General features: G+C 37.9%; 1 protein-coding gene and 2 pseudogenes across 1 annotated transcript; 2 read left to right on the forward strand and 1 right to left on the reverse strand.

The window, feature by feature from the left end:
- The first annotated feature begins 55417 nt into the window (after positions 1–55417).
- On the forward strand, positions 55418–842478 carry THSD7B (thrombospondin type 1 domain containing 7B). The gene is made up of 27 exons (XM_061199619.1): positions 55418–55556; positions 245953–246763; positions 275643–275891; positions 288271–288440; positions 341591–341746; positions 356140–356337; positions 424795–424986; positions 426605–426839; positions 436878–436993; positions 464977–465106; positions 469439–469542; positions 572113–572307; positions 585280–585543; positions 625593–625768; positions 729735–729868; positions 736747–736897; positions 799619–799760; positions 801160–801275; positions 803402–803519; positions 818302–818447; positions 823635–823794; positions 824904–825077; positions 825178–825273; positions 827556–827638; positions 830194–830386; positions 833687–833774; positions 842397–842478. The coding sequence occupies exons 1-27, from the start codon at positions 55418–55420 to the stop codon at positions 842476–842478; spliced, it is 4818 nt and encodes a 1605-aa protein (XP_061055602.1).
- LOC133103046 (ferritin light chain-like) lies at positions 100402–135317 on the reverse strand (annotated as a pseudogene).
- A 32773-nt stretch (positions 842479–875251) lies between the features above and the next one.
- On the forward strand, positions 875252–876235 carry LOC133091441 (large ribosomal subunit protein uL4-like; annotated as a pseudogene).
- Positions 876236–1153433: the final 277198 nt, after the last annotated feature.

Below are 1153433 nucleotides of genomic sequence, written 5' to 3' on the forward strand. Positions count from 1 at the left end.
CTGCCCCTGACCACTTCTATTTTTCAAACCCCCATATCCACTTCATCAGCAAATTTGGTTGTCTTTATCTCTTCCATTCCCACGGCCACCAAGCTGGTCCAAAGTGTTATTATCATTTCTCATCTGTTCTGTTGAAGTTGTCTCTTAAACACCTCCCCATATCTACTCTTGTCTTGTTCCATTCCTTTCCCCACACAGCAGCAGCCAGACATGTCCATCTGAAGATGTTCTCATCTCAAAGTGAAACTGCTAACCTGGCCTACAGGACCCAACATGCCTGGTCTTGACTTCCTCTCGAACATCATTTGTGTTCCATGCTCTCTGTACGCTAGCTCCATGGCCTTTCAGGTCCTCAGATGTGTCAAGCACCTACTTACCACAGGGCCTTTGCACATGCTGTATCCTCAGTCTGAAATATCCTTGCCTCTCTGCTTCACCTGGTTAATGCCATTTTGTCCTTAGATTTTAACATTAGTGTCACTTCTGGGAAGTGACCTCTGAGTTTCCTTACTAGATTCCTTCCCTCTTTTATCTCACATTGCAGCATGGGCCTTTCTATTGATGACTGTTTCCTACTAGATTATAAGCTCCATGAGAGTAGAAACTATGCCTGTTTTTGCACCTGACACAGAGTGTGCACTCAGTAAATATTTGTTAAATGAGCAAAATCTTATTTCACATAGACCTCTATGAAGTCTTTGTTAGCTATTCATACCATGAAGTTCTCCCTTAAGTATTCATCACTTAAGTGTGAGTCTTCCATTGTTCTCTTTTTAAAATGTATGTTACAGTTTTCTTCTAACTAGATAGCAATTTCTAAAGGACAAATTGTCTCTGAGGACAAGGAACATATCTTATGCTTTAAAAAAGGTCCTCCAGAGTGCCCCTAATGATTCTGAGCACAAAGCAGGCTTTGAGCCAAGACTTGGGGATTGGTTTACCTTTGTTTCATGTACGTGGAAGTTCAACCATAATCTTTTGCACATGGAACCTCTTTTCTTGGCTTTCTCCTCCAGCCACCCTCAGACATGCAGCTTGTGGGGACAGATAAGGGGTGGAAGTAGGGTAACTGATTTGCACCCCCTTATCTGTGGGAGCTTTATGGAACCTGAGAGAGGGCAGGCTTCCACTCTTCACCTTTCAGATCAGGAGACTGAGACTGGAGAGGAGCCACTCTCGCTTTACCGGAGGCAGGTGTGCAGTAAATTGGACCAGCTTGCATAACTAATTAGAGGAAAAGCTGTGGCCATAACTTGGGTCCTGTGACTCCAGGCCAATTGTTCTTTGCTGGGTTGCATCATTTAAATTTCGAGAAGAAAGATTAAGCCCTTATTAATAGGATGAGACACACATGCTGGGAATCTAAATTAATCAGGACCGGGAAAGCCAGGAAGATCCTGGGGGAAAATATTGGTGTGTGGGTGAAGCCAGGTGAAAGAGGGATGGATTACATATTAGGTGAAAACTTTGTCTAGAATTTATTTTTGTTGGAAGCATATACGTTATATCTGTTTTCCTTATGCTTTGCCACTTTTTATTTATAGAATAATTATACATTAAAACATTCCTTTAAAAAGTCCTCTTCTCTCTTGCCTCCTTTTATCTTTTTAAAATATATTTATCATACAAGCTTTAAGTTGTGACCCCTCAGGGTGTCATTGTCGGTGACTGTGAGTGTTTGTGTGTGTGGCTTAGTTTATGTTTATGTTCACACACAAATCTCGTTGCTTTTCCTACCAGGCCTTCTGCTTCTTTTCTTTTTCTAGGTACCAGATGCCTTTTTCTTTCTTGTGCACTCATGTGTGAGCACACACACACACACAACACACACACACACACACACACACACACACACCCTCCCTTTCCATGTGCGTAAACAAAGATTGAGCTGAAGTGAAATACTGTGACATATGGTACCTGAAAAACCAGAGTCTCAATAGCAGGGCTGTAATCAAGGGTGCAGATGTTTGGCGTTTGACAAATGAAATGTTTTGTGTAAAACTGTTTTAGTATATTAAGTTAAAAGATGGAAAATTAGCTGCATACTGTAATGAACTTTTTTTTTTCCATTGTAAATGAATAAAATGGGGAACTTAACCAAACAAATAAGTTCGGCCCTCAGTTATCTTCTGAATATGTTTTTTCAAGTATTCAGATTTCATTTTTACTTCCTCTTGAGGGTACTTTGTGTCTGCCTTTATTATTCAGTTTACATAGACAGTGCATTAAGGTGTTTTGAGTTTCGCTAACCTTAAAGTATTTGGAAATAGAATTCCAGTAAGATACTGCAATGTTTTCTTTCTCCACTGTCAAACTTCACTGTGAGTGCAAATTTTTTTCTTCTCTTTACCCTTTCAGACTTTTCAGTTACTCATTTTCTTCCAGATTCTAAAACCTCTTTCCCTTCTACATAGTTCACTTAGATTATTCAAATGGACAGTGGCTTATTTTTTCCAAATGTATTTCATTGGTTGTATTATTGTTATTGCATTTAGTGCGATATGTGATTTCTTCCTTACTTACACCCTGTCCAGAATTGCTCTGAGTTTAATGCTTGATAATTTTTTACTCTATCTTGATTGTACATCTCTTGAAATTAGCAGTTAGATCTTGTGGCATATGATACATAAATACCCATTGATTCATTTTTAGATTGTTTTTAGAAAAGGAAGGAGTCGCATTACTTAACAGAAGGTGACATATGTGGATCAATTATAAATACACGAAACAATCATCAGCTGGTAATTGCCATCAATAAAACTATTTGGCTTTTCTTCTCACAATCTTTTGGAACTGTGCCCCCTATTTCCTAGTTTGCCATATTTGGATGGTGCTCTAGGACTGCAGAATAATCCTTTTCAGCTGTGTTCACTTTGCCAATGGATTTTTTTTCTGATCCTCTTTTCATCAGAGGCAACTCAAAATGATATTTCCTAATAGTATCTTTACATTAAGAAGAAATAAGGATCTTAACTAAAGATTAAAAATAATATATGTACATATTTAGTAACTAATATTTTTATAATATTTTTGATGTACAATATTATGTAAGTTTCAGGTGTACAACATAGTGATTTACAATTTTTAAAGGTTATACTCCACTTATGGTTATAAAATATTTGCTATATTCCCTGTGCTGTACAATATATCCTTGTAGCTTATTTATTTTATTACATAGTAGTTTATGTCTCTTAATCTCCTACCCCTATCTTGCCCTTCCCCCCTTAACTTTCCCAACTGGTAACCAATAGTTTGTTCTCTGTATCTGTGAGTCTGTTTCTTTTTTGTTATATTCACTAGTTTGTTTTATTTTTTATATTCAACATATAAGTGATATCATGTAGTATTTGTCTTTCTCTGTCTGACTTATTTCACTAAGCATAATACCCTACAAGTCCATCCATGTTGTTTCAAATAGGAAATTCCATTCTTTTTTATGGCTGAGTAGTATTCCATTGTGTATATATACTGCATCTTCTTTATCCATTCATCTGTTGATGGATACTTAGGTTGCTTACATATCTTGGCAATTTAAAATAATGCTGCTGTGAACATTGGGGTGCATGTATCTTTTTGAATTAGTGGGGCTTTTTGGATATATACCCAGGAGTGGAATTACTGGGTCCTATGGTAGCTCTATTTTTTGCTCTTTGAGAAACCTCCATACTGTTTTCCACAGTGGTTGTCCCAGTTTATATTCCTATGAACAGTGTACAAGGGTTCCCTTTTCTCCACATCCTTGCCAACATTTGTTGTTTGTGTTCTTTTTGCTGATAGCCATTCTGACAGGTGTGAAGTGATAGCTCTTGTGGTTTTAATTTGCATTTCTCTGATGATTAACGATGTTGAGCATTTTTTCATGTACCTCTTGGCCATCTTCTTGGAAAAGTGTATATTCAGGTTTTCTGTCCATTTTTTGATTGATTTTTTTTGATGTTGAATTGTGTGAGCTGTTTGTATATTTTGGATATTAATCCCTTGTCAGTTGCATCCTTAGCAAATATTTTCTCCCATTTGGTATGTTGTCTTTTTGCTTTGTTGGTGGATTCCTTTGCTGTGCAAAGCTTTTAAATTTAATTAGATCCCATTTGTTTATTTTTGCTTTTATTTTTATTTTTTGCCTTAGAAGACAGATCCAAAAAAAAATACTGCTATGAGTTATGTCAGAGAGTGTTCTGCCTATATTTTCTTCTAAGAATTTTATTGTTTGCTGTCTTACATTTAGGTCATTAATCCATTTTGAGTTTATTTTTGTATACGACGTTAGAGAATATTCTAATTTCCTTCTTTTACATGTAGCTGTCCAGTTTTCCCAGCACCACTTATTGAAGATACTGTCCTTTCTCCAATGTATATTCTTGCCTTCTTTGTCATAGATTAATTTACCATAAGTGTGTGGGTTGACTTAAGGGCTCTCAATTCTGTTCCATTGATCTATGTGTCTGTTGCTGTGCCAGTACCATACTGTTTTGATGACTGTGTCTTTGTAGTATAGTCTGAAGTCAGGGAGTGTGATGCCTCCAGCTCTGTTCTGTTTCTCAAGATTGTTTTGGCTATTCAGGGTCTTTTGTATTTCCTTACAAATTTTAAAATTATTTCTTCTAGTTCTGTGAAAAATGCCCTTGGTAATTTGAAAGGGATTGCATTGAATCTGTAGATTGCCTTGGGTAGTATGGTCACTTTAACATTATTAATCCTTCTACTCTGTGAACAAGGTATATCTTTTCATCTGTTTGTGTCATCTTCAATTTCTTTCATCAGTATCTTATAGTTTTCCTAGTACAGGTCTTTTACCTCCTTAGGTAGGTTTATTCCTAGATATTTTATTCTTTTTGATGTGATTGTAAATGGGACTGTTTTATTAATTTCTCTTTCTGATAGTTTGTTGTTAGTGTATAGAAATGCAACAGATTTCTGTATATTACTTTTGTATCCTGCAACTTTTCTGAATTCATTGATGAGCACTAGCAGTTTTTTGATGGTGGCTTTAGGATTTTCTATGTATAGTATCATGTCATCTGCAAACAGTGACAGTTTTACTTCTTCCTTCCCAAGTTTTCCTTTTATTTCTTTTTCTTGTGTAATTGCTATATCTAGGACTTCTGATACTATGTTGAACAAAAGTGTAAGAGTAAACATCCTTGTCTTGTTCCTGATCTTAGAGGAAATACTTTCAGCTTTTCACCATTGAGTATGGTGCAGGCTGGTCATATATGGCCTTTATTACGTTGAGGTATGTTCCCTCTATACCCACTTTCTGGAGTTCTTTTTTTTTTTTTTATCATAAACGGATGTTGAATTTTGTCAAGAGCTTTTTCTGCATCTATTAAGACAATCGTATGATTTTTATTCTTCAATTTGGTAATGTGATATATCACATTGATTGATTTGTGGATATTGAAAAAATCCATACATCCCTGGGATAAATCCCAATTCATCACAGTGTATGATCTTTTTAATGTTTTGTTGAATTTGGTTTGGTAATATTTTGTTGAGGATCTATGTTCATCATTGATATTGGCCTGTAATTTTCATTTTTTCTTATATCTTTGTCTGATTTTGGTATCATGGTGATGCTGGCCTCATAGAATGAGTTAGGAAGCATTCCTTCCTCTGCAAATTTTGGAATAGTTTGAGAAGGATAAATGTTAACTCTTCTCTAAATGTTTGGTAGAATTCACCTGAGATGTTATCTGTTTCTGGACTTCGGTTTTTTGGGAGTTTATTTTATTACTGATTCAGTTTCAGTACTGGTAGTTTATCTGTTCATATTTTCTGTTTCTTCCTGGTTCAGTCTTGGAAGATTGTACATTTCTAGGAATTTGTCCATTTCTTCTAGGTTTTCATTCATCTTTTTATTTCACCCTTACAACGAACTAACCTTATAGATAGGCAGATATTTATACTCTGTTTATTAATGAGGAAACCGAAGTATTAAATCAACAAGCAAAGGCCTTATAGCTCTTAGATAGCCAAGTTTGAGCTCCAACCCAAAGGCTTCAGAGCCTTTGGGCTTTTCCCTACACATTTCCACCATGCCTTTGGTATAACAGTTAGCCCATAAGTGGATACTGATGTGCTTTGAAGTTCCTTATAAAGAGGTGTCCCCCAAAGTAGATGATAAAGGTATTTCTCTGTGGTAAAGATATAATCTATTACAATATTTTGCGTAGTAGTAAAGATTTGATCAGTAATCCATGGACATCAGTTCTTGGTGGACTTGCCAAAAGTCAATGTACCTAGGAGAAAGGTTCAGTAGTTAGAGGCAAATGGTTTTGGAGGCTTTAGGAGAATTTGAGGCTTTATCAGATATCACCACTTGGGAGTATGCTTCTTTGTCTTGGCAGATGACCGGTATACCGTCTCCCTCTTCTGCCCTAATCCATTTAAGGAAAGGTTTATTCTTCTTCAAAGTCCAACACAGCCCTTCTTTGTGGGCCTTCTCCCATGTTGCCCAGAACACTGAGTTCTCTTCTTTTTGGGAGACTCCTACAATAACTGTCTGCTCTGCTCATTTACCACTTAACAAATATTTTGTCTTAATTTTCTTGTAAATGCTCTGCTTTCTCAAAGGGATTTAAGGTGTTTCGAGGATGGAACCATGCTTAAACTTCTTTGTATTACCAGTTTGACCAAAGTGGATGGATATTGTCCCCGATGGCCCAACCAGTGTGTCACTGGTCATCACAGTCTCCAACCATTCATATAATCTTTTGCAAAGACAGCTATCATTTGTCTTGCATCTAACATGTAGCAGGCAGTATGCTAGATCCTTATAGTATTGGTCTCTTCAATTTATAATTGAGATACTGCAACTCAGGAATTTAAATAACTTGCCCATTAAGTAGAAGACTTGGGATGTACTCTTTCTTCCACCACTGTCTTTTGGGGCCCGCCCAGTGTCCTCTAAATATAACTTGAATCTTGCTTTCGTCTTTGCCGTCTGTTGAGAATATTGGTAGCTAGGTAAGAATTTGTGGATTTTCCAGATAAAATCATCACTCTTTGAATAATCTGTTAATGGACTCTGTGATGGATGATTATCATACAGGTAGAAATTAAGCCTCCAAGTTTAAAAGTAAAGGGCAATTAGGTGCATAGATCTTGATTATTTTCTATAGACTTCTCTCTTTTTTTTTAAAGCAGTTAGCTGTTTGGTACTTTAATGACCCATCTTTTTCCTTTTTAGATTTAAGACAATAATTAGAGCTAATCTTGGCTGGATAACTATGAAGGGTCAAGTGTGGGTCTCATAATTTAAAGGACTCTGTAAAGAATATTGTTAGAAATATCCTACTTTACGATTTTACGTTTACGTATTCAAAGCCACGTTTCTAAAAAGTGCTGATTTAGAACCGGGTTCATAGAAGGGAGTGTTTTTCACTCAGGCAAAGTGCAAAAGGCCAGTGGAATAATTTAGACTATCATTAAACATCCTTTTTTTTTTTCCCTCATGTGTCCACTCACTCAGCCAGCCTTTGATAAGGACAAGGGAATGAAAGGGGCTTGGGCTCAGGTGGGAGAAAAGTTTGTTGAGACACGGATAATCACTTGAATTCATAAAAATTATCAAATTCACTAGAATTAAAATACTAAAAATATTCACTGTAATTTTCAGTGCTTGTCCAAAATGTATGGCATAGCCTCCAAATTCTCCCAAAATATTTTTGAGATTTATTACTGGAATTTCAGAGTTCAATAATGTAACCAGAACTGATATCAGAACTTTTTCCTGCTGAGCAGTTGTTCTCATGACTAACATGTAGCTAGTGCACAGCCCTATGACCATGCTGGTTATCAAAATATTGAAATATTTCCCTAGGGTTGGTAAAAGTCACTGCCCCTGCCTGCTGAAGTTTCTCATAATCCAAGAGCTAAAGGATTACTATCTAGTACCATAGAGGCCACCAAGGACCCTGCTCCTTGCCAGCTCCTCTTGGTGGCTCTTTTGACTGTCACCCTGGGTTGTTCTTGCTCAGTCTCTCTGCCATGGAACAGGCACAGATGTGTAGCTCAGTGGTTATGGCTTTTTCCTCTTCCTTGCCAAGCTGAGAGCTGGCTTTTGAATGTTGTTTCACAGACATTGTTCCAGTTTAAAATTAGTAGTAGAGTCTTCCAAGTGGTAGACATCACGCCTTTAAAAAGCCCCATATATCTAGGCAAGAGTGAGTGCAGTTATGCTTGTTTTTGCTTTCTTGTTTTGTCATTAGCATTATTTCCCAAAGGAATGCATGTAGATTGACACTGTGAAGTATTAGTGGAATTCTCAGAATTTTGTGCTGGAGGTGTTTAGGATTGGGGATTGTAGGTTTGATATCTGTGAGTGTAGATGCAAATGCATTCTATTTGAATTGCTTTGACTCCAAGATTTGCTTTGATTCCAAGATTAAGAGAAGAGGACCTTTGTGGCTTCTGACAAATTTGTTACCTTCTGTATTTTGTGCTGCAATAAAATGTTTTAAATCATTAATGCAACAAGGTTGGATATAAATAGGGAAGAAATTAAACTAATCTCATCAAAGTCATTTAGGAAGTTCCTGACTATACTCTTTAATCTTTGTTTCAGAAAACAGCAGACTGTATTATTAAAAAGGAGCTCATTGCATGTGGGAAGAGCATTCAGCGGGTGTCTGTTTTCAAGTATGAAAATAAAGAATTTGAAGTTAATTTCAGAGCTGAAGAAATTGCTAGTCAAAACAGTGTAGGCCATTTTGGAAATGTTATTACCTTATTTAAAACATATTTATTCAAAAAATGTGTATGTGTGCTGCTATACAAACATTCCATGGGTGTAATCACAAATGAGAATTTCACTGATGCTGAGCTACAGCTACAAATTGGACAAAGATATTAACTTGGTCTCCTTTTTTGAGTTGGTACATACTCAACTTTTGCCAGAGTTGAGAAGAGAGAATTGAGAAACCCTTTTCCATCTTCACTGTCAGGAGGTGTGTGTGTGTGTGTGTGTGTGTGTGTGTGTATGGTTAGCAGGGTTGAGATTCATTAGTTTATGTACATTAAAATTTTATATGCATTATGACAATCAGTAAAACCACCTCGCAGCCTAATATCCTCCAAGGGAGTTCAGCACTTTGCTGGCTGTTCTTTCCCCATCACTTTTCCTCGATGCCCCTCTGCAACTTCATCCTTTGTTGGCCTCAAAGTGTTGAAGTGCTCCAGGATTCAGCTCTTGGACCACTCCTTTTATGTAACTACTCCTATTCCTTAGGTGGTTTCATCCAATCCTATAGCTTTAAATGCCATCTATATACTAAAGATGTCCATATTTTTATTTCTAGCCCCAGTAGCTTGTGAGTTTCAGACTTTTGTGTCCATTATCTGCTGCACATCTCCCCTTGGATGTCTAAAATCATCTCAAGTCTAGTGTGTCTGAAATAATAACTATTGATTCCTGCCCATCTTGCTTCTCTTCTGTCTTCCCCATCTCAGTGAATGGCATTACCATTTACCCAGTTCCTCAGGCCAGAAAACATAGGGATTAGTTTTGAACTTTCTCTTTCTCATTGTTCATTTCACGTTCAATCTGTTAGCAAGTCCTGTCACCACTATACTTTCAAGGTATATCCCACATGTATCGTATAATAAATCATAGCATTTCAACTGATATTTTCCTAGATTGGATTGACTTCATCTTCTCAAAAGATTTGTGTCCACTCTTACAGAGGGTGGTGGCCACCCTCTATATTCACAAGTCTCAAAAGATTTGTGTCCACTCTTATAGAGGGTGGTGGCCACCCTCTATATTCACAGGGAACCATTGAAAATATAAAATGAATCTGCCACCCCCTGTCTTCCAAAGGCTTCCTGTCCTACTGAGAATGAAATCTTAAGTCCTTATCCTGGCCTGCAAGGTCGGCCATGGTCTGGCCATTGCCTCTGGCTCTTTACTCATTTTCTCCCGCTTCTCTTCTGCCCCACCTCATTCACTCTTCTTTAGCTTTACTGGTCTCCCTTCTGGCCACCAGCTTTCTATCTCAGGGCCTCATTTCTGTCTGCCTGCAACCTGCTTCTCCCAGTTATAGGCATGGCTTACTCCCTGCCCTCATTCAGCCCTCCTTTCTCTTCCCCCAGATGCCTGCAGGGCTTCCTTCCTCATCTCATTCAGAACTCCGTTCTCGACTACTTTAGTTAAAATAGTGATCCTGTTACTCTTTATCATTGCTAAATATTTTATAGCACTTCTCATTGAAGTCACGTTGCCTGTTTCACTTGTTTGCTCATTGTCTGTCTCCTCGGAAAGTATGGATACTCCCTTTGGACATGGCACAGTGTGTCTCTGTCACTGTGTCTCCAGCATGTGATGAATGAATGAATAAATGATATAATTATGTTAATCTTTCTTCCTTGATATCCTTACCCATTCTCTAATTTTCATCTTGTGATGATTTAAACTGTCTCTTTATATCCCAGCCTGTGTTGCTATGAATACTCAACAATGTTCTGGTCCCTTTAGAACAGAGGAGCATCTGATTTAAGAGGCAGTAAAAAAAAGCATAATGGGTCCAGGCACAGGACTTGGAAAGAAACAGACCTGAGTTTAATGCTGGCTGTCTAATTACTGACTTTGCGGGTTTTAGACAATTTAATTCACTTCCCCTGATCTCATTCCTTATTTTAAACTGGGGGTAATGACACCACACTCATTTGTTTGTGGTAAAGAATAAATAAAATCATGTATGTAGAGCTCCTAGTTTATAGTTAATGCTCAGATAGGGTACTTGCTGTTACTGTTAGTTTTGGTATGAAAGAATTGTGTAAACAAATTTTTTGGTGATCAAATCATTGCTCATCAAGTAATCACATTTGTCAGTCTTTTTTTGTTTGGTGATCTGGTTGTGATTCTGGGTTTTTTTTTTTTAAAAAAAAGATCCGCTTTCTTGGGTTGTGATTTGGATGTAGAGGGAAGGAGGGGGGCCAGTTTGCTTGATCATTCCTAATTAAGAAGGGTGGTATTTGGGGCTCAGATAGAGGCACAGTGGCCTTTTATCATTTACATATATAGTAGAGTCAGTATTTAAACTAATACAAGTGAAGCTGTGTAATAAATGTAGTTTTTGTATTTTCTATAATTGATCTCATCTTGCTTGTCAGCTTCCCTCCACCAGGTACTAGAATTTGGGGAAACAGAAACTTGTTAATTAAGGGCATACCAGTCTCTTTTCATTAAAAAAAGGTGGAGGGGGGTGCCCTATTTTGGTCATTTAATTTTTTGCAGGTAAAAATTTTTTTCCTGAGTTTCTCTGCTCTCCTCGTCCTCCTTCCCAGGATCGGGTCCACGTGGCAAGAGAGGCTTGTGAGACTGGCACACTGGTTTCTGGGCCTTTGTTGGAGTCTGATGGGCTGTGGCTATTTGGCCCTGGCCCTGGCCATCTGGCATTGTGCCTTCAGGGGTGTGACAGGCCTGCCCTACATTTGGGGGGTGGGGCACTGCTGCTGAAGTCTGTTGTTTTTTTTCTTTGGTTAAAAAATCTCCATTTCCTGCCTGAGGTCTCCACCAGCCTTGTCTATACATAAAGGTCTCTTCAGGTTCCTTTATTGTCTCAGCTCCTGGAGAGCCCTGAGCGGCAGGGAGGAGGCCAGGACCTCTCCGCTGCTTAGCCTCACCAGGCTGAACGTCCAGAGTCAGCTAGAGAACGCGCTGACCCACTTCCAAGCCTTTGTCATCCATTTCTAAATCACCTTTGAGACACTACTGTGTTTCCCCCATGCCATATTGGACAAAGGAGCTGGCAGATTTTCCTAGACTCTGCTCTGAGGAGCAAAGATCAGGCGGCCCTTACAGTGGAGTTTCCTTCTCAACTTGAGGATTTCTACCCCCTCCCCACTGCCTGAGGGTCACTCCTGGCTGGGAGGATGCTCCTTTCATCTGTTGCTTCTCCCTCTCTTTCCATAGTTGCTCCTAAGGAGAACCAGGGGAAGAATTATTCCTTCTGCTTTTGGTCAGGTGCAAGCTTCCCTGGGATCTCATCCTCCATCCGCAGAACTCTATGGCTTATTGTAAAACTCTGTGATCTGAATTCAACAGGTTTACTTTTCTTATATAAATGGGGAGTTACTAATTGTAATAGAGAAAACCTAGGATTTTTAGTTTTGCTAGAAAACCTTGACCATGTAATTATTGTCTCATTATGGACTCATTAACTTAAGCAGGAGACTCCGCATCCAGCATTGACCTTCTTCCTCCAGGCAGAACCCTCCCTCCTCTTCTCAGGAGACACTTGACCTTAAAAGTGAGAGGTGCAAAGGGAAAAGATTTTCAAAGAAATGATCAAAGCCTCTCTTTAATGTATTGATGATATCACTGCATTAAAATGTTTTGTAATCCCCTTTTCCTCCAGGTTCTGTGGCACCTGATGAGCATGTAGATCTCACCTATTTATGTTGTTTTTTGCTAATTTCATGGTAAGCAGTAAAGAAATCAAACGGATCTGGAAAGATGCATATACCTGAGTAGAGTCAGTGGGCTTTAAAATGACATCTTTTACATATATGTCTTATGTACATGTCTTATTTCAAGGACGTGTGTTCAATAACCGTTTTTTAAAAGATCACAGTAACATCTTTTAATCTAGAATTTTGAACATTTTTCATTTATCAAGGATTAGTTACAAAGTATTTAAAAGATATTCAATATTCTGCTTAAATTGAAGCAGCTAAATCTTCAGTAGCTAGTATAGGTTAAACCTTTATTCAGTAAGCATTTATTGAGTGCTATATGTGTGATATTGTATTATGATTCTGGGGATATTAAATTGAAATGACATGGATTTTAGCTTTAAGGAGAATGCAGTTTAGTAAAGAAAACAGGCAGATAAAAGAATAAGTACAAGCCAGATTGATAGCACAGCTATAAGAAGACATACAGAGTACAGAAAGGGGAAAGGCCACTTCTGTTGGGTAGTTGCAGGGCAGGGCAGGGCAGGGTAGGCTCTCTGGGGAGTTTACCACTGAGTTGGAGGTTGAAGAAAATCTTGGCAGACAGGCAGAAGAGGAACTGTGTAAGCAGAGGCAATGAGGCAAACATGGTCAGTTTCAGGGACTCTAAATAGAGTTATATGTTTGGGGCATAGGAATTTTGAGAAACTGGCAAGAAATGAGGTGTCAAAGTCAGTAGGGTCAGATCACCAATGGCCTCGGATGTCTTGCAAAGGAGTTTGAACTTTATCCTAAAAATGGGGGCCACTGGAGAATTTTAAACATAGGAAGGGTATGGTCTGACTGAGTTCCAGAGAATTTGCTCTGGGTATTGCCTGGAGAATTTCCTCTTGGGGAGTGAGCCTGCTGGGAATCCAGGTAGCAAGTGGCAAAAGACTACAGGGGAAAAGGGAAAAAGATAGAGACAAGAGGCATGCAGTATGTAAAGTGACAGGACAGGAGGTTAGGACAGGCTGTGGAAAATGAGAGGGAAAATATGGAATGACTCCAGAGTTTTTGGTGTGTATGATTAGACAGTTGGTGGTGTTACCAAAGAACAGGGAAAACAGAAAGAAGAGCTTTCTAAACTATCATCCATGCAGCTGGCATTTATTAAGCACATGCTGTGTGCCATGCCCTTGGTGTTCCTTACTCTTAGTTAAGTCTTCTAATAGCCCTGTGAGATAAGAACCATCACCATCCCCCATTTTACATACCAGGAACCAGAGCTCCAAAGTGTTCGATGCCTTGGCCAAAGTCACAAACTACAAGTGTCAGAGCCAAGATTTGAACCCAGTCTTACTGACTTCATAATCTGCTTAAAAATATTATGAATTTGTATATTAATAAATATTATAAGTTTGTAAGTTTATTATCTATTTTAAAGGAAATGAGCATTCATTATATAAATGAGAAAATATCTAAAAACAGGAACAGGAAAAATGGTCGTTCAGGGTCTTGCTACACAAAAAGCCAAGTCTTGGCTTTATTGTTCTTGGTGAACTTTCAATTGGGGTGAGGGGGAATTTGAGCTGGGGATATCTTCTAGGTGCTTGAATACATGAGTCTAGGTCTCAGACTAGTAATCAGAGCCAGAGAAACATATTTGAAAATCATCAGTAGATATTGATAGGTTTGGAAACCTGTCAATAAAATAAAAAATGGAGAAAATAAATTTTAAAAAAGCACAATGAAATCTTTCTTAACTCTTGCAACTGTATGGACCCTAACCCTCTGCGAAGAGAATAAAGATTTTTAGATTTTGCCTGAAGAAATGACAGGATCAGTTTGTATAAGCACATTTATCTGGAATCTCATGAGACAGTTTTTCTCAGTGGTTCTGGAGATTTCTAGTGTTTTCCCATGTTAGTCTATTGCTAATTTGTCAGTGTCTCCTGCTTCACCAATAATGGAACCTAAGTCCTCCTAGCAGGCTAATTGAATTATAAAAATGACACTCTGAGGCAGGGTAGTCTGTGGAAGCATGCATTTGTCAAATAAAAGGATTTAAAGACAATTGCTTTTACAGAATAGCTTGCACTCTTGCGCCTTTTTCATCCAGATGATTTCTGTGTTTTTGGGAAAGTATCAGTGTCCATCATTGTTAAGTTGGGGGGAAAAAAAGCTGCACAGGGTTATTTTATGGGTGTCAAAAGCTACACAGGAAGTAAAGAATACCATGAGGTACTGTCAGTGTGAAACAGTTTGTATTCCTTGTACCTTGTCCAAAAATAATTGACTCATTAATCTCAACTATATTAATCTGGCCCCATTATGAGGGTCAAAGATAGGTTAATTCTAATAAGTGGATGAATACCAGTTCATAAATAGGCATGCATTTAACAGATATTATCTTAGCAAGAAAGCAATAATTAGAACAATTATTTAGTGAGGTGATTTCAGGGAAAAAAATGCCATAAATGCAACCCCCAGTTTCTGCCTCTGGATTATCAGGAGAATAAAAGGTGAGCTATGTTCCTAAAATTGACATTTGAAAGTGGAGTGCAGAGTAAATTTCTCTTCTCTTTGGGAAAACATTTCTGAGAATAATAAACAAAATGTTTTCACTAAGGGAGCAATAATTTCACCCAAATCCCAGTACAGTGGGGATGGAGAAATATGGGGATTTGACATCAGATCGCTTTGGCTTTGATCCCATCACTTCACTACTTGACTTTGGCCAAGTAATTTAATCTTTACAGGTCTCTGTTTCTTTCTCCATGAAGTGGGGTGATATTTCACAGGCTTATTTTAGGGATTGTACAAGAAAATATATGTGAGAGCATCAAACACAATCCTTCATGTACTATAATTGTTCAGTAAGTGTTCTTTTTTCCCCCTGAATAATGAACTCTAATGAGGTACTTGTTGGCATGGTCTCCCTTTCCAAAAAAATGTTATTGTAATTTTGAATTTGAGCAAAGTAACTGTTCACTCATACCAGTGGTTTCTTTCTTTTTGCTTTTTCCTTTGGTTCCTACTAAGACATTGCTTTCTTTGCTTTCATATATCTGAACAGAGTTAAAGCACTGTTTATACCTCTACTGTCAAGGGTAGTCATTCATTTGAAGTCAGACAATGTCCCATTGTTGTAGTTACTGGTACCTGTTGGGGGAAAGTTAGAATTTTATCAAGTCTGCTTAAATATTACGTTTCTTACATACATTTCCCAAGAGGAATCCTAGATTCGTCTAAAGTTATCTCTGATGATACTTATGTTAATATGCTTATTCGTCATAATGGAATCATATTCATGAATGTCCCATTGTCCTTTTCTCTTGCATCATAACCATCCCACTGCATAGGTAAACCATAAAAATGGAAAAAAATTAAATAAAAAATTTTAACACTCAAGGGAAAATTAAGGAGAATTGACAATATGCCATGTGCTTCCTTATGGGTGACTTTTGATAGATAAGACAGAATTATTGCCGTACTCCAGTAGAAGAGACAGATATATGAAGAACCAATGGCAAACACAGTGCTATAATGGAGTCATGTACTGTTATATCATGTACTGATATCTGTTATTTTTGATATCTAAAGATGATCCATGTGCAGTAACTTATCCCCTGGTTTGTAGATAAAAGGCACATGTGTTAGTAAGCCTGTTTTTCTGTACTGGGCAGGTGAGGAGGTATACAAAATAGGGCACCCCGACAGTTTTGAGGTGGCTGCTTATCTGCTGTATTGTCATGTAGTTGGGTGGTTCTGGGATACTCCTTGTTCTCCGAGGAGCACAGGGGTCCCTTTTGAGCTCTAGTTTACTCCACTTGCATGATGGCAATGTGTAAAGTAGTAATTGAGGATCATCTATCGTGGATTGCAGACTGTACTCTGAGAGGCCCAAGGGCTCTCTGGGACAGAGAGCACAGTGCACCCCACACCCTTTGGCCAGAGGTCCATGACTTTTATCTTTTTTTTAGATGTAGGGCTTCTGTATATGGTTTTGTTTCTGAGAAAGTTGTATTAGGGTCCAGTCAGGCAGACAAAAACCATTCTTGATATTTCCAACAGAGAGAATTTAACATAGGGGTTTGGTAACATAGGTGATGGAAGAGCCAAAGAAGCCAAACAGTGGACAATGTGGCAACTAGGAAGTGACTGCCATTCCTGAGTCTGGAGAAACAAGGGGAGGGAGAGGTGTTGCTGAAGCCCAGGAGCTGGGGCCACTTGGTAGAGGCTGGGATTGTGGTTGGCCCGCCTATTGGATGCTGGATCTCCAGAGGGTGGGATTTTTCAGCAGGAGCTGGAACCAGGGAGGAGAGGCCAAACAGAGAGACAGGGCAAGAAATACCCTGGCTTCTCCTTTCCTCCTGCTCTCTAATCGCCTCCTGTTGGAACCTAGTAAGGGGGTTGGAAACTTGTGAAAGGTAGTTTGTCAGAGAAGGGTGAAGATTGAATCTGAGTGCAAACAGGTGATGAGCGCTGAGACCAGTGTGAAGGTGGGCCCTTCTTTAGGCAACAACTAGCTGCAGGAAAGGTGGTCAGTAGACAGCTTTAAACTGTCAGCTCTTTCAGTTTGTCTCAGGTACAGAGAGCCAGCTGGCCTGCGGTTACAACCAACTTGGGCAGCCCACATCTGCTGCCTGAGTTAGAAAACGTGTAAGGGCCCAGTAATCTGAGTTGGAGGTGGCACAACCCTAAGAGCAATATTCTCTCCACAACTCCAACATGGGTTGGAGACTTTGTCAAGTCTGAAGTGCAATTTGACTTCTCCCTGGTCCCAATTCTGCTTCCTCCTTCTTCCTTTCACAGATGTTGACACCTCATAATTGTCTTGTACCCCAAACTCCATTTCAGCATCTGCTTCTAGATAACTTGAACTTGGACACAGACATAGTTAGCAATTCAAACCTCAGACAAGATCCAGGACAGAGGGAGAAAAGAACAGGTTTTAGATCTGGGAGGGGAAACCAGATCGTAATTCTCTTTACAAATTAGAGAAGTACCAGAAAAGGGCAAGTCCTCTGAGCTTTGCGACCTTGGGCCCATCATCATGGAAGAGGAGAAAGGAGTGTGTGGTTGGATAGGTGGGTGGCTGTGAAGGGGGGATTCTGGAAGACATGAAGAGCTCAGTCAAAGGTGTAATAGTGGGAGTTCTCATGCTTAGTGCAAGAGGTAGTGCAAGAATTTAGGACCTGTCCTGGGTCCTAAATTCTGCTCCAGGGGAGGACTAGGAGCCACGATAAGAGAAAGAGTTTTTTCTTTTACACTTTGCAGCATCTGGGGAAACATATTTCACAGTATGGCAGAAAGAGGCATGCAGATTTTAAATAAGCTTTCTTACAAGATTTTGTATACTGACTCATTTTTTTTCTTGCCCCATAAAAACCTTTAATCACAAAAGCATAATTGAGCCAGGTAGAAAAAGTCATTGTTTAACTACAAATTCTTTTTATTTTCTGGGATTTCATATTAGAAAGAAAGAAAATCAGAAAGGCACGATGGTAAGATATTACGTAATGGAATTATTATGAACTTTAGTATAGGAAAGGAATTGTGTGGTAGTACACAGAGGCAAGGTGTGCTTTTTCTGTTTCTTCCAGAGTAGATTTAGGTGGTCTGTGAGCATGAATTTATCATGCTAAAGAAGATAACTATGCTAAAAATGCAAGTAATATTTTATAGCTATGTTGAGGAAGAGAGGTATCATCAAAAGTTATTCCTGAACATTTGGGAGCTTAAATGGAAAGTTCCTACTGATTTCTTGGGATATTATAAAACTCTAGGATATGTTGTGTACACAGAAGGCGTGTTTGGACCATTGCCATTACTGGTCACGGTGGGTGGCCTGAGGAGGGCACTCTGGTGAGCGCAGGAGGTGGTCAGATGTCTTCCTGTCACTGACCCTCATCTTGGCCCTGAGAACACTTGTTAGATTCCTGAGATCAACTAGAGATTTTCTGTTTTTATTCATGATGGATGCTTACCACCAGGGGTCACATCGAGAGTGGAAAGCCTTCCTGATAAAATGAGACCCGTGTTGCCATGGCTAGCCACATCCATAGCAATCTGGGCTTGGAGAAGTGGCCTTACCAAGGCATTGCCTCTTCTGATAGGCATCTAAATATGGTGACCAAGGAGACACCAGGTAGTGAGACAAATGTCTGAAAGCCACTCATAGGATTCTCTTTTATGCTTAGTGTTGTGTGGGAAAGGAACCATAACTAGGGAAGGCAATCATTTTGTTCATTACAGAAATGAAAACACTTTCTGCTACGGTGATTTGATAATAAAATTTATGTAATGCAAGAAGCAGGAGCAACACCCCAGTACCTGCCTGATTTTCTTTAGTTATGAAGCTGAGGCTAAATAATCAACGTGAGAATTGTTTATAGATGCCCTTGTTTTATTAAAAAGCACTTGGTGATTCCACTTTAACCTTATGTGGTAATTCATCCAGAGTTCAAGCAACAAAGACATCATTATAATTATACATTAAAAATTGCCCTAGTAGGATATAACTTTTTTACTGCTATGATGTAGAATTCAGGGAGAATATGACCTGAGCTTGGTATTCGGAAAAGAAAATCACGTGTTGAAGCACTGTATGGGTTTTATATACACAAATTTCCACATTAACTTTAGCACAGCATTAGAATTTACTAGCAACTCTCTTTCCTAGGACTCTATTGATGTGCAGTAAATATCAGTAATAAAAATAATGGCAAAAAGTTGAGATTTCAATTTTGATAGATCCTATTGGATCCATATTTAAGCACATGGGTTATTTAGAGTTTATGTGAAGCTTAGTTCTGCCCCCAGGAGACACATTGGAAAAGTTTTCATCTGACACAGTTTCCCTCTGTGCTCCACACTCCCCAACATCCCAGCCATGGAAGACTTTTATTGCTGAATTTAAGGTGGGAATGAAGATGTATCATGAACATGTTAGTGTGGATAAATGAAATCATTTTGATTTGGAATAAACCTTTTGGCAAGGAAGCCTGCTACCCTATTTAAAAGACACTCTGGGGCTAGCTAAGCTGCCAGTATGCTAATAAACTCATGGAGAAACTCATGGAGAACCAAGAATAAGCCCAGAATAAGAAAGTCAAATTTGGCCAGTAGAATCTGAGTGGATCTTCCATGATGGAAATGAATATATATTGAGGATTGTTTGAGTTTAGTTCCATTTAGAACTCTCTGCAAGGCAGTCTTAGAGTCAAGAAGCCTCTTTATGTTGAGTGAGACTATAGGCTGAGAGGGGAAAGAATATTTTGGGCCATCTGGGATGTTTGTTTCCTAGGCAAAGGGTATGGGTATTCCTGGGAGGGGCACCATGCCTTTCAGAGAAAGTCTTTAGTGGCCGGTTTGGAAAAAGGTAAATTTATATCTGGATTTATTGTTAACTTTGAAATGGTAAACTGTGTGTTTTTCATATACAGCGTATTAATGTTCCTTTAAGAGATTTCTCCATAGTAAGCCTGAGTAAGAGATGTATGTATGTGATTGTCTGCTGATTCTCAAGAGGGGCTCAGAATCCTTGAACTTGATAGGGTCTCTGTCAGTGCCCACATACAGCTCTACCTAAGTTCCACCCTTCAAAACCATGTCCAAGGGCATGCCAGCAGATCTTTGGCTTTTGAGATTCTTGTCTACGGCTTTGATTTTTACTTCAGATACTGGCAGGTTCTTTCTCCACTTCACGCTTTTATTTAGTTTGAGTGACTACATTAGAAGCAAAATGTGTGGAAGCCTAAAACCACAGAGCCCATTTCCACCTGATTCATCTCTTCTTACAGTAAGACATTTGCTAAGATTGCAGTGTGTGTTCGAAAGTTCTTCCCATGCCATCCTGGGTTGTCTATCATGGAATTTTGGGGTGGAAGGGACCTAAAAGTTCATCATGTGGACTGTCCTCCTCTATGCTTTGAAGAACTTTCTGCAAGTACAGAGACCATTATTTAAAGCACAAGGATGTAAGGGATCTCAGAGGTCTTCTAATTCAGGCTGCAGGCCAATGTATGAATTCCTTGCATAGCATGCCTCTGGTGGGTGTGGTCAGGGCACTGCAGCTAACACTGGGCTATTCTCGAGATCTGGAAACTGGGATCCCCTATGATGTAACCCAGGGCTTCTCAGCTGGAGCCTGTATCCCCATCACCTGCAGGGCTTGTGAAACACAGATTGCTGGACCTACCTCTGTGGTTTTTGATTCAGTAGGCCTGGGATGAGGCCCTAGAATTAGCATTTCTAACAAGTGTCCTGGTACTCCTAGTGCAGAGACCATACTTTGAGAACCAAGATATATAACCTACAGTTTTGGATGGTTCCTGAGACTTGAAAATGAACAAAAGAACATGTGATAAGAAGACAGATGCTAAATTAGGTGTACAATATAAATTCTAATAACTTTTTCAAGTATGCTTCTCATTTGAAAAATCTTAATTTTAGATTTTATTATGCTCCTCTGAATGTATTTGTTGAGAGCAATGAAGACTTAAGACCTAAGCATTTATTAGATCTTTTTTATTCATTTTTGCCAAGGAGTAAGTCTGCCAATCATTTGGAGAAAGCTGTAGGGGTTTTAGTTATGCAAAGTTTTTTTGAGGATGAAATGTCCTTATTCTCTTGAAAGTTTGTTCAGAGGTACATTAGATTGAACAGGATTTTTAGTGGTTTCAAAATTCATAATTAAATTCTTACTCTGTGATCACAAATCCCAATTTCTTCTCCTCTTCTCTTTCCCTCTCTCCTCTGGTTTTAGAGAATGATAACATTGACAACAACAGCAAAATTTTTCATATTTGCTTCAGAAATTTTTCTAATAAACAGCAACTACTGTTTATTGTGTGACTGAGTGCCTTTTTATGCCTAGCACTTTAATGTACGGGGTCTCTGAGTCTCCCAATACTTTTGTAAGTTTAATTTTTTTATTTCTATTTCCCAGGTGAGGAGATTGATACTAAGAAATGTCACATGACTTTATTCAAAGACATGTAGTTTGGTATCTTAGGATGTAAAGGCTTGCATGTTCTTCATTACAAAACACATGTTTTCCGCAAATGATACCTCTGGTTTCTGAAGCATTTTGTCTTTGTTAAAATCAGAATTGCTTGAATGAAGCTTAAGATTCTCACATGTTGAGTACCTACTGGATGCTGTATACTGTATGTATGTGAGTTCATTTATTTCTCACTATACCCTGTAAATGAAGTAATGTTAACTTCATTTTGAGAATGAGAATTCTGAAGCCTCAAGAAAGAGTAAGGGACCTGCCTAAATATTTGGGGAACAGTATTTGAACCCAAGTCTTTCTGGATCCTAAATCCACAGTGTTTCCCCGAGCCTTGAAACGGTCTTCCCTTAAATGTTTATTCAAGTTGATGACAGTTGTGCTTAGTTCACCTAACTATGGTCAGACCTACCCCTGGGCAGAACAGGAAATCTTCTTGCTGGAGAGATTTGTGGAGGGTAGGGAAGCCCTGTCCCCACCCTGCCTCCCTAGTAAACCATGCTGGGGCTGGAGAGCCTGCTATTTTTCCATTAGTGTTTCATAAGTATAAATGCAGCCTTGTTCTCCAGTCGTCTTTTGCAGATGCGTCCTCCCTTGGGAGGGCTAATACACTAAAACACCCTCCCAGATTGCATTTCATTCTCTACTGAAATAAGCTGAATGGTCTTTAGAAAAAAAAAGTTCAGATATTTTTTGTTACAGAATATTAGAGAAATACAAAGGTAAAGCAAATAATATAACATTTGTGTATATACCACCCAACTTTATCAAATCTTAGTAATTTTCTGTATTTGTGTCAGAAGTTTTTCTAATACTCTTTTTTTTTTTTTAATTTTTTTTATACACTGGAAGCCTCTTATGTTGTTTCAAACCCATTCTTCTTCACCCCTCTTTTGAGTTAAGCACTAGCCTTTATTTGGTGTTTATGATTCCAATAGGTATTTTGGTACTATTGCTGCGTATATATGCATTTATAGAAATATATTGTACTGTTTGATGTTTTTAAACTTTACATGAATGGTTTCATGCTTTATATATCATTCAGCAACTTGCTTTTTCACTCAACCTTACATATTTGGAGATTTATCTATGTTGATAAATGTAATTTTCGTTCATCGATTTTCACAACTGTTTAATGCTGTATTGTATGAGTACACTAAAGATCATTTATCCATTCTCCTCTGACTGGCCATTTAGGTTGTTTCCATATTTTGCTATTAAAAACAATGATACAGTGAGGATTGTTGTATATTTTTCTCCTTGAGTACCTTTGAAAGATTTCTCTAATATGCTAAAGAAAGGTAAGGCAAATAATATAAGACAACTAGAGGTGGAATTGCAGGGATAAAGGGATGATGAATCTTTGAATTTCCTGGATAATGCTAGTTTTCCAAAAACATTGTACCAGTGGACACTATCACTAGCAGTATGTGAGTTCTTTATTATAAGACTATAATATCAGATACAATTTCTTTTCAGTCTGGGAAATATAAAATATGTTAATGTGGTTTTAATTTTCGTTTTCCTAATTAGTGATGTTGAACATTTCTTTCATATGTTTGGCAATGGGTAAAGGATGGTTTTAACGATTTTGAAGCATAAAAAAGAATTATGTTATAGCTAATGTTTAATTATATTTTAAATTTACTAATGCACTCTCATCAATATTTTGTGTTCATTATTATTTATATCCTACATATCCTCTTTATTTTCACTTTTTTTTCCTTCTGAAGTGTATTCTTTAATAGTTTAAATTTTTTTTCTAGTATTTGTCTAAAACTATATTGACTCAGGAGTGATTATTTGTCTGCTTATAAAGTTAGAGATTTAAATTGATTTTTCCTCAACCATTTAAAGATATTGTTCCATTTTTAAAAATTGCTGATGAGAACTCTGCTGTTCAGAATAATTGTTCCATTATAGATCATCTTTCTTTTCATTCTGAAAATTTATAGTCTTTTAAAATTTGTTATGTTCTGTTGTTTTTCTATGATATATCCAGATATAAATTTATCTTTAATTTTCTTGCTTGGACTAAACATATTCTTTTGATCTGAAGATTCATATCTTTCCTAAATTATGTAAAATTCTCATTTGTTATGCCTGTAAGTATTCTTGTCCATTATGCCTTTTATTCTTTTTTCTGCAGATATCAGTTGCATGTTAGGTAGGCCTTCATTTTACCCTCCATGTCTCTTAGCTGCCTTGTTGTTGCTATTTTCTTCTTTGTCTTTGTATGGATTCTGGGTGAATTCTTATAATACTTTCAGATTATTATTTTTCTTTGACTCTGTGTAGGCTAGCATTTATAGCATCATATTGTTAGCTATTGTTCCTTCAAATCATCTTCCAATTCAGTGGCTTGAAAGAACGATCTCGTATACTGCTTACACATCTGTGGATCAGTTGGAAATCAGCTCATCTTGGCTGGGCTCAGCTGGGTTGGCTGTTTTGCATGTGTCTGTCATCTTCCTTGAACCAGGGGTCCAGAGAGGGGTGCTCTTTTCATGATGATTGTAGAGGTACAAGAGGGCAAATGAAAACACTCAAAATTTCTTAAGACTCAGTCTTGCATCATTTCTGCCTCTTTGTAAATGGACAAAGTAATCTTTGTTGCCTGGGCCAAAGTCAAAGGAGGTGGAGATGTATTCTGCTTTTATGGGAGTAATTCCAAAGTCAATGACAAAAGGTATAACCACACGGAAAGATGAAGAATTGAGGCCAATAACTGCAATCACTATATTTTTAAATTTCCATCATAGTAGAATAATAGCTTCCAAAAGTTGCTCACACTGTAATCCCTGTGGATATGTTATGTGGAACTTTGTAGATTTAATTAATATTACGGTCCTTAAAATAGGAAGATGATCCTGAATTATTCAAGAGGTTCAATCTAATCTCTTGAACCCTTAAAAGCAGAGAACTTTCTGTGGCTTAAAACAGAGTGCTGTGACAGAAGAGGAAGGCTGAAGAGATGTAACAGAAGGGGTCAGAGAGAGTCCAGGACTGAGAATGGTTCTGCGGTGTAGGGGGACATAGACACAGAAGAGAGAGAAGCCTATAGGAGCTAAGGGTGGACCTGAGCTGCCAGATGACAAGGAAACAGGGACCTACAGTCTTACTGCAAAGAACTAACTTCTGTCAACAACCTGAATGAGTTTAAGGTGGATCCTTCCCTGGAGCCTCCAGAAAGGAACTCAGCCGCTGACACCTTGCTTTTGGTCCTGTGAGACCTGGAACCAAGGAACCAGTTGAGCCACACTGTGCCCAGATTTCTGACCCAAAGAAACTGTGAGATGATAACAGTTGTTGTTTTTAAGCTGCTAAAGGTGTGGTCATTTATTATATCAGCCGTATAAAATGAATCCAGTCTCCATGGTTTCAATTGTATTCTTTCTTATTTGGTATCTTTTAATGTAATTTATGCTTGTCTTTGATGATTTATTTCCTCTTTTTACTAAAAGTTGTTTTTATTTTATAAATAAAAGAGCATCCAGGATAACTTTATTTTTATAGTTCTACACAAAATTAATTTTATCTAGAGTTAATTCATGTTCTGTTTGTTGAGATACTGGCTTGTCTTCTTACCATTAAATTTCTTCATGTTTTTTGGCATTTTGGTTAGAAAATTTTATAGATAATTAAAAAATTTTGGAAATTGTTTCAAATCAACAGAACAGTTAAAAGAACAGTAGAGGAACCCTTGTATCCCCTTAACTCAGTTTCCCTAATTGTTAACATTTTGCTGTATTTCTCCCATCCCCCCACCATCTCTGTGTGTGTGTGTGTGTGTGTGTGTGTGTGTGTGTATGGTCTTTTTTCTGACATAATGCCCATCATCCCTAAATAGCCTGTGTATGCCTCCCAGAAATGAAGTCATAATCTTATGTGACCACTGTATACCCCTCCTAATCAGGAAATACACACTGATGTAAATAACACTATTATCCAGCCTCCAGACCTCGCTCAAATTTCACCATCTGTTCCATGAATGTCTCTCTTTTCTGTGTGGTCCAGATGCAATCCAGGATCGTGTATTGCATTTGGTTGTCAGATTTCAATAGGCTCCTTCCATCTAGCACACTTCCTCCATCTTTTCCCATCTTGTATGTCCTCGAGAGTCTTAAAAAGTACATGCCTCAGTTCTGGAGGATGATCCTTAACAGTGTTTTCCCATGATGACACTGAGGCTATGCATTCTTGGCAGGGTACTGTAGAAATGATTCTATGTTCTTCTCAGTGCATAAGATTAGGAGACGCACAATGTAAACCCACCAAATCACTGTTGATGCTAATTTGATTGCAGGGTCAAGATGGTGTCTGTCATGTTTATTACTTCTGTAACCACAATTTCCCCTTTTTGTCTGATTAGGGGAGATACTGCTATATTATGCCAGACCTCCACTGATCAGGCTTGACATTCACTGATACTCCTGCTTGAGCTACTACTGTCATGATTGCCAAATGCTGATTATCGAGTTCTCTCATTCTTTTTACATTTGCAGATTAGCATTTTTGCTGTGAGAAAAGAATTGTTCCTTTTCTGCCATTTATCTATTTATTCATTTATTTTAATTATATGAGCAAGGATGGGTTCTTATTTTATTCAACAGGGTATAATCCTGTTCTCTCATTAACTTTTTTTCTTTTTCTTTTTTGCTCAAATTGTCCCAGGTTGTCCTATGATAGCTCTTCAAGCTGGTTTATATCCTTTGGACATATCACCCTCATTTTTTCAGTACGTCCTTACTTTCTGGCATAACAGAATGTTCTAAGCTCATCTTGTTATTTTGTACTTTTCCTGACCCAGCCTGGAATCAGCTATTTTTTCTGGAGGGTGGTATTTCAAGACGAGATTGGGAAGCTCTGTATACTCACTGTTACTGGAATGTCATTGCCCTTAGGAGGACTGGGTGTCATTTGCTCTTAAGAAGAGTGTCATTTCCTCTTAGGAAACAGAGCTAGGAAAAATGGACATAATAAATATATATGTATGTATACATACAATCAAACATATACCTATGTCTATAATTATATAGAGAGAGTTATACATACACACACTTTATTTATTTATTATAAATTCTGAGTTCATACTAATATTCCCAATTCTTTTTCTTCTCACTTTTTTAAATTGAAGTATAATTGATTTACAATGTTGTACCAATCTCTGCTGTACAGCAAAGTGACTCAGTTACACACATATGTACATTCTTTTTTAATATTCTTTTCCATTATGGTTTATCCCAGGAGATTGGATATAGTTCCCTGTGCTATACAGTAAGACCTTGTTGTTTATCCATTCTAAATGTAGCAGTTTGTATCCACCAACCACACATGTTCAGTCCATCCCTCTCCCTCCCCCACCCCTGCCAACCACAAGTCTGTTCTCTATGTCTGTGAGTCTGTTTCTGTTTCGTAGATAGGTTCATTTGTGTCATATTTTAGATTCCACATATAAGTGATAGCATATGGTATTTGTCTTTCTCTTTCTGACTTACTTCACTTAGTATGATAATCTCTAGTTGCATCCATGTTGCTGTAAATGGCATTATTTCGTTCTTTTTTATGGCTGAGTAGTATTCCATTGTATATATGTGTATGTATATATATATATATATATATATATATATATATATATATATATATATATATATATACATACACCGCATCTTTTAATACTCCCAATTCTAATCAAAGACCTCAGGGTTGTTTTTAGTCTTCCCTCTTTCTGTATTTGTAAGTCCTCAGACAGTGAGAAATGGCTCCCATTATCTTTGATATATTTCCTTCTTTGCTCGGTGAACATATTTGCTCAGTTAACCCACTTCCCAACCACCCCACCTGGCTCTGTTGATGCACCTTCTCTGCTTTATCCTGCTTTCTCCATGCACCTCACTATGGGCTCAGCACAGCACTCACCTTCCCTCATTGCCCTGCTTCCACCAAAGCTCTGTTCCTCAAGACTGGAAGGGAAAAAGGAAGGAAAGATGAGAGGGGAACTTGGGAAGTGAAGGAAGTGAAAGGAGAGGCAGCTAGAGAGAAGTAGTTCTATAGTTTTTCCTTTCTTTACTTACCCCTCTCTGCCCAGGGTTTTAAGGTGACATTTTGTGCTCGTGACTCCTGGTGACATTGGGGATGTGGGAGACCCAACCATGGTGGGTGTGTTGGTTCAGTTCCTGGTTGCTAGAATCTCTAATGATGGTCAGCAAGGATTTTTATTCTTTTAATCTCTTTTCCAAATATGAGAACCCCCTTCCAAGGCACTGGCTTCAAGTAATTAGCTTCACCTCTGTCTCCTTTATTATATAAAGCATTTTTAGTTTCCTTTCTGTATCAGAAGATGAGTTTTTGTCTATTTCTGTGACTACCAGACGTGGAACGCAGTACACTTACGGTTTTAGTTTACTCACTGCTTGTCTATAGAGATATATCTCTTTGACTTTCTGTATGTTTATGTATGTAATTTTTTTCTTATTTGGATGTTATTTCTATGTATAGAGTGAAGAGTGAGTACATCTTGACTAAAATTTGAGCATCTTATTTTCCAATAAATTTTTCCATCAGATCATATCACCCCACATCCCCACTGCTTAAAATCTTAAAAAGCTCCCTATTATCTTAGAAAAAAAATCCAAACTGTTTACTAGGACTTAAAAAGCCCTAGGTGACCTGGCATCTGCCTATTTCCCCTACTTCCTTTCTTATCACTCTTTCCCTCATTCATTATAATCCAGCCTCTTTCCCCTCAAATACTCCAGGCTCACTCCCTTTGTGTGGCCTTGTAATAACTCTTCCCTTCGCCTGCATTAACTCCTGCCCCTTCCCAAGATCTTCACATGGCTGATTCCTTCTTACTGTTAAGTCTCAGCTCAAACAGCACCTTCTCAAGGAAGCTTTTCCTATATACCACCCAGGTCCATACTCCCGCTTTTTTTTTTTTTTATTAAGATGGTAAATTTATGTTATGTGTATTTTAGCACAATTAAAATAAAAAAGAAACAGAGAAACTAATAAAAGAGATTATTAATGTTCCCACCACTGAATATGAACAGATACATATGTTTTGTCATATATCTTTCAGATTTCTCTCTTTTAAAAGCGATAAAACATTGAAATACACTTAAAGTGTCCCTTCTCTTTGCCTCAGATCTTCCTCATTTTCTCCCTCTTTATTTTTTTTCTTTAAAAAAATTTTAATTTTATATTGGAGTGTAGTGGATTAACAATGTTGTGTTAGTTTCAGGTGTATAGCAAAGGGAGTCAGTTATACATATACATGTATCTATTCTTTTTCAAATTCTTTTCCCATTTAGGTTATTGCAAAATACTGAGCAGAGTTCCCTGTGCTATACAGTAGGTCCTTGTTGGTTATCTACTTTTAATATAGTAGTGTGTATATGTCAATCCCAAACTCCCAATTTATCTCTCCCCCCCACCTTTCTCCTTTGGTCACCGTAAGTTTGTTTTCTAAGTCTGTGAGTCTGTTTCTGTTTTGTAAATAAGTTCATATGTATCAATTTTTTTTAGATTCTGCATATAAGCAATATCATATGATTTTTGTTTTTCTCTGTCTGACTTACTTCACTTAGTTTGATAATCTCCAGTTTCATCCACATTGCTGCAAATGGCATTATTTCATTCTTTTTAATGGCTGAGTAATATTCCATTGTATATATGTACCACATCTTCTTTATCCATTTATCTGTCAATGGACATTTAGGTTGCTTCCATGTCTTGGCTATTGTAAACAACACTGCAATGAACATTGGGGTGCATGTATCTTTTCGAACCATGGTTTACTCCAGATATCTGCCCCAGAGTGGGATTGCTGGATCATATAGTAGCTCTATTTTTAGTTTTTCAAAGAACCTCCATACTGTTCTCCATAGTGGCCATACCAATTTACATTCCCACTAACAGTGTAGGAGGGTTCCCTTTTCTCCACACCCTCTCCAGCATGTATTGTTTGTAGAATTTTTGATGATGGCCATTCTGAGTGGCATGAGGTGATATCTTTTTGTAGTTTTGATTTGCATTTCTCTAATAATTAGTGATGTTGAGCATCTTTTCATGTGCCTCTTGGCCATCTGTATGTTTTCTTTGGAGAAATGTCTATTTAGATCTTCTGACCATTTTTGGATTGGGTTGCATACTCCTGCTTTGTATTATACCGCCCTGTTTTATTTCCTTCATAGCATGCATCACTCTCAGAAAGATGTTTGTGTAAGTATTGATTTACTTCTTAATTTCCTCCATGTCACTGGAGGGCAGGCACTCATGGTCTTAGGACAGTCACTGGCGTGTTGTAGACTTGTAATAAATACCTGTTGAATGAAAGAATGAATTGTTCCCACATTACTAAGATGGAATGAGACACATCTGGACATTTAGGGAGTTGGGAGGGTTTAAATATAAGGGGAGGTTAAGGGATCTTTCAAAGCCCACCCCAATTACCTTTTTTATAGGCTGAGGCCAGCTCTTGCTTGTTACATTTCACCTAAAGGCTCTTATTATTGCATGCTGTGTCATGGTTCTTTTCAAATTTTCTGTAAAATGACTTTTAATGTCAGTGCTAAATCCTCTCTTGAACTTAGGTCAATTTACTTATCTCTTGAAGAGATAGATCACTCAATTATTATGAGCTTCAGATTTGAGTAGTGTTCAGAATTCCTGTGAATTGTTTTCCTTAAATCTTCATTTTAATACTTCCTTTCAGCAAGAGAGAGAGAGAGAGAGAGCCCAAGATTTCAGAAACTACATTTTTCACGTGCTTAATTTTCATTTTTTTAGAATAGAGACCAAGATTGGTTTCTTGATGTGATATTACTCTATTTTGAGTGGATTCATTTCATCCATCACCAGAAATGTGGCTCATCCTCTATGAAAAATCATTTGATGTATAAGCATTAAATTAAAATTTAAACTGGCTATATTGATTTTAAATTGCCACCACTTTGGAGATATGAGTTCACACAATTATGTGACCAAGTTTAAATGTTTAACAACAAACAAAACAACAAGTTCTTGAATTGTCAGAGTCGGGCTCTCTGTGAGACCTTTGGCATGTCCTCCCTGGGCTCAGGCTGCGGGGTGGAAGTGCTCTGATCCCACGGGGTTCACGTGCCCACGGCGAGTCCGTGCTTTCATTTCCACTAGATGCAGCAGTACGTGCCTGAAAGTGGCAGCCACTTGTGCTTCTCTTTCCCTAACCCTGAAAGTGTTAAAGCAGATGTCCCTTTTTCAAGTTCTTCTAGGCATCCTGTGTGTGTTTCTTCCCTGGGGTTAATTTTACACTTGGATCTCTCCTAGTCAATGTCTGTGAAATGTTCCTACAGCTATGTGAAATTTGTTAGCATAATTATCAGGTGGAGGCAGAATCATATATCTGGAGGAGTGATTTGCAGTCCACCAGATATGGTTGCTAAATTCATATGACTCTGACAAAACCTCACACAATAATCAAACAGTTTTACAATCATTTGAGGGAAAAAAATGGAGTTTTATCTTTCATAATAATCGTTCTCCATTGTTGAACATAATGTATCATCTTTCCTCTGTCTAAGCTAAATCCTGTCTCCTGCACCTGCAGTTTAAGCCCATTTCTTGCTGTTCTAGCATCTGTAGAGAATACTGGTTTGCCTCCCTTGTCTATTACCCATTGTATTGCTTGAAGGCGATTATATTTATTCACTGACTGTCGTCTTTTTTTATTCAGAAATACATGTAGTTTCTGTAACCTTTTTTCCTAAGCCTGGTATCACAGCTTTTTATTCTGGATGGGAGTAGCATTACAAACAGATGTCTTAAAAACATAACTGAGCACAGCATTTGAGGAAAATAATTAACAATTTAAGTGAACAGAGATTTGTTATTTAGATATGCTAATTAAAAACAATTTAAAAGTGATGATTATTAAATAAATAGCTCTTTAGGCTTGGGCAGCACATTTTAACTATGTTTTTGGAATACTTTCTTTGGGGCATTGAAAATATCTAGTTTGAAGAAATTAACAAATAATGAACATTAGAAAAAGAATCTATAGGTCTGTCCAATGATAACTAGGTTTAATTGGGGAATTTCAGACGCGCAGACGTGTGTTGCATTCCAGGCTTATCTTAAATTGCTATTGTCATTGTCTATTTATTCCACACAACATAAGGCTAATGGTACTTCGGTTTTTTGTCCATTTCCAGATCATCCTTGGGCATCCCATGAAATGCTTAGGTAATATGTCAAAAATGTGTTCTTTTATACAGTACACACTATTTAGATAGTGATACTTTGTTTGACAGCAGCTTCTGCTAACACTATATTTTATTTATATGATCTAAAACAGTGATGCCATTGTGATCATGTAGCTTCATGAGTCCAATCCATTTGTGTTATTATTTTTATGTTCCTTTTCAATATGTGTTGGAATGCTACACTGGGATATTAACCTAATATTTCCAGGTGATGGAATATCCTTTCCCCTTCCATTATCTGAATTACTCTTGCCACCCAGTGTGAAAATGGAAAAAAAAAACTTAGGGTGTCCCATAGTGAGCTCTTATTGAATTATTTCCAGGTGGATGTGACAGATGTTCATCAAGTCGCTCCCGGCTTCCGCTGTTAATTGAACCGTAATGGGAGTGACAGCAGGGAAGGACAAATTACGGGAGCAGAGATACAATTTGAAGTCTGCATTCTTATGACCTCCCTGGAAACTTGGGTTGGGCTGACAATTCCAGTTTCTTTCGCATGCATGGGAAGAAATGTGAGATAGTTTCAGCTACATATATCAACAAACTAATGTCCTCTGAAATTAGTAGTGTCTTACTGTTGACACCTGTTATTAATCAACTTGTTATTTCTTTAACCGTGATGTGTTAACAGGTTACTAAACTAGGAGCCATCAGTCCTAACTATGAAGCACAGCTTTAGACAAGTCACTTCATCTTGATGAACTATGATTTCATCATTTTCAAAAGGAGAAAACATGACCTATTTTAAAGTGTCTGAAAGGAGGCTGTCACATGCTTGTGAATAATTTTTGTCAGGAGATAAGGATTATGCATGGGCCTATTTTAAAAGCCATTTTAACTAAAATTAAAAATTCTCCATTCACTTAATTGGATTTGGTGCAGAAGATGGACTAAAGTCAGCGAAGTTTAACAAACACTGTATAGATATGCTAATAGACGGCCACTACAGGAACCAACAGAGGAGGGTGCGACCACATCCATGGAGAAAAGAATTTGCGAAGTTCCTAGAGGTGAGCTTGCAGGAAGGGTGAGTGGCAGTCACCAAGTAAAATGAGAAAGAAAGGGACTGATTGGAAGGTTGGTATGGTTGTGAATGCAAACCTGCCTATGGGTGGCATCTGAGAGAGAAGACTGAGTGATCAAGTAAGTATATGCAACCACAGGAGGTTTTTAATGTTCCTTGGAAACAGCTTTCTTACAAACTGTTTGGTATTTTTCTTAAGAGGAGTGGTATGGCCCCAAAAGAGAAGCCCAGAACTAAAAGTGTCAGGAAAGAAGGGAAGGGAGAATTCCAGCACATTAGTTGAACCGTGGTGGGAATGACGGCAGGGATTGACCATCAGTTCTCCCATTGTTGATCAGTGGATGAAGAGATAAGCGAGAGAAACCAAATCATGCTGGAAACTGGAACTGGAAGAGTTCAGTGTGGAGCCCAGTTTAATATTGGAGTGGATTGGAGAAGATGCATCATGCTTTATTTGAGGAGTGGAGGGCAGAACCTTGGGAGGCCAGGGAAGTAGGATGAGAGAGAACATAGAAGAGTTGGAGATGTGAGTGGAGGGAGTACATTATTGTTGATGGTGGACCTGGTGCCATCCCTGTTCTCCTCTCCGCACTCCTGTTACCTTGGTGACGTCATCCAACCTCACACTTTTTGTAACGCCTTCCAAATATCACTAGCTCAGGGCTCTCCCCTGAACCATAGATTCATGGATATGATTTCCTAATTGTCATTTCTATAATAAGCATTTCAATCTTAACATCTGAAGCTGAACTCCAACATCACTCCTACCTCACATCTGCTCCTCTCCCCTCCCAGCCTTCCATCTCTGTTAGTCACAAGTCATTCTTTCAGTTGCTCATGTCCAAAATCTTGGAGTCATCCTTGATTCTTCTCCATTACTCACATCTAATCCACCAGCAAATCTCGTTGGTACTGCCTTCAGAATATTTCTAGAACTTGGCTAATTCTTACCACCTTTGCTCATAACTGCCTCATATCCAGTTCCCCTGTTTCTCTATTTTCCCCTCCTGCAGTCTATTCCCAGCACAACCACTAGAGAGATCCTGCTAAAATGTAAGTCACATTGTGACATTCTTCTGTTCAAAACACTCCAGTGGCTTCCCACTCCACTCATAGTAAAAGCCACATTGATTATAGTATTCTGTTGAGGTCCTGTACTCACTCTGTTGTTTTTCTAGCATCATTTCCTCTATTTCTTCTCTTTCTTACTTCATTCCAACTTCACTGGCTTCCATGCCTCAGGAGTTTGGCACTTACTGTTCCTTTTGCCTAGAACACTGTTTTCCAGATATCCCCATAACTCACCTTATCTGCTTTAAGTTTATTTTGTTTACTGCTGTATCCCTAGCACCAAGAACAATACTTGTATACAGTGGACACTCACTAAATATGTTTTGAGAGAATGAAATTATTTTGAATTAGGAGATGTGCCCAAAGGTTAGTGATTTGGGTAGCATGGGAGGGATTTATTAGAGAAGTGAGATGGACCTGTTCTGACACATGTAGGAGGCAAGACTTGGCATAGAAATGTTTTGTGGGAGACAGAAGTCTAATTTTAGAACCTCATTATTTTGTGGTTCATCTCCTATAATGGTTTTTTCCACTTTTCTCTCAGCCTGTTAATCTGGTTTCTCTTTGAATTGTCTTTAGATTTTTATTCAACTCATTTATTGAGCATCTGTTTTGTGTTAGATCTTATGATGACAGGTGCTCAAGGAATTTTATCTCATTGAAGACAACCCCACAATAAACCTGTTCGTTAGGTTTTATTATTCTCATTTTGCAGGACAGGTGGAAAGAGAGGTTCAGAAAGATGAAGGGACTTGACCAGAGTCACAGAGTAAGCCAGTGACAGAATGAGGACTTCTAGTTTTGAGTCAGGTTCACTCTACTTTGCAGTCTTTGGTCCATCAGCAGAATAATAAAGTGTCTCTTCTATAAAAGTCATTGCCGTTGACTTTCCCTTTTCTTCTTTCTTTTGGGGAAGAGATCTAGAAAAATAGAACCTAAATGTATTAATCATTTATTGCTGTGTAACAAATTTCTCCAAAATTTAGTAAGTTTAAAACAACTATTAATATTTGTTCCAAAATTTAATAAGTTTAAAACAACTATTAATATTTGTCATCTCACACAGTCTCTGTAAGTCAGGAATCTGGCCCAGGGTCTTTCATGAGGTTGCAGTCAGGACATCAGCTGGGGCTTTAGGCATCTGAAAGCTTGAGGGGGGCTGGATGATCTGCTTCCAAGGGGACTTACACACACGCCTGGTACAGTAAGTTCCCTACATATGAACCTTCAAGTTGCGAACTATCAATGATGCGAACGTGCCCTTGTATGCCAGCTGCTGTACTGTACTATTGTACTGTAAGATTAAAAATGTTTTCTTTATTTTTTGTGCTTTCTTATGTATTATTTGTGTGAAAAGTGTTATAAACCTATCACAGTACAGTACTATATAACTGATTGTGTTAGTTGGGTACCTAGGCTAACTTTGTTGGACTTACAAACAAATTGGACTTATGTATGTGCTCTCAGAATGGAACTCATTTGTATGTAGGGGAATTACTGTACATTGGTGCTGATTGTTGGCAGAAGGACTCAGATCCTTGCCACCTGGACTCTCAGTAGGGTTTCTGGAATGTCCTCATGACATGGCACTTGGTGTTCCCCAGATGAATGATCAAGAGAGCGTAAGACAAAAGCTGCAATCTCTTTTATGACCTAGCCTAGGAGGTTGCCCTCCTTCACGTTCACAATTTCCTATTTAGTGTGGGAGGGGGACTATTCAAGGTGTGAATACCAGGAGGTGAGAATTGTAGGAGACCATTTTGGAGGCTGGCTTCCATAGTCTTCCCTATGTCCCCACATGCAGAATGCATTCCCCCCTATCTTGGTCCCCCAAAGTCTCATCTTGCAGAATCAGCTCAATGTCCAAAATCCCATCATCTAAATTAGGTCCAGGTATTATTACTATTATTCCACAAAACTTTGCTGCTTCAGGTCTCCTCCTACCTGTCAGGTCATTTTTTCTCAACTTTGCTAGACAGTGAACATTTACTAAGCATTGATTAATTGTCTCTCTTGCTAGGCACTGTGCTAGGAATATAAAACATGATAAGGCAGAATATCATGGTGGAGTTCACAGTCTAATGGATGAAAGAGATGTATAAAGGATTATTGTACAACATATTTTGGGATCATAAATTAGGGAGTGAGTGATTCTGCCCAGATGTGCTGGAGAAGATCCCAGAGATGAGGTGCCATTTGTTCTAGCCCTTTGTGCTGCAGAAAAGTTCATAAAGCCGTCAAGTAGAAAAGAGAATTTTACCCAGAAGAGACAACATGAGTAAAAACTGCTTCTTCCTCCCGAGTATGAGCAGACTACGAGGCTTAGCCCTTAGCTTCCTGCTTTTTCTGTACTGCATTCTCTCACTTAGAGAGCTGGCCTGATTTTCTATTTTCATGGACTTAACTATCAACTTTAATGGGCCTGATTTTCTAACTCATCTCTCTAACTTTGACCCCTCTCAATTCCATTTCTCCAGCTCTCCAATAGATACTGTTACTTGAATGTTACTTCATTATGTTAAATGTGTGACAAAGCAAAGCTTGTCATCACTTTCCTTAACCAACTTCTCCTTCCAACTGTGTTTCTCATCTTGAGACCTCATTGTTATCTTTGACTATTTCTTTTTCTCTTCTAGTTTGCACTTTCTTTGTCTCGTCTCTTGCTGCCTTTCCATTTTTCTATTTCCACAGTGGTCACTCTATATCTCCAGCAGGTCTTCACATGTAAGTTACTGCCCTAGTCTTCTACTTGAGTCTGTCTTCTTTAATCTGCCCTATATGTTGCTGTCAGTTATATCCTAAAGTACAGTTTTAAATTGTCTTCTGTTGGAGAAACACTTGATTGCTTCACCATTTCCTATTGAGTAAAATCAGAAGCTTTCACATTTCAGACCATTTACCTTGCGGTCAGTCTTCTAAAGCTTTATCCCCAATACCAGTACTTGACTTCATGCCATTCCCTTGCTTGAAATTCCATGTATTGTCACATGTTTCAACCTTGTTTAATATCTACCTATCTGTCAAATTCTCCTCCTTGAAGTCATTCTAGGAACACTTAGAATGCTCAGGGTCTGTAATAGGAAATTGCTACTTCCGTAAGCTACTTTGTTTAGTTAAATTTTTAGTTATTATATGTCCAGTAATTGCAATTCCTTGGTGAACATCCTAGAAGGAGGGGCCATATACACCCCTTCTTGGTTTCACCTGAGCCCAGCACTCTCCTTTATCTCTGCATTCTGGTATTTATTAAATATTTTATGATGGCAATATTTGCCATGAAATATCATGTTAAAGTAGGAGCAGAATCATGGGATTCTGTTCACTGTGTTGCTGAGACATAACATCACAGAGTTACGTGTGTGTCAGACTTTAACAGTGTTCAAGGGACCCAGATGCTTTTGTGCTAGAATTCATATAATATTAAATGAAGTCAGCTGGTAGCTGGCTGGGGGAAGTGACTAACACTGGTAGAATTTGGCCTCAGTTCTCTGAATGGCCAGCCAACTGGAGCAGAGAATGTTGGGAGAAGAGGATATTACAATGGATTTGGGTTGGCTTAGGGGACTAGGAAGGGGGTCCCATGGCCGGCTGCAACTATGAAGAATGGGAAAGGAAAGCAGAAGAGGTAGACATTTTGATCTCTGTTTGATTTTAAGCTTTCATTATCGAGCCCGGGATCAACTTCGACACAAATAAATCAAACTGAGATTACCTTCATGAAAGAGGCAAATTGTTTACATTTATTTTAATTTTCATGATAAAAGGTATAAAAGTTATCCTGCAACAAGCCTTGATTATTTTCGTGGGACCATAAAACCCAAGGGTCTGCTTCCTGTCTTGCTCCAGGCATTTCCATTAAAAAGCTGATGGTAACTCTGTGTTTAGATGTTCTTTGTGGAGCACAGAGGAGGGGAGAAGCTCACCCACTCTTTGCTACTTGGAGAAGAATGGCTACGCCGGGAGACAACACTGTTTTAAAAATAGTCATTAACGTTTCTTTTGCAGCAGATTATTTTTCTTCCTGGGAAAAACATAGTTTCGCTGACAAATTGCCAAAATCCACACAGTGCAGTAAAATGGCCTGACTGACTTGGCTTCTTCCAGCAGGCACCAGATGCTTATTAAGCACTCAATATACGCTCCAAGTTGTGCCGCATTTGGTGTTGGGTACGCACAGAGTATTCTCCAGGTTTTCTTTCAAAAACCTGTAAAATGAAGGTAGTCTGAATTGCATATCCTAATTAAATTTTTTTTCAGCTTGAGTAAGGAGACAAAGAAGAATAAAATCTTTCCTATTTCTGCCACTTAAATACAACTAACATTCTTCGTATACTTCTTTTTCCAGAAAAAAATGTCATGCATAAATTTTTCCCTCATCATTTTAGTCAAATATAATAAATACTGAAGTTTAAAAAAACTTAACAATGCACATTTTCCATATTTTTGTACTCTTTGTAACGGCGTGATATGGCTACACAGTACTCCTTTGAGTAGATATAGCAAAGTTAATCATTTCTTTAGAGTAGACATTTAGGTTACTGTCTTTCTAATTAACATTAACCATGTTTCTAATTAATGTTAATAATAATCCCTGATATGCATACTTCTGTGCACAAGTTTTTTTTTTTTTTTTTCCCTCCCTGTACTTAGGATTATTTCTGGGCCAGTTGTTGCCCCATCCAAATCCCCTTTACCTGGCCAGCTACTGTGATTCTGAGCACTGATGACTCACAGCCCTGTCCTTCTCCAGAGAACTGACCTTCACCTTTTGGAGGAGTGTCTGGAGAAAGGGGTCATATAGGTGAAGGATGTGGAAACCAAGAATAATGGGGAATAGTTGAAAGAGCTGGACATATTTAGCCTAGAAAAGAGGAAAACTGAAGTTTTGTCTTGTGGAAGACAGAGGAGATATCCTTTAGCTATAACTGCAAAGGGAAGAGTTAAGATCAAAAACTTTAGATAAAGAAAGGAGAACAACTATTCTGGGTTGAGACACATGTCCTAGTAATTGGCGCTATCCCAAAATGGAATGGGTTGCTTTGTAGAGCATTGAATTAATTCCCTGTCACCGAAAATATCGAATTACTGCTAAGAATATTTGAGAAACTTTGAGTTATAGAAATCTCGTCTAGCATCCTTTTAATTCGCTGACCCTTTAATTGTTTGTGTCAGTGCTATCAATAGTCTTTTACATGTTTCAGCATTGACTCCAACATCCATTTCCTCTTGTGTTTGTGAGCTAGAATATGCAAGAAAAGTTTCTCTAGAGGAAGAGGAAGAGCAGGTGTATAGAAAACCAATGGCATGTATTGGAAATTGTCAAGGGACTATGACATCATCAGTTAAGAATTGATATCATCACTGGAAGCTGACATCAGCAGTTTGCAGCAGTGTTCTTCTCGTAAGACTATCGATCCTCTGTAAATATCAGTCTACTTTTTTAAAACAATGGCAAAGATTTGTTGGAGTGAATCATCTCCCCTTGTCTAGGCTTAGTCAGCACCCACACCCTGTGACAGTGGGAAGTTCTAAAGCAGGTGGTGGATTAAAGTACACCTGTGGCCACAGAACAAAGTGATACAAATGACCCACAGGTGACATGTTACTTCTTGTCTCATTAATATACAATTCTACCTGAGTATGATTTGATCAGCTTGGATGATGAACTTTACCTCTGCTTCCCCCAAAATATTATAAATACCTGTGGAGTGTGTGTGATTGTCACTTTTCCAGTGATGTAGCCAACAGGGCAGAATGAGATTTCTTTTTTAGACATTTGTGAGAATGCCTGTTTTAGTTTCATTCTTGTCATTTACCTAGTTTTTCATAAGCTCACCTTGTGTTTGAATTAATGCATTTAGATTGTATCATTTTCGTTTGAATGATTTTAAGAGGTTTCTCTCTCTCAGACTGTAGCTTTTGTTCCCACAGACATCTCTTCCTGACCTTCAGATTTCTAAGCAGTATTCCTCCTCCCCTAACTGACAAGAGGTCATGTCTGTGTTGCTGTTAATATCCGATGCTCTGATATAGAAAATATAGCAGAAGTGTCGGAAGTTATATTTTGAATTTTAATAAAAAATACTGTGCTAAAACATATTATATTAAAGATCCAGGTCCTTTGAAGGCTTCCTGAAATTCATTCTTAACTCTGGAAAAGTGAGTCATTATTTCTAGAAATTATAAGGCATCTGACAGTTGAACAAGACTGCTAGTCCAAGAGATATGAATCATTTTATTTTAAGAACTTTACCTATTCTTTAATTAATGTTTACTTGTTTTATTAAAATATGTACTTGGCATTTCATTTTCCATGTACTATTACACTCAGAAAAGTTTCCCTCCTTGGGGCCATAGAGATCCTCCACCATTGTACCTCATTCCAACTGTGGAATTGGCAGCAGTCTGGAAAGTGTGTGTTAGAAAAGGTGTAATGTTGATAGGGTGAAGAGTAAACATTAGTTATCTAAGAAAATCTGGAAGAATAGAATTTTGCAATGGTTGGGGGGAAGCATAATTAGAATAATTTTTTTGTCTGTGTTTGAGGTTACTGGCTTTCTGAGCCCAGTTTTTTTTGTTCATTATAATTTTATTAGAGTAGAATGCATCCTGTTGTACTTATTCACTTCATTCATCCCTTCATTTATTCAACATTTGCTATATACCTACTGGGTCTAGGTATTGGGCTACAAGGTAGGAATACAAAATGAAGAAAATATGACCCCTGACCTCGAAGAAAAAACTTTTGGTTGGACACTGCAGAAGCCACAGGAATATTGTTGAGGCTTTCGAAAATGCATGTCTTTAACAACCTAGTACCCCAAGTAAATACTTGAATTCATGCCAAAAATAAAAGTGTGGACAAGTGATGTTATTAACACTGATCTCAACCATCCTCTTGGTTGTCCCTATTGAACCACTGATAACATTCACTGGATGCTTTGGTGGTCACTGCTGGCTCATTTGCCTTCTCTTGAAGCCCATGGGTCCCCATGCAGTGTGGAACCACTTCAGGCTCAATTGACCAAGGACAACATGCAAAGAGACGGTTTTTCATTCTGACATTTTACCAATGGATCTTTTTGCTTCTCCATACCCACAGTTTTCTGCCCTCATAACTGAGAGTGAATGGTTTAAACATACCTTCTAGAGTTGGTTTCAAAAAATATATTATATAGTAGATAGTTTTAATGAACTGCGGGTAACAGAAATATCATTTCACAGAAGAGATCCATCCTATTGCTGTTTAATTAAAGTCTTTCTGCTGATGGAAAGTTCTCTCTCTGGTGTTTTCTTTAATGCATTCATGATGCTTCTGTCTGGGCTCCCTTACTAGAGATATCTTTCATTATACTCCACTTATCTAAGTTTGTAATTAAATTCCTAAATGTAAAATTTCCAGTGGCAAATTGCCAGGTTATCCAGTGAACTTTTCTTTTTTCTCTGAGAGAAATCACTCTTTGAAAATTTTGGTTTTGCGTTTTGATCATTTTACTATTATAAAATTACGTGTGTGTGCGTGTGTGTGTGTGTGTGTATGTGTACGTACACACACATTAATAGTGTAATATAGTTCTTGAAGTACTTTTTACTTAGTATCATCAATTTCTGCCTGTTTCTGTGAAATTGGGGGTAGATAATATTGATTAAATGTATGTACTGCATTTTTTTAAGGTATGATAGTGGTAAATGAAATATATTTCAAAACAAGTGCCTTCAGGCTTTGTTGATCTGTTTGAAATGTCTAGAAACAATAGAAAACCTTTGGAGATGCTGGTAGAAAGAATATAGTCTGTTTTCCATTGGTCAAGCATGTTCTTGCAACTTTCCTTTTAGTTTATGCAGTAAACGAAGAATCTGAAAACACCATTTGCTTTTCAACTTCGTTTGGAATGTTCTCCTTCAGATATCACTCCATTCTTTTGAGAAGAATGAGATGAGACAGGATGAAAAATAAATTCTGTCAAATCTCCTGAATGTGATGAGCAACTTGTTAATGGTCAGTGCCCAACCATAATAAATGAACGCTTGTAAAAGATAATAGAAGAAACTGCTGGAAAATTTTATAGGCTTATAAACATGTTATTATTTTTATGTCAACTGTGGATACATATTTCAGAAAGTTCCTTTGCAACAGTAGATGCATAATTAATCAAGAGAACACAAAGCTATATTTATAGTTTAACTGGATAACTCTCCTGACATTAAATATTTAGGATCTTATACTGCAGAAAATATTAATGAGTAATTAAGTATTTTTTTAATTTCAAAGGTCAATAGCATTTGAAAAGAGAATTTTATCTTGTTCACACATTCAAATTCTCCTGAATTCTTATAAAACTCTTTAGAGTAACTGTTAAATATAAGCCCACATAAAATTACTCTCTGTCTGCACTCATACATATAAAACATACACACACACACACACACACACACACACACACACACACACACACTTGTTTATCTGCTTGTAAAATGTGGTAAAAAGAGGTTATCAAATTCTTCCCTGCATCTTCAAGAAGGCCGGACTACTATAGGCTAATACCGTTAGATGCCTGTTTTATTTCCTAAACTATCTACAGAAGTGATTGTACTAGTTTTATTACTCTTGTAGAATGTAATGCTTTCAAGTTGAATGCATTTTCTTTTTATTAACCTAAGCTTCTCCAAACAGGAGATGTCATAGATTTTATTTTTTCTTTAGTGACTCCCTTATGATTTTTTTTCATATTATTTCTATCAATCTATTTAACTTTTATTTTTTCCTACTCTGTAAAAAAAAAAAAAAAAAAAAAAAAGCCCTTCACGAGAATTTTAAAAGTTTAGACAGTATAGAACTTTTTCTATTCTTGATAACTTTTGGGGGTGGTACAGTGGGATGTCTGTAATTTATTTGTAAAGTGGAAAGAATTTTTCAGCTATTTACCATTGCCCACATGATTTTTAGGGTTTCACAAGTTACCTAAATTAACTTTACTGAGCACAGAGAAGATAATTCAGAAATTCAAACTAATGTGGAAACATGGGCTTTTCTATCCATCTGTCTCTCATTGCATGGAAAAGCCTCTTCATCTGGATTGTGGTCCGAGATCAAGAAAATTTAACTAGGAAAAAATTTACACGTGTAGACTCCATAATCCATTCACTTGTTTAGCAAATATTTATTGAACATTTACTGTTTTCCAGGCAGTATACTAGGTGCTGGGTGTATAACAGTGAACAGGATAAACTATTTACATGATACTAGAGGAGAGGAAAGTAAACAAATAAACCGACATACACTAGATTGTCAAGTTTTGATCTTTTCTAAGTGTTACAAAGAAACAAACAACAAACAAACCTCAAGGGGATAGAGTGATTGCAACTGTGCTGAACAGATTGGTTTGGGAAGGCCTTTGAGTTTAATGAACTGAGAAAGCAAGTTGTATGGTGGATACCTAATGAACAATAGCACAAGGGCCTTGAGAAGGTATATCCTTGAGGAACGAGAAAGGGACCAGTGTGTCTGGGTTATGGGCTACAGGAATGAATGGAGAATGGTCAGAAGGAGAGGAAGCAAAAGTCCAACCAGCAGAATCTTTAAATTTTATGCTATGATGGAAACCATGAGAGCATTTTAAGGAGGGAAGTATATTTTTCTTTCCTAAAGATTATCCTGGATTTTCTTTGGAGCATGCATAGAAGCAACCAAGAGTGAAGACAGGAAAACCAGGTAGGAGACAGGTACAGTAGCTCAGGTGAGAAATGATGGCAGCTTGGCACTAAGGAAGAGGATGGGAAGTGGCTTGATGCTGGATAGATTAGGAAGGTGTTGCCACCTAGTTTGGCTGATGGATTGGTTTTCAGATGTGAGAAAAAGAAAGGATTTTAGGAGGACTCCTGGACTTCTGGTCTAGGGCAGTGTGATGCCTTAATGGAGATGGGGACACCGAGGGGAGAATGGGCTGTGGACGACATAGGAGAATCATGAGCTACGTTATGTGTGTTCTGTGTGAGTTGCTCTCAGACATCCAAGTGGGGATATTCAGTGGTAAGTTGAGTGTGTAAGTTCAGGAAAGAAGTCAGGACTGGAGGTATGGGGTGGATATGGAGAAACAAGAATCATTAAGCACAGTATTTAAAGCTGGGGGGAATAAATAAGATCCCTTGAGGAATGATCAAAGTTAGAGAAGAAAAGGAGTTTGAGGACAAAGTTAGAGATATATCCATTTAGAGGTCAAAATGAGAGGAAATACTAGAAAAGGAGGCTGAGAAGAAGGGGCCAGTGGGAAGTAAAAAAATGAGATTCGGTTTGCTCTGTCCCAAGTGAAAAAAGTCATTAAGGAGGGAGTCGTGGAAGATTTGAGCAACAACCAGGGATTCAATCATGAGGACATGTTTCCATGAGCTATCAAGTTGCTTTTCCATCAGGTGATGATGAGTTGGTTCTAAAATTACAAGAACGTGTCCTAATACCCTCTGAACCAGGGAGGGCTTGGCAACTGCATAGAAGGTAGCGCCAGAAATATGTTCTTATTTTAGACTATGTCTCTATGGGTGGATTTGTTCTTATTGGAGAATCTGAGGCAGCTTGCCACAGTAATCATTATCTTTCTCTCTTACATGTAGTTCATCATAGATGAAGTGCCCCTTTCTTCACTGTGATGACACTTATGAAACATGACAATAGATGTGGCTGCTTTTCTTTGAATAATGCACGTATTACCTAAAGAAGCCAACTTGGGGAATAAACCAACCTCACCTGCTTAGAAACAGGGCCATCTTCGTTCAGGTTTCCAGAGAGGTTCATTGTGTTGCTTGAACCATGTGAGAAGTTGTGTTTCAGTCTGTAGAAGTCATAGAGGCAGGCACACTCACACAAATAGGTATATCTGTAAATAGACACTCTGCATCCAGGGACGTGGATACCATAGGCGTTGGAGTTGCTTTCAGCTCGTGTAACAGAAAACACACAAAAAAGTGCCTTAAAACAAAAGAGTTTATTTTTCTCACACGTCAGAAAGTCCAGAAGTTGACAATCTAGGACAGTTGCTGTAGCTCCATGATGGCGTCTGAGTCTCAGACTTCATCTGCCTCCCGCTCCGTCATTCTTAGTGGGTGGCATTCATCCCATGGCCTTCAGATGGCTCTGACACCTCCAGGCATTAATATCTGTGTTCCAGGCAGGGATCATGGGAAAAGGGGCCAATGGCAAAGAACCATACTTTCATACTTTTGGGGGGTTTTATATGTTTATTGGAGAAAAATCCCATCCTCTTCTTGACACTTGTATCTGCAAATCATTGGCCAGAACTGTGTCATGTGGCCACTGTGCTACAAGGAAATTTGCAAATATGATTTCTTTTTCTTAAAATAGCCAGTGGACATTCTTAAAAAACTGTAGTTCTAGGTCCACGTGCAAACACTGCAGCAAAAGGTCCCAGGTTCCAGGTCCCAGCCTGTCTGACCAAGACTGAGTATCTTGAAGGAATCTTCACACGGTGGTGCCATTACCGAGATGAACCTTCGCAGGAAACATGAATGCTGACAGTGTGATGCACCACAAGTTACTGCACTCTGTGAGAGCCCAGTTTGTTTGCTTTGTGCCCCTGGAGTGGAATCCAAGTGGAAAGATCAGCATGAGGGTTGAGGTCTATGGATGCTCCTATACTGTGTGGCTGACAGGGTCTGGGTGCTCCAGCTGGGTGTCAGGCCTGAGCCTCTGAGGTGGGAGAGCCAAGTTCAGGACACTGGACCACCAGAGACCTCACAGCCCCAGGAAATATCAATCGGCAAGAGCTCTCCCAGAGATCTCCGTCTCAACGCTAAGACCCAGCTCCACTCAATGACCAGCAAGCTACAGTGCTGGACACCCCATGCCAAACAACTAGCAAGACAGGAATACAACCCCACCCATTCGCAGAGAGGCTGCCTAAGATCATAATAAGTTCACAGACACCCCAAAACACAACTGGACACGGTCCTGCCCACCAGAAAGACAAGATCCAGCCTCATCCACCAGAACACAGGCACCAGTCCCCTCCACCAGGAAGCCTACACAAGCCACTGAACCAACCTTACTCACTGGGGGCAGACACCAAAAACAATGGGAACTACGAACCTGCAGCCTGTGAAAAGGAGACCCCCAAACACAATAAGTGAAGCAAAATGAGAAGGCAGAGAAATACGCAGCAGATGAAGGAGCAAGGTAAAAACCCACAGACCAAACAAATGAGGAGGAAATAAGCAGTCTACCTGAAAAAGAATTCAGAGTAATGATAGTAAACGTGATCCAAAATCTTGGAAATAGAATGGAGAAAATACAAGAAACATTTAACAAGGACCTAGAAGAACTAAAGAGCAAACAAACAATGATGAACAACACAAAAAATGAAATTAAAAATTCTCTAGAAGGAATCAATAGCAGAATAACTGAGGCAGAAGAACAGATAAGTGACCTGGAAGATAAAAGAGTGGAAATAACTACCACAGAGCAGAATAAAGCAAAAAGAATGAAAAGAATTGAGGACAGTCTCAGAGACCTCTGGGATAATATTAAACGCACCAACATTTGAATTATAGGAGTCCCGAAGAAGAAGAGAAAAAGAAAGGGTCTGAGAAAATATTTGAAGACATTATAGTTTAAAACTTCCCTAACATGGGAAAGGAAATAGTCAATCAAGTCCAGGAAGCACAGAGGGTCCCATACAGGATAAATCCAAGGAGAAACACGCCAAAACACATATTAATCAAACTATCAAAAATTAAATACAAAGAAAAAATATTAAAAGCAGCAAGGGAAAAACAAGAAATAACATACAAGGGAATCCCCATAAGGTTAACAGCTGATCTTTCAGCAGAAACTCTGCAAGCCAGAAGGGAGTGGCAGGACATATTTAAAGTGATGAAAGGGAAAAACCTACAACCAAGATTCCTCTACCCAGCAAGGATCTCATTCAGATTTGATGGAGAAATTAAAACCTTTACAGACAAGCAAAAGTTGAGAGAATTCAGCACCACCAAACCAGCTTTACAACAAATGCTAAAGGAACTTCTCTAGGCAGGAAACACAAGACAAGGAAAAGGCCTACAAAAACAAACCCAAAACAATTAAGAAAATGGTAATAGGAACATACATATCGATAATTACCTTAAATGTAAATGGATTAAATGCTCCAACCAAAAGACATAGACTGGCTGAATGGATACATAAACAAGACCTGTATATATGCTGTCTACAAGAGATCCACTTCAGACCTAGGGACACATACAGACTGAAAGTGAGAGGATGGAAAAAGATATTCCATGCAAATGGAAATCAAAAGAAAGCTGGAGGGGCTTCCCTGGTGGTACGGTGTTTGGGAATCTGCCTGCCAATGCAGGGGACATGGGTTTGAGCCCTGGTCTGGGAAGATCCCACATGCCACGGAGCAACTAAGCCTGTGCGCCACAACTACTGAGCTTGCGCTCTAGAGCCCGCGAGCCACAACTGCTGAGCCCTCATGCCACAACTACTGAAGCTGGCGCGCCTAGAGCCTGTGCTCCGCAACAAGAGAAGCCACCTCAATGAGAAGCTCACGCACTGCAATGAAGAGTAGCCCCCGCTTGCTGCAACTAGAGAAAACCTGCGCACAGCAAGAAAGACTCAACGCAGCCAAAAATAAATGAAAATTTTAAAAAATGAATCTATTAAAAAAAAAAAGCTGGAGCAGCAATTCTCATATCAGACAAAATAGACTTTAAAATAAAGACTTTTACAAGAGACAAAGAAGGATACCACACAATGATCAAGGGAAGTTTTAGCCACAGCAATCAGAGAAGAAAAGAAATAAAAGGAATCCAAATCGGAAAAGAAGAAGTAAAACTGTCACTGTTTGCAGATGACATGATACTCTACATAGAGAATCCTAAAGACTCTACCAGGAAGAGCTAAGAGCTCTACTCTACTAGAACTAATCAATGAATTTGGTAAAGTAGCAGGATACAAAATTAATGCACAGAAATCTCTTGCATTCCTATGCATTAATGATGAAAAATCTGAAAGAGAAATTAAGGAACCAGTCCCATTTACCACTGCAACAAAAAGAATAAAATACCCAGGAATAAACCTACCTAAGGAGACAAAAGACCTGTATGCAGAAAACTATAAGACACTGATGAAAGAAATTAAAGGTGATACAAACAGATGGAGAGATACCATGTTCTTGGATTGGAAGAATCAGCATTGTGAAAATGACTACACTACCCAAAGCAATCTACAGATTCAATGCAATCCCTATCAAACTACCAATGGCATTTTTCACAGAACTAGAACAAAAAATTTCACAATTTGTATGGAAACACAAAAGACCCCGAGTAGCCAAAGCAATCTTAAGAAAGAGAAACGGAGCTGGAGGAATCAGGCTCCCTGACCTCAGACTATACTACCAAGCTAGAGTAATCCAGACAGTATAGTACTGGTACAAAAACAGAAATATAGATCAATGGAACAGGATAGAAAGCCCAGAGATAAACCCACACACATATGGTCACCTTATCTTTAATAAAGGACGCAAGAATATATAATGGAAAAAAGACAGCCTCTTCAATAAGTGGTGCTGGGAAAAATGGACAGCTGCATGTAAAAGAATGAAATTAGAACACTCCCTAACACCATACACAAAAATAAACTCAAAATGGATTAAAGAACTAAATGTAAGGCCAGACACTATAAAAGTCTTAGAGGAAAACATAGGCAGAACACTCTATGACATAAATCACAGCAAGATCCTTTTTGACCCAGCTCCTAGAGAACTGGAAATAAAAACACAAATAAACAAATGGGACCTAATGAAACTTAAAAGCTTTTGCACAGCAAAGGAAACCATAAACAAGATGAAAAGACAACCCTCAGAATGGGAGAAAATATTTACAGATGAAGCAACTGACAAAGGATTAATCTCCAAAATATACAAGCAGCCCATGCAGCTCAATATCAAAAAAACAACCCAATCAAAAAATGGGCAGAAGACCTAAATAGACATTTCTCCAAAGAAGATATACAGATTGCCAACAAACACATGAAAGGATGCTCAACATCACTAATCATTAGAGAAATGCAAATCAAAACTACAATGAGGTGTCACCTCACACTGGTCAGAATGACCATCATCAAAAAATCTACGAACAGTAAATGCTGGAGAGGGTGTGGAGAAAAGGAAACCCTCTTGCACTGTTGGTGGGAATGTAAATTGATACAGCCACTATGGAGAACATAGTATGGAGGTTACTTAAAAAACTAAAAATAGAACTACCATACGACCCAGCAATCCCACTACTGGGCATATACCCTGAGAAAACCATAATTCAAAAAGAGTCATGTACCACAATGTTCATTGCAGCTCTGTTTACAATAGCCAGGACATGGAAGCAACCTAGGTGTCCATCATCGGATGAATGGATAAAGAAGATGTGGCACATATATACAATGGAATATTACTCAGCCATAAAAAGAAATGAAATTGAGTTATTTGTAGTGAGGTGGATGGACCTAGAGTCTGTCATACAGAGTGAAGTAAGTCAGAAAGAGGAAAACAAATACCGTATGCTAACACATATATATGGAATCTAAAAAAAAAAAAAAAAAAGATGAACCTAGGGGCAGGACAGGAATAGAGACACAGACCTAGAGAATGGACTTGAGGACATGGGAGGGGGAAGGGTAAGCTGGGATGAAGTGAGAGAGTGGCATGGACATATATACACTACCAAATGTAAAATAGGTAGCTAGTGGGAAGCAGCTGCATAGCACAGGGAGATCAGCTCGGTGCTTTGTGACCACCTAGAGGGGTGGGATAGGGAGGGGGGTAGGGAGACGCAAGAGGGAGGGGATATGGGGATATATGTATGCATATAGCTGATTCACTTTGTTATACAGCAGAAACTAACACAGCATTGTAAAGCAATTATACTCCAGTGAAGATGTTTAAAAAAAAAATTGTAGTTCTAGAAGACAGAATATAGTGATGTCTGCCACAGCTACCAAGTTGGTTTAGAAGGTTTGGCAGACTGGTTTCAAGCCCTCTTTCTATCAGTATGTCCTGTGGCAAAAGTTTGTTCAGAGATAGGTAAAATATTTGTGTGGACTTCTTGCACAATTTTCTGTGGCTTTGTCATGTGATACAAATCTATGGCAATTACTAATACCGTAAACCCAAACTCATTGTATATTTTATGGTATGCTTGCAGGCCTCCCATGCTTGTATTTGATGTAGTTTAGGATTCCGCAGTGAGGTACATTGAAGAAGAGGCTGGTGGTTAAAAGGTTTGAGGAAGTTACTAAACATCTTGTCATTGCAAGGCCAGAGGGTACCCTCTCATAACATAGAGATGATAATACCTGCTTTCTCCTTCACAGGGTCAGTGTGAATCCTTAATGGGGTTCTTGCTACAGAGTGCTTTTAGCTCTTCAAAAATATGGCACGAAGTCACAAGATTGGGAGGTTGAAAAAAATCATCCCTCAGTCCTTTGGCGCAGGGTAGGATAACATTCAAACCTTCCCTGAAATATTGCTAGAGTCAGGTTTTTTCTGAATTTTGAGAGAATCCTGACAATAGGAACAGTAAAACTTCAGTGAGTGCTCTCTCTCTCTCTGGCAGGCACTCACCTCAGAACTTTCCCTCCATTATTTGATTGCATCCATACCCCCTAAGGGCTATGGGATGATGGCCCTCCTCATTTTGTAGGTGGGACCCTGAGGCTCCCAACCTGGGGGACCAGCCAGGGTCACCACGTGTGATGCTCTAAGCAGATCAGGGCTGTGGGCTCAGGCCATTTTTAATCCAGCTTTGATGTTTTCTAGGTGACCTTGGGATAATTATTTAACATCCTCAATGACCAGTTTCTTCTACATCTGAAAAATAAGAATAATTGCTCATAGTATTATGTGAGGATTAAGTGAAATGAGATGTAAATTGCCTTGCACAAGCTGCTGAGAGACCCTACACAGGGTTAGAAAGGATCTACATTTTCAGGGCTATGCAAAATTACTTGTGTTGATATTGGGTCACATTATAAGTCTCTCTCCTTTCAGAGGAGGGTCACTGAGATCGATTGCGAACAACTTACTACCTCTGTGACCTTGGGCTTGTCACTTACCTCTCCATGCCTCAGTTTCCTCATCTCTAAAGTAGGGGATAATGTGAATAACTAATTCATAAGGCTGTGGTGAGAGTTCAGTGAAGTGCTCAGGTCAGTATTTTGTATATTGACAGATTATGAGGGATGGAATGCAGTGCACCATATTGCCATCAGAAATTAGGCAAATGGCTGAGAAAAAGCAAATGCTTCTGTGATTTCTCCAGCAGTGTTAGTTAACTTGCATTAGGCAACTGGTTGGAGTCTCCGTCCTGGTCAGTTGAGTCGGTCCTGACAGTGGGCATCCTCCCCTCCAGCCCCTGTTACTCGGCCATCTTTATTGAGCCATTGTCTCTGCACAGTTGCCATGAGAAGGCGCTATCGGGATATGCACGTTCAATCAAGTTTGCTTTTCTCCTCCTCATTGCTGTTCCTTCAGGCTGCAAGCAAATTGGAACAGTTTTTATTTTATTTTTAAGTTTTGTACCTTTTTAGATATTCAAGGACTTCAGCAATAAGATTACATTTAAGGGAAAATGAAATGCATATGAAGTGTAAGGCACATTTTTCATAGTTTGAATGGCCTTTAAATGATTAGAAAACTGAGGCTAAAAGGAGAAACTGGGTTTTTTTATTTCTCTTAGTATTCATCAGTTTAGAGCTAACCTTGCAAATACATTTTGGATGCTAAGATATAGAGTAAATAAGTTGATTTGGACACTCAACGATCTTCCTGAGATAAATTATTCATGCCATCGTGGGTAGCACATGCTTCCTGCATAACATATTTTTTCATCATAGTCACAGCATTTTTCCATTTGTGTTTTACTAACAGAGGAGTGGCAGCTCTAATTGTTTCTTGTTTCCTCTTATTTTGTTTATCGTGAACTCTTGTGTGGCTTATTCAAGTAATAGATACAAGAATGACGCCCGGTGTCTTCCAAGGAATAATTTAGTGAGTTTCAGGTCTTTAGAGGGAAGCGAGGCAGCATAGTTTAGTGCAGTAAGACATACCTGTGTTCAAATTCCATCCTGCACGTTCCATCAACTCAACAGAGATTCTCCATTTACTAGTGGATGTAAAGCTTGCAGCATGGCGAATGGTGGAAGCTTCATCAAATCTAGTTTCCCATCTTCTGTCCTCACGCTTCTTGGGAAAAGAGAGGTAACGAGGTATAGGATTATAGGTAATACAGATACTAAAAATGTGTGGGTGTTTTTAGGAATAAGATTGCTGCGGCATCTTGAACTGAGATGTTTTGGTACATTCTCTAAGAGCTCTATTTCAGATTTTTTTTTTTTTTGGTCAAGATTAGTCTTAGGTTTCTACTGTCACTATCCTTGTTTTTTTAAAAAATTTTATTGCCATATAATTGATTTATAATGTGTTAATTTCTGCTGTACAGCAAAGTGAGTCAGTTATACATATATATATTATTTTTCATATTCTTTTCCATTATGGTTTATCACAGGATGTTGAGTAGAGTTCCCTGTGCTATACAGTAGGACCTTGTTGTTTATCCATTCTATATATAATAGTTTGCATCTGCTAATCCCAAACTCACAATCCTTCCCTCCCCAACCCTTCTCCGCCTTGGCAACCAGAAGTCTGTTCTCTGTGTCTGTACTGTCCCTATCCTTGTTAATTAGTGATAGCCAGGAGATAATGGTGACCACAGGTGTCCAGTAGGCACCCGAAGCCACTCTGCTCAGGGATCTTCCACTGGCTTTGGTGAACACGAAAGGACCCTTCAAGCCAGTGGGTCCTTTTGCAGAGTCAGTACAGGGCTCTGTACCAGGGAGGGAGCCTAAAAGAAGACCAGGGCTCACAGCAACCTGTGTTCAGGTCTTGCAATTAAAACCCAAAATTGATGCAAAATTCAAAATATTTATATACAAATTATTGGCTAATCAATCCAGCTCACATACAGTCTCACTGGAACTCCTTTTAAATCTCTTTTTGGGTTCCCACCTGTGGCCATTTAGAGTCTAACAAACATGCTTCTGGTCCTCCATATCTTTGGCTTACATTGTAATGACACGGATATGCTTTTAGATATGCTGAAACCATGTCTCCCACTCATGAGAATGAACAGAGCCATCTTCCATACCCTGGTCGTTTCCCATCACAGAAGAAGTGGCCTCAGTAGACAGCTGGTCCTGCTGGTTACCGAATTTATTAATAGTAATAATAATAGCTTAAGGTAAACTACCCTATAACGCAAATCATCGTTTTTATCAAACGTTCTCTAACATTACAATGACTTAATCCATCATTATACAGAAGGCCATTTCACTTGCTTTCCCAGGGGTATATTTTTCAACTAACTTGACTTGTAGGATTCACTAGGAAGTTATCTTGTTTTATGGGGGCAGTATTTTGATGTTTTTCAGGTGCCTTAATGGAATTCATGGCAATGGTGCCTTCTAAAAAATGTCCATACTAAAGTTTTGTAGCAAATTACTTCTATACTATTACTTCTATACTTCTATACTATGAAGAATTAATCACCTATTCACGTGTGTGTGTGTGTAGACTTTAAAATATCATGATACAGTTCCCAAACCATTCATTGTTGTGTTGCTTGTTAAGCATGTGGATTTGTCATTAACAAAGTGAAATACCCGTCGTCTAGGGTGTGTGTTTGTGTGTGTGTGTGTATACACAAAGATGTCTCATGTAAGGGAGTACAGTTTGCATCTAGTCCAGAGGTTTATGAATCGGGTCCAGTAGTGCCCCAAAGGTTCCATGGAATAGTCTAACAGGCCACTCATAGGGACAAACAGTCAAACAAGGGAGCTCTGTTTGATTTCAGCTGGAGCATTCCACTCTTTTCGATATTGGCATGCAATGCAGAAATTTGAAGAAAAGCATTCGGTTGCTTAGCCAAATATTATCTTCATCCCTGGACCAAGGCAGGACATCAGAGAGCTGTGTACTTGAACTCTATTGGTTGATTCCTGGTAGAATCATTTTCACTGATTTGTACTTTGCCACTGTACCCTTGGAGTGTTCTAGAAGAGCCCAAGACCCCACTGACCACACATTGCTGTTGTCTGTTTTATAGATGAAGTGATGTGTTGAGTGCATTGCTCAGCACAGCATCTGTGTTGATGAGACCTCTTGGGGTAAAATTCCACCAGTGCTTGGAAGCAGGGGAATGGCTTCTCCTAAAACAATAAAAAAAAAGAATATATACTTTACTCCTACGTATATGAGGGCTATAGTAGCCACTTTTTTTTTTTTTTTTTGGTCACTAGGAAGTTCACAGTCAGACTTACTACCCACTTTTAGCAATTCTTTGGTAAATATTTAGGGGGAAAAGCTTCTACCCTTGACATCCTTTCTTACTGTTCCATCCTTTTATTGCCCTACACTTATCTGTCTTAATGTGTTTTTCTAATACATGTATTGTGGCAGGTTACCCCAGATCTCTTTAATTCCACGTAGAATTTTCTTATTATCTTTTGGGCAACTACCTGGATGTCCTGTAGGCACATCAAACTTAATATTCTATAAAGAAAATTCTCTTTATCTTCCTTTTTAAACCTTCCCCTCTTCCCATTTCTCATTTTTGGTAGAGGGGTCCCATTGGTCCGGAATCTGTCTTTTCTATTCTCTCTCTCTCATACATCTCACCCAGTTGTTAACCAAATCCTTTAAACCCAGCCTCTGCACTACCTTTCAGACTTCTCCTGATTCTCTCATTCATCAGTACTTGCGTGGACTATTTCTCTAGTTTCATAACTGGCCTCAATTTCTCTGTAATCATGTTATGAACATTATGTTCACTGATGTCAGTTATTTAAAAGTCATTTTCTCTCCTGTGATTCTTATTGTTATTATTTACAGAATGAAGCCCAAATCTCTCACATGACATTCAAGGCTTTTTATAATTTGCTTCCCAACCTACGTTCTAAATCTCATCTCTGTCCATTTCTCCCTCCCGCATGTGTCCTTCACTGTAGCCACTTGCCCGCTCCCCGGTCCCCAAACACAAAATGCATTTCAGCACCTAGTTCTCTTGGCCTGAAATGCCCTTCCTGGTACCTTCAAGCCCTTTTCCCCTGGCTCCTCTCAAATATTACCTTGTGGAGATTTCCCTCTGTTTTTTTTTCTCACCACAGAAGAACTGATTGCCTTTTCCTCATTCTTTCTCTGTCACTTTCTTAATACCATTGTTAGAATGTTCATTGCCCTATTTGGACTTTGCTGTATGTACAGATCTTTCTCCAAAAATCGTGGGCTCCTCAAGGAGTTTGGCTGAGTAGAAGGAGGGAATGTACCAGGTATCTGCCAACCCTGCTCTTAAAAGCAAAAGTAAACTGATTGGGGGACTGTAGAATCCCTAGAATTGATAACACCTTTCATGGGTAAGGATTGAAAGCATGGGCTAATTCACATCTGACCTTAAAATGTTAATATTTTGTAAACTTTCTTTATGGTCATGGTACATTTGTAATGTCATTATGCTAAAGGTTCTAGCAGTCCAAGTGAGTTTTTGTAATTTCTTTACAGAAGAAACTTATGCGATGTTCTTTTTTCTTTTAGGAATAGGCAAGTCAAGAGGCTGAAAATCTGAAGAATGTTTCCAAAGGGTAATCTGGCTGTCACTTGCTGGGTATGGAGGAGAATGAGGAAGCTATTTCTATTACTTTCTTTCTTGCTGTCCCATGCAGCTCATTTGGAAGGCAAAAAGGATAACCAGTTCATCTGGAAACCAGGTAGGGATGTCCTGGCTCTTCCTTTGTCCCATTTTCATTAATGAGAAGACTCTTCTTTCCATCCTTGTACTTCTTATTTGTGGAGTACTGGGAAATCTCCAGAGAGGGAAAAAATAGATTCTTCTTCTTTATAATACATTTGATTCTTATTCCTGCATAATTGTCACCTCCATCCATGATGCTTGTTATCCTTCTGAATTTTCATGTTGTTGTCAATTAAAGTTATGATTTCCACAGTTACATCTGCTTCTCCTTTGTCAAATATATCACCGCTGTGCAGCACGTTTGTAGCGAAAATGGCATCTGAATTTAGCTGATATCCTCAGCTAAAAATGCTTTGGACTAGTAATATATGTCTCTTTCTTTCAGGGTACAAACTAGTTAGCTATTTATTATTGAATGTTTTCTAGCATAGATTCTGTATATCTAAGTTTTGGGGCATGAAATATTATCCTAACAACTTTGCCCATTAGTTATAATTTTACAGTTGCCTTAATGTGTTCTGAGGTCCTAAGCTACCTCGTACATAAGTATATGAATAAGTTGAGTTGAGGTTTGGAGACTTGCATATAACTTATGTTCTTTTCTAGATATTTCCTTAATGTGGCTTTGGAAAAGATCTGTTTAATTTTAAAGGCTAATACTTTATCAGCTTAAATTATGAACTCCAAATATATTGGCTGTTTGTATCACTGATGTTTTTCTTTGCCCTAGATTTTAATTTTCTTAAAGTTTCACAATCAGATCATTTGAAATATGTATTACTGTTTCAAGAGTCCATTCTTGCAAATAGAGATAACTTATACACCTGATATCTTAGAACTGGAAAATGTGATGTTGTAGAAGATCTATGGTCCTCAGAGAGTTTTCACTTTAGTCTCATCATCCGTAAATTAAATAGACTGCAAACATATTATGTCACCATGGAAATATGTATAATAGTGATATTTGCAATATTTAAAAGGTTTTGCAAAAACGAAAGTGAATTAGGCTGTAAAGTGTATTAAGTAAAACCCCAGCACCATTAGAGATACAGTCTGGAGGAAATTTAATTGCATTAAAGCCCCTATAAATTAACTTAATTGTGGGCTCTAATACTACATTAGTGATTTTCATTTTTTACCTCACTGTAGTTTTAGGAAGTTTGGAAATAGTTCTAAAAGTCAAGATTGCATTTATGTGAATGGGGCTATTTTATTTCAATCAGAAAAGAGTAAACATTTTATCAGATCTAAATAAGCACATTTATATGACTGTACTTCTGTCTAAAGTTCTCAAAAAAGTGCAGTTAAGATGGAAAGTAGCAAATCTGAAACGTGAATGGGATGCATTAAGAAAATGGGCTTCCGCAATGAAGAGTAGCCCCCGCTTGCTGCAACTAGAGAAAACCCGCGTGCAGCAACAAAGACCCAACGCGGCCAAAAATAAATAAATTTAAAAAGTAAATAAATTTAAAAGAAAATGGGCTTATTTTGAAGGAAATTTTAGAAATAGGCCTGCTTTTCTAAAAGTAGGTCAATGGAACAAGCTGGTACAGACCCACTCTACAGTGGATGGACACTTTGATAGCTGTCACACTTAAGTTTCAGAAGTGAGGATGCTTCCCATCAGATGTTTTGCACTGTTCAAAATGAATATCCATGTCATCACTCTCATTTTCTTTGGTATTTATTCTTTCCCTCATTAGTGTGCCATCAAAAAGGTAATAACATATTTTTTCCCATATGGTTTCATTTCTCAATTACAAATTTATTACTTGTATGTGATCAGACATTTTAAAAGTTGAAAAAATTTCAGAGATATAGAATTAAAAGCCAAAGTCTAGGCCATGTGTTCCACTCTCCCTTTTCTTATATATCCTTCAGAAACATTCCTTGCACATGTAAGTACATCTCTATGCATAGTTGTGTATATAAATCACACAAAATGCACACACATAAGTTTTACTATAATTATTAGTTAGGGTTCTGCCAAAAAAAGAAATGGTGCATGCGAAGTAGTTCATTGAGAAGAGTTTAATAAAAGAACTATTTACAGAAGTAGGAAAGTATGAGCAAGGTTTAAGATCAGCTACAAGGAATTGTGGAGTGCCCCTGAGCAGGTATCAATCTTTATAACACTGGGTCTGCAGGGGCAAAGGAAGGAAGTAGTTTCTGGAATCTGGAGAGAAAACTTTTTTATGGAGAGGGTGCTTGAGAGATGCTGTGGCCTTTAGAGGGATATAAACAAAGTGCAGAGAAAAGTTGGGAAGAGGCTCAAGGTGATGAATGGTCTTTGTCCTCACATCTCCTGCCAGGGATCTCATTGGCTGAATCCAACCAGAAGCCACAAGGCAAGGGAAGGGAACCCATCGATGCCTCCATACAGACCTGCCTCCTGGGCAGGAAGCCAAGTGTGGAATGGTGGCGAATGTGGATCTGAAAATATCTAATTTTTACATACCTGTTTGTACATTCACACAAACACTGTTTCAAACAATCAGAATCATACTTGGCAGAATCATATTCTCCAGGTTGCTTTTATCATATAATGATGTCTTGATGAATATTACACATTAGTGCACATGGGTCAGTTTCATCTTCTAATGGTTGCATAGTTTTCTTTTGTACTTTTGTTTAATAATTTATTTAAACAGTGCCCTATTGGTTTATCTTTTCTTTCCCTATTGCCTGGCATTTCAGTGGCTTTTAGTTTTTTGCTATTATAAATTAAATAGTACTGACATGAATGCAACATTATTTTAAAGGCAGTAAATCAATTTGAGGAGTCATATGCCCTAGAGCATTCTGGGTCATCACCTTCAAAGACAACCTCAACATCTTAGAATCTGTACCTACTTATGCATGATTTATTATTTCTCATTTGGATTTTAAAAAAAGCTCGATTGCAGTTGAAATTAACTGCATTTTTTTGTAGTATATTATCAAATCCAACAACTCAGGTCCAGTGTAATCTGGAATTTGAACAGATTTCCCTGGAGACCCAGATAAATATACCTTATTTTAGAAACCTGGAAACCATTCTCTGGATTTAGATTGTGGCACCAATCACTTAAGCTCTTTGCTGGTATCTATTGTTTTTCCCCTGAGCCTATAGGTTAGATGTTAGTCAACCTCATCCAAATTAGAAGCATTTCTAAGTGAGTCCTGGCTTTGGAAAAGCAATGGATTGATGAATAATAAGTGAGTGATATGTTATGTTGCTAAAGATTTCTCTACTGCATGAGAGTCTGATGAGATGTAGGCTGTGGGGTCATTGATCTGGCAAGGCTGTTGAATGCCTGTCATCATTGTGATGAGATCTGTTGATCTATATTTAGTGTTGGGCAATTTGACATCCATGCCAAGAAAGAAGGATCATGTCAACAAGAGTATCAGATAAGGAGTGATGCTGCTTGTTGTTTTAAGTAAACACATAGCTATTCATGTCTGCATGCTTTGTAGAGATGAACAGATCATGGCCTCTGAAGCCACAATAACTAGTGGTCTCTTAAAAAATTTCTCCATATTGGTCCTAAGAGGTTCATTCATTCCTCTGATCCTTGTTGAGACCTTATTGTGTGCGAGGCACTATTACAAATACATGAGATAAGTTGCGAATAAAACTGACAAATCCTTGATCCTCATGAACAGGGTAATAAACACGATCAAGAAGTTAAATAGAGAGTGTGTTGGATGGTGATGAGTGCTTAGGAGGAAAGATAAGGCAAGGAGGAAGGATATGCAGTGATAGGTGAGAGACTAAGAGTTTTTTTCTCATTGTAGTTTTTTAATTTTTTTTTTATTGACGTATAGTTGATCTATAATGTATTAATTTCACTGTACAGCAGACTGATTCAGTTATATATATATTCTTTTTCAGATTCGTTTCCCATATAGGTTATTACAAAATATTGAGTATAGTTCCCTGTGCTATACAGTAGGGCCTTGTTTATCTATTTTATATATAGTAGTGTGTGTATATTACTCCCAAATTCTTAATTTATCCCCCCGCCCACCTTTCCCCTTTGGTAACCATAAGTTTGTTTTCTATCTCGGTAGGTCTGTTTCTGTTTCGTAAATAAGTTCATTTGTATCATTTTTTAAGATTCCGCACGTAAGTGATATCTGAGAGACTGACATTTGCAGTGGGTGGGCTATGGGCTGCCTCACTGAGGAAGGGAATTTGAGTAAAGACCTGAAGGAAGTGAGGGAGCCAGCCATGGGCATATCAGGGAATATCCCAGATGGGGGGAACCACAAGAGCAAAAGGCCCTGAAGCAGGCGTGGTTGTGGCATGTTTGAGGACCAGAGAAGAGGCCACCGTGCTGGAGCAGAGTGAACATGGGGGGCAGTGATAGGAGGTCAGGTCAGAGGGGTAATCAGGCCCAAATCAGGTATGTCTTCATAGGTTGGAATACAATTTTGGCTTTTACTCTTGGGCGACATAGAAAGACATGGGGGAGTTTTTAGAGAGTGGTGACATGATCTTTTTTTAAAAAATAATATTTTAATAGGATTATCTTGGGTGGTCAGTTGAGCAAGTGGTCACAAGGAAACCAGCTGGGAGGCTACTATAGAAATAAGGACGAGTGATAATAATAGCTTGAATGAAGGTCATGGCAGAGAAGGTGGTGAGAAGGGGTTGGAGGTCGGATATATTTAAGGCCATGGTTTTCTACCAGGGAAGATTGTGCCCAGCAGGGGACATTTGGGAATGTCACAACTGGTTGTCACAACTGGGTTGTGCTAGCTACATCTGTGAGTAGAAGCCAGGGATGCTGCTAAACGCTCTAAAATGTAGAGGACAGCCAGCATAATAAAGAATTATCCTGCCCAAAATGTCAGTACTGCCCAGATTGAGAGACATTGTTTTAAGGTAAAACCATTATGATTTACTGGTGTGGGGAGAGGGAGGGAGAGAGATACAAGGGTGATACTGAGGATTTGCCCTGAGCAACCAGGAGGGTGGAGTTGCCATCATTTAACCTGGGCTACTGGGAAGGAGCTGGCGTGGAGGGAATATGAGTAACTTGGTATTGGACATGTTCAATTTTTAAGTCTTTTAGAAATTCACATGGAGATGTTGACCAGGAAGTTGGGTCTGAATTCAGGAGTCAGGTCTCTGCTACAGATATAAGTTTGGAAGTCCCTAGCAGTGAGGTAGAATTTAAATGTATAGCCTTAGAAATGAAGAGGCGACCTTGAAATGTGTGATCCTGTGTATATAAAGGACAAGTTTCTAATTTACTTCCTTTGGGCCAAATGACATTAAAAAAAATTATGGTGGTAAAATACACATAACATAAACTTTACCATTTTAACCATTTTAAAGTATACAATTCAGTGACATTTAGTATATGCACAGTGTGTTGGAAACATTACCACTGTCTAGTTCCATAACATTTTCACCATTCCAAATTACATTTTACAAGTATTTATAAAAAGACTGGAAAACAATTTGCTATGAATAATGAGGTCTGAAAGAAAAAAAATCCATATTTGTCTTTTTGTGAGAGGTTCTTTTAATAGCCTTAAGTCATCCTCAGAGGTCACTCCAGTATACTAGAAAAAGTATACTTTGTATACTTTGTACACAGGCCGACTCACATTCAAGTCCTAAGCATCTAGAAAGGAGAAAGTTATTTAACCTCTCTGAGCCCTATTTATCTATTGGAAATGAGGGCAGTAAATAACTTAAGAGGACTGTTTTGAAAATCAAAGTAAAACAAATATATTGAAAAACTTAGTGTATTGTAGCTACTCATAAATGTTAGCTATTATTTTTATCATTATTATATAATTATTTGATGTTTGAAATATTCTTGCTTTTATGTTATGCAGTTTTTGCATACTTTTTTCCTTTAGACTCACAAAACAGGTGAGATCAATTTGACAGCTGTATATACTTTATTAGTGAATGGTCATAGGTAATTTCGCTGACTTTTTAGCTCTAAAACTTTCTATATGACAGACTCTTGGAAAGTTTTAATTTCAGTAGATCCTTCCCGGTGAATAAAAAGGGTGAGAATAATGACCTATGTTCTAAGAACTAAGTAGGTAAGTTAAAATTAATCTTTTTGGAAGAAAAAAATGAGACTATGAAAATGATGTTGGGTAAGAAAAAAGGATCTTAGGTTAATATTTAATTATAGCTTAAATAATAACGTTTTCAGAGTTGAAAGGACTTTAAGGAAAAATGATATTTTATATATATATTTATATGTATATTTAAGTTTAGGAATCTTAGAGACAATACAGTGTTCTTAGGATAAAGCTAATTTTTTGAATATGTGCTAGAAGTTAGTGAAATATTTCTTCTGAGAATTTTATTAAATTGGAATCATTTAAATTACATCTATGGCTATTAATTTACCTTAGAGCTATGTGTATAATAAATTCTCAATGGTGTTATTTCTGTGATATCAAAAAGCATAGAAATATATGTCATGGGATTCACTGCTAAAACTTCTAATCATTTTTCCTTGGAGGCCACAAGTACTAATTTGGTAATGTTCCCAATAAGCCAGAAAAAGTCTATATTACCTAAATAATTTGAAATAAAGTACTCTGAATTTTTTCTAAATATTACTATAATGGAGGCTCCCTGAGGAGCGAGATGTTGTTGATTTTATTCACTGATATATTCCCAGTACCCAGAACATAAATAAATGTTGCATAAAATATCCCTAGCACGTTAAGTACTTGTAGAATGAGGGGCACTGTCTTGTGTGTGTGTGTGTATTTAGGGGAGTTGAGAAGTGAAGAGTTGAAGAAATAGAACATATGATACATGTTATTCTAGAACTTGAAATATTGGGTTGGCCAAAAAGTTCGTTCGGATTTGCCCATTAGACGGTATGGAAAAATCCGAATGAACTTTTTGGCCAGCCCAATATAAATTGAAGAGAGGATATGAAATGATGAAAACCAAAGTCAGCCTTATAAATCAGTAAATATGAAAATTAATGATCTGTATTTTCTTGTTCCTTGGTTCCAGTACCATTTCTGATCATCCCTGGAAAAGATGTTGAACACAATTTGTATGAAAAGAAATAGGTACACATAGTAAGAAATTTAACTATTACTGCAATTCTCATGATGAGATATTACAGTTGCATGTTGTCTTCCACTTAATTTCCTCAGAGGCAGCCAGTTTCAGCTCTTTTTACTGTTTATCCTGATGTTTACCTCCATATTTCTAAGTAATATACTCATTATTGATGTTTCTTGATTTGTGTTGAATATTTCCTATTGATTTTCTCCTATGTCAGCTGAAGATTTATCTCTCATCTACCTACCCCTTTCCCTCCTTATTGCCTCCCTTGAAAGTAGTTATATCAAAATACTTAGATCAATGAACAGTGATTGTATTATTATTTCTACATAGATTCTGTTCTCTGCTGAGTCAAGCAGTGTACCATACTTCCGCCTCCTTTTTTTTCAGCTTTTTTTGTTTTATACAGAAATTAAAAATTGCCTCATCTTTTCTTTTGCTTTGCCTTCTTCGAGTCTACTGCTGCTTTCCCCCTGATGCTCCAGCTGACATACCCATATTAATTTTTTTTTTTTTTTAGCGATGTGGAGCATCTTTTTTTTTTTTTTTTTTACTATTTATTTATTTTATTTTATTTTCGGCTGCATTGGGTCTTAGTTGCAGCACATGGGACCTTCGCTGTGGCATGTGGGATATTTCGATGCAGGGTGCCGGCTCTTTGTTGTGGTGCATGGACTTCTCTCTAGTTGTGGCGGCATGGGCTCCAGAGCACGTGGGGTCTGTAGTTGCAGCTCACATGCTTAGTTGCCCTGCGGCATGTGGGATCTTTGTTCCCCGACCAGGGATTGAACTCGTGTCCCCTGCATTGGAAGGCGGATTCTAAACCAATGGACCACCAGGGAAGTCCCCCATATTAATTGTTTGAAACATTTAAGCACTGTTCAAAACGCTCTATTATGTTTTTTGGGGGGAGATCTTTCCACAGCCCTCTGCCCTCCTGATTCAGTGTGGACTGCTGCACAGTTTCTCATCTTGAACCCCTTGTTCCCAGTTTTATGTTTCTCTTCCTTGCCTTTGTTGCTTTATTTTCTAGAACTGCTAAAATAGGGTACATTGGAAGTCATTTTTCATGTCTGAAAGGGTCTCTGCTTGTCATATACTTGACTGATAGCTTGGGTGTGGAGTTCAAGGTTAAAAAGCACTTTTCCCTCAGAATTTTGAAGGCTCTGCTCTACGTATTCCAGCCTCCAGTATTGTTGCTAAGACGTTTTTGTCATTCTGATCTCATCTCTGTATGTTACCTGTTTGTTTCTTTTCCTCTTTCTGAATCTTCCTTTTATCCACGAAGTTCTGAAATTTCATAATTATGTACTTTGGGGTGAGTCCTTTCTCCTTTATTTTACTGGCCATTAGGAGAATACTTTACCAATATGCTCATGCTCTGCAGTTCTGAGATTTATTTTTTATATGATTTTCTACCTCTGTTGTCTCTCTTCCTTCTGAAACTCCTTAGACAGATGTTTTACTTCTCTAATTGATCTTCAAATTTTAGATATTTCCACTGTTTTTTCTTCTGTTTGCATTTTTATTCTAATTTCTAAAATATTTATTATATTTCATCTTTCAACCCTTTCATTGAATATTTTTTTTATTTCAGCCAGCACATTTTAAATTTCTAAGATATCTTATTCTATAATTTTTAATTTTTTTAATTTTTAATTTTTTTCACATCTTTATTGGAGTATAAATGCTTTACAATGTTGTGTTAGTTTCTGCTGTACAACAAAGTGAATCAGCTATATGTATACATATATCCCCGTATCCCCTCCCTCTTGGGCCTCCCTCCCACCCTCCCTATCCCATTCATCTAGGTTGTCACAAAGCATCGAGTTGATCTCCTTGTGCTATGCAGCAGTTTCCCACTACCCATCCATTTTACATTTGGTGGTGTATATATGTCAATGCTACTCTCTCACTTCATCCCAGCTTTCCCTTTCCCCCTATGCCCTCAAGTCCGTTCTCTACGTCTGCATCTTTATTCCTGCCCTGCCACTAGGTTCATCAGTACCGCTTTTTTACATTCCATATATATGCATTAGAAACGGTATTTGTTTTTCTCTTTCTGACTTACTTCACTCTGTATGGCACATTCTCGGTCCATCCACCTCACTACAAATAACTCAGTTTCATCCCTTTTTATGGCTGAGTAATATTCCATTGTATATATGTGCCACATCTTCTTTATCCATTCATCTGTCGATGGACACTTACGTTGCTTCCATGTCCTGGCTATTGTAAATAGAGCTGCAGTGAACATTGTGGTACCTGAATCTTTTTGAATTATGGTTTTCTCAGGGTATATGCCCAGTAGTGGGATTGCTGGGTCGTATGGTAGTTCTATTTTTAGTTTTTTAAGGAAGCTCCATACTGTTCTCCATAGTAGCTGTATCAATTTACATTCCCACCAACAATGGAGGAGGGTTCCCTTTTCTCCACACCCTCTCCAGCATTTATTGTTTGTAGATTTTTTGATGATGGCCATTCTGACCGGTGTGAGGTGATACCTCATTGTGGTTTTGATTTGCAATTCTCTAATGTTTAGTGATGTTGAGCATCTTTTCAAGTATTCGTTGGCCATCTGTATGCCTGCTTTGGAGAAATGTCTGTTTAGGTCTTCTGCCCATTTTTGTTTGTTTTTGTGATATTGAGCTGCATGATCTGCTTGTATATTTTGGAGATTAATCCTTTGTCAGTTGCTTCATTTGCAAATATTTTCTCCCATTCTGAGGGTTGTCTTTTGGTCTTGTTTATGGTTTCCTTTGCTGTGCAAAGGCTTTGAAGTTTCATTAGGTCCCATTTGTTTATTTTTGTTTTTATTTCCCTTACTCTAGGAGGTGGGTCAAAAAGGATCTTGCTGTGATTTATGTCATAGAGTGGTCTGCCTATGTTTTCCTCTAAGACTTTTATAGTGTCTGGCCTTACATTTAGTTCTTTAATCCATTTTGAGTTTATTGTTGTGTATGGTGTTAGGGAGTGTTCTAATTTCATTCTTTTACATGTATCTATCCATTTTTCCCAGCACCACTTACTGAAGAGGCTGTCTTTTCTCCATTGTATATTCTTGCCTCCTTTGTCAAAGATAAGGTGACCATATGTGTGTGGGTTTATCTCTGGGTTTTCTATTCTGTTCCATTGATCTATATTTCTGTTTTTCTGCCAGTACCATATTGTTTTGATTACTGTAGCTTTGTAATATAGTCTGAGGTCAGGGAGCCTGATTCCTCCAGCTCCGTTTTTCTTTCTTAAGATTGCTTTGGCTATTCGGGGTCTTTTGTGTTTCCATACAAATTGTAAAATTTCTTGTTCTAGTTCTATGAAAAATGCCATTGGTAATTTGATAGGGATTGCACTGAACCTGTATATTGCTTTGGGTAGTATAGTCATTTTCACAATATTGATTCTTCCAATCCAGGAGCATGGTATATCTCTCTGTTTATGTTATTTTTGATTTCTTTCATCAGTGTTTTATAGTTTTCCGAGTACAGATCTTTTGCTTCCTTAGGTAGGTTTATTCCTAGGTATTTTATTCTTTTTGTTGCGATGCTAAATGGGATTGTTTCCTTAATTTCTCTTTTTAATCTTTCGTTGTTAGTGTATTGGAATGTAAGAGATTTCTGTGCATTAATTTTGTATCCTGCAACCTTACCAAATTCATTGATTAGTTCTAGTAGTTTTCTGGTGGCATCTTTAGGATTCTCTATGTATAGTATCATGTCATCAGCAAACAGTGACAGTTTTACTTCTTTTCCAATTTGGATTCCTTTTATTTCTTTTTCTTCTCTGATTGCTGTGGCTAGGACTTCCAATACTATGCTGAATAATAGTGGCAAGAGTGGACATCCTTGTCTTATTCCTGATCTTAGAGGAAATGCTTTCAGTTTTTCACCATTGAGAATGAGGTTTGCCTTGGGTTTGTCGTATATGGCTTTTATTATGTTGAGGTAGGTTTCCTCTGTGCCCACTTTCTGGAGAGTTTTTATCATAAACTGATGTTGAATTTTGTCAAAAGCTTTTTCTGCATCTATTGAGATGATCATGTTGTTTTTATTCTTCAATTTGTTAATATGGTGTATCACATTGATTGATTTGCATATATTGAAGAATCCTTGCATCCCCGGGATAAATCCCACTTGATCATGGTGTATGATCCGTTCAATGTGTTGTTGGATTCTGTTTGCTAGTAGTGTGTTGGGTATTTTTCCATCTATGTTCATCAGTGATATTGGTCTGTAATTTTCTTTTTTTGTGATATCTTTGTCTGGTTTCGGTATCAGGGTGACAGTGGCCTCATAGAATGAGTTTGGGAGTGTTCCTCCCTCTGCAGTTTTTTGGAAGAGTTTGAGAAGGATAGGTGTTAACTCTTCCCTAAATGTTGGATAGAATTTGCCTGTGAAGCCATCTGGTCCTGGACTTTTGTTTGTTGGAAGATTTTTAATTACAGTTTCAATTTTATTACCTGTGATTCGTCTGTTTATGTTTTCTAAATCTTCCTGGTTTGATCTTGGAAGGTTGTACTTTCCCAAGAATTTGTCCATTTCTTCCAGATTGTCCATTTTATTGGTATAGAGTTGCTTGTAGTAGTCTCTTATGATCTTTTGTATTTCTGCAGTGTCAGTTGTAATCTCTCCTTTTTCACTTCTAATTTTGTTGATTTGAGTCCTCTCCCTTTTTTCTTGATGAATCTGGCTAAAGGTTTATCAATTTTGTTTATCTTTTCAAAGAACCAACTTTTACTTTTATTGATCTTTGCTCTTGTTTTCTTCATTTCTATTTCATTTATCTCTGCTCTGATCTTTATGATTTCTTTTCTTCTACTAACTTCGGGTTTTCTTTGTTCTTCTTTTTCTAGTTGCTTTAGGTGTAAGGTTAGATTGTTTATTTGAAATTTTTCTTGTTTCTTGAGGTGAGCTTGAATTGCTATGAACTTCCCTCTTAGAAGTGCTTTTGCTGTGTCCCATAGGTTTTGGATCGTCGTGTTTTCATTGTCATTTGTTTCTAGGTATTTTTTTATTTTTTTGATTTCTTCAGTGATCTGTTGGTTGTTTAGCAGCACACTGTTTAGCCTCCATCTATTTGTGTTGTTTACTGTTTTTTTTCCTGTAATTGTTATCTAATCTCATAGCATTGTGGTTGGAAAAGATACTTGATAAGAATTCCGTTTTCTTAAACTTTCCAAGGCTTGATTTGTGACCCAAAATGTGATCTATTCTGGAGGACGTTCCATGCGCACTTGAGGAAAAGGTGTATTCTTCCGCTTTCAGGTGGAATGTCCTAAAAATATCAATTAAGCCTTTCTGGTCTATTGTGTCATTTAAAGCTTGTGTTGCCTTATTTATTTTCTGTCTGGGTGATCTGTCTATTGGTGTAAATGGGGTGTTAAAGTCCCCTAGTGTTATTGTGTTACTGTCGATTTCCCCTTTTATGGCTGTTAGCATTTGCCTTATGTATTGAGGTGCTCCTATGTTGGGTGCATAGATGTTTATAATTGTTATGTTTTCTTCTTGGATTGATCCCTTGATCATTATGTAATGTCCTTCTTTATCTTTTGTAACATTCTTTATTTTAAAGTCTATTTTAAATGATATGAGTGTTGCTACTCCAGCTTTCTTGTGATTTCCATTTGCATGGAGTATCTTTTTCCATCCCCCTCACTTTCAGTCTATGTGTGTCCCTAAATCTGAAGTAGGTTTCTTGTAGACAGCATATATAAGGGTCTTGTGTTTGTATCCATTCAGCCAGTCTGTGTCTTTTGGTTGGTGCATTTAATCCATTTACATTCAAGGTGATTATCGATATGTATGTTCCTATTACCATTTTCTTAATTGATTTGGGTTTGTTTTTGTGGGTCTTTTTCATCTCTTGTGTTTCCCGCTTAGAGAAGTTCCTTTAGCATATGTTGTAAAGCTGGTTGTGTGCTGCTGAATTCTCATAGCTTTTGCTTGTCTGTAAAGCTTTTGATTTCTCCATTGAATCTGAATGAAATCCTTGCTGGGTAGAATAATCTTGCTTGTAGGTTTTCCCTTTCAGCACTTTAAATATGTCCTGCCACTTCCTTCTGGCTTACAGAGTTTCTGCTGAAAGATCAGCTGTTAACCTTATGGGGATTCCCTTGTATGTTATTTGTTGCTTTCCCCTTGCTGCTTTTAATACTTTTTCTTTGTATTTAGTTTTTTGATAGTTTGATTAATATGTGTCTCAGCATGTTTCTCTTTGGGTTTATCCTATATGGGACTCTCCGCGCCTCCTGGACTTGATTGACTATTTCCTTTCCCATGTTAGGGAAGTTTTCAACTATAATGTCTTCAAATATTTTCTCAGACCCTTTCTTTTTCTCTTCTTCTTCTGGGACCCCTGTAATTCTAATGTTGGTGCATTTAATGTTGTCCCAGAGGTCTCTGACTCTGTCCTCAATTCTTTTCTTTCTTTTTTCTTTTTTCTGCTCCCTGGCAGTTATTTCCACTATTTTATCTTCCAGCTCACTTATCCATGTTTCTGCCTCAATTATTCTGCTATTGATTCCTTCTAGAGTGTTTTTAATTTCAGTTCTTGTGTTGTTCATCACTGTGTGTTTGCTCTTTGGTTCTTCACGATCAGTGTTAAATTTTTCTTGTATTTTCTCCATTCTGTTTCAGAGATTTTGGATTATCTTTACTATCATTACTCTGAATTCTTTTTCAGGTAGGTTGCCTATTTCATCTTCATTTATTTGGTCTTGTAGGTTTTTACCTTGCTCCTTTTTTGGTAACATATTTTTTTGTCATTTCATTTTTTTTTTTCTTCTTGAAGTGGGGGTGCTGTATTCCTGTCTTACTGGTTGTTTGGCCTGAGGCGTCCAGCACTGGAGTTTGCAGGCAGTTGGTTATAGCTGGGTCTTGGTGCCGAGATGAGCACCTCTGGGATGCCTCACTCTGATTAATATTCCCTGGGGTCTGAGGTTCTCTCTTAGTCCAGCGGTTTGGACTCAGTGCTCCCACCACTGGAGCTTGGGCTCAACCTCCAGCTGGGAACCGAGATCCTGCAAGCTGCGTGGCATGGCAGAAAAAAAAAAGGAGCAGTACAATTACAAAGAATAAAAAATAAAATAAAATTAGAAAGATAAAAAATATATTAGGAAAAATAAAAATGTAATTGAAAAAACTGCAACAATGTAAAACAAAACCACAACTGAAAAAAGAAAAAAAAAGGGAAGGGGGAACAAGCCAAAAAGAGCAGAACAATAACAAAGTAGAAAGAAGAAAATAAAATTAGAAAAATAAAAGATTTATTAGAAAAAATAAAAATATAAATGAATCAACAACAACAAGGTAAGACAGAACCCCATCCTAAAAGAAGAAAAAAGAAAAAAACAAGAAAGCCTTAGCTATGGGGTGTGGAGTTTGGGTGGGGGTGGAACTTAGGCAGGGGCGAGCTTTAGGGTGGGGTGGTGCCTAGGCTTGGGGTGGTGACATTTGAGCATGGGGGGGTGCCTAGGCACAGCCAGAAAAGACCTTGAGGGTGGGGCCAAGGTGGGGCGACGTTCAAGCATGGGGCAGGGCCTCTGCTTAGGACCTGCGCAGAAGGGGAAAAGCATCATGTCCAAAGAGGAGCCTCTGGAGTGTGGAGTTTGGGAGTTTGGTGGTAAGGCCCTGCGTAAGGGTGTGTGGGTGGGGTTTAGGCCCAGCGCAGTTGGAGGGGGTCTCAGAGGGGGTCTCCGAGTGTAGAGGTGGGGCCCTGGGTGGGGTTGTAGGGGTGGGGCTTGGGCTCTGCATGGCAGGAGGGAGGCTCTGAGGGCAGAGGATTAGGCCCAGGAACCCAACAGCCTCCCCAGTGCCTAAGTGGACAGGGAAAGCACTGGCTGCGTTCCCTTCTGTTCCTCCACTCCCACCCAACCCCTGTCTCCCCCAGGGTCACCCCCATTGCCGCTGGACCCCTAACAGTGGGTGGGTCCCACTGGATGTAGGAACTCCTCCCCTCCTCCAGCTGCCCCTCAGGCTTGCCAGTCCTGTAGGTCTGGCCTTTACTTTGGCTCCCCCTTCCCCCCCCCTTCCATTCCCTCAGGAGCCGAATGGCTGGAGTGGGCCTCAGTGGGCAGAGGATCAGGCCTGGGATCTCAGCAGGCTCCCAGGAGCCCAAGTGGGCAGGGGAAACCTGGCCACGCTCACTTTTGATCTTCTGCCCTCCCAATGGCCCCCCAATTTCCCCCTTTGGGAGTAGTATCCCTTCCCCTCCCCCAGCCACCCCTCAGGGGCTGGTCCCATTCTGCCTCCACTTCTCCTCCCCCCTCACTCCCCCCCACACCCCATGTCCTACCCGGTCACTGGGGGGTTCCTTCTGTCCCCTTAGGTGGATGTGGTCCCCCACCGGTGCCTGGTAGGTGCCCTAGTTGTGCAGAGACGCGAATTCCATGTCCTCCTAGTCTGCCATCTTAACTCCACCCTATAATTTTTAAAATTGCATCTTGTTTTACAGATGCAGTGTGTTTTCATTGAGAGGATGTTAATAATAATTTAACCTTTTCCTTTTCATTCTCTGTACCATTTATGTTTCCTCTAAATCTGTTACTCTTTTATTCATTTATTTGTTTGATCATGGCCTGTGATATGGGGAGTTTTCTTCTAATGTCTGTTGATCATCGACTATTTCTTTAGTGTTTCCGATTATTGAGGGTGAGACCTTAAAAGCTGATTGACATTCTATGTACATGACTCAGCTGTTCGGGCTTCTCTTTCAGGCTCTACTGAGTGGTGAACTGGCTTTTTTTATTGGAGGATGGGTTTCTGAAAAAATCTATATCCATCAGTACCTGAAGGTCTTTCATCCAGGGCTTATTATGGATATTATTTAAGGTGAAGGCTAAGCTGCTATAAAAAAGATGTACCCAAGTACATGGTTTAAAAATAATAGCAGCTCCTATCTCACTCATGAGAAGGTCTCATGGTGGTCCAGATTGTCCAGTGGTTCTGCTCCATGTGGTCATTCAGCCACAAAGTTTTCTTCCTTCTTATGGAAGGACATTATCCTTCTTTGCCCACCCAAGCTGGATCACGGGCATTTCCGTATTGTAGTGATGAAAAGAGCACAGAGCTAAAATCTAAAAAAAGATATTTCAACAAGTGACATAGAAGTTCCATATATGTTCCAATTCTCTGCAGCTGTGTAACAGCCCACTCCAAAAGTGGCTTCAAGCAATAACAGTCTTCATTTTGGCTCTCACATCTGGGAGTGGGTGGGCCCAGCTGGGTGTTCTTCCTTGGGGTCTCTTATACCATGGTGTTCAGATGGGGGCAGAGGCTGGCTCATCTGGAAGGCTTCTTCATCCACATATCTGGTACCTGAACTGGGAAGAGTCGAACAGCTGAGGTTGGAATGACTGGGACTCTTGAGGTATCTCTTTCTCTCTCTGTGTGTGGTTGTGTCCACATGCTTTCTCTATATGGAGACCTCAGCATGGTGGGAATTCTTACGTGATATCTGAACACTCTCAGAACAAGCTTCCAAAGAGAAACAGGAAGGAGTTGCATGGCTTTTTCTAACGTAGCCTAGGAGCCATGCATGGTCACTTCTGCTGCATTCTGTTGGTTGCAAGGGTGCCTCTAAGGAGGGGGCCTAGATTTCATCTTTTGATTGGAGGAGTGGCAGAGAATTTGCAGATATATGTTTTAAATTTGCCATGACACATCATTTCTGGTCACATTCCATTGGTGAGAATGTAGTCACATGGTCACTGCTAGCCACAAGGGATGATGGGAAATGTAGTTTGTAGTTGGACAGCCATGTAAGAAGGGAAGATAGGTTCAGTCATGATTAGCAGTCTTCATAACCGGGACTATTCAGTGTTTGGATTAGTCAGGAATTGAGAGAGAGAGAGAGAGAGAGAGAGAGAGATTTATTATAAGGAATTGGCTCATGCGATTATGGAGGCTGAGAAGTCTAGAGTCCCAGGAAAGCCACTGGTGTAGTTCCAGTCTAAGCCCGAAGGCCTGAGAACCAGAGAAACTGATAATGTAAGTCCTAGTCCAAGTGCAGGAGAGGAGCAATGTTTCAGTTCAAACAGTCAGGCAGATAGTGAGTTCTTTCTTCCTCTGTCTTTTTATCCTATTGAGACCTCAAACAGATTGGATGATCCCCATCCACACTGGGGAGGGCCATCTGCTTTACTCGGTCTACTGATTGAAATGCTAATCTCATCTGGAAGGACCCTCACAGATACACCCATAATAATGTTTAGCCAAACATCCAGGCACTCTGCAGTCCAGTCAAATTGACACATGAAATTTACTATCATAGTGTGTCCTGAAATGAACCCTGCCTACACTGGGTTACTGATAAAAGAATAAAGGCAGAATCTTAGCAGAAGTGGCTTAACATTTAGTCCTCAGCATTTCACTTAATTCCTCTCTTTTGAATATGATACCTCATCACTGTCTTTCACTTTGGGTGCTCTCCTCAAAAATATCTTCCTGAGGAGTTGAATTTTGTTACCTGTTTTCCTGCAAATATTGAAGAAGGGACAGAGGAAGGGATCTGAGGGGCTAATTAATTCCATTTATAGGCTTTTAATTATCCCCCATTTCAAGCCATAAGCCTTATTACTTTTATCTAGGGCCTTTAGGACACAAACTTTCTCAGAGTTCTGCAAGTATAAATTAGTTTTTTCTGTTGTTGTTACCATATTCTTCTGTAGGCAGAATCTTCAGCTTCTTTTACACTTTCAAGTTGCTTACTGCTCCTCTATCTGTTCCCCATGTTCCAAAATTCATTGCTGTCTATTCTCCACCTTTAGTTCTATATTTTTGGCCCTTACTGACTTCTATCTTTTAATACCTTTACTGTCATTTCAAGGAAGTATTAGCAAGGAGTGAAAATACATACAAGTGTCATGTCCCCCAAGTTAATGGGAAGTCTTCTAACCTTTCTGTCATTTCTGTTTTAGGCTATTTATTCTGGAATAGAAAGGATGTTGAATGTTAATTTTTTTTTTTTTTTAAACATCTTTATTGAAGTATAATTGCTTTACAATGGTGTGTTAGCTTCTGCTTTATAACAAAGTGAATCAGTTATACATATACATATGTTCCCATATCTCTTCCTTCTTGCATCTCCCTCCCTCCCACCCTCCCTATCCCACCCCTCTAGGTGGTCACAAAGCACCGAGCTGATCTCCCTGTGCTATGCGGCTGCTTCCCACTAGCTATCTATTTTACATTTGGTAGTGTATATATGTCCATGACACTCTCTCACCCTGTCACATCTCACCCCTCCCCCTCCCCATATCCTCAAGTCCATTCTCTAGTAGGTCTGTGTCTTTATTCCCATCTTGCCACTAGGTTCTTCATGACCTTTTTTTTTTTTCCTTAGATTCCATATATATGTGTTAGCATACTGTATTTCTTTTTCTCTTTCTGACTTACTTCACTCTGTATGACAGACTCTAACTCCATCCACTTCATTACAAACACCTCCATTTCATTTCTTTTTATGGCTGAGTAATATTCCATTGTATATATGTGCCACATCTTCTTTATCCATTCATCCGATGATGGACACCTAGGTTGCTTCCATGTCCTGGCTATCGTAAACAGAGCTGCAATGAATATTTTGGTACATGACTCTTTTTGAATTATGGTTTTCTCAGGGTATATGCCCAGTAGTGGGATTGCTGGGTCATATGGTAGTTCTATTTTTAGTTTTTTAAGGAACCTCCATACTGTTCTTCATAGTGGCTGTATCAATTTACATTCCCACCAACAGTGCAAGAGGGTTCCCTTTTCTCCACACCCTCTCCAGCATTTATTGTTTCTAGATTTTTTGATGATGGCCATTCTGACCGGTGTGAGATGATGCCTCATTGTAGTTTTGATTTGCATTTCTCTAATGATTAATGATGTTGAGCATTCTTTCATGTGTCTATTGGCAATCTGTATATCTTCTTTGGAGAAATGTCTATTTAGGTCTTCTGCCCATTTTTGGATTGGGTTTTTTGTTTTTTTGTTATTGAGCTGCATGAGCTGCTTGTAAATCTTGGAGATTAATCCTTTGTCAGTTGCTTCATTTGCAAATATTTTCTCCCATTCTGAGGGTTGTCTTTTGGTCTTGTTTATGGTTTCCTTTGCTGTGCAAAAGCTTTTAAGTTTCATTAGGTCCCATTTGTTTATTTGTGTTTTTATTTCCGTTTCTCTAGGAGCTGGGTCAAAAAGGATCTTGCTGTGATTTATGTCATAGAGTGTTCTGCCTATGTTTTCCTCTAAGACTTTTATAGTGTCTGGCCTTACATTTAGTTCTTTAATCCATTTTGAGTTTATTTTTGTGTATGGTGTTAGGGAGTGTTCTAAGTTCATTCTTTTACATGCAGCTGTCCATTTTTCCCAGCACCACTTATTGAAGAGGCTGTCTTTTCTCCACTGTATATGCTTGCCTCCTTTATCAAAGATAAGGTGACCATATGTGCGTGGGCTTATCTCTGGGCTTTCTATCCTGTTCCATTGATCTATATTTCTGTTTTGGTGCCAGTACCAAACTGTCTTGATTACTGTAGCTTTGTAATATAGTCTGAAGTCAGGGAGCCTGATTCCTCCAGCTCCATTTTTCGTTCTCAAGATTGCTTTGGCTATTCGGGGTCTTTTGTGTTTCCATACAAATTGTGAAATTTTTTGTTCTAGTTCTGTGAAAAATGCCAGTGGTAGTTTGATAGGGATTGCATTGAATCTGTAGATTGCTTTGGGTAGCAGAGTCATTTTCACAATGTTGATTCTTCCTATCCAAGAACATGGTATATCTCTCCATCTATTTGTATCATCTTTAATTTCTTTCATCAGTGTCGTATAATTTTCTGCATACAGGTCTTTTGTCTCCTTAGGTAGGTTTATTCCTAGATATTTTATTCTTTTTGTTGCAATGGTAAACGGGAGTGTTTTCTTAATTTCACTTTCAGATTTTTCATCATTAGTATATAGGAATGCAAGAGATTTCTGTGCATTAATTTTGTATCCTGCTACTTTACCAAATTCATTGATTAGCTCCAGTAGTTTTCTGGTAGCATCTTTTGGATTCTCTATGTATAGTATCATGTCATCTGCAAACAGTGACAGCTTTACTTCTTCTTTTCCAATTTGGATTCCTTTTATTTCTTTTTCTTCTCTGATTGCTGTGGCTAACACTTCCAAAACTATGTTGAATAATAGTGGTGAGAGTGGGCAACCTTGTCTTGTTCCTGATCTTAGTGGAAATGGTTTCAGTTTTTCACCATTGAGGACAATGTTGGCTGTGGGTTTGTCATATACGGCCTTTATTATGTTGAGGAAAGTTCCCTCTATGCCTACTTTCTGCAGGACTTTTATCATAAATGGGTGTTGAATTTTGTCGAAAGCTTTCTCTGCATCTATTGAGATGATCATATGGTTTTTCTCCTTCAATTTGTTAATATGATGTATCACGTTGATTGATTTGCGTATATTGAAGAATCCTTGCATTCCTGGAATAAACCCCACTTGATCATGGTGTATAATCCTTTTAATGTGCTGTTGGATTCTGTTTGCTAGTATTTTGTTGAGGATTTTTGCATCTATGTTCATCAGTGATATTGGCCTGTAGTTTTCTTTCTTTGTGACATCTTTGTCTGGTTCTGGTATCAGGGTGATGGTGGCCTCGTAGAATGAGTTGGGGAGTGTTCCTCCCTCTGCAATATTTTGGAAGAGTTTGAGAAGGATAGGTGTTAGCTCTTCTCTAAATGTTTGATAGAATTCGCCTGTGAAGCCATCCGGTCCTGGGCTTTTGTGTGTTGGAAGATTTTTAATCACAGTTTCAATTTCAGTGCTTGTGATTGGTCTGTTCATATTTTCTATTTCTTCCTGGTTCAGTCTTGGCAGGTTGTGCATTTCTAAGAATCTGTCCATTTCTTCCAGGTTGTCCATTTTATTGGCATAGAGTTGCTTGTAGTAATCTCTCATGATCGTTTGTATCTCTGCAGTGTCAGTGGTTACTTCTCCTCTTTCATTTCTAATTCTATTAATTTGAGTCTTCTCCCTTTTTCTCTTGATGAGTTTGGCTAATGGTTTATCAATTTTGTTTATCTTCTCAAAGAACCAGCTTTTAGTTTCATTGATTTTTGCTATTGTTTCCTTCATTTCTTTTTCATTTATTTCTGATCTGATCTTTATGATTTCTTTCCTTCTGCTAGCTTTGGGGGTTTTTTGTTCTTCTTTCTCTAATTGCTTAAGGTGCAAGGTTTGCTTGTTTATTCGAGATGTTTCCTGTTTCTTGATGTAGGCTTGTATTGCTATAAACTTCCCTATTAGAACTGCTTTTGCTGCATCCCATAGGTTTTGGATCGTCGTGTCTCCATTGTCATTTGTTTCTAGGTATTTTTTGATTTCCCCTTTGATTTCTTCAGTGATCACTTCATTATTAAGTAGTGTATTGTGTAGCCTCCATGTGTTTGTATTTTTTACAGATCTTTTCCTGTAATTGCTATCTAGTCTCATAACGTTGTGGTCGGAAAAGATACTTGATACGATTTCAATTTTTTAAAATTTACCAAGGCTTGATTTGTGACCCAAGATATGATCTATCCTGGAGAATGTTCCATGAGCACTTGAGAAAAATGTGTATTCTGTTGTTTTTGGGTGGAATGTCCTATAAATATCAATTAAGTCCATCTTGTTTAATGTATCATTTAAAGCTTGTGTTTCCTTATTTATTTTCATTTTGGATGATCTGTCCATTGGTGAAAGTGGGGTGTTAAAGTCCCCTACTATGATTGTGTTACTGTCGATTTCCCCTTTTATGGCTGTTAGTATTTGCCTTATGTATTGAGGTGCTCCTATGTTGGGTGCATAAATATTTACAATTGTTATACCTTCCTCTTGGATCGATCCCTTGATCATTATATAGTGTCTTTCTTTGTCTCTTGTAATAGTCTTTATTTTAAAGTCTATTTTGTCTGATATGAGCATTGCTACTCCAGCTTTCTTTTGATTTCCATTTGCATGGAATATCTTTTTCCATCCCCTCACTTTCAGTCTGTATGTGTCTCTAGGTCTGAAGTGGGTCTCTTGTAGACAGCATATATATGGGTCTTGTTTTTGTATCCATTCAGCCAGTCTGTGTCTTTTGGTGGGAGCATTTAATCCATTTACATTTAAGGTAATTATTGATATGTATGTTCCTATTCCCATTTTCTTAAATGTTTTGGGTTTGTTATTGTAGGTGTTTTCCTTCTCTTGTGTTTCTTGCCTAGAGAAGTTCCTTTAGCATTTGTTGTAAAGCTGGTTTGGTGGTGCTGAACTCTCTCAGCTTTTGCTTGTCTGTAAAGGTTTTAATTTCTCCATCAAATCTGAGTGAGATCCTTGCTGGGTAGAGTAATCTTGGTTGTAGGTTTTTCTCCTTCATCACTTTAAGTATATCCTGCCACTCCCTTCTGGCTTGCAGAGTTTCTGCTGAAAGATCAGCTGTTAACCTTATGGGGATTCCCTTGTGTGTTATTTGTTGTTTTTCCCTTGCTGCTTTTAATATGTTTTCTTTATATTTAATTTTTGATAGTTTGATTAATATGTATCTTGGTATGTTTCTCCTTGGATTTATCCTGTATGGGACTCTCTGTGCTTCCAGGACTTGATTAACTATTTCCTTTCCCATATTAGGGAAGTTTTCAACTATAATCTCTTCAAATATTTTCTCAGTCCCTTTCTTTTTCTCTTCTTCTTCTGGGACCCCTATAATTCGAATGTTGGTGCGTTTAATGTTGTCCCAGAGGTCTCTGAGACTGTCCTCAGTTCTTTTCATTCTTTTTTCTTTATTCTGCTCTGCAGTAGTTATTTCCACCATTTTATCTTCCAGGTCACTTATCCGTTCTTCTGCCTCAGTTATTCTGCTATTGATCCCATCTAGAGTATTTTTAATTTCATTTATTGTGCTTTTCATCGTTGCTTGGTTCCTCTTTAGTTCTTCTACGTCCTTGTTAAATGTTTCTTGCATTTTGTCTATTCTATTTCCAAGATTTTGGATCATCCTTACTATCATTATTCTGAATTCTTTTTCAGGTAGACTACCTATTTCCTCTTCATTTGTTAGGTCTGGTGTGTTTTGACCCTGCTCCTTCGTCTGCTGTGTGTTTTTCTGTCTTCTAATTTTGCTTATCTTACTGTGTTTGGGGTCTCCTTTTCACAGGCTACAGGTTCGTAGTTCCCGTTGTTTTTGGTATCTGTCCCCAGTGGCTAAGGTTGGTTCAGTGGGTTGTGTAGGTTTCCTGGTGGAGGGAACTAGTGCCTGTGTTCTGGTGGATGAGGCTGGATCTTGTCTTTATGGTGGGCTCGTCCACGTCTGGTGGTGTGTTTTGGGGTGTCTGTGGCCTTATTATGATTTTAGGCAGCCTCTCTGTTAATGGATGGGGCTGTGTTCCTGTCTTGCTAGTTGTTTGGCATAGGGTGTCCAGCACTGTAGCTTGCTGGTCGTTGAGTGAAGCTGGGTCTTGATGTTGAGATGGAGATCTGTGAGAGATTTTCGCCGTTTGGTATTACGTGGAGCTGGGAGGTCTCTTGTGGACCAGTGTCCTGAAGTTGGCTCTCCCACCTCAGAGGCACAGCCCTGATGCCTGGCTGGAGCACCAAGAGCCTTTCATCCACACGGCTCAGAATAAAAGGGAGAAAAAAATGGAAAAAAAGAAAGAAAGAGGATAAAATAAAATAAAATAAAGCAATTATAATAAAAAATAAGAAAAAAAATTATTAAGAATAAATTTATTAAGAAAAAATTTTTTTTTAATTTTTTAAAAATAGATTTATTAATTTTTTATACTAAAAATAAGAAAAAAATTATTAAGAAAAAATTTATTAAGAAAAAAAAATTTTTTTAATAAAAAATATGAAAAAACTTATTAAAAATTTTTTTTTTAATTTTTTAAAAATAGAAAATAAGGAAAAAATTATTAAGAAAACATTTATTAGGGAAAAAAAATTTTTTTAAGCAAAAAAAAAAAAAAAAAACGGACGGACCTAACCCTAGGACTAACGGTGAGAGCAAAGCTATACAGACAACCTCTCACCCAGAAGCATACACATATACACTCGCAAAAAAAGGAAAAGGGGAAAAGTTAATATATCCTGCTCCCAAAGTCCACCTCCTAAATTTGGGATGATTCGTTGTCTATTCAGGTATTCAACAGTTGCAGGCACATCAAGTTGTTTGTGGAGCTTTAATCCGCTGCTTCTGAGGCTGCTGGGAGAGATTTCCCTTTCTCTTCTTTGTTCGTACAGCTCCCGGGGTTCAGCTTTGGATTTGGACCCGCCTCTGCATGTAGGTCGCCTGAGGGCGTCTGTTCCCCGCCCAGACAGAACGGGGTTAAAGGAGCAGCTGATTCGGGGGCTCTGGCTCAGTCAGGCCGGAGGGAGGGAGCGGTACGGAGGAGGAGGCGGGGCAAGCCTGCGGCGGCAGAAGCTGGCATGACGTTGCAGCAGCCTGAGGCACGCCGTGCGCTCTCCCGGGGAAGTTGTCCCCAGATTACGGGAGCCTGGCTGTGGCGGGCTGCACAGGCTCCCGGGAGGGGCGGTGTGGAGAATGACCTGTGCTCGCCCACAGGCTTTTTGGTGGTGGCAGCAGCAGACTTAGCGTCTCATGCCCGTCTCTGGGGTCCGCGCTGATAGCCGCGGCTCGCGCCCGTCTCTGGAGTTCGTTTAAGTGGCGCTCTGAATCCCCTCTCCTTGCGCGCTGCGAAACAAAGAGGCAAGAAAAAGTCTCTTGCCTCTTCGGCAGCTGCAGACTTTTTCTCGGGCACCCTCCCGGCTAGTTGTGGTGCGCTAGCCCCTTCAGGCTGTGTTCACGCAGCCAACCCCAGTCCTCTCCCTGGGATCCGACCGAAGCCGGCGCCTCAGCTCCCAGCCCCCGCCCGCCCCGGCGGGTGAGCAGACAAGCCTCTCGGGCTGCTGAGTGCTGCTCGGCGCCGAGCCTCTGTGCGGGAATCTCTCCGTTTTTCCCTCTGCGTCCCTGTTGCTGTGGGATCCGCGCTGATAGCCGCGGCTCGCGCCCGTCTCTGGAGCTTGTTTAGGCGGCGCTCTGAATCCCCTCTCCTTGCGCGCCGCGAAACAAAGAGGCAAGAAAAAGTCTCTTGCCTCTTCGGCAGCTGCAGTCTTTTTCCCGGACTCCCTCCTGGCTATCACCGAAGCCCGAGCCCCAGCTCCCAGGCCCCGCCCGCCCCGGCGGCTGAGCAGACAAGCCTCTCGGGCTGGTGAGTGCTGGTCGGCACCGCTCCTCTGTGCGGGAATCTCTCCGCTTTGCCCTCCGCACCACTGTGGCTGCGCTCTCCTCCGTGGCTCCGAAGCCTCCCCCCTCTGCTACCCGCAGTCTCTGCCCACGAAGGGGCTTCCTAGTGTGTGGAAACCTTTCCTCCTTCACAGCTCCCTCCCACTGGTGCAGGTCCCGTCCCTATTCTTTTGTCTCTGTTATTTCTTTTTTCTTTTGCCCTACCCAAGTACGTGGGGATTTTCTTGCCTTTTGGGAGGTCTGACGTCTTCTGCCAGCGTTCAGTGGGTGTTCTGTAGGAGCAGTTCCACGTGTAGATGTATTTCTCATGTATCTGTGGGGAGGAAGGTGATCTCCGCGTCTTACTCTTCCGCCATCTTGCCCCTCCCTGAATGTTAATTTTTGTGGTGATTGACTCAGTTATTCTCTTTGAGCATGTACTACAAAATCTGTTTTATAATAAAATTCACTGGCCAACCAAACTTTTCCCAGGTTAAAAATTTGTTTTAATATAATATAAATGTTCATTGGCTCTGTATGATTGGTGTCAGACTGAGCTGTTGGATTGGGGATTTATAGGGAGATTTCTCCTTGGAGGTCAGATTATCAATGGAACAATTCCTTTATGGCCACCTGGAAATTATCTTTTCAACTTTTTCATGGTGAAATCTTGATATTTAAGATAAGTTTCATTTTTTCTTAACTAAGAAAACAGAGGATTCTATGCAGAGAAGTATGAAAGTCAAAGATGAAAACAAGTCAGACCTATCAAAGTGGGATTGAATTATGAATTAAAGACCAAAAGACAGTATTACAAATTCATAAAGCAACCTTAAAAACTTATTTTATGAACATCTTCATGGCCATCATCTCATTACCATGAATCACAGGCAGTGTTGATTGGAACTAAAAAAGGAGAAAAAGCCTACCTTCTTGTGGGTTGGTTATGGATCTACTCAATTCATGCAGTTATTTTGATATATCAACAAAGTTCCCCCAACTTCACAGCCACAAGTGACATCTGTGCTACAGATATTAGTGCCACAAGTAATATCTGAGACTTACTCAGAGAAATAATTTCAAAAGTGTATGTTTAACACCATTCATATTTACTACTCTCTTTAATGCTATGTACTGTTAAAGCTTATTTTCATAGCAAATGTATGAATATGAATTAACCATCTCATCCTTTTGTTTCTTCTATTCTTTGGATTTACTATGGTAGCCAAACTGTGGTTCCTGTAGGCAATCTGTGATATTACTACCCTCTTACCTTGATCATTTTTACCCCAAACGAGGAAAATAATAAGCTACTGTGGAAAGAAGTAGTTTTATCACCCAACGGTGAATTTCATTCATGTATGCACTTCATGAATGAAACTGGTAAGAATAACATGGATATTTTTGTGTGTGTGGATTTTTCCTCAGGGTTAATAATTTTTTTTAATTGAATGCAGCTGCTCAAAGATTTTTGTTGCTAAGTATACTCACTATGTTGAAAAGGAATGGCTTCCTTTTAAATCTTTTTAGACTACCGTTTTGAGGCTTAATTACTTAGCTGTATTTGTAGAGAACCTGTAAACAATAGAGATGCTGACAGCACACATTAGGTAGGGTGCTGGCGTGGTTCAGATCACAGATACCAAAGTCAGACTGTCTGGGTGCTAAGCCAAGGTGTGTGACCTCAACATTATGCCTTTGCTTTCTCATCACTAAAATGGGAATAAATGAGGAAGTCTATGTAAAGCATAGTTCATATTCTGTATTACATACTCAAAGTACATTTTCTATACTCAAAGTATTATATGATCAAAGTCATATTAAGTACCCAATTAATGCTACCTTTTTATTGCTATTTAATGGATGCTACTGTAAGAGATTATTTCCTGTCCCTCCCACCGCTTGACATGTAGAACACAATTTAGTTTAGATATATAGACATGCAAGTGTAAGGAATATTGTTTCTCTCAAGAGGTCATTTGATATTCTTTTACTTCACTTTAAAGTTTATCTTCTAAAATAAGTGTTTTAAAAATTTCCATTTTATCGCTTATTTCTATTGGCCTTCCTCATGCACCGTAGCTGGTTCAAATATTGGATCTCCAATAATATTGTCCCCTGACATTTCCATTTATAGAATGCTTTTATTGTTTTCAAAGCAAGAGCTGGGGATTCTATCCAATACAATTACCAAGCAGAATGCAGTCTCAAAGCTTACTTAAGAGCCAAGAATGTGTAGCCCGTTTGACCAAACCTGTGATTGAACTTAGATGGGTCCATATGATTGACTTCCTCCATCTTCAAATTTGGAATGAGAAAAATCAAGGATGTGAGCAACACCTTTATATTTGATGATAAGGTCAAAAATTATTATATTATAATACCTTCTCTTTTATTTATCTTACCTGGTCCTGACAATAGCCTGAGATGTTGTGGGAAGATTAGGGAAGAAACCAAGTTTGAATAGCATAGATATTAAGTGATGGAACCAACACTAGCCCAGTGCCCTTTCAAATTTTAGTGAAATTTTCATTATGCAAAGGTCTTTGGTTTTCCTTGTTTGAAACTTTGAAATTAGAACTGCTAATGGTGTTGCCATTCTCAACAGAGGGGCTTGTGAGCCAAAAAAAATACCACTTTTTATGTTTCCTTAGATTTCATGTTAATTGGTTATCATTTTGGTGGTTGGTGATCCAGATAACAAGTGTTTTATGCCAAGTGGAGGCTTCTCTCTACAGCATTCTGTGCTGTTATAATACAGTAATTATTACCATGAAAGAATGATTCTTTTTAACAACTTTATTGAAGTATAATTTATATACCCAGATTTACCCATTTAAAGTGTATATTTTAATTATTTTTACTACATTTACCAAGTTATACAACCATCACGACCACCTATTTACAGTTAATCCCCATTCCCACCCCCAGCCCTAGGCAACCACTGATCTAATTTCTGTCTCTATGAATTTGCCTTTTCTGGATATTGCATATAAATGGAATCATACAGGAAGTTGTCTTTTGTGACTGGCTTCTTTCACTTAGGATAATGTTTTTGAACTTCATTGATATATGCTGTATTATAGCATATATCGATATTTCATTCCTTTATATTGCTGAATAGTATCATATTCTATCGTATTGATATAACATTTTTTTAATCCATTCACAAGTTGATGGACATTTGGCTTGTTTCCATTTTTTTGGCTACGATGGATAATGCTGCTGTGAATATATGTGTGCAAGTCTTGGTGTGGACATTTTCATTTTTCTTGGGAGTGGAATTGCTGGGTTATATAGCAAATAGATGCTTAATTTTTAAAGAAATTGCAAACTGCTTTCCAAAGTGGCCATAGCTTTTATATTCCCACCAGCAATATAAGAGGGTTCCTGTTTTGCCATATTTCTTGCTAACATGTGTTTTGTCTGTGTTTTTGATTAAATTTGTTTTAGTGAGTATGAAATAGTATCTTATTGTAGTTTTGATTGGCATTTCATTAATGACTAATTATGGTGTCTTTTCATGTATTTATTAGCTATTTGTATATTTTCTTCGGTGAAATGTCTACTCCAATCCTTCTTGCATTTTTAAATTGCATTGGTTATCTTCTTGTTATTGAGTTTCAAGAGTTCTTTTTATGTTCTAGATACAAGCCCTTTATTGGATATGGGGTTTGCAAATATTTTCTTCCAGTCTGTGGCTTGCCTTTTCAGTTTTTAGTGGTGTCTTTGAAGTGCAGACGTTTTGAATTTAAAGTCCAATTTAGCAATATTTTTTTCATTTATGGATTGGACTTTTGGTCTCATAGCTAAGAAATCTTTGCCTTATTCAGGTTGTCAAAGAATCTTCTCCTCTGTCTTCTAAAATTTTTATAGTTTTAACTGTTACATTTAGGTCTGTGATACGTTTTGAAATTCTTTTTTGTATGGTGTGGGTAAGGGTTTAAGTTCATTTTTTTGTTTTGGATATGGATATCCAATTGTATCAGCATTGTTTATTGAGAAGACTATACTTTCCTCATTGAATTGCCTTGGCATCTTTGTGAAAATCAATTGACCATAAATATAAGGGTTTATTTCTGGACTTTGAGCTCTGTTACATTGATCTAAATATCTATCTTCATGCCATTAGTACACTGTCTTGCTAACTGTAGCTTATCTTGATAACTTTATAATACATTTTGTAACTGGGAAGTTCTCCAACTTTGTTTCATTTAAAAATTCCTTTTGCTATTCTGAGTCTTTTGCATTTCCGTTTCCATTTTAGGATCAGTTTGTCAACTTCTGCATAAAAGCAGAAGTTGATGGACTTTTGATAGGGATTATGCCAAATCTATAGTTCAGTTTAGAAAGAATTGCTATCTTAGCAATATTGTGTCTTCGGTTTATGAACATGGAATGTCTCTCCATTTCTTTTATTTCCCCTAGTAATATTTTGTAATTTTTAGTTCTATTCTAAATTCTTCTTCTATTCTTCTATTGCTAAATTTATTCTTAAGCATTTTATTCATCGTGAATGAAGTTCTTTTAATTTCATTTTAAGATTATTCACTGGTAGTACAAAGAAATACAATTTATTTATTTATTTATTTATTTAATATTTATTTATTTATTTATTTATTTATGGCTGTGTTGGGCCTTCGTTTCTGTGCGAGGGCTTTCTCTAGTTGCGGCAAGCGGGGGCCACTCTTCATCGCGGTGTGTGGGCCTCTCTTGTTGCGGAGCATAGGCTCCAGACGCGCAGGCTCAGTAGTTGTGGCTCACGGGCCCAGTTGCTCCGTGGCATGTGGGATCTTCCCAGACCAGGGCTCAAACCTGTGTCCCCTGCATTGGCAGGCAGATTCTCTACCACTGCACCACCAGGGAAGCCCTATTTATTTTTTTAAAGAATTTTATTTTATATTGGAGCATAGTTGATTAACAATGTTGTGTTAGTTTCAGGTGTATAGCTAAGTGATTCAGTTGTGCATATACATGTATCTATTCTTTCTCAAATTCTTTTCCCATTTAGGTTATTACAGAATATTGAGCAGAGTTCCCTGTGCTATACAGTATTTTTAATACAGATCTTGTATGTGCCATGATTGGTTGTTAAGCTTATTATTTGATGATTAAGCTACTCCCTGATTTAAAGTTGATGATACTAGAGAGCTATGTAGAATTTTCTGGACTTCCTGGATATTAAATGTAGGAGTAAAATTTATTTGCAGTACTTCCTGCCTAACAGAAGCTTGTAGTGTTAGGGTATAATAGGGGGGAACTGAGCCTTTTAATGTTCTCTGCTACCTCTCTTGTCCAGAAGGCCTCTCCTAGCACCTTATCATGGCAAGAGTCTTTTTTCCTGCAAACAAATGAATAGAGAAAACATCCTTTAAAGTACCAATGGACCATATTACAAAAAATACCCTTAGTTAAATGAAGAGACTATTAAGACATAGGAGAACTTGGCCAGTATCTTTTAGCTTATATTTTTGAGAGTACTTGGTTTGAATGGAAAAGATGTATTGTTTTTCTGTTTCCTAAAACTCTGTTTAAAGATCAGTCCTGCAGTCTATGCCTGGTACTCTATAATTCTAGCCTCTTGAGAGTTAAGTGTCTTGTTTTTGTTTTAATATTTATCTCCATTGTGTATTATTATATGCTTCAAGTAACTACTATTTATCATTTCAACTATATGGTGCAAAGATGTTTATTGCCTTCTTAAATGTGATTTTAAAACTGTATTCTGACACTGTAACTTTTCTTCTGGGAACACATGTCCAGTTTTATAAGGTAAATCAGTTGGACAGTGTATTTCAGTTAACATAAACTGGTTTTGTTCAGAACACACCTATAATTTCCAGTGAATCACCGCTATATTTAGTATCCTGAAATAGTGGGAGGTTTTAAAGAGTTCAAAAAGTAGCAAGTAGGTGAGAATCTTGTTTGTTGCATTTCATTGGGTTTATGTTAAAGTTGTAGGTGGGGTTCCTAAAATTGCTGGTGGGGAAATTTGAGGATTACAAATAACTAGATATTCATGTGTTTGATGCTTACCAGCATTTATGTTAAGTTCAGAGAATCAGAAGGTTTCTCATGTTCCTACCCAGAATAGTACATGTGAAGTGCTGTAAGATATTTAAGATTCAGTTGTGGAATACTTTCAACAAAGTATAAGTTCTATAATTGTTAACATGTCGATAGCATGCTTGTGGATACTTAGCTGGCTGCTTTGGTGGTGCAGTCTCCTGCACATAGCATGTCTGCTATGGCTGGTCATGAAAAATTACTTTTTGAATTAGAACTTAATAAAAACTTTCCCGGTCTGAACACTAAGCTCTACTCCCTGTGCAATTAGTTGTTTCATTTCTTTCTCAGCAGTTGGGTAATGATTATGGCTCCAGATGCAGTGAGAGTGATAAAGAGATTGATTAATTTCACTTGAAAGGGCATATGTTCAAAGAGAATCCAATCGGAAGGCCATGAATGAAGATCTGACATCTCTGCAGTGGAGAGTTGAACCCTTACATGGTGTCCCATCAGTGCTGAGAATAGGATCTCTAAACCAATGATACTTATCCACTTGGTCTCTAAAATATTGAGTCTTGCTCATAACCTAGTGCACACCTATGTGAGTGTATCTGTTCTTGCTACCATTCTCTGTCTTTGTAACAAGCTATTTGTGACAGTTGGAAAGGTTCCTTTGGCTCCTTTACCCTGGGGATGCCTTTGAGTTGCATGTTGTTATCGATCAGTAGCATTAAGGTTGCTTCAGAACCATGGCTTAATTTAGAACACACACAGGCACACACACACCACTGCACAACAGAACCTTTCTATATTTTAGTGTGGAAGACATCTTCAGTGTGACCACCGAGAAAAACCTTTTATCACATTTTATAAAAAACAAACAAAAAAAGGGTCTATTTATCTAATACTTTATCAGTTTACATCTATTTGATACTTCATATTTTTAAGGAACACTTTTCATCTTAAATATATCTTTTACATACCACTCCCTTTCATTTTCATGCATTCTGTAATTTTTAAAATAAATATTTTATGACAATTTAGCAGTGACTGAAAACTTAATTTTTAAGAGAAAAATAAAACATCCATCAAAACTGGTGGGTTAAAATTTTGATGAAATAAAGATAAGGATTCACAGCTGTGATTTTAGCATGGAGCTTAAACTTAATGAGTTTTGTTTCTGAGTCTGTAAATGAGTGGGTGTGCATCCCTGAATAAATAAAATACATGCATACTTCTTTTGGAAAATGTCTCTTATATACAAGTCTCTCTCATAAGGCATGAAGTTGAGAGGGCTGTATAAATACGTGACACTTTGAAGACCATCATAAGAACTTTTACCCAGTGCTTCTGTAAATCAGCAAAGTGTTCTCATTCCTTGGATTTGCTGATTGTTTTAATAAAGAAGTTTTTATCTGAAATGTCTTAGGTTCTTTTTCCTGCCTTTATGCTTGAATGCTAAGGTTTTATTCATGCAGCAGATAGTTCTTGAGCGTTACTCTATGCCAAGTGCTTGGCTATGAAAGTTAAAGAGTGGAGCAGGACAAGCTCCTGTTTTTAGTAGGAGGGCTGCCATTGACTGATTGCAACATGGAGCGAATAGATAGACCATGGCCCTCGAAGACCCATCCTGAAAGAACACCAAGAATTTCCTTCTAAGTTATATTGATGCAAAACTTTGGATGTTTTAAGAATATATCCCTAACTCGGTGCTTCTCACGTTTTTTTTTAAAGCTCTAGGATGTTTTTTCTGAGAATACACAAGTGCTTCCTAATGACTGCATTCTAAAACAGACAATGAGGTCAGTAAAGGATGGTAACAAGATGACTGGAAAGGGGATGTTTGAGAAGAATTTCACAGATATTTAAACACTCCTCAGCACTTAGGTTAAATTTTTAAAATTTATTGAGGAAGTCGCTTTAGCTCTTTAAGTCCTTTTGATATTTTGAAGACATTTCCATTAGGGTGAACTTTGACAAGGAGAGATTCTCCCCAGGGAGTTTCATTTGTAATACTCAGGAAAAATGTACATCCTTAACAGGAGTTTCACAAATCAAGGATACTTTTTAAAAAGTTTTTTTTGAAAATCATTTTGTATTCAATATTAAAGCCACGGATGCATTCAAAGGTAGGCTTTGCCATCTCTTATTCCATCTTTGTTGGACTCTCTGATTTGTCCTTGATTGATTTTGAAATAAATGAGCCAGCTTTTAGAGCAGGAGAATCGTTTAATTATTACAGAACCCAAGAACCAAAATCAGATTTGACGGTATGTTGAAACAGTGTTCAGGATGAATTAGTGAACAGATGTGGAGTATATGTCATTGATATCTGATACCCCCATGTTGACCTAAAAGTGGTGCCTCTTCCTTTAGGTCTTCAACTCTAAATATCAAAGAGTTGAATTTATTGGTGCCTCTTAACCTGGGATAAGTTCACTTGTCTCATAATGGAAATTGCGGCACCGATAAAGAATCTAGAGCTTAAAAAATGGAGGAAAGGACAAATGCAGGATATACTTAATTTATTCGATGGTTAGGGACCACATTGTAGGATGATTAAATTAGCAACCTGAACACCGATATCAGTACTGACACCAGAGGTCAGCTGATGTACAATTTATTTTTTAGTAGTTTCAAAGGTTACTGTGATTATTTGGATCATTATGAAACATATATTTAAGCAAATACTTTCATAGAATTTTAGAGCTGGAAGGGACCTTGAGATCATCAGACCTGGCCTTCTCAATAACAAGTGAGCAAGCTGAGGGCCAGGAAGACAGCTTGGAGCAACAGGGACAGAATGGGACATGGGACCTCTCAGTCCATCCTCCGCACCCCATTTCAGGTACAGTTCACTTCCCTCTTCCACATGAGCCAATGATGGAAGGACCAGAGCCTGCCTATAAGGGGGCAGATGGTGGACTTTAGTGGTACCCATGCCACATTCTATAGTCTAAATAATAGGAGGTCATTAAAAGTGGAAGCTAAAAATCAATGAATTCAGCTGGGAGTTCTCAGGAGAAAAGACAGATGAAAAAATATAGCAGAGATGTTCAGAATGGCTTGTCAGAAGGTCAGGATTCCTCTCCCATCATTAGACAAAGGAGGAGCACCTGAGAATCTGGACCAGAGTTGGCAGCTCTGGAACTGGATGAAGAGAGCAGCTACTTCACAATATTTATGTGGGAGAAACTTCATTTTATTTTTTTGGTTTCTTTTTTTAAAATTGAAGCATAGTTCATTTATAGGGGCTTTGCTGTACACCTGAAACTAACACAACATTGTAAATCAACTATATTCCAATAAAAATTAAAAGAAAAAAGGAGAAAAAGTTTACAATGTTGTGTTAGTTTCAAGTATACAGCAAAGTGATTCAGTTATATCTGTATCTATCTATCTATCTATATATATATATATGTTCTTTTTCAGATTCTTTTCCATTATAGGTTATTACAAGATATTGAGTATAGCTCCCTGTGCTATACATTAGGTCCTTGTTTTTTTTTTTTTTTTTTTTTAATATTCTGGATACAAGTCTTTTATTACATACTGAATTGTGAATACTTTCTTCCACTTTATGGGTTGTCTTTTCACTTTCTTGTTTTTTTTTTTTTTCACACACACACACTGTATTTTATTTTTACAAGAGATAAATAGACTGACACCAAGCATTGTACATGGATGACCACAACAAAAGCAACAATGATTGCAATTACCAAACATGAAACACACTCATACTATGTCATAATATTGACATTCAGTCCAGTAATCCTCCACTGTAACAGCTCCTTTACTTTGCAGTGAAAATTGATTTGTATATTCTTTGCTTCTGAGTCCTTGTGGGATATTTTTTTTTTAATTCAAACAGAAAGTCACAAAAATTATACTCATCCTCATCAGTTCACTCAGTCCCATGTAATTAATTTTTTTTTTAATCTTGATCTTTTGTTAGCACTTTTATGAGTTCATCAGTTTTTCATTAGAGTTCTGAAAATGCTTATTCATTCAGTTCAGCAGTACAGTCAGTTACCAGAAACCTGTACTTGTCAGAGTCTTTTCCATGAATTTCTTGAAGATGAAACCCTTTTATAGGAACATCTTTGCAAAAGCATCAGAGTACACCCAGAACTGTCTGTAAATGACAAAAGACTTAAAAATGACCACGGTTAAAGACTTGATGAAAGTTCACAATAATGCAGTTGACAAGAAAATTAGTCACTTCTGAGATATACATTTTAAAGGAACAACCAGGACCATGACCTACAACATTATACCAGAACACACAAGACCCCTAGAAACTTCATGCAATGTCCGAAACATCTATACCAACATATTTCCATACAAATAACCCAATGAAAGCCCAGCATTAGCTGTTCTGTCTGTTTGTTCTTTTATACTGCAGGTTCCCACCAGTCATCAACTTTACACACATCAGTGTATACACGTCAATCCCAATCACCCAATTCAGCATACCACCATCCCCACCCCACCTCAGTTTTCCCCCCTTGGTGTCCATATGTCCATTCTCTACATCTGTGTCTCAACTTCTGCCCTGCAAACCGGCTCATCTGTACCATTTTTCTAGGTTCCACATACATGCATTAATATACGATATTTGTTTTTCTCTTTCTGACTTACTTCACTCTGTATGACAGTCTCTAGATCCCTCCACATCTCAACAAATGACTCAGTTTCGTTCCTTTTTATGGCTGAGTAATATTCCATTGTATATATGTACCACATCTTCTTTATCCATTCGTCTGTTGATGGGCATTTAGGTTGCTTCCATGACCTGGCTATTGTAAATAGTGCTGCAATGAACATTCAGGTGCATGTGTCTTTTTGAATTACGGTTTTCTCTGGGTATATGCCCAGTAGTGGGATTGCTGGGTCATATGGTAATTCTGTTTTTAGTTTTTTAAGGAACCTCCATATTGTTCTCCATAGTGGCTGTATCAATTTACATTCCCACCAACAGTGCAAGAGGGTTCCCTTTTCTCCACACCCTCTCCAGCATTTGTTGTTTGTAGATTTTCTGATGATGCCCATTCTAACTGGTGTGAGGTGATACCTCATTGTAGTTTTGATTTGCATTTCTCTAATAATTAGTGATGTTGAGCATCTTTTCATGTGCTTCGTGGCCGTCTGTATGTCTTCTTTGGAGAAATGTCTATTTAGGTCTTCTGCCCATTTTTGGATTGGGGTGTTTGTTTCTTTAATATTGAGCTGAATGAGTTGTTTATATATTTTGGAGATTAATCCTTTGTCCGTTGATTCGTTTGCAAATATTTTCTCCCATTCTGAGAGTTGTCTTTTCGTCTTGTTTATGGTTTCCTTTGTTGTGCAAAAGCTTATAAGTTTCATTAGGTCCCATTTGTTTATTTTTGTTTTTATTTCCATTTCTCTAGGAGGTGGATCAAAAAAGATCTTGCTGTGATTTATGTCAAAGAGTGTTCTTCCTATGTTTTCCTCTAAGGGTTTTATAGTGTCCGGTCTTACATTTAGCCCTCTAATCCATTTTGAGTTTATTTTTGTGTATGGTGTTACAGAGTGTTCTACTTTCATTCTTTTACATGTAGCTGTCCAGTTTTCCCAGCACCAATTATTGAAGAGACTGTCTTATCTCCATTGTATATCCTTGCCTCCTCTGTCATAGATTAGTTGACCATAGGTGCTTGGGTTTATCTCTGGGCTTTCTATCCTGTTCCATTGATCTATATTTCTGTTTTTGTGCCAGTACCATACTGGCTTGATTACTGTAGCTTTGTAGTATAGTCTGAAGTGAGGGAGTCTGATTCTTCCAGCTCCGTTTTATTCTCTCAAGACTGCTTTGGATATTGGAGGTCTTTAGTGTCTCTATACAAATTTTAAGATTTTTTTTTTCTGGTTCTGTAAAAAATGCCATTGCTAATTTGATAGGGATTGCATTGAACCTCTAGATTTCTTTGGGTAGTATAGTCATTTTCACAATGTTGATTCTTCCAATCCAAGAACATGGTATATCTCTCCATCTGTTGGTATCATTTTTAATTTCTTTCATCAGTGTCTTATAGTTTTCTGCATACAGGTCTTTTGTCTCCCTAGGTAGGTTTATTCCTAGGTATTTTATTCTTTTTGTTGCAATGGTAAATGGGGGTGTTTCCATAATTTCTCTTTCAGAGTTTTCATCATTAATGTATAGGAATGCAAGAGATTTCTGTGCATTAATTTTGTATCCTGCAACTTTACCATATTCATTAATTAGCTCTAGCAGTTTTCTGGTGGCAGTTTTAGGATTCTCTATGTATAGTATCATGTCATCTGCAAACAGTGACAGTTTTACTTCTTTTTTTCCAATTTGTATTCATTTTATTTCTTTTTCTTCTCTGATTGCCATGGCTAGGACTTCCAGAACTATGTTGAATAATAGTGGTGAGAGTGGACATCCTTGTCTCGTTCCTGATCTTAGAGGAAATGCTTTCAGTTTTTCACCGTTGAGAATGATGTTTGCTGTGGGTTTGTCATATATAGCCTTTATTATGTTGAGATAGGTTCCCTCTATGCCCACTTTCTGGAGAGTTTTTATCATAAATGGGTGTTGAATTTTGTCAAAAGCTTTTTCTGCATCTATTGAGATGATCATATGGTTTTTATTCTTCAATTTGTTAATATGGTGTATCACATTGATTGATTTGCGTATATTGAAGAATCCTTGCACCCCTGGGATAAATCCCACTTGATCGTGGTGTATGATCCTTTTAATGTGTTGTTGGATTCTGTTTGCTAGTATTTTGTTGAGGATTTTTGCATCTATATTCATCAGTGATATTGGTCTGTAATTTTCTTTTTTTGTAGTGTCTTTGTCTGGTTTTGGTATCAGGGTGATGGTGGCCTCATAGAATGAGTTTGGGAGTGTTCCTTCCTCTGCAATTTTTTGGAAGAGTTTGAGAAGGATAGGTGTTAGCTCTTCTCTAAATGTTTGATAGAATTCACCTGTGAAGCCATCTGGTCCTGGACTTTTGTTTGTTGGAAGATTTTTAATCACAGTTTCAATTTCATTACTTGTGATTGGTCTGTTCATATTTTCTATTTCTTCCTGGTTCAGTCTTGGAAGGTTATACCTTTCTAAGAATTTGTCCATTTCTTCCAGGTTGTCCATTTTATTGGCATAAAGTTGCTTGTAGTAGTCTCTTAGGATGCTTTGTATTTCTGCGGTGTCTGTTGTAACTTCTCCTTTTTCATTTCTGATTTTATTGATTTGAGTCCTCTCCCTCTTTTTCTTGATGAGTCTGGCTAATGGCTTATCAATTTTGTTTATCTTCTCAAAGAACCAGCTTTTAGTTTTATTGATCTTTGCTATTGTTTTCTTTGTTTCTATTTCATTTATTTCTGCTCTGATCTTTATGATTTCTTTCCTTCTGCTAACTTTGGGTTTCATTTGTTCTTCTTTCTCTAGTTTCTTTAGGTGTAATGTTAGATTGTTTACTTGAGATTTTTCTTGTTTCTTTAGGTAGGCTTGTATAGCTATAAACTTCCCTCTTAGAACTGCTTTTGCTGCATCCCATAGGTTTTGGGTCGTCGTGTTTTCATTGTCATTTGTCTCTAGGTATTTTTTGATTTCCTCTTTGATTTCTTCAGTGATCTCTTGGTTATTTAGTAACGTATTGTTTAGCTTCCATGTGTTTGTGTTTTTTAAGTTTTTTCCCTGTAATTCATTTCTAATCTCATAGCATTGTGGTCAGAAAAGATGCTTGATATGATTTCAATTTTCTTAAATTTACTGAGGCTTGATTTGTGACCCAAGATGTGATCTATCCTGGAGAATGTTCCGTGCACACTTGAGAAGAACGTGTAATCTGGTGTTTTTGGATGGAATGTCCTATAAATATCAATTAAATCTATCTGGTCTATTGTGTCATTTAAAGCTTCTGTTTCCTCATTTATTTTCATTTTGGATGATCTGTCCATTGGTGTAAGTGAGGTGTTAAAGTCCCCCACTATTATTGTGTTACTGTCAATTTCCTCTTTTATAGCTGTTAGCAGTTGCCTTGTGTATTGAGGTGCTCCTATGTTGGGTGCATATATATTTATAATTGTTATGTCTTCTTCTTGGATTGATCCCTTGATCATTATGTAGTGTCCTTCCTTGTCTCTTGTAACATTCTTTATTTTAAAGTCTATTTTATCTGATATGAGTATAGCTACTCCAGCTTTCTTTTGATTTCCATTTGCATGGAATATCTTTTTCCATCCCCTCACTTTCAGTCTGTATGTGTCCCTAGGTCTAAAGTGGGTCTCTTGTAGACAGCATATATATGGGTCTTGTTTTTGTATCCATTCAGCAAGCCTGTGTCTTTTGGTTGGAGCATTTAATCCATTCACGTTTAAGGTAATTATTGATATGTATATTCCTATGACCATTTTCTTAATTGTTTTGGGTTTGTTTTTGTAGGTCCTTTTCTTCTCTTGTGTTTCCCACTTAGAGAAGTTCCTTTAGCATTTGTTGTAGAGCTGGTTTGGTGGTGCTGAATTCTCTTAGCTTTTGCTTGTCTGTAAAGCTTTTGATTTCTCCAGCAAATCTAAATGAGATCCTTGCTGGGTAGAGTAATCTTGGTTGTAGGTTCTTCCCTTTCATCACTTGAAGTATATCATGCCACTCCCTTCTGGCTTGTAGAGTTTCTGCTGAGAAATCAGCTGTTAACCTTATGGGAGTTCCCTTGTATGTTATTTGTCGTTTTTCCCTTGCTGCTTTCAATAATTTTTCTTTGTCTTTAATTTTTGCCACTTTGATTACTATGTGTCTCGGCATGTTTCTCTTTGGGTTTATCCTGTGTGGGACTCTCTGCGCTTCCTGGACTTGGGTGGCTATTTCCTTTCCCATGTTAGGGAAGTTTTCGACTATAATCTCTTCAAATATTTTCTCTGGTCCTTTCTCTCTCTCTTCTCCTTCTGGGACCCCTATAATGTGAATGTTGTTGCATTTAATGTTGTCCCAGAGGTCTCTTAGGCTGTCTTCATTTCTTTTCATTCTTTTTTCTTTAGTCTGTTCCGCAGCAGTGAACTCCACCATTCTGTCTTCCAGGTCACTTATCCGTTCTTCTGCCTCAGTTACTCTGCTATTGATTCCTTCTAGTATACTTTTCATTTCAGTTATTGTATTAGTCATCTCTGTTTGTTTGTTCTTTAATTCTTCTAGGTCTTTGTTAATCATTTCTTGCATCTTCTCAATCTTTGCCTCCATTCTTATTCCGAGGTCCTGGATCATCTTCACTATCATTATTCTGAATTCTTTTTCTGGAAGGTTGCCTATCTCCACTTCATTTAGTTGTTTTTCTGGGTTTTTTTCTTGTTCTTTCATCTGGTATATAGCCTTCTGCCTTTTCATCTTGTCTATCTTTCTGTAAATGTGGTTTTTGTTCCACAGGCTGCAGGATAGTAGTTTTTCTTGCTTCTGCTGTCTGTCCTCTGGTGGTTGAGGCTATCTGAGAGGCTTGATGGGACGCTCTGGTGGTGGGTAGAGCTGACTGTTGCTGTGGTGGTCCGAGCTCCATAAAACTTTAATCCACTTGACTGTTGATGGGTGAGGCTGGGTTCCCTCCCTGTTGGTTGTCTTGCCTGAGGCAACCCAACACTGGAGCCTACGTGGGCTCTTTGGTGGGGCTAATGGCAGACTCTGGGAGGGCTCATGCCAAGGAGTACTTCCCAGAACCTCCGCTGCCAGTGTCCTTGTCCCCACGATGAAACAGAGCCACCCCCTGCCTCTGCAGGAGACCCTCCAACACTAGCAGGTAGGTCTGGTTCAGTCTCCCCCAGGGTCACTGCTCCTTCCCCTGGGTCCCGATGCGCACACTACTTTGTGTGTGCCCTCCAAGAGTGGGGTCTCTGTTTCCCCCAGTCCTGTTGAAGTCCTGCAATCAATTCCCACTAGACTTCAAAGTCTGATTCTCTATGACTTCCTCCTCCCGTTGCCGGACCCCCACGTTGGGAAGCCTGACGTGGGGCTCAGAACCTTCACTCCAGTGGGTGGACTTCTGTGGTATAAGTGTTCACCAGTCTGTGAGTCACCCACCCAGCAGTAATGGGATTTGATTTTACTCTGATTGCGCCCCTCCTACCGTCTCACTGTGGCTTCTCCTCTGTCCTTGGACGTGCGGTATCCTCCTTGGTGAAGTCCAGTGTCTTCCTGTCGATGATTGTCCAGCAGCCAGTTGTGATTCTGGTGCTCTCGCAAGAGGGAGTGAGAGCACGTCCTTCTACTCCGCCATCTTGGTTAATCCCCCCTAGGTCCTTGTTGTTTATTTTATTTATAGTAGTATGTTTCTGTTAATCCCAGACTCTAATTTATCTCCCCACCTCTACGCCCCACCACCTCCACCGCTGTCCCCTTTGGTAACCATAAGTTTATTTTCTGCCTGTGAGTCTATTTCTGTTTTATAAATAAATGGGAACTTCATCTTAAAATCAATGCCAAGAATGGCTGACATTACAGTTTAAGCCAGCGCAAAGGCATTTGGAGGTTGGATGAAACTGGTTTGTGTCAGAGCTTTGTTCTTACTAGTGTGTGAGCTTAGCCTACTTGAGCATCCTCCCCCCCGGCCTCAGTCTTCTACTTAGCACTGTATTCCTTCCCTCATTCACTTGATAAACACTTACGTAGCATTTATTATGGCCTCTACCGTATTCTATCAAATTGGGTTATTCATATGTACCCCAGAAAGCTGTTTTAAAATATGAAATTGGATAATGTACTAAAACATTTAGCACAAATTAGGAGGTAAAATTGAGCTAGAGTTGAACTGTTGGCATGGGAAGACCATGGCGGCACCTGGCTGAAGCTTCCTGCTCTGTGGCCGGGGCCATCTCTGGCCTCCCAAGGGTGGGACAGCTGGTGCTGAGGCAATGATGGTGCATCCCAGTTGGGAAGAAGCAATGAGGGGTCTGGAGACCTCTAGGAACCTTCAGTGATTGGCCCTTGGATCTCACTGAGAGGTATTTTTGGAACAAATGAAATAATTTGGACAAAGGAATTAGCACAAGCTGAGAGAAAAGAAAAAAATTCTTGCTTCCAGCAAATGTGTGTTTCATTTGATTTAATTTTTTTGTTTTCATTCATCTGAGAACTTCTTTAGTGTAGCTGGTCGAGGGATTCCTGAGACTCACACAATGCTGGAGCTGGTACCGCCTTCTATTTTTTTCAACTAAGAAAACTGAATCTGTGGGAGAGGAGGTGACTCTGTGATGGACTCCTTGGCCTTCCTCTTCGTATTTATCTAATGTGATCCTCATAGCAACCCTAGGGAATGTGTAGGTAAGTCTTTGTCTCCAATTCCATGTGGATTGCTTAGGACATTGCAGGAAGTCATTGGTAGAGATGGAATCAAAATCCAGCTTTTCAGATAAGTGGTTGGGTGCTCTTATTATCATCCTACGTAATTGGTAGTGAACTTTGCAGAACTCTACCTTCATTCCTTCAGTTGGCTGTCAGATATTTATGAGGCAATTGCCATGGTACTTACCATATTCTAGGCCCTGAGGATACAATGATGATTTCCTTTTCTTCACTCTCAGGGAGTTTACCATCTAGTTGGTGACGTAGCACATAAGCAGACAATTGCAGAAAGAAAGGCCAACAGAGATATGTCAAAAGCATTATGAGAATACAAAGATTGTATGAAAAATATTTCTTTGAACAGTAGAAAAGAGCTGTCATCATCTGTATACTAGGCAGTATGCTAAGTGCTTTGCACAAATTATTTTATGTATTAGAAAGACCATTTCATTGGCCCTAAATTAATATCTAGGTTTATAGTCATCCTTCCTAATCCTGATAGTACCTATTCTCTTCCCCAAGCTTCCATAGAATGTTCTGGTATGTAATGAAAAAACGTATGTCAGGAATAACATCACTTTTTGTTGTAGGTAGATATACCAATGATAACCAATTTGAGACAAATTCCTCATTATACATTGAGACAGATTATTATTATGGATTATCTAAAATTGAGGGAGCATGTAGTCTCTTGCAAAGACAGAAAAACAGTGAGAGTCTGATAGAAGAGGACATTTGGGGCTAGCGTGAAAAACCTCTTTACATCAGGGAGGGTAGGGAGGCATGCAGGCGGCTCTGAATGTTGCATACCAGTGGGAGACACTCCCAGCCACCAGCAGAGTCAAGCTGTGGCGTTTTCCTGCAAGTATAAACTGAGGTTCTCAGTCGCTGGTGGGAGAACCCAGTCTCAGCATTCTAGCCCATTTAACCTGGTCTCCCCCACTTCCTCTGCTCTGCTTTTTGTGATCCCTTTTCTCATTTCCTCTCCACTTCTTAATGGAGGTCTTTAAAATACTCTTTATTCCCTTGCTTATCCTATTTCCCTTGTTTGGGATGAATTTTCAGGGGAATCTGAGGTTAGGGATGAACTCTTTGTGTTCAGCTGCAGGCAGATACCCTATGAAAGCCTCCTAACTTAAAAATTTCTACCCTATGAGAGCCTCCTAACTTAAAAATTTCTAGTCTTCCAAAGTGTGTTCTGAATATTGGGTAGAAAGAAAAAGAATGTGTATATGTATTTATATATATTGTATATATATACTTATACATGTATATATGTGTGTGTATAGAGAGAGAGAGAAAGAGAGAGGGGGAGAGGGAAGGGGAGGGAGGGAAAGGGTTGAGGAAGGTGTGTGGGTGGGGAAAGTGCACACCTTGAGTTTCTTGTACTTGCAGGGTGTTTCCTACTAGAAAAGGAGGCGGGGGTGAAGTCACATAAAATAAACCTGAAATTTTAGGAGTCATCATACAGCCGTTATGGAAAACAGCATGGAGGTTTCACAAAAAATTAAAAATAGAACTACCATATGATCCAGCTATCCTACTTCTGGGTATATATCCAAAGGAAATGAAACCACTGTCCTGAGAGATATCTGAGCGCCCTTGTTCACTGCAGTATTATACAGTATTATTTACAATAGCCAAGACATAGAAACAGCCTAAGTTTCTATTGACAGCTGAATGAATAAGGGAAATGTGTTTTACACACACATGTACACACACACACAGGAATACTACTCAGCCATAAAAAAGGAAATCCTGCCATTTGAGACAAAATGGATGGACGTTGAATTATGCCAAGTGAAATAAGTCAGACAAAGACAAATACTGTGATGATTTCACTTATATGCAGAATTAAACACGTGAGGAAATTTTATAGATAAGAAATGTGAAAAAGGTTTCATTATATCTTTGATTAAAAATGGACAAAAATGGAAGCATTGATGAAGAATTAAGTAGTCTTCAGATTTTATTCACTGAATCAGTTACAAAGATAGGAAATATTGTTTTTAAAATTTTAAATAAAAATTTAAATTTTTTATTTTCAAATCTGTACAAGTTGGTACATTTCAATCCACTTGTTCACCTACATTGTATCAAAGAAATTTTTTTTTTTTTTTTTTTTTTGCTGCAAAAAGCTTTATTGTTTCCATTTGGTCCAAGGCTTGGGAGAGGGCTCCAGGGTGGTTAAAAAGCTGCCTAGTGGCTGCATAGAGGGGCTTCAGGCAGAAGCCCTGACACCAGAGGGGCTCCTCAAAGGCCACTGGGCTCCGAAAGTTCCTAGTCATACTTGAGGGTGAGTCTTTCAAAGAGACACTCGCCCAGGCCAGCCTGGGGACCAACCATCCTGCAGAGGTTGGTCAGGTGGTCACCCATCTTCTTGACGAGTTTCCCCTGCTCGTCCAGGAAGTGGCTCTCCAGGAAGTCGCAGAGGCAGGGGTCTGCGCGGGCAGAACCCAGGGCATGCAGATCCAAAAGGGCCTGGTTCAGGTTCTTCTCCGTGTTAATGGTGGCTTCCACAGCATCCTGGGTTTTACCCCACTCATCCTGAGATGGCTTCTGCACGTTCTGGAAGAGGGCGCGGCCGCTGCCCTGGGTTTGCATTTTCAAGAGACGCTCGGCGCCCTCGTGCTTCTCTTCGGTCCATTTGCAGAAAAAGTGGCCCACGCCCTCCAGAGCCACATCTTCGCGGTCTAAATAGAAGCCCAGAGAGAGGGAGGTGTAGGAGGCCCACAGATGTATGTTGACCAGAGGGTTGACGGTGGCCTCCACCTCGGTGGAATAATTTTGACGAATCTGGGAGCTCATGGTTGATAAGGAGTTAAGCTCAAAAAATGGTGTTGCCTGGCCCTGGTGACCGAGGATAGCTGAGGGTCTGACTCCGAAGGTTGCAACTGGAAGAAAGGTTGGAGGGTGGTCAGAGGCTGGAGCAAAGGGCGTCCCTGGGTCTGTTCCGTGCAAACACTGTTGAAGCAAGAGACAGATCCGGGGGACTGCCATGTGCACTGCCTCAAAGAAATATCTGATAACCAAGAGAGAAAATACAAAACAAAACAAGAAAATGATAAAATGAAAATATGATAAACAAGGACCATGGGATAATTTTAATTTTTAATGTTTAAGTAATAAAAGCTGTTATTATCTTAATAATTTGTACACCTAGAAGTAATTGACAATTTACTTTCATGAACTGTTCTGTCAATTTGCTATAGTAGTGAAAATCCACTCCTTAAAATCTGAGAACTTTTGTTTAAGAGAAGCTGAAGTGATAATTATGGTCTCAAATAATGAAACATTGTCTTTTTTCTCCTTTTGAAAAGACAACTGCTGTATTTCACTGGCCTACAGATATTTCAGTTTGGAGGTTTTTGTTTTGCCTTCTCAAGCTGAAGAATAAATGCCACCAACATTAAGCAGTGGGACTTCTCCTTTGGTGCAGTATTTTAGGTGATAGGTGTGACACTAATAGTAGAGGAAATTTGACATAGGCAGCTATATCTGATGAAAAAACATTTTTCTGAAGTTTTTATATTTGCCTGAAAATTTTGTATCTTAAAGTTCTCAAAAATTGAGTGATTCAGTTTTCATTTAATCTTTTCAGAGAATTTATAAGACAGCTTTGACTTAAAACACTTCATGTTTTTTAATAGTTTTAATTTTTTTTTCGCAGAGAAATGTTGAGTAGAGCTGCCAAAATTTGCTTCCTAGGCTCATTAAAAAATCTCTAGAGCTACCTAAGATACTGTGTCATGCACAAAATTAATCACATACAAGAAAAATCTTATAAAAATTCCCACAAAATGTGCTAGAAGTAATAGCAGTGATACTATTTATATTGATTGACCAGTTATTACATCCCTGGTTGCTTTTACATGTTTTATCTCATTGAATCCTCACAAATATCCTATGAGATTATTATCTCCGTATGACATCTGAGGAAACAGATGAGTATCAGAGTTGGAATTTGAACTAGTATATTCTTTTTTTTTTTTTTTTTAATTTGTATTGGAGTATAGTTGATTTACAATGTGTTAGTTTCAGGTATACAGGAAAGTGAATCAGTTATACATGTACATATATCCACTCTTTTTTAGATTCTTTTCCTATATAGGTCATTACAGAGTATTGGGTAGAGTTCCCTGTGCCATACAGTAGGTCCTTACTAGTTATCTATTTTATATATAGTAGTGTGAATATGTCAATCCCAATCTCCCAATTTATCCCTCCCCTGCTCCTTTCCCCCTTGGTAACCATAATTTTTTTTCTACTTCTGTGACTCTATTTCTGTTTTGTAAATAAGTTCATTTGCACCAAAAATCTACAAACAATAAATGCTAGAGAGGGTGTGGAGAGAAGGGAACGCTCCTACACTGTTGGTCGGAATGTAAATTGATACAGCCACTGCGGAGAACAGTATGGAGGTTCCTTATAAAACTAAAAATAGAGCTGCTACATGATCCTGCAACCCCACTCCTGGGCATATATCCGGAGAAAACCATAATTCGAAAAGATACATGCACCCCAGTGTTCTTGTTCAGTTTTGAGCTTAATGAATGTGTAGTGAATAGAAGAATGAATGCATGACAAAATACATACGTGACTTTGGAAAATCCAGTTTGAGCTTCTATTGATCTATGAAACCCTGAATACTAGTCAGGTTGTGTCTAACATATAGTCAAAAACCATATAGGAAATAAAGGGGAAAGGTGGATGGCATTGTTAATGGAGGTTTCGTGAACATGCTCCATCAACGTTCAAAATGAATAAATCTGAATGTATTGTATGTGATACTTTAGTATTTGTAATATGGCAAACAACTTAAGTCCTTTTCTGTTGTTACTGATTGTTTTGTTTTGGTCTTGGCTATTGTCACTGTTCATTTTCCTGCATGATTTCCTTGGGGGAGAACACAAATCACTGGCATAATGGAATGACTTGCTGTGAACCTTGAGAGTAGAATGGCATAGGAAGGAGTTGTTGGCAGGCAGAGAAGACAGTCATGTTCTCAGATTTATATTGATTGCTAGGGCCCCTCTGGGGTCTGTGGGGAGGTATCTTCCTTGGTTTGAGCTCCTTTCAAGATCAGGGCTGGTTTGGGGACTCCTGGAACAGTTTCCCAGGGAAAGAGAACTCAAATAGTATGTCATCTGTCTCGGGAGAAATTATGCCAGGAGGGAGAAAACAACTTGACCTATAAACATTTAGAACTGAGTATAGTTTAGAAAGAGGTGCGGGGCAGGAGAGGAAGCAGGAGAGAATGAGGAGAGAGTTCAGAGAGGAGGGGTGGAGAAAAGTCACCATGCAGGTGGTCCTGCAACTAGTCCTTTCTGTGGTGGGGTCATTCTAGAAGGTGGCACACTTTTAGGGATAAGGGGCAGTGTGCTGAGAGGGACTTAGTCATCTCCGTGTGGGATTTGATGGTTCCAGCATATGTTTGAGAATCTAAAGTAGGTTGAACCCCAAGAGCATTTTCTAACATTGCACATGGGTTTTGTGGTTGGTCACATTGTGCAAATATAGCTTCATTAAGTCTAAAAAAAATTCATGGTCCTGAAGCATTGATGAATGTTATGAAAATATTTATTTATTCAGAGGTTTTTTGGTACATGGTAGAGAATCAAAGTACTTTGTGTATACGAACTGTTCCTGGAGTTATGAATGTGGGTTCGGGAAACACACAAACATGAGGTTGAATGCTGGCTCTGCCATTTGGTAATTATATAATTTGGGGCAAATTTCTTAAATTCTCTGTGCCTTACTTTCTTTGTGTATAATATTGTAGTTTATGGTACCTGAATTATAAGATCAAAGGAGATAATACATAGATCATGCTTTGTTCAGTAACAGGTACATAATAAGGGATGATGCTAAAAGAACGTGGGGAGATATTAATTTTGGTCAGCAAAGTCAATTTGAAGCCCAGCTGTTGGTGAACGAATATATTTGCCCTTTCCTCTAACAGTATCAAATATATGTTTTGTGCATGGAAATTTTTAATGTTTATACCCACTGAGAACATTCAGAGTGATGACTATGTTGATATGACCCAGATTCACATTGAAATTGCTCTTTAAATGCCATTCATTAGTAATTCTTTGATCATCTTTGTGTTTAACAAAATTGATAGAATTGCTTTCACTGTTTCTTCCTAATACAAACCTTTTGGCATTCCTCTGGAGCTTTTATTGATAAACTCTCCCTTAAGCATACATCCAAATTAAATGTGAGAACATGCAGGTAAAATAAATTGCTTCAAGGCAGTGATTCAGTAGGATGAAAAATCAATAACAGTTTCATTAAGGAAGGAAAGATAGTTTAGACATACTCCTACCTAGCTTTTTTCTTACTGAAAGAAAATAATAATTGTTGATTATGTCTTTCCTTTCAGATATAATGTCCATAGCTTAGTAACGTGGCCACTGTATAGTTATATTGTATGCATCCCTTCAAGTCTTCTGGGTTTCTTGAATAGAGCCAGTCTTTACGTTTTGAAAAATTGACACTCATTTAAAGCAGTTTCTTTAATAATGCATGCCATGCTGAGCCTACTGCAAGTGAGCGCTTTACAACCACCAAATCCTACTGATATATTTGAATTAGTTAAATTCCAAATTCCTTTCTAAGCAAATGCTTTAATTCCTTCTTTCCCCTCTACTCATTGGTTGATAGCTGGATGAGGAGATGGGCAGATAGACAAAAGGGCGGATGGATGGTGCAAGGCAGAAAGGAAGGGAGGAATTCAAGTTTAGTATAGTGGTATGTGTGCTTCTGGCTCTCTGCTTTCTGGCTCTATGATCCTGAGCCACTTACATTCTCTCTGTCTGAGTTTTATCACCTTTGAAAAGGTCATAATAATAGTTATATGATATTATACAATATATAATATCATACAACTATAATACAATATATTATATTATAGTTAACATTATATAACTATTATTATGACCTTATGACACTATTATTATGCAGATGAAAATGAGTTATGTGAATTGTTGTGATCACTGTCTATCCAATGACAGGTACCTTATAGTTATATAATTTGAGCTATATTATTAGTAACATTATTGAAAAAAGATAAAGAGGTAGATAAGGTAAATGCAATGAAATTTTTAAGATGCCATTTTGTGCTAGAACAATTCAGGATAAAAATAATTGCATTTTAGCTAGAAGGAACACAAATATGGCTTCCGGGTTATCTTAGATGGGAGTTGGACTGCTTGTACAATAAAATGCCCCCAACAGAAGAGGGTTTTATCTGTAGGGTGGGATCTCAGAGAGGTGTAGGGAAACCACATCCATGCAATAGGGTGAGGTACCAGTCTTTTTCAAGACATTTCAGTATTGAGGAAACATTCACATGGGGGTCAAACTGTGCTCCGAACTGAGTTACGAGACTTAAAGAAATCTTTAGTTTTGCACAGTGTAGAAATAATCAGGGCACTCAGTCCAGAGCCAGAGAGACAGCTTTCTCATAAATTGCTGCATGTCCTGTATCAGGTGTAAACGTGGTGATAGGATGTTGTCTCTCCTGTGGTAGCAGCAGGCAACATGAGTATGGGAGAGTTTTTCATTGACTTTATTATAAAATGCTATTTCAGACTCTCAAGAGTTTAACCAGCCCAACCAGTCTTTATTTGTCACATTTCTCTCGAGGCCTATGAGGTTCACTCAGTAATAACTAAGCATAATTGCTAACATTTACTACTTTTTCTTAACAGTCAGGCACTCTTCCAATTGCTTTGCATGGATTTTTATATTCTTTTGCCTCATGCAGGTTGTGGTTGATGTAGTAGTATTTTGATTTTGTTGAGCTGGAGACCAAAGTACAGAGAGGTTAACTACTCAGCCCAAGGTCACACAGCAAGTCAGTGGTGGAGCCAGGTTTCAAACCCACTTCGATTCCAGAGCCTGAGTCCTAAACTAATGCCTTATATAATAAGTGCTTAATATTTGTGAATGGTTATAATAATAGCTACAGTTAAATATAGCAAAAAAAAAAAAAAGAAATCTCTGCTCAACATGACCCTTCATTTCCAGGTTTGTGTCAAGTGTGTGTACTTGAAGCACATTTTATAATGACTGCAGAAATAACCAACCATCTCTTTCCCTTCTGGTATAAAAAGAGATAAAGAGCCACTCCTACTTTGCCTAATAATTGTTAAATTGCTTTCTTTTTGGTCTAATCTTTGCTAAAGGGAAGAAGGAGACCAGACACGGCAGACTTTTTATTTTATTTTTTTAAAATCTACTAGCTGCCAAAAGAAAAGTGCTGGAGAGCAGATTTCAGTGTGCTTGTTAGATGTAGGGTTGTTTTGATTGTCTGCGGCCTGTAGGGAATTGGATGGGAAGAGCATGTACTAGCCTCTACTCATGATGGGCAAGGAGAATATCAGGTCTGTTGCTTCAAACTGAACTTCATGATCTTGAAAGGACTTAGTGGCTGCAAGCAGCAGGCGTGGTAAGAAAGGTGCTATTTATGGAAGACCTACCATGCCAGGTAGACTAGTTAACATGCATTTCCTCTTTTCCTTACAACAATGCCAAGAAGACATGGTTATCCTGTATTATAGGTGAGAAGAGCCAGGCATCAAGAAGTTCAGAAATTTGCTCCAAGTCACACAGCTTGTGAGCAACAGAACTCAGCTTTGAACTTGGATCTCTGCAACTCCTGCCTACTTCCCACCATCCCATAGTGCCTCTTATAGTAGTCCAAGCGTGTGATCTAGAAAATGCTTGGTCCCCATTGCTTCTCACTGGGCCTGAAGTGCAGCTTCCAGCAGATGTGGTTTTTCTGGAGTCTCTCACCTCCCCTTGCCTCCTTTTTGATCCAGAGAGTTCGTCTATGTGGAGGCGGCATCTGGCCACAGCATCTGGCCACGCTGCACACTCATTGGTAGGGATGCAGAAGGCAGATAGCACTTAGCACTTTACAATGGAAAAGGACTTGAATCCTGATGCTGCTGGTCACGAATCAATGGTCTCATTCTCCAGTCACGGCATTGCACTTCTTGGAATTAAACCTCAGGGCTCCTAATGATCAAATGGATAATTAGAGTTATCCAGCCTATGTTACAGTCAGCATTACTATGAGGCTCTAAAAAGAAAATTTGTAGAAATACCTAGAAAAATAGCACTCAAATTAACACTGGGAGCAGTCTCATACAGGAGGCAATTTGGATAAACCATCAAATTACTTTCATGAGGAACATTTTCAACCGTGCTTTGGTTTTTTCCAAATAATGAAAGTACCCATTCTCAAACTTTGGAGCACAACTTTTGAGTTTATATGAACTCTTCAGTTTGGAATGGTAGTATTACCATTCCCCACTTTATTCCTATTCTCCTAGTTCCCCATAGTAAATGGAAGTAGATTCACATTGCCACGGTGTCTACAGATATTACTTAGCTTATTGAAATAGCATACCTTATTGGGTTCTTTCATGGGGGAGTATCAGCTGCTGATGTCTGCCGGGTTTTATCTATGGCCTCCCAAAGCCAGCTCTTGTTTAATTGAGTCAGCCAGTCAGCTTTACTGAGCTCTCAGCTGGGAGTGGGGTGGAACTAGGCATTTTAACCAGAATTGATCATCTGCTCAGTACTTAAGTAGCATGAGCCTCCAGACTCTGGCTAGCCTAATGGACTTTCCACTGTGTCTCTGCTATTGAGCAGTGATTACTATACAGATTGAGGCATATTTGGTTTCAGTTCAGTCTGTTCCCACAGATGAGGCCCAAGTATGATCACATCGTATAAATTATTTAAGGTGCAGCGTCTGTGTAACCTGAGCCATAAGTAAAAGTTGGCCCACCGTCTGTTCTGTCACCTGAGGACTCTCTATTTTCCGAGGGAAACAGTCCGTCTTGTGAACTGACATTAGAGTCATAAAAATTCAAATGTGCCTTGAGCGATTACTTTGGCATAAAGACTCAAGTACAATATCCAAAAGCTTAGCATCCTTTCACTGAAATACAATGGTTTAGGCTTGGATGGAAGAAATTTCTGGAACACTAATTGCAGTTCCAAAACAGTATTACTAGTTGTAGTCTGAAGAAACTTGAATCTGTAAACTCCATTCATTTTCATAGACTCTGAAAAGTTCTTTTTTTTTTTTTTTTCACTTGTAAACTTAGTTTGATTATAAATGTATTTAATCACAGATTGTTTGGAAAATGAAACAGAGCACAGAGGTTATTCTTCTATAATTTCTTTAATTTGTAGGTGAAGAACTCTGGGTCTAGAAACAAAATCCACTTGTTGAAGGTCACACCACAACCAAAGTCATCTGATTTCTGGAGTAACCTTTCTGGTACCTCATCTTTGTTACTCACATAATCCTACTTTAGCAAAGAATCAAAGCCCAGGTCTCTCTCATGTTCATTTCCCCACTCTGGTTTCAGCAAGTTGGAAATAGAAAAGTAAAAGGGAACTAAATCCATCTCCCCTTTCCTCTTGTTGAGTTACTTGCTAAATATAGTTGCTACCTTCTATCTATTCTTATCCTTGTCTGCATAAGACCTGTTCCTTGAGCCTGTCCTTATTTTTTCCTGACCGCGTATAATGAAGACATTGGGGTAGACTGTGGCATGTGACAGCATCCCTGAAGTTACACGTCTCATAGTTGTAGACCCACCGCTAAAGGGTTTATAACTCACACTCCTTGCAGTGAAGGATAACAGCAGAGCTTTGTTGCTCTCCTCTGTGATGGATTCTGAATTCGAGCGGCTGGGACCAGATGGGGAACCTGGCTTCTTTAGTGAATTTCCAGAAGTGCAGTGTTCAATTGGCTGCCCCATTTAAGAAAATTATCTAGACTCAGCCAACGGAGTTTAAAGGGATGTTAGTTTCTTCAAATTGATCTCTTCCCTTTCTTAGTACATGTACCGTACTGGTCTTCTGGCCTGGGCGAATAAAGTACACAGCTCCTTTTAACACCTGGAGGCCTGGGGAATGAGTACCGTGAGTGTAGTGCTGGCAGGACTTCACATTCTCCTCACTGAGGCTTTTCTACCTTGGGTCTTCCTCGTTAAGCACTCAATTTAGAACTCCTTTAAAAAGTAGCTTTAGTTCTAGTCCTTCAAAGTAGTGCTTCCTAAGACCCAAAGCAAAACAATTTCCCAAATGATGAATTCCTTAAAAATGCATGCGGTTTAGGACAGCAGTAGTAAATAATTGGCAATTCGATAGCTTTAGTCCTTCTTACTCTCTTGAAACCCTTGACTAAAGACGGCAGTCACATAAAACCACCACAAAAGGAATAGTTGCTTAAAATAGTAATACCATGGTGTATCTTGTTCCTTCTGCCAAAATGGATTCTTGGTTATTTCCAGATAATTAGGACTAGCCTCCTGAGGACCAAAGGAGGCAATTTCCCTTGCATGGTTCCCCCTCCCTTTCTTGTCTACACTTCTTTTAACCTTCAGCAGTGTGCTTTTTTTAGGAGCCTGGCTTGCTTCATTCTGATGACCCAGATCAAATTATGTTAATGATTGTTTATCATATCATTTCTTTCTCATAAGAATGCTTCCCTCCCAAGAGGTTTATTCTAAATGTGCATCTTAACTCAGAGGACTCCATCTACACCTGTGGCCGGCAGGCTTGTCCACATTGAAGTTCAGGGAACATTTCATTCTGGAGACCCACAAAGAACACCATATCAGCTGGCATCTTACTCTACTTATGTGCAAGGCTACTTTTATATATAGCATAAACTGGATTTTATTTCTCTTGTAAGGTCAGACAATATGCCAGGTAAGAGTACTAAGCTAAGGAAGGTGGAAAGCACAGTTTGATAACGAAGGTAAATTGCTTGGAATTTGTTCCAGATGTTACTAACTATTGGCAGTACTGTCTTAAGGACTGGATGGCAGTTTCACTTCAGTTCAGCATTTCCTTGATTTTTCTAGGCTTTTAAGGTTCTTCGTGTTTTCTTAATTATAGTATTAATTAGCATGTTAATGGAAAATCATTAGATAATGGAATTCATAAAGCTTCTGTTTTTGCAAACCATTATTTACAAAACAGAGCACTGTGGTTTTAGTCAATAGAGCCTTTGGGCCAAATTGCACCCTGTCCCTACACTGGGAGAACTCAGATGTCCCTTATCTTTCTGACTGGCTATCACTTTGCAGGGAAATGGCTACTTTACTTAGAAGCTTCTCAAGCTGTAAACATAGGTTGGAGAAATTGGAGCCTGGGTTTGCTTTTGTGCTTTTTAGAATTCGTTTCTTTTTAGTTTTTATTACCTAATCTCAGGTATGCTTTCATACACCTTAGCAAAAGAATAAAAGTCCCCAGTGTTCTCTGCAATATTCTTTTTTTTTTTAATTGATGTATAGTTGATTTACAATGTTGTGTTAATTTCTGCTGTACAGCAAAGTGATTCAGTTATACATATATACACATTCTTTTTTTTATATTCTTTTCCATTTTGGTTTATCATAGGATTTTTTAAAAATAAATTTATTTATTTTATTTTATTTTTGGCTGCGTTGGGTCTTCGTTGCTGCGCGTGGGCTTTCTTTACATGCAGCGAGCCGGGGCTACTCTTTGTTGCGGTGCGCGGGCTTCTCATTGCAGTGGCTTCTCTTGTTGTGGAGCATGGGCTCTAGGCACACGGGCTCAGTAGTTGTGGCTCGAAGGCTCAGTAGTTGTGGCTCGTGGGCTCTAGAGAGCAGGCTCAGCACACGGGCTTAGTTGCTCTGCAGTGTGTGGGATCTTCCCGGACCAGGGCTCGAACCCGTGTCCCCTGCACTAGCAGGCGGATTCTCAACCACTGCGCCACCAGGGAATCCCATCATAGGGTACTGAATGTAGTTCTCTGTGCTATACAGTAGGACCTGGTTGTTTTCTGCAATATTCTTTAATTTCTCCTTCACTGCCTGTCCTCTTGGTTCTCAGGTACCTGCCCCCTGCCTCTGATGGACCTGAGCAGCCAAGTCCAAGGTGACTGTGTCTAGCATCAACTTTTCCTTAATTCCCACTTGGCTGCCTGGTCCACTGTGTGAACTCAGAGTGGATGGCTACTGCAACAATTCGCAGACCAGACGGGATAGATGGCATACAGTATTATAATATGTTATATAATTATATATCGTAAGTTCAGCCCTTCTTTCCCCACCAGATTCTATGGGGACCATGCCCTTCCTACTCTCTCCTCCCCTTAATCAATTTCTCTAGGCTAAGAATCTTGCCAATTCCAGCTCTCTGAAGGTAGTAGAAAGGAGAAGGGAGGTGTATCTAACAAGCTACATTATTTTGGAGGCGAATATCCACTTATTTGGCCATGATGTAATTTCCAGTTGATAATCTTTTCAGCCTATCAACCAGAAATTATACCTAAAAAATGTAATAAGCTTCCTTATCTCTATGTTTCCATTTTCAGTTTCTCCAGTGAGCTGGAAATATAGAGATGAGATATACATTCTGTTTGCTGTACTTGATTGATGAACTGTTGTTTGCTATATTTAACTTTTAAAGTAGATAATCTTGACAGAATTATATATTTTTCTAAAATAAAACCGTGTACTACCCTATTTTCCATGACTAGTTTCTATTTTTATCAAGCTAGCCATAGCCCACCTTTCCAGTAGAACACCAAAGCCAAACTTTTAACCCCCTTATTTGCACATCAGAGAACGTTGATGCCCTATAACCCTTCTTTCACCCTAATTGCCATTCCTCTATATGTTCACATGGACCCATGGTTGTTTTGTTTTCTAATTTTTTTTATTGGGGTAAAAAAACACATACTATAATATTTACCATCTTAACCAGTTTTAAGTGTACAGTTGAGTGGAGTTGAGTATATTCACGTTGTTGTACAACAGATCTCCAGAGCTTTTTCATTTGCAACACTGAAACTCTATACCCAATAAACAGTAATTCCCCAATCTCTTCCCTTCAGCCCCTGGCAACCTGCCACCTTTCTGTTGTCTGTTTCTATGGTTTTCACTACTTTAGTTATTTTGTATGAGTGGAATCATACAGTATTTATCTTTTGTGACTGGTTTATTTTGCTTAGTAAAATGTCTGTGAAGTTTATCCATGTTGTAGCATATGACAAGGTTTCCTTCTTATATAAGGCTGCATACTATTCCATTGTGTGTATATAGCACATGTTCTTTATCTGTTCATCTGATGATGGACATTTGGGTTGCTTCCTACTCTTGGCTATTGTGAATAATTCTGTGATAAACACAAATATGCAGATATCTCTTCAAGTTCCTGCTTTGAATTCCTTTGGATATATATCAAGGAGTGGGATTGCTGGATCATATGGTAATTCTATTTTTAATTTTTTGAGGAACCCCCATACTCTTTTCCATGATGGCTGCTCCATTTTACATTCCCACCAACAGTGCACAAGGGTTCCAATTTCTCCACATCCTAGCCAGCACTTGCTATTTTTTGTTCTTCCAATAGTAGCCATACTGATGGATGTGAGCTGATATCTCATTGTAATTTTGATTTGCATTTCTCTTATGATTAGTGTGATGTTGAGCATTTTTTCATATGTTTGTTGGCCATTCATACATTTTTTCTAGAATTATCTATTCAAGTCCTTTGCCCATTTTTAAATCAAATCAAATCAAATTTTTTTGTTGTTGAGTTGTAGAAGTTCCTTATATATTCTGGATATTAACCTTTTATCATATATATAATTTGTAAATATTTTTGCTATTCTATAGGTTGGTTGCCTTTTCACTCTATTGTTTCCTTTGATGCACAGAAGTTTTTCAGTTTGACATAGTCCCATTTGTCTATTTTTGCTTTTGTTGCCTGTGCTTTTGATGTAATGTCCAAGAAATCATTGTCAAATCTAATGTCCTGAGGCTTTCCTCCTATGTTTTCTTCTAGGAGTTTTACAGTTTCAGTGCTTGCATTTAGGTCTTCGATCCATTTTGAGTTAAGTTTTGTATATGGTTATAAGGTAAGGGTCCAACTTCATTTTTTGCATGTGGATATCCAGTTTTCCCAGCACCATTTTTTGAACAGACTCTCCTTTCCCCATTGTGTAGTCTTGGCTTGTGGAAAGTCATCTGGACATATATGCAGGAGTTTATTTCTAGGCTCTCTATTCTGTTCCATTTGTCCAAATATCTGTCTTTATGGCAGTCTCATACTGTCTTAATTACTTGATGCTTTGTGTGCTATGTTTTGAAATCAGGAAGTGTGGGGCCTCCAACTTTGTTGCTTTTTTTAATATTGTTTTGTCTATTTTGGGTCCCTTGAGATTCCATATGGATTTTAGGTTGTTTTTTATATTTCTATAAAATAAGTCATTAGGATTTTCATAAGGATTGCATTGAATCTATAGATTGCTTTGGGTAGTATGGACATTTTAACAATATTAAGTCTTCCAATCCATGGGCATGGGATATCTTTCCATTAATTTGTACCACCCCTGAGTTCTTTGAACAATGTTTTGTAGTTTTCAGTGTACACATCTTTCACCTCCTTGTTTAGGGGTATTCCTAAGTATTTTATCCTTTATGATGTCCTATAGCAAATAGGATTGTTTTCTTAATTTCCTTTTCAGATTGGTCATTGTTGGCGTATAGAAACACAACTGAATTTTGTGTGTTGATTTGTATCCTATAACTTTGCTGAAATTGTTTATTAGTTGTAACAGCTTTATTTTTCTGGTGGAATCTTTTGAGTTTTCTACATATGGATCATATTGTCTGTGAACAGAGATAATCTCACTGCTTTCTCACTTTGGATGCCTTTTATTTATTTTTTCTTATCTAATTGCTCTGGCTAGAACTGCTAGTATTATGTTGAATAATAGTGGTGACAGTGAGCATCCTTGCCTTGTTCCTGATTTAAGAAGAAAAGTTTTCAGTCTTTCACCATCAAGTATGATGTTAGTTGTGGGCTTTTTATATATGGGCTTTTATATATGGGCTTTTTTAGTTGTGGGCTTTTTATATTTATTATGTTGAAATAGTTTCCTTCTATTCCTAGTTTGTTGAGTGTTTTTATAATAAATGGATGTTGAATTTTATCAAATGCTTTTTCCACATCATTTGAGATAATCATGTGGTTTTTGTGCCTCATTTTGCCAAATGATGTATTTTACTGATTGATTTTTGTATGTTGAACTCTCCTTGTATTCCATGTGTAAATCCCACTTGATCATGGTGTTTAGTCCTTTAATTGCTGTTGAGTTAGGTTTGCTAGTATTTTATTGAGGACTTTTGCATTAATATTCATCAAGGATATTGATCTGTTGTTTTCTTTTCCTATTGTGTCTTTGGCTAGTGTTGATATCAGAGTAACTGGCCTCATAGAATGAGTTTGGAAATGTTCTCTCTTCTTCAATTATTTGGAAGAATTTGAGGAGGATTGGTGTTAATTCTTCTTTAAAATGTTTAGTTGAATTTTCTAGGGAAGCCATCTTATCCTGGGATTTTTCTTTATTGGGAGTTTTTGATTACTATTTCAATCTCTTTACTATTTACACATTTTTTAAAAATATGATGACACAATTTTCTTGATTTCTCCTCCCTCCAAAATACACAACACATGTATATGTTGCCATTATTAGAGAAGGAAAGGAATATGACATTACTCCTTTAAAAGTGTAAAATAATTTAGGAATGGTAGACAGAATGTTGTTTCTTTTAATAGTCTCAGTCACCTTCCCCTCTGCAAATAGCTTCTTGATCAACTTCACTAAGAAAACAAACAAACAATAAGAAAAAAGTTTAGGCCAAGTATCTGTCCACTTTTACAGTCTTCTTGCCACTGCATTTGCTTATGTGTATGTTATTCCCTCCTTTCTCCCACATCTGAGGCAAGTAGATCCCTCTACTACTTTGGTTTCATCCCTTCCCCTGGATTCTTTATCCTGATAATCTCTTTCCATTAACTTGCACCAGTAAGTAGTCCTACTCTATGTCAGCTCTGTCTCTCTGTCTGGCTTTCTCTTCATCTCTTAAAAATTGCTCCTCTTAATCTATCTTAATTTATCTCTATTTACTCCTGGAATCCTGGAATTTCTACAGTCAAATTGTGAAAGGCTGTGAAAGGTTGTGAGCTTGGATACAACAAGGACAGTGTGGATTCAAAATTCTCTAGCAGTCACTTGTTTTGTGATATTGGACAAGTTACATAAACCTTTAGGGCCTTTATTTTCTTCATTTAAAGGAAGGATACCAACAATAATGATAATACCTCCCTTATAAAGTTGGGATTATAAAGATCATCAAACAGACATGCTGGTCAACCTTCCTTGACATCTCTTAATGCATTTGACACTGTTGGAGTATCTTCTTCCTGGAAATTGTTTCCTCTGTTGAAAACATTTTACTTGCTTTCTTCCTACATCCCTAACCCTTCCTTTTTTCTTCTTGATAGGCTCATTTCCTTTACTTGCCCTTTAGTGTCTTTGTTCCTCAGGGATTTGCCTTCACCTCTCTTCTATCTGTGCTCACTCTACTTGAGCTCTTGCACTCAAAAGCACATCTACATTTTTAATACTCATTTGGGATACAGAGTATATACATGGGAGATACATACACACACTTCCAAATTTCTTCTGAAATCCAGACATGTTTGTGGCCTGCAGATCTCCCTGGATGCTGCAGTCATCTCATACTCAGCTGGTCCAAACTGTTGTTCATCAGCACCTGTTCTCAGCAGCTCTGAGGACCTCTTCTGTCCATTCCACTTGCCATTTCTATGAATTTCTGTGAGATCTTCTCAGTCATGCTGGCTATATTAATAGACAATTACTCATCTCAGCCCACCACTCACTAAGTCCCTTCCCCTTGTCTGTGCCTTAAATATTCCCATTATTTCTCCTTGTTTCTCAAATGCATTGCTATCCTATTGTTCTTAACTGGCCTCCTTGTCTCTAACTTTTGAATTGGTTCAAGGTTATCTTCATAAAATGCAAACCTGTTTCTAACACTTCCCTGTTTAAAATCTTTTAGTAATTCTCTACCAGTTTTAGGATAAAACCTGAATTCTTTTGTACAACAATATGTACAATATTATACTCCTTATCATGTGTCTTCTGCCTCAGTTTTATATTCTGTCTTTCATCACGTACGATTTTGAGCAGTATGGAACTTCTTGTCCTTCCAGGAAAATACAGTTCTCTTCTTTGTTGTTTTTTTTTTTTTTGACCCTCCCTCTCGCCCTCTCTTTCTTTTCTCTTCCACCTCCTATCCCCTCCCACCCTTCTCCTTCATTCCAATTTCTGACTTCTGTTTTGACTTCATTTTCTGATTGTCTTATCACTACATAATTAACTTGTTTTAATCTTTAAGACCAGCCAAAACATTACCTGCTGTGTGAGCTCCATCCTGATCACCCACCTCACACACATTCACACTTGGTGAGAATAGGCCTACCATAGTTGGGCACCCAGGTATGCTGACTTCCAGGGGAGTTGTCTTTTCATTGTTATGTTGCCTAAGATGGTTTGAGTTTCAAGCAAATTGACTTCTGGAATACTAACAAGCAGATTTTCTTCTACTGTCACTGTACTAGAACATACATATTTTGACGTTTAGATAATGTTATGGGATCCCTATTAAATAACTGGCTTCAGGGATGGAGCCCTTGTTCAAACTGCAGAACAGATAAAGACACCTTTATCTGTGTAAGTCTCAGAGGGCTTAAGTTTGTCAAACTGCAGGGCATTTCATTAGCATTTCTGAGGAGTGGGTGTTTCCTTCTGAGAAAGGTTGACTGAATCAAGTAAATTTTGCCTCCAGGGAATGAAATCCACCTTGGTCCAAACAAAGAGACTGTAGGTATTCAAGACTGACTGATGGCAGACATTGATAGGGAACAACCAATGCCTAGGAATGCAAGAATGTTGACAGGAGTGGAGATTTTCCAGATCAGTTTTTGACACCAGTTATTTCAAAACAATTGTTTCTTAATGGGTGGTCACCAAGTTAAAGCCCTTTTGACTGTCTGTCAAGACACATTGGATTATATCCATTCTTATCATGTGCATCCTCTCCAGGTCTGGAGATCAGGCGGAAGGGAGGTGGGAGAGGCATTTTTTATATATGCTTTTTCTTCTGAAAGTCAGCCTCAATCTGATTTATTATAACTTTGCATATAGTTGTATAGTTTTTAATATTTTGAAAGCATTTGTATAGCACTTTTTTTTTCAGTATAACCCACTGCATCCTATGTTTGGCATTATCTTAAACCAATTTCCAATCATCTATAAACAAGAGTATATGATTATATCTCTGGTATGACTCAAAGAATATATATTTAATGGTCTAGGTTTGAAGAGGCATTCTTGATATGAAAAGGTAATCATTTGTTTATATTAATGATTTAAACAGAAAATAACTATATTTTACATATGAATTTACATCCCCAGAATTAATAATTGAATGGTATGCTTCTTATTTCAATTTCAGTAAGTCTAATATTAAAAGATTCATTCATGGAAAACCCCAAATGTTTTTAAAAAGAAAGTCATAAAACAAGTTTATTACAGATTTCGAGGCATCCAACTCAAATAAATCTACAGAGTGGGTTGATAGAAGAGTGAGAAAATGTAATGCATACCAAAAGAAAAAAGCTGTGGAAAAAAATCACGCATCTCTTTTTTTCCCTTTATTTTAATCATAAAAAATAATGGAAATTGTTCTATAAACATGAGTGAGCTAAAAAATATTACCAGAGTATTAGTTACTAGAAAAACAGAAATGAAATTTGGAGATGAGATTTATCATCTTCTCACTTTAATTTGTACTCCTGCTGCACTGTAAATGTAATAACCATCAACATGAAAAATGTAACAGATTGGTAATACCATTGAGTTTTAATTAAACCGCTGAAATGAAGAAGACCCAGATGGATAACTGGGAAATGTAGTTATCCTTTATGAAATGTGCTGGATTGCCTGTTGTTCTGTTTCTTATAAATTAATGCTCTGCCAAAAATAGTGCCCCATCAGAAGATTTACTAAAAATTAATAATTTCAGTTTTTAAAACAGATGGTTGCTTTAGTTTATTCAATTTAGGTTTGAAATACTTATCACTGTAAATCTGCAGTTGCTCACTTTCCTGATCCCTTCCCGATTTGACTCCCCATTAATGTGGCTTTCTACTTAAATAAATCAGTACATACATCTTGTTTTTCTACAAGGTCGTTGGTCTGATCTCTTTGCTTCAGAATGTCAGGTGTTTGCATCTAATTTCTAGTAAATTTTATGTTCTGTGAATTCATAAGTTTAAAAAAGACAGAAATGGCAGCATAAGAAGCAACTCGGAAAGTTTTCATCACTCCTTCAGAAAATAGCAACCACTGACATCAGTTCAGTGAAGACATGAAGAACTGGTGTTTTTCTTATCAGCTTGATGCAAGGATGAATTGGCTACTTAAGATTCAGGAGATAAACTTTTCAGGTGTATTTATGAGATGGTTGCTGATATCCACTTGGCAGACTGCTGACCTATTTGTGTACCAGAGTACTGGGTCTCCCCTGTGGGAGAGTTGCATGCGATGAAACAGTTGTAAACATGTGCAAATTTCCAGTTTCTGACTCCCCCGATATCATATGACCTATCTGAAGATGACCTTTATGTAGCAGCAGAATTGGACTTAAATGTTGAATTAGAAACATAGCATTTTCATGACAGCTACAGAGAAATGAGACAGATGTGTTTAATCACAGGGCAATTCTGTTTGTTTTTATCCTAGGGTTAACTATTTAGGGTATTGAAGTTCTCTTGTTTGCAAAAGGCATGAAAATCAAGTATTTGTTGGTGGTGCCCATTATGCCTGGCACTGTGAGGACAATGTCTCTAAGGAAGATATCTTAGAGGAAGGTAACTCTGAGATATGTCTGTCCTCTCTCAGCACCTATAACCTAAACGGAGAGATGGCAAAACAAATAGGAAGTAATAAATTGTTATATAATTGAATCCATTTGGATGCTGTAAGAATTCAGGGGCAGGCAGGATCAGTATGAGTTGCATATAAAAACAGGACAAAATTGGAACATTTGTTTGTAATGGATGAGTGGGATTTGGAAATGCAAGAGTTTAGCTAATGAGATTAGCATAATCACAGGCCTGGGGGAGAATGATTGTGACATGACAGGGAATATAAAGTATTTGAGAAGAACAGTTCCTCTTAATGAATAAGGATGGCAGATAAGGATGGCTGGATAAGGGACAGCCAGACATTGAAGGGGCTTTAAGGCTATATGGCAGAGGTTTGATCTTTTATGACAGGCCACACAAAACCATTGTTGGTTCTTGAACTTGAAAGTTGTCTGAAAGGACAGTGGCGGGAAGATGAATCTAGAAGTGGTACCCAGCTAGAAAACCACTGCAGTCATTCAGGCGGATAGAATTATTTAAGGAGTGAATAGTGAGTAATTAGTTTAAAAATGAAAGAGTATATTAATACTAGAAAATGAGGAATCCAAGATGCCAACATGGTCTCCGTATAGACCAGCATCTATGTCTGCTCAGGAGGCCCACCCAGCCTCTGTTGGCTGAGACCTCGTGCCCTTTAAGTCCTGCTCAAGCTGGTTCAATATATTAGTGCATTCCCTGGGGTAGGGTAATTTGTCTAGCCATGAATATTTAACCCATTGTGGGCCAATAAGAGTGCTTTCCCAGATTTTTTTCAGGTTATTCTAGTTAGGAAAAGTCCTATTTCTCTCTGGCCATGAAACCATAAAGATATAAGACCAGATCTGTCTGCCAGTATTGTTACAGCTTCATGGGAGAGCAAATCTGAGAAAGTGAAGCCAATGCAGAAAGATGTAGTGAGAAGATCAATAATTAAGGGGTTGGAGGGAAATACGTGTGTGTGTGTGTGTGTTTGCGTGTATGCATGTGTATAAGTATGTGTGCACATGTACATGCAAACATTAGTACAGCCCTAGGAATATAAGCCTTACAAGCCACATTTTTAAAAAAGTTGTAGTTGATTTACAATGTTGTATTAGTTTCAGGTGCTTATAGCCACATTTTGCAGATGAGGAAATCATTGTTCAGAAAACCTAGCCGTTTGGTCAAGGTTAAATAGCTACTTACATGATAGATTTAGAATTGAAGCCTAAGTTTAGTTCCAAACCATCGCACCTTTTTCTTTATGAGACTGCCTGTCGTCATGGTGGTGGAGAGTCTGTTCGAACTAAATACTAATTAATTGCACTTTCCTGGTCTTTCTTTTATGCTTCTAGGGTGTATTCACAGCAAACACGGTCAGTGTAGTTCTGCTCTGTGCTGTAGGAAGGTGGTATTTTCTTCTCCACATCCACATGACTCTCGGTGGTATGAAACATGGAAAGCTTTTCTGTCTAGAAAAAGTATCACAAAGAGTGTTGAGTCAAACACTAGCCAATAAAAATCTATATTATTCATATCATAGTCTATAAAATATTCCATGTTAATAATAAAAAAAGCAGAGTGTGTTGTTGCCCAAAACAAAAAGCAGCAAAATTAAACTAAGGCTAGCTTTTAATGTATAACACTTATAGTATATAGGTATTTTTAGTTAAAAGGTTTTACTAGGTGCGGGAAACAGTAGTGGAGTTTTCAAATGACATTTTAGACACTTTTCAAATTATTTAATGACAGTAATAATTCTGATTTTTTTTCAATTACACTTAATGTAGATTTACTGGTTCTAAGATGTTTAAAGATTACATTTGATGTGGAGAGTACTAATTCTGATGTTTATTTCAGTTACATTTGTAACTTTTTTCTTGATATAGTTATATCCCATTTATGTCTCTTTGGTATAATTTTCTAAAGTACTACCACCAGAAGTAATACACTTATTAGTGATGATTTACCTGAACCCTAAACTCATTAATCCATTTTTAGCTCATTATGGAGATCAAAGAGTGAGATAGATAGAAGGGTAAGGAGAAAGGTAGAAAGTTATTTTCCTAAAGAATTTACTAAAAGTTGGAAGAGATATAGAAGTTGAAGAAATGGATACTTGGATATGTGAATGAATCTGAACATTGATTCCTTGAGGTGGAATTTCTTGGAAGATATAGAAACAGTGAAGGTACAATGTGAATACTTAGAGTTGGGGGAGAAACAAGGTGGTAAGTGAGCAAGAGGGGTCAGTAGTTCCCCTTTCTGGCCACCAGGGGGTGGTAATGTCCCAGAGAAGCTTGGAGGACACCACAGGCAGTAGGGCTGACTGGGGTGTAGATAAAGCATTGGTGGCACTGCGAATGATTAAAAGGGAAAAGTAATATTTGTGAATCTGGTTTCTGTCACTCAGGGAGTATCTTAATAGCAGATTTTATTCAGGGGGTAATTACTTCATTTATAGCTAGCCTATTTTCTTTATTTCTATTTAGCACTCAACTACTTCATTGTTTCTTTAATACATTTTTTTTTTTGACAAAGATAGACTTTATTTTTTTTCCCATGCCTTGTTTTTTTTAATTGAAGTATAGTTGACATACAATGTTATGTTAGCACAGTGATTCATATATATATATATATATATATATATATATATATATATGTATATATATATTCTTTTTCAGATTTTTTTCCGTTATAGATTACTACAAAATATTGAGTATAGTTCCCTGTGCTATATGGTAGGTCCTTGTTGGTTATCTATTTTATATATAGTACTGTGTATATGTTAATCCCAAACTCCTAATTTATCCCTCCCCCAGTTTTATACATTCTTAAATAGGTTAGACTCAGAAAACAAAAAAGCTAAATTCAGATCTATTGTGACTGCTACTTAGTAGTTGTCGTAAAAAAATTCTTAATTTGTGAAGAGACTCCTGGATTTTTTATTATTGATAGGTGTTAATTACATGAGTCTCATTTCTATAATCAATATCTTTCTCTCTGTCTCTCCCCTTTTTTCTCTGCTTCCCGTACCCATCCCCACCCCCAGTCATTTAGCATTATTATAGAAATGGAGTGTCTACCCTTCTTTCATATTCTAATGCTGAATTGTATTAACCCAGTTGGTAGTGGACCTAACTGATCAAATTTTAAACCAATTCCTAATCTTTTCTACTGACCTCAAGTGGCAAGTAAATAAGAAACAGGTATAAAACTACATGGATCTTCCAAATCCGTAGCTATTTAGGTTATGCTGTTAACTGAGGTTCCCAAACTAGAGGTGTATTAATTTTCCCCTCTTTGGAGGTACATCAGTTCACAAATTCAGACAGTTTGTCAGGTAGCCTTTCTCTACAAGCCAGTCCATGCAAAAGGCATTAGTCTACTTAAATTAGGGGCTATTAAATCCACAAATTTGCATACAAAGTTAGAAAAATCAATATCTTATTAGTTTCAAAACCTTTTATCTAGCTCCTTTGAATTTTTTTTTAGTAACTTTTTGTAGTAAAAATTTCGATTTAAAGCTTTCCAAAAATTGGTGATCAATAATTGTTTTCTAGTCACTGAGAAATTCATTAACCTCTATACTTACTGCATTGCCACATATCTGTATTGAACTCTCTTCTGATCACCACATTATTCTTGGCTGAAAACACATTAGCTATAAAATCATAAAATGAGAAACATAACATTTATAAAGACTTTGTTTAGGTATAGTAGTTAATGGATTGTGCAGAACTCTGGAACGCTCTCTCATTTCCAGTAAAAATAAATTTATATCTTTCATTGTTTTACACTTAAACATGGATAACTTCACTGCTTTATCTTCGCATAAACAAATTATTGCCAAATGAATTTGTTCACCCACAGAATTTTTATTCGTCTGGCAAGATGCAGGAATCTTAGCATATTCTGTAGATGAAGATAGACAACAGTTATATATGTACTGGGGAAAATTCATTTTTAATAAAAAGAGATTATTGGTCAGCATTAACTTTAGAAAATAAATGTAGTGTAGCAAAAAGAAATTAGGCATACCTAAGCCATTTTAGTATTTTAACATGTAATTTCCCTTTTTTTTTCCTGGGTGCATGTTAAATTATAATCATTTTAGCCTAGCTCAAAATTTCTACCAGTCCATTCTATAAAAACGCTAAATCATATGTATTTTGATTTTTATTCTTAAAGCACATGATAATTTTAGCTAGTGAATAGACAGGCTAATACTTACAATTCATTATTTCTAGAACTTTCAAGAAACTTAAAATTAAGATGAATGTAAAAGATGTTTATATTCTTTCAAGATAAAATTGCAGTATTTATGCAGACTATGAGAATAGGCTCATATGTCAAGACAATTAGGGGTTCATTTTCAGACTTATATCATCCAAAGATTTTTGAGAAGTGATTCAGATGTAAAACTACCTTCTTGTCTATGTTCTAACTTCAGCTAATGTTTGTACTTATGCACAATTTTACTCTTTCTCCCTTTGGAACTTTTCTTCATAGGCTTTGTGTCAGATGGGCCTTCTTGAACTGCCTCCTAGTGGTTGGGAAAATTATCATAATTTTCTGAGCCTCAACTTTTTCATCTACATGAAGGGGGTCCTTAAACCTGTATCATGGCATCGTGGTGAGGATCTGATGAGGAGAATCTATAGAAAGTGTTTAGCACATACTAATAACGATGTAGTTAAGGTATTTTTATTGTGTCACTTTTGTTCTTTTTAATGTAGGGGATAGAGCTAGATGGAATATATTGAATATATCCTAGGATCCACCGATCCCTAGCCACTTTAAGCTATTTGTATAGCAAAAGAATGAATGAATTTTGGGACACATGTTTGTGACTTGATGGAAAAATCCCATGGGCTAAAAGCAAACTATTGAGATACACTGTGAACTCAGTGTCATTTCTCCAATATGAGAAAATCAGATGTAACTAATATAATTTGCTCTTCCCAAAGCTGTGATGAATGCTAGCCAAGTCCATACTTTGGAATAAATAAGAACATGGGGAAGAGAAGGAAGGTTATACTCTGTGAAGATTGCCAGGGAGTAGAGTTAAGGAACACTGATGGTCACACATTTTTTGGTATATGCAGAGATATTTGTTAGATTTTGGAATAATTATATAAGAGATAACTTTGAAGATGCTTTAATGACAGTGATTGTCAAGACCATCTTCCCTCCCCTTTTTAAAAACAGCTTTATTGAGATAGCATTCTTGTACCATAATACTTGACCATTTATAATATTTGTTATACAATTGTATTCTAGTTTTAAAGTTTTTGCCACTCCCCAAAAGAAGCTCCATATCTATTAGCAGCCATTCCCTATACTACCCAGCCTGTTATAGGCAACCATTAATCTATTTCCTTTCTTTCCTCAGTTTTGAGCCTTTCTCTTGCATTTCCTCTGATTAGAATTTCTACTCCAGCCCCTCTGGTTTACTCCAGTTCGCCAGTAAATGGTTTTTGCTTTGCCATTTCTGTCTTTTTGTCCCATCATCTTGTTCCCCCACCTTGCTAAACCCTGTCCCTCTCTTTTCTACCTGTGGAGACCCAATTAATCCTAGTTCACATCTCATCTCCTCTGTAAAACCTTTGCTGACATCTCAGGGTGAATTGAATTATGTCTTCTCTGAGCTTGGATTGCTCCAGTTGGCAGGCATATTTTATACAGTTTTGTGCCAAACCTTCTGCAGTTTTAAACTGAAATCTTATTTAGTCGTTTGTATATTGGCATTGTTTTCCCAAATTAATTACTGGATGCTTGATCTATAAGTATCCTACAGAGTATTTAATGGTTCCTTGTATGGAGTTGATATTCAATAAATGTTTGTTGATTTTTATCTCAAAGCACAAATTAATGTTAACTATCATCTCTATTCATTCATCTGCTTGGCAGTTGCCCAAATTAGTCTTTGAGTCATCTACATTTTGTTATGACGAAAGAGATCTGCTTCTTGGACCCATGGTGGATACTTCTTGTCTGGAAAAAGCTATGACCTCACTAGCAATTGAAGAGATCTTGAGTTTAGCTATTAAAGAAATAGTTGAGTCGGGTACTCGCTTGATTTTGTGATTGAGTAAATAAAATACTTGCCATAGTTAAGAGATGGCCTTAGGTAGGTGCATCCCATATGAGTAGAGTTTGTATCAAGACATTCTCCACTCCTATCCAACTTGATGCAGTTTGAGTTGGAGTAAAGGAAAAATACAAGGGTATTTCTAGAGGTGAAAGAAGTTCACCCAAAAGTATGAGGTACAGGAAGGGGTGAGACGTCCAACTCCATTAGACTTGAGCTGTGCTTTGGAATCTGCATTTTGCCTACACTGAAGGGATGCTGATAAGGATGGATGGTCTCGGGATAACCGAAGAGACAGTGCTAGGAGAGAATGAAGCACCCATCATTTCTAAACAGCTGCATGTGGGATTTTAAGAGGAGCCGGTCTTGAAAAGAAGGAAAATAAGCCTGAGTCACTGAATAACCAAGAATGCTAAGGTAGGATTGGAGAAGGAAGGGAAATATGCTGAACCCAGAACTGAGGAGCTGAAGGAAGATAAAGGCATAGTTCAGTTCAAGTTTATGCTTCAGTGGCGAAAGGCAGTCAGAAATGTCTTCTTTTCATCCATTTAAAACACTTACCTAAATGGGAAGGAAATCCAAAAAAGAGGGGATATGTGTATACATTCACTTACCTTTGCTGTACAGTAGAAACTAACACAACATTGTAAAGCAACTATACTCCAATAAAAATTAATTAAAAAGAAAACAATACCTTTTCTTTCTGTTCAACTTGAAACAAACCAAAGAAAAACCCCACTTAAACCTTAATATTTGTACTAGCTTTACCCCATTTCCCCTCACATACAATATTTTAATTTATTCCATATGTATATTATACCCACATGTATACATATTTTTCATGTGTTTGGCTTTTATTCAAGCACTTGTAGTGTGTAGGATCTGAAATAGATGTTCTTTTCCTTTAGTTTGGAGTCACAGATAATGTTCTCTGCTTTTGTTACAGCAGGGATTAGACTGTATTGAAACACATTTTCCCTTTCTGTTCCACGGCGCATCACTGGGAGGGTTGTTATTTGATGCTGCAATGAGTGGACAGAGCTTTTGAAAAGAAAAAATGAAAGGAAGTCCCAAACTGATGAAGCCCTCATTGTGTCCGTGTCTGTAATAGAGTAATTTGATGAATAGACCAATCTGACTTTGTGTGGCACAACAGAGGTGGTTGCCAAAATAGAATTTTTGTTCTCACGCAGACTCTAATCACTAGAGAATTAATGGGAGGAAAAGGAAACTAATACAACCCCCAGTGCTATAGAAATCAAGATACATTTATGTGCCTTGACCATAGCAATGAAAAGGATCTTACATAACTTCTTAGCTATTCCTTGATTCACTACCGGCCACTCGTCCACCTGGCCTTGCAAAACTAGATTCCCTGGCATCTTTCCTGAGTTGCTTCCTTTCAGCAGGTTCCAATAAAAATGAATTTCTTATCCCTTTCATTGGCTTCATAATTTGTCTGGTTATCTGAGCTTGCATTCCTATAGCTGCAAGTTGCCTTGACTCAGTTCCCTCGTTTGTCTCCCAAGTCCAATTCATTTCCATGTTAGTTTAAAAATTTCTTCAGATTACCTTTGCATTCCTATTGCTGCCACCCTAGCAGCAGCCTCCAGATTTTTCTCCATTGTGTGTATATGTTCTTTTTCAGTCAGTTCTAGCATGGAAAATATTTGATTCATCTTCCCCAGACAGTTACTCATATGTTATCATGCTACTGGGATTTTTAACTATTCCCCCCCCACCCCCATTACCTATAGTTAAGCATCCCCTTCGCTTTCACCTGGCATGCTGGCCTTTATGACTTTATTACCTTTTGCCCTGTGATTTTCTAATACCATTCTTGCCAAGTTGGATCTTTCCTATTACCATGAATGTGGTGTACACTTTCCTTATCACCAGCTATTTCTTGAGCCTTAGCTCATCTCTATCTCTTCCATGAAGCCTTCCTTTCTCTCTGACCAACAGCAATGATCTTTTTTCTTTACGGAACCATCAGAGCATATTATCTCTCTATTATAACATTAATATAATGTAGATGCCTCTCACCATCTCACATCTGGACCATTTGTTCCCCTTCATTTTGTTTCACAGACACAAATTATACCCCTAACTCTGTTCAGCCCTCTTGTGAAGGGGCAGCATTTATTAAAGGGATCTCCAGACAAGAGAATTTAAATTATATAGTACTCCCTCCCCACTACCCCCACTGACTGCCACTGCCATCTCATCCCAGAGTACTCAATGGTGACCCAGAGCTTTTGTTTTTGTGCAAAAAGGGATTGCATATAGTAATGTGTATAGCTACTATCCTAGCCAGGAAATCCTTCCTTGTGTATAATAAATGGGGTCTGAAAAACTAACCCTCAAATAGATCTTTTTTATATGATCTTAATATCTGTGATCGTATACAGCTGAGAGAAAGTCTTTCTTCAACCAGGGAAAATATTGGAAGCTTTTTTGTTTTCTATTTATTGTTGTGTTTTCAGCTATTACCACATTGAAAGGCAAAATTGGAGAGGTGAGAAATGGCATAGATGTGATGGGTAGTTAGAAATATTTGGTTAACTGAGATTGTTGAAGAATTATTGAGATTATTTTTCTTCTCATGATATGTAGTCTCTGATATATTAAATAATTCTTTCACCTTTAAAAAAATTCCTTCAGCACACGGGTAAGAGAATCATATTTCAAATGATTTTTCAAATTTGTTGGGATGCCTTCATAAACAATGCTACCTTTTATAACAAAGAAAAATACATCAAATGCCCGTCAGGGGTTGTTTCCATTTAAGTTACTCTGTTATAGGTATGACTTCCTGGAGGAGAGACAGGTTAAATCTAAGGATTTATGATAACAGCCCACCCTGATCAGAGATTATCCAATTTGCAGATTATTTTGGTTTTTCTCTTTCTCTTCTGTTTGTCTTGTCCCTGGTCATCTCCCATTAGATGAAGGAACAAAAGAAGGGAAATCCTACTTTCATCATTGATTCTAAGATGCATATACATATGTATCAGACTGAACTATCAGACTGAACTTCTGTAATCTGTTAATTTGCATAAATCATGAAGGATTTCTATAGATCACTTTTTATATGATTGTGGCTTTGCATGTAATAATTGATGCATTTTTCTCTGTCATTTTTTCTGTCTTGGAAACTTGGCACCCCAATTTAGACCATTCACAAATGTGTCTCTCCCTGCCATGTTCCAACTTGCATGGGGATGTCCTGCAGGCACGTCACACTGATGTATCCCAAATGGGCTCTTGTCACCTCTGCCCCACACCTGAGAGTCCTGCCTTTGTGAGTGATGACACCATCAGCTCTCTGTTGATATGAACATCTTCCTCTTCCTTGTAAACTAAGTCTTATCAGCATTGTAGTAAAATCTAAGAAAGCACAGGTAGTAACTTCCAGAGCTACATAATAGTGTTTTACTAGAGAGGATGGTTTGATAGTGTTGGTGGGTTTTTGAATTCAAATATTTTAGATAGGGTAGTTGCCAGTATTATCATTGTTCCTTGATGGTCAGAAAAAAGAACTATCACAATTTCAACCTAAATCATAAATCAGCTTCTCTCTGCCATTGCAATGCAGGTAACTTATCATCAAGATTTAAAAATATATATATCTAATACGTTTTAAATAAAGGGGCCAGGAAAAAAATAGCACTTATAATGAACTCATTTAAATCCCATTAACTAAATATATTTCAGTGGATCATGATATGGAAATAATTTTGGGATTTAAATTGTTTTTCTTCAGATTAATTGTTTTAATGAGGTTTTCCTGCACTTGAATATGAGTAATGTACTGTAGCTTCCATTTCTCAGTTTCCATAAAAAAACATAAATGCACTGAGAGACATAGTCCAGGCAGAAGACTTTCTTATTTGAGAGTATTGTTTCCTTGTTAGTTATTGACTCTCCTTTCCTAGAAATCTCTGAGATGATTTAAGTGCAGGCTTGTTCAGTGGCAAAGGATTAATCTTTGGAGGGTTTTGTATCTGAGTAAGACAGTAAATCATCTAAAAGACTCAAATCCGTTTTAATATTTTTCCTCTTTGTGAATTACCATGTCAAATGCATGATTTACTGGCACCTCTAAAGAGGTTCTCAAAGAATCTAAAATTCTTCATGAATTTTATGTTGAATATAAATAACAAAAAGGTGTTATTCTTTTGTTGTCTTCATCATGTTCTCTCGAATCAAATACTATGAAGACTTTGAGCCCATTTCACCTTTGACCTTGGACATCCTATGAAGTTTGACTCTCTAGAGATACCCATGTAGGACATTAAGATAGTGCGTTACCTTCTCCCTTGTGTATATCTGAAATTTGCTATTAGTGGGAATAAAAAATTCATAAACCACTTAGAATTACAGTTTCATATGGATTCTTCCAAAGCAAATGTTTATGGTAATTTATAACTTTAACCAAACCACATTAGATAAATCATGTCATTTGGCTAAAGGTATACAATCCTTAGGAAAAAAATAAAGACCAAGGTAAATAAATTAATATGTGATATTGTGTTGGTAACATGGCAAGAGACTTTATTTATTACTGATCCAATAAGAAGTGGCAGAACATTACAAAAATAAAGGAGAAGTATATAGAGAAAAAACAGTAATATAAACATGGTTAAAATCTTTCACTTACAGTTTTTAACTTGTACTTTGAGAAAAAAGGAATGGATAGTCTAAGGACATTTGTAAGGATGAAAATTCGCTCTTAGATTAATTTTGTAGGAAAGACAAACTTCTTTATTAGACTTAAAGGGTAAATAACTCTTTTAAAACCCTGCTGCTTAATCCGATTACTGGTTTCAAAGAACACATTAAGCTATTTTAAAGAACAACTATTTTCAGTTTTGGCAAATTCTCTCTATATTAGGTTACGGTATTTACTACCCAAGTAATAAGGGACTCAAGCAGAGAAGCAGTAAGAAAGAATTGTATATCCTTATACTTAAGCTTTTCTGGTACATGTAGAGATTATTTCTAGAGTTATTTTGTTATTATGCCACTTATGCACAAATGTATGCAATTCATTAGTGAGGGATCACATGGGTCAGGTTTAAATGGAGCATCATAGCGGAAGAGAAATGACCCCCAGAGCAACTCCACCATTTTCATGCATCAGCCAAACATCACTTTCCTCATAAATTAATCTCCTCAATCCTAAAACACAAATAAGCATCTATTCTGAAAGCATCAATAATTCCTACTCCTTAAATAGCTTTTTTATTCTCCTCTGAGAATTTCATGGACGTTACCTTGTTTACTATGCTCACTCTTTTCTAAGGGACTGAGAGTTGTCAAAATTGTCCACGTTGCCAGAGCTGGAATGGAAGAGATGTAAGATATTTGCTTAGTGACAAATGTGTCAGAAATACAGCCTCACCCAGTCGTCTAAATAGTGATACATTTCAGGATTTTATTCTAGAAGCGTATTCTAGGGAATGAGAGAGTTAGATGGTTCATTCAGTTATTCACTCAAAAATTGCTTAGTGGATTATTTATTGACACAGCCAAGTAAGTGCTGGGAAAATAAGCATGATCCCTGCAGTCACTGAGTTTGCAATAGAGTAATCAGATATTTTTAAGAAATCATTACACCATTCATTATGAAGTCTTGATTGTGAAATGTGCTCCAAAAGAGAAAAATGGGCTACTGAAGGAGTTTAATGGGTGTGGGAGACGAATCTGCCCTGGGAGTCAGGAAAGTTCCCTGAACAGGTCATATTTCAACTGAGATTTAAAGAAATCCATCAAAAGGTAACCAGGTGAAAAAAGGTAAAGTGTTTTGCAAATCCTCCTTGGTCTTCTCATCTCGTAGTGATTTTCCTCTTCAGTTGAACTATTGACCAGTTAGTGTCTCTGCCTTGTTTTTAAGACATCACATAAAAGCTTTCCTATTCTTTGTCTTATATTTTTTTCTCTTGCCTCTTCTACTAGACTGTAAAGGAATGCATTTCTGGGTTCTCAGCCTTTAGCCACAGTATCCAGATTTTTTGTTTTTCATTGAGCATTTGCATATGGTTGTCTGTAGTAATTTCTTTTTGTGTTTGAATAGGCTCTAGAGTTAAACCATTTTGTTTTTTATCAATAGATTGTAATCTTGCTTTCTTAGTTGTTATTATCCTTCAAGTCCACATATTCGTATTGATTTTTATCAGAGGGACCCTGGAAGACTATTTTGGAGAGTGAAGGGAGGACCAGTCACCCTAATGGTGTGGAAATGAGGACAGCCCACTGGTGAACCTGCGTCCCAAATTGGGTAACTCTGACCTTTTTTGTAACCGAAGACTTAGTGATAGAATTGTGTGCAATTTAAGGTGAATTTCAAATAGCTAGAATAAATTGGGTCACCTTGATAGAGCTGATGTATAAAAGGAAATTTCGAGAACTATTGTTTGCTCTGATCTTTAACTGAGTAAGTTTTAGCCTATAACAGCCAACTGTAACTTAATTTAGAAAATCACCTAGCTAAATTAGCCTCACTCCAGAAGGGAATTGGATTTGATATGACTAACATAATCTACTCTGTATAGATTCTTCCTATGTGTTAATAATAGCTTCCCATGCTCCTTAAAAAGGAAGCTCTCAGAGAAACAGATATGCCACCTCCGGAAATCCACTCACAGAATCAGTCTTCAGAGTTCCTATAAAGCTGTAGTTGCCTGACATTTTATTTTTTTTTTTGGTATCAATTAGTTTTAGGATGTGAGTTTTTTTTTTTAATCAAATTTTTTTAGATTTTAAATTCTACAGAAATTTCTTAGAGTGTTGTATATGAAGGATGTGAATATAAAAGAAGGACAAAAGTGAGGGCATTTCATCTGTAGAAAAGAAGAATATAAAAACTACATGTTTTCTTGCACATAAAAAAGTTAAGGTTCTTACTCTCAGGCAGTAGAAATTTAATAAAAAAAAATCAGGCATGGAGTAAGATTAAATTCACCCTAAATTTTTTAAACACATAAGGGGGCCAGCCGCATGAATTCTGAGCTAAACCTTTGATCTCAAAGGTACTTTGCAAAGCAGATATGACTGGTTTTTAACTGCATGTCAGCAAAATCAATCCTTTGGCATCATACACTGCCAGTTTGGCCCTGAGTGAGAATGGAACTTATGCTGGCTAAAATGGAAAATGTGGTTATATGGTTTGCAAATCTGAAAGAGATCTCTCGGCTCATTGCGCCTGGAAACATTGCAAGTTTGCCTATTGGTCTCACTGATAGCAGTCTACCTCTGTGTTTTATCTGGCAAAGTGTTCTCCTGTGGTGAGTGTACTGTAAGATTTTAATTAGACTTAACGTAGTAGCCATTTGAGGTTTAGGCCCATCCAACATCCATTGCCCCTTCCTCTGGTTACAGTAGCTCAAATTCCCACTGCCTCCCTCAGGTTGTATTCAGGAAGGGCTTCCCTCCTGAATCCAGAGGGGAGCATGTGAGTTGGTCTGGCCAATCAGTGTCATTTAGTTCCTATGTTGATTCATTTAGTTATTCCCAGACCTTGGGCTGGTGTTGCCACAAAGAGACATGCTTTTTCAACCAGGAATTGATTCCGAGAGGTCTTGTGACGCCAGCATGGAGGAGAGCAGAGCTGAGAGACGGAGAGGAACTAGGTCCTTATGGTACCCTATGAACCCAGAATCCTGCTGTGGCTATTGTAGACTTTTCAGTTACATGAGCCAATACAATCTATTTTACCTTGACTGGCTCAGTTATCATTATTATTAATATTTTCTTCCAGAAACTTTAGCAGAGTCCTGATAAATAGTTTCATGGGTCTGACTAAAGCATTTCATTTTCTTTATTGTTATATTGCAAAGAGCCTCCTGAGTTTTGTGTTTTGTATTTGGATTAAAGCACTCTACATCTGAGTTAATGTGGTCCTGTACATTTCAGTATTTCACATGATGCCATAGCTCATCACCTATGGGTAAAGTGTGAAAAACTTAAGTCCAAAGCTAGAGGGACTCTTGACAAATTGAAAGGCTGTACTCAAATTGTGAGAATTAAAGCTGCCATATTAACCAATACTAGTTGCTAACAGTGTGCCTTAGGACTGTTAATAGTTTAAATCTGGTCAGTATTTTTCTCAGCATCTTGAAATTAGCCATTAATGGAGATATTTATGAGTTGGACACAAAGCTGAAAGTCATGATTAATATTTTGCATACCTAAATCAGGATATGCAAAGGTCTCCAATAAGTAGAATAATTATTTTACGTAACAAGGTGAAATTTAACAGAGTTCTAATTTTTTACAATGGTACACAGTGGTAAGATTTGTCACGCTTGTTTTTCTTATTAATTACAGCATTTTTAATGCATTTACCAAAACAAATTAATATTTCTTTCCATCTGAATTAATTTACTTTGTGGAACCAAGTTCAAATGCAGAAGTAATGAACGAGGAGATGGAAGAAAGATATTTTCGAGTTTATCAAAATGCAAATACTGGAAGCTCCATTTTTAAAAACTAAAAGCAAAAGTAGCTCTAAGAATTTATTTAGGTAAAGATCTAGAGTTATGTCCTTCAAATAAGCTGCAGACTGCATGAGCACAGGATAAAGATGTTTGGTTTATCAGCAGCATTATGAAAATAATTCAGTGGTTTTAGTTGATTGCAAGAACAATATGATTTAACAGTTTGGTGTAGTGGCCGAAATAGTTAATTTGGACACCTTGATTCAGATATATATATTGGTTTCACTCAGTAGGGAGGTAATGGTCACCTTTCATTCTGGGATTGTTATCACACATCTGAGGAATCAGGTAGTTGTTTTTGGCTTTGTGCTTGACGGAGATTGACGAAAGTGTAGGGCTCAGAGGAAAGGGAGAACAAAGGAAAGAGGATCTGTCAGTATTCTGAGGAAATTGGAGATGTTTGCCTTAGAGGAATGAAGACTCAGGTGACATAATTGTCATTAAATATTCTAATGGCATTTATGTGGGAGAGTGAGTCAGTATATTCTGGGCAAGCATTGGAGAGCAAAGTTGGGCCTAATATCTTAGAGGTAGGTTTCTTAGCAGTCTCCTAGTCAGAACTGCCCCAAAGTGGGCTGAATTTCCTCCAGAGTGGTTTTCAGACAAACAAGCCTCAAGGTGGTGAGGAGGTGGTGGGGAGGGACAGTGCAGCTGACTTTTAGGATTCCCTCCATCCTGGGATTCTGGTACATTCTGTCAGAAGTGGAATTGGTTTCAAGTGGTATCAGGGGCAGAGGTGCAAGGAAACCTAAGAGAGTAGACACTATCTCGGCATCCTTAGCACATCTGAGACTCAGGAGCTACTTTGATACAAGACAGTTTCAACTCATTTGCTTCAGTCATGATGACGTCATCATTTCCCGCTGCTTTGTCTGATGGTCCAGCTTTCTTCCCAGACTAATAGTTGAGGTTGCTCAGGAAAGCAGAAATTGAGACAGGTAAGCTCCTACTCTCTCCTTGGAACAGCAGCTCAGCACTTTTCAGTCCAATTCACAGCATTTGTCGAAGTGAATTACTGAACTGCATTGTCATGTCCTATCTCTTCTTGTCATGGAACTTCTCATTCTCTGGATTTACTGCATCACTTTGCCCCTAAACACAGGTTTTGGAGAAACCCACTACTTCCCGCATTCTCTTGAAATTCCCTGGTTGTCAGAACACTCATTTCATGCACTTTTTCGAATAACGCCTTTTATCTGATCAGAGGAATCATCTTGAGTTTCCTTGTTGGTGTTTCAGCAGGGTGGGCTGAACTTCAAGTCACTTAAAGCCATTACTGCTCCTCGGCCAAAGGTTTTTCGACCTGAAATCTGGGTGACCAGAAATAGAACACACATATAAAAAGAGAGAGGCACTCCTGCTTCTATCAACCCTCTCATATATATATAGTGCAGAGATAGTCAGGGATGCTTCTGTGCTTGAAATAATTCTGACGTTTATCTCCAACTGGAGTTGAGGACTGACAAGAAAAAGAAACTCTGGAGGGAGACTTCAGAGACAGGAATCAGATATTAAGTTTCTGGAAAGAACTAGGACACCGGACTGGAGTAAACATTACCTGATTCAGAATTTAAATCGCCCAGATTTAGAACTCAGAGCTGAAATGCTCACCATTCCGAGCTAGTGAGTTCTAGGTGGTGTTTGCGGTGATACTGCAGCAGATGGATGACCCATGTCTCAGAGGCTCGGAGGAGGGAGTTCAGGGGATTGGGACCCAGACTGGAATGGTCTCTAAGGTCTCTTTCAAATGTAAGTTTCCATGGATTGTCCATCCTTGCTGGTAACGAAAGGAAGGCTTTGGGATGGGAATGCCTTTAGTCTTTCCATGAGCTTCTTCAGCTTCTCTCCATTCTTAGAAATGGATATTTCACTGTCCTTTCTGATAAGCGCCTTCAAAGAGCAGCTTTAGTGCACAGCCCCTAACGCCAGGGCTTCCCTAGCCAACACATCTCCTATCTTGTTTGTATGGAGAAGTTTTGGATCTGCCACTGTTACTTACAGCCCAACAAACAAAAGAATGGAGGGTGAAACATGGGCTTCCTGGGCAGTGGGGGGCAATGACTTGCTTGAAAATATGAGCCCAATAGTTCTGGAAAGTTCCCAGGTACAAATTAAGATTTCTGCTTCTGATGGAAAGCTGTCATATTGACTTATAGGTGTTATTGGTATTTAGTCATATATTTTTCAATGTTAAGTTAAACTAAGAGGGAATGCCCAGAATGGATCATTCCTGGCAGGACTTGTACCGTTTACTATGGAGGCCTTCCAGCATATGTATGTCCAACTGAAACCAGGAGGCATTTATTACTGTGGATTTATTGATTCTTTGGCTTTATATTTAAGGAAGACAAATGATCAAAGAGGAGGGATGTCCACATGGGCTATTCATGAACAGGGCATTGTGGTAAGCTCCATTTTCTGTAATAATGGAAGAGCATAGAAGCCTTAGATGACTTCCAGTTACTTACTATGTCAGCAAGGGAATTGAGAACTAAAGGAAATGAATTTGAGAACTTAAAAAGATTTCTTAGATTTTGTAATCTTTGTATCTGTGGTAGGCAGAATAATGGCCTCTTGGCCCACCTAGAACCTGGCACATGTTATGTTACGTAGCAAATGGAATTAAAGTTGTAGATGGTACTAAGTTCCTAATCAGTTGAACTTGAGATGGAGAGATTATCCTGGATTTTCTGGATGGGCCTGATGTAATCACCAGGGTCTTTATGTGTGAAAGAGAAGCAGAAGAGTGAGTATCAGAGTGATGCCCCATGAGAAGGGCTAGACTGGCCATTGCTGGCTTTGAAGATGGAAGGAGGCTGTGACCAAAGAACACAGGCAGCCTCTAGAAGTTGCAAAAGGCAAGGACATGGATTCTTCTCTAGAGCCTCCAGAAGGAGCATCGCCCTGAGGACACCTTGATTGTTAGCCCAGTGAGACCCATTTTAGACTTCTGGCCTCCAGAATTGTAAGATAATAAATTTGCGTTATCTTAAGCCACCAAGTTGTGATAATTTGTTACAGCAGCAATAGGAAACAAATACACCATCTATATTGTTAAAACCTATTGTGTGTTTCTTCACAGTAGATGGCAATCAAAATCCTAAAAGTTGAATAAGCCCTTGCCTTTAGAAGCAGCAGATTTGTGGAGAGTTGGGATGGCTCTACCCTACTCCACAGTGAGTCTTGAATGAAAAGGACAAGGGCAGCACCTCTAAAGTAGTGCCCGTCATGTCAGCCACTGAAGACACAGCAAAGAGGGTCTCTGGGGATGGTTGAATAGAAGAAAGGGAGGAGATAGGGGTTGCTCTGGGCTAGAGAAACTTCCCTAAGACTTCACTATAGAAATACTCACAAGACATTTGAGGAAAAATTCTCAGTAAAATGATGTTACGGGACTGTATATTTTTGCTGAGAAATTTAATAAAGATAAGTGGTCTATTACTTTTCTTATGGAAATAAGTTTGTGGGGTATTTTTTGCCATTTGTGAAACATACATACATGAGAAAGAATATAGAGAGAGAACTGAATCACTTTACTGTACAGCAGAAATTAACAAAACATTGTAAATCACCTATACTTCAATCAGACTAAAAAACATACATACAGTTGGAACAAAGGAACTTAAAAACTAATACTTCAATTTTGACCATAAAATGTTTATTTTGAAGCCCAGTTTTTTGTTGTTGTTGTGTTTATTTGTTGTTTGTTTCAACAACGGATCAAAGTAGAAGTTCTGATGGAATGGCAAACAGAGATTATGTTACTGCTTTTGAATATTATATTCCAGAAATGGAGACAAGAGTTCAAAACAATGCTCTTTGGCACAAGAATTACATAATTAAAGCTATGTAACAGGGATGAATGTATGAATTTTTACCATTGCTTTCCTGTCCCTACGCTTCATGGAAAAGTTTGGATTGGTCTATATGGCCTGCATGCTCTCTTACATCTTTCCCACCCCACCCCTCCATTTATTTTGTCTATCACAATAATTAGTAGGGAAGAATAAGAGAAGGAAAGGTAGACAATTTGTTGGAAAGGCTCAGGATTTGCTCAAGAGAAGTAGAAAGGAACGAAGACAACAGAAAAGGGAAATTAAGATGAAAGAGCAGAGCTGGTGCCAACCGAGTGTCACAGGAGTTTTGGTTGGGAGACTTGTGAATAAATTGTGGTGGAAAGTTTCAAGGGTATCCCTGGGTGAGACAGTTAGTGAACAGAATTAGGACATGGTGTTTGTATGTTATGAATTGGATCTTCTCAAGTGTTCTTTGAGAGGTCTGAATAAATAATTCCTTTTGATTACTAGACTTATGTATGTGTGGGTTAATGTACTAAAATGGTGAGACTAGGCCACAGGGAGCTTTGCTCTTTATTTAGGTTACAACTGTATGCATCACTATGTTATCACTTGGTAGAAAACATTGCTAGTCATGGTGGTTAAACCCAACCCTTCATCCACTCTACAGTTATACCTGTGCAACTGAACATAGCTGGGAAAGAATCCACAATTTTGTTGCTCAGTGTTCTCACTTAAAATTCCATACCCCGAAATTCCCATTGGCATTCAATAATGCCTAAGAATTCTGTACATCTCCTTAGTAGATTCACTTTCTCACGCTCAAGACAACTGTTTCATATCTTCTTCTTTTTTTTCATATCTCCTTAAATCTTCAGCAGACTCAATTCTCCTTTTACTAAGAAAGGAATCAGAAGAGAATTGCCTCCTCTTTGGTCAACTTGCATCCAGGCTAGACCTCGCTGCCTTTCCCAATGGGGTAATTGTTTCTCCTTCTGGGTAGGGTGCCGTTCCCAACTGTGTGCACCAGAATCTGCCCTCTCTTGACTTTGCAAGGGTATCACTTTATTAACTATCTCTCTTCTTTTACATTATTAAACTTTTTCTTCTTTACTTGAACATTCTCATCCTTATACAAATATTCTATAACATCTCCCATCTCCAAACAAAACAAAAACAAAAACATCTCTCTAGCTATCATCTCCTTTCTCTTCTCTATATAGCAGACCTCCTTAAGAGGGTTGTTTATACTTCCTGTGTTTACCTTCTCCCTATCCATTAATACTTTTACCCATTCCAGCCTGGTATTTTTTTACACTGCTCATTTGAAATTGCCCTTGTTTAGGTCATCTTCCAAAATCCTAGTGTCCATTCTCTGTCCTCGTGTTACCTGGCCTTTCATGTAACACAGTTACTACACCTTTGTCTTGATACACTTTCTCAAATTAGTTTTCAGGACATCCTCTGTACAGGCACTGTTCTAGGCCTGGGAGTGATAAACACTAGACATGAATCCCTGCTCTCATGGAGTTGATATCAGATGAGATGGAAATAAATATAAGTAAGTAACATGCATGGTGATAAGTGCTGTGATGAAAACAGAGCATGGGGATGGAAAAGGAGTGCTGAAGGGATACAGTTTCAAATAGGAGGATTAGGGAAGGTCTCACTCAGAAGATGGCATTTGGGCAAAGATCTGAGGGAGATGAAGGAGCAGCCAGGAGGGAAGTGCTCTGGGTAGCGGGGACCAGTGCAGAACTCTCCCCTCTCAGTATGGCTTCTATCCACTTCACGTCAATGGAACTGCTTTCCTGAAGTTCACCAATGACTTTCTGATTGTCAGTGGCATTTTAAAGGTCCCTTCTCTGTCCATTTCTCCTTGACATCTCTGTTGTATTTGGCTGTATTAGTCTTCCTTCAATCACTTATTTTCCTGTCCAGTTGAGATAAGCTGTTCTTGGTTTTTTGTTTTTTTGCTTGTGACTTTTTTATTTTCTTGGAACATATCTTAAAAAATTTTTTATTGTGATAAGAACACTTAACATGAAATCTACTCCCTTAATGGTTTGGTTTTTTTTTTCAAGATTTATTTATTATTTATTTTATTTATTTTTGGCTGCGTCAGGTCTTAGTTGTGGCACGTGGGATCTTCACTGAGGCATGTGGGATCATTCGTTTTGGTGCACGGGCTTCTCTCTAGTTGTGGCGTGCGGGTTTTCTCTTCTCTAGCTGTGGCGCACAGGCTCCAGGGCACGTAGGCTCTGTAGTTTGCAGCACATGGGCTCTGCTTGAGACGCACGAGCTCAGTAGTTGTGGAGCGCGGGCTTAGCTGCCCCGTGGCATGTGAGATCTTAATTCCCCGACCAGTGATCGATCCCACATCCCCTGCATTGTAAGGTGGTTTCTTTACCACTGGACCACCAGGGAAGTCCCCCTTAATGGGTTTTTAAGTGTAAATATAGTACTGTTAACTATAGGCACAGTGCTGTACAGCAGATCTCTAGAAACTGTTTAGCTTGCATAATTAAAACTTTATACCTGTGGTTGCTGGGAGGTAGGACTGGGGGGAGTGGGGAGTTGCTAATCATGGTAATTTTTAAATGTTTTTTTCTTCTCACTTGTTAAATTTGTGAATTTCATTTACTTTCTTCCTATAATGCTTTTTCTGCCTTCTTAACTCAAAGTTCCTTTTATGATATACTACATGTGGTTGGTACTTAATACCTGATTTTTCAATAAGTTCATTAGAGATCTTTTTTACTTCTCTAGATTCAGCTTTCACTTTTCTGTGCATACATCTTGATTCTTCTGCTGAGCTAGCTTTTTTTCCTGAGTAGATGCTTTAATTTTCCAAGACCGTATTGGGCTCTTTTTGCTTGATTAATCAGCTTCTGTCTCATTATCTTTCCAGTGCTTAAAATTGAGCTCTTGTCCCTCTCCAGAATCTCCCCATCCTGCCTACCTTCTTTTTCACAGTGGTCTCAAGGATCTTGCTGTCTAGACTTCAAACCTCAGAGGTGGCTTTAGCTTTTGTCTCCCCCGCCCCCATCAATTGTATATTAATTCTTCCTAAACAACATTTCTTGAGACAGTTTCTTCACTTTCATTTTTAGCTCCAGTCTTTATATCTTTTTGTCTTGACTACTGCAGTACCATGATCTCTGACCTGTGTTCTTTATCTTCTGTTTGTTTTCTTATCTCCTCTTCAGCTAATGAAAAAAATCTGGCTCCATTCTACCATTCTCATGTTGTCTTTGCCATTCCTCTAATTCTTCCCAGACTGGTCTGTTTAGTGTCCTCTGAATATATTATTTAGTGCCGTCTCTGTCTAGAAAGACTTTTTTCTTCTTTCTAAGCTCTATTCATCTTCCAAGACACAGATCAAAAAAAGACTAGTTGTAAATGATTTCCTTTCTCTCTCCTATGTATGTATGTATGTATGTATGTATGTATGTATCTATCTATCTATCTATCTATCCAAACATCCATACTTCCTCCTCCACTACTAAAGTCTCTATCACTCATCATCTCTGTAACTCATTTATCCTTGCCTTTTATTTAGGTGCCATTCCCATTATACATGTCCCATGTCCTTGGCTAACGTATAAGCTTCCTGGGGAAGAAAATGATGCTTATGTTTTATTTGTCCTTTACAGTTCTCAGCATGGTACCTTGTAAGTGGGAGTTACTCAAAAAAACATTTCTTGGCTGGCTTGAAAGAAATGATTGCAATAGAATTATATTCTAAATGAGTATTTCAAGTGTATTGGGTATCTCTACAGTGTCACAGAGAGGGGGCTAAACTCAAAATGTCTAAGCAGGGACTTCCCTCGTGACACAGTGGTTAAGAATCCACCTGCCAGTGCAGGGGACACGGGTTCAAGCCCTGGTCTGGGAGGATCCCACATGCCGCGGAGCAGCTAAGCCCGTGTGCCACAACTGCTGAGCCTGCACTCCAGAGCCCGTGAGCCACAACTATTGAGCCCACGTGCCACAACTACTGAAGCCCGCATGCCTAGAGCCCATGCTCCCCCAACAAGAGAAACCACCACAATGAGAAACCCACGTACCACGAATAAGAGTAGCCTCTGCTTACCACAACTAGAGAAAGCCCGCGCACAGCAACGAAGACCCAGTGCAGCCAAAAATAAATAAATAAATGAATGAATGAATGAATGAATGAATTTAAAAAACAAAACTGCCCAAGCAGTTCCTGTCATCTTCACCACCTTTCTCCTGTTGAATGTACTTTCTCACCTTACTTTATTGCCTTTCTGTACTAAATGGTGTATTTATCCTATTAGTCACCTGAATAACATCTTGAAGATATCTTCATTTCTTCTATTTCTCCTTGTTATTGTGTCTAATCATTCACCAAATCCTATTACTTCTATCTCTATTGTGATAACTCTCAGACCCATTCCTTCCCCCTCTTCTGTCATTGTTCAAGACCTCAGGTCTTCTCCTGAGTTGTTACAATAACCCATCTCTCTACTTTTGATTTTTTCTTTCTCCCAGTCTTTTGCCTTATTCATGTATTCAGAATCTTTATGTATTTATTTTATTTTTTGTTGGTTGATATTCTTAGAGAAAATACATGTAAATGTAAGTTCATAGAATAATTGTGAAATGAGCCATGATACAGCAACCCAGGCCAAGAAGTAGTGTATTTCCTGTACCCCCATGTGCTCATCCTCATCCTCATCCTCATCAGCCAGAGGGAAGCATTTTCCCTGATGTTTGTAATAATATGTCCATTTCTTGTCTTTAGAGTTACCACTGATGGATGGATGCTTCCCTAAAGAAAATAACTCAGTTTTAAACTTTATGTAAATTAGATTACATTGTATGTGGATCTTCTGTGATTTGCTTCTTTCATTCCTCTCTGAGATTCATCCACATAGTGCCATATCGCTGCATGTTTTTATTGCTGTATCATTCTATTGAATGAATATTCTACAATTTGTTTTTACATTCTATTATTAATGAGCATTTGGGTTGTTTCCATTTTTTACCATTGCAAATAGTGCTGCTCAGAACATTTTATAAACATATCATAATACGGATGTGCATGAGTTTCTGTGGAATTTGCATTTGGGGTGGATTTGCTGGGCATGTATATCTTTTTTTGTTTTTCTTTTCCATTATGGCTTATTACAAGATATTGAATATAGTTCCCAGTGTTATATAGTAGGATCTTGTTGTTTATCGATTTTATACATAGTAGTTTGCATCTGCTAATCCCAAACTCCTAATACATCCCCCACCCCCTTTCCCCTCTGGTCACCATAAGTTTGTTTTTCATATCTGTGAGTCTGTTTCTGTTTTTTAAATAAGTTCATTTGTATCCTCTTTTAGATTCCACATATAAGTGATATCATATGATATTTGTCTTTCTCTGACTTACTTTACTTAGTATGATAATCTCTGTGTCCATCCATGTTGCTGCAAATGACATTATTTCATTCTTTTTTATAGCAGAGGAATATTCCATTGTGTGTGTGTGTGTGTGTGTGTGTGTGTATACTTCTTCTTTTTCCATTCATCTGACAATGAACATTTAGGTTGCTTCTATGTGTTGGCTATTGTAAATAGTGCTGCTCTGAACATTGGGCTGTATGTATCTTTTTGAATTAGAGTTTTCCTTGGATATATAGGCATGTATATCTTTAATCTACTATTAATGACAAGCTTTTTTACAAAGTAAGGAAACCAGTTTACATTTGTTTTAGCATCACATAGGTATCTGTATTATTCCATACCCTAATGATATGTGGTATAATCAGGCTTTAAAAATTTTTTATTTTTATTTGTGTGTATGTATGTGTGTGAATGTATATGTGTTTAAAGTCTTCTCTTTGTAGTTTTAATTTACATTTTTGTGATTACTGGTAAAGTTGAGGATCTTTTCATGTTTATTGTCCATTTAGATTTTCTTTTTGTTAAATACCTATTCAAGTCTTTTTGCCCACTTATCTATTTTGTTTTCTGTTGATTTCTTACTGATTTGTAAGGGACTCCTTATATGTCCCCGGGTTAAGCCCTCTGTTGGCTATAGATAATGCAAATGTATTTTCCTGCTATACATTTTAATTTTTCTGTGTTGTCTTTTACAAACAGAAGTTCTTAAATTTAATGTAGACAAAGTTATCAGTCATTTATAGTTAGCACATTTAGAATCTTGTTTAAGAAATCCTTTCATATGTTGAGCTTATACAGATATTTCCCATATTATTTTCTGGAAACTTTTAATATTCAGTTCTTTATTCCATCTTTGGTTCGTGTTTAAGCTGTTAAGTTGAAGGAAATAACCTTTTAACTCTTTTTGGTTTGCCCTCTAGTTTCTTTCTCCTGTCATCTATCTCACATTTTGTAACCAGACTTATGGTTTCTAAAACAATAGCTTGTATGGTTTAAATATGAAAAGTACATGACATGTTACTCTACACACATGAGAATTAACTTCAAAAGTCTAGCTCATTCTCAAAACCTTTCCAGGTCCTTTGAGTGAGATATGTCTGCTCTACTCTTCCACTGCTTCATTTTGTCTCTCAGCACTGGTTAGGGAACACCTCTATTGCCGGATTTACCTCTCTGGAATACCACAAAACAGATCTTGTTTTAAAGTTAGTTATACTTCTCAAAGTCTTCCAAAATATAACAGAGGGAGGAACACTCTCAAATTCATTCTATGAGGCCACCATCACCCTAATACCAAAAGCAGACAAAGATGTCACAAACAAAGAAAACTACAGGCCAGTATCACTGATGAACATAGATGCAAAATCCTCAACAAAATACTAGCAAACAAAATACTAGCAAACAAAATACAACAGCACATTAAAAGGATCATACACCATCATCAAGTGGGGTTTATCCCAGGAATGCAAGGATTCTTCAATATATGCAAATCAATCAATGTGATTCACCATATTAACAAGTTGAAGGAGAAAAACTGTATGATCATCTCAATAGATGAAGAAAAAGCTTTTGAAAAAAGTCAACACCCATTTATGATAAAAACCCTCCAGAAAGTAGGCATAGAGGGAAGTTATCTCAACATAATAAAGGCCATATATGACAAACCCACAGCCAACATCATTCTCAATGGTGAAAAACTGAAACCATTTCCTCTAAGATCAGGAACAAGACAAGGTTGTCCACTATCACCACTATTATTCAACATAGTTTTGGAAGTTTTAGCCACAGCAATCAGAGAAGAAAAAGAAATAAAAGGAATACAAATTGAAAAAGAAGTAAAGCTGTCACTGTTTGCAGATGACATGATACTATACATAGAAAATCCTAAAGACTATACCAGAAAACTACTAGAGCTAATCAATGAATTTGGTTAAGTAGCAGGATACAAAATTAATGCACAGAAATCTCTGGCATTCCTATACACTAATGATGAAAAATCTGAAAGAGAAATTAAGGAAACACTCCCAATTACCATTGCAACAAAAAGAATAAAATACCTAGGAACAAACCTGCCGAAGGAGACAAAAGACCTGTATGCAGAAAACTATAAGACACTGATGAAAGAAATTAAAAGTGATACAAACAGATGGAGAGATATACCATGTTCTTGGACTGGAAAAATCATCATTGTGAAAATGACTACACTACCCAAAGCAATCTACAGATTCAGTGCAATCCCTATCAAACTACCAATGGCATTTTTCACTGAACTAGAACAAAAAATTTCACAATCTGTATGGAAACACAAAAGACCCCGAATAGCCAAAGCAATCTTGAGAACGAAAAATGGAGCTGGAGGAATCAGGCTCCCTGACTTTAGACTATACTACCAAGCTACAGTAATCAAGACAGTATAGTACTGGCACAAAAACAGACATATAGATCAATGGAACAGGATAGAAAGCCCAGAGATAAACCCGTGCACATATGGTCACCTTATCTTTGATAAAGGAGGCAAGAATATACAATGGAGAAAAGACAACCTCTTCAATAAGTGGTGTTGGGATAACTGGACAGCTACATGTAAAAGAATGAAATTAGAACTCCCTAACACCATACACAAAAATAAACTCAAAATGGATTAAAGACCTAAATGTAAGGCCAGACACTTTAGTTTCCTCTAAAACTCTTAGAGGAAAACATAGGCAGAACACTCTATGACATAAATCACAGCAAGATCCTTTTTGACTCACCTCCTAGAGAAACGGAAATAAAAACAAAACTAAACAAATGGGACCTAATGAAACTTAAAAGCTTTTGCACAGCAAAGGAAACCATAAACAAGACCAAAAGACAACCCTCAGCATGGGAGAAAATATTTGCAAATGAAGCAGCTGACCAAGGTTTAATCTCCAAAATTTACAAGCAGCTCATGCAGCTCAATAACAAAAAAACAAACAACCCAATCCAAAAATGGGCAGAAGACCTAAATAGACATTTCTCCAAAGAAGATATACAGATTGCCACCAAACACATGAAAGGATGCTCAACATCACTAATCATTAGAGAAGCGCAAATCAAAAATCCAATGAGGTATCACCTCACACCAGTCAGAATGGCCATCATCAAAAAATCTACAAACAATAAATGCTGGAGAGGGTGTGGAGAAAAGGGAAACCTCTCGCACTGTTGGTGGGAATGTAAATTGATATAGCCACTATGGAGGACAGTATGGAGGTTCCTTAAAAAACTAAAAATAGAACTACCATACGACCCAGCAATCCCACTACTGGGCATATACCCTGAGAAAACCATAATTCAAAAAGAGTCATGTACCACAATGTTCATTGCAGCTCTATTTACAATAGCCAGGACATAGAAGCAACCTAAGTGTCCATCGACAGATGAATGGATAAAGATGATGTGGCACATATATACAATGGAATATTACTCAGCCATAAAAAGAAATGAAATTGAGATATTTATAGTGAGGTGGATGGACCTAGAGTCTGTCATACAGAGTGATGTAAGTCAGAAAGAGAAAAACAAATACCATATGCTAACATATATGTATGGAATCTAAAAAAAAAAAAAAATATTGGTCATGAAGAAACTAGGGGAAGGACTGGAATAAAGATGCAAACCTACTAGAGAATGGACTTGAGGACATAGGGAGGGGGAAGGGTAAGCTGAGACAAATTGAGACAGTGGCATGGACATATATACACTACCAAATGTAAAATAGATAGCTAGTGGGACGCAGCTGTATAGCACAGGGCGATCAGCTCGGTGCTTTGTGACCACCTAGAGGGGTGGGATAGGGAGGGTGGGAGGGAGGGAGATGCAAGAGGGAAGAGATATGGGGATATATGTATATGTATAGCTGATGCAGTTATACTCCAATAAAGATGTTAAAATAAATTAATTAATTAATTAATTAATTAGTTAAGTTAGTTAGTTAGTTATGCTAGTGTCTCCCTCCAGTAGATTGCAAACTGTTTTGGAGCAAATGTTTAAATCTTAATAATTTTTTAATTTTAGAGCACATCAAACATTATGCTTTACATATTGTAGAATCTCAAAAATATTTTTTTGAATTTCTTTCATCATCAATTCATCCTGTTTCTTTTTCTTTCTTAACATGAGTTTATAAAAATTATATAGTTATAAGAGTAATTTTTTGCAAAAATAGTTTGTGAAAATAGTGAAAGTATAAAGGAAGGAATAAACGGAGACTTCCAAATGACTTCCTCATTTGCTGTGCTGTTGTTCCCAGAACACATCAGGCAGGACATAAAGGATTTTTCTTTATAAAAAACTGGATAAACTTATGGGAAAGTCCTAGAAATACCAATATTTGGGGAACCAAGTCCCCCCTAACAAAAAGCTACGACCTAATCTCCTTAAATGAAGCCCACTGGTTGACAAGCTTCCAATCAGCTTTTCAGTATTTCGTGTGCAATATTATTGAATATCCAAGGATCACCATACATGTGAGGGAAACCTGCAATGTGAAAGTCATAAACTAGAACAAGAAGACAATCACACATCCACAATAGGAACTGGAAGGAAGTAGAGGCAATGCAGGACACAAAATATTTTTTAAAATTAATAACTTGAGAGAAATAGGAGAACATATTGAATTCATGACACAAGATCAGGACACTTTAAAAAAAAAACTCAAAATATCAGTTTGCTTTAGGAAATTAAAAAGAAAATACAGTAAAGAAAAAAAAATCAGATAGTGATGTCACCAACATGGCGTTCCTGACTTTGTTCCCCTCATAAGTACAACTAACAGCTATTGAAGAAGAAGATCCCACTGGGAGAATCGTAGTATACGGAGGTAGCATATTCTAGGTGCAACTGTACCACAGGGACCAAGAGAGGCTGCATTAGAAGAGTAAGGGAAGCAGCTACACGTTGACCCATTGCCCCTCCCCCAGGCCATCACAGCACTACCTGGAGAGGTCTCCCCTGAGTTTCTGGTTCCTCCAGTGGGAAAGGAGAACCCAAAAAGGACAACCAGAGACTCCCAGCATTGTAGGTTGCTTTGTGGGAGCCCCTACTCTGATCTCGCCCCTCAGGGAAATTTGAGGAAGTGAACTACTGAGAATCTGATGATGATGGAGAAGGAAGGAAGGGCTTGCAATAGTCAGCACATGGATCTTGGCAAATGAGTTTATCCCTGCAGTACCCAAGTAGTCATCCCAACCAGTGGTTTGCTCATCTGCAGAACCAAGTGGGTGGTGCACTCTGACCAGGGATCTTGATGGGGTGCAGATTTGCCTTACTTGGATCCTCAAATGAATTATTTTGGTGGCCCTAGGCCTGGTTTGTCCATGCCCAGGCAAGGAGCAAGGAGCAAGGAGCTGAGTCACAGCCCCATCTGCTGTGGGGAATGTCTCCTGACCCCATCTAACCAGAGGGCCTGGTGGAAACACCTGAAAGCTGTGTAGCCCACTAATCATTGAGCCGAGAAGTGAGTGGGTGGAGCTGATTGCCCCCAGAGCAAAGGCAGTGCTGGGCAGAGAGTTCCCCTGCTATGCATAAGCAGGGATTGATCCATAGCCACGGCTGAGGGTAGCTCCTGGCCCCTTCCAACAGCAGAACCTGTTGGGAAATTGAGAGTTACCTGGAGTGGCTCATCCCCTTCCCACCCAGGCAGGGGAGCTGAGATATAGCCCCATTCAGTGTGGCTCTTGCTCCCCCGCCATGTGACCAGAAGGGCTGGCAAGAATATCTGGAATCTCTGTAGTCAGTGGTGCTTGAGCTGAGAGAAGGGCAGGCAGAACTGATAGTTTGCAGAGCAAAGCCAATGGTCTTGTTCAGCCAGGGAACTGGAGGTGCAGGTTGGCTTGATTTAAGGCACAAGCAAAGGGCTTTACCAGCTTTGGTGCCGTTTCTCTCACTGTGCCCAGACAAGAAAACTAATCCATAGCTCTGCTCATTGCTGAATACAGTCTCCAGTCTGCCTGACCATGGGACCTAATCAGAGCACATGGGAAGCTATGTAGCCCATCTAACAGCCCTGCTTGCAGTGACACTTGAACAGAAAGCACAGCTTGTGACTTTGTGTGTCTGGAGAGGAAAACTGATGGCCTCACCTGACCAGGGAATTCAGTGCACACTTTTGCGTGAATAAGGTCTCCAAACAATGAACCATGTAGGACCTACGTCCTATCCTGTTGCCCTGACAGGGAGGGAAGCTAATTCATAGCCCCATCACTGCTGAATATAGTACCCAGTCCTGACCATCTAGTAAGTTTGACCAGAGAATTCTGGCAACTGTGGAGCCCATCCTCACTTTGATAGGGAACCAGGCCAGCAGTCCTATCCAACTATTCTTAACCAGTGGCACACCCCCCATCCCTGACCACAGAGCTTGAACAGTTGCCTCACCCCAAAATAGATCACAGTAGTAGGCCCCATCTGCCCATGGACATTACCAGTAGACACACCCAGAAACCCAACTGAGCTAACTGGTGAAGATCTGTTTTTGCCAAAACAGACCTGCAAAGATTGGAAGAGGAACCTAATTATACAAATGCACAGATACAAATGTAAGGAATAAAGGAACACAAAAAAACAGGTTAATATGATACCACCAAAGGAAACTAATAAAGCCCTAATAACTGTTCTTAAATAAAAAGCAATCTACCAACATTCATACAAGGGGTTCAGAATAATTCTCTTGAAGTTTAGTGAACTACAAGAACACTCAGACAGACAACTAAACAAAATTAGGAAAGTAATGCATGAACAAACAAGTTCAACAAAGCAATAGAAACCATAAAAAAAGAATGCAGAAGTCCTAGAGTTGAAAATAATGGAACTGAATAATGCAATAAGAGTTTCAAAAGAAGACCTCACCATGCAGTAGAAGGAATCAGTGACCCAGAGGATAGGATATGAGAAATTTTCCAGTAAAAGAGCAAAAAGAAAAACAGAATGAGAAAGTGAAGAAATCTTATGACACCTGTGGGACGCAGTGAAAAGAAATAATATTCACATTTTTGGAATTCCAGAAAGAGAAGAGAAAGTGATAGATAGTATATTTAAAGCAATAATGGCTGAGAACGTCCTGAACCTGGGGAGAGAAGTGAACATACAGATCCGTGAGGCCTCAAAGACCTCAAACAGATTGAAGTTGAATAGAGCTCCACTGAGAAATATAAAATTAAATTGTCAAAAGTCAAGGACAAAGAAAGAATTTTAAAAGCAGAAAGAGAAAAGGGAGAAGTTGCATACAAAGGAACCCCCATGAGACTGTCAGTGAATTTCTCAACAGAAACATTTCAGTCTAGGAGAGAACGGGATGACATACTCAAGATATTGAAAGACAACTACTGTCAACCAAAAATACTATACCTGACAAAGCTGTCCTTCAGAAATAGGAGGAATAAAGACTCGCAAACAAATAAAAGCTGAGGGAGCTCATTACCACTAGCTTTACAAGAAATGCTAAAGGGGGTTATTTGAATGGAAGTAAATGGATACTAATTAACATCATAAAAACATAAAAAGCCTAAAACTCACTGTTAATGGTAAATACATAGTCAAAATTAGATTCTGTAATTTGATAATTGTGGTGCATAATTCACTTATAACTCTAGTTTAAAAGGTAAAAAAATATTTACAAATAATATGACCAATAAGGGATTAATATCCAACATATATAAATATCTCATATGGCTCAACATCAAAAAAACAAACAACCTGATTAAAAAATGGGCAGGAGAACTGAAGAGACATTTTTCCAAAGAGGAAATGTAGATGGCCAACAGGCAGGTGAAATAACATTCAACATCACTGATCATCAGGGAAATGCAAATCAAAACCACAATGAGATATCACCTCATGACTGTCAGAATGACTATTATCAAAAAGTCTACCAATAACAAATGTCGGCAGGATGTGAAGAAAAGGGAACCCTCCTACCCTATTGGTGGGAACGTAAATTGGTACAGCCACTGTGAAAAACAGAATAGATGTTTCTCAAAAAACTAAAAATAGAACTACCATGTGACCAAGCAATTCTATTCCTGGGTATATATTTAAAAAAAAAAAGAAAACCAAAACACTAATTTGAAAAGATACACATACTTCAGTGTTTGTAACAGCATTATTTACAATTGCCAAGATATGGAAGCAACCAATTTACAATTGCCAAGATATGTTCATCAACAGTTGAATGGATAAAGAAGATGTGGCATATATATATATATATATACACACACACACACACACACACACACACACAAAATGGAATACTACTCAGCCATAAAAAAGAATAAAATTTTACCATTTGCAGCAACATGAATGGACTTGGAGGGCATTATGCTAAGTGAAATAAGTCAGAGAAAGAAAAATGCTGTATGATACCGCTTATAGGTGGAATCTAAACAAAAATACAACAAACTAGTGAATATAACAAAAAAGCAGATTCAGAGATATAGAGAATGAACTAGTGGTTACCAGTTGGGGGGGAAGGGCAATATAGGGGTTGGAGAGTGGGAGGCACAAACCATTGGGTATAAGATAGGCTATAAGGATGTATTGTAAAACAAGAGCAATGTAGCAAATATTTTGTAATAACTCTAAATGGAGTGTAACCTTTAAAAGTTGTATTTAAAAAGTTAAAAAAAGGAACCATAGCCACAATAATCTGTTATTAGTTACACAATGTCAAAATATGTAAATTATAATGGCAGTAACCTAAATTGTGACGGGGTGGAGAAGTAAAAGTGTGAAGTTTAGGAATTATGTTGAAATTAAGCTGTTACCAGCTTAAAATAGGGTGTTATAATTTTAACATATTTTATCTAAGCTTGATGGTAACCACAAGGGAAAAACCTGTAGCAGTTACACAAAAGAAAATTATAAAGAAGTCAAAGCATGCTGATACCAAAACATACAAAAAAGAGAGCAGGATAAGAAACAGGGAACAATAGATCTACCAAACAACCAGAAAACAATTAACAAAAGGGCAAGAGTAAGTCTTTACCTATCAATAATTATCAATAGTTTAATTGTAAATGGATTAAATTATCTAATCAAAAGACATAGAATGGCTGAATGGATTATAAAAACTAATATCAAATGGTATGCTGCCTACAAGAGACTCATTTCAGCCTTAAAGACACACATAGACTTAGATTGAAGGGATGGAGAAAGTTATTTCAAGTAAATGGTAACCCCAAATAAGCAGGGGTAGCTATATTTATATCAGAGAAAATAGATTTTAAACTAAAAATGGTATAAAAGAGAGAATGAAGGTCATTACATAATGACAAATCTATCAAGGAGATAAAACAGTTTTACATTTTTATGTGCCCAGCATTGGAGTACCTAAATATATAAAGCAAATACCAAGAGATAAAAAGAGAAATAAACAGTAGCACAATAACACTTGAGGACTTTGATACCCCACTCTCAACAATGGATAGATTATCCAGACTGAGAATTAATAAGGAAACAGCATATTTGAACAATAATATAAACAGAATGGACCTAACTAACATGTGCAGAACATTCTATTTAATAATAGGGGAATACACACTCTTCTCTAAGTGATCTATCTTAGAAGTGATCTTCTAAGATAGATCATATGTTAGGCCACAAAACAAGTCTTAGCAAATTCAAGAAGACTGAAATCATTCCAAGTATCTTCTCTGACCACAGTGATTTAAAACTAGAGATCAATAACAGGAGGAAAACTGGAAAACTTCACAAATACATGGAAATTAAACAACACTCTCCTCAACAATGAATGGATCAAAGAAGAAATTAAATGGAAAATTAACAAGTTTCTTGAGACAAATGAAAATGGAAGCCCAAAGAGAACAGAAAAACAAAAGATTAATGAAACTAAGAGTTGGTTCTTTGATAAGATAAACAAAATTGAAAGCACCCTAGCTAGACTAACTAAGACAAAAAGGAGAGTAACCCAATTAACAAAATTATAAACAAAAAAGGAGACATTAGAGGCTGGTTGGCAAGATGGCGGAAGAGTAAGACACGGAGATCACCTTCCTTCCCACAGATACGGTAGAAATACATCTACACGTGGAACTGCTCCTACAGAACACCCACTGAACGCTGGCAGAAGACGTCAGACCTCCCAAAAGATGCCCTCAGGCGACCTACACGCAGAGGCGGGTCCAAATCCAAAGCTGAACCCTGGGAGCTGTGCGAACAAAGAAGAGAAAGGGAAATCTCTCCCAGCAGCCTCAGAAGCAGCAGATTAAAGCTCCACAAACAACTTGATGTGCCTGCATCTGTTGAATACCTGAATAGAAAACGAATCATCCCAAATTCAGGAGGTGGACTTTGGGAGCAGGATATATTAATTTTTCCCCTTTTCCTTTTTTTGTGAGTGTATATGTATATGCTTCTGGGTGAGATTTTTTCTGTATAGCTTTGCTTTCACCATTAGTCCTAGAGTTAGGTCCGTCCGTTTTTTTATTTTTTCTTTTTTCTTTTTTTTTTTACTTAAAAAAATTTTTTTTCCTAATAAATGTTTTCTTAATAATTTTTTCCTTATTTTCTATTTTCAGAAATTAAAAAAAATTTTTAATAAGTTTTTTCATATTTTTTATTTTAAAAAATTAAAATTTTTTTCTTAATAAATTTTTTCTTAATAATTTTTTCTTATTTTTATTATAAAAAATTAAAAAATCTATTTTTTTAATTAAAAAAATTTTTTTTCTTAATAAATTTATTCTTAATAATTTTTTTCTTATTTTTTATTATAATAGCTTTATTTTATTTTATTTTATCCTCTTTCTTTCTTTCTATTTTTTTCTCCCTTTTATTCTGAGCTGTGTGGATGAAAAGGCTCTTGGTGCTCCAGCCAGGCATCAGGGCTGTGCCTCTGAGGTGGGAGAGCCAACTTCAGGACACTGGTCCACAAGAGACCTCCCAGCTCCACGTAATACCAAACGGCGAAAATCTCTCCGAGATCTCCATCTCAACATCAAGACCCAGCTTCACTCAACGACCAGCAAGCTACAGTGCTGGACACCCTATGCCAAACAACTAGCAAGACAGGAACACAGCCCCATCCATTAGCAGAGAGGCTGCCTAAAATCATAATAAGGCCACAGACACCCCAAAACACACCACCAGACGTGGACGTGCCCACCAGAAAGACAAGATCCAATCTCATCCACCAGAACACAGGCACTAGTCCCCTCCGCCAGGAAGCCTACACAACCCACTGAACGAACCTTAGCCACTGGGGACAGATAACAAAAACAACGGTAACTATGAACCTGCAGCCTGTGAAAAGGAGACCCTAAACACAGTAAGTTAAGCAAAATGAGAAGACAAAAAAACACACAGCAGGTGAAGGAGCAGGGTCAAAACACACCAGACCTAACAAATGAAGAGGAAATAGGCAGTCTACCTGAAAAAGAATTCAGAATAATGATAGTAAAGATGATCCAAAATCTTGGAAATAGAATAGACAAAATGCAAGAAACATTTAACAAGGACCTAGAAGAACTAAAGAGGAACCAAGCAACGATGAAAAGCACAATAAATGAAATTAAAAATACTCTAGACGGGATCAATAGCAGAATAACTGAGGCAGAAGAATGGATAAGTGACCTGGAAGATAAAATAGTGGAAATAACTACTGCAGAGAAGAATAAAGAAAAAAGAATGAAAAGAACTGAGGACAGTCTCAGAGACCTCTGGGACAACATTAAACGCACCAACATTCGAATTATAGGGGTCCCAGAAGAAGAAGAGAAAAAGAAAGGGACTGAGAAAATATTTGAAGAGATTATAGTTGAAAACTTCCCTAATATGGGAAAGGAAATAGTTAATCAAGTCCTGGAAGCACAGAGAGTCCCATACAGGATAAATCCAAGGAGAAACACACCAAGACACATATTAATCAAACTATCAAAAATTAAATATAAAGAAAACATATTAAAAGCAGCAAGGGAAAAACAACAAATAACACACAAGGGAATCCCCATAAGGTTAACAGCTGATCTTTCAGCAGAAACTCTGCAAACCAGAAGGGAGTGGCAGTATATACTTAAAGTGATGAAGGAGAAAAACCTACAACCAAGGTTACTCTACCCAGCAAGGATCTCATTCAGATTTGATGGAGAAATTAAAACCTTTACAGACAAGCAAAAGCTGAGAGAGTTCAGCACCACCAAACCAGCTTTACAACAAATGCTAAAGAAACTTCTCTAGGTAGGAAACACAAGAGAAGGAAAACACCTACAATAACAAACCCAAAATATTTAAGAAAATGGGAATAGGAACATACATATCGATAATTACCTTAAATGTAAATGGATTAAATGCTCCCACCAAAAGACACAGACTGGCTGAATGGATACAAAAACAAGACCCATATATATGCTGTCTACAAGAGACCCACTTCAGACCGAGAGACACATACAGACTGAAAGTGAGGGGATGGAAAAAGATATTCCATGCAAATGGAAATCAAAAGAAAGCTGGAGTAGCAATTCTCATATCAGACAAAATAGACTTTAAAATAAAGACTATTACAAGAGACAAAGAAGGACACTATATAATGATCAAGGGATCGATCCAAGAGGAAGGTATAACAATTGTAAACATTTATGCACCCAACATAGGAGCACCTCAATACACAAGGCAAATACTAACAGCCATAAAAGGGGAAATCGACAGTAACACAATCATAGTAGGGGACTTTAACACCCCACTTTCACCAATGGACAGATCATCCAAAATGAAAATAAGGAAACACAAGCTTTAAATGATACATTAAAAAAGATGGACTTAATTGATACTTATAGGACATTCCACCCAAAAACAACAGAATACACATTTTTCTCAAGTGCTCATGGAACATTCTCTAGGATAGATCATTTCTTGGGTCACAAATCAAGCCTTGGTAAATTTAAAAAAATTGAAATCGTATCAAGTATCTTTTCCGACCACAACGCTATGAGACTAGATATCAATTACAGGAAAAGATCTGTAAAAAATACAAACACATGGAGGCTACACAATACACTACTTAATAACGAAGTGATCACTGAAGAAATCAAAGGGGAAATCAAAAAATACCTAGAAACAAATGACAATGGAGACACGACGATCCAAAACCTATGGGATGCAGCAAAAGCAGTTCTAAGAGGGAAGTGTATAGCAATACAAGCCTACATCAAGAAACAGGAAACATCTCGAATAAACAACCTAACCTTGCACCTAAAGCAATTAGAGAAAGAAGAGCAAAAAAACCCCAAAGCTAGCAGAAGGAAAGAAATCATAAAGATCAGATCAGAAATAAATGAAAAAGAAATGGAGGAAACAATAGCAAAAATCAATGAAACTAAAAGCTGGTTCTTCGAGAAGATAAACAAAATTGATAAACCATTAGCCAGACTCATCAAGAGAAAAAGGGAGAAGACTCAAATTAATAGAATTAGAAATGAAAGAGGAGAAGTAACCACTGACACTGCAGAAATACAAACGATCATGAGAGATTACTACAAGCAACTCTATGCCAATAAAATGGACAACCTGGAAGAAATGGACAGATTCTTAGAAATGCACAACCTGCCAAGACTGAACCAGGAAGAAATAGAAAATATGAACAGACCAATCACAAGCACTGAAATTGAAACTGTGATTAAAAATCTTCCAACACACAAAAGCCCAGGACCAGATGGCTTCACAGGCGAATTCTATCAAACATTTAGAGAAGAGCTAACACCTATCCTTCTCAAACTCTTCCAAAATATTGCAGAGGGAGGAACACTCCCCAACTCATTCTACGAGGCCACCATCACCCTGATACCAAAACCAGACAAAGATGTCACAAAGAAAGAAAACTACAGGCCAATATCACTGATGAACATAGATGCAAAAATCCTCAACAAAATACTAGCAAACAGAATCCAACAGCACATTAAAAGGATTATACACCATGATCAAGTGGTGTTTATTCCAGGAATGCAAGGATTCTTCAATGTACACAAATTAATCAACGTGATACATCATATTAACAAACTGAAGGAGAAAAACCATATGATCATCTCAATAGATGCAGAGAAAGCTTTTGACAAAATTCAACACCCACTTATGATAAAAGCCCTGCAGAAAGTAGGCATAGAGGGAACTTTCCTCAACATAATAAAGGCCATATATGACAAACCCACAGCCAACATTGTCCTCAATGGTGAAAAACTGAAACCATTTCCACTAAGATCAGGAACAAGACAAGGTTGCCCACTCTCACCACTATTATTCAACATAGTTTTGGAAGTGTTAGCCACAGCAATCAGAGAAGAAAAAGAAATAAAAGGAATCCAAATCGGAAAAGAAGAAGTAAAGCTGTCACTGTTTGCAGATGACATGATACTATACATAGGGAATCCTAAAGATGCTACCAGAAAACTACTAGAGCTAATCAATGAATTTGGTAAAGTAGCAGGATACAAAATTAATGCACAGAAATCTCTTGCATTCCTATATACTAACGATGAAAAATCTGAAAGTGAAATTAAGAAAACACTCCCGTTTACCATTGCAACAAAAAGAATAAAATATCTAGGAATAAACCTACCTAAGGAGACACAAGACCTGTATGCAGAAAATTATAGGACACTGATGAAAGAAATTAAAGATGATACAAATAGATGGAGAGATATACCATGTTCTTGGATTGGAAGAATCAACATTGTGAAAATGACTCTGCTACCCAAAGCAATCTACAGATTCAATGCAATCCCTATCAAACTACCACTGGCATTTTTCACAGAACTAGAACAAAAAATTTCACAATTTGTATGGAGACACAAAAGACCCCGAACAGCCAAAGCAATCTTGAGAATGAAAAATGGAGCTGGAGGAATCAGGCTCCCTGACTTCAGACTATATTACAAAGCTACAGTAATCAAGACAGTTTGGTACTGGCACCAAAACAGAAATATAGATCAATGGAACAGGATAGAAAGCCCAGAGATAAACCCACGCACATATGGTCACCTTATCTTCGATAAAGGAGGCAAGCATATACAGTGGAGAAAAGACAGCCTCTTCAATAAGTGGTGCTGGGAAAATTGGACAGGTACATGTAAAAGTATGAAATTAGAACACTCCCTGACACTATACACAAAAATAAACTCAAAATGGATTAAAGACCTGAGTGTAAGGCCAGACACTATCAAACTCTTAGAGGAAAACATAGGCAGAACACTCTATGACATAAATCACAGCAAGATCCTTTTTGACCCAGCCCTAGAGAAATGGAAATAAAAACACAAATAAACAAATGGGATCTAATGTAACTTAAAAGCTTTTGCACAGCAAAGGAGACCATAAACAAGACCAAAAGACAACCCTCAGAATGGGAGAAAATATTTGCAAATGAAGCAACTGACAAAGGATTAATCTCCAAGATTTACAAGCAGCTCATGCAGCTCAAATACAAAAAAACAAACAACCCAATCCAAAAATGGGCAGAAGACCTAAATAGACATTTCTCCAAAGAAGATATACAGATGGCCAATAGACACATGAAAGAATGCTCAACATCATTAATCATTAGAGAAATGCAAATCAAAAGTACAATGAGGTATCATCTCACAGCGGTCAGAATGGCCATCATCAAAAAATCTAGAAACAATAAATGCTGGAGAGGGTGTGGAGAAAACGGAACACTTGCACTGTTGGTGGGAATGTAAAGTGATACAGCCACTATGGAGAACAGTATGGAGGTTCCTTAAAAAACTAAAAATAGAACTATCATACGACCCAGCAATCCCACTACTGGGCATATACCCTGAGAAAACCATAATTCAAAAAGAGTCATGTACCAAAATGTTCATTGCAGCTCTATTTACGATAGCCAGGACATGGAAGCAATCTAAGTGTCCATCATCGGATGAATGGATAAAGAAGATGTGGCACATATATACAATGGAATATTACTCAGCCATAAAAAGAAATGAAATGGAGGTATTTGTAATGAGGTGGATGGAGTTAGAGTCTGTCATACAGAGTGAAGTAAGTCAGAAAGAGAAAAACAAATACAGTATGCTAACACATATATATGGAATCTAAGGGAAAAAAAAAAGGTCATGAAGAACCTAGTGGCAAGACGGGAATAAAGACACAGACCTACTAGAGAATGGACTTGAGGATATGGGGAGGGGGAGGGGTGAGATGTGACAGGGTGAGAGAGTGTCATGGACATATATACACTACCAAATGTAAAATAGATAGCTAGTGGGAAGCAGCCGCATAGCACAGGGCGATCAGCTCGGTGCTTTGTGACCACCTAGAGGGGTGGGATAGGGAGGGTGGGAGGGAGGGAGATGCAAGAGGGAAGAGATATGGGAACATATGTATATGTATAACTGATTCACTTTGTTATAAAGCAGAAACTAACACACCATTGTAAAGCAATTATACTTCAATAAAGATGTTAAAAAAAAAAAAGGAGACATTATAACTGATACCATAGAAATACAAAGGATCCCAAGAGGCTACTATGAACAACTATATGCCAATAAACTGGACAACCTAGTAGAAATGGAAAAATTCTTAGCAACATACAACTTAACAAGAATGAATCAGGAAGGAAGAAATAGAAAATCTGAATAGACTGATTACCAGTAAGGAGAGTGAATCTGTAATCAAAAATCTCCCAACAATGAAAAGTCCAGGACTAGATGGCTTAACTAGTGAATTTTACCAAATATTTAAAGAAGAATTTACACTAATCCTTCTCAAACTCTTTCAAAAAATCAAGAGGAGGGAACAATCCCAAACTCATTTTACAAGGTTGACATCATCCTGATACCAAAACCAGAAAATGATACTACTAGAAAAGGAAACTACAAGCCACCTTCCCTGATGAATATAGAAGCAAAAGTTCTCAGTAAAATACTAGCAAACCAAATTCAGCAGCACATTGAAAGGATTGTTCACCATGATAAAGTGGGATGCAAACAATCGTTCAAACATACCCAAATTAATCAGTGTGATACATCACGCTAATAGAATGAAAGAAAAGAATCATGTTATCTCAACAGACACAGAAAAAGCACTTGACAAAATTTAACATCCATTCATGATAAAAACTCTTAACAAATTAGGCATAGAAGGAACATATCTCAACATAAGAAAGCCCTTATATGACAAGCTGTTAGCTAATGTCATACTCAATGGTGAAAGGTTGAAAGCTTTTCTTCTAAGATCAGGAACAAGACAAAGGTGCCCACTCTGACCACTCCTATTCAGCATTGTACTGGAAGTCCTAGTTAGAGCCATCAGGGATGAAAAAGAAATAAAAGTATCAGAATTTGAAAGGAACAAGTAAAATTGTCTCTATTTGCAGATTACATGATTTTATATATAGAAAATTCTAAAGACTCAACAAAAAAAACTTTTTTTTTTTTAAATAAATCTCTTGGCTTCAATGTTACATTGTTTTTTTAAAATTTATTTATTTTATTATTTTTGGCTGCATTGGGTCTTTGCTGCTGCGTGTGAGCTTTCTCTAGTTGTGGTGAATGGGGGCTACTCTTTGTTGTGGTACACGGGCTTCTCATTGCGGTGGCTTCTCTTGTTTTGGAGCATGGGTTCTAGGCACGCAGGCTTCAGTAGTTGTGGCTTGCGGGCTCGGTAGTTGTGGCTCACAGGCTCTAGAGCGCAGGCTCTGTAGTTGTGGCACACGGGCTTAGTTGCTCCATGGTATGTGGGATCTTCCTAGACCAGGGCTCGAACCCGTGTCCCCTGCATTGGCAGGCAGATTCTTAACCACTGCGCCACTAGGGAAGCCCAACAAAAAAAACTTCTAAAATCTATCACTGAATTCAATAAAGTTGAAGGATACAAAATTAACATATAAAATCAGTAGCATTTCTATTTACTCACAACACATTTTCTGAAAAAGAAATAAAGGAATTAATCCCATTTACAATAGCATCAAGAACAATAAAATACTTCGAGATAAATTTAACCAAGGAGGTGAAAGTTGTCTATTTTAAAAACAATAACACTGTGATGAAAAAAATTGAGGAAGATGCAAATAAATGGAAATGTGTCCCATGTTCATGGATTAAAAGAATTGATATTGTTAAAATGTTAGTACTTCCAAAAGCTGTCTGTAGACTTAATGCAATCCTTATCAAGATTCCAATGGCACTTTTTTACAGAAGTAAAAAAAAAAAGCAGTACTAAAATCTATATGGAACCACAAAAGACCTTGAGTACAAAGTGAAAAGACTACCTATGGAATGGGGAAAATATTTGCAAACCTTATATCTGATAAGGGGTTAATATTCAAAAAATAATAAGAACTTATAGAACTCAATAGCAATAACAACAGCAAATAACCTGATTTTATAAATAGGCAAGGACCTGAATAGACATTTTCCCAAAGAAGATATATGAAAGGCCAACAGGTAGATGAAAAGATGCTCCGCATCACTGCTCATTAGGGATATGCAAATTAAAACCACAATGAACTATCACCTCACTCTTGTTAGAATGACCATCATGAAAAAGACAGGGGATAACAAATGCTGGCATGGATGTGAGAAGATGGAACCCTTGTACACTCTTGGTGGGATTTCCATAGTGGTACAACCACTATAGAAAAGCAGTATAGAGGATCCTCAATAAATTAAAAATAGAACTATCATATGATCCAGCAATTCTAATTCTGGATATATATCCAAAGGAAATGGAAATGCTAACGCAGATTTATCTGCACCCCCATGTACTTAGCAGCATTACTTTTAATAGCCAAGACATGAAAACAACCAAAGTATCTTTCCATGGATGAATGAATAAAGAAGTTGTGGTGTACGTATATGTACATATATATATGAATATTATTCAGCTATATAAAATGAGGAAATCCTACCATTTGCAACAACATGGAAGGACCTTAAAGGCATTATGCTAACTGAAATTAGACAGAGAAATACAAATACCCTATGATCTCTCTTATATGTGAAATCCAAAAAAAAATACCAAGAACCAAAACACAGGAAAAGAGATCAGACTTGTTACCAGAGGTGGAGGGGAGGGAGGGGAAATTAGAGGAAGGCAGTCAAAAGGCACAAACGTCCAGTTATAAGATAAATAAGTACTAGGGATGTAATGTACAACATGATGATTATAGTTAACACGGCTGAATGATATATTGGAAAATTGTTAAGGGAGTAAATTCCGAGAGTCCTAATCACAAGGAGAAAATCTTTTTCTTTCTTCTTTCTTTTCTTTTTATTGTATATGAGATGATAAGTGTTAGCTGAACCTATCGTGGTAATCATTTCACAATATATGTAAAGCAACTCATCCTGTATGCCTTAAACTTATACAGTGATGTATGTCAGTTATTTCTCACTAAAACTGGAAAAACCAAAAACAAACAAAAAAATCAAATAAAATCTTAGATGATAAAGTTGAAGCATGTTTGGAACCAAATAATCAAAACAACACAAAAAGAACGAAAAGGAAAAGTGTAAGAAAGAGTTAAAACAAAAGGAAAATATAAAACCATTAGAAATTCAACTTTAGAGGTCTAACATTTGACACATAATAATTTCAGAAATACAGAACTTAAAAAAGAAGTGATAAAATAATGATATAACACAAGAAATTTCCCAGAATCGAATTATATCAGTAACTAGATTGAAAGGTCCTATCAAGGTCCAGCTCAGTACGTTAAATGAAGCAAACCTACTCCAAAGTACAAATAATGAAATACAGAATATCAGAAATAAAACATCCTAAAATTTTTTGGAGAAAAAGAATGAAAAAACGTATATACTGAGAACTGAGAATAAAATTACTTTGGGTTTCAGGCTAGTAAGATTGGAAGCTATAATGTAATATATTAAAGCTTTTAAAATTCTAGCCAGATAATTATACTTAAATGTAGAATAAAGAGACTTTCATACTTCCATATTTCAAAAATTAACTTTTTTCAGGAAGCTACTTAATGATGCGTTCCAACAAAGCAGTGGAGTAATCCACGAAAGCAGAAACTACTGGAATATTCTCTACCTAAATGAAGAGAAAAACACAAGAACCATGTACAGAATATCTAAAACAAGAAGGAGTAAGACAGAAGGAATTTCCAGTAAGTCTGTTATGGGAAGTTACAGAACTATGGCTCGCAGGCCTAAAAAGTAGCTGGTTTAGTTTGTAGCTGGAGAAAGGAGAACACAAGGAGAGAGCCCCTTAATTAAAAATGCATTGATAGATTATTAGGTATATTTATGGAGACTGTCTTGCTTTTCTCAGTACAATCCTGGTTTATACCTATTGTTCTGGTATCATCATTGATAATTCATACTTTCACCCTCAGAAGTGTCCCAGGTAGGATATTAAATTACATGGTCACACCAGACATGTTCTTTCATGGGAGAAATTATCTTGAATGACTTATGTATGGTGTAACAAGAAAAAGCTATAGGCACAAAACTAAGCAAATGAAAAATGTGACACATTTTAAATTCCAAGAAAACTATTGCATAGAAAAGCAAATGTAATCATTGTTTATCACTGTACACAACAGTCCAGAAACAGAAAGAGGATCATCCCTGCTGAAATCTCTTTCTTAGGATCTAGGAAACCTTTCCCAGTAACTCCCCAGAACCTTCCCATCAAGTCACTATGACAGGATTAGTTATATGTCTGCACCTAAAACCCTATCACTGTCAAGGAGAATGGACCACCATGGTGGGCTTAGAGTCTTAGACCAAGGGGAAATGTTGGATAGGTAACCAGCATAACGCTGAACTTGGCTGGGATAGGAAGTATTCAGATGTAGTGACAGCTATGTTCTTATCTACTGTGGAAGTTAGTACATGATGTCCAATTTTATGAATTAAGATATAGAAGTATAAGTATATTATTTAGAAATCTGGTGATCAGTATCAGCAGTAAAAATAATTTCAAAGCAGTTACTCTGGGAAACAGGCAGAGAGAGTAGCAACAGGGTTTTTTGGGTTTTTTTTTTTAATACTTCATTATGTCTTTCAGTGTTATTTGGTGTTTTAAACAATGCACATGCATTTGATAAAATGCTATTTTAAAAAGTAAAGTAATAAAAGATCTAATACCATAATTTTAAGTAACAGCATAACCTTCCATTATATAGTTTCCCATAACATTTAATCAGCCCCCTATTGAAAAGTATTTAGGTTGTTGAAAACTTTTGCTATTGCAAATCATGAAGGGATCATGAAGCATGAGACTTAGTTCATTTAAAATACTTTAGACATACTTATAGACATTAAATAAACCTGGGTTTGAGGCAAGTTATTACTAGGGAGGAAGTCCTAAGGGGTTAAAATTGTGGGTCTCAAGTGCTGCAGCACATTTGAATCACCTGCAGAAATTTTATAACATCTCACTACTTGGGCTGCACCCCAGAACAACTGCATCAGAACTTTTGGGAGTGAGGCAGCTTCATAGACATGGGTTTATTTTGAAAATTCTTCCAGTGATATAGTTAATATGCAAGTGTGAAAATCACTGAATTCAGGGAGATCATTACCCTCCCCCTCCAAAAAAATCATGATTTAAAAACATTTAATGTGTCATTGGTGTAAATTTAATCAAGATTATAAATTATGTAATTTCTTACACCCATTACTTTCCTCTTCATATCTTCTCTCATCTCCAGTCTTGCCTTCCCTGTCACTCACAGTCTGAACCCCATGCCTCAAGGCAAGGAATCTTAGGAAGTTCAAAAGTTATAACAGGGGGATATGGCTTCTTTCTTCTTTCCTTACTTTATATTGTAACCAGTCTTCTCATTTTTCTAGAGGAGCAGACCGTGTCCTGTCTGTACTGGCCATTCAGAATTCTATGTGCTTCCTTAAGCGACCTAACTCTCCTTTCAAATGTGGGATTAATGTCTTGTCCATTTTTATACCCCTCACATTTGGTTTCTTTCAATATGAATGGGCCTTGCATTTCCATGTGGAATACTTAGTTTCTACTTTTACATCCTATTTTGGCAAATAGATTGAATTTAAAGATTAAATAGCTTTGTTTTTATTTATTCTTCTTTATAAACGCTTCTTTATAATGGCGTTTTTAAAAATCGGTATTTGTCATTACAGAACAAACACAATTCATCATTTTCAAAAATTATTTGTGAAAACGGATTTCCAAGTCTTCAACATATTCATTCTATTATTGTACCAGTAGAAAAGTGTTTTCAGTTTACTTTTCTGTTCAAAACCAAACTTGACGAATACAGTGTGCACTGCTATACCATCTGTAGCAAGCTGTTGTAATTGCCCATCTGTTTCAAATTGCTGGTTTTTTTAGCACATTATTGCATCTGGTGTTTTCCATAATTAGGTTCATTAGAGTAACACCCTTGAGTTTTAATATTTAGGGTAATATTTTTGAACTCTGGCATTCTGGGGGTAAAAGTTAGTATGTGGGGTTTTGATGAAAGCAGATGTTTTATTCCTTAGTGACTTGTACTGGTTAGGGAAACAATATTTTAAAATTAAAGCATTGTGAGATAATGCTCTGTATAGAGACAAATTTCAAAAGGATTTTATCTTTAATGAAAGTTAGACAAAATGGAAGTGCTTAAGTAATGATTCAGATTATGCTCTTTTTCTCATTATGGTTTATGTAAGAGTTTAATGAATGTTCATCTGAACTTATGACATTTATTTTTATCCTGCTATTGAAAATTATTTGCTCCTTGCATTGTGTGTTGTTATTTCTGTAATATTTTGGTATTCTTAGGATTCAAAAATACTTTTATATGGTTTGTGTCAAAACATACCATTTTACTTTTATAAAAAGTTTTATACTTTACATTTTATATTGAAATATATATAAAAGGGTGAATTTAACTTTCTTAGGTAAAATTTAGTGATTAAGGAACTAGAGATACTGAAGTTTACTTCGAATAAAGATTTCATTGTTGAACTTAAAATAAAAGAATTAAGGGAGACCATTCTCCTGTGATGCTTTGTATAAGGGGTGATACAGAATATCATAGTTTTAGAATTATGGTTTTTTAGAAATCAATTTTATGGGTTTTTTTTCTAGGTATGTTTTGAAAATATGCACAATCACCTGGCAACACTGGGTAGAATGTTTCATTTGGTGAATAGTAATAATGATAATAATAATATAAACATCTATTGGATGTCTTTCACATGCCAGAAACTGTGAAGGATGAACCTGCATCATTTCTTTTAACCTCACCAAAACAAATAATAATAATAACCTCTTAAATAGGTATTGCTATTATATTTAATTTATATGAGTGAACAGAGGCTTAGAGGTTATGGAATTTTTCCAAATCCACACAGTTCTTGTGGCAGACGTAAGTTTGAAACACATTGTGTGCCTCATTTGGTCTTATACATTAAACAGTTGTTCTTTCAAAATACATTATATAGTATGTCAGTCAGGTTCCATTCAAGAAATAGAAAATACTGTAGGCATTTAAAACAGAATGACTTTAGTATAGGTGTTGGGAAACTGAGAGAGTATCAAGCAGGCAAAGCTATAACCCAGAAACTGGTAACTGTAATTGTAGAAAGTAGCTATCACTCCTTTGTCTGGGATAACAAAGGGAAGAGGCAATGCTATGAGAACCTAAATAGCTTAAGGAGTGGCCACCATGGAACCAGGACTGGTAACTCTGAGAAGCACCATCCAGCAGGCTAAGACCTTTGGGAGAGTTCTGCAAGGCTGGTCTTTGTCCTTCAGGTGTGCTGTGGGGCTGCTGCTTAGATGCCAAAGGGAGGGAAAGTTAGAGCTATCCACTGCTGCTGGAAGAGTACTGACAGGAATTGGAAACAAAACCTTAGCTCTCCTTTTCTCCTTCCCATCTTTCTCATCTTCCATCAGAGTCTCCTAGTGACAGAAGCTAAACAGAAGGCAGCTGTCAAGGGAATCTGAGAAATGTATGTAGTTCTGAGACTTCCAGCCCCAGGATCACAAAGCAGAGCACAGAAGATGTGGGCTTGGGTAGAGATAATTGGTAAATAAATGGAACTTATATTCTGAGGTTTAAAAGACCATATTTCTAGGTTATCCCTGAGTAGACAGCTTATCACTTTATTTAGTCTTGAGATTAAAAATGTTAATTACTGAGCAGTTGATCAGATTGTTGCACGATGTGTGTGACTTGTCAGGATGATCAAAATAACTGAATTTATACAGCTTGGTAATCAAGCAAAATGGCACAGACAGTGATTGAATTGCTTAAGAGTTGGCTACTATTGCCAAATGCCTGAATTGTTTGGGAAATGATCGATTTGTCTGTCATAATTCAATTTTTTAAAAGAGTGTTTTGTTTCATATAATTTATCTATATCATTCAGATTAATTTGTTTGCATTGCCCAATATCACTATTTGTTGTATTTATGAATGTGTGTGGGTAGGTGTGCCAAAATCAAAAAAATAATGTTACATAGGAATATGAGTGCATAATCTAAAAAGGTCTAATTAGTGTTAATCTACCTTTAAAAAAATACGTTGAAAGAAACAAAAGAATTTTAAATAATTGTGTATGTTTTTAAAATGTTTCCCAAACTTGTCTAAGATGGGCAATTACCTCAGCTAGTATATGCTCCTTTGTCTTCATAGTTAGTTCCATGAAAGATAGCTGTGTACTTTTAAACTTGGTATACTCAAAACAAGGAGAGAATGAATAAATGAATTCTAGTCCTATTAGACATGAAGGGGATGTGATTAAGTATATTTTTCTTTAAAAATTATCTTCCTACTGGGAATACATACATACTTAGAATGTTAAACTGTCTATTTAGAGAAAAATCATGGTATATTAGACCTCTTTTTGGATGAAATCATAGAATGAGCTTCCAAAATAATTTTTATATTAAAACTTAAAGTATCAATTTTCTTCTTATAACCCCCAAAGGAGATTTTGTATATGGAAAAAATTAATACTAAACTGAAAAATAAACTTAGCAGATTTTATTTGCCATATCTATTACAACAAAGAAGTCTCTTTAACATAAATCCAAATTGTTGATTTTTAAATAACCTTCTCTGTAGTGCATCTTATGAAATGACTTCTAGAGACTTGATCGAGGGTCTGGGCAAAATTTCTTCCTGTGGGAGGACTGCCAGGTGTTTTGTAGTGTTGTTCAAAGACACCAGTGCACGCCAGCTCTAAACAGAAATGAGAGCAAGGTGTTTGTCTGCAAACAAGTGCTAAAACCACACAGGACAAGAAGATGCTCTACTGGTGACCTTAATCTTAAACATGGTGACAGGTGCAGTAGCTGAGGGTTCTAGTTTTACCCACCCAGCACAGGATGCTGAGAAGAAGAGAAAGAGCTGAGTATTGGGCAAGAAGAAGGCAGTGCTTTCTGTGGATATGGGTCCCGCCGTGTGTACTTACTTAGCGGTGAGGATCCACCTTACACCTTAGATATGGCATTTATAATTTAAATCATCTACATGAGTTTTTTCTTTTTGTGCAATACATTTCCTCTTCTTTGTCAACTTACCTGGAAAATCTTACCTGAATCCTCTGATCTTTGCCCACTCAAGTTTGCAGGCCACCTGAGCCTCACGTGGCATCTTGTGATCATTTGTTTACTAACTCTCTTTCTTATTGGCCAGTGAGCTCCATGACATTGAAGACTTTGTCTTACTCATTTGTTGTTGGCACCTATCACAATGCCTGGCTCTGCCGGAGCTCTCAAGAGCTGTTATGCTGGGGGCACTGGGTGAAGTTTTTGGGATACCAAGATGAATGTGACTCCATTGTGTTCTCAAGGAGATCATGACCTAGTTAGGGGATAGACACACCAACCACTGAGTGTCACATAGTGTGAACTGTTTGTCTAAAAGATTTCACTTATATGTGGAATCTAAAAAAAATGATACAAAACTACAATGAGGTATCACCTCACACCGGTCAGAATGGCCATCATCACAAAATCTACAAACAACAAATGCTGGAGAGGGTTTGGAGAAAAGGGAACCCTCTTGCACTGTTGCTGGGAATGTAAATTGATATAGCCACTATGGAGAACAGTATGGAGGTTCCTTAAAAAACTAAAACTAGAACTACCATACAACCCAGCAATCCCACTACTGGGCATATACCCTGAGAAAACCATAATTCAAAAAGAGTCATGTACCACAATGTTCATTGCAGCTCTATTTACAATGGCCAGGACATGGAAGCAACCTAAGTGTCCATCGACAGATGAATGGATAAAGAAGATGTGGCACATATATACAATGGAATATTACTCAGCCATAAAAAGAAATGAAATTGAGTTATTTGTAGTGAGGTGGATGGACCTAGAGCCTGTCATACAGAGTGAAGTAAGTCAGAAAGAGAAAGACAAATACCGTATGCTAACACATATATATGGAATCTAAAAAAGAAAAAAAAATGATTCTGAAGAATCTAGGGGCAGGACAGGAATAAAGATGCAGAGGCAGAGAATGGACTTGAGGACACGGGGAGGGGGAAGGGTAAGCTGGGACAAAGTGAGGGAGTGGCATGGACATATATACACTACCAAATGTAAAATAGATAGCTAGTGGGAAGCAGCCGCATAGCATAGGGAGATCAGCTCGGTGCTTTGTGACCACATAGAGGGGTGGGATAGGGAGGGTGGGAGGGAGACGCAAGAGGGAGGGGATATGGAGATATATGTATACATATAGCTGATTCACTTTGTGATACAGCAGAAACTAACACACCGTTGTAAAGCAATTATACTTCAATAAAGATGTTAAAAAAAAATGATACAAAGGAACTTATTTACAAAACAGAAATAGACTCACAGACATAGAAAACAAATTTATGGTTACCAAAGGGGGAAGGGGAGAGGGATTAACAGATACACACTACTATATATAAAATAGATAACCAACAAGGACCTACTGTATAGCACAGGGAGCTATATTCAGTATCATGTAATAACCTATAATGGAAAAGAATCTGAAAAAGAAAAAATATGTATATATATGAATCACTTTGCTGTACACCTGAAACATTGTAAATCAACTATACTTCTATTAAAAAAAACAAAAGCTATGGCAAATATATGTCCTGTGTTAGATGGAAGAAATAGCATGATACACATGATGTGGTAAATATAATGTGATAAGTCCCTCCTTTCAGGAACCTGCTGTTTGCTAACCTGGACTTCATGAGTGTGCTTAGTACGTAGTGCAGCCAAGTGGAATGGAAAGTCTCTGGACAGTCCAAATACCTCACATCAATGAAGATTCATTGGGAACTGAGTGTGCAAGCTGATGTGTTTTGCAAGATGCAGAGTGTAAGCATAGCTTCTGCCCTTAAGGTAGTTATCCTCAGACAGGAAAATAGGATATGAAAGCCTTGAAAGTAAGCTTTTTTTTTTTAAAGAAAAGACTCCATAAACACTAACAAGAAGGTCTGTGATGAATTATCAGCTGGACAATAAGTATGATGTATGAAGTCCATATTCTTCCACTTCAATAGGTATTATCTGCCCATCGCATCCTACAGAATGATCTAGCTGAAAAAGATGTGGAATGAGCAGGTGTGTAGACACAAATAACACAGGCTTCTAAATGTAGAGGTAGTTGGAATGCTTCTCCTGGGTTTCCTAAGGAAATGTCAGCAGCACTGGTGTTGTTCAGAGTCAGTTCAGTGTATGTTATCTGAGAACATGAATCACGGGGTAGGTAACCATTCCTGCCAATGCAACAAGAGTACCTTTGTAAACCGTCATCCCAGAAAGTTTATTTCTGTCACTTTGTCAGCTTTCACTGGTAAGAAAGTATGATTCTAAAGACTGCCTATAATTTTGGAAATAGGTCTAATGCTGTTTTGACAAACTAAAGATTCGTCTAGTGGGTTTGGGGAGTAACTTGGTGCCATCCCAGAGTCCAGAGGTATTGGTGATGGCAAAAGTGTTGACTGTGTTATTTAGCACCCCGCCCCTCGCCGAATTTACCACCTACTTGTGACAACATCATGGTGTTGTCTTACTACCTGTCATCAATACAGAAAGGTAGTAATCAATACCTCCATTTCTCCAATGAGAACATTTAGATTCACAGTGGTTCAAGTCACATTTCAGTATGAACCGTATCTATAGATCTGTCCCATCTGGCATTCAGAATATATGCTAGAGAGCAATTAAAAGAGAGCCCTTCTTTTGATTTTGCAAAGTCATTTAGCCAGGGCAGGTGGCTATGATTGCTACAGAATCAAAGATTGGTGTGTCCTTTTTGGGACAGTAAGCTGGTGGGAACCACCGGAGCTCTTCATTTATTTATTACCTGATGAAAGGGCTACTTTTAAAAATGTAAAAAATATAGAGTGAAAACTGAATCAAAGGGTAGCTATAAATGGATTGGGAAACAAGAAATGAGCATGTGAGGATGGCTTTAAATGAGAAATGATGACCTCATCTTCACTACATGGGGAGAGGGATGAGGCAGCTGTGGAGATTGGAAACATCAAGTTGGGAAGGGGATACCAGGAAAGGTGTGGAAGCTCATCATTTCCACCAGCCTTTCATCGTACAACACAGGCTTCTGACTTTAGCTCGAGACTGGTGTCATTTTAACTCGGTTTGGATTGTTCCCTAAACATTTCACATAATCTAGTAATTGTGTCCTTTTGGATTTGATCATGAATGTGTGCAAGATTTTACTTTCTGTTTGCCAAAAAGTGTTAAAGTAGAAATAACACATTATTTTTGGAGTGGAAACTACCTCTTCTGGCAATCTGATCAAGTGACTAATCTAAGTGGTCCTTAGATTCAGATGAGAGAAGAAACGAGAAAAAAAATCATTTTTATATGGAGTAGAAATATTGTCCCCCTTGAAACTGAAAGCCAGGGGAACTCAGCTGATTGAGACCAAAGATTTAATTTAAAAACAACAGCAACAAAACTTTACTGAGATCTAATTTACATTCCATAAAATTCACCCATTTTTAAGCATTCAATTTAATAATTCTTGGCAAATGTACTGCGTTGCCCAGCTGTCATGAAAATCCAGTTTTAGAACACATCCACCCCCCCAGTAAGATCCCTGGTGCCCTTTTTTAGTTAATCCCCTTTTCCATTCAGCTATAGGCAACCACTAATGTACTTTAGATTTCTATAGATTTGACAAAGGCTTTACTTTAAGGAGAACAAGATAGACCAGGAAGATTTTAGGTTGGATTTTGGTGTCTCTGGCCTCAGAGGTGAGGTAGGGATGCTAGCTATGAGCTCAGGTATTGCAGTCTGAATTTTGTAAGCCTTTTGATTTTTACCTGTTGTACAAGAAATGGCCTTGGGCAGTGGAAGAAACAATACTTAATCTGAATTTGTGAGGAAAAATTCACAAGCCCAAATGTGGAAATCCATGAGAGGTTTCTCAAGGTTATAGACAAGTTTCCCTGGAAAATGGAAATATTTTCAGAGTTCTCTCAGCTGTAGCCACACCAAGGACATTCTTTGCTGGAAGCTTCCCACACATGGAGCCAGGTTACTCCATGTCAGTGGAGGCCAATCTTCCCCAAAATCACCTGAGGTCACACTCTGGCCAGAGAAAGGACTAAACCATCTCAAACTACTTTTTAAAGAAGCTTCTCAACTCTCTCTGGCAGATTTGGAAGCAAGGATGCCCTATTCTTTACTTTCCATTCAAAGTCTGTTCCACTCCTGCTATATTCAAAATCAAGCCTGCCAAATCTCCAAGAAGGCTTTAATACCCCAGTAACTCTCCCTTCTCTTATTCATCCATTGAACAAGAATTTGTCATTGTGAGCATTGTTCTGTTCTGGATGATAGACAGAATAAGAATAAGAAAAAAACTTTTCCCAGAAGTTTCCCAAAAGTTTATGTTTTAGTAAGGGGAGAGAAATAATAAACAAATAAATAAGGTAAATTCAGACAGAGGTCGATGATAGAAAGTAATCAAAGCAGTGTGTTAGAGGAGGCATGATTGGTGATGCAAGATGGCGGGGCTAATATAAATAGGGGATCAGGAGAAAGCTTCTATGAGGAAATGGACATTTTAGGTTAGACTGGAGTCACACAGGGAGCCAGCCAAGAGAAGGTTTGCCAGATGGGCATTCCAAGCAGAGAGCTTAGTGATTGCCAGAAGTAGAAGGGCATGAGCGTGGTGTGTTTGAAAGACCAAAGCAAGATTGGTGTGGCTGCAACTTGAGAAGGGAGAGAGTGATCCAAAATGAGATCCGAGAGGCTGGGACCCATGGCATTTGGAATTTATTCTAAGTTAAATAGGAAGCCATGGGGCAGAGGGAAGAGGGGTAGTGATGTGATCTGATTAATAACACTTAATCCAGATTACACTAAGGGCTGGGTGTAAAATGGAATCTATGTCTCATGTGCGGAAGCTGGGAGATCCATTTGGAGGTGATAATGGCAGTGACTTTTATTAGGATCATAATGCCTTCTGGTAGTTTCATATGTTGATTCTTTACATGATGCTTTCTCTCTTCATTCTTTGTGCATCCGTTAGTGTCATATCTTCTGCTTTATTTCCTTTTTTTTTTTTTTAAATAGTCTTCATGGAATTGGCTGACTTACAGTGAGGACGACTTTGAATCATTGAGTCAGAAATGTTCTTAGAGATAATATAGTGCAAGCTCCTTATTCTGAAATTGAGGCAGCTGAGGTCAAGAGGAAAATCAGTGACTTGTCTGAGTTTATACATCTAAATAATGATGGAGCCAAGAGTAGAACTCAGGACTACAGGTATGTCATTGATTGCTCCTTCCCCTAAGGTCTAGCCTGGTTTCTATGCTCAAAAAATATACTCATTTTAGTATTCTGTGATGTGAGGGTCAGATGGATGGGTCAGTGGAAAAAAGAGGCCTGAGCTAATAGGACAAGCTGGCAGAGTTGATCATTGTGCCAACCCAAGGTGATCAAAATGCCTGAGCAAGGTTGGCGGAGAGTCAGCAAATCGACAGGACTTTAAAAGGTCAGAGTGATGATGAAGACAGCAGATGGACAGAACGGTCGGGGGCAAACGCCAGGCAGGGAGCAGATAAACCTGAGCCTGTCTGAGGGCATTACAGGACAGTCAGCAGATGGGCTGCGTCGGAGCGTGGGGCGCGAGGTACTGTCATTGACACTAATTACTCGTGATGGAGGTGCTTTGCAAAACATGGGGGGAATGGTCTTATTTCATAGGACATCTCCTGTAACTGTGGACAAGTTCGCAACAGATTTTTACGTTAAATGCACTCGATTGAGGAATCAGGGAGGTATTTGCAGTTTGCCCTTCCTCCTCCCATTGCCTGTTTGAGATGGAGAGATACCGTTTAAGGCCTGCCACAGTGCCCGGCTGATGGCATTTCTTTTGAGGATTGCGCATTTTCACAAATTAAAATTCCGTTAAAGGTAAAATACTCAGAAGTGAAACAATGCATAACCCGACAGATGAGATGATTTTTGTAACATGAATTGGCAGGTCAAACAGGAGATTCAGACGTGGAAAAGACACCAAAACTGTCACAGCGTCTCTGTTGGCACAGCTGGATACCAAAAAAAATAAAAAAGAAAGATGGTTATCTGTTAAATATAATGAGTCTGAACAATTATGAGATTCAATAGAAAGGCTATACTTTTTACCTCATCAGAAAGTACTAGATATATAATTTAGCATTTTAACTCAAGAGGTTTTTTTTTGAGCAGTTCTAATGGGCCAAGTGTGGTGTTGGGTTCTGGTGAGGCAAACAAATTAAAATTTTATCCTCATTGTCTCTCTTGCCCAACACACCAATATATAATTTTATTTCAGACTTAGAAAAAATCATTTAGTTGATTGATACAGCAATAAAAAGTCATTTTAGATCAACCGAGATAAAAAGCTTGACGCAAGTGTCTGTTTCACAATAATCTTCCTTCTCAAGTTACCAAGACCTTACTTAAATGACTGAAGTATGGCACATAAAATTTCTTCCCTAGCAAAACTTTCACTGACGGAAGGCTGTAACGGATCTGAAGGCATTTCCATCTTAAAGTGTCATTTTGATTCTGTGGAAATCATGGGAACCGATTTACTTGTTTCTTGGTAGTCTAGCTATTTCTGATGTACATGTTTTATTATGGGTTCTTCCAGCAGCAGATCCGGAGATCAGGATTGAGGAAATGTAATTTACTTGGGAAGTGCAGGAAAAGCCTATGGGGAGTGAGGAAGTGATGCAGGAAAAGGAAGGCAGCCAATAAAGGTGAGCTATTAAACCAACGTTGCAATGGATGTCCGGAAAACGATGCAAAACATACAATACATCGAGTCTCAAGACATTGATTGAAGACTGCCCTGCCCCGGGGGTATTAACTCCTTGGCACTTCTGGCCTGCCGTGCAGTAGCACATCTGGGCAACCCACCTTTCCATCATTCCAGAAACAAAGGTCAGCCACTGGCAATTGGCAGTCAGCCTACTCCCAGCACACAGAATGGTCCCGGGAAAATGCAGGGGCCATTGACAGCCCCTACTACAACTGGTTGGTCCAATTTTAGATTATCTGAAAAACTGAGGAGTAGAACAAAGTTAAATCCTAAAATTTTGGCTCTCTTTTTAAGCCATTACTTCTGTCTTTTCCCCTTATCTATAGCCTAATCAGGAGATTTGAATTCCTTCATCGTTCTATTTATGCTCTCTCCCTGGAAGAAATACTCCGAGACAATCAGGCAGTGGGCAAAATGAGAAGAAACAAAGCTACTTGAATGATTCATAAACTGGAGAAGCAGACCATGCATAATCAAGGGTTGTCAGAATAGGCCTTTGCAACTAAGAGGATGCTTTAGATATTTCAGCTGAATATAAGAACAAATCAACTAGTGCTTGTGTCACTGTCATAATGTCACACATGTAGTAGCCATCTCCATTTGAATATGACACTTTTAGGCAATATAAAAAGCAAGTCAAACCAATGTGCTCCTTTCCCCCTGGAGTCTAAAATCTGAATAAGACACTTATATCCTGAAATGGATATAAAAGCATACTCCAGGGTGCACAAAAGCAAGCACCCATAATGGCCATGAAGGTAAAGTGAGTGAGAAAGCGAGCCAGGCGTAATATGACAGATAGTAGGTAACACTTATCCTCTTGGTCAAGAATATAATGTGAGTACTGGCATCTTTTGTAAAATGAAGAACCTGAGCTCTCTCTAAAGCGGACAGGTTGCCATGTGGAGATGTAGTCCCAGTGGTTATGGATCAACTGAACTTTCCATGGTAGGTGTATGGATGCTCATGTGACATTGTTGAAAGTTTTAAATGAGTAGGTAATTCATAAACATTTAAAACACTATGTAGCTCAAATAAAACACATTTTCTGACCAAATTCAGCATGCAGGTCAAATTTAGCTGGAGGCCTCTGATGCAGAGAGAAGTATGAATACCAGATGACTTCCACTGCTGAATGTGGAAGAGGTGTGTGTGTGTGTGTCTGTGTCTGTGTGTGTGTGTGTTTGTATAAGACAGAGAGAGGGAGGGAGGGCGGGAGGGAAGGGAGAGAGAATCATCTTTGTGCTCGTGATGAATATATATATATATATATTTCTATATGTGTATAAATATATGCATACATATTATTGAAAACAATGAACTAAGTATATTTTCTGAGAAGATGAGTAGGGAGGATATAAAGATAACTATTTTCCATATACTCCTGCCATTTCAATCATGTTTCCACTTCAAGGCCAACTCTGCCATTGCCACATCACTGACTCCTTGCCTTTATCAGAAAAGATTTTTGCAAGAGGGGTTTCTTGGTGTGTAGGCAGATTTGGAGGGAAATCCATAACTTGATAGGTCTGGCATAAGGTAAGAGGTTTACACTGCCTATTTTGTGAGAGAGAGGAAGGCATGGAGAGGTTTGTAAGGACTTTGGATTGTAGCTTGAGAATAGAAACAGCATATATTGAGAGTTCCTGGGTGCTGAGTCCTGAGATAGATATTTTCCCTTTGTTATCTCATTTGGTTCCAACAGCTATCTCATATGGTGTTAAGGAACCATTTTGGAAAAGGGAAAATACACCCCTCTATTTATAGCTGTACACAAAGACCTAGAATTTAAACAACTTGCTCCAGATTATAGAAATAATACACATTAAGCACCAAGGCTCATATACAGATCATACTCCTTAAAGTATGCATGCAGCCCTGTACATATGATTTTCTAAGCAGCCAAAATTGTTTGCATTTTCCAGAAAGTAGGAAACTAGGCATTAATTTGTATTTATGTGTGATATTCCTGTTTGGAATATAGGTTGATAAACGTTGCTCGATTTGGGGACTTTCGGTAGAGCTTGTACTTTTCATGGTGCCTGGCCTAACCTGACTGCATTACTCCCATGACCCATTTGCCTCTTGGAGTCTTTCCAACGGGTTAGGTAGATTTTTCAGAGCAATGTGTTAAGCCGTCAACAGACATCTCGAGCATTTCAAAACTTGCCCCTGCAGTAGAGGGGGAGGGTCGGTTCTCCCTAACCCAGAACTTCATGGCTGAGGATGGCTGTCTCAGAGCAAACTGTGACCAGAGGTGGGAAATGGATGTTTGCCAGTGGCTGTTGAATGTGACGTGTCACCAAAGCAGCAAAAGCTGGGAGGGAGTTGGAGGTGGAGAAGGGGAGATGGATAGATTGTAAGTAGTAAAGCCAAAATCACAGAGAGAAGCAGGAACCAGCATCCCTGAGAAATGGAGAGAGTAACAATGCTTCCTCATCTCTTGCTCCTCTGAGATCAAGCTCTTCGTCTTGCGTATATTTCTGTTCTATTTTCCTAATTCTTCCAATAAATACCTATTTTTTTAAAAAGATTTATTGATTGATTGATTGATTGCTATGTTGGGTCTTCGTTTCTGTGCTAGGGCTTTCTCTAGTTGCGGCGAGCGGGGGCCACTCTTCATCGCGGTGCGCGGGCCTCTCACTATCGCGGCCTCTCTTGTTGCGGAGCACAGGCTCCAGACGCGCAGGCTCAGTAGTTGTGGCTCACGGGCCTAGTTGCTCCGCGGCATGTGGGATCTTCCCAGACCAGGACTCGAACCCGTGTCCCCTGCATTGGCAGGCAGATTCTCAACCACTGCGCCACCAGGGAAGCCCCAATAAATACCTGTTTTTAACTCATACTAGTCTTGAGTATTTTTCTGTTTCTTGAAATGGAATGACCCCATTTAAGGGGGCATTTTTTGGGGAAGTGTGATGTGAATCAATATGGAAGCCATCGTTTTCCCCTTACTTGGGAAAAGAAGATGATTGGCAAATAATGACTTGTCCTGACTTCATCATCTTAAGGACCCCAAATCTCAAGCATCTCACTAAGAAAGGAAGGTGGTTGTTACCTGCTTTTGTATTTCTCATTTTAGTGAGGAAATTGAAGGGAAAAAAAAACTGGTTGAAGGTAAAATTCTACATGCCATATTGAGTCAATTTTTTCTTCAGCCCTCATCTTAGATCTACCAACTGATTTTTCTCCTAAAGGTTTTAAGGAATCAGCTTTGTTTGTTTTCTCCATTTCATGTAACATTTTGTATCTTTGAACAGCAACATATAATTTTAAAATGTGATAGTGTTATTTTAAGTTACACTAATTTTTAATGTATTAAAATTTTTAATGTATGAAACACCTCTGCAGAGATGCTGCTGGAGCATCTATTTTCCCTGATCTGTCTGTGCACAAGGTTAGCAGACAGGAAACAGTTACTTCACAATTCAATAGGTAATTGGAAATGACATTGAGACTATTTTAATTACTAACAAATGAATCAGGCTGTGTTTTTAACATGTGATTTAGAAACACACTAAGACCACAGATTGGTTCTTTTAGTAACATAATTTCATCATTAATCAGTCAGTATTCATGGGCCACCTTTGGAAAGAGTGCGTTAGATGCCAAAACAAATACATCTAACAAATGTATAGAAGTGTAAATAAATGATTGAGAGAGCTGTCTTTTGACTTTACTAATGATATACTGTACTCTCTCTGATGTTGGACTGAATTGGAAACATTTATGATTAAACTTTCACAGACTAGAGTGATAGGGGAGTGGGTTATCTTTGCTGAATGCATTTTCTAAGTAGTAATGGAAATTATTTTTTCTTAAATACTTATTGTTGAAAATCTATAATAGTATTCTGTTCCTCATCCTGAGAAAAATAGTCTAGTAATGTAATCGGTAACTCTGGATTCAGAATCTTCTTCCAGTATCGCCAATGAGTCATAATAAGCATCAGGGATTATTATAAAGTTGAGGAGTAAAATGGACTGTGCTGAATCTGTAATAAGCTGAGAATATTCCTGGTGTGGGAGTCTGCTTCTCTTTTCTTCCTCCCCATCTCTTCTCTCTTATCTCCTCCTTATCCCACTTTTTCTCCTCTTCTTTAGTAAAAATCCTACTTACTAAATTGTTTTATTGACATTTCCTTTATTCTTGTAAAGCTAGAGTACAAATATAAGACAAAATCCCCATGCTTGAACAATTTGTTTAATTGGGGCTTAAAGGATAAAATATACAAGTTATGGGCTTGATTTTGAGTGCGTGTTGTCATATCCTAGACTCAATGGGGATAATAGTTCGAAAATATAAAACCAATGTAGTTTTTTTATTGCCTCCATCCATTGGTTTTCTGCTCCAGCCACTTTAGAAAATAGGAAGCAGGTGGCAGAGGATGTGATGAAGCCCTTGAATCTATGAGAGTAGAATACCAGAGGAGAAGTAGTAGTAGAAACAAGTGATCTGATACTATGTCCTAGTTTCCCCCCTCCAGTCACAGCAAAATAAAAATGCTTAGTCACAGAGAGGGTCTGAGTTAGTGACTCCTTGCCTAACCTGGTTGCTTTATTTCCTAGAAGTAATTCGGATGTTCCCTGGTGACCTTTTGGGGATGGGGGAGGAGGCTGAGCTCAAAGCCTGGTACGTACCCTCCAGGCTGCAGGATACATAGCTTAAGCCAACAGTTGAGCTGCAGGACATGCTTAGACATAAAGGGTTCCCTTGCAAGAGCAAGGGGTGAAGTGGGTGGAGAAGTGTCCTGGACTGAACTAAGAAAAAAAGCCAGGAATTCAGCAGTCACATCTTAGCAGACAACTTTGCAAGTACTCAGGGTGGAGTAGCCTAGGCGAAGACACTGACCAAAGACCCACGCAAAAATCAAGTACCTCATTTAATCACCATGGCATCACCTAAGCTTCCTGCTTCCCTTAAGATGCCATTTTGGGAAGAGGATGCATTAGAAACCCTAAAGCCCTGTAATTTATCCATAAAAGACAGAGTTCACCACCTAAAATAATCTTATAAACAGAAAGAGACTAAAAGACCTACATGGTCGCCTTTAAAACGTCATATTGGGACTTCCCTGGTGGTCCAGTGGTTAAGACTCTGCTCTTCCACTGCAGGGGGCCGGGGTTCGATCCCTGGTCAGGGAACTAAGATCCCGCATGCCTCGCGGCACGGCCAAAAAAAAAAGAGTCGTATTTTCCTGCTGCCTTAACATCGCTGCAAACAGACTGTGAGCACCCCAGCCAGGTGATCAGGTGCCCCAGTGTGATAAGGTGGCCCCTTGCCACAAGTTCTTCTTCCTACCCTCCTCTGACTTTGATGTAGTGACAGTCAAACATGCCAGTGTGGACCTGCCTGACTCCTGATCAAGCCACTTGCTCACAGGTCCTCACGCTCTCTGCTGCCCACCACCTTGGTGCTCCCCCCGGGTGGTCCCCTGATGGCCTGATATGACTGTCTCTGTGGGACCTGTGAATATAGTAGGCTTTGTTTTTCCCTGAGCCTCTTCTCTATCTCCTCTTATGGCCGCACCTGACTGATCATCTCATAAAAAAATATAAAACAAGGCAGAAAAAGGAAGGAAAAGATGAAGACACCTTTATTAGAAAATTTAAGTTGTTTTTTTTTTTTTCTCCTTGCTTTTTATGGAGTAGGAATATGTTTTCCTGTAACATCTGAGTGTGACATGTATAAATTTCAACCCATAACTCCCAGTGAAATATCTAAGAATCTTTTCTCTGCATCCCATCTGTAGGAGGAAAGGGAGAAGCACTCCTAATGGCAGAGGCTGGAAGATCTTTGGAAAGCTGTGTTGAGGAATTTGACTTTAAACATAAAGCTTTTTTATGTAGCAAGTTATGTGGAGTGTTGGATTACATGAACACCCTTTTGAGAGTGAGATAGTCTTTGCTGGCTAGAGTAGAGCATGGCCTCCTGGCATCCATGTACAAACCTGCTTTCATTTACTACATAGGACACTTTGTGGTTCCTTTCAGGAGGATGGGACGTTTGGGTTTCAGGTTCTCAAGTTCTGAGTCTAAAGCTGTTGCAAGAAGCAAAAACATACGTGACAACTTTGAGAAGCTTAAAAGCACACTTGTTGGTGCGTAGAAAAGGAATTAGTGGCATTCCTTCTCATCACCATCTATTTTATGTTCCTTGAAATAATTCCCATTACACAAGCATATACATACCTGCTTTCCTTTCGTCCGAAGCTTAAGCGTGGGGGAAGATTTGGTTCAAGACTCTCCTTCCTGTTGAAGTCTTAGGCACACATCCCATCCCTTCCTTCTTTTCAGTATCTGTTTTCTGCCTTTTTTATTTAGGGACTCATTATATTTTGCCTCAAGAATTGTCAATAGTATTATGAGAGTTTACTGTTTCCTCAGGAAAGATTATAAGCCCCATAAAGACAGCACCCATGTCTTACGATGTCAGCCTACCCTTCTGGGCACAAAGGAGATTGACTAGATCTTGGTAACTAAAGCTAAAGCCACATGACTATCCCAAATAAACAACACAATCTTTTAGAAATTCCTGGTGAACCCTTTTGATCAGCTCTACTGAGTCGTGTTTAATAAGAGGCTGAGCGTGATGAACTTGTGTGTTGACTAAAAAAAGGAGAACTAGGAAGATTCTGGCTGAAAGTGTGGAGGATGATAGATGAAGTCAGAGATTTTGTTACCTGTTGAATCGTGGTGGTTTTGATTTATCCTTTGGGCACATCAATATGAACTTGGCTGAAGATACCCTAGAAATGCTGACAAATTATGACAGCAGGTAAGGGATCAGTTAATTCTCCAAGTCTAAAAGTCTGTTCCCCTCCCCTCCTAGCATATGATTTTGGCATCTGCCTCAGCAGCAAGCTGCTCTGAATCTGCAGTGTTGTGAGGGGAAACTCACAATATTTAAGAAATATGAGCATACTGTTTAGGTTACATATTTCGAATATTGCACCTCCCCCTTAATGTCTGACTAAAGCCCAGCTGGGAAGTAATTTTGGTTCAGTGGAAGTTGTATGCCAATTTGTATTTTTCAAGTTTTGCTTTAAGGCTCAGTCAAGAGAATCCATCGTGAGCTAACATGCTCACTTTGGCACTTTTGGGGAATGGTCGGAGAACAGTTGGAGTTCCAAATCTAATTGTGTGAAATATTCCAGACTTTTTAGGGTGGATTCCAATTCCACTGGAGAAATTTCATTAGAGTGTTCTATGTTAAGACAGATTCTATTGACTGTCTTTTCAGAAATTGCAACAGGAATGTCTCACTGCAGATATTTTTTTCTCTCTGGAGGGGTTTGCAACCATTTCATGACGCTGAAAAAGGAATCTTACAGAGTTAGGATGTAATGGACAAGAGGAATACAGTTGCCCCTTATGCTCCCGAAGCTTGCAAAGCAGAAATGTTTTCTAAGGTTCCATCACCTTTACTTTTTCCCCTAAGCTTAACTTTTCAAAACTTATGGAGACTGTAATTGAATTTTGTTATGTGATCTAGAAATTGTGGAACTCCTGTCTCTCAGAATTTAGCTTGGGAGCTGTGTTGACATCATAGAACCTGCAGTGTCTCAGAAAGTCTTTTAATGCTTAATCTCATTGAGAGGTAGCATATTTTAACATGCTTCACAATTGTAGCTGCTGTCTTTAGTACTTAAGAAGGAGGCTCGATCCTGTGAGGTTTGATTATTAACTCTGTTATTATGTTCCTAGTGTACTCATTAAACTGTTTGGTAATGCACCATAATTTATTTTTATTTTTTATTTTGGAAGCATTGTTATAGGTTAATTGGCTCTATATTTTACAAGTTTGCATCACTAATACCAATAAAAAAATCTGTTGATATTGTTCTTCTGGGATTCTGATTGCATTGATGAATGACTGGTCCTAATTAAGTTTTCTAGTCGGTGCTAATTACAGTCAAATAAGACTTTACCTAAAAATGTGAAATTGTGCAAAGTAAATGCACTTTTGATCATTTATTAGAGAACTACCAGGCGTACCTTTGCCGATGTTCTTATTTTATTTTTTAGTTACGAGAAGGAAACCTCAGGCCATTGCATTTTGAGTGGTTCCCATAGTAGTTACAGAAACGATGTGGTTAATTATAAATGTGAGTGATGTTCCCTTATTTTACTCCTCATGAGAACTAAACTGTCCTCAGCTGTTTCTCATCCACCCTCCTGGTAGTAATATTATGTTTACATTACAGAATAAAAACGGGAGGCTGGAGGGTTTTTTTTTTTTTTTTTTTAATTAATTAATTAATTTATTTATGGCTGTGTTGGGTCTTCGTTTCTGTGCGAGGGCTTTCTCTAGTTGAGGCAAGCGGGGGCTACTCTTCATCGCGGTGCGCGGGCCTCTCACTGTGGGGGCCTCTCTTGTTGCGGGGCACAGGCTCCAGATGCGCAGGCTCAGTAGTTGTGGCTCACGGGCTTAGTTGCTCCGCGGCATGTGGGATCTTCCCAGACCAGGGATCGAACCCGTGTCCCCTGCGTTGGCAGGCAGATTCTCAACCACTGCGCCACCAGGGAAGCCCGAGACTGGACGTTTTAAGAGCATGTGTTCTATTAGATTGCCTCATTTAACTTTCATGCACTGAAGTCCTTTTCACGTTTGACATTTCCCTGATTTCTTTTTAATGCTGTGGTTTCATTTGGACTCTCCTGTGTGAGGTGGTAATGATACTGCTACCTGTTCTTCCCTGGTGTGGTGACAACTGATGAAGAGTACAGTTTTGCCCTCAGCACCTGACTTTTTAATAGTCTTGCTTACTAGGAGTGTTGAATGTCATATGTAAATGAGGATAGGGTAAGCAGACTAGAATCACAATTTCTGGCCACGTACGTCTTTTTCTCTCCTTCCACAGGAAGCACTGAATGAGATGGTGCCTTTAAAACACAGCATGGTTCCTGGTTCATGGAAGGGCTCAATAAGTGTTAGCTAAGATAATAATTATTGTTTGGATTGCATTGCAGTTGCTATCTCTCGAAGTCCAATTTTAGACCAATGAATTGCTTTTGAGCTCAGGAGGAAGAAAGTATTTCATCAGAATTCTCCAACAATTTCACTCCCTCTTCCACACTTGTGCTGCTTGGAGATGCTTCGAGTTTGGCACTTAAAATGTTTGCAGAAGCCAAACTCTCTTGGCTGCTTCAACGACCCTGAAATGCCCATTTTGATGCAGCACTAAAGGCTGCAATTCAGAAATAATGCTCAAATCTTTGACCATTTATCTACCTTCTAACTTGAATCCACTTTTGCTAAACTACCTGCTCATTCATTTTCTCACAGCTACTTACTTTTCTCTCCTATTTATCAACCCAACAGCTATTTTTCTACTTTGCTGACTTTTAATTGCACCTCAATTTCTTTCCTCTCTTTGTTCAAACATTTTTTTTTTTGCCTTTAAAAATATTTTTCTCATTCGTCAGATACTCTCTTCATTATTTTATACCTATGTATTTTCTGAGGTTGCCCTGTCTTCACTCAAGCTTCTGGTCTCTAAGACCCTCCCTTTTTCCCCCCATCTCATTACTGTTATTTCTGAGTCCACATGGCAGCCAACCAGGTATGAGTTTTGCCTTTCACGTATGATTCTCATTTCTAGCTTTGGGGTTTTGTACATAACTTTGCCTGCAGTTTCCTCTTTGGCGCTTTATCAATAATCCAGTCTCCCCCGACTGCCTTCTTTAAGTTTCTCCTCAGAATTGCTTTCTTTCAAGAATTTTTTACATCTAGATTATGGGGTATGCTTCCTCAGTGAACTGGAATCATAGACTATTCTAAGTATCTTTGAGATCATGCAGTCAAATCTTCTTATTTTGTAGGTGAGAAAACTGTGGTCTAGAGTGGCTTACTTGGGCTGTCCCAGATCACGAGAACCATCAGTGTCAGAACAGGACCTGGGTACCTCTAAATTCCATGCCCTCTCCTTGCACCTGCTCTAGCTCAGCACACACAGACCCATCATGCATGTGCCTTTTCCCCCTCTCAGTTATTCTGTAAATTCTTGGAAATCAGGAACTATACCTCTTTGCTTTTTGTCTTCCATCATCCTCCATAATATCTAACCCAAATTGAATTCTCTAGAAGGGTTCACTAAATGTTGGTAAATATTGCTAAATGTTGTCTGGATCACTCTACCAGTTTTATTTTCTGTTTTCTGCCTTAATTTCCATGTATTTGATTCCATATCCTTGTTCCCATTTCTTTCCATATTTTTCCCTCTTTTTTTTGGCCTTAGTTCCTTCCCCCCTCCCACATTCTCATTACTTTTAAAATTATAGTTATCTGATTCATACTAACTTTCCATTTTGTGCTCAGATATTTTTTCTTATATTTCTTATATCATAATTAGATTTCAGTTAGAAGATAAAAGGTAGGTAGTTAATGGCTCTTTTTTTAGCAGGTGGGCAGCAACAACCAATAGCAGGGTGTCAAGTATTGTTGACATCGTTAAGCTTTATTTATTTATACGGAGTCTGAATAAATTAACCCTCCATGTCTAACTCATGTCTTTTATCTAGCTGACTGCAGTTCCTTCATGAACTTTTGGAGTGTTTGACATTTTTCACTGGGAAATCTATTTATTGGTTTGTAAATCAGTTAACAACTATATGGTATTGTGCCTAATGGAAAGAGTTGAACTAGATGCTGTTTTTCTGTGTTGATGAGCTGGAAGCATCCAGATATTACTTTTTATAAATGCATAACACACAAAACTCAAAGATGTAATTTGATTGTCTTGGAGTCCTGCTCTTTTAAAACAATATTGAAAAAGGAAGGTTGAAAGTTTTGCTAAGGAAAGTGGGAAGACCATTCCAGGAATGAGAAAAGGCGTGATTTACTGCTTTGGAGGGGAGAGAGGGAGCAGGTTACTGTGTTTTCCTGCCTTTAACAGAAATCAAAGAGTGGATTAAAGAGAAAGTAGGGTCTAAGAATAGAAGAGTTGCTCAAATTCTTGAAGCCAGTGACCCAAAATCTCCTATTTGGTATCAAAAGGAAATATAAGGCAAGACATGGCAACTGTTGGGATGCAAACTCATTCAATGAAAGTGTCTTTTCCTTTGAAGGACTGGAAAGGCTCTGACTTTCACATGAATTTCTTTAAAGTATTGGGTTAGTCAAAAAGTTCGTTCGGGTTTTTCTGTAAGATCTTATGGAAAAACCCAAAAGAACTTTCTGGCCAACCCAGTACCTTCTCTGGACGACCTTCTTCACATAGAAAGGCTCATTATAAGCCCCTGTTTAATCTGTACCTACTCTGCGTTAGGCCTTCCTTTGCGTTTATCAGCTCGTCAGTCATCACGGCTAATTCTGGGTGGAGTGTTATCAGTTCCATCTTACAGACAAGGGAAAAAAGTCACAAAGAGTCAAGCAGTATGTCCATAGTTGACCAATGCATGTGGTAAAACTAAGATTCAACTCTGACATTTCTCTGACTTTACAGCATTAAATTTTTTTTCTAGGCTACATTACTTCTTGATGTTAAACATATCGTATAGATTGTATGAATTCTAGTCACAAAACCCTACCTAGTCTGTTCTTTTCCACTGATGCCTAAAAAAATGCTCTTCCCCTCCCCACCCTCACCAGTGCCTCTTTAATGTAATGGTACATTTGGTGCAGTTACAACTCTGCCTTCATGTCTTGGTTGTGAAAAAATGGGACGTCTCTGAAAAATGAACATTAATTGATAATTATGGAGGGAATTATTTTTCCATCAGTCAAAAGAAAACATGTCATCATGTTGAGGGTTCAAAGATGGCTTTGTGTAAAATTAGAAGTGTGCACGTTTACACGTTCATAGATTGGGCTGCTGACCTTCATCCACCTTTATCCTCCTTCCCCTGATCCGATACACACACACACACACACACACACACACACACACACCACACACATATACTCATCATTGTAGAAGAATCGCTATAAGGTCATGTGACTATAGCTCTTTATTCTGTAAATCACATTATTCTTAAGGGAACGATTGTTTACTGATGGGTTCGTGGAGGTTACTAAAGTCTTTCAAAGTACCACCTATGATGGATTTAAAAAAAAAGACAGTGAAATACAAAGGAACAGGCTTTCCCCATGAAGGGGAAAATTGCATGTCTGACTCAGATAATTTGTCTTTCTGGAAAATTATGGCTCTGTACCAAACTATAAAGAAATCTGCTTTTAAAATCCCAACAGCCTTCTTTTGGAGAAGTATTGTGATGATGTTGATACAATTTCAAATTCTGTTTAAAATAATCAGCCAACTACATGGCCATTTTATTGAACCCAGCTATTTGAGTAAAATTTCCTATTTCCTTGTGAATACTTACTCTCAAGAGTATACAGTCTTCATTTTGTTAGGTTTTTATAATGATTTGAAATATATTCATGAATTCACTGCATTTTTTTGTAAAATGTATTCCAACTTCCTTAGATCACTTCTAAATATCTGTAAATAATTAAATCATCATATTCTTTTTTTGAGGTTGGATATAATATAAAAGTACCATTTCCTCATGCATGAGTGCATTTTATAACTCTTCTTAACTTTTATAAAATACTTTTACAAAACAAACAGTCTTATTAAACAAATACATGTTACTGCTCAGAAAATCCTCTGAAATATGTGTATTATATATCAGAAGAAACTCTTTTGCCAATACCTTAAAGCACTATTTGATACAGACCAAGAGAGCTGGAATGTTTTCAGGCTTTTTAAATGAAAATATGGTTTTAGTACTTGGCCAACTTATTTTACCAGTCATTTTCCTCTTGAGCCAGCAAATGTTTATGAACAAGTCAGCTGGTGGAGTTGAAAGGTTCTGAAGCCTGCCAAAGCATGTCGGTTGTTTTATGTTTGAATTCCCCAAGGGAAAGAAAAGTAGGGTATGAGCCAGGAGATATCATCCGCTATCTTCTCTCCCCAGGGCAGTAGCTCTGCTTGGCCATCAGTGAAGCTGCCCATCCTTTACTTTGTAGTCACCTTGTGACTTTTCACATCAGTTGAGCTGTGAGATGTTAGAATGCTTGGAGATCAGGCTGCGTGTGCTGGCATGATTGTAGGAAGAAATTGAGATATCTGAGCCGAAGTAATTGTACACCTGTACTGTTGGCAACTCTGTGTCTTAATGACTTCTGCAGTTGCCAAGTTTCATGAATTTCAAGTTAGCCGATTAATTTGGCTTCTAGTGTAGAGAAAAATGAACCCATAATCTAAGCTTTTCGTTGTACAAAGAGGAAGAAAAAGCTTATTTTTCTACATTCTTTTGTATATGTTTCAAATAGCACAGTTGTGTTATATTGTTAACTGAAGTTTGTTTCACCTTCAAAAGATTTTTTTGGTCTCTGCCTTAGAATTACACTAAATCGAATAAAGTATTGATTACATAATTTTGGGTGTTACCAGAGTGGGGAGATAACTCATTTGAGATTTTGTGTGTGTGTGTGTGTGTGTGTGTGTACACATTTACAATAAATCATAGAATTTACATCTTTTTCAAATTGTTAAGAAGAAAGACCTGAGCTAATAACAACATTGAATAGAGAACCATTTTCACACCTTTAAATACAAAAGCAATGAGAACTGTCTCAAAAAATGTGCCATCTGAGTTGTTCTAAGGAATAAATATGGGCTGTTTGTGTGAAGCATATGCATTTGACTGTGACATGGCCTGGAATTTGTGTAATGAAAGTTAAAGAACGCTTCTTGTCGTCTTCATCCTACTGGTTTGTTTGACATGTCCCTGCTATACTTCCTGTCTGCCCTCTGCCGCTAATGCTGAAAGAGAAAATGTAACCAACTCTTTCAAGTCCTTTTAGACATCAGCAGGATGTAACTAAATAATTAAATTTTTATCTCAGCCCAGGTTCACCCTGTAGCAAATATGAATAAATTAAATATCATGTGTCTCATTTCATATTTATTGACCATTTTACATTTTTCAAATTCCAAGTCATCTAGTCTTCAGTGTTCTCTATAGTTCTATAGGTATCAAATATTTCTCATCATAGATTTGAATATTTTTGAACCTGCACTCACAGCCGCTATGAAACTGTGATGTCAAAGACTATAATGTAAATAATTTAAAGAGAATTTTCCATGATAAAAATGTAAATTTTACTCAAATCCATATAGTACAAAACATTTTCTTCCTAGCTGTGTAGACGAGAAGCAATTTAATCTTAGTGTCCTCTTAGTTTTGAAGGTATTACATTTAAATCTATTAGGGTAACTTAAAAAATTTTTCTATGTCACATCATTGCATACGACTGATAGTGAAAATTTGCACGCAGACAGACATTCCTGAGTGTGAATGTGTAGGCTGTCTCAGTTCTAAGATGGTAAACATTCCTGTTATAAAAAGGGGCAGTAGTGAAAGAAGCTGTAGTTGTCAGACATATGTCACTTTGAGGGAAAGTCACTTTGTGGGCAGCGTAAATTAGGTTTGAGAAAATTTAGACGACTAAAAGGTATACTAAGTATCACAGGAATGTTTAAATTACACTATGAAGCATTTTAGCAATTAAGTTTCCTGTGGATTTGAATCACAGTAACATCCAAAAAAGACAGATGCCCACCTAATGGAGAAATGGAAGCAGTGGCTCTCTAGCAAAGATTAGAGGTGCCTCATTTAATATGTTTCTATATCAGAGAATAAACAACTCATGAAAAAAATACAAGTTGATGGAAGATGGCTCGTAAAATTCGCATCAGTGAGAGAGAAAGGAAGTCTGTAGCCCGGTCAGACCTTGAATTCTACACTCAGACCATTAATTGTTGCAGAGGTACAACCTAGTTAGATAAGAATTACAAAGACATTTTTGTGCCATTTTGGTGGTAACATAAAAAAGCAGAAACTAAGGCAAACACTGCATTAATGTTTCTATAGGGATCATATTGCCAATGAAATAGTTGGACAAAGAACTCTATATGATGAATTCATGAGGCCAGAAGTCTTTTTATTTAACTATGAATCACCTAAATACCACTTTAAATCCAGGTCAATTGATGTTATCACTAGTTCTTTAAATGTCTGTGAAACAGATATCCATTGTAAAATATGGAGTGATATGTGGACTACTTTTCTGAGCATAACTGATGTTAGTTGGCTTGGTTTCAGCAGTAATTACTTAGAGGATTCAGCTATCCAGGTAAGTTTTATATGATGTCAAGTCTATGAGGCTTAATGGTTTCCTCTTTAATCCATTCTATTAGCAAAGGCATGAATAAGTATTGTATTATCAGAAAAAGACTGTATCCTAGATTGGACTGGATCAGGAAAATACCCTTTGGCCAAAATTTCTATTTGCAACCCAGAGTGGAAAGCCCTTTCTAAATTCTCTACCCTTTGCAGGGCACTGTTAAATGATGTCATGATAGAGGAGTGGGTGGAAACGCGTCTTAATGAGAATGTCCTTTTGAGAGTGAGTTGAACGTGTAGAAACACATTATTTTAAGAAGCCTATTTTGGAAAAAAAAATATTTAAATAAAAAGTAAGATGGAAATCAACTTTAAGGAAAAACTATGGAACAAATTACTCAGCCCTTAGGGCACATTGCGTCTTTAGATGTCAATTTGTAAAATGTCTCTGTTAGCTGTTAATAAAACTGAATTTATGACCTATTGGAGAATCAAAAGTGCTTGGTGTATTTCTTTAGTTCATCAGATGAAGTATGGTCTCTTGGCATAAGATTAAATTTGAGTATACTCTTTTGTTTGATGTGGTTACTTTCTGTGTGTGTGTGTGTGTGTGTGTGTGTGTGTGTGTCTGTTCAGAGTAAAAAGATAGAACTCAAATTTTCTACAAAAGCTTATCTTATACAATTTGTAGAACATTTTGTTTCACTTAAATGAGGAGTGCCATAGTAAAGATATTGTTGTTTGTGAAGGTAATAGTGATAGTTCATACCTTACACCTGTTTTTAACCACTGGAGATATAATTGACCTTAAAGTGGTCTCCTTTCATTCATTCATTTTTGAACTAAGTCCTTTGTTCCATATCATGTGCAAACTACAGTGTAATTTCTGTTATTTGAAACATCAGTGTGGTCTGTTCTTAAAGGTTGACATTAAAATGCTTCTGACAGTCTCTAAACCTGAAATGCCACATGGGGCTTTTTTGTTCTGCAGACAGTGAAGGATCAGAATAAGTTAAAAATCATTGGGAGTAACTTCCTTAAGATTTGATGTGATACCTGGCACCAGAATTTAAGACCCAGATTAATGATGACATAGGAACAATGTTGAGTATCTGAGAGCAAGGGTAGAGAACCATGATTTCCTCTTGTGACTCTCAGGAGTGTGGATATAGGTACTGCTTCTCTAGTGCTTCTAAGGCATCTTAGGTATTGTCTGTTATGGGGCTTAGTGTGTTGGGTTGGCATTATTTGCATGCCTTGAGTCCTTGAGTGTGGGGATTCTTTCTTCTGATCTTTAAGGTCTACATCAGGGTTTCTCAAGCTTGGTACTGTTGGCACTTTGATCCAGATCATTCTTTGATGCAGGGCTGTTTCATGCATTGTAGATTGTTTAGCACCATATCTGGCCTCTATTGACTAGGTGCCAGCATGCCCCGCCTACCAGTCACGACAATCAAAAATGTCTCCAGATGAGGACCAGCTCATGTGCCATGAGCTGGCACATGGTTGACATTTAGTAAATATTTTCTGAAGCAATAAGTGCAATTATTGACACATCATAAAACGATAACATCTCTACCGGTGAATGCAGAAGTTTGTTCTGGGTTTGAATGGCTCTGAAAATATTATTTAGTCATGTCAAGAGTGGAAAGGCAGCTCCAATTTTCCAACCCCAATTCTGTTATCTAACTCTCAGTAAATTTGGGTGACTTTCCCTATTGCCCCCCACTGCCCTCCCATTCCCTCAAGTCTCTGCTTGAGGACTTGTAGCTGTGCAATGCCGGCAGACTGCTGACAGCGAGTCATGTCACTGTGTAGACATCTCCAGCTCATTTTGACTTCAGAAGTAGTGGAATACATTACAATCAGATACAGAGCCATGCATACACATCCTCACAGCCAGCAGAGGTGGAAGAAACTAGATATTGGCAGAGCGAAGATATTAGCGCTTCTACTTCAGTTATAGTAACACTGTATGAATCTTCATATCTAAGGGGTCAGTATATAGTTATAAGAATCCCATCTTCACCTTTCAACTACATGACTTGGGATAATTCTGCTAAGTTCTCTGACCTGCTGTTTTCTCACTGATAAAATTAAAAGAATAGTAGGATCTACCTCCTCTGACCCTGTTTTGGGTCTCTGCTATGCGATTCCCTCTTACTCTCAACATTCCGTATTGGAATACTCATCACTTGGTTATAATTATTTTTTCCTTTGCTTGCACTCTTGCTGGCCTGTAAGGTATGTAAGGGGCGGGCTCAGATCTCTCTCATTCACCAGAGTTTGGGTCACAATGCTAGTGCATATTTTTCCTGAAATAAAGGCATGAAAGTGCTTTGTAATAGCATACACTGTAAAAATGTTAGTAATTGTCATTTATTCATTCAATAGATGTTTAATGAGCACCTGCTTTTCAAAGCCAAGTTGGGGCACTCTCTAGATCCAGAAATACATATAGCATGGAATAGATGAAAGTGCCTGCCTTCATGGAGCTTGCATTCTAGTGGGTCATGCAGTCAATAAGAACTGAAACCTCTGTTAATCATCTCTCTACTTACCTACCTAACTGCTTACCTATCTCCCTAACTTCTGATAGTTGTAAATGGGTAAGTGCTATGAAAAAAATATAGCAAGATGAGATGAGAGCGATGGAGGGACCTGTTTTATAGAGAGTGGCAAGGGAAGGCTTCTCAGGAAATAATTAACATTGTAATTTTTATCATTATCATAATTAATATTATCATCAAGGTGATGCTATTAGTCTTTCATTAGGAGAACTTGTACTTTGATTCATCTTCCTAATAGTGATGCTGAAATATTCATGTTCTCTGACCTGGTTCCCTTGAGACCAACAGTAGGAAATGGGGTTGGGGGTAGATCTTACCACTTTGAAATGGAGATTTTGAGCATAGAGTGAATCAAACTTGTGGCCTTAATCAGCCAGTCTGCCTAGGAGGCCCTCTATAAGGAAGCTTTACCTCTAAATTTAGAAGTAAATTTATATACTATTTGTTTCCTAACCACCGGCCACCCCCCCATTATTTTTCTCTCTGTTGGTATAAAGAAGGCAACTTCAGTGAGCCGCTTCAAATCCTTTTTAATCTCTTCTTCTAGCAAGGTTTCTCAACCTTGGCACTCTTGACGTTTGGAGCCAGATAATTCTTTACTGTGGGTGGCTGTTGGGTATATTCTAGGATGTTCAGCAGTATCTCTTACCTGTACCCACTAGAGCCCTCTCTCTAGTTGTAACAATCGAAAATGTCTGCAGACATTGCGAAATGTCCCCTGAAGACCAGAGTCAGCCTCAGCTGAAAACTGCTCCCTTTTAGGAACCTTCTCAGTCTTTCCAACTGTTGTATATAGTGCCTCCTATATACAACAGTTGGAGGTACTATATACAAGGGATTTTGCTGCCCCACTCGTGTTTGCTTGTGCAGCACCACAGGCTCCTTTCTCTTCTCCCATCATTTGAATCCTGCCCATCCTTTAAGACTCAGCTAGAACTTGACCTCCTGCGTAAAACCTCGTCTATGCACTGTAGCCTGTTCCCCCTCTTCTACTTCCGAATTCCTATTCTGAAGCTTGTCTATTTGATCATTCCCATCTTGATCCATTAGCTGAGCCCACTGTTGTTTATTGAAAGGTTTACATCTTTTAATCTCAACTAGATTATGAATTCTTTGAAAGGACCATGCCTTAGTCACTTGTGCATCTTCATGAGCATCTAGAAAAAACCTCCACCAACAACCGCATCTTTAACCTGGAGAAGTGATAGATAACATCACTGGTATTGTCTTTATAACAATCAAGCATTTTGGAAAATTATTTTTGGTAAAACTAACATCTAATGCCAGTGGAGGTTCAGTAACTGATATTGGAGGGACTGAGCTTATAGAACTACTTGTTCTGAAGGAAGATGTTAACCCAGGGTTATCTAGAGTTTGGAGAGTCAGACACTGTAAGTAATGGTCTTCCACCTCAGCAGCAAGGCTCCACATAATTTAGCTCTTTATGCAAAAGATGGTTACATAACCATTTAGGACCCTGAAGTAGATCATTATTGGTAACAAGGTAATAAGGTCCTTCGAGGGGAATATATGGAAAGAGTCATCCATTCAGGTAAATCGCACATGTGTCTTTCCAGAAGTTGGTGGTTTGGATTAACTTTTCAAGGGAAGGTGCATAGATGTCACTGGAAGAAAAGCCTGCACATTCAATTCTTTCTCTGTCTGAACACAGCTTGTTATTCAGAGTGTATCAGTTTGTTCAGTAAATCCAGTACTCATGTGGCATTCAGGTAATTATTGAACGTTGGCAAACCAAATTCAAGGTCTTTGTAATGACATTTGAGAAGTGTAGGACAACCACGGCTTTCTAACATCACCTGCTAGCACTTCATGTCTCCTGATGTGTTTCTTCCACTTAGGTTGTGATTGATAGCCATCCCTCTGCTTTCAGGTGCACATTTCACAGACTGTGTAGGGATTTCTGAAGCACAGCCCTATCTCAGACTTCTCATAAATAAATTCTTTTAAATTCTCAAGTGAATCGTATTATTTCCAAATATAATAACTGGATATAAACTGTCTGTGGTCTAGACTTACCTGTGAAATGCCCACGTGGTGAAGAAGGCCATACCCACTCAGATTCATTTTAGCCATTCAGGATCCTTCTGTATAAAGCAAATATTTACTAAATTCATTGTAAGGGTACAGTAAGGGGCTAGGTTATAACATATGGATTATTTTATGTGCTAGCTGATCCACATGGAACAATTAAATAAATCCTAACCACAACCTTTTGTGAGGTTTCCCTTTAGAGGATCCCCCTTTGGGGTACTTGTCATTTCACAGAACCTTCTTTAAGATCTTTCCCCAGCCCAACTCTCCACCTCCCTCTGAGAGGGCTCTGGGGGCCAGGCTGGTGTGTGTGTGACTTGCTGCCCCTAGGACAGAGCTGGGCACTCAGGTGCTCTCCTGGGAATTAGAAATTACGATTCACAGAAACTAGTCAGCCTCTTCTAGTAACTAAATGTTAACCCGGGGGTCATGGAGAGCCACAGTTCATCAGGTTCCTGTTGGGGAAGCAGAGGATGTAGAGGAGAAAGTAAAGCAGTGGTCAGGAATCAGAGCCTTTGAAAGAGTAATTGCTTTCCACCAGCTTTCTGGTTTCTGCTTCCCGTCCCTGGGGAGACTTGACTGCATGTCCTGCCAGCAGGTTCCATGTCATCATCCTCATTCTGAAAACAGTCATCTTCTTTTGCTTGGGCTGGTTGACTGGGTTTCTGCCAGCTGCAGAGCCTTGAAAGAAATTATTTCCTCTGTTTTCCTAATGAGAAAAGTGAAGCTCAAAGAACCTAGTAACTCACCCAGAGCCGTGCAGCTTGGATGTGGCTGAGTCAGGATTCAAGCCCTGTGCTCAATATTCACGTGTCACTGCAACTACTTTCGTGGTCCTGGTTTCCATCAGCACAGGTTAGTGTGGCTGCAAATAATTTTGCAGGATAGATGTGCTGTGAGTGGTCTTGGGATCGGACAGTTGAGTGATGGTGGTCCTTACTGTGGTGCTGCTGTGCCTGCATCCAGCTGGACCCTTTGCTTAGGATATGTCTCCACTCCTGCAGGTCAGGATTGACAGCTCTCTTTCCTGTTTTTCCACAACATTTTAGAGCCATGCCTGCTAACTTAAAGCCATTCATTCCCTCAGCTTAGGGTTTTCAAGGATTTTCAGCCCTGGAGTACTTTTATTTCGTCCATAAAAATGTAAATGCCTGTCTTAGTCTGCTCAGACTGCTATAACAAAATATCCATAGACTGGGTGGCTTAAACAACAGGCATTTATTCCTTAGAGCTCTGGAGGCTGGGAAGTCTGAGATCAAGGAGCCAGTATGTTTGAGTTCTGATGAGGGCCGGCTTCCTGGCTGGCGAATGGCTGCCTTCTGGCTATATCCTCACATGGCAGGGGGGATGGGAGGTGTGGGGAAAGGGTGAGAGAGACAGAGCCAGAGAGAGGGAGAGCGAGAGAGAGAATGCTCACTGGCCTCTTCCTTTAAGGGCACTAATCCCATCATGAAGTCCCCATCCTTATGACCTCATCTAACCCTAATTCGCTCCCCAAATCCCTCTTCCTAATATTATCACATTAAGGATTAGGGTTTCAACATAGGAATTTTAGGGAGGTCACAAACATTCAGTTCATATCAGTACCCTGGACTGGAAATGTTCTCTATCCAGTAAGGGAGAGTATATTCCCTGATTAATTTCCATTTAACACCCTCATTAATTTACAGGAAAACATACCACACAAATACTTATACACTGCCACCACATCCAGCTCTTCGATGCTTTGCCCAGGCTTCTCTGGTCCCCCTTTACTGCTCCCCATCCAGGCTGCTTAGCATCTGCCTCTCCCTCATCTGCTCCCTCAGGGCTTTACCTGATTTTCATGGTCATGACAACAAGGGCTGCCCTGACCCAACCGGGGACTGCCCTGGTCAGTTCATCACAGTCATTCAGAGAGGTTGGCCCCCATGATCAGACCTCTGCCTCCCTCAGACCTCATCTCAAGCCATTTTCTCCTTGCTTTCTGTGCTGTAGTCTAACTAGATATCTTCTGTTTCCTTACCTACATCATGCTCTTACTTCTTGTCTCTGGAGCTTTGACCACACCGTTCTCTCAGCCTGGAGCGCTTCACCTGCCTAACTCCTCACATTTCCAGGCTCAGTTTTATCTGCACTCCCTCAGAGAGGCCTTTTCTGACTCCTGGGCTTGATTCTGTTCCCTTGAATCCACTTTTATCTCCTACTTCATCTATCATATCACCACTGCTTATTAAAATTACTTTTAAAGTATCTGTTTCCCTTATTAAACTATGAACTCCCGCGGGCAGTGACCATATCTCTTGCTCACTCTTGTATACCCAGCATCTATCACAGATAGGAGTACAGCGTCATAATGATGATAACTGAAGTAGAGGATGTCAGTCTCATTCTAAGAACCAGGTATCCAAGAAACGTGGCCTTTATTTATTGCTACGAGTCAACATATTTTTTTTTAAGTATTTATTTATTTATTTATGGCTGTGTTGGGTCTTCGTTTCTGTGTGAGGGCTTTCTCTAGTTGTGGCAAGCGGGGGCCACACTTCATCGCGCTGTGCGGGCCTCTCACTATCGCGGCCTCTCTTGTTGCGGAGCACAGGCTCCAGATGTGCAGGCTCAGTAATTGTGGCTCACAGGCCTAGTTGCTCCACGGCACGTGGGACCTTCCCAGATCAGGCCTCGAACCCGTGTCCCCTGCATTGGCAGGCAGATTCTCAACCACTGCACCACCAGGGAAGCCCCGAGTCAACATATTTTTTAACTCTGAGTTACTCTGGTGGACTATTAAGAAATTCAACTTGGTTAGACTTGGTTGTGCCATAACACTGGAAATTTTCTAGTTATCCCTTATCTCTAATGTGTCCACAGAGGTTACTGCTGAGACATCCATTGTTTCTGCAGCTTTCTGGTGCTTTAGTGTCATGAATGGCACTGGAAATCATTGGTGAGGATGGATACCTCAAGGCCTTCCAAGCCCACCTCCCTTGACATACCATATTTCATATGAAATTCCATATGAACTTCGTTCTTCCTTTGTCATGCCATATTTCATTCCTTGAAGGTAATTTTTGCCTCCCTGGGTACAGTCAGTGTCATAAGAGCTGAGCCCTTATTATTCTAGAATCCAAGACCTCTCTTGTACCATTACTCGTACTTTAAAGTTTCTTTCTAATTTCAGGAAACCTCTCTTTGCCTCCTGCTTCTCTGACTCTTTATCTCTTCCCTAACACCAGCCACTCTCTTTTTCTTTCCAAAGTAGACTTCGGTGTCCTATAAAGTTCAGAATCTAAACTAGTAGCACAACAATCAGTTCCCCTTCCCTTGAGATCAGGGAGGGCTTAATCATCAAAACCTCCTGGCAAATGAAGAGAAGTGGAAATATTTGTGTTCCTTTCTTCTAGCACAGCAGTGAATGGTAAAACAAAGGAATTAAATCTGCATAATAAAGGAGCCCAAGTGTTCATATTCTGCTACTGTAGCGTTTGTTGAATGCTTACTATGTGTCAGACACTCTGCTAAATGCTTTACGTAGAAAATCACATGTCATCCTCACAAGAACGCTTTGAGGTAGGTAATAATCTCATATGTGAGGATACAGGCTCAGAAAGGTTAAGTCATGTCCTAAAGTCACTGAAGAGGATTCCTGCTCAGCCAGACACACCTCAGAGCCTGCAGTATTACCTCTGCTGCTGTTTCCCTTCCAAAGACTGATAAGGATTTGTTGAATGAAGAATTAGATAAAAGAGACCCTTGAGAGCTTTCCTAACCAACTAATAATAAAAATGAATTTTTACCAGCAGCTTTTTGCAAGCAGGTAGCCCTATTTTTATTTTCTAAAGTAAAAGAATAACAACAAATATGAGAGTTTCAGGGTATAGAAGAATATAGTATCCAGTAGACTTTGGGAGACATTTTTGACAAATGTCACCTGTCACCATCTCTCTCGAACTACATCTTTTAGAGAGCTTCAATTTTGACCTCTGTTTGGAATGATGGTGCATATACTCTTACTCACCTCCATGCTAAGTTGGACAAACATTGACATCTGAGTGTGAAACGCTGTCACTACTCCACCCACCTTTCTGGGAAAACTGATCTGCAAGGCTCCTCCTGGCGGGGAGAATGGCCATAGCTATTTCTCTCTTTATATCTGTTGATTCTCATGGGAATCACCAATGCTTATTTCATTAAGACAACTCTCTGTACTTAGACAAGGAGACATCCTCTGAGAATATTAAGTGATATATGAAGAGTGTCTAGACATGTTAATGTACCTTAATGTCATCCTGCCATGTGAATTAGACCACAGTTCTATAGACAGGCTTCTTAAATCGGAAACCACTGGTGTTTCGTATCAGCCTCTGTATTAATCAAAGACAGAGTGTAAATACTTTTGCAGTTGCTCCTAAATCTTGAGATTGATATGAAAGATAGTGCACGTTTACAATCCTTTCCCCAAGATGCTTGGGGCCAGATGTTTTTCAAAATACAGATGTTTTGAAAATGTAATAGAGTTGCATGTACACTTTATGTTACAATCCCCTCACCCAGTGCACTGTATCAACCAACCAGAGTGATGTTTCCACAGCAGAATATGACTATTCACTTCAGGTGGCACTTTCCATCAGATTTTACTGCCAAATTCGAAGATCAGGTGTGGCCCTCAAATGAGTTGCAAAATCATTTATTTTCACAGCTTTCTGTACTGTTAGCATGTGGATGAGAGATTGTGGACTTGTAGTATGTATCCACTGTTATTAACCAGAGAGAAAACCAAAAAAATGTAATAGTAACTTGAGGCAAAACTGGAGTTGAAAGAGAAGGCTCCGTGTGTTTTCTGTCTGTCTGTCTCTTTTTGTAAGAAAAAATTAATTATTAGCGGGGATGGAACCAATTTGGGGAAGAGCTTAGAAGAGAGACACATACCTTTGAGAGAACAGGAGGGCCAGGATGGCCAACTGTTATGCAGGAGGAGGAGAGCGTGAGCAAACGGCTGGCTTGTATGATGTGAACCGAGGCAGGACATGGAGGTCAGCTCTGGTACCCTCATCCTCCGTTATCACAGGGGCCTGGTGTTATCTCAGTGTTAGAGGGGCAACCTTTGGGCTGGAAGGGGCAGATGCTGATGTGTGAAACAGACTGTCAAGTGGAAGAGCAGAGCAGAGGAGGCAGCTGAAGTGTAGATTCCTGGTTCTTAAACTTTTGACTTCAGGGCATCCCTTATGTTCTGTCAATTGTACAGGCCTTATTAGTCCCTCGGGTGTTGTGGGCCCTTCTCCACTCCATGCGATACGACATCTTACCCCGTAAGATGCTTCTGTGGCTTTTTCACTTCTAGTTTGAAAAGCTGCAGAAAACCATTTTTAACTTCTAAATATCTCATCAGAAAGGTATATCCAATTCCTTTTTCTTTAAATCCTGAGAAGTGGATTAAAAATTAATGCTGCATTTTAGCTTGCACCATTATAAATATATTTCCAGAGTTTCTGGTGTATGAGACTCAACAAGAGAAATTATTAACATCTATGAGGCCGAAGAGATTTTCTGTCTTATTTTCATCTTAACTTTCTTTGGAGTATATTCTCCCCTTTCTTCAGTCAAGAACTCTGATCTTTTTCAACATCTTTAGATGTAGATCTCTGTTGCTGTGCATTGAGAAAGTGAGTCTTCAGAGTTCTCTCTTTTTTTTAAAAACAGCAATCTGTCCTTAAACTGTAAGGAAAATGCATTATAAATGCATTTTATTTCACTTTAGAATAAAATATTATTAAATTCAAATTATAGCACACAGATAAAATTTTAAGCTTTGGAAAAATTTCAAAAAATATTTAAAAATATTGTAAAATAAGGCAACACAGTATACTTACCTCTTATTGTGTTTCCATGTAGGCAGAAGAACATTTTTAAGATTTCAAAACATTGATTTATTGGTAGGTAATGAGGTTACAAAGATGATAACAGGTAGAACCAAAGAAATGTCATAAGAGCACAGTAGTAGTACTGAAAACAAGCTGAGTTCATCTCTGGAAATGTATATTGCTATGCTCTAAACATTGAAAAATTTTGGAAACACACAAGGATGCATAAGCACTCATTTATGCTCTCAGGGTGATGCTGTCATCAAACAAAATATAGCTTCTAGAAGACTCCATTGTATACTTAAAAGTGCAGGTTACAAAGTTGCAGGGAATTCATGTTGCACTGTGCAAGAGACTTAGCCTATAGAGCAAGAAAGCAAATAAAATAGTATTTATTATTTTAGTAAGCTCAAACATGTGCTATTTGGATAAGTGAGCTGGCTCAATATTTACCATTATTGCTAAATAATGCAATAATTAGTATTAAAATTAATATAACATAAATTTACATAAGTATGATGTTATTGTTATCTGACTTTCCATTTTTTCTTTCCAATATCTTTTTCTATTCAATTCTCTTTTTGTTTGTCCTCTTTGTGAATGATTGACAGTTTTCTCTTATTGTGTACAATACTGAATGCAGACTCTTTTCTCTGCAAACTTACTGCTTTTTCTGTTCCCAATACTTTGCCTTCCCATAAGCTCAGTGGGCTAAAGATTTTAGTCACAAGCTCTATTCTCTCTACTTCTGCCCTGTTCCTGCCCCCCTCCAGCAAGCCGCTAAATATTTTAATAATTTTTATGAAATAACTCTCAAATATATTCTCATTACAGTTTCAATTCCCTCATTGTATCCCCCATCGAACACCTTCCAGTCCATCCTCCAGCCACCCCCAGTGTGACATCTCCTCCGGGGAGCCATTCCCGACACTTGTCACCTCCTGCCACTCTAACCAGTGCCCAATCCTCTGTGCTGCGTATCATCCTGCCCACACCTCTGTCCAGGAGTTACCCCGTTTTTCTCTAATTGTTGATTTATTTGATTCTTTCCACCATTGAACTGAAAACTCTTCTTTATGTCTCCAGTTTCAGCACAATACTTGGTACCCGATATATACTTGATGAATAAATGAAAGGGATGCCTATGTGTTCTGATCACCTTCTGCTGAAAAATCCTTTTTTGTGGCTCTGTTACCCACAGAATACCTTGCAGCTCCTGTGCGTGACAAAGCAAGCCCTTATAACCTGTCCTTGACAGTGTTTCTAGCATGCTGCTGAATTATTTTGCAACCCTCTGTGGACTTTTCTAATTCTTTGCCTTTGCACATGCATTTTCTCGGTGTAGACTATATCGCCCTGCATCTTCCCACCCCCATGCCGTGCGTTTGGCCAGGTCCTTTCCACCTGGTTAACTTTCATACATCTTGCAAACCTGCCGTAAATGACATATTTCTGTGAAGCCTTATAATTCTTTGTATGTTTCTTCACCAAATGCACTTATATGATTGTATTGTGAACATCATTAATTTATTATTTGTTGTGTCCTTAGAGCCTAGCTCAGGGTCTGGTGTCTATCAGATGCTCTGTAAATATGGTTTGATTAAATGACTGTGTCCTGAGTTAATGGAATAGTACAGGGATAAAAGTATAGGTTTTTGGAGACAGAAAAACTGATTTAGTTTGAATACTGGTTCTGATTGTCACCTGCTGTGTGACCTTAGGCTAGCTACTTAATAGCTCACATCCTCAGTTTACCTGTCTGGAAAATGGTAATAATTCACACCCAGTAAGTGTATGAGGATTAAGTTAGGCAGTATGAAAATGCCAGCCACAGAACTGAGAACAGATAGTTACCCAATGAAATGCTGCTGTTATTATTAGCAATGGAAATCTTGCAGAAGGCAAGATCATTTACAGTGAGGTTGTAGTTCTAGGAGGTGTGGTTTTACCTGGACTTTAAGGGAGGAATGAGACCCTAATAAAAGTAAATGGGTTAAAAAAAAAAAAAGTAAATGGGATTTATGTCAAGTCTTACTTGAAAAGATACATGCACTTCAACGTTCATAGCAACACTCTTCACAATGACCAAGACATGGAAGCAACCTAAGTGTCCATCAATGGATGAATGAATAACAATGTGGTATATTTATACAATGGAATATTACTCAGCCATAGAAAAGAATGAAATAATGCCATTTGCAGCAACATGGATGGAACTAAAGATTATGATACTAAGTAAGTCAGACAGAGAAAGGCAAATATCATGTATCACTTACATGTGGAATCTAAAAAAAGATACAACTGAACTCATTTACAAAATAGCAGTAGACTCACAGACACAAAAAACAAACTTATGGTTACCAAAGGGGCAAGGGTGGGGAGAGATAAAATAGGAGTTTGGGGTTAACATATACACACTACTGTATATAAAATAGATAACCAACAAGGACCTACTGTATAGCACAGGGAACTCCACTCAATATTTTGTAATAACCTATAAGGGAAAAGCATCTGAAAAAGAATAGATTTATACATATGTGTGTGTATATATATATGTGTGTATATATATATGTATATATATATGTGTGTATATATATATGTATATATATGTGTGTGTATATATATATGTGTGTATATATATATATATATATATATATAGGAATTATTTTGCTGTATATCTGAAACTAACACAACATTGTAAATCGGAAATCAACTATACTTCAATTTAAAAAAAATAAAGACAAAAAAAATTTTTTTTTAAAGGGAACTGGTGTAGGCAGAGGGACAGCCTGAGCAAAGTTACAGGGGTCAACCAGGCAGGATTCTGAAGGAAGGAAGCAAGTAAACCAATATGAGTGGAGGGTAGAGGCACATAAAGCCAGCAGGCAGAAAGGTCCACATGGTGGGGGATCTTGCTCAATAGAATGAGGGTCTGTTGACCTCTTTCCAGAACTGATCAGCTGCTGCAATCCCTTTAGACCATTGTTCCCGGTGATTTTCTCGCAGTGTGATCTGTTGTCCATTTAAAGGGCACGTGCATCACCCAAGGCCCCACCATTGGGAATACGCGTAAGCAGCACAGCACATGCATGAAGCTGTGCCAGGCTCCCCATTATTTTCTGGAGAATCTAACCACAGTGGTCGCCAAGGAGAGCAGAGCCCCTGAACCCTGCACATCCCTCTCTAGCGGTCCATTAACAGACACCGTCCCCCCCTGTTTCCCATGGTCCTTCTGCGTGGTGGGCAGCCAGTGCTTGGAGGAGTCACAATTTCATTTCATCTTCCAATGTCATCTGTCAGTTTGTCAAAGACAGGGACCTTCTGAGCTGAGTGTCAGCTTCTTGTAAACGTGTGTCATCAGCGCTCATCATGCTAAACTCCATTGTTGATGCAGAAATAGGGGTTGGTGGGGAAAGCTGTAATCTAAAATAATTCACTTTTATTTATCTTATTCATTTTTTTCAAACATGTGAGTTTAAGGAGGAAAGGCACATCTTGTCTAGGAGACAACATCCTGTTAGCTGGCTGAGGAACTGTCTAGAGAACAATGCCTCTCTATAAGCAGTTTGTCACAACTGGTTAGTTTTTTAATACCATGGAGGTTTCATTACCTCTTTTGGAACTGCAGAGTATTTAGAGCAGAAATGTGTGTTTCTTTGTGGGAAGCGTGCTTTCTGGGAGTAGTATTGTGTGGCCATTTTCCTCTCTAATGCCTCAAATTTGGCTCTGTTTTTAGCCATTCTAGCCCAAAAAGAGGATCTAGAGTCACTCTGTGTAATACTTTGGCCACTAGCTACACGTGTGGCTATTGTGTACTTGAAATGTGGCAAGAGTGACTAAAGATTGAATTTTTTTAAGTTTAATTAATTTTTAAAATTAAAAAAAATGATATTTGAGTTATTGAAAGATTTTCAGTTATTGCAGAGCCTCGGTTATGTGACTCTACTTTTATTAAAATTAAACTTTTTATTTTGTAGATTTACATGCAAATGTAAGAAATAGGGCAGAGAAATCCCATCTCCTTTACCCAGTTTCTCCAATGATAACATCTTGCAAAATTGTAGCACCAGATCCATAAGCAGGATATTGACAGTAATGTAGATTCAGAGCACTTCCATCACCACAGGGGTCCCTCATGTGCCCTTTTATACTTTTCTAGTCACACCCACATCTCTCCACATCTCCCCCAGCCCTGACCTTGGCAACCACTAATCTGTTCTTCATTTCTATAATTTTGTCATTCCAAGAATGCTATAGAAATGGAATCATATACTAAGCATCTTTTCGAGCCTGGGTTCTTTCACTTAATTCATTTGAGAGTTACCCATATTGTTCCATGTTTCAATAGTTAGCTCCTTTTTATTGATAAGTAATAGTTCATGGTTTGGTTGCATCACTGTTTGCATAACCATTGACCTGCTGAAAGACATCTGCAGTTTTTCCAGTTTCAGGCTGTTATGACTAAAGCTATCACAAACATTTGCATACTGGTTTTTGTGTGAACATGTTTTTATTTAACTGGGATAAATACCCAGGAGTGCAAGGCCATATCGTGGTGTAGGTGCATGTTAGTTTTATAAGAAATTGCCAAATTGTTTTCAGGGTCACCGTACCATTTTGCATTTCTACCAGCATTGTATGAGTGAGCCAGTTTCTCTGCATCTTGGCCAGCATTTAGTGTTGTCACTATTTTTTGTTTTATCCATTCTGCTAGGTGTGTAGTGTGAATCTACTTTTTCAACTGTAAATTTTATGAAGTCTCCATAGAGATCAAGTATTTGTAAGGAAAATTGAGCATCCAAAATGAAATGTGCTTAAGTATACAATCCACCCTGGATTTTTTAGACTCACTACTAAAAATAATGTAAAATATCTCAACAGTTTTTTATATTAATAACATGTTGAAACGATTATAGGATACATTGGCTTAGATAAGGTATATTTTTTGTAATTAATTTAACCTGTTTCTTTTTTGGAATGTGGCTACTAGAAAATGTAAAATTACGAGGTGGCTTACACCATGTTTTTACTGGACAATGCTGGTCTAGACTAATTGGATCACAGAGCCCACCTGGGACTCTCGATAGAGGGCCTTGTTTTATTTATTGCAGGAGCCAGCAGACATGTTCTGTGAAAGGCCAGCAGGTAAATATTTTAGACAGTGTGTGTCATGAAGTTACATAAGCTTTATGTTCTCAGAGAACACCTGGTGGGAACCAGTGCCGTATTGGGAGCTGCCGTTCAGGGTTGGGACTACAGAGAGAACGGCTGTCCTGTGGGACCAAACTCTGGAAGAAGTCCAGTAGCTGCCAGAGTTTCCCCTTGCCTTCTGCATCTCTAGTCTTCTACAGGTGCCTTATAGTGGGTGGTCCTACATCGGGAAGGGAATCTGTGAAATGTGGTACCCCCCAACGCACAGCAGAGCCTGGGAAGTGTGGGGAAGGCACCTCAGAGCAATGCCTTTTCAGTCCGCAGATTAAACCTGAATTTAAAGGGAAGTAAGGAGCTTTGAGCTAGCCTGGTGGCCAAGAACAGCATTTTGTGCAGCATATTTCCTTCCTCTGCGTGCACTGTTTTTTAGTAGGTTTACTCTTTAATCCCTCAGGGAAGATGGTTAGTCAAGAAAGAATAAGATAAAAGGCCCAGGGACAAAGTCTTCAGATGGAATTATCAGTTCTGTCAGTAAATCATCAGGAGCATGGGAGATGTGGTGGCAGTGATGGAATGTGAGCTGGCATTTTTTAAGCTGGAGGCAGTTTTTCCCTCTGGGTAGGAGCCACCCATGTAATACGAGATTGGAAAATAGGAAAACAGAATTTCACTCCAAATCCAGCTAATGGACAAGACATTTTCTTTTTTTCTCTCTTCCAGTTTTTGTTTTTTTTTTCCTTCTTCTTTTACTACCTGAAATAAGGTAAAATCTCAATTTTGCTTCAATCTGTTCCTGAGTTCCAAGAACTGGGTTTGAAAGTGTAAAGTCAAAGGCCATTGAGGACATGTTCATTCATCTTTGAAATGACATCCATCCATTGAAAATTCCCTTCTTTTGTCCCCATTGTATCCTGTATGGATGTTTTCCAGACGTCAGTAACATTCACTTATTTGTCTTTGTTTTAAGAGAGAAACTCCTTTCCCTTCTCTCTGTATTTCTGTGTAGGTAGCATTCCTGGACTCCGGATCTATTGCCTCACTCTCTTCTCAGGATAGACTTTACCGACTGGAGGTGGATTTGTGGGAATAATCTAAGTATGTGTGGCTCAGGCCCTTCTGGGCTTGTTTCTCAGAAAGCATGCATTGACGATGTGTTCCAGGTTCTGTGTTTATGGACTTTCCTACAGTGTCGGCATGCTTTTGTTCAGAGCTGCCTGTGACAGGGAAGGAAGTGGGGCTTAGAATTAGTAAGGGTGCTTAGTTGAGGGTCTAAATTTGTATTCTCTAATCAGCATCATCCTTTATACAAGTGATATTTAGATCTCTATACAGTTGCTCCCTGGATTTTTTCCTCAGTCGATTTCAAATTTAGGAGGAGAAGGGAGATGTGATATATTTATTTAAAACCTCCAAAAGTAAGCAGCCCTCTCTTATTATAATAGGGGTGACCTGAAAGCAAAAAAAGCATGTATTAGAATACTTGTATTCAAAGTTGATATTTAATACATAACCTGTGTCAGGCACTCTGATAAAAATACACACACAAAAATTTCTAGTTTTCTCATACCTAATCAACTGAATATTCCCTCAATTTTTCACATCTCAGTAAAGAACACCACCATCCACTTAGCTTTTCAGGTCAAAAATATAAGTATCATTGGCTTTTCATTTTTTCTTCATCCATAATATCCAATCTATAGATATTTTCTTCACCCACAATATCCATATTCAAGCTATTTCAGCTCTAGCTTCAAGATATAGCCCAACCTGCTACATCGCACCATCAACACCACCACCCTTTCAGAAGCCACCATCCCCCAAGGCCTAGTCCTGCAGTAGCCTCCTGTCTGATCTCATCCTTCAATCTTGCCTCCCTAAAGCCATTCTCCATGCAGCCAGAAGGATGAACTACATCATTTATGTCATCCTTTAGCTTAAAACCGTCCAAAAGTTTCCTGTTAGACTTAAAATCTATCTAATCTTCTCACCAAGCCAGTAAGACCCAAATACCAGCTAGCCCTGTCTCGCTCCCTTTTCTCTCTATGTGTCTTCCACACTGGCCATTTTGTTCCTCCTTAAAACCATAAAATTGGTTTTTACCTTAAAAGTTTTATGTGGTATAATTTTTGCCCCAAATGCTTGTCCCGTAGATATTGCCAGACTATTCCTTTTTCAACTAAAATGTAACTTCTTCAGAGAGACCTTCTCTAATCTTCCTGTTTCAGTAAGTCGCCCCAACTAATTGGGATATAGTTCTATCCATCACCCTGTTTTGTTTTGTTTTTTTCCTAGAATGTCACTCTTTGGAATCTTATATGTGGATGGTGTATTATTTAGGGTAGGCTAAGTGGTAGTAACAAAGAGATCTCCCAATAATATCCTAATTCTAACACTACAGAAGTTAATTTATTGCTCATGTAATAGTTGAAGGTAAGTGTTCCTGTTTGGCTGACCATTCTCCTTCATGTGAGGCTTCAGAGACCCAGATGCCTCTCATCTTGTAGCTCTGCTAATTCTCCCGAGCCTGAAGTCAGCAGAAGGAGAAAATGAGTGTGTGGGAAGCATGCTTACTTCCCAAAATTGTTGGCCCAGAACTGTCCCATATCACTTCTGTTCAGATTATTTTGGTGATAACTAGTCACATGGGCTTACCTACTTGCAAGGCTGTGGAGGTGATAACTAGTCACATGGGCTTACCTACTTGCAAGGCGGTGGAGGTGATAACTAGTCACATGGGCTTACCTACTTGCAAGGCGGTGGAGGTGATAACTAGTCACATGGGCTTACCTACTTGCAAGGCCGTGGAGGTGATAACTAGTCACATGGGCGTACCTACTTGCAAGGCGGTGGAGGTGATAACTAGTCACATGGGCTTACCTACTTGCAAGGCAGTGGAGGTGATAACTAGTCACATGGGCTTACCTACTTGCAAGGCGGTGGAGGTGATAACTAGTCACATGGGTTTACCTACTTGCAAGGCAGTGGAGGTGATAACTAGTCACATGGGCTTACCTACTTGCAAGGCAGTGGAGGTGATAACTAGTCACATGGGCTTACCTACTTGCAAGGCGGTGGAGGTGATAACTAGTCACATGGCCTTACCTACTTGCAAGGCGGTGGAGATGATGACATTGAGTTCCTAACTGGCAAGCTGCTCACCACCAAAAAATATACTACGGAAGGAGAGAAACAGATTTTGTTGGCAATTTGACATGTCTGCCACATCTGCTCCTCTGAACATAAATTTCTTTGCATGGCCTTTTTTTTTTTTCTTTCCACCTAGAGCATAACTCATGTCCTCTCCAAGCCAGACAACCCAAAGCCCCCTTTCAGATACTACATCCATCTCAACGTCCAAAATCTCTGAGTCATGCTCAGTTCTTTCCATCAGGTCCTGATATGGTTCCTCAAGTTCTGATGACTTAATTGAAAGATGAGCTATTATTCTCCCACCCCTAAATAAATGGTAGAACAGGGACAATATATGTACACCACAAGTCCCATTCAGTAAAGGGAAGATTGAGAAGCACACAGAGTCAATAGTCCAGAACAATGACAGAATCTTTGGGACAGGGATTTTGAAGACTCTGCTTTTCCAGTGAAGGAAGTTACCTGGTTAGAACCTAGATTGCATTTAGGAGGAACTCCCTTCTCCATTGTTCTCTGTGGTTCTTTGCTTTGCCTTCTCGGAAGCTCTTCCTTGCTCAGTTTCTTCCCTGGTCACATCTGCAGTGAGCTTTGGGAGTTGGTCTTCCTTAGAGTCGGTGCAATTTTTGCAACTTGCTTCTTGCTCATGGGAGACCTTTGGGAGACCAAGCATTGCTTTAAGGATTTGAGAGTCCAAAGCTTTTTATAGGCCAGACTCATTGTTTCTTTGGCAATAAAGTTCCCTCAAAACTTATTAGCCTTTAAATCTGTTTGCTTTTGATCAGCATTGTGTGTCTGTTTCCCTGTCCATGGTTTTTTCCTATATATGTTTTTTGAAACTGCTTTGGTTCTTTGCTTCCTCAAACCCATGCCTCTCACCCTTGGCCTTATGGCAGCCTCCTAAAACAATATGTATACGTTGGAAAGCAATACTCATAATCATATTTTTGTTTCTAGTGGAGTCTATTTGTTTAAATTAGAATTTTTAATAAGCATTTGTCCTAACTTTTTATTTTCATCTCCTCATATTTATGGCCATTGATCATTTGTCTCTCCATCCCAGCAAGTCCCTTAGTTTCGGTTTACTAAGCAGTCACCTTTCCCCTGAGCTTATTAGTTTTTTATAGTACATTGGAAAAAGCAGTAACTATAATCCAATACAAACTAATACTCAGAAGTAATGCTCCTCGGAGCTGTAGGCCAAGTAGATGCTTGATCAGCCTTCCCAGCTGTCGTAGGCAACAGTGTTCTCAAGTATTTTGTAACTGTGTATTGTGGATCTTCATATTTCTAGCCTCTGATATCTGTTCCATGCCACTCAGTGCTTGACCATTAAATCAATGCCACATATTTGGGTTATTTTCATGGCAACACCCAAATCAAAGCACCACGTTCTATATTGTTTAGGATGGTGCTAGCTGCTTTAACAAACAGACCTCACATTGTAATGCCTTAGCCCATAGATGGCTATTATCACTCACAGAGCAGTCCAGGATATGTCTTCCTGGTTGGCAAGCATCTTTCCTCCAAGTAGTGATTTAGAAACTCAGGCAGATTCCCTGTGAAAGCTCCTTTATTTCTCAGGACTTCATTATCATTATTGTCTTCATTCAGATCACAGAAAAAAAAGAGAAGTGGGGATTGCACCCCATACCTGATTCCTTGAAGCCTTTGTTGAAAAGGAACACAAGTCTCTTTAGCTCACATTCAGTTGGCAAGAAATAGTCACATGGCCATATCTGTATGCAAGAGGAGCTGAGATTTTAATCCTGGCTGAACAACTGCTTCCCAGTGACAAACCCGTTCTATGAAAGAGGAAATAAATGTTTTGGTGGACTTTCAGCCATCTTTGCCACATACATGCCTATGCTTAAGTTTCTGTCTATCTTGATTAAAGTGTAAGCTCTAGAAGCCCAGGGACTTTCTGTTTGTTTATTGGTATATTCCCAGGATACAGAGCAATGTCTTGATTAGAGTAGGTACTCAATAAATATTTGTAGAAGGAATGACTGTGATTTACAAATTGGACTCTGGGGTTCATAATCCTGACTCTGGCATTTATTGTAAACTCAAGATAGTTGCTTCAGTTTTCCCATCATCAAAGAGTAAAATCATACTGGCTACCTCATAAAGTGAGGGTCAAACTAGATAAGGTATATATATCACTCAGCATCATTCCCAGCACATGGTAAGCATTTAGTAAGTATTAGGTAATATTATTATTATTCCTGTTATTATATACATATACATCTATCCCAAGTACCATATCTTGAAAATTTGAGGATAACTGGACAGCATTTCACTAGAATTAAATAGAATTAAGTATTAAGTAGAATTAAAACAGAGTCCATTATTAAAATGGTTGTTTTTGGACCTAAGCAGGAGTTTGATGTTAAAACAGTTCACTGTTTTGGATTCAGAAATTTTGAGTATTGTATTCTAATCTGAAGCAAATTGAGAGCCTTCAACAGGAGCATATATTAACCGTACAGTGCTTAAATTGTCATGCTGATAAAATTATATAACCAATGGCACCCATGCATGTGTCACTTTATAGTATTTAGGTAGTCATGCTGAAGAATTATATAACAAATGGCAGGGATCCCCGTTATCCTTTAACTGGGTGTGGAGGAAATGGCTTGTAGATAAAATTTCTTGGGAAATTTAAATTATTGACAAGTTACCCCACAAATCAGCTGCCTTAAGAAAAGATACCGTGTAAAGGGGGAAGTGATCATTTTGGTTCCAGAATACTGATATTATATTATCTTTGCCACACTTTATGCAACATATTCAGGAAATGAGAAAACATCCAAACTTTCAATTATTCAGTAAGTGTTTAACACTTAACATCTACATCCAATGACTGTACTTGACATTGGGCTTACAGTGATGAGCTAAAGTGGTCTATAAACCTAGTCTAGAAGGTCTGTAAAACTTGTCATAATTTGGCAAAATCTACATCTCCTGAGGATAGCTCAAAAAGTAAAATTGAGGAAGAATGAATTTTCCCTAGTTACACAATGGCAAAACAGAATCTTCTGATATTTTTTATCTCTCCATCATCCTTCTAGAGTCATTATCATGTTCTGCTCCTCTGTGTTATGTGAACCAAGAGGTCCATCAAAATGTTACTTAGTATAAAACAGTTTATTGTGGGATTTCTTGGTGCCCTTAATATGCTAACCTGCATTGCTAATCTCCAAGAGAGGTGGTCTGTCACTATGTTGAGATTCCCAAAGATATTTGATCATGGTATCCTGTTTATTTAGAACTCCTCATAAGACTAGTGTGCCATGGAGCACAGACTTGTAGAGACTGATTTAGTATAACTTTTAGGCAGCCTGTTGCTGGCTGAAAGATGATATTAGCTAAGGTGGGAAGGGTTGTGCCTTAATTCAACTCATATTGGTCAAATATTTGTGCTCTGTATAAGACTGTGCTACACCCCCATGGGGCATATGTTAGCATATGAGAAGCAGATCCTGCCCTTAAGGGTTTAGTGTATCAAGATAACTGTGTATGTGTGCATGTACGTGTGTGTGTGTGTGCAGGGTGGCATGAGTGTATGCATGTAGAGAAGGGTTGGTGGTATAAACACAAATACACAAATATCTGTATTTCACCTTTTGCAATGGGACATGCAGGATACTTAGAGAAAGGAGATCTCACAGCTTGCTGAAGAGCTTAGGAAAACATATTTTAATATGCACGTGGGTGTTGGGGTCATTCCTTTGGAACTCTTCATCATTAGTATTAGATTAGATATGAAATATTATATTAGGTTTAACCAGAATATGTCAAGAATATGTCATTCAAGATAGCATGGCCTACTGATTAAGAGTCTGGGCTGTGAATCAGAAAGTTGTGCATGTAAATCTGATCTCTGCAATTCAGGAGCTGGGTGACCTTGAAGAGATACTTTAACCTTGCTAGGTCCCAGCTTCCCACATGGGGATGATTGGTGTGTTGTGAACATTTAGTGATAACATATTTTAAGCACTTGACACAAAGTAAGTTTTCCATAAACACTAGGTTGTAGTTCTTGTCATTACTATTATTATATTAATTTTAAATATTCATGCCCCTACTACTGGCATACCATAAAAAACTAACATGAAATTTTAAAGCAGCAAAAAATATTTACATACCATTACCAATTCTCTATGGAAAGTGGTCTCAGAGTAGTCTCTTATTTTTACTGAAACCCTTGCATTTTGTCACACCTTGCCCTAGAGGCAGTATGACAGGGATGACACTAGACTGTAATCTCCGTGAGGGCAGGGACATGTAAGTTTTGTTCACCAGCATATTCCCAGTGACTAGCACAACACCTAGCTCGTAGTAGCACCTCATTTAATGTATTCACAAGGGAGAATAATACAATATATTTGTTAAATATATTTGCTTTAAAATTACCTGTGTCATCACATCACATTCTCTTACCCATATATTACATTATTGACCAACCGTTGCATGTTTTTTAATCAGCTAGGATAGCATCTCAGAAACCTTCTTAACACAGCATTTCAAGAACACCCTGATGAGTTGAGACATGAGGTTAAAAAAGTATCTTTTGTTGTGTGTTGATATTTGACTGCAGATCTTTTGTTTGACACTTAGATCCCTCACTCAGACTTGTTGGTCTCTTTAAAGACATCACATTTCTTCAAGGACAGGAGCTGTCTTAGTCATCCCTGTATATATTAGTGTCTAACACTGTACCAGACACATAATAGGTGCTCAGGAAGTATTTTTTGAGTCTATAAGTGTTGCCGAGTCCAAACTCATTCTGCTTGCTACACGACAGGCTAATAAACTGGGAGATGAGTTGTTGGGACAAGGAATAATGACTTCGTTCGGAAAGCCAGCAGACCGAGAAGATGGCAGACTAGTGTCCCCCAAAACTGTCTTAACCCAGTCAGAATTCAGGCTTCTTTTGTACTAAAAAAGGGGAGGAGGGTGGTTGGTTCTTGCAAACTTCTTGGTGCAGAAATCCTTTGTTCTTGCAGCTGCCTGTGTAGGTCAGGTCACCATGTTGCTCTAAACCTCCAACAAGACAAATGTTATTCTCTGTTCTGCCATTTTTTATCTCTGTATGAGTGGACTCTTAAAGGTCAGAGCCCTGAGAAAAGGTTATCTTGTATATTTCAGGCTACAGGCAACATTCTTTTACAAAAGGTGCAGAGCCAGCATGACTAAGCACAGGCCACAGAGCAGAAAGGTTAAAGAAAAAGAAACAGATCCAACATGGAGTCAGATTTGCTCTTCCCTATTACATAAGGGATTGAGTAGTTCCCAGCTGGTGACTTAATTCATAATATTTTCTGTCTATCCCAGGTCTTCCCCCAAAGGAAAAAGGCATCTCCAGCAGATGCTCACCAATGCCCCACTTCTCTTAGAATAGCCTCATGACTCCACTAGAATATATTAGGATACTTAGTCAAATTAGCTTTTCACAAATTTGGCACAAAAGTTCCTCCAGGCAGGCCCTGGTTGGCATGGAGTCCAGATAATAAAGTGTTCTTTGTATCATATGATGTGTTTCTGAAAATTTGCTTGAAAGGTAGATTTTTCAAAAAGTTAGAGTTTAAATGCATATTGGAGCCATGTAACAGATCATTTACAAAGCATGAAAATATCATATAATATGTCTAGTACCCTCTAATTTGTCATTTTTATAATTCTGATTTTCATGTCTAGCAAAATTGAGATTATATGGCACCTCATGAATAAACCACACTGGATAATTGGAGTTATTAAGAGGTTTTGGATTTTTTCCCTTTATGTATTTTTCATGGCCATTTCAGATGGAAATATCTCTAAAATGTGTTCATGTGTCTTTGCCTTATTCAACAGAGGATCAGGGTAGAATTTAATATTTTTTCTAGTGGTTCAAGTTCATCATTATGGAACAGATAATATTTGCTGAAATTCAGTTACATTAGTTAGTTATTACTTGGTAACAAACACCCCCAAATCCAGTGGCCTAAACCAATAATTTTATTATTTGTATCCACAGATCAGCTAGGTGGTTCTTCTTATCTGAGCTGGACCCAGCTGATCTGGACTGGACTTGCTCTTGCATCTCTAGTCAGTGGGAGGGTCTGCTAGAAGCTGGCTGACCTAAGATAGTCATAACTGGTATGATTCATTTCTGCTCCATGTGGTGTCTCATCCACCAGCAGGCCAGTCCAGGCTTGTTTACATGGCAGTGGCAGGAGTGCTCAGGAAGCAGGGGTCCACAAGGCCTCTTGAGACCTCTGTCAGAACTGACATAATCACTGCCACTACATTCTTTTGACCAAAGTAAGTCACGAGGTTAGCTCAGTTTCAGGGGGTGAAGAAGTAAATGCCACATCTTGATGGAATTGCTGCAGAGTCATATTGCATAAGGTATAGACATAGGGAGGGTTGAAAATGTGGGGGGCTTTCTTGCAAACAACCTACTATAGCATCATCAAGAGAGCGTGAACTCAAAGACTTCAGCTCCTGATGCTAATTGGCCTCAGAACAGTGTGAACTTTGAGCTCTATTATTGGCTTTTTTGGGGGAGTAGTGGGTCTCTTTTCTTATCATTAGGATATCTGTGTTATCTTTGCTGTTGATGTGCCTGCTTCTGAAAGCCATTTAACTATATCCCTCTCTTTTCTAATTTTACTTTTTTTAAAAATCAAAGCTAGATTTATTTATTTTTAAAAATTTTTATTGCAGTTTAGTTGCTTTACAATCTTGTGTTAGTTTCTACTGTACAGCAAGGTGAATCAGCTATAAATATTCATATGTCCCCTCTTTTTTGGATTTCCTTCCCAATTAGGTCACCAGAGAGCACTGAGTAGAGTTCCCTGTGCTATACAGTAGGTTCTGCTTAGTTATCTATTTTATACATAGTATCAATAGTGTATATATGTCAATCCCAATCTCCCAATTCATCCCCCCCGCCTTGATATCCATACGTTTGTTCTCTACATCTGTTACTCTATTTCTGCTTTGTAAATAAGATCGTCTATACTATTTTTTCAGATTCCACATATGTGTTAATATATGATATTTGCCTGTTTTTACCTAAAAGCTCTTATCTCGTTTTTTTTTTAAAACATCTTTATTGGAGTATAATTGTGTCACACTGTTGTGTTAGTTTCTGCTGTGTAACAAAGTGAATCAGTTATATGCATACATATATCCCCATATCCCCCGCCCTTGCACCTCCCTACCCCCCTCTGTATCCCACCCCTCTAGGTGGTCACAAAGCACCAAGCTGATCTCCCTGTGCTATGCAGCTGCTTCCCACTAGCCATCTATTTTACATTTGGTAGTGTATATATGTCCATGCTACTCTCTCACTTCATCCAAGCTTACACTTCCCTGTCCCTGTGTCCTCAAGTCCATTCTCTAGATCTGCTTCTTTATTCCTGTCCTACCACTAGGTTCATCAGAACCATTTTTTTTTTTAGGTTCCATATATATGTGTTAGCATACAGTGTTTGTTTTTCTCTTTCTGACTTACATCACTCTGTATGACAGACTCTAGGTCCATCCACCTCACTACAAATATCTCAATTTCATTTCTTTTTATGGCTGAGTAATATTCCATTGTATATATGTGCCACATTGTCTTTATCCATTCATCTGTCGATGGACACTTAGGTTGCTTCCAAGTCCTGGCTATTGTAAATAGTGCTGCAATGAACATTGTGGTACATGACTCTTTTTGAATTATGGTTTCCTCAGGGTTTATGCCCAGTAGTGGGTTTGTTGGGTCGTATGGTAGTTCCATTTTTAGTTTTTTAAGGAACCTCCATACTGTTCTCCATAGTGGCTGTATCAATTTACATTCCCACCAACAGTGCAGGAGGGTGCCCTTTTCTTCACACCCTCGCCAGCATGCATCGTTTGTAGATTTTTGGATGATGGCCATTTTGACCAGTGTGAGGTGATATCTCATTGTGGTTTTGATTTGCATTTCTCTAATGATTAGTGATGTTGAGCATCCTATCATGTGTTTGTTGGCAATCTGTATACCTTCTTAGGAGAAATGTCTATTTATGTCTTCTGCATATTTTTGGATTGGGTTGTTTATTTTTTTGATATTGAGCTGCATGAGCTACTTGTATATTTTGGAGATTAATTCTTTGTCAGTTGCTTCATTTGCAAATATTTTCTCCCATTCTGAGGGTTGTCTTTTCGTCTTATTTATGGTTTCCTTTGCTGTGCAAAAGCTTTGAAGTTTCATTAGGTCCCAATTGTTTATTTTTGTTTTTATTTCCATTTCTATAGGAGGTGGGTCAAAAAGGATCTTGCTGTGATTTATGTCATAGAGTGTCCTGCCTATGTTTTCCTCTAAGACTCTTATAGTGTCTGGCCTTACGTTTAGGTCTTTAATCCATTTTGAGTTTATTTTTGTGTATGGTGTTAGGGAGTGTTCTAATTTCATTCTTTTACATGCAGCTGTCCATTTTTCCCAGCACCACTTATTGAAGAGGCTGTCTTTTCCCCATTGTATATTCTTGCCTCCTTTATCAAAGATAAGGTGACCATATGTGTGTAGGTTTATTTCTGGGCTTTCTATCCTGTTCCATTGATCTATATTTCTGTTTTTGTGCCAGTACTATACTGTCTTGATTACTGTAGGGTGGTAGTATAGTCTGAGGTCAGGGAGCCTGATTCCTCCAGCTCCGTTTCTCTTTCTCAAGATTGCTTTGGCTATTTGGGGTCTTTTGTGTTTCCATACAAATTGTAAAATTTTTTGTCCTAGTTCTGTGAAAAATGCCATTGGTAGTTTGATAGGGATTGCATTGAATCTGTAGATTGCTTTGCATAGTATAGTCATTTTTATAATGATGATTTTTCCAGTCCAAGAACATGGTATATCTCTCCATCTGTTGGTATCATCTTTAATTTCTTTCATCAGTGTCTTATCGTTTTCTGCATACAGGTCTTTTATCTCCTTAGGTATGTTTGTTCCTAGGTATTTTATTCTTTTTGTTGCAATTGGGAGTGTTGTAAATGGGAGTGTTGCCTTAATTTCTGTTTCAGAATTTTCATCATTAGTGTATAGGAATGCAAGAGATTTCTGTGCATTAATTTTGTATCCTGCTACTTTCCCAAATTCATTGATTAGCTCTAGTAGTTTTCTGGGAGCATCTTTAGGATTCTCTATGTATAGTATCATGTCATCTGCAAACAGTGACAGTTTTACTTCTTCTTTTCTGATTTGGATTCCTTTTGTTTCTTTTTCTTCTCTGATTGTTGTGGCTAAAACTTCCAAAACTATGTTGAATAGTAGTGGTGAGAGTGAGCAACCTTGTCATGTTCCTGATCTTAGAGGAAATGGTTTCAGTTTTTCACCATTGAGAATGATGTTGGATGTGTTTGTCATATATGGCCTTTATTATGTTGAGGTAGGCTCCCTCAGTGCTTACTTTCTGGAGGGTTTTTATCATAAATGGGTGTTGAATTTTGTTGAAAGCTTTTTCTGCATCTTTTGAGATTATCATATGGTTTTTATCCTTCAGTTTGTTAATATGGTGTATCACATTGATTGATTTGCGTATATTGAAGAATCCTTGCATCCCTGTGATAAATCCCACTTCATCATGGTGTATGATCCTTTTAATGTGCTGTTGGATTCTGTTTGCTAGTATTTTGTTGAGGATTTTTGCATCTATGTTCATCAGAGGTTTTGGCCTGTAGTTTTCTTTTTTTGTGAGTTCTTTGTCTGGTTTTAGTATCAGGGTGATGGCGGCCTTGTAGAATGAGTTTGGGAGTGTTCCTCCCTCTGCTATATTTTGGAAGAGTTTGAGAAGGATAGGTGTTAGCTCTTCTGTAAGTGTTTTATAGAATTCGCCTGTGAAGCCATCTGGTCCTGGGCTTTTGTTTGTTGAAAGATTTTTAATCACAGTTTCAATTTCAGTGCTTGTGATTGGTCTGTTCATATTTTCTATTTCTTCCTTGTTCAGTCTTGGAAGGTTGTACTTTTCGAAGAGTTTGTTCATTTTTCCAGGTTGTCCATTTTATTGGCCTAGAGTTGCTTGTAGTAGTCTCTCATGATCTTCTGTATTTCTGCAGTGTCAGTTGTTACTTCTCCTTTTTCATTTCTAATTCTGTTGATTTGAGTCTTCTCTCACTTTTTCTCGATGAGTCTGTCTAATGGTTTATCAATTTTGTCTGTCTTCTCAAAGAACCAGCTTTTAGTTTTATTGATCTTTGTTATTGTTTCCTTCATTTCTTTTTCATTTATTTCTGACCTGATCTTTATGATTTCTTTCCTTCTGCTAACTTTGGGGGTTTTTTTGTTCTTCTTTCTCTAATTGCTTTAACTGTAGGGTTAGGTTGTTTATTTGAGTTTTCTTGTTTCTTGAGGTAGGATTGTATTGGTATAAACTTCCCTCTTAGACCTGCTTTTGCTGCATCCCATAGATTTTGGGTCATCATGTTTTCATTGTCATTTGTTTCTAGGTATTTTCTGATTTTCTCTTTGATTTCTTCAGTGATCTCTTGGTTATTTAGTGGCATATTGTTTAGACTCCATGTGTTTGTATTTTTTTACAGTTTTTTTCCTGTAATCAATATCTAGTCTCATAGCGTTGTGGTCAGAAAAGATACTTGGTATGATTTCAGTTTTCTTAAATTTACTGAGGCTTGATTTGTGACCCAAGATATGATTTATATTGGAGACTATTCCATGAGCACTTGAGAAGAAAGTGTATTCTGTTGTCTTTGGGTGGAATGTCCTATAAATATCAATTAAGTCCATCTGGTCTAATGTGTCATTTAAAGCTTGTGTTTCCGTATTTATTTTCATTTTGGATGATCTGTCCATTGGTGAAAGTTGCGTGTTAAAGTCCCCTACTATTATTGTGTTACTGTTGATTTCCCCTTTTATGGCTGTTAGCATTTGCCTTATATATTGAGGTGCTCCTACGTTGGGTGCGTAAATATTTACAATTGTTATATCTTCTTCTTGGATTGATCCCTTGATCATTATGTAGTGTCCTCCTTCATCTGTTGTAATAGTCTTTATTTTAAAGTCTATTTTGTCTGATATGAAAATTGCTACTCCAGCTTTCTTTTGATTTCCATTTGCATGGAATATCTTTTTCCATCCCCTCACTTTCAGTCTGTATGTGTCCCTAGGTCTGAAGTGGATCTCTTGTAGACAGCATATATACGGGTCTTGTTTTTGTATCTATTCAGCCAGTCTGTGTCTTTTGGTGGGAGCATTTAATCCATTTACATTTAAGGTAATTATCGATATGTATGTTCCTATTACCATTTTCTTAATTGTTTTGGGTTTATTTTTGTAGGTCTTTTCCTTCTCTTCTGTTTCCTGCCTAGAGAAGTTCCTTTAGCATTTGTTGTAAAGCTGGTTTGGTGGTGCTGAATTCTCTCAGCTTTTGCTTGTCTGTAAAGATTTTAATTTCTCCGTCAAATATGAATGAGATCCTTGCTGGGTTAGAGTAATCTTGGTTGTAGGTTTTTCCCTTTCATCACTTTAAATATGTCCTGCCACTCCATTCTGGCTTGCAGAGTTTCTGCTGAAAGATAAGCCATTAACCTTATGGGGATTCCCTTGTATGTTATTTGTTGCTTTTCTCTTGCTGCTTTTAATATTTTTTCTTTGTATTTAATTTTTGAAAATTTGATTAATATGTGTCTTAGCATGTTTCTTCTGGAATTTATCCTGTATTGTACTTTCTGTGCTTCCTGAAATTGATTGACTATTTCCTTTCCCATATTAGGGAAGTTTTCAACTATAATCTCTTCAAATATTTTCTCAGTCACTTTTTTTTTCTCTTCTTGTTCTGGGACACCTATAATTCGAATGTTGTTGCATTTAATGTTGTCCCAGAGGACTCCGAGACTTCCCTCAATTCTTTTCATTCTTTTTTCTTTATTCTGCTCTGCAGCAGTTATTTCCATTATTTTATCTTCCAGGTCACTTATGCATTCTTTTGCCTCAGTTATTCTGCTATTGATTCCTTCTAGAGTATTTTTAATTTAATTTATTGTGTTTTTCATCATTGTTTGTTTGCTCTTTAGTTCTTCTATGTCCTTGTTAAACGTTTCTTGCATATTCTCCATTCTGTTTCCAAGATTTTGGATCATCTTTACTATCATTACTCTGAATTCTTTTTCAGGCAGACTGCATATTTCCTCTTCATTTGTTTGGTCTGGTGAGTTTTTACCTTGCTTCTTCTTCTGCTGCATATTTCTCTGTCTTCTCACTTTGTTTTACTTACTGTGTTTGGGGTCTGCTTTTCGCAGGCTGCAGGTTCATAGTTCCCTTTATTTTTGGTGTCTCACCCAAGTGGGTGAGGTTGGTTCAGTGGCTTGTGTAGGCTTCCTGGTGGAGGGGACTGGTGCCTGTGTTCTGGTTGATGGGTGGATCTTGTCCTTCTCTTGGGCAGGGCCGCTTCCGGTGGTGTGTTTTGGGGTGTCTGTGAACTTAGTATGACTTTAGACAGCCTCTCTGCATGTGGGTGGGGTAGTGTTCCTGTCTTGCTAGTTGCTTGGCATAGGGTTTCCTTCTCTGGGGCTTGCTGGCCGTTGGGTGATGCTGGGTCTTAGTGTTGAGACAGAGATCTCTGTGATAGCTCTCACTGATTGACATTATGTGGGGCCCAGAGGTTTCTGGATGTCCAATTCCTGGACTCGGCTCTCCCACATCAGAGGCCCAGGCCCAATACCCAGCCGGAGCACCAAGAGCCTGCCAGCCACACAGCTCTGAAGAAAAGGAAGAAAAAAAAGAATGAACAGTTAGAACCCCAAACCCAATGGTGAAAGCAAAACTAAACAGACAAAATCACAGAAGGAAACATACACATAGAGACTAATAAAAAGGGAAAAAAGAAAACAACAAAAAAACGAACAGACTGAACCCTAGGAGAAATGACAAAAGCCAAACTAAACAGACAATATCACATAGTGAAACATACACATACAAACACACAAAAAGAGAAAAAAGGAAAAAAATAATAAAATAAAAAATAGAATAAAATAAAGGAAGAGAGCAACCAAACCAATAAACAAATCCACCAGTGATAACAAGCACTAAAAACTAAACTAACATAAACATAAAACCAAAAACAAATCAGACGCAGAAAGCAAACCCCAAGTTTACAGTTGCTCCCAAAGTCATCTGCCTCAATTTTGGGAACATTTGTTGTCTATTCAGGTATTCCCAAGATGCAGGGTTTATCAAGTTGATTGTGGGGTTTTAATCTATTGCTCCTGAGGCTGCATGGAGAAATTTCCCTTTCTCTTCTTGGTTTGCACAACTCCTGGTGTTCAGCTTTGGATTTGGCCCTGCCTCTGCATGTAGGGTGCCCTCAGGCATCTGTTCCCCGCCAAGATAGGAGGGGGTTAAAGCAGCAGCTGATTAACGCTCTCTTGCTCACTCGGACCGAGGAGAAGGAGGGGTACGGTCGTCATAATTGGAATGCAGGGCGAGCCTCTGGCAGCAGAGGCTGGCCTGACGTTGCAACATCCTGAGGCATGCCATGTGTTCTCCCAGGGAATTTGTCCTTGGAACATGGGACCCTGGCAGTGGTGTGCTCCACAGGCTCCTGGGGGGGTATGGGTAGTGACCTGCACTTGCACACAGGATTCTTGGTGGCAACAATTGCAGCGTTAGTGGTTCATGCCTGTTCCTGGGGTCCGACCTGATAGCTGCACCTCGTGCCCATCTCTGGAGCTCTCTTAGGCAGTGCTCTGCCTTCTGTGGGCACATGGAGCAGGAATCCCCTCTCCTCATGCACCTCAAAGCAATGGTCTCTTGCCTCTCTGTCAAGTCCAGACTTTTTCCTGGACTCCCTCCTGGCTAGCTGTGGTGCACTAGCCCCCTTCAGGCTGTCTTCACTCAGCCAACTCCAGTCCTCTCCCTGGGGTCTGACTTCTGAAGCCCTAGCCTCAGCTCCCAGCCCACACCTGCCCTGGCGGGTGAGCAGACAAGCATCTCAGGTTGGTGTGTGCTGGTCGGCACTGATCCTCTTTGTGGGAATCTCACCGCTTTGCCCTCTGCACGCCTGTTGCTGCACTGTCCTCCATGGCTCTGAAGCTTCCCCCCTACCTACCTCCCATCCCCTCCAGTAAGGGGCTCCCCCCCGCCTACCTCCTGTCCCTGCCAGTGAAGGGGCTCCCTAGTATATGGAAACTTTTCCTCCTTCACAGCTCCCTTTCAGAGGTTCAGGTCCCATCCCTATTCTTTTGTCTTTGTTTTTTCTTTTGCCCTACCCAGGTACATTGGGATTTTCTTGCCTTCTGGGAAGTCTGAGGTCTTCTGCCAGTGTTCAGGAGTTGTTCCACATGTAGATGTATTTTTGATGTATTTGTGGGGAGGAAGGTGATCTCCACGTCTTACTCCTCTGCCATCTTGAAGGTCTCTCTTGCTCTTATCTCGTTTACATATACTTTAAAATTTCATCATATTAAGTTATTTTTCATGCTGACAAATTTTCAACAGATATAACAAGATTTCATTTAACTTCTGTCAAACTTAGGTGCAGTGAAAGTGTTATACTTAATGTTGATGACTCTAAAGACATGTCTATGTTAATTAGATCAACAAACAAATATTAATACCAGGTATTAATTTAATACTGAATATTTCCCAGTTCACGTGAATCTGAAACTCATTTAGCTTAATTTAGCTTTGACTCACTTGCTTATAATCCCATTGACCAATTTGGGTTAGGGATACTTGTAAAGTGAATTCTCAGAAAGATTTGTGGTAGGAGGAGCACTCCTGTTTGTAATACATTTTCACTACTTGGAAGCTTAGTTCTTTGCTGCTAGAAGATATTGTTGAGGGGTGTGTTTTCAGATTGTAAGGGTGAAATCCTAGAGAAGAGAAAAGGTACTATGTTGTTTTGTTTCCCATAAATGAAAGCACTTCACATATTTCACAGTAAGTTCCAAGAGGGAGCTCAGGGATGGTGCTCCTAGTTTTTCCACACCATTCTATCCCCAGGTCCTAGCACATTGTCTAAAGCTCATTGTATTAGAATGAATGAATAAAGGCATGAATGATAAAGAGTATTTCTAAACCTAGGTAGATTTGTGAAAATCCCCAGTGCTCTTTATGTTCTAAAAAAAGGTGGTGCAGGTGTACTTCCTTGCCTCTGAGGGTATTGCAAGGATTAACTAATGTCAGGAAAGGACTTTTATATGCCTAGATGAAGGGCGTCCCATAACTATAATGTTTTATTGTTATAATACCATAAAATGCTTTTTGGGACATATAGCCTACCTATTTTCCATAAAATTAGTCCATAAATCACACACAAAATGTATCAAATCCAAAAGCAATAGCTTTGACCTTAGAATTGCTGCAGCAGTGGTTTGATGATATACTACTTACTACATCAGCAGTACTCTGAAGTACATAAAATGTGCTTCCATATACTCAAAATGTACAAACACTTGAAACAAATGACTAGCTGCCTTCAGAAAAAAAAGTTAAATGATTCAGAGGTTTTTTTCATGTGGAATTTAAGTATTTTTAAGTCTATCAAGAATGCTGCAATTTTTAGTTATTTTCACCAATTCACATGAAATACTCACTATTCACTTAAAAATGTTTGATAGAACTACCTTATGATTTCTTTTTTTAAAAAGGTGATCTTTACTTCCTGATGTTCCTGCTTAATAGCTGTATACAAATGTCCACAGAGTTTTTAAAGAAGTGTCAGCACACATCATCTTTTGGTTACACCTTTGTTTTATGTCACCAACATGGTAAATATTATATTTGCAATTTTTTTCAGAGAAATACTCATTTCTCCTTCTCAGTTATACTATCCAACCTATGAGAGACTGTGAGTGATGGAAATGTATTATCATTACCAATGTTGCCAAAGAGTGCTTATTCACTTCATTGTACTTGAAGGAACTATTACAACTCTCTGACTATGGTTTTCACAAACATAAGAAGACATACCTGTCACGGTAGACTTTTGCTTAAGTAAGGTTATTTTGAAATACCTCCAACTGCTGAACAGTGTCTGTAGAAGAACGTCATTCTGTAAGTATTAAATCAGAATGGTGTGTGCATTCCATTCTCAGAGGGACTTAGCAAAGGACTGGAATATCATTGAAAGGGTATCTCTATCCCAGATGCAATACCTTTAACTACTTGTGTAGTGTAATACCAACCAGCAGGTTTAGAGGGACAATTACTCATCCCTACTGGATTCCTCATCTGTCTCACAGTGGCTGGACTGAACTTTTCTCTCTGCTTCTCTCCATTTGATTGAAAAGATCAAGACCCTTTAGAATGAAGTGCCCACATCATTCCCATTTTCCACATCCATCTTTGAGAAGAAAGTGTAGTTATCACACTCAACTGTCCATGAGACATCCCGTTTTCTGAGTAAAATAATTTTCTGATTCAAGGTTTCTAAAGTCTTTGTACATTGGTTGGAGCTAAGTTTTCTTTCCCTGTGGAATTCTAAGCAATCTTAGGGCAGAAATGACCTCTTATGTACCAATTTTTGATATTTCTGGTATAATTTTGTTACCTATGTTTTCTGCATAGCATTTTCTTAATACTGAATTGAATTAAGTTTGTATATGTGACTACTATGAATAGTACTGTAATACTACAGTAGTAACTAGTATTACAGTGCTATTTATACTACTTAAATACTACCATAATACTATTTATAGCACATAATACTGAATTGAATATTTTATGTAGGTGGGTACTGTTTCAACTCTTAAAGTATTTTATGCTTATATATTAAAATAATCTAAATATAAATGGACACTAGATTCTTTTACTTGGACTATGAAGGGCCATATAAAAATGGAGCTCATGTATTTTGAACTGAATACACACATACACACACACACATATACATACAGTTGGCCCTCTTTATCTGAGGTTCTACATCTGTAGATTCAACCAACCTTGGACTGAAAATATTTGAAAAAAATTCCAGAAAGTTCCAAAAAGCAAAACTTGATTTTGCCACATGCTGGCAACCATTTACATAGCATTTACATTGTATTAGGTATTATAAATAATCTAGAGGTGATTTAAAGTATACAAGAGGATGTGCATAGGTTATATGCAAATTACACCATTTTATATAAGGGACTTGAGCATCCATAGATTTTGGTATCCATAGGAAATCTGGAACCCCTCCCCTGTGGATAGCGAGAGACAATTGTATAGATATATTATATATATATGCTATGAACATTGTACTTTTGTGCTAAAGGAATGGACCTTTATGAATCTAGTTTGTTTTTCCATGTAACTATAGTCTGCTGTTTTCATTTTTCACATTCTGTGTCTGAGAGAAAGGCTTGTTTTTATTTCCCAACAAGTCTTGACCTGGGGGGCCTGAAATCACAATTTTGCTTTTCTCCCTCCTCTCTTCATCTCTTAAGAAGATAAATATGGGTTTATCTGGCTGAAGTACTTTCTGCACTAACAAGTTGTATCTAAGGATTGCTTTTTTCCTTCATGCTCACATGTTTCTAATTGTGTGACAAGGTAGTATAAACAGTGCAATTTGTATTAGCTGCATTCTTAAGGTATGGAAAAGGGTATTCAGAGAACATTAAAAATAACTTTAGGGATGTTAAGGAGGATGTTTTAAATCAGGAATAATGTATAAAGCAGAATCCGCATTGGTCATATCACCTATGAGAAGGATAATCACAAATTCTTATTTATGTGTTAAGATTTTCATCTTATTTAATGCTTAAGAAAAATAAAAATGTTTTGTTGGTCTCTTCCTTTGGAGAATCACTCAGGATTTTTTTTTTTTAACCTTGTAAAATTTTAACACAAGATGGAACTCTGACCCATAGTTTTTCATTTCACTCTACATTTGGGGCTCAAAATGTTTATATAGTTATCACCCAGTTTGGAATTTAAGGGGCTGTGTGTCTTTAAAAATGTCCTTTCTTAAGAATGTTTCATGAGTTTTGAAGTTCTAGGAGTGGAAGATGATTGAAATATTTGACATTTTCTCTATGAGATTTTTAAGCATCATGTTAAAACCTCCTCATTCAAAATCACTACAGGGACGGGGTTGAAAGCTAAAGGGTCAAGTTCAAGCGCACCTGATGAAAAGGAATCATTCCTCTGTGCTGGGCAGCAGGTCTTGACTCCCCGCTCATGGACAGTTCCCACTGCTGATGACCCTGGCCCCTTTCCTTGGAAAAGAGCCACCGCTGCCTTTGGCCGCTAACAGGCACTATTGCCAGGTCCATTTCCACAGTCTCTTTGTCATAGAGTAAATGGGGCAGTTGGGTTACGTTTGACTAGTATTCAATTTGTTGAGGAAGTTGGATTATTTTTAATTTGTGTGTCTCTGGGGAAGATACAATTAATCTTTTAGAGCTTGTGGATAGGCAGAGTACATTTAATGAGGGGGAAAGAATCACACCACCTGTGGCGAGGGCCCTGCAGAAGAGGGTTGAGGGCAGGGTTTCGCTCCACAACTGCAATTTTGTACCTTTTACCTATGCTCTGCATAGCAGGCCGCCCTGGAGAGCTGGCTGTCCACTCAACTGGGAAGTCTGCAAAATCTGGTGCGCTTTTTATGTAGGATACAAAGGTGAGATTAAGTTACCTGCCCTCAGTCACATAGCTAGAAAGTGGAGGAGCTGTAGTTCAGATCCAGTCTGTTTGATTCCCAAGTCCGGGTTGTTTTCTAGAGCAGAGGAGGAGGAGGGTAAAGTGGACCTTAATAAAGTAGCACTGAAGTATATGGGGAGGGTGGCTCTGAAAATTTGTTTATTGAAAGTTAATAAAAATGGAGGAGAGGTGAAATGTGCGATCATATAAACGTTCTGGCTTTGGGCAGCCAGAAGTTGAACTTACAATGCTGAATACACATCAGTGGCACTTCTATTCTTCTTCTTTAAAAATACCCATTTTATAAATGTGGAACACAGGGGTGGAGTTCAGGCTCTTGGCTCACTCTCCTGGATTGCCCCCTTAGTACTGCCCGGGTCCCGCACAGGTAATATAGCTTCTTTGTAGAATGGACGAGTCACCCACTTTCCAGGATTTTTATTAGGAATGAATGATATAGTGTAGATCAGCAATTTTCAATCGGGGCAGTTTTGCTCCCAAGGGTACGTTTGGCAATGTTTGGGGACATTTGTGACTGTCACAACTGGGGGTGGAGGGGTGCTAGTGCCATTTAATGCGTGGAGGCCAAGGATGCTTCTAACCGTCTTACAACGCACAGGACAACCCTCCACAGCAAAGAATTATCTGACCCCAAGTGTCAAATGGCAAACTTGGGATCAACACTTGTGTAGGACAAGCACCTGATAACAGACAGCACCTCTCGCAGGGACCTGTTATTCATTCAGGGCTCACTTTGTGCCAGGCACTGCATTAGTAGCTTTACGTACTTTGTCTCTGTTCTCACATGCCTACAGGTTGCAATGATTGAAGATTGAGGCCAAAAGCACTGCTCAAGGTCACAGAGTGCTGAACAGCAAAATCAAGATTTGGACTAAAGTCTATATAGCTATGAAGCACTTCCCACAAACCTGTTTCTTCCTAGTTTAAAGTAGTTGAGGTCCTTGACTCTTCACTTTAGATTTTTAGAAGAATAAATTAATGTAAGCATTTAAGGCTAGCTTGTTGGGGTGCTGTGAACAGAGCCCCGCCTACTCTACTGTGTTTCTGTCCTTTTAGCAGGTCCAGGTGGTCAGGGAAGGTGCTGATTTCCTGGCCAGGCTTCCAGACCACAGACAAAATGTTCACATCTGCAGTCACCCCTGTAGTAGAGCAAAAGATTTGGCCACATTGTGAGTGATGCTCTACCTTCATTGTTTTTTGTGATTGTCACAAGAAAGAAGCATGTCAAAGAGGAGTCGGGGTTTTTCACTCCCAAAGGGACTGTTCTATGAGAATTCCAAAGGCTGGACAGTGCTGAAAATGTGTTCCAGTAGAAAGGCATACAGGAGCTATTGGGTCACCAGCCTCCCCCTACCCTAGACTAAGTATGAAAGCTAATTTTGATTCTTCCCTTCCCCTAAGTGAACAAAGAGGTCGCGTGATCTCTTTTTGGGACCTAGTAGATCCCTTGCCCAACATATCCCATGGTTTATGTTGTCCAGCTGGAAAAAGGTAGAGGACAGGGATTCATGCTGAGACTACATCTGTCTTGAACAGAGTAAGAAAAAAAAAAAACCTCAAATAAATCTTAATGTGGATTAGGAAGTGTGGACTTCAATTACTTCCAAGTGGTATAGGCTTTTGATAATGTGTTTCATCAGGATAGGAATTATGAGGTGCTCAGACTAATTCTCTGAAATCACAAGGGGGATAAAGAGTTCTAATAGCATGTTACAGTAAGCCAGTGTCCAGGGAGTAGAATTGTATGGTCCACATTAAATTGCCCCATCTAGACCATGAATTAAGTATTGATTTTTGGAGAACAAGGATATAACAGAGTATAGTTCACTCTAAAATGACAATGAATGTAAATTAATCATTTTGGGCATGATTCAGAAATACCTATGTTTAATCAGTTTCTGTGTGGTCTCTGTATGGAGAGAGAACTAAGGTTTCTCACATGTTGAATATCAGTACTCTGATGTTTGTATTCATAAGCACAGAATTTTAACTAAGGGGGATAGTTACCCATTTGTGTAGAGGGAAGAGAAGCAGAAAAAGACTTCTTGAGGTTATTGGTGGTAGGATGGGCTTGGGAGTTATAGATAAGCAGGACTGTCTCTAATTGAGGTGATACATATTAGGGGTGGGTATTGAGATGTACTAATGAAATATACTAAGAGCTTAACAGATTAAGCGGGCAATATACATATGTGCATGTGTGTGTATGTATATTTATATTTACACATACACACAAACTCATACATACTATATCTATGGTTATATAACATGTTATATTTATATATTTTGTATAGTACATAATATATGTAATGAAATATATAAAATATAGCATGCATAAGAAATTGAATTGGCTATAATGTATATAATGTATTAATATATTAATATCATATGTACTGTATATTTAATATAATAAAATGCTAATATAATTATGTAAATATGTATAAACCAATCCTGCTTATTGTGTATTATTGCAGAATATTGGATTCACGTAATACTCCTAGCATGGCATACAGAGTCAGTAAGTTGTGTTCTAAACTTGGAATCGATGATTACATTGCTATAATTCACTAATGCATGACCTATAAAGTACACCTTGTCATATCCTGAAGTAAAACCCAGCATAGCACAAGCTATGTTTGAAATGATATAGAAAATCTAAACCTAGATGATGGATACTGTATGCTAGATCCTTTTATTGGGCTGTAAATTAGTGACATGTTCAATGATTGCTCTGAATTGGTTTGTGCCTTTCCAGCATTGAGCCTTGTCACTATTCCACGTGCTTTGGTCTTGTGTCTTATACTTTTTAAATCACTCAACTAATGCCTAACAAATCTGCAATCTCTGCTGTGTGATTTACATCTGTCTCCTTCTTTGTAGACAGGTGGCAGATCTTAGACTTCTGATGTGTTCTTTGCTATGTGGTTTTGTGTGTTCATATCCTGGGAGGGATGTAAGTGCTAGTCTTTGAATAGGAAGTTGCATTTCAACCTTTATGTAGGATATGGATCCTGAAATTAAAATTATAAAAGTGTTTTTATTTCATGTTATCTCAACTTTTTAAGGTTATAAAATATGATCAACTACCTCATCTAACAAGAGCAAAACATCACACATACAAAATATTTTCTTTTTGTTTGTCTCGGAAAAGAGTGAGGTAGGCAAAGAAATTTGTGAACATTACACACTAGGGATAAATTCTTGGGGATTTGCCATGTATATTAAAAGCTCTTACATGCACTGGAGGAGTCCTACAAAAAAGAAAACCTTAAGTTTGGTTTAACTCTGCATTGTTCCCAAATTTATTTAATAACAGAGCCTGTCCCTGCCTACTGATCTCAGAGGATGCCGTCGTTCCGCTGAAAACATTTTAGGAATCCCTGAATGATGATGTGTGATCTTCGGTGGGAATCTGATGCTACAGGAAAGGCAGGGAGGCAGCACAGTACTTACTTGTCCCCAGGAACGGTTAAAATCCAGTGTTTTTTTTTTTTTCTCAATCATCTGTGTAAATACTAATATTAAGTCTATCAAGTGATTATTACCTTATAATAATAATTATTTTCATTATGTGAATGTAAACTACCCCTATATCTCAAATGACATTTCTTCAATTCACTTTCAGTGTAAGTTGAATTCCCACAAAGCACTCTGGGAAATTCCAATCATGCGTGAGTGGAGAGGTGGAGGGGCTAAAAGGAGTTGACACAGGCTGCAGGCCACGGCCCTGTGCTCACCCAGTTAGAAAAGGGTCATGAGGATGGATTTTCTCAGTGCGCTATTGAGCGAAGGGCTTGAATGTCCTGTGGGGCTGTCAGCCCTTGTGCTGGTGGGGGATGTATTTATTATTACTTCTCTGATTCCCTTTAATTATTATATGTGGTGCTGATTATTATACTGGGTACCCATCTCAGCTAAAAACTTTGGGTGCACCACTATGTGAACCGAGTAGATCATGAACCCAGGTAAGCCTTCTTCAGTTCATGCCGATCCATGGCCACTTATAGGAATGTCTGATGCGCCCTAGCTCTTGAAAACTCAGGCTGCCAGTTTTGCCAGCAGCAACCTTCACCTCAAAGGGATGTTTTCTTTTTTTTTTTTTTAAAACATCTTTATTGAAGTATAATTGCTTTACAATGGTGTGTTAGTTTCTGCTTTATAACAAAGTGAATCAGTTATACATATGTTCCCATATCTCTTCCCTCTTGCATCTCCCTCCCTCCCACCCTCCCTATCCCATCCCTCTAGGTGGTCACAAAGCACCGAGGGATGTTTTCTTGAGGTCCCACCTTCTTCCAAGGAGGACAATGTCTATTCCAGAATTTCTTGTTTAATATTTATGCAGCCAAGTCTTCAAGTTCTTTGTACTGATTTTATACCAGCTCAGAAATGAATCAGCTTTATCTGCTCTTTGGTGATTGATTCTCATTTTGTTCCTCAATCTCATTTTGCCTAGAATTAAGCATTGGCCTTAGAAGGGGTAATGGCGGGGGGTGGGGGGTCTCCAGTTGGGCACCACCAGTGACCAGTCCTGGTGGGCATTATGCTTTACCTCTCTACCCTCCTGCTTCTGCCTTACTGACTATATGCATTTTTATGGCATTATATATCTACTTTCTTTCAAGATTTCTCCAGAATAAATTAGTGAAACACCCCCCCCAAAATTTAGGTGTGCAAGAAATATACTATTTTTCATTCATCTTTAGCTTAGTTTGATTGTTTTGAACCCTTCTACCACCAGGGTCCTTTCTCTTTTTTCTGGGAGATCCACCTATTCCTCAGCCAGCCATCACTTCATACTGATCACCACTTAGAAGACCCTTATTCCTGATAGGTGGGCTGGGAACTCTCTCTAGAACTTCTGTGCTGCACCTGGTCCTTTGTGCTGCTTCCCCACTGTGCTGAGCCCTGGATCTCTAGGAGGTGCCCAGTGGCCTTGGCCTGCTCTGCCTGGACACCCACGGCTGCCATTTCCTTTCTGGGGAAGCAAAATACAGGCTCTCTCTATCTCTCACTAACATCAGTATCTCCATTCTTATCAGTTTTGTTCCAGGCAGGAGAAGGGTCAGGGGAAGCTTTTATTTTTTTAATTTAAAAAAAAAAATTTTTTTTTAACATCTTTATTGGAGTATAATTGCTTTACAATGGTGTGTTAGTTTCTGCTTTATAACAAAGTGAATCAGTTATACATATACATATGTTCCCATATCTCTTCCCTCTTGCGTCTGACGCTTTTATTTTTGAGCCAGAAGGCACGTGTCAGGGGAAGGGAAACCTTTCTTCAGGAACGTCCAACAAAACCTTAATGGACTAGACTTCTGGCAACACAAAAGCCAGAGGCTAGTTGGGCTACATTCGTTTTCAAAAATATTTTCCTTCTAATAAATCTGTGTTTCTGTCAACGAAGCATACCCTTTAAACATGGTTCTCCCATCCCTCAACACCATACGAATGTGGGTACTGGGTCTCTGACCTAAACTTTACCCTTCAGAATAATGGTACCACTCAAAGCCCCACTAGGATGTGAACATGAAGATATTCCCACAGAATCTTCAAGGTTCCAGCTGGGAAGCTAATCCTGGCCGGATTCTCAGGTTTCTCTCTGCTTCTGAGGCTTCCTCTTCAGGCTGAGGAGTGGTCCAAGTTAACAGTCTTAACGCGGGCCTTCCAGACCCTTCCCTTCTTAGGTGTTTTCCTGGGCGCATGAGAATGTTATCATGTCAACAAACTCTGAAAAGATCATATTTGCTCTCTTTTTATTCCTTCTGCCAATTTTCCTGAAAATATCCAGGGAACTTAGGGCATCCAGAAGTTCTTCTTAAATTAGCCTATTTTGCAAGGCTGCTTTGAGGACTGTGTGACATGATTGTTATAAAGTGTCGGGCATAGCGTCTGCCACACTGTTATTGCTGTTATTTTAACAAGCCTGTGACCACCGTGATAATTCTGCCTCCTGCCGCTTTTTAGGATGTGAGTCATAGGCTGGGATGATAAGATCTGATATGTAATTCTTGTTTATTTGAATCCTCTAAGAAAAAAAAGACAATAGCATCTTGTTCAGTGATGTTCCTGAAGCAATTAGTATATTCTGATTAGAGCTATGACTAAGATCAAAGGTATTTCTGTAGACATGTGTATTTCAGTACATTTAACATGCTAACCACCATAAGAAGATTGGACACTCCATCCCTGAGTGCATGGCCTTTATGGAGCCTGACAATAAGGAGTTCAGAGAGTTGCAACAAAGAGTAATGGGTACCACAAGTGGAGTTTTGTAAAAACCAGTATTTAAGAATTCCATTGGGCATTATGTTGGAAGTTTCTTCTTTTAAGCATAAGCTAAGGAAACACAGAGGCGACTGTTTAACTTTTTCCTCATTTGGGTAAAACCATCAACCCATTGGTGTGATGAGTTTTCAGTGGTGACATTACTGCTAATTATATGAAGACATGATTCTGCTTCCTACTCTGCTGTTTGTTCTAGCTTCAATAATGTGTGGTATTGATGGGATGCTTACCATGTGCCAAGCTCTGGGTTAGTGCTGGGAATAGAGTGGTGAACAGGTCCGGCACATTTCTGCCATCATGGAGTTTAGAATCAAGTGAGAGAGACAAGTATTAAACAATGAACCATACCGTTGGATTTGCAATTGCAAGAGTGATGAATGCTATGTATAAGAGTAAGGTACAGTCAGAGAATAGGAAAGAGTTCCCTAAGAAAGTGAAGAGAGAGTAGAAATTGAGTTGGGCTGTAGGGAGTGGAGCATGTAGGGATTTGGCTTAAAAGACAGTACATGTGGTTGCCCAGGTTTGGGAGGGAGCTTGGAGCATCGGAGGAATTGGAAGAGGGCCAACATCATGGGAGAGCAGTGAGTGAATGTGGGTGACTCAGGCGATCGGGATACTAAGGGGAAAGGATGGGGCCAGATCAGGCAGGCACTTGTATGCCATATTAAGAATTTGGTTTTATTTATTCCGAGAGGAATAGGGAGCTGCCGATGGGCTTTGAGCATGAAAATGATATATAGACAACACACTGCACCAAAAGTGGTACAGATTTGAATTATTAAAAGATACACATCTGTAATAAGGAGAAAGTATTGGCGGCAGGGAGTGGGGTGAGGCAGTGGATTCTGAAGGCCAGACAGGAGGCTACTCCTCTTATTCATGTAAGAAAAGATGATAACTTTGCCGAGGGTGCTAACAGTAGGGATGAAGAAACATGGACAGATTGGATTGATGTTGAGGAGATAAAGCTGATGAGTAATTGATTGGGTTTGATCTTTGTAAAGCCTTTGTGGAATCTTCAGTATAATTATTAGACTATACAGCATAAAGAGAAGTTTCCAGTTGTTTCTAGATAGAAAAAAATACTGTGATTATGCCATGGTACTGCAGTTTCTGAAATATTTTTTCAAATGCAGTTACTTGGAAATTATTTTCCAGATGACAAGAGTAGAGCTCGAATAGTCTTAAAATTACTGGTTCAAAACAGAAATAGTTATTCCTTCGAAAAAAATTAGATGCACTAGATGTTCTGTCCACCCAAATGCAGCTTACGTTTTGTTCTCTCTCACTCATCAGCCAGATGAAGATCTGCTTCTAGAAAGAGAGATTATATGTTAAGAAGCAGATAGACTCCATGGAACCATTAGAACATTGAAGTTACTGAGAAAGAATATTATCTCAAGTGTGCTCTGGCGTAATTTTCATCCTAGGCAAAATTAACTCTTGAGTTGCTTAATGGTAAATAAAATGTTTGGATGCCATCCAGCCCTTTTGCTTTATGTATTTTTAAAGCCTGTGTGTATAGTGCCAACATTGCTGCCTTTCCTGTGAACCTCTAATAGACAACAGTAAGCAAGGCCCCCTTTGTCAAGCCCAACACATATTGATTATTCACTGTGGAAATAATACTTGATTCTTGTCTTTTGGGCAGAGACACAGCCTAAAAATTTCAGCATCCCAAGCACCTGCTCCACTTTGCTGTCTTTGTGGTATAAAGCAAACAGATTTCTGGTCCCCCCTGAAGGGTCATCACTGCTTAGTGGTTAACAAGGAAAGGGAGAAAGTCCTTCAGACAAACACTGGGTGGGATTCACTCTGTGTCTGGCTTACTCTTCCCTGCCTTTCCTGATGAACCAATAAAAAACAGCTGAATAAATGATTTTCTTCTGCTTCTCCAGGGGATCGAGAGGGCTTAGCTGGAGCGTTTGTTGTAAGTAAAGTCAAAGTTGAGTGGAGCTATATTTATAGGATGAGAACACCCCATCAATATCCCTTGACAGGTATCAGAGCCCCAGGAGTTCTGGGGCCGTCAGGGAGCCAGGCCATTGAGCTGGGACTGAGGCAGGGCTGAGGGGCTTTAGGCAGGAGAGGAAGGGCAGGACCCCGAGCTCCTCACACCAGCTGCACTCAGGACAGATCCCCTCCTAAATATATTTTACCCAATGGGCATTGCAAGGCTTCATTTGCTCAAGAGATATGGCTTCTAAATTGCAATTATTGTGGGAAAGATTTGGAGTCGATAGAAGTGGAGAGTTCAGTGTCAGGGCACCCGAGCAGTTTACCTTGAGAAAGATATTGACGCCAGGCTTTCATGATTTCATCTAGCAAAGCACAATATCAATAATATGCATATGGTTTTGGGAAGATAGTAGGTATTTCAAAAATGACAGCTGTTACTATTATTGCTATATTTATTCTAGGGACACACTATTCTTATTGGTGCCTGAAGCTTTCTTTGTGTGCTGAACCCCTGAGCCTTGCTGGATGTACTTGAACAGTAGCTTTGTCCATGTTCTCAAGCATGCAGAGGCAGGAAGGATCCCATTTCACATAATCAATTGTGAAGGGCTCCTGGGAACAGCTGTCTGTTCCTAGGTGCTAATCTAGGAGACTAAATTCCCTCAGCATTCACGGGCAGTTCGTTGCTTGTACAATGTGTGTTTTTATGTAATATCCATTTGTTTGTTCTCTTTTTCCTCCCTCCCCTCCCCTCCACCTTGGATTACAACCATTGACGGAGCCCTTTTTCTTCCCTTACATTTGTAGAGTGTTACAATGGAAGCCAGTGTGATATACTGGAAAGATCACTGGATTGGGCCTCTGGAAGGCAATTGTCAGTTCCATTTCTGCTCCAAATGACTGTGTGACCTTGAGCAAGTCCTTGAATTTGTCGGGACTTCATTTTCCTCCTCCAAAAACTGTGGGCTATAAGATTTCCTTCCCATTCCCACAATCTAGCTGGTTAGCAGGCTGTAGATTTGAGTAATCTGAAAAGACCCACTTTGTGTCCAGATGCAATGAAGTATATGAGGTTTGAGATGCCCTTTTAGGATTCAGAAGTTTTAGAAACCAGAAATATTGATAAATAGTTTTTAAAAGGTGGTTTTCTGTCTCTGTGGTGTTTGCATTAGCTGATTAGCCATTCAGATATATTTCTAATCTGCTCTGCTGTCAGCCTTCTTTTAATGGATGTTCTAGCCACTGGCAACTAATAATTTATAATCATAAATGATAAGTGACAGAGGCATCTGTCCACAATGATGAAATAGACTTAGAACATGCTGTTAGGTGTCAAACAAAACACAATCATGCAAAAAGAGCTTGGGATGTTAGCAGCAGTATGTATGCTTACTGGAAGTATAAATATTCAGTCCAGATACTCTGTGGTGGTCTTGAACTTGGAATCATGAACTGTCTTCAAAAGTGTATCTTTATAGTTACGAAAATATTGTTTGGTATCTCTTAACTGTTGCTGTTAAATTTTTCTGAAGATAATTGTTAGAACTCTTCAGCACACTTATTTTTCAGGCCATAAATATGTATCTTGAAAATAGTTTTAGTATTAATAAGGGATTTTTTTTGATTACTGTAAAAAGTGCAATGGAATTTTTTAAATGATATTCTTTTTGATGCGATAGTAAATGGGACAGTTTCCTTGATTTCTCTTTCTGATCTTTCACTGTTAGTGTATAGGAATGCAAGAGATTTCTGTTTATTAATTTTGTATTCTGCAACTTTACCAAATTCATTGATGAGCTCTAGTAGTTTTCTGGTAGCGTCTTTAGGGTTTTCTATGTATAGTATTATGTCATCTGCAAACAGTGGCAGTTTTACTTCTTCTTTTCCAATTTTTATTCCTTTTATTTCTTTTCCTTCTCTGATTGCCATGGCTAGGACTTTCACAATTATGTTGAATAATAGTGGCGAGAGCAGACATGCTTGTCTTGTTCCTCATCTTAGAGGAAATGGTTTCAGTTTTTCACCATTGAGAATGATGTTTGCTGTGGGTTTGTCATATATGGCCTTTATTATGTTGAGGTAGGTTCCCTCTATGCCCACTTTCTGGAAAGTTTTCATCATAAATGGGTGTTGAATTTTGTCAAAAGCTTTTTCTGCATCTACTGAGATGATCATATGGTTTTTATTCTTCAATTTGTTAATATGGTGTATCACATTGGTTGATTTGTGGATGTTGAAAAATCCTTGCATCCCTGGGATAAATCCCACTTGATCATGGTGTATGATCCTTTTAATGTGTTGTTGGATTCGGTTTGCTAGCTTTTTGTTGGGGATTTTTGCGTCTATGTTCATCAGTGACATTGGCCTGTAATTTTCTTTTTTTGTGATATCTTTGTCTGGTTTTGGTATCAGGGTGATGGTGGCCTCATAGAATGAGCTTGGGAGTGTTCCTTCCTCTACAATTTTTTGGAAGAGTTTCAGAAGGGTAGGTGTTAACTCTTCTCTAAATATTTGATAGAATTCGCCTGTGAAGCCATCTGGTCCTGGACTTTGGTTTGTTGGAAGATTTTTAATCACAGTTTCAATTTCAGTACTTGTGATTGGTCTGTTCATATTTTCCATTTCTTCCTGGTTCAGTCTTGGAAGGTTGTACCTTTCTAAGAATTTGTCCATTTCTTCTAGGTTGTCCATTTTTTTGGCATATAGTTGCCTGTAGTAGTCTCTTATGATCCTTTGTATTTCTGTGGTGTACATTGTAACTTCTTTTTCAATTCTAATTTTATTGATTTGAGTCCTCTGCCTTTTTTTCTTGATGAGTCTGGCTACAGGATTATCAATTTTATCTTCTCTAAGAGAACCAGCTTTTAGTTTCATTGATCTTTGCTATTGTTTTCTTTGTCTCTATTTCATTTATTTCTGCTCTTATCTTTATGATTTTCCTTCTACTAACTTTGGGTTTTGTTTGTTCTTAGTTCTCTAGTTGCTTTAGGTATAAGGTTAGGTTGTTTGAGATTTTTCTTGTTTCTTGAGGTAAGATTGTATTGCTTAAACTTCCCTCTTAGAACTGCTTTTACTGCATCCCACAGGTTTCGGATCGTCGTGTTTTCGTTGTCATTTGTCTCTAGGTATTTTTTGATTTCCTCTTTGATTTCTTCAGTGATCCGTTGGTTATTTAGTAACATATTGTTAAGCCTCCATGTGTTTGTTGTTTTTACAACAGAGGAATTAAAGAAGATGTGGTACATATATACAATGGAATATTACTCAGCCATGAAAAAGAATGAAATAATGCCATTTGCAGCAACATGGATGGACCTAGAGATTGTTATACTGAGTGAAGTATCTCAGACAGATAAAGACAAATATCATATGATATTGCTTATATGTGGAATCTAGAAAAAGGGTACAAATGAACTTATCTGCAAAACAGAGATAGACTTACAGATGTAGAAAACAAACTTACCAGGGGGTAAGGGGGGAAGAGGGATAAATTGGAAGATTGGGATTGACATATACACACTATTACATATAAAATAGATAACTAATAAGGACTTACCATATAGCACAGGGAACTCTGCTCAATACTCTGTAATAGCCTATATGGGAAAAGAATCTAAAAAAGAGTGGATATATGTATTTGTATAACTGATTCACTTTGCTGTACACCTGAAACTAACACAACATTATAAATCAACCATACTCCAATAAAATATTTTAAAAAATAAAATAAAAAAGAAATAAATAAAATGCATTAGGGTTTAAATTCCTTCCTATTAAAATTTTTTTTCTGTTTCTCCATTTTTTATGTTGTGTGTCTGTTTCTATCAGAGTCATAACTCACAAATGGATATATCTAATAAGCAGGTTTGCTCTGAGAGGTTAGAAAGTGTTGGGTGGTTTTATACATCCTCTGCTAGTGGACGTTATTAATTATCATGATAGATTTTGAAATGTAGACTCAGGAACTATCATCTCTTCTGACTTTCATCAGTGTACCTGCCTCCAGTGGTCCCTCTCAACTTCTGGTTTGCTGCTTTCTATCTAATGAGCTCTGGGAAACCAAATTAAGATTGTTAATAATGTGAACAAACTAAGTGTAGCTAGGCCTGAGGGAGCGTCCAGATGTCCTCTTCATGAACATGTTGGCATTATATTTAGTGCACAGTTCTCGTGACACGTGTTTAATGTCTCATTCATTTTTATATTCCCAGAGTCTAACACACTACTTATCAAGTAGCAGGTAAAGAATAATGGTTGTTTCACTGAATGAATGCTCGCTGGCTGCTTTTGTTTTCATCCCTTGGGTTCTTTGATGTATTTTCGAAAGTGTGATTTCCTAGATAATTGTCCACTGTGTAATGGAGATATTACTTTAATTCCTCCATGATCAGTGTGAAAGCTTTTTGAGATGTGAAAATTATGACAGAAATTTCAAGCCATTTCTTGGAGGTGAGTCATCTTACAAGTAGATCAGCGCTGTTTTATGTCACATTTTATAATGCTGAGGCTTCTGAGTGCTTTGGCATAGTAATTATCCACCAGTAATTTGTTTAGGGCTCTAACGCTCGGGTTTGTCATTCATGTCATTCCTCAGTACTCTTGCCCAAGTTAAATATAAAGCAATGTCAGGGTAATAAAAGCTGTGGTTGAAAAAAAAATGAACAATAAAACAAACATCTCTTCCTATTGCATGAATGGTATTAAATCAGGGTTGCTGCCTCAAACAGTGGCGAGTACTGTGTGAAAGCTCCTGGGAATATGTTTATTCCCCGTTCTCTGGAATACTCTTTTTTCTTTGTGGCAGGCTTCTTACTGATTACTACACCTAAAATTCAGGCATCCAACGAGCTGCCTTACCTGTGATGATTTAGTTCGGGTGATAACATTCATCTAAACTACTCCACTTAAGGATAACTTAATTAAGAGAATACAATTTGCCAGCACTTTTCTGCTTCTAGAGGAATAGTACACTAGAGCATTCACAGATTTGCACTTTCTGCAAAAACACAGGCAAAAAAAAGAGGAATCACACAGTTTTAAGGTGAATATAACCTGAGAATTCACCGATGCTACCCTTCCGTGTCCAAAATATTTACTAAACCAAAATGTTAACGTGTTAATTAAAACTGATGTGACTTTAAATACTTCACAGTTTATTCCAGAGTAGCTGTGCTTATCTCATAGAAAGGATAGTGAGTTGCACGTGGATGGTGTTTTTACATAATCTTTGTGCACATAAACAAGTATAAAATTACTATTCCTATTACACCATTGAAATGTTTTCAAGTGTTAATTTAAAGCCCCATTGCGTATATAACTAAACTTTTAATCCTTTAATTGTTCTAAATTTTGTTTTTCTTTTTTTTTGTTTTAAATTTTTATTTTATATTGGAGTATAGTTGATTTACAATGTTGTGTTAGTTTCAAGTGTACAGCAAAGGGATTCAGTTAGACATATACATATATCTATTCTTTTTCAGATTCTTTTCCCATATAGGTTATTACAGAGTATTGAGTAGAGTTCCCTGTGCTATACAGTAGTCCTTGTTGTTTATGTATTTTACATATAGTTGTATATGTTAATCCCAACCTCCTAATTTATTCCTCCCCCTACCCCCCTTACCCCTTTGGTAACCATAAGTTTGCTTTCTAAGTCTGTGAGTCTGTTTCTGTTTTGTAAATAAGTTCATTTGTATCATCTTTTAGATTCCACATATAATTGATATCATATGATATTTGTCTTTCTCTGTCTGACTTACTTCACTTAGTATGATAATCTCTAGGTCCATCTGTGTTGCTGCAAATGGCATTATTTCATTCTTTCTTATGGCTGAGTAGTATTCCATTGCATATATGTACCACATCTTCTTTATCCATTCATCTGTTGATGGACATTTAGGCTGTTTCCATGTCTTGGCTATTGTAAACAGTGCTGCAATGAACATTGGGGTGCATGTATCTTTTCGAAGTATGGATTTCTCCATATATATGCCCAGCAATGGGATTGCTGGATCATATATGGTAGCTCTGTTTTTAGTTTTTTAAGGAACCTTCAAACTCAAGATTGATTAAAGACCTAAATGTAAGACTGGATACTATAAAACTCTTAGAGGAAAACATAAGCTGAACACTTTTTAACATAAATCACAGCAATATCTTTTAGGGTCCATCTCCTAGAGCAATGAAAATTTTGTTTTATTTGTATTACTTGAGGCTTATTTCCAATTAAGTATAAAATGATTGCTGTTTACACATAGGTTTCTTATTTGTTTCTTTAGGTTATTTATCTCAGATATATATTCTGAATATAACCATATGTTTTATATATATGTCAAACTTAAAAGTGATGTTCTTTTTCTCCATGCAACTGCTCAAAATTTTAATTGGCTCTTCTATTTCTGAACTTGGACAAGGGATTTAAGATTTTTCAAACTGCAGGTCATATTTTATTACTTCAATATGCATGTTTTTTGAAATGGCAAAATCCCTCAGGGCTATGTGATTTTCACTAGTGAGTGTGTGTGTGTGTGTTTAAAGTTCATATCCAAGCACAACTGAATAAATCCTGGAACACATTTTCTCTCCATGCCTGAGAAATGCAAATTGTTATAGGTCAATTGCTGAGAGGTCTTGTCTGTATCTTGGACGTCTTGTTTGCAATTTGTTTTTCATTCATTCCAAGCATACCCAATTCACTTTACGTTTGCCTGTTATTCACATGTTTTTCAGTTGTCTGCAGAGTTCGCTTTAACATGCGGAAAAACTATTCTCCCTTGACTGTGCCTTCCTAAATGCACTGACTAATATTTATAAACACACATGTGTCTTACTATGCAAGAGCTGCTGCCCTAAATTTCTAGGGTCAAGAAGGGGAAATCATGGTGCACACACCACCTTGATGACTTGTTCTACTCATATCCAAAGGAATATTAACAAACAAATAGGAGAGATCATAGCTAAGCGAACAAACGGATCTGCCTTGTGATCATAGGATCACACATACCAATGTGCACCCTAGAAAAGACGCTTTTCAAATGCAGGCCAAGAGCCCATGCTTGGGGTCCCACAGATCTGGAGTCCCATTCTAGCCTAGCATGCACTAGCTGTGTAACCTTGGGTGTGCATTGTAACTTCTGAGTTTCATTTTCCACAACTGATAAAATGAGCAAACTAGCCCCACCTCATGGGATTGTTATAAGGAAGGAAGGAAGGAAGGAAGGGAGGCACCTGTGAAATCACCATTGGTGTACTATAAACCAGCTGGCTCTCTGTTTTAAAAAAAAAAAAAGCCTTGATGTGACTTGATTTGTAATGTGGTGTAAATACTCCCACCATGGCTGATTTTAAATCATGAATGATTTAACAACCACCTGGTAAAGTTCCTGAATATTTAACAGTCCCCTGGTAGCAGCCAAGCCCAGCACACCACTGCTAGCCTTTAACAAATGGTAGTAATTATTTCTTAATAGTTATGTTTTGTCTTCTATTGATCTAGAAAAAAATTTGGCTGTTTGGTGAAATTCTGTATAGATGGAGATATGAAAGCTGAGGGAAGAATAGTAATTTATACAGTTTAAAATATTAATGATTTCAAATAAAAAAGAGCTACCTTAACAATTTTGAAAGTAGGCAAAAACTTAGAAGAAGAATATTAATAATAAGAAAATGTGCTAATCAGATGTTTTAAAAGTAAGAATAAGGATCACTTTGTAAGATGTTCTAGACTGATTAAATTTAATGTTAGCTTTTCAAGATTGGTTAGAAGGGGCACCACGTTCTTGGTCTTATATTCTTTAATTTACGTGAACAAATCCTAAGTAGAGAGTTGCGTGTATTTGATACCTAAACAGAGAGAAACTGACAGCCTATATTTTAAAACCCAGTGCTTTACAAAAAAGCTTTGTTTTCATTTTAACCAATAACTGTTTTGTATCATTCAAGACTGATTTTATTTTATTTTTTTAATTGAAGTATAGTTGATTTACAGTGTGTTAGTTTCAGGTGTACAGCAAAGTGGTTCATTTATATATATATATATATAAACTGAATATATATTCTTTATATACATATTCTTTTTCCGATTCTTTTCCCTTATAGATTATTATAAAATATTGAGCACAGTGCCCCGTGCTGTACAGTCGGTCCTTATTGGTTATCTATTTTATATATAGTAGTGTGTATATGTTAATCCCAAACTCCTAGATAAGTCAAGACTGATTTTAGATTTTTAAATTTTGCTGCAGCCATGTATTTTTTGAAATAGTCCTTTACTGAGTAACCTGGTTTTGTTTTTGGTAATAATAAACATTTGCATGCATGGTCTGAGATTCTGGACAAGGAATGGCATACTGGACCTGAAACTGCTCCAGAACATCTAGACATGTGGAGCCTGCAAATAGCTGTCATGTAACAATGAACATCTCATTTTGCAGAGTACTAAACTGTGGGTGATTGAAGAGGAAATCATCAGAATTAAGGATGGTTGATTGTATCATCCTGTGCTGAAAGCTGCACTTTCCATGTACACTTACTGTACCCTGAGCAGGCAGTGCTGGGATAACTCACCTAGGGAAGAGTGTGGGCAAACCCAAGGGCATTTTGGTGACTATAGGCTGACTTAATCCAGTAAAACTCCTCTGTCCATTTCATCAAGAGGAGACTCTAGCGCGGGGGCACTGAAGGGAGACAAATCATCGGCACTGTACCTAACATGGTATTGCCTAGAACAGCAGGTTTGCACACCCAGAACAGGGCTGGGAGGAAGAACCAGGAGGACTGTGTACATTAGAACCCCAAAACCGTTGTCCTGCTGAAGTGAGAGATCCTCATTGCAGCATGTGGCCGCAAGTGCAAATACCTGTTTCTCTGGGGAGGCACGTCTCTTCCTAAATGCACGTGCCTGTGTACACATTTATTGCTCCTAGAAATGTACTGGATGTGCATGAAAATACATTCCAGGAAGTAATTAAGTGGCATTTGGGGTTTGATCAGATTTGGGGAAGGAAAGAAAGACCACCTTCTTTCTCTCGCCTGTGTAAATTAAAATGTTTCTTGGGGTGTGAAATGCCTTTATGATGATCACAAACCTATTAAAGGGGTAAACGTAACATGGTTAAGCTGATACACTTTTTTTAGGCTCATATTACATTTTTAAGTAAAGCAAAAGGGAGGAAACTTTTTTTTTTTTCCATTGACAGAAAATGTGATTACTTGCTGTCCTCGTGGAAAGATAGATGATCAGCCTTCTGGATGAGGCCAGCTGGTATGTCTATAGATTAGATGCAAAAAAAGATCAGTGGGTAGCTCTTTCATCTGTCCATTTTTTGAACCCTCTCTCACAAAACTAATTCATTAATGAAAAGATTTGGCATATTACAAGCTAACATGGGAAGCTTTACCCAACAGGTATATTTCAAGGATTGTCGGGGCAGAATTTCCAGAGACAATTCGGTACTGCTGCTTCTTTTATTAACTTACCTTCCCCCCACACCCCGCCCCCCCCCCCGTATCAGATTTTTCTTTTTCACGCAATTCACTCTGCAAGCAAAAACCAGAACAGAGGAGAGCTATTTAGAAAATGAAAATATATTTAGGATGCTTTGCAAGCTATTTTTAAAAATGTATTTCTCTTCTGAGTTACTTAAGGTGTGAGCTGAAGGATTGGAAACATGAAAAATCCTAGTTTATTAAAATCCTGGATTTAGGGCTTTTCTTTTAGATGAAACTCTGCCTAACGAGAAAGTATTAATATTGAGTGAGGTATATAGGCTTTGGAACATAATAATTATAACGAGACCAATCATTTATTAAATGTGTATTGTCTTAAAAAAAAAAAGTGTATTGTCTACTTCCCATCACATTATGTCACTGATCCTCAGAACATCTTTACACGTCAGTGCTTTTATTATCTTCTCCCTTATGTAGGAAACTAAGGCTTAGAAAGTTGAAGTAATTCATCCAAGTTGATACTGCTGTAAGAGATGGATTGGGATTTCAAGAAGGGCCAACTGATGTAGAATCCACATTTTTAGCCACTCAATTATATTTTTCATCATAATTTCACACTGGTTGTGTCAGGAGGTGTGCAGATTCACCCGTTTTTGTGTGGATGGTGGTGTGGAATCTTGGAGTAACTGACACCCTTGTCTTTCTGCCTGCAGGCCCCTGGGGAAGGTGTACAGGAGACTGTGGGCCAGGAGGAATCCAGAGTCGTGCCCTTTGGTGTTTCCATTTTGAAGGGTGGACGAGTCACCTGTCTAACTGTGATGAGAACAATAGGCCTCCGAAGGAAAGAAGCTGCTTCCGAGTCTGTGACTGGCACAGAGACCTCTTCCAGTGGGAGGTTTCTGACTGGCACCACTGTGTGCTTGTTCCTCCCGCCCTGGGGCAAGCCAGACCTCGGGCTACAGAGTGCGTGACAGCCCAGCATGGGCTGCAGCACCGGACGGTGCGTTGTGTTCAGAAGCTGAACAGAACCGTGGCTGTGAATGAGATATGTGAACACTTTGCCCCTCAGCCCCCCACGGAACAAGCTTGTCTCATCCCTTGCCCGCGGGATTGCGTGGTCTCTGAGTTCTCACAGTGGTCCAGGTGTAGCAAGGGATGTGGGAAGCAGTTACAGCATAGAACTCGCTCAGCCATTGCCCCCCCTCTCTATGGAGGGTTGCAGTGTCCCAACCTGACTGAGTCAAGAGCCTGTGATGCTCCCATTTCCTGTCCTCTTGGGGCAGAGGAATATATGTTTAGCCTTAAAGTTGGACCGTGGAGTAAATGTCGACTGCCTCTTCTCAAAGAACTTAACCTAAGTGGAAGAACCGTTCTGGATTTTAACTCTGATTCGAAGGAGCTGGTCACCTTTAGACATCAAAGTTACAAGGCACATCACCATTCCAAGTCCTGCGACATAGAGATAGGTTATCAAACCCGCCAGGTTTGGTGTACAAGAAGTGACGGAAAAAATGCTATGTTAAGGTAGGAGGCCTTCAGTGTTTATATCTTTGATTCACTTAAATATTTTACAGTGTAATTTTATAAGATTTCTTTATGATTTTCGACAACAGGAAAATTGTAATCAGGTTTGCGATTTGAGTCTTTACAAGTTTCATTTGAGAAGTTTTCAGTTTCAAGTGTATTTTAGAGTCTAGGCCAGCAATGCTCTGAACTCTGGTGTAATTAGTGTAGTAGTGCAACCATATAGGATAAGTCATCTATTTTCACATATCTATTTTATCAATATGTCAGTTAAAAAAATAGATCTTGTGCCCTAACTATCCATCAACAAATGAATTGATAAAGAAGGTGTGGTATGTATATATATAATGGAATATAGCTCAGCCATAAAAAAGAATGAAATTCTGCCATTTGTAGCAATGTGGATGGATTCAGAGGGCATTATGCTAAATGAGATAAGTCAGACAAAAACAAATACCATATGATATCACTTATATGTGGAATCTAAAAGATACAACAAACTAGTGAATAAAACAAAAAAGAAGCAGACATATACATATCGAAGGCAGGCTAGTGGTTACCAGTGGGGGAGAAGGAAGGGGTAGGGGCAATATAGGGGTAGGGGAAAAACGGGGTTATTATGGGATTATATGAAATCATATGTGTAAAATTTTTGAAAATTGTAAAGCACTATAGAATTTAAAGAATCTTTCATTCCATAAAAAATTGGTCTTTTGTTACTACAGTAATAAAAGACTAAACCATTTATTATAATGATAAAAATTCAAGTTCACTCTCAAATTTAAGATATAAATTATGTAAATATTTATTGTTCTTCATGTTTACGTTTTTTTAAATTGTTTTTGGTTTGTTTACTTTGTTTCAATGATTAAGCAGGTTCTTTTACATCTGAATTGTAGATATTTCATAGTAGTGCTAATACCAATAAGTTAATCCAAGAATGTTTTCTTTGGCATTGATTTGATAAAAATATTAACTTGCACAGCAATAATTAGAATTATAAACCTATAGAGGGAATGGACTAAAACTTTTACAAACAATAGTTTAGGCTTCAAAATTATTTGTAATTGTTTTACTTTACATGGTCGTATCTTGATGTAAATCATAGAAATATGTTAAAAGTAGTATCTGTTTACTTTTCTCCTGGAAGGTCTTAAATGAAATCACTGATATATTACCAAATTTATTCCAAATTAAGATGCCTTTCAGTAGTACTGGAATTACCAAACGATGAAATACTCATTGCTAGAATTAATCATTAGCATCAGTTACTGTTTTCTTAGGATCCACAACTGGCTCAAAGGACTACCTCTGCTATTTCAGAACAAAGTAATGTGATGATTGTTGGTTTTTTTTTTTCCCATTCGACTTCACAAATGAGCATATTTTATCTTTGATGCTTCTTTCTGATTTATGCGATGTAACTTGGCAAGTCCATCGAAGAGTGATTTTCTGCCTTTCATTGACTGCCTCTGTGAAGCCCCAAAGATTAAGCAGATAATTTGGATGATTATTGTTTGAATACGTATGTGTGATTCTGTACAAACATTGTTTCTTAATATCCTATATTGGATATTACACAGAATGTTTTCAGTCTATAGTTTACTTGTTTTTTTTACCATGTTCTATTTTTTATCAACAAATTAATAGACTTTATTTTTTAGAGTGATTTTAGATTTACAGAAAAATTGAACAGCAGATCTAGAGCTCCCATGTGTCTCCTCATCACTCCCTCTCCACACATACACAGTTTCATACACACATCTTGCATTAGTACAAGTTGTGTAATACATTTGATACAATGGATGAGCCAATACTGATACATTACTGTAGCCCATAGTTTACATTAGAGTTCATGTTTTGTGTTGTACATTCAGTGGGTTTCGACAAATGTATAATGGCATGTATCCACCTGTACTATATCATACACAATAGTTTCACTGCCCTAAGAATCTCCTGTGCTGCCTCTACTGATCCCACCTTTCCTCTCCCCAAACCCCTGGAAACCAATGATCATTTTACTGTCACTTCCAAGTTTCAGCAATTATAAATAAAGCTGCTGTAAACATTCAGGTGCAAATTTTTATGTGAATGTAATTTTCAACTGATTTGCCTAAATACCAGTGGGCACTATTCCTGGATATTATGATAAATTTATGTTCAGTTTTGTAAGAAATTCCAAAGTGTCTTCAAAAGTGGCTTTATCATGAGAATTCCTTCTGCTTCACCCCCTGGCCAACATTTGGTGTTATCAGTGTTTTGGATTTTAGCTATTTTAATAGGTGTGTAGTAGTACCTTGTTTTAATTTGCAGTTCCTTAATAACATATGATGTTTAGCATCTTTTTATAGGCTTATTTTCCATCTTTCTGTCTTCCTTGGTGAGGTGTCTATTCAGATCTTTTGTCTATTTTTTTTTGATTTTTTTTTTATTATTGAATTTAGAGTTCTTTATATATTTTGGATACTAGTCCTTAATCAGATATGTATTTCAAAAATATTTTCTTCTAGTCTTTGACCTGTCTTTTCATTCTCTTAACAGTGTCTTTCACAGAGAAGTAGTTTTTTAACTACTAGAGCTAATCAATGAATTTGGTAAGGTAGCAGGATACAAAATTAATGCACAGAAATCTCTTGCATTCCTATACACTAATGATGAAAAATCTGAAAGTGAAATTAAGAAAACACTCCCATTTACCATTGCAACAAAAAGAATAAAATATCTAGGAATAAACCTACCTAAGGAGACAAAAGACCTGTATGCAGAAAATTATAAGACACTGATGAAAGAAATTAAAGATGATACAAATAGATGGAGAGATATACCATGTTCTTGGATTGGAAGAATCAACATTGTGAAAATGACTCTACTACCCAAAGCAATCTACAGATTCAGTGCAATCCCTATCAAACTACCACTGGCATTTTTCACTGAACTAGAACAAAAAATTTCGCAATTTGTATGGAAACACAAAAGACCCCGAATAGCCAAAGCAATCTTGAGAAAGAAAAACGGAGCTGGAGGAATCAGGCTCCCTGACTTCAGACTATACTACAAAGCTACAGTAATCAAGACAGTATGGTACTGGCACAAAAACAGAAATATAGCTCAATGGAACAGGATAGAAAGCCCAGAGATAAACCCACGCACATATGGTCACCTTATCTTTGATAAAGGAGGCAAGAATATACAGTGGGGAAAAGACAGCCTCTTCAATAAGTGGTGCTGGGAAAACTGGACAGCTACATGTAAAAGAATGAAATTAGAACACTCCCTAACACCATACACAAAAATAAACTCAAAATGGATTAAAGACCTAAATGTAAGGCCAGACACCATCAAACTCTTAGAGGAAAACATAGGCAGAACACTTTATGACATCAATCACAGCAAGATCCTTTTTGACCCACCTCCTAGAGAAATGGAAATTAAAAACAAAAATAAACAAATGGGACCTAATGAAACGTAAAAGCTTTTGCACAGCAAAGGAAACCATAAATAAGATGAAAAGACAACCCTCAGAATGGGAGAAAATATTTGCAAATGAAGCAACTGGTAAAGGATTAATCTCCAAAACATACAAGCAGCTCATGCAGATCAATATCAAAAAAACAAACAACCCAATCCAAAAATGGGCAGAAGACCTAAATAGACATTTCTCCAAAGAGGATATACAGATTGCCAACAAACACATGAAAGAATGCTCAACATCATTAATCATTAGAGAAATGCAAATCAAAACTACAATGAGATATCATCTCACACCGGTCAGAATGGCCATCATCAAAAAATCTACAAACAATAAATGCTGGAGAGGGTGTGGAGAAAAGGGAACCCTCTTGCACTGTTGGTGAGAATGTAAATTGATACAGCCACTATGGAGAACAGTATGGAGGTTCCTTAAAAAACTAAAAATAGAACTACCATATGACCCAGCAATCCCACTACTGGGCATATACCCTGAGAAAACCATAATTCAAAAAGAGTCATGTACCACAATGTTCATTGCAGCTCTATTTACAATAGCCAGAACATGGAAGCAATGTAAGTGTCCATCAACAGATGAATGGATAAAGATGTGGCACATATATACAACGGAATATTACTCAGCCATAAAAAGGAATGAAACTGAGTTATTTGTAGTGAGGTGGATGGACCTAGAGACTGTCATGCAGAGTGAAGTAAGTCAGAAAGAGAAAAAAAATACCATATGCTAACACATATATATGGAATCTAAAAAAAGGAAAAAAAATGGTCAGAAGAACCTAGGGGCAAGACAGGAATAAAGATGCAGACCTACTAGGGAATGGACTTGAAGATACAGGGAGGAGGAAGGGTAAGCTGGACAAAGTGAGAGAGTGGCATGGACATATATACACTACCGAACGTAAAATAGATAGCTAGTGGGAAGCAGCCGCATAGCACAGCGAGGTCAGCTCGGTGCTTTGTGACCACCTAGAGGGGTGGGATAGGGAGGGTGGGAGGGAGGGAGATGCAAGAGAGAAGAGATATGGGGACATATGTATATGTATACCTGATTCACTTTGTTATAAAGCAGAAACTAACACACCATTGTTAAGCAATTATACTCTAATAAAGATGTTAAAAAAAAAAAGAAGTAGTTTTTTATCTTAATGAATTCTAATTTGTCAATATTTCTTCCACGGATCATTCTTTGGTGTTATATCGGAAAAAACATTACCAAACCCAAGGTCAACCAGATTTTCTCCTATGTTATCTTCCAGAAGTTTTATAGTTTTGCATTTTACATTTGGGTCTGTGATCTGTTTTGAGTTAATCTTTGTGAAAATCTTGTGGTCTGTGTCTGGATTCATTTTTCTACATGTGGATGTCCAGTTGTTCTAGCACCATTTGTTAAAAAGACTGTCTTTTCTTCATCGAATTGCCTTTGCTTCTTTGTTGAAGATCAGTTGACTTTATTTGTGTGGATCTACTTCTGGGCCCTGTATCTTTATTCCATTCTTCTATTTATCTATTCTTTGCCAATAACACACTGTCTTAAATACTGAAGCTTTATAGTTTTGAAGTTGAATAGTGTCAGTCCTCTGAATTTCTTTGTATTTAATATTGTCTTGAGTGTTCTGGACCTTTTGTCTTTCTATATAAACTTTAGAATCAGTTTGTGGATATTTACAGAATAATTTGCCAGGATTTTGACTGGAAATGCTTATAATGTATAAACAATTTGGGAAGAACTAACATCTTGATTATATTGAGTCTTTCTATTCAGGTACATGGAATATTTCTCCATATATTTAAAACTTCTTTGATTTCTTTCATCAGACTTTTGTACTTTTTCTCATATAGGTCTTGTATATATTTTGTTAGACTGACACTTAAGGATTTTACATATTATTGGTGCTAATATAAATGTATTGTGTTTTTATTTTCAAATTCTAATTATTCATTGTTGTTATACAAGAAAGCAGTTGAGTTTTGTATATTAACCTTGTATCCTACAACCTTGTTATAATTTCTTATTTGTTCCAGGAGGGTTTTTTTTTTCTTTTTGGTTATTATTGCTCTTGTTGATTCTTTGGAATTATCTATGTAGACAAGCATATAATTTGCAAAAAAGACAGTTTTATATCTTTCAAGTAAGTACACCTTTTATTTCCTTTTCTTGCCTTGTTGCATTATCTAGGACTTCCAGTATGCTGTCCAGTAGGAGTAGTGAGAAGGAACATTCTTGTCTTACTCCTGATCTTAGCAGGACAGCATCTGGTTTCTCACCATTAAGTATGATGCTAACTGTAGGTTTCTGTAGATATTCTTTATCAAGTTGAAGAAGTCCTCCTCTATTCCCAGTTTGCTGAGAATTTTTATCATCATAGGTGTTGGTTTTAGTCAAGTGCTTTTTCTGCATATATAGGTATGATTATATTATTTTTTTTACTTAGTCTGTTAACAGGATAGATTACATTAATTGATTGTCAAATATTGAACCCTCTTTGCATACCTGGAATAAATTATACTTGGCTATATGATATGTATAGCCAAGTATACTGTTGGATATTATTTGCTAATTTTTTTTATACATTGTTGGATATTATTTGCTAATAGTTTCTTGAGAGTTTTTGCGTACATGTTCCTGAGAGATATTGGACTTAGTCTTCTTTTTTCATAAGGTCTTTGTCTAGGTTTAGTGTTAGGATAATGCTGGCCTCATATAATGAGTTGGGAAATATGTCCTCTGCTTTGATTTTTAGAAATAGATTGTCAAGAATTGATATTATTTTTTCCTTGAATTTTTGGTAGAATTCAACCCATCTGGGCCTGATGTTTTCTGCTTTGGTAGGTTATTAATTATTGATTAAATTTCTTTAATAGATAATAGATCTATTCAGATTATAGATTTCTTCTTGGGTGAGTTTTAGGAGATTGTGTCTTTTAAGGACTTGGTCCATTCATCTAAGTTAACAAATTTGTGGGTATAGGCTTGTTCATAATATTATTTTATTATCCTTGGGGTCCATGGGGATCATTAGTGGTAGTGATGACCTCTCTTTCATTACTGATATTAGTGCTTTGTGTTTTCTCCCTCTCTCCCTGTCTCCCTCTCCCTCTCTCTCTATATATCTATATCTATATCTATACCTATATCTATATCTTTATATATCTTTTTCTCTCTCCCACTCTCTCTCTCTCTCCTCCCTCTCCCACCTCCCTCCTTTTCCTTAGTTAACCTGTCTAGAGGTTTATCGACTTTATTGAACTTTTCAAAGAACCAGCTTTTGGTTTCAGTTATTTTCTCTATTGATTTTCTGTTTCTAATTTTATTGCTTTCAAGTCTAATTTTCATTATTTTCATTGGGCTTACTTTGGATTTAATTTGATCTTCTTCTAGTATTCTATGGTGGAAGTTTAGGTTACTGATTTTAGATAATTATTCTTTTCGAATATGTGAATTCAGTGCCGTAAATTTCCCTCTAAACACTGCTTTTACTGCATCCCACAAATTTTAATAAGTTCCATTTTCATTCTGATTTAATTCAAAGTGTTTAATTTCTTTTGAGTTTTCTTCTTTGCCTATGTATTGTTTAGAAATGTTCTATTTAATCCTCTAGTATTTGGGGGTTCCCCAGCCATCTTTCTGTTTTTGATTTGTAGTTTAATTCCATTGTGTCTTGAGAGCATATTTTGTATAATTTCTATTCTTTTAGGTTTGTTAAGGTGTGTTTTACAGCCCAGAAATGTGGTCTGTCTTGGTGAATGTTCTGTATAATCTTGAGAAGAATGTGTATTCTGCTATTGTTGGATGAAGTATTCTATAAATGTCAATGATATTCAGTTGATTGGTGCTGCTGTTCAGTTCAACTATGTTCTTACTGACTTTCTGCCTACTGTATCTGTCCGTTACTGATAGAGGGGTGTTGAAGTCTCCAACTATAATAGCAGATTCATCTATTCTTTTTTTGCAGTTCTATCAGTTTTTGCCTCACATATTTTGATGCTGTATTGATAGGTGCTTGCATATCAAGGATTGCTATGTCTTCCTGGAAAATTGACCCCTTTATGGTTATGTAATGCCTCTCTTTATTCCTGATAATTTTCCTTGCTCTTACATCTGCTTTGTCTGGAATTAATATAACTATTCCAGGGTACTTTGATTACTGATAATATGATATATTTTTCTCTATGCCTTTACATTTAATCTGTCTGCATCTTTATACTTAAAGTAAGTTTCTTATAGATAACAGTTGGATTGTGTTTATTTATCCACCCTGACAGTCTGACAGTCTCAGTCCTTTAATTGCTATATTTATATCATTGACATTTAAAATGATTATTGCTATATTTGGATTAATATCTACCATATTTATTATTTTTTTGTTCACTGCCCTTGCTCTTTGTTCCACTTTTTTATTTCCTCTGTTTTTCCATTTCTCTAATTTTAATTGATCATTTCATATTATGCCATTTGTCTCCTCTTTTAGCATATCAGTTATTTTTTTTTTTACCTTTCTCAGTAGTTGCCCTACAGTCTGCAATGTAAATTTACAACTAATCCAAGTGACTTTCAGATAACACTATACCACGTCACACATAGTGCAAGTACCTTATAAATAGAGTATTCCCCATCCCTTAAGACACTGTTGTCATTAATTTCACTTACCCATAACCTATAACCACCAAATACATTGTTATTATAATTTTGAACAAATTATCTATTAATTATGAATAAGAAAAATAAAATATTTTATTTTACCTTCATGTATTCCTTTTCAAACAGTCCTTCTTTATGTAGATCCAAGTTTCTGAGTGTCAACACAAATAATCAGTAAACAATCTATAATAAGAAACAGAAGAGAGTTTTATTCAAGCCAAGCTGAGGACTATAGCCTGGGAGACACATATTCAAGAAGTACTTGAAATGTGTTCCGCCAGACTACAAAATGGAGGTAAAACCACAAAGTTACATAGTTGTTTGTCAAGAATTAGGATTGGAGCTGTCAAGAACTAAGGGTGCTTGATAAGCAAGGGTTATTTGGGGTCCAAAAATGGTTGCATATTTTACAAGGGGAGACCTTGAGACCGTAAGGTTGCAGCTGGCAGCTGCTAGCAGATGTTGTTGAAAATGGTTGGTGGTGTCCTTGAGTTTGGTACACTTCAGAAAATTCAAGTTCTCAGTGATGCAGGAACATGTCTGAAACCATATCCGTAATAGCCACCTGGCTCCATTTTGGATGCCTGAACCATAGTTACTCCATTTTTCTTTTTAAATGATCTTAAATATGTCATCATGAGCTATATTATTTTCTTTTCTCTGAAGAACTTCTTTTAACATTTTTGCAAGGCAGGTCTCTTGGTGACAAATTCCCACAGTTTTTGTTTCAGAAACTCTTTGTTTCTCAACTTTTGAAAGATAATTACACTAGATAGCAAATTTAGGTAGGTGGTATTTTTTTCTTTCAACACTCCACTCATTTTGCTGGAATGGTTTCTGAAAAAAAAAATCTGATGATAACACAACATTGCAAAGCAATTATACTCCAATAAAGATGTTAAAAAAAAAATCTGATGTAATTTTATCCTTGTTTCTCTCTAGGTAAGATGTTTCTCCACCTTCCATCCTCACCTCCAGCTTCTTTCAAGATTTTTCTTTGTGTTTAATTTCCTACAGTTTGAATATAGTATACCCAGTGTTGATTTTTTTTTTTTTTTTTTAATCTTTATCCTATGCCTGGTGTTCCCTGAGTATCCTGGATGTGTGATTTGGTTGTTTGTCATTAATTTTGGAAAAGTTTCACTCATGATTACTTCAAGCAGTTCTTCTGTTCCTTTCTCTCTTTTTTTTTTCCTTCTGGTATTCCCATTACATGCATGTGAAACCATTTGTAATTGTCCTTTAGTTCTTGGATATTCTGTTATATCTTTTTAATTCTTCTTTTTTCCTTATATTTTAGTTTTAGAGGTTTCTTTTGATGTTTTTTCAAGCTCAGTGATTCTTTCTTTGGCTCTGTCCAGTCTATTGAGGGACATTCTTCATTTTTGTTTCAGTGTTTTTGATTTCTATCATTTCCTTTTGATTCTTTCATAGAATTTCACTCTCTATGCTCATAATACACATCTTTGGTTGCATATTGTCTATTTTTTACATTAGAGAGCCTTCAGCATATTAATCATAGTTGTCTTAAATTCCCAGCGTGATAATGCCAAAATTTGTGCTATATCTGAGTCTGAATTGGATGCTTCTAACGTCTTTTCAAACTCTGTATTTTGTCTTTTAGTATGCCTTGTAATCTTTTGTTGAAAGCTGGATATGATGTATTGGGTATAAGGAATGGAGATAAATAGGCTTTTAGTGTGAGGTTTTGTATTTATCTAGCTAGGAGTTAGGCTATGTTTGCTACTGCTATAGGTGTTAAAGGCTAAAATTTTCCTCTGGTGTCCTTGTTTTTATTTTCCTTTTCCTTCCTTTTTTGGGGGGGATTACTTAGAGAATTCTTCCTAAATAAAATCTGGGACATACAGTTATTTCTGTTTTTATCTCCTTTAATTGTGCAAGAGACTTACTGATGATATGTCAAATTTTGAGGAGAGGGGAAGTGTTTTATAGTCCCGTGACTAGGTCTCAATCTTTTATTGAACCTGTGCCCCTGCGATAAGGTCTTCACAAATACTTCTCAGTTCGTCCTCCCCACTTAGGTAAAACAGGAAGGCTAGAGGGGGCTGGAGTTGAGTATTTTCCTCCCCCCCAGGTCCATTAGGCTCTGGTAAAATCCCAGTTGGTTAGGCTTTGGTAAAATAGTTTCCTTTGAGGGCAGACCTTTTTAAGAATTCTCTGGGTGTATTTCAAAATGGCTAGGTTTTCCTTCCCCTGCCGGAAGCATGAAGAGATGTTTGTCTTCACTGTGATAACCTGGTAGGTCTTCTGGAGGTGAAACTCGTGAAAATGTGGAATCTTTAACAGGGCTGCCCCCCGTCTCCCAGAGTTTTTAACTAAAAAGCTTGTCCATACTGAACCACCAGTAATTTGTCAATTTCAGTTCAAGTTTTCCTACCCTGCCACTGGCTCCAGTGGCAGTTTCTGCTCCTGGGCTGCTCCTCCAATAGTAATTTGTGATACTCTTTATCTACCTCTGTCTCTCCAATTTCTGGAGCAGTTATCTGCCCTATGACTACAATTCTCTGATGGATCTAAGAAACGTTGTTGATTTTCAGTTTGTCCAGTCTTGTTGTGAGGACTGAAGTGATACCTTCCAAGCTGCTTACATGCTGAAATGGGAGCCAGAAGTCACCCTGTTCTCTTTTGAGTACTAGGCAGCATGTCGAGCTAAAGCAACTTTTTAAAACCATTATCCCATGAAATCGATACTATTCATTCCATTCAGCCATCAAAGAATTATAAAATGACTCACAAAGTGGGGAAATACGGTGTTACTAGAGTTACTAGGAAAATGTGGTGTTCAGTGGGGACATTTCTGTTCCTCTACCTTCCACTGCAATAAACAGAAACATTATCCTTGACAACTGTGTGGTTGAGTTGTTGACAATATTGTCTTATTTCTATCAAACCTGATGAACTATGTGAACATAGCCCACAGGATTTTTCTAAAAAGGCTCAAATCCAACTCTAAAAAGTATACATTTTTCTTTTTGTGGGTCTTATTCATTCAAGAAAACATTGTCATTTTTGTGTAACTGTTGACTTCTAGGATGAGCTTTGTTTCCCTTAAGAGGTAAAAATTATCCTCAAGTGCAGATTCCATTTACTCTGTACTTGTATGCACCTTTAGATTGCTTTCCTTTTGGTAGACTCTGTGATACTGTAGGGACAAATGTCATTTTGCTTCCTCTGTTTTGATTATGGCAATGGCTGGTTGTCCTAGCATTTAGAATAGGAGGACCTCGTCTTTACTTCCATAATGCAAGCTCCTGCTTGTGCCTTCCTGGAAAGTCACTTTCTTCATCTAGGACACCACAGAGCTTTAATTGATGCCCTGTAGTAGCTCTCTCATTGATTACTGTAACTTTTGATAATCACCTCAAGCAATTTTCCCTTCACAGTTCTATTTGCAATGTGGTAGGCAGTTTGTATTACTCTTGGTGCCACTGTGCTCCCTCATCATTGATTTGCCTCTTGGGTTTAAAGATCTATTAATTGTCTCATTGCATATCCTATTTTTTCTTTTATTTTGACAGGACTTTCTCTGAGGTTCCATTATTACATTTTTAAATAGCTGTCCTACAGCCATTCTTTTTCTCAGATAATGAGTGATGCTGTTATTGAACTTTTACTGTGCCTTAACTTAATGAAATGAAGTAGTCTTCTCTATTCAGTTTTTTGTTTTGTTTCACTGTTTCTTTTTTTTTTTTTAAGTAGGAGGACATCTGAGTTAGGAATTCTGAGCTGTAGACTAGGCAGTCTGTTTATATGAGTAGGAAAATGATTCCTATTTATTGTTTGGATGAATAAAATTCAGAGGAATGGATTTTACTTTTAATATAGGGGAACATGGACAATCTTTTAAGCACTGTGATCATTTGGTACATGTTAAACATACCTTAAATTCTCAGACCACTCTAGTTGAATACTCTGTGATTTCCCCTGAAAGGAAATCCTGAAAGATAGTAAATTTTAAGACCATAAAAGAAGCATCATTCCTAAAGCTCAAATATCATTATTACTTTGTTTGCTTTTTATTTCTACCGCCGTAGTAGATTTGGAAAGAAATTTTCTATTCTTATAACTCCCCAGACATAAACACATGCAGACCCCAAACAAAAACGTTATTTTCGTACGTTGTTCTTTGAAAACAGTAGAGAATATTTTGTTGCTTTTGTTGTGTTGGTGGGAATGGGAATAGAGGACTTTTTGTTCTTTTTTCCAGTTTTCCTTAAGTTTTAGATTTTTTTTCCCTCCTCATCTTTATTGATTTAATTTAAAAATATATTTAATATATATTTTAATTAAAAATATATTTAATTTTAGCATGTTTCTAAAGCCAAATGTATACATAAAGTTAAATTCAGAGAAGTGTTACTCCGTCCTCAATACTTTCATCCTATGTCTTCTACCTCTTGTAGATAATGCACTTTCTTGTTTTCTAGTTTATCCTCCTTGTGTTTCTTTATACTTTCTCTTCTTTCTTACACAAAGAAGAGCATACTATCTAATCTCTTTGGCATTTTTTTAAACTTAATATTATTTCCTGGAAATTGCTCCACATAAGTTATTAAAGGTCTTCTTCATTTTTTTTTTACTTTTGCATAGTACTTTGCTGACTCTACACCATAGCTTATTTGAACAAACTCCTATGCTTGGCCATCTTGGTAGTTTCCAGTATTTTTCAATTACAAATGATTCTGCAGTAAATAAACCCTGGATCATATATTTTGATATTGTTGCAGGTATATCTTCAGGATAAATTCCTAGAAGTGTGATTGCTGGGTAAAAAGATAAATACATACAAGTTTTGTTAGATATTGCCAAATTCTCCTTCATGGGAGTGATGCCATCTTACATTTCCATCAACAAATTTATAAAAAGAGTGTATTGTCAAGCTTTTGAAATTTTTTACCATCTGGTCAAGACTTATGTCAACTCCTATGTTTTTTTTTTTCCCTAGGAGTTTTATGGTTTCAAGTTTTACATTCAAATCTTTAATTCATTTTGAGTTAATTTTTATATATGGTGTAAGAAAGTGGTCCATTTTCACTCTTTTGCAAGCTGCTGTCCAGTTTTCCCACCACCATTTATTGAAGAGACTGTCCTTTCCCCACTGTATATTCTTGGCTCCTTTGTTGTAAATTAATTGACCATATAGATGTAATTTTATTTCTGAGCTCTCTCTTTTTATAATATAGGTGGAGGTTTATTTCTGTGCTCTCCATTCTGTTCCATTGATCCGTGCATCGGTTTTTCTGCAAGTACCATACCGTTTTGCTTACAATATTTGGGTAATATAGTTAGAAATCAGGAAACATGATACCTCCAACTTTGTTCTTCTTTCTCAGGATTGCTTTGGCTATTTGGAGTCCTTTGTGGTTTCATATAAATTTTAGGATAGTTTGTTCTATTTCTGTGAAAAATACCGTTGGAATTTTGATAGAGATTGAATTGAATCTATAGATTGTTTTGGGTGGTATGGACTTTTTAATAATATTAATTCTTCCAGTCCATGAGCATGGAATATTTTTCCATTTATTTATGTCTTCTTCAATTTCTTTTATTAATGTCTAATAGTACATTATACAGGTCTTTCACCTCCTTGGTTAAAATTTTTCCTAGGTATTTTATTCTTGTTTATGCAATTGTAAATGGGATTTGCTTTCTTAATTTAATTTCTGATAGTACAAAGAACTAACATTTGATGTTGAAAGATCATAATTAAAAGCAAGGGATATCTTTTCATTTGTATCAAATTGATTTTTTTAAAGATTTATTTATTATTTTTTTTAATTTTATTTTTTGACTGCATCGGGTCTTAGTTGCGGCATGAGGGATCTTCATTGAGGCATGCGGGATCTTTCGTTGTGGCACACGGGCTTCTCTCTAGTTGTGGCGTGCGGGTTTTGTCTTCTCTAGTTGTGGCGTGAGTTTCAGAGCGTGTGGACTCTGTAGTTTGCAGCATGCAGGCTCTCTAGTTGAGGCGTGTGAGCTCAATAGCTGTGGCACACGGGCTTAGTTGCCCTGTGGCATGTGGGATCTTAGTTCCCTGACCAGGAATCAAACCCGCATCCCCTCTATTGGAAGGCGGATTCTTTACCACTGGGCCACCAGGGAAGTCCCTCAAATCTATTTTTGTGTCTATTAGTGTTTTATAGTTTTGTTTATAGGGATTTTGAACAACTCTTAAGTTTTTTTTTAAGTATTTTATATTTTTGTTGCTACTGTAGATGTTTTGTCATCTGTTGAATTCACTAAGTAGTTAACAGAAAATGCTATTGATTTATATATACTAATTTTATAGTTTGTAGCTTGATGAATTCTTTTATTATTTGAGTCTTTTTTTATCATTTATTTTCTAGTCAGTTTCAAATATAATATCATGTTATAAGTAAACACAGAGAGTTTTAGATCTTCTGTTCTAATATCATGACTCTCATTGTTTTCTCTAGTCTAGTGTATTGAATTCAGAAAAATATTAAATAGTAGTGAAGACAGTGAGCATTCTTCCCTTTTTCAAATCTCATTGAGAATGCCTCCAGAATTTCCCCATTAAGTAAGATTCTGGTTTTAAGATTGAGATATCTGTTAGTTTTTATTACTGCTATAACAAATTATCACAAACTTAGTGGCTTAAAACAACACCTTTATTATTTCACAGTTCTGGAGGTCAGAAGTCTGGAATGGATCTCACTGGAATAAAATTAAGTTCTCAGCAGGCTGCTTTATTCTGGAGGCTCTAGTGGAGAATCTGGTTGCTTGCCTTTTCCAGCTTCTAAAGACTGCTTGTGTTCTCTGGCTGGCAGTGTAGTTTCTTCAGATCTTGTCTGAAAGATTTCCCTGACCCACACTCTCTTGTACAGCTTTTTCACTTATAAGGAACCTAGAGATTACACTGGGGCCACCAAGATAATCCAGGGTCATTTTCCCGTTTGAAGATTCTTAATTTAATCACATATGCAAAATACCTTTAGGTTCTGAGAATTAAAGAATTATGGACCTTTTGAGGGAGTGGTATTCTCCCTGTCTCCCTGTGTGTGTGTGTGTGTGTGTGTGTGTGTGTGTGTGTGTCTGTGTGTGTGTAATTAATCATATTCAGGCTGTATCCATCCATTCCTGTTTTTGTCAACAGTTTGTGTTAGGAATTAATATTGAATTCTGTCAAAGGCTTTTTGAGTGTCATTGCAGATGATCATATTATATTTTTCTTTGAACCTATTGATATGGTGAATTATATCAATATATTTTTGAATACTGAACCATTTTTTCATTTGTAATATATACTCCAGTTTGTTATTTTCTTTCTTTCTTTCTCTTTTTGCTCTTTTTAATCTCATTGAGATATTATTATACTTGCTTTATAAAAATGATGTGGAAGTTTTCCTTGATTTTCTATGTTCTAAACAATTAATATAGCTTTGGGACCATCTGGTCACTAAAAGTTTGGTAGAATTTCTTTGTGAATCCAGCTGGACCTGATGCTTTGTTGTGAGGTATTTCTTTGAAAACTTTCTCTATTTTTTTCTATGGAGACTAATCTGTTCATACTAGGAATAATTTTGATAGACTATATTCTTAAGAGAAATGACTCATTCCTCCAGATGTTCAAATTTATTTATATTGGTTGGTGTATATCCTGTACAAAGAGTTATTTATCCTGTGTCATTTTTTATTTTTATATATGTGTGCTTTCTCTCTTCAGTTTTTTTTTTTTATAAATTTATTTATTTATTTATATTTTTATTTTCGGCTGTGTTGGGTCTTCGTTTCTGTGCGAGGGCTTTCTCCAGTTGCGGCAAGTGGGGGCCACTCTTCATCGCGGTGCGCGGGCCTCTCACTGTCGCGGCCTCTCCCGTTGCGTAGCACAGGCTCCAGACGCGCAGGCTCAGTAGTTGTGGCTCACGGGCCTAGTTGCTCCGCGGCATGTGGGATCTTCCCAGATCAGGGCTCGAACCCGTGTCCCCTGCATTGGCAGGCAGATTCCCAACCACTGCACCACCAGGGAAGCCCCTCTCTTCAGTTTTGTTTAAAATAATGGTTTGTTTATTTGGTTGACCAAAAAAAGACCCACAAAAAACAGGATTTTACTTTATTGTTTTTATGTTATCTACATTATTTACTTCTTTATGTTTACTTTGTGTTTATTTTAGTTCTTTTTCTAGGTTTTTAGATAGGGTGTTTAATTAATTTATCTTTATTCATATTGACATGCATGTTTAGGGTTATCAATTTTCCTCTGATATCTGCTTTAAATGGATCCCATAGATTCTGAACATGTAGTGTTTTTATTTATCATCATTTTATTTTAAAATTTTTATAGATTCTTTTTGTTTTTCCTCTTTCACCCAAGATGTGTTTGATGCAAGGTATTTTAATTTCCAGATAGGAAAGGCTTTTTGTTTTGTTTTTGTTTATTTTTAATTTCTAGTTATTTGCATTGTAAGCAGATTGCTGTTTATAATACTTCTACATTATAGAACCTACTGATGTTTTCTTTGTGTTATAATCTGTTATCAGTCCTTATGAATGCTCTATGTTCAATTAAGAAGAAGGTATATTCTCTGTTACCGGTGTGAATTGTTTGATGTATTTGTACTTATTGATTATACCTTGTAGGTTTTTTTTATCTTTCCTTATATTTTGTCTACCAAGCCTGACTTATATTGAAAATGGTTGTTAAATTCTCCTATTATTAGTGTGTTTCTTTTTCTCCTGTATCTTCTATATTTTTTCTATACATGGCTGTTGGTATAATTTGGTGCTATATCTTCATCGTAGAATGTAGCTTTTTAGCATTATAAAGTATCCTTATTTGTTTCTTCTAATCTTTTTGACTAATTTTACTTTGCCTGATATTAGGATTACAACATGTGCATTCTTACTGTTTTCAATTTCCTAAAAAATATTTTTCTATTCCTTTATATTTAGCCTTTTCAATCATCACACTTTAGGTATGTCTCATATTCAGCATCAGTGTGGAGTTGGGTTTTGCTTCCTGAGTCAATGTAAACATTAAATTTCTTATAATAAATGAATTAAGTTTATTCACATTTGTGGACTTATGTTTCATCTCATTTTGTCATATTATCTTAGATTGAGTTGTGGTATATATAATATCATATTTACTGTGTTTTTGGTGTATAGCTTTTACTTTTAAATATTTTTTGGTGCATTCTAATTTTAGGGTTTATCTTTGTATTAAAACTTTTTATAGTGCTCTTCACTCCCATTTTTCTAATCTAATTTATTATAATGTGTTATATCAGTTTTAAATGACTCCCAACTAAGGCCTTTAATTTTATTTTACCTTCCCATTTTTTCTCTCTCTTATCCTTTCATCTTTTAGGTGAATTCTTTCTACTTGTCAGAACATGTAGTGTTTATATATTATTCTACCCATGATCCCATTCTCATTGTAGTCTTAGCTTTACAGTTATATATATGAAATGCTTAAGGTCAGTTCTTTTGCCACAGTTTTACAAGTTGTCTTTGGTTGGATGAAGCTCAACATCCAGTAGATTCCTATGTAAAGTCACAGTGTACAGTATTTCCTGAATTTGGTAGACTAAAAACTATCTGAAGAACTGCTTAGCAGGATATAATATTCTTAGTTCACATTTTCTCTTTACTTTTCTTGAAAATTGCTACTCCAGTGTAGCCTTGATTTACATGTTGTTTTTGAGAAGTCTGTTGCCAGTTAATTTTTTGGTAGTTTTAAGTTATTTCATCTTTTTGCCTGAAAACCTGATTGTTTATCTTTAAAGTTTAATGGTTTTACTAGTATGTGTCTTGGAGTTGATTGTTCTGGGTCAGATTTCCAGGGTACCTGATGGGTCCTTTAAATGTATTGATTCCAATCTTCTTTTCTTTTTGGAAAGGTTTTTTGGGGGGTTATATTTGTAAACATTAGCTTTTTCCAGTGTATTGACTTCTTTTTTCCCAAGTATATCTAATATGTGTGTTGGACATCTCTGCCTATGTTCCTACTTTCTCTGACCCATTTTACTTCCTTGTTTCATCTTATTTCTCTTTGTTTTTTCCCCCCTACTTTCCTTCAGTACCCTATATTATGTTTTAATTTGAATTTGTTCTTTCTTGGGCATCTTGTAATTCGGTATTCATTTTTAAATGATTTTTTTCCTTCTGTGTTCTTCCTGAGTTCAGTGAATTCTCATTTTATGTCTTCTTGTTTTAAATCCATTGTGGTCTTAGTTTTTGTATTTCTGATTCAAGTTAGGTTGGTTTTTTTTAGTATCTTTCAATGTTTATTTGAGGATATTTACTGCAGTTTCGCGTGTTGAATGACTATTTTTCTATCAGTACTTTGTTTCTGGTTGTTTAGAGGAAATTTCTTACCAGCAGAAAATCTTTCACACTTTCTGATTTTTTGTTGTAGTTTTGAATGGATGTAGTCTGCTTTATTTCTGTTTTCATTCATTTCTTGAACACAGTTCCTATTTCAAAAATGTCCTCTTCTGTGAGTACTGCCATCTTTTGTGACGTGTCATTTATGGACCTTATTGCTTGTAGTGGTGGTGGGGAAAGATTGGTGTGCCTTTTTTTTTTTTTTTAATGTGGACCATTTTTTTTAAGTCTTTATTGAATTTGTTACAATATTGCTTGTTTTGTGTATTGGTTTTTTGGCCGCAAGACATGTGGGATCTTAGCTCCCTGACCAGGGATCGAACGCGCACCCCCTGCATTGGAAGGAGAAGTCTTAACCACTGGACCGCCAGGGAAGCCCGAGGTGTGTCTTATTTCACCTTTGTTTGTATAGGATTCTTAATTTCCTCCACTATTTCCTTCCTTTCCTTCACTGTGTCATCTCTATAGACTACCAGCCTTCCCCTCTATATATGATTATCCTCCAAAGGTATGCTTCTCCAAGACTGCCACTTCCAGTCCTGCACACTTTCAAGGCCCTCCTCTGTATGTGTGCTAGGACTACCAATTTCTGACCTGTATTGTGTGTTTTGAAGTTTGGTGAACTTACTTTTTCTGGAAAAGATTTGTCTGTGATTCATCTAAGTGTTTAACTCCTCTGTAGTCTTTTTTTTTTTTTTTTTAATTGAAGTATAGTTGATTTACAATGTTGTGTTAGTTTTAGGTGTATGGAAAAGTGATTCAGTTATACATATGTGTATATATATATATTTTTCAGATTCTTTTCCTTTATAGGTTATTACAACATATTGAGTATAGTTCCCTGTGCTATATCCTTGTTGTTTATCTATTTTATATATAGTAGTGTGTACCTGTTAATCCCAAAATCCTAATTCATCCCTCCCCGCCCCTTTCCCCTTTGGTAACTATAAGTTGTTTTCTGTGTCTGTGGGTGTATTTCTGTATTATATATAAACTCATTTGTATCCTTTTTATTTAGATTCCACATATAAGTAATATCATATGATATTTGTCTTTGTCTGGCTTACTTCACTTAGTATGATAATTTCTGTAGTAATTTTTATCAAACTCTTTTAGGATGCCTCTCCTCTACTTTCCACACCCAGTAAATTGCATCTGAAGGAGGTCAGCAGGTAGTCTGTTAGAATGTTTTTCTACTTACTTGTGATCTGAAGGGGTGTGTGTGTGTGTGTGTGTGTTCTCTTTATCCAGTAATGGTGAACACAAGGGTAATGTGTGGTTTGTTTTACTCTTATTATTTTTAGGGAGGTAATGGTGGTAGGAGAAATTCAGAGTCAGGCAACTGCCAGTGTTCTCCAAACCTGAAAGTCAAGATAGGCTTTTTTTTTTTAATGCAACTTTCAGGTCTTATAAATTTGAGTCTCTAACAAGAAGAGCTCTCACATGGGTTAACTGTAAACATAATTTTGGCCTAAAAGACAGAGAAATTTAATTTTAGTCTTGGCCATTCTGTATTTTTTTTGCTGTGTGCCCATTAGAAAGTCACCTAACATTTTTGAGCATCAGTGTACTTCTCTATAAATTGAAGGTAGCAGATAAGACCTTCAAATGTTTGCTGATATTGCTTTCATCTCTAAGCATTCACAAATATGTATCAACATATCATTCTTAGTACTCTAAGAAATTTGGAGAAGCTAGAATCCCTTTTATTCTGAGACTTATACTGCATTTTAAATCTCTATTGAATAATGTTTTCTGGTAACAGGAAACGAGCACAATACTAAAAGCATTCCATTTTGATATAATGTCACTCTCAAGGATATTTCTTCTCAAGAATGTAATATGTCAGTATATCTGTGCTCTTATCTCTTTATCCATAGAAAAATCTCTCTATCCTACAGAAGCAACTGAACAGCATATTTAAAATATAATTTCATATTGCTATTTTAGCTTTAGTGGATGATTTTAGTTTTATTATCTATTGAACAATTTAAAATGGTATAAATCAAAATAAGACATTAAGAGGCATTTTATTTTATTTTTTTAATATTTATTTATTTTCTTTATTTTTTTGGCTGTGTCGGGTCTTAGTTGCGGCATGTGGGATCTTTCATTGTGGTGCACGGTCTCTTTGTTGCAGCACTTGGACTTCTCTCTAGTTATGGCGTGCGGGCTCCAGAACACGTGGGCTCTATAGTTTGTGGCATGCGGGCTCTCTAGATGAGGTGCACGGGCTCAGTAGTTGTGGCATGCGGGCTTAGTTGCCCCGCGGCGTGTGGGATCCTCATTCCATGACCAGGGATTGAACCTGCATCTGCTGCATTGGAAGGCGGATATACTATTGGACCACCAGGGAAGTCCCAAGGGGCATTTTAATAGCTCAGTTTTATTTTATTGAGAATTAGAAGGAAAAAGTTTGTATATCTCAATCAGAGGCCCCCATTAGTTATAAATTCTAAACTAATATACATATTTTTTGTCAAATAAGACATAAATTACCTCAGGCTACTTTGTCCACGAAGGGAGTTTAGAAAAGGAAACTCATAATCCTCCAGCTAAAATTTCTCAGTAATCCTTAATATTTTTCTTGGTAATTTTAAATTATTTATTAAATTTTCAAAATTGTCTTCCAGAAAAAAATTTTAAAACTCACCTTTTTTTCAAATGTCTTCATTTGCTGAATCATATATATAGTAGGCAGCTTACTTTTAGTCTTGTTTCTAAAGCAGCCAGGGATTTCACGTAAACCTTGGTACGTGCATGTTTTCCTTTTTCAAGTTATTATTCTTTTTTTCTCAGATATTCCTATTAGGTTGCCTTATGGCAGAAAAATGCTACCACTTTGCAATCAAAATCATTTAAATAAATAGCATATATTATATCTGATTTCCCAAATCTATTCTCTTTTAAGCCTATCTAGGTTCTGGTTCTTTTCTCTTCATTTCACCATTCACATTTTATTCCCTGGTGTTATTTTCATGGTGTGATCTTGCAATCATTCTCTAAGTTAGAATATGTAAGCTCTAGAAGCAACTGTTCCCTTGTTATTATGCTATAATTTGGGTAAGCTGCTACCATATGGATAGCAGTATTTTTGCTAAATAGTTGGAATAACTGTACTTTTGAATGACCCACAGTTTTATAAAGGTTGCTAAAGTACTTTCTTAGTTAGTTGCAATTTTACTTCTATAAAAATAACTTTTTAACTGTAAAGCACATTTTGCAAGTACTAAATTCTATAAACAAATATTACATAATTTAGAACAAGTATAATGGAAATGAAAATTCTTTCACTATTCAAAACTTTACTCATCCATTTTTAATTACTTCTAACCAGTATTTTTTTCCATGTGTAGGGCAGATTTAGCTCTGTAGGAATTTGCTTATTTATAGATTAGATCATTATGTGCTTTCACAAAGCTTTTTGTCAAAGAACTTTTTAAGTTTCTGGTTAAAGATGGCAACTGAACATAATCATTTATTACTGCTGTATTCTGGAACCCCACTTAAATAACAGTAAAGGAATAAAAAAGGCATGAACTCTCAAGGACAAATGTAATAGAAAGGATATAATAGCTAAAAAGAAATGTCAACGAATTTTGGGAGCTGGAAAGTAGATGAATGAGTGGTAGTTTACCTAGCAGAGTAGAAAAAGCTGAATGCTCCCCTTCAGTTGGAAGATCTGCAAGAAGCAAATCAGTTTACATGACACAGCTGTACCAGACACAAACCCATTTGCCTATCACATTTTTGCCTCTTTCACAGCACATAGAAAGATATTTCACTGTCCTCTTTGCACTTATATTGGAGCCATTTGACTGAGATCTGACCGATGCAATGTGGACAGAAGTAACATAAGCCATATCTAGGGTAAAATCATAAATCACTTTGGGCCATCCTCCTGCTCTCTCTACCTTTCTACCTAATGGTGAACTTGGAAGCCATGTATTCTAGATGGTGAATTTTTAAGATGGATACAAACTGGGTCCTTAAGTCTTCAGGTAGAAAAGAGCCTTCTAAGAGGGCTGAATAACCTGCATCAAAGTCTTTGTGAAGGGAAAATGAACACTTATTTTGTTAAACCATTGAGATTTCAGGGTTTATTTGTTACCATAGTATAGCCTATTCTGTTCTAGTACAAGGTTCTTGGAAGGTTTAAGAATTATAGCTGGGACTTCCCTGGTGGCGCAGTGGTTGAGAGTCTGCCTGCCAATGCAGGGGACACGGGTTTGGTCCCTGGTCCGGGAAGATCCCGCATGCCGCGGAGCAACTAAGCCCGTGCACCACAAAGCCACCGCAATGAGAGGCCCGCGCACCGCAACGAAGAGTAGCCCCTGCTCGCCGCAACTAGAGAAAGCCCGCGCACAGCAATGAAGACCCAACGCAGCCAAAAATAAAAAATAAATAAATTAAAAAAAAAAAAAAAGAATTATAGCTAGTAGTAAGCAACTCTGATGAAAAATGTGTTCAGTGTGCCTAAAAATTACTCCCTTACCTGCAGAACATAGTGTGTGAAACATCATCCTGTGAACGTGCAGGTTAAGTGAAAATCCGTCCATAGTTTGTGAAAGTGTCCTGACAGCTCTTTCTCCAATCAGTTTTCATAAAGCTGACAGCCAGCTCTATACACATAGTGCAAGAGATAGGAGAATTCTTATCTTAGGAAAAAGGTGAACTAAAGAATAAAGATTGATGGAGACCAACATTTGAGGGTCTCCAATAAAATGGTCTGAGTTCCGCATAATCAGCCAACAGAAATATTTACCATTTGATGAGACCCACCTGTGATCAAAGAGCTTCCAATCTGTGCTTGTGGTACTTCATTCATTCTAATCCATAAGAGCAAAGGATCATGAAAGTAAAAAAAAGGTTACATTTAATATTGTCAAAGATATTAAATATTCATTCATGAAATAAAAGCAGGGTAATATTAAAAATAAATAAGTAGGAAATAAGAAAGAAATATTGGACATTAAAAATTTGCAAAATATGTTTGCAAAATAATAAGTTTGAAGATAATCTTGAGGAAATCTCTTTGAAAGAAAAGAATACTGAAAATAGGGGGAAAATCAGAATTATATAGGTTAAACAAGAAAGACAAATGTGTTTAATGTTGATGTTTCCAAAATAGGAGGTCCTTCCTATAAAATGCAGTACATGAAAATATATATCAAATTGACCGATGAGCTAAATATCAAATTGGAAATATAAAACTTTTCTAGAAGAAAAAATATGAGAGCACAACTTATGGCATTGGGATAGGGGAAAAAATCTTGTTTGTGGTACAAAAAGCACAAACTATAAAGGGAAAGACTGAAAAACAAACTAAAATGTTATGTACCACAAAAAGACACTATAAACAAAATTAAAAGTAAAATTATGGGAAAAGTTATTTGTAGCATATAGAGAAAACAACAGATTACTATAAAGAATCTGTATTTCTCTCTATATGTCTATTTACTGTCATCATCATCTGTTTGTGTGTACTTATGAAATTCAATAAGAAAAAGGCAGCCGAATGGAAAGATAGATGTATTAGTTTCCTACAGGTTCTGTAACAAATTACAGCAAACTAAGAGGCTTAAAATAATGCAAATGTATTATCTTATAGTTTTGGAGGTCAGAAGCCTAAAAGTTAAGAAATCTTGAAATGAAAACATTATTCTGTGTTTTTTTTTTTTTTTTTCTTTTCCTGAAGGTTCTAGGGGGGAATCCGTTTTCTTGCATTTTTCAGTTTCTAGAGGCTGCCCACATTCCTTGGGTCATGTATTATCCCAGCCTCTGATTCTGTTATCATATCTACTTCTCTGTCTGTGGCCCCTTTGCCTCCCTCTTAGACAGACCCTTATAATTACACTGGGCCCACCTGAATAATCCAGGATCATCTCTTCCTCTCAAAATCCTTAACAGTCACATCTGCAAAGTTTATGTTGGCACGTAAGGTAACATATTCACAGCTTTCAGGGATTAGGATGTGGACATTTTTGGGGCACCATTAGTCCACCTACCATAATGGACAAACAATATGAATGATTAATTCATAGGATAGGAAATCTGAGTAATCACTAATGATTTGAGAAAAATATGAATAAAGCTCAGTGGCTACCTGAAAAACCAAGTGCACTTTCTCAATATTTTGGAAAAAATAAGTCTGATAAAACCAAGAATTTTGAGCATGTAGGAAAGGGAAAATACCACAATACCTATTATATTTGTTTACATGACCGTTTATGGTCTAACTCCAGGCAAAAATACTCAGGAAATCTCTCACACATGTGTAACAACATAGAGACATGTAAAAGAAGGTTTAATACATAATCCTGTGGAATCATGAGAAATTAAGCACAACCAAAAAGTGTACTAATGGGAAAATGAATACATAAATTGCTCTGTATTCACATGGGGATATTACTCACTAATAAAAATGAATGTACATTATCTGCATTTATCAACGTGGATAGATCTAGAAGTCATAATATTAAGTGAGGAAAATAATTTCCACAGTAATATGTATAACAAAATAATATTTAGGTAAAACTTGTAAAAACATGCAAGACAATGAATGCTATTTATGAAGATGTACATATTTAGTTAAAGTATAAAAATGTGGTGGAGCATAATAAAAATCAATTCCAGGATAGTGGCTGTGTCTGGGGAAGAGAGATGGAACTGGGATTGCAAAAGACATAGGGAATTCACCTGAATTTATAATTTTTTATTTATTTAATGAGATCTGAAGTAAATGTTAGCCTTTGCTAGTAAAGTATGGGAGTGTTTATTACATTCCTCTACTTTTCTGAATGTTTGAGATATTTAATACTATTTTAAAGTGGATATTGAAGTGTTAATGAAATGAGGGTATTTTTCTGTTGATTTTTATCTTTTAAGAGCTCTGTCCTTATTTTGTATGTAAAGAGATTCCCTTACATTTCCAGAGGAAGTAACAATAACTAGAGTTATTTTTTTTTGCCCTCTCTTTTTTTTTTTTTTTTTAACATCTTTATTGGAGTATAATTGCTTTACAATGGTGTGTTAGTTTCTGCTTTATAACAAAGTGAATCAGTTATACATAGAGTTATTTTTGGTTTCAAAGATTTCCTTTACAGTTGAATACTTGTGAAGTAATTTACAAATGACAACGTACTCCATAAATCTCAAGGAGATTTAATTACCATAGCTTCTCTTTTTTTTAAAGATAAATCAGCACTATATGTCTGTTTTATTAAAAAGGCATACCACCTTCTGTGGAAAGATTGAGTCCCAATTCTGTGTATAGGCAGGAATGTTTGTTTTGGACTTTAGTTTATAAGGTGATTCTACTTGAACTGAAGGGTACCGTAACTCTGGGGAGCTAAGTAGATCACATTTTATTTATTTTTTTTTTCTTTTTTCTGCAAATAATGAAACTAAGTAGCCATGAGACTAAGGTCGTGCTAATGTGTTGTGATGCAAATTTCAGGACACATATTTCTGATTCACCATTTAGTGCTTATTCCACTATTTCGGTAAAAAGAAATCTCAGTGATCACATTAGACCAGGGCCCTATGTCATACCTTTTATTATTATTTTTTTTTTAACCAAGGAGGCAAGTTAATAAAAATAACTTTAAAAATAAGTAAATATGTAATCAGTGGAACATATGCCCTTCCTAATTCCAAGAATTAGGAGCCCTTTTCAAAATTACAAAAGCCTTGATTAATCCCTGCAACTCCATGCAAGTACTTGTACTGTTGGAGTCTTACCCCTTCTTCTGGTCCAATAGGAAAAGTCAGTTCGGGAAAGATGAGAGTGACAGCTAGGAAATGGTAAGAACCAAACCACTACTTCTGTAGACAGAGAACTGTATAGTATGGGATCTTCTTTAGGAAAGGAAGAAGAAAATCCTTCTGAGAAATTAAAACTCCTTATCTAAAAACATACACAAATTAAAAACTTTATTAAAGTTCTGTTTTTGTTTGCCAGGGCTACCTTAACAAAGTACCACAGACTGTAACTTAAACAATAGAAATTAACTTTGTCACAGTTCTGGAGGCTAGATCAAGTGTCAGCAGGGTTGGTTTATTCTAAGGCCTCTCTTTGGCTTGTAGATCATTGTCTTCTCTCCAAGCCTTCTCATACTCTTCCTCTGTGTGTGTCTGTGTCCTAATCTGTTCTTATAAGGACACCAGTCGTACTGGATTAGGAGCCACCCTAGTGACCACATTTAAAAGACTATCTTCACGTACAGATACATTCTGAAGTACTGGAAGTTAGGACTTTGACATATGAATTTGAGAGGGGCATAACTCAGCCAATAATAATTTCTGAAATGTCAAAACCTAGAAACTTGTTGATTAACAGCTTTCTGTTATATCATAAACCAAAAATTGGTGGGCCTTCTCTCTTTCCTCCTCACCGTACAGTGATGATACATTATGATTTATGTGGGGCATTTTCAGGAGAGGTTCTTCCTATTTTGTCTTGATCCCAGGCCCCCCAAATATCTAATTGGAGTGAATAATGGTAATGAGGTATACATTGCTTTTTTCATTTTGAAGAGGATAATATGATCTGAATAGACTTTTAAAAAATATTGGACCAAAGGTTTATCTTATATCATTGTGAAATTTGAAAGCCATACTAATCCTCTATGGCTTCATGATGAATATCAGTATGGAAATCTCACTATATTTTACTCATCACTGGCCAAATATGAACATATATCATTCTCCCCTGCACACTGTCTACTATAATCCATTTCTGTTGGTGGCTCCCTTAATCTACATACTTTCCCAAGTCAGAAATTTGGAAACATTTTAATACTTCTCTCTTTTTAAACACATACAAAGGAACTATTGCCAAACCCTGTGTATTATTCCACCAAGTTTCATAGGCTCAATTTTGGAAGTCAGTGTTTGAACACTGACCCTTTCTTTGATTTACATTCCTGTCAAAATTATCCTTTTCTTCCCCAAAGTAATGGATGCCTTTGACTGAATAAGGGAAATACTAACAACGACAAAGTGAAAAAAAGAAAAAAATGCCAATAATACTTAAAATATTGTCTCCCTACATGAGTCTGATTTTCTGCCTTTAAAATTATTTAATGCTCAATTAAATCCAAATTCCTTAGCCTTTCCAGAAATCCCTTTTGAAGAACTACATACCTAATATTTATCCACATTCCTCTTTGAACTTTATGTGTCATAAATGGACACATTTATGACAATTGACAAGTTGGCTTTTACTTTCCCCCATTGGTGTGCTTGTGAATATTTGACCACCAGTTTTGGGGGTTGAAGGGGTCAGGGTAGGGTAAAGGGACTTGATTTATGGCATTTGCTAGTTTCTATAGTGTAAATACTTCCACCATGGCTAATTTTAAGCTACTTACATGAAATCAACGGGCTTGCAAAATTCCTGAAAATTTTACAGTTGGTCCTTGTTAAACAGTAAATCCAGCTCTAGCATACCACTGGTTCCTATACCCACAAATTTTATCTCAGGGCTTCAAATATGCTACTTCCTTGAGTTAAAATAGTCTTCTTTTCGTGCCTGAGAAGTTCCCATTAATCTTTTAACATGCAGCTCAGATGTCCTTCTGTCTTAGAACCCGCCTCACCCCTACCCCCAGCTTTCCCAGGTGGTCTATCACTGCCTCATCAGTTTTTCTCCTCATCATTGTAAGTGCTTTTATGTTGAATTCATCACATTATCATGTTATCTTATCTTTTTATTTATCTGTTTTCCAATTACATTGTTAGTATTTGAAAGCACTTCAGTTTTGCAGATGAGGAAATTGATGCACAGAGCCTAACAGTATGGAGAAACATAATATCACATTTATTTATTTTTTAATTGCTCAGTATTTAAAAGAATGGACAGAATAATACTCGAAAGCTTACACTTACCTTTCTTTGACCTTAGACAAATGATTTAGCCTTCCTGACCTTAAGTATTGTCATATACAAATGGACATAATAATATGTATACTCACGAGACTGTTGTAAGAAAGTGCCTGTGAAGTACAGGACAGTGTGTGACACCTAGGAACCACTGAACGAAAGGTAACTATAGGCTGTATCAGAGGTGAAAGCACATGAGAAGAACCTCCATTATTTCTGATGATGCTTTGGACAAGGTACAATGTGGACTCACCTTACACATGTGTCTTGCGAGAGTGAAATAACTTCACAGTTTCAGACGAAATAGAGCATTCATTCTTAAATGTATGTCCTTCAATATTTTATCATGATGCCTCTAACATTTAAAAAAAATTCTCCTACTTGAACTCTATCCCAGATTTCAGGTTTTTTCTTTTCATCCAGAATAGGCACTTTATAATGTTGGTTGTACCCATTTAGTCTATGGCCTACTGTTTTCTGTTTCTATTCCTTCAGGCTTTGCACGCAAGATTCCTTGCCTGTGACCATCCAGTCCTGCATCATGCCGAAAGACTGTGAAACCACCGAGTGGTCCTCCTGGAGCCCCTGCTCCAAGACGTGCCATTCAGGGAGCCTCTCGCCAGGATTTAGGAGCAGGAGCCGGAACGTGAAGCACATTGCTGTTGGAGGTGGAGAGGATTGCCCTGAACTTCTCGAGAAAGAGGCCTGCATAGTTAAAGGAGAACTTTTGCACTCATGTCCCAGGTATTGTGTATTCTTTGGCATGAGTGTTCAGTTGTTCTCTATAATCTCATTTTATGTGGTATAGAGATGTTAACAATAACTGTAGCTGTGACTTATTACTCAGTGCAGAGTTTCATATTAGGCAGTAAAGCCTAGGGGGGTAAGAGCATGGGCTGTGTTGATTGCCTGGGCTCCAATCCTATTTCTAATTATGTGATTGTTATGACTTTCTAATTTATGTGAATTTTGGCAAGTGACTTAAATCTAGTGCCTCAGTTTACTTTTCTACTAGCAGTACTTACTTCGTCCAGCACCAGCCACATCATAAATGCTTAATAACCATTAGTTATCATTACCTGACATGTCACACCTAATTTTTATGACAACCTAAGAAGCCATTCATAAGCATCTTCATTTTGCAAGTAAGGCCATTGATGCTCAGAGAGATTAAATAACTTCAGAGGTTACATAGTTAATGAGTGACAGCAGCCTGATTCTAAGGGTGCTCTTTCTCTGAAAGTCACTGCTGCTCTGGGCGTTGTTTCTATTTCAGAGTCCCTAGGGAACCAGAGAAGGTTGAGAAAAGGGTTGACATAAATTAGTAGCTAAATTTAATATCTTGATATTGGTTATATTTTGCCTGATTGTGTAGCCCTTGGTGAAGACCTCCAGTGCATTTTCCTCTGGTTGTTGGCTCACAGTGGGCTCAGTCTGATAATGACAGAAATCACTGGGGCTGGCTGTTTAGAAGTCTGTTGGTGATGAATTTGTAATAATTCCTGCTGGACAGCTGCCCTGAACTATATCTTAAATGTGTAGCTATTTTAGATAGAACTTTTCTATAATTTCCTATAGTCTCTGAGATTTGAGATCACTCCCTCAGTGAAAAATAAAATGAGGCAAAAAATAACTTCTTGTAGAAATTAATCATCTGGGGATATGTGAAGGGTAAGTGGGTTACAAACTCAGCTGGTGTTGTTGATGAGTCTGGTTATTCCTTAAACCTGAAATAAAGCATGTATGGGCGGGGCAGAGGTTGAGGTTGGGGGTGGGTATAGAGGAGCAAGTTCCTGTTTACACATTCATAGTCATTCACTTCCTCCACCTCACCATTGAAATCAGGGTCGATTCAACATACTCCTTCCATATTGATTGTTCATTTTTTACTAAAATGACTCCTTAGATTTACATCATTTCTTGCCTGAAAAGCGGAGAAAGCAGATGTAGTTCATGATCCTTGACAGATTAAACTGTTGTCACAGAATCCTCCCTAATTGTATTGAGTTTGTGTCCAATCTTTCAAGACACTAATTTGGGGCAAAACATGGGATTGGAAAGAAAGAAAACCTGAGGTCTCTGTCCCTTTTGAACTTGGATAGGCTTTGGGTTAGAATTGCATCGCCATCACACTTAAAGTGTGTGTCCTTGGACAAGCTATACAACTTCTCTAAGACATTTCCCTCTTCAATAAAAGTGTCTAATTATACTGCCTGTGTTGAAGGTTGAACAGCTACAGACTAGCACTGTCCTTCCCAGTGCTCAGCACATGAGGCACTACACGAATACTGACTCTTATTGTTGCTCTATGCAGGTGGGTTTTGGTTTCATTTCTTCCAGCGAGAGAATCTCTCCCTTCCTTGGAAGGCATACAGTAGTAATTTAATGGAGTAGAAAGTTCTTTCTTCTGGGTGATTTGGAGACTTTTTTTTCCCTGTGGAGGCCTTATTTAGGAGGGTTCTCAATGTTAGGCTGCTAGGAATAGAATCTGGGTTTAATGATGACCTTGACCTTGGCGCCTTTTTACTTCATTCCTTTCACGGAATGGCATGACCTCTTCCTGATATTTTTAACAGTTTTTTGATTTATAGACATCCCCCTATTTTTTTTTCTTCTCTTTTCTTTGTTAATAACTATTATGATTCTCTTGGAATCATCAGTGGTGCCTCCTTGATGATGTTGAGAAAGTTGAGTTGGATAACCTTTTGTTAAAGAACGACTACCTTTTATTGAGCATCTACTGTTGGCCAATAACTATATCAGAGATTTTATAAAGATTATTTAGAATAACATAGAATGTATTATCCAAATAGAACATTTTTGAGAGTAAAAGGGATGTAAATCAGTACTGTTCGGATTCAAATTGAAGTCCATTTGACTTCAAGGTCAGTGCTCTTTCCAATACATCACACTGACCCTAATGATAATCATAGTGAAGACACACATCCAGATAAGGGTATAGACACACATATACATGTATTCATATGTATCATTTTTTTCCAACAAAATACCATGGAATCGTAATACTTCAAGATGTACCCAAGATTAATTTCTGTATTGAGTTTCATTTGATTGAACCTTAACATCTGAAAACAGGGCCTGACAAAGTTCATTGGAGATGAACCTGAGCCTCTAGTTCTGCTGTTTGGAAATGTTACTGAGTATGATATTTTCTAAAAACCTTCTCAAATAGTGAATTCGTAGGAAATAGGAGTCTTCGAAAATTCACTGAATACCAACCAGTGTTTCCTAGGGAGAATGATGTGTTAACTAATGATTCCACTTTGTGGTGGAAAAGAGCCTGTATAAATAATAGCAACAAAATTAACATTGGCTGACATTCTTATTTGTGTGAAATCCAAGCTGTGGCTTCTACCACAGGAAAGCATAAAGGCCGTGTGCTAACTTTTGTTTCTACTTGGACACCAGTGATTAAAATTCATTGTGAACAAGGGAAATGGAAACAAAAATCTCTTAGGGAACAAAAATGTCCATTTTTCCTTTCCCAGAATTCATGAGCACTTCATATGCATCAAGCAATTTAATTCACCATCCTTCTCCCCAGCAGGGAAATGTCCTCTCTTAGAATGCAGTTTGGCTTTTACCCTTCCACCATATTTGCTATAGGAGATGTGTTCCTTTTCTCAATAAATATACTCTGAGCTCTTCCTATGTGCCAAGCAGTACGTTAAGTGTTTCCGATACCTCAGAGAACACATTAGACAAAGTTCCCTCCCCCTTGTGGGACCTAAATTTTAGTGAAGGTATACCAAATAAATAAAATAAATAAACTCTACACTTTGTGTACAAGATATGGAAAAAATGAAGCATTGGAGCAGAGTAAAGATAGAGGCTTCTGGGGTGCTGTGATGGGGGGTCAGCTCAGGTTACAGAATTAAAGAGAGTGTCCTTAGAGAAGCCTCATTTGAACTAGCAGGATCTGGGGGGAGGACTTGAAGGAAGTGAGGAAATTAGCCTTTCAGGTAATTAGAGGAAGAATATTCCAGGAAGAGATAAGCTAGAGATGTGCTCTGGTTCCTGCATGTTCATAATGCTCACAGCGGTTTTTAGTTGCATAGCTTGGGGGCTATTCATCTCACCAGCTGGACTCCACTGCTCAGCATTTTCACTGTGAACACTATGTGTGCCAATCCCTAAGGCATGATTCCATGAAAGGAATTGTGACCATGAGGAGCCCCTTCTCGAAGAGCTCCCTGAGACTGAACACTCTGGAAGCTCCTCAGGGCAGCTAGCATAAGTTAACCTGAAAGGAGACAGAGGCCAGCCTATGTTAAGCTAACTCGGGAAATTTTAGAACTACAGTTGACCCTTGAACAGCAGGGGTTTGAACTGCACAGGTACTCTTAGAGGCGGATAGTTTTGAATAGTAAATGCTACAGCACCACATGATCTGAGGTTGGTTGAATCCATAGATGCAGAACCATGGATGCAAAGGGTGACTATCAGTTATAGCAGATTTTCTGAATGCATGGAGGATTATCACCCCTAACCCCACATTGTTCAAGGGTCAACTGTATAAGGGAGTTAGCATTGTGTAGCCATAAGCTCGTCTCAAAAGTATGCTATTTTTGACCAAGATATATATAGACTCCATGAAACCCCTTTCTTCAGTGTTATACAGTCTACTTGAAATTTTGTGCTCCCCCCCTCTAACATAACACTAAGAACTCACGCTGTACATTATGGGGTTGGGATAGAAATGAGAGAGATGGGACAAATCTGCGTGTCACTGGCTACCTTTTCTCTTGGTGTGTTTATCTCTTATCATTGTCATCATGGCTTAGGCATTATGTTACTCTCTGCCTCAAAACACTGAAAGATATGTGTTTTATAAGATGCCTTGGCACTTGGGTTCTTTCTTTTGTCCTAATTAACATCTAAAGTATTAGATCCTACATCTCAACTAAGAGGGAGGTGAAAAGCATTCTAAGACCATAAATGATAAGGTGGCCCTGTTTACTGGATAGCATAAGGAAAGGCAGAGGACACAGATAGCTGAGACATAACCTGATGCTGGAACAGCTGCGACTCCAGATCCTTCATGCTTAAGCAGAGAGCCTGTTTCGGCTGAAGACACTGTAACACACAAGAATACTGAAAAATGTCAACATCTTTCTTGGAAGCGACACCTCAGATGACCTACCTGCAACTTCCACCACCTCACCAGGAGGCTTTCACACCAAAATGGCTGTTCTACTTCTTAAATGATCATTTAGAGTTTAAAATTGAATATAAGACAGTGCTGTTATAAAGACCAACATAGAGTAAAACTTTAAAGACGATCTCAAGGCAGAAGCTGCGTGGCTGATAGTATTACATAGACTGTGTGATATTACTGTACAGAAAAGCCAATTTCCTAAACATTGCTTCAACACTCCAGTCTGACACTGAATAGATGGGGTCTCATAATTTGTCCCTCCTTATCTCTGGTATGTATGAGTTTATAATGGGTGAGCTAGAGATTCTCCGCAAAAGGTCTGTCTGTGCAGACTCATACCGAGAGATCTATCTGGGTCTCCTGCATCCCACTTCGATGTGCTTCTAAAACAACCCCCTGTGACCAGCCTGTTTTTTCCTACCATCTCTTTAAGGCACTGAACCCGATTTTAGATTTTCTAAAATCTAAAATTTTCTCAAGTTTTCCTTGAGAAAACTCTGGGGATTAGTTGATGGATTTTTTAGATGAGTGTTGAAGCCAGGAATGGTGCCAGCAGAAGGGATGGTGAGTAAAACTTGCCTTGGTAGTTGGCTTCCTCTGCCCATTGGAATGAAGTGAGTGCTGGAACAGGGTTGACATGTCTTGAAGAGATGTTTGTTCAACACCTGCTTCAGACTGTCACTGTGCTAATTGCTGGAGAATTCAGGAAATTTTAGTCTGTGTTCACTTAGTTTATTCATCTTCAGAATCCTGTGTAATATACTCATTAAAAACTAGAGCATCTTGAACCTGATAACCATGTTCTTTAAGAGTGTTTCATAGTTAGTAATGTTCTTGCACATCATTCCAAACATATGTATCTGGATTTTTTGTTAATGCATTTTTCTCCTCTACTTTAGAGCGAGTAGCACCTATAAAAGTGCCTGGCTCAGAGTAAATGCTCAGCAGACAATGGATGAATCATTAACTGTGGGGCAGATCCAGAACAATATTGTGCACAGGGTACTTTATTCCAGGCTGATACTTATTATATGATGTGTGTGAAGGATTCAAAGTCATTTCTTACAAAGAGCATCTAAAATCGGCATCATCAAGGAGATTACATTAGGATGCCTACCCAGGGAAGGAATAAACACACAGAGCTTGATGTGACTTGGTCCCCAATGGCTGCCTTGCTTTTGCTAAGTGTGTCTGGTTTTCCAGATAAGAAGTTTCTGTCTTCATTGGTTATAAGAGTAGCTTCGAGAAGGGTGAGTAATGAGATCAATCTGAATATGTAAGTTTGCCTTCTGGAAAAGAATGGCACACACATCACCTACTATCTCTAATGTATCTTTTCAATTGATCGTCTACCACAGCACCTAACACCCTGCACATAATAGAAGCTCAATAAATGGTTGTTAAATGAATTAATGGGTTCTTTAAGGAAGCTTTTTTTAAAAATTGTTTTAATTAAGCAGCTCTTTGCAGGACTTTAGGAGTAAAGGAGTCATGACCTGGAGCCCTCAGGAGAATCTGTTTCAGGAAAGAAATGACAGTTTCAAAGAATCTGTAAATTGTTTCAGCAGAAGGAGACTGATGCCTTTTTACTGAGTCCAGCTTTTACTGGTGCATATTGTTTCATGAGTTCCCGTTGTGCCACTTTCAGCTCTCCTGGATGGAAGATCTGTTCCCCTGTTAGTGTAAGAAAGTTAATGTACTACTAAGTGCTGTGCGTAGTGATAGAAATCTATTAATAATACATATGTGGAGTTTGGCTAGCAAAGCCATCTGCCAAAGAGCAAAGAGCTTTGCACTTCAGAGTAGCTTTCCATAATCAATAGTCCCACTCTATTCAATAAAAGATTACTAGAGCATAAGGTGTATAAAGCTTGATTGGCTCCCTTTATTTTGGTCGTCTGTTCAGCAAAAAATGACAAGTTAATTCTTTTCTAAATGAATTTACAACTTTAAAAGGACAACAGATATTATCATAAATTAGTCTTGCTGCAGTACACTGATTTTTAACATACGCGCATTTAATTTGAATACCTTGCACTAGGGTTTCAATTCCAAGAGTGTTTGCAAATCTATATGTGCTTAGTCAAAACAGGACCATTCACTAATGCAATTATTCTTTCAGTCTGTCATCATTAAATCACTTAAGATTCTATTCCATGTTGTTTTGCTTTAAATCTAAGCCTTTAGAAGAAGGAGAAAAGAAATTCACATTTTGTAAGCAATTCTAAGCGTTCTGAAAGTGACAAAGCATGCATTCTAAAGGGCAGGGGTTGCTATAAAACTCTGATGGTCCTGCCATCCTACTGCTATTAGAATCACTTTATGTCACCTTAGTAGGATGGAAGTCTTTTAAAAATAGTCACTAAATGTGCATACTTTTCTAATTTTGGCTTTGCTAATTTAGGATATCTCTATTCCTTGCTTCAGAACAATGCATTCATTCCTTATTCCTTCTGCCCTCCTCCCATCAATCTGGAGAATGGTTTGAGTACAGGATTTCTTGGGTTAGACAACATCACTCTCAGGAAGACAAGCTGGGCGATTGAATTTCTGGCCCTCGAGTAGCTTTTCCTAATCCAGAATTTGTCTCCTCTATCTCTTCATGAGAATATGTATTCCCACCATTAGAAATTTCTTTCTTTGGCTTAATCTTGGTTTCTTCTTTTAAACTGCGTATACCTTTTTAGAATGATAAAATATTTAATATTAACTTTTAATATGTATCTTGTGAATACATTTATTGATCATTTCCTAAGAATAGACTTAAATTATGGGGTACATATGAAGGAATCAGGCAATGAATTCCAGGTGTGGGAGAAAGCTTCAGAAAGCAGATTCTAGAAGGTAAATGAAGAAAAACTGAATTTCACAGTTATAATACATGGTTGCCCTGATGTCTGAGTTCTTGTCCCCTTTCCTGGGCTGTCTCAGGTAAGAATTCAGTGCCAAGCAATTGTGCTGCTAGTACTTGGGACAAAAGCAATTTGGAATCATTCTTCACTTCTCTCTTTATCTCCCATCCACATCTAATCCATTAGAAGGCTGTCTCCACCTTCACAGTGTATCCAGAATCTGATCACTTCTCATCACATTCACTGTGACTGTCCCAATTAAAGCCCTACCATCATGTCTCCTGGACTGGCAAAGGCCTCCAAATTCGTCTCCCTTCTTCCACTCCCCTATAGTCTATTCTTTAATCAGTGGCCAGGATGATCCTTAAAAATTTAAATCTCATCATGATATGATTGCCTTCCTCAAAACTTGGCAGTGATTTCCTAGCACATTTGGAGTTACACTCACAGCCCTTGCTCAGCCCACCAGGCTCTCTGTAGCCTGGCCCCTGACTGTCTCTCACTCCCTCTCCCTCCTGCCTTGAGCTGCCTATCCCAAGCACACTGGCCTCTGTGCTTTCCTAGAAAGTGCCAAGCACTGTCCTTCCCTGGGACCTTTGAACATGCTCTTCTTTCTGCCTAGAATTCTCCTTGTCCACCTTTTCTTATGCCCACCGTTTCATTTTATTCCGGATTCTGAAGACTTTCCTGGTCATGGCACTGAAATAGCTCTCCTCCTCCATCTCTCTCTGATGGACATGTTACTGATGCCGTGTTATGTATTGGTTCATTTCTGTCTGTCTGCCCCACTAGAAGGTCATCTTCCCAAGATCAAGGGCTTTGTCCTGCTCACTGCTCTGCATTTCTATTGTCAGAAATCATACCTGGCACACAGTTGGAGCTCAAGTATTAGTTCTTGAAAGAAAGGAGGAATGAACACATGGTTGAGTAAATGATTTGCTTACTCTTGGGCAGGCTTGTTTTTGTTCCTAGGGAACTAGGGAGTCCTGCTTTTTAGTTCCTTCTGCCATCCATCTCTCATACATACCTTTACATTAACTAAGATATTCTTTCACAAGTTGTTTCCCCTGTGTATTCAGTATATGAGTGGCTGACAGTATTCTCTCTCACTAATGGTGGGGACATTGGAGTCATTTTTACATGAACAGATGATGGCAGGTTTACCTAACATTCACAGTGACCAGGGAGCAAAATGGAGAATTTGACTTCAAGGCCTTGAAAAAGCATTACTCTTCAAAAAAAAGTGTCATTGCACCATTTGGTGGAAATTTGAATTTTTACAATTAGAGATTCCTTTATTTGGCTTATATTTTGTTTCTCTTTTTAACTTGTACTTATCTCCTGCAAGTGCTAAAATCTGACCCTATGTGACCACAGTGTTTGAATTATAAAGTGATTGGCTGTATGATATTCTCAAACTGTCTTTGTGTTTGAGACTGGAAGGAATATTATACTGGCAGTGTAAAATATTACTGGTCAGTTGTCAGTGAGAGTATCATTGTCATCAACTGATGATATTTTTTTGCTTCAGCCCAGAAAGCAATTCCTCAGACCAAGACCAACATTTATTTGTCCTCATCATGGCTGGGCAGGTAGCTACCTGTCATCTACAGACTTGCTTTTTATATCCACAGACCAAGTTTCATGAGTTTACCATTCACCGTTTTAATCTACCAGAGAATCATTTCATTAAGAAGATGTGCTTTAGAATCAGATATACTTGTCTTTGCATCCTGCTCTTTCACTTACTTAATTATGTGACCTTGGAAAATGTCTTATTCTTTATGCCAATTCTCCCATCTGTAAAAGAGGAAATGATACTTTTTTCATAGGCTTGTTGGGAGGATTACATGAAGTCATGCATCTAGATTTGTTAGTGCAGTGCCTGGTACTGAGTAAGCATGCAGAACATTTTGGATGTTATTATTACTTGGGGGATTTGTCATGATACCCTAGAAGCCTGAATAAATGAGTGCTTTGTCTATGCTGTTCAGCTGGGGTGTGTGACAAGACAAAGGGATCCTAGGTCAGTTCGTAAGGGGCTATGAAGATCAGTTAATTGTTTTCATGTCATGGCTGTTTACTTGAGGCATTTCTACAGTTGGTTTCAAAATGCTGCTCACCCACAAAAGGCAGGATGCTGGCCTTTGAAATGCCCACTGTTTCTCTCCTAAGTAGAAGGACAAAGTGAGGCTGAGTTGAAAGGCATCAGAGTTGGGAGAGAGAGGGTGGAAAGGCCTGATCTTTGACGTGGACTTAGCCATTAAAGAGAATGCCCCCGGAAGTCAGGAAGCCAAGTTGTCCGGAGGCTGGAGGACTATCCCTGTAACAACTACTAAAGGAGATAGCAAGCAACGTTTAGCTGAGCGGTCTCCTTTGATTTCTTATTCTGTCAGATACTAGAGACACTTTCCCAGGTTGGTGGAATTCAGACTATTCAGTTTTCATGGCTTCTGGGTGATTTGTCATTAAACATAGATAGTGCATTTGAAAAAAATAAAGAAAAAAAAGGCAGACTATGAAAGGACCTGCATTTTAAAAAGGAATTTAGAAGCCATTCACTGGTGTGTTTTTTCCTTTGCCTCTTTCTGGGTTGGTATTTTCTCTGAGGTAGTAAACAATAGCAGTAGTGATAAATATCTTCTGTATCTTTAGAGAATTCATTGTTTGCCAATGAATAGAATTTGGGTGTTTTTGGTTAGTAAGCTACCAACAGGGTTTTTGTTCTATATAAGACTATCTATCTATCTATCTATCTATCTATCTATCTATCTATCTATCTATCTATCTCTCTCTCTCTCTCTCTCTCTATATATATATATATAGTCATTAAATTTTCCTTTTCATTTTTCTCCATAATGACTTCCAAAATTCCTCCATTGCTAATTCTTATAGGGTCATGATAAATTAATTGAAAAAGCAATTTATACAGCATGGCCCATTCCTTTCAAACAAGTGAACAAATTACTGTGACTTGCTATAATTCTAAACTCTGTAAGTTTCTTTAATGCTCTTTGCTGAACTTTGGTTCTTGGAAGTTAGACCATGGCATTCCTGGATCCTTAATATTAGGACTTTGGATGAAATCAGTTAAGTTCTTATAAGTACAGTGTTAGGGGGGTGTGTGTGTGTGTGTTTTCTGTGTCAGAAGGGAACAAAAGGCAGGTGTAGCAGGACACAAGAAAAAAGGGAATTAACATTTATTGAACATTTATTATACTCCTTGATTCACATTTGGTATTATTATCCCTATTTTACAAAATACAACTCAGTGAAAGTCACATGACTAGTAAGTGGCAAGGCTCAGATTCAAACCAGGTCGGTTTGACTCGAAAGCATGCTTGCTGTCTATACCGCACTGCCCCTTTTTGCCTACCTTATGTGCTCACTGTATCACAGGAGCCTTGGAGTCAGGGCTATATCTGAGCTCCTAAATAGACAGAGAGCTCTTCTTTTACGGAATCATTGGAGGAAGAGGGTTTAAAATGAGAATGTGATAACCATCCAATAACCCACCCCTACCTCACTGTGCCTTGCCCAGGAGTCCAGAGACAAGAGAGCTACCTGTACCCTGAGACTCAGAGACACAAGAGACAAGCCTTCTGCCTGGGTCACCATGAAGCCAAGGGTGACAACTCTGTCTAGTGAGGAGAAAGGGCTTTGGAGCATCACCTCTGGAGAAGGACCGTCTCTTGGAAGACCTGGACTTTTCTCGTTCTCATGCCCAGGAATTAGAAACATATTATTGTCTATATTCCCCTAGTAATAAGCAGGACCTGAACTCTACATTTCAGACTCTTGCCCAGCCCGGTGACTGATTTTCACTTGGAAAACCCTGTGAAGATCAAATAGTGAGGCAGAGGGAGAAGAATTATTACAACAAACCCCACAGGATTGTCCTAATTCTCTTTCTACAGTGGGCTTTTCACAAGACTGATGATCCTCAGCTTTCAAGCTTTTTAGAATTATGACACTCGTCGTGAGAGGCTTTGCTCACTCAGGTTTTTTAGAGATTTGCTTCCTGATTTTGCTGTCTGTTACTTGATTTCATTTTTCCTCTGGTTTCTGTAAGTCCAGGACCTTGGTGACACATGTTTATTTTTATTGCTACTTTTTCTTTTAAACAATCACATAACTGAGAAAACTTTCCTTAAATCTGAAATGGGACAGCGGATATGAGAATGTTCTTAGGTTTGGTTTACTGTTCAGAAGCTAATGAGTCTTCTGGTATTTATGGGAATGCTGTAGGGTTATGTTAATGCTGTGGGCTTGAGGAATGCTGTAATAAGCCACAAAAGGAAATTCTGTCTGAAATCATTCTCCAGGTATGAGTGTAGTGTTGTTATGGTTGTTGTGTTTTCTGTAAGTTATGTACAAAGTTCGCTGTGTTTTTTCCTTTTATTTGTGTGTGTGCGTGTGTGTGTCTATCAGTGTGTATCTCAACCAGTTGTAAACCAGGAAGACATATTCTAAATCAGTATAACCATGGCATGTCTGTATATGTAAAAAAAAAAAGTACTTGTCAATTAAATATAGTGGCACATTGTGAACTCATTTTTAATATGTATACCTTTATCTTAGTGGAGTCAAACTGATAGAAATACCTATATCAAGAAAGTTGAAATATTGGCGGTAATCTCTGTCCATTTAAACTAATATGTTCAGACATTCATACACTGGCCTACTAATTAAAAAAAAAAGGCCAACTTTCACACAAAGTCATCTAGAGGTTTGTAAAATGAAACCTCGTGACAAGTTTACCTGCTATGAATTAGGCTCATTTGGTTTCCAGCTCCTTCCCTTGATTCTGTACTCTCTTAGAGCTTTAAGGCTGAGATATATCTACTGTTTATCCGTATTTCCTTCCTTCGCTCCTCTGGGCCTATAAGCAGGATAGGCTGCTGTGATTTTTCTGTAGGAAATAAAAGGGATTTAGTATTCAAAGCTGGTAAATGTCTTTATCCATAGACAAAGATTTGGTACTAGAAAGAGAGATGATTACGTACATTTGATGTCGATGACTTAAATTTCCTGTAGAATTTTGTATTTTCCTTACTTCTTCTTCTTCTTTTAAACAAATCAAACCAAACAGGTATTCCTGGAGGACCTCTGAATGGAAAGAATGCCAAGTCTCTCTCCTCCTCGAGCAGCAGGACCCCCACTGGCATGTGACAGGACCCGTTTGTGGAGGTGGGATCCAGACCCGGGAGGTGTACTGTGCCCAGAGCACACCAGCATCCACGGCACAGAGGGCCAAGGAAGGTAGGCAGCCAGTTCTGGGGATAGATTCTGCTGCTGATTGGAAGGGAAATCAACACCAACACCATCTTCTCATATTCTCCTTGATATAATGGACCATCAGCATTCACAAATTTAATGTTTTGTTGACTCTTTACAAGCCATCCTTAAGTTCTGTTACTTGAAGTAGTTTGGAATAGTCAAAATAGTACTGCTAATAATATCAGTCTCAAAGGATCGTTGTGAAAATTAAATGAGAAAATATACCTAAGATCTGTAGTAGAAATGACTGCTACAGGCTAAGGGGCTGGTACGCTGGAGTGAGTCAGTTGGCGAAGAGTTAGTAGCATTCTTTTTTTTTTTTTTTATATAAGAGAAGTTTTTTGTGAGTTTGTGAGTGTGGGAAATTCTACAGACATATCACTTTCAGATATCAAGGATCCATTCATTTATTGCCAGGTTTTAAATAATATGAAACTAAGAAGGAGGAAAAGGAGGAGGAAAAACAACTTTCTCCATGGTACGCTCTCTATTAGGCATGTATAATACAATCCATTTGTTTCAGAGTTTAGGATAGTGATAACATATAAGGACTGAAAAACTGGCCCAGATTTATTTAAGTCAATGGATTGAAAAGCTAAGAGTGTGCAGTAATGCTTCCACTCTAGAAAACTATATGGCCTGTTCCAGGTGCATTGGGGAACCCAACAGTGCCCTCTGTAGAAGTGGTCGAGGTGAGAATGTTTCCTTGAGTGGGCATGTACATTCTCTGCTGTAGGACTTGGTTAGAGAGAGAAGATGTGAGATTTCTTATTGTGGAAATACATCCATTTCATCCTGTAAAGCTTTTCATACCAGGTGCCTTTTTTTTGTGTGTGTGATATGGCCTCTCATCATTTCAGAGGCCATGACCATAGCCTTGGATGATTCAGCTCATGACTCATAGAAGGATCATCTTTACAGGCACCTTAGCATTTGCTTCAACAATTGAAGTTACAGTGTCAAATTTATAGGGCTAGAGTTATTTAAAAATTAGCAGTTAAATTTTCTTCCTTCTGTAATGTCACCTTTGGAAAGTGACAATTTACACACTTTCTCTTCCAGCATAGAACATGACTGTGCTTACTCCTCTGAATTTGGAAGAACGAATTTAGATAAAAAGCTTCAGATTATTCTTTCAGACCTTGGTGATCTTTCTATTCTACTTTCTCCTTCTTCCCTTTTACTGTTGTCTACAGTACTAGGATCTTCAGAGGTCAACACATATATAAGAATTTTGTAGAACTGATATATTATGATCTATTTTCAGCTTCAACATTTAATCTTCTATCAACATCTTCATCTTCCTAAAGTTTCTTTAGTAAAAATAGCTTTCTTATCGATCACCTATTTCTAAAGTTTCTTCAACCTTAATCTTTCCAGCTTTCTTAATGGAAACATGCTGGGCAGGAAGTTTGTAATTAGGAGGAAAGTGGAAAGATGGTGTTCTAGCATTGGAAGTCGTATGCTACATGTTGGGGGATGTTAAATAGAGGAGGGGTGTTAAGTGCAGATTTAGCAGCCTATTAAGCCCTGGTACAGTGTGCTTCAAGCATCTAAAAAAGAGGAAAAAATCTTAGGCCAAGGCATACTTCCAAATTAATACTTCGATTCACATGGAAACAGAAAGCCCTTAGAAAGCCTAAGCCTGGTAACCCAATTCTCGGGGGGGGGGGGGCACTTAGATGTGGGGACAAGATACATACACATGGATGTATATAATGCAACAATGTACTCTTGTAGAAATTTGAATACAGTAGTCAAACTATTGCTGCGTTGGAAAATACAGAACAGCCACATTGCATTAAAGGCATGGTAAAGATTACTACTTATCTTTGTAATCATTACAAAGATTTGATTTTGCTCTTGTTTGGAAGTGAACCAGAAAGGTTATTTAGCCATTACTTTCCTTTCTTATAAATGCTTTAATTTCCTGCTGTTATTATTTATGGATATACCTTGACAAATCTGGCAACATGAAAATTTCTTCTTGGCTCAAGTCAAATTGTTCAAGAGAACAATTGAATTGCAATTATAAGGGACCAAAGAGTGTTTACCCAATTAAAGAGGCAGAGTTTAAATATTTCTAACCTTTCTGCTAATGCAGTAACAAAGGCCAAAATTGATGACATTTTTTGCATTTCAGTTTTTATAAAGATCTGCTTTTTTGTTTTGGGTTTTTTAAATTATTATGTTAGATTTGGAAGGGAGAGGGGATTTTAATAGCACTGAACTTGGAAACTCTTTTCTCAGTCATAATTGACTTTTCTACAAGGTTAAGTTTTCCTTTGGCTCCAGGATACTCTGTTCACTCTCTGAAGTGGAATTGCTTGACTTTTCTTCCTTGAAAATCCCACCATCCACTGTGAACTAATTACTCTGCATTCCAAGAACCTGATCTAAGAGGAACCCACAATCTCAGGGAAAAAATAAGGTTCATGGATCTCTCATGAAATAAAATGTAATAGACTATCTAGATACCAGAATAAAAACAACAACAACAAAAGCAGAAAAGAGTGCTAATTCTCTCCCAAGGGCCTCAGAGTCTCCTGCTGGATGCTGAGGCTGAATTGGGACTTCCGTGCAGTTCTGTTGCCAATTTATTCTTGTTGATAGCCAGTTCTCCATTTGACCTCAATTCAGGGTGTTTGTCGGAATAGTATAATAACACCTATGGCATATTTACCTGGTTCTGCTGTTCATTGTCCATGTGGTGTTTTAACTGCAGCCAAAATAATGCTATAATAATCAATATGAGAAGTGTTACTAGTAATAGTAGACAGGCCAATAGATTGTGAATGAAAATGTAGCAGAGTATTTATGATTTTGTTTACCAGTTATTGTTGTAGAGAATTGTATTTCTCTTTTATAGTTCAGAAGCACCAGCAAGAATGGTGCTCACCTACAAATCTAAAAGCTTGGATTTGGTGAGACCATTTTCTTCTTGCCCTTTTGTCGGGTGAAATTAAAACCACTCAACCTGCATTCAAAGGATATTTCTCAGATGGTAAAACATTGAAAGAAGGGATGCACTTTCAAAAATCTAATAAAGACAGAGAAAAATTTATTCCATTCATGACAATGTGGCCTAGAGATTGGCATATCAACAAATGTGGGATGAAATGGCTTAGAGATGCAGTGTATTTATAAGGTGAAGAAAACAAAACAAAACAAAAACCTAAAAACTAAATAAAAAATTGGGAAAAGATATTGGTGTGGTGGCAGTTAAGCACCATGTTTTAAATTCAGTATTTGGCATTGAATGGACACAGCTACTTTAGAATGCACACAATTTAGCTTTGAATTGTTAATTGTGTTAGTTAACCACTCCACACCAGTAAGATAGTTCTTGAAAGTCCTATGTCTCTATAATGCTGGGCCCAGAGTTGGCATTAAGACAGTACATGATAAGATAAGGGAACATGTCCTAGTTTTAAATATGTTGGTTTGGTGAGTAAAAAGTGGGTGACCATCACACATGCCTTTTTTTTTCAAAAATAATTTGTTATGTGCTAGCTATATTTTAGGGTCTGTCCTAGACACTGGAATTGTAAAGATGCCTCATTAATTTACAGTCTTTTAATTGTGACAACAATTGTACTAACAATTATGCTATAATGTCTTAGGTAATGTGTCTTCAGTAGTGTCTTACATTTTATATATATACATGTGTATATATATGTATGTTTGTAATATATAGGCCATATATATATGTATGATATAGTTAAAACCATTTAATGATGCCTGAGAGTAATCTTCATAATGGAGATAATGCTTCAAGAGAGTTTGGAGGATCAACATGAAAGCATGTTCTAAGTGGAGACAGGGAGAACATATGGAAATAAACAGAGATGTTTATATTCAGTGGTGGCATGTGAAGTGGTATGAGAGGAGCACAGGAAATAAGGAAGTTAAATAACATTTAAAAACTAGTCTCTAAGAAGGAAATAAGGAAGTTAAATAACATTAAAAAGCTAATCTCTAAGAAGGATGTTACATAATGATTAAAGGATCAATCCAAGAAGAATATGTAACAATTATAAATGTATATGCAGGCAACATAGGACCACCTGAATATGTAAAGCAAACATTAACAGACATAAAGGGAGAAATTGACAGTAACACAATAATAGTAAGGGACTTGAACATCCCAATTACATCAATGGACAGATCATCCAGACAGAAAATCAGTAAGGAAACACAGGCCTTAAATAACACATTAGACCAATGGACTTAATAGTTATTAATAGATATATACAGCATTCAATCCAAAAGCAGCAGAATAAACATTCTTTTCAAGTGCACATGGAGCACTTTCCAGGATAGATCACATGCTAGGCCATAAAACAAGTCTCATTAAATTAAAGAACATTGAAAACATATCAAGCATCTTTTCTGACTGCAAAGCTATGACTCTGTAAATCACCTACAAGAAAAAAAATTCAAAAAACATAAACACATGGAAGCTAAACAATATGCTACTAAACAGCCACTGAAGAAATCAAAGAAGAAATAAAAAATACCTGGAAACAAATGAAAACAAACAAACAAACAAAAAACCCAATGACCCGAAATCTATGGGACACAGCAAAAGCAGTTCTTAGAGGGAAGTTTGTGGCAATACAAGCCTACCTCAGGAAATAAAAATCTCAAATGAACAACCTAACCTTATACCTAAAAGAACTAGAAAAAGAAGGAAAAACAAAACCCGAAGTTACTAGCAGGAAAGAAATTATAAATATCAGAACAGAAATAAATGAAATAGAGACTAAAAAAAGAACAATATAAAGATAAATGAAACTAAGAGCTGGTTCTTTGAAAAGATAAACAAAATTTATAAACCCTTATCCAGCTTCCTCAAGACAAAGAAAGAGATGACCCAAATCAATAAGTCAAAAAGGAAAAAAGGAAACTGACACCACAGGAATACAAAAGATCGTAAGTGATTACTCTGAACAACTATGTCAATAAAATAGACAACCTAGAAGAAGTGGAAAAACCCTAGAAATGTACAATCCCCCAAGACTGAACCAGGAAGAAATAGAAAATATGAACAGATCAATTACCAGTAATGAAATTGAATCAGTAATTTTTAAAAATCCCTACAAACAGAAGTCCAGGACCAGACGGCTTCACAGGTTTATTCTGCCAAACACTTAGAGAAGAGTTAACACTCATCCTTCTCAAAATACTCTAAAAAATTCAGAAGGAAGTAATGCTTCTGAATTCATTCTGAGACCAACATCACCCTGATACCAAAGCCAGACACTACAAAAAATAATAATAATAATTATGGGCCAGTATACTGATGAACATAGATGCACATATCCTCAACAAAATTTTAGCAGTTTGAATTCAACAATACATTAAGCACATTTGTGTTTCAATATCCACAAATCAATTAATGTGATAAACTACATTAATAGCTTGAAGAATAAAAATCATGATTATCTCAATAGATGCAGAAAAAGCTTTTGAAAAAATTCAGCATCCAATTATGATAAAAATTCTCCACAAAGTAGATACAGAAGGAGCATAATAAAGGCCATATATGATAAACCCACAGCTAACATCATGCTCAGTGGTATGAAAGCATTTCATCTAAGATCAGGAACAAGACAAAGATGCCCACTCTCAACAATTTTATTCAACATAATATTTGAAGTCCTAGCCACAGCAATCAGAAAGAAAAAGAAATAAAAGGAATCCAAATTGGAAAGGAAGAAGTAGACCTATAACTGTTTGCAGTTGATGTGATATTATACATAGAAAATCCTAAGGATAACTTTAAAAAAATCTCTGGAGTTCATCAATGAGTTCAGTAAATTTGTAGTATTCAAAATTAATATACAGAAATCTGTTGCATTTCTATACCCTAACAACAAACTATTGGAAAGAGAAATTAACCAAATAACCCTATTTACGATCACATCAAAAATAATAAAATACCTAGCAATAAACCTAACTAAGGAGGTAAAAGAACTGTACTTGCAAAATTATAAGACACTAATGAAAGAAACTGAAGACAACACAAACAGATGGAAAGATGCTCTGTGCTCATGGACTGGAAGAATTAATATTGTTAAAAAGATCATACTACTCAAGGCAATCTACACATTCAGTGCAATCCCTATTAAAATACTAGTGGCATTTTTCACAGAGGTAGAACAAATAATTTAAAAATGTATATGGAAACACAAAAGAATAGCCAAATAAGAAAGAAGAACAGAACTGGAGATATCACACTCCCTGAATTCAGACTACAATGATACAGACTACAAAGATACAGTCATCAAAACATAATATTGGCACAGAAACAGACACATAGATCAATGGAACAGAATTGAGAGCCCAGAAGTAAACCCACACACTTATGGTAAATTAATCTCCGACAAAGGAGGCAAGAATATACATTGGAGAAAGGTCAATATCTTCAATAAGTGGTGCTGGGAAAACTGGACAGCTACATATAAAAGAATGAAATTAGAACATTCTCTAACACCATATTCAAAAATAAACTCAAAAGGGATTAAAGACCTAAATGTAAGACTGGAAACCATAAACCTCTTAGAAGAAAATATAGGCAGAACACTCTTTGACATAAATCATAGCAATATTTTTTTTGGGTCTGTCTTCTAAGGCAAAAAATAAAAAAAGCAAAAATAAACAAATGGGATCTAATTAAACTTAAAAGCTTTTGCACAGCAAAGGAAACCATCAATGAAACAAAAGACAGTGTACTGAATGGGAGAAAATATCTGCAAATGATATGACCAGTAAGGGGTTAATACCCAAAATATACAAACAGCTCATACAACACAGTATCAAAAAAACAAACAACCCAGTTGAAAAGGCAGAAGATCTGGATAGACATTTTTCTAAGAAGACATACAGATGGCCAACAGGCACATGGAAAGATGCTCAACATCATTAATCATCAGAGAAATGCAAATCAAAATCACAATGAGATATCACCTCATACCTGTCAGAATGAACATAGTCAAAAAGACCACAAATAACAAATATTGACTAGGATGTAGAGAAAAGGGGACCCTCGTACACTCTTGGTGGGAATGTAAATTGGTGCAGCCTCCGTTGAAAACAGTATTGAGGTTTCTCAAAAAAATAAAAATAGAACTACCATATGATCCAGAAATTTCACTCCTGGGTATATATCTGAAGGAAACAAAAACACTAATTTGAAAACATACATGCGCTCCAATGTTCATAGTGCATTATTTATAATAGTCAATGTATGGAAGCAACCAAAACATCCATCAATTACATGAGTGGATAAAGAATATGTGACATATACATATATACAATGGAATACTACTCAGCCATAAAAAAAGAACGAAATTTTTCCATTTGCAGCAACACGGATGGATTTGGAGGGTATTATGCTTAGTGAAATAAGTCAGACAGAATCTAAACTATAAAACAAATGGATGAATATAACAAAACATAAACAGACTCACAGATATAGAGAACAAACTAGTGTTTAACAGTGGGGAGAGAGTAAGGGGGAGGGGCAATATAGGGGTAAAGGATTAAAAAGTACAAATGTCAGTGTGCTAAGAGAATTCTCGTGAATGGTCATGTCCTATTTGCAAACTTATTTTGCAAAAACTTATACAAGAACTTTTTGAGATATGAAATAAACTAATTTACCTTATGAACAGATGAACAGATTTCTTAAGGGGCAATTGAAGGAGGTATTCCACCATCATTTGAGGGTCTAGAAATGTCCTTTACCTGTCTTTAGAAATTGGTTTAAAAGTCAATAAGCTGGGGCTTCCCTGGTGGTGCAGTGGTTGAGAATCTGCCTGCCAATGCAGGGGACACGGGTTCGAGCCCTGGTCTGGGAAGATCCCACATGCCGCGGAGCAACTAGGCCCGTGAGCCACAATTACTGAGCCTGCGCATCTGGAGCCTGTGCTCTGCAACAAGAGAGGCTGCGATAATGAGAGGCCCGCGCACCGCGATGAAGAGTAGCCCCCACTTGCCGCAACTAGAGAAAGCCCTCGCACAGAAAAGAAGACCCAACACAGCCATAAATAAATAAATAAATAAATAAGTAAACCCAAAGTTAAAAAAAAAAAAAAAAAAAGTCAATAAGCTCATTTTGGTGTGAGAATAAAGTGTCAGGAAAATAATATGCTTAGAAATTCCCTTAGCGTCAACCCTTAGAGGAGAAATGAGACTGCTTCAATGGGGTTACAGCATTTTCTCTTGTTTTATAGTAACAGAGAATCACAGATAACTGGATGAAGTAATCTTTGCTAATTAATAGCAGGATATTGGATGGCAGTTCACATGAGACCAAGAGATAGAAGACTATTGGCCTGTAATATTTCTACCTTGGAAACATACTCAATTATTAGGAATATATAGAGTATATACGAATATAGTTCAAATATTCTCTCCAAAAGTGTGAAAGCTGATAAAGTTTAAAAGGAAAGGAACATTAAATACTTAGAGGGAATTAAGTCACCTGGTGTCTAAATTGAGATTAGTTTCTAGCGTTTCTGTTTTACTGCATTCGTATCTCAGTTTAGTGATTTTTTTAAATCAAGAGTAACAGACTTATCTTAGTATGATATAGCAAATGTTTACTGAATTACTGTACTTAGTGAAAATATTGAAGAGTGCCTACTTTAAGCATTCATTAGATTATCAGCCTGTTCTTGACATTAAATTTTTTTTTTTAATTTATTTCAGGGTTTAATTCACATGATTGAAATAAGAGCGGGAGAGAGCTTCCCTTGACAAATGATAGAGGCAGGATATTTGAGGAGAAAGTCTACCATTGAGTAGAAGTTTCTCCTTGGGGGGAAGAATAAGCTTGTGGAAAAATGGGCCTTTTTTACAACATGTGAGCCCTGCTTAATTTGACCTCCTAAAAAGGAAGAACACATGTTCTTTTTTGTTTAATATGTTATATATTTATTCAGAATTAGCACAACTGAATTGATAATTCAGTACAGTGTACTACTGAAACCAGAGTATGTGGCATTACAGAGGAGGGAGATCGTCAAGGACCTAGAACTAGATGTGAGTTTGGATTTTTCCAGTGGTTTTACCAGTAATAGTTATCTTTTCTAATCCTAAAATTGTGCTAAGACCATGCTCCTGTAACAGCACATCACTTTTTGCCTGATATCTGGCCATTCTTATTGTCTTTGTTACTCATTAAGCTGTAAAGCCCTTGAAAGACATGCTGGGGTCCTTCTTTATATTTCCAAGTGCCAGCATCTATCATGTAAAGGGCAAATTTTTAATGCTATGGATTTCAAAATGGAAAGCTCTTCAAGTGAGAGTGAAATACTGAGTTTTGTTAATTTTTTTTTTTTTTTTTTTTTTTGCTTTTTGGGTAACACAGAGGAAGAAATTGTTTTACTGTTGACAAAACCAAAATGATCTCCTATGTGGAGATCAGCATTCCATGCCAAGGCCAGGTGGTCCAGAGGCCCTGGAATGAAATCATATTAAATAGAAGATACGAAGATCATGAAGTGATGGAAATGGTCCATCACTTGCAGAAAGATTGAGGAGGAAGGTAAAGGAGAGAAAACAAAGACAGTCACTGGGCCAGCTTGGACTGAAACTGTGGCTTTACCCAGTGGTCTTGGCTCAATACACTAGGTAGTTGATTTTTGAATAATTTTTAGAGTTAAATATTGCCCCCTTTGTTGTTCCCCAGAGAAAAGAGATCATGGAAACCACAAATGATTTCAAATTATTTATGCCTATCAGTTTTTTATTTTTAACAGTCTAGGAGGGGAGAGGAGACAAATAACTACAGATATAAGTGCCTTAAGAGAAAATAGGAATTTTAGGGAAGGGGAGGCTAAACCAGTGAGATGTGAGGGCGATAGGGTATGTTTGTTAAGAAGAAAGCTTTTACATGGGCCTTAACAGAAGGGCATGCTTTAGACAGGGGTTCATATGAAGGGGACAGAATCCCAGGTGAAGCAAACCATGTGAGTAAAGACACAGAAGTGGAAAGTCATAGAACATATTTAGAGTAAAACCCAGTAATCAAGTGGGACATGAATATGGAGTGGATGAAGGTAAGGGCCATGGATTTAGGGTAGAGACAGAATTCTAGGCTATGGTCTTTGGCCTTATAATGGTCATGAGATGCTTGAAGTATTACCCTCTCTATCCCTGTGCAACACTCTGAGCTCCAACAATACTAAACTTTTTTTTTTTTTTTAACATTCTAGACCTTTGGAGCTAGTCTCTGTCTGACCACTGACCATGATCCTAAGGTTTCCCTCATTCCCCTTCACCCTCATGAACTTCTCCCTAGCTCTGACCTATCACCTGGATAACCTCTACTTCTTAGAAATTGTTTCCTCTGGGAATCCTTTGAGATGACATAGGCTTTCTGCTCCCCAGCCACGTTATTTCACTGCATTGTAATTGCACTGCTTGTGTGCGCTGTTAACCAGGCTACCGTGCAAGATCTGTGACGTTGGGGACCTCATCTGTGTTGTTCCCTGTTACTTTCCCAGCACTTAGCACAGTATCTGGTAAATAAAAGATGCTTGAACTGAATTCAAGCTTTGCCCCTTCTCATGTTTCTTTTACCACCTTTGTCTTTCTTTCTCTTGGCCAATGCTCTACAAGGACGTGGTTCTCAGTCCATTTTCAGACTTGGATAAAACAGCATATTGTAGTGCCTGGGATCTGGCTTCTTGAGTAGCAGCTGAGGGGCCGGTAGTTCAACCTGGGAGATACAACCTGAAAGGGTAGGAGACTTAGCTCCTTGAGGAGTGAAACATCACCCAAGGGAAACGTGATTTAGGAGGGAGCCAGGCTATTCCCAGTGCACCTGTATATTATTCCAATATCTTCTTTTTAATCCTTCCAGAGAAATCCGGTTTTCCAAATACACAAGTCTGGCCTATATACCTTTGTGTTTTATTGTATTGGGTTGGCCAAAAAGTTCATTCAGGTATTTCCATAAGATGGTACGAAAACCCCGAACGAACTTTTTGGCCAACCCAATAAAATGGTAGCCAGCAAAACACATTGCATAGCTTTGCTTCATATTTTCCTTGCTTTACTCCTGGTGTTTCTTCCCCTGTCACTGCCTCCTTGCCTTGCACCCTGCAAAGAAAGTGGTTTCTTTTTGGCTGTGCCCTGTGGCATGTGGGGTCTTAGTTCCCTGACCAGGGATTGAACCCATGCACCCTGCAGTGGAAGCACCTAGTCCTATCCACTGGACTGCCAGGGAATTCCCAGATAAAATATTAACACTTAATTCTCATCATAAGCTCTACTTTCTAGAGAGCTCAGCGACAGCAAAACTCAATGAGTATGTATTGAAAGAAAGAATGAGAGATGCTATTTTTAAGGATTTATTATAATAATCTAGATGAGACATAGTATGAGCCTGAAGGGTGGTGGCAGCTGTAAAAGCTCTTCTTTTTCTCTTTCATTTTCCTTCTCTTTTTTTCCTCCCTCAACCTCATTTTCCTTCCTCTTCTTTTATGTATCATCCAACTTTTTTTCATTTCTTCCTGTTCCTCATCCTTTCCCTCTTCTTTTCATCTGGCATAAATCTTGAGAACAACATTGTCAGTACCTGTGGTCGACTTCACAGCAGTCAACACATCGTCCAGCAAAAGGTGGGAAGAGCTCAGTAGGTATTTCTTGAACAAATGAATACAAACCCCTGCATCTGGTCTTACCATTCAGTTTCAGGCGTTTCTTTCCACATTGGATCAGCTCTTCTCTTCTTTGCGATCGTTCACATACACCTGCACTTCATTAATGAACAGTTAAGTTCTTTTCAGAGTCGAAGATTGCATTTGGAAAAAAACTGCTGAGACTAGTGCATTTACAATCTTTCGTTGGGTGTCTCACTAAACTTCATTTTGTCAGCTGGATTAGATTTTTCTCAAACACCAGGCCAAGAGGTAATGAGGTTCCTCTTGGCAGTGCAATTTCTGAAACAAAGTTATCCCTTCCAAATCTATTTCTCCAGCCTTGCTGAATATGTGAATGCAAGTAGGACCTAGAAGAAATATCCACTTATTGTCCAGCTCTTCCTGCAGGAAAGTTTCACAACTTTCTCACTAATTTATTTTAGTCATTAGCATTTTTCCATGCTCTAGTTTGAACTTCACACCAGGTTCTGTCCTCAAGAGGGAAGAGTCACGTAGTAAGATCTCTGTGTGTTTAAGAATGGTTAAATTACTCTTTGTGTCTTCTGGCCATTTTCTCAATAATGGAGAGAAGAATCAATTTCCATGTCAAGGAACTTCCCTGGTGGAGCGGTAGTTAAGAATTTGCCTGCCAGTACAGGGGACACGGATTCGATCCCTGGTCTGGGAAGATCCTACATGCCACGGAGCAACTAAGCTCAGGCACCACAACTGCTGAGCCCTCAAGCCACAACTACTGAAGCCCGCACGCCTGGAGTCCGTGCTCCGCAACAAGAGAAGCCAGTGCAATGAGAAGCCTGTGCACCGCAACAAAGAGTAGCCCCCGCTCGCCGCAACTAGAGAGAGCCTGTGCGCAGCAACGAAGACCCAACGCAGCCATAAATAAATAAATAGATAGATAAATAAATAAATAAATAAAAGACCCTTTGCTTTAAAAAAAAAAAATTTCCATGTCAAGAGAAAAGCTGAAAAAGCAACTGAATTGTGACACCCCTTCTAATTTTAAGATTCTCTGTGTCTCCATGTGGAATATAATTGTAGTTCATTTTATTCTTTCAAGGTCTGCTTTTCTAAGACTTCGATTTTATTTCAAACTGTTGATGAAATGTACCTGAGTTGTCCCAATTCTTTTAGGCTTGAAGCTCAGTACTGAACCCAGATATTTCTTTTTGAATAAGCTATAGCATTTTAAATGCAGTGTTCCCACATTGTACTTTTCATTGTCCTGCCCAACCCCATATCAGATTCTTTCCCAGGGTTCCAAACTTCAGGATATTGTCTCTCCTGCTGCCAAATGTTCATGCTAAAAACCTGGGCAATATCCTTGGCATTTCACTGTCATTCACCTCTTTGTCCACACTCAGTCTGTCACCAAATTTTGTTAGTTCTGTTATCGAACCAAAACTTGGATCCGCTCGCCCACACGCGGTAAAGCCAATCTACTGATGCTGGGTTGTGGTGAAGAAAAGTGCAGCGTTTATTGTAAGGCACTGTACAGGGTATCTGGGACAGCTAGCGCTCAAAAAGTCTGAACTCCTCTATGGCTTTCGGCAAAGCATTTTTAAAGACAAGGTGAGCGAGAGGAGTCCCAGGGCATGTGATCAGCTTGTGCATAATTCTCCGATTGGTTGATGGTGAGGTAACAGGGCAGTGACACAGGGGTTAACGGTATCAATTCTCAGGTGCCAGTAGGTCTGGGGACTATGTGCTCGTGGTCATCAAGTAGTTAATTTCTTCCATTCGGTGGGGTTTTAGCATCTGTAAAGCAACTCAGGAAACATGCATCAGATACAGTTATCTAGATGCTGCATAGAGGAGCTAAAGCAGAGGATAAGGGGGACGGGACTGTTCTGGGAAGGCCCACAGGGTCCTGCTTGGTTACAACTCTACTATTTTTTTGTTTTTTTGTTTGTTTATTTATTTCTATCTCCCTTCTAGCATTATTTCTCATTTGAACTACTGTAATAGTTTCCTGACTTATTTCCCTCCTTCTACTCTTACCCCCATATAAATAGAGTGGGGCATATTTAATGTGGTTTAGCGCATGGTCTCTGCAGACACGCTACCTCTGTCCACATTCTCACTCTGTCACTTACAAGCTATGTGGGGATGATGATCATTCCTAGCTCATAGAGTGCCTTGAGGACTAAATGAACACACGCCCTTACACATCACTTAGAACAGAACCTTATACAATAAGCACTGAATAACTATGAGCTATTATTATTTTTCTTTTCCACACTCCAGCTGAAGCAACTTTACAACAAAGCTTATCTGAGTCTATTGCTCCCATGCAAAATGACTTCAGTGACTCCCTCTGAATTAAAACTTCATAACATCTCTCACATAGCCATGTACGATCTGGCCCTGGCATACCTCTCCAGCCTCAACTGGCTGCACCCTCCCTTCCACTCATTCTTTTCCAGCCACATGGTGTGGCATTGAGCAAGTTAGTTGACCTTTCTGTGCTTGAGTTTCCATCTTGCGGCTAGAGGCTAGCATCGCGTAGTCACCTAGGCAGCAAAGAGCAGGAGAATCATGGACCCAGATCTTAAACATCTTGATTCAGAGCTGATACTCTTGCACAGTACATTTAAGAGACTAGTCATTGTGTCCCTGTTTCAATGAAGAAGAGTGAGGGAAGGGGGAATCCTCTGGCTAAGCAGCCATTTTCTAGCAACGGCTGTACACTTTGGAAGAGAAACACAGATCTTTGAGGGGCAGCTCGCTGTCTCTGCCACAGGTATTCTTTTCTATTAATTAATTACCCCTGTATTAATTTCCTATTGATGCTGTAATAAACTTAATGACTTAAGACAACACAAATTGATTATCTAACAGTTCTGGAGGTCGGAAGTGTGAAATGGGTCTCACTGGGCTAAAATCAAGATGTGAACAGAGCTGTGTTCCTTCTGGAGACTCTAAGGGACAATCCATCCCTCACTTTTCCCAGCTTCGGGAGGACCCCTTATTTCTCGGCTCATGACTCCTTCCTCTGTCTTCAGAGCTACCTGGCAACATCTTCAGATGTCTTTCTATGACCCTTACTCCTCCCTCATCCACTTATAAGGATCTTTGTGATCACATTGGTCCCACCTGGATAATCTAGAATAATCTCTCCATCTCAAAGTCAGTTGATGAGGAATCTCAATTCTACACCAACTTAATTCCCCTTTGCCATGTAACATAATGTATCACAGGTAGTAGGGAGTAAGATTTAGACATTATTCTGCCTACTCAAACCCTTTCTCTACTGAGAAATAAACCAATACTTGGGGTCTACTAAAATTAAACAAGAGGATGGGTGGTCCTTGTGAATATATGGGTATGTAGTATGATGTTAGGGGGTACAGAGGTCCACTTAGCTTCTAATTAAGAATTTAGGCGCTGAAGTTGGGATTGCCATGTTTGAGCACCAGCTCCCCTGTTTCCTACCTATATAATGTTGGACAGGTCACATAGCCTCTCTAAGCCTTCAGTCTTCTCCTCTGTAAGATGGAGATAACACAGGACTTCCCTGGTGGTCCGGCGGTTAAGACTCTGTGCTTCCAATGCAGGGGGTGAGAGTTCGATCCCTGGTCAGGAAACTAAGACCCCATGTGCCATGCGGTGCAGCTAAAAATAAATACATGAATAAAAATAAAATAAAATGGAGATGACAATGGAGATGTCAGGAGAAAATGAGATGATCCATATTTAAAGGAGAAAAAAATCATAGCCTAGTACCCGATATATACCGAGCACTCAATAAGTACAAAGTGTTGTTATTACTGTCTTTTTCAGACAGTAAAAGCTTTGCTTTCTTGTGTATTCACGCATTTATCGGGGCCCTGCCGTTGGTGACACAGTGTATCAAATATTAGAGATTGAGGGATGCACAAATCAACCTTGACTATCAGGAGGTCAAAGCCAATTTGGAGAAACATAAAAATGAATTATGTAGGTATAATATAAAGAATATTATATTCCACGTGTGTAAAAAGTATTTTTCAAATGCAAGATTAAAAAGCAAGCAACCCAGAAGAGGAAAGGAGTACGTCTTTTAAAGTTTCTATTAAAATGCAAATAGTTCAGCTTCTTCATCTGTAGAATGAGGAAATTAGAATATGATCCAACAGCAAAGTTTCTTTCACTAATAAGATTACGTGATCAGTTCTCTCTGGGAAGGGCGTGACTCAGGCACTGGCCAGATACTTCACTGCCCTGCATCTGGTATGATGTGTATAGTAAAGGTCACTCCTTAAGCTCCGTGTCAGTTAATATCTTCTTGAGATTAGTCAGTCACCAAGAACATGGCACTAATCTGTGAGTTCTCTACGAGTGCCTTCAGAATCGACTGCTAACAGATTTGGTACTTCCCTAGAAATTGGGAGTTGGGTATGTAAACATCCCATTCAAAGCATCCCAGTTGACTTTAATGGATGAAGTCCACAGACCATGACTTAAGCATTCTGTTGCAACAGTTTGACACAGAAAAAGCAGTAGATGTGCAAATTTTGGAATGGTATAATAAATAGAACATATAACAAAAGTTTTGACTTTTTCAAAATGTTCCCCAGGGCTGTTCAGTTACTTAATTGAAATGACCAGTCATAAAATGACTCTCCAGGATTTCTTAGTATGTAAACAGAGAATTGAAAGACAAACAGTTCTAAAGAAATTGTGCAAAGTCATTGTAGCAAGAGCTATTAGTAAGCTCAAATGTGAATAGCTGACACACACATCTCAAGAGGAGTAAAGGGTCTCAGATATTATTCTACTTGCCAGAAAACATGTTTGCCTGCAACCTTTTCATAGATACTGGCAGAAGACATCAGACCCCTTGGTCAGAGACAAAGGGCATTTGTTACAGCCATGTCAGTTGCCAGAATGTCATCATTGGTACTGGTTTCTGGAGCCCCAGTTCCCATAGTGCAACACACAGGGGCCTGTGATGCCTGCACGCATAGTGAGTTGTGTAAGGGGAGAGAGACATTGAGCCTTAGAGACCCCAGTCCTTCATAATGGGCTGGAAGCAAACCTGTACAACCTTTGCCCTAGAGGGTGACTTTATCCTTCTCTTCTAAGGCTATTCGCTCTATAAACATACTTTAAAAAATAGTCTGGAACAAAATCTGTCATTATCTCTGATTACAAGATATGCAGAAATATGACAGATCCATGGAGAAACTCTCCCTACAAAACAACAACACACATGCATACACATTGGTTAATATATCCCTTACAACGAAACATGTGACAAATTGTATATAGTGAGTGATCTGCTGGTTTTCCGATTATAATCAAGACCTAGTATCTCCACTATATGAAACCATAGAATGCCCCATGCTCTCCAAAATCTTTGATTGGCTAAAAGCAACCTCATTTTACAGTATCCTATCTTGTGGTGTTAGTTCATAAAAGGCAATTATTACAGTGAAAAAACACACACAATCAACAGATACGTCTATTTAGAAAATGTCCTCTCTATTTTGAAAATTACAGCATCCAGACTTCTGGGAAATGTGTTCTATTTCCCTGAATCAAACAGAAACTGTAAAAGTATTGGGCTATTGATGTGCACCTTTATCCAGCAAGCTGTAAGAAGAATTTATTAAGGGTAGAGAAACAAATAATGTAACAGATTGGCTTCTCCTGCAGAAGTTTTTGAGATGTGAAATTTTAAATGATTCTGCCAAATTGTTGGTTGGTAGAGCTAATATTTTGGAAATTCTACTCCGGACAATGAAAGGTTTGTACGTATAACTTGCCACCTATTAATCTCAAGGTAACAAACTTTAAAAAAAATAAAACATTTTATTGTGGGCATTTTCAGATGTACACGAAATTGAGATAATAGTTATTACACTTCGATAAAATGGAATTATGTGGAAAGAAATACTGAACTGAGAATGAACTAAATAGAATTCTAATTCTGTCTGTACCACTGATGATGATACTTAGCCTTAGGCAGATGGGTTACTCAATTCTGGCTTCAATTTATCCTTTTATAAATTAAAGATGATAGAATGTATTCATTCTCACCTCATAGGTATATTAAATACTAGTGGGAAATACAAATGAAAAAAATTAGTTACATTCTGAAGAAAATTTGTTTATATGTAATTATCTTCTTCTAGTTACCTGTATAGTCTCCTTTCCCTGAAATAGAATTGATGGGAGACACTACAGGTACATCATTTCCCCAAAATTCTACACCTGCAATTTCCTTTTTTCTAGTTAGGATATACTGTGAAATTGGTCAGACTCATTTCGTATTCTTTAGACCGGGTAAAGCTTGAAACCACATTTATCATTTTTAAGACTGATAACTTCATTTAAATAAACTATGTAGTTATTTGTTGATTTAAGAGTACTTTTCCACATTTATGTGTTTAGGCTATGAGAAACTATTATTTGAAGCAAGAGTTAAAGAAATGGAATTTTGGAACTAATTGAGGGGAAAATTAGGTAACATTTAAGCAGTAATTATCAACAAACCTGGTGATATGAATTGTCTATGGTACTTGTCAAATGTATATGTTTCTCGGCTCCTCCCCTGACATTCTGCTTCAGTGGGTCTAGTGTGGGTCTAGAAATTTGTAAATTTTTAAAGTGATAAAACAGGTGATTCTTTTTTTTTTTTTTTTAATGATCAGGGGGTTATTTTTTTTTATTATTAATTTATTTATTTATTTTTGGCTGTGTTGGGTCTTCGTCTCTGTGCGAGGGCTTCCTCTAGCAAGTGGGGGCCACTCTTCATCGCGGTGCGCGGGCCTCTCACTATCGCGGCCTCTCCTGTTGCGGAGCACAGGCTCTAGACGCGCAGGCTCAGTAGTTGTGGCTCACGGGCCTAGTAGCTCCGCGGCATGTGGGATCCTCCCAGACCAGGGCTCGAACCCGTGTCCCCCGCACCGGCAGGCAGACTCTCAACCACTGCGCCACCGGGGAAGCCCAAACAGGTGATTCTTATACAAGAGGAAGGTTAGGGAACATTAACACAATTTAATGTTTTTATCCTAAATATGCAAATTGAGACCCGCAGTAGTTGAACTTGCCTGATCCTCAGCGTTGGTTCGTTGCAGACCTAAGGGTAAGCCCAGTGCCTTAGACTTCTATTCATTGCCCACTTTCTTCACCTATTACCCTGGCCTAAAAGTTAATGTGCTTACAAAATATGCACCATCTATACTAACTTACATTGATTTTTTTCTTCACACGCACTAGTCTAATACTTTCTTTCCAGCTAAATTTGGCAACTATTCAAGTTCTAGGGGCTGGAAAGCAGCCCCAGGAATTACAGAACTCCTATAAAAACTTGTTCCAATGATAACTTTAGATGTCGAGGCTCAGTGTGGAGTTTGCAGCTTTAGCATCAAAGCTTTTAATGACTTGCTAGCTCTAATTGTTTTTTAGCTAGGATTTTATGGGTTTCTGTTTCCTGGTTATTCTTACATCTTATAGAAGCTACATGGCTTTTCTTTATGACCCTGCAGAAAACTTCTATTGTGATAATACTGTGTCAAAGATACTTGAAAATCTGTAACCTGTTATAAAGACGAAGATGATTATTTTTGTACTCAGTTTCCAAATGGCTCGAGGTAGACTTAAAGCTTAAAAGACATGGTGGCTATATATCAGGCATCAGTCTATGAATCTTAATTTAGTAAGACTTTCTCTGGCTTTCTTTTTTATTCTTAGTAGGGGGGGAAACCTTATACAGTGTAATTTAGACCCTGTTGTCACAAGTAAATGTGTTTTGTTCTTCTTTTTATGTCAGAAAGAAGGCTTCTTAAAGGAGCTTTATTTTCTTTTTCTTCCCGTCCTATTTTGGACATTATATAATACTTTTAAACTCAGCTTTCCACAGCAGTTTTCTCATTCCATTTATAATTACAAGCATTTTTTACCTATCTGTTGACCATTTTTATCGTGGGGTGGGGAACTTACAAAATAGATCTGTTTCTGAGTGCCTCATGATCATTTCCAAATGAGAATATGGGTGAGCATTTTGGGGAAAATGTAGGACGTGAAAGAAATTTTTATTCAAGTGTACTTGATATTTGATGTTAGCGGACATACCGGAATATGTTTTGATGTTTATCCAGAGGATTGTTGAGGCCGGGGGGTGAGGGGGGTGGAGAAAAGGAGGTCCTTCATAACTCAAGTAAGAGCCATCTTGGGAGGGGGTAGCATTGGAAAGATAGAGGAGAGAGCAAGGGGCTGGGGGATGGAACTGACAGGTGGGTGAGGCCCATAACTAATTGTGGATATGGGCAGGTGAGGTTGATTTCAAGGGCCTGGATGAGACAGTCACTGAAAAGACACATGTTGCACGGCTAATTCCTTCACATATTTTAACAGTATATGTAGCCTTACCCTACTTGCTCAGAGGGTTGCCCTGTATCATCATTTATAATCTCCATAATTGCTAGACTCCCCACTCCTTCCTCAAACCCACCTCCGTTTTCAGAGAAGCCATGTACACATCTGTCCTTGGAAATGTTTCCTTTTAATTGGAGAGTATTGGAATAGACCAGGAAACTTTATTACTGGTGCTCATGTAACATAGTAGCAATACATTTATTAACTGCCTAATATTAAGTGACTGTCTCTCAGCTCTAGACTCACCCTTCTCTCTTTATGTAGGTGAAGGCTAGAAGTCGAAGTATAACCTTAGCAGTGTGGTCGTGACCATTCCTGTTATCTTTACTAACTGAGATAGTGGAATCATAGTGTTTGCAGTTTGAAAGGGGCTGGATTGATTGTCTGGTGCAGACCTTTCTCTGACATGGTGATTTCCTTTTGAAGCATCCCTCAGTGTGGTTTGAGATTGTATGCTAGTGATAACTAATTTATTACTATATAAAGTTCCAATTATTGCATAGACTTCTCTTATGTTGAATTGCTTCTTGTTAATTTCCATCCATTTCTCCCAGCTCTGTGCTTAGGAGCTACCTAAAATTGATCTATTTTGCATATGAAAACCCTTCAAAATTTAAAGCTAGCCACACTAAACTCCCTACATTTTTTCTTTCTATACCAAACATTCCCATCTTCAACTTTATCTTTAAGGGTCATATTTTCATATTCTTTCATCATAAAGGATGCTTAATGAACTCTAATCATTTAATAATGAAGTATGATTTCCTTTCTGTGTGGTTACTTGTCTCTTTAAAAATAAGCCTTTGAATTTGGCCTGGGATTATTACCACACTGAATACCCTGTGAAATCTACCCTCTTTCCCTGTTCAGAATTGGTTTGTTTCTCCCTCCACTTCCATGTCTAAAATTTCTTATGTAGTAAGTCCCTAAATAATTTATCTTAAAGCAGCCTAAAGGGACAGAGTTCCCTGGGTGAAGGTGGGGAGTATAGGAATTTTAATGGGTCATCTAGTTATGTGGAGTCTGAAAAAAGAAGTTGGGCAGATGGGGCCCCAGTTTCTTTCTCTAACAGAGTAAAAAGGGATTCCCCTCCCTACCATGCAGACAATATAGAAGGCTAACTGGTTTTCCCTCTGGAATAGTGCTTCTTAGATGTTAATGAACATGCAAATTACCTGGCGATCTTTTAAAATGCAGATCGTGAGTCAGTAGGTCTGGGCTGGGATTGGGATCCTGCCTTTCTAAGCTCCCAGGAGATGCCTATGCTTTTGCTCCATGGACCACACTTAGAACAGAACTATCCAGTAGAAATCTAATGTGAGTCACAAATATGAGTCACACAGTAATTTTTCTAGGAGTCACATTAAAAAATTTAAAAAGAAAAAAAGTCAAAAAAAATAGGTGAAATTAATTTTAGTAATATACTTTATCTAGCTTAACATATCTAAAACATTATTATTTCAACATGCAATCAGTATAACAATAACTGAGATATTTTAAAATTATTATTATTTTTTGTATTAAATGTTGTATATATTTTGTACTTATAGCACATCTCTTGGATTAGCCACATTTCTTTTTCTTTTTTTTTTTCACACACACACACTGTATTTTATTTTTTACAAGAGATAAATAGACTGACACCAAGCATTGTAAATGGATGACCACAACAAAAGCAACAATGATTTCAATTACCAAACACGAAACACACTCATACTATGTCATAATATTGACATTCAGTCCAGTAATCCACCACTGTAACAGCTCCTTTATTTTGCAGTGAAAATTGATTTGTATATGCTTTGCCTCTGAGTCCTTGTGGGATTTTTTTTTTTTTAATTCAAACAGAAAGTCACAAAAATTATAATCATCCTCATCAGTTCACTCAGTCCCATGTAATTAATTTTTTTTTTCATCTTGATCTTTTGTTAGCACTTTTATGAGTTCATCAGTTTTTCATTAGAGTTCTGAAAATGCTTATTCATTCAGTTCAGCAGTACAATCAGTTACCGGAAACCTGTACTTGTCAGAGTCTTTTCCATGAATTCCTTGAAGATGAAACCCTTTTATAGGAACATATTTGCAAAAGCATCAGAGTACACCCAGAACTGAACTGTAAATGACAAGAGTTAAAAATGACCATGGTTAAAGATTTGATGAAAGTTCATAATAATGCAATTGACAAGGAAATTTAGTTATTTCTGAGATATACATTTTAAAGTAATAACTAGAATTATGACTTATAACATTATACCAGAACATATAAGCTTTTTAGAAATTTCATGTAATGTCTGAAACATTTATATTAACATATTTCCATATAAATAACCCAATGCAAGTTTAGTATTAGTTGTTTTGTTTGTTTATTTATACTGCAGGTTCTTGTTAGTCATTAATTTTATACACATCAGTGTATACGTGTCAATACCAATCGCGCAATTCAGCACACCACCATCCCCACCCCACCGCAGTTTTCCCCCCTTGGTGTCCATATGTCTGTTCTCTACATCTGTGTCTCAACTTCTGCCCTGCAAACTGGCTCATCTGTACCATTTTTCTGGGTTCCACAAACATGCGTTAATATACGATATTTGTTTTTCTCTTTCTGACTTACTTCACTCTGTATGACAGTCTCTAGATCCATCCACGTCTCAACAAATGACTCAATTTCGTTCCTTTTTATGGCTGAATAATATTCCATTGTATATATGTACCACATCTTCTTTATCCATTCATCTGTCGATGGGCATTTAGGTTGCTTCCATGACCTGGCTATTGTAAATAGTGCTGCAATGAACATTGGGGTGCATGTGTCTTTTTGAATTATGGTTTTCTCTGGGTATACGCCCAGTAGTGGGATTGCTGGATCATATGGTAAATCTATTTTTAGTTTTTTAAGGAACCTCCATACTGTTCTCCATAGTGGCTGTATCAATTTACATTCCCACCAACAGTGCAAGAGGGTTCCCTTTTCTCCACACCCTCTCCAGCATTTGCTGTTTGTAGATTTTCTGATGATGCCCATTCTAACTGGTGTGAAGTGATACCTCATTGTAGTTTTGATTTGCATTTCTCTAATAATTAGTGATGTTGAGCATCTTTTCATGTGCTTCTTGGCCATCTGTATGTCTTCTTTGGAGAAATGTCTATTTAGGTCTTCTGCCCATTTTTGGATTGGGTTGTTTGTTTCTTTAATTTTGAGCTGAATGAGCTGTTTATATATTTTGGAGATTAATCCTTTGTCCGTTGATTCGTTTGCAAATATTTTCTCCCATTCTGAGGGTTGTCTTTTCATCTTGTTTATGGTTTCCTTTGCTGTGCAAAAGCTTTTAAGTTTCATTAGGTCCCATTTGTTTATTTTTGTTTTTATTTCCATTATCCTAGGAGGTGGATCAAAAAAGATCTTGCTGTGATTGATGTCAAAGAGTGTTCTTCCTATGTTTTCCTCTAAGAGTTTTATAGTGTCTGGTCTTACATTTAGGTCTCGAATCCATTTTGAGTTTATTTTTATGTATGGTGTTAGGGAGTGTTCTAATTTCATTCTTTTACATGTAGCTGTCCAGTTTTCCCAGCACCACTTATTGAAGAGACTGTCTTTTCTCCATTGTATACCTTTGCCTCCTTTGTCATAGATTAGTTGACCATAGGTGCGTGGGTTTATCTCTGGGCTTTCTATCTTGTTCCATTGATCTATGTTTCTGTTTTTGTGCCAGTACCATATTGTCTTGACTACTGTAGCTTTGTAGTATAGTCTGAAGTCAGGGAGTCTGATTCCTCCAGCTCCATATTTTTCCCTCAAGACTGCTTTGGCTATTCGGGGTCTTTTGTGTCTCCATACAAGTTTTAAGATGATTTGTTCTAGTTCCGTAAAAAATGCCATTGGTAATTTGATAGGGATTGCATTGAATCTGTAGATTGCTTTGGGTAGTAGAGTCATTTTCACAATGTTGATTCTTCCAATCCAAGAACATGGTATATCTCTCCATCTGGTGGTATCATCTTTAATTTCTTTCATCAGTGTCTTATAGTTTTCTGCATACAGGTCTTTTGTCTCCCTAGGTAGGTTTATTCCTAGGTATTTTATTCTTTGTGTTGCAATGGTAAATGGGAGTGTTTCCATAATTTCTCTTTCAGATTTTTCATCATTAGTGTATAGGAATGCAAGAGATTTCTGTGCATTAATTTTGTATCCTGCAACTTTACCAAATTCATTGATTAGCTCTAGTAGTTTTCTGGTGGCATTTTTAGGATTCTCTATGTATAGTATCATGTCATCTGCAAACAGTGAGTTTTACTTCTTCTTTTCCAATTTGTATTCCTTTTATTTCTTTTTCTTCTCTGATTGCCATGGCTAGGACTTCCAGAACTATGTTGAATAATAGTGGTGAGAGTGGACATCCTTTTCTCATTCCTGATCTTAGAGGAAATGCTTTCAGTTTTTCACCATTGAGAATGATGTTTGCTGTGGGTTTGTCATATATGGCCTTTATTATGTTGAGGTAGGTTCCCTCTATGCCCACTTTCTGGAGAGTTTTTATCATAAATGGGTGTTGAATTTTGTCAAAAGCTTTTTCTGCATCTATTGAGATGATCATATGGTTTTTATTCTTCAATTTGTTAATATGGTGTATCACATTGATTGATTTGCATATGTTGAAGAATCCTTGCATCCCCGGGATAAATCCCACTTGATCGTGGTGTATGATCCTTTTAATGTGTTGTTGGATTCTGTTTGCTAGTATTGTTTTGAGGATTTTTGCATCTATATTCTTCAGTGATATTGGTCTGTCATTTTCTTTTTTTTGTAGTATCTTTGTCTGGTTTTGGTATCAGGGTGATGGTGGCCTCATAGAATGAGTTTGGGAGTGTTCCTTCCTCTGCAGTTTTTTGGAAGAGTTTGAGAAGGGTGGATGTTAGCTCTTCTCTAAATGTTTGATAGAATTCACCTGTGAAGCCATCTGGTCCTGGACTTTTGTTTGTTGGAAGATTTTTAATCACAGTTTCAATTTCATTACTTGTAATTGGTCTGTTCATATTTTCTGTTTCTTCCTGGTTCAGTCTTGGAAGGTTATACCTTTCTAAGAATTTGTCCATTTCTTCCAGGTTGTCCATTTTATTGGCATAGAGTTGCTTGTAGTAGTCTCTTAGGATGCTTTGTATTTCTGCCATGTCTGTTGTAACTTCTCCTTTTTCATTTCTAATTTTATTGATTTGAGTCCTCTCCCTCTTTTTCTTGATGAGTCTGGCTGGATTAGCCACATTTCAAGTGCTCATTAACTACACGTGGCTATGTGGCTTCTGGGTACCATATTGGATCGTACCACTCAAGGTATAGAGAGTTGGATATCTCAGAACCTGGGAATAATACAAATAACTAGTATTTGTTGATGCTTGCTTTGTACATAACACTGCTATGAGATGTAAGTGCTATATAAATGCTTTAGATGAGTCATTATTATTCCCCATTATACCCATAAGAAAGAAGGCTCTGCGCTGGCAGTAAGTAGCCTAAAGTCACAATGGCAGGGCCAGGATTTGATCTAGAGTCTGACTCTGGAGCTTATGTTCTTAACCACTGCTCCAGGGCAGGGGGCCCTCTGAGGGAAGCAAGTCCTCAAGGAATGGGCGCAGTGGGCCTGGCGTTTGGGAAGGAAAGGCCAGGCAAGATGGTTCCCTGTGATGGGGTGTGGCCACTAAACTCTGACACAGAGGTGCAAATTGCTTTTTATGGATGGATGTAGTTTCCCTATGGTATCCTTAAGCCTTTGGTGGTGTTGATTAACTTACAGGTTAGTAACAGAGGCCGCCTGTTGACCGTGCCTGTGGGGATTAAGATTGCTGGGGAAGTAGGGGGGATTTTGGACCTACACCTGCAGTGGTGGAACCAAGGCCACAGAGTCACCTGGGTCAACTGGCCCAGCGGTCCAGAGGGGAAATGGAATCTGCCTCAGGAAGTGATCTTGCACTCTGGGGGAATCCTCAGACCCATTCCCAGGGCCAGGCCTTCCACAGCTGTGTGGGGTGAGGACTTGGATGATTTGGTTTGCATACCAAAGGGAAACAGCAAACCTGCGGGCCCTTCTCTCCCATCTCAGCAGTGGTTGAGGCATTGGTTATAGAAGTTCCATCTATACCGGGCTGTAATTTACCTGGAGCAGGAGGTTAATTTTATTTTGAGAAGCTACAAGATCTCTTTGTCTACTTTAGATTTTCGATCCCTTCTTAACCAAGATGTTTCTACCTTTTACACCTGGAGACAAGGATTTCAGTAATAACAGCAACAGTGCTAATTTGAAAGGTGCACTACTGCATGGTGCCTAAAAGGGCAGGCTCTGGACTCAGAATGTTGTGTTCAGACTCAGTCCGTGTCCCCTGCAAGCTGTGTGACCTAGACAAAGTCACTTATTACCCTCTAGGAACCTGTTTTCTCCAAGCCTAAAATAAGACCAATTAATAATAGCTCTGGTTACACAGGGCTGTTATAAGCATCATATAAAACAGTAAACATAAAATGCTTATTAGCTCAGTACCTGGCACTGAGAAAAGTAAATGTTAACTCTTACACTATCATTGCTATTCTTCCCCTTATGTCTCATTATTCTATTTGCCAAGCTGAAAAGTCATCCAGTCATTTTTTTTTTTTTTACCATAAAACTTTTAAAGTGCCCCTTGCCCTCTTTTGCATCCTTTAGCATTTTTACAGGCCCAATTTATTCCAAGCTTTAGCCCTTATAACATTATTATAATGCCATGCTAAAGTCACTAACATATGGTCTTGGCTGTGTTTCCTTCTTTTTAAATTTGTGCAAGCCTTTACAATGTGTGCTCATCGGAGAGTTCCCATGCAGCCCCACAAGCCCCCTTGGAGCTTTATTCTGTCAAATCCTCTATGGTGTTCTTGTAATTTGGGGGGTCAGAATTCCTTTCAGGGTGAGCCTACACCTTAAAATATATTCCATCTTATGAGATTCAGCCCACAGCTTTTGGAACTTGCATTTCTGAATTCTGGGTGCAAGTCTAGCTCAGCTCCTGCATCTGTCACAAACTCTTAAGGAACTTGAAGGGAAACCAGGGTGCAGCAGGACCATCCATGGCTGGTTCCCAATTGACCCATCTCTGTCTTGGAACAAGGCTCAGTCTCTGAACGCAGTCTCCAAATAGAGCTCCAATGAAACAATGATTTAATGAGAAATAGATGTTTTCCTGAAGATTTGAAGGAAGAAAAAAATGGAGAGACATATCCTACATCATACTCTTCAACTCAGTAGCATTTCTCATTGGGCCATTAGGCACAGTGTTCTGCCTCAATTTTATCCTCCAAATTCTTATTCTCTGGTGGCTTCTTTATCTTTTTTCTTCTTTAAACTCATACCCTCCTTCTCCTCCTCTTCCTCCTTCTCCTTCTTCTCCTTCTTTAGGACAACTCACTTCTTTTTATGTTAACCATACTATATTTAGCCAATCAAAAGTTTGAGGGTTAGAAAAGTAGTGTCTATAGACTGCCAGTAAATAGGACTGTAAGGGACAGAATCTCAGTTAATCCCATTCAGATTGCTTTCTGCCAGTGTTCTTGTCATGTCTACACTGCCAAAGATAACCTCTCATTTGTCAGACTTTGTTCTGGGATAGCAGCTCCTTTCCCTACTTTCTTTACAACTTCCACTATGAATGTACTGTCAATAGATTTTTCTAGAAGTTCTGCTTTTGGTTGAATGAGATTTTCATAAAATATTTGCACAGTTAAAATTCTCATTTTACCTTAATATACCTCTGTGATTTTTAATTGTTTTATTTTCCATGCATACATTTTACATACAGTAAAGTGTTCAGATCATAAGTGTATGTTTTAATGAATGCATCTCTAGGTACCAGCATTTCCATTACCCCAGAAAGTTCCCTTCTGCCCCTTCCCAGTGTCAACTGAAAAAAACAAATGCACAACCTAAAAGTTGAGAGTTATGTTTTATTCCACAGACATTCTGAGGACTTCAAGCCCGGGTCACAGCATCTCAGATAACACTGAGAAACTGTTCCGAAGAGGCAAGCCAGGATATGTAGGAGTTTTTGCAACAAAAGAGTAGGTAGTCAGAACATCAAAAGATTACTGTTAATAAAAGAAAACCAGATATCTCAAGTTAAGGAATTTATTGCTTTTCCATGTATGAGAAGATACAAGAGTCCGGGCTCACTGAACTCATTCCTTTGGTATGCACCTTAGCTGTATGGGGTCAGTATCCTGTGCCTTCTCATCCTGAGTCTCCTCAGGGTGCACCATAGGGGTGGCTGCAGCAGTTGACTGCTAGATGGGGGGCCTCCTGTTTCTATCCTGAGTTTCCTCAGGGCTCACCATTGGGCGGGCTGTAATGTGGTGGCTTGATGGCTGCAGCATCCTTTGTTTACTGATACGGCAGGTGGCATTTTAGTTCATAGCAGTCAGTCCCGTTTCACTTCCAAGCCCAACCACCTCCAGAAGCAACCATTCATCTGTCTATAACTTGCATTTAGTTTATACAGTGCTAGGCTTTTATATAAATGGAATCATATATCATGTACCTTTCTGTGTTGCTGTTCACTCCTCATGATATTTCTGAATTTCATCCATGTTATCCTCATACTGTAGAGTAATATTCCATTGAATGAATATAGCACAGTTTATCCGTTCTCCTGTTGATTGACATCAGGATTGTTTTTCACCATTGTTTATAAAGCCACCATAAAGATTCTTGTACAAGGCTTTTTTGTGAACAAATTCTTTCATTTCTCTTGGGTAAATACCCAGGGATGGATTTGCTGGGCAATAGGGTAGGTATAATTTTATTAAAAAAAAACTCTCCAAATCGTTGTTTTTTTTTTTCCAAATAGATTATACTATTTTACACACCTGTCAGCTGTGTGTAAATACGAGGTTCTGATTGCTTTATATCTTTACCAACATTTGATGTTTTCAGTCTTTTTACTTTTGACTGTTTTGGTGGGTGGGTATCTCCCTCTGGTTTTAATTTGCATTTCCTGGTGACTAATGATGTTGACTGATTTTTCATGTTCTCATTGTATATCTTCTTTTGTAAGTTGGAATCTTTTACCGGTTGGGGAAGTGCTGTGATGGATTTTCTGTCTAGAATAACAATGTCCATGTCCTTTAGCAGACTGGCTAGGTTCCCCATCCTCTCCAAAGGTTACTTTTCTTCCTTCATCTCTTTTTTGTGCCTCCCCTGAGCTACACGCCATATGTTTAGATTCATTGATTTCCACCAGGTGAGCATAGCTGTGACATTTAGTGAGAAAATGCATGTGAAACCACTATATTCTGTCAGTTTTACATATTTGAATTATTTTCCTACCTCCTTTTTAATATAAAATTGGGGGTTTTTTGGAGATAATTGTGTGTGATTCTCTAGTTGAATGCTCTAACCTAGCAAGTCATGGTGTTACTTACCGTACCCTATTTACTTCATCTTGTTACAATTCTAGTTCATTCTGTATGGTGGTATTACTGTATTATTTTAGACTCTTCTGAGGTATTTACTCCTGTGTATTACTGAGCATATCTTCCACTGCTGTTTTTTTCTATCCTATTCAAACTTCTGTCCTCCATCTATTCCACTTTACAACTTTACATTGTTCTTTTTCTTTCTTTCCTTTCATTTTCAGCTTGAAGCATACCCTATAATTATTCATGGAGAGTCAACCACTGTGTTAATATTCAGCACCCACCGTATGGACATGTTGTTGTTTGAGGGTAGGGTATGTGTGTAGAATTATTTTCAAGCAATGTTAACTAGACTGCAGTTAGTCTCCTAGCAGATCATCTGAGAAATTCTGCTAATTTTTATGTTGGAAAAGCTAAGTAATGAGAGGATCTGCTATTCTAGATCTAAGGGAACACATTTTTGAGGCAATTTGGATATAGTATTGAACCAGTGTGATACAGAGATGAATCCACCCACAGAACAGTGCTGCAGTGGGACCACCAGCAGAGCCAGGAGATGGCCCAATCACAGTAGGCACCTAGTATTAAGAAGGTTAAGGAACTATCTATCTGCAGGCATTTAAATTCCAGTTATGGAATCCTGATTGCTCCATGCCAAGCCCTGGAGTAGTTTGCCAGCCAATAAGCCATGATTTTGGGTGGTGAATAAAAGGAGAGTTAGACATTCCTCCCTACTATCCTTTGATTGATGCAGATATTGCATTTGCCTTCATGATCCCTTGGGGGATGCTCTTGGAAGCCCTCCATAGTAGAAATATTCTTGCTGAAATTCTGACATTAGCAATTTATTCCTTTGGCTTATGAACTGTGTTTAAACAAGTCTCTTCATTGAAAGGCTAACACATTGTGCCAAATACCATATGACATTATTTGTCAAGCGAACTTTAATCTGAAGTAGCTTAATGAGATGACATTCCATTTAATTTTTACTTGTTCTCATCAGATTTTATTTATAAAATAAATGCATTAATATAAAAATGTATATAGGGGCTTCCCTGGTGGCGCAGTGGTTGAGAATCTGCCTGCCAATGAAGGGGACACGGGTTCGAGCCCTGGTCTGGGAGGATCCCACATGCCGCGGAGCAACTAAGCCCATGAGCCACAACTGCTGAGCCTGTGCGTCTGGAGCTTGTGCTCCGCAACAAGAGAGGCCGCGATAGTGAAAGGCCCGCGCACCGCGATGAAGAGTGGTCCCCGCTTGCCGCAACTAGAGAAAGCCGTCGCACGAAACGAAGACCCAACACAGCCATAAATAAATAAATAAATAAATAAATAAATAAATAAATAAATAAATAAATAATCTTTAAAAAAAAAATGTATATAGGAAACATATAGCACAAAAAGTTAAAACATTTCCCTCAAGCCTGCTCCAGTAATCTCAGTGATGGTTACTGTAAAAGAATTGGCACAAATACTTCCTGGTCTAATTTTGTATGTATAGAACACACACACACACACAAACACACACAAACACAGGTATATCTAAATGTGCATTCAGATCTATTTTTTTCCTTATCACATAAAAGAATTATACCTGGCATAATTCTCTACAACTTGCCTTTTGTCACTTGATTTTGCCATGATAGTAAATATATAGAGATCCCTCGTAGTAACAATTGCATAATATTCATGGTGCAATCTTAGTTAATTTAACCATTTTCCATTAGAAGGGCATTTAAGCCTTTTCTTGTGATAACAAATAGTGTTTAGAAAAACATCTAGCCATACATCTAGCTTTCTTGAAATGTGAAATGTCAATATTTTAATAAGATTCCTAGAAGAGGAGTTGTTGGATTTGGGGATTTCAAATTTTATAAATCCTGCCAAAATTCCTTCTAAAACTGCTGTGCCATTTTAAATTCATTAACAATGTCCAAGCATGCCAGTTTCTTCAAATTCTTGCCAGTACTAAATGTTTTCATTTGTTTTTAATTTTTGCCAACTGGATAAGAGAGAATTGCGGTCTTGCCATTTAAAGTTCATCTCCGTGATCATTAGAGAGAATTTATTTATTCAACAAATATTTATTAATTATCCACTATATGTAGGAACTGTTTTAGACACTTGGAATATAGCTGTAAACAAAGTAGTCAAAGTCCTTTTTGTGATATTTATATTCTGATGGGAAGAGAGAGATAATGGATAATTTGGCAAAAAAATACATATCAGAGGGTGATAGATGCTATGAAGAAAAATAAAGCAGACTAAGAAAAAAGAAAATTATGAATACATGGGTAAGACTATGTATGTCTTTAAATAAGGATGTCAGAAAAATTCTTTCTCAAGAGGTGATATTTGAGCAGAGACTGAAGTAAAAGAAGGGAGTGAGACTAGCTCTCACGAAAAAGTGTTCCAGGCAGAAGAAAAAAGTGCAAAGCTCTATGGTAGCCATGTACTTGGAATGTTCCCTGATGTAACAAAGAGCCTCTCACACAGAGGAGTGTGAATCAGGGGAGACAGGCAGGAGGTGAGTCTGGGCCCAGGGCCAGATGATGCAGAGACAAGCCGGCCAAGACAAGTGTCTGGGATTTAGTCACTTGAGATGAGATGCCAGGTTTCTCTGAGTGGTATCGCAGCCCAGTGGTGCGTGGTAAGCCTGCAGAAGGCAATAAATAAAGCATGCATCTTCTGTAGAGAACTTATAAGCAATGATAAACCCAATCAGAAAACACAGAGAACAGATTAATAGATGCCAGGTGAGTTAGTGATAGGAGGGGGTGGGTGTGGCTATAAAGGGATCATACAGAGATCCTTGTGGTGATGGAGCCGTTCTCTATCTTGATTGTGGTGCAGGTTATGTGAATCCACACAGGTGATAAAATTACAAAGAACTACACACATACACCCACACACAAACTGAGTGTACATAAAACTGTAGATTGTACCAATGTCCATTTCCTGGTTTTGATATTTTATTCCAATTATGCAAGAAGTTACCATGTAGGAAACGTGGTGAAAGGTATACTGGACGTCCATGCACATTTAATTTATTATTATTTTCTGTTAACTTCCTGTGAATCTATAATTACTTCAAAATTAAAAGTAAAAAAAAAATGTATAACCATGAACCTATGATTCTTAACCATATGAGTGATAAAATACTCTTCCCATGGGGTAGGCTACTCCCCCCCACCAACTCTTGGTGCTCACTGTTTACAGCCAAAACTTATGTTTAATGTTCTTTGTTTAAACCTTTGTCTGCTAAGAGCTTGTGTAGTGGATACAGTGAACTTAGGTTTTAATATAGTTCAAGATATAGATATAGCTAGAGGTTTATTTAAACTACTATAAACTTTCTATCATATAGTTGTTTTACATATGAGGTTCCATACTTTGATAAACAATATGCTAACAATATTTTTTATTAGCAGGGAGAGAACTGTTACAAAATGTAGTAAGTAGCTTTAAAAAATAAACATAATGGAAGACTAAGAAATTAAAGACAGTATGTGAAACTTTGTTATGCAGTCTTATAAATTCTTAGAGTTTTTTATTTGATGTTCTTAAATTATCTAGGCAATAATCATATATAAATGATAATGTTTATCTCTTTTCATTTAATATTTATAACATTTGTGTCTTTTAAAATTTTATTGCATTGGTTAGGAAATCTCATACAGTGGTATGTCATTGCATGTTAGCTGGTATCCCTGCCTTGTTTCTGACTTAAATATCTAGAGTTTTTCACTTCTAAATATGATTTGGTTGTGATTTATGTTAGATGGCATTTATTAAGTAAGGGAGTTTGTTTATTTTTGGGGGGGATTTGTATATTTGATTATTCATGGCTATGGAATTTATATGTAAATAAATTTATATATAAATAAATAAATTTATATATAAATAATATAAATAATTTATATATTATATCATATATATTATACCATGTATTATATCATTATACATACATATATGTATATACATATATATTTACTGAAATGAGTTTGTTTTTTTTCACATCTTTATTGGAGTATAATTGCTTTACAATGGTGTGTTAGTTTCTGTTTTATAACAAAGTGAATCAGTTATACATATACATATGTTCCCATATCTCTTCCCTCTTGCATCTCCCTCCCTCCCGCCCTCCCTATCCCACACCTCTAGGTGATCACAAAGCACAGAGCTGATCTCCCTGTGCTACGCAGTTGCTTCCTACGAGATATCTATTTTACGTTTGGTAGTGTATATATGTCCATGCCACTCTCTCTCTTTGTCACAGCTTACCCTTCCCCCTCCCCATATCCTCAAGTCCATTCTATAGTAGGTCTGTGTCTTTATTCCCGTCTTGCCACTAGGTTCTTCATGACCTTTTTTTTTTTTTTTCCTTAGATTCCATATATATGTGTTAGCATACTGTATTTGTTTTTCTCTTTCTGACTTACTTCACTCTGTATGACAGACTCTAACGCCATCCACCTCACTACAAATAACTCCATTTCGTTTCTTTTTATGGCTGAGTAATATTCCATTGTATATATGTGCCACATCTTCTTTATCCATTCATCCGACGATGGACACTTAGGTTGCTTCCATGTCCTGGCTATTGTAAATAGAGCTGCAATGAACATTGTGGTACATGACTCTTTTTGAATTATGGTTTTCTCAGGGTATATGCCCAGTAGTGAGATTGCTGGGTCGTATGGTAGTTCTATTTTTAGTTTTTTAAGGAACCTCCATACTGTTCTCCATAGTGGCTGTATCAATTTACATTCCCAACAAGAGTGCAAGGGTGTTCCCTTTTCTCCACACCCTCTCCAGCATTTATTGTTTCTAGATTTTTTGATGTTGGCCATTCTGACCAGTGTGAGATGATATCTCATTGTAGTTTTGATTTGCATTTCTCTAATGATTAATGATGTTGAGCATTCTTTCATGTGTCTGTTGGCAATCTGTATATCTTCTTTGGAGAAATGTCTATTTAGGTCTTCTGCCCATTTTTGGATTGGGTTGTTTGATTTTTTGTTATTGAGCTGCATGAGCTGCTTGTAAACCTTGGAGATTAATCCTTTGTCAGTTGCTTCATTTGCAAATATTTTCTCCCATTCTGAGGGTTGTCTTTTGGTCTTGTTTATGGTTTCCTTTGCTGTGCAAAAGCTTTTAAGTTTCATTAGGTCCCATTTGGTTATTTTTGTTTTTATTTCCATTTTTCTAGGAGGTGGGTCAAAAAGGATCTTGCTGTGATTTATGTCATAGAGTGTTCTGCCTATGTTTTCCTCTAAGAGTTTGATAGTGTCTGGCCTTACATTTAGGTCTTTAATCCATTTTGAGTTTATTTTTGTGTATGGTGTTAGAGAGTGTTCTAATCTCATACTTTTACATGTACCAGTCCAGTTTTCCCAGCACCACTTATTGAAGAGGCTGTCTTTTCTCCACTGTATATGCTTGCCTCCTCTATCAAAGATAAGGTGACCATATGTGCGTGGGTTTATCTCTGGGCTTTCTATCCTGTTCCATTGATCTGTTTCTGTTTTTGTGCCAGTACCAAACTGTCTTGATTACTGTAGCTTTGTAGTATAGTCTGAAGTCAGGGAGCCTGATTCCTCCAGCTCCATTTTTCATTCTCAAGATTGCTTTGGCTATTCGGGGTCTTTTGTGTTTCCATACAAATTGTGAAATTTTTTGTTCTAGTTCAGTGAAAAATGCCAGTGGTAGTTTGATAGGGATTGCATTGAATCTGTAGATTGCTTTGGGTAGTAGAGTCATTTTCACAATGTTGATTCTTCCAATCCAAGAACATGGTATATCTCTCCATCTATTTGTATCATCTTTAATTTCTTTCGTCAGTGTCCTATAATTTTCTGCATACAGGTCTTTTGTCTCCTTAGGTAGGTTTATACCTAGATATTTTATTCTTTTTGTTGCAGTGGTAAATGGGAGTGTTTTCTTAATTTCTCTTTCAGATTTTTCATCATTAGTGTATAGGAATGCAAGAGATTTCTGTGCATTAATTTTGTATCCTGCTACTTTACCAAATTCATTGATTAGCTCTAGTAGTTTTCTGGTAGCATCTTTAGGATTCTCTATATATAGTATCATGTCTTCTGCAAACAGTGACAGCTTTACTTCTTCTTTTCCGATTTGGATTCCTTTTATTTCTTTTTCTTCTCTGACTGCTGTGGCTAACACTTCCAAAACTATGTTGAATAATAGTGGTGAGAGTGGGCAACCTTGTCTTTTTCCTGATCTTAGAGGAAATGGTTTCAGTTTTTCACCATTGAGGACAATGTTGGCTGTGGGTTTGTCATATACGGCCTTTATTATGTTGAGGAAGGTTTCCTCTATGCCTACTTTCTGCAGGGCTTTTATCATAAATGGGTGTTGAATTTTGTCGAAAGCTTTCTCTGCATCTATTTAGATTATCTTATGGTTTTTCTCCTTCAGTTTGTTAATATGGTGTATCACGTTGATTGATTTGCATATATTGAAGAATTCTTGCATTCCTGGAATAAACCCCACTTGATCATGGTGTATGATCCTTTTAATGTGCTGTTGGATTCTGTTTGCTAGTATTTTGTTGAGGATTTTTGCATCTATGTTCATCAGTGATATTGGCCTGTAGTTTTCTTTCTTTGTGACATCTTTGTCTGGTTTTGGTATCAGGGTGATGATGGCCTCGTAGAATGAGTTGGGGAGTGTTCCTCCCTCTGCAATATTTTGGAAGAGTTTGAGAAGGATAGGTGTTAACTCTTCTCTAAATGTTTGATAGAATTTGCCTGTGAAGCCATCTGGTCCTGGGCTTTTGTGTGTTGGAAGATTTTTAATCACAGTTTCAATTTCAGTGCTTGTGATTGGTCTGTTCATATTTTCTATTTCTTCCTGGTTCAGTCTCGGCAGGTTGTGCATTTCTAAGAATCTGTCCATTTCTTCCAGGTTGTCCATTTTATTGGCATAGAGTTGCTTGTAGTAATCTCTCATGATCATTTGTATTTCTGCAGTGTCAGTGGTTACTTCTCCTTTTTCATGTCTAATTCTATTAATTTGAGTCTTCTCCCTTTTTCTCTTGATGAGTCTGGCTAATGGTTTATCAATTTTGTTTATCTTCTCAAAGAACCAGCTTTTAGTTTCATTGATTTTTGCTATTGTTTCCTCCATTTCTTTTTCATTTATTTCTGATCTGATCTTTATGATTTCTTTCCTTCTGCTAGCTTTGGGGTTTTTTTTACTCTTCTTTCTCTAATTGCTTTAGGTGCAAGGTTAGGTTGTTTATTCGAGATGTTTCCTGTTTCTTGATGTAGGCTTGTATTGCTATAAACTTCCCTCTTAGAACTACTTTTGCTGCATCCCATAGGTTTTGGGTCGTCGTGTCTCCATTGTCATTTGTTTCTAGGTATTTTTTGATTTCCCCTTTGATTTCTTCAGTGATCACTTTGTTATTAAGTAGTGTATTGTGTAGCCTCCATGTGTTTGTATTTTTTACAGATCTTTTCCTGTAATTGATATGTAGTCTCATAGTGTTGTCGTTGGAAAAGATACTTGATACGATTTCAATTTTCTTAAATTTACAAAGGCTTGATTTGTGACCCAAGATATGCTCTATCCTGAAGAATGTTCCATGAGCACTTGAGAAGAATGTGTATTCTGTTGTTTTTAGATGGAATGTCCTATAAATATCAATTAAGTCCATCTTTTTTAATGTATCATTTAAAGCTTGTGTTTTCTTATTTATTTTCATTTTGGATGATCTGTCCATTGGTGAAAGTGGGGTGTTAAAGTCCCCTACTATGATTGTGTTACTGTCAATTTCCCCTTTTATGGCTGTTAGTATTTGCCTTATGTATTGAGGTGCTCCTATGTTGGGTGCATAAATATTTACAATTGTTGTATCTTCTTCTTGGATCAATCCCTTGATCATTATGTAGTGTCCTTCTTTGTCTCTTGTAATAGTCTTTATTTTAAAGTCTATTTTGTTTGATATGAGAATTGCTATTCCAGCTTTCTTTTGATTTCCATTTGCATGGAATATCTTTTTCCATCCCCTCACTTTCAGTCTGTATGTGTCCCTAGGTCCGAAGTGGGTCTCTTGTAGACAGCATATATATGGGTCTTGTTTTTGTATCCATTCAGCCAGTCTGTGTCTTTTGGTGGGAGCATTTAATCCATTAACATTTAAGGTAATTATCGATATGTATGTTCCTATTCCCATTTTCTTAATTGTTTTGGGTTTGTTATTGTAGGTCTTTGCTTCCTCTTGTGTTTCTTGCCTAGAAAAGTTCCTTTAGCATTTGTTGTAAAGCTGGTTTGATGGTGCTGAACTCTCTCAGCTTTTGCTTGTCTGTAAAGGTTTTAATTTCTCCATCAAATCTGAATGAGATCCTTGCTGGGTAGAGTAATCTTGGTTGTAGGTTTTTCTCCTTCATCACTTTAAGTATATCCTGCCACTCCCTTCTGGCTTGCAGAGTTTCTGCTGAAAGATCAGCTGTTAACCTTATGGGGATGCCCTTGTGTGTTATTTGTTGTTTTTCCCTTGCTGCTTTTAATATGTTTTCTTTATATTTAATTTTTGATAGTTTGATTAGTATGTGTCTTGGCGTGTTTTTCCTTGGATTTATCCTGTATGGGACTCTCTGTGCTTCCAGGTCTTGATTAACTATTTCCTTTCCCATATTAGGGAAGTTTTCAGCTATAATCTCTTCAAATATTTTCTCAGTCCCTTTCTTTTTCTCTTCTTCTTCTGGGACCCCTATAATTCGAATGTTGGTGCGTTTAATGTTGTCTCAGAGGTCTCTGAGACTGTCCTCAGTTCTTTTCATTCTTTTTTCTTTATTCTGCTCTGCAGTAGTTATTTCCACTGTTTTATCTTCCAGGTCACTTATCCATTCTTCTGCCTCAGTTATTCTGCTATTGATCCCTTCTGGAGTATTTTTAATTTCATTTATTGTGCTTTTCATCATTGCTTGGTTCCTCTTTAGTTCTTCTATGTCCTTGTTAAATGTTTCTTGCATTTTGTCTATTCTATTTCCAAGATTTTGGATCATGTTTACTATCATTATTCTGAATTCTTTTTCAGGTAGACTGCCTATTTCTTCTTCATTTGTTAGGTGTGGTGTGTTTTTATCTTGCTCCTTCATCTGCTGTGTGTTTTTCTGTCTTCTCATTTTGCTTATCTTACTGTGTTTGGGGTCTCCTTTTCACAGGCTGCAGGTTCGTAGTTCCTGTTGTTTTTGGTATCTGTCCCCAGTGGCTAAGGTTGGTTCAGTGGGTTGTGTAGGCTTCCTGGTGGAGGGGACTAGTGCCTGTGTTCTGGTGGATGAGGCTGGATCTTGTCTTTCTGGTGGGCACGTCCACGTCTGGTGGTGTGTTTTGGGGTGTCTGTGGCCTTATTATGATTTTACACAGCCTCTCTGCTAATGGATGTGGCTGTGTTCCTGTCTTGCTAGTTGTTTGGCATAGGGTGTCCAGCACTGTAGCTTGCTGGTCTTTGAGTGAAGCTGGGTCTTGATGTTGAGATGGAGATCTCTGAGAGATTTTCGCCGTTTGGTATTACGTGGAGCTGGGAGGTCTCTTGTGGACCAGTGTCCTGAAGTTGGCTCTCCCACCTCAGAGGCACAGCCCTGATGCCTGGCTGGAGCACCAAGAGCCTTTCATCCACACGGCTCAGAATAAAAGGGAGAAAAAATAGAAAGAAAGAAAGAAAGAAAGGATAAAATAAAATAAAATAAAATAAGATAAAATAAACTAAAGCTATTAAAATAAAAAATAAGAAAAAATTATTAAGAAAAAATTTATTAAGGAAAAAAATTTTTTAATTTTTTAAAATAAAAAATAAGAAAAAAATTATTAAGAAAAAATTTATTAAGAAAAAAAATTTTTTTAAGTTAAAAAAAAGGACAAACCGAACCCTAGGGCAAATGGTGAAAGCAAAGCTATACAGACAAAATCTCACCCAGAAGCATACACATACATACTCACAAAAAGAGGAAAAGGGGAAAAAATAATATATCCTGCTCCCAAAATCCACTTCCTCAATTTGGGATGATTTGTTGTCTATTCAGGTATTCAACAGATGCAGGTACATCAGGTTGTTTGTGGAGCTTTAATCCGCTGCTTCTGAGGCTGCTGGGAGAAATTTCCCTTTCTCTTCTTTGTTCGTACAGCTCCCAGGGTTCAGGTTGGATTTGGACCCGCCTCTGCGTGTAGGTCGCCTGAGGGTGTCTGTTCTTCGCTCAGACAGGACAGGGTTAAAGGAGAAGCAGCTTCGGGGGCTCTGGCTCACTCAGGCTGGGGGGAGGGAGGGGTACAGATGCGGGGCGAGCCTGCGGCGGCAGAGGCCGGCGTGACGTTGCAGCAGCCTGAGGCGCACCGTGCGTTCTCCCGGGGAAGTTGTCTCTGAATCACGGGACCCTGGCAGTGGCGGGCTGCACAGGCTCCCGGGAGGGGTGGTGTGGAGAGTGACCTGTGCTTGCACACAGGCTTCTTGGTGGTGGCAGCAGCAGCCTTGGCGTCTCATGCTCTATGAGACGTCTCAGCCCGTCTCTGGGGTCCGCGCTGATAGCCGCGGCTCGCGCCCATCTCTGGAGCTCGTTTAGGAGGCGCTCTGAATCCCCTCTCCTCGCGCCCCAGGAAACAAAGAGGCAAGAAAATGTCTCTTGCCTGTTCGGCAGCTCCAGACCTTTTCCGGGACTCCCTCCTGGCTAGCTGTGGTGCACTAGCCCCCTTCAGGCTGTGTTCACGCCACCAACCCCAGTCCTCTCCCTGCGATCCGACCGAAGCCTGAGCCTCAGCTCCCAGCCCCCGCCCGCCCCGGGGGGTGAGCAGACAAGCCTCTCGGGCTGGTGAGTGCTGGTCGGCACCGATCCTCTGTGCGGGAGTTTCTCCACTTTGCCCTCCGCACCCCTGTTGCTGCGCTCTCCTCCATGGCTCCGAAGTTTACCCCCTCTGCCACCCACAGTCTCCGCCCGCGAAGGGCCTTCCTAGAGTGTGGACACCTTTCCTCCTTCACAGCTCCCTCCCAGAGGTGCAGGTACTGTCCCTATTCTTTTGTCTCTGTTTTTCTTTTTCCTTTTGCCTTACCCAGGTACCTGTGGAGTTTCTTGCCTTTTGGGAGGTCTGACGTCTTCTGCCAGCGTTCAGTGGGTGTTCTATAGGAGCAGTTCCACGTGTAGATGTATTTCTCATGTATCTGTGGGGAGGAAGGTGATCTCCGCATCTTACTCTTCTGCCATCTTCTCCTTCTCCCCCTGAAATGAGTTTTTGAGTCTCCTCCCTGAAGTGTTCATGTAGTAAGTTAAATTAACAGATATACCGATGTTGAACCATCTTTGTATTTTTAGGGAAAAACATTCACTCTTTTAATTTTCAAATTCTTTTAATGTTTTAATGTGCTGCTGAATTAAATTTGCAGCTTCTTTTAATATTTTAATGCATTGCTGGGTAAAATTCACAGTACCATGAACATAGTAGAAAAAAGAATACTTGGGGATGATTATCATTTGGATTTTTGCATATTCATTTGTAAGTACAATTTCATTTTATAAGAGTTTTTTTTCCCTCTGATGTCCTCTAGCATCAGGTTACAACATGCAAAATGGGACCAGTTATATGGTGAGAGTGGAAATTTAATATGGAGTGTAGAGAGTAACTTCAGAGTGTTGAGAAGCCCAGGCTTGCATCCCACCAAGATGTGTATAATTGGCCGAAAGGCAGCAAGAGATTCCTACATACCTGGGACCTTAAAAAATGAGACACCAAGAAAAAAAAAAAAAAGGAGAGGTCCTGGCAGACCAACTTGACAATTGTGCTCAGGTTATTGCACCTTTTTCAGAATTTCTCTTTCTGTCCCTGATCTTTTTTCTTCTGTGAATACCTACCTTATGTACAACGGGTACTAGGCACATGGATGCCTAATTACATACCTGTTTTGTAATAGTCCCTAGTGTTTATGTGTAAATCTAGTTCATCTGCTCTAATTATAAGGTCAACAAGATACGGGATTATGCGGTCTCTTCTCTGGCACTTTGTAGCAATGCCTAGAAAAAGGGGTGGGTGTTCATAACTGTTTTGCCTTGAAGAATCAGGCTGGGAGATGAGAAGGGGGATTTAGTGGTTCTCTATTTTATTGCAATTTCAGCTCAGTTGGCATGTCTTATTTGACAGTGATTTGTGTTAAGTAGGTACTTTCTGCTTCCAGAATATTTCCTTTGCTGATGAATATAGTCTCCTTTTAACATGACACTGCTTATTGCTAAGAGGTTACAAAAGGTGAGTGGCCTAATGTGGACACTTGCACACTGCTTCTATTTAAATTTTTGGACTCTGGAGTCATTAACAAATAAATGTAACATTCTGACTTTTGATGCATGTCTCTATTAACCTCATTCTTTGTTCCACTAGCCATGTTTCACTCCGTGTCTTAGTATCTTTTTTCTAAAATCTACACTGGCTAATCTCAGACCCTAAGAATCTGTTACTGATTAGTTCTTCCATCTACTGTGTTTTTATTGGTGTGGACTCATATTTCTTTTCTTGATCAGTCACCTGAATTTATTTTTTTAAGCTATGTGTGTTTTAGGTTTTTTTTTTTTAATATCTCTGATGATTTTCTATTTTTTTCAAAGTTTTCAATTACAAAACAACTCATTGTAATTTATGACCATAAGGCTTCCTTCTAATTTGCAGGGGAACTTTTAAACCAACCTGATTCTACAGATAACTTCTTATTCTTTAAGTTGGTACATAAGCAGGGTCATAGGCAGCATAAACTGCATTATTGTGTGGATTAGAAAAAGTCTCCCCCTCTGGGTAGAAGTATTAGAAAGAGATACCGTCTGGGCATAAACCACAGAGTGTAGTTTGGCAGGAGGAACACAGGCTGGATTTCAGCTCCTACTTGACCCCTTGGTTGACTCAACCTGTATAACCCTATATAGAACCCTGTATATCAGGATTCTTTGGGTACCTTCATACTCTTTCAGATGTTCATCAAATATTTGCTACTAATTCCTTTTTATTTAATATCTGGGTTAGAATTGAAATTCATGTAACCACATTAATTAATTGGTATATTTATTCAGAATTTGTTGCACGCCAACTATCTGCTTGTCAGTGTTGGAGCGGCTGGAATTACAGTGGTGAGCAGGTCAGATAGAATGGCTGTTCTTGTGGAATCTGTTGCTGCACTTGGCAGTCAGTGTTAAGTAGAGAGGACAAAGTTGGTTATTGTCTGGTGGCCTGGAAGATGTGGTCCTGTCTTTGATCTCACGATAAGAAATACGTCGGAGAGCAGGAATGGTAGTGTTAGGAGTCTGTGTCCTGTTTGGATTCTGTTTGGCCAGAATAGATGCAAGATGGTTCTGGATGGGTAACACTTTTGTCCTCAGGTGAGGTGACTCATTATTCTCTGTAATGCTGCATAGGAAGCTCCTGAAGGCTGACTTTCGTGTCAAGTTGCCTATTCTACTTTAAAGATCTCTAGCTGCCAAAGGTCTGAAACTTTTCTGAGCAATCATGCTTACTGTTCTTTCAGGGTCCCCTCCACCAAAAAAATAGTCATGATAAACATGTCTTACCTTTGAACTTCATCAGATTGAACAAAACAGTATTTGTTAGAGAGCCTCAATTAAGATATACAAACATTAAAAAAAAAAATTGTTGCGTGCAGCTGTATCTCATTTTATGATATAAAAAAATCTATATTACTTTGGAAAATTCAGTTCACCCTCCCTTTTAAAAATACGTAGGAACACTTTCAGAATTAATGTTTATTTGTATTTAAATAACCTATGAGTACATCCACACTGCTTTTAATATAAAATCATCTAACTGTGTTTTTAAATCAAATAATTGTTATCTCATTATTTTTGTTGCTTTTTCTCTCAAATTAAGACTTCATAGAAAGCAACTGTAATATTTTAAAACATAAATCACTGTCTTTTTGATATTATAACCTGTTTTGCTCTGATGATATATTTAAATGTGCAAAAAATTGGAGTATGCAACTTCTCAAGACAGCTTTTTAATAACTTGACTACTGTCTAAACAAAAGACAAAATTTGTAAAATTCTACAGCATTTCAGCTGTTTTAAATGTCTGTATTCTCTGTATGCATCAGAATTCTACCAGAGAATAGCATATTGTATTAGTTAATGTATTATCTCCTGATTATTGCAAAAAAAAAATCAACATGTAGATTCCAACTTCAAGCAAAACACAGGTATTGAGAAGCACTGTAGTCAAATTAAAAAGATAGATTCCAACCTACAGCCATGAAAATGTGCACTGAATTCAAGAATTTCAGATCCTTGAGCTGGAAGAGTCTAACATGGTGAAGAAAAGGGAAAACCAGAATCACACTGACTGGGTTCAGGTCCTGCCTCTGCTTTTGCTAATTATAGAAGCTGGGGCAGAAGTTCAAAATTTCAATTGTCTCACTGGAAACTGGAGATACTAGTAGTACTTGTCTCATAGAATATTTTGCTAATTGAACCAGAATATACTTGTAGACTGCTTAGTCTACAAACTTAAGGTCAATATGTGCTCTAGTCCGTGCCTTCCCAAAGGGGATGATATTGCCCCCAAGGGGACAAAAAAAGGTTCTTGGGGTGAAAAAAATCTTACACTTTTTACATATAAAGTGTATGTATATAAAACTTACTTACACACAGTATATTTGTGGTGTGAAAATGTTATAGGGTAAAAAGGGAAAATAAGGGAAAAAATGTTTTCAAATGCTCCTTGGGGAGGAGATAACATAACAAAGGTGAGAAGCATTGGATAGTCTCTTTATTTTACAGAAGATCAATTGCTAAAACAGTTTGCCCAATTTACACAGGTAGTGGTAGACTTTCAGTTTAATGGATTTTAATGATAGTATTGATATTTGGCCAATTGGCTTTTCAAAATCATACTCCATAAATTATTCAGAACATTGACTCCCTGACCTGCTAATTATAAAGATTTTCGAAGATATAAGTCCTTACTGTACTCTCTGCTACCCCCTTCCCAATCCTGACCCAGTTCTTCTGAGTTGGGTCTACCTTAGACCCCACTGGTTTATCCAAGTGGGAAGCTACTACTTTATAATATTGGCCTTGACATAGTGAAGAGCTATAGAAAGTAGGACTTGTAATGTATGAATAAGCCTGGGAGGAAAAGAACTTTCATCCAGTTTTGCAATGCAGGGGTTTTGGTTTGTAATTTTTGTGTTACTTCTAAAAATGTATAATACAATTTCTCATACAAAAGAATGAACTATTCTGCATTTAAAAATGTTTTAGGCGGTGTCTCATTCCTTTCACTACTTAGGAACCTGGTGAATCCCATGAGCCTTCCTTTGAAGTCAGATTAACTTGTTCAGTCTAAAACAATTTGCAAATTTAAAGCAGTGTATGCTAACAAGGCTATCAGGTTCAGTGAGCCCTTTTCTTTCCCTTCCTTTAAAAACAAGATGGTGCGCCTATTTGTTTTAGAGAGCAATAGTTCTTTCTTGGCTCTCTAAAATAATCACATATTTCCCCTTTTGTTTTATGGCCCCTTAGGAATGGCTTTAAGCTTTGGAGTTTGTGATGTTCCTGGAGGACTGTGTCACCTCAGAGAACATGGCTTTCCCCTTCTTGTTACCATTATTTAAAATTTCCATTGAGTTATTCCCGGGTTGAAACATCCAACTTCTATATCCACCTAAATCAGACCTTCCAAATCAAATGAAGGCCTTTCTTGCCGATGGAGTAACAGGGTATCCTGTGACCGGTACTGAAGTCTGGGAGACCTAGGTCTGCTTTCTTTTGCCACCTTCTGACCTTTCTTACCAGATCTTCCTGTTCCCTGTCCCTGCTCTCTGACACATTCCTATCTCAACCACTTTCTTTTTTTGTTTTTGTATTTTTAAAATACCCTTTTTCTTTCCAATTCTTGCCCAATGGACTTAGGGACGTTTTACGGTCACCTCTGTTTTTCCTCAGTTAATGGGTTGGATATGGTTGATAAGGAAAAAGAATTGGGCTAGTGATGCTATGTGTACCCAGTGGAGGGTGAGCTTTACAGCCCTCCTTCTCCAAGTTCCAAGCTGCCTTAATGGCTTCTTTGGTCATCCTTTGCTCTTTAAGAAAATCTAGGGGTGGGCTGTTTATTGTGAACTCATTGTAATAACTTAGGAATGACTTTAATCTTAAATTTTATTTTTTATAAATGTATTTATTTATTTTTATTTTATTTTTGGCCGCATTGGGTCTTCGTTGCTGCGCACAGGCTTTCTCTAGTTGCAGTGAGTGGGGGCTACTCTTTGTTGTGGTGCACAGGCTTCTCTTTGCTGTGGCTTCTCTTGTTGCGGAGCATGGGCTCTAGGTGGGCGGGCTTCAGTAGTTGTGGCACGTGGGCTCAGTAGTTGTGGCTCACGGGCTCTAGACGACAGGCTCCATAGTTGTGGCGCATGGGCTTAGTTGCTCCCCAGCATGTGGGATCTTCCCTGACCAGGGCTCGAACCCGTGTCCCCTGCATTGGCAGGCGGATTCTTAACCACTGCGCCACCAGGGAAGTCCCTCTAATCTTACATTTTAAGATGAAAATAGTCATTATAATTTAGTTTCATTCTCTCCATCAAACCTTTAGTAATCATTTTAAGTATCTTTCAGAATCACATCAAAAACACCCACCTTGCTCCTCATTTTCCTCTAAAACACCTACCTTTCCTGAGGTTTGGCCTTTAATACTGATATTTTTAAACCTATTTTTTTCATTTTATTTCTCTTTAAGAATTTTTCAGAAGAGGACACTTATTCATTTTCCTAATTAAATAGTCTGAGAAACGATCAGAAAGAAATTCTCAAAAGAAGATGTGGTACGTATATACAGTGGAATATTAGCCATAAAAAAAGAATAAAATAATGCCATTTGGAGCGACATGGATGGATCTAGTGATTGTCATACTGAGTGAAGTAAGTCAGAGAAAGAAAATATCATATGATATCACTTATATGTGGAATCTAAAAAAATGGTACAAATGAACTTATTTACAAAACAGAAACAGAATCACAGATGTAGAAAGCAAACTTATGGTTACCAAGGGGGAAAGGGTGGGGGGAAGGATAAACTGGGAGATTGGGATTGACATGTACACACTACTATATATAAAATAGATAACTAATAAGAACCTACTGTATAGCACAGGGAACTCTACTCAGTACTCTGTAATGACTATATGGGAAAAGAATCTATAAAAGAGTGAAGATATATATGTGTGTGTGTTTAACTGATTCACTTTGCTGTACAGCAGAAACTAACATGACATTCTAAATCAAATATACTCCAATAAAATTAATTAAAAAAAGAGGAACAGAGGAGAGAATATATCATAAAGAAATATATGAATATAGGGCTGAAGGCTACTGTGTTTCTCCCCTAATTTTGTAATTGTTGGATATTCATCTAATTACTTTCTAAAACTGAATACATACTTCATTTCTTTTGTCCATTTTTATTCTGAATATTGTTTTCCATCTTTACTTATCATGTTGTTACTCTGTAGCATTAGGAAAATCACTAGTTGGTAGGTATTTTCTAATTCACTATGTGAAATGGATGAAATCTGGAAAATTTTTTGACATGTGGCCAAATTTCACATAATTCCTGCAATTAGAAATAATTATTTTTAGATATTATATTTATGGTACATACATACACATCCTCCTGCCAAACTGTATTGCACAGTACTTTGCCAAGAGAGTCACAATATGGCTAAAATTAAGCTTTATTAGATATAATAGGATGAGATGTGATTTAATTATTTAAGCTGCCTGTAAGTGCTAGAAGACATATTTGCTTTTATTCTAACCACTGAGTTAAAAGAATGATGCATTATTTTGCAAATCCCAGTGGCAAAAGGCATTTGAAATAATACATGAAGCTTCTTGAAGGAAAATAGCTTTCTGGTTGAAACTGTAATATTATTTATCTTTCCTCTTCAACTGTTTGACTCCTTCAGTTTGTAGAAGCCTATTTATTTTAGCAGTTAGGTGGATTGAATTTCTGCCAAGTCAGTATACTCCCTAAATGAATATGTCAGAGGCAATACTGTTTCTCAAAAACCATTTAGAAAGCAGCATTTTTACATAAGTAGGCTCTTTCATTATTTTTGAATTAACTCTGAGCAAATGCTGTTTATATTATGATTTCCTGGACACCCTGTGGAACGAGGGGGTTCTGAGTTTTGAGTGAGAATTCCCTTTGGGTTTGACAGGGCCTGCGTTTGATTTGGAAAATTGAAGTGAATATAACTTTTTGGTCTAAGTTCTTTGTGAAGGCTGATGTCTTTCTGCAAATCAAATATCTTATGTAAAATCAGCTGAAGATAGAATGCAGGGGTACTCAGGTACCCCTAAGATAGAAAGCAGACAAAATCATCCGGGTTTTAAGAGTTCCCAGGAAGTAGCATCACCTTTACTTTCTTTTCATCTCTACCTCCCTGAAAGTACTGGTAAAAAATCAATATGTTTGACTAATTTCTTGCCCATGATCAAGATCTTTCTTTCTGTTCTGAGGGAAAGCTGAGTTCCATTATGCCATGGCAGAATTACCTGAAACACTTGCTAAATTTTTAAAGACTCATTTGATGTTTCATCTGATAATAGACATATTAAAAAATAAGAAAATGCCATTGGCTCCTGTGATAACATTTTTTACTCTAAGCAAACATACCTCATTTTTTAAATAAAATACAGAGGGTACCTAGTTATTAATTATAATTAACTAATTATGATGATGATGATGCAATTTCCATTTAATTTCTTTTTGAGGCATTAAATGGCATTGAAATTTAGATCTTACAAAATGGCCAGCAGTAGGAGTGGGGGGGTAATATACTCTTATTGAATCTTTGACAACTTATTTCTGTGTTGATTCAAATTAGTTTGGATCAGAGCTTAATTTAGTTTCAAAGAAGGAAATGTGAAGGCACTCATTTTTCTTTACAGTGGTGGTCACATGCTAATGATCACAACAGGCATTTTTCTTCTTCATTACAAATCATTTCGACTGAATTTGTATGTTCATCTAAAATCACTTTGTCCTTATGGAAAATCATGAACTATGCACATTTCTAGAATTAAGAACAGTTTTTTCTTTAACATTAAATATATCAATTCCAGCATATTCCCACCCCCTTTGTTAATTAGCATTCTGTTCATGGAGTAATTCATTACTTAAGGTGACTTTGCAATCATTAGTAGCAGACTTGCACATTTCTTGTAAGGCAGGTCAATTTAATAATTTCATATTGCAAATGAAAAATTCCAGGTTAGGCACTGAAATATTCAAAGCATTAATGACTACTGCATATGTACAATCACTTATCAGACTGTAATATATTCCCTAGCTTTAGGAAGCTACTGCTATGTAATGATCTCAGTTGATCTGAGTTAAAAGTTACTTTGTCTCTTTAACACTTTGTGGCCATGAGAGGTCTTTACAGGGACTAACATCGCAGCCTACAAAACCTAAATAGCCTAGAAAACCTTGGGTAATTGCTTACCTAGTCAGGCAATTGGTCAACACAGGAATGGCAGAAGGTGTCAAGGTGACATGGTCTAAGGCAGCTGGAGAAAGTTGGACCAGCATAGACCTTCACTGAATAGGTACACTGATTGCAGCAGGGATCCATTGCATTAGAGCAGACAGTTATTAGCAAATAGAAATAAAGTTGTTTCAGTCAGTATACCTAGAGAAAGGATTTCAGGTGAGTAGAAAAGCAGCTCCTCTTCCCACAAACATCATGGCTGGAGTTTGGTCAAGAAGAATTGAGGGCTCAGTAGAGAGTAAACTACCCAGACCATCCAATTTGAGGTGGTTCAGGTATGCTCCCCTACCCCACCCACCTCCCAGGATAATTTTATTACATCGTGAACAGCTCCAAATAAAAGAACAGTTGTTTAAAGTGGAGCACATTTTGGTCTCACTACCTCCTGCTTCGTCAGGGAGGTGTGGGATGGAGCTTGAAGGAGTATTGAAGTGACAATAAAGTAGGAGAGGAATTTGGATTTTGTTTAAAGGGTTAAACAGCCTGCAACCTTCATGAATGTCTTGGATCTGTCATGTCACTAGTTGCCTCCATTGTGGTCACTGTGATTCATAAACAAAATATATGCTTGGTACGAATGACCTCATCTGTTCTGTCTGATGCCTTCATTCCATGGAAGGAAAACCAAGAGGAACAGGTGGAGATGAGTCAGCCACCAGGGACAAGGCTCAGGTCTTGCTCTGCCTTGGACTGGCTGAGTGAACTTGGAGATACCACCTAAGGTCTTTGGAGTTCAGTTTTTCAGTAAAATTGGTGAATTAAACTAAATTAGCTCTAAAGCTCCCCTTCTAGCTCTAAGAGTCAATAGGCGTAGCGATATCCTGTGTTCACTTTTCTTGGGGAGTTGACTACCTAAGTGGTCTGAAGCTGGTAAGTGCTTCATGACTTACTCATGATTTATTTCTAGAACAAATGTATCCCAGGGGGCTGAAATAGAGAAAAGTTGACCCAAGCCCATTGATTCAATGCCTAAATGAAGCATCTTAGACATGTCCCTGAGACTGGAAGAATTTATTGACATGGATTAAGATCTACTGTCTTTCAAAGCAGCAGGTGCTGAAGAGGCATGAGTGCTCTGACAAATGGCCTCACTTCCACCCCCTGGGCCTCCAATTATGTCGCTTAGTAGCCTCCAGGGAAATCCCCCCATTCCTCACCAGCACACCATGTCTCTCCCTAATTTCATATCTTAGTACCATTAGCCCTAATGTCCAACAGTCAATTGATTGACAGTTAAGTATTTATCAAAGGGGACCTTAGGGGACTTAACCCCTCACCTCCCAATAATCATCAACAGCTCTCCAAAAATAAACCAAATAAACATAATATCTGTAAAAACATTGTCCTTGACAAATGCAGCTTCAGGACAAGTTTCCCAGTCTCTTTCCAACTGCACTACCAACCCTAAGGCTTAACTGCCTTCTGGACAGTTAAGCCATTCTGGCGCTTCTAACGAGATTTAGTTCAGACCTGCTGTGAGCCTAGGTATTGCGCTGGTGGATTGACCAGTTTCAACTGCAGGGTCCAACCTCAAGTTCAGAGATTGTGGCAGCAAGTGTCTGCTGGGTCTTGGAGCTGAGACGTTTGGGGTACCTTCTCAGCATTGATCATCAGACACTTAAGTTCTGTCCGGTGTTACAGGGAGACAGCCATGGCAAAGAAAAGAGAAGCAGCAATAATGGCTTTCTAGTCTTATTGTTGAAACTCATGGACTCATGAATGCTTAGTACCAACTCACATTGAAAAAGAGGCTCCATGAGGACAAGTGACCTTGTCTGTTTCACTACTAATCTAGCTTCAGCACCTAACACAGTGTTAACTCATGGTAAGTACTTAGCAATGTAGATTGAATGACTGATGATGAGGCCACATAGAGCAGTGGTTCACAGCACAGATTCTGGAACCAGACCACCTTGTTCCAAATCCTGGCTCCACTGTTTGCTAATTGGGAATGTGAGCAAGTGAGTAAACTGTGTCTAAGTTTCCCCATTTTAAAGTAGGAATAATAATAGTATATATCTCAAAGTTATGCAGGATAAATGAATTGATGTTTATAGACAGTGCCTGGCATGCACTATAAATGTTTATTAAACAGCTGGAGTAATCAGTTTACATGCCCCCACTTCCTTTTCCATCATTACTTAGGTTTTGTTTTTGGAACTAAAGTTTGAGTTTGTGAGAACACATGCTAACCAAGCATGGGCCTGGACCGAAACACACTTCTGCCTTAAGACCTCTGGCTGTGCATCTTTCTATTTATACAATGCTCTAAAGCATCTATTTCCATCAATCTTGTTAAAATGCTACTTGACTTACCCTTCTCGACTGAGAGTTCCTTGAAAGCAGACACCATCCAATAGGGCCTGATTTAAACGGGTACTCAGTGGTTTTGGAATGAATGCATGATGTACTCAGTGAATGGCTGCTTGTGGGTCTTTTACTCACTCCTGGGGAAGGAATTGCAAACCCCCCCACCCCATCTCACAGGTTCTTCTTTACCCGTGGTCCATCAGTGTCGTATGTACATCCACAGTCCTGGTCACTCCAACCTCCCCACCCAGCTGTTGTTATCTTCAGCACAATCTCTGATCATCACCTCTCCTCAGCCTTCCCAGGAAACCCCTTTACTTTCCCCCAATATCTGCTCTGTCTTCCCTTGACTGTCTCTTCCACGTGGCTTGCAAGCTTTGACATTTACGTTAGCAATCTTGCTTTGTTCCTGTCTTTTATTTTAAGTCAGGTCAAATCCTTTTGGTAAACTGTAAAAGAATTAGTTGCAAATAAACCATTATTATCATTTTCCTTTGCAACCTTTTGTTTTTCCCATTCACCCTCATAAACAACTCAAGCCTCTCCACTTCTTTCCCCGATGGTTAAAACATCTTCATGACAGTATTTTTTTCATTTTGCTCTTGCTTTGGTTTACATTCAAAGTTCTGCTGGTCACAGCCGTGATTTATTTCGATCTGTATCTGATTTAATTCACATCTTATGTAAAGAGTGAGGAAGCAAAGTAGATGGGGTGATTTACCGCCCTACTGTCTCATACCAGTCTCCATCTTTGAAGCACTTCTGATCTGCTTAACGGATGGAAGTGACATATAGGAAATATTTTGACCATAGTACAAGGCAACCCATAAGATAAAACCGTCTGATCTTAAACCATTGGCTCACAAACTCTGAATTGCTCCAAAACCCGCTTAGTGTGGGATCACTCTGTGTAAGTGTAGTCAGGCACTTGGCTGTTCTTTTATTGGGTCATTTTGGGGTATTGCTATCCTAGCTCCTATTACGTTATAATCTCCATGAGAATCAGGAGCCCATCTTCTTCTTCATCTGTGTATTTTCATGATTCTCAGCATGGGTCTGCATAGAGAGGACACTTGATGAGCACCACTGATGGACAGATGATTACTGCCTCCTGCCTTGACCCAGTTCTGGGCATTCCCCAGGCGCAGGTGCATACCAGGAAGAGCTGGAAGGTTCCTAGTTGGCATTTCCTGTGGCTCCGCAGACATTCCTTGTGCCTCTGGGTAGGCTTTCTAATGAAACTGACTTCCAGGGACTAATTCTGCCACCACAGATCCTGATTTTTCTTCTTCTTCTAAAAACCATTTTTCCTCCGTGTCTTCGAGAGGTCCACCCCTCAGGGGAGTAATAGCAGTGGATTGGTTATTGCTAAACACCCCATCTTGGGGTTCAGTTTTGAATTTTTCACAACAACCCAGTCGTTTGTAGAGTTGAGATAGACTCATCTTGGAACTTCACAAAGCCACTTAATTTTTTTAAACTTCATAACTCTAGATAATTTGTATCTAGGTTTCCAGTCCTCTCTTGGATTCCCAGGGAATACTCTGTCAAACAGGAAACTCAAATGCATGCCCTTTGTCACTGTCTTTTCTTGCCTTTCCTCACCCCAAATGCTAATAATGTGGAGCTAAGTAGTACATATTGGAAGAGTGTTGATATTTTGTTTGCATATAGTCTGTTTAACCATAAAGCTGATGTGAGCAAGGCAGGCACACAAATAAAGATGGGAAAAATTCTAGGGATGTTCAGAGAATGTGACTCGGGCCATTTTTTTTTTCCATCCATGCAGTTTCTAGACCCGTGGAAAAGACATTATGTTTGGGACCTGCCCCTTCAGCTTCTCAGCTCTGCAATATCCCTTGCTCTACAGACTGTATAGTATCTTCCTGGTCAGCCTGGGGCTTGTGCATCCATGAAAACTGCCATGATCCTCAGGGAAGAAAAGGTGAGTGCCTTGTTTGTGTGTGCTTCATTTCCTTCCAGTGCACACTATTTATTCTGGTCGCTAAATAGCCCCTTAAGTCTGCTTAGGACAATATTTGTTTGTAAAATGTAGATAATCAGCTCAAGTCTGCCAGCATTCAGTTATTAAGGAAGCATTGGAGACATTTCTATGGACACAGAATCCTACCTTGGTTGACCTTCCAATTAGGCTCGTAGCTGGTGAAGTGACTATTACTGAAAAATGGTATAATTTAACCCCGCAAGATACTTGGTCCTGACCAAAATGTCCATAAGACATTTGTTCCACACCAAAACGTCCTTCATATTTGGTCCTGTCCAAAACATCCATGAGCATATTTGTCCCATGCCACATGATTTGATTAGGACCAAATTTCAAGAAGCTTTTGCCATGCACCAAATGTCTTTTGGACATTTTGGACCGGATCAAATATCTGCTAACCATAAATTAATGATTTTTTAATATGTAATGGTTATACTGTAGAAATTAGATATGATTTCTGTAATCATATCAAGAAACAACAGTCTTGCATATCTATTTATTATTTTCAGATTCCCAAAGGCTGAATCACATGCTGAATTTGATGTTATAGTTCAAATTTTCATGAGGGGCATTTATGTGTGTTGTTTTCTTTTGATGTTGTCTTCAGGCTTAAAGCAAAATCTTCAACCCTTGTGTGCTTGTTTAAATTTGTAACACTATGACACTAGATATCAATTACAGGAAAAAAACTGTTAAAAATACAAATACATGGAGGCTAAATAATACACTACTAAATAACCAAGAGATCACTGAAGAAATCAAAGAGGAAATCAAAAAATACCTAGAAACAAATGACAATGAAAACACGATGACCCAAAACCTATGGGATGCAGCAAAAGCTGTTCTAAGAGGGAAGTTTATAGCAATACAATCCTACCTTAAGAAACAAGAAAAATCTCAAATAAACAACCTAACCTTACACCTAAAGCAATTAGAGAAAGAAAAACCAAAAAAAACCCCAAAGTTAGGAGAAGGAAAGAAATCATAAAAATCAGATCAGAAATAAATGAAAAAGAAATGAAGGAAACCATAGCTAAAATCAATAAAACTAAAAGCTGGTTCTTAGAGAAAATAAACAAAATTGATAAACCATTAGCCAGACTCATCAAGAAGAAAAGGGAGAAGACTCATATCAATAGAATTTGAAATGAAAAAGGAGAAGTAACAACTGACACTGCAGAAATACAAAGGATCATGATAGTTTACTATAAACAACTATATGCCAATAAAATGGACAACCTGGAAGAAATGGACAAATTCTTAGAAAAGCACAACCTTCTGAGACTGAACCAGGAAGAAATAGAAAATATAAACAGACCAATCACAAGCACTGAAATTGAAACTGTGATAAAAATCTTTCAACAAACAAAAGCCCAGGACCAGACGGCTTCACAGGTGAATTCTATCAAACATTTAGAGAAGAGCTAACACCTATCCTTCTCAAACTCTTCCAAAATACAGCAGATGGAGGAACACTCCCAAACTCATTCTACAAGGCCGCCATCACCCTGATACCAAAACCAGACAAAGATGTCACAAAGAAAGAAAACTACAGGCCCATATCACTGATGAACATAGATGCAAAAATCCTCAACAAAATACTAGCAAACAGAATCCAACAGCAGATTAAAAGGATCATACACCATGATCAACTGGGATTTATCCCAGGAATGCAAGGATTCTTCGATATATGCAAATCAATCAATGTGATACACCATATTAACAAACTGAAGGATAAAAACCATATGATAATCTCAAAAGATGCAGAAAAATCTTTCAACAAAATTCAACACCCATTTATGATAAAAAACCCTCCAGAAAATAGGCATTGAGGGAGCCTACCTCAACATAATAAAGGCCATATATGACAAACACACATCCAACATCGTTCTCAATGGTGAAAACCTGAAACCATTTCCTCTAAGATGAGGAACAAGACAAGGTTGCCCACTCTTACCACTATTATTCAACATAGTTTTGGAAGTTTTAGCCACAGCAATGAGAGAAGAAAAAGAAACAAAAGGAATCCAAATCAGAAAAGAAGAAGTAAAACTGTCACTGTTTGCAGATGACATGATACTATACATAGAGAATCCTAAAGATGCTCCCAGAAAACTACTAGAGCTAATCAATGAATTTGGTAAAGTAGCAGGATACAAAATTAATGCACAGAAATCTCTTGCATTCCTATACACTAATGATGAAAGTTCTGAAACAGAAATTAAGGAAACACTCCCATTTACCATTGCAACAAAAAGAATAAAATACCTAGGAATAAACCTACCTAGGGAGACAAAAGACCTGTATGCAGAAAACTATAAGACACTGATGAAAGAAATTAAAGATGATACCAACAGATGGAGAGATATACCATGTTCTTGGATTAGAAGAATCAACATTGTGAAAATGACTCTACTACCCAAAGCAATCTACAGATTCAATGCAATCCCTATCAAACTAGCAATGGCATTTTTCCCAGAACTAGAACAAAACATTTCACAATTTGTATGGAAACACAAAAGACAAATAGCCCGAACAGCCAAAGCAATCTTGAGAAAGAAAAACGGAGCTGGAGGAATCAGACTCCCTGACTTCAGACTATACTACCAAGCTACAGTAATCAAGACAGTATGGTAGTGGCACAAAAACAGAAATATAGATCAATGGAACAGGATAGAAAGCCCAGAGATAAACCCACACACATAAGGTCACCTTATCTTTGATAAAGGAGGCAAGAATATACAAGGGGGAAAAGAGAGCCTCTTCACAAAGTGGTGCTGGGAAAACTGGACAGCTACATGTAAAGATGTATCCCTAACACCATACACAAAAATAAACTCAAAATGCATTAAAGACCTAAATGTAAGGCCAAACATTATAAAACTCTTAGAGGAAAACATAGGCAGAACACTCTATGACATAAATTACAGCAAGATCCTCTTTGACCCACCTCCTAGAGAAATGGAAATAAAAACAAAAATAAACAAATGGGACCTAATGAAACTTAATAGCTTTTGCACAGCAAGGGAAACCATAAACAAGACAAAAAGACAACCCTCAGAATGGGAGAAAATATTTGCAAATGAAGCAACTGACAAAGGATTAATCTCCAAAATTTATAAGCAGCTCATGGAGCTCAATATCAAAACAACAAACAACCCAATCCAAAAATGGGCAGAAGACCTAAATAGACATTTCTCCAAAGAAGATATACAGATTGCCAACAAACACATGAAAGGATGCTCAACATCACTAATCATTAGAGAAATGCAAATCAAATCTACAGTGAGGTATCACCTCACACCAGTCAGAATGGCCATGATCAAAAAATCTACAAACAATAAATGCTGGAGAGGGTGTGGAGAAAAGGGAACCCTCTTGCACTCTTGGTGGGAATGTAAATTGATACAGCCACTATGGAGAACATTATGGAGGTTCCTTAAAAAACTAAAACTAGAACTACCATACTACCCAACAATCCCACTACTGGGCATATACCCTGAGGAAACCATAACTCAAAAAGAGTCATGTACCACAATGTTCATTGCAGCACTATTTACAATAGCCAAGACATGGAAGCAACCTAAGTGTCCATCGACAGATGAATGGATAAAGAAGATGTGGCACATATATACAATGGAATATTACTCAGCCATAAAAAGAAACAAAATGAGTTATTTGTAGTGAGGTGGATGGACCTAGAGTCTGTCATACAGAGTGAAGTAAGTCAGAAGGAGAAAAACAAATACCATATGCTAACACATATATATGGAATCTAAAAAAAAAAGGTTCTGAAGAACGTAGGGGGTAGGACAGGAATAAAGATGCAGACGTAGAGAATGGACTTGAGGACATAGGGAGGGGGAAGGGTAAGCTGGGACGAAGTGAGAGACTGGCATTGACATATATACACTACCAAATGTAAAATAAATAGCTAGTGGGAAGCAGCCACATAGCACAGGGAGATCATCTTGGTGCTTTGTGTACACCTAGAGGGGTGGGATAGGGAGGGTGGGAGAGAGATGTAAGAGGGAGGAGATGTGGGGATATAGTATATGTATAGCTGATTCACTTTGTTATACCACAGAAACTAACACAACATTGTAAAGCAATTATACTCCAATAAAGATATTAATAAAAACCCCACAAAACTATTCAGTGGCCAAGAGACAGATACAATGGATAAAATAAAGAAATTTAAATAATCCAAAAAATATATATTTTAAAAAAAGAGAAGAAAAGAAGCCCTTGATGGGAGCCGTAATGAAAAAGAAAAAAAAAAAAAAAAAAAATATATATATATATACACACACACTCCAGAAAAGATGTTAAAAAAAAAAATCTGTAGGTCTGAACAGTTCTGTTTTCTTTGGTTTGCTGTTATATACACATCTGCATCTTCAAATGTACATTTTTAGTGGCATCTTGATTTCTCTTTTACTGATCCTTCAGTTTTTATTGATACTGTGTTCCTTAATGGCAGTGCTAAAAGGAAATATTCATTTTACTAAGAGAAATGAGATCCAAGGATATTCCACAAGTTAGGTTGTGTTTGCTAAGCACTAATCCCTCCAGTTATCCCGCACAAAAGAAGAGCACATGGCCAAGTGCTTGATGCTACAATACTGATGCTCTCAGCTTAATTCTACCTCCATTTGAAAACTCATATTTCAGAACTCCCCAGAGAGCTCACAGGCACACATGGGCACACCCAGGTTCACACACCCATGTCCCTTGGCTTTTCTCTTTATTCTGTCTCTTTTGTTCTAAGGTAGAAGAGGAGTATGTGTATTGTGTCTAGGACAGAAAGACTAAATTTAAGTCTTTTGTCAAACAATAGAAATCTGAATCTCAGTAGAATATGGGGGTCTATTGGAAAGCTCATGCTGCTCCTGTATTAGACATGTAACCAGAATTCCCCCCAAGCCTCTTTAGCTTATAGGTACAAATAATTTCCCATTAATTCTAACACTCACGATTTGTTGTCTTGTGGTCCACACGTGTATAACTGGACTATGCAAGTCTCTTGTAGTTGTATATGAGGCTCCCCAGGGTGACTTACCTATTATTAGAACCAGTCCTCTTATGTTTGATGTGTGTGTCTCTGTTTTATGGTCTCTGTCTAGAAGATCATTTGAGGCTGGACTTAGGCTCCCGCAGCCACTGTGGCCATGGCTGTCCCTGCTGGCACAACGTTACTGCATTGAGTGTTGCCTTCCTTTGCTTTCAAAGCTGGAGAACCCACACCAGGCCAAGTGGGCCCTATATTCATTGGGACACTTTTGGTTATAAATTCCAACTGGTATAAGCCAAAATAAGGGAACTTATTAGCTCATCTAGCTAAAAATAGAAGGGAAGGTAGGGTGGCATCCCAAAGTATCAAGAGGTCAGCAGAGCACAGTTTCATTCTTTATCTTCCTCTTTATAATCTTCTGTTTCTACAATCTTCTATTCTTTTCTCTTTCTATTTATAATCTATTTCTCCATCTCTTGCTTCTACTTTTATCTTTATTAGGTTCAGTTTAAGGCAGGTCCTCTCCATGGAGCAAAGACCAGCATTAATTTTCTTTCTTTTTTTTAACCACTAAACTTTTATTGTATATCCTTCTTGTTGGTAGATTTAGTTTTGGTTAACGTATGCCTTTTAGTGATTATTCGTGTCCTTGACAGATGGATAACAAGGCAACAACAAAATTCTGTAACTATTTGAGACACTCTGATTTGAAACATCTATTTCTTAGAATTTGTTAACAAAAATTCAAATATTAGATGTTGTTCTAAATCCCTTCAGTGATATAAATAATTGTCTTCTATTGCTTAAGAGGCAATATTACATTCGAACCTTCTTTTATGCAGTTTATGTTTGATTTAAAACAAAACAAAAAATTAGACAGCCCTATATCATCCTAATTATCTAAGCTCAATTCGTAAAATCAATTTATGATTTTACTGGGGCAGATTGTAAAAGTCTCTCAATTTCATGGAAACTTTCAGAGGTCAGTTAACATCAACGTGTTCTGCAGATCACAAATTAGAGAATAAAGATAAACATTTTGTTTCCTTGATTCTTAGATCCATTCTTTTCACACATTTTGGTTTCTAGATCTAATTGTGTCACAAAATCAATAAGCACATTTTATGTGGAGGTATTTTTTTTCTCTAGAACATTGTAATAAAATCAACATAACATCTTATAAAAGATATCTTATTTTTATGGTTAATTAATTTTTATCATCTTTATTGAGATATAACTGACATAACATTATGTAATTTTAAGGTTCACAACATGATGATTTGATATATAATCATATATATATATGATTACTGCAGTGAGGTTAGTTAACATATCCATCACCTCACAGAGTTACCATTTTTTTGTGGTAAGGACTTTTAATATTTTTCTCTCTCTGTACCCTTGTGTTCATTGCCACATTACTCACAATAGTCAACATGTGGAACCAGACAAAATGCCCAAAGACGGATTAATGGATAAAGAAAATGTTATATATATATGTATATATCTCACATATATATCATATTTATATCATATATATAGAAAGTATATATATATATGAATATTTTTCGGCCATAAATAAAGAAGGAAATCCTGCCATTTGTGACAATATTGAGGAAGCTTGAGGGCATTATACAAAGTGGAATAACTCAGACAGAGAGAGACAAATACTGTATAATCTCACTTTTATGTAGATTCTAAAAAACCCGAACTCATAGTAATAGAGAGTAGAATGGTGGTTGCCAGGGGCTAGGTGGTGGGAAAAATGGGGAGATGTTGATCAAAGTGTACAAACTTCCAGTTGCAAGATGAATAAGTTCTTAGGATCTAATGTACAGCATCTAATGTATAGCATGGTTAACAATACTGTGTTTATACTTAAAAGTTGCTAAGAGATTAAATCTTAAAAGTTCTCACCACACATACACACATAAGGTAATTTTTATTGTCGATGGTAAATAAAGTAGCAAGAAGTGCCTTCCTTAATAATTTCAGGAAGAGTCCTGGAATTGAATCTCACTGGCTGCTTTGTGTCATGGGTTCCTCTCTGACCCAAACGCTCTGATTGCGGGATGTGGGGCTGAACCAGCCAGGTTCTAGGCATGCGGCCACCACTGGAGGGACAACTCCATCCAAGCCTCACAAGCTGAGACTGGGGCAGGAGCAACTCCCTTAAGGAAATATGAGGTCCTCATCCTGCAAGAAGATAGAAGCAATGCAGGGGTCAAACGTAATAGATGTTTATTAAATGCTTTGTCCCCTTTGTTCTGGCCCATAGAGTCTCTGTAACAATTCAGAAAATGCTCCTTTTTCCCAGTTCTATGTTGTAGTTTTGGTCACTTGAGCCAAATTTTCACAAAACCCTTTGTGAAAAACTGCACTTTCAACTTTTATTTCTGTCTTCCTCTTCCACGTAACTCAGAACAGGTCCATGGAACTCATCTGGGAAACTCACAACATTCTGACCCTTTCATTCACCCCATTTTCCCAAGATGTTTTTATGCCAAACTACTTCATCATTGGCTTCTCTCCCCCTCTTGCATAAGTCAACTCTGACAAAGGCACCCTGGTGCATCGCTCATTAGACTTCACCTGTTGTGGGTTAAATTGTGTCCTCCAAAAAGATATGTTCAATACTAACCCCTTGGACATGTGAATATGCCCTTATTTGGAAATAGGGTTATTGCGAATGTAATCAGCTTGAGATGAGGTCGTATTGGATTGGGCTAGGCCCTATTCTAATGACTGATATCCTCATCCAAAGAGGAAAATCTGCACACAGAGCTACACACAGAGGAGAGTGCCTTATGAAGATACAAAGACACAGAAGACAAGGAGTAGACCATGTGAAGACAGAGACAGACATTAGAGTGAGGCTTCTATAGGCCAATAACTACTAGAAGCTAGGAGAGAGGCATGAAAACAGTCCTTCCCTAGAGCATTCAGAGGGAACATGGCTCTACTGACACCTTGATTTGGGGCTTCTAGCCTCCAGAATTATGAGGCAGATTTCTGTTGTTTTACGTTACTCAGTTTGTGGTACTTTGTTTTGGTCACCCAAGGAAACTAATATACCCCCCAACTTTGTATCAGCATTTAGTTTCAGCAAGGATCCCACACTTCCTAAAATGTCAAAACTAAAGTGTGGAGAAGTAAAGAAATTATCCTAAATCCCATAGTGATTTAATAATGGCCAGGCCAGCACTAAGAACTTGCGTTCCTGTCTTCTCAGTCCACTGTTCCTTCTAACACTGGCTTCCTTAATGATTTCCTCCATAAGTCTAAAGAATTTTGGATCAAGGCACAAGTCCAACACTGAGGTTAGCAGAGAAGCCCTCTGCCCATTGGCCAGTGGGAACCATTATCCATGAGAGCGAATCACTGAGCTGACGTAGGAGATATGGCGTGAGGCATGGGATTCACCTTAGCTCCAGTGCATCATCTTTGGAGAGAGAGCAAAAGTGGATTGCAGTTGTATGAGAAGGGGAGGGTATTCCAAGAACAGCTTGAGAGCACCAGGTATCTGGGATGTGTGTTTTTTGCCTTCAACAATAAATTTTTCAAAGAAAGGCTTAGCCTTTGGGGCTTGAAGGAAAGGGTAGAGACAGTAGAACTTCTTTATCTGAAAGTGGTAGTTTTACCAGCCACCTGCAGAGTTTAGGGGCATGTTGGGATTGATGAGAATTACTGAGGCTAAGTGACCTGCCCTAGGAACTAAGTAATCACAGACGGGACAGAGTATAATCTGCAGTGATTGTTATTCAGGTCTGGGAGTTTGCAGTTTTATAAATGTCTCCCTAGAGTAGAGAGAATTTTTATTTGTAAGGTCTTACTAAAACCTGCCAGGACCACCTGCCTATCATCCCTCTTGGGAAGAATAAAAAATAGAGTTCTCCCTCCAGGGAAATGATTCTGTGCCTACAAGGAGTCCAAGCGTGTTATGATGAGGCTAAGTCATCTTGTTATTTCCATTGACTCGTGAGCATGAGTTCCAGGATCCTCTCAATCTAGGTCTGTCCCATGGTCCTACCGTGGGTTCTGCCAGAGTCTCTGACTGGCACAAACTAAATGTAGTTGAGAATTCCACGGAGGCTGGAGTACACTGGTTAATGCATTAAACATCACACAACTCTGGGATATGACTGAACTGTTTAGTTTCATATTTGAATTGCCTACCCTAAAGAAATGCAGTGAACCTCCTAGCAGAAATCTAGGATAGTCATATTTTCCTAGATACTTTATACTCCTCTTTATGTATGGATGGTGGAGGATTTGAGGAGGAAAAACAAGCAAACCACCACGGCAAGAAATAAATGTGTAAAGTTGGAGGTAATTACTTTTTCGCCTCACTCGTCTTTTTCCCAGTCACGTGTTATTGCTTTGGTATGGTCCCTTTTGTTCACATTTTTAAAAATATAGTAGAAGAGGACGGGAAAGCATGAAATGTTTTATTATCTAATAGAAGAAATTAGTTACTGTAGAAATTATCTTCATGTGGCTGTTATTTTTAGGCAGACACCCTTCAATCAGGAATCATCTGAGGTTTGTGGCCATCAGCCATTCAAAGTACATTAGAAAATCCACCGTTGTACACAGCCTTTGCTCCTTCCATCAGGTCTGTGACAGGCAGACAAGGGGATGGGTGTTCGGCAGGTCGGTACTTGTCAAGTGAAGCTAGGACACCTTTCAGAGGAATTTAAATTAGATTAGGTTTTATCATTCATTGCTTTATCTTTGATACTCTCCCAGAGAGTTATAATTAGAGATATATGAAAGAGAAATAACCTGAAAAACTTGCTGATGGATGAACTCTACCCATAGGTATAGTGCATTTTAAAAAATTCTTTTTGATACATAGATTTATATGACATTCTTGTCCCTTTTCAGATATATTCTAAAAAGGCAACCTTGCCTACAGAAGTTGTTTTTAAGAGAAATTTGATGGAGGCTTCCCGATATGGCATTACAATAGGTAACTGCTTGTGTGTTAGGACTTCAGGGAATCCTACCCTCCCTCAGTATAGTATCCCTTACCCCTACCCCCATTATAGCACCTAAAGGTCTAAAAATCCCCATAGGAAAAGACATTGTGAAACTGAGAAGCCATGACCATCTATGAAGATAGTCTTTTATGCTCTGAAACAAATCAGTTTAGATGACACACTAAAGTAGGAAAATACTGACATGTTTTAGATCTTATATAACAAGGATGGGGAAATTTTCCATTTTCATCCATGCCTGCTAGAAAGATCCACCATGAATGAGAAGTCTATGAAATAATTTTGCTTTGTCACAGATCATATGTAAGACAGGTTTTTTTTCTTTTTCCTTTTTTCCATGCCTGTGTGCGCTGGGGCTGGTGGTGGGCTACGCCTCCTCCTCATCCTGAGCGTTGAGGGTTCTCATGCTCGTGATCTTCTGCTGCTTTTTTCTGTATTCATAAGAAGGTGTCAACTTAGAACAATACTCTAAGATGCTACCCTCGCAGGAATGGTTGTTGATTTCTAAAGAGCTAGAATCAAAGATTCAATCTGCTCAGGTTCTTTGACTCAGAGTTGTTAACCAGCGTCCAAGGCTGCAGAGGTGAGGAGCAAATGGAATGCTTCAAGAGGGAATAAGCTTCTGTTATCCTTGGTCAACCTGCTGGATGTTTCTTCAATCCTGTCCCAACGGAGTTAGTGTAGAGACAAGTGTTGGCATTGGTGGCTTTGTAGAAGCTCACGTGGACACTTTTGGGCCACTAGCATGTGAAGATATAGGTCCTTAGACCTGGATTGACCCTCCTGAGCCTCCTTTAATTTTTCTATGGCTTCAATTAAAAAACATTGACCTCTCTTCTGCCACTGGCACTTCTTTCCTTTTCTTTCCCCAACCCACGAATCATTCTTTTTTAATTATCCTCAGTAAAATATGCACTAAAATAGTAGAATATATACTAAATCCTTGGGTTCATAGAGAAAAACCGTGCAAATATAGTTTCACTAAAGGTGAACTGAATCTGTGGTCAGGAAGTGATTATTAGAACTCCTTCTTACTACTCAGTACCTAAAGTTCTGATATGTAATCTTCACAGCTTTATTTTAAGGAAATGATCCATTGTACCTGTCAGATTCACTGTTCTAAGTGGGGCTAGAACACGTCATACACAAGAGCTGAATTGAATTCTTTCTTGTGAAGAGGTAACAACTCAGGAAGACCTCAGCTGAATTTCATACATATCCATTTTTGTAATTGAAGTATAGTCGATTTACAATACTTTGTTTCGGGTGTACAGCACAATTATACGTATATATGTATATATGCATTTATATATATGTATGTATATGTATGCATATATGTATACATATGTATATATATGCATATATATGTGTATATGTGTGTGTGTGTATATATTCTTCAGATTCTGTTCCCTTATAGGTATTACAAAATATTGAGTATAGTTCCCTGTGCTATAGAGTAGGTCCTTGTTGGTTATCTATTTTATATATAGTAGTGTGTATATGTTAATACCAACCTCCTAATTTATCCCTCATACATATCCATTTAGTCAGTTATGTGCCTTAGGAGAAGTAATAAGTTATCATCTAGTCTTAGTTTTCACGTATGTAAAATAAGAATAGTAACTTATGAAATTGTTTAGGGGATTTATTAATTTGGAGTAATAGAAGTAAAGTGGCTATCACAGTCGTGGTATAGGGTAGATGCTTAGTTAATATATGTGCTTTTTGACTTGTTGGACTGTATGCTCTGGGAAGAATAGATTTATGTTTTCTGTTCCTCCTGTGGCTTCCCACAGTATATTATAGTGATCTACATATGGCAGTTAATGTTTACTGAATGGTACTATCTGATTAGTATGGAATTCAGTGAATGAAGGTAAATGGTTGGCTGGGCCCAGCCACTGTGGACTTGGCAGTTGCGTATCTCTCAGAACAGAAGTACCCAGAGGAAGCCTGATGTCTATTGCAGCCATGAACACCAATGTGTGATTAAAGTTAAGCGCTAACAAGAGAATCCAAGGTTTTTGTTTATGCTGAGCTTGTGCTTTGATGTGATCCTAGTTAGAGTCAGGACAAGGGCAGCACAAATGAGTGACTGAAAGAATTTATTGACTGAGGAGACGTAATCTACAGATTTATGGCGAGATAGATGCAACTTGATTTATAGAAGAAAACTGCACCTGCCCCTCACTGGTGTTAAGCTCTAGGTAATAGGATACCCAGTATCCCTCCGTAAAGACTGCTAAGTTTCTGAGCCGGTTGTCAAACATTGTAAATCATGGAGACCCATGCCGTGTCTTGCTCAAAGATATAAACTAAACAAGCACAAGCATAAGACAATAAATAAGCAGTATATGGACATTACATGTAAGCATAGAGGTCATCCAAGTTGTGTGGCAATGAGGGCTCAGAGGTCATTGTAGTTTGATGGCCATCAAGTGTAGTTTAGAGCTCTGTATGTTTCCTGCCACTCTTCTCAAGGTGGCCGGGGAAGGGAGCTGAACTTTCCTGCAGGTTTTATTTTGACTAATTAATGACATAGACTTGGAGGTATGAAGCGCAGCAGAAGCCATCTATTGTTTTAATTGCCTCTGACCTTAATATTTTCAATGCCATGAGGATATGTTCTCTGACTGGCCAAATGATGCCTTCCCACAGGTGGTCAATCCATAAAGTAAGAGTCTGTCTTTTAAAAGGAGCTCATGGGTTAACCCTGAACCAAAAAAACAAAAAACCCGATAAAGCCCTTACAACTTTGTATCTAAAATACTTGCCCAGCCCTGCAACATTCTAAGGGAGCTCGGCTCCATCTTGTGGCCTAAAACCACGTGTCCATTTGTTGCAACCTTCTTGGCTACTTAAGAGGAGCCAGTCTTTTACCAACTACACCTTGAGCCTTGTATTCTTTTTGTCTCACTACTATTTGTGGGGAAATAAGCATGGCCCTGGCAAACTGAGAGGGGTACACCTGGCTTTGTTACCTCTCATGCTCCCAAACTTATCTCTCTCCCCTCCTCTTGTGGGAAGAGTGGTGGCGTACCATAGTCTTCTGCTGTGAATTCAGTGTTCTCATGCTATCTTCTTAAAGTCTCTTATTTATTTATTTAGTTTTACCTGTCCCAAGGAATAAATGGTCATTTCTTAAGATGCTATTATGTAATAAGATTGGTTTCGTTAAAAAAAAAAAAAAAAGGAATTAAAGGAATTAAATCCGTTGACTGAATTTGGAGAATTAAAGGATGGACGGTAAAATATGAGACCCATGGAAGGTAGGCCTAGTTTTTAGAAGTGATATGTCCTGAGGGCCAGAGATGGAGAACTCACAAACAAAGGGTTGCATCTCGTTCTCAGTCACTTTTTAAAGCTTACGTGGCTTTTTAAAATGTAAATTAATTCCCATCATTTAAAAATAGAGAGATGTCATATAAAAAACAAACATAACTTGGATTTCTGGCTTCTTAGTCAAAATTGGAAGATTTGACAACATAGGGTTCACATTTCCTTGTGGTAACAGTTAATGGAAACTGAATAATAGTCAAACACTTTAAAGCAAGCACACATCTTCTGTTTTACCACAGACTGCACCACTCCCTACAGTCTTGTGGTCGACCCATATCCCTCAATTTGTACCTGCTTGACTCCTGTGACATTGAGTTTGTGACTCTGTAGGCTAGTAGCATGTAAGACCCATTCACGTCCTTATTATGGTATAACGTTGGGCCTAGTCCCACAGTACATTTTTAAAAACTGAGTAATTGTCCAGGGACCCATGTCTAGCCAGGGTGGGGAGTGCAGCCCAAAGATGTCCTGTCTTCACAGGGCAGGCTGACCTGGAAATCTCAGGAGAGTGATACAGGGAGATCTCAGGGCCTGAAACAGTGACCTGGGATATGTCAAAGCATAGATGTAGTTCAGCTTAATACAGAGTAACAAGAATGTCAAAAACAACAACAAAAAGAAAATGGGGATTTATCTATGTTTAGGCTAGTTCTGTGAGTCTTCATTTATTTGTTCTGGTTTACTGATACCATTGGGCATATGCTATTTATTACTCCATTTGATTATGCCTGGCCACTCTAACTCCTAAGTTGTAAACTCTTAGAAGACAGATTTTCTGTTCCAGTTCTTTTCCCTTTTGTCTTTCCTTTCCTCTTCTCATCTCCCCATTTCCCATAAAATAAAACACATAAAAATAATACATGCTTTAGAGTTAGCTGTAGGTACACAAATAAAAGTTTCATCAGTTTCCTAGCTGCTGCTTCTTTTCCTTTGCTGGATCAGGATGGAATCCCATGAACCTTTTATTCTTTCTCATTTAGGATTTAGAATGAGACAGCGCCACGTCCTCATGGAGTCCACAGGGCCTGCAGGGCACTGCCCTCACTTGGTTGAATCTGTTCCTTGTGAAGATCCAGTGTGTTATCAGTGGCTGACATCTGAAGGGATCTGTATCCCTGATCATGGCAAGTGTGGCCCCGGACATCGCATCCTGAAGGCTGTCTGCCAGAATGAGCAAGGTATGACTCAAAGAAACACGAGGATTGTTAAGTAATATCTGCCAAATAACACGTCACCACTCTCAGGCCATCTTCCCCAGGGAGAGAAACACAGTCTCTCCTATTCTTGAATATTCATGTTTAAGTCAAGTGACCTATTGCTGCAAAGTAAGCTGCTTTGACTTAATACAGGACCAAGTACTCCATGACAAAAGAACACTGCCTGATTATACCTAAATGTAATACAGTGAACCCAGAGCATTCTCTGGAGTTTTTAATTCATTAAGACAAACAGAATACAGAAATTGGCTGGAGAGTCTTCAACTTATCAGTACAAAACAAGTTTGATTTGCCTTTATTGATGTTGATATGTAACATGCTTTCATATATTATTAACAAATACTGCCTTGTAAAGATTCCAGGGCTGCAGCTCCCTCCGAGTTAAAAAGAAAACAAAAAGTACTAAGCTGTATCTTTTCAATTATATAACATTAGATTAGAATCAGTTCTAGACATAATGCTTACACTTCTAAAGAACCATTTTAAAATATAAGTTGTCAAGATTTACAAAACTATTAACAGTGGTGTCTTTCCTTCATCACCAAGCTTCTGGTGTGATGGTTGTGTGAAATGAAGGGTGATTTAGAAAATATGTAAGTCACATGGAGATGAGAAAAGTGACATTTAAATAGAGTTAAAAAAAATTCGGTCTTTTGGAAGAGTATCGAGTGTGTCTATTAATCAGTTCTGCCATGAGAAGTCATGATTTATAATGCTCTTGGTGTGTGGAGTGAAATGTTTTGACTTATGGAGTAAAGAAATTTATAGAACAGAAGGAAATTTCAAAGTGGATTCAGAATGGATATTAGCATCCACACAGGGTTGACATTCAGCAATGCATTTCCTGTTCCCTTCCTTCCTCTCTCCCCTTCTCTCTCCCCTTCTCTCTCTCTCTCTTCCCACCCCATCTCTCTCATTCCCCAGCCCCCATCACTTCCTTCTTTCTTTCCTTCTTCCCTCTTCTTTTTATCCCTCCCTCCATCCATTGTTCCTTCATTTTTTTAAATCACTACCTTACTTAGACAAATATACATTTTATCAGGTGATGTAATTGATTACCTCATGAAGCCAGGTAGTTGTTTAATTAAGTAGGGCCACACCAGATTGTATTAGCTACAGTCCTTTTTGACTAAAATAGTTAACACAGTGCCTTCTAATATTACTGAATAATTTTTGAATTGTGGTGACATGTGTGAAATTTATTACCAGCAGCCCATAAGATCACTTTTTGAATTCAAGAAAAGTAGTATAGATGTTTAAAACCTGGGCTCTAGTGTCAGACAGGTTGGAATTTCCAGTCTGCTACTCTTCTGCTAGATAATCTCAGGAAAATTATTTAACTGTGGAGGCATCCTTTCCTTCAGCTATAAAGTGGGGATAATAAAACCTACCTCTCACTCTCAACTTGTGAGAATTAAATTACTTACATAAAAGTGATTAGTGAAGTGTCTGGCACATAACCATTCAAAATAAGCTATGAGCTTATTTAGCTGTAATGCACATTTATTACTGTTCTCTGTCCTGGGGGATTTGTGCAAAGAGCATTCTTTTAAAAAATGAAACAAATGAAATGAAAATAATAATGAGGATTAGAATAACCATACTAGTTCGTCTTCCCAACCTCCAGCTGTGGAAACAAAATCATTTGTTTGGGTGAGACCCAATGACAAATGACTGTAAGGCTTTGTCATCTCATAGCAGGAACTGGAGACTTTACAAGGCTGTCATACTATGGCCACAGGGCCAGGAACTTCTTTCGCAATGTGTACTGTCCCGTCTACGGTATTGCAGAGTGTGAGATTCTGATTTACAGTTAGAAATATAGATTTGGTCCGTGTTCTGGCACACAGCTTCTAAAACCACTGGAATTTCTGAGGAGTAAGAAGAGTGGGAGCAGGTTTTGTTATAATGTTTTGCTCTCCGGCCCTCCGCTCCTGAAATCACTTCCATGAAGGTGAAATTGCTGTCTTGTTATTCACATCAAGCCCCTTTCTACCACAACTGGGTTTATATGAATGAGATGACTTTTGGAAAGTACCTAAAGGTGGGGCTGGTTGCACAGGAACCAACTGTGAATAGAGGGCTGGAACTTTCAATCCTACCCCCTGATATCGGGGGAGGGGGAGGGACGGGAGGCCGAATCAACCACTAATGGCTAGTGAGTTAATCAATCATGCCTACGTAATGAAGCCTCCATAAAAAACCCGAAGGACATTGTTCAGAGAGCTTCCAGGTTGGTGAATGCATGGAGATTTGGGAAGAGCAGCACAGGAGGCTCCTTGCCCTTTCCCATACCTTGCCCTGTGCATGTCTTCCATCGGATTGTTCCCGAGTTTTATCCTACTATAATAAACTGGTTATCTAGTAAGCAAAGTGGATTTCCTGAGTTCTGTGAGCCTCTCTAGCAAATTAATGAAACTCAAGAAGGGGGTCATGGGAACTTCTGATTTATAGCCAGTTGGTCAGAACTACAGGTGACAACTTGGACTTGTGACTGGCATCCTGAGTTGGAGGAGGTCTTTGGAACCCCCAATTTGTAGCCATTTGGTCAGAAGCACAGGTAACCGGGGCTTGAGATCGGTGTCTTAAGCGGAGGGCGGCCTTATGGGACTGAGCCCTTTACCTGTGGAATAGGATGCTATCTCCAGATAGATAGTGTCAGAATTGAGTTGAATAGTAGGATAACCAGCTGGTATTGGAGAATTCACTTAGTGTAGGGTGGGGAAATAACCCCCCACACACATACGCACACATTGTGATTGAACGTAGAACACTTTTTTACAGAGCTGTCAACTCTACCATTTTATAGAAATTCTGCAGTTTTATTGCTATTCGTGTGAAATAACTAATTTTCAGCATTGACCTACCCTCTCAATTTTTATGGCATAAGTAGGAATTACTACTGGTTCAGATCAGTTTCATGAAGTCTTTGTGGGTTTGTGGGATAACAGCCACAGCTGTGGTTACAAGAACATACTGGCCTCCTGATGACTGAAGCAGTCTTTTGTCCAGTGAAAAATTGAAAATGTGATCTGGTTGCACTTTTTGAAGTTCAGCTTCTATGAGGTTGTGGATTATTGATGATCAAAGTTTGCCAGAGAAATGCTCCCGTTTGACCCTCTACATATGATCATAGCATTTCCTTACTTATAGGAATTGACAGAACTGTTGACACATTTAAATGCTTGGTGAGAAAAAAAGACTGAGATCTATTTAATGAATCTCCTGTGATTTTTCCTTGTAACTTTTGATACTTTCCTTTTCATCACTCTGAGTTTATTAATTGTTTCATAGGCCTTTTATTTCAGACTTTATTCATCCGTAAATGGATGAGACCAAAAGAAATGAATGTTTTTTGATTAAAAAATCAAACAAACATATTAGATCTAATTGGACTTGAGGCTTGCTATAATTTCCAAGGTTACTTGCTATGTCCTTTATTTAAAGGCTTGTCCATATTGACTCACTCCAGGTATCCCTTATGCCAAAAGGAACATTCAGTATCCTTGCAAAATGTCTACAACCCATTCAGATAGCGGAGCCAAGAGATTCTTGCGTAGCCGTGATCAAGATTCTGTATGACTCTTTTTTTTTTTTCCCACACACACACACTGTATTTTATTTTTGCAAGAGATAAATAGACTGACACCAAGCATTGTAAATGGATGACCACAACAAAAGCAACAATGATTGCAATTACCAAACACGAAACACACTCATACTATGGAGATTCTGTATGACTCTTTTTAAAAAAAAAAAATTATTTATTTTCTTTATTTTTTTGGCTGCATCAGGTCTTAGTTGCAGCATGCAGGATCTTTCGCTGTGGCTCATAGGCTTCTCTCTAGTTGTGGTGTGCAGGTTTTCTCTCTCTAGTTGTAACATGTGGGCTCCAAGGCACATGGGCTCTGTAGTTGTGGCACGTGGGCTCCAGAGCATGTGGGCTCTGTAGTTTGCAGCATGTGGGCTCTCTAGTTGAGGTGCGCGAGCTCAGTAGTTGTGGCATGAGGGCTTAGTTGCCCCACGGCATGTGAGATCTTGGTTCCCTGACCGGGGATCAAGCCTGCATCCCCTGAATTGCAAGGTGGATTCTTTTACCACTGGACCACCGGGGAAGTCCGAAGATTCTGTAGGACTCCTGACAGTGTCTTGTTGAGCATAACTCCTGCCACTGGAAAGATATGTTTCTCTTCCTCAGAAGCTCCTTAATACCACTAGCTTGGGAACTTAAAAATTAGACAATCTATGCCACATTGAAGCTAGGAAGTAACTGGAAATAGCAGTTTTGATATACGTAAATCTTGTGGGTTAGTTTAAGAATGTGACCTACTTCGGACTACTTAAAATTCAAGTAGTCATCTATGAATTTCTACAGCTATCTCTGTAGATATATAGTACTTTGACCCATTCTCTATTTGATTTATTAGTGATACTCTTCAATCAGTCTCACTAAAGTTGCTATTTCTCACCCAGCCTGTGATTGTAGCGAATAATCTGTTAGTAATGTTTATTTTCATTAAGAAAATTGTATTATAGATTACATGAATGAGTATTCTGATTTGGAATCTGATTTCCAGTACTTTGATTGGTGAATTAGCTTTGATTCCTCTCCTCTGCACATCTAATCATTAGTATGGGTCAAAAGAAGTCTACTAAGCATAGAGTACATATAGGTTTTTCTTGTCTCATTGACAAGTAGGTTTCCTACATTTCAAAGGGGGCATTTGAGTTTCTATAGAATTTTTTTTTTTTTTGAGGAAAAAATCTTTATTTTTTAATTTTTTTAAAACATCTTTATTGGAGTATAATTGCTTTACAATGCTGTGTTAGTTTCTGCTTTATAACAAAGTCAATCAGCTATACATATACATATATCACCATATCTCCTCCCTCTAGCCTCTCCCTCCCACCCTCCCTATCCCACCCCTCTAGGTGGTCACAAATCACCGAGCTGATCTCCCTGTACTATGCGACTGCTTCCCACTAGCTATCTATTTTACATTTGGTAGTGTATATTAGTCCATGCCACTCTCTCACTTTGTCCCAGCTTACCCTTCCCCCTCCCCGTGTCCTCAAGTTCATTCTGTACATCTGCGTCTTTATTCCTGTCCTGCCCCTACGTTCTTCATAACCATTTTTTTTTTGATTCCATATATATGTGTTAGCATACGGTATTTGTTTTCCTCTTTCTGACTTCACTCTGTATGACAGACTCTAGGTCCATCCACCTCACTACAAATAACTCAATTTCGTTTCTTTTTATGGCTGAGTAATATTCCATTGTATATATGTGCCACATCTTCTTTATCCATTCATCTGTTGATGGACACTTAGGTTGCTTCCATGTCCTGGCTATTGTAAATAGAGCTGCCATGAACATTGTGGTACATGACTCTTTTTGAATTATGGTTTTCTCAGGGTGTATGCCCAGTAGTGGGATTGCTGGGTCATATGGTAGTTCTATTTTTAATTTTTTAAGGAACCTCCCTACTGTTCTCCGTAGTGACTGTATCAATTTACATTCCCACCAACAGTGCAAGAGTGTTCCCTTTTCTCCACACCCTCTCCAACTCTACAGAAGTTTAAAAATTTTTTGTTCTAGTTCTGCAAAAACTGCCATTGGTAATTTGATAGAGATTGCATTGAATCTTTAGATTGCCTTGGGTGGTATGGTCATTTTAACAATATTGATTCTTCTAATCCTAGAGATTATCATACTAAGTGAAGTAAGTCAAACAGAGAAAGACAAATATCATATGATATCACTTATATGTGAAATCTAAAAAAAAATGATACAAAAGAACTTACTAATGAAACAGAAATAGACTCACAGACAGAGAAAACAAATTTATGGTTACTAAAGGGGAAAGGGGAGGGAGGGAGGGAGGGAAGGATAAATTAGGAGTTTGGGATTAACAGATAACATTACTATATATAAAATAGATAAACAACAAGGTCCTACTGTATAGCACATTCAGTTATATACATACATATATGTGTAACTGAATCACTTTGCTGTACACTGGAAACTAACACAACATATTAAATCAATTATACTTCAATAAAAAGGGGGGCATTTGAAAGTAAATGGAGTGTGATCCAAACTGCATGCTGACATATTTTTCCCTTAGATTTTCAAGTTAATTCACTGTTTTCAACTTTGTTTCTCTGACATGTAAATGGTTCATTGTTGCTAGGTTTCACTGGCAATTGATGAAGGTTTAGCATCAGGTGACATCTTCCCAGAGCAGGTTGGGAAGATCCCCATAATGCCAGGGCAGTGGACAGCATTCCCAGTGGCTGGCAGGTGACCACTGTTTATCATTGTTCATGTCTCCAGGATGCAAAGTGGGTAGACACTGCAGAGTCATTGGATAAACACCGGACTGCCCACTGGTGTGGTTGGACCCTGAGCACTCACCACATATTTTGCTCCATAAGTTACCAAATAAGCTGTCTTTAAAAAGTGTCTGTATATTTCATCAAGCATCTTTATTCAGAGATAATGCAGTGTACATTCTGCACTTGTAGAAAGCTAATACCCATGCTGGAGAAGAGTGTAATACATCAGGAAGAACAAGGTTCACACGCTGACAGGTACAAGGAGTTAAGAGTTCTCTGGTACCTCTTCACCACTCCCTTGCATGCAAGGTTATTATTTTCACAGTTCCACTGTGAAAATATTTCACAGTGCATTTAATATTAATATTAAAAAACTAAATATTAAGGAAATATTTTCCTTAAGTTGTATATGTATTTGCACAGAAAGCATGAGGAATGATTTTCCATCATTAAGGGGGACTTGGCTTTTCCTTTTAGAGGCATTTTTTTTTTTTTTGAGTTCTTGCTTTGTATCGTTAACCTTGAACAATCCAAAAATGTGACCTTTAATCTTAGCTAAAATGGCATTTGTTTGCAATCCTTAACACCATAAGTGCCTTTTCTGGGATGAATTTAATTGGTGGAAAGCATGCTAGAATAATCATTTGCCTGAGTTGGATTAAAATGTTTAAACATGTTTTTAAGTCTGTGATTGGAATTGGAAGTTTTGTTTTGTTTATTTTTATCTTTAAATCTCAAGAAATGTTCTTGAGCTGACCTGTGAGAATAAGGTCAGACTCCATTCATATGGGAAATTGTTGATTGGAATATTTTGTGATTCACCAGAACAATAAATAGAACCCCTGTTGTGTTTTCAACTCATTATTTTTTAAACCTTTTGATCATGTTGTATCTCATGTTGGTCAATGAGTACTGCTTTACTTCTCTGTATATATTTTTCTTTTTTTAACAAGACTTTCTAACTACTGTTTCAACACAGTATTTATTTTCTTGTATTGTAGGAAGAACAAGGGATAGGTTATTCATCAGGTATTTGATGTATTTGCCATTCAAGTGTATTCCTGCAGTAAATCAACCTATTTAAGAGACGCCACATAATGAGAGCCATGATAGAGAATACAGTGCCTCTAAATTAAATTTCAAATATGGGTCTTCTAAAAGTTTTGAACAATGGCAGCTTCGTTCAAATAAGTATACAGTTTATTAAGATGTGCATTTTGGAAGTGATAATAGTAATTGGGATTTTATTTTTAAAAAAGTAACTGTCATTTTCTTCTTAATCTCTTAATTTTTTGTTTCTATTTTTAGTTAAAAAAACACAACAAAACACTTAACCTTTGTGTAAGGTTTGGGAATCTTTGCCCTATGCTGCCAGGTGTTCAGAGGAATTCAAAAGAGAGGAGAATGAACATGGACATGCATTTTATATTAGCAATGTAAATTCAGAGAAATGGCTTTTTAGAGTACTCAGACTTAGCAAGTACTACTGTGTCCTGCCCAGATCCTATTGGCAATTTACCATTTCTGTGCATGCCAGCCAGAAATTCAACTGACACCACCTGCATCTCTTTGCCTAAGGAATTCCTCCAGTCACTGGAGCCAGGGAGTTGACAATGCCAGGGAGCAACCTTCAAGCAATGATTGAGAGTTGATGTATAAATACCAACTCCCTTGCCCCTCAGATGGAATAACCTTGAGGTATATATGCTATGCTGTGTCATAGAGTTCCCAGTGAGATGAAACGCCACTTACTGATGGTCTGATTTTTTAAATTATACACACTTTATCAGCCTCCTTCCCTTTCCTGTCTCACTCCCCTACTCTTGCACTGGTTCCCTGGCATTATTCCCCAATAAATACAATAAATACATGCTCATAAATCTTTATCACAGAGTTTGGTTATGGTACATCTCAAACTAAGACAAGGATGCTTGGGAAGATACTTAGTGGATCCACTATTGTAGGAGATACAGGGTTCAATTCAAATCGTACCATAGTGATGATGACATTTAAAAATCACCTTACAAGGAAGAAATGATACAGTCTCTCATGAGATTTCATTCAATATTTTGAGCAACTCTGACTATTTATCAATTGCTGGGTAATATCAGAAGGGCTTCAATATGCTGCTTCTTTCCTCCCTTTGAAAACATAAAAAAACACAAAACAAAACAAAACAAAAAAACACTGTTGAATCCTATTTCTTTCCCAGTTAGGCAATGCTAGTAACTTATACTATCCTCCTGAGTCTTGTTTTCCAACAGTCGAGTCATTTTATGACTCTCAGGGGAGGACTAGGTTATTCATATTTTCATTTTGTAGTGATTCCAGAGGGTATTGGAACGTTTCTGAATAACAACGAGACAATCAGACTTTTTCGGATGTTGACAGACTTATTTGTGTTGGGGGGACATGTGGCTTTATCTCCTCTCTTCTAGATCAGTGGTTCTAAAATGATGGTATGTATCAGAATCACTCAGAGAGGTTATAAAAGCACAAAAGTCTGCCACCCACCCCACACTCCAGAGTTTCTGACCCAGTACATCTGAGATGGGGCTCAAGAACTGATGTTTCTAACAAGTTCCCAAGGGATGCTGACGATGCTGGTCCAGGGACCATAGTTTGCGAAACACTGTTCCAGGCAGAAGGGGGCCTATGGGCAGCCTCATCACGTTAGTACATAACGGAGGTAGGCTAGAACAGTGAAAGGCATATCTTACACTTCATCATAATCAGCAGTGGTATTGATTCTCATCTGTCGTTTCTTCTTTCCTGCCGGGGAAATTATTCTTGAAATCCATGAAATAGATTACTGTCTTTCCAGAAGGAAGCAGTGAGTAAATATTCTTTTATTTCTTTATTGTTACCTAGATGGATTACTAGAAGATCAAATAGTGGAAAGCAATAGTGTACTCTTGCAGAAACAGAAGACAAATAATATGTGAGATGAGTTATTTAGGCTTAGAGGAGAGAATTTTCATTTTCAGCAAGCTATCTTTCTCCGACCACCAACTGATAGCAGTTTGGTGTCAGTGTCCTTACCGAAGGAAGTGTGGTGATGACAAATACGTTGTATTAAATTTTGAAATGAACCTGACATTGCAGTTGAAAGTGCCAATAAGATCAGGCTGCTATTCACACTACAGGAATCAGACTGTAAAGGAGAGTAAATTTGAGAGTTCCTGTAGCCAAGTTCGTCATTCCCTTTCATTTAGATGTCTTGCAGTGAAATTAAAGGTGAAACTTTAATAATGTTTGGCAATGAAGGGATCCAAAAGAGAAAAATAGACTCATTCTAATCAGACTTTTCCCATCCATGTTTGACGGGAGGGTGGGGAGTAGATGTAAGTTGGTGAATCAATTTAAATGCTAACGAGAGAGGAACTGCAATGTAGTTTTAAATATGTTTACTGTATGTTGTATGTCGATAAACAGGTATTATATTTTAAATTGTATCCTCTTTCCACTCTGTTACCTACCTAGACATGGCAAGATAGCTTTTGTCTCTTTTCTCTTTTGCTGAGATGCCTAAAGAAATGACTGTATTCACATCACTACCCAGCAGTATTCCACAATCAGACTAAATATAGTCTGATTTCTCCAGATTTATAATACTTAGAAATAGCTTAGAGTAAATTGCTTCCTGAGTGTGCCTAAGTCTCTCATAGAAAGACTGTCTCCTTTTTCTGTCTCTTCTGAAATTCTCACTAGTCAGTCTACTTTCTGTTCCCATTCCTTATGATTCAAACAGCAAAATAAATCCTAAATTGTACTGATACTTCAAAATGTAGTTCATGTGATTAAATGGTCATCCCGACCTTTCAGTGGGAATTCATGTGAGATTGTCACCCTTCCCATTACTTTCAACTTTCTGGACATGCTCTGAGTTTCCCAATTCCATTGTGTGTTCCACTAGTATTACTAACAGGGATTAGTTATAACATTAGTCACAGGGATATAATTTTGCTTTCTCATTCTGAAATGCATTTTAAAGTGGTATATGGCTGTTTCAGATGACCTTTGACTGGTTACTCCTGACATACCATCCCTCTACTTTCTCCTCTATGTAGACATAGGAAAAGTAAAGAACATGGATTAAAACACACTTCTAGTATGATGGAGTAATTTCCACTGATAAGATAGCCAATATGACTCAATTAGTAAATGCAATGAGAGGATAACCTGTGCTGTACCCATTTGAGTGTTTTCAGGAAAATATAATGAAGCAAAACTCTCCTGGATAGGCTAATCCACCCCACACAAAACCAATTAGAAGAACATTTTACTTAAGAACGTTTTGTATTTCTAAATTAAAATAATTTATACATATACTTTAACTGATTAATGATTCAAAATTAAGAATTCATAGTGTATAACCCTTTGTGCTGTGTTGTTCACTCCATACTTAGTGAGTTGTATGCACTTAGTGAGTTGTATGCTATGCCCAAAGAATTACATAATTTTCCGTGGAGAGATATCTAAGAAGTAGAAATAAAAAAATATTTAGAGAAATCATACATTTTGTATCAAAGAAACATAAACTAAAGAAAAAAATAGTTTGAAAGTTAATTTAGGAATATCTTAAGACCATTATACTTCTCTTACTCCATTGGTAGATTTCAGTCAACAAGAAGCATCTAGGAAATCCATAGCTCACCGTAAGTGCTGCCTCTATCTGTAACCTCCATGGTAATTTGCCTCCACAGTCATGATCATGTTATTCCCCTGTCTGAGATGCTCATCCACTTCTTCTTCCTTTGGCTAATTCTTACTCATCCTTTAATAACTTCAATTGATGTCTTACAGGAAACCATCTCTCCACCCCCACTCTACCTCTTTAAGCTGGTCTAGAACCTCAAGTGAATATTATAGCTACCATCTACCTCAGATTCTTGTCACAGTCAATTATGATAATTCCATTTCCTTTATAGATGATTGGTTCAGAAATGTGTCAATTTAAATCTGTTTGGACCAATGATATGTGAGAAGAGGGACATGACTAAGCCAAGGTATTTCACTTGCTGCCACGATCCATTGTATGATCTGGCTTCAGGATGAAGGCACTGCTGCGTACAGTAGGGTAGAGATGTAAAGACACTCTGAGTCCTGGAGGACATTGTTGAGCTGCTGAATCAACAGTCTGAGCCCTGGCTGTAATGTTAGTCAATAGATTTCCTTATTATAAAGCCAGTTTCTATCAGAGTTTGTATCAGCTGTTGCAGAAATCATCCTACTTGATGGGGTGACTGTCTTCTGTGTTCTCGTTAACACTTTGTGATTCAGTTATCAATGTCTTTACTACATTGTATTGGAATTATCTGCTCACTTATCTGTTTTTCCCATTTGATTCTTAACTTCTCAAGGGCAGAGACCTTGACTCGTTCCTTGTGTTATTCTTGGCATGATGCCAGAGTGTCTGGCATATTAGAATGTACTCAATAAATATTTATAGAACTTAGTTACTTCAGTTGATTTGCACAGCAACCCAACTGGGAATTATAATTATTATTTCAATTTTATTGGTAAGGATGTTTTAGCCCAGAGATGTTGATAGCCCAGTGTCACTCAACCCGTCAGTTCTAACACCAGAATTTTGAATTCCAGACCTAGGACTCCTAACCAGTAGTTGTTCTACTGTATTAGTGTCAGCAAATACATATCACATGTACCAACAACTCTGATGTTGCCATGTCTCAGACCCACCCAATAATTTTCATTGGTTAAGATGTTATTTTTTGTTAAGTGAGGCTTGGGCTGAAATTCATTCTCAAGGCAGCAGTAAAGGCAACCACTGCCCGCTGACTGGTGTAGGTCCACAACATGAAACCCATTTCTATATGCACACTAAGCATATTGGCTCTCTCCCCTGGTGTGAGCTAACAGCAAGAGAGAGATCACTGGATACAATGAAAACATAAAGCCGACACACATTTCCTGTTTTCATCTGGCACAAATTGTCTTGGAGTTCGATATATAGGACTTAGTTATCTGGTTTTCCCTGGTAACTTTAGTTCTAATCCTGATTGTATTCAGACAGCTAAGCTGCATAGAATTTATTCATCAGACTAGACTGAGAGTACAGAGAGAAGCAGATTCTCTGAAAAAGGAGATATGCGAAACCATAAAAGAGAAAGTAGAAGACAGCTCTCTTCAGGGACAACCAGCTTTTCACTGCTTCATAGTAGAGGAATTACACAGAGAGGCAGTAACAGAACCACTAATAACATGGTGTGATGAAGTTTTAGGGAGTTTGGTAAAAAGTAAACAATTTCTACACGCAAAAGTGGTTTTTCAGGTTCATCAACATTTATTAAAATATACTTTAATCGTGATTCATTGAGAAGAGGATATAATTTCTCTATGACATATTGTTCCAAAAAGAAATAGGTAGAAATGAAAAGATGACAAATTTTGGCTAAACAGCTGAATACATGTCCCACAGGTATCTAGCAATGGTGATTAGAATAACAAGTTCACTGTCACTGAAGACATTTACACAGAGGCTGGAGACCTCCTCTCAGGGTTACTGTGGTGGGAATCTCCACACTATTCTGCAAGAGAGGGTTGCTCTGTGGATCTTTCATTACTATCTTGGACAGGAGAGTTCTGCATTAGTCTTAGTTTTCCTGTACTTGAGGATAATTAGCATCTCCATTTCTCCCCATAAAATGCCAGTTGTGTTCTCTAACCATTGTGTCAGCCTATATCAGGCCTCACATATTTCCAGTCACCCCCAGGAGAATTTCTCCTGATGGAAAACTACGGACAAGGAGATGCCCAGAGGCCTTCCAAAGTCACCAAGAAAAGGTTATGCTTAATTAAATAATGAATTTTAATTAATTCATCGATTTTAAATACTTAATAAAAATTAAGACAAGGAATGTTGTAGCATGTTTTGAATGAATTGCAATTCAAAGCACCTGCTAAAATAAGATCATGCTGCAAGTTAAAATTTTAGATTTCAGGTAAATAGGAATTTCACTTATCTAGAAGGGCCTGTTTCCTGATATGTAAATAAGGTTCCTCATGTTATAGGATGTTCCAGGAGGGTGAGAGAATGATGTGAGGGGAAGTGTTCTTCCTGTTTAGAAGAATAGTAAGGCAAATGGGCGTGTGTTTAGTGAGAGAAGTAGAACCCTGAACTTCAGGAGCACAATCTCAGAATCATTTCTATCCAATACTTCTCACAAATGCAGCCGAGAGAAACAATATTAGTCCAGATATTCTGAAATCTTTCCCTGAATTAAGTCAGGGAAGAGGAGAGCTATGTGCCTGGAGCATATAACATTGACAACTTACAAATTGTTTTTACAGAATCGCTGACATCAGTTGCCCATAGTGTGTCAGGTTATAAGACTCTTTCCCACAAAACTCATTGTCATTTCCTCAAAAGCTATGAGAGTTAGGTCCTTTAAATTATATGTATCAGCATCCTGTATGAGGATCCCTAGAAAAAGCGCTGGCTCGTCCTAGATACAGCATGCTTGCCATGTCCTGATCATACGGTCGGCTTTAGTTGAGTGTACTCAGAAAACTGTACTGTTGACCCAACACCCATATTGCCTCCCTCCTGATTCACTTCATGTTTGCTCTCTTAGTTTCTGCCTTTCTTCCCTGCCATTTGAATGTCGTCCTGTATCCTGGGTATCATCCTCATTTCCCCACTGGCTAGATATGTGACCTTGAGCAAGTTACCAATCTCCTTGGCATCTCCATTTTCTCGTGTGCAGTAGAAATTAGAATGGGACGTACATCGTAGGGTTGATGTAGGTATTGATTTGATCTATGTCAAGTTCCAAGACAGTTTCTGGCATGTGGTTACTGCTACAAAAATGTTAGCTGTCTTTTTAATTACAATTATTATCTTGTATTTTGTGTAAGCAAACTGCCTTAAATACTTTATAGAATGAATTGGTAGCATAAGGTAATGGAAATGATAATTGACTTTAGGCAAATGATTGCTCTCTGAGGCCTAGTATCCAGACTCATGGGAATAGGATGCTATTTTGTGAGATTTTTTATTTTATTTTTTGCTTGTTATTTTGAACAAATTTTAGACTTACAGAAAAATTGAGGAGTTGCAAAAACAGTACAAAGAGTTCCCTTATATCTGTCACCCACTTCCCCCATTGTTAACATCTCACATGACCATAGTTCTATTATTAAAAACCAATAATTAACTGGTACAATATAGCTGGTTTTGGGGACTAAATAAAATAATAAAAAGGTTTAATGGAGGATCTGGCAGCTATTTTGATTTTTCTAGAAGTGGATCTTGTCTGCAAAAGTAGGGTGTCTGGTAATCTTCAGTTTAGATGTTTGAAATTAAAAATGACGATCGTAAAAGATATAGAACTTTTAAACTGGAAGGTATATGCTTAGCTGAAGCTTCAGGCTTAGATCGTATTCTTGAAAAGAATTATTTTTGTTTTTTAAATTAATTAAAGAAAATGCCTTGGTAACAGCACAATTTACTATAAATCCTGTCATATTCCTGTGGTAATAGGGAGGAAACTTAGTGGCCTCAAGCTCTGATAGTAAACTGAGCCAAGTGACGATGTGATCAGCCATAATTATACCCAGGTCAAAACAGGGGACCTAGGCATTGATGGATCTGAATCTTTACATGCAACAGGAAAGAGCATCTATGGAAAATCAATATCTTTGTTGTTGAAAAATGACTCATTGTCATTTCTAACAGTTTACTTTGGGCTGATTTCATTTTTAGAGTTCAAATTTGTTTATGGTATTCAATAAGGATGAAAAATGCATATGTTTTCCCGCAGTTTTGATTAAAGATAACGGCACCTTCCATTTATAGAGTACTTTGCACTTTACAAAACCCTTTCTTTCACTTACATTATTTCATTTCACCCTTCAGGACAGCCCTGTGTGGTAGTCAGGAATTAGTGGCTTACCCTCATTTTACAACAGAGGAGATTGAAGACAAGAGGGGTTAAGTAACTTGTCTGAGGTCACTAGGCATAACGCTTGTGCTGCCTTCTTACTCCTGAACTGGTATGTTTCCAAGGTCTCGCTACTGAATCCTGGGATTCTATACAGGAAAACAGAGTTGAGACAGCTATTACTAAATAATGAAATATACATGAGACATTGACTAATATTTATATCCCTTATGTAATCTAGGGGAAATGTTTACAAATCCACATCTCTATATCCATCTATGTCTATATCACCTATATCTATATCTATATCTATAAATCTATACCTAGCTACATCTAAAATCCTGATTCCCTAGGCCATATTTTTGGGAAGAGGAGGAAAAAGAATTAGGGAGCCAGAGGTAAGGAAAAATAATAGTGTCCACTGTTCTAGAAATCTATCCATAAGGCATAGATGGGCCAAAACTAATTTGAAATGTGGTTGGAGGTGACGATAGGTTTTTGGGGATATGAGGCTTCATTTCACTCACCCCAAGTGAAATTATTGGGAAGAGTTCTGTACTCTCTCTTTAATTATATATACTTATTTATAGTCACAGATGACCACCTTTTAGCTTTCTGTTTTATTTCATCATTTCCCCAATGACTAACGTACTACAACAAATAGTGTAGAATTACATTCTGGAGAACAAAAAGGACCTGCTTGATCAAATGTTAGAATATCCCCCCAAAGGAACCCCAGGAATGGCAAATGCCAACTCGGAAAAGAATAAACTCCCCATAATACAATCAACATATTAAAAACGAAACGAAACCAACGCTTGTTAAGGAAGAAAATCTGTGGGGACTTTCTAGCCACAGGGCTAGCCGTGAAGTTTTATCCCTGGTGCTTTATAAAAACTCTGCTCAGAAAAACCAAGTGGCTTAAGAGATAGGGAAGCCCAGCCGACACTCTCTTTATCCTATGCCGTAATCTGATTCTTTCACTAACGGATGACATTTGAAGGCATTTTTGTGTCTGTGAAAACGTAGTCCATTGCCTAATCTTTCATACTGAGTAGCTACTGCTCTTCCAAACTGCTCTGTGAAGAGAGAGGCAGGCGTCGGGGAATGGCGGGTTGTCTTCTCAAGGGTTAGGATGGACGGTGGGTGTGTGAACCAACCAGAGTGTGGATGCATGTCAGGAAGGGAGGAAGTGTCTGTTGCTCAGGAGATCTGTGCACTGTACACAGTGACCCACCAAACAGACCGTGTGTGCCAGCTTTACACAAAGCTCAAGGAGAGCAGCACTACCGTTTTATGGTTTAGAGGGCAGGGAGTGTTTTGGAATCTAGATTACTTGATTTTGTCTGCAGTTCTGCTCTGAAAGGGTATTATGCAAACCATTATACATAGGACGGATAAACAACAAGGTCCTACTGTATAGCACAGGGAACTAGATTCATTACCCTGTAATAAACCATCATGGAAAATAATATGAAAAAGAGTATATATATATGAATCACTTTCCTGTACAGTAAAATCAACTATACATCAATAAAATAAATTTTTTAAAAATGAAAGGGTGTTAATAATCTTGAATAAATGTGACAGGCCAGTGCACAGCTTAGCAGGCATATTCCTCATCCCTCAGTTTTTGAGAGGCTAGAAGTCCAAGATTTGGAGATGTGTTTTGGGAGGCCTGAAATAAATGCCAGAGTAACAACCCACACTGCTACCACCCCAGACCAAGCATGAGAATCCTGAGAGAGTAGTCTGACCTGAGAAGTATATTATTATTTATTTTGCATGAAATAATATCTTGTGCTGATTAGAGTAGAATGTTCAACCGGCATTTCCTTTGATGTATGTTTCTCTATATGGTTCAATGTTTTTCAATTTGGGTAATTGATTTTAACTATATTTAATTTTCTTTCAATGGTACCCTCCATCCACACCCTTTCCTAACAGTGTATTTATTTAAGATCTAAGGGTTTTATGCCCAATTTAAAAAAGCAATTTGTTTGCTTTCCGTGGGAATCACCACGGGATAAAGATACCAGCTCCAGACACTGCAAAGTAGGTCTCATTGCTCATCCTGTAGCTTTAAAACTTAGTACAGTACCTGACACATGTTAGGCACTCAGGATTTGTTTGACGAGTTAAAGGAATGCTAGATTGGCACATAGAGATCATAAGATTTATGAACCGAAAGACTCTAAGACATTGAACTCAATCCTGCCATTATATTGAGATCCAAAAAAGCTTGATTTTTCAAAGAGGTGGTAGAGTTGAGATTGGAATCCAGTCACCTAGCAGCCTGCCAAGTCCTCTTTCTCCCACTCCATTTATCAACAAATGGATATTCCATTTCTCAAAGCAGAGCTACTTTGATGTTCCTGATTTTATGAGTTGGGACATCATGGGTAGATATTATATCTGGAAATCTAACTTATCCCTTTCACAGAGTATTTTCCAAATTATGCACCATGGGACATTAGTTGCAGGGTTTTCCAATGAGCAAGCTGGAAAAATAAATTTTCTGATTAAATAAAAGTGGAAAATGCTGCACACGTTATCTCTCTTATGGAAACTCATAAGGCACATTGCCATAGAAAGGGTTCCAAGAAGAACACCTTTGAAGAAACCTACTTAATTGTGTTTCTTTGGGAGTTTCCTAGAATTGTTGGAGCATTGAACACTTTATTTGTTATGTGCATACTGACACTTTGTAGAACAGTGTTCCCAGGGATGGCATTTTGGGGACTGCTGGCATCTAACTTCCAGGGCTGACCAAGTTACCCAGTGCTCTGCAGTCCTTTGGAGCAGCCTGTTTTCTGTTCTGCTGTTTTTTGCAGTGTGATAATCTGAAGGCAGAACTGAACTGTTTTCCCTGAAAGATACTAGTCACACCCAAGCAATTGGGAGTAGGAAGGACAGAAGGAGGGTTTTGCATAGAGTGACCGTCCACCCTGATTTGCTCAGTAAACCCAGTTTATTCCATTATCCTTCCATAATCACAAATCTCACCCATTTTCAGTCTCCTAAGTGTTCTGGTTTGGACACATAGTAATATTCCCAAGCTCAGCCCCACCACATTAGTCACCGTTTCTCTTCAACTCATTCTCTCCTTTGGCAGCCTGTTCCCATCTCATCTTCCTCTTTGACCTTCCTCCACAACATGTTCAGTTCTCGCTGCTTCCCCTATTGCTACTGTATTATGCAGAGTCACCTGCTAGCTTTGTGAAATCTGGGGGCCAGCTGTCTTCACCAGAAGGGAGGTTCTCAAAATTCTTGACATGGAATCTGGTTTCTCCCCACCTAAGAATTTTCATGTTTGTTGCTAAGAACCTTTAAGGGAAATAATCAGAAAATTAAAACCAACAAGATGACTGTACATAAATGGGCCATGTAACATAGTCTCCAGCTGTGGTCCTGTGCTGTCCATACCCATCATGGTGTCCACTATAGGCCCTGCCCTTTCTCATGGCGCCTGCAGGTTCAAGTCTGCTCCATCCACAGGAGCCTCCTGATTCTTCACTTGGGTCTTGTGGTCAATCGACTCCCTTTCTCTACTGGTCATGGTACCTTTCTCTGCATTGCGGGTGGAGCCTGCTCTGACTATGTTACCTTAATTGACTATTTCCTTATTTCTTCCCCTACTTCTCCTATTTCTGTGTAGTTATTACTACACAGCTTTACACTTAATTGCTCAACTGTACATTTTAATTTGAGCTTCTTTCCTATAATACATACTCCTCGAAAATAGAGACTGTCTTAATGATTCTAAATTGCCTGCCTTGCGTCGCATATGGTAAGGCTCAAATGAATCAGGGAGTTTCAACTATAGAAGGTGTTTTAGACATCATCTCATTCAGCTCTTAAACATTTCCAGCAACTTGCATGAGGTCACCTATGTGTGGAGGGTCAATCCAGGTTGCCAGGAAAATTTTTTGATTCATAAGAGGGGAGTAGCCCACAATTAAGACTGTGAAGGTCTGGATGGTTGAAGCCTTGTTCTGGCTTTGACCGACTAGGGAATTTGCCCTTTTTTGTGTCTTCAGTATTTCCCATCATCAATAGCATGGAGTGGTTTCATGAAATCTGCAGGCTCGAGGTGAGGGTTACGTGAGACAGTGTCCATGTCATATGTTATTCAGAATCTGGGACATATCAGGCATTTAATATATTACAGTTCATATCAATTGTTGTATTACCAGTTTCCAATTCTTCTGTGTTTAAATTGCTTAAAGAACTGGAGCAAGTTGCCTGAGTTGGGGCAGCATATGATGAGGCATCAACATCAGAACATCTGCTCCCAGCTGTCTCCAAGGAGGGTGAGGAGTGTGGGGTTGCCATGGTGACAAAGATTCTGCCAGACCCTCCTGCAGCAAGGGAGCTTGCTCTTTTTCTGAACCCATTGACTTTGATGACACTTGGCAAAAGTCTCCTTGGGTGTTTGTGGCCCCGATTTGATTTTTGTACTGCATGGCTTTTCTGGTTATCCTTTCCTGGGCTTTCATGAGTCAGAGTGACAACTTCAGCACTAAATACTGGACAAGGCTCTCCAGGGCCGGTTAAAGCACGTGTGCATATCTACCACTAGAATTCATAGAGGAAAAGAGTTGCCGTTCGCAGTGTCAGGAAATCACATTTCTGAAAATGGTCGGCTTTTTTTCAGGGCTTTTAGGGGATTGCACCTTTTCCCTCCCATGGAGAGTCAATGGGCACATGCCCCATCTGCTGTCACTGGTCCTCTGGGAGACGGCTGCCCGCTGTTAGCTGGCAGCGAATTGCTATATGTCTCCTCGGGGCAGACCGCTTATCGAGGGGCTAAGCCAGGGTTGAGAGCTGCTACATTTCACAGCCGCTCCGCTCCTGAGAGGGGATCATGCAAGCCAAGCTGCCCACTGCAGTGTGCTATTGACCTTACAAAAGGTCTTGGGGACCAGGAGGGGCTACTCTCTTAATGAGGGTTTGCTCAGCCTGCAGAGATGCTGGTGATAACCTTGACAGATGAAATCAGTCTTCTCGAGAATGGGAAGCAGGTTTAAAAGCACGTATTTTGCCACCCTAGTGCCCTTCACTACTGGCCTGGCAAGTATTTATTCAATAAAAGCCATTGTCCATTAGCGGCAGGATTTATGATTTCCTCCTCAACTTCATCCTCTCCACATTAGTTTGTTATTACAAAATATCATTGTGGTTTTTTATAGTCCAGATATGATTAATTTTCAAATATTTACATGAATTCTCTCATTATCACTTGTTTTTTCACTGTTCCTTTGTTGCAGCCTCAAGGCTCAGCTGGGAACTAAGTCTGCGGCTTAGGTTGGGATGAGGACTTGCCTCTGCTTTCATCCAGCCTAGCACAGAAGTAGGGAACCTTGTGCTTGTCCTACTTCTGCTGTTTTTTTACTAGGTGTCTGTGCATGTTTAGTAAACTACATGGGGTTCCCCAAACTTAGGCTTCTTCTTGCCTCTGGGATTTTATTCACACCACTGCGTCTTCCTGGAGTGTGTTCTCTGCCACTCCCCTGTCACTGCCCTCCCACCATCACTCAATCCCTCATCTCAGCTTAGGTGTTGTCTCCTGTGCGATGCTGTCTCTGGTGCCCCATTTGGTTGGGGACCCCCATTTATTCCTCCCATTGCAGCGTGGGTACAGTCTTATAGCCCTAGTTCTGCAGATATGGATTATAGTATATATACTGAATAACGTCCTGCCACTGTGTTATGAGCACTTTATGTATCATTTATATGGTTTTCTACATCATTTTTTGATAGCTTCATTGTATATCATAGGAGAAATGTACCATGATTTATTTAAGACTCACCTATTGTTGGATATTTGGGATGTTTCCATTTTGGGCTTATTATAAACAATGCTGAGATGAATATGTGTATAACTGAATGTTTGTGCTTTCCTTAGGATGAGTTGTTAGAGGAAGAATTACTGCTGTTACCACTTGTGTTTTGTGAGTTTTTATCTCCTGTGTTGTTATTGGGATTGGAGAGTTGACCTCAGAGTGGGAGAAAAGAAGGAGGTGGGGAGAGACCTGTGACTGTGTAAGTTTATTCCAGTTTGATCACAGGCATATCACAAAGAATATGCTATTATACAGCATGTGTTTATTCAACAGAACATGGTGAGGGCATGTATATGAGTTCTAGGATTTGGGAAGATGTGTAAAATAGTCACTAAGCATTTTATAGTGAAGGAGATGAACAAGATGCATTCAGAAATGGTATAAGCAGGGAAAAACTCATAAGGGAAGAGTAGTTAAAAGTGCTGTTGGTATCAATCACAAATATCTTTTCTGACCACAGTGATTGGGGTTAGAGGAGCTTTCTGGATAAGGTGGCATTTGAAATCAGACTCAAAGCATTGGCGTGATATACTGGGAGATGGACAGAAAATTCTAAGTAGAAAGAATTGTGAAAGCAAAGCTTGGAAGCAGAAAATCAATTGGCATTTTTCCAGAATAGTGAGAGTTTCCAATTGCCATATGAATAAGAAAAATCTGTGCTTATTTTCTAAACTCCTGTCAGTTGCACACCACCTTTATGCTTCTTGCTATAATTGCATGCTTTATTCATGTCATATATATTTTGAATCTAAAAAGTCTTGTTAATTAAATAACTGTATAAAAAAGAAAACTATTTCTCCTTAAAAGGAAACCTTAACCTTGTTCACCTTAACCTTTGGAAAACCTGGGACAAAGGAAGGGGAGCCATAGGAAATGCTTAATGAGGTTTTTATATTAAGCTAAGTTATTGGACATGTTATTTTGAAGTCTGATCTTGATGTGTTTTTCCATAACCTACAAAGGAAAACGTGTCAGTGTGTGTGTATGTATGTGAGTGTACGTGTGCTTATATGCGTTTGCTTGGCTGATATTCAGAGGGTATGTACTCGTTGTGGAAATATTAAAGTAGTTTAGCACCCTTGGTAAATGGTTGCTCATCCACCTACTCCTAGATGGATGGGGTACTAAACCCCTCCACAGCCCAGCCCTTCTCCAAAGACTTACCAGACTTCTCCACAGTCCAGCAACCTGGGGAGTACCATGCCACACCAGTGGTTGTGTGTGTGTGTGTGTGTGTGTGTGTGTGTGCCTGCGTACGTGCACACCCCTGAGTGTTAATGTATATGTATAAGCTGGGTTGTATGTGACTGTATGTTAGCTTATTTTGGAGAGGACTGTGAAGATGGAAACAAGAAGTGACAGGACAAATCTGATTGATAAGAAAGCCTCTCGAGGCAGTAGACCCAGATTTTGAAGGGAAAGAATGCTGCAGTTGCTTTTGGCAGTAATGGGTCCTACCTTGTTGATACCCCCAATAATAAGCGTGCCATTGGACTTTCTGTAAACAGAAAGAACAGAATCTTATAAAATTAAGAATTTGTTTTTTAAGGGATGCTAGTTATATAAACTGGGTTATGAAAGCCAGAAGCCCTAGGATAGGGGATGCACACAAAACTTCTGACCTGCATGTCTTGAAGGATCAGTCTTCTCTTAGACCTAGATGACAAACCATAGAAATAAACTTGTGCATCCTAGATAATACTCTAGACTCTGTACTTTTTAGCTCCTTATCTCTTTAGCTCTTTGACACTGGATGAGAGTGTGAATTTTCAGTTTCAGCTTTCTTATCTGGAAATTGAGTTGACAGTCTAATCTCACAGTATTCCTGTAAAGATTAAATGAGGTACTAGCCAAGTCAATGCAGGCCACGTAAAATCGATATTCCCAACCTCTCCTCCGAAAATAGTAGGGAATAGTGAGAGTAACAAATAAAACTACACACAATTCACTACATAAGTATAACTAGAAGACAGAGAAGAACCAAACTTACAATTACATCAAGTAGGCAAATTACCACCAAATCCAGTGGGCTGTCTCCAGCACCCCTGCCTTCAGGGAGTACAAGAGTATCTGAGGTTGGGGAGAGAGGGGTGCACTGTAGGAAAGGGAGAACAGGCGAGCCAACAGCAGACCTAAAATTGACCTAAAGTCACCACAAGAAAGAAAAAAAATCACCCTACATATGAAAATATTTTAAAAATGCACTCCAGTTCAGAGCTCTCACTTTTGGGAAGAGACTTAAAAGTACATGCCTGATCTGAGCAGGCGGTCCTGGAAAGATAATACTCCTCAGGGAGAAAGAAGTATGTTCGTATTTTTATTTGGATTGCATTAAATTTATAAATTAACCTAGGGAGAAGTTCCATCTTTAATGTTGATTCTTCCTATCAGAGAGCGAGGGTGTCTTTACCTATGCTCAAGTCAACCTTTGTGTTTTTCAGGACTGTTTTAATATTTTCCTTACATAGGTTTTGTAAATTTCATATTAAAGTGATTCCTAAATATTTCATCCTTTTGTTGCTATTGTAAATGGTGTATTTTCTTCTCTTTGTGTCTTCTAATTAAGTATTATTTGTGTAACTGAAGACTATTGATTTATGTTAATTTTATAGCTTGCTATTTATTAAATTCTTTTGCTATTTGGGTTAATTTTACCATTGATTCTCCAGGGTTTTCCAAATACATAACTATATCTGTACAAAAATATTATTTTACTTTATTTTAGTTCAGGTTTTATCCAAGTGATTAATTTCTGTTGTCTAAATTCATTGATTAATACATGATGAATAGTGATAGAGACAGTGAGAAATTTTGCTTTTACCTGATCTTAGTAAAGATATATTTAGTGTCTCCCAATTAAGAAAGATGCTGGCTTTAGGACTACAGTAAATACATTTTAAGAATGTACCCATCAGTTTCTATTTTCTTATATATTTTTTAATTGGGAATGCATGTGGAATTTTGTCAAATGGTGTGTTATATAAATTAGGAATAATGTTGAACCAACCTTGCTTTCCTTGGATAAGTCCCGCTTGGCCATGGTATATTATTTTCTTGGTATGATATTATTAATAATAATCATATCATTATAATTGTGTTCACTAATATTTTATTTAGAATATTTACATTAACCTTTAGGCATATTTAGGCATATTTTATATTCTTTATCATTTTAAATAGTCTTTATTAGGTTAAGTTATCAATGCTCTTTTCTTTAACAGTGTACAGTATAGAGCATGAGGGCTGTCTGGTTTTTGAAGGTTGAAAGAAATCCTTTGTGAAACTATGTGGGCCTGGTGTGGTGTGGTTCTATGATCACGTTCTCTATTTATTCTAGGAAAATTCATCTGTTTCAGCTTTCTATATTTAATGAAGTGAATATTGGTAAATGGTGTTTCTCTAGGAAATTATCCATTTCATTTGATTTTCAAATTTATTTGCATGAAAGTTAAAGTAGAAGTAGTTTCTTGTGGTGTTTTTTAAATCTCTTTTGATTGAAGTTATTTTTTCCTTGTCATTGCTTATTTTGTATATCATAGCTAAAAGGTCAACACTCCTTCTATATAGTGAATTCTTCTAAAAATGAGGGGGAAAGGTAAGAACATCAATATAAAATTTTGAAAAAGCATGATAGACAGTTCACAAAAAACACATATATTAATGACCTTTATACCTATAAGAATACACCTTCACTCATGAAGGTGCAACTGAAAACTACACTGAGATGTGATATCTCATTTATCAGATTGTCATGTGTTAAAAAAATTATAACACAATCTGTTGGTGAAACTGGGGGGAAACAGGTATTTCTACATATTGCTGGTTGGAATAAAAATTAGTATTGACCCTTATGAAATGAAGTTTGGAAATACCTATTGAAATTATATATGCTTTTATATTTTGGTTTGGCATTCCCACTTACAGGTATTTACCCAGAAAATGCACCTCCCACAGTACAAAAAAAAAAAAAAAATACATCACAAGGTTATTCATTGTGGCATTGTTTGTGATTGAAAAATTCTGGTAAAGATCAAAATGCCCATACATAGGAGAGGTGTTGAATGGACAATGGTGAATAAACTAAGATATATCCACATACTGAAGTCATATGCAGCTGTAAACAAAGAATGAGAAAGGTTTCATGAACTGATGTAGACTAATTTCTAGGACGTATTGTTAAATTAAAGATACAGAGTACAAAAAAATTACTGTACTATGCTACCTTTTGTGTAAGAAACATAGAAAAGAAACCCAGAGATTAAGATTGTTTACCTACAGTGTGTGAGTAGGAATTGAGTGGAAAGGATAGAAGGAATTGGGGATGGTGGTGGTAGATACAGAATGACACTTTTGTGAATACATCTTTTTTACAGACCTGATTTTTAGAACCATGTCAATGTTTCACATATTAAAAACAGAAAAATAATAAAAAAGAAATAAAGTTCATAAGACTAAGGGGGAGGTGGCGTTAAAGCAAAAACAAATTGAAATAAATGAACTGAACTCTGTTTAAAATGAATAAACATAGTCACAATGAAGTGGAGTGGGGGGAGGGGGGAGAAGAACTAACTCAAGTAACTTTCAAACAGAGTATTTGGATCATATGCTTTTGATCAAAAGACAAAAACAAAAAACAAAAAGAAAACTAAATAACTCTAAAGACATATTGAACTCTAATTGTCTAATAAAAAGTTTTCTTTGCAGAGGTATGGTTTAGCAATTCCAAAACTACTTTTTATTCATTCTGTGAACCAGGTTTTGCACTGTTGGAGAAATGAGTTTCAAACCTGGAAAGGGGAAATCATGGAATGAACCCTGGTTTTGGTTTAGAATTGACAATATCACTATGAAATTATGGCCTTCACTATGTGATAAATGATAGATAGATAGATAGATAAGTAGATACATAGATAGGTATAGCTAGATAAAAATGCGATAGAGACTTTCGGCTTCAATTCTAACATGTAAAGATCTTGAAAGTCTTTGCTTCCATATTTAAAACAAGGACAAGCTGGAAAAACTGAAAATTAACTAGTTTTTTGGACCCGTTAGAGAACTAAGGTTTCAGCAAAATGTCATTCTAACATCTGGAGAGACAGGTGCATCCACAGAAATACAGCACCTGAGATCTGTGTATATTGAGCAGAAACAGCTGGGACTGTAAACAAATAGGAACATAAATAGTAATTTTGACTAATTATTAGAGGTGGAATGTGGGCTAATGAGCAACTCCTAGGAGCTTCAGTCTTGAGGGCTGGGCCCACACTTTTATGGGCTCTCCCTTCAGGAATCCCATCAGGTTCTTATGTTGAAGATATCAGAGGATCCCCTTCTGGCACCGGCAGGGGGAGAGGAAGAGTAACAATTGTGAAATATGCCAAGTTTCCTCCATCACAAATGCCTACTCTTCCTGAGAAAGAACTTTACCAGAGCTCAAGCCTAAAGCTTTATCCTAGCCAGGAGGAGGGAATTCTTCCCTCCTCCAGCCCTCCTCTCATTTAAGTGGGGGTGAGATTAAGTCAACAGAGAGAATTCATTAAGAACGCGGCAGCCAGAGAACAGAATAGGGGACAGAAAAAGGTATAGTATCATAGAAACACTGTTAAAGTCACAGTCCCAAGACACAGGACCACTAAAAGACTGAAGTTTAATCATGAGATTGTAGAATGCTCCTCCTTTCTTGGACCTTAGCACCCACCACCAGGGCTCCATTATAACAACAGTAGATTACAGCTGAAAATGCTGCAAAGCACAGACCCCCTCCAAGCAGGAATATATAAGCAAGCCAAAGTCAAGAGGGAAGACAAAAACAAGGTCACTAAAGAATTTGGAAGCCTTTGATGTTTATACTTAGAAGCAAAATTAAACACAGCTCACCTTTTATTCAGATTAACATAAATCTGCACAATAAAGTTCTGTTTACCTCAGTTCTTACCACCTGGTACAGCATGTCAACTTTCAACAAAAAATCACAAGACATGCCAAACGCAAGAAAAAAAACACACTCTGAAAAGAAAATGCAATCATTAGAACCAGACTCACATAGGACACAGATGTTGGAATTATTGAGAGGGAATTTAAAATAATAATTAAAATGTTAAGGGCTCTAGTGGAAAAAGTAGCAACTTGCAAAAGTAGATGGATAATATAAGAAACAATCAAAGGATGTGCTAGAAATAAAAATTACTGTAACAGAAAGAATGAGTCCTTTGAGGGTTCCATCCATAGACTGGACACAGTGAGGAAAGAATCAGTTAGCTGGAATACAGATCAATAGAAAGGTCCCAAAATGAAATGAAAAGAGAATGAAAAAGATAGAATAGAACATGCAAGATCCATGGGACAATTTCAAAAGGTATAACATGATGTAATTGACAGATAGAGAAGAAGGGGAAAATAGAGCAGTTTAGGAAGCTCAAGAATAGGATAAATACCAAAAACAGCATCAAAAACACCTAGGTATATCTTACTGAAACTGCAGAAAACCAAAGATAAAGATAAAATCTTCAGGAAAGCCATAAAGAAAATTATTTTTTTTTAAAGAATTTAGGATCCTAGGATGGAATTCATACTGTGACAAAATAATCCATCTGTGTTAAACTGTATGAAATTACTTCACTGAAGAGTGTGTGCAGTTACCTAAGTAACTTTGGAAATGACTGGAAAGTATAAGAGTAAGGGCAAAAGGAACTATACATAAGCAACTCCAGGTGATTAGATTGTTTCCCACATGGAGGGGTGTACGTTAACAACTCTGAAACCATTATACATGTATACTGGCATTAAAGAATTAAATAAGTAGATGGTGGATGATGGGAGCCAGGTTTCTCACTGTTGGAATGGAAGGTTGCAGATAAAGGAGAGAAAAAGGCTAGAATGATCCATGTGGTAATAGGTTTGAGACATCAGGATGAATTCAGTTTTGCTTAATGTAGCTACAGATGGATATGTACAGAAATATGTATAGATATGTCTGTCTACATGGGTTGCTCTATATAAACATACATTTCCTTACTCTGTCAGCTGAAAGGGCTTAGAAGCAATGACATCACAGTAGCAATAAGCACACCTAGAACCCAGACACTGGTTTTTAATACCATTCTCCAATAAAGGGAACCAGCAATTCTTAGAGAAAAGAAGAATAACAAGACCTAAGACTGAGGTGTAATGAGCCTGGAGTATCTTGTAATGCAAAAAAAAAAAAAAAAAAAAAAAAAAATGAGGAAGTGCTAAACATTTGTTACACACACGCATGCGTGCACATATACACACACAATGATGTGGGTATGTCAAAGGGACACAGACGTACCTGAAATGGCTCCCAGTGGCCAAAGCTGCAACAATTTGAGCAAGAAAATAAAGTAGTGTGCATTATAACCCAAAATATAAAATAAATATCCGTTAGTCTATACTGATATAAATAAAGAATTGAATAGGTCGATCAATAGACAGGGAAGAAGAAACAAATTTCACATGTAGAAGAATTCCAAATAATTTATCTAGATACTCCACCCTCAAGTGGGTATAGTATAACTTCCCAACCTTTACGTGTGGCTGCACATGTGGATTTTCTTCCAGATTGTAGTATGGGGGGAAAATAATAACTTTTCAGTGGAGAAGCCAGACAAACATTACTTTCAGTTCTTCCACCAAGAGGCCATGGTTAACAACAGTGTTAAATCATCTTGACAGTATATGCCCTTGGTATGAGGTAATCAGAATGAACTCTATCTCTGTCTTCTCTGCCAAGGTCCATAACCTCTGTCCAACCATGAAAAAAAATCAGAAAATCCCCAACTGAAAAATATTCTGTAACATACCAGACTGATACTCATCAAAACTGTCAAGGTCATCAAAAAGACAGAAAAGGTGAAAAACTGTCATAGCCAACAGGCACTAAAGGAGACATAATGACTAAATGTAATGTGGTACCTTGGATGGGATTCTGGATCACAAAAAGTCATTAGATAAAAAATAAGGAAATCTGGAAAAGTATGGAATTTACTAAATAGTAAGGTATCAATATTTGTTCATTAAGTTGTGATAAATATATCATACCAATGTAAGATGTAAATAATATGGGAAGTGGGATGTGGAATATATGGGAACTCTTTGTACTAAATATATTCACAACTTTTCTATAAATATAAAATGTTTATTTAAAAGCTGGAAAAAGCACTGTATATAAAGGAATGCATGCATGTATATATATGTGTGCATGTGTATATGTATGTGTCTGTATGTAAACATACATTGATTTTTCAACTTTTCCTGAAGAGGGTCTAGAAACAGTGATACCTCAGTAGCAATGAATACTCCTAGATCCCAGATTTTGGTTTCTAAATGTCATTCTCCACTAAAATGACCCTGGGCTCCTTGGAAAAACAGCTGATTCTGGGATTGCGTTAGGAAAAGGATAAGATGAGACTGGAACATCTTCTTGTGCAAAAGTAAGAAAATACTCAAAGAATGGTAAGTTTACTGCAAAAGAATGCAGGGGCCATTTTGAAGTGGTTCCTACTAGACAAGTCTTGGACGATTGGAACTTCAAATAAATTATAGTTAAGTATTAGAATCTATTGGATAATGTATAAATCTGCTTTGATTGATTGAATGAATGAATGAATGAGAAAGGAAAGCTCTTCCTTGCAGAAAAGAGCTAACTAATAAATATACGATGAATGATGGAATTCGAAAATCACATTTGAAACCATCATAATAATAATTTAGTCAGGCAAGAATATCGATGGATGTTGAGACTAGTGGATGCATATTTGAGGAGGCACAGGATATTTACATAATCTGAAGGTCTATGCCCACAAAATACATTTTAATTACAAAGGGTAAAATGGTAACTTTACACATGAAAAGAACTGGCAGATATCACTTTAAACAGTCAAATATCAGCAGTAATGAGGCTAATGGACAGCGTGCCCCTCCTGTTATGATACCCTAGGAAGAACTCAGCGTCACTTCTGTGGTATCCCTGCCTGCCAAAGCTGTGTACCCTGAATCTAATCCTGAGGGATTATCTAATGGAATCAAGAAGAAACTTGGGACAAACACAAATTTAAAGCATTTTGCAAAATAACCTCAGAAAGGTTAGTAATGAAATACAGAAAAAGACTGGGGAATTCTTTCAGATTAAAGGAGAAAAAGAGTCATAATAACTGAATACAAAATATGGTATGAATTTGGATTTGCATTATTGGTATAGGTAGCAAAATCTCAAAAAGGCCTGGAAATTAGATGAGGATATTATTTTCAGTGTTAAGTTACATTGTTTATGAAATGCAGAAGAGAGAGAGGGAGGAAGGAAGAGGTCGGAAATGCAGAGAGAGAGAGAAAAATAATCCAGTTTAGTGTATAGTAAAATATAACTTTCAGGCAGCCTTGTTGAATGGTTTGCAGCAATACTTTGGTTTTTTTTTTAACTTTTATGTAAGTCTGTGTCTTAGTCCATTCAGACTACTGTAACAGAATACTACAGACAGACTGGGAAGTCCAAGATCAAGGCGCCAGCAGATTGGGGGTCTGCTGAGGGCTGGCTTCCTAGTTCATAAACAGCCATTTTCTTGCTGTCTATGACATGCAAGAAGGGGCCAGGGAGCTCTTTCATAAGAGTGCTAATCCCATTCATAAGGGTTCCACCCTCATGACCTAATCACCTCCCCAAAGCCCCACCTTCAGATACCATCACATTGGGAATTGGGCTTTAACACATGAGTTTGGGGGCACAGTCTGTAGTAGTATGAAATCATGTAAAAATTTAAACATAAATTAAAATAAAGATTAAATGAACTCAAAAAGACACATGCACCCCAATGTTAATTGCAGTACTATTTACAATAGCCAGGTCGTGGAAGCAACCTAAATGCCCATTGACAGACAAATGCATAAAGATGTGGTACATACATATAATGAAATATTACTTACCCATAAAACAGAATGAAATTGGGTCATTTGTAGAGACGTGAATGGACCTAGAGACTGTCATACAGAGTGAAGTAAGTCAGAAAGAGAAAAACAAATATCGTGTACTAACACATATATATGGAATCTAGAAAAATGGTACAGATGAACCTGTTTGCAAGGCAGAAATAGAGACACAGATGTAGAGAACAAACATGGACACCAGGGGGGGAAAGAGGGGGTGGGATGAACTGGGAGATTGGGATTGACATATATACACTAACTAATGAGAATCTGCTGTATAGCACAGGGAACTCCACTTCGCTGTACAGTGGAAACTAACACAACATTGTAAAACAACTATACCCCAATTAAAAAATAAAAAAGATTAACTGACCAAAATATGTGTCAGTTAAAAAGCATTTGGCAGGGTAAACAGAGATACCAGACTATATAGAGAGAGAAATTTGGACATTATGAAAAGGGGAGCTATTGAAGGTTTGAGTAGGCAATGTCCGAGTAAGTCGTTTTATGAAGATGAATTGGGGATGTATAGAGCACAGTTGGCAGCTCAGAAATGCTCTAGTCAGGAGGGGCAGGAGGAATCTTTGTTCTCAGCTACAGGGTGCATAGGAACATCCCTGAAACAACCTCAGCATTACCTTGCCATAATCTTAGGGCATTGACATTTTTTCAGAGAGTTTAGTACACACTGTTTGTAAAAGCTGAGAATGCATGATTCCCTTCAGTGTAGGAGGTTCCCATTATATTAATGAGAGTAAGATCATATCTACAGGGTCATTGATAGTCCACTGAGTCCTGTATCAAATCAAATGACCTGGGCCATTTCCTTTGCAACACACACTCAGGCACGCGTGTAGGCACATGCATGGGGTGGGTGTGAGGGAGGAGGGGTCGGGCAGTGGGTAAGTTCAGTTTTTACGTCCAAGGACTACCATGTACATCCTTCGTGCCTCTGTTTATACTCCATCTTTCTGCTTGCCTGCTCTTCAATTATTTAGTTCCTACTTTTCCTTACTTCTTTACCAAAGGGGAAAAAGTGAAGCAGAAATACTAATGAGTCTATATGGTCATTTATCAGAAATTCTTCAGAGGCGTTATGGGTACATAAATCAACGGGATGAGTGGATTTCTCTCATCCTCATTTGTTTTCCTCCTTCTGGGATTCCTCTCCACTGCCTGTCGCTCTCCCCTGATTCTGAAAGGAGGATATGAGAAGTGATATTTTCTCCTTGTAATCTTTCAGTGGTGTAACCTGTATCAACATCCCTAAACCTCTGAAGGGAGGCTTGGACACTTGGAGAGGGATGACTTCTATCTAACTAAAATCTGCTCACTGAGAGTAAAGGGAAAAATTTACATTTCCTCTGCAGTTCCTCCCAAGCTTTTTAGAAGCTACACTTACAAGACCATTCTGCTGCCGTTGCTACTACTGCTACCACTTAACCTTCTGAGGAAAAGAGACTCAGGGTCTCCTTCGCTGGCCTGCAACATTTGAGGGACGGTGTGCCCCCTTTGCCTCCACTGTGTATGTGCTCTTTGAGTGGTAAAAATGTATTTAGAAAAAGGCTGAAGGGAAGGGCTTTTGCATATAATGGGAACACATATCTTGATTAACTCCTGATTTCCGTGGACTCTCATTAAATGGTTATATCTCTCAAAACAAACTTTTACTCTGAGATAGATTGGTAACTGAGCAGTTAGACATGAAAAATCTTTTGGAAGGCATTTTTGTTTTCTAGATGAAGAATTTAAATTACTGTTTTTTTTTTACCCTTATTATTTGAATATTAGGATACCTCTGGAGAGGATATCTGTGGTTTCACTTAAGAATTTTGAGTAGGGGAATTTGAATGTCCTAGGTTTGCATTATTTATTTGAAATGAACAATGGGAAGAATGAATGATTCTAAGGCCCTTCACCATTCCAGTAGGGGGCAGAGGTGAGTTATGCAGCATCCCCAGCACAGTCTTGTGTGACCTGCAGTGTGATTGGATAAGTAACGTCTGTACCCTGCCGTTCTGCAAGTGAGTTATATTCCAGAACCTTCTATGTCTAGCTCTTCACTGGCAATGGTGAACATGCTTTAAGAACAATGCTTTTCTCAGGCTTTCATTTTCATTTCTCTTTCTGCCCTAGAAAATATATAGAAAGAGAATATGATGTGCCTAATCTTTTAGAACTTTAAGAATATGCAATATACAGATTTATGCACATTATAAATACTTTAAAAATAAGACTGTATATAACATTGAAAATGCATGTTGCCCTTATCAAAGCCCCTTCCCCAATCACCCCCTCCCTCTAGTCCCAATGATTGATAAGACTTGGCATATTAACTTAATGTTTTTTAAAAATATTTCCATATACACACCTATAAACATGTGTTTATATTTGTCATGGATTAAAATGCAGACTTATTGGCTAATTCCTTTTAGTTGATCTCTAAGGATCCTAAATATTTGGCTTCAGTGGTAAGCATTCCAAAAGGATTGTGAAATCTAATTCCAGTCCTCATTTCATGCAGTGAAGGAAAAAAAATCATTCTGTGATGAATATCCCTAAAAGAATTTTGAGAATAAACATACCACATTGCATCTTTGCTTTTGATAAGTGAGGGTAATTTGTTTCCCTATCTCATATTTTTGAAAATTCCTCTTTATGTTCTGCTTAACTAAGGGAAATATGCAAATATGAGAATTTTGCATTACACTTTTGAACTTTACTTGGAAATAGGTTTTATACAGAAAATGAGAAATATGAACCTAGTGTAAAATATTTTCCAATGGCCAGGTGTCTAGAGTGATTAATGAGAAAACAATGCTGGTGGCCAAATATTTCTAGAGACATAACTGATATTTGGGAAGAAATAGCCTCAGAATCTGACCTGATGGTTGCAGAATCTTCACATAATTACCCTCTTTTACTTCTACAAGGAACATTGGAAACTTGAATATTTTTTAATCTTTAATGATTTTCCCTTTACTCAAATCTTTACCTCTGTACCACTGCATTCTCCCTTAGATATTTCAGACATTTATATCTTTTCTCTGTAATGGCTATAAAATATTCAAGATCATGGAAGTGCCTTTTTCATCTTATATATTCCTGTATATATTCCTGTATATATTCCTGTATATATATTTTACTCAGTCCCACCCTGATTTGGGTATGACATGTATATGTGCTTGAAGAATTAGTGAGGGAACTAAATCATCAGTTTTAATTTAAATTTCCATTTGAACCTATGCTATTGTGGCATAATATACATAAAATTTTTGTAGAAACTTTAAATTGAGTGTTCAAGTTGGTTTAGACTACTCTTCACAGTTTTATTCTTTCTTGGTTTTTTAGGAACTGATTTTTTTAAATGAGTTTATCCTATTTATTTTTAAAGTAAATTTTTATAAACTATAATATATATATGGAAATCAGTATAAATTGCTGTTCCCTGTATGAAGTCTTAAAATATAATCCCATATCTACACAGTACTCATATTAAGAAATAGAACATTCCTAAGGCCCCAGAATACCTCTTTATGCCCCATCTCAGTTATATACACTCTCCAAGGTAACTAATATTTTGACTTTAACATCATACTCTAGTTTTGCCTGTTTTTGAACTTTATGCAGAAATAACATATTTTCAGTCCACATTGTGTTTGTAAGATTCATCCATGTTGAATATTACTGACAAATATATACATAGTTTATTGCCTTTCATTACTAAAAAGCATTCTATCCTTTGGCTATGATAGATTTATTTATCCATTCTATGTCGACAGTCATTTCTATGAGTGACTTTGTTGCATTAAAAGATCAGTGCAGAATTGTTATGTCATATGGTGTTCATATGTATTCACTTTTAGTCAAAGCTGCCTGACAGTTTTCCAATGTGGCTGTACCACTTGGGACCCCAGCGTCAGTGGAGAATGCTAGGTTCTACACACCTGTGTCACTTTTGGTGCCATTGGTTTTTTCCTTTTAGCCACTTAGGTGGGAGAGTAGCTGTGTCTCATGTGTGGTTTAATTTGTATTAAATGCAAAAGATGACTTTTCATATCTTTGTCAGCCACTTGTGTACCTATTCTGTGAAATTCCTTTTCAGGTCTTTGTCCATTTTCCCGGTGGTCACTCTGCCTTTTTCTTGTTGATCTCTAAGAGTACTTGGTTATCAACATATTATGAATATGGGTTCTTTGTTTCACACAATCGTTTCCTCCATTGTGTACTGTGCAATTTCACATTCGTCACAGTGTCTTCTGAAGAGAAGTTTTTCGTTTCCATGTAACAAATTTATTACAATTTTCTTTTAATGATTCTGCTTTTCCAAATGAGCTCATGTATGATTCTCTTTTTATTATCTTCCTTGGGTTTATGGTAGGCTGAACAGTGCTTCCCAGAAGGATACCTGCATCAAATCCCTGGAACCTGTGAATGTTACTTTATTTGGAAAAAAAGATGTTTCAGATATGATTAAGTTTAAGGATCTTTAGATGAAGAGATAATCCTGGATTATCTCAGGTGAGCCCTAAATGTCATTCCAAGTATCCTTATAAGACAGAAGAGAAGACACTGGAGAAAACACAGAGAAAAGGCAAAGTAAAAAGACAGAAGCAGGTTCTTTTGTGACTGTAAGCCAGGGACTGGCAAAAGCTGCCTACCGGTTGCTAGAAAAATAAAGGAACAAATTCTCCCCTACAGCTTCTGTAGAGAGATCAGCACCACTGATACCTTGATTTTGGACTTCCAGTCTTCAGAACCATGAGAGACTAGATCTCTGTTTTTTTTTTTTTTTTTTTCAGTCACATGGGCTCTGCCCACCTTCAGGACTGATCCCCAGTAGAACTCCTGGATACCAAGGCCCAGTGAGCATCCCCAGTTGGCAGCACTTAGCATGTTTTGTGCACATGGCTGCTGGGAGAATTAAGCGTATTCCCATGTGACACTGAAACCGTGCAACTCAGATTGGGTCTTGAACCCATGGTTCTCTAACTGAGATCACACACCTGGTAACAGGACTTAATGAAGCTCAGGTTCTTGATGTCTCATCACAGAAAGAATTCAGTGAGAGAGAGATTAACTAGAGTTATCGTGATAATCATTGTACAATGCATACAAATATTGAATCAATATGTTGTACCCAAAACTAATATAATGTTATATATCAATTATACCTCAATAAAATATTACACTATATATTGAAAGAAAAGAATTCAGTGAGAGACAAAGTGATAGGTAAGAAATGGATTTATTTAGAGAGAAACACACTCCGCAGACAGAGTGTGGGCCATCTCAGAAGGCGAGCGTGGCCGATCTCTGTTGTTTTAAGCACCAAGTTTACAGTCACTTGTTAGAGCAGCCCTAGGAAACTAATACAGGCTTCATAGGGCTTCTTATGTTTATGACTGCATGAATTTAGCCCAGGTTCACTCCAAGAATTGTCAAATGTGCTAAAGGCAGAGATTGCAGATTCTAGTCTAGTCCCTGTGCTTCCATCTTTTTGGAATCCTGACCTGCAGATTTCTCTATGACTCAGCAGTTCTATGACAATCACTCAATGGATTGATAGACAGATAGACAAACAGTATTTTATTTGACTTTTCTACTTTGTTCTCTGTGTGATTGTTGGTGTATATTGAGCTATTCCATCATAGCCCAAAACAGAAGCCTTATGTAAACTTTTTTAAAAATTGGAACTCTTCCCACTTTTTTCCTGAATTTACTTTGTTCTCTAGAAGGAAAAATAACTGTTCCTAATTCTTGAATAAGGTATTCCCTGATCTAAGGTAACAAGCAGCGAATAGAACAAGAACTCCTGTCTTCCTTATTGGTATTAATATTTTAAATGCCTGAAATAAAGCTGTTTCTTGATTTCTTCTTGCCTGGATAGGAAAATAATAATTACATTCAATTTTCTGACATTGGTATGAGTGTAAGGGAGTAAAGACAGATCATTCAAATTTTAATAAGGTACATTTCTCTGGTTCTCAGTAGTGGAATGGAAAATAAATAGTATCTAATTTTATTTGTTAATAAATAATTTAATTACTTTACAAGTGTACTGGACCTTGGTCATGCTTCCCGTTATAGCCCAATACTCCATCTTTCTTTTGCATTGAGAGATGAGATGAAGAAAGAACTAAAAGATTTTTAATTAATTTGTTAGTAATTAAAAGTGTAATTTATTAGTAGGTATACAGATTGCTTAAGACATTTAAGAACTGATACGGCTGATAATAACACTGGGAACTTTAATTTTTTTTTTTTTTTAATGAGTATATTTGATTTACAATGTTAGTTTCTGCTCTACAGCAAAGTGAGTCAGTTATACATAGACATATATCCACTCTTTTTTAGGTTCTATTCCCATATAGGTCATTATAGAGAATTGAATAGAGTTCCCTGTGCTATTCAGTAGGTCTTATTAGTTATCTATTCTATATATAGTAGTGTGTATATGTCAATCCCAATCTCCCAAGTTATCCCTCCCCTCCCCTTTCCCCCTTGGTAACCACAAGTTTGTTTTCTACATCTGTGACTCAACTTCTGTTTTATAAATAGGTTCATTTGTACCATTTTTTAGATTCCACATATAAGCGATATATGATATTTGTCTTTCTCTGTCTGACTTACTTCAGTCAGTATGACAATCTCTAGGTCCATCCATGTCACTGAAAATGGCATTATTTCGTCCTTTTTTGTGGCTGTGTAATATTCCGTTGTATATATGTCCCACATCTTCTTTATCCATTCCTCCGTTGATGGGCATTTAGGTTGCTTCCTCACCCTGGCTATTGTAAATAGTGCTTCAGTGAATACTGGGGTGCATGTATCCTTTCAAATTATGGTTTTCTCAGGGTATATGCCCAGTAGTGGGATTGCTGGGTCATATGGTAGTTCTATTTTTAGTTTTTTAAGCCATTCTGTTCTCCATAATGTTCTCCATAATGGCTGTACTAATTTACATTCCCACCAACAGTGTAGGAGGGTTCCCTTTTCTCCATACCCTCTGAAGCATTTATTGTTTGTAGATTTTTTTTTGATGATAGCCATTCTAACTGGTGTGAGATGATACCTCATTGTAGTTTTGATTTGCATTTCTCTAATAATTAGTGATGTTGAGCATCTTTTCATGTGCTTCTTGGTCATCTGTATGCCTTCTAGACACTGGGAACTTTAAATCATATCAACAAGGAGTAAGGGGGTGTGTGTGTGTGTGTGTGTGTGTTAAAATGTAGTGTCTTTGAACTTCAGACAGTAGAGTCCAGTGGGAGCATGGAGGCCGTTAAATGAGAAATAGAAGTGTGTAAAAGAAAGATTACCATAGACAATGGTAGACAAGGGAAAAGGAACAATTTAGAGCAAGGGAATTAACATCAAATGTTTTTTCTGAGTATTGATGTGATGATAATTGGAATAGAATGACAGATAAGAGGTGTGCTGTTGAGTCCTTTGAGGTTTCTAAGTAAAAGACAGTCTGTTACATGGCACCTGGGATGGGCACCATGAAAGTAACATTCCAATCTGTTAAAGTTGCAACTTTTTTTTCAAAGAAAAGTCCATTTTTAAAAAGTTGCTTTACTGTTTCCCTAAATAAACTTAAGATATGAATACACCCAAATTCTAATGAAGAGACAAAGAGTGACATTGGCTCTCCCGCTTATTTACTTGACTTCCAGTAGAAAATGCCTGATAATGGTCAGGAGGCCCATGGTGCATCTTATTTTCCCTTGGTGCTGTGTTCTTCAGATTTCCATATTTTTTTGTGCTACAATATCAGCTGTGAATTTTTATTAGCAACCTTTTGCATGTCAGCTGCTCTAGTGTTCAGTTGTCTATGTGTGATTGAGATCTGAGGTAAAAGAGAAATTATAATTGATATTCTACAGTTGATTTTTTTTCAAAGGAAACCATTTCAAAAATGAGACTTTCTTTTAGAAATACATATACAATTTTTATTTGTATACACATACATTTATTTAGTATAAATGTGGCTTTGTTCAGGCATATCACCTACATGAAGTATATCAGGAAATCAAGAATCAACTGAAAATCTTAAGAAATTATACTTGAAAAGTGTGTTATGATATGTAGCAGTTTTCATAGTTCATGATGTAGTGATTTTATAGAGAATTGTAGCAGATTTACTAAAAAGAAAAAAATCACTAAAACATTGGTATTTGTAAGACTATGAAATGATTAACAAAAACTGGAGTCAAGGGGCATCGCTAATGCATGACAAAAATCATCATCATCACGGAATACTGGATCTGAATATAATGCCCAATTACTCTATAAGAAGCGAGAAGGTCAGGGTACACCACAAGTGGATGATCTAAAATAGGGTCTTTGATCTGCTACTGTCATCAGTTTCTTTGTTGTCTCTGCGTAAACCAGGTTCAGAGCCCCCTATGGTCCAAATCCCAATGGAAGGAAGATGGCAGGATGCCACAGGGTACCATTTTTCTAATGCCAGTTTTATTGCTGAATAGAGTGTTGACAGTGGAAAAACCATAAGTTTTTGAGAGAAGATTCCTGGGATTTGTAAAAGTTGTCATCAGGCATCTAAAAGTCTGCCATGTAGAACATGTGTTAAACTTGTTCTGTTTGGTCTCGATGGGACTCTAGAGAATCACAAAGATTCTTCTACCACAAATGAATGGAATTTGTCAGAAATCTTTTCAGTCAATATCAGGAAGATTTTAAGTTTATTGCCACTGGAAAAATTCAAGTAATGATGGACAACTTACTGAAAATTTTCTCAGGAAATTCAAGAAATTGGATAGTTAAACCCAGTCCTTTGATGCTTATTCTGTTTTTCAGTTATGTAATTTTTAGTTCTTGTTTGGTTATAGTACAATAGAGGCAAATGCTGTTTCTCACTGTTATCTCTGAGTTCAGTAGATATGAGACCTCTACAGCATTATGGTTTTGGATGACTTTGACCGTCACTCTCAACTCTGGAAGTTCTTTATATCCAACTTTGTTCCTTTTTGCAAAAATGCAGACGGATAGAAATGGTTCCATATTTTCAGGTTCTAGGGTCCTGGAGAGTGCTACTTTTGAATTTAAATATTTTTACTTTTAACATTATGTGCATCTTAAATCCCAGGGAAGTGATTCTGCAACAGCTCTACATTTATTTTATAGTAGTTTGCATTAATTCAGACCCTATTTGCTCTTCTAATACATTATTTATCCTTGCGTTAAGAATAATGTCAGCAGCAGATTGTTGTCAGCACATTTGTCCACATTAATAGCATCTACTAACTTATTTCCTTATATTACTGAAGTTCATTTACAATACAAATCTGTGCCTCTTCCTTTTTTTTTTAAGATGTTTTTGATGTGGACCATTTTTAAAGTCTTTATTGAATTTGTTACAATATTGCTTCTGTTTTATGTTTTGGTCTTTTGGCTGCGAGCCATCTGGGATCTTAGCTCCCCGACCAGGGATCGAACTCTCACCCTCTGCATTGGAAGGCGAAGTCTTAACCACTGGACCACCAGGGAGGTCCCAAATCTGTGCCTCTTCTGACAAAGAAAATAGTTTATATTTTCAGCAAAGAGTCTCCTTTTGCTTTTTTTCCATCTGCATGTGTTTCATATTTCCTTTTTTTTAAAAGGGGGTGGATTGAGGAGGGTGATTTTGGAGGCAGGGTATTTTATTTTTAGTGGGTGATTCTTAAGGAGGTGTTGAATACTCTATATTTACCTTACAACTGCCCTCTCATTTAATTCTTGACACTCCCTGGGAGTAGGAGGCCCCATTAAGTTCTGAGAATCAGGACACTGTGGTTATGGGAAGTTAGATGACTTGCATAAGGACATGCATCTAAAACCTGGGCAAACAGGGAAATGGTCTTTGCATTCAACAATAAAATTAATGAAGGAGATAGGATAAGCATAAATGAAAGTATTTAAAGCCCCAAAGACACAGTCCTATGTAGCCAGTTGCCACTCACAGGTTCTCATCCCTGATTGCACATTTGAATTACCTGCTGAGCTTTTTAAAGAATATCAGTGCACTGCATCTTGGAACACACTGATTTAATTGAATTTGGTTTGAACCCTAACATCAATATATATTTTAAAAATTCCCAGGTGATTCTAATATGCAAACAGGGCTGAGAATCACTGTTCTCTATTGAAGATTTGAACAGGGCTCATGTTTGGAACAAAATAAACTCTTGGAGAGTTCTGTGCAAGAGGCATTCTCGGTAGGGGGAAGAGGTATGTTTTGTGGTAATGTATCAGAGTAAGGGCAGGGATACATTTTGCTTAACTTTATTAGGCAATCACTATTGAGGGGCACATTGTTTGCAGAGACCCAGTACTTGAAGTTGAATGGGAGAAGAGTAATAGATGCAATTTCATGGTTGGAGCTGTGAATACAAAGTAATATATTGAGAGAAATAAAAGCAATTAGATAAACAAGGATTTGATCTAATTAGAGCGGAAGTGTCTACTGTTCACAGAAGGGGTGGGAGTGGATCAGGTGATGCTTGAGGAAAGTTATCACTGTTTTTCTAGAAAGGAAAGTTTAGAGGGAAAGAGGATGCTGATGTTAGAAAGAAAGAGATATTTAAATAGATAATTTAGGACAGTGTCAGAAGGAATGAAGAGAGAAAGCAAGGTGTAAAAGAGGAGGAAGATGATGGTAATGCATCTACTAGTGGGGTACCTACTGTGTTTTGGTGCTTTCCTATGTTAACAACTAAACCAAGTAGAGTTTATAATCAACATTTTTTTTTTTTTTTTTTTTACTACAAATGAGGAAGTTGAGCTCAGCAAATTGAAATTATTTGCTCAAGCCCAGAAGATTAGAAATGGATCATGTTATTGCTCAAATCTAGGTCTTTCTGGTCCAAAGCTTGGCTCATTTTACTCCATCACTTTTCTACCAAACCCCACTGCCCTAGAATGGATACATATTATAAAGAACCCTCAGTTCATCAAGGTCTATTGAATGAATGCATATGAGGCAGCAGGTGGTAACAAATTTCTACATAGTGTTTAGCTCTTCATCTTTTGGCCACCAGAGCAGGAGGCAAATCATTTACAAGAAGAAAAACATCAACAAATCATGCAACATGAAAACAGGTGGAAAGAGAAAAAAAGACGAATGAAGTGAGCAGTAAGATGGGCAGCCATTGTGGCTTTAGACGCTATGAGATGGCATTGAATTGAATGTTTCAGAGACAGTGGTGGGTGGGGTCTCAAGAAGCCGGGCATGGGACAAGCACACAAGGACAGAAAGCTGGGCTACGTGCCTTCCTCCTGGAGTTCAGTGAGTTCCTGTTCATTCAGGCCTCAGTCCCTTTGCCACCACTTCGGTGAAGCCTTCTCTGACCTCGGCATGTGTGATCGATCATGACCTCCTATGTGCCACCCTTGCTGTTCTCAAATACCTATAACACTGATCAAATAGGTCTTTACCTACATGGCTGACTCCACTGGAGTCGGATCCTCTTGAAGGCGGGAATTAGGCTTTAATTCTTCTTGAATCCGGAACTCTGGCACAGGAAGTTTTCCCTCATAAAAAATAAATGGATAAGAAAAAATACATGTGTGAGTGAATGGACTGAGTTTAATCTCTTCACTAGTGACTATTACTAGTACCCACATTGTGCCTGATTTGTGGTCAGACACAGTTAAGAGGTACAGTGGTAATTAAATTATTTCTAATGCAATTGTGACTACATTGCTTACCTGGAAGTAATGTAATTACTGCTATACCTTTTAACTGTTTTAAAGATCTGGTCATATCTGGAAACTTACTTGTTTAACATTTAAAGGTAAGAACAGGAACTAGGTACTGCTGGATTCTGCAAATGATTAAATCCCTACAATAATGCCCAAATAATTATTTAATGTACCGGCGATTCTAACTACATGGAGGTAGAGAGCAAGTTACCAAATATTATCTGAATTTAAGAAACCTGAGAGTTACAGTTACCTGGTGTGTGTTATGGTCTGAATTGTGTCCCCTCAAAACTCATATGTTGATGTCCGAACCCTCAGGACCTCAGAATGTGACTCTATTTGGAGCCAGGACCTTCAAAGAAGTGATTAAGTTCAAATGAGGCAGTTAGAGTTAGGGCCTTAATCTAACGTGACCAGAATCCATATACGAAGAGGAAATTCAGATGCACAGAGTGGCACCAGGGAGGTGCATACACAGAGGAAAGACCATGGGAGGACACAGCGAGGAGGCCGCCATTCTCCAGCCGAGGAGAGAGGCCTCGGAAGAAACTCAAACTGCTGACACCTTGACTTGGACTTCCAGCCTCCAGAACTGTGAGAAAATGCATTTCTGTTGTTTAAAGCCACCCAGGCTGTGCTATTTTGTTATGGCAGCCCGAGCCAACTAAGTCAGCATGCTGTTTATTTTTCCTCAATGATGCTGCGTCATCTAAGTTCCTCGTAGTCGATCAAGGTTCCACTTTTTGACATTTAAGCTGTTACCACTAAGTAATCAATAAGCATAAGTAGCTCATGCCTAAGCATGTAGGCATACAATATTAACAAGTTCTGCCACATGTAGTTGGAAGACATTTGCATAATTGGTACAGAGATATATGAGGAAATGAAGCACTCTATAAAGTGATGTTAAAATATATGCATTTATTTTAAATTACCTACTGAAGTGGATTCAACTATTTGCTGTTATAGTCAGGTAGGAACCTCTATTTTTTTCTTTTCACGTTTAAACATTGAAAACATTCAAAGATAAATCTCTTTCTAAAATACCTATAAGTCATTGCCAAACTTTACAAACTATGAGTGGGGGAATTTTATAAGAAATTACTAGGCTGACTTAGTTTGATGCACAGCATTACATTTACACAGCATTTAACCTAGAGATGAGAGGTATATCAAAGACTATGGTAATAAACATTAACTTCTCCTGAAAGTGTTTAATGTTTCTCTTGTACAGTTTTTATGTTCACTTTTGCATTATGTCATTTAATGAGATTATGTTCTAGTTAGAGTTTTAAAATAGTTATTTCAGAAGATAGAACTTAGCCTTTTAGGTACATCAGGCTTTGGGATGTCATACAGCTTTTGAACTCTTTATCTGTCTTTCATTTATTTTGAAGTGTTTTTAGAATAATTCATTTGGGAGAAAAAAGAGAATTTATTCATATTATAGTTGTTTCTTTCAAACTTTGATCCTGTTGATTGCAGGAATATTAGCTATTCTTTCTTAGCTGTATTTTTTGGCTTTTTTTTTTCTTTTCTTGTCTGGAGTTCAGCAGCTTGTGAAGGTGAACATTCATTGAGAACCTATTATATGGCAAGGGACTTCCCAGGCATTTAATGTTTCAAAGGTAGCAAGTGATCTCAAATATCCTTCACATCCACTCAGGAGGTGAGATTTGCATAAACAGAAATAGATACTGGCCATGAGAAAGTGTATTTTATGGTCTAACTGTTTGATATTTTTGTTCATAAAATTTGACATTGAACAATGGGACATAGCCCATATAAAACTATTAACCCATCTTGCCTGTCTGTGACTTCACCCAGACTCTACCCATCCTATGTTCACAAGGTTATGCCATAATTGTGGTCTTAACGTCTCCAACTCAAGATTTTCTCAATAAAGCCAGCATTTTACATAAAAAATAATGCAAAACACTAAATTACTTGGGAAGCATATGTACATTATATAATTTTTATTTCAAACCATGTATTTTAATATTATAACTACTTAATTATTTAGATGAACTTTTAGCATAGAATTTAAAACGATATTAGTAGAAAGACGTTTGAGATATGGCTCTACCATGCGTTAGCTGACTTGGTGCAACCCAGTTAATCCTCTTTTACCTCAGATTCCTTGTGAAAATAACACTAGTGCTAAGATACCTACTAATACCTATGGTGATGATTATATAACTCACAATGTGGGAAATTAACTAATAGACAGTTAAGTGCTCCATGAATTTATTTGTTGTTGTTATTGTTATTTTTGTCATTGAAATAATGGTTATTATTTTGAAGAGTTTTTCATGGAATTTACGAGTACCTGCCTATTATCAGATAACAAAAAGAAAATCGAGGATTGAAAAACAGCCTTAAGGCATCCAAATTGGAAAAGAAAAAATAAAACTGTCTCTTTCCGCAGATGACATGCTCTTATAGGTAGAAAATCCTAAAGACTCCACCAAAAAAAAAAATTCTTAAGAATAACACACAAAATCAGTAAAGTTTCAGGATACAAAATCAACATACAAAAAGTCAGTTCTATTCCTATACACTAACAATGAACTATCTGAAAAAGAAATAAAGAAAACAATTTTGTTTAAACAACATCAAAACAATAAAATAGTTAGGAATAAATTTAACCAAGGAGGAGAAAGATCTATACACTGAAACTATAAGACATTGATGGGGACTTCCCTGGTGGCACGGTGGTTAAGAATCCGCCTGCCAATGCAGGGGGCATGGATTTGATCCTTGGTCTGGGAAGATCCCACATGCCTCAGAGCAGCTAAGCCCATGTGCCACAACTACTGAGCCCGCATGCCTCAACTACTGAAGCCCACACGCTCTAGGGCCCGTGCTAGAGAACACAACAAGAGAAGCCACTGCAATGAGAAGCCCCTGCACCACAATGAAGAGTAGCCCCCGCTTGCTGCAACTAGAGAAAGCCCGTGCACAGCCAACGAAGATCCAATGCAGCCAAAAATAAAGTGAAAATTAAAAAAAACAAAAAACAAAAATGAAATATTTATTAAGACATTGATGAAAGAAATGAAAAGATATCCTGTGTTTGTGGATCAGAAGAGTTAATATTATTAAAATGTCCATACTACCCAAAGCCACCTATAGATTTAATGTAATCCCTAGCAAAATTTCATTGGAAAAACGATCCTAAAATTTGTATGGAACCAAACAAGACCTCAAATAGCCAAAGCAATCTTGAGAAACAACAATGATGAAGGCATCACACTTCCTGATTTCAAACTACATTACAAAGCTCTAATAATCAAAACAGTATGATACTAGCACGAAAACAGACACATAGAACAAGGGAACAGAATTGAGAGCCAAGAAATAAGCCCATATATGGTCAACTAGTATTTGACAAGAAACCCAAGAAGGCTCAGTGAGGAAAAGAGTCTTTTCAATAAATGGTGTTGCGAAAACTGGATATTCACACATGACAGAAGGAAACTGGATCCTTATCTTATACCACTCACAAAAAGTTACTCAATGTGGATTAAGGACTTAAAATTAAGACCTGAAACTATAAAACTAGAAGAAAACATAGGGAAGAAGCTCTTTGACATGGGTCTTAGTAGTGATTTTTTGAATATCACACAAAAAGCACAAGCAACAAAAGCAAAAATCAACAAGTGAGAGACTACATGAAACTAAAAAGTTTCTGCCCAGCAAAAGAAACAATCAACAAAATGAAAAGGCAACATATGGAATGGGATGAAATATTTGCAAACCTTATATCTGACAAGAGGTTAATATCCAAGATATATTAGAAATTCACACAACTCAATAGCAAAAACAAACAAACAAAAATCAAATAGCCCAACTGAAAAATGGGTAAAGAACTTAAATAGACATTTTTCCAAAGAAGACATGCAAATGGCCAACAGATACATGAAAAGATGCTCAACTTCACTAATTATCAGGGAAATGTAAATTAAAACCACAAGGACATATCTTCCCACACCTGATAAAATGGCTAACATCTAAAAGACAAGAGATAACAAGTAGCAGTGAGGATGTGGAGAAATGGGAACCCTGTCCACTGTTGGTGGGAATGTAAATTGGTACAGCCAATATTGAAAAGCACTATGAAGACTTCTCAAAAAATTAGAAGTAGAACTACCATAAGATCCCTCTTCTGGGTATATATCCAAAAGAAGTGAAACTACTATCTCAAAGAGATATCTGCACTCCCATGTTCATTGCAGCATTACTCACAATAGTTGAGACACGGAAACAACCTGTCTATTGACAGAGAAAGAAAATGTGGTATATTCATACAATGGAATATTATTTTAACCACAAAAGGAAGGAAATCCTGCCATCTGTGACAACACTGATGGATTTTGAGGTTATTATGCTAAGCAAAATAAGAGAAAGACAAATACAGTATGATTTCACTTATATGTGGATTCTAGAAAAACCAAACGCGTAGTAGCATAGAGTAGAATGGTGGTTGACAGGGGCTGGAGGGTGGGAGAAGTGAGGAGATGTTGGTCAAAGGGTACAAACTTTCAGTTATAACATGAATAAGTTCTGGTGACTTAATGTGCAGCATGGTGACTACAGTTAACAACACTCTATTGTATATTTGCAAGTTGCTAAGAGAGTCAGTCTTTATTTTGTTAATTATTTTTATTTGAGTAGAGTTGATTGACAATGCTGTGTCCGTTTCTGCTGTGCAGCACAGTGACTCAGCCGTAGATTCGCATATATCCCCTCTCTTCTAGACTCCATTCTTATAGAGGTCATTACGGAGCACCGAATAGGCCTTCCTGTGCTATACAGCAAGCTCTTGTCAGTTATCTTCTGTGTATCGTAGTGTGTATGATAGTAAGTCTTACATGTTCTTACCACCACCAAACAGAAAAAAATGGTGATTATGTAAGCTGAAGGATGTGTTAACTAACCATATTGTGGTGATCGCTTTGTAGTATACATGTGTATCAAATCATCCCATTGTACACCTTAAATTAACACGATGTTTATCTCGATTATACCTCAATAAAGGTGGGGGGAAAAATAAATCAGTCTTTCCTGTTAGGCCTACATTCATTTGTTGAAGACATATTTATTAAGTTCATATTCTGTTCTAGGTTCAATGGTGGGGGTGAAGATACCATGCTGAGAAAAATAGGAATAGACTCATCTTGGAGCTTAATAAAGGAAAGGAGCATTCTAACATTAATCCAAGCATTTAAAAAACATCACACAAATGTAAAACCACAATAGTATTTGTAATGATGCTTTCTAATATGTGCTTGAAAGTCAACAATTTTGTTAAATATTTCTTTTATTACATATCTTTAAAAGCTATATTTTGTATAAAACTACGTCACTTTCGGATTTTGGATTTACTACCCTTTGATTCTGGTCAGTTTTTACCTTTTGCTTGTTTTTGGCAGATACCATAGTTTTGTAGATGTCTTTTCCTGGATTCATTTGTCATGAATGAACTTTTGGTTTTATTTTCAAAGGCTGTGTCTCCACTAGCATTTCAGAGCCATTGAAATGGTACTGAATCAGCTATTCATGTGAGAAGTATAAAAAGCCTTCACAAGGAAACTCTTTACCCATATTTGGAAAGATTTGAGAACGCTTGAAAATTATTCAGAGCTAATTTGATTTGTCAAGAAATTTTGTCAAACTGGGTAATTGAAAATGTGCCCAAGAGAAATAGTATGTAGTATAATTTTAAGGCAAATTAAAACATGGTCTGAATTGAGGCCAGTGGCTTTGAAAGTGGATGGTATTGAGAGCTGATACGGTAATACCAGGTGCTTTAAGGCAGACCCCATCGTTAAGTTGGCATTTTCTTTACTACACAGAGTGTCATTTTTGTCCTGTGACTTTTAGTTCAGAAACTATGTAGCTGAAGGCAATCTCTAGTCAGTCATGAACATAAAGCATTTTTATGATGAGTTCTGAGTATGTTTAATATGTAAAATGATGCACTAAGTCTTGAGGACAGCTCCAGGGACAAAACTAAAATGCTAGAAAGAGAAGGCCTGGGAAGGAAGAGCAAATTATATAAAATTATGGCTTAGGAATCAAAATAAGAACTAGAATACTTTTCTTGATAGTTGGTACCTGAATAAAGTTTCAAGGACAAGAATGTAGTTCAACTCAGGCCCATATTTATGGAATCTGCCTAAACAGAAATTGTCCTAAAATCTATAAGCTAATATCTGTATGCTAAAAGAAAGTTACAGGGAAACCTTATCAGATATGTAGTGTCTTTGAAAACTTTCATTTGAAGAAGGCTGTGAGTTATTTCAAAATACACTGAGAAATATTAGCATACGTGGGGCTGACAAAGATTCTCTCCTGGACCAAACTTTAGTCAAACTCCTCTGAACCCTCTCCTCAACTAGGCCACACCTTAGGGCTTTCGTCTCTGTCCTTATAATGTCCAGTTTTAGAAGAATCCTGCTAAGTCAGGTTAGAGAGAAGCCCCAACCTTGATATCTGATCACCCTCAATACCTGACCAAATTCCTCATCCTTTATCACCCCCAGGTGATATCTGATCATCCTGGCCAGGCTTCAGCAAGAATTCTCTTAGGTCATTTTAGCAAGGATTACACCACCCTCTTGGTAATTTTCCATCCACCAACTCACTGCTCTGCTCATTGGCTATAAATCCCCACTTTTCCTTATTGTGTTCAAAATTGAGCCCAGTTCTCCACTGAGGTCTCTTTTCCCCAGTTGCAAGATTCCTGAATAGAATCTGTTTTTACTGCTTTGACTATTGTCCATCTCTGGTTTTTCTTTGACAGAGCACATAATCTCTGTCAAAATTTTCTGTGACTACTTTTAAAATTTATATTCCAATGATATATATAGATGCAGATAGATAGATAGATATCAGTTATCAGATACTGTATATATCTGACACATCTTCAGTATATCTGGTATTACATAACACCAACTCTCTCCACTCAAATTTTTTTTACTAAATTAGCAGATAACTATATATATATAATTATAATATAACATAGAGTATAATATATAACATATGGTACATATAATATATAATACCTTTGATCTTAGTTGATACTGTTTGTCTAACCTATATAATATAAAGGTAATATATGATACAATATTTTTAGGTTATAACATTAAGTTAATATTAGCTTATATATAGTATATAATATAATTATATTATACCATAATACAATTAATAGTATGATATGGCATATATAATAGCAGATGATCACATATAATAGCATGGTATGGCATATATGGTAAAAGATGATCTATTGATTATCTATGTGATTGTCTGCCATTATATATGCCATATCATACTATTAATTATTATACATAACATATATCATTATCTACTAATGCTGAAACAAAATTCAAGTGGACAAGCAGAGAGTTGCCCCCTTCATCCCCAGTATTCTCCTTAGTCAAATTGAGCTGATAAAACCAATACCGACAAACTCATTTTGGAATCTTGATCTTGATCCTGGAAATCTCAGCCAGTCTTAGGACCTGGAATTGTTCCCATTCTCATTTAAACCACCAGCCACCAGGTGATGACAAGTGGCAGGCGGGACTGGATCACAGTCAGATCCAGGAACACCCAGCTGACTACTCAGGCTCATCCCAGGCATTCCTTTAACCTCACAAAGATGCAATTCTATATTTTATGCAATTAAAATTTTTATTGCATTAGGGTGGAGTTTTAATATACTGAAGTCATGAATTCAAGTTCTGTTTATGTTTTAATGTGTATAAAATTAAATTCTGCGCTGTTTAAAATTAAATAAGATTGCCTTTTTAACCTCTAAAAGTATGCACAAAAGTCTCATCTTCTTTTCAAATAAAGAAGGAAAAGTTAAAGACCAAAGTTAAACCTAAGACCTCAGCCAGTTTTATTTGCTCACACTTGCCATCAAAGTATAGTTTCTCAATTAAACAAATGATATACAAACATAGCTTAAAAAAAAAGTTATTCTCGTTGTGTGTAGTTATTATGATTGACGTAAATGTGGATGTGTCAGATATACACGTAAGGAAACACCTATATATTATATATTATAATGCATATGCCCTTTAGGTTTATGTCAATAAACCTTCATTTTTAATAGGATGACTATATTTTACTTCCTAGAATATATGGAGAATCAAGTTAACATAATAGAGAAAGAGGAAAGAATACTGACAATAATCTAACAATGAAAACTAAAAGACTTTTAAAAATGTTTCCTTTGTAGTAAAATTCAGAGTCTCATGTAAGAATAAGAATAAGAATAATGGTAATAATGTTGAACTTTATTATGAGAATTTACATGCCAGTATGTTTCAAGTGGGAGAAAAAGAAATAAACTAGTAAGTTGAAAGCTCTGATTCTAGATGATAACCTATCCCATAGAATTTATGTATTACTGGTAGTATATGTGCTTTTCCCATATAAGCCATTTTTCTTTTTGGGAAATAAGAAACACTTAACATTGTTACTATGTCTATTTATATACTTTTTATCTGGATTTTCCTTCTGTTTACCATCTTTCCTGTGTTTAGCATATAAGGTTGCTGACATTAAGGACTAGGGAACAAATGGAAATGGACCTATTAAAATAAGAATATGAACTCTAATAAGAATCTCTAGCATGGTTTATAATGAATATTCAAGTTTTAAAAGTCATGCCTTTGGTAGAAGGTAAAGAGAGATGTAAGCATTTTAACAGAGACTGTTCTCAACTTCTTCTACAGGCACCGCAGATTCCGAGGCAGGTTATACAAATTCTTAAAACCAGTAGTCAAAGTCCTTATAGAGAGAGGAGTCGTTTGGAATAAAGCGTTTGTTTTCTGTAATGTATGGAGGAGAATGGTGGCCTGGAGAGTGCCATATACCTTCAGCAGAAGGAGGTATATAGATTAGGAAATTAGGACACTACAGTAAGTTTTAAAATGTTGACCTAATAAAGATGACCACCTAGAAGTAGTTTTAACTTTCTTGCAAGATTTTGTTTCAGTTCTAGACCTTGCAAGAGGGTAGGAGACATACTTGCTTTGGAAGGATTGTGTCAAGACATTGGCCACATTTGTTGTTTTCTTTAACCTCTTGATCTTTGTGAATTAGCTCTTTGACTTCTTTTGAACAAGTGGAAATGTTATTTCTGAGTTTTGTTTGAAAGTTTCTTCTCTGAGGTGCTGAAAGTAATTTATCAGGATAAGGGTCTAAGAAATCATGGCTTCCTTAACTAGGTTTTTAGATTAAGCTGTGAGATAGGCCCAGGAGTACATAAGGAGAGTGAACTTCTATTTGCAGTTTCAGTATTTTATGAAATTAGCAAAGCTTTATTGTATTTTCTGCCTGGGTACTCAGTTGAATAAAAGGCATAATAAATAAAAATTCAGAGGCAGAATTTTGTTGAGGGGGAAAATAAATTAGAAACAGTAATGCAATCATGCTCATATATATTTTATGGATTTCATGCATTCTGTGTTTGAAAGTTTGTCAAGATGTGCTTGGGTATTAAAATATAGATTAACATTGAAAGTTTTATATTTTTCTCCGTTTACATACTTATTCCTTTGCACACATAAGTATAACAACTTCTGCCAAAATAAGTTGTCAGGATATCCTCTTCCATTATGATAACTGAATAATGAAGAGAATTGAAGAGCATTTTCCAAGTTAGAGAAACAATATTTCTTTCTCTAACTTTGGGGGTTTTGTATTTTGAGGCAAATTATCACACATATTCCTCTTCCATTTACACATCTCAGTTTGGAAGAGTGGGTCAAAATTATTTCCTACAGGCTTGAGATTACAGGTAAAGCAATTAATGAGGGAAACAGAATAGATTTCCCTTTCTATGTTGCTGAAATTTCATATGTATGACATTACTGGAACCTCTGTCAAGCCTGATGGTAAACAGTGTACAATTACTTCTGAGTTGAACACAAGTGCCCCGTGGTACCCAGATGTCCAAGGATGGGTTTGATATGCCTAGCGAAGATCTCGTAAGTCAGCCAGGCTTTTGCTTGCTGTATAAAACAGACTGGTGATTAAGCTTTCACAGTTTGTGAAATTTCACCGGGAAAGAAAATGTGGTTTCCTGAACTTTGGCTGATCTGCGCAAACTAGATTGGAAAATCACAGGACACCAGGTCTGTAAGCAGAGCAACGCATCAGATGCTCAGGCGGCCAATGCCAGTGTTCCTATTTTAAGGATGCTCAGTAGCACTGAGGTACCTCCCCTGATTGCCTCGGAGCAAGTTTGCTCCTGTATCTTCTGAGAGGTATATATAATGGGAATTTGACTCTTTTTTTTGAATATTCTGCTATCTTCCCCCTTGGCACTTTCAGTTATTTTTGATTACCTAAATGCAACCCCTATTGCAAACTTTTCCTTTTGACACGTTCCTCTTGCCAGTCAGCATTGTTTCTCAGCATCTCCCCCTGAGGAAATGTATGCTAATGGAGTATTACCCCAAACAAAATAAAAACCATGGATAGGTAAACCCACTGCCTAAGCAAGCAAACTGACAGATCAGGTGGTGCCTTGCATATCTTTGCATAAATGCCTTTTGGTGTATTCATTATTTTCTACATCCTTCCTAACTCCTCTCCTGTGCTAGAATAGTCTTTCACACATTCGCTTATATCTACAATGAATTTATGCAAAATCTAAAGGCATTAATAAAGGTTTGTAGACATATGTCATCATCATTGTCATTGTCATGATCATCACCGTCACCACCAAGACATACTGAACACTTACTGTGCACCTGCTACTTTAATCGTAACTCATTTAATTATCACATAACTCTGTGATATATTGGTAGGAATCGTTATTCGTGTATTTAGATAAGGAAGCCAATATAGAGAATTGAAATAACTTACCCAGTGACGCCCCACTATTAAGGACAGGCTAGAATTCAAACCCAGGCCTTTCTGCTTCTAAATCAATGTTTTTACTCATAGCAGTAGGACCTTGGTCAGGTATATTTGTGTTGGTACATTCCTACGCATTTAAAAATTTCCTCAATTTGTGCTACCCCTATGGGTGCCAGAAATGTCTCAGACTCTAAAACATCTGTTCAGCTCAATTACACTTTAGTTCAATTAGCATTTATTGAATATTTATTATGAACGAGGTACTGTTCTAGGCACTGGGCATTCAGAAATACATAAGACACATCGTTTTCTCTGGCCAAGCAATCAGTGTAATGGGCTAAAGACTTAAGACATTATGCAACCTTAAATTTATTAAGCAGACGTTTCTTTCCATTTATTACGTCTCAGGAAAAAGTGCCTATTTACAAATAACCTAGTAAGTGCTATGTTAACTGCCTGGAAGGATTAGAAAATTATTCTTCTAACCAGTGGGCCAGTTAGAATAAGATAAATGATCTGAAATATCTAGTGTTCTTAAATTGCTTCCAAAGAAACCATGCCTTGCAGGCAGTAAATGTCAACATAATTATTAATGATGTAATTAAGGATTTGACCTCTTAAGTAAAGCAGACATCCAATAAAATAATATTTATTTCATGAAATAAGGACATATTTCTTCTTGGGCTCAGTGCAGAAGAAAAAGGAGTACACAGATTTCAAATGTCTGTATTTATCTTTTATTACTCTGAGCGTACAGCTTGAATCAAATGTTACAATTACTCTGATGAAGTATCGAGGCAAATTTGGCAATGGTATAAAAGTGAGGTTTGAAATATTTGCTTGACTTTGCACCTTGTATTTTGAAGTCTCTCAGCATACATTTTATTTTAATATTTTAAACTTTACTTAAGTTTATTTATTGATTTTTTGGGGCTACTTGAGATTGGCTGGAAAAACGGCAGTGCCAATTGAATTATCATTATAATTGTAGATCAGTTTGGGGAAGATAGACAAATAGAGATAGGTTTTATTCTACTTTAGAATTCATTCAATTGCTGGAAGACATCAATATCAGTCTTAAGACAATACTAGTGAGGTATAGTAGGTAAAAATTATTATAGTGGAAATCGATATATTCTTGGACCTCATACCAACCATATAATTAATCTAGGTGAAAACATTTTTCTTTATTATACATACAGATTTCCACCTGACATCAGCTTGACTTGAATAAGAACTTTAATAAACCTTCAGTGTTCATTCTTTCAGCATCCTGTTTTTCTAATTATTACCTACCTAATTTTCATTTGGAGATTTAATTTTTTTCATCTGTCTGGTTTATAAAAGACCAAACTAAGTTTTTAAAAGCTATTTGTTTTCTGTTTTGATCTCAAATTCTGCTGGATGATGAAACATATTCTGAGAATCAGTTTATGTGTTCTCTGGTCTGTGGTACTGTAATCCTGTATCTGAAATAAGTTTGTGAAACAAATTGTAAAAGTAGTATCCAATCATGATTTTAGAGTCTTAATTAGTTTGCAACATTTCAATAAGAAAATGATATTCGAGCATGATTCTCCACTAGTTCAACACTGCAAACCTTCAATGTAGATTTGTGGTTTGGTGTTTTTATTATACTTCTTTAATGTGGTACAAAAAGTAATCATTAGACCCCTGCCTTGTTCTGCAAAATTGCATAGGAACAGTTTAATAGCCAGGGGATCAGGCATAGAAACAAGGTATCAACAACACTTTTAAAAGGAAATAGTATTGTTATCCCCTGAGAATTACACAATCGGGGTTATCTGACTGCTTTAAAAAGTTCTGCTTTTGTAGAATTCTTCCCCAGTACAAAAATCCTTAGAAGATGCTGGTGAGCTCTACATATTCTTCTTGGATCTCAAATGGTGCAGAGTCTGAAGGGAAGAACTGGCAATATTATAGTTCCCACAGTTGCAGGCATGTGATTTAGACAGAAATGAAGAGGATGTACCAACTCAAGAAGGAAGCAAGCTTATTTTCTTGTCCTTTGTTCAAAGACAAGCTTCCCAGAGGCTTGAGCTTAAAAAATTGTTGGGATGAAAATAGTTTGCCATGGTCTGTAACTTTCAGTACCTTACTACCACAATTATATAACTGTAATATTAACTACTATGTTGCAGACTCCCATCTTAGGACTTTACATATATCAACTGATTGTATCTTTACAATAACCTAGGAGAATAGGAGTGCTAGGAAAAAGGTACTCTTTTCAGCACAGTCCCCTATGAAATAGAACTCCTCATTGTACAGATGATGACACTGAGGCATAGAGAAGTTAAGTATTAGGAAATAAGTGTCAGAGGTAGGATTGGAACCCAGGCAGTCTGACTCCAGAATCCGTTATGCTGTACTATCTCTCAGTTAATGTTGGGGTTAGAAATCTGACCTATTTCCCAGTTAGTGCCTGACATCCCCATATGGATTCATCACAGGTATCTCAGTGCATACTCCACTGGAGTTGGGATGCATACTACAAAAGCATAAGCTACAGCTCATACCTTAAATAGACTAAATATCTTTCCCTTCTCATTCATTCCTTCAGCCAAAATTTGTTGAGATCTACTACGTACCAGACATTGTGCCAGATGTTTGATGCAGTTTTATAAAAGACAAAGTCCCATCTTCATAGATTGTGCATTATACTGCTTGGATACTACATAAGGGTTTTACCCAGAAGCTAATTATCATTGCATCACACATATTGTCAGTATGTTATAATGCTGGACTCTCAGCTGTTACATCAGTAAATAATTCCCATGGAAAAACTAGGCTTTCACACCATATTTGAAAAACTTGCGTTAGCATTAGATACTAGGATACACTAGTTAGAGAGGTCACTATATCCAAAATTATGAAATTTTAGGTTCTAATATGTAAGTTTCAACTCATTGTTTGCAGCAGACAATCCACTTTCTGTTCCTTCCTGAAAATTTGTCTTTTAAAAAGCAAACTGGATATGGCATCAAAGCACAGCCCATAAAGAAAAAGTTGACAAATGGGACTTAAGTTAAAAGTTTAGTTAAAAATGAAAAACTTTGCTTTGCAAGAGATACTCTTAAGAAAATGAAAAGAAGAACCACAGACTGTGAGCATATATTTGCATATCGCAAGTCTGATGAAGAACTTGTATCCAGAATATATACAGAACTCTCAAAACAATAATATGAAAACCAACAACCTGTCTTAGCTCCGGCTTCTGTAACAAAATACCATAGACTGGGTGACTTAAAAACTGACATTTATTTTGAACGGTCCTTGAAGTCCAAAATCAAGGTTGATGTCAGACAGATTGATGTCTGGTGAGGGCCTGCTTCTTGGCTTGTAGACAGCCACTTTCTCGCTGTGTGCCCTTTCTTCATTTTCTCATAAGGACACTAATCTCCTAATGAGAGTCCCACTCTCATGACCTCATCAAAAACTAATCACCTCCCAAAGTCCCCACCTCCAAATACCATCACATCGGGGGTTGGAGCTTCAATATATGAATTTTGGAGTGATACAAATATTCAATCCGTAACCCAATCCAATTTAAAAAATGAGTCAAAGTTTTGAATAGACACTTCACCAATGAAGATGTAGAAATGGCATGTAAGGACATAAAAGGATGTTAAACATCATTAGTGATAAGGAAAATGCAAACCAAATTTACAGTGCATTACCACTATACTGCTATAAGAATGATGAAAATTAAACAAGCAACGAAGAAGTTGTCATGTCAAGTGCTGGTAAGGAGGCAGAGCAACCAGAAAGTCCATACATTGTTGATCAAATGAAAAACGGTATGGCCACTTTGGAAAACAGTTTGACAGTGTCTTATAAAATCTACACTTACATATGACCCGACAATTATCCTCCTAAACATTTACCCAAAAGAAATGGAAATTTGTATTTACACAAGACCCTGTATATCGCTTTATTCATAATCACCAAACTGTGGAAACAACCCAAATGTCCTTCAGCAGACTAGATAAACAAAACGTGCTATATCCATGCAATGGAATACTACTTAGCAACAAAAAAGAGTGAATTATTCTTCATACATGCAGCAACGTGGATGCATCCATCTCAAACGTACTTTGCTACAAAAGCTACAGGCTGTGTAATTCCATTTTTATGACATTCTGGGGGACAAAAGCAAAACTATAGGGACAGAGAACAGATCAGTGTTTCCTGGGCATTAAGATCGGGGGCAGGGGTTGACACCAAAGGGGCATCACAAGGAAATTTTTGTGGTGATAGAATTGTTTTGTCTCTTGGTTTTGGTAGTGGATGAAAGGTTCTATGCATTTTGTCAAAACCCATAGCACTGTATAGCACAAAGAGTGAATTTTATTGTATATAAATTTTAAAACGAAGGGTGATGATAAATAATGGAAAAAAAGCAAACTGGCAGTATTTTTCATGCATGGACACTAATGATGTTCACATTCCTGGACTTTGTTTTTCCATTTCTAGAAATTTATTCTTAGGAAAGCAGTCAATGATACAGTGAAGAATGTTCTTTGCAGTATTACTTATCACAGAGAAATTGAAAACATCTTAATTGTGCAATTAAAGTGAGGTAGTTAAATAAATCATAATATATTTCCCACTTATAGGCATTAAACTTATGTTCCTGTAGGTTAATTACAGAGAGAAATGATCATGCTTTACTGATATGTCAGTTTACTCTGTTGACTTCCCCAGTTTAACTTAAAAATATTGATTTTCAAACATTTGAAAACTTTTAGACAACTTGAAGTGCTTTCTAAAGGTATACCACATATTCAAGCTGGTCCACATCCTTTTTCTTAATAGCTAGATATATAACTAGACAAGTAGATAGATGAAATGAGTAATATTATTTCTGCCTGTATAGTAATTTCAGTTCCTCTTATTTCTCTAGCTAAGACAAAATTGGGATGGAGAAGAAAGATAGTATCTTTGACTCAAATCATTTTCCTACTTGGAATATCCTTTAGCCCCATTTTCACCAGTAATTAAAAGCTACATTATATATAAATGGTGCTTTGAAATTTCCAAAGTATTATTTTACATTAGCCTCTTTGATCTATCATCAGACCTGATAATATAATCAAGGATGATAGCAGTGCCTCACCTCCTACTTACACAAGGCATCTGAAGCCTAAAAATGCTTAACCATTTTCTAGGGTCACATTTTGGTAAGTATTCAAGGCAGAACTGAAATCCAGATGTCACAACTCCTCATCAAATATTCTGCCCTTTATAATGCGCTGTTTATTTACTCGAAGATTTTCCCTTTTGAAGAAGCATGTCTTGCATTACTAAGGGCATTTATTCCATTACTGTCATTCTGCATTCATCTTTTAAAAAATTATACAGAGTCTCTCGATAAAATTCTCATGAGAAGCAGGGTTTCCACACTAAGCAGATGTCCTCAAATTTTTTGAGATATATCAGTGTGCTTTTCTTTTGGTGTCTGCTTCTGTGCCTTCTCGGACAGGACCTCCCCACCCTATCACCACCCCACCCCGGTGCAACCTCACCAAATTTCTGAGCTACTTACTGTGTCCAAAAAAGTTAAGATTATTATATCTCAAATGCAAACAGACAGAACAAGTCAGTGCCCAAAAATGAAATCTTGAAGCTCTTTTCAGAGACAATAATCCTGAAAAACAGGCTTTTGTATGCAAGAGCCAGGCATATGAAAGAAAAGTGTTTTGTAAATTCCAAAGAGCTTCCTCCAGATATCAAGATGAGAGGCCAGAAGACTCAGAATACAGATTTAGCATAAGCCAGAATCCTGCATTGGCCAGTTTTCTGTATCAGAAAGGAGGAATCTAGGGAGGATGTTGAGAAGAGGTACATGGACATGAGGGTCCTTGGCCCCATCTCATTCTGCACGTGAAATGTTGGGCTGAGGAAATGAAAACTATGGACATTTCAGATAGGTTAAAGGGAAAGCAAAAGCAGAGGGGCCGGTGCCTCATTCCCAGGTTTGAGACTGTAGGAAGAGCCTCTGCACACAGGGTTCCTTGCATCCCAACATAAAGTGATGTGTTGCTGTAGTGAAACAGTGATGTGGTGTGTTGAGGCACAGAGTGGGTGTAAGCCAGCTGCTCATCACCCTCCCGACCTGGTCTCCCCAGTTTATTTATAACCTGGGGGCGATCCTGAAATCATGCCCCACTGTGGCAAGTGGAGGTGTTGACTGCCCCAGGAAACTGGGACTAGCTTGGAGTCAGGTCTAGGTGAGTATAAAGTGTGTGGATTAGAAAATCAGAAGCTGTGACAGGGACCCTAGAAATTAGCAGAGGATGCAGATGCACCTTCAAAGACTAGGTAATGATACACAAAGACCAAGTCGGTGGAAATAGCTCAGTAGGGAACCAGCTGAATTCAAAGGAGAATGTGCAACTTTGAAACAGACATTCCTCTTACACTCAGCTGCCACCCAAAGAGAAGGGAGGAAAGGAGAGGGAGAAACGTTGAGAAACTGAGACTGAGTTAACTTTGAAAAGATTTAGTTTGATCATGAGGTGCTAAGTTACTTTAAATGGATACATTTCTGTTCCCCACCTCCTTCCCCAACTCCCATCTGGCCCTGGCTACCAACCAGAAATTAGGGCTTGTGAGCAAATTGAAGTCATTGTTAGAAAAAAAAAATTTTTTTTCAAGGTCCCATTTTGGTAGGTGTCAAAAACAGAACTACATAGTTATTTTTTTGTAAACCTAAGTGTGTAATTTTCAGAACTTTCCCACACACGTAAAATAGTGGTTACTTCCCCCTGGAATGTGTGACTGAGACCAAGAAAATGTGACATTTCCCCACTGAGACATTTTATTAGATTTTACCTGGTTTTTTTTTTGTTTTTTGAGCAATTGTAGTTTGCTCCTAAATCATATACTGTTTCTGCCGTTTTGCATCTTCTCTCACCCTGAGTAACACACAGGATTCATGAGCTAAAGGTGTTGGGATGCTTTACACTTGACTGATTCTCCGCTAGATCGGGTTTTGTGTAGCCGGGTACATATATTTTCCTGACAGTGAGTAGAAGCAATGCATGTCAATAAAGCATTGTATTTAAGAAATGGACTCTAGAGCCACGTTGCCCAGGTCCAAATTCAAGCTCCAGCATTTCACTTGTGTTTGGCTTTGGGCAGGTAATTTTAATTTATCTAAGACTCAATATTCTCATCTATATAATGAACATAATGGTAATTCTTACCTCATGGTTTTGTTGTGACGTCTAAATGAGTTGATATATGTAATTCACTTAGAGTAATCACTAACATCTATTATGTACAATATACATGTTTACTATTATTGATGCTTTTTTGTTTACTATTGTTGATGTTTAAATGAGTTAATAAATAGGTGTAAAATGTAACATTATGCTGGGTACATTCTAAGTGATCAAAGTGTGAGCTGCTATTGTATTCTTGTATGCTGAGGAACTTCATATAGCTGGTCAGTTAGGCTTCTGAACAAACAACTCACCTGCCATTAGGTTCAATTTCAGCTAACTTCTGGCTTTTGTAAACATCTTTACCTTGGAAATACTGTTTTCTTATTTTTAGCTGTTATTATTGCTTTCCTAAAGTCTTTTCCTTTTAACGTTTGTTTGAATTTTCTGCTATGTTTATTTTAGCCTTTGCACTTATGTTCTCTCTTGTTTTTCCTTTTATCAACTATTAGAGTTTTGTTGTTTTTCACTTTGTGAGCATCCTTACATCATTATTATATTTTTTGCTTGTGTTTGTGTCATTTATCTACTCATACATTGTACTGTTTTTGCTGAATGTCCATACCTGTTCCTATTTGGTCTTGCATTCTATCTTAATCTTCCATCTCTCCATTCTGAACTCTTCTTCATCTGCTTATCTTTTCTATTTTTGAAAAGTATTACCCTATTCTGCCTCATCTTATGATGCAGTTCCTAGATAATCAAGGAACTGCTCACTCCTTTCGGCTTATTTTTTCCAATACTAAATTTACTGGCTAGCTGCCAATGAATTGTATAGAATCCCTTCTTTGTGGTTTGGCATCAGCTAAAAGTAATGTAATGAGAAAGACATATGTGAGATATGAACCAGGATGCAATACAGCAAAACAGTTAAGAATATAGCTTGTAATGTCTAACAGGTATGTTTTCTAGTTCTAGCTCAGACACGTACAAGCCATGTGACTCTTGAGCAAGTATTTTTAACCTCTCTGTACCTTAGGTGTGACCATAGTACCTAACTAATGATGTCAATATGGATATTCAGTAGACAACATGGTTTGCTCAGAGTATAGCCCACTCTGTGCTTTCCCAAACATCACATGCTGATGCCATTTTGTTATTGCAGTTGTTGTTTCTGTTATTATAAATATGATAATACTTAACATCAGATTTTTAAAATTTGCCTTCCTATATGTGCAAACTAGATAGACAAATGCACTTCAAATGGTAAAATCAGCAAGCAGAAACATTAATTGAATTGCTGGCATTGCATAGTTGCACATGGCTTCTGTTTAGCCCTTAGCTTTCTTTCATATTTTATTGGTTTGAAATATAAACATTTCCTTAGCTGATTAGAGCCCCCAGTCCAGAAGTGGCCAGAAGCTACTTGCATTTAGGGAGATATTTAAATTTAAAAAATGGAATTAAGTGCATATGAATTCCAGTAAATTTGCTATGTACCATCCGTTGACATCTTACTCAGCTGTCGGCAGGTGTTGAATCAACGTTTATTGGTATTCTTTTCTGAGATTTAAATAGGACATAAAATTTTATGACATGTATTTCTGATAACTGCTTCATTATTTTCCATAGAGAGTATAATAACACACAAGAGAAATATCGACAAAGTACCCATATTGCATTATTTTTGGAAGATAAGGTAGTTTGAAGTGTGTATAATGATAAAATGCTGGTCTACTTTAAAAATATGACTGTGGATTTGTGGGCATCTGGGTTTCTCTTTCTATTTTGTCTATAACTTTTCTAATTTTGGACACTTACAGTATAGGTTAGAAAACTAAGAATTATAGCTGTTTGTTCTATCATTACAAAAGAGAGATGGTAGCTCATAATATTAAATTCTAGTTCCTTAGGATTATAACACAAAGAAAGCCACAGGATAAAGTATATAGCATAGGTATGGTTTAAACATTAGGTTGATGTGGAAAGCCCCAAATCTGAAAGCTACATTGGTGTTAAATTTACATGGTTGCTTGACCAGTAGCCAAAGAGAGTCTGTCATGAGCTATTTATACTTTAAGTACCGTATACATTTGAACCAGAAAAAGAAGCATTTTTTAGGGAATCCTGAGTTTATTCATATGTTCAAGAAGGTTTCTCTCAGGTGGACCTAGAGGTTATCATACTAAGTGAAGTAAGTCAGACAGAGAAAGAGAGATGTCATATGATATCAGTTATATTTGGAATCTAAAAAAAAAATGATACGAATGAACTTATTTACAAAACAGAAATAGGCTCGCAGACATAGAAAACACACTTATGGTTACCAAAAGGGAAAAGGCAGGGGGAGGGATAAATTAGGAGTTTGGTATTAACAGATACACACTACTATATATAAAATAGATAACAAGGACCTACTGTTTAGTACAGGGAGCTATATTCAATATCTTGTAATAACCTATAATGGAAAAGAATCTGGAAAAGAATATATATATATATATATATATATATATATATATATATATATATATATATATATATATATATAATTGAATCACTTTGCTGTACCTGAAACTTCCACAACATTGTAAATAAACTATACTTAAAAAAAAAAGAAAAGAATCTTTCTTTCTCTCATCTAAGAACTGTTGTTTTTAGCCAGGAATTGGCAAGCATGAGAACAGTAGTATGAACTAGGGCCAGGCCCTAGTCTGGTCATCTATGCCAAGGTCTCCAGAATCACAGACAAACAAAACTGAGTGATGAATATGACCCTGGAATTCCATCCCTAGGTATATACTGAAAATAATTGAACTCAGGGACTCAAACAAGTATGAGTTTGGATGAATGGATAAACAAACCTTGGTATATATATACAGTGGAACATTATTCCATCATAAAATGGAATGAAGTAGTGATATATACTACAACATGCATGAACCTCCAGAATATTATGCTAAGTGAAAGAACCCAGATGCAAAAAATCACAACTTATATGATTCCACTGACATAAACTATTCAGAATAGATAAATCTGTAGAGATAGAACAGTAATTGGTGGCTGCCAGGGTCTGAGGGAGGAAGTAATGGGGAGAAACTGCTTAATGGGTAAACGGTTTTACTTTGGAGTAATGAAACGCTTTGAAACTAGATAGAGGTGGTAGTTGCCAGAACATCGTGATTTACTAAATGCCGCTGAAGTGTTTACTCTAAGATGGTTAACTTTGGACTTCCCTGACGGTCCAGTGGTTAGGACTCCGCACTTCCACTGCAGGGGGCACGGGTTCGATCTCTGGTCAGGGAACTAAGATCCCGCATGCCTCGCAGCCAAAAAATAATAATAATAAAAATAAAAAATAAAATGTTTAATTTTATGTAATGTGGATTTCACCATATTAAATTATTAAAAAATCGTGAGTGACAAGGTTGGAGCAGCACCATATCCCATATTTTCAGAATCACAACTGGTTTAAATAAGTCTACTCTATGAGGAGAGAATGTGGAGTTTGTCATTATTGATCCCAGGGAGTGTGGTAAGAACTGGGAGTAATCTTAGAGTCTTCTTGAAAGATGAATTCAATTTCCCTCTTAAATATACTCAATTTTTTGTAATATTAGATTATAAGAGCTTGTGAAAATCACTTTTAATGACTAAGTTTCTGTCCCACGTGCTGCTTTATTTTCCACACTTGCCTGAGATTTCAGTTGGTCTCATTGATCCATCCATGAAAATGAAAACAAGAAAGTATAAATGCTCTTCTTTTGAAATGAGTTCTCTCTGTGCAATAGGAAGATCATTATTACCAATGTAGATGGGCAGATGAGGTTATTCAGGCTCAAGGGCTTTATTTTTGGCTCTTAAATGGTTTAGATGAGCCACATATAAATAAAATGATCTGGATAATTATAAGCAGTCTTTATATATTATGTGAACTCGTCTGTGAAGTTGCTGGTGGTTATTTGTACCTATATATGCACAGTAAAGCAAGTGCTTTCCACGGTTATAGCATAAGTATCTAGATTTTTTAGATCAAGAATGCCATTGGGTTTTGGCGGTGTACATCTTTGCAAACAACATTTTTTTTTCTTTCTTTCTTTCTTTCTTTCCTTCCTTCCTTCCTTCCTTTCTTTCTTTCTTTCTCTGTGTTGGGTCTTTGTTGCTGCACGTGGGCTTTCTCTAGTTGCGGCGAGCGGGGCTGCTCTTCGTTGCGCTGCGCGGGCTTCTCATTGCAGTGGCTTCTCTTGTTGTGGAACACGGGATCTAGGCGCGCAGGCTTCAGTAGTTGCAGCACGCGGGCTCAGTAGTTGTGGCTCGCAGGCTCTAGAGCGCAGGCCCAGTAGTTGTGGCGCACGGGCTTAGTTGCTCCGTGACATGTGGGATCGTCCCGGACCAGGGCCCAAACCTGTGTCCCCTGCATCGGCAGGTGGATTCTTAACCACTGCGCCACCAGGGAAGCCCCAAACAACATTTTTTAAAAGGTTTTAAAGGTTCCTCTATATTGAGTCCTCCCTCTGTTGTTGGACACCCTGCTGTGTTTGTTGTATAAGTGATTTCTAATCCCTAGACTATCTCTGAAAAGTAAGTGTTATTATTTCATTATTGCAGATGAGATAACTGAGATTCAAAGAAGTTAAGTGATATGCTCAAGAGGATAAGTGGTGCTGGGCTTCACCTTCAGATACTTAACTGTGTCTGGCTAGGCCACCTGTGACTAGGATCCCATCGTGCAGCTTTTCTTTGGCGAGATTTCTTATAAAATAGCTCACACAAGAATTGAAGAGCCTGCCTATGACTCTTAGCTTGGCTTCACTAAAGAATAACTTATCTGATTGCTCACATCTCCAAATTAGTCCATATTGACAAGCTATCAATGTGTTGGTGGGAGTATTGACATTTCGCTGCACTGTGGAAATGGATATATCAGTTTATGGGAAAGCTTAGGTTTTAAAAAGCATCCCAGCACCAGAAGTGAATACTAAGGGTGCTGAATGATGGATGACTGGGGAGGAAGTTAAATTTAGGTCACGGGAAACCTGAGCGTTTGGGAATTGAAGGAAGGTGGAAATAGAACAAAACTGGTGTGTCCGTCTAGGTTATTCAGAATTTGATGTCAAACAACTCTTCCACATGGGCTTTCTCTTCTCCTCAGGCAGCTTCAGGATTAACTGTCTTCCACATACCTTGTGTTCTCCCATCATTATACCTTTGTTGACAGTTGCGTTGACTGGCATGCCCTCCCTGATTGCCACCAATTCTCACCCTGTCTGTTTCTCCTTGTTGAAAGCCTTCTGTTCTCAGACTAGTTCCCCAGAGGTCCTTCTCTTGCCTAAATCACCACAGCATTCTTTATTTAAAACACACATTTGCAACTTGACATTTACTTTTGGACTAGGTTTTATCTTTATGTATTTATAGCTCATCTCTGTTATTAATCATGAGTTCTAGGGGGATAAATCGTAGTATCTTCACTTATATTTATCCCATTATATGCCTTGGACATGGTATATGCTCATCAAATAGTAGTTGATAATTTTGTAACTCTTCAAGGCAGGGTTTTCTCAAAACATGTTAATAAAAATACCATTTCTGGGAGAGGTGCTCCCTAAAAAAGGACGGCCTTTGGTCAAATAAGACTGAAAAATACTACATACCATTTCCATCGAAGGAAGTTTACATGGCAATTGGCATTTTCAACACACACTACTCTCCAGTGGTGAGACCAATTTTACTCTTTTAATCTAGGACGTCTCAGCTTTCCCCCCACTGTTTAAAGTAAGAACTCTTCAAATATCTCTTATTCATCAAAATGTTCTTTGCAAGACACTGCTTTAAAGTGTTTTTCTGTAAAAGAATATCCTCATAATATTCACAGATGTGGAAATTGAATTTTGATTAGATGTAGTTTGTATGTTTAGTTTGACCTGCCTACTTCTGTACTTGGGAAAGCACTCCCCCTAAGCTGTATTGGGTGTGTGTGTGTGTGTGTGCACGCGCGTGCGTCCGTGCACGTCCGTGTGCATGTTTGCATGTACTATACAGTGTGGACTCAACCTGAAAACAGATTGAGACTGAAAAGAGAGTGATTGGAACTGGTCTTTCAGCTCGATTATCTGCTAGAATCTCCATTACTTCTCATAATATGCTTGAAAAGTTTTATTTGTACCTCAAGGTCAGTGAGCCTGGCCTCATTTACAAATATGAATGCAGATCTTAGGAGGGCACTAGCTTCTCCTCCAGGCAGTCTTGCTCACTGTCAGCTTGTTTTATTTACTTCCTCTGAAAAGGAATATCCATCTCTTGGAATTAGACACGATATGTCTAATGGGGAAACCAGAATTTCTGGAGTCAGAAAGTTTTCATTTGCTTCCCAACTCAGGCCTGTGTGACCCTGAGCAAGTTTTCCTTCCAGAGCCACTGACTCCTCATCTATAAAAGAAGATGGGTCAACCCTGTCTATAAGAGCATCTTATAAGGACAGTGCCTGGCACAAGGGAGATACTGCATAAATATTAGTTATTTTTTGTGTCAGACAGATTATGACAGGAGAATTCCATGAGCATAAAGTCACAAAGACAAAACTACCTGTCTCCTAGAGTTGCCATTCCGCATTTCATGTTGTTGCTTCAAACCATAAATGGTTTTACTATTCTTCATGTCTTCTGTATTTATGAGGTGACTGTGAATGGGGGGGGGCATAGTAAGAGTTGAATTGTTAGCTATAAAGAAGAATATTTGAATTCTAAAAATGGTGAATAAGTAACCTAAAAGAGAGCTTAGAAAAAATTCATTGTAATCATTTGAGATATGGAAAAGCAACTTAGAAATGAGCCCCTTAGTCTTGTCTGTTATTGATAATTGTAAAACTCCATCCCCCATTATCATATATACATATGTGTGTGTGTGTGTGTGTGTGTGTGTGTGTGTATGTATTTTGGTTGCACTAATTCATCACATCATTCAAAGAGGGAATAGATTAGGGAAAATTTTGGACTTGCTTTCAACTTTTATCTCAACACATTATATAATTTTAGCCACAGATTCATTTCCATTGTGCACATTTACCACTGTGCACAAACAGAATAAAAGTATCGCTGTGTGGTAATCTCGCTTAAGGTAACACATTTGGAGGTGAAAGCACCCAATAAAAAATTAGACTGATAATTTGCGGGGGGCTGCTGAATAGATTGCTCGACATAAATTGTGGTTTTCAGGCTAAAAGACTCCTCTGACTCCCATTTTGCAGAAATACATGTACCTGTTACACATGGTTGTCCATAGCATGTCAATCCTGTCTTTCTCCAGCCATCCATGGCTAAATTGTTCCTGAAGGAAGCCCACTTGTACCTGGGAAGGATGACAAATGGCAGTTTTGATGCTGTATCTACCTTTCTAAATGCCAAATTATCTCCTGACAGTTTTTCTTGAAATAAATATTATGAATGGCTGAAAAAAAATCAGGTTTTTGCATGTTATTGGTTTAGAGACACCAGTGAAGTGAAGTCTTCTAAGCTAAACTGAAGTAATAGAGGAAGCAATGAACCTAAATGTTCCTGAGACTGGCCTCGATTTTACATTAATCGACATCTGTCTCGCTCTGGTTGACTACAGGAGAAGATGTGTCAGGGACTCTCTGCCCAGCATCTCCTCCTCCTGAACAGATGGTGTGTGAAATTCCCTGCCGGATGGATTGTGTGCTGAGCGAGTGGACAGAGTGGTCATCCTGCTCCCAGTCTTGTTCAAGTAAAAACTCCGATGGGAAACAGACCAGGTCAAGGACTATCCTGGCGTTGGCTGGAGAAGGTGAGTAATAGGAAAGGTTTCTGTTCCCTAAATCCAAATGAACAGTTTGCTTTCCATGCATGCCTTTTCTCTCTAATCCTCTAGTTTATCTATGCTGGGTTCCCATACGTCTATGACTTGTTTTAGCCCATACTATGTACAGGCCATGACAATCAGGTGGATGTCAGTTTTCATTATACATTTTTAGGGAAGGAAACAAGGCTTGGTTGATACACATCCAGCTTCAGATTGCTCATGCAGTTGGGAACATAATTGGAATATGTCTGGTAAAACGAGTTCTAAATTAGGAATCAAGAGACATGGCTTCTTGACTGGGAGCTGCCACTAACATTGGCAGACTACCTGATCTGTATGTCCTCATTTCCCGCTCTGTCAGGCTGGCATGTGGTGAGAGGGGAAAAGATGAAGGCTGTGAAAATGGCTTTCAAGAAGCTAAAAGGTGCTATGGGGATATAAACGGGTGACTTCAGAACAAATTAGAGAAGCAGCTGTTCCTGTCATTTAAAGCGATAGTCTCTGTCCCCAGACACATACGTCATTTCATTTCTTTCAGGCCCTCCCTTGGCTTCGTCTGCCGACAGCTCAGCTGGGGTAGCAGAGCAATATGGCCACTGGCTTTGAGGGACTCCTTTTTAGACAAGATTCTGTCTGTGGTCCTAAGAAATGGGGCCAGGGTCAAGAGGAATGAAAATTTTCATATTCTTAAAGTGCAGTGGCCTCCCCATCTTGTCTGTTATATTTCTGGAAGGAGAAAAAAGTCAATATAATGGGGAAAGAAATAACAAGAGTAACAAAACTAAGGTCACAAATCTTCCCGAGCATCTGGCCCACTGAATAAAACATTGTAGTGTGGGAGAGTAGGAATAAAATCAATACTTTAGGTAAATACCAGTTTTGACATGGATATAAAATTGTGCAAGAAAAGATAGTAATGAAATCTGATTGTCTGACTCACCCAAGAGTGTAAGGCTGCACATCTGTCTGGTCTCCCTGCCAGTGTATAACACATTGTCAGATATTATTTCAGAGTTTAAGGATGGGCTCTCTCCTGCCAAACTTTAAGAGAGATTTCTGGATTTCTCAAACTGCAGTAAAATGCACTGCTTGAGGGAGGATGGATGTCTTAAAGTGGTTCTCTGAGATAAATAATACTGTCTTAGGAGAGAGAGACCATATGTAGGTAATGTGTGTGTGTGAGTATTTGTGTTTGATCTTATATCACTTCAAGGTCATGGGCTATTATATCTAACTGACTAATTTATGTAGTCATAATCATATTAAAATAAAAGCAGATTTCTTTGGAGTTTATCTCAGAGATACATGACGCAGAGGTGAGCGGTAGAATCAACTGATTTTTAAAATCTAATTGGCATACCGTTGCCTGTTATTGAGGAGAGAAGGGTGCAGTGTATTGTCCTCAGGATAAAAGAACCATGACCATAGCGTCAGAAACGGGGTGCGGTGGCCCAGGCCTTTGGAAGATTGTATCAAAATGCTGTCTTTCTAGACCATTAAAACAGTAAAAACAACAAAAAATAAGAATGACAGTAACAACAGCAGCAGCAACATGGTAATAACAGCAACAACTCTGTATTCTTTTTTATTTTGATTTTTGCAGGTGGAAAACCATGCCCCCCTAGTCAGGCCCTCCAAGAATATCGTTCATGCAATGACCATTCCTGTATGCAACTCTACTGGGAGACATCAGCTTGGGGCCCCTGTTCTGAAGACACATTGGTAACTGCCCTTAATGCAACCATTGGCTGGAATGGAGAAGCTACGTGTGGTGTGGGCATTCAGATGCGGAGGGTCTTCTGTGTCAAGAGTCATGTGGGACAAGTGATGACAAAAAGGTATTATCAATAATTAATTGAAAGTGCATAGGACTATTGCATAGTTGAGTATTTTTAGTCAGAAACATTTTTCATGCACTGAATATGTCTCAGTCTGTGCTAGAGTAAGAGATTTTTGTTTTGTTTTGTTTTATTTGACTCTTAAAGACTAAAAAATGTGCCTCAACCAAAGGTAGACACTTTTTTGTTATGTATGCATTAATTAATGGAGAACAGTAAATATCATGCCCACAAATATTGAATCTGCTTGAGTAATCAAACTTTCTAGAGCTGATATCAATATTTTGGGCTCTTTTTCAATCACATAAAGACTAGGTCCACAAGAAGGTAGGTCGTGCACTTTGAAAATATGGGGCCGTGTTATACTGTTCTTTAGATCTCATTGACCTTGTCTGCAGTGAGCAATAAATCCATATAGACATTTTGAATAGACTAATCCACGCCCTCAAGTAGGTTTACAATCTCACACCTGCTATACTCTGCACGTGGAGATGTACATTTTTCAAAAACTGTAGGAGAATTTGGACATGAGGACTAGGATATAGATATCAAAAAGGGTCAGGAACAATTGCAAGTGATGGAGGAAAAAGAGTAATTGACTGGAGAACTCAGCTGTGGGAGTTTCTTCTCTAGAACAAATGAGAAGACATAACTCTTCCTCGAGTCCATGCAGGAAGGCTCATGGAAAAGAAAATGTAAGGCACCTAAGTTATATACAGAGACTGGGTAACTGGCCTGTCCATAGAGATTTCCAAGTGGCCATGTTTGAACTAGTTCCCTTTGAGTGATGAAAGACCCCTACTCCAGCCACAGTAGTAGTGGGTCACCAGGATGGGCTGGTGCAAGCTTTGGTCTAGTGTCACAAACTAGGCAACTTAGAGCTGTTTCCCAGGAATCTTTAAGTTGGGAAAATGAAACCCTCTCTTCTTTCTCTCCATGATGTTCTAAGTATATGGATGGAGAGTTGCCATAGCCACGGTCATGCCTGGTGGAGAAAGCAGGAGGAGAGAGTAAAGCCGATGCTCAGAAAGACGCAGAAACTGAAGCAGAACAAATCCTGGCATCATCAAGCCCTGGTCCCAGCCCCCCTAAGTGCACTCCTGCGTTTCCTGGCAACATAGGCAACTACATTTGCTCTTCTGCCTAATTCAGTCCAATTTGTGTTGCTGTCATGGGCAACTCAAACACCTGATTAATTTCATCTTGGGGGCCCCATGGTGACGGGCTCTGGGCCTAATCCATGCTGCCATGGAAGCCACTTCAGCTGTGTGTAAGGAAAGTCATAGAAGCTCAGTTAAGGAAACGAACTGCTAATGGCAGATATAGGGCAGACTGGCCAGATACTGCTGGTTTTGGAGCATTTGATGAGCAGGTGGCTATGAAAATGCAAGGGAAGATGACTATGACTTGAAGTGAAGCACAGTCAGTAAGACTTCCTCTTTTTCTCCTCCTAAATGTGGCTTCCAGAGGGCTGGGGCTGGATGGCCTTCATTGTTGCCACTGCAGATTTTAGAACAGTATCTGGCATGTAGCTCTTGTCCATAAACATTTTTAGAAGTCATGAATTAATTAGACCTGTGTGTAGGAAAGTAAAAGGGTTTGACAGGGAATGGACATGAATTGCAGAAGTTTGAGAAGCTGACGTTTATCCTTTGCTTTAAGAAAAAATATTTTATCTACCATGATAAAGTTTGGCAAAGGGGACTGCCTTGAAGAGTAATGAACAGATCATACGTATGACCTTCTGCTCTTATTAACTCATAAATGTTATTTCTGCTTTAGCATCCAACTCTAAATTGCTTGTGATATTTTTGGAGCATCAATTTATATCACTTGTGTGTTTCAACTTACCTGGTATCCATAATACCATGTGGACCGATTGGGTCAATGGGCGATAATAGCCAAACATGGACCATAATGTTTGCATATCACTTGGATCAGGTGATAATCTAATTCATGGGGTTATGGTACAATCCTAAAAGGCTTATAAAGATATTATGCAGACAAGAGAACTCCTTTTATCTTGAGAAGGACTGCAGCCCTGATAATGCTCATTTTTATGATGTAAATTTTCAACTGCTTAAAAAGAGATGCATGAAATATTAGCTTGAATATACAAATAGAAATAAATATAGCTTAGGTATAGGAATAAATGCTATGTGAAACGCAGCAAATTATTATTCTTTAGAGTGATGAGAAAATTTAGCATTCCTGAAGTCTGATCTTCTCCCTTCCACAAAACTTTCACCTCTGAACCACAACAGGAAAAATCCACTTGATATGAATGTAATTTGTTTTTTTTTTTAGTAAAGAAGCATTAGAATTGAGGCTGACAGCTACCAAATACATTATCATCACACTTTAAAGGCTATTTGGACATGAGGGGATGGGTTATGTGTTCAAATAGCCCTCTACTTCCTCATCTAGCCTCATGATTGTATTGAATGACAATTTTTTATTAAAGTCTCCGAGCCCATCAGCTTATACTAATGTTAACTTAATGATATTTTGTGACCAGAAAAACCACAGGGCCAAAAGTTTATAGTTTAAAGCATAATTCACAAATGCATATGCTTTTATTTGATAATCTATATAAGTAAGACTAAAATATTATTACAGTGAATAACCTCCAGTTTTACTCAGTTTTCCAACATAGAAAGATGAATTGCACAGATGTTTTCCCTAACACACACACACACACACACACACACACACACAGAAAGACATTGCTCCTTACTTTTTGCACTTTTAATGAGGCTGCAGACTTAACAACCTAGTTTGAATTCTTACTGTATGTCTCCAAACGATCCTGCTAAACAAGAGGAGCCTGCATTGACTTAAGTAAAGTTAATTAAAATTCTTGAGGTTAATGAGATTAATTGAGCTAAGAAAATAATACCTAGGGTCCAGTGAAGCACATAGTGAAATAGTGAGATTATCAGCAAGAAAAATATGCTTTTGCTCTTTTTTATGTGAAAGCTATTGCAGTGGAAAAAATTTCCCTGCCATTTGTGAAATCCTTGGGGTGAGGGTAACGGCAATAGAAAGAGGAAAGAAAAAGAAAATATCCTAAAGAAAGAGCGGCCTTCAGAGTAGAAGAAAGAAGCATGTCTCCATGGATTGGATGGGCTATTGTAATATGTTTTATCTCTAAATCCACTGCACTGGGATGCACAGAATTCCTTGCAAGTTCTTGCTTCCCAGGGTTGGTGTTCTGGTTTCCATGTAATTGTATAGGTGAGAATGTTACCATAGCATGAGTAATAGAACTGATCATATCAGAAAATAAGGACTAGCTAGGGCACAACTCAAACAGAAGTGAGAGCTTGTTGGGATATTTGGGGGATTTTGTTTGGTTTTGTTTCACTACCCAATGTTTATTTTTTCAGTTGCAATGTGCAAAAAATAATAATAAAGATTTAAATCACACAACTCAAAGCCATCCAAAGGTCCAGTAAAACGCTTTCTGCCTTTCATGGGAAAACGCTGGGCATTTGGTGAGATACAGTAATGGTGAGTTCCATTTACACATTTAATGTTTAAAAAGTTGGCAGGTTGAGATGGTCCCTCAGTCCCTGGGTTGGAGGACTGCTCCCGGAGATGGAGCACGGTGTCTGCCTCATGATTATGGACACATAACTGAGAAATGGCAGATCTTTGTAGCTCAGTTTGATGCATTTCAGCACAGGAACTAAAACCTACAGGGTGACCAAGAGGCAGTCGTTATGAAATACTCCAGTGAAAGTCCAGGAAAATATATGTATTGAGATGAAGTGTATTCACCCTTTTACCAAGAGTATTGCCAATCTAGAATCAGAGTGTTGCATGAGAGCAGGAAGTATAAATTATGACAAAAGGCAAGAAGCCATACTGTGTTTACTCACTAAAACATGAATCCATATGTTACCCTGGTTTTTAAGGCTTCAATTTTGTTTTGAAAATGGCTGGATAAATTTGCCTAATATTCCCAGAGATTTGTCTTCAGGCTCCACCAGCATAGAATACTTGTCAATCATTCACTTACCGTTACTAAATACTTACACAGCATTAAGATCTGGTATTTTTAAGATATGATATAAGATGGAATTCTACCATCAAGGCAGTCAAAATTAGTGTATGTATAACGCATGCCCATGTGCATGCACACACGCACGCACACACACACACACACACAGAAAACCAGCAACGCAGAAGATATCAAAAGCTTTTTTTTTTTGGTCAGTGACGATAAACAATACAGAAAATAAACATTATAGTGTTTAGAAGTGGAGGACACATAAGTTGCTAATGGTCAAGGAGAGTATTTTTGGAGATTAAGAGTAAATTTATGAAAATTAGAAATGTGACGATCCGAACCAAGATGGTGGAGTAGAAGGACGTGTTCTCACTCCCTCTTCTGAGAACACCAGAATCACAACTAGCTGCTGGCCAATCATCAACAGGAAGACACTGGAACTCACCAAAAAAGATACCCCACATCTAAAGACAAAGGAGAAGCCACAATGAGACGGTAGGAGGGGCGCAATCACAGTAAAATCAAATCCCATAACTGCTGGGTGGGTGACTCACAGACTGGAGAACACTTATACCACAGAAGACCACCCACTGGAGTGAAGGTTCTGAGCCCCACTTCAGGCTTCCCAACCTGGGGGTCCAGCAATGGGAGGAGGAATTCCTAGAGAATCAGACTTTGAAGCCTAGTGGGATTTGATTGCAGGACTTTGACAGGACTGGGGGAAACAGAGACTCCACTCTTGGAGGGCACACACAAAGTAGTGTGGGCATCGGGACCCAGGGGAAGGAGCAGTGACCCCAGAGAAGACTGAACCAGACCTACTTGCTAGTGTTGGAAGGTCTCCTGCAGAGGCGGACGGTAACTGTGGCTCACCGTAGGGACAAGGACACTGGCAGCAGAAGTTCTGGGAAGTACTCCTTGACATGAGCCCTCCCAGAGTCTGCCATTAGCCCCTCCAAAGAGCCCAGGTAGGCTCCAGTGTTGGGTTGCCTTAGGCCAAACAACCAACAGGGAGGGAGCCCAGCCCCACCCATCAGCAGTCAAGGGGATTAAAGTTTTACTGAGCTCTGCCCACCAGAGCAACACCCAGCTCTACCCACCACCAGTCCCTCCCATCAGGAAGCTTGCACAAGCCTCTTAGATAGCCTCATCCACCAGAGGGCAGACAGCAGAATGAAGAAGAACTACAATCCTGCAGTCTGTGGAACAAAAACCACATTCACAGAAAGATAGACAAGATGAAAAGGCAGAGGGCTATGTACCAGATGAAGAAACAAGATAAAACCCCAGAAAAACAACTAAATGAAGTGGAGATAGGCAACATTCCAGAAAAAGAATTCAGAATAATGATAGTGAAGATGATCCAGGACCTCGGAAAAACAATGGAGGCAAAGATCGAGAAGCTGCAAGAAATGTTTAACAGAGACCTAGAAGAATTAAAGAACAAACAAACAGAGATGAACAATACAATAACTGAAATGAAAACTACACTAGAAGGAATCAGTGGCAGAATAGCTGAGGCAGAAGAACGGATAAGTGACCTGGAAGACAGAATGGTGGAATTCACTGCTGTGGAACAGAATAAAGAAAAAGGAATAAAAAGAAATGAAGACAGCCTAAGAGACCTCTGGGACAACAATGAGGTATCACCTCACACCAGTTAGAATGGGCATCCTCAGAAAATCTACAAACAACAAATGCTGGAGAGGGTGTGGAGAAAAGGGAACCCTCTTGCACTGTTGGTGGGAATGTAAATTGATACAGCCACTATGGAGAACAGTATGGAGGTTTCTTAAAAAACTAAAAATAGAATTACCATATGATCCAGCAATCCCACTACTGGACATATACCCAAGGAAAACCATAATTCAAAAAGACACATGCACCCCAATGTTCATTGCAGCACTATTTACTATAGCCCGGTCATGGAAGCAACCTAAATGCCCATTGACAGACAAATGGATAAAGAAGATGTGGTACATATATACAATGGAATATTACTCAGCCATAAAAAGGAATGAAATTGGTTCATTTGTTGAGACGTGGATGGATCTAGAGACTGTCATACAGAGGGAAGTAAGTCAGAAAGAGAAAAACAAATATCTTATATTAACTCATGTATGTGGAACCTAGAAAAATGGTACAGATGAGCCGGTTTGCAGGGCAGAAGTTGAGACACAGATGTAGAGAACAAATGTATGGACACCAAGGGGGGAAAGCCACGGGGTGGGTGGGGATGGTGGTGTGATGAATTGGGCGATTGGGATTGACATGTGTACACTGATGTGTATAAAGTTGATGACTAATAAGAACCTACTGTATAAAAAAATAAATTAAATAAAATTAAAAAAATAAAAACCTCAGGTGAGAGGTTGGGGTAAATCACTTTTCAAACCACTTTTAACTCTACAGTTCTGATTCTCATTTTTAAATTTATCTTTTATTGGTATCTACATTATCTCAAGAGTATAGATAGGACTATATACAAAAAATAAATGTAATTTTGAAAGGTTGCATGCAAATATATTTTAATTGAATCATAAAAAAAAAAGAAGAAAAAAAGAACAAAGAAAAGAAATGTGATGATCCTGGGAGGGGTAGACAGCATGTAAATAGAAGGGAGGAGGAAGTTGAACCTCTAAGGAAAAGGGCAACATTATTGGGAAAACAAATGAACAAAAAGACAGTTTCATTCCTAAGAGAATATTTGATACCTATCAGACCAGGAATCACATTTCAGGAAAGCCATCAGTTCATGGCCTCTATAAAAGCAGTGTAACCTGAGCTTGACCTTTGCCATTGAGGGTATGATACCGTTTCTCATTTGTGGACCTAGAAGAAGAACACAGAGAAAGGGCACCATGTCACGAACAGTTGACATTATGCCCAGTGAATATTTATTGTGAGTGCTGTTAATAAAGTATAAATTGAAAAGTAGGCAATATCAGTTCCCCAAAAGAGATTAACACCACACACACAAAAATAAAAACAAAAACCAAGAGACACAAGAACACTTTGGGAGGTGTTGGATATGTCTATTACCTTGATTATGGAGATGGTATCACAGGTGTTTGCATATGTCCAAACTCATCAAATTATGTACATTAAATAGGTACAGTTCTTTCTGTATCAATTATGCCTCAATAAAGGTATATCTAAAACATTTAAAAAGAAGAGATTAACACCTACTGCTAATTGAAGTGAACAAAGTCCCTGCAGAATAAGCCACCCTCCCAGAAAGCCTGAAGCCAAACTAGCACCGCAAGCATTTCTGAGCTATTTGTGGATGTCTGAGTGAGTGTGTGCTGGCTGGGTCCCTGCACCCCCAAGCCCTGCTGCCCCGCTGAGCACACAGGAAAATGACATTCCTCATGTTGTACTTTCATTTCCAGCTAGATACCAGGAGAGATTGGAGAGGAGCTAGAATAAATAGCAGTTCAATTTAATTTTAGGAGCTTTCAGGGTACGAATAAAGGACTTGGGAATGAGTTTAGTGTTTTTTGCTAGTTCTACTAAAGTATGACATAAATCTTCCTTACCAGAATATCTTGTTTAAATAATGCTATATCCTCTAGAGACACTCTTTTTTCTTTCTATTTTTAGGTTCATTGAATTCATCTATTTGATAGACAGTTTTTTGTGTGTAGTAAGGATGATTAATAATAATGCCACTAATAATTAATTTATTGATAATCAATAATTTATTTATTAAATTACTAATAATTTAATTTATTTAATTAATTATAATGAATTCTTTTTCTGTGAGTATATACATTTCTGTTTTAATTTATCTTAATTAAAGTATTAATATGCTCCATAGTAGAAGTAAATTAATACAGAGGGACTAATGGTGGAAAGCAACGAATCCCCCACCTCCTGTTCCACTTAGCATCCCATGTCCCAAACACAACCCCTTTTTAATAGTTTCTATGTTTCTTTTCTTCCTCTCTCTCTCTCTCTCTTTATTTTGACTGGGTAAGCCTTCACATCATTCATAAGTTATAACAAAATACAAGGAGACATATAATATATAACAACGAATAGCCTTGCATCCACCCCTGCTCCCATCCATCCCTTCCCTACCTCCCATCCTGCCACTGGCAACCATTTTATTACTTTCTTATCTACCTCCATTGTGTCTTTATGTCAAGGCAATCAAACACCAGTCTATATCCTTGTCCTCCCTCCCTTTCTGATGTTTACCTCCTAACTCTGAACATCATTCATATATCTCTTCATTTATCAATGTCAAATGTCCATTTACACTAGCTCCTCTACTGACTTGACTCCCCTCACATTGTTGGGGTTCTGTTGGTTGGCCGCATTAGCATTTTTGATTAATATACTGAGAACTGTATTTCTTATTTCATGTCTATTTATTGGCTCTCTGACCACCTGCTCTGTTGGATGAGGACGTCCAAGCCGCCACTCTCTCTCCCTCCCCTTCCATCTCCCATCCTTTGCCCACCGTGCCTTCACCTTACAGTGGCAAGAATAAGATTGTGTACCTTCTGTTCACAGTCAAATTCCATGTTTTGCCTGTGTATTCCTTCTAAAGTTTTAAAACTAAGAATGGGTTTTCATTTTTGTAATTATGTAAATTGACAAGATCTGAGCTCAGTCAGATTCTCCTTTTTTATTACGTGCCCTCGTTTTCTTCCTCTCCTCCCCCAGCCATTATTAGTCTCCTCTCTTACTTTTTCTTGGTGTTTAACAATTGGACAGTCTTTGTGTTTGCATGTTGGTCATTTTGTATACAGCTGGTAGACTTTTCACTTTGAATTGTCAGCCTTTCATCAGCTCTGCAGTATTTTAATCCATGATTTCCGTATTTATTTTATCTCCTCCATTTTCTATTCTCTTCTACCGGAAAGTCTCAATTGTGTGAACTTGCTAGGCAGGGGGTTTTTCTATCATTATTTTTCTCAAGTGTTCTGACTCCATGTGACTTTGGATCCATTACTTATTCTTTCAGCACCTCAGTTTATCGTCTGAAAATGAAGATTACAATGCCTTTCACTGCAGTCCTTAGGAATAAATGAAAGAATGTGGGAAAAGCACTTCACTCACCACTGACTATCCAATACCAAAGTTCATGCTATCAGGTTTTATACACACTGCATCTCTGTGCTTTATAAGAAATTTATAGGAAACAGAATTTTAAAATGCAAATATAAGTTGCAGAGTGCTTTCCTGTTTTTCCTCTTAGCGTATCACTGTTTTATAAGATAATAAATGTGGATTTTAGCCCCCTGTACTCATAAAAATAAGCAGACAAGCATGCAAATTAAAACAAAAACTTGCTTGCCATTTTCTGAGACTTTAGTTCTTCCAAGTGATTATGAATCCACTGACTACGTTCCTCCCAAGTCTGAACATTACATTATCAGCAAAATAGCAGAATTGAAATGTTTCTCTTGTTAATGCTTGTTAGTGTGTTTGTTATTTGCAAACAAACGTGCTATTCTCACGTCTTGCTTATTCTAACTCATCAATTTACATGTTCTAAAAAGACACCTGCCAATTACTTCAATATTCTAAAATCATGTTAATTATCAAATATGTATAGTATTTTCAGTGGTCTTCACTGTTTTTTGTTTCCCAGTATATCCATATGTTGCCTTGTACAATATCACTGAATTGATGTATTACCCTGGATAAAACACTTTTCAAAAAATATATCAGATTTGTCCACTCTGAAAAAAATCAAATGTTATTTGAATTCATGCAGTGGGGAGAAACTCACTTAGCATTTGTCTTTCGTTGGTTTCAGCGATTGTTATTCCTTTCCTGGTCTAGTGAAAAGTATTTTGGTCTCTGGATCAAGAGAGACAAAGTCTGTTTCGTGCTCTGCCTCTGGCTCTGAGTCCTTGGGCAAGTAGCTTCTCCTCCTGGGTCTTTCTTCCCACATCTGTAAAAGGAACAACAGGGTCTCAGTGTTTTCAGTTCTGAAATCCTATGGTTCTAGGCTAAACCACTTACTTTCTCCAGGAAATATTGACCTGGTCTCTTCACGTTGGCAGATGTCCGGAATCTACTCGGCCGGAAACAGTACGCCCTTGCCTGCTCCCCTGCAAAAAAGACTGTCTTGTGACCGCCTTCAGTGAGTGGACGCCTTGCCCAAGGCTGTGCCAACCAGGTAGGTGGATGCTATTTTCTTAGTGTTTTCTTTCCTTCCTGATCTCCTGAATGCCTCTCCCACTGCTAAATAAGTGAGAGATGGTGGTACGGGGGCTCCCTTCTTTTCCATTTGCATGTCACCCTGGGAGCAAAGTTTGTAATATTTGTAAATGAAGTCTTGGATTTCCAGATCCATTAAGATTTGGCAGGGAAAACATATTCAGCTATCACATGCCATTATTTTACAGGTGTGCGTTGTAGGGGTCCTCATCTTCTATTAACCCTGTTGTGGCATTTTGAACAGCCATTCAAACGTGGTTCCTTATAAAGCATGAATACCATCACAGTTCCTTTGTGGCTCCTGTGTGCTTAAGCCTGACTCCAGGCATCTTCAGTAGAATGTAGGGCCTTAAGCACTATGCGTACATCACTGATAAATATAAGCCTATGGAAGAAGAGGGGCCAGTACATTAAAAAGTGTTGAACAGGTACAGACATTGGCAATATATGATTTCTATTTCTTTACTCTTAACGGTGACGCTTTATACATCTGGGTGTATTTGGAGTGCTGTGATCCAGGATACTTAATAGCTAAGTCCTAATAAACACACAGGAGAACCTTTGTAAAATTACTGCCTTTCTTAGAACAGGTCTTTTCCCCTACACTTATTTCAGTCCCCTGACAGAGCTAGTCCATGTGGAGATCCAAAAACTCCTAGTCCCAAAGCTCCGTTCTGGCCTAAGACCTAAACTTAATAACTTGGTCCATTTCTCCTCATCTGACACCCTAGCCTTGATCCTGTGGATCATACCACTGCCATAGCAAGAAAAGGCACATCCAGGAAAAGGAAGGATGGAAGAATATTGACCCTAGTGCTCAAAGTAAAATGGGTCTCATCCACACCTCCCTGGCCTTGTCTTGGCTGTCACATCCTCTCAAGCAGGGCCTGGCTCTCACTGTATCTCTGCACTAGCCTCCTACAAGAAGGGAGAGGGAAGCATGCAGTTCTGCGAAGAGACAACCTGCCACAAAGATTGAGATTATTAACACTTTTCCTTGGAAAATTCCAGCCCTGTGCCTCTAGGATCCCCCAGTTGCTCTTTGACTCACACATCTTCATGGCGGTGACATGAAAATATAGCCAATATTGACACAGATCTGCCTGCCACTTCAGACCACCTCTCAGTGATTGGCAAGGGGGTTGTGACAGCTCTTGGAGATTATCATCATCGGTATCTTATATTTCAGTGATGGGGCACCTGCATAAGGTTTTCTAACTGTGCCATGTCAACTGTCCTTTGTCAGTGTTAACCGAGTAGCATCCAATAAACTTTGCTTATGGGTAGAATCAGAACTAAATGTGTTGAATACAAAAGAGCTTTGAAAATACAGTGGAATATTTATCTGATCTTTTGAGGGGTGGAGATAGCAATCTCTTCCAGAGATGCTCCAAAACTTATTTTCTTAAATGAAAATTCAAAGTAATTGATCTGGATAAACAGGGTTTGTAGAGTAGCCAGGGGAATGTCATTTCCAGATAGAGTAGGACAGAAAAACTATGATCTCTATTCTGAACCATTTGAAAGGTAGCATCTAGGAGGTTGGCTTTCGAAATTTTAATAGTAATGTACCTGCAAAACATTCAAGCTCTTAAAGATAAACATTGGGAAAATGCAAGAAGATAAAATAATCTATGATGATGGAAGTTTATTGAAGTTCAGCTATTTCTTTTAGTTTCGGCCTCATAACAGATTAGCATAATTCTTCTGTTAAATGGTTTTAAGAAAGGAAAAGGCTGAATTAAAAAGAATACCCTACTGGCAGCCAGATATTGGTGTTAGAGCTGTCAAGGTCCCCTGACACTTAAGGAGGCATATTAGTTCTGTTGAGCCCATATGCCTCAGTGGCCAGAGATTACTTCAGCTACTGCTATTGCATGCATTCTGTATTCGAGAAAATTCTCTCTGCTGCATGAGCATCTTCTCCTAGTGCTGCCTAAGGATGGAGGAATCATAGGGCATGTGAAACAATTGCTCTTCCAGCAATTTTCGATTTTACTCCAACTTCCAGGGATTCAACTAGTTACTTAAATGGTTGTCATTGCAATGAAAATAGTTTTAAGCCTCTGTGGTCTCTTTTTACCTCCAATTTTTTAAGCCTAGATAATTCTTTTTACAGCCTGGCAGCCAGCAGACCTGGAGGAGCATTGATTCAGTTTTCAGATTTCTTCCAGCTTTCCGCTTCAATACTGTTTACCCTTGTGTTTAGTTTATACTTTGGGACCAATATTTTTTTAAATAACTATGGGTTAATTAGGGGAGACGATGATAGGGAGGAGATTACAGGAGGAAATGGTACCGCTAAATCTATGGTTCTCAAACTTTTTTGATTCTGAATCACCTGGAAGCATTATTAAAATGCAGATTTTCAGCTCCATGACTGAAAATCAGTCAGATATTCTGACTCAGTAACTATGGGATGTGTCCAAAAATGTGTGTTGTAAGAAGCTGCCACTGAATGGTAATGCATTTCCTCCCTTAAGATAAAAAAGGATCATAGATCCATGAACAAGTGCTACTTGAACTCTGGGCATACAGCCTGTTTTTCAGCTTCTTGAATGCATCATATTCTTCCTGGCTCAAGCATGGTAGAGTATGATGGCTAAGAACAGAGGTGCTGGAGCCAGATGGCCAGGATTTTGAGTCCCAAGGTTTGCTCTGTGACAGTGGCTGCATTACTTAATCTCTCTGTGCCTCAGTTTCCTCATCTGTGAAACAGGGTTAATAACCACACCTACATACAAGGAAAGTACTTAGAGCCCTCAGTACCTTGTGTGGAGTAGGCATAGGGCAGGCAATTCTATCGTCGTTCCAAGCCTTTGCACCTGCCCTGTGTGTGTGGTGCTGGAGTTGTGTTCAGCTGCGCTTCCTTCTTGGTCCTCCGACCTCTAGATCAGCAGGGGCCTGCTATAGCAGCCTTTCCCCAGGAACGTTGTGTTCATCTCCTAGACCGCAGTGGACTCTCCCCACGCACCTCACTAACTAGGTCATCCCACAGCATCCTCCACATCCCCTTCATGGCACTTGCATACTTATCCTTCCTTGTTAACGTTGCCTTTGCTAGAGTGTACGTCCACAAGTGCAGGGACCACTTCTGTCATCTTCACCACTAGATCCTATAAACCCAGCATAGTAAAGGGTATAGTTGTCACTCAATTAATATTTTTTGAATGGACAGATGTCCTGTGAAGAGAGAGAAGAGTGTGGTTTTGAATCCAGGCAGTAGCTTCTCTGTCCTTGAGAACGTCCTTCAAAAGATACTTTGGGAAATAGTGTTTTAAAGCAGTACTTGTCAACTTAAATGCTTGTACAAGTCCCTGGGAGATCTAATTAAAATGTAAGTTCTAATTCAGTAGACCTGGACAGGACCTGGAATTAGACCTTTCTACAAGCTCCAAGGTGATAACCTGTATGTTGATTGCAAAGCTCCAGGTAGAGGTGGGGTTAGACATTTTTGAGCAAGGCAATGACATGGTCAAAGTTATAAAGTGAAAAGAGTGGACTAGGGACAGAACAACAGGTGGGGACACAGGTAGATTGGGATGTGGGGTGGAGTGAAGTGGCTTAACCTAAACTGAGAGATCAAGAGAAGGATGGGCCTGAGTAGGTGGCAACCTCCACTAATGAGGATGGGGGAACTCTTTTGCACCTGTGGTTTCAGGTCGAGTTATCAAAGTTGAGAAGAGCTTATACTCCTAGTCTCTAAATTTGGCTGCACAATGGACTCACCTAGAGATTTCTTAAATATCCCAATGCATGGGTCCTACTCCAAGATATTACGATTTAATAGGTTTTTGGTATGACCAGGGAATCACTTGATTATGTGAATCCAAAACCAAATCCATTCTAAACCTCTCAGAAAGCCAAGGTGGTTTCCCAGGGGCAGAGTGTACCAGGAGTGATTTGTGTGTTAGTAATGGGTGAGTTGTATTAGGTTTTATTTGGTTCTGGCTGTGTTCATGATCTAAAAATCCTTACAACTTAAAAGTATTCTCAAGCCATGAACAATCTCTAGCTAGTAGCTAGCCTTGCTTCCTGTCTTCTTATTCCTGTTCATCTGAGTCTCTCCTTAAAGGATTAATGGTGGTCCCACATTCTTCGAAGCAAATCAAATAACTATCAAGCTGTGGCACTCTTGTGGACTCTCAAAATTTTAAGTCCCAGTAAAAAAATTAGCCAAATGATTAAGAACCATTCTTTGGTGATGTTCTTACTAATTTCTCTATTCTTCCTTCAGCCTATAAAGCAAATACCTGCATAAATACTCAATACCGTTTGCCTAATAATAGCTACAGTTTGTTCATTGTAGAGGTAGCCCCATGGACTTTTTTCAATACACAGATGTCTCACCTCATCCCACGTTAGAATCTCTTCACGTTGAAGGGACCTCTGCAGTATTAAAACTCACCATAAGTGTCTCTTATACGTGGGCAGGGATGAGACACACTCATTTAGTGCTTTATCCTTTCAGGGTATCTTCAAATACATTTATCAATTATCATTGATAATTGTTTGCCTGGGTAGTATTGGAAATTAATTATCTTGGCCACTGATCTCATAACTATCACATTTAATGTTTTTACTTTAAAGTCACAAATCAGTACTGATTTTCCAAGATTTCTCTCAAGCTACCTTTAAAGGAGCTCACTTTATAATTTCAACATTTAATAATACAGATTTCAGACATCTACATAAATTAATATAATGCTAATATAAAATATTACTGATTAATAGAATGCACTCTTATGCAGCCATCACCAAGTAAAAATTCCCATCAGCTCATGGCCACCCTTGTTTTGCTTGTTTTACTGTTATCCCTCTTTTTACTGCCAGTAGCTAATTTTGTAATGATTCCCAGATGTGTATATCACTTCCATGGAAGGGAAAAATATGTAAGAGGTAAAGTTATTAGACACTTCAGTAGATAAAATGTGGCATATTCAAAATAGGTCTTTCTGTAAATTCCTAGAAACCATGGAGCTAATGATTAATTATTTGTCAGTCTTAATAATTTAAGGCTGAGGGAGCTCCTTTAACTTTCATCTCTAAGGGGCATGCTGGCGAGCAATGTCATGGTAATAGGAAGGCCAAAGGCAAACTACTGCTGGGAATTGCTAGGCAACTTTATTTGGTGGGATCCTTTGCTCCTGCATCAAACCTCCTGGAGTTACGTCTTGAGTTTCCAGTGTCAAAGACAGTAATGACTTTTTAATGTCCAGGTAGTGTACTATATAGTTGTTAAGAACATGGCACCTCAAGTTAGACTTCCTTGGTTCAAATCCGATCTTTGCTGTACAAGTCACATTAGACTCACTTTAAACTTTGTTGTGTTTCAGTTTTCTCCTTTCTAAAATGAGATAATATTGGCACCCAATTCATAGGATTAAATGAGAATAGGACACATGGCAGAAATTTTGATGATGATGATGATGATGTGAGTTCCTTAAGACTGGGGAACTTGTCTTTTATTTTGTTGCTATCCTGCATTATCTAGTCGTCCACGTGCTGGTATAATGCAGTTGTTTCCATGTCTGTATTTTTCTTAGATTATAAAACCTAGAAGGCACATGATGAGTGTTTAGTAACTGTTGTTGAATGAATGACTAAATGAACTCCATATCTTTCCTACTACCAGTTCTAATTCCTAAAGATTTTGCTTCCATTTAGATGAAATCAAAGCATTAACAGATTGTTCAGTGCGTCCAGGCCAATTAGGGGAAAAGGTATTGGTCATTCAGAATGTCAAATAGGTCAAAAATCACCTTTCTCCCACTCAAAGGCATACTAGCATCAGCCTCTCTCTTTACTTACTCCTTTCAAGTGCATATGGTCCCCTCCTTCCCCCCTAAGACCCATCATACTTTTCTCCACCTGGGAAATAGAGGATGGAGTACTAATTTATACCCAAAGAATGAAGAGTCAGGACTTCCCTGGTGGCATAGTGGTTAAGAATCTGCCTGCCAGTGCAGGGGACACGGGTTCGAGCCCTGGTCCAGGAAGATCCCACATGCCGTGGAGCAACTAAGCCCCTGCGCCACAACTACTGAGCCTGCGCTCTAGAGCCCGCGAGCCACAACTACTGAGCCCGCATGCCACAGCTACTGAAGCCTGCATGCCTAGAGCCTGTGCTCCGCAACAAGAGAAGCCACCGTAATGAGAAGCCCACGCACCGCAACTAAGAGTAGCCCCCGCTCGCCGCAACTAGAGAAAGCCCGCATGCAGCAATGAAGACCCAACGCAGCCAAAAATAAATTAATTAATTTATTTTTTAAAAATCCTAGGAATTGTTTAAAAAAAAAAATGAATGAAGAGTCTGTTGTGTTTTAGTAATGAAGATTTGGGGCCTGGAACACCAGCCCCCAAAGTAGTGTTGAAGGCAATATAATCATCTAATGACTTTCCTTGAGAAAGTGACTTAATATAAATCTAAGTTACAACCTCTATAAATTTTGGATGTTTTCTATTCCCAAGTGTTTCTGAAAAACTAAATAAAATAAGGTGTGTATCTTACATATACATCCCAAGCCACAACCCAATACACAGAGTATAGGTGCCTTTGTTTTTATAGGCTCCATTGGGGAGGATGTGCCCCCTTTAGTCTATAATTTAAGGCCTAGAGATCACTACATAGGCCCAGTACTCAATAAATATTCCTGAAAATTTAGTAAGAGAAATGAAAAACACTTGGGCTTGTAGAAATTATAGTTCTCAACCAAGGAGTTCTGCTGATAAAATTTATAAAGACACTTTCCCTCCATTCACACATAGGAAAAAGAGAGATAGATTAAATTCTCTTAATTTCTTTTAATTTTTTTCCTCCCATGTTTTTTTGTTTGTTTGTTTTTGTTTTATTTCCCCTTAAAATGTGACACCTTCTGCCTATCTCTTTTAAAACCCAGGGACTTCCCTGGCGGTCCAGTGGTTAGGACTCCGTGCTTCCACTGCAGGGGACCTCGGGTTTGATCCCTGGTTGGGGAGCTAAGATCCCGCATGCCACGCCGCGTTGCAAGGCCAAAAAAAAAAAATAAAAGGAAACAGAAAACAAAAACAAAACCCCACAGTATGCAGTGGATTCGATTTGGCCAAAAACTCAGATTTGGCAAAAAAGAAACATTTTTAGAACAGTTTATTTAGAGCCCTATGACCACCCGGACATGGAAGAACATCACTGGGTTATGACGGGAGCTGCTGCTCAGAGGGCGGGGCTCTCAATTGGCGTCACCTACACCCCCTCACTCAGAGCGAACGTTAGTCCGCTTAATAGCTGACCGGGTCGCCTTCTCAGTCCACACTCTTCCTCCTACCCCCTAGTCCCCCTTCTTTCTGGACCAGAGATTGATGTATATTTACAGGGACCTGGAGTTCACAGTATCGCCGGCTGGGATTTTTCTTTGCTTCCTCCAGTGGCCCCAGGCGGTAGATCTAGAGCCAGGGTTGGAATCCAGATTTCTCTGACCTGAGGGACTGCCTGTTGTCATCCCACAACAAGCCCTGTTTTCACAGAGGCACAGCTCACCTTGCCTGTTTACTAGCAATTCAAGGATTCAGAGCCAGGTACCCTCAAACCTGAGACACAGGCTCTGTACAGCACAGATCTGTCACACAGACCTTTCACGTGCGCTCTCTCATTGACCATCAGGGCAGTTTCGCGATAAAGGAACAGCTGTTCTGTTGGTCCTATTCCACAGAAGAAGCAACGCGATCTTCAAGGGAAGCCCTCCTGGCCACCTCGTCCAACAGGAGCAAAGACCAGGTCAAAATACCCAGTTTAAATTAAACTTGCTACACTGCTTTGCCTGGTGAGCCTGTAAAGTTACAGGGAAAAAAAGCCAGGCAAGTTCAAACTCTTATTGCTAAAAGTCTGTAACTTCTACTTTGCTTCATATCACTGCCTCTTCCTATCAATAATAGCTATAATTTATTGACATACATTGTCCTATTTGTTACTTCATCTCTATATGGAAAGGACTATTGCGACCCCATCTTAACATAGGAGGACATAGAGGCTTAGCTATGGGTCCCAAGATTGCAAAATGAATAAATGGCAAAAGCACGAGGAATCCTAGGCTCTTAACCACTCATTCGGTAGCAGATATTTGCTGAACAATCACTGTGTTCTAGGCGCTGTGCTAAGTACTGTAAGTATAGGTGTAAAGTGGTGAGGAAAACACACACAACCCTCGGCTGTGGTGAGTGCTGTCTAGTGACGGAAGATGGAGGCATTGAATATATAATTGCCTAAATGAATATGCAGTTAGAAAATATAGTATGCGCTCTGCAGAAATTCAAGGAGCTATGAGAAAAGGTAGTAAGGAAAATCAGAATTCCACTCTGCCTAGAGTATCTTTCTCCTCATCTCTACTCATTGCCCGTCTTACTAGATGTAAAGCCCTACCTTCTCCAGAGAACTTGTCCCGATCCTCCTGCTGGAAATAACCACTTCTTACTCCTGAGTCTCATAACACTGTCTGAATGGCTTGCATTCTCACTCTTGGTAAACGTGTTTTGGGTCCCTCCGAAGAAACACGAAGTCCTTGAGAGCTAGACCCTTTTCAGTTTTCATTCCCAAAATGCCTCATAATAAACTTAAAACAGAATAGAATTCAGTATATCTGTGTCAAATAAATGGATGCTAGTTAGAACTTACTTGCTTAAGCAAACCTAACAGACTGCTAAAAGGATAGGTGATCTGCCTTTACAACTGAATATCTTTTGTAACACGTGATGATGGCGGCAATAGAAGATGTGGGATTTCGGGAATCAAATCTGTCTCTGGTTTCCTGGCAAATGTGGTTAAAGTGGAAACACATTCCATCCCTTGTGTTCATTCATTCATTCACTCACTCATTCATTCAGTCATTCTTTTGTGCAGTCAGTCTGTTCTTTTGGTTATTAATATTTCAATGAAGTCGTATGAGTATCTTAAGGGAAGCAAAGGCTATTTGATTGCTAATTCCTAAAAGTAATTTCCTACTGGAACTCCACATTTTAACTGAGGCCATCAACTGAGGCAATATGTCTATAGGAAGTGCATTAAAGTCATTGAGTCTTTTTAATGTATGACTGAAGGGTATAACGTTGAAATGCAGAATTATGGTCATGTGCAGTCTTTCAGTGGCCTAGATTGATTCAGGGGTAAAACTTAAATAGTTTGAACAGGTTTCTAAAAGTGTGGCCCATGGAATTCTAGCTCAGAATTACCTGGGATGCTTGTTAAAACCCTAAGAGATTCTGATTTTGAAGTCAGGATTGGGGCCTCCAAATCTGCATTTTTAAACAAACTGCCTTAGTCATTTTAAGAAACATTAACCTTTGAGGACCACTGACCTGTAGAAACATTTAATTTGACTATGAACCAATGGATCCTTTAAAAAAGGTGTAACTTCCCTCTACAATATTGTTGTAATCAAGTCTATTTTGGTTTTCAAGAGTCAAAGGTTTTTCTATGAAGCTTTCAAATCTACAGTAAGTGAAAAGAGGCTTATTGGGAAGTTAGAACAGGAAATCTCACAGATGTCCTAAAATAAGAAAAAGGAAATTTATGGACATATAAGAACTAGAAATGCAAACAGGAGCTGAGGGTTCTCTCTTCAACTGTCAGAATCAGTGTGATTCTTCCATCTCTGCTTCTCTGTGTACACCTGCTGTCCTGCCCCTTCTAACAGGCTTCCTTTGAAGCTCTACTCTCATAAGTAGCAGTTATAGAGCCCAAGAATGGCTCTCTAGTCCTTACTCTACAAAACACCAGGGAAGTCAAGAACCCAGCACCGTAGAAACTTCCTTCCCTTCAGGGTCTTTATTCAGCTTACCAAGTAAGAGAGTCTGATGGCCCAGTTTGTATCAGATTGGTCCTTCAATCACGCAGCAGCCCGTGGATTCATCAGACCCCCTCAGGTCAAGAGGCATCTGGAAGGGGAAGGGGACAGTGGTGCTGGAAGGCAGCAGGAACTGATAGGGACACTTGATTGTTCACCGCTGAGACCAGCCTCTCCAGGACACCCATGCTCAGCCCTTTGAGAGAGAACTCAGAACCTGACTCCCTTCACTTCCTTAGGTTTCTGTCTATCCCCCTCAGTGCTGAACTATAGGCAGAGGAGTGGCAGAACCTGACAGCCTGCTTCCACCACAAACATCATCCTCTTTTCACTTCAGAGCTTCAGCTCAGGAACAGAGCTGTCGTAAATTAAATAGAAATCTAGAAAAGGAAAATGAAGCTCCAGGGGATATAAATGCAGTCGAATGACAGCTTCATGTAGAACAGAAACTGGGAGGAGCAAGAAGGCACTCACCCTGGGCGTGATCTGAGCCAGAAATTTTACTTCAAACAAACAAAATATGGAGTCTCCGTGGACTTGAATTCATATCAAAATACGTATGCTATTGTTCCTATCCATAGTCTATCGTAAACAGTATTGTCTTGGCTGTCTTTATAAAAAAAGCTAACATACCAAACAAAATCAAATCAATAAAAAAGCAAACAAAAGAATCGAATGTAGATTTGATGCATGAGGTTCTGTCTTTTACACCTGGAATCCACTGTTATGCCTTCAAGTTTGCATCTAAAAGTTGCTTTCAAACACTATTTCTCTTCATTCAACAGTCAAGCTACATTACCATAAATAAATCCTGTGGCTCACATGGATGTTCATAATGATTTATTGTTCGCAAAAGTCTGTGTTTCCTTGAATGTGAATGCTCTTTGTTGTCAAAATGTTTTTACTTCCGGCTGGTTTCTTTCTCATATCTCTAGAATTCTCTTCAGACAGTACAATGCAACACAATGTAATCCTTATTTCCCTATAGAGGTGAATGAGTTGCCTTTCAGAAATCAAGGTACCCATTCCAATTAGAAGTTTATTTTTAGACTTTCAGTGTACTTTCTACAAAGAAATAGAATAAATTAGTTTTGCTTTAGCTGGAGTGTTACTTTCAGTTTATTAAATAGTTTTCTACAATTAAAAAGAATGAGTTAATTAGTTTTCACTTCCTTGGCTTTGGTCCAATTTTAATATGACTTTCAATGAAAGTGTGGTTTCAGGAGGTTTTGACTCATTGGTTTTTGACTCATGGTGGTAGATTTATGAATGATTTAATTTGTATTACTAAAACAAAGCCTAGAGTTAGAGGTCGAGTTAAATGTTGTGATCTTAATATATCAACTTGGAACTACAGATTTTATAAGTCAGCTTGCTTCCTAGGGTTTTCTTATCCTATGTGAAGAGGCTACCTCAGCAATAGCTGCTCAGTTGAGAATACCCACATTGTCCTCTGATTCATACTTTGCCTTCCTTGGGTAAGTTGTAGGATTTGTGAGTACTCAAGCTCAAGCCATAAAAATTGTTAATTTTATAAACAGAAGATACTTAGTGGGGTGTGTGTGTGTGTGTGTGTGTGTGTGTGCACATATGTGTGAGGAGAAAATGAGAGAGAGGGAGAAAGAGAGAGAGACACACTTTCTTCTAGCAGGACAATAATAGGAGTTTAGTAAATATATATTGTATTACATTGCATGGAACATGAAATAACATTTTACGTGACCAACAAGCTCACATGGGATGTTAGACTTTGAGGGGGGTCTATCTTTTCTAACCTGTTTTCCCCCTCCCAAATTCAATTGAGTTCGTCAAAGCAGAGGGAGATCAAAATATTAGCTCATTCTCAACCCTAGAATTAGACAGACTTAACTACCAGATCACAGCCCCTGTTGGACACCTAAAAACTTGAATGAGCCTGGCTAAAAACAGATCAGAATATGTGCATCCTCCGAGAAGATGTATCCCGAAGAAAGAGAAGGCGAGAGAAAGAAGAGCCATGTCTGTACACTTCTTTCTCTCAAAGTCATGATTTAGGGGCCACTTATCCTTCCCAAAGGAGACATAAGTACGGGAGGTGGAGAGAGTTCAGGGACAATGAGGGCTGTAGAAGTGGATCTCCCCTCACATGGTCGAAATCATCAGGAGGCTCCACCCTCACCGTCTCTTGCTAATAAGTGACTTTGTGAACTCAGGCCCTACCTTCCACTGTTGAAATTCCTTTGGTTATGCTCGCCTCCTTTCTTTTAAAAAAAAAATTTTTTGGGGGCCATGCCATGCAGCTTGTTGGATCTTAGTTCCTCAGCTAGGGATTGAACCCGGACCCTCAGCAGTGAAAGCGTGGAGTCCTAACCACTGGACCACCAGGGAATTCCCTGGCCTCCTTTCTGACCAAGCTTGTTCTATCTTGTTCAGACTTTCATTTGCTATTCCTTCTCCCTAAAGTGTTCTTCTCCCAGCCTTTAACATGGGTGCCTTTTGATCAACGCTTTGTTTTCAGTTCAAATGCCATATCTCAGAGAGTCTTTGTCTGACTACCTTAGAAATCACCTTCTTTCCCTTCTCTTTCTTATTCATCACCCTGTGTTAGTTTCCTCACTGCACTGCCCAGTCTCCCAGCTAGAACATAAGCTCTATGTCTTGTTCACTGTTTAGAAACACATAAGCTCTTTGTCTTGTTCACTGTTTAGAAACACTGAAACGCTGCCACAAAGTAAGTGCCTAAAGGGTTATTGAATGAATGATAATGGATGAAGGTATCATTCATTCAGGGAAGCTTTGCATAGGGCTGACTATACCAAGTTTTGTGCCAACTGCTAGTAGCATTAAGATGAATAAGATGAGGTTACTTTAATCGGGGGGCTTTTTATTAGGGGATTCAAGTATGTAAACATATTCTTTTATAAGAAGAATGAGCACAGGGTATTAAGTAGCCAGGAGGAGGGTGTCTTGCTTTAGCTAAGTGGTTAGAGGAGACAAGATTTGGTAGATCAGGAGTTTCCAGGTAAACATGGACTGCAAGTATCTTAAAGATAGAAGAGGGGTTGTGTGTGAAGAGGCTTGGCAGCACGAAAATCCTTTTAATTAAATGAGTTACAGGTAGCTTGTGATGCTTGAGTTGCATAGTTCATATGGAAGAATGATAAGAAATAGGGCTAGAGAGACATGCAGGAGCCAGCTCATGAAGAGATTGGTGCCTTTCTAAGAAGTATGGACATTACCTGGAATTCTGATAGACAAGTTTAATTTTAAGCATGGGTGTGATAAAATCAGACTTGTGTTTTAGGGAAAAAAAATAGTACAGAAAATAATGAAGTTAAACAGCATTGGAAACCATTGGGAAAAGTATGAGGCTATTCAATTATGGGGCCAAGAAATGAGGAGAATCTGTTCTCTTGAATAAAAATAAAATGTGTAGGTAAGCGTATAAATTTCCATAACTCAACGTTGTTTAATAGCATGTCTTCATGACCCGGTGTGTACTGAGTTCTTCGCCCATCCTGTGGAGTTCACGTAACTGGATTATTATGTAAATCCTTTCTGGCTCAAGATATTTCAGTGCTAGGAGACAGACACACAGTAAGCAACTGTCAACTCCAGGATGGAGCAAACCCTTCCTAGTCACCTCTCTGAGTACATACTTCCAAGGAGTAAAATGAGCCCAAAGACAAAGAGTTTCTCACTAATTCACCACATTACCATCAGCTGTTCTAATCAGGGACCAGCAATATAATTTGCAGGGCCCAATGCAAAATGAAAATGTGGGTGCCTTGCTCAAAAATTACTAACACTTTTTAGCTGCAGGAAAGCATTAAACCAAGAGCCCCACTGCGCCTGTGTGAACCCGCACGGATCATATGCCCATGATGCTGGTCCTGGTCCTCATCGGCTTCCTCTAGGGGCCAAGGGTCCTAACTGACTTGGAGTTCTGATTCCTGGGAACAGTTGTCATATCCCGTGACTATGGCATTAACCCAGATTATTGGATTTCCGTTGTATTGGATTGCAATTCGTGCAGGCGGCTGAGAAAGTTTAAGGAGCAGAGGGGTTTGCAACAAGGTGGGGGAGGGTGACAGCAGAGCAAAGCAGGTAAGAACACAGGCTCTGGACCCAGACTGCTTGGGTTTCGCGTCTTCTCTATCACTTTACTGGCACCTTGGACAAGGTACCAAACCTCTCGGTGCCTCCATTCTCTGACCTGAAAAATGGGAATGATGAGAGTAACTGTGGTTTAGGATTGTCATGAGGATTGAGTTGATTCATGTAAAACACTTGGCAAGTGAATGAAACATGGTAAGTGCTTGGGTCTTTTTTCTTATTATTTTGGAGATTGTATTCTGGAGAGTGAAGCTTACTTGGTCCCGTGTAATGCAAATATTACCATTCAGGGTACGGTTTGTCATTCAGTGAGCAGAAATACTTAATTTCAACGTAGTTAAATTTACCAATCATTTACTTTATGATTTTCATTTTTGTGTTTTAAGGTATTTTTTCCTATCCCAAAGACAAAGTTTTTCCCTATCTTTACCTTTGGAAAATTTTACATATGTCTGTAATAATTCATTTTGTGTATGATATTAGATAAGAATCCAATTTCTTTTTCCATGTGGAGGCACTGACCTTTTCTATCTTCCCTTATACCCCAGTATACCCAATGATCTAGCCACTCTTGTCTCCCTTGCTCTTTCTGGAATTTGACTCTGGGCCTTTGCAAATATTATTCACTCCGCCTAGACTTCTCTTTCCTTACATATTATACAGATGACCCCCCCCCACCCCGCAACCTCCTTCATGTTCCAGCTCAAATATTCCCTTTTCGTTGAGGCTTTTAAGTTTAAAATTACCCCCAACACACACACACATTCCCTAGCACTCCCTTCTACATTTTGCTTTGTTCTGTTTTGTTTTTGTTTTTTTGCACATCATTTAATTGCCATATGAAACACTAAATATTTGACACTTACTTTTTATTTGTCTCCCTCCACTAGAATGTAAAGTTTATGAGTACAGGAATAATGTTTTTCTTTTGCTGTATTCTCAATGTCTAGAACAGTATCTCCTCCCTAGAGGATTTCAGTATTCCTCTTCCAGAATAATCCAGAACACCTTATGAGCAGTTATGTCTTATGCATTCTTCTCCCAGATAGAATAGTGAAAATTCCAGCTCCACACGTATATTAATTGTAGGCATCTGATTAGCAAATCTCTGGGTAGCTTCTTTTTCTTTTTCTATTCCTTCTAGAATCAAGGCCAAGACAGACAAGCACCCCACTTTTTCTCTCTGTCAAAACAGGTGATTTCCTAGTCCACACACTAAGGGATTCAGGCTTTGTGTGTGTGTGTGTGTGTGTGTGTGTGTAGGGGAGAATACTCTGGCCACAGGCTCTGTCTCTTGTTCCCTGATTTATGACATCCATTAAAAGCCAGGCTCTTACCATCAGCAATGGAGAAACTTTCCCAAAAGCCAGTACTCCAAAATTTTTCCTTAATGTCCAATTTTTAAACAATGCATTTATAAACTATTTTTAAATCATTTCAAAGAGAATTGCAAAGGAAACAAAAAGAAAAGGAGGAGGCTCCTATAGGACATATCAGCCAATTGTAACCCAGTTAACAACTGGACCCAAATTGCAGCTCAATGACAGTTGGGTGTTTATAAGTATTTTAGGGTAATTGGTATTAATATTTCTATGTATGATACTGTTCCTATGGTTTTGTTTAAAAAAGAGCCCTTATCTTTTATAAATCTATCCTGAAATATTTACAGATGAAATTATATGATGTCAGAATGTTCTTTGAAATAATTTGGGTGTGAATGAGTGGGTAGGGGTATAGATGAAACAAGCTTGGCATGTAATTATTGCAGCTGATGGATGGATACATTGGGTGTATTTAATAAGTTTGAAAATTTCCAAAATTTAAAAAGATAAACATTTTCAAATGAATTAAAAAACAAACTTCTCCAGCAATCTATTTTTTCTTATGCCAGCAGAGTTTCTCCAGACATGTTCTCTGCCTCATGGGTAGAAACTAATATCTCCAACTTCCCTTTTAAGAAAATAAATATTTGGTCGATGTTTATATGTTCATGCAGACATGACTGTCACTCATTCATCCTTTTATTTATTCAGCAGTCATTCATTAGTTGTCTACCACGTTTTACATGCTACAACAAGACCTGGGGAGGCTTACTGTTTGGAGGCAGAAAGAGACAAGAAGACAGTAGGATGCAACATGGATTTTGTAGAAGCAGGGAAGGAAGCATGGCGGGAGGGCCCCTTGGCTGAGGGTTGGGTGGGAAAGACTTGAAAGAGATGATCCTCTGTTGGGTCTCAAAGGAAGCTGAGGGATTATTTAGGTGAAGAGGGAGAGGAAATGCACTTACCCTATCCTCCACACTAACCTGTCTACCAATTAACAATTTTATGTACTTACCGATGCCAAACACTGAACTAACGACTTTACATCCATTCCTTTAATTCTGCTTCTTCAGAGTCCCAAATAAGGTATTCTAATTATTTCCCTTTGAGACACCAGGAGATAAGTAATTTTCCCAAGTTCACAAACCTGGGATTCTAGATTCCCTGATCCTAAAGTTAGTGTTGTTATTCCATCAACACTAAGCCAAAAAAGGAATTTCGAAACCTAGTGACTTTAGGTTGACACTGCAAAACAAAACAGCAAGACGGGTGATAGCATGTACCTCATGCGTAAAAGGGATAATTAGTGCTAATATTTATGGTTGAATGAAAAACTTTATTTCAGTCGGTTTGCCTTCACACTTATTTTTCTTTAACTTGTCCTACCACGATTCCCAAACCAAAAAGTTTAATATCATAACTGATATTAATGTGTGATTGACTCCCCACAGGTTACATTCAGGTAAATTACTTTTTACATGTAGACACATCCTGGAAAGGGTGTTGCAAAAAGTTGCAGAAACCAGGATTTATGTGGTTGAGCCATCATGAGTGATGGTGCATTTACAACATAGCAGACTCTATCCATACAGCAAATGGCCAAGTGATACATTTCACTCTTGTAAAAAGTTTGGAAGATCTGAGGTTCTGAAGTTTCTATCTCTGAAGCCTCTGAAGTTTGTGCCCCTGAGTTGTGTCCTTACTGTGCTATGAAACATGAGCTTGACCTGGAAACCCTTCTGTCCTTTAGCTGTCAGCACAATACTGGGCATGAATATCATCCTTTCATGCCCATGAAAGTGTAAAGCATTAACGGGATAGGGCAGCATGTATTTATCTAAAAGGATTTTTCTAATATATAATTCTGGATCCATGCCTAATAATGATGGCAACATCTTGAGCTTGTATCTTAGACGACATTTGTGCCCCCCAAAAGCCTGCCTGTATACAGTGCAATATGGCGTTGAAGTGTAGTTTAGTCTTAATGCTGACGGAGTGGAACACATTTGGGAGCCCTGTGGCAGGCAGCCTCTAGACATTTCATCTGCTAAAATGAAAAAGGGTCAGGTTGGGGGGAAAATAAATCCCTGTCATTCCCTCACACACTGGCAAGAAGAAAAGACAAGTGCAACACATCATTATAGTGTTGTTAACCCTCCTCCTTTACAGCACACATTTCCAATTATACCCATTATGACATACTTAGCTAGAGGGCAGATTGCATTTTTTAAATGTGCTGAGAGCAGTAATGATTTAGCTGGTGCTCATTTGTTTTCTACTGCTTGGTTAAGCATGCTGCATTATCTTTCCTATTTTACATATTGGACGAATATGAGATGCTAGCTCTCAATGAGCTAAATCAATGGTTCTCTGCCCTGGAGATTTTTTAAATAGATGGTTGCTTGGGCTCCACCCATGAGATATTCTGATTTAAATGGTTTGGATTGAGGGGCATTAGGAGTCTATAAAAGCACCCTTTCAGATTCTAATATGCAGCCAGGGTTAAGGACCACATGGACTAAGCTGACAGCTAGATTAACTGTGTAAGAGTTAGTTTCGATATTTAGAGAGAGGAAGGGCCAGTCACTATTTGTAAGGTTAGCTCTCCAAATTGGAGATGTTTTAAGTGCATTGGTGGTTGAGGATAGAAAGTAGAGGACACTGGAGATAGTCCCTAGAAATTAGAACTATTGCCTAGGCTTCCGTGAGTGCCTGCCATAGAAGGAAAATGTTTACTTGCCTTGACTGTCATCCTGATGGTTTATGCAGATATAAACATGGGCTGCTCCTTTTGAAATCTGTGTTAAAGGCTTGCATTAAGCTTAGTGGCCATATATATGTGTGTGTGTGTGTGTGCGTGTGTGTGTGTGTATATATATATATATATATATAATTTACAAAATGCTTTAAATCTCATTCAATTAGGCATTCCTAACAACTATCCTGTGAGTTGGCTCAACAGTATTACCCTCATAGGACAAGCAAGAAGATTGAAGCTCTAAAAGGTTAAGTGCAGTGCCCAAGGTCATACAGCAATTTGGTAATGAGCTGGGCTTAGAAATCAGAGCCTTGGAGGACTTGTCTATTTCCAGAGCCATTGAATTTGGCTTCTGTTGCAAAGTGAATAATGATTATGAAAATTTAAGAATATAGAATACATTTTTTCAGGCAACATTTCAAAATGAAAGATGTATATGAGTATCCTGGAGCCTTTTTTTTTTTTAACATTTCTGGGAAGTTTAGCAGAAAAGCTTTGCAATTTTGTTTAATTTCATCCGTATATAGACAGGCTCAGTGTTCATTTTGAAGTACTTGGAGGTCTCAGCTGGGAGGTAATTCTGGGGGAGGATGCTGTTCTTGGTGTATTTGCTGTATATATAGAAGACCAAGATGGATAGGAAGGACGTAGATGAAGACTTCCTATTCATAGTTCTTCTAGGACATTGCATTTTCACCACTTCAGCCCTCCATTCCTCCTTGAGCAAAGAGAGAACATACCAGATTGATGGCCTTTGGTTAGTAAATACAAAGTTTATACTATTATTTCTGAATGTTTATAAAACTATAGAGAACTTCTACATTATTATGCATCCATCATGTTTCACTTCTGCTTCACTGGGGAGATGATTTTTTTCCACATCTTTATTGGAGTATAATTGCTTTATAATGTTGTGTTTATAATGTTGTGTTAGTTTCTGCCATGAATAAAGTGAATCAGCTATATGTATACATACATATCCCCATATCCCCTCCCTCTTGAGCCTCCCTCCCACCCTCCCACCCTCCCTATCCCATCCCTCTAGGTTGTCACAAAGCACCGAGCTGATCTCCCTGTGCTATGCAGCTGCTTCCCACTAGCTATCTATTTTACCTTTGGTAGTGTATATATGTCAGTGCTACTCTCTCACTTCATCCCAGCTTCCACTTACCCACTGTGTCCTCAAGTTGGTTCTCTACGTCTGCGACTTTATGCCTGCCCTGCCACTAGGTTCATCAGTACCTCTTTTTTAGTTTCCATATATGTGCGTTAGCATACGGTATTTGTTTTTCTCTTTCTGACTTACTTCACTCTGTATGACAGACTCTAGGTCCATCCACCTCACTACAAATAACTCAATTTCATTCCTTTTCATGGCTGAGTAATATTCCATTGTATATATGTGCCACATCTTCTTTATCCATTCATCTTTAGATGGACACTTAGGTTGCTTCCATTTCCTGGCTATTGTAAATAATGCTGCAGTGATCATTGTGGTACATGACTTTTTGAATTATGGTTTTCTCAGGGTATATGCCCAGTAGTGGGATTGCTGGGTCGTATGGTAGTTCTATTTTTAGTCTTTAAAGGAACCTCCATACTGTTCTCCATAGTGGCTGTATCAGTTTACATTCCCACCAACACTGCAGGAGGCTTCTCCTGGGGAGATTTTTTTTTTTTTAATTTTTTATTTATTTATTTATTTATTTATTTTTGGTTGTGTTGGGTCTTCGTTTCTGTGCGACGGCTTTCTCTAGTTGTGGCGAGCAGGGGCCACTCTTCATCGCGGTGCGCGGGCCTCTCACTGTCGCGGCCTCTCTTGTTGCGGAGCACAGGCTCCAGACGCGCAGGCTCAGTAGTTGTGGCTCACAGGCCTAGTTGCTCCGCGGCATGTGGGATCTTCCCAGACCAGGGCTCGAACCCGTGTCCCCTGCATTGGCAGGCAGATTCTCAACCACTGCGCCACCAGGAAAGCCCTCCTGGGGAGATTTAATAATGCATGTGTGTATACTTCAGTATAACACACAGCACCGATGTGTGTCTCCTTCATATATAGCAGATACCTGATAAATATTTATCAGTGATGACAACACTGTATATGCTAAGTGTTTCCTTCTGAGAACTCAGAAGTCACAGTATTTCTCCAAATTTAAGTGGGAGATAGTTGGGTTGGTGAATCCTGGTTTGGTACTTTTTCTAAAGAGGAAATCAGCTCTGAATCTCAAAAATGGTTGTGAATAAGCTAGAAAGGGGTATTCTCTTGTGTATAATGAATCAGTAGATAGAATCTACTTTTTAGGGGATTTGATGTTCGAGAAACTCAGGCTGCCTAACATCCTACTTTAATCTCTGTTTGTAGAATCGATTTGGAAACAGACTTCTTAATGACCATTTGGAATTTTTGCCAAGTGAAACTTGTTTTCTCCTCATATTCTTGCACAGTTTGGTTCAATGCCAGCTCTCTTTAGTTACATAGCATCTATGTGTGATGTTTCTATCATAACAACACATATCGTAGCTCTAGTCGATGATTTTGAGGTAAGGCTTATACTCTACTTTCCCTTTAGTTTTTAATTTAATGATTCATAAGCAAGTGTGTTTGGGGCACAAAACAGTTTTCTTGGGCTGCATGAACTGCTATCTCAAGCAGAATTCTGTGGCAAGAAGCAATAAGGTCCAGTGATCAGATTGAATTGATAATTTTAAGAACAGCAGTGCAGTCTGCTTTTTCCACACATTTGAAATGCAACCCTTTGGTGCAGTGAGAAGCAAAATGTGCTTGTTCCTTGCATTCGTATGGGAGTGATGGTCTTTTTCTGAGTGATCATGTAATTTTTTATACAAAACGAGGCCTTTCTGAAAGTGAGTAGATGAGCTATTAATATTTAAGTCAGGATAACAGGCATTAACTAGGACTACCCTGAGCAACCAGGGTGTTTGATCACCCTACCCATCCCTCTCCAGTGTTATCAGAAGGTGGCTGGTGCTAACTGCCTTGCAGTTGGAGTTTAATTTACCAGAAACGTGGAAGGATTTCAAGCCACTCATGGTCTACCTTTAGATGCTCAGAACATGAATGCGACCCAGAACTGAATAGAAGACCATTTTTTCACATCTTTCTTTTAATTAGAAAGAGCCTCAACTATTGAAGCTTTTCTCCTACTATTTTTCCAAACCTTTCTTCTCACCTTCTCTCATGAACTTTTACTATGCTGGAAAAGACTCCCTGTACCACACAACGTGGACATGCTTTACATGCAGTATCTCATTTAATCCTCAAAGAAATCATATGAAATAAAAACTTATACTTGGCCTGTTTTACAGCCAAGGAAGCTGAGGCTTAGCATGTTTAAAGGAATTGTCTGCACTCTAATAGGCACTAGAGTTGTAACTCCACCCCAGGAAGTATTTAACGTGTGGTTGTTTACATGATATGGATCTCAAAATATCACTGGTGCCATCCTTTTGCTTCAAGATCGATTGATTAGAGAGGAATGATCAACAGAATTTTGGTTTTGTTTGTTTAATGGTGAACAGGACGTGTAAGTGGGGAGGAGAAAAGAGGGTCAGGTGGGAATCGAGAGTTACAAGGCGATAAGCCTGGAAGGATATTGGTGCCTAGAAGCAGAATGGGTTACTGAAATCCTATTAGTAAATAGAGACAATTGTAATTAGACCTATTAGTAATTGAGACAATTGAGAAACAAGGGAAAGCCAGAGAGGTCATTTTTTATAAACATACCATCAGAATTCTGCAGATTGGTGTTGGAATAACTTCTGTGCATTGCTGTTACCTATCTGTCCTGTATCTACTTTGCACATCCTCTTGCCTTTAGGAGAATCTCCAACCCTGCCTTCCTGTCGGCCGGTGCCTGTGCTCACTGTGCTCTGCCATGCTCTACTTGCTCCCTACTCGCACGTTTCAAATCAGTTGGAAATTTAGGGGTTCAGTTCTTTACTTCAAATCATTGACTGGATAACCCTGGTATCAGGGCGCAACACCCATGACTCTTCAATTCAGTGTAATGTGTTCCAGCTTACCTGGCTGTGAATACCCAGAGGTACGCTTTATGCACCGTTTCCTCCACCTTGGCTACCATCTTTCTGGGAAAGACTTCACAGAGAATCTATAAATATCCCTCAATGTTTGTAGCCCACTTATATATTTCCTTTATGAAATATGGCTCTTGATCTTTAAGTTGCCATCTTTTCTAAATGTTACTTCGTTTGACTGTAATTAATAACTTAAGTTGAATTATGCCTGATGACTTATTAATGATAAAATATGCATAAGTTAAAATTGAATGTAGACTAGTTGTTTATTAGCCGTAATCATGCTTGAGCGGCTGTGTATGTTTGCGAACAGGCACTTCAGTTTATTGTTACTTTTCATAATGAGGTTGAAAGCATCACTCACAAAGCCCTACAAACATTGCTTTTATTGATACTTGAAGCCTTCTGCCAACAGGGTACTGTTGAAGAATCGATTAGAAAATAAAAGGTATCCCTTGGGAATAACAAAGAACCTGCGATGTGAACTTCTACTTGGAATGCCCCTTTCTTTCTCTTCATCTTACTATAAAGTCTCTTTTAGAGAAAAATCATGGGTTTTGATGTCTATTTAGCTGAGGTTTTAATCCTAGGTAGGGGATTTTGTGGAAATTATTTACCTCTTCTACCCTCCTTTTTCATATCTGCAAAATGGGTATCGTGACAATAATAATGATAATAATAAAAACAACAATAGTAATAATACCAACCTCATAAAGTGTTGTAATAATAAAATGAGAGAGTATATGCAAAATGCCTAGAAGTGGATCTGATATAGATTAAGGTGATAATTCCAGGAAATTTCTAATACTTTTTAGATACATATGTAATACAAATGTTTTCTACCTGCAAAGCCACGGTCTTTGCCTCTCTGTATTACTTCCCAGAAATCATTTTCTTCTTGTGTATTCAAAGGAAAGGGAGACATTGACATCGCTTCCTGAGAGCTTTTACTTGGCCTTTTGCTCATCCTCTCGTCTGCTTCAAACCATGATGTTGGGTGCTATCAGGGGCATCCACTTCCTTTCTTGCTAATTAACTCTCAGATTTCTGGAATGATTGTCCTACTTTGATAGAAAACTGCTGCCCTCATGCTGGCTTCAAAATACAGGTGTGAGAAGGGACTTCCCTGGCGGTCCTAGTGGACTCCCCTAGTGGTTAAGAATCCACACTTCCAATTCGGGGGGCATGGGTTCGATCCCTGGTCGGGGAACTATGATGCCACGTGCCATGCAGTGCAGCCAAAAAATTAAAACAACAATACAGATGTGAGAAGACTATATTGGCTGCTTCATCCCAAGTGTAGATGCTGTGTGCCCTTGAGTTTCCTATGACACCTGCTAAACCATGTCTGTTCTGCGTAACCAACTCTGCTATAGGTTGGGTCATAATTTGAGGCACTTTACATCATAGGGAGGGGGAAAATCCCTTTAAAACTGAATGCTGAATATGACCATTCCAATGTTCAAGGCAAAAGAAACACGCACACGTCCACTTAGAAAGAGAAACTCTTAACAGGTGTCTCCCAGATCCTGGTGGCATTTCCCTTCATCAGGATCCTCCCTTGTTTCTCTCTCTCTCTTCAAAGACATATAAATATTTCTTAATTTCTGTACAGTGCCAATCAGTTTTCTCTTTAAAAAACCTGAGTTCAATTCTAAAAGTTGTTTTGCCCATAGAACCCACCCTTCTCAGCCTTCACCTGAACATCTATAGGGCATGATAATCAATGCAACTATTTTTCCCAAACTGTGAATTATTTGATCTGGAATTACACCGTAAAGTAGAATACCTCTATGTGTGAGTGTTCACTGTGTGTGGTGTGTGTGTGTGTGTGCACGCGTGTGCATGCCCTGTGAAGGGAGAGGCATTGATCCACGCTCTCTCTCAATGTGGTGTAAAGTCAACCCTTTAATTTTTCCTATTGTCTTCAATCTTTATTTCCGGTCTCCTAAGATAACACTTGGACAAAACACACACACACACACACATATTCATGTACACATCCTAGGGTAAACAATAATTATCAGAGTAAGTACAGTGTAATTGGAATTAATTGACAGTGGTGGAAGAGACTTTTTCTTTTTCCTAAAGGCACGATTATTTATCTGGATTGTCCCCACCCAAATGAAGATAATTTGTATTAATATATTATTATACAGAACTGTTTTAATTACACTTTTTTTTTTTCTTCTTAAGCTTCTTTTTCCATACTCCTCACTGGGCCTTAACTACATTAAAAAGGGGCCAATTATACCATTCCTGTCTGTCAAATAGTAGCAACTCTCCTTTGACTTTATAAGCGTGTCCTGGCAGGAAACAGGTGGCCCACTCATATGGGGTAACTGGGGAAAATTTAATGAAGGAACTGTTTACGAAGGAGTGGACAGGGTTAATGTAAACTGACAGTACCTGGCTAGGGACAGTTGGGAGCCTGAAAGTTGATACAAGTAGGAGCAGTTAGAAGAACTCAGAGAAAGTAGCTGCAGGAGAGCACCACTCCATAGGAACTGTGGCTTTGTGAATTCATTCAGAGGATGAAATCTGGAGGAATAAATACCCTGATCTCTCTCTCTCTCTCTCTCTCTCTCTCTTTTTCTCTCTCTTTCTCTTTCTCCTTCTCCTTCTCCCTCCTTTTATCAACTTTTTTTCCTTCCACAGTGTGCCCCAAATCACTTAGGGCCAAAGCCAACCAGAAGCCAATGCACAAGGTGGCCACTAATACATACCTTCTATAGTCAGATCTCTCAGTACAAAGCAGGTTAAAGAAGAGCCAAAAAAATGGAGTAGATGAAAAAGACCCCATGCATCTCCTTAACTCAGTTCAGGATCATGAAATGTACAAGTGTGTTGGTCTCCCCTTCTCATAATCTCTTAAAGTGGTAGAAATGAATTTAAAAAGCCCCAGTTCCTTGTCAAAAACAAAAGGAGAGGACCACCAGTGGGTGAGAGATCTAAACTCATTTATGAAAGATTCAGTGGACAAAGACTGAAGAGCAGAGAAACTGGTGATGCAGCACAGGAAGCCAGGACCTCACTTAGCAGGAAGTGGGTGGCAATAGACGAGGAAGCTCGTCTACCCAGGAAGACTCTTTAGAACCCTGGTGGCTGATCTGATGGAGGATGGGAATGAGGAGTGGGATGGAAAAAAATACAGGTTATTTAAAGCCTTTAAATAACTGGGAGAGGCATAAAAATAGTGATACAATTATAAAAAATTGAAAGATGGTGCAGAGTAAATACTCATCAGTTATAGCAGAAGATCAATAGATGATGTCTAAAGTTAATAAAATGAGAAGCGATGGCATGAACATATTATTTATAGATTTGGAGGTAACCACAGAAGAACTAAATACAGAAAGAGTTCAGAGTGTTCTGGGAGGAGGAAGATAGGGAATGGGTTATAGGTCAGTTGCTTCTCACTATAGTAAGTCTTTTTGTGCTACAATTTTTTAGAAACCATGTGAATATATAATATTAATAAAAGCTCCTTTTTTGTCCTTTTGTTTTGCTCCGCTTAGTGTACTGGCTTTCTAGAAATTTTCTTCTTTATATGGTTATGTCCATTATCTGTCTTTTTTTTTTTTTTTTTTTTTTTTTTTGGTATAAGTCTCCTAGGTTCTTTTTTTTTTTTTAATTTATTTTTATTTATTTTTGGCTGCGTTGGGTCTTTGTTGCTGCGCGCGGGCTTTCTCTAGTTGCGGCGAGCGGGGGCTACTCTTCATTGCGGTGCACGGGCTTCTCATTGCGGTGGCTTCTCTTGTTCTGGAGCATAGGCTCTAGGCACACGAGCTTCAGTAGCTGTGGCTCGCGGGCTTAGTTGCTGCTTGGCATGTGGGATCTTCTCAGACCAGGCATCGAACCTGAGTCCCCTAGGCGGATTCTTAACCACTGTGCCACCAGGGAAGTCCCCATTATCTGTCTTAAACCTAAAAATTTATTCAGTTTTCTCCTATGCTTCCCCTTCTCTCCATTCTTTATAACCCTCTCTGTGCTTCTCCCCCAGCCCCTAGAAGCACTGGCCCACAAGCCCTACACACACACACACACACACACACACACACACCCATCTTCCTCCTGAATGCAATTATGTGTCTTTCTCTGTAAAGTCCATGCACCCTTATAGCTTAGTGCCTTTTCTCAAACTGTCCCCTTGACCTGAAATGGCTTCAGGCTTTAAAATTTTTTTTTCTTTTTTTAATTGAAATATGGTTGTGTTAATTTCTGCTGTACAGCAAAGTGATTCGGTTGTACATATATATACATTCTTTTTTTTAATATATTCTTTTCCATTATGGTTTATCACAGAATATTGAATATAGTTCCCTATGCTATACAGTAGGGCCTTGTTTATCCATTCTATATATAAGAGCTTACATCTGTCAATCCCAAACTCCCAATCCTTCCCTCCCCCCAGTCTCCCTTTAGGAACCACAAATCTGTTCTCTATGTCTGTGGGTCTGTTTCTGTTTCATAAAAGTTCATTTGTGTCATATTTTATATTCCACATAAAGTGATATCATACGGTATTTGTCTTTCTCTTCCTGAAAAATAAATTTTTTTCTACTTAGCCCTCAAGTGCCAGAATAGAATCTGCCTTCTCTAAGGAGCTGCCTTAGATTTCCAGAGTTAAAAATGAGTACATTTTGGGGCTTCCCTGGTGGCGCAGTGGTTGAGAGTCTGCCTGCCGATGCAGGGGACACGGATTCGAGCCCTGGTCCGGGAAGATCCCACATGCCGCGGAGCAGCTAAGCCCGTGCGCCACAACTACTGAGCCTGCGCGTCTGGAGCCTGTGCTCCGCAACGAGAGGCCGCGACAGTGAGAGGCCCGCGCACCGCGATGAAGAGTAGCCCCCGCTCGCCACAACTGGAGAAAGCCCTCGCACAGAAACGAAGACCCAACACAGCCAAAAATAAATAAATAAATAAATAAATTTATTAAAAAAAAAAAAAATGAGTACATTTTCTTCTGTACTCTCCTGACACTGTACCACTGTCTGAAGCTTTTTACTCTACAACGTCTCATAACTAGTTGCGTATCTATCTGCCCCCCTCTTCTTTCTGTTTACTTGTAAGTTCAAGAATTTGTATCTGCGTATCAAGTGCAATATCTTACACATGGTAATTGAAATAGCTGCTAAACAGCGTCATTGATTTTGGTAGTTGCTGTTGACCAGAAGGCATCTAAAGATTATGAAATGAATGCCCTCACATGTTAAAGTGAACGTCAGCTGTCTTTTTTATCGAGGTGCCTCTTACCACTTCTGCAGCTCAGCAGAATCACCAGCAAGACATATGTCTATGTTTCATTCTGTCATAATTTTAGTGCCTCTTCTCTAAATTCCAGTTATACAGATATTATCTCAGGTTATGAGGACTAAGAAATCAAATAAACTAATACCTATAAATAAATATGCTACTAATGTATTAATTTTAATAAGAGCATTTGCAGAGTAAAAAGTAGCCTAAAGAAGGAAGTGTCCCCCCTGAGGGAGTGAATCGCTAGTAGTAAAATATTAGCCCCCTGAGCTGTTGTTTTGAGGTTAAAGAGGATTTTTGGAGTTTCTCAGATTATGCCATAGAACTTTTATGCCAAGCGTAACATAGATTCTGATTAATTTAAAATATATTAAGACAGTGGGAAACAGTCTTCGCATATTAGAACATATAGATTTGAAATTACAATTATTAAGTGTGACGTGTCTTCCTCATAGAAGTAAGATTGTGTATTAATCCCTGGTCTTTGCTTGTTATACTCATTTCCCAAGTAGTCTTTCCACAGGTTCTTATTTCTTCTCTTTTTTTTTTTTTTTTTTTTCTTTTTTCAGTTGCTCCCTAACCCTGGACTTTTTTCTGCATCCACATAAAAGGGCACTATAATTTTATTTTTCCTTTACTTCAGGAAATGCCACAATAAAACAGTCTCGATACAGAATTATCATCCGAGAAGCAGCCAGCGGAGGCCAAGAATGCCCAGATACCTTATTTGAAGAGCGAGAGTGTGAAGCTGTGTCATTGTGCCCCACGTATCGGTAATTCATTACCTTTTTAAATAATCACTAGACCTTAGAATGAGTCATGACCTATTTCCTTTCATATAATATATGATTATTGTATGAAATATTTGTAGTGAGAAATACAAAGAGGTAGCATTGTTTATCTTCAAATATCTCACTGTTTTCCCCTCTTATCTGGAATATATTTTGAAAGAGTAAAGAATATGAAAGTCTAATTAACAGGAAAAAAAAGAAACAACCATGTTTTGATTGTAAGTGAGCTGCTGGAGCTCCGCCACCCAGGCAATCAATTTTCAAGATCAGGATCCAGAGAGATTCAGGAGGAGGTCCTTACTTGGAAACACACGCACACTCACAACTTACCTCATTCTGTTGTTCTCATCCTAAAGCCTTTAATCAAGAACTAAGAACAAATGTGTACTTCTATAATAATTGTGTATTTTAGTTCAAAAATGGTTCTGGTTTGCAATTTTTGTCATATACACATTTTAAGAAATCTTAGAAAAAAGTTTAACCTATGGAGAAATTTTTTTTTTTAGAAAAAGAAAATGAGTACCTTTTAAACTCTATATGTTACCTATATGTGTCCCTTTGGCTAGTTGGTGATTATTATTTATAAAAACAATACCTGAGGTTTGTGTGTTTAGTCATAAACTTCCATTCTTTTAACATTGGATTGAAACACTGCTTTAAAGTACTTCTGGATTAAATTCAGTCACTGTTGAGTTTTACTTATTTGTGAAAACAAGACCATGGTCTTAAAAATTGTGCTGTTATTAGCACACTTAAAAATGCCTTTAGCAAAAATGTCTAGTGTTTCTCCTGATTATTCGAGAAACTGTGTCTTAAAGCTATGGGATTCAAGGGCTAATTTACTCAGAAAAATAGGTTTTGTTTTTGTTTTGGCCACACGGCCTGCGGGATCCCAGTTCCCGGACCAGGGATTGAACCCGGGCCCTCGGCAGTGAGACCGCAGAGTCCTAACCACTGGACCACCAGGGAATTCCCCTTGTTTTGTTTTTTAAGAAGACCTCCCACTCGTTAAAGTTTAGGATGTCATTGAAGAAGTCCAAATTATGATCAACTGCATCATCCTTTCCTCCCATTGTTTCTATCCGATGACCAGTTTGGGGAGGATGTGAATAAACACTGGAACAAGCCCAGACTACCAGTTTTTGCTCATCATCCACAGGGCCATTGTGGGAACACTCAATATCCCTCCTTTTGTGCCATGTATAAATATGGAGACTTCTGAGCTCAGCAAGAAGAGCTCTCAGGGAAGGTAGCCAATTGAAAAAATTAGCCAAATCAAATATTTTTAGACATTTTATGAACCCAGTGCTATTATAATCAGAGAAAATCCTGGAAACTGGATTTAGTGGGCTCTCCTTCCTATTGTCCACTCTCTTTACTCTCGTGTTGCACTTCAATTTAGTCACTCATGTTTGAACTAGTTTCCATCAGTGACCTCCTGCCATTTTCCCCAGAAATCATTTCCACTGTACATGGATGGGATGATTGTATCATGTCTCCTGATGTGTCGTTTAACGTGTGTCCAAGTTACCAGCATGAGTCTATGCCCTTTAGTCAAACATCCTTGAATTTTGAGCAATATGTTTCCAATTTAGATTTTGCTTTCCCCTCATTGGTTTGTTAGGGAGGCAAGTTAATGTAGACCTTTATCATTTTCTTCTGATTCTTCTTTTTTTAATTCCATTAAGGTGAGACATTCTCACGTTTACCAAATTAAAACAGAATCAAAATGCCTATAGAAATTTTTCTGTAAGTTTGAGCATTTCCCACCATGTTAAGTTAGTAAGTATTGGAGAGGGGAAATTTCCCCCTCTATGCTTCTTGAGTTCTTGTGGCTGGCCTAATAATACAGTTGACATGAGACAGATTAGCAGGAGAAAATGAAACAAATTTTAATTCATATGCATGGAGGTCCCATAGAAATTGTACCTTAGAAGTGGCCAAAGCAGGCAGCTTTTATACTTTTTAGACAGAGCAACAATAAATCTGTGAAGAATTGACAGGACGAAGAAACGTAGGTTTTGGGTGCTCAATCCGTGAAAGAGTTTGGGCTTGGGATAGTTAGTTTAAATAGTAACAAGGTTTGTTTATATAGCCCCGAATTCCCTATCTCTGGTGATAAGGGTGTCCTTCCACCTCCAGGTGTAGAGAGGGCACCTTTCACAGGAGAGATTTATTTCCTGCTTTCAGGGAGACAGAAGGGAGGGTCAGAGTGTCCTTCTTACATTAACCATTTTTAAAGTAACTTTAATTCAAAATAATCAATATGCAATTGAGGCACACTTTGGAGTGGCCAACAGTATAAGCAAAAGGGAAGACAGCATGGGCGATGTGCCCCTGTATAGAACTGGCAGTGGGGTGTCCCCAGGAGTCTGTGGCTGAGCATCGAGGGCTTTAGGACTGACAGCTGGCCTGCCCTGACAAGTGCGATCTCAGACATGTCACTTAACATCTCTGAGCCCAGGCTTATCCTTCTAAAACTAAGAGTCTAGCAAGAGAGTCCTGGACATGTCTTCCTTTTATTTAGCATGCTAAGCTAGATTGAATTCCTTGGTCTCACTTTAGAAAGTCTTTTGTGAACTTGAGGGATCTGAGTGAATGACATGTCCTAGTTGAAAAGCTAAATTAAACCCCCTGCCATTTCAGTTTCTGTGTTTTGGAACTATGCTTAATGCGTCTATGCATCTGCAAAGTAAATTTCTACTACTTAAAAGTAATAGGTGATTTCTTTAAATGTGACAGGTTTTTCTATTTACCTGTTTCCTGATTTCTCCCTAGCTCTTCAGTTATTCTCGTTATAGAGCCCACTTGAATGAGTTCAATGATATGTATTTTTTACTTTTACATTTTAATGTACTTTGCTTGATTCTGAAAGATGGTCTGTTATCTATCCCTTAACACCACCACTGCCTCACTTACCTCCAATTGTTCAAGACACCTGAGACTCACTTAGTCTAGATGGGGGAAGAGGTGGTGGTGAGTGCAGAGATTAAAGCCAGGCTATGTTAAGTGATCTCCGCACGCTATATGAATCTATGTTCACATGACTAAGAGAATCATTTGAAGTGACTTTTCCTGAGCAAAGAAATTCTGCTCCATGTTCTGATATACATTATTTTTTCTTTTGCTGAGACTTCTTTTTTATTGTGGTAAAATCACATAACATAAAACTTACCATCTTAATTCACTTTTTTTTTTTTTGCTAAATTCACTTTTTTTTTAATTGAAGTATAGTTGATTTACAATGTTTTGCCAATCCATAATGGAAAAGAATATTAAAAAAAAAGAATGTGTATATGTGTAAAACTGAGTAACTTTGCTGTACAGCAGAGATTGCCATCTTAAACATTTTTAACTATACAGTGCAGTAGCGTTAATTGCATGCACGTTGATGTGCAACAGATCTCTGAATTGTTTCATCTTGCAAAACTGGTAATAGTTTTACTTCATATTTCTGTTTCAGTTTTTGACGTAGCATCTCTTATCAGAGGTATTGGCCCATGTGAAAAAGGGTAAAAAATATACCCAGTGAAAGAGGAGACTCTGTGGTTACATTTAGAGTTTGGGTTTTCTGGAATATTCTGAAGACACAGGTTTAAGGGCTTAAATCATAGTCTGTCCTGTGGGTCATAAAAGTAGAGTTTTGTTCACCTTAAAAGAAACACACACTGGAAAGCCAGAAGGATTCCTTAGATACTGTTTCCTCTGTGGAGAAGAAATATTGGTAATTCCTCAGAGACAGATCCATTCCTCTTCCCTGAGAGGAACTACCACATAAGATACGTCCCCATGGCCCCCCACCTCCCTTTTACTCTATAACCTATGGAGACATTTGAGCTACGCCAAAGTCCTAGGATACACCTTGTGAAAAATTTGAAGCAGAAGATCAAGTGTGAAAGCTTGCACCCAAAATTTTCAGGTGTTCAAACCTTGATTCTCTAATGCTCCAATGGGACATAGGGATTTTCTCTCTTTTATTTTCTTTTACTGTTTTTCTTTAAACAATTTTTAGTTCATAAAGAGCTAAGCTTTCTAGATTTGTTCTATGCTTCTAATGCTTTTTATGGCCACTTTGTGTGCAAAATGTCCACATTTTAAAAAGTGGAATTATTGCATTAACCATGGATCTGGGGCAGAGGGACTGTTGCCATCCCTAGTGTGTGCCAGAGCTCCCTTTTATGACATTGGTTTCAAATCCATTTTTATTGAATTACTACCTTTATGTTTTTGGATTTCAAATTCACCTATTTCAAATATTTCTTTTGTATGTTTGTCATGGTGAAATTTCTAGTCTGCTATCCTTTGTCATCACAGGTGGAGGCCACAGAAATGGAGCCCCTGTATCTTAGTGCCAGAGTCTGTCAGGCAGGGAATAATGGGCACCAGTGAAACCTGCGGAAAGGGGGTGCAAACAAGAGGTAAGGGAATTTTAAAACAGTTTTTCTATTCAAATGTAATTGAAAATTATGTTGCTCTTATAAACTCTTGCCTATTTTTATATTTGAATAAGTTGTGATCTTATTGGATTGGATTATTTATATTTATTACTGTTTGAGTTTAAGTTTGGCATTAGTTAATGCTGATATTTTAACCATAACTAGCTAGTGCACCTAAGGACTAATGCGATGTAAGCAAATATCTGTTCTCAGCCATTAGCATACGCCAGTGCTGATGGCCCAAATGCATGTTGGATATTAGTCAAGGAATGAAGGATGTGTCAAGATTGGACCCAGTAGTACATATTGTACTTTTTTAGGTGCTCATTAAATATTTGTTGAATGAACTAATCATAATAATCATGACTTAAACCTGGTTGTTATATACATACTTAGAGTATGTTTTATATGTAATATACATAGAAAGGAACCATTAAAATTTCTGGAAGATGTTGTGAATAGGCTTCTGGATCTGAGTAAAAGTGCCTTTTATCATCAATGTCTAGAAGGTGTGGCATTTTGAAATCTCTGAAAACCACTCAGAAACTCATCAGATTGCTCACTGTTTTGTTTCATTCATAAGCTAGATGCCAATGATATGAGGTTTGATAAAAAGTGCTTTATTCTTTTTTTTTTCATTTTATTTATTCTTTTTTTTTAATTAGTCAAAGTTTATTGTGCACACACCAAAAAGACAGTTTGCAACCAGGGAGCACTCAGACCAAAGTGCGGAATGAGAAGAAGTGCTCTATTCTTAAAAGTCTGACCACTCTGTTACTAAAGGGATGTATGTAGCAAAATCAGACCTTGTAGGACCAACTGCATATCGCTGGTCTCATAATTCAACTAAAAGGCATATTGAGAATTGTTTTTCTTCCTGTTGGATAGGTTATTGTATTAATCAGGATCGGTCATCCCAGGCAGCACAGTAACTCCCTTCTTTGTTGATTCACAGGCATAAGAAGCCCAATGTGGGTGGGTGGCAGTTTTAACTTCTAGTTCAATGGAATCATTGCTGTGTTTTTAGTGGAAGCATTCCTCCCTTTGGAAATAAGGGCTTATAGGGTAGCAGAGCATAAGATTGCAGAGGCAAAGAAAGTAAAAATTTTACTAGTGGATCACTATGGGTAATAATAGGTTGTGCCATTCTCATTCCCACCCTTGACTCCTGGGCCTGTGAATCCTGGCTATGGGAGGGAAAACACCATACATTGGATGCTTCTGGAAAACTTTTTCCCAACCCTGCTAGGTATTGCCACCTAATTGGTACTATAAATGAGTCTTCAAAAGACCTTTTCACCATTTTATCAAGCCAGCTGCTTCAGGATGGAGGGGAACATGGTAAGACCATGAATTCAATGAGCATGGGCCCATTGCCACACGTCACTTGCTGTGAAGTGAGTTCCTTTATCAGAAGCAATGTTGTGTGGAATACCATGACTATGGACAAGGCATTATGTAAGTCCATGGATGGTAGGTAATTTTGCTAGGAGCATCGTGTGCAGGAAAGGCAAATCCTTATCCTATTTGAGTAAGTACCTATTCTGGTAAGAACAGAACACTACACCTTCATGATGGAAGTAGCCCAATGTAATCAACCTGCCACTGTGTAGCTGGCTGGTCACCACGAGGAATGGCACCATATTGGGGACTCAGCATTGGCCCCTGCTGCTGGCAGATTGGGCACTCAGATGTGGTTGTAGCCAGGTCACCCTTGGTAAATGGAAGTCCACGATGCTGAGCCCATGCATAACCTTCCTTCCTACCACCATGGCCACTTTGTGCATGAGCTTATTGGACAATGGCAAGGGTAGCTGAGGACAGAGACTGACTGGTATCCACAGAATGGGTCATACTATCCACTTGATTATTAAAATCCTCCTCAATTCAGGTCACATTTTAGGGAGCATTCACATGGGACCCAAATATGTTCACATTTTTGGCCATTCAGAAAAGTCTTTCCATGTACCACTTCCCTAAATTTCCTTGTCACCAGTTTTCCAATCATGTTCCTTCTAAGTCCCTGACCATCCAGCAAAATCATTGGCCGCAGCCTGTGGGTCTGTACAGAATTCCACATCTGTCCATTTCTCCTTCTAAGCAAAGTGAACAACCAGGTTTACTGCTTGAAGTTCTATTCACTGGGAAGGCTTCCCTTCCCCTCTGTATTTCAGGGATATCTCAGAAAAGGGCTATAGTGTTGCAGCTGTCCATTTAGGGGTTGTGCCCACATATCATGCAGAACCATCCGTACACCAAGCCCAAGTCTTCTTTTCCTCTGTCAACTGATTGTGGGAAACTCCCTAAGAGGACATATGTGCAGGCTGGGAGAGAGAAGGTAGTTTAGCAGGAGTGGGGACCATGGGCAGTTGGGCTACTTCTTCATGTAACTTATAGTGCCTTCAGGGCCTACTTGGGTTCAGTCACACATATACCACTTCCATTTGATGATGGAGTGCTGCCGTGTATGCCCTACCTTGTGGCTTGATGGGTCAGCTAATATCCAGTGTGCATGGTAACTCTGGTGGCCCATGGTTAAGCATTCAGCCTCTACTAAGGCTGTAGCTGTTCCTCAAATGGAGTAAAGCTACCTGCAGAGGATGGCAGGGCTTTGCTCCACAATCCTAAGGACCTAAACTGCGATTCACCGATAGGAACCTGCCAAGGGCTCCAGGCAGCATCCCTGTCTGCCACTGACGCTTCAAGCACCATTGAATCTGCTGGATTCAGTGGCCCAAGTGGCAGAGCAGTCTGGAGCTGTTACAGAGCCTTTTCTTTTCTGGATCCCACTCAAAACTAGCAGCTTTTCAGATCCGCTGGCAAATGGGCTAGAGTAAAGACACACCCAAATGAGGACGTTGCCTGGAATCCGAAGAGGCACGATAGATGTTGTGTCTTTATTTTGGTTGTAGGAGGGGCCAGATGTAACAACCTATCTTTTCCTTAGAAGGGATATCTCAACATGCCTCACACCACTGGACCTTTAGACATTTCACTGGGGTCGAAGGCTACTGAATTTTCTCAATTTTTTTATTTCCCTCTCTCTGACATGAAGATGTCTTACCAATGAGTCCAGAGTAGTTGTTTCTTCTTGCTCACTACGTCCCATCAAGATAGTCACCAATGTAAAGGCCAGTGTGATATGTTGTTGAAGGAAAAGTGATCAGATCCCTTCAAACTAATATATGAAATAGGGCTAGAAGTTGATAGACCCCCAAGGAAGGACAGCGAGAGTATATTGCTGGCCTTGCCAGATTAGAGCAGACTGCTTCTGGCCATCTTTATTTTCTCCAAGTACATTAATATTTGGAATCAGGGCTCCAGCATATGAATTTTAGGGGTTAGAATTCAGTCCATAATAGTTACACCTTGGAAATGATGTCCCTGTGGGAACATTTGCAGATGTAAATTTGATTTGCAAGGTAGTTTGATTCAGGGCTGCTAGGAGGCTCTACAGTGATTCTGTAATTTACAAGAAGGGGCCACTTCCTGAAAACATTTTACTTACATATGTCAGAAAATTATAATAATATAATCTTGTTATTACAAGACTTGTGCTTGTTCTCTGCTGCAAAGTTGCTATAAAATATCTAGATCAGCAAAATCTACATAAATAGTCTTTTAAAAATGGTACCTTTGTGCAAGGCACAACTTAACTCTATATGGTGACCTGGACTTTGATGCTCTGTGATACTAGAGTATCATTATGGTTTGTTTTCACTGCAAAGCCATTTAGTACATTCTGCAGAGACATTGCTCCTAAACTATGTGGAATCTTATCCTACAACGGTAAATTATTCTATCTGTCTTAGAAGTATTTTAAATGGATTCTGGCTGGAGGCCAGATCGTCCTTTAAAGTAGGCAAAGTAGATACCTGAGTTTTCCCCAAGTTAGACTCCACCATTAGAGAATTCCTTGTGTTTACTTGTTGGGAAATTTACACTTTTAAAGCAGTAGGATGGGTCTCCAATTTTAAGACAGTGGAGCCAAGATATTTCTACTCCCATCTTTTCTCTAAAATTACTTCAAAACCAGCAAGGAAAACATGAAAGAGTAACAGAAAAGTAACCTTCAATGAGATCCCCTTTATAAAATTGTTCCTAAAAACAAGAAGCGCAATAAGCTCACCTTCAAGTAAATTAGGGCCATCTGTAACCTCAATCATATTGTATGATGTAGAAAGTGGATGGAGATATAGGGAAAGTACTTTGCAGAGCAGGATTATACCTAAGTGTTGGCGCAGTTGAAGGTGTGGAGGCTGAAGAGAAACAAGATGATTTGGCCTGGACAACTCTGGAAAGGCACCACCTCTGCAAAAGGAAGTGGGCAAGGCTGTGTGTGTGCGCGTGTGTGAGCGCACGCATGTGTAGGGGATGGGAGAAGAATCAGGAGCTTTTGAGAGTCTGACTAAAGAGCAGTGAATGCTCTCCACACCCAGCCCTTCACCTTGCAGACTCAGGCTCCGACCTATTGCTATTTTTGTGGGAGCCTGGAGGTTTATTCTCTGTGGATGTTAGAACCAGAGAGGTCGTGGACTTAGGACAACAGGCAGAGGAGGGTGGAGGCAAGGGGCTATACTGAAGTCAGGAGGATCAAAGGAAAGTCTGAAGAAGGAATTAGGAGACCCTCAGTCCCTTCCTCCCCTGCTTTGGCATTCTGGTCAGGCAGCTTTTACACCCTTCAGTCCCATGGAAGCCCTAGCAAGCTGGAAACACTTTCCATTTAAATTTCTATTTCAGGATTTTTTAAATCACAGAGGGAGGCATGAATTCAGGCCAGTTTGGGATTATAAATTCTCACAAGAGATTTTGGTCCTCTCACTACCCAGTGTTAAATTGTAGACATGTAAGTGGTCTTGCCAAGACATGTTACTTGGCATGTCTATTTCCAGTCTACCCTTATACTGAGGGCCAGCCTTTGTGGTCATCACTTCTAGTATGGGGTATTTTATGAGGTTCTCCATAACAGTTCTTGAAGTCATGAAAGTGGAAACTTGGTTCTCCAAAATTTAATAGAAACCCTGAGGATAAAGGTTGTCTCTCTTGCTTACCTTGCATCCCAAGCTTTTACTTTGTTTTGTGCTTTATGGGTTCCTTTCCTCTGGGCCAGCCCAGCAATCCATTTAGAAGATATATATTTTATCCAGTGTTTTTTTTTCTTTTTCATTAGAAAGGCCTTTTATGATTTCTAAGCCATTAAACTGCCCCAAACAGAAGTGCTCCTTGTTTTATCTCATTGTGTTTATATTGCTGACCTGGTTAATTGACTTACAGTAAGAATACATTTATATAATACTTTAATACTTTTCTAATCAAAAAAGAAGAAAAAGAAAAGAACACAGAAGGGCAGATAGAATTACAGCTGTCACTAAGCATTTATACCATCTTCAAGGAAATGGGAATTTGGGTTGCATTGTCCTAGCTGTCCAATCCTTCAGGGAGAGCTGGGTATTCTCTCTGCACAGCTTCTTGTGCTTTATCAGAATTAAGAAGGGATGATAGCTCAGCTTCTATGGCAAATGAAAATATAAGAGGAAGAAAAAGAAACTTCAATATTGCAACATACTTTGATGTATCTGCCCTTCATAGGGTAGAATATCAGTACTAAAACAAGAAAAAGTGAGGATGCTAGGGGAGTGAATTTGTCTATGGATATGATCTGATTCTTGTTTTGCTACTCACAGTGACTACTTTAAAACTGGCTTAATGGACTTGCCATTATTTTTCTTTAGGATAGTGCTTTCCTCTCATTCAAAAGTTTATGCGTATACTCTATCATAGCAGAGAGACTTGACATCTATGACACTATAATGGATACAGAGTAGGTGCCGGAGATCAAAATTGTGCTGCCTTAGATATCCTTGACTTCCATGAAGTACCTGCATTCTTTTCTTGGTTTGTTCTCACTGAACAATGTTTATGTGGACCAAAGGAGGAAGATCTCAAATCTTCTGTCAAATCTTTTTGTTCTTCCTTAAATTGGTTTTTATTACTGTGACAGGCATAGGTTTCTTCCACAATAGTTTTGATGGAATCTGTGTGTTTCTTTTCATTCAAAGGATCTCTTTATTTTTTAAATTGAGTTATAATTAACATACAATATTGTATGTCTCAGGTGTACAACAAGTGATTTGATATTTTTATTCACTATGAAATGATCACGGCAATAAGACCAGTTACCATCCATCACCATACAAAGTTGTTACAATATTATTGACTATATTCCCTATGTGTACATTACATCCCCATGACTTATTTATTTTATAGCTGGCAGTCTGTACCTCATAATCAAGGGATCTCTTTAAAAGATGCTCTTCCAGAAAAAAAAAAAATTGGGCAAAGTCATCCACTTTCAGAATAAGTTCTGGATTACTTTTATTTTTAAAAGGCAGGGAGTTAGAAATAGGAAGAAGTTAAGTTTACAAGTATCCTTGCATTTTAAGAGTCTGGGTGATTGGACTTTTTATTCTCCACATGGAGGCAGTCATAGTCATTTAACCTTATAAGTTGCCCAAGTTTATTTTCTATCATATTCATCTACATAGATCACAGCAAGAAGTCATTTCAGTGGATTCAGAGAGGAAAACAAACATACAGGATTCAACTATGACTGAACAATAGTCTAAGACAAAGACAGTCACTGTCATCTCCATATTTGGTGAGGGAGGGAGAGGGGAAAGGTAACTTCTTCCATTTGCTTCAAGATCTGAACAAAAATGAGCTACATAGCTATGAACTGTGGGCATTTCCAGGAGAATCAGGAGTAACTCTAGCTACCTCCAGAACTCCGTCCATAGATGTAACTGTTTCTTTCTTTTTTTAAATAAATTTTTATTTTTTTATTTATTTATTTTTGGCTGCATTAGGTCTTCGTTGCAGGCCGTGGGCTTTCTCTAGTTGCAGCGAGCAGGGGCTACTCTTCGTTGCAGTGCACGGGCTTCTCACTCTGGTGGCTTCTCTTGTTGCAGAACATGGGTTCTAGGCATGCAGGCTTCAGTAGTTGTGGCCTGTGGGCTCAGTTGTTGTGGCTCGCAGGCTCTAGAGCGCAGGCCCAGTAGTTGTGGCGCACGGGCTTAGTTGCTCTGCGCATGTGGGATCTTCCCGGACCAGGGCTCGAACCCGTGTATGCCGCCTTGGCAGGCGGATTCTTACCCACTCTGCCACTAGGGAAGCCCTGTAACTGTTTCTTAAATGGGCAAATATATTTGGTGATATCTTTCCAGTCTATTTCAAGAAGGGGGTACATGACACCACTTGTGACCCCAAATCAACGTACTAGGATTTACAATCTAGGCAATGAGAAACGCTATTTTCAGTAACTTTCATGTTTTCATTTTTGATAGCTGAGTGCTCATCTCATAGGAAAAATGATCAGACCCCATTATTCTTTGTATCAAATATCATTCTTGGAGGGATTTCTAACCAGTTCTGACTTCAACATTAGAAAAACCAATTGGAGGACATAATGTTCTTTGCTAATTTATCTTATTAATCAGTCCCTGATACAAAAATGATTCATTATAAATATTTTAAGGAACTTTAAAAAATCTCTTCTAAATATAATTTTTTAAAGTGTGAAAATAAAAGAAAGATCAGGTTAGAGTGTAGAAATTAAATTAACAATGTAGGGCAACTCTCTAAGTGAAAATATCCTTGGATTTTAACAAAAGAATAGGTTTTATAATACCGTAGGCATTGGTTTAGAGAGTAAAGTGTGGGACTTATAGCACAGATTGCATTTTAATAAGTGAATAATGATTCTGAGAGTTATTTTTCATCTCCTTTGCATGTTTTAGGGTAGGATTAGCTTCGTGGCTTTCATGGTTGCTGCAGGTAAAATATGTACATTTTTCAAAAATTGTCAATAAATTAGAAATAAATATTAAAGGAAGTGAGTGACCTAAGGCATGATGCTTTAGTAACATAATGTGAACTAAGATTCAGAGATGTTGTCTCATGCCAGCCTCTCTGTTTTTAACATAGTAAGTTATAATGCAAAGCACAGAGTAACTCCTCTGTCCGCCTCCCCGCTACCCACATCACCAGCAGGTATTTCCCTGATGAAATGAGGAGTGGGGATGGGAAGGGGGTATTTTTATTGTTGTTGTTGTTTGAGGAATGCAGTTATTTGCTAAACTAGGAGCAATAATTTTCTCTTCTGACTGCATGGCTCTTAGTTACAGAACTATCTTCCCCTTCAGGAATATTAATATGAATTTCAAAGTCTACTGCAAACTGTGTAAATGTAATAGGATTATCCTTCTCTTGTTCAGAACCAGAGTTCAGTATCTTCAGATAGATGTGAATCTCCTGGCTTCCCTTAGCTCTCAGGTTACTAAGGTCAAGGTATTCGTTTCTGTTTGGCCCAGGGGCAATTTTAGGATTGTATCAAAAGGAGGTTATGTTTTTACATTTTAATTTGCATTTCTAAAGAAAACAGAAACTTCAACATTCCTCTAGTAGCAGCAAGAGGTGAAGGAGCCCCCCACTTTAGAGAGGCCCTAAAAATTAACAGAGGAGGATCAAAATTCAGACAAACCTTTGCTCTGGATTTAAATATAGTTGACCCTTGAACAACATGGGTTTGAACTGCATGGGGCCACTTATATGCAGATATTTTTCAGTAAGTATGCAGGTGGCCCTCCATTTCTATGAGTTTTATATCCAAGGATTCAACCAACTGCGGATCAAATTTCAATCCATGGTTGGTTGAATCCACAGATTAAGCATTGGTTTAACCAGTGGATATAGAGGGCCGATTGTACTATGCCATTTTATATAAGGGACTTGAGCATCCATGGACTTTGGTATCCGAATGGGGGTCCTGTAACCAAAGCCTTTCATACACCAAGGGCTGACTGTAGATTCAGAAGTTGCAAAACAGGTGATTTTTTAGGGACACAAAGCACTCTTTTAACCCAGACACATGAAGAATGAGAATTAAAAATCTATTATAGTCAATTAAACTCAGTACGTTTATAAGATGATTAACCTCTTAATAAGATATTGAAAGTAGGAACTGAAAGTAGGAAGACTGGGTTGGGAGTCACCAAGGCTTTGTAATTACACTGCAAAGGGTTTTGAAAGCCTGTACCACAGTAGTGACTTTGGGAATGGATTAGAAGGAATATGCATAAAAGGCATTTTATGGAAAAATCAGAATGTTTAGCTACATTTATATACAGAGTAAAGGATAGTGAAGAATTTGAAAGATTCAGTGGTTTTAGGTCAATGAAAATGGACAATATTGTCACAAAAAATTGATATAATTGACATAAATAACCCACATAAAAGTGGGAAGAGAGAGAGAGAGATACAATATTTGAGTATTGTTAAAAAATTCAACCTAGTAAATTTGAGAATCTAATTGGCTTTGTTAGGTGATTCATGAATCGGGTAGCATCCCATCTAGCAATTAGAAGGATGCTCCAAGGGGTTGTACAAAATGGAAGGTTTATATAGGAAGAAGGAAGGGGCAAGGGAGCTATTAACAAAAGAAAAGAAAGGATTTTGAAGCCAGGACTTCCTTTTTTGTGGGGAGGGTGGTGATGTTAGGGTTGATCATGCATATTTCCCCTTCTTCCTCAGGGGTTGCAGAGGGCCTATATGGCAAAGTACCTCACTGGTGCAGACCAGCAAATTCTAGACTGGTACATTTCTGGAGAAGGTTGAACTGCAATTAGGTTAGGTGTTAAATCTAGGTTTGCTATCAAGTTTGCACATGTAACACCATTTGGGGCCTGTGTTGTTCCTCTTTAACAATTACCCCCTTTTGATCGGACTATCAGCCTAACTGAGAAATATGATCAAAATTTAAGGCGTTAGCATTGCTCTCAGCTATTGCTTTGCAGCTTTACTGATCTTTGGTGGGATAATCATAGGTCATGATGTTTTTGCTAAACCCTGGTGATATTCACAGGCCACAACTTCAGATCCACAATTTTTTTTTTCTTTTTTAAAAAATTTTATTGGAGTATAGTTGATTTACAATGTTGTGTTAGTTTCAGGTGTACAGCATAGTGATTCAGTTATACATATACATATATTCATTCTTTTTCAGATTCATTTTCCATATAGGTTATTGGAAAATATTGAGTATAGTTCCCTGTGCTATATAGTAGGCCCTTGTTGGTTATCTCTTTTATATGTGGTAGTGTGTGTATGTTAATCCCGAGCTCCTAATTTATCCCTCCCTGCCATGTTTCCCCTTTTATACCACATCTTCTTTATCCATTCATCTGTTGATGGACACTTAGATTGTTTCCATATCTGGGCTATTGTAAATAATGCTGCTATGAACATTGGGGTGCGTATATCTTTTCTTTCTTTTTTTTTTTTTGCTTTCAATCTTTTTTTAAATCGAAGTATAGTTGATTTACAATGTTGTGTTAATTTCTGTTGTACAGCACAGTGATTCAGTTATACATATATATACATTCTTTTTCATATTCTTTTCCATTATGGTTTATCACAGAGTATTGAATATAGTTCCCTGTGCTATACAGTAGGACCTTTTTTTTTAATTTGTTATCTATTTTATACATATTAGTGTATATATGTCAATCCAAATCTCCCAATTCACACCACTACAGCTCCCTCCCGCTTTCCCCCCTTGGTGTCCATATATTTGTTCTCTACATCTGTGACTCTATTTCTGCCTTGCAAACTGGTTCATCTGTACCATTTTTCTAGATTCCACATATATGCATTAATATACGATGTTTATTTTTCTCTTTCTGACTAACTTCACTCTGTATGACAGACTCTAGGTCCATCCACCTCACTACAAATAACTCAATTTCATTCCTTTTTATGGCTGAGTAATATTCCATTGTATATATGTGCCACATCTTCTTTATCCATTCATCTGTCGATGGACACTTAGGTTGCTTCCATTTCCTGGCTATTGTAAATAGTACTGCAATGATCATTGTGGTACATGTCTCTTTTTGAATTATAGTTTTCTCTGGGTATATGCCCAGTAGTGGGATTGCTGGGTCATGTGGTAATTCTATTTTTAGTTTTTTAGGGAACCTCCATACTGTTCTCCATAGTGGCTGTTTCAATTTACATTCCCACCAACAGTGCAAGAGGGTTCCCTTTTCTCCACACCCTCTCCAGCATTTGTTGTTTGTAGATTTTCTGATGATGCCCATTCTAACCGGTGTGAGGTGATACTTCATTGTAGTTTTGGTTTGCATTTCTCTAATAATTAGTGATGTTGAGCAGCTTTTCATGTGCCTCTTGGCCATCTGTATGTCTTCTTTGGAGAAATGTCTATTTAGGTCTTCTGCCCATTTTGTGATTGGGTTGTTTGTTTTTTTAATATTGAGCTGCATGAGCTGTTTATATATTTTGGAGATTAATCCTTTGTCCATTGATTCGTTTGCAAATATTTTCTCCCATTCTGAGGGTTGTCTTTTCATCTTGTTTGTAGTTTCCTTTGCTGTGCAAAAGCTTTGAAGTTTCATTAGGTCCCATTTGTTTATTTTTGGTTTTATTTCCATTACTCTAGGAGGTGGGTCAAAAAAGATCTTGCTGTGATTTATGTTAAAGAGTGTTCTTCCTATGTTTTCCTCTAAGAGTTTTATAGTGGCCAGTCTTAGTTTTGGGTCTTTAATCCATTTTGAGTTTATTTTTGTGTATGGTGTTAGGGAGTGTTCTAATTTCATTCTTTTACATGTAGCTGTCCAGTTTTCCCAGCACCACTCATTGAAGAGACTGTCTTTTCTCTGTTGTATATCCTTGTCTCCTTTATTAGTTGACCATAGGTGCGTGGGTTTATCTCTGGGCTTTCTATCCTGTTCCATTGATCTATATTTCTGTTTTTGTGCCAGTACCATATAGTCTTGATGACTGTAGCCTTGTAGTATAGTCTGAAGTCAGGGAGTTTGATTCCTCCAGCTCCATTTTTCTTTCTCAAGATTGCTTTGACTATTCAGGGTCTTTTGTGTCTCCATACAAATTTTTAGATTTTTTGTTCTAGTTCTATAAAAAATTCCATTGGTAATTTGATAGGGATTGCATTGAATCTGTAGATTGCTTTGGGTACTATAGTCATTTTCACAATATTGATTCTTCCGATCCAAGAATATGGTATTTCTCTCCATCTGTTTGTGTCATCTTTGATTTCTTTCATCAGTGTCTTATAGTTTTCTGAGTACAGGTCTTTTACCTCCTTAGGTAGCTTTATTCCTAGGTATTTTATTCTTTTTGTTGCAGTGGTGAATGGGATTGTTTCCTTAATTTCTCTTTCTGATCTTTCATTTTTAGTGTATAGGAATGCAAGAGATTTCTGTGCATTAATTTTGTATCCTGCAACTTTACCAAATTCAATGATTATCCCTAGTAGTTTTCTTATGGCATCTTTAGGATTCTCTATGTATAGTATCATGTCATCTGCAAACAGTAACAGTTTTGCTTCTTCTTTTCCAATTTGTATTGCTTTTATTTCTTTTTATTTTCTGATTGCCATGGCTAGGACTTCCAAAACTATGTTGAATAATAGTGGCGAGAGCAAACATCCTTGTCTTGTTCCTAATCTCAGAGGAAATGCTTTCAGTTTTTCACCATTGAGAATGATGTTTGCTGTGGGTTTTTTGTATATGGCCTTCATTATGTTGAGGTAGGTTCTCTGTATGCCCACTTTCTGGAGAGTTTTTATCATAAATGGGTGTTGAATTTTGTCCAAAGTTTTTTCTGCATCTATTGAGATGATCATATGGTTTTTATTCAGATCCACAATTTTTAAGTTAGTCATTCTCATTGCTTCTTTTCTGATGTTCTCGTCTTAGGGCGATCATTTTCCTACTCGTCAGTGGCTGCAAACCAGCATCTGAAACTTTTGAGAGGATACAATGCACCAGGGAGACTACTATGATAATTATAAGCAGGGTAATTCCCAGTGTTTGGAGTACACTTCAGAGCCATGGTCCCTAAGATTTAAATCAATCAAAAAAAGACCCTGTTGAAGGAGTCACCCTTTTAAGCCAAGTGGCTTACTCATTGATTTTACATAACTGAGTTTCAACTTCCCCAGAAGTGTCAATCCAGGTACAGCAAGTACAGTGCAGCACAGACACCTCCTTGCTCAGCCAGAAGATAATCAAGAGCTATCCTATTATCATAAACGAGCTTGGTGTGAGAGTCCAAGGGTTTTTATTGAACAGCTAGTATCTTTGTAAAGGAATCTGCAGTGTCTCCAAGAGTTAAGGAAGTGTTCCTGATCATATTCTCATTTGTATTAACTCCTAACCAGGGAAGTGGGGCCCTGCCAAAGGAAGCAGTTCTTGAATCATGAATGCCTCCTGGTAGGCCCTTTCTGGAACCATTAGGGACACAGATAGCCTAAGAGGCATAGCCCAGCTTGGAGCCAGCCATCTAGGCATTCATAGGCCCAAGGAGAATGACAACCACCATAGACAAACGCAAGACCTGTCAGGGCACAACCCATTCCTGTTAGGAGGTATGATGAATGGATTCATTCACAGGGACTGCTTTGTTTACCCATTCAAGCCAGGGGTCAGTCAGGTTTTTAGCACATATGAAAAAACAGTATCCTAGCCTGCAATAAAGAGGCATCCTAAATTCTAGAGGTTACCCCCCCACCCCCTTAGCAATGCCTGGAAGATAGAAATGACAGCATTATCTTCCCAGGCCAAAGACAGAATGAAGGAAAGAAAGAAAAGAAGAAAGGGTTTCATGTTTAGCTAAAGGAGGAAGTCTTGATCTAGCATCTTGAGCGGAAGCAATCTACCTACATTCATGTCAGCTACTTCTCTACTCCTCAGTTTGATTCAGTGGTCTCCAGCATTTGTATAGGACCAGGTGTCAGGTGGAGTCTTCCTGAACTGTGAGATGTGTATCAATACTTTCTAGTTTTGCAGCAATGTCAGTGGTCAGGAGTACTTGGTGAGGTCCTTCCCTTCAAGGTACTTGGTGGGGCTCTAGGTCTGCCTTTGTTCTTAGTGACACCAGATCAGAAGTGTAGGAGAAAATTGGAAACATTAGTTTGGTGAGTCATAGCCAGATATTTGAGGCAACTAAAAGAATTCAAGATCCAAGTTTGCAGGTATCTAACAAAACCTCACAGATAGTTAACAGGACTAGAATCTAATATCTACAAAGCTGCAAACATAATTTTTCTCTCTACAATTACCCCTATTTTTCACCAAATATAATCACAGTAAAATTAATTTGTTTGTATATGACTTGGCCTAGTTATTTATGTAAGTGAAGCAAGAATAATGATTGACCATATAAATTATTTTTTAAGACACCTTTGCTGAAACCTTGTCAGCAAGGTACCAGGTTCATTTTTTCCAAGCAGCTGCTTGAAGCTGTCTGGTCATATCTGAGTCTATGATCATCTCTCTCAAATATGACATTGCAGTCAAAGCCATGGTGATATAGCCACTGTTTCCAATTGCGTCCTGTTACTAGGAGAACAGATTCTTACTGAACTTATGCAGACAAATATATTGTCATGAAAATAAGAATATTCACTGAGCATTTCTGAATTCTGGAGGGATCAGGTAAGGAGAAAAAGAAAATGTTTCATCTTTGTTCACAAAGGTATACTTTACCAAGTTGCTGTAAGTCATAGATAGCTTAAGAGAAAAGGTCTCCTTAAATCTGGAAAAAGAGAACATTAGAGCATCCTCCTTAGTTTATGTAGTTCCATGTAAATAATACTTGTTCTGCTTGAATCCAGTTTTTCCATTTGTTCTCTCAATCTTGCCTGGTGATTGAGGGTGATAGGGACAGTGATAATTCCAAGAAGTTTGCAAGGTTTTCATTAAGAGGGGTATGACTTGCCCAGTGAAGGGGTGTCTCGATCACTGAAGATTGTGGAAGGTGTACCTCAAGTGAGAAGCATTTTCTAACAGTTTCTTTGCCACTGTGAGGGCACCAGCCTTATGAGAGGGGATGGCTTCAACCCTTCTGGAAAACATACATACAATAAGAACATACTGACAACTCATACTAAGTGGCAGTTGAAAAAAGTCCCACTGTAGGTGTTCCAAGGGTCCAGAGGAAGGACGTCTAAGGCCTCTAAGGATGAAAATAGTTTTGCGTAAATGCACTATGATGGGTGAAGAAATGCAAAGCCCTAAATTGGGGTTTGCCAGAGAGCCAGGAATAACCAAGCAGCTGTCTTGGGTTTTCTTCCCGTGGCCCCAGCTGTCTGTCTCATTTACAGCCATTGTTTACCCATCTTAATTTCTCTGCTTCAGGAGCAGGCTGTTGCCATGTCACAAGGACATCAGAACGGCAGAAGTCTGGCAATAAGAGGTTATTTTTTGCAGAAGTAGAATGGACTTTATCCACATGTGCCACAATCTTTATAGATCCTGTTGTTGCTGGCTTTATTTGAAAGTTAGCTAGGGTACTTCCCTGATTCTCAGGTTCAGTCCTCTTAGTGTGAGCGTCAATTTTGATGACTGGCAACAGTTTATGCCAGGACATATCAGATTTCCAGGAATTTCACATAATTTCACATATTCCTAAACAAATACAACATCACAACTTCTCATTTGACAATGTTTCCCATGTACTTTAACATATCAAGTAGCCTAATTAGCTTAACAGATCTTTTGGAATGTTCCAGGGGTTCTCTGGAAAAATCCCAAAGTTTCTTCCAGGTCATAAAGACTTTATTTTTAGAATTTGCTTTGGGGAAGTTTGTCAAAGATATCAAAAGGTTTGGACATTTGACTAAATAGGATCACAGATAGATATGAAACAGTAGTTACCTATTTAGCAGTTGAAAGAAAATTAAGTTCTAGTTTTGCATAAATACACTGTTGATATTAAAGCTTTTTGCATAAGTACACTGTTGTTTTGCATAAGTACACTGTTGATATTAAAGCTTAATTAAAAGCCCCTTATAAGAACAATTTAATTTTTGCCTGATTACACAAGGAAAAATTCTCTTTCTCTCTTCAGCCTTTTATATACTTTTAGTTTGTCCTTTATGTGCAGAAGTTCTAGTTTAAACAAAATTACTCTCATTTCCCAAAACACAAATGCATCTTTATTTCTCATCCTTTTCCTTAGTTAAAAACACATCCTACTTTTCTTGCATAAGGAGATGTTTCCTTCTTTTGTTTTTAGTAGCTTTAAGTACATTAGAATTCTTAACCCTTAGAAACTTTAATTTCTAGTGAGAATTTAGGAAGTAAAGAATCATGGACTTTCTCTTAAAGTACCACTTTTTATATTGACAAAATAATAAATGCTTTTTTTAATCTCTAGAGACATCTAAATTTCTTAGCATGGCACTAAACGTGTTTACTAATAGAACCAAATTTATCTTTAGTATTTCTGTATAAGAAGCCCAAAGTAGAAAAGCCTGTGTTCATTAATGTTTCAGTATTTATTTTCTTATTTGGAAATTCCCTAGATACTCAATGAATTCTCATCATTTAACTTAGCAAAACTCTAAGTTAACAAAAAGCATTTTTGGAGCTATTTTTTAAGTACATATACTGTAAAATATAATTGTTGCTAAAAAGTTTTCCAATATCTCTTATCCCAATTACATCTATCTAAGTCATTTGATCCCCCAAATTAGGATTAGATTACCTACGAAAACTTCATTATACTGAGTTATTTTTCTTGCTGACAAATTTATAAACCTAGGTAGAATAAAAGTTATTATATTTAATGCTGATAACTCTAAAGACATGTCTGTTTTAGTAAACCAACAAAGGTAAACTGGCTTTTATTTACTAAGGATGATCTTAGATCGCATGAAGTTGAAATAATCATTTGGGTTAGTTTCTATATTTCTGATGAGAGTTTTAAAATAGTCCTTACAAATGCTTGACTTTCAACCTGGTTAAATAGAACTTCATTACAAATTAAATTTGGTAATACCATCTAGAGGTAGAAAAATACCACCTATCTGCAACATACATATATATGGACATACAGACAGACACATAGACCCAGAGACCTTATAGTTTCTAATATCTGTTGAGAAGATTTGTGAGACTTCTCTTTGGCCCAATTTCCAAATGCTTCCTTTTTTCCCTTCTGGTGAGAAACATTTGCATTTCAAAGAATGGTTCTTAAATCCTAGAGAAGATGGAGGTAGAAAATCTATATCACAAAGGCACAGAGAAGGTATTCAAGATTCCTCCAACATGGAGTTTTGGAGGCCATATTTGTAGGACATTTCTGTTTCTAAGGTCCCAATATCTACAAGTATCTGGAGATAAATAGGGGAGGTTTTGGAATTGGCAAAAAGACTCACACACTCAATGCATGCATTACTGGAATATTTCTTTCCATCTGGGTACATTTACCTTAGAAGAAGGCCAAAAAAAATTCTTGGCAGGTACTGTTAATCAGCCATGATCAAAGTTCAGTCAGACTGGTGGCCTCCCATTTTATTTTTCATCTTTTTATTTATTCATGAATTTTAGGAAGTAATCCATTTACAAAAACTTTTGAGGATCCTCACTAGGTTTAAGAAATTAACTATGACCCTTAGATTGGCCTTTGATCTAAGAGTAAAAGATATCGAAATAGGATCTCCTGTAGTCTCAGGTGGTCTCATTTTAAAATGTATAGTACCCAAATAAAGGAGGATAGAGGGGAGCCATTGAAATGATGTCAGTCTTATATGTCAGTCTTACCATTTTTTGTTTTAGGCACCTTTTATTTCTTATTTTTCATTAGCCTTTTGCAGTTAATCTTTCAGTGAAGCTATTATGGAATTTTGAAAACTTTTGGAGGCTTCTGCATAATCCTTGTTTTTTTTCTTTCCCCATAATCCTTGCTTTTAAGTGCACTTTTTAAATGATTTTATCTATTTGGAGTGTTCCCCCATAATGGCCATTTTAATTCTAGGTGTTTTTTTTTTGTTTTTTTTTTTAGCTGTGTATTCTTTTCTTTATTTATTTTTTAAAATTAATTTTTATTGGAGTATAGTTGCTTTACGATGTTCTAGGTGGTTTTTAGTAAAACTTTGCCATTTTTAAAAATATATTCAGCTCCTGGGATTGTAGGGGTTTTTTGTTGTTTTTGTTTTGTTTTGTTTTGTTTTGCTTTTTGCCACACCACACAGCATGTGTGATCTTAGTTCCCCAGTTCCCAGACCAGGGATTGATCAAACCCATGCCCCCTGCAGCGGAAGTACGGAGTCTTAACAACTGGACCGCCAGGGAAATCCCAGGACTGTAGTTCTTAAACATAAAATAAGCAGGTGTGTTGGAAAATGACATGCTCCACCCTTTGGGTAAAAAAGATCCTATTTCTTTTAGGTTTCTCAGAGCCTTTGGGTTTCTCAGAGCCACACTAATCAGCTTCCAGTAACTTCCAATATTCCCATTAGTAATTATCCTTTATTTAATATCTACCTGAGGACTTCCCTGGTGGTGCGGTGGTTAAAAATCCGCCTGCCAATGCAGAGGACATGGGTTCGAGCCCTGGTCTGGGAAGATCCCACATGCTGTGGAGCATCTAAGCCCGAGCACCACAACTACTGAGCCTGCGCTCCAGAGCCCACGGGCCACAACTACTGAGCCCACGTGCCACAACTACCGAGCCCACGTGCCACAACTACCGAAGCCCGTGCCTAGAGCCGATGCTCCGCAGTGAGAGAGACCAACGCAATGAGAAGCCCGTGCACGGCAATGAAGAGAAGCCCCTGCTCGCCGCAACTAGAGAAAGCCTGTGCACAGCAATGAAGACCCAACACAGCCAAAACTAAATTAAATAAATAAATAAAGTTATTTTAAAAAACCCAAATCTACCTAGGCTTACCACTGGACTTAGTCCAGCTAATGTTGGACCCAGTCTGGTTCTTAAGTCAGGCCTAGTCTGATCGCAGACACAGTCCTCTTCTTAAATTAGACTCAGTCTAACTCCAAAGTAACCATCACCAGTTCCTGTGGAACTTTGGACTGAGGAAAACCCGGCAGATCTCAAAGAATGGGGACCATGGACTGATTCCACCCAAATGGAGAACTGCAGCTGCCACCAACAGTTCCCAGCACAGAATCTGGGGAAGGATTTCAAGCAGAGAACTGCTGACTAAGCTATCAGCCATCCCCAGTGTGGCATCCAGAGGCAGAGCTTAGGCCTAGGGTTTTCCACCCAGGGAATTATATTCTGAAAAGCCAATTAAATCAGGAACTTGAAAGCAAAAATGTGGAGTTCAACCAAGAGGAACTCACCAACAGCCCTTGGAAAAGGCGAGAAAGACAGTGAACCCAAAAGGATCACAGGGCACCACGCCTATGTTTCTCCTTGTCCCCAAATGCCATCAAAAGTTCACTTCGGATCCCTTTGCTGCCACCAATCTGTTAAAAAACAAAACTCAACTGAGTAAATTTGAATATTTAATTAGCTTTCTTAGATGATTCTTGAATCGGGTGGCATCCCATCTAGCAATGAGGAGGACACTCTGAGGGGTTGTACAAAATGGAAGGTTTATGTGGGAAGAAAGGTGGGGCAAGGGAGCTATACACAAAAGAAAAGAAAGAATTATTTTTAGGCCAGGCCATCTTCTTTTGTGGGGGAAGGGAATGGCAAAGGCTTCATCATGTGGATTGCCTCTTCTTCCACGAAGCAGTGGAGAGGGCCCACAGGACAGATTACCTCATGGGTGCTGGCTAGAAGATTCCAGACTAGTTGACTAAGATTACATTTCTGGGGGAGGTTGAAACTGCATCGAAGTTAGCTATTAAATCTAGGTTTGGCATCATGGGCTTTAGCATAAGTGATGCCATTTTGGGCCTGTGGTTCTTCTTCAATATACAAGAATAATCATTTCTAGAAAAGTAACATATATTTTGAAATCATCTGCTTAAAAGTTGTAGTTGATGCCAGCTTTTCCTGGGAGAAAGCACAGAGAAAGAGTAGAGACCTAAGACCTAGAGGCAATCTGGTGTCATGAAAACAATGTTCCTTCACTTTGGAATGTGAAGGACCCTGACTCAAATCATGGTTATGCCGCTCACTATTTGTATGGGTTTGGTCAAACTACTTAACCCATCTGAGCCTCAATTTTCCCATCTACACTGGGAATAACGATTTAAGTTTCTTGCTGTTTTTACCAATGTTTATAGTTGCTGAGGATGTGTTAATCTCCTTTCCTTTTGCAAAGCTTGGAATATAGGAATATTTAGAAACCAGGTAGAATGTAAATATTGCAAAATAGGGTTCATTAAAGTAAATAGGTGGAAATGAGTATAGAGAGCCACTGATTACATTAAAAAAGAGTTCTGTGACTGATCAAATGATCTTCCTCTTGGAAATTCTCAGTGTAGAATTAACATACTGAAGGCTCTTCAAAGGACTGCAGTGAAGAGATCTATTACTTTTTTCTTTAAGCAGATAGTTTTCCCAAACCCATTTGTCCGCAGAGTCTATTTTTCACAAAGTACCAACTAACACCTTAATGTTATTGAGAAACGTGGGTATGTTATCATAAAAGTCACAGAATGGAAATTATCAAAAAATATGTATGTGGTGTTGCCAAATGTTTTAGAAATAGTTGTGTAAATAAAGATGGAAGAAATGATTCACCAATTAAGGGGTTATAGCTGAATATTCAGAGTCTAGTCTTAGCCAAGTAATTGTAGATTAAAAAAATCAGTTTCGAGACCAAGGACTGAAAGAAAACAGATACTGAGTAGATGACTTTACAGAATATTTGCCAAGGAAAGGAAGGAAAGAAGTAACATTGTAGCTCAGGGTTCAAAGAATGAAGATAAGACCACCTTGTAAAAATATGAAGAACAGACAGAAGTAGGTAGTGGGGGAAATATATTGAAGCTGTTAAGAGAAGGAGAAAATACTAGAGTGAGCAAGATTCTAGAGACAGCGGGGTCTATGTACCTGACAGCGGGTTCAGATGTACCTGAATGCAGAGGTAAATTTAGGAGTGGAAAGAACAAAGTCCTTTTTCCTTTCTTCTAAACTCTAAAGGAAAATATCAGAACACAGATGCAGGGGCAGTGAAGAGGAAAGAGGAAAGATGCAAGAGCTTTTATAAACAGCTCAATGTCCACAGAAACCCCTTTCCCAGTAGTCACGGATAATCTTTTAATTTTAAATCCAGTAATGTTTTCTTAAAGCACAAAGGCTCTACCTTTCTTTACGAGACTCCTCACCTCTACTCTCGTGTCCCATTTTCTCCTGGAGCATCTCCACCTCTCTTGAGTACTTATATCCCAGTCTTCGAGCTTGGCTTCTCTTCCTTCACCCAAACTTTACATGGCACATTCTTCATAGTTCTCCTCTTGCTTTTATCGTCTCCATCCATAATGTCTCCCCAGATAACCCAAATTCTTCCCAGGATTTAAGCTCTTGAGATGATCACTACATGTTTATTTCAAGGAAAATATCTCGCTTAATGAGATGAGAATTTTCACCTCCTCAGCATTCATCACCATATAGACTCTTACTGCTATAGAAATATTTTGGAAACATTGTTTCCAAAAATGAATCTACTTTCTACCTACAGAAACTGCATTTTTCTTCCTGGTTTTCCAGTCTCAAGTAGTTGCATCTTCAACCATTCATTAATAGAGTGTCAGCCATCAAATCCCATCAGTTCCATCTTCATAAGGCCTGCATAGTCTTTTCTCTCTTTTCTAGACCACTGTTAATGTCTTCTTGGGTATCGTAGTAACCTCCCATGTGTTCTCTTTGTTTCCAGGCACATTTCTTACAAATGCATTCTCAAGTTCCGAAGCCAAGGCCATCTGTGTACAGTAACTCATCTGATCTTAACACTCACCTAAACATCCTCCTAACCTCATGTTCTGTTTCACTTCTCGCACTGTTGTCTCTCAGAGTCCCCACCACATAGCCATTGCCTAGGTACCACCATGATCCACAAGGCACTCATCAATTTCAAATTTCCCTTCCTCCACTTGTTGAGATCCTGTACTTCCTCCTGGTCCCATCTCAGATATTAGCTCCTTCTCCAAATAATTCCGTTCTTCCAGTTACAAGTAAGCACTTGTCAGTGTACACTCCCTACTTATCCATACTTTATGTTTTGTAATTATATCATACCCTGAATGTCCCCCTTATTATATCTTTTAGCTTCCAAAATGCAGAGAATGTACCGTATTCACCTTCATATCACCGATGCTCCCAAATATCCCCATACTATATACATAGTAGTTGCTCAATATATGTTTGCTCAATAATTATTACTCTGTGTACTAGAATAGGAAGTTCAGAACTTTGGCCAAATATGATGAATAAAGGTATCTGTAATGCATGTATAGTTTTATTCTGTAAAGGGAGAAACAGAAATTATGACATTAAAATTACTATTATAAAATATTTTATCTATGCTTAGATCAAGTAATGGAAAAAGGAACTTATGAGAGTTTAGCCTCCTAGAGAGTAGAGGCTGTATCAGCTTTACTCTATAGTGTGTGTATTTTACAAATTGCTTCAAAAGTGTATTTCTAGTGAAGGATTCCAAGGTGATGATAAAATACCATACAAGCTAATTCTCTGATGTCAGCTTCATGAACTGAACTTGTATAGTTATCAGGTAGGTGTCTTTCCATGAATGCATGTGAAAGTGGGAGGATTTTGTCCCTTACCTATAGCAGAGTGGACAAAAGATGTTGCTTCACTTTCTATAAAATAGTGGTTTTCCACCATCGGTGAATCTTCTCCCCGTGGGACATTTGCCAACATCTGGAGACATTTTTCATGGTCATGACTGGGGAGCATGAGGTACAACTGATGTATGTAGCTCTGGCATACCAGTAGTGCTGAGGTCAAGAAATCCTGCTTCTAGCACCAGAAGTGTAGTGCTAGCTTCACTTCCTCATGATTAAACACATCTAATTTAAAAATACCTTTCATTTAAAGGACTAATCAGAATGCTTCACATATAAATAGTATTTCTTACAACTTGAGCTCATTGTTAATAATTGGTTAATTGCATGCATATCTGTAAATTCATTACAAATGCATTTTAAGCTGGAGTTGTGCAAAATTCTTTTTTTTTTAATTTTTAATTTAATTTATTTTTTTATACAGCAGGTTCTTATTAGTCATCAATTTTATACACATCAGTGTATACATGTCAATCCCAATCGCCCAATTCAGCACACAACCACCCCCACCCCACCACGGTTTTCCCCCCTTGGTGTCCATACGTTTGTTCTCTACATCTGTGTCTCTATTTCTGCCTTGCAAACTGGTTCATCTGTACCATTTTTCTAGGTTCCACATATATGCGTTAATATACGATATTTGTTGTTCTCTTTCTAACTTACTTCACTCTGTACGACAGTCTCTAGATCCATCCACGTCTCTGCAAATGACCCAATTTCGTTCCTTTTTATGGCTGAGTAATATTCCATTGTATATATGTACCACATCTTCTTTATCCATTCATCTGTCGATGGGCATTTAGGTTGCTTCCATGACCTGGCTATTGTAAATAGTGCTGCAGTGAACATTGGGGTGCATGTGTCTTTTTGAATTATGGTTTTCTCTGGGCATATGCCCAGTAGTGGGATTGCTGGGTCATATGGTAATTCTATTTTTAGTTTTTTAAGGAACCTCCATACTGTTCTGCATAGTGGCTGTATCAATTTACATTCCCACCGACAGTGCAAGAGGGTTCCCTTTTCTCCACACCCTCTCCAGCATTTGCTGTTTGTAGATTTTCTGATGATGCCCATTCTAACTGGTGTGAGGTGATACCTCATTTCAGTTTTGATTTGCATTTCTCTAATAATTAGTGATGTTGAGCAGCTTTTCATGTGCCTCTTGCCCATCTGTATGTCTTCTTTGGAGAAATGTCTGTTTAGGTCTTCCACCCATTTTTTTGATTGGGTTGTTTGTTATTTTAACACAGAATTTTCCCTGGATTGTTTGTCCACTCTTTTGTTTGCTCAAACTCTTTACCTTGCTCTTCAGGATGGGAGATTCTCTTCTTCCATAGCATCCTTCTTTTAGGTTCATTTAGTGTTAGTTGTAATTGTTGGTTTACTTATCTGTCTCCTAGCAGTGGGCCAGATTGTGCTTTATTCATCTCTGTATCCCCTGTACATCGTGTGTGACACATTCTAGGTATCCAGTAAATATCTAGAAAATTGATAATTTGTTGCTTATCTTTTCTTACTGTCATGGAATTCTAACTAATACTGACATTTTACTTTCTGTTATAGAAAGAGTTTCAAAACTACAACTCATACCCATATTAACTAATTATTAATATACTACTTTCCTGTTTCCTTTTCCCCCCCTCTTCTTCTCCTAGCATCACTGCTGATATTTGCTCACTCCTCTCAGTTGTAATTTCTTAGGTGACCTTCTAATTGTCTCCATTTTCTGCACATTTTCTCATCAGAGTCACTAAAGAAAAACAACAAAGTCTGTACCAGTTAAAACACTAGCACAGCCAGCAATATCATAACAACAAATGCTAAAGAAATAATGTAAATAAATGGCACAAACCATCAATTGAATAAATATTTATGTTTCTGTTTTATCTAGTTTATAATACTGTATTGGAATGACAGATTCTTTGCCATTTTCTCTAAAATATATTTAATATACACGTACAGTACACCTGTCTTTTTTTTCCCTCTGTGTCTATTCCCTTTATATGATTCCCTTGGGGATTTTGAACTTTGCTACATATCATGTTCCCACCCCTCAAACAGAGCACAAATGCCAAACAGACAATGAAAAACGTTATCAGTATTAAGTAGAACATCTTACCGTAGTGAAATGAAAAAGTCCTTTTAGTTTGTAGAATTTCCAGGCTTCTGCATCTTTAAATGGTCAGGTTCTTGTTGACTGATTTGTTTCCATTAATATCTGGAGTCCCAAAATACGTTAGCTTCTGTTGGCCAAGCTAGATTAAGCTATGTAAATCCATGTCCTTTGTGACCTGACCTCTTTCACTCACTGAGGATTGAGTTCTTCCTTTGATTTTTTTTTTTGGTGATACATGTTTTATGGCTACCAGTAAGTCATGGTATAGCATGTTAACCCAGAACATCAAAAATCAAATACCATTATTCTCCTGTTGTAAGTGGATCAGGATTCTTTGGGGGAAAAATCCATTTGGGTTGAAAATGACTTTTTTCTTCATATACTCCATATAACAAATTTCTTCCAGACATTCTCTATTGACCCATGAGCTCCTAGACTTATGAAGGGAATTCATGCCATATTATTTGCAAATTTATTGTCATTTATATTATGTTTAACTAGAAATTTTTACTGATTTTCTTCAGTTTTACCCTTATTACACTTAAAGATTATCTTTCTTTCTTTCACCTATTTCTTAAAAATTATCTGGTGTTACTTTCTTGGTTGCAGTGACTCAGTCTGCTACCCAGCTAATGGAACTTTCTATGAAATAGAGATATTCCACAATATGAGGCTCTAACATGTGAGTTAATAAGGCAGCATTCATGGAGCTGTTGATGCTAGGTAATTATCTCTTAGGAATGCTGTAGAAGGGATTCCTTGTTCCTTTCAGATTTTGCGATTGGGAACAATGTAGCTGCCATAGACTCTAAACCTATGATGCCAGAGAGGATTTAAAATCATTTTGTGTACCTCATAATTAGCAATGATTAACACAAATACTACAATTGAATGCTAAATGACAGTTTTGACAAGCAAATACTCTGCACATACACGGACAGATAAGTTGAAGATATTTTGAAGAACCTCCCTAATTCCCTAACCATCATGATGGTTGGCAATAAATGCATAGAAGCAGGACCTGTCAGGTGCAGAATAAAGCTCCTATCCCCTGGGCCTCCTTTTGGTTTGGTTACTAAACCAAAAACTTCTCTGGGCAAACAAAACCATATAGATAGACAGAAACAGAGACAGAGAGAAAAATAGAGAGAATGAGAAAGAGAAAGAGAGAGAGAGAGAAAGATTGATTGGTTATAAGGAATTAACTCACATAATTATGGAGGCTGAAAAGCCATGATCTGCAGTGGGCAACCCGGAGACCCAGAAGAACCCATGGTGTAAAGTTCCATGTGAATGTCAGCAGCTTGAGACCCAGGAAGAACCAGAAAGAAACAATGTTCTAGCTCAAACAATCAGGTAGGAGAAATTCCCACTTACTCAGTCTTTTTGTTTTATTCAGGCTTTCAACTGATTGGATGAAGTGTATTCACACCAGGGGGGGCAATCTGCTTTACCCAGTCTACCAGTACAAATGTCAGTCTCATCCAGAAACACCTTCACATACACACCCAGAGTAATGTTTGACCAAATATCAGGGCACCTGAGGCCCAGTCAAGTTGACACACAGAATTCACCTTCACCAGTAACTGGTCCTTAGGGGCAAGCTCCTGTTATTGCCAAAATCAAGTTTGGCTGCTCACCGCTCAAAAGCCAGTAATTGGAGAGGCAAGTGTCAATAGAAAGGAAATGTGCTTTAATCAGAACAGCTGGCAATCTGGGGAGAAGGTGGACTTATGTCCTGAGACGAACTCCGAAAATTCTTCTCAGCCATGACAGTTTTTAAAGGGGAAAAAGGGGGAAGAATCTCAGTGAATCACTGAGGCAGGAGGTTGGGTTCTGCATCAGTCTCCATCGCATGCAGGCTGGCTGACTCTCTCTTCAGATGTTATCTTGCCGCGTGATCTGCCTGCAGGACTACTAAGGGGGCTGTTGGGAGTAGAGAGCTAGTCATTCTTCAGCTACTTAATTCTTCCTTCTTCTTTTTATCTAGGGAATCAACAGGTGAATTAGGTTCTTTCAAGGTTAGAGGGGAACAGAAATAGGCAAAGGGGCAAGGGGCAAAAGAGCTGCTTTCGCAGTGACTAGGAATTCGTGGATGTTGTGACTTCTTTGCTCGTTTCCTGGGCTATTCTAATGCACTCAGCTGCTCCTGCCCCTCCCCCCCCAAAACACACACACACACACACACACACACACACACACACACACACAAATCAAAAAAACAAACTATCTTCTTCAAATCTACTTCCCTATAATTGGCATAGCACATTACTTGGCTCATGTTTACTGCTTTGCCTTTTCTGTTTTTGTCTCCAGTGAATGGTTTTACTATTATTATTTTAATGCTGAGATTTGTGCACTTTTGTTTAGATTTGTTGTCTTTTCCAAAGAATTGTAGATGTGAGCATTGGAGGGGATCTCAGAAAATAGCTGGTAGGGTGACCCGGCTGTTGTACCATCCTTTCCCAAGCCTTTCCACATATTTTATAGGTAAACATACTGAGTTCAACTTGGTCATATTTGAAATTCTTTTAAAGAGATAAATTCCAGAAATACTCAGATATTTAAAAGGGAATAAATTTATCACCAAAAGGTATTTCCATAAATATGGCAATTTAAATATTTAAAGCCAAGTTCCATCATGACTCATTACATGACCTTGAAGTTGGTATTGTACATCATTTTCTCCTCTCCTACTCTTGGACTGAATCCAAAGTGCCTAACTTCTACAGCGCAGACAATATTCTAGTGCAATTTTACTAAACTAATTTGTTGTAGTCTTTATTTAAACATGTATAAATATATGATCAGCTACAAGAGCTATTGATTTTATTTTGTGCTATTGAAAGGTTGCATTTAGATTTTTCGGATCAAGAAATGTCAGAAGGCAAGGTTACAAAACAGTAAAATTTTAGTGCAACTATCAGCCACTTTATTAAGATATAGAAAGATTTTGAGAAACATCTTTGATTGAAAAACAACATTACACTCTCAATACACTTTTAAAAATATCTAAACTTCTGTGCTTAACTGGCTATTAAATATTTGAGATATTTTTAACTTTGAATTGTTGCTATTATATCATGGGTTTTTCTCTATTCAGTATAGGAAATTGATTTGGCACCTGTGAATGATAGATATGATCTTTAAACTTTCTCTATAGATTTGCTATATTGTTGAGAAATTGTCTTTACCATAAAACATGATATTATATGCGGTCTTTTACATCTGTTCTCTCAGTTGGGCAATAAAGTATTAAACAATGTTCCTTACAGGAGCATTGCTATGTCTCTCTGTTATGTGCTTGATGACAGATATTTTATCTACTTTATGGAATGAATAGGAGTAGTTAAAGGTTGATTATGATTTCTCAGAAGTCTGTTTCATGGATGAAATTGTTCCTCTACATTTTATGTGCTAAGGGAAATCACATATGAATACTTAGTATTTATAAATTTAATTCTATTTTTATTGCTTCTTTTTCCTACCCGCCCCTGCCTTCTTCATGTTTCCAAACCAAAAGAAAAATAAAAAACTATTCCAGCCAAAATACCCATAATGATTATTGCAATATCATTTAAAGGCTATAATGACCAACTTAACCTGGGCAAGTTATTGTGTAATTATACAAGGTTATGAAAATTTAGAAGCTTGCCTTCCCTCCTTCCTTTCTTTGAATAATAATGGTATTTTATGCCATCTGCATTTCATCTATCTTTTTAGTGACATAACTTGGTCTAGAATTATAGGACAAGTAAGTAAGTGTGTGTATGTGTATGTGTGTGTCCGCGTGCGTACGTGCGCGTGCCTATCCAACTGCTGTTCATTAGGACATTTCCATGTGGAAAATGAAATTTCAAAATTTATTAACAATTCTATGTGGAACAGAAGGAATAAGTTGTCCTCAACATGTAATATATACTGCCTGAAAATCTAGAGATGGGAAATTTATAAGAATTCATGAGAGGATAGCAGTAATTGAAGGCACAATCTGGAAAAAGGAAAAGTGAAATCAGTCAAGAAAAAACATTCATACTTATGATGATGGTTGATTTGATAATGGAATATGGCAAAAGTAAGAGATGATGGAACAAATGTGTATGGGAAGAAAAATTGAAAAGGCTTTTGCAGTGACTAAGGAGAGTAGAAGACAAACAGGCCAGTGAGGACAGAGACAGCAGAGGATATCTGGGAAAAAAGCCTCAAAGCTCTACAAACCACACTGGAGGGAGTGTGGAGAATAGAGTATAGGTAGCGGTGCTAGATATGAAGTGTTTTATTGCAATTCTCATCACTGACAAAAGAATTAAAGTCTTTTTATAATTGTAATTTATAACCTTTCTTATAATTCATAAAACAGTATAAAAAACCTCCCTCCCACTGGCTCTTTATAGAAATTAATACACCCGGCATTGCATCACAGCTGGCCCATTAATGTTTATTATGGGCATTAACCCAACTGCCCTCAGCTTCCTTTGGAACTGCTGCTCTTGCTTTTCCCTTCCTGACTTTCAAGTAACTGGCTCTGGACCCCAGTTGTCAATACTTACTTGTGACTCTTTCAGACATTATTGTTTATTAATTCATTCACTTATTTATTTTTTATTTATTAATATACATTTACACCTACTGTATCATGAGCACCAGTTCTAGATGATGGAATATAATAATAAGCAAAATAAAAATCTCTTACCTCCTGGAACTTATTTATCATGAAGAGAAATCGATTGTCAGCAAAATAAAGGAATGGTATGTGTGTTGCATGGTGATAAGTGCTGGAAAAATATGAATCAGGAAAGAGGGATAATGAACGCAGAAGAAAAATGATGTAATTTTAAGTATGTTGATCAGGGAAGCTTTTGCTGAGAAAGTGGTATTTGAACAAAGATTTGGAGGAGGGGACGGAGTGAATGATGCTTATATCAGGGAAATACAAAAGTCCAGAGATAGTAAAGAACCTGTTGCATTCAAGGAACAGCTAAAGACAGTGAGGGTTGAGCAGAAAAGCTAGGAGGAGAAAAGGGAGTGAGGAGGCCAGAAAGTTGAAGGAGAGGGAACAAATTGTGAACAGCTTTATAAGGACTTTTGATTTTTATTCTGAGTGAAATGGGCAGCCATTGAAGGCATCATGCAGAAGACTGATATGATCTGACTTACATGTCTGTTGAGTGGATAATAAACTATAAGTGGAAGGATCCAAGCAAGAATCCAATTAGGAGGCTACTAGAATGATATGAGGAATGGGGGTGATGATTTTGACCGAGATACAATGATTAGAAGTATGAAATGGTCAAATGGTCAGATTTTGAATATGTTTTGAAAGCAGGGTTGTTGGGGGTTTGTAAAAAGGATTGGATAAATGTTACGAGAGAAAGGTTATCCAAGGATGACTAGAGATACAGTTTTGAGAGTCATGAGCACATAGTTGATATTTAAACCATGGGACTAGATGAGATCACCTGGGGATTCCATGTAGCTGGCGAAGAGTCCAAGGACTGAGCCAAGGCTAAGAGATTAGGGAAATGAGGAGTAACCAGTAAAGGAGACAGGAAACGAGACCAGGGGTATAGGAGAAAACCAGGAGAGTGTGGAGTCTTGAGCACGAAGAGAAGGAATATTTTAGGAGGAGGAAGGATTGACTGGCTAAATGTTGCTGAAAGAACAAGTAAGGTGGGTTGGAGAATTGTCCATAAAATGTAGCAATGTGGAGGTCCTTGTTGATCTTGACAGGAAAAGTTACACAGAGGTGTGGAGAGGACTGCAAGAGCATGATTACAGGGGGTCAAGAGATAGCTAGAGACAGTGACCTGGAAAATAAAGTAAAATGAAAACCTTGTACCAACTTTTGATGTGCTGGAAATAAAGAAGGGGCTTTGTTCATTGATTTTGTTTCTAATTTTGGAAACATAATAGATGAAGGGAATGATTCAGTGGAGAGAAAAACTCAGGAGGGGCAAAGAGAAGAGAATTGCTGGAAGGATGTCCTTAAATAAAGCCAAGAAGGGATGAGTTTTACTTTTTTATTCTTTTATGTATTAAAAAATGAAGTTATGGCCATTAAAAAAGAAAAGAAAAACAATACATTATAAATGCAATCCTTACCCTTCATTCCTCCAACCACAATTTTACCTCTCAAATAAACTCAAAAGTAATTATTGGTGTGTATCTCTCCAGAAATGTATGTGCAAATAGCCACACACACAGAGAGGCACTTTAAAAATACAAGTTCGTACTGTATAACAACCTTTGCAGTTTTATTTAATTGAGAAACATTAATAAGTTGGAGTTATTGTAATCTTACTTGTGTGTTTCTTAGTGGTCATATGTTTATTTTCAGTAATAATACTTAGTCAATTGTATCCTAAAAATTAGAATGTGCCACTGATGTCTAAACAGCAAACTATATCTTCCTAAATTTTAAAAATTAATTAACTAATTCAAGAAATATCTATCAAGAACTCTGTGCTAGGCATTATTTTAGAAAATGCAAATGCAATAATTTCAGTGCAGGTAGAAGACTTGCCTCTGAAACTTACATTTATTTTAAAAACAAGAATACATTTTCAGATATAAATCTATTTTTAGAAATAGTAATAAGGAAAGGTTAACTTAAAGGCAAAATTCTTAAAAGTGATACAAGATTTTTAAAGAAAAAGAAGTAGTACATCGTTAGAAATTATTATAATAATACTTATAAATTATATAAAATGATAAATCACATAACTTCATATTCTCAGTAGGCCCCCAAATCTCTGCAGTTTCTTCACTGGTATGTGTATGATGTTGTTTTTTCTAGAAAATTCTGGTATGTGCTGTTAATTGCTTCAAGTCACACCACATTTAGCTTATTTTGTCTCTGAACCGTGGCTCTCCTCAGGACTTTTTCCCCCCAAAATTTCCTTTTTTGTTTGTTTACGTGTTTAAAAAAAGATGTTATGAATTTTTCTTAGCAACTGTGTATCATAACTGTGCTTTCCAGATTTTGATTATACAGTCTACTTAATGGTGAATACCGTCTTCTTGAGCACATATCCGTGGAACTTTCTGGACCTATTACATGATTATAAAACTAAGGCTTGAACTTAGATTTAGTTCTACTTCTTTTTTTTGGATTTTTTAAAAATTTATTTATTTTATTTATTTTTGTCTGCTTTGGGTCTTCATTGCTGTGCGTGGGCTTTCTCTAGTTGCAGCGAGCAGGGGCTACTCTTCGTTGAGGTGTGCGGGCTTCTCATTGCGGTGGCTTCTCTTGTTGCGGAGCACGGGCTCTAGGCACGTGGGCTTCAGTAGTTGTGGCGTGTGGGCTCAGTAGTTGTGGCTCACGGGCTCTAGAGTGCAGGCTCAGTAGTTGCAACGCACGGGCTTAGTTGCTCTGCGGCATGTGGGATCTTCCCGGACCAGGGATCGAACCCATGTCCCCTGCATTGGCAGGTGGATTCTTAACCACTGTGCCACCAGGGAAGTCCCTTTTCTCTTGGATTTATATTTAATTTTGCTTGGCTTACTTTTTGGGAGTCCTGAGGTGGTAAATTTTCTGAGATCTTATGTGTTCAAAAATGATTTTATTTTCCCCTCAAACTGAAGTGACAGTTTGACTGAGTACAAGATTTCTGGCTTTGAAATAGTTTTTCCTGTGTTGCAGGTCAGAAATCTTTTGCCAATCAGACATTCATTGTATCAGTCTGGGATCAACCAGAAAAGCAAAACCAGTAGGGGATGTGGATTTATTAAGGGACTTGGTTTACAGAATTGTGGAAACTAGTTAAGCAAGTCTCTGTAGAATCTGATACTGAAGCTTGAAGTCTACAGGCTATGCACTCAGGAAGAAGAAATCACGAGTAGCCTAAACTCATCAGCACTGTTTGGAGGATGAACTGAAACTCTGGTCTGTCTCTGACCTTAGTCATGAGGGTATCCTGCAGAAGCTAGGTTTTTTTGTTTTTGTTTGTTTGTTTGTTGTCAGAGTTAAACACACAACCTAGCCCAGGAGTGGGAGAAGCTAAAAGAGGACCCAGAAAGTAGGACAGTTGTAGGATTAGCTGCTGCTTCATGCCAAGGAAGCAAGTCAGCAGACTAGCAACAATACGTAAGAGGTACGAAATGGCTACAGCTTCTTTTCCTCCTTCCAAATCCCTAAAAATCTCCCTTATGGGTCAGTGTAACCTGAAATATACCAGTAAGGGTTTTCTGTGAAAAGGAGCCAAGGTTCTGGGAAACTAGCCAAGTTGACATGATTCAAAACTATCACAGGGGCTTCCCTGGTGGCGCAGTGGTTGAGAGTCTGCCTGCTAATGCAGGGGACACGGGTTCGAGCCCTGGTCTGAGAAGATCCCACATGCCGCGGAGCAACTAGGCCCGTGAGCCACAGCTACTGAGCCTGCGCGTCTGGAGCCTGTGCTCCGCAACAAGAGAGGCCGCGATAGTGAGAGGCCCGCGCACCGCGATGAAGAGTGGCCCCCGCTCGCCGCAACTAGAGAAAGCCCTCGCACAGAAACGAAGACCCAACACAGCCAAAATAAATAAATTAATTAATTAAAAAAAAAAAAAACTATCACAGGCCTTTTTAGGTAGCCTGTTTTTGTGTCCTTTTATTCTTTTTTTTTTTCCAAACTTTTTTTTTTTTTTACCCTGGACTTCTAAAATTTTGCCAGAACTTGCCAATGTGTTTGTCATCACCATTATCTTTATTCTCATCCTCATCTATATTACTTATTGTTATAATAAGATACTGTTATTGTAGTCTTTCTCTATAGTTAGTAGGCAAAATTTAAAGACTCACATGTCTCTGTAGTAAAGAATTCTATTTTATGGTGTCAATAATTTCTATTCTTTTTTCTATGATATCTTTAGACTGATGAATAACTTCTATCTCTACCTTCTATAGCTTAATTTTTCTCTTATTATCTATCTCTTTCTTTTGCCCCTTGAATTAAAAAAAAAAAAAATTATCGTCCAGATTTCTGGTATGGTTTTCAGCCATGTCTATTCTATTTTTAACATTGTTAACATTATTGTTTGTAAATATCAATCATGTTATTTTTTTAATTCATTTTTTTCTTATTTTCTGATTGCTTCTTTTTTCAAAAAGTATAAGAAAGACGTAGCTAGATAGATTAGATAGATAGATAGGTAGATAGATAGATAGATGATACATAGAACATAACAATATTTTCAAGTACCAGCCTTTTAAAATAAATGATGCAAGGTCTTTTTAAATCTTTGAGAAGAGGATTGTTTTAAATTCTCTTCTGTAATCTGCATTATCTCTGTTTGTCTTGGCCTTTAAGCCTTGGTTTTCCTCATATGTCTTGGGATTCTTTGTTGTTCATTTATATTTGCTTTGAAGGACTAGTTTGAAACATGGGCTTCTGCAGCAGCTTTACAAATTGGCATATTCCCTTGGAAGAGAAGGATTATTTGGGGATTAGCCCTTCTTTCATGTTTAACAACACATACAGTTTTTTAATGGAAGAAGAGGTCAAGTTGACTTTTTGCTACTAATAACCTTTGTTGCTGGTGCTCCCAGCAGACCTGGAAGAGGCTCCTTTTTTAGCCCTCCTAGCAGAGACCACCTTCAGTCAAGGTAACCTCCAGAACCCCACTACGACAGGGAGCATGAGGTGACCATAAGCATGTAAAGTACAAAAGAGACACTAAACTTTCCAGGAATGTGTGATGACAAGTCAGGAATAAGAGGAAGCTCTGAGTCAGTAGCAATTTCTACTTCATCCTGAATTCAAAGGTGGTGTTCACTTACCTCCTGATGACATAATGTTAGAAAAATCATGAGAATGCTCTGGATAAACTGCAGTGTTATTTATCAAAGTGTGGACATGGGAAGCTCAAATGCCAAATGTGAAACATGTCCCTAAAATTCCTATCAGTCTTCCATTCCTAGGAGACCATCCAGATATCTTCATAAAAGGTAAAAAAACAATGGTCATATACTACTGAAAATTACTATTCTGTGTGCAGTTTGGACACTGTTAGACATCAATTGGATTTATGTTGCACAAACATCAATTAAATTCTTCTCAGAATGAATTGTAGGACTAGCATGTATTGTAGGATTTCTCATTCTTGGCTTTGGTGCCTTTGTCAGTCAGAGGACTCCAAAATCTGACCAGCAGGGATATCCCTCTCTGGGGACTTTTTCTGTTGACAGAGGAAGTCTTAGAGCTCATGCACAGAAGCAGCTATCACCTGCCAGCAGGAGGTAAGAATTCTTCTGGGAGGTAGGGATGCAAGTAGGGCAATATTTCCTGTCATACAAGCTCTTTATCATTCTGTCCCTGCTGTCTCATCTGATAAGCATTTGTGATGCACCATAGGGTAAAATATGGAGGCTCCCCATTATCCTTTCCTCCAGGTGTTCAATTAACACCTTCTTGTTTCTTCCACTTACCCCTACAATGTTGCACATGTCACAGTCACACAAACTCAAGCCACAACCCCAGCTGTGATGGAGATGGCCCTGCTCTATTTGAGCTTCAAGCAGAAAAGATCACCAGGAGGAAAAGAGCGAGCCTTTTCAAACAGTGTGTGATGATTCATTTTAATGGCTCTGAGTTTCCTGACCAGGTTCCAGAGCAGGTTATTTTCTCTTTAAGCTTCTTTCATCTGTGAATAGAGATCCAGCAAAACCAATTTTCTACTTTGAAGTTATGTACGGGCTTTCTAAGTGATGGAGTACCATTAGATATAACATGCCACATTTCAGAAGACCTATTTTAGATTTCACTCAGAATCATTAGGCATATTTGATGTATCCTAGCCCTAAATTGTCCATTAGCACACATTAACACATAGTTGTGAAGTTACAGGTTTCAGACAAACCACTTTTTTTTTTTTTTGGCTTGTTTTATGTAGTTATATAATTTTCTTAGTTTCCAAAATAAAATTTACTTTATCATGATAAAAATGTTATATATATTTGAAAAATGTTATATATATTTGAAAAAAACTCCCCTTGTTTCACAGAATTCTGTAGGAAAATAATATCATAAAAATCACCAGAAATCTCACCAGCCTGAGGAAACCACTATTTACATTTTAGTTAGCAACATTCCAAACAAATTTTTATGCATATATATGTGGAAACATACCTGCTTTTTTCCTTCTTAATACTTCCTAATACAAATAGGCCTTTCTAAGAGCCCCTTTATTATTGATACAAAGCTACTGATTACATGAATGTTCCATTTTGTGGTAACCAACCTATGACTGACAGATGTGAAGGTGTTTATTAGAAATAGAACTTACAACAACTTTGTCCACTTTTAACTTTAGAGTTTACCTCTAGAAGTGCTGAGTGAGAGAACATGTATCTTTAAAATTTCACTAAATATTTCCAAATTGGATTCTATAAATGTTGTATCATTTTATCCTCTTAACATAGAAACATAGGACTGTGCCTGTTCTTCACTCCTTTAGCTAATGCTAGGTCTAGTCAAGATTTTTAGTATTTGTCAATCAAATTGGATAAGTGATAACTTGTTTTTCTACTTTATTTCTTTGATTGCTAGTATTTCTTTTTTTTTTTTTTTAATTTATTTATTTATTTTTGGCTGTGTTGGGTCTTCGTTTTTGTGCGAGGGCTTTCTCTAGTTGTGGCAAGCGGGGACCACTCTTCATCGCGGTGCACGGGCCTCTCACTATCGCGGCCTCTCTTGTTGCGGAGCACATGCTCCAGGTGCGCAGGCTCAGTAGTTGTGGCTCACGGGCCTAGTTGCTCCGCGGCATGTGGGATCCTCCCAGACCAGGGCTTGAACCCGTGTCCCCTGCATTGGCAGGCAGATTCTCAACCACTGCGCCACCAGGGAAGCCCGCTAGTATTTCTTAGTCAATTATATTCCTTTGTAAACACTGCCTCTCAAATGTTTTTGTCTATTTTTATACTAGCTTTTTGTCTTTCCCTATGTCAACTGAAAAAATGCAAAACCCAAAGGTTGAGAATTATGTTTTATTTGGCGGATTTTCTGAGGACTCAAGCCCAGGAGGCAGCCTCTCAGATAGCTACGAAAGATTATAGTTGAAAACTTCCCTAACATGGGAAAGGAAATAACCACCCAAATCCAGGAAGTGCAGAGACTCCCAGGCAGGATAAACCCAAGGAGAAACACACTGAGACACATAGTAATCAAATTGACAAAAATTAAAGACAAAGAAAAATTATTGAAAGCAACAAGGGAAAAATGACAAATAACATACAAGGGAACTCCCATAAGGTTAACAACTGATTTCTCAGCAGAAACTCTACAAACCAGAAGGGGGTGGCATGATATATTTAAAGTGATGAAAGGGAAGAACCTACAACCAAGATTACTCTACCCAGCAAGGATCTCATTCAGATTCAACAGAGAAATCAAAAGCTTTACAGACAAGCAAAAGCTAAGAGAATTCAGCACCACCAAACCAGCTCTACAACAAATGCTAAAGGAACTTCTCTAAGTGGGAAACACAAGAGAAGAAAAGGCCCTACAGAAACAACCCAAAACAATGAAGAAAATGGTAATAGGAACATACATATCGATAATTACCTTAAACGTGAATGGATTAAATGCTCCAACCAAAAGACACAGGCTTGCTGAATGGAAACAAAAACAAGACCCATATATATGCTGTCTACAGGAGACCTACTTCAGACCTAGGGACACATACAGACTGAAAGTGAGGGGATGGAAAAAGGTATTCCATGCAAATGGAAATCAAAAGAAAGCTGGAGTAGCAATACTCATATCAGATAAAATAGACTTTAAAATAAAGAATGTTACAAGAGACAAGGAAGGATACTACATAATGATCAAGGGACAATCCAAGAAGAAGATATAACAATTATAAATATATATGCACTCAACAGAGGAACATCTCAATACATAAGGCAACTGCTAACAGCTCTAAAAGAGGAAATCGACAGTAACACAATAATAGTGGGGGACTTTAACACCTCACTTACACCAATGGACAGATCATCCAAACAAAAAATTAATAAGGAAACATAATTTTAAATGACACAATAGACCAGATAGATTTAATTGATATTTATAGGACATTCCATCCAAAAACAGCAGATTACACTTTCTTCTCAAATGCACACAGAACATTCTCTAGGATAGATCACATCTTAGGGCACAAATCAAGCCTCAGTAAATTTAAGAAAATTGAAATCATATCAAGCATCTTTTCTGACCACAGTGCTATGAGATTAGAAATAAATTACAGGGGAAAAAACATAAAAACCACAAACACATGGAGGCTAAACAATACGTTACTAAATAACCAAGAGATCACTGAAGAAATCAAAGAGGAAATCAAAAAATACCTAGAGACAAATGACAATGAAAACATGATGACCCAAAACCTATGGGATGCAGCAGAAGCAGTTCTAAGAGGGAAGTTTATAGCTATACAATCCTACCTTAAGAAACAAGGAAAATTCTCAAATAAACAATCTAACCTTACACATAAAGGAACTAGAGAAAGAAGAACAAACAAAACCCAAAGTTAGTAGAAGGAAAGAAATCATAAAGATCAGAGCAGAAATAAATGAAATAGAAACAAAGGAAACAATAGCAAAGATCAGTAAAACTAAAAGCTGGTTCTTTGAGAAGATAAACAAAATTGATAACCCATTAGCCAGACTCATCAAGAAAAAGAGGGAGAGGACTCAAATCAGTAAAATTCGAAATGAAAAAGGAGAAGTTACAACAGACACCACAGAAATACAGAGCATCCTAAGAGACTATGACAAGTAACTCTGTGTCAAAAAAATGGACAACCTGGAAGAAATGGACAAATTCTTAGAAAGGTATAACCTTCCAAGACTGAACCAGGAAGAAATAGAAAATATGAACAGACCAATCACAAGCACTGAAATTGAAACTGTGATTAAAAATCTTCCAACAAACAAAAGCCCAGGACCAGATGGCTTCACAGGTGAATTCTATCAAACATTTAGAGAAGAGCTAACTCCCATCCTTTTCAAACTCTTGAAAGAAATTGCAGAGGAGGGAACACTCCCAAACTCATTCTATGAGGCCACCATCACCCTGTTACCAAAACCAGACAAAAATACTACCAAAAAAGAAAATTACAGACCAATATCACTGATGAATATAGATGCAAAAATCCTCAACAAAATACTAGCAAACAGAATCCAACAACAAATTAAAAGGGTCATATACCATGATCAAGTGGGATTTATCCCAGGGATGAAAGGATTCTTCAGTATATGCAAATCAATCAATGTGTTATACCATATTAACAAATTGAAGAATAAAAACCATATGATCATCTCAATAGATGCAGAAAAAGCTTTTGACAAAATTCAACACCATTTATGATAAAAACTCTCCAGAAAGTGGGCATAGAGGGAACCTACCTCAACATAATAAAGGCCATATACGACAAACCCTCAGCAAACATCGCTCTCAATGGTGAAAAACTGAAAACATTTCCTCTAAGATCAGGAACAAGACAAGGTTATCCACTCTCGCCACTATTATTCAACATAGTTTTGGAAGTCCTAGCCACAGCAGTCAGAGAAGAAAAAGAAATAAAAGGAATACAAATTGGAAAAGAAGAAGTAAAACTGTCACTGTTTGCAGATGACATGATACTATACATAGAGAATCCTAAGGATACCACCAGAAAACTACTAGAGCTAATCAATGAATTTGGTAAAGTTGCAGGATACAAAATTACTGCACAGAAATCTCTTGCTTTCCTATACACTAATGATGAAAAATCTGAAAGAGAAATTAAGGAAACACTCCCATTTACCACTGCAACAAAAAGAGTAAAATACCTAGGAATAAACCTACCTAGGGAGAGAAAAGACCTGTTTGCAGAAAACTAGAAGACACTGATGAAAGAAATTAAAGATGATACCAACAGATGGCGAGATATACCATGTTCTTGTATTGGAAGACTCAGTATTATGAAAATGACTATACTACCCAAAGCATTCTACAGATTCAAGGCAATCCCTATAAAATTTCCAATGGCATTTTTTACAGAACTAGAACAAAATACCTTAAAATTTGTGTGGAGACACAAAAGACCCCAAATAGCCAAAGCAGTCTTGAGGGAAAAAAAACGGACCTGGAGGAATCAGACTCCCTAACTTCAGACTATACTACAAAGCTACAGTAATCAAGGCAATATGGTACTGGCACAAAAACAGAAATATAGATCAATGAAACAGTTTAGAAAGCCCAGAGATAAACCCACACACCTATGGTCAACTAATCTATGACAAAGGAGGCAAGGATATACAGTGGAGAAAAGACAGTCTCTTCAAGTGGAGCTGGGAAAACTGGACAGCTACATGTAAAAGAATGAAATTAGAACACTCCCTAACACCATACACAAAAATGAACTCCAAATGGATTAGAGACCTAAATGTAAGACCAGACACTATAAAAGTCTTAGAGGAAATCTTAGGAAGAACACTCTTTGACATAAATCACAGCAAGATCTTTTTTGATCCACCTCCTAGAGAAATAGAAATAAAAACAAAAATAAACAAATGGGACCTAATGAAACTTAAAAGCTTTTGCAAAGCAAAGGAAACTACAAACAAGACGAAAGGACAACCCTCAGAATGGGAGAAAATATTTGCAAACGAATCAACGGACAAAGGATTAATCTCCAAAGTATATAAACATCTCATGCAACTCAATATTAAAAAACAACCCAATCCAAAACTGGGCAGAAGTCCTAAATAGACATTTCTGCAAAGAAGACATACAGATGGCCAAGAAGCATATGAAAGCTGCTCAACATCACTAATTATTAGAGAAATGCAAATCAAAATTACAATGAGGTATCACCTCACACCCATTAGAATGGGCATCATCAGAAAATCTACAAACAGCAAATGCTGGAGAGGGTGTGGAGAAAAGGGAACCCTCTTGCACTGTTGGTGGGAATGTAAATTGATACTGCCACTATGGAGAATAGTATGGAGGTTCCTTAAAAAACTAAAAATAGAATTACCATATGACCCAGCAATCCCTCTACTGGGCATATACCCACAGAAAACCATAATTCAAAAAGAGTCATGTACCAAAATGTTCATTGCAGCTCTATTTACAATAGCCAGGTCATGGACGCAACCTAAATGCCCATCGACAAATGAATGAATAAAGAAGATGTGGTACATATATACAATGGAATATTACTCACCCTTAAAAAGGAATGAAATTGGGTCATTTGTAGAGATGTGGATGGATCTAGAGACTGTCATACAGAGTGAAGTAAGTCAGAAAGAGAAAAAATAATATCGTATATTAACGCATATATGTGGAACCTAGAAAAATGGTACAGATGAACTGGTTTGCAGGACAGAAATAGAGACACAGATGTAAACAACAAACGTATAGACACCAAGGGGGGAAAGCGGCAGGGGGGTGGAGGTGGTGGTGGGATGAATTGGGAGATTGGGATTGTCATGTATACACTGATGTGTATAAAATGGATGACTAATAAAAACCTGCTGTATAAGAAAATAAATAAAAGTAAATTAAAAAAAAACATAGTATCTGTGGAGCACAATAAAGTGAAATGCAATAAAATGAGGTATGACTGCCTGTAATTAAATTTCATAAATATATATGTAATAAGTTTACATATAATAAATTATGTGTGTATAATAGGCATGTGTGTATGTATATATAAATATATATGTGTATATGTCTATCTATCTATCTATCTATGTCAGGATGGGCCAGAAATGCTTAAAAATAAATAAATAAAAATAAAAAGTATTGATCCTAGGTTACATGTAGTATTTCCTGATTAAGTTCTAAATAATCAATATTAATTACATCCTATAGTTACATCATATTTTTTATCTTTTATAAACTTCATTAGTTGAGATTGTTTTACTTATTGTAACAGAAAATATAGCAAACTATGCTAATTATAAAAAAGGAATTTATTGTCTCACATAGTTGAAAACTAGAATCTAGATCTTGTGTCAAGCATGAGTGAATTTGAGGAATCAAGTGATGCCATCAGGACTTGAGTTTTCTCTTACATTCTCTGGCTGCCCCAAGCCATGAGGAATTACCTCTCTGGTTCAGACTTAATAAACATAGGACAGTGAGAACTTTGCCTTTCCAAAGAATGCAGCAAATTGAGGCTTAATGCCCTGATTTGGGGTCATGTCTTCAAACCAATCACCATTACTTTCCTATGCCAGCCCTAAGACTGGTACCCACCCCAGGAGGTGTGAGATGGGGTTGAGTACCACAAACACATTTACTAAAAGCTAGTCCCCCTCCAAGGAAAAAGCAGGCTGCTGACAGAATAGGATGGACAGGAGTGTATGCTGGGTGACAGTAACTTTGGAAAGCCATGGTCCTACATCATTTCTCTATCCCTTTCTGGTGGAAGCAGGATATAATTTGGAATCTAATTATGTGAATTTGAATTTTGTCTCTACAGTTAGTAGCTGTGTAACCTTGATTTTAACCTTCTAACCCCCCTGTCCCTCAGTCTGCCCATCTCTAAAATGGGAAGAGTTTCTCTCAAAGGATGTTATGAATATTGAATTGCATCAAATTTGGAAAGGTGTCATGTGCAGCAAACCTAGGAATAAGACTCATTAAGCAGGATTTCGGAATGGAAGTTGCCTATCTGTCTTACTCTTTCTGACCCTAAAACCTTTACTCTGTTAGAGTGTAATACCTCCTACAAGGTATCTCTCTCTACTCTATAATCACATGAAGAACAGAGTGTTCTTAAACTTGGGGCTTTTTGAAGCAAAAAAAACAAAAACAAACAAAAAAACGCTCTGTTAAAGTGACTATTCTGTATGTGTATATTTCTTTTCTTTTTGAATTTTTGAATTTGATTTTTTTTTTATACAGCTGGTTCTTATTAGTTGTGTATGTGTATATTGCTGTGAAGCACTTGTAGTGTGTCCTGAGAGCCAGCTCATTCTCACTAAAGTACTGAGCGTAATGTGTCTCACATTGGGTTTTGGAAACGTTCCTTTCTGTACTCTTCTTCCATGTCTTTGGGAGTGCTGTTAGGTCTCCTTCATTTTATTGCAAATGACCTGTTTCGTGATGTCCACCTCCAGCTTCAAGGTTCTTACTACTCTCTTCAGAGGGGTGCTAGTCTTGTTTTTCTCATATACAGAGTACTTATTCACTGTGCACTCGTTCAAAGCTTAGGGAATGAGTGCTCATCTGTTCATTTCCCTGGAAGGTTTTTCTTGCCTCCAGTGTTCTCTGCTGGCTGCTGACTTCCTTTTCCATATGATAATGAACACGGCTGCATGTTGCTACCTACAGCTGTAACTCTCACCTGAGGACGATGTATCTGTGTTCACCTGCCACTTTGTCTGTGATGGCCACAGAGGAACGCTTTAGAATGCTCTTGACTGAAAGAATTACTTCTCATTAGGAATCCCTCAGTGACACTTTCTGTATCTTAGTATCTGCATGCCCAAGTCTCTTTAATCTGGGTCATTTCTGTTTAATCGCTTCATGTTCAATATTCTGTGGACTGCAAAAGCACTTTATAAAGTGTAAAGCACTACGAAGATGTCATCATTACTCTTACTGCCATTTTTTCAACTTATTTAATGGTTTGGATTTTTCATCAGACACTATGGTGGAGACTTCTAGTTGTCTACACAGTTTTAATTCTCTCCTTTTCCCCTAATAACAGATTTTGACGTTTTTAGTGGTTCCCAGCTTTAAAAAAAATTGTTTCCCAGGCTTCCTCAAGGAAGCTTCAAAGCTAGAGTTAGCAAGTAAATGATAAGCAGAAATTACTGGGTAAGTCTTCTGGGAAATATTCTTAAATGGGGCTGACTCAGCTTGCCACTCAGCTTGTTCTGGCCTGGCTCGTGGATGAGACTGTTGGAGCTCCAGCTGCCATCTTGTGCCCTTGAGGATGGTAGGCATGCACCAAGGATTATAGAGCACAAAGACAGAAAGAGCCTAGGGGAGCTGCTCTAGCAATCTTGGACCACTTATCACTGGATTCGTTTTATACGAGAGAATAAAATTGGAAGAGAATTTAATGTGTTCAAATCACGATAGCTGGATTTCTGTTATTTGCAGCTGAATATAATTCCTAACTGATAGACTCCCATATAGCCTTTCCCTTTTTGTTTGTTCTTGTCATATGCATATGATCTCATACAAGTCTAAAGATATCATAATTATGTTACATTGTAGCCCATCATATATTCTGATATCATATATTTTTCTATATGTATCGGTGTATTTTGTTACATAGTATGGTGCTGTTAAATATTTTTAGCTTACTGTACAATACTTACAGTAGGAAAAAATGTGCCCTTTTTCTCCAAAAAGGATCATCCAAGTTTATTGGAAAGTATAACTATTTTGAAATCACGTAACTTCAGTAATGTTTATCAGTCTTTGATTAAGGAAAAAACATTAGATGAAGAATTTGTCCTTCATTTTGAGTTCATCTCTATATATTTAGGTCATTGGTTTAGAGCATTGTGTCTCTTAGAGGCTAAATTCTGTACAGTGTAGAAAAGGAAAAGTTTCTCATTCGTCCTTGAGTAGCCGCGACCTAAATGGTAAGTAACACATTTATTGAAGAGGGTAAATCTAGAACAAGTATCTTTTGAATGAATGGATTAATTAATAATTGAGTTTGTGTGCTTTGTACTTTGTATATAAAGATACGCATACGCATTCTGAGCTATTATAGGAGAAGTATTTTGTTTGTGCTACTGAATCCATGTATTCTTATCTGATCATAAGGTGTGAGAAAGGGGTGAGATACTGAATAAAATTGACACCCCAGATGGGAAAGATACCCATATTCCTAGCTTCTTCAGTCTGGCACGTCAACAACTGAGCCAACCAATTACAGACACCTTAAGAGTGAAGCAGTATGGCAATGCATAAGGTGGATTCTTCTGGAGTGAAGTGCATGTGAAGTGGTTGGCAATAGGAAAATCCAGCCCACAAGGGCATCAAATCTTCACTCTGGGATGGTGGGCATCACTTTCAGCAACCACCAAGAAATACAAATATACCGACCACACAGTCCAGGCTGAATTTCATGGAGTATAAATTCTTGTCCAATCTAAGCACATCTGTTCATAATAATTAACTCCTGTGCCTTTTGAGCAGAAAAGCAGGATCAGCTATACAGTGAGATGCATTGGCTTTATTTCTGTTTGTCATAATGATTCATTGAGACATTATGGGGAAGCAGATGCTTTTTCTGCACTCCAAGCGTCTGCGTTGCGGCTGCCTATGCGTTGCCATTACGCCTCATATGTTGAATTAAGCAGGGTTTTGAGGTTGTAGAGCATTAAGGTTGTCAAGTGTTAATACCACAGTGGAAATATAATTTTGAAACTTTAAAAAGTCATTTGCTCCTTCCAAAACTCAGTTTCCTTTTCCTCCCTGGTGTGGCATCATAATTTGAACCCTAATCTTGATTTTGAGTAGATGCTTTTATAAAGTTGCAAATCACTGGACTGGGAGTTCCTGTGAAAACGTTAATTCCAGTCCCAGATCAACCACCTTCTCTTGTCAAAGACAGGTGATAACACTTTCCCAGTAGCGATGTTACGATGAATAATATGCAATTATAGGAGGAGAGCATGTAGCAGGGAGCCTGGCATGTAGTAATAATATTAACTAATTAAAGTGACTTTTCAGCTCTAACTATATGGATTGTTGTATTTAGTACTCAGGAAATCCTATTAGGTGGGTACTATTTTTGTACCCACTCTATGTTTGAGGAAACTAAACCTCAGAGAAGTTAACTTTGCCAGGCTCATTCCTTAAGAAAGTGTGGAAGCGGGATTCAATCTCGTGCAGTTTTACTCCAGAGCTGGCATCCTGAACTGTGCTCTTTTTCACTTAATGAGTGTTAGCTGATAAATCTTTGACTAAAGCTGATTAAAAAAATCACTTAGACCTTGAGCTGAGATGTCATCAGACATTACCCATAGTCTTAGGGATGGTTGTGATAAATTTAGATGGATATAAGAAATCTCCAAGAATAGCCTCTGATCCATTCTGATTTCCAGACTTGGAACATCTCTGTATGTCACAGCGCTTCACCTTGTTGTCTTGAAGGTACAGAAACCTAGTCTTAGCTGGTGTGGGAGTTGGACACGGAGAAGAGGATGTTTCGTTACCTCTGTCACAAACACATCAATAATATTGGCTGACACTCAACTTCTGTAGAGGAGAGTCATTCCAAAGCTCCTGCTGAAAGGGTAGCCCTTACCCAACCACTGTTACAATTTGGCTCCATGTTCCCAGCTCCTGGATAAAACTCATTGACCTAAGCCAGTTAACGCATAATTATACACATAGTTTAGTGGAATCTCAAGGAATGTGATGATAAAGAAGCCGAAAAGGCCATGATGGCTCATGTTCAATATGAAATTTTGAATGTGAAAAACTGTGTGTGAGCAGAAACCATGGGATTAAAAATAATCTACAAAATAGAAGAGCAAATCAATCAATCAATCAATCAATCAATAAAACAGAGCAGAGCTGACAGAGAGAGTAGACTGGAACAAATATTAAGGTAGAGATAGAGATGGCATAATAGAAACACCGTCCAGACCATGAGCAAGGGAACAAGTAGCTTAACCTTCTAGTTGCTGTGGACCCTAGTGTCTCTCTCACACTGGGAGCTTGGTGTTCAAAGTGTCCGCTTGTACTCCCATGAAGTCTTCCTCTTTTATTGCCTGACAGAATAACCTGCCAGCACTCTCCCACTCTCCATTGAAATACTGTAAGTACCTCTCATTTTCAATCAAAACAATGAAAGCGTCTTTTCTTTACTGACTATGCTGGAAGGTAGTGTGTGGCATTAAGGAAAGAATTTTGGCTGCACAGAGCTCTGGGCTGGAATCTCTTCTCTGACACTTATTAGCTATTGAGGGAGTGAAGGAAGCTGTTTGGATGAAGTAGTAGTGACTAAGTGACTGAGTGTTTCATCTCTTGCTTATATGAATGAATTTGACTGGAAACTTGATGACAAATTGGTCTCCAAGCCACATTGGAAACGAACTGCAGTGAATTGGTAATTTTTAAAGATATTAATTCCATAAATTTCACAGATGAATATTCATCATTTGACATAAGAAAATTTAGGAAGATGAATGAGATTCTTTTTGACAAGAATAAAGGGTCCAGTCCTGGCAAAGCAAAACGCTGCAGTATTGTCAGCAGTAATGCCTTTCATTTATTTCCATGTTTTCCCTAGGTCATAATCATTTTGCAAGTGAATTTTAAATAGGAAAATACATCACTCTCTGAGGCTCACAGCAATGAGTGACCCAAAGAGATATCATCATTTTAGACTTAGGTTATCTTTTCCCCTGTTGTCAAAACTCTTAGGGATATAATGTGTTCCAGAAGTAACAGTGAGAGGTTACACTGGGAAGTTGACACATAGTGCTATTTTTGTTTTACTTGTCACACTGTTTTGCAATTTGTAATTACTTCTTTGTGTCCTAGACACCCTAAGGCAGAGATCAAACCCTTTAACATCTATAGTCCTGAAGCCTTGAGTAGCTGGACACACAATTGGTGCTCAATAAATGTTTGTACATTTAATGGACAAAAATATAAACTAATGATGATATATCTCATCCTTAATGAGTTATGTGTGCATGGTTGTATTTACAATGCTAGAATTAATATTCCTGTGGAGAAAAACGTAGTCAGCCAATAATTAATGAAATCTATCATGTTTAGTCCATTCAATGAGAGATTACTAAATATTTAAGAACCCACTCATTCATTGCTTTGAATTTTATTAGATACCTTTTGAAATGACAGAAAAAGAAAATCACCTCTATAGTTCCTACCCTCAAAATGGTTATAGTTAATAAGGAACTAAATGACATGATTTCTAACAGACATACTTTTTGGAGGGATTGCTACTTACTCATTGATTCTTAAAGCAAAGTTTTTCTCCCTTTGTTAAGAGTGGACAATTTAAGAAAACAAATGTGTATTCCTGTAGAAAAATAAAAATTCAAAAATTATTGTTTTGTATAAACCAAGGGAAATACTAATAAAATCAACAGTATAAAAACAGAAGGGGAGGGACTTCCCTGGTGGCACAGTGGTTAAGAATCCGCCTGCCAATGCAGGGGACACGGGTTTGATCCCTGGTCCGGGAAGATCCCACATGCCGCGGAGCAACTAAGCCCGTGCGCCACAACTACTGAGCCTGCACTCTGGAGCTCGCGAGCCACAACTACTGAAGCCCGCGTGCCACAACTACTGAAGCCCAAGCACCTAGAGCCCATGCTCCGCAACAAGAGAAGCCACCGCAATGAGAAGCCCACGCACCACAATGAAGAGTAGCCCCCGCTCGCCGCAACTAGAGAAAAAAGCACGCGTGCAGCAACGAAGACCCACCACAGCCAAAAATATAATAAATAAACAAATAAATAAATTTAAAAAAAACAAAACAAACAAAAACAAAACAAAACAAAAAAAAACAGAAGGGGATTAGTTCAAAGAAAGAACCAAGAAGACAAATTAAAATGGAGTCAGAGCAAAATCAAAACTCCATATGACTGACCCTTTTCTGAGGAGCTTTCTTCCAGGAGGAAGAAAGCCTCAGACCTGAGTCAACTTGATCAATACAGGCCTCTTCCTTATGAAGAGAGGTCAGCCAACTCCATTTCATAGTTAACTGCATCAACTGGTTGTTTGGTTTTTATTATATAATATGACAGATTTACTCAAATTCAGTGGTTTTTATTTCTAATCCAGTCTGCAATTTTGCCATAGGTTTTGGCATTAAGTGGGGAGGTCTGTTAGGAATTTTGTTGCTGTAGAAAGAAGTAGTCGCTAGACAAGCAGTTGCAGTTAATGAGAAATCATCTCTGATTTCTAGCTGTCTTCCCCACCTCCTCTTTTTTAAAAAAATGCTGTTCTCAGACAGGAAGTCCACATCTGGAGCAGGGAGAAGGAAATCTCTAAATTGAAGAGAAAGCAAGCAGTTAGCCTGTACTTTGGCTTGCTTTTCATTCATGGCTTTTTTTTTTTTTTAATTTCTCTCTTTTTTTTTTTTTTTTGGAAAAAAGCAAGGACAGGAGTGAAATCAGGTTGAAAATCCCTGTGCCCAACAAAATGATTTTTCAGAAGGAAACCTGGTGATGGGGTTTACTGGACCTGCACTAGTTTTTTTCATGCATTAGTTGCCTGATGGTGGTGGAATTACATATCCTTCATCAGTTTCATGATCTTGAAAATGAGGAGACACAATTTCAGATGATTGCTTCAGAGCTTAGTGAGATTATCTGCAAAAAAAATTTAGTGCAGTGTCTGGCACTGAACACATGTTAGCTAAGCTTAATATCTGTAAAATGGGAATAATACCTATTTCTTAGGTTTGATAAAATGAGATGCAGTAACTGTATTTGGAAGGGTGTTTTTGGCTGCCAACTCTCTTCAAATTCTCCTACTACCCAGATGTCAAGATTTGTGTCTGCTTCATTTTTTTTCTGATTGTCTTGACTCTGTTCATTGCAGCCTTCATTTACTGGCTTCTACATGCTATACAATTCTAGACTTAACATCCGCATGTTGCCACGACATCCAAAGGGGAGGAAACATATCTCTCCAGTGTCCTCTCTTAAGTGAGAGGGAGCATTTTCCCTAGAAGCCCTTGGAAATTTCCTCATGTATCACTGACTTGGTTTGGGTTGCAAGCCCATTCCAGAACCAATCTTATTAATAAGGGAATATCAAGAATGGATTTGCCTGAGTTCTTGATCCAATCAATAGTTCCAGAAGTATTACCTTTAGAGTCTTCAAGCCTAGCTTTGGCACTGGTGAGGGCCTTAACTTCTATTGAGGCACATGATCATAGTGGTGGGGAGTAGATACTCAAAGGAAAATTAGGGTTCCATCGGGAAGAGAAGGGGAAGAGTGAATACGTAATGCATAAACATCAAACAGCATTTCAACAATATGTGAACGTGCTTCATCTTTGCCAGGCATGTAGTTACTCAGTGTACACTTAACCAGTGAAACTTCATAGCAGATTATACAAGGCCACTTAGATTCCTAAAAGTGGTAGGCAAATGATTGACAGGGAACAGTGCTCTATTATTTTTTTTTTAATCACGATATCCACCCAAAATCATGCCTGCAGGTTCTCCCATACTGCCCTTCTTAGTAAGAAAAATTGTCAGTCCAAGGCATTGATTTCAGGCCTATCAAATACAGAGCTGTTTGGAGATATCAAAATAAATAGAAGACACTGGAATGAACTTTCTTTGGAAACAAAATACTTGATGAAACTAGACGTACACAGGTGAAAATGACTTGAGTCTTCACAAAATAGCAAGTAAACCAGCACAAATCAATATAAGGATGTCACAAGAATGCACCCCTCGCCCTTGATATATGCAGTTGAAAAATAGTAGTTTCAAAGGCTGTTTGTCAACTTGTTAACTTGTATGTCTATATGTGTCCTTTTTCTTTGTAAACACTAGACTTTCTGAGAGTGTAAGCTGGAGAGCAGATTCCTACACACAGCAGGTATGCTGAAATGTGTTTTGTGATAAATGTTCACGTATGAATATAACAAGTGCATAAAATCTCTCTGTGGGTCAATGCTAGAACACTTAAGTTGTTGATTCTTTCCTGGAAAACACATTTATCCGCACATTTAGTGGTTTTATTTCTACTTGACTAAGTCATCCTTCCTTCCTTTAGTGGCTAGTAAGTTATTTGTCACTTCCAAATGAAAGCTGAGGGTACTTTTTGCAGGATTTGCCTGTCTCCTACTGAGGTTCCTGTTTCATTTTATGTATGTATGTATTTTAATGTTTGCTCTTACTTTACCTTTCTTTCTTTATATTTTTGGCCGCACCAGGCGGCATGTGGGACCTTAGTTCCCTGACCAGGGATTGAACCTGTGCCCCCTGCGTTGGGAGTGCAGAGTCTTAACCACTGGACCACCAGGGAAGTCTGAGGTCCCTGTTGTAAAGAGCGGGCAAGCATTAGAGAGAGCTGGGCAACCTGGCCAGGCAAGGGTCTGGCCAGGCCAGGCCACTGCCAAGCCTGAGACATTCAGTGACACATGCTGAATATCGTGGACCTCATTTTTTTAAAATTAATTTTATAGAAGTATAGTTGCTTTACAGTGTTGTGTTAATTTCTGCTGTACAGCAAAGCGATTCAGTTATACATACTTTTTCATACTCTTTTCCAGTATGGTTTATCACAGGATATTGAATATAGTTCCCTGTGCTACACAACAGGACCTTGTTGTGTATCCAAGTGGACCTCCTTATTGATCTTGCCCAAGAGTGTTGGTCCCTACCAACTAGCCAGTGGATTCAGGATTTAATTGGTTAGTTTTGATTTGTTAATATTAGAAGTACTTCATTACAGTGGTTTTCTTTTTTCTTTTTAACTTATCATATGATACCAAGGAGTGGAAACTCACATTGTCTTACTATGATTAGTTAATCTGACCTCTGGCTGATGCTTTTCCAATAATGCCTTTCTCCTCTTCCTTCTATTGACTCTCTCTCCTCCTTCTTCATTTTCTCTTCTTCTTCACAACCTCTAGTCTCCTCCATTTCTCCTTCCCTTCTACCTACCCTCTTCTCTTCTTACGTTTCTTTACTCCCTTTGTACTTCCTCCCTCCATCCCCTTCCTTTCTCCTCTACCTTTCTCCCTCATTAAATATTTATGCAAGCTTATTGTAGATAGATCAATAAACATGAGTGAGACCATGATTTATAGCGTGTAATTTTAAGTGAGCTCTGACTTTGAAATACGTAGAGCTCGATATAGTAAAAAGATGTTTTCCAGCAACAGTTTCAGAATTGTTAGATTGAAAATAATTCGAATTTCTAGTCCTAAACATGTATTTCTTTATAGCACAAAAGCTAAACGGCATTATTTATTTTAAATAAAAGCTGTCAAATTTTACAGTTGTGGCCTTCGGAGTTTCGCCGATTATTCTTCAGGGACCTTTTTGTGAAAGGTAGGCTGACATTTTGAAAAGCACATAGTCCAAGTTGACATTTTTCCTCAGCTGGATGAATTTTCAAGACAACACTAAGGCAAAAAGTTACAAAGTTCTTGCAATGTCTTTCCCGTATTCATACGGGGATTCTTGCTTTCTAATTAGCTATTTAGAAATAATTGGCATTTTTCACTTCTTCCTCTTTATAAGTGGGACATGCTTCTATAAGATTTGACATCTTATTCTTAGAAAAACATGTATGGATCTAATCAATTAGATAAAGAAAACACATAATTTTAGAAAATACACTTGAAAAAATGTCTAATTTTTTTCACTGAATTTATTTTACCCCGTAAGAGTTTCTCTACTAAAAATTAGACAGAAAAATATTCATGAACAAATACAGTAGGCAGTTTCCAGTAGCAACAGGTTGTCCTCTTACTCTAAGGCTTGATTGTATTGAATTTCATGGAGAACACTTCTGAAATTTCATAAAAAACAATTAAATGTTAAACAGGACACTGTAAATTATCCCATTTAAAAAAAATTATCCCATTATTTTTATTTTACTATGACAAACAAAACCAAAATCTTTTTTATTATCAATCTAAAATGTGAATCAAGAAAACAGAAAAGATACAAATGAACTTATTTACAAAACAGAAATAGACCCACAGACATAGAAAACAAACTTTTGCTTACCAAAGGGGAAAGGGGGGGGAGGGATATATTAGGAGTTTGGGATTAACATATACACACTACTATATATAAAATAAATAACAATAAGGACCTACTGTATAGCACAGGGAACTATACTCAATATTTTATAATAACCTATAAGGGAAAGGAATGTGAAAAAGAACATATATATATAACTGAATCACTGTGCTGTACACCTGAAACAAACACAACATTGTAAATCAACTATACTTCAATAAGAAAAAAGAAAGAAAACATAGTAGCAGAATATATACTAGTAGTGATTATATTTCTTCCTTTGAAAGGAGGCATTAGAAAGTTACTGTCCGGGGATGCCTGAGTAGTTTTCCTGTTCTCCAACATACCTTCCCAAATCCTCTTCACACAGAAAGGTTTAGTGAGCCGTAGAATGAGTTAGGTGTTCACATAATCATATGTATCCAAGAACTAAAGAAACCAAGGGCATCAATTCACCATAAGTTGCCCAGAGAAATATTGGGAGGGTCTGTGTGGTTGAGGAAACAGTTATACAAGTGGAGAAGAAGGTAGCCCATGCTGGCAGTTTAGGGGTCATCCTGGACATCTCTCCCCCTTCACCTCCAGCCCAGCACCAAGTTCTCACACATCTACCTTCTAAGAGCTCCCTGTCTCCACCACCACTACCCTAGTTCAGAGTAGCATTTCAATCCATGCTCTCCTCTGCTGCCCAGGTGGTGTCTTAAATGATACCATTTGCTTGCCTAAAACCTTTCAGTGATTTTTCTTTTACTCTTAGGACAAAGGCACAATCCTTACCCTGGTTGACAAAGGCCTGAATGTCAGTGCTCTTTTCCAGGCCTGAAAACGCTTTCCTCCCTCAGACTCCGTGCCCTAGCCACACCAGTCCCCTCTCAGATCCTAGAACAGATATTGCTCTCTTCCACCTCCAGTCCTTTGCAGGCCTCTCCCTTCTTCCTGAGATCCTCTCCTCAGCTGGTGAAAACTTCTCTGTCCCCTAGACTGCTAACATCTTTCTATGATGCCTCATGTCTTCTAGCACTTACTACAAAGCACTTACTTTGGTCAACTTAACATAATTATTCATAGACTCAGTTTCCAACAGGGCTAATAATGTGACACATGGTGATTGTAAAGATTAAATTAGATAATGTCTCAATAAAATTATTGCCAGGAATGTTATGCCATTACTATTATGCATTGCTATTATATTTAGCTCTATGTTAATATTGCATTAATCAACATTCTAATTTCCCTTAAGGGCAATTTATAGCAAGCTAGCCAAATTGCACGGTTAGTATGATGCGAAAAATGCAGTCTTTTATTGGTATTTCTTTGAAGTTCTTTTGAGCCATCAGACATTAGGAATTGAACATTATTTCTGGATCTCTTTTCTTTAGTTGTCTATGCTATAAAAATTCTAGGTTATGGATTTTGTCTACTTTTTTCTAGTTGTCTGTGCTATAAAATTTTGGATTTTGTTTACCTCTGGATCTCTTTTAACTGGCTTTCTTTCGTCATTGGAATGTCTCTGTAGTGTCTTTCTTCAGCATGTAACCACTCAGAGTATCATGAACGTTGGCATAACAAGCATGCAATGGAGAGCCAATATTGAAAGAAAAAAATAATAATGATAAAATGACAACCTTTTCAGAGTGCAATTTCCTAAAATGGATAAGAAACAAACATCTTTAATACAAATACATTTATTTTCCAGTTGCAACTTCTTGAAATTCAGGAAAATTTAGGGAAGATATGTTAAAATAGTAGTACTTTAATCAGTACATTCTGAGAATTTTCAGGGATGCTCACCTGACTAAAGTAAATCTTGTATTTTCTTGTTTCTGAGCAGTTCTACATGACTAAATAGCTTCTGTACCTAATCCATCAATCAGTCACTCTGGATTATGTTACTCAGCCTGTACCTGGACTGTGCCAGACACCATGGAAGACATAAAAGACATATAGCTCTTGCACATAAAGAAGATATTGCCTAGTTGGGAAAATAAGATCTGCATGTGGATTAAAAAGAGAGCCAGAAAGAAGATGAAATCCAAAATTTTATAGCATAGGCAACTAGATAACAGAGAATCCCAAGGAGTCTCCTTTTAACCTTTGGTAAGAAAGGTGGCTTTCCTTGGACAGCTAAAGATACTTCATTTCCTTCTGATTTCCCAGGTACTTTCTCTATATTTCCTCTCCTTAATTCTGCACTTTGGACCACTTATCATCCTTTATTATCCCGGATCCCCTAGTCTCCCTGGTATCCTTCCGTATCATCCCTGGTCTCCTTCTTTTGCATGATTCCAGTGTCACAGTAACCTGTGTCAGGACATGCCTAGTGATGATGGCGTGAGGCAGCGAAGAGAGGGTAGGATGGAAAAGCTCTCTCTCAATATGATTTTTCTTAATCCATACCTCAACCCATTCTTCAGTATGGATCTGAACTAGGAGTCAGCAAACTTTTTCTGTGAAGCTCCAGAGGGTAGATATTTTTGGTTTTGTGGACCATATGATGTCTCTCATAACTACTCAACTTTGCTATTAAACAAAGAAACAACCATAGGTGATACATGGACATATGGGTGTGGCTGCAATCCAGTCAAACTTCATTTCTTCTTTTTTTAAAAATTTTATTGAAGGGTAGTTGATTTACAGTGTTTTGTTAATTTCTGCTTTCCAGCAAAGTGATTCAGTTATATGTATATATATACTTTTTCATATATTTTCTATTATAGTTTATTACAAGATATTGAATATAGTTCCCTGTGCTATATAGTAGGACCTTGTTGTTTATTTACAAACAGGCAGCAGTCCAAATCTGACTCATAGTTCATTCTACACCATCCCTTTTCTACCTCAATGCTAGTGGCCAAAGAAGGAGGAGAGAAAGCCAGAAGAACATTTGATACATTTTATTCCACCGTCTTTCCTTCCCTGCTCAGCTTATCCAGCCCGGCATCAGCTCCACTAGAGCTAGGATGTGGATGGGGAGAGAGAAGGGAAGTGATGGGAGGGGGAAGATAAACCCTGCCTGTCTTTTTCTCCACACCCTGATTCCACACCCAAGCCCTTCTGTCATACCCCACGTCTTGTGCCAAATTCTTCCTGACTCTTCAGCCCAGTATTAACTCCTCAGCATGCCTCCCACAAATGCTTCCATCCCCCCATCCCCCCGGGCCCCCTCTCCTGTGACCTCTGCCCCAGCAGGTCAGCGCCAGTGACTGACCCAGCAGGACATCTGCCAAGGACATGTACCCCTGGCCTTCCAAAGACATGTACTTTTGAGTGTGTTTTTCCCATATAGATTATGTTATAGAAGACAGTTGAATATGCTTAGAATTAGGTTAACTAGATTTGTATAATGTATCCCAGGAAAATTTTCTTTATATAGGCAAATACAGTAGTTATTTGGAGATTCAAATTGGGTTAATCATAACATTTGAACTTTTAGAATACAACCATTCATAAATTAGAAACTACCTCTTCATCCTGTTTAAGCCAAGAATTGCTTAGTGTTGGGATTTTTTGAGTGCTCACAGATAAGGTAACCAGAGCACTGGCTGTGAGCCATAGATGGCCAAGGGGGGAGTGCTCTCCACAGGTTCTGGAAACAGTCTCTGAGCATCCTTCTGCTGTTTCCGTAAAGTGTTCACAGAACAACACAGAACAGATTAGCAGCTGATACATCAATTCTGGCTTATTTTCTTTCTCTCCTCTTGGAAGGAGTTTTATTTTAGCCTTTCTTTTATCCTCCCCTCTTGGAAAGAGTTTTCTCTCATCCACATTGAATTTTCCTGCCAAAGGGAGTAACCCATCCTCACAGCCTCTAAATAAATCGGCAACAGTTGGTGATAATATTAGTTTTGGAAGAGAAATAATGCTTGACATGTATTACATTGGTTGGACAGATTAGAACAAGATTAAGGACAGAGGGGGTAGTAATTAAGGTGATTTTGAGTAGTTATTGCCCTTCAGTGCACTTTGTGTAAATAGGCCAAATGCTGGTTTTGAAGATAACAAAAGCCTAAGAAAGGCCAGAATATTGATTTTAGGTGATTTTAAAATGCACAGAGAATGGTGATTAGGATTCAGCTGTAACACTTTCAGAGGAAACTTTCTTGGGTTTTAAGTGAAGAATATTGCCCTGTCAAGCTTGAAATGAAGTGTTTGTTTTTCTTTTCTTTTTAACTTTTTAGTAGTTTGTTTCTTTCTGCTGCTTTATTTTTATTTATATGTTTTCTTGATCTACTTGGGACTTCATTCTGGTGGTAAGATATTCCACTAGTGAACCGTTAATGAATATTATTTAATAGCCTTAATTTTCAAAGAACACAGATGCTTACTAATTAGAGGAGTATAAAAAAAGTATAAAGTATTAAGGTTTGTTGGTCATTAAAAGTTAAGTGTTGCTTTCTTGAGACAGTAGAAGAAAGTTCTCAATTATCAATACTAATGTGTCAGGGGAGCAGTTAATCATGAGGATTAGATCATCCAAAATATTCAAGGTGACTTTCAATATTTGGGGACTATTAATAGTTTAATATTTATGTCTGATGTTAAGAAAACTAACTGCCTGCCAAGTCTGAAGTATAAAGAGCTGAAGCAGGAAAAGCTAGTAAGTGATCTGCCTCCTTCCCACCCTCTACTTTTATAATCTGTGGAAGCTCTTCTGGAACTGGATGATGGCCTCTGTGTGACTCCACTTCAACCCACGAAAGTTTTGTTTTCATCTTTCAACTCTTGGTTCAACCTGCTATGGCCAGTGGGGCAGGGTTTTTCGGTATTCAATTGCCAGCCAAGGATCTACCCTCTGCATCAGAAAATTCTTTACAAAGATGGTGTTAGAGAGCCCACACCTCCTCCCTTTCCATGTCCACCTCCAGAATGGGTTGCATATCAAACCAAAATCAAGACTTTTAATACTACCAGCAGATCAATTACAGTTGCAAGATGGCAGCTCTTATCATGGTCCTGTTCTCTGTGCTGGGAATCTGAAATGTAGCAATGAGACCACAGGACAGGCAATTAAGTTATGAAACTGTGTTTTTGGACAGAAGTCCACACAATTGTGTTTGTCAACCTTGAGTAACAGACCAACATTTTTTTGAACTGTTTATTAAAACATTACATACATTAAAGTTCTCCATTTTTTTTTAAATGTCTTTTAAAATAAACATTTAAATGTCTCTTCTTCAAGGATAAAATGAAGCAACTTTGAAGTCACACCCAATCTTCCTCCAATGTAATCCTGTGGTGTATTGATATTTACTTTCCATTTAAGATAATTTTGACTTACAAAAAAGTTGCAAAGTAACACATGGATTTTTTTGTATGCCAACTTTCCCTGCTGTTAACATCTTACATGATAACAGTAGTAATATAGTTATCTAAACCAGGAAAGTAGTATAGATGTAATACTATTAGGAATCTTCAGACCTTACTCAAATTTCACCACTTATCCCATGACTTTCTTTTTTTTGGTTTGTTTTTGTTTTTCTGGTTTAAGAGTCAATCCCGGATTCCACGTTGCATTTCGTTTTCATGCATCTTTCATATCCCACCATCTGAGATAGTTTGCCAGTCTTTCTGGTGACACTGACAATTGTGAAGATCATCATTTATTTTTACAGTGTGTTTCCCAGATTGGGTTTGTCTGATTTTTTTCTCGTGCCTAGATTGAGGTTATACGTTTTTGGCAGGAATAACATGAAAGTTACATGATATCAGCATATCTTATTACAGATTCATTTTGAGCACTTTGCTAATGTGGTATCTGGCAAGTTTCTCCACTGTAAAGTAGCTATTTTTCTCTGTGATAGTGTTTTTGTGGAAAGTTACTTTGAGGCTATACAAATATCCTGTTTCTCATCATTCTTTGCCTGTGGATTTTAGCAGCCATCAATGATTCTTATCAGCAAAAATTATAAATGTAATATTTGTCAAGTGGTGATTTTCCATCATTCTAACTATATTTATTCATTTGAATACCACTGGCAGGAAAATTGTCTCTTCTTCCCCATCAATTTAATTATTCAATTATTTATAACAGTATGGACTCAGGGATAGTTATTTTAGTCAGTGAGTTATAATCCATTACTATCATTATTTTGTTGTTCAAATTGTTCCAAATTTGGCCATTGGGAGCTCATTCAAGTTGGCTCTGCATATTAACAGTTTTCTAAAGAGAAAAAAAATATGGACACCATTCTGCTTATTTAATGCTATGTAACAAACCCAAAACTCAGTGGCTCAAAACGACATTATATTATTGTTTTTTGTGCTTCTGGGGATAGACTGAGTTAGGTGTTTTTCACTGGGGACCCCTCAAATAGTTGCAGTCAAACAGCTGCTAAGACTGCTGAAGGCCTCTGTCCTTACATGTTTGAAGCCTGGCCAAGAATTTGGAAAACATGGGGGCTCATCAGGTACTTCTTTCTCCATGTCGTTCCTTCACATGGCTAGTTAGGCTTCCTCATATTATGGCAGTCTCAGAATAGTTGGACATCTTACATGGTAGGTAGTTTCTGCCAGGGCAAATGTCCCAAGGGATTCAAGTGGAAGCTACAAGGCTCTGGAAAACCTAGCCTCAGAAGTCATACATCATTACTTCTGCTGCATTCTATTGACGAGAGCAGTTATAGGCCAGTGGATTCAAGTTTGGGAAGTTGGGGGCCTGGCCTCCTCCTCTCAATGGGGGAATGGCCTGCACAAAACAGAGAGAAGAAATTGATGATGACATCTTAGAGACTAACCGCTATACATACCTAGTTTTGATTTAAATTAGTTTAATTTTAACGTCATTTTTATGTTTAAATACATAAAACTAAGAAATATTCTTTATGCTTACAGAGCTTATGAATTGTAAAGTAATACAAGTTAAATGCAAGGAAAAATTCCCATGTATTTTTGATTAACAATATTAATTTAACATGATAGTTGATGTAATTTAACATGACAGTTGATGTTGCCTCACTGAAACCAAACTTCTGCTTAGGATGTGGTCCTGAGTGCTGCAGAGACGGAGGTTTTGAATCTGACACACCAAACCTCATCGTTTAATTAATTACAAAGCCTCTAGGTATACTGCGCATCATGAGATCATTTACTGATGGAGAGAGATGGATGGGGTCGAGGACAGAAAAAATAGTAAAGCTCATGTCTGTGGATGTGAATTATTCTTTAGAGATTTTACTAAGGTCCCTTAGCATCAGGAATTTATTCTTTTTGTGATTCTGTAACTGACTAGTTGTATGTAGTCACAGGTAACATATATAATAAATACAGGTCTCCACTGTCAAGGAACTTACAACCTATTTCTCTGTAACGTAAGGAAGTACCAGCCTGAACTTTCTCTTAAGATCTGACAAAGGACAAACTTTTTTTTTTTTCTGAATAAAAAATTTTTTAAGACAAATTAAGGACTGACCTCTGGTCCCTGTCTTCCAAGAACGGTGTCATCAGTCAGAGTCCTGTGCCATTAACAATGCAGCCCTCCTGCTCAAACAAATAAGCACAGCCGCTCCTGTCAGGTGGCGGGCGTCCAGTGCATCCAGAAATCACTGGAGCAGGTGTGATTGTGGTAGATGCAAAAACAACTAGAGAAGAACAAATGAGCACAAGTTCCTTAATGCTCTACTGAGTGCTGGGAAAGAAGGAAAAATAAAAATAGCCAGAGAAAGTCTTTCTTGCCATACTTGTGAATATGGGAAGGGATAAAGCAGAGGGAAAGCATAGGGCTGTGAAGGGAGGGATTGGGAACTGGGGTTATTAAAGTGGATACCCTCATTTCTAAACTGAATTATAAAAAGAAAGAAAGACTCTCCACTTGTGGTTTGAGGTTTGGGGGAAATTTATTAGGCAGTTATTGTTAATAAATTGGTCTCTCAGTGAGAGGAATAAAGGCAAGTGCTTTGAGCCAAGTGATTATTGTGATGTGACTCTAGGAGAAGGGGCCAACATGTGGAGGAAGCAGCATGTAATGTTTGCTAGGCACAAGCCACTCTGAAAATATGGAAAGATGTGCCTCAGAAAGAAGAGAAATAGTTTAGGAAAATAATGGGGCTTTTTTCTATATCACATAGACCTGAGACTATCCCAGTTTCTCTACTTACCAACCAGGTGATATTTGGCAGGTCGCTGAATCTTCTGATACCCTAGTTTTCTTTTCTCTAGGGTGATGATTTAGTGATTACGTCATAGGATTCTTTTGACATGGAAAATGCAAAATGTTTAGCCTCTCTGTCCCTAGATACCAAATGCCACCTCGTCATTGTGACAGCCACAATGCTCCTCAGTTTTAAATTCTACCTAGAGGAGCACTGTTAACCCTCAGTTGAAAACCTCTGGACTAGACTAGATATTTATTTCTTTCATAAGAAGGGATATATTTCCAGATGTTAGACTGAGCACATACTATAGTGCACAACTCCCACACTTAATCCTTAGAAATGATAGAAAAAGTAATTTAACTAATGCATAACTTCTTTCTTTTGCAATGCATTGACTCCTTGGTGGACCAGAAATTGCTAAAATGGAAGATTAGATAGATGATGAAAGCAATGGTCTCAGATACACATGTTCAGCTTTGAGGTGCCTAATAAATAGTGGTCCTCTTTGCTCCTTGAATTCTGAATCAATTGAGAAAAAAGTCAATGGGCTAAGACTCGAAATTAAATATTTCGCTTGTTAAACTGATATTGGAGAATGTGGCTTAGGGAAAAATGAGTTTCTGTATATGAGAATGAAACAGACTTACCAGCCAGTTGTGGCAACACCGGACTGGGGCAGACCTTCCTACACTGAGAAATGTGGTTGATGCCCTCATAACATCCATAGTATGGCTGAGCAGAGAGGACCCCATGATTTCCACAGGCAGAGCCATTTTGGGGTGAGGAGGAAAAGGAAGGCACTGGGTTTGGTTTGCCCACATTATTCCAAATACCTCAGTCAATTTCCTCCCCTCTAGGAGAGGGATATTGAAAAGGAAGGGACAAACCAAGAGTGTTAGAGCTAGCGAAGCTTCCTTCATGTGGAGGAAAGATCACAAGTTGGGAAGAATCATTTTTCTCTAATGATTACATAAGAATTAACTGTTGCAAAGGCAAGAGGGCACCATGCCTGGAATGAGTGGATATAAAGAGCATGAGGGTGGTCCAAGGGCAAATGAAAGAATGGGTAGTTATCATTAACAGAAGAGAAATGGGTGGACCCTTGCATATCTCCCTACTCCAGCCTGGGTCGAACAGCAGTGGTGGGGAGACTTGTTATAAGATGGAACCTGATACGTGGTAGCTTATATGGGAAAGATAAGTTGGTGATATCCAAGTGGAATAGGGAGTATCCTATGCAGAGACTGACCCCAAGGTCTTCTTTGACTACATATTCAGCCCCCTACTCCCTCCTTCTGAAAACAAACGTGAATACAAACCAAAGAAGTCATTTCTTGCCTTTCCTAACCTCCACCCTCAGATAGGCAGTATGTACTGATACATCCAGTTGTCTTATAGAAAACTATAAACTAATCCAAATAGCTATTAGTCTTCAAACATTTAAGGAAAGACACCATCACCAAAGCAAGGAAGAAAACTGAATGAATGGAAGAATCTCCTACAAAAAAAGAGTTGATTGAGGAAGCACATGTAGAATAAAGCAGATTGTGATTATTGGTTTTTTTTGGTTCAGCATTCTGGCTACACAAAGATAATGGAACAATATCTTAGAGAACTAAGGGAAAACAACTTGCCACCTAGAATGTCATGCCAAACCCCACTATTCTATTCATGTGAGAAGAGAAAATAAAACTTTTAAAAAATTAGACTTTCTAGACACAGACCTCTCTGAGGAAAAGTAAAGATGGGTCTCAGAAATAAGAAAAATAATTTAGGAAAATAATGAAATATAAGAATCAATGCTACCTAAGTACCTAAGGATATGTGCAATCAAGATTAGAGATAAAAATTTAAAGGGGGGGGAGAGTGAGAGAGAGAGAGAGAATATGAATGAATGAAGGAAGGAATGAATGAATGAATATGGGGTCCAAGAAGTAGTGACTGTGACCAAGAAGATCAATTAAACAAAGACAAGGGAACGCAGCAGTGCATCAGGCCTAGAGAGCAGTTAACCTAGATTAGAGCAGGAGGAAGACGGGGACATGCAGATATCATGGACTTGATAGCCTGTGAGATTAGGAACTAAAACTGGGATGTAAGCAATTCAGCTGATGCAAAATAAATAAATAAATGATAAGAGGAAAAAGTAAGAAACAGTATAAGAAATCTAAACAAGATATATTCTTTTTTTTTTTTTTTTTGATTTAGTGAACACCTGTGCCCCACCCCCCTTTGATGAAGTGTCTGGGATGCTTAGTGTGGTGGGGAGAATGGGGCAGAGAACTTGCCCCTTTGTTTCTGTGTAAGGCTGAGGTCCAGTCAGCTGCTTCTCGGCCTCGTGTACCTTCCGTTGCCCTTTACCTTTGTTTTGATGGCCTCTTTTTTTACTGTGGTAAAAAACACATAACATAAAATTTGCACCTTAACCATTTTTAAGTGCACAGTATAGAAGCGTTAACTATATGTATATTGTCGTACGGCTGATCTCTAGAATTTTTCTTCCTGCCAATCTGAAACGTTATACCCATTCAAAATTCAAAAAGAACTCCTCCCATCTGCTCCCCTCAGCCCCTGGCAACCACCATTCTACTTTCTGTTCCCATATTTGACTACTTTAGAAATCTCACTGAAGTGGAATCATGTAATGTTTGTCTTTTTGTGACTGACTTATTTCACTTAGCATAATGTCCTCAAAGTTCATTCATCTTACAGCATGTGACAGGATTTCCTTCTTTTTTTAAGGCTGAATAATATTGTGTGTATATACCACATTTTCTTTATTCATCTGCCAATGAACATTTAGGTTGTTTCTACAGCGTGGCTATTGTGAATAATTCTACAGTGAACGTAGGTATGAAAAAATTTCTTCAAGATCCTATTTTCAGTTCTTTTGGATATATATTTTCAATTCTTTGGGATTGCTGGATCATATGGTAATTCTATTTTTAACTTTCTGAGGAATCGTCATACTGTTTTCCACAGTGGCTCTACCATTTTACATCCCTACCAAGAGTACACAAGGGTTCTGGTTTCTCTACAACCTCACCAACCTTGTTTTCACTTTATGTTTTTCAGCTTTTTTGTTTTGTTTTTCTGATAGTGGCCATCCTAATGGGTGTGAGGCGAATCTCTTTGTAGTTTTTTGTGTGCATTTCCCTGATCACTAGTGATGTTGAACATCTTTTGATATTCTTGTTGGCCATTTATACATCTTCTTTAGAGAAATGGCTCTTCAAGTCCTTCGCCCATTTTTAATCAAGTGATTTGTTCTTTCTGTTGTTGAGTTGTAGGAGATTCATTTTCAAAAAAAAAAAAAAAAGGTGGCATTACTTGGAGAATCTAGACCACAGTTTCACAGTAGCTGCACTTAAACTGGACCATTAATCATTTTGTTTGTGTTAATTCAGCATTGTGGAAAAGTCTAGATGGAGGCATTTGATCCATCTTAAAGGCTCTCATGTGAAGAAAGATACTGTGAAAGAACCAAGTGCAACATTTCATGGATATCCAATTGCTGTAGACACTCAACAAAAGATATGATTAAAATGTCACCAATAGGCGATCTGGATTCAGGTTATACAAAGTGGTGTCAAAAGCCAAGCATGATTTAGTAGCTAAAAAGCAGTTGTTTGCCACTGAATGCCTAGTGACAATATCCATAACTGCAAGGCCAGATGTTCAGACTCATGCTTTTTCTTGACATTTTCTCTAGTTTTTGATTTCCTGAGTGCTGTTAATCATATGCCCTCGATACGCCATGTTCAATCCGTTTTGTTAGCCTTTTATCATTTTAAACAGTTACAGATTATGTATCCATGGAGTATGCTAGAAATGCCCTTATGTTGCACCAGCCTATGCTTTATGAGATAAACAAATGAGTAATTCAAGCTTTGTAGCGAGTACATTTGTTACATAAGAACCCAGTCATAATTTTTGAGTTGTCTGCCAGTGCACATTAAATCAAAGTGTCTATCTGAAACAGTGGTCGTATTTCATGAGCTGGGTAGAATAGTTCGTTATCCTATCTCTACGAATGCCTTTTTTTTTCCTTTTTACCTTTCCAGTTTTACTTAGGGAGTGGTGGAGCACAAAAGTTTAACTTAAGGTCAAAGTCAAGGCACTGGAATCTAAATGCTGTGTTTTTCATTCCTATTGTCTTGAAAGTTTAGAAATTTGTGCATGTAAATAGAATATCCCTGGCTACAAAATATTGTTCTTTACTTTTCCTGAGGTTTTAAAAAGTGATAATAAATCTGAAAGTTTTGAAAAATCAATAACAGTATAAAATAATTATGAAATAATAGTTTTCTGGCCATCTAAAATGGTGATTTCCTGAATGTGAATATGTTTGCCTGTGTGTGTGTGTAACTATATTGCATGTGTGTAACTATTTCCACAGTCTATTATACATTTAGATAAGGCTGGTGATACATTTTGTCCTGTGGCAAAGCCCTCTATGATCAAAATGGAAAATGGCTTCAGAAGTAGCCATTCAATTCTATTGCTGTGGAAAATCATGTATGAGCAAGCACGGGAATCTTCAAATCAAACTAACTTATGTTTCCTATGGAGACATTATTTTGTGATTTTTTCTAACAGCGTTTTTACCCATTTGTCATTTCTTTGTGGAACAAAATGACCATGAAAAGGAATATTATTAATTTGTGATGCTGATTGCATTCCATTTCAGCTGATTAAAGCCAGCTGGGACACAGTACCCCAATGCTGTTTGTAAGAATCATGCCTGGAGTGTGCAGAGTTCATGAAAATCCTTAGCAATTTGTTAAATAATGTGCCAGGTGATAGCAATAGATTTGTAATATTTTAGAGAGGTCTATCTTTAATTCATGAATCTTTCAATTGCCTTAAAAACTTATGCCATGGGGGCAACATTGTCTGACCCACTTATAGTTATTGCATACTCTGCTTCCAGATACAGTTTCAAAGTAGGCTATTGCCATTGCCTGCTGTGTTCAACATTTTATTGAGACCATTTCTCTTTGACTCTTGAATACCCAGGTAGTTACTTGTGATAGTTATTTCAAATCTCTATTCTCTCATTTTAAAAATGAGCCCATGCTTTTTCAAAATCTTGCTCACTGATCAGCCAACAAGAATTAAAATATGCTAAAGGTATAACATCAAAAAAAACCCCAGAGATTAGGAGGGAGAAATGTCTTTTTAAAAGTATCTATCTTCTCTGCTAACTCTGAGATAAATCATAAGGTGTGGCAATTGTTAATTAATTTTTACTAGACTAAGTTTCTCATGCTTCTACTATGGCACACACAGTTAGGGGCTGGAAAGAGTGATATTGCTATCAAAGGTCACTAAAAAGGTCTCTTAAATATTAGATGTTTCTTATTCATTATTTACAAAAAGAAGTACTATTTGATAGCCTGCTATGTACCAAGGTACCAGGGATAGAATGGAGAACAGGTCACATGCAGTGTTACCCTTGTGGGTCTTTTAATGATGCGATTATGTATTAAACAAATATATTTTTTTTTCCTTTTTTTAACATATTTATTTTTTAACATCTTTATTGGAGTATAATTGCTTTACAATGGTGTTAGTTTCTGCTTTATAACAAAGTGAATCAGCTATACATATACATATATCCCCATATCCCCTCCTTCTTGTGCCTCCCTCCCACCCTCCCTATCCCACCCCTCTAGGTGGTCACAAAGCACCGAGCTGATCTCCCTCTAACAAATATATTTTTAGCAATTATTATTCTGTGTTATAAATGAAACGTTCAGAGTAAAATGAGTGAGTTTAATAATGTTGAGACTGGATAAAGGGAACTTGATTGGTCGAGGAGACAGGATATTTCCAACAAAGGGAATGTTATGTGTTAATTTGTATGTAAGGACGTTGTTCAGTTCATTTGGCATAATTGAAATAGAACTATGGTGACTATAGCTGGAAATAGAGTTAGAGTGTTTGAAGTAAAGCTACATCAGTGGGAAGGGAAGGAGGATCATACAGAAGCACGTAAGCCACAGTAATGTACTTAGGCTTTGTGATGAAAGCAATGAAACCAATGTAGAGTGTTGGACTCAAGAGTGGCATGATTAGATTTCTGTTTTAAAAAGACTACTCTGGCAGCAATGTGGAGAATGAGTTGGGAGGAAGGAAGACTAGAGGGAGAGAGGCCAGGTAAGAAGCTATTTTCACAATCCAGTAAAGACAGGAGAGTGGCTTTGATTATCAAGATGCCAGGGAGATGGAGAGAAAAGGATGTGCTGAAGAGATATTTAAAAAGTAGAATACCCAAGATTAATTGAATAGGGGAGTAAAAAGGAGAGAAGTATTCAGGACAACACTCAGGTTTCCAGCTTGAGCAAGGACAGCATTGATGGTGATGGCCACTAGTGAGTTAACCTTTAGAGTGGAGCAAGATGCAGAGAAGATCATTAATAGAACTTTGAACATGTCGTGTTTGCATAGCCTGAAAAAATACCCCAGAGGAGGTGCCTGGTAGATAGCTAGGGCTAAATGGAAAGGTCTGAGCTGCAGATTCAAACCTGGTAGTCAGTGCTGTCACTACTGGTAATTGAATCCTTGGGACTGGATGCGATCTGCTAGTCTAAAAGAGAGAGAGAGAGAGAGAGTATATTAAGTGAGAAGAGATGAAAGCTCAAGACCAAGCCCTGAGGAACTCCAGCATTTAAAGGGCAAGTGGTAGAACATCGTATGAGTTTAGGTGCCACTTAATAACTTAAGTAACTAGCAAGGTATGCTTAACATTGAACATCAAAGTCATATATTTGATTTTTTTTTTGTTTTTTTTCTTTTCTGTATTGAAGTATAGTTGATTTACAATATTGTGTTAGTTTCAGGTGTACAGCACAGTGATTCAGTTATATATATATTTTCAGATTATTTTCCCTTATAGGTTATTACAAAATATTGAGTAGAGTTTCTTGTGCTATACAGTAGGTCCTTGTTGCTTGTCTATTTTATATATAGTAGTGTATATATGTTAATACCAAACTCCTAATTTATCCCTTCCCCCTTTCCCCTTTGGTAACCATAAGTTTGTTTTCGTGATATATATATTTTAACTGCCATCCAGTGAAATACTGTATTTTCAGCAGGACACATACAATATTTCTGAGACTTCAGGCAAGTCATGGCCTCTAAAGCTTCAGTTTATTTGTTGGTAAAATTAAAGGCTACCCAACTGTGCATAAGCAGAGTAGATTATCACTTTAGCAGACATTTTTACTAGGGATGATTTCCAGCTAAATAGAAAACAGTTCTGATAGAATGAGGCATCGGATGAGTGAGTCTTGATTGAGGTTAGGAAATAGACAAAATGTAGAAGATTAACAGCATGGGACTCTAGGTGACATGCAGCATAAGGTCACTGAACACAAGGGAGGTAGATGGAAGACCCAGATGTAGCTAAGACAACTAGGAGATGGGAAAGCATGGAGATAAATGTTGCCAACTGCAAGTTTATTTTAAGGATGGCCCTTTAATAATACTGATAGTTTTCTTTTAATCCTCCCTAAAAACCACAAAGCACCAAAGAGTTGCATTATTTATTCTATCTTCAAAGCAGCACTTTACCTAAAAAGGGAAAGGAAAAGAGAGGGGAAAAAAAGCATTTTATATAATTATAAGGGAAAGATGGATTCTGAATGCTAGTCAGGACAAAACAGAGCCTCTGCTCTCTTTTCTCATCTGCCTGCCTGATCCAAATGAAGTTAATGGACAGATGAATCATATGAGATGAACCATAGTTGCTTCTGAAAGTCTAAATGTTTGAGTGTGTCTCTTTTTAAGGAGGAACAAAAACTTTTTTCCCTTCCCACTCAAAAACAGTTTGGTTTTGTTGGGACTTCAGGAACCTGAGCTGGCTCATGCGTTGAATAACTTAATCCTCTCAGCCTTAGAGACTCTTTTAACCAGTCTTGTTTTTAAAGTCATTGTCTCATGGTTTATGGGGTTTACCTAGAGTGGGATTGACAGGATTCAAAATTCCTGCCATGACTGCAGGCCTCGTTTGAGGCAAATGTCCACCAGTGGGTCCTGACATGTAAATTGCTGAGTATGTGTCTTGTGTCTCTGACCCTCTGCCCACAACTCATGGAAGCAGATCTCGGCATCCTAGTTGAAGCCAACTAAAGCAGTGCTTCTCAAACTAGACTAAAGGTTAAGCTCTTTGTGGCAATGCTTTAAAATGTTCAGAGCAATAAAAAGACAAGACAAGACAAAAATAAGGTCTTGTCTTTAAAAGAGATTCCTTACACAATTCAATAGAATTAAACAGGTTTTTTTTTTACTGTAACATTTTAGAGCCTTCAATGTATAAGTCTGTATTGTGAGTTTTCAACAGGTAGATTTGGTATGAATTTTCTCTAGCTCTTTTGAAGGCAGAATAAACTCTAATTAACATCTCCTAGAATCATTGTCCCCCGGAATACAATAGAAATGTTGAGTTATCCATAAAAAAGACTAGGTACCTATTAATTGGCCTAGGTCTGGAATTCTGTCCAATTTAGATGTTCTGTGTTAGTCAGTGACTAATGTCAGACTCTCATTTTTGGAAAGACAGAGATGCAGAGTTGGAAGGAAGTCAGGAGTATGTGGAGATGCGGATAGTTAGAAGAATGGTCAGAAAAAACTGAGTGATAACAGTGGAATGCTAACTTAGGGAGACACAGACAACCTAATCTGAGAGTTTAGCAGCTCGTGTCAGTTACCAGAGTTACTGTTAGATGGTTCCTGTTGCTGTTGGCATCTGTTTGGTGGTGAAGCTTTGTCCTAATTCTCCACAAGGCCAAGTGTTTGGCTATGAACAGTGAGTGGTCTGTGCATCCCGGCCTCCCTGTGTATCCTTCACTGACCTAACCAACCAGGCTCCTTTTCCTAGAAAGCTGGAGTGTGTCCAGAGCAGGAGGTGACTCTGTATTGTATCCTGGACAAGGGCCTGGATTTCCCCCAAAGAATCACAGGAGTGACAAGTCTATTCTTCCAGACTTCCTAGAGCCCATTGTAGATGAGGTAGTTTGTCTTCAGGCCTGGCACTCTTTACCAGCGAGAATCCATCTGGATTCATCCTCTTCATTTTTCTAGATAAAGGCTTGTAAGTAAATACATATGAATACATATACATATATCCATTCGCAACTATAATATAAAATAAAATTTTTAAAAAAGAATCATATGAGACTAAAAATATGAAAAAAATACATATGAATAGAAAGGATCTTATATACTTACTTCTGCCAAATAGAGGCTTCAACCACATAGAAGCCTTCCTTCAAACTTTTCAGAATCCTTATTTTACATACTGCAGGAGATTCCACATATGGTTGCAAAAGAGGTAGAGTATATTTTGGAAGAATTAGTAGGCTGTAGCTACAAGAAAAAAAATACAACGTATTTAAATCAATTTCTGCGTCACTTTTTGTTAGAGAAGGGCAATCTTCCAGCCATATGGTCTCGTTTTCTAGCCCCCAACTGGGTCTGATGTCTGATCTTTCTTCTCTGTCTCAGACTAATCGTGTTTGTAACTACATGGCTGGTCCTAAAGGCAAAGCTAGTATTTCTTTCCCTTCTGCTTCCAGACAACTATGTGCATCTCTCCACTGAAATATTTCGTTACATTGTTATTATAGTTATTTGTTTATATATTTATCTTTCCCATGAGATGATGAGCTTCTTAAGGGCTGGTGTAGTGTCTTACTTGCCTTTGCCATTCCCACGGCTTCATAGATCTTGGATGTTGAATGCATGAATATAATTAATGCAGTCAGAAAAGAACTCCTTACTCTGGATATCTTAATTCTGATAAATGTGTAATGCATGGCACGTTACCTTTGAAAAATCTCTCTTTTAAGAGGAAAAGGAAATTGATTAAATACCCTATAGGTAGACTGTTGGGAAGAACCAATAACTTATAATCATATTCATAGTTTGACCAAATGGATGGATTTTTCTTTAATACTCGTATATTCAAATCCTCTGCTCAGCAATATAAAAATCACATATTGTTACATTTAGATTCTTTCTGTTATAGATTTTACTATAATTAATTAGTTTTATACTTTTCTCCTTTTAAATAACATAGGGTACATCTGGCAGATAGGAAATAGCCTCAAGTTAAGAGTTTTGCATCAGGTTTTATCATCGCTTGGAACTGAGTTGTTTGGCAGTTGCCTTTATGGTTATATATTCTATTATGAAATCTATGGTAATCTTGCATATTTTTTGGTAGCTGTGAAATTTAGAATCAAGGTGGGACTATTTTTGTTCAAAAAACAGCTCATAAACTCAGTCCTATTTTGATTGATGTTTGAATTTCAGGTCCCTCTGGGTATCTGAGCAGTCATTTTTTCTGTGTCTTGATCATCTAATCAAAAGGGAATATTCTAAATGCATTTTCATTTTGCCTGAAATTAACAGTGAGGCTTCAAGCAGATGTTATGAGAGACTGGAAATAACTGTTAAATAAAAAGAATAGCAAGGGACTACTGCAGTCTAGCAAGGAAATGACAAAGTAAACAACCAAATAAAAAAAAAATTTAGTAAGCACTCACTGTAAGTATCTTTAATAGATTTATTTGGAATGATTCGAGTTTTTGATGGTTTGTGAAAGGAGTAATCATGAATGAATTTCAGACCTCAAATATTTATGTTTTTTTAAGAAGAGCCACAAACTTTAAAGCTTTTTAAGTGCCTCATGTTCTTAGGGTAGGTTTTATTTTTGCTGGAGCCAAAGCAATAAAAATAAACCAGTTGCCATCAGCTCTAACATTGAAACGTGGATGGTCATTTAAATACCGCAAGGCCCAAAGATCAGAATGGTCCATGAAAGTTGTGTTACAAAAAAAGTAATATTGTATGATTGATATTTATTTTACATGACCTGAATGACACACTCATAAGCAGGAAGATTTACATAAGAATAAAGGATTTCTCTTGTAAGGATATATTTTAACACCAATATATTCTTCTAAAAGTAAAATTTTCTCAAGACAAGATGAAAAGTGTAAGAAATATCAGTTCACTATCAAGAAAAATAAATATATGTTTGCTCAGACACAGGTATCTGGGAAGGGAGTAGAAGTATGGTTAAGGTTAAAACATACTAATAGACAATTCCCAATTCATGAATGCTTTTTTAAAATCAGCATGGACTTTCCAAAGAGTTGCAAATATAGTCACATGGTTAATTTTTTAATTAATTGGTCCCCTACAAAGGTAGAATGACCAGTGGTTCGGAGCCCAGGCTCTGGAGTCAGACTTCCAGGCTTTGAGTCCTAGCTCTGCCCCGTAACAGTACCTTGGAAAGTTAAATAACTTTTTTGTTGCCTCTATTTTCTTCTCTATAAAATGGAAATGATAATAGAGTCCAACTGTAGTGTTTAGAATAGTACCTGGCACATGGTAAGCACTCTGTACAGTTAACACTATGCTCTTTGCCCATCTGTTTTATCTTATTGTTTCCTGAAAATTATAGAGGTGGTAGTCTGTCATGCACATCCAGACAGGGAAAGAATGGGCATCCGTGAAGTCCACTACAGGCATGGCTTCTCAGTGATTCAGGGACTTGCTGTTGAAGGCTAGTCTACTGTGGTGATCCTGTCATGTTAATCCTCACTGAGTGTTACTGGGCCACCGGGGTTCTTAGTGTGAAGACAGTTCTGCAGTCCCTAGGGTGAATTCTGACCCAAGGGAGCACTGTAGTGAGTTACCAGTTTTGCATATCTTTATGCTCAATACTTTTATTTCTCACATATATCCGCATCTGAGGGCTATACCTGGCCTACGGTGTCCATTCAGGACTGAGTACATGATCCAGCAATTCATGGTTTAAAACTTCCCCTCTTATCTCTATAGGAATCAACGTTAGAGGTTAGACACCTTTCCTCCTAAATGCTCAAACAACAATCATCTGATGACATTTCTTGATGATCCTGAACAACAAGGCTTCCCTTCCAAAGGAAAGCTATTTTCAAGTCCAAAAAGGTATCAGTAGTATTACATTAATAGCTCCTAGTGAGTCTTATAGCCTAATAATCTATGTCCTTGGTATAGTTCCCTCCAACGTTGATACTGTGCTTATGCATGTGACTTGCTGTGGCTAATAGGATATCTGTAAAGATGACAGAAGCATAGATTTTGTAAGAGCTTGCCCATTGGGACTTGCCCTCTTAGCTAGCTACCGTCATCACTTGAGGAAGTCTTGTATTCCTTCAGGGTGCAAAATCACATGGAAAAGAAGCCCAGCTCTCCCATTTGTGACAGCTCAGCTCAGCCTCTAGCTGACCCTCCAGCTGAAAGCAGTCCCATGAGTGAGCCCAGGCAAAACCAGGAGAATTCCCATGCAACCCACAGTTGTGAGCCATTGTTTTGGGGTAGTTTGTATACAGAAATAGGTAATGGATACAGTGTCAATGCCTACTATTCAAGCTACAGTACTTTCAAATACTTCCCTCCCTAGTGAAGACACACACACATGCACACTTTTATTCTGGGGTAGCAGACATTGTTAAAATTGTCTTGCAAATACATTATGTGTTTTTAAGAAATGTGTTTTTTAATTATACTGGTCAAAACATATTATTGACATTATATGTACATGATTCACTAAATGTAAGATTTAGTAAATGCCCAGGAAAAGATTTTACTGGGTATTAAGAAAAGTAACCCTTAAAAAAATGTGACGAGAAAAAAAAATGATATTTAAAAAATTGACAATTAAACATTGTTTAATGTGCTTATACTTCAGAAATATCTATTTCCCCATTTAGAAGCAAATGACCACATGCTGTGAAGCTTGGTGGTCATAGGTATAAATCTTGGAAGGTCCATTTACTAGGTTTTGATTTGGGGAAAAATAATAGTCTTTTCTGAGCTTTAGTTTGTTTGCCTACAAACCAAACACTATATTATCTAAAGGTTTGTTGCAAGTACTAGACAGCGATTTCCTAAGGCATGCAGCAAAATGTTAAGCCCTTGTCTGCTACAAACAATTATATGCCAAAATAAATGGACAACCTAGAAAAAATATAAAGTTCTTAGAAATGTACAATCTCCCAAAACTGAGCCAGGAAGAAATCGAAAATATGAACAGACCAATTACCAGTAATGACATTGAATCAGTAATTAAAAAAAAACTCCCAACAAACAAAAGTCCAAGACCAGATGACTTCACAGATGAATCCTTCCAAACATATAGAGATGAGTTAACACCTATCCTCAAACTATTCCAAAAAAATTGCAAGGGAAGGAATGGTTCCAAACTCATTTTACAAGGCCAGTGTCACCCTGATACCAAAACCAGAAAAAGATATCACACACACAGAAAAAATTAGAGGCCAATATCATTGATTAGCATAGATGCAAAAATTCTCAACAGAATATTAGCAAGCCGAATTAAACAATACATTAAAAGACTCATACACTATGATCAAGTGGGATTTATCCCAGGAATACAAGAATTTTTCAATAGCTGCAAATCAATCAATGTGATACACCACATTAACAAACTGAAGGATTAAAAACCATATGATCATCTCAGTAGATGGAGAAAAAGCTTTTGACACAGTTCAACATCCATCTGTGATAAAAATTCTCCAGAAATTGGGCATAGAGGGAACATACGTCAACATAAGAAAGGCCATATATGATAACCCACAGTTAACATCATACTCAACAGTGAAAAGCTGAAAGTGTTTCCTTTAAGGTCAGGAACAAGACAAGAATGTCCACTCTTGCCACTTTTATTTAAAGTAGTGTTGGAAATCCTAGCCACAGCAATCAGAGAAGAAAAAGAAATAAAAACAATCCAAATTGGAAAAGAAGAAGTAAAACTGTCACTGTTTGCAAATGACATGATACTATACATAGAAAATCCTGAAGACACCACCAGAAAACTACTGCAGCCCATCAATTAATTTGGTAAACTTGCAGGATACAAAATTAATATACAGAAATCTGATGCATTTCTATACACTAACAACAAACTATCAGAAAGAGAAATTAAGGAAATATTCCCATTTACAATCAAAATAAAAGACCTGGGAATAAACCCACCAAAGGAGGTAAAAGACCTATAAATCCAAAAACTATAAGACATTGATGAAAGGAATTGAAGACAACACAAATGGAAAGATGTAGCGTGTTCATGGATTGGAAGAATTAATATTGTTAAAATGACCATACTACCCAAGCAATCCCCAGATTCAGTGCAATCCCTATCAAAATGCCCAGGGCATTTTTCACAGAACTAGAACAGATAATTTTAAAATTTGTATGGATACACAAAAGACCCCAAATAGCCAACAGAATCTTCAGAATGAAGAACAGAGCTGGGGGAATCATGCTCCCCGACTTCAGACTATACTACAAAGTTACAGTAAGCAAAACATTATGGTACTGGCACAAAAACAGACACATCTATCAATGGAACAGAATAGAGAGACCAGAAATAAACCCACACACATAGTCAATTAATCCAAACAAAGGAGGCGAGAATATACAATGGAAACAAGACAGGCTCTTCCATAAGTGGTACTGGGAAAACTGGACAGCTACATGTAAAATAATGAAATTAGAACATTCTCTAACACCATATACAAAAGTAAACTCAAAATGGATTAAAGATCTAAAGGTAAAACCCGAAACCATAAAACTCCTAGAGGAAAACGTAGGCAGAACACTCTTTGACATAAATTGTAGCAATATTTTTTTTTGGATATATGCCTCCTAAAGAAAAGGAAATAGAAGCAAAAATAAATAAATGGGACCTAATTAAACTTAAAAGCTTTTACACAGCAAAGGAAACCATTGACAAAACAAAAAGACAATGTACTGAATGGTAGAAAATATCTGCAAATGATATGATCAATAGGGTTAATATCCAAAATATACAAACAGCTTATACAACTCAACATCAAAAAAACAAACAACATGATTGAAAAATGGGCAGAAGACTGTAATAGACATTTTTCCAAAGAAGATATACAGATGGCCAACAGGCACATGAAAAGATGCTCAACCTCATTAATCATCAAAGAAATGCAAATCATAACCACAGTGAGCTATCACCTCACACCTGTCAGAATGGCTATCATTAAAAGGACCACAAATAACAAATGTTGGCGAGGATGTAGAGAAAAGGGAACCCTTGACACTGTTGCTGGGAATGTAAATTGGTGCAGCCACTATTGAAAACAGTATGGAAGTTTCTCAAAAAACTGAAAATATAACTACCATATGACTCAGCAATTCCACTACTGGGTGTTTATCAAAAAAACAAAAAACAAAAAACCCATGAGACAAAAAACCTCGAAAACATTAATTCAAAAAGATACTTGCACCCCAATATTCATAGCAGCATTATTTACAATTTCCAAGATATGGAAGCAACTTAGTGTTCATCAATAGATGAATGGATAAAGAAGAAGTGGTGTATATATATGGTATGTATATATATATATTACCTCTTCCACTTGTATACACACACACACACACACACACACAATGGAATACTACTCAGTCATTACAAAGAATGAAATTTTGCATTTGCAGCAACTTTGATGGACTTGGACATATTATGCTAGGTGAAATAGGTTAGAAACAAAACAAATACTGTATAACATCACTTATATGTGGAATCTAAAAAAAATAAAACACACTAGTGAATATAAGAAAAAAGAAACAGAGAGTAGCACTGACATATACACACTACCAAATGTAAAATAGATAGCTAGTGGGAAGCAGCTGCATAGCACAGGGAGGTCAGCTCGGTGCTTTGTGACCACCTTGAGGGGTGGGATAGGGAGAGGGGGAGGGAGACGCAAGAGGGAGGGGATATGGGGATATACGTATGCATATAGCTGATTCACTTTGTTACACAGCAGAAACTAACACAACATTGTAAAGCAATTATACTCCAATAAAGATGTTAAAAAAAAAAAAGAAACAGACTCACAGATACAGAGAGCAAACTAGTGGCTTCCAGTCAGGAGAGGGAATGAGGGAAGGACAAAAGGGTTAAGACAGACAAACTACTATGTAAAAAAAATAATAAGCTACAAGGACATATAGTACAACACAGGGAATATAGCCAATATTTGATAACCATGAATAGAGTATAAACTTTAAAAATTATAAATCACTATGTTGTACACCTGAAACTTATTTAATATTGTATATCAATTATTCCTCAAAAAAAAAAATACTGGGCCTTCAATGTCTTAGTAGTTGTTTAGTAAGTTCTCTCTTCTTCCTATTTCCATTTGCTAGTGTTGAGGACATCTGGACATACTTTAAATGAAACCACTGGAAATAATTCCTGTTTGAAAACTATATTTGGAGAAAATGGATATTCTAATTTGTCTCTCTTTTGAGCACTAGTGCAGCTCCAATGCTGCTACCCCACTCTCTAATCTTTCATCTCCATATGTCAAGACATTGATCAACAGTGCTATAGGATGAGACAGATAATAGTGATGAAAGTGCAGTAGCCCCTGTAGTAACTGTTGGAAGAGCTATAATGATAATTCACTCTGCAGCTCACTCTATTCACACCTGTTAGAATATTTCAGATGGTGAGGTTTTAGCCTTTGCTTCAAATACTTCCCTTAGAAGTGTCCATTTTAATCTTACCACTTTTTCACATTTCAGAGCAGAGTATTTCTCCATTTATTCTCTTGTGCCTTTGCCCTGATACTTTCTTTTTCTTAATGTTTTTTTGTTTGTTTGTTTGCTTTCCTGGCGTAAGTGAACGTTTGTGCCCTCGGGCACCAATCCTGAGATGCTGTCTATTTCAAATATCAGAGAACAAGTAAAGCAAGCTTCTTGTGCAGGGTAGAAGTCTCTTTAGTCAGTTTTTTTTAACCTAAATGGAATTCTGAGATTCCTACTAAAATTTCCTCAAGGACATGTTCCCTGAAAAGACACATCTTTTAAATTGCTAGCCAAGATTCTAATGAGAACCTTATTTCTCTTTCTCTTATATTATGAAATGGTTCAAATAGACCTAACCTTTCAATCTCGTGTAATAGCATCTGCGATAGTATTTTTGGTCACAATTAAGGTCTGATTTAATTTGCAGTCAGTAAATGATTTTGATGTAAACTTACTACAGCTACAAAAAAAATGTTTGAGTGGATGTAACTATGCTAAATTAATTTGAAAAATATCTTAAACAGTGCCAAACATGTTATTGGTTTATGAAAGATAACATCCCAGGAAACAAAGGGAATATGTGCTGGAGAGCAGCTCTCCGATGAGCAGCCCTGCTGGCTGCTTTAGTGACTTTCAGCATTCTGCTTGTGGTGTCACTTGTCACCACATAGAGGTTTGAGGGAAGCGAGAGCTATCGGGAGTTGCTTGTAGACCCATTGAGAGCAGAAGCCATATGTTATACTTTGGATACCTTCGGTGCCAAATGCAGTATCTCGAATTTAGAAGGTGCTTAGTAAATATTTATTCAGAGGGTGGCTATTTCAACGAGGTTTTGGTAACTTTTTTCAGACATCTTAACACGATCAGCTTTCATAAACCATTTATATCAATGTCTTTGGGTTGTAAATTCATGGATTTGTGGGTTCTCTGGGTGCCTGCAGCTATTTTCAAAGAAGGTTTTTACTTATGGACATTTATCACATATCCTAAAACACATATTCCTTTGCTGAAAGTAGACAAAACAAATTCCACAGATTCCCATTACCTGTAGAGACCAAAGCCCTTAATAGGGCATCCAGGGCCTTCCACAGTTTTGCATGTACTTACTTTTATAGTCTTATTTCCTACACAAACTTAAGGTTTTAGTCAGAGGAGGGCTAATTAGCCACGCCATTCCTTCTCTGTAGGATCTCCTTCTTCCCCATGTTATCAGGCAAAATTATATGCATCCTTCCTGGTCCATGGAAGGGGATTCCTCCAGGCATTTCAGCCACAACTCTGTCCAAAGGTGGGGGGCCCCGCAGAGGGGGATGGGCTGGGACTTTGACAGGTTGTATTTAAAAGAGAGACCTGATGGGGCTTAGCACCAGGATAGAGAAAAAAGCTGCTTTACGTAAAAATGGCATGCGAGTTAAATGAAAGCAAAGGGGGGTCAGTGTCAAGGCATCAGAGCAGAGGAAAAAGAGGGGAAATCTAGAGGGATTACGTGGAAGTTTAAACTCTGTCACAACCAAGGAAGGCCACCAAGAGGCGGGTGGGTGCTTTCAAGATAGGTTCTCATTGAAGGTGGGCAGTAGGACAGAGGTGCAGCATGCTACAACAGGCCTCCAGCCTTTATCCGGTCTGGATTAACTCCAGACCTACCATTTAAAGAGGAATGATAACCTATGGGCTATTGTAACCTTGGGCACTTGGAAGAACATTCAGTCCCCTCTGGGGATCCATGAACTCCTAGGAAAACAAGCCATATGCCAGGTACTCTTTTGAGTTGTATGTGTGATATGTCTCTCCTGCTCTACTGTAAGGTCCTGTGTAGACTGTGGGGTTTGTTCTATATTTATCTTTCTATCCTCCCCACAACCCTCGGACTCCACAATCACAAACACATACAAGCCCCCAAGACAGTTGGCATTCAAACTATTTTTATTGAAATAATGAATAAATTAATGAATAGGTGATTCACTTGTAATATAGGACTCTTAACATGAAGTCCAGTAGGAAGTATAAAAGCAGGCTTAAAATATGTCTAGCAGGGCTACGTGAAGTGAGTAACTGCAAATTTTTTAGGCTTAGATAATGCTAAAATTACCCTGCCCAACAAGGACATGTTGAATTCTGTGAACTTCTTTGAAGTTCACATGAATATAGCAATGTCCTCAGAAACATTACCTCCTAACATGTGAAACGTGGAATTGTAAGGCTGCAGAAAATGTGGATCTGTGGCTGACTCTGTTGGACATGAGGTCTAGCATTTCTGAGCCTCAGTTTTCTCTTCTCTGAATGGAGATAATTCCCTGCCTTATCTGTTTCCCAGAATTTGGGGAGGGATCAAATAAAATACCTGTGGACATTTCTTGGTAAACTATCACATCATACAAATGTTACATTTCAATTTTACTGAAATACACATTTACAGTGAGAGGAGTTCAAGGGCCTATTACCTAGGGAATGAATCTTTGATTTTTTGCCTTTTTCAGGTCTTTGCAAGATTTGAAAGAAAGTCCTATCAATGCCTAGTTTTATCTTGCTGACTGTATATCAGTAGGACATTTTGAAGGGAAGAAATATCACAAGGGGATGTAGCACACAGGTTGTGTTGGAAAGGGAAACTTTTTTCACTACTAATTATAATAATTCTTTAATATTTCATGGGGAATTACATAATGTAATTAGACTAAAAAGCAGACATTTTAATAGATTTACTTACTCTATTACAATAATAGAATATAGAATTTCCATAATTATTTTTACTTTTTATGTTATTTCCTTTGATATAATCTCTATTATATTTTCCTACCAAAAGAACTTTAAATTCTTTCTGAAGTCAATAGTAACAGAACTCAAAGTAGGAATAGAGTATGAGAATTTTTGTTTTGCCTCTTTGCTACCAAAGTGATGATATTTCATCTTCAAAGTTACTGTGTACTATTTCAGAATTAATCCATCTGGATGGATGAATAGATAAAATTCTGTAAAAATGACATTTTTTTTTTCCTTTTTGCTTGATATTTTTCCCTCATATCCATGCTTCAGGTAATCAGATTGTTTGCTAGCCTCATATCCTTGTGCTATGGTTAACTGATATATCCCTTAGGCAGGCTGTGTAGAAAAAAAACAGATTATCAAGAGATCTAGATCCTAGACCCATTTTTCATTTTAATTACTTGTCTCAGCTTGGGCAGTCACCTTACATCTCTGAACTTTATATTCCCCATGTATAAAAGGAGAAGATCAGCAGTAACCAGAGTTACAAGCGTAAATCAAGTTAACACAAATTTGTTATTAGGGCGGGACAATGCAATTGACAATGACGGGGCTTGTGTAAAATTACAGAGTTATCACCCCTAAGGTATTTTTTTAGGTATTTTTTAATTCTGTCGACACCTACAAAGCAAATCTATAGGCTAATTCAAAAGGCCACCAATTTTTAATCCTTGGTATGAGTCATCTCTGAATACCTTTCCAGCTTTAAAATTCTGTAATATTTATAACCTGTATTAGTCACCTCAGGCTGTCATAACAAAATGCCACAGACTGGGTGGCTTAAACAATAGAAATTTATCTTCTCACAGTTCTGGAGACTGGAAGTACAAGATCAGGATGCCAGTAGGATCAGGGTGTGGTGAGAAGTCTCTTTCTGGCGTGCAGATGGCTGCCTTCTACCTGTGTCCTCACATGGTCTTTCCTGGTTGTGGACATGTAGAGAGATATCTCTCTCTTTCTTCCTTTTCTTTTAAGGCCGTTAATTCTATCATGAGGATGCGTCCTTATGACCTAATCTAAACCCAGTTATCCCCCAAAGACCTCATCACCAAATACCATCATATTGGGGGTTAGGTCTTCATGTTGAATTTTAGGGAACACAAATATTCAGTCCATAACATAACCCTTTTAGTGTGTCTGCCCGAAAATATTGGAAAGGGTTGGTTATGTAGTTAAAGGTTCTAAAGGACTCAAGGCCGTTTTCCTTTGATGGTGGATGATTGAGAAGGAAGAAAAGCTTTCCTATATCTGAAGATTATGCAGAGAATGTGAGCTCATTGTTTTCTTTCTCTGTTAATGAAAGAAAAAGGAACTATCTCCCAAAATTAAAGAGGGGTGAATTTAGGATATATAAAATAAAAATTATCTGAAAGTTAACCAAATCTCCAGATTACAAAAAAGTTAGAAAACTTTATGCTAAGATTCCTTACCAAAAGACTAAGCTATTTTTTCTCCTCTTTTCTCCCTCATTTTTTTCTCTTAAAAAAAAAAAAAAAAAGTGTGGATCAGTATATTTAGGCATTTATTTAACCCTTTGGGTTTCTCCTAGCCATATGAAAATTAAGTTATCAGTAAAGAGGGTATTAGGTAAATTAATACTGGATTCTTCTGCTAGCTTCCATTCAATTCTTTGTAAAAGGGTAACATACAAATTCAGTTGATTTTAGCGCAAACTCATTTTGTCAATGATGTCCTATTCAAATGTCTGGGTTTCATTCCAGACATATTTTTACTGTGCTAATTTAGACAATCAGAACTGAACATTATAGAGCCAAGAGCATTTCACAGTTAAAAAACAGATGTAATGAAAGTTTCCACCATTCGGAAAGTAACTTAAACTAAATTTTCATATCAACCCATTAGGTTGAAGACTGTGTGTTTTAGCTCTATCCTGGTTCATTAATTCCTAATTCTTACTTACCCAGAAAATGGGTTCATTATGTTATTTGCATTTGAAATCCTGACCACAAAAAGACTCCCATCATGTAATTTTCAGAATCTTCCATTGTATTTATTTTTTTAATTTATTTGTTTATTATTGAAGTATAGTTGATTTACAATGTTGTGTTAGTTTCAGGTGTACAGCACAGTGATTCAGTTATACATACATATATATCTATTTTTCAGATTCTTTTCCCTTATAGGTTATTACAAAATGTTCAGTATAGTTCCCTGTGCTATACAGTAGGTCCTTGTTGGTTATCCATTTTATATATAGTAGTGTGTATATGTCAATCCCAAATGAATGAAATAATGCCATTTGCAGCAACATGGATGGACTAGAGATTATTGTATTAAACGAAGTCAGTCAGAGAGAGAAAGACAAATATGACATTTGGAATCTTCAATCATATTTAAATAGCAGTCTTTTAACTCTGCTTAGAATTTTTCACACTCACTCTCACTTTGATATAGATTACTGAGTCTTCTTGGTTTCTTTTACGTTGGTTCAACTTTTCCGAGAAAACAGGCTACTGGGAAACTTGAATGTTAGCAATACCTAAACGTGTTAAAGCCAAGTACTTCAAGAATATTTTTATCATTTTTGCACCCAGACTACCAACCATTTTCTTGGATGTTTTGGGTTGCACTTGCCCACTATCCTTCCTGGTTTTTGTTTTGTTTTATTTTGAAACAACTTCAGATAATGTACATTTGCATCCCTTTTCCCCAAAAGGTTGCACAGTTTGGACAGAAGCAGATCCCTCACAGTCACTAATGAGTTTGTCTTGGCTGAGAATAAAATGAGATTATTTCGACTTGGCTTTGTTAACTGTGGTCAGCAGTCTCTCAAATTGATTTCTGGCATTATTTGCTTTAGCAAGCAGCAGGTTGGAGGAGTAGACATGCCCTCAATAATAGAATTCATATCCAGTGTCTTGGATTTGCACTGGACTATTTCTTTGTGACTTGTGAAATCAAAGAGATACAGAAATTAAAGCTACTTTCTTAGAAATGGAGAAATAGAAACATGGAAAAAAAACCCTGAGATTATGTGATTTTTAAGCCAGTAACCACTGGGGGTTGAATGTCCTGAAAAAGGCAGAATAGTTCTAAATAAGGAAGTGAACCAAGAACTTCTAAGTAAACAGCTACCTTTACCTTTCCTCACAGATCAGTAATAATTATTCTCTCTTGGAAGCCCTGGTGTTCCTGATAGTTCCTGTCTCATTATGAGCTGATAACCATTGCATTTCATCTTCATCAGTTTGACTTCTGTTATCAGCAGTTTTCTCTGCATCCTGTTCTAGTTTCTCCTTTGGAGGTTGAAAGTCAATTACATCACCCATCTAACCAACCTCCTTTTCAACCAACCACGTAAGCTGTCAAAAGCCAAGGACTGGATTTCTTTTTTTGTGTTTTTACTTCATAATGCTAAATAGAATAACTGGCACATAGTAAGCCATTAATAAATGAAATGCAGGACTAGCTGTTTCCGCTCTTGTCACAAAGTCAGAAGAAAAAAGAAACCTGCCACTTTTTGTTCTGTTGGTTTTGTTGAGAAAGATAAGAAATAAATAGGTGGAATACTAGAGTACCAAAATATAGAATTATGCTCCCTTGTATTATATTGGCCAAAGGAGGAAAATTGAAAGGCTTTGTATGTATTTATGATACATATTCCAGTATATTATACATTTGATTCAATATACTATTATAAATACTTGTGAGAGTATTTTTAAATGTTAGATTTAATCTGTTTTAATCACTCCCTCATTCATTTTAATTTTTATTTTTATCAGATGTATACGTGTCCATAATTTGAAGGGTCAAATAGTTCTACAACAAAACTAAAAAATTTTTTGAATCTATGATGTTTGCCTCCATTTGCCCTTCCCCCGTGTCAACTACTTTCATTTATTCTAACTAATTAAGTTGTTTTTTGAACCATGTCTCCAAAAACTGTGTTTGGTTTGTGGCTTCTATTTTCAAATTTAAGCATTAACTATTGCCTTCCCACTATGAATTATAAGGATGTAGCTCTCATGTCTCACCCTGCCCTAACTAGGCAGGCACAATTCCCATTACCCCGTACAGTAATTATGTAATTTTATTAGATCAATATATTCAATGTTTACATTAGCATGACTGTATCAGTGTTTTTGAAAGCCTTAACATGTGTAAGTAAACTGTGATAATCATTCTTTTCATGTAACATTTTATTATGCCTGGAGTTAATCATTTTCTAGATTTTTTTCTTTACTTTGTTTTTCATCTTCTCAGCACTGAAAAAAAACCCAAACTCTGCTGATTGAGTAAATGTCTTCTCAAAATGATCAGATCCATCAGTTTCATATTTCAGAAAAACTCTCATGGATCTTTCTGACCTATTCAATCTCAGCTCAATTGCTATATTCATATCTGTCATTCTGGGACCTCTCTCCAACGTCATCCTCTCTTCTCATTCTGTCTTCTGCTCTTTGTTGATTTACTCTCTTCTTTTAGTGAAATTCATCCTTCTGTAGTTTCCTGAGAAAGGATTTGGAGGTAAAGTTTTCATAACCATGAATGTCTGAAAACACCTTCATTCTGTTCTCACACTTGAATGATAATTAGATGAGGTATAAAATTTTAAGCTGGAAACACAGAATTTTGTAGATATTTTCCTTCTGGATTTTAGTAGGGGTGAGACATTAGAAGCATTTGAGATCTTTGTCTACATTGTTCAAAAATTTCACTAAGATGTACCCTCAATAGATCTATATTGTGTTTATTAAGCATTCAGAACTACCTTTTAATTTGGAAATATATACCCTTTACATTCTCATGAACTATTTTTTTAATGATTTCTCCCCATAAACTTTTTTGTTCTCTAGCTCTGGAACTCCTAAAATCCAGATGTTAGACCTCCTGGATAGATTTTCTAAATCTTTTTCTCTCCTAGTTTCCATCTGTTTGTCTTTTCACTCTGCTTTCGAAGAAGATTTTCTCAACTTAATCCTACACTCTGTTGAGTTTCTTTTTTAGTTTCTGCTACTTTGTTTTAATTTCTTAAAGGATCTTTATTTGCTCAACATTCCTCTTCCAGATTATTCAGTTCCAGTGTCATGGTTGAAATATTATATATATATAATCAAATTCAACAATATATATATTGTTTTAGTGTTAGTCCTTTTGTTCTCAGTTTTCTTCCCCTTACAAGATTTCAATGTGTTTCGACTTTTTATCTCATGGTTTGTATTGGTTACTCCGTCTTTTATGTCGACATTTTCCTCAGGTACCTGATAATCCTTGTTTTTCGGCTTCTCTTTACAATTCGCAAAGTCTGGTTACATGAACTTGGCTGCCCCGCTAGCTTAAGAATAGCATGATCCAGCTGGGCTGTTCAGTTGGGAAACGTTTCATGTCAACAGAGTTAGGTCTTTCCTCTTGTACTTTGTATTTCCTAAAGAAGACTTCCACATTGGGTGCCTTGAGGAGGAAGACTTAGTTGTCAGTTTCTGGGAGCTGAGTTAGGGAAGAAGGTCAGAGGTTTCAGTGTTCAGTATGGCCATGATCAAGTAATCTTAAATCTTCTCAACTAGGTCTTTGGCTGCTTCCAGTTCAGTGAGCTTATGATATGGTCATTTTAACCTCCAGTGTTTTGCAAAGGGGCTGGGTGGAGGGGAGTCAACATTCTTGTGATGTGTCATGAGGAGTGAGCTGGGCATCTGATTGCTTTATAAACACTCTGGGCAATTTCTGCTCTTTTAAACACCCCTGTTTCCCCCCATTCAACCCCACTTCTAGAGATTCTGTGATGTAAGACAGCTTAATCTTTGGCTTTTGCCGTTTACATTTTAGAATTTAATATTTTCTTCAGTCTGTTTAATCCTTTACCTCTTGTGCCCTGATTTACAGCTTCCAGAACCATGACACCATTCTGTTATGTCCCATTCTTTTAGTGTGTTAAGGACTCACAAAATTTTTATGAAGTTTAAGCAGGAATCAGAAGTGTATGCAAGTTCCCACTCTGCCATCTTTACTTGGAAGTCTAATTTATATTTGTTATCTAAAATGCCTTCTTTTTTTTTTTTTAACTTTTGGGGTTTATTTATTTATTTATGGCTGTGTTGGGTCTTCGTTTCTGTGGGAGGGCTTTCTCCAGTTGCGGCAAGTGGGGGCCACTCTTCATCGCGGTGCGCGGGCCTCTCATTATCGCGGCCTCTCTTGTTGCGGAGCACAGGCTCCAGATGCGCAGGCTCAGTAATTGTGGCTCACGGGCCCAGTTGCTCCGCGGCATGTGGGATCCTCCCAGACCAGGGCTCGAACCCGTATCCCCTGCATTGGCAGGCAGATTCTCAACCACTGTGCCACCAGGGAAGCCCTAAAATGCCTTCTTAAAAGAAGTATGGAATTTGTTTTTACCAAAATTGTAGAATGTTTTCTATTGTATGTTAGCGTGATGTGTGTACTTAACAATATGTCACTAAGTGAAATAAAAACAATTATGCATAAATGCTTTAGTACCAGCTGGCTGTGCTAATCTTGCACATTCTCAGTAGAACCACAGACTGTAACAATACACAACAAAATGCCTTGTACGTGCGTGTACTCACAATATCATCAAGCAGTATTAGAGCTGGAAGAGACCCAGCTCATCCTGGTCCATCTCCTTCATTTTGCATATAAATACACTTAAGTCTCAATGAGCCTAGCCCAGTGGGTCATGCAGCTATTATAAGAAAAGCCAGAGCCAGAGTCATTCTCCTGACTGGTCATGTTGCCTCTTCAGATTGTTCTTGGGTCTGGGTTGTTGGCATGAACTCTGGCTGTAAAGCAAGTTTCACCTGGGCGCTGTGAAGATTTGAAACAAATGTGTAAAACGTGTTATTAGGAGAAGATCTAGTTACAATCATGCAGGTGGCCAGTACTTCCTCAAAGTAGTTAAATGTATGAATTGAATATTGTTAGTCACATTAAGATTCATTATTTCTCAGTGCTTAAAAGTAAAATTAGATCACGTTCCCAACTTCACTCATAAATGGTAAGACATTGGAAGACAGTTTCAACCTTAATTCAGCTAATTTTAGCTGGTAAAAAATTACACATAAGAAAGTGGAGGGACTTCCCTGGCAGTCCAGTGGCTGGGACTAAGCCTTCGGATATGGGGCGTGCGGGTTCGATCCCTGGTCGGGGAGCTGGGATCCCACATGCCTCACGGCCAAAGGACCAAGACATAGAACAGAAGCAATGTTGTAACAAATTCAATGAAGCCTTTGAAAAGGGTCCACATCAAAAAAAAAAAAAATCTAGAAAAAAAGAAAAAGAAATTAGAGGCATTTGATTTTGAGATATATATCACTTTAAACAAATTCAATTTCACACAATAAGCACAATATTGGCTGTTTACATTGAAAAATGCACCTTTGAGGTTAAATACCATTATTCTGGATAGAAAGCCTTTCCATAGCAGGCTTCCCTGTTGCATTAAAATAGATTCATTTCCCTCATATTTCTTGCATACAACTTTTCAGGAATCCATCTACATATTATGGGAAGTGATTTGTTCTTCATTAAAAAGTCTTGAGAGAGAAACGAAATTGTATGACCAGTGAATATATATAGTGCATATGATCCTCTGAATGCACCATTATTCAGACTTTTATTATGGGGTTTTATTAAGTTTGAGATTCTAGAACAGAATTAAAAAGTGTAACAAATTCACTTATCATAAAGGATGTAGCAAATGCATGGTCTCCAGAGTACCAAAGAGGAAATGGGAATGGATAAACATAATGTCAGCAGCATCTTGGCAGAGTCTATGGAGGAGACAAGAAAATGAAAACAAATGTCTTCTTGACATGACATCAGCTTTGTACATGACAGACAATTTATTATAATGGCAGTGATTATGGTTCCATGTAAAGCATGAGTACCCATAGTGATCTACAAAGAGGAAATCATTTGTAGAAAAAGGAGAGTTCCTTAGATGTTTTAAGTAAACAGATCCACAAGAAAATGTAGTATGCTTTAGTAAGGCGGGGGAGGGGGAAGATAAATGTGGATATGGGGCTGATTTATTGTTTCTCTGTAACAATGCAACAATTAATATCCTGGGTGTTTGAAGTTGCTTTTCAATAGAGAACACCAAATTATTTCTAAATTCAAGTTTCACACCTCATTGGTTACTTAGTTACTGGTACTGGAATGATTATATGACATGAAGTTTAGCTTTCTGAGTAATCATACAGCACTCATTATCAAGATAGCTTATTTCGTGGCAGATATAGTTAAAATTTCTGTTTTACAGAGGCTTTGAAGAATCTTATCTCTTATGCTCCAAGAGGAAGTACTTTTTTTTTTAATCTATAATTATTTGCTGCAGTGATTTGGCCCAACTCTTCCCTGTGCCTTTCTGTGAAGTGCAGCAGGTAACTAAAGCACCATCCATCTGTCAAACCCAGAGCAACTGTTAAAAAATACCCAGCCCATTTTTCCTCCTGATTTAGACATTGGTTACACAACAGCTATTTGCAGAGATACAGGTGAATCTTATGTAAATACTGCCATATTCCTTTAAAAATGGAATAAACCACTTTCCACATGCAGTGTGTGAATTAGCATATTCATTCTTTCACACCTGCCAAATATACGTTTCCCTTATACGTGTACATAAAATAGGGACCGGAGAAGCATAAAGCTTCTAGCATATTGCGTACTTATAGCAAATATTCTGTAGAACAAAGTGTGTATGAATTTTTTCCAGACATATGAAAGAAATTTCAAAAAACTTTCATACAGTTTGACTTGAGGGCTTCATTCGACAGAAGAACACAGAATTTAGACGTGGAAGATATTTCTGAAGGAATCTCATCTGATGTGTTTTTAGTGGCTGTGAGAAAAATGACTTGGAAACACTAGAAAGCATCTCATCATTAGTTTACACCTCTAATGAGCCCATGATATAGAAGGAAGGAAAGAAAAACAACACACGTTTATAAGGGGAGTTAGGTGATTTCTTACCTGACAGATTTTTATAACATGGTGAGAAATTAACCACCATGCAATGCTCGTGTATTCTGAACACATTTAAATGCAGGTGATTCATAGATATTGATATATTTAGTGAGCCTTTTCTCCTCACCTGCTGGAAGTTGAGTATTCTGTTGCGTATTATGAGCCCTCATAGGGCAGAAATTCTGTCTTCTATTAAACTGTTACATTATATCCTCCAAATAGAGTTCTGCAGGATTCTAACTTGGTAAATATGGCACCACAGAAAGTCTAGGCAAATGTCTTTTTTTCTTAATGAAGGAAAAAACTTAAAAATAAAACCTTGCAGTTCAGAAACATGAGAAAAGCACTGCATTAATAATAAAATCTTAATTTTATTACTAATTGTTTATGAAAGTTAATATAAATGGTGTTGAGCATAAGTTTTGCGAGAATAATTTCTTGGCTGGCTGGTAAAGAGTTCTAATTCCCAGGATTTCTGGAAATGCAACATCTAATTGACAATTTTGTGACATGAATTCTGAGCTCTTTTTCTAAAATTATATTGATTTATTTGAGATTCAGAATATTTAAATGATGAAGTTTTTCTAGTAGCTCCATTGAGAGAAAATTCACTCTTTAAAGTGTACAACTTGGTAGTTTTTAGTGTATTTACGAAGTTGTGCAACCATCACCACAATCTAATTCCAGCACATTTTCATCACCCCCCAAAAGAAGCACTCTACCATGAGCAGTCATTCTCCATTGAATTATTTTTAATGAAAGAAAGTCAACTGAGATAAATGGAGCTACTCTAAGGTGTTGTAAAATCAGGGGGAGAGTCACTGATGTATAAAAAGCTTGGTTGTGGTGATGGCTCCTTCCTATTCACTGTCATGATTTAATTTAGAGTGATGGCTGCCAAATGTCTTACTGAAAGTGATGATTGATGTGCATTTATAAATGGTTTTCTTCCAGACAGGTTTTAATATTTCTCCATAGGAGGAAGGACTCAGAGAGGCAGTCTAAATGGAAGGAGAGGCTGAGAACTTTTAAAGCTGAGTTTGCATAGCCTGTCCTGTCTATTCTGAGTATATATTTTTTTGGTCTGGCTTAGGGGAGGGAGTGGTTGGAAATTAATTAAGAGCCTTGTCTTGCAGCTTCGTCAACAAGCAAGCTACTCTCTGTACTTAAATATTTATTTTGGATGGTTTCATTGTGGCTAATGGAGATCGCTGGGGGTCTAAAGCTACTCCAGGACCACTTGTGCACATGCAGACATAGTTGGCAGGCTACACTGTGTCCTAGAGAAGGACAATTTAATGCTTTTTTTCCTTGGATTTAGGATTCTTAATGACTACTCTTTCTCAACTCGAGTTTTTGAAGGTGCTCACCCTGCTTGTCTGGAAACTCTGATTTCCTGATTTTACTTGGTAGTCAGCTTGGACTTGTGTTTCCCACTCCCCAAGGCCCACAGCTGACCCTGATCACTTTGCTTCCAACCATGGCTGGGTAACTTGACCACAAGTCCTAGCCTTCCTTTCTGGAATCTGCCACACCAGATTAGCTGTCAGAGTTTAAATTCTCCCTTCCTCCTTTGTTACTCTCACCTGTATTAGCTATCCTTTTTGTTTGTTTTTTTTTGTTTGTTTTTGATATAATTTATGAATCATTTGTAATTTTATTTTGTTCACTTTTTTCCTGAAGTGTTTCATTCTTGCCGGTGTTTTTCAATTAGGGGACAAATCCCTTGAAGCCAAGAGACCTACCTGTGTATATTTCCTTGGTTAGCTGCAAACACAGAGAGATTCAGGACTTAAAAATCCCTTAGAATAAAATGAATGGGCATTTTTAACTGTTCATTTCCTGATCTTGTATTAGAACCTAAATACAATGCTTCAAGGTTACCAAGGGACTATGTTTACATTATTAGCTTATTAAGCATTTCTTATTTATTTGAAAATTCTTTTTTTTTTCCTGAGAGGGCAACAATTACTGGGGAATATGTTTCCAACATGCAAAGTGAGTTGTATCTTTCCATAAGCAAGCTTATAATTGGGCTCCTGCAGGCACACAGCTTCCCATATGGTACTTATGAGTCAATTAAAGCACCCTAACAAGCAATTACGGGTTTACTGTTTTATTCAATTTCCACAGCTCACACTGTTCCACTCAAAAGTTGCATGTATGTTATTTAGCATGCAATAATAAGCACACATTTTATTCAAATGTAGTTTTTGAAGAATGGGATCTCCAAATACTGTGTTTTTACCCACTGTGCTCTGCACAGAGAAAAAATACAAGGGGAAAATGAAAACCCTTGGAATATGGCAAGAACTGGCTTTTAATTCCAAATTGCCTCATTTGGATAACAGCAAGTGAAAATGTCTTCTCTACTACATACAATTGGCACAGAAATGGAGTTGCTAGGACATCCACTGGGAGAATTACAATACATGGAATGGCTGGTAGATTGAGCTCAGGTGATTGACGTCTGAAGGGGAAGGGCCTGGGTTTGGTCCTTGAGTGAAGTTGGCTTGGTCAGGCCAGGGTGACCCCCGTCTCTGTCCTGGGAGATGCAATGCTAGGGGGCCTCCTTCTCAGTTCCCACTTATGCTACCAGGGCTCCTGGCCGTGCCCCACACCAGTGCTGGCCACCTAGGGGAAGGATTAGGGCAGCCCTTCCCTCTCCCTGAGGCCAGAGTAACTAGGCACAGGCAAGCTGGGAAGACGATTCCACACAGCATCTGAAAGCCCGTATTGATGTCCATCCCAACCCTGGCCAGCTCTTGGCTCTCAAGCATGGGGTGGACTGTATCATTCCCAGGGACAGTTCAGAGCAGGGTCAACAAGACACGCTTGCTGTGAATGAGAGCTTAGACGGACGTAGCCTTCTTTTCCAGGACCTAGAACTTCCTATTCTTTCTAGCTGTTCTCACTCCCTTCTCAATCTCAGTACTTCTCTGCAGAGATTGTCCCTTCATTCACTCATGAAGCCAACAATAGAAGCGTTATAGTTGGATGGGACAAAGTGGCTTTGCATTTCACGTGGCTCAGACTCACCCAAATCCTGGTATTTGACATTGGAATGCACTTTTGTTTGATATAGAGGTACATTCTTACTTATGCTTCATCTTGAATAAGAAATAAGTCTGCCTGTTTCTTTTCCCTGAGGATACCCAACAGAGAGTGGGGAGAGTAATTCTCAAGGTAGCCTGAGTGGCTGAGGGAAGCTGGGCAGGGTGATTGAAAAACCAGAGAATTAAAACAAAACAAAACCAACCTGTTGTGAAAACAATGACTGGGGAAGGCATAGTAAACCTGATTGTGTCAACTCTGTTTTTCTTATTTTTGGAAGTCGATGAGGTAAGCTTGGTTCTTACTCTAGTGGATGATGCAGTGCTAGGAGGAAATACCTTTGCCCTATGTTGTAGGCTGGCTAACAGCCCCCCAAATGACCAGGCCCTAATCCCCAGAACCTGTGAATATCTTACCTTACATGGCAAAGGGGACCTTGCAGATGTGACTGATTAAGTTAAGGATCTTGTGGGGCGAACAGGCTGGTTACTCAGGTGGGTCCAATGCAATCACAAAAGACCCTGTAAGAGGGAGGCAGGAAGCAATGTGATGACGGAAGCAAAGAGACAGAAAAAGCGGCCGTGCTCATGCCATACTCTTGGCTTTGAAGTTTGAGGAAGGGGCTAGGAGTGAAGGGTGTAGGCAGCCACTGAAGCTGGAAAGGGCAAGGTACCTGTTTCTCCGTAGAGCCTCGAGGAGGAACCCGTCCTGCTGATATCTTGACTTTAGCCTGAGGAAACCGATTTTGGGCTTCTGACTCCTAGAATTGTAAGAAAAAAATTTTCTGTTCTTTTAAGCGGCTAAATTTTTGGTAATTTCTTACAGTGGCAACAGAAAACAGTAATACCCTGGAAACAAATTAACATTAAGAAACATCTTTCCTGAAACTAAAGGACCAATGACGTTGAGCTGGCCAGGAGAGCATCTAAGTCCTGAGCACCGACACCTAGCTCTCCAGAGGCGGGTTGCCCAATGACCCCTGCCTCCTACCTCATGGTGGGGCTTCAGAGAATCTGTCTGCTGTATTTAGGGGCGCCTTAATGTGTGTGCTCCCTTTTCAGGAGACACGTCAGTTCAGGCTCAGCTCTCCAGGGCCTCGGCAGCTGGTGGTGAAGCATGTGTATAGCAGGCTTCACATCAATATTTTTTAAATGCTTTTAAATTTGTGTCCTTAATCCAATCAGATTTCTGTCTCTGCATCCTGTCTGCCATTACGGCTTCAGGGAAAGGGACAGGATAAATGCCACCTCAGATGGGAGGCGGATGTGTCTCTCAAACAGGGAGAAGGAAAAGCCCTCCTCTTCTTGCCAGGGTGGGTGATTGGTAGTAAAAGAGAAGGGGGGGTTGCAGGGCGGGGAAGCAGAGCAGAAGAAACGTGTGTCGTGGTTTTCCCTGACTCAGGGCTGATGCTTTAGAGGTGAGAGTTTGGCTAAGGAAACAGAAGAAAGCTGAAGGTTTTCTGCAACGTGTCTTGTTTAGAACTCTGGGAAGAACTCTGGGATGGATTGGGAGGCTGGGATTGATGTATGTACACTACTATGTATGAAGTAGATGGCTGGTGAATGCCTACCATATAGCACAGGAAAAAAAGCTACAATCTGTTTGCAGGACATATATTGAGTTAACCTTAAAAATGCATTCCAGTACTCATTAGGTGCAGACAAATACTGTTGGATTCCACTTATACAAGGTACCTAGAATAGTCAAATTCATAGAGTCAGAAAGTACACCCGTAGATGCCAGGGGGTGGGGAAGGGGAATGGGGAGTTAGTATTTAATGGAGACAGTTTTCAGTTTAGGAAGGTGGAAAATTCAGGAGATGGCTTATGGTGAGAGTTGCGCAACAATGTGAATGTACTTCGTTCCACTGAACTGTCAGTTAAATATGGTTAAAATAGTATATTTCATATTATGTGACTTTTACCACCATAAAAAAACAGTAACAATAAAAGAACTCTGGGAAGAGATGCCCTACGGGGCGCCACTCCAGAAGTAGGGCCTTATTGCCGCCCCAGAAGCTCCCTGGGTTTCCCGTGCTACAAAGAGTCTGCAGAAATGCCTTCATGCCCGGGGGAAGGGTGGGGTCTGCAGAAATGCCTTCATGCCCGGGGGAAGGGTGGGATAGCTGCTGGTGCCAGCAGGCTTCACAGGAGAACCCGCTCTGACTCTCGCAGAGCACTGATCACGGGGCCCCAGCCGGATACGCCACACCAGGAGGGAGCCAGGTGGGCTGAGCTCTCATCAGCTTAGATGACAACAGCCCCTCATCAGGCCGAGAGGGAATGGTTTGTGAGATTTTCACCCTGAAGTGAGACTTTCCTGGTGGATGTCACCAGGGTGAGCAGCCAGCCGGTGGACGAGGGCCACTCTAATTGCAGATGCTGGCAGGGCCCTTCTTCACACAGATCTGAGACCCTTGCTGGCTGCCAGGCACCCAGATACCATCCTGGAGGGGGGAAAGGGAAATGGCTGGAAGAAAAACTGCACATTCACCTGAAAATAATTATTTCAAATAGGAAGGAGGCTAATTAAAATGGCCAAAACTGAGAGAGCTTTAATTGGCATTTGTACCTTTCCTGATTACCTGCTAGGAAGGGAGTTCTTAAGAAAGATTGCATCAGTCTATAATGAAATCATTGGAGTGGAGTGCATTTCTGTCCTTAGACTCGGCAAGAGCTGGCCTGCCCTGGCCTCCGTGCCTTAGAGGGCCCTTCTCTGACCTTCTTCTAGCCTGTTCCTTCCCACAGGCAAGAAGCCTCACTGGAGCCCATGCTTCCCCATCCATCCCCTTATCTAAACCCTGCTCAGCTGTCAGGACCTTGGAGTTCCCTGCCCTAATGGCCCTGAACCAGCTTCAAGAACTTACGGGGCCTCTTCTCTGAGTCTGACTCTGCAGCCTAGATCTGATGGGTGGACAGGGGTGGCTGATTTGTGAATTGAGCTTTGGGGGATTGACTGTAGTGCCCACTCATAAGTGTAAGACGGTCCCTCTGGGGGTAGAATCCAGCTGGGAGTGAAAGGAGAAGAGGGCTGGCCGGACACCCAGGGCTGGGCCCACAGTCCCTGTGCTGCCACATTCCAGCCTGAAACTCCAAGTCCTTCCAGAATTTTTATTGAACCCTCATGTTCCAAGTCATGAAGACATACATGTTAAGTAGGAGAATAGAACTGATCTATTACAGGTTTGTAAATTTCAAAGATAACTTCTAACTCTTTAGTCTTGTGGTTTGTGACCTCCTCTTGTATTCCAGTGCTGGTCCCCACATGTGTTAGGGGCAACCTGGCATTGCATCATTAAATTAGGGACCTTGCTACACAGACATGGAACATGTCATTACAAATGTTACGAGCCTTATCAAAGGAGAGGTCAAGGGTCTTAGAACGTGCATAGCAAGGGCAGGAAGCTGGGCTGTTATATTGCTTGTTCCTCTGCACAGGCATAAGGTGTGCCAGGCTCCTGTCTTCACTAGGTGCATCCAGTCATCCTTCATGCGTCCCCTCCATCCAGGAAGGCTCCTGACTGCGCAGAGCCTGAGGCCCCAGAGCCATGCTCTTGCAGGACCCTGAGCATAGTGAACTTTCATTTCCATGTTTCTTTCATTTGTGTATCCCAGGCCACCAGTGCAGGGTCTGCCCTATAGAACACGTTGTTCGAATGTCGTGTTAGCTGAGCAGTGGCTGCCCGCCCCCTCCCCTCCTCTCCTCTCCTTGATGTGCATGTAAACTGGGTTCTATACCTGATTGAAGCAGTTCACGATTGCAGGACAGCAAGCTAACAGCTCTTCTGTTTTTCTAGCATGTCACCCTCATTTCCTGGAAATCATGACCTCTTGAAACAAATTCTTCCTGCGCTTTCTTGAACTCCGGTCAGGAGCAACTTTGGGGAAGTAATGTGGGTGTCCTTGGTGAAGATGATGAATGTGAATAGATCTGAAGTAGCAGATTCCATTGCTTACTTAGTCTTTCCAGGTAGAACATTATCATTTCCTATTATAAGGCCAGCAACCCCTGCCCTCTTCATACCATAATTGAAAAGAAAACAAACTTATCCATGTCTGGCTGTCAGAGTTTAGAGGTGCTGGGGGGCAGAAAGACTAGCCATTTAGTAGTAGTTAATAATCTGCTGATCTCAGTCACCAGTAAAGCCTAAGAAGGCTGCCTAACCGTCCCACATTGACAGCCAGCGTCTTCAAAAACTTAACTACGAGACACGCTGAGAATTCATACAGGTCCTTGCTTTATTTCTTTAGCTAAATTCTCTGATAATTTTACATTTCCTGCTAAGCCATTCCTTTTCATGTTGCTAGAATTGAAAATAATCAGATAACAGCAGAAAGCAGTTAGGAACTTTTTTCCCCTTTTTGGTGATTTTTTTTCTCCCAAGGCTCAGGCTGTGTGGTGATTAAGAGAAAGATCAAGCTGAACTCAATTCTATGTGTTATATACATTGCTAGACACTATTAATAGGAAAATGTGACCCTCAGGCATCACAGAGATGTTTGGAGGGTTCCAGGTCACCCAACCATATCCACTTACCAGGTGACTGTTCTTATCTGAGAGCTCTTGTCTCAACAGCTTAGCTGAACCACCTGCTTCTCCATCATTCCTTAGTGAGAATACCCATCTGTTCCAGGCAGCTACTCCGAGAGCTTTCTGCCCAAAGCTTAAGATAGCTGAATTTCAAACAATGCACAGTGAGATTGTTCTGCAGCTATTTGAGCTAATTTTACCTGGGAGTACAATTTTCCTCCAGGAAAGACAGCAGTATTTCAAGTTTAATAAATAAAATATAATTAAGCATCAAATTGCCACTCTGCTTAAATGATTCATTCCAGGTAGAAATGTATGACAGGAATGGTCAGTAGTGAATACCTCTTCCTTGCCTCATGGAAAGACCTTTCCCACTAGTATAGTACAGTATTTTAAATACTTAAAAACATCAAAAGAGACATCTTTTCTCTAGATTGTGACCTGCAAGTGATGTGCTGTGATCCAAAAGTCCCAGAACTCAGAGTTCAACTAAATAGCAGGTGTCTGACAGGTCCATTCTCTGTAATGGCCTATTTTTTTCATGCCTGCCCTGAACACACCCTTTCCATTCACGACTGAAGTACCTACTTTTCTCTTGTTTACCAGGATTTCCCCATTGGTTATTGCCATTAGGGAAACTACATTACTGTGCTACTATTATCTGTCTACCTGCCTGTCACTGCCACTACTATAGCCTCCCAAAAGCTAGATTATTTATATGTACATGTATATCTGCATACACACACAGAAAATACTTTTATAAATTATTCATAGTTCCTTATATTTTGTGACCAAGTGATTGGATGGATGGATGAATAAATGGGTCAATTTCAGTAAGGTCTATTAGGGAAGAAGGTATAGGTAATAAAGATCCAGGTGTATAAGCAGCGTAGTGTCTAGTCTGCCATGGAGGTAGAGAAAGTGACCTTAAGAAGGTTTATTCCTGATCCCAGGGCATAAGCTATTTTTTCTGCCTTATGTTTATTCTTCTTGTGATCAGTAACGAAGCTCAAATGCTCCTAATAGTCTGAAAAGCGTTGCTACAATATATGCCCCTAAGTATTACTTAGATGTTAAAATTCTCATGAATTCAGCGTTAGCACAGAGGGGCATGGCACCTGTTTTTGTTGGATATGACCACCTCAGTAAGTGAGGTGAAAATATGGCCGGCACTCTTGTGCAAATACTCACGCTTTTCTCATTAGACTCTTTAAGTACTAGGGATTTTGATCTTGGTGCTTCTGGAAAGAATTCCCAGCAGACCTTAGATTCCAGTTTCTGACTTCCTGGAGTTGTGGTCTTATATGGTAGCTTGTACTGTAGCCCCATTTTTATAGACACTAAGCATAATGCAAGAGCATCACTTGGAAATATAACACAATATCCTTGGGAGGACCATGCCGTCCTTGGAAGAGCCTACTGACTTCAACATTATAATTTAAGGGAGGCTCCAGTCACATTTCTTAGGGATCAAGAGGGTTTGGTAGGGTTTGGAAAATTCTTCCTGAGCCAAGGCAAGAGATGGTGGAATCTTCTTTGCAGCCATGTCTTACATTTCATTTCCAATAGCCTTCCTCATAATAATAGAAACTCTCCAGGCAGATGTACCAAGTGCTTAGTTCTGTGCTAAACACTTCATCTGCATCAATTTATCATAAGATGTAGGTATTATCATTCCCGTTGTATGGATGAGTTAATTGTTTTAGTAGAATTTACATAATTTGCCCAAGGTAACAGTAAAAAAAAAAAAAAATGAAGGTCTCTTTAGTTCTGTTAAACACCAAGGCCCACAATTTGATAAGTACACTCTACTTACCACCTCTGATTTAGTCCTCAAAGAAATTATTTGACTTAAGGAGTCTATACACACTTAATATTGCCCACAGAACTATATATTGTAGGTTAAAAATAATATAGTTTAAAAATATCCTTTGAATAGATACATATGTATGTATAACTGAATCACTTTGCTGTACACTTGAAACTAACACAACATTGTTAATCAACTATGCTCCAATATAAGATAAAAATTTAAAAAAATATCCTTTGCCCATGAGTTGCCCAGTGGAAGGGGCCTCTGAATTGGGTTGTACCTCTAGCTACTAGTTATCCCCACTTACTCTAAATGTCTTCCCTTTTCATTTCCTTTGTATGTATCTGTCATCTTTCCTTTGCTGGGTTTCCAGTCCTGCATACTTCTCGCCTGCTATTTCTTCACGTTTTGCCTACCCTCTAGTATCATTCAATACCCAGTCATTTGATGAATGTTTACTAAATGATTCCTTTTATACTAGAACGTTCCGAGAAGTAAATTGTTTTATTCAACTTGTTCATGTTTTTATTTCTAGTGGTTCTTTTCACACTTGAAAGTAAATTAGGATCTTGAACTTGAAGAAATCTGAGAACCATAATGCCTGGCCTAAACTGATGATTGCATGCTATGTAGCATATCGATTGCCACTCACCCCTGACTTGATCATCAGTGATAACCTAGAGCAATGGTCTTCAGTCTAATGTGGGTCAAGTTCATACTACAACTCTGAATGCATTCTGTGGCCCTTAGAATCCTCCAAAGCTTCCATTAGACTACTGGGTCACTTTGTGCAGGAGTGATGGATCTGATTTATTCTATGTAGTCCTGTTAATGAATTGAATGTGTTAAGGGCATATCTAGTATATCGGTTGACTAATGGTGATTTTAAGTGTAGTACAGAATCAGGTGAAGATTCACCCAGTTTTCTCTTCACCTTAATCTGAGGATGGCCAAGGAAGAAATGAGGTGTGGTGAGCGAGAGTGTGTACATGTATACCTGCTAGAACTATCAGCCTGCTTGATTTAAAACAAATATAAAGGATAATAATAATAGCCTTTACTTGGCTCTTGGTGGGTGGAGACACTGCTTTGAGAATTCACACAGCCCTTTGTTTATGTGCTCTTATAATACTCATTTTAACAATGAGACCAAAGCATAAACAATTTAAATAACTCATCTCAGTTCACATAACACCCAGGTGTTTGGAGATGGAATTTGCATTCATGGCACTTAGTAACAGTGTCTGTGAATTCTGTCATATGCTAAAGCTATTCTTTCTTAGTTTCTTGTGCAAAGAGTTCAATATAGACGTTCATAAATCCAGTGTATTCTAATTTAGACAGTTTGTAGAACTTAAAAATATCATTGAATGTTTATCATAGCTTTCAAATTTTAAACTTATTGAAATGAAATATAGAAAGTGAATATTTTATAAATTTATTTATTTTAGGCTGTGTTGGGTCTTCGTTGCTGTGCATAGGCTTTCTCTAGTTGCGGCGAGCAGGGGCTACTCTTCATTGTGGGGCGCGGGCTTCTCATTGCGGTGGCTTCTCTTGCTGCGGAGCACGGGCTCTAGATGTGTGGGCTTCAGTAGTTGCAGTGCGTGGGCTCAGTAGTTGTGGCTCGCGGGCTCTAGAGCACAGGCTCAGTAGTTGTGGCGCATGGGCTTAGTTGCTCCTCGGCATGTGGGATCTTCCCAGACCAGGGCTCAAACACGTGTCCCCTGCATTGGCAGGCAGATTCTTAACCACTGTGCCATGAGGGAAGTCCTAGAAAATGAATATTTTAAAATAATGTATTATCATTGGAAAAACTCTTCATTTGTATATTCATAGAGGTTTAATTTTCAAACAGCAATACTTTTTGAAAGTATTTAAAATTCCTCTTCATATTATTCAGTGCATTGTCATCTTGGAAAAAAAAAATTAACTTGGCATGATAAAAATCCCCTAAATTAACTCCAAATTAGTTATCTAAACATGAAATTCAAGTAACATTTGCTTGTACACTACTTAAGAAAGTATCTTATTTTATTCATCAACAAAGAAAATGCAGGTGATGTTGGTTTGATGTGCAATGGATTTTGTTCCTAGGATGTGGATAAAAACAAGAACAAAAACTATTCAAAATTAATGAATAGCCCCACCTGCTATGGAGCAGATGTACAAACTGGGAAGTATTGTGTGTGTATCCATTGTCATCTTAGCTGATTCCTTTGTCCTAAAGCATTAGCTAGGTTTGGCTTTCACCAGTAAATAGATAGATAGATGGATAGATAGATAGATAGTTGGATAAATGGTGTTCAGATTGACTTATTCTCTGCTGTGCTCAGAATAAAGAAAGAAATTCAGAATATAAGAGAAATGGGCAACTGAAAGCCCCTGTGTATACTTACCCTGTGTTAAAGAAGTGTATATAAAGAGTTCTTAACAACATTGTTCCTAGGCTGTGGTCTCTTTATTCCTTGTGACTTGGTAGATTTTCAAGAGCTGTAATAAAAATGATCCTAAACCATAGTTTCTTTAGGATGATGAATGCAGCAAATATCCATTAACAAATACCATGTCCAAAGGCATCATGCCAAAAGTGGGTGGTCAGTGGGCAGGCTGGATCAGAACCACTTGGGACACTTAAAGACAAAAATATTCCTGGACTTCTCCCCCGGAGATGCTGATTTAGTAGGTCTGAAGTTATGCCATCAGAACTCTATGTTCTCAGAGACGTCCGTGATTAGGAATCGGTTGAGAAGTGTAGTTTTCAACTGGGGGTGACATTTGGCAATGTGTGAAGTCATTTTTGGTTTTCAAAACTGGGAGGGTGTGTGTGCTATTGGCATCTAATGGGTTGAGGCCAGGAATGCTGCTAAGTATCTTACAATGCACAGGACACACTTGTGTACCCACAAAATGAAATTATCCAATCTAAATCGTCAGTGGTGCCAAGGTTGAGACATGCTGGTCTAGAAAATAAAGATATATCCTTAGAGTCCATAATTAGGGTGAAAAAAAGATGCACAAAAATACCATTCATTCTTAATAAAATAAATGGCATTAGTCCAAAGACTCAAAAAATTAAGCAAAATCTCAAAAATGTTTTACCTTGAGATTATCAGTTCATGGTATGACTGGAGACATTCCAGCTGAAAAAGTATGTGAGAAACATCTGCAACTGGTAGGATATTTGTATTGGGGATTATCTGGATAGATTATGCCGTATTTTAAAAAAATAAATAAAAATTTTAACTGATCCTGAAATGTTAGCAAGGGAAAAAATGTTTACTTGTAGAAAGCAGAAATTCCTTTTAAAATACTGACTGAAGTGAAAAATAGGGCCATTTACATAAGTGCCATTTAAACAAGTCAACAAAAATCAAATCTAGGAGAAGTTCAGATGATTTTTTGGTGGTTTTGTCCTTTTTTGTCCTCCTATTACTCTTTTTTTTTTTTCCAGTTGTTGATTTTTTTTTTTTTTGGAGTATAATTGCTTTACAACGTTGTGTTAGTTTCTGCTATACAGTGAAGTGAATCAGCTATATGTATACCTATATCCCCTCCCTCTAGGACTTCCCTCCCACCACCCCTCTCCACCATCCCACCCATCTAGGTCGGTCGTCACAGAGCACCGAGCTGAGCTTCCTGTGCTTTATAGGATGTTCCCGCTAGCCATTTATTTTATGCACGATAGTGTATATATGTCAATCCTAATCTCCCAATTCGTTCCACCCTCTCCTTCCCCTCCTGTGTCCACGTGTCCGTTCTCTATGTCTACGTCTCTATTCCTGCCCTGCAAATCGGTTCATCTGTACCATTTTTCTAGATTCCACATATATGCATTAATATACGATAATTGTTTTTCTCTTTCTGGCTTACTTCACTCTGTATGACAGACTCTAGGTCCATCCAGGAATGAAATTGGGCCATTTGTAGAGATGTGGGTGGACCTCCTATTATTATTCTTTTACAGATTCTCTTTTCTAGTTTTGTATCATCTCTAGAGATCAAATGCTCACAGGCAGGACATACAAAAAATTACTGAATGTTATTTTGGTTGCTGTCAATGCTGGGTTTGGATTAATAACGAAACCAATTAAATTCTCAAATACCTCCACTGACAACAATAAATGTCTAATTTCCAGAGAGAAATAAGGTTAGCTATGTTGAACACCTTTTGCAATCACAGTGATAACCAAACTTTTCAAACATTGGGGAATTCTGCTATTTCATCCAAGAACCAGCAGCAGCTTGATTTAATTAAAATAATAACAAAAGAATCCATGTTTTTTTAGCTGTCTCATGCATCTCTGGTAATAACCAGTCGGCAGAAATGACGGAATGCCTCAAGCAGACAAATGGCATGCCTCCCCTTGTGCAAGAATGTACAGTACCCTGTCATGATGACTGCACCTTCACTGCTTGGTCCAAGTTTACGCCCTGCTCCACGAATTGTGAAACAACTCGAAGTAGACGGCGACAGCTCACAGGTAGGGTGTGCTTTTCATTCTTTAGCTTCAGGCAAGTGATGCTCTCCTGAACCGATCAAGGAGAATGTAAGTTCCAGAAGGATGGGAAATTGTATCAGGTCTCTCCCCTCCCCTCCCCTCCCTGCCATTATGCATCCTCAGTGCCAATGCTTGGCACATAATAGGTACTCAATTAATACTTGTGAAACAAATGAAAGTTGTGAACCATTCCAAAGCTATGAAGTTCTCCTCTATACAGCTTTATAATCTTTGTAGTCATAAATGGCAATATATCCACCAACTTCCTGGAGTAGTTAATGGCAGAGTTTCTAGTGTTTTTCATGCCAGGATCTCAGCAAGCTTGAAAGCAGTCTCTAATTTGTGAAGAACATCAAAGGCAGATCTCACCTATGTCATTATCTTTTGCCATTAACTTTTAAGTAACTTGATATTTTAAAATTTTAGTGGTGGAAGGCAAAAATTGAATTACAGGGACTTCCCTGGTGGTGCAGTGGTTAAGAATCCGCCTGCCAATGCAGGGGACACAGGTTCAATCCCTGGTCTGGGAAGATCCCATGTGCCACGGAGCAGCTAAGCCTGCGTGCCGCAACTACTGAGCCTGCACTCTAGAGCCCACAAGCCACAACTGTAGAGCCACATGCCACAACTACTGAAGCCCACATGCCCTAGAGCCCACGTGCTGCAACTACTGAAGCCCGCACACCTAGAGCCCATGCTCTGCAAGAAGAGAAGCCACCAAAATGAGAAACCTGCGCACTGCAACGAAGAGTAGCCCCTGCTCACCACAACTAGAGAAAGCCCGTGTGCAGCAGGGAAGGCCCAGCACAGCCAAAAAAAGAAAAAACAAATCGAATTACATACATAGATTCTGCTTTTGTGGTATATGCTAATTATTGGTCCTATTTACATCCTTGAAATTTAGTGGAAATTAAAGCAATGAGTAGTTTAATCAAGGTCTTAGAGCAATTTTTGCCTATAATATACAAATAATTGATGTAGTAATATATCCTACTTCTTATCTAGATAAATATGGCAGAACTTCTCTTCGTTGAATGTTTTTTCATATTTGCAGAAAACTTAATTCAGGGAATGAAGAATCAAAGGAAAATGCCAAAATAATAATTGGGTTAATAAAATTGGTGTTGACATTGAAGAATTAAGCACAGATGACCATTTTTTCTCATGAGCAATTCAAGTGCTAATTCTCTCAGTTTCAAGACCTTTGTTTGAAAGCATTGCATACAAGATTGTTTTACATTTAACTCACTCTAATGGATTGACAACATCCATGAGAGCCCTTAACAGGATTTCTGCGCACAAATCAGGAGCCCATTTGTAAGTACAGGTGAAACGTATACTCACAAATAGAAACATCAAATTAAATGTTATACTTTGATATTTCTTCTATAAAAATTTGTTCATATATAATTTTATGCAACATTGCTTATGTTTCTAAGATAAAACAAATTTCTTATTCTCTAACAATATAATGGGATAGAATGTATATGACAGGAATAATTCCAAGTTCAGGGGCAATTTAATGGAACTTGGTTTGCATGTTCCTACATAATCCTTCAGAAGCCATTATCCTAGCAACTCTGTCTATATCTTTGAGATGAGAGAGAATTTCCTTGAGAGGGAAAGAAAGTTTTTAATTAATGGCCAATTTTTTTTTCTTTGTCTTGAAGGTTTGCTAATGATGTTTTGTACCTGTAAACTGAGAATGAAATAATTGAAAATCCTAGGATACTTATTCATTTTGCAACCAGTACAGTTTGTGTTATCAATTGTCAAAATTTTGATGAATTCGACTTTTATTTAACATATACTTTTAAGGTAAATACTGAAGAACTGTTATATTTTTCCTTGCAAACTCTATCCTAAGAATTACATTAATATTTAGAATTTCTTTTCTAAATTATTAACTGCTATGCTTTTGCCTAGCTGATTGATCTTTGTATGTCTCAGTATCTAGATGACACCTAAACAACTGGCTAATTTCATGAAATACATGAGTTGTTAAAATCAATCAAATGAATTATATAGTAGTGTCAACTGAAAGAAAAATGCACAGTGTGAGAGTTGTGAGTTAAGGTTTATCCAGGGGCTTACTGAGGACTGTTGCCCCGGAGACAGCCTCTTAGATAGCTCTGAGGGACTGCTCCCAACAGGTAGGGGAGAAGGCTAGTTTATATGTGATTTTGTTGTTGTTAAGAAATATATGCAGTCACCATACATCTTGGTAGAAACTTACTGCTAGTCACAAAGAACAGCAATCTCAAGGTAATGATCATAGTGCTTTCTATGTATGGGAAGATACAAGAAGTGGGGTTTATTTAAATTCTTCCTGAAATGCATCTAACTATCTAAGGGTCTATTTGTTCAAAGCACAGAGTATCCTTTTATTGTCTTTAATTTCCTCTGTTAGAAGCACTGAGTGTACGGTCAGTCAGTGACTGCAATGGGTTAAGCTTTGTAGACTTGGATGGAGAATGACATACTCTTTGGTCTTCTTTTGTTGGAAGTTCCCCCATTTTGGTCATAAATTCAACCAAAGTTTGAGAGCCGTTTCATGACCAATTTGTTCTAGGGCCCTATGTCAAGGATTTCATAGGATTTCGTTGATAGACCACTCAATGTGCTATGACTGAATTGGACCCTTCTAATGGTAACCATAAAGGTCTCTGGACCACCTGTCTTACTAGTCTCTTATGGTCCAGGAAATGGTTCTCCCTGATGGTTTCTTCCCATATCTAGAGTTACAGTATTATGATCAATTTAATTCTATATAGAACTATATATTCGATCAATCATTTCAAATCTCTTAGTCATTACTACTTTTGTTGGAGACTCAGTTGTAGATTTGGTAATGCAAGAATAAACAATCTTATAAGCAGAATACAAGTTCTATAGCTAGAAGTATTAATAAGGTCATAGTGAGGATTTATGCCATGAACTTCCAGCATCAAACCAGTTCTTGAGATCACCAAGACTAGGGAGCAGATCGTTTAAGGCAGAAATCTGATTTTTTTTATGTGGGTCATTAAATGTGTTCTATTACAAGCCCAACAGAGTCATTAAACTTAAATGACTGTTGCCTGGTGTTACCCATATAAATCCATTCCATAATTGAGGAAGAGTCCTTCCTGATAAGTGGGAGGTTATGTTTTTTGAATTAAATTTAGCTCATTGTTCTGATTGAGCTTGAGTAACTTTGATAGAAAATTCATATTTATGTTAAAGTAAATTTTCTAAGGGACCATCCAATCAGATCCTTGGAGAGGAGAAATCCACCAAGGTGAACCAGAAGTACTGGACGTAGGTAATTGACCATAAACCAAAAAATGAGATAGATTTTTAAAAATTTGCATAGGATTGTGCCCATGATAGAAAAACATTTGGTTCACATGTAAAAATCCAAGAAATCAAGATTCGGCCTGGCATCTTGGAATAACTATCTGCTTCTGATGCCCTCATCTCTTCCTGCTATGGGTATGGTTTCTTTTCTGTTTGAGTATTGTGTCAAGGTGAGTTTGAGGTTAGCAATCCTCTCTATAGACCAGTCCAGTACAGGGCCCTTTTTAAATGGGAAATATGAATCTAAGAGTCAATTCCCTTTAGTCTTGTTGTGCATGAGCTACTTAAGAGTATCTGATAAGGGTCTTTCCATCTAAGCTGAAGAGAGTCCTTTAAATGATGTCTTTTCCAGTATATATTCTTCTGGTTGTAGTCATAGGGTATCCGGTCTTTATCCAAACATAGATTACTGTGATAAACTTCAGAAACAAGCTAAAAATGTTCTTTTAACAAGTGACTTAAACTTTTGTGATAATGTAACATAGCAACAGGAGCCATCTAGGAAGTGAGTTTCAGGCAGTAAATACCAAAACCTTATAGATAATTAATAGCACAAGAACTTGATATCTATAAACATATTTTACTGAAACATATTTTTTCTCTAAAGTCATCCTCATTTCCACCAAATATAGTCAAACTGAGACTAACTTGTTTGCAAAATAAGTCTGGTTTCAATAAACTTGGCCTAATTATTTACATAAGTGTACCAAGAACAGCAGTTGATTATATAGGCTCTTTTAAATTTGTTTTTTTGAAGCTTGTCATAAACAGTCCCTGACTGAACATTATTAAGGCTTCTCAAGGCCATGAAAATTATGCCTAGGACTTGCCATCAGATTTACCTGTATAGGTTTAGGTGAATTCCTCCCTTCTCAAGGTCCCCAAAATATCTTGAGGGTCCTTTCTTATTCACCTGATAAGGATGCTGGGAACCCTGCAAATAAGGTACTAGGCTGTTTCTCTAAGGGGCTTTATGGCTCCATAAAGTCCATCTTAGTTCTTTAAAGCTGACTTCTTATATCCGATTCTATGTATATTCTCAAATAAGGCATTCCAGTCAAAGCTATGTTAATATAACCAGTGTTGCCATTATACCCTGTCAAACGGAGAAGAGATTTTTATTGAACTTATGCAAATAACTATATTTCCATGAAAATAAGAATAAGGAGTTTCCACTTCTAGAGGGATCAGGAAGAGAGAAAAAGATAAATGTTTCAATTCTGCTTACAAAGGTATAATTTATCAAATTGTTGTTAGTCATAGTATAAGAGGAAAGATTTCCTTATATCAAGAAAACAAAGATAAACAGTAATATTTTAGACAAAAAGTCATAAAAATTATAACCATATTCATCAGTTCATTCAGTCATATGCAATTAAGTTTTGTTGATCTTGATCTCCTGTTAACAATTTTATGAAGTCATCAGATTTTTCATTAGAATTCTTTAATTTCATACCCTGTTCAGCAGTATAATCTGAAAGCTATCAGAAACCTGTAATTGTCAAAAAAAAAAAAAAGTCCTTCTGTGACTCTTCTTGAAGATGGAAAATTTTAATAAAAGCAACAGAGTAAAATAATAACTATACATGAAAAAGACTTAAAATGTCATAGTTAAAGATATGATTACAATTGACAAAGAAATTTGGTTATTTCTGTTACAACATTTTAAGATAATTGGACTATGATAACATTATAGTAGGACATCTGAATTTTAGGAATTTCCTAGAACTTCTAGAATATTTATATTGATAACATTTACTCATACAATATTACCTAAGGTTTATCATCATTTATTTAACAATGTTAATCATGTAATTTAATAAACCAAATCTAATTAGTTTAATATCTTTCTTTGAGATGTTTCAGGGTCCCTCGGAGACATGTCAACATTAGCTAGAGGTCATAACAGAGAGAAATTCAAATTCTAGTTTTGCACCAGCTTATTTTTAATATTAGAATTCTTTCAGCCAATTAAGTTCATTTTAATCTTTGCCAGCCTTGGTCATACATCAAATTCTTTCTCAGGGTTTCTTTTCATAAGCCTATAATTTGCCTTTTTTCTTCCAGATTGTGTCCTATGCTTTCCCTTGCTCTTTTTTTCTTTTTCTCTTAACCTCTCTTTAGGACAAAATTACTTTGTTTTCCCTTAACAGAATGCATTTCCTTTTCGTTTACCCTTTGAAAAAGTTTTCTTGCGTACAAAGATGTTTAATTTATTTTAGTGGTTCTAATTACACATATTAATCAGAATTCTCAACCCTTAAAAACCCCAATCTCTAGCGAAAACCCCAATCTCTAGCGAAAACCAGGAAGTCAGCAGTTATGAACAGTTTGTCACGTGAGCATGCCTGATTGGCAAACTTATGAACATATTCTATTACCTCTAGAAACACATTTTTTCACAGTGTAATTTTTCCTCAGTGTGGTATGAGACATGTGACCAATAAACCAAACATCTTTAGGTTTGTTTTTTTTTTAAATAGGAAGACAAAAGTAGATAAATTTAGACTTGCTTAGCAATTAATTTCCCAGTATTTTCTATTATTTGGAAATGATCTAGACATTCAATGAATTCCCATCATTTAATTTAACTTAGTAAAACTCTAAAATTTCAAGTTACCGAAAGATCTGGAGAAATTATTTTTAAGTGGACATACAATAAGACATAATTGTTCTTAAAGCATTCACCTAAAAAAGTCTTAGCCCATTTGGATCTAAATTTCTTTACGAAAATATCATTAGTTTTCTTGATGACAAATTTTGTTAGAGATAATATGATCTTATTTGACATTTAGTAAACAGATACAATAAAAGTTTTACATATAATGTTCTTAACTCTAAAGATAGGACTCTCTTAGTTAAACCAACAAACTTGTTTTTATTGGGTAGAGATTAATCGTAGATCATGTCAACTACAAACTGGCACTTGCCATTGGCACTTGCCATCTACCTCTACAAGGATTAAATCAGGAGCTGCTGTAGCTGCTGACTTTCAACACCCCCTGAAAGGTGTTCAGGGTGGAGATCAGGAATGAGGCATTGTGTGCTCTGGGAAAAACTGGCAGAACAGGTCTTCAGATAGTTAGATATTTTCAGGAGATGATTTTATGAACCCAATTCTTGTATCTCCTCATATCTAGAAAAGCCCTAAAATCCTTCATGGTGACATCTGCTGCTTGTGACTAGCAGTAACCTTCATGAGACTAGCAGAAACCTTCTGCAAAAAAATATGCACTTGATTGCACGTACCCCCCTTCACCAAAATCATATATATACTGACCTTCCCCGCTACCTCTTTGGAGCAGTTTCTCAGAGCTCTCTGAAATGCTGTCTCCCGAGCTTTAGTCCTCATTTTGCCCCAAATAAAACTTCACTCACAACTCTCACGTTGTGCATTTTGTTTTCAGTTGGCAATTGTGATCTGAAAAAAACCATTTGGGTTAATTTGTATTGTATTTCTGAGAATGTATGCAAGCATTTAATTTTCTTTAAGCCAATTAAATAGTTCTTTTTTACAGTTTAATTTTGATAATACCATCACCAAAGGTAGAAACATATATCTATAATGTACACACAGACATATAAATAGGCACAACCAGAGATCGCATAGCCTCATTTTAAAACTTGAGTCATGAATCGGGTATTACAATATAAAACTTGCTAGTTTATAATAACAGTTGGAATAAGTTAACTCACTTGGGTTTTAAAAGGCTTCTTCCCCCCCACCCACACACCCCCTTTTTTTTTTCAGTCTCAGAAATTGGAGATAGTCTAGATAAGTGTTTCCTGAGAGGACCTGGTAAAACATTTACATCTCAAAGGCTCAGGGAGATAATTGTAAGCTCCTCCTAGAAGGACTTCTATTCCCTTTGGGTCAGAATTTTGAAAAGATGTTTTATAAAGCCAGCTTCCTCTAACTGCATATGTAAAAGCCAGTTTTGGAATGTCAAGAGAGTCCCATCTTGACCTTTTTCAGGATGACATTTCCTTCATTTCCCAATTAACTACTTGCATGTATAAGGTCCTTATAAACATAAACCTCTGACTCATACCCTGCCAGGTTTATCTGGCACCACTTTCTTCTGATTTGAAGGCTTTGTTTCCCATTTTAGTGTTGGTTTGTCAGGATAAAATTACTCTTGAAGACTGGTGGGCTGGTGTGCCGTTTGTGAGCTTCACTCCTCTGGGTGGCACCCTAGAGTCATCTCAGCACTTTCACAGGTCTCAGTTTCTCCCCCTGGCTGTATAAGATCTCCATGGAGACTGGAGCACTGGTTGGCCAATGTTATGTGTGCGTCCCAAGAGCAAATTTCTTTAAATTAATGAGTGGGTTACTCACACTGAATGGCGTGAGGGCTGGCCTCTGCCACTCCCATAAATTTCCCAGTTGACTGAGAAAACTGCAATTGGTTGGAAGGAGCTATGTGCCTAATCTTCGGAGCTGAAAGCTCTCACATGGTATCTTCACTTTTATTCAGACAAACTCTGTTAAGGTGTTCAAGAAAGACACCAGGCTAGCCCCCAACCTAATCACCTAGTCCAGACCACTTGGTGTCTTTCAACTGAGCAACCTCCCGCTGTCTCTCAACGGGGGTAACCCACTCAGTATCTTTCAAGTGAGCAAACTTTTCCCAGTGTCTTTCGACTTGGTAACCCAGCTACCTCTTCTTGAACCTAAGTTCAAGGAAAACCTACTCCTCATGGCAAGGAGTTTAACAACCACCAAATAAAACTCAGAATCAGCAATCAAGATGTGAGATCCAAGACCCAGGCAAGACATACCCAGTTGTCTGGACTCCCCGAGGAAGTGGACAAGCACAAGGGGCCCATGTTGGGACCAAGGCTCCAGATACTCGTAGAGTTCAGGCAAAGGAGAGAAGTCAGCTCTTGGTCCCTTTGTGGTCACCAAAACATTCAACTGCAAGAAAAATGCACAACATGAGAGTTGTGAGTTAAGGTTTATCCAGGGTCTTACTGAGGACTCTAGCACAGGAGACAGCCTCTCAGATAGCTCTGAGGAAGTGCTCCAGAGAGGTAGGGAGGGAAGGCTAGTTTATATGTGATTTTGTTGCTGTTAGGGAATACATGCAGTCAGCATACATCTTGGTAGAAACTTACAGCTAGTCACAAAGAACAGCAATCTCAAGGTAATGATCATAATGCTTTTCTGTGTATGGGAAGATACAAGAAGTGGGATTTATTTAAATTCTTCCTGAAATGCATCTAACTATCTAAGGGTCTGTTTGTCCAAGAACAGAGCATCCTGTTATTGTCTTTAATTTCCTCTGTGTGAAACACTGAGATCACTGTCAGTCAGCAACTTCAATGGGTTCATCTTTGTAGACTTAGATGGAGAGCAAAATACTCTTCACTCTTCTTTTGTTTTCAGTATCATTGGTAGAAAAACACGTAGTGAAAAATCTGCACTTCTCAAGCTTTATTTTTATTGTGATACTAATGCTTGTGTTTTGGTTTCTCCCCTGTAATTTGGTATTAAACTTAATAAGCAATTTCTAACATGAATGATAGTAAAAAGGGATGGGCTTAGACTGTAAAGCAATATGACTCTCTAACACAGACACACACAGAAGAGCGTTCAGACACAGGTACAAGCATCTTCATTGTATACGGGACCATCTTTGGTGTTTATTTTTCTTTTTCCATTTTTTTAACCAGAAACCTTAATTTAATATCTGGGTGTTTTGTGTGTTGTATGCAAACTAGATAATCACAGATTTCAGATTTAGTGATAATTAAAGCAGTTGTTTATACAATGCTGTAAATAATCTTTCAAATAGTATAATCTATCTAGGTTATTCATATATATCTATAGATTCAAAATAACTGGGTAACTAATACCTATTAAATATTGTAGTTTTGTGTTTCTGTGGAATCATTTACAAATTTCCCTCTGACTTAAGAGGAAAAAAATATCTTTAGAGTTGTAGTAGAGATTGATTTTTTAAATATTTTTTTAAAGTACTGGCTGGTTCTGAATCCAAGGTTTAATACTGATTATGACTAGAATGTAATCAAAGTTAAGGACCACTGGTAATTTGTTTCTTATTGTGAAAACCATCTCTACATTAACTAACTTGCTCAAAGCCTTCTTCAAACAGTGATGCCATGTAATTAAGAAGGATATCACAAATATAGAGACAGCATATATTTGTACAAAATATTTGTTCTGCCAGTAACTTTTGGTTACTTTGTACATGAACATTTTATTATTTATTCCTATTCTCTCTCTCTCCCATTTCTTCCTTCCTTTTTTTTTTCCTTTTTTTAAAAAACTTTGCTCAATTATTCAAGGAACAATTCTTGTTTACCATTTATGTGTGCTAGGCCTTGGGGACACTGTAAGGGAATAGATAGACATGACCCTAATTTAAGAGCTTCCAGTCTAATGAGAGATAGAGTTTTGCTATGGACAGTTACAACACAGTATAGTACCTGCTACAATAGCTGTTATATAGGGTGCTGTATTAGTTTTTTATTATTGCTTCTTTAACAAGTTGCCACAAATTTGATAGCTTAAAACAACAAATTTATTCTCTTACAGTTCTATAGGTCTGAAGTCAGACATAGATTTTACGGGGCTATAAGCAAGATGTTGGCAGGGTAGCATTTTTTTCTGGAAGGTTTAGAGGAAAATGTTTTCTTTTCCAGCTTCTAGGCACTGCTTATATTCCTTGGCTCATGTCTCCCTTCCTCCAAAGTCTTGAAATTCAGAAACATTACATCTGTTTGATCATTCTTTCATAGTTATTTTGCCTCTGATTCTTTACTCAGCCAGGAAAGGTTCTCTGAATTTAAGATCATGTGATTATGTTGAACCCAGTAAGATAATCTCCTTATCCCAAGATCCACAAGATTAGTCACATCTACAAAGTTCGTTTTGCCATCTAAAGTAGCATGTTCACATGTTCCAGGGATTAGGATGTAAAAAATTCTTGCAGAGCCATCATCCTGCCTACCACATGCTACACAAGTACGTGAGAACACCTCTTCTAGAACTGAGATGAAGAGTGTATTCAAGGATGACTTTCTGGAGGGAGTGATCTATCAGTGTGGACCTAAAGGACAAATAGTCATTAGCTAGGAAATGGCGGGAAGGTAGAACTGGTGACAATTTCTGGAGTAGAACATGCAAAGGCCAGCAGTTAAATGAGTAGCTTCTTAGGAACTAAAAAACGCTCAGTGTTACTTATAACATGCCAGAGGCAGAGTGGTGCAACACAGTCGGAGGCAAACACTAATAGACCCAGATCCTATGGAACCTTGATGACCAAGGTGAGGAGTCTAGACTTCATTCCATGAGCTGTGGTAAGTCACTGGAGAGTGTTAAATAGATGAGTCATGTGATCAGATTTCCAGGTTTGTAAGTTGGTCCTGGCTGCAATGCAGGGAATAGATTGAAGGAAGTGAGTTATGGTGGCAATAAGATCTTGGAAGGTGCCATTATAGTGATTTAAGCTGGGGATTTGGAGGAGGGCTAAATATGGGTGGTATCAGTCAGAATGTATACAGCGGACTGATTCAAGAGATATTTAGGTATTTGAAATGATAGATCTTTGTCGTTAAAAAGATACAGGTAGCACAACAGAATGATTCAGATGTGACACTCCAGTTTTTGACTCGGTCATATTGGTAGAACTGGGAAATGCAGGAGAAAGAATGGTTGTGATGGTCAGAAGGTGAGTGTAGGTTTTGCCAGGTTGAGTTTGACGGGTTCTTTAGGTGTAGATTTCCAGTCTATGGCTCAGAAGCTTGAATAAGAAATCTGGGCTGAAGATAATAATTAGGGATTTAAAGGTTATAGATGATTATTTAAACTCTGGGTGGTGAAGGCGTAGGATCAGAAAAGAGAATCTAGGGCAGTGCCCTGGGGAAACCTATCAGTTAAGAGAGGTACAGAGGGAGAAGAATTCAACAAACAAACAAGAAGGTGTACCCAGAGAGATGGTGAGGGTGTGGAGTAGGGGTGAGGGACATAAAGGTAAGGTGTGATGAAACTTGGAAAAGATATTTCAAGAATGATGGCATAGTCAACACTCAGAACTATTGTTGAATGATCGGGTCTGAAAGATAAGATGTAAAAGATAGTTCATGACTTTATTACTTTGGCAAGAGTAAGTACTTTTAAGGAATAGGTAGACTCAAAATCTAGGGTTAAGTGTGTTGAGAATAGAATGGAAATATAAGAGATGGAGACAACGGTACTTTGTGGACATTTGAAAAGCACCAGAGACTTGGGTTACATGTTAAATGCTGATAAGAAGGCGCCAAGCCTCCTCACCCATTGATGTATCTCTCATGCAGTAAATTCTCACAGTGGTGATAGATGCTCTGCTCCTCAAATTTATTCTCAGGAAGTGCCCCTAATGGTAGAGGCAAGTGAATACTTCCTCCCAGAGGGACAGTGGTGTGGCCGAAGCTTCTACAAGATCATTTCAGGTCCGACAGGAATCCTTATTTATTGTGGCCATAAGCATCACAGAAGGCATAAAGCCAATCGTCCAGGTGACAACTGTAGAATTGCTGTGTGTAAAGTAAACTAACTGACAATAAGAAAGTAGTCTGTGCATCAGCTTATTGCAAGCATTTCCAAAACAGCCATAAAGACTGGAGATAAACTAATAAAGCTGCCTATTTTTTTTTTTTTATATAACCAGCCAAGACTCTCACTAATGACCCATTAATAAGGAAACAAAGTGGAATTATTAGATCTAGGAAAACTTTTAAAAATCTAGAGGAAGTGTGTTGGTAGCAAAGTTGAGTCAAGTTACAGGCCATCTTGGAATCCATTAAACATGATGATCAAGTACTCACAGCTTTGAAAACTGACTCTGCCTTGTCATTACTCCAAGTTGGGATTACACCTAAAAGGTCCATCAAAGTCAACTGGTAAGGTAAGGTCGTATTCTAAAATACATAACCTAAAAAGGTCTCTCAAAGTGCAAGTCATACCTTTTTCTCAGATTAAATTTTCCAAAATGAATTGAGCATTTATTTCAATCTATTGTTTCTGTCAGCATTTGTGAGCTGCCTGATAAGAGGAACCAAAATAAGTTCCAGTTTGTCCACCACACACCAAGTGACACCCAGGCTCACTCCAGGGCCATTGTCTGGGAGGATATCATTTTGTTCCTTGAATAAATAAACTGCTTTTAAAAAGTTACTTGAAAAAAAGGGAAGGACTTAATACTTAACACCATTTTGTTCATTTCCCTGGTAACCATTAGTTTCATGGAAAATGGAGACAAGGTAATCTCTCTTTTTTATCAACAAATTATAGGGAAACCAATATTAAATACATCAAGGACTTTTCTATCTGTTGAGCCACTGTAGCAAACATTTTCTAAGTATTTTTTGCCTCTCTCCAACATGAGACCTCTTTTTTTCAAATTAACTTAAATTTCACAGTTGCTGTGGGAATTGCTTTCATTGTCCTAGGATTTCCTTCTGTGTTTAAAAAAAAAAAAAAAGTGTAAAAAAGAAAGGCTTTATTTTATTTAAGACTTAATAGTCTAAGAGCTTTTAAATAAAATGTGAGCAACATATAACAAAACAGCAGATGTGAAATTAATACATCAATGTCTCTCATTGGAACAGGGAAAAGCAGGAAGAAGGAGAAATGCCAGGATGCTGACCTGTACCCTCTAGTGGAAACAGAACCATGTCCTTGTGATGTGTTTACATCTCATCCTTACGGAAATTGGTCAGATTGCATTCTTCCTGAAGGCAGAAGGGAGCCTCAGAGAGGATTGCGGGTACAAGGAGACAGCAAAGAATGTGGAGAAGGCATGCGTTTTCGAGCAATAGCCTGCTCTGATAAAAATGGAAGACCTGTTGACCCCACCCACTGCAACAGCTCTGGTAAGGAGATGGGTGAGGAGTAACAGATGAGAACATTGACATACAGCCTAGGAGGGGCATCCCAGGTCTAGAATTGGTAGCCTAGTTCCTTAGTAATTACTTCAGTTCTTCTTTGTCAAAAACACACCACCTCTCATAAAATATGGACATATGAAATACACATATCCATATCACACTGATTATCTGGAATGTGATTGTTCGGGATCTTTGACTCACCTCACTCTATACTTCACCTCTGGCCACTTGTTTCCTGGCGGTGAGCTCAGTTGCTTTTCCTCTAAGAAAGCCAAAGCCCAATGCAAATGAATATATTTTACAGTGTTTATTGGTACTCTGATCATATATATAGAAGGCATCAGTCCTTCAATTTCTTATAAGGACGTTGACAAAACACCAATGAAAACGTTAATTGGAAGTCAATGAAAAAGTTAATAAACATAAATGTTTTATGGTACAATGTGTAAGTATACCCAAATTTATAGACTAAAACTGTAGAAAAGGAATTAGGCAATCTGGCAGAATTTTTGAGTTGTTAATCAAGGAGAAGACTGTCTTTTATTTATTTATTTTTGAACGTTGGGATAATTTAAAAGATATGGGGAACAGAGAAAGGAATGATGATTAAATACAGCTGGGGTAAACATTGATGGAAGAGGCTGAGACTAATGATTACAATGGAGCTTATGAATTTCCTGCTCTGTTTTTTGGTTTTTAATTACCTTAAGAAACTGAAGTTAGGGATTTTACAGAAGGTATGGATAGAGAGAATTTATGTTGGAAGGGCAAACTCTAAAAAAAAATGATAAATTTTTGTCTCTGTCATCAAGGTCTTATATTCTAATAAGCTTCCTAATAATACCAGAAATAGCAAATTGAATTCACTTTTAACACACAAGTAAATCATAGTTCATCCTTATTCTTTATTTCCAATGTATCAGCTCATTTTAGTTAGGCTATACCTGGATCATTATAGGAATGCAATTTAAGGTTTAACGATTTTTAATTAGTGGCATCATTGCTCTGTTTCCTAGGTTAGTCTACAGAATTGCATTCAGTGATTTTGCTTTCAGAAACATTAAACACATCACAAGCAAGTAATGGACCCATTTTACAGAGGCCAAAGTTGGTTTGCTCTGGTCTTTGTTTTTCACCTTTAATATACATAATGGTTTATTTTAAAATTTTTTTCTTGAAATATATTTGACATATACACCTTGAATTTATGCAATGCTATAACATATTAGTTCAAGACATTTATATGTTGTAATATGATTGTAATTGTAGTGATAATTAATACCTATAACATTATATAGTTATCATTTCTTTTTAGTGATTGGAATAATCTAGTCTCAGCAAGTTTGATTATAATACAATATTGTTGTCCGTATTCACTGTATTGTGCATTAGATCTCTAGGACTTATCTACTACTCATTCCAAGTTTGTACCATTAAACAAACTATTCTATCCCTGTCTATCCCTCTGTTCCCATCCCCTGGAAACCACCATTTTACTCTGCTTTTATGAGTTTGGCTATTTTAGATTCCACGTATAAGTGATATAACACGGTATTTTTCTTTCTCTGTCTGACTCATCTCACTTAGTATAATATCCTCAAGGTCCATTCAGATTGTCACAAATGGAGGATGTTTTTCTCATGGCTGAATAATAGTCTATTATGTATATACACTACAAATTCTTAATCCATTCATCTGTTTATGGGTGCATAGATTGTTTCTAAATCTCGGCTATTGTGGATAGTGCTCTAATGTACGTGGGAGTGCATACATCTCTTTGATATCCTGTTTTTATCTCCTGTGGGTATATACCCAGAAGTGAAATTGTTGGATCATATGGTAGTTCTATTAATTTTTTAAGGAAGCTCTATATTGTTTTACATAGTAGCTGCACCAATTTACATTTTCACCAACAGTGTGCAAGTATTCCCTTTCTCTACATCCTCATTAACACTTATTATCTCTTGTCTTCTTGTTGCTATTCTAAAAGGTGTCAAGAGATAGCACATAGGGTTTTGATTTGCATTTCCCTGATGATTAGTGATGTTGAGCATCTTTTCACGTACCTCTTGGCCATTTGGTGGTTTTCTTTGGAAAAAGTCTATTTAGGTTCTCTGCCTAGTGTTTAACTGGGTTGTTTGTTTTTTGTTATTAAGTTGTGTAAGATTCTTTATATATTTTTGGATATTAACCCCTTATCCAATATATGGTTTGCAAATTTCCTCCCATTCCGTAAGTTGCCTTTTCATTATGTTAGTTGTTTCTGTTTCTGTGCAAAATCTTCTAAGTTTGTTGTGCTTCTATTTGTTGACTTTTACCTTTATTGTTTATGCTTTTGGTGTCATATCCAGAAAATCATTGTCAAGACCACTATTGAGGAGCTTCTTTTCTACATTTTCTTCTAGAAGTTTTATGGTATCAGGTCTTATGTTTAAGTCTTTTATCCATTTCAAGTTAATATTTGTGAGTTGTGTAAGATAAGGGTCCAATTTCATTGTTCTACATGTGTTTATCCAGATTTCCCAGCACCATTTTTTTTAACATCTTTATTAGAGTATAATTGCTTTACAATGGTGTGTCAGTTTCTGCTTTATAACAAAGTGAATCAGTTATACATATACATATGTTCCCATATCTCTTCCCTCTTGCATCTCCCTCCCTCCCACCCTCCCTATCCCACCCCTCTAGGTGGTCACAAAGCACCGAGCTGATCTCCCTGTGCTATGTGCCCAGCACCATTTTTTGAAGAGATGATCACTTCTCCATCAGGTGGTCCTGGCTCCCTTACCAAATATTAGTTAACTGAATATGTGGGGGTTTACTTCTGGGCTCTCTATTCCATTTGTCTGTCTATTTTTATGCTTGTATCATATTGTTTTAATTACTGTAGCTTTGCAGTATAGTTTAAAATCAGGAAGTGTGATACCTCCAGTTTTGTTCTTTCTCAGGATTTATTTGGCTATTTTGGGCTCTTTGTGGTTCCTTAAAAATTTTAGGATTTTTTTTTTTTTTTCTATTTCTGTGAAGAATGCCACTGGAGTTTTGATAGAGATTGTGTTGAATCTATATATGATTTTGGGTAGTATGGACATTTTAACAATATTCTTATCCATGAGTAAAGGATGTCTTTCCATTTCTTATGCCTTCAGTTTCTTTCAATGAAGTCATAATTTTCATTGTACAGATCTTTCACTTCCTCAGTTACATTTATTCCTAGGTATTTTATTGTTTTTGATGCTATTGTGAATGGGATAATTTTCTTTATTTTTCAGATGTTTCATTATTAGCGAATAGAAACAACACTGATTTCTTTATTTTGATTTTTATATCCTCCAACTTTACTGAAATCGTTGATTAGTTCCAACAGTTTTTAGTTGAATCTTTGCAATTATCTATATACAAAATAATATCATCTGCACATAGCGACAGCTGTACTTCTTCCATTCTGATTTGGGTATCTTTTATTTCTTTGTTTTGCCTAATTGCTCTAGCTAGACTTCTGATACTATATTGAATAAGAATGGTAAGAGTAGGCAACCATGTCTTGCTCCTAATCTTAGAGGAAAAGCTTTCAATTTTTTTTACTGAGTATAACGTTAGCTCTGGGTTTGTCATAGATGGCTATTGTTATGTTGAGGTATGTTCCTTCTATACACAATCTTTTGAGGTTTTTTTAAAAATAAATTTATTTATTTATTTGTTTATTTTTGGCTGTGTTGGGTCTTCGCTGCTGCACGCGGGCTTTCTCTGGTTGTGGCAAGCGGGGGCTACTTTTTGTTGTGGTGCGTGGGCTTCTCATTGCAGTGGCTTCTCTTGTTGTGGAGCACGAGCTCTTGGCACACAGGCTCAGTAGTTGTGGCTCGTGGGCTCTAGAGTGCAGACTCAGTAGTTGTGGTGCACGGGCTTAGCTGCTCTGCGGCATGTGGGAGGGATCTTCCCGGACCAGGGCTTGAACCTGTGTCCCCTGCACTGGCAGGCGGATTTTTAACCACTGCATCACCAGGGAAGTACCTCTTTTGAGGTTTTTATCATGGAAGGATGTCGTATTTTGTCAAATCCTTTTCTGTATCTATTGTGATGATCATGTGATTATTTTCTTTCATTCTATTAATGTGATGTAATACGTTTATCAGTTTGAACGATCTTTGCATCCCAGGCTCATGGTGTATAATCCTTTTAGTGTGCTCAATTCAGTTTGCTAATATTTTGTTGAAAAATTTTGCATCTATATTCATTAGTAATATTGGTCTATAGTTTTCTTATAGTGGCTATATCTGGCTTTGGTATTAGGGTAATACTGGCCTTGTAGAATGAGTTAGGAAGTGTTCCCTCCTCTTCAATTTTTTAGAAGAGTTTGGGAAGGATTGGCATTAATTATTCTTTAAATGTTTGGTAGAATTCACATGTGAAACCGTCTAGTCCTGTGGTTTTCTGTATTGGGAGATTTTTGGTTACTGTTTCAGTCTCCTTCCTCATTATCGGTCTGTTCAGATTTTCTATTCTTCCAGATTCAGTCTTGGTAGTTTATATATTTCTAGAAATTGATCTATTTCTTCTAGGTTATCTAATTTGTTGGCATGTAGCTGGTCATAGTACTCTCTTATTTCTGTAGTATCAGTTGTAGTGTCTTCTCTTTTATTTCTAATTTTGAGTCTTCTGTTGTTTTCTTAGTCTAGCTAAAGGTTTGTCAACTTTATCTTTTTGAAAATCCAGCTCTTAATTTCATTGATTCTTTCTATTGTTTTTCTGGTCTCTATTTCATTTGTTTTCTCTCCAATCTGTATTTCCTTTCTTCTGCTAACTTTGGGCTTAATTTGTCCTTCTGGGTACTGGAGGTGTAAAGTTATTTACTTGAGATCTTTCTAATTTCTTAATACATCCATTTATCACTATAAACTTTCCTCTCAGAACTGCTTTTTTTGCAGCATCCCCTAGGATTTGATATGTTTTCTCTCCATTTTCATTTGCTTCAAGATATTTTTTTTTTTCCTTTTTGATTCTTTGATCCATGGGTTTTCAGAAGTGTATTGTTTGGTTTCCACATATTTGTAGATTTTCCAGCTTTCTTCTTGTTGATTTCTAGTTTTATACCACTGTGGTCAGAAAAGATAGTATTTCAGTCTCCTCAAATTAGCTAAGATTTATTTTGGTCCTATCATGATCTAATATCCTGTATGCACGTGAGAAGAATGTACATTATGCTGCTGTTGGTTGGAATGTTCTATATATGTCTGTTAAGTCCATTTGGTCTAAGGTATGGTTCAATTCCCACATTTCCGTGTTGATATTCTGTCCGGATGATCTATCCACTGCTGACACTGAGGTATTGAAGTCTCCTACTATTACTGTATTGTTGTATATTTCTCCCTTCATATCTGTTAGTATTTGCTTAATATATTTAGGTGCTCCAATGTTGGGTGTGTATATATTCATGATTGTTATATCTTCTATGTATATTGACCCCTTTATCATTATAAAATGACCTTCTTTGTGTCTTGTTACAGTTTTTGGCTTGAAGTCTATTTTGTTTGATAAGTATGGCTATGCCCACTTTCTTTTGGTTTCCACTTGCATGGAATATGTGCTGTCTCTTCACTTTGAGCCTCTGTGTGTTTTTAGAACTGAAAGAAGTTTCTTGTAGGCAGCATATAGTTGGATCTTGTTTTTCTGTTTTGGTTTTTTTTGTGTTTGTGTGTTTGTTTTCTGTATGTTTGTTTTCATTGTTGTTGTTTTTTTTATCTGCCCAGCCACCCTTTGCCTTTTGATTGGTGACTTCAGTCCATTTACGTTTTGAGTGATTATTGATATGTAAGGGCTTACTACTGCCATCTTATTGTCTGCCTTCTGGTTGTTTTGTATGTTCATTATTTCTTCCCCCTGTTTCTCCCTACCTTTGTAAAGCAGTGGTTTTCCATAGTGGTATGCTCTGTCTCCCCCTTTTTATGTTTTGTGAATCTACTCTAGATTTTTGCTTTGTGGTTATCACCTCCTCTATGAAAGAGGTCACCACTGTCTACCTCTTCTGGCAGAGAGGTAGCCAGTGCTGCTTCCAAAAGCCCAGCCCCTTGTTGTTCATCCGTGGGGAGGGGAGGCCACCTTGGAAATTTTCTACCTCTCCTCTGCTTCCAGACTCTTCTCTTTCTCACTCCAGTGGCATTCTGGAATCTCCCTTTAGGCAGGCTGGACTTCCAATCATTCTCTTCTCCATGGTTATCTGCCCAGTTTTGCACTCTCCAGGTTCTTTCTTTTCTAATCTCAGTGAGTGGGACTGGGGCCAGTTTGCCAACTCCCTTGTATCAGCAACCCTCACTGAGATCCCCCTTGTTTATTTTTGGATGCACAGGTGGACTAGAAACCTCCACATCCCTTTGTGAAACACGCAGAAGCACTTTTGTTTGGTAATAGATGTCTAATTAGTTGTTACAAGGAGGAAAGAGAAGAGAAGAGAGAAGAGAGACACCACCATGATGCTGATGTCACCTACATATTGGTTTATTAGTCATTTGATCAAAACCTGTATACTGATCACCTGCTATGTACCTAGTCTTCTTCTGTGATTTGGGTATACAATTATGGGGAAATCAGGGACTTGTGTAGCTTATTGTCTAGTGGAGGATAGGAAAAAAAAAGAAATTAATACAAGGAATTTCAAGTCTTGATTAGCCCTTATGATGCTGAACAGAAAATCTTGAGACTTTAGGGAAGTCCTCACTAAAGTGACATACATTTGAGATGTGAAGAGTGAGATGACAACCATGTGAAAAGTACATACAAGTTAATTTCAGTTAGTGGGATAAGCATGTCCAGAGGATATAAGGCAGAAAAGAAGTACCGGCAAAAAAACACAAAGGAAGCCCTCGGGAATGAGGAGAGTTGTTTTGAAATGATGTGGAAGAAGTAGGCAGAATCTTGTGGGATAAAGCAAGGAGTCTGGATATAATTCAAGTGAAGTCATCAGGTGGGAAGAGTGGTAGATGATGTGATCCAAGTTAGGTGTTTAAAAAAATTACTTTTGACTAGTGTGTATAGATTGGCTTCAATGAAGCAAGGATGCCATTGGGAGACTATTGCGATAGTCAATGTAAGACATGATTTTAGGTAAGACTTAGGATGGCAGTAATAGAGCAAATATAGTGTTAAGATAAAATTCAAAGATAGAATTAAGATTATTCGAAATGCCAGTCATCTTTTTAAAAATATGTTATCTATCATTCATCTCTAATTTTTCAAGGGTTTATATGTGTGTATGTGGTGTTTAATTTAGAAATAATCACTTCAGGTTAGAAAAGAACATATCCTCAAGGAAGAGGAGGCATTGAAAATGGAACCAATTTACAGAGCAATAGCAAAAGCTGGTAGAGAATCTAAAAAATTTTCACTGAATGAAAACAGTGCATTGATCAAGATTTACCAGAGACTTGTAACTTTTATGATATTTGTGTTAAGATATTTTTACATTACATTTTTCAAAAAAAAGATTTTTAAAAACAGTAAATGAAAATACTCCCAATGGGTCACTTCTAAGGATAAGAGACATATCCATCTATCAAGGGAAAAGAAAACGTTTAATGGTCACTAATAGACTTTTTTTTTAATATTCATGAGTATTAACTCACTATTAAGAATTCTGTTTTCATCCCAGACAAACTGAAGCAGAGAGCAGTGACCTCAATCTGGCTTTCCTAATAAGAACAGTAAATGCTTTGCCCTTTTAAGCTCCAACATAGGTTTGTCTTCCATCTGCATTTGGAAGACACAAATGGGATTCCCCAAGATAATATCAGATAAATTTCTTCATAAGGATAATTATTCCTCATGCTGAGGTGTCCTAGGTGGCCCCTGCTGGTACATATAGCTGTGGGCAACACAGTTCACTAAATTCTGAATTATCTATGCTGATGGATTTCATGGAAGATTCAAACCACAGATAATACTAGCCAGATCTCTTTGTCTTTAGGAATATCACTGAGGAGACCAGTAGTAAAATTATGCTTCATTAAACAAACAAACAAACAAAAAAACTTCAGAGTGGAATTTGTATCTATATCATGTCAGCAATTGTTTGCTCCTACTGCATTCCATCACTGCCTAATGTTAAAGTGTTGCATGTAGTTCCCAACTGTGTGTGACAACACGGCAGATGTTGACTCTGATTACCTAATTCAGTCAACAGAATAGCATGTGCCAAAATAAAGATACTTGAGGTGAATTACTTCCAACTATGTCTCTTATCCCAGTGATTTTTTGGGACAAAGAATAGGACATAAAAGCACCCCACACCTCAGCACACTTCATTCTTCTCTCTCCCTTTCCTTGCCTTCATCCCTCCCTTCACTGCGGTCTCTGCTCATAGCAAGTCTTTGCCTAACTCCTCTAATAAAGCAATCTACCTTATCACCTCCTATTCCCCTTACCAGTTTTCATCTTTCTTCATAGTACTTAATCACCAACTAAAATATTTTGCATTTACATTTTAAAAATACTTACTGTCTCTCTCCTATGATTGGATGGTAAAATTCCAAGAAAGAAAGAACTGCTTTTTAGGGGTTTTTTTTCCAACTGTATCCATGCCACCTAGAATGGTACCTGAAAGTTAGTAGGTATTTAAAATGTATTTTTGAGTACATGACTGTACCCTCAGGTCTTAATAATTGTGCCTCCTAAGCATTTCTCAAACTTTTCCTTTTCTCTTGCGATCTACTACACCCAGTGGCAGATGTTACAATCTTGTTTTAACCCCTGATATTTATTATGCCAAGAGCCATCAGCCATCACACGAAAAGGCAAATGTGGCCATGCCAGTGCTCTGCTAGCAGTTTCTCCCGGTCTCTTCTTCACATACCAGCTCCTTGACAGGACATCAAAGGAATTCCATGACTATGTAGTCTGCCTGGCATGCTCTTTATCCTCCTTTCGTGAGATTCCTCCTTCTTTGGGATGAGACCAAGTGATGCCTAGTCCAGGAAGCATTTTTCCTACTTCCTATCCCAGGGTGCATGAGGGGATCATCCTTGAGGATTCCCATGAGTCCTGTTCTTTTCTTTATCAATATATTTAGTTTTATTTTTTTAAATCCCCATGTATATTTCTATTTCTCTTACTAACCGGATTGTTTATTGAATCAGGCTCATTTCAGTTCAGGTGTACTGACTCGGGTTCATTTCTCCATCCCCAGTGCCTAACACAGGGTCTGGCTCATCACAGGCTCTGAGTATATGTTGGCTGAATGAATGAAAAGATGAGTTTAGATATGACAAGAGTCAACATGATCTCAGATTCAAGTGGTGGCTTAAATCGAGATCTGTTCTCTGCCCAGGAATTGGACCTGGGTGGTCTGGATGAAAACCAGGAATCCTAGTCACTAGACCACCAGAGGCTAGAGGCTAGAAGCAAAGTTCCCCTGGCTTTTGCCCCCACTGAAAAATGCATTTCTCAAGGAGGCAAAAACTGTAAAAACAGGAACAAAGTTTATTACTAGAAACACAGAACAAGAAGTGGGAGAGCACGCAGAGAAACAGTTTATTTAAGATAAAAGCAAGGCAGAGATACACACCCAGAGAGAAAAGGGTGTGGGCATCCCCCCTAATGAGGAGGAGTGCAGTAAAGAGGCAGTTAAGTCATTTATATAGGGCGCCTCTTCCAGGTCTTTGTTTACCTTTGGCCAATTATCTTGTTTCTTTTTCCACACCTGACCTGCCCTAGGATCCTCCCCAACATGTGTGCACAACTTTTTTTCCAAGATAGAGTCTAGCCCACAGGCCTATGGGAGGGTTGGCATTACCTATTATGGGGTGGTGCCCTCCCCTTTTTGACCCCCAAGAGCCTTTCTGCACATGTGTAGTTGGGGAGGGCTCCTTGACCTTAAGAATGAGAAATATGTGGTCTCTTTATCTTTTATCTGGGCAGGACTCAGCTCCTCTCTGCCCCTGCCATTACTGTTACCTTGAAGTGTTCACCAGAGGCAAAATCCGGCTATTTACCGTGTTCCTGTTGTTATTTCATTTTTAATTTTTTTTTCTTATTAGTCATCCATTTTTATACACATCAGTGTATACATGTCAATCCCAATCTCGCAATTCATCACATCACAACCCCCACCCCCCACGGCTTTCACCCCTTAGTGTCCATATGTTTGTTCTCTACATCTGTATCTCAGTTTCTACCCTGCAAACTGCTTCATCTGTACCATTTTCCAGGTTCCACATATATGTGTTAATATACGATACTTGTTTTTTCTCTTTCTGACTTACTTCACTCTGTATGACAGTCTCTAGATGCATCCACGTCTCTACAAATGACCCAATTTCATTCCTTTTTATGGCTGAGTAATATTCCATTGTATATATGTGCCACAACTTCTTTATCCATTCGTCTGTCGATGGGCATTTAGGTTGTTTCCATGACCTGGCTATTGTAAATAGTGCTGCAATGAACATTGAGGTGCATGTGTCTTTTTGAATTACGGTTTTCTCTGGGTATATGCCCAGGAGTGGGATTGCTCGGTCATATGGTAATTCTATTTTTAGTTCTTTAAGGAACCTCCATACTGTTCTCCATAGTGGCTGTATCAATTTGCATTCCCACCAACAGTGCAAGAGGGTTCCATTTTCTCCACACCCTCTCCAGCATTTGTTGGTGGTAGATTTTCTGATGATGCCCATTCTAACTGGTGTGAGGTGATACCTCATTGTAGTTTTGATTTGCATTTTTCTAATAATTAGTGATGTTGAGCAGCTTTTCATGTGCTTCTTGGCCATGTGTATGTCCTCTTTGGAGAAATGTCTACTTAGGTCTTCTGCCCATTTTTGGATTGGGTTGTTTGTTTTTTTACTATTGAGCTGCATGAGCTGTTTATATATTTTGGAGATTAATCCTTTGTCCGTTAATTCATTTGCAAATATTTTCTCCCATTCTGAGGGTTGTCTTTTCATCTTGTTTATGGTTTCCTTTGCTGAGCAGAAGCTTTTAAGTTTCATTAGGTCCCATTTGTTTATTTTTGTTTTTATTTCCATTACTCTAGGAGGTGGATCAAAAAAGATCTTGCTGTGATTTATGTCAAAAAGTGTTCTTCCTATCTTTTCCTCTAAGAGTTTTATAGTGTCCAGTCTTACATTTAGGTCTCCAATCCATTTTGAGTTTATTTTTGTGTATGGTGTTAAGGAGTGTTCTAATTTCATTCTTTTACATGTAGCTGTCCAATTTTCCCAGCACCACTTATTGAAGAGACTGTCTTTTCTCCATTGTGTATCCTTGCCTCCTTTGTCATAGATTAGTTGACCATAGGTGCGTGGGTTTATCTCTGGGTTTTCTATCTTGTTCCATTGATCTATGTTTCTGTTTTTGTGCCAGTACCATATTGTCTTGACTACTGTAGCTTTGTAGTATAGTCTGAAGTCAGGGAGTCTGATTCCTCCAGGTCCATTTTCTTCCCTCAAGACTGCTTTGGCTATTCGGGGTCTTTTGTGTCTCCATACAAATTTTAAGGTTTTTTGTTCTAGTTCTGTAAAAAATGCCATTGGTAATTTGATAGGAATTGCATTCATTCTGTAGATTGCTTTGGGTAGTGTAATCATTTTCACAATATTGATTCTTCCAATCCAAGAACATGGCATATCTCTCCAACTGTTGGTATCATCTTTAATTTCTTTCATCAGTGTCTTATAGTTTTCTGCATATGGGTCTTTTGTCTCCCTAGGTAGGTTTATTCCTAGGTATTTTATTCTTTTTGTTGCAGTGGTAAATGGGAGTGTTTCCTTAATTTCTCTTTCAGATTTTTCATCATTAGTGTATAGGAATGCAAGACATTTCTGTACATTAATTTTGTATCCTGCTACTTTACCAAATTCATTGATTAGCTCTAGTACTTTTCTGGTAGCATCTTTAGGATTCTCTATTTATAGTATCATGTCATCTGCAAACAGTGACAGTTTTACTTCTTCTTTTCCAATTTGTATTCCTTTTATTTCTTTTTCTTCTCTGATTGCTGTGGCGAGGACTCCCAAAACTATGTTGAATTATAGTGGTGAGAGTGGACATCCTTGTCTCGTTCCTGATCTTAGAGGAAATGCTTTCAGTTTTTCACCATTGAGAATGATGTTTGCTGTGGGTTTGTCATATATGGTCTTTACTATGTTGAGGTAGGTTCCCTCTATGCCCACTTTCTGGAGAGTTTTTATCATAAAAGGGTGTTGAATTTTGTCAAAAGCTTTTTCTGCATTTATTGAGATGATCATATGGTTTTTATTCTTCAATTTGTTAATATGGTGTATCACATTGATTGATTTGCATATATTGAAGAATCCTTGCATCTGTGGGGTATATCCCAGTTGATCATGGTGTCTGATGCTTTTAATGTGTTGTTGGATTCTGTTTGCTAGTATTTTGTTGAGGATTTTTGCATCTATATTCATCAGTGATATTGGTCTTTAATTTTCTTTTTTTGTAGTATCTTTGTCTGGTTTTGGTATCAGGGTGATGGTGGCCTCATAGAATGAGTTTGGGAGTGTTCCTTCCTCTGCAATTTTTGGAAGAGTTTGAGAAGGATGGGTGTTAGCTCTTCTCTAAATGTTTGATAGAATTCACCTGTGAAGCCTGTGGTCCTGGACTTTTGTTTGTTGGAAGATTTTAAATCACAGTTTCAATTTCATTACTTATGATTTGTCTGTTCATATTTTCTATTTCTTCCTGGTTCAGTCTTGGAAGGTTATCCCTTTCTAAGAATTTGTCCATTTCTTCCAGGTTGTCCATTTTATTGGCATAGAGTTGCTTGTAGTAGTCTCTTAGGATGCTTTGTATTTCTGTGGTGTCTGCTGTAACTTCTCCTTTTTCATTTCTAATTTTACTGATTTGCGTCCTGTCCCTGTTTTTCTTGATGAGTCTGGCTAGTGGTTTATCAATTTTGTTTATCTTCTCAAAGAACCAGCTTTTAGTTTTATTGATCTTTGCTATTGTTTTCTTTGTTTCTATTTCATTTATTTCCGCTCTGATCTTTATGATTTCTTTCCTTCTGCTAACTTTGGGTTTTGTTTGTTCTTCTTTCTCTAGTTTCTTTAGGTGTAAGGTTAGATTGTTTACTTGAGATTTTTCTTGTTTCTTTAGGTAGGCTTGTATAGCTATAAACTTCCCTCTTAGAACTGCTTTTGCTGCATCCCATAGGTTTCAGATCATCGTGTTTTCATTGTCATTTTTCTCTAGGTATTTTTTGACTTCCTCTTTGATTTCTTCAGTGATCTCTTGGTTATTTAGTAATGTATTCTTTCGCCTCCATGTGTTTATGGTTTTTACATTTTTCTCCCTGTAATTCATTTCTAATCTCATAGCGTTGTGGTCAGAAAAGATGCTTGATATGATTTCAGTTTTTTTTAATTTACTGAGGCTTGATTTGTGACCCAAGATGTGATCTATCCTGGAGAATGTTCCCTGCGCACTTGAGAAGAAAGTGTAATCTGCTGTTTTTGGATGGAATGTCTTATGAATATCAATTAAATCTATCTGGTCTATTGTGTCATTTAAAGCTTGTGTTTCCTTATTAATTTTCTGTTTGGATGATCTGTCCATTGGAGTAAGTGAGGTGTTAAAGTCCCCCACTATTATTGTGTTACTGGCAATTTCCTCTTTTAGAGCTGTTAGCAGTTGCCTTATGTATTGAGATGCTCCTATGTTGAGTGCATATATATTTATATTTCTTATATCTTCTTCTTGGATTGATCCCTTGATCATTATGTAGTATCCTTCCTTGTCTCTTGTAACATTCTTTATTTTAAAGTCTATTTTATCTGATATGAGTATTGCTACTCCAGCTTTCTTTTGATTTCCGTTTGCATGGAATATCTTTTTCCATCCCCTCACTTTCAGTCTGTATGTGTCCCTAGGTCTGAAGTGGGTCTCTTGTAGACAGCATATATATGGGTCTTGTTTTTGTATCCATTCAGTGAGCCTGTGTCTTTTGGTTGGAGCATTTAATCCATTCTTGTTTAAGGTAATTATCGATATGTATGTTCCTATTACCATTTTCTTAATTGTTTTGGGTTGTTTTTGTAGGTCCTCTTAGCTTTTGCTTGTCTGTAAAGCTTTTGATTTCTCCATCAAATCTGAATGAGATCCTTGCTGGGCAGAGTAATCTTGGTTGTAGGTTCTTCCCTTTCATCACTTTAAGTATATCATGCCACTCCCTTCTGGCCTGTAGAGTTTCTGCTGAGAAATCAGCTGTTAACCTTATGGGAGTTCTCTCGTATGTTATTTGTCATTTTTCCCTTGCTGCTTTCAATAATTTTTCTTTGTCTTTAATTTTTGCCAATTTGATTACACTGTGCCTTGGCGTGTTTCTCCTTGCATTTATCCTGTATGGGACTCTCTGCGCTTCCTGGACTTGGGTGGCTATTTCCTTTCCCATGTTAGGGAAGTTTTTGACTGTAATGTCTTCAAATATTTTCTTGTGTCCTTTCTCTCTCTGTCCTCTTTCTGGGACCCCTATAATGCGAATGTTTTTGTGTTTAATGTTGTCCCAGAGGTCTCTTAGGCTGTCTTCATTTCTTTTCATTCTTTTTTCTTTATTCTGTTCCACGGCAGTGAATTCCACCATTCTGTCTTCCAGGTCACTTATCCGTTCTTCTGCCTCAGTTATTCTGCTATTGATTCCTTCTAGTGTATTTTTTATTTCAGTTTTTTTATTGTTCATCTCTGTTTGTTTGTTCTTTAATTCTTCTAGGTCTTTGTTAAACATTTCTTGCAGCTTCTCGATCTTTGCCTCCATTTTTTTTCCGAGGTCCTGGATCATCTTCCCTATCATTATTCTGAATTCTTTTTCTGGAAGGTTGCCTATCTCCACTTCATTTAGTTGCTTTTCTGGGGTTTTATCTTGTTCTTTCATCTGGTACATAGCCCTCTGCCTTTTCATCTTGTCTATCTTTCTGTGAATGTAATTTTTGTTCCACAGGCTGCAGGATTGTATTTCTTCTTGCTTCTGCTGTCTGCCCTCTGGTGGATGAGGCTATCAAAGAGGCTTGTGGAAGTTTCCTGATGGGAGGGACTGCTGGTGGGTAGAGCTGACTGTTGCTCTGGTGGGCAGAGCACAGTAAAACTTAAATCCGCTTGTCTCCTGATCGGTGGGGCTGGATTCCCTCCCTGTTGGTTGTTTGGCCTGAGCTCCAACACTGGAGCCTACCGGGGCTCTTTCATGGGGTAATGGCAGACTCTGGGAAGGCTCACGCCCAGGAGTACTTCCCAGAACTTCTGCTGCTAGTGTCCTTGTCCCTTGGTGAGCCACAGCTGCCACCGCCTCTACAGGAGACCCTCCAACACTAGCAGGTAGGTCTGGTTCAGTCTCCTATGGGGTCACTGCTCCTTCCCCTGGGTCCTGATGCGCACACTACTTTGTGTGTGCCCTCCAAGAATGGAGTCTCTGTTTCCCCCAGTCGTGCTGAAGTCTTGCAGTCATATTGCATTAGTCTTCAAAGTCTCATTCTCTAGGAATTCCTCCTCCCGTTGCCCGGCCGCCAGGTTGGGAAGCCTGACATGTGGCTCCGAACATTCACTCCAGTGGGTGGACTTGTGTGGTATAAGTGTTCTCCAGTTTGTGAGTCACCCACCCAGCAGTTATGGGATTTGATTTTATTGTGATAGCGCCCCTCCTACCATCTCATTGTGGCTTCTCCTTTGTCTTTGCACGTGGGGTATCTTTTTTGTTGAGTTCCAGTGTCTTCCTGTCGATGACTGTTCAGCAGTTAGTTGCGATTCTGGTGTTCTTGAAAGAGGGAGTGAGAGCATGTCCTTCTACTCCGCCATCTTGAACCAATCTTCTCCTGTTGTTATTTCTATCTGGAAGTGTAAACAAGATGCTGGCTGTAAATGTCTAACCTGGAGCCCATCTGCCTCCTGCCTCAAACACGCATGCCCAGATAAAAGTTCTGCATTTTTGTGTGTGTGTGTGTGTGTGTGTGTGTGTATGTGTGTGTGTGTGTTAAGAGATGTTTGGGTAGAATAGCTATGTATAATAAACACAGAGCCATAGAGAAGTGGTCAAACACTAGACTATTTGGTTCTAATTTGCCCTTTATATACAGTTTGGGATTAGAAGAAATGAAATTGCTCTGCAACCAGTGGACAAGGAATGTTTTTAAAAGAATGAAAAAATGCAGAAAAAAAATTTTCCTAGGGATCCAGTGATAACTATGTGAATAAAACTTTAACTCATCAGATTATAAAGTGAAAATATAATCTATTTCATATCTGATTCTAGGTAAATTATGATTGATTTTGATAGGCAATTAATTATCATTAATATTTCATCCAGAAATAACTTGGCATTTGCAGGTTAACTCTAGTACAGCAATTTCAGTAATTTGCTGTCATATATAAGGAGGTATGGATAGCAGACAAAGCAAAATAATCTAAAATATCTTTGTGATTTAAAGAATAATATTTCATGTATTTGCAGTTACTGGCAAAAATGTGAATGTAATCTTAATATCTTTAGAAAGTTTAGTTTCTGTGTATGTATTGAATTTGTATTATTGAAAGATTTATCACAACTACATATGGACAAGTTTATTTCGGCCAAGATAGGAGACTGAAATTTACATCTTTATTAACTGAGTTGGCTAAGAGAGCATTTTATAAAGTGTCCTGGCAAAGACTTGTTTGTATCAAAGATGGGACAAACTTTTAAAACTATTGTGAGCTCTCCTTTATGAATCTACCAGGCAGAGGGACTGAATAATTATGTCTCTTGCAACAAGAAATAGAAACTCTTTAGTCATCCGCAATTTTTGCCAAGTGACCTGTTTCCTAAATCTTCTACACCTGTATGTTTTTTGAGATGTTGAAAAGCTCTTCAAATCACCACTTGAGGAGGAATAATAGTGCCTACTCTGGGGCAAAGAAATTTAAGTTTGAGAAGATGAATATGTTTCTGTGTTTTTCATGTTGAGATTTTTGCTTCCTTTGCTTTTTCATTTTTCATGTGAATGTTGCTATAAAAATTCATATGAAATCACTACTTTAGAGATGCTTTTCTCCTCTATCCATGTTTCTCCAGCTCAGTGGCTCTCCCTTACTTGCTTAGATTTCTCTCACCTTTCCGTTAGATCCACTGCAGTGGGGACTCAGTCCTTCCTTCCACCACCCTTTTGTCCCATTTCAATGAGAAGAATCTTTCCCACAGGCCAATATGATGATCACTCTCACTGTCAACCAACAGCCCAGGCCCCTTAGCATGGCGTACAAGTCTCTTCATGATTTTACCCTTTGTTAACCCCTGAAACCTCATCCTTCTTCTTTCCCATGCTGAGCCTCAGCCATCTTGGAATCTTGCATATCTCAATCCATACCATTCTCTCTCATGGGACTTTTGCCTTCTCTACTTACACACATTAATTCTTCTATGACTTTAATTTTTCCTCCTTACAGCCTAATTCTCTAGTAGACTCCTAATAACCTTTCAGGACTTAGGTTAGAAACTTAGGTTTCACCTTTTCTGGGAAACACCAGGCAATCTTGCCAGTCAGCTCTTCCCCAACCCCTAGATACAGGTCCCCTATCCTAGTGCTTCTCATATTTTACCTACTATATAGCTAGTCTGTCCTGCCATAGATGGGTGTGGGGTTCTTGAGGGAAGGACTGTGTCTACTTCATCACTGTGTCATCACAAACATCTGGCAAAGTGTCAGCACATCATACATACTCAATAATTGTTAACAAAACAATATAAATCTATGCTCTGTGTAAAGAATTTTCATGTACATATATATATGTATTAGTTTTTTTTTTTTTTATGACTGCTATAACAGAACCACAAACTTGGTGGCTTAAAATAACATGTTTACTCTTTCACACTTCTAAAGGTCAGAAGTCCAAAATCAGTTTCATTGGGTCAAAATCAAGGTGTAGTCAGAGTCTCACTCCCTTCAAAAGCTCTAGAGTGTAATCTGTTTCCTGGCCTTTGTCCAGATTCTAGAGCTGCTTTCCTTGGCTCATGGCCTCTCCCATGAGCCAGTGGCATAACATCTTGCTTCAGTGTTTAATTACCTTCTTCAGTGTCAATTCTGTGCCAAATCTCCCCCCCTCTTATAAGGACACTTAGGATTGCCTGTCCTGCACTGATATTCCAGTATAATCTTCCTATCTCAATATCCTTAACTTAATCACAATTGCAGAGTCTCTTTTTACATATAAGGTAACATTCAGAGGTTCCAGAGATTAGAACCCGGATATTTTGGGGAGCCATTATTTAGCATACCACAATATGTTAAGGCTATTGTATTTTTGAAGCTAAACCTTTTAAAGATGTGCAAATGAAAAAGAATTGGAAACTTCTCTCAAGTGTTAGAAACACTCACGTAGTGTTATCTTCTTTATTTCTTCATGTGTGTAGTGTCTACACAAGGGGATTTATGTGAACAGTTGATACCATCATCTGGAAAATTATTAGGCAAAATATCATAATGGCTAAAATGTAATGAAGAAAGCAAATGCGGCTTTTGGTTATTTCCTTGAACAATATATGGAATCAATATTTCTTTTCACCTTTTTTTTTTTTTTTTAATAGGGTATGGGCTACACCCTTGTCTCCAGGTCATATATTAGCTTTACCTTATTTGTTTCTTATATTTTGTGTTTTAATTTTGACCTATTTAATAATTACTAGAGATAAAGATTTACTGATAAGATCTCATTTGAAGAGAGGGTTGGTTCTGTTACTGAAAATGTTTCAAGAACTCACCTAATGAAAAGATACATTGGAAACAGTGGTTCATTTGTTTATATATTCATTTATTCTTTTTAACATCAAAGGAACATCTGGTTTTCATCATGTTCTTTTCTACATAACAGTGTCTGAAGATACGTAAGTAATACTCACTGGAGATATCTATAGTCTAATGCAGGACTGTTTTAGGGATTTCCAAATTTGAGATTGTCTTCTATCTCTGAGTCAGAGCATACTTTAGTTTTTGGAATTAAAATGAAACAAAAATTTCAGTACATCAACCAGTCAAACAGTTTCATGTACCTTATATTTCTTATCCAGAATTATGTCCAGATATGGAATAAAGGTTTCTCTCTGGGTGACTAGAGGTAAACAGTGAGAGAAGATTTGACTAGGGCCTTATAGCCTAGTATCTGTGGATTTGATTGGAATACCTTTCTAGAAAATGCAGTGTGTGTTGTAATCTTCCTCTGGAGAAACTGTGGGCCCATGATGAAATCCTTGTACAACGTTCTTTTAACCTAATTGAGATAAAAAACAGCATAGCTTATTCTAAATCAGAAATAACCAGGACGTTAAACTGTTTTTCTCCAAGAAATCAATATCTATTACTCTTTTTTCCTTTGAGGCAAACAACTAGATATCTTATGAAGTGCAAAGTAATTCTCTGCCTACATTGCCTTAAAAAAAAAAAAAAAAGAAAAAAAAAAAAACCTCCCTAAGATCAGGAATAAAACAAGGATGTCAGCTTTTAACTTCTAATCAGCACTCTAATGGAGGTTCTAGTGAGGGCAATTAAGCAAGAAAAACAAATTAAAAAGCATCGAGATTAAAAAGAGAGAAGTAAAACTGTATCTATTGACAGATAACATGACCTTGTAAATAGAAAATCCTGAAGAATTTTCCTGTAAAGCTATTAGAGCTTATAAAGATATTCATCAGATCTTCAGGGTACAAAATCAATATACCATCACTTATATCTCAAAGCTGGAAAAAGTAAAAGATCAATATATCAAACTAATTGTTCTATACACTAGCAATAAATAATAAGAAAATGAAATTAAAACAATTTCATTTATAATAGCACAAAAGGAGAAAAATAATTAAGAATAACTTCAACAAAATAAGTAAAAAGTATGTACTCTAAAAACTATAAAACATTGTTAAAAGAAATTGAAGAAATAAATGGAAAGATATACCATGTTCATGGGCCAGAAGACTTAATAGTGTTAAAATTCCACTACTTCTCAAATTCAACTACAGATTCAACATAATCTCTATCAAAATCCCAGCTGGCTTTTTATAGAAATTGGCAAACTGATATTAAAAGTCATATGAAAATGAAGGAGACCAAGAATAATTAAACATCTTGAAAGAAAAAAACAAAGTTGGAGGACTCACTTTCCAAAAGCTGTGGATATCAAGACAGTGACATAAGGATAGACATATAGATCATTGGAACAGAATTGAAAGTCCATGAATAAACCCCTTACATTTATGCTCAACTGATTTTTAAGAAGTCTGCCAAGACTATTCAATGGGGAAAGAATATTCTGTTCAACAAATGATATTTGAACAACTAAATATCCACATGTAAATGAACAAAGTTTGGCCACTCCCTTATACCATGCACAAAAAATTGACACAAAGTGGTTGATAGACCTAAATGTGGTAACTAAAAGTATAAAACTCTTAGAAGAAAAACAGCAGTAAATCTTTGTGATTTGGGCTAGGCAAAGTTGTCTTAGGTACAACACTAAAAGCACTAGTGACAAAAGAAAATATAGATAAGTTGGACTTCATCAAAATTAAAAATTTATGTACTGCAAAAGACACCATCAAGAATGTATAAAGACTCACAGAATGGAAGAAAATATTTGCAAATGATATATCTGATAAGAAGAGACTTGTATCCAGAATAAAGTCTTATAAGTCAATGAAAAGAAAGACAACCTAGTTGAAAAATGATCAAAGGATTTAAATAGACATTTCTCCAGAGAAGAGATACAAATGACTTATAAGCACCTGAAAAGATGCTCAATATCATTAGTCATTAGGGAAATGGAAATCAAAACTATAATGATATATCACTTCATATCCACTAGGATGGCTACAGTCAAAAAGACAATGTGTTGGTGAAAATGTGAAAAAATTGGAATCCTCATACATGCTGGTTGGAATGTAAAATGATGGAACTGCTTTGAAAAAGTTTGGCAGTTCCTTAAAAAGATAAACATAGAGTTGCCATATGACCCAACAGAAATGAAATATACACCCAAGAGAAGTAAAAGCATGTATTCATATAAAACACACAAATATTTCACAGCATTACTCATGAAAGCCGAAATGTGGAAACATCCCATATTTTCATCTACTGATAAGTGTATAAATAAAATGTAGCATATATAATGCAAATTATCTTGACAATTAGAAGAATGAAGTATCGATACCTAGGACATACTCATTGGAAGTGGATAGTCCCTACAGGCTGCCTTATAGATAAGACTGCCTGAGGGTATGAGAAACCCAGAAGTCCTTGTCCTAACTACCTTTCTCTCTCCCACTGATTCTTCAAATCCCAAACTGTCAAGACATTGCTGCTTTAGAAAGTAAGGCTGTTAAACAGGGCTGTGATAGGATTCTGTGTTTATTTTAGCAAAGTATTTCTGGCTTCAGGGTTGAAGTTGGATTAGATAAAAGAGAAAGGTAGAGAAATCATCAGAAGAGGGTTGCAGTGACCCCTGTGAGAATGAAACAAGGCAGAGTCCATGGGGATAGGGAGAGAAGAAAGTATTTGAAAGTCGGGAGGGGTAACACTTATCAAAGGTAGAGAAACAGGGCAGAATTGGGAAAACTTTTGAAAACTGGGTCAGTGATGGATGGTGACATTAACAAGGGTAAGGTACACACTCAAGAGTAGAAAATAGAAAACTCAGTTTTGGACAGTTTGAGGACTGAGCAGAACAATTATTAGAGATGTAAAAAAACCCCACACAATTGAGAATATTTGAAGTCAAGAGAGAAACTTCTGTAATTACAGATTTGGAGTAGAGATTTTAGAATAGCTTATAGGTGGCAAGGTAGATGATACAAATGATGTTGACAGTTGGAAGAGATGACCCCAGACAGAACTCTAAGAAGTATTTTTCTTTGAGATGGTAATAGAAGAGTCATCTTCCTTCGACTTAAACCTTCTCACCGACTAGAAGTTTATTACTATAACAGTCAACTGAACAGCTCTAAAATATGAAAGATCTTTATTTTTTAAATCGAAATGCAACTTCCTTCACTCATTGGTTCCAAATTAACTTTATTCAATTAAAAATAGATCTAAAATATTATCTACCTAAGAACATTCCCAAAATCTGAAAATATATGTAATGACTTATACTAATAAATATATAAATGTTTTATTTTCCAGATTAAATATCCAGAGTGCTTTGTACTCTGACTCGTGTACAATTTCTAGTTCCTTCATTATTGTGCTTATTTTTCTCCAGTATGTTTCCATTTGGCAATAAAACCTTAAATGATAGTTAAGGGAACAAGATGTCCCAGCGTCACTTCCAACCCCATGTTTCATGTACCATATGCTGCATCCATACAGACTTCCTCCCATTGTTCCCCACACACCTTCTGTCCTTGTGTGACTTCATTCCTTTGCCCATGTTCTTTCCTTTGTCAGATGTCTTTCTCTTTTCAAAGTGAACTCCTGCTCGTCTTTTGAGCCGGAAATCAAGTTGATTTCTTCACAGAGCCTCTTCCTTAACTTTGCTAGACCAATTCTATATTTTCACAGAAATATAGTCAACTTTCATGTAGAACATGACTTATATTAGACTTTACCTCTTTACATGTCTTTACACGTTTTACCTTCCAAACAAGTACTGTGCTGCACCTTGGTTACATAGTGTTAGACAAAATACGTGGTCATTGCCTTCAATGAGCTTGCAGTCTAGTGTTTGAGAGAGAGAGATTAAGAAAATATAGACACAGAATATGTAAGTTCAATTTGTCCTAAGTGCTATGACAAACTTGATTGGGGTAGATAGATATAGATAGATATATTGTGATAGAATAGTAAAAGGGAGCATCATCTAAATTGGGGAATCAGAGAAGGCCACTCTAGGGAAGAAAATAGGATCTAAAATGTGAAGAATGAGTGTATAATAGGCAAAGAACACTCTTTCAGCCAGAGTACCTGCTCAAATAATGTCTTTTGAATAAATAGAAGTGCAATTTTCCCAATATTGTATTGTATTTTTCCACATTCTTTGGACCATTTTAATAGTACTTTTGTCAGGTTTTGTTTTGTAAACCATCTCAAATACTTCTTGGTAGATGAAGTTTACATTAAAATTTAATTAAATTTTTAATTTATTGACTATTGATGTATTTTCAGTTTGCATTTTTTAAAAAATCCTGAAGTCTGTTTTTCAGGAACAGCTATAAAGTTTTGAACCCCCATGCTGAGTATATGTGTTCAGTTGCCTGTTGGGTACCATAATGCAGAACCGTGCTTTTCCCTGTGTTGCCATTCATAGTCTTAGTTGTGGCTCATTATTCCCACTTGTTAAGCTCTCTAAATCTTGATTCTGACATCCAACGTATTAGCTATAACTCTCAGCTTTATATCACCCCCAAATTTGATAAGCATGCCATCTGTGTCTTCATTTAAGTTGTTAATCAAAATATTAACCAAAAAAGAACCAAGCATTTCCCTCTCAGCATCCAGCTACAGGGAGCCATCCCTCCTGATGGCCCGGATCCGTTAATCAGCATTGGGTAACTACAGAAATTCATCCAGCTCCTTAAAATTGTTTATGAGGGTGTCAGGAGAGATTTTTTTTTTTGTTATGTTACTTTCTACCTATAGCATCTTCTTCTTTCTTCTTTACTAGTCTAGAGAAGTCTAAATCCATCAAAAATAAATTAGATAAAAAAATAATAATAAAAAATTAGATCGCTTTCTCAGAATTGACCTCAGTGAGCTCATTTTGATGTCCAATGCCCACTACTTCTATATTGAAGTATTGACAAGCTCTTTAATAGTAGGTTTATGGACTTTTGGCAGATTTGGGCACTGCCATAGCTTTATGTTAACCACCTATAGTTCTATCCCCTCGGGCTAGGCCTGGCCCCTCTGGGCCAAGGTAATGTCTTAGTGGCTTGAAGCCCAGGCCAAGTTGCTGCATCCACTGAGTATGGGTCTCTTAACAGTTCATAGTTTCTTTCAGGTAGTGATGCTATTCAGTAGGCAGGCAAGAAATGTGGGGATGTAACTGCAGAATATATTTCTTACTTTGATTTAGCCCCAGTCTTGGTTTTCCTGTATTTATTTTCCATATTCTGTGTGTTGGTCTAAAGATAGGAGTGGCTACAATTATTATTCTTCAGTTCCTACTCTGTTATTTTCTTTACAAGAACTTGGGCCTCCCCTACTCTTGACTGTAGTCTTGTTCTCAGTTTTATAATTTTTCCTGTCCATTTGTTTTTCCTCTCCTTCAAATTTGGCTTAAATCCCTATGGTTCATGTCAGTTGCAAAACATTTTTTGATTCCCCTCTTGGTACTTGTTTGCCAAGAGGTCCATTTTATTTCTTAGCCTAAAATACTTAATTATGATCTTCAGTATTATCTATACTACAAGCACTTTACTTTCTATGTCCTTCTTCGTCTTCTTTCTCAAAGGCTACTTCTAGGAAAAAAACCTATCAATACCAGCTGTATCCACCCCTACCCCAAAGTTCCTTATCCTCATATCTAAGACTATTAAGTCCCAGGAACTTCATTCCAGATTTCTCATCAGTAGTCATTTTCCTTTCCACTTATATCATCTATGTAAGTAGCAATCAATTAATTTTACAAGCTTGACGGGTTTTTCTTGGATATTGGAACCATACTTGGGGAAGGTTAGGGTTAAAATCTTAGCTTTTTGAATGTATGCTGTGTGTCAGGCACTCTGCCAGGGGCTTTTCTTTTATTTTTTATAACATCTGTTTAACAGCAATAAAATCTCAAGGCCCACACAGCTCACTCTCGATATGGTATCTCATTGGAAGAAACTAAAATATTTAAAATCTTTTCAAACTCTTGACATGATACAAAGGAGTGGGACAATGGGTCACCATGCACAGGGATCTTAAGTACACTGTTTCTTCCCATTGCTGTCCCACAAAATGTCCCCTGCTGGGCTTTGAGCAGGACAAAAATAACAACAGTTCTCTTGAAGGTCATTGTAATAGTTTTCTATGTCCTTGTATTTTATGTCTCAAGTTGAACTAAAGCACTTTATCATGTATGTCCTAGGGAAATTTTCTCTGTGGAGTGCCCCATCAAACAGATGTAGTATTAGGCTATTTTTAATGTCAAAGAATGAGAACAGACTGAAGTAACCTCAGGTATTAGGGCCCGTTGCTGGCTACATGGGGAGCTAAGGGAGCAAAAAGAACCTTCTCCATCTCGGGAGGGAACACGGTGGTTCCTGGTTCTGCTCCCCACGGTATGACTCTCATTCTTGTGACTGTGCCTTGGGTCTCCTGAGTCTTTCTTGACAGCCTAGACTGAGCTGCTACGTGCTCTCGTCTTCAGTCCGTGCACATCCCTCTTTTATTTTTAATTTGGTTTCATAATTTCCCCTATTACTCTATATCTCCAATCCTATTAGCTTCCCTCATATTTTATTTATAACTTTCCAATCCTCTCTGCATCTGCTTGTATTAAAGCCTTTGTATTCCTGAAGTATAAACATAATTATTTAGCTTGTGTTTTAATGTATATTCAGAGTATATATCCATCTTCTTTTTTCACCTTTATTGGAATATAATTGACAAATAAAAGTCATATATAGTTAAGGTATACAACTTGATGTTTTGATCTACATTGTGAAATAATCCCCATAATCGAGAGAGTTAACATGTACTTCACCTCACATAGTTACCATTTCTTGTGTGTATGGTAAGAGCAATTGAGGTCTACCCGCTTAGCAAATTTCAAGTATGTAATCCAGTATTATTAACTACCATGCTGTACGTTAGATCTCCAGAACTTATTCATCTTGTACAAATGAAACTTTGTACCCTTTGGCCAGCATCTCTCCATTGCTCTCACACCCCCCAACCTCTGGCAACCACCGTTCTACTCTGTGGTTTTATGAGTTCAACTATTGTAGATTCCCCATAGAAGTGAAATCATGCAGTATTTTTCTTTCTGTGTCTGGCTTATTTCACGTAGCATAATGTCTTCCAAGTTCATCCATGTTATCACAAATGGCAGGATTTCCTTCATAAGGCTGAGTGATGTTTCATTGTATGTATATACCACATTTTCTTTATCTATTCATCCATGGACAGACAGACTGCTTCCATATCTCAGCTACTGTGAATAATGCTGCAGTGAACACGGGAGTATAGGTAGCTCTTTGAGACATTGATTTAATTTCCTTTGAATATATACCTGGCAGTGGGATTGCTGAATCACAGGGTAGTGCTCTTTTATTTCTTTGGTTTTTCCCTGATAAATAATTATAGCTAACATTTATTGAACATTTACAGCAGGCTGTACCTGTCTCTAAATGTTCTCTATTAACTCTTTTTATTCTTATATCAACAGTCTAAATTAGATATTAGTTTTATTTACTATGTTACAGATAAGGAAATCAAGGAGTAGAGAGGTAAGGGAGCTTCTATAAGCTTGCTCAACTAGGAATGTCAGAGCTTGTTTTCTCATCCAGGCAATATGGTTCCAGAGTGTGTCTCTCAATTAATATATTCACTACCTCTGTTCATTATTCTGTATGTAGATTTATTTATTCTTTTGTAGGCACTGCGTAGTATTCTATCTTTTACACATATTTATCATTTTATATTTCTTTTCCAATAGTGATAAATTATCCATGCTTCATTCCAGTCTTAGCCGATCAGCTAATGATGTGAACAGCCCTATTATGGCACCTGCACTACAGTATGATCATTAGGTAGCTAGTAAGATAGTATAAGTATAATTTACCAGAAAAACAAAACAAGAACATTAACAAAATAAGGAGAAATATACCAAAATGATAATAGTTGAGAGCGTTTGAAATCTAAGAATGTTTTCTTCCTCCAACTCTTTCTTCTCTTTGCTTTCCATTTCTGTATCTCTACATTTAGAATTGTACTGTTGACAACCCTCAGATTTTGAGTCTCATATATGAAATCAGAGCTAGAGCCAAATTTTTAGGTGTGTGGTCTGTATATTGTGTCCCTGAAGTTTTGCTTAATCTAGGTATGGGTTGGTTTCACCTGATTATTTCCAACAGCTCCAAAACAAAACTTCACACCTTAAAATACCTTAGCTGGTACTATCTCAATTCTCTTAAATGATAAGACTTGAGGAGTTTATCTCATCTCTTTTTCTGAATCATCTTTTGGGGCATTAGAAGGATGAGTGCAGTGCATTTTAACTCCAGATGGAATAATTCACTTTCCTGGACCAGAGTTATATTCTAAAGATACACAGCCATAGTCTCTGTTTATATGATGATGATTGTAAAGACATCCATATAAAGCTAAGATGGTTGTGTACAGCATGAAATAAAACAGAAGAAGCTGTTTTCCGTGTTTCCTGAATTATATCTCTACTTTTTGAAATTATTACCACATGTTGAACATTGTAAATGTACAGAGTTTCATAATGGAGAGACATGGAAGCAACAGTTTATGGAAGTCCCTCTAAGTCATTTCAAAGAGGTAGGACTTTAATATAGGAGTAGGATGGGGAACTCAGAAGGAGGAACATGATTGGTTAGGACTGGAGATGGTAATGAGTTCGATGTGTTTTTCTTTAAAGTCTTGTTAACGTTGCCTCAGTCTCTAGTGGCCTTTAAGCTCTGTTTGTTCAATATTTTAAATATGCCTGTTATAATTAGCATGGGACTATTGACATGTACCAAAAGATAATCATTACCTATTCTATTTATTTGATCAGCAAATAGACAAAAATTCACATGCGCACTCTCCCCATCCCTCTATTCAATAGAGGTCTGGGTCTTGATGTGAAAGCAGCATTCTTGCGAAGAATCAAGATGTTGGGTCTTCTCCTATAGGGGATTTCTCAAGCTGGGACTATCTTCCTACCGCCCATCCCCATTTGATGCACTGAAGATTATGTTATACCTTTTTTTTGCAAATAAGAATAGCAGTAGCAATGGTTAACCCCTTGTTCCAGACCCGCTAACGCACAAAGCAATTCTTTGAAGTAGGTGTAATAATTACCACCATTTTGCAGATGAAAAAGTTGAGGCTTGAAGGGGTTCAGTGACAGCTGCAAATTAAAACCACTAATAGTAAGTGTCTTGATTGACACTTACTTGATTTTGAAATTAATTCTTTTTCATTTTTTAAGCCCATGCTGTTATCCACCATGGCACTGTTCCTATCTTATAGAAACTGAGTGCTCGCTGTGTGGTCAGCACTGTTTGGTGCTCTCATTTGATCCTCATAATAATCTTATGCAGTGGGTACTATTACTATTACCATTTTATAAATCAGAGGTTGCAAACATTTTTATGAAGGTCCAGATGATAAATGTTCTCAACTTTGTGGGTCATACTATCTCTGTCACAGCTAGTCACCTCTGCTGTTTCAGTGGAAAAGTCGCCGTAGACAACGCTTAAACAAATGACTGCGACTTTATTCCAACAAAATGGTATTTACAAAAAGAGGCAATTTGGATTTGACCTGCAAGCCACAGGTGGCCAATCTTTGTTATAGATGATGAAAGTGAAGCTTAGAGGATTTAGGTAGCTCTTGTTAAAATGGGGTATGAGCCTAGGAAGGCATGATATCCCATCCATATGTCCTCCAAATTCTCAACCATATGCTACATCATCTTCCTTATCATAGTCTTCATTCCTCTCTCTAGTAGGTTGAATTTTGTCTCCAAAAGATGTGTTAAAGTCCTCCAGTACCTGTGAATGTGACCTTATTTTCAAATAAGGTGTTTGCAGATATAATTAAGTTAGGGAACTTAGGATGAGATCGTCCTGGATTTAGGGTGGGCTCTAAATCCAATGACTGGTGTCCTTTTAAGAGAAAGGAGAGGGAGATTTGAGACACACAGGCACACAGGGAAGACAACCTTGTGAAGAGAAGGCAGCAGTTGGAGGTGCACTCCCACAAGCCAAGGAAGGTCAGGAGCCACCAGAAACTGGAAGGACAAAGAAGGATTTTCTCCCATAGACTTTGAAGGGAACACAGCCCTACCAATACCTTAATTTCATACTTCCAACCTCCAGAACTATGAGAGAATACTTTTCACTGTTTTAAGCCACCAAGTTTGTGACAATTTGTTATGACAGCCCCAGGAAATGAATAAACTCTCTTCTTCTGTCGCTTTTTGTTCTCTCGTCCGAGAGATACTTCTGGTCGCTCTTGAGACTTTTTCCTGGTTTAAAAGGCCCTCTCTCTTTGTGAATTGGAATTATCCACAGTTCCTTGACATGATTACTTTAGCTAGAAGATTGTTGACTATTTCAATTTCAGAAAATTAATTAAAATTAAACATCTCCCCCTCCCCTGCCTCTTCTTTTGTTCATTTAGCAGTTATATCATTAAATATAATTAAATAAAATCATAAGTTATCCGTTTGTCTACAGAAGACAGGAGAAGCCTAAATGTAAATCTCTGGATTGGCTGATGCACAATCCATTAGGAAACAAATTTATTGGTAAGTGAAACAAATTCACCGTTAGCAGCAGCATGCGGTATAAATCAAGGCTGGGAGTCCTATTTAATTTTACACCTTGGCGATATTTCAAAGGTTTTTACAGTAACTTGCAAGGAGTTAATGTGCTGTGAATTCATTCCAGTACATTGATTTCTGCATTAGCTCAGTGAAAGATGCAGTTCTTTGGTGAAAGCAAACTTTTGGAGGTAAATTTGCTTGGTCATGTAATCCATAATTCAGAATTTATAATAACAACTTATTTCGTTGTTCATGAATACAAATTATTGTCTGGATGACCCAACATTCCAGCAAATAAAAAATAATTGGAGTTTCGGGACTTCCCTGGTGGTTCAGTGGTTAAGACTCTGTGCTCCCAATGCAGGGGACATGGGTTCGATCCCTGGTCGGGGAACTAAGATCCCACATGCTGCATGGTGTGACCAAAAAAATAAAATATAAATAAATAAATAAAACTGAATCACTTTGCTGTACACCTGAAGCTAACACAACATTGTTAAGCAACTATACTCCGATATAAAATAAAAAGTTTAAAAAAAAGAATATGGCTTCTACATAAAAATGTAAGGTATAAGGACTAATGTACTGACCAAGAAGACAAGATTTAATATTTAAAAAAAATATAATTGGAGTTTCATCCTGCAGTTTGTTCCATGCACACCTTATCACTTGATGAGCTTTGTTCTGTGCTCCAGGGCTTGGAGGAGGTTGTCTCTGAATGGAGGATGCCTTCATCTACCTCTTTCTAGGTATTCTTGCTGTTGTAGGTATTTTTGATGTCTCTTGTTGCCACCTTTAGGAGTTATGTTTAAATGCTGGTGTTCGTAATATTCAGGGTACTGATGGCAATAGAACTTAATCCACACAATGAAACTTAAACTTCAGGACCTGTTTCTTGCATGGGCATCTTCTAAGGTGGAGCTTTCTAGATAGACTCCCTGGCTCCCTTCATGTGATGAGTAGGGAGCCCTGACTGGCAGGTCTCTGTATCTTCCACCTTTTCCTACAATACAAGAGGCCTCACTTCATCTATTTTATATTGGAATTATGAATTGGGTTTTTGCTTTGCTTTAGTTGGGGGAGAAATACTTCGTTTAGAAATTTAAATGATCATCTAAGAGACTGCAGCGGACGACAAAGGCACATTTATCTGAAGAGGCCTGACTACTTGGTTCTAGCCAATGGTTGACAGGATAGAATGAGGACCCAGTGTTCCCAGATCCTCCACTTTTTCAAGAGAAGCCAGAAATCTTTATTTTCATACGAAATCCCCCAATATTGAACTTTTGCTCTCAAAATAAATATATAAACAAGAAAGTAAATAAGCAGGTAGATAATAAATCCATTTTATTCCAATATAATGTCTGGATTCAGGTCAGAGCTTCCTCTAGGGACCTTTGAGATGGAGCAAAAGGACAAACACTTTTCTTCTAAGTGCATATATTTCTGAATCTCTTGGGATACTTAGAAGTATCTATCTACTCATAAACTGGCCATTGCTGGTTGTTAGAATTAGTTATATTAAACCTGTCTTAACAGGAAATGAAGCTGCTATTTAAAGAGCTGGTTCATTGGTCAGTTTGAATAGTCCGTTTTATTTAGGCAGTATATTAGCCATGCGTACGTCAGAGCTAGTTAATTATAAGTAATATTCTATCATGTTTCATTATGTTGTTCTTTAACAATATATAATAATATATATTACACTTAATATATATTTATATATAATATTTATATATTTTATATTTATATATATTTATAAATTTTATATATATATATATATATATATAAAATTACACTTAGTGGTCTTTTAGCCTAAGGCTTAGCCATTTGTTACTTTACATGTGAATTTTCCAGTCATCTCTTGAGAAGGTGCCCTGTTCTCATGCTGTCTTTTCTTCAATCCAATAGCACACCTGAATTAATGATCAGAATTCTTAACTTTCCAAGCCCTCCAGCATGACTTCCCAATGTAGCTCCACCCGACAGCCAATATTTTTACTTCTCCCCAACCTCAATTCCTGTACAGAAGATTCCTCTGTTGACTTGTGAACATTTGGGGTTCATGCTCATCTTCTTAATTTAATTTGTAGGATCTCTCCTGCCTAGATTGCCTTCTGCATGTCTATCATTTTATCATAATTCTGCCATGCTTTAGAAATTATTTATTTTAAGTTAGGCCATGATCTATTTAGAGTTGTACTTTTGAACCATTAATATGGCAGCTGATCAGACATGGAATGGATTTGAAGAGACTGGAGACCTGGAATCCAGTTAAGGGACCATTATAATAGTCCAGGTGAGAGATAATGAGCATCTGGCCTTGGCTGGTGGCAGCAGACTTGGAAAGACAGAGATGGACTCAAAACACAACTGATTTACTGATCCAATACAGAATCACTCATTTTGTCATTGTTATCCTAGCCTTTAATTTACATGGAAATAATCTGGCATGAGAAATGGCACCCAAATTTGAAAATTATTACCCTATAATTTTTCTGCTTAAGCATCTTTACAGAATTATATTTTCTGTCAATCACTAGCATGAAAAACAGACTAAGAAAAAACATTTTTACCTTGCTATGTAGTTTTTAGTAGTGGTAAAATATTAGTATGCCACTTATATTGTATGTTAATTTTTCCACAAACTCCTACTTATTATAACTTTTGACCTTACAGTATTAAAGGGAGTTAAAAAGGACACGTATTATACATTTTTATTTTCACATGAGTAAACTGAACAATTGAGGCTTAATATTTTATTTCAGATCACATAAGGTCAGACCTTGATTTATAATCCATATCACTAGTTTTTTTTTAAATAATAAAGTATACATTTTCCTGAAATATATATCTATAGGTTTAGCTTTTACACAGTCACATTCTCATTGGATAGTGCTGCCATTCAGACTGTGCTAACTGCTTATATAGCTTAATCTTGTTTTCTCAGGACATTATATATAGATTCTCAAAGTACTCTAAATATTTGTTCCATGCGGCTTTTTACTTTGTCTTCTGAAGATACACTTTCCTACTCCAAGGTTGATGCATTAGCGTAAGATAGGTTGTAGTATGGGAACAAATGAAACAAACAACTTCAAAATCTCAGCGGTTGAAAGCCACCAAGATCATTCAGTATCCATGTCCATCCTGCATTGGCTGGGTTTCTTCTTCACTCCAGGATGGGGCAGCCACTATCTGCAACATTTTTGGACCCTGTGGTACAGAGAAAGAGGGGGGCAAATTACACTCCGGCTCTTAAAGCTGCCACCTAGAAGTGACACACTTCACTTGTGCTCACATTTCATTGGCTAAAGCAAGTAAGAAGATCACACCTAATTTCCAGGGGCAGGGAAGTGTAGTCATACCACGTGTTCAGAAGCAAAACCTAAAATATTTGGAGAACAGCACTGACAACGTGAGGAGAATAGCACTGACTCAGACATGCTCTGAGATCAGCTTTCAGAACTTTGGAAGGAAATATAAAGTATAGAATGTCTGGTGTAATTTAAGTCAAGATTTTCTCAGGGCAAGGAGATATCATGAGAGAACTTAATACAGCCTCTTGCAGCCACAGTTCTACAAATTACCCAGTAATATTGTGTTGTCAGCAATCTGTATCTTTGTAGTGTTTCAGATGCCAAGTTTATTATGTGGTTAAAGCGTTCAGTCACTTTAATTTTAACAGCATTTATTTGCGGTAATGCTAAAAACTGATACATACAGTCCTAATTGAACGGTTCAAATGATTCTGTGTCTAGCATCCCATTTGTCCCTAACATCCTTAATATCTTCGAAGAGCAAAATCTCTTTTTGTCTGCCTGGAGGAACCAGACACGAGGCTGTAAATGCTGAAACTCTGTCTATATGAACAGCTGCCGATACCATCTTGATTAAATTGCCTGGACAATTCAATTTAAAAGATCAGTTCTTTATATGATTTGGTTGATTGATTAAATTGACACTGATACATATAGTTAGAGCAAGTGAACCAGGTTGAGCAATTAGTCAAAAGCCTGTGCAAAATTTGCCAATAAATATTTTCACATGAAATACTTAGAAAATTGAAGCGAGAATCCACTTGTTACCTCAGATTGTTGTATAGTTTGTATATATTATTTGTATCATTTAATTTAAGTCATTTATTATATACCATTTTTTTTCTTATTTATAAGGCTGCTCTCTAGCAAAATATGAATTTCTTTAAGACCAGGGTTGATTATCTACTTTGTCACTCCAGCACTAAAGCGAACATTCTGAGGTCATAATAATAAATTTTTTCTACTTGATAGTGAGCTGTGTATCTCCGTCAAGTCTGGATTCAAGTTCCCTTACTAATTCTGACCGGTCTATAAAATGAAGCTTTTGGCCTCGATGACTTTGAATAGCTCATCATCTAAAAGTTTGCCAATAAATTATATTGTTAATTAAGAAAACTGTTTGACACTTAGATGATTTTTTCTGGTAGATGTAATAAAATTTAATACATAATTATGCTGTGAAATATTTGAGTTTTAAGGAATCCAGGAAAACTTTCTCCTTAATGTGACTATTTGAACTTTGTGTAACTTCTCATTCAGCTGTATTCAGGTATCTGATTAGGTTGTGGGTCCCAAATAAGTTATTTTGTTATCTGCAATACCATAACCATCATTTTATAATGGTTAATATTAGAGAGTCTTTGCTGATGCATTCTTATATATGTAGTAAAGGTATTTTTCTACAAGTAGGGAGTATTTTCAAAAATATTCTTTTAGTAACTCAAAATTTTAAAGGAAGAGATAATGATAACTAAGGTGCTTTCTAGCTCTCCCCTCTCAGGCCCCACAGAAGCCTAAACAAGGTTGGACCCATCTTTGAAAGACTGTATCTTTGAAAGAATGTAACTGCTGTTCATAAGTGGTATTCCCAGGCCAAAATATAAATTCACCAAAGCAAGCTGGCAACCTTATTGAGTTTGCACTACATAGCCACACACAAATGGACTGAGATTTTAAATAAATGTTTAACAGTTAGTGTTTCCCTTGAGAACAATGGCAAAGTATTGGTCTAATTTCTCAGATTCTTTCTTGTGACAATATCAGAACATCTGCCCCCATACTTTCCCCACCTCTCCTAAAGGATATCTACTTTAAACCACTCTGACTTAAGTCATTGGATACTTTTAAGTATAGTACATGTTACTAGATAAATAGTAGAACTAAAATGTATAAATTAAAATAATAAATCTTTAAATATTGACAAATGAAGACATGATATTTTAACTCACAAAGTTCTCCCAGATCTTCACTTTGAACTAGGGAAGAGGTGATCAGCATTTTCTTTATCTTTTCCTGATTTTATTTTTGGTGGTATGTTTTCATTATTTCAGCAAAGTGTCAGTAAATAGAACATTCACTGTCTAGGAGGATGTTTGCCATTACTTTACACAGTAGGAAAATATAAGTAAATTAACCTAGGTTATTTCCTCAGGCTTAATGTCATCAATATTTCCTTTCACGTCTTCCCAAACAAGATCTTACGGGGGCAGGGGTAGGAGCAGGGGAGCAGGGGAGATGTTAGTACTTGAATGCCAGAGAAAAAAATGCACAGCTGGTAATATCCTGGGAAGTGGTTTTATCAATGAGACCACTGTGTTAAGAGAGCAGTGTTTTCACCTACATCTATTGGACCAACCTAAAGATCAATATTTGGGGGTTAGTTATATAGACTGAAGCCAGGTTCCTGGTCTTCAGCCCTATTGGGTGTAAGTCATTCAATAAATTCCTCCAGTTATAACATAGAGACTCTATTAATGGATTCTATTCAGTTCATCTTCATCTATAATATCAACAGATCCTTTTTGAACACCTACTATGTACAATGTATATGGCTTACAAAATCACTATGTTGGATGCATTCTTTATTGATAATTCTGTAATGACTACTTCCTACTCAATTTCATATGCATACAGATAACTAAAATAGAACATGAAAGCATCCCCAGGCTAAGTAATATGATGGTCCAAGCAGTGTATTCTGCATATAAATTATAGCATCAAATATTTTCAGTAGGAAAATTGCTTCTTTCATTGCAACTAGATTTAGATTTCTGAATGTTGCCAGTTCAGCTAGTCTGTGGTATATTTTATGTAAATGAGCTTTTAAAACATTAGTGAAGTTTCCATAGTCAGGAATTGGAATTCTCTTATGGGAGGTTAACCTTGTAGGTAGTCACATTTGGTCATACTCTGCTTCCAACAGTTTTAAGTATTAAGTATGTGGGTAGAACTGATCCTTTCCATTATGAGATAGGTATAAGAATATGCAGTTATTAATGGTTCTCACTATGGGCTTTCCTTTAGGGTATACTCTAGCGTGAAAATAACTTTTCTGAAAAATAAATGTCACTGTTGCTTAGACCTGTTGAATTTCAGAATTATTTTATACTCACTGAATTTATGACCTTGAGTTTCATAGAGATCCTCTGGGTTTATGTCTTATCATAGGGAATAAAAAGAAAACCAGTATTACTAAGAGGCTCTCTAATTAAAATCCATCAGTATGCAAGTATATATGAAAATGATTTAAAATCTCATTGAATTAAAAGGCCATCTGATTCAAAATCTGCTTTAAAATAGGATCTAAATAGGCACTCAGATATTTACAAGTTATTTATATGAAGTCTCCTGAAATTTCATATTTGAAGCTTTTACACCATGAGAGTTAATTCTGCTTAATTACTAGTCCTGCTGTTTTCATTCAGTAGCAAATGGAATCATTTTGTGACTCAGTTTCTCTGTAAAACTAAGTAATGCCTGTGGCCTATATTTAATCCTACAGTTAGCATTTATTATATACCTAATACTGAATTAACCATCAAAGCTCCTTAGAAAGGACTGTAGAATTGTAACTATGGTAAACAATAGAGAATTTTAACAATCTCAAATAGACCTTTTTTTTTTTCAACCTTAGAAAGATCCTTCCTGATGACTTAGGTGTTTGATGTACTCTCTCGTCAATGAGTATTATTTAGATACTGTAAAGTCATTCTACTATTAATGTAAGAGAAATATAACTATAAAACAAGAGAGTGAGAGAGCTTGGAGAGATAGCAAGTGGTAAAAATGGGCCTTATATAAGAAAATGAGTGCCTTTTCCATCGTGATATGAAGATAGAAGAAGAATATGGAAATTCATACAGATATATTCATAGGAAATTGAAGGAGTTCTTATTCATTTCTTTCTATTTTTTTCTGGGAGAGAAAAGTTGAGATCTCCAAAGTTTGAAGATAGGTAGAGAAGGTTTGAAAAAGCTGTGATGTGATATGGGAGTAAGAAGAAAGCTCAGAAGAATCACCAGGCAGTGTGTGGCATTAGCAGTGCCTTAGTCTCCACTTGATGTCCAGCATTCAGAACAGAGTAGGAAAACAGCTGGACCAATCTAGATCTGAAGTTTTGCCAGACCGGCATGGCAGAAGGAGCAATGGGGCCAGATGGCCTACTTCACTGGCAAGAGAGTAATTGTAGTAATGAAGGCTAAACTGGATAGAGAAAGGGCAGAGTTTTTCATGAGGAAAGGCATAAATGTTATTGCAGAAGATGAAGTAGTCTATGTGGAAAGATTTCAAGATATAGGAGGGGGAAGGGCAGGAGGAAAACAAGTTAGGGAGGTGGTTCTTGGACTTGATTACACATTAGAATTCTTTGGGGATCTTTGAAAACTACCATTGCCTAGGTCCCATCCTCTGAGATTTGGTTGAATTAGTCCATAGTATATCCTGGGCAATGGGAACATATTTTACAGCCAAAGTTGAAAACCTTTGTTTAGAGCCTCTTATAAAGAATCTTACAGTTTTTGCAAAGTGGTTGTCACTTTATTTTCAAGGCTATGGAGAATCAGCAAAGGGTTTAAAAGGGATAGTGTAAATTATTATGTAATTTAGAAAAGTAACTTTTTCCTCAGAGTGACTAACCAATACCAAAAGAGAATGATTAGGAGAAAGGGAGACTAGTGGAGAGAATATTTCAGTGTTCTGGGCCAGAAAGAGTATGATCTTGAACCAGGGACGAACAAAAGAATTATAGAGTAGGGGACATAGTTGTGATGCTTCAGCATAAGAGCTTATTACACCTATTAATATATGTGTAAAATGATGAAGGCTGGTCTAAGATAACTGTGAGGTTTTTTATTTTGGATAATTTGCTAGTTTTCAATTGCTGCATAACAAATTACTGTCGACGTACCCATTCAAAACATTTATTATCTCACTGTTTCCATGAGTCAGGAGTACAGCCATGGCCTCTCTAAATTCTCTGCTTAAGAGTCTCACCAGGCCTTAACCAAGATGTGAACCAAGAGTCAAGTCTCAGCAGAGGTGTGACTGGGGAAAGCTCCGCTTCCAATCTCCCTTGGAATTGTTGGCAGAATTCCTCTTCATGCACCTGTAAGGCTGAGACCCCTGTTTTCTTGCTAGCTAACAGCCAAGGGCTGCCCTCAGGCCCTAGAGGCTGCTTGCAGCCCCCTACCCTGTGGCCACACCATAGGCATTTTACAGCATGGCTGTTTGCTTCTTCGAGGCCAGCAGGAGAATTTCTTTCTCCACAAAACAGGCCTGGTCACTCTCTTCAGGGTTTTTACCTGATTAATTCAGGCCCAGCCATGGTCATCTCCCTTTTGATTAACTCACAATCAATGATTTGGCATGTTAATAGTATCTGTGCATTCCCTTCCCCTTTGCCACATACCATAACCTAATCATGGGGCTGACTTCCTATCATATTCACAGGTCTTGCCCAAACTCAAAGAGAAGAGATTATACAGGCACATACAGCAGCGTACAGGAGTCAGATATGTTGCAGTTAATTAAGGTGAGGAATATAAGAGAATTAGAATGTTTCAGGAGGAAACTGGTGGCCTCAGTTTTAGACATGTTGAATTTGGGGGTATTTGGGCACCCAATTAGAGTGGATCAGTAGGTGGCATAGAAATTAGTAAAGAGATGGGAATTGGAAATACATGTTTGGTAGTGATCGGTGGAGGTGACAGTTAATCATCCAGAGAAAGACTATAGCAAGAAGTGGGCTGAGGACAGGAGCAAGAACTAGTAAAGCCAGAACATCTGCGTCTGTATTTCAACCCACACCTCTTGATTACAGTCCAATATCTCATATACAACCTTTCACTATTCCTCTTTTTTCTTTCAATAATATCCTGCTCTTCCTAGTCTGTGGTCCACTCTTTGTCCTCCTCCCACCTCTAAGTCACACTACACAGAAGTGAGAATCAAGATCTTTCTTTGTGATATCCAAAGAAGCCATACAGATGGCCAGTAGGCACATAAAAATATGCTCAACATCACTAATGATTAGAGAAATGCAAATCAAAACTATAATGAGGTACCACTTCACACTGGTCAGAATGACCATCATTAAAAAGTCTACAAGTAACAAATGCTAGAGAGGGTGTAGAGAAAAGGGAAACCTCCTACACTGTTGGTGGGAACGTAAGTTGGTGCAGTCACTATGGAAAACAGTATGGAGGTTCCTCAGAAAACTAAATATAGAACTACCGTATGATCCAGCAGTCCTACTCCTGGGCATATATATGGAGAAATCCGTACTTTGAAAAGATACGTGCACCCCAGTGTTCACTGCAGCACTATTTACAATAGCCAAGACATGGCAACAACCTAAATGTCCATCAACAGATAAATGGATAAAGAAGATGTGGTACATATATACAATAGAATACTACTCAGCCATAAAAAAGAATGAAATAATGCCATTTGCAGCAACATGGATGCAACTAGAGATTTTCATACTAAGTGAAGTAAGTCAGACAGAGAAAGACAAATACCATATGCTATCACTTATATGTGGAATCTAAAATATGGCACAAATTAACCTATCTACAATAAAGAAACAGACTCACAGACATAGAGATCAGACTTGTGGTTGCCAAGGGGTGGGGGAAGAGGGATGGACAGGGAGTTTACGGTTGGTAGATGCAAACTATTACATTCAGAATGGATAAACAGCAAGGTCCTACTGTATAGCACAGGAAACTGTATCCAATCTCCTGAGATAAACCATAATGGAAAAGAATATAAAAAAAAGAATGTGTATATATATGTATAACTCAGTCACTTTGCTATACAACATTGTAAATCAACTATACTTCAATTAAAAAAATAATAAGCTTGCTTTATTTTAAAAAGGGAATCTTTGTGAAAGCCTTGCAGATCACAGGCACTAAGATTGACTCTATTATGCTCTCTATTCCCAGACAGGGAATTGTAGGTCCAGTGGAGGGAGATGGTGTCACCATTAGCCCTGAGCTGCTTCATTTCTTCTTTCTTCATTTCTTTTTATCAGAAAGCAGACTTACTGTGCACTTTTCCCTGCTTCCTCAATCCCAGAATTGTCTATGAAGGAAATAGATGGCACAAATTTGGAATGCAGAAATAATCCTATGTATCTGTCTCTGAAATCTTTTGTCTGTTTATTGAAACCTCTGCAGCAGTATTGTTAGGCAGTCTGATCTGTGATAATAGAAACAGAAAGTAAGCTTGATTAGTATCTTTTGATCAGACTTTCCTCCATTCTTTTAAATCTTTTTCTTTCAGGTTATATTCAAGAAGAATGTGTCATCCCCTGTCCATTTGATTGCAAGTTAAGTGATTGGTCTAGTTGGGGGTCTTGCAGTTCATCTTGTGTTGGAGTGAGAATTCGATCCAAATGGCTGAAAGAAAAACCGTACAATGGAGGTCGCCCATGTCCCAAATTGGATCTCAAGAATCAGGTAAAGTGCATGAAGCAACAAATACAAAGCTGAAAAAGTATCTCCTTTATTACTTCCTGTTGAAATTGAAGTCATCATCTTGTTATAAGTAGCTCACAGAAAGTTATTACAAGTTCAGAAGAGTGGATAAGGGGTAGAAATTAATATAATAGAATTAGGAAGAGAAGCCTTGCCCACTTCTAGGCAATGCCGAGAACGACTTGGTAATATTAGAAATAATAATGTTTACAAAAATTAAATCCAATTGGTTTTTAAATTATCTTGAAATGTCATTTGATTAATCATGATATTATGAAAGGGGTGTGTGTGTGTGTGTGTGTGTGTGTGTGTGTGTGTGTCATAATGTTGGGAGAATGTCAGTTACTTTATGGCTATAGATACAATTAGTGATCTCATCCACATACTCCAAAAATGGTGTTCTAATTTTCCCGCACCTAACTCTTCATACTAATTTTCTTTGTTCCTAATCTTGTCAGTGTTTCCACAGCTCTTCATGTCTCTTCTGAGCTATTTCTCTCCCTTTTCCCCCAAGATCAAAGCTGTTTTCATAAATGGAACCCTAAAGGATACTCTTCCATGTAGATATCTAATAAAATTGCCATCCTAAGCAATCAAAGTTGATTAGAGTATTTCAGTTGGCCTTACCTACATAATGGAGTCTAAGATTTAATTAAGAATTATAATAAAGAACTAAAATTTCTCCCATGATTGCATACTGTTATTATATTAGGACTGATATATACATTTTAATCAATTGAATAGGTGGAGTACAAGATGATGATTGCTAAAAGTTCTTTATTCTTAGAGAGGTGAATTGTGTCTTATATGGGTCTGTAGATTCTTTGTGACTCTGAAACTTTTAAGAAAATAGCTACACAGGCTTCTATTCCTAATTCTATTGTATTCATTTCTGCCCTCTTAACTCCATTTTGATTAGACTTTCTATACAGGTTGTTTAATGGAAGGGAAATCCACGCGTCTGTTGTTAATTAATTTGAATAGCGTATCTAGTACTGCTTGTATGTAGATACCATTTGTCATTTCAAGACTGACATCTCTAGCTGTTTTTTCCCTAAATTTTGATAAAAGACACATAACTCACTGAAAATGAAAAATTATCATACTGGCAAAAAATATTTATCTTCCAAGACAGGGCATAGTATTAGGCGAGTCTTGTTTTTTAAGGTTACGTGGGATAAAAGGATGACCCTGGTTTCTTCCTTCAAAGCAGATATAGAGCATATTGGGAAAAAAATTATGCAGAGGATTGTAAAATCAACATAAAGGTTGCCGAAAAAAACTTCACAAGTACAGTAGTTTGGGGAAGGGAAAAGTGGGATATGATTAATGAAAACAGGAGGGAAATAATCAGAGCAGAGAGAGTCTGAGGAGAGAAGCCTCTTCAGTATGAAGAAAGGAATAATACAGGTTGATGGTCAGGAGAAGAACTTTCAAATGAATACTCATATGAAGGTATGAAGGCTATTTGACCTTCCCTAGGGGATTTTCTAGGCATTTAAAAAGGGAAATGACTACTAAGCATTTATAGTTATAAATAATGTATGAAAATTCTTCTCTCCTCAACACCAATGAAACCTAAGCCTTTATAGCACTAGCGTTAAACACTAATTTTAATATGCTAATTTTATGAAATAGGAAATTATCAAGTGAGTAAAAGGACTTCATTGGAGCACAGACGCTAAAACTGTATTCTCAGTGTGTATAGGCAAATGTATGGAAATGTGTCTCTCAAATTTGAGAGTATGCGTAAGATAAGGGTACTTGTAAGCCTGTTATGACTTAAAGGAAACTTGTTCTAAACACTTAATTGATGTATAAAACTTGTAACCTTAAGAAGTAGTACATGCTGAAAATTAAGCCCAAGTTCAAGACTAATTTAGATAAATCCCGTATGTGAAAACTAAGCCAGGGTGGGTTTGTCCGCAGGAGCTGTTTCTAGCTTTTGAGTTCGGGAAGGAAATTGTAGCGTTCCAAAGACATTTGTTGTGATGCTCGGAAGCGAATCCTGGGATTTAATTATCAGAAATCAAATTTAGTGTAGCATATATTCTGATATAAAGAGGTTTCAGGTATCTAGAATGTATGTGGCTTAAACCTGAATTGGAAAACTTCACCCCAATCCATACTTTATATTTTAACATAAGTTAATTGATCAAGACAGTAAATCATAAGCCCTCCGTCTCACTTGTAAGTCTGTGAATGTCAAGGAAAAATGCTATTGTAAAAAATCCTAAATTTAAAGGAAATTGTCCCCAGAGCCCTTCCTTTTCTAAAGAAAGCACACTTTTACCTGTAAGTATATTTGTGGAAAGCTATCTGTGGACTTCATTATGTATTTGCTCTTACACATGGTAGAATCCCCTTTGTGTGTGTGTGTGTGTTATATATTGAAATTTGTTGAAGTTATCCATATTTTCTTAATTCGTCTGAATATAAATTGGGTTGTCAGGAATCTTCATGGTTTAGGAAATATTCCTCAGCTTCTATTATTTATGGCAATTCTTCTTTAGAAGAGCTCGCTATTTGTTTCCCTAAGCTGGAAATATGATCTAGTGAGAGGTACACCCACTGAGGCTGTTTTTTAAAGTTCAATTTTACTACTGGCCTTAGGTTATTGGTCTCCTTTCCAATTGGTTTTTAGGTCTAGATTTATTTTTCTATTTTTGGAACCAGATTAATCCTCTCTCATCCATTCACCCATAAGTAAGAGCTTACAAAAAATATAACCAAATTATAGCAGTAAGAGAGGTACATATCTTTAATACCTGTGCATGAGGAAAATTCAGTATATGGCATATTGAGTCTAACATACTGTTTGTAAAAAAAAAAAAAAAAAAGAAAGAACTTTCTTATGTGTATATATATATTATGCATATGCTATGTAAATGTTAGTATACCTGCATGTACTTAATCATTCTCCTCCTTTGCTTCTCTAGAACATGAGGTCTTTCTGAGGGCAAGGGCTGTCTTTCTACTTTTGTAACTCATTCTAGCCCCTGGTACACCATCCTGTGGATTGTCAAATTATATTCATTGGATGCTTTAGCTGAAAAGAAAACTTCTCTCTGGATGAGTGTGTGGCTAGCTCCATAGAAAGAAAAAATATTTTAGAACTCTGGTCTCTTAAGCTGCGATTTGTCATTCAAATTGTCAAAAAACATGAGCTCTTCTAGAAGAAAGAAAAAAGAACTTTCACATTATTACTGCCCAAAGAGTCTTCCATGATTTGCCTGAAAAATCCTGGGTGTTTGCATCCCCACTGAAATCTAACTCAGTGATATAAATGAAAAGGTTGGTATTATCTACACAAGCTCATAAACTGCTCTGAATCTGTTTGTGAAATCAATATTTATAATCTCTCATAAAGAAACCTCCCTTTTAAACTAAAACCTATCAACATGATAGCTCTTTCTCCAGAAGTGCCAAAGTGACAGCAGTACTTTGGTGGCTTTCTGCTAAGTAGATTTGTGATGATAAATAGCTTGAGCATGCAGCTGACCCAAAGCTTTTATTTAGTTGGAAAACTGCTAAATAGGTTATTGAATTATCAGGTCAGTTGACTGATGCCCTTGATTATGCTGTGCGTAATCAAATACATAATGTATTTTAATTTTTTATAGTCTATAATGTGGTGAGTGGATTTAAGTGCACTTGTACTGTATCTTTTTGCTATCTTTTTTCTTGTGGAGTTCTTCTTAATAGAAGATTAAATATGGGGACATTAAAGCTCCATTGGACTTACATTTCCCTTTATGAGTTCTTTACACAATTGAAGGCAAGGGAGTGCCAGGAAATTCTGTGTTGTTTATATGTTGCACATTTGTGTGTCCCGTGTGCTGGAATAAAAATCTGACAGTGAGATTCATTCTCTGTACTTTTTAAAATGCATCTATTTAAACACAATTTTGAAAGAGTTTTGATTATGCTTGCAACTGAATGAGTGGATATAAATTAAATATATGGGTTTTCTAGAAACACCTGCTATTTTAAAGGTGTGTCTTCTCTCCAAAGAGAAGTGGCCTGAATTTGGAAATAATGAGTATAATGCGTTTTCTTTCCCATAGCAGGGTAATACTATTTTAGAGAATACTTTCTTTCCAAAGATAAACAGGTATATTTTCGCAAGACCATTTCTCCCTTATAAGGTGGCTTTGGATGAGAAAATTTTCTATAGAGAAGTATCTTATGCTCATTTTGATACTGCTTCATTAATTATTAATAGCATTTTAGGATGTGGAAAGAGGATAACTGTCATTCAAACTGAATGTTTGTTTACCCGGAACAATATGGCTCACTTAAAGTTTAATTTGATTTAACCAGTTTTGGCCTCTTGCTTCTTTTGGACCTGCCTGACTTCCACTCATCCTAACCTAGCCCAAATCATTCCTGGCAGAGTCCTGCTCACTTTGGACTTAGCACTTTGGCAGGAGCTCCAGACCGTAATGGAGCAAGAAGTCATCGTCTTGAGCGTTAATACAGAAGGCCCACAGTTATCCATGATGAAGTACATTCAGGTGTACCGTTCTTGTGTCCGGAAGTAGGGGTTGGTGACTGCACCTTTGAGAAGAACTTGTTTTAATTATGAAATATCATATGTCATAAAATTAAGAGATGCAGAGTGATTCATTCTTCAGGGTTACTTGGGAGGATTATTTAATAAAGGCAGATACTCCTAAAACATTTTACTTCTCGCCAACATACTAATTATGATAGCAAATTATTATACTAATTATTATACACCACACCCCATCTCAGAGGCAGAGTGAAATGACTTCTAAAGGCTGGTGTTCAGCCATTCATACCCTTTATGCCTGTCTGCCAACCCAAACGCTGTGCTCTCAAGTTGTGACATTGCACTAACTGAGCTGCGTAGAGCCTGCAGGAGAGGCAGTTTTTCTTTTTTGTTCCTGCCCTGTCACCATTTCCAAGCAAAAAAATTATGTTTTCTTCTCAAGAGATTCCTCTCCGCCCCACTTGTGTCTACACATATCCTATTCTTGATCATAGGACTACCCCTCATGCTTGTTGAAATCTTTTGCAATTTTGATCATTTTTCTTGAGAACTGCCAGAATCACTCATGAGAAGCAATTTTCCTCTGTTGTCCACTCTCTCTTGTCTTTTACTGTGTTTTTTTAATACTGGGTATTGCTACTCTGCACATATTCAAACTCATTTTTAGTTGTTATGCAAGAGGTTCCTATGTACCTCTAGAATGTTCTCTACTAAGCTGGCTTGGCAAATTTCCCTAATGCGGTCCCTAGGCAGGGTTTCCAGGATTGGCAGGAGACAGCTATAAAATTGTGAAACAGGCAAATTTTGTCAAATTTTGTCTTTGGAACCCTTTCAGTGTGCTGTCATACCTCATGTTATCCCTAGCCTCTGAACTCCTGAAGTTCTGAAATATTATATTAGATAACATCAGCCTCAGCAGGAAATCACATCATCCGTATTGGAAATTTTGCAAAACTATCTTCTTAACCAGGGACTTCAAGTAGAAGTGCTTACGTACTTTTCTAGAAAAAAATGTTGACAGAACCTACTTTTCAGATCTTTCCTGAATAATCCTGTCTTTTAACCTTTAAATGCAAAATGGAAACTTCCTTCCTCCTCTCATGCATTAAAAAAATATGGCTCTGACTTTAACCACAAGCATTTAGAAAGTTAAACCATGTATTGATGCGAGTGTAGCACCTTCTAAAAATAACTTGCTTAAGACTCCTTTAAAGAAAGATTCTAAATGGCATGTTCATTCTCTAGATCTTTTTTTATTGAGATATAATTGACATATAACACTGTGTAAGTTTAAGATGTACAATGTGTGGATTTTTATACATTTATATATTGTAATATGACTACCACCATAGCATTAGTTAAAACACCTCTCACATCACATAATCATCATTTCCTTTTTGTGGTGAGAATAATTAAGACCTAGTCTCTTAGCCGCTTGGAAATTTATAATACAGTATTGTTGACTATAATCACTATGCTGTGTGTTAGATCTCCAGGACTTATTTATCTACTAATTGTAAGTTTATACCCTTTAGATTTTTCAAGCTTTATCCCACTATTAAATTACCAGAAAGCAAGTTACCTAGGTCCTGTCTAGGTTCTGTGATAGATCCCTGCAGAAAAGCACTTGTTGAATCATGATTTAATTTTTCTGTATGACTTAAGAGTCCATATAAAAACAGTCTCCCTGAGAAGCTTATCTAAATCTTTTGGAATATAGAGTATTGCTTCATACCTTTACTGATCGTAAGAGTAGAAAAATCACCATATGGGTGGGGGAAAAATTGGTATAAAAACAATTTCCCAGGCCCCTGCTCTGGAAACTGTGGTCAGCACAGAGTAAGTTCAGGAAAGTGTGTTTGTTAACAAAGCTTTGTCTTTGCTCCTTTTTCTGGTCAGGCAAATTGAGGAACACTGCTGATTTGAGAGTCTTGTCACTGAGGCTACCATTTTTGCTAAAGTCAGCTCTGGAAAAGAATTTCTCTGCAGTTGACTTAGCCTGCCCTTTCTAATATCAACAATGGATACAACCACTAGTTCTTTGCTACTCAAAGCAAATCTGAGGGGAACCTCCCATTTTATAGAGGAGGAGACTAAGGCTTAGAGGGGTGTAATTACTTGACCAGCTTTGCCCACTGATGTGTATAACGGGCTAAGAGTCATTCAGGTCTGAGGTTAAATGCTACCCTGCCATCTTCTAGCTGTGAGACCATGAGAAAATTATTTAACCTTATTGAGTCTCAGTTTCATGTTCTGTCAAATGGGTATAACGATAACAACTACCTTATAAGATTATTGTATTAATTAATATAAAATGAAAATAATGTTGTTTGGCAAATAGTTAAGTACTTGATAAATGTTAGGATTATGTTTCCTTGGTCTCTAACACATAATTTCTGTTTCCAGTTCAGTTTGTTTTCATCTATATTACCTTTTAGACCTAAGTTATACAGATTGCTTTTCTTTTCATATTTAGCTACTGGAATATTTGAAGTCAAATATTTTAGCTGTAATCACTCAGCTTATATACATAGGAAAATCTACTGTCACTGCTTCCTGTATGGGAAGTCTGCTTTATTTTATTTCTAAATATCTTATTTGGCATTGCATTTTTTTTCCTGGTGGCAAAAAGGGATGTAACTTTTTACATGTTTATAACTAATTTTCTATCAACTTGTGATTCTTTGGACATAAATGTTTTTATTAAGGTGTGTAACAGAAAGATACGCAAATCATTATGGGTAGAGCTCTATGACTTTTCACAAATCGAATCTTCCCATTCGATTACTACCCACATCAAGAGATAATACTTTATCAGTATCTCACATGCCTCCTTTTGAGCTCCAGCTCCTTCTCTACCACCTTCCTCTCACCAAGTAGAACTACTCTTCAGACTTCTAACAGGATAAATTTGTTTTATCATTTAAAAAAAACTTTACATAAATGGATTCTGCACTATACTCTTTTGTGTCTGCCTTTTTCTCCTCTGCATGATGTTTGTGAGATTTATCCATGTTGCAATGTATAGCAATATTTTGTTCATTTCCATTGCTTTATGTTGTGTCCTTGTATATATCCCATTATTAGATTATATATACCACATTTTATCTGTTCTCATTAATGGATGGACATTTGGGTTGTTTCCAATTTGGGGTTATTACAAATAACCCTGCTGCAACCATTCTTGTACGTGTCTTTGGTGCTCACGTGTGTGCATTTCTGTTGCATACAGACCTAAGAGTTGAATTCCTAGGTCATAGGCTATGCATATATTCAACTTCAGTAGATAATTGGCGTTTCATTTTAACTTGTAAACTATCACAGATCTTTCTAAACATAGCTAGTACATAATTCTAGATAATGACTTGAAATGTGACCTTTCTGACACCATGAAAAGAGGTGTGAAAGCCATACGGATGCATTAGATGTTTATCTCAGCACATCCCATATCACAGCACATCAGTGACTGCTGTCTCCTCCCACGTATATCTCTCTTCCCAAAGAGAAAAATGTATGAGCATCGCCTTCTTGCTGGACTCTTCTCATGTCTCTCCTAAACAACCCTCATACCCATTATACTTCCTCTGCCTCTTTCTTGTTACCTTCAGCATAAAGCACAAGCTACATGATATAGTTTATAAGACATTTCATGATCTGGTCCCAATCACATTCTGTGAGCTCAGAGTCATGGTCAAATCAGCAAGGCCCTCAGGCCAGGGAAGCTGCTGATGAGTCAAGAGGAAGGGGTCACTTCTCTCTTTCTATCCCCTCATCAGCCCTCATACAGCCTTTCTCGTAAAGAGTGAGAATTTCACATTCTCAGGATGATCCTATAAATCAACTGATTGATATCTAATATGATATCTTTTAACAGAAACTGCCTTTCAATTACAAATCACCATTCTTTAATGAAATTAGATACTTGGATTGACTTTATCACCCTTTCTCTAGAAGCTACTCATCAAATTCCCTCTACACTGGATTAAAATCAGGCCCATTTACCATTTAAATATAGACTGCCCAAGGCAGATTGGAGTTGTTGCTTTCTTCCCTGAAGAAAAGTCTTTCTCTTGGAGGACAAGGTAAGGGACATCTGTGCTGAAAGCAAGTATGGAACCAATTGCAGTGTCTGCCTCCGCAGGGTGTCCCTAGACAGCAGAAGTATTGTCCACAGCCAGCTTCCATGCTAACAGGCACCGATCTCGTCACCCTTAGAAATGAAGGCAAATTAGTTTGAATAGCAGTCTTAGGAAAGAAGTGTCAATTGAGCTGACTCTCCAGTACGCTGGTCAGAAGGGAGCCAGCAGGGACCACGTGTCATAAACTAGAATGGCAACAACACAGTGAAAATTGCTTTTTTCTTTTCTCTGTTTGTGGAGCAAGGGAACACAACTATATGGAAGTCATTGTTGGTCCAAAATTTTATAGCTTGTTTATTTGAAAGGACACTTGATACTAGCATAAGTGTATTTTTGAACTTTTAAATCTTTGCTCACATTTAGCTTCCAAATATGACCTACCTGAGCACCTGTTTCGACTTAGGATGGGGTTATGTCCAAATAAACCCATCATAAGTTGAAAGTATCTTAAGTTGAAAACACATTCGACACATTTACCCTAGCAAACATCATAGCTTAGCCTCGACTACCTCAAAAGTGCTCGGAACACTTACATTAGCCTAGAGTTGGGCAAAATCATCTAACACAAAGCTTATTTTATAATGAAGTGTTAAATATCTTATGTAATTTACTGAATTCTGTAGCGAAAGGGAGAAAACAGAATGGTTGTGAGTGTATTGGTTGTTTACCCTCGTGATCGCTTTGCTGACTGGGGGCTGCTGCCCTCTGCCGCTGTCCAGCACCACGAGAGTATGAACCATATATCGCTAGCCCGGGAAAAGGTCAAAATTCCAAATTCGACGTATGGTTTCTACTGAATGCATATTGATTTTGCACCATTGTAAAGTCTAAAAAGTCGTAAGTCAGGGACCATCTGTACTGTATTCTGTCTCCCTCACCACCCTCACTCCTTCCATTCACCCTTACTTAGCTCTCCTTTTCCTACTATATGATTTCCTCATTTATTCTTGGTTTTATTTTTTGGCTGTCTCTCCACACCACCCCCCAAAACACATATACTGCCAGTTCTCGTTGAGCACCTTGAAAGCTGACAATAGTGTTGTCTTAGGTTGGATTCTCCCAGAAGCAGAGCCTGAGGTAGGATTCAAGAACAAGAATTGTGTCTATCAAGTGCAGGGCACACCATTAGGGTAGAATAAGAAGTGTCACAAGGAAGGGAAGAAACAATATGGTACCTGTGTTACGAAGCCAGGTACCATAGTGGCCACTGAAGCCTAAGCTTGTGGAAGCCTAAACTCTGGGAGACTGTGCAAAACACATGGTTTGATCAGACCCAAAGAGCCAGAAAACTGGGATATTTGTATGGAAATTTCTGAGAGTCCCTCATTGAAGAGAGTGTTCAGTCTATGCACTTTGGGCTAAGCATAGGTAGTCTTCTATTTTGGAAAAAGCTCATAGGCACAGAGATCCAGATACTGGCAGCTGGAATTTAGCCAGGGCACAGTGAAAGGTTGCTACTGGTGTCATCCCTCTGTGATTTACAGTACCAAGATGCATTGAAGTTGCTTGGTTAGTATTTTTTTTTTTTAACTGGGGTTATATGTAGTCTGTATAATCCATGTCATAACCGGAAGTCCACTTTTTTCCAATAAAAGTATACTTTACTACCGCCCAGTGGCCGGTTGAATGTGTATTTTGAGTAGTTTGCATTTGGGGTAAAAATAGATTTATCATTATCTGGCTGTGCAGTCTCATCTGTTCTCCCTTGAAACTGGTCCCATGCCCTTTGTGGATGCTGGACCAAGGCGATGGGAAAGAGGAAATCTGGGTACGGAGACCAAACCATGTCCCGATTCATGAGCTGGAAATAAGATAATTCAACGGGCTTCAGAACCACCCTACATATATCCTCCTTTTTTCCTTTAGGTGCTGTACAGCATATTATATCCCTTTCTCTATGGCTACTACCAAATACTGTTTCGTTGGCCTGAAAATAGATATAAGAGGAGGCAGAGCAGGCCGGGACTGGCATGTGAGACTCTTAGGCAGCATTCTCCATGCATGAGAAAAGAGTATCTGACTGAACACAGCTAAGGAGTTCCAGGACAATCATAGCTCAGGTTAGGAAGAAACCTAAAAGTATCTAGTCTCCTAGTTCTTAGTCATGGCTGCCCATTTGATTTACTAGAGAAGTGTTGCATTCCCTACCTCCCCACCCAGACCAACTAAATCAGAATTTTTGCTGGTGGTATCCAACAATCTTTTTTAAAATCCTCAGGTGATTCTGATTTGCAGCTAGGGCTGAGAACTGTTGAATGCAGCATCTTGTAAATGAGGTAACTGGAGCTCAAGGAGGTGACTTGACACCTAATTACCGCCTAGAACAGGGACCCTGCCTGTCTGTCGTTCCTTTCCTATTTGAACACCTCTTCCGTCCGAATGAACACAAGTGCAATAAGAAATGTCAGTGATGTGAATGTGCTCTATCCCTGTGTTATTCACTTAGGAAAACAAGTAGGGGGCCCTCTGACCTCATCCTGCAACATCCTTCCCCCTCACCTCTCTGCCCACTAAAGGCAAATGGCCTTTACCATGAGCAAGTGACCTCTTTTGAGAGATGATTTAACTGATCATAAGGCCTCCAACAACTTCCTTTTCCTGTATGAGGGAACTCACCTGGTGGCTGTGCAAATACCCTTGAAAAGGTGGAAAAATATACTGCATGGATCCATGGTTTGGCGTGGTATGATATGGTAGTGGACGTATTTTTCTTTGTGTTATTCAACAAATCTCACATGTATGTCCTCATGCTGTATAATTAGGGACATTGTGGGGAGACATATAAAAATTTAATGTGGCAGGTACAATTGTGTAAGTGTATGATATGGACAGGGACTTCTAAGCAACAGTAATTTATTAATGAGCTTTGATAGCTTTCAAAAAGAGAAGAGGTAAAAATAAAATTGAATTTAGGGTAATTGTAAATGTTTTGGAAGACAGCTTTAAGTCTCTGCATCTGTGCCATTATTCATTCATTCAGCAAACACTTCTAAGAATGAATCATGTGCCAGGAGGAGTTACTGAAGCTTATTTCAACTCCACTCCTCCGAGAGTTTCCATTGGGAACTTGCATTCCCGGAAACTTGAGTGAGGGATTGGGTAGGTTGAAAGTATAAATGGTCAGACCCTAGATGCTCATAGTATCAGAAATGCTTTGCCTTTTTAAAAAATACATGAAACCAGTTTGGACTCAATCAGCAAAATTACCTGCTTCTCCTCTATATCAGGATGATTTGCAGCTAACCAAAACCTCAACCCAGACTGGCTGAAACAATAAGGAAATACGTTACCTCATATAACAAGAAACACAGTGGTCATGTGGGCTCCAGGGTTGGTTGGTTCTGTGGCTCAGCAATGTCATCAAGGACATAGTTTTTTTCAGTCTCTGCTTTGCCATCATCAGTGTTGACATGAAGCCAACTGAAGAATGAAGGATGAACCTCAGGATGTTAGCACCATCAGTAGTGTCAGGCAGAGCCTCCTGGTGCAGCAATGACCAAAAGAATAAGAGAGTGTCTCTCTTTGGGGAATCTTAGGAACAGTAAGGTTTTCCCAGAGCTTCCCCCACTCCCAGGAAGGACTTCACCTCACACCTCAATGACTGAAGTTGGATTTTGTGTCCATTCCTAAACTAATCTCTGGAAGGAGTCATGGGATAAACTTGATTAGCTCAAACAAGTATTTTCCAACCAAAACTTTTCTAAACTTCATGACACATATAAAACTATAATATTCATCTGGCAAAGTGGAAAATGTATTCAAAGCTACTTATGTCAGGAGTGAATGGTCTGCGACCCTAGTCTCCATGGGATGGTGCTAGCAATGTCTCAGGCTCCCCTGAAATCCACATATGAGACCCTGGTATGGTAGGACCCTGCTTCTCGAACTTTCATGTGCATATGAATTACATAACAGCTTGCTAAAATGCAGACTCTGATTCAGTAGGTCTGCGGGGACAGACAGAGAGACTGTAATTTTAACAAGCTTCCAGGTGGTGACAAAGTTGCTGGTATGCAGATTATACCTTGCGATGCTAACGTGTACCAGCTGGGAGCTCTCTCCTAGACATCACCTGGGGTGGAATGCATGTTGAAGAGTGAACGAAAATATCCACTATATACTCTTTTTTTTTTAATTTTGGAAAATTTATTAATTTTATGTATGTGAAAAAAATGCATCGATAACCTCATGCTCTTCAAATAATTACAGTAAATACATGGAAATGAATATCAAGGGTCTCAATTCTTATTTCTTTCTAATTATTTCTTTATAATCTATGCACATACATACATATTTTCCTAATGGAAGCAACCTAAATGTCCACTATATACTCTTAATTTTAACTCTTTTTGGCATTCAATTTGATGAGTATAATTAGTTTTAAGTAACATTTGCAGCCTTATATCAAGATGGAAAAATTAAGTAGTGTTTTTAATTGAATATCTGAAAGTCTATTGTGTTAAGAAATATGACCTAATACTTTGCCTATGAGGATATGAATTGCCTCGACTAGGGCTCTTCCATGACACTTTTTTTTTTTTTTTTTTTTTTTGATAAGGACATCACTCCATTTTGCAAGTTATTTGGCATAACCAATCTACCAGTGCCTCACTCTAAATGATAAACAAGCAGACTTAAATATCAGATAAGTAATACATTCATACACCATGTGTCTCTCCTGTTTTCCCTACTCTCTGTAGCCCATGCAACCTTTTCTTGGGTTATTTATCAGTAATTTAAGTCATATTGGAATTATGCATGTACTGGGAAGGGCTCAACAACACTAATGAAGGAAGCCAAGTCTAATATCTCCTTTGGATTTCTCCAGAGTGTTTCGATCCAAGTAAACCTTCTATAGACTATTCAGTGTTGCAATGCCATTTGGTGATGCAAGTAACAATAGCAGGTGGCAGGAATAAGTAGAGCTGAATATCATTTTGTATGAAGGTGAAATAAGAGCTCATATTTATGGAAAAGAAATCTCAGTGAAATTGTTCATTTAAAGAGATTTATATGTTTAGATTTAGATATATAGCTGCTTGAAAACATTTTAACAGACCCTGAGGGATGATACGTTCAGAGTAGGTACAGGTGGAATCTTAGAAAATACAAAACAATGAAACATCAGACACTTAGAGTGTGGTTTCATATGTACATACCCATGTAGTTATTTGTAATGTTCTTCTTATTTGTGTGTCTGTCCTGGTTCATCCTGAGACTTTCAGGCTGCTAGAAGGTAAACATCTTGTTTTCTATTGCCATCATAATTCTTCCAAGGACTGAGCACTCACAACCATGTCAGTAAATTCCATGTGCTCCCCTAACAATTAAAAAAAGAAGGAAAGAAAAATATTTTAGAGGCAAATGGATTTTTCATATGTGTGTAGAATTTCTGACATGGTGAAAGTGTAATATTCTTTGTTCGGAGTAAATTATGAGTCATTGGATAATAGGCCGAGTGCTGTAGACTTAACGTTTGTTTCTACCCAGCGTACATATTTTGAAATCTAATTCCCAATGTGATAGCATTTGGAGATGGGGCCTTTGGAAGGTGATTAGATCATGAGGGTGGAACTCTCATGAATGGAATTAATGCCCTTATAAAAGACACCCCAGAGAGCTCCCTAAACCCTTTCTCCAAGTGAGGAAACAGAAAAGATGGCTGTCTGTGGACCAGGAAGTAGGCTTTCACCAGACAGTGAACTTGCCACCACCTTGATCTTGGACTTCCCAGCCCAAAAAACTGTGAGACATAAGTCTCTGTTGTTTATAAGCCACCCAGTCTATGGTATTTCTGTTATAGCAGCCCTAACTAAACTATTTAGATGCTTTATGTTCAGATTCCATTTTTAGCCTTATTATTTACTGCCCTTATGGATTCATTACGGTGTTTGAATTTATCACTCAGAACTAGCAATTAGACAAGCAGAATCAAGCCCTGGGATCTAGAGTAAGAAGCAAAGTTTAATTTAGTCATTTTGCTATATCAGAATGGTTCATTCTCCTCTTTTTGGTTAAAAGAGATTGCAGCTTTTTGTTAAAACCTGAATTGCTAACTGTGTCCACTTTTTAAAAATGGTGATTTTTCTATGTGTAATCACTGAAGCCATGTCTATATGAAGCTGAAATAAATGACAAATTCAGTAAAGTCAAGGGAAAAGAATCCATGAAAATGGAGCATTTGGTGACCTGAATATATACCTATCTGCATTCTGGGTTTTTTTCTCCTTGGAATTATAAGCATTGGAATTAAAGCCCTCTATGTCTAGGAAATCAAACCAGAAGGATAATTGAGTTAAAATGCTGAATAATTCTGGGGAAACAATTGGTCAAGTTAGCTATTTAATGCTAAATAGGAATAGCAAAGAACTAAGAGAGAGGAACTGAAACAGCTTTGGAATGTAAAAGTGAAATATGGACATCTTGAACTCAATATATGATAGTCTTTGCATGAATTATTGCCTGTCATTTGAAATGCACATTAACCAAAACTATAGAAAAATCTGTTCTGGCTTATTACTTAATTAAAAGTAAGTTATGAGCATTTTCAGTCTTCATATAATTTGTATCTTTTGCAAGTCATGAATTTCCCATAATTCTGTTGGCCTTAATCATCAAAAAAACTATTGCTGTGCTTAAGTACAATTGCTGTACATTTTTTTCTACTTTCTAGCAGATGCTACAAAAGAGGCTATCACAGCTGGTGAAAATTGATATTCAAAAGTATAAAACATGACAGTGGAAAGATTAATTTTCTGTACTCAATGCCCTTGATTCGTGAAAACTTTAGACTTTCTTCACAGTAAGGCCAGTGGTTTCATTGTGTTGGCAGTGGGCAGATGATAACGTTCTGCTCTATTTTACTTTATGATGAACCAAAGAGGACCAGTTGTTTTTCTAATGAGTTTGTAAGAGATGCTTCAATGCTGACACATTAGCTGCATCCCTTGGACTGCTATGATGGGGAAGTGAAAAGCAGTTTTAACAACTTGCTAAAATTATCACCATTAGAGTGAATGAATCACTAAAATATATATACCAGATGTTTAAAATGGTTAGATTTGGGAGAAAACATACAATTAATTTACATTTTAGTGCTAAGTACAAATTTTAATTTATTCTGACTAACTACTTTATAGCCCAGCCAGAATACCATTTGAAGGCGTTATGGAAAGGCTATAAACAAAGTCATAATCAAGAGATGACACTTTATTGGCATAGAAGCAGAAGAGTTTTTGCTCAGAAGGGTTCAGGTTTCACTTGCTCAGAATCTGTTATTGAATAACAGGTTTGCAATCGATATGGGAAGCAGGTTAATCCACTTAATTACAATTTGTGCCAAAGTTTAATCCCTCCACAGACCAAGTAAATTGTTCTAACCTATATGCACATACTTTATCCTTGCTACAGTCAAGTCACCATGCAAAAGCATAAACAGATTTCTTGATAAGACTTATTATAAAGGAGACTGGCTAGGTAAAAATTGATGGCTGAATTCCAAAACATTTTTTCATAGACGAAAAAACATTCGAAAGTATGAATGCTGTTGAGATAATGTGTTCAGTGGTCCTAATATAATGCCTGGCTTTGTACTGGGCATTCTCTAAGTAGTAGCTATTATTAGTCACATCATTATTAATCATGAGTCTGGTGAGGATTCTGGGAGAAAGTCTTTGGAAACCCCACCATATTACAAACTTTCTTCAAGCCCAGACTTTATAATCTGGTGGTCTGTTGGCAAGCTCTAGATGCCAGAGTGTTATTTGGACTGTTCAGTGTTTGCTACCAGGTGTTAATATTTTTGATTAGTTATCAAGACTTTTAAAATAGAAAAATTTGCATTAAAATTTGGATTTCTAAAATCTTTTTTAAAATCAGAATATCTAACCACTTTCAGGTGAATCTGTGAGCTGGGGAGAGAACACAAAAAGATACCCACATTTCCTCTGTTTCCATAATTAAGTTACAAACCAAGGCAGAAAACTGCTCTATAAAATATGTTTTATTCTCCTACCTTACCAAATATACCTTCATCACAGCCCAGAAGGCTAAGTTCAAATTTGAGATTCTCAAAATTCTGGGGTGGAATGTGATGCCGTTGGGAGATCCAATTTTCAGCCTGTGGTTTGTGTTTCTGGTCTGGCAACCTCGACTCTGTCCAGACACCCTAGTTCCTCGGACAAGCTGCAGATAGACACCCCATGCCCAGGCCTAGGGATACTCACGTGGGGATGCAGCCCCACTCCTCAGGAGGACAGATCTGGGGCATGAAGGCAGTTCAGACTCATTTGGCTGAGAATTCTGGGGTCCAGGGTTTGTGGAATGTGATCTAACAGACTCTAGAAGGAGGCAGAGAGCAGGCTGCCAGGGGCCTGTCTCCGCAGGTTCTTCACCCATCCGGAAGGGGTACAGCTGGAGGAGGGCAGAGAAGTTTTCTCTGTGCTGAGGGGAAAGCCAGAAGGCAGTACTGTCAGTGACCATTTATCATGAGACTTGCACTACTGCTTTCTTAGGGTACCTTTAAGATGACAACGTGAATTTTGGAATTCAAGTCTCTATCAAAAACAGCATAAATGATAGAAAAATAAGAGAGTTTCAAGAAAATGGAAAGGGCTTAGTTTTCAGATGGAGATTACTTTACTCATATCATATGCCTTGTATTTGCCTGCAGGTGTTTGAGTTTGAGGCCCTTGGTTTAGACATCTTCTTCCTACCTAGATTGTAGTGTCTTGCTTATGATACACAGTGGCTGCTAACGATTATTAATTGCTTGTCACGATGCCAGGGTGTGAGATTTGTGGAACACTTATTAAATTATTTCAGTTGAAATAAGAAAGAAATTAGGAGAGGTTCATCTAAAATGCCTTTTAGGAAAGTGCCCTTAACCCAGTGATTCTCAACTTTTCTGGTTTTAGTAACCTTTAGACTCTCAAAAAGGAATGAGGATCTCAGAGCTTTTGTTTATATGGGTTGTGTCTTCTTATGTTTACTGTTCTCTAAATTTAAAGTAAGATAACTGAAAAAGTATTACTTTATTTAGAAGTAATTAAAATGAAATCCCTTACATGCTAACATTAATAATATATTTCTTAAAAATAACTACATATTTCAAAGCAAATAGTTGTAAAAAGAGGCACTGTTTTAGATTTTTGCAAATTTCTTTGATATCTGGCATCACCGAAGTTAGCTGAATTTTCAATCTGCTTCTGCATTCAGCCTTTTGTAATAGGTTGCTTTAGTGAAGTATATGAAGAAATTCCAGACTTACGCAGATATGCAGATAGAAAAAGGAAAAGTGTTTGAGTAGACCTTTTTTAGGTAACTTTGGATAGTGTTTGATAATATACGCAAACTTGACAGGTGGTAGTTTTTTTCGAAGTTTAGTTGCAGTGTGAAATCTGAAATCACAACAATCCACTTTTTCTACTCTGTTACATTAAAATCCATTGGGCTACCTGGCACTTGGAATAAATCTTTAATCCATGCATGATTTTGTAACATCATGCGTGGGTCATTTGGAATTTATTTGTCTATTGAGTTATTCTGAAATGTTGACCTATTTCACTACATAGTGTCAAAACTTCATATTTATTAATATCGCCACTTATCAGAAAAGTCTTTAAGTATTGGGAAGCTCCCAAGCTTATGGTGACAGAATCAAGTTTTCCAAAATTTTTGATTTTCACTTAACAGCTTGAATTTTATCATTGCAAACAAATACGCTTAGCTGTTTTACTTAAAATGACAGACTCACTCCATTTTTTGAGAAATTGTCTGCTAAATATTTAAGTCTCTCTATATAACCAGAGTTTGTCTGCAAAACATTCTTTTAAGTAAAAGTGTGTTTTCTCGACAGAACCAGCAGACTTCAGTATGCAGTAGAAGTGCTTCATGCATTTAAAATTAGGCAGAATATTATAAAGATGTGTAATCAGTGTGTAGTGGTGAGGAATACAATGACACCTAGTATAGTTTTGTGCCACTCCTTGGTTCATTTTAGGGACCAGCATTTTTACCCACCATTGCTTTTGAATTGTTACAAATGTCTTAAGAGTTTTAAAACATGACATCTGTATTATTATGAAAATAATTTTGACCTATAGACTCTCTGGAAGTGTCTCAAGCACTCCCTAGGTGTCCACAAACCACACTTTGAAAACTACAAAACCACAAACCACACTTTGAAACTTTAAAAGTAGAAGGATGAGTGTAGAACCTTCTGAAAGGAAAGGGAGGAGAAAACTGCATTTTCCTCTTAGATTTCCCACTTAGTCATCTTAAATCCATTATAAAACAACTTGAGGTTTTTTTTTTTTTTTAAGAATGCTGCCTAACCTCTTCTTCCAAGACATTGCAATTCTTATGCTCCTCGCTTTCAGAAAGCTATTTTCACTCATGACCAAAATCCTTCCTACTGAAGTTTTCATTGTGTCAGTACAAAGTCTTCCCACGTCATTTATGATTCCTCTCTGTAAATACTTCTCTTAAGTTGCTCCTCGATCTTCTGTTTTTTTGTTTTTGGTAACTTTCAGCTTTTTAAAAACTTTTGTAAGCCATCGATCAGTCTTTCCCCTTGGATTCTTTTCTTCTTATTCCAGGTCTCATTTAAGTCATCAGACCTGGAAGGAAGAAATGGAATGGTTTCAGGTTTACGTGTCAAAGTCTGAGGCTTTTCTCTTTTTTTTTTTTCTGGCTTTATTGGTGGCACTTTCTTTCTCCAGCCTCCCAAGATAGAGACTACAAAGTCAACTGAACTTGACCAAGATGTATGGGACTGCCAGATATTTCTCAAGAAGTACACTTTTTTTTTTTTTTTTTTTTTTTGGCTGCGTTGGGTCTTCATTGCTGCACATGGGCTTTCTCTAGTTGTGGTGAGCAGGGGCTACTCTTCGTTGTGGTGCGTAGGCTTCTCATTGTGGTGGCTTCTCTTGTTGCAGAGCGTGGGCTCTAGGCACATGGGCTTCAGTAGTTACAGCACACGGGCCCTAGAGCACACAGGCTTCAGAAGTTGCGGCGTGTGGGCCCAGTAGTTGTAGCTTGCAGGCTCTAGAGTGCAGGCTCAGTAGTTGTGGTGCACGGGCTTAGTTGCTCCGCAGCATGTGAGATCTTCCCGGACCAGGGATCGAACCTGTGTCCCCTGCATTGGCAGGCTGATTCTTAACCACGGCACCACCAGGGAAGTCTTGAAGTATTCCTTTATATACCCCTGTAAGCTTGGCGTTAGTTCAAAACTCTGATCAAAAGACAGACACCTTAGACAATTAAGATTTTTTGAAGTGTTACCTGTATTTTCTTGGCCCATCTTTTGATCTACTCTAATTAGAGAACCTCTCTTTAGTGTCTTAGGACACAGTTAGAAGGGCCTGGGCATTGGAGTCTGGTAAACATGTCTTAAAATTTGTAGTCATTTATTTATTGTTTGATCTCCAACAAGATTAAATTCTCAGAATCCCAGTGTCCTGATTATAAATGGTGATAATAGCATTTATATTATTAGCACATAAAAATAATATAAAGATGCCACAGTCTGTGGCTATATTAATCCTCAATAAATGATAGCTGTCATCGCTAATGTTAATAAGTCATTCTAAAAGCTTATCTCCCATTTCTACTCACTTTTTCTCTTACCTCTATGTAATTCTGTCCAAGTGTAAGGCTCACCAGGACTGGGTATACTTTTTTCAGGGACTCTAAGAAAGAAGGAAACTCTTTTCAGAAAGGCCAGTGTCCTCAATGTGCTTGAGTGATGTCATTTATTTTTATATATGTATTTCTATCCATCATGTTGGAGTCTTTGTTCATACGTATTTAACCTTAACGAATGTTAAGGTTGTTGGACTTACCACTTTTGAAGTACTTCTGGAATGTTCTTTAACATTTGGGATAAGAATATAGGATTAGACTACCATTCGCAATTCTAAAAAGAATATGCTCAGGATATTCTTTCATCTACAGTTTAAAATCATAACTATCATCTCCATGTTTACAAAAAGTCTGTGCCCATGCTATCTTACAGTTTTCAGAAACTCATTTTGATTTATAGTATATTACACTAATTTAAAATACCAACACAAGATATTTATCATAGTACTCACGTAGTTCTCATCAAATTCTGCAGTTCAACAAAAAACTAGCTCTAAGTATTGGATTATTTTATTAACTTCACATGTAGGGTGTTCTACATACTGAGCAATTACTCTGGAGTTCTCTCTTTATTGAGAAAAGATGAGAATTTTCACTTTTGATTAACCTAAATTGCATGTTTCAAGAACTTTCTAATTAATTATAATTCAAATAGAGATGTTCATTAGTGTTCAGAAGAGGCTACATTTAAGTGCATGCATTAATGAATTAACAATATTAAAATTTTAACCATGTGAAGGACTGTGGGAAGCATCTAGATTTTAAAAAAGACAACTTTATAAAGTTTTAAAAGTGCAGTCAGGACTTCCCTGGTGGCTCAGTGGTTAAGAATCCACCTGCCAGTGCAGGGGACACAGGTTTGAGCCCTGGTCCGGGAAGATCCCACATGCTGTGGAGCAACTAAGCCCGTGCACCACAACTACTGAGCCTGTGCTCTAGAGCCCACGAGCCACAACTACTGAGCCCATATGCCACAACTACTGAAGCCCGCACGCCTACAGCCCATGCTCCACAACAAGAGAAGCCACTGCAATGAGAACCCCGCGCACTGCAACAAAAAGTAGCCCCCACTCGCCGCAACTAGAGAAAGCCCATGTGCAGCAATGAAGACCCAATGCAGCCAAAAATAAATAAATTTATTTATTTAAAAAAAAAATGAAGTCAGAATTTTGGGGAAAAAAATTCTCCCAGAAGTACTCTATGTCTAACTGTTAGTTACCTCTCAAAACTCTGAGACTTTCTTCATGCCATGACTTTTGCAGCTCATACAGAAATACCAGTTTTTGATGTTTTAGTTTTACCTCTATGACACTTTTAAGGTTTTGTCCTGGCACTAGAGGAGATTATTAACTAGACATTTTCCAGATTGAAATAATGTGGACAGCAAATTCTGTAAGATTATTTTTAGAAAGATGTCTAATTCTAAATCAAAAATAATCTGAGAAATCAGTGTCAGCAACCTTCTTCTATAAAGGACCAGTTAGTAAATATTTTAGGCTTTGCAGGCCATGTTATCTCTGCCAGGACCACTCAGCTCTGCTGATGTATGGCAAAGGCAGCCATAAACAATACGTAGACGAGTGAACATGTCTGGATTCCACAAAAAATTTTACACAAACAGGCAGTGGACTGGATTGGGCCTGTGGACTGTAGTTTACCAACCCTCAACCCTATAAATGAAGAGTTTTTCAGAATATCTGGAGTTAGCAACGATATTAAAAATCAGAGATCACATAGATAGCAGATCCCCTTCACACATCCAAGGACTCTCAGGCACAGTGCCTGTAAAATTAGATGCTGTGGTTCCTTTGGGCTAGTGGAAACTGCATTCTATAAATGCTTAGCCAAAGGTTCATTTTTGCATGCAAAATTGTTGGCTACTTTAGTTATTAGTGTAGGTCAGCTTTTCATCTATAATCTGCATGTTCACTAAGAAATTAATAATAAGGGTAGAGATGATTATATAAATTCTCATGTCCAAATAATTTTCAGAAACACGGAATTGAACAAAATCAAATGTGTTTATTTACATTTTTTATTTATAAAACTTTTAATATACTGTGATACACTGTAAATCTCCAGGTGACAGTGTGGAGATGATATGTTTCCCAATCTTATTTAATCATAGAACCCCCATGGAGTAATCATGGGAGATTCATGGAACATAGTTTGAGAAATGCTAGTCTAGGTAGTCCTGACTTGGGTATCTTGTCAGCCTCCATTTAGGGCTGTCTCTCCTCAGCTTGTACTCTCAGACCACCTTTTCCACTTTGTGTTCCAAACTCTCCCCTTGCTCCAGAACAGGAAGAACTGACAAGGGTGAGTAGAAAAAAAAATAATGCTGGGGTATATCCTTATGCCTGAAACAGCCTAGGTTCTCTGAAATAGAGATAAAATATACTTCAGACCTCTGGATATATAAACATGCAAAGTGCTCTGGTTCTAACAAACAGTTTAATGAGGGGGAAGGAATAGGGAGTTATGAAGTGACAGAAGCCATGGGTAAAAGCTATGAGAGTATGTTTTGTCCTACGTGGAACTGAGAAGTGTCCCCGACGAGATGCCTTGGAACCTACCACTCCTCATCCCTTTACCCTCTTCTGCACCAGCTGTCATTGTTTTCTGGTGTTTTAGTGGCTCTCCTGCTCCACGGAATTATAAAAGTAAGAGTTCCAACTAATAAGCAGAATGTTGTTGGATTAATCCCCTGAGGAAGGTACTACTATCATGCTGTTTTTATAGATGAGGAAAAAGCTTTAAGTTACTGCCCGAAGTTGCATAGCTAGTAAGTCGTAGATCTAGGACTGAAACCCCGGGGAACTTGTCTCCAGTGTCCTAGCTAATGCCTGGCTCTAATGACCCAGTGCATAAGGGAGCAGAAGCCCCTAATCCCAGCTGAAGCCTTTAATGATCACTGAATGTGCTGGGCACTGCGTCAGAAGCAGGACACTCAGAAGTGAATATGATCCACCATTTGCCCTGAAGGTACTTACCCACGGCATTGCTTCACTAGTTACTGTGTATTTGCTTTTGTTTTTTCATAGATGGATTTTCAGAAGCACTGAGGGAGGAACAATTAATTCTAGTTAATGAAGTTAGGGAAGGTTCCATAGAAGTGACATGGAGCTGAGTCTGCAGGAGGATTTTAACAAACAAAGCAGAAGGAAGTCCTTCTGAGCAGGAGAAAACACAAATGCGCACAGCCCCTGGTGTCGGCGGGGAACAGTGAGATGTCAGGTACAACTGGTTATAGCTCATGGCATCATTTCAGAGACAGAATTTATGACATGTTGATGGATTGGAACTTGAGGCAGAGAGGGCTAAGGAAGAATCATCTTTCAAGCTTGGATGGATGGTGAGATGCTAACAATATTAATAGACAGAGAACACCTTGAGGGCTGCATGTGATGTGATTACTTCCAGACATGCTTAGCTTGAGGTTCCTTAAGGTGGTTAGATGCGGATTTCCAATCAATAGATGGATATTTAGACCTGAAGTGTAGGAAAATGCTCAATACGGGACACACTGAGGTGCAACTAAAAGGGTGAAATATTTCAACTGAGAGTAACTTTTGCAATAAAATCAGAAGTAACTTCTTATACTTAAAGAATGTTATGAAATAAATAATACTTAATAACTAGGCAAGGTATTCTCACCTATGTATGTACACACATACATATTATAATGCATTTGTACCTATATATATTATATACTATATATATAAAATTCTATGAGAAAAAGCACTTTGAGTTTCAAAACATTTATCAAGAAGTAGATTTGGGGGTGTGACTGTTTTGGACTGGACCTACTCGTAATTTACAATGGGTATAATTATAATGCTAACAAAGAGAAAAGACATAGCAACTGATGATTTGGTCTTATATATCGCCTCTTCTCAAGAAAATATTAACCCATTCAATCCCATAACAGCTAGAATAGATATAATTAGGTTTTTTTCTTAATAGTGTTTACCAATTTAGTCTTAGCAACCATAAGTTGCTTTGTTTTTGTTTTAAGAAGTGCATTCATTGATTTAAAATCAAATGTATATTTGAAAAATTTTACCATAGCTTTAAAAATCATGGTTGAGTCACTCTGTAGATGATATGATCCAGATTAATCATGATTTGAATGGTTAAAAATAGGAAATCCTGACATAGGGCCTATAGTTAACAATACAGTGTTGTGCGTTTAAGAATTTAAGAGAGTAGATCTCATCTTAAGGGTTCTTCTTACAAAGAAAGGGGCACAAGGAAGCTTTTGGAGATGATATATATGTTTATTCCCTTGATTGTGCTTATGATATCATGGGTTGATAATGCACATGTCAAGCTCATAACATGCACATGCCAAACTTACCAAATTGTGTATATCAAACATGTACAACTTCTACTCTGTATCAGTTATACCTCAATGAAGCTGTTAAAAAAAAAAAAGGAAATCCTGTAAAGAAGATGTGGTGCATGTATACACACACACACACACACACACACACACACACACTAGAATATTACTCAGCTGTAAAAAAGAATGAAGTAATGCCATTTGCAGTAATATGGATGGACCTAGAGATTGTCATACAAGTGAAATAAGTGAGACAGAGAAAGACAAATATCATATGATATCACTTATATGTGGAATCTAAAAAAAAAATGGTATAAATGAACTTATTTACAAAACAGAAATAGACTCACAGACATAGAAAACAAACTTATGGTTACCAAAGGGGAAAGGGGAGAGGAGGGATAAATTAGGAATATGGGATTAACAGATACACACTACTATATATAAAATAGATAAACAATAAGAACCTACTGTATAGTACAGGGAACTATTATATTCAATATCTTGTATTAACCTATAATGGAAAAGAATCTGAAAAGGAATATATATATAACTGAATCACTTTGCTGTACATCTGAAATATTGTAAATCAACTATACTTCAATCAATAAATAATTTTTTTTAAAAAATGAAAAAAAAAATTAAAAGGAAATCCTGCATTGGAACCCAGTATTATTCCTGATGTATACACATGTACATGCACACATACACACACACACACACACATTTCCTAAATACATCCTCAATATAGAATGTTTTTGTGTGTTGCCATCCTAAAATCACTGATCATATCTCAAACCACTCAGTTTGAAGAGAAAACCTCTCCTTCCTTCATTGTCTCCTTCCCCAGTTGCTACACAAACACCACTGATTGTGAAGTCCATGGAAGGGCATTTTTTTTTTTTCTGTGTGGTTATCATGTAGAAAAAACAGTTGAGCAACTCAAGAACAATAGATATTCATTAGAAAAACCCATCAAAGAAACCATGGTAATTTGAGTTTCACCAAGGAACAGAACATAAAATCAGAGTAATCACCAAGCTAGCATGGATGATGACGTTATCAAGAGTGGTAAAGTGAGTACAGCTAAAATGTGTATATTTCCTCACCATTAATTAGCATTTGTTTATGAACATTCACAAGATACTCATTAAGTACCAACTAAGTGCAGTTGGTAACTGATAGGACGGTGACTTTTCAGAAATTTATTTTTGCTAGAAGTTATAGAATTCAAAGTGTAAATTTTGATTGTTTCATGCTGATAATTCACAGTTTAAATATACACAAGACGATACTTTAAAAAATTCATTCCTAATGATGTTAGAAATTAAAGTAAGCTAAAGATTTTAATAGGATGCTAGAGCTTTTTAAATTAAAAAAAAATTTTTGTGGTCCCTCACAAGATTCTGACAGAAGCAATGTTGTTGAGAAAGTGATGAATATGCTAATCTTCTGTATGAAAGTTTATCCCTTTGGGGTCCGAGTATCCCCAGAGGATAATGGACATAGTCTAGACAGCCCATAAATTGTTGGCGAGAACTGTGCATGCATGTATTTATGATTGTTTTAATTACAAAGATAATTCTTGTGAAAAGAATAAATTTATATATTACTTATTCTGGATTATCCAAATAAATGCTTTATATGCAAACAAGTGATATGATTAGTTGAACCTTTTTCACATTTCTGTTTCTAGTCACACTAATAACAAGTAATCAATTAAATGGTTTACCTTAAATCTTAATTTGAGATCCATAGACTAGTGACAGTGACAGCTGACTCTCTTTTTTTGTTTGTTTTATTGTGGTAAGAACACTTAACATGAGATCTATCCCCTTAGGAAATTTTTCAGTTTACAAGACAGTATTGTTAACTAAAGGCACAATGTGAAATGTAATAGAGCAGATCTCTAGAACTTATTCATCTTGCATAACTGAAACTTTATGCTTGTTGAATAGCAACTCTACATTTCCCCCTCCCTCCAGTTGCTGGCAATGACCATTCTACTCTCTGCTTCTATGAGTTTTACTATTTTAAAGACCTCATACAAGTGGAATCATACCATATTTGTCTTTCTGTGACTGGATTATTTCACTTAGCATAATGTCCTTAAGGTTCATCCATGTTGTCACGTATGGCAGGATTTCTTTCTTTTTTAAAGCTGAATAATATTCCATTGTATGTATATACTGCATTTTCTTTATCCATTCATCTGTCAACGGGCATTTAGCTTATTTCTACATCTTGTCTATTGTAAATAATGCTGCAGTCAACATAGGATTAAAGTTTTTCTGTGTGTCACTGTATTTTTAATTTAGAGACACATTGTTCCAGATTATTACAAGGATGTATTCTCCAGCAGATAGGCTGTTTTCAATTTGTGTACTTACTATGTGCAAAAAAACCCACTGTGTAATAAAGCTAGGAACTCTCAAAACAAAGATGAACTTTTCAGTTGATCATTGAAGGAAACGCACATGCAGCCCATACACACACATGAGAAATAGTGATTTTTTTTCACCCTTAACCAGATTTAAAGTGAAAAGAGAAGAGAGAAGGGTGAAGAGAGAGAGAAAACACATTCATCTTGTTTTTTTTCTGAATTAACTACTGAGAAAGACTGTCAGGAATTATAGGTGTGACCAACTTTTTTCATTGCACTATCAATATTTCTGACTTTGTCCATTAATCTGGGCTTATGTAACAGCTGGGAACCAAAGGAAATGTATAAAGTCAAGTCAACTGCTCAGTTCTATTTACGTAATACCAAGCAATCTATTGATTGCTGACTTTTACTCCCCTATCCTCAATATTTTTATCTAGATGGACTATTTTTTTTACTGTCAGATGAGTACAAGTTTGGATGCAGGGCTGCCAATAGGTTTAGCTGTTGACAAGCTTCATTCACCCCAGCCTGCTGGAAGCCAGCACAACTTTGAGCTGAAACCTGTTTCATGCTACACTGGTTGAAATTATATTCCAGTTCCTTTTTGAAAGATTTTGCCTTTCCTAATTTCAGTGTCAATTGAAAGAAAGCTAAACTATTTGAAAGTTACAAGTTGGGGGAAAATTCTTAGAAGGAAATGAATTACGTTGTTCCTAGAAGATTAGTGTACAACTCTATTAATTTCCAGATTGTTTCCGGTATTCTATGTGCTGTGATTATTACCTGATTTTATTAAGCAATCAGTGCTGTTTGATCTTTGCAAAATCTAAAGCTGTTCTTTTTCTTTTTTTTTAAGAGTACTACTTCTAATCTGGTTTTGGTCTGAGCTAATCTTTGCATTTCAATAAGGAAGACAAGAGCAATTTCTTGATTAGCTCTATTTTCAAATGTATCCATCCTTTATAGTTTTACATTTAACCCTGAATTCCTTTTCTGCTACTTCGGGATACAAGTACATACCCAGTATTGCAATGGAAGGGAAATGAGACTATCAACTGAAATAAAAATGCACAATATAAAAGTTGTGAGTTGTGTTATTGAGGACTTTCTGAGGACTATAGCCCAGGAAACAGCCTCTCAGTAGCTCTAAGGAGACTGCCCAAAGAGGCAGGGGAGGAGCCATACACACACACACACACACACACACACACACACACACACACACACACATATACACATATTTTTTTTAATATATTTTTATATATTCATATATATATATATATATATATATATATAGGCTGGGAAATACACGTTGTCAAGCATACATCATGGGAAAAGTTTACTGGTAATCACAAAGAACAGATATCTCAAGTTAATGATTTTAGTGCTTTTCTATTTATGCGAAGCTGCAAGAATTAGGGTCATTGAAATTTGTCCTTAGAAATGCATCTTAACTCTCTAGGGGCCCATATATCCAAAGCACAGAATGCTTCATCCTGTTTTGCTCCTCCTGAATTCCCCTGAGGGTGCACTTTTTGTGGGCCACTGCAGTGGATTGTGACTTAACCCTTTGTATAACAGGATGATGAGTGACATTCTTTGTTTTGTTTGTTTTGTTTGTTTAGAGCTTCTCCCTTTTAGACATAAATTTGACAGAGGTTTGGGAGGCATTTCATGACCAATTTTCCCACGGTGCTAGGAAGGCTCATGCCTAGGTCAAGTCAGGATTTCAATGATAGGCCGTTCATGTGCTATATCTGGATTAGGCCCTGTTAATAACCTCAAAATTCTCTGGATTATCTGTTTTACTAGTCTATTATGATCAGGGAAATGTATTCCCTTGTTGCTTCTTCCCATATCTAGAGTTGCACTCTTCCATTTAACTTTATATAGAGCTATATATGTGATAAATTGCTTCAGGATGTTTAACAATCATTAATTTTGTTGGAGACCTGGTTACACATTGGGTAATGCAAGAAACAACAATCTAATAAAATAGACAGGATATAGGTAATATAGCTAGTAACAGTAATAAGATCATAAATATGGATTTAAACCATGAGTTTCCAGAATCAAACTGGCTCTTTAAAAGATAACCAAGACTAGAAAGTGGATCACTTAAGGCAGAAATCTGATTTTTCATTTAAAAATGTGTTATATTAGATGATTCATCTGGTATTAAAAGACACCATTCATTTTGAATTATGTTGCAGGCACTTCCTTGAGATGCTGTAAGGATATTGAGGGTCATGTGATTTTTTAATACCTCTTTTATCATCATAGAAGCCTCAGAATTCAGTAAGCTAAAAGCCTGATTCTATCTTTTAAGGCCCATTAGGTGAATTTTGTTAAGGCCTCCATGTGGGCGATTACATCTTCCAATCCTACCAAGGGCACAAAAATGGCTGCTAAATGATTATACCAGTGAAATACAGATCTCTTGATCCATTGGGCTTGTACTGATGATAAATTTGCTGGAGTCATATCCAAAGTGGTATACATGTGACCTTGACTCAAGATAATCCTAGGGACCATCTTCTTATCCACCTGGATAGAAGCCAGGGCCACAGATTGGTGCTGCAAACCTACTGAGTTCCATTAGGACCCAGTAAATTCCTGATTGCCTAATCCTGTCTGTTTCATACCAATTGCTCTCTTTAAGGGAAATGAGACATTGACATTTTTCATAAGGCACCCAGCCTAATTTCCAAGTGCTATTAGGCTGATTATCTTTAGTATAATTTAATTGTTCCCAACATAGAGGGGGACTTTAAACTTAAATGACAATAGCCTGGTGTTAGTCATAAAAATCTACCCTATAACTGAGGAAAGGTCCCTCTTAATAATCAGGAATTTATATTCTTTGACTGAAGTTCAGCTCACTCAGCTCACTGATCTCATTGAGCTTGAGTAACTTTGAAAGAAAATTCATATTTAGGGCCAGGGTCAGAGCAAATATGATCAATTGGTAAAGTGAGGGGATCCCATCGAGTTATATCAGTAGTGGCCTGAAAAGAACTACCACTTTTTTCTTCTAAAATAAATTTTCTAAGGGCCATCCCATCAGAGCCTTGGAGAAGAGAAATCCACCAGGGTAAACCAGAAGTACTAGATGTAGGTAATTGACCATAAATCCAACAATTGGACTGATTTATAAAATTTGTGTTAAGATTGTGCTTTTGACAGTAAAACACTTGATTCCTGTGCAAAAGTCCAAGAATTCACAAAAACATCATGAATATTCATATGGGTAAGGTCTAGCCTTTTAAGATAGTTGTCTACTTGTGATGCTGTCTTCTTGTCTTGGCATAGGTGTCATTTCTTCTCTGTTAGAGCATTGTTTTAAGGTGAGTTTGTGGTCAGCAGTCCTCTCTGTAAGTGACTCTGGTATTTTTAAGTGTGAAATATGAGTCCAAGAGTCAATTCTTTCAGTTTTGCTTCACTTGAGCTGGTTGAGTACCTGATAAGCATCCTTCCATCTAGGTTGGAGAGAGTCCTTTAAGCGATGTCTTTTCCAGTATGCATACTCTTCTGGTTGTAGGACATTTGATCTTCATCCAAAGATAGATTACAGTGATAAGCTCCAGAAACAAGCTTAGGATATCCTTTTAATAATTCAATTAAACCTTACAATAATGCAAAATAGTAACAAGGAACCATCTAGGAAGTGAGTCTTAGGTAGTAAACACCAAACCTCAAATACAGTTAACGATACTAGAACTTAATATCCACTGAAACATAATTTTTCTCTCTAAAATTACCCTCGTTTTTACCAAATATAGGCAAATTAAGACTAATGTGTTTGCAAAATGTCTGGCTTCAATAAACTTGGCCTGATTATTTACATAATTATAATTGATCAGATAAGCTCTTTTAAATTAACTTTGGTGGATCTTTTCATAATGTATCTCAGATTGAACTATAGAAGGCCTCTCAAGACCAGGAAAGCCATGCCAAGGACTTGTCATCACATTCTGCCTGTAATACCTACAGATTCGGGTGGATTCCTCTCTTCTTGAGGTCCCCAATATATCTTGACATTTCTGCACCTGCCAGGAAGTAGCCTTCCTTATTCACTTGATAAGGCTGCTTGGGAGACCTTTAAGCAAAGTACTAGGTTGTTTTTCCAAGGGACTTTACTGCTTCATAAAGTCTATCTTAGTTCTTTGAAGCTGTCTGGTCATATCTGATTCTATGCATAGTCTCAAATATGACATTCTAGTCAAAGCCATGGTAATATAACAACTGTGTCCTGTTATAAGGAGAACAGATTCTTATTGAACTTATGCAAATAACTGTATTGCCATGAAAATAAGAATATTCACTAAAAGTCTCCAAATTCTGGAGGGATCAGGTAGCGAGCAAAGGTAAATGTTTCAATATGTTTACAAAGGTATAATCTACCTAATTGCTGTAAGTTATACTTAGCCCAAGGGGGAAAGGTTTTTCTCATATCTTGAAGACAAAGATGTAAAGCCAGGAATATTTCAGACAAAAAGCCATAAAAATTATCATTCAGCCCTATGTAACTAATTTTTGTGAATCTTGATCTTCTGTTAACAGTTTTATGAAGCCATCAGGTTTTCCATTAGAATTCTCTAATTTCTTACCCAGTTCAGTGGTGTGATCTGAATGTTTCTGGAAATCTATACATGTCAAAAAGTCCTTTCTATGAAACTTCTTGAAGATGAACCATTTTTATAAAAGTATTAGAGTAAAATAATACCTGTCTAGAAATGACAAAAGACTTTAAATGGCATGGTTAAAGATCTGATTAAAATATAATTGACAAGGAATTTTGGTTATTTCTGTGACATACAACACTTTAAGATAATAACTAGAAATATGACTGATAACATACCACGACATATGTTAGTAATATCCAAATTTTAATAATTTTTATAATAACATTTAGCTGTACAGTATAACCTGAGAAGGTTTATCATCACTTATTTGACAATGTTTACCATGTAATTTAACATACCAAATAAGCCTAATTAGTTTAACATCTCTCTTTGAGATGTTTCATGGGCCCTCTGAAGCAGCCCAAAGTTAGCTAGAGATCAAAAGAACTTCATTTAGAATTTGATTTGTGGAAGTTTTTCAAAGCTGTCAAAAGGTTTTAAAACACTTTGTCAAATAGGATCATAGGTCACTGTGAAACAATACTTATTCACTTAACCAAAGTGACAGTAAAAGATTTTAAAAGCAAATATTTATAGTTATAACAGATTGCTTAAAAGGTAAAGAAACTTTACAATCTGTTATCAGAAGCAGATCAATATTTCAAGAAAAGTTTGTCCTCTTAACAGAGAAAGAAAACCTAATTCTATTTTGTATTACCTTACCTTTAATATTAAAAATTTATCTACTCAATTAAATTTATTCTACTTTTAGCCAGTCCTGACCACCCATTAAACTCTTTCCCCAGGATTTCTTTTCCATAACCTTCTATAAATTACTTAACTTCAGATTTTGTCCTATGACTTTCTTTGCTCTCTCTCTCTCTCCCCGCTCCCTCTCCCTCCTCCTTCCTTCCCTCCCTCCCTCCCTCTCTCTCTCTTAACCTCTCTCAGACAAAAGTACTTTCTTTTCCCTTAACAAAATGCATTTCAATTCCTTATACCTTCTTTTCTCGTGCATACAAAGATGTTTTCCTTATTAATTTTAGTGGTTTTAATTATATATTTTAATTAGATGCCTTAACCTTTAAAAACCTTATTTTCTAGTGAAAACTATGAAGTAAGCAATTATGAACTCTCTTTTACATTAACATTTGTATTGGGTTTGGGTTGGCCAAAAAGTTCGTTCAGGAGATGTTACGGAAAAACCTGAACAAACTTTTTGGCCAGCCCAATATATTGGCAAACTTATAAATACTGTTTATAGTTTCTAAAAACATGTGCTTTCTTATAGAAAATCTCTTAGTGTGGCACCAAACATATTTACTAATATCTTTAGTTTCTCTGTAAAAGGAAGCCTGTTTCATAATTAGTGGTTCAGTATTTTATCTTATTTGGAAATGACATAGACAGTCAATAATTTTTTATCATTTAACTTAATTTAGCAAAACTCTAAAGTTTCAAGTTACCAAAAATCTGAAGAAACTATGTTGAAGTAGAATATCATAAAGCATTATTATTCTTAAAAAATTCACTTCAAAGCTCTTACCCCATTTGTGTTTATTTACTTCACTTGTTCCCAACAATTATGTTTAGATTACCACGAAAACTTCAGGAGAAGTTAGACCAAGTCAGCCATCACCCCAAGCTATTTTTCTTGCTGATATATTTTGTAACAGAGATAATATGATCTTATTTGACTTTTAGTAAACCTAGGTGCAATAGAAGTAAAACATGTCTATACTAATTAAACAAACAAACTTTAATATCGCATGTTAATTTAATACTGAACATTTCCCAGATCATGTGAACTTGAAGTTCATTTGGGTTAGTTTCTACTATATTTAGAAATAATTAATTTATAAGAACTTTTAAGTTAATTAAATAGAGCTCTTTTACAAATTAGTGTAGATAATACCATCTGAAGGTAGAGATATAACATATCTATAATGTACACACAGACATAAAAGCAGAGCAGTCATAACCACAGACCTCATAGCTTTATGTTAAAACTTATTAGGAATCAGGTATTACAATATAAAACTCACTAGTTTATAAGTAACAGTTGGAATAAGTTAAGTTTCCTTGCTTGAGTTTTCCCTTTTCCCTTTTTTCCCTTAATCTCTGGAATTGGAGATGATCTAGATAAGTGTTCCTTGACCTGGTAGAATATTTACATCTCAAAGGCACAAGGAGAGAAATGCAAGATCCTCCTAGAAAGACTTTTGTTCTCTCCAGTTTGGGAATGTCAAAAGTGCCCCATTTGGCCATTTCAGGGCAAGATTTTCTTAGTCCCCAATTAAATAAGTACTTGCAAGTATAAGTTCTATATGTACATAAACCAGGCCAGGGTGTTAGTTGGAGGTTAGTTTTCTAGCATCCCTCTTTCTTTTGTTTTGAAAGCTTTGTTTTCCATTTCAGGGAGTTTGTCAGGATAAAATTACTGTTGAAGACTGTGTGGTGGGCTGGTGTGCTCTTTGTGAGCTTCACTCCTCTAGGTGACACCCTAGAGTCATTTCAGCTCTTTGACATGTCTTGGTTTCTCCCTCTAGCAGTCTAAAACCACCACGGGCACTTGGAACACTGGATGGCCAATCCTTATGTATGTGTTTCTGGATGAGCAAGTTTCTTTAAATTAATGAGTGGATTTCTCTATGGGACTGTTGCACAGTTTGAGGGCTTGCCTCTACCACTCCCGTAATTTTCACAGTTGCCTGAGAAAGCCATAACCAGCCAGGAGGAGCTGTATCCCTTACCTTCGGAGCTGAGAGCTTTCATATGGTATTTTCACTTTTATCCCAACAAACTCTGTTAGAGTAGTCAATTCAAGGAAAAATGTCAGGCCAGCCTACGACATATTCACCAAGATGGTGAATGGGCTCAAGGGGCCCTTGCTGGTAACAAAGCTCCAGATCCTTGTGGAGTTCAAGTGAGGGAGAAAAGTCTGCTTTGGGTCCCTTCATGGTTGCCAAAACTGTTGAATGAAAGCAAAATGCACCATGTAAAAGTTATGAGTTAAGTTTTATTCAGGGACCTTACTAAGGACTATAGCACTGGAAACAGCCTCTCAGTAGCTCCAAAGAGGTAGCGGAGGAGCCAGTACATATATATATGAATTTTTTCACTGGGAAATACATGTTGTCAAGGATACACCTTGGTGAAAGATTACTGCTAACGGAAAAAATAACTCAAGTTAATGATTTTACTGCTTTTCTATGTATGGGAAGATGTAAGAATCTGGGATCATTGAAATTCTTCCTTAGATATGTATCTTCATTATGTAGGGGCCCATATAGCCATCATCCTGTTTTTCCCCCTCCCAAATTCCCCTCAGGGTGCACTGTCATTGGACAACTTCAGTGGGTTGTAACAACCCTTTATATAACAGGATGAAGAGTGACACTCTTTTTTTTTTTTTTTTAATTTTTTTATTTATTTATGGCTGTGTTGGGTCTTCGTTCCTTTGCGAGGACTTTCTCCAGTTGTGGCAAGCGGGGGCCGCTCTTCATCGCCGTGCGCGGGCCTCTCACTATCGCGGCCTCTCTTGTTGCGGAGCACAGGCTCCAGACGCACAGGCTCAGTAATTGTGGCTCACGGGCCCAGTTGCTCCGCGGCATGGGGGATCTTCCCAGACCAGGGCTCGAACCCGTGTCCCCTGCATTGGCAGGCAGATTCTCAACCACTGCGCCACCAGGGAAGCCCCAAGTGACACTCTTTGTTCTTCTTATCTACAAGACTTTATCTTCCAACTTTCAGAACAGATTTCAACCCTAGTTAAGTAGGGCTGGCTAACACCAAAATGATTAATTTTTAAAACTTCCTTTTCATTCCATCTTACACCTATTTTCCAGGATTCAGTGTTCCTATCTACCAAATATCCATTGTGTCCCTGTGCCTGCTAGGAGCCTCTTATCACCTCTCTCTATTTAGGTACCTCCCTGCTCCCACTCTTACATCAACTAAACCAACTCTAGGGGGGAAATCATCTAAAATGAAACAAGTGAGTAAGTGGCTGATAGGCCTAGTATTGTCATGTGCCCAATATAATTTGCCTTGCAAAAGAAAAATTTCCCATTCAAGCTAAGTAAAGAGGTGGTAGAAGGGCTTAATGGAAAGAGTTTGAGATTTGGAGTCCAGAACACTTGAGTAGTCATTCCAGCCACATTTATTCCTCAGTTTCCTTTGTAAAAAGGTTTAACAATGGCTACTTTTCAGGAATCTTGCTATGATTAAATTAGATGATGTATCTGAAGTACCAAGCACAGTGTCTGATATAAATTTGAAGTTAATAAATAATACAAAAAATTAGCACTTAGAAATGGTGCAATTTTAAGTACTGTGGCAATAAACTAAGGAAGATATTTTTGGACAGCAGTTCTTTTTCTTGTTTTCTTAATGTTATATCCATAGTATTCTTTGAATCTTTCTTGTTTTTCTGGGTAGAGATTTATAGGAAGCTAGGAGCCAAATTCACAGAGGCCTTTCCTTTATAGTTTTAACAATTGCTTTCTCTAACAGCTTGTAGAATGGGTCTTATTATTTTGGCCACAAAGATGCAGGTTAAATGTCAGCAAGAGATTAACTTTATTATATGTAATCAGAGAACATTCTGAGGCTAATAAACCATGATGCAGCTATGCCTGGCTTCTGTTGTCCTAAGAGCTGCTTCCTCTTGCTCCCCACTGCTATCACCACTTCACACGCCTGAACAGTAAGATAAGTGAGGGCACTCTTGGCTCACAACTTCCACCATAAGGAAAATCCATTATCATCTTCAAGTAATAGAATGGCTGGTGGTAAAGGTCAGCTCATGAGTCCAATTTTACCTTTGGTTTCTGGATCGTAGAGAAACAAAGCCACACAAATGTAAGGCAAGATGCTGACAACGTTTAAAATCTGCAATTTTCTAAAAGGCAAAGAATAGTAACATAATGGAAGTGTTATCCCCTGCTCCTACTTTATTTTTTTAATTTTCATTTTGATCGGATGTATTTTAAGAAGAGTGATACGAATACTCAGGAAAATCTACCTACCATTGGATGTTATACTCTGCATCATTTTGGAAAATGATAGTGTTAAAAGTTCAACTTAAATCTTCACACTTCCTATTACTTTACGCTTTTTTATATGGAATGATCTGCTTAGTAATTAAATTTGATGCATGATGTTTTTGACTATACATTTTTACTAGTAAGTAAATTGAAGAATAGCATATCATTTTCCCAAGAGAAATCAATCTTCCTGCCTCTTGATTAACCAAGATGCATGAAGAGAGGACATTTATTATTATACTTTAAAGCTGTGGTTAACAGAAAGGTACTAATTTTATCTTTACTGTTGAATAGCTTAAAAATTATTATTCTACTTCATAGCCTTATTAAATAGTATTCTGGATGTAATGAATAGAATATTCTCTGATGTATGCTGGATGTAATGAATAGAATATTCTCTGATGATTGTATCCCTATATTTCCTTAATATCATCATTTTGTACCTAAGAGTACAGTAGATGATAATTCATAAGATATAGGGAAGTAAGTTGTATCAACTATAATATATTCCTTGGAATTTACTCTTTTAAAAAAAATCAATTGGTACTTATTGCTAGTTTTTCTTCATATGTCTTTATTTCTGGAAGTTAAGTACAGAAAAAAAAAAATGAGGATAGTATTTAGTTGAGATCCTATACATTCTGGTTTCATTCTGTACCCTAACCAGAAATGATCATGTGATATATGGACAGGGAATACAATCTGTCTACTTATTTTACTGCCCTTTTTAAGGATCTAGTTTAGCAGATGAAAGCAAAATAGAAATCTCATCTTCCTTAGGAAGCATATCCGTTTATTAAACAGCACTTGACCATCCCTCCTCACTACCCTTTTTACTCTTCCTGCATATTTTTCCTACCTTGTATCTACTTTTTTCTTAAGATATATTTTGCTTCCTAAGTAATTTTTGTACAAAAGAAATTGGTGAGTTGTAGTTTAAGCCATCCTTTGAAATTCTGTAAGTAGAGAGGTGTCAAAGAAAGTTAATTTGGGGGAATTCCCTGGCAGTCCAGTGGTTAGGATTCTGTGCTTCCACTGCAGGGGACCCAGGTTCCATCCCTGGTTGGGGAACTAAGATCCCTAAGATCCCACAAGCTGCATGGCATGGCCAAAAAAAAAAAAAAAAGGAAAGTTAATTTTTAAAGCTACCAAAGACTTTCAAGCTCGGGTAATGAGCCCCCTCATTTTACAAGTAATGGATGGATTCCAGACCCAATGCTCTTAGGTGACTTTCTTGAGGTCTCCTTCTATAGCCAAAGAGTGACTGATTTGTTGGTCTCCTGACAACCAAATCAGTACACTTTCCACCCTAGCTAATCTAGGTCTGTCTCCTCTTACATTTTAAAGATAAACTTAAGTCTAGGTGTATTAGTCAGGCTCCCTGTCAAAATTTTGTCCCCTCCCACCTATAGGCCCATTTCTTACCTCTTTGAGTTCTCTTTGTTATACAATTTTTTTTCACTCCCAAAAATATGGCCAGCTTTTATTATATACAGATTTCATTCATGTAGCCAGCTCTTTTAAGTTATTACTAGTTATAATTACCGTTACATCAATAACTTCTCTCTTTCAACTGTACTTTTAAACAGCCATGGGCAGTATTTGATCTTTCTGGCAGCATAAATCTCTGATCCACTTATTTATAAGATAAACTCTTATAATTGGAAGAATTCTAAAGTGATTAGAATTGCTTATTATGTTGTAAATACTCTGAGTAGGGACAGTTTTAAAAATTGGATATAATTTATAGACATAGAGTTGTGACTTCTCATTAATTTTTTTCATAAAGATAATTTTTTAATCTAGTCACAATTTTTGAGTGTCTACAATGTACCTGACCTTAAGGATTTAAAAATTAATATACTCAGTGGTTGCCCTTGAGAGGTTCCAATTATCTGTTCTTCTGGGATCAGTGAACCACCTGAAATTGTAGGAAAAATTCTATGTGATTGTTTATTCTTTTTTGTTTGTTTGTTTTCCTGCAGAAAATAGCCATAATTTTCATTTGGTTCTTCAAAGGTTCATTTAAAAAAAAAAAAAGGTTAAGAAATACTAATTCAAGCCAACCCTTGCCTAAAGGTCTGTTTATTAACATTGATGATACAGTTACTTGTATATAATTAGTTTTTCTTTCAACTTCCTGACAAAAGAATCTGAGATCCTAAAAGTTTTTTCAACTTTTTGGTAAACTGTATCGATACCCATGATCAACATATTATTAACCATGGTTATTTTAGCCTTGTTTTGAGACTAGATTCATTTCCAAATGTGCCTATTGCATATAATCTTTCTGTGATAGAATATAGCAAAAAAAAAAAAAAAAAAAAATTACCTGAATGAAGAATTTCCCCTGGAAATATGAGGAAAAATTGTTGACTCCTTTAAAAAATCTCTAGCACCAGTATAACTTAATTCCAACTGCAAGAGGCTGCTGACTAAAGTTACCCTTATGAAATAAAGGCATTATTAAATAGCAGGAAGGTTTCATGACTCCCTTCAATGGCTCCCATTTTTAAAGTCACACATGTTCAACTTTAAGAGAGTAAACTAATATTAGTTTTCATGGAAAGCTGGTTTCATTTTAAGGATCAAAAATCTCAAGGGAATAGTTTCTACCAAGATGAGGCAAAATGTAACCTTCCTGTTGAGAGTATAGATTCAATGGTCATTTATTTTTCTTGTAATCCTGGATGCTAAGCACCACAGGAGAACTCACTGTACCATAGAATACTGGCTTCACTACCACTGCAATTTGAATATCTAAGGCATAAAGAACTTAGCCAGATATAAAATGGTAGTATGATAACTAATGTTTCTTGTGATTTGTTAAATATTTTCAGGTAAATATGAAATGAAATTAATTTAGAGATTATACTACCTTCTCTGACTTCATTGAGAATGTAGTTTTTGTGGTGATTTCATTCTTTTTTTAATGTATTTTAATACAATTTTTAAAGGTTACACTCCATTTACAGTTATTACAAAATATTGGCTGTATTCCCCGTGTTGTACAATACGTCCTTTTATCCTATCTTACACCCAATAGTTTGAACCTCCCACTGCCCCACCCCTATATTGCGCCCCCCCCACTGGTATTTTTTGAGCCACTCCACTCCCTGTGTGCCAAGGTATTATGTTAGGCACAGGGAATAAAAAGATAATTTAAGGGACTTCCCTGGTGGTCCAATGGTTAAGACTTCGCCTTCCAATGCAGGGGGTGCAGGTTTGATCCCTGGTCAGGGAGCTAAGATCCCACATGCCTTGTGGCCAAAAAACCAAGACATAAAACAGAAGCAATATTGTAAGAAATTCAATAAAGACTTTAAAAGTGGTCCACATCAAAAAAAAAAAAAAAAAATTTAAGACTGTTGAGTTTAGTATATCACATCTCTGTAAAGGGAGAGTGAAATCTTGGTTTACATGCAGAGTTTATTATCATTATTTGGATTATTTTAATTGAGTTCATCACCAAGTAGCTCTAAGACATTGGGTATGCCTCCGAGGTCTCAGTCTCTTATCCTTAAATGAAAGGATCAGACCAGGTGATCGTATGTATCTTCTCAAGTTGAATAATCTAGAACAGATGTCCTACCAATCTCAAACTAAGCTCAGAGTTTATAAAGTTTACTGGCCAGTGACCTTCATTGGATGTATTCTATGGGGGTATTTTATTTTTGAGGAGAGAAGTCAAAGGTGGAAGAAGGAGGCTTTTAATGGTTTGTTGGATATTTTGTAGTCACCTGTAGAAATCATTCAGAGACAAAGAGAGACACAAAGGGAAAGAGTAGGAATTGGCCATCTGGATTAGATGTGAGTAAGAAGGTAGAGAGGTGAGTATTATAACCTGAAGAAAATGATCTTCATGGTAGCCTTTGTGAAACTCTAGGAGAGAGCAAAACTATCCCAGGGCCCAGAGTGAGCTGTGCTATGTTGGAGAAAGGGATATACTCCCCATTTCTGCCGAGAATACAGTGGTGTTCTACCTCTGAGGGATCAAGACAGAGTGAACATTTGACATGGATGTGAGCATGACCGTGACCACCAGTAGGGGCAGTACTGAGCCTCCTTCTGGTGGCTTCCTGGGCACAGAATATGGGCAAGGAGGTTCTGGAGCTCTTGCATATGATTGTGATTGAGAGTCTGACTCACAAGCATCTGTAGGCTCTTGTTCAGAACTATAGGAAACTTGGGGTAGTTGGGGAACCTCTTCTAAGAGAGGGGTAAATGTGGAGGTATGTTGGGAGCAAATGAGGCAAGATCAGGAAATCTCAATAATTAGTGTAATGGGACCAATTATATGTATGTAATAGTAGGATCCAGAGAATATTTACTGCTTCTAACTATTCTATTCCAGGATCCAATTTCTCTTTTAGACTCAATTGTTTATTGTAAACATAAGGTAAAATAGAGATTGCAGGGACCTGTCCAACCTGCAGAATTTTGAGAAATGTTGAATATATCTTGGGGAAAAAAGCATATGGATATTTTCAGCCTGGCAAAGGCACAAGTATATTCTAATGAATGCTTGCATAAGCAACAACAAAATTTCCTCATTGCAACATTCATCATCTTCTCACAAATTCTCTAATTTTACACTCATTCCCAATTTTGCATTGGAGGATCCATCTCATCTTCTTCTTATGTTCTTTTAACATTTTGTAGCAAAGATTACCAGCCAACAGCACCAAAGGGTTTTCATATGATCCAAATGTTATTTACATATGACAAGTATTAAATTGCTTAAGTTCTCACCAGTGTCCATCAATGGATAATAGTGTTCTCTCCAGCTGCACCATGAGCCATGACAGTTGAAGCTCCTTCTAGTGGCCTCATGAACAGAGCACAGCGGCAATGGGGAACATGAGCTGGGCCAGGAGAGGACTGACTGAGAAATACCATGCGGTGATTGTAGCTGAATGACAAGAAAGTGGCTAGATGTAGCTCCACACCTTGAAGACTGTCAGATATTCTCGGAGGAGTACATTGCAAGAGATCAGGCAATACAGTATGATCTAGAATCAATGAGGAGGATACTGAAACTATACAAATCCTAGGGGAAAAGATGCGGGTAAAATCTTCTAAGAAAAAAAAACGGCAGCTTATGAAGAAAATTAGGATAATAAAAAATTGTAGTGGTGTCTAATCCCTGATAATATAGAGAAAAATTAACAAAAGCATGTAGATTTCAAGACACCACTGTTTTAGCATAGAGTTGAGACAAAAACTCTCAATTCCACTTAAAGTCTCCCCATTCTTTGAAAAACCCATTCTTTCATCACTCACTAGTGAAATCCTGACCTAATTAAGATATTCGTTTTGAAATCTCAGAATAAAGAATTGAATGTTGAATAACAAAACTTAGGTGAGTGCGTAAGATGTCACAACAACCTACCAAAGTATAAACTTTAACTCTATGTTTAGATCTCCCATAGGAATTATACATTAAAGCAATTATGTGGGTAATTGAGAGACACATCTTTTTGACTCAATAGCAAAGATCTAGATATTGTAGATGTGCATATTTAGGCTGATGGCTCAGTTCTCATTTCAGCCCAGTATGTGCCACAGTTCTGTCAAGTTTCCAGGGCCAACAAAGCAAAGGAAGCAAATGAGAAAGATCTAAGTTTTAAGTCAGGCTCACTTCTGTTTGCTTTACAGCTCAATCACTTACTAACAGTGCAACCCTGAGAGTCACTTACACTCTCTGAAGCTATTCTTTAAATCTGTAAAATAGGCATGCATGTCACGTATTTCCGAGGTTTTCCATGAGGATTAAACAAAATGATGTTTGTACATTTTCTAACATGGAATCTGCCGTTCAGCAAGCATTCAGTAATGTGTATCATTTTGTTTATACACACATTCATAAAACATATTTGGGGCATTTCTAAGTACTATAGCACACGTGAGAAGTGGATGCTATATATCCACTAAGTCTATCAGTTGGTGCCTTGTTGCAGCCTCACCTACAGCCTAGATCATGGCAGTTACACAGGAAAGAATTACTGAAAATGAGCATTGTGACTTTAACCTTCGGACCTTATAGATTTTGTGGCTTCTTATATTATGAAGGGAAAAAAAAAGTAAAGAAAAACAGGAGCATCTTCCAATTTTGTTAGATTTGTAAGATTAAACATTCTAGTGCCTCACACAAGAGTAAAATCAACTGCTTGGCAGGGAGAGCTAACATTTAGAATCACCCTGAATTGTGACATTTACTTTAAAAGGGCAGTTCTTGTAGGGCTTTACCTAGCACCCTTTTCTAAAGTCACAGAACTAAGACCTCCTTCCTTTTGGAATTAGATACCATTGATATAGGGAAACAGTGTCAACTGAAAAAAAATGCACATCGTGAGAGTTGTGAGTGAAGTTTTATTTGGGGCAAAATTAGGACTATAGCCCAGGTAATGGCATCTCAGAGAGCTCTGAGGAACTGATCCAAAGAAGCAAGGGAGGAGGTCAGTATATATGTGATTTGGGTGAAGGGGGTACGTGCAGTCAAGTACACATTTTGGCAGAGGCTGGCTGCTAGTCTCAAGAAGGTTGCTGCCAGTCACGAGGAGCAGATGTCTGCATTAATGATTTTAGTGCCTTTCTAGATATGAGAAGATGCAAAAAACTGGGCTCATAAAATCTTCTTCTGAAAATATCTATCTGAAGGCCTGTTCTGCCAGTTTTTCCCAGAGCACAGAGTGCCTCATTCCTGATCTCTGCCCTGAACTTCTTTCAGGGTGTGTTGAAGGTCAGCAACCGCAGTGGCTAGTGACTTCATTCTTTTAGAACCAGATGGCAAGTGACAATTTTTAGTCGGCAACAAGAATCAACATTGAAGGGTATTCATATACTGAAAAGAAGAGATTCCACAATCTAGCAAAGGGGTGGAGGATGGATTACCTCTCCTAATAGAAATACCTCTCTTAATAGAATAGTGTCAGGGAAAGGAAGAAATTTCCTCTACCCTTCTAGGTTCTTCTGGTTGGTCTAAGAATTAAGTTGACATGAGACAGATTAACAGGAGAAAATGAAGCAAAAGTTTAACAACATATATACATGGGGGAGACCCAGGAAAACTGAGTAACTTGCCAAAATGGCTGAAACCTTCACCTTAAATACCATCTTCAGCTAAAGACAGAAGAAGATGTTGGGGGTAGTGATTTGGGACTTCAAAGGGGAAGAAGGCAATTCACGTGGAGATGGAAAAGCAAATGTTTCATAAGCAAATGTTTGCTGGGGCATGAAGAGATAATGGGACACAGAGAGGAATTTTGACAGACAGACTTTCCTAGGTTCCTCCCTGTCTATACACCAAGTTCATACTATCTTATCTATGGTGATAGCTCCCTTCCTGGAACAGGTCCTCTATCTATATTCTTTAGGCAGTTAGAGAGAAGGTCAAAGTTTCTTCCTGAGTCTTTTTGTCCTTGATTGTTTTCAGCTCAAAATAATCAACATGCCGAAGAGACACTTTGAGGTGGCAGAATTTTGTTCACCTACAATAGAATATGTGGGTATATCTCTCCCCACAAAGTATCTAATAAAATGCTAGCCCAATATGTGTGGAATGCTGAATGAATTTATTCCTAACATTAGGATCACGTCAGTATTACATGGAGGTGTTCTGTATCTATCTTTTAAAAGAAAATAATACATTTGATAAAGGTATTTTATCAGAGGTCTAAATAGGTAATCTCAAAAAAAAGTTTTTGGTCTAAATAGGTAATCTCAAAAAAAAGTTTTGGTATTTTATCAGAGGTCTAAATAGGTAATCTCAAAAAAAAGTTTTTGGTTGGGTTTTACTCCATGACATTGTGAAAATTAATCCATTCCTCCGTTTATTTTGCTTTACTCATATTGGTTGATGCCTCTTTAGATTGCTTCAGAGATGGGAAACTTTCCTTAAAGTAGAATGAAAGAGACATACCGTCCCTATCCTCCCCACCCTAACCGCCCCCTCCAAACACACACAAAGGGTCATCAGTGCATTAGCAATTTGATTGAATTTATAGGAATCACTCAAGTAATTTGCATTTCACTCAAGATTTCTTCAAAAAAATTGCCTATGCTTTACTCCTCTAATTGTGAGTTAGTAAGGAAATTAACATCTCTGAAACAACAGAAGAGCAGAGGTAAGTTAAAATCAGCAGCTAATTGTAAGGGAAATTGTTATAGAAATCTAAACTGGGCTCTCCCTCAATGAAGAACATTGAGTTTCCCCTGAATGCAAGTGGAAGTGTCTTGGTGACTGTGGTCTGGCTAATGAATTGAGTAATTTAAACAGGAAAGGATTAAATGGGCACTGATGATCAATGCATAAGCTAAAAGTGTTGATTTGTCAGCTCTCAGTGCTTATCCTAATCCTAAATACAAGAAACTCATAAACCAATGAATGATGCATAGTGAAACTTTTAGCGTAATCTGAAAATATGTTAGCTAATAAAACCAATAATGATGAAGTCAGGTTCTGTGCATTAAGGATAGGATCCTTGTATTTATTATTCTTCCAATATTAATGTTCTTTCATCATAATAATTTTGCACTTTAACAGTTCTTTTACTAAGTCAGAGAATAAATCAGATTAGCAGTTCACTATGCAACATAAATCCTAATGACAGAGAACTAGATACATACATACATACATGTATTTGTGTATATGTATTTGTGTACATACGTACATACATCTAAAGAAAGAGAGACAGAGACCCAGAGAAAGAGAGGAAACAACTCTGACATTTGAAAGGGAGTGCATTGATTCTGTTAATAAACCTTCAAGGGCAAAATAATACAATCTAGCTTCTTGCTAAACTTGACCCTTGGCACTAAGTAAACACTTCCAAAGCACTACCTTTCTTGTGGATTAAGACTAAAATGTGGTGAAACCAGCTGACTGCCAAGCTAAAATTTTCATCATGGCTGCAATAAATATTAGCTGGATAAATGTAAATGAATTGGGATTTTTACACCTTGGGACAACCCCACTGTATTTAATCCAGAGCTGATGCTGCCAAATGAAATTGGTGTACCCTGTGCACCGTGAGGCTGAACAAACTGAAATGTCGGCGTCTGGAGCAGAGAAAGGGTTATTCCAAGGGCCAAGCAAGGAGAACGGGTGGCTTATGCTCAAAAACCCTGAACCTCCCCAGTGGTTTATGGGGAAAAGTTTTCATAGGCGGTATCTGGGGTGAGGGCTGCAGGGTGTGTGACTTTCTTCTCATTGGTTGGTGGTGAGGTAGCAAGGCGGGGCTCCAGGAGTCTTGTGCTCAGCCTGAAGTTGCCATCCTCCACCTGGGTGGGGGCCTGAGTTCTGCAGAAGAGCTCAAAGATACTGTTCTATATGTCCCTTGAGGAGGAACCAGGCCGCTGCCCCAAGGCCACACTATTGTTTCTTGACTGCTCCTCCCTTGTTTCTGCATTCCCTCCCTTCCCTGATTAGCAGCTGTTTGAACCTGCCCTTTGGAACTCAGGGAAGGTCACAGAGGCTGACGGAAGCCTATTTCCTACAAACAGGAAATGGGGGACACGGAAAGGCTTTGTACCAGGAGCCCCAGAGGGTCCTGCTCGGTTTCACTGACACACCTTGTCCTCAAATTACCCTTACTTTGAAGACTACTTCTAGTGAATCTCAGCCCTGTATGATGTCTCTGACTACATTGGTCATGGTTTGGAATGTTTATTTTCAGGCTGAAGAATTTATGTTCTTAGAGTACTGAAGAAAATCATGCAAAGTGTATATGTTCATAGAATACAAGGCAATTGGAAAAAATTTTTTCCCTGTGTCATTTTTAGAAGACGATAGTCATTATTATATATTATATATTTTCCATAATAGCAGGCTGTAAACAGTAAGAAATCTTTTCAAAGTAGTAGCAGGGGAAAATGCATATTTTTAAGTAAAACTTTCATTCTATCATTGCCATTTGCAGAGAATCATGCATCCAAAAAGAACATACAATCTGTAAGCATACCATTATTGTAACCCTGGGACTTTTTTTTTTTTTTACTCATATTATCAACTTTAGAGATTTAATTTATATATAATGAAATTCATTCCTAAGTGTACAGTACAGCTCAATGAGTTGTGACAAATGTATACACTTGTGTAGCTGCCACCCCAGTCGAAATGCAAAATATTTCTACCACCCCAATCAATATATAGAACATTCCTCCCCAAAAAGGTTTCCTCATGCCCTTTTTTCAGTCACCATCACTCTTGCTTCAGTTTCTATGGTATGGTTGAAAATCAGAGATATTCCCCATTTTAAGCTTGTCTTCATATTCAGTACTAATAAACATGCTATGTGTTAGGGGACAGAGACATATGCAAGTATTTTCAAAATTGTACATGTAGACATTACAATTTTTTAATTTTATATTTATACCTTTCTCATGGGAAGAATATTAAGCAATGCAGATGGAGAGTAATAAAAACAGTACTGGGCTTCAGTGCTTTCGAATTCCAGATTACTTACTTGCTGGATGCATCATTCTTATTCAAGTTACATAACCTCTATGAAGCCTGGTTTCCTCTCCTGTTAAATGGAGATGACATCTACTTATAGAGAAAACAAATGAGTAAATGAGATCCCATGGATGATTCACTCAGTGCAGTGATTGTCACCTTTAAGGTGCTAAGCCATACCTTATCCTCAAATTACTTTTACTCTGAAGACCACTTCTGGTCTGTCTTAACCCTGGACAATATCTCTAACTCCATGGGTTATGGTTTGTAATGTTTATGTTCAGGATGATGAATTGAATTTATAGCATTCTTAGAATACTGCAGAAATTCATGGGAAGTATATATGTTCATACATGGAATACAGTGTAATAGGAAAAAGCCTTTCCTGTGTGTTTTTAAGAAGATGATAGTCTTTCTTACATCTGTCTAATCTAAGTATGTCCTAGCCATTCTCCCTTAACTCCTATTGTGCTGCTGAGAGATCAGTGTCTAAGGTTGGTGTTGGATTATTTCCCTCTCACCTAATCCACATAGACTGACGATTTTTTTTCTTTATGAGCTAGCCCAAAATAACAGCAGCAACTCCAACACCTGTCCTTTAATTATTTATGTATTTATTTTATTGAAGTATAGTTGATTTACAATGCTGTGTTATTTTCAGGTGTATAGCAAAGTGATTCAGTTATGCATATACATATATATTTTTTTTCAGATCCTTTGCCATTATAGGTTATTACAAACTGTTGAGTATAGTTCCCTGTGCTATACAGTAGGTCCTTGTTGGTTATCTATTTTATATATAGTAGTGTGCATATGTTAATCCCAAACTCCTAATTTAACACGCCCTTCCCCTTTGGTAGCCATAAGTTTGTTTTCTATGTCTGTGAGTCTATTTATGTTTTGTATATAAGTTCATTTGTATCATTTTTTTTAGATTCCACATATAAGTGATATCATATGATATTTGTCTTCCTCTGTCTGACTTATATCACTTAGTATGATAATCTCTAGGTCCATCCATATTACTGCAAATGGCATTATTTCATTTCTTTTTATGGCTGAATAATATTTCATTGTATAAATATCCCACATCTTCTTTATCTGTTCATCTGTTGACACTTAGGTAGCCTCTATGTCTTGGCTATTGTAAATAGTGCTGCAATGAATATTGAAGTACATGTATCTTTTTGAATTATGGTTTTCTCCAGGTATATGTCTAGGCCTGGGGTTGCCAGATCATATGGTAGCTCTATTTTTACTTTTTAAAGAACCTCTACACTGTTCTCCATGGTACACCTATTCTTTAGACAAGGATACTTATTACTCTCTTTACTTAAAATGGCTATTGATGTAATACAAATACAATTGAGTCAAACAAAAATTAGATCCTCGTTGCAGATTTGGTACAGTAAGTCCCCTGCATACGAACCTTCAAGTTGCAAATTTTCAAAGATGCAAATGTGCGTTCCATCAGCATCAGGCTTGAGTGAAATTGCAGCTCACCCTCTGTCTCCTATTACTAACGATCCTTCAGCTCTACCATCTCCCACCTCCTCTCCTTCCTCCAGTCAGTAACTTCTTACCTGTCCACTCGATGCCAGCCCCTATACGCCAGCTGTTGTACTGTACTACTGTACTTTTCAAGGTACAGTACTGTAAAATTAAAAATGTTTTCTTTATTTTTTGTGTTTGTTTTTTATTTTGTATTTTATTTTGTATTATTTGTGTGAAAAGTATTATAAACCTATTACAGTACAGTACTGTATAGCTGATTGTGTTAGTTGGGTACCTAGGCTAACTTTGTTGGACTTACAATCAAATTGGACTTATGAACACGCTTTTGGAATGGAACTCGTTCATATGTAGGAGTCTTACTGTAGACAGTAGATGTTTTGCTCATTTCTGCATAGTCATCTTGGGTCCAACATCTATCCAATATTCAATCTTGGATCATAAACTCAGGAAGGGATATATAAGACGGTTGCATAGTTAGTGATGCATCATTAGGGATATATATATATATATATCACCTTAATCATGTAACTGCCAGTTTCTTTCTTTATGTCAGTTTTGTAACCTCTGAAGATCTGGAAAGCTGCCACTTGAAATGGTATAGACCTGTGTGTTAATCCTAAAGGCAGACTCCAAGACAGAATTAAAGTCTTAAGCAATTTACTGGGGGCAATGGCAGTGAGAAGGAATAGCAGTGTGTTGAGGGAGCCATTGGACCACCGTGCAGGTCTGACCCTGGGTGAAGGATAGAGGGAAGGAAGGAAGGAAGGATGGGGCAAACATCTTAGAATGCCATTCTAAGGAAAATATACCAAGGCCATCAGAGTCCTTGAGCCAAATTTACCTGTCAGGGGAGGCGCACATTTCCCAAGAACGGGCCTGCATAATATTCCTGTTGCAATCAGTCATAGGTTGGGAGCAGCCCATGGGAAGCGTGGCCTCCGTGCAAACACAGTGAAGGATTTCAGAGTTCAGCACCTTGGGGTACTGAGCGACTCAGTCTCATGACTGCCACACGTGGTCCTTTTCAAACTTTAATGAGCATACAAACCACTTAGGGATTTCCATGACAGTGCAGGTTCTGTTTCAGGAGGTCTTTGTAGGGAACTGAGATTCTGCAGCTCTTACTAGCCCCCAGGAACTGCTTAACCCACTGGCTCAAGGACCGCCATTGGGCTGCAGTGGTAGAGACCACTCAGTTATTGATCAGCCCGCATTTGTGGATCCATTACTCCTCTGTGGACTTGCAATCAAGGAAGCCCAGTTACGTAGAGCTTTTGTACCGGACCAGTTCCTAGGCCAGTGTCCAGTCTGTAGATGGCTTCTCCGTGTCACATGATCATCCCTGGAACAATAATCTGTGACCAGCCTTCTGGGATAATGTTGTACAAAATGTGGTAACCATGCATGATAAATAGCCTGTGTTTTAAAATGCGGTGAATGAATAGAAAATTCTAGATGTCTAGAAGGCCTATAGATCAGGAAAATGACTGCTTTGGAAAAGATGGTTTCACTGATCCCAAAAGGAGGGGGCACATCACGCCATGGGGAACCACACTGGATAGCACGAGGGTTGGCAGGAGGTAGAGGGAAGGGGTGGGGGGACGGTGGGCAAGAGTCTTTATTGTGGTTTCCACAGGGAGCAACAGGCAAGGCAGGGTAAGCATGCTTAGGATGGACTGGCTTGAATGATTCCAGCAGGCTCTTGGACATAGGCACTGTCTCTAGCTGTCTGATATCTGGCCCTAGGGTGATGAGGGCAGGTGTAGAGTAGCCCAGAGTGTGAGAGGCCAGTAACAGAGATGGTTGAATGTGGGCTCTGGATTGATTGGTTTGTGTTTGAAAAGGGCATCCCCAGGAAAAAGGATTCCTCCTGAGGAGTGGTTGGGCTGGATGAGGGAGTCAAGAGGCCATGGCAAGGTGGCTCTGGCATATTGTCAGATTGTCCAGAACTAGGGATGTTCAGCATATGCATGTAGGTTAGATGTTGAAGTATCAAATTTACAGAAGCTAGAACTGTGGTTAATACAGCCAGGGGCTTTGTTTCAGAAGTGACTTGTGGGAAGAAAAAGCCCTTAGATGGCTCTTCATCCTAAGCATTTTCACTTATACCCAAGGGGGGATTTGCTGTAGAGGTTTGTTATGCCCTTGGGAGAACTACTTTCTAGTCAGAATAAGCATTTTCTACCCCTCCTCTTGATTTCTTTAATACTCCTGGATGAAAACTTAAGCGAATCCTTCCTTCTATACAAATATCAGTTAATGTCAATTAAAATAACCCTTTTATTTCTCTAAGAAGGCTGAATCTACCTTCCTTTGACTTCTGGTAGTTCTGACTTTCAAACATTGCTTTGGGGCTTCCCTGGTGGCGCAGTGGTTGAGAGTCTGCCTGCCAATGCAGGGGACGCGGGTTCGAGCCCTGGTCTGGGAGGATCCCACATGCCGCGGAGCAACTGGGCCCGTGAGCCACAACTACTGAGCCTGCGCGTCTGGAGCCTGTGCTCCGCAACAAGAGAGGCCGCGATAGTGAGAGGCCCGCGCACCGCGATGGAGTGGCCCCCGCTTGCCGCAACTAGAGAAAGCCCTCACACAGAAACAAAGACCCAACACAGCCATAAATAAATTAATTAATTAATTAAAACAAAACAAAACAAAAAGAAAAACATTGCTTTGTGGAGAACAAAGGGGAAGTGAAAAGTAAACACTCAGGAGGGAGGGTCAGGAAGGCCCACAAGGAGACTCATACATTAGCATTTACCACAAAATAAAGCTTCAGAGTGGCATCTTTCTCTCCAGAACTATCTCTTTTACAATGTCCTTTCAAGTTTTGTGATGACCTCATGAGGGAAACCCAATTCAGTGGTAATGCACTTGAAGCCTTTGTTGTCTGGGAATGTCCTGGAAGTTATGGCAAGTTGCCTGGACTCTTGGGCTCAAGAGGCAGCAAATAGTAAAAATCTCTGCATCAGAAAGGAGTCCTGCACAGCACATTTAAAGAAAGGTGAGTTGGCAACCTTAAACTAAGCAAACACATTCATTCCCAGAGGCTTGCAAAACAGAACAATCACGTAATCGGTGTTCTCTGAAGAAAGTAGCGTTTACTTTAGAATAACAATAGAAGCTCAGCTGGCAGACTTGAGGTGCTTGAAGATATTTGGGAGTGCAGCACAGGGCATAATTATATCCTTGTAAAGAAAATAGATAATCCCTCCAGGAATGGAGTATTCTCATTCATCCAAAATCTGGCCTGTCTCTCAACCATCATCTTAACAGTGACAGCAGTAGGAGGGAAGTTACAAATGGGTCTCACTCCAGTGCCAGCAGGTAACGTTCCTACCTTCAGGCTTCTCTTCAAACCGCTGAAATAGAGCCACTTCAACACGAAGTCCAAGAATTGCCAGCCCCAGGGGAGGTCAAACAGCAATCACGCATTGTGGATTTGGGATTTTCAGAATATAAATCATACCAGAAAGTCCTCAGCAACAAATTCCCCTGACTTTGGAGTTTTGTGATTTAAAAATTCTGGAGTGCCGTTTGATGGAATAAACTTGGTAGGGTCAGAATCAGATCTGCTCTGTTACTAGCTATTTTGCCACTTTGGGCAGGTGGCTTAACCTCCATGAAGTCATAAATCCCCACTTCCTCCCTCTTGAATTTAATAAAGCCCTGAAATAGGTAATAAATGGAAACAAAGCTCCTTGAAAAGTTATAATTTCTCTTCAAATAGTAGATTAATTTCAAACCTGAATCCTTCTTGCTACATTCAGATCCATTTTCTTTTCTCCTCCCTTCCTTCTTTCCCTCCTTTAAAAAAAAAAAAATATGTTGCATGAAATAGATTTTTTTAGAAAGATGGTTTGGGCTGAAAGCATTACCCCAAACAATAGGTTTTCTGCATATATAGGCTTTAATTAACATACCATAGTAATTAAGAGCAGGTATTATGGAACCAGCCTCCTTGGGATTAAATCCTGTTCCCACTAACTGGCTGTGTAAATATGGACAGGTTACTCAACTTCTCTGTGCATCAGTTTTGTCATCTTTAAAGTGGGAAAAAAATACTATCTACTTCACGAGATTGTTATAATAATACCATAAGTTAATATTTGCAAAACAATTAAAACATTGACTGGCATATGATAATCACTGTATTTGTTAAATAAAAAGACGCCTAAAGTATTATTTGAAAAGCGACAAGCTGAGTTGACATGAGTTTAGACTTCAGTGGTTTGAAAGAAATAATTTTGAAAGTGAATTAGTTTCAGTGAATTTATGTGCATAAGTGTAGTCTCAGTACTGCCCTTAGACCTGGGAAAGCAGGGCCTCTGTACCTTCTCAAGGACTTTGAGTTTTTGGAATGCCCTCCTTGATAGAAAATATCCTGAGCCTAGAATCATCCAGGATCAGCAGTGCTGTCTGGGTGGGGTCCTGAGCCAGAACTAGACGTGACCTACTTGGGGTTTTGTTTTGTTTTCTGCCTCAGAGAAATCTTTGACTCTCTGTTCCGTGCAGGGTTAACCAAGAATTCCCAAGACTCACCACTGTCTTAGTGTATGATGGCCAAGTTCTGGTTCTTAAAGGAAAACCTGGCAAGCGAATTATTCTTGCCAACCAGAGCAATATTTCTTTTTCAACATCATATGAGATCAGGCTTCCAGAAGAGTGCTGGCATTGATTTTGGAAGACTCATTTATGGAGACAGGAGTGCCATCTAAAATAATTGCCCAGAGACTTGCAACCCCTATGACAGCCCTATGTAGTCTAAGGTCACCTTCCTCTGTGTGTGTGTGTGTGTGTGTGTGTGTGTGTGTGTGTGTGTGTGTTTCTTCCATTTTTTCTTTATTTTCTTTAGCTTTCTTTATGTACAATAAAATCCAGCCATTCTAACTATACTGTGAGAAGAGTTTTGGCCACTACCAGAATCAAGTTTTAGAACATTTCCATTATCCCTTAAATTTCCCTCTTGCCCTTTTGCAATTACTCCTCTGGTTAGATACTTCTACTTTTGTAACTGTTATAGGCTTATGATTTATTATTCCTTTTATCATTAAATATGAAATTCCTTTCTCTAGTATTTCTCTAATACTTTCTCTAATATTTCTTCTCGAAGTCTGTTTTGTCTGGTATTAGTATAGCAATCCCATCTCTTTCCTATTTATTATTTATTTAGTTTAACTTTTTCTAACCCTTTATCCTATTTATGTCTTAGAATTTAAAGCATGTTTCCTAGAGACATTATATAGTTGGAGTTTGGTTTTTATCCAGTCTGAAAATCTCTACCATTTGATATGTTTAGTAAATTCACATTTAATATAATAATTGATATGGTTGGATTTACATATGGTATTTGGCTACTTGTTTCGTATTTCTTTCATTTATTTTTCATTCCTCTATTTTTTCCTTTCTATCCTCATTTATATACGTTAATAATTTCACCCTCTATTGACTTTTCAGCTATATTCCTTTACTTTTTAAAGTGCTTGCTCTAGGGATTATAATACCATCTTTAGCTTATTATAATCTAACATAAAATAACACTGACTTCTGATAAAATATAGGAACTTTGCACAAGTGTAGCTCTATTTCCCCCATCCTTGCATTGTTAAGTATGTTACATCTGTATTATTATAAGCCCCCAAATATAATATAAATTCTGCTTTATACAATTCTAAGTCTTAAAGAAGTTAAGAATGATTTTGCTACATATAGAATTCTTCATTGATTTTTTTTTCTGTTAGCTCTTTGAATGGCATTCCAATGTCTCTAGCTTCCACTGTTTCTGAAGAAAATTCTGCCATCAATCGTATAGTTTTTCCTTTGTATGTGATTTGTCATTTTTCTCTTGCTTCTTTTAAGATAGTCTCTTTATTTTATGGTAGTCTATATCAGCAGTAGACTACCATGTATGTCGGTGCAATCTCTTGGAGTTTTGTTGAGTTTCCTGGGTGCATAAGTTAATATTTTTTACCAATTTGGGAATTTTTTGGCCATCAGTGTTAAAATATTTTTCTTCCCCTTTCCTGCTTTCACCGTCTTCTGTGGCTCCAATTATATGAGTGTTGGAATGCTTGATACTGTATTACAGATTTCTGAGACTCTAGTTCATTTCTCTTAAGCATTTTTTCTCTCTGTTCTTTTAGTGAGATATTGATCTGTCCTCAGATTTATTTGTTTGATTATTATTTCCATATTTTCAAATGCTGTGAATGTATTTTCCTCTAGTTCTTTGTATATATTTTCCTTAAGTTTGAGCAGATTTAGAATACCTACTTTGAAGTCTTTGTCTGCTAAATTCACTTCAAGTCAATTTCTATTGACTGTCTTTTTTTCCCTGGGCATTGGTAACTTTCTTGTTTCTTTACATGTCTAGTAATTTACTTTGTGAGAAACTGAACCATGTAGATGATATGTTTTCATTTCTTTTATGTCAGTGTCCTTTTATTCTGAGGGTTGTTGTGCTGTTTTAACAGGCAGTTAAATTTCCTGGATTTAAGATGAAATATCTGTATGCCCTGCAGTGTATAGTTCTAATGTGTTTGCTCAGTGTTTGATAGCTTGGATCCCTTGTAGAGTTCATGGTCAACCAGTGATATATGCAGACGTTATGCTCCAGTAAGATTTCCATCCTCTGTCACCTGAACTATGTGTTGCTTGACAAATGGTCTCAAAGGCATGACAAATGCTCAGTTCTCCCCAGATGTTCAGTTTGTACCTGGATCCCTGGTGTGTCCTACTTGCATATATAGTTTAAGAATAAGCCAGGGGTGTGTGGAGAGTTTATTTTTCCAGGCTTTCTATATCTTCCTCACTTCCAAAGTTCCTCACTGAAATTTCTAGTTGCTTTGCCACCTGCCCTGAACTGAGTCTGCAAACACCAATTGGTAAAACTACAGGATTGTGCCACCTGAGGTGAGGGAAAGGAAATGTGTCCAGCACTGTGGCCACAAAATCACTAGTCTTATGAATGAGTTAGCAGTGTTTCACAAATAAACAATTCTCAAGTTGCTTACCTTTGGTCATATTTCAATGTCCTGAAATGATTATTTTTAATAATTTTGACCAATTTAAATTTTTTTTTACTTTATTTTAAATGTTTCCATAGATTATTTAAATCATTCATAGACTCTGTATGTATATAAGTTTTATTTTCTTTTCAAAGATCATTAGATACTTTTAAAGGTCCTTGAAAAGCCTATGATAAAAGATGTCATGTATTTAAAGATTAACTTTTATTATTTTATTTTATTGGCGTATAGTTGTTTTACAATGTTGTATTAGTTTCTACTGTATAGCGAAGTGGATTTCCCTGTGCTATACAGCAGGCTCTTATTAGGTATCTATTTTATACATATTAGTATATATATGTCAATCCCAATCTTCCTAAAGATTAACTTAATTCAGGCACAATTCTAAATTCATTACCTATAATAATTCATTTTATCTTCACAGCACTCCTATGAGGGAGTATTATTATTATCCTTATTTTCAATGAGTAAACTAAGCACAAACAGGATAAATGACTTGCTTAAGACCACCCAGCTACTAAATGACAGAGACAGAGTTCAAATTCAGGCATTCTGGGACAATCACCATTATACGCAATCTCTTCTTTCATAATATTAGAGAAACAAGCCTGACATAATATCAGAAGTTCTCAAAGACTGTTATTCACCTTCTGACATAGGCTGAATTAACCAAAAAAAGCTGAAAATGTCCAAGCAACACCACTGAAAACCTCAGAAGGGTAAAAGTATAGATTTCTGATATTTCCCAGTGTTTTCCTAAAGCTTTCCCACATAGAAACATTCAAGGTTCTTTAAGCCATTGGAACATATTCATCATATTTTTAACAATGGTGTTTATTTCTCTAATACCCCATACTTAGTACTATCAACCAGTGAAATAATAATATGCAGTAGGTTGCATTGCCACTCTGCATGAATTTTTTGAGGTCAAGAATTTGGGGAAGATAGGTTTTGCTGCAACATGTATCTGAAAGGGCATAATAAAGTGAATTGTTGAAAAATTCATGACATCTCTATAGCATTGATGTTTTAATTGGAGATGGAAGAAATGGAGAGTATAGGATTCAGCTTCACATAAAAATCTAGACTTTATCAATAGAGCAGAAAAGCTAAAATAAAATCATTTAATTTATAGTCAGAAAACTATGATCCAAATATTGTAGGTAGGCATAAATACATTGTGTGCATTGATAACTTCAAACTTTTAATAACTTATAATGTATATAGTCACATACTAAACCCAGTAAGAATCTTGTAGTATGAATTTGACCAAAAATATTGTAATTTAACTCAAATAGGTAAATTTTTCATTAAGAATGATTTTCTTTGCCTTCTGTCTTATTCAAGGTACCCTAGGAAACAGAGACTGACACAAATCTAGAGGAAGCATGGTGAGGGGTGTTCTGGAACCAAATGCTTAATCAGGGGTTGTCCAGGCAACAAGTAGAGTTTGCAGATGGGGCAGTGGTGGAAGGTGGGAGTCTTTATGGACAAAGCCCGAGTACTAGGAGACACGTCATATCCAGAGGCTCTGAGAGGGCACATGAATTGTGTCAGACACAGAGCTTGACTATACCATTCCATTTACCTTTGTTAAATATAATTTTTATGTGTCTCAAAGTAGTAATTCAGTTGTTTTCAACCTCTGTACCTCACTGTATTTCTCTTTTTTCTCCCCCTTTCTCTGATGATGGTCTCTTTTCATTATTGATAGTGTTTTCTCACTGGACAGCAACTGAAAATTGATGAATGCCTTAAAATTGACCTTGTACCCTCCCTTACTGCTGATATATATGACAGGATATGTGAAATATACTATACTGTATATCACATCAATTAAAGGCCCGTGGGAAATGATCAGAGAGCTGCTCAGTTCATTTGGAGACTTAAAAGGCAATGTTTATTTCTTCTTTACTCCAAGTTTTTAAAATTTACCATGGACTGTTTGAAAATTAGAATAAAATACACTTAAAGTGGTCGTAACCTGCTTAAATAGGTAGTACTTAACATTGAATAATGAGGGTATCTGAGCCCAGTAAAACTATAGTTCCAATTCTAATTCTTTTACTTGTTAGCCAGATCACCCTGGGCACATCACTTAAATTTTCTAAGAATTATTTTTTTCATCTGTAAAGTGGAGCTATAAATACGGGCTTGAAGAGTCATTATAAATTTGTAAAAGTCATTGTAAAAATTAAGTGTATCTTAATCCAGTATCATTGTCCAGTCAGGAAATCAACACCAAGCTGATATTTAAGTCAGAGAAGGATTTTTTTAATAGAAAAGCTTATGAAAGAGTCAGAAGAGCTGGAGAAGTAAAAGGAGAAAACCTTACCCAGATGTCAGGTAGACACTACCATCTTCAGGCCCATACCCATAAGAGCATTCTTGCCCCCAGAATTGTTAGAACTGTCATGTTCAGTGCTACTGAAACCACAGTAGGTAGCTGTGGGCAGGAGCTGTGGTCTCTTCATTTGATGGAGCTCCTGCTTCTGAAATGCTTCATTAGTGGAACTTGGGCTGCTGATCTTGCTGCTATTGCTACCACTTCTGAGATTGTCCGCCAGAAACAGAATGTCTGACTTCTTACTGATTTCCATTTCGGCATGAGTAATTCTAAGTGACAGAATATAACCAGAAACTTGCTAGCAAGGAAGCCTGCAAATCTCAGTTTGCAGGCTTCTAGCCCTAGCAGGTTTAAGGTCAACCTAGAAGGACAAGTTTGGGGCTGAAAAGTAATAGGTAAATGTCTCACAGATTAAAAGGAAACAAAAAATAAAGCATCTGTCATAAGGTATGAGTTTTAGTGGTCCTATTTTTATACAGTTAGACCTTTTTATAATGTCTTTCAAGTCTTCTTTAAAAATGGTTTCTTAAAAACAGTTTATAATACTTAAAATGTAGAAGCAATAACTTTACTTGGTCACTGAGATGTTTAAAAGGAAACATACACGTCAAAGAATGAGTGAATGTTAGCAAAAGACTATAAAAAGTTTTCAATACCTGTTGCCATTTCCTTTCTGACAGAGAGCCCTGAGGTATGGGAAGCATTGTCACAGGAACTTGGCAAAAGATATGCTAACAGATAGAGACCTCCTGTTCCAATGCCCTTAGTAACCTAAAAACATGTCATTTAACAGTTGTATGAAAAAGCTCTAGACTTGGAGTTAGGATGCATTCCTATTTTCATTTTTCTCCCTGCTTTGTTGCATGATTTTGGTGTACGATATTGGTTAGCACAGTGTGCTTTCCCTTCTCTGGAAAAAAAAAGAGCTTGGATTAATTAAATCTCTTAAGGTCTTGTCCAGCTTTTTTGTTCTGTTTCATCAAAGATGATGATGATGAGGACAAACTCTATAACTAATAGAATCTAATTGTTATGAATTCTAGCTAACCATATGCCAGACACTAGACTATACACTCTGTACATAAAATAATCATCCTAATTAATATATTTGAAGCACCCCTATTTAACAGAGGAGCAAATTAGGTATAAGGAAGTGAACTAGTTACCCTGCTTATGTGAAGACAGCTGAATCCAGAACTGAAACTAAGTTTCAACTCTCCGATAAAAGCATTGAAGGTGTAGGAGAAAGATGCCTGTAAATACTAGATGTGTTTTACATCCGAAGGCTCCTAGGTAGGCACTGTTACAGCAGGAACACCTGGAAGAATGGTAAGGTCTTTTAATGCTTGATTCCTTTTTACCAGTCCAGTCATGTGCTGTTCTTTGGTATAAGATACTTTATCTTCAGCATCTTTGTGTCTTTATACTTCAGCACACTATATGTATTGTTGTTAGGAAACCAATGAATAGGGCAATGCTTCACATTAAATTGCAATTATATATTATTGCTTTCATAATGCTTGAGGATGATGTAATTTCTACAGAATTACATTTGATAATTTAATATGCTCGATGAGTCATGATTAGTGCTTAAAAATCATCAGCACTTGGACTTTGAACACATCTCCAAATTGTTTGAAAGTTATGTCTAGTGAACTGTTGTGGGTGAACTCTGTGGTCAGACTGAAGTAAAATATTAGCACCCCTGATTTCCAGTCATTTATCTGACCTGGAGTGGGGTTGTGGTGGTGGTGGTTGTTTCTGCTGCCTGGCAGCACAGCTGGCACAGGGGTGAAGTTGCTATAGAGGCAATTAGCCATTTGGGCATAGTATGTGGAACGACATGTAATTTGTATGGATTTCTGGGTGAGAAGGAGCTGTTCCCGGGATCTCAGGGTCCCACCTTATGGAAATGTCACAGTCCTTGTTTAGTAGGAAATCTATCTCAATTCATCACCACAGCATCATTCTTGACCAAAAAAACCCAAAACATATCTATTGAACTTTCACTCTTTGCCAGCCATCGTGCTAGGTAGGAGCTGTGACCACTGAAGACCATGAGACCATCCCTGTCACCAAGAAGCTGGGACTCTGATGGGTAGGGGGGACTACTCAAGATAAATTAGAATGGGTCATGCAAAGTGCAACGCAGGCTTGTCTAAGGAAAAGAAGCCCAGAGGAAGGCACAGTCAGACTCACCCCTTGCCTCTCTGCCCTCTCTTTAGACCCCTTCCCTGGCCCATGCATTCATCCCTCACCGGCAGGGCTGTCCTGATACAGGGGAGTAGAGCTGTCAGTGTCTCAGCCCTGTTTGTTGTCTGTGATCAGAGCATGGCTGGAGGGGGCGGAGAGGCCAGCTGTCAAGGCTGCTGTTGGAAGATCAGGGACAGTAGAGGGATGCTGGCATCGGCTGTTGAGACTTCTCTGACAGTTTGGCTTCCCGTACAGCAGGAGTGCTCCTTAGCACGCGGTCACTGTGTCAGACGGCGGAGCATTGGAGGGCCTGTCAGTTGTAGGACATCCACCCAGCCGAGCAGTCATGTATCCCTGGCAGGTCTCCCTGGTCTGTTAAGTAACCTCAGCCCGTGTCCTGTGTTACTTTTGAGCAAGAGATACCCAGTGCTTGAATCCCACCCCATGCCCCCCACCCTGGGGAGGTTATAAAGCACAGTCCCAGGCCTGCTTGGCCCTGCCCTCCGTAAACCTGTACAGCCACCTACATGGAGATAAATGTCCCTTTCTCCTGAACTCAGCCTGAGGACTGTATAGGCTGGGCCATCTTTTTCTGAGGTTTGGACCAGCTCAGATAACCCTCTGTTGGTGCAATAACCATGGCATCCCCATGGATGCTCTGAATAAATAGCATCTAGGTGTAAAATACGTAAGCTTAGTTCCTAAGTTTGTACGTGTTTCTTTTGTAACGTAGGTCAGTTTGTGTCTCAGTTTCTTCACCTCAAAAGCAGAATGATAACAACCCAGAAATTCCACAGTGTTGTGACTGCCTTTCATGCTTACTTTTCTTCTCTGTGGTTAGCATATTTCTCGCCACGTAGGAATGCCTTGATGGATGTTTGTTGAATGAATTTCAGGAGAGGGAAAGGAAGCAATTCCAAGTGACTTTTTTTTAATAAATGAGGAAAGAATAAGGATGGGGTAACAGTGAAATTCCTTAGCAGTTAGAAACCTTAGTTGCAACTCCTTTGGCTCTGCACTTTCTATTCCTTTGTGTTATTTCATTGGCGTTATAAACCCAGCTTCATGACGGCAAAGTTTTGTAGTAAACCCACCTGCTGCTTGAATGAGAACAAAGCAGATTTTGATTAGAAATCTCTCAGCAGAGCAGAATGGAGCACTTAGAATTATTCGTTGTGATACAATATGTATTTACTCCAGATAGATCATTTCTGCATTTAAGACTCTGCCAGTTACTACCATTTGTGCTGGGTGATTGCATTCAAACTAGTTGTATATCTGTCTGATGGCAAGGATCACATCTTATTCATCTTCAAATATCCCTAACACATGGTGGAGGACGTTCCACATAGCGGTTACTAAACAGACATGTGTTTTGAGTGAATATGCTGGAGGATTAGTGTTTGACATTGTAAATGCCACAATTTAAAAATCTGCAAGGAGTGATGTACTTTCTTTAGGCCAATGTAATGCTATAAATATCATTTCAGATTCACGGATAAACTGTGAGGATAGTCAGTGCTCTGATTATAAGTTGTGTTTGTTATTTTAATAGCTTTTTCTTTCATTAATTCAAAGTTCAAGTTTTGCTACATTAATTTCATTTGTCAGTATAGTCTTCAAATATTTTCCGTGTGTCCATGTTACGTCTCCATAAGAGATCATCATATTTTCAATGCCAGAAAGCCCTGGTTGTTCTCACATTTGGAATTTCCCATAGTGTCTTGAATCATGGGCTTTTAGAGGTAAGAAGAAGCTTAGAAATTATTGAATCCAATCCATAGTTTCCTGAGCCACTGTCAATTACTTTGTGCCCTCACACAGAACAGGAAGGGTACTAGAAGAATTGATATGATAACTACTTTATTTTCAAACTATGCTCTGGTAAGTTTCTCATCTCACTCTGAAAATTTCTAAGAACCATTTGAGATACTTAGATTATATGACAGACACAGTCGGTTGCCCACCCAGCGATTAACTGCCAATAGCCGTTCTTCTTTCCATTCCTTTCTTCATGCTCATAGAACCCAAATGTGTTCAGTCAATTATACATTCAGCTCCGATGAGTTTCTCAAGATGGTCTAAGCGAGCCATGGTTATTCCATGATGCTGCTTTAGTCAGCCCATGACTCAGTTCTTACAGTCTCTACTTATAGATCTCTTTGTAAGCTCAAGGGTGGGACTCAGGCACCATCATTTTCTCTTTTTTTTATTAACATCTTTATTAGAGTATAATTGCTTTACAAAGGTGTGTTAGTTTCTGTTGTATAACAGAGTGAATCAGCTATACATATACATATATCCCCATATCTCCTCCCTCTTGCGTCTCCCTCCCACCCTCCCTATCCCACCCCTCTAGGTGATCACAAAGCACCGAGCGGATCTCCCTGTGCTATGCGGCTGCTTCCCGCTAGCTATCTATTTTACATTTGGTAGTGTGTATATGTCCATGCCACTCTCTCACTTCGTCCCAGCTTACCCTTCCCCCTCCTCGTGTCCTCAAGTCCATTCTCTACATCTGTGTCTTTATTCCTGTCTTGCCCCTAGGTTCTTCAGAAACATTTTTTTTTTTTTTAGATTCCATATATATATGTGTTAGCATACAGTACTGTTTTTCCCTTTCTGACTAACTTCACTCTGTATGACAGACTCTAACTCCATCCACCTCACTACAAATAACTCAATTTCATTTCTTTTTATGGCTGAGTAATATTCCTTTTTATATATGTGCCACATCTTCTTTATCCATTCATCTGTCAATGGACACTTAGGTTGCTTCCATGTCCTGGCTATTGTAAATAGAGCTGCAATGAACATTGTGGTACCTGACTCTTTTAGAATTATGGTTTTCTCAGGGTATATGCCCAGTAGTGGGATTGCTGGGTCGTATGGTAGTTGTATTTTTAGTTTTTTAAGGACCCTCCATACTGTTCTCCATAGTGGCTGTATCGATTTACATTCACCAACAGAGCAAGAGGGTTCCCTTTTCTCCATACCTTTTCCAGCATTTATTGTTCATAGATTTTTTGATGATGGCCATTCTGACTGGAGTGAGATGATACCTCGTTGTAGTTTTGATTTGCATTTCTCTAATGATTAGTGATGTTGAGCATCCTTTCATGTGTTTGTTGGCAATCTGTATATCTTCTTTGGAGAAATGTCTATTTAGGTCTTCTGCCCATTTTTGGATTGGGTTGTTTGTTTTTTTGATATTGATCTGCATGAGCTGCTTGTATATTTTGGAGATTAATCCTTTGTCAGTTGCTTCCTTTGCAAATATTTTCTCCCATTCTGAGGGTTGTCGTTTGGTCTTGTTTATAGCTTCCTTTGTTGTGCAAAAGCTTTTAAGTTTCATTAGGTCCCATTTGTTTAGTTTTGTTTTTATTTCCATTTCGCTAAGGAGGTGGGTCAAAAAAGATCTTGCTGTGATTTATGTCATAGAGCGTTCTGCCTATGTTTTCCTCTAAGAGTATAATAGTGTCTGGCCTTACATTTAGCTCTTTAATCCACTTTCATTCTTTTATATGTAGCTGTCCAGTTTTCCCAGCACCACTTATTGAAGAGGCTGTCTTTTCTCCATTGTACATTCCTGCCTCCTTTATCAAAGATAAGATGACCACATGTGTGTGGGTTTATCTCTGGGTTTTCTATCCTGTTCCATTGATCTATATTTCTGTTTTTGTGCCAGTGCTGTACTGTCTTGATTACTGTAACTTGGTAGTATAGTCTGAGCTCAGGGAGCCTGATTCCTCCAGCTCCGTTTTTCTTTCTCAAGATTGCTTTGGCTATTCGGGGTCATTTGTGTTTCCATACAAATTGTAAAATCTTTTGTTCTAGTTCTGTGAAGAATGCCATTGGTAGTTTGATAGGGATTGCATTGAATCTGTAGATTGCTTTGGGTAGTATAGTCGTTTTCACAATGTTGATTCTTCCAATCCAAGAACATAGTCTATCTCTCCATCTCTTTGTATCATTTTTAATTTCTTTCATCAGTGTCTTATAGTTTTCTGCATACAGGTCTTTTGTCTCCCTAGGTAGGTTTATTCCTAGGTATTTTATTCTTTTTGTTGCAGTGGTAAATGAGAGTGTTTCCTTAATTTCTCTTTCAGATTTTTCATCATTAGTGTATAGGAATGCAAAAGATTTCTGTGTATTAATATTGTATCCTGCTACTTTACCAAATTCATTGATTAGCTCTAGTAGTTCTCAGGTAGCATCTTTAGGATTCTCTATGTATAGTATCATGTCATCTGCAAACAGTGAGTTTTACTTCTTCTTTTCCAATTTGTATTCCTTTTATTTCTTTTTCTTCTCGGATTGCTGTGTCTAAAACTTCCAAAACTATGTTGAATAATAGTGGTGAGAGAGGGCAGCCCTGTCTTATTCCTGATCTTAGTGGAAATGGTTTCAGTTTTTCACCATTGAGAATGATGTTGGCTGTGGGTTTGTCATATATGGCCTTTATTATGTTGAGGTAAGTTCCCTCAATGCCTACTTTGTGGAGGGTTTTTATCATAAATGGGTGTTGAATTTTGTTGAAAGCTTTTTCTGCATCTATTGAGATGATCATATGGTTTTTATACTTCAATTTATTAATAATGGTGTATCACATTGATTGATTTGAGTATATTGAAGAATCCTTGCATCCCTGAGATAAACCCCAGTTGATCATGATGTATGATCCTTTTAATGTGCTGTTGGATTCTGTTTGCTAGTATTTTGTTGAGGATTTTTGCATCTATGTTCATCAGTGATATTGACCTGTAGTTTTCTTTTTTTGTGACATCTTTGTCTGGTTTTGGTATCAGGGTGATGGTGGCCTCATAGAATGAGGTTGGGAGTGTTCCTCCCTCTGCTATATTTTGGAAGAGTTTAAGAAGGATAGGTGTTAACTCTTCTCTAAATATTTGATAGAATTTGCCTGTGAAGCCATCTGGTCCTGGGCTTTTGCTTGTTGGAAGATTTTTAATCACAGTTTCAATTTCAGTGCTTGTTATTGGTCTGTTTATATTTTCCATTTCTTCCTGGTTCAGTCTCAGAATATTGTCCTTTTCTAAGAATTTGTCCATTTCTTCCAGGTTGTCCATTTTATTGGCATATATTTGCTTGTAGTAATCTCTCATGATCCTTTGTATTTCTGCAGTGTCAGTTGTTGCTTCTCCTTTTTCATTGCTAATTCTGTTGATTTGAGTCTTCTCCCTTTTTTCTTGATGAGACTGGCTAATGGTTTATCAATTTTGTTTATCTTCTCAAAGAACCAGCTTTTAGTTTTATTGATCTTTGCTGTCATTTCTTTTATTTCTTTTTCATTTATTTCTGATCTGATCTTTATGATTTCTTTCCTTCTGCTAACTTTGGGGGTTTTTTTGTTCTTCTTTCTCTAATTGCTTTAGGTGTAAGGTTAGGTTGTTTATTTGAGATGTTTCTTGTTTCTTGAGGTAGGATTGTATTGGTATAAACTTCCCTCTTAGAACTGCTTTTGCTGCATCCCATAGGTTTTGGGTCATCGTGTTTTCATTGTCATTTGTTTCTAGGTATTTTTTGATTTCCTCTTTGATTTCTTCAGTGATCTCTTGGTTATTTAGTAGTGTATTTAGCCTCCATGTGTTTGTATTTTTTACAGATTTTTTTCCTGTAACTGATGTCTAGTCTCATAGTGCTGTGATCAGAAAGGATACTTGATATGATTTCAATTTTCTTAAATTTACCAAGGCTTCATTTGTGACCCAAGGTATGATGTATCCTGGAGAATGTTCCATGAGCGCTTGAGAAGAAAGTGTATTCTGTTGTTTTTGGATGGAATGTCCTATAAATATCAATTAAGTCCACTTTGTTCAGTGTATCAATTAAAGGTTGTGTTTCCTTATTTATTTTTATTTTGGATCATCTGTCCATTGGTGAAAGTGGGGTGTTACTGTCCCCTACTGTGATTGTGTGACTGTCGATTTCCCCTTTTATGGCTGTTAGCATTTGCCTTATGTATTGAAGTGCTCCTCTTGGGTGCATAAATATTTACAATTGTTATATCTTAGTCTTGGATTGATCCCTTGATCATTATTTTAATGTCCTTCTTTGTCTCTTGTAATAGTCTTTATTTTAAAGTCTATTTTGTCTGGTATGAGAATTGCTACTCCAGCTTTCTTTTGATTTCTATTTGCATGGAATATCTTTTTCTATCCCCTGACTTTCAGTCTGTGTGTGTCCCTAGGTCTGAAGTGGGTCTGTTGTAGACAGCATATATATGGGTCTTGTTTTGGTGTCCATTCAGCTAGTCTATGTCTTTTGGTTGGAGCATTTACTCCATTTACATTTAAGGTAATTATCGATATGTATGTTCCTATTACCATTTTCTTAATTGTTTGTGGTTTGCTATTATAGGTCTTATCCTTCTCTTTTGTTTCCTGCCTAGGGAAGTTCCTTTAGCCTTTGTTGTAAATCTGGTTTAGTGGTGCTGAATTCTCTTAGCTTTTGCTTGTCTGTAAAGGTTTTAATTTCTCCGTTGAATCTGAATGAGATCCTTGCTGGGTAGAGTAATCTTGGTTGTAGGTTTTTCCCTTTCATCACTTTAAATATGCCCTGCCACTCCCTTCTGGCTTGCAGAGTCAGCTGAAAGATCAGCTGTTAACCTTATGGGTATTCCCTTGTATGTTATTTGTTGCTTTTAATATTTTTTCTTTGTATTTAATTTTTGATAGTTTGCTTAATATGTGTGTTGGCATGTTTCTCCTTGGATTTATCCTGTATGGTACTCTCTGTGCTCCCTGGACTTGACTGACTATTTCCTTTCCCATATTAGGGAAGTTTTCAACTATAATCTCTTCAAATATTTTCTCAGTCCCTTTCTTTTTCTCTTCTTCTTCTTCTTCTTCTTCTATAATTCGAATGTTGGTGTGTTTAATGTTATCCCAGAGGTCTGACACTGTCCTCAATTCTTTTCATTCTTTTTTCTTTATTCTGCTCTGTGGTAGTTATTTCCACTATTTTATCTTCCACATCACTTATCCATTCTTCTGCCTCAGTTATTCTGCTATTGATTCCTTCTAGAGAATTTTTAATTTCATTCATTGTGTTGTTCATCATTGTTTGTTTGCTCTTTAGTTCTTCTCGGTCCTTGTTAAACGTTTCTTGTATTTTCTCCATTCTGTTTCCAGGATTTTGGATCATCTTTACTATCGTAACTCTGAATCCTTTTTCAGGTGGACTTCCTGTTTCCTCTTCATTTGTTTGTTCTGGTGGGTTTTTACCTTGCTCCTTCATCTGCTGTGTATTTCTCTGTCTTCTCATTTTGCCTAACTTACTGTGTTTGGGGTCTCCTTTTCACAGGCTGCAGGTTCATAGTTCCTGTTGTTTTTGGTGTCTGCCCCAGTGGGTAATGTTGGTTCAGTGAGTTGTGTAGGCTTCCTGGTGGAGGGGACTGGTGCCTGTGTTCTGGTGGAGGAGGCTGGATCTTGTCTTTCTGGTGGGCAGGACCATGTCCGGTGGTGTGTTTTGGGGTGTCTGTGAACTTATTATGATTTTAGGCAGTCTCTCTGCTAATGGGTAGGTTGTGTTCCTGTCTTGCTAGTTGTTTGGCATAGGGTATCATCGTTTTTTAAAGATATTTTATATTCTAAATGTGAAGCCATGGTGGAAAACCACTGCTGTAGCACATTTGAACAAATACATTCTCAACACATACCTCTTAGCTAAAAAATACATTGAGGGGATTTAATTTTATATCAAGGTAGTTTCTTTATGGATTTCTTCCTCCATTAAAATAGTCTACTAATCAATGTCTGGATTTCATCCAGCTCTATTTACAGTCTACTGAGTGAAACTGCATGTGTCTTTACTGCCTTGAAACCCGAACAACAGCAACAAATGGAAATTCCTGCTGCTTTGAGTTTTGTAGCCTGTCAAAATATCAAAAGATTTGACATCAAAAGCAAATTTTAAAAGAATGCCTTGAGGTTCGGTAAGCCACTGGAAAATCCCAGCCCAGCCTGGGGAGGCTGTGCAGTTAGCCTAAGAGACATTTTCCAACTCATGAAGGAGTTTGTTGTGTGGAACCCCCTCCTCCCCATCCCTGCCATTGGCTACTGGAATTTGCTGCTTGGTGGGCAGCACGATGGCGCCCATGCTTGTTAGAGCTCATGATAGAGTTTGCTTTCTTTCCTGCTCACTACCATTTTTGGGTCCAGGGTATTCTGGAGCACAAAGTGCCTCCTCAGCTTCCCACACAATCCAGAACAGAAGTATCTACAGTTTTAATAGGTGCCTCCAGTTTCCTTGTTTCTGTTTGCCAAACCAATGTTAGAGAGTCAACCGCCATGCATTAAATGTTGAATAAGAAACAGTGCCAATTCACAAAGAGCTTAGATTCTGCTTGTTAGGCATTGAGTGTGCAGAAAAAGAATATGCATTCATAAGGTCATGAAATCCATGTGCAGTGGTTTGAGGTGAGCTTCCAATCTTAGGTCGTTCCTAAGTGGGGCAGCCCATCCTCTTAGGACAGACATGTTCTCTGGACACCAACTGGATATCCTATAACTAAATTCAGTTCTGATACTAACTACTCAGAGTTAGTTTCAGATCCCACAGGCTTAAGGGTTCACTATCCTCACTTCAGATGCCAGTCACAAGTATTGGGCCCCGAAGGTACCACACATCTCTGTCTGACTTGACTATAAAGTCAAGGGTTCCCACAATCCTCCCCCACTCAGGTTTGATAATTTGCTAGAACACCTCACAAAACTCAGGGAAACATTTATTTGTTTATTACATTCACTGATTTATTATGAAGGGTATTACTATAAAGGATACAGATGAACAGCCAGTTGAAGAGGTACTTAGCGTGTGGTCCTGAAGAGTCCCGTAAGAAGGAGCTTCTTCTTCTTGGAGGTGGGATGTGTCATCCTCTGGCATATGGATGTGTTCCCCAACCCAGAAGCTCTCTGAATCCCCTTTGTTTAGAGTTTATGGACATTCCATTACATAGGCATGGTTGATTGAATCGTAAGTCATTGGTGATTAACTCAATCTCTAGCCCCTCTCTCCACCTTGAAAGTCAAAGGTTGGGGCTGAAAAATCCAGGCTCCTAATCATGGCTTGGTCTCCCTGGTGACCAGTCCACAACTTGAAGCTATCTGGGAGACCATCAAGAGTTACCTCATTAGAACAAAGGATGCTCTTATCACCCAGGAAACTCCAAGGGATTAAGGATTTAGGAGCTCTGGGTCAGGGACAGGGGACAGACTAAATATATACTTCTTCTTATGTCACACAGCCAAACAGGTTGGAGTATTTTGAATATCATCACTGCTCTAGAACTTTTATTCACTTGAATTATTGATAGTATTTTTTGGTATTTTGCTGCTTCCTCTTTTTCATGAGTGACAACAACCGGGATTGAAGACAGAGAGGAGTTTGCACTGCATGTTTTGTGGGGTTGTTGTTGGTGTGACTTTTTGTTTGTTCCTTGGCTTGAGTTTGATTTACATTTCCCATATGCTTGGCACATCCTTGGTACTTAGTATGAAATAAATATTTATGTTTGGTTAGGAGGTTCAAAGTACCAAGAGCAGTGGGGTCAATCATGCCTGTTCTGTTCACTCAAGCAATACTGTTACAACGGATGGCTTTGTGGACAAGCAATGTTGCCTGCCATTCCAGTAAAGGATCAAGCCATCAGCTACCCCCCTTCACAGTGTGCCCTAGGGGAATTCAGGATAGAGGAAAACTGGACCTATTGTGTGCTTTGGATACTGGCTCTAGAAAGTTAAGTTGCATATCTAAGGAATAATTTCATTGAGCTCAGATTCTTGCATTTTCCCATACATAGAAAAGTGCTAAAATCATTAACTTGAGATGTCTTTTTTCGTGATTAGCAATAATCTTTTGATGTTCGACTACATGTTTTGTTTTGGTTTTTTCCAGCCAAAAACTCCTATGTATCCTGGCTCCTCCCTTACCTCTTTGGAGCAGTTCCTCACAGCATCTGAGAGGCTGTCTCCCAGGCTCTAGTCCTCTGTAAGGTCCCCTAATTAAACTTAACTGGCAGCTTTTAGGTTGTGCGTTTTTCTCCAGTTGATAGTTCCAGAACATGAAGTGCTAAAGAGACAATAAAATACACACCATGCACAATTTCTAGCACTCTCTCTGACTGACCCCAGACATTTCAGTTTGTTCTAATTCTTAACATCGCAAAAGAGAACCACTGCCCCAGATGATGGCTGGAGTGGGAACTTTCACTTCTTTGATAGCAGCAAATGTCTCCTCACTTTGCAGGCAGCTTACTGGCATGCCTTTGGAGCACACATTGCATGAGGCAAACCCTTTTGCAAGAACAGGTTACTCATTTATCCATTTCCCAGCCGTGTTACAATTCTTCTCTCTTCTCCTGAAACTCCTCTCTGCCACTCAGGGACAGATTTTAAAATATGCTGTCATTATGCAGCCTAAGTAGCGTTTCACATTTGTAATTTGTTGTGTTGATCGATGTGGGCCACACTTGGCAAAAATAATAGTGCAATTTAACTTGTTTAAATATCATTAATACCAATATTTCATGATGTGCTGTGCTTACAAATGGAAATCTTACAGTTGGAAAGGAGCAACTAATGGGAAGCAAAGCTGAAGAGTAAAGCGCTGCTGGTGAGTTCACACATTTATAAGTATCTAGTGAGTCAGAGGGGGCTGGATAAGTGTCTGTAACCAAATGACTCCCTCTGTTTCTAGCTCATAATATAGTCATACATCCCGATTTAGGGATCACTTAAGAGCCAGCTTCACCCAGCCTGTCACAGTTGGAGTGCCAGCCAACCCCTTTCCTCCTTAGTCTGTAAGTATCTCCTCTCTTGCCCCTGGATCTTTGTTTGCTAGCTCCGTCTGACATTTCAGCTCCAGATATTTGCACGGAGCCAACTCCTCCCAATCTGGCAGCTATTTGACCTGTTTTCTCTGACTCATTTCTCTCTCCTTTCCCCAGTGTCAGTACACTTACTGCCTAGAGAGAGGGAGGGATAGACCTATGTCCCCTACCAGCCTCTGCCTTGCAAGAATAGAATTCCTGGCTCCTGGGTATATTCCCTTTCTAACCTTTTCATCCTGGAGGATGGAGCAAAATCAGCCTTTTGAAACTACAAAATACTCAGTTACCATATGACCGCATATAATATCTTCATTTATTCAACCAACCATTATTATTTACAAGACACCATGCTGGAGGCTGAAAAATCAGAGCTGTGACCTCAATGAGCTTTCAGTTGATGCAGGAATAAACTAATTTCTTTTAGTTTAATTAAATTACTTTTATTTGTGTAATTAATTTTATTATGATGGTATGAATACTTAATCATTGTGATCCACTGTGCTAAATGTTTGAAATAAGGGGCTATCAGTATAGAGGAGTGGTGTCTTAGAGGCTTGAACTGTGGTTTGAAGAATTAGCAGGTTGAAAATTAACACATATACTCAAAGGTACATAAAATATCACCAAACAGGAAAATGGCCAGGAATTTTGTACTGCTTCTCCAATCTGAAACAAACCACCAAAGAGATGGATCAGTAAAAACCTTCCACTTTCTTTGGAGAAATGAATGATTTTGGAAAGGGAGTAAAGAAATATGAATTGCTGGAAGGAAGTATTGATTAAAGGATTAAAAGAACCAATGTATTTTGACTGAGGGGTGATGGTAGCTCTGTGTGCACACAAATTAAAGTGTTTTTTTTTTAAGTGCTTGAATTCGATTGATCAGTGGGTTATTTTGAAAACGAAATGACAGAATTCAGTCAGTTGTTTATAGAGTAATCTTATTTGAATGGATTCAATTCATATCAACAGTAGAGTCTTGTAGAAATCTGTGTGTGTGTGTGTGTGTGTGTGTGTGTGTGTGTGTGTGTAGAGACCATCTAAAACATATTCTTTGTTAAAATAAAGTTTTATTTATTTTGGTGGTGTGTTATCCTAAGGAAATAGGGCAATCTAGGGAAGTATTATCTAATTCATCAATGAGTTTAATTGATTCTGTCATAAAAGTATAAAACCGTGGTCAGTTATCTTGCTCTTCTCTTTAGCTGAACGCGGTGGATATTTGTTAGTGTTGCCGTCCCCAGGTTGAAACCCCAACTTTACTTTGAAGAACCATTTTCCCCCACATGTAGTCTGTGATGTTTGGGTGGTACTGACTCTATGCTGGATCCACAGGTAAACGGGAGACTCCCACATGGAGAATCAGAGCACTGAGAAGCCCTGGGTGTATGGGGTTGACTGAGGGGTGGACATGTGACCCAGTAAGAACTGCAATTGACCTTTGACAGAGATTGCTGGGGAAAAAATGCACTCTATTCCATTAGACTTGAACTTTGGAGGATCTGAGGCTGGAGCTCTGGAGGAAGCCATCTTGCCAGGATCAGTGGTACTGGACATGGAGATAACAGAAAAAGCAGTCAAGAGATGCGGAGGGAGAAACTGCTTTCTAGAGTCATTTTGTTGGTTTCCTGAATCAAGTAGTACCTAGAGTCTACCATGGACTTTTCAGCCCTAAGGATCAATGCATTCCCATTTTGCTTAAACCCTTTGGGCTTAAGTTTTTGCCATTTGTAGTAAGGACAATCCTGATACAAGCTAATTGGATACCTATATTTTTTCTTTCTTTTTTCTTTTTTTTTTTTCTTTCGGCCGTGCTGTGCAGCTTGTGTGATCTTAGTTCCCTGGCCAGGGATCACACGCAGCCCCCGGCAGTGAAAGTGCTGAGTCCTAACCACTGGACCACCCGGGATACCTACATTTTTAACCTTTAGTAATATCAAATTCATGTGCAGTTTTGTCGTGCTCGAAACTGATGTCTGTTGCGTTTCATGGCATACTTTGGAAGTTACTTTGCAGTTATTTGGGAGAGCAACATGGCTAGGAAAAGGAGTCAGATAGACCTAGATTTTAATTCACATTCCTATTATGTATGTATAGTGTAATACTGAGCGTGTCATTTCAACTCCCTGAGCCCTTGTTTTCTCATCTGTCAGACACAGTAATGACTACCTCGTAGGGTTTTTATGAGGCTTCAGTGGAATAGCATATTGTATAACAAGAGAAGAGTGATAAATGCTGGCATGTTGTGAATCAAACAAAAGATCTTTCAGTGCCTTTCCTTGTAGATCATTCAGGTACAATCTTGTTTTATGCAAGAATAGTAGCAAGGAGTTAACTAAATAAATCTGTTTATAATCAATATCACTAAAATTGACACCTCTTGCCTGATCTAATGCCAAAGCCTTGAAGTAATGGAGAATTCAACTCCCCAGTGTAATCTGGCCTCCACATGGCCTGTTTCATAACCCCCTTCGGTTTCCTATTGCACACACATGGCCTTTCTCAAGGTGTCATCTGTGGACAACTTGTATCAGGGTCACCAGAGATGTTACAAATACACATTCCTCACCTCCACCGTAGACCTCCTGCATTAGAATCCTTAGGAGTTTCTGAAGTACACGCCGAAGTTCAAGACCTACTGGCCCACAGGGTGAAGGTCACATTGCTTGGGATGGCACACAGAGCTCTCAGCTGCCCGGCGCTTTGCAGACTCATCTTTCTACCACTTAGTTCTTCCTCCAGCCTCTACATTCCAGCCACACCAAAAATTCTTGGCATTCCTTGAGCATACAATGATCTTTAGTCATTAAATTTTCATACTTGGATCATTTTCACCTGAAAAATCTTTCCCTGCACTCTTTAGCAAATTCCTACTTATCTCTAGTGAGAGAGGCTAAGTGAAATCTTTCAGGATTCCCCCACTTTGACAGAGATAGTCCTTTTTCTTTCTAAGACCCTTTTCACTTTTATGAATTATTTGTTTTTTACATGACTGTCACCTCCCCTCCCTTATTTCTCCACTGGACTATTGAGATATGATCACTATTATATCAATTGAGATATGATCACTATTATATAATGAGGTCCTCTATAGATGTGTGTTGAATAAATGAATGAAAGATAGAATGAATGATTCACTGTAGCAGGGATTAGAAATACAATGACATACAGGCAAAGTGAGGATTTTCAGTGCAATTGGGGAATTAGCTCTTTCACCTAAGGTTTATTTAACAAGATAAGGCCTGCACGTGCTAAGGGACTAACTATTGTTTGAAAGATAAAGGCTAAATAATTTCACTGTGCTTAGGGAGGCCTCATAAGGAAGGTGAAGTAAGAGTTGAGCCTTGAAGGAGAAGAATAAACAAGCAGTAAAAACAGGCAAGTGTAAAGTAGAATGTCCAAGGAGTCTGGATATTTTAAGGAACATAGGGACTCCCCTGGTGGCGCAGTGGTTAAGAATACGCCTGCCAATGCAGGGGACACAGGTTCGATCCCTGGTCTGGGAAGATCCCACATGCCTCAGAGCAACTAAGCCCGTGAGCCACAACTACTGAGCCTGCGCTCTAGAGCCCGCGAGCCACAACTACTGCAGCCCTCACGCCTAGAGCCCGTGCTCCACAACAAAGGAAGCCACCTCAATGAGAAGCCCACGCACCACAACGAACAGTAGCCCACGCTCGCCGCAACTAGAGAAAGCCCGCGCGCAGCAACGAAGACCCAACGCAGCCAAAAATAAAAAAAATTTTTTTTAAAGAATTTAGAATCCTCCCCCCAATTTTCTTTTATTGAAGTATAGTTGATTTACAGTGACGTGCTAATTTCTGCTGTACAGCAAAGTGACTGAGTTATACACACATATACATTCACTTTTTATATTCTTTTCTGGTATGGTTTATCCCAGGAGACTGGATATAGTTCCCTGTGCTATACGGTAGGACCTTACTGTTTATCCATTCTAAATGTAATAATTTGCATCTACTAACCCTAAACTCTCTGTGCATCCCTCTCCCTCCCCCTCCCCCCCTCCCTTGGCAACCACAAGTCTGTTCTCATCTTCAGTGCATCTGTGCTGAGAGAAACCATAGGAGACTTCAGAAATTCAAATTGAAAGTTGAAGCTTTTAGAGAGGGATGTTTTTAACCATCAGGAGAATGACACTGTCCTTTAGATATCACACTTTTCTTGCTGTGATTGAGACGAGAGGTGAGAAGAGAGACATGTGGGTTTAGAGTATGGCCGTATAACTACATGGCAGCCCTTAGAGAAGTGTCCTGCATGCAATTGAAATTTGAGTGACAAGTGGGTGATCAGTCAATTAACATTAAAAGGGAAGAAAGTGCCTTTTAAGTAGTGCATGGGAAAATTAAGCAGAAAGGAGCCTTTTAAAATTTTTTTACTGCTCCCTCTAAATATTGACTGTTAACTGTTAGTAATGCAGTGTGTTCTGTAGTACACGTGGAAGGATTAGAACTTAAAAGTTGCGCGAATCTGTAGGAAAAAATTAGCATCCTACCTTTGCTCTTGCAGTTAGTATAGAGATGCATCTATCTCTTCTACGCTTTGCAGTAGTCAGCTGTTGACTAAATTATGAGTAAAGAAGCTCTAGGGATCCAAAATGAGTGAGCCATGTTTACAAAAGGAACTTTTGAGCAATGTTTTTCAGAGCATGTCCCAAGGATGTGATAAAGGCTATTATCAGATATTCTGCTCCCAAAAGGATTCTGTATTAAAATAAGTTTGAAAACCATGAATTTTAACAAATTTAAAACTGCTTCTCTCTGGTAGTCTCAGAACTTCTGATATATAAATATGCATTATGAAAGAAAGGTGACATACACATATAATGCAATGTCTCACAAATATTTTTGGCTGCATACCTTTTCAGAGATTGTGAATGTTTCACAGATGTACAGCTTTTTCTTTGACCACAAAGATGCTGCAATCCGATCTATTAAGCCATTTGTGAGATTTGCATGGGGGTGTTGCTGCACGTGGCTAAAAGACCTGCCAGGCCTCACCGTGTTTCTCAGTGACAAAGCGCACTATTCATATTGTCGTCCCTGCCAATGGTGTTGTTGGAGCACAACTGAAATGGGACTGAACTGTAATAGAAGTGGTGTTTCTTGGACTTGTCAGATGATCCCTACAATGATGACAAGACAGAGCTTCAAGTCAGCTTGATCGTTGGCCTTGGTTGGTTAATGATGCTGTTTTAGCACTAGGCTCTTTCATTTACTCACACAGGAAGATGAGTTACACCGCTGCGGGCAAAATTGGAAGGTCCAAAGAGGCAGCATTAAGGAGAGTCCTGGTGATCGATATTATAGGTCTGATTTTGGGAGCCAGGGTGCAGAAGCAGGACTCCAGGAGGCCTGCAAAGAGCAAACAGGGTTCTGTAGAGCACAGAGTAGACTAAATCATATAGGAACAAGAATAGGACCTATGATTAGAATTGTGATAAGTGATAAGGTATGGTCCCACAAGAAATATGGCAAGAGCTTAGTAGCTGGAATTAGAATACACAGGAGGAGAGGCACCATTGGTCCTTGAATTTTGCTGTATAACCAGCTAGATTTATCCATTCTCAAACCGGGTTAGATTTGGGTTAGATTTTCTATCAGTACTGAACATTTTTTTTTTCATTTTAACTTTATTTATTTATTTTTGGCTGCGTTGGGTCTTTTGTTGCTGCGTACGGGCTTTCTCTAGTTGCGGCGAGCAGGGGCTACTCTTTGTTGCAGTGTGCGGGCTTCTCATTGCAGTGGCTTCTCTCGTTGTGGAGCACAGGCTCTAGGCGCCCCGGCTTCAGCGGTTGCAGCACGCGGGCTCAGTAGTTGTGGCTCGAGGGCTTAGTTGCTCCGAGGCATGTGGGATCTTCCCGGACCAGGGGTCGAACCTGTGTCCCCTGCATTGGTGGGCGGATTCTCAACCACTGCGCCACCAGGGGAGTCCCAGTACTGAGCATTTTTGTAGCCTGGATCTTATTCTTAAAAGGTGGGTTTAAAGATTGCAACCTCATTGTTTCCACTGCCAGAAAATAAAATCACAATGAGCAAGCCAAGTCTACTAGGGGAGTATAGGCATTCTGTCTCACAGCAGTAAGGCCTGACCTGGTGAGGTACATACCCTGCTTTCCTCTGACAACAGCACTGGACTGTACAGTATTTACATTGCTTGGGTTCCGAAGATCAGTAAAGCAGTCTTATCAGAGTATAATGTTTTCTACAATGAATGATGGCATTTAGGCAAGAGCCCGTTAGGCACTGAGCCCAAGAAAATCTCCTGTCAAGGATGCCCTTGCCATATCACTTTGTTGGAAAACCTATGGGTATGATTCAAGTACACAGTGATTGACTACACAGGCAGGCCCCCAGACTAAGAACTTTTAGTGTGATACACAGGCAGGCCCCCAGACTAAGAACTTTTAGTGTGAAATTCAGTTCTTAAGCACTTCTCACTTAATGAAAAATTTTGTGAAAGCTTATGTTCATATCTGAGTTTGTGCAGTAGAGTTTTTTAAGCAATAAAATTACATGGAAATTCATATAATTATACCTATAATTAGCTAATAATTGTCATAATTAACCAAAGACTCACTTGGGAGGGTACAACTGACCAGTTACACCTGCAGTCAGCTAATTTCAGGTGCAATTATATCTGCATGCAATTTTGTACCCCTGCAGTTAAGTGTAAGGGCTAAAGGTGCACGTAAGAAAAAGAAGCCTATGTGACTATTTCCCCTCAGTGCTTGTGTGCTTTCTGCCACTACCTAGGATCTTATGCTTAATTTAGCATTATTTTAAATTCTCAGTAGGTGAAGTGTCTTCCTGGAGTGACATGGAGACTTTGGGTGAGTTGTGGTATTTTGCTCACAATATCAAGTAGTGCTTTCTTGAGCCCTAATCTAGGGCAAAGAAATGAGCCCTAATCTAGGGCTCAGAGCCAAATAGAGACGATTAAACTTCTATAAAGTAAACAGAGGGAGTGTATTTGACAGAGCAAGGTGTACTTGAAAGGAAGAACTCATTTTAATTGTATTTTTGGAGTTGAATCTTCAAGAAGTGAGTTTAGAAGCTCTGATTTACCAAGTTAATTGTTTAGCATAATATTGAGAACACAGTAGGTGTCAATAAATGTTTGGCGAATGCAATTACTTTAGGACCATTTTGAATCTGCATCTTGGGGTATAATTAGAACCATCTTGATCAAATGTATTTTGCTAGTTTCTCTGCATATCAAATGCCAATAAAGGATGTTTTTCTAAACAGATGAAGCTATTACTGACTTAGCGTCTAAAAGAGAAATTCTTAGATCTTTGCTATTACTAATCACTGAAGAAACTAGAGATAATCTAATTATAGAAAAGGCAAAACTTTTAGATTAAGGAAAAAATAGAATTATTCTAGATTATTCTGATTCTATTTGTTTTACAACTTACTGAATTCCTATAAAACACATTTAATTTAGATTTAATTTGATGAGATCACAGCCTTTGGGGAAAAATTAACATCTCAGAGGTAAGATTTTCTTATTAGAGAGTGCAAGAAATTAAATGCTTTGCTATAAACAATTGAACTGCTTAGTTATGGAATTTAGGCTAAATACATTTTTCATATCCTTCAGAGTTTGTCTCCAGATACAGAGTATGGCTGGCTTTTTCCTTGTATCCTTGTTTCTGTTTCTTATTCTGACTCTGCTCTTATCTGCAGGGTTTTATGATCTCACTTCTGGTTTCTTTTTTAATGATGAGTGATTTAGAAATTGTATAATAACTGATCATGTTGAAAACAAGTCCATAAACTTGTTAGTGACTGTAGGAATAAAATCACAGTCATCAGGACAAATAAGTTTTATGACAAATAATGAATCAAAATAGTGGATAAGCCATGATTTTGATATTAAAAATTTAATTCATACATCTTAAAATATTTGGGTTAGAAAAATGGGGCAGTGAGTATCTGACCCACACATTGTTTGCTCAGATAAGATAGATATAGGTATATGGTATAGATATCTGGTATATCTATGGCATATATCTATGTATATATACATATCTAGGTAATATTGAATATATCTTATGTAATAGACACAATACATAATATTTATATATAAATACATAGTGATACAGAAATGCATAGTGAAATAGCATATTTTTAACAATGTAGCTTAGAAATATTAGATGAAGAAGACAAAATACATTTGTTTTATTTTAACTCAGGAAATTGCTCTGTGTATAAATGACTCCCTATTGCTAATTTAGTTTCTTCAGAATTCATTATTCCTAACTCATTCCTTTAGTATTGAGAATGTTCCAATTCCCTATAACATGACTGTCCAAAATTTTGTCTCATAGAAAATAAGTAAAATACAGAGTAAAACCTGTTATTCCTACACTGGTTAAACCTACCTCTCCTCTCTATATGCACATGAATAAAAACTCCTCTGTCATGTTACTTTATAGCTATCAGACTTAACTTAATCCACTAACTCTATTACCCATCCTTCATCTCAACTCCCTACTTTAAAAAAAAGATTCTTGCTATTCTGATAGATAGCAAGAAGTTAAGCAAAGCTGTGGGAGCATTAGTTGTTGTTGTTATTGTTTTGGATTTTGCCTTGTTTGTTTTGGATCTCCCATTCCAACAAAGGCTTTGCTTAGTGACTTAGTCCAGTGATATGCAAAGCAGCATATTTCAAATGTTATGTAAATAGCTCTCTGCAAAAGAAGAAAGTAATGATTCCCTAGATAGATTAATATATTTGTCTTAATGTAATCATAGCATGCATGCCCTTAGCCTTGGCTGCCACTGGGCTTTCTAGGTTATTGAGATTTCAGCAAGTTGCATCTGATTAAAGGACTCTTAGACCCAGCAATTTGCCTCTGTTAATGTTGTTTGTTTGACTGCCTGATTGGTTCTCTTATTAGATGGAATCACAGTGAAAACTTTGACTAAACACTTGATTTGTCAGCTCCAATCTTAGCTTTCTCTCTCCAATATCACTCTTGTTTACTCAAATATTTTAAAAGTGTATGTTAGGGCTTCCCTGATGGCACAGTGGTCAAGAATCCGCCTGCCAATACAGGGGGCATGGGTTCGAGCCCTGGGCCGGGAAGATCCCACATGTGGTGGAGAAGCTAAGCCCGTGCACCACAACTACCGAGCCTGCGCTCTAGAGCCCACGAGCCACAACTGCTGAAGCCTGAGTGCCTAGAGCCCGTGCTCCACAACAATAGAAGCCACTACAATGAGAAGCCCGAGCACTGCAACGAAGAGTAGCCCCCGCTCGCCGCAACTAGAGAAAAACCTGCGCGCAGCAATGAAGACCCCACGCAGCCATAAATAAATAATAATAGGTAAATTTTTTTTAAGTGTATGTTAAATAACTCTGCCATGCACACATGTTTGCACATGTGCCCATGGGCATGCGTGTGCATGCATACACACATACACACACACACACACACACACACACACACACACACACACAGTTAACAGTGTTAGCAAAGGAGCTTGTTTTGTTCCAACTTTGATTTTCCACAGAGTTTGAAACACTGATTATTTTCCTAATCCTTCCATTTCCCCTTTTGCCTTTGATCCAGGTTTATTCCTCCATTTTTAGTTTCTGTACCATCAAATAGAAATAGTCATTTCTTTTTCTGCCTTCCTACCTATTTTTGGAGGATTTCAGAGGATTAATGAGAACCAGGGTTCTAACAGCAGTACATCTATTTTTTAGAAGTCATTGTAGGCTATTAAATAGTGTGTAACAATCCCTTTTATGTGACTGTGGGCATAGAATGGCATATTATAACCAACTAGCAGTTGTACTCTTTGAAAAATAACATTGATGAGATTCCGGGACAATACATTTTTTTTTCTCATTTCATCTTTGAGGAGACAGCAAAAAACAGGTGCTCTAAGGAAAGAGGAAGCATGTTTGAGTTGTGTCTGTTGTTCAAGTTTTCTATCTTTAATTGGAAAATGTATATAATACCTAATTCATTCTTACCACCATCCACTAAATACCAAATAAATGCATAACTTCTGGGGAAATTTTGTGTGCATGAAGGGTGGTGTGGCTGGAGTAAAATGAGCTAGAGGGAAAAAGTCGGAGATACTTTTAGGCAAATGGCAGGGTGGGGTCACTTAAAGCTCAGTGAGCCATGAGAAAGAGAACCACAGGTAGGTTTCTAAGTGTGATAGGAGCCCTGCAGTGTTTTGGGTAGTCAAGTGAATTGGTCTGAACTTGTCTAATGGATGTGCTATGGACCCCAGTCTCAAAACACACCTGGACTTCATCTAGGGAGATAGAACATATGTATAAAAAACCAAATCTGTGGAACTATCTGTTGAGCCTCAGGAAATTAGGGGAGTATGGAAGCCCAGGTTTGGGAAAATTTAAGGTAAGGGAAATTAAGACCTGAATTGATCTTAAAGAAAGAATAGTATTTAGACATGTGGAAATGGAGGCCCAGTAGGCAATGTTAAGCAGGGTCTATTTAAGCACCTATATTTATATGATAGTAGTATTTAAAGTAGAAATAGCAAAAAGCAGTTTGACTAAAGCCAAGGAGAAAAATGGAAGCTGCATATAGAAGTAAAGTTGTTGAAATATCTCAAAGACTTTTGAACCAGGAGGATAGGGGATTAATCTTTATCCAAAATTTATATATTTTAACCAGAAATTAAATAATTATGGCACCAAGATTTTTTAAAAGGCAGAAAAAGGAAAAGTAATAAATGTAATTTCTGGAGAGCTTAGTTCTTCAAAGTACAGTCAGATTCCCATATCCAACATGTTTACCAGTGCTTTGGAAAGCTTCTTCAGTATGTATCCTGGGGAATAACAAAAGAGGTACTTCTGATTGCCTTTATTTATTGCCTTGTAGAAATTTAACCATCTATATCAAGGAAATTACCTACTGTTATTCATGGAGAGAATTCTTGGCCTTTAATGTTAATAATATGTTTGGTTTTTTTACACATATTTGTACATATTTGCTCTAGAAGTGCAGTGAACTGAAATTAAATAGTTTTAGCAGGGCTTCCCTGGTGGCGCAGTGGTTGAGAATCTGCCTGCCAATGCAGTGGACACGGGTTTGAGCCCTGGTCTGGGAAGATCCCACGTGCCGCGGAGCAGCTGGGCCTGTGAGCCACGATTACTGAGCCTGCGCGTCTGGAGCCTGTGCTCCGCAACAACAGAGGCCGCGATAGTGAGAGGCCCGCGCACCGCGATGAAGAGTGGCCCCCGCTTGCCGCAACTAGAGGAAAGCCCTCGCGCAGAAACGAAGACCCAACACAACCATAAATAAACAAATACTTTAAATAAATAAATAAAATAGTTTTAGCAATCCCTGAACCATGGAGCTATATACCTAGAACTCTAAGTTCTGGACAGTCCAAAATGTGTAGGAGGTCTACACAAAAACAGGAGTGAAAGAGGCAATACACCCAAGTTTCCTGGTTCATTGATTTAAATCCATCCATGGGCAATAGTCATCAAGATTTGACAGTTATATTAAAAGAGCCCATAAATCATTTCCATAAGATGTGATACTAATGTGCAATAAAATAATCCTGTGAACATTGTTCATTGTTCATTGAGCACTTAACTCTGAGTTAATTATATCTAGCTATTATCGTGAAAACAGACATTTTCTCAGGTCAGAGATTTTCCTGAGCTTCTTTAAGGACTTTTAATCCTTTTAATATCTCTACCTAAAGCCAAAGATATTCTTTTGATTAACCTATATAATTTATAGCTGGCAAATGTATCAATTTTAATAATATTTTTGAAGTAGTGATAGTTAAGTCTGGCCTCCTGCTAAGTTTGTGAAGCCCTTTGGGTTCAGTGACTTCTAGGTGTAAACAATCATTAGTTATACATTGTGATGATGGTGGGTTGCTTTAAATGTGATTAGAATTCCCAAGATGCAGGTAAATGGATGTTTGATCAATTTACCCAACCTAGTTCCTGTGGAAATATTCTGTAAATTAAGATTTCCGATCTATTACATAAAAGAGTAAAACTTGAATTCAAATTGAACATGAATTTTTGATTTGGTTTATAATTTTTAGATATATCTAAATATTTATAATTTATATTGCCTTGGGACTACATTCATTCAGTCACCTTTCCAAAATATTTTTGAAGTATCTACTCAGTGCTAAGCACTGGATAAGTATTGAGAATACACTGATGAACAACAACAACAAAATGATACTAGCCCTGCCCTCAGGGAGCATACAGTCTATTTGTAGAGATGACAGTAATTAGATAACCACTTAAGTAAATTAAAAATTATAATTGTAGTAAGATTGAGGAGTACAAATACATGGTGGGAGTGAGTGGGCAGTAGAACCAAGTGTCATGGAATCCATATTCTAAGATTTAGTCTGGTCTGTGTGTGCTATAACCTTCAAAAATAATAAGTCTTATGTATTTTTTCTTTTCTTTTCTTTTCTTTTCTTTCTTTGCCATGATTAATAAGCTGTGACTGTGATACTTGTGCTACTTCTTAGAGAGTTTGGGATAAGCTTCAGAGCTTTATTGTATTTCCTTAAGCCTCAGTCTTAGGAATCAGCTGTCATAACCAGAGGACAGCTGGAGGAAATCTGCCCAAGCTTCTCAGATCCACGTGTTCTTTATTTTTTCCACACAATCATACGTTTGATTTCCACTTAGAGGGGGTATTTTGCTTGAAAAACGGGAGGGAAACATTCACATTCGAGCTAAAGTGTAAGCCGTTAATTTTGAATAACCAGGGGAAAGAATTTCTACTTTTTTTTCTATTTTGCATTATAATAGCAGCTCAACTAATGCATATATAATTTTCTTTCCCTTTTGCTTGTCATGCACTGCCAACATGGATTTCTACAAAGGCTCAGGTTGGTGTTGCAATCTGTTTTGATCTTTACTGTTTTCATTTAGTGAAAAGAAGCTTTGATGTTTTCTTTCACAAATCAGCTTTTTTTCTCTTTGTAAATCCTGATCAAAACATTGTTCACACATGGAAGAAAAAAATCCTCCCATAGGAGAGTTAGTTACGTATATGTTGCTGTTGAATGAATTCCTTTACATCAGCAAAGTGACTATTTCAGAAATCCAGAAAATGGATTTATATCTTCTTAAATTGGCCATGCGTGGCTTATTTTATGATATAAAGAAAACAGTGCTCTGAGATTTTAGAATCAGCAGAATATACCAGACTGAAAATGTTTCTGATATTAACCTTCTACTTTCAGAGTAATGTTAGATGGCATTGTGCATGATCTCTGTAGCTCCAGACTTAGTATTGAGAATTCCATATGTAGACTCCTATCAAGATGCTGATTCTAGGATCACCAAATTCTTAAAATAGTCTTCAGAATATCAATAGCTTTCTCTCTCTCAATCTCTGTCTCTTCTTGTTTTTCAAAGGTGTTAATCTTTTTTCAAGATTACATCAATATCTCATATAAATCTCAGGTTCTTTACTTTTATAGTTTTAATAAATCCACATGCTATTTCTGTCCACCACAATTTTATTTGAAATATTGTTGGTCATATAATGAACAAAAACATCAGTAATAAAAAAAACAAAAATAACAAAACATCAGTAATATTTTCAGAGGCTACCTGTGTAGTAGACTAAAGTGATGTTTATGATGCCTTAGGGACCAGGAGCTAAGTGCAGCTAAGGAGAGTTTGTCAGTCACAGGAGAATCCAGATTTTTTTCATGTGCAAAGTTTTACAAGGACTAAGGAAAAATAAAATGGCTAAGTAGTTTGGATTCCATGTACTGGGGAGGGTATAAAATGTGCAACTCCAGACCTACCCAGTCTTTTGTTGATTGGGGGCTAGGTAGCAAATCCAAAGACTTTTATGAGGTCATAACTCCTGTTGTGGCTAAGCTTCGTCTAAATGCTCAAATGTCATGGGGATATAATATAAACCATGGGGAATATAGTCAATAATATTGTATTAACTTTGTATGGTGACTGATGGTAACTAGACTTATTGCTGTGGTTATTTAGAAATATATATAGATGTTGAATCACTATGTTGTACACCTGAAACTAGTATAATACTATATGCTAGTTATATTTCAATTTTTTAAAAATGCTCAAAAGGAAAGGCTAGGGGATGAGATGTCCATAGGGGTTTTGAAAAACTCTGATGTATTCCTGGAAAGTAAAAGGCCATGCACAAGCATGGGGCAGTGCACATATTTAGGAAAGCCCTGGCAAGACCCTCTCTCCTCAGGCTAACCTTGAGTCTCTGTGCAAGCAGAAAGTGAGGGCAAAGGTGAAGCTGTAAATAGCCTAGCTGAGTGTTGAATGTGTGCCCCAACACATAGAGCCCCTCAGCAAAGACTAGAAGATTTATTGGTGCCAGCCATTAAAGGGAATTTCTGTCAGACAGAAACATCATTAGACATGACAAACAGCACAGACTTCTCATAATTACTTCAAAAAAGTTACTAAACAAACAAACAGTAGCAGTAATAAATAGCAACGTCAACAAACACTAGAGAGAGGGGGAAATCTGGTCTCCAGAGTTGACATATTATGCTATTTTAAGTGTTCAGTTTTCAGCAAAAAATATGAGACATGAAAAGGAAAAAGTATGGTCCATACATAGCAAGCAGGCAATAGAAACTGTTTCTGAGGAAGCTGAGAAGTTGGTCTTATTAGACAAAGATTTTGAATTGGTTATTTTAATTAAATATATTTAAGGAACTAAAGGAAGGTACAAGCATGATGTCAAACTAAATAGAGAATATCAATAACAAAATAGAAATTATAAGGAAGAATCAAATAGATAATCTGAAGGTTAAAAGTACAAAAACTGAAATTAAAAAAATTAACTAGAGGGACCGAACAGTATATCTGGGCAGCCGGAAAAAAAGAATCATTTAATTGGAAGATATGTCAATTGAGATTATCCAGTCTGAAGAAAAGAAAAACAAAATAATGAAGGGAAATGTATAGAGCCTCAGAAATCTGTGAGACATTAACAAGCATACAGACATATGCATGATGGGAGTCCCAGGGCAAGAGGAAAGATGAAACAGAAAGAATTTTTAAAGGAATAAGGGTCAAAACTTCCTAAACTTGGTGGAAAAAAACATTAATCTACACATTCAAAAACTCAACAAACTCCAGTTAGGATGAAGTCAAAGAGATCTACACATAGATACATCATAATAAAAACTGTCAAACACAAAGGGAATCTTGAAACAACGAGAGAGAAGTGACTCATCATATTCACGTGATCATCAATATCATGATTAACAGCTAAGTTCTCATCAGATACCATTAAGGCCAGAAGGCAGTGGGAAGACATATTCAACATTTTGGACGGGAAGAAAAGATTCAACCAGGAATTCTATATCCAGTAAAATCATTCTTCAGAAATGAAGGAAAACTTTAAAAACTCCCAAATAAACTAAAGCAGAAAGAATTCATTGCTAGCAGACTGGCCCTACATAGAATGCTAAAGGGAGTACTTCATGTCACAATGAAAGGACACTAGACAGTAATTCAAATCTACATGAAGAAATAAAGAGTACTGGTAAAGGTAAAGGAAAACTATATAAGTACAAAACACTGTAGCCAATAATATTGGAATATACATTTTTCTCAATTACACATGGAACATTCTTCAGGATAGGCTTATGTTAGGGCATATAACAGTCTCAGTAAATTTAAGTGGATTGAAATCATACAAAGTGTGCAAGGGGATCAGAATAGCCAAAACGATCTTTGAACAAATTTTGAGAACTCTTCACATTTTCCAAACTTACTACAAAGCTACAATAATTAACAATATATTGTATTATACATAAGGACAGGCCTATAGATCAATGGAATAGAACCAAGAATCTGGAAATAAACCATACATTTATGATAGTTGATTTTTTTTTTTTTTGGTGGGGGGGAAGTCCCTAAAGTTTTATAGCTATCACTTCAGAATGTTTTATCGCAGTTACTGATATTTATATTCAGGACATATTTAAGTCTGTATATATTTTTTATCATGGATGTTATATATTTTTCTGTGACTATTTTTTCATTCAACAGTATACCTTGGACATTTTTTATGCCAGAAAATATGGATTTGTCACATCTTTTAAAATAATCATATTGTATACTAAACATGTACCATGACATGATAGTTGATTTTTGATGAAGATGTTGCATTAGTGTCCTATTGCTGCTATAAGAAATTACCACAAATTTAGTGATAAAATTTAAAACAACATAAATTATCTTACAGTGCAGGAGGTGGAAAGTCCAAAATAAGTCTCACAGGTGTCAGCAGGACTAGTTCCTTCTGGAAGCTCCAAGAGATATTCTGTCTCTTTCCTCTTCCAGTTTCTAGAGGCTGCTGGTATTCATGGCTACGTCAGTCTAACCTCTGCTTCATTTTCATATCACCCTCTGTATCGGACCATTCTGTGATTCTCTGATAAGGACCCTTTTAATTACATCTTGACCACCTCATAATCCAGGATTATCTCTCTATCACAAGATACTTAACCATATCTGCAGAGTCCCTTTTGCTATATAAAGTAACTTTCACTAGCCTCAGGGACTAGGTCATGGTGAAGCTATTGTTCAGCGTAACACAGATGTCAGTGCAATTTAATGAAGAGAAAATAGTCTTTTCAACAAATGGTGCTTCGACAACTGGATATCCACATGCAGAGAATGAGTCTGTACTACTCTCACAGCATATACAAAAATTAACTCAAAATAAATCAAAGACCAAATGTAAGAGCTAAAACTATAAAACTCTTAAAAGAAAACACCAGTATAAATCTTTGTAATCTTAGATCAGGCAGTGGATACCTGAAGTTCAAGCAACCAAAGGGAAAAAAAGGTAATTTGGATTTCAACAAAATTTAAAACTTGTGCAATTCAAAGGACGTAATCGAGAAAGTGCAAACACAACCCACAGAGCGGGAGAAAATATCTGGAAATCATATATTTTATAATGATATAGTATCCAGGATATATAAAGAAATCTTATGACTCAAAAATAAGAAGACAAACAACCTAATTAATCGATGGGCACAGGACTTGAGTAGACATTTCTCCAAAGAAGATATACAAATGACCAGTAAGCACATGAAAAGATGCTCAAATGCTGAACATCAGTATTCATTAGGGAAGTACAAAATGAAACTGCAATGAGATAGCACTTCACACCCACTAAGATGCCTATAATCAAAAAACTGATAATATTTTCTCCCATTCTGAGGGTTGTCTTTTCGTCTTGTTTATGGTTTCCTTTGCTGTGCAAAAGCTTTAAGTTTCATTAGGTCCCATTTGTTTATTTTTTATTTTACTTCCATTACTCTAGGAGGTGGGTCAAAAAAGATCTTGCTGTGATTTATGTCATAGAGTGTTCTGCCTATGTTTTCCCCTAAGAGTTTTATAGTGTCTGGCCTTACAAAACAAAACAAAAAACTGACAATAATAAGTGTTGACAAGAATGTAGAGAGAATAATTGTAACCCTCATGCATTGTTGGTGGAAATGTAAAATGTTGTAGCTATTTTGGAAAACTCATGGACAGTTCCTCAGAAAGGCAAACATAGTTTCCACATGACACAGCAGTTCCACTCCTAGGTAAATAACCAAGAGAACTGAAAATATATATCCACACAGATACTTGTACACAAATGTCCATAGCAGCATTATTCATAAGAGCCAAAAGATGGAAACAACACAAATGTTAATCAACTTGAAAAATGGATAAACAAATCTGGTATATCCATAAAATTGAATGTTATTCATTCATAAACAATAATGAAATACTTATTCATGCTATGACATGGATGAACTTTGAAAAAATTATGCTAAGTTAAAGTAAAAAGACACAAAAGGCTATGTATTATGATTTCATTTATATGAAATGTCCAAATAGGCCAATCCATATAGAGGCAAAAAGCAGATGAGTGGTTGGTGCCAGGGGGACGGGGAAGGAGAGAATGGGTAGTGACTGCTAACAGATAAAGGGTTTCTTTCTGAGGTGAATAAAATATTATAAAGTTAGAGATAATGATGATGGTTGCACAAATTTGTAAATATATTAAAAACTGAATTGTATACTTTAAAAGAGTGAATTTTATAGGATATAAATTATATATCATTTTTTAAATAAAGAAGGAAAGTAGTAGGTGGCAAGCCAAATTTGACCCATGGACATAATTTTCCAACACCAACACAAGAGAAAAGAATTTGTGTCCTCTTTGTCCAGTGTCTAAGGAGATTCTGGGTTTTACATAGTAGAAAATCAGTAAAGGTCTGGTGAATTAAAGCATTAGCAAAAAAGTAAGTACAAGAGGTCTGCTTGCAACTGTTAAAAGCTCCAACTGTTAAAAGCTCCTTAACTGTTGTTATCACATGACATTTATCTTTAATGAAGAATAATTTTCATGATATTCATACTCTTTTCTTTCTATTCCTAATCAATACCTTAATCTCTACCTTGTATGTAGTAACTGATCCCTAAATTGTTAATAGTTTTAAATTAAAACTTTCAGCATAGGGCACTTTTTATGTCTCAGCTATAAAATTAAAGACTTTTCCTTTTTAGAAGGAATCATTTTGTGCTCAAGAGAAATGTCAAAAATTGATGTGACTATGGAATTGTAAATAGTCTTTTGTATCTTTATCAGAAATAATGATATGTCTAGAATGATCCAGGTTGTTTTGCTGGCTTAGCTGTTACTGATTGGGCATCTCTTTTTCTCTTTAAGGTATTAGGTGATGTGGAGGATGAGGAAGGATAAAAATCCAAGACATTTGTCTCTTTCAATCTGTCACATCTCCCAAGTTTTGAGGGTGCAGTGTTAATAACTATTCAAAGTTAATTAGGTTAATGTAGATGAGAGTGCAGGTGTATTTTTGATGAAGAAAATAATGCAGTTGGAATAGATGACCATACAGTTTACTTCCAGCTCCAAAATTTCTTCAACTCCATGCCTCAGTGCTAATCTTACTCAAAACAAACATTACTTCTTATAGTGAACTCTCTCAAACTTTCTAAAGCTCATATACCATTACTGTACTTCTCTTGAGAATAAGTATTAATGTCAGGTTATGAAGAGAAAAGCTAGACCCCAAGAGACCCTTAAGTGAGCTGCCAGGAATCAATGGCGGAACCTGAATCATAACCCCTTTCTCATGGCTCTCTTCATACTCCTCTGCTCACTAGACCACAGATAATCTTTAACACAGTATAAAGGATCACGTCACCCATCACTGAAATGAAGCCACCCCCGCAGAGGAACTCATTATCAACTTAATAGGATCCAACGAAGGAATCCAATAATGGAGGACAGGAATCCAATCCAAGTAAAGTACTTGATGCTGCCCATCTCCTAAATTGCTCTACGGATGCCATGTCATCAATCCAAAGCAGTGTGGTTCCTGCTAAGGAAGACTATTTTAACAGACCTACACACACACACCAAGTGAGATGCCAGCTCAGATCTAGAACCATAAGCCCTATACTTCCTAACATTCAGTTCAACATGCATTTATCGTGAGCCTATTATGGGCCCTGCACATGTCAGATGCTAAGTGCAACATAAGAGATGTGCAAGAGATGGTCCCTGCCTTCAGAGAGATCCAGTGGTCACTGTGAGCCTGGTTCCCTCATACCAGCAGGGTCTGCTTTTAGTTAGCAGACATAGTGAGTCCTGGACGCCTTGAATATTACCTCCCTTCAGGGAAAGAAAAAGTCAGTCAGTCCTTTTAGGAGCTTGTATTTTTCATAAATAATTCAAGGCATCCATGATTGGGATGGGGAAGTGGGGTTACACTGTCCAATTACTATCATCTATATTCAGAGAAATCAAAAATGAAATCAGAGATGAGAGAATTTTGAAATAATAAAATCTAAGAAATATAAATCTCTGAATTCATTTGGATATCTGCTTTGAAATGTTGGGACCAGAGTACAGTTACAAGCAATTAGATTTGAATAATTGATACATAATACTAATGTTCCTGTAAAGTTAATTCAAAGAGGGCACAACTTTTAACTCCAGGTCATACCAGCATCGTGGTTTGGTCTATGTATATTTTTTAGGGACATGCTTAGGAGAATACTTCTGTAGTCATTTGTTCATATTTATACCAATATATATCTATTGAGCACAGAGTATAACCCAGCGACACGGTGTATAAGTTCTCTTATGTGGGGGGTGGAGGTGGAGGAAGGATTGTTTATAGAAAATATGGTATCTGGAAATCTTAGTTCTCAGTAAATATCTCAGGAAAGCTGTCACTGGTTGCACACATGCTATATATTCATGTTTTAGTTTTTTATCGAGTCCAGGTTTGTAGAAAATGGCCCACTTTATGTAAATGGGTTAATTGATCATCCTGTAACGCATTTTAAGAACTTCTTTGTCAAGTTTTTCAAATAACCTGTGTTTTGCAAGTACCCGGGAATAGGCTCATCATTTATGTTGTATATAGTGATAATTGCTTGTTAGACATGACTTCTACTTTACCATCAGCTGTCTTTCCTTTGGTCAAAACAAAATTTACTAAAATGGAGGTCAGGAACAGGTCTGCCTTAAACTAGCATTTTCCTTCAGCAATCATCTTCTGGTTTTATCTTGTGAAGGGCCTAAAAGGTCTGTATCAGTCTTTGTCTCTTCTTCACTTTCTGCGTCAGGGGAAGACTCTTTCCAACAAAATACTCTATTCTGTAAAGAAGCAGCTTTCAATTAGTCCCTAATAAGAGTCTCCAACTGATGAAATTAGGGTGGAAATCAGAGCCAAGATCGCAGTTTATCACCATGTAAGTGAATGGCAGGGATTCCATTAGCCAATCAATCTTGCCTCTCATTTCTGCAAAGGTCAGGCTGTGCCATCCTTGGTTATAAAACATCACTTGTGGCTCTGTTTAACTTTGTCTTAGACACCTCAGGTTTGTTATGGAAGGACTCACACTAAGAGTTCATATTTTAAAAAGCCATTTTGTGCTGTGCGTGGCCTTGTATTTTAACTGGGAGAACTGTTAGGGCACAATGCAGCCTTAGAACTGCTTCCTCATGCATTTATCTGCAGAAGAAAAAGACTACTTTGTGTGTGTGTGTGTGTGTGACACGTAATATCTTTGTGCAAAAAGTCTCTATTTATAATATTTTTTATTTTCTTTCGTTTTTGCCCCAAACTATATAAAAATCGTAATTATCTGTTTTTTTCTTGGGTGAAAAATACACTGTTCTCCTCTCCTGCCTTTTGTGATAGCAGGAGCATTTAGAAATTAGCCAAATTAGGAATGAAGTTTGCAGACTGCAATTCTTATCTCTTTCCTTCTACTAGGCAGAATAAAGGCCATTTTTGATGGCTCCTTCTTTTGTTCTGTTCTCTCTAACTCCCTGATAGACTTTGGAGTAAGTGATAGATGAGAACTAATGCATTTTAGAGTAGGAAAGATTTGTTTGTTGCAATGATTAAGAGACGGTAACATGGTGGGCCCAGAGTTCTCACTGCATGATAGGAAACATGTGAAAAGTCGTTTCTTGCCAATTTGGGGCTTTCCTTTTGGACTTGGTCCTAGAAGCCAGTTTTATGCTTGCCTACTGTGAATATTGGGAAGTTCTAAGCAAACCTCCCAAAGACTAGATTGCTTTTCAGGTCACACATGGTCTCCGATTTAGCCTAACTAATCCAAGATAAGATGAAATAAGATGGTAAAAGTATTATGAAGAAGCTTTCTTGGCAAACATCCAAGTTTCTGCCACTCTGCTCATTAGCAATACCCCCTGGAATTCAGGGCACTGAGGAAGCTGATGCCTTGTCTTCTTTCTTCCAATTCTGTTGGTAAAAAAGAGGAAACTTTAATGCATCACTAGGTTCTAGAATATACTAATCTTAAATGAGTTCAAAAAGTAGCATTAAGGTTTTACTTGTCTCTTTCATTTTCACCACCAAATCTTGGTATCTCTTCTTCCCTGTTATGTTGGAAGCTTTGTGAAAATAGTAGATATAATGATTATTTTTTCATAACCGTAACCGCATATTGGGACCACTTCACCTTTCTCAGTTCTCTCACACATTCCCATCTCATCTTCCTCACATTTAAGATGACTTACGTGTCCCAAACTTCATTTGGAATATCTCTCTTGATATAAATCTCAGAAGTTTTAGTGGCACACGCCCATTATCTACCAATTAAATTCTACCCCATCAAATTTCCCATTTTCTTACCCCAGGTGGCTACAGTCTTCAAGCTTCATCCTGTATGTATCAGGGCCTTGTGTATAGTTTATGAGAATTAGATGTAGATTTTGGTTTGTTTGTTTGCCTGATTGACAAATCTCTCATCTGAAGCAGGTCATTGTAGATTAATCCCAACTAGGACAACCCATCCTTGTCCATTTGTATCTGATAGTTCAGCCACACAAACATAGGATTTCTTTGCCTAAGGAATGTGCAACTTAGATCATACTGCTTCTTTACACAAATACATTTTTTATAATTCAAATTACATTGATTTCCTAGGCATGCTCCAATAGGCTTCTTACATTCGAGTGCAGAGACAGTTGCCTGTATCCTAGAGTAAGGATAGCATGATGCTCTCAACTACTGAGAATGAGTGAGGACTATACAAGACTCTTTCCCAGCAAAGGAAGGTAACGGTTTTCCCCAAAGCCTTCACTTGTGTTGGACACTTACATAATGAGTTGCAAGCCTCGGGCTTAAATCCCTTCTCCTCCCTTTCTTGATAAACCTCAAACAATACCATATACCTTTCTGACTTATCCTTTGGGCATCTGTTTGTGAGAACTGAGATCTGCTAATCTCTGCTTTAGCACTGCCTTATACCTGTAACTTGTAAAACTTTTGTTACCTGCCAGAAGCCAAAGTAGTCTCTGTTTCAGACTCTCTTTTGTATTGCAACAAAGAAAGTTTTCCTTTCTCACCTGATTTCTGGTGGTCATATTCTGGACCCAGACTTACTTTGTCTGTATCTGTCTCTCTATCTATCTATCTAATCTGTGCACTAGACCTCTAGACAGCATCTTATAGATGCTAAGAGCAGAAAGGTTCTTTCACTGGTCAGGTTTCCATGGTGCAATCCAGCCCCCTCTGAGACATGTAACTCTTTTTAATTTTATGGTGGTAAGAACACTTAACATAAGCTAGCCCTTCCCCCTTAACAGATTTTAAGTGTATAATACAGTATTGTTATCCATAGGCAGTACTGTACAGCAGATCTCCAGAACTTTTCATGTGAAATTTTGTGCCCATTGATTAGCAATTCCCTGTTTTTCCCTCCCTGCGGCCCCTGACAACCACCATCCTATTCTTTGCTTCAGTGAGTTTGACTGTCTGATATACCTCATATATGTATATTCATACAGTATTTATCCTTATGTGATTGGCTTATTTTGCATAATATCCTCAAGATTCATCCATAACCTCTTTTCTGAAGGGTTACGTGTTCAGCTCTTCCAAAGTTTTCTGGAAGTATCGATCATAGCTGGCATGGGATTGCTTTTGTTTTTTTTTGTTTTTGTTTTTTTCCACTTCAGCTTGACTGATAACTGCAGTCTGTTCTATGAAAATCCAAAGCGCCACCGTGACAGTAGTCCCTGATATACTGTGAGCAATCTACAAAATTCCATCTGCTTTCATATCACAGCATGGCAGTGGGCAGCATCTCCCAGGGGACTGGAGAAGGCAATCCAGACTCTGGAGTGAGTTTCCCTCTCTCATTCTGTTGGTTATGATTGTTTACACTGCTGTGGTACAGAGAGTGGGCTTTATAGTTCAACTTGCCCCAGGTTGCCTGGGTCAGTATGCTCCGCCAGTTCTGTATCACATACCAGGCACAGAGGGATTCTGCTTAGTGCTCATGTGTGTGCGCGCGCATACACCTTACTGTAGAATATCCTGTGCTTCATGGGATCTGCACAACGACAACTTTTGTTGCTGATGTCCCTTACCACGTAGTCCACCTTAAGACCATGGTTTATTTTTATAGTTGCTTAAATGTCACAAACAAGAAATGTAAATCTGCCAAAGGGGAAATATAATGCTATGCATTAAAAAAACTAAGGCGTTTCTGCTTATTCACCATTATAAATAATCGACATTACATCAGCACAGATTACTGAGCTTAACCATGGCCTTTTGGATGAGGGCTTTGTGGTTCTCCTCTTTTAAATACCCTCTGTAATGGGTGGCCCGTGTGTGACATCCTTGAATGGAAAGGAAACATGGGGAAGGGGAAGAAGTACATGCCTGGCTTGAGGGCACATTTACTCAATCTCAGTACCCAGCTCTCCCACCTCCCACCCCTCCACCCCCTGCCATGGGGGGAGGAAAATAAGACTATGTGGATGGTAGAGACAGTTTAGCTGTGCATGGGTGTTGGTCTTGATAATGAGGACCCTGTGCTTAAAAGGCCAGCAGTGATATTCAGACCAGAGGGAAGGGGTAAGTGTTACAGACCACTGGGAAATAAAAAGTAAAGAATCTGGAGGTTAGAACTTCTCAGGAAAATTTTATTTCAATATTCACTTTTAGAAAGAGGGCTGCTCTATATAACATCTTTTATCAAAATATAAACAATGTAGGGCATAGCCTCCTTTTCAGTTTATTTATTCTCTTCTTTACATGTAAAGGCAGTGGTTCCCTGAGTGTTTGATACGAGGACCTTGTGCTCTTAGTCAGCCTGGGTTGAGAAAATTCCTAATGAGTGATTTCAAATTCAGCAGTTCCTTCAAATGAAATTAAAACTTTAAAATCACATTCCCTGCCTTCATTTGACAAGTGGTGGGACTAACATTTATGAGATTATATTATTCATTGAGACTACAGACAAGGTTTGGAACGAGAATGCATTCACGGGCCCCTTGCAACAATGCGACAGTTCTCCGGGTCTGCAAGCTTGGAAACCACTATTCTTAGGAGATAGGGAATGAAACTACCATGGTCATTATTTTAATAAACTTCCCATTGGCTTTAAAGTTCAACACTTTATTTGTCAATAAATCTTGCAAATAAAACTCATTCAGCATTATTAAGTTCATTTTTAGATTTTTTTAACATCAAAATTGAAAAGAAAATATATAATGCATGTTTAAAACCAATGGTGAGGGCTTCCTGGGTGGCGCAGTGGTTAAGAATCCGCCTGCCAATGCAGGGAACACTGGTTCGAGCCCTGGTCCGGGAAGATCCTGCATGCCGTGGAGCAACTAAGCCCGTGCGCCACAACTACTGAGCCTGTGCTCTAGAGCCTGCGAGCCACAACTACTGAGCCTGTGTGCCACAACTACTAAAGCCCATGTGCCTAGAGCCCGTGCTCTGCAACAGGAGAAGCCACGACAATGAGAAGCCCCTGCTCACTGCAACAAAGACCCAACGCAGCCAAAAAAATTAAATAAATAAATAAATAAATAAATAAATGAAATGGTGAATCTTACATACCAGGGATGATGGTAAGCTCAGAGAATTCTCAGGAAGCGAAGGAGGTAGTGTGGGAAAACATCTGGGAAGAGGAGGTTAGCCAGGGCCTCAGACTTGAACGTCTGGGCTAAAACTGACAGTTACCCACACCCTATATTATGGATCACCAGACTCCAGATCTCCAGAAAATCCTGACTCCAAGTGCTGCCCTTTTGAGCAACTCATAGCACAAAATGACAGGCATAAAGATTTTCCCACAGATACCAATTTAAAACCATTCGTGGAATATTGTTTTAACCCATCATCTTCACACAAAGAGTTGCAAACATTCAAAAGACACAGGCCTAATCTTGCTTTAAATTTGCAAGTTTTCTGAGACAGTTTTTGGATTTTTGAAATTGTGAAAAGAGATTCCATACCTAAAGACTAGGAATGAATTGCTTAGGCAATATTATTTTCTACATAAAGTAATATGCATCATTTACTGTATAGACATCTTTGAATATTCAGCTCTTGGTTTTCCTTTTTCAGTAATTTATAAATGTTAGCATTATCTTCATCATTGAAAAGATATTGACTGGCTCTCGAAGCATGGTGATGTTCTTGTACAAGCTAAACAGACAGAGCCTGTGAACTCTTGGCATCACCAGGGTGGGATTCTCAAATAATCTCAGTTTGAGCACCAGCCTCGTTATTTATAAGCCATAAATGACTAACTTAGCTTCTTCAAATTTCAGTTATTTTTACCTGTAAATAGGGATCACACCAACATTTTCTAACTCAAATGATTGTGCTGGTCAAGACCTAAGACATGGAATGTCTTGTATAAGCCATTAAGATCCACAGAGTGTTATTGTGTTACCATTGATGACCAAGGACTAGTGATGGATGGGCTCATTGTAAAGCATGCGGCTGCAGTTGCATTAGGACTGAACTTTTTAGCGTTGCATATACACACTACATTGTACACAAACAAATTATAAAGACATGATGAACAAAAATGGAACCAAAAGATTATTTGTGTAAATGTGATAATTTCCAGCCAGTCAGACAAGTTGTAATGGAGGAGAGCATAACTTCACGGCTGATTGAATAAGAAAAGGGACAGAATTTGGTAAGTTGAGGGAAGGTGTAGCCTAGAGGACCCTTCTGAAAGGAAAGTGTAAACCCTGGAAGAAGAAGAAAGTATAGACCAGCAGAAAAGGACTAGCAGGGAAGTTCTTTGAATTAAGGGATGAGAATCGTAGACCTAATCAGAGGCAAATTTGTGTACTTTTGGCTGAGAACTCACAACCTTTTGCGGGAGAAGGAAGCCTGTAGTGCTTTACGGATCATACCACTCCTAGAGACCATTTCCTCTCACATTCCAATGGGACAGACCCTGGCTCTGACTTGCAGGACTCTCTAGTCCCAATTGGACCTTTGAACTCATGTTCAAGTTCCAAGTAGCACAGTGCCCAGCATGGAGGTCTCAAGCCTGAAGTTTTCTACCTGGGTCTTGACTGGCAGCTTCACTGGAGCAAAAATTTATTCTATAGAAAATTGGAGGCCATGTCTTCTCCTTTCTTTCTTTCTTTCTTTTTTTTTTAAATTGTGGTTGTTGTTGGATTATTTGCTTTATTTGAGCCCTTGAACCCTAAGACTCTGATATACAATAATGATACCTGCTGAACCCCAATGAGACCCTGCTTCCAAGTTTATACCAGTCAGTCCATAGGTGGAGAGTAATTTCAGAAAACAGTCCTTAATTAAATTGATCAGTTACAGTGAGCAAAGGCTTATTTAATAAATATTAAAAGACTGACTGAATGAGTTTCTTATATGACTCTGGAACTACAAAATTATAAAAACACAATTCCCTCCTTTATCAAAAATAAGGTGACCATATGTGCATGGGTTTATCTCTGGGCTTTCTATCCTGTTCCATTGATCTATATTTCTTTCTTTGTGCCAGTACCATACTGTCTTGATTACTGGAGCTTTGTAGTATAATCTGAAGTCAGGGAGCCTGATTCCTCTAGCTCCATTTTTCTTTCTCAAGATTACTTTGGCTATTCGGGGTCTTTTGTGTTTCCATACAAATTGTAAAATTTTTTGTTCTAGTTCTGTGAAGAATGCCATTGGTAGTTTGATAGGGATTGCATTGAATCTGTAGATTGCTTTGGGTAGTATAGTCATTTTCACAATGTTGTTTCTTCCAATCCAAGAACATGGTATATCTCTCCATCTATTTGTATCATCTTTTATTTCTTTCATCAGTGTCTTATAGTTTTCTGCATACAGGTCTTTTGTCTCCTTAGGTAGATTTATTCCTAGGTATTTTATTGTTTTTGTTGCAATGGTAAATGGGAGTGTTTCCTTAATTTCTCTTGGAAGGTGTGGAAACCTAAGTTGATGTTATAAAATGTTATTTCCTTGGGTCTGTAGCAATACACCCCTTCCCCCATCTGGTGTCATAGGGATGTCTTGCTGGTCCAGCTGCCCACTCTCTCTAATATACATCGATCAGGATTGCACACACGTACTGCAATCCATTGGTAGTGGCTGCCTGGCCTTTAGTGTAGGAAAAGACGCTGAAAAAGAACACTATACGTGACTAGTAATGTCTGCCATGGGCACAGGCATGAAGAATGAAATTAGAACACTCCCTAACACCATACACAAAAATAAACTCAAAATGGATTAAAGAACTAAATGTAAAGCCAGACATTATAAAACTCTTAGAGGAAAACATAGGTAGAACACTCTATGACATAAATCACAGCAAGATCCTTTTTGACCCACCTCCTAGAGAAATGAAAGTAAAAACAAAAATAAACAAATGGGACCTAATGAAACTTAAAAGCTTTTGCACAGCAAAGGAAACCATAAACAAGACCAAAAGACAACCCTCAGAATGGGAGAAAATATTTGCAAATGAAGCAACTGACAAAGGATTAATCTCCAAAATTTACAAGCAGCTCATGCAGCTCAATATCAAAAAAACAAACAACCCAATCGAAAAATGGGCAGAAGACCTAAATAGACATTTCTGCAAAGAAGATATACAGATTGCCAACAAACACATGAAAGAATGCTCAACATCACTAATCATTAGAGAAATGCAAATCAAAACTACAATGAGGTATCACCTCACACCAGTCAGAATGGCCATCATCACAAAATCTACAAACAATAAATGCTGGAGAGGGTGTGGAGAAAAGGGAACCCTCCTGCACTGTTGGTGGGAATGTAAATTGATACAGCCACTATGGAGAACAGTATGGAGGTTCCTTAAAAAACGAAAAATAGAACTACCATACGACCCAGCAATCCCACTACTGGGCATATGCCCTAAGAAAACCATAATTCAAAAAGAGTCATGTACCACAATGTTCATTGCAACTCTATTTACAATAGCCAGGACATGGAAGCAACCTAAGTGTCCATCGACAGATGAATGGATAAAGAGATTTGGCACATATATACAATGGAATATTACTCAGCCATAAAAAGAAACGAAATTGAGTTATTTGTAGTGAGGTGGATGGACCTAGAGTCTGTCATACAGACTGAAGTCAGAAAGAGAAAAACAAATACCGTATGCTAACACATATATATGGAATCTAAAAAAAATGGTTCTGAAGAACCTAGGAGCAAGACAGGAATAAAGACGCAGATGTAGAGAATGGACTTGAGGACATGGGGAGGGGGAAGGGTAAGCTGGGACGAAGTGAGAGAGTGGCATGGACTTATATATACTACCAAGTGTAAAATAGATAAATAGATAGCTAGTGGGAAGCAGCCGCATAGCACAGGGAGATCAGCTCATTGATTTGTGACCACCTAGACAGGTGGGAGGGAGACGCAAGAGGGAGGAGATATGGGGATATATGTATATGTATGGCTGATTCACTTTGTTATAAAGCAGAAACTAACACAGCATTGTAAAGCAATTATACTCCAATAAAGATGTTAAAAACATCTTTTAAAAAACACAATTCCCAAATAAAGAAGTAATAAATAGGACTCATTACCAGGAGAATGAAATGTTACTTCTCTCAGAGGATTTAGATTTTTCAGTGGCATTTCTTAGCATCGGTGGCCCTGTTAAACCCTGTTATTTTCTTCCTAGTTTGTGCCATTTAGAAATGATTTTCATTTAACTTTCCCATGGCTCATTTCTCTCCTTCAGAACATTTCCGCATGATTCCCTGATAAAGTCCATGCTTTAACACATTTCCATTATGAAACTATAATAAGCACCAACCAAATAGCAATATGAAATAGCCAGAACATAAAGGACTGACATGAGAAGAAATTGGGCATCTGGGTAGTAAATTTTTATTCTTGAAGGCCTGCTGCCTTTTTGCCTCTTGTGGGTGTTTTTGATCCTCTAGGTAAGATTCCTTGCCTGATGAACAAGGTCTCTAAACAAACAACTCTCACAATTCTTTAGGGACAGCCTTTCTTTCCCATAACAAAAATCGTCAGGCAGCACCTTTTGCTAATGTAATGATGGCTATTCTTCAGCAAAGCCCCATAATGGAAAGAAAAGGATTTCATTTTTGTTCCCTCTTATTGTCCTTTGAGCTTTGTAAAACACCCCTTATACATTCCATTTATGAGCCTGTTTTCTCTAGAAAATTAAGTGAGGGTCATTTAGCAATCTGTGCCCCTTCAAAAATTAGTTTCAATTCAACTAATACTGATCGGGCATCACCCCCTCCTCCGAATGTTTTACAAAATGCAGACATCGTAGAAGCATAGTCCCTGCCTTCCTAAGACTCACAAGTTTTGTTCAGGTAGTCATATAAACAGACACTGATAATCCGGGTCTGCCTTTGGTTAAAACCAGAAGCGTATTTATGAGTAGAGGGTTCAAATTGTGTTTCTCTTGGCATATTCTTTCAGTATGATTTACAGTACAAAGGAGACATTAAGACTAAAGTTAGAAAAAAAGCTCAAGTAGATGAGAGAATAGGAGACACATAGACAGGAGTCAAGGTGATGACTTCATTGAATGTGTTTGCTCCCCAAGCTCCACACAGTGTGGCCCTAGTTGCCACCACTGGCCCAGCCTTGCGCATGGCACCTGACATTATAACCTGGCTACAGATCTGCTTAAGATTGAAACTCTCACTGAGTACCAAAGACATGCCAACTGGAGTCATGGGAAAGGCCTTGTGGAAGTGGTGGGATTCACTTGGACTTTGAATGAAGGTAGGGATTTGTCAGCCAGAAGTGACAGTATAAGCAATATTAAAATGGCAGACACATTGGGGAAAAAATCAGGTAAATCCATGTGATGGAGAATCTTCTTCAAGAGGTCCCGTTTTTTACACCATTATTCAAGAAGGTGGGTCAACATCTCCCTACACAGACCTACTCCCTGCCTTCCAATAGCTTGGTGATGAGGTTAGCGGACCCTGCTACAGATGTAGATCACTGGATCATAGAGAATAAAAACAGTAAACCAATACATGACCAGGTGTTCAATTGTGTATATCAAAGGTACATGCAACTAAACAGTTTTTCATTTTCCATCTGACCTTGGGGCTTTATACGGGAGGGAGGGTGAAAGTGTAAGCTCTGCTTAGTATTGAGAGCTTTAGAAAAATAGGTCCATCTCAGAGTCTATCCTATCCATTTGCTCCCAAATTCATGCATAAGCTGTGGGGAAAATTACTTTTCTAATTAATTTCTTCATCTCCCCCATTTGTGCAAAGTGCTTTAGCAGACTTTCTTATATCTCATAGGAAAGCCAAAAAGCTTTCTTTAAATTGTCTGATACATATTGAAGAGTTTATAGAACAAACCTGTAAATTCAGTGAAAGCTTAGTTTCCATAGTGAAGCTGGGTCAGCTAAACCCTCAACTGTCATCAGCTTAGTTCCCTGGTGTCTCTTAGATTTGGGTCACATCTTTTCATTTTTATAGATTTTTTTCTCTTACCTCTATGAGTTTTAGGGGGCAGACTTTTTTCCTTTCCAAGTTATTACTTCCTTATTCTAATGTAGGCACTGCTTCTGACCCTTTCATTCCATTCTTGTCAGCATTCACAGCATGAAATGTGATTCTTTTATTACTTAATGCCTTCCTTTCCTCACACCCATTTCCACTTCTATTTTCCTATCTCCTTTCATTTTGCCCTCACATATTTTTCACTTTGCGGTTTCCCTTATTGTTGTATGCTTTACATGAGAGAGCCAAATCGAACCCCACAGTTAAAAATAGTTTCTGACATTATTTGTGATTCCTAAGATGTAGTCTCGCCAATAACCTTTTCTCATCTGATTTCCATCTCACAAGCTGACAGTACTCCAATCTTGTTTTCTGGTTATCCCATTATATAGTGCTTTCCCTTGCATTTAGTGGAAACTTGCAAGTAATGGTTCTGTTTGGATAGCACAGCCTAGTCATCATTTACAATTTTATGGAATTGGAAAGGCAAGGGGAGGAAAGACATGGGGCTTAAGTTCTTGTTTAAAAGGAAAAGCACTACTTAACTATTTTGGTAATAGGTTGAATCACTACTCATCAGCATGCTACACTAGAGCCATCTTTGTGATCTAGAGTAACATATCATATGACACAACAATTTTTTTTCTTACCAAGGGAGAACACTGTGTTCACTATTGAGGAGTAATGCCTTTTAAATTCAGTCTTGAAGAGGCAAACTCAATTGACCACCCAATGGTATAAAATTTCAGGAGAAAATCATCACAAATAAATGCATAGGAAGTAACCTAAGAATTCATGGACTGTATTTATTGTTTCTACTATAAATCTATATATATTCACAGTCAGTAATCATGCACAGCCTCTAACATGTGTGTGTTTGTCTTGTGTATGTGTGTGTCTGTGTGTTTTAGCTATGCTCTGAAAACATCCTACACATCGCTAAATTCATATAAATCCACAATGCCCAGAAGGCTAAATGATTGCCTATTAGCATTGATCATTTGGGGACATAAAAAGAAATTTCTAGTGCAAATAATACCACTTTCCTTTTGCATTCTAAGAACCTTATATTCAAGAGTAAATTTGCCTTACCTCTATTTGTGTCAATTGACATCGTAAAGTACATCTGAGAATACAGTATACCATATAATTGAGAGCTGGACCATCTTAATAGATGCTGTGTGAGCTCTTTGAGGAAATGAAAAGGTAACGGAATTCCTGTTCTTGGCGGTAGGTAACGACTGTCCTTTGTTCTCTTCTGCAAAGGCATGCCATCATATTCTATTTGATTTCCCCTGTATGTTTCTTTAGGTAAGTCAGTAATTTCAGAGAAGCCAAATATATCTTGCTTTTCGGGGACGCAATTTGGCTATTGGGGCCAGAGTATAGTTCTTGGGTTCTGTTCAGCCGACTTTACTAAAAGATAGGCTATTTTTCCATAACTTGGATAGTGCCACATAATTTTCTTTTCCTTTCCTGTTCTTGACAGGTACACGAGGCAGTCCCGTGTTACAGTGAGTGCAATCAGTATTCCTGGGTTGTAGAACACTGGTCTCCATGCAAAATCCACAATGAGCTGAGGTCCCTGCGCTGTGGAGGAGGAATGCAATCTAGGAAAATCAGGTGCGTGGAAATGGAGACACTGGGGAAATGTGGCAGTGGAATTTATATATTTTTATAAAAACAACAGTGTTGCTTATCCAAGTACGCTCTGATTTTCACACAATATCCTCTGGCTTTTGGTCATCTTTAAGTATCCCTGGAAGTATATGTGCCTTGAGCTGCCATGTATATTGTGGGATTCCATCTACATTGCAGCCACAATCCTTAACATTTCCTGCAAATGACATCAGTGGAAAAACCAACTGTATGGGGCAGGCCCGCATCCCTGCAGGGATACATGGCCATCACTGCTAACAAATTAGGTGATTCTGACTGTGATGCCATGTCTCTCTTTTGCTCTGTGTTAGTATAATTGATGGGCATTATCTTAATTTTGGATGTCAGTACATTGAAAGGTCAATTTAAGGCCTTTAATAATTTCCACTATTAGCCTTGGAAACTAATATGAGAATACCTATGAACAGTAGTGATATATTTTAATATAAAAAGAACACAGCTCTGAAAGAATGTAGTGAACGCTCAGTTACTTACTGAGGGAGTTTGTTTAACATTTTTGTTTGGTAAATATAGCAGTGGTGCAAAGGAAACAGTTGGCCTGAGTTCATCGAAAAAGTCTATTTAGAAATGATTTGGGAAGAAAGAAGGATAATTTTATTACCAACTGAGGAAAATAGCAATAAATGTTAGAGAATGAATAAGCAAAAGCCAAAATATTAATCATAAACAATGATGTAGTATGTAAAATCAAGAAGAAAACCCAGTGTGGTCAACTATTCAGTTGCATGAGCATAGTGTATCATTTTGCTAGATTTAGGAAGCTCCATTTCAAGTGGACACATGGTGCCCAAAGCAGGTAACTCCCTATCAAGTTATCTATGAAGTCAGTTGCCAAGGCAGAGCTTACTTCTATGTGTTTATTGTTATTCAACACCAGTGAACTTACTTGATTCAGTAATTCAATACCCACCAATTCTGAGACTTACCTAGTCCCAGTGTTGCAAAATCACTGGTAAGCATGTTGGAAGAAATAGCTGCTAGCACAATTATAGAGGTGCTCCTGATCACCAACCCAGGCAAAGGGCTAATAGGCAAATTGTCTTTCCTTCCCTTTGTTCACTGCCTGTTCCCCTGGGAGCTAGTTGCTCAGGCTGCCACAAACTTGGGCGTCTACCTCTTTTTCTTCAAAATCTGTGTCTCTTATGTCCTATTTTCTCATGGCTTTGAGAAATGATTGACCAGGCTAGCTTATCAAGTAATATGTGTAAATGAGCTGTGGCACTTCTCACTCTCATCCCAGCCCAGCCTCTTAGCAGTATTAAAGCAAAGTCTCAGGAGAGAAAGGAAAGCTTTAAGAGAATAAATTGCTAGTGGCAGAATTGTGGCAGGTTGATTGAGGAAAAACACACTTGAACAAGAGGGCCTTTAAGCCATACCTCTCAGCTCAAATGGATGAAGCCTGACATAATAAAAATAACACAACTACTAGATATGTGTTATGGGCTAAATTGTGTCCCCCACCCCCCCCAAATCTACGTATTGAAGTCCTAACCCGCAGTACCTCAAAATGTGGCTGTATTTGGAGACGGTCTTTAAAGAGGTAATTAATGTTAAATGAGATCATTGGGACAGGCTCTAATCCAATCTGACTGATGTCCTTATAAGAAGAGGAGATAGATTTTCACCATGTGAAAATACAGGTAGAAGGTGGCTATCTACAAGTCAAAGGAGAGAGCCCTCAGAAGAAACCAACCCTGCCAACACCTTGATCTCAGACTTTCAGCCTCAAGCCTTACATGTATGTTATTTAAGCCACCCAGTCTGTGATATTTTGTTATGGCAACCCTAGCTAACTAATGCAAACTCACTGTGTTACATACTTTATATATATGTGAAGCAGGTTTTCCAGACATCTTGCATTCCAAACCATTATTGGCCTTAATAAAATGGTGTTATAATGAATGAAACAGTTTATCCGTTTATCTTTCATGAAACCTCCAAACTAGAGGACATCTTCATGGTTCATACATGACAGCAATCATTTATGAATTCAAAAAATATTTATGAATATTTGCCTTCTATGTATCAGGCACTGTTCTAGGCACTGGGGATACAAAAGTGAACAAAACAAGTTACTGTCCTCAAAGAACTTAGAGCAGCAGAGAAAAAAATAAATGCATAAAATACTATATAATGGAATGTCTTTGCTATGAAATGCCAAGAAGAAAAATAAAATTGGTTTGGTGTGATGGAGGCTACTATTTTGGAGAGGCTGGTCAGCAAAATATTTAAGCAGAGACCTGAAAAATGTGAGAGACTTGAATGAATGTAAAGATCTATATTAAGAAAATTCCAAGGGGAAGGAGTTCCAAAGCAGGAACCTTCTTGGCTTGTTATAACAAGATGGATTACACCACGTCCCATATGGTTGGTGCCAGTACTCAAATTGTATAGTCTTCTAAAATAAGGTTAATGTATATTTTTCTAACAGCATCATGAAGTTATGGGAGGTTTGAGACAGAGTGAATGACATGCTCTTATTTACGTTTGAAAAGGACCTTGCTAGATGGAATATAGAGAAGGAATTTTGGGGTCTGTAAGCAGCAGCAGGGATGAAGCTTTGACTGACATCCCAGAATTCCAGGTGAGAGAGGCTGATGTTTAGACGGGCTTTGTAATAGTGAAGGTGGTGAGGTGGTCACATTTGGACTATATCTGGAAGGTACAGATGACAGGATTTGCTTATAAAGTGAGTGTAGAATGTGGAAGAAAGAGAGGTATCAAAGATGATTGCTAGGTTTTAGGGCCTGAGCAATCATGAGAATGGTGGCGCCATTTGTTGAGATGAGAAATATTAGAAGCAAATTTGAGAGAGAAAATCAAAAGCTAGCTTTTGAACACAATAAATCTGAGATATTAGCTTTCCAACTGAGAAGGCTTGGAGTGACAGATTGGAGTTCAGAGAGTAATGGGGGTATAAATTAGGCGTCAGCTATAAATCTATATACATTGATAAGAAAGAAAGAAATTGTGCCCTGGGGAATGCAGATATTCATAGATTAGAGCAAAGGGAAAGATCTTACAAATGAGACTGGGAAAGAGCCAGTCAACTAGAAGGAAAACCAAGAAAATGGGAAGACGAGAGTTTTTCAAAAAAGAAAGAGTAATCAATTGTTTCAAATGGTTCTGAGAAGGTTACTAAGATAAGAATTGGCTTTTGAGTTTGGCAAAGGGGAGTCTGTTGATGATCTTGATATGAGTTTTCTCTGGAATGATAATAAAAGTGTGATTAAAGTAAGTCCAAAGAGGTAATAATGGAGGAAGAGGAGAGAGGGCGTGGAGTTAGCAAATATAGACATGCTTTAAAGCAGTTTTGTAACGAGCCTGAGTGGAAATGAAGGTGATGATCAAAGGGAGATATGGCAAGGAAATTGATGATGCAGGATATGTAACTACAGGGGCATTTTCATTTGGGAACACCTACAATTTCAGTCTTCTTAAGTCTTTACTCTTGTGCTTGTCAGGACCCCTAGAAGACTCTCTTCTTAAATCACATGTGAAATAGTTAATCCTAGCAACCAGTATTTGGGAAACCCAATGAAAAAAGGCTGATGTGGTAGACAGAATGATGGCTCCCAAAGATATCCACATTCTAACCCCTGAAATCTGTGAATATGTTACCTTAAATAGCAAAAGATTCTTCACAGATGTGATTAAGTTAAAGATCTTGAGATGGAAAGATTGTCCTGGATCCTCTGGATGGGAACATTTTATTCACCAGCATCCTTAAAAGTGGATGAGGAGATGGGAAAGGAAAAACAGAAAATGTGACTAAAGAAGCAAGACACAGAGAGATACAAGGCTGCTGACTTTGAAAACAGAGAAAGGGGCCATGGCCCCAAGGCATGTGGGTGGCTTCTAGAACATGAAAGAGGTAAGGAGACGATTCTCCTCTAGAGCCTCCAGAAAGGAATGCAGCTCTGCCAGAGCACTGACGTTAGCCTAGTGAGTTCCATGTTGGATTTCTATACTACAAAACTGAAAAATAATAAATGTGCATTGATTAAGTCACTAAGGTAGTAGTCATTTTTTTCAATATGTTAACTTCTCCTTAAACCCTGTTTTCAATATGATGTTCCCATCCTTAATTGGGCCATGTGTTCTCTAATACAAAGACCTGTTTTGTGACCCTCTCCAGATAATAAACCTTCAATTACCTGCAGGGGCAGGGCTGGGGCCATCACCTAGCTCTGTGAATTGGGGAATTGGGATTTGAGAGCTTAGGTACTTCTTAAACACACTTTCAATAAATCCTCCAGTTTTTCTACCTCACCTTCATTCACATTTCCAAAGTACTTGATGCCACAAATTCCTGAATTTTCCATGTGTTCTGATGTGTAAATGGAGTTTCTTTCTTTCTTTTCCCTTGAAGGCTTAGTAATCAGCTTTCTTGGTGTGCTAAGTCAGTTACCACTAGCCCATCTGTTTTCCATTGTTGCCTTTCTCCTCTCCCATGTTCTTTGTCCTTGTAGGATACTGCCTTACCCTCCCTCCTTTGTTTTGTTTTGTTTTGTTTTGTTTTGTTAGTCTTTTTGTAACAAATTCCTTTACTATTGTCTTTGTGGCTTATTGGGAGTGAACAAAGACTAATGCATATGTTCAACTGGACACCATTGACCAGAAGTATTACCTCTTCTTTTTTAGTGAAATCATAACAGAACATCAGCTGAGAGTGTGCAGGCAAGAAGGAAAGCAATTTTCAGCTTTTAAGTTTGCCCAGGGAAAGACATTAAAGCCATTTCGTGGTCCCTCCTTCCACTATTGACTATTACCACAAGAGAAATTAAAGTCCGTAGGTGATTCTGTACCTTGCCTCCCTATATTAGAAGGCACGACTTACATTTTCTCTCCTTTTACCATTCTCTGTTAACCTGCTTTATACAATATCTAAATTTTTATTACTTAGCACCTCATAAAGTTTATTTTATTTTGCACCAGCTGATAGGCTACTTTGCAGTTTTCCTGAATCAAAAAAAAAATATTGTTTGTATAAAAGAAACTCCGAATGTATAGGATAATTCATTCCAGCAATAGCATGATTTGGGGAGCACCAAAAGTTCTCCAGTGCAGCCCTCTTAAAATGCTTATTCCTTGGCTGTGGCTTTGTGTCGGAAATTACCAGATCAGTAAATGGCACCGTTTATCTCATCATCATTGTCATTTTCACCTTTACTTTGATCATTATCACTGGAAGAAGAAGGGATCTTGTCCCTTTTTTTTTTTTCAGTTCTGTACCCCAGCACCCAAGTATGGGCATGGTGCAGAGTAAGCCGCTCAAAATATTTATGAAATGAATCATTATTAATAAATATCTTTGTATCCCAACACCTAGCAAAAGAGGCTTATATATAGCAAGTCTTTATTAAACATTTTTGAGAAAATAATTTAAATACGAACTTCTAATTGGGATATAATATAAATGCAGAGAAATGCCCACAGCATAGGGTGCAGCTCCATGAATTTTCACAATATAAACTCACCTGTGTAACCAACCCAGAGGCCAAGACACAAAGTATTACCAGGACTACCTAAGCCCCTATGTATCAACCAGTTCACCAAGCGTAACTGCTATTCTGTCTTCTGACACCATAGATGAGTATTGCCTATTTCTTAACTTTCTATGAATGGAACCATGCAGACTATACTCTTTTGTGTCCAGCTTCTTTTGTTCAACATTACGGTTGTGAGCTCCATTCATGCTCTTTCATGCAACAGTAGTTTATGAATTCTCATTACTTTATAGCATTTAATTCAATGAGTTTATCACAATATATTTCTCTATTTTACTGTGGCTGAATAAATACTGTAGATATTCTACTGTTGATTCTAGTTTGGTTGATTATAAATAGTGGTGCTATGAACATTTTCAGGCAGGTTTTTTTTTGGGGGGCGGTGGTCCACATTTGTACACATTTCTCTTGTGGTATATAAATAGAAGTGAAATTGTTGGGTTACATAGTATATATATGTTTAGTTTTAGTAGATACTGCCAACTAGTTTGCCAAAGCATTTATGCTCCTACCAGCAGAGTGAGAAGAGCTACAATTGCTCCGCATTCTTGCCAGCCCTTGATATTTTCCATGTTTTTGATTTAAGCCATTCTGGCGGGTATATAGTGGTATAACCCTTTGGTTTTAATTTGATTGAATCAATAGCATGATCATTTATCTCATCTTCATCATCACTTATCTCAGAGCAATTATAATATGCGCATCTATAGCATGTGCTCAATTGCTGCATGAAAATGCTTGCTAATTGCCCTTTGGTTTATGATACGAAAATTCCTTACTGAAATGCAGAAAATACCTGAAAGAAAAATATGTTCAATTATTTTTTGCATTACTTTGCCATGACCTTAATTGTACTAAGCAAAAACTAGGGAAGCTTAGATGCTCTGAGAGAGACGTCTAGGAAAGGTCTAAGAGAGTCACGGGAACTGTGAAAGGTCTAGTTATTACAAAGTGATGGATTTATTCAGAGGAGAATCTTCAAGGTTTGTTACAATTAAAAAAAAAAAAAAAAACTCTCTGAACTGGGACCTGAGTAAATATATTGTAGATAGTTCTATTTAGATGGAGAGTTCTTCAAAGATGACAGTTGTCCTTTGTCTTCTGCTTTGCCGAATAAAAGGCTCTGCCCTGAGTTATCACTCAATAAAGCTGGACTGGCTGAGAGAGGATGTTTTTTCCTGGTTTCTCTGCTGGTCTTATTTTATGTTTAACTATCTCTGAGGGGTAAGTAATTATGATACATCATAGCTATTTTAAATTTACTCCCCACTGTTTTAAGCGATCAAGCTATCTTGGGATGTTGCTTTGCAGATGCGTGAATGCTGCCGATGGTGAAGGGGGAGCAGTGGATAACAGCCTTTGCAACCAGGATGAAATTCCCTCAGAAACCCAGTCCTGCTCTCTTCTGTGTCCCAGTGAATGTGTCATGTCTGAGTGGGGACCTTGGAGCAAATGCCCACAGGTAATTTCTTTTCCCTTGTCAATGGCGTAATCCTCCAGGGCTGCCATCACTTTTGTTCTCTGCACTTTCTCAGTGCTGCTCTCCAAAGCATTCTTCTCATAACATGGGAAAATAATTTTGCCTAAGAAAGAAAATAAAAAAATTTCAGCAAGTGAAACTGAACAATTTAAAATGCCAATGCTTCCTTTAAGGCCTTTATCCTGGGAACATGAACAAGGAAAATGAGCCTGTATTGATCACACTAGGATTCGAATGCACGCCCATTGTTAAAGGGGCTTCTTTGGTACCAAAATGATGCTCATTATAATCTGTTGGTTCTAATCCATTTTTACCCTTGCAGAGTCGATATATCTTAGTAGCTTAACTCCACTGTGTGATTTAGCTTCCGTTAGTGATGATCTGTTTTTGCCTTGTGCTATTTTCCCCAAATGAGGTGTTCTTTTGCCATGTTCTTCTTCCAAAGCTGACCCAAAAAACAAAAAAAAAACTTTTTTTTTTAAGTCTAAAGCACTTGCCTTTTTCCTCTTTTTTTTTTTCAAAAAAAAAAAAATGGAAACATAACAGGAGTATGGCAAAATATTCTTCAAGTAGCGTGGTTCAACTTAATAATCTCAGAAGATAATGTTGGATATTTTAGACTTACCTTTCTGCCTAAAAAGCTAAAAAAGAAAATGAGGATGAGGAACATATTATATGGCTCCAAATGTTGGGAAGGAAAGAATTAGGATACTTTGATTTCAGTGGTGATACTGACAATTTATGGAAAGATTGTGGAAAATCTTTGTATGAAAATGGAAAATATTTTTTTTAATTTTATTGAAGTGTAGTTGATTTACAATGTTGTGTTAATTTCTTCTGTACAGAAAAGTGACTCAGTTATACATATATATTTTTTTTTCATATTCTTTTCCATTATGGTTTGTCACAGGATATTGAATATAGTTCCCTATGCTATATGGTAGAACCTTGTTGTTTATGCATCCTATATGTAACAGATTGCCTCTTCTAATCCCATACTCCCAATCCATCCCTCCCCTGTCCCCCTCCCCCTTGGCAACCACAGGTCTGTTCTCTATATCTGTGAATCTGTTTTTGTTTCACAGATATGTTGATTTGTATCATATTTTAGATTCCACATATAAGTGACCACATGGTATTTGTTTTTCTGACTTAGTTCGCTTAGTATGATAATCTCTAGGTCCATCCATGTTGCTACAAATGGCATTATTTCATTCTTTTTGATGGCTGAGTAATATTCTATTGTATATATATACCATATCTTCTTTATCCATTCTTCTGTTGATGGACATGTAGGTTGTGTCCATGTCTTGGCTATTGTAAATAGTGCTGCTATGAACATAGGGGTGCATGTATCTTTTCAAATTATAGTTTTATCTGAGTATATGCCCAGGAGTGGGATTTTTGGATCATATGGCAACTCTATATTTTTAGTTTTTTGAGGAACCTCCATACTGTTTTCCATAGTAGCTGCACCAATTTACATTCCCACCAACAGTGTAGGTGGGTTCCCTTTTCTCCACACCCTCTCCAGTATTTGTTATTTGTAGACTTTTTAATGGTGGCCATTCTGACCGGTGTGGGTGGTAACTCATTGTAGTTTTGATTTTCATTTCTGTAATAATTAGTGGTGTTGAGCATCTTTTCTTGTGCCTATTTGCTGCCTGTATGTCTTCTTTGGAGAAATGTGTAGGCTTTCTGCCCATTTTTTTGATTGGGTTGTTTGTTTTTTTGTTGTTGAGTTGTATGAGCCATTAGTATATTTTGGAAATTAAGCCGTTGTCAGTTGCATTGTTTGCAAATATTGTCTCCCATTCCACATTCTGTAGGTTGTCTTTTCACTTTGTTTATGGTTACCTTTGCTGTGCAAAAGCTTGTAAGTTTGATTGGGTCCCATTTGTTTATTTTTGTTTTTATTTCTATTGCCTTGGGAGAGTAACCTAATAAAACTTTGGCATGATTTACGTCAAAGAATGTTTTGCCTGGAAAATATTTTTGAAATTAGTTAATACCCTATATTTGCAGTTTTTAATTGTTGATTCCTTATTAATTATTGCAAATTTATCTTTGATGTTTCTATAATTCTATTCCTGAAAGAGATTTTCCTTGTTCTTTGGGGATAGGACAATACAGTATTAAGATAAAGAGGCACCAATAAAGGATAATTTGTAGGAGTGGAATGCTTGTCCTACTAAGTCATTTATTTTGTGTATAACTTGAATATAATGAAAGTTCACATTTCATGAGCACTTATTTTGTGCAAGGCATGTGTAAGAATGATTCCCTTTAGCTCTTGCAATAATCCTACTAAGTACATACTGTTACCAGTCCCATTAGACAGCTGAATAAACTGATTCTCAGAAAGGCTAAGTAGCTTTCACAAAGTTTCACATTTACTAAGTGATGGAGCTGGGGATGAGCTGTATTCTGTCTGATGGAGCCAGTGCCTTTGATCTCACATTCTTGGCTCACTTATCTTAGAAGAATTAAGGTAGATTTAGATTCATTACTTCTCTTTCTTTAAGTTGCAACATTTATTTTAAGAACAAAGCTAGTTGTTTGAGCTGTCTGTATGATTATTCCATGACTGAGGACATACATTCACACTTTAGAAAGTGTGGCAGCATATACTCTTTATTAATCAACTTGCAGAAGAATTGGCAACCTGAAGAAGTTTAATTAATTGCAGAGGTCATTATCTTCCTCACTTCTTGTTTTCTAATTTGCTCACAGAAGACTCTATCAAGCTGTAATCACTTTGCCATGAAAGCGTTGCCCCCTTAAGTCAAGGTATCTGGCCACTGAGCTAACATGTTTGTCTTGGGAGCACTTTATACAATGTTGTGATGGCCCTGGCATTCTGTGTTTGCTTCTTCAGGTTTCTTGGAGGCAATTTGCTTTCAGGTCTGCTTCTCTAAACATAATCACTTTATTTTTGGAGTGTTTAGAAATTGGAGCTAGAGAAAATATTTTAACTTCCTTTCATGTGTCTGGAAGATGACACAGACAGTTACTTGCCTGTCAGCATGAAGTGAGAAGGTTGTTTTTTAAACTGCTTATATTCCTTCTTCGTTACATAGTAATAATAATAGCTCTGACAACAACGATACTGTCATTGACCACATCTTATGTAACTGACACCGTGCTGAAGTTTCATAACTACACTTTGCTATGATTTTAGGACACTTATCCACGGTCACTCAGGTCTATCCAACCACAGTGGCCTCGTTCTTTCTCAGATGCACACTGCTCTCAAGTGTAAATAAAGACTTAAGAATGGGGAAAACAAAAAAAAGGTAATCAAGACTCATGCCTGATTGTTTTCTCTATCTCCAGATATGTTGCATCATTTTAATAAATTGCAGCATCTTGACATAGTGCCCCAACATCATGGGTACTTAAGTGGTGCTTGATGGTGATCATGGTCATGATTATAGCAAAGTTAGCAAGCTGGATCTGTGTGCTTGAAGTTTAATTAGCACTTCAATGTGCATTTCCTGAGAAAAAAGGAAACAATTACTGTATAATTGTGCAGATTCATGGATTCTAAATATTGGCCATTATTTTACCAAGTTCTCCTTGATAGTCTGCAGTGTGACATATGTTAATGAAACCAATTCACTGTGTTATTTTTTCTTCTTTTTCTTCCCAGGACAGTTCTTTAGAGCCAAACACATAAACAAACAAAAAAATAAGTTCCAAAAAAACCCACCAATATTTCTGAGACAAAAATATGTTTCTGTTATATATCCACAAAATGCTCTGAAATTTATATGTTGATTTAGCTATAAAAATGTTATTTATTGTGAAATAAGCTTAATATTGTTTTTAAACATGGTTAAGTAAATAGATTTGGCAGTTAATGAAAAGAAACTCAGCAAAACCAATTAACTAATTAAAACTATTTCTTGAATTCCTGTATGTGTCCTACCCTCTGAGGCCAAACATGTCTACCAGACTATCAGTGCATCGAGGAGTTTACAGCTCTCAGTATCTTTTATAAATACGTACTGTATAGGTGCAGCAAAGGATTCAGTAGTCACATAGTGTTCCCTAATAAGATGGTAGGCACTATATAAAATAATTAAAAATAGACTTTTCTAACCTCTGGGTCAATGATTTTCACACAGATCCTCTGCCCCAGCCCAGAAATTCTGAGTCAGTATGCCTGGGGTGGTTCCCATGAATTTCCACGTCTAACAACTTTCCAGGTGATGCAGATTCTGCTATTCTGGAGACACCTTTCCACTCACAAGGCTCTTGGTCATTACCTCTAAGTCATGTTCTTTCTCAATCTCATTTGAATTACAATTCTTTGCATAATCCTACTTATTTGTTCATTTTTGGGGGAAATGGCATTTTAAAACTTTATTTTCTTCTACGTTTATTGAGGTATAATGGACATACAACACTGTATAAGTTTAGGGTATACAGCATAATGATTTGACTTACGTACATCATGAAATGATCACCGCAGTGTTTAGTGAACATCCGTCATCTCATATACATACAAAATTAAAGAAATAGAAAAAAATTTCCTCTTGTGATGAGAACTCTTAGGATTACTCCCTTAACAACTTTCATATGTAACAGACAGCCATGTTAATTACATGCATGATGTTGTACATTACATCCCTAGTACATACTTACCTTATAACTGGAAGTTTGTACCTCTTGACTGCCTTCCTCCAGTTCCCTCTCCCCCCACCCCCGCCTCTGCTAACCACAAAGCTGATCTCTTTCTCTATGAGTTTGTTTGTTTTTGAAGTATCATTGACCTACAACACTTTGTAAGTTCCTGTCACACAACATGCTTTGTTGAATACTGAATAAGCACCTAGCATTATGTGGAAACTTAGCTTATATTTATAGATGCTTTCCACCTGCCAGACAATGTACTTAGCACTTTATTATTTCACTTAATCTGCATAATGTGAGTATGAAATAGATACTATTATCCCCACAATGTATAGATGAGGAAACTGAGTCTCAGAGAAATTAGTAACCTCTTGCTTTTAAAGAGCAGGAAGGGGGCTTCCCTGGTGGCGCAGTGGTTGAGAATCTGCCTGCTAATGCAGGGGACACGGGTTCGAGCCCTGGTCTGGGAAGATCCCACATGCCGCGGAGCAACTAGGCCCATGAGCCACAACTACTGAGCCTGCGCATCTGGAGCTTGCGCTCCGCAACAAGAGAGGCCACGATAGTGAGAGGCCCGCGCACCACGATGAAGAGTGGCCCCCGCTTGCCACAACTAGAGAAAGCCCTCGCACAGAAACGAAGACCCAACACAGCCAAAAATTAATTAATTAATTAATTTAAAGAGCAGGAAGAGGCACAGTGACTATATAAGCACAGGAGACCATATACCCTCCTACCCACTGCAAAAGAAATAGAAGCCACACTTCCTGTAAATTTGTTGTCTCCTTTTCTGGTTTACTTGGCTATTATATTTCAATATACTGTTCTAAATTGAACAGTCTACTTCATTTGAGTAGTTTGCCAAAGAAGGAAAGGAAGGGAGTCATGAGGGTGTGAGCTAATGCCCTGAAATACTTGCTGGCTATGTGATTGTGGCCAAGTTACTTACACTTCTGAGTTGTAGGTTCCTTATCAGAAAAATAAGGATAATTACAGCTGTTTTTCCAGATTGCTTAAGGATTAGAGATAGTATCTATAAAATGAATAGCACAGGGTATTACCTAATACAGGTTTGTTTAAAAAAAAAAAAGAGGAGGAGGGAGGAGAAGGAGGAAGAAGAAGAAGCAAATCACAGTTCCCCCTTACATTGTTTATAATGTCAGGAAACAGAAGACAGCTGTACATTTTCTAAGACATACGGGAAATATCCCTTCCCCCCCAACAAAATGAGTTAACACTTGGTCTTACAGAAATAAAATGTCACCTTCTTTGCTGAAAAATGACTTATGCCTAATTTAATAGTGGTCCCCAAAAGCAAGGCATCCGAATGACAACTTTGAATGGATGGGTTACTGCATGTACAGTAACTGCCAATTGCCAACTATAACAAAGAGGAAACAAGACAGAGGCATTAAAAATTGTAATGGGACCATTTTAACTGTCCTGGGAAGAACTGGAGACTGTAAATGGATCAAGCAGAAACAAACACAATTCAAAGCAGAATTTGAAGAAAATGGAAAACTATGTGTTTCACTTATTTTCATGTTCTGGTTTTTTTCTTGTTCCCATAAGATACACACACACACACACACGCACACACATCAATATATACGTATATTTTTTGACTCCAATATGCTCACTTCTGTAGAATGCTTTAATGTGAAAGGAAGCTTGTGGAATTATACATGTAAAACCTTTTGAAATAGTGTTCACTCTCTAAAGGCATGTGTGTATAAATACACATGTGTATGTATATACATATATGTATAAGTGCATATATGTATATATTTAATAGTTCATTGTTTATTACCCAATGTTCCTCTTTAATCTATCTAATGTTTTTCCAGTTTTTATTCCTTATCCTTCATACTTCAAAATTATGCTGATGAGTATTCACAGAATCTTCAGGAGAGGTTTATAAATTTCTGAATTCACAAACTGCTCAGCCCCTGGCACATCTGAAGGAACACATGGTTCTCTTTATTTATGATACCAACCCCTACAGAAAATCTCCATTGAGTAATAAAGAGTTCCTATTTATGATTCTCCTTGGAGGCTTGACAAAGAAATTTCTTGAACAATTGTATTGATAAGAAGCAGCAAGGAGGGTCTTGGAGATGAATTTCCAAGCTGCTGTATACTTTACAGAAGGAAGCCTTCACAAACCCTCTCCAGAAAGATGACTTAAGTTTAGCAAACATATTTGAACTTCAGTTGATTCACTCCCAGCTGAATGCATCAAAGGCTGGCTAGGACTGCAGCTGGGCATCCTCTCACACTGTGGAAATTGGAGACTCATTAAACAGTGGTCCGAATGCAACCTCATGATCAAACGGTGATTCAGACCTTTGCATTATCACCAGAACAACCTCTGGAGAAAGATCACAAAGGGAAACTTTGCAAAGAAACTATATAGGGCTTAAGTGTCATCAAATCTAGATTCTATCATAGTCTTAGTGTACTTCCAAAATACATATTTTTTCTATACTTTACTCTTTTCTCTAATTCTTTATCTATGCAGCATACACTAATGAAAGCCAGTGCAGATATATACCGGCATGTACACACTGCCATTACTCCTGCAGGCAAAGACACAGACACTGCTTTAAAAGAGAAGGAGAAATGTATGCCAGTTTTCTGATAAGTGCTCCAGAATTAAGCATTTGAAGTTAAGAAAAATACCTTTTTTTTTCCCACGGTGCTCCTGTGTTATTTTTGGTAAGGGCTATCAACAGTGACATTCTATTGCTGATGACTCAGCATTTTCAGCACCTTGGCATTACCTCTGAAAGTTATGTTTCCAGGAAAGCAATTTACCCCAATGTTTACGACTAGTCCTCAGCTCCAAGTGCTTCATCAGCCTTTCCTCACAGTCTGTAACATGCACATGACAACCTCTATTTGTCTCTGGAGGGCATGTCTAATGATCACAACCCTCAAGCTGCCCAGTGCTTTCCTTTGACTCACAACTGAAAGCCAGAGGAAAAAGATGATAATTTTCTATATTCTGGATTGCAAATTCTGGTTGCTTCTGTTAAATTGATACTGGCTCTTGTCAGAAACCAGTAATTCATTGCTCAGGGACTTGTGGAGTATTTCACCCCTGTGTGCAGTGAGCTTTCATATCACTCAGAGCCATTCTTATTTCCACAACCACATTAGGTCCTATAACAGAAGGTATCTCATTTCATGCAGGTTAGCAGCAAATGACAATCCTATAAAAGCAGTCTTTGAGCTGCTCCAGGTTTTAAAATTTAATATGTTTGTTATCGTTCTTTTTTATGCAGTACAATTTCTGACTCTCACTAACACCAATTTGAAATACAAAATAAGGGTTCCGTTGCTCTCAATGTCTCTGTCTGTCTATGCTTGTCTTTCTCTCTCCCTCTCTCTCTACCTGTCTTTATCTCTACTTTATAATATAAATTCTCAGAAAAAATTATGTAATAAGCCCCATAAATTAATCACCCAACTTCAATATTGATCACCCAACTTCAATATTGATCGCCCAGCTTCAGTAGTTATCTACCTATGACAATTTTACTCATTTCTTCTTCCCCAGTTCTTATCCCTTCTCCTATAAATGACTTTAAAGTATATCCCACACTTTGTATCATTTCATCCACAAATACTTTTATATATCTTCCTAAGAAATAAGACTAATTACAATGACAACAGAAAAACCACAGTATTTTTTACACCTTGTAGGAGGATGATTTTCAGAAAATTAAAAACATGACTCTCATACAAAGTGTCAAAAATTAATTAACTCATTTATGATTAAAGCAGCATGATTGTAAGGTTCAAGGAGAATTGGAGAGGACAGAGAACTTCTAGCCAGGATGGAATATCAATTGTTTTATTTGGATTAGATTGAATTTATGCTCCCATTGTAAACAACTAAAAGAAGCAAAATACATAGAACAACAGTTTTTAGACATTGGCCAATAGGTAGCATGCAACCATGATCCTAAGGGAAGAAAACCAAATGAGGTGAGCCTTACAATCACCATGGCTTTCTGGATAGAGAATTTTCTGGATTATGGTGCCAGGAACGATACCCCAACAAGAATATAGTGAAGCGGCAGAAATCAGAGGTCTGAGAGGTAGAGGAGGCTGAAATTTGAAGGGCAAAATATTGAAGAGAGTAGAGCTAGGCAAAGAACGAAATCTAGATATCCATAAAGGGGTCCCTTTAAGCCCTCGGTTAAAACTAATTTGCACATGCATGGAGTGAAGTTCCATGAGTTCAGACAAAGAATGACTCCTGGGAAGCTGTAAGGTGTACACATTCCAAAGGTCACATAAGTCTGGGAGATATTTCAATTCTACTGAGCCAGTTCAGAGATACCTCTTCAAGCCCTCAGGCCATTTGACAATTACCTGACAAGGGTTATGCCCTAGAAGAAGGGCTAAATTAGCCCTAGTGTAAAGTCTACTCTACAGTTACCCTAATGAAATTTAGACAAACCTTAGAAGGATCAAGGAGATCCACCAGTAACTTTACTGCCTGCCAGAACAAACTTCAACACACTTAAATGGAAGACAAAATTTTTTTTAATTAAAAAAAATAAAAATTGAACAGTGTAACATTCACAATGTCTAAGAGTGATTTGTGACTAGAAGAAGGCATGATCTGGGCTTAGGCACTGCTGATAATATTTTGTTTCTTGAGCTCTGATCTGATGTCTAATTAAACTATTGGATGTTTTATATATATATATATCACGTTCAGCATGTTTTCTAAATTTTCTTATTAATTCTGGTAGCTTTCTTTATTGGTTCATGTATTTAGGTTTTCCTCATCATATAATCATACAACTTATATATAATCATATAATCTGCAAATAACTATTTTTATCTAGCTTTTTGATATTTACATCATTTTTTTCTGGACATATTTTATTAGAAGGAACTTTCTAAATAATGCTAAAAATCAAATAAAAATTATTTCAGTTTTTTACTGGTTTCAGTCATAATGTGATGCTTGAGCCATTCTTTTAAATAGAAGTTTAGTTGATTTACAACATTATATTTGTTTCAGGTGTACAGCATAGTGATTCAGTATTTTTCTAGATTATACTCCATTGAAAGTTATTATAAGATAATGGCTATAATTCCCTATACTATACCATATATCCTTATTACTTATCTATTTTATACATAGTAGTTTGTATCTCTTAATCTCATACCCCTAACGTGACCCTCTCTACTTCCCTCTCTCCATTGGTAACCACTAGTTTGTCTTCTGTATTTGTGAGTCTTTTCTCTTTTGCTAAGTACATTCATTTGCATCATTTTTTAGATTCCATATGTAAGTGATATCTTACATTATTTGTCTTTCTCTGACTTATTTAACTAAGCATAATATTCTCTAGGTTCATCCACATTGCTACAAATGGCAGAATTTCATTCTTTTTTATGGCTGAGTAATATTTCATTGTATATATAAAATACATCTTCTTTATCCATTTGTCTGTTGATGGACACTTGGGTTGCTTCTTTATCTTGGATATTGTAAATAGTGCTGATATGAACATTGGGGTGCATGCATCTTTTTGAATTACTGTTTTAGTTGTTTTTTTTTTCTGGATATATAGCCAGGAGTGGAATTGCTGGTTCATATGATAGTTCTATTTTTAGTTTTTTGAGGAACCTGCATACTGTTTTTGATAGTGGCTGCACTAATTTACGTTCCTACCAACAGTGTACAAGGGTTTCCTTTTCTCCATATCCTTGCCAACATTTGTTATTTGTAGACATTTTGATGATAGCCATGCTGACAGGTGTGAAGTGATACCTCATTGTGGTTTTGATTCGCATTTCTCTAATAGTGACATTGAGAATCTTTTCATGCGCCTCTTAGCCATCTGTATGTCTTCTTTGGAAAAATGTCTATTCAGTTCTTTTGCCCATTTTTTGGATTGGGTTGTTTGTTTTGTTGATATTATGTTCTATGAACTGTTTATATATTTTGGATAATAACCCCTTGTTGGTCATATCATTTGCATGTATTTTCTCCCATTCTATAGGTTGTCTTTTTGTTTTGTCAATGGTTTCCCCTGTTATGTAAAAACTTTTCAGTTTGTCCCATTTGTTTATTTTTGCTTTCATTTCTTTTGCTTTAGGAGATACATCCAAAAAAATATTGCTATCATTTATGTCAAAGAGTGTTCTTGCCTATGTTCACTTCTGTGAGTTTTATGGTTTCGGGTCTTACATTTAGATCTTTAATCCATTTTGAGTTTATTTTTGTATATGGTATGAGGTAATGTTCCAATCTCATTGTTTTACATGTAGCTGTCCAGTTTTCCCAGCACCACTTATTGAAGAGATTGTCTTTTCTCTCTTGTATATTCTGACCTCCTTTGCTATAGATTAATTGACTGTAGGTGCATGGGTTTATTTCTGGGCTCTCTATTTTGTTCCATTGATCTATGTTTTTGTGCCAGCACCATGATGTTTTGATTACTGTAACTTTGCAGTACAATCTGAAGTCAGGGAGGGTGATACCTCCAGCCTTGTTCTTCTTTCTCAAGATTACTTTGGCAATGAGAGGTCTTTTGTGATTCCATATGAATTTTAGGATTATTTGTTCTAGTTCTGTTAAAAAATGTCATGGGTACTTCGATTGGTATTGCATTAAATCTGTAGATTGCTTTGGGCAGTATAGCCATTTTAATAATATTAATTCTTCCAATCCAAGAGCATGAGGATATCTTTCCATTTCTTTATTTCATCTTCAATTTCCTTTATCAATGTTTTATAGTTTTCAGAGTACAGGCCTTTCATCTCTTGGTTAAGCTTATTCATAGGTATTTTATTCTTTTTGATGTGATTTTAAATGGGATTTTTTTTTTACTTTCTCATTCTGATAGTTCATTATTAGCGTATAGAAAAGCAACAAATTTCTGTATATTAATATTGAATCCTGCAACATTGCTGAATTCATTTATTAATTTTAATAGTTTTAGGGTAGAGATTTTAGAGTTTTCTGTGTAAAGTATCATGTCATCTGCTAATAGTGACAGTTTTACTTCTTCTTTTCCAATTTGAATGCCTTTTATTTTTTATTTTTTTCTTGTATGGTTGCTGTGTCTAGGATTTCCAATACTATGTTAAATGGTGGGGGGGGAGAGGTGAGAGTGTGTATCTTTGTCTTATTCCTGAATTTAGAGGAAAGGCTTTCAGTTTTTCACTGCTGAGTATGATGTTAGCCGTGTGTTTGTCATAAATGGCTTTTATTATGTTGAGATAAATTCCCTCTATACCAACTTTGATGAGAGTTTTTATCATAAATAAATATTGAATTTTGTCACATGCTTTTCCTGCATCTATTGAGATGATCTTGTGATATTTATCCTTCCTTTTGTTAATGTAGTGTATCACATTAGTTGATTTGTGAATCTTGATCCATCCTTATAACTCTGAAATAAATCCCACTTGATCATGTTGTATGATCCTTTTTATGTATTGTTGGATTTGGTTTGCTAATATTTTGTTGAGGATTTTTTGCATCTATATTCATCAGAATAATTGGCCTGTAATTTTATTTTTTTTGTAGTGTCTTTGTCTGGTTTTGGTATCATGGCAAGGACGGCCTTGTAGAATGAATTTGGGAATGTTCCAACCTCTTCAATTTTTTGAAATAGTTTGAGAAGGATAGGTATTAGTTCTTCTTTGTATGTTTAGTACAATTCCCCTGTGGAGCCTTCTGGTCAGTCCTGGACTTTTGTTTGCTAGGAATTTTTGTATTCACTTTCATTACTAGTGATCAGTCTCTTCAAATTATCTGTTTCTTCTTGATTCAGTCTCGTCAGGTTGTAGCTTTCTCGAAATTTGTCCATTTCTTCTAGGTTGTCCAGTTTGTTGACATAATAACTGTTTGTAGTATTGTCTTATGATTTTTTGTATTTCTGTGGTATCACTTTTCATTCCTTCTCTTTCATTTCTTATTTTGTTTATTTGTCCCCCTCTCTTTTCTTCTTGGTGAGCCTGGCAAAAGGTTTATCAATACTGTTTATCTTTTTTAAAAAAAACAGCTCTTGGTTTCACTGATCTTTTCTATTTTTTTAATCATTATTTTATTTCTTCTCTGATCTTTATTATTTTCTTCCTTCTGCTGACTTTGGGACTTGTTTGTTCTTTTTCTAGTTCTTTTAGGTAGTAAGTTATGTTGCTTATTTGGGATTTTTCTTGTTTCTTGAGGAAGGCCTGCATTGCTATAAACTTCCTTCTTAGAACTGCTTATGCTGCATCACATAGATTTTGGAGTATTGTGTTTCCATTTTCATTTGTCTTGAGGTATTTTCTGATTTCTTCTCTGGTTTTTTTCATTAACCCATTGGTTCTTTAGTAGCATGTTGTTTGGGCACCACGTTTTTGTTATTTTCCCATTTTTCTTCCTCTAATTGATTTCTAGTTTCATAACCTTGTTGTCAGAAAAAGGCTTGATGTAATTTCTATCCTCTTAAATTTGTTGAGATTTGTTTTGTGGTTTAGCATGTGTTCTATCCTGTAGAGTATCCCATGTGCACTTGAAAAGAATGTGTATTCTGTTGTTTTGGGGTGTAATGCCTTGTAGATGGCTATTAAGTCCTATGGTCTAATGTGTCATTTAAGACCGCTGTTGTCCTATTGCTGTTTTTTTTTTGGTTTTATTTGTTTTTTTTTTGGTCTGGATGATCTCTCCATTGATGTAAGTGTGGTGTTAAAATTCCCGACTATTTTTCTATTTTTTGTATTATTGTCAGTTTCTCCTTTTATGACTATTAGTATTTGCTTTATATATTTAGATACTCCCATACTTGGTGCATATATTTTAATGAGTGTAATACCCTCTTCTTGTATTTGTCCCTTTATCACTATATAATGCCCTTCTTTGTCTTTTGTAATAGCCTTTGTTTTAAAGTCTGTTTCGTCTGATATGAGTATTGCTACCCCTGCTTTCTTTTCTTTTCATTTTTCATCCCCTCACTTTCAGTCTGTCTGTTTCTTTAGCTCTAAAGTGAGTCTCTTGTAGGCAGCATACTGAATGGTCTTTTTTATTTATCCAATCAGCCACCCTATGTCTTTTGATTGGAAGATATAGTCCATTGACATTTAAAGTAATTATTGATAGGTATGTACTTTTGCCATTTCATTACTTGTTTTCTGGTTGTTTTTGTAGCTCTTCCTGTTCATGTCTTCTTTTTGTTTCTTCCCTTGTGGATTGATAATTTTCTTTAGCGATATGTTTGTGTTCCTTTGTTTTCAGTTTTTGTTTAACTGTTGTAGGTTTTGAGTTGTGGTTACCATGGAGTTCATATACATTGACCTCTAACTATATCTACTTGTTTCAAATTGGTAATCATTTAAGTTCAAACAGATTCTAAAAGGTCTACATTTTTTACTCCTCTCCCCCACCTTTTGTGGTGTTGATGTCGTGTTTTACATCTTCATGCTTATCCCTTAACTGTCTATTGTAGTTATAGTTGCTTTTACAACTTTTTTTGTCTTTTAATCTTCGTAACGGCTTATTTAAGTGGTTGATCCTCAATCATTACTATAAATTTGCCTTTCCTAGTAGAATTTTCCCTTTCCTATAGATTCTTACTTTTTTCCTACTTAGGGAAGACCTTTTAACATTTCTTTTAGGCTAGGTTAAGATCGATGAACTCTTAGTTTTCACTTGTCTGAGACATTCTTTATCTCTCTTTCTATTCTAAATGATAATCTTGCTGAGTAGGGTACCCTAGGTGCAGGATTTTCCCTTTCAGCACTTTGAATATATCATGCCACTCCTTTCTGGCCTCCAAAGTTTCTGTAGAGAAATCAGCTGATAACTTTATGGGGATACCCTTGTATATGACACTTTGTTTTTCTTCTTGCTACCTTTAGAATTCTCTCTTTATCTTTAACTTTTGCCATTTTAATTATGATATGTCTCTGTGTGGGTCTGTTTTGGTTGATCTTGTTGGGGACCGTCTGTGCTCCCTTACCCAGATATCTATTTTCTTCAGTTTGGGGACGTTTTCAGCCATAATTTCCTCAAATACATTTTTGATCCCCTTCTCTTTCTCTTCTCCTCCTGGACCCCTATAATGTGAATTTTGGTATGCTTAATGTTATCTCATAGACCTCTTAAATTGTTTTTTTTTTTAATTTATTTTCCTTTAATAAATTTATTTATTTATTTTTGGCTGCGTTGGGTCTTCACTGCTGCACATGGGCTTTCTCTAGTTGCGGTGAGTGGGGGCTACTCTTCACTGCGGTGTGCGGGCTTCTCATTGTGGTGGCTTCTCTTTGTTGCAGAGTACAGGCTCTAGGTGCGCGGCTTCAGTTGTTGTGGCATGCGGGCTCAGTAGTTGTGGCTCGCGGGCTCTAGAGCGCAGGCTCAGTAGTTGTGGCACACGGGCTTAGTTGCTCCGCTGCATGTGGGATCTTCCCGGACCAGGGATCGAACCCATGTCCCCTGCATTGGCAGGCAGATTCTTAACCAGTGCACTACCAGGGAAGTCCTGTTTTTATTTTTTTAATTTGTTTTCTTTTTGCTGTTCTGATTGGATGATTTCCATTATTCTGTCTTCCAGATCACTTTATGCCTTCTTCTTTATTGCTTAGTCTGCTATTCATTCCTTCCTGTGTGTTTTTTATGTCAGCTATTGAATTCTTCATTTATGATTTTGTCTTTCTATATTTTCTATTTCCTTCCTTGTTAACACATTCACTCTGTACATCAGTTCTTTTCCTTAATTCAGTTAACATTTTTATTACCAATGCCTTGAATTCTTTATCTGGTAAAATGTTTATTTCTGTATCATTATGTATTTTTTCAGGGGTTTTCTCTTGCTCTTTCAATTGAGACTAGTTCCTCTGCCTTTTCATTTTGCTTAACTTTCTCTGCTTTTAATGAATATAGCAGTCTTGAAAGGTGTCTTATGTGGGAGCACCCCTATACAGACTGCATGTGCCCAGTGTCATTGGTGGGAGAGCTGGATTTGATGTGGATGCAAGTCATATCTTTCCTCAGGGTTGCTGGCAGCTTTTGCCTGGTATGGGGTAGGTGCTAGAGCTGGTGCCAGATGTTGGGCAGGACTTCCCCTCTGCTCAGTGATCATCACTGCACTGTCAAGGGTGGGGTCTGATCCCAAGTTTCTAGAGCAGAAGCTCTGAGGGTCGGCCCCAAGCTGGTTCTGTTGCCTTTAAGTGTATGTTTTTCCCTCTCCCTGCACCAGGACCCTTACCTCAGAAGGGCAGAGTGCTGAAGCAAGAGGGGCCCAGGCAGGCTCTTGGCTCATGTCAGCAGCAGACAGAGGTTAGATATACTGCCTGTACAGGTGCTCATGGCTCCATTCAGATGCAGCCTTAGGTGCAAGTCCCCTTTGTCCCTCAGAGCTAATCACTGCCTCCAGCCTCTGTTGTCCCTGCCCTTTTGTGGAACTGCTCCACAGGGTAGGCAGGGCCCCTGTAGACTCTTGGCTTATATCAGGGGGTGAGCTGTGGTGGAGCAGCTGCCATCAGGGACCTGGGCTCCTGCTGAGGCACTACTTGTGTAAACACCAACAATGGCCACCGCCTCCCCACCCAGGCTCCTCCCTGGGATCGGGTCGCCTCTGCGTCCTATGGTCAAGTCCTTTCCCTGGTTGTGGCCACCCCAAATCCAGTGTCACAGCATGGAGTGAGTGGAGCTGGAGTGTTCATTTGGCTCAGGCTGGGGCATGTGTCAAGGCAACCCAGGGAAACCAGCAGCTGATAAAGCAGACCCCTCTCCATCCTGCCTTGGGGGCTAGCCAGCCCCACACATTCCTCATGAGCAGAGTCCAGGCTTCTTACAGCCCTTCTGTTATTCCCAGTCGTCCTCTAACCAGCCAAGGGGGCTTGTCTCCACTCCATATTATCCCTTGAGTTAATTGTGAGAATATACATATACATATATTTCAATAAGTTTTAAAATTTCCCTTGGGGAGGAGACTTTCTGTATCTGTTATTGTATCTCCTTCCATTTTCATTTCATTTATTATTTTTCTCTTCATTTATTTTGGTTAGATATGCCAGAAGTTTGTCTATTTTAGTTTTAATTTTTTTTTCTCAATTCTAGTCTTTTTATTTTCTAGTTTATTTTTGTTTGTTATACTTAATCTGTTTTGGGGGGGTTTTAAGGTGCATATTTTTCCAACTAGAATTAAGCACTTGTTAATGTGTGTTAATACTGCATTTTGTAGTAATGAAAACATTCAAGGATGTTAATATCAAGGATATTATAGGATTTATTTATAATAGAATTGGGCAGGGTGAGACCAGCTGGAATATTAAGAGTTTGGCCCTGACCTTAAGTTTGATATGAAGTATTCTCATTTTCAATGTTATCTAAAAAGCTCATCAAAATACAAATGTTCTTGTGTCTTACATATACTTTGTAAAACAACTGTTTACGTTTTTAAATTTCAAAGGCTTTCCTACTTATTTAATCTTGTTTTATTTATTTCTATTTCCATTAAAAAAAGTGGTTTGCAAATGTAAAATAGATAGCTAGTGGGAAGCAGCCGCATAGCACAGGGAGATCAGCTCGGTGCTTTGTGACCACCTAGAGGGGTGGGATAGGGAGGGTGGGAGGGAGATGCAAGAGGGAGGAGATATGGGGATATATGTATATGTATAGCTGATTCACTTTGTTATAAAGCAGAAACTAACATTGTAAAGCAATTATACTCCAATAAAGATGTTAAAAAAAATGTGGTTTGCTTAGGAGACTTGTGTGTGATCCATATTTGTTGATGTCAACAAATATTGACATATGCTTTTTTCAAGAATATGCTATGCTTGAAAAAAAATGAGTTATTGCCTTTCTTAGGATACATGCACATATATGGAAAAATTCAACTCTATTTATTGTAGCTTTCAATATTCTTGTGTCCATATTTGTCATTAGCCATTTGAAAAGTTACAGACTGACAGTGGTCTACTAGAGCATGCTATTATGATTGTATTTCTGTCAGATTCTCCTTGCTTTTATAATTGTGTTTCATTTCTATAGTTTGATACCATGGTATTTAGCACAATAAACTTCATAAATGTTTGCTTCAATGGATCTTTTTTCATCAAAACTTTGCCTTTTTATTCTATTTTGTCTTCCTTCTACTTTACTTTCTTTTTATTTGTGTTATCTTCACTCAATTTTTTCTATGCTATTTTCTTTTGAAAAAGACTTCTATTACAAGTATACATTCATTTTCTTTGGCTTTTCATAGGACCGTTTAAAATTTATTCTAATTTTTAAAACTGGCATCTGTTGTGCTTTATGTTTTAAAAGAAGGATCCTTGAAGTTTTGACTGTTTCCATTGGCTTTCATTTTTCTATGCACTTGCATAATTTAACATTACTACTTTCTTTCATTTTTATAAACAATATTGAATATATATCTCTGTTTTAAACTTATGAAAAAAATTAAATTATGAACCCTGTATATCAAAGATATTTAGCTTGTTTTATTTCTTCCCAAAACTTCCTATCTTTGTCAATATAATCTGATATTATAGGTAGATGGGTTTTTTGTCAGTTTCTGTATCTTACATAATCATATTATTTGTAGATTTTGACATAGGAAATGTTAATCTTTTTCTCTTTTCCTATTAGAACATTTTTGCTTTTAAGAGCACATTACTCTTTAATTGTTGTGTTTTAATTATATCACCTCAAGTAAGTTGAAATGAAACCTCATGTTTCTCTTTACTTCATTTTACCAAATTTCAAGTTCAAGTGTTTTAGTGTATTCTAAGCCCATAACCATTTTTCCTACACTACCTCTCATTTTCGCCTATTACTAGATGCTTCTTTATCCGTGTTGCATTATTCTATTATCCACTGTTATATGGCTTAGGTCTTTATATCTGCATTTTCCCTTTCCAATTCTAGGAAATTTTTAATAATCTTCTGATGAGGTATAAATGTAATACATTAAAATGCACACATCTTAAGGTTACAACTTGATGCATTTTTACTTTTTATAAATCTGATTAAGCACCAAACACATCAAAATATAGGCTAATTTCAGCACCCTATAGGTGCCTTAATGCCGCTTTTCAGTTTATATGTATAGCTCCCTGCCCCAAGTTAGTCACTCTCTGTACTTCTTTCACACCTATTCCTTTTGCCTGCCTTGAACTTCACATAGTTGGAATAATGCAGTATGTACTCTTTTATGTCTGAAATCATTAGCTTAATATTTTGTCTTTTACATTATATAAATGGAATCACACAGTATGTTTTTGTGTGTCTAGCTTATTTTGCTCAATATAATGTTTTTGAGATTTATGAGTGTTGTTGAGAAGGTCAGTAGTTTGTCCTTTTTTGTTGCTAAATAGTATTTCATTGTAGGCATCATTTATTTACGTATTCTCTTGTTAGGGGGCATTTGGGTCATTTTCAGTTTAGGGCTATTGTGAATATAGCTACTGTGAACATTCTATTAGTCATTTTGTGGATATATGCACTCATTTCTCTTCAGCACATATTTAAGAGTGAAAGAGCTAGGTCATAAAATAGGAGTATATTTATTATTAGAAACGTTCAGGCAATTTTCAAAGTTACAGAACTATTTTACACTACTTTCAGCAATATATGAAAGTTTCAGTTCTAATACAACCTCACCTACGTTTGGAGTTTTTGGTTTTTTCTTTTTTTTTTTTCCTTCTTAAATTTAGACATTCCATTGGGTTTGTAGTAATATCTCATTGTTATTTTAATTTGCATTTCCCTGATGACTAATAATATTGAATAACTTTTCATAGGCTTATGGCCATTTAGGTATCTTATTTGTAAAATGCCTGTTCAAATCATTTACCTGTTTGTGTTTTAAATGCATCGATTTATTTTGGGGGGAGGGGAGGTGGTTTTCTTCTCCCCCCCATATTTATTGAGAAATAATTAACACATATCATTGTGTAAGTTTAAAGGTATATAATGTAATATTTTGATACACATATGTATTGTGAAATGATTTCCACAATAAGGTCAGTTAACACATCCATCAACTCACATAAATGCCTTTTGTAAAAGTTTTGTGGTGAGAACATTTAACATCTACTCTCTTAGCAAAATTCAAGTATACAGTACAGTATTATTAACTATAGTTATCATGCTATATGTTTGATCCCCAGAACTTATTCGTCTTGTAAGTGGAAGTTTGTACCTTTGACCAACATTTCACCATTTTCCATACTCCCTAGCCCATGGCAACCACTATTCAACTCCGTTTTTATGAATTTGACATTTTTGATTCCACATATAAGTGAGATCATACAGTATTTTTCTTTCTCTGTATGACTTATTTCACTTAGCATAATGCCCTCAAGGTTCATCCATGTTGTTGCAAATGGCAGGATTTTCTTTTTAAAGGCTGAATAATATTACATTTATATATGTGTGTCTATATATGTACATATATATATGCCACATTTTCTTTATCCATTCATCTGTTGACTGACACTTTGGCTGTTTCCATGTCTTGGCTATTATGAATAATGCTACAATGAAAATTGAGGTGCAGATACCTCTTCAAGATAGTGATTTTACTTCCTTTGGATATATACCTAGATATGGGATTGCTGAATATTATGGTAGTACTATTTTTAATTGTTTGAGGTACCTCTATACTATTTTCCATAATAGCTGTACGAGTTTACATTCACAATGACAGTGCACAATGGTTTTCTCCACATCCTTGCCAACAGTTGTTACCTCTTGTATTTTTTTTTTTTAACCATCTTTATTGAAGTATAATTGCTTTACAATGGTGTGTTAGTTTCTGCTTTATAACAAAGTGAATCAGTTATACATATACATATGTTCCCATATCTCCTCCCTCTTGCATCTCCCTCCCTCCCACCCTCCCCATCCCACCCCTCTAGGTGGTCACAAAGCACCGAGCTGATCTCCCTGTGCTATGCGGCTGCTTCCCACTAGCTATCTATTGTACATTTGGTAGTGTATATATGTCCATGACACTCTCTCACCCTGTCACATCTCACCCCTCCCCCTCCCCATATCCTCAAGCCCATTCCCTAGTAGGTCTGTGTCTTTATTCCCGTCTTGCCTCTAGGTTCTTCATGACCCTTTTTTTTTTTTTTACCTTAGATTCCATATATATGTGTTAGCATACTGTATTTGTTTTTCTCTTTCTGACTTACTTCACTCTGTATGACAGACTCTAACTCCATCCACCTCATTACAAATACCTCCATTTCATTTCTTTTTATGGCTGAGTAATATTCCATTGTATATATGTGCCACATCTTCTTTATCCATTCATCCGATGATGGACACCTAGGTTGCTTCCATGTCCTGGCTATTGTAAACAGAGCTGCAATGAATATTTTGGTACATGACTCTTTCTGAATTATGGTTTTCTCAGGGTATATGCCCAGTAGTGGGATTGCTGGGTCGTATGGTAGTTGTATTTTTAGTTTTTTAAGGAACCTCCATACTGTTCTCCATAGTGGCTGTATCAATTTACATTCCCACCAACAGTGCAAGAGTGTTCCCTTTTCTCCACACCCTCTCCAGCATTTATTGTTTCTAGATTTTTTGATGATGGCCATTCTGACCGGTGTGGGATGATACCTCATTGTAGTTTTGATTTGCATTTCTCTAATGGTTAATGATGTTGAGCATTCTTTCATGTGTCTGTTGGCAATCTGTATCTCTTCTTTGGAGAAATGTCTATTTAGGTCTTCTGCCCATTTTTGGATTGGGTTGTTTGTTTTTTTGTTATTGAGCTGCATGAGCTGCTTGTAAATCTTGGAGATTAATCCTTTGTCAGTTGCTTCATTTGCAAATCTTTTCTCCCATTCTGAGGGTTGTCTTTTGGTCTTGTTTATGGTTTCCTTTGCTGTGCAAAAGCTTTTAAGTTTCATTAGGTCCCATTTGTTTATTTTTGTTTTTATTTCCATTTCTCTAGGAGCTGGGTCAAAAAGGATCTTGCTGTGATTTATGTCATGGAGTGTTCTGCCTATGTTTTCCTCTTAAGAGTTTGATAGTGTCTGGCCTTACACTTAGGTCTTAACACTTTCAAAACTATGTTGAATAATAGTGGTGAGAGTGGGCAACCTTGTCTTGTTCCTGATCTTAGTGGAAATGGTGTCAGTTTTTCACCATTGAGGACAATGTTGGCTGTGGGTTTGTCATATATGGCCTTTATTATGTTGAGGAAAGTTCCCTCATGTGCCTACTTTCTGCAGGGCTTTTATCATAAATGGGTGTTGAATTTTGTCGAAAGCTTTCTCTGCATCTATTGAGATGATCATATGGTTTTTCTCCTTCAATTTGTTAATATGATGTATCACATTGATTGATTTGCATATATTGAAGAATCCTTGCATTCCTGGGATAAACCCCACTTGATCATGGTGTATAATCCTTTTAATGTGCTGTTGGATTCTGTTTGCTAGTATTTTGCTGAGGATTTTTGCATCTATGTTCATCAGTGATATTGGCCTGTAGTTTTCTTTCTTTGTGACATCTTTGTCTGGTTTTGGTATCAGGGTGATGGTGGCCTCGTAGAATGAGTTGGGGAGTATTCCTCCCTCTGCAATATTTTGGAAGAGTTTGAGAAGGATAAGTGTTAGCTCTTCTCTAAATGTTTGATAGAATTCGCCTGTGAAGCCATCTGGTCCTGGGCTTTTGTGTGTTGGAAGATTTTTAATCACAGTTTCAGTTTCAGTGCTTGTGATTGGTCTGTTCATATTTTCTATTTCTTCCTGGTTAAGTCTCAGCAGGTTGTGCTTTTCTAAGAATCTGTCCATTTCTTACAGGTTGTCCATTTTATTGGCATAGAGTTGCTTGTAGGAATCTCTCATGATCGTTTGTATTTCTGCAGTGTCAGTGGTTACGTCTCCTTTTTCATTTCTAATTCTACTGATTTGAGTCTTCTCCCTTTTTCTCTTGATGAGTCTGGCTAATGGTTTATCAATTTTGTTTATCTTCTCAAAGAACCAGCTTTTAGTTTCATTGATTTTTGCTATTGTTTCCTTCATTTCTTTTTCATTTATTTCTGATCTGATCTTTATGATTTCTTTCCTTCTGCTAGCTTTGGGGTTTTTTTGTTCTTCTTTCTCTAATTGCTTTAGGTGCAAGGTTAGGTTGTTTATTTGAGATATTTCCTGTTTCTTGATGTAGGCTTGTATTGCTATAAACTTCCCTCTTAGAACTGCTTTTGCTGCATCCCATAGGTTTTGGATCGTCGTGTCTCCATTGTCATTTGTTTCTAGGTATTTTTTGATTTCCCCTTTGATTTCTTCAGTGATCACTTCGTTATTAAGTAGTGTATTGTGTAGCCTCCATGTGTTTGTATTTTTTACAGATCTTTTCCTGTAATTGATATCTAGTCTCATAGCATTGTGGTCGGAAAAGATACTTGATACGATTTCAATTTTTTTAAATTTACCAAGGCTTGATTTGTGACCCAAGATATGATCTATCCTGGAGAATGTTCCATGAGCACTTGAGAAAAATGTGTATTCTGTTGTTTTTGGGTGGAATGTCCTATAAATATCAATTAAATCCATCTTGTTTAATGTATCATTTAAAGCTTGTGTTTCCTTATTTATTTTCATTTTGGATGATCTGTCCATTGGTGAAAGTGGGGTGTTAAAGTCCCCTACTATGATTGTGTTACTGTCGATTTCCCCTTTTATGGCTGTTAGTATTTGCCTTATGTATTGAGGTGCTCCTATGTTGGGTGCATAAATATTTACAATTGTTATACCTTCCTCTTGGATCGATCCCTTGATCATTATATAGTGTCCGTCTTTGTCTCTTGTAATTGTCTTTATTTTAAAGTCTATTTTGTCTGATATGAGAATTGCTACTCCAGCTTTCTTTTGATTTCCATTTGCATGGAATATCTTTTTCCATCCCCTCACTTTCAGTCTGTATGTGTCTCTAGGTCTGAAGTGGGTCTCTTGTAGACAGCATATATATGGGTCTTGTTTTTGTATCCATTCAGCCAGTCTGTGTCTTTTGGTGGGAGCATTTAATCCATTTACATTTAAGGTAATTATCGATATGTATGTTCCTATTCCCATTTTCTTAAATGTTTTGGGTTTGTTATTGTAGGTGTTTTCCTTCTCTTGTGTTTCTTGCCTAGAGAAGTTCCTTTAGCATTTGTTGTAAAGCTGGTTTGGTGGTGCTGAACTCTCTCAGCTTTTGCTTGTCTGTAAAGGATTTAATTTCTCCATCAAATCTGAATGAGATCCTTGCTGGGTAGAGTAATCTTGGTTGTAGGTTTTTCTCCTTCATCACTTTAAGTATATCCTGCCAGTCCCTTCTGGCTTGCAGAGTTTCTGCTGAAAGATCAGCTGTTAACCTTATGGGGATGCCCTTGTGTGTTATTTGTTGTTTTTCCCTTGCTGCTTTCAATATGTTTTCTTTATATTTAATTTTTGATAGTTTGATTTATATGTGTCTTGGTGTGTTTCTCCTTGGATTTATCCTGTATGGGACTCTCTGTGCTTCCAGGACTTGATTAACTATTTCCTTTCCCATATTAGGGAAGTTTTCAACTATAATCTCTTCAAATATTTTCCAGTCCCTTTCTTTTTCTCTTCTTCTTCTGGGACCCCTATAATTCGAATATTGGTGCGTTTAATGTTGTCCCAGAGGTCTCTGAGACTGTCCTCAGTTCTTTTCATTCTTTTTTCTTATTCTGCTCTGTGGTAGTTATTTCCACCATTTTATCTTCCAGGTCACTTATCCATTCTTCTGCCTCAGTTATTCTGCAATTGATCCCATCTAGAGTATTTTTAATTTCATTTATTGTGCTTTTCATCATTGCTTGGTTCCTCTTTAGTTCTTCTACGTCCTTGTTAAATGTTTCTTGCATTTTGTCTATTCTATTTCCAAGATTTTGGATCCATCCTTACTATCATTATTCTGAATTCTTTTTCAGGTAGACTACCTATTTCCTCTTCATTTGTTAGGTCTGGTGTGTTTTGACCCTGCTCCTTCATCTGCTGTGTGTTTTTCTGTCTTCTCATTTTGCTTATCTTACTGTGTTTGGGGTCTCCTTTTCACAGGCTGCAGGTTCGTAGTTCCCGTTGTTTTTGGTATCTGTCCCCAGTGGCTAAGGTTGGTTTAGTGGGTTGTGTAGGTTTCCTGGTGGAGGGAACTAGTGCCCGTGTTCTGGTGGATGAGGCTGGATCTTGTCTTTCTGGTGGGCACGTCCACGTCTGGTGGTGTGTTTTGGGGTGTCTGTGGCCTTATTATGATTTTAGGCAGCCTCTCTGTTAATGGATGGGGCTGTGTTCCTGTGTTGCTAGTTGTTTGGCATAGGGTGTCCAGCACTGTAGCTTGCTGGTCGTTGAGTGAAGCTGGGTCTTGATGTTGAGATGGAGATCTGTGAGAGATTTTCGCCGTTTGGTATTACGTGGAGCTGGGAGGTCTCTTGTGGACCAGTGTCCTGAAGTTGGCTCTCCCACCTCAGAGGCACAGCCCTGATGCCTGGCTGGAGCACCAAGAGCCTTTCATCCACACGGCTCAGAATAAAAGGGAGAAAAAATGGAAAGAAAGAAAGAAAGAGGATAAAATAAAATAAAATAAAGCTATTATAATAAAAAATAAGAAAAAAATTATTAAGAATAAATTTATTAAGAAAAAAATTTTTTTTAATTTTTAAAAATAGATTTATTAATTTTTTATAATAAAAAATAAGAAAAAAGTTATTAAGAAAAAAATTTATTAAGAAAAAAATTTTTAATTTTTTAAAATAAAAAATATGAAAAAACTTATTAAAAAATTTTTTTAAATTTTTTAAAAATAGAAAATAAGGAAAAAATTATTAAGAAAACATTTATTAGGGAAAAAAAATTTTTTTTAAGTAAAAAAAAAAAAAAAAAAAACGGACGGACCTAACCCTAGGACTAACGGTGAGAGCAAAGCTATACAGACAAAATCTCACCCAGAAGCATACACATATACACTCACAAAAAAAGGAAAAGGGGAAAAGTTAATATATCCTGCTCCCAAAGTCCACCTCCTAAATTTGGGATGATTCGTTGTCTATTCAGGTATTCAACAGATGCAGGCACATAAGTTGTTTGTGGAGCTTTAATCCACTGCTTCTGAGGCTGCTGGGAGAGATTTCCCTTTCTTTTCTTTGTTCGTACAGCTCCAGGGGTTCAGCTTTGGATTTGGACCCGCCTCTGCATGTAGGTCGCCTGAGGGCGTCTGTTCCCCGCCCAGACAGAACAGGGTTAAAGGAGCAGCTGATTCAGGGGCTCTGCCTCAGTCAGGCGGGGGGGAGGGAGCAGTACGGAGGAGGCGGGGCAAGCCTGCGGCGGCAGAAGCCGGCGTGACGTTGCAGCAGCCTGAGGCGCGCCGTGGGCTCTCCCGGGGAAGTTGTCCCCGGATTACGGGAGCCTGGCCGTGGCGGGCTGCACTGGCTCCCGGGAGGGGCGGTGTGGAGAGTGACCTGTGCTCGCCCACAGGCTTTTTGGTGGCGGCAGCATCAGCCTTAGCGTCTCTGGGGTCCCTGCTGATAGCCGCGGCTCGCCCCCGCCTCTGGGGTCCGCGCTGATAGCCGCGGCTCGCGCCCGTCTCTGGAGTTCGTTTAAGCAGCGCTCTGAATCCCCTCTCCTTGCACGCCGCGAAACAAAGAGGCAAGAAAAAGTCTCTTGCCTCTTCGGCAGCTGCAGACTTTTTCTCGGGCTCCCTCCCAGCTAGCTGTGGTGCGCTAGCCCTTTCAGGCTGTGTTCACGCAGCCAACCCCAGTCTTCTCCCTGGGATCCGACCGAAGCCCACGCCTCAGCTCCCAGCCCCCGCCCGCCCCGGCGGCTGAGCAGACAAGCCTCTCGGGCTGGTGAGTGCTGGTCGGCGCCGATCCTCTGTGCGGGAATCTCTCCGCTTTGCCCTCCGCACCCCTGTGGCTGCGCTCTCCTCCGTGGCTCTGAAGCTTCCCCCCTCTGCCACCCGCAGTCTCTGCCCACGAAGGGGCTTCCTAGTGTGTGGACACCTTTCCTCCTTCACAGCTCCCTCCCACTGGTGCAGGTCCCGTCCCTATTCTTTTGTCTCTGTTATTTCTTTTTTCTTTTGCCCTACCCAAGTACGTGGGGATTTTCTTGCCTTTTGGGAAGTCTGACGTCTTCTGCCAGCGTTCAGTGGGTGTTCTGTAGGAGCAGTTCCACGTGTAGATGTATTTCTCATGTATCTGTGGGAAGGAAGGTGATCTCCGCGTCTTACTCTTCCGCCATCTTGCCCCTCCCTCCACCTCTTGTATTTTTGATGATAACCATTCTAGCAGTTAAGAAGTGGTATTTCATTGTCATCTTGATTTGCACTTTCCTGATGCAACATCTCTACAGATGTTGAGCATCTTTTCCTGTACCTGTTGGCCATCTGTAGGTCATCTTTGGAAAAATGTCTAGTTGGGTCCTTTGCCCTTTTTAATTGGATTATTTGATTTTTGCTATTGAGTTGTATGAGTTTTTCTTCAAATAAACTTATCAGGTGTATGGTTTGCAAATATTTTATTCTATTCTATATGTTTCCTTTACATTTTGTTAATTGTTTCTTTTGTTGTGCTCTGTTTTGGTATCAGGGTAATGCTGGCCTTGTAAAATGAGTTTGGAAGTATCCCCTCCTCTTTTATTTTCTGGAAGAGTTTGAGAAGGATTGGAATTAATTCTTCTTTAAATATTTGGTAGGATTTGCTGGTGATGCCATCTAGTCCTGGGGTTTTCTGTAATGGGAGGTTTCTGATTATTGATTCCATCTCTTTACTGATTTTTGGTCTATTCAGAGTTTCTATTTCTTCATTATTCAGTCTCGGTAGGTTGTACGTTTCTAGGAATTTATCCATTTCTTCTAAGTTGTCTAATTTGTTGACATGTAATTGTTCATAGTAGGCCTTTATGATCCTTTGTATTTCTATGGTATGAGTTGTAATGTCTTCGTTTTCATTTTTCATTTTATTTGAGTCCTCTATCTTTTTTCCTTGGTGATTCTAGCTAAAGGTTTGTAATTTTTAAAATCTTTTAAAATTCCCAAGTTTTAATTTTGTTGATATTTTCTATTGTTTTCATACCCTCTATTTCATTTAGTTCTGCTCTCATCTTTATTATTTCCTTCCTTTTGCTAACTTTGAGCTTAGTCTATTCTTTTTGTAGTTCTTTGAGTGTAATGTTGGGTTATTTATTTGAGATTTTTCTTTTTTTCTCTTAATGTAGCCTTTTATAGTTATAAACTTCCCTCTTAGAACTGCTTTTGTTGAATCCCATAAATTTTGGTAGGTTGTGTTTCCATTTTTACTTGTCTCAAAATATTTTTGTATTTCCCTTTTGATTTCTTCTTTGACCAATAGGTCATTCAGGAGTGTGTTGTTTCATTTCCACATATTTGTGAATTTTCCAACTTTTCTCCTGTTATTGATTTTTAGTTTCATACTATTGTGGTAGGAAACGATACTTGATATAATTTGAATTTGTTAAGACTTGTTTTATGGCCTAACATATGATCTCTCCTAAAGAATTTTCTGTGTACTCTTGAGAATAATGTGTATTCTACTGCTGCTAAATGAAATGTTCATAAATGTCTGTGAGGTCCATTTTGTCTATAGTATTGTTCAAATCCACTGTTTACATTTTGATTATCTGTCTGTATGATCTATCCACTGTTGATAATAGGGTATTAAAGACCCCGACTATTGTTATTTGCTATTTATTTTTCTTTTTAGTTCTGTAGGTATTTGCTTTATATATTCAGGCACTCCAGTGTTGGGTGCGTACTTAACAATTGTTACATCTTCTTGATGAATTGATCCATTTATCATTATATAATGACCTTCTTTGTCTCTTGTGACTATTTTTAACTTAAAGTCTATTTTGCCTGCCATAAGTATAGCCACTACTGCTCTCTTTTGGTTTCCATTTGCTTGGAATCTTTTTCCCTCCTTTCACTTTCAACTTCTGTGTGTCCTTAAAGCTAAAATGACTCTCTTGTAGGCAACATATTGTTGGATTTTTTTAAAATCCATTCAACCATTCTGTGTTTTTTGATTAGAGAATTTAATCCACTTATGTTTCAAGTAATTATCAATGTGTTGTCTTACTGCCATTTTGTTAATTGTGTTCTGTTTTCTAGTTCCTTAGTTTCCTCCTCTCTTGCTTGTCCTCTTTTGTGGCTTGGTAAGTTTTTGTGGTGATATGCTTTAATTCCTTTATCTTAATCTTTTGTGTATCTGCTACAGATTTTTCCTTTGTGGTTACTATGGGGCTTGCATAAAATACCTTATAGTGATAATATCTTATTTTAAGCTGGTAACTTAACTTTGATAGTATAGAGAAAGTCTATACTTTTTCTTCCCCCACCTCACATTTTAGGCTATTGCTGTCACAATTGGCATCTTTTTTAATATTGTATATACAATAACAAATTATTGTTATTATAGTTACTTTTAATACCTTTTATTTTACCTTTTAAACTAGAGTTGAAAGTGATTTTGTTACTGAAAGTGGGGATCCGGCTTCTCACCGCTCTGAATCCAATAAAGAGGCAAGGTTGGTGGAAAGGAAAGTTTGCTTTATTTTGGATGCCGGCAACCTGGGTGGGGGGCGGGGAGGGCAGACTCCTGTCAAAAGGCCAACTCCCCCCCCACTGACAATCCGTGGGCAAGAGCTTTTATAGATGAGGGAGGGGGGTACATACAGAAATGGCACAGTGAGCTCTGACAGTCATCTTGAAATTGGTCATCTGGTGGTCTGATCAGTGTCATCTTGATTGTTTTAGGTACAGTTAATCTTCAGTTCCAGGGTCAGTTCATTCCCATTTCTCTGAGGCCAGTTCTCGGAATGGTGGCAACTTACGTTATGGCTACAGTCTGGTCATCCTGTAGTTAACTCCTGCCACCTGGTGGGCATTTCAGTATCTATAACACAGCTCACAGGATATGGCTCAGAATACTATCTATAGCCCTTGAGGAGGAACTAAAGGTCCTTGACTTTGCTTAATGACTAAACTATTATTATTTTGTCTTGCTTGACTGCTTTCCTTTGCTTCAGCATCTTCTTATTTCTCTGATTAAACTTATTCTTTGGCTAAAGTTTTTCCACAGGCAAAAGGCAGGCAGAGGACGTGGTGGGGGAAGGACCGTAGGGTCCTGCTCCATTTCAGTTTATGCACCATCAATACATACTAGAGAATCTGACCTTGACTGTATATTTACTTGTGATTTTTATACATTCATATGTTTTTATGTATATTTTGTGTTGTGATTGCAGAATTCTCTCTTTGTATTTGACTTTTGACAATTTATTTATGTGTCTTGCTCTAACTCTTTTTAGTTTCAACCTGTTGGGGATTTGGGGCTTCATGAATCTGGATGTTCATTTTTCTCCCCACATTTGGAAAATTTTCTACCATTATTTTTTAAATAGACCTTCTATCCCTTTCTCTCCCTTTTCTTCTGGGATTCCCATAACATATATATTGTTTCTTTTGATGTTGTCTCATAAGCACCAAAGGCTTTTTTCACTCTTTCATTCTTTTTTTCTTTTTGCTCTAACTGGTTAATTTCAAATGACTTGTCTTTGAGTTCACTAATTTTTCCTTCTGCTTTGTCAAGTCTGCTGTTAAAACTCTGTTTAATTTTTTGGTGCAGTCATTGTATGTGTCAGCTCTTGGTTTGTTTGTCTGCTTGTTTTTTTGACGGTTTCTATATCTTTGTTGAACTTCTCATTTTGTTCATGCAATGTGTGCCAAACTTGTTTAGTTGTCTGTATGTTCACTGAAATTTTTAAGAAGATCATTCTGAACTCTTCATAGACAGTACATAGATCTTCATTTATCTAGAATCAGTTATTGGATCTTTATTCTTTTTTTTTTTATATATATTGTCATGTTTACCTTATTTTTTTGTGATCTTTGTGTCCTTGCATTGTTATCTGTATATCTGAGGAAGCAGCCTCTTCTTCCAGGGTTTATAGTTTCCCTTCAGCAAGGAAAGACCTCACCAGTCATCTCAGTTTGGGGTTTTGGATGGGTTATCTGGTAACGTATGCAGGCAGATAAGACTTGCTGTTGTGATCTCTAGTTGGGTCAGGCCGTTGCCCAGGCTCTGAGGTCATGGGAGTGCTGGCTAGGCTCCACATTCAAGTGGGACCACTGGCTGGGCTCACTGGTGAAGCTGGGCTGCTGGTTGGGCTCTGGCATCAGATGGAGCCACTACCTGGGCTCAGCAACCACCATTGGTTGGACAGGATCATAGGCTGTGTTCTATGATAGGGCAGTGCCACTTGATAGACTCCATAACTGGGCAGTGTTGCTGGCAGTGTTCCCTGCCTGGGTGAGGCCACAAGCTGTGCTCAGCAATTGGGAAGGACCACAGGACAGGTTCTTTCGCTTGGTGGGGTGGTATGCTGAGCTCCAAAGTGGGATGGTACTGTAGGCTGGGCTGCAAGCCTGCCCATGACCACTGTCAGGCTCCCTGCTTAGGCAGGGCTGGAGGTTATGCTTTGCATTTGGGCCAAGCTGCTGGCTTGGCTCTCTGCCTAAGCAGGGCTGTAGGATGACCTCCATGGTTGCCCAGGGTCTTTGGCTAGACTCCCTGGTCAGGCATGACTGGAGGCTCTCCTTAACAGTTGTGGAGGGCTGCTGGCTTGGTCCTCTGCTAAGGCTGGCCATTGGATGAACTCCATGGCTGACGATGGTCTCTGGCAAAGCTTCCTGGTTAGGTGGGACTAGAGGCTATGCTCAGTAGTTGAGCAGGGCTGCTGATCTGCTTCATTGTCCAGGTTGGGCTATAAAATGGGGTCCATGGCCAGGATGGCCCATTTGTTGGGGACCCAAATCAGACAGATCTGCTGATCGAGATCTCTGGCCACAGAGAGCGACCAGCTCAGCTATGCACATGGGCAAAGTATATTGGGTGCCACCAGCAGCAGAAACATGGTCAGCCAAAATCTATGTGCTGGTTGCTGTGAGCCCCCTCCCACTTTTCCATCTCCAGCTTACCCACAGTGGTCTAGCTTGCCTATTCTCCTAGTGATCCCCATGAGGCAAGACCATGGGCCTTCTGGGAAGTGTCCTGCAACACTGGGGAAGCTAGATGCCCATCTTGAGCTCTCTTTTTCCCACTGGAGAAACTGTAGGCCCAGGGGCACCCTCTGGAGGCAGCAGTGTGCCAGCTTAGATGGGGCTGGGGCATTGCAGTCAAAGTGAAACCATTTGTCTTACCTTCTAATGTAGTTTGTTTTTCTCAGTTTTTGTAGTCCAAGGGGTTGCTTCAATCTTAGTCCCAGGTTCTGGGATTTTTACAAAGGCATCTTGTCCATGGATAGTTGCTATTCGGCCTTTCTATGAGGGGGATTGAAGTTGGGAACCACCTGTTTCACCATCTTGCAGACATCACTCTCCTATTTTTATTATTGATTTAAAGAAGTTCTTTATATATTCTGGATATAAATCCTTTGTCAGATAGATATGTTATAAATATTTTCTCCCAATCTCTAGTTTATCTTTTTTACCTTCATTACCATAGGTTTTTTGTTTTGTTTTAGCAGAGGATTTTAGTTTGATGTCATCCAATTTATTGTTTTATTTTATGTTTCATATCTATTTTGTCCTAAGAAATCGTTGCCTAACCCAGGGCCATAAAAGCGTTCTCCTATATTTTTTTCTAAAAAGTTTATAGGTTTCATTTTCACATTTAGATCTATGGCCCATCTCAAATTTTTTTGTATGTGTGTAGCATGGTTTAGGTGTGTATCAGGTTGGGTTCTTCCAAAGTTGGATCCTAAGCCAATAATTCAGTACAAATGATTTATTAAGGAAATATTCCAAGGAGAAACCAATAAGGTAGTGGGGAAGCAGAATTGAAAAGGTAAAGAAGCCAAGCAAGGGTGCCATTTCAAATGAAGTCCACGATTCAGCCTGATTTTGAAAGCAGATCTGGAGCATAATTACACTACAGAGTTGTCCCTTCTTGAGGCAAAAGAACTAGGTTCATGTATCCTGCTACTAGTCATTCATCCACTATAAGATGCCTTTTTGGGTTGAGTGTTAAATCTTATAGGCACTTTTGATTCTCCTTAAGGTTTCAGAAAGGTAGGATAAGTGTCCAAGTGCAATCATCTGAGAGTCTCGGTTATAAGTCCTTAGCAGCAAAGCATGCAGAAACAGAGACAAAGGGTACTCAGAACTATTAAAAATATGCAAAGTAATCTAAATCATGCACCAAGAGTATATACTGTATAATGAATGCTCCCCTCCTCCATACAGATAGCTCATTTCTCCAGCATCATTTGTTGAAGAGATCTTCTTTTCCTCTCTTTGTATACCATCAAGTGGACAGTTATGTATGTTTCTATTTCTAGACTGTCTATTCTATTTCATTGATCTGTGTATCCACACACCAATATCACAGTCTTAATTACTATAGATTTAAAGTAAGAATTAAAATCTGGTAATTAAAATCTTCCATTTTAAAAATTTTCAAGAGTGTCATACCTATTGTGTCTTTTGCATTTCCATATAAATTTTAAAATTGAATCAGCAATTTCTTCCAGCAACGCTGCTGTGTTTTTTATTGATATTGCATGGAATCTGTAGATCAATTTGGAGAGGATTAATATCTTAAAAATAGTCTTCCAGTCCATGAACCTGGTATATCTCTCCATTTTAAGGTCTTTAGTTCCTTTCAGCAATGTTTTATAGTTTTCAATATAGACGTCTTGCATATGTTAACTTATTGCTTCTGTTTTTGTATTTTTGATGTTATTCAGTACTATAAATGAAATTGCTATTTTCACTTTCCCGTTGTTGATTGCTGATTGATGTTCATTAATTTTCAAAAATTGACCTTATATGTCATTACTATGCTAGAATCACTAGTGCTAAAAGCACTGTTTTTTTCTGTAGAAAACACAGTCTTTCCAGTCTTCATGAGATGGACTCCTTTCCTTATATTTCATCACCATATATATCATGGTCTCCAAAACCTAAATCCTCCTCTTTGATGCATTTCCTATGCTGCTTTATCTATTCCAAATGACAATATTTAATTAAAAGGAGATATGAAAATGTCACACCTGCTCCTTTTATTTGTCAGTCTGTTCATATCTTCTCATGGAAAGTAGTATGAGAAGATTGTTGTGGTGCATTTCATAAATCTTGGCATGCTTTATATCATATACAGAGCATATGGCCAACTAAGCAGCCCTAAAGGAGACACATCCTAAAAACCAAGAGAAACACACATTCTCAAAAGGCTGAGAGTGATGTAATACATAAAAATGCTTTCTGATTCCTAACACTTTTGTTGTCTTGTTTGTATAATACATAAAAATACTTTCTGATTCCTAACACTTTTGTTGTCTTGTTTGTATATTTCCAAATCAGTTTAGCTTAAAACTTTTTCAAATATTGATCCAGAACAATTTAAGTAAATATTTACTATATTGGCTTGGTTTGGGAGAACTCAACTTTCACTTTGATCAGAATGAACTATCTTTTATATATAAGCTAATATCCCTTTTTGCTGATTGTCCTTCATGAGGAATCTGATTTTAAAAATACACATACACACACACATTTACATGTATGGTAATGAAGATAGGTATAGATCCATAATGAATGATGTATTAGTCACACAAAACTTCTTAAAATAATGTAATTTATTACAAACTCCTTTAGGGGAAGGTTATATTAGATGCCTATTTAATATTTTAATTCAAATTATTAAGTATTGAATAATGGTACAAGTGGCAAAAACAGAGAACAATACAAAACAGTCAAATATATTTCAGCCTTTAAATCTTTTTGTGGGGTCATGAAATCATTGTAAACCCAAGAAGCTGAGAAAGGTGATAAAGTCATCAAACACAGGCAAAAAGCAAGAATACATACTGTATGATATAGCATCCTCCATGGACAGGGCAGAATGTGTCTTACCTCAAGTACGGTGTAGCTATTAACAAACTGCAAGGATTCATCTAAATGGGGACAGAGAACAAAGGTTTTGCATGGCAAATTAAGGAATTATTTTTAAATTGCCAGCATATAGAATTAGTATGTGTTTTGAAAACTGCACACTTCTTAAAGACTTCCATTAAAAATATTCCTTTAATTGCAGTTCATTTAGCTGTGTTCAGACATCATTTTCTGATTGCTCAGATGAGCAGGTAACGCTCCTGAAACCAAAATCTTATCCTCATAGTTAAACAGACTCTGATCAGGTATCAAACAGTTCCTAGCTGTATCTCAACTTGTATTTATCTTACATTGAAATAAAATTAACTGACTTCAATCACATTAATCAAAGTGCACACAAATTGAGTTAATGTTAGAGTTGTGCTATGAGTTTCTAACATGTATAGTTTCTTTTATTTTTCTTCTTTTCTTCCTTCTCTCTTTGTTCTCTCCCCTTCCATCCCCATCCCCCTTTTCCTCTTGTTCCTCCTCTTCTGACTTCTCCCCTCCCCCTTCTTCTTTCCCCTTCTCTTCCTTCCTTTCCTTTTCCTCTTCATATTATTCTTCTTCCTCTTTTTTTTCTTTTTTTGTTTTTAAATGTTATTGGAGTATAGTTGATTTCCAACGTTGTGTTAGTTTCAGGTGTACAGCAAAATGATTCAGTTATACATATACATACATTCATTCCTTTTCAGATTCTTTTCTCATATAGGTTATCACAGAATAATGAGTAGAGTTCCCTGTGTTATATAGTAGGTCCTTGTTGGTTATCTATCTTATATACAATGCTGTGTGTGTGTTAATCCCAAGCTCCTGATTTATCCCTCCCCACCCATGTTTCACCTTTGGTAACCATAAGTTTGTTTTCAATATCTGTAAGTCTGTTTCTGTTTTGTAAATAAGTTTATTTGTATTTTTTTTTAAATTAGATTTCACATATGAATGATATCCTATGATATATGTCTTTCTCTGCCTGACTCACTTCTCTTAGTATGATAATCTCTAGGTCCATCCATGTTGCTGCAAATGGCATTATTTCATCCTTTTTCATGGCTGAGTAATATTCCATTGTATATATGTACCACATCTTCTTTTTTTTTTTTTTTTTAAACATCTTTATTGAAGTATAATTGCTTTACAATGGTGTGCTAGCTTCTGCTTTACAACAAAGTGAATCAGTTACACATATACATATGTTGCCATATCTCTTCCCTCTTGCATCTCCCTCCCTCCCACCCTCCCTATCCCACCCCTCTAGGTGGTCACAAAGCACCGAGCTGATCTCCCTGTGCTATGCGGCTGCTTCCCACTAGTTATCTGTTTTACATTTGGTAGTGTATATATGTCCATGACACTCTCTCACCCTGTCACATCTCACCCCTCCCCCTCCCCATATCCTCAAGTCCATTCTCTAGTAGGTCTGTGTCTTTATTCCCATCTTGCCACTAGGTTCTTCATGACCTCTTTTTTTTTTTTTTTTTTTTCCCTTAGATTCCATATATATGTGTTAGCATACTGTATTTGTTTTTCTCTTTCTGACTTACTTCACTCTGTATGACAGACTCTAACTCCATCCACCTCATTACAAACACCTCCATTTCATTTCTTTTTATGGCTGAGTAATATTCCATTGTATATATGTGCCACATCTTCTTTATCCATTCATCCGATGATGGACACCTAGGTTGCTTCCATGTCCTGGCTATTGTAAACAGAGCTGCAATGAATATTTTGGTACATGACTCTTTCTGAATTATGGTTTTCTCAGGGTATATGCCCAGTAGTGGGATTGCTGGGTCATATGGTAGTTCTATTTTTAGTTTTTTAAGGAACCTCCATACTGTTCTCCATAGTGGCTGTATCAATTTACATTCCCACCAACAGTGCAAGAGTGTTCCCTTTTCTCCACACCCTCTCCAGCATTTATTGTTTCTAGATTTTTTGATGATGGCCATTCTGACCTGTGTGAGATGATACCTCATTGTAGTTTTGATTTGCATTTCTCTAATGATTAATGATGTTGAGCATTCTTTCATGTGTCTGTTGGCAATCTGTATCTCTTCTTTGGAGAAATGTCTATTTAGGTCTTCTGCCCATTTTTGGATTGGGTTGTTTGTTTTTTTGTTATTGAGCTGCATGAGCTGCTTGTAAATCTTGGAGATTAATCCTTTGTCCGTTGCTTCATTTGCAAATATTTTCTCCCATTCTGAGGGTTGTCTTTTGGTCTTGTTTATGGTTTCCTTTGCTGTGCAAAAGCTTTTAAGTTTCATTAGGTCCCATTTGTTTATTTGTGTTTTTATTTCCATTTCTCTAGGACCTGGGTCAAAAAGGATCTTGCTGTGACTTATGTCATACAGTGTTCTGCCTATGTTTTCTTCTAAGAGTTTGATAGTGTCTGGCCTTACACTTAGGTCTTTAATCCATTTTGAGTTTATTTTTGTGTATGGTGTTAGGGAGTGTTCTAATTTCATACTTTTACATGTACCTGTCCAATTTTCCCAGCACCACTTATTGAAAAGGCTGTCTTTTCTCCACTGTATATGCTTGCCTCCTTTATCAGAGATAAGGTGACCATATGTGCGTGGGCTTATCTCTGGGCTTTCTATCCTGTTCCATTGATCTATATTTCTGTTTTTGTGCCAGTACCAAACTGTCTTGATTACTGTAGCTTTGTAATATAGTCTGAAGTCAGGGAGCCTGATTCCTCCAGCTCCATTTTTCGTTCTCAAGATTGCTTTGGCTATTCGGGGTCTTTTGTGTTTCCATACAAATTGTGAAATTTTTTGTTCTAGTTCTGTGAAAAATGCCAGTGGTAGTTTGATAGGGATTGCATTGAATCTGTAGATTGCTTTGGGTAGCAGAGTCATTTTCACAATGTTTATTCTTCCAATCCAAGAACATGGTATATCTCTCCATCTATTTGTATCATCTTTAATTTCTTTCATCAGTGTCCTATAATTTACTGCATACAGGTCTTTTGTCTCCTTAGGTAGGTTTATTCCTAGGTATTTTATTCTTTTTGTTGCAATGGTAAACGGGAGTGTTTTCTTAATTTCACTTTCAGATTTTTCATCATTAGTATACAGGAATGCAAGAGATTTCTGTGCATTAATTTTGTATCCTGCTACTTTACCAAATTCATTGATTAGCTCTAGTAGTTTTCTGGTAGCATCTTTTGGATTCTCTATGTATAGTATCATGTCATCTGCAAACAGTGACAGCTTTACTTCTTCTTTTCCGATTTGGATTCCTTTTATTTCTTTTTCGTCTCTGATTGCTGTGGCTAACACTTCCAAAACTATGTTGAATAATAGTGGTGAGAGTGGGCAACCTTGTCTTGTTCCTGATCTTAGTGGAAATGGTTTCAGTTTTTCACCATTGAGGACAATGTTGGCTGTCGGTTTGTCATATACGGCCTTTATTATGTTGAGGAAAGTTCCCTCTATGCCTACTTTCTGCAGGACTTTTATCATAAATGGGTGTTGAATTTTGTCGAAAGCTTTCTCTGCATCTATTGAGATGATCATATGGTTTTTCTCCTTCAATTTGTTAATATGATGTATCACGTTGATTGATTTGCGTATATTGAAGAATCCTTGCATTCCTGGAATAAACCCCACTTGATCATGGTGTATGATCCTTTTAATGTGCTGTTGGATTCTGTTTGCTAGTATTTTGTTGAGGATTTTTGCATCTATGTTCATCAGTGATATTGGCCTGTAGTTTTCTTTCTTTGTGACATCTTTGCCTGGTTTTGGTATCAGGGTGATGGTGGCCTCCTAGAATGAGTTGGGGAGTGTTCCTCCCTCTGCAATATTTTGGAAGAGTTTGAGAAGGATAGGTGTTAGCTCTTCTCTAAATGTTTGATAGAATTCGCCTGTGAAGCCATCTGGTCCTGGGCTTTTGTGTGTTGGAAGATTTTTAATCACAGTTTCAATTTCAGTGCTTGTGATTGGTCTGTTCATATTTTCTATTTCTTCCTGGTTCAGTCTCGGCAGGTTGTGCATTTCTAAGAATCTGTCCATTTCTTCCAGGTTGTCCATTTTATTAGCATAGAGTTGCTTGTAGTAATCTCTTATGATCGTTTGTATTTCTGCAGTGTCAGTGGTTACTTCTCCTTTTTCATTTCTAATTCTATTAATTTGAGTCTTCTCCTTTTTTCTCTTGATGAGTCTGGCTAATGGTTTATCAATTTTGTTTATCTTCTCAAAGAACCAGCTTTTAGTTTCATTGATTTTTGCTATTGTTTCCTTCATTTCTTTTTCATTTATTTCTGATCTGATCTTTATGATTTCTTTCCTTCTGCTAGCTTTGGGGTTTTTTTGTTCTTCTTTCTCTAATTGCTTTAGGTGCAAGGTTAGGTTGTTTATTCGAGATGTTTCCTGTTTCTTGATGTAGGCTTGTATTGCTATAAACTTCCCTCTTAGAACTGCTTTTGCTGCATCCCATAGGTTTTGGATCGTCGTGTCTCCATTGTCATTTGTTTCTAGGTATTTTTTGATTTCCCCTTTGATTTCTTCAGTGATCACTTCGTTATTAAGTAGTGTATTGTGTAGCCTCCATGTGTTTGTATTTTTTACAGATCTTTTCCTGTAATTGATATCTAGTCTCATAGCGTTGTGGTCGGAAAAGATACTTGATACGATTTCAATTTTTTTAAATTTACCAAGGCTTGATTTGTGACCCAAGATATGATCTATCCTGGAGAATGTTCCATGAGCACTTGAGAAAAATGTGTATTCTGTTGTTTTTGGGTGGAATGTCCTATAAATATCAATTAAGTCCATCTTGTTTAATGTATCATTTAAAGCTTGTGTTTCCTTATTTATTTTCATTTTGGATGATCTGTCCATTGGTGAAAGTGGGGTGTTAAAGTCCCCTACTATGATTGTGTTACTGTCGATTTCCCCTTTTATGGCTGTTAGTATTTGCCTTATGTATTGAGGTGCTCCTATGTTGGGTGCATAAATATTTACAATTGTTATACCTTCCTCTTGGATCGATCCCTTGATCATTATATAGTGTCCGTCTTTGTCTCTTGTAATTGTCTTTATTTTAAAGTCTATTTTGTCTGATATGAGAATTGCTACTCCAGCTTTCTTTTGATTTCCATTTGCATGGAATATCTTTTTCCATCCCCTCACTTTCAGTCTGTATGTGTCTCTAGGTCTGAAGTGGGTCTCTTGTAGACAGCATATATATGGGTCTTGTTTTTGTATCCATTCAGCCAGTCTGTGTCTTTTGGTGGGAGCATTTAATCCATTTACATTTAAGGTAATTATCGATATGTATGTTCCTATTCCCATTTTCTTAAATGTTTTGGGTTTGTTATTGTAGGTGTTTTCCTTCTCTTGTGTTTCTTGCCTAGAGAAGTTCCTTTAGTATTTGTTGTAAAGCTGGTTTGGTGGTGCTGAACTCTCTCAGCTTTTGCTTGTCTGTAAAGGTTTTAATTTCTCCATCAAATCTGAGTGAGATCCTTGCTGGGTAGAGTTATCTTGGTTGTAGGTTTTTCTCCTTCATCACTTTAAGTATATCCTGCCAGTCCCTTCTGGCTTGCAGCGTTTCTGCTGAAAGATCAGCTGTTAACCTTATGGGGATGCCCTTGTGTGTTATCTGTTGTTTTTCCCTTGCTGCTTTTAATATGTTTTCTTTATATTTAATTTTTGATAGTTTGATTAATATGTGTCTTGGTGTGTTTCTCCTTGGATTTATCCTGTATGGGACTCTCTGTGCTTCCAGGACTTGATTAACTATTTCCTTTCCCATATTAGGGAAGTTTTCAACTATAATCTCTTCAAATATTTTCTCAGTCCCTTTCTTTTTCTCTTCTTCTTCTGGGACCCCTATGATTCGAATGTTGGTGCGTTTAATGTTGTCCCAGAGGTCTCTGAGACTGTCCTCAGTTCTTTTCATTCTTTTTTCTTTGTTCTGGTCTGCAGTAGTTATTTCCACCATTTTATCTTCCAGGTCACTTATCCGTTCTTCTGCCTCAGTTATTCTGCTATTGATCCCATCTAGAGTATTTTTAATTTCATTTATTGTGCTTGTCATCGTTTCTTGGTTCCTCTTTAGTTCTTCTACGTCCTTGTTAAATGTTTCTTGCATTTTGTCTATTCTATTTCCAAGACTTTGGATCATCCTTACTATCATTATTCTGAATTCTTTTTCAGGTAGACTACCTATTTCCTCTTCATTTGTTAGGTCTGGTGTGTTTTGACCCTGCTCCTTCATCTGCTGTGTGTTTTTCTGTCTTCTCATTTTGCTTATCTTACTGTGTTTGGGGTCTCCTTTTCACAGGCTGCAGGTTCGTAGTTCCCGTTGTTTTTGGTATCTGTCTCCAGTGGCTAAGGTTGGTTCAGTGGGTTGTGTAGGTTTCCTGGTGGAGGGAACTAGTGCCTGTGTTCTGGTGGATGAGGCTGGATGTTGTCTTTCTGGTGGGTTCGTCCACATCTGGTGGTGTGTTTTGGGGTGTCTGTGGCCTTATTATGATTTTAGGCAGCCTCTCTGTTAATGGATGGGGCTGTGTTCCTGTGTTGCTAGTTGTTTGGCATAGGGTGTCCAGCACTGTAGCTTGCTGGTCGTTGAGTGAAGCTGGGTCTTGATGTTGAGATGGAGATCTGTGAGAGATTTTCGCCGTTTGGTATTACGTGGAGCTGGGAGGTCTCTTGTGGACCAGTGTCCTGAAGTTGGCTCTCCCACCTCAGAGGCACAGCCCTGATGCCTGGCTGGAGCACCAAGAGCCTTTCATCCACACGGCTCAGAATAAAAGGGAAAAAAAATGGAAAGAAAGAAAAAAAGAGGATAAAATAAAATAAAATAAAGCAATTATAATAAAAAATAAGAAAAAAATTATTAAGAGTAAATTTATTAAGAAAAAAAAATTTTTTTTAATTTTTAAAAATAGATTTATTAATTTTTTATACTAAAAATAAGAAAAAAATTATTTAGAAAAAATTTATTAAGAAAAAAAATTTTTTAATTTTTTAAAATAAAAAATATGAAAAAACTTAATAAAAATTTTTTTTAAAAATAGAAAATAAGGAAAAAATTATTAAGAAAACATTAATTAGGGGAAAAAAAATTTTTAAGCCAAAAAAAAAAAAAAAAAAAAAAAACGGACGGACCTAACCCTAGGACTAAGAGTGAGAGCAAAGCTATACAGACAAAATCTCACCCAGAAGCATACACATCTACACTCACAAAAAAAAAGGAAAAGGGGAAAAGTTAATATATCCTGCTCCCAAAGTCCATCTCCTAAATTTGGGATGATTCGTTGTCTATTCAGGTATTCAACAGATGCAGGCACATCAAGTTGTTTGTGGAGCTTTAATCCGCTGCTTCTGAGGCTGCTGGGAGAGATTTCCCTTTCTCTTCTTTGTTCGCACAGCTCCCGGGGTTCAGCTTTGGATTTGGACCCGCCTCTGCATGTAGGTCCCCTGAGGGCGTCTGTTCCCCGCCCAGACAGAACGGGGTTAAAGGAGCAGCTGATTCGGGGGCTCTGGCTCAGTCAGGCCGGGGGGAGGGAGCGGTACGGAGGAGGCGGGGCGAGCCTGCGGCGGCAGAAGCCGGCGTGACTTTGCAGCAGCCTGAGGCGCGCCGTGCGCTCTCCCGGGGAAGTTATCCCCGGATTACGGGAGCCTGGCCGTGGCGGGCTGCACAGGCACCCGGGAGGGGCGGTGTGGAGAATGACCTGTGCTCGCCCACAGGCTGTTTGGTGGCGGCAGCAGCAGCCTTAGCGTCTCATGCCCGTCTCTGGGGTCCGCGCTGATAGCCGCGGCTCGCGCCCGTCTCTGGAGTTCGTTTAAGTGGCGCTCTGAATCCCCTCTCCTTGCACGCCGCGAAACAAAGATGCAAGAAAAAGTCTCCTGCCTCTTCGGCAGCTGCAGACTTTTTCTCGTGCACCCTCCCGGCTAGTTGTGGTGCGCTAGACCCTTCAGGCTGTGTTCACGCAGCCAACCCCAGTCCTCTCCCTGGGATCCGACCAAAGCCCGCGCCTCAGCTCCCAGCCCCCGCCCGCCCCGGCGGGTGAGCAGACAAGCCTCTCGGGCTGCTGAGTGCTGCTCGGCGCCGAGCCTCTGTGCGGGAATCTCTCCGTTTTTCCCTCTGCGTCCCTGTTGCTGTGGGATCCGCGCTGATAGCCGCGGCTCGCGCCCGTCTCTGGAGCTCGTTTAGGCGGCGCTCTGAATCCCCTCTCCTTGCGCGCCGCGAAACAAAGAGGCAAGAAAAATTCTCTTGCCTCTTTGGCAGCTGCAGTCTTTTTCCCGGACTCCCTCCCGGCTAGCACCGAAGCCCGAGCCCCAGCTCCCAGGCCCCGCCCGCCCCGGCGGCTGAGCAGACAAGCCCCTCGGGCTGGTGAGTGCTGGTCGGCACCGCTCCTCTGTGCGGGAATCTCCGCTTTGCCCTCCGCACCACTGTGGCTGCGCTCTCCTCCGTGGCTCCGAAGCTTCCCCCCTCTGCTACCCGCAGTCTCTGCCCACGAAGGGGCTTCCTAGTGTGTGGAAACCTTTCCTCCTTCACAGCTCCCTCCCACTGGTGCAGGTCCCGTCCCTATTCTTTTGTCTCTGTTATTTCTTTTTTCTTTTGCCCTACCCAAGTACGTGGGGATTTTCTTGCCTTTTGGGAGGTCTGACGTCTTCTGCCAGCGTTCAGTGGGTGTTCTGTAGGAGCAGTTCCACGTGTAGATGTATTTCTACTGTATCTGTGGGGAGGAAGGTGATCTCCGCGTCTTACTCTTCCGCCATCTTGCCCCTCCCTTCCCCACATCTTCTTTATCCATTCATCTGTCAGTGGAAAATTAGGGTGCTTCCATGTCTTGGCTATTGTGAATAGTGCTGCTATGAACATAGGGGTGCATGTATCATTTTGAACTATGGTTTTCTCTGGATATATGCCGAGGAGTGGGATTGCTGGATCATATGGTACTTCTATTTTTAGTTTTTTAATGAACCTTCTTCTTTATTTCTCTTCACAGTTGGTAGCACTGTGTGGTACTTTCTATGATCCAGTAACAGTGTTTTGATCAGTACATTTACTCCTCCATTACTATATATTTGACATTATTTATAAAGGTTTTAAATGAGGTAATATCATAAAAGCAAGATGAGCATGTATAAATTTCAGAGATGCTACAGAACGTGCATTGCCATAGAAACAATAGAATATAAGAATATAACATTTGTTTGTTGCTTTCATAAATATTAAAGCTGTTATACGGTATTTCACACACAAAAAAAGTTCAAAAAAGTTTGAAACTAGTATTTCTGGTAGTCCAGGTTCCAAAATCATGAGTATGAGGTAATGTGTTGTGTGGTTTTGAAATTTGGTAGAATGGAGATTAGTATATTGGAAGTACCTAATGTTAGAGGTAGTTTAAGAGTAAATCTCAGCACAACTTTGAAAAAGTAAGATATATGGGAGCTATAAAAACAGGATAAATTTTATGACACAATGATATATATGTATTTTCCCTCTGATTATTCTACATGTGTACACACACACACAGTCACCAAAGAAAAATATCAAGACAATAAAACTAGTTCTTTCGAATGTGTCGAGTGCTGAGGAAACCACGGTGATATATTTATTATAATTGCATACCTTTACTTATATGATCTCACAATTGTACTATGGGGAACTTAGGACAGATATGATCATGTCCATGTCGTATATGAGGACACAAGGCTAAGTAGTTATGCCAGAGTACAACAGCTAATTATGGTCTAGTCAATTTTCAAAACTAACTTATTCTGATTCTTTCTTCTATTAAGAGGTTAGTGAAAGACTTTGAAGCAGATTTTTAATAAAATACAATATAGCACTTTCATTTTCATTAATAAATAAAGAGCTCTTTGCCCTTTTCTCTGCTCTTCCCTAACTCAGACTTTTACTTTTCCAGAGAGGTAGTAATGAGAATTACTTTGTTAATATATTTTCTTACACTTTATTCTCACTGTGAATGACCCCTGGTTTGAAAGAAATGGGCTGAAATTTTAGTTGGGCAACTTTTTGCAATAGAGCATCGTTGTAATTAACATAACAAATTACTGTTGCCATAGACAGTTGAATGGTACAGGGAAATAGATTGTTGGATACAATCTTTGTCATAATGGCATTTAGAATACTGGAATTCTGCCTGTATTATCAGACACATGTAAAATTGAGTTATAATTCTCTGACCTTAAAACAATCTTAGACCATGGAACTCTCAGATGTCCATCAGACCTCAGGGCATGGTCTTTTAGGGCTTGAAAACAGGTGTCTTTGTATTTGAAATGTATTAGCTGTATGAGCTATCCAAGTCATTTACTAATCCAAGAAAGTCCAGTGTGCAAAAGAAGGGGAAAACAACTGTTGTTTTATAAAAGATGGTGCTTGTTTGTAGATATCTTATGGCTGCAATAAAATTTATCTGGGAATCTGGACTTCCCTGGTGGCGCAGTGGTTAAGAATCCTCCTGCCAGTGCAGGGGACACGGGTTCGATCCCTGGTCTGGGAAGATCCCACATGCCGCAGAGCAACTAAGCCCGTGTGCCACAGCTACTGAGCCTGCACTCTAGAGCCTGCGAGCCACAACTACTGAGTGCTCGTGCCACAACTACTGAAGCCCACGTGCCTAGAGCCTGTGCTCTGTAACAAGAGAAGCCACTGCAATGAGAAGCACGCGCACGTCAACGAAGAGTAGCCCCCGCTCGCCGCAACTAGAGAAAGCTCGCATGCAGCAACGAAGACCCAATGCAGCCAAAAATAAATAAAAAAATTTAAAAATAATAATAATAAAATAAAATTTATCCCGGACTCATAGGAAGAGTTGGCTTCTAGTTCACTTAATCGTTTGCATAGTTGACAAGGAATGACTTGACCAGTGGCCAAGAGACAGAAAATACATAGAGAAACTGCAAGCATCATCAAGACACAAAGACACAAAGTCAGTGAAATGTATTATGTTCCAAACACACAATATAATTCCATTTTGTAAAACTTAGCTGTCTAAATTTATAAAAGAGCAATATTCTTTTCATTGAGTTTTCTCAGTTGAAACTTAAGAAGGGTACACAGTTTTGGCAGTTACAGGTTAATTACTTTCAATCAGGGCTACACGGTTTATTGGTGAGACACTGACTATTCAAATTGTAATTACATTATAGCGATACAGTCCTCACTTTTTACATCTATAACATAGTTATTTAGATAACTATTCCTCAAGGGGTTCCTGAGAGAAAAAAATGATAGGACATATTAAAGTCCCTGGTGATGTAGCATGGGGCTTCCTTTTCCCAAGTCTCTCACTGCCTCACTCTGTGTCATCCCTGTCCCTGTCTCTTCCTCACCCACTCTTTCTTCTTTTCTCTCTTTCTTCTTCACCTAAGTCTCCAAGCTTTATACATGTGGGTATTTTTTTATGAAGAACCCAGAAAAGCCTAAAGCTTTTTTGTCTTGGTGCAGTAGAATGCAAATTAGTCCAATGCCATAGTAGTCTGCCAGGTGGTACATTTTCAGACAGTTGCCAAATATGCTTAGAGATCTTCAGAATCTTGAAATATATCATTCTGCTACATCTGACGAATCTAGAATATAGGATCAGGAATAAAAGACGGTTTTCTTTTGCACACTTTGGCAAAATTTCAGCAAGGAAAGTAGGTTCTTTATCATTCAGTACTCAGAGAACTTCGTCAGATTACAGATTCTGCCATGCATCCCACAGCTGTTTGCTAATTCAGAGAATAAAGTGCTTACAGGATAGCTACTGAACATTTACATTGGCTGTACAGTAAGTTAGGTTACAAGCATTTATTAGACAGTTATAACTGTTCAAAACCCACTAGAGATGCATTCACTTTAGTTTAAGGGTTGCACATTTCCCTGTAAATGGCTTGTTGTGAATAATGTAAATGTGCCTCCCTGAGAATAAATTAAATATATTTCCTGCTATTGTTAATGTGTTAGAACAGTTGTGCCATAAATCACTTGCACAGCATTTATAGATTACTATACTCTATCTAGGCCAAGCTTGTAAATATCTGTGTAACTCGTAATTCAATGATTTGCAACCCTCCAAAGAAAACCTTAGAGATTTTTTCTTGTTTTTTTATTCTCCCTTCTCATATGATATCGACAAACATCTAGCTCAAAGAAATGCATTTTGAATGCTTTTATAAAGCTTTACTTTTTAATAGAGCTAGAGGATTTAATATAAAACAGGAAAGAATCCACCAGAAGCATATGGAGTGACTCACTGTTCACAACTGGGTCAATCACTCAGGTATCCTTTTGCCCTTTCCCTACGAAGCCATCCTTCTTGGAAGACTCGGGAATTCCCTGCAGGCTTGTAGTCACAGGGGGTAACCATTTTCCAATGCCTTTAAGCTTCCTTTGTGCTCTCTCTTCTCCCCTTTCTTCTTCTCCTCCTCCTCCCTCCTCCTCCTTCTTCCCCCTCCCTCCCCCTCCACACACATTATCATATAGGAACCAATGCAGACACATTTTGTCTCCTCTGAACGCCATCAATTTTGTTAGAATTTAGGACACATCAGAAGGAAAATGGGCATTCAGCTTTGGAAATAATATAGACCACTGATTTCAGTTATATCCTTGGAACCACTCTTGTAAATAAGGGCGAATAAAGAAGTGTTTCTCTGTGCTAGGCATTTGGTATGCATTATATCATTTAATACTCATAGCCTCCGTTTATTAGGGAGGAAAGTGAAAGATACAAAAGTAGAATAAATAATTATAATACCTGAGGTTGCAGAGTCCGAATTTGAAATTGAGCCTAATTCAAAAGCCAGCATCTGTGTTCTTTCAACTTGACCTATTTGTTCATAACTAGGGCAAGCTCTTCTACTCTTATGAAAATTCATCATGTCTATTCAGTAGAATGCTCTGAAACTGTGCCTCCGTTAACGTGCTTGAGTTTCCAAACTTGCAGTGATCCGCTCCCTCCCACGTTTACCTCTGTTGCTTTCCTTTGCCTCTTTCTGGTTGCTTTGGGCCTCCAGGCTAAGAGAACACGCCAGGCTTCTTGACGGAATACACTGCAAATTATCCTTTAAAAGTATTGCTTATTTCTGAGTCTATGGCAATAGGGAGTAGAGAGATTCCTTGCAATGGGGCTGTTAGTGCCACACCACACGTGTGCGTCTACCCTCCCCAAAGACTCTGCTTCAGCGGACATCAGCCCTTCTCATGCTCACTAACTCACATTCCAGGGTCTGTCTGACTGTCATCTGTTTTGTGCTCCACCAATTTTCAATTTGTTTCTGTTGGCACTTGATTGAGTGGCTCCAACCTTCAGGTAATTGGTGATGAGTTGGAACTTGCTAGCTCTTGGTTTTCATTTAGATGATGCTTTGCTGAACTGCTGTCTTTCGGCACAGCCCAGAATGAGCTCCCCCCTCACTTGAGTGCCCCCCAGTTGCAGTGCGGACAGCACTACTTTGTATTTGTAGAATGCTTTTTGTTCTTCAAAGTGCTCTCAATCTTATCTCATTTCACTGTCTTGACTTCATTGTGAATTACACATAGGGTAAATCAATGAGTGAAGAAACAAAGACACAGGAAAATTACATTTATTTATTTCTGGAGGCAATGACTTCAGGTTTTTAAGGAAATTGACTTCTGCCAGTGCCTGCTTCATAATCACCATGTGCTAACATAGGTTCTCAAAAATCTCTTTATAGGATAGTTTTGACATAGGAGCATCCAGATCATTGACATATACTTGGAAGATTTTAGTCACCCATATAATTTAAAATGGGGAAATGAAGACTAATTAGCCACTGTTAGAATAATAAAATTAGTCTTCTTGGTATTGAATGAATATTGGTAAAACATTGTTCATAAAGCAGGCATATAAAGGTAGTACTTGATGAAAATAATTTGTTTAATAAATGAATATGTTGGTGTTAGCAAATTTCAAAAAAAGTACTTGATGCAGTTCTTGACATTCAGGAAGATAGCAAAGAGGGGATATTGAGATTCTGATTTCTGTTCTGCTTTTTATGTTGTGTCTCTTTGACAGGCTGCTGACACTCTTTGAAGCTCTGTTTACTAGTCTGTAAAAGTGTGTATAATAACTGCTTTCTGGAGTATCAAATATGATTTTATTGGGATTACAAGTACATCAAAAATTAGTAATATTTAAAAACATTAGTAAAGTTTAAAAACATCAGAGGCAGAGCCCAAATTCACTTATAATAAATATTTGCAATTGCTCATAGCTTTCTGAAAGTAGGTACAAAGTTTTCTTCAAAAAGTATGAAAAGAACAACTATTTCAACCTTTTTAAATAGTGAAATATAAATTTTAATTTTCTGAAATGACTCAATTCCTCTTTGATCTATGTGAGATCTGTCTTCACTGTCAATGATATTTCATTATTATGATGGCTTTTATTAACTTTCCTATGAAACTACTATGTATTAATGGTTTTGAACTCAGGTTTGTGATCTGTATTCCATTTTACTTGTGATTTCTATTCCATCCCAAATGTATGTTTCATGTCCAAGAAGAAAAGGCCAGGTTTTCACTTTGAATTTTAAACATGTGTTTATAGAACCAGAGGGTTATCCTACAAGTCCTCCTTTGCATCGTTTCAATCCCCCAGGTTGGTAACATGGGGGGAAAAAAAGGGGAAAAAATAATTTCCCCTATGGTGCACTACAGCATTGATTGCCAGGGAACCTCTCCGTAAAATGGTATGTCTGATGGGTCTTAATGGACAGAGAGCTCTCTTGCTGATTTTTGTACACACTTCAGCTTTTTAAAATTTATGTGCTCCTCTCCAAGTCTTAACTTCCTTTCCATTTTGGTTACAATATACATATTACCTTGAAAAATCCCTATGAATAATTTCAAGTGAACTATGGTTTCTTAAAGAAGGATGTAATGTGTTTGACTATATTAGATTCATCATATCCTATTAGTATTCCTTAGGTTTTCATATTTGTAGGGGTTTTTTTTTTTTAAGTTTTAAAATACTACATTCGTTACATGGTAGTAATAGAGAAAAATAATAGTACTTGCAGGTAGAAATACTATGGGTGTTTTTAACCTTAAAATTAGTTTATAATTACAGATTTTATGGAGACCATAGTCCCCTCCCCCAGATTTTTCCCCCATTCCAGGAGGTGCCCAGATAAAATGCAATTTGGTTGTATGTCTTATTTTTGAGATCCTCATTTCCATGTTGAAAGGCAAGCGTTAGGTACATAGCAATGCTGAATGACAATTGTGGAAATAAGTCTGAGATTTAGAAACATCCCCAATGCACTGTATTTTCTTTCCTCCTTGTTCCCCTTCTTAGTACTGGCACTTCAGGCAAGTTATTTAATCTCAGGAAGTTAAATAGTTGGAATAGTAGTGCACATCTCAGAAGTTAGAGTGGGGACTGATATGTGTAAATTATTTAGCACAGTGTCTAGCATATAAGTACAAAAATAAATTGTAAATATTATGTGAATACCAATATTAAGTGCCTCCTCTGTGATAAATGCTATGTTAAGCATTGGGGCTGTGGCAGTGAAGATTCCTTGTCCTCATGGAGCCTCCAGTCTAATGAGGAATGCAGAAAATTCCCAATCCATTTCAGCAGAGTAGAAGCTGTTAATAGGGGAAAAGCAAAGGGTGTAATGAGAGCATATGTTGGCACATTTTCTAACCTCTGGGAGGATCAGGGAAGTTTTCCAGGGAGAGAACATTCTTAGGAAACCTCAGAGATGGGTAAGGTTTAGTTAGGCAAAGGAGAGGAGAGGGCTTCCCTGGTGGCGCAGTGGTTGAGAATCTGCCTGCTAATGCAGGGGACACGGGTTCGAGCCCTGGTCTGGGAAGATCCCACATGCCGCAGAGCAACTAGGCCCGTGAGCCACAACTACTGAGCCTGCGCGTCTGGAGCCTGTGCTCCGCAACAAGAGAGGCCACGATAGTGAGAGGCCCACGCACCGCGATGAAGAGTGGCCCCCGCTTGCCGCAACTAGAGAAAGCTCTAGCACAGAAACGAAGACCCAACATAGCAATCAATCAATCAATCGATCAATCTTTAAAAAAAAAAAAGGAGAGGAGTGATGGGGAAGGAGGGGAAAAAAGGAAGAAAAGGTTCAGTGTGAGTGAGAGCCTAGAGCAATGGTATGACTAAAAAGAATGAACCCAGATCAGAGTGCCGTGCGGGTGCCCTCTATGTTGTTAGCGCCGTGTGCAGAACTTAATAACACTTCTTCCTCTAGCAGATCAAATGACTTTGGCTACCAGAGGATAAGATTCTTCTGAGAGGAAAGGGGCCCAGTACTCTTTGGTGGGAGAGGAAAGGCAAAAGTGGAGAATGAGATCCCTGACACATTCTATTGATGCAGTGATGGACCCCTTTTCTTTGGTTTATGGTGGGGACTGGAAATGGAATGGGGCACAAAAATATCACAGAATTGACCCTCATTCAGTCTTTCTGGGGTCGAAAGAGGGGTCCGGCACTCCTACACTGCTGACAGAGACCAAGACTTTTATCCTGGGATTCTCATTCCAGATGGCATCCTGGGGCCCATTATAGGCCAGGAGCCCCAGGGCAGTTTATTGCTTATTCTGGCTTGTCTTTTTATTTGGTCCTTGAATGGTTGGGGTTTAGAGTAAAGAAAGAGAGGTAAGCATCACATGGAAAATTTTTTAAAAGGAAGAAGGAGAAGGAAAGAAGGAAAGCAAGGAGAGGGAGAGTGATTGAGTTTGAGATTAGGAGTTTATCTGCCCTCAATTCAAATAGGAGTTGCCACCTAGGATCCTCTGGGCGCCATAGAGATGGCTATGAATTGAGCTTCATTTATGACATTCATTAGTGTCTCCTGAATATTGGTGTGCCAGTGCCATTTATAGTTCTCTCTTACTGAACAAAAATTATTTAGAAATATTTCAAATTTACAAAAAATCCACAACCTCAATCTTTAAGTTAGCCACCTATGCTTTATTAACTCTCTCTGCTCCCCTACACACACACACACACACACACACACACACACACGAAAACATAATGGTGTATATGTGTACATACATACACACCCTATTATTATTTCTGAACCATTTAAGCATATGAGGAAGGCATCATGCCCCTTTACCCCATAATATTGTTAATTCAGTATGCATTTCCTAAGTACAAGGATATTTTCTAACATAATCACAGAATAGTCAAGAAATTCAGGAAATAGAACATTGACGCAATACTTATAGCTAATCTGTAGGCCATATTCCCATGTTCTCAATGGTCAAAATAATGCCCTCTATAGCATTTACATTCCTTTCATTACAGGCTCCAAACCATACTGCATTCACTAAGCATATCTCTTTAAGTCTCTTCCATCTTTCTTTCTCTTTCATGACTTTGAAAGTATTTTGGCTTGTGTTTAGGCCATTCTCCTTTCTTCATTCCCAAGCCCCAACAATAATATAAATAGGTGACAGTAGGATTCTCTGATTGGATATGCCATACATCACTCATCTGTTCCAAGGCCTCTGATTGGATTATAAATATGTACCTTTGCAACTCCTTGGTGTCATAAAATACCAGCCAAAAGAACTATGTGGGGTTGTCCCTGACCATTATAAAATTTTTACCCAAACATCTTAGCTAAGCAAAAATCTCCTGATATTTATGTGTCATTCTAACTTCCTCTTTGCAATTGTCCAGCAAAGCCTTACCAGGAACATTATATCATCTTGATGATATCGTAACTTCTACCCCTGCTCTTGTCAGTCCCATCATACTAAGACACGTGTCTGGCACTCCTTCCAATTAACTCCCTAAATCTGACGAGCCAGCCTCTAGACTGGGAACATCTTTCATGAACCGCAGTCTTCTCAAAGGCAGGCAGGAAGCCTTATTTATTGTCCTAACCTTAGCTTGACTCTCCCATTCTTCAGTCTGTGATTTACCTGGCTTTTTGGTTGGTTTATAAGCCATAGTTCCTTGTGTCTGTTCTCGCTCTCCTTTCCATCTCTCATTACCATTGTCCATACTAAATGTTTTCCAGGTTAAAATAAATAGCAGTCACAACAACCACATATCGTATAACCACAGTAATCACAGTGAAACTGTGATGCATTGTTTTACCCACTGTCCCCACGTCAACATGGTCCACAAATACTGCTACTTTTCAAGCAGAACAGTTGAAGATACTGAGGGGCAAAGGGCCCTGCCAGATATAAAACCTGATTTGAGCACCTACTATAAAGTTGTTTTATTCTTTGACCTTCAATGTCATCATCTGTAAAAACAAGGATATTCAAAATACACCTAGATCATTGGGAGGTTGAAGGGCTTTAAGGAGATAATCTCACGGAATGTTCACCACAATGCTAGGTATGTCTTCATACTATAAAATGTTGCCTTTTGCTATTATTTGGGGGATGGGGCCTCAGCCAGAATATAGTCTCAGTCTCTATTGTTATTATCCATTTAATCTCTCGAAAGACAAGAAGAAGCTATAAGAGGCTATTCTGCTATACATAGGTTTGCATATCTTTTTGGACCCCTCAAGTCTAGGGTAAAGTATCAGAAGAAACAGAGCCAATCATTGTAGGACCCAAGAATTCAACCTGTGGCCCTTCTGATTGACTGGTAATATTAGCTTACAGTATTTTAATTTCTGATCATGTTTGCTATGATGTCATAGTAAATATTCTTTTGTTGTATGCTATCTTTTGACCTGTGCAAAATACAGTAATAATAAGAGTACACTGCACTTGCAAAATCGAAAATTTCCAGAACTCAGAATGCTTACATTCATTAATTTCATTTGACTCATTAAATATCCCAAAGTCCTGGAGAGACTAAGTGATAAATGTTTTTTTTCTGTTTGAGCCAATGAGAAGGCCAGAGTGCCCTTGCAAGGTGTGGGTTGTCACTCACTAATACACTGTTTGTGGAAATCTATTTATTGAGTACTTTTTATGGGCCTGGGCATATTCCAGGTACTGGAAATATCAGTAATCAATGAGAATATCTTGTGGTTTTGATTTGCATTTCCATGATGATTAGTGATGTTGAGCATCTTTTCATAGGTCTGTTGGCCATCTGCATTTACTCTTTGGAAAAATGACTATTCAGTTCTTCTGCCCATTTTTTAATTGGGTTTTTTTTGGTTTTTTTGATGTTAAATTGTATGAGCTGTTTACGTATGTTGGATATTAATGCCTTATTGATCATATCATTTGCAAATATTTTCTCCTATTCAGTAGGTTGTCTTTTTGTTTTGTCAATAGTTTCCTCTGCTGTGCAAAAGCTTTTAAGTTTAATCAGGTCCCATTTGTTTATTTTTGTTTTTATTTCCTTCATTTAAGGAGATGGATCCAAAAAATATTACTGCAGTTTATGTCAAAGAGTGTTCTGCCTATGTTTTCCTCTAGGAGTTCCAGGCCTCACAGAGCTTACGTTCTAATACAGGGGAGAGAGATAATTAAAAACAAACAAAACACATCAAAAAACACCAACTTAGTATATAGCATATCAGGTAGTGGTAAGTGATATGGAGAAGAAAAAATATATAGGGAAATGAAGAGTCATATGGAGGAGTTGCTGATATTTTTATATAGCCTGGTCAAAGAAAGCCTCTCAAGTAGCGGAGCATTTGTGCAGGGGCCTGAAGGAAGTAAGGGGGCAAATCATGCAGGTGTGGGAGGAAGAGCATTGCAGGCAGAGGGAACAGCAAGAACAAAAGCCCTGAGACAAAGAGTGCTTGGAGCTGTCCAGGAACACCTAGGAAGCCGGAGTGGTTTATGAAGCCATGTACAAGGAGCATAGAAGGCCATGATCATTCGCAGGCAGTGCTGCATCAGACTGGGCAGGACTTTGTAGGCCCGAGAAAAGGACTTGGTTTTCAGGCTAAGTGGGGAAATCACTGAAGAGTGTGGAAGAGAGGAGTTACGTGATCTAACTTGCATTATTTTAAAAGGATAATTCTGGTGCCATAGTTCAACATAATCATCGAATGGGAAGGGCAGAATCAGATAAGAGCTTATTGTTATAATCTAAGTGAAAGGTGATGGTGACTTTGATCAGGGTAGGATTGGTGCAGATGATGAGAAGCAGCCGGATCATGGATTTTACTTTGAAGTTAGAGCTGAAAGGATCTACTCAGGGTATGGTTATAAGGTGTAAGGTAAATAAGAATCAAAGCTGACTCCAGAGTTTTTGACCTGAGCCTCTGGATGGCTGGACTTGCCATTGAAAAAGATAGGAAAGACTAGAGGAAGATGCTGGGGTATGGAAAATTAGGAGTTTGTTATCGTACATAGAAAGTTCAAACAGTGGTTCAAAGACAGTGGCTTTCAAACTACAGAGTATGTCGGAATCACCTGGAGGGCTTCTTAAAACACAGGTTGCTGAACCCCACCCCTGGTGTTGCTGGGGGTTCCCCCCCCCCAGAGTTTTTGATTCAGTGGGTCTGGGATGGGATCCATAATTTGCATTTATAACAAGTGCCCAGGTGATGTTGATGCAGCTGGTACTGGGACTACATTTGGAGAACCACTACTCTAGTACTGGGTGTTTCTGCAGAAGAGGTTGGGGAAGGTTAAGAGAATGCCCAGATCGTTAGATGAGAGGAGTGAAATCACAGGTGCTGGAATGTTCTTTGTGCCTTACTGTGGGAGAACCCCCTTAGGGCTAAGATCACTGTGTATTAGCTCATGCCTAAATGGGAAACAGTGGTTTCTGAGTTTTGTTTGTTTGTTTCATTTTTGTTTTTTTCTGAGTTTTGACTCCACTTTTTATTCTGTCACAATCCTGTGAAAGGGAATAAATCTGAATGGAAGTGCTCTTCTAATACATGAAGAGTTGACTCAGGCATCCCCTTTGCTCTCCCTCTGGTTAGGTCCAATTTATCTAGATGGAGCACAGGCATCAACCTACCCCCATACCCATTTTCTATGGGAAAGGATATGTTTAATAAATTCATTGTTCTTACAGGTTTACATTTAAGAATCACATCTGTGCTTTTGATCCCATATAATTGAAAATAAATGTGGGTTTTATAGATACAAACTTAATAATTGTTCTATCCTGAAATTAATCCTGGTATTTAAAGAATAAGAGTTTTTTTGATAGAAATACTGTAGAATGAAAATCCACCTCTTAAAAAGAGTAATAGTTGTATACTTGCAAAATAAAAACCACATACCTACATAATGGAAAAAGCAGTTTTGCAACAATGATCATGACAGTCTTTAATGGAAAAGTTCTTTTGATAAGCATTTTTTATTAGATTGGTGGCTTTTAAACATTTTCGACCATGACACACTGTAAGAAATACATTTTATATCACAAATGATCACATACGTCATCACTTACTTCTGGAGATATATATATATGTGTGTGTATATATATATATGTATATGTATATATATATATCTCTCAGAAATAACAGTTTCATGAAATAATTCTCACCCTGAGTATATGACAGACATTTTCATGCTATGCTCTATCAGTTTTTTTTTTTAATTAATTAATTAATTTATTTATTTATTCATGGCTCTGTTGGGTCTTCATTTCTGTGCGAGGGCTTTCTCTAGTTGCGGCAAGTGGGGGCCAGTCTTCATCGCAGTGCGCGGGCCTCTCACTATCGCGGCCTCTCTTGTTGCAGAGCACAGGCTCCAGATGCGCAGGCTCAGTAATTGTGGCTCACAGGCCCAGTTGCTCCGCGGCATGTGGGATCCTCCCAGACCAGGGCTCGAACCCGTGTCCCCTGCATTGGCAGGCAGATTCTCAACCACTGCGCCACCAGGGAAGCCCTATGCTCTATCAGTTTTAAAAGTGCTGATTTTTACCTGCTAAACTGAGAACATAGTCCACATGGACTGTAGTATTGGACTGATGGGGTTGAAATCTTGGCTTTTCCCTTTTCTAGCTGTGTGATATTGATGAAATTACTTAACTATTCTGTGCTATCAGTAAAATGGGGAAAATAATATATCTACCTTACAAGGCTGTTATGAGGATGAAATGAGTTAGAGAACTTAAAACAGTGACCGGCACATAGTAAGCACTATAAAATTATTAGTTATTAATAGTGTGTTCACAACCCACTAATATGTCATAACTTGAAGTTTGCAAAAAACCACCTTTTCACGTGACCTAGATCAATCTCACCTGCTACCTTACCTTACAACAGACACAAATTAGTAAATTAAACTTAACTTCCTCAGACGCAAATTTAGTAAACACCTTTGTTTTATAGGGAGGATGAAAAAACTGTATTTCCTTCTAAAACCTTAAAATGTTCTTTTAAAATGTAAATCTTTGGGGGAGACAAGGCATGATCTCTTGGAAATCCAAAGCATAAAAGGAAAATCCTCCCTGAGATGATGTTTTATTCATTGGTACAGTGCCTTGCATTTAATGTTTTCTCAAAAACTATTTGTTTAAAGTAAATGGAGGGAATTCCCTGGCGGTCCAGTGGTTAGGACTCTTCACTTTCACTGCCAAGGGCCCAGCTTCAATACCTGGTCAGGGAACTAAGATCCCACAGCTGCATGGCATGGGCAAAAAAAAAAATAGTGAAAGGAAACCTTACTAGAGGAGTTTTTAAGGAGAGCAATTGATTCATATAGATAATAAATTAATAAATTTGTAATTTATGAAGAATTTCCTGGTCATTTATATCTTTAAATCTGCAAGTCCATGCTTCCCAAAATGTGTTATGTGGAATGCTAAATGGATACGTAAAAGTTTGAGACTCTGAGAGAATCACAATGTATAGTATAATAATAGATAATTTGCAAAAACAACCCCAAATTGTAACTGTTCAAATGGAATAAAATTTTATTTATCTCCCAGCAAACAGTCCTAGGTGGGGTTTCCTGGTAGGGATAGGACACTCTTCTCCACACAGTCATCCTGGGATCCAGGCTAATGGAGCATCTGCCATCTTCAAGCTTGGCTTTCAAAGCCATTCCAGTTATCACCGTTCCAGATCCCTGGAGAGGGTGAAGAGCATGGAGGAAAGCATGTGGGAGGTTTTAGGGTGAGAGGTGGAGTGTCACACATAGCCTGCCACTTACCTTTCATTTGTCAGAACTCAGTTACCTGGTCACACCCACCTGCAAGGAAGGCTGGGATATATGGTCTACTCCCGTGCCCTGGAAGAAAGGAGAGGATAGATTTTGATGACTTAATAGCAGACTCTGTAAAGACATAGTAAAGATCTATTACAAAGATCCTTGTTTAGCACTATTTAGCTCAATATTTCCTAAATGCATTTGACTGTGAAACTCTTCTCTCTCGGCGCCTATTAACACACTGTAGAAAACGACATACTTCGGGAAAGACTGCTATCAGGAGACTATCAAATCCCATAATGAAAAGAAACCTAAATTTTCCAAGCATGATAGGAGAGGTATCTTTTAAAAATGTTTTAAAATATTAATTTTAACACAAATAAAGAAAACCATGTAAAACAAATTGTGCAGTTTAATGATCAGGTAAACACTCTTGAAGTAGCCACCCAGGTTAGGAGATAGAAACTTGCCAGTGACATACAAAAAGCTTCACAGGTTGTAACCTCCTCACTTCCCTCAAAAGGCAACTCTGCACAGACTTCTATGATAATCTTTTTTCTTACTTTTTCTTTAGATCTGTAATCTTTGTGGGCTAGCCATTAAGTTCAAGCCTGTTTTTATGTATGTCTTTAAATCTCTTTTAATCTAGCTTCTTCCATTTCTTTCTTTTTTTTCTTCCCAGCAATTTATTGGTAAGGAAACAGGTCACCTTTCCTATTGAATTTCCCAGTCTGTCTCTTAAATTGCATCCCCGTGGTGAAGTTTAACATGTTCCTCTGTCCTGGAATTTCCCATAAATTGGAAGTTGGATGCAGAGAGTTAATCAGATTCGGGTCTTTGGCAAGACTCCTTCATAGAAGATGTGCTCTTTTTCAGGAGGCACGCAAGGTGTGGTTATCCCTTTTTATGTGCTTGGCTATCATTGATGGTCAAAGCCTAAACTCTTTATCATTTAGGAAACATGAAATGGCAACCTTCCAATTCTTTCATCCTTTCTCACTTACTTGTGGAAGTACTACTGTAAGGAGAAACTTTGCCCAAACCGATAATCACCTACTGATCTCTCCACGGATCCCTTATATTCACCTGCTTTTGGAGAATGTAAAAATCTCCTACTCCCAGGTTTAGTCTTCCAGTTTGGTATTCTTGGGTATGTCAGATGCCCCATTTTTACCTTCTTCTTTCTCCTGCTGGGTGCTGGTATCACACAGGTTCTGTAACTTCAGTCATTGGTCCCCACCTGTTCATAGTTTGAGGTTTGTGGAGACAACTTGTCACTTAATTTTCCTGAGCATATAGTCTGTATGGTTTTGACTTTGCTCTCTTTGTTGCATTATGATATACAAAGAACGTTTATTTTTCAGGCCTGTAATGAGTTTCTCAGAATATCTGAGAAATATTTTAAACAAGAGAGGCATGAGTAACATTCTTCAGGCAATTTTTCTATTCTAGAGGTTTTCTCTTATCAACTTTTGAGAATCAGGGTTTAGTTTCATTCAAAAATTTCCTTACAAAGCATTGCAATGGTTTTTTTTTTTTTTTTTTTGCCTCATGAAAGACAGAGAGAAAGCAGAACTACTGACTGACAATAGGGCTAATTGGCTAAATGAGGGAGAGGCACTCTCAGAATTATCAGAGATACCCTGTAACAGAGTAAAGGCCTTGGGTTTCAGTATCTGATGGGCGCTGACAAGGCCAGGCCTTGGGGAGTCTTGCTTATCTCAAGACAAGAAATTTACAGAGTGACTTCAATTCTCAGGTACCTGGATTTATGCCAGGTTTTATTAAACTGTCATTGTTAATAGTTCAGTGTTGTGAGAAGGATATCAAATTATACATTCTTAGTTGGATTTATTGAAGATAAATCATCTAAACTGTCTGTTATTTTATATGGGTAAATTAAAAACTCATTTACTGATATAATTTATTAATTTAATGATAGACTCTATTCTGGGAAATATCATTTGGATTTTATAGAAAAAGTATGGAAGGAGAGAAAATATTATATTCTCATTTTATCAGACATACAGACCTATGGGGAACCCTTACATTTAGACAGTGTGATCATAGTCAAGGGTTGACCTTTTGTGTGCTAATGGCAGCTTACAAAAATCTGGTCTTATTGCCCAGAAAGAACCAAATTGGCCTACACCAACAAGTATTTATTATTTACATTACTGTATGTCAGACACAGAACAAGGCTCTCAATGTCCAAGAAAATTAAGATACATGCTCTCCAAATAGCCCATGGGAAGGAATACACACATATCAATACTAGTGCAGTGGAAATGTTTACTACACGTGGTGATTCCATTTATAAGAGTACAAGGAAGTCAGTGGAGGCTCTCAGAGGGAATATCTGATTTAATTTTGACAGATGAATACAAATATTTAGGTCAGGCCCAGGGGTAAAGGCCTTGTTGCTAGAGAGAACAAAAGGTGTGAAGGCACAATGTCATAATGAAGGATTGAACTTTAAGGTAAGTGCTGGTTTTCAAAGTTCAAAAATCTAGTCTCATAAAGGGGCTTATGTACCAGATTCTACTGGTTCTTATTGGTCATCTCCTTCCCTAGCAAATAAACTTTAGCTATATAACTTTGTCCTTTATAATGAGACTGGTCCAAAGTTGACTTTCGGTTAGTTATCAACAGATCAGTTTCTCACTTCTCTATTCAGGAAGTTGACAGTATGTCTTTGTATAAATACTCTAGGGGAGAAAAGATCCCAGTTTATATTTGAAGAGTCTTGATCCAATAAAGAAATCATCTGGGTGTAAGCCTCCTCTGTCATTCTTTTTTTCTTAGCCCACCCTCATCACCCTAGTGACCTATTCATTATCTTATGAACTTCCAATAAATAGCTAATGAAGAGAAAGGAGTGAGGAGACACACTAAGTCAATCTATGACTTGTTAGCAGTACTAGAGCAATTTTAAAAGGTGGAATGTACAAATATCACCTGAGATTACGTTGGATTGTGTTTGTGGATTTCAGTCATCTGCGCCTCTTCTTTGCCTGTTTCTATGGATAGAGTTAGTAAAACAGTTAGCTGCAGTGTTGGTTTTCAATATATTAATTTCTAGAAAGTGATAATTAAAGTCTACATGGCTATGAATGACAGGCAGAGAGCGGGTATCATCTTAAAAGCATATCCAGCGGACTTAGAGACTGATAAGCGTATGAGGTCTGAGGGAAGGTATTCTTAAAGACTATCAAATTATGCCCCTGTCTTCTTCAAACCCCTTTCTCACCCAGGTCTAGATGAAGAACTAAGATACAGAATATATAAGTGAATTGTTCAAGGTTACATAGTAATTTCAATTGTGTGTTCATGTTTGTGTGTGTGTGTGTTATTTTCTCTTTTGCTTTATTTGATGGTTTAGACTAAGCAGGTTCATAATCCTTACACATGCTCCTTCGGTTCAAACATTAATTGATTTTTATAAGGTAGAAAAGTAGTAGAACACTAATCAGGAGTATCTTTTAAGATACTTTCATTTTCTTTCATTGGTAAATCATTTAAGTTATTATTCCTTCCCACGAGAACAAACAAACTAATTGGTGAACTAATAAGAAATTATTTGTAAGCATTTAGCATGGGATTCCTTTTCAGATAATTCAGAATAATTACCTGATTTCAATGGCTCTTCTTGATCATCTAGAGACAATTTGATACAATTAAAAAATAAAATGACTTTACAAGTATTGACAGATGATTCAACTATAAAGCCACATGGATAGTAAATGTGTTTCAATGGCTCTAAACATTTAAAATTCGAAGAGACTTTTGTGGCATTTTTCTGCATATTTCAGTGCCATCCAACATTATCATTTTGATTAACAGCCAAGATTAAGTTTACAGGTTGTTCTTGCTACAATATCTGAAAAGGTAAAGGAATAAAAAAATAAAACATCCCAAATATGGAAATGATGATTTGATGACATCACTTCAGAGACTTTTCTTTTTCCTGTGGCTTAAACATCAACGTGCCTCGAGATTCCTGGGTCTGGAATTATGTTGTCGTGACCATATTTAATGGTGTTTATTGAACAACCACTGTGGGTAAAATGTATACCAAGATTTTCAGGGAGTGATATGGGAAGTAGAAATCATGATCCATCATGCCTTCGAAGAGTTTATAAAGAAAAAGAGACGGAGTAATAAAGAAACAAAGAATGATCATATAAGGGCAGGTGTAACATATATGTATATGTTTAGAATCAAATCCTGTACTCTTCAGCATGGGTTGCTTAGGAAGGAAGAGAAGGATCTGTCATTCTTAAGAGAAAGACTGTCAACAATGAAGCCTTGGTTAGTGTTCTAAAGAAGAAGAAGTATAGGATTTAGGACATGTGAAAGGAGATTATTCCAGTAGGGGGGAACTTCTGAAGGTCCTCTGTGAGTAGAGTAGATGGATGACAGGTAGCAGGTAGCTTTACCTGGCTCGAGAACGTCATATGAGTTGAGGCTATAAAAGGACATGTGAGACCCCTGGGTAGATTTTGATTTTTGCAGGAGATATTTGAAGTTCATATTTGTACATTTATTTTGCTGAAAGGGCAACAGCATGCAGTGTCTCATCTTCTGTGGATCAGAGGGCCTCCCAAATAAGAGGAAAGTTTTGGTATATCGGCAATATTGATTTCATAATTCCCTCTGTTTTTTTTTTAGTGATTTTCTCATTAAAATGTTCTGTGTGATTATTTCTATTGGGCTAGACTATCTGAGGGCACAAGGGACATTATCTTCCTTTTTTTCATTCATTGAAACATCAGAATGCATTCATCTCTTGCTACATGGCAGACGAATTTTAGAATAAAGAGTGTTTAATGGATGAAAATAGTCTCATGTGCCTAACTGTACATGGGAGATAGAAATGTAGGCTTCATCGTAATGTAGAACAAGAAAGAGCTGTCAGGTGAAAACCCCAAAAACTATTTACATTGAATCCCATAATGGTTTTATTTTCTAAATATTGTTTCATACTCTCAACAGTCTCTGCCCTGTGGCTGCTGTACGTGTCTCCATGTATACAGATAAGCACATAGAATTTATCAACAAACACGGGGTCCTTTCTAACTCTGCCTGCTCTTTGATTTTCATAGTCGTGTGATCCACACACAACGCAGAGAAGAACCCGCCATCTGCTGAGGCCCTCACTGAGCTCAAGGACGTGCGCTGAAGACTCACAGGTGCGGCCCTGCCTCCTCAATGAAAATTGCTTCCAGTTCCAGTACAATCTAACAGGTACGGTTGAAAACCACGAAGCAAGGAACCAAGCTGTCATAGAATGGAGCTGGTCCATGGCTTTTGTTATTTCAAGAAATTCAAGCTTGTGATGTACTTGCTGTATGGGGCTCACGAAGGATGAATGGGGGGCCTGACTGGATAGGGATGTTTTAGAGGCACTGAAAATCACCACAGCCTCCTTATTCAGACACAGCTCAGGTTTCTCCTGGGTACCACTGGGCTCAGTGTCTGATACCAAAGGACTGCGTAGTCACATTGATCTGCTCCCTGCCATTCCCTGCAGCGGCAGACACACAGAATACCACGAAATGCGGAACCGGTTGTCTCAGCATCGAATTCAGTACTGATGACCAAATGGCCACTTGCCTGCAGAGGCAAAACAATAGCCTTTTCCTGAAACTAATTCCCCACTGAGGACACAGCGGCACTACCGAGATTTCTCGTGTAGAGAACCTCCTAGTGAATTCTTTGGGGCTGTCTGATTGTCTTTATAGGTGAACATTGACCTGGTGTATTTTCCCTTTTTCTCTAGTTAAAGGTCCTTCAGATCATTAGTTTTCATAATAATATTTGAGAAATACAGTAAAATTTGCTCTACTGGAAGAGCATGTCTTTAAAATGCTGATTTTACTATACATGGCTTTGCTCTTCCTATTAAGCTCTTAGATCATCTACCAAATATGAAAAATCTCCTTAGATAGGTTCTCACTGTATATGATCTAGGATCTTTTTTTTTTCTACCCGCAACAACAGAATAAGATTTTTTTAAAAGAATTAGTTATGGGATGATTTATTCTAACTCCTGGTGTCCAGTTTGTAATACAATTAGCCAAATTTACAAAAGCTTCTCTCATGAGAGAATAATTTTCTTAAAATGAGAGTTCCTGAAATAGTCCATATATCTTGCCCTCTTTCCCTTCTGGGGTTACCTCTCTTGGCTCCACTGTACCAAATATACCAAATGATTTAGAAAATTATATTTATTCCTTGAAAACATCTTCAAGTTTACATCAAAGACTAGCATCATTTCTGGTGGTTGTTTTTTTTTTCCTTTCTCAATTATCCCCAGCAAATAGATGATTCCAAACTGGTTTTCCTTTACCTTTGTGCTTAGTATTTCTCTTTTCCTACCTCAGCCAACTATGAGATGGTTTCTGAAAATTATTTGGCTTTTGACCTCAAGAAACCAAACTTAGGAAGGTAGCTCACTTTGTTATTTGGTGATCTGATTGTTTTTCAATAAAAGAATTGCAGGATCTTTTAGAAGCCACTTGAAAGTGGTTTTAGGATTCTGTGCACACTCTCCTTCTCCACCAATGCAGAGATCAAAGGTGTGTTGTATTTTGCTCACATGGTCATAACTTTGAAACTCAGTGTGGTGACCCTATGCCTGTAGAGTGGAGCACGTGCCAGCTGAGTGAAAATGCGACCTGTGGGCAAGGCATCAGGACCCGCCTTCTGAGCTGTGTGCGCAGTGATGGCAAGCCTGTTAGTGTGGACCAATGTGAGCAGGTGAGTTGTGTATATTTGTATCCCACACCCATGGCTTTGTTTGTTTTTGTTTTTGTTTTTTTTTTTTTTGAATATTGGTCTGCAACCTCCACAATGCTTGATATAAATGACAGTCTGATTTCTTCTCATCACAGCTTAGGTTCAGTTAGAGTAGAGGTACTAGTATCATACAGTTATATCTCACTAGTTTGAACTTAGTTAAAATGACCAGGAAAGGTCATTTTGCATTGGGGAAATGGATTCATTAAAAATATAGTTTTTTCCATTATTTTAAAGAACTTATTTGCCAACACACTATTGACATCAGGTGACTCTAATATTTAAATATGACTCTTTGTATCAGGCGGGTGATTCATTTGCCTAAATAGGAAACACTGTTCCTTGCATATAAGATGAATACTGACACTTGCTATTAGAATACTTTGCTAATTTGCTTAGCAAATGATTGCTAGGTAATTAGCACAGTTGCATTTTTCTTCTCAAAGTAAGTCAAAATGCCTGCCTACCAAGTTCCAAATTAGTGGCTTTTGAATTTTTGTAATTTTATTGCTCCCTTTTTTTCCCTATGACAAAATATGTGGAGTTTGGACAAAAACTGTAATCAAACCTGTTCCAAAAAAGTTGGCGTTTCCTTCCCAACGTATAAGTGAAATGCACGATGGGGGCAGTTTAATAGAAATAAAGATGACCATATGCTGTCCCATTATAAGAATCACTAAAACAATCTTTGGAATAATTGGAAATAGGTGGGGCCAGTTAGCTCAGGTTTCCACGGAAACCGGCAAAATAAAAGTTGTCCCATTTCTCCTTAAGTAAGAAGAGTCCACAAGTGGACATTAAAATCAGAACAAAACCCTCCTCACTGATCCTGATTTAACCTTGTTAAGTATTGCCATAACATCTCTTTAAACCAACAGTATCACCATGGACCAACACCACCCCTGAGACTAGACCATCTGAAATTGAACATCCCATTTAATGAAATGCTGAGACTGGCTAATACAGGGCAGAGTTCTGTCTACCAAGTGTCAGTGATTTATTTTAACATTTTGTTTAATTTCATCTCCCTCTCAAGATGTTGTCTGCTTCAAGAAAAATAAATCACCAATCTACAACAACTCCAAATAAGTGAAAATCTTACATTTAGTGTACATAATAAATCTTTGCTTTGGATACAAAGAGCGATATAAACTATTCATTAATTGAAAACTCAGTTTCTCTGCTTTCTAAATTCCCATATATCCAGCAAATATTTAAAGAATGTTAAAGTCCCAAATTAACCTAACGAGAATACCTATATATCTCAAAGGGATTATAGATCCCATGTGGTCATTTCTATTTTGCCCACTTAGCAAGTAATCATGCTATAATCATTAATTTTACCTCAGTGTGGACATTGCTAATATTTAACTTGTATTGAGCGTTAGCATTTTCCCCAATCACACAGTGTGTGATTCCTAAAACAGAATTTATTATTCTTTCTGTGTTTCTTGGATGATTTATTCTTTCACTAAGACCTCTTCTACCTTGGCCATGAGAAAGTGTGTAATTTTGCCTAGATGTGGATTTCAGAGAGGATAAGAGGAAAAGAAATAGTATAATCAACTTTTCCCTTGATTAAGACCATGATTACGTTTTTAGCCTAATTGGTCTTTTTTACAAACTTTAGATGGTTTGTAGATTTGAGTTTTATTCTTTTTCTATTTATTTTTCTAGCCTAGGTAGCTATTAGTTTGAGCTCTCTGTGTACTGTTGGCCCATCCAGAGGGCAAGGAGCCTAAATTTAACAGTGAGGCATCCTCCTGGTTCCTTGCTGGCTGAGTGACAGGACAGATCTCTGGGTCACATAACTGCCTCCTTTCCCGGTACCTTAACTGCCGATCTACTTCTAAAGTTGAGGATTTTATCCAAAAAAATTTGGGCTGACAAGTTTCTATTTCATGAAGTGAGGACCATCATTTTCTAGGCTTGCCATCAGTTTCTACAAGCCAGGATATTTTTCCCCACAAAAATATAGAAGAGATTATTCTCATAGAATAAAGATTATTATCCCATAAAAGGATAGTGATTTGCTTTGATGTTGCTGTGAATTCTCCAGTACAATCATATTTCCTTCCCATCTGCAGCGTAACTTGGAGAAGCCCCAGAGGATGAGCCTTCACTGCCTGGTGGAATGCGTGGTCAACTGTCAGCTCTCGGGGTGGACGGCTTGGACAGAGTGCTCACAGACTTGTGGCCATGGAGGTATGTGGCTCCCCTATGTTGGTTCCCACAGAACAATTTAGTTTTTAAGTATCTCTCCGTATGCCATAGCTTGACACACGGGATGACACATGTTGGCCAGCTGGACATCACATGAGGCTGACCCAGGGGACCAGAGGGAACGAGCCTGGCCTCCTATCAATCCTTTTTTCTTCTTTAATGTTTCTTTTTTTTTTTTAAACATCTTTATTGGAGTATAATTGCTTTACAATGGTGTGTTAGTTTCTGCTTTATAACAAAGTGAATCAGTTATACATATACATATGTTCCCATATCTCTTCCCTCTTGCGTCTCCCTCCCTCCCACCCTCCCTATAGTAGACTTAACAATACTGTGCCAATCTCTGCTGTCAGCAAAGTGACTCAGTTATACACATATTAGACGTTCTTTTTTTTTAATATTCTTTTCCATTATGGTTTATCACAGGATAACCATATCACAGTAGGACCTTGTTGTTTATCCATCCTATATATTAGTTTACATCCACTAACCCCAAACTCCCAGTCCTTCCCTCCCTCACACCCCTCCCCCTTGGCAACCACAAGTCTGTTCTCTATGTGTGTAAGTCTGTTTCTGTTTCATAGATAGGTTCATTTGTGCCATATTTTAGATTCCAGATGGTATTTGTCTTTCTCTGTCTGACTTACTTCACTTAGCATGATAATCTCTAGTTGCATCCACGTTGCTGCAAATGGCATTATTTCGTTCTTTTTTTATGGCTGAGTAGTATCAGTCCTTTATAATGAGGCAGAGGGTGAAGAACTGGCCTACTAACAGTGGCAGACCCCAGAGGGGCCGCTGACCCCGTGGGACGGTGTTTAGTTTAAAGGTCCTAAGTTCAACCAATTCAAAAAATGTTGGCCTCTGTGGCTTTTAGAAGAAGATGTATCCTATAAGTAAAGTTAGTTCCTGTATCAGGTAAACACCCCCAGTCACAGTGGCTTCATATCATAGGTTAGAGACTAATTTTTCACTCACATAAAGGAAGGGGTAGTTTCTGCTTCACGAAGTCAACCAAGGACACAGCTTGATGGAGGCCCTACCGCTTAAACATAATCGAGTTTCTCTGGAGGGTGATATCCAGCTCGTCCTGTGGAGGTTTTTATGGACCAGATTGGAAGTTGTGTATATCTCTACTGTCTATATTCTATCGGATAAAATTTGGTTCCACTTCTCCAGCTCAGTGCAAGACAGCAGAGTAGGAAATGTAGTTTCTGGATGGCCAGTCGCTTCTTAGCAACAGTGTTATGGAGGAAACAGTTCCTGTGGAGGAAAGGGAGTATAAATCTTTGCTGAACAGATAGCTATTAATACTATAAGTTCCTGGGTAAATAATGAACAATGGCAAGGAATTCAGGAGGCAGCTGATACTTGGGAGCTAGGCAAATGGCAACAATAGATGGCACTCCAGCCATCAGGCTAAAGTAGGGACCAAGACATGTGTCCATGTAAAGAGAACAAGGAGAGCATAACAGGAAATCACAGAGCTGTGGTTTAGGATAGGACTCTCGTCCTGAAAAAGAGTTACAGTTTATCACAAGGTAAATGTCAGAAATTTGGAATAGGGACCTAGGGAGAATCCTGCTATATGGTTAGTCACTAAGTAGGGGAGGAAAAGGGAAGAAGAATTGCATGTTGGAGGAATTGTGGAATCTGATGGGGAAAGGGGTTAAAAGACCTGGATCTGATCACCAAACAAAGATATTTGGAAGGAGGTTTTTAGAAGCTCTGTGACTGGACCACTGGAACTAGGATATGGGCTCATTTCTAAGCTATTCACAAATGAGCAGACTGGGGCTATTGATAATTCTCTGCCTTAGTTGGGACTGTCTGAGGAGCAGACGCAGGATGTAGCAGGAAAAGGGGCTCACCTGTGAACTCAGCTCTAAGATCCTGGAGAGGGCAGAGCTGACAACAGTACTCAGGATATGCCTTAGAAAAACGTAGCTAAGGAAGTTGAAATTTATTTCCAAACAGAGCATCGCTCAAAATGAAAATCTGGGAATCACAATGTCCAGAAATAACAGCATGCCATTTCCTGCACAATTGAGAGCCTGCAAAGCATCTCAGGAAACCAAATGGCAAATCTTAGGACCAAGATTTCAGTGATTGATTGACCTATATTAGTTTCTCAAATATTCTGATTGGCAGCATGTATAGTTTTCAGCTGGGCATCAACTTTAAAGTTGGGTAAATCGAGTTTCAAATTGCAGCTCTTTAGGCAAATGACTTACTCTGAGTCTCAGCTTCTTCATCTCTAAAATGGAATTCATGCACATGTTAGAGGCTTTGTTTTGGGTTTGAGAATTAAATGCTATGAAGTATATGTAGGCATCTAGCACAGTACCTGACACAACATGGGTGTTTATTATGTGTTAATTTCCATCTCCACCTTCCTACACACCAGCAGTAAAGAGTGTTATCAGAGACTCCCTAGGATCTTTTAAAGATTATCCCATAGACTCAGTTCCTCTCACTGTCCACTCTCACATCTCATCCTTTTACCCCACTCAAAGTCCATCCATTAAAATCACAGTCTAAGTAATATTTTGAAAATGCAAATCCGAACAGTTGTTTTCCTATTGACTTAAGAGTCATTTATCCATTAAACAAATACTAATGTGCCAGTCATAGTACAATGTGTTGGACATGAAGCAGTGAGGGGGGAAAAAAGACAATTTCCCTCTTCTCATGGCACTTACAAGGTAGTTGAGGGACAACACATAGTAAACAAATAGGTAATATTACATGTAGATGAGTTCATTAAACTAGAGGTGTTATTTGCATTAGTGATGTGAATAACTGGCTGCTTCCCTGTCCAGCGTGAGCTACCCTGGTTATCACAGCCAGAAGCACTGCAGTCTTGTCCTCGTGGGCCTCTGCTAGGAGGTGTGACTCTCCTACAGCTATGAGAACAGCCGTAAAGGGTAGCATGGAAAAGTAGAGAAAGGATGAAGTCCTGTATTGTGAGCATGGCCCACAAGGACCTGCAGGATCTCCCCCATGCCTGCCTCTCTATCCCCATCACCCTCCACTATCATGTTGGATCTCTCTGCTGTGATATAGTATATTTCAGTCACGATCTTGAGTGTATGCTTCCTTCCACCTTGGTTCCTTGCCTCCCGTGGAATATCTCACCATCACCCCCACTATCACCTTCTAATACTTTAATTATGTATAAATTGAATCAATTTTTTAAATAATTTTTATTTTGTCATCATGTCAATATAGATATATTACAGTGAACATTTACAATGTTTCAAATGGCATTTTTAAAAATTATTTATTTATTTATTTATTTATGTAGTCTGCACTGGGTCATAGTTGCGGCACACGGGATCTTTGTTGCGGCACGCATGTGGGATCTAGTTCCCCAACCGGGGATTGGGAGTGTGGAGTCTTACCCACTGGACCACCAGGGAAGTCCCTGAATCAATTTTAATATCTGTCTGTCTAAGGAATCAGTGACCTTGTTTGGGTTCTTCATGGGTGAATCCCTCTAGTTCCCATGAAGCACAGTACCTGGCACATGGGGGGAATCTCAGTTAACGTTTGTCACTGCCCAGGTGGTTCTGGACTATAGGGGAAAGTTTGAAGGGGAAAAGCTTGCAGACTGGATCGTAAGCCCAAAGGCAGCGAACCCCTGCCAGTGGCTATTTTCCTCTCCCTCTAATTAAACTCATAAGTCTTGAGCATCATTACTCAAGAATGTGTTCAATGCAAGGAGACAGAAGATCTGTTTATCATTATTTTTGCCCCAAATATCCTAATTCTGCCACTGTACAAAGTCAGTGAAATGTAACAGATCTCCATGTTATGCTAATACACTACCTTTGAAACTAGGACCCCCAATTGTAAGTGTAGTATTATATAATATGACTTTAATTTTTCAAGCAGTTCTGTTAGTGCTGTGGACTCATCAGACCTCGTTAGTCTACTTGAAAAACAAAAACAAACAAGGAAAAATACTTTCCAAATCTGAATCCCACTATTAGAGATTTCTAGGCAATTAGAGTTTGAACTTAAATTCACCTTTTCTAATCCTTAGAATAATAAACAAAGACAAACGATCGAAAATTTCCTAAGGAAAGTCATTGTGTGACCTAAGGCACAGAAGGACTAAGGAAGGGATGTTAACTACGTGGAGAAATCGACTTGTGTAAAGCACTTGGAAGTCATTTGATAGTTTCCATTGGCACATAAATATAGCACTAGTTATAAATCACCTCTAGCTAGCTTCTAAGGGTCTGCTAGGATAAGTTCTTGAGAATCCTTTCTTGACCTTTAGATGCCTTGATCTCCTGAATTAAGATGTAATAATGCCTTTTAAAAAATATTCCATAATCCTGATATTTGGCAAACCTTCCAGGAATCTAAATGTATATGTATTCCATGTTTCCTTTATTTATTCAAGCAGGATTTATAAAGTTTACATCTATTATCCTTATCCTGACACCTACTGGTGTACTCTTTCTTTGTCAAAAGTGGCAGTGCAGAAAATAAATTATATGGTAATTCTGCTATTTTGACTTCTATTCTTGAAGTCAGGGCTGTAGAGAAGTTTACTCATATATTTCACAACTACTCACTGGAAGTTTCCCCAGAGCCAGGCATTCTCCCAGGAGCTGAGGATACACTATGTATAGAAAGGATAAGATCCCAGGGAAACAAAGTCCCCTGACTTCATAAAACTAATATTCTAGTGGAAAACTAGATGGTGATGACAAGACAGGGAGACGGCAAATAAACAAGTGAATATACACAAAAGTAACAGACACTGATGAGTGCTGTGTTGAAACAAAAAACAAGTTATGTGATGGAGAATAACAAGTGTCTTGCAGGGGAGTGAGGGATGCGGGAAGAGAGGCCACTGAGGAGGTGATATTTATGTCAGAATTGAATGACAAGGTGCCGTAGTTCTTGTAACTGGTGTTTTCTTTACTAGGCTTCTCAGGGTTCAATCTCACAGGCATTTTATGACTACCTGTTGCATTCAAGGCTCTATATCAGGACCTACAAACAAAAATATAAAAAGGAATATTTTTAAATTATATTTGTGCCCAATCTTAATCTTTAAAAAAATAAATAAAATGAACAGTACAAAGAATAGGACACATAGCCCTTGAATTTTTAGGCAGCTACCGTCAGGACACTGCTGAGACAGCCTTTGTGGTTCTATTCTATTCTATTCTATTCTATTCTATTCTATTCTATTCTATTCTACCAGCCCTCAAACTATCAATACTTCCATATTCCAGCCTTCCAGCTCCAATCTTCCAGCACCACTCTTTTCTGATCACCAGCCCCCTGGCAGATAGTACTGTTTCCAAAATGAGACAACTCTGCATTTAAATCATGCCTTAATCCTCATGCAGCACAAGCTAAAAGTAACAAACAGCAAATAATCAAACGCAGCAATATATGGCACAGATGAACTTGTTTCTTAAAAGAGACCAAACTCTGGCACTGAAAAGGTTGGAAACTACCATTGAAAAACATCTGCGCCTTGTCTCTTTTAAAACGGTGTGCCCGCAGCTGTCTTTTTTCTTTTTTTTTCAATAATCACTTTATTTTATTTTATTTTTTCCAATTCAAAATATATTTATTTAGGGCCTTTCCATAGTCAGTTTATTTTAATATAAGTTTGCCACCTTTTATTATTCTTTATTTTTTTAACATCTTTATTGGAGTATAATTGCTTTACAATGGTGTGTTAGCCTCTGCTTTACAACAAAGTGAATCAGCTATACACACACACATATCCCCATATCTCTTCCCTCTTGCATCTCCCTCCCACCCTCCCTATCTCACCCCTCTAGGTGGTCACAAGCACCAAGTTGATCTCCCTGTGCTATGCGGCCCGCAGCTGTCTTTTGTACTAGCCGTTTTCTTTTTTCCAAGTGGTGATGGCAATGGGGCAGGGACCACAAGAGGAGACAGAGTTTATTTAGTCACATGAAAGTGCGCAAGCAAGTTGCACGGGAGTCTGACTTCAGCACCTGCGGCTCTCCGCTGACTTCTTTATCAAAAGCAAAATGCACACCGTTGTCTCCGTTTAGGAAATCACTGGGCTGTCAGGCAAATCCTGGTGAGCTGGGTGTCTTGGATGCTTCCCCCATAGCCACACTTCCCCATCAAACCCACAGAACTACATTGATCTGAGGGGAAGCTTTGAAATGAGCTCTTTTTTATTTCCAAGCGTCTGGATTGTCTCTTTAATGTACACCTGATGCTTGGCATATACTTTCTAATTGTGTTAAAGATTTCAAGGTTAGAACAGCCTGAATCCAATTTATTTCACGTTAAAGAGAGACTGATTCTAGACTTCCACTAAGGGATCTTTTTAGATAGATTTCAAAGATCAAAGCATGTAATAGCAGAGCTTAATATTTGGATTAGTCATGATCTTGGTCTGTTGAATTTTCATCAGTTCAGTGGAATGTAGAACTCCCTAACTTTAGCATATCATGAATTATTCAAGCGATAACGTTCCAAGAAGGTTATTAATCCCAGATTATGATTTGTTCCTCTTTCACATTTTTTAATTCAGGGTGTATGAGTTTATAATATTTTTCTATACTACGTAATCCAGCCTGCCTCTTGTGTTTCGCAGATGGCATATGATTTTTCTGTCCACTCTAGTCCATAATGAAAAAAATAATTTTGTATTAACTCCAAAGCACCACAAGTTTGTGCTTTCCAGCTTTTTTCTTTTTCTTTTTTTTTTTTTTTTTTAATGAAACTCTCTAGGAGTTAAGCCAGCATTTTTATTTTTATTTATTTATTTTTGGCTGTGTTGGGTCTTCGTTTCTGTGCGAGGGCTTTCTCCAGTTGCGGCAAGCGGGGGCCACTCTTCATCGCGGTGCGCGGGCCTCTCACTATCGCGGCCTCTCTCGTTGCGGAGCACGGGCTCCAGACACGCAGGCTCAGTAGTTGTGACTCACGGGCCTAGTTGCTCCGCAGCATGTGGGATCTTCCCAGACCAGGGCTCGAACCCGTGTCCCCTGCATTGGCAGGCAGATTCTCAACCACTGCGCCACCAGGGAAGCCCCTCTTTTTTTTTTGTTTGAAGATTTTAAAAGGCAAGCCAGTAACCTTCAGTTTGTGTCTGAATAAAACATGATCAGTGTCATATCCTTGATCACACACAGTCCAATAGTTATAACAGCTCAAACTTATTGACTATATCAAGTAATTAGTTCCTATGACAAAGAACAAGCAGCTAAATTATAGAATGGGAAAAAAGAAAGACTAGAGAAGAATATCCAGTTTTAAAGCTGGCTTTTCCAATGGCCAGTTGTAAGACTGAGCCAGCCTTTGCAGAATTCAATTCCACTATTTTTTATCGGTAAAAAGACAAAATATTAGAATAATTACTTTTTAATATCTATTGGTCAAAGGCACAATTATTGGCACCAGGAGTATTTTAGCTCTTTACAAGAGTACTATGAAATTATAGGCATAACTTTACAGGTATGGTGACAGGCAATTAAGTAACCTGCTCAAAGTCACGCAGCTTGTCTGTTAGAGGAAAGATTTGAACCCAAGTTCAGGTGTCTTCTAAGCCCCATTTTCTCCACTGTGCCCCTTTACATCTGACACTGTATATGTAAATGTTCATGTTATGTACTTGGTCTTGGGTTGGGTGCTATGTCACTTTATAAAAATTCTCATAATTTATAGGTGTATTTAAGAATAAGCAGAGGAAATGGATCTCAGATTGGAATACAAAGGGCAGTGAGGGCTTTAAGTCTCTTTGAATTTTAAGCCTCCTAAATGTATACTTGTCTCATAATTAGCAGTGTTGCATATTATTATCTCTTCCATCTAATTGGAATATAGCTGCAGGGAGCCAGTCTTCCAGATAGGGAATGTGTGAGACTTATAGAATAGCTCCAGGATTGCTAAAATCACTCTCTGTGACTTTGTCATCTTGCATCCCACGGAGAGAGCCTCATTGCGGGTATTTCTGCTGTATACTTACAGTGGTCTGTCAAGTTTTGATACCTCTTAATGGGTCTGAAATGTGATTGTTGGGAATAGAACTGAAAATAAGCAGCTAGAATGCATACGCACTGTCACAGAGAAATCTGGAGCTCTATCTCCAAGCAAAGGCAACGGTGCCTAATCTTCTGCCTTTAAAAGACCTATCTCACTCCCGTGATACCATGGTCTATCTTGACCTCTAAAACTGTGGTCTTGTTACTTCCTTACTTTGCTAACCCCACCCCCAAATAGATGGTCATGGCTGGGGCTCATCTATTTTACTCTGAAAAACTTATGGACTCTTTGCCTTGCCTAACTTGAGTGTTCTCTAGGATGAAAGGTGTCTGGATGCCTGAAACCATTCTTAGACAAGCCAAGGAGTCCCTCTATAGGGGAAACCCATGGACCGTAGCTCTGCATGCAGAATCATTACTGCACCTTCCATCTTCCGCAATGCCAAACATATGCTGAAGATCTATCTTTAGGCTGCAGATCAAGATCGTAGTTTTTCTCCACTCTGTTATATTAGAAAATAACCTTGATCCCAAATCCATGTCAATCCAGGCTGTATATTTAAAACAAACTTGGCACTTAAAAAATAAACTTGGATAAAAATTCCAGATGATGTGTGTTTAAAAGAAGTAAAAAACAGATGTCCAGCATAAAGAACTGCATGAAATTAACTGAGCATTTTATAGACAATCTAACTTCCTTCTGCTTTCAGAAATTTACTCTGACAAGTACCCAAAAGCAAATAAAGAGTTATCACAGAGTAAGGTGTCAATACCATAATTGTAAGTAGTTTCTTCTAAAGGAAAATATGAAATGTATGAATACAGGTAACCCATTTATTGCAGAGGGGAGACCTAAGTGTACTTCTCAAACTTGTTCAAGTGGCCTAATGACCTCAGCATAGCATCTGATACCTGACTTGGACCAGGTGAGATCTGTTGGAAAGCAGATGCTTTTGGAGTAAGACCAATTTTTGTTCCCATCCTTCTAGCTGTGTGACTTTGCAAAAATTATTTAATTTCTCTGGGCTTCAGTTTATCACATAGGAAATGAGACTGGGACTCTTGTTGAAGTGATAGATTTGAGGCAGGTGGGGAGAACAGGTGCTCTCAGGGGAAAGAAAGCAAAGCAAGCAGGATAAGGAAGGGAACAGAACTAAGCAAGAATAGGCTATATCGTCTCTATATCCTAGAACATGGTATTCACTCAGTTAATTTAGACCCTCCCTCCATAATGAGGAATACTTTTATAATGACAAAAGGTATTATACAATAAATTGCCTTAACCACAGAGACATATGTGATTAAAATTGATTAACAGATTGACCTGACCAGCTATTAACGAGGTGGTTGTTAGTATCCCTTTGCTTCTTTTTTCATTTATTTTGTAATCTGCTAGTATTTTCAACTGACTAATACTAGGTAGCAGCCACCAAAAGCTTAAGAATAAATTCAAAGTAGCAAATACTTAAAAGTGGAAACATTTTATTCAGTAACCTAATTTTTTGGTGCGTATCAGGAAGGACCATCATCACCTTGAGGTGACACTGAACATCGTCCTTTGTGGTGTAGGTTGGCCAGCCCTTACAGATGTCAGCTCAGGAAGACCATTCCCTGCCAGCGGTTGTGCACATGCCTTGAGAATTTAACTCATGTTAAAAAAAATAGTTCCCAGGTGGAAAGCAAACCAGTAATAGTAATATTCAAATAACATTCTATAAGCTCAAAGTGACTTCATATACTACTGTCTTCGTATTTACATGGCTATGGTACGTTGGAGTTTATAGGTATGTTCATATAAATTGCTCAGATATTTTATTTAATGAACTATTTAAGATTAAACAGGTATGTTCTTCATTGCTCTATTCTTATATTTCCTTTTCCAATTTCCCATCCAAACGTACTTTGCATTGTGTGCCTGGGTCGTATTCAAATTGTCCAGAGCTATCAAAACCATGATTTTCAGTTAGTTCAATGAGCATCTGTCAGGGCCACAGAAGAACCATTGTGTAGAGCCTATCACTGTAACAGTGTTGGTGGCTGGCTCCCTGGATCTGAAAGTATGGTCAGAACAGAGAAGCATCGTGTTTGACTCCATCTCTTTTTCATGAATGTATACATTGACAAATATGTAACGAGTTTTGAGGGGTTTTTTTTACTGCTTAAAATTTCCCACATCCCCTTTGTCAGTGGAGCCTCAGAGTGAAGCCTGACTGCTGCTGAGTTCAATGGGAGTGTGATCTGGTCCAATATGCTTTAAACCTGTATGCAGATACCAGTATTGGCCTTTCTTTGGGGGGGGGGATGTTACAACTAGTGTGCCCCGCTATCTATTTTCTTCTGGAAGTCTTACCATGCAATCCTTTTTCCTTCATTGCCAAAAATTATCGCTAATTTAACAGTAGGCCTAGTATCACTGTTGCTTATAATGAGTTCCCAATATTCCTAAAGGGAAGGGAGGAAAAGTTTCAGAGAGAATTGCTAGCAAACTTAACCTACTGTAATCTGGGTCTTTATTCAAGTGGAAACATTTTGGAGCTAGTGCTTTTCTCTCTTTTATAGCCTGAAGTGCAGATGAATAAGAGAATCAGTTTCTTTACCTCATTGGTATTACCCATTAAACATATTGTCTATATCAACTATTGAATTCAAGTTTCAAATAGATTCATAAACCCAAACAAGAGTTGTCTGGAGAGTGTCCAAGAAATTTCTCTTATTCTCAAATTGGAAGCATGAGGATGTGGATGGCAGCCACCTTCACTCTTACCCTGAGGGCAGAAGGAGTGTAGGCTAGGGTGTAAGAGGTTGGGTGGGACCAGGCTAAATCATTATGGCCTTCGTAGCTGTGTGCATTTAATGTTAAAAAGCCCAATAGAATACAAGTAGCATGCTTTATATACCCATTACAGGTTTGTTCCAGGGCCAGGTCTAGGAATTGATATGAAATAGTAGTTGTCAAAATAAATGATTAAAAATATTAAGATTTAGCCAGCACCTACTCTATTTTAGTTATGTTGTAAGGTAGTTCATATATGGTATTTTTAAATTCATATACAACATGAGATTAGTCACGGAGTCCTCATCATCTCAGTATTCTTCACCTGAATCAGCATAATTGTGAGATCTGTAGGAAGCAGAACCCCTTATACTATCAAAATATTCGCTGTTGAACTGACCACTTATAAAGCCGTCCCCCAGTCAACGAGTCTTCTGGATTAACGCACATGCCCTGTCATTGCATCAAGGTATTTGTTGGTCCATCTCTAGCTGCAAATGGAATGTTTACCCACAAAAAAGGGGCACAAAATGGAGCAATCTGTACACCAAAGATTAAGCGGAGCTCTTGAGAAAATTGATGAAAAGTGACTCAAATAACAAAGATTCTATGATCAAACTGCGAAAGCCAGTCACAATAGAATAAAACTTTCATAGGGTCATCATAAAATTATGTAAAAAATATCAATGGTTGATTTATTCTTTGTCCTAATAATAACTGCATAGTTGCAATTACCTGCATGGTAGTTGATATTAGATAAAATAAACCCACTTGCATACTTTTTAGTTGCAGAAAAAGTCCCATTTAGATATTTTTCATTATTTATTAAAAATAATTTAATTCCTATTTGAAATATTCATTTTTAAATGGCATTTTCCCCAGCATGAATTATCCTCAGATAATAAGGACTCTCCGTATACTTAATTTTATTTTGCAGGAGAGGAAATTTATGCTCAGAGGAGTTAAAGTACTTTCATACAGTCACATCATTTACTAGCTGTTAATTTGAGATAACTGTTAACAACTAGAGAATTTTGATGCCAAGTCCAGGTTTCTTTGCACCATACATCAGCTATTTTAAAATGTTCTTTTTCTCATATTCTATATCAGATCATAATTTTAAATATCTTTCATTTGGCCACATCCTCCCCTGCTTTCTCTCTCTCATGAAAAATCACTATCACAAAACAATTCCTTAAGTCTCCTGCCATTAGAGGTCCCTTTTATAATAGAATAATTACTGCCAAGAGATAGGTGCAAGGTTGAATATTACATTCAGTGTGATGTTTAGAATTCCAGGGACCATTGGAAATGGTGGGCCTCCTTGTCTATACTATCTGTATTCCATGTGGCTAGATTTTATATTTACAACTTCAGGAATTGTGGGGAAAGTGTCTAATTAAAGGGATACTTTCTCTGATTATTTAATTTATACAACCAAATACCCCTGACTTAGAAAAAGGAACTTATTAAAAGATATCAAGTACCCCAAAGAAATTTGAGGTGCAGTAGGTACCTTTTATACTCTCGTGCCTTCATTAGCAATATTTTTCTTATGAACTTTAATATTAGCCAATTAAACATGATAATATACTTCAAAATGTAGAATTATTATATGCTTCTTGGTAGTAGTTGGCATAGTTTGAAAATTGTATCTTGGTGTTTGGATAGCAAAAGGCAGAGAAATCATATGGCTGTGCTTTCAATGAGTGGTTGTAAGACTTCATTATTTCAAAAAGTAACAGCATCATTTTTTTTCCATTGACTTCATTAGGTTCCCCCCACCTTGATGTCCAGCAGAAAATATTTGTCACTTTAATGGAAACAAATAAAATAGTCCTAAAGTAATGGCCATCAATTCAACAACAAGCTTGAAGTTATTTGGTTTTAATGAAATAGAACCTCTTTAGCTGTGATAAAGGTGATACTACATTGTCATTATTCTTACAAAGATGGATAGAGAACAGAGTGCAATGATAATGACATTAGGGTAATACATACTTAGTTCAAAAGGATAAACGTAAAGATTATCATAAAACTGAAGAGTATTTAAACAAGAATTAATGTGAAATCTTGAGCCAAATGTGTTCATCAAGCAAGGACAATGTTTCATATGAATAAGGTGATGTCCAACCTGTATGATTTGATTTGAGTGATGCTGGGAAGGAACATCTGTCCAAAGCATTTGTTCTTCTCAGTGCCTAAGGAGGCAGAATGGGTAGATTCTGTTATTCGCAAAGCCTATGTTATCTATAATATGGAAAAATAATAGAATTTTCCTCCAGGGTTGTTATGATTATTCAGTGAGTCAGTATATTTAAAGTATTTAGAAAATTGCTTAGCACATGGTATCTGCCAAATAATTACGGTGATATATCATCACACATTTTCAGATACCAGATAATATCATATACACAATTTATGAAAATATGAATTAAACAAATATTCAATTAGTGCTTAATATATATGGAGTACCATGTTAGGGACAGATTCCCAGGCCTCAAGGAATTTAGAATCCAATGATTAGAACTTCCTAGTTTTCCTCAAGGGTCTTCTCAGAGAGAATTAGTTTACCACCAAATCTATGATAATATTCTGGTGGCCACTAAGAGGTCAAGTGCACTGAAGGTGTGAGTTACCCTTACTTCTCCCTGAACTTGAGGGCATCTGGGAATTCTTAGCCAAGGTTTTCAAGTGAATTCTATGCAGAAGTGAAGTCATTACTCTCTTTCCATTTCTCTTAAGAGGTAAATGTAGAATCTTTGACATCAACTAAAAGACCCCACTTTTAATAGCTTTAACAGTATTCCCTCAACCTATTCTCTTCGTAGCTCTTTCTGTCCAGCCACACTGGCCTGTCAGGTCCTCAAACCTGTTCTGCTCCTTCAGATTTCTGCTTAAAGCTCAACTGCTCAACTGCTTCCTTCCCAGACTGGGCGGCATCCCCATAACATGCTCTCATAGAAACTTCTGTTTTTCCTTGAACATTTATCACAAATACAATTACATAATTAACTTTATAACACCAATGGAAGGGCATGGATTCACAGATAATTCACAGATAGCTAACAGTAATGAAACTATATGCACATCATACCTCATCAGTGAAAAAGGAGTAAGGACAAGAGGGAGTAGGAGGGAGAGCAAGAGAGAGAAACAAAGACATTTAAATTCCATCCACTCTTCCACTTAATGAGCTTATGACCTGATGCCTAGGAGTGGGTATAAGATGACATGGGAGCGCTACTCTTTCTTGAGCTATTCTTATTAACCAATTTCCTTTCATTAGGAAATGGAGTACCAGCATTTGAACATATGTGTTTCAAACAACATGGCTTCTTCACACAAGTCAACAATTTTATCTTGTACTCAGTGAAAAAAGAAATTGGTCCTAAAATCTAGGAAAATTGGCCATGTTGAATTAATGGAGAGACACTTGGAACCTCAGGGTGGCACCTTCATAGGGAATTTTCTAGGGTAATTTGGATTATATGCAATTTTTACCTTTCTGATTTAGAACCTAACAAAGAAGATACAACTCTATTTTTGTTTAATATTTGTAATCCTAGCATAGAATATAAGGTCTGTGAAGGTAGAAGGTACATCTGGCATTTTCATCACTATATCCCTAGCACAAGGCAGGATGCTTGGATTATTTTAAAGCTTAATAAATAAATATTTGTTAACTGAATTAACATTCAGCCAGTGTTTATGGGGATCGGTCTATTTGGCAACAATACAGAGTTTGGACTTAAGCCGGCTAAAGTAGAAGACAGACAGAATTTCAGATCCTTAAGCATTATGCAGACCTTAGATAACCTGTGTCTCCATAGAAACCTAAATTAAAATGGCAGAAAAACTGAAACCTGGACATGACAAAGTTCAGTGTGTTTTAATGAAGCCTTTTGTATGTAAGACAACATTCTGTCCTTTAATTCCCTTTCCAAGCCAAACTCTAAGGGAAAAGCTGACATCTTCCTTATCATTTTAGGTCAAATGAGCCGGACTCGATTTATCATTATGCCAACCCAAGGAGAAGGACGGCCATGCCCCACAGAGCTTACCCAGCAGAAAACCTGCCCAGTGACCCCCTGCTACAGCTGGGTCCTCAGCAACTGGTCTGCATGTAAATTGGAGGTAGGTCATGGAATGACAGAGAAATGCTTCTCAGTATGTCCAAAGCACTTGTCTAGTCAAACCTATGTGCTGATGGAACAAATTTCACAATACCAGGGGCCTGGCACGGTGTATTTTTATGCAATGGAGAACATGGAAAAAAGAACCAAATGACTTAACCTCACACAGGGTGATATTGCTAGGAAAATAAATAGCCGTTCATTAGGCACTGTTTATAATAAGCTGGGTCAGGGGACTTCCAATCTCTTTGGCATCCTCAAAAATTCTCTATCTTCTTGGCTTGTTGGAAATATCAAAGCATTATGCAATTAGGCAAAACCCTGATGCTACGGAAATGCACAGCTTGCTGTAGACTGTATTTCTTAAAAAAGCACTTTTAGGCTTAGACAAAATCTTGCATGTGGGCAGAAAACCAAAAGTGTATGAAAGTTATATTTTAACATTATTACACGAACCAAGGTTACTACATTTTCCTCGATGATTGCTTTTTATTGACCTGAAATATAAATGCCTAGTAACATCATAATATATCACATACCCAGAACTTTTGCTGGGTCAGCAAAGATCCTCTACAGCATTTTCTCTCTGGCTTCTTGTATAAGAAAAAGCACGTTGATTTTCTCTATTTTCTTATTTTACTAGCTTATCCTTCAGTTCATATTCCAAAGCAGATTTTAATTAGGTAACAATAATTTTGATTATGCATTAAGAAATCTGCAGAGTATTCTCATGGAGATGTTTAGTGTTCCTGTCAGGATGACATTGTCATGCAGCATTATTATCTTGCAGAAGTTAAATACCCATGTATTTTAATAAGTCCCAGAGGAACAAAAATGCGTGGTACATTTGTTCAGTCTCCTTTTTACAGAAAATAAGGTAACCATGCTAATTAATTAAATAGTAACCTAATAGCTTTAAATATGAATATTTTGTCTACTTAGCCTAAAACGCTCTTTCCTAAACCTTCAGCAATTTTTTAAGTGCTGCTTGGAATTACAATTAAGAAAATGGAAGGAAGATTTCTCCTGATAATTGTTGAGAAAGTAGAGAAAATAAATTCAAAGAATTCAGGAACCCATTGCAGGGGAAGGGAGAGAAAACACAGGAAGAAGAGGGGAAGGATGGGGGACAAACTCCACACTCCATGTCTTACCAGCCATACAACTGCTACTATACCTCACTTGTTCTTTTGTACTTTCCCTTTTACCTTCTCAGGTATCAGGAGCCTTTTTTTTTTTTAATAGACATGTCTGCCAATTTGTCCCATAGGAACATTAAGGGGAAATGTCAAATGTAATGTTTCATTTTGCTGTCACGTATTGAGCTTTAGCCAGAACCACAGGGGCCAGAGTGGTGGGTTGTGAACATTCTCTGTAGCAGTGCTGGTGGGGATAGAGAGGGGGCGTTGCGGTATCTATTGGAGATACCCGGGCACGGAGGCCCTGGAGACCACGAGAGCAGGTGGATCTAGAAACTTGAGAAGTGTCTCAGATTTCTAGATGAGGTTATTCCCTCACTGACACTTCCAATCGGGAGGCAACTGGAGTTGGACTCAATCCAGGCAAAGCTCTCAAAAAACAAGTCTGTAGTAATTATTCCTGTGTGGGCACCTTACCCAAAGGAGGCCAATCAGCATTCTTCCCCCAGACTTTGGAATGGAATTGAAGCTGTTCAAAGATACTATATTCAGGAACTCTTAGCTGCCACATTTTCCCACCTTGTAGGTAAAGTTAGTCAGTCACTTAGAAGCAAGAAGAACAAAGAAGGTGACACAAAAAAGCAGAGGCAAAAGAGAAGATGAATCTTGATCATATTTGAGTTTTTCCTGAGTTTGAACTGTACTCCTGCTCTTCAAAGTCTACTTGTGAATGCTTTGTGAGATAAATAACACAATATCTTTTCAGTGAGTTGCCTTTTCTTAAACATTTATGTAAGCTGAGTTTTGGGAATCACTGATTAAAATACACGTGGGCCTCCACACACAAAGGAAGCGCACTTCTCTCACAGCTGTCCTGCTTCTCCTTGTTCTGTAATATCCTGACCTGCCAAATGCAGGTTGAAAGCTCATGCATTGGAGGTGGTAGAGATGTTGAAGCAGCTGATTGCCATCAAATGTACCAAACCCTAATAAGAGGAGCTCGCACAGGGCTCAGTGGATGTGCCAATTCTGCCTCCATCTTATGTGGAAAGGGATTTGCAAATGGAAATGTTTATCCTCAGGCTTCACTTTTTTTCAGGGTTTCCTAACTCTTTCCAAGTTCCCCAGCTGATAACACGCATCCACACGTATGCTGCAAAACCTGTGTAGGAGCTCAGACTCTGGAGTCCAGCAGGCCTCATTTTGGTCAAGATTTTTTCCAGTTCCTCGCTCTGCAGTTTTTGTCAAGTTTGCAAACTCTCCAAACCTCTGTTTCCTTATGTATGTCATGGGGGTAGCAAGAGTAGCTGTTTTGCTGGGGGTTTTGGTAGGGATAGACAACTTCACATGCAGTGCTTAGCATAGTACCTGACATAAATTCCGAGCTCAGTAAATTGAAGTTGTTGTTACAGGTTTGATTACAGCTCTGATTATGATTATTAGCACTATCTGCCGATTCACATCTGGTGATGCCGATTCAGAGTATACAGAAAGTCCCTTAATGATCTGGACAGGAGAGAGTCAGTGACAGAATCCTTGCTGTTGACCATCTGGCTCTAAGAAACCTGGCTCTGTTTTCAAGCCCTAGTGTGTGAAGTCTCATGAGTGAGACCGAATGAATGCTTGCTTTATGAATGCAGCTATCATGCTGATGCTGATTTCTCTTCATACAGTAGCTGTTGTTGTCAAGGTATGAGATTAAGGTTGATCATGGATACATACTAGGAGCATATTATTGTTTGTCTTGGTTTTTAAAGTGATCCCTGATGTGGACTTGTTTCCTGTCATTGCTGCACACTCCATCTCCTGGAATGTCAAACAAAGCTCTAATCAATTGCATCTCCTGTTACCTGAGGTTCCAGAGAGCAGTAACTTCAAATTTCAGACATGCTGCAGTATCTTCAGACGCCAAGTTCACGAACTCTGACACTCTATAGCGAAACATACACCTTAGACAATTCTGCCATGGATCCATCATCTGGAATAATAAGTGATAGAGAGAATCCTCCCCCAAACAGAAATTTAACTTACACTAGGTATTTTCCACTTTAGGGAGTGAACATTTACCAGAACATTTGGTTTGAATGAATATACTGTGAATTGGTGTTGAACTTCTACTTCTCCAAAAAAAGTACACTTAGGTTCAAAATTAGGGTGCATTTTTTAAACAATTTCACAATGACCGTAGAGATGATTAGAGCCGTGATGAGGTATTGATCTATCCAGTGTGGGGCTTGCCATTGTTAGATAAACAAATCATAATTCTTGTTAAGACGGCTCTAGAAAAGGAGGTGGTGGTTCCTATTTGTGTGTCTACCCAGTTTCATCAGGCCCTGCGTTGCTACAACTCAGGAGGAGGAGAGGAAAAGTCTCCTCCTAGTCTCCCCTTTTCCTTTCTGCCAGTGTAGCTTTGAATCCGAACTTGCTTCTGTAAAGAATTTTTCTCAGCAGCCACTCTGTACCATCCTGCACATCCGGCAGTCCATCCACAACCTGCCCTTGACGCTCAGCGGCCGCTGCCGCAGTGCCTTGACCTGGCTGGTGATCACCAGGCCCATCAACCCCTGGGTCACCTGCTGCATGCCCAGAAGCACTGGCATGGCTGCTTTCGCTGCCCACCCTATCCCTCTTCACTCCTGCTGCTGCCACAGCCACAGAAGCTCCCAGGCCTAGCAATGCAGTTCCTGGGTTCTGTTGGGGTGGGAAATAAGAAGGAGCTGAAACTCAGTTTCCCAGTACAGAGCCCAGTTGTCTGACTGTCACCTAATAATGACTTGTAACATGGAGCATCCTTATCTGCAGCAACAGAGCCCATGCAGAGGGTCATCCTCTCTCTCCTTCTCTCTCTCTCTACATCCATACCAGTAGTAGTCATGAAAGCTCTAGCTCTTCCACCAATTTCTGGACTTAGTGGGAGCTGAGTAACATACCTTGGAAGTACAGAGGAGTTAATACTCCATGGGGTGAAGGTTGATCAATGAGGACTGAATCCAAGGAGGAGCTGGCATGCAATGCCTCTCTCTTTTTCCTCCCTCCCCGCCTCATGGATGGTCCTACAGCCTGTCTAGAAGATGTTGTGATTGACCAAGAAACCAGCTGTGTTTGCTTGGAAGTTTAGGCCAGTTGACAACACACTACCTTATATTTGCTTTTCCTCTGCACCTGCGATGGCGCTTTTACCCTCACTCTTGCTATCCCGGGATTTCACCTCCTTAGTATAGAAGCTTTGTCTTAGGCTCTGTTTTCTAAGGCATTTATGCAAAACAGAGCTACCCCTCTACAGTTATCCAAATAGCCAGTGGACTTTTTTTGAAGTATGAGCACCTGACTAAAACTGAGGAGATAATACTCATCTCATGAGTATCTGCTAAAAATGTTACGGTAGGAAGTCTTTCATCAGGCAGATGGTTGTGCTAGATAACCACTAAGTGCCTTCCAATTCTAAGCTTCTGTTTCTGTGAGACACTGCACAATTTTTTTTCTAATCGCTGAGAATAATATAAGTGGGACTTGTATGAAATATCTTCAACGAATAGTATTCAGCACAGAAGGCATTCTGGGAAAACAACTTCTCGTGGCAATAGAGAAAATCAGCGTTTTACTGGAAACCCAAACCTAATCCATGTGAGAAAGTACTGAATTCCCTACAAAGGAAAAACAAGCAAAGCAAAAGAGAAATGTACGCACTGTGGCTGTACATGCTCTCTTGGGGGAGTGATTATGGATTAGGCCATTTTATCACATACACCTAGACAAATTAGGTATTGTTTTTCTTTTTCAGTCAATCCTGGCTGAGTTCCAAAATGAACTGTCATATTCTGTGTGCATAAATTCCAAGGCATAGATTTGCATTTGTACTTTAGTTGCTCTATCAGCTCTAGGCGAATTGCTCAGGGATGCCTTATTGTCAACAATTGAAAGATAACTCTCAAGAGGAGGAAGCTACTGAAATATGCAACTAGGGTTTTTTTGAGCAAGAGATGGCAGGAGCCAAAACTTTGAGATGATCATGATTTGGGTAATGCTGACAGCATCCTTTCCTCTGACAGGGTGGAGACTGTGGGGAAGGAGTCCAGATCCGCAGCCTCTCCTGTGTGGTCCACAATGGTTCAATGTCTCACTGGACTGTACCTGTAGACAATGCACTGTGTGGAGAGATGCCCTTTCAAGACAGTATCCTGAGGCAGCCATGTTCTGTGCCTTGCCCAGGTAGGCAATTTTAAATGATCGGGAATGCCTTCCATGGTGACCTTTTTATTTATTTCTTTTCTATTAATTTCCTGAGTTCTCTCTCGTCCAAGTTGAAGTTTTTAACTAACTTTAATTCATTTGTCATTGTGGTTATCACTTTAGAATATACCTAACAGCTTCAACAGAGGCAAAGTAGGCCAGAGGGGGAAAAAAAGCACTGGACTTGGAAATTTAAGAGCTAAGTTAGAATCTTGTCAGTATCACTTCACTGGTGTTTTACCTGGGACATACAGTCTGGTCCCTTTGAGCAATGGTTGCTCCATCTAGAAAATGTGTTAATAATACCTGACCTGACAGCACCTAGCACATTGGCCAGCACTCAAAAATATTGACGGAATCCATGAGTGGATGAACCCCTGGGTGATGACATGGTGGGGACAAGTAAGGCTATAAGTGCACAGAAACACTCTGTTAAACAGGCAAGTTGTATGTAATCGTGAAGGTCATTATTAGTTACAGAAGATTTACGAATTTATTTTAATCCTAATAACACAGTTATTTAAGTTTAAGGTGGCTTAATATATCCTTATATATCCTTATAACATGGCATGTAACATAGATGTGTGTAAAAACACATACCTACATATGGACATATATGTATACACATAAATGTGTGTATGTTTAGATTAAATTAAACATTCTTTAAGTTCAAAGATATTCCACTTCAGTAACTGACTTATTCCCTTTATATGATTTCTGTGAACATCTATTTTATGATGTTATGCTGCTCTTTAAAAACTGAGTTGATGTAATCTTTACACTTCCTTTTAAAAATTTTATTATCACTAGTAGTCACAGTGTTCTCTAGATAAAACTGCCGTGATTGGAAGCAAAACAGTGGCAGTCTAGTGTTTGGTGCTCTTTTGCTCAACTAGATTAAACCATAAATTACTTCCTCATTCTTAGTATTTTCTAATTAGAATATTTATCAGTGTAGAATGCAGTTTCTGGAACCCACCCCGTCACTGCACCACCACACAAATCTCACTGTGAACCTGTGCATGTAAATGGTGTTAAGGGCCAGTTTTCACGTTCTTTCCTCTGCTCTGTGCTGCGCAATCCTCCAGGAGACTGCCATTTAACGGAATGGTCAGAGTGGAGCACGTGTGAACTGACCTGCATCGATGGAAGAAGCTTCGAGACTATGGGTCGCCAGTCTAGGTCAAGGACATTTATAATTCAGTCTTTTGAGAACCAAGACAGTTGCCCCCAGCAGGTTGTAGAAACACGCCCTTGTACAGGTACCAAGAGCACTTTTCAACTCTTAGCCTTGATTGATCAATGCTTATTCTGCTTTGATGTGAGGTATAATAGAACCGCTGTTATCATATTTACTTGCAGGAGGTAAATGTTATCACTACACATGGAAAGCAAGTCTTTGGAACAATAATGAACGAACTGTATGGTGCCAACGTTCAGATGGCATTAACGTCACAGGTATTCCTGCCTAACATTCATGTGGGCACTTCAAAAAGATCTCTGAGCGTTGCTGGTGGTGAGAAGAATTAGCGTACAAATTATAAGCAAGGGAAGACTGGGCAGTGGCCTTAGATGAGCTTCGCGACAAGTTGCCATTAGACCTTTGCATCTTAGAAAGCAAACACTTCTATTTGAAGTCCCATATATCAGACAACTTAAAGAAATAAGCTGAAACACAATAAAATTTCCTTAAATATCATGATCTGAGACAAAGACTGAAAGAGACATGTTAATTTAAAACAATGGTCTCTAAGATTTTTAAAGATGTACCTTTTCAGTAAAAAGGATTTGAGAACAGATCCCAACATATTCTAAAATCCTTCACTACTGTGCATGATATGAAACATGTACAGAAAGTGAAATTAAAAGGGTTGATAAGGATATAATAAAAATTAAAATATATTAATGATGTAAAAAAACATTTTGCTGTAAATTATAGATGCTTATGTTCATGTACTGAAAGCTTCATTTTTTAACTGTGTTAGTCATGATTGTTATTTAATATCTGACTATAGATTGAGGGAAGGGGTCTTCATTTATGACAGTGAATGCCATTTGATTCTACAAATGGTCTTCTCAATCATTTTAAAGGGTTTTTTTTTTTGATGCCTTCTTATCAAAGAAAATTAGATTGTCATTCTTTTTACTTAGTACTGTGGCTGACTAAGAGCTCATCAGAATAGGAGAATTTTGATTTTTCTCTTGGAATGGAAAGATTGTTAGCTTCACCTTTTTCTAGTTTACCTGTTTTTGCCTTAGTGGTTGTCCCTTTAATCCACAGTTTTTCCATACAATAATTTATTTTAAGCTGCTCATCCATTTTGTAAGTTACTGTTAAAACTTAATATACTGTAAATCTACCTAACCAGGAACACAGAAGGCATCACACACTGCAATATGCTGAGAGTTAACGGACTGGTAAGGGTTCCACTATCAAATTCTCTGTATGGAGTACCTTGTGCCCAGTGTACATCACAGGGCCATCTGATGAATGAGTTCAGGCTACCAGTGTCACCTGCTAAGTATTATTAGAGCTTAATTTCATTCTTAAAATTTAAAATGTTAGATAAACTGTACAAATTCTAACATGTTCTTCCCGACTCCCAGGAGATCCTCTCCCCATGGGGTTCATACACTGCATGGTGGAGATCCCTGGTTTGAGTGCAAAACACCCCCTCCAAACTGTTGGCAGCAACGGGGGCTGCGTTGGCAGCACTAACACCCACATGATCAATTTCACACCTACCTGCTCCTTCCAGATCCTGGTGGTGTTTTGTTTTGTTTTGTTTTTCCTGTGAGGATTATTTGTTTTATTTTTTCAAGTAACAGTGAGAGTTTAGCTGTTTCATTCTTAGGGTACATGTAGATCTATTCCCTACACAGCTTTAAGCCCAAAGCTTTTCGCTAGTTACAAAATCATGAACTATAATTGTTTGACAGTTATAGTAATGCAGAGGCTAGAATCTATAAATGCAACCAGTAGTATATAAATAGAGTTTAAATATTGCCCTTGAGTAATATGCCAACTCCTTTGCTTAGTACCTTGAATCCAGGAAGGCATGACTAATATTAAGTGATTTTCAGATTATAGAGACATTATTCCATCCATTTACTCAAAAATATTTAATAAGGACCTGCAAGTACTATGTCAGATCTATGATTATCCCTCCTGGAGTGTATACATTTGCTGTTAAAAATAGGTGTGGGAGTATGTACGTGACTGTGTGTGTGTGTGTATTCTGGTTGAAATACATTTAAAATGTTACCAAAATGTTTGATATTGTGGTCCCATGAATTGATTAGTGGCATTCTTTTACCGTTTGGTTACTGGGAATTGGTCCAGTGCCTAGTTGGGGTACGCGGGAGATGGAATAAAAATATGTAGAAAGATCTTCGCGCATATATATTTTCCGCTCCTGAACTTCACTTGAGATTTCATCAATTCTTTTACTGATCCTGACACTCACAGGCTTTGCCCTCAAGCATGGCCATATGATAGAATCACGTTGCCAATGCGCAGGTATAAAATGTCTACTGTAAACGGCTTCTGTTAGCAGAGTTTCCCATCTCAAACAGCCCTTCCTGGAGTACTGTAATCAATCACATAAAACTGGGCCACAGTGTCAGCAAACAGATTTTTTAAAGATAATACCGTTACAAGGTAGCCAGTGCCAGAGAGGAAAAGAAACGAGTATTCATCATAGAAAAGTCTGTAAATGATGGTGGGATTTCCTTTGTAGGAGGCTGCTCCCCTCAGGCACGCCCTGCTGCTATTCGGCAGTGTAACCCGGCCTGCAGAAAACCTTTCTCCTACTGTACACAGGTGAGTCATGTGCTGGAGGCTTGGACAAGTATTGTAATCGCTGTGTTATATGTATGCTGTCTGATGTTTTCCAGTCTCCTCCAGCCCAAGTAGCAATTCCATGGGCCCACGATACCACAGAGAGGCATTTGCAGGAGTAATCACAGCTATTAAGAATTTCTTTCCAGGGCATGTGTTCAAGAAAGCAGTCTTTTTTTCTCTAAATCCATCTATAGCCGACCCCGTCTTTCAGATATCTAATCTATGTTAGCTCTGTTTATCCTCTGTTTATCAATGTGTCCTCAGTTGATTTATTTCCTCCATTCTTAGCCTTTCATATACCTAAACTATTTTGAAAGATATTAAAAAGGGCATGTTCATATTTGCTAAATGTTATGTATTAAAATTGGTTACACTATGATTACTGTATTGTGTATAAATTTTAGTTGATTTTAAATAAGTTGAATATGTGGTTATGGGTAATAAATATATGTGTGTGTGTGTATACATTTTTTTAAAGCAGAAATTTTTCTTCCCCTTTTTCTCCCTTAATTCCCATCAACCACTGCTCAGGAATTAATGCAAAATGTGCCATGTGTTCTCAACAGTGGCACTCATTGTGTGCAGTGCGCACAGAAGAAAGGTGTGCCCTGTCTTTCAAAGAAACAAGTTTCTTCTTATAGTGTGTTCTTTCCAAAAATGATTTGGTTAAAAATGATTCAAATGCTCCATCCTGTTAATATGGCTCTTCTACTTCAAGTTAGGTTAATTCTTTACCACAGAAAAGCGAGCGAGTGATTAAGCTTCCAGTTTGGAAAAGAGATCATCAGCAACTTCATGGGCTAAGGCTGTTGCTAAATAGAAGTTGTGGCTTTCCACCAACTCTCTGGATACCCTCTTTAATAAAACATAAATTACCATTTCCCTTGAACCTTTGGCATATGTGACTGGTTACAACTTTTCACTCAGACTACATAGAGATGCATCTTGAAAAGATGGCTTTCATAGCTGAGCATATACCAATTTTTCTTAATTAGTTCTCCCCATTGAACACTGAATAATGTCTTCAATTAAAACCACTGGAAATACTATAATAATTGGCATTATTATATGAGTGCTACCTAAACTGTAGGCATTTATTAATTATATGCTTTTCTGACTTTTACTTTTTTAAAAATAAATTTATGTATGTATGTATGCATGCATGGCTGTGTTGGGTCTTCGTTGCTGCACGCGGGCTTTCTCTAGTTGCGGTGAGTGGGGGCTACTCTTCATTGCAGTGCGTGGGCTTCTCATTACGGTGGCTTCTCTGGTTGCAGAGCACGGGCTCTAGGCGCGTGGGCTTCAGTAGTTGCAGTGCATGGGCTCAGTTCTTGTGGCACACCGGCTTAGTTGTTTTGCGGCATGTGGGATCTTCCCGGACCAGGGCTCGAACCCATGTCCCCTGCATTGGCAGGCAGATTCTTAACCACTGCACCACCAGGGAAGTCTCTGACTTTTACTTTTTGTGGAAGATTGTGGTACCCTATTTTTAGTTTTAGTATCTGTTGCTCCTCAAAATCATGTGTTCAAGTCAACAGTTGATGACCTAAGTAAATCTGGCTGATGCATAAGGACTGATGTGAGTGGCTATGTAAGGCTGTTCAGAAAATTCCAGGTATAGTTTTATGTGAGGAGCCCTAATAGCAGAGTTATAGAGATTCATAATCTTATGCTTATTTTCTATTCTCTTCTATTGCTTTTATGTTTGCTGAAGGAAGGAAGAGCAGTTATTTTCAGTTTCACTTCCAGAGACAGATAGAAATCCTTGTCTGTTATACTTTATCATAATCAGTTTCTTGGAAAGGTTTATTGTACATGAAAATTACCAGGAATCCACAGACAAATATGAAGGTCATATTGTCATGATGCCAACTAGGAATGTGATGATGTGATGTGACACTCGGATTACTACAAGATACCAATATCCCTATCTATCTATCTATCTATCTCTCTATCTCTCCTCCCTCTCTTGGACATGTGCCTTTGGTGAAGTCTTTTTTTCTCCACAGTCTTGGGCTGTCTCCTCTGAGTGAAGAACTAAGCCTTTGAGTGGAGAGGCAGTTCAGACTACTTAGTGATCAATGGTAGAAAGTGATAGAGGCAGAAATAGACCTCAAAGAGCACAAAACTCAAAGAAGATAGGTACATAATTCCTGTTGCTTTGCTTCTCAGTGTCAAGGGCATGTTGGAGTGAGTGGGCAGGAATCTGAAACAGCTGGGGGAAGAGTTGAGGCTAATTTTTAATTAGATGCTTTAAACATCTCTATAAGAGAGAAAAGGTTGTAGTTAATGCCCACTATTGACAAAGAATTGTGATTTCATATTTGGAAGGTATAAGAATTATAAACCACTAGAAAGAACTGATGATTTATTTAAGGGTTGACTTTGGAATTCAAAAAGATGAACTATTTATTGAATTTTCATCTCTTTGGCAAGTCTGGTGCTGGACATATTAAGTGCCTCCAGCAGTTAAAGCATTCTTTTTTCATCTACACAACTCACTGTGTAACCATAAACATTTTTTTCTGCTATAGGGTGGAGTCTGCGGCTGTGAGAAGGGCTATACAGAGATCATGAGATCCAATGGTTTCCTGGATTACTGCATGAAAGTTCCTGGCTCAGAGGACAAAAAAGCTGATGTGAAAAATCTTGCTGGGAAAAACAGACCTGTGAATTCAAAAATACATGATATTTTTAAAGGATGGTCTCTTCAACCCCTTGATCCAGGTACATATCAGTTATGAGTCAGAAACATAAATTCTCTCATGGGGGTTCATATTGTGACCACTGCTCATGATAGAAAGAATGGAGGGAAGAAGGAAAAGGGGAGAGAAGGAAAAAAGCAACATGGTCTAGTTCAAGGTTTCTCAAATTTGAGTGTTGTGTGGTGTAAAATGTTCTCATGGGGTGGTTGAAGATAAGTCTGTCAATCCCAGTTTAAGAGACACTGAGTTAAGGAACCAAAATATTAATCTTTAAAAATATTTGAATTGTAAATTATCTCCGCCAAAGACCTTATTTTTATAACTGTGAATTTGTGTATATAATTGAAATTAAAAGCAAAAATTGGAATAGATTCTCAGGAACATGCAGGTACCTAAGGAAATGTCCAGGGACCCTATCTGGTTTGAGAAACACCAGTGAAAAAGTAAAGAGTATCAATTTCAGAGGCCAACAGACCTTACTGGCATCATAGCTCAGAAGGTACCGATTCTGTGACTGACTGTAATTTCTTCACCTCTCCGGAACTGTTTCCTCATCTACCAATCAATCTAGAGGCACCTGCCCTGCACGATTGTCATGAGTATTAGCACATTGTCAGGCCTGCAGGACTCAAAAATTAGCGGGTATTAAGGACAAGAATGAACATTTTTTAGATGCTTTCTGTGTACCCTGTGGTTCCATGCTGGTTGTGGTGAATGTCTCATTACGTTCTTGCACATAATGAGATGCCATTATCTCCGTTTTAGTGATTAGGACTCTGAAATTGGCAAACTAATTTGACCAAGGACAGGACACACCACCAGTTAAGTGACAGGAAGGTTTGAAAGGCAGGCCAATAAGGTCTTTACAAAGCACTGGTCTCTACTTCCCACTCTGTGAAGTGGGCAGAAAATGAAAGCAAAATTCTCTGTGCCTACTGTACGTACCTCTTCTAGAAAACAAAATGCTGTGAATGACTGAGGGAAGGGAGCATTGAGAGGGAAGAGACACACAAATCTCAGCCAAAATATACCTTGGGAACTTTCCTCCCAGACCCTAGGCGTTGGCCATACCAAAGTGCCTTGATGACATGCTTAAATGAAGCAAAACCAGAGCCCAGGCGCAAAGGACCCTACATCTAGAGGAAGAAACAAGATGTACACTCCCTAACTTTTAAGGATGACCACAATATCTTACTCAAGTTTTGATTCCCGTGTATGTCTGGGCATGCCATAGGTATTCAAAAATATCTTATTCATTTTGTGACGTTTAGTGACATTTAGCTAATTTATAGCAATAGACTTAAATTTGAGGGAAGCGTGATATGAAATGTAGCTAGGTTCACCCACTGCTCGTAGACCCTATTTCAGGAAGAGAATTAGGGTGAAGTTCCAGGGAAATGAGTTTTCAAATCCACACTTCAGGTCCTTAACCTTTGGAGGTCTCACTAAAGCATCAATAGCACGTATGTGAGTATACGTGTATGTGCATATGTGTGTGTGTATATATATACGGATACACACAAAAAGACACATATACACACATACATGTATATTCATATATACACTATTGTATACATATGTATGTATGTACATAAGTGTATATGTAAAATATATATTTAGTCTGGGGAGAGTTAATAACTTTCATTAGGTTCTCATGATGAGATTGTAAACTTGAGCAGCCTCTCAGGAGGGCAATTGGGCAAAAATCTATCATACATTTTGGCCTAAAATTTTCCTCCTAGGAATTCATCATACAAATATACACACGTATACTAAGAGAAGTATGTAAATGATATTCATTATATGACTGCTTATTACATAGCAAATGAGTGGAAATAACCTAAATGTCTATAAGTAGAATAACAGAAAAACAAAACTAGATACAACTGTGCAATATGTCTCATAGAGGTATTAAAAAGAATGAGATAGACCTGTCTTTATGAACTAGCATGGAAATATTTCCAATATATATTGTGACATAGAAAAGAAGTACCAAAGTGAGTGATACGCACCATTTGTGTCTTTTTTAAGAAGTGCAGGTATTTTGTGTTTGTACTCATTTGCTTGCATGTGCAGAGAAAACTATGAGATGGTTCGCAAGCAAATTGGTTACCGTGGTAGTGGCTGGGTAGGGAGCTCAGAGAGGGTGGCAGGAAGACTGACTTTTCACTACATTATCTTTTTTTAATAGTTTGAACGTTGATCCTATCCATTATGCTGTTATAAAAATCTATATTGATTGATTCTTCTTAAGTAACATGGCTTAAAGGTCATGGACCACATACCTCTGTACTAGGGATTGAAAAACACTGTATCTTCCAATACTTCAGCTCTATGAGGTTTAGGGGTAATAAGATGACAGATGCATTCTCACTCAGGAAAGACTTTTTTTTCTTATTGCCAATGTAAAAATTTCAGAATAGGGGATTTCATCATTAGTGTTTCAAAGAGGTAAGAATCAAAGCTTTGTTAAAAGTTTTATAGAAATATATCATTACTAGATTGAAACCTCATTCTAAAACCTGATTGAGGCTTGAAAGTGTCTTGTAAGCAAAAATTGTAATAGGTAGTCATAATACAATTGAAAGTAATTGTGATTTTCTTCCAAACAAGTGTTGTTTACAATAGATTTTGATTGTTTTTCATCCCACGAAAGTCTTTAGCATAAGATGTTGATATGTTTTTTGGACCCACAGTTAATTACATTCATGTAGTATAATGAACCTTTTGTGTGAATATCTTTCAGAAAGGAACACAGTTCCTTTGAGATACTAAGGCATTGCTACTATCAGTGCAATTCTAAGTTTAGTTAACTGTGTGCTCATGTAAAACAGAGCAAAAACCATGAGATTTCCAGAAACAACTCAAATTTATACACACACACGCACACCATACATACAGTCAGGGTATACCTCACACAGTAAAAATCACAAAATAGATCAGACCATTTGGTTCTATTTTTTTAACTCCAGCAGATAACAAGTCCAAAATAATATATACTTGTACACATATGTATATGTTTTGCAATACTTTTGTATTAGAAGTATATACAAATGAAAATAAGTTCAAAATATCCTGCCAGTTGTTAGATTTTATGAAGTACTGATTTCTGGTCTTTGGCATTGTGAAAAAATGATAGACTATCTTACATTTTATACTTTCACCTTTTTTTTTGACATTTGATAGCTGTCATATGTGGGTATTTCCACCTATGCTTCTGACTTACGCAAATCTCAGAATTCAGCTGAGAAATAAATAATACACTAATTTAGATAAGAAATAAGCTTTTGTTGCTAAGCTAGTTATTTTCTATTTTAAACAGATGGCCGAGTGAAAATCTGGGTTTATGGCGTTTCAGGTGGTGGTTTTCTTATCATGATTTTCCTAGTATTTACTTCCTACCTTGTTTGGTAAGTACTAACTAGTAAAAAGTTAATATTCCATATTTTCATGGGTGGCATGTTATACTAAAAGAAAACTTATGATAAGATCATTGGCCATTATAACAGGACCCTTGAACTCACAAATAATCATCAACAGTAGAATTGGTGAATAGTTGAAATGGGAAATCATTATCTTTATTGTCCTTGTTTGAAATAACATTCTTTTATTTGGTTTTCAAATACTATCAGAAGGTATAAGAGGCAACTCATTAGTCAGGGCTTTCCCATTTTAGAATTTAGATCAGTACTTTTTAGCTTTGATGGCACACTGGCATTTCCTGGCACATCTTGGGGACTGATAGTTGAATCCTAGTCCCAGAGATTTTTTTTTTTTAATTTTGCTTATTGAAGTATAGTTGATTTACAGTGTTGTGTTAATTTTGCTGTACAGAAAAGTGATTCAGTTACACATACATATATTATTTTTATATTCTTTTCCATTATGGTTTATCACAGGATATTGAATATAGTTCTCTGTGCTATACAGTAGGACCTTGTTTATCCATTCTGTATATAAAAGCTCACATCTGCTCACCCCAACCCCCTTGGCAACCACAAGGCTGTTCTATATGTCCATGAGTCTGTTTCTGTTTCATAGATAGGTTAATTTGCATCATATTTTAGATTCCACATATAAGAGATAGCATATGGTATTTGTTTTTCTCTTTCTGACTTACTTCACTTAGTATGATAATCTCTAGGTCCATCTATGTTGCTGCAAATGGCATTATTTCATTCTCTTTTGTGACTGAGTAGTATTCCACTGTATATAGGTACCACATCTTCTTTATCCATTCCTCTGTCAATGGACATTTAGGTTGTTTCCCTGTCTTGGCTACTATGAATAGTGCTGCTGTGAACATAGGGGTGCATGTATCTTTTTGAATTAGAATTTTGTCTGGATATATGCCCAGGAGTGGGATTGCTGTATCATATGGTAATTCTATTTTTAGTTTTCTGAGAAAGAGTTTTCCATACTGTTTTCCATAGTGGCTGCACCAACTTACATTCCCACCAACAGTGTAAGAGGGCTCCCTTTTCCCCACACTCTCTCCAACATTTGTTATTTGTAGAGTTTTTGATGATGGCAATCCTGACTGGTGTGAGGTGGTACCTCACTGTAGTTTCAATTTGCATTTCTCCAATAATTAGCAATGTTGAGCATCTTTTCATGTGCCTATTGGCCATCTGTACATCTTCTTTAGAGAAATGTCTATCTAGGTCTTCTGCCCATTTTTTGATTGGGTTGTTTGTTTTTTTGTTGTTGAGCTGTATGAGCTGTTTGTATATTTTGGAAATTAAGCCCTTGTTGGTTGCATCATTTGCAAATATTTTCTCCCATTCCATAGGTTGTCTTTTCCTTTTGTTTATGGTTTCCTTTGCTGTGCAAAAGCTTGTAAGTTCGATTAGATCCCATTTGTTTATTTATTTCTATTGCATTGGGAGGCTGTCCTAAGAAAACATTGGTACGATTTATGTCAGAGAATGTTTTGCCTATGCTCTCTTCTAGTAGTTTTATGGTGTCATGTCTTATGTTTAAGTCTTAAGCCATTTTGAGTTTATTTTTGTGTATGGTGAGAGAGCATGTTCTAACTAACTTCATTGATTTATATGCAGCTGTCCAACTTTCCCAACACCATTTGCTGAAGAGACTGTCTTTTTCCTATTGTATATTCTTGCCTCCTTTGTTGAAGATTAATTGACTGTAGGTGTGTGGGTTTATTTCTGGGCTCTCTATTCTGTTCCACTGATCCATATGTCTGTTTTTGTGCCAATACCATGCTGTTTTGATTACTGTAGCTTTGTAGTATTGTGTAAAGTCTGGGAGGGTTATGCCTCCTGCTTTGTTCCTTTTCTTCAGAATTGCTTTGGCAATTCTGGGTCTTCTATGGTTCCATATGAATTTTAGGATTATTCTAGTTCTGTGAAAAATGTCATGGGTAATTTGATAGGGATCACATTAAATCTGTATATTGTTTTAGGTAGTATGGCCATTTTAACAATATTAATTCTTCCCACCCAAGAGCATGGGATATCCTTCCATTTCTTTGAATCATCTTCAATTTCCTTTATTAATGTTTTATAGTTCTCAGCATATAAGTCTTTCACCTCCTTGATTAGGTTTATTCCTAAGTATTTTATTTTGGGGGTGCGATTTTAAAAGGTATTGTATTTTTACATTCCCTTTCTGGTATTTCTAGCCCCAGGGAATCTGATTTAAGTATCCGAACAACTTGACCACATGCAGGAATAATTAAAAGTGCCCCAGGTAATTCTAATATCCAGGCAAGGCTGAGAACCATCACTCTAGATAATTCTAGTTCTTAAATTTTCTTCTCAAACTGACCTATTTTGACCAGTTATGTTAGATTGACCAGTTGGTTCAAACAACCTATTAGTACATTTTGAATAGTAGAGCCAGCTGTTTATCTACATTGACCAGCCATGAGAGAAAATTTAACTAACTAACTGTCCATTCCAGGAACCCCAATTTGTAAGTGACTAGTTCCTAAAAATGTTATTCTCAGAAAATGATGATTAGCTTATTGTATAGAATATATTTTATTTGATGAGCTGGTCTTGAAACCAGACAGAAGTAAATACATTGAATGTTTTCAAGTGTGTTGAGAATATTTTATTAGCTTCCTAAGAAGAATTTTCAAAGGATTTTTTTTTTTAATTTTCATGAGATCAAAGTGTTACTTTTTTTCTCTAATTAATTCAAGGTATTTATATTCATCATCTGTCTCAAACTATTTCCTTGAGAATTTTTACCCAAGTTTTAATCTCAATTCAGATCCAGTCTTTGTATTTCTAGCTTGTACTTCCAGGGTTACACAGGTTTTTAAATCTTTGCTCTTGGTCAGTGAAAGTTAGTTAGTGAAGAAAATAAAGTGACTTTCATTTTTTCTGCCACCTATAGTGATTGAAGTTGAATTTCTAGAAGTTGGATTTCTATCCAATTAATATTTCCACAGTGTTGTAGTAAAAAGGAACACCTTCAGTTAGTCATTTACCCTAAAATCAAATGATGTGCCCAATTATGTTTGAATTGGTGAGTTTTGTGAGTATTGTCTAGGTCCTGTCTTAATGAACAAATGTGAAGTGGAAAGCCTTATATGAGGTTGAGAGTGATAGGAAGCATTCACCACTAAAAAAGATTAGAAGAAGGAAAAGGTCTTAAATTGCAACAAAGAACATAAAGGGTTGACAGATGAGACACTGCTCTCAAAGCAATGGCCCAATACAGTGTAAGATAATCAGCTAGTCTATTAGTCTGTGAAAGCTTGGATGTGTACTACTTCATAGCCACATCCCCAATTCCAGATTCTATGGTTCCTTCTTCCCTAGAATATCTAAAAGATTAAAAATTAAAATTTATTAACAGTCATAAATTTCACCCTTTTACATTTCTCCATTTCCTTCAACTTAAAATTCTGTTACCCTTAACCCATTCCTTCAACAATAAATATTTATTGTGGCTCTTTCTGTATAACTCTAGGTGCTGGGGATTAATTAGATATCTCACTGAATTCTGATGACAAACATAATTTTCTGGAAAATTTTTATTATAAAAGATCAATGGAATTGCCCCTTACTTTTTAGTGACCAAATTATATTTATGTACAGTATTTCTCATACCTATTTTTTTCATCCTCAATGCCCAGCCTTAATAATCCCCTGTTGGAAGTAGCACAGTTACTTCCATATTTGGATTCTTTACAAATGCTCCCTTCAGCAGTCTGTAGCCAGATTAATCTTCCTAAAACTTAGCCAAGTGATCAGCCCCTTTCCTCCTCAGACAGACACCCATTGACAGCAAAATGAAAGTCATGTTCTGGCTGCCTTACCAGTCAATTAAAGTCTTCCACTATTTGAGCCCAAACAACTCTTTCAACTTCATTTTCTACTGTTTCCCTATACCCTGGTGTGTTGAAAGGCCTATTTATTTAGCTGTGCCAGGTCTTAGTTGCAGCATGTAGGATCAAGCTCCCTGACCAGGGATCACACCCGGGGCCGCCAGGAAAAAAGTCTAATAAATATTCATACATCAAACAAAGTGCTTTGCATAGATTGCCTTATTCAGTCTTCATAATAATCCAGTGAGGTGTTGCTAATATCACCTTCATTTTAAAGGCAGAGTAAGTAATCCTCGGAAAAGTTGAATAACTTACATAAGGACATCAGCCTGGTGAAATCAACTCCAGGTTTGTCTTAACCCCCAAATGTATACTCTTTCCACTGGACTTTCCAACCTCTGTAATTTCTTTCCCTTGAGTAATCCTAAAAACTCTTTAGACTCGAGGTAGTGTCTACCTTTCACATTTTTTAGGGGCTCTTCATTTCCCAAGTAAAGTAAGCTACAGACCTGGGTACAGACCTATTGATATCAAAACATTTACTGTTATATAGGAGCTGCCTAAAGAATCCAAATAGGTATCTTCACACCATCTATTTCTATTAAATAGCTTGCAGAAGAGTTAGAGGATGACAGTTCTGGAGATTTTATATTTTCTCCCCCAAAATAAAAAGCTTAGGACAAGAGAGCCGCTCTAATAAATATGCCAGTTGTTAGGTGTACACTTTAGATGAAAGCAATTTATGATAACACTTGGACATGTTTTTGAGAAAACAGAGAAAAATAGTCTTCTCAAGGACTGCTTCATTCAGATATGACCGTTTGCACGTCTGCCATTAGCATTTGGAGTTTTTGAAATAATACTACTGATGTCCAGCTCCCCTGGCAATAAAGACTCATGAGGTAATTTAGTGGGGACGACCACTGGGTGAGCTTGTAGGTAATCTAGACATAGTGCCTGGAAATTACTCGGAGAACTGCAGCTATTCTACCTTGCTCAGCACAACGCAGGAAAGGGGCTCTCAAATTTGAAAGTTTGAAGGTGGTGTCGCCACTTCCGCGGCTCGGCCCTCCTGAGTAGCTGCCTCTTAATGTCTTCTGGTCTGGGGATGGGTCCCTGGTGGCTTGACTTCAAGAGTGCTGAGAAGTACCAGCACTTGCCTGCCCGTTTACAATGAGCTCACTTTTCTGGGTTAATGGGTTTATCCTTTGCTAAAATGCAAATGGTCATGGAAGAGGTGACTTTAAAACGTGTCCATCAATGATCTCTTACAGCCTGGGTTGCATACTGGTTTTCTCCCTTGGGCCAACTCTGAAAGTGATGGTGGCTGTCAAGAGTGCTCCGTTAGGAAGAGTTATGAGGCTATTCCTGGGCTCAGCAGTAAACAATAATGTGATGGATGGGAGACGTCCACCGTGGGTACAGGATGCCCTGGGGTGGCGGCGGCCCATGGGCCAGGCAGTTGTGGCTCCTGATTTAGTGTGAGTGAGGTGGTCACACCTTCCCCGATACCAGAGTTGAGGAAAGAAAGTGACTTAAAAAAATGATTTCTAAATGAGTTTCCTAATAAATACCAGGGAGGGAGAAAGGAAAGGGAGCAGGGACTTCTTCGAAGGACAAGTCTCCTATTTGCTGGCTTTGCAGAGGGCAGCCTCCCACTCACCTCTTCCTCTTAGGGCTCTTTTTAACCAGCCACAGCTCCCCAGCAAAATCACCACCTTATTCAGTGGTTGCTAACTTTTAAACTCTCTAAAAGTTCTCAGATCTCACACATTCATAGATGTGACTTTAGTATCTGTCAATTGAGAGCTTACACAGTATGAAAAGATGAAATGAAGCCTTCATCACAGCCATCTCAACACACACCACGAGCCACAAAAATCCAAGACCTATATACTAGGAGCCCCCTTTCTCTTTTTTTTTCCTATTCCTAGAGGTGAACACAATGTTCATAATAATTCCATACCTGGAAGCTGGTATAAAAATCTGTGTCATATTTGAGCAGAATTTTCCAGGCACAGTCCTAGAGGCTGGCCAAGTTTATTATTGTCTCTTTTTTTTGAATTTTATTTTTTTATTGAAGTGTACTTAGTTTACAATGTTGTATTCTTAGTTTACAATGTATTAGTTTCAAGTGTACAGCAAAGTGATTCAGTTATACACTCACACACACACACCAGTTCTTTTTCAGATTCTTTTCCATTATAGGTTATTACAAGATACTGAAGAGAGTTACCTGTGCTATGCAGTAGGTCCTCGTTGTTTACCTATTTCATATAGAGTAGTGTGTATATATTAATCCCAAACTCCTAATTTATCTCTCATCCCCTCATCCGCTTTGGTAACCAAATATTATTGTCTCTATAAAGATCCAACCGTCTCTATGCCTCCTCCCCACGCCCCAGGACTCAGCTTTCCCATTTCTCTGCCAAACAGCCCTTAGCAAATGCCAAATAGAACAAAATAATGCCATTTGTAGCAAATGGTTGGACCTAGAGATTGTCTGATTTACTTTGCTCAGTATGACAGAGAAAGACAAATATCATATGATATCGCTCATATGTAGAATCTAAAAAATGGTACAAATAAACTTATTTACAAAACAGAAATAGAGTCACAAATGTAGAGAACAAGCTTATGGTTACAAATGAACTTATTTACAAAACAGAAATGGAGTCACAAACGTAGAAAACAAGCTTATGGTTACCAGGGGGGAAAGAGAGGGGGATAGAGAGGGGGATAAATTGGGAGATTGGGATTGGCATATACACACTACTATATATAAAATAGATAACTGATAAGGAGCCTGGCAATATGACTAGAGACACTGGAATATGCATATATGTTAATATAGATAAAGTTGAATGTTATTCAGATAATTATGCAGTAACTGCTCTTGAGAAGCGGAACGGACCTGGGAAACGGGAAATCATAGGCCGAGGACGCCTCTGCAGAGAATTTAAAGCAAATTTCTACCTACTTCCCCTCTGCTGAGAGGCAGGTGTTTGTTTGCCTGCAGCCAGTGCCCAGCACATCATACACCGAGCACCTGCTACACGCTGGGTGCCGGGTAGGGACACCGTAGGATCTCTGGTTCCTTGCAGTAGGTTTTTAAAAAATCATTTGTAATTTACCTCTTTAGCATCTATAAATTGCTTCAAACATCCAAAAAAAAATTTCTCCTGAATTAGAACCTGAGTATTTTAAACTAGGAGATTCTCCCTACAACCATGTTATCAAACATCTTTTTCTTTTGTGGTAAAAGTCACATATCAAACAATTCTCTAATTTAACCATTAAGTGAAAGATGCCAGACACAAAGGGCCACACATATAGTATGATTCCATATGAAATATCCAGAATAGGCAAATTTACAGAGGCAGAAAGTTGATATGTGGTTGCCAGGGACAGAGTAGAGAACGGGGAGAGACTGCTTAGTGGGACCAGTTTCCCTTTAGGGTGATGGTTATGCAACACTGTAACACAGTGTTCGAAATGCCAGTCAGTTGTACACATTGAAATGTTTGTTTTTAATTTACATTCACTCGAAGTATAAAAATTAATACATACACACAAATAAGTTGTTTCCACCAAGTGCCTAATTAATGAATTGGATGGAGGGAGGATGCACTGAAGGGTTAAAAGCATTTGTCCTGTGTGTTTGTTTGTGTTTTAGATGCACTTAGATTCCAGGCTGTGCCACTCACTCAGTGACTTGAGGGAAGGTAAATAACCTCTCTAGTCCTTCTCTGTCAAGTAGCAATAATCCTAATGCCTCCCTCTCAGTGCTGTCCTGGGATTTATTGAGATACCTTCTGTAAATCCTCAGCACAGGGCTTGGCACTTAGTATGCATCCAATTAATCACAGATGCTGCTGTAAAATAAATAGTACAGAAATTCGGAGACAGTGAGTGAGATGGCTCCCCTGCTGGTGAGGACAACCCGAAGAGAGCTGGGCTCTGAAGTCACAGCAAAGCCAAGGCACTGAGGAGGGAAGGGAGACAGAACAGTGGGACGTGGGGCACTGTGAGGTAGAATTCAAACTATAAATACTCATCAATTGAGATTCACGCCTACTGAGAATCAAAGAGCGTAATGCAGCATGTTTTGTCCAGATCTGGGGCATCACCGTGTGATTTGGGAATGTAACTCAAGTTCAGCTTCTCTCTCTGTGAGAAGGAATGGCAGCCCTCCCTGATCTGGCCACATTGTTGACCTCAAGGAGAACAGAGACCAGGGGAGAAGAGCTTTGCCTGGTGCAGAATCAGTGAAATTTTCCTGACAGGCTCTGGTGACTTGGCAGCTAGATGTCAGGATTCAGGCCAGAGCAGAAGTGTGTTTACTTGAAAACAAGAGCAGAGTAGGGCGTGGGAGTCTGGCTGTCCTCGCTACTTACGATGTTAACCATCTGTGCTGTGGAGGACGCAGTAGGTTAGGAATTAGTGAGCAACAGATGTTCGCATTACTGCATATAAACAAAGGAAAGTAGCCTTTACCAAATTCATTGCTTCCACTAAACCATTTTTAAGATTTTGAAAAAAAAAAAAACAAAGGCTTCTCCTGGTTTAAGGGTCAAAGTACACCAATATTCCAAAAAGGAACCCACCAGTCCAGAGAAATCAATCTTTTGTCTAACCACTTGAATTTCTGTACCTCACAATTTTGTTTGGCAGGTGAAACAGAGCTCTGTGAACTTTCTTTATCTCAGGAATTCTTTTCCCTTTACAGCAAGAAGCCAAAACCACATCAAAGCACACCTCCCCAACAGAAGCCTCTGACCTTAGCCTACGATGGAGACTTAGACATGTAACCTGAAAAAGAAATCCAAATGTAGACATCAACTGCCTTAACTGCTTTCTCTTTTGTAGCTCTCAGAATTCTCAGTTTTTTGAGGAATCTCCTGATGCGTTATACGAGGCAGGATACAAATATTGTGAAAGTAATATTGCCTCAACTTCATTTGGACATGGAGTCAAGGATTATTCTGTCTGCCATTTTGCTTTCAAGTTGTTTGCGGGTGTGTTTAATTCTTTGATTTTCCCAAGGGACCTGAAAACCCTTCTCTTCCTGCTTGGAAATGGGAAGAAGAAAATATGATGGAATTCCCACAGACTTGAGTATAAACTTTATCCTTAGCAGCATGATGACAATCCGGAGGAAAGTCCAATCAAGGCATTTACTGTAAATGATGAGTCGCCTGACACTGCATTGTTATGCACTATGTTAGTGCAAATCCTTATTCTTCCCATACTTCAACACTGAGTTTTCTAGCGCTTACATCGGTTCAAAGACTTTCAAATTGGATTGCCTATTTTCATGAACATAGAGAGAATGGGTTACCATTTCAGAAATTCTCTGAGTTTCTACCTTTACAAATTGTATTTTGTTTTGTAGCCAGGGGGATGATGGTACTTCATGGGTTGCATCTATTGAAAACAAATGGAATGTGTGTAATTCCTGGACTAGATGAAAGCCAGGTGGTTTTGAATGAAATGTGTATTGAATGTTAGGGTGTACAAATGAAGTAATAGGTGGTTATATTGGAGAAAGAGGTAAATTAATTATTTCATTACTAAAACTGTATTTTAACAAAAACTTAGCCATGTAGATATAGCATTAACCATACACAGTTGTAATTCAGTGTAATGATGAAAAACGCTGCTTTTGTAATTTCAATTTTCTTATTGAATATTTATAAATTCTTTTTTTGAATTTAATTATCTGACCTCATTTAATATATATCGAACGCCGATCCTGTTTGTAGCAAGTCTTGCTTTTATAAGGTTTCAATAATATCTAAAACAACACATGAAAAAGCTGAAACCATTTTATGAAGATCAATGTTTGTAATTGTAGATGTTGAAAAGTAAGACGGTGCCATCTTGTGGTATTGACTTGTATTTATAACAAATAAAGTGCTCAAGAGACTGAAATGTTAACTGTTGTAGACTTCTTATTCCCTCCTGAAGAGCCCATGCTTTGACGAAACAGCTTTAATAACAGATTCCCTGTGTCACTGTTTTAGAGGTTGACAGCTGAAATCACTGACAGAGAAAAGGACTCTTACCCCACACTCTCAGCACTAATGGTTATGCTATGAAATGGAGCCAAGCATGATTACACAGAGTAGCTTTGAAGGAATATTTAAAGCTTAGCTAACATTAGAACAAACCGCTGTAATAATAATGCAAACACTGACTGATACGTAAATGAACTGAGAGGCCTGAGAAAATGGAACTGTTTGTTAGAAATCTGATACAATGAGCAAGATAGAGGATGTTTTTATTTATACTAGGACTTTTGTTAACCATTTTAACGCTAATTGATTTTCTTCAATGACACCATGGTTTTAAATGAAAAACTACATGAAAAGAGAATAGCTTATGTCAATACTGTGGTTGAGGAAACAGCTCCTAGAATTGTCCTTTTATTAGTTCACTTTAGCTAAAGCTTCAGTAGTCTTCATGGTAGTTCAAGAGATCCTGCTTCGGAGATCGAATCCTAGCTGTGCCCTTTACTGCCTGTATGATCCTATGCAAGGATGATAAATTCTCTCTGCCTCAGTTGTTTCACCCACAAAATGAGATAATGAAATCATTTTCCTCCTAAGGTAGACATTAACAATAAATGTAAAAGGGGGTTCTGGTTCAAGATGGCGACATAGAAGAATTCTGAACTCATCTCCTCCCACAGACATGCCAAATCTACAGCTACCTATGGAACAGTCCTCCAAAAGAAATCCAGAAACTAGCCGAGTGACTCCTACACATTAGGCACACAAGAAAAAACCCACATCAAAATGGGTAGGAGAGGCTGAGACACATTGTCTCCGTAAGCCCCACCCCTGGTGCAGTGACCCTCATCAGGAGACACAATCCCCCGCTTCTCTCTGAGAAGTAAAAGGTTTGAAGCCCACATTTGGCACCCCAGTTTTTAAGACCTGCACCTGAGAGACAGGCGTTCAAAACATCTAGCTTTGAAAACCAACAGGGCTTGTGACCACAAGACCCACAAGGCCATAGTGAACAAAGAAACAGTTCTTAAAAAGCTTGCATGGACTCATTGTGGGTACTTTCCAGGGCCCAACACAGAGTCACCCAACTGAAAAGTGTCCAGAATTTCTGTGAAAGAGGCCTCTTTGCATATCTTAAAGCTTTGGCCTGAAGGGCAGGCATCTAATCCACATCTAGGGGCTAACTGAAATACTCTCCAAAGGCCATGGAGGCTGGTGGGAACCATCTTTGAGCTCTCCTTCTGTCTTATCCCAGGTCCCCAGCATCTCCTGGAAAGGAGCTTGTTCACACATCTGGTGCCCTAGTTTTTACAGCTGCCACCCAGGCATCTGGGCATCCTGAACATCTAACTCTGGTAGCCAGTGGGGCTTACATTAGCCCACACATTATTAGTCCCACAGGGCTATAAGAGAAACACTTCTTAACCAGCTTTCCCCCCCAACCAGGGCACAGCAAGGTGGCAGCAGACAGAAATGCCCAGTCCTTCCATGAAAGGGGACTATTAGCTTTTCTTTATAGCTGTCATCTGAGACACAGGCATACATTTAGGAGCCAACTGCAATCCTCTCTGGAAACCAGAAAGGCTGGTGAGTGCTATCTTTGGGCTGTCTCTCTACCTCACCCCAGGTCACTGGTATCTCCAAAAAGGAGCTTGTGCACATGTCTGGCACCCCAGCTTTTGTGGCTGCTGCCTAGAGGACACATCCCTTGAGCCTGGCTCTGGCCAGCACAGCCTGTGTTCATGGGCTCAACATGATGATAGCAAACAAAGAGACCGTTCTTAAACTGTCTGTTACCCCAGGGCTAGGTGCAGAAGGGACAGACAGAAATGTCCATCTCCCAGTGTTTTTCTGGAAAAAGTATACCTGCATAGTTTAAAAGCTGCTGCCTGAGGACCCAGCATCCATTCAGCCTGAATCTAGGTGTTGTTACCAGAAATCCTCTCATTTGGAACACTGACGAGTCTTGGCAAACCCTCAACTACTGGTAGCCACTAAGAACAAAGTAGGCTAATTGGACAATCAGAGGTTTGAGAGAGAACCAAGAAAGGTCAGGGTTGAATGCAAAGGTTCATCTCCTACAAAAAGCCACTTTTTCAAGACTGGGAGAGATGGCTGTTTTATCTACTCCATAGAAACTAACACAGAGAGTCAAAGAAAATGAAAAAACAGAGCAATGTGTTCCAAATGAAAGAACAAGAAAACCCCTCAGAAAAGACCTTAATGAAATGGGAGATAAATTATTTACCTGATAAAGAGTTCAAAATAATCATCATAAAGATGCTTATCAAGGGCAAGAGAATGCATGAACAAACAGAGTTCCAACAAGAGACAGAAAATATAAGACCATATAAACAGAAGTCACAGAGCTGATGAATAAAATAACTGCACTAGAAAATAGACTAAAGGAGTTCAACAATGGATGAGATGAAGTGGAAGAATAGATAAGCAAACTTGAAGACAAGACAGACAAATTTATTCAATCAGAGCAGCAAAAAGAAAAATAATGAAAAAGAGTGAAGACAGCTTAAGGGACTTACGGGACAAAATTAAGTGGAGCAATATTTTCATTATAGGATTTCCAAAAGAAGAGATGGAGAAAAGGGCAGAAAACTTATTTAAATAAATAATGGCTGAAAACTTCCCTAACCTGAGGAAGGAAACAGATGTGTAGATTCAGGAAGTCCAGAGTGTTCCAAATAAGATGAACACAGAGAGACCCAAACCAGGACACATTATACTTAAATTTTCAAAAGTTAAAGACAAGGAAGAACCTTAAAAGCAACACAAGAAAAACAATTTGTTACATACAGGAACCCCATAAGAATATCAGCAATTTTCAGCAGAAACTTTGCAGGCCAGAAGAGAATGGCATGATATATTCAAAGTACTGAAAGAAAAAAACTGCCAAGAAAGAGTACTCTACCCAGCAAAGTTGTTCTTCAGAATTAAAAGAAAGATAAAGGATTTCCAGACAAGCAAAAGCTGTCTGGAAGCAAAAAGCCACTAGACTGGCCTTACAAGAAATGTTAAGGAAATTTCTTAAGCTGAAACAAACGGACACTAGTTAGTAACAGGAAAATGTATGCAAATGTAAATCTTACTGGTAGAGGCAAATACATAGTTTTACTATGTGAGAATAATCTAATGTGGTAAAGTTGGTGAGTTCATCACTTTAAAAGGTATTATGAAGGTTAAAAGACGAGTAGTAAAAATAACAGTTTGTTAATGGATATGCAAGATAAAAAGGGTGTAAATTATGAATTCAGAAACATAAGATGTGGGAGGAGGAGTAAATATGTAGAGCTCTGGAATGTGTTCAAACTGATGATATTATGAACTAAAATAAACTGTTATAAATATAAGTTGTTAATATGTAAGCCTCATGCTAACCACAGAGCAAAAACCAACAGCAGATATACTAAAGAGAAAGAAATTTAAGCATACCACTAGAGAAATCATCCAATCACAAGGAAACAGAGCAAGAGTAGAAGAAACAAATGAATTAGAAAACAGCCAGAAAACAATTAACAAAATGGTAATAAGTCTATATCTATCAATAATTACATTAATGTCTATGGACTAAATTCTCCAGTCAAAAGACAGAGTGGCTATATGGGTTTTTTTTTAAAAACCTGTCTATATGCTGCCTATGAGAGACTCACTTCAAATGTTAGGACACACAGACTAAAAGTGAAAAGATATTCCATGGAAATGAAAACCAAAGGAGATCTGGGGTAGCTTTAGTTGTATTAGACAAAATAGACTTTAAGCAAAAAACTCTAATAAGAGACAGAGAAGGTCACTGTACAATAATAAAGATGTCAATTCAACAAGAGGATACATTTGTAAATATTTATGCACCCACCATAGGAGCACCTAAATATATAAAGCAAATATTAAAGACCCAAAGTAAGAAATCAAGAAGAATACAATAATAGTAGGGGGACTTTAATACCCCACTTACATCAATATATAGGTCATCCAAATAGAAAATCAATACAGAAGCATTGGCCTTATATGACACATTAGACCAGATGAACATCACAGGCATATAAAGAACGTTCCATCCAAAAGCAACAGAATATACATTCTTCTCAAGCACACAAGGAACATTCTCCTGGATAAATCAGATATTAGGCCACAAAATAAATCTTAATAAATTTAAATAGATTGAAATCATATCAGGTGTCTTTGACAGAATCCAATTATAGAGAAAACTGGAAAAGTCACAAATATGTGGAAATTAAACAACATGATACTGAACAACCAAAGGGTCAAAGAAGAAATTGAAAGAGATCAAAAAGTATCTTGAGACAAATGAAAATGGAAATACAACGTATCAAACTTATGGGATTCAGCAAAAGCAGTTCTAAGAGGGAAGTTCATAGCAATAAACACCCACATTAGTACACAAGAAAGAGCTCAAACAACCTAAACTTACACCTCAAGGAAACAGAAAAGAGGATCAAATAAAGCTCAAAGTTAGTAGAAGGAAGGAAATAACAAAGGTCAGAATGGAATTAAATGAAATGGAGTCTTAAAAGACAACAGTTAACAGAAAATCTGAACAGACCAATTACTAGTAAGGAGATTGAATCAGTAATCAAAATCATCCCAACACACTAAAGTCCAGGACCAAATGGCTTCATTTGGGGAATTCTATCAAAATTTTAAAGAACTGATGCCAATCATTCTCAAACTCTTCCAAAAAATAGAAAAGGAGAAGAAACTTCCAAACTCATTTGATGAGGCAGGATTACCCTGGTACTAAACCAAGAACACTACAAGAAAAGAAAATTACAGGTAAATATCCCTGATTAACGGCGATGCAAAAATCCTCAACAAAATATTAGCAAGCTTAATTTTCAAATACATTAAAATGGATCATACAACATGATCAAGTGGATTTATCCAAGGGATGCAAGGTTGGTTCAACATGCATAAATCAATCAATGTGATATACCACATTATCGAAACAAACAATAAAAATACATATGATCATCTCAATAGAAGCAGAAAAAGCATTTGGCAAAATTCAACCTCCATTTATGATACAAACTATCAAAAAACTGGGTATAGAGGGATTGTACCTCAACATAATATGGACATATTTGAGAAGGCCACAGCTAACATCTTACTTAATATTAAAAGCTGAAAGCTTTTCCTCTATGATCAGGAACAGACAAGGATGTCTACTCTGGCCACTTCTATTCAACATAGTATTGGAAGTCCTAGCCAGAGAAATTAGACAAAAAAAGGAAAAAAAAAGGCATCCAAATTGGAAAGGAAGAAATAAAAATTCTCTATTTACAGATGACATGATATTATATATAGAAAACCCTAAAGACTACACCAAAAAACTGTTAGAATTAATAAATTAAGTTAATTTAGAGAATGCAGTACGAATATATTTTAAAAATTGGTTGTGTTTCCATACCATAATAACAAACTATCAGAAAGAGACATTAAGAAAATAATCCAATTTGCAATTGCAAAAAAAAAAATAAAATAAAATACCTAGTAATAAATTTAAACAAGGAAGTGAAAGATATTTACACTGAATAACGTAAGATGTTGACAAAAATTGAAGACAAGAAAAATAAATGAAAAAATATTCCATACTCATGGATTGGAAGAATGAATATTGTTAGATTGTGCATACTACCTAAAGAAATATACAGACTCAGTGTAATTCCCATCAAAATTCCAATGGCATTTTTCACAGAAATAGAACAACAATCCTAAAATCTTTATGTAATGACAAAAGACCTCAAATAGCCAAAGGAATCTTGAGAAAGGACAATAAAGCTGGTGACATCATATTTTCTGATTTCAAACTATATTACAAAGCTTTAGTAATCAAAAAAGTATGGTATTGGTATGGAATAGACATATACATCAATGGAAACAAATAGAGAACGCAGAAAAAACCCACACATATATGGCCAATTAACTGATGATGAAGGATCCAAAAATATACAATGGGGAAAAGGATAGCTGTTCAATAAATGGTGCTGGGAAAACTGGACAGCCACATACAAAAGATTTAAATTGAACCCCTATTTTATGTCATACACAAAAATTAACTCAAATTGGATTAAAGACTTGAACACAGACCTGAAACTATAAGACTCCTAGCAGAAAAAAAAGGTGATAAGCTTGTTGACATTGTTCTTGGTGATATTTTTGGATCTCACATCAAAAGCAAAGGCAACAAAAGCAAAAAATAAACAAGTGGGACGGTATCAAATTACAAAGCTTCTGCACAGCAAAGGAAGCCATCAACAAAATGAAAAAGCAATCTCCCAAATAGGAGAAAATATTTGCAAATCATATAACTGATAAGGAATTAATTTCTAAAACATTTTAGGAATTCATACAACCCAATGGCAAAAAACCAAACAATTCTATTAAAAAATGTGGAGAGGATCTGAAATTTTTTTTTCCAAACAAGACATACAGGTACATGAAAAGTGCTCAATACCACTAATCAACAGGGAAATGAAAATCAAAACCACAATGACATATCATCTCACACCTATTAGAATGGCTTTTATTAAAAGGACAAGAAATAACAAATGTTAGTGAGGATGTGGGAAAAAAGGGAACCCTTGTGCACTGTTGGTGGGAATGTAAACTGGTGCAGGCACTATGAAAAAGAGTATGAGTTTCTTTAAAAAATTAAAAATAGAACTACCATATGATCCAGAAATTCAATTGCTGGGTATTTATCTGAAAGAAATGAGACACTAACTCAAAAAGCTATCTGCACCCCATTTTTAGTGCAGTACTATTTATAATAGCCAAGACATGGAAACAACCTAAGTTGTTCCCTCCATCAACAGATAAATGGATCAAGAAAATGTGATATCTATACAATGGAATATTATTCTGCCATAAAATAGAAGGAAATTCTGCCATTTATGAGAGCATGGATGGACCTTGAGGACATTTTGCTAACTGAAATAAATCAGAGAAGGAAAAACGCCATATGATATCACTTATATGTGTAATCTTAAAAAAAAATCATAGAACAGCTTGGTGGTTGCCAGAGTTGGGAGGTAGGGATTGTAGGGGTGAGTACAATGGGTAAAGACATCAAAAGTTACAAACTTCCAGTTAGAAAATAAATAAGTCCTAGAGATGTAATACAGAGCATGGTACCCATAGTTAATAACATATTATTATATACTTAAAATTTGTTATGAGAGTAAATTATTAAAAGTTCTCATCACAAGAGGGCAGACAGCGGAAGCAAGAAGAACTACAATCCTGCAGCCTGTGGAACAAAAACCACATTCACAGAAAGATAGACAAGATGAAAAGACAGAGGGCTATGTACCAGATGAAGGAACAAGATAAAACCCCAGAAAAACAATTAAATGAAGCGGAGGTAGGCAACCTTCCAGAAAAAGAATTCAGAATAATGATAGTGAAGATGATCCAGGACCTCGGAAAAAGAATGGAGGCAAAGATAGAGAAGATGCAAGAAATGTTTAACAAAGACCTAGAAGAATTAAAGAACGAACAAACAAAGATGAACAATACAATAACTGAAATGAAAACTACACTAGAAGGAATCAATAGCAGAACAACTGAGGCAGAAGAACGGATAAGTGACTTGGAAGACAGAATGGTGGAATTCACTGCTGCGGAACAGACTAAAGAAAAAAGAATGAAAACAAATGAAGACAGCCTAAGAGACCTCTGGGACAACATCGAATGCAACAACATTTGCATTATAGGGGTCCCAGAAGGAGAAGAGAGAGAGAAAGGACCAGAGAAAATATCTGAAGAGATTATAGTCAAAAACTTCGCTAACATGGGAAAGGAAATAGCCACCCAAGTCCAGGAAGCGCAGCGAGTCCCTTACAGGATAAACCCAAGGAGAAACACACCAAGACACATAGTAATCAAATTGGCAAAAATCAAGACAAAGAAGAATTATTGAAACCAGCAAGGGAAAAATGACAAATAACATACAAGGGAACTCCCATAAGGTTAACAGCTGATCTTTCAGCAGAAACTCTACAAGCCAGAAAGGAGTGGCATGATATACCTAAAGTGAAGAAACGGAAGAACCTACAGCCAAGATTACTCTACCCAGCAAGGATCTCATTCAGATTCGATCGAGAAATCAAAAGCTTTACACACAAGCAAAAGCTAAAAGAATTCAGCACCACCAAACCAGCTCTACAACAAACGCTAAAGGAACTTCTCTAAGAGGGAAACACAAGAGAAGAAAGAGACCTACAAAAACAAACCCAAAACAATTAAGAAAATGGTCACAGGAACATACATATCGATAATTACCTTAAATGTGAATAGATTAAATGCTCCAACCAAAAGACACAGGCTTGCGGAATGGATACAAAAACAAGACCCATATATATGCTGTCTACAAGAGACCCACTTCAGACCTAGGGACACATACAGACTGAAAGTGAGGGGATGGAAAAAGATATTCCATGCAAATGGAAATCAAAAGAAAGCTGGAGTAGCAATTCTCATATCACACAAAATAGACTTTAAAATAAAGACTATTACAAGAGACAAGGAAGGACACTACATAATGATCAAGGGATCAATCCAAGAAGAAGATACAACAATTATAAATATATATGTACCCAACATAGGAGCACTTCAATACATAAGGCAACTGCTAACAGCTGTAAAAGAGGAAATCGACATTAACACAATAATAGTGGGGGATTTTAACACCTCATTTGCACAAATGGACAGATCATCCAAAATGAAAATAAATAAGGAAACAGAAGCTTTAAATGACACAATAGAACAGATAGATTTAATTGATATTCATAGGACATTCCATCCAAAAACAGCAGATTACACTTTCTTCTCCAGTGCGCATGGAACATTCTCCAGGATAGATCACATCTTGAGTCACAAATCAAGCCTCAGTAAATTTAAGAAAACTGAAATCATATCAAGCATCTTTTCTGACCACAACGTTATGAGATTAGAAATGAATTACAGGGGAAAACACGTCAAAAACACAAACACATGGAGGCTAAACAATATGTTACTAAATAACCAAGAGATCACTGAAGAAATCAAAGAGTAAATAAAAAAATACCTAGACACAAATGACAATGAAAACACGACGATCCAAAACCTATGGGATGCAGCAAAAGCAGTTCCAAGAGGGAAGTTTATACCTATACAAGCCTACCTCAAGAAACAAGAAAAATCTCAAATAAATAATCTAACCTTACACCTAAAGGAACTAGAGAAAGAAGAACAAACAAAACCCAAAGTTAGCAGAAGGAAAGAAATCATAAAGATCAGAGCAGAAAAAAATGAAATAGAAACAAAGAACACAATAGCAAAGATCAATAAAACTAAAAGCTGGTTCTTTGACAAGATTAACAAAATTGATAAAACATTAGCCAGACTCAACAGGAAAAAGAGGGAGAGAACTCAAATCAATAAAATTAGAAATGAAAAAGGAGAAGTTACAACAGACACCGCCAAAATACAAAGCATGGTAAGAGACTACTATAAGCAACTCTATGCCAATAAAATGGACAACCTGGAAGAAATGGACAAATTCTTAGAAAGGTATAAGCTTCTAAGACTGAGCCAGGAAGAAATAGAAAATATGAACAGACCAATCACAAGTAATGAAATTGAAACTGTGATTAAAAATCTTCCAACAAACAAAAGTCCAGGATCAGATGGCTTCACAGGTGAATTCTATCTAACATTTAGAGAAGAGCTAACACCCATCCTTCTCAAACTCTTCCAAAAAGTTACAGAGGAAGGAACACTCCCAAACTCATTCTATGAGGCCACCACCACCCTGATACCAAAACCAGACAAAGATACTACAAAAAAAGAAAATTACAGACCAATATCCCTGATGAATATAGATGCAAAAATCCTCAACAAAATACTAGCAAAGAGAATCCAACAACACATTAAAAGGATCATACAGCATGATCAAGTGGGATTTATCCCAGGGATGCAAGGATTCTTCAATATATGCAAATCAATCAATGTGATACACCATATTAACAAATTGAAGGAGAAAAACCATATGATCATCTCAATATATGCAGAAAAGGGATTTGACAAAAGTCAGCACCATTTATGATAAAAACTCTCCAGAAAGTGGGCATAGAGGGAAACTACCTCAACATAATAAAGGCCATATACGACAAACCCACAGCAAACATCATTCTCAATGGTGAAAAACTGGAAGCATTTCATCTAAGATCAGGAATGAGAGAAGGATGTCCACTCTCACCACTATTATTCAACATAGTTTTGGAAGTCCTAGCCTCGGCAATTAGAGAAGAAAAAGAAATAAAAGGAATACAAACTGGAAAAGAAGAAGTAAAACTGTCACTGTTTGCAGAAGACATGATACTATACATAGAGAATCCTAAAGATGCCACCAGAAAACTACTACAGCTAATCAATGAATTTGGTAAAGTTGCAGGATACAAAATTAATGCACAGAAATCTCTTGCATTCCTATACACTAATGATGAAAAATCTGAAAGAGAAATTAAGGAAACACTCCCATTTACCATTGCAACAAAAAGAGTAAAATACCTAGGAATAAACCTACCTAGGGAGACAAAAGACCTGTATACAGAAAACTATAAGACACTGATGAAAGAAGTTAAAGATGATACCAACAGATGGAGAGATATACCATGTTCTTGGATTGGAAGAATCAACATTGTGAAAATGACTCTACTACCCAAAGCAATCTACAGATTTAATGCAATCCCTATCCAATTACCAATGGCATTTTTTATGGAACTAGAAAAAAAAAATCTTAAAATTTGTATGGAGACACAAAAGACCCCGAATAGCCAAAGCAGTCTTGAGGGAAAAAAAACAGAGCTGGAGGAATAAGACTTCCTGACTTCAGACTATACTACAAAGCTACAGTAATGAAGACAATATGGTACTGGTACAAAAACAGAAACATAGATCAATGGAACAAGATAGAAAGCCCAGAGGTAAACCCACACACCTATAGTCAACTAATCTATGACAAAGGAGACAAGGATATACAATGGAGAAAAGACAGTCTCTTCAATAAGTGGTGCTGGGAAAACTGGACAGCTACATGTAAAAGAATGAAATTAGAACACTCCCTAACACAATACACAAAAATAAACTCAAAATGGATTCAAGACCTAAATGTAAGACTGGACACTACAAAACTCTTAGAGGAAAACACAGGAAGAACACTCTTTGACATAAATCACAGCAAGATCTTTTTTGATCCACCTCCTAGAGTAATGGAAATAAAAAGAAAAATAAACAAATGGGACCTAATGAAACTTCAAAGCTTTTGCACAGCAAACGAAACCATAAACAAGACGAAAAGTCAACCCTCAGAATGGGAGAAAATATTTGCAAATGTATCAAAGGACAAAGGATTAATCTCCAAAATATATAAACAGCTCATGCAGCTCAATATCAAAAAAACAAACAACCCAATCCAAAAATGGGCAGAAGACCTAAATAGACATTTCTCCAAAGAAGACATACAGATGCCAAGAAGCACATGAAAAGCTGCTCAACATCACTAATTATTAGAGAAATGAAAATCTAAATTACAATGAGGTATCACCTCACACCAGTTAGAATGGGCTTCATCAGAAAATCTACAAACAAAAAATGCTGGAGAGGGTGTGGAGAAAAGGGAACTCTCTTGCACTGTTGGTGGGAATTTAAATTGATACAGCCACTATGCAGAACAGTATGGAGGTTCCTTAAAAAACTAAAAGTAGAATTACCATATGATCCAGCAATCCCACTCCTGGGCATATACCCAGAGAAAACTACAATTCAAAAAGACACATGTACCCCAATGTTCATTGCAGCACTATTTACAATAGCCAGGTCATGGAAGCAACCTAAATGCCCATCGACAGACGAATGGATAAAGAAGATGTGGTACATATATACAATGGAATATTACTCAGCCATAAAAAGGAATGAAATTGGGTCATTTGTTGAGACGTGGATGGATCTAGAGACTGTCATACAGAGTGAAGTAAGTCAGAAAGAGGAAAACAAATATCATATATTAACGCATATATGTGGAACCTAGAAAAATGGTATAGATGAACCGGTTTGCAGGGCAGAAATTGAGAGAGATGTAGAGAACAAACGTATGGACACCAAGGGGGGAAAGCCGCGGGGGGGTGGGGGGGTGGTGTGATGAATTGGGCGATTGGGATTGACATGTATACACTGATGTGTATAAAATTGATGACTAATAAGAACCTGCTGTATAAAAAAAAGTTCTCATCACAAGAAAATAACTTGTAAGTATATATGGTAGTGGATAATACCTAAACTTATTGCAGTGATCACTTCACAATATATACATATATTGAATCATTATGTTGTATACCTGAAGTTAACTAATGTTATCTGTGAATTTTATCTCAATTAAGAAAAAAAAGAAAAATGTAGGAAAAACTAAAATTACCAGTATGTACTAATAGTTCTGTTACCATTTACTAAGTATAAGGTTAATAATGTGATTTTAGGGGGCAGAGTCAAGATGGTGGAATAGGAGGACATGGAGTTTGCCTCTCCCCACAGTTACATCAAGAATACATCTATAAATTGAACAATTCTCACAGAGCACCTGCTGAACACTAGCAGAGGACCTTGAACACCTAAAAGGACATGAAAAATCCCCACACAACCTGCTAGGATGAAAGGAAGAAAAGAAGAAAAAAGGAAATGGGACAGGACCTGCACCCCTGGTGTGGGGAGCTGAAGGAGAGGAGAGGTTCCCCCTCTCAGGGAAGCCCCCTCAGTGGCAGGGAGATCAACTGGGACAGAAGCAGCTTTGGGGGCTCAAAGAAGAGAGCAGCATCTGGTCTGTGGCAGGCAGGACAGAGTAAGACCTACACAGATGGTACATGCTGCAACCCTGCATGCCCCAGCCTGAGTCATGTGCCTGCTGGTGCAGAGGGGGGCTGGCTGCTGGAACATGGGGTTTGGAGAGCAGACCCAGGACGGGGACAGCTGTTGGCTGTTTAGAGACATAGTGAAGGGATGGGAGTAAGGAGCTCCACAACTGGGAATGTTAGTGGAAGAAGCCCAGGCTGCCATAGAAGCAGGGTGTCATTGTTGAGTGGTGCATAAGAGGCGGGGCTGCCATTGCAGTCCCCTTCCCCACGCACCAGCTCCTGCCCCCTTGGGCACTAGGAGGGACATATGCCTGAGCAGGTTCACCTGCCCTGCCCACCCATGCCTCCTCTGGACCCACCAGGCCCAGTGGGCTCATGCACCTCGCCCATCATCACCTCCACCCCCACCCGTCACCGCCGCCGTCCCCGCCTGCCTGGGCAGGTGTGTGCGCTCTAGGGCAGCCTAGAGAAGCAGATGCTCTAGGGAAGCAGCTACTCTAGAGAAGCAGATGCTCATGGGAGGAACACAGGCAGAGGTAGGGCTGAAACCACAGCTGAAACCCAGGGGCCATGTAATGAAGGAAGAAGAGCTGAAATCTCTCCTCATGGCTGCAGAAACCACAAATATACACCCCTGATGCTGCTTTGTAAACTCAGTGCGTGTGGAGCATCTGAATGGACGAGTGCTCCCGCAGATGAGATGGGTCTAGCTTTAGCAGCTGTGGGCTTTATGGGCACGTACATGCAGGGATTGGACCAGGCCAGAATCTGAGTTGCCTCCATAGCTCCCACAGCAGGTCCACGTATACAATTCTTGCAGTTCTGGGACCTGACTTTGGTGGATCTGTGCTGGTGGCCTGGTGAAAACAATGCCTGAGAGACACCAGGGCAAATTCATCAATTCATACCCATGATTAAGGTGGGGCTGAGAGCAGTTCCAACAACAGTGTAATTTGTGAGCCAGCACAATGAGTGAAAAGTGACACAACAGAGTGCACTCACAGGTGAACACCTCCAGAGGAGGAAAACTCAGTGGCTTCTCTCCCAGTGGGAGTGCTCCAATCCCACCTAGCTCACACCACAGATCAGAAACACAGCTCAGAAACAGATCTGGGGGCTTGTACTCCACCAACTAGGGAGTAGACCCTGCCCCTGACAGAGCAGTAACAGCCACCGAGCAAAGGGGAGGCCCCGCTTAATATCCACTGCAGGCTTAGGTCATCACAACAACTGTCACACCTCCTATCAAGGGGATAATGGCCAGCATACACTGAGGAAAGAGGTAGCAGACATCCATTCTAAAAACAGCCCTTGCATCAAAAAATATTAAACACACAGAGACTATACAGGGATGTTTCCACATTAAAATAGCCCTCCAAGACAGTCTGAGGGTCAGGCATCAGGAGGAAGAACCCCCAGAGCATTTGGCTTTGAAGGCCAGTGGGGCCTGAGTGCAGGAGCTCCACACTCAGGGAGAAACAGAGACTCCACCCTTAGAGTGTGCACACAAGACCTCACATGCACTGGGACCCAGCACAAAGCAAGACGTCCATATGAACCGGGGCTAGACCTGACTAGGAGTCTGGGAGGGTCTGCTGTGGAGGCAGGAGTTGGCCATAACTCACTGTGGGGGCAAGGACACTGGTGGCAGAGGCCCTAGAGAATATTGATCAGCGTGAACTCTCCTGGAGGTCCCCATTTTGGACCAAGACCAGGCCACACCCAACAACCTACAGGTTCCAGAGCTGGAACACCCAGGCCAGCAAGACAGGAACACAGCCCCACCTATCAGCAGACAGACTGTCTAAAGTCATACTGAGCTCACAGCTACCTCAAAAAACACCCCTTGGGGCTTCCCTGGTGGCGCAGTGGTTGAGAATCTGCCTGCTAATGCAGGGGACACGGGTTCGAGCCCTGGTCTGGGAAGATCCCACATGCCACGGAGCAACTGGGCCCGTGAGCCACAACTACTGAGCCTGCGCGTCTGGAGCCTGTGCTCCGCAACAAGAGAGGCCATGATAGTGAGAGGGCCGCGCACCACGATGAAGAGTGGCCCCCGCTTGCCGCAACTAGAGGAAGCCCTCGCACAGAAATGAAGACCCAACACAGCCAAAATAAATAAATAAATAAATAATTAAAGGCGCTAATAATTAAAAAAAAAGACTTTAGCCCATATCAATTTCATTCAAAAATCTCCCACTAAATTTAAAAAAAAAAAAAAAACACCCCTTGACTCAGCCCCACCCATCAGAGGGGCAAGACACAGCTCCACCCACGAGAGGGCAGGGGCCAGTCCCTCCCACTAGGAAGCCTGCACAAGCTCCTGGACCAACCTCACCCACCAGGGGGCAGACACCAGAAGCAAGAAGAACTACAATCCTGCAGCCTGTGGAAAGGAGACCACAAACACAGAAAGTTAGACAAAATGAGATGACAGAGAAACATGCTGCAAATGAAGGAACAAGATAAAAACCCACAAGAACAACTAAATGAAGAGGAGATAGGCAATCTACCTGAAAAAGAATTCACAGTAATGATAGTAAAGACAATCCAAAATCTCAGAAAAAGAATGGAGGCGCAGATTGAAAAGATACAAGAAATGTTTAACAAGGAGCTAGAAGATTTAAAGAACAAACAGATGAACAATACAATAACTGAAATGAAAAATACACTAGAAGGAATCAATAGCAGAATAACTGAGGCAGAAGAATGAATACGTGAGCTGGAAGATGGAGTGGTGCAAATCACTGCCACAGAACAGAATAAAGAAAAAAGAATGAAAAAGAAATGAGGACAATCTCAGACCTCTGAGACAATATTAAGTGCACCAACATCCACATTATAGGGGTCCCAGAAGGAGAAGAGAAAGAGAAAGGGCCTGAGAAAATATTTGAAGATATTACAGCCGAAAACTTCCCTAACATGGGAAAGGAAACACTCGCTCAAATCCAGGAAGCACAGAGTCCCATACAGGATGAACCCAAGGAGGAACATGCCAAGATACATATTAATCTAACTGACAAAAATTAAAGACAAAGAAAAAATATTAAAAGCAACAAATAATGTACAAGGGAATCACCATAAGGTTGTCAGTTGATTTTTCAGCAGAAACTCTGCAGGTCAGAAGGGAGTGGCATGATATATTTAAAATTATGAAAGGGAAAAACCTACAAACAAGAATACTCTACCGAGCAAGGCTCTCATTCAGATTCAACCAAGAAAGTAAAAGCTTTACAGACAAGCAAAAGCTAAGAGAATTCAGCACCACTAAGCCAGCTTTGCAACAAATGCTAAAGGAACTTCTCTAGGTGAGAAAGTGACTAGCAGCTTAAAACAACCTTGTACATATATAGACTGCTATATCAAAATCTCAAGGGAATAGCAAACCAAAAAACTACAAGAGATACACACACAAAAAAGAAAAAGCAACCCAAACACAACACCAAAGATAGTCAGCAAATCACAGGAGAAGATAACAAAAGAGGAAGGGAAGAAAAAAGACCTACAAAAACGAACCCAAAACTGTTAAGAAAATGTCAGTAGGAACATACATATCAATAATTACCTTAAATGTAAATGGATTAAAATGCTCCAACCAAAAGACATAGACTGGCTGAATGGATACAAAAAGAAGACCCGTATATATGCTGCCTACAAAAGACCCACTTCAGACCTAGGGACACATACAGACTGAAAGTGAGGGGATGGAAAAAGATATTCCATGCAAATGGAAATCAAAAGAAAGCTGGAGTAGCAATACTCATATCAGAAAAAAAGACTTTAAAATAGAGACTGTTACAAGAGACAAGGAAGGACACTTCATAATGATCCAGGGATCAATCCAAGAAGATATAACAATTGTAAATATAGATGCACCCCACATAGGAGCACCTCAACATATAAGCCAAATACTAACAGCTATAAAAGGGGAAAATGACGGTAACACAATACTGGTGGGGGATTTTAACACCCCACTTACAAATGGACAGATCATCCAGACAGAAAATCAATAAGGAAACACAGGCCTTAAATGACACATTAGACCAGATGGACTTAACTGATATTTACAGGGAATTCCATCTGAAAGCAGCAGCATACACTTTCTTCTCAAGTGCACATGCAATATTCTCCAGGATAGATCATATATTGGGCCACAAATCAAGCCTCAGTAAATTTAAGAAAATTGAAATTATATCAAGCATCTTTTCCAACCACAATGCTGTGAGATTAGAAATAAATTACAGGAAAAAATAAAACTGAAAAAACACAAATGTGGAGATTAAACAATATGTTACTAAACAACCAATGGATCACTGAAGAAATCAAAGAGGAAATTAGAAAATACCTAGAGACAAATGACAAGGCATACACAACAACCCAAAATCTATGGGATTTTAACATGTGCAGTTCTTACCGTCAGAGAATAGATTTGGTAGGAAGTCGTAAGAAGTGAGTGCAATTTATACTGCTACTAACTACCCATTGACCTAAACAAGTCACTTAAATCACCTTTCATACCACACAGTGTAGAAAAGATACTCAAGTAAAAACACCAACTGATTCACCCCATAAATGAATATAGAAGAAGTCCTGGATAACTGGCTTGCATAAATATTAGTTTGACATGCAAATGTTTTTATATTTTCTATTAGTTGCAGTCATTTGAAATTGAGAGATTTTACATATAAATTTGGATCTCTGGCATCTCTTGCAAACTCAGAAGATCTAGTAACAAACACCTCAATCTATCATGATTATAATTTGCTGGAACTAAATATAGGCTGCTCTCTTTAGAATGACATTCACTCTGCACTCATTCACTTAACAAATATTTGTTGACTATCTACTATGTGCCATCACTCTTCTAGGTGCTGAGCAAAAAGGAAATCAGCTCACTGCTCTCATGGCACTTACATACTCATTAGGAGAGACAGAAACAAAGCTTGCCAACAAACATCCTAGTAAAACATGTTAACGTGATGATAAATGCTGTGACTAAAATTATATAGGAGGGGAAGGAGAAGAAGATGGTGGAAGAGTAAGATGTGGAGATCACCTTCCTTCCCACAGATACATTAGAAATACATCTACACGTGGAACTGCTCCTACAGAACACCCACTGAACGCTGGCAGAAGACGTCAGACCTCCCCAAAGGCAAGAAACTCCCCACGTACTTGGGTAGGGCAAAAGAAAAAAGAAATAACAGAGACAAAAGAATAGGGACGGGACCTGCACCTGTGGGAGGGAGCCGTGAAGGAGGAAAGGTTTCCACGCACTAGGAAGCCCCTTCGCGGGCAGAGACTGCGGGTGGCAGGGGGGGGGAAGCTTCGGAGCCACGGAGGAGAGCGCAGCCACAGGGGTGCGGAGGGCAAAGTGGAGAGACTCCCGCACAGAGGCTCGGCGCCGAGCAGCACTCACCAGCCCGAGAGGCTTGTCTGCTCACCTGCCGGGGCGGGCGGGGGCCGGGAGCTGAGGCTCCGGCTTCGGTCGGATCGCAGGGAGAGGACTGGGGTTGACGGCGTGAACACAGCCTGAAGGGGTTAGTGCACCACAGCTGGCTGGGAGGGAGTCCGGGAAAAACTCTGCAGCTGCCGAAGAGGCAAGAGACTTTTTCTTGCCTCTTTGTTTCGCGGCGCGCAAGGAGAGGGGATTCAGAGCGCCGCCTAAACGAACTCCAGAGACGGGCGCGAGCCGCGGCGATCAGCGCGGACCCCAGAGATGGGCACGAGACGCTAAGGCTGCTGCTGCCGCCACCAAAAAGCCTGTGTGGGAGCACAGGTCACTCTCCACACCGCCCCTCCCGGGAGCCGGTGCAGCCCGCCACGGCCAGGCTCCCGTGATCCGGGGACAAATTCCCCGGGAGAACACACGGCGCGCCTCGGGCTGGTGCAACGTCACGCTGGCCTCTGCCGCTGCAGGCTCGCCCCACATCCGTATCCCTCCCTCCCCCCCGGCCTGAGTGAGCCAGAGCCCCCAAACAAGCTGCTCCTTTAACCCCGTCCTGTCTGAGCGAAGAACAAACGCCCTCAGGCGACCTACACGCAGAGGCGGGTCCAAATCCAAAGCTGAACCCCGGGAGCTGTGCGAACAAAGAAGAGAAAGGGAAATCTCTCCCAGCAGCCTCAGAAGCAGCGGATTAAAACTCCACAAACAACTTGATGTGCCTGCATCTGTTGAATACCTGAATAGACAACGAATCATCCCAAATTTAGGAGGTGGACTTTGGGAGCAGGATATATTAGTTTTTCCCCTTTTCCTTTTTTTGTGAGTGTATATGTATACGCTTCTGGGTGAGATTTTGTCTGTAGAGCTTTGCTTTATAATAGCTTTATTTTACTTCACTATATTTTATCCTCTTTCTTTCTTTCTCTCTATTTTTTCTCCCTTTTACTCTGAGCCGTGTGGATGAAAGGCTCTTGGTGCTCCAGCCAGGCATCAGGGCTGTGCCTCTGAGGTAGGAGAGCCAACTTCAGGAAACTGGTCCACAAGAGACCTCCCAGCTCCACGTAATACCAAACAGCGAAAATCTCTCAGAGATCTCCATCTCAACATCAAGACCCAGCTTCACTCAATGACCAGCAAGCTACAGTGCTGGACACCCTATGCCAAAGAACTAGCAAAACAGGAACACAGCCCCATCCATTAGCAGAGAGGCTGCCTAAAATCATAATAAGGCCACAGACACCCCAAAATACACCACCAGACGTGGACATGCCCACCAGAAAGACAAGATCCAGCCTCCTCCACCAGAACACAGGCACTAGTTCCCTCCATCAGGAAGCCTACACAACCCACTGAACCAACCTTAGCCACTGGAGACAGATACCAAAAACAACGGGAACTACGAACCTGCAGCCTGTGAAAAGGAGACCCCAAACACAGTAAGATAAGCAAAATGAGAAGACAGAAAAACACACAGCAGATGAAGGAGCAGGGTCAAAACACACCAGACCTAACAAATGAAGAGGAAATAGGTAGTCTACCTGAAAAAGAATTCAGAATAATGATAGTAAGGATGATCCAAAACCTTGGAAATAGACAAAATGCAAGAAACATTTAACAAGGACGTAGAAGAACTAAAGAGGAACCAAGCAACGATGAAAAACACAATAAATGAAATTAAAAATACTCTAGATGGGATCAATAGCAGAATAACTGAGGCAGAAGAACGGATAAGTGACCTGGAAGATAAAATGTTGGAAATAACTACTGCAGAGCAGGATAAAGAAACAAGAATGAAAAGAGCTGAGGACAGTCTCAGAGACCTCTGGGACAACATTAAACGCACCAACATTCGAATCATAGGGGTCCCAGAAGAAGAAGAGAAAAAGAAAGGGACTGAGAAAATATTTGAAGAGATTATAGTTGAAAACTTCCCTAATATGGGAAAGGAAATAGTTAATCAAGTCCTGGAAGCACAGAGAGTCCCATACAGGATAAATCCAAGGAGAAACACGCCAAGACACATATTAATCAAACTGTCAAAAATTAAATATAAAGAAAACATATTAAAAGCAGCAAGGGAAAAACAACAAATAACACACAAGGGAATCCCCATAAGGTTAACAGCTGATCTTTCAGCAGAAACTCTGCAAGCCAGAAGGGAGTGGCAGGATATACTTAAAGTGATGAAGGAGAAAAACCTACAACCAAGATTAATCTACCCAGCAAGGATCTCATTCAGATTTGATGGAGAAATTAAAACCTTTACAGACAAGCAAAAGCTGAGAGAGTTCAGCACCACCAAACCAACTTTACAACAAATGCTAAAGGAACTTCTCTAGGCAAGAAACACAAGAGAAGGAAAACACCTACAATAACAAACCCAAAACATTTAAGAAAATGGGAATAGGAACATACATATCAATAATTACCTTAAATGTAAATGGATTAAATGCTCCCACCAAAAGACACAGACTGGCTGAATGGATACAAAAACAAGACCCATATATATGCTGTCTACAAGAGACCCACTTCAGACCTAGAGACGCATACAGACTGAAAGTGAGGGGACGGAAAAAGATATTCCATGCAAATGGAAATCAAAAGAAAGCTTGAATAGCAATTCTCATATCAGACAAAATAGACTTTAAAATAAAGACTATTACAAGAGACAAAGAAGCACACTACATAATGATCAAGGGATCGATCCAAGAGGAAGGTATAACAATTGTAAATATTTATGCACCCAACATAGGAACACCTCAATACATAAGGCAAATACTAACAGCCATAAAAGGGGAAATCGACAGCAACACAATCATAGTAGGGGACTTTAACACTCCACTTTCACCAATGGACAGATCATCCAAAACGAAAATAAATAAGGAAACACAAGCTTTAAATGATACATTAAACAAGATGGACTTAATTGATATTTATAGGACATTCCACCCAAAAACAACAGAATACACATTTTTCTCAAGTGCTCATGGAACATTCTCCAGGATTGATCATATCTTGGGTCACAAATCAAGCCTTGGTAAATTTAAGAAAATTGAAATCGTATCAAGTATCTTTTCCAACCACAACGCTATGAGACTAGATATCAATTACAGGAAAAGATCTGTAAAAAATACAAACACATGGAGGCTACACAATACACTACTTAATAACGAAGTGATCACTGAAGAAATCAAAGGGGAAATCAAAAAATACCTAGAAACAAATGACAATGGAGACACGACGACCCAAAACCTATGGGACGCAGCAAAAGCAGTGCTAAGAGGGAAGTTTATAGCAATACAAGCCTACCTCAAGAAACAGGAAACATCTCGAATAAACAACCTAACCTTGCACCTGAAGCAATTAGAGAAAGAAGAACAAAAAAACCCCAAAGCTAGCAGAAGGAAAGAAATCATAAAGATCAGATCAGAAATAAATGAAAAAGAAATGAAGGAAACAATAGCAAAAATCAATGAAACTAAAAGCTGGTTCTTTGAGAAGATAAACAAAATTGATAAACCATTAGCCAGACTCATCAAGAGAAAAAGGGAGAAGACTCAAATCAATAGAATTAGAAATGAAAAAGAAGTAACCACTGACACTGCAGAAATACAAACGATCATGAGAGATTACTACAAGCAACTCTATGCCAATAAAATGGACAACCTGGAAGAAATGGACAGATTCTTAGAAATGCACAACCTGCCGAGACTGAACCAGGAAGAAATAGAAAATACGAACAGACCAATCACAAGCACTGAAATTGAAACTGTGATTAAAAATCTTCCAACAAACAAAAGCCCAGGACCAGACGGCTTCACAGGCGAATTCTATCAAACATTTAGAGAAGAGCTAACACTTATCCTTCTCAAACTCTTCCAAAATATTGCAGAGGGAGGAACACTCCCAAACTCATTCTAGGAGGCCACCATCACCCTGATACCAAAACCAGACAAAGATGTCACAAAGAAAGAAAACTACAGGCCAATATCACTGATGAACATAGATGCAAAAATCCTCAACAAAATACTAGCAAACAGAATCCAACAGCACATTAAAAGGATCATACACCATGATCAAGTGGGGTTTATCCCAGGAATGCAAGGATTCTTCAATATACGCAAATCAATCAACGTGATACACCATATTAACAAATTGAAGGAGAAAAACCATATGATCATCTCAATAGATGCAGAGAAAGCTTTTGACAAAATTCAACACCCATTTATGATAAAAGCCCTGCAGAAAGTAGGCATAGAGGGAACTTTCCTCAACATAATAAAGGCCATATATGACAAACCCACAGCCAACATTGTCCTCAATGGTGAAAAACTGAAACCATTTCCACTAAGATCAGGAAGAAGACAAGGTTGCCCACTCTCACCACTATTATTCAACATAGTTTTGGAAGTGTTAGCCACAGCAATCAGAGAAGAAAAAGAAATAAAAGGAATCCAAATCGGAAAAGAAGAAGTAAAGCTGTCACTGTTTGCAGATGACATGATACTATACATAGAGAATCCTAAAGATGCTACCAGAAAACTACTAGAGCTAATCAATGAATTTGGTAAAGTAGCAGGATACAAAATTAATGCACAGAAATCTCTTGCATTTCTATACACTAATGACAAAAAATCTGAAAGTGAAATTAAGAAAACACTCCCGTTTACCATTACAACAAAAAGAATAAAATATCTAGGCATAAACCTACCTAAGGAGACAAAAGACCTGTATGCAGAAAATTATAGGACACTGATGAAAGAAATTAAAGATGATACAAGTAGATGGAGAGATATACCATGTTCTTGGATTGGAAGAATCAACATTGTGAAAATGACTCTACTACCCAAAGCAATCTACAGATTCAATGCAATCCCTATTAAACTACCAATGGCATTTTTCACAGAACTAGAACAAAAAATTTCACAATTTGTATGGAAACACAAAAGACCCCGAATAGCCAAAGCAATCTTGAGAACGAAAAATGGAGCTGGAGGAATCAGGCTCCCTGACTTCAGACTATATTACAAAGCTACAGTAATCAAGACAGTTTGGTACTGGCACAAAAACAGAAATATAGATCAATGGAACAGGATAGAAAGCCCAGAGATAAACCCACGCACATATGGTCACCTTATCTTTGATAAAGGAGGCAAGCATATACAGTGGAGAAAAGACAGCCTCTTCAATAAGTGGTGCTGGGAAAATTGGACAGATACATGTAAAAATATGAAATTAGAACACTCCCTGACACCATACACAAAAATAAACTCAAAATGGATTATAGACCTAAGTGTAAGGCCAGACACTATCAAACTCTTAGAGGAAAACATAGGCAGAACACTCTATGACATAAATCACAGCAAGATCCTTTTTGACCCAGGTCCTAGAGAAATGGAAATAAAAACACAAATAAACAAATAGGACCTAATGAAACTTAAAAGCTTTTGCACAACAAAGGAAACCATAAACAAGACCAAAAGATAACCCTCAGAATTGGAGAAAATATTTGCAAATGAAGCAACTGACAAAGGATTGATCTCCAAGATTTACAAGCAGCTCATGCAGCTCAATAACAAAAAAACGAACCACCCAATCCAAAAATGGGCAGAAGACCTAAATAGCCATTTCTCCAAAGAAGATATACAGATTGCCAACAGACATATGAGAGAATGCTCAACGTCATTAATCATTAGAGAAATGCAAATCAAAAGTACCATAAGATATCATCTCACACCAGTCAGACTGGCCATCATCAAAAAATCTAGAAACAATAAATGCTGGAGAGGGTGTGGAGGAAAGGGAACACTCTTGCACTGTTGGTGGGAATGTAAATTGATACAGCCACTATGGAGAACAGTATGGAGGTTCCTTAAAAAACTACAAATACAACTACCATACGACCCAGCAATCCCACTACTGGGCATATACCCTGAAAAAACCATAGTTCAAAAAGAGTCATGTACCAAAATGTTCATTGCAGCTCTATTTACAATAGCCAGGACATGGAAGCAACCTAGGTGTCCATCATCGGATGAATGGATAAAGAAGATGTGGCACATATATACAATAGAATATTACTCAGCCATAAAAAGAAATGAAATGGAGGTATTTGTAATGAGGTGGATGGAGTTAGAGTCTGTCATACAGAGTGAAATAAGTCAGAAAGAGAAAAACAAATACAGTATGCTAACACATATATATGGAATCTAAGGGGAAAAAAAAAAGGCCATGAAGAACCTAGTGGCAAGACGGGAATAAAGACACAGACCTACTAGAGAATGGACTTGAGGATAGGGGGAGGGGGAAGGGTGAGATGTGACAGGGTGAGAGAGTGTCATGGACATATATACACTACCAAATGTACAATAGATAGCTAGTGGGAAGCAGCCGCATAGCACAGGGAGATCAGCTCGGTGCTTTGTGACCACCTAGAGGGGTGGGATGGGGAGGGTGGGAGGGAGGGAGATGCAAGAGGGAAGAGATATGGGAACATATGTATATGTATAACTGATTCACTTTGTTATAAAGCAGAAACTAACACACCATTGTAAAGCAATTATACTTCAATAAAGATGTTTAAAAACAAAACAAAACAAAAAAATTATATAGGACAATGGGACAGAAAGTAACTTTGCCCAAATCCTACCTTCTCAATGATGCATTCCTGAGTGATGATTTAATACTGTAATCTAGGAGTCTTCAAATTACAGCCCATCAGTTTAATCAGGCCAACTGCTTGTTTTTGTAAAGCTTTATTGAAGCATAGCCATGCCCATTCATTGACATATTATCTGTAGCTGTCTTTGTGTTATAAGCAGAGACCCTACAATCTGCAAGGTCTAAAATATTATCTGGCCCTTTACACACACAAAAAATTGCTGACCCCATTCCTGTTGGTACTCTCAATCCCCTATAACTTCCCCAGCTATTTTTCCCATAGCCGTATCACCTCTAAAATTCTATTTACATGTTTATTTTATGGCTTATTGTCTATTTTTTCTTTACATTCAGATGTTAACACCATGAGAGCAAAGATCTTAATTTTTTTTACATACATATCCCACGTGATTGGAATATGGTAGGTACTCAATGACTATTTGTAGAATGATTGAAAGGCTAGAGAAATAAGCAGTGTACAGCATACAACCATGGAAATCATAGTGAAGAATTTGGATTATATTCTAAATTTTGGGACAGTCACGGTAAGGTTTTAAACAGTGGAGTTACATGATGGATCCAGACTACTATGGTCTTATGACTTTTTACATTCCTTACCCTGCATTGACTCAGGTCTATTCACCTGTGTTACTTCCCTGACCTATACTCCAGATCTTAGTCCAGCAAATACTCCATGAATGAGAAATGACTACAGTAATGGAATCTCAAAAGACTAGTGTTCAATGACTCTACCCCAGAACATCCCTCTGTGGGCAGAAGCCCCAGGGAAAGATGGGTTTACTGGCAAGCTCTGCACAGTTCTTCAAAACAACGTTAAACAGCGAGCTCAATGATTTTGGAACAGAGAGATTTTATGGGAGTTTTGTAAGTTTTACATATTACATTTGTTATAATGTTTATAAGTTGTCTTCTGAGAATACACAAAGATGTTATTGTAACCAAAGTACAATAAAACCCAGCTTACCAATCAATATATCAGAGCGCACTGGTGTGCCACCCATGGGTTACAGGTGCACTGAGATATCAATGCCTCACAACAGTGGGGGTGACCAGAGCCTTCCCCCTCAGTCAGTCATGCCCTTATCCATTTATCCTGATATGTTATAGAATTATTATCATTTTATATGAGTGTCAGAAGGTTAAGAAGTCTTGCAATGGACAAGAATAATAATTTGTTAATGATAACTTGTTTTCCAAAAGACAAAAAAAGTCATTGAGTCTGTGGCTACTGCTGAGATTATGAAGCTCACTAGGACAACTGGACAAAGATTTCCTAAGTATATTTCTATTTTTCATGAATTTACAAACTAGGGGAAGCACATATAAACAATAAGGAACACTGATATAAATGAATACCCAAGGAAGCCTTGGACTAACTTCATTTGGGGGATTAAGGCGAGGCTCAGGAAGAAAATGGAATTTGAGCTAAACACTGAAGAGTGAAGACTTTTTGATGAGGTAGAGGAAGGTGACTGCTAATTGGCTCCGTATTGCTGCCCTGGAGATTTAAGATAATTTTCACATCCTTTGGAATGAGGACCAAGGTGAGAATAATTTTCACTTTCTCAGGTTGGTCCAAGAATGAATCCCAAACCTGGATGTAACAATTCCTTCATCAAGCAGTGTGAAATGGTTTTCCATTTACACCTCCTTATGGCTGGGCTTCTTAGAACCAAATCACTAGGAGTCCCCCTAGTAAAGAACTTCTATGTCTACCGTGGAGCAGCCTCACCAGTCTCACACCAGAAGTGAGAGTGTGGAAAGTAGAACATGCTACTAAACTATCTAAATAAGAAAACGCCACTTCAATGCATTGGAAGTTAGAGACTGGTGATCTGGGGAATATTTAGCCATAGTCTAGAAATCATACGCACACCCCCCCAAAAAAACTTCCTCAGGTATCACTTGGCATTTGTTGATTATTTTCAAAGAAAAACAACAGATCCAAAGTTTTCAAGTGTCAAACAACAAAATTGTGTAATTCAGAGGTTCCCAGATTCCCTTGGTTTACAGGACACTTCGTGTCTCAGTAATATTTCCATGACGTTTGATAGGCCAAAAGCAACACCTAATCATTCTGTTTATGAAGTAGTTAGGTTCAGACAAGTTAATAATTTATGTCTTAACAACTTAGTAACTTTTGAGTAAACAATACATATAAATTAAAAGAAAAAAATAATATGTTTCATTTTTAAATAGCCACAATTACACACTAAATGGATTTGTGCTCCTGGAACTTTTTTTTTTTTTAATAAATTTATTCATTTGTTTATTTTTGGCTGCATTGGGTCTTCATTGCTGCACGCGGGCTCTTCTCTAGTTGTGGTGAGCGGGGGCTACTCTTCGTTGCGGTGCGTGGGCTTCTCATTGCAGTGGCTTCTCTTTGTTGCGGAGTATGGGCTCTAGGCACGCGGTCTTCAGTTGTGGCAATGTGGACTCAGTAGTTGTGGCTCACAGGCTCTAAAGCACAGGCTCAGTAGTTGTGGTGCACAGGCTTAGTTGCTCCATGGCATGTGGGATCTTCCCAGACCAGGGATCAAACCCATGTCCCTTGCACTGGCAGGCAGATTCTTAACCACTGCACCACCAGGGAAGTCCCCAACTCTTGGAACTTCTTATCAGATCAAGGCATCAGATTGGATGCTGCCACCCTCCTTTCCCATTCCAGGTTGATTTTTGTTCAGTTGATTTTTGTTCAGTATTTATTTTTTGCCAGAACAATCAATGAAAACCCAGCTTCTTAAAGATATGACATCATCAAAAGAAATGGAGTGCAAACTAATGTAGAAATATTAACTGCCTTAAGCTAGTAGTTCACATCATATCTGACAGATGCTGTGTTTTGCAGTGTTTTCCTTATAAATTTAAAATCTGGAGAATGTAATCCAAAGAGATTTTGATACACAGCCAATCAGAATTGTGTTTCTGAAGGGCCATGAATACATTAGGGTTTTAGATATCCATGTTTATTTTCCATGGGCTTGTTTTTCATTTCAGGGATAAATAAATACTTGACCTCATTTTTTTGTTGTTGTTTTGGATACTAAAAATACAGCTTCAATTTATTTCTCAAATCTCCCAAGTATCTTTCTATCAAACACTATTGATTTGCTTCATATTTAAAAGCACAATGGGAACAGTCAAAGGACTTTTTGTGTGTGATCACTCACCTCTAGTAAATATGTTCAGTACAGACATTATTTTTATAGAGGGTGTCCTTAAAATGGAGTAATATGCACTTTCCCCCAAGTTTTCAATTATCAGACCCTTTATCCAAACATCTGATTAATACCTAGCTAACATCATCATACTTATATATAACAAAAAAAGTTACCACGAAACATGCAATTGGAACACAGGTAGGAGATAGCAAAAAGTGGCAGAGAGGGCTTCCCTGATGGCGCAGTGGTTGAGAATCTGCCTGCCAATGCAGGGGACACGGGTTCGAGCCCTGGTCTGGGAAGATCCCACATGCCGCGGAGCAACTAGGTCTGTGAGCCACAACTACTGAGCCTGCGCGTCTGGAGCCTGTGCTCCACAACAAGAGAGGCCGCGATAGTGAGAGGCCCATGCACCGTGATGAAGAGTGGTCCCCACTTGCCGCAACTAGAGAAAGCCCTCGCACAGAAACGAAGACCCAACACAGTCATAAATAAATAAATAAATAAATAAAAACTTTTTTTAAAAAAGCATTTAAAAAAAAAAAGTGGCAGAGATATTGAAAAAAAAGAGGTAAAACTGTACAGAAATCTTCAATCACTAATTATTACATCATAAATTCAAAGGATCCAAAGCCATTGCCACAAAAAACAACTTATGAAAGTTTGTTCATAACTAAAATTGTCTGAGAATACATATAGAGATGTGTATACACAGATACACATGTATGTATATACATATATGTACACACACACACATATACATAGGTGTGTACGCATTTCCTCGGGGGACCCAAATTTAAGACCAACAAGAGGAGATCTGAGACCATTCAAGAGTTAATATATTAATACATTGTAGAGTCACTACATTAGGCAAGAAAGAATTATCCTCATTTTACAGATGAGGTAAGTACTTTGAAACATGATTCCATCAATAAGTTGTAATGAATCCACTAGAATAGGCCTGCAAGTACTTAGGGTATTAATCTTTTAACCAAGACAGGCTATGATCTGCAATCTCCTAGCCTAACCAATGTTAAGAATGGCTGCGAATCACGTTGCGAACTAAGATCTTCATACAGATTTGTCTGTGATGTCAAGCAAGAACGTGTGGCTGTGCTCTACACAGGGTCACTGAAGAATCCTGGTTTATTGTTCCCATTCTTTTATCTTTAACAGAAAAAGAAGCTAGTACTCTCTTAAGGGCTCTGTATTGCATCTCCTTTGGACACAATAACAGGACAAGCCAATGAGGCCAATCACCTCCAGGGGAATGGAGAAGATACTCAGGTAATTTAAAGAGCTGTCAATAGTGGGGGAGAGACAGAGAGTGGAAAACTAGTGAAGAGTTTCAAGTCCTCCTCTTTATGTACTTGATACAAAAGATGAGAAACAATCACAGCCCTCATGGAGGCTGCAGGGCATTGCTCAGCACCGGCAAGCTCCATTCACAAGTAGTTGCACAGTGGGGCTGCCATTTTCTATATGAACAATTCCAACTGCAGCTGTGCAATGCTGCAGCTCTGGTGGTCTTCATAATGTGGAATAATTGCCTCTAATTTTAGTATTTCTAAAAGAAATTTATCATATTTTATATTTTAACTGAAGAATAAGATACAATGTTTCACACATACTAGAGCGCCAAATAAACAGAGGCTTGAAGTAAAAGGAAAAAAGAAATCCTATAAATTTATTTTTAACCTGAAAAACTGTGTTTTGTTGATTTTATTCTTTAAACAGATCTTAAATTTGTCATCTTTTCATCTGCATTGTATCTTTGAAATATTATAACACTACACCAGCATCTTGACTCATCCTAAGATTCAGAATAGATGAAAAATAATTTTTAAGTACTAAATAGTAATCCCAATTCCTTAGCTTCCTAGATTTCCTTTAAAAGACCAATTTCCTATCAATTTTCAGAAACATAAATGTACACATGACTTAATATTTGGTATGCTTTCTTCACTACCATTGATCAATCTGACTCTAGGCATTATATAGCATCTCTTCACTTAGTCCATCTCCCAAACAAAATGAATACATTTATAATTAAAGTTTAAAATTTTAATAATTATACCAAGATAGAAATTGAAAAATAGCATGTCAATATTAACCACTCTTAAGGACACAAAATATTTCCATAACTCTGTAAGGACAAACCTTTCAGTTTTGTCTCTTTTCAAACAAGTTTAAGATTTTGATTGCAAATAATTTGTAGAAACCCTAGTAGGGATATGCTGGGTGCAGATACATGGTGCTGGATTTACTTGAATTCAATTCAAATACAGAATTGATTTTTCTTCCTGGCAGTTTTCTGAAATGTACATTATGTCTTTGTTTAGTTAAACCAGTTATGACACTTGAGCCTCTGAAATGCTAATATACCTGTACCCAGCCTTTGAGTGTGTTGATTTTACTTCTTTGGTGGAATAAATTTCAATCCCTTTCATGCAGAAAACGAAGATGAGCAGATATTTGTATAATGTATATGTTAATTAAAACATATTGTTCCCTGGGGGCTGGGGAGCAAAGAACGTGTTACTGTGAGAATTTTAAGGCAGACATTCACTCATATCAAATTCAAGAGCAATAGGGCAGGATGGTATATTGCTAGATGCTCAAGAGTGACGTGTTATAATACAGTTTAAAAAATAAGAGAAAGTCATGCTTTAAAAGATCAACTTGGATGCCTTAATGTAACAGAAATGTGGTTTCTGTCAAATATTGTGTCACCAAGATGCTATAATCGCTTAACCTGACAAATTTTCTTCACAGCTATGCTCAGCTCATGGTTAATGGATTTATATTACCATAAAGAATTAGCTTTTTCATATGAGCTGAAAATCATCGTCACACTGTCACCATTCTGCCCACTAGAAAACCATGGGCTTACAGATTAAGAGACAAAAGCCAGTGTGTCCCAGTTGCTGCTATACTTTCATGCCAGCTCAATACACATAGCAAGCAATGCCTGTCTATAAAGACAATGCATCAGAAATCCTCTGGGCTTCAGGCAGCCATCCCAGAACATGTGTACATCCAGCTTGCTTTTCATCTGGTCACTGGTCCAGTTCCCAAATTTTGAGGAATCTTTGTTTGTTTTTGTTCTAGTGTTGGTACCTGTCCCCCAGATAGCCATCAAGAATTCTGGGTTGGAATTGCCAACAAATTCAGTCTTCTTTAGACTAGCATGACCTTGCTGGTACCTCCACAATCTGCACCCAGTAAGTCCATTCCTTGCTTTGAAGAGAGAGATGTCCAATAAGCGTGTGTGTCTTAGAAAGAAAACACAAGGGATGCCACAAAGTATCAAAGTGACCTACAGTTTTATTTATGAGGTAGTGAGTATTTAGCCCATGATTATGGCCAGGGTGCTTTTGGAAATACGTATTGTGGGCTGCATGTTGGCATCAACCAAAAACACTGGCACAGCTGGCACCCACAGAATGAACACAACACAGAAGTGATGTGCCGTTTGCTGTGCCCTGTCTCAGCCTTGCCAGTGCTGGTCCTGTCTAAAGGTCATCATATTGAGGAAGTTTCTGAACTTCCTTTGGTGGTTGAAGATAAAGCTGAAGGCTACCAGAAGACCAAGGAGGTTATCTTGCTTCTTAAGAAGCTTAGGGCCTGGAATGATATCAAAAAGGTCTATGCCTCTCAGCAAATGAGAGCTGGCAAAGCAAAATGAGAAGCTATAATTGTATCCAGCACAGGGGGCCCTGCATTATCAAGGACTTCAGAAACATTCCTACAATCACTCGGCTTAAAATAAGCAAAGTGAACATGTTGAAACTTGCTCCTGGTGGGCATGCGGGACGTTTCTGCATTTGGACTGAAAGTGCTTTCCACAAAAGGATGTGATGTGCATGGCACTTGGCACGAAGCTGCCTCCCTCAAGAATGACTGCAACCTTCCCATGCATAAAATGCTCAATACAGACCTTAGCAGAATCTTGAAAAGCCCAGAGATGCAAAGATCCTTCCAAGAACCAAGCAAGAAGATTCATCACAGACTCCTACAGAAGAATCCACTTAAAAACCTGAGAATCATGTTGAAGCTAAACCCATATTCAAAAACCATGCACTGGAACATCATTCCTCACCAGGCCAAGAATCACAAAGTCCAGGTAGATAAGGCAGCACTAGAAGCCAAATCAGATGAGAAGGGGGTTCCAGGCAAGAAGCCAGTGGTAGCGTAGAAAGAAAAGAAAACTGTTGGTGTTTAAAAGCTTTGGAGGGAGAGAAAAAAAGGCTGTTGCTACCAAGAAACCACCAGCTGAAAAGCCAGCAGAAAAGAAATCCACAGAAGAAGGCTGCTGCATAAACTTAAATTTATTTATTCCATAAAGGTCAAATCATTTTGGACAGCTCATTTTGAATAAAGATCTGATCAAAGAGGCAGTGAGAAACAAACCAAAAAAGATGGGAGGAAAAGTTACAAAGATGGTGAAATCAGAAGAAAAAAATTATTTACAGATAAAAAGCTGTCTCAATAGACGATGCAAAGGAATGTACAGACACACTTAAAATTGTAAGTAAGAGAATTTAGTAAGTTAGACAGATAGGAAATCAAAATAGTGATGTCATTGGTTCAAGATGGCAACAGAGAAAGATCCTGAACTCACCTCCTCTCACAGACACACTGGATCTACAGCTACATATGGAACAATTTCCTCTGAGAAAAACCTAAAAACTAGCTAAACAATGACTACACATCAAGTGAACTACAAAAAATCCCACATCAAAGTGGGTAGGAGAAGCTGAGACACAATCTTGCCGTAAAGCCCACCCCTGGAGTAATGACCCCCATCAGGAGCTTCTCCCTGTGGAGTGAAGGGCTTGAGCCCACGTCGGGCACCCCAACTTTTAAGACCTGCACCTGAGATATGAGCCTCCAAACATCTAGCTTTGAAAACCACTGGGGGTCATGACCACGAGACCCACAAGGCAATAGCAATCTGAGAAATGGCTTTTAAAGGGCTCACACACTCGGACTCACTTGCCCCAGGGAAACACCTGATCTTGCCCAGACTTTATATGAAAGAAGCTCATTCGCTACTCTTAAAGCATCAGCCTGAGGGGCAGGCATCTAAATTACCACATACCTAGAAGTCGGCTGGGATCATCTCTGGGGTCAGGGGCTGGTGGGCACCATCTTCACTTACCATCTTTTTTTCTTTTCTATAACCCTACCTAGGCTTTTCCCCTCACTCCCTGGAGAGTGCCATCTTTATGCTCCCGTCTCCCTCTTCCTCTCTCCAGCCATAAAACACCACTCTTTTTTTTCTTTCCAGCGGCACTATCCTTATGCGCCCCCTCTGCCTCACTCCAGCCAGCAGTTACCATCTGCACACACTCCAGTGCGCCAGTGTCTCTCAGAGGGGACGTTTTACAGGTGTCTGGGGCTCTGGGTTTCTTCTCTGGTTCTCTGGTTCTCGTGGGTGCCACCCTGGGCATGCGCCTTGATCACCTGGCTCCGGAGGTCAGGGGGACAGTCCTGTGGGACTTTAACAACCGGAGGGACGGCTCTTGGCAGTTTACCACCCCCAGGGCACTGCACAGACAGCAGAATGAAACACACGCCCAATCTTTCTGAGAAAGAGGCCTATTTGCTTACCCTGGAGCTTTGGTCTGAGGGTCAGGCTTTTGGTTTGGCACACATCTAGGGGCGTGCATAGGGGCTATCAGAAAACAGAGGCCAGTAGACACAATCTTTGCACTCTCCCTCTGCCTTACTCCAGCTTGCCAGTATTCCCTACGAAGGAACTTATACCCTTGTCTGGTGCCCCAATTTTAGTGGCTGCTACCAGGGGACAGCTCTACATCACCTGGCCCTGGCGGCCAGCGGGGTTGATGCTCACAGGTCCCATAGGACTATAAGCAAGCGACAAATAATTCTTAAAGAGCAACCACTCCTAGGGCTCAGCAAAAGGCAATAGACCCAGGAGCTCAATCTTTCTGTGAAAGAGGCCTATTAGTTTCTCATCATAGCTTCAGCCTGAGGAGCAGAATTCTAATTAAACACACATCTAAGGGCTGACTATAACGCTTTCCAGAGACCTTGGAGGGTCAGCATTATATTTGTGCTCTCCCTCTGCAGTGGTCTTGAGTGCCAGTGTCTCTCAGAGGGGAGCTCTGACACACATCTGGCACCCTAGTTTCTATGACTGCCACCCAGGGGACACCCCTTGAGCCCCTGGCTCTGGTGGTCAAGTGGCTTGTATTACTGGGTCCCAGGGACTGCAACAACCCCTGCAGGCCTCGGCAGGCTACACCCCCAGGGCACTGCACAGATAGCAGACTGAAACACACCCCAAGTCTTTCTATGAAAGAGGCCTATTTGCTTGTTATGGAGTTTCAGCCCGAGGGCCAGGCTTCAGGTTTGGGCACACACTGAGAGGCCTATGGAGGTGCTCTCAGGGAATGTGGGCCAATGGATGCTATGTTTGCACTCTCCCTCTGCCTTGCTACAGTTCCCCAGTATCACCCAGAAAGGAGTTTATACACCTGCTTGGAGCATGGATTTTTGCAACTGACACCCAGGTGATGACTCCAGATGGCCTGGCTCTGGTGACCAGTAGGTCATACACTTGTGGTCCCACAGGACTATATATATTTGATCATTTTAAAAGCTGCTGCCTTAGGATCTGGCTTGCATCAGCCTGAATCTAGGTGCTGACTGAGATCCTCCTCTGTGGGTAACTGACAGGTCCTGGCAAATAATCAACTACTGGAGGCTATTAGAAATAAAATAGGCTGCTGGGACAATCATAAAGGTTTGAAAGATAACCAAGAGCTAGGGAAGGGTTGAACAATAAGGTTAATCTCCTACACAAGGCCACTTCTTCAAGGCTGGGAGAGTTGACTGTTTCATCTAATACATAGAAACTAACACAAAGAGTCAAGTAAAATGAAGAAACAAAGGAAATGTTCCAAACAAAACAACAAGATAAAACTCAGAAAGAAACAAAACAAAAGAAAAAAATGTAATGAGACACAGATAAGTAATTTACCTGATAAAGAGTTAAAAGTAATGGTCATAAGGATGCTCACTGAACTCAGAAGAAGAATAGATAAATATGGTGAGAACTTCAACAAAGAGACAGAAAATATAAGAAAGTCAAATAGAAGTCACAGAGCTAACGAATATAATTACCGAACTAAAATTACACCAAAGGGGTTCAACAACAGACTAGATGAAGCAGAAGAATCAGTGAACTTGAAGACGTGGCATTTGAACTCATCCAATCAGAGCAGAAAAAATAAAAAAGATTAAAAATAAAAGTAAAGATAGCTTAAGAGACAAATGAGAAAATATCAAGCAGGCTAACAGTCACATTATAGGGATCCCAAAAGGAGAGAGGGAGGGAGGGAGGGAGAGAGAGAGAAAGGGGGAGAGAGAGAGAAGGAGAGAGAGAGAGAGAGAGAGAACTGCAAAGGTCCATTTTTATGTTGATTTTTTCAAAAAATACTATAGTACTCCACAATCCATGGTTGAAGTCACAGATGTGGAACCATCTATACAGGGGCTGACTATAAAGTTATATGCAAATTTCTGATTTCATGGGATGTCAACACCACTAACCCCTGCATTGTTCAAGGATCAACTGTATAACATCTGTCAATATTTATTCACCCAGCACAGGAGCACCTAAATATATAAAGCAAAATTTACCAAACCTAAAGAGAGAAACAGACAGCAATACAATAATAGTAAAGGACTTTAATGTGCCACTTACATCAATGGCTAGGTCATCCAAACAGAAAATCAATAAGGAAACATTGGCCTTAAATGACAGGTTAGACTTGACGTATACAGAACATTCCATCAAAAGCACATTCTTTTCAAGTGCACATGGAACATTCTCCAGGATAGATCATATATTAGGCCACAAGAGAAGTCTTAATGAATTTAAGAAGACTGAAATCATATAAAACATCTGTTCCAACCACAATGGCATGAAACTAGAGATAAATTAAAAGAAGCAAACTGAAAAAATTCAAATTGTGAAGATTAAACAACATACTACTAAACAACCAATGGGTCAAAGTAGAAATCAAAAGAGAAATAAAAAAAAAATACCTTGAGAGAAATGATAATGGAAATACAACATACCAAAACAGGGAATGCAGCAAAAGCACTTCTAAGAGGGAAGTTTATAGGAAAACATGCTTACAACAGTAAACATGAAAAACCTCAAATAATCAACCTAACATAACACCTCAGGGAAACAGAAGAACAAAGACCAAAGTTTGTAGAAGAAAGAAAATAATAAAGATCAGAGCAGAAATAAATAACATTGAGATTAAAAAAAATAGAAAAGATCAATGAAACTAAGAGCTGGTTCTTTGAAAAGATAAGCAAAATCAACAAACCTTTGTCCAGACTCATGAAGAAAAAAAAGAGGGCCCAAATAAATAAAATCAGAAATGAAACAGATGTTATCACCGATGCCACAGAAATATAAAGGATAAGAGACTACTATGAACAATTATACATCAATAAATTCAACCATCTAGAAGAAATGGATCAGTTTCTAGAAACGTATACAACCCACCAAGACTGATTCATGAAGAAATAGAAAATTTGAACAGACTGATTACTAGTAAGGAGATTAAATCAGTAAACAAATACCTCCCAACAAAGAAAAGTCCAGGACAAGATGGCTTCACTGGTGAATTTTACCAAGCATTCAAAGAATTCATACCACCCCTTCTCAAAGTCTCCAAAAAATTAGAAGAGAAGGGAACACTTCCTAACTCATTTTACAAGGCCAGCATTACCCTCATATCAAATCAGACAAGGAATTCAAAAGAAAAAATATTACCATCCAATATCCCTGATTAACATAGATACAAAAATCCTCAACAAAATATTAGCAACCCAAATTCACAGTATGATCAAGTGGGATTTATTCCAGAGATGCAAGGATGATTCAACATCTACAAAATCAATAAATGTGATGCACCACATTAGCAAAATGAAGGATAAAAAAATTATATCATCATCTCAATAGAGGGAGGAAAAGCATTTGTCAAAATTCAATATCCATTTATGACAAAAACTCTCAACAAACTGGGTATTGAGGGAACATAACTCAACATAATAAAGGCCATATATAACAAAAGCTACAGCTAGCATCATTTCATTATCAGCAGTGAAAAGCTGAAAGCTTTTCCTTTAAGATCAGGAACAAGACAAGGATGCCCACTCTCATCAGTTTTATTCAACATAATATTGGAAGTTCTATCCAAAATAATTAGACAAGAAAAAGAAATAAAAGTCATCCAAACTGGAAAGAGAAGTAAAACTTCCATTATTTGCAGACGACATATTATATATAAAAAAACCCTAAAGTCTCCACCAAAATAACTGTTAGAACTAACAAAATAATTCAGTAAAGTTACAGGACACAAAATCAATATACAAAAATTAGCTGCATTTCAATACACTAACAAGGAATAATCAGAAAGACAAATTAAGAAAACAATCCCATTTACAACTGCATCAAAAAGAATAAAATACCTAGGAATAGCTAGTGGGAAGCAGCCACGTAGCACAGGGGATCAGCTCAGTGCTTTGTGACCACCTAGAGGGGTGGAATAGGGAGTGTGGGAGGGAGACGCAAGAGGGAGGGGATATGGGGATATATGTATATGTATAGCTGATTCACTCTGTTATACAGCAGAAACTAACACAACATTGCAAAGCAATTATACTCCAATAAAGGTGTTAAAAAAAAATTATGGCCAAACATATGTCCCACAAATCAATCAAAAAAAAAAAAACAACCTAGGAATAAATTGAATTAGGGAAGTAAAAGACCTGTCCACTGAAATCTATAAAACATTAATGAAAGAAATTGAAGAAGACACAAGCAAGTGGAAAGATATTCTGTGCTCATAGATGGGAAAAATTAGTATTGTTAAATTGCCCATACTACTCAAAGCAATCTACGGATTCAATGCAATTCCTATCAAAATTCCAATGGCATTTCTCACAGAAACAGAACAAACAATCTCAAAATTTGTATGCAACCAAAAAAGACCCTAAAAACCAAAGCAATCTTGATAAAGAAGAACAAAGCTGGAGGCATCATGCTCCCTGATTTCAAACTATATTACAAAGTTATAGTAATCACAACAGTATGATATTGGCATAAAAACATACACATAGATCAATGGGACCAGAAGTAAACCCATGCATATATGGCAAATTAATCTATGACAAAGGAGCCAAGAATATACAATGGGGAAAGTGTCTTCAATAAGTGGGTTGGGAAAACCAGATAGCTACATGAAAAATGATGAAACTGGATCCCTATCTTACACCTTACACAAAAATCAACTCAAAATGGATAAAAGACTTGAATGTAGCCATGGAACTCTAAAACCATGAAACTCCTAGAAGAAAATATAGGTGGTAAGCTCCTTGACATTGGTCTTGCTGATGATTATTTTGGATCTCTCATCAAAGCAAAAGAAATAGAAGCAAAAATAAACAAGGGGGACCACATCAAACTAAAAAGCTTCTGAACAACAAAGGAAGCCATCAACAAAGTGTAAAGACAACCTACCAAATGGTACAAAATATTTGCAAATCATATAACTGATAATGAGCTAACATCCAAATACATAAAGAATAGATATAACTGAATAACAAACAAAAAACAAAATCCAATTAAAAATTAGGCAGGCAGGAGCTTCAAGATGGCAGAAGAGTAAGACGTGGAGATCACCTTCCTCCCCACAGATACATCAGAAATACATTTACATGTGGAACAACTCCTACAGAACACCTACTGAACGCTGGCAGAAGACCTCAAACCTCCCAAAAGGCAAGAAACTCCCCACGTACCTGGGTAGGGCAAAAGAAAAAACAGAGACAAAGAATAGGGACGGGACCTGCACCAGTGGGAGGGAGCTGTGAAGGAGGAAAGGTTTCCACACACTAGAAGCCCCTTTGTGGGCGGAGACTGTGGGTGGCAGAGGGGGGAAGCTTCAGAGCCACGGAGGAGAGTGCAGCCACAGGGGTGTGGAGGGCAAAGTGGAGAGATTCCCGCACAGAGGATCGGTGCCGACCAACACTCACCAGCCCGAGAGGTTTGTCTGCTCACTCGACGGGATGGGCGGGGGCTGGGAGCTGAGGCTCGGGCTTCGGAGGTCGGATCCCAGGGAGAGGACTGGGGTTGGCGGCGTGAACACAGCCTGAAGGGGTTAGTGCACCACAGCTAGCCGGGAGGGAGTCCGGGAAAAGGTCTGGAGCTGCCGAAGAGGCAAGAGACTTTTTCTTCCCTCTTGGTTTCCTGGTGCACGAGGAGAGGGGATTCAGAGCGCCGCTTAAAGGAGCTCCAGAGATGGGCGCGAGTCGCGGCTATCAGCGCGGACCACAGAGATGGGCGTGAGATGCTAAGGCTGCTGCTGCCGCCACCAAGAAGCCTGTGTGCAAGCACAGGTCCCTCTGCACACATCCCCTCCCGGGAGCCTGTGCAGCCCGCCACCGCCAGGGTCCCGTGATCCAGGGACAACTTCCCCGGGAGAACGCACGGTGCGCCTCAGGCTGGTGCGACGTCACGCCGGCCTCTGCCGCCCACAGGCACGCCCCGCATCTGTATCCCTCCCTCCCCCCGGCCTGACTGAGCCAGAGCCCCCAAACCAGCTGCTCCTTTAACCCCGTCCTGTCTGAGCTAAGAACCAACGCCCTCAGGCGACCTACACGCAGAGGCGGGTCCAAATCCAAAGCTGAACCCCGGGAGCTGTGCGAACAAAGAAGAGAAAGGGAAATCTCTCTCAGCAGCTTCAGGAGCAGCGGATGAAATCTCCACAGTCAACTTGATGTACCTGCATCTGTGGAATAACTGAATAGGCAACGAATCATCCCAAATTGAGGAGGTGGACTTTGGGAGCAAGATATATTATTTTTTCCCTTTTCTCTTTTTGTGAGTGTGTATGTGTATGCTTCTGTGTGTGATTTTGTCTGTTTAGCTTTGCTTTCACCATTTGTCCTAGGGGTCTGTCCGTCTGTTTTTTTGTTGTTGTTTTCTTTTATTACTTAAAAAAATTTTTTTCTTAATAATTATTTTTTACTTCTTATTTTAATAACTTTATTTTACTGTACTTTATTTTATTTTATTTTATCTTCTTTCTTTCTTTCTATTTTTTCTCCCTTTTATTCTGAGCCGTGTGGATGAAAGGCTCTTGGTGCTCCAGCCAGGAGTCAGTGCTGTGCCTCTGAGGTGGGAGAGCCAACTTCAGGACACTGGCTCACAAGAGACCTCCCAAGCTAATATCAAACGGCAAAAATCTCCCAGAGATCTCCATCTCAACGCCAAGACCCAGCTTCACTCAACGACCAGCAAGCTACAGTGCTGGACACCCTATGCCAAACAACTAGCAAGACAGGAACACAGCCCCATCCATTAACAGAGAGGCTGCCTAAAATCATAATAAAGCCACAGACACCCCAAAACACACCACCAGACGTGGACCTGCCCACCAGAAAGACAAGATCCAGCCTCATCCACCAGAACACAGGCACTAGTCCCCTCCACCAGGAAGCCTACACAACCCACTGAACCAACCTTAGCCACTGGGGACAGACACCAAAACAACGGGAACTACAAACCTGCAGCCTGCGAAAAGGAGACCCCAAACACAGTAAGTTAAGCAAAATGAGAAGACAGAAAAACACACAGCATATGAAGGAGCAAGGTAAAAACCCACCAGACCTAATAAATGAAGAGGAAATAGGCAGTCTACCTGAAAAAGAATTCAGAATAATGATAGTAAAGATGATCCAAACTCTTGGAAATAGAATAGACCAAATACAAGAAATGTTTAACAAGGAACTAGAAGAACTAAAGAGCAAACAAACAATGATGAACAGCACAATAAATGAAATTAAAAATTCTCTAGAAAGGATGAATAGCAGAATAACTGAGGCAGAAGAACGGATAAGTGACCTGGAAGATAAAAGAGTGGAAATAACTACTGCAGAGCAGAATAAAGAAAAAAGAATGAAAAGAACTGAGAACAGTCTCAGAGACCTCTGGGACAACATTAAACGCACCAACATTCGAATTATAGAGGTCCCAGAAGAAGAGAAAAAGAAAGGGACTGAGAAAATATTTGAAGAGATTATAGTTGAAAACTTCCCTAATATGGGAAAGGAAATAGTTAATCAAGTCCTGGAAGCACAGAGAGTCCCATACAGGATAAATCCAAGGAGAAACACGCCAAGACACATATTAATCAAACTGTCAAAAATTAAATATAAAGAAAACATATTAAAAGCAGCAAGGGAAAAACAACAAATAACACACAAGGGAATCCCCATAAGGTTAACAGCTGATCTTTCAGCAGAAACTCTGCAAGCCAGAAGGGAGTGGCAGGATATACTTAAAGTGATGAAGGAGAAAAACCTACAACCAAGATTAATCTACCCAGCAAGGATCTCATTCAGATTTGATGGAGAAATTAAAACCTTTACAGACAAGCAAAAGCTGAGAGAGTTCAGCACCACCAAACCAACTTTACAACAAATGCTAAAGGAACTTCTCTAGGCAAGAAACACAAGAGAAGGAAAACACCTACAATAACAAACCCAAAACATTTAAGAAAATGGGAATAGGAACATACATATCAATAATTACCTTAAATGTAAATGGATTAAATGCTCCCACCAAAAGACACAGACTGGCTGAATGGATACAAAAACAAGACCCATATATATGCTGTCTACAAGAGACCCACTTCAGACCTAGAGACGCATACAGACTGAAAGTGAGGGGACGGAAAAAGATATTCCATGCAAATGGAAATCAAAAGAAAGCTTGAATAGCAATTCTCATATCAGACAAAATAGACTTTAAAATAAAGACTATTACAAGAGACAAAGAAGCACACTACATAATGATCAAGGGATCGATCCAAGAGGAAGGTATAACAATTGTAAATATTTATGCACCCAACATAGGAACACCTCAATACATAAGGCAAATACTAACAGCCATAAAAGGGGAAATCGACAGCAACACAATCATAGTAGGGGACTTTAACACTCCACTTTCACCAATGGACAGATCATCCAAAACGAAAATAAATAAGGAAACACAAGCTTTAAATGATACATTAAACAAGATGGACTTAATTGATATTTATAGGACATTCCACCCAAAAACAACAGAATACACATTTTTCTCAAGTGCTCATGGAACATTCTCCAGGATTGATCATATCTTGGGTCACAAATCAAGCCTTGGTAAATTTAAGAAAATTGAAATCGTATCAAGTATCTTTTCCAACCACAACGCTATGAGACTAGATATCAATTACAGGAAAAGATCTGTAAAAAATACAAACACATGGAGGTTAAACAATACATTACTTAATAACCAAGTGATCACTGAAGAAATCAAAGGGGAAATCAAAAAATACCTAGAAACAAATGACAATGGAGACACGACAACCCAAAACCTATGGGATGCAGCAAAAGCAGTGCTAAGAGGGAAGTTTATAGCAATACAATCCTACCTCAAGAAACAGGAAACATCTCAAATAAACAACCTAACCTTGCACCTGAAGCAATTAGAGAAAGAAGAACAAAAAAACCCCAAAGTTAGCAGAAGGAAAGAAATCATAAAGATCAGATCAGAAATAAATGAAAAAGAAATGAAGGAAATGATAAAAAAGATCAATAAAACTAAAAGCTGGTTCTTTAAGAAGATAAACAAAATTGATAAACCATTAGCGAGACTCATCAAGAGAAAAAGGGAGAAGACTCAAATCAATAGAATTAGAAATGAAAAAGGAGAAGTAACAACTGACACTGCAGAAATACAAATGATCATGAGAGATTACTACAAGCAACTCTATGCCAATAAAATGGACAACCTGAAAGAAATGGACATATTCTTAGAAATGCACAACCTGCCAGGACTGAACCAGGAAGAAATAGAAAATATGAACAGACCAATCACAAGCACTGAAATTGAAACTGTGATTTAAAATCTTCCAACAAACAAAAGCCCAGGACCAGATGGATTCACAGGCGAATTCTATCAAACATTTAGAGAACAGCTAACACCTATCCTCAAACTCTTCCAAAATATAGCAGAGGGAGGAACACTCCCAAACTCATTCTACGAGGCCTCCATCACCCTGATACCAAAACCAGACAAAGATGTCACAAAGAAAGAAAACTACAGGCCAATATCACTGATGAATACAGATGAAAAAATCCTCAACAAAATACTAGCAAACAGAATCCAACAGCACATTAAAAGGATCATACACCATGATCAAGTGGGGTTTATCCCAGGAATGCAAGGATTCTTCAATATATGCAAATCAATCAATGTGATACACTATATTAACAAATTGAAGGAGAAAAACCATATGATCATCTCAATAGATGCAGAGAAAGCTTTCGACAAAATTCAACACCCATTTATGATAAGAACCCTGCAGAAAGTAGGCATAGAGGGAACTTTCCTCAACATAATAAAGGCCACATATGACAAACCCACAGCCAACATCATCCTCAATGGTGAAAAACTGAAACCATTTCCACTAAGATCAGGAACAAGACAAGGTTGCCCACTCTCACCACTATTATTCAACATAGTTTTGGACGTTTTAGCCACAGCAATCAGAGAAGAAAAAGAAATAAAAGGAATCCAAATAGGAAAAGAAGAAGTAAAGCTGTCACTGTTTGCAGATGACATGATACTATACATAGAGAATCCTAAAGATGCTACCGGAAAACTACTAGAGCTAATCAATGAATTTGGTAAAGTAGCAGGATACAAAATTAATGCACAGAAATCTCTGGCATTCCTATAAACTAATGATGAAATATCTGAAAGTGAAATTAAGAAAACACTCCCATTTACCATTGCAACAAAAAGAATAAAACATCTAGGAATAAACCTACCTAAGGAGACAAAAGACCTGTATGCCAAAAATTATAAGACATTGATGAAAGAAATTAAAGATGATACAAATAGAACTCAGGTCATGAAGAACCTAGAGGCAAGACAGGAATAAAGACGCAGACCTACTAGAGAATGGACTTGAGGATATGGGGAGGGGGAATGGTAAGCTGTGACAAAGTGAGAGAGTGGCATGGACATATATACACTACCAAAAGTAAAATAGATAGCTAGTGGGAAGCAGCCACATAGCAGAGGGAGATCATCTCCATGCTTTGTGACCACCTAGAGGCATGGGATAGGGAGGGTGATAGGGAGGGAGACACAAGAGGGAAGAGATATGGGAACATATGTATATGTATAACTGATTCACTTTGTTATAAAGCAGAAACTAACACACCATTGTAAACCAATTATACTCCAATAAAGATGTTTAAAAAAAAATTAGGCAGAACATCTGAATAGATCTTTTTTCCCAAAGATCACCTACAGATGGCCAACAGGTACGTGAGAAGATGCTCAACCTCACTAATCATCTGGGAAATGCAAATCAAAACCACCATGAGATATCACCTCATACCCACTAGAAAAACCATTTTCAATAAAACAATAATAATAAGTGTTTTCAAGGACATGGATTAAAGGGAACACTTGTGCACTGTTGGGGGGAATGTAAATTGATGCAGCCACTATGGAAAAAAGTATGGAGGTTCCTCAAAAAATTTAAAATAAAACTACCATATTCCAGCAATTCACTACTGGGCATTTATTCAAAGAAAAGGAAACCACTCACTTGAAAACATATCTGCACCCCCATGTTCATTGTAGCATTATTTATAATAGCCAAGAAATGGAAACAACCTAGATGTCCATCCATGAATGAATGGGTAAAGAAATTATGGTATATCTATGTAATGGAATATTATTTGGCCATAAAAAAGAATAAAATCTTGCCATTTGCGATAACATGGGTGGACCTTGAGGGCATTAGGCTAAGTGAAATAAGTCAGACAGAGGACAAATACCAATGATCTCTCTTATATATGGAATCTTAGGAACAAAACAAAATATAAACAAGCTCATAGATTCTGAGAATAGTTCGGTGGTTCTCAGAGGTAGGGTTTTGGGGGTGTGTAAAATGCGTGAAGGAGGTCAAAAGGTAAAAACTTACAGTTATAAAATAAATAAGACCTGGGGATGTAATGTACAGCATGGTGACTATAGTTAATAATACATTATTGTATATTTAAAAGTTACTAATAGAGTAAGTCTTAAATTCCCATCATAAGAAAAAAATTTGTAACTATGTATGGTGGCAGATGTCAAGTAGACTTATTGTGATTATCTTGTAATATGTACAAATATCGAATCATTATGTTGTATACCTGAAACCAAAAATATACTGACGTCCACTGCAGTTCCTTATACCAACAAAAATATAGTTAGAAATGCAATTTTAAAAATGCCATTTTAAATAGTAACCCCCTCCAAAATCACTAGGAATAAATTCAACAAAGGATATGTAAGACCTTTCTGTAGGATAATAGTTTATTTAGAGGCAATAAAGAAAACTCAAATAAATGGGAGTCTATCTTAGATGTTTTCCATGATTTCTCCAGACCTACTCTCAATTCTTCTCCAATTCTGAAAGACTGAATTTATGGACTACATAATGGACTCCCTTGAACTCTGGATTCTGTTAGACATCAGCCAATAAGAGGTAATTGCAGGAGATCAGAGAGCAAATAGAGAGTATTTATTCATCCAACCACCTCCCTGCTGGATTGCAATGGATTGATTACATCCCTCTAGTGAAGGTCACAGCTTCTGTCAAGTGACTCTCTCATAAGACTAGAGATTCTCCCTCCTGGTTCTGGTTCCCACTCACTCTGTCTCCTGTCCTTTGTCCCTTCAGACATAAGAGAGATACTTGCCCATGACTGTTGGTTTCCCTTAATCCTGCTCACTTATTTTAAAATATTTTTATTAAACTCAAATTAATCAACTAAGTAAGCTACTTCTTTTCTGCTTAAATTCTGAGGGATCAAGTAATGTGTACAAGTGACCCTAGGAAATGGGACTCCAGTATTGCATTGCTCATATGTTTAAGAAGAACACAAATTACTTTCTTGCTCTAGTAATCGATGACAATGTAATGGATTCACAAATACCCAGATTAACACTTGTGGTAAAGTGTCATGGAATGAAAATAAAATGTAAGACATTGAGAGATCATGTATGACTCTTCATTGTTATGATGACAAAAGTGATTAAAAAGATGCAGGAGAGCGCAAACAAGGAAAAGAAAGAAATCAAAGGCCCTGAATGCCAATTTAGAACTTAGGTGAAAAATTAGAACACCTATATGCCAGCTGGTGAATCCAGACAATTATGGCTGAGACATAAGCCCAAGTCTTGACTATACGCATGGGACTCTGAGATATGGGGACAGGGCATTTAAGCAGACACAAATAATCTTGTGAACTTTAAACCAGGGGTCCCCAACCCCCACCACACAGCAGGAGGTGAGTAGCGGGGGAGCGAGTGAAGCTTCCTCTGCCGCTCCCCATTGCTCACATTACCACCTGAACCATCCCCCCAATCCATGGAAAAACTGTCTTCCATGAAACTGGTCCCTGGTGCCAAAAAGGTTGGGGACTGCTGCTTTAAACCATCAAATACCCCTAGGACTCCTTTACCAAACAGACACCTCCTCTCCCCATTTTTTTTTTTTTGTTTGTTTGTTTAATGGAACTAGCTTTCTCCCTGCATAGAAACATTTGAAAGTTGTTATCACAGAAGATGCCACCTCTTCTCAGGACCAATTACCATCACTACTTACTTCCTAGAGGCTCATAGGAGAATTAGATCACAATATCAAGTATAGACCTGGTGAGAACAATGAAAATATTCACCAAATTTGTTTAGGCAGGAATCTGAGGAGCATTCATGTGAGTAGATTCTATGGATGTTAGACCAAAAATGCAAAACAATATAAGACTTTATTAACCTAAGTTTATATTGTCACCTAGAATTCATGATTTAATGTGTTACCTTGAGCATCTAGGAGTCATATTAATAGACATCTAGGTTGGCTAATTTAAGCCTGGATTCAATGGTGGATTAAACCTGCTCTAGAAGAAGAGGACAAAAGCTCAAGGAGATGGAGATGTCTGAATGGAACTACTTTGAAACTGCTCAGCCACCCACTAAGTTTATCTTCATGGAAGGCTCAGAAATGCATTAAGAAATACATTGGCAAATTGGGAGAGTGATGTCACCAAGATGGTGTCAGAGGTTGTTCCTGACCTCACTTCCCCTTCCAAGAACAACTAAGAACTATTTATGGACACACTGAAAATCCTAGCACATGAGGGTGTGGCTGAAGCACACCCTGCACCTCAGAGACAGAGATGGATGGCATTAGAAGGGTAACAGTAATGGCTACACACTGACCACCTCGCCCTTCCCCCAGGCTGGCACAGCACCAAACCTAGAGGACTCCCCTGAGCCTACAGGTAGTTCCTCTGGTGGGATAAAGAGAACCCGGGGTGGACATCTGGCTCCCGCAGCTGGCTGTTAACTAAACTTATTGTGGTAATCGTTTCACAATATATGTAAGTCAAGTCATTATACTGTACACCTTAACCTTGTACAGTGTTCTATGTCAATTATATCTCAATAAAACTGAAAGAAAAATTTAAAGAGAAATACATTGACAAAAGAGCACCAGCTTCCAAAACAAGTTTTGTGGTAGCTACCTTCTGCTGGTCAGAGATAATGCTGGAGGATGCTGCAATGGAATTGAGATCCCTGTTTTTAAAGAGAATAATAAGACTCTACATGGGAAGGGTCAGGTTGTTATACTGAAAAGTCAACAACAAAAATTTGGCACAATTTTCACCAAAATTCACAGGAACAGTGTGGTAATCAGAATATTCTGACCCATAGGGGTCTGTGGTGATTGTTAATTGATCACAAGTTCCCTAGAAATAAAATAGATTGAGAAGTCGCACCAAGATGGTGGAGTGGGAGGACATGGAGCACACCTTTCCCCACAAACTCATCAAAAATACATCTACATGTAAAACAATTCTTACAGAAAACTAACTGGAAACCAGCAGAACTCCTATATAATCAAGAGATTTCCACATAACCAGGTAGATGGAAAAGGGGTATCAGGTTGGGACCAGTGACCCTGGAAGGGATATGAAAGGAAAAAAAGGACAGCAAGGTCAGATCCTCACCCTGGGGAGTCATCAGGTTGAGCCTCAAACTGGGAGTCCCAGTCCTGGGGTCCCCTGCAGAGAAGACAAGCCCCCTTGGTTGCTGGGAAAACCACTAGGATAGATAAAAGGGGTGGAGAAGCCTAGACTCCACTTGCAAGGAGTGTGTGGGTGCCATCTAGCAAATAGACAGGGCAGAAAGAGTTCTGCACTGGCATCTGCCACCTTGCTGCACTCCCCAGTCCAAGCTGGGTGAAGAGCCCTGCTCTACTCACTCCACACCACTGCTTGGTGCGGGATCTGGGGCAGACAGGTCCTGGAAGAAGACTTGATCCAGGGATGCAGAGGAGGCTCAGGGGCCTGGGGTGTGGTCCAGGAGGGCCAGCAGCAGCCAGTGTTGATACTCAATCAGCACCACAGAAGCAACACAAACCTCTGATAGCAGGGCCACCCCTTCAATTCCTGCAGCCATGATGGCCCAAACCCCAGCCCCAGCCTAGCGAATGTGTCAGCCCCACCTAACCCATGCCACTGTCTGGTACTAGATCTGGGACAACCACAACAGGGGAAGGGACACAACCTTGGGCTTCATCAAAGGAGAGCAGTGAACACCTGCACAGGCAGCATGTTGAACCTTAGTGAGTGCACAACCCTCACTTATTTCAGCACTCCCCTCCTTTGGGGCAAAACATGCACTCTAAGGGAACAGAGCCTGCTCAAACTTGACCCTCAGGGCTTCCGCTCCAGCACCTGGGGAACAGACCCTGCCCCTGACAGCCCTGGTGCAGAGAGGAAGTCCTGCCTTAAGCCCTGCACAGGCTTTAGCACTCCAAACCAGGAGCAAGGATACCCATTCCTGCCGCTTCTATTTAGCATATTTTTGGAAGTCCTAGCCACAGCAATCAGGCAAGAAAAATAGACTGTATCCAAATTGAAAAGGAAGAGGTAAAACAGTCACTCTTTGTAGATGACATGATACTGTGCATAGAGAACCCTAAAATCTCCACCTAAAAACTATTAGAATTAATAAATGAATTCAGCAAAGTTACAGCATATAAGATTAACATACAAAAATCTGTTGCATTTCTATACACTAATAATGAACTATAGGAAAGAGAAAGTTTTTTAAAATCCTGTTTAAAATCACATCAAAAAGAATAAAAAACCCTAGGAATAAACTTAACTAGGGTGGTGAAAGACCTATACTCTGAAAACTATAAAACACTGATGAAGGAAAATGAAGATGATTCAAAGAAATGGAAAGATACCCCATGCTCTTGGATTGGAAGAATCATTATTATCAATAAAATGGTCAACCTACCCACAACAATCTACAGATTTAGTGTAATCCCTATCAAAATACCCAGGACATTTTTCACAGAATTAGAACAAATAATCCTAAAATGTATATGGATCCATGAAAGATCCTGGATTGCCAAACTAATCTGAGAAAAAAGAAAAAAGCTGGAGGTTTAACCCTCCCAGACTTCAGACTATATTACAAAGCTACAGTAATCAAAACAGCATGATATTGGCTAAAAGCAGACACACAGATCAATGGAACAGAATAGAGCCCAGAAATATACCTGTGCACCTAAGGTCAATTAATTTATGACAAAGGAAGCAAGATTATACAATGGAGAAAAGACAGTCCCTTCAACAAGTGGTTCTGGGAAAGCTAGACAGCCACTTGTAAACCAATGAGATTAGAACATTCCCTCACACTATATACAAAAATAAACTCAAAATGGATTAAAGACCTAAATGTAAGACCTGAAACCATAAAACTCCTAGAAGGAAACACAGGAGGAACACTCTTTGACATAAATCATAGTAATATTTTCTTGGATCAGTCTCCTAAGACAAAAGAAATAAAAGCAAAAATAAACTAATGAGAACTAATTAAACTTAAAACCTTTTGCACAGCAAAGGAAACCATCAACAAAATAAAAAGACAACCTATGGAATGAGAGAAAATACTTGCAAACAATGCAACCAACATATACATACAACACAGTATCAAAAAAATAACCCAATCATAAAATGGGCAGAAGACCTGAATAGACATCTCTCCAGAGAAGACATACAGACGACTGACAGGCACACACAAAAAAATGCTCAACATTGCTATTTATTAGAGAAATGCAAATCAAAACCACAATGAGACATCACCTTACACCTGTCAGAATCAAAGTCTACAAATAACAAATGTTGGAGAGGATGTGGAGAAAAGTGAACCTCATACACTGTTGGTGGGAATGTAAATTGGTGCAGCCACTGCAGAAAAGAGTATGGAGGTTCTTCAAAAAAACTAAAAATAGAAATACCATATGATCCAGCAATTCCACTCCTGGGTGTATATCCTGGAAAAATGAAAACACTAATTCAAAAAGATACATGCACCTCAATGTTCATAGCAGCACTATTTACAATAGCCAAGACATGGAAGCAACTCAAGTGCCCATCAACAAGTTATTGGCTTAAGAAGATGTGGAGATTTTATATATATATATAAAATCTCCATAAATTATTAGTCATAAAAAAGAATGAAATATTGCCAATTTCAGCAATGTGTATGGATCTAGAGAATATTATGCTTAGTGAAATAAGTCAGATAAAGACAAATACTATATGATATAATTTATGTGTGGAAACTAAAAAACAATACAAATGAATGTATATACAAATCAAACAGACTCACAGACATAGAAAACAAACTTGTGGTTACCAAAGGGCAGGGTGGACAAAGTATGGCTATGGGAGCAACAGATACAAACTACTATACATAAAATAGATTAGCAACAAGGATTTACTGTATAGCACAGAGAATTATACCCAATATCTTGTAATAACCTATAATGGAATATAATCTGTAAAAATACTGAATCACTCTGCTGTATACCTGGAACTAACACATATTGTAAATCAACTATACTTCAATTAAAAAATAGATTAAAGTTTATTAAGGCAGTGCTTTACATATACAGGGAGAAAGAGTCTATGTCTGGTGGCACAGATCTGACTAACTACAGTAGAGAATTGTGGCCTGTTATAAAATACCCAGACTTAAACTAATTTAAGGGACCTAGAATCCCTTGATAGAAAAGCAGACCTTACAATGTAACCAGAGCAGTATACTAAAAATCATAGATCAAGCCTTACCCAGAGATGCCGGTGGCCATTTCCCAGCATTTCTGTGCATTACACAAGTGGAAATGCACAGACCTTCTGGATATAATTAGGTACTGGCTAGTCACTAATGCTAATCCCTAGGTACTGAAAATATTAATATGTTTCACAAATCACAGAGGGGACTTACAGAGGTCAGGCGATAGGTAGACTGATGACTCCAATCCATCTCAAAAGCTCAAAGACATCCTGTGATGATTTATGCTGTCCAAGAATTAAGACTTGGTATAGATTTAAGAAGTAGAGAAGAGTAGTTTTCAAATCTTATCATACACCAGAGTCACCTGGAGGATTTGTTAAAACAGATTGCTGGGTACCACCTCCAAAGTCTCTGCCTCAGTAGGGCTTTGATGGAGCCCATCAATCTGCATGTCTAAGTTTCTAAGTGATAGCAATGCTTCTAGTCTGGGCATCGTATTTTGAGAACCCTACCTATCATAATAGCCCTTGTTCTTTGGTTCAGGTAACCAACTGGTGTTCTAAGTCAGCAGTCCTCAAAAAATGATCTTCTGACCCTCGTAATGAGAGCCATTCATTCCCTTTTATCTTGTCTGAACAGTGCAAAAGCCATCATGTTTTCTAGTATACATCAGCACAGACTTAATGAGGCAATGATGTCAATAACAGTGGTCTTCGTGAATGTGGTAGTTTTCAGGAACAAAACAACACATTCCTTGGCACCTAGTATACAGATATTAACTTGACAATTTCTTCCCTTATTACTATGTGCAAAGTTAGTTAGAAGCTGTTTGTCCTCACATCTTTGGGACAACAGTATGCTGTTATTATCTTGTCACTGAACTATACTAACCCTCCTATTCTCTGTCCATAATATATTCCAAAGGGAGCTTGATTTTCCTGATAGCCAAAAAAATATTATTCTGGCTCCTTATATTGATAACATTTTCCTCTTTGAACCTAATGAGTAAGAATTAACATATGTGTGCCAGAGGTGGGCACCAAATACCCATGAATATTTAGAGGCCTGCCACATTGAGGCTTCTGGACCCACTGATCTGTAACACACTGGTGTATCTTCTATAAAGTAAACAAACAGAAAACAACACCACAAAACAATAACAACAAAAACCCAACCACCACCACCACCAAAAAAACCCTGCTACACAGTCATCCATCGGTATGGGCGGGGGATTGGTTCCAGGATCCCCACAGATACCGAGATCTGTGGATGCTCAAGTCTCTTATATAAAATGGTGTAGTGCAGTCAGCCCTCCATATCCATGGGTTCTGCATGGGTTCTCACAGAGGAGTCTGTGAGAGCAGAGCCCGTGGATAGGGATGGCTGACTGTACTTTGCTGGCTCACCAATGAAGAAAGAGACCCAATGGTAGTGGTACTCTAAATGTGGGGGTACCTATCATTTATTCCAGCACACTGTTTCAAGGTGTTTACTGTGTTAACTGAAAACCTCCTGATTTTGAGTGGGGCCTTGAAGCAAAAGGGCTCTGCAGCAACTATAGAGTGCAGTGCATGCTGCCCTGTCATTTGGGACTTGGGACTTGTAGAAATACTGTTTTGGAAATATCTGTGCTAGAGAGATGCTGAATAAAACATCTAGCCAACTCCCATAGAAGAACCACAATGCAGACCCTGAGCACTCTGGAGCTGGGTTATGTCCTGCTGGCCTTCTTTATCTGACAACTAGACTCCAGTTGGAAAGCAGCCTCTGCTTTGCTGACTGGGCACTAGGAGAAACTGAATACATGACTACAGGGTACCAAGTATCTATGCAATCTAAATCACTTATTATGTACTTGGTGTTGTACATTTACCAATCATAAAATTGGGACATTTTCAGCAGTCATTGCATTGTAAAGTGGAAATTGCACACAATCCAACACTAGCAATCCAGTGTGTGGGTAAAATGCACAAAATGGTTCAGATTTCAGTGCCTACTCCTTCTGCTTCACTGTCTCTTCCTCATCCGACTTACAGCCTCACGGAAAATACTGTAAGACCCGTTAATGGAAAAGGAAAAAAGGAAAGTTCTGCATTATTAAGTGTATCTACACAGTGTTCTGTCCTAGGTGGAAATGGAGAAAAGAGAAAGAGAGTGGTGATGGGGTATCTTCCCAGTGGGTTGGTTTTCCACTTTACATAAGATGGAGATGGCTCATGGTAAAGACTGACACCAATTCCTAGGTGACACCATATGTTGGCTGATAAATTACAGACTTGAAAAAAGCTGACAATGAGGTCTGAGACTGAAGTAAGTTGATGTATATCTTGGCACAGAGTATAAAGATGTTCTACATAAATACCCACCAGAGGTCATCCACAACATCAGACACTCTCAATAATTAGATGCACAACATTCATTCTCTGAAGTCAGCCTCTCTCTCCAGGCACTCTGATGTTTGCTCAATGAGCTCATGTGCAATGAGCCCCTGATAGAGGGGTAGAGGCTATACAGAGCTCAGTAACTTGAAATTTCTCTCACCAAAGCTCAAAATTATTGTGTGCAAAACCTGTTAATAACAGAGACCAACACTGAGATCCAAATGGCACCATTTCCAAGGAAACCAGCTAGGCACTAGATGGCTGATTGCTTCTAACAGACCTCTCATCAGAAGGGGAACAAAGAACTAACTGCTGAACAGGCATCAGCTGGAAGACACTGGAACTCACCAGAAAAGATACCCCACATCTAAAGACAAAGGAGAAGCCACAATGAGATGGTAGGAGGGGCACAATCACAATAAAATCAAATCCCATAACCACTGGGTGGGTGACTCACAAACTGGAGAACACTTATACCACAGAAGTCCACACACTGCAGTGAAGGTTCTGAGCCCCACGTCAGGCTTCCCAACCTGGGGGTCTGGCAATAGGAGAAGGAATACCCAAAGAATCAGACTTTGAAGCCTAGTGGGATTTGATTACAGGACTTCGACAGGACTGGAGGAAACAGAGACTCCACTCATGGAGGGCACACACAAAGTAGTGTGTGCATCAGAACCCAGGGCAAGGAGCAGTCACCCCATAGGACACTGAACCAGACCTACCTGCTAGTGTTGGAGGGTCTGCTGCAGAGGCGGGGGTGGTGGCTGTGGCTCACCCTGAGGACAAGGACACTGGAAGCAGAAGTTCTGGGAAGTACTCCTTGGCATGAGCCCTCCCAGAGTCCGCCATTAGCCCCACCAAAGAGACCATGTAGGCTCCAGTCTTGGGTTGCCTCAGGCCAAAAAACCAACAGGGAGGGAACCCAGCCCCACCCATCAGTAGACAAGTGGATTAAAGTTTTACTGAGCTCTGCCCAACAAAGCAAAAGCCAGCTCTACCCACCACCAGTCCCTCCTATCAGAAAGCTTGCACAAGCCTATTAGATAGCCTCATCCACCAGAGGGCAGACAGCAGAAGCAAGAAGAATTACAATCCTGCAGACTGTGGAACAAAAACCACATTCAAGAAAGATAGACAAGATCAAAAGGCAGAGGGCTATGTACCAGATGAAGGAACAAGATAAAACCCAAGAAAGACAACTAAATGAAGTGGAGATAGGCAACCTCCCAGAAAAAGAATTCAGCATAATGATAGGGAAGATGATCCAGGACCTCGGAAAGAGAATGGAGGCAAAGATCGGGAAGGTGAAAGAAATGTTTAACAAAGACCTAGAACAATTAAAAAACAAACACCTAGAAGAATTAAAGAACAAAAAAACAGAGATGAACAATACAATAACTGAAATGAAAAATACACTAGAAGGAATCAGTAGCAGAATAACTGAGGCAGAAGAACGGATAAGTGACCTGGAAGACAGAATGGTGGAATTCACTGCCACGGAACAGAAAAAAGAAAAAAGAATGAAGAGAAATGAAGACAGCCTAAGAGACCTCTAGGACAACATTAAGTGCAAAAACATTCGCATTATAGGGGTCCCAGAAGGAGAAGAGAGAGAGAAAGGACCAGAGAAAATATTTGAAGAGATTATAGTCGAAAACTTCCTTAACATGGGAAAGGAAATAGCCACCCAGTCCAGGAAGCACAGAGACTCCTAGGCAGGACAAATCCAAGGAGAAACATGCTGAGACACATAGTAATCAAATTGACAAAAGTTAAAGACAAAGAAAATTTATTGAAAGCAACAAGGGAAAAACGACAAATAACATACAACAGAACTCCCATAAGGTTAATAGCTGATTTCTCAGAGGAAACTCTACAAGCCAGAAGGGAGTGGCATAATATACTTAAAGTGATGAAGGGGAAGAACCTACAACCAAGATTACTCTACCCGGCAAGGATCTCATTCAGATTCGACGGAGAAATCAAAAGCTTTACAGTCAAGCAAAAAGTAAGAGAAATCAGCACCAGCAAACCAGCACTACAGCAAATGCTAAAGGAACTTCTCCAAGTGGGAAACAAAAGAGAAGAAAAGGACCTACAAACACAAACACAAAACAATTAAGAAAATGGTAATAGGAACATACATATCGATAAATACCTTAAACATGAATGGATTAAATGCTCCAACCAAAAGACACAGGCTCACTGAATGGATACAAAACCAAGACCCATATAAATACTGTCTACAAGAGACCACTTCAGACCTAGGGACACATACAGACTGAAAGTGAGGGGATGGAAAAAGATATTCCATGCAAATGGAAATCAAAAGAAAGCTGGAGTAGCAATACTCATATCAGATAAAATAGACTTTAAAATAAAGAATGTTACAAGAGACAAGGAAGGACACTATGTAATGATCAAGGGATCAATCCAAGAAGAAGATATAACAATTATAAATATATAGGCACCCAACATAGGAGCACCTCAATAAATAAGGCAACTGCTAACAGCTCTAAAAGAGGAAATCGACAGTAATACAATAACAGTGGGGGACTTTAACACCTCACTTACACCAATGGACAGATCATCCAAACAGAAAATTAATAAGGAAACACAAGATTTAAACGACACAATAGACCAGATAGATTTAATTGATATTTATTGGAGATTCCATCCAAATCAGCAGATTACACTTTCTTCTCAAGTATGCATGGAACATTCTCCAGGATAGATCACATCTTGGGTCACAAATCAAGCCTCAGTAAATATAAGAAAATTGAAATCATATCAAGCATCTTTTCTGACCACAATGCTACGATATTAGAGATCAATTACACGGGAAAAAACGTAAAAAACACAAACACATGGAGGCTAAACAATACATTACTAAATAACCAAGAGATCACTGAAGAAATCAAAGAGGAAAACAAAAAATACATAGAGATAAATGACAATGAAAACACGACGATCCAAAACCTATGGGATGCAGCAAAAGCAGTTCTATGAGGGAAGTTTATAGCTATACAAGCCTACCTAAAGAAACAAGAAAAATCTCAAGTAAACAATCTAACCTTACACCTAAAGGAACTAGAGAAAGAAGAACAAACAAAACCTAAAGTTAGCAGAAGGAAAGAATTCATAAAGATCAGAGCACAAATAAATGAAACAGAAACAAAGAAAACAATAGCAAAGATCAGTAAAACTAACAGCTGGTTCTCTGAGAAGATAAAATTGATAAACATTTAGCCCAACTCAACAAGAAAAAGAGGGAGAGGATTCAAATCAATAAAATTAGAAATGAAAAAGGAGAACTTATAACAGACACTGCAGAAATACAAAGCATCGTAAGAGACTACTACAAGCAACTATATGCCAATAAAATGGACAACCTGGAAGAAATGGACAAATATTTAGAAGGGTATAACCTTCCAAGACTGAACCAGGAAGAAATAGAAAATACGAACAGACAAATCATAAGTAATGAAATTGAAACTGTGATTAAAAATCTTCCAACAAACAAAAGACCAGGACAAGATGGCTTCACAGGTGAATTCCAACAAACATTTAGAGAAGAGCAAACACTCATCCTTCTCAAACTCTTCCAAAAATTGCAGAGGAAGGAACACTCCCAAACTCATTCTATGAGGCCACCATCACTGTGATACCAAAACCAGACAAAGATACTACAAAAAAAGAAAATGACAGAACAATATCACTGATGAAAATAGATGCAAAAGCCTCAACAAAATACTAGCAAACTGAATCCAACAACACATTAAAAGGATCATACAGCATGATCAAGTGGGATTTATCCCAGGGATGCAAGGATTCTTCAATATATGCAAATCAATCAATGTGATACACCATATTAACAAACAGAAGAATAAAAACCATATGATTATCTCAATAGATGCAGAAAAAGCTTTTGACAAAATTCAACACCCATTTTTGATAAAAACTCTCCAGAAAGTGGGCATAGAGGGAACCTACCTCAACATAATAAAGACCATATATGACAAATCACAGCAAACATCATTCTCAGTGGTGAAAAACTGAGAGCATTTCCTCTAATATCAGGAACAAGACATGGATGGCCACTCTCACCACTATTATTCAACATAGTTTTGGAAGTCCTAGCCAAGGCAATCAGAGAAGAAAAAAAAAACTAAAAGGAACACAAATTAGAAAAGAAGAAGTAAAACTGTCACTGTTTGCAGATGACATGATACTATACATAGAGAATCCTAAAGATGCCACCAGAAAACTACTACAGCTAATCAATGAATTTATTAAGTTGCAGGATACAAAGTTATTGCACAGAAATCTCTTGCATTTCTATACACTAATGATGAAAAATCTGAAAGAGAAATTAAGGAAACACTCCCATTTACCACTGCAACAAAAAGAATAAAATACCTAGTAATAAACCTATCTAGGGAGACAAAATACCATATGCAGAAAACTATAAGACACTGATGAAAGAAATTCAAGATGATACAAACAGATGGAGAGATATATGATGTTCCTGGATTGGAAGAATCAATATTGTGAAAATGACTATACTACCCAAAGAAATCTACAGATTCAGTGCAATCCCTATCAAATTACCAATGGCATTTTTTTACAGAACTAGAAAAAAAAATCTTAAAATTTGTATGGAGACACAAAAGACCCTGAATAGCAAAGCAGTCTTGAGGGAAAAAAACGGAGCTGGAGGAATCAGACTCCCTGACTTCAGACTATACTACAAAGCTACAGTATCAAGACAATATGATACTGGCACAAAAACAGAAATATAGATCAATGTAACAGGATAGAAACCCCAGAGATAAACCCACGCACATATGGTCAACTAATCTATGACAAAGGAGGCAAAGATATACAATGGAGAAAAGACAGTCTCTTCAATAAGTGGTGCTGGGAAAACTGGACAGCTACATGTGAAAGAATGAAAGTAGAACACTCTGTAACACCATACACAAAAATAAACTCAAAATGGATCAGAGACCTAAATGTAAGGCCAGACACTATAGAACTCTTAGAGGAAAACATAGGAAGAACACTCTTTGACATAAATCACAGCAAGATCTTTTTTAATCCACCTCCTAGAGTAATGGAAATAAAAACAAAAATAAACAAATGGGACCTAATGAAACTTAAAAGCTTTTGCACAGCAAAGGAAACCATAAACAAGACCAAAAGACAACCCTCAGAATGGGAGAAAATATTTGCAAACGAAGCAACTGACAAAGGATTAATCTCCAAAATATACATGCAGCTCAATATCAAAAAAACAAACAACCCAATCCAAAAATGGGCAGAAGACCTAAATAGACGTTTCTCCAAAGAAGATATACAGATTGCCAACAAACACATGAAAGGATGCTCAACATCACTAGTCATTAGAGAAATGCAAATCAGAACTACAATGAGGTATCACCTCACACCAGTCAGAATGTCCATCATCAAAAAATCTACAAACGGGCTTCCCTGGTGGCGCAGTGGTTGAGAATCTGCCTGCCAATGCAGGGGACACGGGTTCGAGCCCTGGTCTGGGAAGATCCCACATGCCGCGGAGCAACTGGGCCCGTGAGCCACAACTACTGAGCCTGCGCGTCTGGAGCCTGTGCTCCGCAACGGGAGAGGCCGCGACAGTGAGAGGCCCGCGCACCGCGATGAAGAGTGGCCCCCGCTCGCCGCAACTGGAGAAAGCCCTCGCACAGAAACGAAGACCCAACACAGCCATAAATAAATAAATAAATAAATAAATTTTAAAAAAATCTACAAACAATAAATGCTGGAGAGGGTGTGGAGAAAGGGCACCCTCTTGCACTGTTGGTGGGAATGCAAATTGATACAGCCACTATGGAGAACAGTATGGAGGTTCCTTAAAAAACTAAAAATAGAACTAACATACGACCCAGCAATCCCACTACTGGGCATTTACCCAGAGAAAACCATAATTCAAAAAGACACATGCACCTCAATGTTTATTGCAGCACTATTTACAATAGCCAGGTCATGGAAGCAACTTAAATGCCCATCGAGAGACGAATGGATAAAGAAGATATGGTACATATATACAATGGAATATTACTCAGCCATAAAAAGGAACGAAATTGGGTCATTTGTAGGGACATGGATGTATCTAGAGACTGCCCTACAGAGTGAAGTAAGTCAGAAAGAGAAAAACAAATATCATATATTAACACATATATGTGGAACCTAGAAAAATGGTACAGATTAACCAGTTTTCAGGGCAGAAATAGAGACACAGATGTAGAGAACAAACATATGGACACCAAGGGGGGAAAGTGGCATTGGGGGGTGGTGGTGGTGGTGTGATGAATTGGGAGATTGGGATTGACATATATAGACTTATATATATTAAATGGATAACTAATAAGGACCTGCTGTATAAAAAACAAAAAAATAAAATTCAAAAAAAAAAAGAAGGGGAACAAAGAGTTGATCTTATAGAGACTAAAATACATTCTGGGGTCAGATTTAGTATCCCTTTCCTCTTTCAGCACCTCCATTAAAGGACTTACAGAATGTATTCTTATTTGCCAATGTTCCACAAAATATCACCTTGAACTATGGAACTCATTTTATGACACATGAGGTGTGACAATAGGCTCAGTAAATTCAGTATTCTTACCACATGCTTCCATAAAGCATAAGAAGCTGGCTCAAATGGTGGAATTGCTTATGGATGATAACAATTAGGAGACTGTGGATACAGTAAGTCCCTTTAAGTTGTCTTACACCAGCAATGGTCTCCCCCATGAACAGGTTGTAAAATCAAAATGGGGGATGTGTGTTAGTTCGTTTGGGCTTCTATAACATAATATCATAGACTGCATGGCTCATAAACAACAGAAATTTATTTCTTACAGTTCGGAAGTATAAGAACTTATAGTTCTAGGAATTCCAAGATAAAGGCACTAGCAGAGTCAATGTATGGTGAGAGCCCACTTCCTAGACATCAGTCTTTTTGCTTTAACCTCAACATGATGGGAATAGGGAGCTCTCTGGGGTGTTTCTTATAAGGACACTAATCCCATTCCAGAGGGCTCCACTCTCATGACCTAATCACCTCCCAGAGACCATCACACTGGGGATTAGGGTTCAACATATGAATGTGGGAGTCGGGCACATATTCAGTCCATTGCAGGATAGGAGTGATTCTTCTTAGGATTCCACCAAATCATCCAACAAAGAAATTTTGCCTCCTTATTCATAGCAGCTGGGGATTTAATGTGTTTGGAGGTCCTGAAGCCCTCAATTTATTTTGCCAACCTATTATTGCTTAAAATTTGGGTTGTTTCTAGTTATGAGTTTTCATAAGTTGAATTTTAATGAACATCCTTGTGCAAGTCAGTCTTAGAGCGGAAATGCTTGTTATATGATCAAAGTTTGGTAATCTTTATGAAAGACTAGCAGATAGTTTTCCAAAGTGGTTGTACAATGTTAGACTCTCAACACAAGAGTTTAAGTTGCTCTACATTCTCACAAATCCTTGGAGTTTTCACTCTTTCTAAGGTTAGCTGATCTGATAGGTGTAGTTTTTGTTTTTGCTTGTTTTTAATTCTAAAATCTCACTGTGAGTGTGATTTGCATTAGCCATGGCATTGAGAAACTTTTCATATGCTTCGTGGTCATATAGTATCTCATTTTCTGAAGTGTTCATCCAAATCTTTTGCTCATTTGAAGAAATAGAGTTGCTTGTCGTTTTATTATTGATTTGTAGGATTTATCTGTTCTGGATTTGAATCCTTTGCCAGATATATGTTTTATGAATATACTTTCCGAGTCTGTGGTTTGTCTCTTTACTTCCTTTTATCTTTGGTGTTTAGAAGATTTCAATTTTAAGCCCGATTTTTAAAATATCTTATGGGTAGTGCCTTTTTTCATTCTAATTAAGAAATACTGATATTTGCCTAGACCAGGAGATTTGTCTATGTTTCCTTCAAGAAGCTTTCAAATGTTAGTTTTGACATTTAGGTTTATGATCCATTTTTGAATTAATTTTGGTGTAAGGAGTAAGAATGGGGGGGGCAATAGTAACTGATTTTGTAAACACTCTTCCATTTGGATATCCAGCAGTATTTGTGGTGATGATTAACCTAATGTATCAATTTGACTGGGTTTAGAGAGACCCAGATAGCTGATAAAACACTATTTCTGGGTGTATCTATGAGCATGTTTCTGGAAGAGATTAGCATTTGTTTCAGTAGATTGAAAACCCTCAACCCTCCCCAAAGAGGGAGGGCATCATCCAATCCACTGAGGGCCAGAATAGAACAAAAGAGGGAAGGAAGAGTGGATTCCCTCTCTCTCTCTCTCCTAGAGCTCGGACATCCATCTTTTCCTGTCCTCAGACCTTGGAGCTCCTGGTTCTGGGGCTTTTGGACCCAGGGACGTACACAAGTCCTGCCCAGCCCCAGGCCCCAGACTCAGACTGAATTATACCACTGGCTTTCCTGGTCCTCCAGCTTGCAGATGGAGCAGATTATGGGACACAGCCTCCATAACTGTGAAAGTTCCTATTATAATTCTTTCTTCCTATCTTCCTATCTAGCTAGCTAGCATCTCTCCTATTGGTTCTACTACTCTGAAGAACCCTAATAACTTTTTTAAGTCAATAACCCTTCCTTAAGCTATTGAATCACACTGATGCCTTTGTCAAAATCAAGTAATTGTATATAGAGGTTTATTTATAGACTCTCTTTTTGGTTTCATTGATCTATTTGTCTGTCTCTACCACTATCTCATTGGCTCAATTAATGTAGTTTTATTCTAAGTCTTGAAATATGGTAAGTCAGTCCTCTATCTTTATTTTTCTTTTTCAAGATTGCCTTGGCTCTTCTTTCTCTGCATTTATGTATACATTATATACTTACATATGTATTATGTTTTATAATTATATAATGTATAACACATACATTACAATTATTACATTAATTATATATTAATGTATAATTATATATTATAATTTTATAATTCTTTTATTAAAAATAAACTTTCCAGTTCTAAAAAAGAATTTGAATAGGAATGGGATGGGATAAATATGCATCTGTAGATCAACTTCAGGAGAAATGGCATCTTAATACTCAGAGCTGTAATCTATGACCATAGTATATCTATTTATTTAGATCTTTAATTTCTTTTAACAATGTTCAATGTATAGGTCTTACACATAGGTCTTTAAAATTATTAAGTACTTTATGTTTTGGAGGGCTACAACTGTATCATTTTACAATTGTACTTTTTAATTATTTGTTAATAAACTATGTAAGAACATTTTACAGTCTCTTAATGAGCTCCTATCCCATTTATAAATTATTATTTCTTTTTCTGTGGTTCACTTTAGACAATTCCAAATGACCTTCTTTGAAGTTAATAATCCTTTTTTCTTGTGTCCAGCCTACTTTTAAGCCAATGAAATGAATTAATCATTTCAAATATAACATTTTTCAGTTCTAGAATTTACAATTTTTTAGTTTTCTTTTTTTCTGCTGAAATTCTTCATCTTTACACCATTTCATCCATCTTTTTCTTATTTTTTAGCCTACTGCTTCCTGCATTTGTGTCATCTATGGTCTGCTTCTTTTAACTTTTTGACTTTATTTTGAGTCACACTGTTCTGCTACTTTTCATGTCTTCTAGATTTTTGTGTATGCACTGTACTTTGGGTATAAAATAGCAGTAGAGACTCACGTGGATAATAAATTCTTCCAGAAAGGACTTGCTCTGTTCCTTTGTTATGCAGCTAGGTGCTTATAACTTCAACTTAATTAGTAGTTTATGTGATTTGTGTTCTGGTTCTCTACAGTGAGATCAAGCCCTGGCTTCCAGCAGGGCTTTGAAATTTAATCAAAGAGAAATTAAGCAACTTCTCTTATTTTCCAACCAGCCTGCAATTTTCTAGGACCACTAGAAATTCTTTACGTGGAGAATTGGTAAGTAGCCATGTAAGCCATTTTCTAGTGGTAAAATCTCAGCGAATCTCTTCTACTTAACATAAGACCATTATAGAACAGTCTATTTTCCCATCCAGTTGTTTATATACACTCGGCAACAGCATTGGGAAATAAAGAATGCTGCTGGACTTTGCTCATTTCTGAAGGGCTACCATCATTATAAATTATTTTATTTAGAATTCTTTGTGCCCATGGCTCTCTGATGACTTTAAACAGTATATATATATATATATATATATTTTTTTTAACATCTTTATTAGAGTATAATTGCTTTACAGTGGTGTGTTACTTTCTACTTTATAACAAAGTGAATCAGGTATACATATACATATATCCCCATATCTCCTCCCTCTTGCGTCTCCCTCCCACCCTATCCCACCCCTCTAGATGGTCACAAAGCACCGAGCTGATCTCCCTGTGCAATGCGGCTGCTTCCCACTAGCTATCTATTTTACACTTGGTAGTGTATATATGTCCATGCCACTCTCTCACTTCATCCCAGCTTACCCTTCCCCCTCCCCGTGTCCTCAAGTCCATTCTCTACATCTGCATCTTGTCCTGCCCCTAGGTTTTTCAGAACCTTTTTTTTTTTTAGACTGCATATATATGTGTTAGCATATGGTATTTATTTTTCTCTTTCTGACTTCACTCTGTATGACTCTAGGTCTATCCACCTCACTACACTACCAATAACTCAATTTCATTTCTTTTTATGGCTGAGTAATATTCCAATGTATATATGTGCCACATCTTCTCTATCCATTCATCTGTCAATGGACGCTTAGGTTGCTTCCATGTCCTGGCCATTATAAATAGAGCTGCAATGAACATTGTGGTACATAACTCTTTTTGAATTATGGTTTTTGCAGGGTATATAGCCAGTAGTGGGATTGCTGGGTCGTATGGTAGTTCTATTTTTAGTTTTTTAAGGAACCTCCATACTGTTCTCCATAGTGGCTGTATCAATTTGCATTCCCACCAACAGTGCAAGAGGGTGCTTCCTTTCTCCACACCCTCTCCAGCATTTATTGTTTGTAGATTTTTTGATGATGGACATTCTGACTGGTGTGAGGTGATACCTCATTGTAGTTCTGATTTGCATTTCTCTAATGACTAGTGATGTTGAGCATCCTTTCATGTGTTTGTTGGCAATCTGTATATCTTCTTTGGAGAAACGTCTATTTAGGTCTTCTGCCCATTTTTGGATTGGGTTGTTTGTTTTTTTGATATTGAGCTGCATGTATATTTTGGAGATTAATCCTTTGTCAGTTGCTTCGTTTGCAAATATTTTCTCCCATTCTGAGGGTTGTCTTTTGGTCTTGTTTATGGTTTCCTTTGTTGTGCAAAAGCTTTTAAGTTTCATTAGGTCCCATTTGTTTATTTGTGTTTTTATTTCCATTTCTCTAGGGGGTCAACAAGGCTCTTGCTGTGATTTATGTCAAAGAGTGTTCTTCCTATGTTTTCCTCTAAGAGTTCTATAGTGTCTGGCCTTACATTTAGGTCTTTAATCCATTTTGAGTTTATTTTTGTGTATGGTGTTAGGGAGTGTTCTAATTTCATTCTTTTACATGTAGCTGTCCAGTTTTCCCAACACCACTTATTGAAGAGGCTGTCTTTTCTCCACTGTATATTCTTGCCTCCTTTATCAAAAATAAGGTGACCATATGTGCGTGGGTTTATCTCTGGGGTTTCTATCCTGTTACATTGATCTATATTTCTGTTTTTGTGCCAGTACCATACTGTCTTGATTACTGTAGCATAAAAACTATATATTTTTAAAGTCCATCTCTTTTTTCTTAATGTTACAGAGTGATCAATTGATTCTGTGACTATCTATGACTTAACTGATATCAAAACTGCAATGTCCATTTTTTCTTGCTATCTCAGTTAAGTCATAGTCGCATAAAAAAGAGCAAAAAGCAGTGTTTTAGATTTCAGAAAGAAGTATGACTGAATTGCTATCTGTTGGGACTTTGTATGGGGACAAAAGAGGAAAGTTAATTCTGATGAAGAAAAAGGATGCATGTTTACCTTATGTCCCTGAAGATTTAACCTTCACCTTTCTCCACTATGCTCTATGCTCAAAAAAATGATTTATAAATTTCTTCAATGAGCCTCCTTATACACTTAACACCAGTTGGGTTCAGTCACTAGGCAGGAGGCACTGGTAGGAATAGGAGGGGGGGGGCACACCTGAGCTTTCTGAGATACCTGCAGTGTTCATTGATGGTTTATCCAGTAGTGGTTCGAAAAGTATATACATACGTAAACCGTAATTAGGCTGAATACTTAATATTTGTACACTTCATTGTATATAAGCTCTATCTCAATTTAAAAGATATAAAAATGTATCTATAACATTCTACCTAATAGTTAACTACTGAGCTTTCCTCATGAGATCAAAAACAAAACGAAGATGTCCACTTTCTCTGCCTCTACCCAACATTTTACAACATTGCAGAAAGTCCTCTGTTCTACAATATGGCAAGGGGAAAAAAAGAAAATGCATAAGGTTTAGGAAAAAAAAATAACAAAATGGTCATAATTCATGTATGACATTATGTATATAGAAATCCAAAATTTTATTTGAAAAGAAATAAAAAATGAATTTAACAAGGTCTCTAGATACAAGGTCAATATATAAATAAATATATATTACTGTGTAGTGACAGATAAAATTATAAACCCATGTTTTCTTAAAAATGACACCATTTGCATTAGCATCAAGAACCATCATATATCAAAGAGTAAACCGGAAAGTTGTCTGAGACATACAAAGAAAAATTACAAAACATTTTTGAGATAAATTAAAGGTGGCCTGCCTAAGTAAATGGAGTTTTATTAAATGCAATCTTGAGATGTAAAGATACCAATTCTCTCCAAATTGATCCATAAATTAAGTGAAATCTCAGAATATGTATGTGTGTGTGTGTGTGTGTGTGTGTGTAGAATCATGAGCTGGTTCTTAAACATATGTGAGAATGCAATGGGCCAAGAATAAACAAGACAAATCTGTAGGAGAAAAACAAAGTTGGAGGAATTTTATTACCAGATATCAAAATATATTGTAAAGCTACCCCAATTAAGGCTATGTGGTGTTGGTGTAAGACAGACTAATAAATCAAAGGAATAAAATAAAATATTAAAAACTACATATAATATATATATATATATATATATATATATAGTCACTTGATTTATATCAAAGTTGACTCTGTAATACAGTGTGGAAAGAATTGTCTTTTCAATAATTGATGCTCAGTCAATTGGACATACATATAGAAAAATATTTAATTTTGACACGTACCTCACATCATATGCAAAAATCAATTCCAGAAGGTCTATAAAATGTAATAGATAAAGCAATAAAACTTCTGGAAGAAGATATGTTAGAATATCTTAATAAGCTTGGGATTAGGAAAGATTTCTTAAACTGGACATAAAAACATAAACCATGAAATGAAAGATTGGTAGATGAACTACATAAAAATCTAAAATATCTATTCATCAAAAGACACCATTACAGAGAGTGAAAATGTAAAACAAGAAGTAGAAGATATATATGTATCCAGAATATATGAAGAACTATTATGAGTCCATAAAAGGAAGACAACACAACAGGAAAATAAACAAAAGACCTGGGGCTTCCCTGGTGGTGCAGTGGTTGAGAGTCTGCCTGCCAGTGCAGGGGACACGGGTTCGAGCCCTGGTCTGGGAAGATCCCACATGCCACGGAGCAGCTGGGCCCGTGAGCCACAATTACTGAGCCTGCGCGTCTGGAGCCTGTGCTCCGCAACAAGAGAGGCCGCAATAGTGAGAGGCCCTCGCAATGTGATGAAGAGTGGTCCCCGCTTGCCACAACTAGAGAAAGCCCTCGCACAGAAACGAAGACCCAACACAGCAATCAATCAATCAATAAATCAATCAATAAATAAGAACGTGAATTTCTTAAAAAAAAAAAAAAGCAGGAACCACGTGCGGCTTGTAGAGAGGGGAATATTTAAAAAAAAAAAAAAAAAAAAGACCTGAAAAACCAATTTATAGAAGAGAATATCTAAATGGCCAATTAATGAAACAGTGCTAAATTTCATTAGTCCTCAACACATTGAAATTAAAACCACAAATAGATATCACTACACATTTGCCAAATGGCTAAAATAAAAATAAAAATTTAAAAAAAAGATAGTACCAGATGTTGGTAAAAATGTAGCGCAATAAAAACCCTCATATACTATTAATACAATTGGGAGTGTACATTGGTACAGCAAGTTGAGATAAACTTCTACGAAGTGGAATAAAGGCACATCCTGCGATGCGTTGATTCCATTTGTATGTATGTGTGGAACTATGTGCACCAAAAGATATGTAGAGGAATGTATAACCTCACTGTTATTAATAACCCTAAACTAGAAACAACTCAAATGTTAAACTGTAAATTGGATAAAATGTGGTAATACAATCAATACCATACAATGAGAAGGATGCAAACATTTTTACTTGCAACAAGGATTAATTTCACGCACAGATGAAGCAAAAGCAGTTATACACAAGAGAGTGTAGAGATTGGTTCAAGATGGCGGAGTAGAAGGACATGCGTTCACTCCCTCTTGCGAGAGCATTGGAATCACAACTAACTGCTGAACTGACAGGAAAACACTGGACCTCACCAAAAAAAATACCCCACATCCAAAGACAAAGGAGAAGCCACAATGAGACAGTAGGAGGGGCACGATCACAATAAAATCAAATCCCATAACCACTGGGTGGGTAACACACAAACTGTAGAAAAGTTATACCACAGAAGTCCACCAACTAGAGTGAAGGTTCTGAGCCCCATGTCAGGCTTCCCAACCTAGGGGTCTGGCAATGATAGGAGGAATTCCCAGAAAATCAGACTCCGAAGGTTAGTGGGATTTGATTGCAGGACTTCGACAGGACTGGAGGAAACAGAGACTCCACTCTTGGAGACCACACACAAAGCAATGTGTGCATCAGGACCCAGGGGGAAGGAAGAGTGACCCCACAGGAGACTGAACCAGACCCACCTGCTAGTGTTGGAAGGTCTCCTGGAGAGGCAGAGGCAAGCTGTGGCTCACCGCAGGGACAAGGACACTAGCAGCAGAAGTTCTGGGAAGTACTCCTTGGCATGAGCCCTCCTGGAGCCGCCATTAGCCCCACCAAAGAGCCTATGGGCTCCAGTACTGGGTTGCCTCAGGCCCGACACCCAACAGGGAGGGAACTCAGCCCCATCCATCAGCAGACAAGCAGATTAAAGTTTTACTGAGCTCTGCCCAACAGAGCAAGACGCAGCTCTACCCACCACCAGTCCCTCCCATCAGAAAGCTTGCACAAGCCAATTAGATAGCTTCATCCACCAGAGGGCACATAGCAGAAGCAAGAAGAGCTACAATCCTGCAGCCTGTGGAACAAAAACCACATTCACAGAAAGATAGACAAAATGAAAATGCAGAGGACTATGTACCAGATGAAGGAACAAGATAAAACTCCAGAAAAACAATTAAATGAAGTGGAGATAGGCAACCTTCCAGAAAAAGAATTCAGAATAATGACAGTGAAGATGATCCAGGACATCAGAAAAAGAATGGAGGCAAGGACCTAGAAGATGCAAGAAATGTTTAACAAAGACCTAGAACAATTAAAGAACAAACACCTTGAAGAATTAAAGAACAAACAGAGATGAACAATACAATAACTGAAATGAAAAATAAACTAGAATGAATCAGTAGCAGAATAACTGAGGCAGAAGAACAGATAAGCGACCTGGACCACAGAATGGTGGACTTCGCTGCCGCGGAACAGAATAAAGAAAAAAGAATGAAATGAAATGAAGACAGTTTAAGAGACCTCTGGGACAAAATTAAATGCAACAACATTCGCATTATAGGGGTCACAGAAGGAGAACAGAGAGAGAGAAAGGACCTGAGAAAATATTTGAAGAATTATAGTTGAAAACTTCCCTAACATGGGGAAGGAATTAGACACCCAAGTCCAGGAAGTGCAGAGAGTCCCAGGCAGGATAAACCCAAGGAGAAACATGCCAAGACACATGGTAATCAAACTGACAAAAATTAAAGACAAAGAAAAATTATTAAAAGCAACAAGGGAAAAACGACAAATAACATACAAGGGAACTCCCATAAGGTTAACAGCTGATTTCTCAGCAGAAACTCTATAAGCCAGACAAGAGTGGCACGATATATTTAAAGTGATGAAAGGGAAGAACCTACAACCAAGATTATTCAATCCGGCAAGGATCTCATTCAGATTCGACGGTGAAATCAAAAGCTTTACAGTCAAGCAAAAGCTAAGAGAATTCAGCACCACCAAATGAGCTCTACAGCAAATGCTAAAGGAACTTCTCTAAGTGGGAAACACAAGAGAAGAAAAGGACCTACAAAAACAAACCCAAAACAATTAAGAAAATGGTAATAGGAACATACATATCGATAATTACCTTAAATGTGAATGGATTAAATGCTCCAAGCAAAGACACAGGCTCGCTGAATGGATACAAAACCAAGACCCATATATATATACTGTCTACAAGAGACCCACTTCAGATCTAGGCACAAATACAGACTGAAAGTGAGGGAATGGAAAAAGATATTCCATGCAAATGGAAATCAAAAGAAAGCTGGAGTAGCAATACTCATATCAGATAAAATAGACTTCAAAATGAAGAATGTTATAAGAGACAAGGAAGGACACTACATAATGATCACGGGAACAATCCAAGAAAAAGATATAACAATTTTATAAATATATATCAACCCAACATAGGAGCACCTCAATACATAAGGCAAATGCTAACAGCTATAAAAGAGGAAATTGACAGTAACACAATAATAGTAGGGGACTTTAACACCTCACTTACACCAATGGACAAATCAACCAGGCAGAAAATTAATATGGAAACAAGGCTTTAAATGACACAATAGACCAGATAGATTTAATTGATATTTATGGGACATTCCATCCGAAAACAGCAGATTACACATTCTTCTCAAGTGCACATAGAACAGTCTCCAGGATAGATCCCATCTTGTGTCACAAATCAAGCCTCAGTAAATTTAAGAAAATCGAACTCATACTGACCACAAAGCTATGAGATTAGAAATAAGTTATACGGGAAAAAACGTAAAAAACAGAGACACATAGAGGCTAGACAATATGTTACTACATAAGCAAGACATCACTGAAGAAATCAAAGAGGAAATGAAAAAATACCTAGAGACAAATGACAACAAAAACACGACGATCCAAAAGCTATGGTATGCAGTAAAAGCAGTTCTAAGAGGGAAGTTTACAGGAATACAATCCTACCTCAAGACAACAAGAAAAATCTCAAACAAACAATCTAACCTTACACCTAAAGGAACCAGAGAAAAAGGAACAAACAAAACCCAAAGTTAGTAAAAGGAAAGAAATCATAAAGATCAGAGCAGAAATAAATGAAATAGAAACAAAGAAAACAATAGCAAAGATCAGTAAAATTAACAGTTGGTTCTTTGAGAAGATAAAAGTGATAAACATTTAGCCCGACTCAACAAGAAAAAAGGGAGAGGACGCAAATCAATAAAATTAGAAAAGAAAAAGGAGAACTTACAACAGACACTGCAGAAATACAAAGCATCCTAAGAGACTACTACAAGCAACTCTATGCCAATAAAATGGACAACCTGGAAGAAATGGAGAAATTCTTAGAAAGGTATAACCTTCCAAGACTGAACCAGGAAGAAACAGAAAATATGAACAGACCAATCACAAGTAATGAAATTGAAACTCTGATTTAAAATCTTCCAACAAACAAAAGTCCAGGACCAGATGGCTTCACAGGTGAATTCCATCAAACATTTAGAGAAGAGCTAACACCCATCCTTCTCAAACTCTTCCAAAAAATTGCAGAGGAAGGAACACTCCCAAACTCATTCTATGAGGCCACCACCACCCTGATACCAAAACCAGACAAAGATACTACAAAAAAAGAAAATTACAGAACAATATCACTGATTAATATAGGTACAAAAATCCTCAACAAAATACTAGCAAACAGAATCCAACAACACATTAAAAGGATCATACACCATGATCAAGTGGGATGTATCCCAGGGATGCAAGGATTCTTCAACATTCTTCAAAATATGCAAATCAATCAGTGTGATACAGCAATATTAACAAACTGAAGAATAAAAACCATATGATCATCTCAATAGATGCAGAAAAAGCATTTGACAAAATTCAAAACGCATTTGATAAAAACTCTCCAGAAAGTGGGCACAGGGGGAACCTACCTCAACATAATAAAGGCCATATATGACAAACCCACAGCAAACATCATTCTCAAGGGTGAAAAACTGAAAGCATTTCCTCTAAGATCAGGAACAAGACAAGGATGTCCACTCTCGCCATAATTATTCAACATAGTTTTGGAAGTGTTAGCCATGGCAATCAGAGATGAAAAAGAAATAAAAGGAATACAAATTGGAAAGAAAAAGTAAAACTGTAACTGTTTGCAGATGACATGATACTATATACAGAGAATCCTAAAGATGCCAGCAGGAAATTACTAGAGCTAATCAATGAATTTGGTAAAGTTGCAGGATACAAAATTAATGCTCAGAAATCTCTTGAATTCCTATACACTAACAATGAAAGATCAGAAAGAGAAATTATGGCAACACTCCCATTCACCACTGCCACAAAAGAATAAAATACCTAGGAATAAACCTACCTAAGGAGACAAAAGACCTGTACTCAGAAAAGTATAAGACACTGATGAAAGAAATCAAAGATGACACAAACAGATGGAGAGATATACCATGTTCGTGAATTGGAAGAATCAATATTGTGAAAATGACTATACTACCCAAGGCAATCTACAGATTCAATGCAATTCCTATCAAATTACCAATGGCATTTTTCACAGAACTAGAACAAAAAACCTTAAAATTCGTATGGAGACATAAAAGAGCCCAAATAGCCAAAGCAACCTTGAGGGAAAAAAACGGAGGTGAAGGAATCAGACTCTCTGACTTCAGACTATACTACAAAGCTACAGTAATCAAGACAATATGGTACTAGCACAAAAACAGAAATATAGATCAATGGAACAGGATAGAGAGCCCAGAGATAAAACCACACACCTACGGTCAACTAATCTATGACAGAGGAGGCAAGGATATACAATGGAGAAAAGACACTCCCTTCAGTAAGTGGTGCTGGGAAAACTGGACAGCTACATGTAAAAGAATGAAAGTAGAACTCTCCCTAACATCATACACAAAAATAAACTCAAAATGGATTAAAGGACTAAATGTAAAACCGGACACTATAAAACTCTTAGAGGAAAACATAGGAAGAACACTCTTTGACATAAATCACAGCAAGATCTTTTTTGATCCACCTCCTATAGTAATGGAAATAAAAACAGAAATAAATAAATGGGACCTAATGAAACTTATAAGCTTTTGCACAACAAAGGAAACCATAAACAAAATGAAAAGACAACCCTCAGAATGGGAGAAAATAATTGCAAATGAACCAAAGGACAAAGGATTGATCTCCAAAATATAAATAGCTCATGCAGTTCAATATGAAAAAAACAAACAACCCAATCCAAAAATGGGCAGAAGACCTAAATAGACATTTCTCCAAAGAAGACATACAGATGGCCAAGAAGCATATGAAAAGCTGCTCAACATCACTAATTATTAGAGAAATGCAAATCAAAACTACAATGAGGTATCACCTCACACCAGTTAGAATGGGCATCATCAGAAAATGTACAAACAACAAATGCTGGAGAGGGTGTGGAGAAAAGGGAACCCTCTTGCACTGTTGGTGGGAATGTAAATTGATACAGCCACTATGGAGAACGGTATGGAGGTTCCTTAAAAATATAAAAATAGAACTACCATACGACCCAGCAATCTCACTTCTGGGCATATACCCAGAGAAAACCATAGTTCAAAAAGACACATGCACCCCAATGTTCATCGTAGCACTATTTACAACAGCCAGGTCATGGAAGCAACCTACATGCCCTTCGACAGACGAATGGATAAAGAAGATGTGGTAAATATATACAATGGAATACTACTCAGCCATAAAAAGGAATGAAATTGGGTCATTTGTAGAGATGTGGATGGATGTAGAGACTGCAATACAGAGCGAAGTAAGTCAGAAAAAGAAAAATATTGTAAATTAAAGCACATATGTGGAACCTAGAAAAATGGTACAGATGAACCAGTTTGCAGGGCAGAAATAGAGACACAGATGTAGAGAACAAATGTATGGACACCAAGGGGGGAAAGGGGCGTGGTGTGGGGGTGGTGTGATGAATTGGGAGATTGAGATTGACATGTATACACTAATATGTATAAAATTGATAACTAATAAGTACCTGCTGTATAAAAATTAAATAAATAAAATTAAAAACAAAAAACAAAAAACCCCAAATACTGAGAGGGAAAAAAAAGAGAGTGTATACTGTCTGAGTCTATGTAATGTTCAACTATAGGGTACTGCTAATCTTCTATATCTTAAACTATGTGGTGTGCACATATGATTTGTGCACTGTTCTGTACGTATGGTATATGTTATCAAAAGTTTACTGAGAAAGAATCAAATAGACATTTACATGTTTCCAGGAATCTATTTCCTAGGAAATAATGAAATTAGACCAGCAGTGCATAACAACATATATACAATAATGTTAATTGCAGCATTTTTCATAGTAAAAAAATAGAGGTAAATGGCTTTCAGTAAGGACTGTTTAATAAGTAACGATATGTGCACATAGTGGATATTATGCAGCCATTAGAAGAAATTAGAGTTATTTAACTTGGAAGTATTTCTGTGAAATATCAAGTGAATAAAGCAAAGTGCTGAAAAGTAAGAAAATGGTGTAGGGTATTCAATTTTTATAAAATCATACAAAGCTTCTATATGTTTGAATGCATATTAATATGTATTTTATATTCATATTCCTATTTATGTATTATTGTGAGATCTTGGAGAAATTCTGAATAGTGCTTACATTCTTAGATAGAAGGTTAGAATTGATACATGAGGAAAGATGAGAACAACAGAATTAGGCACATTTAAAAAGAAAAATACAACCCTAATAATATGACCACATTTACAGTTAATAAACAGATGTGTAAATACAAGATAAACAATAGAAAATGTAAGTATTAAAGCCTTAAAAGAAAGTATAAAAGACCAAAAATAAGTTAAAAGGAAAATTACAGGCCAACTTTGACCATAGATGCAAAAATCTTTTAAAAAATATTAGCATACCAAATCCAAACATTTATTTTAAAAAGATATGTCATGACTAGATCAGGATTTATCCCAGGGATGCAAGGATTTTTCAATATCTGCAAATCAATCAGTGTGATATACCACATCAACAAATTGAAAAATGAAAACCATAAGATCACCTCAATAGATGCAGAAAAATCTTTTGAAAAAAGTCAATACCCATTTATGATAAAAAAACAAACCAAAAAGCTCTCCAGAAAGTGACCATAGAGGGAACCCACCTCAACATAATAAAGGCCATATATGAGAAACCTACAGTTAACATCATACTCAAGGGTGAAAAACTGAAAGCATTCCCTCTAAGATCAGGAACAAGACAAGGATTTCCATTCTCATCACTTTTATTCAATATAAGTTTTTAAGTCCTAGTCACGGCAATCAGAGAAGAAAAAGAAATAAAAGGAATCCAAATTGGAAAAGAAGAAGTAAAACTGTCACTGTTTACATAGAAAACCCTACAGATGCTACCAGAAAGCTACTAGAGCTCATCAACGAATTTGGTAAAGTTGCAGGACACAAAATTAATACACAGAAATCACTTGCGTTTCTATACACTAAAAATGAAAGATCAGAAAGAGAAATTAAAGAAACAATTCCATTTACCATTGCATCAAAAAGAATAAAATACCTAGGAATAAACCTACCTAAGGAGGCAAAAGACCTGTACCCAGAAAACTATGACACTGATGAAAGAAGTCAAAGATGACACAAACAGATGGAAAGTTATAAGATGTTCTTGGATTGGAAGAATCAATATTGTCAAAATGACTATACTACCCAAGGAAATCTACAGATTCGATGCAATCCCTATCAAATTACCAATGGCATTTTTTACAGAACCAGAAAAAAAAATCTTAAAATTTGTATGGAGACACAAAAGACCCCCAATAGCCAAAGCAATCTTGAGCAAGAAAAACGGAGCTGGAGGAATCAGACTCCCTGACTTCAGACTATACTAAAAAGTTACAGTCATCAAAACAACATAGTACTGGCATAAAAACAGAAATATAGATCATGGAATAGGATAGAAAGCTCAGAAATATACTCACGCACCTGTGGTCAACTAATCTATGACAAAGGAAGCAAGACTATACAATGGAGAAAAGACAGTCTCTTCAATAAGTAGTGCTGGGAAAACTGGACAGCTACATGTAAAAGAATGAAATTAGAACATTTTTAAACACCATACACAAAAATAAACTCAAACTGGGTTCAAGACCTAAATGTAAGATGGGATATTATAAAACTCTTAGAGGAAAACATAGGCAGAACACTCTTTGACATAAATTGCAACAATATCTTTTTGGATCCACTTCCTGGAGTAATGAATATAAAAACAAAAATAAACAAATGGGACCTAATTAAACTCAAAAGCTTTTGCACACCAAAGGAAACCATAAACAAAATGAAAAGACAACCCTCAGAATGGGAGAAAATATTTGCAAACGGTGCGACCGACAAAAGATTAATCTCCAAAATCTACAAACAGCCCATGAAGCTCAATATCAAAAAACAACCCAATCAAAAAATGTGCAGAAGACCTAAAAAGACATTTCTTCAAAGAAGACATACAGATGGCCAAGAGCACATGGAAAGATGCTTAACATCACTAATTATTAGAGAAATGCAAATCAAAAGTACAATGAGATATCACTTCACACCAGTCAGAATGGCCATCATAAAAGTCTACAAACAATAAATGCTGACAAGAGTGTGGAGAAAAGGGAACCCTCCTACACTGTTGGTGGGAATGTACATTGGTACAGCTACTATGGAGAACAGTATGGAGGTTCCTTAAGAAACTAAAAGTAGAACTACCGTATGACCCTGCAATCCAACTCTTGGGCATATATCTGGAGAAAACCATGGTTCAAAAGGTACATGCACCCAATGTTCATTGCAGCACTGTTTACAACAGCCAAGACAGAGAAGCAACCTAAATGTCCATCAACAGATGAATGAATAAAGAAAATATGATACATATACATATGATGGACTATTACTCAGCCATTAAAAAGAATGAAGTAATGCCATTTGTAGCAACATGGATGGACCTGGAGAATATACTAAGTGAAGTAAGTCAGAAAGAGAAAGACAAATATCATATGATACTGCTTATATGCAGTATCTGAAAAAAATGATACAAATGAACTTATTTACAAAACAGAAACAGACTCACAGACTTTGAAAACAAACTTATGGTTACCAAAGGGGAAAGGTGGGGGGGGGAGGGATAAATTGGGAGATTGGGATTGACATATACGCACTACTATATTTTAAAAATTAACCATCAAGGACCTACTGTATAGGACAGGGAACTCCGCTCAATATTCTGTAATAACCTAAATGGAAAAGAATTTGGAAAAGGATACATGTATATGTATAACTGAATCACTTGGCTGTACACCTGAAACTAACACAACATTCTTCATCAACTATACTCCAATACAAAATAAAATTTTTTTTTAAATGTCATGACTCTATCAGTTTTTCCCAGAATACAATGATGGTGAACACTTAAAAATGAATTTATAGGTGTAACTTTCTACATTTAGAAATTAAAGAGAAATAATCTATTATCTCAAAATTATGAAAAGCATTTGATTAAATTCAATACTCATTAATGATAACAACTTCTAGCAAACTAACAATAAATGGGAACTCCCGTAGCCTAATGTGAGTCATCTACATGACGCATCATTGCTAATGGAGATGTCAGAGGTATTCTTCTGAAAATTAGGAGTAACTCAAGGGTGCACAGTATGACTGCTACTATTCAATATTATTTTAAATGTCCTATCGTGTGTGGTAAGATAAGACAAATAATGGAAAGGCACTGTCATTATTCAAAATGATGCGATTGTTAACATATAAAGGCCAAAATACATAAGCAAATTATAACTAAAAAGAGAGAAGAAATATTTTTTCCGATATAAACTTATTTCAAAATATATACCTTTGAGAGAGCCATGGGAGTTCTGTTTGCTACCTGCTTTGACAGTCCTGACTTCAGAAAGATAATAAAATCTCACAAGTCATTACAATCCAGAATGTCTTTGTCTTTTCTAGTTTATCTAGGACATTGTGTAGCCACAACTGCTAGGATACTAGTATGTAACCGCACCTACTCAACATTAGGGGTTGGGGGACAGAAAGATGAACTAGATATGCATGTTATGCTCAAGAAACTTATGGTTTATTATGGAGAAGAAAGACTCATGAATGGTATGGTACAATAAAACATTTAGCAATAAAATATTTAGCATTATAAAAAGCATGTTCAGAATATATTAGAGGCCCAAAGATGCTAAATTTGCCTGGAATGATCAGGAGATGTCTTCTCAAAGGATTTAGAACTAAGTTTTGAGATAGACTGGGGAATGGCATTCCAGGCAAATGAAACAGAGGCAGGATATCATGGAGGTATAGGATACCTGAAATATTTAGAAACTATAATTAGACCAGAATTACAGGAGCATAGATATAAGTGGGAATATGGAATGAATTTCTTGAGAAGTAGAGAAGAGTTGAATTCTAGAGAGTTATCCATAGCATAATAAGCAGCATGCGAATTATCCAAAGGCCTGGAGATCCATTCAATATACTTAAGCAGAACACAACTCTGATCTGTATTTTAGTAACATGGAATAGGGGCAGGGTAATAGAGGCAAGGAGGAAGTTGCTATGGAAATGAAAAGGAGATGAACTGAAAAGTTATGTGGGTCTTGTTTGAGGAAAAACATGATGAGATGATTTGGGGACACATCTAACCTGAGGTACCTGTAGGATCAGCTGGCCTAGATTTTAGACCTGCAATACGGGAAAAGGGGGAATCCACCTCCTTTTTAGGCTGAAAAAATAGGGCTGTTTTTTCCTATTTCCAGCTTCCTAAGGGTTGAAAACCTCTTTATGTTCACTTTAATTGACTAAAAATAAATGTACTTTTCATACTATTTGTTTACCCAAGACTTTTAATACATTTATAAAAATAGCATTTTCATGATAGAATTAATTTTTATAATCAAAACATTTACCTACTAATTTAATGAAATTGTATTTTCTATTCAGCTACTTTGCATCTGAAATACTCAATATATGTTTATTTGAATACTTAATACTTACATAGAGGATTCCACTCTTCTCTTTTCTAACCCTGATTTTTTCTTCCTTATGAATATATTTTTATTCTTCTTCCTCTTTTTATGGCAAATATTTTACAACAAAAATTGCTGTTTTATAGGATTTAAGTATATTTAATCTACTTTTCAACCTACTTTTATGTTTATATAAAAGAATAATTGGCCTCTTCCACCCTTCAGTTTATTTATTACATTTTCTTGGATATTCATTTAAAACACTGAGATACATCATAGTTTTTCCATAGCAAATTCTAGTTTATCATATTATTTTCCTGGATCAAGATAATTTACCATACACACACGCATACACAAACACACATACAAATTTATCTTTTTATTTTTATTTATTATCTTTTTAAATTTTTTTTGGATTTTTGAAATTTATTTATTTTTTTATACAGCAGGTTCTTATTACTTACCCATTTTATACATATTAGTGTATATATGTAAATCCCAATCTCCCAATTCATTCCACCACCATGCCCTGCCCACCACTTCCCCCCTTGGTGTGCATATGTTTGTTCCCTACATCTGTGTCTCTATTTCTGCCCTGCAAACCAGTTCATCTATACCATTTTTCTAGGTTCCTCATATATACGTTAATATACGATATTTGTTTTTCTCTTTCTGACTTACTTCACTCTGTATGACAGTCTCTAGATCCACCCACGTCTCTGCAAATGACCCAATTTCGTTCCTTTTTATGGCTGAGTAATATTCCATTGTGTATATGTACCATATCTTCTTTATCCATTCGTCTGTCGATGGGCATTTAGGTTGCTTCCATGACCTGGCTATTGTAAACAGTGCTTCAATGAACACTGGGGTGCATGTGTCTCTCTGAATTATGGTTTTCTCTGGATATATGCCCAGTAGTGGGATTGCTGAGTCATATGGTAATTCTATTTTTAGTTTCTTAAGGAACCTCCATACTGTTCTCCATAGTGGCTGTATCAATTTACATTCCCACCAACAGTACAAGAGGGTTCCCTTTTCTCCACACCCTCTCCAGCATTTGTTGTTTGCACATTTTCTGATGATGCCCATTCTAACTGGTGTGAGGTGATACCTCATTGTAGTTTTGATTTGCATTTCTCTAATAATTAGTGATGTTAAGCAGCTTTTCCTGTGCCTCTTGGCCATCTGTATGTCTTCTTTGGGGATGTCTATTTAGGTCTTCTGCCCATTTTTGGATTGGGTTGTTTGTTTTAATATTGAGCTGCATGAGCTGTTTATATATTTTGGAGATTAATCGTTTGTCCAGATTCATTTGCAAATATTTTCTCCCATTCTGAGGGTTGTCTTTTTGTCTTGTTTATGGTTTCCTTTGTTGTGCAAAAGCTTATAAGTTTCATTAGGTCCCATTTGTTTATTTTTGTTTTTATTTCCATTTCTCTAGGAGGTGGATCAAAAAAGATCTTGCTATGATTTATGTCAAAGAGTGTTCTTCCTATGTTTTCCTCTAAGAGTTTTATAGTGTCCGCTCTCACATTTAGGTCTCTAATCCATTTGGAGTTTATTTTTGTGTATGGTGTTACAGAGTGTTCTACTTTCATTCTTTTACATGTAGCTGTCCAGTTTTCCCAGCACCACTTATTGAAGAGACTGTCTTATCTCCATTGTATATCCTTGCCTCCTCTGTCATAGATTAGTTGACCATAGGTGCTTGGGTTTATCTCTGGGCTTTCTATCCTGTTCCATTGATCTATATTTCTGTTTTTGTGCCAGTACCATACTGGCTTGATTACTGTAGCTTTGTAGTATAGTCTGAAGTGAGGGAGTCTGATTCCTCCAGCTCCGTTTTTTTCTCTCAAGACTGCTTTGGCTATTGGAGGTCTTTAGTGAAATACAAATTTTAAGATTTTTTTTTTCTGGTTCTGTAAAATATGCCATTGCTAATTTGATAGGGATTGCACTGAACCTCTAGATTTCTTTGGGTAGTATAGTCATTTTCACAATATTGATTCTTCCAACCCAAGAACATTGTATATCTCTCCAACTGTTTGTATCATCTTTAATTTCTTTCATCAATGTCTTATAGTTTTCTGCATACAGGTCTTTTGTCTCCCTAGGTAGGTTTATTCCTAGGTGTTTTATTCTTTTTATTGTAATGGTAAATGGGAGTGTTTCCTAAACTTCTCTTTCAGATTTTCCATCATTAGTGTATAGAAAGGCAAGAGATTTCTGTGCATTAACTTTGTATCCTGCAACTTTACTGAATTCATTGATTAGCTCTAATAGTTTTCTGGTGGCATCTTTAGGATTCTCTGTGTATAGTATCATGTCACCTGCAAACAGTGACAATTTTAATCTTCTTTTCCAATTTGTATTCCTTTTATTTATTTTTTCTTCTCTTATTGCTGTGGCTAGGACTTCCAAAACTATGTTGGATAACAGTGGCGAGAGTGGATATCCTTGTCTTGTTTCTGATCTTAGAGGAAATACTTTCACTTTTTCACCATTGAGAATGATGTTTGCTGTGGGTTTGTCGTATATGGTCTTTATTATGTTGAGGTAGGTTCCCTCTATGCCCACTTTCTGGAGAGTTTTTATCATAAATGGGTGCTGAATATTGTCAAAAGATTTTTCTGCATCTATTGAGATGATCATATGGTTTTTATTATTCAATTTGTTAATATGGTGTATCACAGTGATTGATTTGCGTATATCGAAGAATCCTTGCATCCCTGGGATACATCCCACTTGATCATGGTGTATGATCCTTTTAATGTGTTGTTGGATTCTGTTTGCTAGTATTTTGGTGATGATAGTTGCATCTATATTCATCAGTGATATTGTCCTGTAATTTTCTTTTTTTGTAGTATCTTTGTCTGGTTTTGGTATCAGGGTGATGGTGGCCTCATAGAATGAGTTTGGGAGTGTTCCATCCTCTGCAATTTTTTGGAAGAGTTTGAGGAGGATGGGTGTTAGCTCTTCTCTAAATGTTAGATAGAATTCACCTGTGAAGCCATCTGGTCCTGGACTTTTGTTTGTTGGAAGATTTTTAATCACAGTTTCATTACTTGTGATTGGTCTGTTCATATTTTCTATTTCTTCCTGGCTCAATCTTGGAAGGCTACACCTTTCTAAGAATTTGTCCATTTCTTCCAGGTTGTCCATCTTATTGGCATAGAGTTGCTTGTAGTAGTCTCTTAGGATACTTTGTATTTCTGTGGTGTCTGTTGTAACTTCTCCTTTTTCATTTCTAATTTTATTGATTTGAGTCCTCTCCCTCTTTTTCCTGATGAGTCTGGCTAATGGTTATCAATTTTGTTTATCTTCTCAAAGAACCAGCTTTTAGTTTTATTGATCTTTGCTATTGTTTTCTTTGTTTCTATTTCATTTATTTCTGCAATGATCTTTATGAATTCTTTCCTTCTACTAACTTTGGGTTTTGTTTGTTATTCTTTCTCTAGTTCCTTTAGGTGTAAGGTTAGATTGTTTATTTGAGATTTTTCTTGTTTCTTGAAGTAGGCTTTATTGCTATAAACTTCCCTCTTAGAACTGCTTTTGCTGCATCCAATAGGTTTTGGATCTTCGTGTTTTCATTGTCATTTGTCTCTAGGTATTTTTTAATTTCCTCTTTGATTTCTTCAGTGATCTCTTGGTTATTTAGTAACATATATGTTTAGCCTCCATGTTTTGGTCTTTTTTACGTTTTTTCCTTCTAATTGATTTCAAATCTCGTAGCACTGTGGTCAGAAAACATGCTTGATATGATTTCAATTCTCTTAAATTTACTGAGGTTTGATTTATGACCCAAGATGTGATCTATCCTAGAGAATGTTCCATGTGCACTTGAGAAGAAACTGTAATTAGCTGTTTTTGGATGGAATGTCCTATAAGTATCAATTAAATCTTTCTGGTCTATTGTGTCATTTAAAGCTTGTGTTTCTTTTTTTTAATTTTTATTTATTTATTTATTTATTTATGGCTGTTTTGGGTCTTCCTTTCCGTGCAAGGGCTTTCTCTAATTGTGGCAAGTGGGGGCCACTCTTCATCATGGTGCACGGGCCTCTCACTATCATGGCCTCTCTTGTTGCGGAGCACAGGCTCCAGACGCGCAGGCTCAGTAATTGTGGCTCACGGGCCCAGCCGCTCCGCGGCATGTGGGATCCTCCCAGACCAGGGCTCAAACCCGTGTCCCCTGCATTGGCAGGCAGATTCTCAACCACTGTGCCACCAGGAAGGCCCCTAAAGCTTGTGTTTCTTTATTAATTTTCTGTTTGGATGATCTGTCCATTGGTGTAGGTGAGGTGTTAAAGTCCCCCACTATTTCTGTGTTACTGTCGATTTCCTCTTTTATAGCTGTTAGCAGTTTCCTTACGTATTGAGGTCTTCCTATGTTAGGTGCATATATATTTATTATCGTTATATCTTCTTCTTGGATTGATCCCTTGATCATTATGTAGTGTCCTTCCTTATCTCTTGTAACATCTTTATTTTAAAGTCTATTTTATCTGATATGAGTATTGCTACTCCAGCTTTCTTCTGATGTCCATTTGCATGGAATATCTTTTTCCATCCCCTCACTTTCAGTCTGTATGTGTCCCTAGGTCTGAAGTGGGTCTCTTGTAGACAGCATATATATGGGTCTTGTTTTTGTATCCATTCAGCAAGCCTGTGTCTTTTGGTTGGAGCATTTAATCCATTCATGTTTAAAGTAATTATCGATATGTATGTTCTATTACCATTTTCTTTATTGTTTTGTGTTTGTGTTTGTAGGTCCTTTTCTTCTCTTGTGTTTCCCACTTAGAGAAGTTCCTTTAGCATTTGTTGTAGAGCTGGTTTGGTGGTGCTGAATCCTCTTACCTTTTGCTTGTTTGTAAAGCTTTTGATTTCTCCGTCGAATCTGAATGAGATCCTTGCCCGGTAGAGTAATCTTCGTTTTAGCTTCTTCCCTTTCATCACTTTAAATATATCATGCCACTCCCTTCAGAGTTTTAGAGTTTCTGCTGAGAAATCAGCTGTTAATCTTATGGGAGTTCCCTTTTAGATTATTCATCATTTTTCCCTTGTTTCTTTCAATAATTTTTCATTGTCTTTAATTTTTGCCAATTTGATTACTATGTGTCTCGGCATATTTCTTCTTGGGTTTATCCTGCCTGGAACTCTCTGCACTTCCTGGACTTGGGTGGCTATTTCCTTTCCCATGTTAAGGAAGTTTTTGACTATAATCTCTTCAAGTATTTTCTCGGGTCCTTTCTCTCTCTCTTCTTCTTCTTGGACCCCTATAATGCGAATGTTGTTGCGTTCAATGTGTCCCAGAGGTCTCTTAGGCTGTCTTCATTTCTATTCTTTTTTGTTTATTCTGTTCTGTGGCAGTGAATTCCACCATTCTGTCTTCCAGTTCACTTATCCGTTCTTCTGCCTCACTTATTCTGCTATTGATTCCTTCTTGTTTATTTTTTGTTTCAGTTATTGTATTGTTCATCTCTGTTTGTTTGTTCTTTAATTCTTCTAGGTGATTGTTCTTTAATTCTTCTAGGTCTTTGTTAAACATTTCTTGCATCTTCTCAATCTTTGTCTCCATTCTTTTTCCGAGGTCCTGGATCATCTTCCCTATCATTATTCTGAATTCTTTTTCTGGAACGTTGCCTATCTCCACTTCATTTAGTTGTTTTTCTGGGGTTTTATCTTGTTCCTTCATCTGGTACCTAGCCTTCTGCCTTTGCATTTTGTCTATCTTTCTTGAATGTGGTTTTTGTTCCACAGGCTGCAGGATAGTAGTTCTTCTTGCTTCTGCTATCTGCCCTCTGGTGGATGAGGCTATCTAAGAGGCTTGTGCAAGTTTCCTGATGGGAGGGACTGCACAAATTTATCTTTTTAAATAACATTTATTTCCCCATCTTATCTTGGATGTTGTGTTTTATCACAATGATAACCCTGCATTATCTTATGGTACTTAAAATGACTTGATATTTATAACTGTTATGGTCAAGATATATTCTAATGTCCAAAGCAGCAGTATTCATTAATGTGTGGATACTAAAATATCCATAAGTTGTTCTTCTCTTTCTTAATTTTAAGATTATAAAATATTGTAATTTCAATAAGAAAGAATTCAGCATGACAATTATCTTACCCCTATTTTAATACAGAGTAATTGATTTTTCTCTGCCAGGTAGAACATATTTACATAACTGGATCAAAATGAGAACAAGATTAATAATATGCTATATCTGTGGTCATATCCTAACTGCACATTCTAAAAATTAACTTTCCATTTGTAGTTGTCTTAAAACAATAAAGTTCTTCCTGCCATTTGGATGATTGAATCCTTCAGTGATTGCAGTTAGAATAGCTCTCATATATTTACTCTCCAGCTCACAATGATCCCCCTTTTTGAGGGAATTGCTCTCTCATCCATAGGCATGAGAGCCTAGGAGTTATGTCACATAATCTCTGGCTCCACAGCCAAGTTACATAAGTTTTCATACCAGCTTTTCTACTTAAGTGTTATATGATCTTGAACAAAGATCTTAACCTTACTGGGCCTTAGTTCCCTTTCTCCAAATTGAGGATGATAATTATAATACTTCCTCACTGAATTGCTAGGTAGACTAAATAATAAATACGATACTGATTCTCTAATGTAACTAAATAATATTGATACAAGTACTGCTTTTAAGAGAGTATCTGACATATGATTATTACTTTACAGAAATCCATGGGTCCATTTCCCCATCTTCATCCCAGGATGGAATTAATTTGACTGTTTCATGCTGAGTTAAGCAGATGATTTCCTGGGAATATGGAATTTATACTGAGAGAACAGGTTAGTGTCTGTTCATAACTTGAATTGGAACAAGTGAACTTGGGAGCTGTCGTTGTGGCTATGCTTAATTTTGCTGTTGTTGTTGAGGCCCAGCTGTAGTTATTTCTTGACTTTGAGTTTTAGGGAATACTTATGGGTTTTTATATTTAGTGTTTACATTTTTCCTTGACCTGATTTCTTTTTCTTTCAATGAAAGAGACTTTACTAATACAATATGTATGAGTTACATCTCTTGATTGTAAAGAACATTTTCACTATTTTCAGAATGCTAAGGTGACTAGATTGATCTGTTCAACATTTATTCTTCTATCAACAACATTTTAGTTTTGAATTGTGGGCAGCAGAGAACAAAATCAGATAGAATGCTGAGTAGTTCATTCAAGGCATACCCACCTCAAAGCTACCTCCTTCCTGAAGACATCCTTAAATACAGGCACAAAATGGTTCCTCTTCAGCTCTCGAAACAGTGGATCTCAGATATTTAGCTGTTCTATCCATTAAAGGAAAGAGATTGAGTCCATCACAGAATTTCCCATGTTACATCTGTATCACCATCTTTTTTCTTTCATAATAAAGAATTATGTTCACCTCAAAAAAATCAGGAAGGACATTTACCTTAGAACTAAGCCCTTTCAATTAAATATTTAACTTTATGAAAAATTTCTATACTATTTCATGATCAACTGGCACCAAAGCCCTGGTCCAATGGCATGTTTCATTCTTCACTTTTAGTACCTGTCATTTCACAGTATTATATTTATTAATGTATCTTTCTCTGCCTTCCATTAAGTGTTATTCTCCTGAAGAAAAAAAGTGTTGCTCTTATTTATCTTTATCTTCCCCATTATACCCAGGCAGCCCCTAGTACCTGTCTGATGTACAGTCAGTGCTCAGTAATAAGTTGCTAGGTTGTGCCATGCATGTGACCCAGGAGCAAATGATTAAAAAAAAAGAATTCAGTGCGTGGTTGAGTGAGAAATAGGTGAAAATAAAGTTTGGGCAAACCAAGATTTCTTTTACCTACAATTTCCCAATCTTTACTGTAGAGACTACCAACTAGTTCCACAATGATACACACTTAAAACAAAGTCTTATTTCACCAATTATCTTTGCTTTATGGATCCAATGATTACCCAGGGGATATTTTGAGGGCCATCCCTAATTACTTAGTTTTCATTTTTAAAGGCATCCCTATTTTTCTAGCTTAAACAATTTCAACAGCTCTGGGGTAGACAATAATAAGTGTCTTAGAAATAAATTATAAGCTAAAGGCATTGTTGAGCCATTTGCATTTAAGACTCATTTGCTGAAATTATCAGGCTGTGTTATAACAGATTGTGGCTGAGGCACCTGCTGCTTAAGACTTTCAAAATCTACTTTGACTTAGAAATGATTTCTAAAGTAAGCAGGAGTATTTCTCTACCAACAATGTGAACTGAGTATAAACTTACTAGCTCTGTTGACCTGTCCTAAAAGATAATGTTCTTGTATCTAAGACTAAGTGAGGCATTTAATGCAGCAGAAGGAACCACACACCTCTGCCTTCCTGCTGGAGACACAGAGTATGGCAGAAAGGTGGAGTTCTGGTCCTAGCAGTACCAATTCTCAGAGTCTGGGCAACTTTCTGGTTTGGCAAAGAATTAGTCTCAGAGGTCTTCAGGCAGCTGACTTCTGGGGCTACCACAAACTAAGAGACAACCCCATTCTTTTTTGGGCAAGCAGAGACTCTTATCAAGAGTCAGAGTTTTTACATACTGTGAACACACTCTGTAGCTCTGTCTCCAACACCTTAAATGCTTCCCACAGGCATATATTTCAAGCAACAGATCCAAAACAGGTAGTCTCTGCACCAGCTCCAAAGAAATACTCTCACATAACGAAATCAATTGAATTAATCTCACTTGACCACTCAGTTACTGCCAATACACATGTTAAATCATCACTTCAAGGTAATTTGTTTTATGATTACTTGGCATAGTAAAATTGATCACCTGGAAGCATTACAAAGTAGATTTCACTTTTTGCCAGACACAAAAAGTGGTTTCCAACATATCATGTCACATGGGCTCTCCCCATCCTCCTCTAGTGTGTATTCTTACCAGTCTTTTCTCCCACTGCCAACCCAGCCCCGTTGAGCATGCTCACTATGGTCTAGCATATGGGTATTCTGTTGCCTGGGTTCCCCGAGCTCTGTGCTTCCTCAGGTCTTCATCAATTCTCTTCATTGGTTAACTCTTCAAGTAGCTGACCCCTATTCATCATTCTGGCCTCAGCCTTAAAGGTGCTTTTTCAGAGAAAACTTCCCCAACTTCCAAGATTAGGTACTTCAGTTACATGAAAATGCTCTCATTTTAATTAAAAGATAACTTACTTAATTGTTGCTTCTCTCACAATATTACAAGCTTCATGTGACTAAGGGCTTTGCCCCTGCTGCTCTTAAATCTGTGCCCAAAAAATACCACAGAGGTGGTAGCAGCAGCCCCATTCACTTCTGTAGAAATGACATCTACAATATCATGGCAGCAATGAAATTTCCAGGATAATCCTTCAAGAACAGTAGAATTTATGTCAGATTTTATATGATTATCTTTGTGGAGCAATGGACAAGATGGTAGTAGTCCAAATTTTCCTGGGTAACACCATTAAATCAAAGGTTTGTAGAATCCTCTCTTGACAGGCACACATGCATTGCTATCCTACTGGGAAAGAATAGCAAGTCTCACTAAATTCTCAGTTGTGGATATAAACATATGCATTCCTAGGGAATTTTGGAGATGTTTGAAGAGACAGAATCTTTCAAAGTCTGTATGTTCCTGTAAGTCTAAGAGATGGTAGCAGTGAGCACAGGACTTTTGGGAAATTCAGGCAAAGGTGACCTTCTCTGGTGTATCTGTCTGCTACGACTGCCATAACAAAATATCACAATCACAAACTGAGTGTCTTAAACAACACAAATTTACTTTTCTCACATTTCTGGAGGCTGGAAGTCCAAGATCAAGGTGTCAAAAGATTAAGTTTCTCCTGAGGCCTCTCTTCCCAGCTTCCAGATGGCAACTTCTCACTGTGTGCTCACATGGCCATTTCTCTGAGCATGTGCACCCCTGATGTCTCTTCCTCTTATAAGGACACTAATTATATTGTATTAGGGCATCACCCTTAGGACATCATTTAACCTTAATTAATTCCTTATAGGCCCTATATCCAAATACAGTCACAGTGGGGGGTTAGGGCTTCTTCTATACATGAATTTGGGAGGGACACAATCCAGCCCATAAGATCTAATAAAACTAAGGATTCTTGGATATCATGGGTATCTGCCCTGTCAAAGGAATAATCTTTAATGTTGCTGCATTTTGATATAAAATAAATCATATAAAGATTATTATATAATACATATTTATGCATATAATGAGTATTACACTTACAATTCTGAAAAGAATCTCAAAATAAAGTCTGCATTTTGCTGTTAAGATTACACGGTCAAGAGATGGGATCAAGACAGTGAGATAGCATGAAAAGATGCTCAACAGCGCTAATTATTAGAAAAAGGCAAATGAAAACTACAATGAGGTATCACCTCACACTGGTCAGAATGGCCATCATCAAAAAGTCTATAAACAATAAATGCTGGAGAGGGTGTGGAGAAAAGGGAACCCTCCTACAATGTTGGTTGGAATGTAAACTGGTACCACCACTATGGAGAAAAGTATGGAGGTTTCTTAAAAAACTAAAAATAGAACTACCAATGCGACCCAGCAATCCTACTCCTGGGCACATATCCAGAGGAAACTATAATTCGAAAAGATACATGCACCTCTATGCTCATCCCAGCACTATTCCCAAGAGCCAAGACATAGAAGCAACCTAAATGTCCATCAACAGAGGAATGGATAAAGATGTGGTACATATATACAATGTCTTCGGTTGGCCAAAAAGTTTGTTCGGTTAGTGAATATACTGTTCAATAAAGTTCTTTGTGAAAAAGAAAAATGTGTCTTTTATTGTTACATAAAACCAAATGAATTTTTTTTGTCAACCCAATAATATTACTCAGCCATAAAGAAAGTGAAATAATGCCATTTGCAGCAACATGAATGGATCTAGAGATTATCATACTAAGTGAAGTGAGTTACACAGAGAAAGACAAATATCATATGATATCACCTATATGTGGAATCTAAAAAAATGATACAAATGAACTTATTTACAAAACAGAAACAGACTCACAGACTTCAAAAACAAACTTATGGTTACCAAAGGGGAAATGTTGAGGCAGGGGATAAAATAGGAGTTTGGAATTAACGTATACACACTACTATACATAAAATAAATATTCAACAAGGACTTACTGTACAGCACAGGGAACTCTACTCAGTATTCTATATATGGGAAAAGAATCTGAAAAAGAATTGATATATGTATATGTATAACTGAATCACTGCTGTACACTTGAAACTAATACAATATTGTAAATCAACTATACTCCAATAAAAAATAAAAATTAAATTAAAAAAAAGATGGTGAAGTAAGAAGATCCTAAGCTCACCTCCTGCCATGAACACACAAAAGCCACAACAATATATAGAGCAACTCACTCTGAGAACAACCTAAAGAGTAGCTAAATGTCTCCTCTACAATTAAGGATATAAAGGTAAAAAACACATTGAGATGGATAAAGGGAGCGGAGACACCATCTAGTCAGGACTCAAACCCCAGTGTGGTGACCTACAAACAGGAGGGGACATCACAACCATCGAGGTCCTCCCCAAGGAGCAAGGGGTTTGAACCCCCACATCAAACACCCCAGGTCTGAGGATAGGCACACGGAAGATAAGTTCCCATAACTGGCTTTGAAATCCAATGGGGCTTCAGTCTGGGAGCGCCAGAGGGCTGTACTAAATTGAGACTCTGCTCTTAAAGGGCTCATGCACAAACTCACTCCAAGTCCAAGTGCAGAGGCAGCAACTAGAAAGATGGAAACAAAAAACAACCCAATTCAAAAATGAACAGAAGACCTATATAGACACTTCTCCAAAGAAGAAATACAGATGGCCAATAGGCACATGAAAAGATGCTCAACATCACTAATTATTAGAGAAATGCAAATCAAAAGTACCATGAGGTACCACCTCATACCAGTCAGAATGACCACTATTAAAAAGTCTACAAATAACAAATGCTGGAGAGGGTGTGGAGAAATGGGAACCCTCCTATACAGTTGGTGGGAATGTAAGTTGGTACAGCCACTGTGGAAAACAGTATGGTGGTTCCTCAGAAAACTAAAAATAAAATTACCATATGATCCAGCAATCCCACTCCTGGACAAAACTAAAATTCAAAAAGATACATGCACCCATATGTTCACAGCAGCACTATTAACAATAGCCAAGACATGGAAACAACCTAAATGTCCATCAACAGATGAATGGATAAAGACGTGGCACATATATACAATGGAATACTACTCAGCCATAAAAAAGAACGAAATAATGCCATATGCAGCAACATGGATGCAACTAGAGATTATCATACTAAGTGAAGTCAGCCAGAAAGAGAAAGACAAATATGATATCACTTATATGTGAAACCTAAAATATGACAAAAATGAACCTATCTACAAAACAGAAACAGAGTTCCAGACATAGAGAATGGACTTGTGGTTGCCAAGTGGGGGGTGGGGGTGGGATGGACTGGGAGTTTGGGGTTAGTAGATGCAAACTATTACATATAGAACAAATAAACAACAAGGTCCTACTATGAAGAACAGGGAACTATATTCAATATCCTGAGATAAACCACAATGGAAAATAATATAAAAAAGAATGTATGTATGTGTATAACTGAATCACTTTGCTGTACAGCAGAAATTAACACAACATTGTAAATCAACTGTACTTCAATTAAAATACACACACACACACACACATATATATACATACACATATGGTAGCTGAATGGATTTTAAAAATGAGACCCTTGTATAGGCCTCCTACAAGAGACTCACTTTTGATCTAAAAACACACCAAGACTAAAAGTGAAAGGATGGGAAAAGATATTTCATGCAAATGGAAACAAACAAACAAAAAACTGGGGTAGCAATATGCATATCAGACAAAATAGACTTTAAAACAAAGACTATAACAAAGAACAAAGAAGAGCATCACATAATGATAAAAGAGCCAATCAAAGAAGATGACATAATATTTGTAAGTATATATACACTCAACATAGAAGCACCTAAATATATAAAGCAAATATTAATAGACTTAAAGAGAGAAACAGACACCAATACAATGATTGTAGGGGGTTTTAATACTGCATTTACATGAATAGATAGATCATCCAGACAGAAAATCAACAAGGAAACACTGGCCTTAAATGACACCATTAAACTAGATGACCTAATAGATATCTACAAAACATTCTACCCCAAAACTGAATACACATTTTTATCAAGTGCACATAGAACATTCTGCAGGATAGATCACACGCTAGGCCACAAAACAAGTCTTAGTAATTACTAAGAAGACTGAGTCATATTAATCATCTTTTCTGGCTATAACAGTATGCTAGAAATGAATTATAGGAAGAAACTGGAAAAAATATATATTTTTTGGTTTCCCAACCAAAAAAAAAAAAATATATATATATATATATATACAGCCCTCCCTCTGTATCCACAGAGGATTGGTTCCAGGAGTCCCTCTGGATACCAAAATCTTCTGATGCTCAAGTCCCTTACATAAAATGGTATAATGCAAGGAATACGCTTGACCCTCAGCCCTCTGTATCCACTGGTTTTGCATCCACAAGTTCAATTAACCACGTTTGGATCTGCCGTTGGTTGAATCAGCAGATGAGAAACCCACAAATATGGAAGATGGACTCTCTAGCCAGTAGATAGTCATATATTGCTGTTTTAGGAAAGATCTTCAGGGGAAATAATATTTCTCATGAAATAGCCTTACAAACCTACATTTATAGACACATAAATTCTCCTCTACATCATCCACTGCATTTGAGGGAGTAAAAGGAAATTGCCAACTTCTGCACAAGACAGTTTTATGTTCTCTGCATATGAGAATTGAGACCTCTGTGAACTATTGATATGGCCCTGTATCGTGCATTTTAATATTTTTTGATATGAAAAATATAAAATCCACTATTGTTTTACATAGACATCAAAAATTGTTTACATACTGACTAGAATTATTTTCTTTCTTGTTCTGTCTTAATCTGTTATTTCAGATGGATCAGGAATAGGCTGAGAATCTAAGATACTTGCTTTGAAGGCCATATAATGGAGCCCATTTTATCCACAAAAAGGTAAAAACGCTCAACCTGAACAAAGTTGCTATGTGACAAGCCTACTGTCTTTTTTGACAGTAGAAGCTCCAATCCCCTATTTAATACCATCAGAAGTCTATGAACTGTTTGAATTGAAATGAAAAACCATAATGATGACATTTATAACATCTGTCACATTAGATTTGCTTGGTCTATATATCTCTCTCTGGAATAATAGTGATTTATACAAATTGCTTCTCACTGTAATTTATATCAGTATAAAGATGCCACCAGATATGTGGAGGATTTTATTTGCTTCAAACTGAATGTCTGTTTAATTGTATTTGCCACTAAATGAAAATACTACCCTCTGGCATATCTGTTTAGATATAATAATTTATTTTGTGGTTTTATAACTTCAGCCTCTTCCTCTCCACGGTCGAAAATGTAACTTTCTCTTTGCAAATATATGAATATGTATATGTCTATGTCTATGTATATGTCATATACATAAAGATCTTGATGTCACAAATATGGTAACTATAATTTTATTACTCCAAGAACTTCATTGCCTAGGTATGTTTTCTCTCCCCTTGCAGAAGGAAAGAAAGAAAAAAAAAAAACTTTCCTTGGCTACTGTTACACCATAGCAGTGCTTTCCAATACAGGGGGAAGAGGGCAATCTTGCCCTCCAAAGGATATTTGGCTACTGAAGAAATTTTGGGTTGTCACAACTGTTGAGAGGTGCTTCTAGCATCTAGTGGGCAGAGGCTAGGGATACTGCTAAACATCCTACAAGTCCCAGGACAGTCCTACGCCACAAAATATCCAGTCCAAAATGTCACTAGTGCCAAGTTTGATAAATCTTGAACTACATAATTATTACCTTAGTGCTATGGAGTTTCATTATCAAGATATGTCTACACAGAACCAGACATTTCCATTAAAAGTAAGCAACTTTCTAAAATCTAAATAAATTTAATTTATATAGGCATATATCACATAGATGAATTTCCAATAAATCCAATTGCAATTTTGGTTACAATTTGGAATACTATGGACTTCTGCAGAGTTGGCTGAGCTCAGGGGTCCCTTATCCTTTTTCCACAGGTCCTCTTTTCTTTGAGGGAAAAGAGTGGAGGTGCCCCAGGAACTCACCTCCAAGCATGATTTTGGCTCTCTGCTGCCCAGCACTCTGGCATCTTTGTTTTCCATAACAGGGCCCTGTCTCAGCTTTTCCTCCACCTCAATGACCTTTTTTCTCTGTCCTTTTCACTAAGTTTTCTTCTTCTTCCCATTCCTTCCATGTGGGTATCACCCAAGGCTCTAACACAGAATCTCTTTTTTTCTGAATATCCTCCTTTGAAAATCTCATTTACTTTCTGCTTTCAACAATGCTTTCTAGGTGATTATTAAATTTGCAATTTAAATCCCATTCTCCTTCCTGAATTACAGATGTTTTTCTGGGCACCAGCTGCTTTGCAGAATTTTGCTGCTTTTCTTAAAGGCATATCTAATCTCCTCCTCCAAGCACCCTCATATAGTACAAAATCATGCAGATTGTACCTCATGTACTTGCCTCATCTGTCGACTCAGTCCCATAGACAAATGGCCATGTTTCAAAAGCAGAGATTCCTTGTATTATTGCATTGCCAAAATGCACAGTGCAAACTCCTCACCTTATACAGGGAAAGTCCTCATCCTGACAGTAGAACCCTCTTTAATATGCCCCTAACCAATCTTTCCTGCTTCAACAATGTGTACACACACCCAAAAGACTCCACATTCCAGCCAAACTAACCTGATTCTTGATCCCCAACCAACGTACCTATATATTCCCCCGTGTATCTTTTCTCAAGCTTACTTTCTTCCCTCCAGATTCTGCACCGCATTGTCACACATCCCATAGGAAGGCTTAGTCCCCCACGCTCCTCCATCTCCAACTTACTTTATCCTTCTCTCCTGTGACCACTCAGAGCACTTGTGGCTGCCATTCGTTCAGTGTTTACTGGTGGAATGGCCATGTGTGTCCTTGTCTAATTTGCCATGTTAAATAAAATGCATATCATTTGATGAAGGGCTTAGACTGCATTTCACATATCTGGTTTTCTTCTAAAGCACTGAACACAAGGTGCTGCACATCATTCCCTTTTCAGTAAATGTGCCGTATCTAAAGTGCAATCTATCTTGCTCTACACAACTGCTGACAGCACATTATATATATTTTATCTCGAATTCTACTCACATCTCAAGTTGAACTCATCTTCCCATGATCGTAAGATTCCTCCTTTACAAGTCCTTATATTTGTCAAGGTAGGACATTTTTCTTATTAGCCATGTTTTTAAAAATGTGAAAACACTGTCTTTACTTTTACACTTTCATTTTTTTCTCTATCTATGGCCATAAATGACTTTCTTTCATCGAACCATTTACAACACCTGCAATTTATAGCAACCTCTTAACTAATGTCCCCGCTGCTCGTTTCCTTTATTTGAACACTGACAATAACAGCTAAGTTTGTTTTGAATGCTTCCTATGTGTTAGGCACTGTCTCAACACTTCGGAATCAGTAATTCATTTAATCTTCACAACAGTCTTATTACTGTGAGACCCAGAGGGATAAAATATCTTCCCCACTTGTAGCAGAACTATAAAGTGGTAAGCCAGATATAAACTTGGCACCAAGGATGAGGCTCTGAAAATACATGTTCTGCTTCCCATTCTTGAATTCATCTCCAACTACTATCAGATTAATTATATCACTTTCCATGACAAAAAAATTCTCCATTTTTTAATGGAAGAAAAACCCTATTTCTTGGACTACTAGATAGACTAGGCTCAATTTCTCCCAAAGGTACTGGTCTAAGCTTGTCTACGCAAGAGTGCTTCTCTCCAGCATGGCAGGCTCCCTACTCTGCCTGGAGTATGCCCCTCCCTTCATCATTCCTGCCTCTCTGCCTGGTTCAGGCTTCTTTCTCCACTTTATCTACTATCCAAGCCCTCCTTATCCATTAATTCAGAAGCTGCAAACTGGTATCTGATCTGTCAGATCTGGCTTACAGAGTACTGGTTTTATAGTGTCTTAAAAGAAGATGTTTAAAGATTAGGAGGTTTCACCAAAAGATTGACTGATTCCTGGTTCTTCAGCAAAATGGAAAGATCTGGCAACACTGAGCCTGCATGTTGTCTCATAGTAGTTTTTTTTTTAATTAATTTATTTTATTTTTGGCTGTGTTGGGTCTTCGTTGCTGCGCGTGGGCTTTCTCTAGCTGCGGTGAGCGGGGGCTACTCTTCATTGTGGTGCGCGGGCTCCTCATTGCAGTGGCTTCTCTTGCTGTGGAGCACGGGCTCTAGGCGCATGGGCTTCAGCAGCTGCGGCATGAGGGCTCAGTAGTTGTGGCTCGTGGGCTCTAGAGCGCAGGCTCAGTAGTTGTGGCACACAGGCTTAGTTGCTCCGCGGCATGTGGGATCTTCCTGGACCAGGGCTTGAACCCATGTCCGCTGCACTGGCAGGCGGATTCTTAACCACTGCGCCACCAGGGAAGCCCCTGTCTCATAGTATTGAATAATTGGCAGGATCTGAGTATTTGCTGCTTTATTTAGATGGAGCAAACCCCACTACTCCCTACTGAGGCCAAGGTAATAGTCACTATTTAACCTGTGCTAGTTTTGTGTGTTGTTTTGTTTGTTGTTTGTTTAATAGTAGCATTAGAGGAAAGTAAAATATTTCTTACATTAGCATCTCTTTGAAAAGTTGGAAAATAAAAGGTAAAATAAGATTTCATATGATTAAGAAAACAAAAATATTTCATAAAGCCACTAAATATTATTCTTTTATTTTTAGTAATCAATTAGTGCTTGTCAATGAAATAAGTGAAGAGAAATAAGTGTTAGTATATAGGCAACTAAATATACTTAACATTCACCCTATATCAGGCAATTTCCATATGTTATTACATTAAAAACTCACCAAATCTCCTGAGGTAGGCGGTGTTACCTCCATGTAAGTGATAAAGCAATCAAAGCTCCAACAGGGTGAGTAAATTGCCCACAATCACATGGGCACGTAGCTATTTGGTAGTGTGGCCAGGATTCAATTCTGACTGACCTGGCTAAACCGTCTAAGCCTTTGCCACACAACATACTGCCTTTGTTAGTTCACAGATTGGTTAATGATCTAATTAATTGTTAATGCAGAGCACAGATATTGTTACTAATGATCATACATCAGTGACATGTGGGCTCACACTGGCTAACAAGAGCCTTATGTGTACATCTTTTCCCAGCTCCTCTTTGGATATTGTCACCTTGGTTGCTTGAAATCAGCCAGGAGAGGGGTATTTATGGCATAGAAATTGGTAAATGCTAAAAATCGGGGCTGGTTTTCTTTCTTTGACAGCCAGTCACTAAATATTTACCAGAATATTCTTTTTAATGAGTAATCTGGTCATTCAAGGTTTGACCCCCAAAAGTTTAATTCTTTGTTTGTGGGAAAGCCTCCCCCTAATATTAAGAACCTAAAAAACTGAATAGCATAATGATTAAGAGAATGAACCTTCCGGTTGGTCAGTTCTTGCTTTAAATCCCTGTCCTGCTACTAGTTACATAACCTTGGGCAAGTTATTTAATGTCTCTAGGCTTCAGCTTCTTCACCTATACTTCACAGATATGTTAATTATCTTAGGTAAGGTATATGTGATCCAGGTACAGAGAACAGAGACAGGTACCTTGCTCTCAACCTCCAAAATGCAGGCCAGGGATTGCTGGGTAGGAAATATCTTAATCATTGAGATTATAATAAAACCGTCAAAAGTAGAAAACAACGTCCATATCAATTATGAAACACAATTTATCGTTTTTTCTGTATTGGTGAAAACACTACCAAATCTTAGTCAAGACCCCTGTCTCCCTCAAGTATTTTAGTTATGCTCTGCTTAAAATACTTAGCTCAATGTACTGTTTAGAGGATGAAATGATGTCTGTAAGGTGCCTAGCACTGTGCTTGGCACACATTAAAGTATAATAAATATAGCTATGTTTATTAGCCCTGTGGGCAGCACACCTTCTGCTACTGTTACAAATAAATCAAATTTATCTAATGTTAATTACAAAAGCAACCAGAAAAACGCGAGCAAAAATGACTCCAGAATAACATTCGTTGAAAGAAGCCATCAAGGAGAGAATACTTAGCTGCAGAAAAGGTATGTTGAGCCCCATTAGAAATAAAGGCTCGTTCACAGTTTTTCTCACTGATGCTCATAGCACTCACTGGTAACCAAGCAGAGCAAGTCTTTGTCCTCATGGAACTGACATTCTACATTGTACCAAAGTTCAAACTTCTGGAGCCCTGTGACCATGCTTTATACACATTTGTACTCTGCTAAGAATCCAGAACCTTGTCATATCTATTAGCTAACAACTGTTTAATAAGATTAAATAAGGGACACTGGTCCTCGTTTGAAGGACTTCCCGGCTGTTGGTGTTATCATAAATGAGATATGAAGGCTTTGGGAATTTGAGTAAGAGTTTGGCCTGAACAAAAGGCAGGAGAAACTTCTGAAGAAAGGATTGGAAGAGAGGGGAGATGTGGTTACCAGAGGGAAGCACCCATGAAGGAAGGCCAAGTGGTTTAAAGTGTCATCCAGGGACATTTCCTGCCTGATGTGCAGTGATCAACATCTCTTTCCCCACACAAAGCTTCCTTGATATCTTTATTATTTAGCAAAGCTTTCAAGGTTGGATATTTGGGATTTGGGGGTTTGGCTATCAACAGCTAAGCCTAGCCTGAACATGAGCACAAGTAGGGCAGAGGCTGCAAAGGTACACATGTTACAGTTAGCAACCAAAACCTTTTTGCTTTGCTGTAATTGTTGCATTATGTATGCCATGAAGTTGCTATTTCTAAGCATGCATTGGGCTGGGTGGCCACTGCCCTATTTACTGAGGTACACAGTGTGTCAAGAACCCTGCTAGCTGCTGGAAGTAGAGATGCTGATAATTGCCACCCAATATCCATTCTCTACTTCTTCCATAAAAACAGAACTCAATTTTTATTTCGAGTGACAGTATAATCAACCTTCTACTACTTTTTCCAGCCTTCTTTTCCACAAGGTGTGGGCATGAGACTACATTACAGCCCATAAGACATATACAGGTGTGTGGTATGGGACATCCACGAAAGTTACTTAGGGGGGAGTTGACTCAGCTCCACAGCCTCTCTGTCCTTCCTTCTACTTGTGTATTGTCTGTATCAAAGATGAAGATGACTTAACCCTAGAAGTCATCTTTGTCCATGAAGCAAACTTGAAAATAGAAGCCCTGTAGTGAAGATATTTGAGCAGAAAACTAGGAGTGAGGTGGCTGAGTCATTCATCAAATCATCAGATGAGACTGGATTAGCTACCTTTTATGTGTTTTTATCTCATTGTTATTTTTTTTCTTTCATGCAGCCAAACTAATCCTAACTTATTTTATCATAAAACCCCATTAGAAACTGCCAAACATGCTTGTTATTATTTTTAAAATAAGGAATCTTGCTTACAAACGATTCCCAAGTGTTTCCAGAGATTTGTGGACATCCATGTCACGGACACAAGTGCTTTCATATTTTTTATTCCTGTTGATTTCATTCATGTAGATAGTTCATTCCTTTACATTTATTTAATTCAATTTTTCAACTTTACCCAGTGATTATCTAGAGTATATTAAAAAGGAAAGAAAATGCAGCCACTGGTAAACATTTAGTTCTGTTTTAGGACGAATTATTTTTTCTAAGACATAAGTAGTCACTGAAATATACAATACTTTTATATCCTCAGCAACGAAATGGTAAGGCCAGTCCCATCTATTATTTTAACATCAGCATATTTAATGTACGTAGTTTGAAAAGAGCTGTCTACCTAGCTTTCACTGCTTCCTTCTTTACTGGCATCCCAATTTTAAGGGCAGCAACAAAGGGCTAAGCTTAAACAAACAACCAAAACCCCTGCTTTAGCTTGTCCCTCTCTCCAACAGTGATGGCCAAGTGAGCAATTCTGACCAACTAGATCTAAGTACAAGTAATTAACAGATCTTCCTTAAAAGCTTCTTTAAAGGGAATAGTCTCAATGGATTCATACCCTTTTACCCTTTGCCATCACCTTCCCTCCTGCCTGGTGCTAGAATGAGAGCTGGTGCTGCAATAGTCATCTTAAAACTATTCATGAAAAGCCAAGAGAGACACAGAAACCTGGTGTGGATACCTTTTAGCAGCAGGACCAATGTCTGCAAGTAGCTGGCTTCAGACTTCTTGGGTGAGTGGACTATAAATCCCCAATTTGTTTAAATGACAGGAAGCCAGGCAGACAAATTCAACCCCTAATAGTTACAGGGCTCAGGGAAAAAAAACTAAAAAGGGAGCGAATTATGTGTATTTGAGGAGGTGGAGTATAAGAGATGATGATTTTTCAAAACTGTTTTCAGGTCTGCTTTCTGTCCTTTTAGTAGACGGTTGGCAAGATTTCCTTTTCCCATTATCTCTTCAATCATGAGACAGGAAGTAGTCATTTCCTTCTTGTCTTTTTCTCCCATTCTTTAATAAAGATGTTCTTCCCTCAAGGAACTATTTCTGAGCCTCTTACTTGTGGATAATTGAGAGACTGTGTCTCCTCGTTCTTTCTTTTTCACTTCCTTTCCCTGATTTCCAGTTCTTTTTCTTCAATATCCCATTACTTTCCTTCTTGTTCTACCTTTCTCCTTTGCCTTTTTTCTCTTATCTTTTCTTCCTCACCTCCATTTCTTTTCTTCTTTAATCTATTTGTCCATTTTATGCATTTTAAAACATACAACTATGAAAAATCAGTTAATATTTGATTCTCTCTCTCTCTCTCTCTCTCTCACCATCCCAAATGCCTGCGGTACTGAAATTTTGGAAAATAAAAAGAGGAGATAGTTTAGCAGGCAAACACAATGACTAACAGTGTCAGTGAACTATCTACACATGCACACACACACACACACACGTGTGTTATACACACACTTGGTCAGCGTTCTTTGGAGAGAGCTTTTGGTATAAAATGATAAGAACACATATTACTGGCAAAAAAAAAATAGAAAAATAGAAGTCCTCTTGGTACTTCTTTGATCCTACCCATTTTCATAGCATGACATACCAGTTGCTGTCATAAAATGTCAATGTGTATGCATATACACGAACATTTAAAATTTTATTCCATACCAGATTCAAAGCAACTTCCCCCATTTCTTATACTTACATTAAACATGATGTGAGACCTTAAAAGTGCTTACTCACTTTAAAATTATTTCTCTAATTCTTCAGTGAACCTGATACTGGAACTTTCCCTCACACCTTCCACCCGCAGCTCTCTCCCAATTTGAAAGCAAAGTAAATGAAAATCGGAATAGCCATTAACCAGCGTTACAATGATTTGTATAATAAATCGATCTTGCCACAAAATAGTCTCTTTAGGGAAATCTGGCAGGGAAATAACAGTGCCTGCAAATTATTTTATTACTTGTTTATAACTTCAAAATCCTTTACCAGGTTTTAAAGATAATTCATGGTTTATTACGTTAGGGTCATTTCATGACAGCAAATGTGGTTTTCCTGACAGAAAAATGCCACACAGTAACTAAATGAATATAAAAAGTGCCTCCACAAAAAGAAATGAAGCTCAGTTCCGACAGCCTTGCATTCTGAAGGGAAAATGGGCAAGAAGGTAAATTGAACTGACAAGGTGACGTAAGCCGTCGGTGAAAGACTGTTATTTCATTAACTGAGCAAAAGGTTTTGGCTCCTCACAGTATGTGATGTAGTTTAGCTGGGTAAGGTGCTTGGCCTCTTTCTTTCAAAAGCTGTTTTCCAACAGATTTTTGGAAATAGCTTAGCACCACCAAGCTATCCCACTGTGAAACCAGGGACCAGCTAAAGGCATGTGATGAAAATGCCAAGAATGGACATGAAGAAGCTTTGTTGCTTCAGTTAAATATGGAAAGAAAAGAAGACAAAAAGAGCAATAATCCCCCAATCCTGTCTGTGTGTGGGAGCCTGGCACTCTCCTCTGAGCAGACTTCTGAGGGAGACCCCCATTCCCTGGAGGTCTCTTTGTCAGCTTCCTTCCTTTAATCACCACCCAAATCCCTCCCTTAAAAAGGCACACAGGAAGGGACCACGCCACCATGCACATTCTCATTGTCAAGAGAAAGCATGGAATTCTATTTTTTTTTCCATTATGGTTTATCATAGGATATTGAATATAGTTCTCTGTGCTATACAGTAGGACCTTGTTTATCCATTCTATATAAAAAAGCTTATATCTGCTAACCCCAGCCTCCCATTCCATTCCTCCCCCAACCCTTTCCCCCTTGGCAACCACCAGTCTGTTCTCTATGTCCATGATTCTGTTTCTGTTTCATAGATACGCATAGAATTCTAAAGGCTTTCTTTCAGCCGAGGCACATACAGGATGTGGGCTCCAAGAGAAATCACAGCGAACATTGGTTGATCAATCCTTTTGTGCCAAGTACCTCGAAGCCCTCCGTACCCATCATCCCTTTTATCCTCCCAACAACATTAGTCTCCTCATTTTACAGGTTCAGTAAACCAAGGCAGAGAAATTAAGTAAGTGACTCAGGGTCGCAGAGCAGGTGGCAGAGCTCTTAGAATGTGAATCCATATGACTCCAGAACTTTTCTTCTGAACAGTTACCAATACTGCTTTAAGGAAAAACAAAACAAAAGCAGCCTTAACCCTGGCTTCAAAAATGCTGACCTGGAAATTCAGCCTGCTATATGCCCATTTGTTCAGGGTGGCTTTAACACCAGCTGAACGCTGCAAGGCTGAGTGCTCCTTTAAATGAGAGATACGGAAAGGGCACGCAGATTTCTAAGCAGCCTGAAAGGCCTGAGGTTTCTGCCTGGTATTTTCAGAAGTGCGTTCCTTAGAAGGCCGAGCCTTTCCCAGCCCTACAGGACAATTAGAACTTGTCAGTTGAAGACATGGTGCATTATCCCCCCTACTTTAACCCTGTCACATTTGCATTTCCTTATCGCAGTGCACAGGCAGCTACTGATCTGCTTATTAAATAGGCACTTCACTCTGCTGCCCCAGCCCATGCAGGTGCTCGAATCCCTCCCAACCAGTTCAGCTGTGTCACTTTTTGGGGTGACTGGGGTGATGCCCAGTCACCCCAGGTCATTATGTTCTTTGCCTTCTGCACCGTACTTCTTCCCTGTCACCCACATAAGCTTCCACTATGCTCTTCTTTTTCTTCCCTTGAAATCTTGCTTCAAGATACTTTTTCTACCTGAGACCCAAAGGCAGTCTGAAGCTGCAGCCCTGTACCCTCCCATACCCTCTAGGCATTCAGGTCCATGGAGTAAAACTAAAACTTGCCAAAATAAAACTGTCTGACATTCGTAGCCTCTAGCAGCCTCTCTGGACTTCACAGGGGCTTCCAAAATCACTCTGGAGATGGGAAGGAGGATGCAAGAGCAAAATTAATCATAAAATCACTGTTTCCTCTCCCACTGGTTGTCTCATCAAATTTAGAAAGTGCTGTAACAATCCATCCAGTCAGGCCATAGAGATTGCTAGTAGTTTCTAACATACTAGAAGGGAGCCCACTTAATTAACTTGATATTTCCAGGTTACTTATTTTAACTAAACAGGCTGCTAAATTCAATCAATTAACAGGGCAACTCAGTCAAATAACTCACTGGCCTATTGCTTTTAGCTAATTGGCCTGTTATTAAGGAATTGTGAAAACTATTTTTGCACATTAGTTGGCTGAACCTGGGGACCAGGCCCGATGCCTCCATTTCAGACTGTATCCAAGTGAAACGGCCCACATTTTACCCCCAGTAATAAGCTGTGAGCTTCATTAAGGAGTATGTTGTTATTATACCGAAAAACCCAAAATGGAGCTGAAGCTTTCCTGATGGCCTGATGAGACTCGAAAAGGATCCAGGAGAAAGGAACCAACTGTTTCCCCAGAAGCACTCAGGTTAGACGCAGAAGTTCCCTCAATGTGTTGCTGTCTTGTGTTGAGTACCAAATTGATGGGAGAGACATTTTATTTGATATCGCCTTTGGCTTGATATTTCCACATATTTTTCATATATGTGGAATTTAAATTGGTCACTGCACTTGAGGCTGAAAACCAGCACAGTTAGCAGGGTTAGCTAGTGGTTACCGATAATCGGTGCGTTGGTGGCATTGCTAAGCTGAGTCAACACTGGAAGGTGACCAGCAATGGTTATGTTAAAGTACAAAGGTTATCAAAAGAGAAGAGGTTGGGCTTCCCTGGTGGCGCAGTGGTTGAGAATCTGCCTGCCAATGCAGGGGACACGGGTTCGAGCCCTGGTCTGGGAAGATCCCACATGCCGCGGAGCAACTAGGCCCGTGAGCCACAACTACTGAGCCTGCGCGTCTGGAGCCTGTGCTCCGCAACGAGAGAGGCCGCGATAGTGAGAGGCCCGCGCACCGCGATGAAGAGTGGCCCCCACTGGCCGCAACTAGAGGAAGCCCTCGCACAGAAACGAAGACCCCACACAGCCAAAAATAAATAAATAAATAAATAATAAAAATAAAGGAATTCCTTAAAAAAAGAAAAAAAGAGAAGAGGTTTTAGGCCCCGGATAATCCCATCTATATGCCAGGGTTTCACAGGGGGGCAGTGAGCACCAGCCCCATGTCCTAAGGTATTCTTTTTTTAAAACATTGTAAAAAGACAGAGAAGTATATATTATTTTCTTATTCCAAGGAAATGAATATGAATATGAATATGAAGGAAAGTGTGTAGGAACTGGAATCATTTTAAAGAAAGAGCTATCCAACTGAGAGGCTGGGATAATATGGAGTGAATATCTGTTTTGTGTCTGTGAATTCACGTATTCAAAAGAACCCAGAAGCCATGCAATTTGCTTCCATGAAATGCTGCAAGATGCATTTATACTTGGGCAATGAAATGGCCTATCTTCAGAAAAACCTGTGCGCTAAGATTCTGAATACAAGCCTGTGAGACTATGTCACATTAAGACACCTGTCTCTAAATGCTCTTAAAAGTTGATAAGAGAGCCTGAATCTGAAGATTTGGTCTTGTACAAAATATGAAATGCCATATTTCTCGCAAAGCCCCATAATACAGGATGTAGAATAAAACAGGAAGGGCTCAAGTTACGCTGCTGAGAGGAAATTACTAGCTTATGTAGAAAGGGTTCTGCTGCCCATGTACCAGCAATAAGGAGCCTGTTTTTGTTATATTGTCTGTACTTACTTTTAAAATACCTCAGCACAGACAATATATGTATGTGTGTTATTTTTAATCTACAACTTAGGGGCACTGAGTGAACATTTAAAGTGCCTTGACTGGGAATACACCAGCCTATAATGCTGTATTCTCCTGTCCAGAGGCTTTAGCTGTCTTTATCTCCAATCACTACCAGGGCCCTTCAAAGTTAACATACTGGGTGATACAATGTGTTTTCATCAGTGAACTGAGTGGCATTTAATATGAGTGTGGAGGAGAGTTATTGCTCATGGCAGCAGGGCCCACTCCAGCACCTTTGTAAGAACAGAGGGTAAGAGACAGCAAACCCAGTCCTACAGAATGTTGTGTTAGGTTTAGGATTCTGTAATGAGACCTGTATTTTATCACTATATTAGCATTCTCCAGAGAGACAGAACCAATAGGAGATTATGTTGTTATGAGGAACAGGCTAAAGCAATTACAGAGATTGACAAGATCCAAGATTTGCAGGAGGCAAGCTGGACGTAAGAGAGCTGATGGTGAAAGCTCCAGTTTGAAGGCAGGCAGGTCTGAGACCCAGAAAGAGCTATGTTTCAGTCTGAGTCCAAAGTCAAGATAAAACCCATGTCTCAGCTCAGAGGCATTTAGGCAGAAGGAATTCCCCTCTTATTTGGGGGAACTTCAGCTGTTTTGTTCTATCAGGCCTTCAACTGATTGGTCGAGGCCCACCCACATTAGGGAGAGCAATCTGCTTTACTCAGTCTATTGACTTAAGTGTTAAACACATGCAAAAACACCCTCACAGAGACACTCAGAATAATGTTTGACCAAATATCTGGGCAACCCATGGCCCAGTCAAATTAACATACAAAATTAACCATCATAATCACCTATCAGAGAATTTGACATCTGCCCCAACTATAACATTAAGTCAGTGCTGCCTCTAGAATGATGTCACATCTGCCTTTAGTCATCACATACGGTGATGTTGGAACAGTGAAATGGACAGATACCTGGGACCACATCAATATTACCGAACATGTTCCATGATTATTTTTGTGCACACTTGCTAACAAATCCTGATATGCATAACAGAATCTGTTTTCACTGTAACCTACTACCTCATAGTGAGTCTGTAAGGGAAATACCTATAGCTCTCAACCACCTCCAAGGTACTGGAGACTTCCCAGTATCAACCAAAAGAGAGTCTCACAATTTTGAAACATCATATTACATTGGCTTAAACTAGAGTGCAATGCCTTTTCTATAAAGTCTCTGGGCAGAAAATGACTTTCTCCACTGAAGAGGTTTTGAAATGCCCCTCCCATCTCAACAGCACCCAGGATAATACTGACCTCACAGAGAGGACAGAGATGACAGAGAGCACAGCCACAGGCTTCAGGGAAAGGGGAGGAGCTTGCAAGAGCCCACAGCTATTTTTGATAATATGAAAAATTGGAAGCTAGCCTTGAGCAGAACGCACGGGAGTAAAATACAGCTTCTATGGAAATCAACTGCTAAAGGCTGTCCCATGAGCAAAAGTGAAAACAAAATAAGGCATTAGAACCTAAAGAAAGAAGCAGACTTCTCTTTTTGAGTATACCCAAAAAGAGAACACAGAGAAGAGCAGAACTAGACCCTTATTACATGGTTAGAAATTATCAGCTCCTTGGTAATTAGAACAGCAAATAAACACCAAAAGCCAATGAATTACTTTAGAGTTCATTATATGTGGGCACATGAAATGTTATGTAGTTCTTATTGTCCTTTTTTGTCCTCTCATACACTACCAAATTAAAGAGCCCTCCCTGTTTTGATACGGGATTGAATGGAAACCATCTTATAAAGTTAGAGTCAAAACTCTGGTGCCCGGAGTGGATGGAACAGGTAAGCAGTTGTGTGTATAAAACACAGTCCTAATATGGCTTAATTCTGTCCTGTACACTCCACACAAATGAATAATATAGCCCAAGACAAAAAATCAATAACTATTCCAAAAATATATATTTTATCCAAGACTGTACTTTTTAACACTCTGGAAACAGATTTACATTCCAAAATATTTTCTATTTACCACTGAATGCAAAGTCTCCTTGCTTTAGCTGATGACATCTCAGCAGGATTGGGAAGGGAAGAAAACGGTAGAATTACTTTATATGGTGCTCTCAACTGACTTTGTAATGCAATATATGTTTTAAGACTTAGGATATGTGCTTTTGGAAGATACAGGAACTCTTATCAGCCTTGCAATGCTTGCTCTAGTAAATCACTACATCAGTGTCCAACACTGATTGTATTCAAATGGAGAATACTAGGTAGTTTCCTTCCTAGAATAGTCTTTTGCGTACCTGATGTCTCTTGTTCAATCTACATTCAGCCTTCTACTCATTTCTTCATATCTTATCTCTTCAGGACAGTGGGTTTATTTGGATTATTAATGTCTCTTTTTCTGGGATATTCTCCCCATGAGTCTATTTTTTATCCTGCTGTGAGCTTATAAAACTAATCTGAACATAGGGGCACCACTGACATTAAAAAAAAATCTGTTCAGAAAACATCTCCATGAGACTTGGCCAAAAAATAACAAATATAAAGGGTAATGAACACAACATTCTCTCCAATCAATTCAACCCTCCAGGCGGGTTCCTAGAATGATTATAGGATGAATCCTATAATAGGATCATAAATAGGATCAAAAATAGGATTCATCCTATAGGATGAATCCTATTTTTGCTTCATGGAAAAACCAAAGCAGATTTGATTTTAGGTATCATTTATTCAAAAGGTAGAGATACTGAAGTTGAATACGTTTGTATGTGTGGAATTCACTTCGGATTCTCATAATGTGATAACGTGCATGTCTCTGTATATTGAGTTGAGATGGCAAACACGCTATGGATTCTTTGTACTATGACTAAATTATGTACCTGGAGTTTTACTTCCTGGGGAAGATAAGCTTTTCCATTACATGTAAGATCATATGTAAGAATTAGTAAGGAGAAAAAGATAGCTGAGCATTTTGACAGTACTAGAAGTGGAAATTTAACTGAGGAATAGGAGAAAAAAAAAACCTTTATGAACAAAATTGGTAGAAACTTAATTTCTCTTCTCTCATGAATTGCTTGAATTCTGCCATTTCTTACAATTTAAGGCTCTAGACGGTAGCTTCTCCCCATTCTGGAACATATTTGTCACTAATTGAGGCCAAAAGGGGGGGAAAGAGGGAGAAGAAATCAAATGCACAAAACGATATTTACCCTCTTTATGCTAACCACTAAAATCACTGGGCAAAAAAACGCTGCTCAATGTTAATTTCAAAATGCCTCTGTAATAAGTCCTAAGTCATTTCTCACACTTTCATCCCATTTTGTATCCAATTTGTCACCCATTCCAGTTTTTTCTTCTTCTGTCTTTCAGATTTTCATGTTTTTCTCTGTAGGACTTAGGACTGCTCTCTTGTGATAATAACAATAATAAATTCCAGTCTGACTCAATCTCTACACTTTTTACCTATATATTTGCAAACTGTAGACTTAAGTTTAGCTAAGACAGTGTGACTATTGTCAATGAGAATATCAAGTACAAATTACTCTATATTTAAAATGCATCTCTGTGAGAATAGTTGCGTCTTGCTTTTTATCCGGTCTGATTTCTGCCTTTTTTTTTTAAGTTCTTTCACACTTTTTTAAAATTTTATTTTTTTAACATCTTTATTGGAGTATAATTGCTTTACAATGTTGTCTTAGTTTCTGCTGTATAACAAAGTGAATCAGCTATACGTATACATATATCCCCATATCTCCTCCCTCTTGCGTCTCCCTCCCACCCTCCCTATCCCACCCCTCTAGGTGGTCACAAAGCACCGAGCTGATGCCCACCTATATATTAATATGCATGTGTTAAATCTGCCATTTAATATTTTTCTATTTGGATCATCAGTTTGCCACTCTGTTCCTTCTTTCCTTTCCAGTTTTAGGTTAAACAAATATACTTTTAGTATTCCATTTTGAGTCATCTTTTGGCTTTTTTGCTGTACTTCCTTGCATTGCTTTCTTTAGTGGTTGCTCTAGGGGTTACAGTATGAATCATTAAGTTATCACAATCTACTTAAAATTAATATTTATTTTGTGTAAAGTATAAGAACTTTGTAACAATATTTTCATTTAACACCCTGCCTTTTGTGCTATCATATATTCATATCCATATATATTAACATATACAGTGTTAAATGTTTGTTTTAAATATATGTTTTTTTTAATTAAGAGAAGAAATTGATATATATGTAGTATTCTGTATTTACCATTTCCCATGATCTTTGTTTCTGGAGATTCAAGTTATCATCTGGTATCATTTTCCTTTAGACTGAAGGATTTTTTCTAGCATTTCTTACAACACAAGGTGCTTGAGATGAAATCTTTACTTTTTTTTTTTTATCTAAAAATGTTTTTATTTTGCCCTCTGGTTTGAAGGATAGTTTTTCTAGATAAAGAATTTTTTTTTCTTTCAGCAATTTAAAGATGCCCTTCCATTTTCTGCTGACCTTTTTCTAACAAGAAGTTGGCTATTATGGTTATTCTTCTTTATGTAATGTATCACTTTTTCTCTTCTTTAAAGAATTTCTTTTTAATCCCTAGATTTCAGCAGGTTGGCTATGTTTGTGCCTGGGTATAGCTTTCATTATATTCATCTTGCTTGGATTTCTCTAATGACCCTTTAAGCTACAAATCTCTGTAACTGATGATTCTGTCGATTGGATTCCCTTGCAAAGAGAGACAGCCTCCATCTGCAGGCATTCCTTTGGGTTTTGGACTTGCCACTTCTTCCCATGGCTACCAGGAACATTCTTAAGGAAAAGCAGCTACTGGCTTGCTATCGGGTTCTTGTTGATACTGACCGTTGGCCCTATGGCGGCTTTAATGACTCTCCAGCCTGACAGTCCCAATCTTGGCATGGGTCAGTTTAGACTCAATGGCTAACAGGTTGTGAAAGGGCCCATCAAGTCTCACTTGTCAAATGGAATCGGTAAGCCTGTCCCGGGCAGCAACTTGGCATTACATTAACCTGACAACTATCACTTTGGGGGAATCTTTATCCTTTACTCCACTGTCTGAAGCAAATCTGCTGGTGCAGTTGTGCTCTCAATACACTGCCTGGGCTGTGTGTCTTTGGTGTGATGGCACGCCTAAGCTGAAACCCAACGGTGCTGTTCAACCTCAGCACCAGCGATGAAGAACCAAAATGGATGTGATCGCTCTCTTTGGCGGGTAATACTTGCCTTGGTGAACCTTCTTATTTTTTACTGGCCATTGGGCTCTTGCCAATGGCCTGTTTGGTCTACCACTTGGTACATTACATACTGGTAGACTAAAGTAAACCCTCTTTGGGGCCACAAACTGTGAAAACAAATCATGGCTATTAATGGAGCCATCTTGGTTACTCATGTAGATGACCATGGTCAAGGTCCATTCTTTGATAAGACTGACTGCTAGAGCTTGTGCTATTCAGATTGCCATCACTGCTGCCTGAATTCAGCATCATACCAGATAGGGCAACACAGCCACCATCATAGGCTGGGCACAATTTCAAGGACTCCATTTTTTATGTACTACTTTTTTTCTATATAAATTTATTTATTTATTTATTTTTGGCTGCGTTGGGTCTTCGTTGCTGGACACGGGCTTTCTCTAGTTGCGGCGAGCGGGGGTTACTCTTCGTTGCAGTGTGTGGGCTTCTCATTGCAGTGGCTTCTCTCGTTGCGGAGCACAGGCTCTAGGCACGTGGGCTTCAGTAGTTGTGGCACGTGGGCTCAGTAGTTGTGCCTCACAGGCTCTAGAGTGCAGGCTCAGTAGTTGTGGCGCACGGGCTTAGTTGCTCCGCAGCATGTGGGATCTCCCCGGACCAGGGCTCGAACCCACGACCCCTGCATTGGCAGGTGGATTCTTAACCACTGCACCACCAGGGAAGTCCCATGTACCATTTCTGTTACCACCACTTGCCAGATTTGTTACCCATGACAAAAGTTGACCCATTTGTCTTATAGCGTGGGAAACCACACTGGACAAGGCATAGCTCTTACCCACTCACATAGCTTGACTAGATCAAAGCTTTGACTCCTGAAGGCTAACAGTGGTGTTTCACTACTCTTTACACTTTTTGTTATGATATTCCTGTATGATCAGCTGTATCTGGCCACAGTTGTGTCCTTTGAAACCAATCCTTGTCATGTATTTGGCCTTCCAAATCATTTGCAGTCTAATATGTGTTTTTTATCACAAAAAAATCACTTAATGAGTTGATTATCAAGATATTTGATGAGGGCTTCCCTGGTGGCGCAGTGGTTGAGAGTCTGCCTGCCAATGCAGGGGACACGGGTTCAAGCCCTGGTCTGGGAGGATCCCACATGCCGCGGAGCAACTGAGCCCGTGAGCCACAATTACTGAGCCTGCGCGTCTGGAGCCTATGCTCCGCAACAAGAGAGGCCGCGATAGTGAGAGGCCCGCGCGCCGCGATGAGGAGTGGTCCCCGCTTGCCGCAACCAGAGAAAGCCCTTGCACAGAAACGAAGACCCAACACAGCCAAAAATAAATTAATTAATTAATTTTTAAAAAAAAAAGATATTTGATGAAATTTCCATGTTTCCTTCCATCCACATATATCTGATATTGTGCATTGCAAAATCATTCCCTGAAATTGTTTGTTAGCTTTTAATTCTACCTTTCTCATTTCTTCCTGCTCCAACCTACCTTAGAGTAAGGCAGTTTGGACACTGAATGCAACTATCCTCAGAAAGGTATCATCTCCTTTCAGCTGTTTCTTGGGTAATGATCAAAATCAATGGGGTAGAAGGTTATACAGACCTATTTTAAAAATTCAGGATGCCTCCCTTACCATTCCTGGGCATGAAGCTTTTTACCTTCCCCTAAGGGAAAGCCCAGGCCAGCTTGGTTGGTATACTCTTTGGATTGCAGCCCAGCCAAAAGGGGGCATAAAGGACATAAGCTTAATTCTGGTTCAACCACTTGAGTTCTCTTGTTGGACTGACATTGTCCTTTATCAGGATAATGGTTGACTACATTGCTCACTGAGTTCCCCCACAGTGGCCCATCCAGGCCAAACTGGGGAACATAATAGGTTTCTGTAATTTTGTAAAAATGCCCTTTTTTCTCATACATGGCCTTTCTCAATGAGAAGTCTAGCTGTGAGTAGGGGATGATCGTAAAAAAAAAAAAAAAAAAAAAGTGAAGTTACTGATAATGAAATGGGGCACATTGATTTTGCAGCAGTGGAGAGAGAACAACATCCTGGCACCAGAGCGAGAAACGGCTCAGACACCAGAAGGGAGGAATGTTAACAATCTTTGTTTTTCAGAACTACCTCTAGAGGCTTTTCACAAAGGAAAATTTCCTGATTTTGTCCTCCAAAAATGCTGTAAGAGCTTTAAATTGAACTGACCACTTGAGGTACCATCCTCCATCCCCCACCAGGTATCTGTGACCATGATTTGATCACCATCTTTCTTAACCTCACTGAGAAGTCTATTGGAAAAAGCATCTCCTATATCTCCCATTTAGTACATCTGTCAACACATCTGGATCTTTTTCCCACCTCCATTCTTAAAGCCCTTTCTCAGTCCCATGAGGTTAATTCCTCCCAACTGGTAGCACAGACAAACGGGACAGGCTTCCCTCAAGCAGTTCCTCCAAATATAATTGAGACAAGTCCTCATTTAACTGAGCTGGGGATCCTAAGATCAATCGACTAAACAAATGACCATGTTGGATGCCCTGTTAACCTGTGACCCTGACCAATGGAGGTTTTACTTTGGGGGCACCAACAATTGTAAATAGCACTTTATTCCCAAGAGTACCATGTCCATTTGCTTCTTGTGTGTAAGTCAGGCTTTAACTTGACTTCCTCCTGAAAGCACGATGACTTGACCTCAGAAGACCTTCAAGTATTTAAGAAAACACTATCAGTAGACCACATAACCCTCAGATGACTGTGGAAATCTCCCCCAAATTTGGTCACCCTTACTTACTCAGGAGACTTCTTGAGAGATAAATGGCTCATTATTTATACACACCCTGTGGGCAGTTATTCTTATAATGAGAGATATACGGTTAGGAAAGATTGTATGAAATTGGCTCTTAACTTGGCTGACATGATCAATAATACCATCTCAGCTCTAAAATTCATTCAGGTAAGCAACAACTCAATGGCCAGAGCTGTGATATGGGATAGAACTGCCATAGACTTCCTCTTTGTGGGACAAGATGAAACTTGAAATCACTGATGCCCCTTATTGTACCTGGATTACAATTTTGGACCAAGTAGAAAGGTCAATGCATATTTTTAAGAAAATCACTGGTATTTCTATAATAGACCCTTAAGATTTATGGAATTCATTCAGCTGGCTGAGTCCAGCTGTGGGGAATGGTCAATATTGCAGATTGGCTGCCTCCTGCTAGTTGGGGTCCTGGTGATGTATTCTTTTTCTTTTATTGAAGTATAGTTGACTTACAACATTACATTAATTTCAGATATACAACATAGTGATATTTTTATATATTACACACCATACAAAGCTATTATAATATTATTGACTATTTTCCCAGAGCTGTACATTACATCCCTGTGACTTATTTTATAATTTTATAACTGGTAGTTTGTACCTCCTAATCCTCTTGACCTATTTCACCCAACTCTCCCACCTCCTTCATTCAGTGTGATAATATTTAAAGTGCTGAAAGGAAAAAAGCTACAGTCTAGGATACTCAACCTGGTCAGGTTATCATTCAGAATTGGAGAGAGAGAATTCCAGGACAAGCAAAACCTAAAGGAGTTCATCACCACTAAACCAGCCTTACAAGAAATATTAAAAGGGCTTCTTTAAGCAAAAAAAGGCCATAACTAGAAATAAGAAAATATATGAAAGAAAAAAAATCTTACTACTAAAGGCAAATATATGGCAAGCACAGTGGATCGACCACTTAAAAAGCTAGTATGAAGGTTAAAAGACAAAAAAATGTAAAATCAACTATAACTACAGTAAATAGCTAAGGCATATAAAGCAAATCAATGGACTTGGTCCCAGCCTACATTGTTCAGATCAATAAGCACGAAAAGGGGGCTTCCCTGGTGGCGCAGTGGTTGAGAGTCCACCTGCCGGTGTGGGGGATGCAGGTTCGAGCCCTGGTCTGGGAGGATCCCACGTGCCGCGGAGCAACTAGGCCCGTGAGCCACAATTACTGAGCCTGCGCGTCTGGAGCTTGTGCTCCGCAACAAGAGAGGCCGCGACAGTGAGAGGCCCGCGCACCGCGATGAAGAGTGGCCCCCGCTCGCCGCAACTAGAGAAAGCCCTCGCACAGAAACAAAGACCCAACACAGCCAAAGTAAATAATAAATAAATAGCGGAAAATAAATAAATAAATAAGCATGAAAGACAGTGGCGTACTCATGGGGAAATTCACCAGAAGCCAAGATGAGTGCCAATGAGGAGCAGATACTGTTGGGAAAGAATTCTCCAGGGACCTCTCCTATTTTTTGCATGTCTCATAAAAGGAGGAATTTACAGTCATTTATTCTGATCCTTTTAAAGATGTTTGCAGAGAGAACAGCATTGAAGATACAGTGTTACCCCCTCCACCAGAACTAAGAGAAAACATGCTTACTCTCAAATATAATGACAGTAACATTTCCCACTGGAGCAAAGGACAGGCATGCTTAGTTCCTATTACAAAATATTAGGGTTCTAATCACAGTTTCTCTCCTGTAAAACATGTGCAAGTGCTTTCTGTTCCTCTTCACGTAACCACGTAGGAATTGGGATTTGGACTCACAGTGCAAAAAGAAAAAAATAAAAGGGAACTACTCTAGCTATCACTATTACTATGAGTAATAGACAGTCCTTTTCTGAACCAGGAGTCTCTGTAATCTACCAGCATCCATAAAACTGTGGCAGGTTAACTTGTTAGTCTGCAAGAAGAGTAAAATCTCAGAACCTTCAGAATTCATGACAATAAGGCAAGGTGAAACATTATACATAGGTAGCTAATCAAGTTTCTAATACAGTGAGTAACCTCAATACTGGAAGCTGTTAGAGATCACTCCCATGCATATCACAATGCTTAGCACACAGGAAAGCTTAATGTATACTGACAGAGCGATTGGTCAAATTTTTCAATAAACTATTACTGTGAAATAGTGGGGTTTTTTTTGACCATAGCTACTATCATAATACCATAAAAGAGTGACTTTCAAGTGTAATTGGATGGGTCTCCCCCCAAAATTAATAGCCAATTCTAGAATTTTTTTTAATGCAACACATGCCAATCAGAACAACAGTTCTCCTAAGCTGACTCAATTTTTTGCTTAATTTTCTATCCAGTAGATGTCAGCGATGAACTTGCTGAACTAACAAGGCTAGTTTTCTCTATTTCCTTCTAAAGTTTTTTTTTTTTCCCCTAACTCTTACATGTTTTAGACTTCAGAAATTTTCCTTAGAATTGGGTTTCAATAGTTCTCCAAATATTTTGGTAGTATAACAATTCATGTCAGCTAAAGATAATATTTTGATAGCATGATAAAGGCCAGTGTTCAACCCTTTATATATCTTGAGATCATCACCAGACACTTGAGAGAATTCTTGTTTGTTTAGGATATACCTGACATACAGTGAAAGGATACTGCATTCTACTGCTAACGAAAAGCAAAGTATCAAATTACATCCATAGCAGTATTTAAGCACTTATCTAATCCATGAGATTTTTTTTTGGAAGAGGAGAAAGGGATGGAGCCTCTTTTAGATTATTATATTACTACACAACATATTCTCTACTTTTCCTGTGGGAAGACTAAATATCCCAAATTATTAACTTCGGTCTTATCCATAACTTGTTTTGCCCAATAAATGTGAGCAGAAGTGATGGGTATTATTGATGAGTAGAAGCTTTTGGAACTATCATGTCCTTCTGTCATTGTTCCCTTCTTCCTCTGCCATAAGATTGGAAATGTCCCAAATGGGGGTCGTTCCTTCATCCTGTGTCCCAGAATGAAGAAAAGGAGTTAAATTTAACTCCAAATGAACATATAACTTGAGCAAAAATGAAACTTCTGTTGAAGTCACTGAGATTTAGGGAGTTATTTGACACTTAGTCTAAGTTATCTGACATAGGAGCAGTAAGAAAGGTTATTTATCACCACAGAACGTAGATAAAATTATCAAAGAGCATTTTGTTATTTGTAAAGCACCACAGATTCTGTATATTTGAAGAAGAATACAGCTTCTGGAAATAGAAAACTATTAGCTTTTCCTCTTGTTTTCCATTTGCTGTTTTTAAGATTGTCTATTCCATACCTTTGTTGATGTCTCCTACTATTAATCATAAAATTCTCTCTATTCATTCTCATTCTCTCCCCTCCCCCTTCTTAAGCAAGGATTCATTCACTATCCTTTATGTTCAGCCATGTGTCAGCATTTCTCTGTTCATTCCTTCTCATATCTTATAAGAAAAACGTATAAGTGTAACCATTTATGAAACAACCACTATGTGTGAGGTTCTGCCTTAATGTTTTCATTATCAATTTATTTCATAACAAATCATGTTATACATCATTTTTCTATTATATGTGACTCAAATGAGATCACCGTGGTTAAGGAAATTGAAGACAATTATATGCCTGCTAAAAGAGAATTAAGATTTGAATTCAGTTTGTCTAGTCCTAAAGCCAATGATCCTTCTACTGCACCATTTTTATAAATGGTAGCATGAGAAAACTATATGGATTATTAAATCTAATTTCCTCATGAAGCCAGCAATGAAATATTAACAATGAGAAACTGATAAATTGCAATTAATATTTTTACTCCTAATACGTGTATCTTTAAAGTTGTTTACTTTCTTGATTTAACGCTATAGAATTGTTGAATTTGACAGTATATGGCAAATAATTAAGGTTGAAGAATTTCTTTGGGCAAATCTAGGTAACTGAGATAAAATTAATTGCCTCATAATGTAACTTTTAAAAAATTAATTTCACATGACCTACCTAGTAATTATTTGAGAGCCAAACTGGGCTTACTCAATGTAAGCCTAGAACTGATTTTTAATTTAATGACATAAGACTCATAGAGAAACAATGTGAAAAGTCTCATTTTTAGTTTTTTATTTAATTGATCTAGATGATTCTTCAAATAAATATTTTAAGAAAACTGTTATCACCATTAGAACAACTGGAGAAAAATGACTTGCATGGAACTAGATAAATCCTGTCTGGCTTTTTCTGAGAAACATGCAAGAAGGTAATTTCAACAAAAGAAATAACAAATGTTCTAAATTGGGAATAAAAGATGGAGAATAATGAAAGAAAATTGGACATTTGATGTAGTATGCATATCTTGGTGTGTCTTCCCAGCTCAAAACTATTTCCTCTTCTCTGAGAATACTGGAGAGGGTGCTACTGGCCCAGGTCTGCTTAATATCACCCTCTCTTCTTGTCCACAGCCAAATATCCTGATCCAAGATGGGCCCATTAGCGTTTTCCTTCAGGGAACATGTAACTTGTAATAGAAGCATATAGAGATTGGGAGTTTGGAGCCGAGTCATACTGATGATGGCAAAACTCTTAGAATATTCACATATGCTTATGTTGCTGAGTTTAGCAGAAATTCTTTAGTTTCTGCCAGTTCCAAGCTTATTTCAAATACATGATATATTCCTGTAACCTTGTTGTTGGTATCTCGGCTTTCTGGGGATTTTTTTTCTACCTTTGTTTCACTACTTTATTTAAATATTCATTTTTCATATACAGTAAATCCCCTACATACGAACCTTCAAGTTCCACACTTTCAAAGATGTGAACGTGCTTTCTGTCAACATCAGGCGTGAGTGAAATTGCAGCTTGCCCTCCATCTCCTATTGCTGACGATCCTTTAGCTCTACCATCTCCCATCTCCTCTCCCTCCTCCAGTCAGCAACTCTTCTTGCCTGTTCACTCGATACCAGCCCCTGTATGCCAGCTGTTGTACTGTACTACTGTACTTTAAGGTACTGTACTGTAAGATTTAAAATGTTTTCTTTACTTTTTGTGTTTGTTTGTTTTTTATGTATTATTTGTGTGAAAAGTATTATAAACCTATTACAGTATAGTACTATATAGCTGATTGTGTTAGTTGGGTATCTAGGCTAATTTTGTTTGACTTACGAACAAATTGGACTTACGAATGCTCTTTTCGTTAACAGAACTTGTTCGTATGTAGGTACATGAAAAACCTCTATAGACTCTAAGGCACGCCTTTCATCATTGAGCCTGATGATGATTTTGAGCATGGTACTTCAACATAAATGCATCCTTGGGCTACCTCATCACACTTACAGTTATTTCATATATGTATAGAAAAATAATTATTTCGAAAATTTTGACCAGAAAGTGTTTCACTTGTATATCTATAAGCATCTAGTTGACATCTGTAGCAAAAATTTACCTACAATAGTTAGAACATTGTTTATATAAAAGCTGATGAAATTAAAGTGTTTAATGTTCTCTTCCCACTTCTGATCCTAATATGCGCGTGATATTTTCATGATCAAACTTAAAAATTTATGTTCTATACCATGACCATAATTTCTACAATCATTTAATTTTAATTCTATATTTTAAAAAATTCAATTTTTTTAAACCATGACTTCATCCATGGTGTCTTAGCTTCAATTTCTGATTTGAGATTTCATCTTTAATTTTCTTTTTCAAGAATTAAAAAGTAATGTATTAAATTTCTTTTTGATTTTGATTTCATTTTTCATTATGATTTCAGTGTGCATTTTCCTGACAACTAATAAAGTTGAACAATATGTGCCTATAAGCCATTCTTATATTTTGAAAAGCGCCTGTTCAAGACATTTATCATTTTAAATTTTTTTTTTTAAACATCTTTATTGAAGTATAATTGCTTTACAATGGTGTGTTAGTTTCTGCTTTATAACAAAGTGAATCAGTTATACATATACATATGTTCCCACATCTCTTCCCTCTTGCATCTCCCTCCCTCCCACCCTCCCTATCCCACCCCTCTAGGTGTTCACAAAGCACTGAGCTGATCTCCCTGTGCTATGCGGCTGCTTCCCACTAGCTATCTATTTTACATTTGGTAGTGTATATATGTCCATGCCACTCTCTCACCCTGTCACATCTTACCCCTCCCCCTCCCCATATCCTCAAGACCTACTATTTTTTTCTTATAATTGATTCATAATAGTTTTGATATGCTGGACAAAAGTCCTTTGTCATGATAGATATAAAAATATGCTATTTTTATCTATGCTCATTTTTTTCTATATGGATAACCAGCTTTTCAAGTCACATTTGTTGACAAGACCATCCTTTTCTCATTGAGTTATCCTGGCATTGTCAGCTACCTATTGAACTGTATATGTATTGGTCATTTCTGACTGTAATATTTGTCTATCCTTACACCAAGACCATACTTGATTTTATATTGTAGCAGTTTAGTTCTCTGTTCAGTTCTGCCTCTTTCCCTTTTTTAAAGTTGTTTACAAAAGTAGTCTTCATTACATTTTGGTGCACTAACATCTGAGTCTGTTTCTCAGGAAACATAACCTTAGAAAAATCCAAGTGTTACTCAGATCTTCTGTACACTTAATCATTTATTGGATTTTGCTATCAATTAGCAAGAAGTGTTAAAATATCCAAAGGTATTTGTGGACTTGCTTATCTTCTTTTTAGTTCTAACTTTTATTTTTTTGGCTTTATATATTTTGAAATTCTATTAAATGCATACATGTTTATATAAAGGATTTTCCCTCTTTTATAATTATAACACTGCCTTATTTTTCCATGGTTATATCCCTTGTCTTCAAGTTTAGTTTGTCTGATATTAATGCAGTCATACTGGCTATATTATGCTTGATATTTGCATAATATATATTTTTTGTTCTTTACTTTTAATGTCTTTATATTTAATGATACCTACAGTATCTGTATTTATAGTACCTAATATCAACATCATAAAGTTGTATCTTGCTTTTTATCTAATCTGATAATCTCTGCTTCTTAATTGAAGTGTTTTGTTGATTTATATTTAATGTAATTATTGCCATGATTGGGTGTAAGTCTAACATGTCACTATTTGACTACTGTTGTCTTTTAATTAATAGGATATTTTCAGTATTTCACCCCATCTTGTCTATTGGTTTTGTGGTAAAATATGCATAATTTAGAAATAACAGAAAGGAAACTGGATCAATCAAAAATATGTGGAAATATAAAAACACACTCCTAAACAACCAGTGGGTCGCAGGAATACAAAGAAGTTCGAAGATACTTTGAGATTAATGAAAGTGAAGACACAACGTACCAACACTTATGGGATGCAGTTAAAGCAATCTTTAGGGGAAATTCTATTTTAAAAAATAAGAAACATCTCAGCCTAATAGCATAACCCTTCACTTTAGCAACTGATCAGAAAAAAAAAAGAGAGAGAAATCTAAATCTAAACCTAAACCAACCTGAAAGAAGTAAATACTAAAGATTAGAGTAGGTGTTAATGAAGTAGAAAACAGCAAAATATAAAAAAATCGATGAAACCAACAGCAGATTCTTTGAAAAGATCAATAGAATTCACAAACCTTTAGCTAGATTAATTAAGGAAAAAACCCCAGAAGACTCAAATTACTAGAATTAGAAATGAAAGAGGGAATATTATGACCGATCTTACAGAAACACAAAAAAATTAAATACTATGAAAAGTTGTATACTTATTTTTAAATAACTAAGATGAAATGAACACATTTCCTAAAAAGTCACAAACTCCTAAAACTGATGCAAGAAAAAAGAGACAATCTAAGTAAATCTACAGTAATTAGATTTAATTAGTAATCGAAAAATTATCAACAAATTAAAGCCCAGGAACAGATGGCTTCATGGCTGAATTTTACCAAACATTTAAAGAATTAATACCAATTCTTCATGAAGTAGACCAAAATATAGAAAGGAACACTCTTCAATTTGTTTATGTGGTTGATATTACCCTGATTCCAAAAACAGATAAAGAATATTACAAATAAATTTCTCATGAATATGGACATCAAAATCCTCAACAAAATACAAGCAAACCAAATTGAAACATATAAAAAGAATTATACACCATGACTAAGTGGGATTTGTCCCAGAAATGCAAGGTTGATTTATCATTTGAAAATTAATGCACTATTATCAATAAAAAAGCATAAACAAATGAACAAAAAAACCCCACATGATCATCTCAATCAATACAGAAGAAGAATTTGACAAAACCCAACCCTCTTTCATGATTAAAGAAACATTCAGAAAAGTAGGAATAGAGGGGAACTTCAACCTGATCCACTGCATCTATGAAAAATATATAGCTGACATCATACGAAATGGTGAAAGACTGGTTTCTTCCCCCTAAGACCAGGAACTAGACAAGGATGTCCACTCTTGCCTCCACTGTGATGGAGGTTCGAGCCAGGAAAATTAGGCACGAAATAAATGGCATCTAAATTGGAAAGGAAGAAGTAAAGTTGTATCTACTTGTAGATGACATGACTATATACACAGAAATTCTTAAGGAATCCACTTGAAAACTATTAGAACTAATAAGTGAGTTTGACTAGATTGCAGGATACAAGATCAATATACAAAAAAGCAATTGGATTTTTATATACCTGCAATGAACAATCAAATAAAACAATTCCATTTACAATAGCATTACAAAGAATCCTCAGGTGTAAGTTTAACAAAAGAAGTGCACAATATATACTCACAATATATACAAAATAATGTTGACAGAAATTAAAGATCTAAATAAAAAGGAAAAAAACATCTCATGTTCATGGATTGGAAGACTTAATATTATTAAGATGACAATATTCCTCAAATTGATCTAGAAATTCAAGGTAATCCCTATTAGAATCTTAGATGATTTCTTGAAGAAACTGTCAAGCTGATTTTAACATTCATATGGAATTGGAAGTGATTCAGAGTAGCCAAAATAATCTTTAAAAAGAACAAAATCGGAAGACTCACTCTTCCCCATTTCAAAACTTACTACAAAGCTGGAGTAATCAAGACAGTGTGATACTGGCATAAGGACATAAAGATCAGTGGAATAGAAGCGAGAGTCCAGAAATAAACCCATGTGTCTGTGGTCAACTTATTTTCAGCAAGAGTGCCATGAACATTCAGTGGGGGAAATAAGTCTTTTCAATACATGTTGCTGGGACAATTGGAAAGCTTCTCATTGTCAAAAAAATTCCTCACACTCCTAGTCTTCACTCAAAGGTTAATTCTTGTTAACAGTTGAATTTATATGCTTCAGAAATGGTTTTATATGTGCATTTACTTACATATATGAACATATATAGTTTTTACACTATTGTGCTCAGACTGTGTGTTTCATTTATGAAATTACGTTATCTCGAGTAATAATAGCTTTTACTTATATACCACTTTTTATGGGCCAGGCAACAGTCTAAGTTCTTTAGGTATCTTAACTTGATGTAATTCCCACACAAACCCTCTCAGTGCTATTACTGTTCAAATTTCAGGATGATGAGGTCTGTGGAATTAAATAATTTAGCCAAGTTCGCCCAGCTGGAACGAAGCAGAGCTGGGATGCAAACACAGGTGATCACACTCTTCTCCCTCTGCTGGCTGGGCCCTAGAAAAGCTGGAAGAACTTCAAGTCTTTACATATAATAGCATGTTTCCTGCTTAACTATTTTTATCTGTTCCCACCATTCAAAAGGTGAGGCATAAACATTTAAGCTGAGTCTTTCTGTATGCATTTTAAGCAATGCCACACGAATATTTTGGATTTATTTTACTTCACAGAATGAGGTAGGCATCAAACTATGTGTCTTTTCCTGATAGCCAGCCAGAATTTTACTGCACTTTCTTATCTGTTCATTTGTCTGCCTGTGCACAACATGGTCTGGATGTGTATTTTTCTCCTGTGCTTAGAAAGCAACTCTACACTGATCTGCTGAATGAATAAATAAATGAATGAATGGACAACATACCTCTTTTATGAATTATTAGCTCATTGACTATAAGTCAAATAATTCACAAAATTGTGATGATCAGATGAATAAACTTTGAAGTGCTGAGAAATGAAAACTGTCATACTGTTCTCCTTCTTTGTACTCTTACAGGTAACATTTGCAGAGTCGGTATTTTTAAAATACCTGACCATGTATTCAAAACCCTAAACATTCTTTGATTTCAAAGTTGCTATTTTCTGACTCTTCTAAAAGAGAAATGTCTCAAACTTTTTTGGTTTCTCTGATTCTTCAGCTTAATGAAAACTTTCCCCTTTCATTAAATATTCAGTTGGTCTTTGAAAAACACACCCAAGCTTTGTGACTGTGCTTTACTTTGCATCCTGTCTGCTACTCTAGGCTTGAAAGAAGGAAGCCCTGGGCCACTCCACTCCTCATTGGCTATGGTACTCCTCCCTGGTTCTGTGCTGACACAGCTGGCAGTGCTGAGATGATTAAAGGATTTGGGGTATCTGAAGAGCAGAGCACAGAATTTTGAATGTGTGAACTACTTGTTAAAATTTTATAGTAATTAGGGGCTGAGCTAAGAAAAAAAGAATGTGGCTGCTTAGAACTTGGTGGAATTTCAATGTGATGTATATTTCTTTTGAGATTTTTAAACGGACTGAATTCATTAAGAAGACTCAAAAACTTCAAGTTCCATTTGGAGAAAAGAAAGTTAATTTGTGTAGTATCTTAGGTAGTGTCCTTTAGATATGCACCTCTATTTGGAAGTGGGGTCTTGGAATTGATTACATTGAGCACCTATCACCTGATCTGCCTTTTCTTGCAGGAAAGTACAGTTGACCTTGAACATGGGTTTGAACTACATGGATCTGCTTATATGTGGATTTTTTCAATAAATACATTACTGTACCCTATGGAGGAGCCCATGTGTCAAGGAATTAAAGGTATCTCTGGCCAATAGCCAGTGAGGAACTGAAGCCCTCAGCTCAACAACAACCTGGAAGGAACTGAATCCTACCAAGAACATGAGTGAGCTTGGAAATGAATCTTTCACCAGTGAAGTCTTCAGATAAGACCTCCAGCCCAGCTGACAGTGTGTCTGCAACCCCTTAAGAGACCTTGAGTCAGAGGCACATGCTAAACTATGCCCAGGTTCCTGACCCACAGAAAGTGTGTGATAATAAATTTTACCACGAAGTTCTGGGGAAATTTGTTACACAGAAAAAGTTCACACAATACACAAAAGCAAATCCAAAACAGAAACAAAAACACAAACAAAAATACGTACTGTAGTGCTACATGATCTGTGGGTGGTTGAATCTGCAGATGTGGAACCTTGGATATGGAGGGCTGACTGTAAGTTATATGCAGATTTTTAACTGTGCGGGGGTCAGCACCCCAGCCCCCACGTGTTCAAGGGTCAGCTATAGTCAGATCTGACCTTTCATTTATTTGCTCCTCCAGTCCATTTATACAGCCAGACACTGTAATAGGCATAGGGATAAAATGGTGAAGAGCAGGCATTGTATCTGACTTCGCAGAGTTGCCAACTTGGTATGACATTTTATCACAGTTTTTGCTATGTCATTTACAACTATTTAAGCATTTTTAGGCATCACAATCCTTCCATGATTGAGAACTACAATTGTTTACATAATTGTTTCTCTATTTGGGAACATAAAAGTTGTTTTTTTTTTTTCATTAATAAATCTAAATTGACTATAAATGTCTTATCCTTAAATATATTATTTATGTTGCCAAAAGGAGAGTTTTGAGGTAGAAACCCTCACTTAACGCCAGGCTAGATCCAATTTCTCCAAGGCAATCTTTTCTTTAGGGGAGCCCTAAGTTTTCTGTGTGGCTTTGGCGAAAGGAAATAATTTAAAAGCCTAATTAGAGGGAATAAGATTTAGGAATCACTTTTCCTTTATTAGAGACGTAGGTAGAACATTTATTTTTACAGTAAGGTGGCTTCTTATCTATCAGGAATCTATTATTTGTTGCCCTGTTTATAGTCAGGGGACATGAGGTGACATGTTTATTTGCTTTGTGTGACTGTATGGTAATGGATATTTACTCTAGCTTCTAAGGATCCAGAGGAACTGAACAACTTGCATACTTGAGAACACTTTGGAAATTCTGGATTATAATGGCAAGAATACTGGAAAGAAGACTGTAAATCCCTATAATAGGTAATTGAAAAAAGTGAAGTAGGGAACTAACCTTCTTGTAGAGATGGAAAGGCCTGAGGGCTATATAAAGGTGTGTTGCCAAGGAAATAGTGCATCCCTCCCTCCCCCACCTAGATTAAGTGCAATGAAGCCTGGAAAACCAATCTCTCTGGTCTATTCCCATCAGAATGGTGTAACCAGTTCACCCTAGCCACAGTAATAAATGTTACTACTTCATTATTTCCATTATGAAAGTCTCAGGAGAGAGAACAGATTAAAGCTATTCCAACTAAGAATACACAGCACCTCAGCTAAGTTTTACCCATTTCTTTGCCATTTCCTCAGGCTGCAGAAAAATGGAAATAATACAAAGTATTCATCTCGCACTATAGCTCATGGTGAAAAATAAAAATAAAATAATAAAGCAAAGATATACTTCTATGGGGCGTGTCTAAAAGTTAACCACAATTTATCAGAAGAAATACAATGTGTAGATACAGACTCCCAAAAAAGAGCAAAATAGAAAATAAAGCAAACTTGGCTACTAGGCTAACTTAAAGAAAAAAATAAAAGGAAAAGAAAGGATGAAAGAAGAAGAAAGAAAGAGAAGGGAGAGTGAAAGGAAGAAGGAAGAAGGAAGAAAGAACTGGCCCATTCAAAAATTCCACATTAGATACAATATGGTTGCTTGCATTTTACCAGCTTGATACAGACAAATATGTTGACTCTGAAAATTATGTGTTGAAAATGGTAAAGCCACAACAGAGAAAGAGCTTGGGTTCTTGGGAAGAAACCTGTCAGAGCTGCCTACTCTCAGGAATGCCCATATAAGAGATAAACTTATATTGCATATGAAACATTATAGATATTTTTTATTTCTTTGTTATGGCAGCTAGCATTACCTTAACAAATGCACTGTGTAAGCAAATAATAGAAAACAAGTCCATGATGGATGAAAATATAATTCAAAGATTAGAAGTAAATGTCTCTCATTGTTTCAAATTATAAAATCTTAGTGCAAAAAGAACTCAAAAGACAACATATTAAAACAAAATGATGCATAAAAAGGGAACTAGCACAAAAACCATTATTATGAGAAAGAAAACCAAAAACATTATGCATTTAAATAAATTAGAAAGTAACAGAATATTTCTGTTATTCAAATTACTGACATAGATGTAAAATATAATATAAACACAGAAAATAAAAAAGACAAAGATAGTAAAAATAAGTTAAAGAAATTCAACAGACAACAGTATACCACAATGTTAACTGGTGAGAATACTACAAGAAATAGGAAAAATATAATGCAAGAATACTTTAATTTCTAAAGACAAAAATTTGTATATCAAAAAATTTCTATTTCATTTTTAAGAAAAATGTATCCTAAAAGCTTTTTACAAAGACATACACTAGGCAATCTGTAAAAGGTCAGGAACAGAAAAGTTATTTTTAGATACCTAGGCTAGGTACCTAAGCAGACTACTCAAATCCATTGTCAAGGTGAGACTGAGATTTCCCCCAGCATTATTCAATGTCAGAGACAACAGCAATGACTTCAAAGTTCTGAGAAAAAAGACAGTCAAAAAAATTTTGCCTAGCTAAAATATCTTTCAAAAACAAAGAACAAAAATCCCATTTCTGGCACTGGTGGACAAACAATTCAGACCAATTCTCCTTCAGTAAATAAAAAAATGAATACATTATTAAATATATTTAAATTCACTGGAGATTAAAAAAAAAAAAACAAAGCAAAAAGTTAGTCCAGGGCTAAAAGCATAGAGTGAGGGGAATCCCAGAGAGGGGAAGCCCATATCTGTGCCACTTTTTCACTTTAGACTTCGCTAGTTCAAAGTTGTGGCACAGAGTTTGAGAATGTGAGCAGAGGGTAGAGAAACTGAGAATCTGAGCAGGGATTTGGGCTATTTCACAGGAATGAACAACAAAACTTAGAGCTCAGGAACCACTAGGGAGAAAGAGCCTTGTTAAGTATTCCAGATTTCCAGTTGTAACCAACCTTAAAGGACCACACAATAGGAGGGCCACACTAGAAATAAAGGTAAACTGGAAATAGGGAGTTTTCAAAGACAGAAACCCAATTTCAATTCCTGACTGGATTAAATTAATCTGCCCTAGCCTAACCTCATAACAGAAGCAAAGCCAATCTTTGGGAGGGGTGGGGTGAAGATTAAATCAGTCAGAGAGAAATTGACTGTAAAAGTATCAATTCCAAAAAATATATAATATATGGAAGTCAGTAACATTACATGATCATATCAACAGATGCAGAAAAAAGCATTTGACAAAATCCACTCATTCATAATAAAAACTCTTAGCAAACTTGGAATAGATAGGAACTTCCTCAATTTGATAAAGAACATCTTCAAAAACCCTATAGTTAACATCATATTTAGTGGTGAGAAACTAGATGTTTTCCCACTAAGATCAGGAAGAAGACAAGGATGTCCCCACTCACCACTCCTTTTCAATATCATACTGGAAGTCATAGTCAATACAGTAAGACAAGAAAGGGAAATAAAAGAGATACAGATTAGGAAGGAAGAAATAAAGCTGTCTTTATTTATGGATATCATGATCATCTAGGCAGAAAACCTGAAAGAACTGACCAAAAATCTTCTGGAACTAATAAGTGATTATACCAAGGTTGCAGGATACAAAGCTTGAGTACAGAAGTCAATTGCTTTCCTAGCAATGAACAAGTTGAATTTGAAATTAAAAACACAGTACCATTTACATTAGTACCTCCCCTCAAAATGAAATACTTAGATATAAATCAAACAAAACACATACAAGATCTATATGAAGAAAACTATAAAATTCTAATGAACAAAATCAAAGAACTAAAAAAGAGAGAGATATTCCATGTTCATGAATAGGAAGACTCAATATTTTCAAGATGTCAGTTCTTCCCAGCTTGATCTATAGATTCAATGCAATCCCAGTCAAATTAACAGCGAGCTATTTTATAGCTATCTCAAACTGGTTCTAAAGTATATATGGAGAGGCAAAAGACCCAGAATAGTCAATACCTTGTTATTAAAATAGCATGTACTTTATAATTTTATACAAGTACTTATATCTATTTATTTTATCCATCTATTTATAAATCATTCATCTATCTTGATATCTAGAAAATAACATCCAACTATGTTGATTAAAAATAAAATTCTCATTATACTTTTGTTAACACTTCATCTTTGTGTGTATTTTTAATAATATTTTAGAGCAGTTCTAGATTCACAGCATAATGGAGTGGAAAGTACAGGGAGTTCTCATATATGCCCCATCTGCCCTGTCCCCCTCTCCACACACACGAAGCTCCCTTGCTATCACCATTCCACACCAGAGTGGCACATTTGTTACAACTGATGAATTTTCATTGCCCCATCGTTATCACCTCAAATCCATAGTTTACAATAGGGTTTACTCTTGGAGTTGTATATTCTATGAGTAATGACACGTATTCAATGACATATATCCACCATTATAGTATCATACAGGTAGTTTTACTGCCCTAAAAATCCTCTGTGCTCCACCTATATACTCTTCTCTTCCCTCATACCCTGGCAACCACTGATCATTTTACAGTCTCCATATTTTTGCCTTTTCTAGAATGCCATATAGTTGGAATTGTACAGTATGTAGCCTTTTGTATTGTCACCACTGAACAGCTGAAGCCACAGAGGGGCATGAGTCCTGAGAGGTTTCCAGTTTCTCAGCATTAACACCTTATGATAAGGCTGGGGGGAAAAAACAAGCAAACCCCCTCTGCTGTAAGCCTTGAACACTTGAGAAGCAAAAACAAAGGAAAGAAAAAGAGATGGGGGGAAAAACAATCACAGCCACAATGGCCTTTGGTTCATGCGGGTGCTAACAGAGGGAACAAACCAGAAAGCTGGCTGCCCTTTGGTTCCCTGGGTCCTGGGCAGGGGGAGGGGAGAAACTCAGCCCTCTCCTTCCTCTGTATTTCACTGTTTATCCCTAGGATGAGCCTTTTGTGGGCGACTTCTATTAAACTTTTCAGACATAGCTTATATCTTAGTGCTTGTTCGCTGGCATTCTAGCAGTTTTGCTTGATAATCTGTATTGTTTTCTAAGCTAAACTGAAGAAATCACTCTAGCAAGACAGAACAAACATCCGGTGATTAAAGGCCTAGGCCCCAGGCATTATCCACCACTCAGCGGTAACTGCTGTGTGAAAGAGTGCTAGAGCTAAACTCCAAATTAAATGCCTCATCAAAAGGCCCACCTAATCTCAGGTCTTCATGAAATCCTGTAAGGTGTGCCATCCTAGCTCAGCTCTGGGGACTGTGACACCAGGATGGGGCCTGGTGCGTTCCTGGGACTCCTCACAATTGAGGAGAAAGTTTCCACAGGAAATGAAAAAGCATCCAGTTAGACACGCAATTTGGAGTCTGGACAAGACTGAAAAGATCAGCTTTCCTCAGAAATGCTATGGAATTAGACTTACCTGAATCAACCAGAAAATCTATCCTTTTTTCTTGTTTCTTAATCTACCCAAGGACACAAATAATGTGAATGTCTATGTTAAATAACCAAATAAATGCTTTTTTCATACTTTAGGAATTCACTGAAAATGATAGTGATTTGAAGCACAAAATGGAGCAGATAGAAAAATATCTAAGTTGTAGGGTTTATAAGCCACTACTTATACCTGAGTGACTTTTGCTGCCCACCTGAACCTGAGTCTCAGTTTCCTCGTTTGTAACATGGCTATGTATAAGCTGGAGAACTTTTGTAATGATAAGAGGTAATAAATGCAATAAACTTGGCACAGTGTCTAGCACACAGTAAGTAATGATTTAAATATTATTTAGAGATTATTTTTTCAGGCCAACCCTAATAGTTAGCCATTGTTGAAAAAAAACAAAAGCAATCTCGGCCATGTAAAATCAGTGTTTAAAAGTACTTTAAAAAATCATAAATTCTAAAAAAAAAAAAAATCATAAATTCTCAAGAAGGTATGTGTTCTTGATATGGGTCCAAACTTGTCTATTGCCCTAATATATATTGAAATAAGGGCTAAATGTCGCAACACAAGTGAAAAGACAAACCAGCAAGAAAAGAAGGGAGACTCTATGACCTGGAAAAAGAGAACTTATGTTCCTTTTTAAACCAATCCGCATCAGTCCACAGAGAGGGCAACCTGAGAGGCAAGATTAAGGAGAGAAGGGGATCCCTGAGCAATCCTGTAGCCATTACCGCTTAATCACCTTGTCGGTCAGCATCAGAGCTGATGGTATTTCGGAGTTTCCCACAGCACCACATTTTTTCTCTCTCATATCCTGTTCTCCCATAGCCACCGTAAGTTCTGAAATTATTATAGAGAATTTTAGGTTCCAAGAAATGATTGCCCAGACACTACAGTATCTGCTCTTAACACTTCCTGCTTGGCGCACTGGGTAACGTTTCCCCAGCACAGCAAAGAAATCCATGTTGGAGGCAGATCAGAGCCTGCACATATGGGACAGAAATTCAGACCATCTCATTCCTCACTAATTGTCATTTGAGTCCAAAGCCTTCCTGAGAGTGGCTCCGCTTCACTTACCAGGACTCCCTGCTATGCTATGCCTCTGGAATTCACAATCAGAATAAAACAAGGAAGATGCAGCAATTTTAGAAGAGCCCTGTTAATAAAGGATGCATGCTGTTTCCACTTAATGTGGCAATCATTCGTCCCCAGCAGACACCATGTTCTGAGGGAAGAACATTTATTATTTATTGCATTTTTAAAAATTCTTTTCCTCAAAGGATATATCCCAAATTCCAAACTCTTAAGAGTTTGGAGTGCAGGATTGAGAAAAGTGTACGTGGAAGAATTGTCCTGTCACTTTATCGTTTTTGTGTAAGTGTTTAGCTATGTTCATGTGTTACCTAGAAAATAAATTAAAATACATATACCCAAGAACGAATGGTTTTGCTCAGCCATCCTGCAAAGGTGCTGTTAATTCATAGCATTCTGCTCATAAAGGCAGGTTGCTTAATTAGGTCTTTAATTTCAGGCATAGGGACCTCTGAGAAGAATAAACGCCTTTACTTAAAATTCAACAAACTTTTTTTGAGTGTCTTCTCTCTGTCAGCTACTAGAGATGCATGCAGAGGTGAACCAGATTTGGCCCATGCTTTCCAGAGGCGTACTATGTACGTAACGATACTAATAATCTGATTAAGGATAATATCAACACTACCAGTTGAATTCTTCCCACAAGCCTGGCTCTGTACTGAGCCTTTCATGCACATTTTCATATAGAAACCCGTGAGCAACAATTTCATAGACAAAGAAAAAAATTGAGGCTCAAAGAGGCTAAATGAATTTCCCAAGGTGTTTCAACACGTAGATTTCATTAACTTTCAGGTATGGAAAAGCCAACAGATCAGGAAACGACTGTAATTAAAAAAAAAGAGCTTGTTACAGTTACCGAGAGAAGGAGATACACCACGCTGATGATGCCACGCCACGGAAGGCCACACAGAGAAGCACCAGGCTTGGTCAGGAGGCAGAAAGAGCAGGAGGAAGACATGGGCAGAGCCTTTATTCTCCTTCCGGGACAAGGAATTGGCGAGGCAGGGTAAACAGGCTTAGGATTGGCTAGTTTGAACAATTTCAGCTGGCTCTAGGGTGTAAGGGACGCCCCTAGCTGTCTGGTAGGGGTGATTAAGGCAGGCGGAGAGTGGCCTGGTGTGTAGGAGTCCCATAATGGAGGCTGTTGAGGATACAGGCTCTGGATTGGTCGGTTTGCAGGGAAAAGGTGAACTTCCAGGTGAGTCCTTTAATATTTCTAGAAATAGGCTAAGCCTGGGAGAGGCTTAAGCCTCTCCAGGGGTCTCAGATGTCAGAACATCAGAAACACATGGTAACACTCAAGGTCACAAAGCTAGTAACACAGAAGCGGAATTTGAACCCTGGCTACGGCACTATCAATCCCTTAATGACTCTGCTATACTTCATCAGAGGAATGACATGATATTCCTTCATCTCTTGCATTTTCTGTCCAGTTTACTCCACTTAGCAGTTGATAAAAGAAATTTTCACATATTGAGGTATGGGGAAATCATTCCGGCTTATACATGAGTTAACTTGAATTGTATGCTAATGAAAACAGCCTGTTTGTGGTCTATCGAACACTGTAGATCTGCTTTAACTATTAAAGGGCACACTGACCAGAAGTAAAGAATATCGTGTTAAAAATAAAGATTAAATGCCTCCCTTCCTGGGATGCCAATGCTGGTCCTCCTTCAATAAGACTCCCTTCCCAGGTGCCAAGGCCATACTGACTCTCTGTGTACATGCTGACCTGTTGTTGTTGTTTTTTTTTTTTTTGAAACCTTGAAGGAATATATCCCTGACTCGTTTGATGTTGTTCTTTGTTCTGACAAGACATAAAACTGTGCTGAAAACCATGCTTCTCTGGATCAGTTTTTCAGAGTAATCTGGGAAGCTAGTTTCTGGGCTATAGTCCTCAGTTTGGCTCAAATAAAAATCTTCTCTATTCCTATTTTAGATTGTTTATTACTTTCATCGACACAGTAATACAGAAAGGATACTAATTTTCTGTTCATACCTATGATAAGGAGCAGAATCTAGTTCTTTAGAGTTAAATCTTACTGCATCTACCAACTAGCTTTTTTTAACCTTAGGTAAGTTACAAACTTCACTGAGCTTTAGTCTTCTTACCTGCAAAGAGGGAGTAATAATGCTTACCCTGAAGAGTTATTTTAAAGATTAGAACATGTATTAGCACAGTTTTTGGAGCATAGCAAGTGCTTAATAAGCACTATTTAAGAATTACCCAGGAAAGTTCCCTGTCTGTGGAATTCTTGTGGGCACAGAAACATTAGCAGACACTTAAATACTTTTTAATGGGTATAATGATAATAATGTTTAGACAGAAAGTATTGTTATGGACTAAATGTGTGTCCCCCCAAAATTTATATGTTGACGCCCTGATGTCAGTGTGAAGGTATCTGGAAATGAGGATTTTAGGGGATAATTCGGGTTAGATTAGGCCATGAGAATGGGGCCTTTATGATGGGAGTGATGCCTTTATAAAAAGAAGAGACACTAGACCTACCCCCTCCGCACAGCCTCCATGAGGTCCTAACACGAACACAGCCAGCTGCAAACCAGAGACACGGTCTCCCCCAATCCCACCACAGCATTCTGTTACAGCAGCCTGAACTGAGTCAAGTACTCAGATGCTTCTAGGTAAAAAAATTCCTCTTACTAGATTATATAGAATCATAAAAGCATAGCAATCTGGACAAAGTTCTAGAGGATTTCTACAATTCTGTAATCAGTCTTAAAGGGATTAAAAGGCTTTTTTCCCCCCCAAATCCCCCTCTTTTTAGGGGCAGCCAATATAATAACGGGGTCTCTGGATTCAGTTCCCAGTACAGGCTCTTTCCTTCAACCTTGCTAAGGTTGGCTTTGGATAAACATGAAATAGCATCCACATGTGAAAGTATGACTTGAGGTATGAAAAAAGTATCAGTTCTCCTTATATAACTTTCTGTACTTATCACTTGGGATTGGGGACTCACTCTCCTGGGTTTAAGGTCACCCCTTATTGTCCTTGTTAAAGAGTGCACAGTTAATCTGAGAGGTAACACCACGCACAAAACTGATCAGAGAGTTAAACAAGTTGTGAGTCCTCAGCCAGATGGCTGTGGTTTATTTTTCACCCTAACACGCACCCTTATCAACCCCACAGCCATAGGTGATTAGTTGTCTGACCAATCCATCAGGATTGGTGGTCTGAACAGCTGAGTAAGTGGTGGGGGGTCAGGTTGGGAATTTGGGGGCATCAGGAAAAATGAATACCAGCCCCTATATGAGTTTTACCTCCAAAATATATGTCTGGATGGTCCTTTAATTGTATCCTGAAGAAGAGTAGTTTTTAAATTAACTAGTTGGTGGATCATCCCGGACTGGAAATAAAAGGGGGTACAGAGAGGAGCCGCAGGGCTGAGAATACAGGACACAAGAGGTGGTGTTTGATGAGGGGGTCTCATCCCCTTCTGCCTGGGGTGTTAGCCACAAAGAGCCACCCAAGATTCTCCACATAATAAGAGCTGCAGTGCCCATTCCGGGCGGGGGAGTTCTGCTGGGACCTTCAGGTGCCAAACAGGGAAGGAAGTGCTAAGTCAGGCCCTGAGATGAGAGCCCTGAGCATCAGAGCACAGGGAAAAGCTCTGCGTCCCACAGTTATGACAGATTCCCTGAGAGCGTATCAGGCCCAAGATGATTATTTTCCTGAAAAGAATCTTAGAGGTCATCTACTTACATGATTTTGATGAGTAGCCAGTGTGTGAAAAAATATGCTTTCGAACATTGTTAAAAGATTTTTTAAAGCTTTTTCTGACCTTGCTTTCATACTTATTTTGCAACCTAGAGATGCAGTATGGTGCAGTGGTAAATGGCATGGATTCTGAAACTGAATAGATTTGTGTTAAAACCCCAGCTCTGCCACTGAGCAAGTTTCATTACAGATCCTGCAACCCCAGGCTCCTGATCTGTAAAATGTGAAAATAAAACCTACCTCATGTAATTGTTGCAAATGTTAAATAAGCTAATACAAGTAGTTAGAGCCTACATCATTGAAAGTGGTGTTGTTGTCATGGTTATGACTGTTTTCTTCCTGATTATGTCAACTTGGTGGTGCTGGATCGTTCTGTTACCAACTAGGGTCCTTGGACTCTTTAATCAATAGAAATTGATAGGAGACCACAGGAGGAATTCAGGCAAGGCTTTATTGGTGCTTGTGTGGCAGCAGGAGGGAGCAAAAACAAGAAACTGGTGCCCTCATCCTTAAATGGGGTGAGGATAGGCGGGCTGGTGGGTCGGGCTGGAGAGTGGCTTAGGTGGTCTGCCCACCTCCTTGGTGGTACTATGTGTGCAGAGTACCCTGCTTTTGCTCCCAGCACTTCAGAAGTGGCAGTTAGTTTGTGCCTTTTTGTATCTCATTGTTCATAATTGCTCCCCCCATTCCCCCGCCCATGCCTGTAGTTATAATATTTGTGTAGTTACTTTTAGTCCCTTCTAGTTTCTTTGTATTCTGTTGCTGGAGGAGACATCTGTCCAGGTGCAAGTGCAAGCACTCTGGGAAAGGGTTCCAGGTACCAGCCTATCTCAATTCTTGAAACATGGATGGACTGAACAGGATGACCTGTTCAGTCATCATTACCTGACTCCAATTATTATTCCTTAACTGAATCCAATTATTGATTTCATTACTACATCTTACTATTTTGTCTGAAGTGCCCTCTTGTTTTGGTTTCATCTAGACGGAGTGTCCATAAGTGACAGGGGCTAATCTTCATCCGAATGAGCTAATAAATCCATTTAAGCAGGCATTCTCTTGGCTCTTTCCCTGTCTACATTCTCAATTCTTTGTACTTTGTCTTCAGAGGGACGTTTGTAAGCACAGTGAGAAGATCGGTAGTTAAAATAAAGGTTCATTTAACCTTAATATACAATTTGTGTGAGGTGATTAAAGAAAACTATGGATCTACTGTATCAGGAAATGAAATGGAACCAGTTGCATTTTTCTTCCTGAAATGACAGCAAAGCAGGTAACACTGGTGTGATAAAACTAAGTCTAAAATTAGGTGTTTACTTTATGTATTTAAAGCCAATGAAACAAGATTTTTCTTCTTTTTAAGCCCTCTATTAGGTTTTTACCTTCCTGATCTTCTGTAAAATCCAAGTTGTCAGCTCTTCTTGTCACGAGGAACCCTCTGGCTCCAACACTACAAAAACCCCTTTTTCATTGCTTTATCAGTAAGCTGTGTGTGATGGAGGTCAGTTTCTGTGTAATCTCTGTGTTCCTTCCCAGATTATCCTTCTCTTCAAGGGACCCAGTGGGAAAAGGCACGTTTTATACAATATTGGCTAATTTGAATTCTTAGAAAAAAGTGAAGCTGCAAATGTTTGCTGATCCTCCTGAAGTTAGTGTTGATGAGTCAGGAGCTAATCTCAATGAACCCCAGGTAAGCACTACTAAGCTGAATGCCAAGATTAGTTCCTTAGTTCCAGGGAATGCCTGGTACCTCTTATTTTAAGGGGTTTGGGATGAATAAGGTTGGGAGTAGAATAAACAGGGGTTTTATAACCAGGTAGCCATGAGATAATATCCTGTCAAGATCTGTGATATGTGTATGATTTGGGGGCTTGTTATGAAATTTCTCTGGGCTAAAATATTTTCATGTGAAAAATGTAAATAATAGGATCTCTGTAGTGGACCTCTGCTGTTTCTGCTTATTTAGGGTTGCCAGACTTAGCAAATAAAAGTAGAGGACATCCATTTAAATTGGAATTTCAAGGAAACATGAATAATTTCTTAGTGTAAGAATGTCTCAAATATGGCATGGGACTTATTTACACTAAACTTATGCAACATTTGGGACATACCTATACTAAAAACATTCGTTGTTTGTCTGAAATTCAAATTTAAATGAGAATCCTGTCATTTTATCCAGCAACCCTATGCTTCGCCCATCCCCCTATTCTCTGAGAATTCCTGATTTTCCCTGGGAAACTACCCAACCCTCAAAGTAAGCCCATGTGTTTCTGGTAGAGAGTTTCTTGCCTCAGCACTAAACAGGCAATAGAACACAGGTCTGGCTAATCAGGCACTAAAGTCTCCTTGTCACTGTTTCTTGCTCAAAGTTGGTCATGTGACCCAAAGAGGTCCAGCTGGACTCAATCCTGGGACACAATGAAGTAACTCCAAAAGATGAATTTGGTTTCTCTTGGGGCTGATGAGATACAGATAAAAGCCAGAAGCTGCTGGCAGCCGTTTTGCTAATATGATTTGAGATTGCTGGACAACTGAGCCAAGATGACACTGCTTAGACTTCAGAGTTGGAGAGTATTAATGCATTTTGATGATATTATATGAGCCCCTGGATTCACCTGTGACTGCAGCCAGGCTGCCCCTGAATTTGTGGTTATATAAACCTGTTTTATAAACCATTTTTTTTGCTTAAGCCATGTTGAGTTGTATTTCTGTCACTTGTAAGTTCTGAAAAATATAGAGCATCATCAAATTTTGTGACTCTGAAATGAAAAACAAGGTAAAGAGCTGAAAAATTGCCACCCTCCCCCATACACACTTCCTGTTCTAACACAAATAGTGATACACGTATGAGACTAGATGGAGTAATTCAAATGTATCCTCCAAATTAGAAAGGAACAACTTAGAAAAATATATCTTAATAACTATGGGGTCAGGCACATGTGTTCTTTGTAAAGGAGAGCGTTATTTTTTTCACTTTCTGTAAACACTAGATGTAGCGGCTCCTCTTCAAATACATGAAAAGCAAATGCAAATGAAAATTTTCCTATTGATAAATAAGGCTCATAATGCTAAAATATGAGGAACTTTAATCTTCTTGAACCCATGCAACATTGCTGTGATTACCAGTTGGCTGAGATATTTGCTTTGCTAAAAGTTTATAGGGAAGCTGATTATTTGCAAGGTTATACTAACCCAGAAAGCACTGAGGAAGCAAGATGATCTTTAATTCTGCGTACTGAGATGAGAAAAACATGTTTCTGTTTGAGTCTGTGTTCCCGTGTAGTTGAGTGTTTCTACTGGGAAACCCAGTGAGAATACATCCAATAAAGAGAGTCTAGTGATCTGGTTTTGTAACCGAGCAGGACCTATGAGGCCTTCCAGAATAGATCCCCACCCATGTCCTCTGCCTGCCTTCTGTCTGTAGAAACACTTTAGTCAAAGAATAAATTTAATCAGATAAATGAGAAAATGCAGAAAGAAAGGAAAACAGTCAAGCAAGACAAAATAATAATACTCTAGCCATTAAACAAAGCCAAGGACCTTTAGTTCATCCTCAAGGGCTATAGATAATATGCTGAGCCACGTCCTTCGAGCTGTTTTGCAGCTACTGAAACCCCAAGCAGGTGGGAGAAGTTAACTGTATGTGGCCCACAAGCACGCAGACCCCAGACCGGTTGGAAGCAGAGGGTTGATGATGCTGACTCCCAATTACCTCACCACCGACCAATCAGAAGAATGCCCACGAGCTGATCAGGCCCTGCTCCTTGAACACTATAAGTCTCCTCACAACCCCCTCCAGGGTGGACACACAGTTTTGAGGGCATTAGCCCACTGTGGCTCCCTTTGCCTGGCAAAGCAATAAAGCTATTCTTTTCTACTTCACCCAAAACTCTGCCTCCGCATTTCTATTCAGCACCAGTGAACAGAGGCCGAAGTGTCAGCAAGTTTTAGGGTGAGATGCTTAAATACTGCCCAAGTCATAAGGCTAATCACAATATATTCTAATGGATTATAACATCATTCTGGTTTCTTTAATTATGGTAGTGTTTCTTTGTTTACATTTTACAATCATGTAACATAAACAGTGGTTTATACTGAAGGCTTTGGAGTTTGATGAAGTTGGCTTAAAATGTAGGTTCTGACACCTGTTAGCTTTATGGGTGCAAACCATTACGCCAATCACTCTGATACTTTGTAATATCATCTGTAAAACAGGTTGCTGTGAAAATTAGAGATAATCTGTGATGGATATCTAGCAAAATATCTGGAACAAGGTTAATAACGCTCACAAAATGGTGAGCTCCAGAGATAGCTGAATCATGGCTATGCTGAGCTTCTATAGGTTAGTCTCTGAGGAGATGGTTGCCAGATCCATAAACTGGCAATTTTTCTTCTGTTCTCTTCAAATCCCCTGATGTTAGAACATGTTCCCACCCACAGTTTCTTCTAGCTACACTTGAAATAACTGTTGGTAAATAATCCCAGATGGAGAAATTTATAATGCTCCTTATAATTCCAAAACTCAACCTAGGAAAACATAAAGTGCAATGGGATTTCAATAACACAATTAATAAAGCACAGCACATCTCAAAGATTAAAAAAAAAAGTCTACAAAAAAAATAATAATTCCAAAACTCTTCCCCCGTCCCAATTACTTTCTGGAATTTTACCATGATCTCCTACATTTCTTTCAGTCACCATGAAGTTGGCATTTTAGCTTCTAGTGAGATATTCTCTTTTGTCCCTTTGATCCATGCCTACCCCTTGTACACATTTAATCAGACACTTACAGGTCTAAATTCTTTACTAGAACACAAAGAGGTGATAAGAAGAGAGACTATCAGGGAAGACAACACTGCAATACTCAGTTCAAGATAATATGGCAGATCATTGATCAGCAAAGGGTGAAGAACACAATTTGCAACTAGGGCTGGAACCAAGGTGAGGTCAGTGAAACTCCTAGGGTGCAAGATTTAAGAAGGTGCTCACTCAGAGAGTCGTGTAAATACAGTGTCAGCTCTGAGAGTGTCTCCTGAATTTCACCCTAGTCCTGGCCCTGAACTGCGACAGTATCGTCACATTTGTCTATAAACGTATAATAGCATTTGAAGCTTGGAAAAAATATCAGCTTTAACTTGTCGTGAACTGTACTATAAGTCAGTGCTAAACTGTGTACACCATACACAAATATATTTCAGTAACAAACTATTTTATAATTAATCAACACCATGTAGGACATGCCTTTATTATCTTTGGTTCCAGGAACCACTGTGGTTCAGTACAATAGAAAGAAAATCATAGGTATGGTGAACGAGTGGTTTTCAAAGAGGCATAAGCATAAAATGTTTTCTAACTTGCTTTAGTTGTCAAGTATAGCCTCAATTATTTTTCTGAGATATTCAGAACATAAAAGATACCTGGTGTTTTCTCTCCTGTGTGAATTAATTTTTATAAATTGGCACATTTGAGAAATCCAACTTTGTGAACGCATTTGAAAAGACAAAGAAATGTGAGAGAGGATTTTAAGGCAGCTCTGATAGCTTCCTAGCCCAGCAGAGAGAAAAAAATATTAGTCCAAAATAAGTTTAAAAATCAAGAAGTTGATTAGCGGCACTTCAAGTTTCCAAGCCTAATTATTTGGCCAACATTTTCCCCGAAGATTAAGGCTCAGCTATTTCGCTCAGGATTCAAGGGAAATGTATACTGATTGTTAGTTTCACAGAGCGCTCTGTAAATCCCCATCATTGCTACTTTCAAGCAGCTTATATTCTTATGCTCAATGTGCACTGTCCCTATAAAACTCCATCAGGCTAATCTTTGCTTTCAGGTTTTCAGAAACCCAACTAATGTACATTTTTTGGCAGCTCACACCTGTGTCTGCAGGCTGGCAGCTGCCACATGCTTGTCTGTGGGTAAGGTTTGGGATAGGGGTCAGGTAGTATAATCTCTGCAAGAGAGAGACCTGTCTGGTGTTTTCTGTCACTTTTGCTTTTTGTCTGCCCTTTTCCTTCCTTCTCTTACTGCATGTTTGGTCCTTTTTGTTTGGAAGAAAGTTCATATGCCACTGGGAAAACGCTGAGTGATCTATATATAGCTGGAAGGGACAGGCGGGGTTTTGATGAAGTCTTAAGTTCGAGCTAGACCTTTTCCACTTGTCACTTGGCACCAAATTCAGACTTCCTAACTGCTAGAGGAGACAGAAAGAAGCTCTCATAGTCATGTAGATGATTTACTTTAAATGATATTAACTCTCCTTCTTGCTGATTACTAGATAGAACCAAAAAGCAGAGACAGTGGTGAGAAAAGCCAAAGCTCTCTGCTCCAACCAAAACGGATTAAATGTTCTTTCAATGAAAACTCTTCAGTTTGCCAACTTTGAAAAATGCTCCCCCCACAAAAGAAGTGGTGGGTTCCAATCCCTGTGTTTTGGAGAATGCCCCTAAGCATTTCCAGGTCTTTAAAGTCATTAAATTTGTCCCAATACATATCAGATGTTGGAGGCTATCTGGTATAAAAGAAAAAGCATTAGACTTGGGTCAGAATTTTATACCCAAGTTTTGACACTCATACTCTTTAAAAGACATTGGAAAAGTATTTTTCCTTTTATGGGTCTCAGTTGCCTTATCCTTAAATACAGGCCTTTAACTTAAATCTATTTCAGCTCAAACAGTCCATGAATCCATGTTGTTCTACGTTCAGTGCTATGGGTATACAGAAGAAGTATAAATCACAGTCATGACTCAAGGAACCTACAGTCTAGTTGGAGATATAAGGCTATTCACATAAAGTAATAGCAAGCATTATAGAACAGACTGTATTTTAGTCATGAATTGGGTGGAACAGATCATGAGTGTCAACATATTTCAGAAGAGGGAGAGATCAGGGTGGACTCAAAGGATAAAGAAAATCTTCCTAGAGAGGGTTAGACTTTTGTTGGGCCTTTAAGGTAGGTAGTTCCATCATTTAGATAGATGAAAGGACAAAGATAATGGGTAACAGTAATTCAATTAATGAGGTCTACATGACCAGGAGCCCAGATTTGAGAGTGAGCATGGTAAGGTCAAACAAGGAAACAGCTCAATATATCATTATTCTCGAAAGGTAGAAATTTGTTCACTTTTAACCCCTATTTCCAACTTACATAACACCTATTTCCAACTTTCTAACTGGTTTGGATAAGAAGCAAACTCAGGGCCTGGAGTATAATCAACAAAGCTATCCATATACATTTGTGTGTTATTCACTTCTTAGGAGAACTTCCCTACATTATAGCTCATCCTCTCTTGCTTCATCTCTGATTCTTTTCCACCTTGATTCCTCAGAAACTTTTCTAATAATTTTTATTTTTAGAACTAAAGAGTTTATTCCATTCTCTGAGACTTCTCCAAGTTTCAGATAAAAGAAAAACTATAGAAAAGTGTAAAGAACAAATCATCTTCTCATTCTTGTATTATGGTGCATAGTCACTGCATCTTGATTTACTACCTAATCCCACAATATCTCATCTTCAATCAGTCCCCTGCACGTTGAAGTTCCCTAGGTTATGCCCCTGATACCCTGTCCTTCAGGACCATAGAGAAACTCAAAACTTGTGTTTCTATTACTATTTTGAAGTATTAATACTAATATGCTTTAGCTGTGGATGTATACCTGCTTTCCCAAGTCATGGAGTAACAACTGGCTCATTCATTTTCATGATCCAGCCACATGGAATGATATGGCTTGCTTTATTCCTCTTTTCACCCATTTGTAGTTTCTCAAAACTGTTCTTTCTACCTAGCGGGAAAGAAGGAAAATTGCTTGAAGACATTTGGAGTCAGATCGCAGAATTCTGTATTAGAAATAGATGGGTGGCAGGAAAGTGCAGTGTCTCATATCTGGGTATCAGAGAAGCCAAGCCATGCATTTAGGTTTCCTCCAAAGTATGTAAAAATGTATCTAAGGGCCTTTTTTGATCCAAGACTAAGGGAGGAGAAAACTTTCCAAGATCTGCCTCATTTAACTCTGAGAAAACACCTCCTGATGGATGTGGTCCTGTCGTGCATATTCCATCTGGTGTTCATTAATTACTAAGAACATTAATGATGATTCAAAAGCCATTTTGCAAAACAATAAAGTGGAAGTTGCTCAGAATATTTAATACTCTACACACTCATTTTATCCCACCAATTTGAACAGGTGTCTGTTATGCTTTTTGCTATTCGTCTCATATGACTCTCACATTTTCAACTTTCACAACTTCATGCTAAGTGACTAAAAAGGTGCTTAATTAAATGTGTGCTTGATAATTAGAGAATTTGCACAAGCAAGTACAGATGGAGCAAATGTAATTGAATGAAGAAACACAGCAATGCAAGCCACTGAGTTTTTATATAGTTGTGGGTTGTATGAACAAGATATCAGGAGAGGATCTTAGTGGAAATCTAATAATGGAAGATTTTATTTGCCTCCCCCAAATTTAATTGTTTTGAACGCTTCAGATTCATATTCAGCTCAAGGAGGGAAAGACAAACATACTCCTAATATATAAGGCCAACAGTAGGGAGGCCATATGTGCCAGTTTGCCTGGGACAATCTCAGTTAACATCTTATAGAAGATGCTATTGGTTTTCACCTATAACACCTTGGCGTCACATTCAAGTCCATGTCTAAGGTGTCCCAGTGTAGGCACCTGGGACTCTCCTCTATAAGGGCTTTCTCTTGGCTCAAAATAGAGGCGGGCCAGAGTGTATAGTTGTTTATGCTTCTGAGATTGAGCCTCAGACAATGAAAGATGGAAGATGAAGAATAAACACTTTTTACCTTGGGGGATAACTCTGAGGTATATTCTAAAGTGATTTTTTAGAGCTTCTCAGAGGGATTGGGCCCCTGATGACTATAATGGTAATTGGCTTGATGTGTATCTATTACTGGCCTCCCTCCTGTCCTTGTCTTAGTTCCTCTGTCCCACTGCTGCTTCCTGGAACCTCCCAAATAAGTGGCTTATTTTCAAATACTTGTCTCCAATTCTGCATCTGGTGGAAGAAACCCTAAGACATGCTTGCTGTCCTTGGGTAATTTTGAAAAGAGCCTTCTTTGTCTCAGGTTTCTCAGCTTATGTGTGGAGAGATAGATGGCTGATAGACAGTCTTCCTTTTCATTATGTATCAGGATATATCATTGTTGGACTCAACTGCAGAAAATATTACCTTTATTTCAAGATTTAGTTTGGAGCCAACAGTTCTAAATAGTCCTTCACTTCCTCTTCTTGCAATCTTCTAGAAGACGGATAACTGGAGTATTCTAGTCACTCTAGAAGTGACTCCAGGGTTTTCAACTCATCTTTCTGTGTTTCCACAACATTCTATTTGTATATCTTTCACAGAACTTAGCATATTAAATTACAATGACAATTTACATATCTGTCTCTTTCACTTGATTGTAAGCTCCTCCAGATCTAAGGACATTGGTTTATTTATCTTTCAATTTCCAGAGTGTAACAGCACCTGCAATGTTTAAGTGATATTCATGCAGTGAGTGAAAGAAGGAGTGAATTTCATGCATAAATTCTTGGGTCTATTCCCTTTGGAAATTAGGTCTGAATTTCTAGATTAGGGAAAGGATGTTCACCAGACAATGAAGCCTCATGTTCCTGCCAAAAGCCCAGCTACTTTTGCAGAAAAGAAGTTGCAGGAATAACTGTGGTTCATGTATTGTATAATCGCCAACTTTTTCTCTTAGTCTTAACTCATTAGGTCATGGATTAGCGCTTGAAGGAAAGGCAGCCTGTAAAATATATTGGGGCAAAATTCTACCTAGTAGGTTGCTCTTTTGTATGGTAGCCAAAGAGCCTATCAGTTCCACTCTTGTGGAAATAAAATCATAGGTGCAAAGACGAGGCAATACATATGCCTATGGTGTGATCCCTGAAGAATTCTGCGACATTTCTGTAGTTTTCCATAGGACCTGCCTACCTCCCAGTCTTAGAAATACTGGAAGCCTGAAAAATTATCTGGATGAAGCACTGAAGTTCTTTGCTGCCCTTCATATCTCTGTATCTTTGAAAGAGCTGTGTTACCAAATGAAACATGTTTACACCTCCTGCTTGCAACCTTAAAAAAAAAAAAAAACAAAGAAATTCAGATACAGATGTGGATAAATGGATTGAGTTCAAAGCAAGATATCATTGTGTCAGAACAAGTGAGGAACAGGAGCAGGAAGATCATGTTCTGAAATATATTCTCTCAACCTCCTTGGCTGTCTGGTTTGACGCCTGAGTGATGTGACCCTGAACTTTCAGTTTGCGTCATCTTGTATCTGTAGGTGTCTTGGTGCACTTGCTTTGTGGAATAATGACTGCTATCCCTAGTCTGATTTGGGGATATGCTCTAGCCTCCAGGATGCAGGGCATCTCTCAGATTTAAGATAGAGTAACTTACAAGGCAGCCACCAGGCAGCAGACTATCTAGCCAAGGCAGGTGAACACATCTGCAGCCCTCTCCTGGGACATGCAGAGAGTGACAATCCTCCAGGACTACTTGGGGCTTAATGCATCTATGATACAACTTTGTTACAACAACATAGCAGAAATTGTCCTATTTTGAAACTCAAATTGGTCAGATGTGAAATGACCCCAGAAGTCATCTAAGCCAGGATTTGTCATGGTAAAGATGAAAAAAAAATGACGACCATCAAAAGCTAAAAGTTATCACACAAAATTTGGAAGATGTCAACCCCCTAATTAAGTACAGCATTCTAAAAAGTTTTCAAATAGTTTGTTATGTCCTTGCGCTCATAATGCAATAAATCTATTGGGTGGGATGGAAAAAGAGAACACTGAGACACAGGGAAGGTAAGCCACTCAGCTAGTTATTGGCTGAGTCAGTCCATGAGCTCTTTACTATCACAGGATTCTTACAGCACATCAGCAGATGTGCCCAATGTAGGTCTCTCCCACTCCCTCCAGAGAACCACACTTCCTTAATCTACTTTCCTTAGGATATAGGAATGGGCACATGTTCTAAGTCTGGCCAATTTTTATACACCTTCTAACTGAACAAGTATTTGGTCCAAGAGATAGACATTCCTTTTTTGTTTTTTGACTTTTAGCTTTTGTTTTTTTTTGCATATGCAGATGCTGAGAAAATGAAGCCATCTTTGCACAGGAGTTAATAAACTGGTGGTATGAATCTGGAGCTGTTGGAAGGTGTCTTCCATCCATTTAGAGGGATATTTTCAAAGTGAAGGTTAAAAACAAAAACCAGAAATGGGATTTGAATCCCAGGGTTATTCTGTGGGGTGAGGCCTTGGTTCTTCCAGCTCTTCCTCAAATCTTGGTATCCTTTCTAGCTTCCTAAGCCAATAAATGCCTTCTATTTTATTAGTTTGTTTAAGCTGCTTCAGATTGTGTTGTTCTCCCTTGCAATATCTGATGTATTAAAATATAATAAGGTAAAATGATAAATCATCTTTTACTCAGAGTACAAAAGGAAATAAAAGCAAAAATAAACAAATGGGACCTAATTAAACTTAAAAGCTTTTGCACAGCAAAGGAAACCATTGACAAAATGAAAAGACAACCTACTGAATGGGAGAAAATATTTGCAAATGTTAAGACCGATAAGGCATTAATATCTAACATACGTAAACAGCCCATACAACTCAACATCAAAAAAACAACCCAATTAAAAAAATGGGCAGAAAAACTGAATAGACATTTTTCCAAAGAGGAAATGCAGATGGTCAACAGGCACATGAAAAGATGCTCAACATAGCTAATCATCAGGGAAATGCAAATCAAAACCACAATGAAATATCACCTCACGCCTGAGAGAATGGCTATCATCAAAAAGAACACATATGGGGCGTCCCTGGTGGCGCAGTGGTTAAGAATCCACCTGCCAATGCAGGGGACATGGGTTCGAGCCCTGGTCTGGGAAGATACCACATGTCGCGGAGCAACTAAGCCTGGGCGCCACAACTACTGAGCCCACGTGCCACAACTACTGAAGCCTGCGTGCCTAGAGCCCGTGCTCCGCAACAGAAGCCACCTCAATGAGAAGCCTGTACACCGCAACGAAGAGTAACCCCCGCTCTCCGCAACGAGAGAAAGCTGGCGCGTAGCAACAAAGACCCAATGCAGCCAAAAATAAATAAATTAATAAATTAATTAATTTTTAAAAAAAAGAACACACATAACATATGTTAGCAAGGATGTGGAGAAAAGGGAACCTTCCTACACTGTTGGTGGGAATGTAGATTTGTGCAGCCACTGTGGAAAAAAGTATGGAGGTTTCTCAAAAAACTAAAATTAGAACTACCATATGACCCAGCAATTCCACTCTTGGGTATATACCCGAAAAAAACAAAACCACTAATTCGAAAAGATACATGCACCCTAATGTTCATAGCAGCATTATTTACAGTTTCCAAGATGTGAAAACAACCTAAGTGTCCATCAACAGATGAATGGATAAAGAAGATGTGGTACTACCAAACGTAAAATAGCTAGCTAGTGGGAAGCTGCCGCATCGCACAGGGAGATCAGCTCGGTGCTTTGTGACCACCTAGAGCGGTGGGATAGGGAGGGTGGGAGGGGAGATGCAAGAGGGAGGGGATATGGGGATATACGTATGCATATAGCTGATTCACTTTGTTATACAGCAGAAACTAAGACAACATTGTAAAGCAATTATACTCCAATAAAGATGTTAAAAAAAAAAAGATGTGATATATATATACATACATATATATACACACACACACACAGACACACACACACAATGGAATACTACTCAGCCATAAAAAGAATTAAAGTTTGCATTTGCAGCAACGTGGATGGACTTGGAGGGCATTAAGCTAAGTGAAATAAGTCAGACAGAGTAAGATAAATACAGTATGATATCGCTTATATGTAGAATCTAAAGAATAAAACAAACTGTTGAATATAACCTAAAAGAAGCAGACTCACAGATATAGAGAACTAGTGGTTACCAGTGTCAGGGAGAGGGGCAATATAGGGGTTGGGGCGTGGGAGGTACAAACTATTGAGTGTGAGAGAGGCTCAAAACATCCTGTACAAATATAGACAATATTGTGTAATAACTGTAAATGGAAAGTAACCTTTAAAATTGTACAAAAATTAAAATAAAAAACAGGGACTAAAAGAGTGGAATCAGCTAGGAGATGAAGAAAGCAGCATTGCTAGAGGGTAATCAAGGTTCTGTGTCCAAGAAGAGAGCCTGAAGGACGTGTGGGACAGGTAGATGAAGCGAGAAGAGGGAGATAAGGCTGGCATGGAACATGAGGCATGTGTCAGCATCAACGATTTGAGGACAGGTCACAGGTCAAGGAATAGTCTGAGGCACACAACTTGGTCCACTCACCCGATGCATCCAGTGAACCCGTGGATGTCTTGCAGGTTGCACTAGTCCACACGTTCCCAGTAACCAAGGTCTCTCCTCTTGATCTTATACTCCTGCACATTGTCCTCCACCAACCAGCCTCAGTGAACCAATGCAATGCTTGGTTTGCTAGTAAAATGTCCGTCTTTGGACAAGGGTACCAACCAGTCTTCTTTAACACTGCAATCATATGTGAAAATCCAGAGCCAGCAGAAGCCTGCTTTCTCCAGGAAGCACTGGGCTTATTTAAATCCTATTTAAGGAGCCAAGAAATTAAAACACGGAGAAAAATGGGGATTATTCCATTTTGTGCTCGTTTAAGCATTCACAAAATCTCTTGGTTGCTGAAGGATCACTGCCTCTGAAGTAGAACTGTTACCGAACCAGGTTCGTTTTGCCTGACACACAGCAAGCCAAAATGCTGAGACACCCAGGTTGGCAGCAGACAGGATTTATTTGCAAGGCAGCCAAGTGAGGAGGCAGAAGAGCAAGCCTCAGATCTACCTCCCCAAAGGCAAGGGGATTGGGGTATTTATGGGATAAAGAATAAAGGAGCAGGGTGGTCTGAGGCGTGGGGAGCATGGGGAAATGTGATTGGAAGAACGTGCGATAATCATCGTTCTGCGCAGGTGTAACTAAGCTACAGGCCTCCGCACATTCAAAAGGTCACCGAGCAGACACTCGCGCATGCCCAGTTAAAGGGTCACTGGTTCTATCCAGTCTTAACCAGCTCAGCTTGAACTAGACACAGCTGACTCCAAGTTCCTGGAAAACAACTCAGGCAACATCTTATTGTTTAGGCTACAAGTGGTCAGAAGACATGCAAATCTTTTGTGGCAACAATTAAAACGACCTTGAAGGGTAAGCTGTGACAAAGTGAGAGAGTGGCATGGACATATATACACTACCAAATGTAAAATAGATAGCTAGTGGGAAGCAGCCGCATAGCACAGGGAGATCAGCTCGGTGCTTTGTGACCACCTAGAGGGGTGGGATAGGGAGGGTGGGAGGGAGGGAGATGCAAGAGGGAAGAGATATGGGAACATGGGTATATGTATAACTGATTCACTTTGTCATAAAGCAGAAACTAACACACCATTGTAAAGCAATTATACTCCAATAAAGATGTTTAAAAAAAACAAAAAAAAGACCTTGATTATTAAAGGCGGGTGAAATGGGTTTGACTGATTACCCACGGTTTCAGAACCATTGACTTAAGAAGGACTGAATGAAGGGTAGAGAGTCAAGTACCTTGGTACAAAGCCTGCCCCGTCACAAAACATTGTGACACGCTGTTTAAAGGCAGAGTTTTATAACCTGTTAGTTCTGAAGTTAATTTGGTAAGTAGGGTCTTCATATTAACAACCACCAGTTGATGGATGGTTGATCCAGAAAGCCTAGAGTTGGAATCTAACTTTGCTAACTTAGAGAACACCAAGCTAATCCCACAGGCAGTTTTTGCTAGTCACTGTGCTACCTCCTAGAGGCTGGCAGGGCACAAGTGTGTGTCCTAGCCCATTATGTCATAGCGCTGTTGGTCTAAGGGGAGGGCAGGCAGTTAAGACAAGTAATAATGACATTGTGAGAAGAGAGTTATGGAAAAGTTCAAGGGGTTGGGGAAAGTTACAGCAGGAGGCGTGACTAACCTAGGAGCCTTCCTTTCAAAATTGATGTTTAAGCTGTTGATGAAAATAATTAATAAACAATCAATAATAAGAATAGAAAAGTTTTATTTGAGCCAAACTGAGGACTAGCCTGGAAGCCTGCTTTCCAGATAACTCTTAGAAACTGCTCCAGAGAAGCAGAGTTTTCAGCACAGTTTTATATATTTTCAGAACAAAGAATATCAAACAAGTCAGGGATACATTCCTTGAAGATTTCAAAAAAAAAAAAAAAAACCAGATCAGTACATATACACCAAGTCAGTATGGCCTTGGCATCTGGAAGGGGAGTCTTATCATTGAAGGAGGACCAGCATTGGTGTCCCAAGAAGAGGGGCATTTCATCTTTATTTTTAACATGGACATTCTTTACTTCTGGTGTGCCCTTTTCTTTAATAATTAAAGCAGATGTACAATGTATGCGTGATAGGCCACGAACAGGCTGTTTTAGTTAGCATAAAATTCAAGTTAACTCATGTATAAGCCAGAATGACTTCCCTATATCTCAATATGTGAAATTTTCTTTTATCAAAGCCAAAACCACAGGGATGAATAGGATGATCCAAGTGAAAGTGGCTGTAGAAAGCGTGTTAGGCAGCAAGAATAGTATGTGTGAAGGATAAGCAAGAGAAAGGGAGCATTGACCCTGGTGGAAATACAATGAGTTCACTATGATTTGCACATAAGAGTAGGGTAAAGGGAGAGTGGGGAGAGATGGAGCTAGCATAGTAACTAGCATAAACAATTATTCAAAAAATATCGATCAGTGAATATATCCATGGATCAGATCAGTGTCCTCTCAGGAGAGTCCAATTCCAACACCAAGGCTTTCTTGTTCAGCCACTCATTGACTAGTCACTAGGAGCCAGGTTGTGGAGAGTCTTATAAATTACTTTAAACAATTTAGATTTTGTGTTTGAAATTTAAGATAGCTCTCCACCCATTCATCTATCCTATATATGCTTAAACAAGCATATATATATATATATATATATATATATATATATATATATATATACACACATATATATACACACACACACTTATTTAACAAATACTTATTAAGTGTCTGTTATGTGGCAGGCACTGTAGCAGGAACTAGCTTTGTATGAGAGAAGAGACACACTTCCTGTCTTTATGAAATTCATGAAGAAGGTTGAGAAATGGACAATAAATAAGTAAAGAAACAAATATGTAATACAGCTATCAGTATAGTGAAGAAACAAACCTTCTTATAGTGGTAGAGATTAATAACAGGTAACCCACCTAGATAAGGTGGTGTGGGAGATTTCTCTGAGGAATTATAACTTATGCTAATAAGTGAAGGATAAGAAGGAAGGCAGCTACATGAAGAGTGGGATGAAGAAGATTCTAGGTAAAGGAACAATATATGTAAAGGCCAGAGGAGAGAAATACGTTGGGAAATATGAGGAAATGAAAGACAGCCACTGTGGTTGGAGTGTAAAAGAAAGGGAGAGTGATTGGAGGTGAAGTTGAAGGTTTACCAGGTCATAGATGACTTTTAGGCAACAGTAAGGCTTTAGATTTCATTTGAAGAGCAATGAGAAGCTATTGAAAGTTTAAACAGAAAGTAACATGACCTGCTATATTACCTTTATGCTTTAGGTTTTTAAAGATTATTCTAATTGCTGTATGGGGAATTGATTTCCAATAGACAGCTCAGGCTGCTATAACAAGATACCACAGACTGGGGGGCTTAAACAACAGACATTTATTTTCTCATAGTTCTGGAGGCTGGAAGTCCAAGACCAAGGTGTCAGAAGGTTTGGGTTCTGGTGAGGCCTCTCTTTCTAGCTTGCAGATGGCCACCTTCTTGCTGTGTCCTCTCATTTCCTTCCTTCTGCATGTGCAGAGAGGGAGAAATTTGGTATCGCTTCCCCTTCTTATAACAACACTAGTCTTGTTGGATTAGGACCTCAGCCTTATGACCTCATTTAACCTTAATTATCTCCTTAAAGGCCTCTTGTCCAAATACAGTCACGTTGGGGGTTGGGACTCCAACATAGGAATTTTGGGGACACAATTCAGCCCATAACAAGATTAGAGATCAAGAACAGAAATGGAAAGACACAAGTATGCTAGGAGCACGACTGTGCCTTGGAGCGAATAATGCTAGCGTGTTCGAGAAAAGTAGATGAACTCAAGAAATGCTTAGAGGTAGAAACATTAGAACTTGTAAATGGTTTGGATGTGGGAGGTGATGCCACTGCTAAGGTGGGAAAGCCAAGGAGAGGAAAGACTTGGAAGAGGAAAGCAACTGTACAGTGTTGGAATCGTTATATTTGAGCAATCTGTGAGCCACTAAAGTGGAGATGTTTGACAGTTAGATATAAAGACTGGAACTCAGAAGAGAGACTTGGAGAGACGATACAAATTTGGGAATCATTGGCCTAAAAACTGTCACTGATGGTGCTGTAGTGAATGAAGTATCACCAAAAGAGAAAGCCCACTGCACAGTAACATTTAATGGATTGGGAGAGAAAGGGGCATCTAAAAAGTGAATTAAGAAAGAGACAGAGAGGCAGGAATAAAACCAGAAAAGTGTGTTTCCAGAGGTGGAGAGAGTTTTTTGTTTTTTTTTTTTTACAGGTTTTGTTCTATGTTTATTTATTTATTTATTTATGGTTGTGTTGGGTCTTCGTTTCTGTGAGAGGGCTTTCTCTAGTTGCGGCAAGCGGAGGCCACTCTTCATCGCGGTATGTATCTGTGTTGGAGTCCCCAAGACCATCCCCAGGTTTAATAATTCTCTAGGACTCACAGGACTCAGCATATAGCTGTACTCATGACCATGACCAAGACTTATTACAGTGAAGGGACACGAAACAAAATCAGCAAAGGGAAAAGCCACGTGAATGAAATTCAAAGGAAACTAGGCAGAAGCTTCCCAGTGTTCTCTCCTGGGAGCAGTCACACAGGACATGCCTAATTCCCCCAGAAGTTGTGACAACATTAGTGAAATGCGGCCAACCAGGGTAGCTCATTAGAGACTCCACGGCCAGAGGTTTTACTGGAGGCTGGTCAGGTAGGCACCCTCTGCATGGTACATAGCAAAATGCCAGGGTCCCTGAAGGAAAGCAGGTGTTCAGCGTAAATCCTGTTGTCTGTACAGACAGCTTAGGTCTAGGGAGCCACTCGTATTAGTTCTGGGAGTGGTAGGAACCCTCCTGAAATCCAAGCTCCCCAGATGCTTCCCAAGGGCCAACCTTGCAAACAGGCCTTCCTAAGGATAAGCAGTCAGACCTGTTTTGTTAACTCTTTTCTGCACAGCGTCAAAGGGTAAGATGTTGTTTATGAGGGTTAAAGCTAGAGGGAGCTGAAGAGCCTGATTAAATAATGTGACAAGGCTCTTATTGGTGATGTAAAGCGCTCTCTGCATAGGGTAGGGTAAGCTAGTTTGCCATGGGTTGAGGCATAAGCAAGGGTTACATAATTGAAAATAGTCAGTGTAGAAAACTCTTTCAAAAAGATTTGGTTGTGAAGCGGAGCACAGAGAGCGTAGTAGCTAGGAGTGAAAGTTGGGTAAGTGTGTTTGTTTTAAACAAGGAAGTCTGGAGCATACTGCAAACATAGTGTGTACAAGTTGGTAGAGAAGGAGAGGTTAAAGGTACCAAAAAGAAGGAAGATAATCAAACGAATGACAGTTCTGAGGAGGCATCAGTGTACCAGAGGGAAGACTGGCCTTAGCCTGGAGGAGGGACTTTGCTTTCATTTTGACAAAAGGCAAGGCAGAGCAGGTGGGTTTAGGGGCAGGGAGATTTGAGGTTTTCATAAGAAGTTGAAATAGTTTGCTTCTGTTAGCATTTGTTTGCTCAAAGAAATAGAAGACTAGATTTTCTGCCGTGAGTCCCACAGAGGTTAAGTGCTGGAAGATTAAAGAAAACGGGACAGAGTTGAGTACAGAAACACAGTAGAAGTGACAGTCTGGTTAAGATTGGTGACCACAAATTTATAACTGTAGTGAATGCCTAGTTGGAGGACTTCTTCAGAGAAAATTGAGAAGGAAGAGGTCTGTAGTGGGGATAGGCTATAATTCCACTTAGGAAACCCCATGAAGATGATGTGGCACTTGGAAAAGTTAACAGATGTGGACCCAAAGCAGTTCTGAAAAGGTTAAGCTGGGAAGCAGGAGGTAAATCTTTTAAAACATTTAAAAAAGGATTTATTCTGACTTGGCTTTCTTGTCTTTCATCTCAGAAAAAGGTGGTGGAGGGAGGGGAGGATTGGGAGTTTGGGGTTAGCAGATGCAAACTATCATATAGAGGATGGATAAACAACGAGGTCCTACTGTATAGCACAGGGAACTCTATTCAATATTCTGTGATAAACCATAATAGAAAAGAATATGAAAAAGAATATATAGGTATAACTGAATCACTTTGCTGTACAGCAGCAATTAATACAACATTGTAAGTCAACTATACTTCAGTAAAACTTTTTTTAAATACACAGAAAAAGATGGGGGATCTGGGAGTTCAATTCGGTCCAAACAACATTTACCGAGCACTTGTTATATAACCTAGTTTTATTTCTTTATTATAATCACATTTACCTCCTCACAGGCCCTAAAGGAAACCATACTGCTTTTGACTATCATGTCTTTTGTTCCCTTTTCTGAAATGATTGACAAGTTGATGTCCCATTTAACTAGAAGATTCTTCTATGGTCTGGATAGTAGAGATGCGGTCGTAGAGGAAGATTATTTTGTATTATAAAATAAACAATAGTTTCATTTACGTATAAAAAATAAAATAAAATTCAAAAATTCAAAAAAAAATAAACCATAGTTTCATTTACCATGGCATAAAAAGAGATAATTAAATCAAAAGTAAAAGGGATAGCTTTGATTATCTGCTCTCCCATAGGGATAATAATAATAATAATAATGTTTTACATTATTTGGAAATAGTATGATATTTTCCTAGAGTTCCCTTGTGATTATATACAAAACATTCTGGCTTTATATTACTCAGGTTGTATATTCTAATTTCTCATAGTTCATTATAATGCATCTCACTAATCAGTTATTTCCTTCCTCTACAGCCATTCAAGTTTTATTTGTTGGGCTTGTTATAGATAGTGCACATTATAGAAGCAATGCTAGGAGTTGCTATTTCTTCTATTTTAGTAAAGCTGGGCTTTAATGAGGTGTCTGGTTGATACACTGCCCAGAATTTAGATGACAAAATCAAGCTCTCATTTGAAAATGAGCATCTAGACTTTGCTAAAAATGCCACAATACTATGGCAGTCTGGACTGACAAGAGGACAAAAAGCTATTTTTAACATTCATTTTATGGTGATGTTATTCTTGAATATGTAGACATATTCTGATGAGAGCATTTCCATTTTAAACTTAGGGAAAGTCTTGAGTGTAGAAATAAATTGAGAAAATAGTGTAGCATTTCATTTGTATTTCTCATTCAATCTCAGCAACCCAAAAAAGAGAAATATTCTAAAATCAGATGTGCCAAAATTCACGTGGAAGAAATAAAAACATCTACGATGACACTGTGTTTATCTGTTTAGCTGACATCCTAAGAAGCAGACTGTCACAGATCGATCACACTGTATTTAATAAATATGTTCCTAAACATTTTAATGCAACAACTATATAGTTAGGGCCACTGTATACCAAGAACAATACTAACATCGATAGAAGATACAAATGAAGCACGGTCTATGCCTCCTGGAATATAATCGTGCAGAGGAAAAGTGCCATGCATGACATTTTTGATGAGTGCAAGACAAGCTGAATAAAAGCCTGAATAAGTGGCAGAGAAAGGCTTGAGTAGGGAGTGATTACTCTGGCCTGTAAGATCCAGTTATTATTCCAGGAAGCAGCGGCTCCAGAATAATGCTCCAGAATAAACTCTGCCATGATTGAGCCACTTCCATCTCTGACTTAATCCTCATCCATTCCCTCATACGAAACTTCTGGATTAGGCTACAGACTACTTAATGTTACCCCCAAACCCCATTTAGTTTGATGCCTCTATGATTTGCACTTGCTACTCCTTCTGCCTAGAAAGCTGTACCCAACTCTTCACCCTATATTGACCCCAAATCTCTAGCCGTTCAAAAGCAACTCAAACATCATTCACTCTGGGATGCTTCTCAGACCCCACTTGGCTGGATCAGGAAACCCCTTTTGTATGTTGCTAAGATATCTTCCTTTACCTCTGTCCTAGAAGTTACCACAATGTCCTGAAATTGCCTTCTCCTTGACGGTCTGTAAGCTCATCAAAGGCAGCATATCCTTGGTATATAAATGGGCTCCATCACCAGCCCCTAGAATGATGCCTGGCACCTCAAGGGTACTCCAAAAAATTATCACGTGGTTGAATGATAAGAAGAATATTCTAGTTAAATGGGACATCAACTTGTCAGTCGTTTCAGAAAAGTGAACAAAAGACACAATAGTCAAAAGCAGTATGGTTTCCTTTAGGGCCTGTGAGGAGATAAATGTGATTAATAAATAAATAAATAAATAAAAAATATTAAATAAATAAAACTAGGTTCTATGGAAAAACTAGGATGACACATATAAATTGTGAAAAAACGACATACAACATAATTTTTTGGATGTGTAGCTACTATCTGCTAATCATTCCTGAATTCAGTAACCCATTTACTCCTCAAATAACTTTGCCGTTTAAGTATTATGATCGCTTACAGGCACTTTCTACTTTAAAATTGTCTAAATTCTATCATATTTGGTCGAATTTGATCAATATTTTCATTGTAAAACAATACGTACACATAATGGTATAAAATGCAGTGAAAAAAGCCATGGCATGATTGCCATTCTCACTTACCTCACAGCTAACCTCACACTTTTAACTATTTGCATTTTTAGATTTCTAGCGGTTAACCATATTTTAATAATATGGATATGAGTCCATATTAGGATAGGATAGTGATCTTTTATTCTTAGGATAGTGATCTTTTATTCAGCTATTGAAGACTAAAAATTCAGTTCACCACCCACCAAGTCTTTCCCTTTATTCTAAGTTTTGAGAGAGATTATTTTAGTTCTTCTACACATTTCCTTAAAGTATAAATAAAATACCTGGGCCAGTATTTTTGTTCCATCAACTTTAAACCTAAAAAAGAGAAGAAAATTCATACACCAATCTACTCTACTCTGTCCACACCCTCTTTCCTCCTGTACTATTATTGGAGTTTCAAGACTTATGAAATTTACTTTATAGTATAAAACCAAAATTCAGATACCTCACAGTTTGAGATTCTAAAAATCAGAATGCCAATAAACAGTATTAATATTTTGACTAAATACTACTCCTTTTAGAACCAAGTAGTGTGCTTGAACCCACAGAAAGAAATATAATTCAACATCATGTAGAATATGTTGATGAAAAGAGAATGTCTCACATTAATCAAAATAATTATCTTTTACAATTTTCTATCAATTGTTCAAAGCATGCCACATTTCGCTTTGCTGTATATTTCAAGCATGACCTTCTTGTACAGATCTGTTTGTCTGATGGTTTGCAATCACGCCTCTTCTCTTTTTTTTTAAGATTTATCTATTATTTTATTCATGTTATTTTTGGCTGCGTCAGGTCTTAGTTGCGGCACGCACGATCTTTGTTGAGTCATGTGGGACCTTTTGTTGTGGTGCGTGGGCTTCTCTCTAGTTGTGGCAGGCGGGTTTTCTCTTCTCTAGTTGTGGCGCGCAGGCTCCAGGGCGCATGGGTTCTGTAGTTTGCGGCATGCGGGCTCTCCAGTTGAGGCATGCGAGCTCACTAGTTGTGGCACATGGGCTCAGTAGTTGTGGCACGCAGGCTTAGTTGCCCTGCAGCATGTGGGATGTTAGTTCCCTGACCAGGGATTGAACCCGCGTCCCCTGCATTGTAAGGTGGATTCTTTACCACTGGACCACCAGGGAAAAGTCCCATGTCTCTTCTCTTGATTAAAAGAAATCATGTTTTCTTTATAACATCACTGAAATCTTCCAACTTTTAAGTAGTAATATTTGATGAATAAGGCCACTTCCATCTTTTAGTCAGTCTTCTTTGTACTGGCTTTTCCTCTCCCCAGAACAGCCATAACCCAGAGAAAGGCCTGGATCCTGGGTGAAGACATTGTGGAACAGTCATAGCTCTTTAACCTGTAACTTAAGCATGTGGCATCATTTGTTATCTCAGCATTATGTAGCCTATTCTGACTGATATGGGCTTGATATGCATGGCTGAGATTTTTTTAAAGTAATTTTGAATTACTATTCCAGCATCTAATACTTTTGAGGAAAGGTTTGATACCAATGTAACTATCATTTATTTGCTATTGAGATATTTTCTCAAGAAAATTTAAGATCTTGTCTTTATCTTTGGTGTTCTGAACTTTCACAAAGATGTGTCTAGGTATCAACCTTGTTTCATTCATACTTCAATTGAACATTTCTGATTCCCTCTAGTTCCAATAAATTTTCTTATCTTCCTCCTTCTTCATTAATTAATTTTCCTCCTTAATTTCCCCTTCTTTCTTTTTTTTTCTTTTGTAAATTGAAGTGTAACTGATGTACAAAATCATGTAAGTTACACGTATACAATATAGTGATTCACAATTTTAAAAGTCATATTCCACTTATAGCTATTATAAAATATTGGCTGTATTCCCTGTGTTTTAAAATATATCCTTGTACCTTATTTTATACAAAACAGTTTGTACCTCTTAATCCTATACCTCTATATTGCCCCTCCCCTCTTCCTTCTCCCCACTGGTAACCACTAGTTTGTTCTCTATATCTGTGAGTCTGTTTCTTTTGTGTTATATTCAGTGGTTTATTTTTTTAGATTCCACATATAAATGATATCAGACAGTATTTGTCTTTCTCTGTCTGACTTATTTTAGTTGGTGTAATACCATCCAAGTCCATCCATGTTGTTGCAAATGGCAAAATTTCTTTTTTTTATGGCTGAATAGTATTCCATTGTGTGCGTGTGTGTGTGTGTGTATACACACATCTTCTTTATCCATTCATCTGTTGATGGACACTTAGGTTGCTTCCATATACTGGCAATTATAAATAATGTTGCTACGAAGATTGGGGTGTATGTATCTTTTTGAATTAGTGTTTTTGTTTTTTTCAGATATATACCCAGGAGTGGAATTTCTGGATCATATGGTAGTTCAATTTTTAGTTTTTTTGAGATGCCTCCATACTGTTTTCCACAGTGGCTGCACCAATTTACATTCCCACCAACAGTATATGAGGGTTCCCTTTTCTCCACATCCTTGCCAACATGTTATTTGTGTTCTTTTTGATGACGGCCATTCTGATAGGTGTGAGGTGATAGCTCATTGTCGTTTTGACTTGCATTTCCCTGATGATTAGTGATGTTGAGCATCTTTTCATGTGCCTGTTGGCCATCTGCATGTCCATTTTGGAAAAATGTCTATTCAAGCCTTCTGCCCATTTTTTTAAATCAGATTTTTTTTTTTGATGTAGAGTTGTATGAACTGTTTATATTTGTTGGATATTAATCCCTTATCGGTCAAATCATTTGCAAATATTTTCTCCCATTCTGTAGGTTGTCTTTTTGTTTTGTTGAAGGTTTCCTTTGCTGTGCAAAAACTTTTAAGTTTAATTAGGTCCCATTAGTTCATTTTTGCTTTTATTGCCTTTGCTTTAGGCGATAGATCAAAAAAGATACTGCTGCGATTTATGTCAGAGTGTTCTACCTATGTTTTTCTCTAGGATTTTTATGGTATGTGGTCTTACACTTAGGTCTTTAATCCATTTTGAGTCTATTTTTGTATATGGTGTTAGAGAATATTCTATTTTCATTCTTTTACATGTAGCTGTCCAGTTTTCCCAGCACCACTTATTGAAGAGACTGTCTTTTATCCACTGTATATTCTTGCCTCATTTGTCATAGATTAATTGACCATAGGTGTGTGGGTTTATTTCTGCTCTCTGTTCTGTTCCATTGATCTATGTATCTCTTTTTGTGCCAGTACCATACTGTTTTGATTACTGTAGCTTTGTAGTGTATTCTGAAGTCAGGGAGTGCGATACTCCAGCTCCGTTCTTCTTTCTCAAGATTGTTTTGGCTATTCGGTGTCTTTTGTGTTTCCATACAAATTTTAAAATTATTTGTTCTAGTTCTGTGAAAAAAGTCATTGGTAATTATAAGGATTGCAATGAATCTGTAGATTGCATTAGGTAGTATAGTCATTTTAACAATGGTAATTCTTCCAATCCAAGAACATGGTGTATCTTTCCATCTGTTTGTGTTGTCTTCAATTTCTTTCATCTGTGTCTTATAGTTTTCTGAGTACAGGTCTTTTACCTCCTTAGGTAGATTTATTCCTAGGTATCTTACTGTGATAGCAAATGGGATTGTTTCCTGAATTTCTCTTTCTGATAGTTTGTTGTTGGTGTATAGAAATGCAACAGATTTCTCTATATTAATTTTGTATCCTGCAACTTTACCAAATTTGTTGATGAGCTCTAGTAGTTTTCTGGTGGCATCTTTAGGATTGTCTATGTATAGTATCATGTCATCTGCAAACAGTGACACTTTTACTTCTTCCTCTCTATTTTTGATTCCTCTTAATTTCTTTTTCTTTTCTGACTGCTGTGTCCATGTATCTCAGGCTGCTCTCTTGCTTAGGAAGCTACCAAATTAGTTTTCCTAAATACTGAATAAAACTATGACTCTGTTCATTACTAGATGAAAATTTTTAATTATACTAAGATATTTAGGCAAGAATGATATAAGAAGGGAAGGAAAGAGGACTAACATTTGTTGATCACCTACTGAGTGCCAAGAACTGAGTGAGAGAGATTCTTTATTTGCATAACCTCATTTAACCTGTACAATAACTCTGTTAGGTGTCACTATCTCCAATTTATAAAGGTATATATTGGGGCTCAGGGAGTTTAAATAAATTGTCCATGTCATAGGACTAATAAGTTGTAGAACCAACTCTAGATGTGTCTGGCTTCAAATCATCTGCTAGTTCCTTCACAGCATGCTGAATGATTTTAAATGGTTTAGACTGAATGCTGTAACATTGTAGTTTGTTTGTATCTTGTTGTTTCTCAAAATAAGAGAATAACACAATAAAGAGATCTTATTTATTTGCAATTTCCAAACTCAGAGAAATTCTATATAAAGGAGACATTTTTAAAATGCATTTTATCAGCGGCATAAATAGTGGGTATACTGTTTCCCTGTTGTTCACTGAAATCCAAGCAGTTATATATTCTTTTCCTCTCTGTAGATTATTCAGAGATAGTGACAAAGATGCAAATATTAGCATTGTTCAATGTCAAATCAAGGTTAAAACAACAGATGCTGTGCATTGGTTCCCACAAACTATGAGACAGACAGTAAAGGAGGTTAAACCTAATTCAGTCCTCCCCCACCATATCCTCTTCACCAATCAAATATTAGCAAAGGATAGCTCAAGTGCCATTCACTTCATTCAGTCAAAAAGCAGTATGTTTCTTCCTTCCCCAGTGAGTTAGGGTATACATGATATTATCAGTGCATGCCAGACATTGTGAATTTTATGTTGGTGGGTCTGACTTTTTTTTTTCCAATTTCTTTAAATATTTTGGAGCTTTGTTCTGGATGCAGTTAAATCACATGTTTTATCTTTTTGAGACTTGCTTTTAAATGTGTTAGTTGGGGATAAAATTGCCTTTAATTGGGGGCTTTTGAAGACCCCACTTGCGGCACATATTTGGGAGATATTTCCACTTTGGCTACTTGGAAACAAACTATTTCTGGACTTGTATGTGCTCTGAGTATTATACTTTCTGCTGCTTTTTGATAATTCTTTGCTTGGTATGGGTAGTTCTTTCACATGTACTGATCAGTACTTAGTTAGACTTAAGGAAAACCCTCTGAAGAACTTTAGAACTAACTCTCTCTGAAGCTATTTCGTCTCTAGGATTCTGCCCCATAAATTCTACTTGTCTTGGTCTACCTGAAATTCAAATGTGTTTGCCTCAACTCAGAAAGACTGCCAGGCTCCATTTTGGTTCCCCTCCCTACATCATTGCCTGAAAATTCTCTCCAGTCTGTGGGCTGGGACAATCATAGGACTCATATTTGTTGGTATCTTTTCTCTGGAGGATCATTGTTCTGCACTCCCTTAGTATGATAATCTCTAGGTCCATCCATGTTGCTGCAAATGGCATTATTTCATTCTTTTTTGTGGCTGAGTAATATTCCATTGTATATATGTAACACATCTTTATACTTTATCTTTATCTAGGTTGCTTCCATGTCTTGGCTATTGTAAATAGTGCTGCAATGAACATTGGGGTGCATGTATCTTTTCAAATTATGGTCTTCTTCAGATATATGCCCAGAAGTGAGATTGCAGGATCATGTGGTAGCTCTATTTTTAGCTTTTTAAGGAACTTCCATACTGTTCTCCATAGTGGCTGTACCAATTTACATTCCCACCAACAGTGGAGGAGAGTTCCCTTTTCTCCACATCCTCTCCAGAATTTATTATTTGTAGACTTTTTGATGATGGCCATTCTGACTGGTGTGAGGTGATACCTCATTGTAGTTTTGACTTGCATTTCTCTAATAATTAGAAATGTTGAGCATCTTTTCATGTGCCTATTGTCCATCTGTATGTATTCTTTGGAGAAATGTCTATTTAGATCTTCTGCCCATTTTTTGATTGGGTTGTTTGTTTTTTATTAAGCTGTATGAGCTGCTTGTATATTTTGGAGCTTAATCCCTTGTCAGTCCCATTGTTTGCAAATATTTTCTCCCATTCTGTAGGTTGTATTTTCATTTTGTTTAGTTTCCTTTGCTGTGCAAAAGCCTTTAAGTTTAATTAGGTCCCATTAGTTTATTTATTTATTTATAAATTTATTTATTTATTTATTTATGGCTGCGTTGGGTCTTTGTTGCTGCGTGTGGGCTTTCTCTAGTTGTGACGAGTGTGGGCTACTCTTCATTGCAGTGTGTGGGCTTCGCACTGTGGTGGTTTCTCTTGTTGTGGAGCACGGGTTCTAGGCACGTGGGGTCAGTAAGTGTGGCTCGCGGGCTCTAGAGTGCAGGCTCAGTAGTTGTGGCGCACGGGCTTAGTTGCTCTGTGGCATGTGGGATCTTCCCAGACCAGGGATCAAACCCATGTCCCCTGCGTTGACAGGCAGATTCTTAACCACTGCACCACCAGGGAAGTCCCCCATTCGTTTATTTTTGCTTTCATTTCCTTTGCTTTGGAGAAAGATCCAAAAAGCTACTGCTGCAATTTATGTCAAAGAGTGTTCTTCCTATGTTTTCCTCTAGAAGTTTTACAGTGTCTGGTCTTACATTTAGGTCTTTAATCCATTTTGAGTTTATTTTTGTGTATGGTTTTAGAGAATGTTCTAATTTCATTCTTTTACATGTAGCTGTCCAGTTTTCTCAGCACCACTGATTTAAGAGACTGCCTTTTCTACATTGCATATTCTTGCCTCCTTTGTCACAGATTAATTGACCATAGGTGTGTGGGTTTATTTCTGGGCTTTCTATCCTGTTCCATTGATCTATGTGTCTGTTTTTGTGCCAGTGCCATACTGATTTGATGACTGTAGCTTTGTAGTATAGTCTGAAGTCAGGGCACCTGATTCCACTAGCTCCATTTTTCTTTCTCAAGATTGCTTTGGCTATTCAGGGTCTTTTGTGGTCTGCACTCTCTATTGTTCAATATCTGAAAAGTATCACTTCACATATTTTGTCTTTTTTAGTTGTTTAAGACAGAAGAGTGTCTTAGCTCTGTACCATAAATTGGATGGCTTCAAAAAGAGACATTTATTTCTCACAGTTCTGGAGGATGGGTAGTTTAACATCAAGATGCCAAGAGATTTAGTTTTTTTTTTTCTTTTGGCTGTGCCGCGCGACTTGCAGGATCTTAGTTCCCTGACCAGGGGTGGAACCCAGGCCCCAGCAGTGAGAGCACCAACTCCTAACCACTGGACCACCAGGGAATTCCCTGTATTTAGTTCTTGGTGAGGACTCTCTTCCTGGCTTGCAGACAGCTGCCTCCTTGCTTTGTTCTCACATAGTGGGGATAGAGAGAGTAAGCAAGCTCTGGTCATTCTTCCTTTTCCTATAAGGACACTGTGTGGTTGAACCTCACTGACTCCATTTTGTCAGCTCCATCTTGGGTCCCACAGCCCTATCCACTGCCCTTTCTGCATGACTGAGCTACTCACAAGGAATGAGCCTTCAGTTGATATGAAAGCTGGAAGAATGCCTTTTGCTGATGCAGATGGTTACCTCGGGGGAGGAAAAACCCCTGGTTCCCATTGGTGTGAACATGATTCTCCCTTAGTAGTCAGATCCTGTCTTTAGCTTTGGCCCTTTTAAATCCCCTTGTGGCCCTTTTGGTGGTGTAGAATACAGCTGTAAATGCTTCTAGATTTCAGTCCAACTGATCCTGCCTGTATGTGAGTTACCCACAATAAGCTTCAGAATTGCATTTTACAGAGTTGCCTGCTTCGTTTTTTCAGTTTAAAGTTCCTTCTCAGTTTGGAGAATATTATTCAATATCTCTGCCCTACAACAGACATTAATCCCATCAGGGGGTCTCTATTCTTATGACCTCATTTAAAAAGGTCCCACCTCCTAATACCATCACATTGAGGGTTAGGGCTTAAACATATGAATTTTAGTGAAACACATACATTCAGTCCATATAGAGAGAAATTCAATCTTGCTACTCTTGATTGGGAGTGGAAGTTGTTCCTCTGCAATTTTTATTTAAGTTATGTCCACTTGGTTTTGGTCAAAAACTAGCTGTTGGTCAGAACATAAGTATAGATAGCTTTGCTTTCCACTCATCCCTATTTTAGGCCACAATAAATCAGTCCAAAGATCACAAATTTTAAAAATTTATTTTAAAGGATCCTGAACATCTTGTGGGAGAAAAAAGCCAATACTTAGAGGATGTAGGGCTTATGTCAAACACCTATATTGTTTTGACATCACACGCAGAAGTTTTACACCCTTTTGATAAAGCCTTACTTAAATAAGATGAAAGATATTTTATCATGCATATTTCTTCTCGAGTATTCACTCATATTTGAAATATATTTGAATAAAAAAGACAGTCACACAGTAAAATAGGTGTGGTAGTCTATATACAGAAAACAGCTGGCTTACTGATAAGCAGGCTGATTAGGAAATGAGGTCCCACGTCCAGCCAAATTGCTTGAGAGTAATTTAAAGGCCAAACACAATCAAATAAAAATATCAGGGCTATTCACTGTGTACAGCTAAGAAAGACAACAAATAAAAACTAATTTCAGAGTACTTATCAGGCATTCAGACCTGGAAGACATATCTCCAGTGAGCCAGAATAGCAGGGAAAGGCTGTAGTTGTAGTTTGCATTCAGTAAATCAGTGGCTTGTGCAGCCTTTACAATTCAAGAAAACCTCTGTGTTAGTTGTGAAAGCCCCCAACATTTCAAAGGCCCATCTTGTTCTTCATGTATGCTATGACACAGAAGTCCTGTTTTACCACACATTTACTGAATACTTCAAGCAAAGCAGTGTGTGCTGATTATGGGATGTACAATGAGGAGAAACAGCAGTCCTATATCTATCTGATGGATAAGGAGATTTAAACAAGTATGTCCAAATATTTACAACCCAAGGCACTGTGGGTTATATCCCGCAAGGATGGTCTGAAAAAAGAATGTATAAGGGAAGACAGCTTACCTGAACTAGTCTCTAAGGGAAGCTTTTGTAGAGAAGGTAGCCTTTAAATCAGATGGTGGAAGGTGGGCCTCCTCCTTTCTGTAGGAGGAGTTAGGAGTGGGGTGGGAACTTACTAAGGGTAGAGGCAGCAAACCATAAGGTGGTGATTTAAAAGGATAAGTCCCTCAGAGTACATAGAAGGTCAACCAGAAGGACTAATGGCGGAAACATCTGGAGAGAAAAGCTGGTCACAGGGTTATAATGAACTCTACGTGACAGACTAAAAGGTAGCTGTGGCAAGCTAGGTCACCTCTGCGTTCCCACCTCTAATACATCCGGGCTCAGGACCAAGTTCACAGCTTCACGTGGTATGGATTAAGGAACAGGAGTCATTAGGAAGCTACAATAAGCCAAAGGTAAGCAAGGGAAAAGAAGCCAGGGAGTCCCTGGTACTCCCTTCATGCTGCAGAGAAGTGTATTGGGGGTCAAGGCAGTGCTGAACTTGCCCAGTTTCTATGCACCAGTCATCAGATTACTTTCCTCTGTTACTCTCACTTCTTACAGGATAAATATGGGAAATTAGCCCATCAGTGGATGTATTAGTCAGGGTTCTCCAGAGAAACAGAATCCATAGGGTATACATATAAAGATTCAGTATGAAGAATTGACTCATGTGATTATGGAGGCTGAGAAGTCCCATTATCTGCCATCTGCAAGCTGGAGACCCAGGAAAATCAGTGGTGTAATCCCGGTCCAAGGGCAGGAGAAGGCTGATGTCCCAGCTCAAGCAATCAGGCAGGAAGCAAAAAGGATGGATTCCTATTTTCTCTGCCTTTTTGTTCTCTCCAGGCCCTTGACAGAATGGGTGATGCCTCTATATTGGGGAGGGCCATTTGCTTTACTGAGTCCACTGATTCAAATGTTCTTCTCAGTCGGAAGCACCCTCACAGACACACCCAGAAATAATTTTCATCTGGGTACCTCATGGCCCAGTCAAGCTGACACATAAAATTAAGCATCACAGTGGGTAAATGCTCAGATTACCTAGTCATATTGAGTCTAAATTTGTAGTGCCAGCTATTTATCGGAAGCGTCTGGGGAAGGCAGATAGCCGGGATTTGGAGCCCTTGGGACCCATGAGATGTTGCTGTATCCTCTGTGGGAAGAGGAAACCATATGGGAGGCTGAGTTTCGATGGAGGTCGCAAGTCCCAGCTAGCTGCCAGGGTCACTTTGGGGCAATTCTGCTTATCATATCATCAAAGGACTGGAATTAAGTGGGTTAACAGATGTTACAAGTCCAAAAATCTTCAAGCGCCAAACAGAATAAAAGAGTAAAGGAAGTAGTGGGGTTTGTGACATAATGGAAAGAGAAAGAACATTCAGTGTTAAAACTGTAAACACACACACACACATGCACGCGCACACACAAACACACACACACATTCATCCTGTTCAGGCCTTTAACACTCCGTGTCCTGATTTTGCCAGTAGCAATTGCTGATACTAATATAGGTAGTGGGGCTCTGAAATCAAAGAGATAATTGAGGAGACTACTGAATTACACCAAACAAGATATAGGACAGTGACAATGAAAATGGGGGAGGGAGTGTAGATATTAGCAAGAACCTGAATAGCGAAGGTCAACAGAATTTGCTGACCCATCAGAGGAGTGAAAAAGAGGGAAGAGTCAACGATGACTCAACTCAGGAACAGGTGACTAAGAACATGACAGTATCATTAACAGTATTAAGAAATTTAGAAGAAGAGCTGGTCTTGCGAGAAGTGGGCAATAATCTGGGTTTTAGACACGTGAGATTTGAGGAGTCAACCAGAATACCTAGAACACATTCTGTACACCAGGCACTCTGCCAAGCAATTGCTATAAAATATCCATTTAGTGCTTACAATTATTCTATGCACTAGAAACTATTATTATTACCTCCTGTTTTATTGGGAGAAAAATGAAGACTTAGAGAAATTAAGTGATTTGCTAATTATACCGTTCATCTATCAAAGCCCAAACAACAACAACAAAGTCTTTCTGATGCCAAAGCTAATCAACCATTAAATAAATAAATACACAAGTTCCAAACAAAAGGCCAGATCTCAAGCTCCATCTGAAGGCAGGGACAGAGAGAAACCCTGCCTACCCTATCATGAGAGAAACTACAGGGAGAAACTAAAATTGTTTGAAGGGAACATATAGCAATCAAGAGAAGGATGGCCATGAACAAAATGTTGAGATAGTCGAATTTGGGTGGATAGTGGGAAGTAGGAAAGAGTAAGAACATGGAGAAGGAGAGGAAACCAGAAGACAGAAGTGGGTCTGAGTCACAGAAATAAATTTCAAGAAAAATCCATAATTCACAGTGTCAATTCTTGCCAGGGAGAAAAACAAGTGGAAGGGTATTGGAAACTTTGGGATAACAATGACAAATACTTAAAGGTGCTTATTATATGTCAGGAACTGTTTTAACTACTTTATACATATTAATTGTATAATAATCACAAGCTTTTTATCCCATTTTACAGATCGAAAGCTGATGCAGAGAGAAGCAATCACCGAAGTCAGCCAACTAGTAAGTAGCGGAGCTGCAATGCCACCCACAGAGTCTGGTACAAGCACATACATCCTTCTCCATCATGCCACAGTTTCAGGAGAATGGCACTTGCGCTGACCAGACTATATAGCATGTTTAAAAAAAATGGTTAAGTAAGTGACAGCTTTTCCCATCTGGACATGTAGCAGTGGTTTACGGAATAACCTGGCTTGCATTCTTTCTTTTCTGCATTTTTTCCTTTCCAATCCTAAAAAAATACTTCCAGGAGTCCAGGAAAGGTCAGGGTACTCGTGTTGCCATGGCAACATGCAGCTTCTGTGGCCCTGGGGCTGCTGGATCTTGACAAATGGGCTGAGACCTCAAAGGCCAGGACCATCACTACTGTGAGGGTTTCTTTGACTATTTGCCACTTTCCTTTTGGCATATTCTCCCCGAAAGAGCAGAGAAGCCAAGTGGAACCATATGTTTGATAAGAAGGAACAGAGAGGACACTGGAGAAGAACAAGGGGTCTGAGTCAGTGCTGAACAAGAGGAGGTCCCGACATCAAACCTCTTTCATTAGCTGTCAGGCCCTTGCTCCTTGTTTTGCTTGGGCTACACAGCTCATGCTACATACATGTTGAACCTTACTTGTGCAGAATGGCAGAAAGGCACCAAAGGAAAGGAGAGATTGTAAACAACACTCACCAATCCTCTGTCTTGGCAAAGACCCTCCTTGACCAAATGCCAGCCAGGCTCCTCCGAGCTGTCTTCTCCACGAGACCTCAACCTTGGCCTATAAAGACTTTAACAAGCAATAACATGGTTGTCATAGCTCAAGGCCACATCCCTAGTGTGACCCTAGCTCCCATTAAAGTGCCTGCCTAAGAAAACTCAAGGCTGCTAAAAGAATTTCCTGTTCGTTCCAGCCAACACCTGAAGATTTGGCCCCTGCCTCCCGGGCTCTGTGGGACTGCAGGAATCCAACTTCAAGAAGCTCCAGTTAGCAAACCCAGTTGGGTTTCACGTGGACCAGCCCCTTCTAGCTTGTTGTCATTTTCCACTGACTCTACTGAGCCCCGCCCCTCACCCCCTGCTAATCCTTCATCCTCCCCTTCAAACACCCAGTCACAAGTCAGAAGTTGAGTTTGGTTCATGCTGGACTCTGCTTTTGCAACAGTTACTACAGATTAAAAGCTATCCCTACACTTCTAACTAGTATCTGGGTTTTCTCTTTGACAATCTCCACAGAAATATCCTCTCTAGAGCCTTTAATTTCCCTATTCATTAGTTCCTCTGCATTTTTCCATTTTAGCCCATTAGCAGGAGCAAAAGTGGGAGTGAAATTATCCTGGGGTCACTGAAAGGGCTCTGGCTCCAGAGAGGGACAGACTAGGATTTAAATAACTGCTCTTATCATCTTGGAGCCCCAAAGCCCTAAATTCCTCGTCTGTTATTTTGCTGAACTTGTGGCCTCCACACCTCCCCACCTGCTTTTTGTTTAATATGTCACATTCTTCTGCCATCACCATTTTACTGAAGAAGGCTCAGCAATGGTTCCATTGATGGAGGACAAGTACGGAGGGGAAGAAGGCAGACCACAGCAGGGGAGCCGGGGTCACTGCCCTTTCTTGCTGGGCCGTGGAGGTGAGCATGGAGAGACATTGGTCCTTGAAATTGGTGTTGGAAGAAGTGAAAGCAACTCTGTCTACATCAGCGGTTCCCAAACTTTGCTGCAGATTGGTATCACCTGTGCATGTTTGAAAACTATGGATGCCTAGTTCCCTTATCCAGACATTCTGATTAAACCAGGGTGAGATGGGCATCTGAATTTTGAAAAGTTCCCCAGGTGATTCTAATATGCAGCCAAGTTTGGGGACCACTGGTCTACGTCACACTTAGCTCCTTAGGCAGCTATAGTAACATTACGAACAGGCCATAAATTTTCAAGAATTTTATGCCTGTCACTCTCAGGGATAAAAGTAATAGTAGCGGTAGCAGCCTCACGGAGTGCTTCATAGGTAACAAGTGTTTCACACTCATTCATTCATGTAACAACCCTGAGGTAGATATTATTCCTCAATTTTATAAATGGGGAATCTGAGTCTCAAATATCTTAAAAAACATGATTCAAACTTACAAGGTAGGTAAAGAATGGGGGCAGGATCTGAACACAAGATTCACCCCAAAGCTGTTAGTCTTAACCACTATATCATACTGCCCCTACCCAGGACTCCTTGCTCTAGGTGCTTGAAAAGTAGCTTTGAACATGCAGCCTAGAGACTGCCCAGAAAAGGGTTTGGCCCAGGGAAGACTGGGTCCAACAAACACATTTATTCAAGTTGGCATGGTGGTCTTTTTCTATCTGGATCTAATATGATGTCATGCTGTTTGAGTGGTCTTCCTGACCCCTAAATCTCTTAGCAACAGTGGTCAACAGTCTGGCTTAGTCAACTGGGGACTGAGCTTACAGGAGACACAGCAGGTGTCAGGGTCAAAACTGATGAGTTCTAAAGGTCAACAGAAATCCTGGGAAACAGATAGTAAAGAATATGGGAGGAAAGGAAGAGGAAAATAAAAATTTGTTAATTCAGCAAGTCTTGGTACATGAGAAATAGCAACAATGATGGGGATACTACTTGATTCCAGAGCCAAGGCTGTGCATGTGGAAGACAATTTCAAGCAGATGACCTGGGCTTGAAGCAGGGACTTTAGTGGTCATGGGCGGCGGAGGGGGAATGTACTGACACAGACTTTCTAATCTTCATTCTATTTATTTTGTATGAATGTGTGAATGATATGTGTCCAGAACAAAGAGAACTTCATAAATGAACACTTTGAAGCACCAAAAGTGGGAATATATATTTGGGCAGTGTCATCTGCTAGATGACAGTCCTGAAAGAGCCTGGCCCAACACTTGTTAGTTGTGTGATGTTGGGCAAGTGACCTAAATGTTCTGAGCCTTTGTTTCCTTGTCTGTAAAGTGAGGACATGATTTGCTCTCATTAATCTGTTGTTGGATTAAGTAAGATAATGGCATAAACACCTTGCCCATTTCCTGGCACACAGCATGAGTTCAACACATGCTGCTTTCCTCACCTTCCTGTATCATCCTGTTCTTTTATCTCTGGAATAGAAACATATTCAAACATTTTTGTAATATGCAGCAGGTTCCGAATCACTTACATTTAAAAACATTGCAGGTGATTAAATGTAATGGTATATATAAAAGTGTTTTGAAAATTATCAAATACTAAATGACTCTAAGGTATCATTATTTTAATTACATAATTATACACGAGCAGATTCTATCTCAAGGCTCTGACTACTACCTCCTGCTGCTGACTCTCAAACCTGCATTTCTAGAACAAATCCCTAAAGGCCCCTTTTCCTTGGGGACATTCACCAATCTCCATTTTACATTTCCAAAAATGGACTGATCACCTTCCCTCCAAGTGCTTCTTCCTCTTCCTACCACTCCTATTGATTCTTGGGACAGATTTATCCTCTCTGTCTTTAGGTGAATGAAGGACAGGGTGATGGAATGAGCTGAAGAAGGATGGCTGTGGAATCAGAAGTCACAGTTTGAAATCTTGGGAGAGGCAGAATAGCATATGGTGAATATCATATGTTCCGGAACCTAAAGCATTTATTCAAATCCCAGCCTCACCTCTCATAAGCTGGTGACCTCAGACAAGCTACCTGACATCACTATGCCTCAGTTGCCTCACCTGTGGAAACGGGATAGTAATAATAGCATCACCTCAGAGGGTTGTGGTGATGAGTAACTGAGCTAACACAGCATAACTACTTACAATTATTATTAGCTTGGTGCTGTCTTTGTAGCTGCCTAGTCTTGGATAAAGTAGCTGACCTTGGAGCCTGTTAGGTCATCTGTGAAGTAGAATAACAATGCTTGCCTGTTAGTGAATGTGATGATTAAATGAAAAAATAAACTTGCTGCCAAGGAGTTGGAATCATTCTCTAGGTTAATCATTGTCCAGGAAGATGGCAAATTGAGTCCAGCTGCCGACTAGAGACAGAACTTGGATGTGGTCCCCTTCTTGCGTCTCCTTTCCATGGCTGGAGTGGTCATCTCACCTGGGTTTGGCCAGCTACCCCCTCTAAATTTGGATGCTGACTCTTCATCTCACCTGGAAGCCAGGTGGGGCTAGTACCCAGGCTCCTGCACGGGCTAGCTCAGCAGAGGCACTAGGGGCCAACACTTTTTCTCTTGCTGTCTATCAGCTTCCACCCCCATCATGGCTGGGATTGGGATCCAGGATCAGACTTAAGGAGAAGGCTTCTAACCTGAGCAAAAGGAGTTCTGCACATGGTGGATGCCAGTTTCTACGGTTCTCTTTCAGTGACTGGCAAAGAATACCCACAGTAACCAAGAATACCGTATGAGTATTTTCCTTTGCCATCTTCTAAAAACCGGGTCTCGGTTATGTTGGGTATCCCTAGACTCTGCAAATAGTACTGCCATAGGAGAACGGCATACTCTTCCTGATTGCTAACCACCGTAAGAACGGGAATGACTAGTCATGTTATTTCCATCTGTGATGTGGTCATTCAGGCCAGAAAAGGGGCATTTTTTTCTTCTTCTTCAACCACTGGATGTTCTTACCTCCTGAGGTCCATGGCCAATATAAAGTGGACACACTTTCTTAAAAGCAATAGCTGTTTCCTTGCTAAACACTCTAGTGTATATTCTCTCGGTCATGTGAGCTCAACCTTCCTGTCACTTTGGGCTCCTCCTTCTCTGTCATTGTCTGTATCTTGTCAGACATCTAGTAAGTGTTGATATTCTCTCTGATGTCTCTCACTTTTTGACTTCTAAGTGTTGCTCTCTCCATACTCAGTTGCTTTTCTAGCTATGACAACACTAGATTCATCTTCCTTAAATGATAATCCTGATGACTCACTCCAGTGGTTTTCCCATTGTCCTTAGGCAGAGGTGAATTTGCCACAAAGTTAATGAGGCGTAACGCTGAGGGTACTCCCTGGCAGGGAATCTAGCACCATGTTCACGTGGTCATATGCTATTGTAAAATTGGCAAAAGTAAGATATTTTAATCCAAATCCATTAAGACTGCCATGTCTTTCTGCTTTGGCTTCCCCTTGTTGACACACCCCCTTTTGTCAGGAGGTGATGGAGTAGTGGGACAATTTTGGATCTGTATAACAGGAATTTTAGTTAGAGAATACACTTCAGTCCAATTTATGCTATATATCCTTTTTGGTTCACAATCACATTGTGTTATTTTCCTAAATTTTGTAATGTTTTTGAAATCTGTCAGCCTTTAAAAATTTGTTATATGTTGTGATTTATTTCCCCACTTGAAATACACATTCATTTCGTACCTAATTTTGTATGAAAATTCTTATGAGGGTACCCAATTATATAAGCTTCAAGATTAAAAAAAAAAAAAGATCCACTCCTGCTTATATTTTTTAAATACAACTAGTTTGGGATTCAATGCCCTCTCTTCTGGGATGCTCATATTTGTTCCAAATTTTCCCAACCCCATGACTGTCAGCATGGAACTTCTACTCCTGTTGTTTATTCCTTTTCCCCTCAAATCTTTGGGTATGTGTCTGAATTCTACCTATCCTTTGGCACCCTAGCCACACTGCATGTCAAAGATAAAGATACCAAACTCATAGTTATTGGTTATTTTCATGTGATAGGCATCGTCCATAAATTGTCTTTAGTTCCTTTTTTTTAATTGAAGTATAGTTGATTTACAATGTTGTGTTAGTTTCTGGTGTACAGCAAAGTGATTCAAATGTATATGTGTATCATATATACAATCATATATACATTCTTTTTCATATTCTTTTCCATTATGGTTTATTACAAAATATTGAATATAGTTTCCTGTGCTATACAGTAGGACCTTGTTGTTTACCTATTTTATATATAGTAGTTTGTATCTGCTAATCCCATTCTCCTAACTTATCCCTCCACCACCCCCTTTTCCCCTTTGGTAACCATAAGTTTGTTCTGTATGTCTGTAAGTCTGTTTCTGTTTCATAAATAAGTTCATTTGTGTCATATTTTAGATTCCACATATAAGTGATAGCATATGGTATTTGTCTTTCTCTATCTGGCTTACTTCACTTAGTATGATAATCTCTAGGTCCATCCGTGTTGCTGCAAATGGCATTATTTCATTCTTTTTTTATGGCTGAGTAGTATTCCTGTGTGTGTGTGTGTGTATGTGTGTGTAGTGTATATGTATATTATCTTTAGTTCTTACACCACCAGAAGAGGGAGACATCATTATGCTCATTCCGTAGATGAAGCAGCGGAAGCTTTGGGAGGTTATTTTGTCCACTATCACAGAGCACAGATGTCAGGAGCCAGCATTTTCTCTTGCCCTGCAGAAGTACCTCTTAAAAATGATAACTCCTCCCCATATCTGCCCAGCAATATCTCTGAACCCCAAAGTACTGACAGTGCCCACCTTGTAAACAGCCAACTGCTTGTGCTATTACTTAAGTATTTTGTAGACACACTTATTTCCTCCCCCTTGCTCCACCCCAGCTGGAGTATATTAAACTAGAATCTGGGATGAGATCTTACACTCCCTTTGTCAACTGAAAGCAGCTGGGGGAAGAGCTCAATTGCAATTCATAGGAGCTTGCAACCCATGAAAATGGGTGTTTCTATTCTAATTTTTTAATACCAGAATAGAAGAGCTAAGTTAAAAGATAGAAATATCTTTAAATGCACAATGACAAAAACTATATACTAAAAATATTTTTCACAGAGAAGCACAATTCACATGTGTCTTGATACTGACAGTTCAGTATAAGTGATTAAACTGAGAAGGAATTCATAGTTTTTAGAATATAATTGAAAAATTATGCTAGAATTTTAAAATCAGTTTCCATCCTTCAGCCTAAAAAATGCATATTTTGCAAACCCAATAAAAATACAATGATAATGAGGAAAAACAAATACCTTGCATATCAGAAAGATTATGATACCAGTGCAGTTTTTTAAATCTCTCTTTTGGTACCAATTTGTCCATATATTGTTTCATGGAATATTGGGAATAAGGATTATAATCTTCGAGTTTTCATTTTCTTTCTTTCTTTCTTCCTCTCTCTCATTCATTCATATTCTCTCTCTCTCCCTCTCTTCCTCTTTCATCATTCATGTATTGGATGGAATGATGGAATGTTTTGTTTCTATACGCAAGTTATAGGCATCTGCCTCCACAGAGTATGCCGGGAAAATTCCTGTTATCTGGCCACTGGTGAGTCATTTAATCACAGAATCTCAGGTTTATAAGAAATGTTAGATATATTATATACTGCAAAACATTTCCTCAAACTAATAACCACAGCTGTTCAGTGTGTTAAGAATTATGTTAATCATACATCACTTCTTTTTTAAAAGAAATCTGTGAGCTAAATATTATCTTTATTTTTACCAACGAGAAAACATAGGTTTAAGTAGGTAAATAATAATAATCATTATTAACATTTATTAAGTGTTTATTATATGCCAGATGATATTCCAAGAGTTTTACATTATGTTGACTTCTTAGTCCTCACACGACACTGAGCACAGCCCTTGGGAAGGAGGTACTCCTGTCTACATTTTATAGATGAGATAACTGAGACCAGGAGAGTTCTAATGACCTGCCAAGGTCACACAGCTAGTAAGTGGCAGACCTGTATTGAAAAGAGGCCAAGAGCTCTAGAAACCACCACTCTGCCCCAAATAACGCATCTATTTAGAGACAGCCTTTGAACTTTTTTATTCCAAAGTCTATTTTCTTAATTACACTGTTTCAATCCCCTTTCCAATTACCTTACAAAAGGTTATTAAGCCTCAGCTGGAACCCCTGTTACTGTCGGGGCGGCGGGGCGGGGGGGGGGGGATTGGCTGCTTCTGGAGAAAGTTCATTCTATTTTTGGACAGCTCTGTTGTTAGAAAATTCTTCCTTATATTGAGCTAAAATCTACCTCCCCCATTACCTGTGTGAAGGGAGTGGGATTGGGAGAAAAGGTCATTAGAGATGAGGCTGACGGGAAGGTAAAGACCAGAGCGTGTAGTGCTTTAAAGACCACACCAGCTTCTAATGCTGACAGGGACACTGAAATTCCGGTAAACACCCAGCTGTGAAGACACATCTCCCCATCCTGCACCTGGATGGCAGGTTTTCTAACTTCAGTGCAGGAATTTACACATATCCATCCTGCATTTGACATTCTTGGTTTCCACTCATCATTCCAACATCAAGATATTTTTGTCTCCTGATTCTGACATTTTGTGTAGTAGCTACCTTTTCCAGCTTTCCACATTTAACAATATCTTTAATCAAGCTATTGACAAGCTCCTAAGAAAGATCTTACTGGATCGTGCCTAAAAATTAGAATTGAAATCATCGATCACCACTAAGCTACAGTACTCATGCCTAGTGATAGAACATTGGCTAGTCTCTTCTTTTTCTCACTCTGCACTATCCTGGGTGCTTCAGCAGCCAAATGGCCACTGGGTAATAAATAATAAACATCATAAAATTTGGACTACTATAGCCAGGGAGGACACTTAATGGTGTTAACAAAGGAAATAAAGTGGTATTTATGTTTCTGCTTAGTGGAGAATCAATATTTAGTAATGATCTCATTGGAAAGTTCCTCTTGCATACCAAAAGAAAAACAACGTTTCATGGATCTTAAAAGCCTACCCACTGCCACAGCTTTAAGAACAACATGAAGTCAACTGGGCAGAACACAGAGCAAATACATGAGGCCGAGACAGAATGCGGACACTGACCCGAGAAAGCAGAGAAAGAGGCCATTCACTCCTGGCCATTGAATAACCCACAGCAGGCAGGCTGGCTTTTTGCAGACTCTAGTGGAGAAAGAGTCCCCCTTAGAAACACCTGGTGAAGGCATTGTTACTTAAAATCTTTCACTGGTTGTAGCTATAGAGAGGAAATAACTCGGAAATTACAACAAACATTGTGATACAAGGAAGCCATCATCCCAGCCGCCTGGGACCCGGAGGGATGCAACCCACAAAGGAAATTAAGTTCTGCTCAGAGAAGGAAGGAACTCTGAGCTAAACCAAACCAGAAGCCATGCCCATCAGCATTCCCAGCTGACCAAAGATTCACCAGATATGACTAAAGAGAGAATGAAATGTAAGAGTGTGCCATTTATAATTTTTAGTTTACTATATGTAATTATTCTCAAGTTACTTTTTAATAACCTACATATAGTTTTCATTTCGCAAGAGCCCATCTATTCTCTCATAAAGTACCCTATTATTAAAAATTAACAATAATTACTCTCCTTGTCTCATGTCAGAGAGAGATCTGATCTGAGCTAACCCAAACTGAAAATCACATTTAAGACTCATACTTATGACTCTGGGGCTTACAACGAGCAGAGCAGATAAGCAATCCCTTTTGCAATGTTGTCTTATGCAGCTGACTTTCACCATACATAGGTTGATGTCCATGTAAAACTCAATTGTGGATAGCAGAGTTTGCCTCATATATGTTTGGAGCAGGGTGTCCATTCTAGTTCTGCGTCGTGTGCCAAGTCTCATCCTAGCAAGCCCCAGTGATATCATGAGAGAAATCATCAATATCATAAGGATAGTTACGATTTATATGGCACTCAGTATGTGTCCTCAATTAAAGCAATGACTTTCGTTTATTCCTTTCTGAATTCTCATAGAAACTTTCTGGCATAGGCCTAATCATCCCAATTTTATATTTGAAGAAACTGCAGTTCAAAGCCTTTAAGAATCTTTTATAAAGTCAAATACCTGAGAGACAGGGGAGGCTCTACCTCCTTCCTACCATGGAGTTATTTGCATGCCTGGTACAATTCTTAGGTTTTACTACCAATTCCTTTCCTTTTTTGTTTTGTTTTGTTTTGTTTTGTTTTGTTTTGTTTTTCCTTGGGGCACTTCCAGCACCATGATTCTGTTTTTAATGCCCTGCCTTTTATGGACTGCTGCTAGCTGCCTACTCCGCCTTCCCAGAGCGCTCTTAAAGCCTGCCTATCTCAGAGTCAGGGCCACCCCTAGCTTCTGCTGGCACGGGAAAGAGTATCAATGCAGGCCCACATTCCATGTGTCGAAATATTTAATTTATAGACCAAGATAACAAACTGTTTAATAAAACATGTTCAGTCCTTCTACCTTGACAAGCGTAACTTTACAATAACCAGGAAGGCTATGTTTGAGTTTAGAATTATCAGATTCCTTGATAATGTGGTGATGCCAAAAGAGACAGGCCCTGGGCCCCAGTAAGCTTCTTCTCTCCACTTCTGGCTCCATTCTGTGCTGAGAAGGGCCTCTCATGTTCACCGCCCTGGGCCTAGGACTGTGCATGCCTGTGGTGTGATCCACCCTAGGGAGAGCAGACCTAGAGAAGAAGGCTGTGTGGGCCTTGGAAAAGGGCTTGGGGGCCATTTGGGCAATGAATTCTGAGATTCTGGGCACCTGGATGATGGTCTGGGAGGGGCAGGTGCCCGTTCTGAGGGCATGTTGCACTGGCCTCACGGAGGTCTTATCTTGCAGCAAAGGGCACACTGCAATTAGTACAGAGTGGGATCTTCTTACATGGCAATATTGCTTGAGATTTCTCCAAATCCTGGCTTCTCTCATTCAGAACCATTGAAATAATGAGGAATCACTGGGCCAAATGCCAGAGAAGTGGCTTTGCAAGTCAAGCTGGTCTTTTAAAGCCAATTCCCTTCACCTCTTTAGAATTACTTCCTTCCAAGTACTCAACGGCTTTTCTGCAGAGCCAAGCTTTCCATTCACGGAGGACATAATGTGGAAATTCACTCTTGAAATATGTTACTTTTCCTAAGGGACCTTAGGAATTTTGTTTTAAAAGAGGCTGCTATTTAAACCAAAGGAATAAATTTGCTAATAGATTTTTTAACAACAGCGGAAATGTATTTGCAGACAGGAATTTTCTTGCTATAAATCTGTGTTCATTTTCTAGGGTTGCCATAATGAATTAACACAAACTTGGTGGCTTCCAACGACAGAAATTAATTTGTTCACTGTTGTGGAGACCAGAAGTCTGAAATCAAGGTGTCAGCAGAACCGTGCTTCCTCTGAAGAGTCTAGGGAAGATTCCTTCCCTGCCTCGTCCAGCCTCTGGCGACTCCAGCTGCTCCTTGGTTTGTGGCTGCATCACCCCAATCTCTGCCTCCATCTTGTAACTGAGCAGGACCCTATGGGGCCTTCCTGGGACAGATCCCTCCCTCCATGTCCTCTGCCTGCCTCTTGTTTGGGGAAAAGCTGTAGTTTCCCAGGCCTCCCCTGAGTCACAAAAGCCTGGCTCAAGAATTAATGACTGAAAGGATGTGAACGTGTAGTGACAAAAATGGCAGTTGGGCCAGAAGAACTGGCAACAATTCAAGCAGTAAATTAGCCATATGGCAGTCACAGAATCTTTAGTTCCTCCCTGAATTACAGAGATAACAATATCTGATGTACATTTCCTGAGTTGTTTTACAGATGCTAAAACCCCCACCAAATGGAAGAAATTAACTATTTGATGACCATGAGCACGTAGCCCCCAGACCTACTAGAGCCTGAGGAATGATAATGTTAACCCCCTCCCCCAGGATTGATAATGTTAATTGATAATGTTAACGACTGACACCACCCTGTTACTTCATCATCAACCAATCAGAGAATTGCGCATGAGCTGATCACATACCCCGCGACTCTCCTCCCTCCCCTGGCCTTTAAAAATGCTTTCCTGAAACCCAAGTGGACCAACTTTGGTTCGGTAACAATCTCACATGGCCTTCTCCTTTCTGTCTCTCTCTCTCTCATACATCTCCCTCTGCCTTTTTGAGGGCACTTATCATTGGATTTAGGGCCCACCTGGATAATCCAGGATGATCCTTCTCAGGATCCTTAACTTGATTACATCTGCAAAGATCCTGTTTCTAATTAAGGTCACATTCCCAGGTTTCAGGTAGACATATCTTTTAGGAGCCACCATTCAACTCACTACACCATCAAATTCTGCTATATGGACATCATTCTTGCAGCCCCACACACTAAAGGCCAACCTGCTGCAGGCATAGGAAGAAGGAAATGTTAGTCCAGCCTTGAAGACCTCAGGGGAAGTTGACAGACCTTCTCACAGGAGATGAACCTCAACTGTAACAGAGAGATGAGATAGAGCTACAGCACTTGAGAGCATGAAGCAAAGGTTATGGCATTGATTTTTGGAAAGTTTTCACCAAACTGAAGCAGAGTAAAGAATAAATCATCTCTCCTTATTTTACAAGACCCTTCATCTTCTCACAACCATACCTGGAGATTATATGAGCTTACGATCCAAAATTTAAATGCTATTTATTTTTTTCCCCTAAGCAGGTGAGAGAAAGAATTATTAGTAATTGACTGCCTATTATGTCCTAAGATTTTTAACTATATTACTTCATTTTCTCTTTATAATAGCCCTACAAGGAAGATATTAATATTCACACCCATTGTACAAATGTGGAAACTGAGGCCATGAGATGTTAAGTAATCTGCTGGGATCCTACAGCTAGGAATTACAGGTGCTGAGACCCACAAAGTCCATGCTCTTTCTAGGACTCCACTGCTCTGGAATCAGTCTAGATTAGTCCTACGCTTCTACGTTGATTGCCTTGACCTGGCTGATTTTCCTCTTCTCCTGAAACAGCAATTAAGCATCGCTACCAGTAATAAGAAAAGCCAAGGGTAAGGAGCCTGGTTTTCTTTTTGCTTACACTACACTGCCATCTAGTGGGACAATAGTTAATGGCAGGACAGGTCATTTCTGGCATCTTCGTTTTTTGGTATTGGTAATTAATTTGTATTTAAATTTTGCTTTTGAAATTGTGACCCAATCAAAATCCACATCAAATTCCTGCCCCTGCCTCTACACATACACGCACACTTTTCCTGTACACCAGTCTCACATAAATGTACCCCACCTGTAACAGAGAGAGAAAGAATTAGGCTCACCTTCAGCAGACTACGACTGCAGTTGTGCAATAGTTAAAATCACAAGCAAAAAACCTATGCTCTCCTGACGTCCCATTAACTAAACTGTGACCCTCTGACACTAATTTGACAACAATTTGAGGGAGGAGTTCAGACAAAAATGACTAACAGATTTGCTTTTAATCATTTTTCATACCTGAAAACACAATTTCTGTCCATCAAAAATAGCTTCTATGCTAAGCCGATGGCAGAGCTGATTCTGGTACTAATAGTGCCCAGGACACATGGATGTGAGTTGGTCCCTGGAGTAAGACAACCTTTAGCTGTAGGGGAACAAAATCCTGCCACCTTGACGTGTCTCTTTGGCATGCTGATTATTTCGAGCTGAAAACAATCAAGGCCCAAAAGACTCAGGAAGAAAACTTTGACCTTCCCCCTAACTGCTTATATGAACCTGTCAATAGATAGAGGACCTATTCCAGGAAGGGAGCTATCACCATATATAATTATGGTACGAACTAAGTGAGTAGGCAGGGAGAAACCTAGCAAAGTCTGTTAAAATTCCTCTCTCTGTCCCTTTGTCTCTGCCCAACCCAGCAAACATTTATTTACCAAACATTTGCTTTTCCATCTCCATGTGAATTACCTTCTTCCCCATTTCAAGTCCCAAACCACTACTCCCAACATCCCCTTTTGTCTTTAGCTGAAGATGATATTTAAGGTGAGGGTTTCAGCCATTTGGGGGAATTCCTCAGTTTTTCTGAGTCTCTCCCATGTATACATGTTATTAGACTTTGGTTTGATTTTCTCCTGTTAATCTGTCTCACGTCAATTTAATTCTTAGACCAGCCAGAAGAACCAAGAAGGGTAGAGGAAAATTTCTTCCTCCTCGACATAGGTAATGCAATGATGAATGCCTCTGTGTAAATGTAGAACAGGAAGGTGCAGCTCTGATCACCCCACTATAAAATATACATTCTAAGGCCCCTAAGACGTCTTTTAGTATTAGCATTAGTCTCCTGCTGCTGCTGTAACAAATTACCACACATTTACTAGCTCAAAACCATACATGTTTATTATCTTACAGTTCAGGAGGTCAACAAACTGAAATGGGTGTCAATGGGCTAAAATCAAGATGTCAGCAGGTCTGTATTCCTTCTGCAGGCTCCAAGTGAGAATCCGATCCCTAGCCTATTACAGCCTCTACAGACTACCTGCAGGCTTGGGTCTCTTCTTCTGTCTGTAAAATCAGCAACATGGGTCCCAGACCTACTCACACTTCCACCTCTCTGGTTCTCACTGTTTTGTCTCCTTCTTCCACCTTAAAGGACTCTATGATTACACTGGACCCACTACAATAATACAGGATAATAGCCAATATCCCCATTTCAAGGGTAACTGATTAGCAACCTTAATTCCAACTGCTACTTAATTCTCCTTTGCCATATAATGTAATATATTCTCAGGTTCCAGGAATTAAGGTACGGACATCTTTGGCATTGGCAGGGGGTGGGGTGGGGGGATTCTTCCCCTCCAACATCCAAGAGAAGAGAAATCTTGACTGGAATGTTTCATACTGGGTCATGGTGGCAGTGGGTGAGCCAGTCACCATCCAGAGTCCTTTCTTTCCCCTCCCACCCCCTCCCCACTTTCACAAACTGCAAGGAGCCGTGTAGGCATGCATGAGGACATATCCACCCTGAAATTCTACCTTCACTTTTTCCAAGTCACCTTTAGTAGTAGATAAGAGCATAGATTCAGATAGACTTAAGTTTAAGATTCATCCCCACATGTGAAAGCTTGAGTACGTTACTTAGTATTTCACTTAGCATTTCTAAGCTCAGTTTCTTCATCCTTAAAATGGGCATTATATCTTCCTCATAGTATCATTGTAAGGCTTAAATAAAAGAACCTCCAAAGAGCACTTAGCAGAGCACATGGCACTATGTGATGATCTCAGATTGTCCTAAGGAACAATTTCTGAGAATGAGGATTTTTCCATTCAATCTTCAAAGTGAGGTTACCTAAACACCTAACTAACCACTGCATTGGATGCTTGGGGAACAAGGAAAGGACGGTGCCTATCCTCACTGAGTTAACTTCCAGTGGATGGGATGAGATTTCATATGTGAAACTGGAGACCAAAACTTGTGGTACTGTGAGGTTCTTCTTCTGAAATGGGTAAATGAAGGCTTCTGTTGTACCTTATGTATAGGTATAGCATCTGCCCAATCAGACACCTTTACGTGGGTGCATGTGAAGACGTCATAGAAGAGAAACACAATGTTTCCTTCATTCTTGCCTAGTCTTCATTTTCTAGAACATGCATACGTATGTCAACACTTCAGTGGCTATTTATATATTGCATAAGGGTACACACAGAAAGATGGTCATCCTGACTTGTTCCCTAAAGTTAACTGAGGGCAGCAACATCATATATATATATGTATGTATGTTTATAGCTACCATACACGTATATATGCCATCAAATTATACCAAAATCTCTTTTAACCCTAATAAGAAATATTGGGCAATGAAGTTAAAATGTTAAAAAACAAAAACAAAAAATTTCTTAGGATACTAAAATTTATTTTCAAGTGGAAGTTCTGAATAATGAATGAAGAAGTTCATTGGTTATAAGCCATCCATATACAATGTACTCAAATTATGAAAAAAACTGTGCTTTTACATAGGCTAAATCTGTTTCCTATAATGCTATTTCAATAATAAGTTTATTTAGGAACATGTTCATTCGAGAAGCTAATTTCTGCAACTATTGTAAAAATTTCTGAATTTGTAGCATACACTGTTTTTAATGCATATTTTATTTTAGGATTTTATATAATTCTTTCACGCCTATAGTGTATGAATTTTTTTGAATATAGAAACTTACGGAGTTAAAAGTTATTTTGCACATTAGAAATATAAAAAAAGATGCCAAAACTTTAAGCTTTTCTTTCATCCCTATGGCCTTTTTGATTCCCCCAAGAGGATCAGAAAACAGAACACTTCCCTCCAGGCCTATTAGAGCTTCCTGGAACAAAAAGGGAGAATTTGGCCATGACCCGTCCTTCCTGACTTTCTGTCAACCCTCTCACTTAGGTGGCAGCGTTGAGAAGGGTCTCTGCATTTTGGATGTGGCTACAGTTCTACTCCTGATGGCATCTCTAAACCTCAGGAGACGGAGGACTACGTGGCAACTAGGAAACCTAGAACCTACAACAAGATCATATTTCTCGGGTTTGCATAAGCTAATGTTTGTTAAATCCCAGGGACTTCAGCATAAGGATATCGCATGTGGCTGCACAAACCAGACCTCTATCTTGACTTTACACGGCTGAGGCTGAGGCTGACTTGGTGGGGAGGTGGTCATGGCTTGGGTAATGAGGCTACTGCAGAGTATGTAGGCAGCTGTACCTTGGAAAGAACATCCCATGGCGCTGCTGTGAATATGCCAAGCACCTTTCTCCCTCAGAGAAAGTCACAGAGCTTTATATTTGAGAAGTCTCCAACCCTCAGCTCAATGTAAATGCCAGACAGCACTAATTCAGTGTGGCAAGACTGCCAGCTCAGTCCAGTAGGTGGTAGCTAAGGCCACACTGCAGCAGACCTGGGAGTTGGTGAGCTCTGTTAGAGGCATGCTGGAAAGGGTTCACCCAAAAATCCAACATATTTTGTTCCTCTCTGCTTCACTGGGAATTTTTTGAACCCTGAAGTTGTATGGATTGTAGCTTTTAGAAAGAAGCAGCTAGTTCAATTCAGAACTTAGATCAGACTGGCTGATAATATCTATTTAGTTCCTTATAAATGGTAAGCACTTTACTAAACATACATACATATATGCATTATTTATTAACCACACTATTAGGTGGGCAGAATTAATCACTGATGAAACTGAGGTCTAAAGAAGTCAAACGATTTTCCCAAGTTCACACTGAGAGTAAAGATGAATGTTGATATTTACCTCACATCTTTAACCCCTTTGATTTCCTCTGTGTTGCCTAAGAACACAGCAGCTAAAATATATATATAAACAAACAAACTAATCAGTCTTAAACATATTTGACTCTCCTAATTTTTATTTAACTGATTGGTCTCCTCAGACACAATTTATCTTTGTCCCCTCTTCAACTTTGGTCGCCTCTATACCCTCCCTGCTACATCATATTAAAGTGAGTCCAAGAGGGGTCTGTCTCATTTGGATTGTTTATGGGATGGATTTTCATTGACAGCATTCACAATGGGTTAAGAACTATCATTTTCCCTTTGGACAAACGATAATCCAGGCGATAACAGGATTATTAAATAAAATAAATAAATAATAAAAATAATAAAATAAATATATCTTAATTATTTTAAATTATTTACTTTAAAATAAAAAAATTAAATAATAAAAATAATTTTTAAACAAATAAAGTCATATAAGAATAGATGAGCAGATTGGTACAATAATTATTAAGAGTAACTGGTGGGAGAAAGTGGAAGTCAATAGAATGTTTTATCCCATCTACAAGATGAAGGACGGACAGTTGTGTGATAAGATACATTACATGGCATATATTAAATATGACAAAATTGCTTGGTTTCCTCTATCAGCACATTGAATTAAAATTTCATTTCTGCTCTATGATTCTTTATTTCTACAATCAGCAGAAAGGGTCAATAGGTATTTGTGTCAAGCTTCTGTGAATAAGTCCAGTAAGTTGAAAAGGATTGTTTTGAAGTAGATACTTAACGTTTCCCCTTCATCGGCCTGAATTAAAGGTGAAACTCAACTGTCTCATTACAATGCACTTCTTTGGTGAATTAAAGTTTTACTGAGCTCTGCCCACCACAGCAACAGTCAGCTCTACCCACCACCAGAGCCTCCCATCAAGCCTCTTAGATAGCCTCAACCACCAGAGAGCAGACAGCAGAAGCAAGAAAAACTACAATCCTGCAGCCTGTGGAACAAAAACCACATTCACAGAAAGATAGACAAGATGAAAAGGCAGAGGGCTATATACCAGATGAAGGAACAAGGTAAAACCCCAGTAAAACAACTAAATGAAGTGGAGATAGGCAACCTTCCAGAAAAAGAATTCAGAATAATGATAGTGAAGATGATCCAGGACCTCGGAAAAAGAATGGAGGCAAAGATTGAGAAGATGCAAGAAATGTTTAACAAATACCTAGAAGAATTAAACAACAAACACCTAGAAGAATTAAAGAACAGAGATGAACAATACAATAATTGAAATGAAAACTACACTAGAAGGAATCAATAGCAGAACAACTGAGGCAGAAGAAAGGATAAGTGACCTGGAAGACAGAATGGTGGAATTCACTGCTGCAGAACAGAATAAAGAAAAAAGAATGAAAAGAAATGAAGACAGCCTAAGAGACCTCTGGGACAACATTAAACACAACAACATTCGCATTATAGGGGTCCCAGAAGGAGAAGAGAGAGAGAAAGGACTAGAGAAAATATTTGAAGAGATTATAGTCAAAATCCTCCCTAACATGGGAAAGGAAATAGCCACCCGAGTCCAGGAAGCGCAGAGAGTCCCATACAGGATAAACCCAAGGAGAAACATGCCGAGACACATAGTAATCAAATAGGCAAAAATTAAAGACAAAGAAAAATTATTGAAAGCAGCAAGGGAAAAATGACAAATAACATACAAGGGAACTCCCATAAGGTTGACAGCTGATATCTCAGCAGAAACTCTACAAGCCAGAAGGGAGTGGCATGATATACTTAAAGTGATGAAAGGGAAGAACCTACAACCGAGATTACTCCACCTGGCAAGGATCTCATTTAGATTTGGTGGAGAAATCAAAAGCTTTACAGACAAGCAAAAGCTAAGAGAATTCAGCACCACCCAACCAGCTCTACAACAAATGCTAAAGGAACTTCTCTAGGCAAGAAACACAAGAGAAGAAAAGGACCTACAAAAACAAACCCAAAACAATTAAGAAAATGGTCATAGTAACATACATATCGATAATTACCTTAACGTGAATGGATTAAATGCTCCAACCAAAAGACACAGGCTTGCTGAATGGATACAAAAACAAGACCCATATATATGCTGTCTACAAGAGACCCACTTCAGACCTAGGGACACGTACAGACTGAAAGTCAGGGGATGGAAAAAGATATTCCATGCAAATGGAAATCAAAAGAAAGCTGGAGTAGCAATTCTCATATCAGACAAAATAGACTTTAAAATAAAGAATGTTACAAGAGACAAGGAAGGACACTACATAATGATCAAGGGATCAATCCAAGCAAGAAGAAGATATAACAATTATAAATATATATGCACCCAACATAGGAGCACCTCAATACATAAGGCAACTGCTAACAGCTATAAAAGAGGAAATCGACAGTAACACAGTAATAGTGGGGGACTTTAACACCTCACTTACACCAACGGACAGATCATCCAAACAGAAAATTAATAAGGAAACACAAGCATTAAATGACACAACAGACCAGATAGATTTAATTAATATTTATAGGACATTCCATCCAAAAACAGCAGATTACACTTTCTTCTCAAGTGCGCACGGAACATTCTCCAGGATAGATCACATCTTGGGTCACAAATCAAGCCTCAGTAAAGTTAAGAAAATTGAAATCATATCAAGCATCTTTTCTGACCACAATGTTATGAGATTAGAAATGAATTACAGGGAAAAAAACGTAAAAAACAGAAACACATGGAGGCTAAACAATATGTTACTAAATAACCAAGAGATCACTGAAGAAATCAAAGAGGAAATCAAAAAATACCTAGAGACAAATGACAATGAAAACACGATGATCCAAAACCTATGGGATGCAGCAAAAGCAGTTCTAAGAGGGAAGTTTATAGCTATACAAGCCTACCTAAAGAAACAAGAAAAATCTCAAGTAAACAATCTAACGTTACACCTAAAGGAACTAGAGAAAGAAGAACAAACAAAACCCAAAGTTAGCAGAAGGAAAGAAATCATAAAGATCAGAGCAGAAAAAAATGAAATAGAAACAAAGAACACAATAGCAAAGATCAATAAAACTAAAAGCTGGTTCTTTGAGAAGATAAACAAAATTGATAAGCCATTAGCCAGACTCATCAAGAAAAAGAGGGAGAGGACTCAAATCAATAAAATTAGAAATGAAAAAGGAGAAGTTACAACAGACACCGCAGAAATACAAAGCATCCTAAGAGACTACTACAAGCAACTCTATGCCAATAAAATGGACAACCTGGAAGAAATGGACAAATTCTTAGAAAGGTATAACTTTCCAAGACTGAACCAGGAAGAAACAGAAAATATAAACAGACCAATCACAAGTAATGAAATTGAAACTGTGATTAAAAATCTTCCAACAAACAAAAGTCCAGGACAAGATGGCTTCACAGGTGAATTCCATCAAACATTTAGAGAAGAACTAACACCCATCCTTCTCAAACTCTTCCAAAAAATTGCAGAGGAAGGAACACTCCCAAACTCATTCTATGAGGCCACCATCACCCTGATACCAAAACCAGACAAAGATACTACAAAAAAAGAAAATTACAGACCAATATCACTGATGAATATAGATGCAAAAATCCTCAACAAAATACTAGCAAGCAGAATCCAACAACACATTAAAAGGATCATACACCACGATCAAGTGGGATTTATTCCAGGGATGCAAGGATTCTTCAATATACGCTTATCAATCAATGTGATACACCATATTAACAAATTGAAGAATAAAAACCATATGATCATCTCAATAGATGCAGAAAAAGCTTTTGACAAAATTCAACACCCATTTATGATAAAAACTCTCCAGAAAGTGGGCATAGAGGGAACCTACCTCAACATAATAAAGGCCATATACGACAAACCCACAACAAACATCATTGTCAATGGTGAAAAACTGAAAGCATTTCCTCTAAAATCAGGAACGAGACAAGGATGTCCACTCTCACCACTATTATTCAACATAGTTTTGGAAGTCCTAACCACGGCAATCAGAGAAGAAAAAGAAATAAAAGGAATACAAACTGGAAAAGAAGAAGTAAAACTGTCACTGTTTGCAGATGACATGATACTATACATAGAGAATCCTAAAAATGCCACCAGAAAACTACTAGAGCTAATCAATGAATTTGGTAAAGTTGCAGGATACAAAATTAATGCACAGAAATCTCTTGCATTCCTATACACTAATGATGAAAAATCTGAAAGAGAAATTATGGAAACACTCCCATTTACCATTGCAACAAAAAGAATAAAATACCTAGGAATAAACCTACCTAGGAAGACAAAAGACCTGTATGCAGAAAACTATAAGACATTGATGAAAGAAATTAAAGATGATACCAACAGATGGAGAGATATTACTGTGAAAATGACTATACTACCCAAAGCAATCTACAGAGTCAATGCAATCCCTATCAAATTACCAATGGCATTTTTTACGGAACTAGAACAAATCATCTTAAAATTTGTATGGAGACACAAAAGACCCCGAATAGCCAAAGCAGTCTTGAGGGAAAAAAAAGGAGCTGGAGGAATCAGACTCCCTGACTTCAGACTATACTACAAAGCTACAGTAATCAAGACAATATGGTACTGGCACAAAAACAGAAACACAGATCAATGGAACAGGATAGAAAGCCCAGAGATAAACCCACGCACCTATGGTCAACTAATCTATGACAAGGGAGGCAAAGATATACAATGGAGAAAAGACAGTCTTTTCAATAAGTGGTGCTGGGAAAACTGGACAGCTACATGTAAAAGAATGAAAGTAGAACACTCTGTAACACCATACACAAAAATAAACTCAAAATGGATTCGAGACCTAAATGTAAGATCGGACACTATAAAACTCTTAGAGGAAAACATAGGAAGAACACTCTTTGACATAAATCACAGCAAGATCTTTTTTGATCCACCTCCTATAGTAATGGAAATAAAAACAAAAATAAACAAATGGGACCTCATGAAACTTCAAAGCTTTTGCACAGCAAAGGAAACCATAAACAAGATGAAAAGACAACCCTCAGAATGGGAGAAAATATTTGCAAACGAATCAACAGACAAAGGATTAATCTCCAAAATATATAAACAGCTCATTCAGGTCAGTATTAAAGAAACAAACAACCCAATCCAAAAATGGGCAGAAGACCTAAATAGACATTTCTCCAAAGAAGACATACAGATGGCCAAGAAGCACATGAAAAGATGCTCAACATCACTAATTATTAGAGAAATGCAAATCAAAACTACAATGAGGTATCACCTCACACCAGTTAGAATGGGCATCATCAGAAAATCTACAAACAACAAATGCTGGAGAGGGTGTGGAGGAAAGGGAACCCTCTTGCACTGTTGGTGGGAATGTAAATTGATACAGCCACTATGGAGAACAATATGGAGGTTCCTTAAAAAACTAAAAATAGAATTACCATATGATCCAGCAATCCCACTACTGGGCATATACCCAGAGAAAACCGTAATTCAAAAAGACACATGCACCCCAATGTTCATTGCAGCACTATTCACAATAGCCAGGTCATGGAAGCAACCTAAATGCCCATCGAGAGACGAATGGATAAAGAAGATATGGTACATATATACAATGGAATATTACTCAGCCATAAAAAGGAACGAAATTGGGTCATTTGTAGGGACATGGATGTATCTAGAGACTGCCCTACAGAGTGAAGTAAGTCAGAAAGAGAAAAACAAATATCATATATTAACGCATGTATGTGCAACCTAGAAAAATGGTACAGATGAACCGGTTTGCAGGGTAGAAGTTGAGACACAGATGTAGAGAACAAACGTATGGACACCAAGGGTGGAAAACCGTGGTGGGGTGGGGATGGTGGTGTGCTGAATTGAGCGATTGGGATTGACATGTATACACTGATGTGTATAAAATTGATGACTGATAAGAACCTGCAGTACAAACAAACAAACAAACAACCAAAAAAAAAACAACTAATAAAAAAAAAAAGACCGAACTACATTGCCTGGCAATGCAGCCCTTCTACAATACGCCCAGCCTGGCTTTCCAGTCTTTCCCCTCTGCTCATGCTCAGTGCCTTAGCCACCCAGGATACTTGCTATTTCCTGAATACTTCCTGAATATTTTGGTATGTCCTTGCCTTTTTCATCAGGTTTTGAATTCTTACTCTCAGTGTTTAAAATTTCTGTAAATGTTTGAGGTATCTACTTGAGCTAAAACAAGAAAACAATAATAAGTAATCATTTTAAATCTTAAAAAAAAAAAAAAGAAGTTGGTTCCTTTTTCTTATCATGACAGCTCAGGAGGAACTGGTGTTAGCTGTAGTCTATGCTTTTACTTTCTAGGACAAAAAACAGAACATGTGACACAGGGGCAGGCCCTGCTTTCTGGAGGATGATCATTAGTATTAATTTATTTAGTTAACCAATGTTTACTGAACACATACCATGTGCTGGTTGGGAGGAGAGGCAGTTAACCAAATCAGAATAGATGAGGTTTCCGAGATGGATAGCTGAGCAGTAGGAAGATAAGTAAATAAATAGAAGCAGAGAGCTAAAAAACAAAAAACAAAACAAAACAAAACAAAACAAAAAAAATGCATTTCTTTATCTTATAATGAAAAGGTGATGATGAATAGAAATGCATTAACACATAATAAGGCCCAGAATGTATCATAAAATATTAGCTAATGCTTTCCTTTTCCTGGTAATTGATGTTTGGGATAGCTTCTTATCTATTTAAGAAATAGGCTGTATTCGTCCCAAGGTCATGTGACTCAATGTTCTATAATTTACATAGACCCAGTTCTAAGCTAAGGTGCTTACTGCTGTTAAAGCCATTAATTTTTTGGATGATTAAAAATAAGAGCTATGGATTAACAATAATTAAGTGTCTCTTAGGAAAAGGTCAGTGGTTCAAGGACATAGTTAATTACACTGAAAGAATAAGAAGAAGAACGTCGAAGAGAATGTATTTTTTCAACTACAAAACTGAGTAAAAGCAATCCAAGCTGAGAGATTTACTAATTCATAGCAATTAAGTAGTTAATTAGAAGTCTGTAATTATCTTTGCCACATCATTAAGAACTCTGTACAGATTTCCTAGTATAACTTTTTGGAAACCCTACGTATCTTGGTTATTGCCATCATGAGGAAACTGCTTTCAATGCGTTAGAGGAGCATCTCATTAAAACTTTGCTCAGCCGTCTGTGGAAGCACAAGTTGATTCCTACGAGTCTGATGGTTTTGGGTTTGCTGGTGAAGTGTGACTGAAAGGGCACAGGATAGCATAAGTAACTCTCTAATTTCTGATCACCAGGGCAGATATTCACCCAGTACGCACAGGTATAGTCTTATTGCTTACTTGTGCAGGTATACATTCTGATTGGCTGTGGCACTGTTCTGATTGGTCAGTGTCCATGTTGTTTTAGTTTGTAAACATTATGAAGATCATCTGTTCTACAAATGGATGACTACCCTTAGAGGAAGCTAGAACCCATAACAAGATAATGACTCCAGGTCACCTATCTTGGCAATGATATGGAAGCTCAACCTTACTTCTATCTATAACAGCCTAAATCCATGAAGACAAGACCCTCCAAAAATGATCAAAATGCAAAATGGTGGTAGAGCTCTACTTTTCCATATTTTGTTTGATAGACAGGTCCTGTGATTATTATGAATACTGTCAGCAAGCTTTCCAGAGTATTTGCAAATGTAGTGGCTACAGTGCTATAAATAGGTAAATAGCAAAAGAGTAGTAATACCAACCTCATCAGGTGATATAGGGAGAATGAAATTAATGGATGTATAACCTCTTAACCCAGCTCTGGCATAGGGTAAGTATTCAATAAGTGGTAAAGAATATGAGAAGTATTTCCCTGTTTTTCAGACAGATTGCTACTTAATTTTTAAGAATATATATTAATATTTCTTCACCAAATGAATGTACTAGGATGTTTTTAATGGCCTAATTATAGTTAGACATTTAGGTTATTTTGAAATTTTTGCAATTGTAAACAAACTCATCATGAACATCTGTATGCATAACACTGTTTCTGCATTTTGGGTCATTCTTCATTCTAGATTTTGCCAACTGGATTGGCTGCATTTAAGGGGTGTACTTTTTAAACACTCTATTACAAACAGCCTTCCTCTCCTTATTTACCATCTACTTACTGATAATAATGAACTATATCTGGTGCCTGACTTTATGTTTAGAGATTTGTCATATTTGTAAAAAAGATTAATAAAAGTACTACATAGCATGTCAAAAATGTGAAAAAACTATGATGCAGAAACTAAGGACCAAAATTTCAGACTTAAAGTAGGAACTGAATCTGGAATTGTGAATTCAAGGAATAATTTAGATCATTTCATCAGAAAAAAAGATAGGAATACATAACAGTATACTTGCATACAATAAACAAATGAATTTTGCTGGAATGAATGGTTCATTCCTATACAGAAATAACAGGGTATCAAAAGTAGGTAGAGACCAGATAGGAAAGCACCTTGAATATCAGCTAAGACATCTTAGCTTTATTATCCAGGCAATTTGAAGAAAAGTCAAGATTTCTCAGTATGAGGTGGACATGCAACAAGTCATTACAGGAATCTGTGATTTTTAGATTGCAAGTAGGGTATAGATTGTAAGTGGTTTAAAAAAGCAAAATGCCAGAAGCCATTGATTTGTCATTAAGAATCTAGAAGGGGTTTGCTATAGAAAAGAGAAAGTACTTGAAAGAAATAACTATAGTTCTTCTTTTATGTGTTAAGAATGTTGGATTAAATATAATATTTAAATTTTGACAGATAATAAAATTAAAAATAACCATACATAACATTTTTAGTGCTTGTTATGTGTCAGGCACTGAATGAAGTATTTTATGTTCTTTATCTCATTTAATCTTCCCCAAAACCTTTTATGGTAGGAATTATGATTATCTCAACTTCATAAAAGAGGAAATAGCAGTTTACAGAGGATAGTTCCTTATTTCATGCAGATAATGAGTGACAAAACCAGGATTTGAACCCAGTTCTACCTGGTTCTAGAGTATATACACTATCTTCCTTCAAGTGTGGACACATTCATGATGAGTATGATTTATTTATTAAAAGAACTTTATAGAAGTCCAGGCAAAGGGTGGCTCCAGGAGATATGGAGATGAGGAACGGATGCAAGCTAAATCACTAAATTGAATTCTAGAAGAGAGATGAGGATCTAAGGACAACTTCAAGTGTTTGAATATGGGATAGAGTAGGGCCACTAATGGAAATAGTATTATAAAAACTAGAGAACAAGCTGGTTTCCAGTAATAAAATAAGTTTTGGTTTAACAACAAGAAAACAGTATGGGCTCATTTTAGGCCAAATCCAAGTTTTAGAATTATATCCTTTGAGCCTAGCAATTCCCAAAATAATGTTAATAGGTGTTATATAAATTGTTCCTAGATGGTGGCTTGAGCATAGTGCTTATCTTCTCTTCTTCCTAAGATAAGAATACACAGCAGTAACTAAACATACCATTTGATGAAGTAGTTCAACTACTGTGGGGATTGGTGCCCTGACTCAAAGATATCTGGCTTCAATCATTTAAAATTTCCCCAACTAATGGGATAGTTTATCTACTTCTCCCCTAGTTATTCCTGCCAATTAACAATGCCCATTCGTGTAAACCAAAGCCTCCATCAACTTTTCAACTGCCTTGTTCTTAAATATGAATAGAAACCCAAGAATCTATAGGCATACAAGAAAAGTCGACAATATGAATACAAAAAAAAAAATAAAAATACAACGGAAGGAAGGTCAAAAGGGTGAACAGAGAAAGTAGTTCATTCAAAGACTAGGAAATACAATAATAATTAAGAAAATATAATATTGATTACTACCTACAGAGAGTCCAGAATATATTGAATTTATAAAAGCAGCATTATAGACCTTAGAAGTCATCATTTCTAATATCTTTTGTTGATATTGTTTGTTAAAAAGAAAAATGTTTGGATGAATCCTACAGGCCTGAGAGCTTTTGACATGAAAATGTCAGTATTAATTGTCAGTACCTTTTAAGAAAATATCATTGAATAACTATAGCTGTGACACAACAATGCAAGACAGTTTTGATTTAAAGCATTTTTCTTTATCACAAATTACATATCCTTCAACTAAGGTTGCAATTAAAGTAAAGTTAGCCCTATGAACCCTTTGAGAAGGCCTAAAATATATTCCGTGATCCTAGCAGGTATCTCTTAGAAACACCACATCTCACCAAAGTTCTTCCTAGGCAACCTGTAGCAGTATAATAAGGTTTAAATAATATTCTCCTGAAGCATTCACAGTTCACTGAAAGTCACCTGTCATGGGTAATTAATCCAGAAAGTGAATTTCCTTTATATCTTCAAATCTTTGTAGCTGTGATATAAAAATCTAGATACAGAATTAGGAGAAGGGGATTAAAATTACAGCTGCTTACCATTTGACTTTTAAAAAATCAATTACCACTCTCAGTATTTGGTTTCTACCTAAAACATGAACACAATAATATCTTTGTAGCATAACTTGCTAAAAAATTAATTAATTAAATATTTTAAAGTACTTATCATGGTGATTAGCATATAGAAACTATTATATTGACCATACCTTTTTTACATAGACATAAACTAAAATTTCCACATAAAATTATATATAATGATTTTTAACCTTTATCATTGTCAAGAAGTCATCCACTATGTACATATAGTATTTTATCTAACACCAAACAAGTCAGGCTTTATTGAAAAATCTCTGTCTACTCCAAACCATCTAGAGAGAGATGGATATTAATTCTGAGCAAACAACCCCCAAACAAACAAAAACAAATATACAACATAATATCATATGACCCTCACAATAAAAAATGGGGTTTTAATAATGTAAAACCCAAGTTTCATCCCCAATTCTGTCATATGTGAACAATAATTACTTTTTCCTCTAATGTAAAATTTTAAAACCTGAAATAATGACTTCTAAGATCTATAATGCTCTGGAATTCAAACTCTAAACATTTCTAATAATCATTCAACCTAGACCATAATCTAAATTGAATTGGTTCAAAACATAGAATTTATTTTTTTAGTTTTCTCTTTATAGTTTCTACAAGTATTTTTGGAGTAGCAAATCTAATTTTGAACAAAATTATAATATCTCTTGATAAATTATACAGACAAAATATTTATGATCTTCATAAAACTTTATCTTATAGACACAGTGATGCTATTGCAAATGTCACCAACAGAATTACAACCAAATGTACTGTTGAATATTCTTAGCAAAGTTCCTTAAAATGTTAAATGTTAGAGTTACCACATGACCCAGCATGTCCAGTCTTATATACCCAAGAGAAGTATAAACATATGTCTACACAAAAACTTGTATATGGATGGCCATAGCAGCATTATTCATAATAGTCAAAAAGCAGAAACTACCTACATTTCTACCAACTGATGAATAAATAAAAATGTAGTATATCCATATAATGAAATATTATTTGGCAAAAAAAAAGGAATGAAATACTGACACATGCTATACGATGAACCTTAAAAACATTAGGCTATGTATGATTCCATTCATATGAAACATCCAGAATAGGCAAATCTACAGAGACAGAGAGTAGATTAGTGGTTGTCCAGAGCTGAGGGAGAATGGGGAGTGACTGCTAATGGGTATGGCAATTTTTGAGAGTATCTATCAAAAATTTTACAGAACTTAATTTTTGAGTCAGCAATCTACTTTCAGAGATCTAAAGTGTACAAAGAAAGTGAACAATTATACATGTTATGAGAAAGTTGTTTATTAACACATTGTTTGCAACAGTGAGAAAATATATTAATTCTGTGGAATATTATGCAGCATTTACAAATTATAATAATACGTACAGACTTGGAAAGAGACCAAAGCCATATATAGATAGACTATACAGACAGATTGAGATATAGAGATATGCCTTTTATATGATAATATGTATATGGCATATAGCAATATACATGTAAAGATATGCATTTATACAACATACATATATCATATATAAGATATATCATATATATATAATGCATATGCCACATAATTATACATATAATATGATTCCACTGATGTTAAGGACAAAAATAAGTTATGCACATCAGTACATAGACACAGACTGAAAGGAGGCTTAACTGACTGTCAAAGAGCAGTTATTTCTGGGGACTGAAGATTGGGAAGTAACCAAGAGGGCTTTTTATATGCTACTCTGTATGCTTTATATTGATATTTGAAATACCACTTTCATATTATAATATATTCATGTATTATTCATGTCATTAGAAAGAAGGACTAATATTTTTAAATAACCACAGCAAAAATCTTTTTCCTACACAAAAGGATTCTTTTAAGTGAATAAACTATCCCAATATACTAAAAAAATCCAAGTAATCAGGTAAACCACCTGGTTTCCCTCAATAGACATCAGGTCCCAACAGGTTTGGGGAGTCAAAGTATTTGGGACCTAGACTGAGGAAGAGGATTAGCAAACTAAAGTCAACCCAGTTGTCAAAAGAACATGTCAAAAGAAATCTACTAGAAAGAGAGGCTAGATTCATTGATTCTCATTTTTATGATTTTAAAAAGACCTGCCAGTTGGAAAACTATAACTTATTCTCATCCTTACCATTTTTGTAGGATGCAGTACATAATAGATGACTGTATGAATCATGGACCAGGATAGGAAACAAATGGTGTAGAGAGCATGGCTATTGAAAGAGTTTAATGAGGGGAATATTTAGAAAGCAGGAGGCCAGGTGAAGGGAACCAACAAGAAAACATGAAGCATAAAGGAATACAACAGTATAAAGCCATTACCGCTGCAAGGCCTGAAGCGAAGAGGGTAAGTGGTTGCCAGAACCTGTGAGAGCTACAGCTGTAACAGAGGGGTTGCCCAACAGGAGCCTTGGGTGTAGATGGAGCGGCACAAGTACTGTTAACTGGTGAGAGGCAATCTGAGGAATACAGAACTTTTTCTCCTCCTGCCCTCTGACCATCTGCCAATGCCCTCTTTAGTCATATCCAAAGGGCAAATGACACAGGAACAGGATGAAAAAGGGTTGAAAGGGGATTAATAACCAGTGCTATTGCCTACTTTAACTATAAGGTACTTGTTCTTTTAAAATGAACTGATATTGGGACATCACTGTGCTATTCTGGTCCTATCTTACTTTGCCATTGTCATGTAAATATCACAGGAATAAAAATGCAAAATGAAGTGCACTTAATTATTCAACCACAATGGAAATGTGTTTAAAAGATGCAAGCATAGGCTCTGCAAAAGCTAGAATATTACAGGGACAATTCACATGTTTGTTCTAGCTAGTATAATTAGAAACCATAAAGTAATTCTCCCGTCTTTGTATGAGGCTGAGACAATTTTCAGCTGTCCCATTATTCCTCATCGTAAAGAAGACAATATGTAAGCCATGGTTATATTTTGCAAGGTTTTTTTTATTGTTGTTTGGGCTTTTTTGTTTTGCTTTGTTTTTTGTAGCAAGACAGTGGTAGATTTGAATTCAAATGACGTCTCTAGAATAAACCAATAGCTGCTCTTTAGGAATCCTAAATATTAGTTAGGAAGATACTATATACACGTAGTTTCCTTTGAATATGAGTAAGGTAAAAATTTGAACAGTAATGCATTTTATTGATTAATCAAAAAAGCACCCATTCCATTGTAAATCCAAATATCATCCTATAGGACTTTAAATAAACATGTAAGTGTATTGTAATGTGCACAAAGTGCAATGTAAAGAAATACCGTAATGTACAGGAGTGACCGTAATGGCAGAGTAGGAAGACCCGGAGCTCACCTCCTCCCGTGGGTACTCCAAAATTACAACTATTTGCAGAGCAACTATTGATGAGGTAGACTTGAAGACTAGCAGAAAAGATCTTCTACAACTAAGGATATAAAGAAGAAAGTACGACAAGATGGGTAGGAGGGGCAGAGATAGAAGATCATCAAGACTCACACCCACAGGTGAGTAATCCACAAATTGGAGGATAGTTACAATTGCACAGCTTCTCCCCAAGTCTCAAGGAATCTGAGCTCCACATTGGGCTCCCCAGCCTGGAGGTCATGTACTGGGAAGATAAGCCCTCAGAACATTTGATTCTGAGGGCCAGTGGGGCTTACTTTCAGGAGAGCCAGAGGGCTGTAGGAAATAGACTCTGTTCTTAAAGGGTGCACACAAAATTTCACACACTCTGAGACCCAAGGCAGAAGCAGTAATTTGAAAGGAACCTGGGTGAGACCCACCTGCTGATCTTGGAGAGCCTCTCAGAGAGGCAGTAGGCAAGTGAAGCTCACCCTGAGGATAAGACACTGGCAGCAGCCATTTTTGGGAGCTCATTCTGCCATGAGGACACTAGTGTTGGTAAACGCCATTTTGGAACCCTCCAAAGCTTATTAGTGCTGGGACTGGACCCACCTGCCCAGCAGCAGGCTGCTGCCTTTATACCCACTGAGCCCCTAGGAGCCCTGGCACATGGCCCCACCCCACCAGAGGGCCCATGACCCAGACTCACCAACCAGGAACTAGAAAAAGCAGAACAAACAAAACCTAATGTTAGTAGAAGTAAAGAGATCATAAAAATCAGAGCAAAAATAAATAAAATAGAGACTAGAAAAGATCAATGAAACTAAAAGATAGTTTTTGGAAAAGATAAACAAAACAGATAAACCTTTAGCCATACTCATCAAGAAAAAAAAGAGTGAGGGCACAAATAAATAAAAGAAAAAGTAGAAGTTACAACTGACACCACAGAAATACAAAGGATTGTAAGAGATTACTATGAACAATGATAATCCAATAAAATGAGCAACTGACAAGAAATGAACAAATTCCTAGAAACGTAAAATTTCCCAAGACTGAGTGAGGAAGAAATAAAAAATATGAACAGACCAATTGCCAGTAATGAAATTGCATTAGTTAAGAAAAAAATCTCCCAGAAAACAAAAAGTCCAAAATCAGACAAAGATCACAAAAAAGTAAAATTACAGACCAATGTCACTGATGAACACAGATTCAAAAATCCTCAACAATATATTAGCAAACCTAATTCAACAATACATGAAAAGGTTAATACACCAAGATCAAATGGGATTTATCTCAAGGATGCAAGTTCAGTTCAATATCTACAAACCAATCAATGTGATTAACAAATTAAAGAATAAAAATTATATGATCATCTCAATAGATGCACAGAAAGGTTTTGACAGAATTCAACATTCATTTATGATAAAAACTCCCCACAAAATGTGTATAAAGGAAACATACCTTAACATAGTAAAGGCCAATATATAATAATTCCACTGCTAACATCATGCTCAATGATGAAAAGCTGAAAGCGTTTCCTCTAAGATTAGGAACATGACAAGGACGCAAAATCTCGCCACTTTTATTCAACATAGTATTGGAAGTCAAAGCCACAGTAACCAGACAAGAAAAAGAAATAAAAGGAATCCAAATAGGAAAGGAAGAAGTAAAACTGTCACTGTTTGCAGATGACATGATTCTCTACATAGAAAATCTGAGAGACACCACCAAAAAATTACTAGAACCCATCAATGAATTCGGTAAAGTTGCAGGATACAAAATTAATATACATAAATCTACTGCATTTCTATGGACTAACAATTAACTACCAAAAAGAGAAATTAAGAAAATAATCCCATTTACAATCACATCAAGAATAAAATACTTAAAATAAACCTACCTAAGAAGGTAAAAACTTATACTCTGAAAACTGTAAGACACCGATGAAAGAAAATGAAGATGACACAAACAGATCAAAAGATATTCTGGGCACATCGACTGGAAGAATTAATATTGTTAAAATGACAATACTACCCAAAGCAATCTACAGATTCAATACAACCCCTAACAAAGTATTAATGGCATTTTTCACAGAACTAGAACAAATCATTTAAAAATTTGTATGGAAACTCAAAAGACCCCAAATACCCAAAACAATCTTGATGAAGAAAAAACTGCAGGTATCATGCTCCCTGATTTCAAACTATACTACAAAGCTACAGTAATCAAAACAGTATGGTACTGACACAAAAACAGACACAAAAGCCCCAAAATGAACACACACTTATATGGTCAACTAATCCATGACAAAGGAGGCAAGAATATACAATGGGGAAAAGACAGTCTCTCCAATAAATGGTATTCGGAAAACTGGACATCTACATGCAAAGGAATGAAATTAGAACATTTTCTCACACCATATACAAAAATAAACTCAAAATGGATTAGAGACAAATCCAAATTGCAGGACATTCTATAATACATCTGAACAGTATTCCTCAAAACTGTCAAGGTCATCAAAAGCAAGCAAAGTCTGAAGGACTTTCTCAGTCAAGAGGAGCCAAAGGATATATAACATCTAAATATAATGTAGTGTCCTGGACAGGATCCTGGGACAGGAAAAGGAAATTACATAAAAATCAAAGAACATCTGAAAAAACTATGGTCTTTAGTTAGTAGTAATATATTAATTGAAATAAATGTGTCATACTAATGTAAGGTGTTACAGTAAGGGATATTAGGTTTAGGACACATGGGAACTCTCTACTATCTTTGGGCTTTTTTCCATAAATCTAAAACTGTTTTAATATTAAAATTTTATTTTAAAAAAGTGAGAGTGGGGAGTTCACAGTATGGGGGATTGAAGTGAGAATGTGGAGTCTGCCATTTTATATTAATTTTGGCTTCTGAATCATGTAATGTTTTACACAGTGAAAACAAATTAAACAAATTAAAAGGACCAAAAACTGTCTAATTATAAAAAAAGTGCAAAGATATTTGAAATTTCATTTAGTGTTGTTATTGCTAACAGAAATAATGATACTGTAATTTTAAAACCATTTTTAACATTTGAAAATCCTGTGTTGTAGGATAAAGTAAATGAGTGAATTTGTTAATGCTGTTAGAAATAGTGTTATTCAGTGAATAAAAATATAAACATAAACATCATGTTAAAATTGAATTGAAAATATCAGAACTAACTTATGATATTTAAATATGTATGTGTGTATGAGTATACTTCTAGCTCAGTTCACTGAACATTTCAGGGAGCAATCTCATGCTAGTGGCAATGGGTATAACTGGCACCCTTATTTGGTTTCTATATATCACTCATCACTAAAAACAATCAGAGCTACTGGCTAATTCCATGCTTGAGGCAGGGAAAATATAAGGTGAGTCTGGATATCTTAAGTTGTGTTTAAAAAAATGAATTGGACATCTTAAAAGGATATAGGAGATACCCTGAAGGATTCCCACTCATCAGTTTTGTATAATTGGGGCATCCAGCAGCAGCAGCAGCATTACCATGATTGTAATAATTATATTTGATTGTAAGATATTACATAAATATTTTTTAGACTTTACATATAAGTCATATAATTGTATACACATTCCTATACATATATTTCACAATGAAACAAAGTAAAATAATTTATTCAACATTTTTCCATTGGTAAACTAGATTGATTTTCAGGGAAGCTTCTATTAAATATTGATCTAACTGCATTATTTTGGAACTTTTTCAAACAACAAAGCATACCAATCACTGTTAGGTCACATTCATATTAAATGCAAATTAGAAAAATGACTAGATAGCTAAATACTGCAGTGGTAGAATGCATAGTTTAGTTCCAAATAGCATTCTCAAATATGAAAACTGAAAAATGCTTACAATATAGGATTATCCTTTTGAGCAACCTTGTATTTTTCATAAGTCTATAAAAGACAATTCCCAAAATGTTACCTGAAGTCTCAAACACAAGAACAGCCCCTCAGAATATTTGGCTATTAGAATCCTCCTGTAATAGCTGATGTTTGGCCTTCCTATTTTAATGTGACTTTTCAAACTGACACAGCTGTGCTCACAGATGTGTCTAAGAGCTTCAGTGTATGACTGAAGCTTTTTCATCTAGGGATGGTTTTATATTGGCAAACATAGCCTCTGTTATTTTTATAACCTACTTCTTGTTTGTCTTGGACATGCTCTGGAGACTTTGCTTAAAATGGGCACGCTCTTTTTGTTTGGGGTACATAAACTGGTTGGTTGGTTGCTATTGTCTGTGCCATGAGATTACCTACAGCTGAATCCAGGATAGGCTGATGCACTCTTGCTTGCCTCAGAAATTCATTACCTTTGTGATGGATTTTGGTAAAAAAAAATCCAAAATCGTTGGACATATATTATTAAAACATTTCTCATAATTCATACTAAAAACGTATCCTTCATTGTGCAAAGCATATGTAGTTTATTATTATAAAATACTTTTCATTATAACAGACACACAATTATCAATTGCATTCAGGAGATTTTTTTCAGGGGTGGTGGCAATAAAAACAACAGAGTAAGGACCTTCAAAAATTCCCATTTCTATAAAAGCAATGAGAAAACTGGCAAAGATTATCAAAATCAATGTTTTCAGAACTCTGAAAATTAAATAAGATTTGCAGCTATGCAAAGAAATGGCAGAACATCAATAAAAACATTTAGTTTTGTGACTCTTTTACCTGCTCTATTCCGATTCCACCCCTCCAAATTTGCTATGGCTTTCAAAACAGCCTGCAATCTCAGTGAAAAACAGCAGCCTGGTAGCCACTGTAAAGGGCATAATGGGTTAAAGCTCCTTGAAATTACTTTTCTCAGAGAATTGTCATTATTTTATTCATCTGGTGGGTCCCTGGAAGACCCCACACACAGGCTGTCTTTATTTTACCTGACTCAGAGCTCACACAATATGAACAGCCTTTCTCCCATGGTGATGAAAATATTTAGAGACAACTACTTAACTTCAAACTGCATGAGGTGGTAGATAACAAAGGTACAAACAAGAGGCTAACCAAAAAGCTACAAAGGAAAAGTGGGGGAATAAGATGTCCACAGGGACTTTGAAAAGCCCTGACATTTTCCTTGGAATGTAACAGGACATGCCCGTGTCCAGCCTCTCACTTCTGGCTGAACTTGAGGCTCTGTAAAAGCAGGAAGTGAATGCTAAGGTAGAGTTGTCACCTACCTGGTTTGGTGCTGAAGGCATACCTGAACACACACACAGAACCCCTTGACAAAAACAGGGAGACATATTGGTTCCAGGCATTTAAGAAAATTTCTATCCAATCATTAGCTGACCACTAAGCTAACTGAGCAGAGACTTGAGTGGCCATACACAACAAAGAGTGCATACATTACAAAATTAGTTTAGAAAAAAAATCACTAAACAAATAACAACAAAAAGCAACTACAGTAAGCCTGGGGGATAGGAGAGAATCTGATTTCCAGAGTTGCCATATTATATTATTTGACATGTCCAGTTTTCAACAAAAAGTTATGAGATATGCAAAGAAACAAGAAAGTATTACCCATACACAGGGGGAAAAAATAAAGAAATAAAACTATCTCTGAAGAAGCCAGACATGGGATTTAAAAAAGATTTTAAATCAACCTGTTTAAATATGTTCAAAGAACTAAAAGAAACCATGTCTAAAGAATTAAAGAAAGTGAAAATAATGTCTCACTAAATAGAGAATAGCAATATGTAGAAATTATGAAAAAGAACCAAATAGAAATTCTGGAGTTGGAAAGTATAACAAATAAAATGGAAAATTCACTACAGGAACTCAACAGCAGATTTAAGCAGGCAGAAGAAAAAAAATGCATGAAATTGAAAATAGATCAATTGAGATGATTCAGTCTGAAGACAGGAATGAAAAATGAGTGGAGTCAAATGAACAGAGCCTCAGAAACCTTGGGACACAATCAAGCATACCAACATATGCCTAGTGGGACTCCAGAAAGGAGTGGAGAGAAAAAGAGGTAGAAAGAATATTTGATGAGCTAACATCCAAACATGTCCCAGATTTGATGAAAAAGATAAATTTAGACATCTAAGAAGCTTAACAAACACCAAACAGGATAAACCTATGGATACCCACATCTAGACACATCATAATCAAATTATCAAAAGCTAACGACAGAGAATGTTAAAAGCAGCAGTAAAGAAGCAACTCATCTTGTATGAGAGATCCTCAATAACATAAGCATCTAATTTCTCAACAGAAACTAATGGAAGATAGAAGGCAGTGGGATAACATATTCAAAGTGCTGAAAAAGACTGTCAATCAAGAATTATAAATCGAGTAAAACTATCCCTCATAATGGAGTAGAAATTAAGAGTTTCCCAGATAAGAAAAATCTTAGAGAACTTATCACTAGCAAACCCTGGCATATAATAAATACAAAAGGGAGTTCTTCAGGCTGACATCAAAAGGCACTAGACAGTAACTGAAGCTCTTTGAAAATAAAGAGCACCAGTAAACTTAACTACATAAGTAAGTATAAAAGAGAGAAGAGATGTATTTTTTATTTGTAATCTTTTTTCCTCCTATTTAAAAGGCAACTGCATAAAGTGCTTATTATAAATCTGTGTTAATTGGCATACAATATATAAAGATGTAAAAACTGTATGACAGTAATGGCATAAAGATGGGGAGGGAAGGGAACTAATATAGAAGCAAAATTTTTATATACTATTGAAATTAAGTGGATACTAACACAAAATAGATGATTAGAAATAAAATGTCAATTATAATCCCCAGGGTCACTGTTAAGAAAATTAAAATATATATGTGTGTGTGTGTGTGTGTGTGTGTGTGTATACACACACACACACACATATATCTCAAAATAAATAAAAAGGGAATTAAAATGGTACACTAGATCATGTCTATTTAACACAGAAGAAGGAAGTAATAGAGAAAAAGAAAGACATCAGTGATACAGAAAACAAACCAACAAATGCAAACCTTACCTTATTAATTATATAATACTTAAATTAAATACTTTAATTAAAAGACAGATATTAACATAATGGACAAAAAATATGATCCAACTATAAGCTACCTACATGAGATACACTTTAGATTCAAAGACAGAAGCAGTTTGAAAGAAAAAGCATGGAAAAAGATATATCACATAAAGAGTAAACAAAAGAGAGCTGGAGTGCTGTACTAATATCAGACAAAATAGAGTTTAAGACAAAATTGTTATTAGACACAAAGAAGGATATTTTATAATGCTAAAAGGGCAAATCCGTTAAGAAGATATAACAATTATAAATATATATGCACCTAATAAATGAGCCCTAATATTTATGAAGCAAAATTGTCTGACTTGAAGGGGGAAATAGTTCAACAATAGTTTGAGACTTCAATGCCCCACTTTTCATAATGGATAGAACAACCAGGACAGACTGGGAGTTTGGGACTGACATGTACACACTGCTATATTTAAAACAGATAACCAACAAGGACCTACTGTATAGCACCAGGAAGTCTGCTCAATATTCTGTAATAACTTAAGTGGGAAAAGAATTTGAAAAAGAATAGAAAAAAAAGACTTAGTGTAGCTATAAGGAAGCTCCTCAATTTATTAAACATGTGATCTCATCTACCTTATTTTCTGAGTTCTGGTACCTTAGCTTTGAATGCTGGTGCTGTCGTGTCCACCCAACAGAGTTTTGGTGAGCATCAAATAAAGCACTTAGATGAATGTTAAAAGAAAAAAAAAAGAACAACCAGGCAGAAGATCAGATCAAAAGGAAATAGAACATTTAAACAGCACTGTTATCTAGCTAGAACTAACAGACATCTATAGAACACTCCACCCACAATACATGTTATACATTCTACTCAAGTGCACATGGACCAATCTTCACAATATATTATATGTTTGAAGATAAAACAAGTATCAATAAACTATTGACAGGATTGAAATCATACAAAGTATGCTTTCAGACCAAAGTGAAATAAAATTAGAATTCAGTAAAAGAAGGAAATTTGGGAAATTCACAAATATGTGGAAATTAACAACATACTGCTAAATACCCAATGCATCAAAGAAGAAATCACAAGGAAAATTAGAAAATATTTTGAGATGAATGAGAATGAAGACACAATATACCAAATTTATGAGAGGTGATGAAAGCAGTGCCTAAAGGAAAATTTATATCAGTAAACACCTTTATTAAAAAAGTAGAAAGTTTCAAACAAATAAATTTTTATTTAAAAAAGTAAAAACAAAGAGCAAATTAAACTCAAAGCAAACAGAAGGACGTAATAAATATTAGTGTGTGAGAAAAATAGAGAACTAAAAACAATATAGAAAATCAACAAAACCAAATGTTAGTTCTTCACAAACATCAACAAAGTTTACAAACCTTAATTAGACTGACAAAGAGGGAAAAAAGAAAGTTCAAATTACTAAAGTCAGGAATAGAGAGGAAACATTATTTCCAATCATATAGAAAAAAAAAGATTATAAGGAAATACTATGAACACTTGTATGAAAACAAATTAGATTACCTAGATTAAATGGACAAATTCCTAGAAAGATGCAAACTATTGAAACTGACTCAAGAAAAAAAATGGAAAACCTGAATAGACCTAAAACAAGAAATTAAATTACCAATCAAAAACTTCCCACAAGAAAAGGACCAGATGACTTCACTTGTGAATTCTACCAAATATTTAATGAAGAATTAACAACAATACTTTAAAACATTTCCAAAAATAGGAGAGAAAGTATAATTTATTTTATGAGGTCAGTATTACCCTGATGCCATGACCAGCCAAAGACATCACAAGAAAATAAACCCTGAAGACTAATATCTCTTATGAACGTAGATACAAAAACCCTCTACAAAATACTAGCAAATGAATCCAGCAATACACACAAAAAAACGATGTATACCATGTCCAAGTGGGATTTGTTCCAAATATGCAAAATTTATTCAGAGCTATGAAAAATCAATGTGTATTAACCCCCTAGTAAAAAACTCAACAACCTAGAGATAAAAGGGGACTACTTCAATCTGATAGAGGGCATCTATGAAAAACCACAGCCAGCATTATGTTTAATGGTGAAAGATTGAAAGCTTTCCTCTGAGATCAGGAACATGACAAGGATGTCCCTTACTGCCATTTCTACTTAACATTATAGGTTCTAGACACACACACACAAACACACACACACATCCAGATTGACAAGAAGAAGTAAAATAATCTATATTTATAGATGACATAACCTAAGGAAGCCTCACAAATGAATAAACAAACAAAAAATATTAGAGTTAACAAGCAAGTTCAGCAAGGTTGCATGACACAAGATCAATATACCAAAATAATTATATTTTATACACTAGCAATAAAAAAATCTGAAAATGGAATTAAGAATAAATTTCATTTATTATAGTATCCAAAAGAATGAAATAGGAACCAATTTAACCAAACTAGTGCAAAATTTGTACTCTGAAAAGTATAAAACATTGTTGAAAAAAAATTAAAGAAGACCTAAAAAAAAAGGAAAGCCTTTCTTGTTCATGAATTGGAAGATTTGATATTTTTAAGATGGTAGTACTTCCCCAAAATATTTACAGATTCAATGTAATCCCTATCAAAATCCCAGCTGACATTTTTTTGCAGAAATTGAGAAGCTGATCCTAAAATTCATACAGATATTTAAAAGACACAATTGTGAAAAAAATCTTGGAACAGAAGAACAATGTTGTAGGACTCACACTTCCCATTTCCAAAACTTACTACAAAGTTACAGTAATCAAGACAGTGTGTTACTTGTGTAAGGACAGACGTATAGATCAATGGAATAGAATTGAGAATGAAGACAAATGGACCCATATATTTATGGTCAATTGATTTTAACCAAGGTGCCTAGACAACTAAATGGAGAAAGAATAGTCAACGAATAGTACTCAAACAATTGAATATCCACATGCAAAAGAACGAGGTTGTATTACTCTTACCTCACACCTTATCAAAAATTAACTCAAAATTGAAAACCTAATGTAAGAGCTAAAACTATTTAATTCTTAGAGGTGTAAATCTTCATGACCTTGGATTATGCAGTGGTTTCTCAAATATGACACTGAAAGCACAGAAAACCAAAAAACAAAAACAAAAGGGATAAAATGGACTTCATCAAAATTAAACAAAACAAAATGAAACAAAAACATTTGTGCTTCAAAACACACTATCAAGAAAATAAAAAGACAACCCACAAAATGGGTTAAAATATTTTAAAACCATATATCTGATGTCCAGAATATATAAAGAACATGTAAAACTCAACAATAAAAACACATATAACCCAATTTTTAAAAGAGCAAAGGATTTGGTTAGATGTTTCTTCAAGTAAGATACATGAATGACCAATAAGCATATAAAATGATACTCAACATCATTAGGGAAATGCAAATTAAAACCACAATAAGGTACCAATTCACATCCACTAGGTTGGCTAAAACCAAAAAGACAGACAATAACAAGTATTGAAAAGCATGTGAGAAAAATTGGAACACTTATTCATTGCTTATGGAAAAATAAAATGGTCAGGCACCTTGGAAAAGTTTGTCAGTTCATCAAATGGTTAAACACAGTGTTACATATGACCCAGCAACTCCATTACTAGATATGTACCCAAGGGAAATTAAAACATACATCCACATAAAAATTTATATATGAATGTTCATAGCAGCATTATTCACAATAGCCAAAAATTGAAAACAACCCAAATGTCCATCAACTGATGAACTACTAAACAGAATGTGGTATATTCAGAGAATGGAGTTTTATTTGGTAATAAAAAGGAATGAATCACTGATATCTGCTATAGAACAGATGTACCTTGAAAGCATTATGCTAAATGAAGGAAACCAGTCACAAAAGACCACATATTATTATGTGATTTCTTCATATGAAATTTTCAGATAGAAAATTTTCTATAGGAACAAAAAGTATATTAGTGGTCGTCTGGGGCTGGTGGCAGGGGTGGTAGAGGTGATGGGGGATTGTGAGGTTATGGCTAAAGGGGGCAAGGTTCCTTCTGGGACAATGAAAATGTTCTAAAATTGATTTGGTGATGATACTCAACTCTGTGAATATGCTAAAAACCACTGAATTTGTTTTTTAAATCTTTATTGGAGTATAATTGCTTCACATTATTGTGCTAGTTTCTGATGTATAACAAAGTGAATCAGCTATACGTATACATATATGCCCACATCCCCTCCCACTTGCGTCTCCCTCCCACCCTCCCTATCCCACCTCTCTAGGTGGTCACAAAGCACCGAGCTGGTCTCCCTGTGCTATGAGGTTGCTTCCCACTAGCTATCTGTTTTACATTTGGTAGTGTATATATGTCAGTGCCACTCTCTCACTTCATCCCTGCTTAACCTTTCCCCTCTCCGTGTCCTCAAATCCATTCTCTACATCTGCATCTTTATTCCTGTCCTGACCCTAGGTTCTTAAGAACAATTTTTCTTTTTTAGATTCTATATATATGTGTTAGCATACAGTATTTGTTTTTCTCTTTCTGACTTACTTCACTCTGTATGACAGACTCTAGGTACATCCACCTCACTACAAATAACTCAATTTTGTTTCTTTTTATGGCTCAGTAATATTCCATTTTATATATGTACCACATCTTCTTTATCCATTCAGCTGTCAATGGACAATTAGGTTGCTTCTGTGTCCGGGCTATTGTAAATAGTGCTGCAGTGAACATTGTGCTACATGACTCTTTTTGAATTATGGTTTTCTCAGGGTATATGCCCAGTAGTGGGATTGCTGGGTCATATGGTAGTTCTATTTTTAGTATTTTAAGGAACCTTCATACTGTTCTCCATAGTGGCTGTATCAATTTACATTCCCACCAACAGTGAAAGAGGGTGCCCTTTTCTCCACACCTTCTCCAGCATTTATTGTTTGTAGATTTTTTGATGATGGCCATTCTGGCCAGTGTGAGGTGATACCTCATTGTAGTTTTGACTTGCATTTCTCTAATGATTAGTGATGTTGAGCATCCTTTCATGTGTTTGTTGGCAATCTGTATATCTTCTTTGGAGAAATGTCTATTTAGGTCTTCTGCCCACTTCTGGATTGGGTTGTTTGTTTTTTTGATATTGAGCTGCATGGGCTGCTTGTATATTTTGGACATTAATCCTTTGTCAGTTGCTTCGTTTGCAAATATTTTCTCCCATTCTGAGGGTTGTCTTTTCATCTTGTTTACGGTTTCCTTTGCTGTGCAAAAGCTTTTAAGTTTCATGAGGTCCCATTCGTTTATTTTTGTTTCTATTTCCATTTCTCGAGGAGATGGGTCAAAAAGAATCTTGCTGTGATTTATGTCATAGAGTGTTCTGTCTATGTTTTCCTCTAAGAGTTTTATAGTGTCTGGCCTTACATTTAGGACTTTAATCCATTTCGAGCTTATTTTTGTGTATGGTGTTAGGGAGTGCTCTAATTTCATTCTTTTACATGTAGCTGTCCAGTTTTCCCAGAACCATTTATTGAAGAGGCTGTCTTTTTTCCATTGTATATTCTTGCCTCCTTTATCAAAAATAAGGTGACCATACGTGCATGGGTTTATCTCTGGGTTTTCTATCCTGTTTCATTGATCTATATTTCTGTTTCTGTGACAGTACCATACTCTCTTGATTACTGTAGCTTTGTAGTATAGCCTGAAATCTGGGAGCCTGATAACTCCAGCTCTGTTTTTCTTTCTCAATATTACTTTGGCTATTTAGGGTCTTTTTTGTTTCCATACAAATTGTGAAATTTTTTGTTCTAGTTCTGTGAAAAACACCATTGGTAGTCTGATAGGGATTGCATTGAATCTGTAGATTGCTTTGGGTAGTAGAGTCATTTTCACAATGTTGATTCTTCCAATCCAAGAACATGGGACATCTCTCCAGCTGTTTGTATCATCTTCAATTTCTTTCATCAGTGTCTTATAGTTTTCTGCATACAGGTCTTTTGTCTCCTTAGGTAGGTTTATTCCTAGGTATTTTATTCTTTTTGTTGCAATGGTAAATGAGAGTGTTTCCTTAATTTCTTTTTCAGATTTTTCATCATTAGTGTATAGGAATGCAAGAGATTTCTGTGCATTAATTTTGTATCCTGCAAGTTTACCACATTCATTGATTAGCTCTAGTAGTTTTCTGGTAGCTTCTTTAGGATTCTCTATGTATAGTATCATGTCATCTGCAAACAGTGACAGCTTCACTTCTTCTTGTCTGATTTGGATTCCTTTTATTATTTTTTTTCTTCTCTGACTGCTGTGGCTAAAACTTCCAAAACTATGTTGAGTAACAGTCGTGAGAGTGGACAACCTTGTCTTGTTCCTGATCTTAGAGGAAATGCTTTCAGTTTTTCACCACTGAGAATCATGTTGGCTGTGGGTTTGTCATATATGGCCTTTATTATGTTGAGGTAAGTTCCCTCTATGCCTACTTTATGGAGGGTTTTTATCATAAATAGGTGTTGAATTTTGTCAAAAGCTTTTTCTGCATCTATTGAGATGATCATACGGTTTTTATCCTTCAGTTTGTTAATATGGTGTATCACATTGATTGATTTGCGTATATTGAAAAATCCTTGCATTCCTGGGATAAACCCCACTTGATCATGGTGTATGATCCTTTTAATGTGCTGTTGGATTCAGTTTGCTAGCATTCTGTGGAGGATTTTTGCATCTGTGTTCATCAGTGATATTGGCCTGTAGTTTTCTTTCTTTGTGACATCTTTGTCTGGTTTTGGTATCAGGTGATGGCAGCCTCGTAGAATGAGTTTGGGAGTGTTCCTCCCTCTGCTATATTTTGGAAGAGTTTGAGAAGGATAGGTGTTAGCTCTTCTCTAAATGTTTGATAGAATTCGCCTGTGAAGTCATCTGGTCCTGGTCTTTTGTTTGTTGGAAGACTTTTAATCACAGTCTCAATTTCAGTGCTTGTGATTGGTCTGTTTATATTTTCTATTTCTTCCTGGTTCAGTCTCAGAAGGTTGTGCTTTTCTAAGAATTTGTCCATTTCTTCCAGATTGTCCATTTTATTGGCATATAGTTGCTTGTAGTAGTCTCTCATGATCCTTTGTATTTCTGCAGTGTCAGTTGTTACTTCTCCTTTTTCATTTCTAATTTTGTTGATTTGAGTCTTCTCCCTTTTTTTTGTGATGAGTCTAGCTAGTGGTTTATCAATTTTGTTTATGTTCTCAAAGAACCAGCTTTTAATTTTACTGATCTTTGCTATTGCTTCCTTCATTTCTTTTTCATTTATTTCTGATCTGATCTTTATGATTTCTTTCCTTCTGCTAACTTTGGGGTTTCTTTGTTCTTCTTTCTCTAATTGCTTTAGGTGTAAGGTTAGGTTTTTTATTTGAGATGTTTCTTGTTTCCTGAGGTAGGATTGTATTGCTATAATCTTCCCTCTTAGAACTGCTTTTGCTGCATCCCATAGGTTTTGGGTCTTCGTGTTTTCATTGTCATTTGTTTCTAGGTATTTTTTTGATTTCCTCTCGGATTTCTCCAGTGACCTCTTGGTTATTTAGTAGTGTATTGTTTAGCCTTCATGTGTTTGTATTTTTTACAGATTTTTTCCTGTATTTGTTATCTAGTCTCATAGTGTTGTGGTTGGAAAAGATACTTGATTTGATTACAATTTTCTTAAATTTACCAAGGTTTGATTTGTGACCCAAGTTATGATCTATCCTGGAGAATGTTCCATGAGCACTTGAGAAGAAAGTGTATTCTGTTGCTTTTGGATGGAATGTCCTATAAATATCAATTAAGTCCATCTTGTTTAATGTGTCATTTAAAGCTTTTGTTTCCTTATTTATTCTCATTTTGGATGATCTGTCCATTAGTGGAAGTGGGGTGTTAAAGTCCCCTACTATGATTGTGTTACTGTCGATATCCCCTTTTATGGCTGTTAGCATTTGCCTTATGTATTGAGGTGCTCCTATGTTGAGTGCATAAATATTTACAATTGTTATATCTTCATCTTGGATTGATCCCTTGATCATTATGTAGTGTCCTTCTTTGTCTCTTGTAATTGTCTTTATTTTAAAATCTATTTTGTCTGATATGAGAATTGCTACTCCAGCTTTCTTTTGTTTTCCATTTGTATGGAATATCTTTTTCCATCCCCTCACCTTCAGTCTGTATGTGTCCCTAGGTCTGAAGTGGGTCTCTTGTAAATAACATACATACGGGTCTTGTTTTTGTATCCATTCAGCCAGTCTATGTCTTTTGGTTGGAACATTTAATCCATTTACATTTAAGCTAATTATCAATATGTATGTTCTTATTACCATTTTCTTAATTGTTTTGGGTTTGTTATTGTAGGTCTTTTCCTTCTCTTGTGTTTCCTGCCTAGAGAAGTTCCTTTAGCATTTGTTGTAAAGCTGGTTTGGTGGTGCTGAATTCTCTTAGCTTTTGCTTGTCTGTAAAGGTTTTAATTACTCTGTCGAATCTTAATGAGATCCTTGCTGGGTAGAGTAAACTTGGCTGTAGGTTCTTCCCTTTCATCACTTTAAATATGTCCTGCCACTCCCTTCTGGCTTGCAGAGTTTCTGCTGAAAGATCAGCTCTTAACCTTATGGGGATTCCCTGGTATGTTATTTGTTGTTTTTCCCTTGCTGCTTTTAATACTTTTTCTTTGTATTTAATTTTTGATAGTTTGATTAATATATGTCTTGGTGTGTTTCTCCTTGGATTTATCCTGTATGGGACTCTCTTTGCTTCCTGGAGTTGATTGACTATTTCCTTTCCCATATTAGGGAAGTTTTCAACTATAATCTCTTCAAATATTTTCTCAGTCCCTTTCTTTTTCTCTGCTTCTTCTGGGACCCCTATAATTCAAATGTTGGTGTGTTTAATGTTGCCCCAGAGGTCTCTGAGACTGTCCTCAATTCTTTTCATTCTTTTTTCTTTATTCTGCTCTGCAGTAGTTATTTCCACTGTTTTATCTTCCAGGTCACTTATCCGTTCTTCTGCCTCAGTTATTCTGCTATTGATTCCTTCTAGAGAATTTTAAACTTCATTTCTTGTGTTGTTCATCATTGTTTGTGTGCTCTTTAGTTCTTCCAGGTCCTTGTTAAATGTTTCTTCTATTTTCTCCATTCTATTTCCAAGATTTTGGATCATCTTTACTATCATTACTCTGAGTTCTTTTTCAGGTAGACTGCCTATTTACTCTTCATTTGTTTGGTCTGATGGGTTTTTACCTTGCTCCTTCATCTGCTGTGTGTTTCTCTGTCTTCTCATTTTCCTTCACTTATTGTGCTTGGGGTCTCCTTTTCGCAGGCTGCAGGTTCGTAGTTCCCATTGTTTTTGGTGTCTGCCCCCAGTGGCTAAGGTTGGTTCAGTGGGTTGTGTAGGCTTCCTGGTGGAGGGGACTAGTGCCTGTGTTCTGGTGGATGAGGCTGGATCTTGTCTTTCTGGTGGGCAGGACCGCATCCGGTGGTGGGTTTTGGGGTGTCTGTGACCTTATTATGATTTTTGGCAGCCTCTCTGCTGATGGGTGGGGTTGTGTTCCTGTCTTGCTAGTTGTTTGTCATAGGGTGTCCAGCACTGTAGCTTGCTGGTCATTGAGTGGAGCTGGGTCTTAGCATTGAGATGCAGATCTCTGGGAGAGCTTTCGCCATTTGATATTACGTGGAATCGGAAGGTCTCTGGTGGACCAATATCCTGAACTTGGCTCTCCCACCTCAGAGGCACAGGCCTGACAGCTGGCCGGAGCACCAAGACCCTGTCAGCTGCACGGCCAGGTATGTGGGGAGTTTCTTGCCTTTTGGGAAGTCTGAGGTCTTCTGCCAACATTCAGTAGGTGCTCTGTAGAAGTTGTTCCATGTGTAGATGTATTTCTGATGTATTTGTGGGGAGGAAGGTGATCTCCACGTCTTACCCCTCCTCCATCTTGAAGGTCCCGTCTCTCCAAACTCTGGAACTCCACACTCCAGAGGCCCTCGTTTCCATGTGCTCTGATTTTTTCTTAATTCAAGCTACTTTAGATGTAACCAATGAAAGGAAATTTTTACAAAGAAAAAGACTATAGATGGGCTTCCATAGAACATTCTTATTTTCTGCTTCCATATTTTCTTTTTCTCAACAGTACCCTCAATGGCAGCATATATATGAAGCAAGAGCTGTTAATTTTGGCATTGTCTTTAGAAACTCTCAGGGCAAACTCAAATGGGGTCTGGTGTCTACTATGGCCTTCTCCCTTCTCATGGAAAGGGTATGGGTCTAGGAAACTATTGCTTCATTGTTTTCAACACAAGTTATTTTCAAATTTTCTGTGTCTCTTGCAAATCTGTGCTAAGGAAGAACACATGATTTACTGACCCTTTTGTTTAAAATCTTGTTTGGTGGATTTTTTGGTGTAGGTATATTATATATACATATCTATATATGAAGCGTTACCTACAGATATTTCTTTATATCCCAAACAATAAAAAATAAATTGTTATATACCCATTGTTCTGCAGTTACTCCTAGAGAAGACAGTAAGAGGGTTTAGAACACCAACCTCACTTCTTTGCAGGAATAATAACATGATTATATTCAATGGCTTGGCTACAGCATGCAAGCAAAGTAATATGTTCCATCAACATTATCCATTAGGAAATAAATAAGTGCTTTTGTGACTGCAGTTAACTCTCAAAGTGGAGACATCTGAAATACATGATACATGTATTTTCTATTCCTCTTTGTAGCATTTTCCATTCAGGGGTCTCAACTAACAATGATTTATTGGTGTCTATACTTTATGATTAGATAAATTTGGTTGTATAGGAGTAGTTGTTCGGTTAGTGTTAAAGTGAATCATGTTTAAGCAAAGTACCAAATGAATGTATTTTGGAACTACAGGTATCAAACAAATAATATATGTCCTCTTAAGTTTTACTAAAAAAATCATTCTTCAACTATTTATTCAGTGAGGTTGTCCGTCTACACGTTTGTGGCCAACTAAGAGCAAGAAAAGTATGATCGAGCTGCCAGAGCCAATAGGGCATCTTGACACGATAATAGAGCTGTTGTTAATGAGACAGATGTTAAATAGAAATTCAAGAACATGGGGATGGAGGGCAAAATTTTTTCTACCAAAATCATCATTAAAACTTAATGATCTTGGGCTTCCCTGGTGGCGCAGTGGTTGAGAATCTGCCTGTCAATGCAGGGGACACGGGTTCGAGCCCTGGTCTGGGAAGATCCCACATGCCGCGGAGCAACTAGGCCCGTGAGCCACAACTACTGAGCCTGCGCGTCTGGAGCCTGTGCTCCGCAACAAGAGAGGCCGCGATAGTGAGAGGCCCGCGCACCGCGATGAAGAGTGTCCCCCACTTGCCGCAACTAGAGAAAGCCCTCGCACAGAAGCGAAGACCCAACACAGCCATAAATAAATAAATAAAATAAATTAAAAAAAAAAAACGTAATGATCTAAACTAATGAACTAAACTAATGATCTAAACTTAAATGATTAAAACTTAAAAGATCTAAAAATTAAGAAACCTAACTAAACTCATAGATACAGATTGGTGCTTATCATAGGCGGGGGTGGGAAGTGAGCAAAATTAATATTTTACATTAAATTTGGGGTGATGTCTGAAAAATGTCCCTGGAATAACTGAGTTACCCTGCCTCTTCTGTCCTTAACATTTCAGGACAATATGTATTTACCAGACATCACTCTCAAAATTACTCAAGATAACATACTGAGAGTTGTGAAGTCCAAATGTTCTGTGATGCTCCTTGGTATTTATAACTATTTTTGTAGTTTATTTACAGTAGGTTTAATTGACTGGGTGAATCCTGAAGTCCACTGGAATAGTAAATGGAGATAACCTCAATACTTTTTCCCAGGGCTACTTAAAGAAGTGTCTTTGTTTCTTATAAACATATTTAAAATTATTCAGTTCTAAAATTGCAGTGCTGTATTTCTAATCACCATATCATTATTATTTGAGCATCAATTAAAACCATTTTTATAACGATTCATATTTTAAATACGCAAGAAGTCCTTTTTAAATGTCCATTTCACTGCTGGAGCTGCTTGCCATTTGTACTGTTTACTATCACTTTATAGGATTGTTTCAAAAGTGGAGAATCCCCCTTCCCCGTGCAAAAGCAAAGGTTTTTTTTCCATAGCTGATATTCAGCAGAGGCCTAAGAGTTGGAGAAGTGAATATTGAATCTCTTTCTTCTACTCACTAATTCTGACTTTGAATAAGTCCTTTGGATGAATCTCAGTCTCCTCATACTTAATGAAGTGAGGGTAACAATACACATTAAACTACTATTGAAACGGCACTCTCAATTATTATAAACAAGGTCTGTAATTATTATTCTATTAAGTACGGTACAGGTGTAAGCAATATTATATCTTAAGCACTGTACAAATATAATATATTGTTAATATTAATAATTTGAAAAGTGGGAAGGTTCAAACACAGATAAGGTTATTCGATACAAAGTTATTTCCCAAAACTTGTATGCAAAGATTTGAACTACTGACCATATATTGAAATGGACAGTTCATTTGTCCATGTTACTCCTAGCCAGTAAATTCTCTGAGGGCTGCTGCACTTTTTACCTTAATCATTGTTTTATTCTAGTATCTGGCATGGTGCCTAATATGTAGTAGGCACTAAATACACAAACACACACCTTATATACACAATAGTTGACTTGTCAGATGACTACATGTATGAATGAAAGAGGAAAACCTTTCCTTTCTCTATGCAGATATAGGGGTGGAGGAAAAGGTTGGGGTTAAGGGTATAGGTGAAAAATTAGGACCAACTGGTAGAGCTAAGAGAAAATTAGTAAACCTAAATTTTTTAAAACTTGTCCAAAAATAGAAATATCTATGATAAACCATAATGGAAAAAATATTTTAAAAAGAATGTATATATGTGTGTGAATGAATCCCTTTTCTGTATAGCAGAAATTAACACAACATTGTAAATCAACTATACTTCGATTAAAAATGTAAAAAATATCTATATTCGTAATAGAAATTTCTTTGGAATGAGACATGTTCAACAAAGGTTAGATGGCCCCCACCACAGCGATGGCAATATTAGAAGGACTCACTGCACTGACTGGGAGGGTGTTCAAGGTGACATCTATGATCCTTCTAATAGTCAAATGTATTTCAAACCACAATTTTTAGAAACCTCTTTGGATAATGAATAATTAAGATGTTTGAAAAAATTATCTGGCCAATTTAGTTAATATAATTGATTCTGTCATCTTGTATTCCAATTCAAATGAACATTTTCTGCATCTGACATTTCTGCATAACTTACCATGGCATAAAGCAATGAATTAACTACACTGTTAGGAAAGCATAAGTGCTACATCCCTTTTACAGGCAATAGTCTTGCTTGCTATTTCCTTATTGAAATGAAGTTCCCAATAGGCATTTGCCTTCCTATCAGCTGACACGTGACTAAATATTTTCTTGAAGAACTGATAGGGACCAAGGACTTCATGAGCATGAGCTTTCTGGACCTTAAAATCTTTCAAAAGATCTCAGAAGATGCCCTTTGCCATCATAAGTGTTCTGGAGAGAAAAGTGGGAGCTGGCTGACAACAAGCTGAGAGTAACAGTCATTAGTTCTAAACGCTGAGTAACGGAGCATAACATGTTTCATCAAGAACATCCAGGAGAAATGGTCCTTAAAATTTCTACAGTACCAAGTATTGTAAATGAACAATTACTATGTGACAGATAAGCCAAGTGTGAGCACACAGGTTGTTATTACTGTGATCTGCTAAAATTTAAACAGAATGACATCCCTTTGTATGAAGGAATAGACTTTTATATACATGTGAGGGTTACCTCATAACAATCAAACTGCAGTGAATTATAGTCCTGGTGGAATGCTTTAGTTAAATGCACTGTTAAAAACATGAGAGTCATAAAAATAAGACAGGTGAGAGGAATTTTAGAGATCAACCTTTTAATTTTGTATTTCAGGTAAGAAACCTAAAGCCCAGATTGATTAAGTGGCTTGCCTAAGGTCATGTAGTAAGTTATTAACAGGCCTATTTGCCCTTAATCTCAGGCCCATATACCTGCAACTATTACACAGAAATTCATTAAAATGTTGATATGGTTAATTAAACAGTCTAAATTAACTAAATGACATATTTCAGTATAACATCGCAAATTGGTCTTGCACATTTAACTCCTTTCCCTGCTACCTTTCTAACTCCCCCAATCCATAGAGAAATATTTATACCACATTGGAAATAGAGGAAGGGTGTCAGCCACATGCCAGAAATTTTGTGGAATCTTTGCAAGATATAGTACAGGTGAGAACAGAACAAGGGAAGGCTGACCAACAGTTAAGACACAAGGGGTAAAGTCAAAGTCGAAGCCAGCAGAACCAAATGCCACCAAATTCAAAGGTAAGTGCTAGGGCAAAGGCAGTAGATGAGAAGTAAACATTAATCTTTCCAGTTCTTCTGAGAGGAGCATTTCAGAACTGGTACACACAATGTCAGCCAAAGTACTCAGTTCTAGCTTGCCTTTCCTGTGGGGTGCAGGGCTCTCTGTGAATATGGGGGTGTGTATAACTGGCTGGAGTTGGGGGCCAGCCACTGTCATCCATAGTCTTGTAGTAGAAAAGCAGTACTCCAGCTAATTTGGTTTGTAACAACTGACATGGACAGGGCAGCTTCAGCACAGTGCCACAACGCTTCCTCCAACCAAGTCTCATTCTTTATTGATAATTAAAAAATGGATTTGTCATCTGACATCATAATACTATAATCCAAATGTTTCCATTCTCTTACTTCCTGGGACCCAAGTGTTTGAACAGATATCCAGAACAACCTGACAGAAACCATGTCATAACCATAAACATGAAGATACTGTATCATTCAAAGTAAGAAACTTACACTCTGTGTAGCTATCACCTATTTTGGAATAATTACAGAATAATAATTATTAAAGTAAAATTTTTAAAGTCTATATTTCAAGAAAAAGAATGTGAATGTCCCCAGTTGCAATATGCACTGAGGTCTGTTATATTTTATGGCCAATGGAAATTGGAACCCAGTCTTGTAATTCAGGTGGTCAATCCTCAGGACACAGGGAACAAGAGTCTACAGTCTACCCCACGAGAATCTATTTTGTATTGAGTCAGAAACTTATATTATTTTTAAGACTCAAACTTTTAAAATGATAAAAAGAGAAAATTAAATACAAAGGGGTAAAAAAAAGAAACTTAAGCCTATAATTTTAAAGATTCTCCCTTTTTCAGAGTCATTAAATATAAAGATGGATATATTGCTTCTCTTAATAGAATACTAAATGACCAGTTATTAACTATTATTAACTAGAATAATTAGATGATCAGTTAGGTATCTGGTCACCTAATTAATTCCCCTTACTTGACTCCATACTCACAATCAAACCTCTCATCACAACTGTAGCTTTGTTTATAGTGAAAAAAGTAGCCCACTCACATCCATACAAGTGTTTAGTTTTACATTTGGTTACAAAGCTGTAATATGGCTTTCTGATTTTATGGGCTGGTGTGAGGAGAAAGGGATGAGTGTCATACTTACAAACATGCATCAGTAAAGAATGAATAAGCATCAGTATTTTTGTATGATAAAGAAGACTTAAAGCCCAAATAAATAGGATAAAAAGGTTTCTTATGGATTATTGTATTGTTTATAAACATGCATATAATAACATAGCATTGCAGTATGTAAAGCAAAAAGACAAACTAGGAAATGTCATTAACACACATCCTTCAGTCATTTAAACAAGTTAAACAAAAAGAAAATACAGATATAGCATATGTGATTGTATTGGGCTGGCCAAAAAGTTCCTTCGGTTAGTGAATACGTTGTTCAATAAAGTTCTTTGCGAAAATGAAAAATGTCTTTTATTTTTATTTAAAACCAAACGAACTTTTTGGCCAACCCAATATAATCAATAATACGTATCTTATATGAAACTTCACAAACAATGTACAGATATTCTTTTCTAATATCCATGGCACTTTTATACAAATCGAACATACTTAGGCTATAGAGAAAAACCTAATCATGAAATTTCAGTGCCAATATCCTCTGGACACATTGCAATAAATTGAGAAATAATAACAAATGGAGAGTAAGTTCCCCAAACTATCTTACTGGAAAATTTAAAATCTCAAATAACTCACATCAAATAAGAAATAAAAACTACAATGGCACACTACTTTGAAAATAAAAACAGTAACAAAATTATTCTTATCAAAACTTGTGAACAGCCAAATTAAACTCATAATAATACTCTATAAATTTAAACGACTCTATTCTTTGAAGAAAGATCTAAAACTTTATTCCCCTGAGTTGCACAAGACCCAGAATCCTTTACCAAGGGGATTTAAACTAAAGAACAAATTCTACACTATTTAAACATTTCCAGTGTATATATTAAAAAATAAATTAAAAGCTAACAAATTCCTTCTGAGCTCATATTAACAAAAAGGAAAATTAAAAAATAAAACATCACTGAAAAACAACAAAAAAAATTGTACATAACTATTAGCAATTGAATTGAGTATGATGCCAAAAGGAATATGAAGGATCAAGCAGTTTACTCTAGAACTATAAGAATAATTCAATATTAAGTCATATTTTTCATCATATCAGTAAGTCAGAGGCCCCACAAAAAGTGTTTAATTAAATTTAAATCCATTCTTGATATGAAATAACACAAAAATAAACCTTTTTAATAAACAGAATATTTCCCTAAAATAGCAAAGAATGCATGACTCAAACCAGCCAATACTGTACACATTGGAGAAAAACAAGAGGCTTTCATATATCTGCTCTTACTTTTCTGAGAAAAGAAATAAGAAGAAATAGGAGGAAGAGAAGGAAGAGTAGTGTATTTGATAGTGTCTTAGATTTGATAAAATACTATTTATAACTTGTTAAAATCTTGTCCATGAATACAATGCTTTTCTCAGTTAATCACAGAAAGTTTATAACCATTTGCAAAAGAAATACCTCCAGAATGTGTGTGTGTGTGTGTGTGTGTGTGTGTGTGTGTATATATATATATAATTTCTGAACCTCCTTCTGCATTCAAATATAAAAGTGGCCTGAGGAGGTAGAAATTACTGAAGGTGAAATTTCCGTCCATACCTTTTCTTCTTAACAAGAGAAGAGGTCCTTTACCAACATTTTAAACTAAAAAATCAATATTTCCAAGAAATGCATAAGTTTGTAATAATCAAACTGATTGTTTTATTAATACCTGTTGCAAAATGGATAATCACTAATCTACCTATAAGAGTGAGTTACAGCATTCTACAGCCCCTGTCCAATCATTGGAAACTGAATGAGAAATCTGTCAGGTTTTGACTTAATTGTAAAATATATTGTCCAACATGTGTGACATATATGAGCAAATTAAAATTAGGTCATAAAACAGGAAAAGTAAAGGTGTCAAATCTAAACATGTTTCAAGAAACCAAATGTTTCTGTTCAAGGGAGAAAAATTTTATCTCCAATGTTAAAAGAAAACATAAATCTTAAAATATTTACCATCCTCCTCTCAAACTTTTATTCAATGATGTATAAAATCATATTTTTACCTGTGCCTTTGAAATGTCATTTGACCATGTATTTTCTAACAGGGATATTTTGTATCAGAGATCAATGATTTAAATGATTTAAAAAAGTTTTAGATTTAAACTTTTGTTGAAAAAAAAAAACATAGATCTGAACCCTTGAAATTCTTATCTACAGAATTGATATCAGCTATTTATATCATATAGACTATCCAGAAGATAACCTGATAACTGACAAATAAACAGGTTTTTAGTCTTTGTGATGTCATATATTGGGACATGTTTGGACATGTCATGATATGGGGTATTTTCCAAATTGCTGGATTTTTTGTGGTATGTGGAGCTTTTGATCTTTTTTCTCAGGTTAAGCCCTCCTTATGACCCCACTGACAAAACTGAAAGAAGACACAGAACCTATTTTCCTTGGTATTTGTTGAGCCTAATTTTTTTTTAAAAAAGAAATCTTAAAGTAAAAAAAACCAACCCCCCAAAAAAGCAACAAAAACAAACAAACAAACAAAAATACAACCAAACCCCAAACCTTTCACTCGAGAAATCAAGTATAGGATCAAGTGACTATGAGGTGTGACTGGAAAATGCTGAGTTAACTGAACTTGAAAGAAATGAATTAGGTCTGTATGTATCAATGAAGGATACAGTTCAAAAATATTAATATAATGTTGTGAGTGAAGACTGCTGCCATATCCTGACTGCCATGTGCTGCACACAGTGGGGTGTAGCTCCAGGACCTTGTTAAAATGACCATATTACCAAAGGCAGTCTACAGATTCAATGCAATCCCTATCAGATTACCAATGGCACTTTTCACAGAACTAGAACAAATAATTTTAAAATTCGTATGGAAACACAAAAGGCCCCAAATAGCCAAAGCAATCTTGAGAAAGAAGAACAGCCCTGGAAGAATCATGCTTCCTGACTTCAGACTATACTACAAAGCTACAGTAATCAAAACAGTATGGTACTGCCACAAAAACAGACACATAGATCAACATAACAGGATAGAACACCCAGAAATACACCTATGTACTTATGGTCAATTATTATATGACAAAGGAGGCAATAATATACAATGGAGAAAAGAGAGTCTCTTCAACCAGTGGTGCTGGGAAAACTAGGCAGCTACATGTAAAAAAAAATGAAATTAGAACATTCTCTAATATCATATACAAAAATAAACGCAAAATGCATTAAAGACCTAAATGTAAGATCAGATACTATAAAACTCCTAGAGGAAAACATAGGCAGGATAGTCTTTGACATAAATTGCAGCAATATTTTCTTGTATCTGTGTCCTAGAGTAATGGAAACAAAAGCCAAAATAAATAAATGGAACCTAATCAAACTTAAAAGCTTTTGCAGAGCAAAGGAAACCATAAATAAAACAAAAAGACAACTGACAGAATGGGAAAAAATATTTGCAAATGATACAACTGACAGGGCGTAATTTCCAAAATATACAAACAGCTCATATAACTCAATACTAAAAAAAACAACCAACCTAATCAAAAAATGGGCAGAAGACCTAAATAGATATTTTTCCAAAGAAGACATACAGATGGCCAACAAGCATATGAAAAGATGCTCAACATCACTAATTAGAGAAATGCAAATCAAACTACAATGAGGTATCACCTCACACTGGTCAGAATGGCCATCATCAAAATGTCTACAAATAATAAATGCTGGAGAGGGTGTGGAGAAAAGGAAACCCTCCCACACTGTTGGAATGTAAATTGGTGCAGTCACTATAGATAACAGGATGGAGGTCCTTAAAAAACAGAAAACAGAATTACCATATGATCCTGCAATTCCACTCCTGGGTGTGTATCCAGAAAAGATGAAAACTCTAATTCAGAAAGATACATGCACCCCAATGTTCACTGCAGCACTATTTACAATAGCCAAGACATGGAAGCAACCTAAATGTCCACTGACAGATGAATGGATAAAGACGTGATATATACACATACACACACACACACACACACACACACACACACACATATATATATATATAATGGAATATTACTCAGCCATAAAAAAGAATGAAATAATGCCATGTGCAGCATTATGGATGGACCTAGAGATTATTATACTAAGTGACAGAGAAAGACAAATATATGATGTCATTTAAATGTGGAGTCTAAAAAAATGATATAAATGAACTTATTTACAAAACAGAAATAGACTCACCGACATTGAAAACTAACTTATGGTTACCAAAGGGGAAAACGGGGGAGAGATTGATAAATACACACACACACACACACACACACACACACACACATATATATACACATATATATGTATATATTTGAGTAAAAAAAACAAGTGGCAAAAATATTTATCATTCATGAAGCACAAAACAATATTTTATTTTTTATGGATAACTTTACTATGAAAGTATGCAGAACAAGACTGTAAGCACATGCACCAAGTTCATAATACTCAGACAACATGGAATCCCAATGAAGACAGAAATGTAGTAAAGGTTTATAACATTATAAAAGGTTACAACATTTTATAATATTCTAAATTTAAAAGGGGCAAATATCATACATGTATGTATATCAATACATATGTGTGTTCTGGTATATACTATATAGAATTAATGTAGTAATTATCTAGTACGTTTCAGGTAGATATAGAGAGGTAGATAGATATGATTAAGGTTATTGTCTCTGCACGAAACTTGTTGAGTTTGAATCCTTCTTTTTTTAGCTGTGTGGTTTTGAGCAAGAGACCTTACTGCTCTAAACTATTTCCTCATTTTAAAACTCTGATGATATTAATACTAACCTCATAGGTTTATTGTGAGTATTAAATTAATTTATATATTTAAATGTTTAGAACAGTGAAGGCAATATAGCAATCCATAGATATGAAATATCATAATCATTTTATAAACAGAAGAAAAAGCACTGAAGGCAAATATAGTAAATATGAATAATGGTTAATTCTAGTTTGTGAAACATGATTTATGCTAGCTTGAATTACTGTTCACAAATATTCATTGCCCTTCTCTAGGAAAGAATTGGACTCCTCCATCTCGTTGACATGTATCTTCACCTTGCAATTTGCTTTGGTCCACGAAATGCGAGGGAAATTAACATGAGTCTTCTGAGCAAAATCTTGAAAAACTAGTATCTGATTCACATTTTTTCCCTTTTCCCCTATATCTGTGATCATGAAAACACGAGGAAGTGGAGTCCCCATCAGCCTGGGGCCCTGAACCACTACGATGTGAAAAACCTCCTTGTAAATCTGCAATGGATATGTAGCATGAGTGAGAAATAAGACTTTTATGTTTAAGTCACTGAGACTTTTGTTTTATTTACTCTTGTAGCATAACCCAGCTTGTTCTGACAGATGCAAAGGTACTGAGATTGCACTTTTATAAATGTTTAAATTGTAATAAATGTGAGACTGGTGTGTGTTCCTAAACAAACACAACTCTCACATAAACCTGGTTAAGTATCAAGCCATGTCAAGTTTGAGTTAGGCACTTTGGATACAAAGAAATACATTCCACCTCTGTTCTCAATGTGTGGATAATGCATGTGTGTGTGTACGTGTGTGTGTGTGTGTGTGTGTGTGTGTTGGGGTTGAGGAGGAGTAGTTCTGTGCACAAATTAGTAAATCAAAAATATATTGTGTAACAGGATATCAATTGCATTTTCCCCAAAGGTTTCGGATATTTTCCTGAGATTCAGCAGTAAGAACAATGGCTGTTAGATGAAGAGGATAGGCCATCTACAGGGCTTCTCTGTTGGGCCGTCCCCAAGCTGGCTCTGCAGTCGTCAGCCCATCACACACCTCTAAAAAAGAGTATGTGTAAAGAGAGGCCAAAAAATTGGGGAGAAGAGATTGGTGAGGCTTTCCCTCAAACCCCTCCCCTATCACCTCAAGAAACGTGAAGCCTGCCCCCAAAGACCACTTTAAAGGAAGGAAACCCTGGAGTCTGAAGGGATAGCAACCATTGCTTGACTCTTTCCAGAAAACCTCTCTGTGAGAAGCTGGCCAAAGTGTCTTGTGTTGTGGAGGGAGGAGAAAACAATATAAATTCTACTAAATTCTGTAGTTCTAGAATATAGAAAGATAAGAAAAGTGCGATTTTCAGGTGGGAAAAGTTCATTTCATGGGAGGTGGCAGAACTGTAGTCATCTTAAAAGACCCCAGTGCCAGAGGGGGGCCTGCCAGGATGAGGTGACTCAGAGTCTGCCAGGGGACGCACTGATCCTGCAAACCAATGGTGCCATGGGGGGTGCCCGCTGAAGTGGGCCCTCCCCAAAGAACAGACAGTAGCACCTGAAAGGGTTCCGAATATGCCCCCCACCTCAAACATGTCACTTTGGTATAAAGATTATTTTAAGTTGAAGACATCTGAGAGTCAACAGATGCCAAAAAAAACACCACAAAACAAAAACACCAACCAGCCTTCTAAGGGCTTCCACTACCTGACAAAAAGCAGCCACATCTGGGAAATAGGGCTGCCATAAATTCCTCTTCAGGGCAGATCTACTCCCAGAAGGGAGAACACAAATAAACCTACCAGAATTTTATGGTCTCGAAGGAGACAGAAAGATCACTCCGACCTGTAGACCTGTATAGACAAACATTATCACAAACTTTCTAATTTCCTGTTTTGTTCTCCTGAAAATTCATTTATCTTTCCAAAGAGTCATTTGTTTTCCCATAAGTGCCCTTTCTTCCCTCCCCATCATCTACTAACTAGGTATATAAACCCCAAGCTCTCACCATCCTTTGAAGTTACTCATCACTGAGTTTCTCTCGTGGATGTACACATTACACATGTAAATAAACTGTTTTCTTTTCTCCTGCTAATCTGTGTCTTGTCAGTTTTGTTTGTAGGGCCCCAAACACTGAATTTAGGAGGGTAGAGGAAAACTTTTTTTTTCTCCCTACATATCCAAAAGATTAAAGAGGCAGACCTTGGACACCTGTCATCAAGCCCCAGGCCAGAAAGACTGGGCCCCAAGGACAACTCCTATATAAGGCCATCTCTCCAAGACTGTGGAATGTAACCGACCTACCTAATACATAGAAATAAACACAGAATTAGGCAAAATGAGGAGACAAAGGAATACGTTCCCATAAAGGAATAAGACAAAATCCCAGAAGAACTAAGTGAAGTGGAGATAAGCAATCTACCTAATAAAGAGTTCAAGGTAATAATCATAAAGATGCTCAACAAACGGGAGAAGAATGGATGAACACAGTGAGAAATTTAACAAAGGGTTAGAAAATAAAAAGAACCAAACAGAGATGAAGAATATAATAACTGAAATAAAAAGTACACTAGAAGGAATCAACAATGGATTAGATAATAAAGAGGAACAGTTAAACAACCTAAAAGATAGAATAGTGGAAATGACCCAAGCTGAATAGAAAAAAAAAAAAAGAATTAAAAAATGAGGATAGTTTAATAGACCCCTGGGAAAATATCAAATGTACTACCACTCGCATTATAGGAGTCCCAGAAGGTTAAGAGAGAGAGAAAAGAGAGAAAAAAGCAAAGAACTTATTTGAAGAAATAATAGCTGAAAAGTTCACTAACCTGATTTGAAGAAATAATATGTGAAGACTTCCCTAACCTGGGAAAGAAACAAACATTCAGGTCCAGGAAGCACAGAGAGTCTCAAACAGGATCAACTCAAAGAGGTCCACCCCAAGACATATTATAGTTAAAATGGCAAAAATTAAAGATAGAGACTCTTAAAAGCAACAAGAGAAAAGCAACAAGTTAGGTACAATGGAACTCCCATGAGGCTATCAGCTGACTTTTTAGCAGACTTTCCTGCAGTCCAGAAAGGAGTGGCACAATATATTCAAAGTGATGAAAGAAAAAAAAAAAAAAAAACCCAAACAAGAAAACTCTACCCAACAAGGGTATTATTCAGATTTGCAGGAAAGATAAAGATTTTTACAGACAAGCAAAAGCTAAAAGAGTTCAGCACCACTAAACTGGCTTCACAAGAAATGTTAATGGAACTTCTCTAAGTGGAAAAGTACACAACTAGAAATATAAAAATTACAAAAGAAAAAATCTTATTGGTAAAGGCAAACTACTGGTAAAGGCAACTACTATCCACAATAAGTAGTCGAGGGATACATAAAAGATGTAAAATATGATGTCAAAAACATTAAATGTGTGTGGGAGGGAGTAAAAATGCAGGGTTGTTAGAATTTGTTCAAACTTAAGAGATCATCAACTTAAAATAACTACATATATATGATTATATACGTCATTATATATGACTTTATGGCAATTAGAAACCAAAAATCTATTACAGATACACACAAGAAAGAGAAAGGAATAGAAACATGACACTAAATATAGTCATCAAATCACAAGGGAAGAGAGCAAAAGAAAGAGAAAGGTAAAAAAAAGAACTGCAAAAACAACCCCAAAACAATTAACAAAATGGCCATAAGTACATACCTACCAATAATTACTTTAAATGTAAATGGACTAAATGCTCCAATCAAAAGACACAGTGTGTCTGAATGAATACAAAAACAAGACCCATATATATGCTGCCTACAAGAGACTCACTTCAGATCTAAAGACACACACAGATTGAAAGTGAGGGGATGGAAAAAGGTATTCCATGCAAATGTAAATAAAAAGAAAGCTGGAGTAGCAATTCTCATATCAGACAAAATAGACTTTAAAATAAAGACTATTACAAGAGACAAAGAAGGATATTTCATAATAATAAAGGAATTAATCCAACTAGAAGAGATAACAATTGTAAATATATATGCACCCAACATAGGAGTACCTAAATATATAAAGCAAATATTAACAAACATAAAGGAAGAAATTGACAGCAACACCATAATAGTAGGGCACTTTAACATCCCTCTTATATCAATGGACAGATCATGCAGACAGAATATCAATGAGGAAACACTGACCTTAAATGACACATTATATCAAATGGACTTAATACATATATCTAGGACATTCCATCCAAAAGCAGCAGAATACACATTCTTTTCAAGTGTACATGGAACATTCTTCAGGATAGATCACATGCTATGCCACAAATCTCAATAAACTTAAGAAGACTGTAATCATCAAGCATCTTTTCCGACTACAATGCTATGAGACTAGAAATCAACTATAAGAAAAAAAATCTGCAAAAAACACAAACATGTGGAGGCTAAACAATATGCTACTAAACAACCAACGGGTCACTGAAGAAATCTAAGAGGAAATAAAAAAGTACCTGGAGACAAATGAAAATGGAAACACAATGATCCAATGTCTATGGGGTGCAGAAAAACAGTTCTAAGGGGGAAGTTTATAGCAATACAAACCTCCCTCAGGAAACAAGAAAAATCTCAAATAAACAATCTAACTTTACAGCTAAAGGAACTAGAAAAGAAGAACAAACACAACCCAATGTTGGTAGATGTGAAGAGATAATAACGATCATAAACAGCAGAAAGATCATAAAGATAATAAAGAGCAGAAATAAATGAAATAGGGACTGAAAAAAAAATCATGGAACTAAGAGCTGGTTCTTTAAAAAGAAGAAAAAATTTGATACACATTTAGCCAGACTCATCAAGGAAAAAGAGAGGGCCAAATAAATAAAATCAGAAATGAAAGAGGAAAACTTACAACAAACAACACAGAAATACAAAGGATCATAAGAAATACAAAGCATCATAAGAGATTACTACAAACAATTATATTCCAATAAAATGGGCAACCTAGAAGAAATGGATAAATTCCTAGAAACATACAATCTCCCAACAATGAATCAGGAAGAAATAGAAAATATGAATAGATCAATTACCAGTAATGAAATTGGCTTGTAATCCTTTATTAGACCCTAAGTCTAATAAGTTTATTAGACCTTGCAGTTCCATCTATGTGAGAAAGAAGAGAGTGATTCAAATTCTCACTCCACAAGATTTGTGACCACAGGCAAGCTACTTAATGGATTTGAGCCTCAATTTTCTTATCTGATGGAAAGTGGTTAATGACACCACAATGTATGCAATGTAGAATTACTTCACAAAGAGGAAGCTTGACAGTTATAATCTATTAGATTCTTTCTAGCTCCAATGTCCCTGACTCTAATAATGAGTAAGATGTCTACCACCTAGTAAAGAGCCCTGCTGAAAGGTAGTCAGGCAAAAAATATGGAGGGAAACTTTTCCTTTTGTCTTTTTCTTTTCCTCCATTGAGAGGGAGATGAAGTCAACAGCTGTTGAAACAAACAAGCTCACTTAGTGAGTTGAATAATATCAAACTATTGCTCAAATGAAAAGAGCAGCTGGCTTTTTACCAAGGCATCATTGTCATACACAGCCTCACATTTGGGATCATTAGACATTTACATGGGGTGAATAGCACTGGAAAACTATATTTACTTTTCCATAAATCATCAGAAAAATGCTAGCATATTCTCAGTGAGATATGCACAAAAAAGAAAACACACACTCACACAAGCAGATGTGTATTTTTCATGTGAATGTGAGGGAAACTGCTAGAAATAAATTTAAGCTTTCCAGAGACAAAGAAGTGGCAGGCATTCAAAGGAAGATAGATGCTGAGAGGAAAATGGGGAAGTGTAACAGAGAAAAATGTGATCAATTTAAAAGCATAAATTACTTCAAATGTTTTAGACAGAACTAATTATTCCTAGGCCTGTTAAGTAAGGAGTTCTACCTCAGGATGATAGCATTTCACACCTAGCAGTATCTAAGCACACACTTCCAAATTTTACTAAGTTTACTCTTGTCTGATTATAAAAATTCAATACAGAAAAATTATAAAGTGTAAATGATAAGAAAAATTCATAAGTCATATTCTAGTAAAAATTAACTGATGGTACAGGATAACTCTTTTTAGTATATTTTTCATATATGTTAACACAGAGGATATCAAATAGTATATAAAGTTTTGAATCCTGCCTTTGTTATTTGATATTATTTCATACTATTTTTCAATGTCATTCAAAACACTTTATAAACATTTTTAATGATTGTAAAATGTTCCCTTTATGAATGTTCACAATTACTAACAATTCCTTAATAATGGGAATTTTATTTTATTTTTAGGTATCTTATAACTATAAAGTTATGCAGTAATCAAAATTTAATTTTCTTTAATAGATTATAAAATTAATACATGTTATTGTGGAAAACATGGAGAATAAAGAAAATTATAGCAAATTATAAACAAATTTTATCTCCATTTCTTTCCTTACTAAGGCAATCACTTGTAACACTTGTTTTCTAGCTTCCAGAAGCCTTCTGCCATCTTTGACCTTTTCCAGATCTATCTTCCCCATGCTCCATTGCTTCAGTTCTCCTGAACAAAACTGTATCTTAAATTCAATAAATACCTATAATTATATTTCAAGTTCTGTGAAAAACCCCTAAATGAGATACTTTCTGTCATTATCTTCCAAATATACATATAAAACAGATTTCTGGTGTTGCATTACAAATTTAGATATAAAATGGGTTGCCAATTTCCTTCACCTGTTGGACTGGTCTCATGTTACCTATTAGTGTGAAGCCCTAATTTCCTTTCTAATCTTACCCAAATATTTCTGAGGGATCCCTAATGAGTACTGCACGGCTGCTGGTTTAAGATGAAATCTGTATATAGTAGTCTGTTCCATGAAGAACCCTGATCATATTCTGGTTATTGTTATTTTATTATAAAGCTCTTTGTTACCATGTTTCTTAGGTCAGATTCTCCTCAAGATGACCTTGAGATGAGGATTCAGGTGGAAGTGATTTATTAAGAAAGTGATTTCAGAGGAAATCAGGAAAGGGATGGAGGAAGAAGGGTAGGGAAGAGAGAGAGCCAAGCAAGACTGACTATCCCGTTGGATAGGCTTCTCTGTTACTGCTTAATTGGAAACACTTCTTATCAAAATGAGACATAAGAATAAAGAGAGATGAGCCTAGGAGGCAGAGCTGATATGACTTACCCATAAAAACTCAGGCAGAAAAGTTGCAAAATGTTGTAGCTTCCCCCCTAGTGGCTTGCAATATGGGACCAGAAGTTTAAACTTATGCTATGACCTGCTATGTCTGAGTCCAGACAGAGCAAAAGGAAAGAAACTAGATTTAAAAACCTGGGAGAGGGCTTCCCTGGTGGCGCAGTGGTTGAGAATCTGCCTGCCAATGCAGGAGACACGGGTTCGAGCCCTGGTCTGGGAAGATCCCACATGCCGCAGAGCAAATGGGCCCGTGAGCCACAATTACTGAGCCTGCGCATCTGGAGCCTGTGCTCCGCAACAAGAGAGGCCGCGATAGTGAGAGGCCCGCGCACCGCGATGAAGAGTGGCCCCCGCTTGCCACAACTAGAGAAAGCCCTCGCACAGAAACAAAGATCCAACACAGCCATAAATAAATTAATTAATTAATTAATTTAAAAAAAAACCTGGGAGAAGTTATTTTATTTTGGGGCTAGTTACCTTTTCTACAAATAATATGACAGAGTATTTTTCAGGCGCACAAACACCAGCCTCACAAAATAGGTAACTATTCAGTGTGGAGATAAAAAGAGACTAAAATAGTTCTCTTCACACTTCCTGAATTGGAAGAGAAGCAAAAATCCACTTGTCTATAAGCTAAAGCAGAAATATTAGAAGAAAAGTAATATTACATTTCCATCCCCATCCCCATTTTTCATGTTTTTTTGTTGGTAGCTGACCTAGGGTGTTCAAGTTCCATCAAGAAATCTAATACCAGCTCAGAAATTTATGCAACCACAGTAATTTACAAATAACTGCTCCACCATCTATTATAAATCATTCACTACCAAAATGAGTTCAGTACAGTAAATGGCTATTTACATAAGGCTCCCCAATTAACCTCATGATGCTCCTTTGATGTTTATAACTATAAAACACTCCCCCTGACATAGGGCATTGGTTTGTCATCCACACTGAAATAAATTTTTTTAAGGATCAAATTTTATGCAGTGTATTTAAAGTTAATCTACAGAAGATTTTAGATGCCCATTAAGCACTGTGTTTCCCTAATATGTACTCACATGCCTGAGTTTTTTAAATTTCTCACCTTACACAACACTAGGCAAATAAATGTGAGAAGCCAACTAGAGATACCTATAAATTTGAGAGGAATATCTTTGTGATATGAGTTTGGACAACATAGTTCAGGGGAGGGTGAAGTTGAATGTTTGCCAAAGACAGGCAAGTTGAAAGATTCAGTGGAAGCATGTGAAGTATGTTATAAGTGATATCTATCCTACCACTAAAGGGAATGTGGCATCCTACATACAACTAGCTTTCTCTTCACCCCAGCAGGAAGGGATCAGGCTCACCTGAGCCTCTGGTCAGGCTTCAACAGAAAACACTGATGTGGAGATTTCTCCCTCATGGGTAGACAAGGGACCAAAGGACAAGAGAGGAGCATGAGAGCCTACGTACGAACACTGACAAGAAAGTGGCCTATCCAGGGAAGAGCTTGGCTTTCAAAGATCTGAGGGCACATCTGGGAGAATGGCAACATGGGTCTCCTACAAGGTGCTAGATTTCCTGATCCCCCAAAAGTAAAGAAGCCAAGTGGTAATTGGAGAATTTTGTGCATTTGTAGTAAAGAGTATCTGAAGTATAAAGAGCCAAGAGACTTTCTCCAGGTACCTTGGAAGAAACCTGCAAGAGCAGGCCTACAGGGACAAAGTCCCTTTCTTGCATCATCTGTATTTTTCCAATAATCAGAAGCGGGTCCCTATGAGATGACAAAGAAAAGTAGGGCAAAAAGCAAGACAGAGGAAGATCAGGCAGAGCAATTTTAATATACACCCAATAAAATAAAACTGCTAGAGGAAAAGAAGGAAACCTATAACGAAAAAGTATATAAGGAGATTCAAGTGCAACACCAAAAAACTACGAAAAGAGAATATGGAACTCTATAGGAATATATTTGAAAACCTAGAGTAAATTAATGAATTCCTAACAAAGTACCCATTACCAAATTAAGCGGGAGACTTGGGTGGACCAAACCCAATAGAAGAGAGTTAAAGTTTATTAAAGATATATTATTGGAAAAGGCTCCAAGAAAACTACAAAATATTTAGGAATAAATTTGACATTAATGGCACAAGATCTATATTTATGATTCTCAACCTTGGCTTTACATAAAATTACCTTGGGGAGCTTTAAAATATCCTGATGTTCTCAGACAAAACAAATCATAATTTCTAGGTGTGAACCCCATGCATCGACATTTTTTAAAGCTTGTAAGTAATTCCAGTGTGCTATTGAGTTCAAGAGTCACTCGTCTACATGAAGAAAACTGTAAAATTGTATTAAAAGATATCAGGCAAAGTCTGAAAGGAACACACAATCTTTTTGATGAGAAAGCTTAATTTCATGGCATTGTTCATTCTCCTGAATTAATAAATAAATTTAATGAAACTCCAATCAGAAACTCAACAACTCTTTTCAACTCTTTTAAATTTAATGTCTACATTAAAGATGATAACCATTACCAAGGAAGAGCCAAGAAAAAGACCATGATGATTTTACCAGTTATTAGAAAATACTATGAATAATTAATTCATGATTGTTATTTGTATAAGACAGGACAAACAGATCAGTGACACAGAACAGAGAATCCAGAAATGGTATCCAATACGTAAGAGAAGTATCAGAAGATCTATGTGGTAGTTCAATTACATGAGTTAATGATGGATTATTTAATAAATAGTACTGATACAACTAGATGTACACCTGGAAAAGTCCTCCATCTTTTAATGTTTACCAGTAAACCCAAAATTATTTATCATTTTAAATGTGCAATAAAATAATTAATAAATGTATACATACATACATATGTAGACTTCCTAGGGGACTTCATGTTAAAAATAGGGATGGCGGGACCTTCTTAACCAGGACGGCTTCCCTTCTCTATTTTTCTCTAGCAATCATCTCAATTTTTCCCCTTCTCCTTTATCCTTTTCAGGCACACAAACCTATATCTCCAACAGCATCCTGCTCCATTCAATTATTTAGAAATTCTTACCATTTCCATCTGCTCTTCTACCAGAGACTTTATGTACACAGTAAAAGGTAAATAGAGCCTAGAATGGTCATTCATATGCAGCACCTTTCCAGATACCCTCCCCACACACTGAAGCATCAGGGCATGAAGACCACTTTGAGTCTAGAATTTATCACATGACTAGCTTCATCACGACTAGAAGAAAAAGGGTTACTTTGCCTTTCATTTTTCCTACTTCTAGAAATAGATTTTCTCTTTGACTTTTCAATTGAAAGAAAAGCATTTGCTATCTTAAGCTGTTTAGTTGGTCTAGAAATTAATTTGGCTAAATTAGGAAATCTCTATGGTAAATTGGCTTCAGTATATTGGCTAACCCAGCAGAACAGCCTGTGGGAAATTATACTGACCTTGACTACACAGTGCATCCATATTGGATACCCATGCATGCTTTGGGTCTAATTTCTTCTCATACCTAAACACTTATAAACACTTTACAATGGCATAAATGTAGATGCTCAGAATTATGTTATTAATGAATTTTTTTCTTTATGAAACACACCAGAATTTATATACTCAAATAAGTGCTGCCTTTCCAAAGTATCCCATGACATTGCCATTGTTGTTACTAATAATAGGTTTGTTGCTCTTTTCTCAGAATTTTCCTTAGATCCTGTCAAAGATTCTTTAAATCTCTTAAGTGAGACTTTGAAGCTAAATGTGCAATCTGAAAACAGCCAAACTCATACAGAGTAATACCTGCATAGTCATATATAGGCTAAGAAGGGAAAAGTATATATAGTTATATAGAATAGAGTTGGGGAAACTCCCTGAATAATACTCTGTGTGCACCCACATGTACCTGTTACAAAGTAATAAGTTCAGGTTTCTTAGGTGTCTCAAATTTATTTTCAACATAATTCTAAACATTTAATGTTTCTAGGTAACTACATTGAAGCTCACCACTCACTTGGGATACAACTGTCATTTTGAAGGGATTACACTTGCTACCTTATGGCCACACCTTTCAATGCTGCACAGACACATAAATATCTTTATTCTTTTAGACCCATATGGTCCCTTCACTGAAGCCAACCCAATCTGCTCAGCAATTCTCCAAGGGTCTTGATATCTCCAACTTCAGGGTACTTTTTATGTCACAAATAATCCTGGGGCCAAATGACCCTCCTCAACACTTTGTCAATCCCTGTCTAGCACTGCTTTTGAGACCTGACTCTGGATGCCCCCTCCAGGTATTCTTTTCTATAAAATGAATTTTTTTCACTTGCATCAGCACTTGCCTAAGAGATAACAAAATCAAGTGTCATGTTTCATTACAACGGGTCCTAATCAGCTGAAGCTGATTAACAACTAGGGGCTTTGAGTGACCCTCATACACCTGCAGTAGGAGCACCACCTGGGAATTTGTTAGAAATGCACATTCTCAAGCCCCAGCTCAGACCTGCTGGATCAGAAACTCTGGGGGTGGCACCCAGAAGTCTGTTTAAACAAGCCCTCCAGGTGTTTCTGACCACATACTCAAATTTGACAACCAGTTACCTGGGGTATTGCCCCGGGGTAGTATCTCAGTAAATGTCTGTAAGGTTGACCCTGCCAATCCTTCTTCTCGAGCTAAAGTTAAAATTAAGGGAACAGGGACTTCCCTGGCGGCACAGTGGTTAATAATCCACCTGCCAATGCAGGAGACACAGGTTCAAGCCCTGGTCTGGGAAGATCCCACATACCGGGGAGCAACTAAGCCCGTGTGCCACAACTACTGAGCCTGTGCTCTAGGGCCAGCGAGCCACAACTACTGAGCCCACGTACCACAACTACTGAAGCCCGCGTGTCTAGAGCCCATACTCTGCAACAAGAGAAGCCACCACAATGAGAAGCCCATGCACCGCGACAAAGACTAGCCCCCACTCACTGCAACTAGAGAAAGCCCGCACGCAGCAACGAAGACCCAACGCAGCCAAAAAAATTAAGGGAACCCCACAATTCTAGGCAAAAAATTGGAAAAAGACACAAAGAATGCAGTCAGAACTTTAGGCTCAGAGAGGGAGCTGAGTCTTCAAAAAGAAACAGACACTTGACAGTGCTATTAAAACTACGAACATATAGATCTTAAAAGTTCTCATCCCAAGAAAAAAATTCTCTAACTTTGTATGGTGAGAGATGCTAATTAGATGGATTGTGGTGATCATTTTGCAACATATACAAATATTGAATCATTATGTTGTATATAACATACCTATTTCTTATCTCATGTTTGTTTTCCTACCTTGTCTCATCCATGCTATGTGATTCCACATACCTCTCTGACTCTCCTGGTTGCCTTCTGCAAGGTTACATACAGGCCCTGAAAAAAAAAAAATCATCTTTAACTTTCCATCCTTTATTCGTATTTCAGTTTATCTCTCCACAGAAAACCAACTATAAGCACAATTTACAGGGAATCTTGTATCATTCACAGAGTTCTCCAGCAAAACCTGCTTCTCTTTGCACCTCTTCACTAAAGGTGGGGCTTTCTGATATCTCACATTTCTATTACTACCATAGTCTTTATCCAGCCAGTGGAACAGTCCCTTAACTGCTAGCTCCCTGCAGCAGCAGGAGGTATAAGTTACCGGGGCGGGTGGGGAATGGGAGCTGGAAGTAAGGAAAAGTATGGATTTTGAATTGGATTCTGATTGTCAAAGTAGGAGAATACTGAATTTTTCTAATCTTTTCTTTGTGCTAGGCCTTCCTAAATCATAAATCCTGTGGGCACATGATAAATCAGCTCTTTGGAGCAGTGAATCTTCACATTGACTAGGATGCCAGAATCATTGGGAGATTTTTTTTTTTTAATCTCTGGGCATGGTACCCAGGTATCAGTGACTCTTAAATTTCCCAGGTGGTACCAATGAGTAGCTAAGGTTGAGAACCACTGTTTTGGATTTCCTAGTTAAGGATTGTTAACTATCGGGTATTTTTGCCTATTTCTCAATGTTCTTCTCCTTACAGTCAGCTCCCAAAGGTCAGACCACAGCTGGATCAAGAACCACACAAAAAAGGGAAACTGAGTCATCCGTCAATAGCTCTAGGACCAAAACAAGACACAATTACAAGATCAATAAGCTCTGATGCTATCTCCTTTTGTTTACACCTGTTTTTTTGGTCCTATCTACCCAGGATCCCCACTCTGCCTTTGTGACAAAGTATCCACTACTGTTGAAGAAAACTATGGGACGACCTGCTAATATTCAAGCGTCAGTGACCCAAAAGGGGACTACTGTTCTCTTTGACGGACATTTGCATTTTCAAAAGTTATCTGAAGAGGAAAACACCTAACTCAATGAGCTGAAATGCTAATGTCTATGATTCAGGCTAGGGAGATTTCTTTGATCCAAGAGATATTCCCACGATGCTCTGTGTGTTGGCTGTGGGAAAGACAGGTTGCAGATTTCCAGGCCCAGCATCTCAGGAAAAGATATGAAGGGCTTGGAGCTGAGAGAGGATACATTAATAACTGACACGTACAGACATGATACAAGAGAATATCTAGCTCATGTCCTGGCACAGAGTAGACATTCAACAAATGTCCTCACTTTCATAAACGTTTTCCTCCTTTCCCAATTATGATTTTTTAGAATCCTTGAAAACATTTTACAAATTTTTCAACTATTCAGGGAATTTAAAACAGTGTCTGATTTAGAGGACAAATATTGACTTTGGCTTATTTCTGGAATTATAAATAGTTTCTCATATGATTGGGGAATCTCTTCAATTTTTAGAGCAACATTGAAACATATCAGGTCCAAACCTTGCTAAATCACCCCCTCTACTTCCTATGGCACTAAAATTCATTGTCTTGATTAGTTTGAGGACATTCCAAACCCGTAAGTGCCAACAGCAAAGTATAGCTTCCACACATTTGTATCTATAACAAACAATTTGCAATGCCATACTAAATAATTTCAAAGTAAAAAATTCAAAGCTCGGTAACTTTTCATACATGTTTAACATTTTGATTATCAGCTTACTTTTAAAGAGTACCTGAATAGAAAAGAGCTACTAAGTACAATGGCATAAAAGAGGCCTTTCACAATTTGCCGAGTTACACATCAATTATTTAAAATAAAACAAGGTGTTTGTTGAAAAATATGGAGAATGGTAGGAAGGAAGCTCCTTCACGGGTGTTGTCTCTAAGTACTGTCTAAAGACAGATACTAACAGATGATTATAGAATCACTGCAAAAACACTATTCACTGAGGTCACTTCCTCCGGGGGTAAGAGCCAACTTTGTGGTCAATTGTGGTGGGTCAATAGCTCAAGATGAGGGTGTGGCTGGCAATTTAAGTATGAAATTACATTTCCAGTATAATCAGTCATCTAATTGCACATCCAAATGTATTCTGCATTTGCACATTTAAATTAATTATATCTTAATTGAAAGCATTCTGCTCATAATGACTTGTTCTAATTTTCTTTTAAATCAAATTACCAAGAGAAAAATTTAGTTTGGGAATTCATTTATAGAGGAGTTTTTATATATATTGAAAAAAAGTAAAAATAATGAATTTTCAAAATGCTTCTTAAAAGGAAAAGTCTTTCAGTTTCTTTATAGGTGCAAAGGAAAACATGAAAGATAATCCAGATAAATTGGATTTCATTTGAATGAGCATCTAAGTTTGAAGATGGAGAGACTATTCCTTTTACTGTTGTAGATGTGCCCATTATAATATTGGTATAATTAGTCTTTCAGCTACAACTCAGATTCCTGGGTCAGCACAAAATGCCTTGTTTATTTAGAAGAGACAATTCTCTGAAAAAGTGTGTCATTAATCTTAGACTTCAGGCACACATAGTCTGGTCTACAAATTAAAGCAGTCATTTAAATTCCCTTTATGAAAATTGTGCCTCGTAGCGCACTTCCACATGCAATGAGGTCTTTATTTCCACATCTAAGGGGTTCCAGAAAACCAGAAAAGGTGGGTTTTGTATCTTTAGATATGCTACAGTTGATAAATCCTAAGATTCAGATATTAACAATTGGGTAGGCTCTTGCATTTCCCATGATTTTAGCTTTAAAGCCATCCATTAACTTAGTACTATGGAAGAAATGTCAGGAAATGCAGAAAAAGAAAGCATTCCCAGTTATGTTTTTTGGGCATATAATTGGAAAGAAGTCAGATTGGGCTTTTAAAATTAATGCCATATAATGTTACACAAACTATGTCTTACGGCATGCTCAAAGAGGTCAGTTTGTGATTCACTTGGGAGACATAGTTCTGAAATTACTGACTTGTGCATGTAACAGTTTAGCTTCAACTTAGGCATTTAATTTAGCATCCATTATAGCTTCTCTACTATACTGATCCTTGCCCTGAACAAGATGTCATTTCATAAACCTAATTAAACATGGTACTTACTGTGGCTTAAATACCAAGACAGATTTAATGTACTGTCTAATTTCACAGATCAGCAATGTTTCTCTTCCTGCATCGCTTGCTCATGACAGTAACATAAGTGAACAGCCTGTAACAGTGGCTGGGCCAGAATGAAAATGGTAAAAATATTGCTGTCCTGAAGGTAAGACCAGTTGGGAGTTTCTCACCCAAGGTGTCAGAAAGCTGTTGGATATAATGTGAAATTAAGACTCAAAATATAGATTTCAGCCTTTTTGAAATAAGGTAGAATGGCTTCTGGAAGACAGAGAGTCTCTTTCCAAATTGTTGAATTAAAATGCTTAATCAATAAATAAACCACTGATCTTTTCACCAATATTTGAGTTGCTTTTCCATCTTGGTGCATTTTCCCAATTAGAAGAGACTTCTGGTTGTATAAATAGTGAGAAGTCAATGCGGAACTGTTTCATTCTTGCCTCACACTGGTCTCTGCCCATCCCACTCTCTTCTCTACCCAGGACATACCCATCATGATGTTGATGTGAACTATGTCAGATAATGTTGATTGTCTACTCAATAACTACAATCCCTTATTCCCATAGTTTATAATAACTGTATTTTGTGCATGTTGCAACAAGTTTACAGAACTTGAATTCCTCTTCCAATCTGAGGGGATGAACCATGATTGGTCTAAGCCATGATTGTTGTGGTAGATTGTCTTGTTGGTTTATGATTAGCAGTTCCTTCCCCACACTGGCCATGCTTTGATGAGGGAAAAGAACACTTCCTTGTCTCATTGACTTCAGCTTGGTTATATGATTGCTTTACCCAATTAAATGCAGGTAGAAGTGAGAGAGTGCCTATTTTAAGCAGACATTTTAAGAAGCATCATATGTTTCTGCTTTTCCTCTTGCACTCCTGCACTGAATTATAAAAATCATATGTCCCAGGTAGTCTCTGTACGTCAATGTGAGTCCAGAATGAAGGACTCATGAACCACACCTGAACCTCACCCATGGTCTGATGTAGAACTGCTGCAACTAATCCACAAACTCAAGAGCAAGAAACAACAAATATATGTTTCTTGACACATTAGTGTGTTCCTTTAGCTGCATTATTGCAGCAAAAACTGACTAATACAAATGTTGATTTAATTCCTCCTTTTTTTGCAATTGGTTTAGAGATGAACATTTGACCCTGTTCTAACTAATCAGATGTGTTATGAAGTATGCTGTGGGAGGGAGCTTATGAGTAGGATTTTGACCTCTGCTGAAAATAAAAGAAAATGGTAAAAAAAAAAAAAAAAACTTTAAAATTTTTATTTGGTTTATTGTTTAAGGACATGATCATTGGAGTTGTGGTAGCAATTTTAGAACTATGAAAAATTACATAGGATGAAAAGCAAACATGCTAAGGACAGCAAAGCAGAAAGACAAAGAAAAGCTAGGTGTTTGATAACATTGTTGAAATGCTGCAGAAAATGTGCCATTTCCAGGGGTCTTGTTATATAGAAAAATTGAAAGACTTAATTTCTTAAGCCAGAATTAGTACCTCTTCTGTTACATGCAACCAAATCACTCAACTAATACTATACATTTCTAACAATACGCCAAGAAACACAGACCACATACACACAGAAATTTTTATTAAAGTAACATACTACATAAATTGTACTATTTTTCATTTAAAAGTGTAAAAGGATATTCCTATACTATAGCACCTATATACTGTAAGACCAACACCTGTTTCATTTTTTAAAAACAGTTGCCTAGTATTCTATGCACGAGTATACTATGCCTTTGTATGGAATTAGTAATCTAGAAGATCAACTTCAGTGACCTATTATTCCAAAATAAATTTTAAAATATATAAAAAGATAAAAAAATATTAAAGAACAGTTAAATGACATGGAAATTAAATCCATAAATTATATACCCACCTAAAGGAGTCACCAAGGGATAGAACAAGGAAAATGAAGAGAAAGAAACACTCAAAGAAGTAACAGAGGAAAACTTTAAAAGGTAGAATAATAAAGAAATACATCCTATAACAATAAAGAAACAATGAGTCACTACCAACTCAGTACTAAGTAAAATGACCCTAAAAACAGGTATAGCTTTGGAGTACATGTGTGTGCACATGTATGTGTGTGTGTACATATAACATTTTAAAAATTACTTTTATTGAAATATCACATATGTACATATAAGGACAAATTTTAAGCTTGATAATTTTTTACAAAGTGAACACAGCCATTTAACTATCTGTCAAGTCAGGGAATAACACTTAACCGGCAACTCTTACACTATTTCATGTTTCATGTTCACTATCAATTATTAGTCCTCTCTTTCCCAAAGGCAACTATTATCCTGACTTCTCACACAAAAGATTCATTTTGCCTGGGTACTGAACTTTATATAAATGGAATTCTCTCTCTCTCTCTCTATCTATCTACATATATTTTTTTCTTTCAGGTATCTTCACTTAGTACATTATTTTTGATATCCATCTATGCTGTTTTACATAGCAGTAATGCATATTTATTCATTGTTCTAGTATTTCATGTGCAAACCAACAATTTATTGTTTTTCTTTCTAATGGATATTTGTATTGGTTTCAATTTTTGATTATTATGAATATGATGCTTTAAATATTCTAATCCTTTATTTTTATGTGAAAATATGAATGGATTTACAGCTGAACCAGAAAAGCTCTGTCTTTATCTCTGGGGGAAACTGGATATCTGGATTTTCAACTCTTAGCCAAGATAACAAAAATGAGATTTATAATATGCAATTTAAAGTCAATAAGCATCCTTTGGTGACCTGCAGAGTCAGGTATTTTTGTTTATTTGGTTTTGGTTTTGGTTTTGCTGATGGTTTATAACTGGTCTAATTGGTTTAACAACATAGCTTGATTACAAGGTCATATAAACGGCTTGCTGAGTGTTTCTCCTTTGAGTTCCCCAGAAAGCAGGATTCCTAGCTCAGATCCTGGGTTCAAGCTGGTGATAGAGTACAGTCTGTGTGTGTGAATAAAGACAGCCCTGGAAAGCTCACCTGTGGGATGTCTTTCAGACCCTCAGTGCTTGCCTGCACTATCTTTCACTTGCTACACTATATCCTCTGCATTTAAATGAACACCTTATATAAGTAGGTTCTGTGGAATGTGATGGTTCCTTTCAAGTATCCAAACTTTGGGAAACTTTGCAATGTATACACCTCCCTATGTACATATTTAGGAATGAATTTACTGGTTCATAATGTACACATATATTGAGTTTTAGAAGATACAGCATAGGTTTCCAAATGTTGTACTAATTTACCCTCCTATCAACAATGTGTTAATGTTCCAATTTCTCCACATTCTTGTCATTACTTGGTATAGTCTCTGTGTGTGTCTCTCTCTCTCTCTTTTTCATTATCCAGTGGTAGCTCTTTAAATTTTTTTAATTTAGAAATAATTTCAAACTTAGACAAAAGTGCAAAGTAAAATATAAAGAAATCTTTTCTTCAGCCATTTGAGAGTAAGCTGCTGACCTGAAGCCCAATCGCCCGTAAATACTTTGGGGTATACTTCTTCCAAAAAAAAGAGTTCTCCTACATATCCACAACAAACAGTCAGCATAGGTTGTATTGTCATTAATACCCCACTACTATCTAATCCTCAGACCCCATTCAAGACCCTGGCATTCTACACTAAGCTGCCCCTGTATACACTCACCCTTCTTACACTACTGTGACTCCAACACCGCTTGACTGTCCTACTCAGGCTCTGATCTGCTGTGTCAGTCACTACGTCGTGCAGTGTTGTGTTGTAATACTCTTCTCGTCCTTCCTGAGCTAAACTCATGTGGGGGCCTGTTCCATCCTGCTCCAGCTTTGACACTCCACAGCATGCCACACTGTGGTGGCAATGCCCTTTTCATCTTGCTTCGGCTCCGGCATCCCTCGCTGGCCTGCCTCCACTTCTACATGGACCCCTTCCTTCTCCCTTTCCTTGGCTTCAGTAGCCTGCACCATGTACAGCCCTCCAATACCGATGCCCTCTTCACCCTGCTTGGACCCTGAAACCCCACATTGAACTTCTTCTTCCACAGGGACACCTTTTTTATTCCCGTTTCTCTTTCTGAAGCTCCACTCTGTGCCACTGCCCTGAATGGGGCTCTTCTCCCACTAGCCCCTGGGACTTAGAAAGAAATGCTAGAAAATACTTCTATCTGGATGGTCTCCTCCCCTGTTTGGATTCTGACACCCCATATGGGGTCACCTACAGGCACTGAAGCCCTTACCTAGCTCCGGCTTCAACCCACACCAGGCATCCTTCATACGTGGATACCATGCATTCCTTATTCTGTCCCACCTAATGATTTTAGGACTGAATTGTGCAAGAAGGGAAGGGAAAAAAAGGGAAGGGAAAGAAAAAGCAGGAAAGGGAAGGCATGGAGAAGGGGAAGAGGAAGAGGAAGAGAAAAAGCTCATTTTGGTTTTAATTTGCAATTTCCTGATTACTCATTAGGTCAAGCACATATCCTGAGTTTATTGACCACTTGGTATCTGTTTCAGTGCAGTGCCTTTTAAAAGTCTTTTGCCCAATTGTCAAAAATTTTTGATTGATCTGTAGGAATTCTTTTTATATTCTGGATATGAGACTTTTACAGTTATACGTATTGCATATATCTTCTTCCAATACGTGGCTTGACTTTTCAGGTACCTAATCATATATTTTTTTAAAAGAGGCTCTTAATTTTTTTTAACATCTTTATTGGAGTATAATTGCCTTACAATGGTGTGTTAGTTTCTGCTTTATAGCAAAGTGAATTAGCTACACATATACATATATCCCCATATCTCCTCCCTCTTAATTTTAATGTAGTCCAAATTATATCTTTGCCTTTGTGGTCAGTGTTTTCTTTGTTGTTTTTATTTGTTTGTTTGCTTGGTTTTAGATATCTTATTTATATAAAAATCACAAAGATATTCTCATATATTACAGTCTAAAATACTATTTCCCTTTCATATTTAGATCTAGAATTCACCTCAAATTAATTGTTGCATATGATGTGAGATACCAGTCAATTTTCTCTTTTTTCTCCATATACGATTAAGTATTTCACCCAAAACTATTTTTTAAATGAAATACCTTCATTTTCCACTGCTCTACAGTGTCCACTTGGTTATAAATTACATATCCATATATGCGTTGATCTCTGCTTAGTTCTGTTCCTTTGGCTATTTTCCTATTGTCCAATACCATACTATCTTTACCCCTGGAGCTTTTCATGAGGGAAGGAGGGATTGAACTTTAATTCTGAACTAAGTTTAGACTTATAGAAAAGTTGTGAAATTTTCTATATACCCTGGAAATTTCTGTATGCCCCACAGCAAGCTTTCCTGAATGTTTTTATCTTATATAACCATAGTACAATCATCCAGACTAGGAAACCGCATTGGTAAAATACCGTTAACTAAGCTGCAGATCTTACTCAAATTTCAACTGTTTCTCTACTAACAACCTTTCCATGTTCCAGGATTCTATTCAGGATCCCACCTTTCATTTAGTTGTCATGTCTCCTTAGTCTCCTCTAATCTATGACATTTCCTTAATCTTTCTTTGTCTTTTAGAACCTTGCCACCTTTGAAGAGTATTGGTTAGTTATTTTGTAGGCTGTCCCTCAATTTGGGTTTGTCTGATGTTTCCTCATGATTGAATTGAGGATATGCATTTCATGCAAGAATAATCAAAAGTGATGTCCCGTTCTCAGTACATCATAGCAGGGATTACGATAGTGATGGTATGTCTTATTATTGATGTCATTTACCTTGATCACTTGGCTAAGGTTGTGTCTGCTAGATTTGCCGACTGTTTGAAGGTACTATCTTTCCCATTGTAGCTAATAGATCTCTTGAGATATTTCGAGACAGTGCAAATGTCCTTTTACCTCCAACTTTTGTCCACTAATTTGAGCATCCGTTGGTGGATCTTGTCACTAATGACTATTATTGTAGGAATTGCCTAATGGGGATTATCCATCTCCTTTCTGTCTACATTTATTATTCAGAATTTTTCTTAAGCAAGAGCTCTCTTACCCCCCTCTGTTTATTTATTTATTCAATTATTTATATGGGTATAGACTCACAAATATTCTATGCTATGGAACAAAATCCAATAATATCATTATTTATTTTGTTGCTCAAACTGCTTGAGCTTTGGCCTTTAGGAGCCCCTTCGGGGTGTCCACCGTGTTCTTTCAACAAGTACCTATCTTTTTCTTTTATTTTTTATTTAATTATTTTTAGCACTCCCTTATTTTCTGGGACCACGAGATGTTCCAGGCTCATCTTGTGTTTTCCCTACCCAATCCAGGAATCATCATTTTTCAAATGAGCACTGACACCTTTTATTGAAAAATAGTGTTTAGACACCAAGGTCTAGTGCTAGATGTTCTACTTGAGTGTCATTGCTCTCAGGCTCTCTCACTGGACAGAGGTAGGAAACATCAATGTATATACCTCCCAGTGCATACTATAAGGATAAAATGATGAAACTTTGAGGAGGAGCTGGCTATCTCCTCACACTCTGCATCTTGAAATCTTAATACGCCCAATAAGATGTCTAAATTTTACAGTGCAAGTCTGGGGTCATTCTCATCTTGGAACTATAAATACACACCTCCAAAATTAACTCAGGAGACTTTCACAAGGAGACTATCACCAGGTGTGTAGCCCTTTGTCTTTAGAGGAAATTAAATAAGTTATTCTTGCTTCTACTTTGCTAAATAAATTATGTGAAAATCTGTCCAGACTTCTCAGTCACTTTTTCTGCTACCTTACATTCATGTAAATCTGATAATGCTTACTTAGTAATAAACTGTCCACTCTTCTATATCGGTTCAGAGGGGTCTTTTGTTGGCAGGATTATTTTACTTCCCTCAACACACACAAACACACACACCCATACACACACACACACCTGTGTTTCTGAATCTTTGCTTTAAAGACAGGGATGACTTTGGATTGTTACACATTGGTGGAAAGGCACTAGTAAAAGAAGAATACGGAAAAAAAACAGACTTACAGCTTTGGTGGCAAAAAATAGAGGAATTTTTCATTTGAGGCACCAATTATCTCTAAAAAGTGGAAGATACATCATTTATGGAAAGTAACAATAGAATTGGTAGGAGTGAAGGTTTACAAAATTAAAAGTTATTGCAAATAATGGAAAATAGAGTTGATTAAAAAACAGAGCATGCATGGTTGCTGAGTAGTTTTTGAATGAGTTTACATTAATAACTCGCCATGATCTATCCTTGCGTAACAACTCACTCCAAAGCAGGCTGTGCTCTGATGCTTTCCAGCTCTCTCCTATACACCTTGGCCCATGGTTGATTACTGACTGCACATTAGATTCACCCAGGCATCTTTGAAGAAATGTTGATTGCTGGGACCCACCCCCAGAGATTCTGCTGTAATTGTTCTGGAGTATGACGTCAGCCTCCAGAGTCTCAAAGTGCCCTAAGTGATTCTAAAGGTTGAGAAACACAGGCCCAGATGTACTACTCATTCCCCTCATTGTTTTCCACAAAAAGCTGTCCAGGCAAGGCATTTGTGAGCTTTGAAGGGTTTACTGAAAGTTGGAAATTGGGAGTTGAACAGGCAAACAGATTCAGTCAAATCAAATTTCATCCCTAGTTTTAAAAATTTCCTGCGGCTGCCCCAAGAGCAAGAAACATTCACTGGGTCTTCAGCCCATATTATTATCTCCAACTTCAAACCATTTCACTAACTCCACTTTCCCCTTGACTTAATCGCTTCTTCTTACCCACTTCTTCCTAGTCTCCCTGACTCTAGGAACTGAAACTTCTCATTCTATTATGCACCATGAATTAGCTCCCAATAACGATCTGGTGTCCTCCCATTTTCCTCCAGTGTGGACTATAGCTGTTTATCACCTTTGAGAGTTTTCAAGAGGCAACATTCTTGCATATTATCTGGTCTGTAGAATCAGGACAAAAGGTTGATCTGACTCCACAGCTTCCAGGGTCCAGAAGCTTCTAAGAATACATGACAGATACAGACTTGCAGGATAGGGATAATATCTTTATTCTTTTTTCATTCACTCAATAGATAGTAACAGCCTGCCATATGTTAGGCCAATGAAGGAAAAAAGACAGAAGTTACAAGATAGTGGGAACTTCCCTGTTGGTCCAGCGGTTAAGACTTTGCACTCCCAATGCAGGGGACCCAGGTTCCATCTCTGGTCAGGGAACTAGATCCCACATGCCGCAACTAAGAGCCTGCATGCCGCAACTAAAAGATCCCGCATACCACAACTGAAAGATCCCGCTTGCTGCAACTAAAGATCCCGCACGCTGCAACTAAAGATCCCACACGCGCAATGAAGATCCTGCGTGCCGAAACTAAGACCCGGCACAGCCAAACAAATAAATAAAGAAAAAAACAAGTTACAAGATAGTGTAATCAGTACAACGGTTTAGTGAACATAGGAAGTATACAGCAGAAACATCTAAACAAACTAGAGGGTGGGAGGAGAGAGGGGTGAGGAAGCACTGCAGGCAGTAAAGAACCCAAGATTCTAAGCTGGTTTCCTGAGTCCAGATTTATAGAACTATAGAATTAGAGCACCACAAGTGATGTTAGTGATCCTAGTCTAATCACCCCGTTACAGATTAGGAAATAGAAGTCTAGCAGTCTAAGAGTTGAACCGATTTGTAGAAGGTCTCATACCAAGTCAGTGGCAGCGCCAGTATTAAATTAGAATCTGGTCCATTGGCTACAAGTCCAGTTATACTCCTCCAATAAGTGAGTTTCTAAGATTTTGTGAGCATTCCTACAGAAGAAAGTAAGGCAGCAATAGAATTGCTGGTGGCGACTGAAGCCTGAACTTGCATGGTGTATCCCAGGTATATGGTATAGCTTTGGAAAATTACACAATGAACAAGAGCAAATAAGACTAGAAAAGGATGACTTTGGGACCTTGTGTCTGAAACAAGTGGAGAGGTATTTTGTGGCATAGCAGGCAATGAATACACATCTACCATCTGAGGACGACCTAGACAAATTCACGACAGGTCTCAAACATAAAATCCAGTTTATATGGAGTCAAGTGAGGGAGAGTAGATCATTTCTCAATTCGCTGTGTTTACAGTTGCTTAAAAACTGACTGAATCAGGCAAAAACGTCATGTAATGGGGCTGTTCTAGTGTTAGTAGTTCTCTCTTTTTCTTTTTACTTACCTACCACAGGGGGCTAACACAGAGAAATTCTCCCCATTCAGTTAGTTAGTTTTACATTCCCCAGTTTCCACATTTGTAATTATAACTCAGCAAACTTCTTTGCTTGGACAAAGATGAAGAAACATTAAAACATAAAGCTTTTCCCAAGTGTCCACTAGTTCATCCAGTAAGCAATTTCTTCACTACACACCAGAGGTCAGTATTGGCTTATTAATTTACATGAGCTATTAATTTTTATTTTCTGTTAATAGCAATAAGAAACAAAATACTAAGGACCATTGTTATATTGGAACTTTGGTACTTCTAAAACATCCCTTAAGCAAGCATCGTATGGGTGGATATGCATAGATCATGAATGGCTTAAGAAAAAGAAGAAAAAGAAAAAAGGGGCAGGGGGAAAGCCATGCAATGAAAGTGGCCTTTGTTCTTTAGGAAAATGTTCATAACTCACTCCAGGCATATTAATTAAGTACCCTTCACATGATAGTTACCCTTATGTGTGAGAAATGTTCGTAACTAACAATATTAACTTACATACTGAAAGGGTATTGTGAAGGCAGAGTCTAAACACTTAACCCTCTAGTGTTTAGAGCCAGGAAGTAAGAATCTTATTTAACTCTGCATACCTACAATAGCAAATCAATTTTAGGTGGCAAAAGTTACAGATACTGTGGACAAATAAGACAGGGGTCCAGCAGTATAATAATGACTGTGGTACCTAAAGAAGTTAAAAGATTTAATGGAAAGAAGAAAAGACTAAAGACAGATCCGATAGCAGTCTACAGATGTATTCAAGGCTTTCCACAAGAAGAGAAAATAGATTTGTGTTATGTTGCTTCAGTCAGCAAGGGGTGGAATTATAGAGATAGAGACTGCAACTTCATTTGAGCTAGACTTTTCTAAAAACTATAGCTGTTCCAACACTTTTGCCCAGGGTGCCATAGAAACAGTTCCAGCATGGTCTATCAGGATAATCTAGATGCCAAAATCTTTACATTTTCGAAGGTTATATGAGTGTATAATTGTGATGCCAAAGAGTAAACATTCTTGGAGATTCCACAAATTCTAAGCCTCCTTCCAGGCATATATAATTCTAGGGGCCACCTGCTTTAAAAAGTCTCCCCATATCCTCCAGAACACAGTTTGCTCACCATAAATACTTCTCATATTTTAACCATATATTGCTTTTTGTCATCTTTTGAAACATACTGTACATTTTTATATTATTCAGCTTTGTGTTTCTATGTCCTATCTACAAAATAGATTCCTCTTTTAGGAATACATGTTATTTTATCCTCTATAATACTTACCATAATACAATGGAGTTAGTAGATACTCAGTATTTGTGGAGTGAATAGATTTATCTACAAAGTAACAAAGTAACAAACACCCACTTTCCCTGCCTCTCTGTGCTGCTTTGAGGATCAAATGAGATAATGTGTCTGAAAGGACTTTGAAAAGTATAAACCGTTATACAAATGGAAGGCATTATTATTTCCAAGGGGGTTCTCTCAGTTATAACCTTCCATGTCAGCTTGAACATAATGGCAAACTAAGGAACATTTTTATTTTATTTTATTTCCCTTTTTTTTTAAACATCTTTATTGGAGTATAATTGCTTTACAATGGTGTGCTAGTTTCTACTGTATAACAAAGTGAATCAGCTATACATATACATATATCCTCCCTCTTGCATCTCCCTCCCACCCTCCCTATCCCACCCCTCTAGGTGGTCACAAAGCACAGAGCTGATCTCCCTGTGCTACGCGGCTGCTTCCCACTAGCTATCTATTTTACATTTGGTAGTGTATATAAGTCCATGCCACTCTCTCACTTTGTCCCAGCTTACCCTTCCCCCTCCCCGTGTCCTCAAGTCCATTCTCTACGTCTACGTCTTTAAAAAACTTCATCTGAAAAGGAACTTGTCCCTTCTGGGTGCACATTAGGAGACTCCTGAAAAAAGTGTTTGTGCATATTTTTTGTTTGCTTCTAAATAGCATAAGGAGCTATGTGGTCTTTCAGGGAAAATGTTGCTCTCATAGAAGTAATCCCCAATGTAGAAAACTGCCCTTGTGTGCTTTCGGGAAGGAACTGCAAACAAATGAGCTATTTTGTTTTCTCAAGCAAAGGGACTTACCGGGCATGGGTGGCAGCTGTTCAAGTCCATCTGGTCAAGAATGCACTAAGATCATAATGTGAAAGTAGCTCAAATACAGATTTGCACGACAGCCTGCAAATGTTCCTTTGGAGACAAAGTGGTTTCTCAGGCCAATAATCTGCATTTTTAAAAGTCTCTAAGATGGGTTTCTGGAATAATTCATAACAGCTTTGAGGAACTATTATGGTACGCTGGGAAAGTCACCCACGTTGCACGACCTACTTGTTCTGTTAGCTTGTGAGCATTTGTTTAGAGTTGGCTTTGACCACATCACAATTTTATGAGCAGACCTTTTATTTTTTTTTAAGAATAACTTTTCCAGACAAAATATTGTAAGCAAATAAAGGACATGGCTAGATTTTTGAAACACCTTACTAACTTCAAAATGATATTTCAAAACTTAAATAAGACATGCATGCTCATATATAAGTGGGGGAGGAAAAATAATTAACTGAAAGTTCATAAAAGCTTCTCAGGGACTATGCAGATACGAAAGAGAGAAATGATAGAAGTATAATCTATAATCTACCCTATAGTATATTATATTTACATAACCCCTTCAAATATTTCCAGCACTTTAACATGCTTTTTCTTTTTTTAAATTTTATTGAAGTATAGTTGATTTACAATGTTGTGTTAATTTCTACTGCACAGCAAAGTGAATCAGTTATACATATATATATATATTCTTTTTCCTATTCTTTTCCATTATGATCTGTCACAGGATACTGAATATAGTTCCCTGTGCTATACAGTAGGATCTTGTTTTGTTTTTCCTTTTTGGCCACGCCTCCGTGGTGCGTGGGATCTTAGTTCCCCAACCAGGGATCGAACTGCGCCCCCTGCATTGGAAGCATGGAGTCTTAACCACTGGACTCCATGGAAGTCCCAGGAACCTGTTGTTTAACATGCTTTTTCTTATTAGATTATGTGAAGAATGTTGTGAGGTAGAAGATATATGTTTTACAGATGAGTAAACTGATGTGAAAGGGGTTAAGTAACTGATCTTGTATTTCCACAGCTGAAGTAAGTACGTTGGATTGTCCTTTGTGTCTGGGGCCATTCATTGCTTTAGTCCTATTTGCTGCAAGTCTCCAGGGTACCCAACACTGATCACACCACCCCTAAGCCCTCTCCTCACCTTGGCCTTTCTACCTTCTCTAAGCCAAACACCTGTCTCCTCTCTTCAGAATCCTCAGGAAACTTCAGGACATTGATAGGTAGGGAAGTTATTTTGAGGCTTGTCTCAGAATTATCCTGCAGTGGGCTAGGGCTGCTTTAGAATTGGGGGAGAGGAGCAAAAGGGCATGGGAGAGTGAATATCAGTTCCAGAGTTTGGGTTAGAGGCACCGGGGCAATCTCACCTTTCCCTAGGATGTCCTAAAATCCCTGATATATCCATCTCAGGCCCAAATATCAGTCCATCAGCCAAAGGCCATGGCCATTCTTAACCATTCAGAGTAAGGAATATTTCAGAAGCCCTTGGGCAGTCAGGGAGTTCCAGGGATTTCTCGGTTGTTTCCTCAAGAAGTTAGGAGGTAGCAGGGACATCCTGACGGGCGTTTCCACTGGAAACACAACATCAGCCGCCTGCTACTCAGAGGTTAATGCTGACTTTTGAAAGTTACAGTAGGTTTATCACCAGGGTCTCCTTCTACCTGTTCCAACAAGCACTGCATTCAGATTGGAAAACTTTCATCCCTTCAAGATAACCAGCTCCAGCTAATCCAGAAGGGTGAAACGAAACAAGGTGGCACTCGATTTGGAGGTTTGGGGGAAGAAAGTAGATTTGTCAACAGAGTGACTGAATTTACAATTCCCCATCCTATAGCCATCAGGTTCAAGGTAGATCACCTGCAGATTGAGGGAGCAGGAGTCAGGTTCAGAGATTATCCGTTATAAAGGGCTCCTATTGACTTCTTAGGGCCAGAAGATGCATAATATTTGTCTCTCGGAGGTGAAAGGTCTGGGCACTCCAGGCCAGGGTGAATGTCTAGGTTTGACTCACAATTCTCAGAAGGGACCTCTGGCTCCAGTCCCAATGTGTTAACAAAATACCTGGCATAGCATAGGTTTTTAGCAAATATTAGTAGAATGAATGTTTATGGAAGGACAACTGTCTGACCTATGATACCTTGTTGAGAAAGGTTCTTAGAACTTACCGTTAAAACATATTTCAATTGTTTGCTTATTTATTCTGTCAATCAGAATGAGCTCTTCAAAAAGTAAACTAGGTCTTGCTCAGGTCCATCTCCCAGTGGCCAATATCGTTCCAGGCATCCAATAAGCACTCAATGTTTTCAGAATGAACAAACCAGGTAAATCTAGTTACTCAGTGTCCTATAGCTCAGGTGAGGAAGGGCCAGGATTTGGAAAAAGACTCAATCACTACATTGGATCTGGGTGAATGGATCCCATAACAGATGTAAACAGAGACCAAAGCAGCATGTCCAACAGAATAGCATGATAGCAGGTAATAATCCTGGTAAGTAAATATCAACAAAGGGTTACAAATGAAATGTTGGCCTATCCAAACAGATGAGTGGCTTATGAGACGATTCATTCTTACAGGAAGTACAAGCAAATCGGAATGAGGGGCATCTGTCATTACAGAGGAGGGTCCAAGCCAAAGGTCTAGGATCTAGGACTGCATTACCCCTTCCTGAGATGGGTGATAGCAGATAACAATAGAGAGCTTGGGAACAGGGATCTAGCTGAAGCTTAGTCACCAAACTTAAACGTCTAGAGAATAGGCAAATAAGCCTTAGTATGAGACTGAGATCCATTTAGCAAAACTAAGTTATGACTTTAGAGCAGAGGCAAAGGAAACAGGATCAAAACACAGCTTCCAGATATGCAGCCATGTAAATCTCCCCGGCAACATTTCAGGATTAGTGTTGAAAGTCTAGGCAGTGGTAAAACTGCAGGAGGGCTTTATGCGGCCACAGCTCAGGAAGGATGAGTCTTAGAGAGAATAGAAACCAGGCCTGAGCCAACATTTGCAATAGTGGATTTGATTTGGGATGTTTGTTCTAACAAACACCAATTTAATTTCCTGATTTTCCAGGATGTTTACAAAACCTAATTTCCTTGGAAGTGATTTTTAAACATTAATTATAGAAAGTTATTTCACTGTGCACACTTTAGAAAAAGGTGTATTACTTACACAAAGTTGGGGCTTTCTCTGTTAGAGAAAGCAGGAGGAAATGTCTTCACCAAGTGCCTTCTCCAGCTACTCCTTACATATGTATTCTTAAAATGATTACTTGACATATTTATATGTACATCTTTAGTTTAATATCTTACCTAATTGTCCAACAAACTAATTCAGTGTTGTTGGTATGCATTAAATGAACAAAAGATAAACTGGGTAATAGAGAATGCAGAGAGCCTAGTGGCCCATGAAATCACTGGATTTGCAAAGTGATTTTCTTTTCAGTGCTGTGCACTATCTGAGAATAAATTCTGTTGGCAAAGCACTTTAGTAGCATTCAACGAATTAGAATATAGACATTAGGAATGCTGCACGGGGTCAAACCAATGGTCCATCCAGGTCAGCCTATTACAGAGGCACCATAAGATGTTTTTTGGAGATCAAGGCTGTCTGGTGCAGTATCAGTTTATAATGACAGAAGTATTTAATGTATCTTCCTAAAATCTCTTTTTGAACCAACTTGTAACTCTAATCTACCATTTTATGCAAACACCTGAATTTTATTTTTATTTCTATTTTCCTCCTTTGTGTTGCAAGTTTCATTCCCCTTTTTCTACTTTCAGAATTTTAGACGTTTCCACTATTTCCTAAAACCCCAAATTCTTACTGATATTTCAAACTGTCCCCAACCCTCTTTGCTCTGCAGTAGTAGTTCTCGATGTATGGTTCCCAGAGCAGCAGAATCAGCTAGAAAATTATTAGAAATGCAAATTCTCAGGTCCCACTCTGGACCTACAGCATCAGAAAATTTGGGGTGGGGCGCAGCAACCTGTATTTTAACAAGCCCTCCAGATGATTCCGAGGTATGTTCCAGGTTGAAAGCTGCTGCTATACAGCAAGTTTATCCATCCATGCTCTGGCAAAAATATATCACTGCACTGACTCTTTATATGTATCTTGGTAACTTTTGATCTTTCAGTTGGCAACAAAAACATTTAGAATTTGATACACTGAAACACAAAATGGGAGTGAAGAAGGAGACAATACTGGTAGTAAAATCAACAACTATAAAGCAGTTGCAGTCATTAAGTTCAGGGGTAGGCAGGTATTATACCTGAAGATGTGGCACATATATACAATGGAATATTAGCCATAGAAAGAAACGAAATTGAGTTATTTAAAGTGAGGTGGATGGACCTAGAGTCTGTCATACAGAATGAAGTAAGTCAGAAAAAGAAAAACAAATACCGTATACTAACACATATATATGGAATCTAAAAAAAAGAAAAGTTCTGATGAAGAGTAGCATTGACATATATACACTACCAAATGTAAAACAGATAGCTAGTGGAAAGCAGCCGCATAGCACAGGGAGATCAGCTCGGTGCTTTGTGACCACCTAGAGGGGTGGGATAGGGAGGGTGGGAGGGAGACAGAAGAGGGAGGGGACATGGGGATATATGTATACATATAGCTGATTTACTTTGTTATACAGCAGAAACTAACACAACATTGTAAAGCAATTATACTCCAATAAAGATTTTTTAAAATGCAACAAGAAAAAAAAAAACATGAGCATCACCCACAAAACTGATGATTGCCAGTGATGATCCTTAGTCACAAAGAGAGGATTAACTCACATTCATTACATCCAAATTCCTCTGATCAAAGAATAAATTATTAAGGCATTTTGGAGATATTTTCATCAAAATGAAAATAATAAATGTTTCAAAAATAATAAAGCAAACTGAGATATAGATGAACTATTTACTCCTTTGAATATCTGAAGTTGCTAGAAACGTGTCATATTATTCTATTTGTCCTCTTTAAAACATAATGTGCATTATTTTTTTAAAAAAATTATTGCGGTAAATATATATAACAAAATTTACTTTCTTAATCATTCTTAAATGCATAGTTCAGTGGTATTAGACACATTCATAATGTTGTGCAACCATCACCACCATATTATCTCCGTACTTTTCCATCTCATAAAACTTAAACTCTGTATCCATTAAACAATAACTCCACATCCCCCCAAACTCCAGCCCCTGGCAACCACCATTCTACTTTCTGTCTCCGTGATTTTGAATACTCTAAGTGGAATCATACAGTATGTGCCTTTCTGTGAACAGATTATTTCACTTAACATAATGTCCTTTATGTTCATCCATTGCATAGCGTATTGAAGAATTTCCTTCCTTTTTAAGGCTGAATAATATTCCATTATATATATAAACATTTTGCTTATTCATTCATTCATCAGTGAATCCTTATTTTACTTTCACATTTTAGCTGTTGTGAAAAAGGCTGCTATGAACATGGGTGTACAGATATGTCCTAGAGACCCTGCTTTTAATTTGTGGGGTATATATCTAGAAGTAGAACAGCTGGATCACATGGTAATTCTATTTTTAATTATTTGAGGAACTGCCATACTGTTTTCCACAATGGCTGTACCATTTTACATTTCTACCAATAATGTACAAGGGTTCCTATTTCTCTACATCCTTACCAATGCTTGTTGTTATCTGATTTTTTGATAGTAGCCATCCTAATAGGTGTGAGGTAGTATCTCATTGTAGTTTTGATTGGCATTTCCCTAATGATTAGTGATGTTGAGCATCTTTTCATGAGAGTCATGTGCTTACTGGTCATTTGGATATCTTCTTTGGAGAAATGTCTATTCAAATCCTTGGACCACTTTTGAATTGGGTTGTTCATTTTTTGTTGTTGAGTTTTAGGAGTTCTCTATGTATTGGATACTAACCCCTTATCAGATATATGATTTGCAAATATTTTCTCCCATTCTAGGGTTTCTATTTTTACTCTGTTAATGGCGTATTTTGATGCACAAAATTTTTTAATTTTCATGGAGTCCAATTTGTCTATATTTTCTTTTGTTATTTGCCTTTGGTGTCATATCCAAGAAATTGCCAAATCAAATGTTATAAATCTTTTCTCCTATGTCTTCTTCAAACAATTTTATTGTTTTAGGTTTTACATTTATGTTTTTAATCTATTTTGACTTAATTTTTGTATATAATGTTAGGTAAAGATCAAATTTCATTCTTTTGCATGGGGATATTCAGCTTTTCCAGCACTATTTCTTGAAAACACTGTCCTTCCCCACTGAATGGGGACCTCAAGGTCTTCACACCCTTGTCAAAAATTATTTGACCATATATGTGAGGGTTTATTTCTGGGCTCTCTGTTCTATCTCATCGGTCTACATGTCTGCCTTTGTGCCAGTACCACATTCTTTTGATTACTGTAGCTTTGTACTAATTGTTGAAATCAGGAAGTGTGAGTTTTCCAGTTTTGTTTTTTTTTGTTCAAAATTGTTTTGGCTATTCAAGGTCCACTAATATTCCATATTAATTTTAGGATTTTTTCTATTTCTGCAAAAAAAAAGTCATTTGGATTTTGAAAGTGTTTACAATGATTCTGTAGATTGCTTTGGATAGTACTGACATTTTAACAATATTAAGTCTGCTAGTTGATGAACATGGGATGTGCTTCCATTTATTTATGTCTTCTTTAATTTCACTCAGCAATGTTTTATAGTTTTTATTACACGAATCTTTCATTTCCTTGAGCTGATTCCTAAGTATTTTATTCTTTTTGATGCTATCATAAATGAAATTGTGTTTATAATTTCTTTTTCAGATTGTTCATTGTTAGTACATAAAAATGCAACTGATTTTTATGTGTTGACTGTATCCTGCTACTTTACTGAATTCATTTATTAGCTCTAATAGTTTTTTGTGAAATTTTTAGGGTTTTCTATTGGGCTGGCCCAAAAATTCGTTCGGGTCTTCCATAACATCTTACAAAGAACCCGAATGAACTTTTTGGCCAACCCCATATGTATACGATCATATCATCTGTAAACAGAGATAATTTTACTTCTTACTCTCCAAGTTGGATGCCTTTTATTTCTTTTTCATGCCTGGCTAGAATTTCCAGTACTGTGTCAAATAGAAGAGATCATCCTAGCCTTGTTCCTCTTCCGATAGGAAAAGCTTTCTTTCAGTCTTTCACCAGAGTATGATGTTCACTGTGGGTTTTCCATATATGGCTTTTATTATATTGAGGTAATTTCCTTCTATTCCTAGCTTATTAGTGTTTTTATCATGAAAGGGTATTGAATTTTATTAAATGCTTTTTCTGCATCAATTGAGATGATCATGTGGTGTTTTTCCTTTATTCTGTTAATGTGGTGTATTACATTGATTGATATCCATATGTTGAACCATCCTTGTATTCAGGGATCATCCGACTTGGTCATGATGTAATAATCCTTTTAAAATGCTGCTGAATTTGGTTTGCTAGTATTTTGTTGAGGATTTTTGCATCAATGTTCATAAAGGGTATTGATCTATAGTTTTCCTTTCTTGTAGTGTCTTTGGCTTTGGTATCAGGGTAATACTTGCCTCATAGGATGAGTTAGGAAGTGTTTCCTCCTATCCAATTTTTGGGAAAAGTTTGAGAAGGCTTGGTATTAGTTCTTCTTTAACTGGTAGATTGTACCAGCAAAGTCATCGGGTACAGGGCTTTTCTTTGTTGGGAGGTTTTTGATTACTGATTCAATTTCCTTACTAGTTTTAGGTCTATTCAGATTTTTTATTTTTTTATTTTATTTGTATTTTTTAAAATAATTTTTATTGGAGTATAGCTGATTTACAATGTTGTGTTAGTTTCAGGTGTACAGCAAAGTGAATCAGTTATACATATACATATATCTACTCTTTTTTTAGATTCTTTTCCCATATAGGTCATTACAGAGTATTGAGCAGAGTTCCCTGTACTATAGAGTAGATTCTTATTAGTTATCTATTTTATATATAGTAGTGTGTATATCTCAATCCCAATCTCCCAATTTATCTCTTCCCCCTCATTCCCCCGGTAACCATGTTTGTTTTCTACATCTGTGACTATTTCTGTTCTGTAAATAAGTTCATCTGTACCAATTTTTTTAGATTCCACATATAAGCGATATCATATGATATTTGTCTTTCTCTGTCTGACTTACTTCACTCAGTATGACAATCTCTAGGTCCATCCATGTTGCTACAATTGGCATTATCTCATTCTTTTTTATGGCTGGGTAATATTCCATTGTGTATATGTACCACATCTTCTTTATCCACTCCTTTGTTGATGGACATTTAGGTTGCTTCCATGTCTTGACTATTGTAAATAGTGCTGCAATGAATGTTGGGGAGCATGTATCTTTTCGAATTAAGCTTTTCTCCAGATATTTGCCCAGGAGTGAGACTGCTGGATCATAGGGTAGTTCTATATTTAGTTTTTTAAGGAACCTCCTGTTTCAGTTTTTTAAGGAACCTACAGTTCTCCATAATGGTTGTACCAATGTACATTCCCACCAACAGTGTAGGAGTGTTCCCTTTTCTCCACACCCTCTCCAGCAATTATTGTTTGTAGATTTGTTTATGATGGCCTGTTTCTTCATGATTTAGTCTTTGTAGATTTTGTATTTCTAGGAATTTGTCCGTTTCATCTAGGTTATCCAATTTGTTAGTGTACAATTATTCATAGTACTCTCTTATAATCCTTTTTATTTCTGTAGAATCGGGAGTAATGTCCCCACTTTCATTTCTGATTTTCATAATTTGAATCTTCTCCCTTTTTTTCTTAGTCCATCTAGCTGAAGATTTGTCAATTTTATTGATTGCTTTGAAGAACGAACTTTAGGTTTTATTGGTTTTCACTACTATTTTATTGTTTTCTATTTCATTTATCTCGGCTCTAAACTTTATTATTTCCTTCTTTCTGCAAGCTTTGGGTTTAGTTTATGCTTCTTCTTCTAGCTCCTTAAGTTGTAAATTTAGGTTGTTGATTTAAGATTTTGTTTTTTAATGTAAGCATTTACTGCTATAAATTTTTCCTTTAGCTCTGCTTTTTTTTTTTTTTTTTTTTGCCTGTAAAATTTTATTCAATATGTAATTTTACTTTGTCTTTATTACAATAAACTTTGTCCTAAATTTTCCTTTTAGGTAATTATAATTATTTTCCTAGGATAAAAAGTTGAGTACTTGCTTAATTTATCTTCTATATTTTTAATCACATTAAAAATATTTTTAAAACTACTAAATTCATTTTGATTAATGCTTTGGCCTCATTCCATAGAGTTTCAATTTATACAAAGGTTAATATTTTATCACTTCAGAAACATTCTATTGCTGCTTTCTTGATTTAGTATTGTTTTAATCTTTATTGATTTCTTGGCCCATTTGTTACTTCATAGAATACTTTATAAAATTATGAATATGTCAGTTTTCCTTAAATTTACTTTTTTCTAGTTTTATTGAACAGTGATCTGAAAACATATACTTCAAATTTCTGCATTTTGAATTTATATAAACTTTCTTTTTTTCTGTTATACAGGCAATTTTGATATTTGTATATAATAACAAATTTGTATATAATAACAGTATACACCTCATAGAGTTTATAGGAGGATTAAATACTTAAGAGATACACTTAAAACATGTACGTAAAATCAGTACTATAGAAATGTTAGCTATTACTACCATATTCACTTTAAATTCCATTTGAAACTTACATTCTTTTTTTTGTTTTCCTTTTTCAACCTTTTATTTTTAATGTTTTTGTTTCAGCTATGTCATAGTAATACAAATTATTGTATTTTATTCTTTATTTATATACAATACACTATTTTTGGTAAGTGATTTAGACATCCTCATTCACAGAAGTAATCGCTATGCTAGTCCTATCATATGCCATTCTTTTATTCTTTTTTTTTTTAGTTTCTGTTTTTTTTTCATATGTCATTCTTCATTGGCCTTATTCTAAAGTCATACGTTTTTAGGGGTGGGTCTATTATCTATGATTACATTTGTTATGTAGACTTGTTTTAGTTTTGTAACATTAGAACTTTTATTATGCTATTTTTGAAAACATGTTTAAAAAACAAATGAAATCACTCACCAAAACTATTTCCAAGTTAATCATTGATTTTGTCTCACAAACAAACTCAACAACTTTGATCCCTTTTACAACAGAGGAAGTATTTAACAATTTTTGGCTTTCCTTCTGTCTGACCTCTGCTTTCTCAGTCTAATCCAATTTAGTTGGGGGGGGGGGGGCGGGGGAATTGAATTGAGCCCAACTTTTGGTCCAACAATTAACTAAAATAATCAACCACATTCTTCTCTTTTCTTAGTCTTATAATTTCTTCTTGTTCTCTCAGCTCACTATTTTTCTTTTTGTTTGCTTAAATTTCTGCAGAAAAAAAAGATGGTACTTAAAGAAAAGGAGGCTCTTTTTGCATTAGAGGGAAAGATAGAGGCTGCTGTTTCGTTTAGGTAAACACTTATGCCAAAGCAAGGCCTCTTCTGGAAGGAGAGTGGGAATTTAAACTAATTGAATTGCTCTACTAAATAATAGGAATGTGATTTTATTTGTGGGCTGGGTGGCAACTTCACAAAGATATAATTTTGAGCTGGGGGAAATAGGACTGAGGGCTCTGGGATTGGGGAGGGAAATGAGAGAGAGGTGACAAGAAAGAGGAAATGCTCATGAAAGAAAGGAAAGTGCATGGGCTTCCAAAGCTTGGGGGTGAGTTTGAGAAATCTTTGTGAAAGAAAAGGTTAGGGATGATAGCCCTTAGGAGCAATGATTCCTGATATCCAATTAAAGTTATATTTACTTTGTTAAAATTCCTTAGAAGATTCAGTCCTGGCGATTCCCTATGCTAGCCTAGTATTTACTGAGACCTGGGGGATGGCAGGGCTATCTTGGCGTGAAGCTGACCTGACCAGCAGTTGTATAGTGTGGTACAGAGGTGGCCAGATATGTCAGAGAAGCCCTAAGCAGCGTCTGGAACAAGAGGGCAGAAGGGATGTGCTCCACATGTGTACACCAATGCCCTCACAGACACTATAGGACATGGGACTGGATTTCCTACAGTCTCCCATTATGGGGGCTGGATGTTAACAGACATTGTGACCATGGAGAACAGAAAAAATTGGAAAACTATGGATGCATTTAAGATAGGTAGTTTTTCCCCTAGGTCATACCAAAGTCCTTAACAGATTTCCAATTTGAGAATTGTCCTTTAAAAAGCAACTCTAAAAATTGTGGAAAACATCCTCTACTACAATAAAGGTTTTTAACATTTTTTTTTTCCACACACACTGTATTTTATTTTTACAAGAGATAAATAGACTGACACCAAGCATTGTACATGGATGACCACAACAAAAGCAACAATGATTGCAATTACCAAACATGAAACACACTCATACTATGTCATAATATTGACATTCAGTCCAGTAATCCTCCACTGTAACAGCTCCTTTACTTTGCAGTGAAAATTGATTTGTATATTCTTTGCCTCTTAGTCCTTGTGGGATTTTTTCTTTTTTTAAATTCAAACAGAAAGTCACAAAAATTATATTCATCCTCATCAGTTCACTCAGTCCCATGTAATTAATTTTTTTTTTCATCTTGATCTTTTGTTAGCACTATTATGAGCTCATCAGTTTTTCATTAGAGTTCTGAAAATGCTTATTCATTCAGTTCAGCAGTACAGTCAGGTACCAGAAACCTGTACTTGTCAGAGTCTTTTCCATGAATTTCCTGAAGATGAAACCCTTTTATAGGAACATATTTACAAAAGCATCAGAGTACACCCAGAACTGTCTGTAAATGACAAAAGACTTAAAAATGACCACGGTTAAAGATTTGATGAAAGTTCATAATAATGCAGTTGACAAGAAAATTAGTTATTTCTGAGATATACATTTTAAAGTAATAACTAGGATTATGACTTATAACATTATACCAGAACATATAAGATTTTTAGAAATTTCATGTAATGAAATTTTGCTGCATCCTCTAAGTTTTGGTATGTTGTGTGTTCATTTTTATTGTCTATAAGTATATTTCATGATATTCCTTGTGATTTCTGCTTTGATCCATTGGTTAAGAGGGTGTTGTTTAATTTCTACAATTTTGTGAAAATTCCAGTTTTTCTTTTAACTTTAAAAAATTTATAACTCCATTCCATTGTGGTTAGAGAAGATATTGTGTATGACAGCAATCTTTTAAAATCAATTGAGACTTAACTTGTGGCCTAACATATAGTCTATCCTGGAATAAGTCCCATGTGTATTCGAGAAGAACGTGTGCTATGTTGAATAGAGTATCCTATATATGTCTGTTAGATGTAGTTGGTTTATTGTATTGTTAAAATACTCTAATTCCTTATTTACCCTGTTTGATTGTCCTATCCATTATTGTGAGTGTGGTAGTGAAGTGTCCATCAGTTTGAATGGGGTATTACTATAGAACTATTTCTCCTTTCAATTCTGTCAGTTTTTACATTATATATTTTGATGGTCTGTCATTAGTGCGTAAATTTTTATAATTGTTATACCTTCTTGCTCTATTGAACCCTTTAATAATATGTAATGTGCTTGTCTCTTATTATTTTTTTGACTTAAAGTCTATTTTGTCTGATATTAGTATAGCCACACCCACTCTCTTTTGGCTACTGTTTGCATGGAATATCTTTTTCTACCCTTTTACTTTCAATCTGTTTATGTCTTTGGATCTAAAATGAGTCTTTTGTATACAGCTTATAGTTGGATCATGTGTTTTTATCCACTCTGCAAATCTCTATCTTTTGATTGGAAAGTTTAATTCATTACATTTAAAGTATTTACTAATAAGGATGGACTTACTTTTGTCATTTTGCTATTTGTTTTCTATATGCCTTATAGCTTTTTAAGCCCTCATTTCCTGCATTACTGTCTTTTTTCATGTTTAGTTGATTTTTTATAGTGATATTTTTAAATTCCTTTGTCATTTTCTTTTATGTGTATTCTATAGGTATTTTCCTTGGGATTACCATGGAGATTACATTTAGCATCTTAAACTTATAACACTATAATGTGAATTTATACCAGTTTAATTTCAGTAACATACACTCTGTTTCTTTACAGCTCTGTCTCCACTCCTTTCAGATGTTGATGTCCCCAAAATTATATTTTTATTTATTGTGCGTCCATAAACATAAACTAATAATTCTTTTAAATGCATTAGTCTCAAATTATTAGGAAACAAAATTAGAGTTACAAAGCAAAATTACAATAATACTAGCTTTCAGACTAATACTTTTTTTGTTTTCAGTGTATAGATCTCTTAAATCATGTAGAAAACAAACAGTCCAGTTACAAACCAATGTTACAATAATAAAATTTTTAATTATAAAATGTGTTTTTACAATATTATTATATTACATACATAATATAATTATATGATAAAGCTTTATAATCACCCACGTATTTACTATTGTTGAGATCTTTATTTCTCAATGCAACTTTGAGTTTCTGTCTAGTGTCCTTTCATTTCACCTTGCAGTACTCCCTTGAGCATTTCTTGCAGGGCATGTCAAGTGGTAAGGAACTCCTTCAACTTCTGTTTATCTGTGAGTGTCTTAATTTCTTCCTTGCTTTTGAAGGACAGTTTAGCTGGATATAGACAGTTAAAAAACCTGTCTTGGTTGACAGGTTTTTTCCTTTTATATTGGCTCACTGCCTTCTGGTCTCCAAAGTTTCTGATGAGAAATCTGCTGATAATCTTATTGAGGATCCCATGCATGAGATGATTTGCTCCTCTCTTCCTGCTTTCAAGATTTGCTCTTTGTCTTGGTCTTTCAAAAGTTTGATTATAATGTGTCTCCATATGGGTCTCTCTGAGTTCATCTTACTTAGAGTTCACTGATCTTCTTATATGTTTATATTCATGTTTTTCATCAAATTTGGGAAGTCTTTAGGCATTACTTCTTCACACATTCTCTGTTTTCCTTTTTCTCTCTCCTCTCCTCTGGAACTCTCACAATGCATATATTAGACTCTGTTTACCTTTCTTCTATCTTTTTTTTCCTGTTCCTCAGACTCAATAATTTTCATTGTCCTAGTTTCAAATTCATTGATTCTTTCTTCTGCCTGCTCAAATCTACCTTTGAATCTCTCTAGTAAATTTTTCATTTCAGTCAGTGTGCTTTTCAGTTCCAGAATTTCTTTTTGTTTTATTTTAGATTTTCTATCTCTTCCTTGATATTCCCATTTTACTCATACTTTTTTTTTTTTACCCCTTTTATAACTTTCCATTTAACCACAATAACAGTATCATAACTGGTAATATTAGGAGGAATCTTAGCACTGGGCAGAGTTGATAAATCAACTGTACAGAATGGGACATAAAGCAAAGAATGTGTTTCTTTGTTTAATGACTGTAACCATGACTGCTACATGACTTTCATACTTTTCTGCCGGGAGGATGCATATTTATCTCATACATTGTTTTTCATTTGTCTGTTTGCTTTTTGTTTGTTTCTTTTGTTTTTACTTTCTCCACATCTGCCTTTAGTTCTTAAGAGTGTTTTAAAGACAGTTATTTTAAAGTCTTTGTCTAGTATATCTGTCATCAGGTCTTTCTCAGCAATAGTTTCTGTTTATTTTTTCATTGAAAGGGACATATTTTCCTGTTTCTTTATATGCTTTGTGATGTTTTTGCTGAAAACTGACCATTTGACTCTAACAACATGGTAACTCTGGAAATCAGATTCTCCCCCTTCCAGGGTTTGTTGTTTTATGTTTTTGTTTATTGTTTTTATTTTTTGATTGTTTAGGTAGTCTCTGTGCTGAGGATCAGGTATGAACTTAAAGTCTTTTCTGAGCCTTTTCTTGGGCATGTGTGGTCACTTTCTAATTTTCCCAGTATGTGCAGTTGTTTTTGAATGTCTTTTTCTTTAATGTCTGGCTCCCAAAATGGGGGGGCGAGGGGGGGGGCAGGAGGAAAAATGAAGGGAAGCATAAAATGGCATTAGCCCTTTAAATACCTTGGAAGTAACCTCAACAGAGAGGGAGGGGCTTGAAACAAAGGAGTGGGTGCAAAATCAATGGCTGCTCACCCCTTTGTATACACTGTGGGATCAGAAGCAGCAATCAGTGATCAGAGTACAGATCTCTGATATTTGGAAGACAGGGTCCTCTTTGTCTACCCTGCCTCCAACCAGCTGTGTACAAGGTACTGTGCACTGTTGCCTGCCACGTGGCTGTGGCGGGGATGGGTAGGTGCTACTGTCCTAAGTGCTGATAACTGTAATTAACTGCAATTGACTATCCAGGTATTCTCCTGGAAGTTGTCTTCAATTGACTCCAGAGTTCCAAAATAGTTACATCAGACAGATTCTGCCAGTACAAATGCTGTCTAGGTAGGGAGACAGATTCCTGGTGTTTCTCATTCTGCCATCTTCCGCTTCGTTAGCTTTTAAACATGTTCCAACTGAGGCACAGGACAATACTGAAGAAGCTGATGATTCTGAATCAGATTTCACAATGACATTATCTCATGTGTTTGATCATCAGGGTGGCAATTTTTACACACAAAAGTTTTTACTTTTTAAACTTAAATGCAAACTTCATAATCTTTGACTTATTCTGAATTGTACCCTCACTACCAGGAGAAGTCTGATTTCATGTTCAATTGGTATTTGTTGAAAGACAGAATATGTGCCTGTGTTCTGATGAGCATTTCTGGAGTCACGCTGACCAGTACAGCATTCAAATCCCAGACCAGCTGCATCACAGATTGAAATAATAGCAGAAAGAATATCTCCCTGAGTCCATATCCTTGCAGAGCCAAAGTACTCAGCCAAGCAAGTGAGGGATCTGGGACAAAACATTATTAAATTTAGTGGGGAAAAAATTCTATAATTTTCTCATATTCTTTGTCACCTACTGTCTGACATGTTTTTATACACTCAGTTGTTCTCCAGATTTCAAATAAGATTTCTAATAATAAATGTGAACCAATTCTATCATCAAGTTGTTCATGTTCTTTACATGTCTGTTCTTAATAATTATATGCTAGCCTTTGAATATGAAGATAATACCTGTGATCCAGTATTCATAGTGCATATGCCTTGAGTTGTTGCGTTTTGCTAGAGGAATAGATTGTATTGATCCCTATCACTACAGTTTATTTTTCAGTCTTTGTGTGACCAATAGCACCATCTGCATGATGTGAGTGTGGCTTGCAACTTATACCAAATATAGGACTGATCAACCAAGCTGATGTGGGAATTCAGCAAAGGCCCTTTGGCCTCACTAGCAACAGGAACCAGCAAAATGGGTGATCACCCATCATCCATTTAAATAGATACTTTATCTTCAGAAAAATCCAAAGGACAAAAATAAAGACTATAAACTACCAAAAGTCTGCTGCTCTGGATACCTGAAATGATAAAAGATAAAATTGACAAGGCTGGAAGCTTTGCAATGGTCAGACTATCAGGAAGAATTAACAGTGTGTTCTGACAATAAGAGAACAGGAGAAAAGAATGTCCTGGTGATACATGAACTTGAAATACCGTGGAGCATTCTGAAGAAGACAGATCAACCTATGGGCATGGGAACAAAGGGAGGTAGTTCTGAGTGAACTGGAGGTACCGGACTTGAGATCCAAGTTGATTAACTCAATGTTCTTCTCACAGATACTTTTTAAGTATGGAAAAATTAATTTTATTATGATTACTAGTGTATGTTTACTATTTAAATAAACTTTTAAAAATGTATAATCAAGAAAATAAAGTCCCTTAAATTAAGGTGGTTATACACCCTGTCTCTTCTAGATACTCCTGTATCATCATATCAGGTTCAGATATAAATATTAACAGTTTCCCCTTTAGTTCACAAAAGTGGAAAGTGTCCTGATGTGTGTGTGTGCATGCGTGCATATGTATATATACATAAAGCTTTTGTTTTTATTCTTTTTTGTTTGTTTTGCAGAGATGGAATGAAAGTATACATGTGGTCCTATATAAGGCTTTTGTTTTTATTTTTTTTGTTTCATTTTGCAAAGATGGAATGATAGTATACATGTGGCCCTAAACTTTTTTCAATGAATATGTATCTTAGAATCTTTATTTTTTAGTTATTCAAAATAATCCTTTTTTTAACCTACTACATACTCTCCATTAAATACAGTTATCTAATCCTCCATTAAAACCATTTGCATTGTTTCAAATTTTGCATGACTGCAAATAATTTTGCCACGCATGTTTTTTTTGCTATAACTTTGTACACGTTTCAGTGTTTCTGTAGGATAAATTTTTGGAAATGGTATTGTTAGATCCAAGGACATGAATATTAAAACCATAATTAATATTCTCAGGTATAGGAACAATTTGGAATCTTCAATTTAATAACTCATAAACTTCAACTTTTTCCCTTCATAATATTTCTATTTTAAACTTAAGAGTTTTTGATTCTTTAAGTCCACAAAGATTTCAATGATGGTTGGGTTTCTTTATATATAAAACTACAATAACCTATCAAACTAAGCTGTTCCATGTAACTGTTAAATTTATGAATCCTTAGCTTTTATGACTCTGTGAAGTCAGTGAAATAACAGGCAATAGTCTCACTTGTTAAACCAGGGCAAATGGTGGGAAGAAGTAGGATACCCCAGGATCAAGCAGCTATGTGGCTACATTGTTGGGTGTGAGGATTGTGCTAGTCCTGACTCAGAGACACCTGCTCTGTCATCTTCCTGTTGCTCTGGGGCCTAAGCCTGTATCAGTCCATGGAGACACATGTAAAAGGCACACAGGTGCAAACTCCTTCCCTTCCTTCCTTCCTTCCAGCCTTGATCATTTGCTTCCTTTTCTGCTTTCCTTATTTTCCACTTATTCATTCCTCTTTCCTTCCACCTCTGTTCAACCCCCAAATTTTTCCCACATTATCAAATGTGTACCAACCAAATGACAACTATAGGTCTTGAAGATGACTAAGATGGAGCTCTTGCCCTTGAAAACCCCACAGTTTAGTCAGGGAGACAGACATGTAAATAAAGAATTAGACAGCCTGATGAGTGCTGTAATTATGTATCTAATATCATTAGCAGGATAAAGAAAACTGAGCAACTAATTTTGCTAGGAGAAATCAAGACAGCTCTACAGAGGAGACAGTACTTATGATATGTCTGGAAGGTCATTCCTTTTGAGTGTGGGAGAAGGTTATTGGGGCACATGGACAGATGGGCCCTGGGTTCTGACTGCATCAAACACAGGCTGCAACCTGGAGGGCTGGTGATGTCGTTCTGCCCTCAGTGTCTATCCCGCTTAACACAGACAGTAGTAATAAAGTTGTAATAAAGTGGTTTTCACTTCTACCTAAATACGTCACCGCTGGCTGAGGGGAAGAAAATGCCCCTGAAACAATGGAATAAAAAAGAATGAAGTAATGCCATTTGCAGCAACATGGATGGACCCAGAGATTATCATACTAAGTGAAGTAAGTCAGAAAGATAAAGACAAATACCATATGATATCACTTACATGTGGAATCTAAAATATGACACAAATGAACTTATCTACAAAACAGAAATGGACTCACAGACATAGAGAACAGACTGGTGGTTGACAAGGTGGGAGGGGGTGGAAGGGAGGGCTGGATTGGGAGTTTGGGGTTAGCAGATGCAAACTAGTATATATAGGATGGATAAACAACAAGGTGCTACTATATAGCACAGGGAACTATATTCACTATCCTCTAATAAACCATAATGGAAAAGAATATGGAAAAGAATGTATATATATATAAAATAAATATTATACATATATTATATATATAATAAATATGTATATATATAAAACTGAATCACTTTGTTGTATAGCAGAAATTAACACAATGTAAATCAACTATACTTCAATAAAATAACTTTTTTAAAAAGAAAGAAACAATGTATCTAGCTTCTATTAGTTCCCTGCCTTTGTAAAAATAATCTCAGAATTTTGACTTCCTCTCTTCAGGAGAAGCATAATCTTTAAATATATAAAAAAAATTTACTCTATTATTTTTGACATTTGTAACGATTTCTTCATAAATTAGACCAAATGCTTGGATACCCCCATTTTATACACACTACCCTTCACTCTGGCTTATCCTCAAAGGTCAATACTTGGCGAATAGATAGGTACTGATCATGCTGCCAGGAAGCAACAAGCACGATGAGGCTCATACAGGTAGGTGTGTAACTACAGACATCATTAGAATTGTCTAGGCAAAACCACCAGACTATTTGCTACATCTAGAATGAAGCTTCTGAGGCCTATCAGGAGTGTGTGTCTGCATGTGTGTGTTTCCCTCTAAGGAATTGAAAGCATGTTTCTCAAACTTTGGATATTTCACAAGAAGTTTAGAGAGCTTTTTTTATTATTGATTCTATTTTATATAATTTGTTATTTAATCAGATTGCCTTCAAGCAAGAGGTAACCTGGTTATATTAATCTGGACAGGTTATGCTATGCTATGGTAACAAATCCTCAAATCTCAGTGGCTTTAAAGCGCCAAGGGTTATTCCTAGATCATAGTATATGGAAATTGCATGTCTGGGGGCTTTGCTCTGTATCATCCTTATTCTAGGGCTCAGGCTAATGGAAGTTCTACCATCTGGAGCATCTCCAATTGTGGCAGTAAGGGAAAAAGGTTCTAGAACATCTCAACTGACAAATGTGGGCCAGAAATGGCACACATCATATCCGGCTGTAATCCATTGCCTAGAATGAGTCACATAACCATGCCTAATGTCAAGGGGAAGGAGAAGCAAATCTTACAAATGCCTGGAGGACAGTGGGTCAGAAATAGATTTTGAGGGGGTGGGGATGCTCGTGGGCTGTGGCCAGGGTCTGGTCCGGCTGGATGGAGTGTGGGCTTTGTCAGGAAGGCAAAAGGTGCAGTTGGAGCCCACAGCGTGTGCTGTGTGACTTTGGGTGTGTGGCAGAGTAAGTGCAGGTCCTGACGGAGGAGCAGGAAGAGGATGGGATGGGATATACTGAATATGGCGGGGGGCAGGGGCTCAGAGAATGGTGGAATCAGTCCTGAGGAGCTGCAGCCACGACCACTCTTCCCAGAGGAAGCTCAGTTTCTAGGGGTCTCAGGACTCGCAGGGGAGTCCTGGGATGGACCTGGGTTGCCTTGGTGCTGGAGCCCCTCATTTCAAACTCGTGGGTAAGGAATCTGGCTCATACCACCTATCATGCAAACCCCAGTACTTGTGGTTACCTCACCTTCACCCCCACTTGCCTCAAAGGGCTCCAGGCGGAGGGAGGGTGGAGGCTCTGGCCCAAAGGCTGTGCAGGGGAGAGATTGCCTACCCCCCCTCCGATGCCAGAACAGGGGAGAGAACTGCACATATGCAAGCGGCAAATCTAGAGCCTTTCAGGACCCCAAAGGGCCTAGAGGCAGCACACGGGCTTCTAGTGTGGAAACCTGGGGCCCTAATCCTACGTCTGCCAAGGTCCAAGGCCACAGCAACCCAAACACACTGTTCCATTGCACACCTTGGGGCCAGCTATTCCTTCCAGCAGTTGAGAGCTGTCTAACATTCACCCCCAGAGATCATTGCTGCCTGTTCCTCAAGCCTTTCCCTTGAAGTGTAGACTTAGGGCATTACTCTCTCTTTCTGATGGTAGAGCCAACAGGATTTCCTCACAGATGGGACATGGATGTCAGAGAAACAGAGGCATAAAGGATGATGCTGAGGATTTTTGGCTTGAGCAGGTGAAAGCAGGGTGGGACCAGGGTGAGGCGAGTGAGGTATTGAGAACATAAAATTTCAGGAGGCCCACTTTCAGGATCATGCAAAAGCAGTGTTGGCACTTGCATAATACTCTGTCTTAAATTTCGTGCCTAAGCAACTCACTTGCTTCACCTTGGTCCCAGTCCTGACCGGAAGAATGGTGTCACCATGAACTGAGTTGGGGTAGGCTGTGCAGAAGCAGGTTTGGTGAGAGTGCAGTGAAGAGAAGAAGTCTGGTTCTAGACATGTTGACTTCAAGATGGCTCTTGAACATTCAAGTAGAGGTAGCAAGTGGTCAGCGGGATCACTGATTCTATATCTCATGGGAGAGGTCTAGACGAAAGTTATACATCAGGGTGGTAACACAAGACTAGATGAATTCATGAAGGCAGTGAGTATAGATAGACAGATAAGAGGTTCAAGGAGTGAGCTAGGAAATACTTTAATTTGTAGGAGAGACCCAGCAAAGGGTCTAGAAAAAGAGGAGCCAGTGAGAGAAGGAAAACTAGGAGTGCAGAGTCCTGGGAGACAAGTGAAGAAAATGCTTCAAGGAGTAGGGAATAACCAATCGTGTTTCATGTTGCTGTATCAGGTTAGATAAGGATTGAGACTGGAACACTGGCATCCAGAGCATGGGGGTCATTGATGACGCTGACTAAAAACAGTTTTGGTGGAGAGATGGGAACAAAAGCGAGAACAGGGTACATTGATCAGAGAGAGGAGAAGGAGAAGGGGAATTGAATTTAGCAAGTATAGAGTTAGCTCCAAGGAAGAGGGACAGTACAATCCAGAGTGGGAATAGAGCACAGAGTTTAGTGCTCGCCCAGTTTCTCAAACTGCCCAATCTCTCGAGTCTGGGTTTTCCAACAGGTCCTCTGAGATCCTGAGTTTTCAGCAGGTAGGGATTCGAAATAACAAACATTTTATTCTGATGGGTGAGAAAAGTTCTACGAGAGATTTTTTCCAGCAAGACACATGTAACAGGAAGCCGCAACATGCGGCAATTCAACTAGGATCAGCAACTTTTTCTCTGAATTTGTTGATTTGGAAATCATTTGTCTGGCTCTGCAACTGAATCATCATTTACCAGTTTTTTTAAAAGTCTCACATGCTGATGCTAGTTAAGACTAATACATTTTATTCTGCCAACTTCTGCTTGCCACTGAGCATCTGAAAGTGTGTTCAGAGGTAATTTGAACAGACTCTTTCAAGATAGTGCATCTTTCAGTAGAACCACAGAACAGTAAATATAACTTGATAATCATGCCAAACATTTCTTTGCATTGTAAAATTGAATCGGCAGCTTTGCATAATAACGGGCTAAAATTATGAACCACATACAATTTGCCTGAAACTTGATTGTTCAGGCTCAAAATTCTCTGCCGAATACTCTAATGCTTGCTTTTGTATTTATCCATTTTCATGTGACTGCTTACAGTGGACATTTTGGTTTTTTATCAATTCCATAAAAAATACATTTTAATAAATATGCTAAAGCCACTCCAATACCATCCATCTTATCACATGTATTATATAGATACATATTTTACCATCATAATTGACATACTAGCATTTATAAACTTGGTTCTTTGTGGATGCATTAGGAGTAGTATCCCTTTATAGAATGTAACATTTTATAATCTTTTTTTTTTAAACAGTTTTTTTTTTTTTTTAATTTTTATTTATTTATTTATGGCTGTGTTGGGTCTTCGTTTCTGTGCGAGGGCTTTCTCTAGTTGCGGCAAGTGGGGGCCACTCTTCATCGCGGTGCGCGGGCCTCTCACTATCGCGGCCTCTCTTGTTGCGGAGCACAGGCTCCAGACGCGCAGGCTCAGTAGTTGTGGCTCACGGGCCTAGTTGCTCCGCGGCATGTGGGATCCTCCCAGACCAGGGCTCGAACCCGTGTCCCCTGCATTGGCAGGCAGATTCTCAACCACTGCGCCACCAGGGAAGCCCTTTATAATCTTTATTGCTTTATTTCTTGTTATGCTTTACAAAGTGTTTATAAAATGAGGTGCTTTTTTGGTGCAAAATGGGCAATCACCAGGGTAGAGGTGTAAGAGAAGAGAAAGTCGAGTGAGGATCATGGGGTACTTCCACTTACTTTTAAAGTGTGGGTAGATTTTAGCCCCATGGAAACTCTTCAGAAAGAATCCAGAAGGAGTGAGATCGTGGAATGTTAGCTTTCCTCAAGTAAAAATTCTGGAACAGAATTATAAAATTGCTGCTTACAAATTTAATCATCTACCTTCTGATTGAAATGAGGGAGTTACGGAAGGGCCAGGAGGGACCTCTGATTTCATGTCATCTGATCTCACTGTGCACATAAGAAAGCTGAGCAGTGTTATTCTGCAGGTCACCCTAATGTGACATAGAAAATAATGGAACCTAGGTTTCTGATACGGTTCCAGTATCAATCTGGAGGGATACTCATCCATCCAACAAGTGTTCCAGGTGTCCATCTACTACAACATATATTTATCAAGCACTTAGCAGGTACAAGAGTCATTCAAACCTTCTCTGAAGGATACAAACTTGGGGAAAACACCCTTTGCCCTTGGAGAACTCATAGCCCATTATCAAAGGATAAGATAGAAATTTCAATATCTAAAATACACGATTCATTTTGTTAAGTGCCATGAGAGTGATATAAAGGTTAAAGAAGGGAAAGATAAAATGAAGTTTCCTTCAAAGAATGGCACTTAACTTGTGATGTGAAGCTAAGTTTTCATCAAAGAGAGATGGGGAAGAGGTTGGTGAGCCTGGCAGAGGGATTATCATTAGCAAGGATGGGAAAGTACACAGTGATGAAGAAGAGCAAGTCACCTAATGTGACTGGATTATCATCTACCTTCACATTTTCCTGTCATGTTATTTCATGCCCATAAATCATGACCATATTTTAAAGGAACTTAAATATCAGACCAAATAGCCTTGTCTTACATAGTAACTCACTGAAGTCTCTAAGCTGCAAATAACTTGATCACCATACCCTGGGCTTGGAGAACAAAAACAAGTTGTGCATGCTTTATCGAAGTTTACAATGCATCCTGAAAGGAAAGAGGAAAAGAGAACTGGTGTACCCCAACCACTGGTCATTTGTTTGTTGGCTCTCAAAGTCACCCCCCCCCCTCCTGCTCTGCTGTGAATTGCAGCGTCTTACCTCCACAGATGCCCCAGGCTCCCTTTATTAAATGGTTACCAGTTAGGTTCAGTTAATGGGGGCAGGAGAGGGCACTCATGTCAAAGGGTGGAAGGAGAAGAAAAGTCAGGAAATTTCCTATCACTCTGTGCTTAAGGCAGTAGCTCCACAGGGGTCACATCTTCCCTTTGGTTTCAGCTCTTGTGCCATCTCTGCCGTGGTTCCAGTTCGAACCTGGCAGCCTCAGCACTTTCCAGGCAGCTCCTTCTCCACGGTCCCAGGTCCTGCTGGGCATCCCTAGCTCTTGGAATCTGGTAGGTACCAAAGCCTTCCTTTGGGCCCCGATTCCGGCACAAGACAGACTCCCAGATGATGCTCACTTCTGGATGCTTCACAGCTCCTTGTTTTGCCCTTTCAACTCTTCCAGCACAGGAAATGAAAGATTCACATCACTGGAATATTTAAAACTGAAACTGTCTTGAGATATAATTAGAAACAGGGCTTCCAACAAAGTCACCATGGATCTGTCTCTTTCTCCCCATCTCTGGACCCTGCTGTGCTCTCTCTGCATTGTCTTCACCGTCAGGCTAGGTCTTTCTACACAGCCGGAAAGCTGATTGTTGGTTGACCTAAGTCTACACCCTTGAAGTTCATAATCCAAATGAAAAAGAGACTCCCTTTTCCAAAAACTCTGTATTAAATTTCAAGGTTGAGTCTGACTGATTTACTGGAGTTCAAGAGAATTCAGTTCTCTGATTGGTCTTGGTCATGGGGTGTAGAGGGTTGCTATTCCAGCCTCATCAGAGGTTCACTGAATGAGGAGTACTGGTAACTCAAAAGAAGGCATTCTAGACAAACAACAAGCACCTAACGTTGGGGGATGCTGAATGTTCCCCATTTGCCCTTCCGTATCCATTCTTCATCCTTTCTGACCCAAATTTATGTCCAGGAACCTGATCTCTTTGACCTCTACCCCCTGTCCTCCTTTGTCCTCTGGCTTTTTGTTGACTGCTGCCAATGGAGCACATTGCCAGGTGATGGGAAAGCAAAAGGAAAGAGCCTTCAGGGTGTATATTTCACCCCACCCTGCCAGGCAGTGATCTGGAGGTGGCCCCATCCCTCACTATAACAGCTCTTTATTGGGCAGTCTCTCCTACTTACACGTTCTACAGTGTTCTCCCAAGAGCTGCCACTGTCCTGCCTTCATTAGGGTGGTAATGGCTTTTACCACTGTTAGTCCCTGGGTACCTCACTACTCCTGGTGGGTTCCCTTAACTCTGTCCACACACTAAATGGCCTCTTCTTTCTTTAAACTCCCTTCAATTACTCTTTAAAAAAAGACTTTTTTAAAGAGCAGTTTTATATTCACAGCAAAATAAAGAGGGAGGTACAGAGACTTCTCATATACCCCTTGTCCTCACACATGCATAGACCCCCCCCCATTATCAACATCACCCCAGAGTAGTACACTTGTTACAGTTGATTGATGAACCTACACTGACACATCATCATCACCCAAAGTCCACAGTGTACATTAGGGTTCACTCTTGGTGCTGTACATTCTATGGGTTTGGACAAATATATAATGACAGGTATCTACAATTGTATTATCATACAGACTATCTTCACTGCCCTAAAATCCTCTGGGCCCTGCCTATTCATCCTTCTATCCAACCCTCACCCCTGGAAACAGCTGATCTTTCTACTATCTAAATAGTTTGCCTTTTCCAGAATGCCATATATTCAGAATCATACAATGCGTAGTCTATTCATATTGGTTTCTTTCACTTACCAACATGCACTTAAGTTTCTTCCATGTCTTTTCACAGCTTGATAGCTCATTTCTTTTCAGCACTGAATAGTATTCCTTTGCTGAGATATACCATAGTCTATTTATCCATTCACCTACTGAAGGACATCTTGGTTGCTTCCAAGTTTGGGCAATTATGAATAGGCTGCTATAAACGTCTGTTTGCAGGTTTTTGTGTGGACACACATTTTCAGCTCCATTGAGTTCATACCAAGAAATGTCATTGCTGGATCATATGGTAAGAGTATGTTTAGTTTTGTAAGAAACTGCCAAACTGTCTTCAAAAGTCGCTGTACCATTTTTCATTCCCACTGGCAATGAGTGAGGGTTCTGTCACTCCACTTTCTCACCAGCATTTGGTGTTGTCAAGGTTCCAGTGTCTAATAGGTGTGTAGTCATATCTTCTTATTGTTTTAATTTGCATTTCCCTGATAACATAGGAGGTAGAACATCTTTTCATATGCTTATATGCTATCTGTATACCTTCTTTGGTGAGGTGTCCGTTAAGGTCTTTGGCCCATGTGTTGTTTTCTTACTGTTGAATTTTAAGCAGTTACTCTTTCTAGCATGTCAACTGCCCCCAGCAGGGATCTGGCACTTGCTGGTGAAATTATTATTCCTACATCATAGTTGAGGAATCCAAAGCTTCAGTATTTTCAGAAACTTGCTGAAGATCACACAGATAGGAGGGGCCGGGATTAAAACTGAAACTCCAGTTTTAATCCCAGTAGACTCTGTCTACCTTCAAAGTCTGGATTCTAAAATAACAATTTCTCTCCTTTTGACAGATACATAAACCCTAGAGCACATACCTCATTGTCATTTACCTGTTCTGACTATACAAATATGATGGACCTGGCAGACAGAGCTTTTGGCTCCTACAGTCAAAATGGCTCTTATGTTAAAGGGCAAAAGGGAATACGATGGAGAATACCACCCCACCTACCACTCATGCTGGTTGATGAATCCAGTTTGGCTTTTTTATTTTGGTGGTACACATGCTCAATTTCTCATCGTCTGTGGAGATCTGGGACCTTTATAAGTCTGTACAAAGAGTAAGTTTTGCAGTTATAATTTCCCCCCTCTCCTTATACATTTCTGAGAGTAAATTGCGAATTAACTCATGAAAGAGTAAAATTCTCGGTCTTATTTTTGGGGAAATATGTAGTTTTGTGTGGAGGAAAACAGGGGTCCGTTGGAAACTTGGTCTCAATGAACCTTAGTCCTTTGAGGAAGGTCGGCAATGGGTACAGGAGTCATGAGAGGCAACCTCAGTGATCCTCGGCTATAAATGTAAACAGTTTTTTTTAAGTTACATGATTACTTTTAATTCTTTACCATAAAACTTGCTCCAGCACCAGATTCATGGAAGTATAATTCAGCAATGTTAAGTGCACAAGCCCTGCCTTGCTGTCCAGGGCTTCCAGACATACAGTGTTTGGAAGGCACAAAAACAAATGTGTAAGGGTAAACAAACACACCTGATCCAGGGTGCAAAAGCTCATTCCCTTCTCACTTCCTTTCCATGATATCTCCTTACCCAAATGATGCACAAAAATGCATTATGAAATTAAGAAGCTTAAGAAATTAAATGGAAAATCATAGCAGGAGTAAACTGCAATTAAAGGCATAGGCAGGGGCTTCCCTGGTGGCGCAGTGGTTGAGAATCTGCCTGCCAATGCAGGGGACACGGGTTCGAGCCCTGGTCTGGGAAGATCCCACATGTCGCGGAGCAAATGGGCCCGTGAGCCACAATTACTGAGCCTGCGCGTCTGGAGCCTGTGCTCCACAACAAGAGAGGCCGCGATAGTGAGAGGCCTGCGCACCGCAATGAAGAGTGGCCCCCGCTTGCCGCAACTAGAGAAAGCCCTCGCACAGAAACGAAGACTCAACACAGCAAAAATAAATAAATAAATAAATAAATAAATAAACCCAAAAGTTAAAAAAAAAAAAAAGAAATCTTGAAAAGCACATATGAAAGAGAGGAAACTTAGTGTTTAAAAAAAAAAAAAAAGGCATAGGCAGGAAAGACAAATGCATCTGAGATTTGACACACTGGGATTCAGCTCAGCAAAGCAAGAAGGAAAATTGGGCCAGCCAAGTCCTGCTGAGAGAGAGAGCTGCTTTCAGTTCTGCATTGTCCATTTATGTGAAGAATCATAGAAGATCCGATATGCAGGAGAAATGAGCAGTGTGATTTGTGGGAAGAATCTAACACAGCGAAGCATTTGCATGCAGGCTAAACACTGACTTGGAACGGCCAAGGAAGACAGAAGCTTTATTTAATGACAGGGTAACAAAAAGGAAAGAATATATACAAAATTATAAAAATCTTATTTCTTACAAACAGACATGCCCCCAAGTTGGGGAGACTTCTTTCCAAAAGCGCAAATTCACAAAGGAGACAAGTTTATTTTGAGGAAAGTTTAGAGCAGAGAAGGATGGACAGAGGCTTTGTGGTCAGAGTCTGCTTTGAGAGGGGACCCTTGTCTCTCAGGGTGCTGGGAAGTCATGGTGACCCACAGATGCAGCAGCAACGATCTTGCATGTTCTCCTACAAAATTCCAGTCACCTCCCAGAGCCTTCACAGGTGGTGAAGATGGAAGACCTCTGAAGGTTTGTGTTTATTTGTTTTGCTGCAAGGTTGCAGGCTCCTTTGTAGCCTATGAGCACCCTGAGAGCAGGGGCAGCCTTTACTCATCATTGTTCTTTATTCCTTAGCTTTGTACCTGGACACACGGTAGGCATTTAATAAAGTCAGTTCTGTTGACCTAATTTTTTTCTCTCTCTCTTACTCCTTTTTTAAATTGAAATATAGTTGGTTTACAATGTCTCTGGTATACAGCAAAGTATTCAGTTATACATATGCATATATATATCTATTCTTTTTCAGATTCTTTTTCATTATAGGTTATTACAAGATATTGAATATAGTTCTCTGTGCTATACAGTAGGTGCTTCTTTATCTATTTAATATATAGGAGTGTGTATCTGTTAATCCCAAATTCCTTATTCCTAATTTATCCCCCTAATAATGACCTAATTTTTAAATGTCAGTATTTTTCCTCCTTAGGAAAAAGACTTACACACACACACACACACACACACACACACACACACACACACGTTTTTGTAAAAAAAATTAATAATAATGGTAAATCAAAGGCAATAAAACATTCATTTATGCTAAAATTTAAAAAAAGAAAGCTCAAAGTAAAAGATTAAAATATATAGAAGCTACAGAAAAACACAGACCCACAAAGCATATTTCATGTCTCCATGTCTTGATTTTTTTTTTTTTCTCTTTAACATGGAGAACGAGGTACGATTTCTATGGTCCGCATTTTCTGTTGGCTGCTGAGGACCACACTTCCTTTTCTAATCAGAAACGCAGCAATTAACCATAGATGTTCTTGTCACTAAATAAACCTTGCTTATCATTAATCAAATATAAATTATAAAAAGGAAGGCAGTGTAGTGGGATAAATAGTGTCCTTCCAAAATGTATGTGCACCCTGAACATCAGAATGTGACCTTATTTAAAAATAAGAGTCTTTGTAGATGTAATTAGGAAGTAAAAAAGAATCTTGAGATGAAATTGCCCTGGATTTTTTTTTTTTTTTTTTTGCGTGGTTACAAAGACTTTATCAAACTATTTCAAATGTTGCCATTTATGTATTCGCATGTATACATAAAACAATTACATAGAATCTTCAGGTCACTGGGGTGCTAATGTGGTACACACATGAGCCTGGCAGGGACTCAAGTGAGACCAGGCTTGGAGGCAGAGGGCTTTGAAAAACTGGACGTGCTTCTAAGGACCTGAGAGGAGTAGGGTGAAGAGGAAAGGGCATTTCAGGGGTTTGGCTTAAATCCACTGCTCAGAGCTCCACCTCAAGCTCCTTTTCCATCTTCAGGGGGAGGAGACTCATTTTCAGACTGTAACCCCACTACACGACAAGCCCAGTCCCTAAAGTCTTCATGTGGCAAACACACCCAAGAATCCACTGGACCTGGTCCTTACAAATATATTTATATCAGAGAAAACAAGGCACTTTGGGAGCATGCCGGCTCACTCTCCTACACATACGTCATTCTAAACAGAAAGTAAAAATTGCTTAGTTTCTCAAGTGAGTTAAGTGAGTAAAGTTAGTACAATAACAAAATTGCTCCCTAGCCCTTCCTGAGGCACAGGATGAGGTGCATCTCTGGGCGACCCCTGGTCCCAGGTCAGCTGAACCCCAGTAGAGCTCAAAGCCCCCAAGAAGCCTGACCTCTCTCCTGAGCAAAAGCTCCTGGCCTCGGGGGCACTGGCCCCCTCCTCAAGCTCCGAGGTCAGGTGAGAGGGGTTGCAGTGCGCGGCAGGCTGAGAGCAGAGCTGGGACACGGTGGGAATGCTTAAGCAGGGTCACCAAAGCCACAGAGACCTCAGTCTGTCCGAGCTGGTGCTGCCGAGCCGGGGGATCGGCGCCACGGGAAGAGATTTCACATTAGCCCTGAAGACACCGCCTCTGCTCTGCGGTGACATTGGCCAGGGTCGTTTCTGAGGACGCTCGAGCTTCCATTGGAGGCGAGGTTACCTGGATTTTAATCCTAAATCCAAGACAGGTGTCCTTAAAAAGCAAGGGAAGGGCACAGAGACATAAGAGAGAAGGCCATGTGAAGACAGAGGCGAGACAGGAGTTGAGAAAGTGTGACTTCATGGTTTATCTCTACATAAATACTTCCTGCCCAAGAAATGCCCCATCACCCTCCTCTACTGCCACCAATATCTTTTAATTTTTATTCAGACTTTTCAATCCTTTAGAAGTGTTAGATAAAATTCCAGACTTTGTTCCTGTTTTGAATTGAGTTACATGCTAGGTGGTATCAGTGTCCCAGGGAGGGAAAAGAGAGCTGAAGTAGATGCCCCCTTCCAAGTCTGTACCACCCAGAGAATAATGTTCTGGATCTTTCTGACATGCTTCTCGAGGGTGATGATGCTAAATGTCCCTCACAGTGTCATTTCTCATTCCTAAATTAACCCACTTTATTATGTCTCAGGAATCAAATTTTCTGATTAAGTCTTCCCTTTGCTCCTGTTGAATTGTAATGACTTTAGAATGACTGCCCTTCTTAGGTATGATTTGGCTTCCACTGTGGTGGTGGAGGCTTTAGGTTGGGAGGACTAGATACATGTGTTGTGTCTTACTCCTCCAGGAGATAAAATTAATGTTCAGAAAATGTGGCCTTTCAAGGGACATGGCTGTCAACTATAGTTAGTCTTATGAGCTGATTCTTTTTTTTTTTTAATTACAAGGTGAATACAAAAAGTGTTAAGTAAGTGTTAAGTGTTAAGTCTAGTTAAGTACTGTTATTTTTGAGACATAAGATCTAGGCTTTGGAAACTGGAGACAAAATTGTCCTAAGACCTGAATTACCTGATGAGATGGGCTAGTTGTCACGAAAACAAAATATTTTATTTTCTTTGTTTTATCACATTTATACCACAACTGAGAAACCTCGACATTTGCAAATATATGTTCTTGCTCATAAGCACACATACACATATCTTACACATAATTATTTCAATATATCTTCACTTAACAGATGAGCAAACTGAAGCTCAGGTGGGTTATGGGACTTATCCAAGCCTACACAGCTCATTAATGCCTTTAGCATTAATGAAGAGCTTAACAGAATACCTTAAGCTCTTGTTTCTCAGGCTTTTAAAACTAATACTCCCTTCGGATAAACATAAAAGTTTTGTGAAGTTGCATGGAGTTTATTATAGACAGCTTCTCTCCCTTCCCCCATACTTCAGCTCCTTTACAGTCACTGGTATACTTAGAAGATGGCTTATTTTCTGTGTACACTAGTCAGATTGAGATTTTATTTTTCTGTGGTTGAAAAATAGATTTATTTTCAAATTTATATATTCTACCCTGATCCTTCCTCCATTACCCTCAAAACACAAGTTAAGAATGGTATCATTTTGGGACTTCCCTGGCAGTCCAGTGGTTAAGACTCTGCACTTCCACTGCAGCAGGTGCAGGTTCGATCCCTGGTCGGGGAACGAAGATCCCACAGTCCATGCAGCATGGCCAAAAAAAAAAAGAAAAGAATGGTATCATTTTAATTACAAAGTTCTTTGGTTACACTTAAAACATGCTTTTTATTTATAAGTGTTGAGGTGAGGCTCCAACTTGTACAGACAACCTCTGAAGAATGTTACAAACATGTGTGAACTTTTTAAATACCTTAGCTCCACTTTTTGGTTCTTCATTTACATCTGTTCCTAATCCAGCCCTGTGCTGGAAGCCTCTTCAGAGTAAGCCAAGTTAACATTAGGCCTTTAAAATAGTTGTTCAGAAGTGTGTTGTTTAATTTCCACATATTTTTAAATTTTCCAATTTTCCTCCTGCTATTGATTTCTACTTTTATACCATTATGGTGGTAAAAGATACTTGATATGATTTCAATCTTCTTAGATTTGGTAAGACTTGTTTTGTGACCTATCAGATGATCTGTCCTGGAGAACGTTCCATGTACACTTGAGAAAAATGTGTATTTTGCTACCATTGAATGGAATCTCTGTATATGTCTGTTAGGGCTATTTAGTATATATTGTTATTCAATACCAATATTTCCATATTGATTTTTTGTCTGGATGATCTACCCATTGTTGAAAGTGTGGTACCGAAGCCCTTTACTATTATTTTACTGCTATCTGTGTCTCCCTACAGTTCTGTTAATATTTGCTTTTTATATTTAGGTGCTCCAATGTCGAGTGCATATATATTTACTATTTTTACATCCTCTTGATGAACCCTTTATCATTATGTAGTGACTTTCTTTGTCTCTTGACTTCCTGATTTCATATTATATTACAAAACTATAGTAGTGAAAACAGTATGAATACTGGCATAAAAACAGACACATAGACCAATGGAACAGAATAGAAAGCCCAGAAATAAACACTCACACATATGGCCAACTAATATTTGGCAAGGGCATGAGGAATACACAATGGAGACAGGGTAGTATCTTCAACAAATGGTAATGGGACAACTGGATAGCCACATACAGAAAAAAAAGAAAAGAAACTGGACCTTTATCTTACACTATACACACACACACACAAAAGCTCAAAATGGATTAAAGACTTAAATGAAGAACTGGAACTTTAAAACTCCTATTAAAATAAATAGAGAAAACCTCCTTGACATTGACCTTGGCAATGATGATTTTGGATATGACACCAACAGCACAGGCAATAAAAGCAAAAATAAACAAGTGGAATTACATCGGACTATAGCAAAGAAGCTATATCAAAGCTTATATATAGTAAAGGAAACAATCAACACAGTGAAATGGCAACCTATGGAATGGGAGAAAATATCTGCAAACCATGTATTTGATAAGGTGTTAATATCCAAAAGTATATAAGAAACTCATACAACTCAATAGAAAAAAAAACCCAATTAAAGATTAGGCAAAGGACTTGAATAGACCCTTTTCCAAAGAAGACTTACAAATAGCCAACAAGTATATCAAAATGCACTCAGCATCATTAACCACCAGGGAAATACAAGTCAAAATCACAATATCACCATCTCACACTTGTTAGAATGGCTATTAACAAAAAAAGGAAGAGATCACAAGTACTGGCAAGGGTGTGGAGAAAAGGGAACCCTTGTGCACTGTTGGTGGGACTGTAATTGGTATAGTCATTGTGGAAAATAGTATTGAGGTTCCTCATAAAATTAAAAATAGAACTACCAGATTATCTACCAATCCCACCTCTGGGTATATATCCAAAGGAAGTGAAATCAATTTCTCAAAGAAATATCTGTGCTTCCATATTCATTGCAGCATTATTCACAATAGCTAAGATATGGAAACGACTTGAGTTTCTATCAACAACTAAATGGATAAAGAAAATGTGGTATATGTATGTATATACACACACACACACAATGTTATTTAACCTTAAAAAGAAGGAAATCCTGCCATTTGTGACAAAATGGATAAACCTGGAGGGCATTATACTAAGTGAAATAAGCCAGACATAGAAAAACAAGTACTGTATGATCTTACTTATATGTGGAATCTAAAAAAGTCAAACCCATAGAACTAGAGAGTAGAATGGTGGTTGTCAGGTGGTGGGAAAATGGGGACATGTTGACAAAATGGTACACATTTTCATTCATAAGATGAAAGTTTCTTGGGATCTCTCTCATCACCAACACAACAACAACAAAAAAGGTAACTGTGACATAACAGATGTGTTAATTAACTTGACTGTGGTAATCGTTTCACAATGTGTATGTATATTAAATCATCATGTTGTACACTGTAAACAAAGCAAAACAAAACTAAATAAAGAGGTGTTAGCTTTTCTTTCTTTGTTTAAAAAATAATCTGTGGAGTTGACCCCAAGGAACCTTTTGCACTGAGGTAAAGTTTGCATAAATTCCAACCTATACACTATGAGAAAAGGGATATCACAAACTTGATTAGCTCTGCTTGGTCTTTGCATTAGAAAAAAAAAAACACCAGCTGTTTTCAGAGATAAAGCCTGAAATCTCAGTGGATTAACCAAAAAAAAGAGGTTTATTTTTCATCATGTAAAATCCAATATGCTACAGGGGTGGGGATGGGAGTGGGATCTATGTTGGATTTATCAGCTCAGGCCACCATAACAAAACACCACAGACTGAGTGGCTTAAACAACAGAAATTTATTGTCTCATAGTTCTGGAGGCTGGAAGTACAAGATCTACGTGTCCACAGGGTTGGTTTCTGGTGTGACCTCTCTCTTTGGTTTGCAGATGGCTGCCTTCTGGCTCTGTCCTCACATGGCCTTTTCTCTGTGTGTGCACAAAAAGACAAAGCACGAGCTCTGGTGTCCCTCTTCTTATGAGGACCAGTCCTATTGAATTAGAGCCCTACCCATATGACTTCATTTAACCTTAATTACCTCCTTAAAGGACCTACATCCAAATAAAGTCACACTAAGAGTTAAGCCTTCAAAATATAAAATACTTTTTTGAGGGGAGAGGTCAAAATTCAGTCCATAACAGTGATGTACACAGTCTCTCAGAGATTCAGGCTGAAAGAGAATCCAACATCTTCAGTGCAGAGCTTCCAAGGTCTCCCTGAATGTCAATATCCAACAGTAACAAGCGAAGAGAAAGGACTGAGCCCAGGAGGGTAAGGGGCTAAGAGTAGTCATCACTTTTGCCTGCATCCCACTGGCCAGATGCAGTCATAGGTCACCTAACTGCAAGGGAGATTGAGAAATGTTGTCTAGTGTGTGCCTAGGGTAAAAGAAATCTCTACTCCAGCCCTTGGTACTCCTAGACATGGTTAAAAAGAAAAGAGAAGAAAGGAAAAAGTGTACTTTTTATTAGCTCTCCCAGAGTGTTCTCTAGCTCATGTTACTTTCAAGTTCTTTTCCCCAAATTTTCCACCTGCTTTTGCCTACAGAGCCATGTGACTCAGGAAGTGCATGGGCAATGTGTTCATGTAGGGAAAAGGGAGTGTAAGACCACACACAGCTTATGTTTTAGATCTAGAGAATGACAAAAGATGTCAGTCTGAGGATGTATGTGCAATTGTAGCGAAGAGCTTCATCCACTTCCTTTTTTTTTCTTTTTTTTTTATTGAAGTATAGTTGATTTACAATGTGTTAATTTCTGCTGTACAGAAAAGTGATTCAGTTACACATATATACACACTCTTTTTTTAATATTCTTTTCCATTATGGTTTAGCATAAGATATTGAATATAGTTCCCTGTGTTATACAATAGGACCTTGTGCTTCATCCACTTTCAATCTGAGAAGTCTTGAAGCCCTCACATTGCACATGCAGAGACACCAGATTTGTGTACAGTACCTCTGTGTACACAAGAAAAGAGAAGCAAGCCCCTGTGTGCACTCCATGTTTTCTGTCATGGTGGGAAGCGGTAGGAGAGAGCTAGAATAAGACCCTAGAAAAAGAGGCAGCGGCAGAGCACAGATACCTTCTGTCATCCCTTCTACTATCTTTCCAAGAAATCCCATGTAAACCTTAAGCACACTGCAAAGCCCTGGCTTAGACACGTTTATCTCCCCAGTATCAAAGCCCAAGCCCTTCCCCAATGCCACTGGGGCCCTTTCAGGGCACCACTCTCAGCGTAAGCTATTGGTTGGGTCGAGTATGTAGGTGACCTCCTAGTGTCACTGAGATGAGGTGATGATCCTGGTCTCCCAGCCGAGGAAGCAGGCTGGTCCAGCTGGCAGGGAAGGCTGGGTGTGCCATTCGTTCCTTTGTGAGAAATTCCTAAGAACACACTTCCCCTTCCAGTTAATTCTCCTAGTAAAATCAAACTCAGTATTTTTTGCTATTCTTTAAAGCGTACAAATGAAGACCCAATTTTTTTCCCCAGCAATCTGGGTATAACAGTCTAAACTTTTTAATGTTTTCTTTCCTGAAAACAGTAAAATTTCATTGCCATCCACTTTTTTCCCCCATACAATCCTCTTTACTGTACTTTCAAAGTAAGCCTTTTTCATCACCCTGAAATCCTTTTGTCTTTAGGTTGTCAGTAAAAACAAGTCAGCCTCTTTGACTCAGTTCATTGAGATATGAGTGTACTGAAATGTGTCCAAAGGGCCATTGCCAAAGTTGCTGTATTTCAATTCATGTTTGAGCCAGAAGAGTCCAAGGAGAATTCCACTTGTGTAGGTTGTATAAGAGCTGACAAACAAAGCTGAACGGGATAAGAGTATAAAGAAAATAAAAGCAGCATAATATGTGATAGAGGCCACAGATACTGCGAGGAGGGAGAGCAAGATTGTGACAAGGTGAAAAGAAGCTGCAAATTTATTACGTGGCTCAGTCCTTCCTGAGAGCTCTCTGCCATATCTCCTTTGCACAGGTGCAGATTTTACCTTTAGTTTTACAAAGATTAGAGCAAGAAAGAAGCTGCTTTAAAAACAGAGGGAAAACATCAGTTTCAGTGCACTGGCTTGTAGTATATCCTGGAGTACCCTGTGATGGTCCATGCATCATCTTATTCTCACATTGTGCCATGTATATAGTATGAGCTTAATAAATGTCTGTTGCACTGAATTGCCCAATTTTCTATGAATTCATAGAAGTAGAAATAACCCATACTATACGTCATTTCTGTGCATCATTCAAGTATTACACTTTGAATTTATCAACCCAAAACATTTTACACATTTTATAAGCCAATCACCAGATTCATTTTGCCCACTCCACCATCTCTAGGCAGAACTCTGTCAAACCTACCTTGATTAAATAAAGACATTTACACATGACTTTATGATGGTTGTACCACAAATCTCTCTAAGTAATTAATCCCAGTATTAATCAGCAGCTACTTTTAGGAAAGTTCTCCATGGTAACTTGGATTCCAAACACCTAATGCAAAAGAGTGTGTGCTTCTCTCTTCCTGTTTATTTGGCTTTTAGAGATTAGGAAAAGAACCAACCATACATGCAGCCTGTCGACCACAACAATGTGCCTTTTCAACTTTTGGCTGATCAAGGCATGAAAAGGTAATAGTTTGACTACTTTTTATACAAATATACATATATATTTTCACAGCTTTGCTTCAAGACAAACTTCTCCAGCTGATTATTAATTGCCAGGAAATGTCTGCCCAGTCTATCACAGTGTCTTATTTAAGCAAAGGCACAGAAATTACATGGGGGCAGAGGGCCATGGAATTCACCAGGTGTAAAGAATTCTGAAGAAGCAGTAGCTATAGATTTCGCAGGGTGTGCTAATAATACACACAAGTTAGGGGACAACAGAATTAAGAATTCTTTTTTTCCCTCCTTTCTACCAATCTCCTCCCTAACTCTTCAGTCTTTAACTCTCCATGTAGGTGCCTCTTCTCTCCAGAGAATTTCTCAGTCTTCCTTTTCTGCCCTCGATTAGGCTACATTAAGTGACCCTCCTCTGCATTCCTACCGGTAAACAGCATTGCCATTGTTCTAACCACAGTCTGCTCTAATGACCTCGTTAGGTGTTTGTCTCCCCCAATAAGTCTATGGTCTTGCCCATGCCTTATTCATCAAAGTATTACCGGAATTATATAAAATGCCCAGGCTACAGTTCTCTCTCCAAAAACTGATTGGTGAAATGAAATGTACAATGTCACCATTTTGAGCTACCCAGAGCACTTTAGAAAACAGAGGAGCAGAAGGGGTTATTTTTAACTTTTAAATATTATGCTTATTTTGTTGAGATGTGGATGGATCTAGAGACTGTCATACAGAGTGAAGTTAAGTCAGAAAGAGAAAAACAAATATCGTATATTAACGCATGTATGTGGAACCTAGAAAAATGGTACAGATGAACCGGTTTGCAGGGCAGAAGTTGAGACACAGATGTAGAGAACAAACGTGTGGACACCAAGGGGGGAAAACCACGGTCAGGTGGGGATGGTGATGTGCTGAATTGGGCGATTGGGATTGACATGTATACACTGATGTGTATAAAACTGATGACTAATAAGAAGCTGCAGTATAAAACAAACAAACAAACAAACAAAAAAAACAACTAATACTAAACTTTCTTTGGGTTATTTGTATGGAAATGTGTTAATATAAATGTTTCAGACATTACATGAAATTTCTAAAAATCTTATATGTTCTGGTATAATGTTATAAGTGATAATTCTAGTTATTACTTTAAAATGTATATCTCAGAAATAACTAAATTTCCTTGTCAATTGCATTATTATGAACTTTCATCAAATCTTTAACCGTGGTCATTTTTAAGTCTTTTGTCATTTACAGACAGTTCTGGGTGTACTCTGATGCTTTTGCAAAAATGTTCCTATAAAAGCGTTTCATCTTCAAAGAATTCATGGAAAAGACTCTGACAAGTACAGGTTTCTGGTAACTGACTATACTGCTGAACTGAATGAATAAGCATTTTCAGAACTCTAATGGAAAACTGATGAATTCATAAAAGTGCTAACAAAAGATCAAGATAAAAAAAATTAATTACATGGGACTGAGTGAACTGATGAGGATGATTATAATTTTTGTGACTTTCTGTTTGAATATAAATAAATAAATAAATAAATAAATAAATAAATAAATATTATGCTTATGAACAGAGCCTGCAGTGGGCAAACCTTCAGTTAATTCCCTACTTATTTTTTGCCAAGCTGGGAACTAAAACACTTTGGATTATATTCCCTGTAGGCTGCTGTGTTTTCCATAAGTCACTCCTCAGAGGACTTTACCAAGGGTCTGGGGGTGGAGAGGGGCCCACTGGTAAAGAGCAGATGCCCAGCAGACCTAAGGCATGTCTGACATATGCATGATGGAGAAGATGGGGAAAGGGCGCAGCAGTTCCTGCCGTGACATATTTAAGAGACTGAGGAGGTGTATTGCTTTAAAATGACTGATCCTAAGAAACAGTTGCTGCAAATGGTGTGTGGGATGTACCCTTCTGTCCACACCAATGCAGTTGGTAAACACAGAGAAACAGAATCTTCCCTGAGTACTTGAAGCTCAGAGAAATGTCAGGAGGAAGAGGGGTGATGCAGTTGGAATCCCTGAATAGTCTGGAGCTCAAGCCTGAAGGTGAGAGGGGATGAAGGAGCTAAGAGAGAACAGGCTGGGGCACCAAGCAGCAATAATACGTGACTCGGTGCTTGTCTAAAGGAAGGGAGACAAAATGTTCACTGCTTTAGGAAAAGTCAAGTGCTCACCTTTCTGAGGACCTGGCCTTCCAAGAAGAGATATGTGAGCTGCACTAGATGAGCACTTTCTCCAAGAAGCTGAGGGTTTGGCTTCCTTAATCTTGCAAGAAAAAAAGAAAAAGCAAATGCAGCCACTGATGTTCAAAGAGGGGGAGGGAAGCCAGAAATGACCACATCAATGACTGCAGAGTTGTTCACAGGATTTGCAGGGGTACATGGGATTCGCATCCCAAGGAAGGGCACTGGCCCTGTTCAAGGAAGATTAATTTGGGTAACACTGGTTGAATTTCCACTCCCTTTGGCATTTGAAACAACAAAATCTATTACTCATGTATTGTTAGCAGGGTAGTAAGGGAGTACAAGAAGCAAGAGACATTCTCTGTCCCAAAGGACCGTCAGGACTTCTCAGAAGATTGTATAAATAGATGAAAGTCAGCAAACCATGGTGTATACATTTGGCATAGAATGGGCAATAGGTGAATGCGTATAGGGATTTCTGCTTAGTGATAAAGCGTGCGGTCTAGCTGCTAGATCGTACTAGATGTTAGGTACATGGTATCATCTAAACTATGCTCAGCCTAGACGAAGAGCGAGGCCTGGACTTGGCACTGCCTCTTCCTCAGGTCTGCACGTGGAGTCCCTTGTGGTTCGCTGTCCTCAGGGACACCTGCCCTTTAGTTTCATGAGGCCTCTTTCAGGACATGACTCCTCGGCCCCAACCTACACTTGTAGCCTGGCAATTGCTGCAATTCCAGTTTATCTGCCAAAGGAAACTAATCTGTGTGATTGTGAAAGTCTGTAGTAATAGACAAGACTGGGATCATGTGTGAGGGCTCTGCCTTTCGACAAGAGATTGATCAGCTCTAACGCAGAGAGAAGATACTGCACTTGGAGTTGGAGTGCAAAGTACAGTCCGTCCGGGTCTGTCTTTTACAAGCGTGTGCCCTCGCACAACTCACTGACTCAGAGCCCAAATTTCCTCATCTTTGCAGAGCAGGGATCCCAGAAGCAGTGTAGGCTTCGCTAGGCCAGTGGTGTGAGCCGACCAGGAGTGGACAGCCTTGAGTTCATTTTGCATGAACGATGCTTTGTTTGACTCAAAACACACATGTTCCTGGAAGTCCTTCATTGGTGAATGTTGGCAAAATCAAGTAAAACTTAGGTTACAGCCAATGATTTGACCTCATCTGTGCCAGTTTCATAGAAACTTGGGAAATGCAGCTTACATATAATGGGAAAGTATATCATTTTCCTCATTAAGGTTATTATGAGCATCCAACAGAATCTAATCTCAGTGCCTAAACGTTTCTCTTCTTTTCACTTTTTGCAGGTTTACTGAGATATAATTGACGATAAGGTGCACATATTTAAAATATACAATGCCTAAACTTTTCTTAAATCTATTTTACAACTAAAATTATTAAGAAAAAATTGTTGTTGATAGTAAAAATAAAAGGCTTAGGGTACAGGGAAGTAATCTGGGCTTTGTATTCTTACTCCAAGGTGGTGGCCACACCCTCTATGTTTCTTCTGGGGGTCAGCCCAGCTGCCAGCTTTCAGTACCTTGAGGCATTGATTCCGTCTTATTTATCTCTATAACCTACACAACAGCTCATAAAGTGGCTTATTACACTAGAAGTTCAACACTAATGTGCGAAATGAAAAAGGAATAAAATTATAATTAGAAGTCCATAACATCAAGGAGCGGCGATACTAATGCAGGAAACACGGTGTTTGCTGAGGAACTGCTTAGCAACCCACGGTTTGGAAATGCTATGCTCATGAGTGTGCCGTTAATTAATGAACAGCCAAGTGCTGAGTTCAGGAATAAGAGAAGACAATTATAGCTCAGCTGCTGGTGAGGCAGCTCTTTCATCGACATGTGAGCCCTGCATAAAGCCTTGCACACTTCCATTTTAATAAAAACAACCTTGGAGAATCACAGGCGACAGGAGAATCTGTTCTCTATCCCTGACAGTTTGGTTGTCTCTTATAATGAGGTTCTGCCAGCCTGATGTGAAATCCTGGCTGCAAGTTCTGTTCACATTTTCAGGCCCCCTGTTAGACCTCTATAAAAGAGAGGGGAGAGAGGTTGTGGGTATTCAACTCCCACCAGACCTCTTTCATGCTGACTATAATTAGATTTTAGTCTGAGGTCAGAAGGAAATGGGTAATTGGGGCAAAATGTTATCAAGCCAGGCACTTGGCGTATGACTTAGGTTCTGAACTCAAATGAGCTCGGCCTCTCTTGAAGATTTCTGCTTCTGTGGGATGTCTCCTACCACTCCTGGTGGCTCCCCCACTACTAATGGCCCTTTGCACTAAGCAGTCCTCTTTGGGATCTCTCAGTCATTATTTATGTTCTTGATAGGCCCACTGACTCTTTTCCCCTTAGATCTCTGGCTAAGATTCCCAGTTTTCAGCAGTCTTTGCAATCCTTTGCAACTCTAAAAGAAACACTCAACTTAATAATTATTTGTGGATTGCCAAGAGCTAGATCCCAGTAGGATAGGTTTTCTGACTGACATGAAGGATTCAGTCAGAGATGAGCTGGGAGTCAGAGATGAGCTGGGTAATTAAGCATTTTTGCTTAAAAACCATGCATGGAGAGTTCAATCAAGACAACTAAGACTCATCCATGTGTTGAAAGCAGTCATATAAGTGCATTTGAGCCCTGAGAGGGGAAAAGAAGACACAGGATGGAACCCTCTTTGTCCATGTGATGACGCCAAAGAATCCCAGGGGGTTTGTTATCCTTGTCGATGCTCTTTTCATTAGGGGCTTAGGGTGGGCGTGAGTGAGGACAGCCAGAGTCTGAGCTAACTCAGTGACACTCTGCAGAACTGGGTTTCAAAGCCGACGAGGAGTTAGGACTGGTCCAAGTGCAGTGAGTACAGGTTGCTGGGTGTTCCAGCAAAGCAGAGACCATATCCTGTAGGACGGATGGACTTCTGGGTATCAAGGATTATGGACAAGGACAGCAGGACTGGGGTCAGTGTCCTAAAGCAACCAAGGAAGGGAATAAAAAACAAATGCAATATGGTCTTTTTTAGTTTTCTATTGCTGCTATAACAAATTACTACAAACTTAGGGGCTTAAAACAACACGGATTTTTTTATCTTCTAGCTTTGGAGGCCAGAAGTCCAAAATGCATCTCACTGGGCTAAAATCAAGGTGTTGACCAGGCTGCCTTGTTTTCTGGAGGACCTAGGGGAGAGTCCATCTTCTTGCCTTCTCCAGCTTCTGGAGGCTGCCTGCATTCCTTGGCTCATGGCCCCCTTCCATCAAATCTTTCTCATGATGTTATTTCTCTGGTTCTACCTCTTCTGCCTCCTTCTTCTACTTCTTTTTCCCTTTTTGCTCTATTTTTGAGGAGATATCCTTAATTTTATCATCTAACCTTTCTATTGCATTTATCTTGGCTATTGTATATTTCATTTTTCATAGCACCTTAGTCTTATGGATATATTAGCTTCTCTTATCCATTTGAGATTGTTAATGATAGCATTATTTTGCTTTTTAATCTTGTTCCTTCTCTCTGATGATCTCTGTTTCCTCCATGTTCTACATATTTAACCTTAGGTTTCCTGGACATTCTCTCTTGTCTTGCTTCCAGAGCACTGACTGGCAGTCAGGAGCTATACCCCTGGGCAAAGGCAGAGGGGTCCTCTCTAGAGAAACGGAAGAGCCCCAGAAACTATGTCTACATATTGTCAGTAAAAGGATCTTTGGTTTAAAAAACAAAAAAAGCCAAAATTTGGCAAACCTCCATGATAAAATCTACTTGCTGGCAAACCCTCCCTATGCATCCTGAGTGAGGACTTAAAAAAATATTTAGAAGCTCAGGTCCATGGGTGCAAGCATGTAGATGTTTACATAAACTGTCTTCGTTCCCTAAGCCTCATAGAAAGTGGTATCTAGGTCTATCACAGGCTTATCAAATTTCTCCCCAGAATTATCCTCCTGGGATGTGACAGAGGGGTGTTATCTATTCTAGCAGCTGTCAACCAAAGAATATGTGGAATATAGAACTGAAAGACAAATTGTCTGATCTGAAGAAGGCCAAAGTACGGTGACACTGATATGCATTTAAACTGATCTAATATACATTGCTTTGATAGAAGTATAATGAGGAGTTGATAAGAACATAGTAAGATGAAAACAAAATGCAATCAGTGATGTCACAGAGGGAAGAAGTGTTGTCTCTGCTTGGGGAAAGTTTTAGAAGGCTTTCCAGGATGAGGAAAGCCTTTTGAACAAGAAGTTTCTGAAAGAAATGTGTAGACAGTAGGGTAGAATTTCCAAGCAGCAGGAGGCATTAAGAAAGGTACCAAGAAATCTTAAAATGGCCTGTTATTTTTGGAAAATGATAAGGAGTTATGGGTGATGGAATGTTGGCCCTGAGAGTAAATATTCACTCTCAGAAATCAAGATTATCAGCAGCTATGCACCTATACTATGAGATTACTTCAGTAAAATTCAATTGTTAACTTATTCCTTGAAATGTTCTGGGCTGCTCATTTTCACTGTCTTTCTCACTGTGACTTTGTCCACATATTACTTCTTTCCTAAACTACTGGGGTTCTTATGTCTCCTATTACTCAGTAATTAAAGAGAGATCTGAGGCTTATTGAATCAAAAGGAAACAGAAGGGAGTAATTCGAACATATGTGATGGGATTTGCAGTTTTAATTCACATCTACTACTATCAGAAACCTTGCTGGATTCCAGCTCTGGCTGTGAGTTTCATAAGAAATCATTAAAGTATAGATATTTATGGCTGGAGGAACTTTACAGACTAGACATGTTATAATGTTGCACAAGGTGACATGGCTCTTAATCCTAATGCTCCAGAAACTTAGGTCTCTGGTATACCAGCTCAGCGTTTTTTCTATTCTGCGTCAACCCTGCCTAGGTCCACAGGATCAAGAATCAACAAGATTCCTTCTTTCAGTGGAAACAGGATCACAAGCCACCAGGTGGCAGTGTTGTTAAAAGTGGATGCAAATCAAGAATACTCTGTACTCATTGTTCTTCTTTTCATTCTGGCCATATTTAAAGACTTTTACACATTCTAAAGGTTCATCTAAAACACCGAGCCAGATATTTCTTTTCTAGGGGCAATGTCATGCTCTCAGTTTCTCCAGTTAGGAAATCTGAATTATATTTCACCCTTCTAATGCCTTAATCATTATCCAATTAATCTTTACTTCTTACTAAAACGGTGCTGTTGTCGTCTGAATCTTCTCACATACTTCCAATAGCTTCTTAACTACTGAGCAGAATCCAAGCACTTCAGACTAATAACCAGAGTTCTAACAACCCTTGCCTTTATATAACCTTGCCTTTATTTCTTTTTGAATTTTTGAATTTTATTTTATTTATTTTTTATACAGCAGGTTCTTATTAGTTATCCATTTTATACACATCAGTGTATACATGTCAATCCCAATCGCCCAATTCAGCACACCACCACCCCACCCCCCTGCCGCTTTCCCCCCTTGGTGTCCATACGTTTGTTCTCTACATCTGTGTCTCAGTTTCTGCCCTGCAAACCGGTTCATCTGTACCATTTTTCTAGGTTCCACATATATGCGTTAATATACGATATTTGGTTTTCTCTTTCTGACTTACTTCACTCTGTATGACAGTCTCTAGATTCATCCACGTCTCTACAAAGGACCCAATTTCGTTCCTAACCTTGCCTTTTTATAAACATAGAATCACACTGTGTTATACTTTGAAGGTGCTTAATAAAATTTGTTCTTTGGGTACTGGCTCATTTCACAAGGAGGAGGCTGAGTTTTGAGGTCACATAGCAGAGGCAGAGGCGCTTCGTGCAAATGAAACGAGCTGTCCTTTATCAAGAAAGTTTCTTCTGTTTTCCCAGATGTCATGTGAATGAAGCAGTTAATCTGCGGACATGGTGTGGCTGAGGATACTTGATGGGTGGCAGCAGGGCCGAGAGAGTCAGGAGGAGGTGAAGGGGATGGTGCATACAGGGGACGTGGGTTCGAGCCCTGGTCCGGGAAGATCCCACTAAGCCCGTGAGTCACAGCTACTGAGCCTGCACTCTGGAGCCCGCGAGCCACAACTGCTGAAGCCCACGCGCTTAGAGACCGTGCCCCGCAACAAGAGAAGCCACCGCAGTGAGAAGCCCGCGCACCGCAACGAAGAGTAGCCCCGCTCGCCGCAACTAGAGAAAGCCTGCGCACAGCAATGAAGACCCAGTGCAGCCCAAAAAAATAAAATAAATAGAAAAAAAAAAAAAAATTTGTTCTTTGATTGACATTTGTATATAATTACAAATATACAAATTTATATAAATGAAAATATAAGGGATACTGTCTTTCAACCATTTGTATTACTGCTAGCTCTCTCTGCAAATAATATACCAAAAGCAAATAAGTCATTCAGAGCCTATAGGCCCTTGAAGTATAAAGATTGTATATTGTAAATGTCAGTGTCACCTCAGAATTTAACCACAGACCCACAGTAGAACACTACACATCTTTCTGTGACAAGAACCAGCTTTTTCTTCCATTTGGGTTAACTAGTTTAGTTCACTCACATCCAGGAAATAAACTCCCCAACTGATTCAAGATTTCATGCTGACAGTAATGATAATAATAATTTCATCTTGCATGCATAGAATAGTTTATAAGTGCATAAGATATCTTTACTTATTATATCATTTGAAGTTATTATATCATTTGAGCCATACAGGTCTCATATGAAGTTGACAGAAGAGTGTTAGTTGTTCTATTTTACCGAAAGGGGAATGTAATTTTAGTGGAAATAAGGTATTTTTCCATGGTGACATGGCTAAGAAATATGATCTCCATGGGGTCTCCAGACCCCCAGGTAAAATATAAGCTGGACAAACTTTGAATGTTGGAAAAGGAACAGGTGGCCACTTTGGCTTACTTCACTACTAGAATCTTTCACCCAAGTCTGGAAGAACAGCTCTGTCTTGGTATTCAGGGAAAGTCCAGAAAAATTAATGGAATTTGGTAGAGACTAAAGAACATCTTCCCTGCTACCCAAATGTGGGTTCCAAACGTTTTTCTTGGCAGTAGAAACTCTTTTTCATAAGAAAACATTAAATGGAACTGCTCTGGTTGAAGGGGATGGTGAACCCAGAGAAATGCAGGCTTGGCTTGCTTTGTCTTCTCTACATTGCTCCTGGGGTACCCACAGAACCACAAGATTCCAAGAAATATAGCCAGGAAAAAAAAAAAAACACATTTGCAGTATTCAAGATCCCCCTTTACAAGCAACAGAACCTGAGTCTAGCTGATCTGGGCAGAAAAGGCATTTATTTACTTGAATATTCTGAAGGGTTTTGATTCTCTCACAGGGAGGCCTAGAGAAGTGGATCTGAGGGCTGCTTGCCAGAAATAAGCCAGAATTGATGCAACTGATGCTGGGATGGACCTGCTTCCACTGTTGCCAAAGAAATTCATTCTTAGTGTCACAGCCACTGCCAGCAGAGAGACCTGCTGTGACCTTAGCGTCCTGGGATCTCCAATTCCCATTCCAACTCCCAAAATCCAAGGCTGGTGTGTCTGATTGAAAGGGTTTCACTCTCAGGCCCTCATGACCTTCTAGCTGCAAGGGAGGCTGGGGACCTGGGAAAAGGTGCTGCCACCACCACAACTCAGGAGGTAGGGAATTCCCTGAACACAGAGCCCGGGATCAGATGCTACTGGGCAGCCAAAGCAGGTGACCAGAGTATCTCAAATCTTTGGTTCATAGGCATCATTCTCAAACCTGGCTGCACAGCCAAATCACCTGGCGGGGGGGTAGGGGGGGTGGGGAGGGCTTTAAGGACAAATTAAATGACAAAATACCAAGGAGACCAAATGAATCTGAACCCCTAAACATGGGGCCCAGGCATCCATACATTTATTTCTGTCTCTACTGGGGACTCTGAAACCAAGTGGGGCCCTGTGTGGCTCCCAGGCACGGAAGCACTTTTGTCCACCATTTCTTGCAGGCAAGACTCCAGCCTCCATGACCTTCCCTGAGTTCCAAAGGGCAGATTATCAAACAGTTGCTAATCAAGGGAAGAGCAGCCAAGGACCACCTGAGGCAAGATTAAAGGGACCAGAGAAGCTCATCAAGATGAGATGAAGGGAGTGTAAGCCCTACATAGACTCTAATCTTGTCAGAGACCCTACCCTGAACCACTGTTATGAACCCATCATCAAATCCTCTGGGGTTGGGACACATAGTTTTTCGAGGCAGAAGCCCAGTGTGTCCCCGTTTGCCTGGCAAAGCAATAAAGCTGTCCTTTTCTACTTCACCCAAAACTCTGTCTCTAGGATTTGATTCGGCACCTGTGTACAGAGAGGCCAAGCTTTCGGTAACAGTTCTAACACACAGTGAGGGTTGAAAACCAACAGCCATGATGGTTTCTAAAGTAGTTCCAGCTTTATTTTAAGGATTTCAATACAAGCAAGTCCAGTGTTCGTTCCACAAGTGTTTGCACATTTTACATTTTAAGAAACTGAGTTTCTCACACCAAAATGGAGCAAACCCCAGCAATAATCATCCTAATGTTTGCCTTCTAGCCTGTCCAACCTTCACAAGAAGAGACCTTGAAGGTAGAAGAGTCGCTTTATATTCTCCCACAGTTGCATGCACCCCTGGGGGGCTGCCCATGTACCCAGAATCGTCTGACACGAGACACATTTTTCCTACCATGTAAAGGGAGGCATGAAAGGGAGGGAGGAAAAGCCTTCCTCTGCTTATAAAGGGAAGGCAGCCCAGCTTTTCTGGCCCATAGTTATGGGCACTCCATAGCAGTCTGCTCCATTTATTAACCTAACCTACCTCATGTGCCAAGGACTGTGAGAGGCACTAGTAATACACAGAGATCCACCTATGGCTCAAACACACAGCTCCTGGCCCTTCCAGTACTTCAGCCTAATGAAGATCTAAGGGATCTTCGATCTTTTCCTTTGAAAGGAAAGATCTAAGTTATATTGGAGAATAACAGGTTGGAGGAGGCCAGGAAGGGGACTGGAAAGGGGGATGGGGGGATCAGAGATTGTCCCTCTGATGCAATGACTTTCAGGTATGAGTTAATGTGGCCAGATCAGATTTGAACTACAGCCACCAACTCTCTTCCAAGTTTTTAAGTCAAAGGCAAATTTCTTTTCCTCTATCTAAAAAGAGGAGATTAGACAATCAGATAGGCATTTGCTCAACTGGTTTCCTATTTATACTGTGAAACATATTGAGAAATACTGAATCCATTACAGAGAGCAAAACACACAACATTTGGCCAAACCAAAGTCTCCTGAGGAAATTTCTCAGGAAGTGCTGGGGCCCTTCTTCCTTGAACTATGTTTGCTTAACAGGACTAGATCTGGGATTTCCTAGCTAGCCTTCTCAAATCATTTGTGGAACAAGGCACAGCATAAACAAAGATATTAATCTCTAGTTAATTACTTCCTGCCTCATGAGGGAAAACGTGCCTGACACACTCTTTGAATTGGTCAAATCCCTCTCCTACACCACATGGGAGATGAGATCTCAGGCACTCTTTTCTGGGTTTGGATTTTCAAATTGATGCTGCCTGTTGTGCAGATGGCCTTTGACTGAGAGAACACTGCCCCAGCCTGAGCTACCTATTTCCATGGCTTTTCTAGACCAAATTAAAATAGTAAGACCAAACCCATCAACACAGCATTGGCTGCAACGTCATCACTAAAAGACGTACCCAAAGTGGAGACTGCGGACTCATTCTCACCCACACCCTTTGACAACTGTCCACAAGGATTTCACTGGAGTGACATCCCTATCAGTGGCTCTGGACTCATAGCATTTGGGCAGAGGCTACATGGGGTTCTAGATTGAAGCCAGTGCTTAGAACCAGGTGTAAAACAAAGAATGTTGCCCACCATCCAGTCCTACATGAATCAAGTCATTAGCCACTGCAGTCACTGACCTACAATATACCCTGAAAGGAATCCAGGGTGAAGATCAGGATGAGGCAGTCTGTACTCTGGGAAAACAGGCAAAACAAGCCCTTAGACAGAAATATTTCAGGAGACATTTTTTATGAACCTAGGTTCTTGCATCTTCCCATACTTAGAAAAGCACTAAAATCATTTAACTGAGATATGTGACTAGCAGTGATCTTCTACCAAGATGTTTGCTTGATTGCACATACCCCTTCGTCAAAATCACATATAGATTTTGGTCTCTCCCCCTACCTCTTCAGAGCAGTTCCTCAGAGCTACCTGAGAAATTGTCTCCTGGGACTGCAGTATCCAAATAAAACTGAAACTCACAACTCTCATGTTGTATGTTTTCATTTCATTCAGCACAGGAATCCTAGCTCACATACAAGCTTTTTCACATATAGCCCTGTTTTCTCATCTGTAAAATGGGGGGGAAATGACCCCTACCTACACGAGCAGATGAATGGAATATTACAGGAGCTCATTTAAGATTATCATAAACTATAACACACTTTACAAAAAGGTAGGATTATTCTATCCTTCTCGTCATTCCTTCCCTAGTCCCCCACTTTCAGGGGTCCTGCAGAAAAAGGAACCCCTCACCTCCCCACCAACTTTCTGCGCGAAGCTTTTCCATCAGCACATTTTCTCCCCTGATGCTCTATCCCAGGTCTGAATTCTTTTCATGATCATTAATTTGATGGCTTGATTCTCAAAGGTTTTTTGCAAAAGAAGAGAAATCAGGAAATCATAGCAAGCCCTGAGGAAGAGGGGAAACTGAGGAGAGGTGGGAGGGAGGGGGCCTTTGAAATCGTAATTAGGGAGGCGGAGAAGTACCAGTAAGATGTCAAGTCTATTGATGGACTTAGGTAACAGAAAGCTAAACTGACACACTTTTTTAAAATGTCAAAGTTGCTAATGTTTGCTTGTTTATTTATTTTTAAATTTACATATGGTAAAATGTCCTCATTTTGGGCGTACAGTTCTAGAAGTCTTGACAAATGCCATGACCACGCTCAGACTACAGAATAGTCCCATTAACTCCAAAAATTCTCTCTCTTGTTGTTTCTTCATAGTCCAAACCCTCCCCCCGACCTTTAACCCCTGGCCATCACCCATCTGTTCTCTGGCTCTACCAGAATTTTAAAAGTGGAAATGAAAATTTCTCGTCTGGATGGTAAATGTGGTTTCCTTTTTATCTTGGCATTGCCCTTGGTCTGGATTTTTGGTTGTACTGTAGCTCACAGTAATAAGGTTCAGAGAAGAACTATTATCTTCCAAGCATTCCTATGGTTTTGGCAAATGCTCTCCTGTCTGGGTGCCAGAGGAAGGTCCTGGGGGTGGCGATATACTGTTTTTGCAAAAATGAACAAGATCTCATAGAAAGGCCATTTTCAGCATAGAATTGCAAGCCTGGTATAAAATGAGAATTGCTTCTCAATGAGAAACAGCCTTTATTATAGAAAGTACAAATTCTTTCAGGAGAATCCCAGGTTTGATACAACTTTTAATTAAGTTTCTCAAAAGCTAGAGCTCATTTATTCTTCCCTCTGTCTGCCATCTAGCAGCAGTGTGCAAGGCCCCATATTCAGCAAGACCTTGCTTTGAATTCTAATTCCAATTTGAGTCTTTATACATAATTTTGGTTCGTTCCATGGGTTTTCTAAAATTATTTGTTTGAATATCATTAATATCTATCTCCCCCTCTCCCTCCATTTTCACTATGAAAATCTCTCTGGTTAAGGCTATTAAGGAGTGTAAGCTATCTCTTCTCAATACTGGATTACAGCTAGTATTTTAAAACCAAATTAAACAAAATGAATTCCCTACACAAATTAAATTCCAGTATGCATTCATTTCTTATCCTGACTGGAGATAAAAAGGTGATAAAATGAACCTTAAGAAAATGATTCTAACAGCAATATTATGAAAAACAGATGAGCTTTTCGGTGTTTATCTGGCCAGTGAAAGACCAAATACTGTGAAAAGTTTTAATCAACTTTGGAATTCCAACCAGTGTTTCCTCTGGCATCCGAACTAAAGGCAGACTATAAAATAGAGCGGGCATTTGTGGAAGGCAAAAATCACTCTGTGATCTTTTTGGGGGGGTAGGAGGGAGTGATATGATGTTTCGGGGGCAAGGTAGCCCACACATGTATTCAGAATTCCCCAAAGCAAATTTTCAAAATTAACTGAGTTAATTCCACATACTCTCACCATCTTTGACCCAATATGCATTTCACTGCTGCCAGAACTGTCCCAGGTGGAAGTATTTCTTTGGACTAGCAGAATAGAGAGATTTCATATGCACCTTGTACACACGATGCCGCTTCCTTAAATCATGTGTTTATTGACTGCAAATTTCACTTGACTGCACAAAATGCATTCAGAATTGATAACTCTGAAATGTAACAGCAATTGTGTTTATGGGAGGCCATCTTCTAGCTACTGAAACTGGCTAACACTCCATGTCTAATGTCTGATTACAGAACATCCTGGAAAAAGAGTTAGTTCTTCAGGTCCTGCAGGTATCAACAACTCTCAGAGGCCTATATAAGAAATAATAAGAACAGACTTTGATATATATACATGCTTTTTGTTTTTAAGTAGCCATATTGATAAACAGATCTTAATTATTTTCTACTGCCTGAGAGCATATGGGTAATTACTATACTCTCCTTATGTTTACCAAATAATTAGTGCATTATGATGATATCATTTATACTTAAAAATGGAAAATAGCTTTGAATTTAGTGAAGGAGGAACACCAAAGAGTCAGAGAACGAGGCATACCTTTCTGAGAAGTGGCATCCTGTTTTCCTACCTGAAATCCTAGCCACTGGCTCTGAGTAACAGGTTTATACCCAAGTAATCTTAGAATTTTAGAACCGGAAATGGATGATGGAATCTAGTGCTTTACATTTGAAGAAACTCAAGGCCAACTGATTTAAATACTTGCTCAAAGTCACACATGGAGTTAGTAAGCAGAGTGGCAAGAAGTAGAGCCAGAAGTCACAGGCTGCTCTGCTTACTAACCCCATCTGCATAGAGAAGAGGGGACTTACCCGACCCTGCTCCTGGCCGGCTCTGAAACGTTCAGAGGTTAGAGGGGCCCCCGGTGCCCACCGATGGCTCTTTGTGATGAGCTTACTGAACCCTGACAGATACCCAAGAAACACCAACCAAATACCCCCCTCCTAAAACAAAGCCAATCTTCCTGATGACCTGAGGGAATTAATGATCATATCTCAGCTCCTCATTTTTAAGATTTTATAAATGTCAGCCTTCCTTTGACTCTGCAGCTATCATAACAACTATAATAACATCATAATATAGAACATATATAATAATACCATAATAGCTACAAAAATAGCATCATACAATGAAAACAGCTTTTATTTTCACTATTTTACTGTGATTATCTGGCATTCATTGAGCATTTAAAAAAATATTTTATTGAAGTATAGTTGATTTTCATTGAGCATTTAATACGTTCTAGGTGTTTCGCTTTATACTTTTTTAAAAAATTGAATTCTCACAACAAATTAATCCAGTAGGCACTTGTGCTGGTTTTTGCCTATTTTCTGTCAGAGCCGCTTCTAGTTTTTCTCCTGTTCTGTGCCATACTGAAGGGGGCTGAACCCTGCAAGTCACGTCACCCGAGCTTTCTTGCCAACTGGTTTTCAGTTAGTTTTAGTAAAGAGGGAAAGTGACAAAGATGAGAAGGTAGGAAGAGGAGAGACACTGGACATTTCTGCCCATTTCCTTCGGTTTCAGGGAGCATCTCCAAGAGCGGCTGAGTCCCCTCCATTGTTCTGGCTCTTACTGCGTAGCCCAGGCTCCAGGGGTTTGGTAACAGCCCTACAGGTGGTAGGAGCTTCCTGGTGGGTTGCCTTACCATCTCGGTTGGCCCTTTCAGCTCTCCCAGTACCTTTACAATTAGTTCCCACTATGAAAAATGCCCTCTGGACCACTTGACGTGGATTCTGCCATTTGGACTTGAATCTCATGATTGTCCTCATCCTATAAATGAAGGCCATGAAGGTTAGAGAGGCCTGTCTCACACCAGAGAGAGTACTATGTGTTAGACACTATGCCAAACACTTTTACACAGTATTTCATTTAATCCTCACAAAAAATTATGAGGTAGGTGTGGTTATTCCTATTTCACAGACAAGAATATAAGGCTCAGGGAACATAAATAACCTACCTAACGTCATAATAGTTAGTGGCAGACTTAGGAGCTATGCTTATAACCAAGCACAACCCTATGGGGTCTGCCTGGGACAGACCTCCTCCCCCATATACTCTGCTGTAGCTCCTCTCTGAAGTGCCCAAATAATAGTATCTCAGGCATATTTCCTGAGGTTTTTCAGATGCTAAAAACCACCACCAAATGAAAGAAATTAACTACTTGATGGTCACGAGCCTGACCACATAGCCGCCAGACCTGCTGGCGCCTAAGGATTGATAATGTTAACTGCCCTGTTACCTCACCATCAACCAATCGGAGAATTGTGCATGAGCTGCTCACAAACCCTGCAACCCTCCTCCCTCACCTGGCCTTTAAAAATGCTTTGCTGAAACCCTTCGGGGAGTTCAGGGTCTTTTGTGCCTGAGCCACCCATCTCCTTGTACGGCCCTGTAATAAACCTTTCTCTGCTCCAAACTCTGACGTTTTGGTATTATTTGGCCTCCCTGTGCATAGGGCACACAAATTTGCATTCGGTAACATTCTAGACATTCTAGATCACATTGAGGGTACAACCAATTAATTAAGAGATGCTGGAAGATGGTACCACCTCTTCCAGAGTTTGATTGGCCAAGCTCTTCAGGAAGTGCATGCTAGAGACTGGAAAAGGAGGCCTCTGCTGCATTACCACGCTCAGGCAGTTTACCAGAAGGCTCTCCACAGCTGCTGTGCAAATAATCACAGGCCTAAAAGCAGTGGGGTGCTGTTAATGGTTTAACAATCTGCCCTCCAGGAAAAAAAAAAGTCTTGATTCCTTTCTTTTGCCAATTTCCATGGTGTAAATAGTCCCACTATGGGTGATTTTAAGCTACTAATGTGATATCAACCAGCTCATGAGATTCCTGAAACTCTAACAATCAGCTCCATCACACCAATGGCTAAAGGTATAAAAGGCACGAGGGTAGTTTTAGTTGACTTGGTTCTATTAAACACATATATTTCCAGATTAAGTCGGGATTTAAAAAGGGTAAGTTGATGAATTTCTATTCTTCAAAAAACATCAGCAAAAAATGAACAGCACACCACAGACTGGGAGAAGACATTTCATACATACACAGACATTTACATATATATAACAGGATATCTAGAATATAAAAATTAATCTTACATAAATCAATAAGAAAAGAGGCAAATGATACAGTTTAAAAAACGGACAAAAGATTTTAACAGGCCCTTCATAAAACACTACATAACTTTTATGGCCTACAAGTATTGGAAAAAATCATTACTCAAATGCAAACCACAAAGAGATACTGCTATATAACCCTAGAAGAGTTAAAGCAAAGGTGACTGGCAATACCAGAATTGGTGAGGATATGGAGAAACTAATATCCTTATATTTTGCTGGTGATTGTGGACATTTGCAAAACATTTTTGCGATGCCTTCTACCATTAAACATTTGCTTATCCTATGACATTTTACTCACGGTAACAAAAATAAGTGCCTATATCCACCGAAAGATATGTACAAAAATGTTTCTACCAGCTTTATTCATAATAGCCCAAAACTGGAATAGCCCAAATATCCATTAAGAGAAAAGTGGTTTAAAAATTATGAAATATTTATAAAATATAATGTCTAGCAATAAAAAAGAATGAACTGCTGATGCCTCTCCCCCCCAAAAATGTGGGTGAATCTCAAAAATATGATGATGAGCAAAAGTAGTCAGACACAAAAGAATGTATTCTGTGTGGAGCTTCCACATGAGGTTTGAGAACAGGAAAAACTAATCTATGGGGATAAAAGTCAGAATGGTGGCTCTCTGGAGTGGCGGGCGGGCAGTATTATTGACTACAGACATGAGTTAATCTTCTAGGATGTATACATGTGCAAGGTTTCCTCAACCTGTACACTTGAGATTTATGTATTTTATTGTATGTAAATTATGCTTTGATTTTTTAATAAAAGTAATTTCGGGACCTCTTGGGCGTGTGTATCCTTTCATTCTCTGGGTCATTCACAGGCAAGGTCCCAGGTGGAAGGATGTTTTAGCCCGGCACATTCTTGAGCACATGCCCCTGTACCAAATGCCAGAGAAGTTTATTTACCATGACCACTCTCTTTATAAAAGTTTCTCTTACATGAACCCTTAACCTTCACCAGATCCCTAATTCAACATGAGATCTACTCCTTAGGGGCACTGAGTCAGTAACCGAGATGATCTGTATCACAGACTCAGGCAAAGGTTGTTTGATGAATTG

Source organism: Eubalaena glacialis, chromosome 1, assembly GCF_028564815.1.
Source record: "Eubalaena glacialis isolate mEubGla1 chromosome 1, mEubGla1.1.hap2.+ XY, whole genome shotgun sequence".
NCBI lineage: Eukaryota > Metazoa > Chordata > Mammalia > Artiodactyla > Balaenidae > Eubalaena > Eubalaena glacialis.

Bases quoted from the DNA above. Each gene is read 5' to 3' on its own strand.
- THSD7B (XM_061199619.1), top strand. From the start codon at position 55,418: ATGTTTCCAAAGGGTAATCTGGCTGTCACTTGCTGGGTATGGAGGAGA. The intron at 585,544-625,592 runs GTAAGGAGATGG...TTTTTCTTTCAG, and splicing joins CACCCACTGCAACAGCTCTG to GTTATATTCAAGAAGAATGT. The intron at 625,769-729,734 runs GTAAAGTGCATG...TGTTCTTGACAG, and splicing joins AATTGGATCTCAAGAATCAG to GTACACGAGGCAGTCCCGTG.